General features: G+C 40.1%; 64 protein-coding genes and 5 long non-coding RNA genes across 215 annotated transcripts in view; 36 read left to right on the forward strand and 33 right to left on the reverse strand.

The window, feature by feature from the left end:
* Window positions 1-13,384: 13,384 nt before the first annotated feature.
* LOC144994495 (uncharacterized) lies at window positions 13,385-14,967 on the reverse strand. The gene is made up of 5 exons (XM_078952455.1): window positions 14,901-14,967; window positions 14,585-14,703; window positions 14,068-14,425; window positions 13,709-13,978; window positions 13,385-13,613 (listed from the first exon to the last, which is right to left on the reverse strand). Exons 1-5 carry the CDS (start codon window positions 14,965-14,967, stop codon window positions 13,492-13,494), a joined length of 936 nt encoding a protein of 311 aa, XP_078808581.1. The 3' UTR covers window positions 13,385-13,491.
* Window positions 14,968-15,633: 666 nt separating this feature from the next.
* LOC144994436 (uncharacterized) lies at window positions 15,634-16,150 on the reverse strand. Its single transcript, XM_078952285.1, has 2 exons — window positions 15,904-16,150; window positions 15,634-15,758 (listed from the first exon to the last, which is right to left on the reverse strand). Exons 1-2 carry the CDS (start codon window positions 16,148-16,150, stop codon window positions 15,634-15,636), a joined length of 372 nt encoding a protein of 123 aa, XP_078808411.1.
* Window positions 16,151-42,600: 26,450 nt separating this feature from the next.
* Window positions 42,601-45,319, reverse strand: LOC111948939 (piggyBac transposable element-derived protein 4). Its single transcript, XM_078952456.1, has 3 exons — window positions 44,784-45,319; window positions 43,784-44,736; window positions 42,601-43,687 (listed from the first exon to the last, which is right to left on the reverse strand). The coding sequence occupies exons 1-3, from the start codon at window positions 45,317-45,319 to the stop codon at window positions 42,714-42,716; spliced, it is 2,463 nt and encodes an 820-aa protein (XP_078808582.1). The 3' UTR covers window positions 42,601-42,713.
* Window positions 45,320-89,976: 44,657 nt separating this feature from the next.
* Window positions 89,977-105,801, forward strand: limk2 (LIM domain kinase 2). 2 transcript variants are annotated; one of them, XM_020705933.3, is made up of 17 exons: window positions 90,098-90,344; window positions 90,487-90,571; window positions 96,703-96,796; window positions 97,128-97,263; window positions 99,333-99,442; window positions 99,681-99,866; window positions 100,092-100,197; window positions 100,735-100,934; window positions 101,019-101,205; window positions 101,291-101,377; window positions 101,591-101,722; window positions 101,958-102,014; window positions 102,221-102,286; window positions 102,543-102,717; window positions 102,816-102,871; window positions 103,128-103,285; window positions 103,785-105,801. In XM_020705933.3, the coding sequence occupies exons 4-17, from the start codon at window positions 97,246-97,248 to the stop codon at window positions 103,990-103,992; spliced, it is 1,746 nt and encodes a 581-aa protein (XP_020561592.1). In that variant the 5' UTR covers window positions 90,098-90,344; window positions 90,487-90,571; window positions 96,703-96,796; window positions 97,128-97,245; the 3' UTR covers window positions 103,993-105,801. The 2 variants fall into 2 exon arrangements, with proteins under 2 accessions (XP_004072423.1, XP_020561592.1); XM_004072375.5 differs by lacking the exon at window positions 96,703-96,796 and having other exon boundaries at window positions 89,977-90,344.
* Window positions 105,802-106,821: 1,020 nt separating this feature from the next.
* pik3ip1 (phosphoinositide-3-kinase interacting protein 1) lies at window positions 106,822-113,000 on the reverse strand. The gene is made up of 6 exons (XM_011479164.3): window positions 112,690-113,000; window positions 112,463-112,591; window positions 111,938-112,054; window positions 110,080-110,268; window positions 109,898-109,976; window positions 106,822-108,292 (listed from the first exon to the last, which is right to left on the reverse strand). The coding sequence occupies exons 1-6, from the start codon at window positions 112,868-112,870 to the stop codon at window positions 108,085-108,087; spliced, it is 903 nt and encodes a 300-aa protein (XP_011477466.1). The 5' UTR covers window positions 112,871-113,000; the 3' UTR covers window positions 106,822-108,084.
* Window positions 113,001-115,477: 2,477 nt separating this feature from the next.
* Window positions 115,478-131,389, reverse strand: si:ch211-225b11.4 (tRNA (32-2'-O)-methyltransferase regulator THADA). Of its 4 annotated transcripts, none has more exons than XM_078952954.1 (32): window positions 131,254-131,389; window positions 130,812-131,043; window positions 130,543-130,723; window positions 130,385-130,471; window positions 130,284-130,311; window positions 130,060-130,208; window positions 129,858-129,980; window positions 129,642-129,762; window positions 127,606-127,751; window positions 127,437-127,521; window positions 127,233-127,369; window positions 126,932-127,129; window positions 126,129-126,849; window positions 125,769-125,921; window positions 125,565-125,674; window positions 125,324-125,484; window positions 125,102-125,247; window positions 124,863-125,027; window positions 124,641-124,789; window positions 124,411-124,551; window positions 124,225-124,329; window positions 123,936-124,136; window positions 123,706-123,856; window positions 122,979-123,231; window positions 121,688-121,924; window positions 121,405-121,609; window positions 119,093-119,281; window positions 117,309-117,565; window positions 117,082-117,228; window positions 116,733-117,002; window positions 116,442-116,644; window positions 115,478-116,357 (listed from the first exon to the last, which is right to left on the reverse strand). In XM_078952954.1, exons 2-32 carry the CDS (start codon window positions 130,928-130,930, stop codon window positions 116,086-116,088), a joined length of 5,610 nt encoding a protein of 1,869 aa, XP_078809080.1. In that variant the 5' UTR covers window positions 130,931-131,043; window positions 131,254-131,389; the 3' UTR covers window positions 115,478-116,085. The 4 variants fall into 4 exon arrangements, with proteins under 4 accessions (XP_078809080.1, XP_023821654.1, XP_078809081.1 ...); XM_023965886.2 differs by having other exon boundaries at window positions 131,204-131,315; XM_078952955.1 differs by lacking the exon at window positions 119,093-119,281 and having other exon boundaries at window positions 131,204-131,315.
* On the forward strand, window positions 131,306-137,394 carry tctn2 (tectonic family member 2). Of its 3 annotated transcripts, none has more exons than XM_023965888.2 (18): window positions 131,306-131,473; window positions 131,619-131,769; window positions 131,988-132,058; window positions 132,988-133,189; window positions 133,269-133,369; window positions 133,650-133,849; window positions 133,949-134,069; window positions 134,176-134,329; window positions 134,401-134,484; window positions 134,565-134,687; window positions 134,787-134,861; window positions 134,934-135,023; window positions 135,130-135,247; window positions 135,931-136,034; window positions 136,160-136,307; window positions 136,424-136,558; window positions 136,800-136,888; window positions 137,131-137,394. In XM_023965888.2, exons 2-18 carry the CDS (start codon window positions 131,640-131,642, stop codon window positions 137,250-137,252), a joined length of 2,067 nt encoding a protein of 688 aa, XP_023821656.1. In that variant the 5' UTR covers window positions 131,306-131,473; window positions 131,619-131,639; the 3' UTR covers window positions 137,253-137,394. The 3 variants fall into 3 exon arrangements, 2 of the variants coding, with proteins under 2 accessions (XP_023821656.1, XP_023821655.1); XR_013658158.1 differs by having other exon boundaries at window positions 131,336-131,473; window positions 131,656-131,769; window positions 136,160-136,239; XM_023965887.2 differs by having other exon boundaries at window positions 131,336-131,473; window positions 131,656-131,769.
* Window positions 137,395-138,602: 1,208 nt separating this feature from the next.
* Window positions 138,603-150,687, forward strand: atp6v0a2b (ATPase H+ transporting V0 subunit a2b). 2 transcript variants are annotated; one of them, XM_011479158.4, is made up of 21 exons: window positions 138,603-138,917; window positions 139,008-139,179; window positions 139,377-139,455; window positions 139,804-139,901; window positions 140,314-140,451; window positions 140,579-140,676; window positions 140,943-141,069; window positions 142,075-142,157; window positions 142,245-142,338; window positions 142,829-143,041; window positions 143,836-143,986; window positions 144,168-144,307; window positions 145,430-145,587; window positions 145,712-145,802; window positions 146,393-146,511; window positions 147,134-147,344; window positions 147,424-147,543; window positions 147,691-147,810; window positions 147,905-148,022; window positions 148,923-149,094; window positions 149,171-150,687. In XM_011479158.4, exons 2-21 carry the CDS (start codon window positions 139,063-139,065, stop codon window positions 149,271-149,273), a joined length of 2,550 nt encoding a protein of 849 aa, XP_011477460.1. In that variant the 5' UTR covers window positions 138,603-138,917; window positions 139,008-139,062; the 3' UTR covers window positions 149,274-150,687. The 2 variants fall into 2 exon arrangements, with proteins under 2 accessions (XP_011477460.1, XP_004072422.1); XM_004072374.5 differs by having other exon boundaries at window positions 138,617-139,179.
* A 2,551-nt stretch (window positions 150,688-153,238) lies between these two features.
* On the reverse strand, window positions 153,239-156,096 carry LOC110015616 (uncharacterized). Its single transcript, XR_002290842.3, has 2 exons — window positions 155,853-156,096; window positions 153,239-155,748 (listed from the first exon to the last, which is right to left on the reverse strand). It is a non-coding gene; the product is annotated as an uncharacterized LOC110015616 (long non-coding RNA).
* emid1 (EMI domain containing 1) lies at window positions 155,715-297,379 on the forward strand. 4 transcript variants are annotated; one of them, XM_078952959.1, is made up of 16 exons: window positions 155,715-156,189; window positions 163,336-163,449; window positions 165,661-165,764; window positions 280,808-280,906; window positions 281,004-281,065; window positions 281,145-281,277; window positions 282,121-282,165; window positions 282,268-282,375; window positions 284,069-284,182; window positions 288,522-288,611; window positions 288,979-289,031; window positions 289,108-289,170; window positions 289,861-289,905; window positions 290,215-290,259; window positions 293,431-293,515; window positions 296,138-297,379. In XM_078952959.1, the coding sequence occupies exons 1-16, from the start codon at window positions 156,017-156,019 to the stop codon at window positions 296,260-296,262; spliced, it is 1,458 nt and encodes a 485-aa protein (XP_078809085.1). In that variant the 5' UTR covers window positions 155,715-156,016; the 3' UTR covers window positions 296,263-297,379. The 4 variants fall into 4 exon arrangements, with proteins under 4 accessions (XP_078809085.1, XP_078809084.1, XP_078809087.1 ...); XM_078952958.1 differs by lacking the exon at window positions 293,431-293,515 and adding an exon at window positions 293,706-293,796; XM_078952961.1 differs by lacking the exon at window positions 296,138-297,379 and adding an exon at window positions 293,706-293,745.
* A 46-nt stretch (window positions 297,380-297,425) lies between these two features.
* rhbdd3 (rhomboid domain containing 3) lies at window positions 297,426-299,679 on the reverse strand. 2 transcript variants are annotated; one of them, XM_020705932.2, is made up of 6 exons: window positions 299,539-299,679; window positions 298,997-299,206; window positions 298,526-298,909; window positions 298,143-298,269; window positions 297,829-298,044; window positions 297,426-297,740 (listed from the first exon to the last, which is right to left on the reverse strand). In XM_020705932.2, exons 2-6 carry the CDS (start codon window positions 299,166-299,168, stop codon window positions 297,578-297,580), a joined length of 1,062 nt encoding a protein of 353 aa, XP_020561591.1. In that variant the 5' UTR covers window positions 299,169-299,206; window positions 299,539-299,679; the 3' UTR covers window positions 297,426-297,577. The 2 variants fall into 2 exon arrangements, with proteins under 2 accessions (XP_020561591.1, XP_078809089.1); XM_078952963.1 differs by having other exon boundaries at window positions 298,997-299,219; window positions 299,539-299,663.
* A 1,224-nt stretch (window positions 299,680-300,903) lies between these two features.
* ewsr1b (EWS RNA-binding protein 1b) lies at window positions 300,904-309,223 on the forward strand. Of its 8 annotated transcripts, none has more exons than XM_011479153.4 (15): window positions 300,904-301,017; window positions 301,477-301,513; window positions 301,673-301,724; window positions 302,363-302,492; window positions 302,641-302,842; window positions 302,990-303,246; window positions 303,363-303,522; window positions 306,734-306,771; window positions 307,311-307,337; window positions 307,437-307,552; window positions 307,763-307,892; window positions 307,982-308,095; window positions 308,182-308,308; window positions 308,399-308,755; window positions 308,873-309,223. In XM_011479153.4, exons 1-15 carry the CDS (start codon window positions 301,002-301,004, stop codon window positions 308,907-308,909), a joined length of 1,800 nt encoding a protein of 599 aa, XP_011477455.1. In that variant the 5' UTR covers window positions 300,904-301,001; the 3' UTR covers window positions 308,910-309,223. The 8 variants fall into 8 exon arrangements, with proteins under 8 accessions (XP_011477455.1, XP_078809091.1, XP_011477457.1 ...); XM_078952965.1 differs by having other exon boundaries at window positions 306,737-306,771; XM_011479155.4 differs by having other exon boundaries at window positions 302,990-303,210.
* A 1,090-nt stretch (window positions 309,224-310,313) lies between these two features.
* On the forward strand, window positions 310,314-311,137 carry LOC144994586 (uncharacterized). Its single transcript, XR_013658159.1, has 2 exons — window positions 310,314-310,438; window positions 310,996-311,137. It is a non-coding gene; the product is annotated as an uncharacterized LOC144994586 (long non-coding RNA).
* A 2,870-nt stretch (window positions 311,138-314,007) lies between these two features.
* gas2l1 (growth arrest-specific 2 like 1) lies at window positions 314,008-336,343 on the forward strand. The gene is made up of 5 exons (XM_020705929.3): window positions 314,008-315,280; window positions 323,723-323,830; window positions 328,262-328,358; window positions 329,123-329,435; window positions 331,947-336,343. The coding sequence occupies exons 1-5, from the start codon at window positions 314,579-314,581 to the stop codon at window positions 333,958-333,960; spliced, it is 3,234 nt and encodes a 1,077-aa protein (XP_020561588.1). The 5' UTR covers window positions 314,008-314,578; the 3' UTR covers window positions 333,961-336,343.
* A 728-nt stretch (window positions 336,344-337,071) lies between these two features.
* Window positions 337,072-366,089, forward strand: ap1b1 (adaptor related protein complex 1 subunit beta 1). Of its 12 annotated transcripts, none has more exons than XM_011479147.4 (24): window positions 337,072-337,192; window positions 339,335-339,395; window positions 341,519-341,624; window positions 341,701-341,836; window positions 345,334-345,579; window positions 345,759-345,949; window positions 346,052-346,273; window positions 346,385-346,505; window positions 346,603-346,698; window positions 347,108-347,223; window positions 348,399-348,564; window positions 349,203-349,301; window positions 350,009-350,268; window positions 350,427-350,634; window positions 350,808-350,828; window positions 352,048-352,134; window positions 352,680-352,709; window positions 352,798-352,935; window positions 353,029-353,174; window positions 353,265-353,394; window positions 356,574-356,658; window positions 357,740-357,826; window positions 358,355-358,509; window positions 364,918-366,089. In XM_011479147.4, exons 2-24 carry the CDS (start codon window positions 339,359-339,361, stop codon window positions 364,990-364,992), a joined length of 2,958 nt encoding a protein of 985 aa, XP_011477449.1. In that variant the 5' UTR covers window positions 337,072-337,192; window positions 339,335-339,358; the 3' UTR covers window positions 364,993-366,089. The 12 variants fall into 12 exon arrangements, with proteins under 12 accessions (XP_011477449.1, XP_078809095.1, XP_078809097.1 ...); XM_011479146.3 differs by having other exon boundaries at window positions 337,172-337,489; XM_011479149.4 differs by lacking the exon at window positions 337,072-337,192 and adding an exon at window positions 337,197-337,351.
* Window positions 366,090-367,265: 1,176 nt separating this feature from the next.
* Window positions 367,266-382,191, forward strand: rasl10a (RAS-like, family 10, member A). The gene is made up of 3 exons (XM_004072370.4): window positions 367,266-368,234; window positions 377,997-378,121; window positions 380,426-382,191. The coding sequence occupies exons 1-3, from the start codon at window positions 368,019-368,021 to the stop codon at window positions 380,694-380,696; spliced, it is 612 nt and encodes a 203-aa protein (XP_004072418.1). The 5' UTR covers window positions 367,266-368,018; the 3' UTR covers window positions 380,697-382,191.
* A 1,129-nt stretch (window positions 382,192-383,320) lies between these two features.
* osbp2b (oxysterol binding protein 2b) lies at window positions 383,321-421,087 on the forward strand. 3 transcript variants are annotated; one of them, XM_020705925.2, is made up of 15 exons: window positions 383,343-383,933; window positions 392,250-392,458; window positions 405,955-406,205; window positions 410,901-411,099; window positions 411,670-411,790; window positions 412,243-412,309; window positions 412,546-412,698; window positions 412,781-413,026; window positions 413,170-413,290; window positions 414,420-414,523; window positions 415,542-415,637; window positions 416,250-416,434; window positions 416,522-416,742; window positions 417,428-417,445; window positions 418,116-421,087. In XM_020705925.2, exons 1-15 carry the CDS (start codon window positions 383,776-383,778, stop codon window positions 418,256-418,258), a joined length of 2,292 nt encoding a protein of 763 aa, XP_020561584.1. In that variant the 5' UTR covers window positions 383,343-383,775; the 3' UTR covers window positions 418,259-421,087. The 3 variants fall into 3 exon arrangements, with proteins under 3 accessions (XP_011477444.1, XP_020561584.1, XP_020561585.1); XM_020705926.3 differs by lacking the exon at window positions 383,343-383,933 and adding an exon at window positions 388,755-388,874; XM_011479142.3 differs by lacking the exon at window positions 417,428-417,445 and having other exon boundaries at window positions 383,321-383,933.
* A 2,053-nt stretch (window positions 421,088-423,140) lies between these two features.
* Window positions 423,141-430,102, forward strand: si:ch211-102c2.8 (uncharacterized). 4 transcript variants are annotated; one of them, XM_023958456.2, is made up of 21 exons: window positions 423,141-423,247; window positions 423,459-423,628; window positions 423,756-423,819; window positions 423,927-423,996; window positions 424,082-424,188; window positions 424,256-424,310; window positions 424,380-424,499; window positions 424,656-425,120; window positions 425,681-425,788; window positions 425,875-425,947; window positions 426,032-426,095; window positions 426,199-426,284; window positions 426,365-426,455; window positions 427,217-427,303; window positions 428,260-428,462; window positions 428,540-428,666; window positions 428,747-428,830; window positions 428,929-429,131; window positions 429,212-429,238; window positions 429,366-429,420; window positions 429,512-430,102. In XM_023958456.2, the coding sequence occupies exons 2-21, from the start codon at window positions 423,594-423,596 to the stop codon at window positions 429,677-429,679; spliced, it is 2,292 nt and encodes a 763-aa protein (XP_023814224.1). In that variant the 5' UTR covers window positions 423,141-423,247; window positions 423,459-423,593; the 3' UTR covers window positions 429,680-430,102. The 4 variants fall into 4 exon arrangements, with proteins under 4 accessions (XP_023814224.1, XP_078809101.1, XP_078809103.1 ...); XM_078952975.1 differs by having other exon boundaries at window positions 429,532-429,831; XM_078952976.1 differs by lacking the exon at window positions 423,141-423,247 and having other exon boundaries at window positions 423,526-423,628; window positions 423,756-423,784.
* A 111-nt stretch (window positions 430,103-430,213) lies between these two features.
* ccdc117 (coiled-coil domain containing 117) lies at window positions 430,214-434,269 on the reverse strand. The gene is made up of 6 exons (XM_004072592.5): window positions 433,962-434,269; window positions 433,546-433,710; window positions 433,415-433,462; window positions 433,071-433,334; window positions 431,234-431,374; window positions 430,214-430,883 (listed from the first exon to the last, which is right to left on the reverse strand). Exons 2-6 carry the CDS (start codon window positions 433,686-433,688, stop codon window positions 430,652-430,654), a joined length of 828 nt encoding a protein of 275 aa, XP_004072640.1. The 5' UTR covers window positions 433,689-433,710; window positions 433,962-434,269; the 3' UTR covers window positions 430,214-430,651.
* Window positions 434,270-434,527: 258 nt separating this feature from the next.
* tcn2 (transcobalamin II) lies at window positions 434,528-437,801 on the forward strand. Its single transcript, XM_004072369.4, has 10 exons — window positions 434,528-434,766; window positions 434,884-434,990; window positions 435,395-435,584; window positions 435,682-435,851; window positions 436,114-436,266; window positions 436,513-436,685; window positions 436,793-436,967; window positions 437,041-437,221; window positions 437,298-437,416; window positions 437,504-437,801. Exons 2-10 carry the CDS (start codon window positions 434,924-434,926, stop codon window positions 437,563-437,565), a joined length of 1,290 nt encoding a protein of 429 aa, XP_004072417.1. The 5' UTR covers window positions 434,528-434,766; window positions 434,884-434,923; the 3' UTR covers window positions 437,566-437,801.
* Window positions 437,802-438,151: 350 nt separating this feature from the next.
* LOC101162762 (deoxycytidine kinase 2) lies at window positions 438,152-440,287 on the forward strand. The gene is made up of 7 exons (XM_004072368.5): window positions 438,152-438,535; window positions 438,619-438,728; window positions 438,832-439,031; window positions 439,105-439,252; window positions 439,328-439,443; window positions 439,535-439,634; window positions 439,803-440,287. Exons 1-7 carry the CDS (start codon window positions 438,262-438,264, stop codon window positions 439,827-439,829), a joined length of 975 nt encoding a protein of 324 aa, XP_004072416.1. The 5' UTR covers window positions 438,152-438,261; the 3' UTR covers window positions 439,830-440,287.
* Window positions 440,288-441,792: 1,505 nt separating this feature from the next.
* On the forward strand, window positions 441,793-443,649 carry spaw (southpaw). The gene is made up of 3 exons (XM_004072367.5): window positions 441,793-442,159; window positions 442,483-443,291; window positions 443,368-443,649. The coding sequence occupies exons 1-3, from the start codon at window positions 441,880-441,882 to the stop codon at window positions 443,518-443,520; spliced, it is 1,242 nt and encodes a 413-aa protein (XP_004072415.1). The 5' UTR covers window positions 441,793-441,879; the 3' UTR covers window positions 443,521-443,649.
* Window positions 443,650-445,260: 1,611 nt separating this feature from the next.
* On the reverse strand, window positions 445,261-448,290 carry LOC101162296 (eukaryotic translation initiation factor 4E-binding protein 1). The gene is made up of 3 exons (XM_004072366.3): window positions 447,823-448,290; window positions 446,232-446,420; window positions 445,261-445,808 (listed from the first exon to the last, which is right to left on the reverse strand). The coding sequence occupies exons 1-3, from the start codon at window positions 447,956-447,958 to the stop codon at window positions 445,777-445,779; spliced, it is 357 nt and encodes a 118-aa protein (XP_004072414.1). The 5' UTR covers window positions 447,959-448,290; the 3' UTR covers window positions 445,261-445,776.
* Window positions 448,291-451,887: 3,597 nt separating this feature from the next.
* ank1a (ankyrin 1, erythrocytic a) lies at window positions 451,888-528,679 on the reverse strand. 34 transcript variants are annotated; one of them, XM_023958448.2, is made up of 45 exons: window positions 528,320-528,661; window positions 500,633-500,725; window positions 483,465-483,566; window positions 481,280-481,378; window positions 480,588-480,686; window positions 480,176-480,274; window positions 479,805-479,990; window positions 479,608-479,706; window positions 479,427-479,525; window positions 479,242-479,340; window positions 478,848-479,045; window positions 478,578-478,676; window positions 478,341-478,439; window positions 478,142-478,240; window positions 477,475-477,672; window positions 477,265-477,363; window positions 477,067-477,165; window positions 476,795-476,992; window positions 476,595-476,693; window positions 476,194-476,292; window positions 475,986-476,084; window positions 475,807-475,899; window positions 475,612-475,684; window positions 475,474-475,494; window positions 473,393-473,423; window positions 473,027-473,105; window positions 472,329-472,444; window positions 472,014-472,238; window positions 471,571-471,725; window positions 471,280-471,491; window positions 469,351-469,555; window positions 469,135-469,231; window positions 468,821-469,049; window positions 468,609-468,737; window positions 468,388-468,507; window positions 468,214-468,298; window positions 467,979-468,053; window positions 467,616-467,747; window positions 467,162-467,314; window positions 459,800-460,445; window positions 459,296-459,644; window positions 455,891-455,974; window positions 455,530-455,676; window positions 454,476-454,564; window positions 451,888-452,560 (listed from the first exon to the last, which is right to left on the reverse strand). In XM_023958448.2, the coding sequence occupies exons 1-44, from the start codon at window positions 528,443-528,445 to the stop codon at window positions 454,493-454,495; spliced, it is 6,015 nt and encodes a 2,004-aa protein (XP_023814216.1). In that variant the 5' UTR covers window positions 528,446-528,661; the 3' UTR covers window positions 451,888-452,560; window positions 454,476-454,492. The 34 variants fall into 34 exon arrangements, with proteins under 34 accessions (XP_023814216.1, XP_023814214.1, XP_023814211.1 ...); XM_023958446.2 differs by having other exon boundaries at window positions 473,327-473,423; XM_023958443.2 differs by having other exon boundaries at window positions 467,174-467,314; window positions 473,303-473,423.
* Window positions 528,680-549,130: 20,451 nt separating this feature from the next.
* Window positions 549,131-577,001, reverse strand: ebf2 (EBF transcription factor 2). Of its 2 annotated transcripts, XM_004072364.5 has the most exons (16): window positions 576,366-577,001; window positions 574,735-574,891; window positions 573,249-573,306; window positions 572,144-572,199; window positions 571,951-572,024; window positions 570,601-570,669; window positions 554,761-554,842; window positions 553,450-553,591; window positions 552,657-552,787; window positions 552,322-552,448; window positions 552,122-552,210; window positions 551,984-552,049; window positions 551,266-551,440; window positions 550,998-551,180; window positions 550,746-550,916; window positions 549,131-550,568 (listed from the first exon to the last, which is right to left on the reverse strand). In XM_004072364.5, exons 1-16 carry the CDS (start codon window positions 576,497-576,499, stop codon window positions 550,537-550,539), a joined length of 1,746 nt encoding a protein of 581 aa, XP_004072412.1. In that variant the 5' UTR covers window positions 576,500-577,001; the 3' UTR covers window positions 549,131-550,536. The 2 variants fall into 2 exon arrangements, with proteins under 2 accessions (XP_004072412.1, XP_011477442.1); XM_011479140.4 differs by having other exon boundaries at window positions 550,535-550,916.
* A 6,255-nt stretch (window positions 577,002-583,256) lies between these two features.
* LOC101174598 (eosinophil peroxidase-like) lies at window positions 583,257-587,877 on the reverse strand. Its single transcript, XM_023958441.2, has 15 exons — window positions 587,791-587,877; window positions 587,564-587,631; window positions 587,294-587,378; window positions 587,011-587,186; window positions 586,806-586,932; window positions 586,523-586,652; window positions 586,239-586,445; window positions 585,790-586,150; window positions 585,531-585,691; window positions 585,111-585,369; window positions 584,856-585,026; window positions 584,525-584,762; window positions 584,214-584,413; window positions 583,934-583,993; window positions 583,257-583,824 (listed from the first exon to the last, which is right to left on the reverse strand). Exons 2-15 carry the CDS (start codon window positions 587,628-587,630, stop codon window positions 583,394-583,396), a joined length of 2,673 nt encoding a protein of 890 aa, XP_023814209.1. The 5' UTR covers window position 587,631; window positions 587,791-587,877; the 3' UTR covers window positions 583,257-583,393.
* A 15,330-nt stretch (window positions 587,878-603,207) lies between these two features.
* LOC144994437 (uncharacterized) lies at window positions 603,208-605,321 on the forward strand. Its single transcript, XR_013657975.1, has 4 exons — window positions 603,208-603,333; window positions 604,057-604,246; window positions 604,326-604,455; window positions 604,631-605,321. It is a non-coding gene; the product is annotated as an uncharacterized LOC144994437 (long non-coding RNA).
* Window positions 605,322-606,322: 1,001 nt separating this feature from the next.
* Window positions 606,323-611,287, reverse strand: LOC110015551 (eosinophil peroxidase-like). Its single transcript, XM_023958442.2, has 15 exons — window positions 611,154-611,287; window positions 610,923-610,990; window positions 610,651-610,735; window positions 610,367-610,542; window positions 610,162-610,288; window positions 609,873-610,002; window positions 609,589-609,795; window positions 609,139-609,499; window positions 608,880-609,040; window positions 608,463-608,721; window positions 608,208-608,378; window positions 607,877-608,114; window positions 607,578-607,777; window positions 607,307-607,366; window positions 606,323-607,198 (listed from the first exon to the last, which is right to left on the reverse strand). Exons 2-15 carry the CDS (start codon window positions 610,987-610,989, stop codon window positions 606,768-606,770), a joined length of 2,673 nt encoding a protein of 890 aa, XP_023814210.1. The 5' UTR covers window position 610,990; window positions 611,154-611,287; the 3' UTR covers window positions 606,323-606,767.
* Window positions 611,288-631,194: 19,907 nt separating this feature from the next.
* On the reverse strand, window positions 631,195-636,194 carry LOC101174108 (eosinophil peroxidase). Its single transcript, XM_023958437.2, has 15 exons — window positions 636,050-636,194; window positions 635,818-635,885; window positions 635,533-635,617; window positions 635,252-635,427; window positions 635,047-635,173; window positions 634,758-634,887; window positions 634,474-634,680; window positions 634,024-634,384; window positions 633,752-633,912; window positions 633,332-633,590; window positions 633,077-633,247; window positions 632,745-632,982; window positions 632,446-632,645; window positions 632,178-632,237; window positions 631,195-632,069 (listed from the first exon to the last, which is right to left on the reverse strand). The coding sequence occupies exons 1-15, from the start codon at window positions 636,076-636,078 to the stop codon at window positions 631,639-631,641; spliced, it is 2,703 nt and encodes a 900-aa protein (XP_023814205.1). The 5' UTR covers window positions 636,079-636,194; the 3' UTR covers window positions 631,195-631,638.
* Window positions 635,298-635,918, forward strand: LOC144994438 (uncharacterized). Its single transcript, XR_013657976.1, has 2 exons — window positions 635,298-635,436; window positions 635,700-635,918. It is a non-coding gene; the product is annotated as an uncharacterized LOC144994438 (long non-coding RNA).
* Window positions 636,195-653,566: 17,372 nt separating the features above from the next.
* On the forward strand, window positions 653,567-657,786 carry sftpbb (surfactant protein Bb). The gene is made up of 11 exons (XM_011479135.4): window positions 653,567-653,723; window positions 653,835-653,887; window positions 654,012-654,086; window positions 654,175-654,297; window positions 654,441-654,572; window positions 654,659-654,739; window positions 654,832-655,015; window positions 656,139-656,281; window positions 656,403-656,483; window positions 656,730-656,840; window positions 657,148-657,786. Exons 1-11 carry the CDS (start codon window positions 653,669-653,671, stop codon window positions 657,184-657,186), a joined length of 1,077 nt encoding a protein of 358 aa, XP_011477437.1. The 5' UTR covers window positions 653,567-653,668; the 3' UTR covers window positions 657,187-657,786.
* usp39 (ubiquitin specific peptidase 39) lies at window positions 657,551-663,749 on the reverse strand. Of its 2 annotated transcripts, none has more exons than XM_020705899.3 (13): window positions 663,644-663,749; window positions 662,712-662,790; window positions 662,541-662,635; window positions 662,317-662,453; window positions 661,633-661,785; window positions 661,322-661,547; window positions 660,652-660,726; window positions 660,409-660,476; window positions 659,482-659,670; window positions 659,223-659,365; window positions 658,987-659,122; window positions 658,342-658,428; window positions 657,551-657,803 (listed from the first exon to the last, which is right to left on the reverse strand). In XM_020705899.3, the coding sequence occupies exons 1-13, from the start codon at window positions 663,660-663,662 to the stop codon at window positions 657,783-657,785; spliced, it is 1,428 nt and encodes a 475-aa protein (XP_020561558.1). In that variant the 5' UTR covers window positions 663,663-663,749; the 3' UTR covers window positions 657,551-657,782. The 2 variants fall into 2 exon arrangements, with proteins under 2 accessions (XP_020561558.1, XP_004072409.1); XM_004072361.5 differs by lacking the exon at window positions 663,644-663,749 and adding an exon at window positions 663,102-663,316.
* Window positions 662,959-666,132, forward strand: c9h2orf68 (chromosome 9 C2orf68 homolog). Of its 2 annotated transcripts, none has more exons than XM_023958436.2 (5): window positions 662,959-663,080; window positions 663,585-663,707; window positions 664,506-664,621; window positions 664,701-664,846; window positions 664,934-666,132. In XM_023958436.2, the coding sequence occupies exons 2-5, from the start codon at window positions 663,598-663,600 to the stop codon at window positions 665,054-665,056; spliced, it is 495 nt and encodes a 164-aa protein (XP_023814204.1). In that variant the 5' UTR covers window positions 662,959-663,080; window positions 663,585-663,597; the 3' UTR covers window positions 665,057-666,132. The 2 variants fall into 2 exon arrangements, with proteins under 2 accessions (XP_023814204.1, XP_078809125.1); XM_078952999.1 differs by lacking the exon at window positions 662,959-663,080 and adding an exon at window positions 663,339-663,357.
* Window positions 666,133-670,316: 4,184 nt separating this feature from the next.
* On the reverse strand, window positions 670,317-674,959 carry mat2ab (methionine adenosyltransferase 2Ab). Its single transcript, XM_004072360.5, has 9 exons — window positions 674,694-674,959; window positions 674,068-674,145; window positions 673,855-673,977; window positions 673,661-673,773; window positions 673,400-673,543; window positions 673,076-673,294; window positions 672,813-672,995; window positions 672,557-672,690; window positions 670,317-672,080 (listed from the first exon to the last, which is right to left on the reverse strand). The coding sequence occupies exons 1-9, from the start codon at window positions 674,785-674,787 to the stop codon at window positions 671,978-671,980; spliced, it is 1,191 nt and encodes a 396-aa protein (XP_004072408.1). The 5' UTR covers window positions 674,788-674,959; the 3' UTR covers window positions 670,317-671,977.
* A 3,104-nt stretch (window positions 674,960-678,063) lies between these two features.
* On the reverse strand, window positions 678,064-690,403 carry inpp5jb (inositol polyphosphate-5-phosphatase Jb). The gene is made up of 13 exons (XM_004072587.5): window positions 689,869-690,403; window positions 686,327-686,813; window positions 685,908-686,015; window positions 685,653-685,761; window positions 683,050-683,166; window positions 682,186-682,361; window positions 681,868-681,979; window positions 681,671-681,780; window positions 681,332-681,533; window positions 681,004-681,141; window positions 680,840-680,923; window positions 680,659-680,763; window positions 678,064-680,491 (listed from the first exon to the last, which is right to left on the reverse strand). Exons 2-13 carry the CDS (start codon window positions 686,806-686,808, stop codon window positions 680,162-680,164), a joined length of 2,073 nt encoding a protein of 690 aa, XP_004072635.1. The 5' UTR covers window positions 686,809-686,813; window positions 689,869-690,403; the 3' UTR covers window positions 678,064-680,161.
* Window positions 690,404-691,873: 1,470 nt separating this feature from the next.
* Window positions 691,874-694,392, forward strand: selenom (selenoprotein M). Its single transcript, XM_011479126.4, has 5 exons — window positions 691,874-692,098; window positions 692,769-692,804; window positions 692,986-693,020; window positions 693,092-693,170; window positions 693,780-694,392. Exons 1-5 carry the CDS (start codon window positions 692,003-692,005, stop codon window positions 693,981-693,983), a joined length of 450 nt encoding a protein of 149 aa, XP_011477428.2. The 5' UTR covers window positions 691,874-692,002; the 3' UTR covers window positions 693,984-694,392.
* Window positions 694,393-737,903, reverse strand: smtnb (smoothelin b). Its single transcript, XM_011479128.4, is given in 22 exon segments — window positions 694,393-695,841; window positions 696,714-696,757; window positions 696,759-696,891; window positions 698,125-698,276; window positions 698,401-698,527; window positions 698,616-698,771; window positions 698,849-698,921; window positions 699,024-699,080; window positions 699,216-699,392; window positions 700,028-700,060; window positions 700,208-700,283; window positions 700,427-700,612; window positions 708,546-708,619; window positions 710,340-710,921; window positions 711,405-711,456; window positions 712,457-713,139; window positions 716,892-716,994; window positions 723,179-723,258; window positions 723,845-723,923; window positions 724,008-724,086; window positions 724,871-725,028; window positions 737,576-737,903. Coding segments are annotated over 22 exon segments (3,309 nt in total). The 5' UTR covers window positions 737,627-737,903; the 3' UTR covers window positions 694,393-695,687.
* Window positions 737,904-738,576: 673 nt separating this feature from the next.
* On the reverse strand, window positions 738,577-748,440 carry trafd1 (TRAF-type zinc finger domain containing 1). 2 transcript variants are annotated; one of them, XM_078953012.1, is made up of 13 exons: window positions 748,160-748,439; window positions 747,612-747,669; window positions 747,384-747,519; window positions 746,353-746,406; window positions 745,754-746,192; window positions 745,323-745,607; window positions 745,185-745,249; window positions 742,867-742,935; window positions 741,767-742,027; window positions 741,499-741,625; window positions 741,078-741,282; window positions 740,935-740,992; window positions 738,577-739,487 (listed from the first exon to the last, which is right to left on the reverse strand). In XM_078953012.1, the coding sequence occupies exons 2-13, from the start codon at window positions 747,653-747,655 to the stop codon at window positions 739,449-739,451; spliced, it is 1,782 nt and encodes a 593-aa protein (XP_078809138.1). In that variant the 5' UTR covers window positions 747,656-747,669; window positions 748,160-748,439; the 3' UTR covers window positions 738,577-739,448. The 2 variants fall into 2 exon arrangements, with proteins under 2 accessions (XP_078809138.1, XP_004072407.2); XM_004072359.5 differs by lacking the exon at window positions 742,867-742,935 and having other exon boundaries at window positions 748,160-748,440.
* Window positions 748,441-748,709: 269 nt separating this feature from the next.
* Window positions 748,710-755,589, reverse strand: mob1a (MOB kinase activator 1A). Its single transcript, XM_004072358.5, has 6 exons — window positions 755,377-755,589; window positions 754,396-754,562; window positions 753,826-753,919; window positions 752,317-752,450; window positions 750,412-750,575; window positions 748,710-750,253 (listed from the first exon to the last, which is right to left on the reverse strand). The coding sequence occupies exons 1-6, from the start codon at window positions 755,388-755,390 to the stop codon at window positions 750,176-750,178; spliced, it is 651 nt and encodes a 216-aa protein (XP_004072406.1). The 5' UTR covers window positions 755,391-755,589; the 3' UTR covers window positions 748,710-750,175.
* Window positions 755,590-756,917: 1,328 nt separating this feature from the next.
* Window positions 756,918-760,544, forward strand: mthfd2 (methylenetetrahydrofolate dehydrogenase (NADP+ dependent) 2, methenyltetrahydrofolate cyclohydrolase). Its single transcript, XM_004072357.4, has 8 exons — window positions 756,918-757,127; window positions 758,389-758,573; window positions 758,819-758,941; window positions 759,033-759,185; window positions 759,272-759,379; window positions 759,472-759,564; window positions 759,664-759,789; window positions 759,877-760,544. Exons 1-8 carry the CDS (start codon window positions 757,048-757,050, stop codon window positions 760,023-760,025), a joined length of 1,017 nt encoding a protein of 338 aa, XP_004072405.1. The 5' UTR covers window positions 756,918-757,047; the 3' UTR covers window positions 760,026-760,544.
* A 981-nt stretch (window positions 760,545-761,525) lies between these two features.
* Window positions 761,526-763,408, forward strand: arl6ip4 (ADP-ribosylation factor-like 6 interacting protein 4). The gene is made up of 5 exons (XM_004072356.5): window positions 761,526-761,794; window positions 761,876-762,208; window positions 762,586-762,703; window positions 762,798-762,867; window positions 762,947-763,408. The coding sequence occupies exons 1-5, from the start codon at window positions 761,638-761,640 to the stop codon at window positions 763,001-763,003; spliced, it is 735 nt and encodes a 244-aa protein (XP_004072404.1). The 5' UTR covers window positions 761,526-761,637; the 3' UTR covers window positions 763,004-763,408.
* Window positions 763,409-763,633: 225 nt separating this feature from the next.
* LOC101172908 (membrane-associated phosphatidylinositol transfer protein 2) lies at window positions 763,634-803,524 on the reverse strand. 21 transcript variants are annotated; one of them, XM_078953001.1, is made up of 28 exons: window positions 802,835-803,466; window positions 790,834-790,997; window positions 785,847-786,079; window positions 781,323-781,537; window positions 780,654-780,775; window positions 779,813-780,046; window positions 779,359-779,694; window positions 778,126-778,221; window positions 776,323-776,421; window positions 776,161-776,225; window positions 775,863-775,934; window positions 775,020-775,264; window positions 774,689-774,878; window positions 774,391-774,510; window positions 774,088-774,302; window positions 773,823-774,019; window positions 773,270-773,440; window positions 772,022-772,174; window positions 770,949-771,113; window positions 769,018-769,293; window positions 768,402-768,550; window positions 768,209-768,325; window positions 767,960-768,076; window positions 767,720-767,868; window positions 767,453-767,602; window positions 767,186-767,366; window positions 766,978-767,106; window positions 763,634-766,719 (listed from the first exon to the last, which is right to left on the reverse strand). In XM_078953001.1, the coding sequence occupies exons 3-28, from the start codon at window positions 785,922-785,924 to the stop codon at window positions 766,336-766,338; spliced, it is 4,425 nt and encodes a 1,474-aa protein (XP_078809127.1). In that variant the 5' UTR covers window positions 785,925-786,079; window positions 790,834-790,997; window positions 802,835-803,466; the 3' UTR covers window positions 763,634-766,335. The 21 variants fall into 21 exon arrangements, with proteins under 21 accessions (XP_078809127.1, XP_023814191.1, XP_023814188.1 ...); XM_023958423.2 differs by lacking the exon at window positions 790,834-790,997 and having other exon boundaries at window positions 773,823-773,998; window positions 802,835-803,474; XM_023958420.2 differs by lacking the exon at window positions 790,834-790,997 and having other exon boundaries at window positions 802,835-803,474.
* A 1,319-nt stretch (window positions 803,525-804,843) lies between these two features.
* On the forward strand, window positions 804,844-806,285 carry mtrfr (mitochondrial translation release factor in rescue). Its single transcript, XM_004072355.5, has 2 exons — window positions 804,844-805,267; window positions 805,880-806,285. The coding sequence occupies exons 1-2, from the start codon at window positions 804,995-804,997 to the stop codon at window positions 806,111-806,113; spliced, it is 507 nt and encodes a 168-aa protein (XP_004072403.1). The 5' UTR covers window positions 804,844-804,994; the 3' UTR covers window positions 806,114-806,285.
* A 2,047-nt stretch (window positions 806,286-808,332) lies between these two features.
* kmt5ab (lysine methyltransferase 5Ab) lies at window positions 808,333-810,946 on the forward strand. Of its 5 annotated transcripts, none has more exons than XM_011479124.4 (8): window positions 808,333-808,505; window positions 808,682-808,785; window positions 809,087-809,237; window positions 809,402-809,612; window positions 809,688-809,775; window positions 809,857-809,916; window positions 810,045-810,235; window positions 810,337-810,946. In XM_011479124.4, exons 1-8 carry the CDS (start codon window positions 808,496-808,498, stop codon window positions 810,545-810,547), a joined length of 1,026 nt encoding a protein of 341 aa, XP_011477426.1. In that variant the 5' UTR covers window positions 808,333-808,495; the 3' UTR covers window positions 810,548-810,946. The 5 variants fall into 5 exon arrangements, with proteins under 5 accessions (XP_011477426.1, XP_004072630.1, XP_011477425.1 ...); XM_004072582.5 differs by having other exon boundaries at window positions 809,090-809,237; XM_011479123.4 differs by having other exon boundaries at window positions 808,365-808,505; window positions 809,042-809,237.
* On the reverse strand, window positions 810,930-813,270 carry rilpl2 (Rab interacting lysosomal protein-like 2). The gene is made up of 4 exons (XM_004072354.5): window positions 812,771-813,270; window positions 812,552-812,703; window positions 811,957-812,067; window positions 810,930-811,577 (listed from the first exon to the last, which is right to left on the reverse strand). Exons 1-4 carry the CDS (start codon window positions 813,065-813,067, stop codon window positions 811,556-811,558), a joined length of 582 nt encoding a protein of 193 aa, XP_004072402.1. The 5' UTR covers window positions 813,068-813,270; the 3' UTR covers window positions 810,930-811,555.
* A 355-nt stretch (window positions 813,271-813,625) lies between these two features.
* LOC101172417 (RILP-like protein 1) lies at window positions 813,626-820,597 on the reverse strand. 2 transcript variants are annotated; one of them, XM_078953031.1, is made up of 8 exons: window positions 819,734-820,597; window positions 819,276-819,423; window positions 817,848-817,966; window positions 817,467-817,742; window positions 817,190-817,381; window positions 815,790-815,944; window positions 815,612-815,710; window positions 813,626-814,215 (listed from the first exon to the last, which is right to left on the reverse strand). In XM_078953031.1, exons 1-8 carry the CDS (start codon window positions 820,007-820,009, stop codon window positions 814,122-814,124), a joined length of 1,359 nt encoding a protein of 452 aa, XP_078809157.1. In that variant the 5' UTR covers window positions 820,010-820,597; the 3' UTR covers window positions 813,626-814,121. The 2 variants fall into 2 exon arrangements, with proteins under 2 accessions (XP_078809157.1, XP_078809156.1); XM_078953030.1 differs by having other exon boundaries at window positions 817,848-817,969; window positions 819,734-820,591.
* Window positions 820,598-821,835: 1,238 nt separating this feature from the next.
* hip1rb (huntingtin interacting protein 1 related b) lies at window positions 821,836-839,987 on the reverse strand. Of its 2 annotated transcripts, none has more exons than XM_078953020.1 (32): window positions 839,562-839,987; window positions 832,704-832,767; window positions 831,649-831,791; window positions 831,519-831,575; window positions 831,365-831,445; window positions 831,188-831,264; window positions 830,972-831,033; window positions 830,220-830,360; window positions 830,058-830,115; window positions 829,646-829,721; window positions 829,218-829,385; window positions 829,092-829,144; window positions 828,915-828,987; window positions 828,443-828,626; window positions 828,282-828,370; window positions 828,079-828,195; window positions 827,900-828,001; window positions 827,515-827,709; window positions 826,658-826,805; window positions 826,387-826,473; window positions 826,080-826,187; window positions 825,602-825,738; window positions 824,842-824,952; window positions 824,665-824,723; window positions 824,497-824,527; window positions 824,294-824,356; window positions 824,073-824,173; window positions 823,817-823,922; window positions 823,575-823,698; window positions 823,426-823,487; window positions 822,970-823,221; window positions 821,836-822,893 (listed from the first exon to the last, which is right to left on the reverse strand). In XM_078953020.1, exons 1-32 carry the CDS (start codon window positions 839,643-839,645, stop codon window positions 822,885-822,887), a joined length of 3,222 nt encoding a protein of 1,073 aa, XP_078809146.1. In that variant the 5' UTR covers window positions 839,646-839,987; the 3' UTR covers window positions 821,836-822,884. The 2 variants fall into 2 exon arrangements, with proteins under 2 accessions (XP_078809146.1, XP_078809147.1); XM_078953021.1 differs by lacking the exon at window positions 839,562-839,987 and adding an exon at window positions 835,073-835,221.
* Window positions 831,709-841,204, forward strand: LOC144994592 (uncharacterized). The gene is made up of 3 exons (XR_013658162.1): window positions 831,709-831,840; window positions 834,259-834,303; window positions 841,073-841,204. It is a non-coding gene; the product is annotated as an uncharacterized LOC144994592 (long non-coding RNA).
* An 854-nt stretch (window positions 841,205-842,058) lies between these two features.
* On the reverse strand, window positions 842,059-862,915 carry kntc1 (kinetochore associated 1). Its single transcript, XM_023958417.2, has 61 exons — window positions 862,468-862,915; window positions 861,613-861,733; window positions 861,335-861,450; window positions 861,075-861,153; window positions 860,844-860,921; window positions 860,723-860,757; window positions 860,534-860,644; window positions 860,167-860,260; window positions 859,941-859,993; window positions 859,708-859,820; window positions 859,579-859,633; window positions 859,390-859,488; window positions 859,250-859,293; window positions 859,098-859,160; window positions 858,919-858,994; window positions 858,675-858,800; window positions 858,400-858,566; window positions 858,150-858,261; window positions 857,902-858,045; window positions 857,753-857,809; window positions 857,502-857,576; window positions 857,286-857,405; window positions 856,535-856,678; window positions 856,359-856,454; window positions 856,118-856,221; window positions 855,924-856,026; window positions 855,707-855,841; window positions 855,497-855,616; window positions 854,834-854,906; window positions 854,145-854,212; window positions 853,754-854,055; window positions 853,471-853,643; window positions 853,178-853,278; window positions 852,706-852,850; window positions 852,562-852,618; window positions 852,299-852,462; window positions 852,119-852,223; window positions 851,904-852,032; window positions 851,622-851,738; window positions 851,427-851,536; window positions 851,086-851,302; window positions 850,530-850,619; window positions 850,271-850,436; window positions 850,007-850,065; window positions 849,713-849,929; window positions 849,566-849,639; window positions 849,257-849,467; window positions 849,015-849,127; window positions 848,872-848,927; window positions 848,603-848,681; window positions 848,396-848,520; window positions 848,181-848,316; window positions 847,998-848,093; window positions 847,442-847,498; window positions 847,096-847,150; window positions 846,559-846,622; window positions 845,759-845,888; window positions 845,578-845,667; window positions 845,020-845,174; window positions 843,079-843,175; window positions 842,059-842,954 (listed from the first exon to the last, which is right to left on the reverse strand). The coding sequence occupies exons 1-61, from the start codon at window positions 862,603-862,605 to the stop codon at window positions 842,919-842,921; spliced, it is 6,645 nt and encodes a 2,214-aa protein (XP_023814185.1). The 5' UTR covers window positions 862,606-862,915; the 3' UTR covers window positions 842,059-842,918.
* Window positions 862,916-864,569: 1,654 nt separating this feature from the next.
* rsrc2 (arginine/serine-rich coiled-coil 2) lies at window positions 864,570-870,110 on the forward strand. Of its 2 annotated transcripts, none has more exons than XM_004072352.5 (10): window positions 864,570-864,710; window positions 865,481-865,631; window positions 865,745-865,785; window positions 867,291-867,457; window positions 867,607-867,738; window positions 868,519-868,635; window positions 868,776-868,858; window positions 868,940-869,178; window positions 869,268-869,357; window positions 869,460-870,110. In XM_004072352.5, the coding sequence occupies exons 1-10, from the start codon at window positions 864,705-864,707 to the stop codon at window positions 869,643-869,645; spliced, it is 1,212 nt and encodes a 403-aa protein (XP_004072400.1). In that variant the 5' UTR covers window positions 864,570-864,704; the 3' UTR covers window positions 869,646-870,110. The 2 variants fall into 2 exon arrangements, with proteins under 2 accessions (XP_004072400.1, XP_011477421.1); XM_011479119.4 differs by having other exon boundaries at window positions 868,943-869,178.
* An 833-nt stretch (window positions 870,111-870,943) lies between these two features.
* On the reverse strand, window positions 870,944-873,654 carry si:ch211-110p13.9 (uncharacterized). The gene is made up of 4 exons (XM_011479111.3): window positions 873,508-873,654; window positions 873,182-873,314; window positions 872,972-873,105; window positions 870,944-872,643 (listed from the first exon to the last, which is right to left on the reverse strand). Exons 1-4 carry the CDS (start codon window positions 873,613-873,615, stop codon window positions 871,873-871,875), a joined length of 1,146 nt encoding a protein of 381 aa, XP_011477413.1. The 5' UTR covers window positions 873,616-873,654; the 3' UTR covers window positions 870,944-871,872.
* Window positions 873,655-873,783: 129 nt separating this feature from the next.
* Window positions 873,784-877,562, forward strand: zcchc8 (zinc finger, CCHC domain containing 8). Its single transcript, XM_004072578.5, has 14 exons — window positions 873,784-873,955; window positions 874,105-874,147; window positions 874,238-874,312; window positions 874,447-874,546; window positions 874,631-874,708; window positions 874,835-874,938; window positions 875,074-875,139; window positions 875,277-875,337; window positions 875,418-875,554; window positions 875,645-875,787; window positions 875,888-875,991; window positions 876,088-876,174; window positions 876,274-876,391; window positions 876,475-877,562. Exons 1-14 carry the CDS (start codon window positions 873,784-873,786, stop codon window positions 877,494-877,496), a joined length of 2,310 nt encoding a protein of 769 aa, XP_004072626.1. The 3' UTR covers window positions 877,497-877,562.
* Window positions 877,563-878,064: 502 nt separating this feature from the next.
* clip1a (CAP-GLY domain containing linker protein 1a) lies at window positions 878,065-904,187 on the forward strand. Of its 7 annotated transcripts, none has more exons than XM_011479116.4 (26): window positions 878,065-878,261; window positions 882,288-882,573; window positions 883,017-883,555; window positions 884,095-884,219; window positions 884,335-884,551; window positions 884,645-884,842; window positions 884,932-885,023; window positions 885,535-885,595; window positions 887,031-887,135; window positions 889,727-890,632; window positions 890,725-890,841; window positions 891,339-891,396; window positions 891,492-891,575; window positions 891,691-891,847; window positions 891,994-892,159; window positions 892,682-892,897; window positions 894,464-896,905; window positions 897,506-897,643; window positions 897,721-897,827; window positions 897,942-898,062; window positions 898,153-898,205; window positions 898,622-898,739; window positions 899,409-899,559; window positions 899,653-899,705; window positions 902,113-902,240; window positions 903,252-904,187. In XM_011479116.4, exons 2-26 carry the CDS (start codon window positions 882,483-882,485, stop codon window positions 903,478-903,480), a joined length of 6,672 nt encoding a protein of 2,223 aa, XP_011477418.1. In that variant the 5' UTR covers window positions 878,065-878,261; window positions 882,288-882,482; the 3' UTR covers window positions 903,481-904,187. The 7 variants fall into 7 exon arrangements, with proteins under 7 accessions (XP_011477418.1, XP_078809144.1, XP_078809141.1 ...); XM_078953013.1 differs by having other exon boundaries at window positions 878,120-878,846; XM_078953014.1 differs by lacking the exon at window positions 878,065-878,261 and adding an exon at window positions 878,428-878,708.
* Window positions 902,672-919,446, reverse strand: LOC101171172 (leucine-rich repeat-containing protein 43). Of its 2 annotated transcripts, none has more exons than XM_020705892.3 (12): window positions 919,240-919,446; window positions 918,908-919,123; window positions 916,775-916,885; window positions 916,368-916,507; window positions 915,710-915,948; window positions 915,544-915,611; window positions 908,709-908,868; window positions 908,287-908,426; window positions 908,126-908,215; window positions 905,986-906,204; window positions 905,802-905,889; window positions 902,672-905,599 (listed from the first exon to the last, which is right to left on the reverse strand). In XM_020705892.3, exons 1-12 carry the CDS (start codon window positions 919,324-919,326, stop codon window positions 905,457-905,459), a joined length of 1,701 nt encoding a protein of 566 aa, XP_020561551.1. In that variant the 5' UTR covers window positions 919,327-919,446; the 3' UTR covers window positions 902,672-905,456. The 2 variants fall into 2 exon arrangements, with proteins under 2 accessions (XP_020561551.1, XP_011477412.2); XM_011479110.4 differs by having other exon boundaries at window positions 915,451-915,611; window positions 919,240-919,445.
* A 6-nt stretch (window positions 919,447-919,452) lies between these two features.
* LOC144994591 (uncharacterized) lies at window positions 919,453-927,027 on the forward strand. 2 transcript variants are annotated; one of them, XM_078953036.1, is made up of 3 exons: window positions 919,521-919,656; window positions 926,084-926,214; window positions 926,602-927,027. In XM_078953036.1, exons 2-3 carry the CDS (start codon window positions 926,116-926,118, stop codon window positions 926,920-926,922), a joined length of 420 nt encoding a protein of 139 aa, XP_078809162.1. In that variant the 5' UTR covers window positions 919,521-919,656; window positions 926,084-926,115; the 3' UTR covers window positions 926,923-927,027. The 2 variants fall into 2 exon arrangements, 1 of the variants encoding a protein (XP_078809162.1); XR_013658161.1 differs by lacking the exons at window positions 926,084-926,214; window positions 926,602-927,027 and adding an exon at window positions 921,248-921,450 and having other exon boundaries at window positions 919,453-919,656.
* LOC144994590 (uncharacterized) lies at window positions 921,996-923,192 on the forward strand. Its single transcript, XM_078953035.1, has 3 exons — window positions 921,996-922,163; window positions 922,290-922,420; window positions 922,569-923,192. The coding sequence occupies exons 1-3, from the start codon at window positions 922,148-922,150 to the stop codon at window positions 922,959-922,961; spliced, it is 540 nt and encodes a 179-aa protein (XP_078809161.1). The 5' UTR covers window positions 921,996-922,147; the 3' UTR covers window positions 922,962-923,192.
* A 3-nt stretch (window positions 927,028-927,030) lies between the features above and the next one.
* mlxip (MLX interacting protein) lies at window positions 927,031-942,922 on the reverse strand. 12 transcript variants are annotated; one of them, XM_078953029.1, is made up of 19 exons: window positions 942,337-942,922; window positions 939,898-940,004; window positions 938,782-938,867; window positions 938,482-938,571; window positions 938,318-938,359; window positions 936,791-936,962; window positions 936,531-936,620; window positions 936,269-936,363; window positions 934,075-934,398; window positions 933,837-934,002; window positions 932,816-932,925; window positions 932,570-932,681; window positions 932,341-932,456; window positions 932,104-932,211; window positions 931,886-932,013; window positions 931,681-931,804; window positions 930,674-930,803; window positions 928,872-928,991; window positions 927,637-928,587 (listed from the first exon to the last, which is right to left on the reverse strand). In XM_078953029.1, the coding sequence occupies exons 1-18, from the start codon at window positions 942,642-942,644 to the stop codon at window positions 928,885-928,887; spliced, it is 2,415 nt and encodes an 804-aa protein (XP_078809155.1). In that variant the 5' UTR covers window positions 942,645-942,922; the 3' UTR covers window positions 927,637-928,587; window positions 928,872-928,884. The 12 variants fall into 12 exon arrangements, with proteins under 12 accessions (XP_078809154.1, XP_020561550.1, XP_078809152.1 ...); XM_078953024.1 differs by having other exon boundaries at window positions 936,791-937,031; XM_078953028.1 differs by having other exon boundaries at window positions 927,031-928,991.
* Window positions 942,923-944,706: 1,784 nt separating this feature from the next.
* On the reverse strand, window positions 944,707-951,829 carry cfap251 (cilia and flagella associated protein 251). 2 transcript variants are annotated; one of them, XM_020705889.3, is made up of 21 exons: window positions 951,778-951,829; window positions 951,261-951,558; window positions 950,983-951,120; window positions 950,530-950,639; window positions 950,349-950,457; window positions 950,078-950,158; window positions 949,916-949,993; window positions 948,995-949,036; window positions 948,657-948,916; window positions 948,394-948,570; window positions 948,056-948,306; window positions 947,809-947,960; window positions 947,464-947,640; window positions 947,188-947,372; window positions 946,975-947,089; window positions 946,739-946,902; window positions 946,555-946,645; window positions 945,485-945,628; window positions 945,187-945,415; window positions 945,019-945,090; window positions 944,707-944,930 (listed from the first exon to the last, which is right to left on the reverse strand). In XM_020705889.3, exons 2-21 carry the CDS (start codon window positions 951,510-951,512, stop codon window positions 944,806-944,808), a joined length of 2,952 nt encoding a protein of 983 aa, XP_020561548.1. In that variant the 5' UTR covers window positions 951,513-951,558; window positions 951,778-951,829; the 3' UTR covers window positions 944,707-944,805. The 2 variants fall into 2 exon arrangements, with proteins under 2 accessions (XP_020561548.1, XP_020561547.1); XM_020705888.3 differs by having other exon boundaries at window positions 951,733-951,805.
* A 1,329-nt stretch (window positions 951,830-953,158) lies between these two features.
* Window positions 953,159-957,648, forward strand: LOC101158703 (rab5 GDP/GTP exchange factor). Of its 2 annotated transcripts, none has more exons than XM_023958413.2 (9): window positions 953,159-953,417; window positions 954,236-954,404; window positions 954,482-954,609; window positions 955,479-955,630; window positions 955,750-955,819; window positions 955,918-956,053; window positions 956,140-956,234; window positions 956,314-956,570; window positions 956,651-957,648. In XM_023958413.2, exons 2-9 carry the CDS (start codon window positions 954,247-954,249, stop codon window positions 957,089-957,091), a joined length of 1,437 nt encoding a protein of 478 aa, XP_023814181.1. In that variant the 5' UTR covers window positions 953,159-953,417; window positions 954,236-954,246; the 3' UTR covers window positions 957,092-957,648. The 2 variants fall into 2 exon arrangements, with proteins under 2 accessions (XP_023814181.1, XP_023814182.1); XM_023958414.2 differs by having other exon boundaries at window positions 953,162-953,417; window positions 954,236-954,392.
* A 1,575-nt stretch (window positions 957,649-959,223) lies between these two features.
* Window positions 959,224-961,184, forward strand: psmd9 (proteasome 26S subunit, non-ATPase 9). 2 transcript variants are annotated; one of them, XM_020705884.3, is made up of 6 exons: window positions 959,224-959,408; window positions 959,489-959,585; window positions 959,840-960,033; window positions 960,113-960,214; window positions 960,403-960,491; window positions 960,713-961,184. In XM_020705884.3, the coding sequence occupies exons 1-6, from the start codon at window positions 959,283-959,285 to the stop codon at window positions 960,738-960,740; spliced, it is 636 nt and encodes a 211-aa protein (XP_020561543.1). In that variant the 5' UTR covers window positions 959,224-959,282; the 3' UTR covers window positions 960,741-961,184. The 2 variants fall into 2 exon arrangements, with proteins under 2 accessions (XP_020561543.1, XP_004072399.1); XM_004072351.5 differs by having other exon boundaries at window positions 959,227-959,408; window positions 959,486-959,585.
* A 57-nt stretch (window positions 961,185-961,241) lies between these two features.
* gtf2h3 (general transcription factor IIH, polypeptide 3) lies at window positions 961,242-966,644 on the reverse strand. 3 transcript variants are annotated; one of them, XM_004072350.5, is made up of 13 exons: window positions 966,386-966,644; window positions 966,228-966,307; window positions 963,829-963,935; window positions 963,527-963,669; window positions 963,225-963,287; window positions 962,896-962,925; window positions 962,779-962,807; window positions 962,633-962,707; window positions 962,313-962,366; window positions 962,037-962,105; window positions 961,826-961,961; window positions 961,707-961,743; window positions 961,242-961,580 (listed from the first exon to the last, which is right to left on the reverse strand). In XM_004072350.5, the coding sequence occupies exons 1-13, from the start codon at window positions 966,393-966,395 to the stop codon at window positions 961,511-961,513; spliced, it is 903 nt and encodes a 300-aa protein (XP_004072398.1). In that variant the 5' UTR covers window positions 966,396-966,644; the 3' UTR covers window positions 961,242-961,510. The 3 variants fall into 3 exon arrangements, 2 of the variants coding, with proteins under 2 accessions (XP_004072398.1, XP_078809179.1); XM_078953053.1 differs by having other exon boundaries at window positions 963,829-964,591; window positions 966,386-966,611; XR_013658163.1 differs by lacking the exon at window positions 961,826-961,961 and having other exon boundaries at window positions 961,707-961,824; window positions 966,386-966,634.
* A 450-nt stretch (window positions 966,645-967,094) lies between these two features.
* Window positions 967,095-970,378, reverse strand: LOC101157781 (Rieske domain-containing protein). The gene is made up of 4 exons (XM_004072348.5): window positions 970,264-970,378; window positions 968,154-968,375; window positions 967,991-968,025; window positions 967,095-967,844 (listed from the first exon to the last, which is right to left on the reverse strand). The coding sequence occupies exons 1-4, from the start codon at window positions 970,334-970,336 to the stop codon at window positions 967,557-967,559; spliced, it is 618 nt and encodes a 205-aa protein (XP_004072396.2). The 5' UTR covers window positions 970,337-970,378; the 3' UTR covers window positions 967,095-967,556.
* Window positions 968,261-978,187, forward strand: LOC105354722 (uncharacterized). Of its 8 annotated transcripts, none has more exons than XM_020705878.2 (15): window positions 968,261-968,399; window positions 971,852-971,940; window positions 972,021-972,824; window positions 972,945-973,107; window positions 973,272-973,369; window positions 973,497-973,715; window positions 973,810-973,897; window positions 974,197-974,318; window positions 974,713-974,818; window positions 974,903-974,974; window positions 975,069-975,178; window positions 975,256-977,018; window positions 977,089-977,266; window positions 977,347-977,440; window positions 977,514-978,187. In XM_020705878.2, the coding sequence occupies exons 3-15, from the start codon at window positions 972,103-972,105 to the stop codon at window positions 977,625-977,627; spliced, it is 3,849 nt and encodes a 1,282-aa protein (XP_020561537.1). In that variant the 5' UTR covers window positions 968,261-968,399; window positions 971,852-971,940; window positions 972,021-972,102; the 3' UTR covers window positions 977,628-978,187. The 8 variants fall into 8 exon arrangements, with proteins under 8 accessions (XP_020561537.1, XP_078809168.1, XP_020561541.1 ...); XM_078953042.1 differs by lacking the exon at window positions 968,261-968,399 and adding an exon at window positions 970,619-970,864 and having other exon boundaries at window positions 973,272-973,373; window positions 973,470-973,715; XM_020705882.3 differs by lacking the exon at window positions 968,261-968,399 and adding an exon at window positions 970,619-970,864 and having other exon boundaries at window positions 973,272-973,373.
* A 457-nt stretch (window positions 978,188-978,644) lies between these two features.
* On the forward strand, window positions 978,645-991,422 carry LOC101170438 (ubiquitin-associated protein 2). 15 transcript variants are annotated; one of them, XM_078953043.1, is made up of 31 exons: window positions 979,164-979,269; window positions 979,384-979,491; window positions 980,035-980,172; window positions 980,424-980,501; window positions 980,632-980,742; window positions 980,851-981,007; window positions 981,177-981,254; window positions 981,545-981,602; window positions 981,822-981,910; window positions 982,318-982,370; window positions 982,530-982,594; window positions 982,740-982,971; window positions 983,071-983,320; window positions 983,430-983,567; window positions 983,873-984,009; window positions 984,301-984,533; window positions 985,172-985,382; window positions 985,535-985,574; window positions 985,787-985,904; window positions 986,266-986,323; window positions 986,438-986,645; window positions 986,774-986,865; window positions 987,202-987,252; window positions 987,567-987,648; window positions 988,169-988,360; window positions 988,663-988,833; window positions 989,233-989,337; window positions 989,428-989,460; window positions 989,802-989,875; window positions 990,081-990,272; window positions 990,631-991,422. In XM_078953043.1, exons 3-31 carry the CDS (start codon window positions 980,077-980,079, stop codon window positions 990,724-990,726), a joined length of 3,498 nt encoding a protein of 1,165 aa, XP_078809169.1. In that variant the 5' UTR covers window positions 979,164-979,269; window positions 979,384-979,491; window positions 980,035-980,076; the 3' UTR covers window positions 990,727-991,422. The 15 variants fall into 15 exon arrangements, with proteins under 15 accessions (XP_020561528.1, XP_020561530.1, XP_020561531.1 ...); XM_020705869.3 differs by lacking the exons at window positions 979,164-979,269; window positions 979,384-979,491 and adding an exon at window positions 978,645-978,821; XM_020705871.3 differs by lacking the exons at window positions 979,164-979,269; window positions 979,384-979,491 and adding an exon at window positions 978,645-978,821 and having other exon boundaries at window positions 987,570-987,648.
* A 5,178-nt stretch (window positions 991,423-996,600) lies between these two features.
* On the forward strand, window positions 996,601-1,051,315 carry pcsk5b (proprotein convertase subtilisin/kexin type 5b). 2 transcript variants are annotated; one of them, XM_078953060.1, is made up of 22 exons: window positions 996,601-996,868; window positions 997,019-997,300; window positions 1,001,054-1,001,158; window positions 1,014,386-1,014,538; window positions 1,016,721-1,016,864; window positions 1,017,720-1,017,796; window positions 1,025,254-1,025,342; window positions 1,025,705-1,025,877; window positions 1,028,096-1,028,308; window positions 1,029,018-1,029,118; window positions 1,032,984-1,033,087; window positions 1,035,504-1,035,621; window positions 1,039,701-1,039,889; window positions 1,040,720-1,040,856; window positions 1,040,942-1,041,067; window positions 1,041,214-1,041,316; window positions 1,044,059-1,044,252; window positions 1,045,722-1,045,806; window positions 1,047,307-1,047,410; window positions 1,047,527-1,047,665; window positions 1,049,440-1,049,555; window positions 1,050,814-1,051,315. In XM_078953060.1, exons 2-22 carry the CDS (start codon window positions 997,121-997,123, stop codon window positions 1,050,918-1,050,920), a joined length of 2,757 nt encoding a protein of 918 aa, XP_078809186.1. In that variant the 5' UTR covers window positions 996,601-996,868; window positions 997,019-997,120; the 3' UTR covers window positions 1,050,921-1,051,315. The 2 variants fall into 2 exon arrangements, with proteins under 2 accessions (XP_078809186.1, XP_078809185.1); XM_078953059.1 differs by having other exon boundaries at window positions 996,649-996,868; window positions 997,017-997,300; window positions 1,050,805-1,051,315.
* A 15,181-nt stretch (window positions 1,051,316-1,066,496) lies between these two features.
* LOC144994594 (proprotein convertase subtilisin/kexin type 5-like) lies at window positions 1,066,497-1,072,586 on the forward strand. The gene is made up of 3 exons (XM_078953062.1): window positions 1,066,497-1,066,629; window positions 1,067,400-1,067,604; window positions 1,071,392-1,072,586. The coding sequence occupies exons 2-3, from the start codon at window positions 1,067,469-1,067,471 to the stop codon at window positions 1,071,793-1,071,795; spliced, it is 540 nt and encodes a 179-aa protein (XP_078809188.1). The 5' UTR covers window positions 1,066,497-1,066,629; window positions 1,067,400-1,067,468; the 3' UTR covers window positions 1,071,796-1,072,586.
* A 599-nt stretch (window positions 1,072,587-1,073,185) lies between these two features.
* rfk (riboflavin kinase) lies at window positions 1,073,186-1,077,732 on the reverse strand. Its single transcript, XM_004072347.5, has 4 exons — window positions 1,077,152-1,077,732; window positions 1,076,314-1,076,465; window positions 1,074,995-1,075,097; window positions 1,073,186-1,074,890 (listed from the first exon to the last, which is right to left on the reverse strand). Exons 1-4 carry the CDS (start codon window positions 1,077,231-1,077,233, stop codon window positions 1,074,721-1,074,723), a joined length of 507 nt encoding a protein of 168 aa, XP_004072395.1. The 5' UTR covers window positions 1,077,234-1,077,732; the 3' UTR covers window positions 1,073,186-1,074,720.
* A 4,410-nt stretch (window positions 1,077,733-1,082,142) lies between these two features.
* On the forward strand, window positions 1,082,143-1,087,445 carry LOC101157299 (glucosaminyl (N-acetyl) transferase 1). Its single transcript, XM_004072346.5, has 5 exons — window positions 1,082,143-1,082,278; window positions 1,084,838-1,085,429; window positions 1,085,517-1,085,610; window positions 1,086,320-1,086,724; window positions 1,086,824-1,087,445. Exons 2-5 carry the CDS (start codon window positions 1,085,131-1,085,133, stop codon window positions 1,087,307-1,087,309), a joined length of 1,284 nt encoding a protein of 427 aa, XP_004072394.1. The 5' UTR covers window positions 1,082,143-1,082,278; window positions 1,084,838-1,085,130; the 3' UTR covers window positions 1,087,310-1,087,445.
* A 1,166-nt stretch (window positions 1,087,446-1,088,611) lies between these two features.
* Window positions 1,088,612-1,133,607, reverse strand: part of LOC101169950 (prune homolog 2 with BCH domain) — a 47,685-nt gene continuing 2,689 nt past the window's right edge. Inside the window, exons 2-18 of one of the 3 annotated variants that reach the window (XM_020705863.3) lie at window positions 1,131,338-1,131,439; window positions 1,130,535-1,130,737; window positions 1,129,012-1,129,178; window positions 1,125,451-1,125,585; window positions 1,124,244-1,124,332; window positions 1,115,012-1,115,161; window positions 1,114,443-1,114,771; window positions 1,110,971-1,114,348; window positions 1,107,637-1,108,074; window positions 1,106,177-1,106,256; window positions 1,105,644-1,105,865; window positions 1,104,918-1,105,097; window positions 1,101,808-1,101,907; window positions 1,101,553-1,101,684; window positions 1,097,608-1,097,694; window positions 1,097,283-1,097,381; window positions 1,088,612-1,089,624 (exon numbers count right to left, since the gene is read on the reverse strand). In XM_020705863.3, coding sequence (XP_020561522.1) covers window positions 1,089,597-1,089,624; window positions 1,097,283-1,097,381; window positions 1,097,608-1,097,694; window positions 1,101,553-1,101,684; window positions 1,101,808-1,101,907; window positions 1,104,918-1,105,097; window positions 1,105,644-1,105,865; window positions 1,106,177-1,106,256; window positions 1,107,637-1,108,074; window positions 1,110,971-1,114,348; window positions 1,114,443-1,114,771; window positions 1,115,012-1,115,161; window positions 1,124,244-1,124,332; window positions 1,125,451-1,125,585; window positions 1,129,012-1,129,178; window positions 1,130,535-1,130,737; window positions 1,131,338-1,131,439 — 5,919 coding nt within the window. In that variant the 3' untranslated portion in view covers window positions 1,088,612-1,089,596. Of the gene's footprint in view, window positions 1,089,625-1,097,282; window positions 1,097,382-1,097,607; window positions 1,097,695-1,101,552; window positions 1,101,685-1,101,807; window positions 1,101,908-1,104,917; window positions 1,105,101-1,105,643; window positions 1,105,866-1,106,176; window positions 1,106,257-1,107,636; window positions 1,108,075-1,110,970; window positions 1,114,349-1,114,442; window positions 1,114,772-1,115,011; window positions 1,115,162-1,124,243; window positions 1,124,361-1,125,450; window positions 1,125,586-1,129,011; window positions 1,129,179-1,130,534; window positions 1,130,738-1,131,337; window positions 1,131,440-1,133,607 lie in introns of all 3 variants that reach the window. The other 2 variants (XM_011479469.4, XM_020705864.3) reach the window with 2 other exon arrangements.

Consider the following 1,133,607-nt stretch of genomic DNA (forward strand, 5'->3'; position numbering starts at 1 on the left):
GTGGCCCTTGAGCTGCTATTACAGGCTGGCCGCCGCTTACACGACGGACCGGCCGCTCGAGATGGCCGCGGCGTGCATCCCGCAGCTCAGGGAAGCAGCGGACATGGTCAGCAGGGAGCAGTTCGGGCAGCTGCGAAGCCAGAGCCCCGAACGACGGATGCTGCTGTACGCCGTGTTGAGCTGTCACATAAACTGGATAGACTACAACCACAAACAGATACTGCTGGCACCCGTGGGGCTTCCGGGCCGGGACCGGGCTCGGGCCGCGGAGGGAGACCTGAGGTGCGTCAGGTGTCTGAAGAACCAGACGTTCCGATCGTCCGAAGTGAAAGGCAACCCCAGGAACATCGACGTGGCGTTCGATTTCGAACAAATGAAATTCGTCTCGTCCTGCTGCGCGGCCCCGGTGGCGAACGTGCCGCTCAGCACGTCGACCGTGAACACGTGCACCTTCACCGACCTGAAGCAGATGTACACCGTGTGCCCCGCTTGCAAACAGACCATTTTCTCCGAAGTACTAGTGGACTTGGAAACGCTCCACACGCGCTGCGTGTTTTGCGCATCAAACCGAATCGGCACCTGAGATCCCCTCGAGTCCTCCCGTCCCTCCCTCCTTGACCCTCCAGATGGACCGGGAACCGGGGACCGAGGCGTCAGTGTTTCGAAGCGTCTGCGAGCTGCCCGACCCGACGTTTCGGGACATAATGGACAGACACTACGGGAGCGAGGCCCGCTTCGCCTCTTCTCAAAGACCTCGCGGAGGGCCCGCTCTGAAGACGGGCAAGTACGACAACCTGTCCGCGTACCTGGACACCGTGTATGTGCTGGGAAGGAGGGAGCGCGTGATCGAGGAGATAGTCCGAGCTCACAAGAGCTTGGCGGTCGTCGAAGAGGACCCAGCTCCGAACGAAGGCAAGATCCCGGAGGAGGCGTCCTCGGCAGGAGCGCCCGTTGCTCTCGTCGATCCTCTGCACGATTCGCAGTACTTGGACGGCGTGGCGAGCAACACCACTCTCAGCTTCTACGCGGAAATCGGAGGGGAGCGTTGGGACGAGGACCGCCCGGGAGGGTGTGAGGCATGAGAGCCTGGGCTCGGGACTCCCGATCTCAGGGGGAGAAAGACGTCAGGCTGACGCCCTGCGATATCACGACGCCGCGTTGGTTTCATTGTGTTTCTGTGTGCTGCTTGTGTAATTTTTGGTTGGTTTTGGAACACGCTTTTGATGGTTCGAGTCAAATAAAAGACACAACATTACAGTCTGTGTGTAGTTCACTTCAGTATAGTTCAGTGCGTTTCGAGTATGCTCCAGGGGCTCTCATAAACTCAGCCATTCAAAGTGGCAGGTTTCCTCGCACAGAGTGAGGTCACCACGCCGCGTTAGGCCCCTTTTTAGGTAAAATACGTGCCACTTAGTACGCTGACCTTCCCGGACCCGAAACCGTACACCGTCTGCCCCGCTTGCAAATAGGAGGTGGTGCTGGGATTCGAGCTGACATCCGAACTCTGCGTCAGCTACGACGCGGCGCTTCACCGGTTGACGGGAGCCGTGCAGGAGATGCCCTGATGCGTGCCCTGGAATCACTTGAGTCCGCGTCCCCGGGCTGTGGTACATTTCACTGGCCTCAAGCTGAGCCACAGGGCCGCCTCAGTCCCTCACACGTTCGCGCCTGTTGGAGAAGTGTGGTAAGTGTTGGCTGGGTCCTGCATGACAAAGTCCAGAGTTTAGCGGAGCGTCTCCAAGTCGCGTCAAGAGAGGCTCGCGACCAGAAAACATACGAGTCCCGCTTGGCTGACCGCGCTGTGCTCTGCGAAGAGAGTGTCACGGCTGCTCCGGCACGACTGCGTCAGAAGGCTAAAAGGACTTCATCTTCAGCGAAGATGAAGCGATGGGATCCCCCGGAGGCTCGCTGTTCCAGGACTATGAAAATTACATAAGGACAACCGTGTCATCTCTGTGTACGGAGCAAACTCCGATGGAGCACACAGAAGCGTCCTGCAGCGACACCTGGAGAAGGGTGGCCAAGCGAAAGCTGAACCTGGGCTCCCGGCAGGTCAGCCCCACAAGCGAATTGACGGAGGTGGACGAAGGCTCGAAAACCGGTGCGTCCACGCCGACGAAAGTACACAGGGCCGCCTCGTCAGGCGGAGACGCGTTCCGATCAAACTGCGCTTCTTCCAAGCGCCCTGATTTTTTGAAAACGGAGTCCAAGTCAGAAAGATCGGAGCACCTACGTGTCCACTGCGTGCGACTCGGGGAGAGCTCGGCCTCCGTATCGCTGCCAAACATTGTGCGGCATTACACCCATCAAGACGTGAGGCTCATACACTTGGGTGAGAGCGAAAGCGCTCCGAAGACCCTTTGCGGGGTGCTCCAGACCACAGATGATGTCGCCAGGGAATGCATCGCCGTGGATCTACGGTGCTCGAAAGCGTTCCTACAGCTATCGCAACTTCTCAGCTGCAAGTTGGTCGCTATCTGGTCGCCTTGCGAAGGATACGAGATCCACGGGGCGTCCACGGAGCACCTGTACGCCATCGTGCTGAGTAAAGACCCCGATCCGGCCCGCGAGACGAGGTGCTACATGGTAGCGACGCGTGAGGGAGGCGCAAACCCAGACGAGCCGTACTTGTACAATTTGGCGAAGCTGACAAAGGTCGAATCTGCACAACCCGCCGCGGTCAACTGTTCAGATCCGCCGCATTGGGATCACGTAGATAAGGCGAGCGACGCTAGCGGCAGGGCGCCCGTGGTGGAGGTTTCGGAAATCACCCTGATCGGAAATTGAGCCGCTGTCACATGAGGGGACCAGTTCAGAGCATAGGAGCCTGGGCTCGGGAACGCCTGTTTGGTAGAGAAGGATGTGGGGCTGCCGCCCTGAGACATCATGTTTGCCATTAGGTTCATTGTGTGCTGCTTCTGTATCCTTTTATTTTTGGAACATGTTTTGGATGGTTGAAGTCAAATAAAAAGATAAAATGCTGTAGTCTGTGTGGTGTTTAAATCGATCTCATACCAACGTCCTTGTGTCAAGCGGTTCTGTGCCTTTATTGCGTGCCCTTGCATTTCGAGTTTGCTCCAGATGCGATCATGAAATTCACTTTTTGATCAGACGGAAAGCTCTCCCGTCAGGGCCCTTTTCCTTTGACATACTAATGAGGCTGCGGCAACGGGAGGACGACCCAAGGGGCCGAGAAGAAGAAAGGCAACCTGACCGTTCTGAGATCAAGGAGACTCACGGAGACCCTCAAAATGCACAAGCTCCGGTTGGGTGAAACCAACGGTCGCAGAACGCTCATCGTCAGAACCTCATCCGAGGAGACGACTTACGCAGAGCTCGAAGGAATGGGTGGTAGAACGGAAGATGGTCGCTACCCCCTTGGCCGCTGCGCTTGTCCAGACGAAGATTTCGCCGGTTGGGACTCTGACGTTGATGCTCTGAGCGGAGCGAATGCTTTGATCGCGGCCGGCATCGCAGCGTTGCCCGTACGGGTGAGGCGCGTGGGAAAGACTCACTTGTTCGTGGAGTACGCGATTGCAACAGAGAAGAACGGAGACCCGGATTTGCGGCGCACGGGGGTGGCGTGGCTCTGCACGAATTACTCCGGCGAAGGGACAATACTTGCCAACGGAATGCACGGCGTCATCCGCTGCTGTGAAAGAAGACTCTTGGAGGGCATTGCCGAACAAACACCCACCTGGACTTTGCTGCACGTCCCCCCTGACAGGGACAAGCACTGGGGCACGAGAATACGGCCTGTTTCTTTGGAGGAGATACGTTGCGTAAAACGCAAGTGAGCACGGCTGGAAAGTGCGAAAGTCTGCACCAAAGATTTTCAGACAGAATACTGCGACGCCAAGACAACTCTGTGAATGTCCACGGCAAACGAATAAAGAGCAGAAAAAGTGAATGTGTCTGAGTCTTTTTATTTGCTTAAGAAGCTCAACGATATCAGGGTCAGCGAAACAACACGGAAAACACACTTTGACTCTTATCAGATACAATGTAGTAAAAACACGTTGTTCTTGTCTTGTTTTATTTTTTATTTTAAACAAACACCACAAAAAAACAAATAAAGACCTCGATGCCATAAGCCAGGTTGCGCATGACCACAGGGCCCCGAGAGAACCCGGGTAGACCGTTCAGGCCAGCGCGTCACAAATTTTGGACAAAGCCCCTCTTTGCTAGTGAAGCAGAAGAAGGCCGGGGCAGAGGTTACAGGGATTTGGGACTGTCGAGAAGACGACGGCGGGGACGGTGGGGATAAGGCCGAGGCAGGGGTTACAGGGATTTGGGACTTTCGAGAAGACGACGGCGGGGACGCTGGGGATGCAGCAGGTGATGGCGCCGGCAATGACTGTGGAGGGTCCGTGATGGTTGAAGAAGCCAGAGGATGTCAGGCTCTGTGAGAGCTGCTGGGGTGGGAAAACGTCCATCTGTCGGTAGCCGTCCTTGTTCAGAGCGGCTCGGGGCTCTGATGTGGGCTGAGCGGGGAGCAGCTGATGGGAATTGTGAATAAATCCACAACTTCCGCCGTGGAGGCATGGGCGCCCCTTATAGAAATGGTGGCAAAGGTTCATTTTGAGCTGCAGGCTCCGCAGGTCTCCGTAGCCATGGGCGTACCGACATTTCCCTCCGTACTTGCAGACGCCGTTCTTCGCGAAGAGCCAGCACAATTTAGTCTTGTAATTGGCGGAAATGTTCAGACAGTCAGGTTTCTGCTGCGGCATGCCGCCGTCTCTGTAGCAGCCCGATTTGCTCATTTTGTTGGTAAGGGCAGACGTGGGGGATCCGTGATGGTTGATGAAGCGAGAGGACGTCCGGCTCTGTGAGAGCTGTTGGGTGTTCAGAGCGGCTCGGGGCTCTGATGGGGCCAGAGCGGGGAGCAGCTTATTGGAATTGTAGATAAATCCAACCATTTTGTTGGTAAGGGCTGTGATGTCGATGTTGGATATGAAGGAAAGAAAAAAAAAAAAGAATAAAAAATCCCCAACTAAATCCTTTCTACGTAGGAGCTGTGTCATAGAACACAGAGAACACAGCCGCTAAAATTTCCTAGTTCCAAAGCTGCAGACGAGAGATGGGGCCAGCTTTTCACCTCGCCAGGTCAGCGTCCAGACAGCCCGACCTTTTCTATTCACTCTGTCTGACCGCAATTGACTCTGTCCGACCGGCGCTCAGGGAGTCCGACAGTCATTCACTCTGTCCGACCGACCCTTAGGGAGTCCGACCACACATCACTGAGTCAGATGGCATCTTACGCTACCAAACCGAGATGTAGGGGAGGGACTGAGAAACGCTGGCTCCGACCTCAGCTCTCTCACACCGATTTCCACTCTGAGAATCCGTCCTCCGCCATGAGAGGCCGACCGAGGCAGGCAGACTCTGACGCCATGCTCTGCGTTCCTCTCCCCTGAATCACCCTGTTACGTGATCTCTCCTGCCTGTGAGCGAGGGGCGTGCTGGGTTTACGCGAGCTGACCGGTCGCGGCCTCTCTTTCGGGCTTGTGGTTGGGATTTGGCCAGGGACTTTTTTTTTTTTTTTTGGGCAGGGGGGATTAGAATCTGCACAGCGAGTGTTTTCTTCTGCAAGTATAAAAGGCAAGAGTGGAGAGCTGACAGAGGCAACCTCTTCAGGCGTGAGTTGTGTTTGCGCACTGCAGTAAGAAAACTGTTCTTTGTGGGTTTTTTTTTTCTCTTGAAGACACAATGACTACCACTTCGATGCTGCATCTGACCCTGTTCGTGTTCGTGCTGTTGACATCAGTGGACTCTTGTGTTTTACATCACAGCAACGAGCCTTCTTACTCGGACGGCGTTCGTCGGCCTGAGATTCTCATGCCTGACCTGGTTCCAATGGAGCCCGTGATGACTTTCGGAAAACTCCACAACACGACAGACTGTATGTATGTATGTGTGCATTTTAGCTACCCGCCTATCGCAAAGCGCTTCTCTCCCAACCAGTGTTCGCTGTCTTCTGTTTGCAGTGCTCAGCAAGTTGAAGGAAACCGTGAGAAAGGCTCAGGAGGAACTGGATAGATGGCCTAGTCAGAGAAATGGAGCCAAACCTCTAGCCCTGTCTCTCGTCGCAGCGGCTGCCACTGTTGTTTTCGCCGCGCTCTGAGACGAAGAGCGGAAGCTGAGTTGAGCCCGAAGCCCTCAAAAGACCCGAGGGCCCTCGCGCAGTTACGAAACAAACTACGCCAAGTGGTGTTCCACGTTGAGTGCTACATCCCTTTTCATCTCCATCGCTACAAACGTGTAAGCGTGCTCCCAGAGCGGGCCAGTGGTGCTGAATGATACATCTGCTATTATGGTCAAACGTATTCAAAATAATAAACAAAATTTACACCTGTACGATACATAGAGTCTGTGGTCATTGGCTCATTTTTTTTATTGAAAATTGATAAACTCAGACATTGCAAAGCCTCTTGAACTGTGTATTTTTACATGACACCCGTGACGCATTGTTGCAAGACCTCAGCCTTTTCTCCGTCTGTCATGTGGGACAAACGCTTCCATTCCTCATCGTCCAACAGCTGGCGAGCCGTAAGCCTCTTGTCGTGCCTGAGAGCGATTAGGCGGAAGGCGATGCGTTTGGTGTGCTCACACTTCATAGTGTTGGGTATCAGTTCCTGCCTGGCGGGCGTCGATTCCTCCGCTCCCCCGTCGGGATCCGAGGCCGCCAGTGCCATGACTTTTCTCAGAGTGCTGGACCCACGCGTTGCAGCGAACACCACGGCGCCTTCCTTTGCGTCCAGTATCATAGCTCCCAAACTCCACATGTCTATGGCGCACGTGTACTCCGCGGCGTTCCCGCGGACAAACAACTCCGGAGCCCTGTAGGGCTCCGTCACCACGCAAAGGCTCATGCGTCTGGAGTACTGTCTGGCTAGGCCCATGTCGCCCACCTTCACCGTCAGATCTTCCTCGAGAAGCACGTTACTCGGAACCAGGTCCCTGTGTAAGATGTTCAGTCCGTGCATGTGCTCCAGGGCATTCGCCGTCTGAAGTGAGAAGCTGGCCACGAAGCTGAGCGGAGCCGGTGGCTGGCGGTGAATAGCTTTGGTCAGCTCGAAGGGCACGTGAGGCATGAGCATCGCCACCCGATCCTCGTCCATGAAACAGTCCAGGAGCTGTATTATGTTGGGATGACCTTTCAGCGCTGTCAGGCAGGACAACTCTCTCACAGTCGCGTCCTCTATAACGTCTGCCTGCTTGTGACATTTGAGGGCATATTCTTGGCCGTTTCTCACATCTCGCACCCTGTAGACAACTCCGTAGGTACCTTGCCCGATCACTGGTCGCACTGGGTCTTTGTAGTACTTCTCCATGCGGAAGCAAAAGAAAAACAATAAAAGGATCAAACGGGCTTCTGAGGAACGTCTCCTCGTTCCCAATGCCTTAAAGTGCGTGTCTAAGAAGTGTCCTCTCGTCCACACCGGTTGTTTCAGTGTCTGACACTTGCCCTCCAGACTTCAAAGCACTCTGAGGACAAAGCCTCTGGAGGCTGTCAAAAAAAACCACCGGGTCACATCCCAAGGTACGTGCACAAGAGTGCAGTTCCGACCGCAAAAACAAAGAGTCCAAGTGCCGGTCCTACAAGGTCATGGCACTTCGTGGCTTCAGGTGAAGGGAAAAAGTCAGCGAAGTCATCCTGGTCATGAAGAAAGCGTTAAAAAAAGAACAGAAAGAGGAACAGAAAAAAAAAAAAAAGCAAAACATGAAGACAAATTGTTTCATAACAGCGATAGCGTGAAGTTCAACCCCCTAGAGTACAGGCCACTCACCCAACACATCTCTTCCAGCCAGCCTCTGTGCTCTGTGAGCAAGTACGAGGCGATCGCCTCTGACACTGCGTCAGCCAGGAGGGAGCCAGGGCTGCCACTGAACCTGTCCTGACGTTGGCACACCGCGGCTCCCAAACATATCAGACTGACCACACGGCCCCAGTTGATGATCCCGTCCTCGAAAAGGCTTTTCGCGACGTTGACCATCGCGGCATCGGGAAATGAATCACCTAGATCTGAAACCATCTCTAAAGTGGGACACCGGACAAGGAGAGATCACGCTGAGCGTACAGATAACTCTGAAAAAACAGATCTGTTTGTGCTGCTCACCTGTGTATTTCGGTCTGTGAACCTCCAGCACTTCACACACAGCTCTCGTCATAGCATTTACAGCTTCCCGACAACGCGGCCTTTCGACTTCAAAGTCTTGGCGTCGTCCAACGAAGTGCCCCAGAACACCTTTGATCAAAATTCTAATTTCCTCATCCATGCTGAGCTCTGCTCCTCAAATCGCAAAGCCCGACGATTTTCTCTTTGAGCACAGAGGGGGGTAAATAAAAAGCTGTATGAGGAGAAAACCAAACAAACAACAAAGCTACAAGCAAGCCTAGGTGACTTTGAATTCAACCTAGGTGACTGTGATATTTCATTTTCATCACTGTCCGTGCACAAAGGCTCTCTCTGTAGGCTCCGTGTCACTGGGACTCCCCGAATTCAGTGTACACAGGGATCGGCGGTCGTACTCTGACTATCGGTCGGAGTCACTGAGCGACGGTCGGAGTCACTGAACGGCGGTCAGAGTCACTGAGCGGCGGTCGGATGTTCTGAGCAGCGGTCGGACTCCCTGCGCGACGGTCGGACACTGTGAAAGGCCGGCGGACACTGCAAAGAGCAGTCGGATTGTTTGTCTCATGACTGGCCTCCGTGCAAGTTGCTTGCGAGTGTGTGTGCAGTGGTGGTGAGCAGATTTCTCCACCCTATCCCTCCTAGCCTAAGGGTTGGGCCTGTGTGCAGTGGTGGTGAGCAGATTTCTCCGCCCTATCCCTCCGAGCCTCAGGGTTGGGCCTGTGTGCAGTGGTGGTGAGCAGATTTCTCCGCCCTATCCCTCCGAGCCTCAGGGTTGGGCTGTTCAAAGCATCGAGGAGGTGGAAAACCCCAACTGGGAGGATGTAAGTGGCCTTCGAACCTCCCCTCTAAGAGCTAGAGAGAGCGCAAGGATCAGGGTTGGGCTGTTCAAAGCATCGAGGAGGTGGGAAACCCCAACTGGGAGGATATAAGTGGCCTTCGAACCTCCCCTCTAAGAGCTAGAGAGAGCGCAAGGATCTCGCAGGACTTAGGCTGAATTCACCAGAGTGGATTAGGAGAGCTGTTGCTGCTGTTTCCACTTTGTCCGTACGCGCACTCAACAGGTCTTGCTTTCGAAATGGCTACGGTATCGGCGACTGAGGCGGCCGCGTCTACAAATCAAACCTTCGTCGTTTCCAGCAGCCCTCCGTGGTACTTCGATACTGTGGACCACGACGAGGTCTTCACGTGCTCGCACCCACGTGGCGTTTTCGATGCAGTGGTAAGCATGATGACCCAAAAGGAACGGCGCCTGAGCAACGAAGAGCACCTGCGATACAGGCCGAGGGTTCTGAACAAGATGATCAGAGACGCGGTCATAGCGGACTCTGGTAGGATACCCCAGCGTCCCTCTCGATCTCTCCTGCTCGCCCTTATGGACCTGGTGGACCTTCTGGGAGGCAGCGACTTCGGATCCATCGTCACCTCGGACAGAGCCGGCCTCAAGCAAGTGTTGCTGACGTGCGGAAATTACACGGCGTACTACCTCCCCGCCGAGGAGCTGAGGGGAAAGGATCGGACGGTGGTGCCCGTGGTGACGCAGCACTCGACGAAGGAGAACCTGCTGCGTTACGACCCCGCGAGGTCCATGGTCGGGACCTACATGACAGACATCCCCGGAAACGACGGCGAAAGCAAGGGGTCTTACTTCGTGCAAGAGGTCCTGTTCGCCCCGACCCTGGACAGCCTGAAGCTGCTGAGGAAGGTCGCGGGCCACGCGTTCGACTTTTGGGACATGTCGCTGGAGATGCCCACGCACGTGGAGGCGCTCTGTCCGTCCTTCCAGCAGATTCAGCCTTGTCAACTGCTGATATCGAACACACCCGGGTCCCCCGGCAGGGATCAGAGCAGCCAGGCTGCGTTGGCCTCTCACCTGGAAGATGTGGAGCCGATGTGCTGCGCGCCAGAGGTTAGCCACGCATGGGAGTCCTCGAGCGACAGGAAGAACGAGGGGGACGGCGGCGTTGACTGTTTCGGGGAGGACGCAGTGAAATGCGACCTGAGTCGTTTCACGTACAAAGCCAGCGAACCCCGCATGGTGTACTTCAGGTCAGGAGGGAAAGCGTCAGATGGGAGGCGAAGCAACCTGGTGCCGACGGTGGCCGTGAGAGCGGAGCAGAGACACTTGCCCACGCTGTACGTGTCCACCACGCTCCGGTTCTACAGGCTCTTGAAACGCAGCTGCGTGAAAGGCAACGGAGAGCTCGCGAGCTGCTGGAACGAGACGCTCCAGGAGATGGCCCGGGAGACGTATCTGTCGGGGCAGCTCACGTTCCAAGAAATCAACCAATGGGCGCTGTCTGCGTTCACCAAGCGCGTCGATCCGAACGGGTGGTGCGACCGCATACCCAGACACGTGGAGAGCAAGTTGGCGGACCCCAGGATGATCGAAATCGCTGAACTCGCCATCACGTTCATGAACGCCAAGATCCCCGGCGCATTCGCCGTGGCCGAGCTGCTGCACAGTCCACTTGGGAAGCTGCAGAGGTACTGCGAGTTCCTTAGCAGGTACGCCTCGGACGCTACGTTCAGAAAAAGCGAGCGGGATAGGTTCGCTGCCTCGGTCATGGAGCTGATCAGGAAGGAGTGCGGTTCGCTCGCTCGGCAGTTGCGCTGCTACAGCCAAAACCGGAAAGACGCCGATCCCGAGACGGCCCGCCGAGCGAAAGCCTGCGCCGAAATGGTGGACAGAGAGCCCTGGGAAGTGAACAAGATCCAGAAAGACTGGTACACCATGTGCAAACGCGACCAGTGCAACAAGGAAGACAAGGAAGCGCAAGCCCACGCCAAGGAGGTGAACGCGGCCGCCAAAGTGGCGTTCCTGAAGCTCAAAGTTTACTGCAGCAAGCTCAAGAAACTGGGGATCAACGCAGCCCGCTTTGACGGTGACATGGGCGGCAGAAATCCCGCTTGCGGAGAGCCGGTCGAGCCTGGCGAGGGATGTAGACAGCCCCCGAACGACCGCTCGGAGCTTTTCAACCCCATCCCAGAGCCCGTCCCGGTTTCGACATGGATGAAAAACTTGTCCGTGTTGCTCCTGAGCTACCCTTGGTTGCACGACTCCTTGGGGTACCAGAGAGAGGCCGTGTGCAAGCTCCTGAACCTGGACAGCGCTCTCCTCGGCGAGGCGAACAGGGAACTCTTGAGAGAATGGGTGGCGTACAACCAGGGCACGGTCAACGAGCTCCGCAGGCGCGGCATCAAGGATCGCCTGAGCCGAGCGTTGATCCAATGCTTGGAGTCCCAATCCACGCAGAGGTGGAGCGACAAGGTGGCCCGGTCCTTCGCGGCACTCCAGCGCAAGGCGGCGTCCAGGCGGGTTCCCCGAAGGCACCTCTCCCCGCCGCCGCCAGTCAAGAAGCCCGAGAGGAGCTGCCGCCAGACCGTCGGCAGAGCTCGACGTCGGTTGTCCCCCTGGGCCGAGAGCGTCCGAGCCTCGCGGTCTCCGGCGACCAAGAGGAGAAAGGTCGGGCGCCGCCAGAGAAACAGTTTTTTACTGAGCGAAGCCGAGGAAGACAACGGCCTGGAACCTCTCAGCTCCGAAAGCGAGGAAGAGCCGGAGTATTTGAGCGACAGGGACACGGAGAGCTCTTCGGATTGCGACAAAAGCTCAGACGACTACGATCGCAGCGACAGTTTCATAGACGACGCATCGTCGTCCAGCGAAGAAGACATCGAGGCGGGAGAGGACAACGTCGCCAGGGCCAAGAGACGCGAGGACGGAGTTGACCGTCCGTACTGCGTGTCGCGACCTTCCTCGCCCAGTAGCGCGTACAGACAAAGAGCTGGCGAGGAAGCGGGCTCCAAGGCCAGGTGGAACGAGGACGGGGTCGGCCGTCCGTATTGCGGGTCGCAGCCGTCCTCGCCCTCGTGCAAAAGCGACCGGCGGGGCTACAAGCGCGCACTCAGCTCGGACAGCTCGGAGACGGAAGGCCCATGGGCGATGCGAGTCTCCACGAGGCCGAAAGGCAGAGGGTCGAAGTCGAGACCCTCGGTCGAGCGGGAAAAGAGGCCGGGGCTCGAAACCGTGCTCACGCAGCGACAACGCAAAGACACCGAAGACCACTCCAAGACTTACTCCAGCGGCCGCAAAGACGTAAGACGCCCAGAGGGAGGGCTGCAAAAATCAGCCTCCAGGAAACCGCTGCGTTTCTCTGGCGAGAAAGGCAGAGAGGTCTACGGTCGAGGTTCGAAAAGGTCCGGCGCTCGGATCGCTCGTTCGCGCTCCTCCAGTTCGGAGAGTCGAGGGTCCGCGTCTGAAGGCAGCGGTTGGGAATCCGAAGGGGCCGACCTTTCGGACAAATCGACCGCAGGCCTCAGTTCGCGCAGGGAGCGCGAGGCCAGGAGCTCTCTGAAGTCGACGGACCTGGGCAGGCGGTGCCAAACCATCAGGTCTCGCGGCGAAAGGCGAGAGACCGACGGTCGAATTGTGACGTCGCCGGCAAAACCAAAGCCGATCACGCCGGTTAAACTGAGCTGTTCGCCGGGCAGCTCGGAAGCGAGCGACCCGCAGAGAAAGAGGAGCGCGGAGCGCGCGGGGTCTCACGCCGAGCACCCGCAGCTCACAGAGGACCCAGAACCCGCAGAGAACAGAGAGCCTGGAGCCGATTTGCTCGCAGGAGGGTTCGGAGAGGGACCCGGTCGCCTCTGCACCGATGGCAAGGACGAGCGCAAGGCGTCTCAGCGGCGGCTCTCGCAAGACGAAAGCGATGGAGAGGGAAGCGCCGCGTACACGGTGTGGATGTAGAAAAGGTCGAGGAGTGGCTAGCTCGAGCGGTGGGGGCGGACGAAGAAGACGAACCCGACTCGACCTCTTCGACCTCTCCGTTGCACTCCTGTCTTCAGCCAACCTTCGGACAGAACGCATTGGAGTCACGGTGGACAAAACTAGGGCTCTCGTTTGGGACATTAGTTCGATGCGACCGCAGACTGTCTGGTGCACCGCTTCTACATCCGTGGGATCTGTGTAATTATGTGTGATGAAATAAAAATCAAAGTAAGAGGCTTTGCTTTGAGTGTTCTTTCTTTTTTTTTTTTCTTGTGCGGTCTCACGGTAAAACTCTGCAGCTCCGATAAGCGTAGAACGTCACACTGCGTTGCAGCAACGCGGAAAGCGCCTCGAGGGCTACCAGAGTATACCTCTCCGCTTTTACATTTATTTTTTCTAAACATAACCTTTTCTGATCTAACTCTTCTTAGCACAGAAAATGAAAATTAAAAAAAATGAAGCAAACAAAATACAGACATCATTCAGAGTCTACACGAGGGTCTTTATTGTCACAATGATCAAATGAACACAGTCATGGGTTTGCATCGCCCTATGGCGCACTGGCAGAAAGACACATCGCGAATAAGACTACGCCCAGGCTGGAGCTTGTCTCCTGTTTCCACCTCGCGTTCTCCAGATCCAGAGAGCCGTGCAAACAGTCAGAGCCGCGACACCGATGGATATCATGACAAACAGTCCTCCTGAGAAGACTGAAAGAGAGCGGGGATAGAAACAGTCAACAAATGGGTCCAAAAACCAAATTAAAATATTGTTGTTGTTTTTTTTAAAAAAAAACACCACTCGCCTCGCTTAACTTTCACGGTCGCTTTCTTGCTGCCTTTGCCAGAGACTACGGTGCAGACGTAAACCAAGCCTGCGTCCTCGGGCGACAGTAACAAGGAGCTGCGGATGTCGTAGAGCAGCTGCGAGGTCCGCCAGACGGCGGTCGTGGCGCTCAGAGTCCTGCCCGACGGAGGCTCGGTGGACCAGGTCAGCTCGGGTTCCGGGTAGATCCCCACCGAACTGCACACGGCGGTGTCGCCCACCTGCTCCAGGTGGACTTCGGTGACCGGAGCTGCTTTGAAACGAAGACAGAGCTCAGCTCAACCTGTTTTCTTCGAGGCCCAAGCGGCCCCCTCGAAAGGGACCGCCGGCCCCTCTCACCTTCAGCATCCCTCGTCGCATCATTGTCTCTTTCGTGAGTGGCCTGGGTGTCGTCCAATGTCCAGCTGGATGGAGGACGCTCCGTTGGCCGGGTCAGATCGGGTTCCGGATTGATCCCCTCATAACTGTAATTGAAGGCGTAGTCTGGGTCGTAATAGATGTCGTAGTACACCACCTCCTCGTTGACTTTTTGTGTGAGCGGTGAACAAAAAAAAGAACTTTTAGTCAACGTCACGATACTGCATCTCAACCCGTAGTGTGGAATTCGCCATCCCCTGTTTTCGCTTTGCTCCAGCCGCGTTGCGCTGACTCTTTGGGTTATGACGATCGCGCTCGTACTCGGAACAATGTCAGCAAGCTTACAGAGCACTCACCCGCCACGCTCTGGGTCCGCGCGACAGTCAGAAGTAGCCACGGTAAGAATGGGAGCCCTGTCATGGTTTAGCTGCTCAGATGGCCGAGGCCCGATCGAGTAGGGTTGGGGTCGCGGAGTCTGCTGCGGGAGACGCAGAAGGACCTTTCGACCGTCGTCGTTCGCCGTCTGCTTCACTTTCGTCCGAAGGGACGCTCGCAGAGCCCGGTGAAGCAGCAGCAGACGTTCGTTGATTGAGGCAAACACTATTCCACTTTGCACCACTCGATCACACCCGAAGACCGTTCCGACACGTCACGCAGAATTCCCCGAAGGCAGGTCGCAAAGTCGGGTTACCCGGTGTCTTTTATAAATGGCAGAGGGGCGACAAGCTCACACCGTTGGAGGCAGACGAAGAAGACTCAACCCCTTTAACCTTTCCGTTGCACTCCTCTGTCTTCTATCTCCCTTCAGGCAGGGCCTATGGAGTCCCGGCGACCAGGGCCCTCGAAGACTCTCCGCTCGCACGGCGCACAGAGCTCTCGCATGATGACCTATTTGGAAGAGCTGGCCGACCACGTTGAAGTGCCTCGCTCGGGGGAGGCCTCCTCATCGAGTGGAAACCGAGACGTCGGGCTTGTGAGCGTCTACTCGCATCGTGGGCGTGCTGACGACGGGGCGAAGCGGACGAAGACCGAAAGCTTGTGCTTACGCTTCCACACTCCCTCGGTTGACGAGAGCACAGACTCTGACCTGTGCTCCGCTTCGACGGCTGTAATGCCCGATGCAGCATCTCAGTGTGATCACGTGTGATGAGATACAAAATAAAATCATGTCAGACGTTTGCCCTGTGTCTCTTTTCCTTGTCTGCACCGTCTGAAGCGATCGGCGCGTCAGGTTCGCGCTCGGAGGACCCGAGTGACCTCAAGCAGAATCTCTGGGGCCCTGCTAGGCGTAGCCACATTGTGCAAAGTGCTTCATAGCATTTTCTTGTCCTTTATATAGTTTTTGTCCTAACCACACTTTTTCAGCACTGAAAAGGATAATAACGAAAACAAAACAGAGACATCTTTCAGAGGTGGACTCTAGGGTCTTTATTGTTACGGCAATCAAACGAACACACACAAGGGTTCACGTAGCAAAAGTAAGCCTGTGAGGTTGGAACAATGCATGAGCAGGCAGATTGGAAAGGTCCGTCGCCGAGAGTCCCACGGTCAGGCAGGAGCGCATCTCCTGGTTCTCCCTAGCATGCTCCATATCCCGAGAGCCAGGCAAATTGCGAGAGCCGCGACACCGACGGGGATCAGGACATAGATCGTCAGAAGCTTTTGGAGTCTGCCTGAGGAAAACGAAAAGAAATAAGCCGTGAAAGCGAGAACAGATGAGGATAGTGACGCCTCTGGCGTTCGTGCATAATCTGAAGTCCAACAGTAGGTGCAAAAAAAAAAAAGAAACTAAACAAATGAACCACTTGCTTCGCACACCTTCCACCATCAAAGTTGCTTTCTTGCTGTGCTTGCCAGAGGTTACGACGCAGCTGTAAACCATGACAGCGTCCTCGTGCGACAGTAACAGGGAGCTGCGGATGTCGTAGAGCAGCAGCGAGGTCCGCCAGACGGCGGTCGTGGCGTTCAGAGCCCGACCGGACGGAGGCTCGGTGGACCAGGTTAGCTCGGGTTTCGGGTAGATCCCTTTCGAGCAGCAGACGACAGTGTCGTCCACCTCCTCCATGCGGACTTCGAGGACCTGAGCCGCTGCGAGAAACGAATCCTGAGCTCAGCGCAACCTGTTTGCTTGGCGGGCCAAGCGTTCCCTCTCGACAGTGACCGTCGGCCCCTCTCACCTTCAGCCTCTTTCGTCGCCCCATCGTCTCGTTCGCGAGTCGCCGCTGTGCGGTCACGGTCCGCGCCGACGTTCTCTGTTGTTGGACCGTGGTAGCCGCCCTTGTTGTGAAACGGCTGCGTGGACCACCAGGGGGTGGTCGCGGCGTTCAAAGTCCTGCTGGCCGTAGTGGGCTCCGTCGACCGAACCGGTTCGCGTTCCCGGCTGATCCCCTCCGAACTGTCGAGGACCGGAGCCGCTGCGAGACAAACTAGAATTTAGAGCCGCATTTTCGCTAAACGGTCACCTAAGTCACTCACCGCTCCTACCTTGCACGTTGACGTTGACATAAGTGTATCGCTCATTCTCACGGGTTGTAACGTAGCAGGTGTATCTTCCCTGATCGTGAAGCTGCACCCAGGACAACCGTAGTGAGGCATTACCTTTAGAGACCTGATCCGAGAACAAGGAACCTCTGCCCTTGACATTCCTGAACTGAGGGTTCGCTTTGTAATATGAAAGAAAGGGGTTGCCCTCGTTATCCTTAATCCAGTGCACTATCGGATCGTCTCCTCTCTGAAAACTGCAGGGTAAGATGCAGGTTTCCATGATGAGACAGGTGATGTTGGTGTCTGTAACAACGTGACAGCGACACAAAAAAGAAAGCATAAAAAAAATTTAGCCGGCAACCCTCCCGAGTCCTTCTGCGACTTTGTAACCTGACTACACAGACTCATCGAATAGTCACGGCCTGCCTCTCAAAACACAGGCTCATCGATCGTACTCGTGCTAGGAACAGTATCAGCAAGCCTACAGAGGACTCACCCGCTGCGCTCAAGGTCCATGTGAGAGTCAGAAGTAGCCACGGTCCGAATGGGAGACCTCTCATGGTTTTTTTTTCTTTTTCTGATGGGATACACGAAAGTATCTGTCAGCAGTCCGAAAGGGAACGCGAGATTTTAATAAGAACTGGCGGGCCCTAGTACCACTGGAGCCAACGGACGGTTACACTACCGTACCCCGTACCCCCGGTGGAGCGAGTGCACAGTTTATCTCACCTCTGAAAATAAAGGAGAACCAGACACCTGAACACAATACATTTTATTTTCACTCGACGATACAACAAAAAAACAAACAATGTGTAGGTCCCTCGAAGGACACCTGAAAACAATCAAACAAACGTGAAAAAGTCAAGTAAAAGTACAGAAACAAAGCCAGCCGAAGCAGATCTCAGTGTAGCGTAGCCGTGTCTCTGGGACATTCATCGACACACATACATGAGCATGTACGCTGGGCCTCTGATCGAAGGGCTCCTCACTAGCACCGCAGGTGAGTGGAGACGATGAGGGGCGAAAGTCTGGCAAAGAGGTCGACCAGCGAGCTCTCGGAGGTGCCGTTACCGCACAGGCGTACGAGCGCGATGACGATCCTGTAATACACTTTGGTGAGTTCGGGCACGGGGCTCCGTGCTGCGTGTTTGGAGATCATTACGACGGGGGCCCATTTCAATAGACCCAAGGCGACCCGAGGGTCTGCGTCGTGAGTGTAGCACCTGCCGTCTCGGGACAGCTGCACTCTGTCGGGGCTCAGTAGGTCGACCCCCGCGACGTCGCGCAGCCCGGCCCTGCTGAGGTCCACGGTCAGCGGGGCTCTCGTGCAGTTGAACGCGACCACTTCGACCTTGTGGCTCTCGAACACTCTGACCTTCAGTCTCAGCGTCAGGTTTCGTATCAGGGAAGAAAGCGACTTGGAATCAGATGGAGGCCCCGGCAACGTCTGTTTTCCCCTTCGCGGCGGAGGGTTGCCGAACACCAGCAGGCCGAGCCCGCGGCCCGACTCGTATTTCGTCCCCGTGAGGCTCGGCTCGGCCCGCCAAGTGGACCTCTCGGCCGTGTACTCCTCGAACGCGAAGTAGGCGCTGTCCAGGGTGAGCCTGCTGGGTACGACGGCTCTCCCCCGGCCCGCTCTCTCACTCAGGATCCCCAGGGCCCCGCCGAGGATCCCGACGGGGTCCCTTGAGGAGAGGAGGCTTATGGAATCCGCCTCGCGAAAGCCGCATCTGCCCAAAACCTCGATACAGAACGTGAGCAGGCCCTCGTTTCCCACCCCGAAAAAAGGACCACCGCGACCAAAGTGCTTGGCGAGGTAAGCCACCGGGTCGATCAGCGCGCAGCCTCGGCAGATCAGCAAGTCGTCCAGATTTAACGCGCGCGTGGGGAGCTTCTCTGCCTCCAAGGCCTGGTGAAGTGTCAGGAGCACCTGAGCGGCGAAGGCGTCAGCGGAGAAAGGCGCGTTCTCGAGAGTCCACTCGGATGCTTTCTTGCAGTCAGCGAACATGGGAGCGTACTGGAACACCACAACGCCGTCGCAGCTCTCCGAGCTCCTGCACAGGCCTCGGATCGGGCCCGCGAACAAGTCCGGTCGCTGCTCCGTGACAGCAATCGAGAGCTCGACGACGTGCTCTCTGAACCTCTCGGCGTCCTCCAGAGATGCCTGGGTGAGGATGGCCATCTTTGTGTCGACCTCTCCCTCGCAGCATCCGCTTTTGCCTTTCACGATGACCCGGGGACCTCCCGCGGGCGAGCTGGCCGAAGCGGAGCACGGGTCTGGCTCTGGAGACCCGATCCGCATCCGCGCGAAGGTGAGTCTCTCCGGAGACCGCCCGACACGGCCCGAGTCTTCCTTGGCGACCTGGGATGAAGCGCTGGCCTTTCTCGAGTACCACACGTAAGGCTGTATGTAACCCGGAGCCAGTCTTATCACGTCGACCCCGTAGAAGATCTTACTCTCGGATCGGAATGTGGTAGCGAGAGAAGAGGTGTCTGGCACCCGGAAGGCGGGGGGTTCGCAGTCCTCGCAAGCCACCGCGTCACAGGCTCTGTAGCAGCCGGCGCCGATGTTCGTCGGGATCTCCCTCGCCGGAACCGAGACGGCATCCGCGCCCAGGTCCCGATACCTCGGGAGTTCGAGCAGCTCAGATGCCGACCACCTTTCCTGGGGGAACAACGTGACGCACGCCGCCCCGATGGCGACGAACTCCGGATCTGGGCCCGCTCGACCGGACGCCCTCGCGGCCGCGGCTTCCAGCTTCTTCGCGACGTCTCTAGTCCGCGGCCTCGAGCGGAATTGCCGCCGCAGCTCCATGGCGTCCAAGCTCTTCATGTAATACGAATCGAAGGCGGCTTCCGAGGTAGGCTCGTACGTGCCTAGCAGCTCGGACAAATTCCGCGCGTAGGTCCTGCTGCAAAAACCTTCCCGCTGACCGGACGCCCTGTGGCCGATCAGGGGCGCGCCGCTGTACAGCTCCCAGATCATGCAGTACCAGCTGAACACGTCCGCCTGAGTGTCGGACTCCAGGCACCACAGCACCTCGGGAGCTCTGTTCCCACGGGTGCCCCTGGGCTGATCGGGAGTGGAGAAGTTGCACGCGGTGCCAAAGTCGCTGATCTTGAACACCAGTGGCAGGGGCCTCCTGCTTTCGGCGCGACACACCAGGACGTTTCTGTGCGTGATGTCCCTGTGCTGGATGGCTCTCGACCGCAGGTGGTCCAGGGCGCGCAGAACGTCCAGTTCGACCAGGGGCACGTACCTCGTCTCGGTCCCCATGTGCGCCGAAAACTCGTGCAGGGAGCACGCCGCCTCCTCCATCAGGGATACGACCCTGCCACCCAAAGGGTACCCGGGGGCCTCGCACCACAAGCCCCCGAATGTCCGCAGCACGTTCGGGTGCTTGATGGAGGCTCCGATCAGGACCTCCTCCATCTGGGTCGCGACGTGCGCATAGCGCTTGAACTCGTCCTCCACCACGGGCAGGCTCCAGTTCAGCATCTCGGGGAAGAGGTTGACCTTGGCAACCAGCCCCTCCTCGATGCGCACCGTGACGCCGAACCCGCCGCGGCCCAGCACGGACTTCCCGTCGCGCAGCAGGGACTCGAGGTCGACCGCCGTCGCGGACGCCGTCTCCGGGACGGCGCGTAACGTCCATTTTTCGGACGAGCGGGTGGGCGCCTCTGGCTCGCTACGCCGTCCGAAACTGTCAGCTGTCACAATCGGCGTCGTTGGAGGCACGGTGTCGTACCTCTCTGGTCTCAGGCTCCTCAGCACGGGAGCGCTCCCCTGCTCCTTGGGTCTTATTGAGCACTCGCAGCCCCGGGCAACGCGGCGAGCGACATACTCGAAGCCTCCCGCGCCCAAGATCGCGTTTGCGGCCGCGCACAAAGACCTCACCTCGTCGTTTTTCTGAGATGGGGCGTTTCGCCCTACAGTCGAAAACAGGACCAGAGACCCGTCGCGACCCAGGAACCAGGTCCTCTCTACGCACACCACCAAACGCTCCGTGGTCTCTCGGACGCGAGGTTTCGCGTCCACGCTGCATATCTCTACCTTGTCCGTGTCCACGCCGCACAGCCCGCACAGTCTCGTGAGCCAGGCGACGAGGTTTTCTCCTCCCCGACAAGGTTCGCACAGATCGACGCTTTTAGCTCCCAGCCACTCCAGCGCTCCAGGAGCGTCGCTGCAACAAAGAGTCTTAACATGATACAAGCGGTGCTCTCCCAGCAGTCCGAGAAGCCTCCGAGTGCACCGTCCGCCGTCCTCCATGCTTTGCGCGCCCGAAGGGGGCTCTCGGTCAGTTTATAAAATGAACTCAGAAATGAGACAGAAAATCGCGTTTTCTCCCCACGCCTCGGTAGCCCTTTTCGAGTGCCTGATAGTGGCAGGGGCGCCCGCCACTGGCCTGCTGCAGAACGAAGTGGTCAGCAAGCACAGACCCACGCTTCAAAAGAGCCTCGAGCTTCTGAGGGACATGTGGACGAGGTCTGACGCGCTGCACGTGTGTCAGGACGACCTGATCTCGCTCCATCGGATGGAGTGCGAGAGCGCCGGGCACGCCGGCGCTAAGGTCCCGAAATGCATCGCCGTGGACCATCGCAAGTTGTCCAGGTACTACGTGTACCTGCTGTTTCGCTACAGCGTGAGCTTCGCATCGTCCGAACGAGGGGGCTTCATTTACAACAGGTTTCGAGCGTGGGGTGCTGGCGCCGGAGCGGTCGAACCCCTGAGAGACATCCCCCACGCTTGGTTGCCTCCGTTCCAGTCGCCCGCCCCGTCAGCTCCTCCGGAGGAATCTGACTTTGCGCAGCCTTCTCGAGCGGGCAAGCTCCGGGCGCAGACGAGAGGGCCCGGTCGTCACGCCGAAAGGGTTGACCCGAGCGAAGCTGTGGAAAGCGGATGGCGTGAAGCGGACGAATCGAGGTTTGACAGAACAGAGCGAGGGAGAGTGCCTGTTCGCAACGGATGTCGCTCGAGTGCGAAGGAGTTCTCCTCGACAAGGCACGGTCAGGGAAGGGAGGTGAAACAAGGCGGCAGGGGCTACCGCGAAGACAGCGATCGTGACTCGACAGTCGACAGCGGGCGGGAATGTTGAAGTGGCGACCGGATTTGTAGATTTACTGCCCTCTGCTGTCTGTTATGTATGGAAAAAAATGAAATAAAATAACATTTCTGTGCACTCTCCTCGGTTCGTCTCTACGGATTTGTAGATTTATTGCCCTCTGCTGTCTGTTATGTATGGGAAAAAAATGAAATAAAATAACATTTCTGTGCACTCTCCTCGGTTCGTCTCTACTTCTTACACTTTCCGCGCTGCCTGGCCGTTATGGCAGGTAGGATGCAACGTCTGTTTGAGCAGATCTCTTCTGCACACAGAAAATACGGTGGAAGGGGCACATGAGCTTTCTCAAGGTCTAGGGACATACTTTACCTCTCTGACTAAAAGCCTCCATGCTTGTCCAACAGTGCACACCTTTATGTTGCGTGTGTTTTTGTGTGCTTGTCTTTTGTGCATGTGTGTCTGTGTGCAACTTGCTCCTCTGTATTCAATCGAGTTAAAGATAGGGTCGAGACAGAAAAAAAAAAATCAGTCAAGGAGCAACACCCCAGTCAAGGAGTCTTTATTTTGTAATGGAACACAGGAACGTAGAATTCAATTCAAACAAAACCAGGTTCACATCGTTTGGTAAAACGAGTGCACAGCCCGTGACTGTAAAACTAGGGTTTTCTGGGCTCATCCTCGTCAGACGTGCTGTCGACGTATATGTCTCCCGTGCGCCTGAAATGTGACTTGGCTTGGGCGAGTCGCATCTTCTTGCTGGTGAATCTTGAGGTTATGGGCCTCGTGCCGCGATCCACGCATGCCGGCTCAGATTTCTCGGGTTGAGCTGGCGCGCTCGTGGATTCCGTTGCTCCCGTCTGCGTGGTGCGATCGTAATAGATCCTGCCGTGCTTACTCTGGTAGTAATTGCGACGGTACTTTGCGCGCCAGAAGACGCAGTTGCAGCATTCGCAGTCGATTTCATGGTTCCCGAAACCCCAAAGGTGGGCCGGGAAAATTTCTTTGTCGTCGTAGGACTCCACGCTTTCTCCGCCAGACTCCAGCTCGCTGCTGTCGCTCCCGGACTGACGAGACTCTTTGATCCGTTTTTTCAAGTAAGCCATCATGGCCCGATCGTTGTCAGAATCTGACTCGGAATCCTCCACGCTGGCCTGCGGCCCTTCGGGCGAGGTCCCAGTATTGGTCCCGATGGTCCGGCGTCTTGGGACAAACCGCCGTCCTGCGTTGACTTCCTCATCCGAGTCGACGTCCATGCTGCCTGTGAGAAAATTGGATTTTCTAGAAAGGACTGTTTTAATAAAAACGTTCGGTTGGTTCGTTCCCTTCAGTTTCCTGCACACAGAAATGAATGAATAAGACTCAGAGACAATACATAGCTACAGTGAAGATTTACCCCGCACAAAACAGCACAGATTTGTACGCAGGGTTACAGACAGAGGAACATGATCTCAAAGTCTGAACAAAGACACTCATAAAAAGGTTCGGTTTATATACCTAGCATTTACTTATTCAGAAGATGGTCCGAGGGTCTATGGTGTGAAAAACCCACCCACATGCTGTTGCAGGCTAGACACTCGAAGGTCATAAAGCTTCAAGTGCCAGATCTCTCTGATGTTCTCATAGACATTTGCCAGAGCACAAACACCAGGACACACAAAAAGTGAAAAAGGGAGGATGAGGAGAAACTGTGACAACAATATCTCTGCTGTGCTGTCTTAGGATGTAATATAATTTTGAGATGATAATACTGAATCAAGTTTAAACCATTTGTGTAGTAAAAGGTAAAAGTGAATGTAATAAAAGTAAAGATTGAGTTTCTAACTATTCTGTTTCTAATTATTCCTAACACTGCATGTCTCTGAATTCCTGGCTGTTTGCAAGACGATAGGAGGAGAGAAGCCAGCCCCTCCGCTTAAATATTTAACAGGCACACCTTTCCTAAGAAACCTCTTCCCCCACCCACACCCTTTCAGGGGCAGGCACTTGACAGGCTCTGCAGATGAGAGCAAACCTGTTGCACTGTCTCTGTTGTACCTTGTATCTCTGTCGCTTGGAAAGTTTCTAAGTAGTATTCTTTTTGTTTTGTTTTGTTTTTTGTTTCGTTTTCCTCATTTGCTTCTCTCGAGTTTCCAGACCGAAACACTCTCTTCGTTAGAATGGACATCACCCCGGTATCTGGAGGGAGCGCTGGGAGCGACTCGGACTCGGATGTCATGTACATCGAATCTGCCCCGGGGAACAAAATGACCTTCGATCCGGTGAGGGGAGCGACGCTGCTCGACCTGGCTGCGTACGTTGTGGCAGCTCCTGAGAAGCCGAGAGCTCTGTGCCGCGGGCCGAATTTTTCACCCGTGCCTCTGGGACGGCCCTGCGCGACGGTGCCGGTGATGGGAGACGGCAACTGTTTCTTCAGGGCCGTCAGCTACTTGGTCTGCGGCAGGGACGACTACCACTACAAGATCAGAAGCTGGTGCGTCAGGGAACTGAGTTCGAATAAAGAAAAATACAGAGATTTGCTGCGCTCGCAGTACTCGAGCGTGGAGCAGTACATTCTCGAAAGGAGGCCGAAGGATCGGGGTGTCTGGGCCACCGAGGTGGAAATCGCAGCGCTGGCCAACGGCTGGGACGTGAACGTGTACACGCACAACCACGGAGGGTGGGTAGTCTACAGTCCGGACGGCAGGCCTCGGTCGAACGAGCTGCCCGGGATATACGTGCAGAATCAGTTGGGCCACTACGAACCCATCGTGTGCGTGAAGGACCCGAGCGGCTCGGGTTGCTACGGGTTCTGCCGCCACACCTTTGTCGGCGAGTGCCGTCAGGCAGTCTCAGAGCCGCTCCGCTGCATCGCGAGAGGGCTCCGGGATTCAAAGTTCGCCACGTCTCAGAAACCCGGAGAGGCGGACGAAGAGAAAGTAGGGGAAGGGAGGAAAGAAAAAGAAGAGGAAGAATATGAAGATGTAGAAATGGATAAAGAAGAAGAATGTATCATCAACGGGGAGGATGGCTCCCAGCTGCTCGTACCTAGCACCATGTTCTCGAGGAGAGCAGTTGAAGTGAACATGGAAGAGCTCTACTCTGACTCTGACACGCTCGTCCAGAACTGGTTGAGCGTCATGCGTTCTTGGAAGGGTTTCCTGAACTGGCTGGACGATCGCTGGTGGGGCTCCGTGTCTCGAGATGACATAGCTAAGTTCTTGAGGAGCGAGAAGGGGCGATGCGCCGTCGTGGTCTCGGAGCCCCTGGAGCCGAAGATCGGAGCGCTGTGCTCCGTGACGAAGCAGGGCAGTTCGGACGCAGTGCTGACGACGGAGATCGCGATGGAAAGGGGACTTTACGTGTGCAAGGAGCTCAAGGGCTACTACGATGACCCGAGGGACATCGTGCTCCTACTGGGATGCGAGCGAACGGTGGCTCGCAAGCCCTCCAACGTGACGTCCTCGCAACGGAGCTTTTTCGCCGACGCGAGGATACCAGAGCGGCTGCACAGGCTGATACGAGGCCCCATGGGCAAGGTTTGGTGGGGTACGTACACCAACTTGGCCCAAGTGCCAAAGCTGACGTATCCCCTCACGGCTCTGCAGCGACAGAGGAGGCCGAGCGCCATGATCGCTCTGACGGACGTGAAGGAAGAAAGGGGTCCCGGGTACTTGTTCGAAATCATGTACTTGAGCAAACGAAACGGGGGCTACGGACTGCTCATCAACAAGTGCAAGGTCGTGTTCGGCATCCGTGGGTTTACCGTGGTGTGCGGACCGAGGGACAAAAAGTGCCTCGCTTATCACATGGACATGGAGGCCCTGGTGTACGGGCTCAGCCGGCTAAAAAGGCTGATTTTTCTTTCCAAGTGAATGTCTGCACATGATATTAGACAATTGTGCTGTCACCTTCACCTTTAGATGCCTCCGTGGGTCAGCTCTGCCCAGCGCGAGAGGCTGCGTTATTATTTTTTTTCTCGTTTTCTTTTCTCTGTCCATGTGGTTGTGTGCACAAAATAAATGAGTGCGTGAGACCAAACATATTCTTTCTGTCTTTGATTTTTATTGTCACCTTGGCGTTTAGAGCACAGTGCAACCGGTAACACACAATAAAGCATAACCCTCAAATAAACCACGGGACACACTTAGTCGTTGTCAAAATTGCACAAATCCACTGTGGTGAGGTGGCGTTTCTTAGAGCAGAAGTCCAAGGGGAATCGTCTGAGCAAGGCGTCGCAGCCGAGCCGAGTCACGGCCGTGTGCATGTCCAGCAGGTCCTGTGGGCAGTCGGTGCCTCGGTGCCGTGCCTTCACGTTGCTGTACACGTCCAGCACGTTCTGACCGTACAGCAGTGTGAGAGTGAGGGAGCCCGTCACGTGTCCCACCTTCTCCGCGGGGCTCTCGACCAGCACCTTCAGACCGGGCTCGTGTTTGTCGACCGCCACGAAATTGCCGGCCTGGTCGCTCAACGTGTCATACAGGGAAACGACAAAGTTTATCAGCGGGTTGGGAAACAGTTCCACTTCTCCGTTGCCCCGTTTCAAATAACGCCCGACCCCCGAGTTCGCAAACGCGGCCTGGATCGCTCGGTCCACGAGGCTCGTGTTGTCTTCGTACGCAGTCCTGAGGAGCGAAATCACACTCCTGTACGTTTGAGACTTCGGACTCGTCGAGCCCGACCGCTCGGGCACGCACACGTAGCCGTCGACGCACAAGGGCAACGACAGGGACGGGTAGCCGGGCTGGGTCACGATGACCGTCGCCTCACATTGTCCCTTGCACAGCTCGCAGGCGTAGGTGAAGTGTTCCGAGGACAAACAGCCTTTCATGGCGTCGAGGGAGCGCCTCGCCCCATCCGAGGCTCGCACCCCGCCCGACATCATGAAGGCCAGAACGTTCAAGAGAGCCTGTCTGTTGTCGTCGTCGTGCGTGGACGGCGTGCGGCAAAAAGGATCAGTGTCTGTCCCCGCCGCCCTGATCCGGACATCCTTTCCGTTCAACTCCACTTCCCACGCGGACGAGAGTCTCGAGGGGTCGTTGGTGACCACCCTGCTCTTGGCGTAGTTGAGCACCGCAAACTTTGCCGGTATCCTTTCGAAGGTGTCTCTCTTGTACGCCCGCAAGCTCATCTGTTCGATCACAAACATGGGGCTGCATCCTTCGAAAGGCGAGATGAGATCCCGCAGGTCGACGGCGAACAGGAGGGGCTGTTTCGACACGCTGTCCTTAGCCACGTCGTGACAAAAGACGTAGGTCTTCTGACTGAAGGCCATCTCGTCCGCTCCTGGTCGCTCGCTCGCTCGGGGTCCTCCGCACCTCGGTTCAGTTAGTCTGCCCAGTTCACGTCCCCGGACCGCGACCCGTTTGCCGCTCGGGCGCCGTCCCCTTTCTCAACGGAGCCACCAGGCTTCGTTGACGCAACGCCCCAGCTTCCTCTTACCGTTGTCTCCGTACACACTGCGCAGGAGCGTCCGGCCCGACACCTTGTTTGCGCACAGGTCTCTGAAAAAGTCTTTGCAACCGGCGCAGTGATACGTGACTCCCGCGGTCCCTCCGAGAGAGGCCCTGTCGCGGGCCGTCCTTTTCTGTCCCGTTGGCGGCGCTGGACGCACGAGCCACTTTTTGCTCTTGAAGTCCTCTATCCAGGCTCTCAGGGCATCGGGGTCTTCTGTCGTGTACGGCATAATGCGCAGCGTCGAATCGGGCTCCCTGGCGACGACAGAGGAAAACGCGTCGGGCGATCTCACGAGCAGCGCGAGCAACGTCAGGTAGAGAAGCCCCGCGAGGTCCACCAGGGCCCTCTCCGAGGCTTCGCTCTTCGAGATGGACAGCGATCCCTCCGAGCCGGCGAGGCCCGCGTCGACCAACAGGCACGTCGGCAGGCGGAGGGCTATGCGCTCGCCCGAGAGCCCTTCGCCTTCGTCTGAGGTTCCCACGCGCACGACGCCTTCGCGAGTCAGCAAGGCCAGCGAGCGGCCGAGCTCTCCGATCAGGCCGGCGTACACCTCGCGGGGCACCAGCGCGAGATCTTCCTCCAGGACCCTGCGACAGGCTTCCAGTTTGTCCCCCGTGAGGCGAGGCGCAGCCCGACGGAGAGCCCTCAGGCGCTCGAGCTCGCGGAGGCCGCACGCCGGCTCCATGTGTTCCGGACAGACGTTCATCAGCGCGTTGAACGCGGCCGTAGCTCTGCTCAGGCGCTCTCGGACGGCGGAGAATGACAGGATCAGGTGCCTCCTGCAGTCTGCCAGGATCTCGAGCTCGTCCGCGCCGCTCCCGTACATGCGTCGCGGAAGGCAGTAGTCCACGATGCAGTGGGCCACCAGCTTCCCGGATCGGCCGACGAGCTCACGGTCTGCCTTGTGCGCCGTCAAGACCCTGGCGTCGGCGAAGCACTGGCTCTGAGGCTGACAGGGGTGAGGGACCAAACGGCCCGCCGAGGCGCTCCGGGCGCCGGCCTCGCCGTCGCCGCCTCGGGCGTGTTTGTCCGAGAGGCAGGCGAGGGACCCTCCGAACATCGCGGTCGTGCACCCCGAGGTGGCCTGCAGGTTGAGCGGGTACCTGTAGAAGGTGGCTTCGATGGGGCTGCACTTGTAGAACTCCTCGCACTCCACGGGTTTCACAGAGAGCCCGGTTATCCTCTGCAGCCACGTGCGGACGATCTCCACGTACGTCGTCTTCACGCCTGACTTGCTCGCTTTGAAACGTTCCAGCGTCTGTTGGCTGAAGTGCTTGTTTTTCGCCGATTTGACGAGGGCGCTCCAGGGAAAGAAGCCCGCTCCCATCTTGGACGCGATGAGCTCGGAGGCTCGGCACGCGAGCAGGTCCCTGAGCACTCCGTGTCTTCTCGAGAACAGGTGGTTCATGCAGTACGCTCCGTCCTTGTACAGGGCTCTCGCCGTGACGATGCCGGAACCCGGCCTCGCCAACGTGACGGAGACGGCCGAAAATCCGCCGTCCAGTTTCAGCTCCGTTACGCGCAGCACCCTGTGGCCTACGAGGAGGGCTTGCGCTCGATCCAGCTGCTCCCACCGCCCGCGGCCGTCCACGGTGAGCTCGCTCTCCGGGTACAGCACGAGGTCCCCCTCCGATAGCCGATGCCACGGTAGGGTGGAGAAGCAGGAGAGTCCGCGGGGCTCCAGCTTGACGCAGTCTCCCCTCATGACGCAGGCCACGAAAGTGTCCGCGACGGCGGAATCGCAGGGCGAGCGCAGGCTTTTTACAGCGGAGAGTCCTCTGATCTTGACCGTCGAGGAGGACATGCAGCCCCTTCCATCAAGGTTGTGAGTGAGAGACACGTAGCTCTTCTTCGCCACGTGGCAGTACACCGAGCTGCTGTACTCGTATTCCAGCTTCACCCGCCGGTCCTTCACGAAGGGCCTCGTCACGTCCAGGAGGCTCCGGGAGTCCGGAGTTTGCGCCACGTACACGGGGTAGCCCTCCTCCGTGAAGGCGCCCTCGGGGTCTCTGATCACCGCCACCGGCTCGTTGCCCCTCTCTATGGTGTACATCCTCTTCAGAGTGTCCTCCACCAGCGCCAGGTGCACGTATCGGAGGAAACCCGGTACCTCGGAGGCAGCGCGTTCGAATTTCGCCCCCAAGGCCGCCAGGGAGGCCGCCGCGAAGTTCCGAAGCCGCTCGGTCTCGAGCTCCGGGGACTCCCCGTCGCCCGGCTGTTCGTCCGACACGTCGCTCTCGGGCAGGTCGTCCGGCCCGTACCCCGCGGACACCATCACGCTGTCCGTGTCCCCGTACATGACCGGGCAGCGGTTTTTGTAAAAAGTCGACACGCAGTCGTTCACCACCGATATCTGTCTCCTGCCGTGTCCCGATATGAGGGACCCGCAGGGTGGGGGAGCGGTCCCGTAAAACGAATTGGCCATGACTTTGCACTCTGCCTCCTGCACCTTGTAGTACGCTCGCTCTGCGTCGCAGAGGGCCGGGTCCTTAAGCTTGGCCTTGAACTCGTCCCGCCTGTTGAGGTAATGCTCCACGGAGGAGGAGAAGACGGCCGGCGCCCGCTCGAAGACGGCTCGGTCCGCGTCGTACCGGAGGATCAGCGTCGCGTACTCGAAGCCTTCGGCCTCCCACTTGTACACGACCCATCCGGAGAGATCGTGGGGGAAGGAGCGCGGGGGCCAGGGCACGGTGGTCTCTGGAGAAATGTTGAGCGCGCACATGATGGACGGGTACATGCTGGCGAAATCGAAGGCCAGCTCCAAGCCCATGCCGGGCCCAGAGTAGTGGAGGCCCGAGAGGGGTTCGCAAACGGACCCTCCCTTCCACGTGTCCTCGCCCGCTCCGTCGAGCCCCGGCGGTGAGGCGTCCCAGGGCTCGCGGCTGCTCAGCTCTCTGCCCGAGGGTCCCGCCCTGACCCTCAGAGTGTCGAGCACGTACTTGAGCTGGGGCATCTGGACCGAGTGGATGCTCTGAACGAAACCGCCAAAGTTGTCTCCCCGCCCGTGCACCACCACGTCTATGTTGAGCGTGATCCTGCACCTGTGGAACAGCGCGGACGCGGGCTTGAGCGCCTTGGCCATCCTCGAACACAGCTGCGAGTCCACCAAGTTGTACAGCAGCACGGCGAACAGTTCGGTCCCGCCGCGGTGGATCATGCCGTCCATCATCGAGTAGGGCACGTCGGTCAGCTTCCGCAGCTTACGTGGGTCTTTGGGAGGCAGTCCGCGCAGCTCTCGGTCTCTGGAAATCACGAAGGGCGCCACGTCGTTCAGCTTCATGCTCGTGCAGGCGAATCTGATCTCCCTGGTGCCCGCCATCCTGTACAGGTCCACGACTGTCATGCCGCAGCCGATCATCTTAAAGTGCCCCAGCTTGCCCTTGTCCTTGTTGAACTTGTCCACATGTCGACACGCCGCTTCGACCTCGCGCTCGGTGAGCTTGCCTCCGGTCAGGCTCGAGCCCACGGCGGTCAGCATCTCCTTGTAGATTTCCAAGTGGCGCACCGACTCGAAACGGAAAACGGGAGGCAGGTCTTCCGAGAGGTGCCTGGTGACAAAGAGCCCGTGCCAGGACCGGAGGATTTCAGCGCACCTTCTGCGGGTATCCTCGTCCGATCGCTCTGCGTAGTTGGAGTCCGCGTAGAAATGCACGCGCTGGTCGATGACTCTCAGGTCGAATTCCGCATTGTACACATACAGGAGCTCCACGCCGTGGCGATCGAGCAGCCGCAGGGTCTGCTCTAGGAGCGCGAGCTCTCCGGCGCAGGGGTAGAAAAGGATCCTGGACGCAGACTCCAGTCCCACGGCCTCCACGAGAGCGCCATCGGGTTTCGGGCGTCCCTGGCCCTTTACCTTCAGTTTGTTGTAGACCACTATCAGTTGTTTCCTGTGACTCCCCGGCTCGGGCTTTGGGAGGTGCGAGTTCATCAGCACCAAGGACACGCATGTGATCTCGTGCTCCTGTCCCGGCATGTCACTGGCCAGGGCCGGTATGGACACCCGACAAGCCCCTCTGAGCGGGCCTTTCTTCAAGTCGCTCAGGATCTTGACCAGTTTGCTCCTGTACGCCGTCAAATCGGAAACCGTGCGCTCCGTGCAGTAGGGGAACCTGTGGGCGAAAAACTCGCACCTCAGGGAGCGATCGCGGAAGGCCTCGTCCACCACGGTCTCGATGTCAAGACAGGCGGCCCTGTAGACGTGCGGCGCGTGCACGGTGTCAAACAGCTTGGCCTCCTCTTCGGACCTCTCGTGGTCGTACACGAGCTCACTTGGGACCAGGGTCCCGCCACACTTTTCCTCGGGCAAGAAATACACTCGTCCGTACATGACATCGCAGCACAGGGCCGGCGTGTTGCCGTCCCGTGCAACGTAGTAGCCGCTCTCTGGGTGGAAATCCCCAAACGTGAGAGCTCCTTTTACGGTCTCCATATATTTTTTGGCCAGCGCTATGCTCCCCAGCGGGAACGCAGCGGCCTTCACTTCCCTTTTCACGTCGTCGTGCACCACTCTCACGTGAGCCGGCTCCGCAGCAAAGTGTCTGCGCCACTCTCGACTCACCCGCTCCCAGCTCTCACAGGCGTCGCCCTGGTCAGAGTCCAATTCCAAGTCATAGCCCACCACGGGCATTATGCCCACCACTTTGAAACACACTGTGGTGTACACCGTGGTGCCGTTGTGAGCCTGCAGCACCAAGCCCCTGCACAAGAGTGCCTCCTCCAACCTGTGAAACATCACAGACTTGACCATGAGCCCGATCAAACCTCTTTCCGAGGGCGATACTGCTCTACGTTTCGGAAAGATGTCGGGGAACAAATTCACAAAAGGAATGGGCCTATCCATCGTTCTCCTCAGAAAAAAAAAAATGGGGGGTACAGTGAACTTAGACTGGACACAAGGTGTTTGGTTTATTTTTATTTTATTTTATTTATTTTTAAATTCCTTTTCTCTTCTATTTTCTTCTTCTTCTTTCTTATTCACCTCTTTTCTTTCTTCTTCTCAACACAGGTTCCCCTTGCTACACAGAAGGACTCCGACCGCCGCTGAAAGGGTCCGGCCACGATCTAAAATCTCCGACGTAGCAAAGACCAGCCCCGACCGCCAGCAAAACGATCCGATCGAAAAGAGGCAGCCTCTGAAAGTGTCCAACCCACAGCAAAAAACTGACGGGGATGCCCTGCCTCCAGACTCTGAGCGTTTCCCACCGCCTCAGTTGAAGTCAGACTGCTCACTTGGCCAGCCTACCGATGAGCTCGTGAGTGAGTGAGCCAGAGGCCGCCTCTGAAAGTGTCCAACCCACAGCAAAATCTGATCGAAAAGAGGCCGGCTGTGGGCGCCTCTGAAAGTGTCCAACCCACAGCAAAAAACTGACGGGGATGCCCTGCCTCCAGACTCTGAGCGTTTCCCACCGCCTCAGTTGAAGTCAGACTGTTCACTTGGCCAGCCTACCGATGAGCTCGTGAGTGAGTGAGCCAGAGGCCGCCTCTGAAAGTGTCCAACCCACAGCAAAAAACTGACGGGGATGCCCTGCCTCCAGACTCTGAGCGTTTCCCACCGCCTCAGTTGAAGTCAGACTGTTCACTTGGCCAGCCTACCGATGAGCTCGTGAGTGAGTGAGCCAGAGGCCGCCTCTGAAAGTGTCCAACCCACAGCAAAAATCTGCCGGGGATGCCCTGCCTCCAGACTCGGAGCGTTTCCCACCGCCTCAGTTGAAGTCAGACTGCTCACTTGGCCAGCCTACCGATGAGCTCGTGAGTGAGTGAGCCAGAGGCCGCCTCTGAAAGTGTCCAACCCACAGCAAAATCTGCCGGGGATGCCCTGCCTCCAGACTCGGAGCGTTTCCCACCGCCTCAGTTGAAGTCAGACTGCTCACTTGGCCAGCCTACCGATGAGCTCGTGAGTGAGTGAGCCAGAGGCCGCCTCTGAAAGTGTCCAACCCACAGCAAAAAACTGACGGGGATGCCCTGCCTCCAGACTCGGAGCGTTTCCCACCGCCTCAGTTGAAGTCAGACTGCTCACTTGGCCAGCCTACCGATGAGCTCGTGAGTGAGTGAGCCACACGCAGATCCAGATGTAGTGTTGGCAGCAGGTTCGCGCACACCACGAGCATGGAGTCTGACAAAAAGGCCCCGCAGAAGGAGCGAGCGGCGTTGCCCCACAGGGAATCTAACACCGCCGTGGTGCGAATGGTGGAACTCCCCACCGACAGGAGAGCTCTGTTCCTCGCGTTGGACACCGAAATGCTGCACGACGACGAGACGGTCGAGCTGGCTTTTCGGGCTCTGCCGCCCTGCGAAAGGTCTTTGGTGCAGCTGCTCCTCTACCTCACCTATTGCTGCAAAGGACAAGTCCTCCAGTTGACCTTGGAGGACCCGGACTTTTCGAGCATGTCGGCCCCCGTCAGGGAGGACTTTGCGCACGGAAGGCTTTTCTGTTTCGTGTTGGCCATGAACGGGGGCGACTCTCCCGGAATTTCTAGCTTTGTGGCCGCTGGACGCGAGTCGGGTAAACGTCACGGTCGCGAGGACGGCGACCCGGCCGAGTGCGTTTACGGCGGTGGTCTACTGCGTTTCGTGGAGGCGGACGCGAGCGTGTTCCGCAGTCCCGGGGCGAGCGGAGACGAGCCTTCCGACACCAGTGTGGACAGCGAGCCTGACGATGGCGATGACGGCGACGAGGAGCCACACGACTGGACCGCCATCGACTACGAGCTTGGAGAGGAGGCCTACAACGCCTTCATGAGACTTCAGCTCGTCAGGCAGAAAGCTGTGTCGCTGAACAACGCTATGATCGTCATGAGAGACCCCAAGGGAGAACTGAACCCTGCGTTCGAGTGGTTAGACATTCGCAGCGATACGCTGAACCCCGACAAGATAGATCGGAAAAAGGTCAAGGAACTGCAGGGCTCGATGTACGTGCCCGCCTGCCAGGGCGGAAAGCAGACGACCGCGCTGCCCGAGGCGATCACCGGTCTGACGCTGAAGTCCCTGGCCGAGGCGATAGGGAGGATCACGGACACCGAGAGTCGGGACCAAGGCAAGGAACTCTTCGAGCGCCTGGTCTCGAGGCTCGCAGAGGACAACTGGAGAAGGCACAAAGTGGTGCAGAGGTACAGCTCGAGCATCCCAAACGACGCAAGATTCTTGGAGGAGGTGAGAGCCTTCACGCGAGCCCTCGCGGGCGGGACAGCGCCCCAAGTCTGCGTGGGTAGGCTCCTGGTGTTTAGGTACTCGATCGAAAGGCTTATAGACAGGGACAAACCCGACGCCTTCCTGAACTCCATGCTCCACAGGCACATGCCGGTGACGAAGCCTCGCATCTCGAGAGCGCTGCGAGAGATCAGGGCCAACCGCAGGACCCGGCACCTCGCTCGGCTGTTGACGGGCGGCCGCTGCCACTGCCCCTGCCCCCGGCCCGGCCCGGCCGTCGACCAGGATCGTCGAGGGAGGAGGTGCCGGGAAGACTGTCAGACTGCGTACGCGTGCTTCTACAACGTGTGCGAGCAGCACCCCTTCTCCGTGAGCAGGTGCGACTACAACCATTACTTTGCGCACCTGTACCCTCACCTGGGAAAACTCGAACGCCTGAGCAAGGACATGAAGACGAAATACGGAGGACACAGGCACTTCGAGAGCATAGCCAACATGGTCTTCGACATCCTCGCGAAGCGCCGTTCCTCGCACGCCGACGCGCTGTACGCAGGGCTCCGGGACCTGATGGGAGAAGGGATGCTCAACTCGCGCCTGTCTCTCGGCCGCGCTCTCCCCGACATACACGAGGAGCTGTGCCTGGAGTTCCCGGCTGAGGACTACTACGACGACTACGCCGAGGACCCGCGCTCGCTGAACCCGGTGAAGGTCTACGACCACGCGCTGGTGCGCTACATGTTCTCTGACAGCCTCCAGGTGGGCAGGCTATTTCAGGCCTCCACCACCTTCAACTACGTGGTGACCAACACCGCGCCCAGGTACACGATCGAACGGATCATGCTGTTCAACGTCACCGGGCCCGGGGAGGGCAAGAGCTACGCCAACAACGTGCTGAACTGCCAGTTCAGGCAGGTGAAGGGCTGCATAGAGACGCTCACGTCCTTCACCCCGCAAGCTTTCAAGTACAAGCAACAGAGGAAAGCTTGCGTGGTGATGATAGACGACGCTCACATCACCCACGAGAAAAACCTAAAGGCCCTGGACAAGGAGTCCAGCGTGATACCCAACACGTTCAAGAACCTGCTGGACACCAGCGTCTTGGAGAGCGACGTGGTGGGCAAGGACGCGTGCAGCGGAAAGGTGGACACCGTGAGGTATCACGCGGTGCACAACTGCGGGTTCGTGTGGAACACCAACACCCTGGGGTTCGTGAGCGACGCCTGGGCCGACCGCTGCGTGATCATGGAATCCGAGTTCTCGGCGCACGTGACTCGGACGCGCAGCTCGAAACAGCTGCAGGACACAGTGGAGAAGCGATCCATGGACAAGGTGGCTGCCGTCTGCCTGTACAGGCAGAACCTGGTGCAGTCGGCCACCATGATCGCCGAGTCCGAGATCATGCAGTTCGACAGGAGGTTCGACGCGGCCAGAGACGCCTGCGTCGAGGCCATGTACGCCAGTCACGTCGTGTGCGCGGGAGCCTTGAGCAGACGGGTGTCCTTCTGCATAAACCAGCTGGTCTTCGCCGAGGCCATGAAACTGGCCTGCCACTTTGTGTTCGACGTGTGGGTCCCTCCGTGGACGGAGGTGCCAGACGAGGGGAGCTTCCCGGACCTCCGCGGCTTCTGGACGCAGCTGAACAGGAACAGACTGAGGGCCCTGGACAGGCTGTCTTTCGGACAGATCTGCCTGGAGACCAACGCGGCGTTCAAGCTCTGCGCGGCCGCCTGCCTGCCGGACATTTGCCCCCGCGTGCTGGACGCGCAGGGACGCTTCGCGTGCAAGGCGCTGGGCCGCCTTCTTTGTCAGGTGCGGGAAAAGGGCCTGAAGACCGCCGTCAAGGACGGTCAGATGTGCATTTCGGGCGTCGATTCTTTGAGTTTTTCGGGCCCCGAATTTAGAGGCGGCAACGACGCCGCTCACGAAATGCTCCAGCTTTGCTCGAACTGCACGTTTCCCGAACGTGGCGGGACGGGTCCCAGGAGCCGCAGGCTCTGCTCGTACAAATGCGCCCCCTCTCAGAACACGCAGCAGGGCAGGCGCGGACACGCTCGGCCCAAAAAGGTGAGCTCCGTCACCCTTTCTCTCGAAGCGGTCTACGACATGCTGGCTCTGTACGCGCCCGAGGCGCACCGGGGCTTCTGGGACCAGCTGGGCGAAGCGATGATGGACGCCTATGACAACGAAACGGTCGAAAAGACCAACGCGTTCGGGACCGCACAGGCCGACGGGGACGAGGAGATGGATCGGAGCGCTAGACTGGTGTTTTCCCTGGACTTCGGCGACGACCCGGTTCGCTCCCTGATACTCGAGGCGACGGCGGGAGTGGATCCTCTGAACGAGCTCTCGTTCAACAAATGCGCCATCGGGGGACAGCTCTTTCGCTGCACTGCGCCCTTGTACTACGGAGGGCTGGTGGCGAGAGCCTTCAGGCTCAGGGGAGACGACCCGCCGCGGGGATCTCTGGACCCTCTGCACGAGAGGGAGTCCGAGAGAGGCCCGGCGGACACTTTTCACGGGCCTCGCTTGAGCGTCTACTCGCCGGAGTACTCGGGCCTGCCGGTGAAAAACGCGAGCTCCTTCTGCGCCACGCGAACCGTGTACCACCAGGAGCGAATTCTGCTGAGGGAGGAAGACGGCACCCGCCGGCCCGTCGTCGAGCTGGAACCGGATTGGGAGTGGCTGGAAGCCTGCGAGGTGTTCAACAGACTGCACGGTCATGATGCGTTCACCGTCGAAAGCCTGAAACGGGACTACGCCGTGGCCATGACTGTGGTCAAGGGGGAGGACGCGTCCAGGGCGCCTATGAGATCGCGAAGGTTGGCCCGCGCGGTGAGCGTCTTGCGCAAGGCCGACGGTCGCGCCGCTCTGGAGATGAGAACGTGGCCTTCGACCCAGTCTCGCGCAGGTGAAACTCGGCACGAAGTGAGGACTTCTGGACTGAGAGGGATGGGCCGTTCGCGCAAACGGCTGACCTCCAGGTCAGTCTGCTCTGAGAGCCTTGACAAGCGACGGAGACGTTGACTAGGAACATCTGAGCGATTCGCTGGACAAATCTTTTGTATTTTTCCATTTTATTGTCTATGAGAGCGTCTCCAAGTCATGCTGTAATAAAAAAAAAAAATCACCACGCAAAACCAATTCTGGGTGTCTTTGTGGCTTTTTTATTCGTTTTGTTATTGTTTTATTCCACAGCCAGTGAAAACCACACACAATGTTTGCAATAGCTTCTGAACCTATTGCTCGAACGCCAACCCTCTCCTCTCGTGACGGAGTTCTGGGCCCTTTTGGTTTCCAGCCTGGGTCAGCCCTAAATGTAAATCCTGAGGCTCTTCCCCTGACTGTTCGAGCGTGGGATTTACTCGTGGGGCAGCGTGCCGTAGTGAGGGGCTGCGGTATTTTCCTCTCAAATGCGTGGCTGGGGACAGCGAGGACTCCGATGGGCAGACTCTGAAACAGAATGAAGAGTGCGGTATCTAACAGCAGCACCGAAAGTGTTTCGCACGACTACCAGTCGCCTTTCTAAGCACCGTTTTTTTTTAAAAAAAAAAGCACAGCTTCTTTTGCTTTTCACTTCTTTTTATCACTCTCCAAAGCTCGGCGGGGTCTCTGAGCCTGCTCTGAAGCATCTCTGTTCCCCGTTGTATGCCCACAAGAACAAAACAAAAATCTGGGTTCTTCTCAGAAGAGTCACACTCCACTGAGCTCTGCGGGCTGCAATTGCTTCAGGTGTGGGGCTGGAAAGCCAACTCTTTCTCCATTTCGCTGAGCTATCCCTGGGTTGAAATAAAAAAGTCATACCAAAACAAACAATTTCTGTGTTCGTTTGGATTTTCTGTCCCGTTTGATTTGTTTTGTTCTTTTATTTCACACCCATCGCAAACCTCACAGAACATTCAGAATAGCTTTAAATTTGTTGCTTGAAGGCCAACTCTTTCTCTTCGTTCTGCTGAGCTCTGGGCCGTTTCGGTTCACTCCCCGATCTGGCCCCGCATGTAATTCTGGCCGCTCGAGAGAGAAAAAACCTTTCCAAAAACGACCCATACGCCAGGCAGCCCTGCGTCTGTCAGGAGAGGCAGACTCAGGGGCAGGCTGCAACCTTTGGTCGAGACGAGTCACACGCCACGGAGCTGTGCGTCCTGTCGAGGGGAGCCCGCTCAGAGGCGGGCTGCAGCCTTTAGCAACCAGAGCCGCACAGCCTCGGAGCTCTTCTTCTGTCAGGAGAAGCCCGCTCAGGCAGCAGGCGGGAGACTTCCTCTCAGACGAGTCACACGCCACAGAGCTCTGTGTCAGGGAGGGGCGACTCAGAGGCAGGAGGCAGGCTGGAGAAGTCATACAAAAACAAACAATTTCTGTTTTCATTTGGATTTTCTGTCCTGTTTTTTTTTTTTATTTTTTTATTTCACACTCATTGAAAACCTCAAAGAACATTCCCAATAGCTTCAGGCGGAGAGCTCTAAGACCGACATTCTATTCAGTCTCCTGAGCTCTGGGCCATTTCTGTTCCCTCTCCGGGCTGCCTCGGTATGTAATTCTGACAGCCGGATTGAGAAAACCCTTTCCGAACACAAGCGTTCTGACTTTGAAGCAACTTCACGGGAGCTGCAGCGCAGCCCGCAGGCTGACCCTGTCCCTCCGTCAGCACATGAAGCTTGAAGGAAAGGCTCGGTTTGTGTGAAGCAAAAATCACGAGCGGCTCTGTGTGGAGTAAAGACACGGAGGCTCATGTCAAGGGGGGGCCAACGCAGAGGAAGGCTGGAGCCTTTTGCGTCTGAGGCACACGAGCCTGCAGGGGAGGGAATGAGAGGCAGGCTGGATCGTGCAGGGGAGCGACTGAAGGCAGGCTGGATCTTGCTTTGTCTGAGAGCGGCCCGCAGGCAGGCTCTGTGTGGAGTAGAGACACGGAGGCTCGTGTCAAGGGGGGGCCAACGCAGAGGAAGGCTGGAGCCTTTTGCGTCTGAGGCACACGAGCCTGCAGGGGAGGGAATGAGAGGCAGGCTGGATCGTGCAGGGGAGCGACTGAAGGCAGGCTGGATCGTGCTTTGTCTGAGAGCGGCCCGCAGGCAGGCTCTGTGTGGAGTAAAGACACGGGGGGCCAACGCAGAGGAAGGCTGGAGCCTTTTGCGTCTGAGGCACACGAGCCTGCAGGGGAGGGAATGAGAGGCAGGCTGGATCGTGCAGGGGAGCGACTGAAGGCAGGCTGGATCGTGCTTTGTCTGAGAGCGGCCCGCAGGCAGACCGTTGAGCTGTGGCCCGTTTCTGTTCCCTCTTCGGGCTGGCTCCGCTTGTATCTCTGACAGCTCGAGTGAGAAAAACTCTTTCTGAATGCAACTCTTTCTGGCCAACGCGATGAGCCTTTTGCATCAGGAGGCATCCCCGAGTCACAACAAAGAAAATCATCATGCAAAAAATAAAAAATAAAACAATTACAATAATTTTTGGGTTCTTTTGGATTTTTTGCTCTGTTTTTTATTTTACATCTAGTGAAAACCTCACACGACATTCACAGTAGCATGAGGTGGACAGCTCATTTGCAAAAACAATAAGAGATTTAGTGCTAGAAGGCCAACTCTTTCTCCATTCCGCTGAGCTTTTGGCTGTCGCGGTTCCCTCCCCAAGCTGGCTCCACATGTAATTCTGAAAGCTCGAGAGGGGAAAAAAAAAAAAAAAAAACCTTTCCTCAGGCCGCACCCTCAGAGGCAGGCCGGAGCCTTTCGCGTCTGAGAAACACAGGCAGCCCCCGCCCGCGAGTGAGCCGAGCGAGAGACAGGCTGGATGCCACGAGTCACACGGCAGAGCTGTGTGTCAGGCAGGGTTGGCTGAGCTGCGGACCGTTTCTGTTCCACCCCTGGGTTCGATACCCAGCTCGTGTTGTAATAAAAAAAGTCATCACACAAAAGAAATTTTCTGTGTTCTTTTGGGTTTTCTGTCCCGTTTTTATTTCGTTTTTATTTTTATTTCACAGCCAGCAAAATCCTCACAGAACACTCTAGACAGCTTCGGGCAAAGAGCTGAGTGGCAAACTTTCTCTTCACCCCGCTTAGTTCCGGGCCCTTTCGGTTCACTCCCAGAGCTGGCCCTGCACTTAATTCTGACCGCTCGAGTGAGAATACAAGTCTTTCCCAACACTAGCCACGCTCTGCAGAAATCCGTGTCAAGCAAGCTGCAGAAGCAGAAGCAGGCTGCGGTCTTTCGAAACAGATGTCACAAGGCACAGGGCTCCGCTTCTGTCGGGAAGTCCCCACTCGCAGGCAGGCTCTCTACGGAGGCTCTCTACAGAGGCTCAGGGTGCACTCTCAGAGGCAGGCCGGAGCCTTTCGCGTCTGAGAAACACACGCAGCCCCTCCCGGGGGGAAATTCGTTTGGATTTTCTGTCCTGTTTTTTTCTAATTTTTATTTTACAGCCAGTGAAACCCTCACGGAACATTTGCGATAGATTCAGGCGTAGAGCTCTAAGAAGGACATTCTCTTCAGTCTGTTCAGCTCTGGGCCATTTCTGTTCCCTCTCCAGGGTGGCTCAGGATGTAATTCTGACAGCCGGAGTGAGAAAACCCTTTCCAAACACAAGCGTTCTAACTTTGAAGCAACCTCAAGGAAGCCGAGCCGCAGCGCAGCCCGCAGTCAGAGCCTGTCCCCTCTGACAGCACATGAAGCTCAACGGAAAGGCTTGGGGTGTGTGTAGGGAAAAATCCTGAGCGGCTCTGCGTGAAGTAAAGCCACTGAGCGCTGTTTCAAGGGGGGCCGAGGCAGAGGATGGCTGGAGCCTTTCCTGTCTGAGGCACACACGCAGCCCGCGCCTGCAGGGGAGGAGAATGAGAGGAAGGCTGGACCGCGCAGGGGCAGGCTAGATCGTGCATTGGCTGAGAGCAGCCCGCACGCAGACCCTCTCCCCTCTGACAGCACATGAAGCTCCGTAGAGAGGCTCAGGTCGGGTGAAGGGAACCGCACGAGCGGCTCTGCGTGGCTCAGGATGTAATTCTGACCGCTCGAGTGAGAAAACCCTTTCAGAACACAATCCACACACCACAGAGCTCTGTGTCGGGGGGCAGGGGGGCATCCTCAGAGACAGGCTGGGGCCTTTCGCGTCTGAAAAACACACGCAGCCTGCGCCTGAGAGTGAGCTGACTGAGAGACAGGCTGGATGCCACGAGTCACACCGCAGCGCTCTGTGTCAGGGAGGGCCGACTTTCTCCATTCCGCTGAGCTCTGACCGTTTCGGTTCCACCCTGGGTTGGATACCCAGGTCATGTTGTAATAAAAAAGTCTTACAAAATAAAAACAATTTCTGTGTTCGTTTGGATTTTCTGTCCTGTTTTTTATTTTTATTTTACAGACAGTGAAAACCTCACGGAATATTCGCGATAGCTTCAGGCGGAGTGCTCAAAGACCAACATTCTCTCCTTTCCGTTGAGCTGTGGTCCGTTTCTGTTCCCTCTCCGGGCTGGCTCCGCTTGTATCTCCAAATGTTCCAAATGTGAAGCAACCCCAAGGGGAGCCCAGCCCCAGAGCAGGCCGATCGCCTCCACTCTGACAGCACATGAAGCTCTATGGGAAGGGTTTGATGTGTGGCTCTGCGAGTCACATCACAGCGCGCTGTGTCAGGGAAGCCGAATCAGAGGCAAACTGAAGCGTGTCGTTGATGAGAGGAGCTCGCAGGCCAATCCTATCCCAGAACGAGCAGCCGTGTGGCAGCTCGGCTACCCTCGCAAACCCACGCTGCTCGTTTCCAGGGCGCAGACCAGATCGCGAAGGCTGGCCAGCGCTACGAGCCTTTTGCATCAGAAGACATCCCCGAATCACACAAAAAAAAAACTATAATGTTTGGGTTCTTTTCGATTATTTGTTCTGTTTTTATTTTATTTTACACCCAGTGAAAATCTCACACAACATTCACAGTAGGTTTAGGTGGAGAGCTCATAGGATTCATAAGAGATTTGGTGCTACAAGGCCAACTCATTTGGCAGCTCTCGGCTGTTGCGGTTCCCTCCCCAAACTGGCTCCACATGTAATTCTGACAGCTCGAGTGGGAAGAAAAAAAAAAAATCTTTCCGGACTCAAGCATTCTGAATGTGAAGATACCTCCAGAACGCCAAGCCTCAGAGCTTGCAGGCCAATTCTCTCCCCGTAAAGCTTAGAATCCCTGCTGACTCTGTTTATCCACTCGAACGAGGACAGAGTTGGCCTGTGGGCGCTGAGAGGCTTTGCGAGCTCAAACCAGCCCTTTTTGTAGGCCTTTCTTTGTGAATCGAACACGTTGGATCGAAATATCCGTACCTTCGCGTAGACCCCTCAAACCCTTTCAACAGTTTTGCTTCTCGAATGTTCACACAGACACACGCGCACACAGACACCTTTGTACGACAGCAGTTCTCAGTTTTATTTTCAGAGGACATACAGGGCGGCACAGAGGACATACTCGCTGATATCAAAACAGAACAGATTTTCAGTTACTCGAGTGGGAAACGAGGCATCAGGTCGCGCTACCAGACAGCTCGATCCCTTTCACTGGGACGCGTCTGTGTCGCCGTCCCTTCCCTGGCGCTCGGAGCAAAGGGGGCAAAAGGGGACAGTGCAGCCTCTGCAGATGCTCTTTCCGCAGCTCTTGCAGGAGATCAGCGTCTTTGTGTCCTTGGAGCGCGGGCATATCTGACATCGTTTTCTTTTGCCCTCGCTGCGCGCGCTCGTCCCGCCGGCTTCTTGCATGCTGACCATTAGATCGTAGGCCGGCCTTGCGCGAGGAACACGCTTCCTGCGAAGTACGAGCGGTCTGACGAGATCTTTGCCCAGCTGCTCGAGGAAGATTCTCCTTCGGTTGCGGTTCCACGGCATCCAGTCCGGGTGCATTTCCCTCCATATCACGTACGCGTTGTACGCCGACATGTCTATCATGTTGTGGAACATAGCCAAGGGCCAGCGCTTGGTCATTCTCCTGCAGCTGTACGTGGCCAGCAGTTTGTCCAGGTTGTCCACGCCGCCCTTGGTTCTATTGTAATCCAAGATCATCTCTGGTTTTTTGTCCCTGCGTTCGTGGCATATTTCGACCCTCGAATGCTTCGTGCTAAGGAGCAGGACGTTTTTGTTCTTTTTGGGCACGTAGGAAAGGGCCGCGGCGCAGTCCGTAAAGGCGAACCTGGAGGAGAGTGCTTCTCGTCCGCGGGCCGACGCGAGCTCCGGAGGCAGTTCGGGTTTGTTGCTTTTGATCGTACCGAGCAGGGTGATGTTCCGTTTCAGGAGCTCGGTGGCGAGCGCGTACGAAGTGAAGAAATTGTCGCACGTGACGTTACGGTGCTCCAGTCCCCGGGTGAGATCCGAAACCACTCGGGACGCAAGGTTTGTCTCTCGAGCACCCGAAGCCAGCTTGCCCATGTACGGTTGGACCCTCCAAGCGTAGCTCGTCCTTGCGTCGCAAGCGACCCATAGTTTGAGGCCGTACTTGGTGGGCTTGCTGGGAATGTACTGTCTGAAAGAACAACGTCCTGCGTAGAGAAAGAAAAACAAAAGGAAGAGTTAAGACAGACGCGAATACGTCAAGGATACCCTGAGAACAGTAAAAAGGGAGGCTGAAACCGCACCTTTGAAAGGAACCATTCGTTCGTCCACAGTCACCTCGGGTCCGATGTCGTAAAGCCTGGGCAGCCGATCGCACCACTCTTCCCACACCTCTCTGACTGCGGCCAATCTGTCCGAAGCGCTCCTAGAGGCTCTCGTGCTTCGATCGTCGAACCTGAGCGTCGCAGAGCGCTGGTAAAAGCTTCTAAGGGACATGGTTGCCCCGAAGATCGGTCGTCCGCACTCGGGCTCCCACAGGCTCACCAACGCTTCGCCTCGAGACCTGTACACCCCGGCCAAGATCAGCAGTCCCACGTAGGCTCTCAGTTCAATCTCGTCCATGGGTTTCGGAGTCTTTGAGGCGTGGGCCTTATCGGCGCTATGGCGGTTGGTAGCTATCAAAATCAGTCTTTCTACATTCGGAGTGAAAAACAAAAGAAAAGAAGACAGGATGTCTTGAGCCCCCTCCCTCGCCTCAGTGGTAGGCCCTGAGGCCTGGTGAGGAGGGGACGCCCGGACGCTCGACCGATCACGCTCGTTCGCTGACCACTTTATTTCACCGTTCTTGGAGGAAAATGTATCCGGGTACACGCTCGCGCTCTCTGCGGCTGGTTCTTCCTCTATGTCTTCCTCGGCGTCTTCCTCAACGGCTTCCTCGACGTCTTCCTCGCCCGATGACCTGGGGCCCCGGTGCTGTTCTTCCGTTTCACTTTGAGAACCATCGAGCTCGTCCACGTCCGTTTCACACTCGTACAAATCCCAATCGGAGGGTTCGTCGCCTCTGCCCTGCCCTTCCAATTCATGCTGAGGACCCCCGGGCTCGACCGCTCCATCGTCAGGCTCGTGGGCCTCGTCCCGCGGCGGATCGGATCGCCTGTCCTCGAGAGTTTCACGGCCGACCTGACCGTGGCCCCTCTGTCTCCGTCTCCCCCGCCCTGCCCTTCCGAGTCGTGCCGAGGACCCTCGGGCTCGACCGCTGCCGCATCAGGCTCGAGGGCTTCGTCCCGCGGCGGATCGGATCGCCTGTCCTCGAGAGTTTCACGGCCGACCTGACCGTGGCCCCCTCTGTCTCCGTCTCCCCCGCCCTGCCCTTCCGAGTCGTGCCGAGGACCCTCGGGCTCGACCGCTGCCGCATCAGGCTCGAGGGCTTCGTCCCGCGGCGGACCGTGGCCCCCTCCGTCTCCCCCGTCTGAGTCCGAATCCCAGTCGTAGGGTTCATAGCGGCCCGGCTTCGGGGCCCCGCGCTGCCCTTCCGAGTCGTGCCGAGGACCCACGGGCTCCACCGCTGCCGCATCAGGTTCACGGGCTTTGTCCCCCGGCGGATGGGATCGCCGGCCCGCGCGAGTTTTGCGGCCGACTCGACCGTGACCCCCTCCGTCTCCGTGTCCCCCGTCTGAGTCCGAATCCCAGTCGTATGGTTCGTAGCGGCCCGGCTTCGGCCCCCCGCGCTGCCCTTGCGAGTCGGGCCGAGGATCCTCTGGCTCGACCGCTCTTGTTCCCCGCTTGTGGGCCAGGGGCCTCGACCTGCTTCTTAGTGTTCTTTTGCGGCCTTTGTTCATCCTTAGCGCCGCCTATGACCTTAATGTACATGGATGAGCAAGCTCGAGTACGCCAATCATCCTTTAGGTTGACACACGACGAACTCCAGCGGTAATTTAGAGATGGCTTCGAGAGTTGAAATCGACATTGTGTGGTGTAAATACAGACGTGCCCGAATGAAATAAAACTCTGAAAACTGCACTGGTGTGTTTGAATTTACTTTTATTGTTTCCATCGTGTTTGTTCGCTTATTTTTTTTTCTTCTTCATTTTTTACACAGAAATTGGAATTGAAATGAAATACATCTCGCCCCTGTATCAACTTTCAAGACACAGACTCTGGGTCATCCTCTTATTGTGTTTGTTCGCTCGTTTTTTTTTTCTTCTTCATTTTTTACACAGAAAATGAAATGAAATACATCTCGCCCCTGTATCAACTCTCAAGACACAGACTCTGGGTCTTCCTCTTCTATGAAACGCACGACTCCGTCGTGCACATGAAACCCATAATGGGGACCGATCCGGGGACCCTTCAGGGTCCACAGGTCGCACACGTATTTGAGCGTCCTGCACATGATTTCAAACTTTTTTCCAGTCCAATGCTTTGAGCTCGTAGACTTGGGGACTCCTGTGAGGCTGGCCAACTGTTCGCCCATGGCGCGAAACTCAAGGGACCTTTCGCTCCCTCCGCCATCCTCTCCGTCCCGGGACCACAGCGCGGTCACGAGCTTGGCGCACCAAGAGCTGAACTTCTCTCGGTTGCGTATCGCGCCACTCAGCAACCTTTTGATTCCCAGCCCCACTGGAGTGAAGCTGTAGTCTGTTCCGCAGAGGGCCATGAACAGCAAGTGTTTGGATCGGACGCTCTGGTCCTCCTGCGCTCTGGCTTTGGCTCTCAGGAACAGGTGCCTTCCGGAGCGAGCCAGTCTGAGGTAACGGGCGTGAGTGGACTCCGGGATTGCTCCGTCCGCGTAGGCTTTGGCCGTGCGCTTGAGCCCAGCCGTGATCTTTACCTTGGTCTTCTGGGGGTCGGATCCGATCTCTGGTTCTGCTTCGCCCTCCCGGTCGACCTCTGGCTCGCGGGGGCGCTTAGATCCCCGCTCGACCGAGCGTGCTGCGTTACCGAAAAGTTGCGACGAGGGCGCGTTCCCCGCGCCTAAGACTTTCGGGTCATCCGCGCCGCACAGGACCGTGAAGGCGAAGCGTAACGTGTTTGCGCTGCGTGTGCCGGGGGGGTACGTTTTCTGGCTCTCCAGTGCCAGTTTACTCAGTTTGCTCCTCGCGTCAGACTCGAAGAACGCGCTCAGGAAAGCGACGTAAACCGAGCCTCGAACACCGCCCCGGTACAAGAACTCGTACACTGAGAGTTTGAACGCCTCGCCCCCGTGGCTCTCCAGAAGGCGACCCAGATCGGCGTGTCTTTCCGCCGCGCCGTTGGGCAACAGGTGGTGCTCTGCGGAGCCCAGGTCGCACAGTGCGCTCAGCCAGTCGTCTGTGGCACCCGGCGCTCTGTTGGCGGTCCGTCGGACCGCTGGCTCGACAAGGAGCTCGCCGAAGGGCGATTCGTGCATGGCTCTGTCCTCAGTGTAGCTTTTGTTGTCCAACCTCAGTGTCAGGCCGGGCCGTCCGCTCGCAGCGAGCACGGCTATCAGATCTGTGTCCCCTGTGCACACTGTCACTGAGCCCGTCAGGGCGTTGGCCAACTCCACCATCAGCGTGTCGGCCTCCGTTTCTCGACACTCTGCGCAAGCCTTTAGCAAGCCCTGGAGCCGCTCGTCTTCCGGGCTCCCGAAAGCTGTCAAGAAAACTCCAGGCGTCCCCTCAGGCCTGTAGGTCTTGCCGTCGCAGTAGCTCAGATCCACGACGGGAAAATGGAGGGTCTCGATTTTGAAGTGGTCTGGCTCCGTGAGTGGACTGGCCCCCTCTCCCCCGCGCTCCTCGCGCTCGTTGTGGAACGAGACCAGGTTGCTGGCGCGCTCGCCGGCGGTCTCGGCCCAGCGCGACTCGCCTACCGCCCCCGTGACTAAGAAAAAGCTGTCTCTCATGCCCACGTCGGCCAACAGTTTCATCGTGCCGTACTCTATCTCGGCCAGGTGAGCCTTACAGAACTTCAAGTGACCAGGGACCGTCCTGTTGGCCCTTTCTTCCCTCACGCTAGGCTTCTGCGCCCCCGGACCGTCTTTTACGAGCACGACGCATCGGCCGTGGGCCCTCTCTCTGACGTACCAGGATGCGAAATAGCTCGCCATCCTCGCGACCGACATCTCCGGTTCGCTCTCCCTGTAATCGCTTTCTCTGACTGTGTGTATGACCATGAGATGGTCTATCAGGATCCAGTCCTGCTGTTCGCTGGGTTTCTCGATTACTTCGAAAGGGGACACGTCTGGGTTGGCCAGCATGCCGTGGAGCGCTTGGTGCCTCAGACCCATGTCAGTTCTAGTTGTCCGTCAGTTTCCATCCAGCGCTCGAACACGCGGGGCTTTTCACCGAGTGTCATGCCTGCGCGGGAGCCGTGTTTGGCTCCGACGTGATGCGGACCCAGGACCCCTGGGGGCCCCGCTCGTCTCGGAGGAGGAGGGCGTTGGGTGCGGTGGACGGCCTTGCGATCCCTGATCGGGGTAACGTCTCTGCCGCACTCTGGCCTTTTCTCGGTTGAACATGACGTTCCTGTAACAGAGGTCGTTCGGGTCGATGCTCGCCCTGCCGCCAGAGCCTGGCTTCGGATAGGCCTGCACTCTCACGTTGACACAGGTCGGCGTGAGGCAGTTGAGCACCTGCGGACAAAGGCAGTTTATCCAGGGGAACTTGGTGCGCAGCGTCTTGGTCACGGAGGGCCTCAGACAGCTCCTTATGGTGACTGTGTTCGTGCCTGGCCTCACGATCACCAGGTAAGCGTTTGAGCGCTCCGCCACGCTCGGGTACGTGAGCGAGAACATCGTCCAGGTCAGCCACAGCTGGGCGTTGTACCGCCACAGGGTAGGGGCATCCAAAACGTCGCTGTTTCGGGTCTTGAGCTCTAGGAGGGCCACGGTGTCGGTCGTTGCATCGTGAGCCAGCAGGTCCACTTCCGTGTAGAAGGTGTTCCGTCCAGGCAGTGGCCCGCAGCCCCGGGTGCAGCCGTTGTGGTACGTGCTGCCGCCTCGGTCGGGCGTGGGCACGCCGGCCACTTTGAGGCCCGCGCAGATCGGCTTGAGGCGCAGGGCCTCGAGCTGGGCGAGCAGGAGGCGAGACACGGGCCCGGTCTCTGAAGCAGCCTTCTTTCCGTTGAACACGTCCTTGCACTGAGCGTCTACTGCGTTTCCTATGCCCCTGGACATGCGGCTCCTGTCCCAGGCGCGCCTGCACGACTCAAAGTTGAGAGAGCCGTGTGCCAGCAGGCGTCTCAACTCGCCCTCAAACTTACGGGCTGGGTCCTCAGGCGCGTTCAGGATGGCCAAGTGATGAGACAACCAGCCGAGCGGGTTTCGTCGGTCACGGACGAGGTGGCTAAGGAACCTAGCGTATAGGTCCACACATATCATGTTGTGAGATCGGACGCCTCTCCTGCGGCGCGCGATCGAATCCAAGGTCCTCGTGATGCCGCGGACCCTGTACCACCAGTCCTGCGTCACAGCCTTCGCCTGGAGGTCTCTTCTCGACCCTCTGAACTCGATCACGGGCCTCCCGAGCTTCATCGTATTAAATGTCTCGGGGTGGACCAAGACGCTGTGCGGCAGTAACCGTTAAAGGGGGGTTTGTAACCTATGCTGACTCGGCCCTCTCGTGCGCAGGACGCGACCCCGTCTGCCCACCTCTGCTGGGCGGGATGCAGCGGACCAGGTCCGGCCTCGTCGGAGGCTTCGATTCTTTGATTTCGTCCGGAAAAGAGATGTTGATGGGGAGGAAGTCCAACCCCGTACTGAGCGTTGCCAGGTTCAGGGGAAAGTTGGGGGCCGCCATCGCGGTCATCACCTCTCTCATTGTCGGGTTCCTCGCCTTGCCCAACAACATCCTCTACCTGATAGATAGCAGTCACGCCGTGAGGGGGAGCGCTCGGGACGTCTCCTTCGGCTCCTCTACGGCTCAGGAGAGGAGTAGCTACGATCACGCTTACATACACGGCGGCATAGCTGTGATAACCATGGGCTGTCTGGCGATGGTCGTGAGCGTGGTGCTGAGCTTTTTCGCGGCCAAGAGCAAGCGCAAGATGGACGACGCCGAGGAAGGAACCAGAAGGCTCAACAAAAGCACCCGGACGGTGCTGGCCTGTCTGATCATGATGAATCTGGAGCTGTTCATGGCAGTCGTCTCTGGTTGCATGGAGCTCTTGTACAGGCCGCTGATTCGTGACGAACACAGGATGCACAACGTGGAGTGCGCCATAGCAGTGTTCAACATTCTCATATACGCCATGTACGTGATCACCATGGTGCTCACCTCCACAGTGCTCAAAGAGAGGCAAGGCGACGGGAGAAATACAGACGCCTTCATGTCGCACAACGCTCATCGAGACGGTCTAAATGCTGCCAAAACATACGGGGATGGCGACTACTATTCACAGTCCAGCCTGTTCCTGTGAAATGCGCTAGCAGTGAAAGGACTCTGTGCTGGCAGACGCTTTGAGTGTGTGAAATATAGTTTTTTTTTTTTAGTTTTAAAAATGCTTTTGCTTTTTTTTTACTGTTGCTTGTGCTACAGTAAACTTGCCTGTGAAACTCAATAAAAACAATGACGGGGTTGATGTGTTTTGTTTGTTGTTTTTGTTTCTTTCTTTCAACTATGTTTTCACTCCAGCAAGGCATGAGTCAAGTAAACTTTATTTATAAAGCGCTTTTGTGACAGCAGAGGCTGACCAAAGTGCTTAATGATGAAAGATAAAACAAGACAACGATCCAAAATGAACAACATAATACAAAAGTAATAAAAATCAGTACAATCACCAACTCAAACTAAGTTAAAAGCCAGTGAGAAAAACTGAGTTTTCAACTTGGATTTAAAATCATTCGAAGAATTGACCTGCCTAACCTGCATGAGCAGTGCATCCCACAAGCTGAGGCCAGCAAAGGAAAATGCCCCATACACTCTGAGTTTTCCCTGTGTCCTTGGCACATCCAGCAGCAGCTGGTCAGCTGATCTAAGAGGAATGCAGCTGTAGCAGCTCAGAGAGACAGGGCAGAGCCAGACTGTTTAAAGATTTAGAAACAAATAAAAGAATTTTAAAATGAACAGTCAGCCAGTGTAGAGAAGTCAGAACTTGAGTAATATGCTCTCTGTTCCACATGCCAGTTAACAAACATACAGCAGCGATCTTTGCCAGTTTGAGACAGGATAAGGACGAGTGAGAGATGGAAAGAGAGTTACACTGATCCAGTCGAATAGAAATAAAGGCGCGGATTACTGTGTCAAAGTGCTTTATTGATAAAAACAATTTGACTTTAACCAGCTGCTTTGACTGAAAGAAGCTGGATTTCCCCACTGAATTTGACTGAGTAAATCCACAGTGAAAATAAATTCAGGAACTTGACCCTCTTCGATTGCTGGAGGCCAGACCGGGGTGTACCTGTCTGGGGTCAATACCAAAGGGGGGTATGCGTTTTTAAAATGACCCCCCCTCCTTACCTTTTTTTTTAATCCATGCTTTTCTTCCCCCTAAGACAGCACAAGGGTTATCAATCTTACCTGTGATAAGCATGTAAAAAGGTATTGGTTTGTCAATATAACCCTTCCGCTCCCTTAGGTTGGCATGTGCTTTGGGGTCTGCATGACCCCACTCCAAAAAAATATAACTCCCTCCGCTGTGTTACAGGGCATAAGTGACCCCACGATGCATTTCTCGGTGGCCAGCACGAAACCCATTCCCTCCGCTGTTTTAACGGGCATAAGTGACCCCACGAGACAATACTTTATTTTTTTTTCTCTTTCCATCCTCTCCGCTGTGTTACAGGGCATAAGTGACCCCACGATGCATTTCTCGGTGGCCAGCACGAAACCCATTCCCTCCGCTGTTCTACAGGGCATAAGTGACCCCACGAGACAATACTTTATTTTTTTTTTTTTCTCTTTCCATCCTCTCCGCTGTGTTACAGGGCATAAGTGACCCCACGATGCATTTCTCGGTGGCCAGCACGAAACCCATTCCCTCCGCTGTTCTACAGGGCATAAGTGACCCCACGAGACAATACTTTATTTTTTTTCTCTCTCCATCCTCTCTTCATTTTCTTTACACCCCAAGACCAGGGGGTGGAGAGGGAGGGAGGAGGGTATCATTTTTTTTAAAATTTATTTTTATACCCCTCGCGCTGTGCTTTGGCGTGCATTCGACCCCGTATTATTAAAAAAAAAAAAGCGTTCACTCCGCTGTTTTACGGAGCTCAAATGACCCCAAGAGACAATACTTTATTTTTTTTTTCTCCAAAAAAAAAAGCGTTCACTCCTCTGTTTTACGGATCGTAAACGACCCCACGAGACAATACTTTTTTTTTATCATCCTCTCTTCATTGTCCTTACACCCCACGACCACCAGGGGGTGGAGGGGGGGAGAAGGGGGGCATCAATTTATTTATTTATTTTCATACCTCTCGCGCTGTGCTTTGGCGTGCATTTGACCCCATATTTTTTTCATCTCTTCATTGTCCTTACACCCCACGACCACCAGGGGGTGGAGGGAGAGGAGGGGATGAGGGGGGGGGGGGGGGGGGGCATCAATCTATTTATTTATTTTTATACCCCTCGCGCTGTCTTTTGGTTGCATTTGACCCCATATTTTTTAAAAAAAAAAAACATTCACTCCGCTGTTTTACGGAACGTAAAGGACCCCATCCTCTCTTCATTGTACTTACACCCCACGACCACCAGGGGGTGGAGGGGATGAGGGGGGCATCAATCTATTTATTTATTTTCATACCCCTCGCGCTGTCTTTTGGGTGCATTTGACCCCGTATTTGTTTTCTTCATTGTCCTTACACCCCACGACCACCAGGGGGTGGAGGGGGGGAGAAGGGGGGCATCAATTTATTTATTTATTTTCATACCTCTCGCGCTGTCTTTTGGGTGCATTTGACCCCGTATTTGTTTTCTTCATTGTCCTTACACCCCACGACCACCAGGGGGTGGAGGGGATGAGGGGGGGCATCAATCTATTTATTTATTTTCATACCCCTCGCGCTGTCTTTTGGGTGCATTTGACCCCGTATTTGTTTTCTTCATTGTCCTTACACCCCACGACCACCAGGGGGTGGAGGGGGGGGGGGAGAAGGGGGGCATCAATTTATTTATTTATTTTCATACCTCTCGCGCTGTCTTTTGGGTGCATTTGACCCCGTATTTGTTTTCTTCATTGTCCTTACACCCCACGACCACCAGGGGGTGGAGGGGATGAGGGGGGGCATCAATCTATTTATTTATTTTCATACCCCTCGCGCTGTCTTTTGGGTGCATTTGACCCCGTATTTGTTTTCTTCATTGTCCTTACACCCCACGACCACCAGGGGGTGGAGGGGATGAGGGGGGGCATCAATCTATTTATTTATTTTCATACCCCTCGCGCTGTCTTTTGGGTGCATTTGACCCCGTATTTGTTTTCTTCATTGTCCTTACACCCCACGACCACCAGGGGGTGGAGGGGGGGAGAAGGGGGGCATCAATCTATTTATTTATTTTCATACCTCTCGCGCTGTCTTTTGGGTGCATTTGACCCCGTATTTGTTTTCTTCATTGTCCTTACACCCCACGACCACCAGGGGGTGGAGGGGGGGAGAAGGGGGGCATCAATTTATTTATTTATTTTCATACCTCTCGCGCTGTCTTTTGGGTGCATTTGACCCTGTATTTGTTTTCTTCATTGTCCTTACACCCCACGACCACCAGGGGGTGGAGGGGATGAGGGGGGGCATCAATCTATTTATTTATTTTCATACCCCTCGCGCTGTCTTTTGGGTGCATTTGACCCCGTATTTTTTTTTCTTCATTGTCCTTACACCCCACGACCACCAGGGGGTGGAGGGGGGGAGAAGGGGGTCATCAATTTATTTATTTATTTTCATACCTCTCGCGCTGTACTTTAGGGTGCATTTGACCCCGTACTTTTTTTAAAAAAAAAACTTTCACTCCACTGTTTTACAAAGTATAAATGACCCCACGAGACATTACTTGGTGGCCGGCATTTGGCAATTCCCTCGCGCTGTACTTTAGGGTGCATTTGACCCCTGTGTTTTTTTTTTATCCATCCACTGTTTTACTGTGAGTGACCAACGAGACATTCTTTTTTTTTTTTCTCTGTCTTCATTTCCTTACCCCTCGCACTTGCTTAGGTTGGCGTGTGCTTTAGAAAAATCCCTTCCCCAGACACAGGGACACAGACACAGAAAGCTGTAGAACGAGCTCAGAGAACACGCGCGAGAGAGATAGAGGGGGGAGGGAGGCATGCGGAGACCTCCGCTCTGTGAGGCCGACCGAGGCACGTTAGAGAAATCCCCTCCGCTGTCAAGCCAAGAGAACAGCCTGCATCGCTGTTTTTTTTTTACATGGAAGGGAAACATAAATGACTCTCAACAAACAGAAACTTGGATGAGAGAGAAACAGAGAAAAGAAAAAAGAAAAAGACAAAAGAAAACCAAAAACAACAACCAAATCCTCTCTTCGAAGGAGTTCTATTCGCGTAGAGCGAAGAGAAGACAGCCGCTGAAATCTCACATCCAAAGCTCACACCAAATACGTGTGCAGAGCTCAGGTTTTGGGGCCAAGACAAAGGGAGCTACGGACACGGCTCATGAAAAGCTGCTCCAGTGGCCAGAAGGGAGGAGGGTGCGTGATGGTGCACTCAGGGGCTACGGGCTTCTGGGACAGCAACAGACTCCACCTTACAGCCGCGAGGCTGTGTAATTGTTGGCTCATTCGTAAAGCTCTGAGGCTGTGTGGCTCTGTTTGCGAAAGGCTTCAGCCTGCCCCCACACAGGGCTCCTGCGAGACAGAGAACGCACTCTGCACACACTCACGAGCAGGCGAGAGAAACAGCAGGCCAGACGCAGAGGAGGGACCGTGCTGCCTGCAGCTGCGAGCAAAGACCAGAGTTTTTTTTTTTTTTTTTGAGGAAGCAAGGGAACTCGGCCGATCAGCAGCTTTCTTCTGTGTTTCAAAGCAGGGAGGTTCTCAGCTCAGGGAGCGGGCAGGGCCCTGCAAGAAAAGCAGCGTCTCGCAGCTATGCCGAGCAGGATTTTCAATGTCACTAATCACAAAGAGAAAATAAAAAGGATGCTCGTTGGAGCATCGCTGGTTTTACACGCCTGAGTGTCTGCAAGTCACGTCCAAAGCCGCTCGGCTTCGGCTCATTCGCAGAGCTCTGTGAGCCTGCCCCCACAGAGGGCCCCTGAGGAAACAGCGGCAGGGAGGCCAGAGTGGAATTTCCCTCTCTGAAGACGACGTGTTTGCATTTTTACACACACCAAATACGTGTCCACAGCTCAGCTTTTTGTGGGGCCAGATCAGAGATGAGGGCAGTGGGCAGACACAGAAAGCTTTCCGAAGGGGCTCAGAGAACGCGCGCGACAGAGAAACAGAGAGACAGAGAGAAAGGGAAGAAGGAGGAGGAGGAGAGAAGGAATGTGAGGCAGAGACTGGGGAGAGGGGGTTGGAGACAGAGATGATTTGGCCTCGGCTCTTGGAGAATGACTGACTCGGACCGCCCCAGAGCCACACAGCCTCGGCGCTCTGTTTGCATTTTTACACACACCAAATACGTGTCCACAGCTCAGGAGAGAAGGAGTGTGTGTGACTGAAAGGGGCAGAGACTGGGGAGAGAGGGGGGGAGACAGAGATGATTTGGCCTCGGCTCTTGGAGGCTGACTGACTCGGACCGCCCCAGAGCCACACAGCCTCGGCGCTCTGCTCTTTCTCGAGAGGCCAGCTCAGGGAGGAAGAATGCAGCCTTACTCTCAGACGAGTCACACAGCCTCTGAGCTCTGCGAAGACAGGGGTCAGCCCAGGGGCAGGCCGCAGCCTTTCTTGGTGGGGGAAGAATGCAGCCTGTCGAACCAGAGCCAGCCGTACAGCCTCTGAGCTCTGCGAAGACAAGGGCCACGGCTCAGGGGGGAAGAATGCAGCCTTACTCTCAGACGAGTCACACAGCCTCTGAGCTCTCCGAAGACAGGGGTCAGCCCAGGGGCAGGCCGCAGCCTTTCTTGGTGGGGGAAGAATGCAGCCTGTCGAACCAGAGCCAGCCGCACAACCTCTGAGCTCTGCGAAGACAGGGGCCACGGCTCAGGGGGGAAGAATGCAGCCTTACTCTCAGACGAGTCACACAGCCTCTGAGCTCTCCGAAGACAGGGGTCAGCCCAGGGGCAGGCCGCAGCCTTTCTTGGTGGGGGAAGAATGCAGCCTGTCGAACCAGAGCCAGCCGCACAGCCTCTGAGCTCTGCGAAGACAGGGGCCACGGCTCAGAGGGGGAAGAATACAGCCTTACTCTCAGACGAGTCACACAGCCTCTGAGCTCTGCGAAGACAGGAGTCAGCCCAGGGGCAGGCCGCAGCCTTTCTTGGTGGGGGAAGAATGCAGCCTGTCGAAGCAGAGCCAGCCGCACAGCCTCTGAGCTCTGCGAAGACAGGGGTCAGCCCAGGGGCAGGCCGCAGCCTTTCTTGGTGGGGGAAGAATGCAGCCTGTCGAACCAGAGCCAGCCGCACAGCCTCTGAGCTCTGCGAAGACAGGGGCCACGGATCAGGGGGGAAGAATGCAGCCTTACTCTCAGACGAGTCACACAGCCTCTGAGCTCTCCGAAGACAGGGGTCAGCCCAGGGGCAGGCCGCAGCCTTTCTTGGTTGGGGAAGAATGCAGCCTGTCGAACCAAAGCCAGCCGCACAGCCTCTGAGCTCTGCGAAGACAGGGGCCACGGCTCAGAGGGGGAAGAATGCAGCCTTACTCTCAGACGAGTCACACAGCCTCTGAGCTCTGCGAAGACAGGAGTCAGCCCAGGGGCAGGCCGCAGCCTTTCTTGGTGGGGGAAGAATGCAGCCTGTCGAACCAAAGCCAGCCGCACAGCCTCTGAGCTCTGCGAAGACAGGGGCCACGGCTCAGAGGGGGAAGAATGCAGCCTTACTCTCAGACGAGTCACACAGCCTCTGAGCTCTGCGAAGACAGGAGTCAGCCCAGGGGCAGGCCGCAGCCTTTCTTGGTGGGGGAAGAATGCAACCTGTCGAACCAGAGCCAGCCGCACAGCCTCTGAGCTCTGCGAAGACAGGGGAAACGGCTCAGAGGGGGAAGAATGCAGCCTTACTCTCAGACGAGTCACACAGCCTCTGAGCTCTGCAAAGACAGGGGTCAGCCCAGGGGCAGGCCGCAGCCTTTCTTGGTGGGGGAAGAATGCAGCCTGTCGAACCAGAGCCAGCCGCACAGCCTCTGAGCACTGCGAAGACAGGGGTCAGCCCAGGGGCAGGCCGCAGCCTTTTTTGGTGGGGGAAGAATGCAGCCTGTCGAACCAGAGCCAGCCGCACAGCCTCTGAGCTCTGCGAAGACAGGGGCCACGGCTCAGAGGGGGAAGAATGCAGCCTTACTCTCAGACGAGTCACACAGCCTCTGAGCTCTGCGAAGACAGGAGTCAGCCCAGGGGCAGGCCGCAGCCTTTCTTGGTGGGGGAAGAATGCAGCCTGTCGAACCACAGCCGCACAGCCTCTGAGCTCTGCGAAGACAGGGGTCAGCCCAGGGGCAGGCCGCAGCCTTTCTTGGTGGGGGAAGAATGCAGCCTGTCGAACCAGAGCCAGCCGCACAGCCTCTGAGCTCTGCGAAGACAGGGGCCACGGCTCAGGGGGGAAGAATGCAGCCTTACTCTCAGACGAGTCACACAGCCTCTGAGCTCTCCGAAGACAGGGGTCAGCCCAGGGGCAGGCCGCAGCCTTTCATGGTGGGGGAAGAATGCAGCCTGTCGAACCAAAGCCAGCCGCACAGCCTCTGAGCTCTGCGAAGACAGGGGCCACGGCTCAGAGGGGGAAGAATGCAGCCTTACTCTCAGACGAGTCACACAGCCTCTGAGCTCTGCGAAGACAGGAGTCAGCCCAGGGGCAGGCCGCAGCCTTTCTTGGTGGGGGAAGAATGCAGCCTGTCGAACCAAAGCCAGCCGCACAGCCTCTGAGCTCTGCGAAGACAGGGGCCACGGCTCAGAGGGGGAAGAATGCAGCCTTACTCTCAGACGAGTCACACAGCCTCTGAGCTCTGCGAAGACAGGGGTCAGCCCAGGGGCAGGCCGCAGCCTTTCTTGGTGGGGGAAGAATGCAGCCTGTCGAAGCAGAGCCAGCCGCACAGCCTCGGCGCTCTGCTCTTTCTCGAGAGGCCAGCTCAGGGAGGAAGAATGCAGCCTTACTCTCAGACGAGTCACACAGCCTCTGAGCTCTGCGAAGACAGGGGTCAGCCCAGGGGCAGGCCGCAGCCTTTCTTGGTGGGGGAAGAATGCAGCCTGTCGAACCAGAGCCAGCCGCACAGCCTTTGAGCTCTGCGAAGACAGGGGCCACGGCTCAGGGGGGAAGAATGCAGCCTTACTCTCAGACGAGTCACACAGCCTCTGAGCTCTCCGAAGACAGGAGTCAGCCCAGGGGCAGGCCGCAGCCTTTCTTGGTGGGGGAAGAATGCAGCCTGTCGAACCAGAGCCAGCCGCATAGCCTCTGAGCTCTGCGAAGACAGGGGCCACGGCTCAGGGGGGAAGAATGCAGCCTTACTCTCAGACGAGTCACACAGCCTCTGAGCTCTGCGAAGACAGGAGTCAGCCCAGGGGCAGGCCGCAGCCTTTCTTGGTGGGGGAAGAATGCAGCCTGTCGAACCACAGCCGCACAGCCTCTGAGCTCTGCGAAGACAGGGGCCACGGCTCAGAAGGGGAAGAATGCAGCCTTACTCTCAGACGAGTCACACAGCCTCTGAGCTCTGCGAAGACAGGAGTCAGCCCAGGGGCAGGCCGCAGCCTTTCTTGGTGGGGGAAGAATGCAGCCTGTCGAAGCAGAGCCAGCCGCACAGCCTCTGAGCTCTGCGAAGACAGGGGCCACGGCTCAGAGGGGGAAGAATGCAGCCTTACTCTCAGATGAGTCACACAGCCTCTGAGCTCTCCGAAGACAGGAGTCAGCCCAGGGGCAGGCCGCAGCCTTTCTTGGTGGGGGAAGAATGCAGCCTGTCGAACCAGAGCCAGCCGCATAGCCTCTGAGCTCTGCGAAGACAGGGGCCACGGCTCAGGGGGGAAGAATGCAGCCTTACTCTCAGACGAGTCACACAGCCTCTGAGCTCTCCGAAGACAGGGGTCAGCCCAGGGGCAGGCCGCAGCCTTTCTTGGTTGGGGAAGAATGCAGCCTGTCGAACCAAAGCCAGCCGCACAGCCTCTGAGCTCTGCGAAGACAGGGGCCACGGCTCAGAGGGGGAAGAATGCAGCCTTACTCTCAGACGAGTCACACAGCCTCTGAGCTCTGCGAAGACAGGAGTCAGCCCAGGGGCAGGCCGCAGCCTTTCTTGGTGGGGGAAGAATGCAGCCTGTCGAACCAAAGCCAGCCGCACAGCCTCTGAGCTCTGCGAAGACAGGGGCCACGGCTCAGAGGGGGAAGAATGCAGCCTTACTCTCAGACGAGTCACACAGCCTCTGAGCTCTGCGAAGACAGGAGTCAGCCCAGGGGCAGGCCGCAGCCTTTGTTGGTGGGGGAAGAATGCAGCCTGTCGAAGCAGAGCCAGCCGCACAGCCTCTGAGCTCTGCGAAGACAGGGGCCACGGCTCAGAGGGGGAAGAATGCAGCCTTACTCTCAGACGAGTCACACAGCCTCTGAGCTCTGCGAAGACAGGAGTCAGCCCAGGGGCAGGCCGCAGCCTTTCTTGGTGGGGGAAGAATGCAGCCTGTCGAAGCAGAGCCAGCCGCACAGCCTCTGAGCTCTGCGAAGACAGGGGCCACGGCTCAGAGGGGGAAGAATGCAGCCTTACTCTCAGACGAGTCACACAGCCTCTGAGCTCTGCGAAGACAGGAGTCAGCCCAGGGGCAGGCCGCAGCCTTTCTTGGTGGGGGAAGAATGCAGCCTGTCGAAGCAGAGCCAGCCGCACAGCCTCTGAGCTCTGCGAAGACAGGGGCCACGGCTCAGAGGGGGAAGAATGCAGCCTTACTCTCAGACGAGTCACACAGCCTCTGAGCTCTGCGAAGACAGGAGTCAGCCCAGGGGCAGGCCGCAGCCTTTCTTGGTGGGGGAAGAATGCAGCCTGTCGAAGCAGAGCCAGCCGCACAGCCTCTGAGCTCTGCGAAGACAGGGGCCACGGCTCAGAGGGGGAAGAATGCAGCCTTACTCTCAGACGAGTCACACAGCCTCTGAGCTCTGCGAAGACAGGAGTCAGCCCAGGGGCAGGCCGCAGCCTTTCTTGGTGGGGGAAGAATGCAGCCTGTCGAAGCAGAGCCAGCCGCACAGCCTCTGAGCTCTGCGAAGACAGGGGCCACGGCTCAGAGGGGGAAGAATGCAGCCTTACTCTCAGACGAGTCACACAGCCTCTGAGCTCTGCGAAGACAGGAGTCAGCCCAGGGGCAGGCCGCAGCCTTTCTTGGTGGGGGAAGAATGCAGCCTGTCGAAGCAGAGCCAGCCGCACAGCCTCTGAGCTCTGCGAAGACAGGGGCCACGGCTCAGAGGGGGAAGAATGCAGCCTTACTCTCAGACGAGTCACACAGCCTCTGAGCTCTGCGAAGACAGGAGTCAGCCCAGGGGCAGGCCGCAGCCTTTCTTGGTGGGGGAAGAATGCAGCCTGTCGAAGCAGAGCCAGCCGCACAGCCTCTGAGCTCTGCGAAGACAGGGGCCACGGCTCAGAGGGGGAAGAATGCAGCCTTACTCTCAGACGAGTCACACAGCCTCTGAGCTCTGCGAAGACAGGAGTCAGCCCAGGGGCAGGCCGCAGCCTTTCTTGGTGGGGGAAGAATGCAGCCTGTCGAAGCAGAGCCAGCCGCACAGCCTCTGAGCTCTGCGAAGACAGGGGCCACGGCTCAGAGGGGGAAGAATGCAGCCTTACTCTCAGACGAGTCACACAGCCTCTGAGCTCTGCGAAGACAGGAGTCAGCCCAGGGGCAGGCCGCAGCCTTTCTTGGTGGGGGAAGAATGCAGCCTGTCGAAGCAGAGCCAGCCGCACAGCCTCTGAGCTCTGCGAAGACAGGGGCCACGGCTCAGAGGGGGAAGAATGCAGCCTTACTCTCAGACGAGTCACACAGCCTCTGAGCTCTGCGAAGACAGGAGTCAGCCCAGGGGCAGGCCGCAGCCTTTCTTGGTGGGGGAAGAATGCAGCCTGTCGAAGCAGAGCCAGCCGCACAGCCTCTGAGCTCTGCGAAGACAGGGGCCACGGCTCAGAGGGGGAAGAATGCAGCCTTACTCTCAGACGAGTCACACAGCCTCTGAGCTCTGCGAAGACAGGAGTCAGCCCAGGGGCAGGCCGCAGCCTTTCTTGGTGGGGGAAGAATGCAGCCTGTCGAAGCAGAGCCAGCCGCACAGCCTCTGAGCTCTGCGAAGACAGGGGCCACGGCTCAGAGGGGGAAGAATGCAGCCTTACTCTCAGACGAGTCACACAGCCTCTGAGCTCTGCGAAGACAGGAGTCAGCCCAGGGGCAGGCCGCAGCCTTTCTTGGTGGGGGAAGAATGCAGCCTGTCGAAGCAGAGCCAGCCGCACAGCCTCTGAGCCCTGCGAAGACAGGGGCCACGGCTCAGAGGGGGAAGAATGCAGCCTTACTCTCAGACGAGTCACACAGCCTCTGAGCTCTGCGAAGACAGGAGTCAGCCCAGGGGCAGGCCGCAGCCTTTCTTGGTGGGGGAAGAATGCAGCCTGTCGAAGCAGAGCCAGCCGCACAGCCTCTGAGCCCTGCGAAGACAGGGGCCACGGCTCAGAGGGGGAAGAATGCAGCCTTACTCTCAGACGAGTCACACAGCCTCTGAGCTCTGCGAAGACAGGAGTCAGCCCAGGGGCAGGCCGCAGCCTTTCTTGGTGGGGGAAGAATGCAGCCTGTCGAACCAGAGCCGCACAGCCTCTGACCCCTGTCTTCGCAGAGCTCAGAGGCTGTGTGACTCGTCTGAGAGTAAGGCTGCATTCTTCCCCCCTGAGCCGTGGCCCCTGTCTTCGCAGAGCCAGATCAGAGATGAGGGCAGTGGGCAGACACAGAAAGCTTTCCGAAGGGGCTCAGAGAACGCGCGCGACAGAGAAACAGAGAGAAAGGGAAGAAGGAGGAGGAGGAGGAGGAGAGAAGGAATGTGAGGCAGAGACTGGGGAGAGGGGGTTGGAGACAGAGATAATTTGGCCTCGGCTCTTGGAGGCTGACTGACTCGGACCGCCCAGTGGAGCCTCACTCACGAGCGGGCGGGAGAAACAGCAAGGCAGACCCAGAGGAGGAAACGTGGTGCCTGCAGCTGCTAGCAGGGAGTTTTGAGGAAGGAGGGGCAGGGAATTCTGCCGATCAGCAGTTTTCTTCTGTGTTTCAAAGCAGGGAGTTTCTCAGCTCAGGCAAAGGCCAGAGTGTGTCACGTCCAAAGCCGCTTGGCTTCGGCTCATTCGCAGAGCTCTGAGAGCCTGCCCCCACAGAGGGCCCCTGAGGAAGCAGCGGCAGGGAGGCCAGAGTGGAATTTCCCTCTCTGAAGACGACGTGTTTGCATTTTTACACACACCAAATACGTGTCCACAGCTCAGCTTTTTGTGGGGCCAGATCAGAGATGAGGGCAGTGGGCAGACACAGAAAGCTTTCCGAAGGGGCTCAGAGAACGCGCGCGACAGAGAAACAGAGAGAAAGGGAAGAAGGAGGAGGAGGAGAGAAGGAATGTGAGGCAGAGACTGGGGAGAGGGGGTTGGAGACAGAGATAATTTGGCTTCGGCTCTTGGAGGCTGACTGACTCGGACCGCCCAGTGGAGCCTCGCTCACGAGCGGGCGGGAGAAACAGCAAGGCAGACCCAGAGGAGGAACCGTGGTGCCTGCAGCTGCGAGCAGGGAGTTTTGAGGAAGGAGGGGCAGGGAACTCTGCCGATCAGCAGTTTTCTTCTGTGTTTCAAAGCAGGGAGTTTCTCAGCTCAGGCAAAGACCAGAGTGTGTCACGTCCAAAGCTGCTTGGCTTCGGCTCATTCGCAGAGCTCTGAGAGCCTGCCCCCACAGAGGGCCCCTGAGGAAGCAGCGGCAGGGAGGCCAGAGTGGAATTTCCCTCTCTGAAGACGACGTGTTTGCATTTTTACACACACCAAATACGTGTCCACAGCTCAGCTTTTTGTGGGGCCAGATCAGAGATGAGGGCAGTGGGCAGACACAGAAAGCTTTCCGAAGGGGCTCAGAGAACGCGCGCGACAGAGAAACAGAGAGAAAGGGAAGAAGGAGGAGGAGGAGAGAAGGAATGTGAGGCAGAGACTGGGGAGAGGGGGTTGGAGACAGAGATAATTTGGCTTCGGCTCTTGGAGGCTGACTGACTCGGACCGCCCAGTGGAGCCTCGCTCACGAGCGGGCGGGAGAAACAGCAAGGCAGACCCAGAGGAGGAACCGTGGTGCCTGCAGCTGCGAGCAGGGAGTTTTGAGGAAGGAGGGGCAGGGAACTCTGCCGATCAGCAGTTTTCTTCTGTGTTTCAAAGCAGGGAGTTTCTCAGCTCAGGCAAAGACCAGAGTGTGTCACGTCCAAAGCTGCTTGGCTTCGGCTCATTCGCAGAGCTCTGAGAGCCTGCCCCCACAGAGGGCCCCTGAGGAAGCAGCGGCAGGGAGGCCAGAGTGGAATTTCCCTCTCTGAAGACGACGTGTTTGCATTTTTACACACACCAAATACGTGTCCACAGCTCAGCTTTTTGTGGGGCCAGATCAGAGATGAGGGCAGTGGGCAGACACAGAAAGCTTTCCGAAGGGGCTCAGAGAACGCGCGCGACAGAGAAACAGAGAGAAAGGGAAGAAGGAGGAGGAGGAGAGAAGGAATGTGAGGCAGAGACTGGGGAGAGGGGGTTGGAGACAGAGATAATTTGGCTTCGGCTCTTGGAGGCTGACTGACTCGGACCGCCCAGTGGAGCCTCGCTCACGAGCGGGCGGGAGAAACAGCAAGGCAGACCCAGAGGAGGAACCGTGGTGCCTGCAGCTGCGAGCAGGGAGTTTTGAGGAAGGAGGGGCAGGGAACTCTGCCGATCAGCAGTTTTCTTCTGTGTTTCAAAGCAGGGAGTTTCTCAGCTCAGGCAAAGACCAGAGTGTGTCACGTCCAAAGCTGCTTGGCTTCGGCTCATTCGCAGAGCTCTGAGAGCCTGCCCCCACAGAGGGCCCCTGAGGAAGCAGCGGCAGGGAGGCCAGAGTGGAATTTCCCTCTCTGAAGACGACGTGTTTGCATTTTTACACACACCAAATACGTGTCCACAGCTCAGCTTTTTGTGGGGCCAGATCAGAGATGAGGGCAGTGGGCAGACACAGAAAGCTTTCCGAAGGGGCTCAGAGAACGCGCGCGACAGAGAAACAGAGAGAAAGGGAAGAAGGAGGAGGAGGAGAGAAGGAATGTGAGGCAGAGACTGGGGAGAGGGGGTTGGAGACAGAGATAATTTGGCTTCGGCTCTTGGAGGCTGACTGACTCGGACCGCCCAGTGGAGCCTCGCTCACGAGCGGGCGGGAGAAACAGCAAGGCAGACCCAGAGGAGGAACCGTGGTGCCTGCAGCTGCGAGCAGGGAGTTTTGAGGAAGGAGGGGCAGGGAACTCTGCCGATCAGCAGTTTTCTTCTGTGTTTCAAAGCAGGGAGTTTCTCAGCTCAGGCAAAGACCAGAGTGTGTCACGTCCAAAGCTGCTTGGCTTCGGCTCATTCGCAGAGCTCTGAGAGCCTGCCCCCACAGAGGGCCCCTGAGGAAGCAGCGGCAGGGAGGCCAGAGTGGAATTTCCCTCTCTGAAGACGACGTGTTTGCATTTTTACACACACCAAATACGTGTCCACAGCTCAGCTTTTTGTGGGGCCAGATCAGAGATGAGGGCAGTGGGCAGACACAGAAAGCTTTCCGAAGGGGCTCAGAGAACGCGCGCGACAGAGAAACAGAGAAACAAAGAGAAAGGGAAGAAGGAGGAGGAGGAGGAGAGAAGGAGTGTGTGTGACTGAAAGAGGCAGAGACTGGGGAGAGGGGGTTGGAGACAGAGATTATTTGGCCTCGGCTCTTGGAGAATGACTGACTCGGACCGCCCCAGAGCCACACAGCCTCGGCGCTCTGTTTGCATTTTTACACACACCAAATACGTGTCCACAGCTCAGCTTTTTCTGGGGCCAGATCAGGGATCAGGGCAGTGGGCAGACACAGAAAGCTTTCCGAAGGAGCTCAGAAAACGCGCGCGACAGAGAAACAGAGAGACAGAGAGAAAGGGAAGGAGGAGGAGGAGGAGAGAAGGAGTGTGTGTGACTGAAAGAGGCAGAGACTGGGGAGAGAGGGGGGGAGACAGAGATGATTTGGCCGGGTGACCGACCGAGCGGGCGGGAGACACAGCAAGGCAGACGCAGAGGAGGAACCGTGGTGCCTGCAGCTGCGAGCAGGGAGTTTTGAGGAAGGAGGGGCAGGGAACTCTGCCGATCAGCAGTTTTCTTCTGTGTTTCAAAGCAGGGAGTTTCTCAGCTCAGGCAAAGACCAGAGTGTTACTTGTTTGTTTATATCTTTCTTTATTTTCCTTTACATATGTAAAATACATTTAAAAAAAAAATACAGATTGCGAGAGGAGCAGGAGGGATAGACCAGCATTTGATGTATGTATGTATGAGTGTGTGTGTGTGTGTGTGTGTGTGTGTGTGTGTGTGTGTGTGTGTGTGTGTGTGTGTGTGTGTGTTGAAGGACGATAATCATTTTATTCCCATTTAGCTTATAATCTTGTTTATATTTACGCTGAACACTTTTATTGAAACTGCTGAAACTTTTATATAACTTTTGCATTATCTTAAACTAGATGTGGATTTTACTTAAATTTGTATGCTCATATTAGATCTGTTTTTATTAGTCACGTAGTGTATCGCTGAGTTTAATGTAGCATAACCCAAATGTGCACAATGAGAGCAAGCAGGATGGAGCTGACAGGCTTCGATGAGCCAACTAGCGGAGACGGTGGCATGCTTCAGCTGAAACCTGGCCATCGGAGCATTTCAACAGTTTGATTTCTGCCTGAGGCCTCCAGCACAAGCCTTGTCTACAGAATCAATGTCTTTTCTCTTTCTTTTATCGCGAAGCCCTTTTCGCACCTTAAAAGAGTTGTAAAGTGCTATATGTATGAACAAAGTGTCATTCGTTCAGGTTCCCTTCAATGAAATAACAATATTTATTAAAATATAACTGCCTCATCCAGGCCTGTGTTTGTTGAGAGTAATTTCTGTTTCCCTTCATCTGCCGTATGAAAAACAGCGATGCAGGACAGCCTCCGGGCTACATGCTGAATTTGACCAACATGATTCCAGCTGGAGCTCCAGACTCTCCTCCTCCTCCAACATACTCCAGTTATGTTTTTCTAGTAACCGTAACGGCGATGCTGCTCTTGGTTATTTTCATCCTCACCTTGTACCCCCTTTACGGTCCAAAATGCAACACAGAACCAACGATAATGTAAAGATTTGTCTGAAATGTTCACTGATTTGTGCGTGCGTGTGGAGTGAGGAATTTGGAAAACAAATCTTCAGGCTTTGAAGCGATGGTCAGGGAACCAAGCGTCAGAGCTCTTAGGCGTATTTTCTCCCCGGACACGAAACGCTACCGCTAGACACTGCATCCTACCACCACAGTTCGAGGGGCCAACGCGGAGAACGAGGCAGGCTGAGGCGGGCTGCGGCACGCAGTGCCTAACAGCAGCCGGACTTTCCTGGAGAGTTCTGTTGGTGGAGCATCCCCTTCTGACTTACAGTCATAACGCCCGCTCGCACACACCCAAAAGCGTGCACACCCCCTGCAGCTGGTCACCGATTGGTCACCGATTGACCCTCACCCCTAAAAGCCCAGATATAAAAAACGTCGAGTTGACAGTAGCTTAGTCAAAAAGAAAATAAAACGTCTACTTATTAACGCCGGCAGAGAGCACAGTTCAAGGACACCTTAGAAAAGCTTAGGCGGTGCACTGCGTTCGACCCCCACCAGAGGCCCACCCAGATGGACATCCTCCTCAAGGCCATACGCTACGTGGAGGCGCAGCAGCTGCAGCAGGGGTTCAAGTCCTCTCTGTCATCTCAGCCATCACGCGAGGAAGGAGGGACGCGGGCTCAGACTGCTTTCTTAGACGGTCGTTCTTTTGCTCGGAGCTCTGATGCCAGGGGCTCAGTCGAGATTTTGCCCTCCTCCTCGGCTTTCTCATCCGTCTCGCGTCCGCCCCAGCGGCTGAAAACCGAGGACGACGAGGAGCAAAAGCCCCAAGGTGGAAGACGATGGGCTGAACGTTGTAAGAGAGCACGGTTCAGGGACACCTTAGAAAAGCTGAGGCGGTGCACTGCGTTCGAACCCCCCAAGAAGCCGACCAATATGGACATTCTCCTCAACGCCATAAGCTACGTTGAGGGGCTGGATGCACTGCTCCTACAACAGGGGTACATGTCAGCCTCCGCGCAGCCAGCTATCTCAGACGGTCGGTCTTTCGAGTGGAGCTCTGACGCCGGAGGCCGGGCCGGACGTCCGGCCCGGCCTCCGCGCAGCCCGCTTTCTCAGACGGTCGCTCTTACTGCGCCTGACTAAAACTGCAGAGAGACCTTCTCGGTAGTACTAGGACCGTCAGCTCAGAACGATGCCTTGCTTAATTTTTCATTATTTTTTTTTATTTTATTTTTTAATGAGACCAGGCTGGACTCTTTACAGCCATTCCCCCCATTCGTTCTGACATGCAAGATAAGTGTGTGTTGGATTATGTAAAGGAAATTGTTTTAGTATTATCATTGGTTTAAATGTGTATGCTTAAATGTTAACTCAGATTGACCTTTTTACCTTTTTAGAAAGATTTGTGTGTTTGTTCATCTGCTTCTCATTCCAGCACGGCTGAGGGGGTTTGACGACACACTGTCCTTAGCTGATAAGGACTGGTTGAAGTTAGAATGCACCAAATGGGTCATTATACGACACCCACAATGAACTTTTTTCTGTGTTTTGAAATTTTTACCTTCTTCTTGTGTTCTTAATAAAAACAGCACGAGGAGAGACAGAACCTTGGTGTTGCTCCACCAACAGAACTCTCCAGGAAAGTCCGGCTCGCTTCAAAGCCTGAAGATTTGTTTTCCAAATTCCTCACTCCACACGCACGCACAAATCAGTGAACATTTCAGACAAATCTTTACATTATCGTTGGTTCTGTGTTGCATTTTGGACCGTAAAGGGGGTACAAGGTGAGGATGAAAATAACCAAGAGCAGCATCGCCGTTACGGTTACTAGAAAAACATAACTGGAGTATGTTGGAGGAGGAGGAGAGTCTGGAGCTCCAGCTGGAATCATGTTGGTCAAATTCAGCATGTAGCCCGGAGGCTGTCCTGCATCGCTGTTTTTCATACGGCAGATGAAGGGAAACAGAAATTACTCTCAACAAACACAGGCCTGGATGAGGCAGTTATATTTTAATAAATATTGTTATTTCATTGAAGGGAACCTGAACGAATGACACTTTGTTCATACATATAGCACTTTACAACTCTTTTAAGGTGCGAAAAGGGCTTCGCGATAAAAGAAAGAGAAAAGACATTGATTCTGTAGACAAGGCTTGTGCTGGAGGCCTCAGGCAGAAATCAAACTGTTGAAATGCTCCGATGGCCAGGTTTCAGCTGAAGCATGCCACCGTCTCCGCTAGTTGGCTCATCGAAGCCTGTCAGCTCCATCCTGCTTGCTCTCATTGTGCACATTTGGGTTATGCTACATTAAACTCAGCGATACACTACGTGACTAATAAAAACAGATCTAATATGAGCATACAAATTTAAGTAAAATCCACATCTAGTTTAAGATAATGCAAAAGTTATATAAAAGTTTCAGCAGTTTCAATAAAAGTGTTCAGCGTAAATATAAACAAGATTATAAGCTAAATGGGAATAAAATGATTATCGTCCTTCAACACACACACACACACACACACACACACACACACACACACACACACACACACACACACACACACTCATACATACATACATCAAATGCTGGTCTATCCCTCCTGCTCCTCTCGCAATCTGTATTTTTTTTTTAAATGTATTTTACATATGTAAAGGAAAATAAAGAAAGATATAAACAAACAAGTAACACTCTGGTCTTTGCCTGAGCTGAGAAACTCCCTGCTTTGAAACACAGAAGAAAACTGCTGATCGGCAGAGTTCCCTGCCCCTCCTTCCTCAAAACTCCCTGCTCGCAGCTGCAGGCACCACGGTTCCTCCTCTGCGTCTGCCTTGCTGTGTCTCCCGCCCGCTCGGTCGGTCACCCGGCCAAATCATCTCTGTCTCCCCCCCTCTCTCCCCAGTCTCTGCCTCTTTCAGTCACACACACTCCTTCTCTCCTCCTCCTCCTCCTTCCCTTTCTCTCTGTCTCTCTGTTTCTCTGTCGCGCGCGTTTTCTGAGCTCCTTCGGAAAGCTTTCTGTGTCTGCCCACTGCCCTGATCCCTGATCTGGCCCCAGAAAAAGCTGAGCTGTGGACACGTATTTGGTGTGTGTAAAAATGCAAACAGAGCGCCGAGGCTGTGTGGCTCTGGGGCGGTCCGAGTCAGTCATTCTCCAAGAGCCGAGGCCAAATAATCTCTGTCTCCAACCCCCTCTCCCCAGTCTCTGCCTCTTTCAGTCACACACACTCCTTCTCTCCTCCTCCTCCTCCTTCTTCCCTTTCTCTTTGTTTCTCTGTTTCTCTGTCGCGCGCGTTCTCTGAGCCCCTTCGGAAAGCTTTCTGTGTCTGCCCACTGCCCTCATCTCTGATCTGGCCCCACAAAAAGCTGAGCTGTGGACACGTATTTGGTGTGTGTAAAAATGCAAACACGTCGTCTTCAGAGAGGGAAATTCCACTCTGGCCTCCCTGCCGCTGCTTCCTCAGGGGCCCTCTGTGGGGGCAGGCTCTCAGAGCTCTGCGAATGAGCCGAAGCCAAGCAGCTTTGGACGTGACACACTCTGGTCTTTGCCTGAGCTGAGAAACTCCCTGCTTTGAAACACAGAAGAAAACTGCTGATCGGCAGAGTTCCCTGCCCCTCCTTCCTCAAAACTCCCTGCTCGCAGCTGCAGGCACCACGGTTCCTCCTCTGGGTCTGCCTTGCTGTTTCTCCCGCCCGCTCGTGAGCGAGGCTCCACTGGGCGGTCCGAGTCAGTCAGCCTCCAAGAGCCGAAGCCAAATTATCTCTGTCTCCAACCCCCTCTCCCCAGTCTCTGCCTCACATTCCTTCTCTCCTCCTCCTCCTTCTTCCCTTTCTCTCTGTTTCTCTGTCGCGCGCGTTCTCTGAGCCCCTTCGGAAAGCTTTCTGTGTCTGCCCACTGCCCTCATCTCTGATCTGGCCCCACAAAAAGCTGAGCTGTGGACACGTATTTGGTGTGTGTAAAAATGCAAACACGTCGTCTTCAGAGAGGGAAATTCCACTCTGGCCTCCCTGCCGCTGCTTCCTCAGGGGCCCTCTGTGGGGGCAGGCTCTCAGAGCTCTGCGAATGAGCCGAAGCCAAGCAGCTTTGGACGTGACACACTCTGGTCTTTGCCTGAGCTGAGAAACTCCCTGCTTTGAAACACAGAAGAAAACTGCTGATCGGCAGAGTTCCCTGCCCCTCCTTCCTCAAAACTCCCTGCTCGCAGCTGCAGGCACCACGGTTCCTCCTCTGGGTCTGCCTTGCTGTTTCTCCCGCCCGCTCGTGAGCGAGGCTCCACTGGGCGGTCCGAGTCAGTCAGCCTCCAAGAGCCGAAGCCAAATTATCTCTGTCTCCAACCCCCTCTCCCCAGTCTCTGCCTCACATTCCTTCTCTCCTCCTCCTCCTTCTTCCCTTTCTCTCTGTTTCTCTGTCGCGCGCGTTCTCTGAGCCCCTTCGGAAAGCTTTCTGTGTCTGCCCACTGCCCTCATCTCTGATCTGGCCCCACAAAAAGCTGAGCTGTGGACACGTATTTGGTGTGTGTAAAAATGCAAACACGTCGTCTTCAGAGAGGGAAATTCCACTCTGGCCTCCCTGCCGCTGCTTCCTCAGGGGCCCTCTGTGGGGGCAGGCTCTCAGAGCTCTGCGAATGAGCCGAAGCCAAGCGGCTTTGGACGTGACACACTCTGGCCTTTGCCTGAGCTGAGAAACTCCCTGCTTTGAAACACAGAAGAAAACTGCTGATCGGCAGAATTCCCTGCCCCTCCTTCCTCAAAACTCCCTGCTAGCAGCTGCAGGCACCACGTTTCCTCCTCTGGGTCTGCCTTGCTGTTTCTCCCGCCCGCTCGTGAGTGAGGCTCCACTGGGCGGTCCGAGTCAGTCAGCCTCCAAGAGCCGAGGCCAAATTATCTCTGTCTCCAACCCCCTCTCCCCAGTCTCTGCCTCACATTCCTTCTCTCCTCCTCCTCCTCCTCCTTCTTCCCTTTCTCTCTGTTTCTCTGTCGCGCGCGTTCTCTGAGCCCCTTCGGAAAGCTTTCTGTGTCTGCCCACTGCCCTCATCTCTGATCTGGCTCTGCGAAGACAGGGGCCACGGCTCAGGGGGGAAGAATGCAGCCTTACTCTCAGACGAGTCACACAGCCTCTGAGCTCTGCGAAGACAGGGGTCAGAGGCTGTGCGGCTCTGGTTCGACAGGCTGCATTCTTCCCCCACCAAGAAAGGCTGCGGCCTGCCCCTGGGCTGACTCCTGTCTTCGCAGAGCTCAGAGGCTGTGTGACTCGTCTGAGAGTAAGGCTGCATTCTTCCCCCTCTGAGCCGTGGCCCCTGTCTTCGCAGGGCTCAGAGGCTGTGCGGCTGGCTCTGCTTCGACAGGCTGCATTCTTCCCCCACCAAGAAAGGCTGCGGCCTGCCCCTGGGCTGACTCCTGTCTTCGCAGAGCTCAGAGGCTGTGTGACTCGTCTGAGAGTAAGGCTGCATTCTTCCCCCTCTGAGCCGTGGCCCCTGTCTTCGCAGGGCTCAGAGGCTGTGCGGCTGGCTCTGCTTCGACAGGCTGCATTCTTCCCCCACCAAGAAAGGCTGCGGCCTGCCCCTGGGCTGACTCCTGTCTTCGCAGAGCTCAGAGGCTGTGTGACTCGTCTGAGAGTAAGGCTGCATTCTTCCCCCTCTGAGCCGTGGCCCCTGTCTTCGCAGAGCTCAGAGGCTGTGCGGCTGGCTCTGCTTCGACAGGCTGCATTCTTCCCCCACCAAGAAAGGCTGCGGCCTGCCCCTGGGCTGACTCCTGTCTTCGCAGAGCTCAGAGGCTGTGTGACTCGTCTGAGAGTAAGGCTGCATTCTTCCCCCTCTGAGCCGTGGCCCCTGTCTTCGCAGAGCTCAGAGGCTGTGCGGCTGGCTCTGCTTCGACAGGCTGCATTCTTCCCCCACCAAGAAAGGCTGCGGCCTGCCCCTGGGCTGACTCCTGTCTTCGCAGAGCTCAGAGGCTGTGTGACTCGTCTGAGAGTAAGGCTGCATTCTTCCCCCTCTGAGCCGTGGCCCCTGTCTTCGCAGAGCTCAGAGGCTGTGCGGCTGGCTCTGCTTCGACAGGCTGCATTCTTCCCCCACCAAGAAAGGCTGCGGCCTGCCCCTGGGCTGACTCCTGTCTTCGCAGAGCTCAGAGGCTGTGTGACTCGTCTGAGAGTAAGGCTGCATTCTTCCCCCTCTGAGCCGTGGCCCCTGTCTTCGCAGAGCTCAGAGGCTGTGCGGCTGGCTCTGCTTCGACAGGCTGCATTCTTCCCCCACCAAGAAAGGCTGCGGCCTGCCCCTGGGCTGACTCCTGTCTTCGCAGAGCTCAGAGGCTGTGTGACTCGTCTGAGAGTAAGGCTGCATTCTTCCCCCTCTGAGCCGTGGCCCCTGTCTTCGCAGAGCTCAGAGGCTGTGCGGCTGGCTCTGCTTCGACAGGCTGCATTCTTCCCCCACCAAGAAAGGCTGCGGCCTGCCCCTGGGCTGACTCCTGTCTTCGCAGAGCTCAGAGGCTGTGTGACTCGTCTGAGAGTAAGGCTGCATTCTTCCCCCTCTGAGCCGTGGCCCCTGTCTTCGCAGAGCTCAGAGGCTGTGCGGCTGGCTCTGCTTCGACAGGCTGCATTCTTCCCCCACCAAGAAAGGCTGCGGCCTGCCCCTGGGCTGACTCCTGTCTTCGCAGAGCTCAGAGGCTGTGTGACTCGTCTGAGAGTAAGGCTGCATTCTTCCCCCTCTGAGCCGTGGCCCCTGTCTTCGCAGAGCTCAGAGGCTGTGCGGCTGGCTCTGCTTCGACAGGCTGCATTCTTCCCCCACCAAGAAAGGCTGCGGCCTGCCCCTGGGCTGACTCCTGTCTTCGCAGAGCTCAGAGGCTGTGTGACTCGTCTGAGAGTAAGGCTGCATTCTTCCCCCTCTGAGCCGTGGCCCCTGTCTTCGCAGAGCTCAGAGGCTGTGCGGCTGGCTCTGCTTCGACAGGCTGCATTCTTCCCCCACCAAGAAAGGCTGCGGCCTGCCCCTGGGCTGACTCCTGTCTTCGCAGAGCTCAGAGGCTGTGTGACTCGTCTGAGAGTAAGGCTGCATTCTTCCCCCTCTGAGCCGTGGCCCCTGTCTTCGCAGAGCTCAGAGGCTGTGCGGCTGGCTCTGCTTCGACAGGCTGCATTCTTCCCCCACCAAGAAAGGCTGCGGCCTGCCCCTGGGCTGACTCCTGTCTTCGCAGAGCTCAGAGGCTGTGTGACTCGTCTGAGAGTAAGGCTGCATTCTTCCCCCTCTGAGCCGTGGCCCCTGTCTTCGCAGAGCTCAGAGGCTGTGCGGCTGGCTCTGCTTCGACAGGCTGCATTCTTCCCCCACCAAGAAAGGCTGCGGCCTGCCCCTGGGCTGACTCCTGTCTTCGCAGAGCTCAGAGGCTGTGTGACTCGTCTGAGAGTAAGGCTGCATTCTTCCCCCTCTGAGCCGTGGCCCCTGTCTTCGCAGAGCTCAGAGGCTGTGCGGCTGGCTCTGCTTCGACAGGCTGCATTCTTCCCCCACCAACAAAGGCTGCGGCCTGCCCCTGGGCTGACTCCTGTCTTCGCAGAGCTCAGAGGCTGTGTGACTCGTCTGAGAGTAAGGCTGCATTCTTCCCCCTCTGAGCCGTGGCCCCTGTCTTCGCAGAGCTCAGAGGCTGTGCGGCTGGCTTTGGTTCGACAGGCTGCATTCTTCCCCCACCAAGAAAGGCTGCGGCCTGCCCCTGGGCTGACTCCTGTCTTCGCAGAGCTCAGAGGCTGTGTGACTCGTCTGAGAGTAAGGCTGCATTCTTCCCCCTCTGAGCCGTGGCCCCTGTCTTCGCAGAGCTCAGAGGCTGTGCGGCTGGCTTTGGTTCGACAGGCTGCATTCTTCCCCAACCAAGAAAGGCTGCGGCCTGCCCCTGGGCTGACCCCTGTCTTCGGAGAGCTCAGAGGCTGTGTGACTCGTCTGAGAGTAAGGCTGCATTCTTCCCCCCTGAGCCGTGGCCCCTGTCTTCGCAGAGCTCAGAGGCTATGCGGCTGGCTCTGGTTCGACAGGCTGCATTCTTCCCCCACCAAGAAAGGCTGCGGCCTGCCCCTGGGCTGACTCCTGTCTTCGGAGAGCTCAGAGGCTGTGTGACTCATCTGAGAGTAAGGCTGCATTCTTCCCCCTCTGAGCCGTGGCCCCTGTCTTCGCAGAGCTCAGAGGCTGTGCGGCTGGCTCTGCTTCGACAGGCTGCATTCTTCCCCCACCAAGAAAGGCTGCGGCCTGCCCCTGGGCTGACTCCTGTCTTCGCAGAGCTCAGAGGCTGTGTGACTCGTCTGAGAGTAAGGCTGCATTCTTCCCCTTCTGAGCCGTGGCCCCTGTCTTCGCAGAGCTCAGAGGCTGTGCGGCTGTGGTTCGACAGGCTGCATTCTTCCCCCACCAAGAAAGGCTGCGGCCTGCCCCTGGGCTGACTCCTGTCTTCGCAGAGCTCAGAGGCTGTGTGACTCGTCTGAGAGTAAGGCTGCATTCTTCCCCCCTGAGCCGTGGCCCCTGTCTTCGCAGAGCTCAGAGGCTATGCGGCTGGCTCTGGTTCGACAGGCTGCATTCTTCCCCCACCAAGAAAGGCTGCGGCCTGCCCCTGGGCTGACTCCTGTCTTCGGAGAGCTCAGAGGCTGTGTGACTCGTCTGAGAGTAAGGCTGCATTCTTCCCCCCTGAGCCGTGGCCCCTGTCTTCGCAGAGCTCAAAGGCTGTGCGGCTGGCTCTGGTTCGACAGGCTGCATTCTTCCCCCACCAAGAAAGGCTGCGGCCTGCCCCTGGGCTGACCCCTGTCTTCGCAGAGCTCAGAGGCTGTGTGACTCGTCTGAGAGTAAGGCTGCATTCTTCCTCCCTGAGCTGGCCTCTCGAGAAAGAGCAGAGCGCCGAGGCTGTGCGGCTGGCTCTGCTTCGACAGGCTGCATTCTTCCCCCACCAAGAAAGGCTGCGGCCTGCCCCTGGGCTGACCCCTGTCTTCGCAGAGCTCAGAGGCTGTGTGACTCGTCTGAGAGTAAGGCTGCATTCTTCCCCCTCTGAGCCGTGGCCCCTGTCTTCGCAGAGCTCAGAGGCTGTGCGGCTGGCTTTGGTTCGACAGGCTGCATTCTTCCCCCACCAAGAAAGGCTGCGGCCTGCCCCTGGGCTGACTCCTGTCTTCGCAGAGCTCAGAGGCTGTGTGACTCGTCTGAGAGTAAGGCTGCATTCTTCCCCCTCTGAGCCGTGGCCCCTGTCTTCGCAGAGCTCAGAGGCTGTGCGGCTGGCTTTGGTTCGACAGGCTGCATTCTTCCCCCACCAAGAAAGGCTGCGGCCTGCCCCTGGGCTGACCCCTGTCTTCGGAGAGCTCAGAGGCTGTGTGACTCGTCTGAGAGTAAGGCTGCATTCTTCCCCCCTGAGCCGTGGCCCCTGTCTTCGCAGAGCTCAGAGGCTGTGCGGCTGGCTCTGGTTCGACAGGCTGCATTCTTCCCCCACCAAGAAAGGCTGCGGCCTGCCCCTGGGCTGACCCCTGTCTTCGCAGAGCTCAGAGGCTGTGCGGCTGTGGTTCGACAGGCTGCATTCTTCCCCCACCAAGAAAGGCTGCGGCCTGCCCCTGGGCTGACTCCTGTCTTCGCAGAGCTCAGAGGCTGTGTGACTCGTCTGAGAGTAAGGCTGCATTCTTCCCCCTCTGAGCCGTGGCCCCTGTCTTCGCAGAGCTCAGAGGCTGTGCGGCTGGCTCTGGTTCGACAGGCTGCATTCTTCCCCCACCAAAAAAGGCTGCGGCCTGCCCCTGGGCTGACCCCTGTCTTCGCAGTGCTCAGAGGCTGTGCGGCTGGCTCTGGTTCGACAGGCTGCATTCTTCCCCCACCAAGAAAGGCTGCGGCCTGCCCCTGGGCTGACCCCTGTCTTTGCAGAGCTCAGAGGCTGTGTGACTCGTCTGAGAGTAAGGCTGCATTCTTCCCCCTCTGAGCCGTTTCCCCTGTCTTCGCAGAGCTCAGAGGCTGTGCGGCTGGCTCTGGTTCGACAGGTTGCATTCTTCCCCCACCAAGAAAGGCTGCGGCCTGCCCCTGGGCTGACTCCTGTCTTCGCAGAGCTCAGAGGCTGTGTGACTCGTCTGAGAGTAAGGCTGCATTCTTCCCCCTCTGAGCCGTGGCCCCTGTCTTCGCAGAGCTCAGAGGCTGTGCGGCTGGCTTTGGTTCGACAGGCTGCATTCTTCCCCCACCAAGAAAGGCTGCGGCCTGCCCCTGGGCTGACTCCTGTCTTCGCAGAGCTCAGAGGCTGTGTGACTCGTCTGAGAGTAAGGCTGCATTCTTCCCCCTCTGAGCCGTGGCCCCTGTCTTCGCAGAGCTCAGAGGCTGTGCGGCTGGCTTTGGTTCGACAGGCTGCATTCTTCCCCAACCAAGAAAGGCTGCGGCCTGCCCCTGGGCTGACCCCTGTCTTCGGAGAGCTCAGAGGCTGTGTGACTCGTCTGAGAGTAAGGCTGCATTCTTCCCCCCTGATCCGTGGCCCCTGTCTTCGCAGAGCTCAGAGGCTGTGCGGCTGGCTCTGGTTCGACAGGCTGCATTCTTCCCCCACCAAGAAAGGCTGCGGCCTGCCCCTGGGCTGACCCCTGTCTTCGCAGAGCTCAGAGGCTGTGCGGCTGGCTCTGCTTCGACAGGCTGCATTCTTCCCCCACCAAGAAAGGCTGCGGCCTGCCCCTGGGCTGACTCCTGTCTTCGCAGAGCTCAGAGGCTGTGTGACTCGTCTGAGAGTAAGGCTGTATTCTTCCCCCTCTGAGCCGTGGCCCCTGTCTTCGCAGAGCTCAGAGGCTGTGCGGCTGGCTCTGGTTCGACAGGCTGCATTCTTCCCCCACCAAGAAAGGCTGCGGCCTGCCCCTGGGCTGACCCCTGTCTTCGGAGAGCTCAGAGGCTGTGTGACTCGTCTGAGAGTAAGGCTGCATTCTTCCCCCCTGAGCCGTGGCCCCTGTCTTCGCAGAGCTCAGAGGTTGTGCGGCTGGCTCTGGTTCGACAGGCTGCATTCTTCCCCCACCAAGAAAGGCTGCGGCCTGCCCCTGGGCTGACCCCTGTCTTCGGAGAGCTCAGAGGCTGTGTGACTCGTCTGAGAGTAAGGCTGCATTCTTCCCCCCTGAGCCGTGGCCCTTGTCTTCGCAGAGCTCAGAGGCTGTACGGCTGGCTCTGGTTCGACAGGCTGCATTCTTCCCCCACCAAGAAAGGCTGCGGCCTGCCCCTGGGCTGACCCCTGTCTTCGCAGAGCTCAGAGGCTGTGTGACTCGTCTGAGAGTAAGGCTGCATTCTTCCTCCCTGAGCTGGCCTCTCGAGAAAGAGCAGAGCGCCGAGGCTGTGTGGCTCTGGGGCGGTCCGAGTCAGTCAGCCTCCAAGAGCCGAGGCCAAATCATCTCTGTCTCCCCCCCTCTCTCCCCAGTCTCTGCCCCTTTCAGTCACACACACTCCTTCTCTCCTGAGCTGTGGACACGTATTTGGTGTGTGTAAAAATGCAAACAGAGCGCCGAGGCTGTGTGGCTCTGGGGCGGTCCGAGTCAGTCATTCTCCAAGAGCCGAGGCCAAATCATCTCTGTCTCCAACCCCCTCTCCCCAGTCTCTGCCTCACATTCCTTCTCTCCTCCTCCTCCTTCTTCCCTTTCTCTCTGTCTCTCTGTTTCTCTGTCGCGCGCGTTCTCTGAGCCCCTTCGGAAAGCTTTCTGTGTCTGCCCACTGCCCTCATCTCTGATCTGGCCCCACAAAAAGCTGAGCTGTGGACACGTATTTGGTGTGTGTAAAAATGCAAACACGTCGTCTTCAGAGAGGGAAATTCCACTCTGGCCTCCCTGCCGCTGTTTCCTCAGGGGCCCTCTGTGGGGGCAGGCTCACAGAGCTCTGCGAATGAGCCGAAGCCGAGCGGCTTTGGACGTGACTTGCAGACACTCAGGCGTGTAAAACCAGCGATGCTCCAACGAGCATCCTTTTTATTTTCTCTTTGTGATTAGTGACATTGAAAATCCTGCTCGGCATAGCTGCGAGACGCTGCTTTTCTTGCAGGGCCCTGCCCGCTCCCTGAGCTGAGAACCTCCCTGCTTTGAAACACAGAAGAAAGCTGCTGATCGGCCGAGTTCCCTTGCTTCCTCAAAAAAAAAAAAAAAAACTCTGGTCTTTGCTCGCAGCTGCAGGCAGCACGGTCCCTCCTCTGCGTCTGGCCTGCTGTTTCTCTCGCCTGCTCGTGAGTGTGTGCAGAGTGCGTTCTCTGTCTCGCAGGAGCCCTGTGTGGGGGCAGGCTGAAGCCTTTCGCAAACAGAGCCACACAGCCTCAGAGCTTTACGAATGAGCCAACAATTACACAGCCTCGCGGCTGTAAGGTGGAGTCTGTTGCTGTCCCAGAAGCCCGTAGCCCCTGAGTGCACCATCACGCACCCTCCTCCCTTCTGGCCACTGGAGCAGCTTTTCATGAGCCGTGTCCGTAGCTCCCTTTGTCTTGGCCCCAAAACCTGAGCTCTGCACACGTATTTGGTGTGAGCTTTGGATGTGAGATTTCAGCGGCTGTCTTCTCTTCGCTCTACGCGAATAGAACTCCTTCGAAGAGAGGATTTGGTTGTTGTTTTTGGTTTTCTTTTGTCTTTTTCTTTTTTCTTTTCTCTGTTTCTCTCTCATCCAAGTTTCTGTTTGTTGAGAGTCATTTATGTTTCCCTTCCATGTAAAAAAAAAACAGCGATGCAGGCTGTTCTCTTGGCTTGACAGCGGAGGGGATTTCTCTAACGTGCCTCGGTCGGCCTCACAGAGCGGAGGTCTCCGCATGCCTCCCTCCCCCCTCTATCTCTCTCGCGCGTGTTCTCTGAGCTCGTTCTACAGCTTTCTGTGTCTGTGTCCCTGTGTCTGGGGAAGGGATTTTTCTAAAGCACACGCCAACCTAAGCAAGTGCGAGGGGTAAGGAAATGAAGACAGAGAAAAAAAAAAAAGAATGTCTCGTTGGTCACTCACAGTAAAACAGTGGATGGATAAAAAAAAAACACAGGGGTCAAATGCACCCTAAAGTACAGCGCGAGGGAATTGCCAAATGCCGGCCACCAAGTAATGTCTCGTGGGGTCATTTATACTTTGTAAAACAGTGGAGTGAAAGTTTTTTTTTTTAAAAAAGTACGGGGTCAAATGCACCCTAAAGTACAGCGCGAGAGGTATGAAAATAAATAAATAAATTGATGACCCCCTTCTCCCCCCCTCCACCCCCTGGTGGTCGTGGGGTGTAAGGACAATGAAGAAAAAAAAATACGGGGTCAAATGCACCCAAAAGACAGCGCGAGGGGTATGAAAATAAATAAATAGATTGATGCCCCCCCTCATCCCCTCCACCCCCTGGTGGTCGTGGGGTGTAAGGACAATGAAGAAAACAAATACAGGGTCAAATGCACCCAAAAGACAGCGCGAGAGGTATGAAAATAAATAAATAAATTGATGCCCCCCTTCTCCCCCCCTCCACCCCCTGGTGGTCGTGGGGTGTAAGGACAATGAAGAAAACAAATACGGGGTCAAATGCACCCAAAAGACAGCGCGAGAGGTATGAAAATAAATAAATAGATTGATGCCCCCCTTCTCCCCCCCTCCACCCCCTGGTGGTCGTGGGGTGTAAGGACAATGAAGAAAACAAATACGGGGTCAAATGCACCCAAAAGACAGCGCGAGGGGTATGAAAATAAATAAATAGATTGATGCCCCCCCTCATCCCCTCCACCCCCTGGTGGTCGTGGGGTGTAAGGACAATGAAGAAAACAAATACGGGGTCAAATGCACCCAAAAGACAGCGCGAGGGGTATGAAAATAAATAAATAGATTGATGCCCCCCCTCATCCCCTCCACCCCCTGGTGGTCGTGGGGTGTAAGGACAATGAAGAAAACAAATACGGGGTCAAATGCACCCAAAAGACAGCGCGAGAGGTATGAAAATAAATAAATAAATTGATGCCCCCCTTCTCCCCCCCCCCCCCCTCCACCCCCTGGTGGTCGTGGGGTGTAAGGACAATGAAGAAAACAAATACGGGGTCAAATGCACCCAAAAGACAGCGCGAGGGGTATGAAAATAAATAAATAGATTGATGCCCCCCCTCATCCCCTCCACCCCCTGGTGGTCGTGGGGTGTAAGGACAATGAAGAAAACAAATACGGGGTCAAATGCACCCAAAAGACAGCGCGAGAGGTATGAAAATAAATAAATAAATTGATGCCCCCCTTCTCCCCCCCTCCACCCCCTGGTGGTCGTGGGGTGTAAGGACAATGAAGAAAACAAATACGGGGTCAAATGCACCCAAAAGACAGCGCGAGGGGTATGAAAATAAATAAATAGATTGATGCCCCCCTCATCCCCTCCACCCCCTGGTGGTCGTGGGGTGTAAGTACAATGAAGAGAGGATGGGGTCCTTTACGTTCCGTAAAACAGCGGAGTGAATGTTTTTTTTTTTTAAAAAATATGGGGTCAAATGCAACCAAAAGACAGCGCGAGGGGTATAAAAATAAATAAATAGATTGATGCCCCCCCCCCCCCCCCCCCTCATCCCCTCCTCTCCCTCCACCCCCTGGTGGTCGTGGGGTGTAAGGACAATGAAGAGATGAAAAAAATATGGGGTCAAATGCACGCCAAAGCACAGCGCGAGAGGTATGAAAATAAATAAATAAATTGATGCCCCCCTTCTCCCCCCCTCCACCCCCTGGTGGTCGTGGGGTGTAAGGACAATGAAGAGAGGATGATAAAAAAAAAGTATTGTCTCGTGGGGTCGTTTACGATCCGTAAAACAGAGGAGTGAACGCTTTTTTTTTTGGAGAAAAAAAAAATAAAGTATTGTCTCTTGGGGTCATTTGAGCTCCGTAAAACAGCGGAGTGAACGCTTTTTTTTTTTTAATAATACGGGGTCGAATGCACGCCAAAGCACAGCGCGAGGGGTATAAAAATAAATTTTAAAAAAAATGATACCCTCCTCCCTCCCTCTCCACCCCCTGGTCTTGGGGTGTAAAGAAAATGAAGAGAGGATGGAGAGAGAAAAAAAATAAAGTATTGTCTCGTGGGGTCACTTATGCCCTGTAGAACAGCGGAGGGAATGGGTTTCGTGCTGGCCACCGAGAAATGCATCGTGGGGTCACTTATGCCCTGTAACACAGCGGAGAGGATGGAAAGAGAAAAAAAAAAAAATAAAGTATTGTCTCGTGGGGTCACTTATGCCCTGTAGAACAGCGGAGGGAATGGGTTTCGTGCTGGCCACCGAGAAATGCATCGTGGGGTCACTTATGCCCTGTAACACAGCGGAGAGGATGGAAAGAGAAAAAAAAATAAAGTATTGTCTCGTGGGGTCACTTATGCCCGTTAAAACAGCGGAGGGAATGGGTTTCGTGCTGGCCACCGAGAAATGCATCGTGGGGTCACTTATGCCCTGTAACACAGCGGAGGGAGTTATATTTTTTTGGAGTGGGGTCATGCAGACCCCAAAGCACATGCCAACCTAAGGGAGCGGAAGGGTTAAATCAATTGTAAAAACAGAAAACGAAGCTGAAAAAATAAAGAAAGAAATGGGATAAAGTTGGTGACCACGATTTTTCTGGGGAGTGCCACCTTTTTATAATGTTTACAGAGACAAAGCTAGTTGTTACTAAGTTCTTTGTTGAAAACGTATTTTATAAGGATTAACTTGTGTTCATATTCTTCATCTGTGAAGCTCATCTTCAGACCGGTGGTAGTGGCTCAGTTGGTTGAGCAGGTTGTCCAATGATTGAAGGGTCGGCAGTTCAATCCCCGCTCCCCCCAGTCAACTGTCCTTGTGTCCTCGGGTCCACTTCACCCTCCTTGCCTCCAGTGTGGCTCCACTGGTGTGTGAATGTGTATGAATGATCCTGGTGATGGTCAGAGGGGCTGTAGGTGCAAACTGGCAGCCAGGCCTCTGTCAGTCTGCCCCAGGGCAGCTGTGGCAACATCACTAATAGGAATGAATTGTAAGTGCTTTGAGCGTCTGGAAAAGCGCAGATAAATCTAATCCATTTTTATTATTACCAACCAGCTATATCTACTGTATTGATTAATTTGAGTCAACACGGGACTCTGTTCTCTATTGTCTTCTAGATCAGCCTTTAAAGAAGAACCGAATTCTGTGATAATTTGGTCTGGATGACTGAAAATCGTCACAGACATTCAGTTTGAATAATTCTGCAATTCTACAAAAAGAAAACATTTGACCCCCATTAGACCATTTTTGGAGTATTAGGTTGCTATTTACTGTAGTTGAAAAATACTGAAAGTATATTTGTAATTAACACTGAATTATCAGTTTTTTCAAATCTATTTGGTGAAAATGTGTGCATTCCCACATTAATGTATTTCTGAAATTCTAATAGTTAATTTCTGCTTTGGTTTAACTTTAAATAGATTATTTTACTGGTTTCGGGTCTGAATTTTGTATTAAATTTATCACAAGAAATTTAAAGGAAAGATTTGAAAGACACTCAGATAATTGACATTTTTTGTACAGAATGAATAAAAATAAATAAATAAAAACTGGCAAATTGTTCATCCAGGTCTGTTGCGCTGGAAGTGCTGTGAAAGAAGTCACCAAGAATCATGTCACTTAAGGTCCTGGACAAAACTATTGGGAAAATATAACTACACGCTGCTACCATCAAAAAGAGCCTTCACATGTTTGATCTTCAATGGCAGTTCTACAAAGAGGAAATATTTTTTGTGACACAGAACATCAGGGTCAGACTGTAATCTGTCAGGTATCACGTTGTGGATAAAAAAACCTGTTATTTCTAGCATACTTAGGTGCCTCAGAATCATTTGAGCCCATTCTTTCAGCACCTGCTTGCTGTGAGTCACTGTTTGCTGCATCAGTGATGCTCACACGTGTTTTCTGCTCAGTTCTATTTGTGCTCATGTTGAAACCTCAAGCACTGGAATACGCTGTGTGGTGAATGTCCAAATTCATTAAATGGAATTACAAAACAATACACACAGGTGAAATCATGTGAAAGGAGATGCAGCCCACCTCCAGAGAGCCAGTAACCATTGTTCATGAGCACTTAGTAGTCGTCGTTCACTACAAAAGTAATTTATTACAATAAAATCCTTCTTTGTTGTTGTAATTAATAGTAAATTAATAGTGATTATTTTTTGTATAATTAGTTAATCGTGACCTCTAATTAATTAATATAATGTTTTAAATGGAATCTAATATTGCTGTGAAAAGCCTAATTTTGAGGTATTTTCATTTATTTTATGACATTATGGTGCAGCAAAACATCAAAACATAACAAAGAGAGTCACTTTTCTTATAACAGACTTCCAATGTTTTTTTAATATCCAACAATTAAGAAAAACAAAATAAAACAAAACATCAGGTCTAGAATGCTCTGATTCAACTAAAGTGGTAGAAACTTCTCTTCTCTGAACAATCAAAAAAATATTGACCATCAACTTCTTAGTACCATACCATGTTGACATACCTTATTCCACAGTTGATCACAACAGCAAGAAAAGACACAAGTGATATGATAGTTTCCTTTAACCTGTTTGGTGAATCTTAATATTTTAAAGACTGGGATGCAGCACAAGACAAAGAAAGACGAGAATTTAAGAAGAAGGAGGTGAGACATGAGGAAGAGACACCAGAGGAATTGAACTATTTATTTAAACTTTGGATTTTCCTAAATTTTGGATTTTGTTTCAATATTGTTTAAATATTCCAAGATTAGTTATCTTCAGGTTGATGTGTGGAAGATCTATATTATGCGGAAAACCATTCAGAACCTTATTGGTGAGCCTTTAGTAGAATAGCAAAATAAAGTTGTCTGAGATGTCAATAGACATCTACACTAGATGTATTACTTTTCTAATGGACACGATGTGCCCATTGGGTAATTTCTAAATCTTTTCAGTGTTCTAAGCAGCTCTTAGATAAGTTTAATTTCATTTTTACCTGCAAAACAGATTCAGCTTTAGCTAAAAATTATTATTCTGACTTCAACAACTTTTATTATAAAAAAGGTTATGGTGAACTTTTAAAAAGTCGTTCCACAAGGCCTTTGATTCTTTAAGTTTTGTCTGCGTGATTCATGTTCTCTACTGCTCCCATATTGCATTTTGCTCCTTCTATTTGCATTCACTGATAATTTAAGACTTGCCTTTTGTTTTCTTCTCCAAAGTAGGTTAATCATTTTGACCTTACCAGCAGTACAGCCTTATTCAGCAAAATCCAATTAATTTTTCCCAAAGGAATTGAATCTGTTTGCATGCCACTTCTGAGGATATGCAAGGGACAGCATGGTCAGTATGCAGATATAACTATGGAAAACATCTGTCTGGTTTCTGCATTTAAATTAAAATCTGCATCCTATTACTTTGCACGACCTCTGTCCCAATTATAGTACTTTGAAGAAATACATTTGTATTTAAATAAATAAAACAGTTTGTGCATTAAAGTTTATTTTAATCAAAAGAACGCTTCTTCTTATTATAATCATTTTTTTAAGCTTTTACATTTTTTATTGATCTAATTTAGGTCAGTTTTTGATCATTAAAAAGAAAAAGACAATAAAGAAATATAATCATCTACATTTATAAGAAAAAAAAACATATTTTTTGTAGGTCATGAATGCTGGGGCTGTGGGCTACATCACCAACAGGAGCATACTTAGCATGCGCATCCTCCACACCCTTGAAGAAACCCCCCCCCCCCCCCCCCCAAATCCTGGTTTAACAAAGGAAGCTGTGCATCAGGGGCACACAGTGGCATCCAAGCTTCACAACATCTTATTTGTATGTAAATAAGCAGCTAAATTGGAGCCTTGGCAAAGTAAAGGGTGAAATTGAGAACTTGAGTAAACATTGTGGCTTTAAACATTCAAGATAAATCATTTGAGACTTCAAAACAAAGTTGTCATGACGAACTTTTTAAAGACTGAGCACATACATTTTACAAATGGAAAATCTCTTCACTTCAAACACTTCAAGAAAGCAATTAGTGACTTAATGAACTAAATTTTAAACAAAAACAACTTAAACTATTTGCAGGTAAGTTACATGAGATTCTGTGCAATTTCATCACTCACTGTTTGGACTATGTTTCAAGTAAATGAGCCACATCTTAAAAAATCTGTAAATAGCAGAAATTGTGAGGAAAAGTTTATGTAATTTATGATATATTGTGATTATATATATATATATATATATATATATATATATATATATATATATATATATATATATATATATATATATATATATATATATATATATATAGCCTTCCTATATATATATATATATATATATATATATATATATATATATACATATATATATAGGAAGGCTGTTGACACCCTGGACAGGTCGACAGTCTGTCACAGGGTAATCAATTAACCTACGAAGCACGTTTTTGGACGGCAGGAGGAAGCCGGAGTCCCCGGAGAGAATCCACGCATGCACGGGGAGAACATGCAAACTTCACACAGAAAGGTTCCCCCTTTGACATTCTGTTTTCAGGTCCCCAGGCAGGACTTGAACCAGGGACATTCTTGCGGTGAGGTAGTGATTGGAAAATATATGTAGATATGCATTCATCCACATGTAAATAATTCAGTCATAATTACTGTCAATCAAACATTTGCCTTATAAGCTCTTATGCATACGTGACACATCGAAACCATCAAACATTACAGTTGTCAAAAGGAGTTTGTTTAATTGCTGTAAAAAGGGAGTGGGAATAAGCGAATGTTTATGATCCCATGCCCTGTAATGCTTCACTTAACTTTTCATTTTTAGATTTTTTAGATTTAGATTTACGGTAGATTAGATTTATTAATCCCACGAATGGGAAATTTCCTTGTCACAGTAGCATGGAGTTTGGCACAGTATGTACAGACAGTAATGTCACATAAATTATCATTATCTGGTTCTTAATTTCTGATGAGGTATGTATACTTTACAAACACAAATGCACATCATTAAAAAAATATGTGTGAACTACCTGTAGGGTCCTTTTCTTTTAAAACCAGTACAAACAAATGCTTATCTACACTGCACACAGTTCAAAGGAAGCACGGGTTTGGGCAATGTAGATAATTATCATCAGTGACTATAATGCTCTAAAGAAAGGAAGACAAGATCTGAAATGGCTCAAACATGAGGCTGAGCTGAGCTTTAACCCACCGACTGGCACAGATAAATGGCTTTACATCATCCAACATGATTTAAATAGTGACCTGACTACCTCCTCCCCCCTTCCATTGCCCTTTCAGGCTCACCACCACTTCCCGTCTGCGAAGTCTAGCCATTAATTTACTTCCCCTTGGGCGGCTCTGTCTATAGCTATTGATCACATAGCGCTCCCAGAGCTAATTTAATGCCCATGATAAGTTCTGTCATGAGGGAAGCAGGCAGAGAGTATTGATTAATGTACAGTTCTGCTGGAGGCTCCACTGCAGCGATCTATGACAGAGAAATAATTAACTCCCTCCACCTCTGAGAGCATCAGAAGCAGCGGTTCACTGTTGACCACCCAAAGACATCCAAACCACAAACTCATTCATTTTTGGAAAATGTGCCAATAAAGCTGAAAGAATGAACTCTGCATTTTCATGGATGGAAAAACAATCCATTCATGCACTATGTCACTGTCCTATTTGTGCAACATAAATATCCCAGCTTCGCATGAATTATGTCCAAATTTAAGCAATACATTATTTTATTCAAAATGAGTTCTCAATTACAAAGCATTTTTGTGGCACAGAAAACAGCTTAGAAATTAAAAGTTGACAGCAATAGTTGAGCATTGGCAAATTAAACCAAACAGACTTACCAGTCGTAGTATTATTTTAAGACTAAGATTTAGACCTATTTTTACTTGTAACGTGAAGTGATAAAAAAATGTGTGCATTTCTTTGTCACAAAAAACTGTTTGTACTGTAAAAATATTGCAAGCCATGCTTAATGCATCATATTACATAATGCATGTGGATCCCAGCCTTTCACTCTTTTAGGTGATGAATTCCCTTAAAAGTATTTATAACATGCATTCTATGATCCTTAATGTAATATAAAGGTTTTAGACCAACATATGGTGTTTGAAGTAAAAAATAACAAAAAGCATTCAAATATTTCGAAAAAAGAGGGTTATTGGTTAAATTACCCACTCTAATACTCCAGCAGACAGCTAAGAAGCAACAACTAAATCTGTTTAAAAAGAAAGAAAAAAAGAAAAGAGTTCCAGGAAAAAACGAATTAACTCAAAAACTCTAAACTCCTTCAAGAATATCATTATGTTACCTTACTGCCACCTAGTGGAAACAGTTCAGGTGAGACAATCAGTCCTGAAATTATATATATTTTTTAAATCAGCTCAGAGTAAAGTGTTAGAATAAAATAAAGGATTCAAAATTTGTTTTTGCAACTTGAGTTCATCAAGAAACGTGTACCAAACATAATCGTTCATCAAACCCTGAACTTTAAAGTTGACACAACAAAAAAGAGTTAAAGTTGTGTTTTGTCTGAAAAGCTTTTCAGTGTGGTTTTTTTAGATCTACATTTTACAAGATGTGATATAGCCTTAAAAACCATAAGAGTATTGTTTTACCTAAAAATGAAATTAATTTAGTGACAAACTTACGGTTAGCTAAGAATATGAAGCCTGTTATCTCACTGACATATAATGTGGGCTGTGTTTAATGCACCAAAGTCAAGTATTGAAACAGTATTGTTAAGTCTTGAAACTGGATTGAAATAAATTGCACATTTAGCAGGGTGTACCTTTTATGGCTTTTTCTCAGAAAAAATGTCAATTGAGATTAAATGTTGGGTCAAAGGTCTGCAAATCAAGTTGGCCTAAAAGCATAAAAAGAAAAAAGCATCAACAAAGTAAAATGTTTCTACATTTGCGATCAGCTCACATTACATAACCAGCTGTTCAGAGGTTATTCTACATTTACTTGTTAGGCGAACTTGTAATATGTCAATCGACGTTTGAACATATTCCCACGTCGAGAGGAAACAGTTGAAGTGGCTCGGGCATCTGGTACGAATGCCTCCTGGGGAGGTGTTCCGGGCATGTTCCACTGATCGGAGTCCCCAGGGAAGACCCAGGACACGCTGGAGAGACTACGTCTCACGGCTGGCCTGAGAATACCTCATGGTGTTCCCTAGAAGAGTTGGAGGAAGTGGCTGGGGAGAGAGAAGTCTGAGCATCTTTGCTTAGACTGCTGCCCCCGTGATCCAGTCCTTGATTAACGGAAGTAGATGGATGGATGGATGGATGGATGGATGGATGGATGGATGGATGGATGGAAATGTACTTTCTGAGTTTTAAAGACTTTAAATAACAACTTTACTTTTCTATTCTTGTTATTTTAGGGAATATTAGTAAGATTATGTTCCCTGTTTGTTCTTAGAGCACTCAAAATTGAGATTATTGCTTTTTCGTCTGTACTCTGCTAACTGTTAATTTTGGCAGTCTTTAGGGCCATGAAAAAACATTTCAGTTATGACGTTGTTTAAAGTAGAGGATGTCATGTCAGAACTCTGATTCAATCCTATTCTTAAAACAACTCTGATGTTTAAGGCTCATAAAACAGACTTTGCCTTCTGATTGCTTTTGTCAAGAACAAATCCTTTCTGTGTTTTATTCATTTCAGTGATTACAATTTGGGTGTGAAAAGCAAAATCGATGGTCTGACTAGATCTGTTTTTGAAGCACTTCTTAACTTTTTATTTTGAACAATTGGTTTTATAAAACACTGGTTCTGGAATACATCACAGATGAAAGAAGAAAATGTGACGTTTAGAAAGTTTTAACGAAAATGATGAAAACAAAAGAAAGAAAAAAGGGCAAAACCATTGGAAACGCGTTTCTTAAAACTTTATTAACAACTAAACATAAGATGGTAGGTCCAAAGAAGACTACAAATACTGAGCAGCTGGAACATCAACAATCAACATTTACAGTCCAGAAGTTTACATTATCTCACTAAACTCAGAGTAGAATATATATATATATATATATATATATATATATATATATAAATAATAAATAGTTGAATAAAAAAAAGACATCTTTAGATAAACCGTGTAGTTAAAAGTGCAACATGACATCTTCTTTTTCTTTCAGCTTTTCCCTTAAGGATTGAAACAGCAAATCAGCTTCCGCCATCTAATCCTGTCTTCTGCATCCTTTACTCCAACACCAGGTACCTTCATGTCTGTGTTCAGTGCATCCATAAAACTCCTCTTTGGTCTTCCTCTAGTCTCGTGCCCTAGACCTCTTGCCTTGCAGCTCTAGACTCAGCATCCTTCTACCAATATATTCCGACTCTCTCCCCCACATGTCCAAAAACGGGCTTGGGACTTGTACATGAGACCCTGGCTTGGGTCTCCTCACAGCTACATTATATGACATTAAAAATATGGATTTGGATGTTAAAATTCGATTTTGTGATGATAAATTCTTAAAAATCATACTAAAAATTTCAACTCAGTTGGTTAAATGCCGTACTAGCACACGGGAAATCAGGGATTGATTCTCATGGGGTTCAATGAGCTAGATCTTCTGTTGGTCCTTGAGCAAGACCTTTCAAGCTACTGCCTAACAATGTAGCCACAAGGGATTCAGGTCTGAGTCTCCATGTGCCTGTCCCCAGCCCGGATAAAATGCAGGGTTGCATCAGGAAGGGGATCCGGAGTAAAAATCTCTACCAAACTGTTTGAATTGGTGAAAGCTGATTCACTTTGGCAACCCCTGACGGGATAGTAAAGGTGAAGAACATACAGTGATAAAACAGATGAAAAATGGTCAGCAAAAACATAAAACTCTTCTATGTTCATTTTAAATATACCTAGTGTATCATTCATTTATCTTCTAATCCGTTTTGTCCCTTTTGAGGTCACAGGGCTGCTGGAGTCTATCCCGACTTGCGGGCGAGGACAGTGGACACCCCGGACAGGTCGCCAGTGTTTCGCAGGGCCACAATCACACATCCATGCAGACTCACATTCACACCTATGGACAATTTAGTGTAACCAATTAACCTATGAAGCATGTTTTTGGATGGTGGGAAGAAGCCAAAGTACCCAGGTCCCCCATTGATGTTCAGTTTCACTGAGCACCCTTACCTAGAGTATCTTTAACTGAATATATTTGATGTTAAATCTTAATCGAAACTTATTTTATTCAAAGTGTTTGTCGTAGTAAATGGAATGAAAATGTATCAAAGTGAAAACTTTTTGAAGGCCCAAAATGCAAAATTTTGTCGCTTCATTTGCAGAGCATTCTCTCGCCAGTAGATGGCGCCACCACCGTTCATTCTCAGTGTGCGAGCGCTCCTCGGCACGCTCCTGCTTCCAGGTGCTGCAGTTGAGCCCTTCCGCTCTCCGTAGAGGAATGTGGAGACTTCATTACGTCAGCGGTTGCCCCGCAGCGACAGCGGCGCAGTCTCGGAGGTGATTGTTGTCCTCCTCGGGGGTATCTTCAAACAGAAATTAGTCAGTGCGGTCTTCCTGCCGCGTCCTGAGCCTGGAGTTTGAGAGTCTAGAGCGGGCGGATGAAAGCTTGAGGCGGCACATGACAGCTCCTCCTTCCCTCATTATGAGGACTCAGTAGAAGCTGGAACACGACGACGGAGTAGATGGATGAGCTAGAAAGTAAGATTTTATGTCACGTTAACGTAAGGTTATGAATACCGTCGGGAAGCATCCTGCATGAAGCGAACGGTTGTTCGTTTTTAATATGGTCCTCGCTTTGTTTCAGCCTTTTGTCTCTTTTTTTTTTCTTTTGTCTTTGCAGGTTTCTGTGCGGGCTGTAGAGGCAAAATCCAGGACTCGTTTCACACGAAGGTCCTCCAGGAAACCTGGCACAACGCCTGCTTCCAGTGAGTGGTCTCCGGTTCTGCTTCCAAGCGTTCCTCTGTTAATGAGCACAGCTTTGTTCGAGTGGTGACCGGGAGGTTTTGGCTTTTAGAAGGATGCCTGGAAGCAGGTTTTCTCGCTTCTTCCTCGTAACGTTTGGTTTATTGTCTGCTTTGTGTCGTTTTGTGGCTTTTTCAAATTTCAGTCGAACTTATTTAATTTAAATGTCGTTTAAACACTTTCAGTCTCTGTGCCACGTGAAGCTAAAATCACCTTGAGATGTTCCAAACCTGCTCTCGCGCTGCGGACACGTGACCGCGCAATTGACAGATTGACTAATTATTAATTAACTGAGCTGGATCTGCCAGCAAATGCCCATCTTCATTCATGAATCCAAACCGTCTTTTGGAGAAAAATAAATAAATAACCACTTTTCAATTTTTTAAAATGTTGATGTCGTTTTTCTTTTATATTTTTGCTTAAAATATTTATAAGTTTCAAAAATGAAAGATTAATTTTTACTTTTATTGAACGTTTATTGCATTATCGATCGAGATATATCTTTTAAGTTAACCATAACCATGGCTTCTAAACAGGTTTGAATGAAATTGTCAACATTTGCATTATAAATATATCAAAAAATCAAAGTGCTTTTTATTTAATCTGCACACTTCTCACTGGCAATGGTAAATGTTTTTTGTGTCTAAAAAACGGGCTTGTTTCACACTAATCAAGTAGAAATTTGAAAGATCTTAAGAATTTTTCCTGTCTGTTCAAGACACTGATAAAAAAAACGACTTGTTAATATGAAGTATAGTTTCATTTTTTTTTTACATTTCTGGTTGTAGTGTTTCTTTGGATTTTTTTGTTTTTGGTCAAGAAAAACTTCTACTTTGGCTCAACGCCTGTTGAAGAACACTGACGTACACTACAAGAAAATATGCCTATTTTTATTGAATGAAACCAATAAAAATGTAGCTTAAAGACTGACTCCAATGAAAATTGTGTCATGATAAAGGACATTTAGAAAGAAAAAGATGCTTAAAATTGCTGCTCACCTGGATAAGCCTAGAGAATCAGTCAGGAGCAGACGAAAAAAAGCAGTTGGAAAAAAGCCTGTACTTGTTAAAATCTCCAATCAGCAGATCACAAACTCCCGGCTCCGCTCCATTCTGATGCATCCATTTCCAGACAAATGGATCCAAGTACGTCTTTTTTTTTCCTAGGCTGAGCTGGCATCTGGATAAAAACTTTACAGCTGGATAGCTCCAATGTTGCTCGCTGTTTTTGTTGCACTGGTAATATTAGATTGGGGCTGTAAGCTAACGGGAGATGATGGTAAATGAAGGCAGGCTCACTCCATGCCAACGGCTCCTTCCCTTCAATTTCTGGAGAAACTATGTTCTAGTAAACAGGTTTTTTGATTTTGACTACAAATGTTAATGTTTTTAGAGGGGGAACTGACAAAACATGACCTTAAACGAGTTGATAAAACAAAAGAAAAATAAGTGTAATCGTTGGTGAATAAACTGTGTAAAAAAAAAATTTGTAAATGCTTAGCTAAATATGAAGTGGACATAAATGACTGGGATTAAACCTTTTCATTGTGTAGAAGCTAAAAACATATATCTTCCTGAGCTTTAAGCCATCGTCTTTATCCTTTTCCATTAATTTCCTGACATTTTCTTTATTCTCCTCTGCAGAGGTTTTCATTTAAAGCCTAATGGAAATGAGATGTTTGTCTTCCTCAGGTTTGACTCCAAAGTTTACAGATAATGGCCGGTGCGATAAACAGACTCTTATCTAGAAGCACACTCTCTGCACAACTATAATCCCTCAAACAACCCGCCTAAAACGTGTTCTAACTGCTCTCATACCCTTTTGTGTTCCTGCTCCTCATTGTCCACATGCTGCCACTCTACCCTGTGTACCTCTACCTTGTGTAACATTCTTGGGAGTTGAGCTCACTCCTGTTCCAATAAACCTGGTGGTGCTGCCCTGAGCCATAGGTAACACCACACTCAACTTCACTGTTTTCTGCATTCCTAGACGCCGATTCATATCACCCAATCTCTGTCTCAGACACTTTTGGCACAAAAGTCCAGGCTTTGTTTTTTGTTTTTTAACAATGGGGCTTCTTCCTTTTTCTTATCAGCCTGCTTTGTGCTTAATTATCCTCCCATGAGTGAGAAAATTGAAGTGGAAGTTGTTGTTTTTTACTTTTTTAACTTAAATCTTGGTTTTTAACCTAAATTTTCGGCTCAAGGAAAGTTTGTTTTTTCTAGACTTTTAATCATTTTAATTATTGCATTTATTATAATAAGTTTATTTTTAGGGTAATAGTTAGCTGTTTTTGAGATGTTACTTAAACAATAAAACATTTTTATTTGATCTCTGACATGAATAGAGCAACATCTTTAGTTTTATAGCCGAAGTATAAACTTTGTAAATTTAGTTTGTATTTTCTCTCACTTTTAGTCTGATAATAAAATCAAATCTGAGAGTCTGATGCAACCATATATAAGTCGGTGACTTGTTCACATGATGAGTCATTGGTGACGTAATCTCAATGAATTATGGATGCTCGTGTCTGGTTGTATGATTATTATTGTTGTTGAGTCTGCCGAGCAGAGCCTTTAGGTTTGAAAGTGAAATATTCTGTAGGTCACAGAGGGCACTGCTCAGGCCCATCTCCTGCCGTCTCCTCACTTCAACAAAGAATTGCCCTCCTGCAGGAATGTGGGTTTTAGGAAATGAGGAGTGTTTACTTTGGAGTGTTTGTGACAACATGCCGATTTCATTGTTTGTTGTAGAAACCACCAGAGTTCAGTGAGCCCACCCTTCTCTTGGTGTTTTTATCGTTTCAACAATTAGGAAGCAAGTATTTAATTAAAATTGAAGCTTTTATTTTTCAGCTTCTGGACAGATACTAGAATTCATAAAGGCTTATCTGTAGTATCACAGCACTTTGCTTTTATCTGTGTGAGCGATTAGGATCACATTTTTCACCCAATTGGAACTGTTTAAACATAAGATGACATCAGCACATCAAAATGACAGTTTATTCATTTAGTGTAGTTTGGCATTCACAAACACAAAACATCAAGATTTTTATGTGAACAATCTGAGTTGAGGCTGAAAATAGCAATCTCTTCATATGTTAACACCACGGAAACCGTTTTTCATCACCAATTGGTGTAAAAATGTTTGAAAGTACCAGAGATTTGCACCCCAACACTCTCTGCTCAAATGCATTAAGGATAGACTTTTATGAGAAAGCTTTGCTGTAAATTTTGTGTCATAAATCACAGAAACATTACTCAATGTAATAGTTGCTAAGCAACATGCACCATCAGAACTGACAACTAAGTCTGATCATGTAAATTCAGTTTTTCGGTTATCAAGGTTGTTCATTTTTGCCTAAAATACCAAGTAATCTCTAACCAAAAATAACTTTTATTTTCTGCACCTGAATGTTGGTTTTTTTTATCTTTATTTTTCCATTCACACATAAAGATGACACTCGGATCCTTTTATTTTTTTTATCGGTGGTGTTGTTGAATAGACAGGAGTATCGTCTGAGTAACCATCCGAAGGTCGTGACACGCTGACAAACTGGCATTAAGAGTCACTTGTTTTGACCTGCAGTGGAAAGTTGTGGCCAATATTTAAACTGTCAGGTTTAATGAACGTTCACCTTGAGGGAGCACTGACTCAGAGAAGAGATCTGCTGAACTTTTGGCCTTTGTGCTCAGCGTGTGGAAGATACTGATGGTTTTGCTGTGCGATATGGAGAATGGAAATGTTATGCATGTTGAAAAAAACCAGATGTTTAGATCTTCAATAATTATCTGGGCTTACAGTATAGAAAGCGGTTCATACGTTTGGAAATGCGAGACTAGCAGGACTGAAGTTCATAAAGTTGCTAAATTTAGTGTTTATTCTTTAGTGTAGCGGTCGACTGGAAGATCACAGGTTCGGTTCCAGCATTGTCCGTTCATGTGTCGAAGTGTCCTTGAGGAAGACACTGAACTCCACATTGCTCCTGATGCTTATAGGTTGGAAGCAGAATGTGTGAATGTGTGTGTGAAAGGATGAATGGGACTGTGACTGTGAAGCGCTTTGGGCCTTCTAAGAAGGTAGTAAAGCACTAAAAGTATTAGTATTTACCATTTAATTTAGTATTTGCTATATGCCTAAGTCTATTCATATCACCTTAAGTCAGATAACATCCGGTATTTCTGGACCTGTCTGCTTAAGCTCAGTGATTCTGGTGTTCAAAGTTCTGTTCCTCTCATAATGGTCAGACGATCTGCTTAAGTCCATCAGAACCATCGGTCCTTCTATTTTCCTCTCTTTTCTACCATAATTCATCAAACAAACCCTGCGTATTCATTGGACTCAATCCTCAATGGGTTTAATGAACCAGTTTATCAAAGGAAATTGATCTTTACTGAGAAACGGCAAAATATATCAAATCCAGCACACTTTATGACTGGTTTTCAATGTAAGAATTCAACATTTAATTAGTGATGGTTTCTCTTTTGTTTACGTTTATTCACTACTTAAACTTTTTTAAAATAAGCAAACAAAAAAGAAATTATAAAAATCTCTCGTCACTCCAATTATATTGAATAGGAAATTGAATTGTGAGCTTTGGGTTGATATGGATTTTATACGGTTTCCTCTACCTCTGAGCTTTTATTAAACTCTGACTGGGTTTTAGTTTTATTGCTCCTTTTTAATCTAATTAATCTTAAGAGTTATATTTGATCCTTCCCTTGTAAATTGCTATAAATAAAAAGGTTTTCTAAATATTTAAAGGTAAATAGACGGAGCAAGTGTAAATGTTTGTTACTCCTTAATTGTCTCTCCTTTTTAGTGGAAATAAAAATGACGTCTTATGACTAATTGCTAAAATAAAATCCAATGATCTTTATAAATCTAAAAAAAAAAAATTCGAATTCAAAAATAATGGCTAAAGATGGAACTGACGGTAACCGCCTGTTGGAGGTGAATGCACAGTAGGGCAGGTTGTTGGTTTATCGAAGAAAAGGCTTGTCTGGAGATTTACATGAGCTTTGACTGGCACTGATAAGCAGCGGTTTTGCATAAACAGATTTTGTCAGGTCAGATGTCTGGCCTCTGATATCGCTAACAGCCGTCATGAGTCGCACACCTCAGCAACCTTTTGCTGCGTTTCCTCCTATCACATCCCACTGTGGCGTGTCAAAGCCGCAGTCACTATGCTGACCTGTTTTTACTGCACATTCGTGATTCATTGATCCTTCTAAGCTTGAAGGAGGTGAAAGGCTTTTTGCTCCAGACAAAAATAAGTTTGCATTTTTTTTTAGTTGACATGCAAACATGTGTGGTCTTCTAGAAAGCTCTCATATTGTGCCAGAAAGTCTGAAACATCTGGGATCTGTGCCAAAGTCAATAATCCTGGATGGACTGTACCTGCCAGTCGGAGAACAGATCAAAGATTGCTGGCAGCTCTGCTGAAAAATAAGAGGTATTTTTAGAGAAAGCCTTTCATAAGGGAGAAATGTCCCAAAGATGTGCATTTAAAAAAAAAGGAAGTAGCTGAAACTCCACTAAGTTTTGAAAGGACGAGTGTCTTGACAACTTTCTTTGTTCTTTATCTTGAGTTATTGGCGAGACTATCGCTCTCCATGGGTGACTCGTAAATCAAAGTTTGGAAAAATTTGTAGCCCTTCGTCTCTATGTAATCAGCAAAATCTACACAAATATGTGTGTGTGTGTGTGTTTTACTGGAAAAGCCATGTTTGAGCAGAGGAGGTTGTGGAATATTTGCAACACGTATAAAACGCTGCACAGATTTTAGTAACCTAATCTCTGGCAGGGTGCTTCGTCCAAGTTTTGCATCAGAGCTGCTGGTTGCAGAAGCTCAGTTTGCAGGAGCGTTCCACTTTGCTGCAAATACAGCGTTCCTCCCAACATTTTGTTCCAAAGTTTTCCTCATGTGACCAATCAGACTTGTTAGATTCAGATAGCATATTTAGATTTAATTTAGCTTGCATATGCCCCAAAGAACAAAGAAATTAAACTCCTGCCTGGACCTTGAGGGAGTTTGATGGTTTGCACCTTTTGACTTCAGCACTAACAGGATCACTTGTTCATGTTTACATAGACGGAGATAAGAAGAGCAGCAGCAATAAGTTTAAGTGTTGGAAGACGAATGCAGAGTAAACAAGCAGGTGATCGGTGGACTTTCCTCCAAAGAGGTTTGGAACAATACAGCCGCTTAGCAAAGTCTGTAAAGTAAATATTTAGTAAATCCACCACCCATTAAGTCTTATTCAAAGTGGAATAACAAGTTATCTTCCCAGCACTCAGAACAGAGGCAGCAGGTCTATGCCCTGCGTCTAGTTTAATAGAACAACATTTATATTTTCCTTTAGTTTTTGGATTTTTTTAAAATTTTTTTTATTGAATTTCAATTACTACCGCTGATACTGTTTGCTATTCTTAAATATCTTTTGATTTGTCAACTGTTTCTTGCATTGGATAAGTAGTCATCCTTTTTGATCTGAAGGGTTTTTGTCGTCTTTCCAGATGTTCTGTGTGCTCTGACCTCCTGACTAACTGGTACTATGAGAATGAGGGCAAACTGTACTGCCGAAAACATTACCTGGAGAAGTTTGGAGAGTTCTGCCATGGCTGCTCTCTGCTCATGACCGGACCTGCTATGGTAAGTCTGCTGTTTTTATTATTTTCCTGTCTTTTTTTATTTTTTGGAACCTTTTTTTTTCATGTTTTGTGACTTTTGCTACAAGAAGTGGAGGGACAGTGGAAAACTAGTGCTCTCTTGGGAGCTCTTCAACAGCGTTTGACTTTCCTTTAACCCATACTTGGTCTTTTTCTTTCTTATACTACATTTTTCAAAGTATCTAGAAAACTTGATAGTTTTTGAGTTTCTGACTGAGACATGATAGTCCACTGAAGGTCAGCTAGTGGAAGCACTCTTACCCCCTTTAATAAACATTAGTACAATGGCTTAAAGTGACCACACAGGCTTCTTAAATAGTTTTTTTTGTCTTAGGATGGATGAGTCCCGTCTTTGTTTTTCTCTTAACATCTGTGATTTCGCAAGACTTTAACGGACTACATTTCAACTTTTACTCAGACGTTTTGCCTCTATCCGCTTGTCTCCTCTGCTCATCCAGCAACATGCAAGTAATATGTCCTTCAAAATGGCCATTAAGCATGGTGATACACGTTGAAACAGGCGGCTAGCATGCATTAAAAAAAAAAAGCGGAGGGCTGCATTGGCCGCAGTTTAAAAATGAGTGATACTTCACTTGGGCTGCTGCTGAACTTAGCAGAAGGAGTTCTAGACTTCACTTGTGAATTGGTTTCCCCCTCGAGGCCCCAGAGGCCCCAGTCTGTTCCCTCTCTGCACAAGTTCTCCACGGTTCGCCTCCCCACATGCTGTAGGAAGGAGAACATGTGCTCCTTTTTGGAGCATTTAGACTCCTCTTTTTTTTATTTTTCCCAAAAATATGATCTGAATTGATGGCTCTTTTAACATTCGAGAATGCGTTTTTAAAACTGAGGAGTTACTTCACATAACAGAAAGTAAAAAGAGGAGCTTTGATCAAAGTAGAGAAGCTGATGTGGGTTAGATTTAGTGCAAATGCCACTCAGGCTCGGTTGTGGGTCTTTAAGTTAATCTCCTGCTGGTTTCAAACTTGTCCAACATGAAACCAGACTTGGGTTTTTTTGTTTTTTTTCTTTTTTTCTTTTTTGCTACCAACTAACACACAATGGAGCTTTTTATTTATTTATTTTTACTCGCATCTCGCTTCATCAGCCAGTGAGGCCAAATGTTTTTGGCAGGGCTGAAGTGGCACCACAGTCTGTCAGCCAGAAAGAAAATCATTGTGGTCCAATGGTGGAGGAGGGTCACGCAGAGCGGCTGCCTGCTTGTTAAGCATTCTTCCCCAGAACACTGCTGTTTTTGTCCCAGTTAATTATTTGTTAGTTTATTGATTCATTGGGATGTTTTGCATCTTAAAGTTGTTGTTTTTTGCTTTAGTTTTTTTTCTTCACCATTTTGATGGGTTTTTTTTTAAAGGAGCCTGGTTTGTTTGAGTTAAAGCAGCACGCCACTGTGCTTCTGTTTTTGGCTTTAAGGCTAGGAGTTGGGCTTTCACAATAATTTGGTTGTCATCATTTTTAAGCAGCTGAAAAGTGACTCCCAACACCGTCTGACTCAGAGCTGTGTCAGATGTTGGAAAAGTACTCCAAGAAAAAGGAAAGGGGGAAAAAAACAACTACATTCCTTAACATTGCAATTACAAACTCAGGAGCATCTTTTTGACAAAAAATGTCTTTTCTTGCATAAAACAAAAAGCATTACATTTAATAGAGATTTATTCAGAAACCAGCCTTTCTTCTGAACAAGTATGTAACTAACTCTTGGATCAAAGGGGCTGCATTATCTCATTTTGCATGAGAGGGATGAAACAAGACAGATGTAGCCGGTGTGTGACATTCATGTCGGAAGGCAAACCGGCCCGTCGTGTGGAGGCTGTGTCACTGAGACAGACTTGAAAGGCAGAGCAGCAGTGATTCAAGCGGCTCAGACCTGCAGAGCAGATGACGTCAGCAGATTCCAGACGGGCTGAGAGAAAAGCAGGTGTTGAGGGTTTCACGCTCGCAGTGGAGAGGAGGTCTTAAGGCGAACGCGCAGTCCTCTTTGGATTACTTTTTACTTGAAGCTGAGTGGATGATTTGCTGGTTTTTGTGTGGTTCCAGGTGGCTGAAGAACACAAGTACCACCCTGAATGTTTTGTTTGTCTAAGCTGCAAGGTGGTGATTGAGGATAGAGATACTTATGCTTTGGTCGAGCGGTCCAAACTCTACTGGTAAGTTACTTCAACCTTTTCAAGCCATTTTTTTAATATTAAAAGTAGATTCATTGATCATTTTTAGATATAGATAGTTTTACATCTTGTCTATGAAGTGCCTTATTTGCATTTATGGTAACTTAAAATGTTTTTTTGCCTTTAATCATATTTATTTAAAGTCTTCTGATGATTTTGGAATGATAGTAGAATGGTAAAAAGGCTAAAGCTGAGGTGCTTCGATGCATGTTTTTTGCAGTGGAAGGTGCTACAAACAGGAGGTCCTCAAGCCAATGTTGGAAAAACACTCTCAAGACTCCGTCATTCACTCCCTGCCCCACACAGTGACCCTCATCTCCATGCCCTCTGCAGCCAACGGCAAGAGGGGCTTCTCGGTGTCGGTGCTAAGGGATGTCGCTGGTTCTGCAAATGTTCAAGTGAAAGAGTGCGTTGCTTCTGATGCTTATTTTCTACTCGTATGAGAACAGAATGAGTAATGCATTACGTAAGGTTGATTACAGGTCTGTTAAATAGCAGGTGTGGAAGTGTGCCACTGCAGGAAAAAGCAGCAGTCGGTGGTTTAGTGTTGTTGTTTGAGTGTTGTTCTAGTTCTTAGAGGGGCTGTCCTTGTGTGCTCACATATATTCATGTTGGTGCTGGGTTGTTTCAGGGTCAGAGGCATGCTTATTAGTCCAGAAGTACGAAATGCCATCCATGTCGGGGACAGGATCCTGGAGATCAATGGTCTTCCTGTTGAGACGCTGATGGAGCAGCAGGTGAGATTTCTTTTTTTTTTTTTTTGGTCTGATACTTCAGGGATGAGGTGATCTTTCAACTGAAACCAACAGTTTCTTTTTACAAAACTTGTTGTTGTTGAACAACACTTTCCTACGGCTTTAGCTTTGGACATTTTTCACATTCCCTGATCATTAGTTCATTCTTCAACTGGGAACAGAAGGTATGTGAAGGACTTTAAAGGCCCACAACCTCGCCCTTGCACCACAAAGTACAGTCCTCAGCTGCCGTCAGTTACTCCAGAGACGTTTTCAACATTTATTTTGAACAACTGTTGTGAATCTAGTTCAGATATTCAGCTGATGGAGGCTTACGTTTTTACTAGAATTCAAGTAAGCGGTCAAACTCTTCAACTGACAGTCACAGTGGCCGTGTGAACATCTCTAAATTTAGGGGTTTTATTTTTGATCTGTTACATCAGTTGTTGAAAACAAAGGAACAGTTTCGCAAGGAGTGAAAACATTTTTGCAAAAGCTACATGGAAATAAGTCAGACATGTCCATTTCTTGCTTGTGTAGGTGGATAACCTCATTCACTGCACCAGTCACACACTGCAGCTGCTTATAGAGCATGATCCAGTCAGGCTGAGGCTGGGGTCCCCCAGGAACCAGCTGGGAGTCCCCGCAACCTCCCGTATGCGACTGTCCTCTCCGTCTGATGCGGTGTTGGAGAGGACAGATGTTGCAGATGAAGGCACGCTGAAACGCAGATCATTACGGTACGTGACTTTTAAACCGCTCACATTTATACTGAAAGTAAATGGTGACAGGAAATGGGAATGCCTTTGTCTTGTTTGTTAAAGGCGGAGCAACAGCACATGCAAGTCTCCGGGGCCAAATTCTCCAAAAGAGTCACCTTTGTTTGCAAAAGACATCGGGCGCTCTGAATCTTTGAGGTCTCCCAGCAGTTGCTCTCATCGCATTTTCCGACCATGTGACCTCATCCATGACGAGGTTTTAGGAAAAGGCTTTTTTGGACAGGCCATCAAGGTCAGCCTCCACATTCCATAAATTTCTGCCCGAGCATTTTATTTAAACTTTTATCAGCTCTGAGCAATGTCTGAATTTCTCGCAGGTGATTCATAAAGCCACAGGGGAAGTGATGGTGATGAAAGAGCTGATCCGATGTGATGAGGAGACACAGAAAACCTTCCTAAAGGAGGTTGGTAATGAGCAGCAGCACCTCTGTGATTTTCCACAGACAGAACTGTCTTTGGATGAATCTTCCGAAGTGAAAGCACAATCACTTCTTTGTACTTCATTACTTTAGGGCTGTTGCCTGAGTCCTGTGGGAACACATTTGTTTGGTTTGTATTTAAACCTCAGGGAAGGCTTGCTTGCTTTTAAAACAGTTTTGTTTTTCTGACAATTTCAGGTTAAAGTGATGCGAAGCCTCGAGCATCCCCATGTTTTGAGGTTTATCGGTGTGCTGTACAAAGACAAGAGACTCAATTTAATCACTGAGTACATTGAGGGAGGCACCCTAAAGGATGTCATCAGAGATACGGTGAGTTGCTGGGTGGAGATTTGTTTTCCCTGCACTATTGTTTCCTTCACTGTTGCGCCTCCACCACACACTCTTTTGGAAAAGGGCGACCTGAATAAACCGCACATTGAGAGTGGACGCAAATAGTGGACACAAAACATTTAAAAATCTAGTAATATGTTATTTACCCCAAATACATGACCTCTGAGAGGCTGACTATTTTTTTTCCTGTTTTCTCTTTACTCTGGATTAACAGGACCCGTTTCCATGGGAACAGAGGGTCAATTTTGCCAAAGGCATCACTTCTGGCATGGTAAGTTGAAATTTGCCTCTGTTGTAATTTACTATTTAAAGTAAATTGTTTAAATACACAATTTAACAGATATTTAGACGAAAAGAAGCTCATTTGAATTAACAACTCTGTGTATTTTTTTTTGAAATGTTAATTTTCAGATCATTTGATTAAAGAAAATGCCTTTATTAATTAACTGACCAAACGATTTGTCTTTCCATCTCTAGGCCTACCTTCACTCAATGAGCATCATCCACAGAGATCTCAACTCTCACAATTGCCTTGTTAAACTGGTAAGTCATGTTGTTTACACCAGTTTCACATCTAGCTATGTGAGAGAAAAGAACTGCCATGACTCAAGGAAGACTACATGCAAAACACGTGACTTTATAACCACAGAAAGAATTAAACTGATTTTCAGCAGCACAAACCGGATACGCAGTATCGGAAGACTTGATTCTGAAACTGTGCCTTCAAGCACAAGTGTCATATTTCTAATTCCTTTATTTGTTTTCCTTCCTCTCCATCCTATCTGCCATCTTGGAACAGGACAACACCGTAGTGGTTGCAGACTTTGGACTGTCCCGGCTCATTGTGGAGGAGAAAGCCAAACCTCCACCTGAAAAACCTTCAAACAAGAAGAGGTTGTTCAGGCGGATTGACCGAAAGAAGCGCTACACTGTTGTGGGCAACCCTTACTGGATGGCCCCAGAAATGCTCAATGGTAAGAGGAAAAAAAGTCATCATTTATCAAATGTAATCTTTTTTTCTCTCTCCAAGTTTTGAGTTTTTGTTCTCAACATTTACGTGACGTCATTACAGGTAAACGGTACGATGAAAAGGTGGATGTTTTCTCCTACGGAATTGTTCTTTGTGAGGTGAGCTGCTGGTTTCATCCAGTCATCCTTGTTAATACCAATTACATATCTTTTTTAATGGCTATCACAATAAAAAAAAAAAAATTAAAACAAGCTCTTTTCTCTTCAACAAGTCAATACACTTTGAAATGATCCCTGTGCAGTTGTTTAATCATCCTTGATGTTTCTGAGCTTCAACAACAACAACCTGCCTGTGCAGGATATTTACCCAGACATTTCTGTGCATGTGCCCGCATGTTTATACGCCATGATTCAGATCATTGGAAAAGTCTACGCGGATCCCGAGTGCCTCCCCAGGACTTTGGACTTTGGCCTAAATGTTTGCAAGTTTGCAGAGAAGTTCCTCCCTGAAGACTGTCCTCCAGCTTTCTTTCCCATGGCGGTGGCCTGCTGTGACCTCATACCCGACAACCGGTGAGCTGCCGATGCCAAAGTTAAAGCCGGTTCACGTGAATACGATTTCTGTTTGCATAGCTGTGCGCTGGCAAAAAGTGGCTAAAAGCTGCTTAGTAAAAAAAACATTGCTGATGAGTCACGAGAACACAACAGCCGTGTCTGCCTTCACCTTGAGCAGCTCGTGTGGATTCATCTGAAATCAAGAGCACAGTGGCCTTGAGGAGTAAAACTCGTTTTTTAAAACTATGGTCAAAGTTATCAATGTTTTTTTTCTTTTCTAAAGTTTTTTTTATGTTAAATGTTGTGTCTTCATTAAGTTTTGTTCTCCCTCTCATGGCCAACTTTCTAGATATATCTGTAGGAAATACAAATAATGGAAAACGAAACAAAAAAAATAAAGTTTTGGACTTTTTTGTGCAGGGACACACCTCCACTGCTAGATTGCTTCCTCGTGTTTTCTATCAACCTTGTTGATCTGGTTCTTACCTTTCCACTCATCTTTTGTTCTCTTGTTTAGGCCACCTTTCCAGAAGCTCGAGGACTGGTTTGAAGCTCTATCACTCAACCAGGAGCTGAGAATCCCGCTGCCAGCCGAACTGGAAGAACTGCATCAGAGCTTGAGTCGACTGTACTGGTTTAGAGATCCAAGCCCAAGTACGGATGAGCCATCTACGCCAACAGCGTCCTCTCCTGACTGCCCCGCCATGACAGACGATAGTACCTAGTGTACACGCCCACAAGGTTACCTTCCGTTTGGCCTCCTAACTTCTGCACTAACAAGACAGAGAAAAGTTCTTGAATCAGAGCCATGGACTGGAGAGTCTGACATTGCTGGACCAGCCCTGTGTGGGAAAAGAGCTCTGTGAAGAGCGCTAAGACACATTTCACAATTCCAAGTGTTACTAATTATCTGTAGCCCCAATGTACAGCAACACTGGGCTATTTTAATGTTTACACTGTACATTAAAATCAACTTAAAGATAGGTGTTTGATTCCTGATAGAGAAGCTTTTTGTGAAGTAGAGTCCTCTGAAGCCCCGCGTGGCAGCTTACTGTCTGCTGGGTGTATGTGTGTGTGTGTGTGTGGGGAATGCACGTGTCAGTCCTCGCCCAGATACACCTAACCAGTAAAGAAAACAAATACAATGAAGACACAGCGATGGTCAGGATTAACCGCCTTAAGTCTGTTGCGCAGAACAGAAAATATTTTTGGAAATGAACGTAAAACAGTCACCTCCTTTTAAGATTTTCTTTTGACAGTTTTCAAAGTTTAGTCGTTAAATTCACAATTTTTCTTGAACACAGTTTAGCTCTGTCTGTTAATCCTGCTGCAGTGTGTGCAACATTTCCGTGTCCGTGTTGAAGTTTTTCCGTTTGCACGAGTCATTCTTGCAGTAGCAGGTCACACCTCAATGTTTGTCTAATGTTTTTAATGCGATTAACATTATGCACCAGCTGATGCAGTTCATTCCACTCTGCCCTTTTCTAATCGCCCTGTTTGTGTTGTTAGATGTGTGTTTTGGATTTTTTTATCCCAGGATCATTTTCTTCAAATCCACATATTTTCAACTCGAGCAACAAACTTTTCTCTGTGATGCAAGAATGCAAATCACTTTTCTTTTTAACCAAATTACCACAACTACTTAGGCTTTGACAATTGTCTTTTTTTCACTTTTTTTCACTGCAAACTAAAACCTTTCACTTTTGGGTTTATTGTCACCATAATTATGACATGTACTGACTTTGTTCTTTTGCATTCATTTCTGACGTTTTTCTCCAGAACTCTTCTTGAAACAGATGCATGAGATCTTGATGCTATTCAGGAAACTGAGCACAAAGACAGAAGGTGAAACCTGAACCAGCTGTGTCGGCTTAACTTTCTCTGACCCAGAATAGTTTCATCACTTTGAGATTTAGAAGTAAATACTAAGGATGTGATTTTTCTTCTGAAGACCACTGATCTCTTCTTTTGTGGTTCATTTACTCAGAGGGCTAATGATTGAAAGAATAATGAATTCTTGCAGGACGGAAGCTCCTCTGTAGTGTTGGACTGTTGTGAGCGGTCGAACATAATCATTCAAGAGCTGACCTAAAACGCTTGCTTTGTACAGGGGACCAGGTTTTTCATTTAAGCGGTTTTGTAAATGTGTACATAGTTTTTGTCTTTAGAGAGGGCGTTTGTACTTTTATTTTGACATTTCTGCAGCATATTGCTACAATAATGCAAGATGACTAGTTGTAACCACTTTTATTTATAATGCTGTGGTTTTTTTATGATTAAAATGTGTTCATTTATTTTTATTTATTTTTTTATTTGATTCTTTTTTGTGACAGTGAAGCAGTAGCTTAAAGACTGCTTTTTTTTTGGGATTACAGCTGAATGTTTCTGAAATCCGTTTTTGTTTACCAAATTAGAAGAACACTTTTTTATAAGCAATCAGTTTACTGAAACTTAGTCTTTTGATATTTCATTATATTGAAGTATTTGTCCATATCACAAATTCTGAAAATAAAACAGTAAAAGTATCATCAAAATAGTTTTTGACTTGTTTTTTTTCCCCTTTTTTGTAAATAAAAATGTTTAGAGTTTTTCTTTTCATACTGATCCATCAAAGTTATGAAAACCCTTGCAAAACAGATTTAGCTAGATACACACTGCACTGACGAACTTTGTCTTTTATTCTTTTTAGAAAGCATCTTTAAATATTTGAATATAGAGAAAACTTTAACACGAAATTACAAATCTGACTTGATACTGAAATAACATAACTGCAATTTCGATAGGGAAAAAAAACCTAGCCTATTGCAATGGTTCTACTTTAATAAGCACCATACCTACAAATAGGCAAATGACACCACAAAATACTGATAAATGCATATTTTAAAATGGAAGCCGTTTTCTTTTATTTTTGGCCAAGTTATTAAAATTGGTGGCACAAAGATTTTCACCTGAAAGTGTCAAGTTGTCCTTTCCTGTAGTGTTCTGGACTTGCCAGCAGAAGGAGCTATTTTAAACGTTTTGTCCAAAGGCTCATGCAGAAGCCCACGCGCTTTTAAAACCCTTGTGCTATCTTAGATGACCCCACTCTTACATTGACGTGTTATTCCTACAATGATAAAGGTGGAAAGATTTCATGTAATCCATGGACACCAGTGAAGATCACAAATCATTGAAGAAAAAAAGGTTTAACTCACTGTCTAGTGGGTCTAGATGACCCAACTCCCAATGTTAAAATGCCTAGGATAGCACAAGGGTTAATCACCTTCTTTTTTCAGAACATACTAATAACCAACTCAGGGGCCCAGTGTTAGTGTGCCTGCCTTCAGTCCGCTAGATTATGGGTTCAAATCCATGGTCGAGTCACACCAAAGACTCCCTGATGCTCTGCTGTAAGGGTTAGGATTGGGGGGGTTTAAACTGCCAAATGCTTCCTGAGCATGGGTGAGTCCCCCAGGGGATGGGCCAAATGAGAACCAATTTCACATACCCAGGTGTGTAACAGCTGATGGAGCTCTAAAACGTGTCACACAAACAAAGGAAATCTAAAACACAGCTTTTCATCCATCTTTTATTCTTTTGCCAATGAAAGTGTTTGCAACAGTACACAAGCGCTAAAATCTAATGCTATCAGTATGTTGAGCACATTATTCAGAAAATAATTACATCCAATACTAAAGGTATTGAGGGTATACAGCATTGATTGCCAGTGACGACGGTTAAAACATAAAGACAAAATCAAGTCTCTAATTACAAACAAAAATTGAAGGACCAGTGCATCATAAAAATGTCTACTTTCAGCCATAATAGATTCTAAGTAGTTCTACTTTTTTAGAGCAAAAGGGAAAAAGATGGAAATGCATCAGGCAGCTAAGTACATGCAAGCACATTATTGAATGTCTCACAGGAACACTTGCATACTTTGTACTGCTCCCTCACTGATCCATTCCCTTGTCTGCTCTGCAGCCTTAGGTGCTGAACTCAAATGGCTGACTGTCATCTGTGCACCAGGCTGCTCCTGGACTTCCACAAACTCCCTGTTTCCAACCCTGCCCGTTTGTGGCGGTGCCATTTTCTCCAGACACCTGAGTGCAATCTGTTCATTTCCTGTCACTCCTTAACCTGTGGAAGAAAAGGGAAAGCCTTCCCCCAAATCTGTGACTGCTTCTGAACTGAAGTGTTCCTGCAGAGTTCAAAGAGGATAAACTACATTCAGGAGTAACATGCTCCAGGCAGTTTCCAAGCAGGACGTCTTCCCTTCACTTTTGTGGATGTGCTTTACCTCATGCAGCCTGTCAAAGAAGAAGACAACTATCATTGGACACTTGCAATTTTACCAGTGTCTCAAGGACAATGTGTTCTTGTATAAAAATGATTCATGTCTCGCTTCATTCAGCCAGTGGGCCAAGCAAAGCTAACTTATGTAACCATCATGTAACCACATCTTTTTTTGGAAAACAAAGGTTTGTGCACAAATCCCTCTTTTCCTTAGACCATCTCCTTGTAACTTACTGGATGTTCTTACAGTTATTTAAGGGCGCGAGGGGGGATCCTTTGATCTTAAGACACTTTGACACGTCCTCATTAACAGCCTTTGTGGTTTCATGCTTTAGCCCATGTCCATTGTGTGGCTGCCTTGTCTCATTTGGGTTTATGAAAGAAAAATGATAAAGGGACACAATGTTGAGTTCAAGTCTTTGGAACGGATGCTGCCTCCCAACTCCTCTACAGCTCCGAGAGGTGGAGAGGAGAAACGGGGATCTCAGAATGTTTCAGTCCACGAAAAAAAGAAACCCAAATCTTCACAGTCCGCATGCGACTCATGCTCCGGGAGTGCCAGCGTGCTGGCCCATGAGAGGGTCTTCCCCCTCCTGGACAGGTGTGGTCTCCGGCTCTGCGGTGATCACGATGGTGTTCTCATCTATGAGCTCACAGGTGGGATTGTAGAAGGCAGACAGGGGCAGTGTGATCCTCTGCATCTCTCGCTCGTACACTCGCTGATCGTGCTGCTTCTTTAAGTCTCGACCCCTAAACACAAAAAAGAAGCACACGGTCACACCCAGTTTGACCACTGACAAGTCAAGTCCTGGAAAACGGCCAGCAGGAGCATTCACCAGGAGCTGTGACCATCTGGCATTCAAGGACGCGATAAACTAATCACAACTTATTCACAGATGATCTTTTGTTTACTTTTTTTTTATCTCTGACTGCATCCTTTACAAGCACTTGTCAAACAAAATGACAAAACTTTGATCCGTAAGTTGAAAGAAGAGCCAATGTAGGTCATGTTAAAGCAAATCCACCTGCATGCAGCTCACTGTTTGCAATTTAATCTACCATGTGCACTTTCCATGTGGCTGCAATAACCTTTCTACGTCGGACTTTCCTAGTATTCTATGTTTGCATCCTCCTTAAGAAGACATGAGAGACTGTCAAAGCCCAGTATGTGTCGGCTGACAGAGACACCGCATCGGTAACGGCAGGACAGCCCTAATTTGGGTAGCTCAGGGAAAAGATGCCAAGATAACTGGGAGAGGAGCCAGTGGATTGAGTTCAGTATATGCTGCAACACTAAAGAACTGTATTATATAATAATAAACACATCATATCTATATCTAGTTATCAAGCACTATAGTCCAGCTTAGTTATCCCAACAATGACACATCTATCTATTGGTGTGATGCTAAAAATTGCTCCAGGCTATTTCTTTCACAGCTCTATTCTGCTATATGAAAAACTTGGTGTCATATAATTCAGGCCAGGCACAAACTGCAATTGTAAATTTTTCTTCCATTATCTATTTTCAAATGGTTGGCACGTCCGTGAAATAAAAAGGATGTCATCTAAACCAAATCAGAGTCCCTGATTGGTCAAAGTTCAACCTAGTTTAACTTACAAAGCGCGTTCAATTGGCCTGCCTTTTGTTCGTTGAGCTCAAAAACAGTCGTAAAACGTGCATAGCTACGTGTGAATGCGAAAATTTTAAATGCATTTACGTAAACTTTTCATTGGACGTGGTACCTTAAATGTAGCTTGACAACCTGCCCTACTCATTAGTTTCCATTCTTTTTTATAAATGAAGCTCCTTGCTGCTCATTTCTTATCTACTGGAAAAAAACTGAAATTGATGTTTTTTTTAACTTTTACACTGAAACAATAAAAAAGGAGAAAGACGTCTCTAAAATACCCAGCTAAAAAGAAAGTGCATTAGTGAGGAAAGGTTTCAAGATTTTATGTCTAAAAGTCAGTCACATTACAAGTTTATATGAAAATAAATCTGCAACTCGAAAACATAACGCATCAGAAGCTCTAAAGGGGCGAAGGAAGCTGCAGAGTTACTGCAATATCTGTCACTCATCTTGGCTATTATCATCTGAAGGTGATGTCACTCCACTCTGAGGGCACGCATAAGCCCTCTGACATAACATGCTTGTCCATCTTATTAATAATCACCTCCTAAAGATAGACGTCAAAGACGGGACTCATCAGGTATGACAACTAGCAACAGAACCTGAGAGGGCGTTCCACGTCATGCCCGAGGAAATCTGAAAATCCCCTTAAACAACAGTCGGTTGTTTGCTTGCAGCAAAAAATGAAAGGAGGTAAAAACAATCCTCAAGGACAGATACTAACCGTTTATAAAAGTAGCCCAGTGTAATGCCGACCCCAAGGATGATAATAATTGCCATCATGAGGATGGCCAGGACATATCCTAAAGAAACAGAAACAGGTTTACTATGAATAGCTCAAACTGCAGGTTTGTGTCAACACCAAACATAATCCTATTTTTCAGGGGTGTAGGCTGCATAACGCACCAGTAGTCCCAAGATCCTTTTTCTTTCTGGGTCCAGTGTGCACACGCTGGCTGATTCCCATAACTGGCTGCACAGCAGCAACTTCTGCCTGAGAAATTCTTGACCTCGCCGGCTGGAAGCTCTCCTCGGAGGCCGTGCTTCCTGTCGGCGCAGAGGACGCAGTCTCAACTGGTGCTGCAGAGGTTTGCTCTGCAGACGAGAAAAAACGACCACATGAAAACCCGAATTCCCCCTCAGAGATTCTCCTTGCAGCGTTGGTGTCACAAAAAAGGCTAAAAACATAAAGCATTTGGTTTCCACATCCTTTTTTTTTTTTTCAAAGCCCAAACTTTCCAGATTTTTGTTGTCAGTTTCCTGGACCTTGTTTTAAGTCCAGGCAGTTACATGAGTGGCTTGAAGACAACAATCAATAGATATCTCACATCTACATCTATGAAAATGACGAAACCTGTTTTTCTTTGGTCAAATACGCAGTAGGGAGCTGCAGGCAACAACAGGGTTCTCTTTAAAAGGTGTTACTGAAAAAAACTTAACAGTACAAAAAAGTGTTCTTATGTTCAAAACGGACCTCTGCTGTCAAATACATTTTCACTATGAATAATATCTTTCATATTAAATAGGATGCTTTCATATTTTCTGATTAATTATTGGCTGTAATGGAGGAATAAAAAGAGGCAGCTTTCTCAGTCTTTAACCTACAGGCTCGAAAAACATTTGTAACAATGGGGGACTTCAAAAACTAAAGATGCTTTTCTGTTTTTCTCCCTTTTAGACCTTTTTCTTTTGTTTCACCACATTAAAAACCAAATGATCTTTTATTTTAATATGTTTAAGCATGCAATTGCATTGGGCAAATACTCTCAACTGTTCATTTAAGCAAATGCCTCATTTGATTCAAAATGGTTTCTTTGTCCTTTTTTCCATTATCTGCCCTGTTTTTTTGTGTACAACGCAATTTTTCTGCATAGTTCTTTACCAGCTGCTATCGCCTGTTTTTTTTTTCTTTTCCCTTTTTTGTTTTGTTCACAATTTCCAGACAAGCAAGTTCTGTGTGTTCCTGCTCGACTCTCTGCAAAGTTCAGCTGCATGTGCCAACTTCCGCTCAGCCTTTTTTGAGCCCCGTGTAAGCTGAGCGGCCCGGAGTCGTAAACTAAAGCAGCCAATAAGTTCCTTTCTCCAAGGAGAGCTCAGAGAAATGAACCAATGAGCGCACCTTCAGGGTTGGGTCAAAGTTGTTTTTCAGTCTGAACTTTGTAGCACGTGTTCTCAGCTTTGTTATCGTTCGAAGGAAAGAACAGATTTACCACCGCAGTTGCATCCTGACCAACTAACCCACACTCTTACTTTTAACGAGAAAGTGAACTACAAGTTTTTTGCAAATTGTTCTTTTGTGGCAAACAAACCTCGTTAAAAAAAATCTTAATAAACAAATGTTTTGTGTGTTGACTTATCAAAATTCTGGACTTTTAGGGATCCAAAGATTCATTTTCCCCACGATTCTATTCAAACGTCAATTTTTGGGTCGTGGTTTTGTTTCAGTTTGACGTATGATTTGTGCATTAAAAAACAACAACAAAAACTACAAATTTGGAAAAACATACTGCAGTAGGGATGCAACAACATGTTTTCCATAATTCAGTGCAATGGTTTTAGTCTGGAATTGGGTCATCCCTATTGGCTTCCATAAAAACTTTTGCAGACCTCATGTTTTTTAGGCAACAAATTATTAGGAATATAATCTCCCGGAACATTTTAGACAGGGTTGATTTAGTTTTCTCCAAATAAAGCATTGAGGAAAAAAAAATCACCACAGGATGATTAAAGAGCATTAACATTGTTTTGTTATATGTACACTTGCCTTTGCATGTCTCAATGGTGCAGAACTGTCTCTGGATCGTCCCATCTGGGCCAGCAATGTAACACCAAGGCCTCTCAGAGGCGTCTGGGTTTCTGCAGTAATTATGATCTCCAGCACCTACAGGAAGGAGGATAAAAACAGCCCATGAGGAGCAGCTTCTTTGAAACACATCCCCTTTTTTCTGTGGCCTCCTTAAACTGTTGGATCTATCAAACCACAGGGGAAAGGCTCCCAAAAGCACAAAGGATGGGGAAAGCTCCTGCTGCATAAAAGGGACCATTTAACACAATCAACAGATGAATGAGCTCAGGATCCAAAGTCTGCACTTTAAATTATTGTGCCTTTAGCTCCGCACCTGTGGAAAAATACCTCCTAATCTCCCTTATCTCTGCATCAGAGGTTTCACAAATGCTTGTGACAATATAAACAAACAGATGTTCCTGTAAACATCTGTGACATTTCAAGTCTTCTCCGGCTGAACCACAAGATAACCTCGGAATTCTGCAGAGCCAACAGTCTGTTTACCTGTTTGGGAATCTGGATGGATTTCAGCATCGTAGTCTCTTGTTATATTGATCCAGTTCAGACAGGCTAGACCCGAGGAGGAGCTCTGCTGCTTTCCTCTGTAGTCCAAACCATCTGATCTAACGCAGTCTTTAACAAAAACACACACATACTGTTACTAAAAAAAAATTTAATTTCAAAGAAAATTCATGAAAAAAGAAGAAGAAGAAGAAATAACTATAATTTACCTGTTTGCGCGGATGCGCTGCTCCCTACTACGCCTGCGCTCAAGAAAACAAGCTGCAAAGAAAAAAATAGTCTGCAGAGCTGACGAGCTGAAGAAACAGACAACATGGTGCGCATTTCCCCTGCAGGGAACATCAGAAATCTCCCCCAAAAGATATGAACCCGCTGGAAGAGCCTGTGCATCAAACACACTGCTCCTCTCAGACGCGCCCCAGCCCTTGTTTTTGTCACAGGAGGCTTCTTGGTAAACAGCCTTGTGGATGAGAAGGAGGAGGAGGAGCTGTCCTTTGCAGTGGAATCCTCAAGGTCCTAAAGCCCGACCCACCGCGCGCGAGTGTAGATAAACACACAAGAGAAGAAAAGAACGTGATCTAAAAATGATTGAGTTGGTGTTTCAGGGCGTGCCGTCCTAAAAGAAGTCAGCAACTGGGAGGATAAAAAGTCAAGGACTGTTTGCAAAAACCGAATCGTTTTATTTTCCATCCTTGAGCAGCTTTTTGACACTACTTTGTGCTGTTTTGTTTGTCTGCCCCTTCCTCTTTATTCTATAACAAATGCCTTTCTTTAAATAATCTTCCTTTAGAGCAGGTCGGAATTCAGCCAGCCCCACTATAGGGTGCAGGGGGCAAGTCTGCATGTGCTGAGAGTTTGGGGTGTCACATCCCTCCAAGCCCCTAAAATACATAGAAAATATTTTCATCCCCATGTTGTCTTCATATTCATCTATCCATTTATTTATGTCTTATAAGTTTTATGTTGAATGCCCTCTCTGGCACTACTCTGTGCATTTACCAGGCTTGGGACGAGCAGGACTCTGGTTTGTGCCCTGTTGAGGTTGTATTTATATTTTACGTTTGTCTATTTGTCCATCTTGTCTGTCCGTCCATCCCTACACGTTTTTTTTTTTTGTTTTTTTTTTATCTGGGGGGTTTTTGTGCTTGTTTTTACTTTTTGGGGGGTAATTTTTACCTCTTTAGTTAATTACTATCACATTTGGAGGGGGCAGTCACAGCGTTTAGGGGACATTGCCCTCCTTGCCCATGCTTATATCCAGCCCTGCTTTAGAGCCGTATCTGTCCCCTAGATGGGAAATCTTCCAGTTTCCCAGGCTTCCTGTTCTTCCAGAGCCATGTAGAGGATAATAAAGGACAGCTGCCACTAGCATTTGCCTCTATCAGGCGGCTCTCAGAGCCAGTTTAGCTCGTGCTGGTTTGCGGCGCCTTCCATCCGTGAAACCAGGGTTCGACTCCAGGCTGCTACCTGTTCCCTTCTCTACCTCTGCCGGTTCCAAGCCCGGTTTGAGAAGGTTGCGTCAGGAAGGGCATCCGGCGTAAAACATTGCCAAATTTACCATGCGACTCGTTCGCTGTGGCGACCCCTGATGGGAGAAGCCGAAAGTGGAAGAATGGAGGCGGCTCTCAGGATGCTTCAAGGGCCCTGTGACTGCAAGCTGAGAGGTAATGAGGCCAGCCAACTCAGTCAGTGTTCACTGAGCTACTGTGTAAACATATGCTCCTCCTGTTTTCAGGTAATCAGGAGACCAAACATCTGTTCAGCATGCTCCATCACACCCATGTCTTCAGACCTGAGCTTTTTGTTGCTCTTAAAGCAGCTGATGTGTAAACCTGTTACCCTGCACGTTCTGCCCCAGAACACTGCTTTTCTTCTGTCTGTCGCAAATATGACTGCAATGGGGAATTGTTTTAGGTGAACAACTACATTTTTTTAAAAACTTCAAAATATTACAAAATAATCAATTCATGACTAAATATAAAAACTATCAAAAGTTTGACATATCTGTATATATTTCTTTTAACTTTCTTACTTTTGATTGCTTGAAATGAACCAATCCCCCCCCCAAAAAATAAGAAGTTAAAGAAATCCTGATGAACGACTTTGCTCATTGGAACATCTACTAATAATTTACTACTTTAAGTCAATATCTTAACTCAAGAACTTCCATAAAATAACTGAATTAAAATTCTCTGTATTCAGGAAAAACACAAACTTTTTAAAATAAACATTAAATTTGACATGTTTAAGGCTTTCAAAGTAGTGCGTTTTAATACGTTTTAAAGGAATAGTAAGCAGATGCTTAAGAATGATAAACATGTTTATTAAAGTACAAAATCTTTTTTTTAAACATAAACCACAAACATACCAAAACTTGCATTAGAATAAATATCAACATAGTTAAGACAGATTTTTTTTAACTGTTCAGCTTAAGGCAGGAAAAAAGTGATGCATAAGTCCTTTTAATACACATTTTAACATCCATTGGAGTTCACTTTGATATTTTTTTTAATGTATAACAAACAGATGGTTTCCAAAAGACCTAAATCCGTCCCGATAATTTGTGTTCATGTAGATATTTGATTTTTTTTTCTTATTTTGTTTTTGCTTTTAAAATACATTCTTATGGACAATTTCCACACTGGTGTGGAAAAACACGCCTTTAATCCTTATATATGTCTGTACTCATGTATATGCACCTCCTGATGGTGAGTGTACATACTGTGCTCAGCCTTGTTCTACATTGACATAATCATTAAGTAGCAGCACACACGCTTATAGAAATGAAGCCAGATGTTCAGTTTCCATTCCATATGTTTTCCTTCATCAAGGTTACCTGAAAATGTCACTTCTAAAATACTGCTGTTTGAGAAATACTTAAAATAACCGTTTATATTTTGTTAAAAACCCACATTTTCCCTATCTAGGATAGTTAAAAAAAACAACAACACAATGATTAAGACCGTTTGTGTTGGGAAAAGAGAAAAGGTTATTGCATAAGAGTTAGACATGAATCATTACCATCATCTTATTGTTTGTCTCTGAAATCCTGTGCAACACACAACAAGAAAGACCTGAATTGGGCTCATCACAGTTTGCACGTCCATCACAAAAACAACAAGGCCTGATCTGGTGATGTCAGACTGCTCTAGTGCACAGTCTGTTGCGGGGTAACCTCCGCCTCCCCCGCAGACCCTCTCAATCACCACCTCTCACCACCAGCCTTTCTGTGGTCGGAAAATGGACACATCTCCAGTCAGACGGCCTCTAATGGAACATTAAACCACACCATATTCCCAGCTGAGCATCAAGCTGGCAACTCTTCTAGATGCTGCGGATTACGTCAGCGCATTGAGATGAGACTTGTTTGTGAGAACAAAAAGAGACATGATCTGCATGATAAAGCTTTGGTCAAAGAGTGGAAAAAACTTTAGAAGATGGACTAAAAGAACATCTTGTGACATTAGATGCCCAGAGGCTTTGTATTCAAACTCAGCTTTTATGTAACTGCATTAGCCTCTCTTTCCAGGTGTACTGCACCATCATCTAATTCAGATTATAGATGTGTGTCATGCAGAATCTTCAAGTAATCCTGGTCTACTTCATTAAGAAAGGCTCTGCTTGAGCTCAGGAGGAGGCAGCTCTCCAGCCAAAGCAGCTGTTAGAGAGGAATGAAAGTGGACACCATTCTGCCGGAGCAACTTCCAAACAGTCTGCAAATGTGTGTGCAGGGTAGAAGGATCACAAAGATGTTGTGCCGGAGCAAAGGTTTCCAGCAGACGGAGGAGAAAGGCAGCTCTGGTGAAGAGGCCGCACAGGGTGGTGTAGAAACGAGGATCCACAAGGAGACCCAACCAAGCAGGGGACAGTGCATTTTCTAAAAAAAAAAAACCCAACAAAAACGGGGGTTTAATGCAGGAAAAACATGGAAATAATAAAAACAGAACACCAAATGTGGTACCTGGCACGATCTTTTCACAGAATTTCAGGTCTTCCAAGACTTGTGTGGCATTCTCCTCTGCCCATGAAGTCAGGCTATGAGCCAAAGTAGAGCATTTAGAGGATTTCTCAGCCAGCTGCAGCAGGTGGGGCAGCACATGTGCAGACATGACAGAGGGCTCTGCAAACACATTGGCTTCATCCTGCTCATACAGACTGGAGAACCTGAATAAAAGCATCATAATTACAGCCAAGCCCTTCTTATTGAGGCTGCTCAAACTGTAAAACATGGTGTTTCAGGTGGGTTACATACCCCCCTATTGCAGAAGCTTCTCTCAGAACACATGTAAGGTCAGACTGAGGAAGGTGAGACAGCAGCACCTCCAGAGTCCCAGGAGCATCCCAGTGTTCCTCCAGCAGTAGATCCAGGAGGAGCAACAGAGCGTGGCTGACCTGCACAAGATTCGGGTTCTCCTGGCTGCCTCCTCTTCGTGCACAGTGGAGTAAAGCAGCAAAACGGGCTGCTTTGAGTCTCACCTGCTGACTTTGGTCCTGCAGCAGGTAAATGGCTGTATTGATCAGCCTAAACCAAAAAGATTCGACATTTTTTAACATTTAATATTAATGATTGGAACAGATAAACAATACAGTTGTCTTTATACCTGATCTTTAACACCATGCTGCTCATAAGCGGAGCTGCAGTCACACACAGAGCTTCACTACAAGCAACCCTGAGTACTTCTGGGACCACAGGGGCCCTGTGACATTCCAAGATGCAGCACCAGCGCTGGAGCATGGATGTATTCACACTATTAAAAAAAACAAAAACAAAAGTTTCAGAAATAAATATTTGAGACAAAAAAGCAAAATATAAGAAAAATGTTGAAACCTGGCTTTTGGACATTGAGAAATAAGTAAACCAGCAGCAGATAGAGCCTGGGACAGGAACTCTGGACCACGTTTCTGGTCCTCAAGATTCATGAACAGCAATTCAAGACACTGAAGCAGAGGCTGATGCACGTGTGAGGTAGAAAGGACTGGCTGCTGAGGTAAGGAGCCGCCGGCGGTCATCACTTTTACCAGGGCGGCGAGGTAGGCGGTGCGATACTCCACTCTGTGGCTGAGCAAAGCCTCCTTCAGGTTTGACTGCAGACAGAGAGCATTGCAACTCCAGTTTATAGATTTCAAGAACTGTGTTCAGTTATTTGCTAAGGTAGGTAGTGCATGTCACTCTGAAACGTGACAAAAAAGAGCAATGCCGGAAACCATGCAACCTAACCCACACAAGTGGAGGAACAAGGCATAAGACTGCTATGTGTGAGAGTTTGAAAGACAGCAAAAGTCACAATGAAAAAGCTGGTGGGTGTCCAGGAAAAATACAGAGCCTCATAGAAAGGTGGGAAATGCACAACATTCAGTAAACCACTGAGAAGTGCTTGTGAAGTGCTTGTGAACCATCCATTGTATTTTCTATGTCACAAATAAAATTGAATTCCAACATCATTTTTTTCCATCTGCTTGTGACATTCAGCGATTTTAATAAAGAAATACTACGAAATACAATTTTAGGTTAAATGTCCTTAGTATATGTCCTCCATTATGATATAAATGCCACAAGAACATGCTAAAAATACCAAAAACACAATTCTCATAAGAGAATTCTCATCTTTAAGTGACGAGCAGAGGCGCAGTTTGTCCTAAAATCAAACAGTTACCGTAATACTTTCCTAAATAAAAAAGTGGTAACATCCAGTGGGACAAATACAGCATTATTTTATCATAGGAATCTTCTCCCCTCTTTTCCAAAAGGCTTTCTCAATTTTGAAAAACAGTGGTATTGAATGGTAAATGATAGACCAAGTCCACATGACTGCTTTTTTATCTAATACTTCAATGGAATCAAGCCGGATGAATGATAATCAATACAGACATGTAACATCAAATTTTTAGGTTGTGCAAGACATTTCGTAAATTATTTTCGTTATTTTTTATATATATATATATATATATATATATATATATATATATATATATATATATATATATATATATATATATATATATATATATATATATATATATACACACACACACACATGTTCATTTGAATGAGAAGGTGCATCCAAACTTTTGGTCTGTACTGTACTGTTCTGAACTAAAGTCAAAACTGTAAGATAAATCCAGTTTTCACAGCTTGTTCTAGATCATAACTTGCAAAAAATAAACAGTTTCAGTGGCTAAAACTTCCCATTGCCAATGAAACTCACATGACTATTATTCTAATGAAATTCAATCAGGAACACTAACTGAGAGGTAAACAAACCCTGAAAAAAAAAATCAGTGTGTAGACATGCAATACTTGTTATCTAACCTAAAAGGTGGTGTAACACTCTAATCAACATGTTTATGCAAAGACAATGGGGGGTCCAGGCTCAAAGTGTTCTGTTGGAAACTTTATCTAAACAACCTGGACACACTTAAACACAATAAATGCCCAAAATCCTGCATGATAAATACTTAAGTCGTCTTGGTTACACACATAAAAGCTCTTAGATACGCCCTTCCAAATGGGGGGGGGGGGGGGGGGGGACTTTTTTTTTAGGCTGCTTTTTATTTAATCTTCAGTTTCCAATTATTTTCCTTTTTGTTTTTGGAGAATTGACCATTACTTACCAGTAACACGTTTTGGACCTCTTCTCTCAAAAGAGGCTGCTTAAAGCTCCTCCCATCCAGCACCCACGTGACCAATGAGAGTTTCAGATCCAGGCTGGTCTCAGAGAAACTGTCCCAGATTTGACACGCCCACTTCACATCTCCACACAAGAAGTGAACAGCTTGTTGGTGGAAGGAGGACAAGCCGATCTGTTGACATCAACAAAAGGGTTGTGACGCAAAAGGATATGAAGCAAACCTTTGAACAAAAATGCACCCCATCCACTTATGTTTATTCATTTATATATATATATATATATATATTTTATGTGTGTATAGACTAGCAAGGCCGTAGGGTCTGGCTTTTTTTACCTTTCAACTGTGCAAACTTGATGGAAAAAAGAAGCAAAAAGCAAAAAAAAAAAAAAAACAGCCTTAAAACTGCTCCCCTGACGGTTAGAGATGTTCAGCAGATAAATTATGAGAAAAAAAAAGATGAGAAAGGTGTAATGAGATAAGGGTGGCTGTTCAGGATTCAGTTACCATCATTGTGGCAAACATCCAAGTACCGGTAACTCTGTCATGGAGCACAACTGGCAGCACTGGATCGGCTTGGCTAAAAGAAAGATAGAATGATACCTCTACTGCCAACTATCCCACTAGTGTCCAAACACCTGCCCATCAGAAACTCAACGTGGAAATGAACCTGTAGAATCTGTAGAGTAGCACAAGCCCCAAGACTGGTTGTAGATATTGACCAAGTAATGAAATAACTTTCATTCTGTACATGAATGACATCAAGCTGTATGTGAGGAGTGAACCAGTCATTACTCTGCTGAATTAAAGCAATGCCGCTTGAAGGTCATTTGGACTGGACTACTGTGCCACAACTACCAAAGGGACTGTAGTATCAGAGGGCATCTGTTGAAGGTAGCAGATGTTGAGATCAGCTACAAAGTACAATGGAACCCCCTAGACAAATGAGAACCATGAAGAGGCCAAATACCAACACAGGCAAGTCCTGAGAAACATGGTCACTGGGAAATAGAAGGTGGAATCAGAAAACCCTAGCAGTGGCCGGACTGAAAGACAGCACAGAGACATTAATCACTGGAGGAAGGACAAGATCAATACTGGCCAGGGTCAACCACCCTCTATCGTATAAAGGCACACCTGTGCAATAATCATGCTGTCTAATCAGCATCTTGAATTGGCACACCTGTGAGGTGGGATGGATTGTCTTGGCAAAGGAGAAGTGCTCACTATCACAGATTTAGACAGATTTGTGAACAATATTTCAGAGAACTGGTTATTTTGTGTATGTGGAAAATGTTTCACATCTTTGAGTTCATACCATAAAAAATGGGAGCAATAACGAAAGTGTTGCACTTATATTTTTGGTTAGTGTAGGTAAGAATGGCCAAGCTACGAGTAGATATAGGCAGACAAAATGGTTAATAATAACAAGCAGGACATAACATTGCTGGAGAAAAAGGCTGTAGTGATAAATGTAGCAATCCCAAGCTATTGCAGGTACAGCAGAAGATCAGCAAAGTTAAAGCTGGAAAAGCAGGAAAAATGAGGAATGTGAGAGCAGAGTGGTCCTTGTCGTGAAAGGAAAACTCAGAGCTGTGATCCTCTACCTTGAGGAACAGCAACAGCAGATTCCAGGAACAACTTCTGACATTTCTGTTCAAAAAATTTCATAGGAACAGCCAAGATTTCTAGCAGGACCTTCAAACTAGGCCTCCGACAGAAGACCCAAACTCAAAGAGGATCAGAGAAGGGTGACAGGGCGAGTGTATACGTGTGATCTGATGTATTTCTTTTTTCTAAAACAGAAAATAGGCACAAGCATAATGACCGCAGCCTACTGTCAGATCTTTTGTTGAGTTAATTAACTTCCATTCAGCATCACAGGAGCAGTGAATATAAAAGACCAGCCACAACACAACAGGTGGGGCAGCTTAGTTGTGTTGTAGTCCTTAAAAACACAGCATGACCTTTCTCCTTACAGCAGCTATTACAACATGTAGTGTGTTGGGTGTGTAAGAAGCTGTAGAAAGATTACAGTATTCTTTAATGTCTGTGGCAACACATTGGTTGCATTGCATTGAATGCACAATGGTGCATTCAATGCAATGCAACCAATGTGTTGCCACAGACATTAAAGAATACACCAATGCATTGGTGCATTCAATAGATTATATAAAATAATCTTAAAGCAGCACAACAGCATATCACAACTGTTGCATTCTTTAAAAAGACTAAAAAAGAGATGAAATTTCCTGTTAGATTAGTTTTTCAAGCATGGATTTGAGCAGATCACACACCTGAAGGCCCGGTGGGTGGGTATGAAGGTCACATATGAGTTTGCCACTGAGCTGACACAGGAAATCCTCACAGAGTTCTTCTCTCAGACAGTCAGCCACACCAAGATAGACGGCTCTCACCAAGGGGCAGCGCTGACTTTCAGTTACCAGCCACTGAGCGTCTTGCACCCTGCTCACCACTTCCCTCCACTCATCTGAAATCCTACTGCCAGCGCAGACACAACAGGGTGTCAAAGTCAGGAAGCGTTTGATGAATGAAAAAGGAGTCTTTTCTGAGAGTCACCTGTTTGTGCAGAGACATTTTTCCAAAATGGCTTTGATCTGCAGCAGCCGGCCATGGAGCTGGTTGTGGCTGCAGATGTCCTGAGGACCCGGCAGCTGTGCGGTGAGCTGGAGGAGTATGTTCATGTGCTCTGAGGTGGGAGTCATGGCAACCAGAGCTTTAGAGGCCATCACTCTCACGCTGTAAATCGGACTGGCAGACAGCTGGAGCAGAGGATGTGAGAAGTCTAAAAAAACTCTGGAAGGACATTTGTAAATCATAAAAATGCAAGTCAGGAGATGTACCTTTAAAGCTTTCCTAAAAAAATGTGCAAAAGTCTAACCTTTTTATTTAAAAAAAATAATTAACGACATTTTTAATCTTGATGTGAGCTTAAAAAAAAAAGAACGAGAGCTTGTTCAAACTCCCTAACATCTTCTGCAGTCTCTGCTAAACTATCTAAAACCAAAGACCAGTAATCCGTTGTCCAAAAATTGCACTTTGCTCCAGCGACATTAGCGAGTATCACTGCCAAAAAACAATTTGGTTTTGATTCACATGCTTATGATCCAGTTCGACTAATATCAATTAATTTTACCAATTTCCATTGGGAAAAACTGTTCTTCTATAAATAGTGGTTGCTAGTGAGAACAAAATGATTTTTATTACATACAGTAAACGGAGAATTCTTACACTTAAAACTGACGGAAAAATAGGTATTCCTAAAATTAAAAGAAATTTCCTCCTGAGAAACGTTGTGGATTTCAATCAATCAAAACTGCATTTTTGAAGCAAAGATGAATTTTAAACCAAAATCCAAATTTTCTTAACTATTACTAAAATGAAAGCAGTGAAAATTGACTATATTTGCAGCAGGTGCCATTTTTTAACGGAAAATTGTAATGTGAAAATATTTCCACAAAAACCCAGGAGTTTTATGGGGTTAAAAAAAGTCATTGTTGTTTTGTTTGGTATCTGATTCCTGCAAAGAAATGGGGAGGAAAGCTCATTGAGTTTCCACTGGAAGTCTCTGATCATATGTTTCTGTGTTCAATAGGCAGCTTTTTCAGTGGAAACTGCAATAGAAAATGTCCAGACAGCCATAAATATCAGTTATAGTAAAGCGGTGAAGGCACGAGGAAAAAAGGACTACGAATTGGTCATTTCAGACAGTTTAGAGCTTGTAACTTAAAGACAAAAACATTAATTGGGTAAACCTTTTTTGAACATTTTAACTGCATGCTGATGTATGGAGACCAAAGAGCTCAACCCAACTTCTGTAAATAAAGCTGATAAACTTCGAAACACCAACCCTGATGTGTCTGTGACGGCTGGCTGGAGTTGGGCCAGCAGGGTCAAGATAGGAAAGAGTGAGGGCTGGAGGTGTAGCTTGGCCTCAGCTGATGGACCCCTGAGGCCTTTGGCTGCTCTTGTCAGCTCCCCCAGGAGGAACGGCTGCAGCTGACGATAATGGAAGAGGAAGGCAGGAGGAGTCATGCCATGCTGGACAGCGCCGCTCTCCTCATTGCCGGACTTTTGGCCCAGCATTCTGAAGCAAAGGGAACCTAAAAATACAGCATTTATTTGTTTATTTGTTAGTTGTGAAACTTTTAACCAAGATGCATTATTTATTTGATCAGAACGTGATAAATGACTGATCCATTTTGAATAATATGGGCAGTTTTGGTCATTTCGTAACATTTTGGAGACTTATAAACTACATTTAAATGATAGAAGGAATATGCAAGCCTTAACATTTCATGCAAAAAATGTAATGTTCTTTTTTTTTTCCATGTGTGGAGTGACACAAATCTGTTTTTTTTTTCAAACTTATTCTGGTTGTAAAGGCCTTGATGGGAATCTAATGCAGTGGAATACGCTCCTGGTTAGGCTTACTGTCAAGATTTGAGTGGTGAATTAGGGTGAGACATCACGTAGTTACGGTTTAGTGTAGGATCAGGCTTGATAAATTGGAGGGGAAAAACGGTGCACTAATGAGGGGATGAGTACAAACTTGTTTGTGCGTGTGTGTGTCTCACTGTAAAGTTGTAGTGCTGCATTTCTCATGGCCCAGCAGGTGGAACTGAGCAGGGTCAAGGACAAGACGGTTATTCCAGATGCAAACTGACGGACGGCGGCTGCTAAAGGTGCTGCCCGCACCAGCGCCTGAAGAGTGTGGACTGCACACACCTGAGGGGGGTAACCTCACAGTCACATTTGTTTTTCTGGATACACCAACAGGCTCATTCTTGCTGCTGCATCCACACACCTGTGGCAGGTCCAGAGTTTGGTCCCAGTTGTCGAGGACAGGGGTTCTTGCAGTGTCCATCAGGGTCTGCACACTGAGAGCTAACAGCGGCCTCGCTTTGCTGGCGTCCTCGGCTGCCAGAATAGACAGAATAAGCATGGGCAATCCGGCAGCTCGCCGGGTCACAGATGCAGAACGAGGGCACTGCACGACCTGCAATCCCTGCAGACACAAAGGGAAAACAAAGAAACCGGCAACCTTAAACTCCACAAGCTGCATTTATCAATGAACAAACAGAGACACCCCTCACTTGTGTTAACATTTGGGCTGGAATTTCTTTGAGCTCTGGATCACTGCAGCTCAGCAGGCAGGAGCAGAACTTTGTGAAGCCGACACAGCAACCCTCTATTGCCCCCTTGTGAGAGACAGAAACAAATTCAAAAAAGAATTGATGCAGATGAGACCAAGCACATTTAAACTGATTTCAAAACATTACCCAGTGACGACAGTTGAGCAGAATGTTCTTGAATACTTTTGACACTCTTGATAAATGTGGTTTGAGGAGGTTGTGCTCCCCTGATTGTTTGGACTCAGTGAAACCTTTCTCCACCAGAGTACCTAAAAAAATCCCAATTTCCTAACAGGAAAAAAGTGGTAAAAATCTTAAAATCCTGAGATAAATGTTGCATTCTTAGATGTCCACTCATTCGTGTGCTTCTGCACTACCTTAAGAGAAACCCAGCAACAGGTCAAAACAAGCCTGTGCTCTTCAGAAAGCAGGATGCAGTCCTCTTCATCTGTCTGCTCACTTCCACATTGTTGGGATATGAGAGAGCTGATGGCATCACTCATGTCATAAAATGAAGGTGGAGTGTCTGACCGAAGAAAATAAAAGAACGGAATTATTTCACAACATATATCTCATAAGTTTACAAATGAAGGCATTACCTTTTTCTGTGAAGCTGTCCATGTTGTCGCCATGCAGTGTACTCAGGAGCAGCAAAGCAATACCCTCCAGCAGATTCAACACCTCAGAGATCAGACTGTGGTCAGCTGCGTCACAGACACTGACAGGGGCTTCAAACAGGCATCTCTGAAGAGCCCTCAACACACCTGTAGCATGTTTTAGAAAGGAACTGCTATAAACTTCAGAAACATCCATCAAAAACTCAGATTTTGATTCTCACCGTGGATAGGTTTGGTTCGGGCAGCAAGCATCATGTCCGCCTTGGCTGTCTGATAATGATCTTCAAGCTCCTTCAGTAGGAATCTGATGATGCTGGAGGTTTTTGAAGCAAGTCCCCCATCACAGCCTTCATAGTGCTCTCCTGATCTACAGAAAGAACAGCTGATTACTGCTCGTTTTCCAGAACAACTGGGAACTCTGAAAAAAGGAAGGCGGGGCTTACTTATACATAAGGACCTTCATCATGAGAGCCCCCATCTGAGCCTCCTGCACCCTGGGACTGCACAGAAGCTGATTGGCTCTCATGGGCAACACCTCTGCAATGTCAACTGGGAGACTGGGTGGAAAGAACTTCAACAGCAACTCAGTGGAGAGTTCTCGAATCTGAAGACAGACTTCCATCATTTTACACCTGAATGCTTTCACACACTTAGGACATACAAGGCAAGAGAGGACAGCCACACCTCGTTGGTAGAATCTTCTAAACAGCTGAGAAGAAGCAATTTTTTACTTCTACAGAAGAAGTCCCAACGTCCTCTCAGCTGAGCATGATTTATAAGAATCTTCATGTTTGCTAGAAAAAAGGGTTTCAGGTACAAGAATCACATATCTGTTAGCACCTCATGATAGTTTTGTTGCATTCTTACTCTACATGTTCTCTAACAGACCTGGAGGTTGTCCTTTCTTTCTGTCAGGGCTCCAGGTGTCTGTGCAGGTCTCCAGAACTGCAGACAGCAGCAGTAATGAAGTCTTCTTCCTCTGAAAACTGTGCCCTGGTGCCAGGTTGCTGTACGGAAGCTGACCTAACCACTCCACAAACTCTATCAAACAACCAGAGAAACCATTTTGAAGGTAAAATCTATCAAAGAAAACAAAAACTCAGACTTCCTTGAATTTTTTTCCAGTTTTATGAATAAATCTGTGTGATTTGATTTCTTTAAAAAAAATGACTTTAAAACTAAAATGAGAGAAGACAGAAGAAAAAAAAGTGTGTGATATAGAAACATTTTTTTTCTTTCTTTTCTTACCAATTCCTTGCTCCAGTGTATCCTGCATCCTCTCTGGATGGGCGGAGTTTTCTTTCCCTTTCTCCTTTGGCTTTCGGATTTGAGCCAAACAACTATCTCTGATGCGAACCAGAAACCGCTTCACTCCAGTCTGTAAATGCTGGCGAAAAGACGAGGACTCGCAGTTTAGGTTCATCGGAATAAACTTCTTCATGATGGCCATCTCCTCGGCTGTTGGCCTGTCGTTGGTCTTTGGGCTGCAGCAGAGCAGGTTGAAAGAAGCGAGCCGAACTTTCTCATCTGCACACATCAAAGCTTGCTGCAGCGTTTCAAAGATGGAGCTGTCCTGAAGAGCCCAGGGCGAGCAGCCCGTTGTGGCCCGGTAAGAACTCAAGATGCATGCCCAGGCGTGCAGGTGTCCAGGTGTGTGAGGGTCCAGAGACTCAAGCAGATGTTGTGCAGCAGAGGGGAAGACCTGAAAGGTGCAGGGTAAAAGATGTGTGGAGCTATTGCTCTGTAGAAGACTCACTTCAGACATCAGAGCCTGAAAAAGCACAGGCTGCCAACGCCTGGCCCAGTGTTTGGCCAGATCCAGCTCAGTGACTGAAACTGATTTTTGAGAAAGCTCCCGCCTCTGCTGTTGGATCAGACACTTGTAGAGCTCCGACCCACACGGAGACAGCTGATTGGTCGATAAGCCCTTAAGGATATGAGTGGGTATTTCCACACACTGATCCAGCACCTTCATAAACCAAGACACACAGAAATCAGTCAAGGAAAAACTCACTAAACCTTTGTGAGGATTGTAGGTCATGAACCCTCACCTTGTCTGTATCCAAATATGGAAGCAGAGCACAAAGGAGATGATATTTGGCTTTGGCCTCCCAGGGTAGTTTCATTATTTTGAGGAGAGCAGTTGAATAAAAATCCTTCTTTGCATCACCAAACCTCTCACAGTCCACATCATAGAGGTTCAACAACAGACTGAAAGCCCTGTTTGCAAATTCAGGCACTCCTTCCACCTGCAGATGGGCAGTAATGTCAATTTAATTATCCGGCAAACGCAGAAAAAGTCCACATTCTACACTGTCAGAGTGAAACAAAGCAAAGCGGTTGCTCCCTCACTGGGCTTTCTGCGTTGGTCCAGATGATGTGAATGAGTTCCACCAGCAGTCTGTTGTCGTCTGTGAAAAGCCGGGTGCCGGTAATCTTCCACAGGTCTGTCAGACATTCTCGCACTTTTTTCAGCCACAGTGTTAACACTGCAACAACAAACAGAGACTAAGCACACAGTCACGCACAAGAACTAACCTGCAGGACACAACTAACCTTCAAAAGAAACGTAGTGACACTCCAGCAACTCCTCACATAACCCGTACACAAGCGGGTACAGACAGTCTATCAGGATACTTGACTTTAAAAAGGGAAAAAAACAGATATGCATCTTGGAAACAGAGAACGGCGGTCATTTTCCACACAAATCCTTTGGTATGTTCACCTCTGAGTAACAGGGAAGTGAGGCGAGTAAGATCTGAGGCTGACAACAGGTCAGGAGCCCCCTGATCACAGCCAGCCTGTCCACTCCATCCTTCCTGACAGGGTCACACTCCACCTGCAGGACACCAACCGTCAGCTGCCAGGGGTCTGCGACACAGGAGCAGAAAAACAACTCATTTAAAGATCAGGGGTTTTAAGTTTTGCATCTTGTGCAGCAAAGATTATACTTAATAATGAATTATATGCACATATAGATGCAGTTATTACATGTTTCCTTGTGAGGACAAGACCTGGATGACAATTAATTACCTCCTCTTGAAGCCAGAAAAAACTGAGGTCATTATACATGGTCCTAAAAACCTCAGAGATGCTCTGTCTGCTCAGATAGTCTCCCTGGATGGCATAAGTATAGCCTCCAATTCCACAGTTAGAAACCTTGGGGTTTTGTTTGACCAAGATTTATCATTTAAGGCTCACATTTCTCAGGCGTGTAGAACTGCCTTTTTTCACCTGCGGAATATTGCTAAGATCAGAAATATACTTTCTAAGAGTGATGCTGAAAAACTCATCCATGCATTTGTTACGTCGAGGCTGGATTACTGTAACTCCTTGTTAGCAGCGTGTCCTAAGAGTTCCTTAAGAAGTCTCCAGCTTGTTCAGAACGCAGCAGCTAGATTGTTAGCTGGAACTAGCAGAAGAGATCACATCACTCCTGTGTTGGTTTCGCTCCATTGGCTCCCAGTTGATTCTAGAATTAAGTTCAAGATCCTCCTGTTAACCTATAAGGCCTTACATGGACTGGCCCCGTCCTATATTGACTGGCCCCGTCCTATATTAAGGACCTCATAGTCCCTTACCACCCAAACAGAACACTTCGCTCGCAAAATGCAGGACTGCTTGTGGTTCCTAGAATTAGTAAAAGTACGGTTGGAGGTAGAGCATTTAGCCACCAAGCCCATGTCTTATGGAATAAGCTCCCAGCTCATGTTAGAGAGGCCGATTCAGTTTCTACATTCAAAGTTAGACTGAAAACATTCCTCTTTGGACAGGCTTATGGTCAGACTAGTTAGTATTCAGAGATTATTTAACTTAATGTTAATTTGTTTAAATTAAACTTAATAGTAACTATTTGTTTTAAAAGGCTGCTAGAAGTTGAAGCTGGGGTAACTATGGTGCTCCGGGGTTCTGTCCTCTTTTCTCTTCTACTTCTACCCTTCCTCTCTTCTCCATTCTTGATCATGGTTCATCATTTAGTTCTCCATGCCTCTGTTTGGTGCAGTGCGATTCATGTATTGTCCCTCTTTTCCTCTCCCCTCCTGGGGAGTGGGAGTGCTTCCAGACTCCAGTTGGCTCATCCGTGCTCCAGTTACTGACCGTCTACCTCGTCTTTGTTCCTGCTCCTTCACCTGGCTGTGGATCCTGCCTCTGGCTCGTCTCTGCTCTGTACCTGACCGAGTACCTCGTCTCTGCTCCTGCTCCTACACCTGGCTGTGGTTCCTGTCTCCGGCTCGACTCGCGCCTTTGACTGTCCCCCAAACCACAGCTGGATGAAGCGCGTCTGCTGGACTTTATATATGTAGTTGTAGATTTAGATAAGTTAATTCTTCTCTAAGAGTTCTGGTAAATCGCTTGTCCGTCCTGGGGGAGGATCCCTCCTTCATGTGGGCACCCCTCCCTGAGGTTTCTTCGTTTTTTTGGGGAGTTTTTCCTTACCGCAAAGGGGGTCTAAGGGCAGAGATGCCAGTATAGCTTAGTCAGTTTGTTAGTTCATTTTAGTATTTTCCTATTGAACTCTTTGTATTCGTGATCCTTTTGAGTTCATGTTTTACTTCGAAGCCCATCGAGACGACTGTTGTGATTTTGGGCTATACAAATAAAATTGAATTGAATTGAGATCTTAGGAGATATTTGAATAAACGACAACGGGTGACAAAGGTGTCTGCATAAGTTAGACATATTAATTGGTTTACTTCCAGTTTCAAATTAAGCAGACCCTGTCGGTCAAAATCTATATGAACCCCTTGGTACATAATGCACCTTTATGAGCGATCTGCTGCAAGCTCAAGACAGCAGCTCCTCCTGATTGGTACTCAGTTGCTGTGTTGATCAACATGGCCACAGCAGTGCCTGCTAAAAGGCGAGTGTCCCTGTTGCAGCACTGAAACACACACACACAAAAACAATAACAAGCTATAAAACCTACCCAAATCCTTCAATTGTTGAGATTTATAACAACTGATTAACTGAAAAAACCTGTCCGAGGATTATGTTCATGAGAGCCTGCAGGATTTTCTGCACTGGTTGACTGTTGTGGTTCTCCTTCCACACCAGAGGAGCAACTTCACTGGACAGCAGCTGGAATATTTGCAAGCACACCTGCAGCAGTCACAGTACTCAGGTCAGTGATCCACATCCCTGAAAACACATTCTTCGTTCCTTCTTTTTGTGCAAATACCTTCACTGAAAGGTAACACAGTGGTCCATCGTTCAGAGATTCATTTTGCATCAGAACAGGGAATAACTCAGACACTTTATTCAGCATGGAGACGCAGAATGTTCGCCACACCTCATGGCCAACAGCGCTGTCTTCCAGGAACATACAGGCTACAAAGGTATTAAATAGACATAAACACAAAGGGACAGACAAAAATCAGCACATTACTTTAAGCCAACACCAACCTGTCTGCAAGTCTCCTTGAGATGGAACCTAAAAAAGTCCAAAACAAAACATCTATAAGATCTTCCAAATAACAGCATAAAAAGAGAAAATAAAGTTATACCTGATCACTCTGGAATAGAGAGTGAAAACGATGAAGGGTTTCTGTGGCAACCAGTTGATGATCCACCTTTCCTAGATACTGCAGCATCTGTTGAAAAAATATACATTTTTTTCTCCTCAATTTTGTCTCAAAAATTAGCCGTCCAGAGCGGGACAAACCTGGTCCACTTTCCGACAGGCTGTGGAGATGTTGACCATCTGGACCTGCAGGGATATGAGGAGCCTGACCAAGAGCTGGAGATGCTCGCTCTGCAAACCACGAAGCTGCTCCTCCGATATTTGTTTGAGAATCTGAATAGCCTCGTCCAGACAACGCTCCTTGCATCTTTTCACGCTGGTCCTATTGATAAAATCAGGGGTCTTCAGTCACATATTCAGGAGTAAGTTCACTTCAGGAAAACCCGCTTGAGATTCAGCAGGACACCAACCTCGTGGATTCAGAAAGTTTATCCAAAAATGACGTAAAAGGTTTGCTGACATTTCCCGGAGGTTGATCCTCACTGATTAGACACGCTTGTAGATTTGTAATCAGGATATCCACCGACATTTCTGATTTGACTTCGCAGTTATGCCAATGTTGATAGTCTGCCGACTAGCGCACGTTGGTTTGGTTCTTCTTCTACCCGTAGTCTCACTGTTGAAACAGAGTGATGCTGCCACCTAGAGGATATGATTAGATTTTTTTTCACAAATCAAATTTAAAAGCTTAAAATAAATCTGTTTCTCAAAGTCTATTTTTTCTCTTAATTAAGACACATTCAAGAAGCCAACATTGTTTTGGGGACTTCCTTTTAACGTTTGTCAAATCTGTGAGACTAACCATTTTACGCCGCGTGTTGGCGCTGTAACAAATTAAAGATTTTATTTGACCTCGTTTTCTTTCACAGAGGAAAACGTTCTTCGTCGTGGTTTGTCCAAACCTGCGTTGCTAAGAGATAAACAGTTTACCAATAATGCCGACTTTCTTTCTTAGTAGCTTAGCAAATGGCTAACGTGGTTAATGTTCTCTTTTCTCTATCGTTTTTACGTCTGCTCGGTTTCGTGTTGTTGGTCGTGAGTGTGATGCATACTCAAAACGCTTCTTCTGTTGGTAAAAAAAAACAACTATTTATTTCTTTACACCCAAAACGTGTTTTACTGCTCAAACATTCGTAATGGTGGCGATACTGATGAGTTTACGGTTTTTTCTATTTCGTTTGTACACATTTTTGATGTTTTACATTAATTGTACGTAGATAAGGTGTAATGAATGAAGAATGCGCTGTCCAACAGTTTTCCAGCCGTCCTTTCTCACCGCTACCGGACCCAGCGTCACTGCGTTTCTGCTCTACGGATCCTCAAATGTCACTCTGAATCTGAGGAAAGTCCTTCCATCCAACTTAACAGGTGATAGAGGATTTATTTAAAAAAAAAATCACCATACAGTCTGTGTTAAAAACATGACACGTGCGCTTTCTTGTTGTCTAAATGTGTAGAAACCATTTTTAAAAAACTAAATAATTAAAAACACCAAGAACTTAGCTGAATGCTGCATGACCAAAGTAACCTTCATGTCAACTGTCATTTTATCTGTGTTTGACAGTTTTTCATGTTGTCTCATTCAGGGAGCATCGGTTCTCCATCGTGTGCAGATGGGGAGACACAGTGGACGGCGACAAAGGAGCAGATAGGAAAGGTGGAAAGTTTCCATAGAACAATGAAATTATGTTTTCTATTAGAGATCTCTGCCAAAACACTCGTTTGAAACATATTTGGATCAAATTTGATTTGTTTTTGTTTTTTAATATAATTTTTTAACCCTGTAAAGCCCTCCACAACAAAGAATTTACTGAATGTTAATATAATTATTATTATTATTATTATTATTATTATTATTATTATTATTATTATTCAAGATGTTTTTAAACACTTTTTGTGAAATCCACAGAACCTCTTTTTTTGTGTGAGTGAATGAAGATAGTATCAATTGTCATATGTTGGGGAGTTTGGTAAGATTTTGCTCACAACAATGTTAAGTTTAAAATGCAAAAATATTGACATGTGTTCAGGAAAACAACGCCTTGTCTCAGATTTGATCCTCACATTTTTGTACATGGTGTAACTATAGTATAAAGAATTAATTATGAACAAATTTTGTATTCTTTCACTACAAAAAGCAGCCATTTAAAAATGAATGACAGCAGATGAGTTGCTGTCACTATAAAGTTTAGAAAATTAGCGAACATTGTGGAATGATCTATCATAGAAAAAGTTATATTCAATGCGTTTTTAAGGAAAGTTTTGATTGTGCTATTGAGATATGGGTGTCAGAAATGTGTGCAAATGGTTATATAGGGTTAAAAAAAAGTATTTTGTTTGGTTATAATATATTTTTCGCTGTGATTTTAAAATGAGCAATGGTTTAAATTGATAAACTTTTTTTCAATTGTAAAAATAAACTGAACAGAAACACCTTTAAAAAAAACAAAATTAGTTTTGAAGGAAAATTTTTTTTTTAATCAAATGTGTGATTTTTAAGTAAATATATTCAGTTATTTAAACTGACTTTTTCAGTTCAAATTTCAGAACAGGATCATTTCGTACTTGTTTTCTTTTGTGTCCCAGGCTGTAGTGCGAGTCCACCTGAGACTGAATCGAAGTCTGTCTTTGTGTTCTGAGAATGGAACAAACCCTGACTGCTGTTCAAGGCCGCTGTGTGTCCTGGAAACCCTCCAGGTGTCGGCTTGTGTTGGGGGCGCCCCTCAGGCATCGCTGCTGGTTCAGGCCGTCATACATGCCCAGCTGCTTCCTTCAAATGCTGGATCAGGTCATGAATAGATTTAGTATCATAATGTGGCATTTGGACAAAGCACTCACTGACTGAAACCTAAATTGTGTCACTTTAGATAACAAAACAGTCATTCCAAACCAAGTGTTTCAGCCATTGGGCTCGTGTCCCTGTGACCTGACCACGGGAGTATGTGATGTACGCTGCTGCTGTGACAAGGTCTGTACATGTGACATCAACACTTTTGACTTATGCTTTTGACTTACTTTTGACACTTAAGGTGTAAAAAAGCTGAAAAGTAAAATGCAAAATAGACTTTGACATACTAAGAATTGGTTGTCGTCATAAAAATGGGGGGGAATATTTTCTAAAGACAGATTTTTGAGATTTCATTTGTTGCTTCATTTGTTTTTATAAATGAATGCACAAGAGACAGATGTAGGCTCTTGACACTTTCTGAAAAAACTAATGCTTTCCTGTTGTTATTCTGGGTTATCAGGACTGTTCCAGTGAAGATTTAAAGCTGTTTGGGTCCCACTGTCTGCCGGGGCCCTTTGGTGGACAGGTGTCTCCCACTCCAGAGTATCAGTGCTCGGCTCAATCCTCTGAAAACTCGCCTGACTGGTTTCCATTTTTATGTGTCAACTCTCCACCTGAAAACAACCCTTTCCTCGGCTTCTTTTACCACGGAAGCACAAAGTGAGAAAGAAATAAAATTCCCTCACAAAACCATTTATTCTGTCATATGTAGTGTCATATTTTCATCACATTTTTGTCTTTTGGTTGTAATATCTCAAGGGAGTCAGTGCTTGGCCCATCCTTCCAAAAAGCTGTGTCTCCAGCTGTCGCATCAGCTAGTCCTTATGTTCAAGAAAGCCCACTTATCCAGTTAGATGGACAGTTTTTTGTTATACCTCAGGTAAGTTGTCTGTAAGTTTGTTTAGAACGATTGTCCTTTTAAACGATGGTTGATGTGGTTTGTTGGCAGAGCTTTAAAGCTCAACAGATGGGTTTTTGCTGCACAGGTCATCCTGGGGCGATGTGGAAGCAACACTCCCGTAGCATTTTTGAGAAATTTCAAAGTGGAATGTGTAACCCTGCTCCACTCTTGTCCAACGGGATTTCCGTTGCAGACACAATCGGCAGAACTGACCAGTCAAGTCATGGATGGGCAAGGCGGTGAGTTTTTTGTGTGCTAACCACCCTGTAGTTTTGCTTCAATGTTTTCTGAAACTTTTCTGTTGCTTCAGGAGTTGTTGAAGTGGATGTAGCTGAAGAAGTGGTCTCTGATGTAGGTCCATTTATCACCAAAAGCATCACAGTTCCTTCTGAAGGTATTTAGATGATAACATAGATGGACAATAATGCAGATTTTCAGTAAATTTATAATCAAGTTTGCTCATATTTTCTGAAGAAAAGATTCTGGTGTGTGAGAATGTGACCATATCGCTGGATTACAAGTTCTATTGGAAAGCAAATGGCCTCACAGGAATCGCACTGACACGCACCATTGGGACCATCATCTCAAATACAAGCGGTAAGTGCCGGTAATCCCCATGCAGAACTTTGTCCAGCAGGAGCCAAAATATATTATTTAAATGAATTAGTGACACATTTTGTTTTGTGTTTCAAACAGTGGAGTTAAGAACGAGATATTCTGCTGTGTTTTTAAACGGTAATTCTATGGCTGAGCCTGTGTCAGGGAACCCAGGTAAGGATGGAGATGAGGCTTTGTTCTTAAAAATGCACTGTAAAAAAAACTAAAGGATGTTTTACTTGACAGGTTATCAGGTGGGGAGGCCTGTTATTGCTGGAATCATAGACAACGACACATCCTCAATGCAAAAAACCTACATTAATGTTTGGAAACCAGGTTACACTTTCATACAAATAATTACAACTCACTTTTAACCCAAAACTGAATGCATTTCACTCAACATTACAGAAGATTAACTGCTGTTCTCTGATCTGTCTGCCAGTTCATGATGGGCTCTGTTCCAGTGCTGAGAGGGAGGCAGTTCTGTTTGGGAAGAATTACACATCTGGATGCCTGCTGCCTGTTGTCACAAATAATCTGACTCAGTGTAATCTATTGAGGTCAGTATGGTGTCATGATTTATTTACAGAACATTTGTGAAAAAGATAAATATCTTTGTGTTTATCTGTGAAGTGAGAATTGTATTCTTTGAGTCATTGAGGTCCAAAAAGCTGGAGCTTTACTTTAGTCAAAAATAATTTCTGATTTTAATGTTTTTGCCCTTTTATTCTGTTTAAAAAGGTAGGTCAATGTATTAGACCCATTCTAATAGTGTACTAGACTAAGTGCGTGACTCCATGGCCTTCTGTGACCTCGGTTTAATTTTTTTCAATTATGTGGTGCCAGTTCACAGACAAAAACATCTCAGAACACCATACAAAGAAAGCAAACAGACTGGAAAAAAATAAATCAAATCAGATAAGTCTGTTATAATTTAATCTAGTTTAATTTGAGTCAATTTATTCTAACTGTATCAAGATGAAGAACTTGGCTGAGGACATAAGGATCTAGCTTGGACTGCTCATAGAACATGAAGCAATAATGGAGATAAAATAAGATACCAGAAAGTGAAGATCTTCAGAGGTAAAATGGAAACAATGAGAGAAAAGCCAGTACTTACTTGAAGATTTTCAGAACACTAAAAGGCTGATAGTTTAACTGCAGAAGCTAAAAAAAAAGTCAAACGTGTACATTAATAGCAGAGCTGAGACAAATGAGTGCATCTAATGTTTCTGAATTTTAGAGAAACGGTCTTTAAGCTACAAGAAGGTTTGACTGCTGCTGCATACGTGGCAAAGCGTGGAAACCCAGATCTTTTTACCATGACAGATTGGCTGAACATTAGCTGTAAGTATATTGGGCCAGAAAACATCATTCAAAATTGATCACTTGTCTTTCTATTATCAATTATAATTGTTTTATTTATTTGTAATATAAGTGTACAGTCATGATCTTGCTAACTCTTAACCTAGTGGTAAGCTTGAACTCAAGCGATGCTGCAGAGGACACGTCCAGTGAATGCAGGGCGGTTCCATCCCATGTCCACGTGCAGGTTTGGACTCTTGTCACTGGGTTTGTAGGAAGCATACCTCAAAGGGAAATCTTTGCTTTGCAAGTCAGGTTTGTATCAGATGCTTACTCAAATGCAAACTGAGCTTGAAAGTACATCTTAACTCCTACTTTTTACTACAGTGTTCACGTCTTGTTTTTCATGTAGCCTTTTGTGTTTTTTTTAGCTATGGTTTGTCCACCTGGTCATTGGACTGTGGAGGAGGCAATGGGTCTTTCTGTGAAGAAAGTCAGTTGTTGTCGATCACCTCTTCAGTCACCTTCATTGACATTCCCTACAACACAGGGCCACCAAAAAGCAGGTGAATGATTTTGATAATGACTTATAAGTGCAATAAAAGTTATTCTGTTTTTCTGCGTGTTTCTATTGTTTTGTTGTTTATTTGATCTTTTCCACTTAATATGTTGTCCATGCTGATGTAATTGCTGCTGCAAATGGTTTGGTTTTTCTATCATCGAACTAATAGTGGAGTTTCTATTCTTACCTTATGTTAAATAGACTTTAACTTGTGTTGCTTTCCGTTTATTTTTTATATCATTTAGGTTTCAGATCAACTTTACAGAATATGACTGTGACAGGAATGATGTGTGCTGGCCCGAGCTCGCTTTTCCTTTCACCAGATATTACACGGGTATGATTATTCATGGAAATATACTTTAACACATTAAATAATTATTTCGCACAAATCAATTTGCTTTTCTGATAGCTAAAATGCAAGGAACAGAACATTTGTGAGCTGAGCAAGACACTCTTGTAGATTTCTAAAGTAAATCAGTATTTATTGTAACAAGATCGGGATAATCGAATTGGTAAATACAGTGTTAGACTTACTAACATTAACGTATTAACATGTACTGCTAATCTCTGTCACAGGTGAGCCGTATTCTCTGGCATTGGCAAAGGGTTTGATCTTGGTTTTCTTCTTCATCACGGCCTCAATTCTTGGATCACCATGGAGGAAAATCAGACAGGCATGGCACAGTGCTGCCTTCTGAAACCTGTTCTTGAAAACAATGACAAATTTTGTACATTTTTATTAATTGAAAGTGGTATACAAACTGTTTTTCCTTTGAATTTTAAAAAATAATTTGTTTTAATTAAGAATTTTACTTAATAAAATCACTATTTTTTGAATAATTACTGTGTCATACTTTTATTGGTAATGGACTTGGCAAATTAGTTGCTACTCCTGTCAATGATTCAATTTTTTTACAGTCTTCATAAATGTGTTTATTTTATACGTATTCTTTCTGACATCTGACATAGTACTAGTCATTTTATAGTTCAATTTCTTGTTGGTACTGGAGTTTAAATGTTCAGTGCCTCTCCTAAAGGCACACATAACAGATTTTACAAACAACGCTTAAAAAAAAAAATTCTGTTTAAAGTTTATAATTCAATTCAGTTTACAGTCTTTTTGACATCTAAACCAAAACTGGATTAGAGCAGAGAATTCTACCCAATCCTATTGGCTGATCTTCCAGTGAATCTTTTTTCCTGAGTAAATGTGTTGTCATCTATAGATGCTTAAAGCAATAAAATATCCAACATTTCTTACAAGCGAAGAAATGTTGGATATTTTAGAATAACTTTTAGTAACTTGTATCTAGACTTGTCTTGTAATCTTTTGGCGGCTCATGCCTGCTGAGGTTAAAGTCACTGGACTAAATTAATTATAGATTTTATTACCTCCGCCTCTAAAGAATGCTGCCTTTTTAGTCATCTTTATCTGTAAATCAATAGTGCCATTCACTTAAACATACTTTATTAAAGTAAAATATGTTGTACTTTTATAGTTGGTGCCTTTTTATTGCACTGTTAAACTTATTGTGTGGCAGACTGACCTCAATATATGATGGATCAATCTTGACATTTTCCTTTTTCTGGGATGTGTAGCTGCCCAATGACATTAAAAGTAAAATGTTTTTAGTCCTCTTCAATTTGACAGGAAATACTAAATCCAAAAATACATTTATCGGGGGGGGGGGGGGGGGGGGAAACACATTTTTGTTCTCAGCTAACCTAGGCCAGTGGATTGAAACATTGAAATATACAAATGTTTTGAAGAATTCACATAAATTCCAGTTGAAGTTTAAGAATGTGGACTTTTAATTAAATGCCAGGCAGATTTTACAAAATAAAAATCTATTAAATGGAATTGTTTTACCAAAACATCAAAATGTTATTTTAAGTGGCAAAACAACACTTTTTTTAATAACACTATGACTTGTTCTTAAATGACTTTTTAGTTGGAAAAAGAAAACAGCGTAAAATCTCGCAGGTGCCCCTTTGCCTTCAGACAACGCACAGGGGTTAATTTTGAACACTCAAACTGCGCAGACTCCGGAGCTTGACGGTCATTGGTCAAAAGGAACATTTGCTGTTGTGGAAGTTGATCGTGCCCAACACAGTAAAGTGACGTGGAGAGCTCGAAAATGGCAAAGCGCGTCTAAAACTTTGTGAACTATGATAAGACTCGTCAACGCGTAAGAATAGTCTGCTACGATAGTGATCAAATACGGGCTTTTATTTTCATTCGACCTGTAAATCTTTGAAAATCGTCAAGGAAGAAGGAGTTAAGTACACACAGAAAGCTAACCAACTATTTAGCAAGCTAACAGGACCAGCCTCCCAGCGCTGTTAAGTGAGCGTTATGCAAAGTAAATATTTTACGATCACCTGTGCGGCATCATGAGAGCCTACGGCAGGACTTGACTGACGAATATTGGACAATATATTTTTGACAACAGATAACTAGCAACATATTTTTTGTGGCGAATCTGCGACGTATCATCTCCTGTCAAGATGGGTTCTTTTCTCCGGGGTGACGAGATGTGCTTGGCTCAGTTGTTTCTACAGTCCGGCTCTGCCTACGACTGTATCAGTGAGCTTGGAGAACTGGGGCTGGTGGAGTTCAGAGACGTAAGTCCTTCAGCTTATTGTTGCTTCTCTTCTATCTTTGATTTGATAATAATAATAATAATAATAATAAACTTCTAATTAAGAGAATAGCTATTTAACATGCTATTGGTGTATTCACTGGTTTCTATGATGGGATGAAGGTTGTTCATTGCTTTTGTTTTACCTGTCTAAATGTCATCTCCCTGTCCCTGTTTCAGCTCAATCCCAATGTGAACGCATTCCAGAGAAAATATGTGAATGAGATCAAAAAGTGTGAAGAGATGGAGCGCATTCTTGGTGAGAACGAGATGCTTCTCAGGCTTCAGAAAATATCTTTGTTCTCTACTCGCTTCAGTCAAGCAGACGTCCACTCAGCATTTGAATAAAGGATGTGACTGGAAAGATTAAAGCTTAACAGAATCATTTTACAGATAAATTTTAGAGCCGTAGCCTAACATTCATAAGAAGAGTCAGCTGGTTAAAAGAATTGTTCTCTTGAGTTATTGTAACACAGTGCATCAAGAATTAAATAGACACTGAAACGATTTGCACTCGGTTTGAGTGATTTTCACACATTTCCACATAATATTTGCAAACTTTTATGACAGATTTTTCTGTTTCAGAATAGTCTTTTTTTTTTAACAGGATACCTTCTGAGGGAAATAAAAAAAGCTGACATTTCACTGCCCGACAGAGACGTAAACCCTGTGGCTCCTTCACCCAAGAATGTCATGTCAATTATGGTATTTGCCGTTTTCCTTTCGTTCTTTCTTCTGTTTTTGCTGCTGTCTTAAAGAGCCACTCGGTTTTTGGTGTTTTTAACATGTTCTTGTGGCTTTTTTTCTCTTAATAGAGGACATATATAAAGAAAATTAAGCTTAAAATTGGATTTCTGAGTATTTATTTATTCAAATAGTTGTGAATCTGCAGTAGACCTCCGCTCCATTCTGATGCATCCACTTGTAGACAAATAGATCCATGTACGTCTTTGTTGGCATCTAACTCAAAAGTTTACGGCTGGGTAGCTCCAATATTGCTCTGCATTTTTTATTTTTTTTTGCACTGGTAATGTTAGGTCGGGGTGTGAGGGGCTGTAAGCTATTGCGAAAGCGTGTACACCGATGGATGATGGGAAGTACCCATGTTTTCTCATAGGAACAGCTGCAGAGATTTGAGCTGGAATTGGGTGAAGTCACAAGGAATAAAGAGAGGCTCCAAAAGAATCTGCTGGAACTAACAGAGTACACGCACATGCTGCGGATCTCCCGGGACTTTGTCCAGAGACCTATTGAGGTAGGTATTTTAGATAAAGTGCTTTGAATCCCTGTTTACATCCCCTCCTAAAACCTCAGCTTGTCTGCTTTGCAGTTTGATTGTGAACCTGATCTTTAACTTTACTGCTGGTTGTGTTTCCTTTTAGAGAGAACCGCTGCAAACCCAATACGAAGAGTTTCCCTTCCTAGAAAAAGACACCGTGATGGACTATAGCAGCATGCAGCGACTTGGAGCCAAACTGGGGTGAGGATTGTAATCTCTAACCGCTACAATTACATTCACAAAGCTGCTCCTATGCATTTCTTGGAAAACAGTAGACCAGGTTACACACATATCCTAACCCCATTAAACTCCACTGAAGAAGTTTTCACTGACGGGAATGACTTTTCTCTGTTAAACCAAGTCTTACAATATATTTTTATTCTGTTTTTAAACCACTGGAATTGAAGCTGATGTTTTCACGTTGACTTGAGCTGATCTGTTTACCCTCCTCGTATCTTTTTTTGTAGTTTTTTTTCTGGACTGATTCAACGGGCAAAGATCGAAGCCTTTGAGAGAATGCTTTGGAGAGTATGTAAAGGTTACACCATTCTCAGCTACGCGGAAGTTGAAGAGTATCTACAAGATCCTGACAAAGTAGGTTTCACCTTATTACCTGATGTTACTACTGCATTACATGTGGTATGTTCCCACGTTAACAGTGATACTCGAAAACACTAACGACATGAGACTCCCAAGAAATGTAGAAGCTAAGTATTTTATTTCTTGCAAGATAACGTTGGTTAATCACAAAAGCTGGTTCACTCTTTTGACTTTTGTTAGATCTGTTGCAGTAAATCAAAAGCACATGTGATGTCTCCTATAATGGACAAGCCTGTTGTTTTTTTTCTGCCTCTGTTAAAGCTGTCAGTAAACTACAATGCACTTTTGGTGAAGCTTTTCCAAAGTAGAAAGTTGTCCTTATGAAAACAACTTCCTCTTTTTTTTATGTGAAACTGCTTTGAAGAAGTTAACATTTTTGAGAGCTGAATTGTTTTAAATCATAGTTCAGCTTTAATAACAGTGAGCTACAAGAACTGTCAAAATAAGACAAATTAGTAATATTGATATTATCCCTGCTTCCTCTTTTTTTTTCCCTGTACATTTTTTTTCTTGCCTCTTTGATCTCTGTTTAGTAAGTTAAAATAATGTTAAAAACCCGGCTTTGGTTAAATGTTTCTTCTTCTCACAGTCTAGTAGACAGTGACCCTCTTTTCACATGTAATCTGACAGACATAATCAGATTATTCATTTCCTCTGCTTTCAGAGGAAAGCAGAGCAGACATGCTAGACTGAGCAGTAATGAATAGGAGGACATTCCTTCCCTCCTGAGAAATCAGACATTTAAAAATCAAAATGGATCAAATACATTATTTTATTGATCATTCTTTCAATAATGCAACACAAAATAGAGAAGAATGTTGAGCTTTTCTTTTCTTCAAGGTCAATGGAATTCCAGTTTTGCTCAAATGTTCTTTAAATTGTGATGTAAAAATTTAAATTGAATGCAAATGATGCGATTTAGTGAAACTTTTCATTTATTTTTATTTTTATCAGCACAGAATCTTTGAGCCTAAACGCACATTTTTCTCCCTGCTGCAGGGTGAGGCTGTCAAATGTGTCGTGTTTCTCATCTCTTACTGGGGAGACCAGATTGGCCAGAAGGTGAAGAAGATCTGTGATTGGTAATTAATACCCCCCGGATTAAATAGACATTTTTGCTTTCCCTTGTCCCGTCAGTAAATCTTTTAAACGTGTTTTTCCCTCTATAGCTACCACTGTCACTTGTACCCATACCCCAATAGCAATGAGGAGAGGATTGATGTCATGGAGGGACTGAAAACTCGAATTCAGGATCTACACACAGTACGTTTGGCTTGTCAACATTTTTTTCCATTAAAAAAAGGCCTATTTTAAAATGGTTGTTGCTTGTTGGCAATCTTCTGACAAAGCATTAAATGACTCATTAAAATTTTTTTTTAATGGTTAAAAAATCTAATAGACTTTAAAGAAATTCAAAAATATTTTCTTGATCATTTTTGTAGCAGTTAAAATGTAAATTTGGGTCTGACACTGGCAGTGCTTGGTAGCTTTAACAGGATGTGACTTTGAAAAGGAATTTGTCTCCCCCCCCTTAAAACACATGATCGACTTGAGGCCTCAGCTGAATGCAGCTTAGGTCTTTTTTTATTTTTTTATTTTATAAAAATCTGCACAAATTAACATTTTTTCCCTCTCTTGCTTTATATGTTTTACTCTATTGTGCACACGACACTGTACAAGTCGAATTTTTGGGGTTGAGTTCTAAAAGTCTTTACTGCACCAACTCATCCCGATCATCTGTTATTGACTGCAGGTGCTTCATCGAACTGAGGATTACCTGAAACAGGTTCTGGTCAAGGCTTCAGAGTCTGTCCACAGTTGGGTGGTCCAGGTCAAAAAGATGAAGGCCATCTATTATATCCTGAACTTGTGCAGCTTTGACGTGACGAATAAGTGTCTGATCGCGGAGGTTTGGTGTCCTGTCAGTGACATTCCCACGCTGCGGAGATCTCTGGAGGACGGATCGGTGAGAAATCCTATAATGAGATAATAATAACGTGTTTTTTCTTCTTAAGCAGTTGTTTCTTCAAGAAGTAGGGTGATGAGCCATTTGTGGACGAATAGAACAAGCAGAAATTATCTGATGATTGATAATTTGCGATTTTAATGAACTTTTGCTGCTTTTGCGTGTCTCACGCAAGGGCCTTGGGAAACATTTTAGACTTTCCAAAAAAGCATGTTTAGTCAAACTATGAAATTGAGCCGGTTTAGCTTGTGCTGGTTTGCGGCACCTTCCGTCCGTGAAACCAGGGTTCGACTCCGTTGTGACTCCCTGTTCCCTTCTCTGCCTCTGTGCCGGTCCCAAGCCCGGTTAAATTGAGAGGGTTGCGTCAGGAAGGGCATCCTGCGTAAAACATTGCCAAAGTAAACCATGCGACTTGAAAGAGAGGTTGTTTCGCTGTGGCAACCCCTGATGGGACAAGGCGAAAGAGAAAGAAGTCAAACTATGAAATTCAGATTTTATTTTGATTTAATTTGTTATGCGATTTCATCAATATTAATTTTACATTTCAACATTTTCTCATACCAATTTAGTTTTTTTAATTTGTTTTTAACAACTTTTTAAAATGGAGCTTTTATTAATTAAATTAGGAATTCTTACATTAAAAGGAAACATTTATTTTACTTGAAATAATGTTTCAAACAGAGTTCTGGCTTTGATGAATTGTTATAGCCATTTCTCTAGGTTTCTAAATAACCAGCCATAGCAGAACAACAGTCTCTTGTGCCAGTTTGTAACAGGTTTCATCTGTGTTCCAGAAAAAAAGCGGATCAAACATCTCCTCGTTCGTCAATCGTATCCCCACAACCGACACTCCTCCCACCCTGATAAGGACCAACAAATTTACCTCTGGCTTCCAGAACATAGTGGATGCGTATGGTGTGGGGACGTACAGGGAGGTAAACCCTGGTAAGTGAGACTCTCCATCTTTAAGTCAAAGCTGCACAGTCTCACAAGTATGGACTATTAAACGTCAAATTGACCTTTGTCCTAATTTTGTTCTCCATTTGTTAGACATATTAGACGATGTCTTAAAATAATAATATTCTTCTTTTTTCACCATTGCTTTTCTCTCTTCTTTTATGTGTAGCTCCTTTCACAGTCATCACTTTTCCGTTTTTGTTTGCTGTGATGTTTGGGGACCTGGGCCATGGAGCCATCATGGCTCTGTTTGCCGGCTGGATGGTGTTTTATGAGAACAACCGCAAACTTAAAAACACCAGGAATGAGGTGAGTGAGTTTTCCGCAGCTGGATTTCCCGACCCATTAACACAGGAGACTGCTTCGTCAACCAACTACAGACCCGTGGAAATGGATTCTAAGTAAAGGTTTATAGTCTGAGGAAGACGGTTACATGTGTTGCAGCAACAGAAATATAATAAGAAACTCTCATCCACAAGCTCCTCTTCTGTCATTTCATCAGAAATAAATCCATATTCCAGATAAGAATATTAGTGAGATTTGCTGAATTCTTTCACAATATTCTTGTATCATATTATCAATAGAACAAACATTTGTAGATACTTGATGTTGTCTTGGAAATTAATCCCTTTACCTTTTTGCCAATTTTCTAACTATCCATTAACTCTTTTGGACAATCTGCAGGGATATTGTGGGTTTTTCCTCCTTGCAGGTCAGAATAATCAAAAGTAAAAAGTTTTGATTTAAAATAAAGTCTATTCATGGATTTTATACAACGTACTACAAATAACTTCAAAAGTGTTGCTTTTGTCAGGTTCGGATAAAGGTGTAGACGGAAAACTATGCAACGCTTCATTAAATGTCATCAGAATTCAAGCATGTAAATGGGAATCTTTCTGTTATTTGGAATTGTTTTTAATTGTTTGAATTGTTCTTTTTTATTAGAAATACTGTGCGCATGCAAATGTAGTCTGTTGGTGACAGGCGAGTTGGTTTTACTGAGTAATTTGCAGACGACTCTCACCTTTATTCGCGATCAGCAATGACAGAGAAGTGTTTAGAGTTTGTAGACATCGATGGTCACAAACAGAAGTGGCGCTGGAGTTTGCAGACTACAGCGGAAATTTGATGAGCTTCCGTCAGCAAACTGCTAGCTGATGAAAAGATTAGTTAAGCTTTGAGATGAGCATCTTTAACTTAGTCTTCTTATGGCTCCAGGGAAGACAGCCGTTTCTCTGTGACATGTGCTGCTTTGAGAGGAGCAAAGCCGCAGGATTTACTGTGTTTTTCTAGTCTCATTTTAAATCTATAATTGATGCTTTTGTTTCTGAAGCTGGTCAATGAAAACAAACACCATCCATTTAAAGCTCATTGATGTCAGGTAATGAAGACCTCACACCTTGAATCCAATCTGCAACGTGTTTCTTGCAGATCTGGAACACGTTCTTTGAGGGCCGTTATATCATTCTCATGATGGGCATCTTCTCCATCTACACTGGTCTTATATACAATGACTGTTTCTCAAAGTCCCTTAATATATTTGGCTCTGGGTGGAGTGTGAGACCCATGTTCCAGACTGGAGAGTGGACGTAAGTAGGAACTTGTTTGACTGGACTTTCTTGCTAAAGTGTTGGCATGTTGGTAAAAATTGTGTTTGTTTTAAACATACTTATATTTTTTTTCATGTTTGATCATTTCCTGCGTGTTTTGTAGGAATGACGTTCTTCGTGGGAATCATTTCCTCACCCTGAATCCTAACATTGCAGGAGTTTTCACAGGGCCGTACCCTCTGGGAATCGACCCGGTGAGTAGACCTGAGGCATCGTTCGCATATCATTTTGTATACCCGCTGACTATCTCTGCTTCTTATCACCGCTAAGGCTTGAATATGGACTCTGTCATGCTCTGATTCACTGAGACGCATGACTTACTGTGGTTTTATTACATACTTTAAGCTGAAACGGCCAAAATGGAGAGAAATAAATAAAACTCCTATTATTTGTTATGTCTCAAACTAATTTCCCTGATAATTAGCACAAGTTGTGTTCATAAAATTCCAGAAATGTTCCTTTTTTTTGCCCCAAAAAATTTCCTCACAAAGGGTTTCTCTTTTCTTTCTTATTAAAAATCAGATTTTCAAAAAAAAAATTGCAGATCCCTATAAAGATCTGTATAATTCTTCATTTTCTAACTGTGTTAAGCCTTCATGCCTTCCTGCACATAGGTGTGATTGTGGTTTAATAATTAATTGTAAAACCTAGTTGTCTGTTATTATGTTGCCCTCTCCCTTCATTAGTAGGTAAAGCAGCAGTAATTTGGGGATTCGGTCACTGTGGATATAATAATCGGCGTGTCAGAGGTGGCCTAAACGTTTGTCGTGTGTTCGTTGTACAGATATGGAACCTGGCCTCCAATCGTCTTACATTCCTGAACTCTTACAAGATGAAGATGTCTGTGATAGTGGGCGTCATTCACATGAGCTTCGGTGTCATCCTCAGCACTTACAATCACGTGTATGTACCTCAGTTTAACATTCGTGTTTTTTCTTTTGTGTAAAATAAAAATAAAACCTTAAATCTACAGCTTAAAAACTCCTCAATTTGAGTTGACCATACGTAAATATTCTCCCACTTTTGTTGTGTAAAAAACAAAACAAAAAAAACCCTTTGCAGTGTATTTCATTTTCAGTGATTATAAAAAAGATGGTTTCATTTTTTAAACTGTGGATGGGGTTTTCCATCAGATATACTTGACACACAAATATTGTCCCATCCTGGAATATCAACAGGCAAAAACAACTGTTACCTTAAATACAAAATTCCGTTTTTTTAATTAAACACATTTATGTTCGTGTTAATAAATCTGTAGTTTCTTTTCTCGTTACATTTTTTGGCGACTGTGTATGGCTGTCAATTTTTGTGCGAAAATCTAAAGCATTTAGGTAAATTTTACCTTTTTTGTTTTGTTTTACAAAATGCAAGCATTAATATTTACCAAGAGGTGAAATTTACCCATAATAATTAGATAGACATACTATCTAATATATCTACATTTTAAACACTTTACCCTCTTGTAACTAGACCCTTCCAATAGTGTACTTTTCTAATAACCTTTTTTTTTGTCTCATTTGAACAGCTACTTTAAGAAGAAGTACAACCTTTACCTGGTCTTTCTGCCTGAGCTCCTGTTCCTGTTGTGTCTGTTCGGTTACCTGGTGTTCATGATATTTTACAAGTGGCTGGCGTTCTCTGCTGAAGACTCCAGTAATGCGCCAAGCATTCTCATACACTTTATCAACATGTTCCTCATGCAGGGGGAGGAGGTGCAGCCCCTCTACACCGGACAGGTGGGGGGGGATCTTCAACCATCTCAAATCGGAGACTATTTATTTGATTTATCATATTGACAAATGTTTGTTCTTCCAGCACGGACTGCAAGTGTTCCTGGTGGTCATTGCTGTCTTTTCAGTGCCTGTTCTTCTTCTTGGGAAACCACTTTACCTTTACTGGCTTCAACACGGACGCCAGCACCTTGGAATGTACAGGGTGAGCGATGAAGACATGCATATCCGTCGTCCATCTAAATATGAGTCTGGAATATAGTTAATTCATGAAAACCTATTCATTTAAAGGCACTAATCAAAGAGATGACCTTTAATTTAACAGTCAAATTTGTGTGTTTGTTTTCTTCAGGGTTATGAGCGTGTGCGACGCAGCAGTGATGAGGAGCTCTACCTGCTGAGAACTCACGATGAAGAGGAGGGCAGCAGTTACAGCGATCTTTCTGGCAGTGGAGAGAAAACCACAGAGCAGGTCAGCAGAACAAACAACTTCCTAAATCCCAAACTCTTTAATAATAACCAGGTCATCATGGTTTTTACATTGTATTGTATGTATTTTTTTTTAGTTCAACTTGGCAGATGAGTTTCTTCATCAAGCCATCCACACTATAGAGTATTGCCTGGGTTGTATCTCCAACACGGCGTCCTACCTGAGACTCTGGGCTCTGAGTCTGGCTCATGCTCGTGAGTATGAAGCATCTTTGAGTATTGCTACTTTGGGTTCAGTGTTTTTAGATCAGATTAGATAGATTTTTTTAATCCCATGATGGGGAAATTCTTTTTGTCTGCAGCAGCAAAAAACAGACATCCAAAAACAGCAAAAGTGACATTCAAAAAATGTTAAGTGACCAGTATAGTAAAGTGAGCAGTATTTTCAAACGTTATAAACGAACAGAATAACATCTGCAATCTGCACGACAGGGTAAAATTAAAATTACACAAAAAATAAATAGATAAGTAAAAGTAAACACAAAAACAACTGAAAACAACAACAACAACTGCGACAATAAGTAAATAAATGATTGTATGAAAAGCTCCCGTTGGTCCATGTCACTTCAGCTCCGTGTTGTACAGTCTGATGGCTGTAGGGAGGAATGACCTGCGGTAACGCTCCTTCTTGCACTGTGTGTGTAACAGTCTTGTGCTGAAGGAGCTGGTCAGCGCCTTTACAGTATGGCACAGGGGGTGGGAGGGGGTATCCATGATGGATGTTAGCTTAGGCAACGTCCTCCTGTCTGCCACCTCCTCGATTGACTCCAGTGTGCAGCCCAGTTTGTTAAGCCTCCTCCTGTCTCTGCCTGCACCGCCCCCTGCCCAGCACACAACTCTATAAAGTACTGCTGAGGCCACCACAGTGTCGTAGAAAGTCCTTAGCAGCTGTCTGCACTCGCCAAAGGACCTCAGTCTCCTCAGCAGGTGAAGGCGACTTTGGCCCTTCCTGCACAGAGCATCCGTGTTCTTAGTGCAGTCCAGTTTTTCTACAGTCCTGAAACATCTGTAGCATTTTAGGTTAAAGACACAAATCAGTCTAACCACTGCCATCATCAAGTTTCTTTTTTCTTTTGGTCTCTTCTGCTTTAACAGAGCTGTCTGAAGTCCTCTGGACCATGGTGATGAGGGTGGGGCTACGCATGGACACCGCTCTTGGAGTTTTATTTCTAGTTCCAGTGTTTGGTCTGTTTGCTGTTCTCACGGTGTCCATCCTCCTGGTGATGGAGGGACTGTCTGCATTCCTTCACGCTCTTCGCCTTCACTGGTGAGCCTGTGTCCAGGTTCAGGATCTTTTCGTCTTTGTTTTCCTCTCCATTCATAACATTTTATTTCCTCCGCAGGGTGGAGTTTCAAAATAAGTTCTACAGTGGGACTGGAGTCAAGTTTTGCCCCTTCTCCTTTTCTGCTCTGCCCTCCAGTTTTGAGAATGACGGTTTACTATGAAAAGACTGAATCTACTGACAGCTCATGAATGGAGCCAAGGCCGGCGAGTTCTGTGCTGCAACGATGTGATATTAATGATTACTTTCATTTTTAAACAGTTTTCAAAACCAGATGTTTTGTGAGTTTTTGAAAGCTTAAACACTGCCTTCCCAACAGGATCACAAAGATGAGATTTTGTTTGTTTCGAATGAATGTATAAAATGTATTTTTTTACTAGGACGGAGATAATTACGGGCTACAATAGAGCGGAATTTAAATAATATTTTCTGGTATTTCTATATAAATGTGCTATTTGAAAAGTATTATTTTATTTCTGTAATAGACAAGCGTGAAGCCTAAAACGATTTTTGCACAAAAAACTGTCTGAAGGATACATTTAAATTTTGTTCTTTAAAAGCTACAGATTTTCTCCAAGTTTAGTATTTTTTAACGACTATTCTAGAACTGAATTAATTTCACACAGTGGCTTATTTTGCATTCTCACCACCTGGTAGGAAAATAACGGTTTCTTTGTCTTATGAAAGAGGTACACTAGATAAATAACTCAAAATATTCCTCCAGTGATTTCCCAGAGTACCTGTAACTCAGTTTAGTCCAATAAAAGTGAAAACATTGTTGTAATTTGGGGAAACGGAAGACGTTTTATGCATTTGTGAGAAAAGGTTTCTGTCGCAAATTCCATTCCTTTGTTCTTCAGTTTCCATCTGCAGTCTTCTTTTTGTATGGAGATTTGTCTTTTACTGTTTGCAACATCTTCTTGTTAAGGGGAAAAAAATATTCTTTTAAGATTTTTGGAGCATAAACTCTCACAATCTCACACCCCTCCAAACGGTTTTTCTTTGCTACCACACAGTTTTGCATCTTCCTGCTTCCTCAGGTAGTTTTTTGCTCATGTTTCATTAGGGTGGACCTGAAGCTGCTGCTGTCTCCGCTTTAGGGAAAATTCTTGTTGCTACAGTTTTCCGTGCTTCAGTTTTGTTGGAGGTTTTCACACAAATGCACTCGCTTGTATAATGCAGATTACCTTATTATCTTATTCTGCAGCACTTAAACTCTATTTCTTTTTTACTTCTCCAGTTGTTCAGTTGGGTCAGGATGTTTGTACTTAAATAGCATTTTTTAAACATCAAAAAGGAACTATTGAGTTTGGGGACATAATTTAAGGCCAGACCATTTATCTAAAAAAAAATGTTTCTCTTACTTCCAAAGATGAGAATTGGAATTGATTTCGGGATATTTTTATTTCTTTTTTTGTGTCCAAGGGAATCGATTGTCCTCACTGCTGTTAGTGATGTGAGGTTTTTTACTTTCAAATTCGTTTTTATTCCCCTGATATATTTCTGATAACCAATTTAGGCATCAAATCCTTGTCTAAGAATTGGTTAAAAAAATTAATAAATTATTTTTGCTGAAATGGTTTCTTAAATGTTAATTATGATTCACTTTTTAAATGTTCCTTTTGTAAGGGACTTGCAAGGGACGAAAGCAACAGAACGGTGAAGATATCATTTTTCTCAAAAGGAAAGGTGGATCAAATCACTTTCAAAATATGGGGGAATCTCAATGTCTACAAGGAAGACTAAACACTGGTATTTTAATGGAAATAAAACAAAACAATCCTTAACATAAATATTACATACACAATAATCCAACACCGCAAAGAAAAAAGAAAAAAATTGATTACGGTAAGTGGATTGTTCCACCCCTGAAAGTGGCTCAGATGGTGCATGTCCAATTGCCTGGCTGATGTGTATATAACCCTTGTGCTATCTTTGATGACCCCACCCTTACATTGACCTGTTCTCCCTACCATGACAAAGGTGGAAAGATTTCATGTAATCCATGGACACCAGTGAAGATCACAAATCATTGAACAAAAAAGGTTCAGAGCACTGTCTAGTGGGTCTAGATGACCCAACTCCCAATGTTAAAGTGCCTAGGATAGCACAAGGGGTAAATTACAGGCTGTGCTTCCTGGATTGACTCTTTTGGCCTCAAAGCTCCAGAACCTCAGCCTCACTTGCAGAGACCAGCATCCTCCCCAGCACTGGTAACTCAAAAACAGCGGCTATTTATTGAACTGATGAAAATTAGAGTCAACGATCGATGAAAATGTTTAACTGTGCTGATGTTTAACAAAAGTATTGCAAGTTTAAAAATGTTAACCTGCTTAACAAATCTAAAAAATATGGCATATAGGGTGACAATGTGTGTGGTGGTTCACCACCATCATAGATGGATGTGACAGTGTCTGATGACGCCACCCCCTACAAGGCTCCATCCTGGGTCCTACACTTTTTAATCTTTACATTCTTCCGCTTGGTGATGTCATCAGGAGACACAGCATTAACTTTCATAGCTATGCTGATGACACACAGCTGTATGTAGCTGTGTCTCCTGATGACATTGAACCCATGGACAGCCTTTTAAATTGTATTTTGGATATTAAAATGTGGATGGGAGAGAACTTTTTTGCAGCTCAACCAAGACAAAACTGAAGTCTTGGTAATCGGTTCTGAAGATGAGAGAGATGATGTCCAATTTTATCAGTCAACCAAATTTATGACCATATGTGATGAGTAAGGAACCTCGGTGTGATTCTAGCTGCAGATCTTAGTTTTGACCAACATGTGAACCAAGTGACTAAAACTACATTTTACCATCTGAGGACTATTGTCCGAGTGAGACCCTTTTGTCTTTAGAGCCAGTGCTGAAATCTTAATTCATGCTTTTATTACATCAAGATTAGATTACTGCAATGCCCTCCTTTCTGGGGTAAAGAAAACCATTCTTAATCGCCTGCAGCTAGTCCAGAACTGCTCGCCTTTTAACGAGAACCAGGAAGAGGGAGCACATTACACCGATCTTAAAATCTGCACTGGCTCCCTGTCGAGGTTTTTAAAAAGAAATTAAAGACATCTATTTAATTCAGCTTTTAATTAGATCTCCTATGGGGGATCTAAAATTTTTACTGTTATATTTTATGATATTTTACTACATTTTTATATGTTTAATGTGTGTTTATTATAATTATTATTATAATTTATTTATTTTTTGTCTTAACATCTTAACTTATTCTTATTTATATTTCAAGTGTTTTAGACTTTTTATGCATTAAATATTTTAATTTTTTATATTTGAGCTGTTTTTGTATTTGAACTTTTCTATTTATCACTTTTACATTTTGGACGGTTTACGAGTGTTTTCTCACCCTTGACTGGGGTGTTTGTGTCTATGCTGACACTCAGGCCAACAGGAGGACAGAGCAGACGGCACCTTCTTGGTTCTCTCTTCTTAGGGTTTTTTTTTCTTAAGTCATTTCTCGTTTACTTGTGCTTGTTTTTGTTTTGGGGGCTTATTCATTTACTTTTTTCATTGGTGTGTTTGCATTCTTGTTTGTTTTTTATGTATCTTGAGTTGTTTTCTTTACATGAAAGGTGTTATAGAAATAAAATTAATTTGAATTTCAGTCAAGTCACTTCACAGTTTTACAAGTACTGTCCATCCTAGGCCTTAATAAAAGTGTGTTTTTCCTATTGAGTCTAAATTTGTACAGAACGGTCTGTGTGTGAGTGTGTGGGCGGGGGGGGGGGGGGGGGGGGGGTTATTATTTCCATCATTGCAGAGAACCATTACCACCTTTTCCACTGTCATTTTATACACTTTTTTTTGGCTACTTCACTGTCTTGGAAATTGGAAATTTCTTCATATTCACATATATATTCTTGTCTTCCATGTGCTGCATAAATTGCAGAAAATATAACTTGCAATTTACTATAAAAGTGCCACTTTTTTTATATACATTTGTGAAGGAGAAAAGAAATTTACTTTTGGTTTAATATTTGTATATTTTTTGTATAAGTCTTATGCTGCTTGTTGTTTTTCCTAAAAAAAATCATTACTGACATGTAACAATATAGTATATGTGTAAGGCTATTTCTAATAATTCATTTTTGCAGGAAGTGTTATTCATTTAGACATTTCCAATACTTTATTTGACATCTTCTCAGTAGAGACGCACACAAGCATCGACCCACTTATACACACTCTAAAACAACTGCATAAAAAGTTAACAATCCTACACTAATATAAAGATAATTGGGAATTGTGTCGGTGATGAATGCTTTTCATACACAGAGATGCCAAGAAAAGATAAATGAATAAATGTCAATTTCATTTGAACAATGTCAGAAATCGCATAAGATTATGTCTGTCTAACATGATTCGTTTATGTTTCAGCATTTGTAAATTCAGGTAATAGCTGAGTGTACAGATGTTTGAAAACATTAAAAGACAGTTTAAGGAATCTAATAATGAACATGCCACCTTATTTTATTCAAATATCAGTGTTAAAGTCATTTCTATGTTAAATGCTAAGGTTTTTGTAAAAAAAAGAAAAATTTAAATGAAGAAAAACCTAAATGCTAGAGGCTCACAACCAGTGTTTACTGTTCCTTGTTGTCATTATGTAACCACTAGATGGCAGCACAGAGAAGTTCTAAGCTGTCATGCTTGGTCAGTCATTTGTGGAAACCAGAAGTGCAATGATTCTGAATCTTTTGGTTAAAAGTTTAATTTCTGCTCAGGTACATTAAATAGTACTGGAACTGTGAACATAATTAGAAAATTACTTTATAAACCATTCACAAGCTAGAAAAGGAGTCTGCAAATAGTGAAATATTGAAAGTTTTCCATTCTATTTTTATATTTTATATTTGAATGACCAGACTGACTAATTGAGGTTTCTGAGGTCAGCATGGCGAACTAGGTTTTGGCAGCTGGTGTAAGAGTGACTTCATGAACAGAAATAAAAACTCTTAGCACTGTTTTTGGGGGAAAAAGCAGTTCTTCTAGACTAAACTTTGTTTTATAAAGGTGATTAATTATCAAAGCAATCAACCCCTGACTTAAAAATACAATTTTTTCTTTAGTTTTCCTTTCCCCCAAACTCCACCCTTTTACAAGATTTTAAAATGTCTGTTATTACCATATTATGGAGTCTAAAAGGGGCTGGTCTGCGTGGTAGAGGACAAAGGTTAGGTAGGCCCCTTCCTACGACATGTTTATGACCAAACACAGGAGGGGAGTTATTGTGTGTCCTTAACGAAAAGAAGAAAAAAAAACTGGGGTGTTGTGATGGTTAATGAACCCTTATACGACTGGTAACTGACAATAGGTAATGCATCCGTTCAGGAAGGAAATAGTGAAGGCAGGATGGTATAACTTGCTCCAGAACTGAACAGTGAGGGGGAAGGAAAAAAAATCCTCTCAGTGCAGCTGAACCCCCCCTTCTTCTCCTAAGCGGTCAAAATTATTTTCAGCTGCTCCTGACTGCAGGGATTTACATCAAACCTCAACTGCTCTACTTCCTGCTTGGCACCACAGCGTGTGCTCTGAGTGGCCCCGTAAAACTGAGAGGGTGCCCTCAAACAAAAAACTCTGACACATCATTTTCCAGCCCAGACCCTTCCTAACCAGCCCAGGACTTTCCACGTGTTGATTGTGAGCAGGTGGACTCGGTCTGTCCCGAGAAGGTCTAACCACTGGGACAAAGCCAAACTAGACACTTCTCTGTGAGTGTGAAGGTGCTAATCTTTGATTTTCATCTAGCACAGGGGTGTGCAAACTTTTTGACTTGTTGGCCACAAAGGCTTCCAAAATTTGACAGGAGTGCTTTGGTCCTCCATCTCAATGGAATCTGGACAAAAGCATGCTTTAATTCTGACATAAAACAGAACATTTTGGAGTCTTTCTTTCAAAACGGTGACTTTTGTTCTCCTTTTGGTGCCAATTGCACCAATGGGTTGATGTACCCTGAAGGAAAAAGATGCATAACATGCTGCGTTCATGGTGTTGAAATGATCGGAAAATGACTGTCCAACTCAGAAAACACACACAAAAATCTTTTAACACCACAAGAATGCAAAATAATTTTCTGCACCTGGACAAATGTCAATGTACTGCTAGTGCACCATTTATGAGGAGACACCAGAATTTCAGGGAAAACAAAACACTAATAGGTATTATCAATAAAATCCGGTTTGTGGCCCCCAGGTCGTTGCCCACCTCTGATCTAGCAGCTTCTTTTAGATAGTAGTTTGGTCTCATTATGAAGTCAATGTTTGGCAGCTTGAGGACAGCTGCATGCAGGTCATCTGCAGGTAATGAAGCTGCAGGTTCAAATCTTGTCAGACTGCAGCCTTAATGGATGTCTTCATGGATGTTGCAATAAACCACCTCTGCTTGGACCTTTATGATTCATGGTTGGAATAAAAGCAGAGGTTTGCCTTCATCTTGTAATATGTCCTCAAAACATTGTTGTTTTTAGAAGAAATCTGATGAGTTGAGAAGAACTGATGTCCTCTCCTCCTGCGTGTAGTGCTGACATGGGGCACAAGCTGAAGCTGGAGACTATAAAGCTGGTTTGATGCCGAGAAGACTCCACTTGACGTGAGCGCAGACAGAAGGGGGTTGGCTGAGCAGGCGGAGAAGAGGGGGGGGGACAGCAGCACACACCTAGTTCAATGTTCATTATAAAAAGAGAGTTTGTGAAGGAGACTCGAACCCCGAGCAGCTCACCTGGACTTGCTTCAACCTGATCCAGTCAGAGCGGCGTCTGTGTCCCTGGGATGCGCGCCGCGTCCAGCTGAAGCGGCGCAGTTTGGCACATCTTCCCTCCGGGCTGCAGCCGGACAGAAACCGCGCTGCGCATTACAGCTGCTGCCTCCACGCTTTTCCTTAACATGGGATCGCACTGTCGAGAAGGTTTGAGCTGGAAAAGTTTGCTTTGGTGCGTCCTGCTCCTCTGGCTGTGCACGTATGTGAACGGGACGTGGAAGACGAGACTTTACAAAACGTTTCCTGGGACGCAGCAGAGCAGAGAGGCAGCGGCTCGAACCCCCGTCTATCAAAAAAGGTAACACACTGACACAGTCTTGGTGTGGCAGTAGGCAGTTGTTCTTCAGTGGATGGTTGCTTCCATCTCCAGCCATCTTCCGGATCCTAAATCTAGTTTCTCTGTGCGCCTCTTTCTCCATCATCTGCAGCCTTTCAGCTGTCAGGACATCTTTTCTCAGAGTTCCTCACTTTCAATCCTAATTGTGTGTAGCTTTAAGGGAATGATCTATCTCTTTAGGTTGAGTGTGTGTGGCCTGAAAGTGTGTCCAGGTGGCTTTCAGTACTTGGACGTTTTTTCCTAAACACAAGCAGCTGGGATCCCGCTGCATCTGGGCTTGTTTTGGGAAGATCTCAGTGTTTTGCGCATTAACGGACAGCAGGGGAAAAGCTGCTGCTGGTCTTAGTCAGCCCCCTGCCTGCTAAAGGCTTTGAACAGAAGAGGAGCTGCAAGTTTCAGGTCACCTGCTGCCTGGCTGGATCTGTGAGGAACTGGATGAATGAAAGTTGCAGAGTTGCAGCTTACAAACTTGCCTTTTGGCAAACTGGGTCTGCAGTAACAAAGTTCTTTCACACATACCATGTCTGCACACACTGATTATAAAAATCAAAGGGGATTAACAAGTCTTGAGTAATTTCTTGACTGCTTAGGTCACTCTGCACTGGGGCTGATAAAGTGTTTGTTCACCCTTGTCTTTCCTAATGACTTTATGGGTTCAGTTCCCGGCGTGGTTGGAGGAGGTATATGATGCCTCACTACTTATCTTTCACACTTCTTTATCTTCTCTCCAAAGGATTGTGGTGGAATGAGAGGCAGTCTGAGCTCTGGGGCTGACAATTCTCACTCAACTTTAAGACTTTGGCTCAAACAACTCTAGTGATCTTTTCAAATTATTCTTTGTTGGCTCGCAAGAAGATTTGGCTTCAATATTTACCAGCTTGATCTGAGATTGCACATGAAGAATCTGTACTTTTAAAACAAGGGATTTCAAACTCTTTTGATTCTGGAGTAGTTTATTACATTTGGATCAAAAAAGAGAAATGGATTTACCTTATGAACCTAAAAAGCTATTGATGGCTGCATAACCTTTCAAGTCTTCATTAAAATTATTTGTTTCTTAATAAAACATAAAAATACAAGTGTCGAAAACACAAATTTGATTTTTTTTCACCCCAGTTTTATTGCATTTTAACCAAAATAAAATAAAATGGTTATGGGCATTCCAATGTCATACTACTTTTTCTTCTTTTCTTCTTCAACTGCTCCCTTTAGGGATCACCACAGCGAATCATTTGCCCTTTCCTCTCTATCCTGGCGTTCACACAAACCACCCTCATCTTCTCCTTCAACATGTTCTCTTTGCGCTTCCTGTAGGCTTCTTTCAGAGGAACTCCAACCACAGCATCTTTGTACCAACGTTATCTTCTGAATGTGTCAAAAGCATCTCAATCTTTCTGATTCTATCAATCCTACTCACTCCAGAGAACTTTTGCATCCTTCATCTCTGTTACCTCAAGCTCTGCCTCTTGTCTCTCTTTCAGAGCTTCTGTCTCCAAACCAGCAACATGGTTGCTCTCACAGCAGTCTTCTATACCTTTCCTTTCATTTTTGCTGACACTTTTTTTGTCACACATCACACCTGAAACCTTCCTTCACCCACTGCTACCTGCTTCTGCACTCCTCCTTATCTCTTTCCTAACTTTAAACTGCCTAGTGGTAAAATGACTGAAATTAAAAAAAATCTAAAACTGTGGTTGTTATAAGGAGTTTATGGGAGATGCAGCAAAGACTGGAACCCTTTGTCATTTGATGATTTTAAGCTATGAAGTTCTTGCAATTTTACCCAGATTTGTTAACAAAAATTGGACAATTTAAAGCCAGAAAAGTGTGCCACTAGCTTTGTGTGGTGCGTAGGCAAACAAAGAAACAAATGAGCCACACAATGACTTCTTATTGAGACCATCTAAGACTTTCTAAAATTTTCTATCTGTGAGAGAGAGATTTTAAATATTTGTGTTTTTGGTTATGCAGTCTGTAGGTGAAGTCTTACTCCCTTCTCACAATTTTTTGTAATCTATTTTAGTTTAAATTGAGGATTTTCGGTTAATCTAGAATACTACTCGATTGCAAAAAAAACCTCCTTTAACAAATATCATCTGGGCCAAACCTTCTAAATTCAAATTCATCTAATTTCTGAAATGAGAAGAAAAACAAGATTATCTGTTTTTTTTGGGTCTTAATTTAACATTTGACACAGTTGTCACAGCTTTAGTACAATGAGGCTGAGCTTTCCCTCAATGTATAGTCTTATTTGTGCTATTCCCCCCCCCCCCCATTATGAAGGAAACCTATGTCAAAATACACTGGACTGATCAACTTCAACTTTAAATCCAGTAACAGACTTTAGTGACAGTTAATTTTCCTGCTACAACTCTGTGTTTAGAAAGGAAATCCTCGGATCCCCACATTAATGACGGCCATTGTTGCAGACGAAGCATAACCACCACATGACAACAGCATTCCTAGACAGCAGCAGCCTCCCACAGTGGGTCATGGCTCCCCACCACTGCAAAAGTTGCTGAGAAAGGGGTCAAAAAGAAAAGCATAAAAAAGCCCGAGCCACTGACCCGGCTCCAACGCACCCCGAGTCCACACATCACAGCACACACATGAACTGCCCCCACTCAGTGTTTAATGTCTCTTTTTCAGTCTGGGCTGTCTTGGAGGCAGGAGGAGGAACCATGCAGTGATGTTAAGTAATGTAAGGCTAATCACTGTCTGTAAATTCTTTACTTTAGTGGAATTCCTTAAAAGGATCCACATTTACAGTGCAGAATGCAGAGTCCAAGCCTATAAACTCATGACAAACACCAAAAAAAGATACATTTTTCTTTTTCCTCCAGTCTTCTGTGAGTTTTTACCGTTGACTATTAAAGTCCCACTTCAATCATCCTTTGATCTATTTTCGAAGCGTTCCCAGTGGTCTTTCAACAATTTTCTAGCCAAACTCATAAAACATTTTGTTTTCTAGGACATGGTTTCTGCAGAGCGGCAGTAGTTGAGTTGTTTGTTTGTGGGTGGGACTGTTGACACAGAATAAGACTGTCCCCATTACCTATCATGCCTTTGTTTACACGCTCTACCGCTATCTTACAGCCCCTCACAACCCCAACCTAACATTACTTGTGCAACAAAAATGGCGAGCAATGCTGGAGCTATCCAGTCGTACAGTTTTGATCCAGATTCCAGCTCAGACGAGGAAAACCAAGACGTACATGGATCTATTTGTTTACATAAGGAAGCATCAGAATGGAGTGGAGGAGGGAGCTTGTGGTCTGCTGATAGTTGATTTTTTGTAAGAACTATAAGCTTTTTCAAGTGGCATTCTTTCGTCTGCTCTTGATTCACCTCAATTCAAATAAATAAAAAAATCAGAGAGGGAATTTTTATCTTTATATATTTAAAATTTGTCCTCTATCATGAGAAAAATGCCTCAAGAACACGTTAACAACATTCGAAACACAATTTTCATTGGAGAGGGTTTTTAGGTTTGTAAAGGGCAGCAGTGGCGCAAAGAGCAGTCGACTTCTGTTCAGAAAGAAACAGGTTTGGTTCCCACTTTGGCTGCTGAAGAGTCCCTGGGCAAGACACTGAACCCCACTTTGTTTCGGGTGGTCTGGTTAGCGTCTGGTGTGGTAGCTTTGCCATCATCAGTGTGTAAATGTGTGTATGTGTGTGGGTGGACAGGACTGCAAAGCACTTTGGGTCTTAATGAATGTAGAAAAGGGCTAAACAGTGGGACAAAAAAGTATTTAGTCAGGGACCAATTGTGCAAGTTTTCTCACTTAAAAAGACAAGAGAGACCTGTCACTTTCATCATAGGCATACATCGACTATGAGAGACAAAATACAACAAGCAAAGAAATATTTATTTTAAACCATAATATACAAATAAATTCTTTAAAAATCAGACAATGTAACTTTCTGGATTTTCTACTCATTTTGTCTCTCATAGTTGGTATACCTATGATAAAAATGACAGATCTCTCTTCTGTTTTCAAATGGGAGAACTTGAACAATTGGTTGCTGACTAAATACATTTTTGCCCCACTGAAATATAAGCCCTTGACCATAATCTGCTGAATTAAAAAGAAACTCAGAAACAGTTAAAAAGCACCTTAATAACCAATACTTCTGATTTTTTCTGCTTAGTTTATCCTTAGATGATTTATTTAACAATGGGGAAATAACTGTTAAAATGGGCCAACTAATGTCAATTAAAAAATAGATATAATTCCTTAATTAAAAGCTGTCTAAAACTAAAAAGGATCATATCACCAGCAACATTTTCTCCTTGTCTCTTCATTAGCTTCACCTTGAATGTAACTCTATTTGTCTCTATCAGTTCTTGTTGTTGTGCCACATTTATCTTATGCCTCCCCGCCGTCCCATGTGACCAGCGCTGCTTCATAATTGCCTTTCTGATTTCCCATTTGGAGCTTCATACTGTGACCTTTAAAATAAAATAATCTCCTCGCTCGTAACTGTCCGATTTCCACATTGATCTTTTGTTTTGCTCAAGGATTTTCCCATGGAACAGAAATCCATGGAATGTTGTTCTTATTTCTAAATATTTTATTTCAAGTATATCTTTGAACTGTGAACTCTTCCCCTTACGCTGTACTTAATAGCCTCATAAGCTCGTATTTGCCCTCATTGATTCTTGTGATAGGTGTGCATCACTTAGTTCTTCTCTTGTGGAATGTGCCCTACCAGACTCACAAGATGAGGAAACTGTATGCAAGGTGAAATGAGGACAATCAGCCACTAGAGTATAACATCCAGGGTTTTTCACACTAGCTTTTGCTCTGCATTTGCATATATTATAGTTAAGGGTTCAGCTGTCTATCGTTTCTTTCCAATGTCCTCCCATCTTGGCGTCTGTAGCACCGAGGAACAGATGGGACAAAGCTGGGATTTTTTTTCTTCTTTTTTTTTCAGGGTTTCTTTCTTAACGTTTGGCTGTGGCCGCTTGTGACTGTGAGATGGATGATGATTTATTTAGTTTGGAGCACACATTCAGAGTGTGCCATGTGTGCTTTGAGACCTGATACTCACCCAGGGCCTGCTTGGTGCTTTGCCAGAGGAACAGCATGATCCTGGTGAGTTGCTCACTTCCTAACACATGGGTGCCTCAAAGAGCAAGGTGGTGGCTATGAAACATTTAAGAGTGGAGGACTAAGTGCACTAAGCATTAGAACTTCTTTTTTATGGACGGTTTCAGGAAGAAGAAGAGATGGGATACAAGTATACGTTTGATGGGATTATACCAAAGACCGTAGATCTTCTGTGGTGGAGATAGTCCGATTTTTGTTACTTTTTACAGCACATTTAAGATGAAAGTCAAACCGTTTGACAAATTGTAATTATCATGCAAACTGCTCTTGTTATTTCCTTCATTAAAGAAACCGCAGACAATGTTTTCTTTTTGCCAAATGAGTATGTGTGAGGAGAAGGGGGAGCACCACCAACCCCCACCCCATTTCCCAACACATGCCCCCCGGCGATAATCTTGGCTGTTCAGGTGAAACCTCCTTCCAGCCTTAGAAACTGTTGTTTATCAGATGGGTCTTAAAGATAAGTGGTATGGAGCAGTTGGGGTTAGTGGCAACCAACCCTGCACCCCCACCTCCTCCCCAGCTCCACCTGACCACAGCTCCTTCACATTTTCCACCAGTGATTGGAGCATTTTTCTTCTCTGGACCAGGAAAAGCAATCATAGGGTAATATGGTATAGATCTATGCTCATATTTGTAGTCTTGCTGGTGACGGATTTACTGTCATACATGAATGGTGGGTTTGTCATAAAAAACATGTGGGAGTTAAATTCTCTTACCTGTTTTAAAGGTTTAAAAGGAATTTAAAGCAGCTTTTTTCCCCTTTACCCTAAAATGGACCTTTTAGCTGAAAAAGGGATAATATTTTACTTGGACATGAATTGGTGATCTGTTGTAGAGTTGTTCATGTATAGTACGCCGATAAAGTCATAATAGAGAACAGTTTGATGATAAAAAATTAGGTAAGATGCAGATTTGCATCATCTGAAAAAATTACTTTTAGGTCAACAACGAGTTACAAGTTTCATCATCACATCATTTTTTTATGTAAAGTTGTATGAACTTGAAATGTCAATAGGAAGTGTCAGTACACGAAGCTCCTGCTTACAGGCTCAGGTTTGTGTACAGCCGCCGCCACATGTGGGGATGGTTAATGGAAGCTGCATCCCATCTTTTGCCTTTGGTGGTTTTCTTTTGAGTAAACTATGTCAGATATGCGCAAACACATGGCCTCACAGGTTGACATCCAGAAATTGGTGGGAACACTTCAATTTTTCTGAACATGCATCTCTAGAGCGCAGGATTCTGCTGTTCGCTTGGTGCTTTTCCACAACCACAACTCAGAGGTGAATTTCTAATGAATTACTGCCGCTCTGCAGATACTATGTCCAAGAAAAGGACTCCGCTTTTTTGATTTTTTTGTCTAAATATAGCATATTCATGATTAAAAGACTGCTGGAAACATTTTTACAATAGATCAAAAGATGATCGTACTGACACCTTAAAAGTTTAAAAAGTAATGAACAATTTAGATCCTTACTGAGCCCTTATTATGTCTAACAAAACCTTTCAAGGTGAGAAGAGAACTTGTGATAAAGATGCAAACAAACCTTCATCTTTAATCCTCTTTCTGGAACTACTTCTGAAACCCTAACACAAACGGATGTATATCAATAGAGGATAGAGTACAGTGATTAAAACCATGTAAACACCACCCTCCAAACAAAAGGATGGGGGAGGGAAGACTCTGCCACACTAAATATATATATATATATATATATATATATATATATATATATATATATATATATATATATATATATATATATATATATATATATATATATATATATATATATATATATATATATATATATATATATGCATGGCTAATAAGCTTTTGAGTAAGTCTACATGTTTACCTGGAATGCCTCTTCTTTAAAATGTATTTGATGTCGATTTATTTCTAAATAAACAAAAACGTTACATATATTTATTTTCATTTCTATGATTAAACAAAACAATGTATTATATTTGCTTTCCCCCACAGGAACTGGTGCCCTCACACAGTTACTAAGACGATAACCTGCCAGGTGCAGAATGGAACCGTCCTCCAGAGGGTCTATCAGACCTGCCGCTGGCCACAGGGATGCTCAGGAGGCAGGTGAGGGCTGAACACACCTGCCAGCACAGCCACTTTTGAGTGCCTAAGATTAAAGGACTTAAAGAACCTCTAAATGAATACATTCAACTATAAATTTCGTTTAGAATTAGACCCTAATGCATCTACAGAAATAGATTATTTTTATGTTCAATATTTTGTCACTGTAAGTTACTGCAAGAAACTTTCTGAAAAATGTGGATTAAAATAATTTTCTGGAAGAACTTTTAGTAGCTTTGAAACAACCGAGGGTTTATAGAAACTTATTAAATAAAAATACCAAATCTAACCTTTAACTTGAAAAACATAGGGGATGTTAAACTAAAACAAACTAAACATGATTTGAATAAATGATGACAAGAAACAAAATAAACAAAAGGCAAAGAAAAGCAACCAAAATTAATGATTTTAACTTAAATATCTTTTTAGTGGCGATGAGTGACCAGCCAGTTAGCAACACAATAAAAAGGTTAACAGCGAAAAATAAATAACATAGGCTACAGACAAAATGAAAAACTCCAAAAAGGGGCGTTAATGTGGTCGACCTCTTATCGGAAGATTGTGAGTTTGATTCCCACCTTGTCAAAGTGTCCTTGGGCAAGACACTGAACCCCACCATGCCTCTGGTGGAAGGTTAGCGCCAGTGTTCGGCAGCAGAGCCACCACTAGTGTGTGAACGTGTGAATGGGTGAATGGGTGAATGGGACTGTGACTTCGAAGCGCTTTGTGCCTTCAAGGAAGGTAGAAAAGCGCTATACAAGTATACGCTATTTACTATTTTAAATCTAGATCAACTTAGTAGCCGACTTGGACCTTTAAAAAGCTCAACTGAACCCAACATAATTTAAACATAATTCCCAACAAAGAACTCAGTTTAAAAGATTTAAGCTCAATGACACATCTTGGAATATATGGTGTTTATGATAGCCATGGGCAGAGGGTTGGTTAAGATTCAAACACAAAGACAAAAGAAAGTACTGTTCCCCATGATACATGGTACAGTCCACTTCCTGTGACCTGCTCCTCAAACTGGCTCCACCCTCTGTGGGCCTGATCAGGTAAGTCCAGCACCACATGTCATCAAACCAAAAACACAGAAATGCACCTTGACCAAACTTTGTAAATCCAGGATACATTATGTCTAATTTGAATAAAATACTTTCCAATAAAACAAGCTTGTTATTTAAACAATAATTTATAATGTGAACATGTTTTGTTGTGGAACTGAATACTATCCAGGGAGTGGCTTACTGATTGGTTGATTGGAAAAGCTGACTCGATTAACTAAAATTAGGTGTATGTAATAGAAAGTGAAAAAGATGTGCAAATAAAATCAAAGACACACTTGAATTAATGCAGTTCCATTTAATCAGATTTGATATGGTTAAGTGTTCCAATCTGTCCTGACACGGCCGTACCCAACAACAGTTGTGTTCTCAAAACTCATTGTTGTAGTTTGACATTGAAAACATTTAAACATTTTAGAGTTTGTAATTTTTTTTTCCATCCTATTATTGGGATCCTGTTTGTCTCAGTTTGTGAAAATGCAAGTGACCTTTACATTTTCCCAAACTGCACTACACCATGTCCACTGTGACCACATCCGAGTCTTCATAGCGATTCTAGTCAGAAGGTTAAAGAGAGAAGAAGATGTGGGCCTTAAGCCGTTTGAACCGTCGGTAATGTGAATATATACATATATTCATATATATATATCCATTTTAAAAACAAGACTTCCTGTTTGGCAGGTCTGAATTAAAAGTAAGTGCTGTTAGATTCATGGTCTTTAAATTGACAGATCATTGTTCCGCCTTAAATGGCCATTTTCCAGCAATTGTCCGGATTGTCTTTCTCACTGGTGGGAGCGGGGTTTAGTATTTTATCCAATTAAGACGCCATGAATGATAAAAAAGTGAGTTTTTATTTGCACAATTCAAGCCAATGGGTCACTTGACCACACAGTCTGTAACAAGCCACTTTTATGTTGAGTTTTAATTTCCTTCTTTGTCCCTCCATTCCTTGGTTTGGCTGCAATTATTTTCTGTGATTTGAGGGCGAAATTGTCCTACTTTCTGACTTGAAGCACTTTGGTTTAACCCCAAGTACAATAACTAAATGAGTAAATGAGTAAATGAGTAAATGAATAAAATGAGTACCTGTGTTCAAATGTTTTTTTTTCATAGGAGATAACCTTAAATTGTCGGTATTTTTCAGCTACAAGACCATGATCAGACCTTCATACAAAGTGGTTCATCGCACTGTGACCTCTCTAGAGTGGAAATGCTGTCCAGGGTTCAGCGGTTCTGCCTGTGAAGAAGGTAAGAGAAGCTAACTTGTCTCTACTTTCTCTGTCTAGCCTTCACTACATCACTTTCCTCACGTGGCTCATTAAACTTTTTATTCTCCAAACCTTGTGCTGGCTCTTTGTCACCATCCTTTCATTTTTAAATTGCTGTCTGATGTCTGTAGTCTAATGTGCTTGCATATGACAGACTTTAGAACAGCAGTGATTTCCATCAGCCTTACATTGTGCAGCTTCTGTCTTCTAAATGAAGCCGAGAAATAAGATCTCTCAGCTTTTATTGAGTGAGTCAGTTACTCCCACTTTATTATAAGTTTTAATGCCTTCATTTAAAAAAAGTCAATATGCCGCAGAAAGATTTATTACTTGCGGTGTTTTTTTGTTTTACAATCCAGCTAGAACCAACTCTTCATCTGCCACTGCCATGCAAGCACTGCTGTGTTCATTTTTCATCTACAGTAGCTTTACACACACACACGTCTTCCCCTGGCAGGGCTCTACAGTCTGGCTCAAAGGGTGGAGCTCCTGTTTTGCCGTGACTGAGGGTCTGAATGGGTGTAACATAAATTGTCAGACTATGTAATGCAAAGGACAATAAATATTTACAGTGGTTAAAGTGGTTGCTTTTTTGTGGTGCCAAAAATGAGGAAAAAAACTATTTCTTTTATGCTCCCACTTTGAGATGAACTAAGAAAAACCCGGCCGTCTGATTGGTCTGAGGTTTGCAGTTAAGTGGAGAAATTTGAAAAAAAAAAATTCCCTGTAGTAAATGTACTAAAACTGTTGAAAAGCAAAAAACAAAAACTGTTAGACTTAACAGAAAAAGAGTCATGCAAAGTGAAGAAAGAAGGAAATGATCCAGTAAGGTTTTTGCCTGCGGAGATTCCCATTTGGTTGTCATGGCAGTAGAGAGCTGTCAGGCCAGCAGGGATGCTGAGATTAGCCCCTTATCTGAGCGTGTTCTGGGTAGCTCTGATCAGAGGCGCTGCTGAGTGGAATTGACAGCTCTCATTCACAGGGCTTTGAGTTTGCAGCTCCCTGGATGCTGTTTGGGGCCACCATACCCAGATTTTTTTCTGTTTCTTCCTCGTGAGCTGAACCCCCTGCCTGCCCATAACCGGATACCTCACTGCTGTCAATCTCATTCTGCTCTTTTTTTCAACAGTAATAAAACCTTGCACTTGATGTTGGGATTTAACTGTTTGGACTGTCAGGGATGTGAGATTTTTAAAAAGATGTCTGTTTTTGAACAAAAAGTGACACCGACTTTCTGTTTTTTGGAGGTATGAATCAAATGACCTAAATGACAACGTACCGGCAACTGTCAGGCTTGTTTTTCCTGCCTATTTGCATATTTTGGATTTTGGTTGGCAACAAAAGATTGAGGAAGCTTAAAAACAGGCAAGTAATTGTAAATTTAAACCTATTGCTCACATGACTACATCCTTTGTTTACAGTCTGAGACTCCCCTCTGCCTTTTAGTCAACATATGTAAGGAATTCACTCATGGAGGGATTTATAAAGTTTGTCCAGAATTACTAATGTCATAGATAAAACACGTTCAATTTATGCAGAAGATCACATAATCCTTGTTCAAGTTTTGGATTATTTTACTCTAACACTTGAGAGGCCACTTGCAGAAGTCTAAGAGTGAGAGCTTTAGAAAACACAAAACAAAAAAAAACATGACAGAGTGAACAATGTGATGAGCAACTTTCACATTCGCCCTTCCTCCTTTTTTATTTTTTTCCCTCTATCCCCTGATTTGCCTCAGTTCCGCATGATTGATGTAATTACAAGGTTCTAATTGTTTTTTGCGAGATTGGGGAGATATCTCCTTACTTGTGGACCTGAAACACAATGGTCTTTATCCATCACTGAGCCTGAAGATGGAAAAAAAAGAGTTTTTGCAGATGGAGGCACTTTCATGACCTGCCAAAAAGAGGGATTGAATGTATGCTTAGCTGTTTTTCTTTTTAAAGTTCATTCTCATTTTCAGCTGAGATATCAAGTACATCTAACACAAACATCAAAATTACTCCTAATTTAGAGGAAATGTTGAGATGAAAACATGAAAATTATACCCATTATTTTATTAAGTCAAGCTTAAGGACTCAGTGAGATTCGGCAGCCGAGCAGCCTGTCAGAAAAGGATGAATGCATACTTAGTAGTTGGAAAATTAGGGAACATTATTGGCAGTTTTGTTTTTACTTTTATTTCTTACTTTGCATGGAGTCCAAAACGTATGGAGATGGTAAAAAGACTCACTGATTAAAGTAGATATTTAAAATATATTTACCTTCAGTTTATTGGAGCAAACATATAGGTGGAGGGGCTGTAGATTTGAATTAGCCTGGCTGTCAGAGCTTTGCCATGGGGGTTCCCCATCTAGCCATATCTAAAGTGGAGGCTGCGGTTTTTGGGTCACAATTACAGTATGGCTGGGAGGCAGAAGTGTGCTGTCAGTAATAAGCCACGGAAATGTAATCTGTGTTTTCACAGCTCAGCGCAGCTTATCGCAGGCCTGCTCTAACCCCTCACTCTAAACATCAGTCGGCTGCAGCTTGCCATTTGCAAACCAAGAGTGGGATGCTGGTGTGTGTAGCACGTGAGTGTGTGGGTGGAAGAGCAAAGCGTGGAATATTCCTACGTTGAGAGATGCAGCTGTCCTCTGTGATTAGGTGATTTAATTGTCGCCGGTGTGTGGCTGTAGGTGGAGGGACTCCAACCAGAGGAGTCAGCCAGAGGGGATCAGAGCTGAGCAAGAAAGGGTAACCTCCACTCCCACTCCTGAACGGCACCCACCACATGACCGCATGGGCAAAACTTTGTCACCTTGTCACTCAGCCCACTAAACTTTTTTTCTCCATCACTTTCATTTCTGAATTAGCGTTAGTGGTTTAGATTGAGTTTTTAAAAATTCTCCTTTGCTGTTTTTCATTTGGAAAAACGTAATGGTCTGATGTCAGATTTTGCTGCATGCAGAATGCTGATGAGGTCTGAAGACGTGCAGGCAGGAAGGGCAACAACAGCTGAACTTCATAACTATGTAAATGATTAGCAGACATGAGGAAGCGTATTTAAATTGAAAGCAGCTGATGTTGAAGATGAGTTGGTCTGAAGGCTCCAAATGAGATTAGGTGTGCGAAGGTACTGCATTCTACATCCTGGGAAGCTGTCATGATGGTCATTAATTAAAACTATTAAAATATCAACCTCCTTACCTCCAAAATTAACTTAAATAGACTTTTTTGCCTTTGTGCCAGCGTTATCTTTTTTAATCCTAAAATGCAGAGGTTTGTATCAAATATGAGAAAAAACAATTATTTTTTTCTTCCAGATTTTTTATGGCAGTGATCCTTTAATGAAACTGTTAATTTGATTTTAAAATTATTAAAATTATTGTTTTATACTTATTTGGTCTGCCTGACTGTGTTCAAAGTGAAAAAAATGCCACTGGACTTTCAGAATGTCGCACTGCTGTCTTTTTAATCTTCATAAAAATTTCATCCCATGCTTTGTATCTTTGTTGGGTTTTGTGTATTTGATTTCAGGATTAGAAATGTCTTTTCTACTTAATGATTTATTTATCATTTCCCAAGGTGTTTGTGTGGAGTACATTGAAAATCTGAAAAATGGAAAATGCTGTTAAAAAAGGGAAAAAAGTAGGCCAAGTCAGCAAAAAAAAGACTAAAAGGGAGAAAAATATGGTCCTGAAGTCTTCTGTCCCCTACATAGCTGTTTGGGTTTTCTTTTTGCACATTCACTTCAAAGCCTGACTGATCCCAGCATCAGAAGCAGAAAGGGAAGTGATGCTTTCTTCCTGGACTGCTGCAGATCAGAAGTTACTCAAGAAGAACCTTTCATCTTTTACATTACAGAACAAAAAATAAGGTTTTAAACATTTTTTGACCTTTTTCTTTTATTCAGCTGACTGCTGTTCAGCACACTTCCACTTTCCAACCTTGATCCAAACATAACACGGCTCTACTGTTCTTATGGAAGCTTTAGGATGTTAATTAAACATTTCAACCTTTTTTTCTCTACAGTGTAGATACAATGGCAGCATTGATAAAGCGGGAATTCTTTTGAAAAAAAGTCTAAAGTTGATCAGTTCAGTGAAGCCAGCTTTAACCTTCAGTTGCAGCATTTTAAGGGCAACCTCTTCAGTTCCAGCACTTTTAATTCCAACTTAAACTTTTTTCCTCTTTAATATGTATTTAAAACTGTACAGCACATCTGTACTTAACCATTCAGAAAATGTTTTATTTTAATTAATTTTATTTTTATGTTTTGTGTTGGATTTGATATGGAAGAGGATTTTATGCGACTTTTCCATTGAAACTTTTTAATTTAGCTACCGGTTTTTGATTTGATCAAGACAAAGGAAACATTGTTCCATTGAAGTCTAGGCTTGGCATTTCATTTTCCTGTTGCTGTTTTGTATAAATAAGCACCCAACCTAACACAGAAACTATTGAATAAAAAATGATATGGGGGAAAAAAGCACAGAGCCTGAAAATCTAGTCCATGGCTGCATCTTAAAGTGGAGTTCTTTATCCTCAGATGGCCTCCACACAAACTTAACATTTCATGCTTTTGCATCATTCAGCTGGATGGTTTTCTGTAAAACCTATTGAGGTCTTCCTCTCACTGCTGTGTCAGCCCTTCTGCCCAGTGATATCCAGAATGCAACATTAGGTAATGCAATAAAACAGTCAGTATCATACTCTTCAACTAAACAGTAGTTGTCAGTATTTTTATTCATTGCCTTAAGTCCTGTCAGCTTGACTGGTAAATTTGGGGCGTTATATGATCATAAACATTTACAGAACCACATAAGAGAAGCACCAGTATTGTTTCACTGTGGGCCGGGATTTTATGAGCCCGCACTTCAATATGAGTCTACTCCCACATTTTACTGAAGCACAAACAGACCGAGCACCACATCACTGTAGTCTCATTGTGATGACATCATTTATGGCCTCTTGGCCCCCCTGACTTTGGTCTCTGCTTCTCAGCCACTAAACACAGTATTTCCCAAATATCTGACTTTAAAACTCTTTAAAACACCGTTTTCTTTTCATACACTTGGTGGATTCTGTGTTCAGCAGGGTCTAAAGGGATTTGTACTGATGGTTTTGATTAGTCCTGGACCAAAGACAGAGAAGAAAGGCGAGTGGGATCAACTACACCAGTGGTTGGTCCCATTGGAGACATGCCTGCTTCACTGCAAGAGCAGAGTCTGACCGATCAGAAGGGTTATTTTTTCACAATCAAGAAGAAGAGGAAAATAAAATCTGATAACAGCTGTTGAGGTTTTTAATAATTTTCCAAGAACTTGTTTTTGTTAAGTGAAAGTTAATTGGCGTGTACAACCCAAAGGTTTATTTCAGTCAAACCTGGCAAAGGTTTAGTTGTCATTTCTTTTTATTTTACAAGTTTGCACCTGCTGGATCATCAAGGTTGTTTTTCCAAAATAAAGTATAATACATTTTTCGGTATAATAAAATACTGCAATTTTTGTCATTTTCATATATGGTAATATACTATGCAATACATTGTGATTTATAATGAAATGTCCTACAACATAATTAACAGATATTCTATATTCATACCACGGTCCGGGTGAATACTCGATTCGGATTGGATGCTGGGTGTGGATTAAAAAGTGATAAGGGGCAGTGATAAGGTACATCTGAAAAAGAAGTTCCAGTCACATAGCTTAAATGTTCTATAACCCTGAGCTGCCTTCTTTAAAACAAACTTGGGGTTAAAGGTGAACCTTCTCTCTGAACAGATGTTTTATTTTTCCTATTGTGAAATCAGCATATATATCGCTGTCCTCTGCAGCGGCAATAGACAGCATATATAAAGTTGTCCTTTGCTGCAGTTGAGGTCTGTGCCGGCTCAGCCATTACCATGAGAACGCGCTGCCCTTGTTATCATATAGTTTGCTTTTCGTGAAAAAGCGATCTGAACCGAAAAATTAACAAGAACAAATTACTAAAAATTGATTGAATATTCATTCATTTCCTAGGTGACCATGGTAAAAGCAGGATAATGGCCGACGAGGTGTCCATCATGAGAAATAACGGACGACACGGAAGCCTGAACTGTCCTCCACTTTGCATTGGATGGTTCAGGCTTCTGCGAAGTTCGTTAATTTCTAATGATGGACACCTCGTCGGCCATTATCTCTTACATATATATATATATATATATATATATATATATATATATATATATATATATATATATATATATATATATATATATATATGATATATTTTCCAGCTGCAATTTATTTTTATTTTCTGTCAGTTTTACTTGCAGGTGCACCCTGGTGTGGTATAGCAGGAGAGTAACTGCAAACGGGCTTTTTTAGGTTTTTGTTCTTGCTTTCCAGTGGTCATGTATTGTAACTGAATAACATTTCCAGTTGCTTTGATCTCCTTGGTGTGAAAAAAATAAACTGTTTTTTTTTTTCATTTGAACCAAATTTCTTTTCACTTGAGAACAAAATGTAAACCCATTGTGATCAAATGTTGTCCCACATATCTTCAAAACTCCACTGACATTCAAAAAATCGCATTGTAAAACATTGTAACTCTTATCATTATTTATATTATTTACTTCTGTTTTCTTTCCCACGTGAGGCTCAGGGGCACAGTTATACATAGAAAGTGTATCTTCTCAGTGGTCCACTTTTTGAGCTTTTGCCAGGGATGGTGAAGCAGTGAAGGGTGTTTGGAACCAGCAACACCCCAGCAGAGGGATTTCATTAAAAGCAAAACATAACCCTGAACCTCTAAACCCAGACCTGCATTCCACATGCTCCATCCCCCCATTGTGGGGGCTTTAACAGCACCTGTATTTTAGTTGGATTTTGGCCACGACCAGAAACGAGCAGCACATAATGGCTCCCCCTCCTCCACCTCAACAAGGACCATACATTGACTCCAGATAGGGGGTCTGCGTGTTCTGCTCCCTTGGGTGTTTATAGTCCTCTTAGTCATTACTGCTGAGTTCACAGTCAGTGTCTGGCATCAAGCACACACACCTGCATTAAAACACCTGCTTCCCTCTGCTCAAACACCTACATCAATCCTAATCATGAATGATTTTAACAAGAAGAAGCATTCTTATACCCCGGATACTGAAATGTAGAAAAGGAGTTTGCTCATGTTAAAAATGCCCTGTCTCACTATCTCATCTCCACCTGTCTGTACAGGTGAGATAACAATGTTTTTACACAGACTAAAAAACCTGTCTTTTTTTTTTTAGGACAAAGTTTCTGCAGAGCTGCAGGAGTTCATTAGAAATTTGCCTCTAAATTGTGGGTGGGCAGGCGGGTCGTGGCCTTCTGATAGTAGATTTTACATGACAACTACAAGCTTTTTCCAATGGCATTTTATTGTCTGCTCCCGATTCACCACAATTTAAATAAAAAAATAATCAGAAATGCAATTCTAAGCATAATTCTCTGTATGTATGTCCTCCATCATGAGACAAATGCCACGAGAACTTGTTAAAAACACAAAAACACAATTTTCAGTCTGTCTGTGAAAAACAATCTTTATTCATAACTGCATTAATTTAAAAGACTTTATTTTTGACACAACCGCTAAAGCACATGCAGATACAGTCTTGAGGTTTCACTTAAAAATAAAAATATATACTGTATATATATATATATATATATATATATATATATATATATATATATATATATATATATATAGCTCTTTTCAAGTTAACAAGAGCAAGTTAGCTCCACATTATTGTCCATCCATACATGACATTATAAAATGTCAGCTCAAATGTAAAGAACAGCGTGAGCTTTCTTCAAATCATTACCAACTTTTCCTAATAAGTAAATCCAATTTGTAAAATATTCAACCATCATATAATATAAATATTCATGAATAAAAATGTATTCAACTTCTTTCAAACATTTTAAATCAAAAACTTAATTCATTTACTTCATTCAAAACATCGTTCAAAAACGTAATGATTAAAAAAGGTATAAATAAAATAAAATTTTTCCAACTTCTGTCAGAATGATGAAGCCACTTTGATGAGTGGTGAACATTTTCGAGAGAGGATTTTGAGTCCAGATGCGATGACTCAACCGCAACTAAACCTACTAATGTCAGACTAATAATGACAAACAAAATTTGATCAACTTAAGATTTTTTAAATGGTTTAATGAGTTAGGGTCTTTGAAAAGTTTTCTTGTAGATTTTACATCAGCTTTTGTTAAATAAGTACTGACCGATGACAGGTCATGTGTTTTTGTACATCTCAGGTTGCCTTGACCTAACTTTGAGACGGGTAAGAACCAGATGGTCTTTCATTTTGTCTTATAGAGCCTTTCCAGAACCATGAATAAAAAGAAGTGGGCGTAAAAACTTTTTTTTATAAAACTCTATGTATGATATAAAATGTATGATTTGGATTTTTTTAAAATGTTGTTCTTTTAAAATAGCTTTTCACAATGTCACAATAAAGTAGGGACATGTTTGTTTTATTTTGAAAAGGCAGGAAGATGTGGATGCAGCATAATTTTCATTTTTCAAAGGCTGTTATTTATATTCAGATTATCCAGCTCTGAATAATAAAAACAGGAAGAGTAAATAAGTAAAGGGGCTTTATGAGTCATATGTTCCTGTCCTGAAGAGTTCTGGATGTGTTCTTGTCATTCTGCATCAGTTTCTCTCTTAGCATAACCCAACTCACTGTGGACGCCTGTTCCCAAGATTGTTAAGGCTCGGTTAGACGCTCATCTGTAAAGATGATGCTGAAGTTTGCTGAGGATTCAGGAAAGGTTTTCTTGTGCTGACATGCCTATGAGGGTCATATTTGTACAGCTGTTCTTGCACAGTTGAGAAGTGCATCACTGTGCCTGAGTCTGAGGGTTATTTCTGGGGATCGGTGCCTGTCAAACTAGAATTAACTTCTGACTTTAGTTCATCTTTCAAACCTTCTTAGGGAGTGTTTTTTTCCCAGTTTATCTCCCCTGTTAGCAGACATTTTAAACACACGTCCAACTGAGAACACATATATCAGAGTCTAAACCCCACTTGCTTCATAGTTCTCAGTCATTTTGATTTTTATTGGGATTGTTGTGAAAATAACTTTACTGATTTAAGCTGCAGATGTACAATATACAAAGTAATATATATATATATTACTGATATAACCCTTCTTGCTCTGAATTAAGATAAAACCTACGTAATTGTATTACAAAAAAAAGAAAATTTTAGTAGATAGGTTTAATTATTTGACAATTACTATTCACAATCTGATTTCTTTTTTTCCTTATGCTTAAGTGCTGCTTGATCCTTTTTCTATGAAGATCTATTGTCCTATTGTTGCCACAAACACTTGATTGACTCTTAAAATCTACTAATAATGGCCTTCTTTTTTATTTCAAGCCTGAATCAATGCTATTTGAAGTGACAAAACCCTTTTTTCAAATGTCATATGCTTCAAATTTCATAGTTTACAGGTCTGACGGAAGTGGTGTAGTTTGGCTGTGAACTACAGGTGCTGCATTGTATGACTTGCTTCTGTCTGAAATTTTGTCTGACACTGATATGTTGGAGCTCACAGTCGCACACTTTTGAGGATCTGGTACCCAGCCAATGCTGGCACACATTTTGTCTTTTGAGAGCCTTTTAAGAATGAATGCCCTCCTTGGACATCCCCATCATTACATCCTATTTACAAAAGACCAGAGGGGATTACTCTCAGTTAATGCGTTTTATATGAACGTTTCTCTTTATCTTGGTAAATTTAACTACTCAAGTAAACAGAGCTCTATTGAAGGACAGACACTAAATCTGCAGCCAGATGGGCCTTTGACTCTAAGACAAACCAGAGAATTACAGTTTGCCCTGAAAGTCTAAGCTCAGCTCCTTCTCCTTCCCTCTGGCCTCATGGAGGGATAATTTATTCCCTATACACTCTTACATGGAGAACAATATGAGTGTGTAAAATGAGAGTGGTTGCATTGGAGGAACAGTGGCACGGCTCCAGAGGGACACTTTTCCCAAAATGGTGCCAGGTAGGAATGCAGGATGTTTTTCTTCCTTTAAACTGTCAGAAGCTGATGATTGCAAAGAAAAAGGGATGCCACTGTTGTTTTAAGGCAGACAAAGCAAAAACTTACTAAGTAGCTGAGTTTTTTTTTTTCCTGAACTGGAAATCCTTGTTCACATCATTGCTGGAAAAGGAAAGAGCAGAATAAATGAGCGATTCAAAACATCCATGTTCTGTCTATGAGCCTCAGCCCTGACACTCACTCTAAATCATGCGGTTTTTATGAATTGATTAGAACAAGACGCAAATGATAAGAAAAAAAGATTAGCAACATGCTTGCCTTTACATGCTGTTTCTGACCTCCAAACCATTTATCACTATAAGTCCTGGTGGATGCCCTCATGGGCACTAAGGTGGGACAGTAGTTGAGAAATTAAGGGCTAAAGAAAGCCAAATCTGTTTTTATAAAGCAGTGGTCCCCCAACCTTTTTCAAGCATTTGAGCAGCATAGAAGCACATATGGCTGACATAGTCAGATCACTCTTTGTATTCATGATCCTTTTGAGTTCATGTTTTACTTCGAAGCCCATCGAGACAACTGTTGTTGTGATTTTGGGCTATAGTATACAAATAAAATTGAATTTAATTGAATTGAATTACACTATCTATACACAGATCACATTATCTATATCACATTAAAATGTTACATAGAATTTCTCTGAACCCACAACTGTCAAAGTGTAAAAACTCACACTTTTGAGGTGTAATAGATAAAAATTTAAAAAAAAAGAAACTAGAACTGGAATTTACTGAGTTTAATTATAAATGTGAATCCACTGTTGGAGCAACTTTATTAGCAGCATCTTCATGACATTAGACCACATGTGTCAAACTCAAGGCCCGCAGCCCAAATGTCATTTTATGTGGCCCGCGAGAGCATAAAAGTTTTTCATTTCTTAAAATAAAAAATAAAAATTGGTGTGTATTTATTCATAACTAGGGGAAATTGGACTGGAAATATCGGATTGGACAACTATACATGAGGACTTAAACTGTCCATATAACCTAATTAAATTTAAAAGGATTCATGCTAGAGTAACAAGCAAACATATGTTTTCTATGAAACTGTAAATGTCATTTTAAAAAGTTATAATGAAAAAATAAGTTATTAAACATTAAGGAGTAGTTACATTTATTTTTCATTACATTTAGTTACTTGTATAAGTTATATATGGCCCTTTGAGGACAACCACTATGCTGATGTGGCCCTCGGTGAAAATGAGTTTGACACCCCTGCATTAGACAGTTGGTGGTTGAAAATTATGCAGTGTGGGCTTTGTGTGTGGGAACAACTGTTGTAAGAAATCTACATTTCTAGTGAAAACTCCTGGTTTTTGTTTGTTAAATACAGCTTTCTTTTTTTTTATTGAAGTCAAAGGCTCTTCTTCTGTTTCCTCACCCACTCTTTTTTGCAAAAAGGAAACTTTCCAAGTTAGAGGCAGAGGTGAATGTTTTTGTTAACTTTGCTAGCTTGGGGGTTTAATTTTAGTAGTCAGTGCAGCCGATTTAAGAAAGTAGCGTATGTTTTTTTGACACGTGACCGAGCGACTTGGCATGCGCCAAGAATGAGTCAGTTGGAAAATTAAATGTAGGTCATGTTTTTGTTTTTTTTTCTTCTTTGCAGCTTGGTGCAACTGTCCAATGGACCGGTTATGGGTCTGCAGCCATACCGGGACCACAAAGCAATGTCTCCGGACCCTGATCCTAGAGGATCACTGGCCTTAATCTTTTCAATCCTTCCCAACTCAAACACACCTGCCATGATGGCTGCCATTATCAGGCTTCTACAGAGCTTGATGATAAACTGAATCAGGTGTGCTCAAGCAGGGCAACATAGAAAACATCCAAGACAGTGTCCCTGAGAACCAGGGCTGGGAAACACTGCCTTAAAGAGCAGCTTCCACACCGAGGACATTTCTTGACAAGTTCATGGCTTGTCTTCAATTTAAAAGACACCAGCAAACCTTGCCGGTTCACGTTTTACTCTTAAAGTCTGTTGAAGAGTTCCAGCAGGCTGTTGGTGAAGATGAAGCCTCTTTTTTTCCCTCCAATTTGCAGCAAAAGGACAAATCTACAACAAACTGGCTGAGCGAGGGCGGCTATAAGCAGCAGTTTAAATAATGTTCGACTGAGAGTTGGGGGAGCAGAGAGTTGTGGGGTTTTTGATAATAAAAAGAAAAGAGTTAAAGTTGAATGAGGTTGGGATTATGTGATCCAGCTGACTGCTCAAGCCTCGTAGGCATCAGCGTTTGTTGACGAAGGAAAATACAGCTATCTTGGAGGACCAGCTTCAAATCAAAAGTTATTTCCCATCTTCTAGGGTAAAGCGGAGGCACTGGTAATTCGTGTGCTTCTGCTGAATATTTTGAAGCCACTTTTTGCCTCTTCAGTCAAAAAAGTTTAACAACATTAAGCTTGTCGGGGAAATTGTGTAATCCAAAGTTTATACTTTAGACTATCTGCAGTTGGACTCATAAATTGTGTTCTCTCAAAATATTTCTTACATTTTAAATCAAAATCCCATAAATGTGCAAGAACTCAGTTTGCATCAATACAATTTATATTCACAAATACTATTTTTTATGCTTTCTTTGACACAAACTTTTGCAGTGTGAAGGTGATATTTCTGTTGCCAGGTAAAATTATTCTTTTGTTTGTTTTTTTTTGGTTTTTTTTGCCATTACTGAAGCATTTCTTCTCAGATCCTGAATCAGCTGCGATTGAAAATAACACAGGCCTAACAGACAGATATGATTTGTGATTATCTGTAAGAAAAAAAAGAAATTACAGTGTTTCTAATGTAGAACTTCCTCTATGTGAAAAAACTGACTTAGTACCATCTGTGTAAACCTTGTCACGACTTTCAACTACTTGAGAAACTTTTCAACACTGATAAACACCAAAAAGGTTGACTTTCTAAAAAAAACCATCTTCGGTTCCTCAGAAAACAGCAGAACAAACAAATCAAAAGTTTGGTCAATCAGTTTTATTACTAAAAAAGCATATCACTTACATTTATTTTGTTGTTCATTATTGCTCTCAAATGTACAGAAATCCCACTTACTGGTATATGGTTCCAGAAAGTTTGGGTTTAATTCAAAGTGCATGACTTTTGTTTCGTACATTAGGATTTGTTAAACTATTTTTTAAAAGAAATTAATATTTTGTTCAGTAAAATATCCATTATAAGCAACAATTACTGGTTTAGCCTGTTTCTTTAACAAAAGGAAGGATATGGATGTTTGACATGAAACTTTGTTAAAATTGATGACACTGAATTGTTTCTTTTTCAGAAAGTTACATGGAACCAAGTTAATTTTGGTTATTATCCTCAAGTGACTTTTCTTTCTCACATGCTGGGTTTAACCAAGAAATTTTAAGGAAAACGATAAACTCAGACTTCAGGTCAGGACTCCTTATTGATTGAAACCTTTCCAACCAGTATTTCTGGGAAAATTGTGGCACATCTTAATCTTTGAAAAAGAAGTGTAATTCTGGCAAATTACAAAGCATCAGTTTTTTTATTTTTATTTTTCTGTTGTAATTACAATTATCAAAGCAATTCAGAAAATTATTACTATTCATGGAATTCTAAACCCACCATGATAAAGTCACTTGCTGAGTATATGGAGCTCTTCTTGTGCCAAGTGTTGTACCATCAGGCACCGAATTGAACCTGAGAATTCTGGAAGTTTTTTCAGCACCTGTTACTCCTGATCAAATCTCTCCTAAACAGTTTTTGCAGAGCTGCAGGGCCCATTATCCCTCCTTAAGGCATCGCTGCCATAACAACAAGGTGTGGCCATGAAGGGTGTAAGTTCTCTGCAAATGTGTTTAGGCAAGTGTTATGTTTTAAATGGATGCCAAACTCCACATAAAACCCAGAGACCAGAGCTTCACAGCAGAAACCTGCACCATGTCCCGTTATTGCTGCAGTGTTTCCCACAAGTTACACATACCTATCTGCCCACATTATGTTTATATGGGCCCAGATAAGTAGCGCTTCATGCAAAGAGCTGTTCTAAAAGGTATTATTTGTATTACTCACAGTTTAATGATTTTATTGCTGCAGTTTTTCTGTGGCACCAACAGGTCATTTTATATGTGTCCACAAATATCTTCAAACTCTCAGACCAGACATTCATAGTTGCTGCTTTGAAAGAGGGTCAATTTTTGTTTTGTTTTGAAGTCATTCACAATGTTGCCCTTTTCCAAATCGCTCATCAACATCAATTCATCATAAGCTGGCACTCATGTATGATAGATGCCACTGCAACAAGAACTGAGACTGTCTCTGTGAAGCCAAAAGATCTTTATCGCTCCTACCAGTCTGTGGGAAAACGATTTTCCTCAAACTGCTGCATTTGAGCTCTGAAAAGCACAGCTGGTATACGTCTGAGACTCGGCCACTGCACAGAAAAGCCAGTTATCACAAACCCTTGCTACATGAAGATCAGCTCTGAGGGCCAAGAACAGCATTTCGTCTGTGAATTATAACTATTACACTCTGATCTCTCATCTTTTAAAAATGTGTAGAAATAAGGAGGAGGACTCAGGATGAATTAAGTTTTCCACGTGTGCAGCAATGAAGTCATTTGTAATGGTGAAGCCTCACTTCATGTCTTCTCAAACTGGTTTTATTTATAGTTTTAAATGTGAAGAGTCAGAAATCAGGTTTAATATGCTCTTTATTGTCATTTAAGACCTTTAAAGCTTTTACAAGTAGTTTACATTTACCAAATAAAGCAGACAGACCACTAAGTCAACATATTAACATTCATGTACTCAATTTAAATTGCCTTTTTAAATGAGTTCAACATGATTTAAGCACAGAATGGTTGGTAAGTAAGAGGTTTATAAACTCATTGTTGTCGTTCGTCATTGTAGTGTCTCACCACTGCACTGCACAGCCCTTTAAAAAGTCTTTGCAGTGCTAAAGATTTAATGAAAAGTGATCTCTTGTTTTAACTCTGCTCTGATGTTGACAGTTTAACAGCACATGCATGCTGTGAATGAAGAAATGGACAGTTTAAAGCAACCATTTAGTCTTTCTGAGGCATGAAATACATAAAGAGATTAGATTATTCTCACCAAGACCTCCAGCTTTGCTTCAGGGTCCACCTCACATTCCCAGATACTAGAGATGAGAAAGGAGGGGAGGACACTTTAAGTCTGGTCTACACACTTGCATTTAAATTCCCTATTAAAACAAATTGTTGTTTAATCCACATCAGCCAGATGTTTTGTCTCAGCACAAAAGTGTCAGGGTGCTCTGCTCCCTCTGAAGTGGGAGTGTTGATCCCTGGAGTTTTTGGGCTCAGTGAGTCTACTGCCCTGTCACAAAGGACAGCTCTGATAAATTGTCTCTTTGCTGATCGTGGTGGGGTCTAGCCTGTGCGTAGCACATACTTGGAAAGCAGCTGCAGACCCCTTACATGAGACAATTGGTTTTGCATTTGCAAAATCTTTGATTTTTATCACCTCCCCTTTTCAGCTTTTGTCTAAATATAACTATTTGATTTAGAAATTCCTTTTTATGTTGGAGCAAAAAAGTTGTATCACTCATCATAGTTCATTCGTTCTCTGAACACTGTCTTCTTCTAGTGTTACATCTCTACTACTGTCATGTTTTTTTTTCCTGATTTCCACAAATTTTCTGGAAGTCTGTTAAGTTGGCTTCTGTCACTGTGATAGGTTTGACAAGAACAATGAAATGTAAAGACAGGAAAAAATATCCGGTTTTGCATTTGGTTAGGATCTCGACTAAACATCAGGAGAGTTTCATGTCACTGATTCTAAAAGGAATGACAGCCAACTGAATGAAATAGTCCCAGTGGAGTGCGCATTGATGTTCTTTAAGCGCCTACTGTGCAAGTTTTCCCTTTGTTCTCCATCAGCAGTTTCTTGCCGTGTGGGTGTGAGGGAGTGCAGGGTGGCTGCTGACAAAAAAAAAAAAACTTTGTGAATGCCAGCAAAAGGAGTCTGAAGGGGAGCCTGTGTTTCTTTGTGATGCAGTGCTGAGATAAGGCCTGCATCGACTACCTCTGCTGGAGCCTCGCTGGGTCACCTGACCCCTCTTGACCTCAGACTGTGATCACACAATCTGTTTTATTAGCTGACAGGAGAAGAAATGATTGATGGCTTGGTATTGCACTGTGCTTGTGTGGTCTGTTGTCTTTAAGCTGCCGTGAAGGGGGCTAAAAACCTAATGTTGGGTTTCGATGTGAGTTTCCATTCTCATCCTGTAGCATGCTTCTAGTTTCCCGCACTTGTGTGAGCGTTCTTCGTTGTTCAAGCCTTTGTGCTATCAGCTGTCTGTGGGCATGTTGTGTTGAAGTGCCTTCATGAGATAAGACCTTCATTTAGATGAGATGAGAGAAGAGGAGAGGATTAAAAGATGAAAATAACTAAACAGAATTTCCTCCCCTTGATTCATCTCCTCTCATCTTTGTCCTCTTTTGTTTATCACCATCTTTCTTATCACCTCTTTTTTTAGCTAATTTCTCTCCCAGGCATTATACTTTAAAACTGAAAAAATCGCATATTCTTTTACTTCTCATTTAGAAGCAAAAACAACATGAAGTAAAGCTAAAGCCAAAAGATTCAGAGGAGTCCCGATCTGAATCATCCTCCAACTGTTGTGTCCTCGCCAAAAAAGGAACACAAATCCTTTTCCTTCCATCTGATCTTTAACTCGAAGCACAACTCATCTTGTGGTTAATAAAAGTGTCTCTGAAGCATAAAATACAATCAAGTAAATCAGTGTTTCTATTCATATTATTTCCAACATTATCAGTGACAGCTGTACTTTTTTAATGGAAAAATCCTTCCTGCTTGTTGAATTTAAGTTAAGCTTGATGACACATTAAAGCTGCGGCTCTTGTTTAAAAATTTCGTCCTTTTATGAAAGTTTTCAATCAAAACTGAATCACACGAAACTGCTTTATGCATCAGATTTTTCCCGTCACTCCCTGTGATTGTGTTTTTGTCATCTGGATGACCTTTTATCAGCTTATCACCACTTTGTAGAGCGCGCAGAGCATACATTCTTATCTCCAATGATGCAAAACGCAAACAAAGCGTAGCAGGAGGGTCCACTTTAGTTCCATTTGACAAGAGGAAGCAGACATGAGACAGAGCCAAACGTTGGAGTTAACGTTTCCCAGATCTGGGGTGTGGGTTTTCCAGACAAAGTGGAGGTTGAGCATGCAGATGCAAAAAGACACCTGTGAGAGAGTCTACATGAGATGAACAAAAAGATGTCCTGAGCAATTATCCTCCGTTTGGACGGGTACAACAAAGATCAGGGATAAAGCTCCCAATCAGCTTCTTTTTTGTTGTTTGGCAGTCAGTGATTACGCTCATCTGCAATGAGCTGAAGTCCTCTAAAGGCCATTTTGTTTATTTCCAGGGTGTTACTAAAACATGCCATGTGTTAGTGTTTGTCATCAGAATTGAGATGCTGCAGATAGCTTTGACTACACATAGATTAGCTGCAGAAATTCCAACAAGGCAGTAATTCCTCCCATCTTTGCACGCACTGCCTGTCTGCTCCTGGTTTGGGTTTAGTCTCAGAATACAACACAGGCTGCAGGCACACTAATTCCTCTTTAAGTGTGGAGTATATTTGAACAAAGAGCGTTTATTTTCAGTTTACTTCGGGGGTCTGACCATTTTAGCCTTTTTAATTCCTGCTGGATATCAGAACTCTTTACTACTACACATGTCAGTGTGTTAAACCTGCTGTAGCCTGTTTTAACAATTCATATGCTTCAGTGTACTGTGAGGAAAAAGGTGACTTCTTTTGTGTTCTCCTACATGGATTAAACAAAACCCTGTATCTTCTAAATCATGGGTGAAGGTCAGGAGTTAAGTGGATCTTATAGGGGTTCCCAAAAGTCACCCATCATGTTTGTTTTGCTTGCCTTTGGTTTTGCTGGATGAAAGTTTAGCCTGTGCAAAGCTTGTTGGTACTGTTCCAGTCGAATGAAGTCCAGATTGCTGAACAGTCTGTCGAATGCATGTTTTTGTTTATTTCTCAGATTGAGCAAACTGTAGGGATGGTGGGCTGTATCCAGGGTAAAAATAATCTGTGATTTGCATTTGTGCAAGCAGAGATCCGACATTTCTTTTTTATTCGCCAGCTCCTGCAGGCCAGACATCAATCAACAAAGTACCAATTTGACCGCCACCAGGTGTGTGCGACCTGCGTTGCGCATCTCGGTCATGGTGTTGCATTTCACTGTGCCTCTATGCGAGTCAATCTGAGTGCAGGTTCTCCAAGTAAACCTAAAAAGCACAGTTGGCTTTGATCCCACCCAGCAGCCCCTGGAGGTAAGTGGGGTCTAATCCCCAGAAAGCCTCTGAAAGACACAGAGGAATGCTTGGCACAAAGCAAACCATTCACCCAGGGATTAGACAGGCAAAAGCTCAACTTCACACAGTCATTTACTCGCTCATGCTGTGGGAGTATTTATACATGTGGATTTGTCGTGTGCATATGCAAATTCTAAGCATCATTCAGATCTCCGCCTGGCCTAGACTCTCCAGACAGTGCCAGAAAGTCAGGTCACATTAGACTGAACACAAATCAGCAACATTTGCCTCAATGAGCTCTTTGATACCTGAGGCCCTGAAGATGATTAATTATCTGTTGAAAAGTCTATAATATTTCATTCAGATCACTCAATTTTATTGAGTGAATTATTTATGAGATAATAGATGGATTGCATGCAAAAACAAAGAGAAGCAAAATGTTTTTTTTTTCTATTTGAGAATCCCACTGCCCTACATTTTGAAAAAAATACTCTGAATCACATTTAGATATCAAACGTGCTTTAGTGGGAATAAAATACAACAGAAGCAACCAATTTACAAATTTGTTGCTTTAATTGGTTTTCTTTGTTTGGCTCTGCAACGAACTGGCAACCTGTTCCGGGTGCATCCTGCCTTTGCCTAACAGTAGCTGGGTTGGGTTCAGCAGCCCTGTAACCCTGAAATGGATTTAGTGGGTTCTGAAGATGGATGGTTGGAGAGTTTTTTTTGTTTACTGAAAATGTGTCATTATCTTGTTGGATACTGTTGCCATTTGGTTCAATCCAAACACCTAACTGCTTCTCAAAAGAGTGAGAAGATCCTGCTCCAGTAAGACTGTGTCTGCAAAGAATGGCGAGTGCAGACACAGGACCTGTATTTCCACAGACTGGGAGGTGGGACACAGAGGGATGTAGCAGCATTATTTTAAAGTGTTGTTTTGATGGTTGCTTTATCTAGTGTGTATAACAAGAGGCAAAGAAATGTAAAGAGTGATACCCCAAAATGGCATTTTGATGGAGGTAAATATGGTGAGGTGGTAGCATGTGGAAGAACCATCAATCCTGTGCTGTACCTGGACCGTGGAGGGAGTGATGTTGATCCTGGCTCTATGCCACGACTCAGAGAGCTTTCACATATGCGACTGTTTGTATCAAAGCGATGGATCCTCAGCAGGTGGACTTCATGTGATTCCGATGAGGCAGAATATGTCTACTCTTTCAGCTGGGAGTTTCCACAGCTTTATATTTAGTCTCTTTTCACTCACAGGGTTTTATCTGATGAATCATCTAAATCAGAGGCTCTGAAACAAAACTCTATCTATGCACTTGTACCATCATACCCAGGTCCACTGTCATAGACGTCTTCCAACTTCAGTCACGCTGGACATGCATACACGGTTGGTTAAGTTTTTATCAGACGGTCGTCTATGTCTGCTGTTTTGTCCATGAGGTGGATTTTTCTGCCAAAAAATCATTTATGGCTCCAAGAATCTATGAGCTCTGTAGGCTGTAGGCCAACGTATTCATGATGGTATGCAGACACAGCACACAGGAAAACCACTGTTTCTTTTAGGGTTGAAGGATGAAGTGCATTGACTTTTGCTTTTTAAAATCATCTTAAAATCTCAAATCCCTCTCCAATTAATGGCATTTTTTTATAGTTTCACATTTCAATATGGAATTACTTGTAAAGTTTTGCTTAAAAAATCCCAGATGATCTACTTTTACAAATCTTTGTGGAATTATTCCTTCCTGTTTATCACACAAACACCCAACATCTGTTCAAGAAAGGTAAATAGTTTGATTGGCTCTAGTGTGTTAGACAGATTGCAGTCCCATGAGGCATCATTTTTCATACCCACATTTTCTGAGATTCTACTTTCACACCAGGAATGTATTGCATGTTCAAGAGCAGGCTAAACATGCATTCTTGAACACCCATTTAGCATGGTGTTCACTCTGGACTGTCAATACCCAATGTTAGCACATGTACCTGCAGTTGAAAGAGGGATGGTGTAAAATGTTGAAGTTGTGCAAATCTCATTAATTTGGCTCCAGGCTTTTTCTTTCACACCTCTGTTCTAATAAATGTATGACTGACTTGGTGTTTATATGATTTTGGCTAGGTGTAAACTGTAATTATTGGCACTTCTGTGAATTTAAAAGGAGACCATTCAAACTCCACTACCAAATCAGAGTAACTGATTAGTAAAAGTTTAACTGGTTTAACTTTGAATGCACGTTCAATGGACTGATGTTTTGTACAAATAGCCCAACAATCAAAGAAAATTGTGTAGCAAGGCATTAACTTGAGAGCTTTGAATGTGGAAGCCCTAGACGCGCATATATGTGCATTTACAAAGGCTGAATCTAAATTGCTTCCTTATCTTTAAACCTTTTTCCTCTTCCTACATACATCCCTCTCAGAGGTAAGAGATGTAAGAAATAGTCTCTTCAGATTTGGACATTACTACTACTTGATGACGTCATCAATAGTTGCCGGTCATCTACATTGGTGAGCGCAGAGCTGCCAGCGCTCAGGAAAATGCATAATGGTTTTACATCTTTATCGGTTTTATAACTTTAAAGAGTCATTCAAAAACTCAATACTTAGACCTAATCTAAACTTCTGTGCTTCAGAGCACACCCACCTGAAGAAATGCTTTTCTCCTCTGCGCCACAGCACGAATGTGATAACCCTACTGCCGGAGGGATAGCCAGTTCTAAGTCGCTGTGGTTCCTCCTCAAAAAAACCCTTACGGGCACGATTACAGCTTCAAATGCCCTTACAATTGGAGCAATTGGAAGTAACCAGAGGGGTAGGGAAGCAATTCAGATTCGGTCATAGACTTTTCATTTTAAGTGCTCGCCTGAACGCGTGTTCTTAAGGCTGATGTGAACATAGCTTGAAGGAGAAACCATCTCAGAAGGCTCAGGATTTTATTCATTCCGGGATCTTCCAATTTGCTTTGCTTTCACATTGCACTTTGGAGATTCACACACTGTAAAACAGTTACAAAAGACGTGTTTATGATGAGAGCTGGCTAGGAAGAAAAAAAGCACCAGGAAGGCGCATATATGTCTGTGACCACATATCATCAAGAACTTGCAACTTCTTACCACTGCACATCTATCCATGAGAATTTGTCAGACTTTTCCCCTAAGGACACTACTATGGATTTGACCTGTGCATTTTGTTCCTTATTTGTTTTCACTCCCACATTATTATTTATTGTTGGTCCTTTTCCTTCAACCACCCCTGCCTTTCAGCTCATGAATTGCTAGACATACCTGGTCCAGGTAATCAAGAGTATGGTTATGGTCAAGAGTATGGTTATGAGATGGTTATCTGGAAAACAAATAAGACATGGGCCTCAAGACCTGCAGACAATGGACTTTCTAAGGAAACAAACTTTTGTCCAGACCAAGCAGACCTGGTGTGAAAGCAACATCAATGCAATCAACACAGTTTTCTTAAGTTGGTTTCCTGATAGTGCACTCACATTTAGCTCAAAAAGCATTATGTCTCCAAAAGTTGTTTTTTTTATTCCTGTGTGTACAATTAGTTTCTCTTTCTGAAATTATCCATCCCACCATCAACCTAGCAGAAAACATATTCCCATGCCAAATAATTCATTTGAAAACAGGACTGAGCTGATGCTTGCAGCTGCAACACGGAAGATAATTTATGTTTTTGCATAATGTTTATATTGGCAGTTGAGCATATTTACCATGTTCTCACAGATTCCCTCGGCTGTGTCCTGGTTAAAGTATACTGACAAGCAGCGGTCTCACAGTGAATATGAATGTTGAACCTAACATCCACCCCCCAGACACTCACACAAACTTTCAACAAGGGCTGAATACCTCTTCAGGAACATAATCCAAGTTTACGAAGGTAAAATGGAGATTATGTGAAGAGTCCCGAAGGAGGCTAACAAATCAGATGATTTATAGGGGGTGTGAGTGGACAATGCTAGACGGAATTAACAGAATCATAAGAAAATTTAAAACAGAGGGGAAGAAAGGTTTTTCGCTCTCTGCTCAGTGTTCAAATCTGTTTTCTCTTGTCATTTGCAGCCATTCTAAGTGAGGCGGAATAAGATGGTGTTTCTCCACACATGAGGACAAACTTGTTGGTACTCTTCTGGAACAGTTGTTTTTTGTTAGTTCAAGTTGTTTCAATGATCATTGGGAGTTTTTCTTTTTCGTAAACAGAGAATTACCAATAGTTATGTCCATGCTTGTAAATGTTAATCTAAAGTAATTGCAGTCGATTGTAATGGATTCTGCTGCAGACTTCCTTCTTAACACAGTTGTCTTTTGCTTACATACTCTCAAGTCACAGCACAGGGGGGAAATTAGCCTTTGAGGTAACAAACTTAAAGTGTCATAACGGTTCAGTCTAAACTAAGCTGGGCAGAGAAAGACATGCTCTTCCTGTATGTGTAGATGACACGATTGAAAAGGGTTTGTTTAAAGTTTGTTGGCTTCAGCATTGGGCAGAGAGCTGGTACATGTCTTGAAATTTGACAGAATTAGGAATGTACTGGCCTTAGCTTAACAAAATATTTGTTTAATGTTTTTCTTCACTTCATCTTTGCAAAAAACGTTTTTCAGATTTCCAAAGATGCTCCACATCTTTTTTATGCAGCATCACACACATGGATTTCTTACATTGGGAATCTCCATCGACTCAATGTTCCAGATGCAACAGCAACCTTTCTCCACTTTTAGAATAGAAGACGAGCTTACAAATTCAATCTTTAATCATTAAAAAATATCATGCTAATTAGTCATGCCTCTTTTTTTATTATTGTTAGTGAGCTACTTTACAAATACAGGTCAAGGTATGCGAAACAACTGAACTTTTCCATGCCAAACATATTTTGGTCATAGTCAAATTTCATGTACATGATGCAAAAACTGCTTTGTTTGAGGTAAAGCTTTATTCTCTTGTATTCAACTTCACATACCTGTTATAAATGACAGGAAACAGACAAAAAATCACTAGATTTATAAACGAAAAAGATGCACATGAGGAAATTGGGGGGAAAAAACATGGTTTGATAGTGATGTCAAAGTGGAGAGATGTGTGGTAAAATTGGTCACATTTAGGCCTACTTTTATGATGGCTACTGCCTTGCTCAGTTGTTAATCATGATTAGAGGAAGCGGCATGATATCAGGCTTGTTTGTTTTCATCTGGCTAATTCTTACCTTGTAATACTATTAACACGCAATGAAACCCAAACTGATGAAACTTAAAGAAAAATAGAAAAACTATAGCCTATGTCTTTTAAACATTAAGGGAAAAGTTGTAGTTCTAAACAGCATATGCACATCTCCAAATTTTAAAGTTGCTTTAAAAAAAGGAAAAATTATTACTGAGTTGAATACTGTTATTCTGTGCTTTCCTGTTTTCTTAATTCCACACCCATCCACTCTAATTCCCCAACATCAACTCCCACTCAGGCTGCATTCTGGCTGTTTACAGAACCAGTTCTTTTGTGACGTCCCTTTTTTTTTTTAATTTGCCTGATTAACATGAAAAAATAATTTACTTTTGCAATCTCAAAGACTGTAATTTCTTAATAGACTGATGGAACTAACTGACCATACATCCATAATGACCCCTACCCTGAAAAGTTCTGCTTTCATTTTTTTTACTCTGTCTGTCGGTAAGATCCATATATTTTCTTTTCTGAGTCCACCAAGATTAGCAGTTTGCCACTGTTCAAGTAAACACATGGGATATAGAATAGTCTTTCATAAAGCATGTAGAAGAGTTAAAAATCATAAAATAATTAGGATAATTGTGATGTGGCTTCGGGTCATTATGAAGTTTCATTTTGTCATTAGGGAGCACAACCTTATTTCTAGTCTGGGAAAATGACAAATGTTTACATACCAGAGCAATGGAGAGTGGTAAAGAGGTGAAGAGGCGCATGTAAGCAGGTTGTAACAGGAGGGAGGTTTTTTGCATGTGTTGTGTGACAAGAGTGTCAGCAAGAATGAAATAAGGTGTAGAAGACTGTAGTAAGAGCAGCCATGTTGTTGCTTTTTAGACAGATGCTCTGAGAAAGGGACAAGAGGCAGAGCTGGGGGCAGCAAAGATGAAGATACTGAGGATCTCTTTCAGAGTGACAAGGATGGATAGGATCAGTAATAAATCCATCAGAGGAACAGCTCATGCTAGATGTTGTGGTGATAAATGCAGGGAAGCAGGTTGAGATGATTTGGACACCATCTCGATGATGAGATTAAAGCTAACAGGAAAGAGGTCGGGAAGAAGACCAAAGAGAATGTTCATGGATGCAATGAAAACACAAGGGTGATTGATAGAGGTTAGGATAGACTTGGAAGGAGGCAGATTATCACCAAAGGAAGCAGCTAAAAGACAAGATATAAGAAATGAAGTTTCATTTAATGGTAAATGGTAAATGGCGTATACTTGTTTAGCGCTTTTCTACTTACAAGGACAAAGCGCTTTTACGGTCACAGACCCATTCACCCAGTCACACACACGTTCACACACTGGTGGCCGCTTATGCATCTAAGTGTACTTGTAGCTTGCTTAGTGAAGAAAATGTGTTTCCATCCATTTTATTTCAATTTGCCCTGGCTTTCTACAGGATTTCATAGTTATGGTAAGGTTATGATGGAACTCTATGTTTGGAACATTCTTTAAGGTTGTGTAAAGCCAGTGAACACATTTTTGGTGTCCTTACAACATAAATGTTTGTCCTTACAGGGGTCTAATTTGGGGTGTTTTTGAAGCTATTGTGTCCTGAGAGTTTGTTTGCCGACCTCAAGTTAGCTTTAATTGCTGCTTTGAGTTGGGAGTTTTTATTGGAGGAGGTCACAGATGAGATGGTCTCCTCCCTGCCACACGGAAGACGCTGAATCAGTACATGCTTTTTCATCCAGGTCTTCAGCAGCTATTCTGTCCCGTTGTCACCTGTTTTTACCAAGTGATCACAGACGGGAAAAAGACTGAATTGCATATTGTTGGTCAGGATTGCTGATGAGCACAAGATAAAGAGAACAGGACAAGTAAAGCTGTGAGCTTCTGAGAGGATTGAGGTTTCTGTCACTGTCTGACAGAGAGTACATGAATCATCCACTTCATTTTATTAGACATCTTTTGCTTTTAAGTGAATGCATAGAGGCTGCTGGGTGGATGCATGGTTCTGTCTGTCACCACCACATCTGAAATCTGCATGCTTTATTTTGACGATACTCATCGCTCCATCTAACCACTTTACATGAACCACAGCACTGTTTGCTTTTTTGGCACTGAGGGTATTGTGGCATGTGAAGCAGAGAGTGGTTTTTCCTCTGTCTATTTATGCTTACACAGCATCACATTTGAGTTAGTCATTTATAAACTAACATTTTTCGAGGTTTTAGGCTTCCATATTCCAGCAAACACCACTTCTTTTCACTCGTCCCAGAATGTCTCTCCTGCTGTTGCTGCTGAGCTTTGTAACCAACCATCAATAAGCATTTTAACAAAAGGGCAAAACTCAGCACACTGATGCATCCCAAAACAGGCAGCAAACAACAAGGACAGATTAGATCCCCAGAACAAAGTTCAAATTTCCTGTAATCAGTTCCTGGAAGTTCCTCGCATTGACTATCAGCTGCCTGCTTGAAGGATCTTTTGCTTGGAAAGCTGATGATGAGACTTTCTGGAAAAAGTGCAAGCAGGAAACATGAGAAGCGAACAGGGAAGGGAGGGTCTATGCATCCTGTTCATAGAGGTCAATTCATTTTTGGTTGTTTTTGTTGTTTATTTCATTCATTAAAAACAGTTATAACAGCTCAATGTTTAAGTTCAAATATTATGAATGAAAAGCAGCAGAGAGAAGTAAAAAGCTTGTTTCTTGTAAGCCCAGACACAAATGTCTATCTGCAGACCCAGAACTTCTCTGTAATTATGCAGGCAACCAGAATGAGATGCCTGTCACTGATATCAGTACATGTATGTGCTGGCAAATAGGAAAATAAGAACGATAGGGAGAGTGAACAGGAAGCTGGTAAAAACAGCTTGTTGTAAGACAGATGTAGAAGGAACGCCGGGAGACCCTCCTCTTTCCTGTGGAAGATTAGAGGGTGTACCTGGGAACACCTGGATGGGTGTTCCCAGGGAAACTAACAGGCAGAGAAAGGATCATTAATGCTTGTGTCTATATCTGGAACAATCAAAACATATTGAACTGTACACTTATTCTTCCCAGCTAATGTTTAGCTGACTGCTTTTAGACTTTTTCATGATTTATATTGGGCCGGAAAGAGGTTGGTCAATGTTAGAGACGCCAAATACAAGAGAGTTGGAAGCATGTGACAGAAAATTCAACTAAAAAACTCTTAACATGAAAAAAATGGAACCATATTCAGCAGTGTTGAACGTGCAAGGATCTGACTGAAAGCACCAGAAACCACTGAGGCAGTGATTATCTGCAGCAAAGCAGCTGTGATAACTACAATCCAACACAGGTTGGACAAGACAAGCGGCAGATCATGCACGCACAGCAAAACTAAAGTTACATGGACAAAACTCATGCTAAATCCTTTCAGGGGTTTGTTTCATACCCACTGAGCATTGAACTTGTCGAATGGATTTTCAACATTTTTCACTGAAATTTACTCTAAGATTTGGAATCTTGTTATCATCTAACAAATCCTGAGCCAAATTGCAGGATAAGAAGCCAATGAGAACAAAATAATGATGAAAAAACCTCAGCTTTTTGCAGATTTAAAAATAAGTCATAACCAATTACTTGATCATTAGCAGGTATGGAACGAGGCGTTGACCAAAAATCCCTCCACAATAATGTGTCAAACTGATAAAGTACAGAAAATCCATCCATCTTCCTCCGCTTATCTGGTACCGGGTCACGGGGGCAGCAGACTGAGCAGAGATGCCCAGACTTCCTTCGCCCCAGCCACTTCCTCCAGCTCCTCTGGGGGTACCCCGAGGCGTTCCCCGGCCAGCCGAGAGACGTAGTCTCTCCAGCGTGTCCTGGGTCTTCCCCGGGGCCTCCGCCCAGTGGGACCGGAAAAAGGTAGTTTGCCATCTCTCGGTGGGTGGAGTGTCCCTGCCCCAGGTGGAGGAGTTTAAATATCTGGGGGTCTTGTTCACGAGTGAGGGAAGACCGGAGCGTGAGATTGACAGGCGGATCGGAGCGGCGTCCGTAGTTATGCGGTCACTGTATCGGTCCGTTGTGGTGAAGAGAGAGCTGAGCCGAAAAGCAAAGCTCTCAATTTACAGGTCGATCTTCGTTCCAATAATGATCATGAGCTATGGGTCATGACCGAAAGAACGAGGTCCCGAATACAAGCGACTGAAATGAGCTTCCTCCATAGGGTTGCGGGGTGCTCCCTTAGAGATAGGGTGAGAAGCGCGGTCACCCGCGGAGAGCTCGGAGTAGAACCGCTTCTCCTCCACATCGAAAGGAGCCAGTTGAGGTGGCTCGAGCATCTAGTCCGGATGCCTTCTGGATGCCTCCCTGGAGAGGTGTTCCGGGCATGTCCCACTGGGCGGAGGCCCCGGGGAAGTACAGAAAATATCTAGGTTTTTTTTTAATTGCTAAAGATTTTTTCTTGCAAACATCTGGATTTACTGATTTACATTTTGCAAATTACAAACTGACATGTTCGGTATATCAAGGGCTGATGTTCATCCAAAAAATGTGTTCACTTCACTTCAAGACATGAGGCCAAATGTTTTTGTTACACTATAAACCTTAGAAATGAAAAAGCATGTGATATTGTTCTCACGTGATTACATTTGCTGTTAACATCAGAATAAAAGGTCAAAACTTGTGTAAAGGCCCGTACACACCGGGACGAATATTCGCCAGGCGTTATTCGCCAGCGTTTTTCGCCACGTTTTTTGTGTTCACACCCAGGCGATTTTAGCTGACGATGAGCCGAGCGAACATGCAATTTCATTCCCTGACATTAGATGGCGCTTAATGTAAACAGAAATACTCCTGTACACAAGGTGGCGCTGCGCAACTTTAGGCTTCTTAAAGTCGCTTTTCACTCAGAAGAAGAGAGCAAGTATTTACGCGCTTGTCAGAATAATAAAAAGAAAACATGAATATTTCAAGCACCAGTAGCTCCAACTGGTGCTTCGTTCGGGGATATTTTAGAATGTCCGTCATTATTTCTTCGCGGCAGTGTAGACGCTACTTGACGTCTATCTTCTTCGCTGGTATGTATGCTCAGCAAGGCAGTTTTGTGTTTGAGCGCCCCCAAGCTGTGTTTTACTGTAACTTCAGAAGCTCCAGACACGTGTGCAAAAGCGGCATTCTCATTGGTCGAATAGATTTCGACGCGACGCGTCGAAAAAAAAAAACGAACCCGAGGCGTTTTTTTTGTTTTGACGCTGTGACGCGTGGCGTTTTTTCACGTCGGTGTGCACACTCACATTGGTCCCCTTTGTTTAGTCACGAGGCGTTAAACGTCGGCGAAAATCGCCGGCGAAATTCGTCCCGGTGTGAACGGGCCTTAACAGTCGTAGTTAGAACAGTTTTGTTGTTTCACATTTTTCAGTCATCTTCGGGGTCATCAGAACACATCCAAGAACAATCATTTGGAATTTCTGTGTATGTTTGAAACAACTTCGAAAAACAGCTTTAAATCAGGAAAAACACTGTAATACCACCCCTATTATGTTTTACCTAACTTTTTTTGTGCTTTGAAGTGTAAGGATTTGACACAACATAAGATAAGATAAGATAAAGATACTTTATTAATCCCAGCTTGGGAAATTGGGTTGTTGCAGCGTCGGCGTTAGGCTCACATACAAACAAGAGATGACAACAGAGAACCAGAACAATCAATCAGAAAGAAACATCAGTGAAAAAGAACAGTTGTATTGAATGACACATCAGGAGAGAAAAACAGACAGACCTTAAATGAGTTTATCTATTGCACATGAATGACAAGTTATGGAGTCCAATGGAGTGAGGTATGAAAGATCTCCTGAAGCAGCGAAGCTGCCTTAGCCTACAACTTGAAAGTTTGAGTCATACGACACTCCAGCCTCTCTTTCAGAAGTGCAAAAACACAATTTAGGAAGTGACCAGATGCAGCCTGCTTGTTTTCGTCCCCACCACCATCTTTATCAAAGGAAAGAACCGATCAACCAGAATGAGTCACTATACACAGAATTCTTGGCATTCCGGCATTCTTCTATTGCTTTGCTTGGTTTCTATAAAGTTTTCTAAACTTTATTAGAAGGAAAACTCAGTTTTCTCATTGTTGTCCTTTTATTTTGCAGCAGCTAGAACACAAAGTTTATGCTATACTCTCTGGTGACATAAAAACAACTCACACAGGTATAATGTTAAGCAGAATTCCAAAAAACTATATTTTAGTTAAAATGATCTGAAAGCAAACAACACAAAACCAGAGAGGTCATCTTTCCTATTTGGAAATTCAGCTGGAAAAATCACAACATCTACAAACATTTTGTTTGTACTAAAGTTCTACAACTGAAAATCTAAAACATTTTACAGTTGGAGTACTGCGCATAAATGATCACGCTGTTGCAACGCAACCTGGAATGATTATACAAAAACAAGATGATTACACAACCTCTTTTTTATTTTACACACACTACACTAGATTTCTCTTCCTGTTTGTCCTTCCTGCTGATGTGTCTTGTTTGTGCACTTAGTTACACTGATGAAATGAGCCCTGACTGACAAACCAAAGACTGGAATTCCTTCAAAATGATGATGATGGTCACTCTGTCTTATGGAGGGGAAAAACAAACGAACTGCTGCTAAATGAAACACATAAGTATTTGAGGAAAAACAATTGACTCTATTAATAACTACAATTAAAACCAAATATCAACCCACTTGACACTAAAGAAAAAAAATCCTACAGTATGTTTCTTAGAGAATGGGATCCTTGCTCTTGTAATGTTTTTTAATTGCAGTTCAATTATGAATTCAACCAAGTATCTAATATAAAACACCCAGACTACGAGATTTAGTGACATACAGTACAAAATACTGTATGCAATTATGTGTTCTGTGTTTTGTAACAGAATTTTTTTTAAACTAGAAGGAGCTGCATTTCCAGAAGAAAATGCAGGGTTGAATGCTGTACTGCTGAATGAAAGCTAAATTTGCTGAAGAAATGTCTGAACTGTACTGGAAAAACCTTGAAAAGTTAAATGATCAAAAGTCCTAGTAGGAAAAAGCTGAAAAAGGTGAACATTGTAGTAGTAGAATGTCTAAAATAGGTCAAAATTTGTAGAAGGAGTTAAGCATTAAAGCTGAAATTGTTGAAAAAGTGGCTGAACTGTTGAAAATTTGAAGATGTTGCTAAAATGGCTAAAAGTGCTAGCATTGGAATCAGCATCATCAACCGACTCAAAAAAACACATTGTTTGAGAGTATCATATCGGTAAAAGCTACATGTCTAAGTTGATAGAAAATTCACTTTTTTCAAAATGGCGGCTTTTCTATTAATTCTATCTCCATAGCAACCATTTTATGTTTGGGTCGCCTGGGGATGACAAACCAATCGACGTCAGTTTCAGACAAATCAGAAAAAGTAAACCTTTGGACGTCCATAGCAACGAAGTTTGTTTGCTAACCACGCCCACATTCCTTATATGTCCAGATCCAGTGAATTTCAATATGTTCAGTTCCAGCCATGGATGAAGTTAAATGCAATATTTGCTTCAGATTTGGTCAAAAAATGGCCACCAAACAGTAGGTTGTGTCGACATCCCATAATGATTTCTAAACCTATTTTATAGTCCAAAGCCTTGTGATCAATTTAACGTTTGAACGGTATCTCTAGCTAAAGGCATGTTGAAGTTACAATGGTTGAAAGAACCAAAGGTTTTCAAGGATTCTCAATGTATTTAAATGGAGCGAAAATCTTGGAAAATCCTGGAATATCTTGAAAAGTTCAAAGATTTGAAAGACCAAAAGTAATAGCTGAAAGGAATAAGCTGAAGGAGTTGAACATTGAAATAGTAGAATGATTGAAATAGGTGAAAGTTTGAAGAAGTTTAAAATTGCCTCACATTTTGGTAAAAAATGGCCGCCAAACTGTAGGTGGTGTTGCCATCCCATAATAATTTTGAGCCTTATATTGAAGTCCAAAACCTTGTGAACATTTCAATGTTTGAACGGTGTCTCTAGCCAAAAGAATGTTAAAGTTACAATTGTTTAAAGAAGCAAAGGTGTGGCCAATGGAGCAAAAATATTGGAAAATCCGGGAATAACCGGGACTATCTGGAAAAGTTCAAGGATTTGAAGGACAAAATGTCATAGCTGGAATAAGATGAAAGAGCTGAACATTTTAATAGTTGAATGGTTAAAATAGGTGAAAAATTGTAGAAGAAGTTTAACTGTGAACTTCTGCACGAAAAATTCTCCATGTATTTCAATGGAGAAAAAATCATGGAAAATCCTGGAATATCTTAAAAAGTTCAAGGATTTGAAAAACCAAAAGTAATAGCAGTAATAAGCTGAAAGAGCTGAACAGTTTAATAGTTGAATGGTTAAAATAGGTTGAAAATTGTAGAAGGAGTTAAGTGCCGAAAAACGGCGGAAGATATTGTAAGAGGAAAACTAGAAGGAGCTGCATTTCCAGAAGAAAATGCAGGGTTGAATGCTGTATTGCTGAAAGAAAGCTTAATTTGTAAAAGAAATGGCTGAACTGAGCTGAAAGAGCTCAACATTTTAAAAGTAAAATGGTTAAAAAAGGTGAAAACCTGTAAAAAAGGTTAAGCACAAGAATTCCCTATGTATTTTAATGGAGCAAAAATCCTGCAAAATCCTGGAATATCTTAAAAATTTTAATGATTTGAATGACCAAAAGTAATATCTGTAATAAGTTGAAAGAGTTGAACATTTAAAAATTTGAATGGTAGAAAAATTTCAAGTGTCCGAACCGGGTGTCGATCCGGGAACCTCTTGCACCATAACTTTCCAATGCATTTTAATAGGGCAAAAATTCCCGGAAAAACTGGAATATCTTAAAAAGTACAAGGATTAGAAGTACCAAAAGTCATAGCAGAAAAAAGGTAAAAGAGCTGAACATTTTAAAAGTTGAATGGTTAAAATCGGTTGAAAATTGTAGAAGGAGTTAAGTGCCGAAAAACGGCGGAAGATGAGCGTAATAAATAACTAGAAGGAGCTGCATTTCCAGAAGAAAATGCAGGGTTGAATGCTGTACTGCTTAATGAAAGCTGAATTAGCTGAAGAAAAGGCTGAACTGTACTGGAAGAACCATGAAAAGTTAAAGGTGCAAAAGTCCTAGCAGGAATAAGCTGAAAAAGTTGAACATTGTAATAGTAGAATGGCTGAAATAGGTCAAAATTTGTAGGACTTAAGCATGAAAGCTGAAATTGTTGAAAAAATGGCTGAATTGTTGAAAATTTGAAGATGTTGCTAAAATGGCTAAAAGTACTAGCATTGGAATCAGCATCATCAACTGACTCCAAAAAACACGTTGTTTGAGAGTATTATATTGGTAAAAGCTACATGTTCTAAGTTGATAGAAAATCCACTCTTTTCAAAATGGCGGCTTTTCTATTGATTTTATCTCATTAGCAACCATTTTATGTTTGGGTCGCCTGGAGATGAGGAACAAATCAACGTCGGTTTCAGATGAATCGGAAAAAGTAAATTTTTGGACGTCCTTAGCAACGAGCTTTGTTTGCTAACCACGCCCACATTCCTTATATGTCCAGATCCAGTGAATTTCAATATGTTCAGTTCCAGCCATGGATGAAGTTTATTGCAACATTTGCTTCAGATTTTGTCAAAAAATGCCCACCAAACAGTAGGTTGTGTTGCCATCCCATAATAATTTCAAAACGTATGTTGAAGTCCAAAGCCTTGTGAGCATTTCAATGTTTGAACGGTGCCTCTAGCTGAAAGCTTGTTAAAGTTATGATGCTTGAAAGCAACAAAGGTTTTCAAGGATTCTCCATGTATTTAAATTAAGTAAAAGTCTTGGAAAATCCTGGAAAATCTTGGAATATCTTGAAAAGTTCAAAGATTTGAAAGACTAAAAATCGTAGCTGAAAGGAATAAGCTGAAAGGGTTGAACATTGTAATAGTAGAAGGATTAAAATACGTGAAAGTTTGAAGAAGTTTAAAATTGCCTCACATTTTGGCACAAAATGGCCGCCAAACTGTAGGTGGTGTTGCCATCCCATAATAATTTTGAACTTTATGTTGAAGTCCAAAACCTTGTGAACATTTCAATATTTGAACGGTGTCTCTAGCCAAAAGAATGTTAAAGTTACAATTGTTTAAAGAAGCAAAGGTGTGGCCAATGGAGCAAAAACATTGGAAAATCTGGGAATATCCGGGAATATCTGGAAAAGTTCAAAGATTTGAAGGACCAAAGGTCATAGCTGAAAGGAATAAGATGAAAGGGTTGAACATTGTAATAGTAGAATGGTAAAAATAGGTGAAAGTTTGAAGAAGTTTAAAATTGCCTCACATTTTGGCACAAAATGGCCGCCAAACTGTAGGTGGTGTTGCCATCCCATAATAATTTTGAACCTTATGTTGAAGTCCAAAACCTTGTGAACATTTCAATATTTGAACGGTGTCTCTAGCCAAAAGAATGTTAAAGTTACAATTGTTTAAAGAAGCAAAGGTGTGGCCAATGGAGCAAAAACATTGGAAAATCTGGGAATATCCGGGAATATCTGGAAAAGTTCAAGGATTTGAAGGACCAAAAGTCATAGCTGAAAGGAATAAGCTGAAAGGGTTGAACATTGTAATAGTAGAATGGTAAAAATAGGTGAAAGTTTGAAGAAGTTTAAAATTGCCTCACATTTTGGCACAAAATGGCCGCCAAACTGTAGGTGGTGTTGACATCCCATAATAATTTTGAACCTTATGTTGAAGTCCAAAACCTTGTGAACATTTCAATATTTGAACGGTGTCTCTAGCCAAAAGAATGTTAAAGTTACAATTGTTTAAAGAAGCAAAGGTGTGGCCAATGGAGCATAAACATTGGAAAATCTGGGAATATCCGGGAATATCTGGAAAAGTTCAAGGATTTGAAGGACCAAAAGTCATAGCTGAAAGGAATAAGATGAAAGGGTTGAACATTGTAATAGTAGAATGGTAAAAATAGGTGAAAGTTTGAAGAAGTTTAAAATTGCCTCACATTTTGGCACAAAATGATAGCCAAACTGTAGGTGGTGTTGCCATCCCATAATAATTTTGAACCTTATGTTGAAGTCCAAAACCTTGTGAACATTTCAATATTTGAACGGTGTCTCTAGCCAAAAGAATGTTAAAGTTACAATTGTTTAAAGAAGCAAAGGTGTGGCCAATGGAGCAAAAAGATTGGAAAATCTGGGAATATCCGGGAATATCTGGAAAAGTTCAAAGATTTGAAGGACCAAAATGTCATAGCTAGAATAATATGAAAGAGCTGAACATTTTCATAGTGGAACGGTTAAAATAGGTGAAAAATTGTAGAAGGAGTTTAACTGTGAACTTCTGAACGAAAAATTCTCCATGTATTTCAATGGAGCAAAAATTCCCGGAAAACCTGGAATATCTTAAAAAGTAAAAGGATTTGAAAAACCAAAAGACATAGCAGAAATAAAATGAAAGAGATGAACATTTTAATAGTAGAATGGTTAAAATAGGTTAAAAATTGTAGAAGTAGTTAAACGCCAAAAAACGGCGGAAGATACTATAAGAACTAGAAGGAGCTGCATTTCCAGAAGAAAATGCAGGGTTGAATGCTGTATTGCTGAATGAATGCAGAAATATGATGAAAAAGCTGAACATTGTAAAAGTAGAATGTCTAAAATAGGTCAAACATTGTAGAAGGAGTTAACCATGAAAGCTGTAATTGTTGAAAAAATGGCTGAAATTTCCTGGAATATTTTGAAAAATTAAAGCACCAAAATTCAAAGGTCATTGTAAAAGTAGAATGACCAAAACAGGTCAAAATTTGTAGACAGAGTTAAGCATGAAAGTTGAAATTGTTGAAAAAATGGATGTACGGTTGAAAATTTAAAGATGATGCTAAAATGGCTAAAAGTGCTAGCATCAGCATCATCAACTGACTCAAAAAATCACATTGTTTAAGAGTGTCATGTTGGTAAAAGCTACATGTTCTAAGTTGACAGAAAATCCACTTTTTTCAAAATGGCGGCTTTTCTATTGATTTTATCTCCATAGCAACCATTTTATGTTTGGTTCGCCTGGAGATGAGGAACAAATCAACGTCGGTTTCAGATGTATCGGAAAAAGTAAACTTTTGGACGTCCTTAGCAACGAGCTTTGTTTGCTAAACACGCCCACATTCCTTATATGTCCAGATCCAGTGAATTTCAATATGTTCAGTTCCAGCCATGGATGAAGTTTATTGCAACATTTGCTTCAGATTTTGTCAAAAAATGCCCACCAAACAGTAGGTTGTGTTGCCATCCCATAATAATTTCAAAACGTATGTTGAAGTCCAAAGCCTTGTGAGCATTTCAATGTTTGAACGGTGTCTCTAGCTGAAAGCTTGTTAAAGTTATGATGCTTGAAAGCAACAAAGGTTTTCAAGGATTCTCCATGTATTTAAATGAAGCAAAAATCTTGGAAAATCCTGGAAAATCTTGGAATATCTTGAAAAGTTCAAAGATTTGAAAGACTAAAAGTCGTAGCTGAAAGGAATAAGCTGAAAGGGTTGAACATTGTAATAGTAGAATGATTAAAATACGTGAAAGTTTGAAAAATTTTCAAATTGCCTCACATTTTGGCACAAAATGGCTGCCAAACTGTAGGTGGTGTTGCCATCCCATAATAATTTTGAACTTTATGTTGAAGTCCAAAACCTTGTGAACATTTCAATATTTGAACGGTGTCTTTAGCCAAAAGAATGTTAAAGTTACAATTGTTTAAAGAAGCAAAGGTGTAGCCAATGGAGCAAAAAGATTGGAAAATCTGGGAATATCCGGGAATATCTGGAAAAGTTCAAAGATTTGAAGGACCAAAATGTCATAGCTGAAAGGAATAAGATGAAAGGGTTGAACATTGTAATAGTAGAATGGTAAAAATAGGTGAAAGTTTGAAGAAGTTTAAAATTGCCTCACATTTTGGCACAAAATGGCCGCCAAACTGTAGGTGGTGTTGCCATCCCATAATAATTTTTAAACCTTATGTTGAAGTCCAAAACCTTGTGAACATTTCAATATTTGAACGGTGTCTCTAGCCAAAAGAATGTTAAAGTTACAATTGTTTAAAGAAGCAAAGGTGTGGCCAATGGAGCAAAAAGATTGGAAAATCTGGGAATATCCGGGAATATCTGGAAAAGTTCAAGGATTTGAAGGACCAAAAGTCATAGCTGAAAGGAATAAGCTGAAAGGGTTGAACATTGTAATAGTAGAATGGTAAAAATAGGTGAAAGTTTGAAGAAGTTTAAAATTGCCTCACATTTTGGCACAAAATGGCCGCCAAACTGTAGGTGATGTTGCCATCCCATAATAATTTTGAGCCTTATGTTGAAGTCCAAAACCTTGTGAACATTTCAATATTTGAACGGTGTCTCTAGCCAAAAGAATGTTAAAGTTACAATTGTTTAAAGAAGAAAAGGTGTGGCCAAATGAGCAAAAAGATTGGAAAATCCAGGAATATCCGGGAATAAATGGAAAAGTTCAGGGATTTGAAGGAGCAAAATGTCATAGCTAGAATAAGATGAAAGAACTGAACATTTTCATAGTCGAACGGTTAAAATAGGTGAAAAATTGTAGAAGGAGTTTAACTGTGAACTTCTGCACGAAAAATTCTCCATGTATTTCAATGGAGCAAAAATTCCCGGAAAACCTGGAATATCTTAAAAAGTAAAAGGATTTGAAAATCCAAAAGTCATAGCAGTAATAAGATGAAAGAGCTGAACATTTTAAAAGTTGAACGGCTAAAATAGGTTAAAAATTGTAGAAGGATTAAGTGCCGAAAAACGGCGGAAGATAGCATAAGAGGAAAACAAATGTAACACTAGAAGGAGCTGCATTTCCAGAAGAAAATGCAGGGTTGAATGCTGTATTGCTGAATGAAAGCAGAAATATGATGAAAAAGCTGAACATTGTAAAAGTAGAATGTCTAAAATAGGTCAAACATTGTAGAAGGAGTTAAGCATGAAAGCTGAAATTGTTCAAAAAAAATGGCTGAACTGCCTGCAAAATCCTGAAATATTTTGAAAAGTTAAAGGACCACAAGTCAAAGGTGAACATTGTAAAAGTAGAATGACCAAAACAGGTCAAAATTTGTAGACGGAGTTAAGCATGAAAGCTGAAATTGTTGAAAAAATGGATGTACTGTTGAAAATTTGAAGATGATGCTAAAATGGCTGAAAGTGCTAGCATCAGCATCATCAACTGACTCAAAAAACCACATTGTTTAAGAGTATCATATTGGTAAAAGCTACATGTTTTAAGTTGACAGAAAATCCAATTTTTTCAAAATGGCGGCTTTTCTATTAATTTTATCTCCATAGCAACCATTTTACGTTTGGGTCGGCATGGGATGACGAACAAATCGACGTCAGTTTCAGACAAATCGGAAAAAGTAAACCTTTGGACGTCCTTAGCAACGAAGTTTGTTGGCTAACCACGCCCACATTCCTTATATGTCCAGACCCAGTGAATTTCAATATGTTCAGTTCCAGCCATGGATGAAGTTTATTGCAATATTTGCTTCAGATTTTGTCATAAAAAGGCCACCAACAGTAGGTTGTGTCGACATCCCATAATGATTTATAAACGTATTTAATAGTCCAAAGCCTTGTGATCATTTTAATGTTTGAACGGTATCTCTAGCTACAAGTATGTGGAAGTTATATTGGTTGAAAGAAACAGAGGTTTCAAATTTGAAAAACGCAAAATGGCTGCCAAACAGTCTCCATCCCACAATGACGTCAAACCTTGATGTTGTAATACAAAGCACTAATCATTTGACAGTAAAAGTGTAGCCACATCCTGCAGCAGGAGATATTTTGGCATATGCAGAGCTTCAAGATCAATTCTCTCAACTATGCATGTGCCATTACTTTTTGCACACACATCCATGTGATGGAGAGATATATTGATCATCAGCTAGCTAGCTAGCTGAGTGATACAGCATTTATTTTCATTAAACCACTAACTTATGTGGGGCAAAAACATGATAGTCACTTCTCGTAACAGCCACCTAACTCATGGTTTGGGAATCAACACTTTCCCATGAGCCTTCACTTTTGAAAAGTCGCAGGATTTAAAGGACCAAAAGTGGTGGTAAAAAAAAATTTTGGAGGTAAAAAAATTGTAAAAGGGGTTAAACAAGGCCTGAAATTATTGAAAAAATGGCTGAATTAATGAAAATTTGAAGATTTGAAGGAAAGGAATGAGCTGAACTGTTTCATACAATGGTTAAAGTAAGTAAAAACCTGTAAAAGAAGTTAAGCACAAGGATTCTCTATGTATTTTAATGGAGCCAAAAATCCTGGAAAATCCTGGATTATCTTAAAAAGTTCAATGATTTGAATGACCAAAAGTAATAACTGTAATAAGTTGAAAGAGTTGAACATTTTAAAAGTAAAATGGTAAAAAATTTTGAAGCGTCCGAACCGGGTGTCGAACCGGGCGCCTCGTGTATCATAACTTCCCAATGCATTTTAATAGGGCAAAAATTCCCGGAAAAACTGGAATATCTTAAAAAGTAGAAGGATTAAAAGTACCAAAAGTCATAGCAATAATAAGCTGAAAAAGCTGAACATTTTAAAAGTTGAATGGTAAAAATCGGTTAAAAATTGTAGAAGTAGTTAAGTGTCAAAAAACGGCGGAAGATAGTATAAATAATAACTAGAAGGAGCTGCATTTCCAGAAGAAAATGCAGGGTTGAATGCTGTATTGCTGAAAGAAAGCTTAATTTGTAAAAGAAATGGCTGAACTGAGCTGAAAGAGCTCAACATTTTAAAAGTAAAATGGTTAAAAAAGGTGAAAACCTGTAAAAAAGGTTAAGCACAAGAATTCCCTATGTATTTTAATGGAGCAAAAATCCTGCAAAATCTTGGAATATCTTAAAAATTTTAATGATTTGAATGACCAAAAGTAATATCTGTAATAAGTTGAAAGAGTTGAACATTTAAAAAGGTGAATGGTAGAAAAATTTCAAGTGTCCGAACCGGGTGTCGATCCGGGAACCTCTTGCACCATAACTTTCCAATGCATTTTAATAGGGCAAAAATTCCCGGAAAAACTGGAATATCTTAAAAAGTACAAGGATTAGAAGTACCAAAAGTCATAGCAATAATAAGCTGAAAGAGCTGAACATTTTAAAAGTTGAATGGTAAAAATAGGTTAAAAATTGTAGAAGTAGTTAAGTGTCAAAAAACGGCGGAAGATAGTATAAATAATAATAATAATAAATAAAGAGAAACAGGAAAACAAAGGGTTGAATGCTTTACAGCATTCAACCAATAATAATAACTAGAAGGAGCTGCATTTCCAGAAGAAAATGCAGGGTTGAATGCTGTACTGCTGAATGAAAGCTGAATTAGCTGAAGAAATGACTGAACTGTACTGGAAGAACCATGAAAAGTTAAAGGTGCAAAAGTCCTAGCAGGAATAAGCTGAAAAAGTTGAACATTGTAAAAGTAGAATGGCTGAAATAGGTCAAAATTTGTAGGACTTAAGCATGAAAGCTGAAATTGTTGAAAAAATGGCTGAATTGTTGAAAATTTGAAGATGTTGCTAAAATGGCTAAAAGTACTAGCATTGGAATCAGCATCATCAACTGACTCCAAAAAACACGTTGTTTGAGAGTATTATATTGGTAAAAGCTACATGTTCTAAGTTGATAGAAAATCCACTCTTTTCAAAATGGCGGCTTTTCTATTGATTTTATCTCCATAGCAACCATTTTATGTTTCGGTCGCCTGGAGATGAGGAACAAATCAACGTCGGTTTCAGATGAATCGGAAAAAGTAAACTTTTGGACGTCCTTAGCAACGAGCTTTGTTTGCTAACCACGCCCACATTCCTTATATGTCCAGATCCAGTGAATTTCAATATGTTCAGTTCCAGCCATGGATGAAGTTTATTGCAACATTTGCTTCAGATTTTGTCAAAAAATGCCCACCAAACAGTAGGTTGTGTTGCCATCCCATAATAATTTCAAAACGTATGTTGAAGTCCAAAGCCTTGTGAGCATTTCAATGTTTGAACGGTGCCTCTAGCTGAAAGCTTGTTAAAGTTATAATGCTTGAAAGCAACAAAGGTTTTCAAGGATTCTCCATGTATTTAAATGAAGCAAAAATCTTGGAAAATCCTGGAAAATCTTGGAATATCTTGAAAAGTTCAAAGATTTGAAAGACTAAAAGTCGTAGCTGAAAGGAATAAGCTGAAAGGGTTGAACATTGTAATAGTAGAAGGATTAAAATACGTGAAAGTTTGAAGAAGTTTAAAATTGCCTCACATTTTGGCACAAAATGGCCGCCAAACTGTAGGTGGTGTTGCCATCCCATAATAATTTTGAACTTTATGTTGAAGTCCAAAACCTTGTGAACATTTCAATATTTGAACGGTGTCTCTAGCCAAAAGAATGTTAAAGTTACAATTGTTTAAAGAAGCAAAGATGTGGCCAATGGAGCAAAAAGATTGGAAAATCTGGGAATATCCGGGACTATCTGGAAAAGTTCAAAATTTTGAAGGACCAAAAGTCATAGCTGAAAGGAATAAGCTGAAAGGGTTGAACATTGTAATAGTAGAATGGTAAAAATAGGTGAAAGTTTGAAGAAGTTTAAAATTGCCTCACATTTTGGCACAAAATGGCCGCCAAACTGTAGGTGGTGTTGCCATCCCATAATAATTTCGAAACATATGTTGAAGTCCAAAACCTTGTGAACATTTCAATATTTGAACGGTGTCTCTAGCCAAAAGAATGTTAAAGTTACAATTGTTTAAAGAAGCAAAGGTGTGGCCAATGGAGCAAAAAGATTGGAAAATCTGGGAATATCCGGGAATATCTGGAAAAGTTCAAAGATTTGAAGGACCAAAAGTCATAGCTGAAAGGAATAAGATGAAAGGGTTGAACATTGTAATAGTAGAATGGTAAAAATAGGTGAAAGTTTGAAGAAGTTTAAAATTGCCTCACATTTTGGCACAAAATGGCCGCCAAACTGTAGGTGGTGTTGCCATCCCATAATAATTTTTAAACCTTATGTTGAAGTCCAAAACCTTGTGAACATTTCAATATTTGAACGGTGTCTCTAGCCAAAAGAATGTTAAAGTTACAATTGTTTAAAGAAGCAAAGGTGTGGCCAATGGAGCAAAAAGATTGGAAAATCTGGGAATATCCGTGAATATCTGGAAAAGTTCAAAGATTTGAAGGACCAAAATGTCATAGCTAGAATAAGATGAAAGAGCTGAACATTTTCATAGTCGAACGGTTAAAATAGGTGAAAAATTGTAGAAGGAGTTTAACTGTGAACTTCTGAACGAAAAATTCTCCATGTATTTCAATGGAGCAAAAATTCCCGGAAAACCTGGAATATCTTAAAAAGTAAAAGGATTTGAAAAACCAAAAGTCATAGCAGAAATAAGATGAAAGAGATGAACATTTTAAAAGTAGAATGGTTAAAATAGGTTAAAAATTGTAGAAGTAGTTAAACGCCAAAAAACGGCGGAAGATACTATAATAACTAGAAGGAGCTGCATTTCCAGAAGAAAATGCAGGGTTGAATGCTGTATTGCTGAAAGAAAGCTTAATTTGTAAAAGAAATGGCTGAATTGAGCTGAAAGAGCTCAACATTTTAAAAGTAAAATGGTTAATATAGGTGAAAACCTGTAAAAGAGGTTAAGCACAAGAATTCCCTATGTAATTTAATGGAGCAAAATTCCTGGTAAATCCTGGAATATCTTAAAAAGTTCAATGATTTGAATGACCAAAAGTAATAACTGTAATAAGTTGAAAGAGTTGAACATTTTAAAAGTTGGTTGGAAGAAAATTTTGAAGCGTCCGAACCGGGTGTCGAACCTGGAACCTCATGCACCGTAACTTCCCAATGTATTTTAATAGGGCAAAAATTCCCGGAAAAACTGGAATATCTTAAAAAGTAAAAGGATTTGAAAAACCAAAAGTCATAGCAGGAATAAGCTGAAAGAGCTGAACATTTTAAAAGTTGAATGGTTAAAATGGGTTAAAAATTGTAGAAGGAGTTAAGCGCCAAAAAACGGCGGAAGATACTATAAGATACGATAATAATAAATAAAGAGAAACAGGAAAACAAAGGGTTGAATGCTTTACAGCATTCAACCAATAACTAGAAGGAGCTGCATTTCCAGAAAAAAATGCAGGGTTGAATGCTGTACTGCTGAATGAAAGCTGAATTAGCTGAAGAAATGGCTTAACTGTACTGGGAAAACCTTGAAAAGTTAAATGTGCAAAAGTCCTAGCAGGAATAAGATGAAAAAGTTGAACATTGTAATAGTAGAATGGCTGAAATAGGTCAAAGTTTGTAGAAGGAGTTAAGCATTAAAGCTGAAATTGTTGAAAAAATGGCTGAAGTGTTGAAAATTTGAAGAAGTTGCTAAAATGGCTAAAAGTGCTAGCATTGGAATCAGCATCATCAACTGAATCCAAAAAACACATTGTTTGAGAGTATCATATTGGTAAAACCTACATGTTCTAAGTTGATAGAAAATCCATTTTTTTCAAAATGGCGGCTTTTTATTAATTTTATCTCCATAGCAACCATTTTACGTTTGGGTCGCCTGGAGATGAGGAACAAATCAACGTCGGTTTCAGATGAATCGGAAAAAGTAAACTTTTGGACGTCCTTAGCAACGAGCTTTGTTTGCTAACCACGCCCACATTCCTTATATGTCCAGATCCAGTGAATTTCAATATGTTCAGTTCCAGCCATGGATGAAGTTTATTGCAACATTTGCTTCAGATTTTGTCAAAAAATGCCCACCAAACAGTAGGTTTTGTTGCCATCCCATAATAATTTCAAAACGTATGTTGAAGTCCAAAGCCTTGTGAGCATTTCAATGTTTGAACGGTGCCTCTAGCTGAAAGCTTGTTAAAGTTATAATGCTTGAAAGCAACAAAGGTTTTCAAGGATTCTCCATGTATTTAAATGAAGCAAAAATCTTGGAAAATCCTGGAAAATCTTGGAATATCTTGAAAAGTTCAAAGATTTGAAAGACTAAAAGTCGTAGCTGAAAGGAATAAGCTGAAAGGGTTGAACATTGTAATAGTAGAAGGATTAAGATACGTGAAAGTTTGAAGAAGTTTAAAATTGCCTCACATTTTGGCACAAAATGGCCGCCAAACTGTAGGTGGTGTTGCCATCCCATAATAATTTTGAACTTTATGTTGAAGTCCAAAACCTTGTGAACATTTCAATATTTGAACGGTGTCTCTAGCCAAAAGAATGTTAAAGTTACAATTGTTTAAAGAAGCAAAGGTGTGGCCAATGGAGCAAAAAGATTGGAAAATCTGGGAATATCCGGGAATATCTGGAAAAGTTCAAGGATTTGAAGGACCAAAAGTCATAGCTGAAAGGAATAAGCTGAAAAGGTTGAACATTGTAATAGTAGAATGGTAAAAATAGGTGAAAGTTTGAAGAAGTTTAAAATTGCCTCACATTTTGGCACAAAATGGCCGCCAAACTGTAGGTGGTGTTGCCATCCCATAATAATTTTGAACCTTATGTTGAAGTCCAAAACCTTGTGAACATTTCAATATTTGAACGGTGTCTCTAGCCAAAAGAATGTTAAAGTTACAATTGTTTAAAGAAGCAAAGGTGTGGCCAATGGAGCAAAAAGATTGGAAAATCTGGGAATATCCGGGAATATCTGGAAAAGTTCAAAGATTTGAAGGACCAAAATGTCATAGCTAGAATAAGATGAAAGAGCTGAACATTTTCATAGTCGAACGGTTAAAATAGGTGAAAAATTGTAGAAGGAGTTTAACTGTGAACTTCTGAACGAAAAATTCTCCATGTATTTCAATGGACCAAAAATTCCCGGAAAACCTGGAATATCTTAAAAAGTAAAAGGATTTGAAAAACCAAAAGTCATAGCAGAAATAAGCACAAAGAGATGAACATTTTAAAAGTAGAATGGTTAAAATAGGTTAAAAATTGTAGAAGTAGTTAAACGCCAAAAAACGGCGGAAGATACTATAATAATAATAATAAATAAAGAGAAACAGGAAAACAAAGGGTTGAATGCTTTACAGCATTCAACCAACTAGAAGGAGCTGCATTTCCAGAAGAAAATGCAGGGTTGAATGCTGTATTGCTGAATGAAAGCAGAAATATGATGAAAAAGCTGAACATTGTAAAAGTAGAATGTCTAAAATAGGTCAAACATTGTAGAAGGAGTTAAGCATGAAAGCTAAAAAATTGTTGAAAAAATGGATGTACTGTTGAAAATTTGAAGATGATGCTAAAATGGCTAAAAGTGCTAGCATCAGCATCATCAACTGACTCAAAAAACCACATTGTTTAAGAGTGTCATGTTGGTAAAAGCTACATGTTCTAAGTTGACAGAAAATCCACTTTTTTCAAAATGGCGGCTTTTCTATTGATTTTATCTCCATAGCAACCATTTTATGTTTGGGTCGCCTGGGGATGACGAACAGATTGACGTCAGTTTCAGACAAATCGGAAAAAGTAAACCTTTGGACGTCCTTAGCAACAAAGTTTGTTTGCTAACCACGCCCACATTCCATATATGTCCAGATCCAGTGAATTTCAATATGTTCAGTTCCAGCCATGGATGAAGTTTATTGCAATATTTGCTTCAGATTTTGTCATAAAATGGCCACCAAACAGTAGTTTGTGTCGACATCCCATAATGATTTCTAAACGTATTTCATAGTCCAAAGCCTTGTGATCATTTTAATGTTTGAACGGTGTCTCAAGCTACAAGTATGTTGAAGTTATAATGGTTGAAAGAAACAAAGGTTTGCAAGGATTTTTTTTTCAATGTATTTCAATGAAGCAAAAAATCCTGAAATATCCTAAAATATCTTAAAAAGTACAAGGATTTGAAAAACCAAAAGTCATAGCAGTAATAAGATGAAAGAGCTGAACATTTTAAAAGTTGAACGGTTCAAATAGGTTAAAAATTGAAGGAGGAGTTAAGTGCCGAAAAACGGCGGAAGATAGCATAAGAAGAAAACAAATGTAACACTAGAAGGAGCTGCATTTCCAGAAGAAAATGCAGGGTTGAATGCTGTACTGCTGAATGAAAGCTGAATTAGCTGAAGAAATGGCTGAACTGTACTGGAAGAACCATGAAAAGTTAAAGGTGCAAAAGTCCTAGCAGGAATAAGCTGAAAAAATTGAACATTGTAATAGTAGAATGGCTGAAATAGGTCAAAGTTTGTAGGACTTAAGCATGAAAGCTGAAATTGTTGAAAAAATGGCTGAATTGTTGAAAATTTGAAGATGTTGCTAAAATGGCTAAAAGTACTAGCATTGGAATCAGCATCATCAACTGACTCCAAAAAAACACGTTGTTTGAGAGTATTATATTGGTAAAAGCTACATGTTCTAAGTTGATAGAAAATCCACTCTTTTCAAAATGGCGGCTTTTCTATTGATTTTATCTCCATAGCAACCATTTTATGTTTGGGTCGCCTGGAGATGAAGAACAAATCAACGTCGGTTTCAGATGAATCGGAAAAAGTAAACTTTTGGACGTCCTTAGCAACGAGCTTTGTTTGCTAACCACGCCCACATTCCTTATATGTCCAGATCCAGTGAATTTCAATATGTTCAGTTCCAGCCATGGATGAAGTTTATTGCAACATTTGCTTCAGATTTTGTCAAAAAATGCCCACAGAACAGTAGATTGTGTTGCCATCCCATAATAATTTCAAAACGTATGTTGAAGTCCAAAGCCTTGTGAGCATTTCAATGTTTGAACGGTGCCTCTAGCTGAAAGCTTGTTAAAGTTATAATGCTTGAAAGCAACAAAGGTTTTCAAGGATTCTCCATGTATTTAAATGAAGCAAAAATCTTGGAAAATCCTGGAAAATCTTGGAATATCTTGAAAAGTTCAAAGATTTGAAAGACTAAAAGTCGTAGCTGAAAGGAATAAGCTGAAAGGGTTGAACATTGTAATAGTAGAAGGATTAAAATACGTGAAAGTTTGAAGAAGTTTAAAATTGCCTCACATTTTGGCACAAAATGGCCGCCAAACTGTAGGTGGTGTTGCCATCCCATAATAATTTTGAACCTTATGTTGAAGTCCAAAACCTTGTGAACATTTCAATATTTGAATGGTGTCTCTAGCCAAAAGAATGTTAAAGTTACAATTGTTTAAAGAAGCAAAGGTGTGGCCAATGGAGCAAAAACATTGGAAAATCTGGGAATATCCGGGAATATCTGGAAAAGTTCAAAGATTTGAAGGACCAAAAGTCATAGCTGAAAGGAATAAGCTGAAAGGGTTGAACATTTTAATAGTAGAATGGTAAAAATAGGTGAAAGTTTGAAGAAATTTAAAATTGCCTCACATTTTGGCACAAAATGGCCGCCAAACTGTAGGTGGTGTTGCCATCCCATAATAATTTTTAAACCTTATGTTGAAGTCCAAAACCTTGTGAACATTTCAATATTTGAACGGTGTCTCTAGCCAAAAGAATGTTAAAGTTACAATTGTTTAAAGAAGCAAAGGTGTGGCCAATGGAGCAAAAAGATTGGAAAATCTGGGAATATCCGGGAATATCTGGAAAAGTTCAAGGATTTGAAGGACCAAAAGTCATAGCTGAAAGGAATAAGCTGAAAGGGTTGAACATTGTAAAAGTTGAATGGTAAAAATAGGTGAAAGTTTGAAGAAGTTTAAAATTGCCTCACATTTTGGCACAAAATGGCCGCCAAACTGTAGGTGGTGTTGCCATCCCATAATAATTTTGAGCCTTATGTTGAAGTCCAAAACCTTGTGAACATTTCAATATTTGAATGGTGTCTCTAGCCAAAAGAATGTTAAAGTTACAATTGTTTAAAGAAGCAAAGGTGTGGCCAATGGAGCAAAAAGATTGGAAAATCCAGGAATATCCGGGAATAAATGGAAAAGTTCAGGGATTTGAAGGACCAAAATGTCATAGCTTGAATAAGATGAAAGAGCTGAACATTTTCATAGTCAAACGGTTAAAATAGGTGAAAAATTGTAGAAGGAGTTTAACTGTGAACTTCTGAACGAAAAATTCTCCATGTATTTCAATGGAGCAAAAATTCCCGGAAAACCTGGAATATCTTAAAAAGTAAAAGGATTTGAAAAACCAAAAGTCATAGCAGGAATGAGCTGAAAGAGCTGAACATTTTAAAAGTTGAATGGTTACAATCGGTTAAAAATTGTAGAAGGAGTTAAGTGCCGAAAAACGGCGGAAGATAGCAGAAGAGGAAAACAAAGGGTTGAATGCTTTACAGCATTCAACCAACTAGAAGGAGCTGCATTTCCAGAAGAAAATGCAGGGTTGAATGCTGTACTGCTGAATGAAAGCTGAATTAGCTGAAGAAATGGCTGAACTGTACTGGAAGAACCATGAAAAGTTAAAGGTGCAAAAGTCGTAGCAGGAATAAGCTGAAAAAGTTGAACATTGTAATAGTAGAATGGCTGAAATAGGTCAAAATTTGTAGGACTTAAGCATGCAAGCTGAAATTGTTGAAAAAATGGCTGAATTGTTGAAAATTTGAAGATGTTGCTAAAATGGCTAAAAGTACTAGCATTGGAATCAGCATCATCAACTGACTCCAAAAAACACGTTGTTTGAGAGTATTATATTGGTAAAAGCTACATGTTCTAAGTTGATAGAAAATCCACTCTTTTCAAAATGGCGGCTTTTCTATTGATTTTATCTCCATAGCAACCATTTTATGTTTGGGTCGCCTGGAGATGAGGAACAAATCAACGTCGGTTTCAGACAAATCGGAAAAAGTAAACTTTTGGACGTCCTTAGCAACGAGCTTTGTTTGCTAACCACGCCCACATTCCTTATATGTCCAGATCCAGTGAATTTCAATATGTTCAGTTCCAGCCATGGATGAAGTTTATTGCAACATTTGCTTCAGATTTTGTCAAAAAATGCCCACCAAACAGTAGGTTGTGTTGCCATCCCATAATAATTTCAAAACGTATGTTGAAGTCCAAAGCCTTGTGAGCATTTCAATGTTTGAACGGTGCCTCTAGCTGAAAGCTTGTTAAAGTTATAATGCTTGAAAGCAACAAAGGTTTTCAAGGATTCTCCATGTATTTAAATGAAGCAAAAATCTTGGAAAATCCTGGAAAATCTTGGAATATCTTGAAAAGTTCAAAGAATTGAAAGACTAAAAGTCGTAGCTGAAAGGAATAAGCTGAAAAGGTTGAACATTGTAATAGTAGAAGGATTAAAATACGTGAAAGTTTGAAGAAGTTTAAAATTGCCTCACATTTTGGCACAAAATGGCTGCCAAACTGTAGGTGGTGTTGCCATCCCATAATAATTTTGAACCTTATGTTGAAGTCCAAAACCTTGTGAACATTTCAATATTTGAACGGTGTCTCTGGCCAAAAGAATGTTAAAGTTACAATTGTTTAAAGAAGCAAAGGTGTGGCCAATGGAGCAAAAACATTGGAAAATCTGGGAATATCCGGGAATATCTGGAAAAGTTCAAAGATTTGAAGGACCAAAAGTCATAGCTGAAAGGAATAAGCTGAAAGGGTTGAACATTGTAATAGTAGAATGGTAAAAATAGGTGAAAGTTTGAAGAAGTTTAAAATTGCCTCACATTTTGGCACAAAATGGCCGCCAAACTGTAGGTGGTGTTGCCATCCCATAATAATTTTTAAACCTTATGTTGAAGTCCAAAACCTTGTGAACAATTCAATATTTGAACGGTGTCTCTAGCCAAAAGAATGTTAAAGTTACAATTGTTTAAAGAAGCAAAGGTGTGGCCAATGGAGCAAAAACATTGGAAAATCTGGGAATATCCGGGAATATCTGGAAAAGTTCAATGATTTGAAGCACCAAAAGTCATAGCTGAAAGGAATAAGCTGAAAGGGTTGAACATTGTAATAGTAGAAGGATTAAAATACGTGAAAGTTTGAAGAAGTTTAAAATTGCCTCACATTTTGGCACAAAATGGCCGCCAAACTGTAAGTGGTGTTGCCATCCCATAATAATTTTGAACCTTATGTTGAAGTCCAAAACCTTGTGAACATTTCAATATTTGAACGGTGTCTCTAGCCAAAAGAATGTTAAAGTTACAATTGCTTAAAGAAGCAAAGGTGTGGCCAATGGAGCAAAAACATTGGAAAATCTGGGAATATCTGGGAATATCTGGAAAAGTTCAAAGATTTGAAGGACCAAAATGTCATAGCTAGAATAAGATGAAAGAGCTGAACATTTTCATAGTCGAACGGTTAAAATAGGTGAAAAATTGTAGAAGGAGTTTAACTGTGAACTTCTGAACGAAAAATTCTCCATGTATTTCAATGGAACAAAAATTCCCGGAAAACCTGGAATATCTTAAAAAGTAAAAGGATTTGAAAAACCAAAAGTCATAGCAGAAATAAGATGAAAGAGCTGAACATTTTAAAAGTTGAATGGTTAAAATCGGTTAAAAATTGTAGAAGGAGTTAAACGCCAAAAAACGGCGGAAGATACTATAATAAATAAAGAGAAACAGAAAAACAAAGGGTTGAATGCTTTACAGCATTCAACCAATAATAATAAATAAAGAGAAACAGGAAAACAAAGGGTTGAATGCTTTACAGCATTCAACCAACTAGAAGGAGCTGCATTTCCAGAAGAAAATGCAGGGTTGAATGCTGTACTGCTGAATGAAAGCTGAATTAGCTGAAGAAATGGCTTAACTGTACTGGGAAAACCTTGAAAAGTTAAATGTGCAAAAGTCCTAGCAGGAATAAGATGAAAAAGTTGAACATTGTAATAGTAGAATGGCTGAAATAGGTCAAAATTTGTAGGACTTAAGCATTAAAGCTGAAATTGTTGAAAAAATGGCTGAAGTGTTGAAAATTTGAAGAAGTTGCTAAAATGGCTAAAAGTACTAGCATTGTAATCAGCATCATCAACTGAATCCAAAAAACACATTGTTTGAGAGAATCATATTAGTAAAAGCTACATGTTATAAGTTGACAGAAAATCCACTTTTTTCAAAATGGCGGCTTTTCTATTAATTTTATCTCCATAGCAACCATTTTACGTTTGGGGCGGCATGGGATGACGAACAAATCGACGTCAGTTTCAGACAAATCGGAAAAAGTAAACCTTTGGACGTCCTTAGCAACGAAGTTTGTTTGCTAACCACGCCCACATTCCTTATATGTCCAGATCCAGTGAATTTCAATATGTTCAGTTCCAGCCATGGATGAAGTTTATTGCAATATTTGCTTCAGATTTTGTCAAAAAATGGCCACCAAACAGTAGGTTGTGTTGCCATCCCATAATAATTTCAAAACGTATGTTGAAGTCCAAAGCCTTGTGAGCATTTCAATGTTTGAACGGTGCCTCTAGCTGAAAGCTTGTTAAAGTTATAATGCTTGAAAGCAACAAAGGTTTTCAAGGATTCTCCATGTATTTAAATGAAGCAAAAATCTTGGAAAACCCTGGAAAATCTTGGAATATCTTGAAAAGTTCAAAGATTTGAAAGACTAAAAGTCGTAGCTGAAAGGAATAAGCTGAAAGGGTTGAACATTGTAATAGTAGAAGGATTAAAATACGTGAAAGTTTGAAGAAGTTTAAAATTGCCTCACATTTTGGCACAAAATGGCCGCCAAACTGTAGGTGGTGTTGCCATCCCATAATAATTTTGAACCTTATGTTGAAGTCCAAAACCTTGTGAACATTTCAATATTTGAACAGTGTCTCTAGCCAAAAGAATGTTAAATTTACAATTGTTTAAAGAAGCAAAGGTGTGACCAATGGAGCAAAAACATTGGAAAATCTGGGAATATCCGGGAATATCTGGAAAAGTTCAAAGATTTGAAGGACCAAAAGTCATAGCTGAAAGGAATAAGATGAAAGGGTTGAACATTGTAATAGTAGAATGGTAAAAATAGGTGAAAGTTTGAAGAAGTTTAAAATTGCCTCACATTTTGGCACAAAATGGCCGCCAAACTGTAGGTGGTGTTGCCATCCCATAATAATTTTGAGCCTTATGTTGAAGTCCAAAACCTTGTGAACATTTCAATATTTGAACGGTGTCTCTAGCCAAAAGAATGTTAAAGTTACAATTGTTTAAAGAAGCAAAGGTGTGGCCAATGGAGCAAAAAGATTGGAAAATCTGGGAATATCCGGGAATATCTGGAAAAGTTCAAGGATTTGAAGGACCAAAAGTCATAGCTGAAAGGAATAAGCTGGAAAGGTTGAACATTGTAATAGTAGAATGGTAAAAATAGGTGAAAGTTTGAAGAAGTTTAAAATTGCCTCACATTTTGGCACAAAATGGCCGCCAAACTGTAGGTGGTGTTGCCATCCCATAATAATTTTTAAACCTTATGTTGAAGTCCAAAACCTTGTGAACATTTCAATATTTGAACGGTGTCTCTAGCCAAAAGAATGTTAAAGTTACAATTGTTTAAAGAAGCAAAGGTGTGGCCAATGGAGCAAAAACATTGGAAAATCTGGGAATATCCGGGAATATCTGGAAAAGTTCAAGGATTTGAAGGACCAAAAGTCATAGCTGAAAGGAATAAGCTGGAAAGGTTGAACATTGTAATAGTAGAATGGTAAAAATAGGTGAAAGTTTGAAGAAGTTTAAAATTGCCTCACATTTTGGCACAAAATGGCCGCCAAACTGTAGGTGGTGTTGCCATCCCATAATAATTTTGAGCCTTATGTTGAAGTCCAAAACCTTGTGAACATTTCAATATTTGAACGGTGTCTCTAGCCAAAAGAATGTTAAAGTTACAATTGTTTAAAGAAGCAAAGGTGTGGCCAATGGAGCAAAAACATTGGAAAATCTGGGAATATCCGGGAATATCTGGAAAAGTTCAAGGATTTGAAGGACCAAAATGTCATAGCTAGAATAAGATGAAAGAGCTGAACATTTTCATAGTCGAACGGTTAAAATAGGTGAAAAATTGTAGAAGGAGTTTAACTGTGAACTTCTGAACGAAAAATTCTCCATGTATTTCAATGGAGCAAAAATTCCCGGAAAACCTGGAATATCTTAAAAAGTAAAAGGATTTGAAAAACCAAAAGTCATAGCAGAAATAAGATGAAAGAAATGAACATTTTAATAGTAGAATGGTTAAAATAGGTTAAAAATTGTAGAAGTAGTTAAACGCCAAAAAACGGCGGAAGATACTATAAGATACGATAATAATAAATAAAGAGAAACAGGAAAACAAAGGGTTGAATGCTTTACAGCATTCAACCAACTAGAAGGAGCTGCATTTCCAGAAGAAAATGCAGGGTTGAATGCTGTACTGCTGAATGAAAGCTGAATTAGCTGAAGAAATGGCTGAACTGTACTGGAAGAACCATGAAAAGTTAAAGGTGCAAAAGTCGTAGCAGGAATAAGCTGAAAAAGTTGAACATTGTAATAGTAAAATGGCTGAAATAGGTCAAAATTTGTAGGACCTAAGCATGCAAGCTGAAATTGTTGAAAAAATGGCTGAATTGTTGAAAATTTGAAGATGTTGCTAAAATGGCTAAAAGTACTAGCATTGGAATCAGCATCATTAACTGACTCCAAAAAACACGTTGTTTGAGAGTATTACATTGGTAAAAGCTACATGTTCTAAGTTGATAGAAAATCCACTCTTTTCAAAATGGCGGCTTTTCTATTGATTTTATCCCCATAGCAACCATTTTATGTTTGGGTCGCCTGGAGATGACGAACAAATCAACGTCGGTTTCAGATGAATCGGAAAAAGTAAACTTTTGGACGTCCTTAGCAAGAGCTTTGTTTGCTAACCACGCCCACATTCCTTATATGTCCAGATCCAGTGAATTTCAATATGTTCAGTTCCAGCCATGGATGAAGTTTATTGCAACATTTGCTTCAGATTTTGTCAAAAAATGCCCACCAAACAGTAGGTTGTGTTGCCATCCCATAATAATTTCAAAACGTATGTTGAAGTCCAAAGCCTTGTGAGCATTTCAATGTTTGAACGGTGCCTCTAGCTGAAAGCTTGTTAAAGTTATAATGCTTGAAAGCAACAAAGGTTTTCAAGGATTCTCCATGTATTTAAATGAAGCAAAAATCTTGGAAAATCTTGGAAAATCTTGGAATATCTTGAAAAGTTCAAAGATTTGAAAGACTAAAAGTCGTAGCTGAAAGGAATAAGCTGAAAGGGTTGAACATTGTAATAGTAGAAGGATTAAAATACGTGAAAGTTTGAAGAAGTTTAAAATTGCCTCACATTTTGGCACAATATGGCCGCCAAACTGTAGGTGGTGTTGCCATCCCATAATAATTTTGAACCTTATGTTGAAGTCCAAAACCTTGTGAACATTTCAATATTTGAACAGTGTCTCTAGCCAAAAGAATGTTAAATTTACAATTGTTTAAAGAAGCAAAGGTGTGACCAATGGAGCAAAAACATTGGAAAATCTGGGAATATCCGGGAATATCTGGAAAAGTTCAAAGATTTGAAGGACCAAAAGTCATAGCTGAAAGGAATAAGATGAAAGGGTTGAACATTGTAATAGTAGAATGGTAAAAATAGGTGAAAGTTTGAAGAAGTTTAAAATTGCCTCACATTTTGGCACAAAATGGCCGCCAAACTGTAGGTGGTGTTGCCATCCCATAATAATTTTGAGCCTTATGTTGAAGTCCAAAACCTTGTGAACATTTCAATATTTGAACGGTGTCTCTAGCCAAAAGAATGTTAAAGTTACAATTGTTTAAAGAAGCAAAGGTGTGGCCAATGGAGCAAAAACATTGGAATATCTGGGAATATCCGGGAATATCTGGAAAAGTTCAAGGATTTGAAGGACCAAAAGTCATAGCTGAAAGGAATAAGCTGAAAAGGTTGAACATTGTAATAGTAGAATGGTAAAAATAGGTGAAAGTTTGAAGAAGTTTAAAATTGCCTCACATTTTGGCACAAAATGGCCGCCAAACTGTAGGTGGTGTTGCCATCCCATAATAATTTTGAACCTTATGTTGAAGTCCAAAACCTTGTGAACATTTCAATATTTGAACGGTGTCTCTAGCCAAAAGAATGTTAAAGTTACAATTGTTTAAAGAAGCAAAGGTGTGGCCAATGGAGCAAAAACATTGGAAAATCTGGGAATATCCGGGAATATCTGGAAAAGTTCAAAGATTTGAAGGACCAAAAGTCATAGCTGAAAGGAATAAGATGGAAGGGTTGAACATTGTAATAGTAGAATGGTAAAAATAGGTGAAAGTTTGAAGAAGTTTAAAATTGCCTCACATTTTGGCACAAAATGGCCGCCAAACTGTAGGTGGTGTTGCCATCCCATAATAATTTTTAAACCTTATGTTGAAGTCCAAAACCTTGTGAACATTTCAATATTTGAACGGTGTCTCTAGCCAAAAGAATGTTAAAGTTACAATTGTTTAAAGAAGCAAAGGTGTGGCCAATGGAGCAAAAAGATTGGAAAATCTGGGAATATCCGGGAATATCTGGAAAAGTTCAAGGATTTGAAGGACCAAAAGTCATAGCTGAAAGGAATAAGCTGGAAAGGTTGAACATTGTAATAGTAGAATGGTAAAAATAGGTGAAAGTTTGAAGAAGTTTAAAATTGCCTCACATTTTGGCACAAAATGGCCGCCAAACTGTAGGTGGTGTTGCCATCCCATAATAATTTTTAAACCTTATGTTGAAGTCCAAAACCTTGTGAACATTTCAATATTTGAACGGTGTCTCTAGCCAAAAGAATGTTAAAGTTACAATTGTTTAAAGAAGCAAAGGTGTGGCCAATGGAGCAAAAACATTGGAAAATCTGGGAATATCCGGGAATATCTGGAAAAGTTCAAGGATTTGAAGGACCAAAAGTCATAGCTGAAAGGAATAAGCTGGAAAGGTTGAACATTGTAATAGTAGAATGGTAAAAATAGGTGAAAGTTTGAAGAAGTTTAAAATTGCCTCACATTTTGGCACAAAATGGCCGCCAAACTGTAGGTGGTGTTGCCATCCCATAATAATTTTGAGCCTTATGTTGAAGTCCAAAACCTTGTGAACATTTCAATATTTGAACGGTGTCTCTAGCCAAAAGAATGTTAAAGTTACAATTGTTTAAAGAAGCAAAGGTGTGGCCAATGGAGCAAAAACATTGGAAAATCTGGGAATATCCGGGAATATCTGGAAAAGTTCAAGGATTTGAAGGACCAAAAGTCATAGCTGAAAGGAATAAGATGAAAGGGTTGAACATTGTAATAGTAGAATGGTAAAAATAGGTGAAAGTTTGAAGAAGTTTAAAATTGCCTCACATTTTGGCACAAAATGATAGCCAAACTGTAGGTGGTGTTGCCATCCCATAATAATTTTGAACCTTATGTTGAAGTCCAAAACCTTGTGAACATTTCAATATTTGAACGGTGTCTCTAGCCAAAAGAATGTTAAAGTTACAATTGTTTAAAGAAGCAAAGGTGTGGCCAATGGAGCAAAAAGATTGGAAAATCTGGGAATATCCAGGAATATCTGGAAAAGTTCAAGGATTTGAAGGACCAAAAGTCATAGCTGAAAGGAATAAGATGAAAGGGTTGAACATTGTAATAGTAGAATGGTAAAAATAGGTGAAAGTTTGAAGAAGTTTAAAATTGCCTCACATTTTGGCACAAAATGGCCGCCAAACTGTAGGTGGTGTTGCCATCCCATAATAATTTTGAACCTTATGTTGAAGTCCAAAACCTTGTGAACATTTCAATATTTGAACTGTGTCTCTAGCCAAAAGAATGTTAAAGTTACAATTGTTTAAAGAAGCAAAGGTGTGGCCAATGGAGCAAAAAGATTGGAAAATCTGGGAATATCCGGGAATATCTGGAAAAGTTCAAAGATTTGAAGGACCAAAATGTCATAGCTAGAATAATATGAAAGAGCTGAACATTTTCATAGTGGAACGGTTAAAATAGGTGAAAAATTGTAGAAGGAGTTTAACTGTGAACTTCTGAACGAAAAATTCTCCATGTATTTCAATGGAGCAAAAATTCCCGGAAAACCTGGAATATCTTAAAAAGTAAAAGGATTTGAAAAACCAAAAGTCATAGCAGAAATAAGATGAAAGAGATGAACATTTTAATAGTAGAATGGTTAAAATAGGTTAAAAATTGTAGAAGTAGTTAAACGCCAAAAAACGGCGGAAGATACTATAAGAACTAGAAGGAGCTGCATTTCCAGAAGAAAATGCAGGGTTGAATGCTGTACTGCTGAATGAAAGCTGAATTAGCTGAAGAAATAACTGAACTGTACTGGAAGAACCATGAAAAGTTAAAGGTGCAAAAGTCCTAGCAGGAATAAGCTGAAAAAGTTGAACATTGTAATAGTAGAATGGCTGAAATAGGTCAAAATTTGTAGGACTTAAGCATGAAAGCTGAAATTGTTGAAAAAATGGCTGAATTGTTGAAAATTTGAAGATGTTGCTAAAATGGCTAAAAGTACTAGCATTGGAATCAGCATCATCAACTGACTCCAAAAAACACGTTGTTTGAGAGTATTATATTGGTAAAAGCTACATGTTATAAGTTGATAGAAAATCCACTCTTTTCAAAATGGCGGCTTTTCTATTGATTTTATCTCCATAGCAACCATTTTATGTTTGGGTCGCCTGGAGATGAGGAACAAATCAACGTCGGTTTCAGATGAATCGGAAAAAGTAAATTTTTGGACGTCCTTAGCAACGAGCTTTGTTTGCTAACCACGCCCACATTCCTTATATGTCCAGATCCAGTGAATTTCAATATGTTCAGTTCCAGCCATGGATGAAGTTTATTGCAACATTTGCTTCAGATTTTGTCAAAAAATGCCCACCAAACAGTAGGTTGTGTTGCCATCCCATAATAATTTCAAAACGTATGTTGAAGTCCAAAGCCTTGTGAGCATTTCAATGTTTGAACGGTGCCTCTAGCTGAAAGCATGTTAAAGTTGTAATGCTTGAAAGCAACAAAGGTTTTCAAGGATTCTCCATGTATTTAAATGAAGCAAAAATCTTGGAAAATCCTGGAAAATCTTGGAATATCTTGAAAAGTTCAAAGATTTGAAAGACTAAAAGTCGTAGCTGAAAGGAATAAGCTGAAAGGGTTGAACATTGTAATAGTAGAAGGATTAAAATACGTGAAAGTTTGAAGAAGTTTAAAATTGCCTCACATTTTGGCACAAAATGGCCGCCAAACTGTAGGTGGTGTTGCCATCCCATAATAATTTTGAACTTTATGTTGAAGTCCAAAACCTTGTGAACATTTCAATATTTGAACGGTGTCTCTAGCCAAAAGAATGTTAAAGTTACAATTGTTTAAAGAAGCAAAGGTGTGGCCAATGGAGCAAAAAGATTGGAAAATCTGGGAATATCCGGGAATATCTGGAAAAGTTCAAGGATTTGAAGGACCAAAAGTCATAGCTGAAAGGAATAAGCTGAAAAGGTTGAACATTGTAATAGTAGAATGGTAAAAATAGGTGAAAGTTTAAAGAAGTTTAAAATTGCCTCACATTTTGGCAGAAAATGGCCGCCAAACTGTAGGTGGTGTTGCCATCCCATAATAATTTTGAACCTTATGTTGAAGTCCAAAACCTTGTGAACATTTCAATATTTGAACGGTGTCTCTAGCCAAAAGAATGTTAAAGTTACAATTGTTTAAAGAAGCAAAGGTGTGGCCAATGGAGCAAAAACATTGGAAAATCTGGGAATATCCGGGAATATCTGGAAAAGTTCAAAGATTTGAAGGACCAAAATGTCATAGCTAGAATAAGATGAAAGAGCTGAACATTTTCATAGTCGAACGGTTAAAATAGGTGAAAAATTGTAGAAGGAGTTTAACTGTGAACTTCTGAACGAAAAATTCTCCATGTATTTCAATGGAGCAAAAATTCCCGGAAAACCTGGAATATCTTAAAAAGTAAAAGGATTTGAAAAACCAAAAGTCATAGCAGAAATAAGATGAAAGAGATGAACATTTTAAAAGTAGAATGGTTAAAATAGGTTAAAAATTGTAGAAGTAGTTAAACGCCAAAAAACGGCGGAAGATACTATAATAACTAGAAGAAGCTGCATTTCCAGAAGAAAATGCAGGGTTGAATGCTGTACTGCTGAATGAAAGCTTAATTAGCTGAAGAAATGGCTTAACTGTACTGGAAGAACCATGAAAAGTTAAAGGTGCAAAAGTCCTAGCAGGAATAAGCTGAAAAAGTTGAACATTGTAATAGTAGAATGGCTGAAATAGGTCAAAATTTGTAGGACTTCAGCATGAAAGCTGAAATTGTTGAAGAAATGGCTGAATTGTTGAAAATTTGAAGTTGTTGCTAAAATGGCTAAAAGTACTAGCATTGGAATCAGCATCATCAACTGACTCCAAAAAACACGTTGTTTGAGAGTATTATATTGGTAAAAGCTACATGTTCTAAGTTGATAGAAAATCCACTCTTTTCAAAATGGCGGCTTTTCTATTGATTTTATCTCCATAGCAACCATTTTATGTTTGGGTCGCCTGGAGATGAGGAACAAATCAACGTCGGTTTCAGATGAATCGGAAAAAGTAAATTTTTGGACGTCCTTAGCAACGAGCTTTGTTTGCTAACCACGCCCACATTCCTTATATGTCCAGATCCAGTGAATTTCAATATATTCAGTTCCAGCCATGGATGAAGTTTATTGCAACATTTGCTTCAGATTTTGTCAAAAAATGCCCACCAAACAGTAGGTTGTGTTGCCATCCCATAATAATTTCAAAACGTATGTTGAAGTCCAAAGCCTTGTGAGCATTTCAATGTTTGAACGGTGCCTCTAGCTGAAAGATTGTTAAAGTTATAATGCTTGAAAGCAACAAAGGTTTTCAAGGATTCTCCATGTATTTAAATGAAGCAAAAATCTTGGAAAATCCTGGAAAATCTTGGAATATCTTGAAAAGTTCAAAGATTTGAAAGACTAAAAGTCGTAGCTGAAAGGAATAAGCTGAAAGGGTTGAACATTGTAATAGTAGAAGGATTAAAATACGTGAAAGTTTGAAGAAGTTTAAAATTGCCTCACATTTTGGCACAAAATGGCCGCCAAACTGTAGGTGGTGTTGCCATCCCATAATAATTTTGAACTTTATGTTGAAGTCCAAAACCTTGTGAACATTTCAATATTTGAACGGTGTCTCTAGCCAAAAGAATGTTAAAGTTACAATTGTTTAAAGAAGCAAAGGTGTGGCCAATGGAGCAAAAAGATTGGAAAATCTGGGAATATCCGGGAATATCTGGAAAAGTTCAAGGATTTGAAGGACCAAAAGTCATAGCTGAAAGGAATAAGCTGAAAAGGTTGAACATTGTAATAGTAGAATGGTAAAAATAGGTGAAAGTTTAAAGAAGTTTAAAATTGCCTCACATTTTGGCAGAAAATGGCCGCCAAACTGTAGGTGGTGTTGCCATCCCATAATAATTTTGAACCTTATGTTGAAGTCCAAAACCTTGTGAACATTTCAATATTTGAACGGTGTCTCTAGCCAAAAGAATGTTAAAGTTACAATTGTTTAAAGAAGCAAAGGTGTGGCCAATGGAGCAAAAACATTGGAAAATCTGGGAATATCCGGGAATATCTGGAAAAGTTCAAAGATTTGAAGGACCAAAATGTCATAGCTAGAATAAGATGAAAGAGCTGAACATTTTCATAGTCGAACGGTTAAAATAGGTGAAAAATTGTAGAAGGAGTTTAACTGTGAACTTCTGAACGAAAAATTCTCCATGTATTTCAATGGAGCAAAAATTCCCGGAAAACCTGGAATATCTTAAAAAGTAAAAGGATTTGAAAAACCAAAAGTCATAGCAGAAATAAGATGAAAGAGATGAACATTTTAAAAGTAGAATGGTTAAAATAGGTTAAAAATTGTAGAAGTAGTTAAACGCCAAAAAACGGCGGAAGATACTATAATAATAATAAATAAAGAGAAACAGGAAAACAAAGGGTTGAATGCTTTACAGCATTCAACCAATAAATAAAGAGAAACAGGAAAACAAAGGGTTGAATGCTTTACAGCATTCAACCAATAAATAAAGAGAAACAGGAAAACAAAGGGTTGAATGCTTTACAGCATTCAACCAACTAGAAGGAGCTGCATTTCCAGAAGAAAATGCAGGGTTGAATGCTGTACTGCTGAATGAAAGCTGAATTAGCTGAAGAAATGGCTGAACTGTACTGGAAGAACCATGAAAAGTTAAAGGTGCAAAAGTCGTAGCAGGAATAAGCTGAAAAAGTTGAACATTGTAATAGTAGAATGGCTGAAATAAGTCAAAATTTGTAGGACCTAAGCATGCAAGCTGAAATTGTTGAAAAAATGGCTGAATTGTTGAAAATTTGAAGATGTTGCTAAAATGGCTAAAAGTACTAGCATTGGAATCAGCATCATTAACTGACTCCAAAAAACACGTTGTTTGAGAGTATTACATTGGTAAAAGCTACATGTTCTAAGTTGATAGAAAATCCACTCTTTTCAAAATGGCGGCTTTTCTATTGATTTTATCCCCATAGCAACCATTTTATGTTTGGGTCGCCTGGAGATGAGGAACAAATCAACGTCGGTTTCAGATGAATCGGAAAAAGTAAACTTTTGGACGTCCTTAGCAACGAGCTTTGTTTGCTAACCACGCCCACATTCCTTATATGTCCAGATCCAGTGAATTTCAATATGTTCAGTTCCAGCCATGGATGAAGTTTATTGCAACATTTGCTTCAGATTTTGTCAAAAAATGCCCACCAAACAGTAGGTTGTGTTGCCATCCCATAATAATTTCAAAACGTATGTTGAAGTCCAAAGCCTTGTGAGCATTTCAATGTTTGAACGGTGCCTCTAGCTGAAAGCTTGTTAAAGTTATAATGCTTGAAAGCAACAAAGGTTTTCAAGGATTCTCCATGTATTTAAATGAAGCAAAAATCTTGGAAAATCTTGGAAAATCTTGGAATATCTTGAAAAGTTCAAAGATTTGAAAGACTAAAAGTCGTAGCTGAAAGGAATAAGCTGAAAGGGTTGAACATTGTAATAGTAGAAGGATTAAAATACGTGAAAGTTTGAAGAAGTTTAAAATTGCCTCACATTTTGGCACAAAATGGCCGCCAAACTGTAGGTGGTGTTGCCATCCCATAATAATTTTGAACCTTATGTTGAAGTCCAAAACCTTGTGAACATTTCAATATTTGAACAGTGTCTCTAGCCAAAAGAATGTTAAATTTACAATTGTTTAAAGAAGCAAAGGTGTGACCAATGGAGCAAAAACATTGGAAAATCTGGGAATATCCGGGAATATCTGGAAAAGTTCAAAGATTTGAAGGACCAAAAGTCATAGCTGAAAGGAATAAGATGAAAGGGTTGAACATTGTAATAGTAGAATGGTAAAAATAGGTGAAAGTTTGAAGAAGTTTAAAATTGCCTCACATTTTGGCACAAAATGGCCGCCAAACTGTAGGTGGTGTTGCCATCCCATAATAATTTTGAGCCTTATGTTGAAGTCCAAAACCTTGTGAACATTTCAATATTTGAACGGTGTCTCTAGCCAAAAGAATGTTAAAGTTACAATTGTTTAAAGAAGCAAAGGTGTGGCCAATGGAGCAAAAACATTGGAATATCTGGGAATATCCGGGAATATCTGGAAAAGTTCAAGGATTTGAAGGACCAAAAGTCATAGCTGAAAGGAATAAGCTGAAAAGGTTGAACATTGTAATAGTAGAATGGTAAAAATAGGTGAAAGTTTGAAGAAGTTTAAAATTGCCTCACATTTTGGCACAAAATGGCCGCCAAACTGTAGGTGGTGTTGCCATCCCATAATAATTTTGAACCTTATGTTGAAGTCCAAAACCTTGTGAACATTTCAATATTTGAACGGTGTCTCTAGCCAAAAGAATGTTAAAGTTACAATTGTTTAAAGAAGCAAAGGTGTGGCCAATGGAGCAAAAAGATTGGAAAATCTGGGAATATCCGGGAATATCTGGAAAAGTTCAAAGATTTGAAGGACCAAAATGTCATAGCTAGAATAAGATGAAAGAGCTGAACATTTTCATAGTGGAACGGTTAAAATAGGTGAAAAATTGTAGAAGGAGTTTAACTGTGAACTTCTGAACGAAAAATTCTCCATGTATTTCAATGGAGCAAAAATTCCCGGAAAACCTGGAATATCTTAAAAAGTAAAAGGATTTGAAAAACCAAAAGTCATAGCAGAAATAAGATGAAAGAGATGAACATTTTAATAGTAGAATGGTTAAAATAGGTTAAAAATTGTAGAAGTAGTTAAACGCCAAAAAACGGCGGAAGATACTATAAGATACGATAATAATAAACTAGAAGGAGCTGCATTTCCAGAAGAAAATGCAGGGTTGAATGCTGTACTGCTGAATGAAAGCTAAATTTGCTGAAGAAATGTCTGAACTGTACTGGAAAAACCTTGAAAAGTTAAATGATCAAAAGTCCTAGTAGGAATAAGCTGAAAAAGGTGAACATTGTAACAGTAGAATGTCTAAAATAGGTCAAAATTTGTAGAAGGAGTTAAGCATGAAAGTTGAAATTGTTGAAAAAATGGATGTACGGTTGAAAATTTGAAGATGATGCTAAAATGGCTAAAAGTGCTAGCATCAGCATCATCAACTGACTCAAAAAATCACATTGTTTAAGAGTGTCATGTTGGTAAAAGCTACATGTTCTAAGTTGACAGAAAATCCACTTTTTTCAAAATGGCGGCTTTTCTATTGATTTTATCTCCATAGCAACCATTTTATGTTTGGGTCGCCTGGAGATGAGGAACAAATCAACGTCGGTTTCAGATGAATCGGAAAAAGTAAACTTTTGGACGTCCTTAGCAACGAGCTTTGTTTGCTAACCACGCCCACATTCCTTATATGTCCAGATCCAGTGAATTTCAATATGTTCAGTTCCAGCCATGGATGAAGTTTATTGCAACATTTGCTTCAGATTTTGTCAAAAAATGGCCACCAAACAGTAGGTTGTGTTGCCATCCCATAATAATTTCAAAACGTATGTTGAAGTCCAAAGCCTTGTGAGCATTTCAATGTTTGAACGGTGCCTCTAGCTGAAAGCTTGTTAAAGTTATAATGCTTGAAAGCAACAAAGGTTTTCAAGGATTCTCCATGTATTTAAATGAAGCAAAAATCTTGGAAAATCCTGGAAAATCTTGGAATATCTTGAAAAATTCAAAGATTTGAAAGACTAAAAGTCATAGCTGAAAGGAATAAGCTGAAAGGGTTGAACATTGTAATAGTAGAAGGATTAAAATACGTGAAAGTTTGAAGAAGTTTAAAATTGCCTCACATTTTGGCACAAAATGGCCGCCAAACTGTAGGTGGTGTTGCCATCCCATAATAATTTTGAACCTTATGTTGAAGTCCAAAACCTTGTGAACATTTCAATATTTGAACGGTGTCTCTAGCCAAAAGAATGTTAAAGTTACAATTGTTTAAAGAAGCAAAGGTGTGGCCAATGGAGCAAAAACATTGGAAAATCTGGGAATATCCGGGAATATCTGGAAAAGTTCAAAGATTTGAAGGACAAAAAGTCATAGCTGAAAGGAATAAGATGAAAGGGTTGAACATTGTAATAGTAGAATGGTAAAAATAGGTGAAAGTTTGAAGAAGTTTAAAATTGCCTCACATTTTGGCACAAAATGGCCGCCAAACTGTAGGTGGTGTTGCCATCCCATAATAATTTTGAGCCTTATGTTGAAGTCCAAAACCTTGTGAACATTTCAATATTTGAACGGTGTCTCTAGCCAAAAGAATGTTAAAGTTACAATTGTTTAAAGAAGCAAAGGTGTGGCCAATGGAGCAAAAACATTGGAAAATCTGGGAATATCCGGGAATATCTGGAAAAGCTCAAAGATTTGAAGGACAAAAGTCATAGCTGAAAGGAATAAGATGAAAGGGTTGAACATTGTAATAGTAGAATGGTAAAAATAGGTGAAAGTTTGAAGAAGTTTAAAATTGCCTCACATTTTGGCACAAAATGGCCGCCAAACTGTAGGTGGTGTTGCCATCCCATAATAATTTTGAGCCTTATGTTGAAGTCCAAAACCTTGTGAACATTTCAATATTTGAACGGTGTCTCTAGCCAAAAGAATGTTAAAGTTACAATTGTTTAAAGAAGCAAAGGTGTGGCCAATGGAGCAAAAACATTGGAAAATCTGGGAATATCCGGGAATAAATGGAAAAGTTCAGGGATTTGAAGGACCAAAATGTCATAGCTAGAATAAGATGAAAGAGCTGAACATTTTTATAGTCAAACGGTTAAAATAGGTGAAAAATTGTAGAAGGAGTTTAACTGTGAACTTCTGAACGAAAAATTCTCCATGTATTTCAATGGAGAAAAAAATTCCCGGAAAACCTGGAATATCTTAAAAAGTAAAAGGATTTGAAAAACCAAAAGTCATAGCAGGAATGAGCTGAAAGAGCTGAACATTTTAAAAGTTGAATGGTTACAATCGGTTAAAAATTGTAGAAGGAGTTAAGTGCCGAAAAACGGCGGAAGATAGCAGAAGAGGAAAACAAAGGGTTGAATGCTTTACAGCATTCAACCAACTAGAAGGAGCTGCATTTCCAGAAGAAAATGCAGGGTTGAATGCTGTATTGCTGAATGAAAGCAGAAATATGATGAAAAAGCTGAACATTGTAAAAGTAGAATGACCAAAACGGATCAAAATTTGTAGACGGAGTTAAGCATGAAAGTTGAAATTGTTGAAAAAATGGATGTACGGTTGAAAATTTGAAGATGATGCTAAAATGGCTAAAAGTGCTAGCATCAGCATCATCAACTGACTCAAAAAATCACATTGTTTAAGAGTGTCATGTTGGTAAAAGCTACATGTTCTAAGTTGACAGAAAATCCACTTTTTTCAAAATGGCGGCTTTTCTATTGATTTTATCTCCATAGCAACCATTTTATGTTTGGGTCGCCTGGAGATGAGGAACAAATCAACGTCGGTTTCAGATGAATCGGAAAAAGTAAACTTTTGGACGTCCTTAGCAACGAGCTTTGTTTGCTAACCACGCCCACATTCCTTATATGTCCAGATCCAGTGAATTTCAATATGTTCAGTTCCAGCCATGGATGAAGTTTATTGCAACATTTGCTTCAGATTTTGTCAAAAAATGCCCACAGAACAGTAGATTGTGTTGCCATCCCATAATAATTTCAAAACGTATGTTGAAGTCCAAAGCCTTGTGAGCATTTCAATGTTTGAACGGTGCCTCTAGCTGAAAGCTTGTTAAAGTTATAATGCTTGAAAGCAACAAAGGTTTTCAAGGATTCTCCATGTATTTAAATGAAGCAAAAATCTTGGAAAATCCTGGAAAATCTTGGAATATCTTGAAAAGTTCAAAGATTTGAAAGACTAAAAGTCGTAGCTGAAAGGAATAAGCTGAAAGGGTTGAACATTGTAATAGTAGAAGGATTAAAATACATGAAAGTTTGAAGAAGTTTAAAATTGCCTCACATTTTGGCACAAAATGGCCGCCAAACTGTAGGTGGTGTTGCCATCCCATAATAATTTTTAAACCTTATGTTGAAGTCCAAAACCTTGTGAACATTTCAATATTTGAACGGTGTCTCTAGCCAAAAGAATGTTAAAGTTACAATTGTTTAAAGAAGCAAAGGTGTGGCCAATGGAGCAAAAAGATTGGAAAATCTGGGAATATCCGGGAATAAATGGAAAAGTTCAGGGATTTGAAGGACTAAAATGTCATACTGGAATAAGATGAAAGAGCTGAACATTTTCATAGTCAAACGGTTAAAATAGGTGAAAAATTGTAGAAGGAGTTTAACTGTGAACTTCTGAACGAAAAATTCTCCATGTATTTCAATGGAGCAAAAATTCCCGGAAAACCTGGAATATCTTAAAAAGTAAAAGGATTTGAAAAACCAAAAGTCAGAGCAGGAATGAGCTGAAAGAGCTGAACATTTTAAAAGTTGAATGGTTACAATCGGTTAAAAATTGTAGAAGGAGTTAAGTGCCGAAAAACGGCGGAAGATAGCAGAAGAGGAAAACAAAGGGTTGAATGCTTTACAGCATTCAACCAATAAAGAGAAACAGGAAAACAAAGGGTTGAATGCTTTACAGCATTCAACCAATAAATAAAGAGAAACAGGAAAACAAAGGGTTGAATGCTTTACAGCATTCAACCAACTAGAAGGAGCTGCATTTCCAGAAGAAAATGCAGGGTTGAATGCTGTACTGCTGAATGAAAGCTGAATTAGCTGAAGAAATGACTGAACTGTACTGGAAGAACCATGAAAAGTTAAAGGTGCAAAAGTCCTAGCAGGAATAAGCTGAAAAAGTTGAACATTGTAATAGTAAAATGGCTGAAATAGGTCAAAATTTGTAGGACTTAAGCATGAAAGCTGAAATTGTTGAAAAAATGGCTGAATTGTTGAAAATTTGAAGATGTTGCTAAAATGGCTAAAAGTACTAGCATTGGAATCAGCATCATCAACTGACTCCAAAAAACACGTTGTTTGAGAGTATTATATTGGTAAAAGCTACATGTTCTAAGTTGATAGAAAATCCACTCTTTTCAAAATGGCGGCTTTTCTATTGATTTTATCTCCATAGCAACCATTTTATGTTTGGGTCGCCTGGAGATGAGGAACAAATCAACGTCGGTTTCAGATGAATCGGAAAAAGTAAACTATTGGACGTCCTTAGCAACGAGCTTTGTTTGCTAACCACGCCCACATTCCTTATATGTCCAGATCCAGTGAATTTCAATATGTTCAGTTCCAGCCATGGATGAAGTTTATTGCAACATTTGCTTCAGATTTTGTCAAAAAATGCCCACCAAACAGTAGGTTGTGTTGCCATCCCATAATAATTTCAAAACGTATGTTGAAGTCCAAAGCCTTGTGAGCATTTCAATGTTTGAACGGTGCCTCTAGCTGAAAGCTTGTTAAAGTTATAATGCTTGAAAGCAACAAAGGTTTTCAAGGATTCTCCATGTATTTAAATGAAGCAAAAATCTTGGAAAATCCTGGAAAATCTTGGAATATCTTGAAAAGTTCAAAGATTTGAAAGACTAAAAGTCGTAGCTGAAAGGAATAAGCTGAAAGGGTTGAACATTGTAATAGTAGAAGGATTAAAATACGTGAAAGTTTGAAGAAGTTTAAAATTGCCTCACATTTTGGCACAAAATGGCCGCCAAACTGTAGGTTTGTGTTGCCATCCCATAATAATTTTGAACTTTATGTTGAAGTCCAAAACCTTGTGAACATTTCAATATTTGAACGGTGTCTCTAGCCAAAAGAATGTTAAAGTTACAATTGTTTAAAGAAGCAAAGGTGTGGCCAATGGAGCAAAAACATTGGAAAATCTGGGAATATCCGGGAATATCTGGAAAAGTTCAAAGATTTGAAGGACCAAAAGTCATAGCTGAAAGGAATAAGATGAAAGGGTTGAACATTGTAATAGTAGAATGGTAAAAATAGGTGAAAGTTTGAAGAAGTTTAAAATTGCCTCACATTTTGGCACAAAATGGCCGCCAAACTGTAGGTGATGTTGCCATCCCATAATAATTTTGAACCTTATGTTGAAGTCCAAAACCTTGTGAACATTTCAATATTTGAATGGTGTCTCTAGCCAAAAGAATGTTAAAGTTACAATTTTAAAGAAGCAAAGGTGTGGCCAATGGAGCAAAAAGATTGGAAAATCTGGGAATATCCGGGACTATCTGGAAAAGTTCAAAGATTTGAAGGACCAAAAGTCATAGCTGAAAGGAATGAGCTGAAAGGGTTGAACATTGTAATAGTAGAATGGTAAAAATAGGTGAAAGTTTGAAGAAGTTTAAAATTGCCTCACATTTTGGCACAAAATGGCCGCCAAACTGTAGGTGGTGTTGCCATCCCATAATAATTTTGAGCCTTATGTTGAAGTCCAAAACCTTGTGAACATTTCAATATTTGAACGGTGTCTCTAGCCAAAAGAATGTTAAAGTTACAATTGTTTAAAGAAGCAAAGGTGTGGCCAATGGAGCAAAAAGATTGGAAAATCTGGGAATATCCGGGAATATCTGGAAAAGTTCAAAGATTTGAAGGACCAAAAGTCATAGCTGAAAGGAATAAGATGAAAGGGTTGAACATTGTAATAGTAGAATGGTAAAAATAGGTGAAAGTTTGAAGAAGTTTAAAATTGCCTCACATTTTGGCACAAAATGGCCGCCAAACTGTAGGTGGTGTTGCCATCCCATAATAATTTTTAAACCTTATGTTGAAGTCCAAAACCTTGTGAACATTTCAATATTTGAACGGTGTCTCTAGCCAAAAGAATGTTAAAGTTACAATTGTTTAAAGAAGCAAAGGTGTGGCCAATGGAGCAAAAAGATTGGAAAATCTGGGAATATCCGGGAATATCTGGAAAAGTTCAAAGATTTGAAGGACCAAAATGTCATAGCTAGAATAAGATGAAAGAGCTGAACATTTTCATAGTCGAACGGTTAAAATAGGTGAAAAATTGTAGAAGGAGTTTAACTGTGAACTTCTGAACGAAAAATTCTCCATGTATTTCAATGGAGCAAAAATTCCCGGAAAACCTGGAATATCTTAAAAAGTAAAAGGATTTGAAAAACCAAAAGTCATAGCAGAAATAAGATGAAAGAGATGAACATTTTAAAAGTAGAATGGTTAAAATAGGTTAAAAATTGTAGAAGTAGTTAAACGCCAAAAAACGGCGGAAGATACTATAATAACTAGAAGGAGCTGCATTTCCAGAAGAAAATGCAGGGTTGAATGCTGTATTGCTGAATGAAAGCAGAAATATGATGAAAAAGCTGAACATTGTAAAAGTAGAATGTCTAAAATAGGTCAAACATTGTAGAAGGAGTTAAGCATGAAAGCTGAAATTGTTGAAAAAATAGCTGAACTGTCCTGGAAAATCCTGGAATATTTTGAAAAGTTAAAGGACCAAAAGTCAAAGGTGAACATTGTAAAAGTAGAATGACCAAAACAGGTCAAGATTTGTAGACGGAGTTAAGCATGAAAGCTGAAATTGTTGATAAAAATGGATGTACTGTTGAAAATTTGAAGATGATGCTAAAATGGCTGAAAGTGCTAGCAGCATCATCAACTGACTCAAAAAAACACATTGTTTGAGAGTATCATATTGGTAAAAGCTACATGTTCTAGGTTGACAGAAAATACACTTTTTTCAAAATGGCGGCTTTTCTATCAATTGTATCTCCATAGCAACCATTTTATGTTTGGTTCGCCTGGGGATGACGAACAAATCGACATTAGTTTCAGACAAATCGGAAAAAGTAAACCTTTGGACGTCCTTAGCAACGAAGTTTGTTGGCTAACCACGCCCACATTCCTTATATGTCCAGATCCAGTGAATTTCAATATGTTCCGTTCAAGCCATGGATGAAGTTTATTGCAATATTTGCTTTAGATTTTGTCATTAAATGGCAACCAAACAGTAGGTTGTGTCGACATCCCATAATGATTTCTAAACGTATTTTATAGTCCAAAGCCTTGTGATCATTTTAATGTTTGAACGGTGTCTCTAGCTACAAGTATGTTGAAGTTATAATGCTTGAAAGAAACAAAAGTTTTCAAGAATTCTCCATGTATTTAAATAAAGCAAAAATCTTGGAAAATCCTGGAATATCCTGGAATATCTTGAAAAGTTCAAGTATATGAAGGCCCGAGATTCATAGCTGAAAGGAATAAGCTATAAGAGTTGAACATTTCAATAGTAAACTGGTTAAAATAGGTTAAAAACTGAAGGTTAATATCGCCTCACATTTAGGCACAAAATGGCCGCCAAACTCCAGGTTGTATTGCCATCCCATAATAATTTCAAAACATATGTTGAAGTCTAAAGCCTTGTGAGCATTTCAATGTTTGAACAGTGTCTCTTGCCAAAAGCATGTTAAAGTTATAATGCTTAAAAGAAACAGAGGTTTTCAAGAACTCTCCATGTATTTAAATGAAGCAAAAGTCTTGGAAAATCCTGGAAAATCTTGGAATATCTTGAAAAGTTCAGAGATTTGAAAGACCAGAAGTAGTAGCTGAAAAGAATAAGCTGACAGGGTTGAACATTGTAATAGTAGAATGATTAAAGTAGGTGAAAGTTTGAAGAAGTTTAAAATTGCCTCACATTTTGGCACAAAATGGCCACCAAACTCTAGGTGGTGTTGCCATCCCATAATAGTTTTGAGCCTTATATTGAAGTCCAAAGCCTTGGGAACATTTCAATGTTTGAACGGTGTCTCTAGCTGAAAGCATGTTGAAGTTACAATGGTTAAAACAAAAAAGGTTTTCAAGGATCATCCTTGTATTTAAACGGAGCAAAAATCCTGGAAAATCCTGGAATATCTTAAAAAGTTCAATGATTTGAATGACCTAAAGTCATTGCTGGAATAAGTTGAAAGGGTAAAAAATTTTAAAAGTTAAATTGATAAAAATTTTTTGAAGTGTCCAAACCGGTTTCGAACTGGGCGCCTCGTGCACCATAACTTCCCAATGCATTTTAATAGGGTAAAAATTCCCGGAAAAACTGGAATATCTTAAAAAGTACAAGGATTAGAAGTACCAAAAGTCATAGCAGTAATTAGCTGAAAGAGCTGAACATTTTAAAAGTTGAATGGTTACAATCGGTTAAAAATTGTAGAAGGAGTTAAGTGCCGAAAAACGGCGGAAGATAGCAGAAGAGGAAAACAAAGGGTTGAATGCTTTACAGCATTCAACCAATAAGCTGAAGGAGTTGAACATTGAAATAGTAGAATGATTGAAATAGGTGAAAGTTTGAAGAAGTTTAAAATTGCCTCACATTTTGGCAAAAAATGGCCGCCAAACTGTAGGTGGTGTTGCCATCCCATAATAATTTTGAGCCTTATATTGAAGTCCAAAACCTTGTGAACATTTCCATGTTTGAACGGTGTCTCTAACCAAAAGAATGTTAAAGTTACAATTGTTTAAAGAAGCAAAGGTGTGGCCAATGGAGCAAAAATATTGGAAAATCCGGGAATAACCGGGACTATCTGGAAAAGTTCAAGGATTTGAAGGACAAAATGTCATAGCTGGAATAAGATGAAAGAGCTGAACATTTTAATAGTTGAATGGTTAAAATAGGTGAAAAATTGTAGAAGAAGTTTAACTGTGAACTTCTGCACGAAAAATTCTCCATGTATTTCAATGGAGAAAAAATCATGGAAAATCCTGGAATATCTTAAAAAGTTCAAGGATTTGAAAAACCAAAAGTCATAGCAGTAATAAGCTGAAAGAGCTGAACAGTTTAATAGTTGAATGGTTAAAATAGGTTGAAAATTGTAGAAGGAGTTAAGTGCCGAAAAACGGCGGAAGATAGCGTAAGAGGAAAACAAAGGGTTGAATGCTATACAGCATTCAACCAATAATAAAGAAAGAGAAACAGAAAAACAAAGGGTTGAATGCTTTACAGCATTCAACCAACTAGAAGGAGCTGCATTTCCAGAAGAAAATGCAGGGTTGAATGCTGTACTGCTGAATGAAAGCAGAAATATGATGAAAAAGCTGAACATTATAAAAGTAGAATGTCTAAAATAGGTCAAACATTGTAGAAGGAGTTAAGCATGAAAGCTAAAAAATTGTTGAAAAAATGGCTGAAATGTCCTGGAAAATCCTGGAATATTTTGAAAAATTAAAGGACCTAAAGTCAAAGGTGAACATTGTAAAAGTAGAATGACCAAAAAAGGTCAAAATTTGTAGACGGAGATAAGCATGAAAGCTGGAATTGTTGAAAAAATGGATGTACTGTTGAAAATTTGAAGATGATGCTAAAATGGCTAAAAGTGCTAGCATTGGAATCAGCATCATCAACTGACTCAAAAAAACACATTGTTTGAGAGTATCATATTGGTAAAAGCTACCTGTCTAAGTTGACAGAAAATCCACTTTTTTCAAAATGGCGGCTTTTCTATTAATTTTATCTCCATAGCAACCATTTTACGTTTGGGTCGGCATGGGATGACTAACAAATCGACGTCAGTTTCAGACAAATCGGAAAAAGTAAACCTTTGGACGTCCTTAGCAACGAAGTTTATTTGCTAACCACGCCCACATTCCTTATATGTCCAGATCCAGTGAATTTCAATATGTTCAGTTCCAGCCATGGATGAAGTTTACTGCAATATTTGCTTCAGATTTTGCTTCAGATTTTGCCACCAACAATAGGTTGTGTTGACATCCCATAATAATTTCTAAACGTATTTTATAGTCCAAAGCCTTGTGATCATATTAATGTTTGAACGGTGTCTGTAGCTACAAGTATGTTGAGGTTATATTTGTTTAAAGAAACAAAGGCTTTAGATTTAACGAACACAAAATGGCTGCCAAACAGTCTCCATCCCATAATGACTTCAAACCTTGATGTTGTACTCAAAAGCACTGATCATTTGACAGAAAGAGTGGAGTCACCTCCTCCAGTAGAGGGCATCCTGTCAAATGCTGAGCTTCAAGAGCTTCAATTCTCTCAACTATACATGTGCCATCAATATTAGCACACTCATCTATATATAATGGAGAGGTATATTGATCATCAGCTTGCTGGCTGAATGACACAGCAATAATTTTGTCATTTAACCACTAACATGTATGGTGTAACAACATGATAGTCACTTCTCGTAACAGCCACCTAACTTATGGTGTGGGAATCAACACTTTCCATGAGCCTTAGCGGCCGTGGGCGGGGCTAGGATTTTCAATGTATTTCAATGAAGCAAAAAATCCTGAAATATCCTAAAATATCTTAAAAATTACAAGGATTTGAAAATCCAAAAGTCATAGCAGTAATAAGATGAAAGAGCTGAACATTTTAAAGGTTGAATGGTTCAAATAGGTTAAAAATTGTAGAAGGAGTTAAGTGCCGAAAAACGGCGGAAGATAGCATAAGAGGAAAACAAATGTAACACTAGAAGGAGCTGCATTTCCAGAAGAAAATGCAGGGTTGAATGCTGTAGTGCTGAATGAAAGCTGAATTAGCTGAAGAAATGTCTGAACTGTACTGGAAAAACCTTGAAAAGGTAAAGGTACAAAAGTCCTAGCAGGAATAAGCTGAAAAAGTTGAACATTGTAATAGTAAAATGGCTAAAATAGGTCAAAGTTTGTAGAAGGAGTTAAGCATTAAAGCTGAAATTGTTGAAAAAATGGCTAAACTTTTGAAAATGTGAAGATGTTGCTAATATGGCTAAAAGTACTAGCACTGAAATCAGCATCATCAACTGACTCAAAAAAACACATTGTTTAAGAGTATCATATTGGTAAAACTACATGTTCTAAGTTGACAGAAAATCCACTTTTTTCAAAATGGCAGCTTTTCTATTAATTTTATCTCCATAGCAACCATTTTATGTTTGGGTCGCCTGGGGATGACGAACAAATCGACATTAGTTTCAGACAAATTGGAAAAAGTAAACCTTTGGACGTCCTTAGCAACAAAGTTTGTTTGCTAACCACGCCCACATTCCTTATATGTCCAGATCCAGTGAATTTTAATATGTTCAGTTCCAGCCATGGATGAAGTTTATTGCAATATTTGCTTCAGATTTTGTCATAAAAAGGCCACCAACAGTAGGTTGTGTCGACATCCCATAATGACGTCAAAACTTGATGTTGTAATCCAAAGCACTAATCATTTGACAGTAAAAGTGGAGCCACGTCCTGCAGCAGGAGACATTCTGGCAAATGCAAAGCGTCAAGACCAATATTCTCAACTATGCATGTGCCATGCGGTTTTGCACACACATCCATGTATAATGGAGAGATATATTGATCATCAGACAGCTAGCTGAATGATACAGCATTATATTTTCATTAAACAACTAATTTGTGTGGTGCAAAAACATCATAGTCACTTCTCGTAACAGCCACCTAACTCATGGTTTGGGAATCAACACTTTCCCATGAGCCTTCACTTTTGAAATGTCGAAGGATTTGAAGGACCAAAAGTGGTGGTAAAAAAAAATTTTGGAGGTAAAAAAATTGTAAAAGGAGTTAAACAAGGCCTGAAATTATTGAAAAAATGGCTGAATTAATGAAAATTTGAAGATTTGAAGGAAAGGAATGAGCTGAACTGTTTCATACAATGGTTAAAGTAAGTAAAAACCTGTAAAAGAAGTTTAGCACAAGGATTCTCTATGTATTTTAATGGAGCAAAAAATCCTGGAAAATCCTGGAATATCTTAAAAAGTTCAATGATTTGAATGACCAAAAGTAATAACTGTAATAAGTTGAAAGAGTTGAACATTTTAAAAGTTGGTTGGAAGAAAATTTTGAAGCGTCCGAACCGGGTGTCGAACCGGGCGCCTCGGGCACCATAACTTCCCAATGCATTTTAATAGGGCAAAAATTCCCGGAAAAACTGGAATATCTTTAAAAGTAAAAGGATTTGAAAAACCAAAAGTCATACCAATAATAAGCTGAAAGAGCTGAACATTTTAAAAGTTGAATGGTAAAAATCGGTTAAAAATTGTAGAAGTAGTTAAGTGTCAAAAAACGGCGGAAGATAGTATAAATAATAATAATAATAAATAAAGAGAAACAGGAAAACAAAGGGTTGAATGCTTTATAGCATTCAACCAACTAGAAGGAGCTGCATTTCCAGAAGAAAATGCAGGGTTGAATGCTGTACTGCTGAATGAAAGCTGAATTAGCTGAAGAAATGACTGAACTGTACTGGAAGAACCATGAAAGGTTAAAGGTGCAAAAGTCCTAGCAGGAATAAGCTGAAAAAGTTGAACATTGTAATAGTAAAATGGCTGAAATAGGTCAAAATTTGTAGGACTTAAGCATGAAAGCTGAAATTGTTGAAAAAATGGCTGAATTGTTGAAAATTTGAAGATGTTGCTAAAATGGCTAAAAGTACTAGCATTGGAATCAGCATCATCAACTGACTCCAAAAAACACGTTGTTTGAGAGTATTATATTGGTAAAAGCTACATGTTCTAAGTTGATAGAAAATCCACTCTTTTCAAAATGGCGGCTTTTCTATTGATTTTATCTCCATAGCAACCATTTTATGTTTGGGTCGCCTGGAGATGAGGAACAAATCAACGTCGGTTTCAGATGAATCGGAAAAAGTAAACTTTTGGACGTCCTTAGCAACGAGCTTTGTTTGCTAACCACGCCCACATTCCTTATATGTCCAGATCCAGTGAATTTCAATATGTTCAGTTCCAGCCATGGATGAAGTTTATTGCAACATTTGCTTCAGATTTTGTCAAAAAATGCCCACCAAACAGTAGGTTGTGTTGCCATCCCATAATAATTTCAAAACGTATGTTGAAGTCCAAAGCCTTGTGAGCATTTCAATGTTTGAACGGTGCCTCTAGCTGAAAGCTTGTTAAAGTTATAATGCTTGAAAGCAACAAAGGTTTTCAAGGATTCTCCATGTATTTAAATGAAGCAAAAATCTTGGAAAATCCTGGAAAATCTTGGAATATCTTGAAAAGTTCAAAGATTTGAAAGACTGTGTTGCCATCCCATAATAATTTTGAACTTTATGTTGAAGTCCAAAACCTTGTGAACATTTCAATATTTGAACGGTGTCTCTAGCCAAAAGAATGTTAAAGTTACAATTGTTTAAAGAAGCAAAGGTGTGGCCAATGGAGCAAAAACATTGGAAAATCTGGGAATATCCGGGAATATCTGGAAAAGTTCAAAGATTTGAAGCACCAAAAGTCATAGCTGAAAGGAATAAGATGAAAGGGTTGAACATTGTAATAGTAGAATGGTAAAAATAGGTGAAAGTTTGAAGAAGTTTAAAATTGCCTCACATTTTGGCACAAAATGGCCGCCAAACTGTAGGTGGTGTTGCCATCCCATAATAATTTTGAACTTTATGTTGAAGTCCAAAACCTTGTGAACATTTCAATATTTGAATGGTGTCTCTAGCCAAAAGAATGTTAAAGTTACAATATTTTAAAGAAGCAAAGGTGTGGCCAATGGAGCAAAAAGATTGGAAAATCTGGGAATATCCGGGACTATCTGGAAAAGTTCAAAGATTTGAAGGACCAAAAGTCATAGCTGAAAGGAATGAGCTGAAAGGGTTGAACATTGTAATAGTAGAATGGTAAAAATAGGTGAAAGTTTGAAGAAGTTTAAAATTGCCTCACATTTTGGCACAAAATGGCCGCCAAACTGTAGGTGGTGTTGCCATCCCATAATAATTTTGAGCCTTATGTTGAAGTCCAAAACCTTGTGAACATTTCAATATTTGAACGGTGTCTCTAGCCAAAAGAATGTTAAAGTTACAATTGTTTAAAGAAGCAAAGGTGTGGCCAATGGAGCAAAAAGATTGGAAAATCTGGGAATATCCGGGAATATCTGGAAAAGTTCAAAGATTTGAAGGACCAAAAGTCATAGCTGAAAGGAATAAGATGAAAGGGTTGAACATTGTAATAGTAGAATGGTAAAAATAGGTGAAAGTTTGAAGAAGTTTAAAATTGCCTCACATTTTGGCACAAAATGGCCGCCAAACTGTAGGTGGTGTTGCCATCCCATAATAATTTTTAAACCTTATGTTGAAGTCCAAAACCTTGTGAACATTTCAATATTTGAACGGTGTCTCTAGCCAAAAGAATGTTAAAGTTACAATTGTTTAAAGAAGCAAAGGTGTGGCCAATGGAGCAAAAAGATTGGAAAATCTGGGAATATCCGGGAATATCTGGAAAAGTTCAAAGATTTGAAGGACCAAAATGTCATAGCTGAAAGGAATAAGCTGAAAAGGTTGAACATTGTAATAGTAGAATGGTAAAAATAGGTGAAAGTTTGAAGAAGTTTAAAATTGCCTCACATTTTGGCACAAAATGGCCGCCAAACTGTAGGTGGTGTTGCCATCCCATAATAATTTTGAACCTTATGTTGAAGTCCAAAACCTTGTGAACATTTCAATATTAGAACGGTGTCTCTAGCCAAAAGAATGTTAAAGTTACAATTGTTTAAAGAAGCAAAGGTGTGGCCAATGGAGCAAAAACATTGGAAAATCTGGGAATATCCGGGAATATCTGGAAAAGTTCAAAGATTTGAAGGACCAAAAGTCATAGCTGAAAGGAATAAGATGAAAGGGTTGAACATTGTAATAGTAGAATGGTAAAAATAGGTGAAAGTTTGAAGAAGTTTAAAATTGCCTCACATTTTGGCACAAAATGGCCGCCAAACTGTAGGTGGTGTTGCCATCCCATAATAATTTTTAAACCTTATGTTGAAGTCCAAAACCTTGTGAACATTTCAATATTTGAACGGTGTCTCTAGCCAAAAGAATGTTAAAGTTACAATTGTTTAAAGAAGCAAAGGTGTGGCCAATGGAGCAAAAACATTGGAAAATCTGGGAATATCCGGGAATATCTGGAAAAGTTCAAGGATTTGAAGGACCAAAAGTCATAGCTGAAAGGAATAAGCTGAAAAGGTTGAACATTGTAATAGTAGAATGGTAAAAATAGGTGAAAGTTTGAAGAAGTTTAAAATTGCCTCACATTTTGGCACAAAATGGCCGCCAAACTGTAGGTGGTGTTGCCATCCCATAATAATTTTGAACCTTATGTTGAAGTCCAAAACCTTGTGAACATTTCAATATTAGAACGGTGTCTCTAGCCAAAAGAATGTTAAAGTTACAATTGTTTAAAGAAGCAAAGGTGTGGCCAATGGAGCAAAAACATTGGAAAATCTGGGAATATCCGGGAATATCTGGAAAAGTTCAAAGATTTGAAGGACCAAAATGTCATAGCTAGAATAAGATGAAAGAGCTGAACATTTTCATAGTCGAACGGTTAAAATAGGTGAAAAATTGTAGAAGGAGTTTAACTGTGAACTTCTGAACGAAAAATTCTCCATGTATTTCAATGGAGCAAAAATTCCCGGAAAACCTGGAATATCTTAAAAAGTAAAAGGATTTGAAAAACCAAAAGTCATAGCAGAAATAAGATGAAAGAGATGAACATTTTAATAGTAGAATGGTTAAAATAGGTTAAAAATTGTAGAAGTAGTTAAACGCCAAAAAACGGCGGAAGATACTATAATAATAATAAATAAAGAGAAACAGGAAAACAAAGGGTTGAATGCTTTACAGCATTCAACCAACTAGAAGGAGCTGCATTTCCAGAAGAAAATGCAGGGTTGAATGCTGTACTGCTGAATGAAAGCTGAATTAGCTGAAGAAATGGCTTAACTGTACTGGGAAAACCTTGAAAAGTTAAATGTGCAAAAGTCCTAGCAGGAATAAGATGAAAAAGTTGAACATTGTAATAGTAGAATGGCTGAAATAGGTCAAAGTTTGTAGAAGGAGTTAAGCATTAAAGCTGAAATTGTTGAAAAAATGGATGTACTGTTGAAAATTTGAAGATGATGCTAAAATGGCTAAAAGTGCTAGCATTGGAATCAGCATCATCAACTGACTCCAAAAAACACATTGTTTGAGAGTATCATATTGGTAAAAGCTACATGTTCTAAGTTGACAGAAAATCCACTTTTTTTAAAATGGCGGCTTTTCTATTAATTTTATCTCCATAGCAACCATTTTACGCTTGGGTCGGCATGGGATGACGAACAAATCGACGTCAGTTTCAGACAAATCGGAAAAAGTAAACCTTTGGAAGTCCTTAGCAACGAAGTTTGTTTGCTAACCACGCCCACATTCCTTATATGTCCAGATCCAGTGAATTTCAATCTGTTCAGTTCCAGCCATGGATGAAGTTTATTGCAACATTTGCTTCAGATTTTGTCATAAAAAGGCCACCAACATTAGGTTGTGTCGACATCCCATAATAATTTCAAAACGTATGTTGAAGTCCAAAGCCTTGTGAGCATTTCAATGTTTGAACGGTGCCTCTAGCTGAAAGCTTGTTAAAGTTATAATGCTTGAAAGCAACAAAGGTTTTCAAGGATTCTCCATGTATTTAAATGAAGCAAAAATCTTGGAAAATCCTGGAAAATCTTGGAATATCTTGAAAAGTTCAAAGACTTGAAAGACTAAAAGTCGTAGCTGAAAGGAATAAGATGAAAGGGTTGAACATTGTAATAGTAGAAGGATTAAAATACGTGAAAGTTTAAAGAAGTTTAAAATTGCCTCACATTTTGGCACAAAATGGCCGCCAAACTGTAGGTGGTGTTGCCATCCCATAATAATTTTGAACCTTATGTTGAAGTCCAAAACCTTGTGAACATTTCAATATTTGAACGGTGTCTCTAGCCAAAAGAATGTTAAAGTTACAATTGTTTAAAGAAGCAAAGGTGTGGCCAATGGAGCAAAAACATTGGAAAATCTGGGAATATCCGGGAATATCTGGAAAAGTTCAAAGATTTAAAGGACCAAAAGTCATAGCTGAAAGGAATAAGATGAAAGGGTTGAACATTGTAATAGTAGAATGGTAAAAATAGGTGAAAGTTTGAAGAAGTTTAAAATTGCCTCACATTTTGGCACAAAATGGCCGCCAAACTGTAGGTGGTGTTGCCATCCCATAATAATTTTTAAACCTTATGTTGAAGTCCAAAGCCTTGTGAGCATTTCAATGTTTGAACGGTGCCTCTATCTGAAAGCAAGTTATAATGCTTGAAAGCAACAAAGGTTTTCAAGGATTCTCCATGTATTTAAATGAAGCAAAAATCTTGAAGAATCCTGGAAAATCTTGGAATATCTTGAAAAGTTCAAAGACTTGAAAGACTAAAAGTTGTAGCTGAAAGGAATAAGCTGAAAGGGTTGAACATTGTAATAGTAGAATGATTAAAATACGTGAAAGTTTGAAGAAGTTTAAAATTGCCTCACATTTTGGCACAAAATGGCCGCCAAACTGTAGGTGGTGTTGCCATCCCATAATAATTTTGAACCTTATGTTGAAGTCCAAAACCTTGTGAACATTTCAATATTTGAACGGTGTCTCTAGCCAAAAGAATGTTAAAGTTACAATTGTTTAAAGAAGCAAAGGTGTGGCCAATGGAGCAAAAACATTGGAAAATCTGGGAATATCCAGGAATATCTGGAAAAGTTCAAGGATTTGAAGGACCAAAAGTCATAGCTGAAAGGAATAAGATGAAAGGGTTGAACATTGTAATAGTAGAATAGTAAAAATAGGTGAAAGTTTGAAGAAGTTTAAAATTGCCTCACATTTTGGCACAAAATGGCCGCCAAACTGTAGGTGGTGTTGCCATCCCATAATAATTTTGAGCCTTATGTTGAAGTCCAAAACCTTGTGAACATTTCAATATTTGAACGGTGTCTCTAGCCAAAAGAATGTTAAAGTTACAATTGTTTAAAGAAGCAAAGGTGTGGCCAATGGAGCAAAAACATTGGAAAATCTGGGAATATCCGGGAATATCTGGAAAAGTTCAAGGATTTGAAGAACAAAATGCCATAGCTAGAATAAGATGAAAGAGCTGAACATTTTCATAGTCGAACGGTTAAAATAGGTGAAAAATTGTAGAAGGAGTATAACTGTGAACTTCTGCACGAAAAATTCTCCATGTATTTCAATGGAGCAAAAATTCCCGGAAAACCTGGAATATCTTAAAAAGTACAAGGATTAGAAGTACCAAAAGTCATAGCAGTAATTAGCTGAAAGACCTGAACATTTTAAAAGTTGAATGGTTACAATCGGTTAAAAATTGTAGAAGGAGTTAAGTGCCGAAAAACGGCGGAAGATAGCAGAAGAGGAAAACAAAGGGTTGAATGCTTTACAGCATTCAACCAATAACTAGAAGGAGCTGCATTTCCAGAAGAAAATGCAGGGTTGAATGCTGTACTGCTGAATGAAAGCAGAAATATGATGTAAAAGCTGAACATTGTAAAAGTAGAATGTCTAAAATAGGTCAAACATTGTAGAAGGAGTTAAGCATGAAAGCTGAAATTGTTGAAAAAATGGCTGAAATGTCCTGGGAATCCTGGAATATTTTGAAAAATTAAAGGACCAAAAGTCATAGGTGAACATTGTAAAAGTAGAATGACCAAAACAGGTCAAAATTTGTAGACAGAGTTAAGCATGAAAGCTGAAATTGTTGAAAAAATGGATGTACTGTTGAAAATTTGAAGATGATGCTAAAATGGCTGAAAGTGCTAGCATCAGCATCATCAACTGACTCAAAAAACCACATTGTTTAAGAGTATCATATTGGTAAAAGCTACATGTTCTAAGTTGACAGAAAATCCACTTTTTTCAAAATGGCGGCTTTTCTATTAATTTTATCTCCATAGCAACCATTTTACGTTTGGGTCGGCATGGGATGACGAACAAATCGACGTCAGTTTCAGACAAATCGGAAAAAGTAAACCTTTGGACGTCCCTAGCAACGAAGTTTGTTGGCTAACCACGCCCACATTCCTTATATGTCCAGATCCAGTGAATTTCAATATGTTCAGTTCCAGCCATGGATGAAGTTTATTGCAATATTTGCTTCAGATTTTGTCATAAAAAGGCCACCAACAGTAGGTTGTGTCGACATCCCATAATGATTTCTAATCATATTTAATAGTCCAAAGCCTTGTGATCATTTTAATGTTTGAACGGTGTCTCTAGCTACAAGTATGTTAAAGTTAAATTCTTTTAAAGAAAGAAAAGCTTCAGATTTGACAAACACAATATGGCTACCAAACAGTCTCCATCCAACAATGACTTCGAACCTTGATGTTATAATCCAAAGCACCAATCATTTGATAGTAAAAGTAGAGTCACGTCCTGCAGCAGGAGACATTCTGGCAAATGCTGAGCCTCAAGATCAATTCTCTCAACTATGCATGTGCCATAAGTCTTTGCACACACATTCATGTATAATGGAGAGATATATTGATCATCAGCTAGATAGCTGAAAGATACATCATTATATTTTCATTAAACCACTAACTTATGTGGTGCAAAAACATGATAGTCACTTCTCGTAACAGCCACCTAACTCATGGTTTGGGAATCAACACTTTCCCATGAGCCTTCACTTTTGAAAAGTCGCAGGATTTGAAGGACCAAAAGTGGTGGTAAAAAAAATTTTGGAGGTAAAAAAATTGTAAAAGGAGTTAAACAAGGCATGAAATTATTAAAAAAATGGCTGAATTAATGAAAATTTGAAGATTTGAAGGAAAGGAATGAGCTGAACTGTTTCATATAATGGTTAGAGTAAGTAAAAACCTGTAAAAGAAGTTTAGCACAAGGATTCTCTATGTATTTTAATGGAGCAAAAAATCCTGGAAAATCCTGGAATATCTTAAAAAGTTCAATGATTTGAATGACCAAAAGTAATAACTGTAATAAGTTGAAAGAGTTCAACATTTTAAAAGTAAAATGGTAAAAAATTTTGAAGCGTCCGAACCGGGTGTCGAACCGGGCGCCTCGTGCATCATAACTTCCCAATGCATTTTAATAGGGCAAAAATTCCCGGAAAAACTGGAATATCTTAAAAAGTACAAGGATTAGAAGTACCAAAAGTCATAGCAATAATAAGCTGAAAAAGCTGAACATTTTAAAAGTTGAATGGTAAAAATCGGTTAAAAATTGTAGAAGTAGTTAAGTGTCAAAAAACGGCGGAAGATAGTATAAATAATAATAATAAACTAGAAGGAGCTGCATTTCCAGAAGAAAATGCAGGGTTGAATGCTGTATTTCTGAATGAAAGCAGAAATATGATGAAAAAGCTGAACATTGTAAAAGTAAAATGTCTAAAATAGGTCAAACATTGTAGAAGGAGTTAAGCATGAAAGCTAAAAAATTGTTTAAAAAATGGCTGAAATGTCCTGGAAAATCCTGGAATATTTTGAAAAATTAAAGGACCAAAAGTCAAAGGTGAACATTGTAAAAGTAGAATGACCAAAACAGGTCAAAATTTGTAGACGGAGTTAAGCATGAAAGCTGAAATTGTTGAAAAAAATGGATGTACTGTTGAAAATTTGAAGATGATGCTAAAATGGCTAAAAGTGCTAGCATCAGCATCATCAACTGACTCAAAAAACCACATTGTTTAAGAGTGTCATGTTGGTAAAAGCTACATGTTCTAAGTTGACAGAAAATCCACTTTTTTCAAAATGGCGGCTTTTCTATTAATTTTATCTCCATAGCAACCATTTTACGTTTGGGTCACCGGGGCATGACGAACAGATTGACGTCAGTTTAAGACAAATTGGAAAAAGTAAACCTTTGGACGTCCTTAGCAACAAAGTTTGTTTGCTAACCACGCCCACATTCCTTATATGTCCAGATCCAGTGAATTTCAATATGTTCAGTACCAGCCATGGATGAAGTTTATTGCAATATTTGCTTCAGATTTTGTCATAAAATGGCCACCAAACAGTAGTTTGTGTCGACATCCCATAATGATTTCTAAACGTATTTTATAGACCAAAGTCTTGTGATCGTTTTAATGTTTAAACGGTGTCTTTAGCTACAAGTATGTTGAAGTTATAATGGTTGAAAGAAACAAAGGTTTGCAAGGATTTTTTTTCAATGTATTTCAATGAAGAAAAAAATCCTGAAATATCCTAAAATATCTTAAAAAGTACAAGGATTTGAAAAACCAAAAGTCATAGCAGTAATAAGATGAAAGAGCTGAACATTTTAAAAGTTGAATGGTTCAAATAGGTTAAAAATTGTAGGAGGAGTTAAGTGCCGAAAAACGGCGGAAGATAGCATAAGAGGAAAACAAATGTAACACTAGTAGGAGCTGCATTTCCAGAAGAAAATGCAGGGTTGAATGCTGTATTGCTGAATGAAAGCAGAAATATGATGAAAAAGCTGAACATTGTAAAAGTAGAATGTCTAAAATAGGTCAAACATTGTAGAAGGAGTTAAGCATGAAAGCTAAAATTGTTGAAAAAATGGCTGAAATGTCCTGGAAAATCCTGGAATATTTTGAAAACTTAAGGGCCAAAAGTCAAAGGTGAACATTGTAAAAGTAGAATGACCAAAACGGGTCAAAATTCGTAGACGGAGTTAAGCATGAAAGTTGAAATTGTTGAAAAAATGGATGTACTGTTGAAAATTTGAAGATGATGCTAAAATGGCTAAAAGTGCTAGCATCAGCCTCATCAACTGACTCAAAAAATCACATTAAGAGTATCATGTTGGTAAAAGCTATATGTTCTAAGTTGACAGAAAATCCACTTTTTTTCAAAATGGCGGCTTTTCTATTGATTTTATCTCCATAGCAACCATTTTATGCTTGGGTCGCCTGGGGATAACAAACAAATTGACGTCAGTTTCAGACATATCGGAAAAAGTAAACCTTTGGACGTCCTTAGCAACGAAGTTTGTTGGCTAACCACGCCCACATTCCATATATGGCCAGATCCAGTGAATTTCAATAAGTTCAGTTCCAGCCATGGATGAAGTTTATTGCAATATTTGCTTCAGATTTTGTCATAAAATGGCCACCAAACAGTATGTTGTGTCGACATCCCATAATGATTTCTAAACGTATTTTATTGTCCAAATCCTTGAGATCATTTTTAAGTTTGAACGGTGCCTCTAGCTACAAGTATGTTAAAGTTATATTCTTTTAAAGAAAGAAAAGCTTCAGATTTGACAAACACAATATGGCTACCAAACAGTCTCCATCCCACAATGACTTTAAACCTTGATGTTATAATCCAAAGCACCATTCATTTCATAGTAAAAGTAGAGTCACGTCCTGCAGCAGGAGACATTCTGGCAAATGCAGAGCCTTAAGATCAATTCCCTCAACCATGCATGTGCCATTAGTCTTTGCACACTCATCCATGTAAAATGGAGAAATATATTTATCATCAGCTAGCTAGCTGAATGATACAGCATTCTATTTTCATTAAACCACTAACTTATGTGGTGCAAAAACATGATAGTCACTTCTCGTAACAGCCACCTAACTCATGGTTTGGGAATCAACACTTTCCCATGAGCCTTCACTTTTGAAAAGTCGCAGGATTTGAAGGACCAAAAGTCGTGGTAAAAAAAATTTTGGAGGTAAAAAAATTGTAAAAGGAGTTAAACAAGGCATGAAATTATTAAAAAATGGCTGAATTAATGAAAATTTGAAGATTTGAAGGAAAGGAATGAGCTGAACTGTTTCATACAATGGTTAAAGTAAGTAAAAACCTGTAAAAGAAGTTTAGCACAAGGATTCTCTATGTATTTTAATGGAGCAAAAAATCCTGGAAAATCCTGGAATATCTTAAAAAGTTCAATGATTTGAATGACCAAAAGTAATAACTGTAATAAGTTGAAAGAGTTGAACATTTTAAAAGTAAAATGGTAAAAAATTTTGAAGCGTCCGAACCGGGTGTCGAACCGGGCGCCTCGTGCATCATAACTTCCCAATGCATTTTAATAGGGCAAAAATTCCCGGAAAAACTGGAATATCTTAAAAAGTACAAGGATTAGAAGTACCAAAAGTCATAGCAATAATAAGCTGAAAAAGCTGAACATTTTAAAAGTTGAATGGTTACAATCGGTTAAAAATTGTAGAAGTAGTTAAGTGTCAAAAAACGGCGGAAGATAGTATAAATAATAATAATAACTAGAAGGAGCTGCATTTCCAGAAGAAAATGCAGGGTTGAATGCTGTACTGCTGAATGAAAGCTGAATTAGCTGAAGAAATGGCTTAACTGTACTGGGAAAACCTTGAAAAGTTAAATGTGCAAAAGTCCTAGCAGGAATAAGATGAAAAAGTTGAACATTGTAATAGTAGAATGGCTGAAATAGGTCAAAATTTGTAGGACTTAAGCATTAAAGCTGAAATTGTTGAAAAAATGGCTGAAGTGTTGAAAATTTGAAGAAGTTGCTAAAATGGATAAAAGTACTAGCATTGTAATCAGCATCATCAACTGAATCCAAAAAACACATTGTTTGAGAGAATCATATTAGTAAAAGCTACATGTTATAAGTTGACAGAAAATCCACTTTTTTCAAAATGGCGGCTTTTCTATTAATTTTATCTCCATAGCAACCATTTTACGTTTGGGGCGGCATGGGATGACGAACAAATCGACGTCAGTTTCAGACAAATCGGAAAAAGTAAACCTTTGGACGTCCTTAGCAACGAAGTTTGTTTGCTAACCACGCCCACATTCCTTATATGTCCAGATCCAGTGAATTTCAATATGTTCAGTTCCAGCCATGGATGAAGTTTATTGCAATATTTGCTTCAGATTTTGTCAAAAAATGGCCACCAAACAGTAGGTTGTGTTGCCATCCCATAATAATTTCAAAACGTATGTTGAAGTCCAAAGCCTTGTGAGCATTTCAATGTTTGAACGGTGCCTCTAGCTGAAAGCTTGTTAAAGTTATAATGCTTGAAAGCAACAAAGGTTTTCAAGGATTCTCCATGTATTTAAATGAAGCAAAAATCTTGGAAAATCCTGGAAAATCTTGGAATATCTTGAAAAGTTCAAAGATTTGAAAGACTAAAAGTCGTAGCTGAAAGGAATAAGCTGAAAGGGTTGAACATTGTAATAGTAGAAGGATTAAGATACGTGAAAGTTTGAAGAAGTTTAAAATTGCCTCACATTTTGGCACAAAATGGCCGCCAAACTGTAGGTGGTGTTGCCATCCCATAATAATTTTGAACTTTATGTTGAAGTCCAAAACCTTGTGAACATTTCAATATTTGAACGGTGTCTCTAGCCAAAAGAATGTTAAAGTTACAATTGTTTAAAGAAGCAAAGGTGTGGCCAATGGAGCAAAAACATTGGAAAATCTGGGAATATCCGGGAATATCTGGAAAAGTTCAAGGATTTGAAGGACCAAAAGTCATAGCTGAAAGGAATAAGCTGAAAAGGTTGAACATTGTAATAGTAGAATGGTAAAAATAGGTGAAAGTTTGAAGAAGTTTAAAATTGCCTCACATTTTGGCACAAAATGGCCGCCAAACTGTAGGTGGTGTTGCCATCCCATAATAATTTTTAAACCTTATGTTGAAGTCCAAAACCTTGTGAACATTTCAATATTTGAACGGTGTCTCTAGCCAAAAGAATGTTAAAGTTACAATTGTTTAAAGAAGCAAAGGTGTGGCCAATGGAGCAAAAAGATTGGAAAATCTGGGAATATCCGGGAATATCTGGAAAAGTTCAAGGATTTGAAGGACCAAAAGTCATAGCTGAAAGGAATAAGCTGGAAAGGTTGAACATTGTAATAGTAGAATGGTAAAAATAGGTGAAAGTTTGAAGAAGTTTAAAATTGCCTCACATTTTGGCACAAAATGGCCGCCAAACTGTAGGTGGTGTTGCCATCCCATAATAATTTTGAGCCTTATGTTGAAGTCCAAAACCTTGTGAACATTTCAATATTTGAACGGTGTCTCTAGCCAAAAGAATGTTAAAGTTACAATTGTTTAAAGAAGCAAAGGTGTGGCCAATGGAGCAAAAACATTGGAAAATCTGGGAATATCCGGGAATATCTGGAAAAGTTCAAGGATTTGAAGGACCAAAATGTCATAGCTTGAATAAGATGAAAGAGCTGAACATTTTCATAGTCGAACGGTTAAAATAGGTGAAAAATTGTAGAAGGAGTTTAACTGTGAACTTCTGAACGAAAAATTCTCCATGTATTTCAATGGAGCAAAAATTCCCGGAAAACCTGGAATATCTTAAAAAGTAAAAGGATTTGAAAAACCAAAAGTCATAGCAGAAATAAGATGAAAGAAATGAACATTTTAATAGTAGAATGGTTAAAATAGGTTAAAAATTGTAGAAGTAGTTAAACGCCAAAAAACGGCGGAAGATACTATAAGATACGATAATAATAAATAAAGAGAAACAGGAAAACAAAGGGTTGAATGCTTTACAGCATTCAACCAACTAGAAGGAGCTGCATTTCCAGAAGAAAATGCAGGGTTGAATGCTGTACTGCTGAATGAAAGCTGAATTAGCTGAAGAAATGGCTGAACTGTACTGGAAGAACCATGAAAAGTTAAAGGTGCAAAAGTCCTAGCAGGAATAAGCGGAAAAAGTTGAACATTGTAACAGTAGAATGGCTGAAATAGGTCAAAATTTGTAGGACTTAAGCATGAAAGCTGAAATTGTTGAAAAAATGGCTGAATTGTTGAAAATTTGAAGATGTTGCTAAAATGGCTAAAAGTACTAGCATTGGAATCAGCATCATCAACTGACTCCAAAAAACACGTTGTTTGAGAGTATTATATTGGTAAAAGCTACATGTTCTAAGTTGATAGAAAATCCACTCTTTTCAAAATGGCGGCTTTTCTATTGATTTTATCTCCATAGCAACCATTTTATGTTTGGGTCGCCTGGAGATGAGGAACAAATCAACGTCGGTTTCAGATGAATCGGAAAAAGTAAACTTTTGGACGTCCTTAGCAACGAGCTTTGTTTGCTAACAACGCCCACATTCCTTATATGTCCAGATCCAGTGAATTTCAATATGTTCAGTTCCAGCCATGGATGAAGTTTATTGCAACATTTGCTTCAGATTTTGTCAAAAAATGCCCACAGAACAGTAGATTGTGTTGCCATCCCATAATAATTTCAAAACGTATGTTGAAGTCCAACGCCTTGTGAGCATTTCAATGTTTGAACGGTGCCTCTAGCTGAAAGCTTGTTAAAGTTATAATGCTTGAAAGCAACAAAGGTTTTCAAGGATTCTCCATGTATTTAAATGAAGCAAAAATCTTGGAAAATCCTGGAATATCTTGAAAAGTTCAAAGATTTGAAAGACTAAAAGTCGTAGCTGAAAGGAATAAGATGAAAGGGTTGAACATTGTAATAGTAGAATGGTAAAAATAGGTGAAAGTTTGAAGAAGTTTAAAATTGCCTCACATTTTGGCACAAAATGGCCGCCAAACTGTAGGTGGTGTTGCCATCCCATAATAATTTTTAAACCTTATGTTGAAGTCCAAAACCTTGTGAACATTTCAATATTTGAACGGTGTCTCTAGCCAAAAGAATGTTAAAGTTACAATTGTTTAAAGAAGCAAAGGTGTGGCCAATGGAGCAAAAACATTGGAAAATCTGGGAATATCCGGGAATATCTGGAAAAGTTCAAGGATTTGAAGGACTAAAAGTCGTAGCTGAAAGGAATAAGCTGAAAGGGGTTGAACATTGTAATAGTAGAAGGATTAAAATACGTGAAAGTTTGAAGAAGTTTAAAATTGCCTCACATTTTGGCACAAAATGGCCGCCAAACTGTAGGTGGTGTTGCCATCCCATAATAATTTTGAACCTTATGTTGAAATCCAAAACCTTGTGAACATTTCAATATTTGAACGGTGTCTCTAGCCAAAATAATGTTAAAGTTACAATTGTTTAAAAAAGCAAAGGTGTGGCCAATGGAGCAAAAACATTGGAAAATCTGGGAATATCCGGGAATATCTGGAAAAGTTCTAAGATTTGAAGGACCAAAAGTCATAGCTGAAAGGAATAAGATGAAAGGGTTGAACATTGTAATAGTAGAATGGTAAAAATAGGTGAAAGTTTGAAGAAGTTTAAAATTGCCTCACATTTTGGCACAAAATGGCCGCCAAACTGTAGGTGGTGTTGCCATCCCATAATAATTTTTAATCCTTATGTTGAAGTCCAAAACCTTGTGAAAATTTCAATATTTGAACGGTGTCTCTAGCCAAAATAATGTTAAAGTTACAATTGTTTAAAGAAGCAAAGGTGTGGCCAATGGAGCAAAAACATTGGAAAATCTGGGAATATCCGGGAATATCTGGAAAAGTTCAAGGATTTGAAGGACCAAAAGTCATAGCTGAAAGGAATAAGCTGAAAGGGTTGAACATTGTAATAGTAGAATGGTAAAAATAGGTGAAAGTTTGAAGAAGTTTAAAATTGCCTCACATTTTGGCACAAAATGGCCGCCAAACTGTAGGTGGTGTTGCCATCCCATAATAATTTTGAGCCTTATGTTGAAGTCCAAAACCTTGTGAACATTTCAATATTTGAACGGTGTCTCTAGCCAAAAGAATGTTAAAGTTACAATTGTTTAAAGAAGCAAAGGTGTGGCCAATGGAGCAAAAACATTGGAAAATCTGGGAATATCCGGGAATATCTGGAAAAGTTCAAAGATTTGAAGGACCAAAAGTCATAGCTGAAAGGAATAAGCTGAAAGGGTTGAACATTGTAATAGTAGAATGGTAAAAATAGGTGAAAGTTTGAAGAAGTTTAAAATTGCCTCACATTTTGGCACAAAATGGCCGCCAAACTGTAGGTGGTATTGCCATCCCATAATAATTTTGAGCCTTATGTTGAAGTCCAAAACCTTGTTAACATTTCAATATTTGAACAGTGTCTCTAGCCAAAAGAATGTTAAAGTTACAATTGTTTAAAGAAGCAAAGGTGTGGCCAATGGAGCAAAAAGATTGGAAAATCTGGGAATATCCGGGAATATCTGGAAAAGTTCAAAGATTTGAAGGACCAAAAGTCATAGCTGAAAGGAATAAGATGAAAGGGTTGAACATTGTAATAGTAGAATGGTAAAAATAGGTGAAAGTTTGAAGAAGTTTAAAATTGCCTCACATTTTGGCACAAAATGATAGCCAAACTGTAGGTGGTGTTGCCATCCCATAATAATTTTGAACCTTATGTTGAAGTCCAAAACCTTGTGAACATTTCAATATTTGAACGGTGTCTCTAGCCAAAAGAATGTTAAAGTTACAATTGTTTAAAGAAGCAAAGGTGTGGCCAATGGAGCAAAAAGATTGGAAAATCTGGGAATATCCAGGAATATCTGGAAAAGTTCAAGGATTTGAAGGACCAAAAGTCATAGCTGAAAGGAATAAGCTGAAAGGGTTGAACATTGTAATAGTAGAATGGTAAAAATAGGTGAAAGTTTGAAGAAGTTTAAAATTGCCTCACATTTTGGCACAAAATGGCCGCCAAACTGTAGGTGGTGTTGCCATCCCATAATAATTTTGAACCTTATGTTGAAGTCCAAAACCTTGTGAACATTTCAATATTTGAACTGTGTCTCTAGCCAAAAGAATGTTAAAGTTACAATTGTTTAAAGAAGCAAAGGTGTGGCCAATGGAGCAAAAAGATTGGAAAATCTGGGAATATCCGGGAATATCTGGAAAAGTTCAAAGATTTGAAGGACCAAAATGTCATAGCTAGAATAATATGAAAGAGCTGGACATTTTCATAGTGGAACGGTTAAAATAGGTGAAAAATTGTAGAAGGAGTTTAACTGTGAACTTCTGAACGAAAAATTCTCCATGTATTTCAATGGAGCAAAAATTCCCGGAAAACCTGGAATATCTTAAAAAGTAAAAGGATTTGAAAAACCAAAAGTCATAGCAGAAATAAGATGAAAGAGCTGAACATTTTAAAAGTTGAATGGTTAAAATCGGTTAAAAATTGTAGAAGGAGTTAAACGCCAAAAAACGGCGGAAGATACTATAATAAATAAAGAGAAACAGGAAAACAAAGGGTTGAATGCTTTACAGCATTCAACCAATAAAGAGAAACAGGAAAACAAAGGGTTGAATGCTTTATAGCATTCAACCAACTAGAAAGAGCTGCATTTCCAGAAGAAAATGCAGGGTTGAATGCTGTACTGCTGAATGAAAGCTGAATTTGCTGAAGAAATGGCTCAACTTTGCTTGAAAATCTTGAAAAACTAAAGTATCAAAAGTCATAGAAAGAATAAGCTGAAAAAGTTGAACTTTGTAATAGTACAATGGCTAAAATAGGTCAAAAATGTAGAAGGAGTTAAGCATGAAAGCTTATGTTGTTGAAAAAATGGCTGAACTGTTGAAAATTTAAAAATGTTGCTAAAATGGCTAAAAGTGCTAGCATTGGAATCAGCATCATCAACTATATCCAAAAAACACATTGTTTGAGAGTATCATATTGGTAAAACCTACATGTTCTAAGTTGATAGAAAATCCATTTTTTTCAAAATGGCGGCTTTCTATTAATTTTATCTCCATAGCAACCATTTTACGTTTGGGTCGCCTGGAGATGAGGAACAAATCAACGTCGGTTTCAGATGAATCGGAAAAAGTCAACTATTGGACGTCCTTAGCAACGAGCTTTGTTTGCTAACCACGCCCACATTCCTTATATGTCCAGATCCAGTGAATTTCAATATGTTCAGTTCCAGCCATGGATGAAGTTTATTGCAACATTTGCTTCAGATTTTGTCAAAAAATGGCCACCAAACAGTAGGTTGTGTTGCCATCCCATAATAATTTCAAAACGTATGTTGAAGTCCAAAGCCTTGTGAGCATTTCAATGTTTGAACAGTGCCTCTAGCCAAAAGAATGTTAAAGTTACAATTGTTTAAAGAAGCAAAGGTGTGGCCAATGGAGCAAAAAGATTGGAAAATCTGGGAATATCCGGGAATATCTGGAAAAGTTCAAAGATTTGAAGGACCAAAATGTCATAGCTAGAATAAGATGAAAGAGCTGAACATTTTCATAGTCGAACGGTTAAAATAGGTGAAAAATTGTAAAAGGAGTTTAACTGTGAACTTCTGAACGAAAAATTCTCCATGTATTTCAATGGAGCAAAAATTCCCGGAAAACCTGGAATATCTTAAAAAGTAAAAGGATTTGAAAAACCAAAAGTCATAGCAGAAATAAGATGAAAGAGATGAACATTTTAATAGTAGAATGGTTAAAATAGGTTAAAAATTGTAGAAGTAGTTAAACGCCAAAAAACGGCGGAAGATACTATAATAACTAGAAGAAGCTGCATTTCAAGAAGAAAATGCAGGGTTGAATGCTGTACTGCTGAATGAAAGCTGAATTAGCTGAAGAAATGGCTTAACTGTTCTGGAAAAACCTTGAAAAGTTAAAGGTGCAAAAGTCCTAGCAGGAATAAGATGAAAAAGTTGAACATTGTAATAGTAGAATGGTTAAAATAGGTCAAAGTTTGTAGAAGGAGATAAGCATTAAATCTGAAATTGTTAAAAAATGGCTGAACTGTTGAATATGTAAAGATAATGCTAATATGGCTAAAAGTGCTAGCATTGGAATCAGCATTATCAACTGACTCAAAAAACACATTGTTTGAGAGTATCATATTGGTAAAAGCTACATGTTCTAAGTTGATAGAAAATCCACTTTTTTCAAAATTGCGGCTTTCTATTAATTTTATCTCCATAGCAACCATTTTACGTTTGGGTCGCCTGGGGATGACGAACAAATCGACGTCAGTTTCAGACAAATCGGAAAAAGTAAACCTTTGGACGTCCTTAGCAACGAAGTTTGTTTGCTAACCACGCCCACATTCCTTATATGTCCAGATCCAGTGAATTTTAATATGTTCTGTTCCAGCCATGGATGAAGTTTATTGCAATATTTGCTTCATATTTTGTCATATAATGGCCACCAAACAGTAGGTTGTGTCGACATCCCATAATGATTTCTAACCGTATTTTATAGCCCAAAGCTGAAAGAGTTGAACATTGAAATAGTAGAATGGTAAAAATAGGTGAAAGTTTGAAGGAGTTTAAAATTGCCTCACATTTTGGCACAAAATGGCATTTAAACCGTAGGTAGTGTTGCCATCCCATAATAAGTTCAAAACCAATGCTGAAATAAAAAGCCTTGTGAAAATTTCAATGTTTGAACGGTGTCTCTAGCTGAAAGCATGTTGAAGTTACAATGGTTAAAGTAAACAAAGGTTTTCAAGGATTATGCTTGTATTTAAATGGAGCACAGCTCCTGTAAAATCCTGGAATTTCCTGGAATATCTTGAAAATTTCAAGGATATGAAAGACCAAAGTTCATAACTTAAAGGAATAAGCTATAAGAGTTGAACATTTCAATAGTAAAATGGTTAAAAACTGAAGTTTAAAAACGCCTCACGTTTAGGCACAAAATGGCCGCCAAACAGTAGGTTGTGTTGCCATCCCATAATAATTTCAAAACGTATGTTGAAGTCCAAAGCCTTGTAAGCATTTCAATGTTTGAACGGTGCCTCTAGCTGAAAGCATGTTAAAGTTATAATGCTTGAAAGCAACAAAGGTTTTCAAGGATTCTCCATGTATTTAAATGAAGCAAAAATCTTGGAAAATCCTGGAAAATCTTGGAATATCTTGAAAAGTTCAAAGATTTGAAAGACTAAAAGTCGTAGCTGAAAGGAATAAGCTGAAAAGGTTGAACATTGTAATAGTAGAAGGATTAAAATACGTGAAAGTTTGAAGAAGTTTAAAATTGCCTCACATTTTGGCACAAAATGGCCGCCAAACTGTAGGTGGTGTTCCCATCCCATAATAATTTTGAACCTTATGTTGAATTCCAAAACCTTGTGAACATTTCAATATTTGAACGGTGTCTCTAGCCAAAAGAATGTTAAAGTTACAATTGTTTAAAGAAGCAAAGGTGTGGCCAATGGAGCAAAAACATTGGAAAATCTGGGAATATCCGGGAATATCTGGAAAAGTTCAAAGATTTAAAGGACCAAAAGTCATAGCTGAAAGGAATAAGATGAAAGGGTTGAAAATTGTAATAGTAGAATGGTAAAAATAGGTGAAAGTTTGAAGAAGTTTAAAATTGCCTCACATTTTGGCACAAAATGGCCGCCAAACTGTAGGTGGTGTTGCCATCCCATAATAATTTTGAGCCTTATGTTGAAGTCCAAAACCTTGTGAACATTTCAATATTTGAACGGTGTCTCTAGCCAAAAGAATGTTAAAGTTACAATTGTTTAAAGAAGCAGAGGTGTGGCCAATGGAGCAAAAACATTGGAAAATTCAGGAATATCCGGGAATAAATGGAAAAGTTAAGGGATTTGAAGGACCAAAATGTCATAGCTAGAATAAGATGAAAGAGCTGAACATTTTCATAGTCGAACGGTTTAAATAGGTGAAAAATTGTAGAAGGAGTTTAACTGTGAACTTCTGAACGAAAAATTCTCCATGTATTTCAATGGAGCAAAAATTTCCGGAAAACCTGGAATATTTTAAAAAGTAAAAGGATTTGAAAAACCAAAAGTCATAGCACAAATAAGCAGAAAGAGCTGAACATTTTAAAAGTTGAATGGTTACAATCGGTTAAAAATTGTAGAAGGAGTTAAGCGGCGAAAAACGGCGGAAGATAGGCGTAAAGAATAAAAAAAACTAGAAGGAGCTGCATTTCCAGAAGAAAATGCAGGGTTGAATGCTGTATTGCTGAATGAAAGCAGAAATATGATGAAAAAGCTGAACATTGTAAAAGTAGAATGTCTAAAATAGGTCAAACATTGTAGAAGGAGTTAAGCATGAAAGCTGTAATTGTTGAAAAAATGGCTGAAATTTCCTGGAATATTTTGAAAAATGAAAGCACCAAAAGTCAAAGGTGAACATTGTAAAAGTAGAATGACCAAAACGGATCAAAATTTGTAGACGGAGTTAAGCATGAAAGTTGAAATTGTTGAAAAAATGGATGTACGGTTGAAAATTTGAAGATGATGCTAAAATGGCTAAAAGTGCTAGCATCAGCATCATCAACTGACTCAAAAAATCACATTGTTTAAGAGTGTCATGTTGGTAAAAGCTTCATGTTCTAAGTTGACAGAAAATCCACTTTTTTCAAAATGGCGGCTTTTCTATTGATTTTATCTCCATAGCAACCATTTTATGTTTGGGTCGCCTGGAGATGAGGAAAAAATCAACGTCGGTTTCAGATGAATCGGAAAAAGTAAACTTTTGGACGTCCTTAGCAACGAGCTTTGTTTGCTAACCACGCCCACATTCCTTATATGTCCAGATCCAGTGAATTTCAATATGTTCAGTTCCAGCCATGGATGAAGTTTATTGCAACATTTCCTTCAGATTTTGTCAAAAAATGCCCACCAAACAGTAGGTTGTGTTGCCATCCCATAATAATTTCAAAACGTATGTTGAAGTCCAAAGCCTTGTGAGCATTTCAATGTTTGAACGGTGCCTCTAGCTGAAAGCATGTTAAAGTTATATTGCTTGAAAGCAACAAAGGTTTTCAAGGATTCTCCATGTATTTAAATGAAGCAAAAATCTTGGAAAATCCTGGAAAATCTTTGAATATCTTGAAAAGTTCAAAGATTTGAAAGACTAAAAGTCGTAGCTGAAAGGAATAAGCTGAAAAGGTTGAACATTGTAATAGTAGAAGGATTAAAATACGTGAAAGTTTGAAGAAGTTTAAAATTGCCTCACATTTTGGCACAAAATGGCCGCCAAACTGTAGGTGGTGTTGCCATCCCATAATAATTTTGAACCTTATGTTGAAGTCCAAAACCTTGTGAACATTTCAATATTTGAACGGTGTCTCTAGCCAAAAGAATGTTAAAGTTACAATTGTTTAAAGAAGCAAAGGTGTGGCCAATGGAGCAAAAACATTGGAAAATCTGGGAATATCCGGGAATATCTGGAAAAGTTCAAAGATTTGAAGGACCAAAAGTCATAGCTGAAAGGAATAAGATGAAAGGGTTGAACATTGTAATAGTAGAATGGTTAAAATAGGTGAAAGTTTGAAGAAGTTTAAAATTGCCTCACATTTTGGCACAAAATGGCCGCCAAACTGTAGGTGGTGTTGCCATCCCATAATAATTTTGAGCCTTATGTTGAAGTCCAAAACCTTGTGAACATTTCAATATTTGAACGGTGTCTCTAGCCAAAAGAATGTTAAAGTTACAATTGTTTAAAGAAGCAGAGGTGTGGCCAATGGAGCAAAAAGATTGGAAAATCCAGGAATATCCGGGAATAAATGGAAAAGTTCAGGGATTTCAAGGACCAAAATGTCATAGCTAGAATAAGATGAAAGAGCTGAACATTTTCATAGTCGAACGGTTAAAATAGGTGAAAAATTGTAGAAGGAGTTTAACTGTGAACTTCTGAACGAAAAATTCTCCATGTATTTCAATGGAGCAAAAATTCCCGGAAAACCTGGAATATCTTAAAAAGTAAAAGGATTTGAAAAACCAAAAGTCATAGCAGAAATAAGATGAAAGAGATGAACATTTTAAAAGTTGAACGGTAAAAATCGGTTAAAAATTGTAGAAGGAGTTAAGTGCCGAAAAACGGCGGAAGATAGCATAAGAGGAAAACAAATGTAACACTAGAAGGAGCTGCATTTCCAGAAGAAAATGCAGGGTTGAATGCTGTACTGCTGAATGAAAGCTGAATTAGCTGAAGAAATGGCTGAACTGTACTGGAAGAACCATGAAAAGTTAAAGGTGCAAAAGTCCTAGCAGGAATAAGCTGAAAAAGTTGAAGATTGTAATAGTAGAATGGCTGAAATAGGTCAAAATTTGTAGGACTTAAGCATGAAAGCTGAAATTGTTGAAAAAATGGCTGAATTGTTGAAAATTTGAAGATGTTGCTAAAATGGATAAAAGTACTAGCATTGGAATCAGCATCATCAACTGACTCCAAAAAACACGTTGTTTGAGAATATTATATTGGTAAAAGCTACATGTTCTAAGTTGATAGAAAATCCACTCTTTTCAAAATGGCGGCTTTTCTATTGATTTTATCTCCATAGCAACCATTTTATGTTTGGGTCGCCTGGAGATGAGGAACAAATCAACGTCGGTTTCAGATGAATCGGAAAAAGTAAACTTTTGGACGTCCTTAGCAACGAGCTTTGTTTGCTAACCACGCCCACATTCCTTATATGTCCAGATCCAGTGAATTTCAATATGTTCAGTTCCAGCCATGGATGAAGTTTATTGCAACATTTGCTTCAGATTTTGTCAAAAAATGCCCACCAAACAGTAGGTTGTGTTGCCATCCCATAATAATTTCAAAACGTATGTTGAAGTCCAAAGCCTTGTGAGCATTTCAATGTTTGAACGGTGCCTCTAGCTGAAAGCTTGTTAAAGTTATAATGCTTGAAAGCAACAAAGGTTTTCAAGGATTCTCCATGTATTTAAATGAAGCAAAAATCTTGGAAAATCCTGGAAAATCTTGGAATATCTTGAAAAGTTCAAAGATTTGAAAGACTAAAAGTCGTAGCTGAAAGGAATAAGCTGAAAGGGTTGAACATTGTAATAGTAGAAGGATTAAAATACGTGAAAGTTTGAAGAAGTTTAAAATTGCCTCACATTTTGGCACAAAATGGCCGCCAAACTGTAGGTGGTGTTGCCATCCCATAATAATTTTGAACTTTATGTTGAAGTCCAAAACCTTGTGAACATTTCAATATTTGAACGGTGTCTCTAGCCAAAAGAATGTTAAAGTTACAATTGTTTAAAGAAGCAAAGGTGTGGCCAATGGAGCAAAAAGATTGGAAAATCTGGGAATATCCGGGAATATCTGGAAAAGTTCAAGGATTTGAAGGACCAAAAGTCATAGCTGAAAGGAATAAGCTGAAAGGGTTGAACATTGTAATAGTAGAATGGTAAAAATAGGTGAAAGTTTGAAGAAGTTTAAAATTGCCTCACATTTTGGCACAAAATGGCCGCCAAACTGTAGGTGGTGTTGCCATCCCATAATAATTTTGAACCTTATGTTGAAGTCCAAAACCTTGTGAACATTTCAATATTTGAACGGTGTCTCTAGCCAAAAGAATGTTAAAGTTACAATTGTTTAAAGAAGCAAAGTTGTGGCCAATGGAGCAAAAAGATTGGAAAATCTGGGAATATCCGGGAATATCTGGAAAAGTTCAAAGATTTGAAGGACCAAAAGTCATAGCTGAAAGGAATAAGATGAAAGGGTTGAACATTGTAATAGTAGAATGGTTAAAATAGGTGAAAGTTTGAAGAAGTTTAAAATTGCCTCACATTTTGGCACAAAATGGCCGCCAAACTGTAGGTGGTGTTGCCATCCCATAATAATTTTGAGCCTTATGTTGAAGTCCAAAACCTTGTGAACATTTCAATATTTGAACGGTGTCTCTAGCCAAAAGAATGTTAAAGTTACAATTGTTTAAAGAAGCAGAGGTGTGGCCAATGGAGCAAAAAGATTGGAAAATCCAGGAATATCCGGGAATAAATGGAAAAGTTCAGGGATTTCAAGGACCAAAATGTCATAGCTAGAATAAGATGAAAGAGCTGAACATTTTCATAGTCGAACGGTTAAAATAGGTGAAAAATTGTAGAAGGAGTTTAACTGTGAACTTCTGAACGAAAAATTCTCCATGTATTTCAATGGAGCAAAAATTCCCGGAAAACCTGGAATATCTTAAAAAGTAAAAGGATTTGAAAAACCAAAAGTCATAGCAGAAATAAGATGAAAGAGATGAACATTTTAAAAGTTGAACGGTAAAAATCGGTTAAAAATTGTAGAAGGAGTTAAGTGCCGAAAAACGGCGGAAGATAGCATAAGAGGAAAACAAATGTAACACTAGAAGGAGCTGCATTTCCAGAAGAAAATGCAGGGTTGAATGCTGTATTGCTGAATGAAAGCAGAAATATGATGAAAAAGCTGAACATTGTAAAAGTAGAATGTCTAAAATAGGTCAAACATTGTAGAAGGAGTTAAGCATGAAAGCTGAAATTGTTCAAAAAAATGGTTGAACTGTCCTGCAAAATCCTGAAATATTTTGAAAAGTTAAAGGACCACAAGTCAAAGGTGAACATTGTAAAAGTAGAATGACCAAAACAGGTCAAAATTTGTAGACGGAGTTAAGCATGAAAGCTGGAAATGTTGAAAAAATGGAGGTACTGTTGAAAATTTGAAGATGATGCTAAAATGGCTTAAAGTGCCAGCATTGGAATCAGCATCATCAACTGACTCAAAAAAACAATTTTTTTGAGAATATCATATTGGTAAAAGCTACATGTCTAAGTTGACAGAAAATCCACTTTTTTCAAAATGGCGGCTTTTCTATTAATTTTATCTCCATAGCAACCATTTTATGTTTGGGTCGCCTGGGGATGACGAACAAATCAACGTCAGTTTCAGACAAATTGGAAAAAGTAAACCTTTGGACGTCCTTAGCAACGAAGTTTGTTTGCTAACCACGCCCACATTCCTTATATGTCCAGATCCAGTGAATTTCAATATGTTCAGTTCCAGCCATGGATGAAGTTTATTGCAATATTTGCTTCAGATTTTGTCATAAAAGTCCACCAACAGTAGGTTGTGTCGACATCCCATAATGATTTCTCAACGTATTTTATCGTCCAAATCCTTGTGATCATTTTAATGTTTGAACGGTGTCTCTAGCTACAAGTATGTTGAAGTTATATTCGTTTAAAGAAACAATGGTTTCAGATTTGAAAAACACAAAATGGCTGCCAAACAGTCTCCATCCCATAATGACATCGAATCTTGATGTTGTAATCCAAAGCACTGATGATTTGACAGTAAAAGTGGAGTCACCTCCTCCAGTAGGGAGCATCCTGTCAAATGCTGAGCCTTATGATTAATTCTCTCAACTATGAATGTGCCGTTAGTCTTAGCACACTCATCCATGAATAATGGAGAGATATTTTGATCATCAGCTAGCAAACTGAATGATACAGCATTTTATTGCCATTTAGACACTAACATATCTGGTGTAAAAACATGATAGTGACTTCTCGTAACAGCCACCTAACTCATGGTTTGGGAATCAACACTTTCCCATGAGCCTTAGCGGCCGTGGGCGGGGCTAAGGCCCGGGTCCCAACGCTTGTCCACAAGATGGCTGCGGAGCACATGTTTGAACTGCAGCTTCCAGCTACGAGGAGGAAAATAAAAAATACATCCAAACTAACTTAGATTTGCTCCCACTGTTTTTTCTAACATACATTGAGTGTTTGTGCGTGTGCTTAAGCTGCTCTGATCATTTTAACGTTAGAATGGTGTCTCTAGCTAAAATTGTGTGGAAGCTGTTATGGTTGGAAGTAGCAAAGGTTTTCATGATTGAAAAAAAGCTGAATTTGTGGATGAAATGGCTCAACTGTCCTGGAAAATCCTGGAAAATCCCTAAAAGTTGAAGGATAAAAAGTCAAAACTTATGAGTAACCCCAACTCAAAGAAAATTCTTCCATGTAACGAAATCTAATTGAATTAGTCAAACTGAATTTTATCAAGAAAGGCAAGGTAAAAAACCATGCAGAAAAAGTCTGATGCCAGAAACGAACTCAGAACCTCAGTATTATAAACCTGCTTACTTAGCCACTGAGCTATCACTTTTGTGATGACGAAATGCAGCCGGTATAAATTAATAAGGCTCGTATATAACTTCTCAATGCATTTTAATAGGGCAAAAATTCCCGGAAAAACTGGAATATCTTAAAAAGTACAAGGATTTGAAAAACCAAAAGTCATAGCAGTAATAAGCTGAAAGAGCTAAACATTTTAAAAGCTGAACGGTTTTAATAGGTTAAAAATTGTAGAAGGAGTTAAGTGCCGAAAAACGGTGGAAGATAGCATAAGAGGAAAACAAATGTAACACTAGAAGGAGCTGCATTTCCAGAAGAAAATGCAGGGTTGAATGCTGTATTGCTGAATGAAAGCAGAAATATGATGAAAAAGCGGAACATTGTAAAAGTAGAATGTCTAAAATAGGTCAAACATTGTAGAAGGAGTTAAGCATGAAAGCTGTAATTGTTGAAAAAATGGCTGAAATTTCCTGGAATATTTTGAAAAATTAAAGCACCAAAAGTCAAAGGTGAACATTGTAAAAGTAGAATGACCAAAACGGATCAAAATTTGTAGACGGAGTTAAGCATGAAAGTTGAAATTGTTGAAAAAATGGATGTACGGTTGAAAATTTGAAGATGATGCTAAAATGGCTAAAAGTGCTAGCATCAGCATCATCAACTGACTCAAAAAATCACATTGTTTAAGAGTGTCATGTTGGTAAAAGCTACATGTTCTAAGTTGACAGAAAATCCACTTTTTTCAAAATGGCGGCTTTTCTATTGATTTTATCTCCATAGCAACCATTTTATGTTTGGGTCGCCTGGAGATGAGGAACAAATCAACGTCGGTTTCAGATGAATCGGAAAAAGTAAACTTTTGGACGTCCTTAGCAACGAGCTTTGTTTGCTAACCACGCCCACATTCCTTATATGTCCAGATCCAGTGAATTTCAATATGTTCAGTTCCAGCCATGGATGAAGTTTATTGCAACATTTGCTTCAGATTTTGTCAAAAAATACCCACCAAACAGTAGGTTGTGTTGCCATCCCATAATAATTTCAAAACGTATGTTGAAGTCCAAAGCCTTGTGAGCATTTCAATGTTTGAACGGTGCCTCTAGCTGAAAGCTTGTTAAAGTTATAATGCTTGAAAGCAACAAAGGTTTTCAAGGATTCTCCATGTATTTAAATGAAGCAAAAATCTTGGAAAATCCTGGAAAATCTTGGAATATCTTGAAAAGTTCAAAGATTTGAAAGACTAAAAGTCGTAGCTGAAAGGAATAAGCTGAAAGGGTTGAACATTGTAATAGTAGAAGGATTAAAATACGTGAAAGTTTGAAGAAGTTTAAAATTGCCTCACATTTTGGCACAAAATGGCCGCCAAACTGTAGGTGGTGTTGCCATCCCATAATCATTTTTAAACCTTATGTTGAAATCCAAAACCTTGTGAACATTTCAATATTTGAACGGTTTCTCTAGCCAAAAGAATGTTAAAGTTACAATTGTTTAAAGAAGCAAAGGTGTGGCCAATGGAGCAAAAACATTGGAAAATCTGGGAATATCCGGGAATATCTGGAAAAGTTCAAAGATTTGAAGGACCAAAAGTCATAGCTGAAAGGAATAAGATGAAAGGGTTGAACATTGTAATAGTAGAATGGTAAAAATAGGTGAAAGTTTGAAGAAGTTTGAAAATGCCTCACATTTTGGCACAAAATGGCCGCCAAACTGTAGGTGGTGTTGCCATCCCATAATAATTTTTAAACCTTATGTTGAAATCCAAAACCTTGTGAACATTTCAATATTTGAACGGTGTCTCTAGCCAAAAGAATGTTAAAGTTACAATTGTTTAAAGAAGCAAAGGTGTGGCCAATGGAGCAAAAAGATTGGAAAATCTGGGAATATCCGGGAATATCTGGAAAAGTTCAAGGATTTGAAGGACCAAAAGTCATAGCTGAAAGGAATAAGATGAAAGGGTTGAACATTGTAATAGTAGAATGGTAAAAATAGTTGAAAGTTTGAAGAAGTTTAAAATTGCCTCACATTTTGGCACAAAATGGCCGCCAAACTGTAGGTGGTGTTGCCATCCCATAATAATTTTGAACCTTATCTTAAAGTCCAAAACCTTGTGAACATTTCAATATTTGAACGGTGTCGCTAGCCAAAAGAATGTTAAAGTTACAATTGTTTAAAGAAGCAAAGGTGTGGCCAATGGAGCAAAAACATTGGAAAATTCAGGAATATCCGGGAATAAATGGAAAAGTTCAGGGATTTGAAGAACCAAAATGTCATAGCTAGAATAAGATGAAAGAGCTGAACATTTTCATAGTCGAACGGTTAAAAGAGGTGAAAAATTGTAGAAGGAGTTTAACTGTGAACTTCTGAACGAAAAATTCTCCATGTATTTCAATGGAGCAAAAATTCCCGGAAAACCTGGAATATCTTAAAAAGTAAAAGGATTTGAAAAACCAAAAGTCATAGCACTAATAAGCAGAAAGAGCTGAACATTTTAAAAGTTGAATGGTTACAATCGGTTAAAAATTGTAGAAGGAGTTAAGCGGCGAAAAACGGCGGAAGATAGGCGTAAAGAATAAATAAAGAGAAACAGGAAAACAAAGGGTTGAATGCTTTACAGCATTCAACCAACTAGAAGGAGCTGCATTTCCAAAAGAAAATGCAGGGTTGAATGCTGTATTGCTGAATGAAAGCAGAAATATGATGAAAAAGCTGAACATTGTAAAAGTAGATTGACCAAAACAGGTCAAAATTTGTAGATGGAGTTAAGCATGAAAGCTGAAATTGTTGAAAAAATGGATGTACTGTTGAAAATTTGAAGATGATGCTAAAATGGCTAAAAGTGCTAGCATCAGCATCATCAACTGACTCAAAAAACCACATTGTTTAAGAGTATCATATTGGTAAAAGCTACATGTTCTAAGTTGACAGAAAATCCACTTTTTTCAAAATGGCGGCTTTCCTATTGATTTTATCTCCATAGCAACCATTTTATGTTTCGGTCGCCTGGGGATGTCAAAAAATGCCCACCAAACAGTAGGTTGTGTTGCCATCCCATAATAATTTCAAAATGTATGTTGAAGTCCAAAGCCTTGTGAGCATTTCAATGTTTGAACGGTGCCTCTAGCTGAAAGCATGTTAAAGTTATAATGCTTGAAAGCAACAAAGGTTTTCAAGGATTCTCCATGTATTTAAATGAAGCAAAAATCTTGGAAAATCCTTGAAAATCTTGGAATATCTTGAAAAGTTCAAAGATTTGAAAGACTAAAAGTCGTAGCTGAAAGGAATAAGCTGAAAGGGTTGAACATTGTAATAGTAGAAGGATTAAAATACGTGAAAGTTTGAAGAAGTTTAAAATTGCTTCACATTTTGGCACAAAATGGCCGCCAAACTGTAGGTGGTGTTGCCATCCCATAATAATTTTGAGCCTTATGTTGAAGTCCAAAACCTTGTGAACATTTCAATATTTGAACGGTGTCTCTAGCCAAAAGAATGTTAAAGTTACAATTGTTTAAAGAAGCAAAGGTGTGGCCAATGGAGCAAAAACATTGGAAAATCTGGGAATATCCGGGAATATCTTGAAAAGTTCAAAGATTTGAAAGACTAAAAGTCGTAGCTGAAAGGAATAAGCTGAAAGGGTTGAACATTGTAATAGTAGAAGGATTAAAATACGTGAAAGTTTGAAGAAGTTTAAAATTGCTTCACATTTTGGCACAAAATGGCCGCCAAACTGTAGGTGGTGTTGCCATCCCATAATAATTTTGAACCTTATGTTGAAGTCCAAAACCTTGTGAACATTTCAATATTTGAACGGTGTCTCTAGCCAAAAGAATGTTAAAGTTACAATTGTTTAAAGAAGCAAAGGTGTGGCCAATGGAGCAAAAACATTGGAAAATCTGGGAATATCCGGGAATATCTTGAAAAGTTCAAAGATTTGAAGGACCAAAAGTCATAGCTGAAAGGAATAAGATGAAAGGGTTGAACATTGTAATAGTAGAATGGTAAAAATAGGTGAAAGTTTGAAGAAGTTTAAAATTGCCTCACATTTTGGCACAAAATGGCCGCCAAACTGTAGGTGGTGTTGCCATCCCATAATAATTTTGAACCTTATGTTGAAGTCCAAAACCTTGTGAACATTTCAATATTTGAACGGTGTCTCTAGCCAAAAGAATGTTAAAGTTACAATTGTTTAAAGAAGCAAAGGTGTGGCCAATGGAGCAAAAACATTGGAAAATCTGGGAATATCCAGGAATATCTGGAAAAGTTCAAGGATTTGAAGGACCAAAAGTCATAGCTGAAAGGAATAAGATGAAAGGGTTGAACATTGTAATAGTAGAATAGTAAAAATAGGTGAAAGTTTGAAGAAGTTTAAAATTGCCTCACATTTTGGCACAAAATGGCCGCCAAACTGTAGGTGGTGTTGCCATCCCATAATAATTTTGAGCCTTATGTTGAAGTCCAAAACCTTGTGAACATTTCAATATTTGAACGGTGTCTCTAGCCAAAAGAATGTTAAAGTTACAATTGTTTAAAGAAGCAAAGGTGTGGCCAATGGAGCAAAAACATTGGAAAATCTGGGAATATCCGGGAATATCTGGAAAAGTTCAAGGATTTGAAGAACAAAATGCCATAGCTAGAATAACATGAAAGAGCTGAACATTTTCATAGTCGAACGGTTAAAATAGGTGAAAAATTGTAGGAGTTTAACTGTGAACTTCTGCACGAAAAATTTTCCATGTATTTCAATGGAGCAAAAATTCCCGGAAAACCTGGAATATCTTAAAAAGTAAAAGGATTTGAAAAACCAAAAGTCATAGCACAAATAAGCACAAAGAGCTGAACATTTTAAAAGTTGAATGGTTACAATCGGTTAAAAATTGTAGAAGGAGTTAAGCGGCGAAAAACGGCGGAAGATAGGCGTAAAGAATAATAAATAAAGAGAAACAGGAAAACAAAGGGTTGAATGCTTTACAGCATTCAACCAATAAATAAAGAGAAACAGGAAAACAAAGGGTTGAATTCTTTACAGCATTCAACCAATAATAATAACTAGAAAGTCTGCATTTCCAGAAGAAAATGCAGGGTTGAATGCTGTACTGCTGAATGAAAGCTGATCGGAACATCGGAAAGACATGGGAAGGCTGGGGAAGGGAGCCACAATATCCCTATTGAAAGGTTTGAAACACCAAAAAATGGTGGATGAAACTTTAGTAAAAGAAAAGAAAATGCACGTTTGACTGGTGTTTTCCTGAAGAAAAATGAAACTGATAATAAAAAAAGTTTTAAATTAAGTAATAATGAAAGTTGACCATACATAAAGTTTTAAAAAAAGCACTATAACAAAAACATTATTTTGGTATAGGCAAATGAAACCTGGTCTTTTTTTGTAAAGGTTTGTGAAATGATATGAAATGGCTGAGATGACCAAAAACAAAAGACGTAAAACAATTTTTTGTAAAGGATGGTGAACCCAGGTCTTAAACTGGCTACCCTGCAACAGCAGCCCCCTTCTTAAACCACTGTACTATTGCTTGGGTGATACAATAAGGACATATAACCTTTATAATGCAAAAACATAAAGAAGGTTTCACAGATTTAGGTGTCAACCAGGGGTCGGGATTCTTTTTGGCTGAGAGAGCCATGAACACCATACATTTTTAAATGTAATTACATGAGAGCCATACAATATGTTTAAGTGAATGTGTGAATTTTATGTAATTTCAACAATTTTAAAGTACAAAATGTCTGTGTATTATTTCTTAATATCATTGTGATGCTGTTGCTATTAATGATAAGTATTTCTGCGGCGTGGGGCTTTTTGCAGCGCATTAAGCAGTGGAAAGCTGCCGGCACCGCGCGATCCGCCGCGGATGCGCTGCGAAAAGCCCCGTGCCACGGATCGCGTGGTACCGCCGGGCATCGCTTCGCACCGCATGATCCTCTCTTGAAATAATGTGGGTCACTAGAAAACTGCAGACAAAGTAGCCATCATTCGGATCTGCGGTGTCAAATTAGCAGTCAGTGTGACAGGAAGCGCGATTCAAGTTTTGATGATCAACTGGTCTGCGTGTCAGCTTTTTCATTTCTTCCCACTGTTGGCTCGCCAGCTCCGCTTGTCGCCGGCGACACAGTCACCGCTGTGTGGTGTTATTATAGAGTGTCATCACAAAACGGAAGAAGAAAATAAATGATGGATCTTGTTAACTAAGCAGGTCTTGACATCTCGTTCTTACAACTGGACCGACAGAACACGCTGACACGCTCCGGTGAAACGCTCCGATGAAACGCTTTGTCTACGACCCAGATGTGGTCATCAAAAGAGCCAGTTGGATCGCGAGGGTTCCCGACCCCTGGTCTAAACGGTGATAATTTGTGTGGGAAAAAAGGTTTAAATTAAGAAATAATCAAAGTTGACCATAAATAAAGTTAAAAAGAAAAGCAAACTAAAAAAAATATATATTTTTGTAAAAGCTGATGAGCCGGGTCTTGAACCGGCGAGCTTCTGCAGGGGGGGGGGGGGGTTCCTATGTATTTCTATGGTGGGAAAAATCCTGGACAACCTGGAATATCTGGAAAAGTACAAGTATTTGAAAGACCAAAAGTAAAATAGGTGAAGAAGTGTAAAAGAAGTTAAACACAAGGATTCCCAATGTATTTTAATGGAGCAGTAATTCTGGAAAATCCTAGAATTTCTTTAAAAGTTGAAGGTTTAAAGGTCCAAAAGTAATAGCAGTAATAAGTTGAAAGAATTGAACATTTTTTAAGTTGGATGGTAGAAAAATTTGAAGTGTCCGAACGGGGGGTCGAACCGGGAACCTCTTGCGCCATAACTTCCCAATGCATTTTAATAGGGCAAAAATTCCCGGAAAAACTGGAATATCTTAAAAAGTACAAGGATTTGAAAAACCAAAAGTCATAGCTGGAATAAGCTGAAAGAGCTGAACGTTTTAATAGTTGAATGGTTAAAATTGGATAAAAGCTGTAGGAGGAGTTAGGTGCCAAAAAACGGCGGAAGATACCATAAATAAATAAAGAGAAACAGGAAAACAAAGGGTTGAATGCTTTACAGCATTCAACCAAATAAAGAGAAACAGGAAAACAAAGGGTTGAATGCTTTACAGCATTCAACCAACTAGAAGGAGCTGCATTTCCAGAAGAAAATGCAGGGTTGAATGCTGTAGTGCTGAATGAAAGCTGAATTAGCTGAAGAAATGGCTGAACTGTACTGGAAAAACCTTGAAAAGGTAAAGGTACAAAAGTCCTAGCAGGAATAAGCTGAAAAAGTTGAACATTGTAATAGTAGAATGGCTAAAATAGGTCAAAGTTTGTAGAAGGAGTTAAGCATTAAAGCTGAAATTGTTGAAAAAATGGATGTACTGTTGAAAATTTGAAGATGATGCTAATATGGCTAAAAGTGCTAGCATCAGCATCATCAACTGACTCAAAAAACCAAATTGTTTAAGAGTATCATATTGGTAAAAGCTACATGTTCTAAGTTGACAGAAAATCCACTTTTTTCAAAATGGCGGCTTTTCTATTAATTTTATCTCCATAGCAACCATTTTAGGTTTGGGTCGGCATGGGATGACGAACAAATCGACGTCAGTTTCAGACAAATTGGAAAAAGTAAACCTTTGGACGTCCTTAGCAACGAAGTTTGTTGGCTAACCACGCCCACATTCCTTATATGTCCAGATCCAGTGAATTTCAATCTGTTCAGTTTCAGCCATGGATTAAGTTTATTGCAATATTTGCTTCAGATTTTGTCATAAAAAGGCCACCAACATTAGGTTGTGTCGACATCCCATAATGATTTCTAAACGTATTTTATTGTCCAAAGCCTTGTGATCATTTTAATGTTTGAATGGTGTCTCTAGCTACAAGTATGTTGAAGTTATATTCTTTTAAAGAAAGAAAAGCTTCAGATTTGACAAACACAATATGGCTGCCAATCATTCTCCATCCCACAATGACTTCAAACCTTGATGTTATAATCCAAAGCACCAATCATTTGATAGTTAAAGTAGAGTCACGTCCTGCAGAAGAAGACATTCTGGCTAATGCTGAGCCTCAAGATCAATTCTCTCAACTATGCATGCACCATTAGTCTTTGCACACACATCCATGTATAATGGAGAGATATATTGATCATCAGCTAGCTAGCTGAATGATACAGCATTATATTTTCATTAAACCACTAACTTATGTGGTGCAAAAACATGATAGTCACTTCTCGTAACAGCCACCTAACTCATGGTTTGGGAGTCAAGACTTTCCCATGAGCCTTCACTTTTGAAAAGTCGCAGGATTTGAAGGACCAAAGTGGTGGTAAAAAAAAATTTGGAGGTAAAAAAATTGTAAAAGCAGTTAAACAAGGCATGAAATTATTAAAAAATGGCTGAATTAATGAAAATTTGAAGATTTGAAGGAAAGGAATGAGCTAGCTGTTTCATACAATGGTTAAAGTAAGTAAAAACCTATAAAAGAAGTTTAGCACAAGGATTCTCTATGTATTTTAATGGAGCAAAAAATCCTGGAAAATCCTGGAATATCTTAAAAAGTTCAATGATTTGAATGACCAAAAGTAATAACTGTAATAAGTTGAAAGAGTTTAACATTTTAAAAGTAAAATGGTAAAAAATTTTGAAGCGTCCGAACCGGGTGTCGAACCGGACGCCTCGTGCATCATAACTTCCCAATGCATTTTAATAGGGCAAAAATTCCCGGAAAAACTGGAATATCTTAAAAAGTACAAGGATTAGAAGTACCAAAAGTCATAGCAATAATAAGCTGAAAAAGCTGAACATTTTAAAAGTTGAATGGTAAAAATCGGTTAAAAATTGTAGAAGTAGTTAAGTGTCAAAAAACGGCGGAAGATAGTATAAATAATAATAATAAATAAAGAGAAACAGGAAAACAAAGGGTTGAATGCTTTATAGCATTCAACCAATAATAATAAATAAAGAGAAACAGGAAAACAAAGGGTTGAATGCTTTACAGCATTCAACCAATAAAGAGAAACAGAAAAACAAAGGGTTGAATGCTTTACAGCAGCTTTACAGCATTCAACCAACAAAGGGTTGAATGCTATACAGCATTCAACCAAAGATCCATCTTAATTACAGATGCACGATTAAGTTCAAACCTCAAATTTTTTAAATTTTATTTGGGTCACAGTTATGTTTCAGTCTGATATGACTTGTGTATTACGAAACAACAAGACCTACTAATTCAGAAAAATCCTTTTTTTTTTTATTTGGTAATCATTAACAATGGAGAAGAAGTTTTCCGTCGGCTCATACTAAGCCTTGTGTAATATAATAAAACATGAAGAATAAATCTTTCTTAAATTTAGCACAATTGTTTAGCACTTTCAAACACACTGGGGATGAAACGTTTTACTTTCCCCATAATTCAGTTTAATGGTGTCACATGCGGTTATATTTTCAATCCAGAATTGTGGCGTCCCTAGTCTTATCAGTGGAAACTGTATTTCAAAACAAAGTACATAACAGGACTAACTAAGGTTATCATAAGTTCATAAATCAATGCTTTGATGAAGTTTAGAAGAGGAAAGAGATCAACTACTGTCATCTTTGGAGATGTGGTTGTGTGGGAGGTGCTGGTAGAATGCTGTTGGTTTGCCCTGTGCCAAGCCGCTTTGTCTCTGTCAGACTTGACTGATGAGGTGGGAGGTTTGTGCATGGGGGGGGCTTTGACCCGCAGTACTCTCACCTCAGGGTCCTTAAAACTGGAGAGGTTTCATTTGAAGGAAGTTTTTTTGCAACAACTCATCAATTCTTTAAAAGTGCAGACGCAGACCGGCTGCTTGGGCTTGCTAATTTTTCATCTCAGAATGGGCAAAAGTGAGGATTTTGTTCGTCTTAGCTCAACTTTTCGACTTTTCAAGAGTTTTGAAGCCAAAATGTAATCCGGTTCTTGAATGACCCTTTTTTATTACAAGTGTATTCTTAAATATAAAAACAAAAAGAATTTACAAAGTAATGAATAGTCTTAGAAAGCTTTTTAAATCGTGAGAGGTGTGTTCATGGGGTAAGATTACTGTCAAAATGCAACGTATGCTCATAGGCAAAGTTCTGCACTTTGAGAGAAAAAAACTGTGTAGAAAGTATCAATTTTTTAAAATGACCCCTAATGCCTACAAACATTTTAATCTGGGAACTTTTTGAAATGAAGTTCTTACATATTCTCTCTTTAATATATTTTATGCAAAATCTGGATTTGAAAATGAAAAAGAAAATATGCTGAAGGGGAAAAAGTTTTTTTTTTTCATTGTTGCGATCATATCAGTCCAGGCCAGGTCATTCTGCTCACACTGGCTTGTTTTTTTTGGAGTTTGGTTTTCTCTGATAGTGTGTTTATCTGAAGGCAGCAGCAGAAGACTTGAGTCTGTCTGGTGTGGAGGCAAACAGACACACTTGGCTGTTCGTGCCTGGTCATTAACAATGCTGTGGCGCTGAGCTCAGCTAATTGAACAGACAGAGATGAATCGAGACTTTGCACTCTGCTGCGTCTGCGTGCTGCAGTTAGTGTGTGTTTGTGTTTTTGTGTGTGTGCGTGCTCTGGTGTTCACAGCTGTACTGTTATCTGTGCACAAAGTTAAGAATGTGTAGCAAAACTGTCTGACTTTGGAAATCTGCCTGTGTTGGGTCCTGATACGCTGTTCAAGCATCTGTTAAGTTCACAACAGTTAATAATGCAGCAGCGAGTAAACCAAACACACATCCTCTCTGAATATGGAAGAAGTCAGCAGTCCTATTCACTATGTGTTGTGCTTTAAACACAAAGATAATCAAAAAGCTTTAATATGCTGTGTAGGCCAAAATGAAAAAAAAAAAGCTTTAAGCAAGACGAATCATAACATGCCGCATTTCCCTAAGCTAACCTAAGTTAAGTTAAGTTATTGCCGATCAGATGAAAAGCTTTCACTGTTGGATCTGTTCAAATTTAAGTACACTTGTACAAACAAATTATTTTTTTACAAAATTTGAAACATAAACAATATTATGATTAGGTTTTAGGATAATTGCTTTTAGCAAATTTTAACTCCTGCAGAATAAAATAAAAGGTTTAGTCTGTGGTTTCATTTCTTTCTTCTTTGGGGTGAAAGACCAGCAAAAGCAAAGATCTGAGAAGCGTTTGTGAGCGTATCACCTCATTGTTTAATTGTGAGCAGGAGGGGAAAAGGGGAAAGTGCAGAGAGATGGCTGATGTCAGCACTGCCTCTGGCCTCTTTCAGTGTCTGTTTCACTAATGAAGAGCTCTGACTCAGTCACTGATTAGAGCCCACATCAACAAGGAGCTTAACGGGTCAAACACATGATCGCATTTCTTTGACCAACCGCACTGAGACCATTTCCCCACTGTGATCGAATCAGGGTTGCAGTATGATGATGTTATTGCTGGCTAACAGACTGATAGAGAGCCCTTGAACCAGTCATCTGTTATCTTGTGCTTGTGTGTGAACTCTCACAAACGTGTCTTGCAGTCCACTGATACTGTCACAAGAGGACTCCAAGCACCAAAAGTCTCACTCCGGCCATTGTTTATCCTCTAAAGACATTAGAGTTCCTCAACTGTCCTTATAAAAGTAGATTTGTTGCTGTTGGCTTTGGCAACACTTGATTGGGTTCAATTTCAGGATTGCCTCCTCCAATTCACTTTAAAATAAAATTGACGTGCATTTTTGTAGCGTTCAAACGCAAATCTTTTGACATTTTATTGCCTTTTTTGCATCCAGTGGCATATAGCACCAAAAAAAGTCTTGCAAGATTTTGTATTAGTCTCAAAAATAGACTTTTCGATTGTGTGGTTTTGAATTTACAGTTGAAAAACAGAGAAGAAGTATGTTAGTGGGGTGTGTGGTAGGCACCAGCTCTTATACCAAAGCTGGCTTAGTGCCTCGTACAAAAGCTGGAGTGTGGGTGAGGGGATCCTGAATCTTCTGAGGGAGAAGAGCTGCTGTTGGAAGGGACGGACCATGGGCAAGATTTCCCACCCAGAGCCCCTTTTGTAATTGAATGCAGTCGTCTATATGAGCTTAGCTCTGCAGTAAAAGTCTCTTGGATGTTCTTGAACATGCACACACACACACCCACACAGACACACACACGTCTCTTTGCAGTCTTCCCCCATGTAGACTGAAGTGCAGTACAAGTGGAAGGAGGCTGAAGTGTGTGCTCTCATCTCTGTGAAGGAATGTTTTTGAAATGTTAGAAAGAACATGCATCGATGGGGTCTATATATTCCAGTCTCAGAATTCCAGTGTCATACTGTCTTCAAATGCAGTCATCTCAGAAATATCCAGAACTTTTTACAGGGAAATCATGTTTGAGGGAGTGAATAATTGGAGTATTCTCAATTTACCCTAAACCATGTGTTATAGGTTATCTTTGGCCTCCTCTCTCATTACTTGCAAAATAGTTTGATCCATTGCTCTTTTTGAGTTTACGTTCTAAAGAATTTATTTTCTCAATTACACCCTTTTTGTTTCTTGCTTCTTAGGCCACTTATGACTTCTGATGTTACTACAGCTAAAGCTGTTTAACCATGTGGCTCTCCTGCCTGCTCTCGGCACTGCAGGTTCAGTTTCATAGCATTTTTGCTGGGCAGTTTACTTGCCATCGCTGTTGCTGATTACCACTGAAAGGAAAAATCTTGCTTCCTGGTGCCTAATGAGGTGCTGAACCCAACTTCTCATTTGTTTGAGGGTCACCAGGGCCAACCAGAGCAAGCCCAGGCTAGACAATAGAGTCAGACTAGCCGTTTCCACCGAGCTCTGCCCATTCAAAACATTCAGAATCCTGCAACACAAACTCCTACACTTCATAAAATAAAGGAAAGACAGAAAAGCAGGCAGACAATGCCCATTCTCTTGACAGAACGAAACTATTGTTTGCATTTGCCTGCCCCACTCATAGAACTTGCAACTTTAAACTTTGTAAAAAAAAAGAAAACATAAAATAAAAAACGCAACAGAAAAGGAAAGCAGCTTGGCAAAAATGCAGAGTTGTTTGTCTCTAGGAAATAAATTTAAAAAAAGACATGGTTTTAAGATCTTTTCTCCATTTTATATTTTTTTAACAAAGAAACATCCTGAACCTAGAGGATTTTTGCAGTTCTATGAAAGAATGAAGATTTTAATCAACTTCAATTCATGCATTCCCAGTATTGTAGGCTGAAGCTGATAAACAACGAGGCATTTAAATAAAGTGTATCACAAAAAAAAACAATATCCCCGCACTACATTGCTATAAAATGTGATTTATTGTCATACAAAGAAGTAAAATGTTATCAGAGTAAATCACAAAAATATTTAGTTCTTTTGAATTTTCTTGTATCAACAGCAATAACTTTACTACATCTATAGAGAAATTACATTCAATAAAAAAAATGGATTAAGCGAGAACCCCGAAGTATCTGTACCTCTAATGCGAGTATGGCATGCAAAGGCTGTAGCAAAAAGTTTATTTTTCATTCCATTATAGTGCAGGGCACAGACAATGTCCGGTTTTTGACAGTAAACTACTGATATCATTGTAAAAACAGTAAAAATGTATATGACAAATAGCTTGTTCTCTTCTTTATCTTCTCTTCCAGATGTAGGGAACCAGTTTGTAGCTCAGGAGGCTGTAAGGAAACCTTCTGGACTGCGGCGCCCTCCTGCACGCACAGGAACGCCAACATCTAGTAAGAATGGTAAAGCGTAACTTTGCTTTTAAGACAAATTGTTTCATCTTAATGCATTTGACTAATAAAGCTAAATAAAGAAGCATGTGTATTTTTTTTTTTACAGATTGCTTCAACTGCAGTGAAATCACAGCTTTGAGTGAAAAGCTCAACTCACTGGAGGCAAAGGTCAGTTATTCAATGGGACAGGCCCCACTCATATCAAGAATTTGGAGTCTTCCGTTTATTTTGACTATCCATTCATCAGGTGCAGTTACTTACAGCGCCGGCTGCCGTAGCACATCAGTACCAACAGGGTGAAAAAGGATCTGTTCCGGAGGCCTCAATACTCATGGGCGCTGTGACCTCTCGGGGAGCTCCCGTTGAGCAGGGACCCACAGGTAAATGCATCCCGAAAGTACACCCTTAATAACTTTTGTTGAAATTCAACCATGGAGTCACAGGGATCTTTTTGCTCATTACCAGCTCACCTCTGCTTGTTTCCTATTTCCTGCTTTCATACAACAGTCAAGCTGCCCATGCTGCTTATGTGACCGTAAGGAAGCATACAGTCCTGTCATTTTCTGGAATTAACACCAGCTCAGGCTCCAGTAAAATGCATGTGGTTTATCCAAACTGCTAGACAAGAACAACAGAGTAAAGCTGTTGCAATAAAGTCTGACACATTCTTCGATATTTCAAGTTTTTTTATTTGTGTAAAAAAGCAGAGATGAACAGCAAAGCTCCTATTTTTACAACAGATGAAGATTGTTGTTGTTTTTACTGCTTGTCTTCTGTTATTACAAATGACAGGCGAACTCAGGCCTCCTCCCACAACCAAAAAAAGGACAAAATGCTGAAACAGATTTTTCACCTAATTCCTTATTGCAGCATTTCTCTCCCTAAAAAGTATTTGTACACTATAGGTTTAGCCTTGTAGACGGGCTCAAACCACAGGTGATGATCACAGGTAAATTCACCACATAGATGCCTAAAAAGGGAAATACATCTCTTCCATTTGGTTGGATAGAGTAAAAAATAAAATAAAAAAAACACAAGAAAAGGGAAAAAAGGTTTCCTCAATGCTAAGTTTACATTTAAAACTTAAGTTCTACAAATCTCAACAAAGTCTATAAAGTCTCCCCACTTGGAGTTTACAGAACTCCTCCTCAGGTGGCTCTTGTTCACTTTTTAGTGGTATACTGTAAATTGGTTATTAAAGGTACCTCTGTTTTTTATTCCAGGTCCTCAGGGTGAAAAGGGGAGAGATGGAATTCCTGGGAGGGATGGTGTGTTGTATTTTTAGTTGCCATTGCTGTCATGTTGATCATTTTACAAATGTTAACCCTCAAAGAGCTTCACCATTACTTGTGACCACTTCCTCCTCACAGGGAAGCCAGGAGTCCAGGGGCTGCCAGGTCCCAGTGGGCCAAGGGGTGAGGCTGGGATTAGGGGTCCATCTGGATCCCCTGGATTAAAGGGACCTCCAGGACCAGCAGGTAAACTTGGAAGAAAAGTGAAGAACATAACACTCATTCTAAGGGTTCAGAAGTTTGATCACATAAGAGTATGATCTTTGTTCTTGTAAATAAATGTGTTTGTAGATGAAATGGGACAAATGTTTGCTTTTCTCAATATCCATTTTATTGGTAATAGATCATTGCACATCTCAAAGCACTCTAATAGACCATGACGTTTTATATTTGACTCTGCATACTGGTGTCCTCTATTGTATTTAGAACTTTTTTTAGTAAGCTTTTGAAACATTGCTGTGTTCATTCTTAAGCTTCGTTCACACTGCAACATGCGTTTAAGCCACCATAACAAAATTCTATGTAAATGCGCGTATTTGCGTGTTCCGGGCTTCTGTGTTCACATCTTCATGCGCCACTATGCACGTTTTTGGCTCTACATGCAAAACAAAATGGCCATTGAACGCACATCGAAAGTTAAACCAGGTTAAAACTTTGACCAATCAGGGACTTGGGTTTGGTTGTGAAGAAATGCATGACGTCCCTTTTAATTCATGGAAGAGTCAACCAACTGAAAATTGATCATGACGTACAAATTAATAAATACGGTTTGTGCCTGACCAGAATTATATGACACCAAGTCTTTCATATATCAGAACAGAGCTGTCAAAGAAAAAGCCTGAAGGCAGATTTACGAGATTTGCAACGCTTCTACATTTATTACAAAGCCTCTTCCAACTGGAGGTGGCAGACATGCTTGTCTAGTGTAAACACAAGAGGCTAAATGGGTTTAGCGTGTTCTTGAACGCATGTCAAATCCCTGGTGTGTACGTAACATAACATGAATGTCGTGATGGCAGTCATCTGTTTCACCAAAGCTTTAAGGCTCTGTTCTGTGTTCAGATCTGACTGAGGAGGTCATCCAAGTACACTGACCCCATTTTTGTTTTTGTACACAAATTCTTAAAAGTGATTAAGTTTTATCTTAGCACGTTAGGCATGTTGTTAAGGTAAAAGAATCTTTAGTGTTCATTAGGTGTTTGCCCTTAAAGACACACATGTGGTCAGCAACATTACGCAAACTCTGAATAAACACATAAATTGAACCACTGTGAAACAGCAGATTGTGATTTACAATCTTATCCAAGTAACTGAAACATTGTCAAAGCTCTGTGTTTTGCAAAAATTCAGGAAAACAGAATATTAAAGAGACAAATTATATTATCATTTTTATAATGCAAAAATAGCTAACTGTTATTGTCTGTTAGTCTGAAATCAGAGTTGAATGTGGTTCATTCAGATTTGAGCTGTATTATTCTGCAAACTAAATTTTGTAAAGATCACAGAGTGAGGTGGAAGGATGCACTTTAAGATATTTGTACACAATAAAGTCAGTCATCTGTGCAAAAAGAATAATTTTACTTTCCATTTAATGAAAAGTTTTCATTTTGATGTTGATTGCATTTTTTGATACCAAAGAGTACATTAGTGCCAGAGGACCACTGGTGATCTTTTTTAAAACCACAAAAACTTCAATCAGTTCATTCCACAACACTCTTTTTTTTGTCAGGATTTTACTGTAAATGTGTCCAAAGGCAAACAGATCATTTAGACTTGATTATGCTCTAATTTGCACATTTCTATACTGTATCACTATGTGCTGCAGATCACAGCAACAGCAATTTAGATCATGTCTGTCGTCTGTCATCGTCCCTGTCAGGCCCACGTGGTCCACAGGGATTTCCAGGAGAGAGAGGTCTACCTGGACCACCTGGGCCACCGGGACCTCCAGGTCCTCCGTTGTCAGCCAGTGTCCGCATCTCAGAGGAGCACAGTAAGACCCAGAAAATGTCCACCTCATTATCCCCATGACACAAATTCAACATTTGTCTGATATGTCCACTTAAAAGTCACGCTTACTGAAATGTAGTATGTAAATGTTGATGAATAATCCTGTTCTATTTGAAATCTGTCTTAGTTTTTTATACATTATAAAGGAGCCAGACTCTGCATGGCTTCTTGGAAATAAAATGTAGACTTAGAACTGTTGCTTTCTCATGGCGGTCTTTAATTATGATCATTTCGTTTTAACCATAATCAAAAAACCTGCATTGTTTAGGACAGTGTTTTTCAACCAGTGTGCCGCGGCACACTAGTGTGCCGTGGGAGATGGTCAAGTGTGCCGTGGGAAATTGCCCTCAATAACTGATCTAAAAACATTTCCCATCTCCAGGATTTCAGCTCTGTGTTCATCCAAACAGGCCCTGATAAAACACTGAGGAGTTAGGAATATAAAAGATCGTAAAATACTTTTTCTTTGCGTTTATTTTATTTTATTAAAGACATTTTGATAAGAATGACGGCAGCGCGATTCAGCTGCAGCTCCGGCTGTATTTAGGAAAAGTCCCGCCCCTTTACCTGTCTCCACCAATCATTCTTGAAGGCTTAATCACATGTCATCAGTCTGCCCAATCAGAAGTGGTTAAAGTCTTCACTTCCTTGTCTCGATTTAGCTCGTAAAGTCGCTCAGTTCTAACAAAAATACCAGCTAAAGCTCGTCTTTAGCGGTGTAGCTTTCCACAGAATCCGGTATCAGACCGTGGAACAAGTGAACCAAACCATGAAGCTCCGAAAAGCGATCTCCGCCGGCCGTTTTTATGCACTACATCTCCCATGATGCATTGGGTTGTGAGAGTGACAGCGTAAAAGGAGTTCTGTTGTTAAACGTCTTGAAAACAACGAACACACTTCAAACTTTTTTTAAATCTTCTAACTTAACTTTTATTGCATCTTTTAGAAAAACAGCTGCAGCTTCCAACTTTTTCTGCAATAATTATCACAAAAATGCATGTGAGATTGTGGAGGGGCTGTAGATCAATACAGACTATGAGTTTCTCCTTTTTTTTTCATTTTTGGATGCTGGTGTGCCGCGGGATTTTTTTTAAGCTTAAAGTGTGCCGCGGCTCAGAAAAGGTTGAAAAACACTGGTTTAGGACATAGTTTCTGCAGACAAGCAGTAGTTCACTAGAAATTCTCCTCTATTAGGCAGGACTGTTGGTGTGGAGTAAGCCTGCCCCACTTCCTATCATCCTTCTGTTTACACTATCTCCCGCTAGCTTACAGCTCCCTCGTATTAGTGGTGCAACAAAAATGGAGAGCAATATTGGAGCTATCCAGCCATCATTTTTAAGCCACATTCCATCTCAGACGTGGAAAACGAAGATGTCCATGGATCTATTTGTCTGCAAGTGGATGTATCAGAATGGAGCGAGGCAGGAAGCTTGTGGCTTACCGTTGTAGTTTCTACATCACAACTTCAAGCTTTTTCCAACAACATATTTTCGTCTGCTCCTGATTGACAGTGTTTTGAATGAAGAAATACTCAGAAATTCAAAATGTTGCTTAATTTTGTCAATATGTCTTCCATCCTGAGACAAATGCTGCAAGAGCATGTACAAACACAAAAAACAACATTTTCATTGGAGTGGGTCTTTAAATGCATCACATAAATGGGGCAGAGGGGATTCTAGTTTTTTTTTTAAAACAGTTTTACAAAAGCAAAAGTTTTACAACAGTGTGTGATGGCTAAAGCTCTGGTTCACATGAGCTGCTATGGGTTCCATTTAAATTTGACAAACAATATCAGCTAGATTCTTTTAGTAATGTTGGTAAATAACATTCATACATCTAAAGCTTTGGAAGTAAGAAATGCCAAAAAGTCAACCTGACTGTCCCACACATAGCAATGTAAACAGGTTTAACATCTAGTATTTGATTCCTTATCCTGTTAGTGTTTTGCTAATTAGAACATAAACTAATCTTCAACGACTGTGAACATTTTTCTTCAATGTTTAATGAGCAGAATTAGACACAGACAAACTAACCCTAAAATTTCAACAGTTCAACAGAAAATAACTCTGCTATACAGAAAGTACTTTTTTTTTCAACATAGGACTTCTACAGCAAGCTATATCCTCAAGATTTAAGATTCTAGATCTTTTAAATCTGTGAGTTTATGTAGAATGAAAGGCTATATTTGACATTTAAATTAACTGCAAATTGATCTGGTCCTCTCCAACCAAGAGTGCTTTTTTATATTTTCATAATAGGTGGAAAAACATGAAACTATAATCTTTGCAACCAGTTTTCTATTCACAACTATTTACCGCACGTAGTTGGAGAATTAGTTGATAAAACTGAAGTGATAACAATATGGTGATCAACATCTTTGGGGTCTAAGACCTCTTCATCATTTGATCATTTACAAGCATTTCATCGGAAGAGTTTCTACACAGCTCGTTCCAACAGTTTTTGAGCTTTAAACCCACAAGCCTGGGTCTTAAGATTATTTGCTTCTAGCAAAAATGAGACACACAAAGCTCTGAAAAGTACTGCTAAGTTTAGTCTATTTCTGGATTAGTATAACTTCTTATGTATGAAGGATTTGAGCTACTACAGAGAAGAAAACTTAGTTTTGAATTCAAAAGTTCTTAAATTGCAATCAAAACTGTGACTTTTGTTTTATCTCTTCACACTTATGGTGCTTCTCCATTACTATAACATATAAAGATTATAGTTTTTGTTACATAACTCCTGGAAAGGAAAAAAAAACATGTATGAAAGGCACCCCACCAGCCATTTGTTTTGTTGATTTCTAATCTGTGGATTCATTAAAACTTTAATGATCAAATAGCAACTGAGAGTCTTAAGACTTTGATTCACTCACCAATTTATAAAAAAAGTATTACTGTAGTGGTCATTCTTATGGATATTTTCGGTTACAGATGTTTTTAGGGTCTGCATTGTTGAAGATTTGACAGACTTTTAGGATAGTCACTCTTTTAACTCAAAATTGCTCATAGTTTCAAGAAAAAGAAGAGATAGATCACACAAGCTGGGATGAGAGCCTTTCTGCCACTCAAGTCACTCAACAACTTCCAGATGTAGGCCGCTCAGACAGCTGTGCTGTGGGGTGTGAGGCAGATGGGGGGGCCTTCAGCATCTCCTCGAAGGTCAACACGTGGGCAGGTTTTTTACACCAATTCGGTTGTAAAACAAAGGATGCAGAGCACAGATGAAGCTACAGGAAAGCCGAGGTTGCCATGAAGATTTCCGACACAGCTGGTAACTGTTTTCATAAGGTGTATTTGAGCACATGTCAGGTGATTCCAGAGTTCCCTTCAAAGTTTTTCAGTAACAAGTGTAGTGTTCTGAGCCAGCAAAAAAATAAAAAATAAGTATTGACAAGCAATTTCACATGGTCCCCCATGGTTTTATGGGTGATCTGTATTTGTATTCTTAAAAAAAATGAAACAGCTGGACATGATGAGTGCAACCCGAGGAAACATATCACTTCCAGTCTCAGACATGCAAAAACCTGTCAGCTAAAGGATGTTTATGACTGTCAAGCCTCCTCCTCATCTTCCTCTTCCTCCTCCTCTATAATGCTGAAGTCCCACGCTGTGATTGGATCTGTGTTTCCTGTCAGTGTAACCACCCAACAGCTGGACACTTCCTCTGTCACACACATGTGCGCCACCCTCTTCCTCTTGTTTGGACACTATAGAACAGTTGTCTGAGAGCTCAAGCATCCAAGCAGCATTGACTGATGAATCTCTGCTTTTGATTGCACTTTACTCAGCCCTAAAGACTTGGAGAAGCATTTCATTATTTGAGGAAAAACACTGCCCTCTAGAGGCTTGCATACTTGTCACTTATAAATGTTATCAGCCAGTAACGACTTCGTAAAGCAGCAAAAACAAATCAAAATTTGCTAGTGCTATAACAGTGTGTGGGGCAAACCCCTTGAGGATGCAGTCAGATAGTTTTTCCCTTATTGTGCAATTTTTTTTATGTTTTATCATGCAAGGTCAAAACAAACTTCAAACTTACACTTTAATTTGAAAATCAAGTCAAAATGTTGCAAAAAGACTACTGCATTATGGGTCTGTCAATATAAAGCAGATTACATTAAAGTTTCAGGGGATCTAGATTTAATATAGGAATGAGTTAAAACTTCCAAAAAATATCAACATGACACATTTTACACAAAAATAGAACAGCAAATTAATTATGTTTACTTTAATCAACATTTTAGCTTGTTATTCAGAATAGCTACAGAAGGTTTTTTTTTCTATTTCAATTTAAAACTGAAATTTGTGGTTTAACTTCAGGTCCCGGTAAAGACCCATTCTTCACCAACATTTTCCATGATTCCAAAGGTTTGCCTGTTCCAGGACCTCAGGGTCCTCCTGGACCCGTCGGTGAGTGTTTACTGTTAACAGGAAGTTTGTACAGCGACTAGTAAACATCTGCCCACACTCTTGAGCACTCAAACATTGAAAATAGGTTTACGGTTTAAGAAACTCCTTAAAAAACATGTAATACATAATTTTCCTTTGAGGTTTTTATTATTCTTTCACCAAATCTTCTGTCAGAAGGTTGAAATATTCTGTTTTTTGTGCATTCATGTATACAAAGATTGATGCATAGCGAGGTGTCCAAACACAAACATCCATCAAAGTTGAGACCACACACTAAAAGCTACACTAGTCTAGGCTGAAGACGTAAACACCTGCATTAAAACTTGCCTGTAGCCAAAAATAATGACTCTGCTTATCCAACATGCAGGTCCTCCAGGTCCCAGAGGCCCAGTTGGACCTCCTGGCCCAACAGGACAGAATGTGAGCTTTTTTGTGACTTTAGAGGCCCACTGCACTGTTTGTTTGTCCCTTTGACTTTTTCTCTGACTCCATACAGGGGAAACCTGGAGCTCCTGGAATACAGGGTCCCATCGGGGCAAAGGGAGATCGTGGTGAGAGAGTGAGTAAGCTTCATTTGGATTTGTTCATGTCCCCCTATGAAAGTTAAAGACCCACTCCTATGTAAATTGTGATTTTGAACATGTTCTTGTAGCATTTTTCAATACTGTGTATATATATATATATATATATATATATATATATATTAAGCTTAAAATTGCATATTGGAGTATTTCTTTATTCATATAGGTTTGAATCAGGAGCAGGTGAGAAAATATGCTGTTGGAAAAAGCTTGATGTAGAAGCAATTGTCAGGTCACAAGCCCGCTCTTCAGCTCCATTCTGATACATCCACTTGCAGACAAATAGATCTGTGTACGTCTTCATTTTCCTTGTCTGAGCTGACATCTGGCTCTAAACAGTAAGGCTGGATAGCTCCAAAGTACTTGGCAGAAGTGGTTAACAGATTCACGATTAGAAGGGGTCAGGCTTACTCCACACCAAAAACCCCGCCCACAACTCGGAGGCAATTTACTACTGACACTCGGCAGAAACGATGTACCAACACTTTTAGACAAGATCAAAAGATCATCGGAGTGGGACTTTAAGAAATTAATTAGGGAGTCATGGCCAAATTAAGAATTGATATTGCTAGAAAAAAGACAAACAGATTATTGTCATCCACTGCAATTAGAAAGTTACAAATTGTAAAATGAACATGGAATGATTGCCAATAAAAACTGTTTTTTAGGGCCCTTTGGGTTACCCAGGAGAGAGGGGCCTCAGGGGTGAGCAGGTAAGCCATGGCAACAGTGATTGGAGGGGGGAAGGGGGGGGCACTGGGGCATGTGACATTGGTGGCTTGTGACTTCAAGTTGTTTGGTGTAACCCCTTCGCTAGCTTCCCCAAGTTGATTGATTAGGAAGTAAGTGACCAAAACTTGGTTAGAAAAATTAATCCATTTCTTATGAAGTTTTTTTAAAAGTTGGATCAAGTTCTACGGAGCTATGGGTGTGAAGCAGCATGCATTGCTGAGCAACCAATGAGCAGTAGTAGTTGCTGTCTCACTTTCATCTAAGTCACATGTGCTCATGTTGCGTCACAGGGAGCACCGGGACCTAAAGGAGAGCCTGGAGAGAAGGGGTTGCCGGTAAGAGAGTTGATGGTGATTGGGTACATGCTGACACATGACATGTTTTGTTTTCTGTGTCCCATCTTTATGTCCCTTAAAATATATATTTCTTTATCATGCAGTTTTTAAAATCATTTAAATTTGAGAACAATATTTTATAAATGAAGTCTAACCACCATAAAAATCTCAAAATATTATAAACTTATTTTTTTTTGTTTTCTGTCAACTGCTTTGTTCAGTTGTACCTTCCTTTCTTTAAGACAGTTCATCTGTTGCCATCAGTGTTGCCAGATAGTCAGCATTAAAAAAAAACACAAAGACCCCCAAAAAAACCACCCCAAAATTTATTGTAAGTAAAAACCGCTAAACTGACCCACCCATTATTTCCTTTAGGACAAGCAATTTTTCAAAATCAAAACCTCCCATTTGGGCGGAAAACCACCCAATCTGGCAACACTATCATCCAAGATGTGATCATTTTTATTGCCTATGTTGATAAGTGTTTGATTTGTCTGACCCTGTGTGTGTTGGTGTGTTTTGTTGGTCCTTGGGGTGTGCTCTGGACTGTTGTCACCTGCTACAACACTGTCCTCTTGACCTTAAAGCTGCCTGACTCCTTCTGCAAACTACTGTCCCCATGGCTACCTCTCACAGTCACCTTTTAAGCATCTGACTTTGGCATATACATGTAAATATACAAGACAACATGAGAACAGCTGGTCTGACCGGTGCTGAATCCTTCGGTTTATTTAACAGTTCACATCCACTCAGCTTGTTTAATTTATTTTTGCTTTGCAAAGTTTCAGTGAATCATAAACAGTACAAGTGAATGTATATGCCAAATCACTCCATTACTTGTCATCCGGGGTGGGTCTGTTGGGTTTAGAGATTTATTTTGTTCTGTATGAGTGGAGTGGATACAGCTATCCCATTTTTCCCACAATGCAACCCTGCATGAGAAACACAGTCTTGCAAACACCTTTTATCTTTATTGCATTAACGATAAAGTCTATGAAATCTGTAAACTAACACAATTCAGTCAAGAAAGAAACGAGGCAAAGTTGATCTGATAAACTCTGTCACAATCAAACAAGTCTACAGCAGTAGACTAGTCTAAAAAACAGAACATGCACATCCTAAATGGACCATGAATCTTCCTTTAAAGAGAGCTGAGAGCCCAAAACTTTACAATCTACATGTTCAGTTGACAATCAAATCCCTCGCTGTCCAGTAAAAAATGCCACCAGGGATTCATGAATTAAGTCTGAAGCAAACAAAAACGACATGTGACCATACAGTGTGGTAGAATATTCTAATAATGTTCCGTTTGGATTATTTTTAATGTGTAAAAACAAAAGAGCACTGCACTTTATGAAACTAAAAAGTGAATGGGTTTGCCATTTAGTCTTGTTTTCTTTTCTTTTTTTGTACACATACTTAATTTTGATTTATTTGATTTAATGATTTATTTCAAACATTGCAGTCAAAGCAATAAAGAATTTACACATATTTATCAAACTCATTACAGAAATGATGAAATGCATAGATTAAAAAGACAGAAAACTAAACAAAAACGTCACATAAATCACATATGCTTGATTTAATAAAGTGGTCATTTACTAAAGTATAAGTAGAGTTTGATTTATTGCTTGAAAAGGAGTGGGAAGAAGCAAGTTTATATAATCCCACCCGTACTGATTTCATTCATTTGATAGTTTTACAGTGTTTTAATCCGGTTCTGATCAGATAGATTCTCTTGAATTAACAAAATTCACTGCCTAGTAATGATTAATGATCTTCAGAAAACATTCATTCATGATTTCAGTAAACAGTAACAGTACCGATATGTAATAATTGATTATCATTAGAACACATGATCACATTAAACCAGTAATTATTGCTACACATTGCAGATCAAGTAAACAAAATCAATAGCTTATTGGTTGTAATTCAAACCTTTCAGTAATCATTATTGCACATTACAATGTAATACTCATTGGTTGTAATTAAAAGAGCTTTGATTATTTCACCACAATCAAGTTCACAAATGTATTTGGAATTATTCAAACACCTGTTGATCCTTAAATCCTCTTATCTTCATATCCTGAAATAAGAGTTTCTTTATGCATTTTCTTGAATATTTGAATATTTGAAAAAATTTTGAGCTCATCACTTAAACCGTTCCAAATTGAGCTCATCACTTAAACCGTTTAGTGCCACACACAGACACACAGAAACTTTTCTTTGTGGTTCTTATCAGTTGGATCTTGAAGTTCCTACATCCCCTCAGTTTGTATCCATCCATAAATTTACACTTGATAATCTTGCAAAAAACACAAGGAATCTTGAAAACTTCACCTGTACTGTTCAGTACCCAGGTGTTTATTTCTGAGTCACACTGGTTGAATTTTTTGGCTAAAGATGTCCTGGATCGATTTTAGGTCAGTGAATCGGATCGAACCGAATCGTTCAAAACGAACCAATATCAAGTATGAATAGCATCGTCAACCACAGAATTTTATATGAATGGAATTGTTCAAATGAGTCGTTAAACACCTAAATATTGCACCACTTCCGTCAGATAATAGGTGACCCTTTAGTAACTTTCGGTGAGTTGGCATGGCCCTCGGCCAAGAAAAAAAAATCTTACACAATTGATCAACAGCCTCCAAAAGAGCACACGTCTCAAGCAGCTTTGCCACTTTTCTATCGTCATCACATTCTTGTTTTGTCATCTATTGGCTAAATCATTGAATATCCAGGCCCCTCTGCTTGTGTCTGTAGTGATTATGATGTCTTTCCTGTTTCATCTATCTTATCATGCTGCTTTTTCTTTTTATTTGTGACCTGTAACATCTTTTAACAAAACACGAATGAAATGATGTTGATGAAAATAAGCAAACTGATCATCCATCAAGGAGAATTTGGCCTCTGTATGCTGGGAGAGTGTTGGCCTGTGTTCTGTAATGTGCATGCTGTTGTTGCCCAGTCTGGCATGGCAAAGAATGACTTGGTGTAGCAGCATGCTAAGAGAATGAGGAAGACATGGAGAAACGGATAATGCTGCTGGCCATATGTGTGGATTGTGTTAACCAGCTAACTGCTAAGAAAAATAAGACTTGCATCTTGGCGAGCTGACCTTACTTGTGCCTGTGCTCCTTACCTTGACGGCTGTATCTATCTTCACAGGGGGACGGAATACATCAGATCAGAGAGGCGCTGAAGATCTTAGCTGAGAGGGTTTTAATCCTCGAGACTATGATCGGTATTCATGGTGAGTAGGAGGTCTGAGGAAGGGTCAGCTTTAGGCAGGGATCAAAGCTGAGGGGCCTTCAAAATCCCTCTGTAGCTCAGTGCTGAGACAAGGAGGTGGGAACAGTTCCAGGTAGCCCCAGGACTCGGGCTGGTGTTTCTTCACCCTCAAAAAGCCCCCCCCCCTCTCCCCTGTCACTGCTTTCTGATAGGACATTAGCTTCAAGATGTTCCAAGACTTGCAAGCAGACCTAGAGGTTCTGTTGCGCAGGGTGACACTGCTGGAAGCTATGATCTGGCCAGGTAATGCTAAGACACTCACCACCCTGCCAGCACTCATTCACTCTCTTGACAAGATCTAGATGTTGTTTGAGTGTTAGTGGTAGTAGACCTGTAATTATTGTCTGTAAATGAACTGTGTTGCTCCTGAAAATGTGTCATTAGAAACATATTCCATGTATAAACTGACTAGTTAGAATGATCTTCTAATGGCACCACAGAGATTAAAAACAATTTTCCATCTCAAACTTTTACTAAAACAGTTTCAACAAATTTTTTTTGTGGTTGATCTCTCCCCCCTTTTCTGACTTCATTAAAATATAAACTGTGACACATGGGCGGGAAGCCTTTTACTTGTGATTTTCATTTTCCAAACTTTGCACTTTGCCCTGATTTGCCCATTCTTCTCCAGAAAGATGATTCTAAACCCATCAGACATGACATGCTTTAATTATACCACAGTCTCCCCTCATGCTTTCACGCCTACATCATGTTTTGTTTTTGTTTATCCAAGTACATTGGTTGTCCTAAAGTTAAGGAATAAAGCTGTTTATTCCCCATTTCTTGAGTTTTCCTTTCTGCCTGCGTGGAAATGCTCACTTTATCTATGAAACATTATTGCTTTTTCTCTTTTAAGCGATATATATATATATATATATATATATATATATATATATATATATATATATATATATATATATATATATATATACATATATAGCTTAATGCATATCCCACGGCTCAACAATTTGATCAATTGGCATTCATTGCTTTCCAGCCTTTCATACATGAGGTTTACATTCTTTTTTTTTTTGTCATTTTGAGGACAAGAGATGTTTAGACATTTAAAATGTTTGATGTTGTGACAGATGTAATGTTCTACCCTCTTGGTTTCCGGTGTGTTTTATGAAGAAGGCTCTCCTTACCTTCTTATTTGAGGTTTGATCACACCCTAAACTGTAAACCAGCCCTCACAGGAATTAACACATGTGGAATTATATACATAACAAAAAAGTGTGAAACAACTGTAAATATGTCATATTCTAGGTTCTTCAAAGTAGCCACCTTTTGCTTTGATTACTGCTTTGCACACTCTTGGTATTCTCTTGATGAGCTTTAAGAGGTAGTCACCTGAAATTGTCTTCCATTAGTCTTGAAGGAGTTCCCAGAGATGCTTAGCACTTGTTGGCTGCTAGAACTCTGTGTGCCATTGACCTGCTCTCTAATCTGAGCTGCTGTTAACCTGCCATTTCTGAGGCTGGTGACTCGGATGAACTCATCCTCTGCAGCAGAGGTGAGTCTTGGTCTTCCTTTCCTGGGGCGGTCCGCATGTGAGCCAGTTTCTTTGTAGCGCTTGATGGTTTTTGTGACTGCACTTGGGGATACTTTCAAAGTTTTCCTAATTTTTTGGACTGACTGACCTTCATTTCTTAAAGTAATGATGGTCACTCGTTTTTCTGTACTTAGCTGCTTTTTTCTTGCCATAATACAAATTCTAACAGTCTATTCAGTAGGGCTAGCAGCTGTGTATCCACCTGACTTCTGCACAACACAACTGATGGTCCCAACCCCATTTATATGGCAAAAAATCCCACTTATGAAACCTGACAGGGCACACCTGAAGTGAAAAACATTTCAGGTAACTACCTCTTAAAGCTCATCAAGAGAATAGCAAGAGTGTGCAAAGTAGTTATCAAATCAAAAGGTGGCTACTATGAAGAACCTAGAATATGACATATTTACAGTTGTTTTACACTTTTTGTTATGTATATAATTCCACATGTTAATTCATAGTTTTGATGCCTTCAGTTTGATTCTACAATTTTCATAGTAATCAAAATAAATAAAACTCTTTGAATGGGATGGTGTGTCCAAACTTTTGGTCTGAACTGTATGTATATATATATATACCGGTATATATATATATATTACTTCTTATTAATAAAAATGCACTTGTGCTTTGCTATCAAATAGGTGCTTAATTAAAATTGGTTTGGAGGAAAGCAGGTTAATGCATATTTGCATCAATCAGCGTCAAGGGTTTTTAATGATCTTGATGCTTAAGACTGGTTCCAAAAATGTATTAAATATAGATTTGAATTTCCTTAAATGTTTTATAGACTGTGAAAAAGCTGTAAATAAAAGGATACACAAATTAATATTTAAATTCTCTAGGATTCTCTTGGTTCAAGAGTGCTACAAAATATTTTACTTCAAAATAAAAGCATCACTTTATCCCCAATATTTGTGTGCCTTTTCTTCAGTGCAAACATGTTTACACATAATTAGGGTTAGCTTTCTGTATCAGTTTTAGAAGACCAAAGGTTAGGGATGCTTTGTTCCAACTCCTGTGTTTCTTCAACAGAGCCTGATCTAGGGTCTGGGGATGGACCGTTCGGTACAACCTCTACTGGTTTCTACAGAGATAAGCGTGGAGGCTCTTTATCGCGACGACGTTCTTCCGCCTTGTCTTCGGGCACCAAGGTTTAAGGGAAGTAGCTTGTCCCAGCCTACCCTGAGGAACACAGGCTGATTAGATCCCACCCCTTTAAAATCTCATTAGCATCAGATTCAGATTTTATCTGGTGTCCAGTCTGTGCTTTATGATCTTAATTCATATGGGAGAAAACCTCAGGGAAACTCCACTGATCCTCCAAAATATCCTGCTACATCGGCACACTGAGAACTACATTGCTAAACAAAACTCTTAGAAAATGCTTCCAACTGCTGCTTGTGTAATTCATGTCTTCAGCTGCAAAACTAATGATGTTTTATAAAATTGTGTTTTGTAAAAGAAAAAAGCTGGGTCTCTCGCAGTGCTCCTTGTGCAGTAAACAGTTCAGGAAAATAAGGGTCATGTGTGGAGATCAAGCGAAGGAGAACTCAGATGTGTGGAAAGAGACTGGATTTGTGACTATACAACTTTCACAATGTTATTGCAACCTGAAGAGAATCTGTTATTTAAGTCTATTGAGCATGTACAGTTTACAGGATACAACTTAACAGTTAGGCCTTCTCCTCTTGTAATCATTTCGTTTTATCATATTGTTTAACTCATATAGTGCACTAAAAAGATGAAGTCATCTCTAATCGTTCTGATCGGTGTGTTTCTAACAGTGGTTTGTGTTTTTTGGTGTCTTTTTTTTCCACCCACTTAGATTTATACATTTACTGTGTGCATTTTGTGCACAATTATTTAGCATTTATTTTAAATAATTTGGCAATCTGGACACAGAAAAAAAATGAAATGTAGGTGTCCACCTCCATATCTGCACAAACAGAGAGGAAATGACTATCAGAACTTGAACGTCTTCTTTTAATATCTTTTTTTTTCAGTGTTGCGTTAGTAAATGATTTAAACTGTTTTGAGATTTTTTTTTTCATTATCTATGAGTCATTGTGAAAGTATTTATATGACATATTGTAGTTTAGGTTTTAAGCTGTAGTATGAGCATTTTATATTTTGAATTTGGAAAAAAAAAAAGGTGTTATTGTGTTAAGATCATCCTGTGATAAACTTTTGTTCACATTTTTTATGTAAAGTTAACATGTTTGTTTTCATTTGTGGTACAAAAAGTATTCAATAAACACTTTTTTATAGCAAAAATCAACGACATCTACTCTCTGGTGTGAACAGAAAAAACTGCCTTAAGTAGTTGGAAATTTCCCAAAAAATGTAAATCAATAGCTTTATTTTTCATTAAACCCAAGGGGAAAACTCAGCATAACCCAAGCATGAAGTGTGTCCAGTTTATTGTACAAGTGCAAATACTATTACAGACTGCATCCAGGAGTGTGAGGTCATCTAGGTGATGGTAGAGGGCTTTTTTCCCTTTGAAACTACCACAGCTTGTTCTCCAACGCTGTCTTCAATCAGTAGTGTGATGGCGCCATCTAGCTGTTTTGAAGCTGCTAAGGCCACTACAGCTTTCTCTGTGGGGAAGCCCATCTTCTCCAGCTGCTGAAGTCTGAAGAATAATTAAAAGAATAACAATCAGGAATCTGTAACAGCTATCAAGCATAAATTCTATGAGGAGGGATCACAGTATTGCTGACCGCAGAGATGAGACTGATGATTTGGGCACTTCAATCTTTGAATCAGGATCGCCTTCAGGAGCATCCTTCAATGAGGCCAGTATCCCTGCCCTCAGCATTTCTTCCTCTAGCACCTCTGCTTCAGACATTTCCATCCAGGACTGCTGGTGGAAAGCTGCAGGATACCTCTCCAGAGGAGGAGACACCTGATCTTGGGGCACCAACTGGGGAGGTGATCTATCAAAACAAGTGTTAGGACCATGAAATCTCTCATAGCCAAACAAGTAGACTGTAACTACCACAGCAAAATTAAGGTTTCAAATGAATTCCAACACCTTTGAGAAGTTGCATAAATTGGCAATCTCAATCGGGTTGAAGTGGGAATGTATGCACGAACAGGAAGAACGTCAAGAATCCTGGCATCCTCCAGTTCCTGCAGTGTCCCAATGAAATGCTGGCGATCTGAGAGTCACTTTAAGTATTTTAAATGAGACCAAAGGGCAGTGATGTGTAATTTGAATAAAGCATATTTTTGATTGTTGGGCTAAACATTTAAGTGACTAATTGAAACTCTGAGGTTCCACAAAAGCAAACTTTTTAAAGAGTTTGTAGGTTTCCACAAAAAAGAATAAATTGTGGGGGAAAAAGTAAAGTAAACTTAATAAAGATAAATTATTCTTTGACAATCATGGAGTGACTTGCAGACAGAAGAGGATACAGTTGTGTCCGATGCATATCGCACAGAAGTGAAGCAGAGCAGGAGTGCCCGGCAGCAGCAGAAGGCCAAGCAGCAGAAGAAGCCATGGTAGCATCCAGACTGGTAAACACCTTAGCAGCCTCCTTTGTGTTGTCTGGCGGCATTGAGCTGTAAACAGGGCGAGCTGGATGGCAGAATACCCACAGATCCGACTCGCTTCTCCTCCACCCACAAAGAGGACCAGAACATAAAGTAGAGGTAAAAGGAACATAGTGAGGAAGGAGAGGGCCAGCAAGGCGACCGTTCCCCATCGATGCTCCTGGCTCGGTCCAAACAGCAGCAAGAGTACCACACTGACCAGCAGCGAGGCCACATCCTCGTGACTAAGAGCATAGAGAAACACATCTGGAGACAGGAATGACAGGTGTTTTCATTTAATTCATTCTTGGCTACGACTGCTTTGAAAAGTTTCTCTTTTTAAAACGTGCTTACCTCTAAACCTGGGAAATTCTCCTCCTGGACCTAAACTAAGATTTGCCTGGATCCCCAACGCATAGATCAGCAGAATCGAGATTATCAATGAAGACGTTCCCAAGCAGAACCCAGGCCGATCCGATCCAAACCACAACAACCTCACTGGCACGATGATCCGTCTCAGCATCATTGAACATCAGCCTGGAGCAGCCTTTTCACTCACTCGTTCTAAGGAAGACATCTGGCCGTCATGTCAAAAGAAACAAAGGCTTACAACTAAATACCTGCTTCTCTTGTAGCTGGAAAAATAAAGTCCATCATCATAAAAAAAACACTAACAGTAACACAGTAAGAATAATTCACTTTGAGTCAATCAAAATATTGACGAGGCTATTCGTGACAAACTAAACATCCCTGAGCAGTTAATCCATATATTGTTTCCCTTTTTTAAAAGGTAAACTGAAAATAAAATTGTGGTAATTTCAACTTCCGCAAATCTTCTTCTACTTTTTTAGATTTTGTTGGTTACAATGTTAGAAATTCCCTTTACCGCCACCTACCGGATGCAATGCTCAAGCAGGATGTGCACACATCTTTTATTAGTTTTTATTCCAGTCCCCACTAAAACTATAGCTCAACAAATAATGCTGCAACTCTATGTGGAAGGCCTATGATTGGGAGACAAAAAATTAACAAACAAATTTTTTCGAGAGATTTTAAATAATTCATATTACCCTTCACGTTTAAAAGAAAATATATTTTGAAGAATTACAGCACCACAGAAGCTAAAAGGATATGAACATTATATCTATCATATCCTATCCCTCACAAAACAAAAGATGTGAACTTTAAAATATTAAATGATATATACTCTTCCAATCATTTTTTTACATTCTCGCTTTAACTGGGATGGTGATCTTTGTGTCTTTTGTGGAAAGGATGTAGAAACGGTGGAACATTTTTTCTTTGAATGTTTGCATGTAAAAGAGTTTTGGTCTTCTTTTTTTCATATTTGGCTCAAATCAATAAATATCATCATTAACCCTTTAAAATCTGGACTTTCTGATTTATATACTGGTTGTAATTTCGAAGCATATTATACATACTTGTAAATCCTTAAAGGTGAAACCTCACATTAATGGATTACTAAACCGTCTCAAATTATTCTTTAAATCTTTACATTACATGAATCATAGAATTGACATTGTATAATTCATTGATTTATTTAAACTTTTGCAAAAGCCCCTTATTTTTATTTATTATTATTTTTTAAGTTACATTTGTTTTCATATTTGTTTTTTGTCTACCTTTATCTCAGCATTGATATTGTTGTCATTGACAAACATGCCGTGATTGTTTGTTATATAACAACAACAACAACAAAGTTTTGTCACATAGTAGTGTTTTTTGAGAAGACATGAAATTGTATTTAAAATAAAAGAAACAAAATATGAAGATCCCACTGTGGTAAACTGGCTCACGTGTGGAGTTTTTAAAAAAAATATTTAATAATAATATTTTCCATATAATGATATGAATAAATTCTGATGTTGTAATGGATAAATAAATAAGATTTATAGTGCTTAAACTGTGTGGTCTGACAGATGATCTGCCTAATTTTAAAACTATAGAGTAGACTATTAATTAAAGGCATAGCAAGCCTGTTTGATGCAAAAAAGTACAGACCGCTTAACAGCTGAACTCAACTTTCATTACAATACTTTTTTTTTAATAAACTTTATTATTCAACACAAATAGAACAAGTATGTATGACAGGAACAATAGTCATAACAACAACAATGTCAGGGGATGGTACATGTATTACAAAAAGATTACAGATGCTATGAATTAAAAAGCAATTGCCAATAATGACGTGAGTATTAAACTTTATTTAAAATTCTATTAAAATTATGGGTCGTCTTCAAGTCTCGCGAGAATACACTGGTTTTCAAATGGGAGACAAACGTTTTTTTCTTTTTACCCAGAGTGCAGCGTCCATTCGGTCTTTCACAGGCAAGCTAAAATGGCGTCAGCTCCCGGTAAACGCAAAATTTTTACCAAAGTCACGATATTTACATTTATTATTCTTTGGAATTAATCTGTATTTGTTATTTAATGGTTTTGCATGTGGGTATTTTGTAGTATTTAGCGTTTATGTGGATTGTTTAAAAATGTGCCGTGGCGTGGACGGTGCAAGCGGCTTTGTGGTAGGCCTTGTTGTTTCGTGAGCTTCAACCATTTTTGCCGTTTTCAGTCTGTAACCTTGTTTTTTGATAATTTTTATATTTATCGTACATCCTCATGCTTAAAGAACTCAATCATTCATTGAACATTGTTCATGTAGTGTGTCCTTATCTTTAGCTAACAGGCATAGCATTAGCATTGAATTGTGACTCAATTGGCCCGTAACGTGCTAGCTTAATGGCGCGCAAACGAAACGTCGATGTTTCGTCGCATTTTAATTTAAAGTATTTTTTTTATCTTTTGTTTATAAGCAGATTACAGTTCCTACAGTCAGGCCAGTGCTCAACCAGGGTAAGCATTACTTTGTTTTATACCAATAAAAATTAAAAAGAATTATTAAATTAGAAGCTCTTCAGTCAACAACAGCCAGGAAATAAAGTTAAATTGGTTGATACCCATGTCAAATTACAGAACAGCTTTGGAAGTCTTTTTTGGATATTTCTTTTGCAGGTATGCCTCTTATGGCACCCAGCCATCACAGAGTTATGGACAAACAGCACAGGTGAGATTTGTAAAACAGCAGTTTGATGATGTGTGAAAACTACTGTATCACTATTTGGTCATATGCTGGCTCCTCTGTTCTTAAACCCGTTGAATCTTGCTATAAAAGAGCAATAAAACTGCTGGACAAGAATCACCGTTCCTGCCATCATCAGTCACATTCTTAACAAATATAAAATTCTAGGTTTTGAATCTTTCAAATCGGTTTTTCTAAGGTCCTTCGTGGTTTAGTCCCTCCAATTTTTAATCACAAATGACAGTAACCAGAACATTTTATGACTAGACATTGATTTAGAAAAATATATAAAGTTAAGATTTATACTGTTTATATTTTGTGTTTTCTTTTACCTCTGTTTTATATTCAATTTTCAACGTGTAGGTTCTTCTTAAAATCAGTTTTTGTTTCTTCAGTAACATTTACCTCCCAGGAGACGGCATATTGAAATTATCCTGTGGCCAAAATCCAACATCTCTTTTTTAAATGAATGCATATCAAACGCAAAGACTTTAATTAAGTTTAATTTATTTTATGTGATATTCATATAATTTATATTTATAAATGTAGGTAGTTCCTGGTTGCATGTGCTTGCCTAGCAGCTAAAGTAGGCTCTGTTCTAACAGCAAAGTTATGGTCAACAGAATTATGGATCATACACCCAGCCTGCTGCAGCTGCTGCAGACAGCAGCTACACCCAGGCGACCCCTGCAGCTGCAGGATACCCTCAGCAGCAACAGCAGTATAGCTCCTCCTATGGACAACAAGCATCAGGTAGGTTTTTCTCATCAGTGATCCCATTTGGATTTATTAAGACTGATGGATTGATAACAGTCTAAATGAATACATGATATTTGCTTCTGCTTTTAAAGTTTGCTTCAAACTGGTGCCTGCATTTAGCATGAAACTTATTTCTCCCCAGCTGCAGGCTATCCCGCTGCTCAGTCTACAGCTCATGGCTATTCGCAGTCAACTCAAGGCTATGGAGCCAGCGGGTATGATAGTACTCCAGCTGCAGCTACCGCTCCAGCCGCATCCCAGTCGTATGGCTCCCAGCCAGGCTACACCGCCCAGTCCGCCTACACTGGTTATGGTCAACAGGCAGCTCCAGCTGCACCGCAGAGGTAAATGTGCCTCCTTAGGAAGAAAAAATAATCACACCATGTAAATTCTTCAGTTGACTTGAAGTTATAATACACGACTCATAAGGATGATGTAATGTCTCTGTGATCATGATCAAAACAGACCCCTTATTTATTTTGTCTCTATAGTTACAATGCTAGCAATCAACCAGCTAGTTACAGCCAGAGCAGCTACTCACAACCTGCGTCATATGGACAACAGCAGGCTGGTTACCAGGGTCAACAAGCAGGTTACAACCAGCAGCAGGGTTACCAGCAGCAGACAACTCAACAACAAGCTCCACCTGCCTACCCTCCTCAAACTGCTGGTTCTTATGGTCAGCCTCCAGCCAGTCAGTACAACACACAAGGTGGACCACCTAGTTACAACCAGTCCAGCCATTACAGTACGTTTTATGTTGTGCTTTAACTCCATATATAAAATGGAGCTAAAGAACAATTTGGTTTGGCTCTGTGCTCACCCTACATGGTGTGATCTGATGTTTGTGTTGTTCCTTCATAGGTAGCTACAGGCAGGATGGTCAGGGTGGAAGTTCTGGTTATCCTGGCTCTGAGCCCGGAAGGTACTCAGGCCCAGGGGACAGCAGAGGTCCTGGCAGGGACGGCTTTGACCGTGGTGGCATGATGCATCGTGGTCGCGGAGGCATGGGGCGTGGAATGGGGTAAGTGTGCTTCCTTAGTGTCTTCCATTGTTTTGCCTCTGCAGGTGCTGTAACCATTTGAGGCAGGGCTGAGACAAGTCATTTCAGACATTTGCAATTAACTTTCTTGTAGATACAATGCAGCATTGAGTTATTTGTACGCTGTTACTGAAATTGACTTTTGTTTGAGTACCGGGGTGTTGAATCTCAGTTTCAGAGAGCTGTATCCTGCTTGTTGGATATGTTGCTATCTCGATTCGGTAGCAACATAGAAGGGGGAAAATTACATTCATCACTGACGGCTGGGATTTGACACCCCCTACTAAAACATGATGGTCATTAGTCTTTATTAGCCTTCAATAAGTGCAGGCATATTCTTGATTTAACCTCAGCCCTGCCTCTTTTGGTTTAAGGTAAGTTCCAGTTTTGATCACCATCATCTAGACCTGTGCAAAAATTCTTAGCTTCAAAAGCTTAAGGACTTTAGATATTATTTTATGGGTCAAGAGCAATAGTGGGATGTTCATATGGTATGGTTTTTCAAAGAATTAATACATTCTCAAAATAATATTGCAGACACAATCCAGCTGCTATACATCTTTATATATTTTTACCTAAACTCGCTCAGGTGCTCTGGTATTACACCGGGAATAAATAGAGAACAAATAGAAGTGTTTTTCATTTTAAAGCACTGAAATGCTTTGTTCACTTTAAACGGCGGGCCATCCTGCTACTCAGTCTACAACTCATGGTTACTCACGGCCAACTCAAGGTTATAGAGCCTCAGGGGGAAGGTTTTCAGCTTTTGGTTTGGAGTTCAATTTAAAATGCCCGTTTGCTTATGGTTCTAAGGTTGTTGGTACTTTTTTATTTTATTGGTATTTTTCACAAATTATTGCTGTTTCAAAGGTTTTTGATTGGTTTAGAGAGAATTTTTCACAGACAGGAGCTTGTTCGGGTTTTTAAAAACATATCGGGGGGGGGGGATAGTCAATTTTGACCCAATTGAGCAAAGCTTGTTTCTCAACTTTTCCTTTGGTTTTTGAGTTTATTCAGTGGTTTCAAAAGATAAAAACACAACAGGTCTTTTGTTGTCACAATTTTTCTTTTTTGGGTTTCTGTGGTCGGAGTCCCCATTAGCTGTCTCAGTGAAACTGAAGTTAAGACATTGATGGAAAAAAAGAATTGGGTTATTAATTTTCACAAGGATATGGTAGATTTTTTATGGTGTTCCCACTTCTGGTTGGAGAAGACAAAAAACGGGCTTAACAAACATAAAATCAAAGCTAAGAGCAAACACTTGCATGTGTATTGACCTAAAAAGTACACATTTGACTGTATTTTAAGGGTGGTTTTTATGAGCATCAATGCTATGGGTTTTAATGTGTTCCACTTTAATCAGAGAACAAAACTTAAGGATGCATACTACTCTTTTCCAGTGAAAAGAAATGGTCTGCCTAAAAGAAGTGTTCTTCGAATAGGTGGGCCCATTGATAAAATGAATCAAATCGATCAAATATTCTTTGCCTTTTTCACAATCCCCAATCAAAATTAAAAGCCACACAAATGAGCAGATTATTATTCTATTTAAAATTAATTTAAATTGAGGTCAAATGAGGTGGGGTTTGACATTTGCTTTGGGTGACGCTCAAAAGATGAAAAAGTACATTTAAAGTTGATACTTACTGTTTGTAATTCAAGGAAAAAAGTCAATTTCAGAATCTACAACTTAGGGTTTCCCCAGTGATCTTAAAAACAATGGACAGCTCAACCTCTCCCATCTCCTGTTTCCAAATAGGAAGTACTATTGCTCCCTGATACTGGCGCCGCCATGTTGAGACCAGTTGAAGTGATTGGTCAAAGTCGCTCTAGGTCATTGTATCTATGACAACTACTGTCCAGTGGTTATCAACATGGGGAAGCCCGTATCAGGAAAGAATTGTGCTAGAGCTGGAGGTAACGCCTTTTAATGGGTGAGGTCACACCTCGATTCATCCGTTGATTTTACAGTCTACGGTTTTCCCTTTTTTGGATTTGGTTTGGTTGAATTAATCATTCAAAAGCCTAGAGTGGCATGCCAGTGCATATCAGATGTTCCTTGTGTCTTTCAGTGGATATCTTGGGCATTTAGAAGCAGTCTGTCTGCATGACATGTTCAGGGTTTCTTTCTTTTCTCTTTTTAAAATGAAATAACATTTTACATGCACTTCAAATCATTTTCATATATTTAAAAATAATTTAATGATTCATAAACCCCCCTAAAATGAGTTAACCTGTGTTTGGGATACTTATGCTCTTCAGATTAGTCCTACAATCTGCACAGGTATATCCTGGGGGTGGGGGGGTTACTCTGTCATTTCTGAAATGTTTTTGATTGCTTTGTGGTTTGGAATACATATGTTTGATTTTTCATTTGAGCACTTTTTAACATGCTTTGTCACATTTATACCGTACAGGTAACAGAGCCATTTAAAACCATCTTTTCTCTTAAAAGTATCTGTACTCAGTGCAGACTCGCCAGCTTAAGCAGCAGGAAGGAGCTAAAACAAAGATTCGAAGTCTCCCTTTTATCAAGAACTGAGGATGGTGTCATTCTGTGTGTTTTCTGAACAAGCATGATGGGTTTCTGAAAGTATCAGTCTTTATTTTAACTTAAATTATCCTGGATAGACACTAAGATTTTTTTTCTCTCTTTTGGTGTAGAGTTTTATCAATGTGTACATTGTATGTTTTTGTTAAAAAAAATTCTTTCTGTATTTGGTGAATGTGATCCCACTTCTGTGAAATTTCAGATGCATTGTTTACTTTTGAAGCTGTACCTGTGGTTCAGCCTCATGTTAAAAATGATTCGATGGCTTTTTTGAGGTTCACAATTTGCCATCAGTGCATCTGAAATCTTTCTTTTAATGTAACAATGTTTTTTTTTAATTTCTTTATTGAGCACATTTAAGAAGTAAGAAAAGCATGTTAGTCATTAATACTTGATCACACCTGTAACTTTGCACAACTACAAACTGTCACTGAAACTGTATTTAGCTAATATATTTATATATACATCCCCTCAATTAGATTGTGTGTGTGTATATACTTCATTCTGGGGAGGTATTTAGTATTCTGTGCAGTGAGTCAGTTAGAATGTTTTGATTACTCCCTCAATCAAGCCACTTTTTTCCAGCCATGGAAGTGGCTGTAAAAGGAAAACGCCTTCATATCTCCATTTATTCCCTCATAGCAGCGCTGGAGACAGAGGTGGCTTCAGTAAGCCTGGTGGTAAGTTAACGAGTATTACACTGGTTAGTCCTTTCAAAGACTCAAACATTTTGGGCAAATTCTTTCTTCGTGTATTGATGTGTCGCATTGTGGTTTATACAACATTTATTCATAAAACACATCTCAAAGTATTGGGGATCTTAAAACATGCCTGAGACCAATTTTCTCTGGAGTATTTTGTGTAATTCAGCCACTTAAGGTTTGACAACTTTTTGATGGGTTTAACCACACATTAAGTCTTTAAATGCTCTTAACAGTCAATTGCATTTTTTATTTCCAATATTAAGGATTCTATACTGTACTGGTCTTTAAGGCTATTCAAACAAAAGGGTTTGACTGGTTTGTTTTCAAGTCATTTTTGAGGGAATTCTGTACCCAAAGGTACTATTTTCAACTTTCTGACATGAGTTGTGGATCTATAAACAAACATGGGGATTATGATCAGTAATAATTGTCAGGTTGAGACTGTTAAATATAACTTTATCAAATACTGACTTATCTCAATCCTGTTTCTTTCTTCCTCAACCAATGGTCCACAGGCCCCATGGGTGATGAACGAGAAATGGGTGAGTTGAAGACCAAAAAAAGCTCCTTGTTCTGTTTGATACCCATAGCGTTGACATCTGATCGATATTGTAATTGATTTTGTAATTGGGTCCTGGCAGGACGACCAGAGGAGCAGGATGATTCCGAGAACAGTACGATTTACATCACAGGCTTGACTGAAAAGGCTAACCTGGAGGAAATGGCTGAATTCTTCAAACATGTTGGCCCGATAAGGGTAGGTCTGCTCTTGCTTGTTTTTAACGAGGGCTTTGGGAGGATTCATATCTAAAGAACCTGGACGTTAAATGTACATAGTTTTGCTTCCATTAAAACTGTTGGGTGGTGGTTGTTTTCCAATCCTGCAAAAGAAAATAGTTGAATAATGAACTTTGCATTTAAAACGTGCTAAATGTTTAATGAAAACCACTGCCTTCCTTTTTTAAAGATGAACCGCAGGCTTGGCCAGCCAGCTATCAACATCTATACGGATAAGGAGAGCGGAAAGCCCAAAGGAGATGCCACTCTGTCCTACGAGGAGCCCATCTGTGCCAAGGCTGCTGTAGAACATTTTGATGGTTTGTCTTCAAATACACTAATATTAAAGGCATCAGTTGAATGCCACCCACCTTTCCAACCTGTAAATCCCTTTTGTTCTCTGTTGCAGGAAAGGAGTTTCAAGGCCGACGGCTCAAGGTGTCAATGGCTCGTCGAAAGCCAATGCTGGGTGGCGGAATGAGAGGGGGCATGCCCATGCGTGATGGCATGATGGGCCGAGGAGGTTTGTGATTGTTGTCCCTGCTTTGCAGACTCGTGCTTATAGGGGTGCAGGAGACTGAATATGATCAAACATCTTCATGAATTCAGGCATGATGGGTCGTGGAGGAGACAGAGGAGGTTTCGGCCTTCGAGGTGGTCCACGTGGAATGGGTAGAGGTGGACCCACTGGAGGCAACATGCAGCAGAGAGCTGGGGACTGGGAATGTCCAAATCCGTAAGGCTGACTCATCATGCCATGCTATGTTTGCTCAGTTCTTTGCATGTGTCTGTGTTCAGTAACTGGAGTCGTGTCATGTGCTCTCAGTGGCTGTGGCAACCAGAACTTTGCCTGGAGGATGGAGTGTAACCAGTGCAAAGCCCCCAAACCAGAGGGTCTTGGCGGCGGTCCTCCCTTTCCCCCTGGAGGTGACAGAGGCAGGGGTGGAATGGGAATGCGTGGGGGCAGGGGCATGGACCGCGGGGGACCTGCAGGAGTCGGGGGTCCCGGCGGCCCCGGAGGCTTCCGTGGAGGCTGGGGAGGCGACCGTGGTGGGTTTAGAGGACGCGGTGGAATGGACAGGGGAGGTTTCCGAGGGGCCGGGCGTGGAGGCCCACCAATGGACCGAATGGGTGGCAGAGGTGGAAGAGGAATGGGACCACCAGGTGGCAAGATGGATATGAGGCAAGACCTGTACTTGAGTTATGATAGTCACTTTATTTAGTGGTCAAAACATTTTTATGAATGAAACATTTTTCTTTATTTAAGAAGTTTTTCATAAGTTTTTCTCGTTCTTTTTAGGGACCATCGTCAGGAGCGCAGAGACAGACCTTACTAAAGAGGCACAGTTCTGTGGAAACTGTTTTTTAAAAACCCTTTTAAGTTATGATTCCATATTTTGATGGTGTAGAACTGCTTTCACATGTCTTGTGCAGTTGGTAAACTCATGGCTCATTTTTTTCCTCTAATTCATGTTTATGCAACGTTCTGTATTGTGCATGTTTTTGTTTATTTTTTAACATGTAGATTAGCTTTGAATTTGTATCATACGACAATGCAGTTTACTTCATTGGTTAGTATAATTGCCTCCCTTCTCCCACAAGTTATAATTGTATGGTGATAAACTTGGGAAATAAAATTTTACTGATTTGATGTTCATAGATGTGTTTCTTTCCCCTCGTGAGATTTCATCTGCAGTACTTCTGTTGCCAGTAGGTGGAGCAGGTTGGCTTGAAGTCACTGTTTTGGCATATCACAAAGTTCAAAGGATGATGCTTAAAATGTTTTGATTTTTGGTCAACTGTAGTTCTAAAGTACTGCTTTTTTGCTCTTTGACTGCATTTGATTTTTTATATGAAAAGGATCATTTCTTAATAGAAGAAATATTCCCTTTTTGTGCCCCTTGATTTCATTTTGCCTCATTAATCTTCAATAAACAGAAAATACATCTGAAATGTTTCGTAAGCTTAATTAGATATTGTGTCACAGATGTTTTTTTTTTTAAACATCTGTGAACCATATGGCTATAAAAGCTCTCCTGTTTCAAGGGCCTTTTTCACTAGTCCTGTGTATGACTTTCTATAGAGTTTAACAAGTGGAGTTCATTTATAAATGTTGGTCCAACAAAAGGACGAAGTGGATTTGAGGTCAGTCCCAAGCAGAAAACGTTTACGTTCACTTAAGTCAGAGTGGTCACTCCTTTAAAGAATGAACAGTCCTCTTCCTTTAATAACAGAAAAGCTGATTCATCCAAGCCCAGAGGATGACCTCATCAACCCCCACCTTCTCCACATTCTGCCCCCCTCCCTTCCCCCTTTCCTTGTCTTTAACAGACACATCCCTCTTTTTAAATGAAAACAAGCCCTCCTCAGGAAAAGATGTGCTTCAATTCAAACCAGAAACTCCAATAAAGAAGGGCTACGAGAGAATGAACCTAAATATAACTTAACCGCAGTGTTTATAGTTTGGGATGAAATTGTCTTTGTAACTTTTAAATAGTTCAAGGAAAGTTACTACCATCTTTTTTTTTTTACAGCATCCAAAAAACAGATTTAAAACAATGAGAAGAGGGTTAGTAAAGCTGTTAAACATGTACTTTCGATAATTGATGGTGAATAATTGAAACATTTTTGCCTTTAATGACTGAAAATCTGATGTTCAGCTGCAGCTGTGATCTCCTGGCCTATAAGCAGATGCAGCTGTGTTGTGGTTGTCGGTGTTGGAGCTAGACATGCAGCTCCTCCTGGCTTCAAACAAACCGGGAAGAAAACCAGCATAAAAAGAAATCTATCCAAAAGAGTGCCAGCTCCAGTGGGCTCAGACTGTAAAAAGCTCAGCTTTAAAAGATGGTTTTGTTTGGGTAAAGAGGTATGTAACAAGTTCTTGAGTTACATATACTCTAATAATGTAAAGAGTAGTTGTTGCACTATAATTTTTACTATTTAAGAAATTAAGGAATAAATATGAGTAGTCTTTACTCAGCAAAAATTGACTTTTTGCAGTTTCTTTCATTTTGTTCCATTAATTTGGGGATGCCCAGTAGTATCAGCAGATAATTAGCAATAATTTAGTCATCTTTCTTTTCAGATTTCTTAGCTAATGTGACTTGCAAATGTGTGTTGTGGTTGACTTGATTCAATAATATTTTGATGGTATAGGTCTTAATACCCTGTTAGTTTGGTTTCTTTCTAGACAATTTAATTGACTTGTTTGGACAGTTTTTTTTTTTTTTTTGCCCCACAGTAGCCTAATAATTCAAGCATATCTAGAATCTGTGGGGAATTATCCTTCAAATCTGTGTTTGGTTTAATGAGAACTGAACAAATTCTCAACACAATGAGAAAAATATTGCTGGATAGAATTTCTGAAGTACATCTAGGAAATCTTTTGTAAAAACTAGACGTTTCACTTTTTTTTCTCCACAGATTTCAACAATTATGACATTAAAAGAGTTTAAATGTAATGTAAAGGTGGGTAACCTTTTCAATTTAATTATCTGTAAACCTCTGATCAGGCTGCGTTTGTTTTGTTTTTTTAAAGTAAAGTTTGCATTCAATGTTTTTTTTTTGATTATATTCAATGTGTTCCAAGTACCTTCTTTGCAATCTGGTTATTTTATTCTAATCTGATTATTTTCTTTATAAATTAATTACTTTAATTGTGTCAAATTACTATGTGTCCAAATACTTTTAATTTGATTACACAACATCTAAATGTTCAGAGTTTGAACGTATGGAATCAGTACATCATTAATATTTTTAGTAATGATGTGTCTTACCTACTAATAAGTTGCGTGAAGCACTTCAAGTACAAGTTAGCAGTTATTTTTTTACTGGCCAGTAAAGCAACTTATTACTTTTCTATTATCAATAAAGGTGATTTGAAATCCGACATATAAAAATGTTTATAAACAGATCAATGGTGTGAATAAAATAATATTTTTTTGTTGTAAAAATACTTGTTATTGGTGCTTTCATGCATTACGTCTGAAAAGCATCAGTTGCAGTTTCACTTCAGGTTCTGTATGCTGCAGGCTCATTCAATGCTTCTCTGCAGGTTACTCCAGATGGAAACGGTCTATATTCTTGAATGATTTTTATCTCACTAGAATTTTCACTTAACTACCTTAATGACATCTATTTGCAGATTCTGTCTCGTTGTATAATGAGATGTTATTTTTGTTCAAAGTTTTGGAAAAGACATTTTTTTTAAAATATTTTTCTATGTTTTTTAAAATATATTTCGCCTTAGGATAAAATGTTTCTTGTAAATGTTCCTTAGAAGGGGGAAAGTTGTTAAAGCTTTTTTTTTTTGTTTAAATGATAATGTGAAAATTGTCAACAAATGTCTAAATAAATGTTGGAGATTGTAGATTTATTTATTAATAAACTTCAAGATTGGAAAAAAAATGTAATGCTGATTTGTTACTATTTTAGTTGTTTTGTTATTTTATATGATTTGCTCACCAAATATTCTTTCAAAAGGGAGGTTTGTTGTACTCAAAGAGAGTTCCCCTCTAATCACATCCTGTTGGGCCTTGGCAGGGTTCACCCTGGACAAGTAGCCAGCCCATCGCTGCAAGAGGAACTCATGAAATGAAATAAGAACCAAAGCTAAACTTTGCTGATCTTTGGACAACGTTTGGTTGACTGCTACAAAGGAGTTACCCATTTTGACCAAAGCTATTTGTTCCCATTTTCCATGACAAATGTGTGAGCGGAGCTTTTCAAACCTGACTGTAATAAAAACAGCGAGAGCTGCAGAAGAAGAACCTCCTTTGTGACTTTGTTCCATCCTTGTAATGTTTGTTTTCGTCTAAACGGGTTTAAGTTCCCAATTAAGCTACTATAAATAAATGTAGAAACAATGTTACTGAGTGAGAAAGTTTTGAATCCCAACTGGAACCTTTTTGTGTAGAGTTTAGTCTCCCAGACATAAGTATGTTTTCTCCAGGCACTTAACGTCCTCCAACAGTCCAAAAAGAACTTGTTTCATGGGTTAATAGGTGTCCTTGAATTGTCACTATAGGTGTGTTTGTGAGTTTGTGGCCTTGGAATGGATTGTAACCTGTTCAGGATGTACCCTGCCTTTGCCCAACTGGGTTGGTCCCCAGCAACCCCAAAATGGATTCAACAGGTTGTGAAGAGGGATAGATGGGTGTTACTAACTCAAGTCTGTTAGAAATACTTTCTTTGGCTGTAGAGAGTTGTTTCTTTGTTATTTTGGTTTGCCTCTGGGCTTTGTCAATGATAAAAATGTGCTATGGCTCATTAAAGGTTGAAAAACACCCCAGTAGATCATGTGCTCTTGAATTGGTTTCTTTGTACTCCACTCTATTAAAAGCCCGTTTGACATCATTGAAAAACAGTATTGTGTCTCTGTGCTGCTTTCAGTTCTGTGGTTTCAGGGTTTGTGGATCCTTAAGAGCTTTGAATTTGTGACCAGGCCTTTACAATTTGATAATTAGATAGTCGTAGAAATGCATACGGTTGAGTCTATCAATGCTTTACTCCTACCTGTGTTGTGTGATCTGTTGTTAGTCATCATTGCAGGCTTAAGGCCTGGGGTGTCCAAACCTTTTGCAAAGATTTGGTGATGTAGAAATATGTGAGGGCCAACCATTTGACCACCAGTCTTTGAACAGCTATAAGACCATTAAATGCAAATGAAAATTTTTAATGAAAACTTTATTCCAATGGGATACTTTTTCATTTATTCTCATAAAACAGAAATACATCAAATACATTTTCCCACTAATACTGTGAATTTCTGATTTAAAGACTGGAAATAAAAATAAAAAAAGTCTGGAAAATAAAACCTTTTGTCGACATTAAATCTGGGTTCATATGAAATGTTGCATATTATTCACTATTAAATTATTCACTCACTGTAAATTTCTAAATTTATATCACGTGAACAAGAAAAAAATTTAAATAGTTATCATATTCAGAAGTACACAACCATTGTAGTTTAATTACGTAAGTGGATCTGTTTCTTATGTTTTTCACAGATTTATAACAACTCAGAATGTAATTTAGCCAATAACAATGAAGAAATTCTACACATAGGTCCACGAGAATGCTGCTTACTTTTGATATTTTGACAGGTGGAAATCTGGCTACATTTGGCCCATGGCCGGACTTTGGACATGCTTGTCTTAGACCTACAGTTTGATGTTTCAAATGTGATTTTTGAAACTGTTAAACTGGTTTGTTTCTAGTAGATTTTAAGATTTATTTTTGAAATCATAAACTTTACAGGTTGTAAAAATGAATCCAAACTTCCTTAAACATGGAAATTTCCTGATTCGTGATGAATTAGTTTCATCACACTTCCTTTATTTTCCATTTAGATTAGAGACATTTGTTCTGCAGTGAATTGGCTAACAGGGGGTTAAGTTTTCCTCCTCCGTCGGGCGTTTATCCCTCATAATGGGATGTGCCACCGAGTCGTTCTGCTGGTTTAAGCCACAGCAGGTCAACATATTCAGCGCAAGAGGCGGCGCAACATGGGCTGAGCCTATCTGCGTGGAGAGGAGCTGCGGACAGCCGCTCAGTGCTCGTGATTCCAGCGATGAGAAGCTGCGGGGCTCGGTCGGACACGGTGACGCGTGGGAATCTGCGGCTGAAGGGACCCGGCGGTCAGCTGCAGGTCTGGCTGATGATGGTGGTCGCTCCTCTATGCGTCGGCATCCAGGAGGACTGATCCGTTTGCCCCCCTCCCCTGTCGCTCCCAGAGCCGGGCGATGCGCTCTTCAGAGGAAGCGGGCTTCGCCGACATCCGGAAAACGCATCCATGCGCCACGACCACTCTGCATCTCGATGTGCTTCCCTCAACACAAAGCCTGTCGTCTCCGATACCTTGTGAGAAGTCACACGTGCGAATTGGCATGGGTGCGTCTGGACGGTTATTGCGCGCTGTTTTGCGGACGAGGCGTCGGAGCGCAGTTGTGCAATGAGACAGTCGGGAATTATCAAGTAGACTTTATTGATACACAATCTGACAAATATGGCTGATCAGAGCAACATTCAATCCGCCGCCTCCAAGAGTATCCGGCCCTTTAAGTCGAGTGAAGAATACCTGTACGCCATGAAGGAGGATCTGGCCGAATGGCTCAACACCCTGTATGATCTCGACGTCACCGCAGACACCTTCATGGATGGCTTGGAGACGGGCTGCGCCCTGTGTCGGCATGCCAACAACGTGAACCGCGCTGCGCACGACTTCCAGCAGAAGCACCCGGAGGCAACCCAGACCATGAAGGTGCCTTCCAAAGATGTAGTCTTCCAGTCACGCAATGTTGTCCCCGGCTCGTTTTTAGCGCGGGATAACATATCCAACTTCATCACATGGTGCCGACAGGAGCTCTGGATCAAGGACGTCCTCATGTTTGAGACCAATGACTTGGTGGAGAGAAGCAATGAGAAGAATTTTATCCTGTGCCTCCTTGAGGTGGCCCGGCGGGGGTCCAAGTTTGGCATGCTGGCCCCCATGCTGATCCAGCTGGAGGAGGAGATCGAAGAGGAGATCCGGGATCAGGAGAGCCTGGAAGTCGATGGAGGGGAGTCAACCGAGCAGAGCTCACCTAGCAGGTGTTACAGTTGGAAAGAGAGCTGTCCCAGTGTGCAGGACCAGGAGGAGCCTGAGCCGGAACCCTTCATCTGGCCCCAGAAGAGGATTTTATGTGACATGCGAAATTTGGATGAGTTGGTGAGTTGTTTTTTAAAACAAGAAAAGCAAAACGTGTATTCATTTAAATTAACTGTTTATTCACACACCCAAAATAGGGGCCTTTTTGAGTTATAAATGTCCTTACACCATATCAGAATGCCCTGCTGGAAAGCTGTTATCCCAGAATAAATATTCTTCATTCCCTTTCTTCTTCTGACCTTGGCCCAAAGTAAACATTATGCTGTTTTGTCTCCTAAAGCATCTCAAAGAAGGGCAAATATCGCTCAGTAAAACAGACTGAAGTGTCAAAAGTCAATCCTTCTCTCTAAAAGTATCATATGAGTGTTATGAAGAAGGCTGGTGCCAGTCAGATGCCCCGTGGTGCAGGTTTTTTCAGACAATCACATTTTTTAAATTATCTGGGGTCATGTATGTGTCTGTGTAGCAACCAGATGTTTGCTTTCCTTAACGCCTTTCAAGAAAATGTCCTGCAGGTGCAGGAGATGTTCTGCAGCTTCCTGGAAAAATCCCATTCAGTCCTAACATGTCAGCTTTCTTGTTGCCATCCTCTGCTTTGGAATTGGCCGGCCTTGTCATGTGCCTTCTGGACATGAGCGTGTCAGAGCAAGGATAATGAGCAAACTGAAGGACACGTGCATGGGTGGGGAGGTGGACTCATTATGCTCTCATTGATGAGGAAAAGCAGTGACTGATCTGAAAGACAAGAGAAAGGGAGGAAGGGAGGCAGGCGACCAACACCCAGCACTTGTCAGGCTGCAGAGCTAGACGCTTTTGTCTGACTTCCATAGTCAGACCTCAGAGGAGAACAAGTAAGAGGATGTTAGCTGTTCTTTTCCAGAATGTCTGAGTCCACACACGCTCTCACATGACCTCTGCTTAAGATTATACAAGCAACTGCATTTTGGGAACAAAATGATCACAGGGGAGCATCTGCAGCACATACCTTTCATTCTGTCTCGGAGTTATCCCTGAGCTTGCAGTTGCACTCCCAGTGTCACCTGTCAGACAGATCCCCTGACTGTGCAGCTTTTGACTGATAAAGGAGGAGATCTTACAGTCATGTGCGCCTGGTGAAGCAGACCACAAAGATCCCCGACATGCTGCTGTTCATGTGAGAAAACAAAGATTTTCGGAGAGAATTTTGCTTTTAAATATACATCTTTGTAATCAAGGAGTTCATTCATTCATTCATCTCTTTCCGTTTTGTCCCTTTCGGGGTCACGGGGCTGCCGGAGTCTATCCTAGCCACTTGTGGACCAAGGCAGGGGGCACCCTGGACAGGTTGCCAGTCTGTCGCAGGGTAAAGTAGTTTGAAAATAAATAAATTCCATTTATTTCATTTGCATTTACACTTTTTATTTTTAAGAAAAAGATTTTGAATCAGTGAGTCTTTCAGTCAACTCTTATCTTTTTGAAACTGTTGACATCTCAAAACAGTGTTTTGCTCCAAGAGCTTTTCTCCTTATCTGTTGCTCTTTTACCTTGAAAAGTTACAGATTTCATCTTTCTGACTTAAATTATAATTTTTTATATGTTCTAGAATTACATCATTTGAAGTGAAACTCCATTCTGCCTCAGATCATTATCCCTTGATTTTTTGTCTTGTATCAGTTCTCCTTCCACTTGTAAAACTATAAAGAGTCACACTACTGCTAAAGGCATAACATGTTTCTAATTTTATGTATAGAAATTATAAAGGAAAATGCAACAGATGTTGCTCAGGTTTTCGCATTTCTTCTTTTCTCAAAATTATTAGGATTTTCTACCTTTAGTTAGAAAATCCAAGGTGCATCACAGTGCACCTTGTTTTTATCATAGAACCTGAAACGGTGGCATTTGCAGTTTATTATTTTAGGCTTCTTTTTTATTGATTTACAAGAAGCACTTTGTTGTTCTGTTCTTTTTTTTATATTGCCTTAGTTGGAGGACAGAGGGAAGTCAAAAGCTGTTTTGCTTCCAAAATGAAGATGTTATTCTGAATATATTGTGCCGATACTTGGATTTCTTGCTCTTCCCCACATCCTTTCATGTATGAATGGAGCTGGGTTAGGGGTCCTGAGATGAGGAGGAGGCCAAAGGGTTGAAATTAAGTCTGTTTTTACTGCTCTTTAAAACGCACTCAAACAGTTCACCGTCTTCTTAATCTGGGGATCTACTGATTGGTTTTAGCTTCTATAACTTATAATGCAATAATATTTCTGTTTGCAAATATGCATGTGGTGGCAAACATGAATCCGGTTAGTTTCTAGTAGAGAAGATTAGCTCCAATTAGCAAGACTGGGCAGAAATGGTCATTGTTTTAGCTCTGTGGTTATAAAGCAGTAGATACGTTTCTTAAATTAAAAGCCTGCTTTATGTGTCTGTTGTGTATCACTATTCACTGTGGTCGGAGAATCCAGATACTCCTTATGGTTAAGACAATACAAGTGCAGACATAATAGGATTACATTATTACATAGCGGGAACAGACAAGCATCGGTCGATCAAAATAAAATCCCCTCCTAAGTCATTTGGTGATTCAGCACTTAATGTAACAGGAAAATATCCAATTTTACGCCATTTCTAACTGTGGACTGACTCAGTGATTTACTACCTGCTGGAGACTGTCGCCATAATCTGTTGATTTTTCCAGTAACCTACTTTCTCCTGCTGATTTCTGAGCCATCACTGCTTACATAGCTGCATACGTTGGCAGGAAAAAAAAACATGTTAGACTTACCTTCAGGCTTTACTCTGGCACTCCTTCAGTGTTGCATCATTTCAGCAGGATTAAGTAATGAGAGAATATGTTCATCTATCCAGGGGTTCATTCCACAATGCTGCGCCAATGACAGCAGGAAGGCTGTTGTGTGTAGTTCAGCAAAAAAGTTCTGAGTGTGGATCAAGTGTGTAGTGGTTCGTTTCCATTAGGGCTGCACGATATGAGGAAAACTCGCGATATGCGATATTGGTGATTAATATTGCGATAACGATATAAATTGCGGTATATTAACAAATAGCAAAAAAAACAAAAACATCATTTCCATTTCACTGCAACAGTTTAAAAATTATACTCCAAATGACCCTTGTCGACGTAGGAGGCAAACATCAAACATAAAAGGGCTCATTTGATTGATCAAAAACGTAAACGGGTCCTTCTGATTGGTTAAATGCATAAAGGGATTTATTTCATTTGTTCAATATTTCAAGCTGCCATGAGATTGTTTTAGCACATTTAAGGTAATCATTTATTGCGATTTTTGCCGTCTTTTGCGGTATGCATATTGCACAGCTTGACTTCGCGATAACGATAAATTTGCGGTATATTGTGCAGGCCTAGTTTCCATGTTGAAATGTTTGTCCTGCTCATATGAGGGTTCTCTCTCAAACTTGAGCATGAAATTGGAACATCCACATGTTCAGGCAAGAAAACAGAGACTTTGAAGACTCTGGTAGTCAGTCAGACTTTTTTGCAGTCAACTGAATTATATACGAAATGGTAAATGGCATATCCTTAAATAGGGCTTTACTACCTTCCCTTTACAGTCCCATGTACAAACATATTCACACTCTGATAGCTCCGATGCCTAACACAGGCACCAAGCAATAATCAGGATGTGGGGGTTTAGTGTCTTGCTTAAGGATACTTCAACACATGGGCAGAGAGGGCAGAAACTAAACCTGCGGTATTCCGATTAGATGTTGACTGCTCTACCTTCACACCACGGGCGCATAAACAGGTCGAAAACAGTGTATTCATCAAATCCATGGATTTACTTTTTTAGTTGACAGATTAGGATAAATTAAGATAAATATTAGAGTGAATCTTTTTTTTTCTTTTCCTAGAAAAGCATGACTCAAAGGTGTTTCACTTCATGCCCCTGATTTAGCTTCTGAGATCACATCATATAAATACAGATGATCTTTTTCATTTTCCCTTTAAAGTCACATATTGGTGCTTCCGCCTGTTCCATCCTGTATTTTGAGCTCTCAAATACACCAGAGGGTTTAAATCGTTGGATTCCTTCAGTCAGCATCTTTCCTTCCTCCTCTTCCACATCTCCTCACACCTCAGGCTCCCTATTGAGTTTTGTTGATTTACCCATCACCTCCATCCCCCACACCTCCCTCCACTGCAGATGATGAAGGAAAGAAGAGGGGAACTGTGTGTCCTGTTGGTGTCATGCAAGAGAGGAACTGAATAGGCTGGTACTGTCAGCACTGAGTTCATCAAAGTCTGACATCTTGATCTTTGGAAACATAATCAGAGCGCGTGGGTGATGCAGGAACAGAATGGAAGCATTGTGTCTGTACAGACACTCGGCCATTAGCCTTATGGTCCAATTCATGCATTGAGTGGATAAAAAGACGGGGAGCGCGACTTCCTTTTGTGACTGCACTGCACACTCTGTCGGAGCAGACTGGAGTGGATGTTACTCTGGGACGGAGCGCGACAGTAGAGAGTGAGGAGGAAAAGTAGGTCACCCTGCTGCGCGTTTGGTCACATTGAGACATTTTGCTGAGAGAGCATGGCAGCCTTCAGTGACACATGGATTCATGTTTTGACTGATTTCACCTTCTGGGTTATTGTTTTTTTCAACTGTTACTGTCTTTGTCTTCAGTGCAGCAGTTTTTGTGAAGAGACAGTAGAAGCTCCACTTTACATATTACCTGCTTTATTCCATTGTAGGATCATTTGATGCTATAAGAATTTGTAATTGTTAGCTCATTTCATTTTCATCTGATGAAGATTTCCGTCATTATTGTAGCTCACTCTGTATTGTTGTGATTTCTTCATCCTTGATGGTTATAAGCGAAGGACTCTTGAGACTCATCAGATCACATCAGCAAATAGACTGATGTTAAACTTCCTGCCCTGATTGAATACTTTTTCACTAATCACAGCCCTTGATGTCTATCCTTTTCTTTTACTGCTTCTTCTGACAACAACGTGGCTTAATTTGCAGAAAACTGGTTCCTGGTTTCTTCTGGAACAAGTTAGACCACTGTTTTTTTTTTCTTATAGAAAAACGCAAAACTGAAAGCAAAACTGTGTGGGGGCATGTGATTTTTATAGATAACAATTACCAAAATAGTGTGACCTTTTTCCCTAACACTTATTTCCTTGTACTGGCTGTGAAAACCTGCTCTCAGTTTGACGGTTTTACGCGTATGCATTTTTATAAAGTAGGATGAAATTAAATAAAATGAAGAAAAAGCCTCAATAAAAAATGTCTGTAAGGGTCTGTAAGGATTACACACTAAATTCTTTTTAAATGTTACTCCTTATTTTTAAGGTTCAGGCTGCATTTTAAACAAAGGTAATAAAAACTATAGTTTTGTTGGCTTATAAAAAGTTAAGTCTTTTTAAATTGCTATTATAGAATATTAAATTTATTTAAACCGAAACATATTGAATTAAGTGGTATGAAGGAGTAAAATTGAGGTAACATACATTGTAATACATGTAAAGGCTTGAAAATACAAAGTATTTTACTTTTGTTTTAGGGAAATGCAAATAATTATGAGAGATTTTAAAGAGACAATGAATGGGTTTTGCATAGATTTTTGTTTTCCCAAACCTCTCTTCACTCTCACTAAGCAATGACCGCATCAATACCACACAGTAAACCACCAACTGCCAGTATGAAAAAGGTTCCTCTTCCCCATAGAAAGACTCCATACCTGACCCTGAGGCAATTATCCATCTCTGCGTCTGCTTAGCTGTTAAACCTGCAAAACATGGCGCTCTGTTTCTGCTCACTCCCTTAGGCGATTCTCCAGCAATATTGGAAAACATAATTATCACTCAGGCAGTTATTTTTCAACTCCCTACAACCCCCCCTTTCAGTTTAGGAGGTAAGTGGTGTGAAGGCTTAGTTGTCCACAGAGGAGCTGTTTATACCAACTGTCATGGGAGGACAGTTTTATAAAAAACAAAAACATTTGGCTTTTTGTTGGCATGTGTTCACACGCTCAAGAAGGGCTTCCTTATGAATATGATGTTACTTCAAGCTACAAAATGTCTTTGCTGTCAAGCAAGGGCTCCTGCTGGCGTGTTTTTTTCTCTGTCGCTGCTTATCTGACGCAGAGTTTGAGTTTTTTCTCAGGAAGTTTTCAGTCTTTAGGGGCTGCTGATACTTTAAAAGGCAAGTCTGGTTCTGTCGTGTAAAAGGTTAAATGTAGCGTATGGGTTGTGGTTTAAAATCTTTGATAAACTGTTCCTGCTTTAATTATAACGCTGGTAGAAGCTGTAAATGTCAAAGCTAGAAAAAAAGTTTAGAAAACCTATAAAACAAGTTTGTTTTTTTGCTGTTTGATTTCCGCAGTAGCTTAATTCTGTTTAGTTTTGCTGAAAGATTCTAATAACTTTTTTTAGAAGTTTAATTGTAAATGATAATGAACTCTCGCAATCAATGGAGATCTGAGAGAGTGAAGTCTAAACATATTTATCCCGTTCCCTTCCCATTTCCTGACTTGGTCTCAAGGGTTTGCACGGCTCTGTCTCTGCCTATCTCTTCTCTGAATAAGCCCTCAGATGTTTACAGGTCAGGAAGGAAAACAACGAAGAGATTGTTGACTCATGCTGAGTAGTTACGATGTGATCTGTGCAGGAAGAGAAACCTTTTTTATGTATGAAATTACCTCTGAGACAAAATCGACCCGCAGAGAAAACAGCATTAGCCTCTCTTTCTGTTCATACTTACAAAGTATGAAAAGTGCTATATAAATAAAAATTGATTTGATACAAAGCTATGTCCACTGCAGTATGAACAGCAGAATTCCTGTATGAGGAAAATGGCCGAACCGTTTATATCAGACTGTTCAGGCATTTTCCTGCTTTGTCTCAAGCATCTGGAGCTCCCGTTCAAAAGCCATCCTTCAGTTTTTCAGCGTTCCTGCTGCACTTCCGCATGCTTCCTCCATGACCTCTCCTCACTCCTCCCCTTCTGTCTCATCATCCGTTGTGTCGCATGTTTTGGTTTCAGTGTGGCTGCTGCTGTTGTTGACACAGAAAGGACATGGGAAGTGCTCACATTTCACCTGAAAGAGACCTCCGAGTAAAGACAGCTGTTTGAACTACAGCTTATTAAGTTCTAATTGAAAGACTTCTTTGTACTCTGACAGAGGGAGCCCAGCTCATTCCTTCTAGAAAACTTTGGATTCCGTTGCTCAACTCAGAAGATGAACAGTCTTAGCAAACTGTATGGTTTAATAGGGAAGAGGATGACTTTGTATGTGTGTGTGTCTGTTGCCATGACAATCTTTCCATTAACTCACTAGCTGGGGTGTTTCCATATTGAGCAGGCCAGCCTATGAATGAATCCCAGTCAAAGAAAAAGAGACAAAGCAGACCCAAAAAGAAAAAAGAAAAAAAGACAAACATGCTGTGAGTCTTGGGATAAAAATAAAAGGACGGAGCAAAGGCTGCACAGCTGCAGGTGACATGGAGAACAGAGGCACAGGTGATCTGCGGGTAGCCTCTGATGTCAACCTTTCTAATTAGGATGGGACAGAGAAAGGGTGTTATTTCAAGAAAATAACAAGGTGCTACCTTAATCCTCCAAATTATAGATCTGCAAACTGGTTTAACACACCCACACTCAAAAGCAGAATATCTCCCTTCATCGTCGTGTGGAGAGGGGAAACTCTCAGTTCAAGACCAGCAGCTTTTTAAAAATCCCGCCAGTGAAATGCAGCCCTACTAACCTTGGACTCCCAGTAATGAGTATAAAAAGGCATTCACTCATTACCCGCTGAGCTTTGTCCTCTTTGGTGATCCACTTTCTCTTTTGGTTGACAAGCTTGCACTTGCCTTTGTCTGAGAGAGAAGTCAAGACAAACATGTACAACACAGGCCTGCGTCACTCCACCCAGCAGTTGTGTCTGACTCCCAGTAATAAGCATCCCCTTGACCACAGTAAGACTCCCACTCTTTCAATTCAAAAGCCAGCTGGCAGCACAGCCCTGCTGACATCACTGCAGCCACAAGTCTGGCTTCTGAGCTCTTTGACCCATTCACTTCAGAGAGCCACAGAACTGCAAAAGCCTCCGTCAACATGACCGGTTTCTGGGTGACGAGCTTAGGGTACTAAATGATCACAGAGCCTCGATAGGAGGAGATGAAGGAGGATTTTAATGTTGTAGGACAGGAGGGCAGATCATTTTATCTCACAGTGAGTGTTTGGAGAGAAAATTTGGCAGGAAGATGAGACCCACACACACACACACACACATTCCATTAACTTCCCACTGTGAGCCAGCCAAGATTGCTCATTTCTCACATTGTAGTACAGGGTCATTATGTTATTGACACATCAAAGTCAGAAGCAGCAGCGCTTTAGTCAGAGTTACAGATTTGAATGACTAAACAGGAGCCTTTTCCTAAAACAGGAAAGGCTCAATGTCGGTTCCTTTCACATATGCATCATGATTATGTGCCAAAAAGCTCTAAAATTATTATTTCCTTTATTTTTTCAGGTGCGTGAGATTCTGGGCAAGTGTTCCTGTCCAGCTCAGTTTCCCATGATCAAGGTGTCTGAGGGGAAATACAAAGTGGGAGACTCCAGTGCACTGATTTTCATCAGGGTAGGTGCCTCCATCATACCTCTTGATATTCCAGTGAGCATATTCTTTCATAATCAAGTAAATAAATGTATAAAAATATATGTTTTTTCTCAATAAATCTTCATTTTATTGTACAAATACAATTTTATTATTATTTTGATCTGTGAGGATGTTAAAATAAAATAAAATTTTCAATTAAAATCTCACTCCGTTCATCTTCTGAAATATCTTAAAAGCATTCCCAGTGGTCTTTTTATTATGATCAAGCCGTTTTTAGCCACAAAAAAAAAAGCCTGTGTCGTTTCGAGGACATAGTTTCTGCAGAGGGGCAGTAGTTCATCAGAAATTCGTCTCTGAGTTTTCTAAATGTTCTGATGGTGATTTGAAGAGCAAACACATGCATCTTTAGCCAGTCTCAACATGTGATTACATTAATGTTAATGTGATTATTGTTTGTTTAATTTCTTTCCTAATTGAACAGCCAATGGTTAAAATTGAACATTTGCAACATAATCGTCTTTGAGAGGCACAGATTTGGAAGATGCAAAAGTCACAAATGTATACCGGTACTCTTTGGGTGGGAATTTCCTGAAAACGATGTGGCCAAATATCAGCAACCCTATGGGTCAGAAAGGAAAACAATCACCACCGCTTTGCTTTACTGATTACTCCAAAGATATTTCAAAATAACTTCAAGGGTGCCAAAGCCTTGATATTATGGTAAGCTAACAAATTTAGCACAAAGGACAGAAGGCATGTCTTCATTTTGTGGAGCCATATGGTGCAGGCATATGGCATCATATGTTCTTGCGTGAGAGCTACAGTTCAGCAGCAACAAATTCACATCTCCACTGCTTGACTGAGCCACAGCGCACTGTAAAAGCTACAGTAGGCTACTTTGATTCCTTGTGTTGGTGTTTACAATCCAGCTTCATCTGGCCCCCCCTCCCAATACAAGACTTTTACATAGACTCAAATAGAGCTTTAAGTCATTTCCTGCATTCTCCTTATCTCAGCTGCAGGTTCGGGTTCCTGCCCGGCTCCTTGTCTCAGTTTCACTTCGGGGGCTGATATTGTACCCACAGCATGCCTCAGAGGACAGTCCTGGAAGGCTGGTTGGTTCCAGAGGTCGATTCGGTCTCACTTACCTAAAGTGCACTGCAGCCAGATTAATGAGCTCTTTCTGTGTTTCCTGTGTTACTCTAACCTATCAGACCATTGGAATGGCAGTAATGCCAGCATTTTTATATTTTTAATAGAACCACTTTCATAGTGCTGTCATGTTATGGATGCATTACACCTGATTTCTTTTTACTTCTTAAATAAAAACATACCTTTCTTAAAATATGTGCTTTAGATGCTCAACTGATTTATAATCAAAACATGTATTTTACTAGCACATGTTATTATGTACACAGAATGTAAAACTAGGTACTAATAAAAGTAATTCATAATCCTAAAGCAAACTTTAAGCACTTACCAAACAGTTCCATGAAATCTTATTTAAGACAATACTTCAAAAGACTGATCAACTTAAATTAACCATCTTTTGATTTATGATTAGAATAAATGGTCAATAAATAACAGAGATTTTGATAGACGAATTAAACTGAACATTTCCATCTTCATATTCAGAGAAAAATTGGGATCCTGTTACACTTTGGTATTGGTGCTGCCGCACAAAACTTGGGACAAAAAAGTGGCAGGTCTTTTGAGGAACCAGTGACTTTCCGTCTTTAGATCCAAATGATATGTTCCAACAGCTGTATGGCTCAAGCCTCGATCTCATGTCTAGTTTTCTTGTTTAGTCTGTCTCCGAAACCCAGTTTAAAGACAAACTCCAATGAAAATTGGGTATTTGGTGTTTTTAACATGTTTATGTAGCATTTTTCCCTTGATGTAGGACATATATAAAGAAAAGTAAGCTTAAAATTATATTTCTGCGTATTTATTTATTGAAATTCAGGAGAAGAGGAAAAGATGCAGCTAATAAAGCCTTTAGCGGTGACGTGCTGCAGTCGACAGGCCACAAGCTCACTGCTCTGCTTCATTCTGATGCATCCACTTGTAGACGAATAAATCCATTAACGTCTTTGTTTTTCTTGTCCGAGGTGGCATCTGACTCAGAACTGTAGGACTGGATAGCCCAGATATTGTTCACCATTTTTTGCACACTGGTAATTTTAGGTTGATGTTGTGAACGGTTATAAGATAGCGGAAGAGAATGTACACAAAGAGTAAATGGGAAATGAAGGCAGGCTTTCTCCGTCCAACAGAGGGGAATTTCTAATGAGCTACTGCTGCTCTGCAGAAATGATATCCAAGAAAATGACACAGGTTTTTACATTTTTGCCTAAAAACAACATAATTTAAATTCATTTAAGTTGTTTGCTGTAGTTTAAATGCATGCACACCTTTCTTATGAGATTTTTTAGGTCGGCTTCCTTTGTGTTGCCTCTGCCCTTTTCTAGGATGACAGCTGTTATACATGTGCAGAAACAGCTACAAGTGCACCATCCTTTATACCTACAAGGAAACTGGCAGAAGCTTTAATACTTAGCTGACTTCTACTCAGCTACCAAAGGCTGTGACGAGCATCTTAGGCTAAAACCAGGAGATGATGAGGCAAATGATTGAATAAGCTGAGAGCAGATGACAAAATGAAGGGGCAGGGGGTATTTTTGTCCTTATGGGGGGTTACTTTTCAGTGGGTGGAGAAGCCTGCAGCCGCGGGGAACAACAGCTGAGATGAACCGTGAGCCTAATGTCTGAATTAACCAGCAACATTTAAGAAGAAATCATTTCAACCCACCCCAACAGTGATGACGAGAAGACTGTTCCCTGTTGCCATAGAAACAGGGATTGGGTCTCTGCAGTTGTGAGACCCCTTTTAACGGCTGGAAAAGCTGGGAAATAGTGGAATGTGGTTTGCTAACATTAGCTAAATATTGGGGGTACTCCATGGATTAAGGATTAAACATGAAATATCTCAATTATATTCCTGCTAAACTTGAAAACAAATGATGCTATTTACAAACAAAAGCTTAAACATTGTATATTAGATCCGATTGACCTCTGATTGATACCATAGTGTAAAATAACCATTCCTTTTATAGTCATAATATAAATTTGTTTAATTTTTTGAGGATTTTGCTCTCTATCTTGCACAGTTTGATTCTGTGTTTCTATCATATTATGACCACAGTGATTATCCTTCTATTTTCTTTCAAAACACAATTAAATTAAAAAAAAATATGTATTTTTCAGGCCAAAAAGTGAGAACGTTGGTTGGAAATATTCACGAATATGCCTTACTTGGCACAAATCATCCAGTAAAAGCACTTATTTTCCCTTTTGCGTAGCTCTTTTGTAACAGCACTGATGCTTGAAATATGCAGAGATTCTTGCAGCCTTGCGTGACCTTTCTTTTCTTTCACTGCTGCATCGGGTGGTTACTCAGTACTATTCTGACAGTAAAGATGTTACTGGCATGAGTTCAAAACTAGAGAGTAAGCAGTTTATGCTTCCAGGTCTGATAGAGATAAGCAGATCATCTGTTTTGATGGATTTGGTGTGGAAAGCCAACAAAGCAGGGCGACTTGTGAAATGCCTCTGAACAGTGGAGAGACTGTGGGGTCATGCTGCTGTGCACATGTGCTGCCTCTGTCCTCGTTCAGGGAGCTGGAGATGCAACTTGGTGCCACGTGTGTGCAAATATGTGGACATAAATTTGATCCCACGCAGACTCAGCATTATGTCTTTCCTTGCGTGCTCACAAAAACACAACTTTTAAAACATGCGGCTGGCTGTTACACAACTGAAGGCAGGGGAGATGTTTCTGTGGGACTGTCAGATCAAATGTGCTGCTTCAATAAAGGCAGAGTCCGCCTGGAGGAAGTGAGGCTCTCTGGCGTGATCTTGTGGCTGTGTGGGCATTGAGGAGGAGGAACTGCCAGATACCCCAACCTCTCCTTTTGTTGCATCCATCCTGACTCGACTCTCCTTTTCAGCTTTTTCCTGAAAAATAAAATCTTCACTGTGAAGCAAAGCTGACAGCAGGGGGTTTATTTGTTACCATGCTAATTCATCCAGCACCCCGATGCAGTTAAGGAAAGCCAGTAAAGTGAACATGAGAAATGGGATAAAAGGTAGGCTTTTAAAGGACTTTGGCTCTTCTTTGTGCTCCCGTGTTGTTAATTTTTGCATACAAATAGTAGTGATCACCACAACAACTAGGGCTTGATAAGGGGTAAAGAGAGCAGGTTGGGGTACACCGAGACATCATAGATCACAGAGGGTCAGTCTCCCTTTGTTGCAAGCTCCTCTATACCTCTTCTGTATTTTTTTCTTTTTCTTTCTTTTTTGGAGATGAGCCATTTTGGCTGTGAGCGCCTGTGTATGTCTGGAAAACCATCCATCTTTCAAAGCCTTTTTTATTCTCTGCACCCTCAGGTCCTTCGCACTCATGTGATGGTGCGCGTTGGAGGGGGCTGGGACACATTAGAGCATTATTTGGATAAACATGATCCCTGTCGATGTGCTGCTTTTGGTGAGTTCATCTCATAAATTACAGCAGGCACCTTCCACACAAATTTGATTGATGTTGTCAAAAAGTGAACAATGAAATTGCTCTAAAAGTCGCTAACTTGTAAATAATAAATGGATAGAAAAGAGTATGACAAAAAAATGATTCAATTAGGACACTATTTTTTATGGTCTTTCTTTTTAATGCTCTCTTAAATACGTAATGTTTCAAGGTTTTATTTAAAAAAGTTGGTAAAATAAAAAATGTAAGCTATTCCGACCCTTGAGTATCTAAAGAAAGTCAAAAGTTTATCCTAAAAACGACTTCAAACTTATTGTAATCTTTTATCATATTTTATCTTCTCCGCTGCAGCTCCCTAGAAATCAGTCAAACATTCTTAAAATTTAAAAAGAAAATCTTTAAATAGGCAAAAAATCTGCCTATTGGGTAAAAAAACTGTCTTACCAAGAATTCTTATTTTAAGAAAAGAATTCTAGCAACTAAGATATTTTCTTGAACTAAGATTGTTTTTCTATTCCTTAAAATTAATTGTGTTCCAAGACAGAAAATAGCAGATTATTTCTTGAAACAAGGATCATTTTACTTTCTTAGATTCAGTTTTTGTAGTTTGTTTTCCCCTTTATTAGCAACAATGGTGCAATTTTTCTCAAGATTGTAATAATTGTGATCTTTTGATCACTAAATATTATTAATCTTTAGTCATCTTTCAGGCTAACTTTTGCCATATTTTCCGTTTGTTTGAACTACTTGATGACCAATCTCCACAGCTCACCGGTACCACCAGGCCAAAGCCAGCGGTCAAGGTCAGGGAGCGCACAGCAAATCCTCAAGCGCCCATTCCTCCCGCTCCACCAGCCCAGGCCCGCACTGGCGAAATGATGGCATTGCACCCTATAAACCTCCTGACAGACGCACCCTGGAGCTCCTCTGTGCCCAAAGTGCGTCCTCCTCCCCGTCCACAAGACCAAGTCGGTCGCAGAAGTCTTCTGTCACCTCTGAGCTTGACTGCAGTCCCGCACATACTCTACTGCCGAGGCCGCCTCGAGACCGCTCAGAACCACGTCACTTCAACCCCCTGAGGTGAGTCATGTGTTTGAGTGAAGATCCAGTAAAAGTGACTCCACTTGATCTCTCAAAAGAGCCCTGCTAGTGTTTACTTGTTTTTTGCTGCCTGATTTCTCTGCCACACACATTAAGTGTGATATCTCCATACACCAGAAAGCCCCAGGTCAGACCAGAGCAGATTTATCTAATCTCAGGTGACAGTGCTAGATAAATCCATCTCACACTGTTGCAGCACTCTACGCTACCTCCTAGTGCAGGGGTCGGGAACCTTTTTGGCCAAGAGAGCCATAAACGCCACATATTTTTAAATGTAATTTCGAAAGAGCCATACAATAATGTAGAGTTTCCCACACTGAGGCACGGAGACTTAACCTCTTTTAAGGTTCTTTATTCTGGTTACTGTAGACCACAACAAACGCCGTAAAATTAATTCAGCAACTCCTTAATCTCTCCTGTCGACACGAGACGAGAGAGAGCGCTTCTACCAACTTTATATCCCCCCCCTCCCGCTCCAGCCCTCCCATTTCCCTTATTCGGCCCATAGCTGAACCCCATTGGTCCAAACTACCTAACAACAGGCTGAGCGACAGAACTGAGAGCCAATCAGATCTCTGCTTGATGCGGTCAATGAACTCCAGAACTTATAACGCGGCCCAACAGCCATCCAACTCAGTCCGCGACAATATGTTTAAAACTAAATATACAAATGAATGTGTGCATTTGATGTAATTTCAACATTTTTAAAGTACAATAAGTCTGTGGATTCTTTTTAATAACATGGTTATGCTGTTGCTGATAAATGATGAGTATTTCTCGTGGTAGTTTTGCTGATGGTCTAGTCTGGTTGATACGTGGTGAGTTTCTGCTTCACGCAGGCGTTGAGACTTTAAACGTGATCTTAGGTCTGAATGTTCTGTAGATGTGACAAAGACTGATCACATGCAGACGGGGAGCCAAACACACACTCACACGCCGCAGTGGGTGACAGGCAGCGGGTTTTACGTTTTTACAATCCCTGCGCGATTCACCTGCTGCCTGTCCCCACAACACCTCAGCCCCACCCCCCTGCTTTCTCCCTCACACATCCCGTCCCCGCAACTGCGCGCTCTTTCTCAGAGACGGGAGCGCGCACTTTTAGGCACGGCAATTCACAGGTTTCCAGTTGGTACAAACTCTGTGAAATTATAGATAATAGTAAACTGATAGCGCTGGCGCAGATTTTTCTCTCCAAGCACCGCTACTATTGCGCGCCTCTTTTTTTTTTTTTTTTTTTTTTTTCGCGCCCGAGAAGGACTGGACTAATGATAAAAAAAGTATAATTAAAGATTTGTCTGCGAGCCACATGTGACCATCAAAAGAGCCATATATGGCTCGCGAGCCATAGGTTCCCGACCCCTGTCCTAGTGGGTAAAAGAAATACAGTAATCTCTTTATAAATGTCAATGCTATTTTAATGTAATTTATGAAAGATTTATCTCAATTAGTATTATGGTTGTTTCAATTATATCTTCAATTTATAGGATTGTTGCTAATCAGTGGGAAGCAAGTGAAGAAGATAATCACGTATCGGACTTCTTTGATGTTCTCCAAACATTAACTAATGCTAAGAGAGCTATACATGACCCTTAGTGGGAGTTTACACACAAAGCACAAAAGTTGTTTAGAGTTCAACCTCAACCTTGTTTAGTTGTGTTCTCACTTGGCCCTATGCCCTCATGTGGCTCGTTTCTCTTTAAAGCATTGTTTAGAGCAAAGGTCGAGGCAACAGCTCGAGCAGATTAACCCTGTGTAGGTGGGATATCTACTTTGACATGTGGTGGACTAGATGAAGACTAATCTTATGGACAGCTGTTCACAGCTGATCTGAGATGTCAGTGGGATCATCCTGGAGTTTCTTGATTTTCTAGGGGTGTAACAATAATTTTAACAACGGATCCATTCGTATCATAACTTTTGGTTGCAGATACAACTTATAGTTTATTGCGAACGATCCGATTCACTGACCTAAAATCGACTCAAAACTTCAACCAGTGTGACTTATAGGTAAATACCTGGGGACACAATACATCCTTGTATTTTTTGAAAGATAATTAAGTGTATTTTAAAAATTTGTACAAACAAGTAAACAAGAATTGAAGGCAGATCCATTCACTTTTTAGTTTCATAAAGTTCAGCCCACTGTTGCATATAATCGATTTATTTCATTTTGAAACAATTTTAGAATGGTACAAGTCGATTCCGTTACCAACTTGCTTCAAACATCGATTTAGTTGGATTCTAGTAATGATTGAATGATTAAGTCGATCAATCGTTGCACTCCTGCAACTTTCTGAAGTTTACAACAAATACAGGTCTAGTTGAAAATAAAAACATGAATTATGATTATTAAAAATGTAGGAGGCAACTAAATAAATTAAAGCACCAACACTAAATTTCAAAATAAAAGCTAATAAAACTAAAAAAAAAAATTTTCCCCTACATTTATTAGGATGGTATTGCAATAAATGCCTTTTATTTGCTTGGCAGAAACAAGGAGACAGTGATGCCTGTGACAAGACGCCTCTCTGGAGACAGTGACTCCTCAACAGCTTCTTCCAAGGGAGGAGGAGGGGGAGGAGGGGGAGGGGGACGCCACTCTTTGGGTGGCCCTTCAAGACGTGCTGGTGAAGAGGTGGTGCTGCTCGTCAATCGCAAGGAAGGGAAACATGTGATTGAGAGATCGGCAACTGGAGCTCCACGCGCACGCAGCCAATCCCGGGAACGAGCTGCGCTCGCTCCGGTCCTCAAACCCAGTCCAACATTGGGTTCCCCGGGTGGAACGCGAAAATCTAGCACAGAAAGAGGACGCTCTCTTACCAATGAAGGCTCTCGGAGGCTCAGTGCTCCACGGTCGCACAGCCAAAGCAAGTTAACTCACCGAGCTTGGTCGCGCGACAGCAGCCCCGGATTGGCTTCTTCCAGCAAAGATCCTCATCCACCTTCATCAGAAAGAAGTGAAGAGCTTCTGTCCAGACAAGGACCTTCATCAAACTCAGTAGTGGGTGTTGGTTTGTCTAAAAAACAGTCATCTTCTTGCTCCAACTCCCCAGTTAAGGGAGGCCAGAACAGTAATAACAACAGTAAGAAAACCACAAATACACCCCGTCCTCCCGCTCCTCACTCTCCATCCGTAGGCAGAGGCAAACTGCTTCCACCTGTCAATCCAGGAGCGCGGCGATCACCACACTCATCCACGCAGACCTCCTTTCACCCTAGCACGCGCTCGCCAAGGATTTCCCATACACCTCGCACTGCTGGACGAGCCTCCCATAGGAAACTGTCTGGTTTGGAACAACAAGAACCTGAGGAAGATGGACTTGGCTTTGGCCTTCAGATGCTGCCAACCTTCGATCCCCAGAAAGAGCAGGACCTGTATCGGACTTTTGAGGCCGAGTTTCTGGCTAACACACAGCTGGCCAGAGGTGGCTCTGCCGGAAAGGTTTCAGGGGGAGCAAAGCAGCAGGTGTTGGGGAAACACTCAGCATCTAGACACAGTGATCCTAATGTCACAGACTCTGCTTATTCCTCTTCTAACTCCTCCACCTCATCCACCACGGTAAGTGGGAAGACTGGAAGCCTGCCCGAACTGAAGGAGTCCAAGAGGACTAACCTTCATCACTTTCCACTGGATGACCCTTTGAATTTACTTTATGGACACCACTTTGGAGGAACAAACGGTAATGGTCAAGGAGAGCTTCAGCAGTGGGGGGATAGTAGAGGGGCGTTCAAAAAGCTTCCAGCCATTTCCAGCTCAATGGAAGGAAGGGAGACTCCAGTTTCAATGCCTGGCCATGGAGACACTGAACCAGATGGGCTGAGGAATCATATCCTATCGCAGCCCACTTTTCACTGTAAAACTATGAATGGAGAACATGAAGGTTGTGCTACATCCGACGGTAAAAGTCAACAGGCTCAGCTGGGCTGGGACACACAAACTAATAGAGATGTTAAACTAGAAATCGACCATCCAAACTTACATTATGAGATAGAAAATGGTGGCCAGAGTGTTAAACCCCCACCTCCTGAGCCTTGCTCATTTCCCCTTCATGCCTCTGAAGACTGTTCCTTCCAGGATTCTTCGAGTGAAAACTCTTCCATGGGCTTCAGCTTAAGCGGATCCCGCTCTGGGTCCCCCCCGCCATTGTTACCAATGGTCAACGGGGAGAGTAGGCAGAAGAGGACAAAAGGTCCAAACTCTAAGCACAGTCAGGGGGCGAGGTTCCGGCCCCGCACCGACAACAGGCCACAAAACAGCCCGTCCCGTATCCCCACCCCAGTCAGCTACAGGGATCTCCATTCATGTGAATCTCTTTCCCCCAGCCATTCGCCGCCGCTTTCCCCTCACAGCTCCCACCCAGGTGGCCATCCAACCACGTGCAAGAACCTGCACCAGGCCTTTACAGACATGATCCACCCTCAGTCCTGCTCCCCAGCTCTAGGCAGCACAGACTGCTCCTATACAGCACACTCAGGCGGCCTGGACACTGAAGCTCGGATGTAGCACAAATGTGATGAACTCAGCAGACTGTCACGGACCACTGTTTTAAAAAGACATTGGATTAGGCTTCAGACTGTTTTCACGGCACGTGAAAGACATGTTTTGATTTAAATTTTCCTTGTGTAAATGCAGGGAGCTTGTGTTGCTTTTTTTGCACTTAAGCCAAATTATTTATTACCAAAAGAACGACTAAAACTTTACTGTAACGTTAATGTGTGCATGAGGAGGATTTTTGCCAATGCTATTGTTTTATTTTTTCTTTTTTCTTTTAACTCACATGAAATTCTCACTTTATTTACAGAACAAGCATACGTGCTGTCGTGTGCCTCATTCAGAGGCATGGTAAAGTGCCAGGTGTGCTAGACTTCATCCCTATAAACAGTGAAAACACTAAACCTTTAGTTGAATGGATCGGCTCCCTCCTGTGGTTTGGGATAGCCTTTTACTCCTAAAAGATTTCACATTTCTACACTGATCTAGACCACACATGTGACCAAATGTACTTATACAAAAGTTAATATGAATAAAAGTAGTTCTGATGTTTTGAACAAGGTTTCTGTACCATTGCTCAGTGGGATTTAGATGTTTTTTGCTTTTAGTGATGTACTTAAGGCTAATATTTGCTTTTGAGTCTAAATTTCTAACATCTGTTTGAGACCCTGTTTAATTTTGTAAAATCCTTTCACCTCTACTTTGAATTTGACTGATTTTAAAACGAGGACTGAATTTTTCACTGAAAACGAAGAGTTCAGAACAAAACAGTATGAGTCACATGCTGAGAAAAGCAAATGTGTAAGTATAACATTTTTTGCTCACACATATGGGTTTTTGTATATACAGGGGATGGAACGTCCACTATAATGTATATAATTTGCCGTTTTAAGGTCTGTGACGCCTTAGCTATGCAATATTGGTGTTGGAAATGCCTTGAAAATTCCCCTTTGCCTTAAAGTGATTGACACATTAGTGTTTGAATGGTTTTGCTTTAGTCGGTAAAACTTGCATTGCCAACATCACCTGTTACTGAAAGTTAAGATTAAAAGGATTTTATGAAAATTGACAAAATAAATTTGTTAATTAGAACTTATAATAGGTTCTACTTCATGTACAATTCATGATACAAATGAACTGCATTATTATTTTCCTTTGAATTTGAGAAGTTGTTTGGAGATGATGTGTTAGGGATGTAACAAAGGACAGGATCAATGTAATGGTGACACCTAGTGGCTAAAAATCATATTGCAAAATAGTTGTCTGGCAAACTTTCTCTTTCAAGTGCTCAGACGTCAGAGCCAGAGACTGAAAAGACAAAAAAAACTAAATTAAGAACCACAGTTCACATAAAGTATGTGAATAACAAATGTAATGTATGAGAGAACATATTCACACTACAGAGATTTGAGTGCTAACATGGTAGATTTAGGTATTTAACATTTGTGGACCTTGTAAAGAAAGTTAAACGATTGTAATACCATTGCCTCTAGAAAAAGAAACCGGTTTAAATTAATTAGTTTGAAGGTTTGGTCAATAAAGAACAGAATGGCCACATTAATGTTTTGGTGGGACACAGGTACAAAGAAGGCATGAGTTAAGAAAGCGATGTTGGTCTAATTTATTTATGTAAGGAAGCTGGTTTCAGTGGGATCAAGTGATGTTTATGTCAAGATGTAAAAGTGAATGTTTAAAGTTTTCCAAAAATGAGGGATTTTAAATAGCCAACTTTTGTCCCCTGGCAATTGGAGAGACAAATTAATGAATGAGAATTTTTTCTTATCTAAAAACTGTAATGTTTCTTCAAATGAAAAGAAATAATTGGCCTTTTTTTTTTTTACACCTTTTTAATAAAAATATACAATCCATACTTGATTGAGGCACTGACAGTAGCAACTTAAAATGTCTTTCATTAGAACTTTTTAAATGTGTTTCTGAGTGTTTCAATTTTACATTTTTTTCTGGATTGTGTTTTGATTTACTAATGGTCCAGCTCTATTTGAACTGTGAAGTCAGACAAACATAGAAGAATTTTTATTTCTCAGTCTTGTAAAGTGAGAAAATTTTTAACCTGCTCTTTGTTGTATAGAACCTTTTTTTTTTAAATTCATTTCCTTTAACTCACAGTCAGGAAATTCTGAATGTTTATTATCTTGATGCCATTTTTGCTAAAATGTTGGTGTACAGATTGCTGGATAATGTGGACGATGTGTGTAAGAAATAGCAATACTGCAACGTTTCACTTCTTTTATTTAAAAAAAAACGTATAAAGTTGTCATTGAAATAAATGTTTCATTCCGAAAATTAAAATTGTTTGAAATTTTTTATGTATTTCTGTAAATGCTCCTGTTGGTTTTCAACAAGGTGCAGTTTAGAAATAAAAAAATTAAATTGATTTGATTTGTTTATTTAACGCATTAATTGTAGACAATATAACAAAAAATCACACACGTTTGTCAGTCCCATTTCAGAAATAAAGAAATTCATTGATTAAAAAACAGAATAATCATCAAAAATGTAGGAAGACAATAACAGTGTAATTACTCGTAATCTTAAAAAGGAATCTTTGCTGTAATGCATACAATAATATAAGATCACATTAGATTAATTAAATATAAAGATCTGCCAAAAACAAGTACAGTATGAACAATCTCAAATTTAGTATTCAATTTCAATATTCTATTTTTTTTTTTTTTTTTGCAAGACTAGTAAATGCTTAAATGAATTTAGAAAAAAATCAAACATGTTAACAATTGAATTCAGTTTTTAAGAGGGCAGGAAGGAAATTTATTTTGTTGACTTCTTAGTTTTATGAAGTCCCGCTTGTGCAAGTCTAAAGTCATACGTGACAAATCCAAATCAAGTCTTAAAACTTGTAGTTAAATAAACATTTTATTGTTCACAAGTACTCAATAAATTACTTTTAACAATTTGTAGGGATACATTAACAGGCAGCTGGTGTTTCTCCGCTCCCATTGCAAAGACATTGCATGAGGACATAAACAAATGAACATTCATATGTCCCAAATCTCATGTCTCCACTCATTTTATGGGAATAAAAATGTTAAGATTTGTTAAAAACTGGTAGAACCAGATGTTAATGAAAATTTCACATTTTCCCCCTATCACTTGAATGCACGTGAATGAAACTAAGCTGACGTGACTTGTCACACTGGGTGGAAATACGGAAGTTAAACAAGTGGGAGGGACGAAGACCAACACTGCTCGTACTACGCCTTCAACGGTAAGATGTTTGAGGAGATTTCCCCTATTAATTCTTTTTGTGGTGAGCTTCATTATAGCTCCAGAAGGTACGCTAATTCCTTGGGCAAGGGCTGAATTAGGCCGACAGATTAAGAGCTTAACTATTCCGGCAAAGACTTCCTTAACCCTTACTTAGAAGGTCAGTTTTCAGCTTTGCTAGCTGCAGATGAAGTAGCCTCGCGCTAGCCGACACCGACATACCTTTAGCCTTTTCTACCAGCCTCATTCATCTTACGCATTTTCTGTAAAAATGCAAGAATGGGCCAATCAGTTATGCGTGAGTATTGTACTTAACTGCGGTTTATTAGCGGTTGTTGCGTCAACTTTTACGCTGTCGATAGCTAGAAATGTAGTTTGCTTTCCTCGTCACATTAGCCTACTAAGCTAACGTTATAGCCCGATGCTACTTAAGCAGCAAACTTTGTATATTTGTGACTCAATAAACAGATTCTAACAAAGGCATCTGCTGAAACATGTTACATTTTTGTTAGCAAAGACAACCCACTAACTATTTGAATGGGTTAGTGTTGATTTAATACGGACGAAGTCGTATTAATCGAATTACAATTAGCTACTAGAGTTGGACCGTCGCTCCGATGTATTTGCCATACGGCAACCTGTAGGCTGTTATCCAACTGAAATAATTGGGTTTAAACGTCAAATATTGTACCTAAATGTCACCACAAAACAATTAAAATAATGGTTATTAAATAACGTCAGCCCTAAATCGGTTCATTCATATGAAGATGGCCACTACTTGTAGGAAGTCTTTACTTCAATACAAACTGTCACGATTTTACCAAATATCTGAAGTTAACATTTGAAATTGTTGAGAGTAAAAATATCAAACAATATTAAAAATAGATTTTAAAATCCTAATGTGTACAAAGCGTAACTCATGTTGTTTTATCCACTAGAAGGTTTATAAACTTAAACTTGCAGAAGACACAAGAAAAGGCTAAAAAAAACAAATAAACAAAACAGGAAGATATTACTTTGAAACATTCCAGATGGAGATTTTATTACAAAAGTGTTTTTTTATGTACACATAAAATGCCACATGGGTTTAAGTGACTCTTGAAAGGGTGCATCAGTGTGTACAATAAACCCAATCTGTTTGTGAGCTTTACCATTTTGGGAAATTGCTTAATCTTTAATGCTGCCTGACTTTTATTACAGTTTTTAAAAAAAAAACTTTTAATATTCATTTTACTTTGGTAGCAGCGTCCTAATTTACTGCAACCAAATTTGTCTTTCAACAGAGGTTTGGTGACTTTGTGCTCATCTGCTTCCTCTTAATTGCTGTAATGACTAATTTGCATTATTTTGCTCTATAACAGATTGGATTTTGTGTTCATCTGTTTCCCTCTTTACTTATTGCAGCAGTTACAAATCTGCCTGTTTGTCTTACAACAGAATTTCCTTCAGTTTTTGTCTGTCTTTATCTGTTCCCTCAAATCCTAACTGTTCATGGCAGATAGAGAGCCTTCATGATGGTGGGTTTTTCCTAATCTTCTATTTAGAGAGAGGTTTATTTTCTTTTCCACTGTTAGCTTTTGCTTGCTCTGTATTAAGATTACACTGAAAACCCTGCAATGTAATCTACTGGTCACTTATATAACATAGGGATATTAATATGATATGAGATATTGTGGCCCTATTGGAATTATCTTGACTAAATTGTATTATAATAATCATTATTAATAAACTGTCCGTTTTTTGCTTTTCGTGGAGCACTTTGAGACCTCATTGGTTGTGAATTGAAATGACAAACTTGAAGAAATTCGTCTTATTAAACAAACTCTCAAACATCTATCTCCCTGAGAAAGTTGCTCTGTCTGCTGGAAGTTAGGAAACCTGACCAGGAAATACTGGGGCCAAAACGCTTTCCCCTTTTAATCATGATTGGGAGATTCTTTTTTTTAAAGGAGACATTTCATTCTGGTTTTTCAGCAAACTCCATTGATTCTTTTCCTCTCAGGTCTGCAGTATTTGGACAGTAGAAGGCAGGAAATCCTTTTAATTTCATGTGCTTGCACTTCTAGGTTTTCCTGTTATTTTTGAGATGTGGCAAGTTTCCATTGAAACAAAAACATCATCATCATCTTTCTGTGTTTTGCAGGAGAACAGACAGTTTGGATCCAAGATGACAGACTCCAAGTACTTCACCACCACCAAAAAAGGTTTGCTATTTTTTATATCGAATACAACACATTTTTTTTTTAAATTGTAGTTTTTATTGTTGTTTTTTGTGGATTTTGTTACTGGCTCAGTTGTGGGATGCTAAATTGTTGAGAAAAAGCCATACAATTAAAAAGCCATATATACAAAGTAACATTAGTATGGAGCTAATGGACATTTACTACTTCCAGAATATAATGAAGACCTTTATCAATATTCACACACCTAAATTGCTATTTAACTTTAAATGCACTGATGTCACATTTGTGTTTGGCACAAACCATTTTGCTATGAAAATACCGATTGGGTATAGAGAGAGTCGGTTAGTTCTGAAAACCACCATTTCATCACATATGCTAGAAAGTCCAAAAGTCATTTAGGATCCCCGTGAAGCTCTGGGAAAAGGCAAGCTGATGATAATTAACAACAGTAACAGCTGTTTAGGGTTGCCAAGAGCATGTTTGCTTTTATTTTACTATGACTTGTTCAAACTTGAGCCTTAAATTAATGGTGAACAGAAAAGAATCTTTTAAGAAAGATTCCCACAATGAGATGGAACCTTACTCAGAAGCAGCTTTTATCCCTGGAACCGCCATCTATTTAGTTGTATGAGTAGGAAAACACTAATCTGTAGTTTCAAAATAAAAAACACGATTAATTCATTTAGCAAACAAGAAAAAGCCGCTGCCATGCAGAGAACATAGTCAGCTACCATAACCAGAGGTTGAAGATCTGATTTTAAACATCAATGGGGCGGGTTTAAAAAAAAGTATTTTATTCAAGGCAATTTCATCAGTACTGCAAACATTTTATATCAATTGCTTTCTTTTAACTTTTCGTTGTGAAACTTTTTAACCAATTTTTTGACATTTCCATCCTTTGTCCAGTTTAATTGGTAAAATGGTTTATCTTGATGAAAAAAATAGTACTTGGATGGATTAAAAAGATAGTTATTCAAAAGAAGTATGAACTTGAGAATCAAAATTAACTAGTTTTATCATTTTGGCAGCAAAACTCAGCCACACATTAGTGTGTGAATGTGTTTTTGTGTGTGGGTAAATGAGACGGTGACTGTAAAGCGCTGTGGGCCTTCTAAGAACGTAGAAAAGCGCTTCTTAAGTATGCGCCACTTATCGTTGTACCATTTCTGTTACACATTATTTTACTGAAAATATTACATTTGGCTTTTGAAGCAAATGTTATAAGCTGAAAAGTTTTTTCATTTACTAAGGAACCACTAGCATTTCAGTGTTGTGCGTGTCCCATTTTCTTTTCATCTTGCAGCAAAAACACAAAAGATTTTAAGAAAAAAATTTGTTACATAGAATCATCTTTCATTGCTGACATTGTCCCTGTCGTCTATTATCACGTCTAGTTATTTTGGTGCACAATTTTTTAAAAAGATTACCTCCGTGTTCGCTCTCTATTTTTTTTTTTTGGGTGTCATGCTCACCAGCTTTATACTTTGTCGGACATTTTTAGTCCAGAAGCAGCAAAACTAATGGGATAAAGCAATGTTTTTCCATGCAATATATAAAACTGACAAGTGTTTAATCCTTTGATGGTAATGAGATACAAAGATTTGACGGAAAATTAGTAAATAAATAATATAATTAAAAGAACAGTCACATTCCACCACCCATTAATATTATAAGAGTCCAAAAGTTTTGGTTCAGACATTTTATCTAGCTTTGATTGTTGGTAATTAGCCTGCATTTAACACTTCCATTAACCATGCTACTGCAGATTTCATGTTCATGCTTGCAGACTAATGATATCAAATGAGCATGTCCTCCTGCAGATTTGCTTGACTGAAACAAATCCATTCTAGTGCAAAGATCCTGCTCCAAATTCCACCTTCAGAGGTTTTGTGCAGACTGTTTAGTGTCTGTCGATTAAACAACAAATGGTTGCTGAAAGGGTAGTAGGTCAAATTGCTGTTTAAGTGGTCGAGTTTCTCTGCTGTACAGCAAAAAGTAATGTCTTTAATAGTTTGTATTTTAACAGAAGTAGCTTTCATATGAGATCCTGAACTCACCGGCCGCTTTCTTTGTTACATGGACACTTGTGCTTGATTCCTGCCTACCAAATGAATGGATGTTCCTTTTCTCACTTGTGTGTTCAGGAGAGATCTTTGAGCTCAAAGCGGAGCTCAATAGTGACAAGAAAGAGAAAAAGAAGGAGGCTGTAAAGAAGGTTATTGCATCCATGACAGTTGGCAAAGATGTCAGGTATGAAGGGGAAATGGCAAAAAAAATTCCCCCTGTTTCGAGTCTGTTCTCACAAAATGGTTTGTTCCTCTCTCAGTGCTCTTTTCCCAGATGTGGTAAACTGCATGCAGACTGACAACCTGGAACTGAAAAAGCTGGTCTACCTTTACCTGATGAACTATGCTAAAAGTCAACCTGACATGGCTATCATGGCTGTTAATACTTTTGTGAAGGTAAAGCTCTAACAGTACTCAGCAAGTGCTATATAAAAGAAGACGTGGGTAATTTTTGCAGGTTTAATAGTTTTTGCTACTTGTTTTGAAAATACTATAAAAAGAAGTGCATACGGTCAGTTGGATTGGCACCAGCTGTTATTTCCAACACATCACAATAGTCCCACATAAACAGTACAACAATAGAGGTTAATGACGATGTCTAGAGTGTGTTCTTGTTCTAACATTTAACACAATGAGGTCACAAACCTTTTCTTCTGATATAACTGCTGGGAAAAACAAGACTATCAGAGCTCTTTTCCTTCAGATTATAGTGGACAGAAACATTGTTTGATCTAATGCCTATTTTTTTAATGGCTAGGATTTGTCTATTTTCAGCTGCTGGTCTGTGTGGTCTTTAGTCATTTAGTACAGGGCTCCAGACTAACTTTTTTCACTAGGAGCACAGTGGCCCCCAACTGAAAATTTTAGGGGCACAACCAGAAAATTTAGGGGCGCATACTGTAAATCAACATTCTAACCAAATCTACTAATTTCCACTGTATTATGAATAAATACTTTAATAATAGATGCAGAAATTACAATGCGCTGTTTCAAATACAGTGTCACATTTTAATCTGCACTTTTTGAAGATGCAACAACAGGTACACTGACAGAAGAAGGTAAACTGTAAAAGAACGGGCGATGTTCACTGGATATCAGAACAATCGAGATACCTGAGATCAGAGAGAGGCTCAAAAACTGATGGAAATTTATCTTGGTGACACCAAATAAGTGCAGCCAAGACGCACAATAAGCGTGTTTGAGATCACCCAGGTGGACGCAACGCTGTTCAGATCACCTGGGGCCTCATTTATAAACGTTGCGTACGCACAAAAGAATGCGTACGCCACTCTACGCAATAGTTGAGATTTATAAAAAGCAAACTTGACGGGAAAATGTGCGGTCCTTCACGCAAGCTCTGACCCAGGCGTACGCACAAAAATGGGTGAAATGAGAAACGGCGACACCGTCGGCAGATGGAAGAAACACGTGAAAGTGAAAATGACAATACTGCCTCTCAGAAATAACATGAAGACTTCACAAAGCAAGTCTTACAATTAACAGCCTACATGAACACCCGTTTGATCGATCAGCAGTGAAACAAATAAAAAAAATCAAACGAAAATTACAACAGAAATTCAAATGAACACTTATTTGCAAAAAGAAAAGTGAAAAATGTTCTGCAAAATTGCCATTTTGTGCAATTCATCCTCATAAATAATATAGTTAACAGAACGAAATAATGTACAAAACTGATATTCCCGTCAATGTGTCCGTCTGGCGGAGCAGATATAGGTGCAATCAGACAGACAGATGGATAGAGAGAGATGCATTAATTGTCCACTAGGGAAAGGTATTTTCATAGTAAAACATGTCTTCATAAGCTATGGAATTATGGTATTCATGCATATGCCTTTAGTTTGTTTTATTTTTGATAAAACAATGTATGGCGTATGTCTCAACCATTCAGAAAGCAACAAGAAATGACATTTGCGCTGATCAATTTCCCATTTCCACGTCGATTATTACCGACATCTGTAGCTTGTCAGATGTAATTAAATGGATGGAAATAAAATGCCCCATCACAGTGCGTAATGACGCACAATGGCTGATCTTGCGCTCTTAGAAGATGTGGCAAATGTAAGACTTCGGAGTGAACGCATCTTTAGACAGCAAGAAGACGTGCTGGCAAACGAGGACGACTGGCTTGTGAGCCGGTTCCGACTTCCTCGAGCCGTCCTGTTGGACCTCTGCAGGCTTTTGGGGGTGTGTCACCCGGTGCATCTGGCGCATCGGCGTCCCCCTGCGCCTCAGTCACCACTCCAGTAAGGGATTCCCCAATTCTTGCCGCTTGTCTCTCATTAAGAGGGTTCAGCTCCGGTGTCCCCCCCCCGTTGCAGACACACTCTGCTGGCGATGCAGCGCCAGACTTTTTTTTGCCTCGACTTTGATGTCCGACCATTTCTTTTTTATTTAACCACGGTCCTAGGTTGTGAGGCTACAGCATTAACGGCGTCTGCCACTCACGTGGCTTTTCGGCATTAGTAATGCCCACACTGTGCCCATCATATATCACTTTTCTCCTCTTTTCCACCTCGCCAACGATAAATTCTACTTCACATTGAGTGAAGTTACGTTTTTTTCATTACCTCTCGGTGTGTGCCATGGTTTCGCAATCAATGAATATTCATTTGTGGGCGTTTCACGGACTATTTATGGGCAACTATGGGCGTGTCATGAGGCCGCAAAAGCTGCGCTGCATTTAGAATTGGTTCTGATTTATTAAGGGAAAGATGCGTAGGATGTGCGTGCGCACGGTTTTATAAATCTGAATATTTCTGTGCGTACGCACGTCCTATGTTTCATCCGTACGCCACTTCTGACGCAAATCCTACGCAAAGTTTTATAAATGAGGCCCCTGGTGTGTTACATATATTTTTGTTTTTGCTCCAACATCACATGTCAATCATCACAAAAATATCAGGAGAAAGGGGCGGGAGCAGCAAGGCCCCAACCTACCGAACGCAGCTGGAAATTTAGTACTGAACTGACTGAAAGCTGCCCTTTAACTACAAAACAATGCATTAAGGGACATGTGTCCTGATGGTTTTTGTAGTTAAATGAGAAATTGAAATAATTTAAAATACCAATTGATTAAAAATAGGCTACATCCATTACAAAACATTCAAATAAATATAAAATATATAATAACACAGATCATACTAAAGGGGAGAGGAATATTAAAACTAAATTGAACTGAATTGAACTTCAACTTCCTGTTCTCCTTCAGTCTCGCTGCAGATTCGCCATCAGCCATTCATCTCAAACACGTCTATCCTTGCATTTTCACCGCGTGTTTTAAGTGCGTCTCGGACTAAACCGTGTTGTTGCTCGCACGTGTTTAAAGTTCAAGCTCTGTTAGCTGTCACGCATGTAGGTGTGGGACATTTATTCTCCTCAGCTGACCCGACTCCCGCTGGAGCGGTGTGCTGCCGTAACAGCCGTGCATAAACCGTTTGGTTGGGGGGATGCGACGCCGCGCGCTTAACCGTAACCCCCGTAACCTACGGGTCCCAGAGAAAAGTTCAGCACGGATATTTTTTAATGTATAAAAAATATGGAGGGTGGGGGAGGCAAATTTACTGGTCGCACATGTGCGACTGGATGTAAAATTCAGTCGCACACTCTCAAATTTTGGTCGCAAAATGCGACCAAATGGTCGCAGTCTGGAGCCCTGTAGTATGTAGCTTTTTTGAATCATTAAAATGAAGAGCAACGTTATCAGTCACTGGTTAACCTTCCTGATTTCTGTCATCAGTCTGGAGAAAATTCCTTCAAGTTTGAGATTTTTGTGTTTATGCAGCGTTTTATGATTCAGGAAAATGCTACGTGGAAGTATCTTCAATGAACTGCATTTAAGAATGTTTTCATATGCGATTACTTTCACCGTTTAGGACTGTGAAGACCCTAACCCTCTCATTCGAGCGCTTGCTGTTCGTACGATGGGTTGCATTCGCGTGGACAAGATCACGGAGTATCTGTGTGAACCTCTGAGAAAATGTCTGAAGGATGAAGACCCTTATGTGAGGAAGACAGCTGCTGTGTGTGTAGCAAAGCTCCATGATATTAATGCCCAGCTGGTGGAGGATCAAGGTTTCCTGGACACCCTGAAAGATCTCATCTCTGACTCCAATCCCATGGTATGCTGTCTGTATGTACCTGCTTGTAGTTACATTTGGCAGATTTCCTACTCTTCTCTTTTTAGAGAAACCTCAACTCCATTTCCTTGATCATTTTTCAACATGTCTTTGTGTAAATTCCTTGCTTAGGAAAAAGAAAGTGTTTATATAACATTTACTTGTGTTTGGTTTGTCTTTAGGTTGTAGCAAATGCAGTTGCAGCTCTTTCGGAGATCGCAGAGTCTCATCCCAACAGTAATCTTCTGGATCTGAACCCTCAGACTATAAACAAGTTACTTACAGCTCTTAACGAATGCACAGAGTGGGGACAGATATTTATTTTAGACTGCCTGGCCAATTACACACCCCGTGATGATCGTGAGTCCCAAAGGTACATGAATAATCTTGACAGTATTTATCCTGGATGTCGGTTTGCTTACATTGAAAGGTTATTTCCTCACTGTCCCTCTCATTTCCCATTCTAATCTGCCAGCATCTGTGAGCGAGTCACCCCAAGGCTGTCTCATGCCAACTCAGCAGTTGTGTTGTCAGCAGTGAAAGTTTTAATGAAGTTCATGGAAATGCTGCCAAAAGACTTGGACTATTATGGCACTCTACTGAAGAAGCTGGCCCCTCCTCTGGTCACACTATTGTCTGCTGAGCCTGAGTTGCAGTATGTGGCACTTCGAAATATCAACCTCATTGTCCAGAGGCGGTAAGTTTTAGAAAAGCTCTTGCATCCAAGACTTCTTTAACTGCTTAGACATGTTGTTTGGAATCTGCCATATTTAGGCTACACACCCAATTAACCATTTTTGTCTTTAAGGCCGGAGATAATGAAGCACGAAATGAAAGTTTTCTTCGTAAAGTACAACGACCCCATTTATGTCAAATTGGAGAAGCTGGACATAATGATCCGTCTTGCATCTCAAGCCAACATAGCTCAAGTAACACACTTTGCTTCAATAGTTAAAAAATAAAATCAGACGGTGCTTCTGGAGAATCTAGATCTGGTACGTAACAGAGGTGTTTTTCTCTCTTTAGGTTCTGGCTGAGTTAAAAGAGTATGCCACTGAGGTGGATGTGGACTTTGTTCGCAAAGCCGTCAGGGCCATCGGCCGCTGTGCCATCAAAGTGGAGGTGGGCGGAGATGATGCATGATAGTCATTACTTTGTCAAAAATATATTTACCTTTCCAACACGCACACACACTAACGTTCTTTTTAAGTAAAGTAAAAGTAAGTTAAGTGCCGATTCAGACACCAGGTGGCTCTGTTTCTAAAAGACGTTTAAGCATTTAAGTCATGTATCTTCTGTAGTTCAAAGTTTGCAGTAAACTGCTAAAAACAAAAAAAAATAATAATTCTGTTGTCATTTTCCTACCTTAAAGTAAATATTTATGCAGTAGATGTTTGTTTTTAATCTGTTAAACTATGATATTAACACATTTTTAAATGTTTATGCATTTTTCTACACAAAAGATTTTCTCTTAGTCTGTATTTTTGTCTCAAGCTATAAAGCTCAGACTTTTTCCCCCATTGTACTCTAGCAATCAGCAGAGCGCTGTGTCAGCACCCTGCTAGACCTGATCCAGACCAAGGTCAACTACGTGGTACAGGAGGCCATTGTGGTTATCAAAGACATATTCCGCAAATACCCCAACAAGTAAGAGTTTTCTGCAACAAATATAAACATTCTAATAAATCTTCATTACCTCATTTGCATGTTTAAAATCTGAAAAATACTAAATGTTGTTTTAATGTTTGTAAATTGACCAGTTATTTCTGCTCCAGAAGAAAAAATGTGTGTTTGACACTTTTAAGGGTTTGGAAATGGTCAGAAGATAAGCTTTAGGCATTAAGGACAACCACCGTTTATGTCTTGCAGACACTAATTCACTTTTTATTTGTGAACTGCAAATGAAAAGCTACATTTATAGAAATGACATGTGCAAGGGTTCCTCAACAAGGACATTCGTTGGTAAAGGGCAGATCTTCAGAGACCTCACCTCAGCTTCATCCTGTCAAATATAAGGCTGGTTTGCTTGGAGTGTGACCTCTATGTTGATAAATTCATGTGCCAGACACACTTTCTCCCACACAGCGGAACAATGTAATCATGCATTTGAGAGCCCCCAAGTTGCCAATGCCTCCAGCTTAGTAAAGCTCATGCCTTCAGCTGAATGAGTCACCATTTAGTTCAACTTGTTATTTTCTGGTAATTGAACATTTGTTCCTGCTCTTATGTTCTTGTGCAATCGTTATGTAAATTGGGACTCTTTAACACTCATTTTATGCAAATAGGAATGAATGAATTCACTTCAATGTGCTGAAGGTCATTTAAGTATATCGCTGGTTTAAACTTAACTCAAATGTATTGTGTTAGGGTTTAATAAACAGCAATACGAAGTTGGGTTTTGCCATTAGATTTTTTATCAGAATCATTCAGATTTATTAGGTCCGGATGGATTGTTTTCTTATTACACACCTTGATTGACAACAGCTCAATCCAACTCAGTCAAGTTTTACATTTTTGTTTAACAAATATTTTTCATGGTTCTGGAAATGTTTTTACACCACTCTGAACTTTTAGTAAAGAAAATTTTGAAAAAACTTACTGCAGGACAGATTTTGACAACCAACAGAACAGAAATAGCATTAAGGGAAAATAAATTGGTGCGTTTTTCTTTAACCCAAACATTTCATTCTGTTAGTAATGATGGACTTTAGAATTGCATTTTTTTTTGGCTGTAGTGGCATACAGCTTTTCTTTTATGTTTGGATCTTGTGATATCAATGCTGCATCTGAGGCCATGTCATTTAGCCGTGAATCTGTTTCAGATATGAAAGCGTGATTGCTACACTCTGTGAGAACCTTGACTCCTTGGACGAGCCGGAGGCTCGTGCTGCTATGATCTGGATTGTTGGAGAATATGCGGAGCGCATCGACAATGCTGATGAGCTGCTGGAGAGCTTTTTGGAGGGTTTCCATGATGAAAGCACTCAGGTTTGTTTGTATTTTATTGGACGAATAGTAAGAGCAGCTGTGACATTTTGGCCCCTTTGTAAAATGTATTATTAATATTAATCATCTACCAGAATTCTTCTAGCCCTTGTGCTATCTTGTGGGGTCCAGATGACCCCACTCCCAATGTTAACGTGCCTTGGAGGCACGTTAACATTGGGAGTGGGGTCATCTGGACCCCACAAGATAGCACAAGGGCTAGAAAACAAATTCTTTTGCAAATGATTTAAATGACAAATCCATTGTTGTCCTTGAAAAACCATCTTTTGGACAAAGGCGTTACAGTAACTGAATCACTTCAGGCTTTGCTGCGTTTGCTCACATTGGGAAAGAAGAGGCTGCATTTTTGTTAGTTCAATTCAAACTTGATTAAGGACGGCACATGAGGTGACCACGGAACAGTAACACACTGTTCCCAGATAATTCATTGATTTCCATTTTATTGTCCTGTAGGGTTTTCCTCTCACATGAAGGGGCTCTGGTGGATAAGAAAAGCTTTAAGCTGGAAACATGTTGTTCTTTTATTGCTGTGTGAATGTGACAATAATGGAAAAGTTGAGGTTTTATTATGTCGTACACGAGTTGTCAAAGTTTACTCTGTTTATTTTCGTGGTCTTCAGGTGCAGCTGCAGTTACTGACGGCAATTGTCAAGTTGTTCCTGAAAAAACCCACAGAGACACAGGAGCTTGTTCAGCAGGTTCTGAGCCTGGCCACTCAGGTGAGGAGAAGAAAGCCTTTGCAGTTCACTTCATACATTTTTAATTCTGCTAATCGTAACTCTTAAGTGCTTTCATTATTTATGTATATTTTTATTACTTTAAACAAAACAAAAAAAGTCAAATTAAATAACTTTGAGTAAGTCGTGGCTTTTGGTGTTTGCTGAGCAGATCCAAGTTTTTCAGAAGCTGCAGCGATTTTAAAGCACATCTAGCTCTAACGTACATAAAATGCATAATAAAAAAATAAAAAAAATAAAATTGCATTTGCAAAACATTATGATGTTGGTAGGTGAGGAATCACACTGGTCAGACTTAGTCAGCATAATAAATACCAGTAAGTCATTACAATCAAAGACTGTTTGATTCTTGTCAAAATATAAATCCGTGTCTTTCCCATTAAATATCAGAATTTTTCCCCACTATAAAAACGTTGGTTAAGGTTCTCATTCATCCAGGTGATCTCTTAAAGTCCATAGCAACTAGACTTCAAATCTAAATGTCGAAACATTTCAAGGAAAAAGATTTGAAATCCAGAGTTTATGACTCTATAAAAAACACGTTCACTCATTATACCAAATGTGAATCCACAGCATTTTGGAGCATATGGACTATAAAACATAGGAAACCTTACTTTTTTTAAGGTTGGTACAAAATGCGCAATAAAAGATTTTCACACAAAGTCATTATTAAATCTATTTTTCTACAGGATTCCGATAACCCAGACCTGAGGGACAGAGGCTACATCTACTGGCGTCTGCTCTCCACTGACCCTGTAGCTGCAAAGGAGGTGGTTCTGGCTGAGAAACCCTTGATCTCTGAGGAAACTGATCTGATTGAGCCCACTCTGCTGGAGGAGCTTATCTGCCACATTGGTACTCTGGCCTCAGTCTACCACAAGCCTCCCAGTGCCTTTGTTGAAGGCAGCAGAGGTGTTCAGCACAAGAGGCTGCCTTGCAGTGCTGGATCGTGAGTGATGCTTCATATCGTTTTAGAAAACAGAAAAGAAACTCTTTACTCAAGTCAAACGAGCATATTGACCTTAAACTTTTCCCTTCCAGTTTTTAGAGCAGCATCAAGTAGTGCTGACAATTTTCCTTTTTTTTTTTGTATCCCCCACCTCTTAGTGGCGAGAGTGTGGACAGCCCGGAAACAAGTTCCACAGCTGGAGTTTCGGATGCACCACCTGCTGTCATCCCATCCCAGGGAGATCTCCTGGGAGATCTTCTCAATTTAGATCTCACACCAACAACCACCGGCCCGCCCCCACCCGCTGTCTCTACCGGGATGCAATTGGGCGCCATGGACCTTCTTGGAGGAGGACTGGACAGCCTGGTATGTCTTCTTCACACCACTTTTTTCCTGTAAAATGTCAGGATCAGACATTATGTTGTTGTCTTCATATCAGCCCATAATATGTTCTACATTTGGTCTTTTGATTTCAAATGTGTCTTGAAGTTCTATACATTCTTTTTTTTTTCTTCCTTTGTTTAATGCTGCACTTGCAGATGGGAGATGAGTCTGAGCCGGTAACTTCATACAGAGAAAGGGCATGATTTATTATTTTCTTTATTAGACCATTATACCAAATCGCTTCTAAAGAGCTCATATTCGCTTATGCACAGCTTCAAAGTGTTTAGAAACCTCAAACAGAGGAGCTGTGAAGGTTTCTCCACTTGGTCAGTTAATATTTCTGTGTAAAATGTCAAACAAGTTGGTCTTTCAACATTTATGGTTTGCAACATTTGTCAGAGTCCCTGAACATTTCCCCACTTCAGTGCTCAGTGATCCCAGGGCCAGAAACTGTTGGTGGCTCCGCTACATGGTAAACTCTAAAACTGCCACTCAGTGAATTCGTACTGATATTATTATTATAATTATCAGTCTCTTATGACATCCAAAAAGTGTTGTGCCATACAAAGAGGAAGCTTCATATTATGTGAATAGTACAAATTTTGTGGAAGGGATGTGCTCTATGCTCGCATCTGTGATGGTGCTGTAACATCCCGACACCTCGAATGATCCTGCCATCAAAGGTGTTCCAAGTATATTCTGATCAGGTGGAAAAAAAGGGGGAAATTTCCTAATCAGGAAATTAAAAACATGCTTAAATTATTTAGGACTAAGAGGTAATCTGCAGTCATATAAAGCTGTTGTATGGTTGTGCTTTCTGAATATAGTAGATTATAGTGTAATAGTTACAGTTATAAAAATAAAACATCTGCTGTCCTTTTTATTGATAGTCATTAAAGCGTTTGTAGTATTCAAAGCACTGAGTGGGTGTTTCATAATACGTACTTCAGAAGGACTCGATCTTAAATTTAGATGTTTTCCCTCTAAATTGCTTCCAGCAGACACAGCTTTTACAGTATTTCTGCATTATTTTTTTTAATGCACCCAGTGACAACACTTTGATACTGAATTTGACAGTTAAGTAGAAACAAAAACTCTCAAAAGAAAGACAAGTGAGTTAGTTATCCTCTTGTAGTGTTTGTTTTGACCACTAATGTTATTAAAAATAGGGGTTTGGATGTTTGTGAACTCTCTTGTGTTTGGCCAAAACTGTCACAATGAGACAAAAGGGGGAACAATTCCTTAAGCATAATATGGGCTCTTTCACCACTGAAGTTTAAATAGTATCTTTTGTCCAGCTGTCTTTATGTTTTCATTTGTGTATCTTCTTTTGGGGGATAATCCTTGAGTCTGTGTCTCATCTTTGGACTCTGATCTGTTTCATCTTTTAATCAGCCGCCCGTTCCCCTGCGGACGGACACTCCTCAGTCACCCCAGATCCCAAATCAGTCCCCATCACCCACAGATTACAGCACTTCTGAGGTCGGTCCAAAGGACCATGCTGGACCAAAAACAGCCAGCACCAGTCTAGAACCCAACTTCCATAGTCCTGTTGTTCCACTGCACCTCTTTGAATAGTCCTCCACAGATATAATCAGTGCCTGTTTGCACCTTGGTGTTTTGTGCATTGGTAGTTTTTCCTCTACACTTAGATGGCACTTTTAGTAAATCACACTTATATTTTGTGAGTTTTTTCATGTTTCTGTGCACATTAGTTCAGTTTTGTCACTCTGGAAAATGAACCTTTTGTTGCCGCTAAAATTATTTATCAGCACCTAAAAAAAATCTGTTTTATTTCAAGAAAAAAACTGTTCTAAATTGCTTAAAACCTAAAATGAATGAAAGTGTACTGACGTCTTTTCCCTCTGTTGATATAGTAAACCCTTTGCTGTTATTGATCACTAAAAGCCTTTTCTTACAGTAGATGTTTGCTTTCGTCCACCCATCCTCTTTAAACCTGAAATAATCCTTTCTAGCATATTACAGCTACACTGAACCTTTTTTTTGTGATTCTTCTCCAATCATAGCTTGGTGGAGACCTGGGAGGAAATCCTGCGGTAAGCACATTTTGTCTTCTAAAAGTGATGGGCTTTAGCTGTTTGAAAAGGAGGTCAAGAGTGTGACACGCTGGTTTGTGACCTGCAGATAGGAGCAGGTTTTGGTGCGGCTCCAGCCGCAATGCCAGCATCTTTCGGGGCCCCCGGCAGCGGCGGTCTGGACGACTTGTTTGACCTTGGGAGTGGAGTTGGTATGCCTATGGGCGCTTACAGCCCCCCCAAATCTGTGAGTTATTAAATTAGTGTGGGACATAAAAAATAAATAGCATATCATGCATTTAAAATAACTGCTGTTTTCTTATCTTTTTTTTTTCTTTAGGTTTGGCTTCAAGCCATGAAAGCCAAGGGACTTGAAATATCAGGCACTTTTGCCCGCCGTGCTGGAGTTATTCAGATGGAGATGACGCTCACTAATAAAGCAATGAGTGTCATGACTGATTTTGCCATCCAGTTCAATAGAAACAGGTACGATCATGTTTGTTCAGCAATTTTTTTTTTGTGCTAAATGCTGGATTAAAACATTTTCTGACACTTTTTCCTTCTGTCTTTGTTCAGCTTTGGCCTCTCTCCAGCTGGTCCCCTCCAGGTTCTTACTCCTCTCAGCCCGAACCAGAGTATTGAAGTGGCTCTTCCCCTCAATACTTCTGGGCCTGTTATGAAGATGGATCCTCTCAATAACCTTCAAGTAATTTTCAACACTTTTAACTTCCAGACACTTGAATATCACCATTTCATTGCTAACACTTTTTGGGGTTTACCCAGAGTAATGTTGAGAATTAAACAGAAATATCACAGCTTACCTAGAAAATTGGCAAAGTAATACAACTAATATTAATCTTTTTTATTTTTTATTTTAAGATGTTGGAACATTTGTATTGTAATAAAATATATATTTTTTACAATTTTTCAAATCTAGACAAAATAAAATTAACCCTTCTTTTAGTTTCTCAGTCTGTGAAATGAGCTTTTATTTTGATATCTTCCCATTACATAATTTAATAAAAACAAATGTTGGATTAAATATTTTTATTAATAAATTGGAAAGCATACATTTTTTTTTTTTTTTTTTTTTTTTTTTACCTTGTCCTGTCCAACAGCTGGGCAAACAGATGAGAGCTGAGGGCCTCTTGTGTTGGACATATTTTACTTTAACAAGAGGGGTTATTAATCTTCAGACAAACCAAAGGTATGTCTGAATAAACCCCTTTTGTAATTGAGGCCAAACTTTATTAATTTCAAACATGTTTGAAGATCTTTGGTGTTGGACCGGACGGAAAAGGAAAGAGGGGAAGAAGAGAGAGGGATGTTAGAGAGAGGGGGGGAAGGAGGGTGATAGTAGGAGGGGAAGGGGGGTAAGACCATGAAGCAGCATAGAGCAACAAGTTTACTGGTTGTTAATCACCATGGTAAGGCTCAAATGCAGTACAAAAAGGGCGGAGCCTGTCCACACACACACCCAAGTGTCAAACACACCTGCTAGTTGCAAAAATGGAAAGCATACATTTTAATAAAGTTATTTTCTCTGTTAGATGAACACTAAAACTTGTACAAGTGATAATTACAAATTAAAACGAGGTGCTCAATTTTGATAAATTTTTTTACATAAAATGTAATAAATAAACACAATGTTCTTGAATATTACTAACAGAATAAAATATTACAAAAGCAACATAATATAACAAACAGAATATTTTTTAATATTTTATTTAGCAACTATCTGGCCTTCCTAGGCTACAAACCAATGGAAATTTCCGAATCCAAAGGTTTTAGTTTTTTTTTTTTTTCAGTTTGGTCAAAAAGCCGTGCAACACAATAAGGATTTCCAGATAAATATTATGTATTGAAAGGATATAAACACATAAAGGTGAAGCTTTTTTTTCTTAACCTTTGCCCAATGGTCGACAATTGCTATGTGCAGCTGTGTAGAGAAGATAAGATTGTTGAGGCGGGTGATGAAGGTGTGATGGTCATCAGTGGTCTCACAACATATGCTTCCTTCAGTTCTCCTGTCCTCAGCAACTCCACTAAGCTTTAATATATTTTTAGACTGACAGTGATGCCCTATTATATTACTTAGGCAGTTTTTATGCATTACATCAACAGCTGCTAAAGTGGCAAAACACTTAAGGAAATTTAGATGCCAGTTTGAGAGTCTTGGTTGTTGGCAGCTGCCTTTTTAAAAAATAAAACAAAACACTATATTATCTATCTAGCCTCAGTGTTACGTTTAGGTGACTGCAATGCTTTTCACAACCAAATGACTTTTGAAACTAAAGTTCTGGTTAAAAGAAAAATGCCTAGAAAATGCCCATCATTGATTAAAGGATGTTGTGTAAAACACCAAAGCAAATCTGGCAGCACCTTAAATTACACATGCTGTACATTTTCTGGTGTTATACTGTTTTACTGATTTAGTCATTTGGATTCCTCTCCATACAATTTCATTTAAAAAAAAACGTAATTCCTCTCATATTATTCTGGTGGCATTTTAACTTGGCAAGTGCATCATGATTGCTCTGTCACTTACTAATGAACATGTAGCAGCTATATACGAACCACAATCTGGTGCTTTTACTTTAAATTTTTATGACAAATCCAGACCTGGTCACACCAAGTGCCTCATTTAAAGCTGCGCATATAGACTTAACGTACATCAGCATGCTGGTACTTGAATTGGTGCCATAGCAAGAGAAGAGCTAGAAGTAACTACGGTATATGTGATTTGCTGTTGTTTGTCTATATCTTTTATTATTGTGAATTGTTTAGTAGTTAAGAATTGTAAATGTGTTTGTCTTGTTTAGAAATGATGATCATATTGCCTTCGTGTCTCATCACAGCTCTTTATGTCGCCTCTCTGAATAAAGTCAAAGTTAACATCACTGAAAAAATCCCCATTATGCTAACCAATGACGCCGTATTCGTGTTTTTTAGTACAAGAAATCAACAATGCTACTGATTGTTGCTGAATTCCTGTTAACAAATGTTCAAAGTGAAGCTTTGTGTGTTGTTTTTTTTTCCATTCCTATATTTCACCTGAGAATTAGATGCAGGGATGAATTATTCATGAACCATTCTTCTCACATCCACTGGATGAACCTGTTGTCCCTTTCCCATAGTGCTTTGTCCAACATACTAATCAGTATACTCCCTGCAACTTGTCACTACAAACGCTTCCTCTGGAAAATGTGCTACTGTGGCTTGAGCCTTCGGAGCTGAAAGACGGCTTCTTTTTAAAGCTTAAAAATAGTGTTTTTTAGCTAAGATTTTAGCTTAATTTTACTCATTTTTCATCATTTTAGTTTTAGATTTTGGAAATTCTGATCTTAAGTTTTCAAAGACTTGCATAGTGTGATTCAACATAGAGAAAGTCAAATGGCATCAAAGAGATTGTGTTTTATTTTGCCAAAAGGGTTTGACAATGTTGTAACCGCAAAATAACAAAGGGAATGTCATCCAGCACAAATTCTTTGTAGTTGTAGCTTAAATTTTTTGCTTAAATCTTCAGGACAATTACATCAGCTGTATTCCAGTCAAGGACCTCTCTGTCTGCCTAAACAAAATCATTAATGAAATTATAGGAAAAACCTCTAGTTCTGCTGCACCCTCTGGTTCCCTGTTTATTTATTTTTTCCGTTCGCTCTTTTCTAACCAACATGTGAGACCTTTATGGTTTTAGGGAAGCAAGACAGAATCCTGAAATATGTGGTATAAATGTTTTATAGATTTTTTTTAATTATTATTGATTGTGTAAATCAAAGCGTTTGCACTGAAACATTGTTTAAATGTGAAGGGCATGTGGAATTGCGTGTTGGTTCTCCTGCTGTTTGCCTCTCACCACCTCAATAGATGTAATCCATCCCACAGGTGGCTGTCAAGAACAACATTGACGTATTCTACTTCAGCTGCCAGTACCCCATCAGCATGCTGTTTGTGGAGGACGGGAAGATGGGTGAGTGTTTTCGCACTCAATTGCTTTACTTAAAAACCTTGAAGTCACGCTGACGTCAGCATTTTAATAAAAAAAAAAGAAGACCTTCACTGAGAGATTGATGCAAGCGCGACCGTGTGACGTAGATGTGAGTGACCAGCTGCTTCAGCTCAGTCGCAGCTCATTTTTTAACAAGTAATCTGAGATTGTGTTGACACGCTGTCCCCTTTTGACCTGTTCTGTGTTGATTTTAGGACCGCAACACAACATGATACTAAAAAAAGGCATGTAGCTTCTGTAAAAGAAAATCAATTTATAAATTTGCCAAATATATATATACATTGAATTTTTTAAGCAATATCAGTTTAATTTAAAATAGTTAAAATCCGCTTTTGTTGATTCATTTAATCAAAATGACAATTAATCATCTTCCCTGTTAATGCAGAGTTTTGAGCTCTAATGAAATAAAAAATAAAAAATTAACATAATTTTGAATGGGATATTGTTCCCTTTCTAACACCTCTAGTGGTCATATAACGAACTGCAACATTCAGTCATTTCAAATTGCCTTGAAATCCAGCAGTGTAAGGTTAGACTTTGATTGATGAAAAATATGCAGAAATTTGAGTTCCAATAAAATCAAAACGCCTACAAGTAATATGAAAACGCAGCATCAATGAATGTTGCCATGAAAAATGAATGCACAAAAACTCTTTAAAACCTGGCTTGTACATCTGTATGTTGTGATGTAAGGTTTAACATGCTTGTCAAAAGGATATTGTTCCTCTGTGAACATTTCTTTTGGTGATCATTTATAGAACTGCAACATCTGCTGCTTCTGGTTTGGCTGTAAAAACCAGAACAGAATGTTTGAGCTTGAGCTAAATGCTGAACTACTCTCAGGCTGGAGCAAACATTCCAGAGTCTAAGACATGAAACCTGGTGTTTTCAACTGAGCGGGAAAATGTAAATTTAACTTTTATAATCCATCAATGCTTTGCAATAAAGATGAAGAAAAAAAAACAGTTCGGGTTTAATAGTGTAAAAAAACACATTGTGGTGTGTGCCTTTTCTTTGGATTCATCCTTCTTTTCATCCACAGAGCGACAGATTTTCCTCGCTACATGGAAAGACATTCCTAACGAAAACGAGTCCCAGTTTCAGATCAAAGACTGCCACCTCAGTTCAGGTAAGGTGGCATGATTAGAGAAAAAGGCGCACAGGCTTCCATCCAGCTGAGCCACTTTCTGCTTTAAGAAAATCCAGACAGATCAGTTTGTTAATAAAGCAGAATTAGAATTTATAGGACTCGTCCTCTTTCATCCTCATTTAAATGTAATAAGTTAGTTTTGCAGAAATGTGAAGGAAACTGAGCAGGAGAGGAATCTGTAATGGCAGCTTAATGGAGAGTTCCAGCAGCAGACTCTATTTTCTCTGCATGAACAAAGAGAGTATTTCACGTCCTGCTGAGGTGTAACCGACTGATGCTGAAGAGAAAGGTTTGTCTCAAATTAGGGCCTGTATCTTAGTTGGAGTTGGTCTTCAGGGTGAAACATCTTTCTTTTTTTTTAGTGGTCTAGCACATTAAAAGACAGTTTCTTCTGACAGCTTTAGGACATGACCAGAGTCTGTGAGGAGCTTGATAGTACATTTTTAAACTAACTGGAGCAGAGCTGTCAAACGCATTTATTTATATATTTATATATTTTCTCGACAGATGCGGTCTCCAACAAACTGCAGGGTAGCAACATCTTCACCATTGCAAAGCGAACGGTGGATGGCCAGGACATGCTCTATCTGTCTGTGAAACTCACCAACGGCATCTGGGTTTTGGCTGAGCTGAGAATCCAAGCTGGAAATCCAAATTACACCGTAAGCATTTGTTGTTGCACATGATCACAGCCGTGCATTTGCTGCTACAGTATGTACCACCCAAAGAAAGAGCTGGTGAGACACAGTGGCACCTTTTTATTGAAAACGGAAAGGCTATTTTAAGAACATCCCACATGCTGTGCACAGATTCTCAAGAAGGAAGTATAAATCTAAAGGGAAGCAGAAAGATTAATCTCACTTCTGGGTTTTTATTTATGGAGCATTAAGATCCAAGCGGGAATCTTTGCAGCCCACCATCTTTTTATAGTTCGGTTTGTTTGTTTTGTCTCCAGTGATGGTGAAAGTCCAAGAATAGAATTCACTGCAGCTTTTTTCCCTTAAGAAATCTGTCTTTGTAAACGTCAGATTTCTTATCAGATTTCATTGTAAACATCATGTAAATGTAAATGCTGCGTGAGCAGAGATTTAACTTATTGGAACAAAAAAAGGTTGTTTTGCCTCAACTGATGCAGTGAAGAGTTTCTCTTTCCTTTACCCATTTCAAGCAGATACTTGCTGGAAAGCTTTTCAAAAATACTCTTGATTTTTTTTTTGTAGCTTGAAAACTTTTAAACACATTATAAAAGTGTGTTTGTGGTTCTAAACAGTAAAAATATTCACGCATCAAGCTCTTAATATACTCGTCTGAATAAGACATGACCAGACGGATCAGAATTTCCTATTTCGTTTCAAAGAAAAGACAAAACTGAAGAAATATGATAAAGCAAAGCAAATATTACAAAAATGCAAAATAAAAACCTTTCAATGTTGAGGATTCTTCTGGTAGGGCAAAAACAATCACAAACAAAACATTATACCGATCTTTTTTGGTAAAAGTGCAAAATATGCCGGTCTGAATTTTACAATTTCAAAATTGTAAAACTAAAATAACATTTTTTGGAAAATATGTCTAGAAAACATCAACTTTTGACTGGAGGAATGGAAGCCTCGTCTTTAGTGATAAACAGGATTGTGACAAATATCTTCCAAACACGATGACAAAGAGGTTTCTCTAGTCTGTAGCTTAGGTCAGGAGTTTACTGGAAGTTTAAGCAGCCAAGACGATCCAAGAACTGCTGGACAAACTCATCAATCCAAAATTACTTATCGGGATTTTTGGTGGATTTACTGACCACCACACAAGGACACAGAAAGAAAAAAATACTCTTGGTGATGTAATGAGTCGTGACCCCAAATTCTTCTCAATCAATACAATCAAGTATTTGCTCAGCTTTTGTGATGATGGTTATGCAGTCTGACTCATCCAGATTCTGAAGAATCTTGATTTGGTTTTCGAGCTTTTAGATTTAACATTTGAAGGATGCAGGCAGGATTCTAAAGAAGCATTTGCAGTTGGAAATGTCTCACATAACAAGCTTGACTTAAATATTCATGAATCGAGCTCTTCTCTGAGGACCTTCACACATTTTTTTCTCTAATTGTCTCACTTCTTTCTTTCCATAAATAGTGTAGAAACATTTGCATCTTCCATTCTGCACTTCCTGCAGAAATGAGTTAAATGAGAGCGCGGGACAGAGCGCTGGCCGTCATCTTTGTATATCATGAATGGAGATGGATGATAAATTCCCATTTGATTGGACAGGCAGACATGACAGAGATTGATGCGCCGTAATGAGTGATGAGCATGCCGAGGCAGGGAGAGCGGCCGGCCGGCCCGTGATTGGAGTGTGTTGGCTCCTGCTGTGTGTGTGTGTTTAGCTGTTTACATGGTATTTTCTGTCCGTTCTGATTTAGCGTGTCTCTGTTTTGTCAGCAAACCGCAGGCCTCACATCTGATGAATTATGTTTGGCTTAAACATGCAGGATGAGCAATCTTGAGCTGTGACCTTGGCGTGACTCCTCTCCCTGTTCATTTCTCTGTCTGCTTTCCCTTCATGTTTTATTTATGAGGTGGCATTAACTGTCTACTTGTTTATCTCTGCTTGTCCATTTGTCACTTATCTGGACCGCACTTATTAAACTTAGAATTTTGATCCTATTTCTTGTCATCAGACAACGTCTAGAACAAAATTGTGTAGTTTTGTTCTGATATGAGGTTTTTCCTTTGGCTGAAAAAATCCCACAACTTTTCAACGTTAAATTTCCAAAATCCAGGCTGCTCTTCGGTGAAGCTGCAGCGGTCCCCCCCAGATTTCACAGATGGATTTAAATCGTACAGTCAAGACAGGACGAGACCTTCACTCATACTGTGCTGCAAGCCCAGAATGCACTTTGGTGCTCGTTCCTCTGAACCGCTGCCTGCTGCATGGTCCCTGCGCTCTGTTGGCACCGAACATGAAAGCCAAGCTGCCAAAGCCTTTTGTCAGCTGCTATTTTTAGAGCTAAAGAAGTAAAGCCCTGCCACTGGCTGTTTGCGGAGCTTGATGGTGTTTCAGAAGATGAGACCCCAAAGTGATCAGCGCTCATGTTCATCAGAGCGTACGGCTTTCTGCACGTTGCAGCAGAAAGCTCCTGCTGTGTTTGCAGAAATTGCAAAACTGGATTCACATTGTTTTACCAAGTAGCCTAAACTACCTTTTAAGAAAACTAAACTTTGCTTCCCCCAAAATATAGCAGTTAAAGGAAGATGAACATTATCTATGGGGTCATTTTTAAATCATTTGCTGTTGACACAAAACTAACAGACCCTGTAAAACATTGGATATTGATTTTTTTTCATTTTTTTTTTCCCCCCATCGGACACCAATGAGACAATTTGACTGCAAAGGGAAAAGACCCCCCCCCCCCCATTTCCAAATGATGCATTTTATTTCAGACTTTTTTCTGTCATTTACGCCTCCGTTGCCAAAGCTCTATCATGGTGGCGAGAGTGAGCTTGAAGGGCGGAGTCACAAGTTGATCAGAAACATCATAAAATAAAACTGATTACAGCAGAGTCAGACAGCAATTCCCTTTATTTTTTTAACTTTTGTCTTTTAATTTCTTCCATTTAAAACATTTTATCTGGAGAAGACTTTCGTTTGACAAGTTAAACGCACATCTCCGAGCTAAAGTACACTTTAGCGCTATTTATGTAGTGCAGGATGGGTGTGCTGCTCATCATTTTGACGTGAAGCACCGGTGTTCTCTTCTGCCATCCGCTGTCCCCATGGCAACAATGTGACCAGTGATGTTGCCTGGGTTTTTATTTTTTCACCCACCCTCCTCAGGAACGGATTCTTGATGTTGTCTGAAACTCTGTTAATAGACTCCAAAAAGCTACCAGTGACAAATATAGATGCCATTCCTGAATGCAAGCATGCAGTTTTTCATTTATTTTATTTTCAAAGGAAGACTTTCATTGGAATTTTTTTGTTCCCTTAATCTATTGTTGATTTCTGTGTGACTCTTTTCGTTTTGCAGAGCCAGTTTGTTTTATCATTTAGTTATCAATTCATCACTCATCATTCATCACACAAAACTTATCATCAGCTGAACAGAAAAGCACATTTTTAAGAATTTCTTCAGAAAATATTCAATATTTTCTGATTTGTACAAAATAAGTAAAAAGCTGAAGTGCTTTCTGTTGTGCTGGCGAGAATCGCTGCAGTGAAATGTAAACTCATCTTTTCCTCCCTGAAGATCATCTTGACAACATCTGGACCTGTAGGTCAGCCGAGTGTCGCATGTGTGAAATGTTTCCGCCATGTTTCAGCGAGGAAAGCTTTCACTTATTCGCACTCGCTCATCAAAGAGCTGTCATCCCCTGGCCTGCAGAGCTCCTCTGTCCACTTTTACATCATGATATAAATACACACACAGGCTCACCTGCGGCACTCCTACATGAACAGACAGACTCTTTCAAACCTCGCCTGACTGCAGTCTGGTCAGGATTCTTTCCAACTCAACATCAAAGGCTTGTTTTGTTTTGGAGCCACTTCAAATTAAAGCTGCTCAGCATATTTTTTTTTCTCCTCCACACCTGCACATGTCCAGAGGCTGTCAACGGTTTTCATCTGCTTGCTCTCTGCATCCTGGACCTGATGTAATCCAAGATGCTCTCGGAAATGACCATTTCTGCTGTTCCTGGCTATTTTTTTTATTTTTTTATTTTTTTTGCTCAGTGGATGTGATGAATTCACAATTATGCAAATGTCCAGTCTGCTGCTGCTCAGTCCGTGCCTGCCCATGTGCCTCCTGTTCTCAGTCACAAGTCCCTCATTATTCTCCAGCAGGAGGAAGATGGAAGACCTTGGTTTTTATCGTGTGCATAAAAAATTTTGAATTGTTCATTAATCCACACTGAGATCGCAGGTGCAGCTCAACAAATTAAATGTTCTCCTTTTTCTATATTCTGTTTTTTTTGTGGTATATCAGTACTTTATCGAGCAGTGAATCTCTTAATCATCACAGTGCTGCACTGTGCAACTTTTTTCTGTTAGTTTTTAACAAAGATTCAGCTTTACTTCTGTCCTTCATCATGCAAAAAAAAAACACTTTGCTAAAGCCAGTGAAAGATTTTTTGGTAAACATCTTTAAAACTTAAGTTTTTTCCTCCAGTCTGACAGAATCATGTTCATGGTTTCTCGTTGTTAGATGTTTGCTTCCTCTTTCTGTTATTTCCTTGCGTCTGCACTGGGATTATAACTAAATTATCAACAGCCCCTGCGGTTGAACTCAAGTGCTGGGGTTCGAGATCCTCTCAGTTGCCGTGTTTGCACCGTGGCTTCTGCACGCCGTCACATCTTGTTGATGGCAGTGCGGCGGTCTAAATGTTGCTAGCAGCAGCAGCATGCATTAATAAAAAGCCTGGAGTGTGCTTTCACACGGCGAAGGGAGGCTGCAGCGGCGACTGCTGCACTCTGCTTTTTTCCAGACTTCAAACTGTAGTTACCGCTGCTTCCACTGTCACCTCATCACATTGCAGGTGAATAACTAATCACCGCAATTAAGATAATGGAGCAAACATCATAATGTATTAGTGTCACTGATGCAGGGAGAGGAATTTGAGGCCTGAAGCGACTGAAGGCAGCAGCTTCTAATCACAGAAATGGAGGATTATTGAATATAATACTTCAATAGGAGCAGCATTAATGCAATATCGGATTCAATGGAAGGAATAGTTTGAGAAATCTGGTGCTGGCTGGTAAATGAGTGAATGACAGAGGAGATAATGAAAATGTTATCTGTGTTAAATCCACAACTTTCCCAGCACACAAACTGTTCTGCCAGTGTTTTTTTTTTTTTTTTTTACATTTGAATGTAATTCATTGTGAGAGCAAGAGGAAAGTGTGCAATCTGTTTCTGCTCCCATAATGAGCTCTACATTATTGATGTTCCCAATTGTTAAGCAGCTTGTTTTAACCGTGCAGCACTTACTGACCATTTATCACTTACATTTTTTAAATGGATGATGATCAGTTTTCTACAACTTCATAAGAGTTCAATCAGAAGCAACAAGAGTAACTGCCTTTTTAATGTTTTGTTAAACCACTCTCCATTTGTAGAAATTATTAACTGCAGGATGACAGACTTCATTAAATGTGAAAGCTTTTTCCGATTGAGACTGGCATGAAGGAGTGGGCAGACTGCCTGGCCGGCCGGCCGGCCTCTAGTGCACTTCTGCATCTGTGCTCCTGTCTGTGCTGTTTGCACTTGAAATGACCGAATCAGTGATGTTTCCATTTAAAGTTCCTGTTTCCTCCCGTGTAGAAGAATATGGAACGTGTGTCTTGGTGAAAGGTGCATTCAGTCGATAAGCTCATTCTGAAGCTCCTCGTGAAACTATGTTTTGTGTTTTAGGTTGGACTTTTTCTTCTATTTTAGGTCTCACTCCAATAATCCTTTGATCATAATTTCTGCAGAGCGGCAGGAGTTCATTAGAAATGTTGAGGGTGGGACTGTTGGCGAGGAGTAAGCCAACCCATCATCCATCTGTTTGCTTGCTCTCCCGCTAGCTTACAGCCCCTCACATCCGAAGCTAACATTACTGGTGCAACAAAAATGGCGAGTGATATTGGAGCTATCCAGCCGTACAGTTTTGAGCCAGATAGCAGCACAAATGAGGAAAACAGAGATGGATGTACTTGTCTGCAAGTGGATACATCAGAATAGACTGGAGCAAGGAGCTTGTGGCTTTCTGTAGTAGCTTCTACGTCACACAAGCTTTTTCCAATGGCATCTTTGCATCTGCTCCTGATTCACAACGATTTGAATAAAGAAAGATTCAGCAATGCAATTTTAAGCTTAATTCTCTTAATATGTCCTCCAGCATGAGAAAAATGCCACAAGAGTATGTTAAAAGCACCAAAAACACAATGTTTATTGGAGTGGGTCTTTCACAGAGATTGAAGTAACGTAGTTTTCTCCTAGACTAAGCATTTATTTGTCTGCTTTTCAGTGATGTATCTAGTAAACGTTTCATTTAAACAAACCATAAAGACGTTTTCCCATTCTTGTCTCCCTCAGATTTCTCTGAAATGCAGAGCTCCAGAGGTTTCCCAGTGTGTGTTCCAGAGCTACGAGGCAGTGCTGAAGAACTGAACAAAGACCTGAGCATCCATCCATCCATCCATCCTCAAACACCACCTGGGACTTCCTGTTTGCTGGTTTTTCCTAAACCTTCTGCAACATTTATCTGTGGTGTCTGAATGTGGAATCCTTTAAAGTCTTCATTTGATCTAGTTTTGGTTCCCTCCTTCCCCCTGTTAAGCCCATTGATGTAAACAGTTCACTGCCTCTCTTCATTTTTTTAATGAAATAACTCCAGTTTCAGCAATTATCTCAGTTATCAGATGTAACATTCAAACTGGCCTGAGCCAGCCTCTAAAGGCACTTTGAAGCCCAACGACTCTGCAGATTTCATGCTATTTTTAGGATCTGCAATCATCATGTGAATCATCACTTTTTCCTTTTTATTTAGAGGTCATTTGAATAGAGGGTTGGAAGGAGACTTGCACTCTTACGCTCTGCCTGCAGGATGTGGATGATGGCTGTGCAGAGGACACCCACGTGCTTCGGCTACACTACTGTTGTCTTTATTTTATAGTTTTCTTTAGTATCTGTGGGGGGGAAATGAAACCTGACCACTGCTTTCCTGTAACGTGGAATGACTTGCGTGTGAGTGGAAACTGTTGGTGCGTGTTTCTTTCAATTTTACAGAGGTATCTTGACTTTTATAGCAACAGGTGCTCATTGACTGGTCTCTGGTTTAGTTCTTCTATGCTTTATTTTGTGTCTTCAGTTTTGTTGTACATGTGACAAAGTAGGAAAGCCCTTGAATGGAGGATTTTATTTGCAGCAGCTTTTAATTTTTCTCCAGATCTTCAGAGTAACTCCTCTGAGTTCCTCTGACTAACAGGAGATGAAGACCCCGGTGACCAAATGCTACACTGGCTTGTTACAACCTGAAAGTGAAGGAAAAAAAAAATCTCTCAAATTGATTTATTTTGTGAATTGCCACACTTCACCTTTGTATTTGAATATTTCTGCGGATCACTACACAGAACACTGCATTCTAGTGTATGTCTATGTGGGAGAAAAAGGCTGTATAAAATCTGGTGTTTTTGACTAATTTCAGCTGTTGCCTGTAGATCATAATATCATTTAAAAAGAACAATTAAAAGTCCTGATGAATTAAAGTTTTTTCTTGTTGAACGTTATTGTAGAATAATAATTTATTGTGGCATCTCTATTTTTCATGGTAAAATTTGTGGAAGGCGATTTGCCCAGACACTTCACACCACACTGCATAATCATCTGCACCCTTGAAGATTTTCAAGTGTCTCTGGTCACAACCTTGAGTTAAAGCTGAGGTTTATGCCTCACAGCAACTTAAAAGATTGGAGTTTTGTTTTTTTTAAATCCAAGATGTTTTTGGAGTGTAAACTCAAAGTATAACAAACTCAACCTATATCAAGTGGTAAATTGGTCATTTCAGTGATGGAGATCTTTGCATAAGGGAAAAAAAGCCGTCCACTCTAAATTAAAAATATCCTAAATGTACTATTTTGGTGTACATATTAAACACTGAAATGTTCTTGAAATAACCAGTTTATTGTTCAGTTAAGGTGACACATTAGATGAATAATTATAGGACAGTTTGGAGGTGAATTATGAAGATGATCAACCATCAAAACTTCATAAAACAAGAGTTAATTTTGTTTTTTACTTGTAATGTTTTTTTAATAGAGCCATTTTTCCTCAGCTTTGATGTCTCAATTATAGACACCACACTGACAGTTTTTCTGAAGCTTTGCAAAAGCTGCATTTGGGTTCCCAGCCAGAGTATTTAGTTGATTAAATCGGCAAAAAAAATAAAGTAGTTTGAAACAACAAAACATAATGATCTGAATGTTTAACACTGAAAAGACTCAACTAAAATCTCTATTGGAATAATTTATTTGTATGGTTTTGGTGAGCATTTGTTGCCACTCTTAAGATCTTTAACATAATGACATCTTTCTTTGGTTTCTTATTAAGAACTGATGTAAACGCATTTTGTTTAGTATAAACCTTGATGGAATTAACAGTTTCTTGACCCTTTCTTGAGAAGCTGACAAGGTCTTGTCAGCTTTCTTCATGCGTTGTCCCCGGCAGTGATTGATGGTACTCATCGACCCTGACGTGCCCAAGAGCCCGTCCACTCTGTAATAAGTCAGATAGCCAGTCTTGTCTGCGTACCTCCATAACCCCGCACACGGCGCCGATGCGTGGCCTTTTCCCTTTGCTATCTTGCAGCGTATGGGAGCACCAGGCTTCCACACGCTTTGCGCATGACACGATCCGATTGGATGCGCAGGGCAGGGGATATTAGTGATGTGAGAGAGTCTATCCAACGGCAGGCGCGCAAGGCTCGTAACCACACTACAGATGCCTTCACAGGAAACGCAGGTGTGTCGGCTGCGTGGACGCTTCCGTTTCCTGTGAACCGTTACCGAACGCGCAGAGATTTCATGCCGATTCAAAGCACGTGGGACGCTTATTTACGAAGCCTCGTGGCTGTGCGCCTTCCTGCCTGTGATGGAGGAGCGCGGCAGTGGTGCATCACTGGAAATGAGTGAGCGGTGCGGAGGAGATCATCAGTGAAGACATCAAGGGCTCCCGCGCGTTTGGGCAAGGTCAGACCCTATCCTGGATTAAGATTATGTCCACGTGGAGAGAGCAGGAGTGGACTTTGAGGATTCCTCTTTGGGGACGAGGTCGACAGGGGATGTCCCCTGAGGACAAAGAGTTTCTGTCGGTGCGTTGGCTTGCGGAAGCTGCAAAGATCCCCCTGTTCGCGTGATCATGGCTGAGCATCGCTTCTAAATAATCTACAACAAGCTGCGTGACTTCTCTCTTGCCTCCCCTCACCTGGGAGATAAAGTTTTCCCGCTCTGCTCCTGAGGATTGGGGGGTTTATTTACCCACTGATTCGTGTCTGACGCACAGACACAGTTGAGGCCAGTTCGTGGGATTTGAATGCTGCGAGTTTGCCGAGCAGCGGGGAACTGAATTCCTTCAGAGCCGTGGACCTCTAGAGTCTGGCTTGCTGTCGCTGTCCATGGTGCTGAACCCGAGCTCCAGGAATGGTGGAGACGCTGAGTATCGCAGTGATCGGTGCTCCCGCAGTGGGCAAAACTTCCATAATCCGCCAGTTCATCTATAACGATTTCTCCGAGGGGTACACGGCGACCAGAACCAGATATGTGTACAGACCCTCCGTCATTCTGAACGGAAACATGTATGAGCTGAAGATTTTGGACGTCCCGCCAATCGCCTCGTTTCCTGCGAGCGCCAGTCAGGTATAGTCCCCCCACCCCCTTCACTTCTCAAGATTCAACTTTTTAAATTGATCCCGTCATCTCAATTTCTTAAATCCACGTGTCACTTGCTTGGTCTTTGTTTAAACTGTCAAGCAGCGCATTCACAGCTGCTGCCAAAGACAAAACACCACTTTTATTTAGTCGCCTTTCACTATCAGATGTCTCTACTAGTTGCTATGGAGACTGAGTTAAAGCCTTAGAGCCTCACTTTGACGGTGTAAAACTCTCAACCCCCTCATGAGGAAAGAATGAGGTTTTTATAAGCCATAAGATGCCTTCTGCAGAGTCCTAGCGGTGCTCACAGTCAGATCTATTCAGATGAGCCTACTGCCTTTTTCGCTGCTGGCTTTTGAGCATTTGTCTGCTAATGGGATGCTCTGCAGGAAGCAATGGTCAAAGTCTGTGCTCTGAAACAGAGCACACTGTCCTTTTATTCAAGGCCACAGGTCACATGGCACGACTCATTAGTCACAGAGTTGTCAGCAGGACAACTAAAATGTCTTTTTTTTGGTATAAAATACGTCTATGGCTGCAACTCCTTCCTTGCTTGAGTCACAAATTTCCTCCTAACATTGATATTTTTTAAAATTGTCACATGCTTCAAGTATTTTATTCCCGGTTCTAGTCCCTAGATTATAATGAAGACAGGCAGATTTCCAATAGTTCAGGGAAAAGCCAGCATGACACACTCTCAGCAGTCAGAATAGTTTTGCTGAGCTTTCTTTCCCTCCTTTCTTCTAGTCAACAATCCTTTAAGTCCTAAAATCCTGTCTTTGTGTTACCATTCCTCCACTGTGGACACACAAAAGAGGAATTTGAGGGGAATTGAAAAAGCTTGTAACTCAAACTCACCCTATGAGCCTTCATTTAATCTTTGCATTCCAAAAATAAGTTCTGACATTGAAAGCCGTTGTTTTCTTTGTTTTAATCAGAACGTGTTTATGGGTTGCACTGCAAAGCATGAAACCTTATTTTTTCCTTTGGGTTTTGTAAAAAAGAAAAAGAAAAAAAAAAGTAGCTTTTTGAAATCTTGTGACCCATTCCACCTATGTCTAAACCTGAGGCGTGCCTTTGACCCTTTGTAGCGCCACTTGAGAGGTTGCGGTTCTTTCACAAATGAAATTTCGGAGGTCACCTCCTCAAGCTGCCAATTACCACAGTGGGAAATTTGCCCTTTTCTAGTTTCACAGATAGCCGCACAAAAATGGGGGGGACAACAAAAGATCATCCTGAATGTGAGGTCTCACAGTGGAGAAAGAGTTACTCATCCAGTCTACTGGAAGAAAATAGGAAAGGGACGTTATGGTGTGCCGCCCACAGGCTCCCTCGGAAAAAGCTCAGGGTTTAATAATTTTTCTGCTAAATCATTTTGAACCCCCACATTGGGGAAAAACTGGTAGGTGTGAGCAGACAGCATAGGAGAATCATACATTTCATGAGTTTAAAGTGTAGGAGTGTTTCCCCTGAGGGCTGAGTCACTTCAACCCTTTTTGTTGTTGTTGTGCCTTTCCTTCAGCCGGCACAGCTCACAGTAGCACCAGACTTCATGCTCTGCAAACTCATGGGAGCTGGTGAGGAGGTGAGAGGGACCCTGTACGTCAGGGTCTCTGTGTAAAGTATTCAAGGGAGAGAGAAACAATCAGCTGAGTGCTGCAACCATCTTTCAATCAAGCAGATTTATGGTTGCTAATTTGCTGAGTAACGACTCTGCAAGACGTGTTGTGCTTTTTCATTTTCTGGCCCTGTTGTGTCCTGCCTCTTCCAAAGCCCACTGCTCTCTCTTCACCATGAGGGCTCTTTCCCTGGGTTGCCATTATAGTCAGAGGCATTTGACCAGAGCCAGTAACAGAGCAGCACAAAGAACCATGATTTAAAATTTACTTGCTTTTGCTCAGTAAATTCAATTAAAGCGGCATTCCTGGTTGGAATACTGCTGGGAATAAACCACCAACAGAGAGCAGGGCAGCTGTGGTTGATTTCATTATTATTTTAGTGAAACGGTTAAAGCAAAGGTTACCCGGTGAAGTATAATCCATACTGTAACATTTGGGACAAACAAGCCTCGAGTCAGTACACCTCCATACTGATGCAGCTTTTCTCATTAATGTAGATTGTGTTTAAATAGATCCGACTAACGATCTTTAAGCTGTTTCTGACCCAGTTTTAACTATATATTCTTTTACTGCTTCAATTATTACTTTATTACTGGGCTCCAACGATTGATTTGCTTTGCTGTTGGGGAGGTTGTAGCTTGTCCAGAGCATCTGCCACAGTTTTGGCTGAAGGATGCAACAGATTTAAGCCTGATAGAGAATTTGCCATAATTGTTCTTGTTATTTTTATTCGTGCCATAATGTATCTCCATGACTTCCTCCCACTCAAGATGCCTTCTCTCCCTTCTCTGCTCTCAAAAGACATTTTCTCAGTTTTCTCTGTTAATACTCTTCAGTATAATGGCACTGAAATGATGGCTTTTATGTGCTGCGTATTGTGCAATTTGGACTCTGAGTCAGGAGGAACATGTACACATTTATAAAACAAGTTTGGTCCATCCAAGTTCAGAGAGACTGCTATAAAGTAAATGTTTGGATGTAGATTTTCAGCTGTTCTTGTGTGTTTCGAAACAACCAGTTGAACTTAATGGAGTGGACCCTAAATGTTGTTCTAAAGCAGGTAGAACAGTCAATCTCTGATTGGAAGATTGCAGTTTTTGACACTAAACCCCACATTGTTCCTGGTGGTTACAGTGTTCGCCACCAGTGTGTGAATGTGTATGGAGGTAGTAAAGCGCAAAAACACTGTACATTATAAGTCAGAGCGTGGTTGTACCTGACAGGCAAAGTGAAAACAGACTTGAGTGACTTTGCAAAAACCAAATTTTACCTTCAAAAAAAAAGGAAAGAAAAAAAAATCGGAGGAAATTAAACCTTTGCAATCTAATGTGAAAACAGAGGTATTGTTTTTTTTTGTCATGTCGAAAAAGCATTTCAAATAATCATTTTTATGGTGAGTTAAAAAAATCTAATATTTTAGTCTCCTGGCTTGAGCTTCTAATCCTCCATTGTCCCTCTCACTTAATACAACTTTATTTATATTCCCAAAATTACAGCAATAGTCGTCTCAATGGGCTTCATACCGGAAATTTAATAATAAACAGGAAATCATGAAGAACATGAAGTCATAGAATTCAATAAGTAATGGCTAAAACTAAACTAAGCAGACTTGGCTAAACTGGGCATCCCTACCCTTAGATCAGGGGTGTCAAACTCAAATTCACAGTGGGCCAAAATTAAGCTGTTAGGTAAATTCATGGGCCAAACTCAATACTTACTGAAAAATTAACTGCAACTGATTTGTAATGTTTAACCTTTTCAAATTGTGTCTTCTTATGTTAGATGCTTTCATCACAGCCACGTTAGCTCCGCACACAAGACAAACAGGTCTGTCCTTTATGTTCGTGAACAGATAATCTGCCCCCCACCTGTCTTGAAAGCTTCTGTTGTCCATCTTTCGCTTGGCCATTTTTGTGGAAGGGGAAATTAATTTGTCCGATGTGACTGGAGCATGGCTGTCAAGGACAATCAACACAAAAAAGGAGCGCTTGCCGGTTTTGACTGCGTTCCAAGATACTAGCAAAGCATTGTGGGATATGTAGTGTTAGCGGTACAGTATATACCGTGGGCCAGCTCTAATGCACATTTAATATGTGGGCCAATTATAATTACACTGCGGGCTGAATTTGGCCTGTAGGCCTGAGTTTGACACCTGTGCCTTAGAGCCTCCTTCTTAGTAAGTAAAAATCCTAGAAAAAAACGGATTCGAGAAAGAAAAAAAGAAGAAACGTCAGGGATGTCCACATGGAAGAGGGATCCTCTCCCAGGACGGACAGGCGATGAACTAGAACTCTTAGAGAAGAAATAGCTTATCTTATGTCACAACTACATGTTTGAATAGTCCAGCAGAAGGGCTACATTCAGATGGAGTTTGGGAATGGCTGGAGGCTCCAAATGAGCTGAAGGCGAGGTCCACAGCCAAGGACAGGAGCACAGATGAGTCAGAGGCAAGGTCCACGGTCAGGCACAGGACCACAGATGAGCCAGAGAGGAGGTCCACAGTCAGGTACAGGAGCAGAAGCACAGACGAGCCGAAGGTCGAGGTCCACCGCCAAGTACAGGAGCAGGAGCACAGATGAGCTTAACTTAATTTTAGATTCAACTGCGAGCCAGTGAATTGAAGCTAACACAGGAGTGATGTGTTCTTTTCTGCTAGTTCCTGCTAATAATCTTGCTGTTGCACTTTGAACAAGCTGAAGACTTTTTAAAGAACTTTTAGGGCACGCTGCTAGCAGAGTGACAGTTATCTAGCCTAGACTTAACAAATTCATGGATGAGTTTATCAGCGTCACTTTTGGATGGTACAGTTTTGATCTTAGCTATATTGCGCAGGTGAGAAAATGCAGTTTTAGAAGCCTGTGATATATGATAAATCCTGGTGAAATAAAACCTCTAGACTTCATCCATAAATTCACTCATCTTGTAAACCCGCTTCATCCCTTGCGGGGTCACGAGGCTGCCGGAGCCTATCCCTGGGGCCACTTCTGGGCGAAGGCAGGGGACATCCTGGACAGGTCACCAGTCTGTTGCAGTCTCTAGATTTCTAAATGTGGAAATGGAGGCTATATATTTACGCCATCCAGAGAGACTATCTGATCAGACAAGGCATCTCTCAGGTTTTTAGGGCCTAGTATAATGACCTCAGTTTTTTCTTGGTTTAGGGGGAGGTAATTAATTGTGTTATCTTTCCAAGCATTACAAAATCCTTGTAGGATAACTTTTAGCTCAGTTATTATGAAATTTATTAAAAAGATGAGCCAGACTCGATTCATTCAACATTCCTAGAATCTGTCCTTGGTCACTTCATCATAAGTAGGGTCAGGGGGATAACTGTTTCTAGCTATTACAGATTGAAGACAAAGTACACTCTGCACATAGGTCCAACGAGTTAAAAAAAAAAGTCCCTTTTTGTCTCAAGTGAGGGGAAAGAACGCTAAAAGCAATGGCTTTAGACCGTTTTCCCAGTCACAGGTCATCTCTGAGTAACGGGACTTTTATCCACACAGGATGAATTAGACTTTAACTGCACGTCAGGCAGCTTGGCCTTTGCATGACACATTTCTAATTACTCACCACCCTTCCTCAAGGGTCATCGTCCTGTACTCGAGAACCATCCATCATAACCACACATATCATTAAAGAGCCACCCCCAGCCTTTAAAACAGGTGTACACCAAAGTTCACTTCCCCTCTGGCAGAAGGCGGCATGTAAATTATTGACTAGTGTTTAAAAAATGTGTCTTTCTTTCAGTTCGCTGCAGCTGAATGAAACAGTTTTGTTTTATTCAGATGACTCACATCCTGATCCAGAGTTCACATCATCTTTGGCTAATTTGCACAAGTTGGGATATTCAGATAATTTTCTAGTAAATAGAATTTCCCACACTTCTTTGTGTTTTTTCTAACTATTATGTTTTCTTGTGATGCCTTGCGGCTGGTGTCTGAACCCCCTACCCCATTTTTCCTAGTCCTCCACAAACATAAAGGCTCACCCCAGTCTGGGACACAACAGCTTTATCTTTTAATTTTAGGAAACACAACAGCTTTCTCTTATTCGGCTGTAAGCTGACTGTGGCCAGCACAGTTGTCAGGGAAACATATTCTGTTTGGCTCTTGAGAAGAAAAGGATGGGATGCTCTTTTTTTAGTGCGCAATGTTAAGAAGGCCGATTGGAGCATAAAGACAGTGACACCCCAGTTAGGTGCTGAGCTCCCGCAGATGCACACTCACACTCCACAAGTACGCATAAATAAACATGCTGCGCACCTAATTTGCATTTATCTCATTTCACTTCATCTTTGCCAAATGGATGCACGGTCTTCCATTTATTTCTTGTTTTCTTTTGTTGGAGGTTGTAGCGTTTCCTCTCCAAGCTCCTCCTCTGCATTTAAAAAAAGGACTTGAACGACAAAGACCCATTAGATGAGAACCAAAGCTCCTATTTTTAGCTCCGGAGATGTGAGGCTGCAACTGAAGCCACCGTGCCTCTCAAGTCTTGAGTCCTCTTTCAATTATCAGAAAAGGTTGATGTGTGATGATATGCGTTTCTAGGGCGAGAATGTATTATGTGTATGCGGCGTACAGGGCACAACCTGGATTCAAATTCCCTTAAGGAGAAGAAGAAAAAGTTTGAACAAATGATAGAGGGCTAAAAGCTGTCCTGTCCTGTACGATTCTCAAAGAAAAGCAAGTAGTCACATTTCCGCCTCCTTTAATTTTCCACTTTGACTTCAGTCATTTTACACATGTTTGCTGGCTTACCTGATTGCCTGCATTATCTTCCTGCTCATGTGTGAGGCTGTTTCTTCCTGTTGATACAAACCCATAAATAACCTCCTCCAGGCTGAACGAAGCAAATTAATTCTCATCAATGTGCTGGCATTATCATTAGCATCATCACACCCTTCATCGATGTTTCCCTTCGCCTCCTCTTTCACAAATGAGCAGTCTGTCATCTGTGCACAAGTGACCCTTTACCATCATTTTTCCTGCACTGACATTGCATTTTCATTTTTAAAACTCTCATTTCAAGCCTTTTCGAGAAACAAAAACATCAGTCTGATCCCTTCAGTCAGCTCTCTGCTGCTACACATGTGGGTCACAGCAGCAGTATGACAAACACACCATTTAAAAAACGTCTGGCAATAGCATTTTCAGATTTAATTTTTTAGTTTTTTTCAGATATTTGTGGTCATTAGTCAAAAAATATGAAAATACATCAAGCGGAACAGCTCTCAAAATCTTGGCATAATATGGCAAAAAAGACAGATTCAGTGAAATATTGGGCTTCTTCCTGACAATTTGCTTCTAAATTATTGAACAAAAGTATTAATTTCATTGTAAGTGCAAAATAAAAATACATTTTTTTTCTTTTGAAATGTCAAACTAAATAACAAACACTTGAAAAGGGGTCACATATTTTTTGTGCCGTGGTTCAACATATGCAAATTACAATTATGGAAATATGGAAATTATCCAGGCTGCAGTTTATCAAAATCATCTGCTATTTCTTGGTCACATATACCAGATAAAGATTTTTTTCTTATCATTTTCACATTTTTTTTCATGCATTTTTTTATATAAAAAATATTAAAACACACTATGTGATGAATTCTAAGTGTTTGATTTGGCAGAGGCTGAACAGCTTTCAGACATGTCCATCCTAGAGACTGAGATTATTAACCTTAAGACTCTAAATCCCTGATGAAAGTGAAGAATCTGGAGATTCTTGTCGCAGCTTCAAGACCACACACACAAATACTTTCTGCTGATTTTTCTCAGATATTCTTTTGACTCAGAGGACACCATTGTTTTGAAAAAAGTATAACTTTTAATGGAGGAATACACCGTATCTATAGTATAAATAAATGATCTATTTGTGTCACTCTCAGAGAAAAATATACGGAACAAGCTTGAACTTGAGCTTCTATAAATAAGTCATTAGTTGTCTTAAAGAACACCGAAAAATCTACTTTGTCCATGTAAACCCATTCTTTAGTATCTTTTTTTCCTTTTAAGGTGATGCTAAATTAGGTGGAATTTTCGATTTGGTACTAATCTTTTGTGCAACATATGGTTCAAAAGTGTTAGAGGTGACGATCTTGTTCTGTCTTTTTTTTTTTAACTAAAACAAATTTAAAGGTGAATAGATGTACTGTATTAAAAATGTTAATTTTTTATAAATGTTACCTTTGCTCTTAAATTTAATCTGACAACTTTAAGATAAATTATATTTAACAACTTTATGCTTCCTGCACAGTTTAATAGCTGTTCTTTTCCACACTTGAGATTCAGCACAATTTCATGTAAATGAATATAAGTTTGTAGCAATCTTGGACTCCAGACCTGGTCCTTTGCAGCGTGCGGTAACACCAGAGCTTATGTCGACATCCTATCTGCTCATCCTTTGATCCACTTCTCCCTTTTTCATCTTTCCTCAGTTCTCTCAGGCCTTTGCTTGTTTTCTCATTTCCCTTTCTCTGGAGATCTGTTCCCCCTCAAGTTCTCCTGTTCCTCTTTCCCTCTTTATCAGATCAAATGTTTATAAATTCATTGCGTTCTGTTCAAAGCTGTAAGTGTTGCGGTGAGCTCGGGGGGAATTGCAGCATGAGCAGAAGAATGGGTCACAGTGTTTTCACTGGAACAAATGTCCCCCAGTAAGACACAAATGCACCCAAATGGGCGTTAATTACACCTTGAAAGTCATTAGCATCAAACAAGCCTCCGCCGTGATTTGAATCACAAGCCTTAACCAAGGAGCAGCACATGTAACTGACCTTTTTTGTTCCCCTGACAGAAGGTTAGTGTTTGCTCAGGCCTGACCTCTGTCATCGTCCTTGAACACGTGTAACTAAGCGACCAAGCAATGCTTTTTGCTGTGTAGTCACTGGACGACTTTGTTACGGTCTGTGAAACTCCAAGAGTCAAGTGAGCTGTAGAAATGGAGAGAAAGTGCAGAGTCAGGGAATTCACTGCAGTTTTTCTGCAGCAGAGCTTATTCTAAAACATTACAGGAGCACAGACCATCATCTCCGTATTCTGTAAAAATCCGCCCTTTGAAGCATGAGCTGCGTGCTTGATTGGATGATTAACCCTTTAGGAGAAAATGTATATATAAATTATAGTCTCTGTTTGTTAAAAAGAAAAACAATTCTGCTGTAAAAATGAGTCCTGTTTTCTGTAAAGGTAACAACGTGATTGGTTTCCTGTTGGTTATTATGACAGTTATAAAAGTTTTTAATTATCTGCATTTGTGTTGGTAAAGTGTAAATAATGGATCAGAAGTTAAGAACCAGATAATAATAATTTATGTAAAAAAAAAGGTTAAGTAAAGCATAACAGGGGTGGATTTACATAAGTTTGCTTCCTCCTACACCTTTTAAAATAAATTAAACTATTATTGACAACCTTAAAATGTATTAGTATTAATTGTGTCATGTACTGTATGAATAAGAGCCAATATGTCCATTTTTGACTGAGTAATTATAATAGACTTATTTACATGCGTCTGTATAAATATCTTCCAATCAATTCATGACTAATTATTCTAAGTTTGGTATATCTGTATGTTGATATATGTTTTGTTATTTGTCTTATTTAGTTTAATTTTTGTTTTAACGGCTTGAAATAAACCATTTCCAAATCCAAATTTTGCTAACATTTTTAGTGGCAAGCATGGTTGGGAGTAATTCATTACAAAAGAAATGCCATAGGGCAATAGTTCAGTCTCTTTTTGAAATAAAGTAGTGAAAGGCTTTACAAATGAGCTTGCCATGTCCCTCCGGAGTCTGTCCTGGCTACTGTTGAACAAAGGGTGGGTTCACCCCGGACAGGTTGCCAGTCTGTTGTTGCAGCACACACAATCAAACAACCACATAGACTCTCAGTCACATCTAGGGACAATTTAAAGTCACCAGTAATCCTAAGAAGCATGTTTTTGGACGGTGGGAGAAAGCCGGAATACCTGGAGAAAACCCACACATGCACAAGAAGAACATGCAAACTCCACGCAGGAAGGTCCCAGCCAGGATTTGAACCAGGGCCTTCTTGCTGTCATTAAGAAAACAGACATGTCTTAAATGCCTTAATAATGACCAAAGAAATCTCTGTCATTTGTGTGTGCCCTTCAGGAGTGGATGGATCTGCGCTGCAGAGGTGTCCGCAATGCCAACGCTTACATCCTGGTCTACGACATCTGCTGCGTGGAGAGCTTTGAATATGTCAAAATGATCAGACAGCAGATAGTTGAGAACAGGTAAAGGGTTAAGTGTTCTCACTGGCTGTTCTGTTGGCATTTCAGGTGATGTTTTATAACATTTCCTGCTGGTAGAATGCAATGTCGAGGTCTGTCACAGAGATTTTAATTTCATCCATTGTGACTTTAATGTTTATTTTCCCCTTGGAGTTAATATGTAATGAAACACACTCTTCCAAGAATTTCTGACTTGTCTTGATATTAGCTGGTGCCAGAGAACTGCTGCTGCTGATGCAATGGTTCTAAAACATTCCTATCTTTGTCAGACTGAATAAATCTTCACAAAAAATAAGAGTAGAGAACCACTGGAAGACAAAATCCAGGTTTTGTGTTCTATGAGGCTGTGCCTTGAAAGGTCAAACACCAGAGGGAAAAAAATTAGCTCTGAAAAACTACTGGTAGTCTCCACACATTTACATTTAGAAAGGTACACCGAGGTACCAGTTTTATTTGCTTAGCCCTACATGGCCAAGCTGTGATTGCAGAGTTCATCACAACATTCTTGCAGCTACACTTATGGTCCCTAGACAGGAACCCTTCATGATCAGCAGGAGAGCTGACTGCAAAAGCTCCACAGAACCTCAGAAATTTATATTCACAAAACAAAGAATTCGTGTCAGAAAGAATGAGACAAGCAAAAAGCTGAGAGGGAACAAGCGGAGCTCTGAGACGATGAATAATGGAACTTAGGAGGGTTTTTTTTTTGGCGCTTGCAGTCTTCAGCGGCAGCAGAACAAAAATAGTGAGTTGGAGCTCTTTGGGTTGACAGAAATCTGTTTGGAACCACACTAACCTAATTTTTCTGCCCTATTTTTTAAGCCCTCGAGCATGAAGCCAACCTTTAGCCCACTGAGGCTTTGTGACAGCAGCGTGTCACACCATCACTTTTTGCAGCCTTTCATCAAAAACTTATGCTTCTGGCCTTTAATCCGTTCATCTTACTCTGCAAAAACACTCAACAGAGATATGTATGGATGTTGTTTGTTTCACATCCGCTCTGGAAAAAGGAGGATAGCAGTTTATCAACTTTGTCGAGATATGAGCATTGAGCAATATAATATTTCTTCTTTCTTTCAAGCTATCTGTCCATCTGTGAAAGCAGGCGGGAAAATATGCATAAATATGCAAATCCACGTCAGACGAGGAGACATGACAAAATGACACATTTATTCAGCATTAAAGGAAAAGATAAAAGCAGGAATTTTACCCCATCTCTGCCTTTGCTGTCTTCAGGGAATCATCAGATGACTTATGCCCACATGCAGTCCTGCCTCACTGCTTCTCACTGACTTAAATCCTTCAAACATCCAGCTTTTTTTTAATTATTTTTTTTACGAAAACAACAATTTAAGTTCAGAATTTCAAAGTTTTGCAGTCATCCATGCATTTTTAGAATCCACTAAATCCCGTTTGATGTCGTGGGTTGCTGGATCCAACCCAGTTAGTGTTGGGTGAAGGGGGGGTACACTCTGAACAGGTCGCCAGTCTGCCGCAGGGCTGCACACTGCCATGCACACCAAGGGGCAAATTAGAGATATCACTTAAAGACCCACTCCAATGAAAATTGTGTTTTAGGTGTTTTTAACAAGTTCCTGTGGCATTGTGCTTAAAACTGCATTTTTGAGTGTTTATATATTCAACTGTAAACTGTATAGCTGGATAGCTCCAATATTTCTCGCCATTTTTGTTGCACCGGTAATATTAGGTTGGGGGTGTGAGGGGCTGCAAGCTGGATGGGGAGAGTCTAAACAAATGGCTGATGGGAATTCAGGACAGGCATACTCTGCATCAACAGTCACGCCCACAACTCAGAGGCGAATTTCTAATGACCTACTGCTACTCTGCAGAAACTATGTCCTAAACAACACAGATTTTTTTTAATTGGCTAAAACCTGGATAAATTATAATTAGAAGACCACTGGGAATGTTTATAAAATAGATCAAAAGTAATTGGCGTTGGACTTTAACCGATAAGTGTGAGGCAAACCACCATGCAGCCCTCAAGTGTAGTTACTTTGTTCCATTTTTTCTGTTTTTCTCAATTCAAGCTGCCAAAGGGATGGTGATCTAAAACCACCAATCAGATGGAAAATTTGAAATTCATGAAGTTTCCTTGAGAAGTGGTAAATAATCTATTACAAAGCTGCTACAAAAGGTGGTGATGATACAAGGAGCTCCATTCATTCAGTCAGCCTCCCCTCAGTTAAAAAAAAAAAAACCACTGAGCGAGCCATAATGATAAACATCAGCATAGTAGTTATGGTGTTTAGTAAATCAATACTGTTGTGTTGTAATTTCTTGCAGGGAAGGCAGCAGCAACGAGGTGCCAATCCTGGTGGTGGGTAACAAGAGAGATTTGCAGCGACAGCGCTTCATGCCTCGCAGGGCCGTGTCCGTCCTGGTGAAGAAGACCTGGAAATGTGGTTATGTGGAGTGCTCTGCCAAATTTAACTGGCACGTAATTTTGCTCTTCAAAGAGCTGCTGGGCATTGCTGTGGCAAGGGGCCTTCGCCAGAACCACACCTCCATCCGTCTGCAGGGGGCTCTACAAAGGAATCGATGCACCATCATGTGACCCAGAGAGCTCCCTCCAGCCCTCTTTACTCAGGGGCGAGAGCGGCACTGGAGAAAAGGACTTTTATCATAATGGCTGGAAAATATACCCTGTGGCCTCTTGCTTAACTGAGCTGATTTTTCATACCGAGGTTTATTAGTCTTGCGCTGTAAAAGACACTTAAAAAGTCAAACACGATCATCAAACCACTTTGTTTCTAGTCGATTTCTGCCCACTGTGTAGAAACAAGGAAGGGAAGGAGGAGCAGAATAAAACCAATGAAATAAGTAAAGCACAGTTACTTTTCTCACTTTAGCTGAACAGCTAAAGATTTCAGGCTGTGCCTCCCTAAGTAACATGGCAGCAGGTCTGTACCCTGGCCTGACAGGATGATAGCTGCGTCTGTGAGACTCAAAGCAAAAAAACGAAAAACAGCAATATCATTGAGTCTTCCTTTTGAATTTATAATAGACAGCAGAAACTCACTGGATTTATTTTAAGATTTGAGGCCAACCAATAGAATAAAGGCAAAGGAAAAACCTAAAATACATAAAGATTAAAATGTATATAAATACAATTAGATGATGTTTATCAGTAGATATAAAAAGTAGCCTATCTTTTATTTCCTATACTTGTCCCTATTATCATTTGGCTTTTTTTAAATGAATTTTGTGGATGTGGCAGATTACGTGGAAGCCGGATGTAGGTTTTAGGCCTGACATTAGATTATATTTCAGAGATAACGAAGGAAAGCAGAATACATGTGTAAAAAAACAGAGCTATTTGAAATGCAGAATAGGGGGGGTAAATGTTGAACGCTTTAAAAAGATTGGAGGGATAACATCCATTGGTTAGTACATATATAAATAATCGAATTACATTCACAAAGAATGCCACATGCTGTTTGCTGTGATCCACCTGCACTTAGACATCCAGCACAAATAACTACAGAGAGCTTAATGACTTCACTAAATGCCCCTTCACACACAAAAATTGATCACCATTAAAGTTTTAATCTCAATTCTACTTAATTGGTAATTGTGTGAGCTGCATTAATTAGGTCAGGATAAGTACTCTGTGCATATGGCAAGCCAGCAGAATTATTGTACATAAAAATGAGTCATGAAATAATCAACTTGCATGTTTCAGTTGGTAGAACCAACAAGTCAGGGTTTAATTGCACTGATGTGAAAATGTAACGTTGTGTTTGATTTTTGTATTACATGGTTTTCTCACACTGTAATGGACGAATGTGATTGTTTTTCACTGGAACGTGAGAGGACAAGCTTGTGATTCTCTCCAAGATGTAGTGTTAACCCTCTAGTTAGGCCAGATGGTTGTATTCTTTCTTTTGTTTGTCTGTTTAATTTGTTTCCAGTAAGAGAAGAGAAGAGAAAAATGTAGCAGAGACATTTTTTAAGAAAAAAAGGAGAAACTGTGTGTAGCATGAGTTTCCATCTGATTGTTTGTGTGTGCATTACCAAATAAAAAGGGCTACATTTTTTTTAAGGAGAAATACTTCATGTATTTATTTTGAGGAGTTGGTACAGTGAGTATTACCCCCTTTTAGATTCATGCTAAACCAAAACATTGAACCCCCCCCAGCATCTAATTTCTGTGTAACCACATTTGTATCGTTTTGTCAATGTTGCCATCTTGTGGTAGTGTAACGTCTTATTATCAGTACCCAGATCAGTGCTAAACAAGAACAAAAATGGTTGCTTTTTCTTTCTTTTATTTACATTTGTAAGCATACATGGGTCCCTCTGTTCTATCTAAAGCTTAAGGTTCACCCAGAGCTCTTTTTTAAAATCTTTACTCCAATCATTTTGACACAAGCCATGTTCCGATTTGATTTATTTGTTGCTTTTTCTGTCTTTTATCATGCTTCCACTATCTTACGGTGTTTTAATTGAATATTTTGTTATTATGATGTGGTTGATGTGCAGCACTTTGTTGGGGGTGTGTTGGATTGTTGCACAAATGCATTTAGCCTGCAAACAGTAAGGTCTATTGGTTCTTTCATAAACAAAATATAGGGGTTTGTGACTTTCATTTTCAACCCCTTTCATGCCTATATATTATATCCCGCTATGAAAGAAAATCTCTTATTTTTGTTTTTGAATACTAAATTAAGGGAATTTTGGAGCTGAAGTGGTTTGATTCATATTTGCATCAATAGGAGGGAGTTAATTTTCTTAATTTTTCAAATCCAGATCCAGATCCAGATGATAATGCAAACTCTGGTCACAATGTTGGTATGTCATGGCCAGAAATGCAGATGCTTTATTTGTGTCTTTTGTAATCTCATGTTTTATGTTGTGATATTATTTAAACCATTAAGCTATAAGATATCCTAATTGAACTTTTTAATATAATGTCATCAAACGTGGGGATTTTCTTTATGTTTTTTTGAAAGCCAACAACACATTTCTGTACCATAACTGCCCTTTTTTGGGGGTAAATATTAATGGACGTGATAGTTCAAACAATCAGTATCACACATGAACTTAGGCTACTGTCAAAGGGGGATATAGGATGGTCATATGTCAGCTGTGGCGGGGCGTGTCCCGCATCAGACTGACACAACGCATGTCAAATGTTTACGAATGTTTAGATTAAAAAAAAAAGAAAAAGAAAAAGTCACGTGGTTCAGGTTTGGATCTTGGACTTCTAACTCCCAGCTGTCAAACCGGTTGAAGCGGAGCAGCCGCTGCTTCCAGCGGTTCGTCCCCAAACCGTGCGGGATGGACGTCATTAGGAACTGCTGGCTTGGTGGTGAAAACCTCGTCGGCTAGTATGGAGATGCAGTAACTAGCTGTCCGCTGTCGATTTATTCCAGCTCTGTGCGGAATCCTCTGCAGTCTGCATCAGCAGTGTCTTCTTGGCATCACTCTTCGTCCTTCCTCCGGCGTCATGTGAATGGACTCGTGGGGCACTCTCTTCTTCTTCTTGCCGCTCTCCCGACCCTTCTCCTCCGTCAGGCTTTTTCGTCAGTGCCCGCGCGCGTCCACGCTCCGACAGTCGCGGTGGGGCTGTGCTCCTGTCTCCGGTGTCCCCGGTTTATCCCGCGCCCCTTTGGCGCACGGCAGCGCCGAGGATGAGCGAGCAAGGGAAGGGCTCGGTGTCCGCCTCTGCCGCGGCCACAGCACCGGGCTCGGACACGTACAAAGGCTGGCTCTTTAAATGGACAAACTATTTGAAAGGGTACCAGCGGCGCTGGTTTGTCCTCAGCAATGGTCTGCTCTCATATTACAGGTAATTTTTTTTAAAATTTTTACTTCCAAACGTGCCATTTCTCTAAAAATAAACGCCACTTAGCGGGCAAAAGTCATCTTTCTGTTTGCGCATCATGACAGCTGGCAGCCTCAGCTGGCTAGCAATAGGCTAAGCTAGCTGTCAAATGGACAGTCAGCTGTTTACTTCCAGCTGACGGAGGCATAACGCTTTGCTTTTTGCTGACTGCTGGTTTTAGGGACGCGGATAAAAAGTCAGAGGCGGACACCGCTGCACACTTCCACTATGAACCCCCCCCCCAAAAAAAAGTGTTTGAAATTAGCTGAAATTGATGTCAAACGTTAGTTAGCAAACGAAGCTAGCCTGTTAGCATCATGTCAAGAGATCATCTTGCTGCTTACTTATGCTGAAAAAAATCACATTTTTTAATTATTTTATTTTAATGTTGCCATTTCAAATATCTGTGACGAACGGCTGTCGTGTTACTCTGCACCGCTGAGAAAAGCCACTCAGTGTGATGATCACTGCAACCAGATACGAAGCAAGAGGTGGTCGTTGTCATCCTCATCCTCCCCGCACCCTGACTGGAGAGCTCCGAGCCAGCCTTACTACACAGCCGGTGGACACCTGTGGCTCAGGTGTTTCAAGCCAGGGAGTCATGTTTCAGCTGGTCTGGCTGTTCAAGACACAGTATGGAATCAGAGAAGATCATCTGAGATTACTTCTAATGTAATGTCATAAAAGCTTAATGCTTTATTTTACGACTTTTATTCTGAAGGTTTGGCCAGAGCACATTAGCTCTGCTTCAAGTCCTCTGTTTTAACTTTTCTGGGTCATCCTGCCCTCAGTTCTCCACCAATGTTGAGGAGTTTTATCTTTATAATAATACCCATGAATGTCAGTTAACCAAACAGTACGCAACACAGAGTTGAGTACATTTGGGTATATTTGTTCAAAGGTTTGCATTAGAAGTACTTTTTCCATACTTTATAAATTCATAACTATAGGCTATGTGCGTTTAAAACTGATCTAAAAGTTCAACAGCGCAAAGACCCACTCTGATGAATATTGTGTTATTAACACCAGAGTGTAACACCAACAGTAGCATTTTTCTCATGAGAGAAGACACACGAAGAAACTTAAGCTTAAACTTGCATTTTTTGTGTTTCTTTATTCAAATCATTGTGAATCAGGAGCAGATGTAAAAATATAGTTTGAAAAAGTTTGTACGTAGGTGGGACATAGACACTACAGGTCAAGTCACAAGCTCACTGCTCCATTCCGATGCATCCACTTGCAGATGACTAGAGCCGCCTTCGTTTTCCTCGTCAAAGCTGGCCTTTCAAAACTTTACGTCTGGATAGCTCTAATATTGCTCGCCATTTTTATTGTAGTGATGTTAGGTAGGGGGTATAAACTGGCAGGAGAGAGTGCAAACAGATGGATGAAGGGAAGTGTAGGAAAGCTTACTCCGAGCCAAAAGTCCCGCCCATGACTCGGAGGCAAATTTCTAATGAACTACTGCCCTTCTGCAGGAAAATATGTTCTAGAAAATGACAGTTTTTTTTTTATTTTGGCTAAAAATGGCATAATCATAATTTAAAAAATGATTTTACAATAGATTAAAATGTAGTGGGACTTTAAAGTGTTGGTGCAAACTTCCGTTGCTGACCATGCTAAACCAGTGTGGTCCGAAACTTTCTATTAGATCTATTTGTCATATTTTTTTTAACGTATCCTCCCTGAATTTTTAAAGGTCATTAATGCATTTTAAAAATTACTGATAACCAGTGAAAACATGAAATGAAAGATAAATAAGTCTAAAATTACAACATCAAAACCCATATTTAGCTAAAACCCTACTGAAATAAAAAAAAAGTCTTTAAGTGTGTTTTAAAATCCTCAGCTTAATCAATAGAGTGGAGGAACAGAGGCAGAACATTCCAGAGCTGTTGTTATACGGTACTCGATCTCCTCTAGTTTTAAAAGGAGTGTGAGGGGGCAACTGAAAACCTGACTGGAGGGTCTAAGACCATGAGAAGGTTAATAGAATCTAAAAAGCTCAAAGATGTAATGTGGAGCCTGACTATAGAGCTCTAAAAGGAAAACCTTCTCTTTTGCTGATCTGGGTTAAAAGAAGAGCAACATAGTTCTGCTCAGGGTAAAAAGGAAAGCTCCCTGTTGAATGCCCCGTCATTAATAGTCCATTATATTGTAAAATAACTGCTTTTCTTACGGGTAAATCTAACTTGTTGACATCTGAGCAGGTCTGTTTTCTCCTCCACTCATGTCTTCCTGGAAGGCCAGATAGTGTTTACATGGCTCCAGGCTTTGGGTCTTTGTTCAGCATGAAAACATTCAGTTAAAAGAACGGCTTAAAAACTAAAACTTCTCACCGAATGTCAAGTAATCACACTGTTCCATCTCAGAGAAAAAGCAAAAAGTTTGAACATTTTGTCCAACTTAATTTTTAGATAAACCTAAGGGAAATAAACTTTTACAAATGCAACTACTAACTGGAGTTTTACTTTACCTACAAACACAGTCAGCCCTTAATGACTAAAAGCAATCAAAATGCTGTGTTTAAAGAAAAAAATAATTATACAACTTCCATTACATTCTGGAAAAATTAGCCTCTTAACAATAAATACATCAATGCACTCAAAAAGTCAAGACTGCTTGGATCAGATGCAACAGGATCCACTCGTCTTTTTTCCATATTGACTCTAATATTTTTCTTTTTAAGAATAATAAATATTAACTTGCATTCAATGGAACTGCTTTGTCAAAATTTAAAAGAATCCCTGTTAATCTTTCCATTTCAAAGCAAAAATTAGCTTTGACCAACACTCAGTATTTACACCCTAAAAAAAGTTGTATTTATTTATTGTCTGCGTTTTTTGGTTCACTTTTTGGGCTCTCAGACTAAAGTAACTTGGTGTTGTATTTTTTCATTGTCCATATAATGCAAAGATCCTGTTTGTGTGTGTCGGACTTGGAGCGCCTGACAGAAACCGTTTTGAACAAACTGAGCAACTGATTGTTGCTCAGGGGTTTTTTCAATAATTTACCAAGGTTAGCAGTGTCTTAGTCTGTAAAATACGGAGCTTGGTGCCTTCCACAATGTTAAAAAACCAAACAAAAATTCAAAATCTAACTACTAACCTCTCTGAGGCTTAGCTCTCCTGAACTCCATCTTTTCCTCCTTTTCCAATTTCAGTTATATTTTAAACTGACTTTTCTTTGCAGCTTTAATGTTCTAAATACTATTTCCTAACCTAATAGGGTAAACCAAGCTTGTAGTGTTTGGGAAGATTACAGGGCATTAAAACTTTGAGTGTTACTGGAGCTCCCGTATCAGTGCTCCTGGCTCTGTCTTAGTAGACCAGGCAGCACATGTTTTCTTAAGAGTAACCAGATAGTGTCATTTTAAGTGCTCACCAGATGTTTGGCCCCATCCATGGCTCCTTGAAGGGATATGTCGTGGTGTTAAAGCTTAACTCTATGATTGAATCGTTGAGTCAGCCAAAATTGAAGGCAAGGTCGGCCCCGGCTCAGTAAGGTTCACTTTGGCCTGATTCCACTCTTGTAGCCTGACATGTCAGCCAAGTGACTGGAAGAGGCTCCTGTGATCTAATCTTGCTAATGGTCTCTTTGTTGTTCTAAGCACCAGACTGCAGACTGCATGCCAATGTCACTCAGTTGGTGTGGCTGACCTGACACTATTGGTGTTTCACTGTGAAGCTGAGAGCAGTGGATGGATGTTCAAGACGGCAGGAAGCCATGTTCTCATCATCTCATTGTTTCATTTTATCAGCAGGTCATGCCAAGCCGTCGCTGTAGTGGTATCACTGCCTTGGTTTTCTTTTGTCCTGTTTCTATCTGTTTTTGGCATGTCTATCAGCATGCCTCAGGCTCCTTCCCTCCATGTTGTGATATGACAGCCTCCTGCCCATAGACTGTAAAAGGCAATGGATGAATTCAGGTGTGACATCACCGATAGAAAATGCCTGACCTCCGGCTCTCGCTAAATCCCTCATCATTGCTTCTTGATACAGGCACCACCATATGAAATCAGTTGACAGTGATTGTCTACTATGGCAATGGCAAAAGTAGTTGTCATACGATGACTCAGCGCAACTCGGACCAATCACTGTTGACTGGTTTCAATATGGCGGCCGCCGTAAAGCGAAGCAATGGTACTTCCTATTTGGGAACACCAGGAGGGAGGGGCTGAGCTGTCCATTGTTTTTACAGTCGATGCTTCTGCCACAACAAAACCTGTTGGAACTCTGTTCTTCTTTACTTCTCTTGGCCGTGTTTGGTGGTGTGTGCTCTGTTGTTCACCGGGTGCTGTTTTTATCGTTACATGCTCCAGATCGGTGGATTTGTGTTTTATCAGGATGTGTGCACAGGGCACTGACAGGTAAACTCTGCAACGTTTTCTTGATGCAGTCGGAGATCTGAAACTTCTGTCACATCTTCAGCTCCACCCGCCCTTCTACACCCTCCCCTCTACTTGTCCCATAAAGCTCCTGTAGCCTTTATCTTTCTCTCCCAGCTTCTGGACTATGTAGTTTCATGGCCTTTGCATGGCCTCGCTTCCCTACAGGGCAGAAGTGATCTGCATGGATCTCCTCTTACTCGTCGGCAGCACATTCGGTTTGCTGACCCACTTACATTCAGGACTCTTCAGCTGAGCTCAGCTGAGTGAGCCTGGAAACTGGCTGCTCTCTGCACTGCTTTGCATGACCCCAGTGTAATGTTGTATGCACAACCGATGTTCACCAAGTGCCAACAGAGGAGGAGTACACTGTTCTGCTTGTTCTCCTCTGACTCTAGAACAAGACCCGAATTCAGTCAAACAAGCAGTATGAAGAAAGTTTCTGCATGAGAGTATTCCTGCTGCCTTTCAGCCTGAAGAGGCTATAGGCATTCCTGTGAATGTCAACTGAAATTGAAGTGAGTTTACGGTCTAGTCCTGCTAGGAGGCTGCTGTGTGTGTCAGCGGGTGAGTGGATGTGTGGAAGGCACAACAGATATTTCCACACGATAGTATGGTTGAATGCTTTAAATATGGTGTTCCCAATGCTTAGACATGTGACATGGAGGGCTCCAGTGTTGCTTGTTAAAAGTGTTTTAAACATTGTGAAGCAAAATCAACCTTTGCAAAAAGGTGTTACAATTTCTTTAAAAGGAGACAAGTTTTGAGACAAATTGGTATTTTTGAAATATCTTCATAAGAGAAAAAAATACATACTCAATTTGCCATTGATAGTTAAAAAGAATTTATGGATCACTGTTGTGTTGGTTCCCGACATTTTAAAATACTTTAATGTTTTTAAAGATTGAACAGCATTGGTTAGTTATCCATCCATCCATCCATCCATCCATCCATCCAACCATTATCTAAACCAGCTGAATCCTTTTTGGGGTCACAGGGTTGCTGGAGCTACTCTTGGGTGAAGGCGGGATATACCCTGAGCAGCGCCACACAACCATTTCTGCAGACATTCACAACTCGGGACAATTCAGAGATACCAATTAACCTGTGAAGCATGTTTTTGGACTGTGGGAGAGTAAATTGAACCTTTTTGCTGTGAGGCGAGAGTGCTAACCACTATTCCACAGTGCAGCCCTAGTTCTACATCCTAAATGTTTAAAAATTACAATGTTTTCTAGTCAATTATTGAACCACCGTTTAGATGCAAAAACATGTTTGTTTGTTGCAGACATCAGGTATGTTGGGTTTCTCACTGGAAAATTACGTAAGGCAGAAATAACTTGAAATTCTTTTGATGCCTTTTTTTATTTTATTTTTTAAATATTTAGTGAGTTTTGCTGGTTTGCTTTTCAACACTGTCCTGTATGTAATGTAAAGCAACTGACTGCTAAAGTTAATAAAAGACAAGTCCTGAATATTATTATTCCTATTCGACCCTAAACTACAATATCAGCTGTCTGACAACAGACCAGCCAGTTGCCCAAATGCCGGCATACATCAAAGAGCTCTGCGGCGGCGCTAGTAGTAGCCTAGCAGGAGCTATCGTATGACAAAGCAGCCTAGTTATCATAAATCTTTTGATATTTTTCTTATATTCATTGAGACAGTATTAAAGTGATCATTTTTGTTTTTCATGTTCCTTTTTTGAACGAAAATGGGTCACAGAGACACGGAAGTTACCGCTGAAAGCGGCTTAGTTTTGCCGGCGTACAGAGAGCATATCCGCGTGAATGACTTATGACGTGAATGATTACTGCGTTCGAACGGATTAATTATTGCGTTCGAACGACATAATTATTGCGTTCGCACGAGTTAATCATTTCGAGGGAACGGAATAGTATTTTGAGGGAACGCAATAGTATCTTGTGGGAACGGAATAGTATCTTGTGGGAACGGAATAGTATTTCGTGCAAACGACATAATAACCTGTGGGAACAAGATATTAATCTTTGGGAACAAGATATATTTTTATATCTTAATGTCAGGACACAGGCTCCATATAATACACCTACAGATGTTAAATAAGACCTGTGTGTTTTTTTAGTGCGACGCCCAGCTTTTGAAATTAGGGATGAACTTGCTGTGCCAAACTCTGTACTCTGTGAGACCCTTGCTGCCAGTCCCTGTGAAAATGATTGACATGGCCGCCCAAGTAAACACCTCCTCAAACTCATCCCTGTTGTCTCCATCACTGCAATTGTTATTGTACCTGAAAATAGCCTAACATCTCATTCAGTTAGTTATTTGAGATTATCTGCATCACAGATTTAAACATACTTGTACAGAAAACATTTTTGCCAGTACACAGTGGAAAAACACAGATGTATACATACATGTTTCTGAGTGCATTTTAAAATCCTTGTTTAACATGCACAGCTCTTAACAACCAAGCACTGTTCTATAAAAGACCTTTTGCAGCCATACACTCCCAGCAGGTCCCTGAGATCATGCGACTAGGGTATGCTGGTCGTGAAGAGAACCCAGTTAAAAACTAAAGGTGACAGCCTTTGCAGCAGTGGCTCCATCCCTCTGGAAGTTTGTTCCTCTCAGCCTCAGATCTGCAGATTCAGTGTTTTTCTTTTAAAAAGCAGCTAAAAACCTCTCTTTTTAAAATAGCTTTTTTATAATTCTTTTTATATTCTGTGTTTTACTGTGAAGCACTTTGTGATTTTTATTATGAAAGGTGCTTTACAAATAAAGATTACTATTATTATTATGTGTATATATTTTTATCATTTAATTTATAAATAAATAATGCTAACTAAATTATTTTAATTTTATTTGTTAATTTTCTTTATCTTCAATCTCTAAGTCAATTGCAACACTACATTTTACTCCATAAGGAATAAATAAATGTCTTTTTGAGCTATTACAAATCCAATAAAAAAAGACAATATTGGTTTTCATATATTGTTCATGTTTCTATCAAACATTTGGTAATGTAATGCTTACTAAAACAACCGGTTGGACTCTTTGTTTGTGTTCTGACATTTTATGCACAAATTAGCTGCAATGCACCTTTTTTTAATTGCCGCTGCCTAGGTAATCAATACAATTGGTTTGCCAGATGCTGATTTGAAAATTGGCTCTCCGGTGGACATATTGATCCATTGCTGCCATGTATCTTACCTCAGCTCTTTATGATAAAATGCCAGATTTTCAGCTTTTTTACCACAGTCCTCTAAAAAAATTGTGATTCTCAGCATTTCTCTCTTTTTTATATATATAAATACATATTATTTTTTTAACAATTCTGCTTTGAAATTTCCACTCTTAAAATTTTCCCAAGGACCATATAGGCGATTTTATTAAAAAAAAATGTCTCAAAAATGTCCTCTTTTGTCAGAGACCTGTACAGTGTGTATGAACAGCTTCATTCAGTTTGTCCTTTGCCTGTCAGTTTTTACCTCCTCCTACTGTCCTCTCTTTGTCTGCTCTGTTGGACATTGTTTATTTGTGTTAACTCCAGCTGCTTTGAGTTGAAACACAAAAGGCCCTGTTATCTAGGTTACTGAACGTACAAGCTGATCTTAGTGGACAGTTCACATGCCCGCTATTCAACCCTTCGCAGCACATTTTACATTAAATGAAAAGCAAAAGAATTTGTTATGCTTTACTGTTCTGCTTTAAACCTATGCTGCTGCTTTGCTTTTGGAATTTCCGAATCCCTATGCCAGTCCTCAGACCCTCTCCAGTCTCTTGCTTGCTCCTTGCCAATGTCTGAATGCTAGTTGCTCTGATCAACCTGCAACCTTTGTGTAAAACCTGTTCTCAAGGTTAGTGTCCTAAACTGTCCTCCTAAGTTTTTTTCCCCTTTATGTTTTATTTTGCAGGACACAAGCAGAGATGGCCCACACGTGTCGTGGAACAATAAACTTGGCCACAGCGCACATCGACACAGAGGACGCATGCAACATCGTCCTGAGCAGCGGAGGCCGCACTTACCACCTGAAGGCCAGCACCGAGGTGGAGCGGCAGAGATGGGTGACGGCGTTGGAGTTGGCCAAAGCTAAAGCCATCCGCATGATGAATGATCAGTCTGGTAAGAGCAAAAGTAAACAGGCTTTTTGGCAAACGGAGTACCAAACTTCAAGCTTTTAAGTATTGAAGATCAGAATAAAGCTTCTTCCCAACTCTATTCTAATTCCACTTGGAGCCAGAAGGGGGCAGTGCTGTCTGCTTTGTCTAGTTGGAAAACAAACAAGACTATGCTAATACCACTGTGAGAACTGAGCTTCCATTCAACCTCATCCTAACAACAGAACACTCTCCTTTCCAGAAACACTGCTTCTTTTATGGCTGTATTAGGTCTTGCTGGTTAAAGGTTGTGGGAAAGGGCTGGCTGCAATGTTTTTTTTTTTATGTTTGACTCTGGCATCAGCCCTGAGAGTCTCTGGCCTACTCTTTTGCAGACGCATTCTCCAGAGGTTGAAGCAGGCTATATATTCTTCTGGCCTCCATTTGAAATTCAGATCACTAAATATAGACTAGGGTGGGGTAGTGTAGGGGCTTTTTGCTTTTAGTTGAGCTCTTCCAGTGTTAGAGATTGCTAGAATATTTGTACTTTTCCACGTGTAAGTCACACGCTGTAGGATAAACATCCTAACTGAGCTAAACTGAAGATTATGTGCTTGAAAAACATGTTTTGAATGCAGCATTTTTATACAAAACACATTTTTTTCCAGAGATCCTGGAGAGGTGGCCCAGCCAAGACAAGTAGAATATGAGTCTTTTTGAAGACTTCTGGAATCTTTTTACTTTATGTAATACATTATCTCTACTTTAATCTATTTGTTGCCCAGCAAGAAGTAATGTGTATTTATTTATTTGAGTCTCATTTTACAGCTCTCACTCCCTCAAGGGGAGAATTTGTTAACACAGGACACAGGACAGAAATTCCAACTCAAATAAACACGTTTCTGCTAAAATAACACTTTCGTAGTATTCAGTATTACTTCCTAGTATGCTACTGGACTCTGCCAAGACAAACTGATCATTTCTGAATTCATTTTCCCTTTTTTGTTTTTATGTGTTACAACGAGCTCTTATCAACCTATTCAGGCTGAAGTAGAGCGTGTAATTCTTAAGTAAAAAAACTAAAAAAGAAACACAAAGACTTTACGTCATTAATCTGACTTTCCCTTCATTTTCATCTCGTGTTTTGAATTTTTTTCCCCTTTTTTTAATGGTTTCCAGTTTTGCTTTGCTACATGAAATAACCAGTTTGATAAAGGCATTATTTGTCAGTTGTCTGTAGCATCCTGTTCAGACGTTTTATTCATGAGCAGCTCGGTGGCATGAGCATATGTTTTTCCTGATGAAGCTCCTCTTGAATTGCTCACACCGTGCCAAGTAAGGTTTCTCGGTAGAATCAGCAGGTGGCAGTGTTTGCCCTCACTTCATCTGATTTCTCCAGTGTCTTTCTTATTGGTTGCCAGGAAATGTTTTTTTTTTACCAGAACACAAGACATTTGCCTCAAATGGTGCGCCTCGTGTGTAAACTAAAACAGCTGTTTTCAAAGCTAAACAAGAGTCAGAATATCTCTGGTTCAAGCTAAGTTCAGGAAAACAGAGCTGCTATAAGACAATACCACCTGATCTGACATTCTAGCTGTTGGAAGTATTGAGTTCTTGAGCAGCAGTGTGTTGATCTGGGCCAGCATTTAATTAGCAAGTCAATCTAACAGACGGGGTGAGATTTGACTCACAGGGGCTCAGCTAATTTGTCAGTGAAATAATTGAAGTTTTTTTTCTGACACACATTCCTGCTTTATGTTTTTTGTATACATTTGTATTTATTCTGTCAAATCATATCCCTTTGCTAAAAACTGCAGTGCTCTGTCCATGGTCCTGAAACTGTTCGAAAAAGGACAAAGGACAAATTAGCATCAAGCATTTGAAGACTGTGCATTTGTGTGAATCCTCTTTCAGTCTCCTCCCTCCTGGTGTGTTCTTGGTGCTGGTTTTTCTTTTACTCTCCTTACATTTTCTCCAGTGCTCCCTCTTTTCTCTCTCTTTTCGTCACCCTCTCACACTCCATGCCTGGTTTTCCCGCCACTCCCTCTTTTTGTCCTTTCTTGCCTTTCACTCCCAGTAAGCCGTTGACTCTGTTTTCCATCCAGCTGGCTAATATTTTCAAAAATGAAGTCCCTTAGTTTTCCACATCAATCTCATTTCTTTATTTTTTAATAGAATCAATGTTTTCACCGTTTAAGTTCTAAGGAACAACAGACAGGATAAGACCAGGGCTACCTTAAGTAAGTACATACATTTTTCTGTTTGTTGGGTTGAAATGTGTGAGGATGGGGGTGTGTGGATGGGGTTTTGGATTTAGTTTATTAATATTATTATGCATGTATGTTTTGGACATTTAAACATATTTGCAGTCCATCATGACTGAAAACTGTTGGAAGGTCTGTTTTATAGAGAGGTAAATGTAACTTTTAAAGGAAGGTGAGAACAAGTACATTCTGGTATCAATTCTGCTATCAATGTGCACTAAACATTCCTGCGCTAAACAAACTTATAATTTCTTGCTCGGGCTGTGTTGGGGACTGAATGTGTGTAAGAAGATGCTGAGGCTTAAACTGGAATACAACATTCTAGCTGTAATGTTTTACTGCTTATAGTAATATACTCAGAACAGAAGACCTAATGTGTTCTTTCCACAGCGTAGCAGTTTAATTATAAAATATTTTAAATATTAGTCTCTCCAATTATTTTTTAATCATTCTTTTGTGGTTCTTATTTTGTATTTTAAGTTTACCAGCACCTGCTCTTTTCACAGTGAGATGTTACCATGTTGGGTTTTCTGGCCTCACGAGAGAGTATTAAGAAATGACAGATGGTATGCTTATCATCTTCATTAATTAGTTCTACTGCGGCTGTTTACTGAATTGCTTGTGCCTGTTTGTCTTGGAAATTAACATCATGTATTGGCATGGGTCGATTTGTTAGATCAGCTTAGTCCCCACTGACAAGTGAAACAGGCAGTAATATTGGAGTTAGATTTGGTTTCTCAACAAAACACAGAAAATCAACACACTAAAAAAGATTATCTGTTACTATTCAAATAGTCAGATGATCAAAAGTGATGGTTTTAACTTTAATCTATGTGTTTTCTGATTGAAATTGTGATTTATTTATTTTTTGTTGTGAAATCCAACCTCATCTTTGGACACTGGAGTTACTGATGTAGATTTTGCTTCTTCTCTCATCCTTCTGCCCTTCCCTCCTAAATCTGTCCTTATTACATATTTTTCTCATGACCTTTTCCAACTTGCTGAAACTAATTAGATTTAAAGTCAGACTTTCATAATTTCCCAACTGTCTTAACATTTTCATCTGTTCTGTAATATATCTCTTTATATTTGATTTATAATAACTTCTTATGGTATTCTTATTTAAATAATTTTGTTTTTAGGTAGAGCTGCCAAATCATCCTTATTGTTTTATGACATTAAAAACATCTCCCACATACACTTGCTTTGAAAACTTGTGCTTTTACATACCAGTACTCCTACATTTTTTCAAATTAAATGCAATTTTAAATTGGATTTAGTTCATGAATCCACATTATTGGGACCACCTGTGATTTGAGTGCAGGTGTTGCTGCATTGTGTTTTTCTTAATATAATTTAGTCTATTAGGAGGTCTAATTTGTTTTAAATTGCACCATAAGTATTGAATACATATCCGACTGAGTTTCTGATTTATTGGTGTTGATTTCAGCAGCGCCTCCACTTGTGACATACTTAAAAGCTGCTCCCTGAGCAGATCTAACAATAAAACCAAGCAATGGGCTTGATTGATCTAAAAATAATCCTAATTATAAACAAATAAATGAGTAGAAATTAGCTTTGTAAGTTGTGTTGCCACATAACTTAGACTGTTATTTTCTGCTTTTCTTCAGCGTTGCGGCTTTTGCTTGTTCACTCTGGCTCCGGTCTGTGACGGCTGAGATGCTGCAGGGAACCTGGACTCATTATTAAGCTTGTGTCCAAGTCAGCACACATTTTTCTGTCACGTGTGTTATTATTTTTCTGCATCGTCAGCATGAAGTCACCAAAGTAGAAAAGTCATTAAAAATACTATTAATAGAATACTACTAAAATCCAAATTATTTCAAAGTTTTTTCTTTACATTTTTATTTTTTATTTTTTTTTCAAATAAGAAGAACAGGGGTCTGTTTCATTTTAATCCTTTTTCTGATTTGTGAGCTATGACCTTTTCTTCTACTTTGTTGAAGTGAACCACTTTCCTCTGAACAAGTACAATTTACTTTACCAGCAAGAAAATAAAAGTGTGTTTGTTAGTAGATTTGCTTGTTCCCTAAATGTAAACTTCACAGAAAAATGTTCACTATTTTATGTTAAAAGACTTTCATCAAAAGCAACTGATGAAGTTTGTCATGGTCACACTCACTAACTTATTGCATCCATGACTCTAAATAGAGGCTAAATAAAAAGTATGTGATATTAAAGGGGACCATCACATTTAAGTCATTCGGCCAATAATTTTTTAATAAAGAGCTTTCCAACAGTTTATTTTAACACGAATACTACATTCTGAAATTGTTCTTTTTATAAGCTTTAGTCTGATCAGAGCTGGAGGAGTTGCAGCTTAATTTCATTCTGTTTGACTTGTATAAATAGAAGGATGTTACATCACGGTCTGTTAGTGTTTAACTGTGACTTAAATCTTTTTTTTTTTTTTTTACACAAAAGTGTGTATTTTTTTGCCTTCTTGTAGAGAAAAAGAGAAATTATAAGAACTTAGCATTTCCACGACAAGGACGAAAACTCTTTTTTACTTTAGGCTTTTGCATATAAATTCAAGTGTAAAGCAAACAGTTCTTACTTAAAGAACCAACTTCTGGCGTGCAAAGATCCCACCAGGGCTTTTAATGTCATTGATGTCTACATGCATGTAAGGATGAGTGATTCCTCACTGGGCATCAGCTGTGGTTTCCAGATGCTGCATGGGGCTTTCATGTGAAGTGTCTGTTTGACATTACTAAATCAGCAGTTTGATGCACAGTCATGTTAGCCAAGTCAGGCTGATGGCAAAAGCAATTACTCTTTACTCTAGCAATTGTGGTTAATTAAACTTAATTAAATATTGAGGATCCTTCAAGTCTATTGAATTAGCTGCTTGTTATCAACTCAGGATGTCGTGCGTTAGGACATCTAATTGCAGCTTTGTGCTTCACTGAAATCATTTGGAGTATTTCTGGTTCTCACATGCATTTCTCCCTCAGTGACAGTCAGAGAGCACTTTATTTGAGCTTCATCTACTAAATATCTCTGACTGTGCTTGTATTTAATCTAGAAAACGAAGAAAACTGCATCGTGAGATTCCACTCTTTTTTTTTTTAACTGTTAAAATCTAAAAAAAACGAGAACAATGAAGGTCAAGTCTAAAGTTAATTGTGGTTTCATGCTGCATTGCTTTCAAGAACAAGCCTAAAGACATTTAAGAAACATCGTTTATTTACAGTTCAACAACCTTTCCTCATCAGCACTTTTGATTCGGCTTACATGCCGCCCTCAGCAGCCGGTCCCCAGCTTTTTTCAGACCTCCTGTTATTCCCACACTCTTCTGCAACCAAACTGTTGTGACTGGCATGCATTTTAATGCAAGTGTGGCATTTATAATCATGTAAATGAGGCATTGCTGAGTTGTGGAAGACTATGTTTTAGATAGAAATGTTTATTAACTCGAGAAAAATTAGGATGCAACACTGAGCTTACAGTCTTAAGCAAAATAAAAAATATTAACAGCAAAGCTGTTAATAATGGAATTTCACTCATGTTTGCATGTTTAATGACATTATTTTAATATTTAGCTCAGAGGAGAAGACATAATATGTACAGTACTGATCTTGTGTGAGTTGATTACTGGCTGCTGAGTCCAGTTTTCTTTCTGCTTCACTCCTTCCACTCCCTCCCTCCTTACATCCTGCACTGCACTGGGAGAAACAGGAGAATTGTAAATGTGGCCCGGTTTTTGATTCTACGCATTCAAATAGTTTGGGTTTGTGCAGTGCAGGACATGGTGGACAAGCTAGGCAGTCCAAGACAGAGATTACAAGGTGCGCCTGCATTGAACTTAAAACATTTTTGTGTGTGTAAGTAGGCCTCCGTTTGTTTGCATGCTGCAACATTGCGAAGGGTAAATCCGTTTTTCAGAGGCGGCCCCAGCGACAGTGTTGTGTCTGTGGAAGCGAGGACTTAGATCAGGCCCGCAAAGAGTCAGATGAAGGGCAGGAGATGCTGGGAGCCAGGGATGGCCCACTCGCTCTGCACCTCGGGCTGCTTGAGTAAACTCAACCAGGGTCAGTACAGTTACAGATGAATTGCATCACAGGAGCATGAAGCTGTCCCACTCCTGTCCATCCACCCAAAGGCAGCTTTTCCTCTGCAATCTTTTTTTTTTTTCCTTTTCCCCTAAATTGTCAATCCCCCATGCAGCGTGGGCATCTGTCACCACTGATGCTTGCATCCTGTGGCATGTCTCAGAAATCCATTTCCTCACCTTGTAAAGAGAGCAGGATGCCCCTCTTCTCCCCTGCTATGCATGCTCTTCCACCTTACAGTTTGCTTTCGTTTCTTTTCCCTCCAGCTCTGCTCTGTGCTCCTCATCTGTCTTAAATTTGCATATAGACAAATCACAGTCTGCACGGCAGTGTTAGCATCTGCAAAAGCATGGATCAGAAACTCTGAAATGGGATTTTCTGTGAATTGTAGAGTTCAAACTTGTTCTTATTATTTTTGAAGGAGGAACACTGTTCTGATCCTGAGGATCACACACTCAGCCAGTTACACTGTCACAGAGATAAGGGATATTACTTGCTACAAATCATTACTTTATTACTTCTCATGGCAATTATGGTAACACCCTGTTTATTTACTGAGAAGTTGTATTTCAACTCGCGGAGCATCAATGGAAATGAAAATAAGGTTTTTCTTCAGCTGTATAGTGTGCATAGTTTATCATAGCCTTTTCAGGCTGAGGCACATTTTCCTTCAGTGCAAGATAATAAATACCTTAAGTGTTGATGTGAAATTAGTATTTCAAATGCGTACTGTATTATTAAACATCTTTTACTAAATAAATTAAACAGATTTCTGAGCTTACTTAAGGAGTTTATCTAACATCATCCTTCAAATTGTAATTATTTTTAAAAGAAAGTTAACATTACTGTATATTTTTATTTAATTGATATTAAAGCACAAAAAAACTAACAGACAGCTCATTACTACTCAGAAATTAGTTGTCTTTTTTACATCTTCCTACTTTTTATGGATATTAGTATTGATCCTGTAAGCCAGAGGAAGTCCTTTGTTACCGGACAAAGACACGTTGAATTCCTCTGTAGAAAATAATTGCTGTGCTGGCATTTTTTATTGTAAAAAGTAAGAATACACCACAGTTAGCCCCGTTTTGGAATTGTCATGCAGGCCTTCATGAACATTTCCACCTGTAAGTCTCAACAGTATTTGGAGCCTGGCCACCAGATGAAGGTATTTAGACATTTCAAAAACTGACAAATTTCTATTTGCAGCACTTTTAAAGCAGCAGTTCAACGCTCAATTTGGGATTGTTTCTTTGTTGAAGGTCCGTGTTTAAAACTATGAGTCCAGAACTCTGCATTTATGCCAAACGCAGATAATATAAACATGTTGAAATTGCCATATAATTTTGGTTTTATTTTTACATTATTTGCTAAATAAGTATTTTTTCGTGCTCAAATATTATTAGAGCTGCAGTGGACAATAAATATGAGCAGACTTAAACTTCCAACACAGACATTTCTCTTCTTTATGTAGTCGACCATTTTCTAAACACAAGCCAGTTGTCTCTTTGAGGAGACCCTCACTTCACTCACCATGAAATGACTGTTCCAGTATAAACAATAGAACTTTATGGTAGGAAATGTCTGTACTGCTGTTTATTGTAACTGTCCCTCTAATCGGATGTCGTCCTCTGATATTTCACACACAGGTTAAACGTTCTTGACAGTCGTATCATTGAAACGAGGCAGTTTCAGTGCTTATCACCACTGAACATGCCAGGCGTGTATATAAATCAGTTGATATGTTTAGATGTTTTCTGAATCTTTAGAGACGCAGCTAAATTGTACATTTGAGAAGAGAGTTGTCTTTTGTCACATTTGTGTGCCTGCTGTGCAGGAGCTGATGTCTTTGTCATAAGCAAAGGGAAGTCATGCAGTTTAAAGAATAAAACCATTCTGAACATGGAAAAGGGATTTCATTCCAGACACAACCCTCACATTCCAGAGAAAATAGGGGCCTAACTTGTTCAGTAATGATGTAGAAGTGATGCTATAAATCTTCAAAAGGCTACAGCCTTTTTGTCGGAAAAGATTAATTCCCCAAAATTAAACATTTGTGCCCATTGCTGTTGTTTTCTGTTAGTCTTTTCCTTCCTTTGCTCCCTCTAACAGCACACAGTTTAATAATGCTCCCAGGGATGTGCTGCAGAGCTTTTGGGATGTGATGAGTTGCCCTGCACATTTTCTCATTTGCTGGTGAATAGCTGACTGCAACATTACAGGATGACCCGCTGTCTCCTTCGTTTGTCTCTCTGTGATATATCTCAGGGGAGGACTAGAGCCGGTTAGCAATTACCAATCAGAATTACACTCCTATTCCTTAGCATGCTTCCTCTCTTGTCATCTCATCTGTTCTCTATTCTGTGTCATATTTATCCCTTTCCACTCACAGTCTTTCCAAAGCACATCTTAAACACGATTTCTTTAGTAATATATACTGCATAGTTTATGCTAAAATCCCACAGATCTTTCTTTTTAATGAGCATTCTAAACACAAACCACAGCCAGAGCATTTTGTTGAGTTTTGGAGTGACCTCTGGTATGTTCTGTTTATCCTTTAGCAAGATTATGACCCACATTTAAAAAAGAACCACCCTTGAGAAGAGAGACAAAGGAAAGCAAGCAATGAGAGCACAGTTTCCAGTTTTAAACCACATCAAGCTGGCTGGGGATAAATTGAATAACAACTGAAAGCAAAGAAAAGAGACTCGTTCCAACCCTTCATAACAGAAATCACCTGCTTTTGCTTAGATCTTGGTAACATCCAAACTCAACCATCATATAGTGCACTTAACTTCAGAAAGAAATTCCCTTTGTATCCTTCCTATTAATTAATTGATCAAATTAATAATTAAAATACATTTTGTGTAAAAATTCTGCCAACTTAATTAGTGAAAAACCTCTCATACAGTGAAAGGCTGCGTAGTTGTGAACTCAACCCGTGCACAGTCAAAGCTTAACCAGGTTAGACTTCTGGCTGGGATCTAGTCTGTGAAATCACACTTTCCAATTGATATGATTTCATGTCTAAAAGACAGTTTAAAGAGCTTCAATTAGTAATACGTTTTTAAAATACCCAAACGTTTACAGCTAGGTTTTTAAATGAGATCTTAGAAATATGAGATCATTTGAATCCGAAATATGTTGGTCAGCACAGAGAAGATTAGCATCTCCCTCATATTTGATTAGTCTATATTGCCAGGAGGGCTGAACAGTGGCGCAGTGGTTAGCGCTCTCGCCTCACTGCTAGAAGGCCCTGGTTCGAATTCCGGCTGGGACCTTTCTGTTTGTGAAGTTTGGATGTTCTCCCTGGGTTTTCTCCGGGCACTCTGGCTTCCTCCCACAGTCCAAAAACATGCTTCATAGGTTTATTGGTAGTTAGGTGTCCTTAGGTGTGTGTGTGTGTGTGTGTGTGAGGGAGTGAACTTGTCCAGGGTGTTCTCCACCTTGATGGATGGATATAATTGTCACTATTTGGGAGTTTGTATATATATTACCTGCTGGTTTTCTAACATCTAAAGCTGAAATTTTTAATCACACATTTTATTCATAATCAAATTCTGTATTAATAACATGCAATTTAGTTTACTTGCTAAAAAAAACCCTAATTTCATTAGTGTCAAGATGCTCTTACAACATGTACTCTAGTTGTTTTGATCTGCCTTTTTTCGGTTGGAATGCCTAAAACATTTGAATCCATCTCATGTTTGTTTTACTATATTTTTCCAGTGTATTACTTTTTAAACACTATCTTATCACTTGAGGTTGTAAATGACTATGAAATGTGAATAAAAAATTAGAAAGACGGTCAAACAATCACTTTTAAAAACAATGAAAAAAATGATTGTCATATTCAGAAAATGAATTAACATAACATTTTTTAAAGTGGCAGGCTTTCTTAGAGCTGATCCCTAACAATTTATCAGTCCACTGCAGTTGGGTTAGGATGTGTCCTCTCAAGCAGCACATAACTATGCTTTGTTTTAGATGCAGCTTTGCACAGTTAATACTACACGAGCATGCAAAACTTGGTAGGCAGCTTTCATGCACAGACAGACTCTTCAGAGATCAGATAAGCATTTAAACTACTAAACCTTTAATTAACTGTTAGGGATAGTATCAATGTAGAGCTCAATTTGTTCAAATAATGCTCCAAGCATTGTTTAAACACACTACCCTGAGGTCTGTTTTTGTCCACAGGCCCATGAAGCTGACTTCATTCTTCACGCCACATTTAATAACATCTCCCTGCTGAGTACAACTTGAAAACTTTATTCTTTTAAAACAGTTTCTCCAAAAAAAATCTAGGCATTTGTGTCTGATCTAATTGTTGCTGAGGTGAGTTTAGCTCTGAACCAGAGGGGCCACACATCTTTCCAGTGTGCTCGTCGACTCGTGCTAGTCCTTCTGAAACAGGGTGACATCTTGTCAGCTGAAGCTCTGGCTTTACTGGTGTGACAGCCAGTCTTCAGGGACCAGCAAGGAGATGAGACCTGACAGTGAAGCAGCAGACTACGGCTCACCCAATTACATTCTCCCTCTGATTTCTCTCTTTTTCTCAACCCCTAAATGTCGAGGTTAACTCAAAGATGGATGTATGGAACAGCTGAGAAGCAAATGATTTTCTGTATACAGAATATGCCAGGTTATTTTTTTGGTATTCTTTTTGTTTTGTGTGCCCTATCTGCTACTGAAGTTTGACGAACAGAGGGCACTGGTAGACAAAAGGACTTGGAATTGTGTGGGTGATCATGGGTGGGGTTTGCCCTTGAGGCATGACTGGCCTGGTAATGGGCTCCTGGCCTTGTCTCTAGGTGTGGATTGTATTTTGAGATACCCTTCTCCTTGGTCTGTTGCTGTGAAGGAGCTGGTTGGAGACGTGAGCAGGGAGATAAGCATGAATGCAAGAAATGGTTTTAACATAAAACTAACTTTTAATTTGAGGTATAAGAATTATCCTTCTAATAAAATGTTTACATTATTAATTTTTTCTTTTGTCCTCAATAATTTGCTTAACGTTTTATCAAACTAATAACTGGAAGAAACTCTACAGAGGGGAGTCCTAATGCTTTGAAAGAAACTTCTGGAGCCTGGTTCGATTTGCAGGTTTTCAAAACCCAAACCCAAATGTTGCTTTCTCGCTGGACATAGATGTTTTTGCTTTAGTCACGTCATCGGTGCTTTTAGTTTGGTTATCTGTTTCTCCTCATGTTGTTGACTTTTTTTATTTGTTGACCTCAAATAAAAAAATATTACATTAATTCATAAAGACTGTAAGCTATTGTATTATGAGGCATATTATTCTCCTTTCTTAGCAAGGGGAACTACAGAATTAGTCAGCTGTTTAGGTTATATTCATGTGTTTGCAGTAGAACCACTGAAAAAGCATCATTTCCTCTTTTTCCTTTAAACTAACATGCTTTTGTTTTAAATGTAGCTATGGGATATTACTTCAGAAGTTCAGCTCACTTCTTTTTCTGCCTGCTTCATTGCAAACCTTCAAAAGTCTGCTTTATTTTATCTGCTTTATCTGCTTTTTCCTTCTGATGTTCAACATAATTTGATTGTTTTTCTTTTCTTGGATGTTGTTGCTGAAGGGCTTTTTCACTGACCTTTTGCTAGTGAGCTCCATTCTGCCTGTACTTCATTAATGAACTTTGGATAACTGTGTGTGAAAATGGCTGCCCAGGAAAGCCAGCATGGTGAGAGCTTTTCCTTTTTCTCCTCCTTTTTTCTAAGATGAACACTACAAACAAAAAGACCCTGCAATTTTCTGCAATTTTTACTCGACTTCAATATTATTTGGGTCCAATATTAATGTTTTTTTTAATTATTATGACAATTGTTACTAATAGGTAATAAGTCGAAGTACTAATGCTTTCAATTTCTAAGGAAGTACCGACAATAATATGCAGATTAAATAAGGTTAATCTATTTTTAAGCGTTATGTAACCACGGTCCTCATTTTAATATTATTACTCTAATTCTGTGGTTAAGTTCCAAAGAAAACTAATGCTTTGCAGATTTATTCTAAATGTCAGTTTTTATTCTAACCAAAAATGATGTGAGGTGATCTTAAATGGATTCTGTAGTTATTACATAGGTATACATAACTACCTGCAGTGGAATCATAAAGAATCATTTGTAGAAAACTTCTAATGCTATTAGGGAGCAGGAGTGAAAGGCAAATGTATTATCAACCAACATTGGTGCCAATTACTATTTAAAATGTTTTCAATTATTGAGTATTTGATAAAGATTATTTACTTTTTAAAAACAAAATTACTACTCATTCTGTGTTGGCTTTTAGCAGATCCTCTGAATGGTTTAATAGTTATGGAAAACCCAAAGTGCATCAGCAATACTGTGTTTTTGTTCCCTATAATGTTGAGCATCCGTTGGCTAAAAGATTGTAAACCCAGGAGTGTGTTTACACTCCTGGGTTTACAATCCAAACTCCGACAAACTCCGACAAACTCCTGTTTGTCGGAGTTTGGATGCTTCAAAGGACGAAGACTTTGTCAAACTTGAACCCGCCGTCCCACAGGCGGATGGATATTCATGTCATGGTTGCCTGCTGTAAAAGGACAAGGATGATGGCGTCTCTTGTTGTTAGGTCACAGCCAGCTGCTGTGCTCTCAGGAGAAAGTATTACTGTAATGCTGCTTCTCTTCCAAAACTCTCTTTTATCTGCTGCATAACAGGCATTTTTAATGAAAGAACAAAAGAAAAAAAACCCAATGTGCTGTTCTTTCCAAACATGCCAAGGTTATGAGGATGGAGTATAGTTAGGGGAAAATTCCCTCATTCCTCAAATGCCTAACCAGGACATTTACAAGGTTATTTTTGAATGTTATATCATCACTTTTTCTATTTTATGCCCTCATATATTTCCTTTCTCCTTCTCAACATTCCGTTTCTAATGATATTGATGTTTCTTCTTGTATCAGGCTTTACCAGCTGTTGAAATTTCACTCCCCATCTATGACCTTTAGGGTTTTATAGCTTTTGATTATGACTATGTGTCCACAAAGAGGACATTGGTTTATGATGTCCTTTCGATTTAATCTCAGTCATATAGATTTATGGTATAGAATTTAATCACCAGAGATGGAGATCTTCTTCTTTCTCCTGTCTCTATGATTCATTTTAACCTTCTTTGCGGGGCTCTCCTCTTCTAGATGACTCAGGAGACGAGGAGCCCACATCCCAGTCGGACCGCAGTGAGCTACAGGGTACGCTAAAGTTACTTGTCAGCAAGCTTGATGACCTCAGCACATGTAATGACCTCATCGCCAAGCATGGAGCAGCCCTGCAACGTTCCCTGACTGAACTTGAAGGCCTCAAAGTCACCATTGAAGGTGGAGAAAAGATCAAGGCTGTCAACGAGCGAGCCACCCTCTTCCGCATCACTTCCAATGCAATGATCAATGTAAGTGTCCATTACGTTGCAGTTCAATCGTGGCTAGAAAGAAATGTGGGACTGGCATCCTTTGATGATGACTTTTTAAAAATGAATGCTTAACATCTTGTTTTTTTTAACTGTGGCTTTACACATGTTTCACATCGGTGGGTTTTAACACGCTTTTCACAGGGTGGGCTTCTTTTAAAGGTGGTGTGACGGAGAAACCACATAAGAAATACTAAGGTTGGTTGGCAATAAAATACAAGCTGGATTACTTTTTTCTGATCTAAGCCTGTAAGGTAACAGTAACCTACAAATGTAAACAAGCTCACTGATGATAAATGCTAAGGCAGGGGTGGGCAAACTTTTTGACACGTGAGCCACAAACTGTTTCAAAAATTGACAGAAAGGCCAGACCAGGAGTTGATGTGTGGCTTGTCTTTGTAATCCACCTCATAAGACAGGGGTGTCAAACTCATTTTCACTGAGGGCCACATCAGCATAGTGGTTGTCCTCAAAGGGCCAGATATAACTTATACATGTAACTAAATGTAATGAAAATAAATGTAACTACTCCTTAATGTTAAATTACTCATTTATCTATTTATTATAACTTTTTAAAATTACAATTACAGTTGAAAACATATGTTTGCTTGTTACTCTAGCATACATCCTTTTACATTTGATTCTGTCAGGTTAGGTTATATGGATAGTGTTAAAGTTCTAACACTATCCATTGACATATTTCAAGTCTGATTACCCCTAGATATAAATAAATACACACCAATTTTTATTATTACTTAAAAGCTTTTATGCTCTCGCGGGCCACATGAAAGGACATGGAGGGCTGCATTTGGCCCCCGGGCCTTGAGTTTGACACATGTGTTATAAGAGAATGAAATAACAGAATCTGGAAGAAAAAAATGATTTAATTTAGAATGAAAATTGCAATATGTAATTTAAAACAGAATATTTTGGAGTTTTTATTTCAAAACTGTGACTTTTGTTGTCATTTTAGTGCTAATGATACGAATGGGCTCATGATCTTGAGCAGCAAACTGCTGCATTCATGTGGTCTTGGTATGATTGGCAAAATGACTGTCCGGTTCTGAAAACACACATGAACGTTAAAAAAAACCAACAAATTTTCCAACACAATATGAATGCAGAGTAACTTTCTGCGCCTCAGTAAAGGTCGATGTATTTGCACCATCTATGAGGACACACCAGAATTACAGGGGAAAAAAAACATTATTAAGGATTATAGGTATAATTTATTACAGTTTGGTGGGCCAGATTAAATAGTTTATGGGGCCGCATAAGGCCCTGAACCGTAGTTTGCACACCCCTGTTCTAACATGTGCTACATCATTTTTTGTATTTTAGTAATAAATTGCTTTAGACATCTAACTAGAGTATATTCCTTGAAACAGAGTTCTTTTGTTTGTTGGACCTTATTTATAATGACTTGACATGTCAGGCATGACTATATTAACTGATGCAAAAATCAGATATTTAACTAGTCTACTATAACAATGAAAACAATGGTGAATTCTATGTTGGCACCACCACAACGTATCATATTCAATTGAAAATGTAATGAATTTAAGTAATTTATAATTTAATATTTTCCCTTTGAAGCATTAATATGAAATTTAAAAATGATTATATATTCTTAACAAGACGCCCTATGGTAGACAGGCTATACTGTTCTGCGTTTGCTACGGAGAGTTCAGTCGTGTTGAGGTTCTGAAGAAGTGATACTGAATATGATCTTGGGTGGGGGTGACAAAAATAGCTGCTGTTCCCCCCTCCTCTAAGACCCTCAGCCCTTTAGGCTGTCAGGATATGCTGGGCCCTTTTGGACTACATTAGGACAGACAGCTTTGACTGAAACAAGACAATCATTAAAGGTTAGTTGCTCTTTCTGTGTATTGGGAGATAGCTTTAGCTGTAATTAATATTAGGCTAATTCTTTCTACATCTGGAATATTTCTTTTAACCAATGGATACTTACAGTAAAGTTATTTAGAAGGATTTTTGAATAAATATGGCTAAAATAACATCTTTGGCATTTTCCTTCAATGCATACATTAGTGTATAGACATAAATACTAATAAATACTGCACTCAACTCTTGTCTACTTGAAGCACAAATGAGAGCCATGTGCTGTTTTATCACTAATGTGTTTGAAACAGCTGTTTTCCTTTTTTATTTCTGTTCTTGTGCTTTAATTAATGAATGCACTTTTGATTTATTAAGGCAAAGCTTGTAATCTATCTCTAGTACATTGCAGACACGAAGATAGCAGAGCTTTTACCAAATCTCTAAAAAAAACTTTTTGTTATGTTTTTCAAAATAGTTTTGTATGTTTTTGAAAGAGATTTTTGCCTTGGACATTCAGCTACTGTTGTGATTTTATTGTGTTTATTAGTTGGTGAAACGTTTTCCAAAGTGCACTCACAGGTAGCTACAGATTCAAAGAGTCTAGAACAAATCTCACAAGCCATGTAGTTAAACAGATTTGAAATCAAGGACAAAGGTTTGAACTTGATATTTTCTTTAATCATTATGAATTGATTCATTAAAATGATAATTTTCTGACAAAACTCTGGGAAATTCCTGCTTTGATCAAAAGATTAGAATAAAAGTGTAACACAACGGTCAACCGTGTTCATATACATGAGATGTATGTTATAAACCTCAGTGTGTGGCCAGCCATGTCCCCCACTGGCGACTTGCTGCAGGTTAGTTACACGTTTGAGTCAAAGTTTCATAAGAGGAAGCAGTCCCTGTGGATCTCTTGACTTACAGACTGCTCTGTTGTCACTATAAGCTGATCCAGCAATAATCCTCTGCTGTGTTGAAAATTAAATTACAGTGGTAGGCTATGTCTGCGAAATTTTGACACACCAAGTACATGTTCATGTGAAAAAACAAAACTTAAACCCAACCAGTAACAATCGGGTTTTGATTAAATCCTTTTGTAGAGGACTTCAGTGGTCTATTGCAATAAGAACCCTGTGTTGCTTCTTTTTTGCTGGATAACATGTTTTTGATGTGTAAGAAGCGTGCGGTTAAAGAGAAGACATGGCTGCTTTCTCCAGGTCTTTTACTCTGAGCCATTCACTGCTCATCTGACTTCTCAGGTGGCAGGTTTTCTATTTGCAGCTGGCATACATTTACAAAGCCTCCATTTTAGGCAAATACGGTTTAAACACTTGAAAGAAAAATCAATTCTATGCTAAATACGTTTATTTTTCATCAATAACTTAAGTTTCCCATCACCTTTTCACTTGCTGTGTAAGCTTTATGTTCATGGTCTTCCTGACACGTGCAGTCTTGGAAAGTCAGCACTAAAAAAAGTGGAACTTACTCACATATATACGTATTCTACATGGGTTTTCTGGGTTTCATATCACTGCTGGTTGTGAGGAAGTGGCTCACAACGTCACACAAACTTGTGACTTTAAAGGAGTCTTGGACATTGGTTTTAAAGAGACTCTGAAAAAACTGCTGGTGGTGGATGGTTTCCTGCCTGGTAAGAAACATGTCTCTTTACGTCTGTCATAAATGGTAAAGGTTTTAAAATACATCATTATTTGTAATATTGCAGCTTTAAAACTAAATATTTCACTGAACAAGAATGTGGCTTTTTTGATTTAACAAATAACCAAATGTTGCAACTGCACAGTTTTACAAAATTGATTACCTTTGTGCTCCAACATTACAAGAAATTCATTCTGAAACATTTTTTTATTTTATTTAGTTAGTTGGCTGGTAACATGTTAGTTGATAGGATTAAGCTAAATGATAAAATAACATTTAAAAGTTGGATGTCATAAAATATTTTTCTATATGTAGATAAACATTTTTTAAAAGGTATGAGCTGTAGCACAAAGTACCAAAACCCGAAACATGTATTTGGTCTATTAAGCTGTTTTTTATTGATAGTAATTTGTTAAAAAAAAATGAAAATGAAATCGCTAAAAGCATTATTGTTTTTCATTCTGCTAATCATCCCATTTATGTATTATTTTTCTGACATTAGCAACAGGTTTTATAAACTAAACATTTTTTATAGATCCCCAACTCTGGTACCAAATTGCTTTGAGGCATCTCATCCGATTCTGTGTTTTAGTTTTTTTGTCATTCACAAACTCCTGTTTCCTTCCCAGTAAGATTGCAGAGTCTATCATAAGAACCTAAAGGAGAGGAGAAGTCAGCTGAGACGGGTTATTAAAGTTCAGTGCCATTTGTGCGAACAATGAGCGAAACTTTGTCAGACTCACAATGTGGTGCAGAAAAAGTGCTGACATGCGATCTACATCTGATCTGAAGTAACCTTTTAGTCTGAGCAGCAAAAATCTAATTAGAAAAGCAACAACGCCCTCTTTTGACCCGCATGAGGTGAGATTTTCATTGTGTGCAGTTTGTTGAGACCCGACACACACTACTGTGTGTTAAATGCACACATGCTATTCAAGTCTTAAGGATTGTTTCAATAGGATCTCCGTCTGCAGTCATGTGTACTAACCTTAATTCTTTAAAGAAGTCTGACAAATTTTAAATGTTATAATATTCTTTTTATTAATTATTTTATTTTACAAAGCTCAATGGAGATTTTTTTTATTACAACAATAATTGAGTGTATTAGTTCATCTTTGCTTAGAATAAAGCTTTCATTGCTCATCTTCTGGTTGAACATGTGTGTTTCCAAAGGCATGTCGAGACTTCTTGGACCTAGCTGAGACTCACAGCAGGAGATGGCAGCGTGCACTCCAGTATGAGAGAGAGCAGCGTACCCACTTAGAGGAAACCATTGAGCAGCTTGCCAAACAACATAACAGCCTGGAGCGGGCGTGGAGGGAAGCACCCACGCTTGCTTCAAGCTCACCCAGTGCCCCCACCACAAACAAGGGTGAGCCTGCTTAAACATTTTTAGACCTCTACTATCTTGACTGACTAAACATTCTGTGTTACCTAACTCAGCAGGGTCCCTTACAGACATACATTTTTTGATTTTGTTCTCTGTTTTGTCCTTTAAAAAAGAAATAACAGTCAATTTGACATTTAATGTGTTCAACTGATTTCAGGCTTTTATGATTTAAAGGATGCCTAATCATGTATTTATTTAAATATTTTGTTAAATGCCAAACAGAATGTTGAGTGGTTTTCCACTTGCAGGGGTGTGTTGCAAACTGGTATTTGAAGCTTTTAGGTAAAAGATAGTTCCCCCTCCTTGTTGGATCACTACACGTTATCATGTTTGTATATCAAAACTTGAGCAACACACACACATGAACTTGCGTCAATCGGGCCAGTTAACAAGCAGGAACACTGCCAACTTTACTAAGCTGATTATTGCTCGATTAATCCCACGGGTACATGATTATGGGCTCTGCTTCTCTGAATTCTGTGAAATATGAAGGCAGTTCTATAAAAAGGTTTCTCCAGTTTTGCCGGATGTGTTTGACTTTCTCCATTAAAGGAGGTGAAAGGTCAAACAAAGAAGAGGCGAGTGATGAAGATGAGGATACGGAGTACTTTGATGCCATGGAGGATTCCCCTGCATTCATCACAGTGACTGCCAGTGAGAGCAGCCAGCACAGGTCAGTCTGACGGGCAGAAACACCAGGTCCACGGAACTTCTTTTGAATTTGTGCTTGATAATGATTGATAGGTAAATACGGAAGCATAAAGCATAAATTGATCCAATAGTTGCTGAAGTGCTTGATCTGTGACAGTTTTTGGAAAAAAGAAATATTTCAAAGGTAAATTGGCATACATTCCTAAACTCTCTTTCCCCTTAGAGAACTTCATTCCTTCCAGCTGACCAGCGTTATTCGCTTTTCCTGTGCGTAGTTGCAATGCTGCAATAATTGATTAGTTTTTCCCTCATCCACAACACTAAGAGGGACTGCAGCTGTTAAATGGCGTTCAGCTCCAGCACCCAGCAGTGTTATTTCTTCTTTGCACTGTGATTTATGTCAATAAGCAGAGCCAGATGAAGTTTTTGACATTGTATGTTCCAAGCTGATTGCATAAATTGTGTCTCTCCCAGGCGATCTCAGAGTAACTTGAGTGGCGCGAGTGGAGGACAAGCCTATGAGTGGAACCAGGACGACAATGTGAGTGCCTTCTAACAAGTAGGAGTTACAGAACCAAAGTCCTTTTACAAAACTTTACAAAAATAAAACTTTAGGTTTTCTTTTTTTCCATTTTTGATTTCCAAAGATGTAACAGTTCATTTTATCCATGAAAATTAGATAAAAGTGAAAGATGTCACCTTTTTATCAGCAGCCCAATGCTCACAAACATCTATTTCTTCATTTTTTGGTTTTCATCACCATATTCTTTATACTAGATGTCTCCAAGCTGCAATGATGTATCAGGAAAGGAGCTGCAACCCCGCAGAGAGAGACGAACTCGTGTCCCAGACAAGCCCAATTACTCCTTGAACTTGTGGAGCATCATGAAGAACTGCATTGGCAAGGAGCTCTCCAAAATCCCAATGCCTGTAGGTCTATATGCTGTTTGCTCACAGCACAACATGGATATCTGTCTTACATTTTCTGAGCATAGATGTTGTTGGCCTGCAGGTAAACTTTAACGAGCCTTTGTCGATGCTGCAACGTCTCACTGAGGACTTGGAGTATCATGAACTCTTAGACAAGGCAGCCCGCTGTGAGTCTTCTTTGGAGCAGATGTGCCTGGTCGCTGCCTTTTCTGTCTCCTCCTACTCCACCACTGTCCATCGGACTGCCAAGCCCTTCAACCCCCTTCTGGGTGAGACCTATGAGCTCGATCGCCTGGAGGAGTTTGGCTACCGGTCACTGTGTGAGCAGGTATGGCTCAGCTGCAGGGAAAATGTGTTTTCACTTCCCCCAAAGTGCTCGCGAGTACTTGACTCCCAAATAAAGGTCAGATGGTGTTGGTCCAAACTAAATAATACTCCTAATGCATGTTTTTGCGTTTGTTTTAACCTCAGGTGAGCCATCACCCCCCTGCAGCTGCTCATCATGTGATTTCCCAAAGAGGCTGGACCTTGTGGCAGGAAATCACTATAGCCAGCAAGTTTCGGGGGAAATACCTCTCCATTATGCCTCTGGGTGAGAAACTCTTCTTCATCTGTGGAGTCATCAGAGTAGCTATACATTAGGGTATGATTTAAATTGTAGAATTTTGGAATAATGTTCTTTCACTGCCAGAGAATTTAAAAGATCAGTCTTAATATACTCACAACTTAAAAAGACAGACTCACCTTTCCATATTAATAGTGTCTCAATCGAGTCTTTTGTTTGATCTTATTTTCCACAATCACAATAGTCATTTATAGCTGACTTCTTCATGACTTCTTTTTTAGAGCTTGTAAAGTAAAGCTCTCCTGTCAGCTTTAACTGAGATCATTTTGTTCTAAAGGTCAAGTAAAAACTTTCATAGATCTATCACACTAATGAGCCCCTTACATAGTGTGTAGGGTTCAGGTGGGTTGAAAAACGAAAAATCCCCACAATGTGCCTGCATCTCACCTACTTCACTCTTACTTAGCCTTACGTGCTTAAATGTTAACCATGAGGTGTCACCCACAGCATGCCCATAGAAAAAAACATTTTTGCTCACCAAGCGCTCTCCGATCTTAAAATTTTATGCAGGCCGTTTTTGCTCACTGACAGCCTTTATCCACCCATAAGGGGCAGTTGTGACTATGGCTTAAGGTATTTACAGGCTATTATATACATATCTGATCTAAATGACGTTTGTGTAAATAGAAGCACAGACTGGGACTCAGAACAAGAAACGAAGACCCTCGAATAGCAGGCCACTGATCAGGATGGTTTTAGTACCACTTTAGTGACATACATAAATCTATAAGATGTAAAGGTATCATCATGTTGCCCTTTGAGGGTAAAGACCCACTGCTTCTGCCTAAAATAAATTAGTTAGTAAACTAGTTATTACACTAGTCAAGGAATGTATTAGTAGGATTCCTCTTGCTCCCAGATGTGGCTCCTAAGAGGGGCCTTGTAATAGAAAAGACTCCTGATTTATATTTGTTTATGTGAGTAGACCACTTTGCAAGTAGCCAACATGGCTGTTCACAGAGCATGGATGACATGTTTAATTGGCAAAAGCTAATCAATAACCATCATGTTTGCGTCAGCAGCTGCAGAATCATAACTAAGCAGATGTGACTGTTAATTTCATCCTTGATGATATCTTGTTTCCATGTGTCCTCAGGTACCATCCACCTGCAGTTTCACTCCAGTGGGAACCACTATGTGTGGAGGAAGGTCACCTCCACTGTGCACAACATCATTGTAGGAAAGTTATGGATTGATCAGGTCGGTTTATGAGAGCTTCTTCTTCACATTTACAAACTGGCCGTCCCTCCCTCGACCTTTCACTATAACCTATAAGTCAGTGGCTCATTCCATGTTGCAGAAATGTGTAGTACAGATGAGAAGAGCAGAGGGCGTGAAGAAAGGATTTAGACAGAAGCTACACAGCCTATGACCATGGAGCTCCTGGATCTCTGGGGATTTATCTTAGCCTTTCATCTCTAATAACCCCATAAAACAAAAGCCTCTTTTTTCTGTGCAATTTTCTTGTTACAGAGGGGGAAAGCACAGTGTGTGCATGTCTGCAGGAATGTCTGATTACTTTCCTATTTTCTCTTATGTTTTCTCATTTCCCTTGTTTCCACTCTTGTTTGTGACATTAGGCTACCTTCTGATAGCATATGACTAAAGGCAAAGATTTAAGAAGGGAATTTGTTAATTCTGAGTGTAAAAAAAGTCACAAATATCCCCAAAATTCCAGTAAATCCATATATTTTGTTCCTTCAATTTTCCTTCATCAGTTCAACATTTAAATCTCAGTCAAAATATGCAGAAAATAAGAACACAAACAAAACAGGATAGTCAAAATAATACAGATTTTTATTTAAAATACTCTTGTTCATAATGGCAGCTCAAGCAGTCTTGCTCAGTTTATCCATTTCAGCTCCTCCAGGAGGATAAATCTTTTCTAGGTCAGCCCTGACACCCCGCCTGTAGAAGTTCACATCCTCTGGTTCTGTTTCAATCATGTTCTTTCCATCAACACCCACATTCTGCTATGATACTTGAGCTCAAGGGTCCAAATCAATGGCGTATTCTAAATAAGGATTATTGCTCTAATGGTGTAGGGACCAAACAGCCCTAAGCAGCAGCAGCATTACTAAGCTGTTCTGGATGTGTGCATGATGAATCACACCTCCTGTATTTTAACAAAGTGCAGTTTAATACAATAGTTTTCACAGCTTTTTAAAACACAGTGAAAAGGAAATGACATGTTTCTGACATGTTTGTATTTGTGCAGTCAGGAGACATTGAGATTGTAAATCACAGGACCAAGGAGGCCTGCCAGCTCAAGTTCTCTCCTTACAGCTACTTCTCCAGGGATGTTCCTCGAAAGGTAAATACTTTCTTTTCCCTGCTTAGCTATTGCTTAATGTTGATATAACAACGTGGGACATGTGAATGTAATTTGCACAATGCTGCCTCCTGCTGGAAACGACCAGGAGGGTATGGAAAACAACAAGCTGCTCTTCTCAGATGGAGCAGATTAGTACCGTCTGTTGGATCAAACCCAGCTGCTGGGAAAAAAACCAACTGTCATCACAGAAGATCACACGTGAAAAAAGCACATCCAGAGTCGAATTCCATTTTTAAAAGTTTAAAAGTGAATTGATGTTAACCCCTTTGTGGGTGGATAATCCAAAAACCCTAAAGATTAGCAGAGTTTGAGAATGGGGTTAAAGCAACCCTTTTTCAAGGTTTTCATGAAGAAACCATATTTTTAATTTTTCTTAAGCACTCAGTTTTAGCCAAAGAACCAGTTTAAATAACAGGAAATACATTTTTAAGAACTAAGAACTCCAAGTTCTGCTGGCAGCTTTTGGTGTTATTTGGATTATTTATACTATATTTTATGCTATAGCTAAAGCTAGTGAGGAACAATTTTGTAAGAGCCTACATATAACACAATATTTTCTTATTTTGGGAATAAGAACTTTTCTCTTTCCAGGTGACGGGGGTTGTGGCAGACAGTTCAGGCCAGGCGCATTACATCCTCTCCGGCACGTGGGATGACAAAATGGAAAGCGCCAAAATCCTTCAAAGCAGTCGAGGGGGCAGCGGATCAGAAGGAAAGCAAAAGACTGTCTATCAAACTCTGTCCCCAAAATTGCTGTGGAAGAAATACCCTCTACCGTAAGGCCGCTCCCTCAACTTCAGATGACGGGAACTTAGTAAAAGTAAAAAATACCAAATCCTTCCTATTTCCTTGTGTTTCGCTAGAGAAAATGCGGAAAACATGTACTACTTCTCATCTCTGGCTCTGACCCTGAATGAGCCAGAAGAAGGAGTTGCAGTGACCGACAGCCGGCTGAGACCTGACCAGAGGCTGATGGAGGACGGAAGATGGGATGAAGCAAACGCTGAAAAGCAGAGGCTAGAAGAGAAACAAAGAGCTGTGAGGAGGAGGCGGGAAGCAGAGGCCTCCGAGGCTTTGGATGAAGGTGAGCAATCAAGAGTTAGAGGTGTAGCATTAACAGTGTTACAATGCTAAAAACACTGGGCTATAAATGATTAATAGTTTAAAATAAAAAGTAGATAATGTTTAAGTAATGTGACACTATGAGATCTGACCAAAAAAAGAAAAAAACTTGAAATAGTGATCAATAGGGGATAAATGTTAATGTGCTGCTCCTCTTTTAACCGTTTTTCTAATAACATTTTAAAATACTGTGATCTTTTTATAATTGAATGGATAAATGTAAAACTTCAAACACACGTGACAAAATATGCCAAAAATATTTTTTTAAAAAATTAAATTGTGCAGAAAGAAATGGGTTAAAATAAAGTTTGACACTTTAAAGAAGGAAGAAATATAATTCCCTCTCCAAATGTCATGATGAATTTTGAATTAAAAAAGCAATAACACAAATGCCCAAAACATGGCAGATGACATAATGATTACTGCCGTCTTTGTACATAATTTCTAACCATAAAAGCATTAGAGTTGAAGGGGGATCTATGATAAGGAAGATATTTGGAGGCTGACTCAAAACAAAGCAGATTTGAAATGAATCATGTATCACCTGCAGCTTTTCATCCTGGTAGTGTTTCTCTGTGTGATTTTCCAAGATTCTGTTCAATGTACCCATAATGTGTCTTTCTCTTCCTCCCTCTGTTGATGGTCAGAGTGTGAGTATGACTCTGGTGAGTGAGGGTTGCCCTGGACCCCTCTGTTGTGCATCGCACACTTAAACATACACACACACACACAAAACATCCTCTTGTGGTTTGTGTGCTCTGTCACTGTTTGGGATCTGCATGATGCTCCTCTCATGTTAACTTCTCCAAACAACAACAAGGCGGGAACGCTTTTTCCTGCTCACATGTGATATTTTCATTCAGAAACGGCCTCAGACACATTAGTGAGAAGCGTCAATAGTAAATGAATGAGCTATTTCTGCACTCAAGCCCTTCACTTTGATCTGAAATAGTAGTTTTTACAAGTGCTTTCAAAGTTTTAATTAATTCACATAAACTTTAAGGGAACATTAAATGGTCAACATAACACTATTACTAAAACAGAACTTTTTAAGAAAGAGGCATTTTACTTCAGAAAAGCCAAAACCTATAATCATAAAGTTTCTTTTTGCTCATCTAGTTCTGCTTTTGTTCCCATCGACACCATTCAGTTAAACCTCTTGCAGCTTGTCTCATATTTGAAGCTATACCAAATGCAGCGCACAGCAGTTGGTTGCTATTCATGAATACATTTCTTTACCTGGACATTGTAATTGCTCTTTGAATTGCTTGAATTTCCTCTACAACAACATGGTAACATGGCGGTTATCAGGTAACACCTGTGCTTCTTCTGCAGGTAGAGAATATGAAGGATACCAACCACTGTGGTTCCACCAGAGGCGGGACTCGCTCACCGGAGAGACGAGCTTCGTGTATAAGGGAGGATACTGGGAGACAAAGGAAAGTCAGGACTGGAATATCTGTCCTGACATCTTTTAACTGGAGGAACTCATCTCAAATCCCCCTCTACGGGACGGGGAACCGCTCAGCCTTTGGTCCTCAGGCAGTGGGGCGTAGCTGGCTTATGAGCACCACATGGACCTTCCTGAGAAAGAGAATGTGCGGATTTCCTACATTCTCTGATCACTCTGTACCTCCAAATGTACAATCTCATTCTTTTGATTCTATTATGAGGACAGACAGGGTGGGAAGTCCTCTTTGATGCTTTAAAGATATATGAGAAGATGAAGGAATGCCACAGATGAAGGTACCTGAATGTTCCTGGAATCTGCAAACAATGCCCACTAAGCACTTTAGTGAGTTTACCAAACAAAGTTTAACTTCTTGATGGAATTCCATATTGAAAAACACATGATTAGATTGACAAAATCATAAAGAGGCACTTAAAAACACAAAGCCTTGATGCAAAGGTCAGTAATTCTGTGCTTTCCAGAAAAGCTCCTTGTATTTTATTTAGCGCAATTAAAAATGATGAATGAGCTTTGTTCAAATTGATACAATCAAACCTAATCTTTCCCTTTTTGGCTGCTTAAAATGTGCCTAATAGAAGAGGCGTTATGTGTGTAAATATCACAAAATTAGATATCATTTACATTGCAGAGAAGAAAAGAGTTTAAAAAAAAAAGATCAATTCTGTCAAAAAGAATTTAAAAAATATGAGCATGTATATAATAATGAAGGACGCTGACAATAATACAGGTCTTTATTTGAAATGTGCAGTCTAGGGAAACCAGTCTGACCTGCCTGAACTGTGATTACTTGAAATCTCCACAGCTAATACAAATGATTTTCAGGTATGCACTAGTCAAAAACGTTATATTTTGGTGTAGTTGGACCCCCTATTAACGAAAATTCAGTCTTACCTGCTGTGAAAATCAACTCCTCTGGATAAACAGGGAAGATTTCTGATTGGAAAGAGAGCAGCAACTCAAAAATAATACTTGTTTTCTACCTAAAACTACCACATAAAAACCCAAATATGAAGACATTTGACTCAGACAAATGCTATAGTTTATGTACCACGTTAAAAAAATGGTCCTGCACTCTATACACAACAGCAATGGTGACTTAGACTTCACTCAACCTGAGTAGGACTGGAGTCTTAACGGACTTAAAAATAGAATTGAAGGACCTGAATTTTGGAGTTTGTGAGTTGTTTCTATTGGTTTCTCTTTATTCTAACTTCAGACTTTGCTGTCTAACGAAGAAAGCCTTTTCTTTGATTTCTTTTGTTTGGTTCTGCAGAAACACCAAATGTGCCATTCCGTGTTTCTGCTGGTTGTGTTCAAGTAGCATAAAGAAAAATTGTGACACTAAAATTCTCCTTTGACTTGGACTTGCAAAAAGTGACTTTTGTACATCTCTGGTGTTTAACTCCATAATTGTCTAAACTGCCATTCAACGACAGCTAGGATGTTTAATAAATTCAAAAAAGGACAGTAACGTTTGAGAAAACTTCTAAAAAAAAAGTGATATTCTTCTGTGGCATCCATTTACTCTGACTAGAAGTTTATCCTTCATAGTTGGTCCTCAATATTTTAATTATTGCAGCAGCTGAGAGATCGAGTAATTGTGAAAACTTTCACACAATCCCACTTCCAAAACATGAGAAACCTCTCTTTGGGAATATTAGTTCAATATCCGGACTCTCTTCTGTAATTGTGTTTGAAATATCTGATGCCTTGAAACTTCTGTGAGTTTAATGCACTAAACATACTTGAGATATTTCTCCATTTGTAATTTTATAAATACACAGTAGTAGTCCTGAACTTCCAGGGAATGTGCAGCATTCAAGCACTAACATAACCACCCATCAAAAACAAGAGGCAGCATTTTTCAGCTCAGTTAACCAGTACTTAGTAAAAATCACTAACATGTAGAAAACCAGCTCCATCTGTGCTTAAACCATACCTTGTTCTTTTGTGCTCTGACACAGTTTGACTGATCCGTCTCAGTGAGTGAACAGTATCATCTAGCACTATCTAAGATCTGCATTTCTAGTATTTAAATTGTCTTTCTGGATAAAAAACAAACAACAAAGCCCTTGGGTGGATTCAGCTAATGGGAGGTTGTAGATGCTGACAGGGCTGGTTCCTGAGGCTTTCCAGCAGGCAGCCGGGCAGCTGCAGCTGCAGCTGTAGCCACAGGCTCGGCTGCTCCAGACCCACCATTCACAAGGATGCTGATCTGGGATCAGCCTACAGAGGTACCACGAGTCTTTTTTGCCTTCAACTGACTGAATAAGGGAACACATCCCCTTACCTGTGCACTACGAGAATACATTACAGAGTTTTCAGAACCAGTTAGTATTTTTTTTTTGTAATTATTGTTGGGAATGTAGAAATCGTGGCTGGAGGTACCAGCCATCTAGTCTATTTGTGTGAATATTTTGTGATAAAACAATATTGTATATTAAGAAATAATTATACTAATCTAAGTCAGAAGTTATCTGTACAGAAAGACTGAAGCTTGCTGTCATTAAACGTTTGATTTGTTTCTGTGATCTTGGACGTTAACCCTGCTGCACCTGTGATTTCGCCAAAAATTCTCTTCAACCCACAAAAAGTAATTTTTATTGATTGATGCTCACTCACTAAAAACAAAGGTGGTGTCTTCTGATGCGCATGATGATGTGAAAATGCTCTCAAGTTGCTTTCAGAAGCTGAATGTGTCTATGATTGATGCTGAAAGTGATTTTAAGTTTGATCTGTGATCTGATGGTTAACTGATTGATGACTGATTACTTTTTTGTTTTTGATCAAATTATATTTCTTGAATGTGTTTAGATTAAATGTTCAAAAAATTTAACACCATTTTTTGTTTTGTTTTTTGCTTCAAAAAAAGTAAAAAAAAAAACAATGTAATCTTGTCTAAAAGAAATATTTCAACAGAGTTTGATTTTATTTTTATTCTGCAACAGAGAGAAGCAAGAAAAGCAGCTTAGTTAAAATTGACTACTTAAGCGAGACTCTCTGTATACGTTTATGGTTATCTTTATTAATTTAAAAGATGTTTTCCTCTACAATAGCCCAATTGTAGTCTCTGTATGGAGGATTTCATCAAAATTTCCTCTCATATGTTGGTCCATTATTGAAATAAAGTTAATAATAGATTATTTCGAAGCTTACAGGACAATTTGGCCCCGTTAAAATTATTTGAAATTATCAATTTTAGTTTCTGTTCATTATCAAACAGCAGTCAGATATATTTAGCTTAAAGTCCATCTCGTGGTTTTTCTGCTTTCACTCATTTTTCTCACATTTGAAAAAGCTGCATTCATCTTAACACGGCAAGCTCAAAAAAAAAATGTAAAGGTTTTTTTAATACCTGTGTAAGTAAATCACTTATCACTAACCACAAACTCTCCATATCAGAACCAGCAATCGTGCGTGTTGTCTCAAAAAATAAAGTTTTTCTTCATGAATGAAGAAACTTTTTAAAAAAAAACACCACAGATGTTCATTTTTAGAGACATTTTTAAAATTACCCTCATAAATAACCATTTGTGGTATAAATCAGAAAAAAATTAGCTAAAATGTTGAATTATTCCTTCCCTTTAATTTCACTTGTTTGTTCCTCCTCTCGACTCAGACACTCCCATTTCTATGAGGTTCCATTTGTGCCAAAAATATCACAAATGGAACCTCATACATTTCCACCCATGGATAGAGCTTTGTGTGCACATTTTCCTCATGTCGATGGTGTCCTTTGCACCCTCGGACACTTCTGCAGCAACAGTTTCTCCTATGCCATCTTTCAAGTTCTCATTGCTCAATTACGTCTGCTCTGTTGTCGAGTCCTGACATCTGAAGGAACACAGGTTACAGGTGTGCTGTGAGGAAATTCAACGTTTAATCTGTTGTTTTTGTATTTTAGATGCACTTCAGAGTTTAATATATTGTGTTAGAGATGAATTTATATTTAAGAAAACATGATATACTATATTTTAACTAAGATAGACATTTTACTAAAGCACTGCTTTTGAATTAGCATATTTCTACATACCATGACCTGTTTACAGCTGCTGTTACTTCAAACTGAGCCCTTGCCTGCCACAGAACATGAGGAGAGAAAAACAACCAAAGTGAAAAAGGAGGGTAAACATTTAGCTTTACGTTTTGATGTTTTTAAATCTCTTCTTTTTTCTTTTCTTATTTTTTTATCATGAGTGCCATTTTTTGCTGTTGGTGTGCATAATGGTTTATGTGTGGCACACGTTTCCTCTTTACTCCATGCTGCTCTCAGTTTTATTACTGAAAGAGACCGATAAAGATGTGGATGATTGTTTTTTTTGCCTCTAATCTAAGCCCTACTTCTTATGACCTGTGACTTTGTGATAAAACGGTGGTGGTGATCATGATCTGTATAGTGATGAAAGGTATCAGTAACAGTTAAAACAGTGGCCTGGAACAGATGAAAGCGACTGACCTGCCTTCATTCTTACTTTCCACAGGTGTGTTCAGGTCAAACTACAAATTTAATTGAAGTGTTTCTATTTTTTTTCTTTTTTATTGTGTAATTTTCCCTTTATTTTCACTCCTTATAAATTGTCTTTAAACAAGTCAACAATAATAAAAAGAAGAAAATAAAGTTGTCTTTGTCTGCACTGGATGTGTTTGTGTGTGTTTGTAAATGGAAAAGATTTGAGAATCACAAACCTTTGTTGCAACTCTTTTGAATCTTAAGATAGCTTCTTTGTAGTTTTCATCTTTAAATTCTAAGGTACTTGCTTCACTTATTCTAACTTTTAATCATTCAAAATTTTTTTTGTCTTTGGTTATAATAAATGGTTTTAGGCTGTAATTGTTGCAAAAAAGGCTTGGGACGTAAATACTGATCTGATGGTGTTTCTTTGTTCGGACTGGCCCTGAACGCATCACTAGGTGAAAGTTTTCAAGCTTTTGAAAGATTCCATGGCAACCGTTTGTACTGCTGCAGAAGAGACTGAAGCTACTTTGTGCCCCAAAAGTAAGTAAACCTTGACTGTTACCCGTTTAGTAAGTTTTACATGTTAGTTTGTGAAATATATGAAGTTTTAATGGGTTTTTCTTTAAGACTAACTGCATTTTTGACGAAAAACTTTACCTCAACAAACTCAATGCTGCTGTGTTCAAATTCAAGATTTTAGCTGTAATTTTGTGAACTCTCTCTAACCCTTGTGCTATCCTATGGGGTCAAGATGACCATTGACGTGTTCTCCCTACCATGACAACGGTGAAAAAAGTGGAGATGATTTCATGTAATCCATGGAAACCAGTGAAGATCACAAATCATTGAAGAGAAAAGGTTCAGCGCACTGTCTAGTGGGGTCTAGATGACCCACCTCCCAACGTTAAAGACAAAAACCAGGTCTAATGTGTTTTTTCCCTCTTATTTCTGGAGAGACAGTAGGGGTCAAACATTTAAGAAGAACATTCTTCATTTTTCGAAGAAACCTTAAAACTTTCTGCTTCTGATCTTTAGTTTTCCTTTTCAGAAGAAAAAGAAAGGAGAGAAGACGGTTTTGTGAGTCAAACGGAGTTGGTTTCCTAGACAACGGAGTAACAGTTCTCTTCCTTACATAATGGCTGCACATTCAGCCTCAACCACAGGTTCAGGCTACATGACGTCATCTCCACGGTGAATGTTTGCTTGTTTCCATGTACAGGAGATGGAAAGTCCAAGTGAACCACAACACAAAGAACACAAAGAATTCACCAGCAAGCTTCTTTTTCCTGGTCAGTAGTGTTATTTGAGTCTCATGGTTTGTGTGTCATTTGCAGATCTTTTCTGTGTTTCGATAACCTCTTATGTTTTGCACAGATCTCAGTGAAAACAGCTGGAACTTCAGTCTGGATCCTCAGCTTTTTAAAGTGGATATCTGCGACCTTCTCCTAAATGCAGTTGATGAACAGCTTGACAAACTCCAGGTTTCTGATGATGATGAAAACCTTTGTTTTAAATTAATGCTTCATTTCAATTTTTTCTTTTTTTAAGATTCAGCATCCAAAGAAAGATGCAGTTTCCAGTAAACAGTATTGGAACAGTGAAGGTAAGTTGTAAGTGCATCATGTAGAAACATTAGAGAATATTTAAAGTCACATTGTGTGTTTTTTTTAAGTTAATCTGAGGAGGAGTAAGTCTTTGAGCAAAAACATGGACCTGGGGTATCCAGCATCAAGTGAAACTCCCATGTCTTGTTTTAACTTGATGCATTCTTCAGTGATGGAGGAAAAGCCTGGTAACATCTACATTACTTCCAAATTCTACTTAGAAGTTTCACATTTTCCTTTGACTAGTAAATTACGTTTGATCATCCGAGCATTAGTAGACATAGCTCATATAAAATGTTAGTCAAAAAGTGAGTATTTATGCTACATTTCACATCCTGTTGGAGGTAAATATGGCTTCTGGGAGGGTCCTGATTCCCACGTGGAGACCCAAAATACTCTGAGTAGAAAAAGGAATGACAAAGAGGAGAATGAGTGTCATAGGGAAAAAACCATCTGGAGGCTGGAGAGGCTGCTTGGAGACGTCTGTGGGCAAGGAGACACAGGCCCTCCTTCAGCGAGTATCTGCACTGAGGACTTTGTCAGTCGATTCAAGGAAGAAATGGTGGATCTGACTCTGCCTGACGGGGGTCAGCAACGAGGAAGCAACAAAAAGGTTAAGAGAAATCAAATCTGTGATGCTGAGGAACTTGTAAATTCACTGAATGAAGCAGGAACAGCGCTCTACTACCGCCCAAGCCAACTTGGTCTGAGAAAGTCATGTGCTTATGAGGCCTGTGTAGCAGACATAACGCAAGTCAGCGATGAAAAAGACAGCAGAAGTGCACACAACCCTGGAGATGGTGACACTGGTACGTACAATCTGATATGAAAGGGCTGTCAAGCATACTTAAGAGAATCAAGAGACAGAAAATCCACCTGTAACCCTCTTTGTCGGCCTTCTCCTTTTTATCTTCAAAATACTTAGTCTTAAAATATTCCGATTCTCGAGCGTGGGGCCTTATAATATAAAACCTCTAGAAAAGATTTTCCCACAAAATATGTGAAAAGGGTTTGGAGAGGTAAAATAGTTACAGTAGGTACTTTAGTCCAAACCACAAACATTGTTTTTATTCTACAAACATGTTGCTGATTTGGCGTTTTTAGATCATTTTATGTGAACAAAACTATAAATACACAGCTTTTTTAAATAATCAAGTCAGGAATCATATTAACTGGTGGTCAGTTTAAAATCTGCAGTAAAAAGCTGTGAATGAATGGAAAAATGTTATTTTCTGTGTTGAATATCTACATTGGAACTCAACAGCACGATGCCACCAAATAAGTTTTGTTGACTGTTGAAGTTATTAAGAGGAGTTCATAAACATTTATGAGATCATTCATTACTAAGATGAGCCTTCTCGTCTACAAGGACGCTGCTCTGTCATCAAGTCCGTCCCAAACCTGGATGATCAAAGTAACAATCAGTGGAACACTGAAACGTCCACGCCGACGAGAAGTGAACCTAACTCTGCTTTAGGTAAAGGAAGACATTTATTTATTAAAATGATAATTGACGGTGTAAATTTCCAACATATGTATTTATGTTTGTCTTTATTTTCTAAGAGAGAACTTGTTTCCATCATCGTATCCAAAACAGAAGTTCTGCAGTTCTCTCTGGAAGGAGAGAATCTTGGGGGTAAATGGAAAAACAATTTAAAACATTTCCGGATATTTCTCATTATTTTATTTGAAAAAACTCTGCATCTTTTCTCCACATCAGACATGTGAGCTCATTTCCTGATCAAATGAGCGATGGAGACATCTGCAGAGGGACCCCCTGCTCAGTGAGACTTTCTTTATTCTTTGTTGAGTATTTTCTGTGGAATATATAGGTCAGCTTACTTTAAAAGTCCCTCTTCTACTCACACTTCCTGCTTTCTGTTAAAGCATGCCGAGCAAATGACAGCAGAGACTCCATGCATGCACAAGGAGAAGAGAACTCTGGAGAGTTTTTTGGAGGAACAGTCTGTTAGGTACAAAAGTAGCCCTTGCTGATCACTGCAGAAGGGTCTGTGTACATTAGAAGGATACATCTGTATTTTTGTTGTCACAGATGCGAAATACAGGAGTTGCAAAAGCAGAGTGACTCAACTGGCCTGCATTGCTGTAAACAGACGTGGAAAAATGGATCCTGTATTATCAAGGTATTAAAACAAAGTTTCCATTTTCTGTTAGAAATCTATAGAAATATTGAATGCAGATACTACCTCCGCTTCATAAAAATCTATCCATTTGGACTTTAAAAGATGGCATGAAATCACAGAAGAGTTTTTTTTAATAGCTATGCTGATCCATCCGACTTTTACTTTTTGTTCTGTCTCAAAGATTTTTCTTTTTACATTTTATGGTTTTATTATGCATTAAATTGTATCCATAGGTCTCAGTTCCTGACTGCAGAAATTTTCATTTAGAACTTGAAATTGTTTTTTCACATTTGGAGTCTTTCAAAATGTATTTTTTTTTCTTGTATTTTTTTTAAATGCATGAACAAACTGCTACTGTTAGGTCATATAAGCGTTAATAAGTCAGTGCATTTTTTTCTGTAACACTTACAGTAATTTTCATTTGATTGTTGAGTGGAAGAACACATCTATTCAGAGCGAATTTTTTTCTTGCTTTCTAATTGTAAGTCTAATTTTTTATCAATTTATTCCCTTTTAGTCATAATTACTATTCACCAACCTCCTCTTTGAAAATATGTCCATTGCTTGATTTGAATGTTTCACTTTTTTGTCTTTGTTCCAATAATGATATCAGCAGTTTTTCTGTTTTTGCTCAAATTCCTACAACATAGAAACTTTTACAGTTCAAACTTGAAAAGTCTAGAAGTATAACTCAGGATGAAATTCTGGCTCAGAAAAGTCTGCAACTGTAAAATTCACAGAAGCCGTTTGGGGCGTTTCAGGTCAAAAAAGATGAACTGAAGAGGGAGCCACAGCCCCTGACCAGGCAGCAGAACAAAGAGCTCACAGATCAGGGAGGGCTGTCGATGGTAAGAGTTGAGTTCTTTTAAATCTCATATTTTTGACAATGTTTCAGTTTTAGTCAAACTTTTCACACTTGTAGTTTTACAGTATGAAAATAGATAAATAAAACAAAATGTGGAGTGTCATCATGCAACATTTCCCTAGTTCAAAGAAGAGAAGGGAAGAAGCAGAGAACCAGAGGACAATTGTTGCAGTTAGATTCTTTTGTAAGGTATGATGACTGTCTAGATCAGGGGTCTACAACCTGAGGCTCTGGAGCCTCATGCAGCTCCTTTGTCCTTCCACTGAGGCTCCATGGCTGTAAAGAAAAATCCTAACAATTTGAATAAATATTAAATTAGTCAGGTTAGCCACATATCTGATCTATGCTGCACAATAGCGGCTAGTTATTCTGATCATGATAGAAATGTTTGACTTTCTTACATTTTTAAGAAATGTTTTTTATTTGACACAGGGTGTATTTTATTTTGAAAGGAACTTTTTTGTGCTTCTGTCAAAAGTAAGGACATGAAAGATTTTATTTATAGAAAAAAATAACATTCGAGTATTATAAATGTTCAAAAGCTACATTTTATGAAGGAAAGGCTTGATGGGCACATATAAGCATAACGTGTCTTTTTTCTAAAAGGTGGGACTTGGCGGCTCTCGCTGGGTTTTGATCAGCAAGAAACTGATGGCAAAGGGTGCAGACCCTTCCCTGCTCTAGATTAAATTGTTTTATGCTCAATCCGAGTCACCTGAAATTAGGGGGTAGAACGTGTGAGAAAAACTTTCTTTCAAAAGAGAGAACGGCAGCTGGAGGACAAAACCTTCAGTTCAGCAAACAAGAATAAATAATGTGCAAATCTGTGAGAGATGAAATTTGCTCTGATCACATGATCACACGGGTGAATGACAAAAAAAACATTTACAGATTTGTAAGGTTGTTTGATATAAAGAGGACGCTGTGTGGTTGCATCAGAGTCAGAGGACGGCGATGCATCTTGACCAGGACGCCCCATTGGCACTAAAAGAGAGCGATAGGCTCCAAGCATTGCTAGAGGAACTGGAGAACCGTAAGCGATGCAAAGAGGAGCTGGGGCGACAGCTGGGAGCAGAATGCCAGCGTCTGAACCTCTTTTTAGAGCAAAGTGGAGTCAAACAGCAAGGAGGTCTACCTCAGAGGTGCAGCTCACTCCCTGATGTTCATACATTTCTGACATTTATCATACGTTTAACACAGAAGTCTCTGCTTTGTGCAGCCTTACAGTAACTGAAGCTCTGACACACCTGAGAACGCTTGGAGAGCAGCTGAGGCTTTTTGTTGGTCGTCTTCAGAAGGAGCTGGAGTCACAAAAACAAGTTTGTGAGGCGCTGAAAAAAGAGAAGGTGTGATTTTGTTTTTGCGGCATAACTCATCGTGTGTGAAAGGTGAATGTGTACCTGCAAGTCTGTTTGCATTTTTCTAGGAGACAGAACTGAGCATCCAAAGGCAGCAGCTGTGGACCATGAAAGACCAAGCCTTGACCTCTCTGAGGGAGCGTCTCATTAAGGTAATAAAAAAAAAAAAGTCATGTTTATGCTTCTAAACACCCGAAAAAGTACAATCCTCAACCTGCTTTTGGAGTTATTTACTGACCCACCTGTGCAGGAGCACATGGAGGAGCTGTGCAGTCTGAAATGCACCTGCATGGACAAAGAGTGGGAAGGAGAGGCGGCATCTCTCCACAGACAACTGCAGGCCAAAGACATGGAGCTCAGACACATCCAGAGGAACATGGATCAGTGGAAAGAACAAACTGCTACTCGGCTGGCGTCCACGTTTGAAGAGGCCTTGATAGATGAACTGGAAAGGTGAGGTGTCACATTGAGTCCTCTGCTATGTCTGACTTTTTTTTTTTTCAAGCTTTGAAAATGTTTCTTCTGTTCTTCAGGTGCAAAAACCGCCTGAAAAGGAACAGGTGAGCTGTCTTTGACATCCTAAACAATTCATTGGTGTAAAGTAGCTTGTAGATCAGCAGCTTTGCATTTCAACACATATGCTCTTTACTCAGATTAATTATTCACAAAGCTTTGAATGTTTTCCAGAAAAGCATCAAATACTCAGGTTGTGGGTTCTGATGAGGACATACTGGGTCTAAAGGTTAGTGCTGACTTAGCATTAACAAAGTCTTTTTTTTTCTTCTGTGAATATTCACACAGACCCTTTTCTGATTTCTGCGTTTTACCCTCAGACGGCTGTTTGTACTTCCAGCCTTCACGCACCGGACTCCTCCTCCTCCTCCTCCTCCTCCATCTTCTTCCCTTCAGACTTGGCTCCATTTCCTCCAGAGAAGAGTGAAGCAGCTCCGTGTGGAAAACCTCACGCGGCGCTCACCCTCTCCAGAAACCAGATCTTGTGAACTGTGAGGACCCCGTGTGCATTTACCCAACCTCATCACGCAGTGCCAGTGCCATGGCGGGAACCATGTTCTGTCAGCACTCCCTCGAGTGAAAAACCTTCATCCAGTCATCTCAGGTCCTCCAGATTTGAGGAAGTTGGCGTTTTTCTGCTCTGGACATGACTCATTCATCGTTAAACATGCAGGTCACGGTGACAGAAGACATGATAGGGTCATTGAGGTCATTTTTATCTGTGCTGACACTAAACATTTTATAGCCTTTAGGTAACTGAACGAGTGATGAAACAACAGTTCTGTGAGGACTAGCATCATGTGACTTATGGCTTCATAAAACAAAAGTGCATAATCTGATTCATTTTACTGAGGTCTGTTGTTGGTCGAATTCAACATTAAGATAAAGAAAATGTCTCTATGGAAGGACAATTTTTGTCAGATTTAATTTCTCAACGATTATTCTATTGGGGAGGAGAGGAAACAGACTGCATCCGGGTTTTTCCTGTACTTATTGGTAAAGATAAATTAAATATCCGTCTCTACACAAACAGTAACTATTTATTATGAAACAGATATAAAGCCATAACACTCAGTGGCTGTTTTCAAATCAGGCAATGTACCAAAAATTATAAAACAAGCTTTGTAATTCACATTTGATGACATTTTTCCAAGATGAACTCATTTTATGAAAAAAAAAACAAAAAAAAAGTTTAGCTTAAAAAGAAAAAAAATTAATAGTTTTAGTGAAAAAGTCTTATTCACAATACATCCGCGTTCTGCTCACCAGACAAATAATTTAAAAAAAAAACGTAAATATGTTTGAAATCAACCTGGGGACTGTCTGTGTAGCTCCTGCAACAAACAAATGTAATGACTTTTTGGCAAATTGGAGCAAAAACTGCTCCAAACTCCCTCTCCAAACCGGGGAGCTCCACAACTGAAGGGTCACTTGTCCAGCTGGCATGGTTGATACCCGCTCTACATTTCCATGTCCTCTTCAGATGTTTGAGGCTCAGGAAAAGCACACAGGGAGAAGTGTGTTTCTGTGGGGGAGCTGGGGGGGCTGAGGGGGTTCGGTGATGGACATGGAGTCGGGAGCTGCCGACAGGCGGCCTGATGTTTACGCTGCTTCTGTAAGGAGTCCCTCAGCTTCTGACAGAAAGGATCTTGTGGGGGTCGCCACAGCACCAACTCCATTCCTGAAGGAGCCCTGAAAGTACAAACGTCAGAGTGTGACGACAAAAAACGAGAACAAGATGACAGCAGGCCCTAACTCTCTAAAACACCCAAGTATGGATTTTCAAAGGAGTCTTGTTTCTCCAAAAAAATGAGGCAGTGCAGCCAAGACGCCTAGACTTCCCAGCAGGCCAGAGGTGTGACAACCTGCTGCAAAATACACCTGAGAGGCCAATGTCCTCTTGCAGTCATCTGCACATCCATGTGCTCATCCATCTGACCACTGTCCGACAAAAACATCCTGCCCCACACTCAAACTCTGCCCGGCCACTTTGAAGCTTCTGAATTAACCGTTAAAAGGTATCTGTGATGAAGAGCACTTACAAAGACTGGGTCACAGTGTGGGGGAGGATGTCACTGATGCCGCGCTGCAGGCCCTCCTTCAAACTGTCGGAGATCACCAACACCGGTCGTCTCTGAACCGGCTCTTCATCCAGATCCTCATCATCATCTTCAAGTGTAATTCTGAAGTACACCAACAACACAGAGTTCACTTCAGAGCCAGCAAGGTTAGGTTTTTCAGCTGATTAAGAAGCAGATTTACTTGCACCATATTTGATTGTGGCACAAAGTTTAGCAGGTAGTTCAAAAACCAATTGTCAACGAACACATCATGTAGAAAAGAAAAAAAACACTTAAAAGGCAGATTTTCAAACAGTTGGAAACATAAACGTCTAAGTCCAGAGTCCCGAGGTGAGTCCTGCAAATGAAACCTCTAATCACTTCAGTAGTTGTTGGTTTTTAAGCATTTTAGGCAAGTTAGCAGACTTACTCAGTTCCAGCAGATTGATATAGGCTGCAAAACATTTGTCTTTTTTTTCCCACAGTTGTGGTTGAAAATGAATAGATCTCAATTATAATTTCACACAACTTCGTCAACTTCTTCCTTTCTTTGTAGAAGTTTGTTTTTAAAATCCATCTTAAATACATGAAGGCATCATAGTAAAACTAAAGAAATGCTCAGTCGTGTACACTGAAAGTGCTGAACAGTGCCACCTGGTGGCCGACAGCGATGTGCCAGTTTTATTTCACACTTTCATTAAAGGGCCTATATCATGTAAAGATCAATTTTTTTTTAGCTTTTAACTGTATTATGATGCTCATTCCTCACTAAAAATAACCCCAAAGCGGTATTTTCATTCAGTCACGCATCCTTTAAAAACTTGACCACCAGCCCCTCCCAGTCCACGAAAATGTGTGAGTTTTCACATTCATACGTGTGAAAGTGACAAACAGCCCCTTCCAGGAAGAGTCCAGCACCGCCCACAGGCTAATATACACACCCGTTTTCTCTGCGGAGCTGGTCGTGATCTGCAAATCATTTTCTATGCACATAATGCACATCCATCTTTTAATAGTTTGGATGTTGTTTTTTGCCAAGGACGACTCTAAATTGGGCGGCACCCACAAGGAGCGAAAGGCGGAGCCTCACAGACTGAGTCATCTGACTTGCGGGTTGGAAAAGAACTCAGGAAAATAACTAATGTTTTATTTAAAAAAAAAGCATTATTTAGCATGCCAACGTTAAAATATTATCATATATATGGATATAGTTTCCTCTGAAGGGCTTAAGAAAAGCCATGATATAAGCGGCCCTTTAAAGGGGATCTCAGTTGCCGGGTCATAACTGGCTCATTTGTGGGCAAAAAGATGCTTTTTTCTGACTAAAAAGCATCTTTTTATTCATAAAAAAGATGACTAAGTAGAGGGTGAGGATAAGACAAGTCAGAATAACATTTGGGAAACATGTAGAGGTTTTTAAAATCCAGTCTACATTACACTAAGCAAAGTGGATAAACTCAAATTTGAAAGGCCAATTGGTCAACAGATAAAACAAACCAACTGCTGGAAAAGTACAGCAGTATTATATTTATATATATGCTTATTATACTAAGCAAATGCCACTTTCTGACTGCAATAGGAGAAAATCCTAAATAAAAACTACAGGAGACTTCACAAATCTAGGTTCTTAAGTAGAGTAAATATTTCTGAGCACACGGAGAATCTCAAGTTTAAACCATTATTAAAACTGGTTTTCCAACCAGCCTGACAAGCAATTTGTAAAAGAATTTCTGCTATTCTTCAGCAGTTTATCCATAAAATTTGGTTTACATGCTGCCTCTTGGAGGGTTGGGCATGGAACTTGAGCATTTGTGCATACCTGTCTTCAATCTCCTGCAGTTTTCTTTGAGTTGCCTCTACCTCCATGCTGAAGGACTCCCTGGCAGGCCGGGATTGGGGGCCGGACTGAGACACAGCTAAGCTCTGCTGGACAGAGCAGGACTGTGGAGGAGTCAGGAGAACAGTCTGGGCGCGTGCAGCATTGCAACCATTTGTTTGGGTCCACTCTTGAGGAGTCCTGGAGTTCTGTGAAATGTCCAGTTCTGCCTCAGACATGATCCTTCTTTTTTTGGCACTGCATCCTCTGAAAAATAAAAATAAATATTTCTGTTGGTGCACACTTTAGAATTTGGTCTTCATTATATGTAGATATATCTCACTTACTCATCATCCAGGATCCTGTGTTTTCTTAGACATCTCATCTCCCAGTTGCTGTGGTTTAAGAAAGAAAGAAAAAACAAAGTCAGAACAGAAAATGTAGAAACAAACAAACAAAAAAGTTATAAGGGACTCACTTGCTGGAGTTCGTCGCCTTTAGTTGGTGCTCAGCTGAACTCGGAGGTCTGAAGTCAAATTCAGGGAGGCTTGCAGGGCCTGAAAAGGGAAACATGGCTGGCAGAAGGCTCAGCTCCGAGCTGGAGGGAGCAGGCTGATGCATCAGGATCCACTTGTTCTGAGGCCTGAAGCGACACACGCAGAAACCACCACCTATTTAGTATACTAAGATAACCTTTAGTATAGTTTTGACCAACTGTGCATCAAATGCATTTACACACAGCTAGCTAGCATCGGTCTATTTAACATTTAGTTTATATTTCGGATGTTCTTATTATAACTTGTTAGCATCTATGACACACAAAAACGCTTTAATCATTCAACAAAAGAACATTTTTGGAAGAGTTGCGTAAAGGCAATGTTCAACAAGACTGACCTGTCAGTGTAGCTGCAATGCCTGCTGCCAATAGTTTATTATTGTTGTTAGGCTGAGCCTCCTCTGACGTCCACTAGTAGTTCAGTCTTTCATTTTGATATCCGCAAACAGACACTTTCCATTCTCGAGTTTCACTGACCGAATGAAAGAATAATAATAATAGTAAGGTCGAGCGGAAAATAAATGGCCTCTGTCTCTGTAATAGTGTCTCCACGAGAAGTAGGCTGGGTCAAAATACGTTAGCTACACATTCTGAAATAGAGGCACGCACTCGAACGCTCGTCAAGTTTCTAGAAGGTACGTAGTCTACGGTCGATGACAGTGGTGGATTGTGGGAAATGTAGTTCAGTTTAAACAAACCCCAACTCAACGCAATATAATATTAAAAAATAAATAAATAAAGCAAAATACGTCTTAAAGAAACCTTTTTGTGGCAATAAAAACAAATTCGATTATATTTTTCTATGCCAAATGTATAAATTGCGTGTCTAAAAAGTGCTAAGCGCTGAAGCAGAGGAAATCAATGTCCCGCCCCCAAACGTGCTCGATACCTGATAGGGTTACCTTGGCACGTGTGCAAAGCCAGTAGCCAATTAAAAAGTCTTATTGTCAACCAACTTTGTTCGTTTCCTGTTTATGTTCTCAAATGTTTTTATAGGGATTTTTTTTTCAATTCAGCTGACCAGTCATGTGACTCCGAAGAATGTAAACCGAATCACTTTCCGCTTCAACTTGTTTTCTCACTCCAGTCTGAGTCTTCTCAGTGGACACTGACAAAGTCAAGAAGAGCGTCTGTTGTGTTCAGGTCAGCGGCAAACCCTCTCTGCGAAACTTAATTGCACTCATCACTTATCCAAAACATCTTTTTTTATTATAGTAGCGTGACCTTTAAATTTTTTCATATATCTATTTTTTATTTTAGCGTTCTGGACAAGCGGCGAATGATCCATCGTTGATTCAGAATGCTCCGCCTGGTCATAGTTTTGGGCCTATTTGCCTGTGCGTTTGGGAAGGCATTAAACTTACACGGTAAGTAAATGAATTAATTAATACATAAAATCATTTTTAAAAAAAGAATCTAAAGGAACTGATTTGAACTGCTTTAAAAAAGAAGGAAGTTTAGTACTATTACTAGGGTATGACTCCACAATCTGGACATTTGGAAATGTTGCAATCATTTAGCAACACTCATGCACCTTATTAGGAGGAGTTATAGTTGTTTTAGTGCTTAATTCTGTAAATGCATATAAATATAATACCAAATAATTGGATAAAGCTTTTAAGTTCTTCCATACAGGTGCGGATTGAACCTTTTGGGACATTGCACCATAACAAAGCATATGAGATTTAAAAAAAAAAAAAAAAAGCTTTTTGTTTCTTCTGTTTTTTCCAAAAAAGCTTCATTTTTGTTTTTATCTGAAAACTGAATCCAGATACTGATGGAAACTACCGGGAACTGCTGCTGTCCCTCAACAAGCAGCTCCTTCACTCTCTGGAGACACAGGAAGGACTTCCCAACCCCAGCGTTCACTTAGCCCTGCGCCTCTCTAATTATCACAATCATGTAAAGGAAGACGAACACCTGAACAAACTGAAAAATGATTTGCACAATGAAATCCAAAGGTATTTTTCTGTCTGCACTTTCCCGAGTACATGACAAAAAACCCAGAATGTTTTAGTAATGTGTCATTGATGCTGTCTCATCCCTGTTTCCCTTTAGTTCTCTCAGGAACAACCAACCTGTAACTGGCCTCTTAGCTCTCTACAGTCTTGCCTTGAAGTCATCCTGCTATGATCTCAACACAGTCGTGTTCATGGTCACAGAGAAGTCGGAGACGCTGCTGGCTCAGCTGAAAAAGGTGATGGAACAAGAGAAAGAACATGTTGCGTGTAAGTCTACTTTTCGACTCTTTGCTCTGGTAAAGGTTTACAATATTCTGCTTCTTTTCACAAGTATGCTTTTAGCTTTTGTTTACCTCATGTCTGATAGGAGATTTGGTTTAGAACAACTTAAAATAATTTTGCTTCAAAAAAATACAATTTATTTCAAATGCAGACTCTGCTTAAATGCAATAAACAGTAAGTGTTCACTTTTTTGTAGAATACCCCTTATAAAATGTCATTACTTCTACTTCTTCCCTTTTTCACGCAGTCAGCCATCGCCCTTTGACCAATTATTACCAGTACAGTCTGGGTGTGCTCGCCCTTTGTGTGAACGGCATCAGGGTCAACAACCATGTCACCCACAAGCTCATTAAAGCAGTGGAACATGAGAACTTCAAACATGGAGATGTTGAGAGTATTGGTGAGTGAACCTGCCTCAATGTGTCGCTTTGGGTTCTTTTTTAAACAAATGTTTGAAAATTCTCCATACGAAGTTAGTACTGAAATAATACTTTGCAGCATATTTAAGTTCCTACACAGGTTTGACTGTAATTTTATCTCTCTAACTAATTTTAAATAGTTTAGAAAATGAGAATGCTGCCCAGTTTCTCAGTCTGTAGTTCGGAAATATTTAAAGAAACTGACTTTTTGTCAACCCCCCCCCCAGATACCTATGCTGTGGCTGGAATGGCCCTCCAGTGTGTGAAGGACTCTGGTTCCTACACTCATAATGCAGCTGAGATCGACTTGGCTCTGAGCAAGATAAAGCATAAGCTTCTGGCTTCTCGCAGAACTGACGGGCACATGGGCAATGAGTTCAGTACTGGTCTTGCGGTTCAAGTAAGGCCCAATTCATCTTTCTGATTTATTTAAGTTTTGCTTTGTCTTAAGGTACTTCACATATTAAATTGTCTCTTACCTGGTGGATTTATTTTGTGTATTAAAAGGCACTGATAGCGATGGGAAGTGAGGAATCCGAGTATTCTATTTCAATGGCAGCCATGAGGACAGCAGCCAGGAATAATATTTACCATAATCCCATGGCCATATCACAGACTCTACCTGCTCTCCAGAAGCAATCCTACCTGAAGGTTAAAGGCAAAGAGTGCCTCAATGAAGACAGTATGTTTAGTCATTGTGATTTCAAGTTATTTTTGCTTTTTTACTGTTTGATCATGTGTTTGCTCTCTCACAGACACTTTAGTGCTGGACATGACAGATCCTGTTGTGCCTTTACCAAGTGACACCAAAGTGGCAGTGATAGTGGAGGTGGTGATGTCCAGTGGAGCAGCAGCTGCTTATCAGGTGGACGTGCCAAAGGGCAGCTCCCTGCTAGAGGCTCTCGACCTGCTTCAGATGAGAAATGTTGGCTTCACGTAAGTTTATCTCATAAGTTACAGTAGTTTCTAGTTGCTGAGCTGCAGTGACCGCTCTGTGTTGCCATGTGTCCAGGTTTGAGAAAGAGTCCAGCCTGTGGGGTCCTTACCTAAGCATGGTGAATGGGGAGCAGGCGCGACAGAGTGACCGCAGATACTGGCATCTTTCCTCTGATGGCACCTCACTCACAGAAGGTGAGGCTTTGTCATTTGATGATACAGGATGTCTTTCACTTCTTTTTTGATATTGGTTGATAATCGAATTTTTGTTTTTTATTTTAGGTGTAAGTGACTTCAAGATTCAAGCGACCCAAACAATCACCATCAAGAATACAACTTACTGACATTGCAAAGTGACTATAACGTATTACAGGCAATTCAGTTTAGAATTTTTCAATCGATTACAAAAAGATGTCCATTGTCATTTCTAATCAGTCTTCAAAAAATGTTTTTATGCAAAGTAGGCATGTACAAAGGCATTTGAATTGTATTTCCATAAATACTGTCGTGCACATATTCCATATCTAAATTGTTTTCTAATCAGTGCAAGGTTTTGATTAAAATGTGGTTGAAAATTGTAGCAATATGTTGGGGGTTTTGTGTCTGTGTGTGTGTGTGTGTTAATATGGAGTTAAATGAGAGTTGCAAGTTGATTCATTCAGTACTTAAGATAGTTTTTAATTTAGATAATAGATCTAAAAAGAAAAAATATATAGGGTGAAAAAAACGCTAAATGGAAATCTGATTACGTACTTCCGGGTATAAATGTATCTTCCACTGTGTCTAAGGGTCTTAACTTTACATTTAAGTTCTTTTAAAAAGTTATTATATAGTCTAATAAAGATGTGTTCTTACAAAAATCGTTCATTTACTTTAAATAAAATTAATTGGATTTGTTAAATGTTATTTTTACACGATGTAGCAGGACTTGACCCGGAAGTAGTTGTTGTTGCTAACGCTACGACCACGGTGTCCGTTCAAGCATGTGTCAATAAGTAGTAATGCAATAGTACGGTTGTTATAGCTTTAAATGTACCGTGATGTCTGCACTGTGCCGACCCATTCTAGTCAGCCTTCTCTCCGGAACTCGACCAGGGTTGCTCCTGGTTAGAACATCTGAATTCAAACAGAGAAACGAGCCTTTGAGCTCCATGAGCGGCGGAAACTCAGTCGCTCCTCCGGCTCAGAGGACAAATACAATGATGCCAACGCTTAATGTCACAGGTAGTTCTGACTCTCATCCTCGGTTCTTGTCATCCTCAAGTCCGAAGTCAGAATTTCGAGTCAAGAGAGTTTCTATTGAAGGCAACATAGGTAAGAAGATCAGTGTATCACAAACTCGTTATTGCCTGTTTGTTACTAATCTTTTTTATTTATTTTGTGTTTTTATATAATAGCTGTTGGAAAGTCAACCTTTGCCAAACTTCTCCAGACTGCTTGTTCAGACTGGGAAGTTGTGGCAGAACCAGTTAGCAAGTGGCAAAATATTAAAAGTGGGTCTTCAAAGGTGAGCCTCCTCTTGTGTTTAATAATAAGCTAAAAAAAAGTACAGAAATAGTTACGGTGAGGTCCTAATTCTATTTTCACGTCTCTGCTTTTGCTCTTAATAGGAAACACATGGGAGTCCACAGACAACAGTTAGCAACCTGCTGCAGATGATGTACAAGGAACCTCAGCGCTGGTCATACACCTTTCAGACATTTTCCTGCATGAGTCGGTTTAGGACGCAGCTGCAGCCTCCTCCTGCTCACCTGCTCAACTCAGAGGGGACACCTGTCCAGGTGTATGAGCGCTCCATTTACAGTGACAGGTGAATGAGTCCCAACAAAACGGGGATTTTGAAAGTCTTCCATTTCATTGACAGATTTAGTCATTTCTTACAGATACATCTTTGCTTTAAACATGTTTGAGCTGGGTTGCATCAACGATACTGAGTGGGCTGTCTATCAGGACTGGCACTCTCTTCTGGTGGAGCGATTTGGACACCAGGTGGAGCTGGAGGGCATCATTTACCTAAGGGCCTCTCCTGAGGTGTGAATATAAGTGAAATGTCTCTTAATTTAGAATCATGCTGTGGATTTGCTCACATTTTTGTGCCCCTCTCAGAAATGTATGGAGCGTTTGAAGTTCCGGGGAAGATCAGAGGAGAAGGAAGTGGAGCTGGACTACCTGGAGAAGCTGCACATTCAGCATGAGAAGTGGCTTGTAGAGAAAAGCGCCGAGTGAGAAGATCAATATTGAGAAAGTTCTGATTGCAAACTCAGAAATATGTTTAAAGCATTATCCATTAAGCCCAGCTTTCTGTATTCTCAGGATACACTTTGAAAAATTAAAAAACGTTCCTGTCCTTCAACTTGACGGCAGTGCAGAGTTCTTGACTGATCCAGAAGTTAGGAAGCAGTTTATTTCACAGGTATGGTATGCTTGTGTGGCGTCACTGCATGTGGACATGCTGTTTCCAGAATAAACCACATGGGGGCCCTGCTCTAATACAAAACACAGACTTTGTGACTTGATATTTGGTTCATGTTCTTGTCTCTAAATGGCTGTGATACTAATATTGAGGCTTCTTTACTTCTAGGTGAAGAACTTCTTCAATGCTTTATAAGGTGATGACCTACTGCACCCTTTAACTGCGAGAATCTTACAGACTTCAAATCCAAACTGACTTTCAAATGTATTCAGTTGAACAACTGAATAAATACAAAAATAACCGTGTTTTCATGTCTTGCTGTTTTCTCTGGATGACCAATTTATGTAAAAATTGAGATTTTCTACATTTTTTATGGTTGTTTTTTGTATTTATATATATTTGCTTCACTTATGGTAACTTATTACCACTACTGCCCATTTTGTAGCTGTGATTCATTTAGAAGTTTTTTTTTTCCACTTAACATTGATAATAAGCTACATTTATACTATGAACAGCTGTAAGTAAAGTTTTCTTAAAGCTGTAGTTTTTGAAATGTATGTTTTTTTATATTTTCTGAATGTCAGACATCAACAAATATGGGTCTAAATAATCCTTGTATATTCACTAAATAAATATTTGTGTAACAATCTGGATGAAGTAGTCTGATTGTAGCATTCATTTTCATTTTTCTTTTACATGTTTGCTTGAGTTTATGTATCTAAACCTTTTTAACTAACCTTGTGCTATCTTAGATGACCCCACCCTTACATTGACATGTTATCCCTACCATGATAAAGGTAGAAAGATTTCATGTAATCCATGGAAACCAGCGAAGATCACAAATCATTGAAGAAAAACGGTTCAGCGCACTGTCTAGTGGATCTAGATGACCCAACTCCCAATGTTAAAGTGCCTAGGATAGCACAAGGGTTACTGCACTGTCTTGCCCTGGACATTCACTCATCCAATGAAAATGAATCTCGGGCATTTTTTTAACAACAGCATGCTGTTTTTTTGTACAAACATTTCAAAAGAGAACAGGACCTCTCTGATGATCTGAATTATAGGTGTGATGAAATGCCAATTGTGTAACATGTTTGCTTAAAATGTTCACACTATGCAATATTTCTCAGGCAACTGTCAAAAAGTGGGAGTGATTGGGAGTGACTCAGCAGATGCTGATTTCCAGAGTGCACAGATGTCACTAACTTTCTGTGTAGCCTTCAGCCTACAGAGTGTGAAAGGGCTCTGGCTGAACAGCTGCATCCAAGTCATACATCACTAGAGAACTGCAACGTGTGAAACATGCCACCTCTAGACTTTAGAAAAGTTGTGTATGTTCTCCTCCATCGCTCTTCTCCTGGCAGTTTGATGGACATGCTTGAGATTGCAGTTGCAAGCACTGCAGTACTTGTCAGACTGCATTGAGTCAAGGGTGAAGTTTGGTGGAAGAGGAGGAGCACAGTGTTTTTCAGGAGCTGAGCTTCATCGCTCAGATCCATTGTGTGAATCCTCCAACATACCAGGAGATTCTGAACAATTTCATCCTCTAAACTTTAGCATATGTAGACAAGTATGTAGTGGGAAAGAACTTGACTAGCCTGCATCTGAAAGAACACCTAAGTCTAACCCCACCAATGTGCTTCTGGAAGAATAGTTACATATTTTCTTAAATAACCCTTGTGCCATCCTAGGCAATTTAACATTGGGAGTTGGGTCATCTAGACCCACTAGACAGTGCTCTGAACTTTTTTTCTTCAATGATTTGGGATCTTCACTGGTGTCCATGGATTACATGACATCTTTCCACCTTTATCCACCTTTGTCATGGGAGGGAGAACACATCAATGTAAGGGTGGGGTCATGTAAGATAGCACAAGGGATAAAGTCCTAATTTTTTTGAGAAACTTCCAAGAAGAGTTTCAGATGAAGGTTGATATTCAATTTCTGGATTGGGATGTTATATAAGTGTAAGTGCACTAAGTTAATGGTTTTAGCAACATAATGTATTAAAAAAGTCGCAGTTTAAACATGGTGGGACAATGACCTTGGGTTAAAGTTTTTTTGTTTTGGCCCTTGGATGCTTTGATGATCACAGGGGCCATTAACATGCCTGGCATGGTCAGGGGTCATCAAAGGGCAGCTGTCCACTATAAAAGGTCTGAGTGGAGCACCCTGTGTCCACAGCATCATTTCAGCCGGAAAGCTGCAGGAGGAAGGAAGGCTTAGAGAATTTGCCCCGAACATGGAGACCAGGGTATTGATGCTTTTCTGCATACTCTGCTCATTCAGTGCAGTTCTGTCATCCCGGGTTCGTAGACATCAAAGCCACCTCCAGAGCAGTTTAGCACCCGGGAATACATCAACCAGTGACCGCAGCACATACCCTCAGTACATGCTGCAGCTGTACCACTCCTTCAAGGCTGCTGACCACATCTCTTCTCTTGCTGTCAACACCATTACAACACAAAGTGACGACTCGTCAGTGCACAGCTTCGACTCTGTTCTGAGCCTGACGGCCAAAGGTGAGTAGCCACTTGTGCTTTTTACACTGAATACTTGCAGCTCTGTTAACTATTGATTTTACAAGTTCTCTTATCCCTCTGGAGGTTTTTGTTATCTGTTTGCAGATCCTCCCTTTTTACAACCCATTAAGTGTCAGGATGCTTATTCCACTTTGAAGGCACACTCTGTTTTATGTGGGGGCACTTGTATATTAGCCCTCAGACTGCACAGGGGGGTCCAATATGCATCCTGTCCTGTTCAGCCTCTCACTCTCATCTTGGTGTTCATGCATTCATGCAGCCTCAGATTTTTACTTCTTTGTCTTTTACTTCTTGCTCTATAGGCTTCTATCATGAGGACAACAGATGGAAGGTCACATTTGACATGTCATCCATTTCCAACGATGAGCTCGTCCTACTGGCAGAAGTTCAGATCAGACTTCCTGCCTTCTCTGCCTGCAAGCACGCGACTTTGGACTTTTATCACTCCGGAAAGCTGAGCTGTGACAGCATGCCATGCCAGGAGAAAGAGGTTTTCCTGGGGAGTTTTGGCACAACACCAAGCAGCACAAAGTCTTCATGGAAAGTATTTAATGTGACTGCTCTTTTGACTTACTGGCTACAGCACAGAGATGGAATGGTGAGCCAAGAAGCCTCAGGAGAGCCTGACGTTGACCTGGGGAGTGGTGCTGAAAACGAAGAGAGCCTGAGCAATTGGGCCCCTTCACGTAATATGGGAAAGAGGCAAAGAAAAATACAGCATCCAACATCAAACCGTGTCATGATGATCATCTTTTTCCAGCACAAGATGCCCCAGGAAGGCCATGTTACGTATAGTCTCATTCAAACGGTGGAGAATTCAAAGTATGTGAAAATGGACAGTGTCCGTCAGAACCGCCGCCACAAGAGAAACCGAGTGCAGAGGATGCGAGTTCCTGATGGAGTTGCAGCAACGGTAGCTCCAGCAGCTCCGGCAGCAGAACCTGTTCAGCGGCCGATGTGTCGAAGGGTGGACATGTGGGTGGACTTTGAGCACATCGGCTGGGATGAATGGATTGTGCATCCAAAGCGCTACAATGCCTATCGCTGTGAGGGAGAGTGCCCCGTTCCCCTGGATGAGTCCTTTAGCCCCACCAACCATGCATACATGCAGGTACAAAGACATCCTTTTATAAGAACAGCTCTTTTCTGAAGTTTCCGGTTCTTAAATATCAATGTTTGATTTTCAGAGCCTCCTGCGACACCACCACCCTACGAGAGCGTCTTGCCCCTCCTGTGTGCCAACCCATCTGAGCCCTCTCTCAATGCTGTACTACGAGAACGATGATTTGACCCTGCGGCATCACGAGGACATGATCGTCGAGGAATGTGGCTGCCACTGAAGGACCCTGAGATTTCTGCCAAACAGGCTCTAGCGTTATTACATTTTAAAATGTAAAACTTCAGAAGTCCCTGCTTCCAGTTTCCTCCTAAAACATAAATCAAACCTTTCAAAGATGTGAAATATAGCGTTTCATTGTTGATGTCATTATGTAAATGTTTTAAGGTCTATTTATACAGAAGCATGTATATTTTTGTTCATATAATATGAAATATATGTTTTTTTAAATAAATTTCTTAAAGCTGTGAAATATTTACATGTTTAAGTTTGTGTTGAGCTGAAATAAATTTATTTTTTAACTTAAAAGTTCCAGAATCATAACTAATCCATAATCCTTTTAGGAGCCGTTAGATTAGTACATTAAAAACGACATATTACGTTTCATTCACAAATCTATTTAGATGAACAAATAGCTTCATCAGAGGCTCACTCTGTTTGCAGGATCTGGACCCCCACTAGCCTGACCTAATAAAAACTCTCTGTATTTACCTTTCTCACCTCACCAATCCACATCTTGAGTGCACTGCAGTAAATACATCAGCGGTCATTAACTGGTCCTCCCTGGCCTGGTTTCTTTTGTTTATTGGGATCGACAGCCCTGCCGAGTGGGACAACAAAAACCACAGAGAAAGAAAAAAGCAGTAGTTCTTGTTTATCTTGGGAAAAGGGGGTGTGGAGTGTCAGGAAGCAGAGGTGACGCAAACAAACACGACAATGTGGAGGAATGGAGGGACGCAGAAGCTGCTACTCAGAAAGTGTGCAACCTATCTGTGACAGTGGGACCTTGATCCTGGTCGTCGTCACTTTTTAATGATTTCACTATTTAAGCCGTCTAATAGAAGAGGTTCAGGTTAAAACATCAAACTTGGACCTCATATGAGACGGCTTCAATTGTGCAATTCTGTGTGTTTTTTTGTATTTATTTTTCCTGGTTTTGAAAATGTTAACACATTGAACGGCTATGCATTTTTTTAAACAACAAATGCACTTTTATTTAGAAACAAATGAATTTTAAATGTCTATTTTAGTTACTGGATGATGCATTTTTATATATATTATTTGCAGTTTTTTTATGGATTAAGCCTAAGGTGTGAGTGTTGCACGGACGAGGAAGCACTTAGTTCATTTTAACTGTAACATTGAAAAATAAAAATCTATTTCACTCAGGTTTTTAAACATCTTTCTTCAGCAAAACTACAGTTCACAAATTCAAACTTGTGACTCATTTTATGTTATGAATCCAAGCTTCTAGTCTTGTTTTTACTCATTATCTCCACTAAAATCACAGCTGAACGTTCGCAGCTTAGAGAGAAACCACCTCAACACACCGCTCAGCTCGGATGAAGGCTGTTTGTTCATCTTCTCTTAATGGTTTTTAATAAAAAGGCTTATGGATGCATCATCAAGACTTCAGGCTTTTATGTTGGGTGGAGTTGGGGAGTTTCTCTCAGAAATGTACTGTTGTATATTGACCCTTCTTTGTGGAGTCCCCTGAGGTTATCAGCTGTCAGTGAGCTCCTCCAGGCGTTCCTCTGAAAAGACTCGGACACGAGCGTTACCTTAACCAGAACCAGCAGCAGCCAAAGATTTCTCTCTCTGACATACATCTTAACTCTTCGTTTATCAGGTTTCAGGTGTTTTTATCACTTTAACAAAACTGTCCAATAGAAGTTTGCAGAAAATGCAGAAATTATTCAAATAAATTAGGATCAAAATTGAAACCATTAAGACAAAAAGCCTCTTCATTTCATGGTGTTTGGTTTATTTTTTTAACCCCCTTACAAACCATGTGAAACTTCAAAATGTAATCAAAAATTCAACTTTCAATTCTTGTGCAACACTTCAGGTGGAGGATTTCCACGTTGGAACATGACTTACAAATTCCACAGTTTGAACATGTAAAGGCAGTATTTGAAGACAGGTGGCATTAAGTGAAAAAAACAACTTCTGGAACACTCCTGATCTGATGAAAATGAGCTCTTTATGTCTAAACTTTCTTGCTGCTGACTGATGAGGCATTGTTGGTGTCTGTGTTCCGTTTGATGCCACTACATGAAGGCACACTTTATCATCAGCAAATAGGTTTTAGACCTTGAATAGAATAAAAAAAAAGGCTTGTGATCTTCAGGCATTAATATGAGTATCAAAGACAGACATTTTTAACCCAGATTCTAAAAGAGATCACTTTTCCTCCAAAGAAATGATGATGGGATAAGAGGAGACGTTCCAGATACTCCATTCACAGCATTGGATCCACCTATATATCCATTTCAAACTGCGCATCGTCACCTAGAAAAAGCACACAAAAATTATACTTTAACTTTCTAAAATTCAGGAGGCAACAAGGACGTTGACAGACAATGTTTTCAGTCAAAATAAACAATCTTGCTTCAAGATTAAGGTGCATCAACTTGCTTATTCTTCTTTAAGCATTTAGCTACCAAATTCTACATTTAGTAGAAAAACCCCAACTAGAATACATCTAATTATGTATGCTATATTGCAAGACTAAGTTTTTTTTTCTTTTACAAGCAGACAAGAAACTTTATTACACTGGAAATTGCACCACTACATGCATTTGGCCTAAAATAACTCCATGTTCTACCTATTGTGGATGGATTCATTAAATGTTATACACAACACTATGCTGGAGCAAAATGCCAAATTTGACTCTTTTAAATACTTTGGTCAGACTATGATTTGTGAACATACCTGCACTGCTACTGTCAGCCGCAGGCGTGTCTATGTTCACTACTTCTCCATTAAGGGTCTTCTTGTTGAACTCTTTGGTTGGAGGACTGGTCACCCCTGGAATGCTGGGAAGGCCTCGTGGAGGAGTCTTTGCCAAAGGAGAGCTCCGACACTCCAGCAAGAACTTCCGGTCGTAGATGATCCGAGTACCTGTTTGTGCAGAAACGCTTTGTGCGTCAGAACATTTTTTCAATTGTCCGCTTTTCCAGAAAAATGGCTTTGGAATGAATAAGTTAAGTGAAACATAGAACACAAAAGACAACTGATAATCATTAAGCTAGATCAAAAGTGCACCCAGCAGTTTAAAAAAGCTAACATAATTTCAGGTGTATTCAGGTTAGACGATCAAGACTGATTTATCAGAAAAATGCTTTTTTTTGGCTCACATCTCTAAGGAATTCCACATAAAAAGGCAGTAAAAATCATTAAACTAGTGTGTATATCAATGCAAATGATTAAAAATAACATTTCAAATAATTTTACTTCCATTTACTTCAACCACCCCACTCAGGTGGACACCTTTCTCAAGCAACACAAAAACGGAGCTACCGCTTATTTCCAGCAATTATTAACCTGATGCACATGCTCCCCTGTTCTTTAGAAATAGCATGCAATGTGCTGCCACACAGTGTGAACCCTGTAGTTTTACCAAACGAGAAAGAAAACACAACATGACCCATTTACTTCCGTCGTTTTGAACAAATAAAGCAATTATTTTAAGTACATACATAAATGCTTTGAAGTGTTAAAATATGACTTTTAAGATCAACATTAAAATCTGGAATCTTGGTTTGGACACATTTAATTTAAGTATTTCAGGATCCGACTCTAATGGTTCAGATGTAATGTGTACATCATATCGCCATTGGGATCAGGTCATCTGTGTACCAATGTAGTACACAGTGTACAATACAGAGACAATAATAAACAGCCAGTGGGATTATAAAAAATAAATATATGTAAAGAATGACAGATAAATAGTTTTGAGAGGCTTGTTGCTGGTGGAATATCATGTTGGTTTTGTATAAAAGTTACACCTTCAATGAACTGTGGAAAATATTATTACATTTACGTGTAACAGTACAAGGTTTGGAAGGGCGGAGTCTGATGTTTAAGCCCACCCCTTCCAGCTCGTGTTTTTATAAATCCTGCCCCTCTAAGGCCGAGGCCCACCCCTGACCCGTAAATCCCTTCACATCTTAAGCTCCGCCCACATGCTATTCTGTCCAGCTTTAGCAACAAGTACAGCCAGAGCTAAAAGAAAGCAAGAAACCCAAGATAAACACTTCAAACACAAGCAGACAATTTGAGCAGAATAAAGATATGTAACAATATGTCAAATTTTTAAAATGCATACGACTGAGTTACTTTAAACTAGCTTAAAATAAACACCCGCTAGCTAGCATTAGCAGCTAGCTTAACTGCAAGCTATCAGCTGGCTGTACAGTAGCGATGATCTAAAAGGATGTGGGTCCCATGTGGCGTGAATCTGAGTAAATCTTCGCACATGCGTGTTTTGTGTTGGAAAAAGACTTGAAATTTCTATACATACCACCCGGTGTGGTGCTGAACAGGGTCCCTCCGGGGGTAGTGGAGTAGTCGTGGGGCATGTGATCAGCGTTGTTGATGGTTACTCTCTTTGTGGACGGAATGGCCTTAGCAGTTGTTTTCTGGCATTCGGTGGACATCTTTTCTTAGGACTCTTGTACTAAAACTATCTAACTAAATAATATGCCACGAAAAGAAATTCTGGGCGTCCCAGGGCAAAGCCAGATAGTTATTTGGCTCAAAAGAACGGCTGCCTTTGATAAATAAAAATAAATACCTCTTTTTCATAAGTGCAAATTATCACCACACGCGCTCTCACAAACAGGAGGTGTCGATAATCTTTGTTAAAAGAACCTCAGGACACACGCTCCTCCACTTCCACATGCATACAAAACAACAGACAGGCAAGGTAGACAGACAGATGACTGCAGGGAAAAATGCTATCCAGAAAACGTCTACGCCCTCTACTGGTGACTGGCGCTACTGCACCAGCGTTAAAAAAATAATCAAATGTAGAATTGATTTTGTAGTTTCAATCCAAAGGGATCTATAAAAACAAAAAAAACATATTCACTTTTACAGCAAATTGCGCACATTTAGTGTGGATTAGTTAGGACTCTAGTCATTTTTGTGAACTTGTACGAGGTTCATCTTGGTTTCTATAAACAAGTTGTGAATCAAGCTGGGTGCTTCTCCCTCATGGCCCTACAACATACAGAGTTCAGCAATCCAGAATAAATATAGACTAGAATAAATATTTAGGCTGATTAGCAGCGTAAAATCTGTTAGTAGTTTAGTTTAAACATGATATTTTAGTGCTTGCACTTAACAAAAAAGGAGATACCTTGGCATTTCCAATAGTTTGAAACCTAGAAGATTTTGTTTTGTGCACCTCTAAAAATCTTATGCACCTGAATGTGTTTTGCAGATTATTTTTGGGAAAAAATGTTTAAATTGGTTAGTTATTTAGTCTGATAAGATAGAATTGTTTGTGATTTTCAGTTGTGGAAACATACAAAGCTCATTGCATACATGTTAAGATCATTGCTTAATTGATGTGTCATGGAGTACCTTAAACAAAAGCAAACTCACCATACACAAAGACATTTCATTTCTTTATTAATTTTGTAAATGTTGAGCTGGTGTACAGAGTAAATTGTCAATAGATGTCCTTGTATTTTGATTGGATTAAAAGGATTTTACAAGTACATTTTAAATCCATCTTTGACTCTCCATGAAAATAAAAAAAGGAAGCAAAACTAGTTAAAATACCCACAATACCCCTATTTGTCCCAGTGTTGCAGGCATTACCCAGAACTCAACAGTCTCTTGGTAGCTACAGCTGTATGATGCTAAAAGTACATCCATAACATAACTAGAATCCCATTTGACAAGTAAGGGTGCATAGCATTCTAAATAAATATATATGTTTATATATTTCATTTTATATATATATATATATATATATATATATATATATATATATATATATATATATATATATATATATATATATATATATATACTCTTTTCATTTTTAAAAACATCTTCTGTGCATGTGTGCAGTTGCATTCCTTAGTATAGAGTAATATTACTGCAATAATGTCTCCAAACCATTCTAAAGGAATATACACGTATTCTCTAGTTTTTGCAAGTTTATATTTTTGCATGAATTTGGTGCATGGTATCGCCTTAGCCCTCAAGTGCAGGACTGTCGAGTTTTTCCTCTTTCACGACCACGACTCCCTTTGCTTGCGTTCATTGGATTCCTTTCTTTGCACATTCAAACAGTCGCCATTTTGGAAGTCTCAGTCTCACATTTGGTATGAGGGCAGACGAAAATTGCGGGAAGGCTGCTTTGAGGAAGACGCTTGTCGCGCTTGCCTTTGTGTAGCCACAAAACCTACCTTTAGCTTTAACCCTGACATCAAGAGTGGGTTTATAGGTTCCACTGCTTTAGAAATCACCCAAAACACAAGCTTATAGACTGGAACATAAGCATGACATTTTAGTCTATATTAAATAAAAACCTTTATGAACAGAAATGATTGAGAGCGAGTTAAAGTGGCGATAAAATTAACCTCACAAAATGGATATAGATGATGCGCTAATTTTTCCATTACATCTCTTTTTTCCCCCCAATATTATTGTTTTCTGTCCTTTTACAACAGTAGTGTTTATTACCATTTACTAGATCAAGCAGCTTTACTGTCAGCTTCCTGCATTGCTGAAATGGAAAAAGAAAAAGCAAACATAAATAAAGATTGAAAAAAGTCCCATAAAAAAGAATTCTTGTGAAGTTGTATCAAATAAATAGCTCAGTTCTTTACTAAAATATTTAGGCATATCTATATATTTATTTTGGATTAGCATTCATTTCATACCTTATTTGAAAAAAAAATAAAGCTGAAAAGGAAATTCTGCTGTAAAGAGAAAATCATCCTATGTGATTTAACTTGAAATATCATACCTCTGTGGTTATAAAAAAAAAAAAAGACTAAAATAAAGCTGGTAGAGCGTCCATGTATATTCAAAAAAATTTTGGAGCATTTTTTTCTTAAAAACATACCCCTTTGTGCCTAAAATGATGATAAAAATTATAATTTAATATACTCGACTAAAATACAGAGCTAAAACAGATGACCACTTCATAACAATTCACCAAGACTACATTCATCATCTCTGGCTTTAGAGTCAGACGGAACACCCATTAGTGTAGGTTTATTGCAACATTTCTGTGACTCAAATATATATTATGTTTAAATAAATTTGTGTCGATAATTGTCAATACGATGGTATAGTAATTAAACTTATAATAAATAAGTGATTTAGATTTCCACAAATAGTCCTTTGAAGTGTTGATATCTGACATTATCACATGGAGATTGTCCCCTCCATCAAGAAATAAATATGTGGTTTTAGAAATTATAGTCACTCTCAGACTCACCACAACAGAATATCTTTTAAGGTGCATGAACATTTAAAACTAATTTTCAAAAATTGAAAAAAAAAGGTGTGATTGCTGCAGATGAGATGGGTTGAGCTCATGTTTGACCAGCGTACATTTTATGCTAATGCTAATGCACTGACATCATTACTGTATAGAATGAGGAGCTCCAAACTCCAGCACTGAACGACCGTAAACTCCTATCTGCCCTTGTTTGCCATACACACCCACTCAAGACACAAGCATTACTTTCCTTATGTAAGATGTTATTGCTACTTCTGAAACACAGTCAAGACAGAAGGCAATGATGAAGACGGCAAAGTAAAAAGGGACATGAGAGACAGGTCAGGCTCACAGTTAGGGGTCAGTAATACAGTTTCTCATCACAGTGATCGGTGACCGTCTTTGCTACAATCCGAAGAGACAACCATTTTAGCCAGACACAAGCTTCTCCCTCGACAAAAAGCTCCCTTATATCCAATTTCACATTGTGCCTGGTCAAACCAGTGCTACATCATTACCAGTGTTTCAGCTACCTCATCAAGTGACATCTTCTGGCGCAGAGAGGCTGCATAAGTGGTGTCAAATGCTGCACGATGAAGTCAAGACACACAGCTGGGATATGAAGGTGGAGATCCCAGCGTAAGTTGGAGGAAGACAGGACTGCTACATCTGCTCCTGGAGACCGACCATGACAGGACAGGAGAATGGAAGGTGGCGATGTTGTACAGAATTTTGAACACAAACCTCACAAAGAAACGACATGGAGCAGTTTAGATTAAGAAAGGGAAGACTAGCTCAGGGCGTCGCAGTAACTAGAAAACCCTATCAGAAGGAGGCAGTAATAAGTGATTACCCCTCCTGCCGTCTGCATGTATAAAACAATGGATGAAATCCACTAAAAGACTGGACCCGTGTAAATCCAACATTCAAAACAAGCAGAGCAACACAACGTTCTCATGTTCCGTTAACCACAAAGATCTGGATATATAGAATATTATAGAGGTTCCGAGGAAAAGAACCCAACAGGAAAAATGAAGGAATTTCCAATGTATCTCAAGCAGCAGCATCTGAGACGTCACACAAGGATCTAATAACAAAAACAACACAGGTAACACACAGTCACATAAAGCATTTTAGTGCATACAATATTATGTACAACACTGATATTTTGGGGGGATAAGTGTAGCTTCACTGGATTTAGAGAGCACTGAGACAAGTTTGATCCCTGTGGTGTGGAGGAGAGGGACAACCTGCTACCTAGAGATAACGTGTTTTTCAGTTTTCATTTCCTTTTTTAGTTTTTTCTTAAAGTCACGCTGACTTTTGAGCTTTTCCCTGTTAGTTTAGAAAATGGGTCGGTTATTGACCTACATTCCATGCCTGTCCCATCCCCGCCCCATTCACCCCCGGTAATTGTAGTTGAAGACAGGCCATGCGGCAGCAGTCACTCATGCTGATACAGATTACAGGAAGGAAATTTTCATTGCTAGTTTTTTTGTTTTTTTTGTTTGTGTTCTGTTTTTGTATGAAATCATGCTTATACCCTAGTAGATGTTTTTTCCCCAAAGTTTCTTTAAAAAAAAAGAAGGTCATTAAAAACGATAGGCTGATCTGTATCCTTTTCCTCTGATGCGTGCTCATAGTTGGAATAGCCTCTGGGGTTGTAATAGTGTTGGGGTCTTCATTTCTGGTTTTTTGCTTTTTGATGGGTGATCTTTCTCCGGTCACCGGCTGCTTGTCATGTGTCCGTGTACGATGGTTTTGATGAAGGGAGGGAATCCTGCGAAGAACTCTGCAGAAAAAAGGAAAATAGATATTTTTGTGGACATCGTTCTCAGGGTTATTACTGCCTGTCAGGTTGTTTTTAGGGTTAAACAGGTTAAAAGAGCTTGTTTGTTTAGCTGATTTAGAGGTTCATGTCAACAACTCACAAGAAAGTTGATGTATTTTAGTAATTCAAAAAGTGAAACTCATAATCGAAAACAATATTTCCATGAATAAATCACATCTTTGGGCTTTCTTCTTCCCAAACTAAACATGATGTTCCCTGTTAGTCTCTGCCATTTTGTCCATTTAGTGTCGTACAGACTGTGAAGTACCCGGTAGTCTGGCAAAATCAGAGCTTGAAAATGGAATAAATCTTTTAAAAAATTGAAGCTTATTGTCATTAACAAAACATTGTTTTCCAATTAAAATTGCATACAAAACGAATGAAAAGTTGTTATGCAAAATGATAGTTTCATACACAGACATAAAATCCAGTTGAGATGGATATTAAGTCAAGCTGCAGCAAAACTAAGCATCATCTTCAAGGTGATCAGCAGAGGGAGGTTAAGGAGCATCTTGTTACGCGGCTTTGATGATTTTAACTTGATCAAACGCAACAAACCAACACCGGCGATTCAACCAGCTTAGATTCTTTGTCTCTTCTCTTTTAAATAACAGAATCTGGATTTCCAAAAGGTTTTATGAAATGAATTTTCATCTAAAGAAAGAATGGTGGAAAAATTTAGAGTCTGGTTCTTTTTGTGTGTTCACCCCTGGTTTAATGGTGGCTTGACTAAAGGATTGCGACAGTTAATGCCCAAATCCTGGATTCATCTGTGACTATTTGAACCTTACCTTGTGCAGGCTGGAGTTTGTAGTCTACTAGACAACTTTCAAGTTTTTACTATTTTCTCATTATTGCAAAGCCCACAGATCCACACTGATCACATTTAATCATTTAAATATATCAGCCTTTGTGAAATATAAGTTTCACTTCTTAAATAGAATTAATGAAATAAACCAACTTTTTGACAATACTGTAGTTTATTTAGTAGCAAACTTTAAAATGCCAAAACGCCATTTTACAATAATTTGTTTAAGAAGATCCTAAGCAATATCAGACTCTTCAGTTCTTTACCATAATCAGATATTACAAAAAAACAGCCAAAAGCTTTTAAGCAAAACTGGTTGGCAAAAGTGGTTCAGATGTTCTTGAAATAGCAGTTTGTGAATGATTGTCGTCATATTTTTGTTACAAAGGTAAGTGACAGTTACACAAACACAAACACACTCTGAGAGCTCAGCTGGCATTATGATATACAGTATGTCCTTGTGACCTTTTTATTCTTTTTTTCCAAAAGTTCAGTCTTGGTTTTGCTGAGCACACATTGTGCCAACCTTTTTGCAGCTTGTCACAACAAGCATAAAGCAGAGCAATGGACCACTACAATTCATTTTAATATTAATGCACTAGACCTTTGGAATTATATTTGTGCCCCATCTCTGAGGGCATAATTGGACACTTAAGGGAGATTTTTTTTTCATTATTTGCATATAGATTTTTCCTACAAAATAGGCTTTCATGGCAATGATGTGTCCGTTAGAGCATTTTTTTCTCACAAATATAACTCCGTGCTTTGATGGAAACATAGTAAAGCATTTTGCAGAAGCAGCTATAGCTTCTAATACATCAGATTATTTGAAAAATAATGACATAGTTTAATCAAATTGCATTAGATAACTTTGAGACACACTACTTTAAACACACTTTACTATATTTTAGTAAAACTTTTGTCTTTTTGCTCATTTGCTGTGCCAGAACCATGTTAGAGATCATTAGTGTTGAATTAAATTTACATTCAAATGCATTTAATCCAGAGAGTCTGAATTAAATGTTTTTTCCCACAGGTCAGATGAGGTCCTGTGGGTCGGTCCCGTACCTGTGGGGACGCAGAATTCACTGCTTAACTCTCCGCAGACTGGCACATTTCACTATCTGAGCACCTTTCTTCACATCCACAGAATCGGACTACACCATGAGGAAGAAAAAGGGGAGTCGACACAAGAGAAAGGTTGAGGAAAGTGATGAGGACAGAAGCAAGAAGTGGGGTAATATTAGCAAGAAGGGGAAGGAGAAAGGGACGGTGCCACAAAAAAAGGCATACAGATTCACAGATGGGGGGAAAACATGGCATATGTAACATAAATGTGAGAGATGAATCAGTAAAAAAAAGAAAAAAAATAAGTGGATAAACATTCAAGCACAGACAAAAATAGATGGTGGTCAAATACAGATGAGAAAATGCATTTGAGGTTCAAAATAATGTAAAATTATGCATGTTTGGTTTCAACCTCTAAACAATTCAGACTGGCAATAACAGAATACTTCACTTCTCAAAATCTCTAATCTTTAGAGCCAGCCCTGGTTTAACAGTGATCAAGTGATAAGGCACACTATCATGGTTGAAGGACTCCAGGCTTTAATGAAGTAAACAAGACATTCAGTGCATGAAAAAGGGATAACTGGTAAGCAGCAACAGCTTTTTCATTCATTCATTATTGTACCAAAAACAAACATTCTGTGAGAAACAAATGATTAAAAGAAAGAGCTAATGGAGTGAGAGCCTCTTAAAGCAATGACAACACCAAGGAAAGAGCTGTTCTTTTTGCATGCAAAAGATAAAACAATAACAAACGGGGGTTACCTATGGGGCGGAAAGCCAGCGATCAAGTGTTTAAGCAGATAAACGTCTCTTTTCACGTTAGGATGTAGAGTTGACAAACAAAGGTCATGCAGTTTTAACCTGTCCTTTTAAAAATATATTGTCATGCTCTCTAAAACATTTACTTTAGTTCAGATTTTTTTAGGGGAAATGGGAAAACAGAATAGAAGCCTATCTCATGTAACTACATCCGATTCAGCTCTAGAAATTCCCTGCACAACACTGCCAGCTCCAGAGGTCACACACGGCTGCCTGCAGGTCAGAAGCCCACCTTGCCGCTTCCCCGACCCAAGATGGCGTAGCTCATGTACTGCTCAGCATCGGCCTCCAGGTCGTCCTGCAGAGAACCGTCCATGCTGAGCTCCTGAACCCCCTCCTCACCTGATCCCTTCCCTCTGCGCACAACCTTCCGTACAATCTATCCCATACACAAGAGGGGGGAAAAGAAAAGAAAAGATGGAAGTGCGTGATGAGTGAAGAAATTAAATATGTTTGATGACAACAACTTTGCTGGGTAATGAAATGAAGGACTCTGGTCAAATGATAATTGAGTCAATGATGATTCCATGGTGGAGGGAGGATGAGAGGCAAAAAAAAAGGCCATTAAAATAAATTTGGCAAAAAAGGCTAACCTTCTTTGTGACAATGTTTCCATGCTCATCTGTGAACTGTTCCTCGCTCACTTGTTCCCCAGGCAGATCTTCAACCTCATCACCCTGCAGATAATAAAGCATTTTTAAAACTCTGCAATTTTTTTTTCTTTCGATGAAACCACAAAGTGCACTCGCCATTTAAATGCAGGGTAAAATAATGACTTTCTCCTTCTGAAACTGTTGGATAAATGAATAAATAGACCTCAATATTTCTGATGCTTTTTAGGAAACACGTTTTTTCCAAACTCACATTAAATCATTTTTCTATTTATCTTTGACAAAGCAATCCAGCTAATCTGAGAACTGTTTGCCATGTAATTTTACTGACTGAACATGTCACATCAGCATTTTCACCACACAAACCTTTGCTTTCAACAGAATTGTCAATTTCCATGACCGAGTTTTAACCTTTTAAGTTCTTCCCTCATCAGGTACACTTTTTTCCCACTTATGACACTTCTTTGTTTTTACACAAACAAATAAAACTTTATTAAAATGTTTTTTTTCCAACCTTTATGAAAGCAGGTGATTCCATGAAGACCCAATTCTCATGACCCATGAAGCACGTTTTTGGACTGAAAGCATATTTTTGAAACCATGATGGTTTTCCTTAATGATACCTTTACAGATTACAGACTCTTCACCGTTAAAAAACAACCAAACCAGCACTGGAGTTTTCATAAACTGTATTTTGTTTTAACTGAGATGGCACTGCAATCATGAACAAAACTAAAGATTACATAGAGGTTATTTATATTCTAGTCTCAGGCCTACTTTGCAGTGCAATTTAGTCAGAGTCAGCAGTTTCTGTGGAGTTTCATTGGCTGAGCAACAAAAGATTCTACATAAGTTTTCTCAAATGGACCCTTTTTGGAACTCTCTGAGTTGCTTTTGTTTCAAATGTCAACCTTTTTTTTTCTGCAAAAAGTTGTGTAAATTTCCTGCTGTGGTGTAGCGGTGTTTTACCTCCTGTTTAATCACAGCCCATGTGTTTTCTATTGACTTTACTTCCTGTCTCCTCACATCTGATTTCTCTTAATTAATACTTCAGCTGCTTTTCAATTACTTAATCAGTCACTCTGTGTAAAATCGTCTTACTTCTAGAATCTCCACTTTAGGTTTTAATTCATTTTCTTGCTTGAAGTTCTGTCACTTCAGTTTTTCTTTTTCTCCTTCTTTAACTTCTTCTGACAGCTTTCTCATCCATTCTTTTCTTTTCAGCCTCCGCTGGGGCTCTTCTTAACATTCACTTCCTGTTCTAACTGTAAAAAAGGTCATAAACATATTTCTTGAAAGGAATTTTCCTCAGGAGAAAACTTGTATTACATCTTTCAAAGTTAGCCACAACAGTCTCTTCTTATTCTAAACCTCTCACCGGCATTGGATTTAAAGATGAGTGAATACTTTAAAAAAAATCTGTTTTGTACACCGTGTTCTGGTACACTTGACTTGATACAGAGAGGATTGCTTTCAATTTTTGTATTTTAAATGGCTCCTAGTTTCATGATTGCGCAAAGGCACTCAGAGGAATGACAGATGGTTGAGTTATTAGAGGGTTTTTGCAGGAGCATTTGGTATTCATATTCCTCACTAATGTTACTTTGCAATAATTACTGGTCATAAAATTCCTGATGATACAGTTATAGCCCCAGATGATCTATACTGGAGATTCTACTTTGCTATTTATAAGGTGCAAATTCACGCAGCAGAGCATGAGCCAGCTAAAACAATAAGAGACTGAGCTTGGGTGGACCTAAACAAAACGGCAAAAGAGTTTGACTGGAAGAAGTAAGAAATAGAGTGAAATAAAAACCAAAGAATTAATTTTTAAATTATGTGAATTTGATTCTGATTTTGTAGTCATTCAACAAATCAGTACATTTCTTTAACACTGCCCCTGTTTGCATTTGCTTCGCCTATTACATTTAGCCATAAAACCACAAACTCCTCACCTTTAGATATTAAAAATAATTGTAAATACTTCTACAAACAATTCCCTCCTAATCCCAGTTCACCATTTTTCCTGCTTGTACCTTCAGAATGACTCTGCGGCGGACCACCCTGGTGGTTATGTTCTCCTCTTCATCGACTACGCCTTCAACCTCACCAAGCTCGTGGTCCAGCTGGGTGTGTATGTAGCTAAGCACAGACCTCACTGAGCCACTGGCTATGTGAAGAACATTCTGACAGCTAATTACCAGGAAGGCCAGCAGCACAAAGCTGAAGAGGAGCTCTGTCACTAAGGCCCACATTACCACAATTTGGTCTCCGGGAGATCAACAGTCTGCACGTCGCAAAACACAGCTGTAGTTTTAGCCGCTCAGCCTGTTGTGCTACAATGTGCAGCCCTTCTTTTAGCCGAGATAAAAAAGGAACAGCTCCAACCCTCTGCTGTTTAACGCCGCTTTAGTCTTTCAGATCATTCTGTCCTCCATTTGCCGGGGCAGTAAGCCCTTCCGTCTAGGTCTCTATTCCTTCTCCTTCCCTCTGTCGGAGGCACCCAGTCAAAGTCAAAGATGTCAGACCCAACCAAAAGCAGCACTGGGACTCCTTTTTTACACCCCTCTCCCCCTCTGACCACGTGATCTGCAGGCTTTAAATACCCCTAGCTTCTCTCCTCTTTGACACTTTGGCAAGTAACTGGTATCTCACCTGGCATACATGTTACTCTAATTATCAAAAAGCATGTAATTTTCCATTAATAAATCTGTTTTTAAATGTACTTTTGTCATTTAGCCTCAACAGTCCAACATCTGATCAAAGGGCACAGTTGAATTACTGTAAGGTAAAGGGCTATAACAAACCCAGAATGGTCCTAAAAGCAGTTTGTCACCAAAGTTTTACTTTTTTTTCCTGTTAGGTGTGATCTAATCGTGTTCTAACAAAAAAACTGAACGAGTGGGAGTGACCCTCGATGGAAATGATGTAACATGAGCAGCAGAGTGAGAATACCTTCTATATTTGGCTGCACACTCTGTGCCCATGTTTGGGCCACTGATGGTGTGTGTGTGTGTGTTTGTGTGCATAAGAGCATGTTCATTTTAAATTTGAGTCTTTATGACATCACTTTTGTTTTATAGGGGGCGGTGTTAGAAAAACCCAACAAAATTGTCATTTACCGGTCATTTTAAAACACAGTCAAAGTTCTGATATCTCGTTTATCATTTAATTCTACATTAGTAACAAAAAAGTATACTTCGTTTTACAGTTTGAAGGCATTGCAGCTTAATCTGGGGTGCTGCTGCAGTAAATTCAATGATCTCTTCCAAGTATGAGCAGCTAACTTAAACAGGGATATATGGACAGGCATGTGTTGGATTCCAAAAAATTTATGAATCATAGAGGAAGGGGGGAATGGATGGAACAACATGGTTGTATGCTTACCTGGCCCTTTAGACGCACATCATCCCAGGCTCTCAGCTCTGGCACCCTGTGAGGAAATCCCAAACCCTTCTCGAAAGGCTGGGTACCTCTGAATTGTCCTCTTAAGATCTCAGAGTGTCCCATGTCTCTTACAGGCTGAAGCAAGGCCTCTTGGGACACATGGGATGGGTCTCCATCCACAGAGTTATGGACTGATGAAATCATGGTGTCCATAACATGCCTGGACTTGGACTGAATGCCAACCCAAGCTTGAGTTGGGTCAGTAGCAGGAATCCACCCTGGGCCTGTTTGCTCCTGAAGGTAGGAAAGGAAAGTGCCACTTCCTCCCCCATTTCCAACATTATCTGACCTGAAAGAAGATGGAGTTTTTGTCAAGATCACACTTTGTTAATTAGAAAAGTGAAAACATGTTTAGAAAAACTTGCTGGTCACCTCTTAGCATCCTCTTAGCATTAGTGCTGAACTTATTGCAAAACCCAGGAGGCATGCAGAGGTCAAACTAACCTGTCTCCATTCCGATCTGCAACACAGCTCAGACCAGGTGACTCACTTAATCGAGCATACACTCTTTGTTGTCCTGCAACGAGAGAAAGTCCTTCCTCTGAACCCGCTCCGCCTTCTCGCCCTCCTCCTCCTCCAGCTCCTTCACCACCAGTCGTATTTGTGACGGCCGATAACTCTGAGCTCGCCTCAGACCCCTGACCATTGTTCAGCCCATTAAGATTTATTCCAGCGATGGTGCCCCCCAGCGAGGCTGGCGTTGTGGTGCTCAGAGAGTCAACACCCATCTCTGAGTCGTCTTCTGGCAGCTCAATGGAACCACTCAGAATCCCACCCCCTCCACTGGCTGCGCTGGCCTGACTGGCCGGCCGACCCAGACTTCCACGGGGCAACCCCAACAGACCTTCCGAGTCGTCAGCATTGCTGCATTCCAGGGAGGAGTCCTCCACAGGGACCAAGGATGGGCTGTTGCCCGAGGGCCACACCTGCACATCTGACATCTCCATCAGAGTGTCTTCTTCTGTGGTGGCAATGGGTGCACAGTCCAGACTGGAAACCTCCTGCCAGTAAGGCTCAGCCTCCAGTGGAGAGGGTAGGCTGTACTGCATGGAGGCCGGCGAGAGAAGCTCTTCCTGTCCAAGCCCATAACCTGGAGCAAGACAAAGAGATGGACACTGACACCTGCCCCCCCACCTCGCTCCCCACCTCACCCCCACAGCATCAGGAACCTGGGAGGGGGTAAGTGCCCTGCCCCGGAGCTGGGCATCAAGGGGAGGAGAAGAGGAGGCTGAAGGGACAAATGGTAGAGGGGTGGGAGGGGTTACCATGATGGAGCAGCAAGACAGTGGGATTTGGATTAAAAGTGCAACTATCACAGAGCAAGACTAGCTTTTGGAGGAGGGGTTGTCAAGCTCAATCAGCCAGTGTTGATGATAGGACAGCAGCCTCAGCAGCAGCAGACACAGTCAGACAGACCATCGGTCCAAGGTTCAAGTCCAGCAGTGGCCGCTGCTGCTGTGCTGACTGCAACCTGCAGGGGAACAGAGAGGGACACCCGTCCACGCGTCCTCAGTGTAAAACTAGCACGCACACTCATACACACATGCATTCAAACCCTCTCAGAAACGAGCAAGTAATTATTGTCAGGCTGCATTACATGCATGCAGGCAATCTCAGTTTGTCTTCACACTCAGCTGCACACATACTACACACAAATCCCTGCTTCTTCAAGAATACATTACCACTGATGCATACAATCAACCACAATGCTGTTAACATTTATGCAACACAGTTCAATTAAAGTAGGCAAATTCATTCCTGTGAAAGCCACATTGTTGCTGATTCAAACAAAACTTTGAGAGATTATTTAAAGATCAAATTATCCATGTTAGTAAAACAGTGACTTTACCGTTAGATTTGGACTCAGGTCACTCCTACATGCCATCTAACCTTTACAGTAGACCTGATGTATGCTCAAAACGAAATGCAATACAAAATGATTTGTAATATTCGTTCACTCTGGATAAAAAGTGTTATAAAAATACCCTTCAAAATCTATTCTCCTAAACATCCATCTAAAATAAGTTATTTTGTGCAAAAATGACCCAAATGGTGGCTAAAGTGACAATGAACACCACCAGTGTACCAGGCAGAGGATGAAATTGGAGATGTGTTCAAGGGCGTACAGTACATGCAGTATATACAAGACTATCTGTACACTGCATAGTGACAAGACTACAGTGCAAACTGTAACTTGATTCAAAACTAGCTGTAGACTCTGCTGAGAGGGAAGAAGATATTTAAGACACCAAATGGTTGAAAGATTACTTGTTCTACTTTTACTTTCACCCTTTTCAACTGTGTAACAGTACAAAAAATACAACAGCTGTGCTGTGATTTATGAAAAAAAATTTGCTTTCAAAAGTATAAAAGCACTTGAAAGTTTTACATAGAAACTACTAGGTGCCCCACTGGATCAGCTGTTCTCCAGAAACAAACAGAAAGAAGACCCCCCAACTGTCACTATTAGAGTTGCTTTAATCACATGTTTCAGTGTAGCCAGTGTGCAAACTTCTACTTTCCCTCCTGAAAATTATCCGTCTTTTCTCTTTTAATAATTTCTTGCCTGATTTGTACATTCCCTTGTCTTTGATGTATATCTAAACTCCAAATGTAAATTTTTAATTTCAAAAATTTTGATCTGTGCCCATATACTTCAAAAACAGTTTCTGTGACAACTTTGGTCGGTTTCTATATTTAAGAAGGGTCAACAACATAGCAGGAGGGATTCACATGCACTTTCATGCGTGGGCAGCTGGGGGGGAGGGAAGTAACTAGTAATATGAGCCCTCCAATCCTTCACTGTTGAAGGTTTACAAACTTGGACAAATTAGGCCTCAAACCTCAGCTGAAATGTAATTTTAACTGTAGGACTTTCTGTTTTAAAATTGTGCCTTTCATTTTGTAGCTGCAGTCTTCTTGCTGATTTAAAGTCCCACTTTGATCCTCTTCTCATCAATTCATCTTCTGGTCTTTTTATTATGATGATGACTTTATTTGCTCAGCCCTGATTCACAATGATTTGAATAAAGAAATACTCAGCTATGCATTTTTAGTTAAAAGATGTCCTTCATCATAAGAAAAATACCACAAGAATATGTAATAAAAACACGATTTTCATCAAAGTGGGTCTTTAACATATCAAGACATAGTAAATGACAGTTTTAATGACAAGTGAACTTCAGAGATATTATGTAATTGTGATTTAGATCAAAGTATATTAACTTTATTAGCACTTTATTATTAGCTAGTATATTATTGGAGCAAATTGTCTGAAAAGGGATGAATATGCTTGGGATATGTTATGAATATTAGGTAAGATGAAGCGCAAGATGCATAAGTGTAAAAAAGTGCGTGTATATAAACATTAATAAACTCAAAACATCCAGATTCATTAAGCTTTAAGTACATTTGAATATGTTTTATAAATAAATCTTACATCTATATCTAACAATGATTTAATACTAGGAGGCAAGTTGATAAGAGAAAATAAAGTTCACAACTTTAAAAAATGTAAATGACATTACTACAAAGTTGACAAAAGAACATTTTGTTAAGTGTAATAACGATTCTGAAACAAACCTTAACGTGAACCATTTTTTGTACCATGTTAAATGTATAATTTTTCTGTCTTAGACCACTGCATTTCTCTTGCATATGACCTTCGAGTTATCTGTTTTTGTGTTTGCTCATGACTTATGCTACTAGCCTAAGACGCCTTTTGGTTTTCACAGACATCAAAATAAGAAAATAATTTATTCCTATGAATGATGGACAGATTTTAGAACAAAAGAATAAAACTGAAGAAAGGTTAAGAATGAAGAATGACATGTTTGTTTGCCAGACCCCTTTTGACATAGAGAGCCCAGAAACATAAAGCCAAGAAATTCACATACAAATATAAGGATAAAGTTAAAGATAAAAAACACTAGTGTCATCAGTTCCCACAAGCAGATACAGATGTATATGAAATTCCAAAAAAACCTTAGAAACGATAAATAAAAATACACAAGAAGACACAAACACTGACACACCCACACAGACTGATTTAGCAGTTCACATTTAAGAGGTGGAACAAAGTGGCAGACACATTGTATCACTACTTCAAAATAAAGTGAACAGAGTTTAAATAGAACCAGCGACACGTGAAACAACCATAACACTCATACATGAACAGAGCGGACACAAGTCAGAAAAAAAAAGGTTGGTAGCCTCTTTTTTTTGTTTTCCCCCTTATGAGGGATGAGGGAAAATGGGCGGGCAGCAGAATTACTCTCAGTTTTCATGCCATGCAAAGACACAAGTCTGTTGGTCAAGCAGCATTAATGCAGTTTTTTCAAAGCATCATCTCCAACAAGCTAGTGTAACTGCTGCCCATCATTACTGTGCTCCCATGCAAACGCAGAGGCAGAAGAGCAATGGAAGTCTGGTACCCGTGCAGGCATGCAGGGGGGGGGCAAAGGAAGGCAAACAAAAGGATGGGAAAAGTGGGAAAGGACAGAGAGGAAAAACAAGGGTAGAAAGAGAGACAGAGAAAGAAGAGAATATAAACCAGGGTGACGAAAACAGACAGACACAGAAAGAGAGAAGAAACGAGGGTTACCTCCCCCCTCCCAGTGGGTGCTGAAAACAGTCTGTGTGAGGGGGTATCTGTCACACTTAAAAAGGTGGGGATCTTAAGAGGAAAAAAAACTAAAACAAAAAGGAAATGCACCAGTCGCAAAAAGAGGAGAAAAAGAAAGGTAAATATGTGGGTCAGAGGTCGGCATGAGGTCAGAGTTCGGAGAGGAGTGAGAAGGAGGAAGAGTAGGGCGGCTAGGCTGCAGATGACATGTCCAGAAAAACACAGAAAGGGACAGATTCACAGGGAATGACAACACAGCTCCCAAAAGGACATTCAATGCACCAACAGTAACTCTACAAAGACTGGAAGATACATGCAACCACAGGCAGCAGGATCTTTGAGGCCTCCTCACTTAAGTCTAAAAGAAGAAGTTGAAATCTGTTGCGACATATCACTTGTTTTCTTGGTAGGCAAATCTTGAATTGGAAATAATCTTAACTAAAAAGATTTTCTTAAAATGTTTGAAGAAAATAAAAAGTGTTGCTTTTTTTTTTTTGGGGGGGGGGGGGGGGGGGGGGGGGGGGGCTCATTCCTTTTTAGATGTCAAGTTTAAGCTAAATCAAGTAGTGCAACACCCAGAAAGCTTTTCAAACACCGAAATGCCACTAGATTTGTTGCTATATGACTTTAAATTTGTTCCCCATGCAATACAATTTCCCTATAAAATTAAAAAAACTGGTTACATGGCAAACTTTTCTTTAAATATTCAGCAAGATTTATTTGGAAAAATTGTACTGGGTTCTCCACCTGGTTGCTCCGCCTCTGAGAAGTATCACATGGGGTCAGTAAAATCAGCATAAAACAAGCAGACAGCTAAAAAAAAACAACGGCTTTTCAAAGCCACTGTGTCAAAGCAAGAACAGCTTTTGGGAGCCAGATAGTACAAACACAAAGTTGTCAGATCCACCGCAGCTGTGATCTGAGCGACTTCCTTTTCACCCTTTGAGCCTCATGGTCACAGATGAATGCATTGCTACATCTTTGGGTATTGCTCCAGTTTTCACAGTGAGGACCTGTCACCTGTCCAACAAACTCTTCATCTGTACCTCATACAGAGAGGAGGAGTCAGTCCAGGAGGAGGAGGATCTCACATCAGCCCGAATGTGAAAATGGAATCAATAGGATGTAGGAAATGCATGAATAAAGGAAACCATGAAAAAAAAGAGTGTAAGACGAAAAGACCCACAATTTTTGTGAGGCTTTACTCACACTTCATGTGGACTGGTCATGTATGGAAAAGTGCTAAAATGTCCAACATAATTTTAACCCCTAAAGAAGCAATAAAAAGCAATCTGTCTGGTTTTTCAACATAAATCTAAAAGTATGTTTATCAACGAAAGCTTTTTCTCTTTGGGGAGTTACTCGGAGTATCAAAATCTCAAAATATTCCGCATTTTTAAAGCCCAGTAAGAGGGCAGTAAGAGTGTCCTGAGTCCCACTGCGTCTTGCTGTGATAAAATCCTGCAAAAGGTAAATGCTTGCAGCAGCTTTAAGCTTTAGGGAAAAAAAGACAACAAATACAATGGTGCCATAAAGTGTAATAAAGCTATCAATATCTCAATGTTTCTGCATAAAATCCCTCTTAAAAGTAATCTTGTTTCCACACAATTACCAAAGCAGAGTAGTTATTTAACAAATATATTAAGAAATATCTAATATATCGGGGAAAGATATATCAGTACTCGATATCTATTATCTTTGAGTGGCAAATGTAAGACACTCAAAGATATTAATGATAAACAGTTCACTCTAGAGTAAAGCATCTATAAGTGAAAAATATCTTGATTTGAAAGTCAATATGTAGCATCAGTTATATATGGTAGAACTAGAATTAAAACATTGTTTATCAGCAAAAATGTAAGCTTAATGAAAAAAAGTGAAAAGATTTACAGTAATATATTTTCTGATAGATGACCAAAAATATCACTTTCAGACAAAGGATGAAGAAGATGTAAGTAATTAAAATATTAAAGCATGCATCCATCGATTTATTTTCAGTTCCTTTCTTGTGGATATTCGATCCACTCCTGAAATCACAGGTGTTAAACTGCAGGCCTCGAGGGCCTAACTTGCCAATAACGCTCCTTATTTGCTAAACATACCTAATCCAGGTAATCAGCAGCAGCTGAATACCTGGATTAGGTAAAGAAGCATTATGCCGGCCCTCAAGGCCTGGAGCCTGACACTCTTGATAAATCTAGTTTTCCAAGGTCTTGAGGACTTGTGAAAAGATTCAAGGAAGACATCGTTACCTGTGTTAGCTCTTGGTGATGTGGAGGTGTGGCAATTTTTCTCTTAACTGACATTCACAATCAAAGCAGATCAACAAGTTGAACACTTTCTGCTCTGCTTTCTCTTGACTATAATATAGTATAATATTCTATACTAAATATACTGAATATTGTATGTGTGTATGTGTTAAGGGAGGGGAGAGGGCGGGGTAAATGGTGGATTCGGTTTTTATTTGAATTTCTGTGTCTGTTCTTAATTGCAGATCTTTGCGCTGCCCACAGATTTAGAAGCGTTTTTTATAAATTAGATTTGATTTTATTTGAAGATAAAACACTATTATCGTATCGGAATGGAAAATGTTTCTGTCAGTGCCCCATTTTTAAATGCTGGGATCCATCTAAAAGAAAAAAAACAACAACAAACAATTGAGTCATAAGAAACCAATTTCCATCACTGATGAATCCATTTTCAATTCTGAGATCTCTATTCCAGTTCATCTTTAGTTCATTTTCCGGTAATAGATGTAAATAGCAAGGACAAAAATACTGTGGAGGCAGCTGAGGTGCATGAGAAAAAACCCCACCAAATCTTAACCTCATCAGTGAATCTACTAAACACTTGTTTAACTGTTGTGTAAGAATTAGGTAATTATAAAAAACCATACACAGAAAAAGAAAAATCAAGTTTACTGTACATTTGCCACTCGCAGATAAATGATATTCAGAGTACTAAATGAAGAAATAAGATGAGAATAAATTGTAAGTGTGTGCTCCCAATGAGCTGTCTAAACTGTGGGGAAACATCAGAATATTTTTATGGTGATACTTCATCAGATAGAAAATGATGTATTTTGCAACCTTTTAGCACCAAAGTATGCTTTTTGGAAAAAAGATTAGCCAAGGAGGAGAAAGGGGGGCCGGGAGCACTGCAAATCTGCAGAGGGAGCTTACCATTGGTCATACCCGGGGAGAGATGCTCTCTGCCATGGCAGCGTCGGCTGAAATCCCGGGAGCCCTGCCTCTCAGGCTGGGCAGGAGGACCCTCCAACATGTTGATGATGTCCATGCGGTCGATGCTCTTCAGAGCTGTGTACAAGCTCTCCACTGTGGACAAAAATCCACTGAGACTCAGGACAGGGGGGTTTAGACATGTTTGCACACAATTTTGTACGCAATTTTGCACACAATTCTTGGACATTCTATTTTACAGTTTATATTTGCACACTTGTATATGATGTACATACTGATTTATTTAATATTATGTCTGTTATTTTGTCATTCTTACACTGAAATGGTGATGCTTCTATTTCATTGTACAATGGACAATGACAATAAAAGCAAATCTATCTGTCTCTTTAAGCAGGATAAAGAACCTGAGGGGGGGACAGAATAGTAAAGCACTCACTCTTGGCCCTCTTTCCTTCACGAGTGGCCCACAGGTTGAGCAGAGCCGAGCTCTGCTCAAGAAGGGAGTTTGGATTCTCCACCCGAATCTTATTTATGTCATCCACACTAAGCTGAAGTTCACGTGCCAATTCTGTTCAGAAAAGGAGACGAGAAAAGCCAAAAAAGAAATTTCATGTTATTCTTGTTCTTGAACGTGAGACACTGCTTCAGAGAAAATGTCAAAAACAAAGTCATTTCTGTGAAAAGGTTATGAATTCCTGCAATAAGACAAAAAGTTGTTGGTTTATTTGGCTTAGCAGCATGATGTCACTCTATCATATATACAATAACCAAGAATAAATTAGTCTCAGGGTTCCCTCACCCGCCCAGCTCAGTCCGAGCTGTTCTGCTATAACAGCCATCTTCAACTCCGTCCTCTCCATGGCACTCATTGATGCTGCAGAGGGACAGAGCAGGACTGAAACTCCAACACTTTTTGAACTTCTCAAAGCCTGATCCAGCAGGAGGGGTGTCAGGCCACTTAGTTAAAAGGAACTCTCATTCCTTTTTTATCCAAAACGCACATGGGAACTGCTGTAATCAAAGTCTTATCATACCCATTGCAGGCTCATTAAGAGCGTTGTATCTTTCTCTCAAAGCCAGCGGGGTCAGAGTTCGCCTCCGGTCTTCACTTCCCCTCATCTGCAAAATGTAAAAAAAGGAAAGGGGTTTAGATTGCACTTTTTTCATTGTTTTATCTCTTTGCATCCTACTTTCATGTAAATTCTTACCGTAATGCACGGAGGCATTGTAATGTTTAGGTTGCAGAGCACATGTTGACTGTCCTCATACTTGGTGGATTTTCGCAGAAAGGAGAGAAATCCAGTGGGTTCTTTACTGCTGTCTCTCACCTTAAAAAGAAATTAAAAAAAAAATCAAGAAAGTTGAGATAGAATTAGTGCGAGAATGATAGATAAGGAATCTAAGCTTAAGGAAAGGCAAATGTTAACACCTTGACAGTGACAGGAAGTCGGTTGTCCCTAAAAGCCTGGAAACTGAAGCAGCGAGGCTGCTGAGTGGCCTTCCTGACAGGCAGAAGGTTTCCTGAACACTCCAGATGAAGGGGCATTCCCTCCATCACCTGAAACATACCACCTGTCATCTAAAACTGTCCTTATCATTTTTTATCAATGCAAAAACAACTGCCGCAGCATCTGAACAAACCTCTATGTCTCTGCTGCGAGCCACCTCTGCGAAGTTCTCGTGTTGTTCCAGAGTTTTATCCATCTTGTCATCAGTCATGCAGTAGCAGCGCAGACGGCCTTCGCGCAACTCGTTCATCTTTGCAAACACCACAAACTTTGCCATGTAGGGCACAGCTGACAGTTCTCTGTAGAGCAGGTTAGCAAAGGAGACGGCCTCAGCTGTCCGAGGGCAGTCTGCCAGCCAGAATCTAAGAGGAAACAATTGGATGTAATCAAAGAATTGCATTCATTTCTACCCGGTCTTGAATCGTGAACTTTGTCAGCGGAGCTTACCGGGCTGACACGTTGGTTGTAAAGCTGGCACAATCATTGGCATATATAAGTTTTGTGGTGCCAGTAATGTCCTCCCACTGAGCTGAGGCAGTGCCACCTGACAATGTAGGACATGAATTTCACACCCTTACATCTTTCAGAGAAGTAGATTGGCAATCCCTCCACAAACGGTTGCTTTTGAAAAATAGAACAATTCGAATTTGGGGAAAGCAATACCTATGACAGAGCAGAGAAGTCGCAGGCTAGTGGTGTCCCCTTCTCCTGAGTCTCGAGGACTGTCCCTCCAGGAAGGAGGCAGTGGTATGCGCAAGCCGATGGGGCGGTGAAACTTGCGCCGCCGAGGCTCCACAGTGACCACTGGGCTAAAGTTGGCTTGATTGCCAAGCAGCTTTGCAACCAGCTCATCTGGAACTGGTTGAGCCTGGGGTCCAAAGCAGACGATGGGACCACAGGTTGATAGGATGGAATAATATTTGCAAAAGCAACATAAAAGTGGAAATGATTAAAAAAAAAGGTTGTGATGAAAGGGAAGCATATATAATATAGGAATGTAAACAGAACAAAAAAAAAGGAAAAGGAAGAGGATAACCAAATCAGGAAAGAAGTGAAGAAAAGAGAAAGAAGTCAGCAGTGAACACACTCAGAAGCACCAGAGACACCAACCAGTTGCATGACTTTATAATTATTTTTATTGTGAGGTGTTACAGTGTCTATTGACAGTGGTACACAAACATAAATGCAAAGAATATAAAATAATAAGGCACTAAGAGGATCCACAAGGCCACTGCTGTGTTAGACAGGTTTTCTATGGTAAATAGATTTGTTCCTAAAAAAATGTTAAAATAAATATATCAAAGAATATAAGATCATCTAAATATGTGTATATTAATTTTCATTAAGTGTGCTCAGTCAGGAGTATACAACAGGGTAGAAAGTATTATTTATAAGGCACAACTAGCTTTACATAAAAGTCCTCTTTCTTTTCATACAGCTAGTTAAACTAAAAGATACAGTGGAGAGTCAGTTTATCCTATTGTCATTTGTTATTTTAGTCTACGAAATATTATCTAGGCAATTTTTTTTTTCATTTAATAAAATAAAATATTTAAGCTGCCAAACTGACATTTTTTAAAGGCTTTGATGAATGCATTTGGTAAAAGTTGGATTCAGTGGTTTTACAAACAAAAGTAAAAGACAAACATGCACCAGAAAACAATTTGCATGCAAACAAAGATTTAAAAAGCCATATCATTTCATTTGTGAAACCTTATGACAAATATGTCCACCATTAAACATTTTGACAATAAGGAAATTGATTAGAATTTACAATCTGCCAGATAAGATTCAAAAGATTCATTTTACTTCAAAATATAAGGAGTCAAGGAATTAAAAACACTGTTGCTATAAAAAGGACACTTTATCTTTAGAAAAAATATTTAAAAGGTGTTATTTTAATCTTACAGTTATTTTATTTCATTATTCCCACTCATAGAAAATATAGTAGTGTGACTTCAAACATTGAAGGGATGTCAAATATGGCTTTCTAAAGGAACTTCGCTGAAGTATCTTTGGTGCTTATGTTGACAATATACTGTAAGATCAACAAATAATGGAAGTTGTTTACTTAAGTGTATAGAAGCAAAAAGTAAATATGACAAAAAAAGGTTTTAAGATCAGGTCCTCGGATGTTATCCTGTTTTGTCTTCTTTTAAATCTGAATACATGCCAACACATTAATTACAGATAAATATCACTTCAAATGCTGGAAAATGAAAACAAACTAGATTTTCTGGTTGAAACAGACATGCAGAATATAACTTATTTTCTTGCATATTTCTAATAAACATGTTGAACATGTGATGGACAGGTTTTATCTGCTACATAAATATATTAGTGAAAGAATAGCACAAAAGCGGTTGAAAGGCAAGCACGATTTAAAATGAGAAATTCCAAGATCTTTTGCAAATTTATAAAAGTAAGATTACCATGATAAAATAATATTTCAAAAAAGCTTGGCCCATGCTGTTGTGATTTGATTTTTCCATGATCAAATCAGAAAAAAATCCAACATGCTTTTTTTTCCAGGCGGCACATGCACTAACGATTCTGTCTCTCCTCTCCTTCCTCCGCATCGTCCCATCTCACCTGCAGCCCCAGGCGAACACGTTTGGTGACTGCCGTCTCGGGAAACGTGGCCTGAACCATCGGAACCAGTTTACTTGTCAGTGAACCTCCTTCAGGACCGATCAGGTCACTCTCTTGCTGTACTCTCGACACAACAGCAAAGTAAAGTGGGAAGTCCGTAGAAATGATCCGGCGGATTCTCTTCTTCCCGAGTTCCTCTTGACTTTCAAGTTCTGAATGGGGGGGGGCGTCAATTTTTAGAAAGTTTTGCCAGTGAGTGCAACTTTAACTGTGATGTAACTAAACTCTTACCCTCATCCATCCCGTTCAGGATCGTCTCTAGCACCTCATCGCCATAGCGATTGCGATGCTCCTTCCAGACTGAACCATTCTCACTCCTCAGGACCACAAGTTCACGATCACCTCGACCCAGCGCAGCAAAGTGGGGGATCTCTACAATCACAGGTCTGCCACATACATGACAGAGCTTTAGGGTCTTGCATTAAAAATACAAAATAGAAAATTATTTTCAAAATGAAAGCTGTAAATAAAAAAAATTATATTTTAGTTGCCAGGTTTTAATTTTAAAGACCCTCATCTGCTCATCTGGGGATATTGGGCAATTGATTGTTTTTGTTCGACAGATTAGATAAAACAAATCTTAACAGGGAGGAATTTTTAATTACTATTTATGAAACCCCAGCGGCATTTAATTTCTTTTTTCCAAGTTGAATAAACAAAAGAGCATTGCTCACCCAAGAAACTGCATCCCAGCTGGACCTAGGGAAATGATTCTGCTGGCCAGCCCCTCTCCTTCTACCAGTGGAGGGGGGCTGGTCAGCTTCTGCGGCTTCACCAGGCGGCAGGTAATGCGGGTGGGTGCCGCACACGTCCGTGGAGGTATGATGACACGCAGACCATTATGCCTGCTGCCTCGCATTGAACCGCCTCGAGCATCCACCATGAAACTGACCAAAAACCTGTCATCACACAAAAGCTGGAACAGTTAGCAACCTGACCGGACAGAGGTTCAAGGACAAAAGGTCTTTAGTGCTGCAGGCTGCGCTGACCCTGTGTGTATTGGACTGGCGACGGGGCTGACGTTATCGGACGTCTCAGTTGCGGGGCTGCTGGGAATCAGAGAGTCCTCATCATACTCTTTTGGCAGCGGGAGTGGAGTGTGTTGCTACAGAAAAGATAGAGAAAAAGTCCTTCAAAATTATTTTGTTCTGATACACTAAAGAATATTCTTCAACCCACTTTTTACTCTTATTGAAAGAGTAGATCACATAAATAATAATATATTACAAATAGATCACATTTATTTATGATATGTGCCAATCTGAATTGTTGGAATTATCATCTAACTGTTAATAATTCAGTTTAGCTCCTATCATTTTATAGGATGATCAAAAAGAGTGATGAATGAAGCAGAGTGTGAACAGTCACTAAACTGATGTAGATATGAGATAACAGCTGCATGAAGACATCTGTGTAGTGTGGAGCAGAAAACAAGGCTTTAATCTTCCATTGTAAAGAATACATAAACTCCGTTAGGTGACTTCAGAAGATTTAAGATGCACTGACAGTTACATTGATAAACACGTCGAGAAAAGCAATCCAAATCCCATTTAGTTTTCTTCTTAAACTATGTTTGTACTCTGATTTAAAAGTCTCAGTATCATTTTTCCTCAGATCTGTCCGTCAGCCCATATTATTGAAGTTCAATAAGGGAAACTGCAAGCCTGAAAGCCTGCAATGCAGTAACCTGGGTTATCTCTTGTTCTTTCAGGATGACAGTTTCTGGAGAGACCCGTGGAATTCTGGGAATGGCAGGTGAATAATTTCTGTTCAAGAAAAAGAGAAAAAGAACTTCAGAGATAATACATTTGTTTACATCTGAGCTCTCCCCGTGTCATCATTTCTTTTTTTTTTTTTGCTCCAAGTGTCTGTCTATGGTGCATTCCCATCTACCCATCCCACCTTTTAGCTTGTGGTAACTAGCTTGACTCACTACCCTGCTTTCCCACACATCCCCCCTTACGCTGTTCCCAGCCCTCTCTCGTACTCCAGTGATTTCTTGGGGGAGAGGAAATCGGCATCATGGTCTTTCATGTCATCCATCTTCATGTACCTGGCCCCTTCTGTCCCCAAAAGTTCCTCTCCTTCAGAGAACATGCCAAAGAGAGCGAACAGACCGTGGTCAGGAGGGTGAAACAGCACAAGAGAAGAAGAGAAAAAAAAACAAGACTGTTAACTAGCAGTTAGGAGGGTTAGACGACACGATGACCCCATATATAAAAAGAAGATGTTGATTAGGGATTAGTCTGGTGACATGAGACATGTGTCACAATGTAGACTAAATGACAGATCACTATGGAAGCACTTGATGTATGAGGAACAAGAAAACAGCTCAGTGTATCCAGGAGAAATCTCAGAACTTTTTACTCTAAATCCATAAATATTGATTCAATAAAATCACAGAAACAAAAGAATTTAGGTTCCAAACTCACTGAAACACAAAATCTAATACAGACAAGGCAGACTTTCTTTGCCTAACCCCCATAACAAATGCTAAAAAGAAAAGCCTGTGACATTCATTGTTTACTGTATCAGCTCTGCTTGTGTGAGTGGATGTCTGTGTAAAGACCTGAAGGTGTCATTACACTACGTCAGAGTCATGAAGAAACTTCACACCAAAGTCCTGTGTGTGGCCGTCCAGAGTGTCACACATAATGAACTGGATAATATCACCCTCTTCTGCGGACATGAGATGTGCCCTAAAGACAGGAAACCCTGCAACTCTATTTTATGATATGTCAGCACAAGTTAGAATGTAAAACTGTCTTAAACTTAGATTTTATAGTTGGCATCTCTAACAGGTTTTTAAGACCTGCTTCATTCCAGTTGTAATAGAAAATGTCCATTAATAAAAAATTGTGTTTTTGGTGTTTTTAACATGTTCTTGGGGCATTTTTCTGATGATGGAGGAGATATACTGTACAAAGAAAAGTAAGATATATATAAAGAAAATTAAGATTAACATTGCATTTCTTTATCTAAATCATTGTGAATCAGCATCAGACAGAAAGAAAAAGCATAGAGTAGTGATGTAGGACCTAGAACGGCAAGTCACAAGCTCCCTTTTCTGCTCCATTCTAATGCGTTCACACTTGCAGATGATTAGATCCATGTACGTCTTTTCCTCGTCTGAGCTGACATGTGGCTCAAAACTGTATGGCTAGGTAGCTTCAATATTGCTTACCATTTTTGTTACATCCGAAATGTTAGTTTGGGGTTGTGAGGAGCTGTAGGCCAGTGGGAGAGAGTGTAAGCAAAGGGATGATGGGAAAATAAGGCTTACTCCTGCTCACAACTCAGAGGTAATCTTTTTAACGAACTCCTGCTGCTCTGCAGAAACTATGTCCTAGAACGACACAGGTTTTTTTTTTTTTTTTTTTTTGCTAAAAAGGACATATTCATAATTAAAAAAAACACTGGTAGTGCTTTTTAAAAAAATCAAAAGGTGATGGAAGTGGGACTTTAAATGTTGTATCATTTATTTTTTCTATTCCTGAAAACAGATGCAGAGAAAAGCTAGGAGAAAAGGAAGAGTGAACCACAGAGAGTGGTAAGAAATTTTCGGTAAATTAAATTTTGTATATTAATTTTACAAATGGCTTTTTCAAAGTTCTAATCATACAATCCACTTTTGGGGGGGTAAAATTAATGATTATGGGGTTTAAAAATTAATTTAATCCAGAGTTTCTTCCCACTCTTTACCCAACAAAATCGTGATCTACAAACGTAATTAGAAACACAGAAAGCAGAAATAACCAAAGCACAATAGAGCCACAAGTCACAACAACACACACATACGGCCAAGCAATTTTTTAAAAAGTTCAACAACACACTACTATGAGCTGTAAAACCTCAAAGCGCAGGTATAAATGATTAATGTCTGCTACCAGAAAATAATGACTTATGTCAAAACACAGAGGAGACGAGTTAGAGAAGGCGGATCTTATTGTAAGGATAAATGGAGGTTACAATCATGAGTGCTAAGGAAGCATGCCAATGACAAAACCAGATCCACCATCACAGTGAGCAACACTACAGAGAATTTGAGAGGCAGGAGGACAGAGATGGAATGAGCAAGTCGTTTTTCAAAACGACTTGTTTGCTGCACAAAGAAAGAAATTAAGCTATTCATACCTAAAGTTAGTTGTGCAATTCCTAAAACAAATGGCAAAAAAGCAACAACAAAAAAGTTGAAAAAACAAAACATTTGTTATACCTTTAAAGAGTAAAGTTGCAAAATTTTAAACTACAAAAATATTCTCAGCGCCGTACCTTCATCCTCAGACACATCTAGTATTTCATCTACGGTTTCTGGAAAACTCATTCGATGTTTCTCTGTGGTCGTCTGAAGGTTGAAGAAAAAAAAAACAGTCATTACAGACCAGGAAACACAATGAGGCAACATTTTGAGATTTTTGGTCTTGCTAATAGCCGTCCATCATGCTTAGAAGTTCATAAACTCCTCACCATAGAAACAGTCTCCTCAGTGACGAGCTTCAGGACGTCAATCACAGAGATGTAGCCAAGCCTCTTGGCAATGGCAAGGGCAGAAGTGCCATGCTATCAGGAAAATGAGGACCTGATCAGTTCTGCTGAAGCAAAATGCCATAAATGAGTGTGAAGGGGAGTGGTGTGTTTGTACTCACAGTAGTGATCTCATTAGGCTGGGCATCATGCTTCAACAGAAGTGTCACTATGTCTGTGTGTCCCTGCTGTGCAGCCTGATGTAAAGGAGTGTAACCCAGCTGCAAAAAAGGCAAAGTAGAAAATGTATTTCTTTAGAAATAGAACAAGTTGCGATAAGACATCACATAAATTATGTCAGCCTTTGTAATGACATTGTATGTATTCTACCCTTGTTTTGCTGTTGACGTTAGCCTGTTGCTGCAGGAGAAACTTCACCATCTTGATGTTTCCATAGTGACATGCTACATGGAGAGGTGTGTAGCCCATCTGACAAAGGATAAAACCAGTGAGCACTCATGAAAAGTCCCGAAAAGTCACACAATGTACACATTTTTTTTAATTATGTTTGCAGATTTAATGAAATGCAGACAGAACTGTTCAGTGAACATTTGAATAAAACAAAATCAATTCACTCTTCAGAACTTTGAACATTTTTATCTTCAGAGAGGATTAGACATAGTTTCTAAACTACAACCTTAAAAATAGAAAGAACAAGGTGAAGCTATTTTAGCTCTTTTTTTTTAACTGGCACCTCCTCTATTGGTGAGGTGAAAAAAGAAATTTCTTACCCGAGTAGCAGCATAGACTGAAGCGCCTTGTTTGACCAAAATATCTGCAATGCCCACATGTCCCTCTTGTGCTACAAGGTGCAGGGGAGTCAACCCACTCTGTTTACAAAAATAAAAAAAAATCATACAATAGATTAAATGTAGGATCCAAAAATAAAATGTGCTAAAATGTTCTTGTGCCTTTGATGATGTGCTCTTGCCTTGTTGCCAAGGTTGACGTTCGCCTGTTTGGAGATTAGCAAGGAGACTATATCAGGCCGGCCTTCCTGAGACGCCAAGTGGAGAGGTGTGACCCCCTGCAGTGACTCAGCATTGGCTGAAGCTCCATGCTGCAGGAGGCTGTTTGCTACCTCCACCTGGTTTTGCTTTGCTGCAATATGGAGGGCAGTATAGCCATTCTAAAAAAAATATGAGGTAGTGTAAAAATCTTTAGCTTCTACATTGTCACAGTTTTGAAAAATATTGTTTTTACCCTTGCGGCACTATGTGGTGAACCCCCTTTACTGACGAGTAAGTTGACCACATCCAGGTTGTTGTGATGAACGGCAACATGCAGCGGAGTCAGACCGTTCTGAAAAACAGCATACGTTGACCAAAATGTGGAGGATTTATACTTCAATCACCTGTACAGTATCAAGTAAATACATTCATGCTCTTTGTATTCTTTCACCTTCCCAGCTGCATTAGGGTTGGCTCCTCTCTCAAGCAGTAGCTCTGCTACATCCACCTTGCCATACTTGGATGCCACATGCAGTGGAGTGAAGCCTTTCTGCACAGGGACCCAAAGAAAAATGGACAGAATATTAGGTTAAACTACAGTAATACTAAAAACAAATGAAATCAGCAAGTGACAGAGACACTTTAAGCCGACATGGTTTACCTTGGTCATTTTGGTTTGCTGTGCCTCCATGTCCAAAAGCAATCTCACAGTTTGGACGTGACCTTCTCGAGCAGCGATGTGTAGAGGTGAGTGGCCAGCGGTGGTGGTGGAGTTAGGGTTGGCTTTGTGCTCCAGCAAAAGCTTCACCAGCTCTTTATGACCCATCCGAGCAGCACAATGCAGAGGTGTCTGATCATCCTAAAAAGGAAACAAATATTCATAAAAATCTATTACATTTGGTCACCACAAAGAAAGTGGTGGTAGAAAATTGATCTAACTTCACAAACACCTGGGAAAGCTAAGAGATTACCGACATGGGTCTGAACAATATGGGTCTGTGTCAGAATGTCCGTTTTGTATTGCAGTGTAATTTTTGATTACAAATTAATGTAAAAAGTTTAGTCATTGATATCAATATTTTAAGAATTAAGTGTTGTAAGAAGACTTGGCAAAGTCTCAAGTTATTAAAATTTAATTGTTTATGAAAATGTTGCAGAAATGAAATGCATCAATAAACACAAACAGAGAAATGCAAGTTGTAGTAGCCATTTCAGTCATTTCTGCTCTAAACAGATGAAAAAAATCTTAATAAAGGAAACTCTACAGGTTGAAAAAATATATTTATGATCTATTTTCATCTTCTGTATTGGATCTTTTCCTCCTCTACCTTAGCTTTGGCATCCACTGGTGCTGCATTCTGTAGTAAGAACTCTGCCACCTCAAAGTGTCCTGAACGTGACGCCATGTGCAGAGGAGTTTCCACTTTCTGCTCACACAAAGGAGAAACGATCAGATTCCAAAAAAATGATTTAAGACAAGCAAATTGATTATTTAAACATTTACTGAAATTTAAATGGGCTTCTTACCACATTAGAGGCACTGGGGGAGGCTCCTTTCTGCAAGAGGATCTTCACGATATTTAGATGACCCATAAACGATGCCACATGCAGGGGGGTTAAGCCAGACTGTTCAGAAACAAAGCCTAAGAATTACAAAAAACTAAAACAGTCTTTAAAAATTCATATTCTCTTGTTTTGAAGCAAGACTAAAATACATTTCTTTCCAAATTGAACATTTAGATTACTTGTATTTCAATGATTTACCTCAGTTACAGCCTCTATTGATGCTGAGTGTTTTAGCAGGAGGTCCATCACACGGAGGTGGTTCTTTTTACAGGCAATATGCAAAGGAGTAAAACCATTCTGTGGAACAAAAATATTTAAAATCACAACACAAAAGAGGAGATATATTTCATGTTTATTACCTTATTAATCAACCACATGAAAATTTTGATGAGAGCAGCAGCTGCAGTCTGAGGTGCTCTGGTGCGTCCAACTAAAATCTAATGTTTATCAGAGAGATTAGTCACTCACCAAGGCCCTGGAGTTGGGCTTTGCCCCTTTGTCCAACAGCACTTTGGCCATGCGGTGATGCCCGCAGTGGGCTGCCACATGCAAAGGGGTAAGATGGTCCAGCGTGATGTCATCTATTTCTGCGTTGTACTGCAGGAGCTGCTTGACGCAGTCCATGTGGTCCCCCTGTGCTGCCATGTGGATTGGAGAGAGGCCATTCTGCAGCAGAGGAACATTTGTTATGTGGGAAAACAATCAGCACAAAAAATGACAGGAGGAGGAACAGGTGGCTGTATTATTAAGGAAGAATCACAGAACAAATCAAGCTTACTGATTTGGACCAGCTTTCATTGTGTTGCATAAGACACTCAAACAGAGATAAGGAAGACCTTTTGCTCAGAGTTTGATGTTGTACCTTAGTTTTTGCCTGTATGGGTGCTCCGTTGTCCAACAGTATCTCTATAATCCTGAAATGACCATTTCTGGCTGCGCAATGCAAAGGAGTCAACTCATCCTGAAAAAGGGAGAGACTGTCTGTGATTTACTCAAAGACACAAACTCAAAAAACCAGTCGTACTGTTTGTAGGACAGCTACGAGACCTTGGTCTTGGCATCAATCTGGGCCCCTCTGTCCAGCAGGAGTCGGACCATGATCACATTTCCTCGTCTGGAAGCAATGTGCAGAGGGGTGATGCCGTTCTGCAGAAAAACAGGGGAGTTTATACAAAGAAAAGCAAAGATTAAAGGACTGACATTTTAATGGTTTCATTTATTTCCCTACCTTTGGGGTAAAGTTGACATTTGCTCCTCGATTGAGCAGCAGCTGAGCAACGTTCAAGTTCTCATAATGTGCAGCAATGTGTAGTGGGGTGAATCCAGTCTGCCCAAAACATGGAATTTAATGTTTGGTTGCTTTCAACATTTTAGAACAACACTGAGAAAAAAGCAAAAGTCAGTTCTGCAGTTTTTTCAACATACCTTGCTTAGTACATCAGGATTGGGGTCGTTTTGTAATAGTACGGCAGCGGTGCGTGTGTCATCGTTTCGTGCTGCAATATGCAGAGCTGGGAGACGGACTTTCCCTTTAGTGCCATAGCTGATGAGCAGGGCAACGACATTCTCATGTCCCTGCTGCAGAGCCACTGCGAGCGGAGTGAAGCCATCCTGCAGCACACCAGAGAGTTGGATTAAAGACTGACCAACAGATAGAAGATGAGAGCGAAGAGAAAGGAGAGAAGCTTATGAAAAACAAAACACAAAGGAAACACAGTGAGCATGGATCTGCAGGGATCGGATTGGAGACTTTAGGAGATTACTCTTTACACAAGTTTCTCTTTGGTCTTTGGTACCTCGGTTGGAATGCTCTGATTGGCTCCATTCTCCAGAAGAAACTTCACAACCTCTAGATGGTTTTCTTGTGCAGCCATGTAGAGTGGAGTGAAACCTTTCTGTCTCAGGAAGACACACAAAGACAGGCGAGCGCACACACAAGACACAGGCACACACACACAAAGACAGGCGCACACAAAAGAGCAGTAGAAGAAGAAACACAAACACCACAACAAAAAAGACAGTCAAAGAGGCACACATAAGGATGTACACAGAGAGCAAACAGAAATATTGGAACAAGGACATGTCTTAACAGATGGAATTGCAGTATTTACTATAATGGTTCCCCAACAAATTAGTTCCCATAAATGCTCTGAAGAAGAGGCTCTATGTGCACTGTAATGCTCCTGTCAGAGCAGCTCTCGGTCTCACCTGGGACTGAGCGTTGACATTGGTCCCATAGTTAACCAGCTCTGTCACCACCTGCTCCTGTCCTGCCAGAGCAGCAATGTGCAGGGCTGTGTTCCCCTTCTGTTTAAGCACAGATACATGTCAGTTAGAGGACATGCTACAAAAATCTAAAACTCCAGCACTAAATGTACATTACTTGTACTTATTAATAGATTTTTCTTACATGTAAGAGAAAGGAATGTTGTTATTTATTTGGCAGATAACCATTTTACAATTAAAACAAATCAAAAATGTTTTTTTCTATATGATTATAGTAACAGCAAGATCTTGTGATATTAAGCCTTTCCTCCAAGATTTATGACTTTTTTGTTTACTTTTTAAGTGCAGCTTCACATCCATTGGCCCTCTTGAGAATTTTAGTTTAAGCAGCATATTACTTAAAATTCAACCAACTTTGTTTAAAAAAACCACATCATAAACATTTTGTGATTTGATATATTTATGTTTTTTATTGTCTTTTCCCCTTGTTTTTTTTAAATTCCTTAAAATCAGTTAATCAAAAATTACATAATTTGATTTATCTGTGATCTGTTTTATGTCTTACTTTATAGTAGGACACTTTTGAAAAGTTTGTTTGAATAAGTTTGATGTTGTCATGCTATTTGAGACTTCTTGGTGGATTAATCTAAGGCAGACGGTTGCAGGATTTTTACCTTTGTCGTGGTCTCAAGTACAATTCCATTGTGAAGCAGCTCCAGCACCATTTTGACATGGCCCTCTTTGGAGGCCAGATGCAATGCATTGAGTCCATTCTGAGTGAGAAAAGAGAGCAAACCTCATACACCACATACATCACACCAACACTTCGGCTCCAAATTTGAAAAAAAAAAAACACACCAGTTAAGTTAAAACCACACATCATGCCAAGACGAGGAACTGTTGTAGCACCACAGGGAAGAACACACCAACAACAGCAGGCAAATACTTACAGCAGGACCATGCATGCAGTGTTGTCAGAATCACAGGACACATCAACAACAAAACGCCTAAGGAATGAAAATAAAGATGGGACCTTTCTCCATTTTTTTGGTGTCGATAGGAGGAGAAGGCGGAGAAAGAGGACGGCGGGAGGGGGATGGCAGGCCACTGGTCTCTGGGCTGGGAAGAATACGAGCCGTGTGGGATAGGTCTGACCTCACACAGCCTTCCTTCAGCTGCACAGGACATGTGAGGTTGGACCTTTCCCACACCACTGATATTATTCCTCTGAGTTGGGGGAGACCACAGCACACCATCACAGAAAACCCAACAGTGGATGTAAATGTTGAAAACTAAGGTGAACTGGAAAACAGGTGAGAAATGGAAGTAAAGACTGTAAAGGTGTGTGTGTGTGTGTGGGGGGGGGGGGGGGGGGGGGTAAGGCAGTACATTGGTGACAGAATCAGAGGTAGATTTAACCAGTGGGACGGTGAAGTGTCAAGGACAACTTCTTCAAAAAACATGTTTTATTTAAGTTATTTTCATAAAAGCAGCTCTGATTAGGCTCTTTTTTTAAGCTAATGTTTTAAAGCAACACAAAACAACTAAATTGTTTTATTTGTATACCAAAACTGTTATTTTTTTTAAAATCTTCAACTTGCACAAAAACAAATAATAATTTCATCATGTGATGCACCAAATATTGCATGGCTGCGCAATGAATGGCAAAATAAATAAATAAATTGGATCAAACCAATTCATTTTTTTGCATGTAATTATATCTTTAATCCATGAGGTGTCTCCCTTCATCATTGTCCAAGTGGTTATTAGAAGCAGTTTGCCCGCAGAGTCACATTACACAAAGAACTCTGCGGTGCACATGGACCTGTTGTGGGTTTTGTGAATGGGCTTTTTAGAAACTCTGACAGAAAATTTACCAGCAACAATTAGAAAATGTTGAGGATAGTGTTGGACTATAAACAGGATGAATAAGTTAGATTAATGAGCAGAGTCTCATGCATACATCCAGGAATCTGGCCTTGTTTCAGGACCCTAAAGGGAGCAGATTTGGCCCTGTGATGGGCCCCCTTACAGGACAACTTAAGGTACAACTGTCTAAGTAAATCTGGACAAAGGAGCAATGGGCATTAATTACAGTCTCTTTAGACAATGGTACCTTTGTCACCTTAGTATAAGTGAGCATGCAAATGCCAGGCAAACGTGCACATAACAACGCAGAGCTCAATACAAATGACAAATGTGTACAGAAATATACTGTTTGGCAAAAACAAAAGATCATCTTCCTGCAGTTCTTACTGTCATCTATCTATCTATCTATCTATCTATCTATCTATCTATCTATCTATCTATCTATCTATCTATCTATCTATCTATCTATCTATCTATCTATCTATCTATCTATCTATCTATCTATCTATCTATCTATCTATCTTTTCAGCTTTTTTTTAACTCAGAGGTCATGGGAAATCCACAACAAAACACCAGGATTTATTGGCCTAAATCATCGTTATAGTTTAATTTATGAAGATATTGTAGAAGACAAAGCAGCAACACTTTAACATCTTAAAATGAACGCATGTCTTAACAGGCAAATGCTGTGACTTAACAGAATCTTGCTGAAGTGAAGATTCAAGGATCTCCACATAATTATGGCTAATGGTTGGCTAAGATAACCTTCAGAAGTGCACAATGTACAGTAAGTGTACAGTTTTATGAGACTGCAGGTGAGTTTCAATAAATAGCTGATCAGTAAAGGGTAAAATTCTGTCAATGACTAAGATAAATGTCTCTAAACTTATTAAAATTACAAACTGAGCTGTAAAATGTAACACAGAAATGCTGATGACTGGGCAAGTTTGCAGATCAAGCTTCACATTCCAGGTACAATGCCCTCCTCACCTGATTGGCCGTGTTAATATCAATGCCATTTTTTATATGCTCCAGGGCCTTGTCCAGGTTGCCAGATCGGGCTGCTCGAAGAAAACTATTGCCAGCATCTGCCTACAAATGAGAACGTAAAAAAAAGAAAGGAGGGATATGGAAGGAATAGAAACCAGTGAGAGACATAAGAAGGAACAGAGGGGAAAATAGAGAGGTGAGAGTTTAATTACTACTATTGCACAGATAGGAGTTTAAAGAAATGGCAGTGGTATTAAAATTGCAGTTGTCCATCAGCTTTCCAGTCATTTTACTTCTCCCTTTAATTTTTTTGTTTTTTTGTTAATTTTTTTCCACAGCTGTGTAATTGCAGATATTAGGGGTCTTGGGTAATTTCTGAAAATATGTATGCAAATCTATCAAGTTGAGCACATAGAAATTGCTATTGATGTGTGCATCGTGTCTAGCTTTTTGTAGGCTCAGAAATTCTGCAAATCAATTATAAAGTAGGAAAGATGGACTTTTCAGCTTGTGTGACTCCTGGCCCACAGGCTGGCTTATGGCATGTCCAGGGTTTTTTGTCTGTGTTTTGTTTGGGTCGGAGGGCTTCATGCCTCTCCCAGGCAGACAAGCAGGCAGGAGTGCAGCTGAAACAGGATCACTCATGCAGCACCAGGAGGGAGAGGAGGGGAGAGAAGAGGAGAGGAATCAACGAGCAGCTGAGTGAGAACCACGGGGAAGAACAGAACTGCGGCAAAACCTCCACCTTTTCATTTACATAATCTCCTCAGTGGCTGTGATCAGCCCCTCCCTGTCTTAGCCCCCGTCCGACTATCCAGACACCTCAACATGCTGCTCAGGGAAAACAAACACACCTACATTGAGTATTTTCTGCACACAAATCCAGAGCTCAGATTCATCCACAGTACAGACCCTTCATTTTCTGCAGTGAGGAAAATAACAGTGCTTTAGGCTGTATTGACCATGTTATTGAAAGGGTTGTTGGTCCCCCTTTGACAGAGAGGGAACGGTTTTGGTTGAGGAGAGAAAGGACCCACATGCCTGAAGAAGACTCTTAGCAACAAATGACACAACACACCCTCAGCATGACACTATAGTGACACAGGGCTGTGCATAGAGAGTCACTTATAGAAAGAGCTGCAATGGCAAAAAAAAAAACAACAGAAAACTTCATAAAGAAAATGTTTCCATCAGATTGTGGGAAGAAAAAAAACCATCTTGCAGTCTGTTTCTCCTGAAACTTTACCTGAAAACTAAAACGCCTTTCCACATGACTCACAGAGGATGCAGCATCTCCTAAAACATTCAGTGTTTTGAGTCCTTTGCTGTTAGGATAATCTTTTGATCCTTTTTCCGTTTAGCTCAATAGTAGACTTTTACATGCAAAAAGGCAAAATCTGATATTTTTGTAAAAAAAAAAAAAAAAAAAAAGTTTTATGAAAATGGAGCAAGTAGAAACTAATACATTTGACAGTTGTTCACAAAACAGAATACCACAAAATGATTTATTAAAATATCCAAAAATTTCAAGCTCCTACATTTTTCTAGTTTTTTTTATACCCGATAGACATGTCAGTATGTGTCAGACGTTTCTAACAATTCTTTTTCTCCACTGCCTTTCCTCTATTTAAAAAGCTCATAACTTCCTCACTTTTGAGCTGCAAAACAATTAATTAACTATTTATTTATTATATATAAATAACTTGAGATTTGCTTCTTATAGGCAATAGCCTCACTTGTAAAAAATTTAAATATCAATGATTTATTTTTATCTATGCAACAAATTTCCAAAAAGGAAGGCATTAAAGTTGATAGCAAACTGAAAGGATTGCAGACTTCATCTCGGTAACACAAAATATCCTCTCACAGCCGATGCAAAAAGCCCACGGCTAGCATAGCATGTGTTCTCACAGTACATGGTAGCATTATAACGCGGTGGTGATCCTGGTAAAGCCATTTGCCATAGCTTCTAGTAAACATACATGTACTAAACCCTCCCAGGAGTGATTTGTCTGCACCATTAGGCTTCCCTGGTGCACACTTCTGCTTTTTCATCTGCCTCATGTCAGTGTGATTATGGGCTTGCGTCAATAAAATGAACGTGTGGTGTTGTGAGATAAGGATGCGAGGGAACTCCACCCATCCTCCAGCTCCTACACAAACAGGTGCAGGCAACATTTATAAATTGTTTACAGAACACATGAACTGAACAGACTAAAAACATGAACAGCTAGTGGGATTTTGGATGTTATTTTCTGAGGAAATGAAAAAGCCTGTAGTGAGACCACAGTTAAAAAAAAAAATATATATCAACTCTCCTTATTCAAAAGAGGCACACAGTTGATCACAATGTGAAATTATTCCTATATCAACACTCAAACATTTACTTCTTTTATCTATTTCCTGTCTTCTTCTATCTGTGCTTTCTGTCTTTGCCTCCACATGGTATTACAGCAAACCAGATGACGTCACCTCAGTGGGGGACTGCAATGGTAGAAATTGTTTACATAATATTTGAGTATTTTGCAAAGAATTAATCCAAAATATCTGTGTCCTAATTAAGACACACTGTGTTCAGTCTGGCCATGATTAAAAATTCCATCTGATATGTTTAATACAACAATATTTACTAAAAATTGACTTAAATACATGACTTTAGTAGCACACCTGCAGAACATTATATTTAGTCCTCTTTATTATAAAACATGCTTCCTAAGCCAAGGTGCAAAAGATGCTTATTTTTGATAATTTAGTCAAAGCAGAACTGTGTTTTTACAGATAGAATAGAAACACTGTCTTAACTATATAAAAAAGGTTTTGGTTGTACTGATTCTGACAAGTCAACACTATTTTACCAGGAAACAGATGTTTGCTCTGTTTATATTAGTGATGTCTGTATTTTTAATATTTTATCAGGACTGTTAATCAGTAATAATAATTTTATAAGAAAAAAAAAACAAGATTTATTAGAAATCCAAAAAACGTATTTTTCAAATCAATATAATGTTTTTTGATCTCCAGAAGGCAAACATTCAGTTAAACTCATGACATTTTTATTGAACAAAATTTAATTCTACCAGACTCAGATCAAGCATCATCACTGCTACACCGAATGTCAAAAGAAATTAGCTGAGAAATGTAAAATTCTCATGCAGAGTTTAATGAAACACACGTGAATTTGCAGAACCAGTTCTGGTACAGGTACAAATCCTAAATAAGTTAGGTTGCACTACAGCTATTAGTGTGCTCTACAGTATCAACACATTTTTAATATGTTAAAAAAATACTTCTAATTTCTTCCTAAAGAACATTAAAGTAAATTCAACTATGGTGTCATTTATTCATCATTTACTAAACCCATTTTGTCCATTTTGGGGTCACAGGGCGGTTGGAGCCTATCCCATGGCCACTCAGCCACTCGTGGGCAAAGCCTGGGGACACCCTGGCCCGGTCGCCAGTCTTTTGCAGGACTACAACACAAACTTCCATTCAGACCTAAGGACAATTTAGAGTCCCCAATTAACCTATGAACAATGCTTTTTGACGGTGGGAGGAAGCTGGATTCCCCGGATAAAACCCACACATGCATGGGGAGAACATCCAAACTCCACACAGAAAGGTCCCATATTGGTGTTCTGTTTCAGGTCCCACAGCCAGGACTTGAACCGGGGCCTTCTTGCTGTGAGGAAAGAGGTCTAACCACTAAAATATATATGAAATGTATCCTTCTGGTTGAAAAGCCTACTGAATACTGGATCAGGTAATCCCTGCAGAGTGCTGTAGGAGCTTTTTTGCTGACTTATATTTATACAAGAGGTTGGTCTTTTTTTGTTTTTGTTCCAATTTGCTAAGCTTGATTTCTGCCACCATCCATCTTGACAGCAGAAGGCTTAAAGGATGCAGAGTCTTTTAGGATGACGTTCAGCCATGGACAATTTACAGTGAGAGGAGCTCTTTGATTAAGCTGGTACAGCAACAGCATTTCTACATCTGCCTTTCCAACTGTCTGCCCGTTTTCTGTAGCTCCCTGCATATGCTCAACTCCATTGCCCTACTTGTAGTATTTACTCTTCAAACTCTCAGCCACCCCCACTTTGCTGTCTGCCCCAGCCCTGCACATGGATTGTCTCTTTATAAGTAAAGAATCTGCTCCTGTAGATGAGATTGTCATGGTTCTCATCGTCACGGCTGTTGAGGTCTTTTGAGGAAGACTTGGACGGTTTGAGCCATAGAGCAAAAGCATTTGAGATCTATAAGAATAGGATCAACTCATGGTAAACATCCTGTGCTTCACTGCACGGCTACACAATAGTCTGTATTCAATATGTAACCATCTGGACAGATAAAGATGGGACGGCTTTTGTTGAGTTATTGTGCTGCTTTGATAAAAAAAAATCTGTAAACTTAAAGTACAGCAGTGAAAAAAGTAAACATTTAACTACTACATAACTCAAAAGAATTTAAGGTGGAATATTAATTGTGCTTCAGGGTTATAGAAAACATAAAATACTTGCATGATCAAAATGCTAAAATTTCAAAGTAAGTGGGTACTAAAATTCAAATGCGTTTATTTTGGTTTAGATCAACTAAAGCTTAATACTAAAAAAGAGAGATGTAAAAACTTACATATGGTTGGGATGAAGACAGTACTGATATGGAAGACATATTATGGAAGAGTTTTTTTTTCAAAACATTTCCTGAGACGTCTGCATAATACAAAATCTGGAGTGTTGGTTGATAGTCTACTTTTAATGTTTCAAGATTTTCAATAAGAAAAATGTCAAACAAACAATTTGAAAGCAGTAGAAGAACTCTCACTTTGGAATTAGTTGTCATTCATGTTTTTTAAACTTAAACTTGACCATAAATTAAAAAATGTGGGGTTTGACTTATTTTTCATCTATCCCAAGTAATACAGTGTATTAATAATGGTATTGCTTTTGTTTTACTTTATTTTTTCAGTTTTTCCCCCCACATTTCTGAAAGAAAAAATTATTTGAGTTCAATGAAAGCATTCACTTTTATTTTTATTCCAGTTGGTTTATTTTTTTACCTTCCTCTGTCTATCATCCAGGTCTAGAGCAGAACAGCTGTGACACCCAAGACATAACATCCTACAATCTTAACAGCCCGCTGCCTGCTCTTCCACAGCCACAGACTCTTACATGCTATATAAATGAATAAATGTAATTAAAGAAAACCAAAACCTGGTATTTGATAAAAGAACATGTAGATATTTTTGAACTCTGACTTATCCTTAGATCATTTCTGAGTTTCATCATCATCAGTAGCAAGACATCTCTTCTGTTTCCTAACTACAACTTTGTAGAGACAACATAAGAACTAGGGACATGTAAACATGTTTATTTTAGATTGTGAGCTCAGTAAACAAAGAACAATTCATTTAACTAATCTACTAATAAGACTACTAACCCTCTCCTTTACTTGCTACTTCTGGAAAACATCCTCCATAGGGATTTTCAAGCAGATAAACAAATAAAAGCAAAATAAGATAAAAGACTAAACTACATCATAATAAACACCTGCTTGTATATTATCTGCTCGCAATGGTCTTGGATGCACATGCACCCCAACTCTCAGAGATCCTCCCTAGCAACCAAGACTTACTCTGAAGCTGCTGTGAAAGGATCTGCCAAAGGAGTTTTATAAAGTCAAGCTGCATTTTTAACACTATCTCTTCATTAGAGCTTTGAGAAAGTTTATCTTTGTGCCATTAATCACTTCACTTTCACCTCTACATTTTGCAGCAAACATACCACCTCATGTCAAGATCAAATTCGTGATCAAGGAAAACAACAAGTCGTGAAAGCTAGGAAGCAATCCCCACAACAGTTTCTACAAAGACATGGTCAATGAAAACAGAAATTGACAAACAGAGGGGTTTAATAAAGTAAAATACACAAAAAACATTTAGTGTAGTACAACACATCGTCATATGTGGCAAAGTAAATTTAAAATAAAGCAAATTCAAAACTATAAGTTCTATAAATGATGTTTAAAGGCATTAGAGGTAAAAGACTGGACTAAACGACCAATATGACAAAGAGAGGTAAAAAGAAATGAATCAGGAAAAAATATCTAGAAGGGACAGAACAACTGTGCAATTAAGGTGCACCAGCAGGAAGAGGAACAAAGTTACTTACTCCGAAAGTGACGGTCTTGACTGGCATGCCTGCTGGCCCGTCTGCTCTCCCTTTCTTACGTTTTGTGTTTCTCTTTTCTGTTGCCCCCTGCAAGTGCTACGGTGCAGGGCAAGCAGACCCCATCCACCGTAAACACAAACGAGCACGGCCCAGACTCACACACTTGAGTAAGCTGGACAGGGGGAGAGCCTAAGGAGGGTGGGGGCTCAGTGGATGGGGGCCCATGGGTTTATCTCTGGAGGAATGCTGCCTGTATCTAAAGACACACATTTCACACACGCAGCTAAAAACAAACGGGCACCCCACGCTGTCCTGATGGAGTTCCTGAACACATCCTGGTGGTACTTGAGGCTACTTTTCTGGATTAATTCTTTCAGTTGTTCTCATCTCTGTTGCATCTTTCCGCCTGTTGTTCATTTTCAGAGATTCTCAATGTCCACCCTTCAACGCTCTGCAGCTTTTGCTGCTTCTCACCATCCCTGATAACCCTCCGACTTTATCCCTTCTTTCTCCTGTCCCTTCTTCCTGCACGTCACGCCCATATGTGTGTCTGCTGTATATTTTGTGACAGGCAGACAATTTAGTTTCTTTCTGCGTTTTTTTCCCCACAGACCCGACAGTACCAGAATGGTAAAGAGTTACTGTGGCAAATCGGTGCGTTTTTTACTTTTTTTTTTTTTTTTTAAGCAGGTCTGCTTCAGTCTCTGAGGTGACTTACAGTGACAAAGCGCCTGGTGGAGGTGGTGTGTGGGTGTGTGAGAGAAGGGGTTGGAGGGGGGGGTCTGCCACCACCCAGTGACAATGGGCCAGACACATGGGGTATGAGGGGGCTAGCACTGAGGGGCCAGCCTCTCAAAAGGCCCTGCCTCTTTAAATAAAGCGTCCGTCATTCCTCACTTGAAAGGGCCCCGCTCCCCTCCTCTCTGCCTCTCCTGGATGAACGCTGGGAAAAGCACATCGCTGCCAAAACCATGCAGAGAGATAAATGCAACTCTGAGAAGGGAAGGAAGGAGGGTGCACAGCAAAAGCTATACACTAGTCAGTACCACTGGACCATGACCCTGGCGAAAATATCACGTGGGAGCCCGGTCCTGTCCACAGATTCGAGTTTAGACAGTGATGAAAGCTCCAGTGAGAAAAATGAGGACAGACGACAGACACTAATGTCCACGAAGACATGACAAATGATCCTGTGGCCTTTAAAGAAAACAAACTAAATCAATAGCATAAACAACCTTATTTAGCCAAAGCTGTATGTAATCTGAGGTTTGTCTTGAAAGGGTTAAATGTTACAAATTTAAACTTTTATGAGACTTTATGTGGGATTTGAGGAAAGTTCCTTATTTCATGATAACTATTTTCTGATTTCCTGTAAAACCCTAAGCAACTCTGATTTACATTTGTAGTTAGGTTTCAAAGCCTTCGGTTTTCAGTAACAGCTAAATTTAGGCTCTGCAAGGTTAAAAAATGGGCTAACAAAGACCTTTTTCACAACCTTAAATGCCGGTAAAAAAGCCCCACTTTTCCACTTTTTCTTTGTTACCATGGTAATGGGTCCAAACCTCAATGAATGCCTGCCAAAAAACGAGGTGACAAAGTTTACTGTTAGTAATACATTATACATAGTGAACGTCCCCATACATACAATTATTTAACATGTCTAAAACCCCCATTTCAAAAGGGACAAAAGTTTCTCTGTAGTTGTAAATGAAAGAGTATACAACAAGAGCAAAAAGACACTTCACATTTTGTCCATCATTAGATTTGACACACTTCATGGGAAGAACAGATTGTTAACTTGTTATGTGTTTTCTTAAGGAGGCAGAGATGTTGCCCAATGTCAGAGTAAGCAGTGCAATCTGGCTTCACATTACGATCAAGTAGATAATAGTTTTTTGTGTCAGGGTCGATACAAGTCCGAGACAGACGTGCCCTCTCTGCACCCCGTGTCAAGCTCCCGTTGTTAGATCAATAAAAGGCTAAGGCTAACCCCAATCGTGCTGCATGTTCTGGTCTATGTCCTGGCATTGTCATGTGTTCTATGAATGCTTTCAAACATTTATAACTGCATAAATTATCATCACATCCCTTTCTTTCAGGAATTAAAATATTTTATTAAATGAATCTTATAACATCTGACACAACCTTCTCAAAGCAACCGGGCTTGGGACCGGCACAGAAGTAGAGAAGGGAACAGGGAGCAGCCCGGATTCGAACCCCGGTTTAATGGCGCCGCAAACCAGCACGAGCTAAACCGGCTCCCAGGGGAAAGCAATTAGAGGCAGAAATTATAGAAGTCCTGTGCATTGCAATAATTTTACTGATTCAAACTTCATGTTTCACTGATCAATTTTAAAGCCAGTATCAAAGTCAGGTACAACACTTTTTACTGGCCCTTTTGGTCCGGTGGCAGCATGCTGCAGGGCGGTAACTGACAAGAAGACAACTAAGAAGGTACCCTAATAAGTGTGTATCACATATAGATTGTCAGAAAAAAATGTAACGAACCAAAGCTCGGTCCGATTAGAAACGAACTGAGACCACCTCAAAAGATGGGTCCAGGTCCCGGACCAGGGTCCATTTGGTTGTATTGAGACAAAAATTTGTTCCGGATTATGACTTAAAGCGGACCAAATGTGTCCGGTCTGAATACACCCTTAATTAATTTCAAGCGTGTGCTGCCTGGAGTTTTCTCTTTTACTGTGTTGCAACAATGGCTTGATGGAGTTTTAAAAAAGTGTCCATGCTGGGTTGGGATGCTTACTGCAGCTGATTCAGACATCTTTAAAGCATACATAGATATCTTAAAAACAATTGTAATGCCTTATCTACATTTTCAGCTCCTCGTTCCAAGCTACACTGAGATGGCCGGTTCTCTAAACATCTACTGAAGGGATTAGCAGATGCAGGCATTTAAAATATCTTCACCCTACAGATACATTTTATGTTGTGCAGTAAAAGGCATGTGCCCTCTCAAATTTACATGTAAAATTGGGAGAATGCATGTGCATACTCATCATGAGACAGTGCACCTGTAAAGACAAAAAAAAGGAGTTAGAAAGACATGAGTTAAGAGGGAGGAGAAGAAAGATGACGGCAATAGAGAACTACAGCAGCAGTGTGTCAAAGCAGGCCCGGGCTCCCATTTATCTTCACAAGTTGGAAACAAAGAGAAATGAAAATCCAATGTAAAGAGAGTTGAGAGGTGCAGGAAATACTACCCTTGTGATGAGAATCCTCTTTACCACTTGTACTTTTTTCCTTTTTTCCTCATTTGTGCATAATATCAAAGTACAAAAACAACACAGCCTCTATCATCTAAAAGAAAAAGGTACATCTGTCAGTCGCATCTAGGTTCACTCAGCTTCAATCGGAATCGCAGACGGACAAACCACAATTCAATCAGTTTGGTTGTTAATCAAAGAGATGAAGTAGGTCAAGACTTCCTCAATGTTCAGAATTAATTTACTGTCTTGAAAGGATGATATTCAAATAGCACAAGGATGAGGATGCCATGGCCCCATTATTCATGGTGTACATCCATGCTTTGGAAGAAAAAAAATTATGGTGGTCATCCTCATGAATGGATAGGCCGTTCTTCCTCTTGAGCAAGATGCATGCAGATTTGTCTACAATAGTTTGAGATATATTCCCTCCTATGAGTAAAACTGCGCCACACTTTAGCGTGTCCATCCTCAGATTCCAGGTTTTTGCAGATGAAAGATAAAAATCCCTCAGGTCCCCCCATCCTAACTTCTGTCACAATTTTTCTGTTCCCTTTAACAACATTCAGCACTTAACTGATGTACACCCTATCTCAGAATCTCAGGACATTTGGGAGTAAATCTAAAAAAAAAGCGTTTTATCATAATAGTATATGTATTTAACCCCTAAATTAATAATTATGGAATTTATAATGGTAGAAGAAAAACTGTTTTTTTTTATATCAAAAATTCACGTCAGAAAGCAACTACTGCTATGATAAGGTAGCACTATGTTAATCTTAAGGAAAAAATTGTAATATACATCAAAATTTACCTCTGCCTAGTTAGACTTATAATGGTGTATGCCAAGCCTTTGCAGGTATTATTCCTCACAACTCTCTTCTCTTTTTCTTTTACGTTCTTGTCTTCAATACAGACGTGTACACATAAAACACAAGGAGATGATGGACAAAATAAGCGCACCTTAGGGCGTGAAGAAGGGCAAATGCCTTAACTACATACATGACAAACAATAACTAACATAATCTAGGATTTACGGGAAATCGGTAAAATGTCTGAACAAAATATTTCTTCTGCTGGCATTGTGGGATGGTATCTTCCACCATGACTACCAATTAACAAATATATACAGTTGATGCATCTGCCATGCTGTTTCTTATTTTAACAATTACTATCTCAGGGGAGATATGCTTCACTGCCTGCTATATGTGAGACTGACAATTGAATAAATATTAAGTACAAGCAATTATAGAGGACACTCTAATGACTCATGGTGAGTACAGTCTAAATAACGTTTTAAGAACTACTCTGACTACTGATTACAGTAATGCTAATGTTGCCTTTTACACTTAAATATCCATACTCACAAAAGCTCCTGAGTCCACTCACTTCACGCACACGTTCACCTCTAATGAGGCGAGTACAGACACACATCGCACATCACTTGCATTCAGCAAACTTATGCAGAAACTTTCCATGTGCAGGCATACGCTTCAGGCAGCAGTATCTAAAAATTTATCAAGATCATGCACTCCACCATCAGACCATGTGAAGAAGCAACCTTTAACTTTAAAGTGGTTAAGAGAAGTTGTCCTATAATAGAATGCAAAATTACTATGAAATAAGCTTACTATCAATTAGCAGCGAATTGGGATTTTAAATTGAAGATACATCTGAAGCATAACAAAAAAAGTCCGATTCAGATGGAAATGTAAAAAAATATTAAATTTCGATCAACATCTCAGTTATAGCAAATTTAATGAAATACACTGACATATATAGATACCTGAAACTTTCACTGTACTATAATTTTCAAAAATCCTAGTAGAAAGTAAAACTGTGTCGATGTCCTTTTTATCTTGTTACTTTATACAAAACTTTTTTTTTTATTCCAGTAGCCTATTTTTCATATTTTTATATATCCATGCAATCAATTATAAGTTATAATTTTGTTTATAATATAGAATGATTACATATTTTCATTGACATTCCCATGTACAGTAAAAGAAAATATTTTAACAAAAGCATTTTTAAAGCAAAACTTTTCCATCTACCTTGATCTACTATAAGAGTCTTTAACCCACAATGTTTTTGTTCACACATAGAAAAAACTGTATTTTCAGCTGCATTGGAAAAGTTCATTCAACCACTTCATATAATCTGACTTGTATTTAAATGGAGAAAGTATTGTTTCTCCTGTGCTAATGTTATGATATACAGTAAATCATTTGAGTTAGTGAAAACAGCTACTTTTTGTGGCTGACAAAAAAAATGGGGTTCCACTTTAAAGTTATTAATAAAAAGAAGAATTTCTTTACATTTTCAGACAGTTGACCAATAATGCTGGCAAGACTTTTTGAAAGATTGGAGAGTGTTTTAATGACATCTGAAAATCTTAAAATTGTCCATTGTAATGGTGGCTTTTTCAGATTTTTGTATACGTTTGATCAACACTCTCCTTTGGAATATACTTCCACCTTTAACATGCATTCTGCGCAGTCATTTAAAAACACATGCACATGCATGCATGCATGCACATTCATATTTGCAGTTTTTCTGTTCTTTTTGTTGTATAAACATTCACTCATATCTTAGTTTACTTTGTGCAGATCTAAAACAAGTGGCTTTCTAGAGTGTCACAGAACCCTTGAGCCGCCATAATAAACTTAGCGATTACAAATATGAACTAAAATCAAATGTGCTATTGGAAGTTTAAACCTATACAATGAAAAGTAACTTCAAACACTTAAAATTTGAAAGTATTAAGAGTTAAATAAGTGGATTATGATTGCAGACCAATCAGTGCACTCAATGAAAAATCCTTAAAGGCATGGCTACTTTTTAATCATAGAGAACAGCTCTTAGTGACTGTATTGCATTTGAAAGTTTTTATTGTATGGGCTCCCATAAACCTTTACAGTGTTCCCTCGCTAGATTGTGGTTCACCTTTTAATGGTCTCACTATTTCACTAATTTTTTGTGTGTGCAATTTTGCATGTTGATTGGCTGTTGATTGTCGTCAATGAACTTCCTATGTGCAGTCACTCCTGTACAGAACGTGTTCAGCTTGCAAAATCTATATAAAGCGGGCAGATATTTGTTTTCATTCTATAATACTTTACTTCTTTTTCTAAGAAGGTTTGATTTTTGAGAGTTTAAACAAGGCAGAAAAGTGTGAAAATGTTCATGTCTGTGAAAAGTCTGAGAAATGTGTATAAAGAGTGTGGGGGGCATTTTTATACCCACCAAGACGCCTGTAATTCTACTTGGCAGATTTAACCCATCACAGGTTATTTTTAGAACGAAACCCCCACGATAAATGAGGTAAAGCTGTACTTCCAAACTTTTATGAACTCAATCAAATTCAAAATTTATAATATGCACCTTAAGTTTGATCTTAGCTTTTGCCTGAATTAGAAAAGATGGTCATCTCAAAACTACCCAGAATGGCTCCACTTAACGTTTTTATTTCTGGGCCAAAGGTATCTCACAGTTTTATGTCTCAAAAGATCCTCTCCTAAAAGGTCAACAAGAGGCAGAGAAGGCCATTTCTGTGTCTTCTTCCAAAAGTTGGTATGAGGCCAACTGAGACAGTATTACAAGACTTCTGCAGTCTTGTACAACAGCAATAAACCTTTAATCTGAGTGCTGTGAAGCTGGTGTCAATAACCCTTGGATGAAAATGAGAGTTACAATATCTGAATACGCCATGGCCTTTCACATGTAAATTGCTCTTTGCCCCCCTTCAGCCAAAACAAATTACAGCCAACTGCTGGTGGCTGGATATGAATGGGCTTCTTAATGCCGTCCGCATCTACAGTTGGCTGAGGAGCAGCTGGAAAGAGAAGCTGAGACAGAGGAGAATTTATGTGACAGAGCAGAGTGTGACAGTTTGCTTTTTTCTTTTAAATTGAGTTTAGCACGCACCCGCACTGTGACGAATGGGGCTTGGCTCCCCGAGCATCTGTCTCAGAGGACTCACTGAGGGGTAATTAGAGCTTTGGGATGATAAGGGATATTCACCAGGCTGACCTGCTATTGATGGAGGCGAAGAGGATGAGGCATGCTAGGGTGTGCCATTGTCAGCAGATCCTTTGAATTCTGTGGAAAGCAAGGTGGAGCTTCCATGAAAAGGGCTTGTTGAGGATTGTAGTGAGACACGCGAAGTTTGGAGGGGTGCAAACACATTGTTGTGCTGCTTAAGCTGTTTCTGTGTTTCAGGTGGGATTTTTTTAAAAGCACTTAACCTACAATGTAGCTACACGTAGCTCTGACTTAGTATTTGTTTTCTATTTACCAGAATATAAAATGTAGAGATGTCCTGTTTCAATCACGTGATTGGAAATCGGGCCCAATCACGTAGTTTCAGACTCGATAGGAATGGGATGTTGTATCCCGTTCTGGGATCGGATATTTGTTATATTCTTATTATGATTAGCACTTTACATTTCAAGCTTATATAATAGATAAATACTCTACTAAAAGTCTGCAAATCATGAATGGATCATGACATTTTACTGCCGTTAAGCACAGTAGAATGCGGTACTATTTGAGCAGGAGGCGCACAAAAACAGTTTGGTAAAGATAGCGAGATGTTCAAAGATTTTGACTTCCGGGCTCAGTAACTCCTAATAAACCTTTTAAACTAACAGCAAGTGTTTCTTGCATTTTGTCTCAACTCAAACAATAACCTAAAAAGACATTTCAAAAGAAAAAGGATTGGGTTTTGGGTTCACATTTCTTTTTAATGAGATTTGCTGGCAGACAGAGATGGCTGCCAATGGACCAAATACAAAATGCAAGCTAAGCGTTTTTGATTTGATTTTCACATGACAAATTATCACCAAGTTTTACTAGTAAATGGTTATCTATTTTTCCAGTTGATAGTTGCAGTATTTTTACTTGATTTCTCAAGTTACTTCACAGAAGTGCTCTGTTTAAGTGTTAAATAATAATAGAAGGTTTATAAAATAAAATTCAGGGAAACCCTGAATCTGTTTATTAAAGTTGTTCATTTTTTAAATGTGCTACAAAAGTATTGGATGGGGACATCCCTGTTTAAATGACAAGCAACCCTTGTGCTATCCTAGGCACTTTAACATTGGGAGTTGGGTCATCTAGACCCACTAGACAGTGCGCTGAACCTTTTTTCTTCAATGATTTGTGAACCTCACTGGTGTCCATGGATTACATGAAATCTTCCGACCTTTATCCACCTTTGTCATGGTAGGGAGAACACGTCGATGTAAGGGTGGGGTCATCAAGATAGCACAAGGGTTAAATGACTAATGAATGAATGTTTTTGCCCACTACAAGAGATAAACAATCTCTACTTTTAACTGCTTAGCCAATTCTAAAGCAAAATCCTGACTTTTTAGCTCATATTTGTCATAAATTCATGTTTGATTTTTGTGACAAAGGACACTTAAATGTTGTTTTACTGTTTTATTACAACATTAAACTTAATAAAAACCGATTAGGGAAAGCTGTTCAATTGTTTTGTTAATTGCTTGAAGAAGGAAAGAAAGATCTGCAGACAACAATGAGGGAAAACCAATATTCTGTTTAATTTATGCTCCTTCTGGTTTTTGGTGTTTGTTGAGGACAGATGTTTTTCTCACTCCACGCTAGTCAGTTACAGCGAATGCTCAAGAAACCTTGGCATAATTTTGATTGCATATTAGAAAGTGTTTAGGGTCATTTAACCTAACCTTAAAGACATTTTCCTCAGAGAAACCTTAAAATGATCCCACTAGGTGGTGGGTAATTTGGACATGTTGGTATTTTTGTTGCAGGCTTTGCAACAGATAATTTTGAGAGGGGAACCTGGAAGTGGGATAATTCCTGCTTTTAGTTTTGTGCTGCATTAGTCTTTCCAAAATAACTTCCTGACAACAGATTTCAGAGTTATGGCATCATCCTGAATGATATTAAACTGTGTTTAAGGAACCACCTGTAAAAGTTTCAGTGTTTTTAAAATAATGACTTTCGTAGTATTGATAGAAAGTAAGAGGTAGAACTTCTACATTTTCATCCATTCAAACCAAATGTACAAAATAAACACAGACAAAAACAACTGCTTAGTGCATTTTCATTCAAGAGCATCACCAAGGGAAAGACTCCATATTGTTATTTGTCAAGCTGCTTTTTATGTTGGTTTATGCAATTACTCACATGCCTTCTTTCCATGTCATTCTCTTTTAAATGTGGTCACTTATGCTCACTTTATTTAGCCATTTGTTTTTTAGGTCCAAATTGTGCACTTGGGTTACTTAGTTTAATTGAAAATGGCTTGGATTTAGTAAAGAAGTAAAGGAGATGCCAATTATGCTCCAGGGTAATTGGGAGCAATATGGAGATCAGGAGAATAGCTTTAGGCTTGATATGGGAGCAAGGGGGGAGCCAGGATCTGAAGGGAAACCATCAGGGACAAGAGTCGTCTGGAACCTGTTTCCCATCAGCCTCATTGCTATTAGATGATCTTTTCTCCACCAAAAGGACGAAGGATTCAAGATCATCTATTAGACAGAAGCAATGAAACTTTTGACAAACGAATCCCAGACTGTTTAGAAGGATAAAACAAACAAGACACATGCACAGCACATGACAAAGTTTCACAAGAAAAATACACACAGCCACAACACACAGCACATCTAAGGCACATGCAAAAACAGACAGTCACAACATCGACACCACCACTCATTGACACAGACTGAAACACTGACACAAGACAACAATAATACAGACGGCCATTCAAATCATGCTCAAGACTAATGTACATACTCATGCCATGCAAAGACAGACAGAAAGAATGCACATCAACTCATTGGTATAAACAAAGACATTCATTTCCCAAGACAAACATCCCTCCACTTTTCATATCTGTTTCACATGCTCTGTTTTACACACAGAAACACACCCACTTCTTTGTTTCTATATACCCATGGGGACTTTCAATTGACAACACATTCCCAGACCCCTTAGAGTAACCATAACAACTGAATGACTAACTACAATCCCTTAATATTTAATGGACTCATTTAGTTTCACAAACTTATACTTAATCGGGTTTTTGTAAGCATTAGGTTCCCATTATGATATAAAAACAAGAACAGGCCAACCACACACACACACACACACACACATAGTTTTTATACACCTCTAACACAAACACTGATGGACACAAGCATATTTTAGAAATTAGAAGAACCCACAGGAAAAATACTTGAGGTGTTGTCTGTTATCACTACTGTAACCTGTTATTATAATATGGCTAATCTACTGTACATCAGTTATGAGAAAATTCTATCAAAGCTTTAAAATATTTCGCCTGTGGACTCTCTTCGGGTAATATGCTGCCTTGTTTGAGAAAAATCACAGACATTGATATAGATATTTTTATATATACAAATACACACTTGTGTAAATAAGTGAAAGTGAAAAGAACGTAAAAAGACGCAAAACAAAAAAAATCTTAACTGAGCAAGTTAGTATAATAAGTCAAGCAAGGACAGGAACAAAGAAAAAATGTCCAGCCTGATTCCACGACACCTGACTGAATCAGCTCACAGCACAACAGCAACACTAGTAAATCAAATAAACCAGAACTATGATAACAGGAGCAGCACACAACATAAATTAAGAAAGATCAAAACAACAACAACAGCAGAACAACAACAAAATTCAAGTGACAGGTAGAAGATGATAATATATATAATATATAAAAACATGGAGATAAAGTGATAAAAAAAATCCAGAGATACGTGTTGCAGATATTTACTTCATCATCATAGTGCCATACTCCTTGGCCATCCGGCATCTCAGAGCTCACACTACTGTCCTGATCGATTAGCCAGCGATGCACAGCGTGGGCCTAAAAGGACATACGACATAAGAACAGAGCCCAGTTAATCGCAACAATGAGAAGCAGCGTTGGATAGAGAGAACAGAGGATAGAAGGCAAAAGAGGGAGAGAAGAGCAGCAGAGCGGGCTGAAACAATGGCCAGAACATGAAAAAGAGTCACAGAAGAAAAGGTGAACATTTGCTTGAGAGAAAACAAGGAGGAAGTAAAGAAGCTGGATAAGGAAGCGCCCCACCCTTCCCCACCCTCTCCAGTCGCACATCAACTCAATGTCACCTCTTCAATGACAAACATAAACATTCTTTGGGAAACAGGTGAGGTTAGAATGGGTGGATTGAGTACAGCGAAGGATGTGAGGACACCACAGTGACGATAATGGCGGCAGACCCGAAGTCGATGGTTTGCAGCTCACACAGGTCACTTGTGTTGCTGAAAAAAGATGCAACGTCTGCACTAAAGTTAGACATGGTTCTAATGGGACACTTGTTCCAGCAATATCCAGACACACAGTTTGTTGCGGTTCATGAAACTCATGTACAGCAACATGCAACCATATAAAAACTAAAAGAAATAACAGACACCAAGATGTTTCAGCAGTATTTTTAAAATAGCATATATTTTTCCATGTGATGTGTCAAATCACAGTAAAAGGTAAAGTTGCAAAAATGCTCCAATTACAAGGAAATATTCACAAAGCAGAGAAACAAGATGAGATAATAAGAGTCAGATGATACTCAGATTCAGAAATCTACAGCTCCAAATGAACCATACTTCATTAAACCCCATTAGGATCACTCTTTGGGGTTTATACATATTTGTTTGCTAAATGTTTGATCAAAAGAGGATATTACTGCTGAAATTAAGTTACAATGTATGAATATAATTAAATGTGCACTGATCTTTAATAATACGATCATCAAAAACACTACAAATGGTTTTATATTGAATAGACCTGCAGAGGAACTGTTCATTAACAAGCTAATGTGTGAAATCTTATCCCATGAAGAATTAAAAAAAAGTTTTTCTTTTTACCTCAATTAGAAAACTACATGTCCCAAACATCCAAGCAAACATCACGTCAATGATTTATGTAGCTGCAGACATATGTTTGGATAAATGACAACAGCGGGACAAGATTGCTGCATTTAGAACAGAAATGCGACCTTCGTGCATCAGCATTAAATTCAACACAACCGAATTCACCTTCTGCGTCTCCCAATTCCTCATCAAAACAGGAACGCTGCAGAGACTGCTCAGGCACATGCTGCTGCCAGTGCTACACCAGGTCACCCTGAAACACACACGCTAACACACACACTCAACAAGCCCCATCTGTTACTCTGGAGTGCTGTCGCGTCAGCAGCAAAAATAACCAAACACAGCTCCTTTTGTGACGCTTGCTAGCCTTTTGCGGCAAAAATTCTTGTCAAGATTTGCAAAAGTGTGAACTTTGCAGAACTAACAACCCTGTCACCAAGAATGTGACACCTTTACCATTTACTGCATTTAGGAATTTTGCTGGATATGTTGTGTTTTTGAGAAGCATTGATGCAGTCATATGATTGACCGTTTAACATTTAAGCTGTTGACACAGAAGTTGTTGAGGGAATAATTGACCATGGTGAAAGTAAAGTAAGAAGTTATTGGAACAACAACTCAAAGAGTTTCAATTAGGAATCCTTAACTTGATGTAAAAACACAACACAAATTCTAATTTTAGTTCCAAACTCTGGAACTCAAGTAACACAGATTTTTAAGGAGATCCAACTCTCAAACAAAGCAGATTTGCTAGAAAAAAGATTCCCCTCATCTGATTTAATGTTAAATTAATTGAATAAAGCACAGATACAAAGAGCAGAAACATCTACCAACATATGCTGGGCATCATACAGCAAATGAAAATCACATGAAGAAATAAACAGTTGCAGTGAATCAGATAGTGACAACATCGGTCAAAGTTGCTGTTAGGAAAACCGAGAATAGGCTACAACAGGAGAAGTAATATTAACATAAACAAAGAAATCACAGAAGTTAACTACTAAATTTAATACCCTTACACTTTTTAGGTTTTTACAAAATTTTCCACCTCATCTGTGGAACATATTTGAAGTGACACTGCAGGGGAGCTCTGCTTACGACTGCTGCAAGCATGCATGTGGAGAATGGCTTGTCTTTATGCGTGCAACTGTGTGAGAGTGTGAGTGCCCAGAAGTGTGGATGTTATGCACAGGGGCATCGACCTAAGAGTTTGTGGTGAGTTTCAGAGCGTATCAGCTTAAAGGAATAATTGGATTAAGAAGCAGACGGCCTGTGATGACAAGGAGAGAGGGGGCGAAGAGATGGAGGATGAAGACTACGAGGAGGAAGAGAGGGCGAGGCTGATAGGCTGGTTACTGAGCAGCTTCAGAGAGACGGAGGACAGACACTAAGGAAACTCAAACTGTTACGCTAAAGATTAGAGGGATATAAAAAACACACACAATATGTCTCAACAACTAACAAGCAGGTGCTTTCCACTTGGTATTCAACTGGTATGAGCCATCTTAGAAAAAGGGCAAATCATTTTGTCTGATTATGTGGATAAGGGTCACTCTGAAGGTCATCTTGCCTCTCATTATTTACAAAGAAGCTGCAGGGAGGATAACACTAAGGGCAAGAGTCAAAAGACAAATGATTGCAAATGGTCATTGGCAGACAACCTGATGCATAAGAACAAAAAAAAGAACTAAATGAAAGACACTTATGTAAGCCCAAATGAATTATTTTTACTTTAGAAAAAGGAGCTTGAACTTTGTAATATTGCTTTGACACTACTAGAAACTAAAAAGTTCAGCCTTTTCTTTTTACAGGAACAGAATCAATGAACTAGGAACTTCACAATAACACACAACAGCAAGATCGAAGATTTTGGCCCTGGATCTTATTTGGCACATATTTCTGGCTGAGCCACTTCCTTTTGCAAATAATGCAAGGTGATCAGGCAAAGTTATAAATGGACTAATTATAGATTCTTTGTCCAAAACAAAAATTATTGACTTTTTTCTTGCTGTGTGAAGATCTATAAAGTCCAATGCCCATTTTCAAAACTAATCTTAATAAAAAACTATGATGTTTATTGCTAATAAACTCATATCAATTGTGTTTTCCCAGTGCACATGATCACATAGGTATAGAGTCCTTTGGGATATATATAAAACGTTTATCAAACTTTTTGAACAGTTTTGGAGAAGCCTTCAGTGAAAACACAATAAGTCATCAATCGCTACATATTGCTTCTCCCCTAAATAAAATTATTGATAGTTAGGCACCAATGTATCTTTGAGGGATAACAAGCGGAAAAGAAATAAAATACAAAAACAAACATAAATAACAACCAATTCTAAATATCTGTGACAGTAAGTATTGAGATTTTGGTGATAACCTTTTTATGGTGATAAAAATATCCTCTACAGGTCCAAAGGCTACAGAATCATATTTCTAAAAGTACGGGTAAAGCGAGTTATCTGAACACAGTATGGATGTCCAATGCACAATGTTCCATCCTACATACTTATAAAACCATGCAAGCGTCTTGTAAGTTATCCTAACAACTACATTTTGAGCCCTACAGACATTGAACTAGCATCTGTAAAGGAGATTATGACTATAGTGCTTCAGAAACAATGAAGCAACTGCAGGAACAAGTATCCAAAAAGTAGTCCTCCTTTCACTCCTGCAGTACATCTGGTTCTTTAATGATCATGCCCTTTCCTGTCCATTACCCTCAAGTGCAGAATAAACACAAGGTCTTAATGTCACACGTCAAACTAGCCCAGTGGTCTTCTGTGAAGAGCTGACACAGTATCTGAACTAAATGGACCCAACTAAATAATTCAAGTCCTGAGGCAAAAATATTAAAAAAAATGAAGGTCTACCATGAAAATGTCTTCACTAAGCAATACATGAGAGTATTCAAAAATTCTTCCTCCAATTTTAGCCAAGTTATAGAGACTAACTATAAGATATAGAGTATATATTTTACATACTTCAGGACGAAGCCAGGTCTCTACATTCCATCATTTTATCACTCTTTTAATCATGGTGTACGTAGGTGTGTCTGTGTGTGTGTGTGTGGGGGGGGGGGTTGTCGGCACCGTTTTTCTTGTCATCTTGTTTTTAAATTTTATTGTAGTTTATGCACAGCATCTTGAGTGACATGTGTTGTTGTAAAAGTGCTATATAAATAAAGGTTGATTTGATTTGATATATTTGGTAAGTTTATTTCTCTAGCAATTAATAAACAACAAACAGAAACGGAAGTGAAACTTCCAAAAAATATTTTTTAACCCACTTCATTAACAAAATCAATTTATTTTCGCACCCTTTAACCAATTATTTCAACTTTTATGTGTATTACCTCTCAAAGAAACACATGGGATGCTTGAAGTGTTGGTGTAAATGCATACAAATGAGTAAAATGACAAGACTGTCTAAGTTCAGCAAAATACAAAGTTCACTGAAGAAGCATAAGCTCAGAGATCCACATTCCAGCATGATTAATAATACACATCTGTCAGCTTAGCAGCATCTAACGTGGGCTGTATCAGCAGAAGAAAGGAGTTTCCTACACAGGGCACAGGTGGAACTACCAGATGGGATAAGAGTAAAAGTTGGTGCAGTCCCCTAAAGTTCAGTTTCTTTATCCATCTGCACCCTCCAGCCCCATCATTTCTTCTGAGTTCAGACACATACATTTAATGCTGTGTTGGATAGAAGTAATCTAATTTCTTCTTTTTCTTTCTGGGGGGGGGGGGGGGGGGGGGGGGGGGTATAGAAGGCACTGGTGTGTCTAAAATACAACTTTTTCACAATATTTTTTTTTGTTTGACATATAATTTTTGTGAAAATATTTAAGTTCATCAGACTTTACCATCTATTATGCAAGTTATTTAACATAGTTATTCTGAAATATACAATGGGTCATGTCCCAATTTACATTGTGGTTAATGGCTCTGATGACTTCCTCTTAATTCCCTTAACAACCTTAAACATTTTTAAAAAGTATTCCCATTTCTAGTAAGAGCTTTGTTTCATTTTAGATCAAATATTTTAAAGTGGAGCATAAGGAATTTGCTTTTTATTCTCTACTTGTTAACTGTATTAATGGCACCTGTTTGAACTGGTTATTTGTATGAAAGACAGCCTTGAACAGCCAGACTTCAACCTTTCCACCATGACCAACGAGCTGTCGAAGGACACCTAGGACAAGATTGTACACCTTAATAAGACTGGGATGATCTAATCTACATTAACAATAGAGTAGAGTAGAATAGAATAGATAAACTTTATTGTCTGGACAACGAGCAGAAATTCATCTTTCAACACACAGCAGAATACAGTACAATTAAATTAAATGAACAAAATAAATAAAATAATTAAAAACATGTTTTTAAATTGCTTTAAAAATCATGCAAGCGGCTAAGTGAGTAAAGATCAACTGTTGGAGCAATAATTAGAAAAGGGAAGAAATACAAGATCTGACAATCTCCTTTCATCTGGGGCTCCATGCAAAATCTTCCTTGAACTTATTTGATTAACAAGATTAGCTTCAAGGTTTTAAAAAACAACAACTTTTTTTTCCTTGTTTTATTTCTGTCGACCTAATTATTATCACTATGAGATGCAACAAAAAACTCTATTAAGCTTTAATTGTTTCAAATGTATATGTTTTTTTGTATTTAACAGAGTTCACAATTCAATAATGGACTGAGTAAATATGTATTATTGTTTAATGCAGACCTTCTTGTTTCCTTCAGACGTCAGACTGAAGGAATCAGACTCATCTGCCTGTGAAGCAGTGGAGGTCAACGGTGGCATCAACGTCACAGAAAGCTGAGAGACAAACTGCTTTGAAGTTTCCTGAAGTTCTGATAAAGACGGCTCTCTCTGATCTTTTACATTTGGTGCCTTAGAGAACAGTTATCAGTTGGTTGTTGAGAGCTGAGAGTGTGGGAGTTTGCTTTCATAAAACTACCTCTGGAGGACTTGATAACAAGTGAGAGAGTTTATCCTAACACATGGGGCTGCAATAAACATTTAACATGAGCAGGAAAAGAAATCCTTTTGATTTCTACTTTAATATTAAGCTACAAATCTCTCACTGTTTTGTTTTAATACTTTTGAAAAGATATAAGATTTCCTGCTGTAAAGTTCTAAAAGTCCAAAATGGACAATTCAAGGCCTGTAGGGAGATTAACAAAATAAAATATTCAGATTAATCTGTTTTCAGATTAAGTGCACATTTGTCTGGCTCAAACACAAGGGTTGGGTAATCATACTTTGGAAATATGTATTGTTTTGTTTCTAGATGTTTTTAAAATGGTTTTGGTCAACACCAGAGCTACTCTAAACTACTGAGATTAAGACAAGTTCAAAAATCGGAATATAGATTTAGTTATAATAAAAAACAAAAAAATAAATAATATTGGGCATATTTTTCTTGTAGTGGCTACGGCAATGATACCACAGCATACGCCGACATTTGAAAGATAAAGTCTGGGAAAAATATTAATTCAGGGATATCAATGTATTGATTAATGTATGTGCAGATTTTACAAATGTACACCTGCATGACAAAGAGCCCAGAATTGTACCCAAAAAGAAAGTGCGGTGACAGTTACATTAAAGTGACTTTAAAGCACCCCTTTTCTGTAAAAGTGAGCTGTAGATACTGAAAGTGCAAGACCTAATATGTGCATTTATTTATGCATATTAAATATCACAGGGAGAGGGCACCCATTCGCTCTCCTCCCTACCTCTCTCATCCTTACTAAAAGCCGTTGCTTTTCTATTTCAGACTATTTTTATCCAACATTGCATTACCATAATAAAACATATGCATGGCGAAAAGATAAACTCAAAAAGACAGCATAGCCAAAAACCTGGATTTGAGAGGCTTATTTTCATCTTTCTTTCTTGTTCTTTATTCTTTTATGTTGCTCTTTTCTTGTCGCTCAGAGAAATGGAAAGAGACATGCCTTTTCTTCCAGCCTGTGCCTCATTAGGGTGCTTTTCAGGTCTGCTCTTTTGTATGGGGCCAGCCTTGAGCCATGCACAGACACAGTGGAGCAGCCGGTGGATTACCCAGGATCACGTCCACACATCTAGAGAACCACCAACTATTGGAGCCAACCCTCCCCTGCTGGTGTTGCATGCTTTAATAGGGGTAACCAAAGAGCCATGGTAAGAATAAACCAAGAAAAATGGCAGCTGCACCACGTACATCAATACAAACAAAAGATTTATGCCCTAAATGCAAGCAACGGCTATTACAGCAGCGACCATAATGTAAAACAGTATAATAGTGATAATAATATTTAGCATCAAGTGTAATAACTGCCACAAAAAAGGGCCCATCTGCCTCCCATTTTGCAAATGTGTAACCAATAAACAAAAAAATCAACATCCTAAAAAAGAATATATGTAACAGAAAATATTGAAAGACCTATAAAACAAATTCAATCTAGACCTTTGCTTGTTTATGTTGAAGAGAGGAGTGGGTTAGGTAAATATTAATGTACAGTTTAATTCATGAGGTGTATAAGTTATGCTTTCTTCAATGCTACTGTGTAAAATTGGTAAAAACAATCATTTTAGATGGAAACTCAGAATAGAGCTGTGCTATAGTTCATAGCATCAGATCAACTGTCTTGTTTACCAGAAGCCTCCAAACTTTGGCTTTCAGTTACTTAACTCTGTTCTCAAATTAAGCAACAAAAATGTGAAGCTTTCCTTTTTTTTTCTATCAATAAGTATCCCAATAGCTGCTCATGATGACAAGATCCTCTGCCAGTAACTGTTTTTAGACATTGAGGACAGAGACTTAAGGCTTGGTGTAAAATTATCCTTTTATTCTGAGTTTAGCTAAGTTTATAAAAATCAAAACAAGATGACATAAAGAGAACCTACAATGTAAAGCTATGAGTAACTATTAGCAATCAGAATTTTTTTAATAAACCAAGAGGATTTCTTGACTTATTCTGTAACATAGAGGAATAAAGGCTGTTTGCAAGAGTAAGGAGTAAGAAAGAAAGTGGTATACCAGATGATGCATAAAACTCATAACATTATAATCACATTATGTAATTCTGTTGAAGCCAGAAATCCATTAAAGTTTCACATAATTTTAAATATTGTGTGTACTTCCTATGTTAAAAGAAATCACATCATCCCTGTCTACAAAGAGCATTCATGTAAAAGAGTTTTTTTATGCATTTCAGGAAAATAACTATGGTAACTGCAAAGGTGGCATTATTTGACACCACTTAAATACATATATTTTTTTTGGCTCTGACAAGTTATTCTCACAGTAGATGCAAGTTATATGAAAAACTATATGAAAAAATTCTTATATCTTACAGTCAGGAATGACAAAAAGCATTTATAAAATAGTTCATTCTGTTTTAATATATTGCAAAAATCATGCACACAATTTCTACACACTTTTTTCCTCTACTGCACTGAAAATTGTGTGCATGCCTGTACTTAGCAGTTGGCATAATGGAGCCGGAGCTCCTTGTGGTCATCCATCAGAGCTGTTCTACCACCTTCTGCTGCTCCCACCTGAGACTTAGAGATGGCTGCCCCCTCCTTTTCCAACGAGATGAGAAAAACATAAAGCCCCTTTGCGAGGATAAGCCAGTGTTTCTTTAACCTGTGTGCTGTTGTTTACTCTCAAAAAAGCATCAGCACACCTGCACACTTGCAAATACACTGGAACTTATTTAGAAGTTACACACACATGAAAACAATTGTTCTATAATAAGCTTTGTAGTCACAGTCGTGTTTAAGAGAAGAAAAGGAGCACCCCAAACCCTGAAGCAGATCTTAACTATGACTTCCGTCCTAATGCCGATGCCAAAGTAATAAAAATGTTAAATTGTTTGCAAAGCAAACGGCAAATGTGGTTTATTTTTTCAGATAAAAAACTTTTCTTGTCATTTGCCTCTGTGCTCCTGAACATATCGTGCTGCAGAGTCAGCTCACTCATGGGGCAAATGCTGTTAGGTTTTAAGCTGCTGATGGTGGGTTTTTAAGTGTACCTTCTACCTTTTATATACACGCGGATGTGCAGCGGCTACTGGTACTTAAGGAGAACAAAAGAAAACCCAGTCTATGATGCTGATGGTTTACATTGTGGCTCATAATAATGGACTAGCCCTGGATGAGCCAATAATGCTACAGATTAGTTCAACATCAAGGCAAGTTTATATACAGTCTTCATCACTGAAATACAATAAAATGCAGGGTTTTCTGACCTAGTTTATGCAGATTAAGCTGCAGAACTAGAGTACCTTTTATGGTTAACAGACCAAATGAAACACTGGACAGTAAATGTTGGAGATCTGCACAACAGCTCAAATAATCACATTCACGCTTTATGAACATACACCCTTTATCAAACAGGGAATTCAGTTTGAAGAATAGTCAAAGGTGCAACAGACAATTCTGAAGAAGGTACCTCCCACAGCAGCAAACAAATAGGGTGAAAAGCAAGGGCATTTCGAACAAAAACCACAAGAATGCTGAGTCTTATATGTAGAGGTATCACTGCATCATTTTTAACTATCTGGTTTACAAATTTTTTCTCTCACTTCACTTTTTTTTAAAATAAATCATGTGCAGTATAGGGCATTTTTGAATTATATGTTAGATTAATTAGCTTTCTTTCCAAATCCCTGAAAGCAAAGAATATTGCAGACTCAGTAAAGATAAAGTCGTCTTCAAGCGGATTGAGACTCTGAGCTAAGGCACTTTTCATGTAGAAAAACTTGTATCTCAGACTAAGTCAGTCAATTTTCCTAACTTTTCATGTCCTAATGTAAACTTGGGAATGTAGACGTTTTTTTGTTCTAATTACAATTGAGTAGAGGGTCATTAACCTCTTAAGAGGAGCTCTTGTTTGATATGCTTTTTTTAATTTGCATTCACAGAGCCCCAGGTAAACAGAATGAATTATTGATGCAATAAAACCCACGATGTTATGTCCATGCATGTAGACGCCAGGTATTAAGAGGTTAAAACTTATTTAGCACACCTATAATTTAAAGTGAGTTATTATAAAAATATGTTTTTAAAATATTGTATAACATTGTATTTCTCCAGATTATACAGAAAGAATTTATAATTTTAACATCAAACATGTCAAGTCTTTATCAGAGTGAATTTCAGCATATTTGATATTTTTCCTTTATTTGTTTTCCATCTTTTCCCTTGTTCCTGTTACAACTGTAGCACTGCCACATATACATAGCATTGAAAACCCTTGATCACTTACACACACATCAATCCACTCACGGCCCCTGAAAGCCATTTTCTGAATATACATGGGAAGAGCATGCTGAGCTCCTCACTGTTGCCAGCACTGGAACACGTGACTCAAACCTGCAAACATGTGCACATCACTGCAGGACAGAAATGAAGATGCATGCACGCACCTTTAGAAAACCCTTCCATTCTCCCATGTAATAATGCAGTTTTAAACAGCCCTGCACAAATCCTCTGCACAAATACAAAGAGCTGAATGCATCTAAAAATAGTAACCTAAGTCACCCCCACTGTCATCATTGCTCCTTTCATCGTCCTTATCAGCAGTGAGGGGCACATTCAAACGGGTAGACAGTCAAGCCGCTTTCATGGAGCTTTCTCTGCTCCCCATCGACACCAACAGTGACGTCACTGCTCCCTCTTTTTAGCTCTTGTGTTTCCTCTCTTCTCTAGGATTTTTCCATCCTCCATATCTAAACCCTCTCTCTTCTCATCTTCCTTACCCTATTTATCCTGTCTCTGCTTTTTCAGAGGGATGCACCCACACCCTAAAGAAGAAGGAAATATGAACGAGGACGGGTGGCTGCTTCCTATGGGACTCCTTTTATCTCAGCAGAGTACAACCACTCAAAAACATGTGATTACATCAAGCACATTCAGCAAACCTTGACTAACAGGACGACAAATGCAAAGGTGATCAAAAAAGTATGAGACAAAGAAAACCTTGAATGTTTAAAGCAGTTACCTAACTTAATTGTAGCTTTTGTAGTTTTCCAACAAAAAGATGATGACATTTGCAAAATTTTGTGTTTCATTTCTAAAAAAGTGTCACAACAACTATTAAAGCCAATTTAACCTTACATCCCTGAGAACATTATTTTCTATGTGATTAATTTCAGTGTCTGGCATGGAGCAAGGTATTAAGCTTTGTAGCTAAGATGGCAGAACATCTTCCCATGAAAAATAGAAATAATACTGTACTGAAAAAAAAAATGTTCCTCAGTGTAAAATGTCTTGCATTTCTATTTTTTTACAAAAGAATGTGAAAACGTTTTTTAGCTGGGAATAACCCGGGAAGAGTGTGCAAAAGGATAGAAACAATTTTTAAATAACAGTAATTCTGAATAAAGACTAAACAAAAAAGCAGTTCTCATTAGAACACATGCTCCCTGCCACAATTTTTCAATTTATATATATTAATCTGACATTCTGCACATTTTTGGGCTGGTAAAGTCTGGCAAATGCCTTATTTGTTGGAAAAAGACATTGTATGTTAATCCACTGCGCTTTGGGATAATTTCAGCACTAAAACCATCGTGTGGAAATAAATTATGACTTTTAGAAATGTATTATTCAGCAAACTCCTTGTGCAAGGAAAAAGGAAACAGAAAGCACTATGTTGTATTCACTTAGTAATTTCTACACATGAGGTTTGGTGCATAACAGCTCTAAGTTGAATAACATAATGATCTGACAGAAAAGTAATTAGCTGCTCTCTTTAAGCAGTTTACTCCCACAAAGATGAACATTATTCATTCTATGACAGATATGGCAGAAACAGACATGAAAGAGTTTTAAAAGATTAAACTTCATGAAAGACTTTGTGTTCATATAACGACAGGTATATTCCAACACTATGGTGGTTTGTACAGTCAATGTCTTTCAGTCTGATATTTAAAAAATGGTGACATCCATGTGGACTTTAATGAAAACACTTTATTTCCTAAAAAACACTTGAGGTCCCTCTGATGTGGAGGCTTGAGCAGTTGATCTGTATAACGATAACATTTCCTGCCCCTAAACCTGTAAACTCTCATCCTCCACTGTCACTATACATCTAAATTAACTTTCAGTCTCCATACTCAACTAAGAGGGGTCACATTCTCCACTGCTGTGCACCTGGGACCAGAAAAAAAGAAAGAAACACTTCTTCTCACACAAAGCATGTATTCTCATCCCACATACCAACCACAGAGAAGTCCTTGACACTCAGTGAAACAGGAAGGTAGCACTTGAGTTGGGGGTTTGATGTGTGAGTGGTTCAAGGAGGTTGTCAAAGCGGAGGACATTCGGTATAAAAGGAGCATAAATGGAAGGGCTGGGGTCAGTTCAAGGACTCAAATTAAGAGAATAGCAAAAATGCAAGTGCCTTAAAACTAGAGACTCAGAAGAAAGTTGGAAAAAAAACGACAAAAGAGAAGAGAAAAGTTTAGACATGATGAGAGTGTACATTGTAAGTGAAGCTGTGGGTGAAGAGTGTTGTCAAGGGGAGCGAAAAAGCAGAAAATGAAAAGGTGCTGTGCTGTTGGCCCTGCTGAGGGAACATGTTTGAACAGAGAAGCTCCCTGTGGGAAAACACTTTGGCAAACTGAGGACAAAGTAAAATTACTAAGAAATTGGCTAAAAAGAATTGATATTTGGGATCAAAACTAGAAAAAAAATGGCCCAACAACAATCTGTTCAGTGTTTTAACAAGAAATATCAAAGTTTTGGTACAACAAAACAACCTTTTCCATAGTTATTAAAGAAAAAAAAGCCACATTTGACCCCATTATATTTTATTTGTTGCACAATTCTTCCCAGAAAAGGCCTATGGGGCAAATATGACCTCAAGACGACTAAAGTACCTCAAAGAAAAGTTTATCAGCATAAAGAATAGTGTATAACCAGAAGCAATGCCTTAAAATAGCTTTACTCTTTATTGGCTGCCATTTTGAATAAATGAGGCATAACAAGAGGGATGAACTGCATAAGAGGTCAACTATATATCTCCCATCTACCATCAATCAAAGACATCTTCGTGTTTTGTTGGGCTTGCAGTTTGAAGACTGTCGAGAGTTCGCAGACACAAAAGGGAGGCAACCATAGATGGAGCTTGATGTTTCATTTCTATAAATGAGCATTTTATAGTTTTAAATAAAAAATGTCCGACAAACAGAAGGGGTATTCTTGTAGCAGGGCTTCTAAAAAACAAACATGCAAAACAATAGCTGTTTTGTTTTATAGACAAATGCCTGTAAAGGGAAAAAAAACATTCAAGATTAATTGTATTAAAGTTTGCAGAAATGTGTGTCACTGTCCATGGTTCTGAATTTATAAACACTTAGTGAATAAACTACAAAGTTTTCTAAACATAGTCTCCAAACCTCACATCTCAAGACTTTTTCCATGATGGAAACGATGTGGAACCAAAAACAAACTTTTTTTTTCAAAACTTCTGTTTTTTCTTGTTTTTCTGAAGTGATGAGGCATGTGGATTTAAAGTCACACCCTAAAAACATTTCTGCAGAGGCAAACAAATCACAGACAATGCAGCAAAAAATAATCATGTAAAAAAATAAGAAATTACTATTGATGAGGAAAACTGATAGATGGAAATGGAGAGAGTAATTTCAGCAACATATAATATACTCAAATAAGTAACTTTCATGCTGGTGGAGAGGCTGGGTTATAAAAGTAATTTTTAAATTTAGTTTAGGTGATTTAAAACAAGTGCATAAAGTCTATTGATTAATATATCACTTTTGTCAATTATTGCATCAGTCCTGGGCAAACTACATTGTGTGTATGTATTGGTCTTAATTTCTAATGTAAACTTTGACAAACTCAAGAATGCAAGTTCATTCTGTGTTCCGTTAAAACACTACTTATGTGAAAACTCTAATGAAAATAGGTAAACCTATATTATATTAAAAAAATATTAACTTCATTCAACGTTGTTTCAATCTTAAAACTGGCCTAAATTATGGCCATGTGATAGTGCAAATGTATTGATTCAAGGTCATTGATACTCAGTCCAATTGGTTAGATCTTCATTGATGCCTTCCCATGAGGCCATGCCTCTAGCATCCTCAAACTATAATAGCGACGAGTTCTAACATATCGGAAGAGTCAAAAATACAGTGGTGTTAAATGTCTGGTAGAATCACAGAACAAACTGAATTCAATTCCATTTTATTTACATAGCCCAATATTACAACACAGTTGTCTCAATGTGTTTCACTAACTGTACAAACACTTCTTTAAACAGACTAAACTAAACTGGGCACCCCTGCCCTTAGACCCTCCTTCTTAGGAATAATAGTAGAAACATGACTCTTCTTACATGTGACCTTTAACTTGAAGGAGATGGTGCGGATGTAGCTCACTAACTGGAGTCCATGAAAATTATTTTCTGTAATCTGCTTTCAGTCAATATGAACCAAATGTTAGATAAAGGGGGTGTCTTTATCCCATATCTACTAGGGTGTTGTATTGTTTGCCTAAAAAGAAATTCTGCAGCACGGTTCTGAAATATGGGATGAGCTGATTCATCTCTTTATTAGAAAGCTGCACAATTCTTTCCCCAAAATCCAAGGAAAATGATGAGATAGGGGCTAGATTGAGATGATCAGTAAACAACATGTAGAGTGATTGTGATCCATTTTGCTTAAAATAAACTATATGTGTACAGATCAGTGATACAACATTTGTTTTAGTGATAAAAATGACTCCCTTCTCTACATCATAAATATCTGCACAAACCTGAGAGCTGCAGGAAGGAACTCACCTCTCCTGCCATTAAATCATTTATGACCCTGCAGTGCTGTGGACCACACAGTGCCAGACCTGCCTCCACTAATCTGCATCCCCACTTTGACAGCAAGCACACGCACCACTGGACTCCCAGTTTTAGACTCTGCAGTAAAACCTCTCTTCCTTGGCAGCAATTATGAATGCTGGTGTGAGTAACTACACACTCGCAAACACCAAGACAGTGGGAATTTATGTGGGCCTCCCTGTCCCCAACACCTGTATCATCTTCAAACGTCAGTGGCTCTAAAAATATGACTAAACCTCTTCTGCAGAGTCTCTCATAATCAATCAGGTGTGTCAATACTTGTGAGCTATGAAGGGGGTCGAGCAGGGGCAGGTCAAATGCAATCCTTAAAGATGTCTTTCTCTAAGATAAGATGCTCCTGCTGTCGTCAGGTGCTACTCGCGAAAACTGTCTCCATGTGCAAGATACAAATGATTTTTTACATCTGTAAAAGATTTAATTAAAAAGGAAACCGTAAATAATACAGAAAGTGTGTATATAATTATTTACATGGGCTATCAAGATATGCAGGTGGAAAAAATCTAAAAGTAGTAAAAGAAAAAGTTGGAAATGCTCTCTTTCAATCTGTCAATCAAGTTCACAATGATTGAACAAATGCAGAATTTATTCATGAATAACTTATGAGTCTGTGCAACAGTATTGCAGAGCAGCCCTGAACTGAAGCAGTGCATCAAAGAGTGAGGGAAGCACAGCTGAATCTGTGCTGCATGCTCAGCTGCTATCTGGGGCAATGCATGACTTTGATTCCTCCATGAAGGAACTGCAGCTATAAGTCTGTTACACCTTCCAGTGTTTACTGCTCAGATACTAACAGTGAAGGGAAAGGTAACTAAGACCTGACTTAGGTCTGGCCAGCAGAGGGAGCTATGACCATTTGAGTTCTTTTCTTTTAATCCACCAATTCATATACTTTTAGGATTACCCCCCCCCCCCCCCCCCAATAATAATATAAAATGGCAAATAAATACATTATTTAAAGAAATTGGTGCAAACATGTAGCCAATGTTCTCAAACCCATTATAGCCTTAAACCAAATTTGTTTTGTAACCCTTGTGCTATCCTAGGCACAATGTTGGGAGTTGGGTCATCTAGACCCACTAGACAGTGCGCTGAACCTTTTTTCTTCTATGATTTGTGATCTTCACTGGTGTCTATTGATTACATGAAATCTTTCCACCTTTATCCACCTTTGTCATGGTTGGAATAACACGTCAAAGTAAGGGTGGGGTCATCTAAGACAGCACAAGGGTTAAATATATATTTTTGGTATTTTCTACATTTTACAAACTTTTTAGAGAACCAGAACACACTCTGGTAATGTCTATGTATTCAAAATGCAAAACACTGACAGCCAAGCGTTTATTTCAGGCCAATATGAAATAAAAAAAATCAATTTGAGTCAACAAAACTGCTTCCTACACGCTGGCCACACACACAAAAAGTTCAGCTAAATGTTGGCAGGCTATGCACACATTACATAACAAAAAGCTTTGAGTCCAAGAAAACAAGAGTAAAAGTGGCAGTGAAGAAAACATAAAAAGTTGAAAATAAAAAAACAACCAACAATAAATGCTAAAGTCACCACAATGTAATAAATTCAAACTGCCATCATATTATATCCTGCACAATATGACCAAGAAGTTCAGACTGAAGCATTCAATGAAAATGTGAACAAAGTGCTGATCACAGCCTCACAGTGAGAGATGACATGTAGAGAAAAGCGAGTAAAAAATAAAGCAGATTCAGTTTCACACAATCAGCAGAAAGTGAGAGTGAGGAAAACAACTATGGAGTGGTGGCAAAGGATGTGGGACAAGAAAACCGATGAATGATGGGAAAACAGCAAGACTATGAGGATCCTTAGCTTCCTGGCCAAGGGTAAAAAAATTGGATCCAGGTAAAAAAGAAAAACAGAAGAACATTGAAACACTTAAATTCTACAACAGGTTTTTACATTCATTTCCTAAATTAAATCTCGTATTTCTAAGAACTTCTTATAATTAACAATCAAGGATGATGATCCAAAAATTCAATTGAGGGCCTCCATATTATCATTAAAAGCCAGTAAGCTGCTCATGTTAAGTGAGAAAAGAAGAATTTCTACAAACGTGAATTAAATGTGAAAAACTTGCAGCTGTACCACAGAAATGTCTTTTGCACACCCATAATGGGTAATTTGTGAACAATTTGCAGCTTTTCTTATTTTATGGAAGTTTTCTCAAATTATTATATAACAAGGATGTCAATACAAAAATACTCAATTTATAAATACTGATTTATAGTTTAATATACTTGAATCTCAATTTATTTTTTAAACTTCCATCTTAAACTTGTTTTGTTTGGGAAAATACAGTTTTTATAATACCAGTCATTTAAATGCAATGAAAATAAGGAACATTAAAAACTACCAGACCCTAAAAATGGATTTATTGATATGACAAATCAACATTAAATATTCTAGATAAAGCTTGATTTTGATTAAGCTTTTTTTTTACACTCAGCACCAGCAGAGATTAAGATAAGATTAAGATACTGAGTAAGATACAGATACAAGAAACAGTAAGATACAGAGTAAGATACTACTAAGGAATTAAAGTCGATGTTTTGTACCAAACCAAAAGTATGTTTGAGGGGTTATTTCTGTCAGTTTCAGAGAGAAAATGTCTTGTAAAGAAGGAGACATGTATGTAGAACATGTTACTTAAAGCCCACAGACATTTTTTTTAAAGATGCACAAGTGTTTCACAAACATTATTCACAACTAAAGCTCTGTCTGCAGAAATGCAGATGCCAAAGTGGCTGTGCTCTATGCTTGGACAAACATTCCCTCCATTACCAGCAGAGTAACTGTCCTGCACTGCCTCAGGCTCACCAATATAGTCATCCTCACTTTCACTGCAGCATGGAGGGAAAGGATGAAAGACTAGGAGATGCAAGAGTGTAGAGAAAAGCAGCAGAAAGTAGATGAGAACATGATTAGTGAATCAAATGCTATGTAGACAATATCTGACTTCACATCAATATCCATGAATAATTCACCAAGAAGACAATATTTTCCAATCCACCAGTCTCTTTGTAATTCTCTGACCAATTTACAGGAGGAGGAAGGCAGATTTTGGCTGCTGTGACTTACTGTCTAGCAAGTGTGAGAGGTGTAACTTTAAATGAAATAAAAATGAGCTTTTAAGTCAGGTTACAAAGTTGGGAAATCACTGCATATATTTATAGTCACTGGACCAACTGTTGGGGTAGAAATTAAAAAAAAGTGGGGAAAATGATCATTCAAAAAGCTAAGAAGCTGCAATGTTTTCTTAAAAAAAGCCGTCTGCTTCACATTAATAAATAGAAACACTAGATGGCGATATCCACCCTTATCACAGATCAGCCTGCACGATGCTGACTAAGGGCTGGCTGACAGTAGATGTGTGTGCTTTGGTCTACATAAATGTGTGTGTACATGTGATTGGTGTGGTTGACCTTGCAAAGCTGCCGCATGTTCTCAGCTTCTCCTTCCCTTTGAGACATTGTAGTTCTTAAGAAGAACAGAGCCTCTTGTTTGGATCCAAAGACGTGGTAAAGGGAAGGGAGACATGCTAAGGGCACTGTCACAGAGAATCACTGAAACTTGTGTGGTCAAAGTAGATGTTTCCACATCTGTCTCCCCAGTTCTCGTATTCTCCTGTCTATTAAAAATGTAGCCGGCTGAAGCAATAAAAGTGACCGATGCTTTATGCCCCCTCCTTCCTCTCACTGTTGCTCACTTAATCTCTTTAAATGTGAATCCACAATGTGAAGCGCAAACTCAGGAAGAGGGAGGTGTTAAGAATCCATGATCTGGCAGTGTTGCAGTATGATACAAGAAACTGCAGCACAGAAGGGGATGGGGTTATAGTCTGTACTGAGGCAGGAGGATTGATTACAGAAGAGAGGAAGAGAGGGGAGGGGGGCAGGGGGGTGGGGGGGGGGCATCAGGCTCTAAGTCTGCCTAAGAAAAATCTCCAGGGTCAGCCAATTAGATGCTAGGTGACACCAGCATCCCGGCTAGCTAGTAAACTGTGTGCCACGAGACAATCCACGCGTTTCACTGAAGGAATGAGCTCACCGGCAAAAAAGCACTCAAAGAATAAAGGGACAGAAGGTGGTAAGTTATGCTGGGATTTCTGTGTTCTTGTCATTCTGAACACCTCACAGATCCTGCAATAAAGGGTTATAAATGGAATTATTGCAAAGAGTCAAAAAAAATGATGAACCTTTAAAAGAAAATTTGTTCAAATATAAAAAAAAGAACTACTTTGCACACAGATATTTAACTTTCCTTTTAGGCTCAACTCAACTTCGCTTTTCAGTGAATCAGTAGAATTACTATGTAAAAATGTGGCATTTTTAGACATGTGACCTTTCTCTGGAAGTTACAATCCCTTTCTGTTAGACACATTTTAGGCTAGTTAAAATGACTGCTCTGAACTTACGGGACATGCCTTGTGTTTTTTTCTTTTTTTTTCATAGCCAAGAATGAAGTCTTGATCACAAAATCTGTTGTTTAATTTGACAAATATGAAAATGCAAAGGTGGGATGATCAGCTTTGCAAACGTTAAATGTTTCATTGCTTGTTGGATTGATGGACCAAATTCAATGTTTTTGTTTTTTTAAATTAAATATTGGCCTAGCAGATCAGCATAGGTAACACACATAACAAGTAGCACAGTATGGTTGTAGTTTTTTCACAACCAAATGAAACAAATAAAACTAGACAAAAATAGAAAATGACAACTCTATCTTCTTGCTTAAACAGTGTCATTTTTAAAAGCCAGTGCACTCTTGACTGATTAGCTATTTAAACAGAGAAATAAAAAATTGAAACTTTTAGTTTGCAGTGTCTGTAAAAAATATGAAATAAAGTCTTTAATTTATTAATTTTTTGCCACACAGGAGTACAGAGTGAGTAGAAGGAGAGCACTCACCTTCATTTTATGTGTTGAAGGGTAACTCTAATGTTATATTCAGCACATCCAGACCAAAAACAAAGAACTAGCCTTTTCCTACTGGGTGAAGCATTTATGTTGTTTCATTTTAGAATATACAAAATTCCCCACTGGGGAAAAGGGTACAGAGTCACCATGGGGTCACCCTCACTCCTCTAATATTTCACCTCTCTCTGCTCCCATGCTTCTCTGTAACTGTACCTTTGGGCTGAAATGTTTCCGACTGCACACTCGCACTCAATCATAAACACATAAGCTCCTTTCCACACAAATACAAATCAATCCATACTTGTTCACCAACACATAAGTCAAACAATGTCAGTTTTAGCATGCAATCATGCCCAGCTTGAGAAGAAGCTTCAGCTTTTGTCAAAATCTACATTTCTCAGAGTTGAGAAAAAAGGGCATCATATATTATTTTAGTCTCGTGGAAAGGTAAACGTCAGAAAGCGTACAGCGTAAATCCTTGACTGCTATTTCGGTTTAGCTGATTTGCACCTAACTGTGACAAATATTTAGGGTAAAGCTAAAGCATTGCAGACTGGACCCAAACGGAGAAAACAACTTTAATCCAAGAGTCTTAAGCTTTCCAGGCAGGACTCGGTTCCTGATCATCAAATTCTGCTAAGCTTGCTATCTCACCTCCTGTATTTTTCCTCTTTCCTAACTCATCGGCAGAAGGAGCTTAAGGGAAAACAGCTCGGGGTGGATATTAGACACCCAAAGCTTTGTTTTTCTCATATCAAGCAGTCCTAATATCCTGTATCAAAACCCTATCAGAACATACCGCCTTATTCTTTCCTCGTCTCTTTTATTTGGACACGAAGACAATCCAATTCCATGAACCTGATCTCTCCATTCTTGATTCAAGCTGTTACGTAACGGCCGCACTATCAGAAGAGCAGGAGATTATTGCAATCTGCCAAGGACAGAGATCGAGAAAAAAGATGAAGAGAGGGGAGGAAAATCCGAGGAAGCCCCTCTCAACATGACACATCAGTTCACGTGTTTTGGAAGAACACCATGATTGTGCCAATCTTAATTCATGGCACAACCGTGTGTTAAAGGAAATGCTTTCCTGAAAGCATCAGACTCTTCTGTGTTATTTAGCGACACTTAGAGTTGCCAGCCAGGAAACATAACAAGAGACAGTCTGTATCTCCAGGTTGTCAAGGATTATGGAAATCAACCCTCATGCTTTATTTTATTTGAACAAAATCACATATAAAAGGCTGGGCAGGTTTATTTTAGCGTTTAAAAAATTAAAAGCTGCAGGGATAAGGAAAGTGACAACACAGTGAGATGGCTTCATCAACAATTCAAAGAATATGCTGAAGCATCAGAGATTTGAATAAGCCTAGACCCCACAGTGTAACACAGCTGCGTATTCAGCTTGTTTGGTTCTGATTTATTTTCTAGGCCTTGAAAAAGGCAAAGATGATGCTGTTTGAAAAGGAAATTTTCCTTTTTTTGTATTAAATTACAATGAAAATGATAAATAATCTTTTAGTTCCTTTCACATATGGATTGAGGTTATTTGTGGGTTGGTAAACAAGACACATCCTTGTCTTCTTTTTCCACTTTAAGTAGAACTGGTTGAAAACAACTGCCAATGCAGCAACACTTGTCGAACAGTCCAGGGCTGGACCGTAGAAAGTCCTTTTCCCTTCAAAATGATCAACTGCTTCAGGAAGACCTGCTGAGTCATGAGCCTGAGAAGCCAACACAATGCCACCTGGGCCACAGCGCATCAAGGACGAATGAAGACAAGTGAATCTTCTGCTTCACCATAACAAAGAAATTTTAATTAGCAACAATTAAACCTATTTTCAAAATACTGACAACACCATTGTAGATTTTAAGTTCTACTGTTTTTGTTCAGTTGCACTAACTCGACCCTAAAGGCGTTACCCATCCTGAACCAAAAAAGCAGGTATTTGTTGGTTTAAAAAGCTGTGTTCACATTTTTTATGCTAAAACTACCTTTTTTTATGTGTGTTGCAGGAGAACACATTGTTCACATTAAAGGTTTACCACTTTCATGACAGGATACTGGATTCAATATTAAAATTCAATATTATAAAGAAGTTCGTACCTAAAAATTTCACTTTAAGAAATAAAAGCCGAGATTTCAGTCAGACTGAGTACCATAGCCTGCATACACATATCTGACCACTCTTTCAAAAAGACGGGCCACAATCCCAGTTTGCATCTGATTGTTGAGAATGAACTCTTGACATTTTCCTCAACACTTAAGCTTTTTGCCGTCACTATTACCCTAACCTGCTTTCCACTTATTCTGCAACAAATCCCCACAATTAGTGGTTCAATTAGCTGCTTTTTCATGCAAGCTCAACATGTATTATGTGGGACACAAAAACATGGTATAAAACATCTTTAAACAGTCAAACAAAATCCATGGATTTTACAGCGTTTTCCGTAGTCAGAAGACAAATGCTTCAATGTACATAACTGCGTTACACTTCCTTACATTTTTCTTTGTACTGAGCTTCAATTAAAATGAGTAACAGTTGTTTTCTACACATGAATAAAAGCTGCCATTGCAATGTTGGATTGCACCTTCTTTTTTTTTGTGAAGGTTTTAATGGCGTGATCTTTTTTCTTGAGGAAAAGTTTCGCTTAACTTCTTAAGACCTGGCGTCTACATTTGTGGACATCATCTTTTGGGTTATATTACCACAGTAGGTAATCCTGCTCAACTGGGGCCCTGTGGCTACAGGTGTAGAAGGTTAGCTAAACTATTAGCTCAGGTTTTAATTATTGACTTGTTGGCTGTTTGGATGCATTAGGGATTTTTTATTTTAAAAAGTTGCATTTATTCTACGTGTGCTTTTTTAATTATGATTGTTTTGTTTTTTTCAGAGACTCCAAATTAGGTATGTGCGATTTATTATAACCTTTTATGTTTATTCTTGCTTGTGACCACTTCCAATGATCATTTTCTGATCCAGCTTCCACAAAACCCAGTTCAAATGTCAGTCTGATGAGTAGAAGTTCTGAACCAACTATCCACTAAAGTCAAGCTATTACCGGTAAATCTCTCTAATGCCAAAATATAAATGCAGCATTAGGAGCAGATTTCTGATTTCAGGTATGTGACCTTGACTGTGCAAACTGGAGTAGGAGGTGGAAACATGGGATCAATAGTTTTCACTATGCTGTCAAATGCAAACATTTCAAGCAACAGAACAAGGTGCTCTAAGCATTTTTTTCTCTTGTCCCAGAATCACCATGTCAGAACCCCCTTACAGCAGCAGTTAACACACACATTAGGAAAACTTGACAGTGTGTTCTCTACTCCCAAAGAAAGAAGGCAGAACAGCATCATGTCAAGGTCTGTGAAGGTCAAATTGCAGCTCATAATTTCCATGATGCACCAGCCATCTTTAATCTAAAGTCTGGAACACTCTTTGATTGAACAACAACCACAGTCAGCCAGGATGGTCTGGATATTTATTAATTGTTCCAGACCGTGTTGTGATTTTATTGATATATAATATAATTTCAGGCATCATATAATAATATAACTCCAAAAGTAGGGGTAAGAATATTCACAGGACTAAGTCTTGTGAAAAACAAATCATTTATAATCTCAGGAGGATTTTATAATCAGGCATAATGTAGTTTTATTAACCTGTTGATTTAAAAACTAATAGTACTATCAAGACACTATCAAGACACTGCTGTTAAGGCATGGAGGGTAAAACTATTTGGAAGACAGACAGTGTCAAGGCTGGAATGCTGATCCACTGCTGCTTCCTCTGGCTGATGTGAACATGAAGATCGAGGACAGAGCTCCTGGACCACACTTTTATAGCTGAACTGATGGCTGACCAACACAGCCACATCATCCTATGTTAGAACTGCTGTTTCAGGAAGCCTGTGCAGCTGCTTTTATCCTAAAGAAGCATTTTCAATCAAAACACAAGTCTCTAAAACATTTTATATAAACTCTGGCTCCAACATTCAAGGTGAGAATGTTCCTCGTTTATGATTCAGAAAAAAATTACTTTTAAAAAACACACTTTGTTTGACAAAAAGATGTAAAATTCATTCTCACATGCCTTGTAGTTGGTAGCAAGGTATCTCAGTAAAGCTGAGTTGTTTGATTTTATTGAACATCACAACATCTGGTGAAATAAATCTAACCAGCTCAGATCCATCGCAAAAAGGTGATGATGATGTGGAATTTGCTAAATTCAGGCTTGTGGGTTAAACTGGAAATACAAATGAAGTGTTCAGTCAGTCAAGCAAAGCATGATAGATTGTAGCTTGAAAAAGAGATCCCCAGCATTCCAACAAAACTAAAATAGAGTCGTTTAAAATAAAAAAAATCCAATCTTTGTAAAGACAAAATTCAACTACAATGATATGAAAGACTAAGGATATTTTTTTTTCCAATTTATTACAAACTAAAGGTGGATTTACAAGCGGCTGAATCGTGATGAGGCATAATTTTTTTGCGTTTTTGTTGTTTTTTTCAAATAATGACAAAATTGCCTTATGTGTGCTGCATTTTTTTAATTTTCCATTAACATGAATTGAAAATTAGAAAGAAATATTTTTTATTGTGTCCTGAAACACGAGCTGAAAGAATGAAAGGGGAGGAGGTAACTATCTTTGTCCCTATGCTAAGTTTCAAAGGCATGAGCCCAAATAAAGCACAGTAATAAAAGACAAATAAAACAGTGACTTTAAAGTTTTTGTCTCCTCTGACCTTGTGGCAGCATTTCATCTGAATAAAAAGTACACATTATAATAATACCATCTCGAGGTTTCACATTTCTGCCCGTCTTCATACTTCAGGATCTCAGTCAGCAGGTAAATGCTTAGACCTCAAACTATCTTCAGTAAAGGGAAAAAAAATGCACATGCAGAATGGAGGTAAAATAGGTGCTGACTGGGACAATGAGGCGCTGTTCACAGCCTGACAATGCTCATTTTTCAGGAGGAGCAAACTCATCAATTAAAGTAATTTGAGGACAAAATCATCCACTGCTTAGCAGTTGACCTGTGCTGTACACTACCTCAACATCGTGAAGCCAATTAAAACAACACCATCATCCTTTGAAAGGAAAACTGTTCCTTTCGAGATTGTGAACATTTAACAATAAGACTAGAACAATCCTCCCCAAACAGGGAAGGATTTACTTATTAACCTTTTAAAGCAAGGCAGCAAAGTGATGAAACAACTCTGATAAACTGATACCTTTGAAGGATATTTTTAAACAGATGCCTGAAGGATAATCCCAGCTACCACTATCAAGAGGAAACCATTAAACCCCACTAACCTGACAAACCTGATACTAAAAATGTATGATTTTATTTATGATTTATAAGTAAAAGCAGAAACATTTAAGTTCACAAGATAAAAATATTCTGTGAAAACAGTATATATATTTTTTTTTTTTACAGAACTTGCTATTGCACTATGAATAAAAGAAAAGAAAAGGAGCTTGATTAATCAATGAATAAAGTTTAATTGGTGTCTGAGCCAATCGAATCAAACTATGCAAAAAGTATTTCAAAATGATAGAAATCAATTATAATCAATATCGGAAACATGATAGTAACAAAAAATGATCAAGCCATGATTCCAGTCCAATGTGTGGAAACACTTTGAATTTTGCAAAGAACTGATCATGCAGTGTGGTAGAATGTTCTAATAATATTCCCTTTGGAGTGTTTTTATGTGGAAAAACAGCAGTGGGCCAAACTTTAGGAAAGTAAAATATAAATGGATTTGTCATTAATTCTTCTTTACTCATTTGTTTGTACACATATTTAATTTACACTTGATTATTTTGTAAGAAATACAAAGAATCTGGAAAACGTCACCTGCATTGTTCAGTACCCAGGTATTTATCTCCAAGTCACACTGGTTGAATTTTTGGCAAAATATGTCCTGAATCGATTTTAGGTCAGTGAATCGAATGGATCTTTTAAAATGAACCAATATCAAATATGAATCACGACAGCAACCACAACTTATCATATAAATGGAATAGTTGTTAAAATGTATTGTTACACCCCTAAAAGGAAAATTAACCCCATATTGGAGATTAAGACCTCATAGTCATAAATATTAATTGTGAGAACAATCAAAAACTGTAAATGATGAGTATTACAGATAAAGTATGGACTTTCCCAGAATGTGAACTTGGGGGTGAAGGGGCTCCCAATATTCAGATGGATGCCAAGAATAGTGATCAAGGCAGTGGGTGTTCAGTGACGAACAAATAATAGAGGCAAATGCAACAATTGGTTTGACAGTCTGACGATTTGCAGACACCCAGCCAGTCAACATGAAAATTAAGGAGTGCACAATTGAGTTCATAAATTCCATCAGGCTTTAGAGAAGATGCACTAAAGACAGGATGTTCCCAATGTTAAGATCTGCTCAAAGTAAGGTACACCAGACCCTTTGAATCAAAAATAATCTCTGTCAAAGTTGGACTGCATTAGCATCGTGCGCAGAATCCTCATCCCAGCCTCTTTCACACGATCAGAGCTGCAGGCTTTCCCTTCTTGGACCTCAACTTTCACACATGTACACACTGCAAACACACATTCAGATCTGCACACGCACACAAATAATTGAATCTGGTTCCTTAAATAACACCTAAAGGTTTGTCTTTTACAAAGCTTGTGGGAAAAGAACATGATGGGACTTGAACTTAGAAATCAATGAATTATGTCAGTAATTGCAGACAGAAGAGAATCCAGAGTAAAGGGCTAAACCTTTACCATCAAATATTCTCAGCATAGATCAAAATATAACTCCTCTTGTCATCTTTGAGGAATTTTTCCTCCTCATAATTCTGCTTAATTAGTTCTAACAGCCTGGATATGCACCGTTTTGCTCTACCTCTGCTCTCTGGGAAAAAGGGAGCTGTACTGCATTTCTCTTCATAACACTGTCTCTACTGCATCAGCATCAGATTGGTTTACAGCCAGCCTGGCACAACGCAGGCTCACAGGGAGGCTACACTAAAGACCCAATTTACCACCAAAACATAATCTGAGGATGACTCATTTCCATCAATGAGTTGAAGTGAAATGCGACAAACGGCCAGAGGAAGAATGGATGATGCGTCCCTGCAGCCGGTGACTGACGGAGGAGAGATTTACAGTTTACAGTGAAGCTTGCCAGGCGTCCAGCTCCGCCTGGCACTTCTCATTCAGACTGAAGCCTGCAGGTTTTCCCTGCAGTCATTACAGTGCCTCACAAAGGAGGGGGAAAAAATAATAAATCGGAGAAGAGAATGGTGTTGCAGAGACAAGCAAGGTTGCTGTCCTCGTAGATTAGTGTGTAGTGCAATGTAAAAACAAAAATCAAGAAAAGGCACAGGAGAGAAGAGACACGCAAATAGAGTACCCCCCCTGTCTTATCTGAGGGCACAGACAGGACAGTCATAAAGCAGATACAGAGCAGTCAAAAGGAGTAGAAAGCATGCAGTGTGTTAAACTGTTTCCCTGCATCTGTATGCACATGACATACAAGTGTGCCAAGGAGGCTGTGAACACACAGTGGAAATGACGGAGTTTCCATGTGTACCCTGGCACCTCTGACATAGCATGACAGAGAAAAAGTGGGGGGGGGGGTCTTAAAAACATTCCTGCAACCCCTCCCTCTCAACCTTTCTCCCATCACCGCACCCCTAACTGCCCCCCACCTGTGAATGGTCCCAGTACCTTGCGTTTTTTATCCCGTGAGCGACTCCTCTTTTTAACCCTCTCCTCCTCCTTCTCTTTACGCTCCTGCTCCAACTGGGCTTCTAAATCCTTGTTTTTGCGGAGGTGTTTGGCGGCTTGTGCCATGGCGTTGGTGGTGAGGGTCTTGGCGCTGGTGGCGTGTCCAAGGCATAAAACGCTGGTCTGCGGGTGACAGCACTGTGACTTCTACCTGGTGTGGGCCAAACACTGCTGCTGTACGCTCCTCTGTGGCCCTGCAGAGTGTGCGAGCGTGCTCTGCCTTTCCCTCCTCCTCCTCTTCAGCAGTGCAGTCACACACACCCCGGCGATCCTCAACCGTCTGCTGTGGGATGCTACCGCAGCGCAGCTCCCTTTCTCTCACTCCCCTCCCACCCTCTTGCTTCGATGCTTACCCCTCTCCCTTACCCCCCCCCCCCCCCCCCCACCTCACTTCCTTTCGTTCATTTACTCGGCTGCTTCTCTCTCTAATCTCATTCCTGCCCTGCACAGACAACAAGGGGTTAATAATAGTGAGGGTTTAAAAACAGTGAACAAACAGGTTTGCCTTCTTGCCCCAGGGTTCCTCATCTCTGCATCTTCATTCATGTTGGGGAATGCTTTAACTGTCCCACTAAGCAAAAGAGCATGAAAAAATTTCAAATCAAAGATTCTTTCGTTTTTTCTTTTTCTGCCTTTATTTTTACAGTTTTTACAGATCTGCTGTGTGCCAGTATGCATGGAATCAGTTGAGTGCAAGGAAAACCCGTCATCAGCACAGCCAATCAAACCATCAATCATACTTAGATGCACACGCACACACACACACACAGCATGAAAGCCCTGGACATAAAAAAACCACCAAAGCGCATGGAGGAGAGAGAGGAGAGCTGCTTCTCGTCTACAATCTCACTCAGTCGCCTTCCTCCTCCCTCGCTACTGTTCAGATGCTGCAGCAGACAGCATCGGTACCAATGCAAAGATGTTGGTGCAGTGTGCACATTAGAGTCAGTCTGGGAGTTATAACGGGTTACTTCATGCCACTTTCTGACAGTCAACTGTAAAGCACCATCAAGAAAAGATTTGCATCTCTGATGTTTATTTAGTCCAGTTGGGCTTTTTCAGATTATCTGTACTTTTCTCCAACAAAGAGATGTTATAAATGCATATATCAATAATAGAATAAGGTTACAGATAATGCACAATATGCCAAAAGCAAGTACACCGAAAAAGAGTGCTAATGGAGTCGGCACCTGTTTACTTGCTGTGCCTCCCTCTGGCTCTTGCTCCCTTCCTCCCCTCCTGCTCTCCTCTCCTCCCTTTGAAAGTGCTGACGCAGGCAAAAAAAAAATCCTTTAACATCTCTGTTTGCCTGGCTCTTCATACATCACACATACAGTTCACACTGTTACTGCAGAAGTAAAAACACACACATATATTGTACTTGCCAGCATGTGCTTCAGTGAACGCCTACATGCATCTACAAAAAAGCCATTGAATCGTGTGATATCAGTATTCTACGGTCACATCACATGCATTTACTTTTAAAGATCTTCAAAGAAATGGTACAAAAGTATACATCATTCAGGGTTATTTATTGTCCTATATTTACGATACGTATTGATGATTTTAATCAGCTAAATCATTTCTTAAAGAAATAGTGTATAGTTGAACAAGCTCACATGTTCTTCTACTCTTATGATGACCTCAAAGGTGTTTTTAGCCGAACATACGAATTAAACTTCTTATCTAGAACAGCCTTCTTCTCAAAAATCTTTTTTTTTCTTCTGCACCACCATCAGGGCTTCCCCTGATCAGATAGCAGCCATCTGTATACTGCAGAATACTAATGAATTTTAGTGGTGAAATAGCCTTCTGTCTGCCTTTTGCTACTATACAAATCACTTGTTCAAGTGGTCTGGCAATGACACAAACCAACACAAATACTTATGGTCTGACAGCTCTTTGGCAGTAGATCTGTCACAGTATTGAACCCCCAAGGGAAAGTGTCAAAATGAATCACCATGAGAGCATACAGCAAAGTTTATAAGAAGTTTTGCTAAGACCTTGTGCCCATTGGAAATGTCCCTGCTAATGGATAAACGAAGGGGTTATCTTATCTTAACATTTAACAACAGCATTCTACCATCTGTGAATCTTTTGTTTAGGAAGAAGCAAAATAAAAACATTGGTATTTCAGGTGTATTTTACCATTAAGAAGCTAAATTTTTTGCTACATTAAAAATACTTTTCCCTGTGATATTACTTAGCATAAACAAGCTGCTGATAAGTGGCCACATCAATCCTGTGATCTATGTGAGCAGTGATAAGTTTTTTGCAGAGCTAACAGACAGCAATATTTGTATCAAAAAGCCTTTTCCAGTCTTTTCACAAAAACATATTTTTCCAATTTATTTAAAGGGTCTTTCATTTGGGCTTTATTGTTGATCATGTTCTTAAAGTCCAACTCAGAAAAAGGTTTGCAAAATCTCATTAAATTATATCACTTAAGGTCATTGTCGTGCTGCAGTCAAGCATGCAGTGAGACAGCACCAAGGCTGCTTAGAAGAAGAAAAGTCCTTTCATTTTGGCTGTGTACCAATTATTTTTGGTAGGGACTCTCCATGAGCTTGCACATAAAGAAGAAACAACAACTTTGGAGTCCATACTGGAATTCTAAGACAAACACGTCTGGTTCTTCTTTTTGAAACATATAAAACCCCACGGAAGCTTGTATCTGTTCATCTACTGTGATGGCCAGCAGCAAATGGATTGCCATTGTGAGGCTCCTGATGGTCACCTTTACTTGTTGATTCCAAATTTTTTGGGGGGGGATCTAACGTAACTCACTTCTAGTTTACAAATGATTGGTGGGAGTTACAGATCACAGACATCTTCAATTGTAAGTATATTCAGACATATTTAGCTCACACTTCACCGCACACTCACATACCTGCACCTTCAGTATCTTTCCATATTAGTTTTTTAAACAAAGTCTTCTGGCTTTTAGCATTAATTGTTATACTTATTGTGCAGGTTTTAGATGTCTTCTAAACAACCAATAATGCAGCAATATGAAAATGATTTAATCATGCAATATTAGTATTAATTGACAAAATGACATGTCAATTGTGATTGTGCTCTTTTCTAAGATGTTACTGCTGACATTCAATTTCTCTTCGCCCTTAAGTCCCATTGCTCTTAGTTACACTGAAGATTAAAACTTTTAAACTGTTGTCATTACAATTAGGACAATGACTTGAAGGCTCATCCACCCACCACTTGTTTTGTATTCTGTAAAATGTCCTCATCCCAACACCTGATCAAGGAGGCTCCAGGTGACATTTCCCAGATGTATAAACACCTCAACCATTTCCTCTTAATGCTGGATGATACCACTCCAGCGGTCCTGAAAAGCGCGGGTTTTCCTGCCAAATCATTCAAAATCCAACCGTACTTTAGCCATGACCGTCTTTGATACTGCTACAGACTCGGTTGAGTATACAGAGTAGCTCTTTTTTTGTATAGTTTGTTGTTGGGTCTGTTGGGATGTTTACTCCTTTAGAAAAGATTAGCAACCATCTACAAACACCCTAGTCTTAAAAATTATTTGTCACCTCAAAACATATTTGACAAAAATTCAGTAGAAACATCAGCTGAAAGGTCATTTTACATTTTAGCACCATTTTACAGAAGTTAGGTGAAAATGGTGGAACATGGAAAGAATACAAGTCAAAGATAATATTGATGTAAATTAAATGACAGCAAGGCTGCACAGAAATGGAAAGATCTCTTTTTTACTGTACAACACAAAGTAGAAAACAGTTATCAATTTAACGTGGATTACTCATTTACCATCAATTCACAATCAAAGTTGTCAAAAGCCGCAAATGTAGGAAGCAAACAAAAAGAACCTGGATTTTTATAGATCCATTTATTATTTTTAGACTTAATTGGTATGGCAAAGTTAGCCACAATAAGGAAAGAACAGGTTCCAATGATTTACTTTCAGAACAACTACTTTATCCTGTGCATTGGTTGTTGTGATAACAAGAGATACCTCTCTAAAAGGTATAAATCCTGGAGAACCAGAAATCAGAGCTTACAGGATCTGGCATCCCCTCCTGACCTTTCATTCCAAACTAGGGCTCCAAGCACAAGTAAGATTTGCCCTTTTTTATTATTTTTATATGTCTTGCGAGTAGAACTCCTGACATTCTTAGGTGGTCCTGCCTGGAACACAACAGGACAGACTGTGTAGACCTGATGGGGGGGGTAATGCCTGAGCTCTTTTTAGCGTGACGGCCAGCACATTAACCGCTCCATTGCTCTTCTAAAATCAGTGGATGGAACATGACAGACCTCCCACCTCACCCAAACACACACAAACCCAGGGTATGTGTGATGGGATGTTACAGTAACTTTTAAAACCTATGTCTAGCCCAAAAGATAACACCAATTATTAACTAATTTATCATAATCTTCATTTACACATTTAACTGGTTAGTAGCTTAGAAAATACATTGCTCTGTGTTATGACTTTCTTTGGTACAAAACCGCCGTTTTCATTAAATTCCCAACCCAATCATATTTTAATCTATTCTAAAAGCATTGCCAGTGGTCTTTTAATCATGATTATATAATTTTTAGGCAAAAATGAAACAAAACAAAAAAAGCAGTAGTTTTCTAGGACATAGTTTCTGCAGAACGGCAGTAGTTCATTAGAAATTCACCACTGAGTTGTTGGCTTGAATTAAGCCCGCTCTAATTTCCATTCATCCATTTGTCTTCACTCTCTCCCACCAAAAGACAGGCCTGCACTGCCTAATCTAACATTACCAGTGCAACAACAGTGGCGAGCGAGCAATATTTGATCCATCCAGCCAAACAGCTGGGAATTAGACCTTAGCTCAGACGAGGAAAACAAAGACGTACATGGATGTATTTGTCTGCAAGTGGATGCATCAGAATGGAGTGGAAGAGGGAGCCTGTAGCCTGTCGATTATAGTTTGTATAACTAAATGCCTTATCCAACTGCATTTATTCGTCTGCCCCTGATTAACCATGAGTTCAATAAAGACTTAATCAAAACATGCAATTTTGAGTTTAGTTATCTTTATACATGTACTCCATTATGAGTAAAATGCAACCAAAACATGTTTAATACACCAAAAACACAGTGTTTATCAGAGTGGGTCTTTAAAGCTTATGACGGTTTCAGAATAAGTATTGTCTGGGCAAAAATTAAACATCACAAGTGAAAGCAAAAATTAAACATCACAAGTGAAAGTCTAAATAGGTGCTGCAGCATTTGCCTGTGCTGCTCATGTTGAAAACTGCCCATCATTTCCAACAGTTTCCAGTCTGCTTGCTGGCGTTGCTCCACACCCAAGAGTGAGATACAGCATTTTGCAAACCCATGCAATCCTCTGCACTTTACACTAAAGCTTCTAGTAGAGTTATCTTAGCATCCATGTTAGTCACTCAAAGCAAAAATTGAATCGGGATGAACAAAAAAAAAAAATGTTCTGCAATCACAGAGGTAAGAAATATCACCCTTTACAACAGTATGAATAAAAATGAGTAACAAGGATCCCTTCTGAATTTCCCTTCTAGGGCTAAATCATTTATTATACATGACTATAAAAGGTAAAATATACATTAAAACAATAAAGCTCTGAGAGAAAAAGCAAAATTGCACCCTCTACTGATGAAAAGCTCCCACTGTAACCTGAAGGGGGAATAGGAAATTCATTATACAGGGTTCATGTTCAAAAATGGCAGATACTGATTATGGTCGTTTGAAAGGCTCTTATCACATGAATACACATTAAAAAACAAACTTCAGTAAAATGTTAAAAAACAACAATCAAACTATCGTTGAGGCAGATGAGAGACGTGTGGCAGAGCCTACAGCAATCCATACAAGTGATTACACAATGGATCATCCCACCCAACGTGGATGACAATTTTGTGAGGAAAAGTACACGCACACACACATTTTCACGTATACACATAAAGCTCAACCCTGCACTGCACCACGCAGCCAACTCAGAGCAACTCCACAGGACTGCACAGCTCACTGCTGCTCCTGTGTGAAAACAATGCTTTCAGACATGTTCCACTTCACAAACAATGGGAGCATTTAATAGTTTTGCAACTATTTTATTAATGTAAACATCTGTTTACTGATTTATGAATTTCATCTTGACGAAACCAGAAAATAAGATTCATAAGATGTTGAAGCTCTCTTGCAAAAATGTCTCAAGCAGGTCAATCAATAACAGTTATGCAACAATAGAAAAAATCCGTGCAGCCTTTTAAACAAGATACATACTGTATATATACATACTACATTGGAGAATGAAACAGAAGCAAAAATGAAAAGCAGCTTATTCTAAACAAAGGAAGCAATTTGAACAAAAACAGAACCCTACAATGAGGACAGACTTAAACATTAATGAATATTCGAAACAGAAAAATATCGCACTCTACATCTGTTATACCCTTTGAGTCCTCCGGTAAGAAAGGAGCATACAGAGAAAAGATGTAATGCTGTTGAGTCCATATGTGAACACGGTAGTGATGGAGCAATTTTATAAGGTTTCTCAGGGCTCCCCACCCAACAAGCACAGTTAAATCTTAACACTGCAATGCCTGCTAAAACAGCACCACCATTACTATGTGCATGAAAGGTACAGTGGTGGACAAAATTGTTGGTACCCCTCAGTTAAAGAAAGTCCACGGTGCTCACTGAAATGACTTGAAACGTTTAAAAGTAACAATAGATTAAAATTTATTGAAAATTAAATAATCAAAATCAGCCATTACTTTTGAGTTGTTGATTAACAGCATTATTTAAAAAAAAACAACTAATGAAGTAGGGCTGGACAAAAATGATGGTACCCATAAATTATTTAATAAGATTATTTAATTTTCAATAAATTTTCAATAAATAATTCAATAAATTGTTACTTTTGAACGTTTCAAGTCATTTCAGTGAGCATTGTGGACTTTCTTTAACTGAGGGGTACCAACAATTTTGTCTACCACTGTACATGTTGGTTAGGAAAATCAAAGCTCATCGATGTAGAAGGAGGATTATTGTCTATCATTTTCATAACTCTTTGTATTGCTAAAAAAACAATTTTAATAAATTGGAAAAACAAGAAAAAAATAAATATAAGTCAACACAGAAAACTGCTGTTTGATCATATCAGCTTGGAAAAAATGTCAGCCCAAAGTTCAATTATCTTTGAAAGAATTCAGTCTCTCTGGTCTCCCATAGCTAACTCCATGACTTAGAGGCTGGGGGGCCTGGTCGTCACTGCTCCTTGCCTTTCTGCCGTGGTTCGGGGTGGGGGTCGGGGCCTCCGGTGCCCGGTAGGGGGCGGTGGGGACTCCGTTGGTCGGTGGGTTGGGTCCGGTGCCTGGGTGGGGCGGGCTGGGGCGCTGCGCGTTCTTCTGGGCTTGGGTGTGTGTGTGTGTGGGGGGGGGGGGTTGAGTGGTGGTGGTCTGGCTTGGCCTGGGGGGGGGGGGGGGGGCAAGCCAGACCAGCACTGGCCAAGCCAGCCTGTGCTGGGTGGCGTTGGCGGGGGCCCTGCTCGTGGGGGGGGGGGGGGGGGATCCAGTGGCGCTGGATGGGCTGCCCATCTACACCTGGGGCTGAGATCAACCCTTCCCTGGCTCTGGGACGGGGCGGTACAACCCTAGGCTAGAAGCCAGGGATCACATCACACCTGAGCCAGGGGTGCCCGTGTCCCTGTGGGGTGGGTTCTGGTCCTTGCCCCCGGGTGCTGGGCCTCACCAAATTTCCAACTGTGGCCAAGCCTGGTCGGGCCATTTTTAGAAAACCCTCGTGGGCCCCCCCCCTTTTCCCCGGCGTGCCCCCTTCCTGGGCGAGGGCGGCTGGCCCCTGCCTTGCTCCTTTCTGGACCAACCGTGGGCCGGGTGAGTGGCTGCCTGGAGCGCGGAGCGGGTCTCCCTTGGGGGATCCTGGCTCGTACCTGGGGTTGGGATGGGGGAATGCCCAGAACTCCTGGGTGGTGATGAGGTGCTCATCTGGGGCTGTTGGCACCCTTCTCGGGTGGGGCCCGGCGTTGGGCCCTCCTGGCGTGGCGGGGGCGCTGCTCTCCTGGTTGGGCTGGGGCGGCACTTTCATTCCCCCCGTGCCTCCCTGCTCTCTGGCTCTGGGGGCCCCGCGGCAGTCCTGCTGGCCCTGGCCTGGGTAGCGGATGTTATCGCCCAGGGGGCGGTTGTTGTTGTTGTTGCCTGCTGCCGTGTGGCTTTGGGGGTTCTGGCTGCCGCGGCTGCTGAGGCGGGGGTCTTGGTGTGGGGATGGCTGGGCTCTCTCTCTCCTTTTCACATTCCACCATCCATTTTAGAAGAACATAAACACTCAATTGAGCACAGATGTTAGCTCACCTTTGCACTAATAGTTTGCGTGATTGATTGAATGAAATATTTCACACTAGTTGGTTTGAAGGCATAAGTATGCATGTTACGGCCCCCCGACAGGCAAACCTGTCCCAGTCTAGGGGTAAATCAAAAAGGGGCCAAAACATATGGACGATGGACACCAAAGTTTAGGAACACGGTTTATTAGATGGTAGAAATAACCTGTGTCCTATAAAACAGAAAGCAATAATTACTGTGCTGGTCCCAACAAAAGACAAAACAAAGGGATTGGAGCCTTGGCCAAACAGAAAATAATTCAGGGAGACAACTGACCCAGCCACGTTGACCGTCGGAGTCAGCAGCTCCCTGCTAAGGCTGCCTAACAAAATGTAACTATTGAAACAAAATAAACAAAGCCCGCAAATAAGGACTACCAAGGTCCAACCCCAAACTAAAATAACAAAACCCAGCAGTATAAGACTGCTGAGGACCAAGAGGGAATCAAAATGGAAACAACCAACCAGCACAGCTCCAACTTAAACCCACTGCTCCTCAGCCTCCTGCTCTGCTCTGCTCTGCTCTGCTCTGCTCTGCTCTGCTCTGCTCTGCTCTGCTCTGCTCTGCTCTGCTCTGCTCTGCTCTGCTCTGCTCTGCTCTGCTCTGCTCTGCTCTGCTCTGCTCTGCTCTGCTCTGCTCTGCTCTGCTCTGCTCTGCTCTGCTCTGCTCTGCATGCCTCTCCCTTTGGTTGTGGCCTCCTATGACTTAAATACCTGGCAGGTGCTGATCAAGATCATTGGCCACACCTGCCAGGTGAGCAGAATGACAGGGGATGCAGCAAAGCAGAAGCAGCAAGACATAACAGTGAACACTATCTGTATTGTGTACATGTTGACATGTGGACATTTTTGCAGCTAGCAGATGTGTTTATAACATTTAAGTGTGTGTGTGGACAGGCCCCGCCCTTTGAGATTTGTATTACATTTGAACCTTACCGTAGTGATAAACATCCAGTAGCTTGTTGCTTTATGCTGCTTCATGGTTTTATCCCCCCCCCCCCCTCCTATGACAACCCTCCTACCCCTGTTGTTAAACCCTCCTAATAACCCCTGTTGTTAAAGTAAAATATGTTCAACACAAGAGGCCTTCAGCTCTCATCTGTCTGCCCAGCTGTTGGACAGGACAAGTTAAACAAAACAAAAACAAAAAAGGAAAATCAAAGCTTAGTTATAAAAGAATTCTTAAAAATTTTAAATTTCAGCTTTTTCACCACTTGCTGATTAGTAATAATAATGTGCAGCTCTGTCATAAAATAATCATTCACCCTAAAAGCCTTGGGAAGTTAAAAAAAAAAAAGTCATTTCATCCATATGCATTAGCCTTAAATCATAAAATACTTTTTAAAATCACACAAAGCAATTGCAGGGTAATAATAAAACCTAACAGCAGGTGACAGAGAGACAACAAAGAAGCTGCCAAAGGCAGGTCAATCAATTAGCAGAAATTTGAAATGACAAAAAAATGACAGTTATAAAAGTTTGATCCCAATTTTTAAAGCAAAGATGTGAAGAGAATTTTCTGATTGCTTTCATAACTTTAAAGATTGTTTACCAACTAGAATAGGAATTTAAACTAGGGTTGGGAAAAAATTAAGATGTGGCAATAGATCATCCCACTGCTCTGTGCAATAGCAGAGTTGGTCTAGTGCAACCAAACATCTGTGACAAATGTGTTTATGGAAGGATCTTAAATTATGAGAAGTGAAATGACGAAGGTAACTTCCTTCCACTTTCGGCTTCTCCCATCAGGGGTCGCCACAGCGAACAAGTCGCATGGTAAATTTGGCAATGTTTTACGCCGGATGCCCTTCCTGACGCAACCTTCTCAAACCGGGCTTGGAACCGGCAGAGGTAGAGAAGGGAACAGGGAGCAGCCCGGAGTCGAACCCGGGTTTCAAGGACGGAAGGCGCCGCAAACCAGCACGAGCTAAACTGGCTCGAAATGACGAAGGTAACCATCCAGTGAAAGTTCAATATAAAACAAATTAATAAATGGCCAAAGAACAACAAAATTTGAACTTGACAATAAAACCAAGTGAAACCCAGGTCAATAAAGTAACAAGACAATCTGATTGTGAACAGTTCAAACTGTAGTCTTGATGAACAGGGTGCAGTGAAACAATGGGAAACAGCTGTGGAGAGAACTTAAATCCAGATGTTTACAATTAACACATGAGGAGAAGCAAAACAATAAACCGCAATGAAACTAAATGCAGAAACCTTCCAAACTAAACATGGGAAAATAACAAAACCGTGAAAACAGAGACTAACAATTCTGCATCTGTATTTAGAGGAACCTAATTATTGCAATATTTATCACTTTCCAGCCTCACTTGTGATAGTTCTGAAGAAAGTGGAGGTAAAAGTTGATGAAATACAGAAATCAAAAGGTGACAGTAATATCAGTAAAAAAGTTCCTGATCTAAAATGATGTATTAATTAAGCTCAATGTCAGCAGCAGTTTTACAGTTTGTAGTAGTCCCTACTATGAATTATTTCGTAATCATTCAAGTCCCACCATGATCATAAAAGCGTTTCCAAAGGTCTTTTAATTATGATGTCATTTTTATCCAAAAGGACAAAAAAAACTGCATTGTTGTCCCAAGTGAATACATCAGAATGGATCAGAGCAGGGAGCTTGTGACCTGCTCAGGTTTTTCAAACTTAATTTTTTATGTCTGCTCCCAATTGACAACAATTTGAAAAAAGAAATACTTGGAATCCAATTGAAGTTAAAATTTCTTTAAATATGTCCTACATCATCAGAAAAATGCCACAAGAACGCATTAAAAACACCAAAAACCTAACTTCCATCAGACTTTTTTTTTAAATTATAGAATGGCTGTACTGTTAAATGATACAATTTGCTGTGAAGTGAACTGTATTTCCCATTACTAATTACTACCAACAAAACATAAGCACAAGATAAAAGTGAGTTTTGACGAAAATTAACATAGGATTCCTTCGTAGGAAAAGTCTTGTTTTTAAAAGTATTTCATGTCATCACTGAAGTTACTTAAAAAATAACTTTGTCTAACATCACATTCCACTTTAAGTGTTTATAGTTTCACCAAATGCATTTGTTACTCAACATTTTCCTGCCCAAATATTTGCATTGTAGACCATGAGGAAAGGATATCAATTCAAAGATACTTTTTCTTTTGTGTGTCTCTCTCACACACACACTCTTCCCCTCTGCTGGATCTGCACCAGCAGAGACAGCACCGATTGGGAAAGCCATATGGCAGGTAACAAACCAAGGGCAGGCTTTATGACAACACTGTGCCGTGCAGGCTCTTTGCTGCTTCATCCAAAGGCTAATCTGATTTAGCTGCGCCTTCTAGAGAAGAATGCAGACCGCATATCAGCGTAAATATGCTATAAGAGTTTTTAATGCTGCAGCGTCGTCATCTCAATGGTGTGAACAGATTCTGAAAGGGGAAAGTGATCACAGAAGCAGGGTAACTCAAATGCATTCAGGCTGAATAGGAATCACTGCTCTAGCACGTCCATCAAAACATTGAATAGTAGGCAAAACCAACAGAAAACGATGATCTTTTCATCCTTAGAAGAAACAAACACATAATTGCTGTACTCTTACTGCAAAATAAGGATTTATTTGCTGCAGTACAAAAAAGTCATTTGTTTTTGTAAAGAACCTGGAAGAAATTCTGAAAGTGCAGTTGCCAGAAGCAGGGCAAAAATGTCACATATGTCACATAATAAAAACACATGCATGTAGAAAACAGGCACTGTTCGATTTTTCTAAATCTCTTTTTTACAAATACCTGTAAGAGATCGAGATCTCATCTGATAATAGCCAGATCATTAAAAAAAGACCTGCTTTTAAAATAAGAAGTGCTGCATTTTTTCACATTTGTCTCTCCCTAATAACTAAATACAGGGAAGACGAACAGTGAAGGCTGCAGAGTGAGCCTAAAACGAATGAAGGTGTAGGAGTTTATCCAGTGAACTTCTGCCATCTAGTGGCATCCCAGAGCACATGAAGTCCAACTGCAGCAAAGTCACCGTAAACAAGCAATTTTGACAGAATTAGGGTCAGAAAACATCATACATTGTTAAAAAAAAGTAATTAATTTTATGCAGCGGTCAAGCTAAGTAAGCTTATCACCAATGTTAAGCCTTGTTTCTACTCACCAGCACAATACTGTCTGTTCTGCTCCATTATAAAATAGATCCATTAGGTCAACCAAACCGTGCCATTTTTGGGTCCTCGTTGGTTGTGGGTGCATTAATAAAATGGAATGAACCGGTTAGGGCGGAGCTACCAACCTGTTGATTCGCTGAAAGTCATTAGGACAAAAGAAAGCTTCAAGAAAGTGTCTGTATTCCTCTTCGCCTCACACAATCTTCTCTCAAATACTAATTGCCCTAACCCCGCATGCGCTGTGACGATCCAACTTTTAGTGGAAACCTGAATTGCCGGGACCATTCTAAACCAGACCGCTTAGAGGAAATAAGGCTTTTAAGGATCATTGCCTTCTGTCCTTGGTGTCTGTATACCTCCTGCAATTAAAAAGGTTGTTCACCTTTTCACATATACTGTCAGGGGTGCCACAGTTAATCAATCACCTTTCACTGATTCACATAGGTGGTTTGGCAGAGAGTTTTGCCCTTCCTGACACAACTTTATACTTTCAAGGCGCAAGGCTACGAGATAGGCAGCAGCGCAAAAGATCTTGCTTAAGGACCTACACTGGATTTTGGCACATTGCACGCCCTGGGAAGCAAACCCAGGTTTCCTGGGTTAATATGAAGTTTTTTACAAAACTTGGAAAAACGTAAATAATGTCTATTATTTTATACTAAAATATTTTCCTATAGCAGTGCAAGATCATTAATTCAATCTTAGAATTAACTCTACCAGTCCGTAGCCAGGACTGGTGTGATGTGGTCCCTTTTTTCTGCTCGAGCCAGAGTGCCAGCAGCTGCTTTCTAGACCAAAGAGAGCCAAGATGTCACGAAAGTGTTGATTACTGTCTCAAAGTGCCACTTAATCTAAGCGGCTTTACCTTCAGCAACTGCCTCAAAAAAAAAAGCTTGACTCTAACAATCAATTAAAACAACTGTCCATTTGTTAACCAAGATTTCCAACAGATAGTTTAAGATGTGAAGCTACAGAACCCAGATCAACTGTGGAGGACTCACATGAGCTGCTTGAACCAAACACCATCACTTCCATCTTAATGCGATTCAAACTTAAAAAGCTTAAGGCAGTCCAGTCTTTAATGTCTTTCAGAAATGACAAAAATTTAGGGCCAAACCAACTTTTTTAATTGGTAAATACACCTGCTATTGCCAGTATAACAATGAAGGAAAAATGTGTTTTCTCAGAATAAAAGTCAGTGAAAGGAGGTACAGAGGGAATTAAAGGGGTCCTTAAATAGAGCCCGTGGAACCCCAAAGCACAGTGAAGCAGAAAAAGAAAAAGATCATGAAATTCTCACATGTATACTGTACCTGTACTTAAAACAAATGTCATTTGATAACTTTTCAGGCGTCAGAAACACTTTTTCAATCTGGGCTGCTTGGTGAAGAGGCAGTTAATGTCTCAAAACAAAGGAGGTGTGAGGATGGGCCCCTTCTTGCTTCAGATTTCTTGAGAATACTAAGGCCTTTCTTGTGTACAATCGCTTTTTAAAAGTCAAAAGCAGAAACAGACTACTTTGGGACAGTGGGAGGAAGGTAGCAGCCCTCTGAAAGAACCCATTCAGGTATGTGTGCAACAAACTCAACACAGAAAGACCCCAGCTGGATCATAAACCAGCAACCTTCAGTCTGTGAGACAACAGCATCAACCACCAAGCAATGCAATTTTTCTTTGCAAAATGTTTTCTGTTCACAATACAGTTAAATAAAGTAGAATACAGTTTGCGAATACTTGCCTCCATTTTAAATCACCTAATGTGTTTTTGAAAAGTGCCACACCTCCTTTTGCTAAACAGATGGGCTTTGCCGTGACTAACTTAGTATTTAGACTGGAAAAGTCCATTGGTCCAGAATGAGTCTGCTTAATTTGGTCCGGATCGAGTCCTGATTCTTGTGTTTGGTCTGTATTTAGACTGCCATCTACTGCACTTTAATGTTCAGAACCAAAGGTTATAAAGAAAAGCACGTGATCTATTTAGACGTTGGCCAAGAATTACAAGGGCGGGGCAACGCAACAAGAGAAAGAATAATGGAAGTCCTCACTTTGCAGTTCTTGTCAGGATAGTTCACTTCTTCAAACTTTATATTTTACAGACCAGTTTCAAACGTCTGTATCAAGGTCAAGTACAACCTTTTTTTACTTGCTTCTTTGGTTCTTTGTAATGCTGCAGGGGGGTTACTGAGTAGACGGCGACTATGAGGATACGCTGATAAGTGTTTGACACATAGATTGTCGGGAAAACAGTGTGAGAAGCAATGTGTACAACGTTAAAATATGTTTCAATGAGCCTGCATTCTTCTGACCAGATTTCAATGAGTTGATGTTTGTCATTGTCATGGTTGCTACGTTCCTTCTCAGTTTACATCCAACCGCACCATTTTGGTTCAGTTGTTCCTCTTTGAATACGGAGCCTATTCAGACTCAGATAATTTAAAGCGAGCCGAAGCTCAGTCCGACTGAAAACAAACCGAGACCACTTCAAAAGATGGGTCGGGGGGAAAGAACAGTTCCTAGTTATGGACCAGGGTCCACTTGAGTGTTTTCAGACTGAAAATTTGCTCCAGATTATTGGAGGGAAAAAACCCTGTTTCACCTTAAGCAAACTCCATGTGTCCTGTCTGAATACACCCTCAAGGTGTGATGTAAGTTTATTAAATAACCACTAGATGTCAGACTAGAGTAACAAGTTACAACTCCAAGAAGGAGACTGAGAATGAAAGATGACAATCAGATATCAGGCCAATTGCAAAATTGACAGTTTTACTTTTTAGCTTTAAATGTACTGTTGACAGTATAGGCAATGGCTTAAGTTCAACCCCTCATAAACATATACACAAAATCTATTAACAGCTTTTTAAAACAGGGAATAATGGTACAAAACTTAAAACAATAGAAATACAGTATTCAAAACAACAGATTAAAACTTTCGGCATTAATGTAGTCATTTGGGATTTTATCAGGTAAAAAGGAACCTCTGAAGATGATTTTTGATCCAGAAAACCTAAAAAACCCTGAGTAAGGGAGACAGTGTTGTTTTATTCTACATAGGCTGCAACGTTAAGTGCATTATATAACGTTCCTCTTTGCATAGTTTTCTAGTTTTGCTACAGCCCAAAACACCACATCAATAGGGATCTTTTTCTTTAAAATAAAATAATGAATACATGAATACATTTTAGCATATATATTGGCTTATCTTACTTTTGTCTATCTTGATATTTTACGGTTCCAATATTGTGACTTTTGTTGTGAGTAAATATGCTTGCAGGGTTAAAAAAATCCTTGGTAAATATATTAAAAACAATTTCTCCCAATCTGACCCTTGGTACAGATGCAAGAACTTTCTTTCTTTGTGTTGTACTGTGTTGTAAACTCTTTTTCTGTGTTGTTTTATGAAGAACAGACTATTTTAAACTGTTATTTTACTCTTTCTTTATTATGAACTTTATCACATGTTCTAAAAAAGATGAAAAACAAAAGAATAAAGAATTAAATACAGTTAAATAGTTTTCTATTGCAACCTTCATTAAATTAGAGTTTCAAATAATGTTAAAGAAATGGGAATCTGAATGAATCACTCTTCTCAAAACATTTGCTGAACTAAATGAGTTTAGCTGAGTAGACCCAGAGATCTTGCCTTGAGCAAAAAAAAGCCAAGAAAAGTCAACAAGAACCAGAGGTGAAGGACAGAAAATTAAGAGAAGAAAGGAAATAGAGTAGGAAGTGCAGAGGAGGAGGAGGCCGGAGGCTGGTGTCCCCCCCAGCAGTCAAGACACGTCCCTGTGGGTCCAATTCCCTTCCTCTTAATTCTCCCTCCTGTCATTCCTCATCTCCTCCTGAAGCCCACATCTTATATGTCTGTGTGTTTTTCTTCCATAGTTCCTTTTACATGGCCCCTTTCTTTAAGGAAATTATTCCACCCTCCCTTCATGTCTGTCCATCTTATCCTCACAGGTGGCAAAAGAACACAGACGAGCCTAGTAGTTGACCCACCAACAAACAGTTTAGTGAGCATAAAGCCAAAGACAAGAGCATCTGGTGATGTTGTTTACAACAAAAAAAAAAACTCCAGCTTGTGACACTACACCCTCTGTAAGACGTTAATGCAATTACTGGTTATCTTTTACAAGGTGTAACTGAGCCAAAAAATAACTGGTCCCCACTATGTCCCAATCTGCTCCTTTGGATGTACAGCCCGCCTCTTTCCACCTGTCTCCTATTCTTCCTTTCTAATCAGGCGTCCCTGCCAATCAATCTGATTGCCATGACAACATTTCATGCAACGCCCCCTCCAAACACTGCTGCCACCAGCCCCTATAAACAAAAACAAAACAAAAAAAAACCAAGCTAAATTCCGACAGCTCAGGATTGATGAGGGGGAGTGCTGTCAAAGGCCAGAAATTAGATTAGGATAAAGCATGTGCATGTGCACACACACATACACACACTCATGCACGCGCGCACACACATCCTCATCACAGCTCTGAGGCAGCAGGTGCTTTTGGGTAAACCTTAATTACATGATCTCTGATTTCTCTAATTGATATGGTAATGACTATGTAATTAATGCAAAAGCAGAAATACCAGCAGCTCCCTTAATTAATGGATTTATTTGATTAGATATCCTGCAAATTTATGCAGGCTGCCATACAGCAAGGCAAAAAAATAGTTGTTTGTTAGTGTTGCTACTACTGACAAACCATGAAAACCCTTACTCAAACACAAACTTGTGTAAAGTTGATAAAAAAACAATCACCAACTGAAAATATCTGCAACTTAATGGTTGGTGTTCTTCTACATCAGTTCTGAGCAGATAGGTGGCACTATTGGGCTACTTGCTAACTAGCTGGCATGTATGATTTCAAACTATTATTGATAAAAACAAAAGTTAAAAAAAGTTGTATTTAAAAAATGGTTTAAGAAATATACGTCACAGCTTCACCTAAAGTAACAAGAAAAGTTAACCCCCTTTAGAAGATTGTGGAAATACATGTATCATCTAAAGATTAATTGAGTCAACTATAGGTTAACTACTCAATTCAAGTGAAAACATACGTGGAGACTAGAATAGTTGAGCCATGTCCATTAATAATATCTGTAATATAGATAAAAAAAATAATTATCTGAAAAAAAATATAAATTCAAATTACCATTATGTCACTTGCAAATATAGAACAAGTCCCCAAAATGTCATAAGTAAATGTAAAGTCACTGCTACACTTAGGTTGTGACACTTCAGGGGCATCAACTAACACGTAACACAGACCATCAAAATGAGGTCTGTGTTATAAAATTTTGAAGATTTTCTGTGTCAACCACTTATTAAATCAAGTGAAAACACGTGTGGAGACTAGACACACGTGCAAAAAGGCTGTAAAAATGTAAATATCAGGAGGCTTGGCACTGAAAGTGTTGCCGTTGTTGGTTTTCAATTCACTCTAAAGTTGAATTTAAAGTTTTATTTTAAAACATAAAAAATAATAATTATAATTAAAGAAAAACAAAAGGCAAATTTCCTAATAGTGTCACCTGAAAGTCACGTTTGGAGAGTATTGAAGAGGCTCCCGGACAGCACAGCAGTAATGAATGGTGGAGAGTTAGTTGGTGGTTAACTAACTTACCTCTGAATAATGTGTTTCTTGCGGGGCCGCTCAGGCCACGCTTGATGGATGGCCTTACAGAAGCCGGGTCAATTAGCCAGCCTGCATTTGCCATCATGTAGCTGCAGACAGCATTGGGAGAGCTCCCACCTCTGTCACGCGGCCTGGCTGTAATTAATCACCAGCGCGAGGCCTTCTCACCTCACGCAGCCGCGCGCTCAAACAAGCGATACATACATTTGGCCTAAATTACATCTGTATTCCTCTAATCCGGCTAATTGTCAGTATATAGAAGACATAAAACGCTCCCTGCCAACAGATCTGCCCCACTTTACTACCCTCAACATGGGTAAGTGCTGTGAACACCATCACAGCCAATCCCAGAATTTTCAAAATAAAATCCCAACTTCAAATATTAAAGTTGATTTAAGATTGAGATTTTCTTTTTTTGTATTACAGGCTTCATAGAAAACGTATTCAAATGACTGGTTTTTTTGAAGGGATGTCTGTGTAATGAAAATTTATTTGAAAAGCAAAAGAAAACATGTTTTATTGAAGGGTAAAAATGTTTTCTCGTCCATGAATTTGTTTCTTATGCAATTTTAGTCTCTTCATCCTCAAAGAGTTGAATGATTGGGAGTCTGGATACATCCCTGTGTAAGCAAAACTCACTCCTGTGGTCTGGGCCAAAGTAGGAGGATGACAGATAATGTTTGGGTTGTGGATATATGTGTTGTTACTGTATTGTGTGTGTGTGTGGGTGTGTGTGTGTGTGTGTGTGCGTGCGTGCACACCGCGCGTGTGTGTGGCGCTCATGCACTAGGTTTGAGCCCATGAGTGTGCATTAATTGTGAATGCTCGTGCATATGTGGGTTTGTGCACATGTGTATTTTCTGTTAGTGGTGGTCTCCTGGGGCAGCTCTGTGTCTGTCCCATCTGCCACCCCACTCTACTGACACCCAAGGGAATGGCAGGGAGAGAAAGGGGGGTTTCATTTTGGGGAGGGAAAAAAAAGAAAATAATCGGGCTCCATTGGTCTAATGGGCAACAATGCAGCTTTTACTGATGGGCCAAAGGCAAAGGACACTGACTGCGTTTGTGGAAGCCAATCTACCAATCTATTTGACAAAACAGCAGGCCACCCCTGTCAAGCTCTGCTTCAGTATACGTAATAAGGCAGCACACCCCTGAAATTAGGCCTCAAAAAAGAAAGGGGGTGTCTTTTAAGCACATGCAGGCAGACACCACAAATACTTGGGGCTAATGTCAGCCTAATGCTTGGCCATGCTGTGGCCGCAGGGCTAATTGGGTATATAAACACAAACATATCCCTTGAGAGGGAAGAAGGGAAGGACTATTTTCTGCACCTTCCATTGTGGGAGAACACAATGCTTCAACTCCAAGAAGAAACTCATCATATTTTAGCAGTTGCTATTATGAAAGATGACACGCTTGTGCTCTCGTACACCCGGCAGCTGGATGCTCTGATGTGAATGTGTGATGTGGAATGACTCGGTGGCAGGTGGCATCTCATGCTGTCTTTATACAAACTGTGATCAGAAAAACGGTAAATGGCACCGCTGCGCTCACGAGAACAGCAACAACAAAACAGTCATATGAAAGTGGAGCATATGGCTCCTGCACCACTGGGCAGAAGGAGCACTCAGCAAGACGAATGCTTAGGTGCTGGCAACAACGCTGACTTTAACTTGTCAAATTAACAGCATATCAAAGGAGAGACAAAAAGGAGGATGCAGGTGCCAAGTGTTCTTTGGCGGTGACACCAAGAGAATCTGCGACCATTGCAGCAGAGGTCAGATCAGACACCACCCAAGGGTTTCCAGTCCACGTCTGTCACTGTCACCGCTGAAATACACTTTGCACATTTACAAACACTAGGAGTTTGAGTCGGTGCAGACATGTGTCCACTGGGTACCAACCAACCCCCGCACTGCTTTGAGGGCTATGTTAATGAAACAGTTGCTGTTTCCTGGCATAACATTAATTACCCGATCAAAATAGAGTGGGTAATTAACTGCCCTTCTTTAGCAGTGCTAATTACATTAACAGAGAAGGGCCACAGTAAGAGAAAGGAGAGGAAGAAAAGAAGGGATGAAGCGGTACCTAACAAAGACGAGGGGGGGGGGGGCCACAAGCCCTCCAAGTATCCACATGTGTGTGTGTGAGTTTTAAAGGAGAGGAAGGGGCCGTGTTGGAGGGAGACTCGTGGTTCTCACTTGGGCCCCCAGAGGCTTGGTCCTCCGAGAAAAGCAGGCTTATTGGAGAGCAGCGAGATAGGAGGAGCACGGGGGGGGGGGGGGGGGGGGTTGTTTATCTTGACATGCTCTACTCAGTCTTTTACGCTCGCATCACAATTAAGATGCTGCAGCTCATCAACTATGTGTACAAAACAAAGTAACAGTCTGCACGAGCACACAGGTGATGGGCACAGTCAAAAATAGATCCAGCCACACCTTGAGATGTGGAGTGAACCTTGCAGGAGAATCTTGATGTACAGAAAATGTAGCATAGACATTGCAGTGCTTTTGAACGTCATTCGCTGTGTAAAATAATTGGGGGAAAAACTCAGTTTGTCCGTTTATTGTTTTTTTTGTTTTTTTTATTTCGACCACAAAATATAGTTACACCTTAAAATATACAAATCACATTTGCACCAATAATTTGTACTGTTGTTAAAGAAAGATGGCTTTAAAAAATAATAATAAATTGCTAATAATTATTTAAATAAATAAGATTAACCGTGTTCTAAAAAAAAACAAAAGTTGCACGTCATCTACTCTTTATTTTCGTGTCCTGAGAAAGCAGTTTTTGTTGTGATGACAAAATGAATAATAACGGTAAGAACAGGGTAATAAGGGTCAGAGTTCACCTCATGCACCTGCTCCTTTTCTTTCCAGCTGCTGTGCTTATAGTTTTCCATACTGCATAGTGACTTCTCTCCTTGTACTGGGTTGTGACATATTGAAGACATCCGGAAAAGGCTAATACTAATCATGTATAAATTGGAAATGTATCAGGTGGTTGGTGTACAAAGCATGCATTTTAAGTAAACTTCAAGGATAAGGCAAACTAACATTTCCTTCCACACAAGGAGCCACAATCTTCTGTAATTGTGGGGATAAAGTTTGTATTCTGCTACAAGAAAACCTACAAGTTAGGATGTTTTCTTTCCTTACTGAAAAAAGAAAAATCTTACCGATCATTTATCAAAGTTACTGCCAATTTCTGAAAATCTTTGTGTCAACAACAACTGGAAAAGGACCACTTTGTAAAAACACATTTATATTATTCCCTAAACTAACTATAATAAGTTAAATTGCTTGCTTTTAAATAAATCAATATATGAATTTCTTTAGTAATAACCCATGAGAGAAAGGTTTTACCCTTGACAAACCATAGAAATTAGAAAAGAAAAAATAAAGGGACTATTCTTCTGGAATGTAAATTGACTTAGAAAAGTCTAATACAAAAAAAATCTGTCACTAGCTCACAGATAGTGGTACACACATGCCTTTTAAGGTGTCCGTCCTCTAACAAAATAGCACCCTGCTTATTGGAGCAGTTGTCTGCCACCTGTCAACTCTCACTGCGCTTTTTGGAGGGCCCATCTTCCAAGTCTGATCAAGGTTTGTGTAGATCCTGAAGCTCCGTGTAAAATCGGAAGTCTCTTTCCTTTTTGTTTCCTTTCTGATGCCGCACACAAACAGCTGTCGTCCAGTTCAGTCTGATGCTGCTTGCTGAGAAGTGGCTCTGAAATTGTTGGATGAGTATTCTCCTCTTCATCTAGAGTAGAAGGCTCCTCTTTGGACTTTTTTATTCCTTGTTCTGTTTATCAGTCTGGATGACAATGGAACTAAGATTGACAGCTGGGGAGGAAAGTTATACAAGAGCGCTAGAGATGAATTTCCCATTTTCTGCGCCAAAAGAAGGGTTAAATCAAGCAGTGGTCTGGGGCAGAGTGGGGTAGGTGCTTTGCTACATCGGGGGAACAACCAGGCCCATCATCGCTGGAGAGAAAAAATATACAAAAGCCATGATTCAAGCCTGGCAGGTCTTTCATTATTGTACATCCAGCAAGCGTTTTCTGTCTGGTTCAGTCATAGCTTTCCAGTTTGTTAGTAGAGGGGGTTAGACTGCATTCGTGAGTTCAGACAGCGGCGTCAGATAGTGAGTTGGATGACTACCTCTGAAGCTGTTCCCCGCTGATGCGGGACAGGCAGGGGAGGGAGAACCTTGGGGCCTGAGGACAGGAGCAAAAGCGCTCTTCTGTTTAGCAGCAGAAGGGAAGGAGGAGAAAGGCAAAAGAGATGATGAGGAGCTGGAGCTTCCTGGTATGGTGGGGCTGGAGGGCATTACTGTGGAACAAAGGTCAACAGACAATGTCAACCCAGAACTTTACAGAAACTAATTTAGCATTGTGATGAGGAGGTTCTTACTGTATGGAGAGCTTGTGGGAGAAGCACTGCTGAAGCCAGGAGATCCTGGAACTCCTAAACTTGTCATGGGGACTGTCCCATATCCTCCAGTCATCCCCCCACTGCTGCCATAGCTTGACTGCTGGGGGGTGGAAGCAGATGGGTAACCCCTGGGAGACAAACTGCTGGGGTTTCGAATGTAACCTGGAAGAGAAATACCGATTCAGTTACGTTCTTCAGTTTTAATACAAAAAACAGAGGAGAACAATTTTCGGAATAGCTCATTCACCTTGACTGCTCTGTCCTGGCTCCCCAATGCTAACACCTAGCTGGGAGGGATAGGAGCCCAAACCCATAACGCTGCCATGTGCTGGGGAGCTGGGAAGAGCTTGCAGCTGGCTGTGAGGACGGGGGACACTGTAGAGAGCCTCAGCGATGTCAGCGGCACGTTTCAGCAGCATGTCCTACAGGAAATCAAGTACAGTGATCAGCAACCCTTATGGAATGTGAAAGTATTAACAGCTACTGATGGGCTGACAGTGTGTTGCTGCTGTTATTTTTGCCAGCAACAGGACAGCGCACAGCTCTAATTATTGTCTAAAAATGAGAATGTGAGAGCTACACCCAATTAGGCCATTAAGTACAAGTTACTCAAACAGTTCTGCTGACAATTTTCTGACTTATTCTGCTGCACTCAAGTGTTTTCATTTCATCGGTGGACTGAGAACCTGCTGCCAAACAACCAGGTGTCTGCCACAAACTAAAAGTGCAGTGTCGTGTTTCCATATTGTTGTATTTAATTGGCTTTATCCTGACAACACAGCATCACAGTTCCATGTAAACTGGTCTGACAAAATGTCTTAACTGTAAACCTTTACTAAGCTAAATTAATTTAAAAAACATACAAGTACACAAACACAGGCTAATTGAGCTGCAGCTTTACAATTGCCAACCCTTTTCACTTTTGTCATGAAATTTGAATCGATCAAGAAACCTTCTCCGTTTACCTGATTACTGTGTGGATTTCCATACAGGGCCTCCACTAGATCTGCTGCTCTTTTCAGGAGAATCTCCTGTGAAGTAAACATTCTGTTTAATTTATTCCATAATAACACAAGCTGGACAAGTCTATGAAAATTTCTCACCTTTGCAAGTTTCTCTGGATCACCAGGATGTCGAGGAATCACTTTCTGAAGGCGCTGGAAACCGTAGTCTATGGTTGGTTCATTAAGTGCTGAAAAGGTATTCAGTGTGTTAATCATAATATTTTCAAAACCTCATATTTGTAAAGTCTGTAATTTTGGTAGACTTGGAAAAAAAAGAAGATGACGATGCAACGTCATACCTGTGTAAATGAAGCGCCCGGGGGCTCCCTTACAGAACTGCTTCGATTTGTAAGACAGTGTGACCTCCACGACCCCCGGGATGTGGCGAGGAGGCGTTTGGACTCGTATAGCATGTGGAGTGATCAGCTGAGCGTGAAGTACAAAAAAAGAAAAACTGTGTCACAAACCGCCCTTTGCATGCTTTGTAAATATTTACGCTCACAAAATACTTTGGTGAGATTAATGTGCTGAACGTGCACATAAATCATCCAACGCCGAGACAAAGCATACGTTGTGTATTTCATTTCAAAATATGTACCCTCAGTCAGTGAGATGTTCCAAAGATAACTCTTACCTCACTCCACACTAGCATGCTTCCAAACACCACCTGTAGCCCATCGAAGAAGTTCTCCCCGATGACTATGACCATGGCCCCGCCGGTGGTCCAGCCCTCGCTGGGACTGATGGCTTTGATACATGGCGTAGCTTAAAAGGACAGCAGAGCATGATTTACTCAATACAAGATGTGCCTCGGTTAGAAAAACACCAGGTCAAGGCTTAGTATTGTTGTGAGGCTGACAGCAAAGGTGTGAAAAGCAAAGTTCAATTTCAAATTCAGATTATTTTTTAGCAGCTGTGGGTTATTTAGGTTTATGATGTAGCACAATCCATGAAAACTTAAAAAAAAAAAAAGATCCCTAACTCAAAACCTTAAGGCAGCTACACTAGAAGGGACAAAAGTAAAATGCAGGACACATAAGTCGCAATCAGAGGAAAGACAACTTTTGTTTTTGAAGGTAAATCTTAAATCATTGTAAAGCAAAGGGAGTTTTGTAATTTTTGTTCAAAGACTGATTAAAATTTCACAATAACCATGCACCTTTACCTTTAATTTTGTTAATACATGCAGTTTACATAAAGCGACGTGTGATAAATATTTTTGATGTTTTCTTTAAACGTCCCTTAGCACCACTGAAGATGCCTGGAATGGCTATTAACAAGACTATGAATGAACATTATGCAGCTCGGGTACATTCTTCGGAAAAATTTGCCCCATGTTCCTAGGTGTGAGTGACGGCAGAGACATGTAATAAAAAGAAATCAGATGAATGAGGTGTTGCTTTAGAGCAGCAGAGAGTAGTCCTTACCGTATTCCATAGTATTCTCCACAGACTCTCCTGGCTCCAGCCTTCGAGCTCTCCGACCGTGTTTTGAGTTGTTGTGGACAAACATGTTGTCAGACACGGCGAGGACATGGCCATCAACGCTTATGGTGCTTGATAAGACCACCTGGACGAGGAGAGCAAAGAGGGAGCATACATTAGAATGTGTGGAACATAACTGGAGCCAAAGCTCTGGTTACTCCTTGGGAATCCCTGAGCAACTATTTGTTTCAGGGATTACGTTTCTGAGATACATTCTCTGAATCATTTTTCTTCATGGTTAATGTGACATCGCTGGGATTTCCATACTGTGTCTGCATTCCAGGGATGACACAGAACATCCATCCCTCATCTCCTCCTTTAGCTTTCCATATGGCCTGTCCACTGCCTCTTGCCTAACATTTGATTCACACAGCATGCTGCAAACTTGTTGTCTCCTACTAATCCCACAGTGACACAAAACATATGGAACAAATCCACTATTTAAGCCAACCGTTAAAGTAGTAAATGATTTATGGTGTCTCTAATTTGATTTTGTGGCTATTGTATGTGTGAGTTCCATTGCAGCTATTGAGAGGAAACATGGATGTAATGAGACTTTATACATATCTATATACTGCATGTATACACGTGTAGGGGAGAAATGCAGTTTGTGGCTAAAGCAAAATATGAAATTATTTATAAAAGGGTCTGATCACCTTTTAACCTTCAGATGAAAGTCTTAGGCCCCCAGGCTCATAACTTCTCAGCATGTGTCACAAGAGTTAAAACAAACATGGTGGGAGATAGAAGGAGCAAGAAACAGGGGAAAAGACTGAGAGAAAATGCCAGACTGAGGCCTCTGGTGCTGAAAGACGGTAGAGGAAGTAAGGCGGGAGTGTCCCCTGTGACCACTTCCTGGGTCATAGAGCATGACCTCCTTCATCTGGAGCCAATCACTCTATTCTTGACAACTTCCTGAAACACCTCAGCCCATTTCCTGTTCCCCAGCAACCCCAAAGATCATGTCTCCCACATATCTAACTCTTTTCGTTTGTCTTTCCATCGCTTTGACTTCTTATTGATTTCTGACTTTCACCTTTAGTTCCCTCCACTAGGATCCCTTTTCCAGGAACATTTTTCCAAGGGAAAGTATGTGCTATGTTTGAATGTGTGATTAAATACTATTGAAAAATGGAAAAATGGATATTTACCAACTTATTTAAATTTATTTTATTCACAGTGCCATATGATCGTGTTGCTTTTTTCCAGCAACGTACATACTCATATTCACAAAAGTGTTCTGTTTTTTTGTACCTGAAATCTCCTCATATCCCTTGGGTTTCCTGCTGTCTTCAGACAATTCTGGTTACATTTCAGGAAAAACTTCAAGAAAAACCTAAGAGGGCAAACAAAAGGGCACACATTAAACATCAGAAACAAATTTTACACAAGAAAAATAAAATCCCATGAGTGATTATTTGCCATCCTGGAAAATAACAACATTCAAGTGAGATGTTGTTTTCCACAGATACGCCTGCGTTCATGATGGAAGGTGTGTTATGTTGTTGTGGCTCTGTCAACAGTCTCAGCTAGTCTTTTTACCTGATAGTCACTGGTAGTAGACTTCAAATCAAGTTATGAAATTTTGAAACACAGAAGTATGAAAAGTGCTGCAATATTTCCAAGTTAAGCTGCGACACTGATGTAGGCCAGCAGACTCCAGGGATTCCCCCAACAATGTTTTCAACCCCCACCTGGGATTGGGGAGGGAACTGAAGCAGGGACAGCCACGGAGAATGTGGAAGTAGGAGGTGGAAGGACGAAGGTACTTATAAAAGCACTTACACACTTCTGTGGACGTGAATTTTGTTTTCTGGTTAGAGTCTCACCGCATATTTAAATTTACATTTCATTGGAGTTGACAGTGATTGCAATAGCCTCTGCTGTACCGGAGAAAACCTGAAAAGCTGGAATAAAAAGGAGAAAGGGAGACTACGGGGAGAGACTCCAAGTCCCAGGTGTACAGGGTTCGGAAACACAGCCAGCTGCCATGGCAACACAGCTCTGCCGCAATCCCAAAGTCCCAATGCTGAGAGGCAAAGACAGGAATGGGAAAAGAAGGCAACAACATGAGCACATTCCATCACTGAAATCCAGCAAGAACATGGAAAGAGGCTTTACAAACCAAGAGCTTCTTTAGCAGGTGTAGATTAGGCTAAAGAGATTCATTTAAAGCCAAGGGTGAGGAAAAATTAAGCAGATTTGCATTTAGAATTAAATAAATATAGGCTGTCTTGTGGTATAATTATGGCAGATTATTCATTTCTCTATTTCACTTCCATAAAAACGTGCCTTAGTCCTGATTTATCTAAAACTCCACTATAAATCAGCGGTGAAGTGGAACAGAGTACAGAGTACTCAAAAACCGCTCATTAAAATACTTGTAGCATATGCTAAGTCACTGTTGAATATTTAGGTTACACTTCTCATGGAGATGAATAATTACTTGTTTATATTTCCGACTTTACATTTATGTTGCAAAACTGAGCAATGAATCAGAATAATCTTCTGGTCTTTAAGCTTCATTTTTACATTTTCATTTTTGCTAACAGTCCCCCTTATATCTCAGAGGAAAAACACGCTGCAGTTGCAAGTCATATTTTCAGCCTTTTTTGATGCTTTCAAAATTTAGTTTTTAACACTTGAAACACTGCTCAAATAAAATGAATTTACCATACCTATGAAGACAGAAATAAAGAATCCTAAAACTTTAATCCTCCTTTCTATCATTAAAAATCATAAATAGAATAGAATAGAATAGAATAGAATAGAATAGAATAGAATGCCTTTATTGTCACTGTGCACATGTACAATTTGCATCATACGCGTATACAATGAAATGAAATGAAATGAACAGTGTAAACGAGAAAGTGTAAACGAGAGCAAACAGCTCTACTAATAGATAACTTTATTTTTGCATTTAAAGAAAATCATATATATTCTTTTTAGAGAACTCAAGCATGACTCAAAATACTGTTTACTTAAGTTTTAAAGTCCCTCTCCAATCATCTTTGTCATCATGATAAAAGTATTATAAAAGTGTTCCCAATGGTCTTTTAGACATTTTTAGCCAAAATGTAAAAATTGGCATCGTGTCTTCAGAATGGCAGTTGTTCATTAGAAATTTGCCTCTGAGTTGTGGGCTCATCCATCTGTTCACCCACTATCTTACAGTCCCTCACAGCCCCTACAGAACATTAGCGGTCCAACAACAATGGCGAGCAATATTTGAGCTATCCAGCCATACAGTTTTGAGCCAGATACCAGCTCCGACAAGGAACAGGAAGACGAAGATGGATCTATTTGTTTGCAATTTTTAGAAAATATCCTTTCCTCAACTCCTTTTCTCAACAATTTAAAAAGAAAGAGTTTGGGGAGAAGCAGAGAGTCTTTACACATACTTGTTTGGATAAGGGAACCCTGACACAGTCACTTGAATGCTTTTGTTAGGATTAATTATAATTTAATGATAATAATCATAATAATAATAATCATAATCATAATCATTTACTTCTTGACTCCTTTTAATCATCTCTCTTCTAGTGTTTAGGTGTGTTGCTAGCATGACAGATATAAATATATTTTCAAAGACTAAAAAAAAGGGGGTAAACACAAACAGCCACTATAACTTTTTCACATATGCTGAATAAAAATAAATTAATTGTTTTAATGTTTTTTACACTGTTAAAAATATACCTTTAAAATTATACATGTCATCCAACCTAAGTAGTACTTTAAGTGCAATGTCCAAACTCTTTTCTCAGAGAACATGTGGGGGGGGCACAAAAGAGTCCACTCCTGTGTATTATCAGGATCAATGTCTTTACAAGTTAGCATTTCAAGCTAATGTCTTCCTAACTTCTGCCATCACTCTCATTTTTCCACAAACACTGAGACTAAAGAGAAAAAAGCTGCAGAATAAGGTTTGAATTTTTTGGCAAGTTTCAATCCCACCCACATTGTGCTCTCCATAATTCATCTTAATGTATCTTTTTTTCAAAGGGGAACTTCAAATTGCACCCAAAGCAATGAATCCCCCCAACAAATTCTAATCTCTCTCATTTTTCTTAAGCTTTTACTCACTTTTCTTCCATCCAGTGTGAAAAGGACCTTGTTAAACCTGGTTCAGTTCCAAGAGCCTTTCCATGTTTTCTCTTTGAAATATTTGGTCAGTGGACAATCAATATTACTGTTGGTATAAAAATATTACAATTTATCAGTGGGAACCTGGAAACCTTAAAACTACTCACATCCCAGTTCTAAATGAAGCCATATGAAAGGACACATCCATGTTGTATGTCTTTCCATCTTTTCTGAACTCATTGTTGTCATTCATGTGGGAGCCATGATTAAGGGTTATCAGGATTAAAAGTCCTTATTTAGCAAATTGATCACACATAGAACATTATTTAGTTATTTAATCCTAAGGACAAAATATTTTCTAGGTTGTGGAATATTAAATCACTTGACATTTCAAAAGATCTTCCACAAAGTGTTTCTTTCACAGTTTGCCATCCGCTTGTTTACCGAATGACAGGACAAATGCCAGTAAAAACAAACTTAAGAAAACAAATGCAAAACACTAACTTAATGGGTGTGTACATTCATCAACCAGAATCAATCAGCATCCATTCCAGCATCTCTATCATCCATTTCAGCATCCATCCAAGAATCTCCATGATCCATGTCAGTATCCTTCTCACAACTTATCATCCATTTCACCATCCATCCCAGAATCTCCATGATCCATATCAGCATCCATCCCAGCATTTCCATCATCCATCCCAACACCTCCATGACCCATCTCAGCATCCATCTCAGCACCTCATTATTCATTTCAGCATCCATCCCAGCATCTCCATCATCCATCTAAGCATCCATCCCTTCATTCTTTCCTGACATTGCGCACTTTGATCGGGTTTTTGACCTTGTTTGTTGACTTTGTCTTATCATTCATCGTCCACATGATCTTTCCTGCATACATGTGCACACTAAAGTGTCCACATGTGTGCATACACTTTCATTTTAATGACAACACCCCCCTGCTTTTAGTCAACTTTTCACCCCCCTCTTAGTTAGTTCGGACGCATACAGCTGCAAATGCTGAAATTAAAGCGAGACATTGATGCATATATTTGCATGCATTAGCTGGTTCCCCCTGCCCACTTAACATGCAAATCTCCCAGCCCCGTCGCCTCACACCTTCTGCCACACATTCATTTGCTGAATTATAATTAGACTAATCTTGCATAATTAATAAGAAGTCGAGGACCCTCTGTTTTTTATCCCCCTTCTCTATTGTGGTTGCAAAAGTTGAACATTGCTGTTGTTTGTTTTTGTTGTTTGGGTAAAATAACACACTCACACATTCTCATCCAGCGACAGGAACATTGAGGAGAACATGCAAAGAACCCATTTGATCCTAGAGTCAGCAGGAGGTTGAAGATAAAAGCTGTTTTCAAAGATCTCTGTTGGTACAACTGTATCCATGGTTAGTAAATTGTATATTAGACACTCGTTCATTGTATAATTTCTTAAAACAAGAAAATCAGGAATTTTGGAAATGTTGTGAATTATGAAAGTTATAAATTAACTTTTGAACCAGCTGCAAAAACGATGAAAATTTTTTTTAGACAAGTCAAGGTTTAGAAATAAGAGTTTCCCCGTGACTTTTATTCTCTTAACAATAAATACAAATGTTTTTTCTTTGTATATTGCATGTGGTCATCAGTATAAACAAAGCTTTGTAAAATCTTCACATTTAAATCATGAAAAACAAACAAACACCCAAATCCAGAGATCATTTTACACTGTGGCACCACAGGGAGTATGTTTTTCTTTCCCCTTTCTGTCTTCACTTCAACAGCTCTGTCAGAGCCTTCAATCCCTTTTGTCTGCATATGCATCAGTTCCTAAGACAAAACACGGGCCTCGCTGCAGGAGTCCAGCATCCCAGTAGCAACAACTTGCTTAACTAAAACTAGTTCAATAACCTAACAGAGAGTCATGACACTCAAAACAAAGGGCTGCTAGTTGTTTTTTTAAAGCTTCACTCTTTAAAGCGGGTGATGGGTTTCACATTTCTCAGAACACGGGGCATCTGTTACACATAAGTGTTTGTCGCTCTGCTTTACATATGGCTCTAATCATGATTTGAGCGCCTAAGCTGGACAAAAAAATTCATTGGCAGTCATCAGCACTAATCACTGTTGACTTAAACTACCTTTTCACGTAGTCATAAAACACATCACTCTCTGTGCTGATTGTAAATACAGGTTTACTGTTGGTGGTGGGTCTTGATGTGGTGCTAAAGGTCTAATGAAGAGTGTAAATTAGCAGCAAAGCTAGATGTCTTTCTACAAAAGGAGAAGCCCATTGTTTTACTGAAGCTAAATTGAGCATTGAAGCTCAATTTAGTCATCAAAGATCAAAGATCCTTAAGTTTGAACTTCAGAAAGAAGTAATGTAAAGTAAGGAAGGAAAACGAGATGGCACAACACAAAAAAGGCAAATTTTTGAGTGGGAGTTTGTTTTTATCACCCCCAAATGTGTGACTCCTGCAAATATTCAAAAACAAAAATATAGGGAAAATGAAGAAAAAGAGACAGACAAAGGTAGAGAGCAGGAATGTGGACGTCCTGTATGCAGGGCCATCACTCATCAAGCATCCCCTCTATCTCAGCATCCCCCCCCCAGCCGCCACCCTGAAAAAACAAAACAGTGTCCTGACATGGTGGTGGAAGGGAGCTGGAGGGAGGGCTGGAAAATTAAGAAACCAGATGTGAAGCATTAAAACATACTGACATGCTAAGGGGGTTTGCTCTGCCACGCTCACACAATGAGAGCACTAACTCATCCAGCAGGCCGAAATACATGTGTCGCACAAAGGCTGTGCAAACCCCATGCACGTGCATGAGCTCCGAGCCCAGTGTACACAAGCAGGCAGCTATTTGTACACAACTGTTCTGTTAAAGTATAAAAATGAGCAAAATTGTTGCTTAATATCTAAATACTGCACGTGTACGCTGATTTTACTAAAATATCCCCGCAGAGAGTGAAAGCAGGCTGCTTTCTTGGATTAATTAGTGTAAATGCAAATAAATACATATATCATCACATATAACTGTATGGATGTGAATTTACATACCCAGGTTGAGGAGTGACAGACGGTGATTTGTTTACCTCCATGAGGAGAATTGTGTTTGGGGGTTGTGTATAATTGTGTGTTTGTTGGATGGGGGCAGGGTTGGAGGTAGGTAATAAATACCCCTGGACCAGGGTCTCCTGGCAGACTGGAAGCTAGACTGGTCACCAGGGTTAACACCCGGGGCACACGACCTCTGACACTGCTAATGGGGCACAGAAAACCCTCCACGAACTGATACCCCCGCTGTCGCATACCACCACAGGACCTTTCACACCGGCCTTCCAAGTCTACTCCCCTCCTCCTCCTCCAAAAACATACAGACATATCTGTGGCATCAGCTTCACTCCTCCAAGCAAGCATGCCACTGACAAAGCCGTTTTAGAGCTCTGCCTCAAATCACATGATGTCTGTGCCATCAGTCACCCAAAACAGCATTTTATTTATTTACCTCAACTTATACAGACAAATAAACCTACTTCTCATTAGGAATAGAGCATCACCTCTATAAACTGAAGACGTTTAAATGCAATAAGTGCACACGGCTGAAGAAGAATTTATACTACAGTTAACTCTTGGGTAACCGCTGGCATGAAAAATGAAATTTTACATCTCAAAATGATTAAAATCCTACAACAGTAACAACAGCTGTGTGTAACATAAAAGGACAACACGTTTACACTCCAGGGACTACTACAGTTGAAGCAAAGTCATATTGTCATGCAAAGTCATGTTTTTTTAAATATATTTTAAAACATCATGTCTTTTGGTTTGTCTGGGACTTATAACATTTATTTTTTTTATTCATGTTTAGACTGATACTTCAGCAACATGAGCTCAGCTCTTGTTAACTGAGCCTATGGTGCTTTGCCTCTTGTATTGGTCTCTCCGTTACCTCCCAGGCTGGCTTCACCTCTGCAACCTCTGGCCAAATACCCCCCCATACCTCTAAACCTGAGAACTGTGATAAAGCCAAACATTTTCACCGCCAGCACTGATTTATTGGGCTTGGTACTGCTGTAAAACCGGCAGGCATGCCACCACAAACCTGAATGTGGCACAGAGGCTCGCACAGGAAAAGCATGCTAATAGAAAAAGGTGCACAGGGTTTTCAGCAAGGCATCTCCTGGGTGCAAAAAGTGTTTTTCTGCATAACCTCTTGCCTGCTGCTAAATGTGCATTTCAACAATTTTAAATGAATTAAGGCTTCAGTCTACAGAGTTGAGCCAAAAGCCTAGATTGCCTCCAGAGCTTTGCCACATGGGACTGCATTCACTCTGCCAAATAGATGGATATGGATGGGTATTCAGTCTGGAGAACATGAATTCACAACCAGGACAGGGAATAGAAGTCCCATCAGAGGCCTGACCTCTCCCAGCATGCTTGGTGTCTCCTGTGGGACGAGGACTCAAATTTACTCTCACAACTGTCAGATGGAGACACGCAGCACCCTCAACAAATGAGTAGATTTCAAACACACCGGGTCATCCGCAATAAAACAGCAGCCTTGTTACCTTTTCAGTACCCTTTCAATCAATCAGCCACTAATCAGTCTTAACAATAACGTGTGTATCAAACCCCGACCCAAACCTTCCTGTAAGAAGAACAATGAATGTGGGATGGATGCCACAGAGAGGGAGATGAGAGGAAAGAGAAGCAACAACAGAAGGAGAAGAGATGTCTTCTTAATTAGCCAGTAATGATAAGATCTGACAAACAACATCTGTTTCCTGAATGAGGATGTGGGGGGGCAAAGAAGAGGTTTCTGAGAGAGAGCTAGAGAGAGGTAGCGGAGAGGACATGAGTGAGAGAAGCGGCTAAGAAAAGTGTGAAGCCTAGACAACAGGGACCTGCTTGTAAGAAAGTAAATGGGGAGTGGAGGGGATGTGTGTGAGGGAAGGAACGCTGTGTAGCGTGACACAATAGAAGGACGGAGGATGAGAAGTATTACAGAAGTGAGAAAAAGATAGACAGGGGAGGGAAATCTGACAGGGTTGAGGGAGTCGAAGAGCCAGGACGAGTATGACAGACAGAGGAAGGAAAACAGATCAAACTGAGAGAAAACAAGGCGGATAGACAGACGCAGTAGAAGGTGAGCTGGATAATAGTGCTGGAGGAGGAGGAGAGAAGGGAAACACGAAGAAACAGGAATGGAATCACTCAGAGGTCCAGGGTGCGGTAATTTACTGCCCGTAGCTAATACACAGCAAATGTGTGGGAGCCAAGGAGTGTGAGAGAAGAACGGGAGCCGGGTGGTTGAGGGGAGCTGAAGGGAGGCCAGGCGCTATCAGGGCTCTCAGCATGCCTGCTGGGAGCCTGTCAGCAGTCACATCACCCCCTGCCCTCAGACCTGACAGATTCATCAGGACCATTACACACACACACCGTCACATACTCACACACTGGCACTCACACAATTGTTCAGTCACCGTTGTCCTCAAGCTTTTCATGTGGTAAAGCACCCAACACTTGAAATGTATCTATTCTTTAGAAAGTTTACAGTCAGAACTGTTTTGCCCAGTTTAATGCCCAACTTGAAACATTTAACACTCATCCCATTTGTTTTATTGGATACTTTTCTTGTCAGAAAATTTGGACATTTCTTATCATTTTTTACAAGAGTGGATCCCTCAGTTTAGGAAAAAAAACATCAGCTTCTGAAAAATGGTGTCTTAAATATACACAGTACGTAATTTCTGGTAATTGTTTCTAAAACTGCAAAAATGCTAAAATAACTATGTCTTAAATTAGAAATAATTAGAAAGAAAAGTTGTCAACTTTGTCTCCACCCACAGAAAAAGGGAAATTTGCTAAATATTACAATCATTTTAATTTAAAACATGTACCAGGTTATGTTACATGCTTGGAAGGCATCAGAAATTATCATCTGGGTTTTTAAAAACACAAGTTGCAATGACTTGATAGAAAAATTCAATGTAAAAATGATATTTTTTCAATTTTAGTATAACAATCCTGCATTTTAGGAGAAACTATGTTGCCCCAAACTATCAGTGGCACTTTTTTATATAGGACATATGCCCGACATATAAATAAAAGGGTCTCAAAAGGTTTTCAGAAAAATAATAATTTTTAGAGAATTCAGCCTGTGGAAAGGCATCCTGTGTGTATCCAAGATCAACAAGAAGAAAACGAAAGGTGACTTACGGGGGCTGCTCCGGCACCAGGGGGCATTGTTAAGTCATTAGTGAAACTTAAGACCACAATGGAGGAGTTTGACTTTGCCCAATGACACACATACACATTCAGGCACACACACAACTTCCTAGCTCCTCCCCAAGCAGCAGCATCCAGCCAAAGAAAACAGCCCTTGTTCCTAAATACAACCACTAATTGGCCTCTGACTCCTGGCCCACCCACTAACACACACTGGCACTCATACAAACAAGAGCCTAACTGCTCTGACAGAAAATCCTCTTAAAAAATAAAATACAAATTCAGTAACTTCATTAAAAGTAAACTTGACAATTAAACACTTCTTCATATTTACTTTAAATTGGAAAAGTGCTTTCTACGGTAAATCACAGCAATCTTCCCTCTTCTGATCCACTGAGTGCCCCTACTTAATCCCTTCACTGCTCAACCAAAGGTGAACCCTATTAGTGGTCAGATAAATGGGAGGTTTTGCCCCAGCAGCTCTGTGAGAGCAAGACCGTTCAAAGTGCCATTGAGCAGCAACTCAAGACTTCTAATTTCCCCCATGCCCCTTTGCACCCCATCCTCTCTACAGGTCCCCTGCTGTTTCTCCACATCAGACCTGTGGTAGTTTGTTCCTATTTCCTGTCAAAACAGAACTCTGCTCTTTCTGCTCTCTGGCTCTCACTGGCCCTTTTGCAAACTCTCTAGAAAAAACAAACCAGGTTGACTCCTTGTGGTGAGGTCTGAAGGCACAACGGCTGAAAAAGAGCAAAGGTGACTAAACACAAACTAAGCCCATAACCTGCTACACATTTTACACTTCCTTAGTACAGAGGAGTTTAGGACCACACTGCAGAAAGTAGTTTGATGAAAGGTCCCTGAACCTCTGCAGTCTTAGTCAGGCTCTTGACATTTGAAACAGTACCTGTCAGGGAAATCGATATTCAAGACATTGCATTCTGTCTCCCTGTCTGTCTTTGAGTCATTGTGCTGCTTCTGTTGCCCCGAGGGAAGAGCATCCCCATGCTTCCGTGCCAGCTGCTCAGTGGTCCGGCCTGTGTGCCCCTCTAGAGTGTGAGGCGCTGTGTCGCCCTGCTGCCTGAGGGGTTCGCTGACAGGGGGTCTAGCGGGACTGGACAGTACCACCCCATGGGGGAGAGACCTGTGACAACAGACTGAGCAGAGCTGTTTGTGTTTGTACACAAGAGTGACAGACAGGTTACTGGGGTGGTTTATATCAAAATCCAAATTGTTACAGCAACTAGTGATACAACTGTGATCTCCAAAAGGACGGTTTCAATTAAACAAAAATTTGTGTCTTTTCTGATAAACTTCATCAGAGAAAACTGACCACCTCAAAGTCATGACTGATTATTTCCAAACAACTCACCTCAATCAGAGCTTGTCTCAGCATTTTTATTCGTTTATTGTTTTTTTGCACCCATCATTTTATGCTCATTACTCAAGAAAATTACTCTAGTGCAGAAGTCTCCAACCCTATTTAGGGCACGGACCGTTTTGATGTCAGACAATCTTTGCACAGACCAGCCTGTACGAGGCTGAAGTGGGCATCTGACGTATTTTTTTTTTTTTTGGCCTCTAGTTTCCCTTAACTTTTGAAGGTAAAGTTTATCTTCATCCTCTGTAAAATATCTGCAGCTGGCTTAAGCTCTATTTGTTCACTAGATTTTGTGAAGGAACCATTAAAATGTGGTATAGATTTTCCCTTAACCTGTCAATTTCAACCTTATCTGACTTTTAAAAGGGACGGATACAGAAAAAAAGACTTTCCAAAGATGTTTGTTTTTTTGATATTTATAGCTTAGGGATTTAAATTTAACAATCAGCACAGCAGCTTTAGAGTCCCACTCCAATCATCTTTTGATCTATTGTAAAAGCATTTCAAATGGTCTTTTATCTATGATTATGCCACTTTTAGCCAAAATAAAAAAAAATAAAAACTGTGTTTTTTTCTAGGACATAGTTTCTGCAGAGCGGCAGTAGTTCATCAAAAATTTGGATCTGAGTTGTGGGCAGAACTGTTGGTGCAGAATAAGCCTACCCTCATTTCACATCATCCTTTGTTTACAGTCTCCCCTACTAGCTTACAGCCACTCATACCCCCAACCTGACATTACCGGTGGAAAAAAATAGAGCAATACCAGCTCAGACGAAGAAAACGTTCACGGATATATGTCTGCAAGTGGATTCATCAGAAATGAGCAGAGCAGGGAGCTTGTGACTCACTGACTGTATAGTGCCTACATCACAGCTACCAGCTTTTTCCTACAGCATTTTTTCGGCTGCTCCTGATTTACAATGATTTGAACAAAAAAAATACTCATAAATGGAATATTAATCCTAATTTTTTTATAAATGTAATCCATCATGTGACCAAGTGACAACATGTCAAGAATGAGTCAGAAATACTGAGGAAAATCCATTAGTTTTCAAAAATATAACTTCCCTCAGAATCAGATTCTAAAAGAAATTTAAAAAAATGTAGATTGTGTTCTTTTTCTCTGGGCCTGGTGACAACTGTCCCACAGCGTGGTGCCAATACGTCTCCTCCCCTGTGTGGACGGTGACGTTGGGGATCGCTGCTATAATGGACACCATCAAAAGTTCCTCACATTGTTGACTGGAATTTTGATGCCCACATCAGTCCTATTCTTGAACACGTCACTTGGATCTTGACCAACAAAATATGTATTTCTTTTTGTTTAAGAAACTCTTGGATAACAGGCCCCTTTAATATCATGTCATAGCCACCACATGCTTAATCGCTGCTCTCAACTGCTCTCAAAAGATTCATTTGTAAAAGAAAGTCTGAATACTTTAAAAATACTAATATTGTTGTTTGTCCAGCTTTGTGTCTTTAGCCTTGTCATATCGCACTCCACACAATGGATGAAATTGGCTAAAAACCCTTAGGAATCAGGGTGAAGTGGAGTCAAAAGCTCAGGAAGGTATTTTGTTTTAAACTCCAAAACCTGTGTCCAAAACTAATTATTCAAAAGCAGTGACATAGAAAGATTAATGTTAAAGTTGCAACTAAAAATCAAACAGTTAAAAATTCTTCTACTGAAGTTATGGGAAAGAGCCTTAAAAATTACATCAATGTCTCACACATAAAACTCCAAAATGTGTATATAGGACCACATAACGGGTGACTTGGCGGCAGAATTTAAGTATGCATCTGGGAGAGGAAAGGAATTCGACCCCTGACATGGCCAAAAAACATGTTACTGCATTTATTCCATGGTTGATAGTTTAATGTTCTTTTCCCAAAGTCCGTCAGCTTCTATTTTCTCTCATATTGAAGCAAAAGGATATAGGGGCAGCTGTTCCCCACCATTAGCTGGACGGGGAAAAAATAATTCAGTTAGGGCAGGTACAAAAGTAATATCACTCATTGCTTGCTAAACTTAAGGATGATTATGAACAAAAAGAAAAAAAGGAAGGGAAATGCAGGTTTGACCACAAATAGCAAATGACAACAAGGGCGACAAACATGTTGATTTTGAGAGTTTTAAGGCTCAAGTCAAACAAAGGCAGGTTGATTTTCATGAAAGTAAAAAGAAGCAGTACTTGTTTGTTAAAAAAAAAGGCTTGTAGTATATACACACAACTAAAATCAAGACTACAAACAAAATCAATACAACCCACAACCTGAGATTAAGAGTAATGGATTCCTGTTGGAGCTGAGCTTTGGAAGTCTTTGCTCTGGACAGCTAATCGCTGTTTGAATAGTTATAGAAAAAAAAACATCATTAGGACATTTGGAAAACACATGAATACTGAAGTGAGTTATTTAAGGCAAAAGTGCATTTTTCCATGATCAAACTAATATGAGACCATATGAGAGTTTTGTTAAGCTCATTCTGAGCACGAAGAAGGAACCATATTGACAGCATTGGAAAATTGTCATTGATTTTTCTTTTTTTCTCGGAGCACCGGCTTGTTAAAAGAAAAGAACCCTCTTAGAAACACGATCAATTAGTGAGATAGTGCTCGCCATTGATCACCAGACTGCCCCTCACAAGGCCCTGGCCTTACGATGGATCCCTCCCCACACTCCTTATGACCAACTATTGATCTCAGCTTCTTAGCCAAATTTAAAAGCACACGCTCACACTGAGGGCCGAGCACAACCATGCAAGCCACACGCTCTAATACTAATACTGACATCTGCTTGTCTCTATTGTAAAACCCATGGTTTTCTCATAAATACTGAGACCAGCTTTGGCCCAGAACCTATATATTTTCTCAGAGGTCAGAGGTCAAAACGCTAATAACGCCCTCATGAAGAGATCTGCCATGAAGAATGCTACTTTGATGAACCTTGCTACTTTATAACTTTCACTAATTTCTTAAAACATAATTATTAAGGTCACTGTTTAAGTCTAAACAGTGGTTTTTACTGTTGATGCAAATGGTCATCATAAAAATGTTTTTTTATTAAAGTTCAAGAGTAAGAAAACAATTTTTTAAATTCCCATTGTCGTTATCAAATACAGCTATGTGTGTTTAGCTGTTGCAGAGTTGAAAGCTGACATTTATGATGATAAGCTCAGATTTATTCACTTGAGATCTAACTGTAAACTGGTCCCTCCATCATTTAAAGACAAGTGGCCCTCTGCAAAAACTCACCTCTCCTAAAATAAGTCTTCACCAGTGCAAATATCTGACAAATATCAAACTATTACACACAGCAGGCATTAGATAATTTTCTTCAATGAGCATCTTGACTTATCTCTTTGTCAGCAGCCGCTCTTGCCCTCTCCATCCCTCTGTCCCTCCACCCTTTGTCCCTTCACCCCTCCCTATGGATCAGCCATGATCTCCTCTCTTTCCCTTTTCACTCAAATCAGGATTAGGGTGGAGGGGGGAAGGAGGGGATGCTGCTGTGCTGGCAGCAGCAGGAGGAGAAAGGGGGAGAGAAAACTGAAACAATATGGAAAGGAGATTAGAAAAGTGGGGGTTCGGGCCGTTTGGGGAATTGAAAACTCCCTTGTGCTTGGGTAGGTGTCCTAATGACACAGCCTAATTATGGCAAAATTAGACAGGGTACAGGGAATTGGGGGTGGTGGTGGTGAAAAAGCGAAAGGGGATAAAAAAAAAGAGAGAAGCAAGGGAATAAGGCAATAGGGAGTGAAAATGGTAAGCTCAAAGGAGCATGTGAGAGCAAATGAAAAGACCTAGAGGGGTGTGCCGAGGTGCAGATACAAACCGGGGCACCGTAGAAGGGAGTGCAGGCCCGAGAGTGTGAGAATAAAGAGAAAAGAGGGAGGAAAAGGGAGGAAAGCTGGGCGACTGGAGCGAGTGGGGCCCAGCACGCTGAATGTTAATTGGAGAACAGGTGTTGGGGCTGGGAGCAGGAGGCTGATTACTGCAGCCACAGAAACAGGCCGTCTCCTTCATACACACCCACAACTGCACTCTCAGACACACATCCTTGTACACATGAATAATTGAAGCTCCAAGAGGCAACTGGAAACAAAGGTCAGAGTCGGGGTCATGCAGACACATAGACAATTGCACATACATCCATATACATGCATAAATAAAGATCCAAAAACAAGTATAGATCCTTCTATTTGCACACAACTGCATTTGTGGTGTTTGGCTCTCATATCATGCCAGTTACTTTACTTTCCCTTCTCTTTCACTCCAGAAAATGTGTCTGCCATGGATGAAAGGGTATCGTGGTCATGCAAAACCATACAGGCTTTTCAGATATTAACTAGCCCGCTAATAGGTTCCTCCCTCAGGACGAGATTTCCCAGGACCATCAAGAGGGAGACACCCTCGTCAAGCCGGGATGTGCCCAGTGTGATTAGAGTCAATGATTTCATTTAAATCAATCCCTGAGTGTCACACTCGTCTATAAATGCACACAAGACAGTTGTGTTTTCCCCCCATCAACAATCAGGCTGAGAATGAGTTCGGTTGTGTCAGGAAGAGGTATAAAAGGGGGCGGAGAGGGTTATTGTGAGACGAATGTGCTCTGGTGAATGAGAAAAGCAGCTGCTCCGACAGATTCTGGGAAAATTTTAAAGACAACAAACCAATTTTTTTTTTTTAGTTATATGAAAACTATCTTCAGCTGAGATCCTTGGAGACACACTGTCAACAGGCAGCCAGCTTGAACTGAAGAGAGGAAAGAAAAGGATCCTTGATGTGTGTGAAGTGCTTCCTACAGACAGCTGCAGGGAAGGAGAGAAGGAAGAGGAGCAGTACAGGTGGAAGAGGTGAGGAGAGGCTCCGCTCTGACATCACAGAGAAACTATTTTCACATACGGTCAGCTTGTGAGCATTCATCACAGGTCTAATGCTAGGCAGACGGTGTGAGGCCTCCAGTAGACGTGAAACCTCTCACACACGCTGATTACGGGGGGGTTCATCTGCCTTTGAGCTTGATAACTGGCTGTCAGGGTTGGGAATTTATTACAAATGTGAGTCTGTCCAGAGGAATGGAAGATACACATGCTTCTCATTAAAAGAAATCTGTGCTTGAGTCAGGTTTCAGGTGCAGTGTCAGAACAAGTGGACAAAGTGAAACAGATCCCTGAGGGTCAAAAAGAAACCAATAGATAAACTGGAAACTGAGGAGAAAGACTTTTGGCACAGCAGCCTGCTGCCATTCGTGCAGGACAAACAAGCAAGAATATATCACAAAGTTCATCAACAACTTTGGAAGCTGCTCATCTCATTTTGCTTTTTACGATAACTGTGTCAACTGTGGCACAGTTTTTTCAATCTGGTGTCAGATATTGGTTTCATCTCATTACCTGTCGATGATGACTGGATCAGAGGGGGTCTCATTTCGGTTGCCACAACTTTTCTTCTCGCAGCAGCGACTGAGAAAAAAAAGAAGGGGAGGGGGAGAGAAAGGAGAAATATTCAGAACTGGAGAGAAGAAATTAAACATTTGTCTAGCCCATCCGCATCCACGGGCCGAGACAATTCTGCCTCACAGTTGGCCGAAAGCAACAGACAAAAGAGGCATGAGAGGGGTGGAGAAGAAGAGACAAAAGAATTTTAAAAAAGGAAGAAAAGGTACAACAGCACACCCTACAAACAGTGAGAGAGCATTCAAAAGTGAAAAGCCAGCCGGGCAATCTGTCACATTGATTCTAAAATCAAACGCAGCCCCCATGCAGCCTCATTCTGCGTGTGCACACACACACACACACACAAACACGGTCCCACAACATCCTACCATTCGTCAGTTGTCCTGTCCAGGGAGCCTGCTGGCCAGCCATCCACTTCCCCCTCCTTCCCAAAGTCCCCTTTACTGCATAACAAAAGTGCCCCCACCCCTAACCATCTGCCACCCCTACACCTCGCCTCAAACCTCTCGTGTCCCAGCTTGGCCCTGCCCTTCCCCCCTCCGCCCCCCTGTCAGACGGCCTCACTCCCCAGCTGTGCCGCTTGCCCTCTGCCTCCTCAGCTCTGTTATTAGCCAGCTGTGAGTCACATTCGGGCATCTGCTGGCTGCACAATGGCAAAGCCCAGTCCATCTCAGAGTCTCTCCCCGTGTCCCGGGTCTCCATCCTTTCCCCTACTGCCCTTCAATCTCGGGTCACTGCCCCTCTTCCAGACTGCTCTCCTCATCCAAAACCCTCTCTTCATCTGTTTGCTTTCCCCTTTTCTGCCCTGTTTTAAAAAAAACGACTCCTCACCAGATTTCTTTTAATATTGATTTTAAATCTGGACTCGATTACATTTCAGGATAGCTTGTGTGAAGGAGTGTAGGAGTTATATTTCAATGAGGAAAAATGTTCCCCTGCAAGTGTGGAGCTGTTTGCGGAGGTCTGGCTGTAAAACCCCAGGCCAAAAACCATGAGGGTCCAGCATGAAACAGGAGCTGGTCCAACAGCATGCTGGAGTAAAGCAAAAAGCAGCAGGGGGTTACCACTGTTACAAGAACGATGACAGCCTGACTGGAGTTATAGTTCAGCAGCAGGAAAGTAAAAAAAAAAAAAAAAGTTGAGCCTCAAGTGTCGTCCTGAAACCCCATTTCAAGCTGACTGAGTGAAAACAGAGTGAATAAAAGCAATGGATATTTGGATTTAGTCCCTGCAGGGAAAGGTTTAAGACAGTCTGTGTGTGTGTGTGTGTGTGTTAGTGTCACTCACCTGCACATGACCTCGTGTGTGAGCAGAACTCTGCACATTTCTGGGTTCTTGTTTTGTCCTTCATATGATATGGGCTGATAGAAAAAGTACAGAGCAATGGGAAAGATTCAGTTTCGGGAAAAAACAATGAAGTTGTATTTATTCAGCTGAGAGTGCAGTCATCTTGAAGAGGACTTGGGGAAAGTTGACCAACCTGCTTGGTGACAGAATCGATAAGACGTGCATAGAGATCTTGTTCTGTACGGACTCCTGTGCAAAAAAGACAGAACGTCAAACATCCCTTTAATCGAGAGTATGTGTATTTGTTGTGCCAATATTTTCCTGTGACCAAAAAAAACAAACCTTTTTAAGTCTGCTTCGACTGATTTATCTTTTTCAAAATTGAAAATAACTGCAGATTTGCTTAAAAAAATGGATGAACTTTGCACGGACTGTGTGCAAAGAGAACATGACTGGCATGCATTTCTGTCATGCTTTCTGAGAGAATTCAAAGTTATTTGATGTTTGATCAAAATTATTCATGTCCTGGTTTGAGGTCAAAAACTTCTCAAGATTCTCATGACTCAAACTATTTTTTGGGGTTGTTCATGTCTTAATTTAGAAATTTTTTCAGTGATAGCAGAGTACATGGCAAATCAATAGAAATATATGATCTGTGGATTTATTTTCACATGTTCATGACTTTTAAGTTCATAAACAGGTTCTCCAGAGATACCTGGACCTCCAGATGCTTTCATCCCTTTATTGTACATATCAACAAAAGAAATAAAGATGTTGCTTCTTGAGGGAAAAAGCACTAACCATGGATTTTCTCATGGAGACTTCGGAGAACACAGCTTTTAAAATATGTTTCTCTCATCAAAGTTTGGATGGGAATGCCTTTGATATATCTTGGGGGAAGATGAAGATATGGGAGGATGAAGAGGAAGTGCTTAAAGTGTGCTTGTGTTTATGAGTATGAGGGGGTTTGTCTAGCACACATCTTTTATCTTCTCTCCCAGGGGTGCTGATGATGGCAGAGAAGGGGCAGCAGTGGCTCATGGGAACCGAATTTCTCAGTGCATCTCCCTGAACTTATGTTGAGGAAACAGGAGTGTGGGGGTGAGTCAGGGGTTCTGGTGAAGTGGCAACTTGTAGCTCATTTGAACATTTCAGAGAAGTGAGGGGAGGAAGATGAGGAGGTGCAGGTGTGTTTCATGCTCATGTGCTGGTTTCTGTTGAGCCCTTTAGACCCAGCAGTTACTCTTTTACTGGCTGAGATGAACACAGTTGGAAAAGTTCTGTTGAAACCAACTCACCATTGCTGTAGAGGAGCTGGAGCTTGTAGTGAGTGCCGTTGTTGGTCTTTTCTCCCGTCTGTTCTTTGCAAAACAGGTAATACAGACACACGGAGCAGAACAGCACAACCTCGTGAATTTGTGTTTAAATGGGCACAAATGGGTCTGAAGCACAAACCTGCAGATCGCACTCTCCATGGATCAGCTTCAAGATCAGAGAGCTCATGTGCGAGCGCACTTAAGCTGAGTACTTAACCTTGATTTGGATGCTCTTTGTAGAGTTCCAGCTCTCATGTCTGCAACAAAGGTCCTTAAACCCTCAGATCAAATGCCACGGTTGTATGTGTGAGTCTGCGCAACCTGTGTGTGTGAAACTAAGCCGCAGTCGACCTTGACTGAAAAACTTCCTTTCCACTTTTCTTCCATCCCCTATGCTCTGCCTCCCTCACTTTTTTCCACTTTTCCCCTTTCTTTCCATGTTCCGCCGCTTTCCTTCTCTTCTTCTACCTCTACTGGTCTTTCTAAGTGGTCTCTGAGGAATGCTCTCTGGTCCAGTAACCCAGGAGGCTGGCATCACAGAGATGAGCACAGGAGGGGAGGAGAAAAGAACAAGTACACTGAAAAAGAAGCTGAAAGTAGACAGAGGCAAAGAATCTGTGTGGAAATTAAGATGCGTGAAGATTATCTGGAAAGTAACAGACTCAGAGCTTAACGGGCGGTGTGAGACTGAAGCTCCTCAGGTGATTGATAGGTGACTGGCTTCATAACTTCTAGGAATACACACAGAGGTGCATTTGTTTTTGCCACGCCGTCACTTTACAGCTGCATAATTACGAGGCAGATGCCAGGGTAACCATGCAGAAAATGAACTTCTCCAATGCCACCACATGAGTCAGCGCTGGCCTGTGTGCCACAAAGAGCCACAAAGTGAAACTGCTGCCTCCATGAACTGCAGCTGGGAAACGATGCTTGAGCTTCAGCTTGAGGGAAGAGTGTCTGCGAGTCTCCCTCAAAGAGCACAGGTGCTGCCCCTTCAGGAGGATGTGAGTGACCAGGCCTGAACAAGCCTAAAGTATCCGTCAACATCTAACTCCACACTGCTCCCCTCCAACCTGAGGAATCCAGCTGCCAACTGTTTAAAACTATGGGAGGGGGGCATAAAAGAACAGACTCTTTGATGAGTTCACTGTATAACTTAATGGGAGCAAGCATCATTTGCATTTTTTAAAAAGTAGTGATGTCCACCTAATGAGGCAAGCTGCTAATTAGTCATTTTCTTTTTGAATCCCACTTCATCAGCTCATTGAGGGTAGACCTTGTGTAAACAGGCAGCCATCAGCTGTTTCCGATGTTTCGCTTTCTGGGTGAGACCAATCCCAAATGCAGCTGAAAATCTGTCAGTTAGATTTTGGAGACCGTGTTTGCTTTTTGAGCCTCTCAAAAGAGGTGCTAAGATTAAAACTATATACACTGATGAGTAATGAGCAGGTAGAAAAGTCTCACGCACCTTTTCATGCTCAACAAAATCCACAAAAGCTGTCCTTTCCACCTCCACAGGCTGGCCGTGTCTGTCGTACAGAGCCAGGACAAAGTGGAAGAAGTTGGACTTGCGCAGATTTGAAGGCGGCTGCTTCTCAAAATGAGCCCTTGACAGAGCAACTCCGCTGAGGAAACAACAGGAAGAGACATCAGAAACCATAATGTACAACAAAACTCAGAGTTCAGAGACTCACTGCCTGCATCTTATCTCAGTTTTTTGTTCGCTTTCTTTTGTTTTTTTGTTTGTTTTTTTCTAATTGAAATTAATCAATGCTGGAAAAATATGTCATTTTATATTTAAGAAAAAAGGAATGGAAGATTTAAAAAAAGAAATGTTTTTAAAATTAAATTAAATTAATTAAATTAAGAAAATGAAAAATACATTTAAAACATTTTCACTGTGGCAATTGACTTACTGACTCAATAAATATGAGTAAATAATAAAAAGAAGAAAACACATTTTGTGCTTTGTATTTAGATATTACATTATACAAAGTAGGCAAAAAATACAATAATGGAATAATTCATGACTGATCGTTTGGAAAGAAATAAAAGGGAAAAGACTTTAGATGATCATGTGTTTTTTTTTCTCTCCCTACTTGATATGTGCAACACAGAATATGAGAAATGTTGCATTTTTATATGCTCCACATTTTGGAATTGAATAAATTTGTACAGGGGAAAAAAACTTCAGATCGAGAGAAAACGAATATTTTTAGAAAATCAAACTTACCGAAAAGGCCCTTAAATACCTAATTTAAATGCAATAATGTCTTTTTTGTCACTCTGAAAATAATTCTTTAGGTAAAAAAAATAGTGTTGTTTTTTAATGAATACAAAAGTATTTTAAAACAATCGAAAACAATTTTGTTCATGTCAAATATTTAAAGCCACTCAACATAGTTTGATATTTGATACCTTTGTCATTTCAAAATGGAAACTATTGGATCAAATGCGTAATTCACAGAATACATTTTTACTTCTTTTTGTTTGTTTTTGTAGAATATGGTGCTGCGTTTGTGAATCTTCACTCTGTTGCAGCAACTTTGTTTGCAGTGAGTTTGGAGCAGCAGTGAGCGCAAGCGCTTTGCGCGCAAAGGCAAGTAAATATTTCATGGTTTAATTTAATATCCATTGTTTTACTTCCAAAGATATTTCGTTTCTATTAAAAAGGCTTTAATTATTTTGTTTGTTTTTTAAAGGTTATAGCAAACATATATTTTCTAAAGATAAATCCTTTTTTTATGAAATCCCCCAAACTTTCGTGAATAAATACAGAACTCACACGTTTTTTTCTCCTTGTCAAAGTCTTGATTTTTCAAACAGATTAAAAAACTTTAACCTAGCATGACGAGTATTATTTCGTTTTTCTGAACACCTTTCTACGAACAAGAGTTTTTTTTTTCAGTTTCGGAGATTTTGAAGAAGATTCGTGACGCATTTGCAACAAGTAGTTTAGATTGTTTTGATTTTCATTTCAGCTGCTGTGCAACAATAATTCATTAAAAAAAACAATTAAACTGTTCCAACCAATTTGAGTAAACGTAGTTCATTAAACAAAGTCAATACAGTTCTGGATTAGAAGAGTTTAGACTGTACCTTTGCGCTGCAACGTTCGCATCCACAACTCCAACATTACGCACCCACGAGCGGACTGGATCCATCTCTTCTCCAAGACTTCTCTCTTTTAATCCGCTAACTTCTCGTATCAGATGTTCCTGGATACCGAACATTTAAGCCTTGTCCGGGTGTTTCAGTGAACTTAAGTAACTTAAAAGGACAAAATATGCGCTGGTAATGCAGCTGGAGCACTTTAAATTAAACAACAGAGGATTCCCCTTGAGGCGCAGCGCTTCTCCAGAGCGCTTTGGGATGGAAACAATAGAGTTTCAAAAGGGAAGATGAGTGATGCCGTGTGTAAACTTAAAGAATACAATCCTTAACTGAAATCCAAAACAGATTTTCTGTCAATGTTCACTCGGCGGTTGTAAACAGATTTCTCCACGGATTGCGAGCATCCTCCACGAGCTTGCCTCTCCCTGCGCGCAGCTGTTCGTGTGCTGGGTTCGACTGCGAAGACAGATGAGACTGAACTGGAATCGAGCGAAAGTATTTTTAAGTACGTGCAGAAACTCTTCCTTTGTGGCAAGGCTAGATCGGATCAAAAACAGCTGATCCGACAGCCATGGGGCTAGTAGTGAAGCAGTGATTTGAAGCATCAATGAGTGCCGGGATGGAGCGTGGAGGAGGGGCCTTGGTGCCATATGGGGGACTGATTGTTGAAATGGATGCTCTCATTGGTGTAAAGTGCATCCCCTTGTTTGGACTTGTGCCAGATTCAGCATCCAACCAGTGACTTATCCTGCAAACTTTCACACAAGAGTTCTGCAGTTTCAGAATATTTAAAAAAGTTACACTTTGATGTTTTAACAAGCAAAACATTTGTTTTAAAAATTGAATGACTTCTTTGTGCGTAAAATTCCTATTATGTGTACCTTGAACTACTTTTTTTGAGTCATCTTTACTTCTCTGTGTTACTAAGTGTCTTGATCTTCTTTGCGCAGCGAAGCTTATGCCCCCTGTAGCCTGTAGCTGCAGCAAATCCTGTTTGCTTCATTAATTCAAGTCAGCATCTGAAACAAGTGCGCTCTCGACAGGCGCGCATTCACAGCTCCACCGTCTGCTCCTTTGAACGAAGCGATTCTGCTGAGGACGCATCGCATCAGTGTCAGCCGCAACAATAGCCGTCTGGTTGGTCCATCAATCTCCACCGGCAGCCGACTGAGCTGCGCTCTGATTGGCGTCTGGACCGATGTGTGACGGAGCCCGAAATGAGTTCTTAATCAGAACAACAGACCATCTTTTCATGTTCTGACTGGGTCTGGAAAAATAGGTGGGCCTAAAAATCACCTGCAAGTGAACCGCAACCTCGTGCGTAAAAATTCATAACTTTAAGTTGGTGAGGCGCATTTTATGCATAATTTCGTTTATGTGTAACTTTTAATAAAATATTTTCATTATTGTTTTACTATTGTTAAAAGTTGATCTGATGTCTTTATTGTCTCACCCAAAATAGACATTTTAGAGACAATTTTTGGGCTAAATAATAATTTCTACTCTGATTTCTTTACTAGCGAAAAGGAAAGTTTTTTTTCTTTTCTTCTCTTTCTCCCAATCCTGGTTTTTTGCCCCTTGCCGAGTCTATTGTCTCTGTGTGGAGTTGGTGCGCCTGGACAATGAATGTAAATCTCCCCCCCTTGGATCCCGCCTCAATTCGCCATCTGCCAGCGCGGGACAAAGTCAGATGTTCCCCCAATTAGGAAAAAAGGTCTTGGGGAATCCTGCTGCCGAGTCTCCGCCCTGTCGCCGTGCTCCTCACACACTTCTGATGGGATGACTGACAGCTGTACTTAACCTGAGAACCAAGAAAAATCCATACGTGATCACACACCAAATTCCTTCACCAGGTTAATAAAAGAAAGGGAGAAAATTACAGTTTCAGCAGTGAGTTTGTTTTTCGGTTGCTCTAAAACTTGCCATGACTCTTTAAAGCATTCATTTTTTTCAGGAAAGATGCTGTATTTGTTATTTTACGAGTGGGACTGATGTCTACATCTTTTGCGCATCACCAGAGAACGTGACAAATACATTTTACGCACATCAGCTCTTTTACCAGAAATCAAGAATTTGGATATTCAGACTTTATTTCTTTGACTTACATTGACTTATTCTCCAGAATATTGTAACCAACACTGAGTACTTATTTTGATTTCCTTCCTTTTTTAAGTTCGCTATGATCTCTACATCCGTCTTGAAGCTTGTAGTATAACCATGTTTTTCCTTATTTGATGTTGATGTGAAATAAAAATTAAACTTTATGTCTTAATAAGTGACCGACCCTTTGGATTCAGCCCCACTGGTAAATCTTTGTTACAAGTGTCCCACTTTTAAAGAATGAAGCGACAGATTGTGCTAATATAAATAAAAAATAAATAGAAGAACTTAACCAAACTCTTGTCTTTCTCTTAAATTGAACTCGCTGATGCGATCAGCTTGTGTTTTTTGGGGGTAGCTGGGGGGGGGGGGTGAATGATGGGGGTGTACGGGATCACTGACTGCTAAACTAAACAATGGGGTATCGTGTGCCGCTCGTCGTCTTCGGCATTCCCCCGCTCCCATGGGACACGCAGAGCCACTCTGTGGATGGCACTGAGTCCACGGAGGTCAGGAAAGGGGCGTGGCCTGTGTGTGCACGTGCGTGTTTGCCTACACGTGTGTGCGTGCGTGTGCGTAAAAGGAGGAGGCGGATGGCGACGCAGCAGCTGGTTTCCGTCCCTTCCTCTGCGCTGTGCAAGCGGCAGCGGAGTTAATGCGACCCACCGCGTCACCTATCGATCGTCATATATTGCTTTTTTCCCTATATGTTAAGGGAAGAATGTAGATACCCCATGGGACTGGCTGAAGGACCAATTAAAACTTACCGACTGCTCTTTTTAAGTATCAAAAACCACCGCTTCAGGTAAACAGTGGTTCACTTTCAAGACACAACGAGGAAACAAAATCCAAGGGGAAAAAAGTTGATATTTTCTTTCCATATAAACATCACCTTAAAGAGTTTGCAAATTCTTCCAAATCAACGTAATCCTCAACATGATTTGCCTGAATTCATGCAACAAATTCGTGTTTTCAGGTCAACTGCACCCTGACTTTCTAATAAAAAGGCTCACTGCAAATTCATTTTGACCTGCATGTCTGGAGTTACACAAAATGATCTGACCTGAACAGGACCAGACAAAATGTTAACTTTTTTAACAGACACATTAAAATGGAAGTATAAGTGTCTTCTCTTTTAGTTAGCTGATTGTCTCAGGATATTTAATTAAAACAACAATCAATGCATATCGTTATAACATGTTAAAACCTTCTGTGTGATGTAATAGCTGCTCAATCACTTTTCTAAAATCATAATTTGTTCAAATACTTCGTGTTTTTTCAGGATTTTCATGTTATCTATTTTAATGGGAGATAGCATAAAGTTACTTTATTTTTAGATTTAGCAGGCAAAATCCTATTTTTTGTTTTGTTTAAGTGTTCTTGCTGTGTATTGAAAGAGGAATTTCATTGCCACCATGTATTGCGATGTAAAAGGAAAAGTGAAAATTATGGATAATAGTGAGATTCTGCGATTAATTCAAATGCATAAAAAAATTAAAGCATGGGTTTTTCACCTACCTATGAGGACTAGACTTGTCTGTCTGTGTCCACATTTGATAATTTAACATGAAAAATATTTAAATCTACATTTTAATTTTAAGTGTAAGTTTTGTGTCCTGAGTGTGGTAACTGAACACTGAACAGGGATGTGCGATGATCGTTTAATTTGAAAACTGGTCCACCTGCGCCACCTGCTGGTCAGATCAGGTCAGTTTCTCTTGTTAACCATGAAGACTAATGTTCTAGCGTGCATGTGTCTGTCTGCGTGTTTGCGTCACGCATTGAACTCACAAACATGCATTATCCACCGTAAAGGTAATTTGATTACATTCAAACTATTTCCAACTCAAACTGAAAGGGCACATGTAATATTAAACCACAAAGTATGTCACTTAAGCACCTTTTTCACTTTTATTCATATTCTTTTTCATTTATTTATTTTAAACATCTTTTCTAATTAATCTAGGGCAACCTTGAAATTCACCCATAAATAAAATCTGTCATTGTTTAATATTATTAATATTCCTGTGTGTGCAATAGGCTCATGAGTTAAAACTTGTACTAAAACAGTACATACATGCTGCAGCAACTCTTTAAACAAGAAGAATTAAGCTATAAATGTTCATTCTAATATAACACGGAACAAAAATAAAAAAAGTTTACAAAAACCTATTTAAAATTGGCTGCTATTCCTAGCGAAAAGAAAAATTCCAGACTTTTGGACCTATTTTTCAGTAGCTTTAAACCTTGTGTTACACACCAAACGGTAAAAAAAAAACAAAGTCTGCCTCAACAATGGTAAAAAGTACAGGTACTTCTTGACCGGTTTAGCACAACAGAAATACATTTCTCAATATTTTATCCTCAAGGTTGCATTTTACCTTTTGGCAAACTCAGTGAAAACTGGTCTACACATCAAAATGAGGAACAAGGTGATTTAAATGGCTTTAAACTTGACAATCCTCAAAAATACTTCATGAAGGAAAAACTTTAAAACAAACGTTAAAACACACCCAACCCCTAACCAAGACTGGATGGGTTTTTCTTGTATGATCAAGCAAAAAAGGGTAATGGAATTAAAACTAATTTCAGACACTTGACAGACAATTTCAGAGCACCAAATGTACTAAACATGGTACTGATTGCTGCAGCCGCCATTTTGTTATCTTTTGTTTTAAAAATGTGGTTTTTAATCTGGAATCATGTGGTGTTGAGGCACACTTCCAGTTGTTGGCAGATGTGATCCAGAGTCTGTTTTGTGCTTACTTGTAATCCAAAGTTTTGAGGCAGTCTTGACTGCCTCAGTCATGGGAATTCAGATGATAGGAAAATGGTTTTTCACAGTGTTTTTTTAAATCCAGTAGATTGAAACAAAGAAGCATCAAATCATAGCTCAAAGAACTTGTGATTATTTCTGATCTTTGATTAAACTGTCATAGTTTTAAGTTCATAGAGCTGTCAGTATATTTAACCCTTGTGCTATCTTAGATGACCCCACCCTTACATTGACGTGTTCTCCCTACCATGACAAAGGTGGATAAAGGTGGAAAGATTTCATGTAATCCATGGACACCAGTGAAGATCACAAATCATTAAAGAAAAACGTTCAGAGCACTGTCTAGTGGGTTTAGATGACCCAACTCCCAATGGTAAAGTGCCTAGGATAGCACAAGGGATAATGAGTTAAGAATTTAATTACAATTGTTTTCCAGATATGACAACCTTGTCAACACTAAAATCGGATTTTGTGGCATTTCTCACTTTTATGGCAAGACGCAGGATTTTGCTGTGTTGGAAATCTCCCTCTCCTCCTACATTAGAAATCTGAATTAAAGATGTTTTGCACTATAGTAAACTTGAAAAGATTAAGTTTACTCTACGTGGCGCCACGGGCAAGTTCTTTAAAATTTGGCAACCCGTTTTTGGACATGTTAACACCTTACAATCACGTAACATACCCACCTAGCTGGCTCTCATTTTCCCCCAAAAAATGTACTTTTAGTTATTTCTTTTGTTTTATTTGCGCTCACTCATTGTCACTTTAAAATATCACTGACCTGAACTATTTGTTCTCTGTTTATGAAGACCATTTTTGTGTTTTTGTTTTGTTTTTTGTGTGTTCTATTGCTTTACACATCTCCTATTCGTGATCCCTGGAGAGTTGCTTTTGATATATCACATATGTTGTACTGCCATTTTATTTTCTTAATTTTGGTTATTTATTACTATTATTATTAGTCTTTGTGTATATTAGGTTTAGTGACGGGATGTGTATCGCCTTTCTGTTTGGGGTTCTTCCTTTTTTTTTCGTTTTTTTTTTTTTGTTCCATTAGGTGTGATAAGGGGGGGGGGGTGTATTCATTGTTTTTATCTTGTCTTTAATACTGCTGTTCTAAAATCTAATAAAAATAATTTTGAAGAAGAAAAACCAAAAAAAAAGTTGTGATCCAGTAACTAAGTAAAGTAATCAATTACTTTTTAAAAGCAATTTACCCAGCACTGTCCATCAATCAGCTTCATATCTAAAAGTCAGTTATCTAAGCTAACTTTGATTTTTGGTTAATGTCTTTTGAAAAAAATAGAAGTATAAGTTCCATTCATCAGTTTTCTATTACATAATTGCAGTTGTAAGGGTGAAGGTGAGGTCTTCCTTTGACAGTCCACCAGTCCATCATAGGGCCACACAGAGCCAAATAACCACACACACGCACATCTAATGGAAAACATAGGGTAATCAATCAACTTATTTGCCATGTTTATGGACTGTTAGGGGAAGCCGAAGTGCCCAGAGGAAAATCTACTCAATGAGAACATGCAACCTCCACACAAAAAGATCCAAGCTGGATTCAAACCGGGACCTTCTTGTTGTGAGGCAAGAGGGCTAACCACTACGACACCGTGCAAACCGCTTCCTCAAATCCAATGGGTGAAAAACAAAGCACTCTGAAGCCAGTCTTCACTTTTTTTTTGTTATGTATTTACATTAAAATGTAACAATATTTAGTTACACTCATCGCAAACCCGAGTGTACCTCACATTAAGCTAACAAAGAAATCTCTAACAACTCGTTCACATTCATTTTCCTGACCTTTGCTACAACACCATCATCATTCAGGGAACTAAAATACAAGTAAACTTTTTTTTCCAAATGCATTGTATATTTGTATGACTAATTCTAAGTGAAATAAAAGAAACCCTTTTTTTAAAGAAATTTTTCAGTATTAAATATTTATGACTTCAAATAAAGCCAGGAATACAGTAAAACCAGAAAGACCATTAAGGATGATCATTTAAAAATATTATTCTCTGTAATTTTGGGTACAATAACACAAGTAGACTTTTAAGTGGACATTAATTTACATTAATTTAGACCCAAGTCAGAGTTTATGTAGGGAACAGTTGTTGCAGCGCTTTCACTCAGCGAACAGCAGATGTCCAGAGAAGTAGCTGTCACTAGTGAGACCGTTGCCACCGTTGTTTGCAACCAGCCACACCTTGTCTCCCCGCTGGAGTTTGATGAAAGTGCTTCCACTGGCTGAGACGTAGCCATTTTGCTGGGTGGTGTATGAATGCAGAATCAGCTCTCCATTCTGCAGCAGATCCACACTAGCTGCCGTATCAGATATTGTGCAGTGGAACTGGAACTCATAAACTCCTGGGTGCACGCAGGTGAAAATGCCTGTTTTGGTGTTATAGCTGTTCTGCCCGTTGTAGATGACATCACGGAAGGAAATTGGGGCGCCAGCTTTGGGGAAGTTGCTGCCTAGACGAACAGAGAATGCAACCTTCTCCACTGTGCCTGGGGGCCCAGGTGGGCCTGGAGGTCCAGGTGGGCCTTGAGGTCCTGTGTCCAAAAAGACATTAACATACTTTAATTGCAAAAATTCCTCTATGTAGAGATTATTAAGATGTTTATGTGTATAAAGAGTCAGGTAACAAGAACTAGCATTTACCTGGTGGTCCTTGGGGCCCTTGGGGTCCTTGTGGTTCTGTTGCCCTGGTTGGCTCATTATCTATTAAGAAAACAAGTAAAAAACAAATTTCTCTATTCAGTGAAACAACACAAATACAAAGACTCTTAAATACAACTACTGTATGTTGGATTATAACAGTGAAAAATAGAAAAATGTCACAAGTTTCTTCTTTAAAATGACATTAAGAAAAAAAGAAGATAAGTTTAATCACACAAACACCAGTGTTGAAACACAACTGCATGTCAGAACATTAACTCACAATTCTCCGCCCATGGCTTGAGGTCAAATGCTGGGAGGTCTTTGCACTGAGAGTACCCAGAACCACGAGGACGGTACTGGAAGGGTTGGTTGGGAACTTCTGTGATGCCAGTGTTGTCACAAATGATCCTGGCAAGTGATGCATCTCTCAGGGACCTTCTCTGAGCACCAGTGAAGACGCCGTTATTCTCCCACCAAAAACTAAAACAGGAATTTGTTTTGATTTAGTCTCTGATTAAGTGAAACAATCAGTTATTACCAACAACTGTTTAGCTTCAGTAATGACAGCTGAGTAGTGAAGTGCATCTTTACCGGTCTCCTTGGCGGATCCTCTTGAATTGAGTGGAAATCAGGCAGGCAAACAGAGGCCCCACTCTTCCCCCGGCAACAAATGGCTCAGCCACTCCTCCCAGCCATATATCAATGTTGTCGGCTGTGCCATAAAGATCCAGCAGTCTCTGGGCAAGATCTGTGTTGTTCAGCACTGTAGCCAGCTCTTCCAAATTTTGCGGTTGTGAGAGTCCACAGAAACCGCGCCACTTGTTGTAGCCTACCAAAAAAAAAAAGTTTAGTTCATGGACATTTGAGATAAGTATTCTAAACAGTTTTAGAAACATCCACAAAGTTCTAGGTAGATGATTACCAGGAAGTCCATGGTCTCTGCCTCTTTGCAAGTTCAGAGATCCCAGATCCATAGCCAGATCCACAGAGAACTTAAAGAGTCTATTCCTCAGCTCTTCAGTCAGCATGTGATCCTGTGTGTTCAGTTTGGCCGGGCGACCCACAAGGCCCCTCAGGATTGGATCCAAACCTCCTAAAGAACACAACACCACAAAGGAGTTTTTATAATTGACCCACCTGTTGGTTCACACAATTTTTACAAAATTTGAGGCCTTGCCTTCAAAAGCAATTCTCCATGGAGTAAACATAGTTCTGTGCAGCAGCTCGGTGGGGTAGTCAGCGTGATTCTCATAATTCTCGTTAAGACGAAACATAAATGGTTGGACCATCAAATGAGCAAATCTGTATGCAGCTGTGGCAAACACGTTGGCAATGCTGGGATCCACATTTTCATCATAACCAGGATAGGTAGACAGTTGCTTGGACATGACTTCAGGGCCAAGGATGTGCCTGAGGTAATCTCTGTATGTGATCACCTAAACCCAAAAAAGATACAACTGCATGCTTAAAAAGATGGCCTCACAGAACCAAGTTGATGCAAATAGGCCTCAACAGTGGTAATGTTAGGTCCTTAGAAAACGTCTTTAACAACTGCATTCTCCTTTGTCTATTTGTTTTCAACCAATAGATCTCTTACCTGCATGTATCCCCCCATGATTTTGCGTGCCTCTTGATAAAGCCTGTTTCCATCCCAATTAGGGTTCAGATTAGCGAGGGCACGCGCCAAACGGTTGTGTTCTCTCACCATGAGAGTGTGCAGGGAAGCAAGTCCAATGTTCTCATTTGAACGATCATCACCTTTGAAATCACACAAAGGAAAAAATGAAGAAAATAATGGAAAGATTTAAGGCCTAACATTCAATAGAATGAGTACCCTCAACTGTATTGTAACCCACCTGCAAAGAAACAATTCAACTCTCTAGCATTGGGATCTTTGGTTATGCGGGCTCTTGTCTTGCACATTTTGGCATTATCGGCGGTGAAAGGCAGAAGGGCCCGGCCATTGTCATCAAACTCCGGGTTGACCTTCATCAAGCCCTCTTCTGTAGAAAGATCTCTAAGCTTCTGAGCCTTTGCCTCATCAGAACCATACACCTGACCAGCATCAATGAAGGACGTGAGAGTGTTCATCTGGTGACGCAGAGTGCTGGCACCAAAGATGTGTCCTGTATTCCCGGAGCCACAGGCTGGTGCAGAGCGGGAGAATGGCAGGCATTCCTTTGGATCTTCTTGGAAGCGTTCATCGTTGCTGGGAATCTTTTTAGAAGAAAACACAAAGTGGTTATATGAACGCTTTCACACATTTTCCTCCATCTGTTCTCACAAATTATGCCATCATACTGACCTCAATAGGGAAGCATGGTTCAGTACGAGCACAGCTAGTTTCACAGCTGATGTTGTTATTAAAGGAGACAATGGAAGGAGAGTGTGGGGTGAATGTATGGTCGTGGTCTGTCCACTGGTCGAAGATCGTCACCAGATGACTGTAGAGAGGGTCACTCTCCACGTCCTCGTTAGCTGTTGCCAGGATCCGGTTGGACACTTCTCTTACCTGAGAACAACACAAACTCAATTGGCACTGAGCTTTATGTCAGTATTGATATGGTTACATTTATCTGGAGAGCATACCAGAGGAAGAAGGTGGTAGTTCACTCTCAGGTCAGAGGTCCAGCCTTTAGGACTAGTCAGGTCATCTTCATACTCAGCAGGCAACCAGCGCAGGAAAGGAATGTTTGAAGATCCCCAGCGTGGATTTTTACTATTTTAAAAATTAAACCTTCAGTTCCGACAGTTACTTCAAGATTATCTACATGTATAGAACCTGCAGTCAATTTCCCAAATGACTAAACTCAACATCTGTGATTTAGAAATGTGGTTTAAGGGACAGCAAATATCTGAAAATCAGACTCACAGGTTGTTGCAAGAGCTGGCTGCTGTTCGATAACTTTTGGGGACTTCATTGCATGAAGGTGGTCTAATTTGTGTGGCACATCCTGTGAGTTTTGCAATTACATTGAGATCCTCCACAGTGATCAGATCTAAATGACAAAGAAACAGGAAGTGTTATTTTAAACTGCTACCAAGTAACATCTAAAGGACAGTTGGTGCAAACGTACCTGTGGCATTGATGGATCGCTTTTGACGTTTCTCCAGGGCCCCTCTGAGCAGACTCAGTGTGTTTTGCATGTAGTCAGCAGCTCGCACAGCCTCCCGGGACAGGCCAGAGGGCTGCTTCAACAACGGAATGACGCTACCAGGGCTTGCTCCACTCCTCTTCACTCGTTCTATGCTCCTGTGTCAGGTAGATAAGACTTTCAATTGCACTCATTTTTATATTCTAATTTGTAATATTTGCAGCAATTTTATAAGACCAAACAAAAATTAGAGTTTCATACTCACATTCGCCTGGAGTATGTATAAGCTGCATCCACATTTGCCTTGGCTTCAGCCACAGCCTTCACAATCAAACTCTTGCTGATTGATTCTGAAAAAGGAAAGTTATTCATTTAATTTCCATTCTGTTCTTTTCATTTTTAAAAATCTGTCTTGTATTTTATTTTTATAAGAGAAGAACACTTTTTAAATTTTCAACAGGATTTCAATACATTTGCATTATTTTACATTTTTAGTTTTTGACAAAGAGATGACAACACAAAAGCATTTTCACACCTGCATCAACCTGGCACTGCAGGCACAGAATAATGCCCACGGCCAGCAGACCCACGTACATGTTCATTCTGCAAAAAAGACACAAAAGTTCTTCAAGCACATTCACTTGATTATCAGTTCTGCTCTTTTTTAATAAAAGAATCAGATTTAAATCTTGTTTAAAAGTAGAAAGATTAGATTAAACCTATAAAAAATATATCTGAACAAACAAGAGCTGCTGAACCAACCTGAGAATCGGTGATGAGGAGTTGTGATCTTCCTCAGCATCCACCTTCGGCTCTCTGTTGTAGGCTCATGCATGTCATAGATCTTGTGCCTTTTATAGGCCTACATCCCAAGAATGTCATTCAGGAATGTTGCTGGGGCAGACACTGAGATCATATATGTTTCCTTGTTCCTTATTCATCAGAAGAAGTGTTCAGTGATTATAGAACATATACATTTATTTCTGCAAAGCTGTTGCAAAAAACACTACATGAACATTGGTTTGTTTTATTTAATTTGGCATAAATTGAGCCTTGTATCAATTATTATAGCTCTTTAGGCTTTTAGATTTTGAAAAGTGCAGGTAAAAAAACATTGTATTTGAACCTGTAACTTTGAATCAGTTTGAACAACACAGACACTCCCTATGTGTGTGCATGAGCACCTTCATAGTATTGTGTCTGGTGTAGTCTGATTGTAGCATTCACCTCAATGTGTTTTCATGAGCGTGTCACTAAACTGCTAAACATTTTACATTCTTCCTGGGTCCAACATGAACTTTTTATGTTTACAAAATAAAAGGCTGACTTGAGATATGCATTGTGGCGGGGTCCCGCCGAGAAAGGATGCAGAGGAGCCAAGGTGAGGAGGAACTGCCTTTATTGCCGACACTGTTGCTACACGCAAGGCCATGCAGCACACAGCACACACTGTCACTCCTCTCGTCTCACCACCTGCAGTCCTCCCTCTTAAATGGGACGCCACGCCCACGGGGCGTTGCTCTCAATTCCCGTCCAGGTGGCACCACAGGTAGCAATCAGAAAATACAAAATACATCAATACACAAACAATAAAACCTGGTGTGGCCCCCCCTCGGCATCTGACGGTGCCACACCGTCACACCATCCCCCTCCTCTGAGAGATCGACGGTGTGCGGCGATCCAGTCCAGCCCTCCGCCGCCGCGCAAGCCCCACGCCGATCTCCACCCGACAGTTCTGCAGGCGCCCCTCGTCCAACAGGGCCCTGCAGTCCAACCGCCAGGCATCAGCGGGACTCCGTCCTCTGGCTCGTGCCTGCTCCACGATGGCGACCCCTCTGATCCGCTCCTCGGTGCGCCGCTCCGGTCGTTCCCAGCCCCGGCTAAGGCCCTTCCGTCGGCCACACGCCCCCGCTGGTCTCCTCCCGGACGGCACCTCAGCCGATCGGAGCCGCCGACAGCAGGTTACAGGCGAGTTGTGACGCCTCTCCCGGAGCACTCCCCTGACGGCCCGGTAGACGTCGGTCCGCCCCCTGTCCGACTCTGCGCAGGCCTCCAACGCCCGCATCCGCGGCAGTGGAACCGGGCGGCGCACCCGTCCTGCCTCCGGCCGTCTTCGCGCTCCGGCGGTCCGCCCCTGCTGCCCGCGAGGTCCGCCGCTCATCATGGACGCCAATCTGGACGCCGTAGTGTTTCTTTCCGGGCCCCTGGCCAGGCCTGACGCTCCGACGAGGCGACCCGGATCCACCCCCTCTTCCTCAGAGGATGGAGTAGCTGGAGGAGGCGCTGAGCTGCCGGGGAATCGTCGTCCCCACCACGCCGCTGCGTCCTCACCTTTTTTTGGCCCCTCTGCAATCCCACTTCTGACACCATATGTGGCGGGGTCCCGCCGAGAAAGGATGCAGAGGAGCCAAGGTGAGGAGGAACTGCCTTTATTGCCGACACTGTTGCTACACGCAGGGCCATGCAGCACACAGCACACACTGTCACTCCTCTCGTTTCACCACCTGCATTGCTCCCTCTTAAATGGTACGCCACGCCCACGGGGCGTTGCTCTCAATTCCCGTCCAGGTGGCACCACAGGTAGCAATCAGAAAATACAAAATACATCAATACACAAACAATAAAACCTGGTGTGGCCCCCCCTCGGCATCTGACGGTGCCACACCGTCACATGCATGAGACACACATCCAGTTGTTGGCTATTGGTTATATATAGATAGATAGATAGATAGATAGATAGATAGATAGATAGATAGATAGATAGATAGATAGATAGATAGATAGATAGATAGATAGATAGATAGATAGATAGATAGATAGATAGATAGATAGATAGATAGATAGATAGATAGATAGATAGATAGATAGATAGATAGATAGATAGATAGATAGATAGATAGATAGATAGATAGATAGATAGATAGATAGATAGATAGATATAGATATATATATATAGATAGATTGACGTCGCCCGGCCAAACAAGGTCTGCGTCAGGTGCTGAGGGACCAGAGCACCCTGATGGAAAGTGGGCTACTGGAACAAGACGGAAATGGACTAGATGTTAGAACAAGATGCTGTTAGAATGCTGCTACTCAAGTAATCCCACCCAGAGAGGTTACATGCAGAGAATGTGGAATGAATGGATGCTTCAAAACCCACAATCAAGGCTAACTGACAAACAACTGGTAGCCCAATGCGCTAACATACACAAACGGCAACTCCTATCACAACTTGAGATTGAAGCGATACAATACAATGCCACGGGAGAGCCAGGACAGCAGGTCAGAGAGGAGGTTATACCACACTCCCACCCTGAGATTGGGTACACAGCCCCAACAACCACAATTACGCTGAGCAAGGCAGCAACTGACCTGAAAGACAAGATCATGTCTACAATGAACACTAGGCAACCCCGACACCAGCTACAACGGTTAAGTGATGTACCGCCTGAAAGTCTACTGGAAACTGTGAATGAAGCATTGAGGGCAATTCCTACCACAACCATCACAGAAACCAATGAACTGGTTTACACTTCAGCAGCAGTGATCCTTGAGATGCTTGGCTACAAGAGCAACCATGGAAGAAAACAGTACCCACCATGGAAGCAACGGTTAGAGGCCAAAATCAAGGCAACCCGGAAGGATGTGAGTAAGCTGACAGAGGCTCAAAGAGGTACAATGAGAAAGCAAGTACCTAAGAGATACAGCCAGATGCCCATACCTGAAGAAATTGGAAACAGTTTCAAGCACTGGAAACTGCCAAACAAAGGCTCCTAGCCTTGAGCAGCCGCCTAAAGAGGTACACAAGAGACAATGAAGCTTGACGAATAAACAGGCTCTTCGCAACTCAACCTGCAAAAGTGTACGCTCAGTGGCAGGGTCAAAACAGCCGAGCAGACCCATCAAGGCTAGAAACTGAACAGTACTGGAAAAGTACATGGGAAAAAGAGACAGCACATAACAGCAATGCCCAGTGGCTGGTCTCTCTGAGAAAAGAACATAGCAACCTCCATGAACAGAATCCAGTAACCATCACAGTGGTAGACATCCAAGAAAGAGTCTCAGGTATGAAGAACTGGACAGCACCGGGCCCTGACATGATACATGCCTACTGGCTAAAGAAGCTTACCGCACTCCACGAGCGCCTGGCAGCACAAATGAACCAGCTGCTAAGAGATGGGACTCACCCTGAATGGCTAACGGAAGGGCGAACGATCCTGATCCAGAAGGATCCTTCAAAGGCTGCAGTCCCATCCAACTACCGGCCAATAACCTGTCTCTCCACAACATGGAAGCTCATGTCAGGCATTATTGCAACCAAGATAAATAGGCACATGGATCAATTCATGAGTAACACACAGAAGGGCATTGGTAGAGACTCCAGAGGAGCCAAACACCAACTCCTGGTCGACAGAACAGTCGCTCAAGACTGTAAGTCACGACACACCAACCTGTGCACAGCCTGGATTGATCACAAGAAGGCCTATGACTCATTGCCCCACACATGGATCACTGAATGCTTGGAGCTGTACAACATCAACAGGACTCTAAGAGCCTTCATAGGAAACTCAATGAAGCTGTGGAAAACCACCCTTGAAGCCAATGGGAAGCCACTTGCACAAGTGTCCATCAAATGTGGGATATACCAAGGTGATGCTCTGTCCCCACTGCTGTTCTGCATAGGTCTGAACCCCCTCAGCCAAATAATCACCAAGACTGGCTATGGATACCGACTCAGAAATGGGGCCAACATCAGTGACCTCCTATACATGGATGACATCAAGCTATATGCTAAGAGCGAGCGTGACATTGACTCCCTGATCCACACCACCAGGATCTACAGTACTGACATTGGGATGTCATTCGGGCTCGAGAAATGCAGCCGGATGGTGACTAAGAGAGGCAAGGTAGTCCACACAGGAGGGGTCTCACTCCCAGAAGGAACAATAGCAGACATCGAGGACAGTTACAAGTACCTTGGAATTCCACAGGCAAATGGCAACCTGGAGCAGGCAACAAGGAAAGCCGCAACAGCTAAATACCTCCAACGAGTAAGGCAAGTCCTGAGAAGACAGCTCAATGGCAAAAATAAGACCCGGGCAATAAACAGCTACGCACTGCCAGTTATCAGATACCCTGCAGGAATAATAAGATGGCCAAAGGAAGAGATACAGACCACGGATGTTAAAACACGAAAGCTCCTCACCATGCATGGAGGGTTCCATCCCAAATCCAGCACCGTGAGACTGTATGCTAGCCGCAAGGAAGGAGGCCGAGGACTAGTGAGCGTAGAAGCCACAATCCAGGATGAAACATCCAAGATGCATGAGTACATCAAGCTCAAGGCCCCAAATGACAGTGTGCTCAGTGAATGTCTCAGGCAATGGAGAACAGAGGATACAGTGCTGGAGGACAGATCCTCATGGGAGGACAAACCCCTGCATGGGATGTACCACCGGACCATAACTGAAGTGGCTGATATCAAGAAGTCCTACCAATGGCTAGAAAGGGCTGGCCTACAGGACAGCACCAAAGCGCTCATCCTGGCAGCCCAGGAACAAGCCCTGAGCACCAGAGCAATAGAGGTTCAGATCTACCACACCAGACAAGACCCAAGGTGTAGGCTGTGCAAAGAGGCGCCTGAAACAATCCAGCACATAACTGCAGGGTGTAAGATGCTGGCAGGGAAAGCATACATGGAGCGCCACAATCAAGTGGCTGGAATAATATACAGGAACACGTGCGCAGAATATGAACTGGAAACCCCAAGATCAAAATGGGAAACACCACCGAAGGTGGTCGAGAATGAGAGGGCAAAGATCCTGTGGGACTTCCAGATCCAGACTGATAGGATGGTAATGGCGAACCAACCAGACATTGTAGTGGTGGATAAAGAACAGAGGAAAGCCGTTGTGGTGGATGTGGAAGTACCAAGCGATGGGAACATCAGGAAGAAGGAACATGAGAAACTAGAGAAATACCAGGGACTCAGAGAAGAACTGGAGAAAGCCTGGAAAGTGAAGGTGACAGTGGTGCCTGTGGTAATTGGAGCACTCGGGGCAGTAACCCCCAAGCTGGAGGAGTGACTACAACAGATACCTGGAAAGATCTCAGACCTCTCAGTCCAGAAAGGCGCAGTGCTAGGAACAGCTAAGATACTGCGCAGAACCCTCAAGCTCCCAGGCCTCTGGTAGAGGACCCAAGCTTGAGTGAGAAACCACCCACGGAAGGGTGAAAGGGGAAAGTTGTTTTTATATATATATGTATGTGACAATTGATCAATGAATCAATTTAAATTCCTATGATCCAACCACATCGACCTGTCTGAGGCAAGTCGTTAGTCATCAGGTTTATTTTTACTATAACAAAAAAAACAACCAAGTGGCATCACAGCGGACAACACACACGTGATGTCAGCAAAAAATGTTCAACCATTACCACAGTCAAATGTGTGGAAACACTTTGAAGTTTGCAAAGGCGTGTGAACATACAGTGTGGTAGAATGTTCTAATAATGTTCTGTTTGTATTATTTTGATGTGGAAAAACAAAAGTGGGCTGAACTTTATGAAACTAAAAAGTGAAAGGATTTTACATAAATTCGTGTTTACTTGTTTATTTGGTTACACATTGCATTATCTTGCAAGAAAGACAGAGAATCTGGACAACTTCACCTGCACTATTTTGTACCCAGGTATTTATCTCAGAGACAAACTGGTTGAATTTTTAGCTAAAGATGTCCTGGATCAATGTTAGGTCAGTAAATCAGATCAAATCAGGTCTCTGCAACCCTCACTGCACGTCACTGGCTAAGATATAATGCTGAAATCAGTGCATTCTTTGGTGAGTTACCAGTGCTAATGAAACAAACCAGTGAGGCCTAACTCCGTTTCATTGAATTTTAATCACAGTTATTGTCATTATTGTTAATAATAAAACAGCAGTTTTTTCAGCAGAGGTCCTATTGCTAATGCTGAAAGAATCTTGTATTGATGATTTCCAAATCTTTGTCAATAATGTTACTAATATTGATTCAAAAATTGGAGTCGGGAGGCTAAGATTTTCGCAGTTTTGGTATACTACTGCTAATTACAGGTTTGTAAGGTCTTTTACCACAACTAGACATGTCCAATAAGCACATTCGTGCTATGAACTTTTACAATGTTTTTTAAGTACCGTATTTTCCGGACTATAAGTCGCACCGGAGTATAAGTCGCACCAGCCCAAAAATGCATTATAAAGTAGAAAAAAACACAGATAAGTCGCACTGGACTATAAGTCGCATTTTAACTTTCACAACCTTATATGACACAATCATAGCAGACTGTTTATCTAATAATTTCACAGTAATTTTTTCGCAAACTTATTTATTTATTCCATTCATGAAGCATCATTGGCCAACTAATACTCTGTTTTCATCCTGTTTTTGTAGAAACAGTTGTCATTTTTATTGCATTTCTGAATCTATGAAATCAATGGAAAATAGAACATTATGTTGTTAGCCTTCAAGATCTTACTGTAAAAAAAGTTTGCTGATTCTCTGAGTCACTTAACATACTTTTAACACTTAACATACCTCATACATCAAATTGACCCAGGAACATCATCTCTGTTCCTCACAAATGAACATAACAGGAGGGTTAACAATGTATTTATTTCAATTTATTTCTAATATAAGTCGCTGCGGAGTATAAGTCGCACCCCTTGCCAAACTATGAAAAAAAGGGCGACTTATAGTCCGGAAAATACGGTAAGTACTTTCTTTTCTTATTATCATCTGTCTTTATAGACCATCCAACAATAAATCTCATGTAAACCACATAGATATTTTTTCAACTACCCAAAAAACTAACATGCTCACTCCCCCCTCTCCCTCTACATTTTACAATCCCCACTCCATCTTTTTAAAGATGACTCCCTTTGTTATTTTCTAGTCATTTAAGCATGTTTTAAATGTTTTTTTTCTATAATTAACTGTTGCCTGTGTTTGCTTACTCAGTCCTTACTAATTTCAAAAATGTATGTCAAATAGAATATTTGCAGATGTATATGTGATAACTGCTCATCAAAAAATTGTGTACTTAATGTTATGACGCTTTCCAAATGCCCAAGTACTTAAAAGGCTTTTGCAATAGTTTTCCTCTTGTTTCAATAGAATTCACAGGTGAAAAAATCTTTGTATAAAATCACAGCATTCACAGTTTTCATGTTAAATTGGCATTCACTTATGTAGCCCTTTACTACCGTATTTTCCGTACTGTAAGGCACACTTCAAAACCTAGTGCAGGACTCATTGATTAAGTAGGTTCATGTGAAAAGAATCTTCAGATTTTTTTTTCTAAAGAGCTGTGGAACAATGTAATTATTAAATTAGGTTTTGTTTTAAATGTAGATCTCAGAGGAATGCTGGCATTGGTCGAGGCTTTTCTACAAATGCTGTTTTCAAACATGCTTGCTACAGGGCATAGCGATCTCAAGGGCAACATACCTTAGCAACATTTGCTCTTTTGTTCCACTGATGTACAGGTTTTAATCTTGTGACCGTATGGATACTTTTGATTCTTTCAGGCTCATGAACCCTGATGGATCAGGAAATGTACTATTAGTATACAAAGCTGTGAACTTACCATAAACTTTATCATTACTGGAGTCATTTTACCACTAAAGCCTAATTCTTATAAAACTATGACAAATATAAAAAAAAGGTCATAGAACAACTTTAAAATATTTTTGGGATTTGTATAATTACTCTTTTTACGAACAAAAACATCAGGGATATACCATTATTTGTATTCCCATGGTGGGAGCCAAAGCTGCAATTTTCCGATCAGCGGTTGGTCGGAGTACCTCTGCACCGCAGGCGCTAGTGGTTACGATTTTTCAGCACAATACAGGCATGTCACCTACTGAATTTATCGTAAGCCATGGATGTTTTCCTTGTTCCTCTCCTTCTTACTTATTTAAGATGTGTCATCTGTGAGGTAAAAATAGAAATGCTAAGACAACGTGTGTGGAACTGACTGCCATTGCTTCGGGCAAGACAACATTGTTGTTAATAAATTGACAGGCTGGTGTTTTAGAATGATCCTTCATGTGCAAAAATATAAAAGAACAGAGTGGTGTGACAATTGTTCCATCATGTTCAGTGCTATTAAACCAGACTGCTGCAACCATAATAGATTTGAACAGTAATGTTAGGACTTCATGGCCTATGCATGATTTTTTTCTGTCTTCTACGTATGGGGAAATCTTTAAATAAACGAAATTTTTAAAATATTTAAAAGGCAGTTTTAAACACAGGAAAGAATTTTGTGGTTGCACAAAGGTATCTGGCTCTGTTTCATCTTTTTTTTTTACTCTTAAGAGGATTTTTTTCAGGCTAAACTTTACTCATTACATCATGTGCTCCAAAGGAATGAGGAATGAAGGAGAGAAAAAGATATGTAGGGGTAAGTGGAAAAATTTTTGAAAAAACAAAAAAGTAATGGAGAAATTACGCTCACATTCCCTCTCACCAATTAACTCAGACACAAATAAGCAGAGATATCTAAACCTCCCTTTGCATCAGCCATCACCCTCCACTTAAATAGCAAAGGGGAAAAATGATCAATGGCTAAGGGTGAATGTCAAGTTAAGAAGGATGGAAAAAAAAAAAACTAAGCCTGTGGTACCTAACCCCTGGCCAAGGGTCACTTAGTACCAGGTCGCAGATTCTAAAAAAGTGTAGATTGTAGCTTATATTATTTCTGCTTTGTTTATCATCAGATTCTAAAGAAATTTTTATTTTGGTAAGCTACCAGATTCTGTCCTCCACATTCGTCCATGATTGCTCTTCCCAAAGTCCCAAAGACCTCTACTGAAAAATAAACAGCTATTACTCAGTCTTATACCATGGTCCGGGTGAATTTTCGATTCTGATTGGCTGCTGGGTGTTCATTAAAAAGTGATATACCACAGTGATAACCACACGCCTAAAAAAGAATACTCCGGTCACACAGCATAAATGTTCTACATCAGTGCGCTGGCTTCTTTAAAACAAACTTTTGCTTCATTATCGGGACAAAAACAAGCGGTAGAAGGGGAACTTTCTCTTTAACTGATGCTTTATTTAACCCATCGTGACGATCAGCATAGATATCGCTTTCCTTTGCCACTGCACTCGAGGTCCACGCCAGCTGAGCACCAAAGGTGGTGTGAACGCAGCTTCAGACCGACTCGGAACAATCATAGAATACTAACAATTTCTGGTTTCTGGTAGTGTCTGTACCGCAAAAAAATGGCAACTTTATTTGCGTAATTCCATTGGTGTTACAAGAGCAGGCAGACTGCTGGATCCAAATGTAGCAGGTTTATTAGCTCAGCTAAAAGTCCACAAAGCTAAATAAGGGTCAGGCAGGCAGGGGTCGATTACAGGCATAAGATCATCAGAGGAGAGACAGAGTAGTCAGGCGAGAGTCGGGTAGGCGGCAGGCAAACAGAGTCAGGTACAGAGTCAGGAGACAGAACAGCAGGTCCAAATATAACGCTTGGGAAGTAAGGCTGAAGTGTGCCGGGAAGTGTGCACTGGGGTTGCTGGGAGATGGAGTGCATTCAGTACTCTGGAGACTGTTCCCGCCGGTGACCTGAGGGGGAGACAGAGCTCTGACTTCTGACAGTTGGAGCCAGAGCTCTGACTTTTGACAGTTGGAGCAGAGGACTGTCGCTATAGTAACAACAGAGAGGCACAAGAAAGTGAGTGGCTGAAATCAAATGTAATGCGTCTTGCTCACCTCTGTTGATACTGCAGAGTGGAGACATCAAAAGCAAGAGGACGCTGATCCATGATCATGTCCTCTCATTGATCGAGGAGCAGTGAAGGCCGTCCTGGGAGGAAATCTCCATGCTCTCTCGAACAACTAAAGGTCTGTGGTCCGTGTTCGACTCTTTACGTCTGTGTGATGGGGTGCTGTAGAGAGGCTTGAAGGAACCAGTTGCAGGTGAGGTAAGTTGGCAGCTGGTGGTGCCAAAAAACCTGCAGCTCACTGTTCTTCAAGCAATGCACAGGTCCCATGTTTCGGACACTTTGGGGTCTCCAGAACTCTCCGCAGGCTCAGACAAGGCTTCTACTTGGGGCAGAGTCCTCTAGACGTGGAAGAATTTTGCATAAAGTGTGACTCCTGCACAGCAGTGGGTCATTCACATGGCCCCTTCCAATAGTTTCCTGTAGGCTGTCCCATGGAGAGAGTGGGGATTGATGTCTTAGGCCCCTTTCCTTGCTCAGAAAAGGTTAACCATTTTATTATCATTGCAATGGATTATTTCACTCAGTGGCCTAAGGCATACTGCCCGCCTAACCAAGAAGCAGAGACTGTGGTGGATGTACTGGTGGAGGGGATGTTCAGTAGGCTTGGGGTGCCAAAGGTAATTCACAAGGATCAGGGAAGAAACTTTGAGTCCAAAGATTTTGCAGCTATGTGTGTAAAACCGGGTGCCCACAAAACCTGTACCACCCCATATGCCCCTACATCCACAGAGTGATGGGCTCGAAACCGTTTAACCGCACATTGGCTGAACAGCTGGCCCCCTTCACAGATTAACATCAGCGGGACTGGGATACCAATGTACCCTGTTGCTCATGGCTTACAGGTCACCAGCCAAGAACTCAACTTCCTGTTCTCCTGCCTTACTGATGCTAGGCAGAGAGATATGTACACAGGCAGAGATGGGAATCAAAAAGCCCCCAGACATGCCCAGGGACCCCCTGGGGTCTGACTATTCAAGGAAGCTGCGGGAACGGCTGGAGTCTGCTCACAACTTTGCAAGGAACAAGCTGTTGAGTCCTGGACAGAGACAGAAAAGAAATTATGATGTGCATCACTTGCAGGTGGGAGAGTTGGTGTGAGTGTCTTCAGTCCCCAAAGGAAGAAAGGCAAGCGTCCAAAACTGAACAGTGACTGGGTGGCCCTTGCGAGATATTGGAGAGGCTGGGTGAGGTGGTTTACTGGGTTCAACTACCCCTAGGGGCAGGAAAGTGGCACTATGTCGATACAGGCTGGCTCCTTACAGAGGTGCTACAAGGTTAAAAACACCCGCAGTGGAGATGCGGGAGACTACAGCAAGTGCTCCCGTTTCATTTAGACTTTCAAACAGAACCGTTATGAATTTTGTGGCTGAAATTCCCCCACAGGTGCTGCACACTCCACTCCTCCTGATGGGTCTGGGTCGCTTGGGGTCACTTCCACTGGCCTCACAAAGTGTGCATGGCCACAGAAAGCTGGCTGACCACCTGCTCATCTGAGTGGCTTTGTTTCCCCTTGAGGATGATTTTTCTGGGGTTCATTGAACACATCAGCCAAAGGCGCTGGTTTGTCCTCAGTTCTGTCACTCAGCCTGTCGTCGGGGGTTTGGGCTTACAGGTTCAGCTATTGGCCGAGTAAGGAAATAGGAGGGCAGGTGCGGCACAAGGCAGTTAAAGTTGCGGAGCGTTTTCTCTGTTTAGAGAGATACGAGTTTTGGGGCAAGCTGTACGGCGTTGGTTACGGTCTACAGTAACCAAAATAAAGAACTTTTTTTTTTTAAATAGATTAAGTCTCCGTATCTCAGTGTGGAAAGTGACGCACATTATTATATGTAGAAAACATCAGTTTTTACAACTATCGTATGATTTTCTTTTGTAGTATTCACTTTAAAGGTCAGACAAGACTGATGTAAGCATCCGGTTTTCAGGTTCCACTTAATAATAATAAGGGATTGGATTTATCTGCGCTTTTCCAGACGCTTAAAGTGCTTGCAGTCACAGTGTGTCCATTATTCATTCGCTCCACATTCCTACTTGGTGATGTTAAGCTACTGATTTATTTGAAATAAATATTTTCTGGAAACTGGCATCTTAAAATATAATCAAATGCCAAATGCATTGGCCTTGTACAGATGGGTCAGTGAAAATTTATGCCATGTCGAAATTCCCTCCCTCTATACTAAAAAACTGTACAGTACAAGACTATCTAGAGGCCTGGCTTTTAAAAAGCAATCCAGACACTATGCTCACTACTTTTGTTATGACATCACAGATGTAAAAACCTAATAAATATACCCGCCTAGTAGTACCCGCCAATTTTAACTGCACCTTAGACATTTTAGGGCCCCTTGGTGGGGAGGGTGATGTCCAAGCACCCTCCCCACCTTGCCAATTTTAACCACACCCTTTAGTACACACACACCCTTTACATCACAAAATACACACTCCAACACACATACCCATACACGCACACACACACGCTTACCACATCACACAAGGAAGAGGGACTTCTGATCTTCTGTCCCCGCCCCATCCCTGGTGGAGGGAACCAGGGCCCTCTGTCACGGCTGCCCTGTTCCTGGGGTGCTGGCTTCCTGGGCCTAGCGTCCCTCTCTCCACGCAGGGAGAGGGATCCCTGAGCTCTCTGGCAAGACCGGGAGCCGGGGATCATATAAAATCTGAGCAAAGGGGGGTCCGTGTCCCGGTGGTGTGGGTTCTGGTCCTGGCCCCTGGGCGCCGGCCTTCTTCATATTTATCCAACTGCAGGTGAGCCTGGTCGGGCCATATTTATAACACCCTCTTCCTGGGCACGGGGGGGGGGTCGCCCCCTGCTCTCTCCTGGACTAACCGTGCCCTGGGGGGGTGCTGCCTCGAACGTGGGGGCGGGTTTTCACTGGGGGGCCCTGACTCGTGGCTGGGGCGGGGGGATGCTCAGGACTCCTGGGTGGTGGTGGGGAGGCTGCTCTAGGGGTCGGGCTGGGGCTTGCACTCTCTACCCCCTGCGCCCCCCTGCAATCTAGCGTTGGGGGTCACTGTGGTGGTCCCGCTGGCCCTGCCCGGGGTGGCGGATGTGGTTGCCCAGCAGGCGGTCTTTCTTTATCTGATCTACTGTGCAGGTGTTGGGGGGTCCCGGCTGCCGCCACTGCTGTGGTTGGGGCATTGGTGGGGAGGCGGCTGGGTTCCATAAACACTGCACAGGTGCTATCTCACCTTTGCACAAACAGTTTGCGTGACTGAATGAAATGTTTCACATGTGTTAGTCTGAATGTATAAGTGTGCGTGTGTGAATGTTAGTGGTAGTATGTCCATGTTGACTTGTTTGTGTGTGAACGCTTTTGGAGCCAACAGGTGTGTTTGTAACGTTTGAGTGTGTGTGTGTGAAGGGGCTTATTCAAATATACACCTGGTGTATCATAAGATTCACAACCCCTGTTCTAAAATATGTCCAACACAAAAGGCTTTCAGCTCTCATCTGTTTGCTTAGCTGTTGGACAGGACAAGTTAAAAAAAATAAAAAATCCCCTTGTAAATATGAAGATTTACAAAAACTATTTATAAATTTACTGTATTTTAAAGATGAAAATTTGTATGTTTTCCTAAAAAATTAATTAAAATAAAAAAAGTTTCACACAAATTGTTCAAATGAAGTGCATTGTGGTCTATATTCGCCAATCTAGTTAGCACCAATTCATGCTGGCTTTTTGCAGAGACCTCTGGAAATGTTCTAGGGCACTTTTGGAATTGTAGATTCGTAGATTCGGACAGCTCTACAAAATGGCAAACACACTTTATAATGCTCTATGTAGAGAGTGGTGAAGGAACACATTGGTACACATTGGACAGTTCGCCAGTCCAACGTAGGTACACATAGACAAACAACGCAAAAAATGACTAAATTGCATATATATTAAAACGTGATATTTTATATGTTATTGCGTTGTTCCCTTCTCATCTTTTTTTTAGCCTGATGACTCAGTATGTAACGTCCAGGGTGTCTTTTCTCAAGGACATCTAGCCTAAATTCAAATCCTTTCCCTACCCCTCTGGCTCCTCCTTGTTGATCCAACTTAGCTTTAGCATTGGCCCAACTTGTTTTTTTAAGGGGGAGCCACGCCTTGCCAGTCGCTGTGGACTGCTTTGCATGTACACAGTGTTGAAAGAAAATAAAAATAAAAAAGAAGCGCCAGAAACGGCTGAATGTGAGAAGTTAAAATTGGGTCTTTTTTCATGTCATCCACCCTTTGCCTACACCTCCGACACCACTACGTGGGAGTGTTTTAAAACACAGAAGTTTACATTCTAATTTAAGCAATGACTTTTTGTTACTGCATGACTTTTTAAAACTATAAAACTGATGGTAGTTATTTTCCGAGTGCTGGTAGCTATTCGCTATAGTAAATGACTGGCGACTATTCATGACATCATCAAATTGTAGAAACATCCAGATGTAAAGACACTATTTTTCCAAAACTCCGGAGGGTTAAATGTAGGGGTGGAGAGAAGGCAAAAGGGTAGGGAATTACTTCGGATTCTGCCTTAATTTAGTTTGTTCGTTGTCTGCTATAAGTCTGTTAATTTTGTTTTTTATTCTTTAGTTGTGTTTGTCATTAACCTATCCTCAAAGCAAAGCATAAATTCAACTTAGAACTTTTATGCCAGTGCCATCCATTGGTGCAACAAGCAACACTTTTTTGCTGGAAAACAGCCATATTTTTGTCTTTGCCTCTCAGTAATGCTTCCTCAAATCATTTGAGTGAAACAAATAACTATGAGGTGCCGTGTAGGACATTATTCAGAATTAGCATTCACATACACATGTGAAATCTCTCACACACACTAGTGAAATGCTTGTATACATACAACTGAAAATGTATTCATTCACATACACATGTGAAATCTCTCACATACACATGTGAAATCTCTCACATACACATGTGAAATCTCTCACATACACATGTGAAATGCTCTCACACACACTACTGAAAATGCTCTCACACACACTACTGAAAATGCTCTCACACACACTACTGAAATCCTCTCACACACACTACTGAAATCCTCTCACACACACTACTGAAATCCTCTCACACACACTACTGAAATCCTCTCACACACACTACTGAAAATGCTCTCACACACACTACTGAAATCCTCTCACATACACTACTGAAATCCTCTCACACACACTACTGAAATCCTCTCACACACACTACTGAAATCCTCTCACACACACTACTGAAATCCTCTCACATACACATGTGAAAATCCTCTCACATACACATGTGAAAATCCTCTCACATACACATGTGAAAATCCTCTCACATACACATGTGAAAATCCTCTCACATACACATGTGAAAATGCTCTCACATACACTATCCAAAATGCTCTCACACACACTACTGAAATTTTCGACAGAAACGGAAGGCATTTCAGTAGAAACGGAAGTTGGCTGATTATCGCGAGATAATCATTCGTCTGAATCATTCGAAAATGGCAGCCGGTTGCGCAAGGAAAACCACCGAAACGTGTAAGTATATTAAAAAATATCCAGTATCTGTTGTAAAATATATTTGTAAATACTTAGGATGATGTGTTTAATATGTTATATTCCTCAATCAACAACCTAGATTGTTTTGAAGCTCATCAATTTCAGTAATGCTAAAGCTAACGCTAACGCGAATTAGCGCCGAAGGCTAAAAACAAACGCTAGATATTACATCAAAAAGCAGTGACTTCTAACCGTAGTCACAAGTTATTAACACATGTTTTAAATGTGTTCATATATGTAGGGACAGACCAGGATGAGGAAAATCCGATCCATTTGCGGATGGAGAAAGATAGCCTGTTTGTTTTCAAGCTAGCTCGTGCCAGATGGGTAGAGACACATGATCAGATTTGACTTCATTTTAATAAACGGTTAATCGTTGTCGTACTGGGTTAAAGGTTTATGTTAAAGACCCAGAAGAGAGAGGAGGAAAGGGCTAGAAGGGAGGAACAGCGACAGGAGAGTCTGTTAAGTTTACTTGAGTTGAAATTATTGTTCTAAAATGTAATGCAGCCATTGTTTTTCCAATTTGTTTAATAAATGTATGAACAAAAATGAATAATTTACATGTATTATTTAAATCTGAGCTGTTTTTAACAATCTCAAAAGGATTTTCATATAAATATCAGATGTACATATTTAGAATTTCGTTTTATATGTTAATATTTATTTTTATACATGTTAACAATAATCCTGGTCTTCTAGAGTCATGTGTGTCACAGTTGGAGCTGAAAGGAAAGCAAAGATTTGTCCTTGCAGACGGACGTGACTCTGCTCGTCCTGCATGTTCCTGGTGTTGTCCTGCTGTGGCTCAACATCTGTGGCTAAGCAGTCGCCTTTGCTGATGCACAGAATGTGCAGAATTGAACTGCAGGCAATGATTTTCATTGCAAAGGTTGGTTTTACTTCCAGTGCCCTCAGAAATATTGCTCTCCTCCTCATCTTTATCATGCCAAATGCTCTCTTCACAACAGAGCATGTTCTGGAGTGGTTCTGGTTGTAACTGCCTCAATGGCATTCCTCATGGGTTCCCTGTAGGGTGTCAGCAGCATGATGGGATGTGCAATGCAGGGATACCCACCATCACCCAAAAGGATCCTTCAGGTGGGTTTGTTTGATTTACATAAATTGGGCTTTTACGTAGAACCCGTGAATCATGGATTGATCCTGGATTCTCAACAAAAATATCTATAAATTTGGCATTAGAGTCACATACAGCATGCATTTTAATGGAATAAAAAAGCTTCCTGTTAAAATAACAAGCTGCATTATCTTTTAGGGCCTTTATTCTTATGTGGCAGCCATCAATGCTCCTTGTGACCCTTTGGAAGGAGAAAGACCAAGCGAGCTGCTAAAATCCAGAGGCGACTTATGGTAGTTCATTCCCACTGGGAAGCTGGGTGACCCTGCTCATCAGCTGGAGGATGCGGTCTGCCGTCCTGTGGACAACATCGCTCACGGTGGACCGTGTCATGTGAAAGACTCTGGCTAACACACTGTAAGATGTGCCACACGCCAGCCAGAAAAGAAACACCAGGACGTCAGTCTCCTGTGACCCCCCAGAGTGTGAGGAACCCGAAGCTGATGCTTCAGGACCATCGACCCAGATGCTCGATGGTCCTGCGGGTCAACCGAAAATCCAGTCTTGTGTCGGACTGACCGTCAGCGTAAAGGGCCAGGACAGACACCTTTGTGTTGGTAAAGCAGTAGAGACGTGAAAGACCCTGGAAAATGCAACATTAATTATTTCATTGAGGAAATTAAATCACATTTTTTTAATGTTTCTATTTATTTTGATGTCTTACATTTTAGATTATGAAGTATTTATTAATTCTGGAAAATCTCGTGGTTTTTATTTGGCTGGGTTTTTGGATTTTCATTTAAACTTTTAAAAATGAAAGTTTTTGTTTTGTTTTTGTTTAAAACAAGTGATATGGTTTGACTCTGAATAAAAAATTCTAAACTTTGAACTCACAAGTGTTTCATGTAATTGGACTACACAACTCACTTGAAAAAGAATGTTAAACTCTTACCCAGCAGACTGTGTAACCTTGAGCATGATTAGTAACAAAGTTTAAGTTAAAGTTTAGGTTTAACTAAAAAAAAAGCTTTAAGTTTAACTCACAAGTTATTCTGTCTGGTCAGGGCATCCAGAGGAAATCTTCTGAGATGTCTGCTTCTCCTTGCCGTCCTGTGATGCTGCATATCTGCTCGTTTTCAGTTTGATCTCACGAAAAACGGTTGAATTATTGCCAGGAACACGGACAGATTCATTTTCAAAGCCATTTTCAGTAATGTGTAAGAAAACTACAGAAAAAAATGCCTCCTTGCAAGAGCCCGTTAATCGTTCAGCGGCACAAAAACAAAATAAATATTGGCATGAAAAAATAACTTGGGGGTTTATTTATGAACAAATACATTAAATCAACACCAAAGTGTTTGTAATTTAATTATTTATAAATCAGTCACGTTTTCCATGATCAGAACACAGCAGATTCATAAATAGTCTCTGTAAAATGTTCATATTTATTATGTTTTTACTCTGACAAATAAGTGTCATTCTCCGCGTTAAATAGGAGTAGTTCGCCTCCAGACCAGGTGGTGGCGGTAATGCGCCACTTTGTTTCCGTGTCAAGCGCGTTATGAACAGTGTTGCCAGATTGGGCGGGTTTCCGCCCAATTGGGCTTCTTTTGGTTATGTTGGGCGGGTAAAATTGGCATTGGGCGGGTCTATAAAATTTGGGCTGCTTTTCAAAATATTTAGCGGTTTTATTGTCATTATTATTATTTTTCTTATTATTTAAAATATTAAGTAAAAGTATACTAATTAATATATAGCCTAAAAAAAGCATTGTGAATATATGAAACATTACAGTAATCCCCCTGTTTAGAGGGCTAACCACTACGACACCGTGCAATCCGCTTCCTCAAATCCCATGGGTGAAAAACAAAGCACTCTGAAGCCAGTCTTTACTTTTTTGTAGTTATGTATTTACATTAAAATGTAACAATATTTAGTTACACTCATCACAAACACGAGTGTACCTCACATTAAGCTAACAAAGAAATCTCTAACAATTCGTTCACATTCATTTTCCTGACCTTTGCTACAACACCATCATCATTCAGGGAACTAAAATACAAGTAAACTTTTTTTTTTAAATGCATTGTATATTTGCATGACTAATTCTAAGTATAATAAAAGAAACCCTTTTTTTAAAGAAATTTTTCAGTATTAAATATTTATGACTTCAAATAAAGCCAGGAATACAGTAAAACCAGAGGATGATAGTTTCAAAATATTATTCTCAGTAATGTTGGGGACAATAAGACAAGTAGACTTTTAAGTGGGCATTAATTTACATTAATTTAGACCCACGTCAGGGTTTATGTAGGGAACAGTTGTTGCAGCGCTTTCACTCAGCAAACAGCAGATGTCCAGAGAAGTAGCTGTCACTTGTGAGACCGTTGCCACCATTGTTTGCAACCAGCCACACCTTGTCTCCCCGCTGGAGTTTGATGAAAGTGCTTCCACTGGCTGAGACGTAGCCATTTTGCTGGGTGGTGTATGAATGCAGAATCAGCTCTCCATTCTGCAGCAGATCCACACTAGCTGCCGTGTCAGATATTGTGCAGTGGAACTGGAACTCATAAACTCCTGGGTGCACGCAGGTGAAAATGCCTGTTTTGGTGTTATAGCTGTTCTGCCCATTGTAGATGACATCACGGAAGGAAATGGGGGCCCCAGCTTTGGGGAAGTTGCTGCCGAGACGAACAGAGAATGCAACCTTCTCCACTGTGCCTGGGGGTCCAGGTGGGCCTGGAGGTCCGGGTGGGCCTTGAGGTCCTGTGTCCAAAAAGATATGAACATACTTTAATTGCAGAAATTCCTCTATGTAGAGATTATTAAGATGTTTATTGTATGAAGAGTCAGGTAACAAGAACTAGCATTTACCTGGTGGTCCTTGGGGCCCTTGGGGTCCTTGTGGTTCTGTTGCCCTGGTTGGCTCATTATCTATTAAGAAAACAAGTAAAAAAAGAAATTTCTCTATTCAGTGAAACAACACAAACACAAAGAATCTTAAATACAACTACTGTATGTTGGTTTATAACAGTGAAAAATAGAAAATTGTCCCTTTAAAATGACATTAAGAGAAAGAGAAGATAAGTTTAATCACACGAACACCAGTGTTGAAACACAACTGCATGTCAGAACATTAACTCACAATTCTCCGCCCATGGCTTGAGGTCAAATGCTGGGAGGTCTTTGCACTGAAAGTACCCAGAACCACGAGGACGGTACTGGAAGGGTTGGTTGGGTACTTCTGTGATGCCAGTGTTGTCACAAATGATCCTGGCAAGTGATGCATCTCTCAGGGACCTTCTCTGAGCACAAGTGAAGACGCCGTTATTCTCCCACCAAAAACTGAAACAGGAATTTGTTTCGATTAAGTCTCTGATTAAGTTATTACCAACAACTGTTTAGCTTCAGTAATGTCAGCTGAGTAGTGAAGTGCATCTTTACCGGTCTCCTTGGCGGATCCTCTTGAATTGAGTGGAAATCAGGCAGGCAAACAGAGGCCCCACTCTTCCCCCGGCAACAAATGGCTCAGCCACTCCTCCCAGCCATACATCAATGTTGTCGGCTGTGCCATAAAGATCCAGCAGTCTCTGGGCAAGATCCGTGTTGTTCAGCACTGTAGCCAGCTCTTCCAAATTTTGCGGTTGTGAGAGTCCACAGAAACCGCGCCACTTGTTGTAGCCTACCAAAAAAAAAAAGTTTAGTTCATGGACATTTGAGATAAGTATACTAAACAGTTTTAGAAACATCCACAAAGTTCTAGGTAGATGATTACGAGGAAGTCCATGGTCTCTGCCTCTTTGCATGTTCAGAGATCCCAGATCCATAGCCAGATCCACAGAGAACTTAAAGAGTCTATTCCTCAGCTCTTCAGTCAGCATGTGATTCTGTGTGTTCAGTTTGGCCGGGCGACCCACAAGGCCCCTCAGGATTGGATCCAAACCTCCTAAAGAACACAACACCACAAAGGAGTTTTTAAAATTGACCCACCTGTTGGTTCACACAATTCTTACAAAATTTGAGGCCTTGCCTTCAAAAGCAATTCTCCATGGAGTAAACATAGTTCTGTGCAGCAGCTCAGTGGGGTAGTCAGCGTGATTCTCATAATTCTCGTTAAGACGAAAAATAAATGGTTGGACCATCAAATGAGCAAATCTGTATGCAGCTGTGGCAAACACGTTGGCAATGCTGGGATCCACATTTTCATCATAGCCAGGATAGGTAGACAGTTGCTTGGACATGACTTCAGGGCCAAGGATGTGCCTGAGGTAATCTCTGTATGTGATCACCTAAACCCAAAAAAGATACAACTGCATGCTTAAAAAGATGGCATCACAGAACCAAGTTGAGGCAAATAGGCCTCAACAGTGATGTTAGGTGCTTAGAAAGTGTCTTAAACCACAGCATTGTCCTTTGTCTATTTGTTTTTAACCAATAGATCTCTTACCTGCATATATCCCCCCATGATTTTGCGTGCCTCTTGATAAAGCCTGTTTCCATCCCAATTAGGGTTCAAATTTGCGAGGGCACGCGCCAAATGGTTGTGTTCTCTCACCATGAGAGTGTGCAATGAAGCAAGTCCAATGTTCTCATTTGAACGATCATCACCTTTGAAATCACACAAAGGAAAAATTGAAGAAAATAATGGAAAGATTTAAGGCCTAACATTCAATAGAATGAGTACCCTCAACTGTATTGTAACTCACCTGCAAAGAAACATTCCAACTCTCTAGCATTGGGATCTTTGGTTATGTTGGCTCTTGTCTTGCACATTTTCGCATTATCAGCGGTGAAAGGCAGGAGGGCCCGGCCATTGTCATCAAACTCCGGGTTGACCTTCATCAAGCCCTCTTCTGTAGAAAGATCTCTAAGCTTCTGAGCCTTTGCCTCATCAGAACCATACACCTGACCAGCATCAATGAAGGACGTGAGAGTGTTCATCTGGTGACGCAGAGTGCTGGCACCAAAGATGTGTCCCGTATTCCCGGAGCCACAGGCTGGTGCAGAGCGGGAGAATGGCAGGCATTCCTTTGGATCTTCTTGGAAGCGTTCATCGTTGCTGGGAATCTTTTTAGATGAAAACACAAAGTGGTTTACATGAACGCTTTCACACATTTTCCTCTATCTGTTCTCACAATTTATGCCATCATAATGACCTCAATAGGGAAGCATGGTTCAGTACGAGCACAGCTAGTTTCACAGCTGATGTTGTTATTAAAGGAGACAATGGAAGGAGAGTGGGGGGTGAATGTCAGGTCGTGGTCCGTCCACTGGCCGAAGATCGTCACCAGATGACTGTAGAGAGGGTCACTCTCCACGTCCTCGTTAGCTGTTGCCAGGATCCGGTTGGACACTTCTCTTACCTGAGAACAACACAAACTCAATGGGCACTGAGCTTTATGTCAGTATTGGTGTGGTTACATTTATCTGGAGAGCATACCAGAGGAATAAGGTGGTAGTTCACTCTCAGGTCAGAGGTCCAGCCTTTAGGACTAGTCAGGTCATCTTCATACTCAGCAGGCAGCCAACGCAAGAAAGGAATGTTTGAAGATCCCCAGCGTGGATTTTTACTATTTTAAAAATTAATCCTTCAGTTCCGACAATTACTTCACATTATGTATTATCTACATGTATAGAACCTGCAGTCAATTTCCCAAATGACTAAACTCAACATCTGTAATTTAGGAATGTGGTGTAGGGGACAGTAAATATCTGTAAATCGGACTCACAGGTTGTTGCAAGAGCTGGCTGCTGTTCGATAACTTTTGGGGATATCTTTGCATGAAGGTGGTCTAATTTGTGCAGCACATCCTGTGAGTTTTGCAATTACGTTGAGATCCTCCACAGTGATCAGATCTAAATAACAAAGAAACAGGAAGTGTTATTTTAAACTGCTATCAAGTAACATCTAAAGGACAGTTGGTGCAAACGGACCTGTGGCATTTATGGAACGCTTTTGACGTTTCTCCAGGGCCCCTCTGAGCAGACTCAGTGTGTTTTGCATGTAGTCAGCAGCTCGCACAGCCTCCCGGGACAGGCCAGAGGGCTGCTTCAACAACGGAATGACGCTACCAGGGCTTGCTCCACTCCTCTTCACTCGGTCTATGCTCCTGTGTCAGGTAGATAAGACTTTCAATTGCACTTATTTCTTATATTCTAATTTGTAATATTTGCAGCAATTTTATAAGACCAATAAAATAGTAGAGTTTCATACTCACTTTCGCCTGGAGTATGTATAAGCTGCATCCACATTTGCCTTGGCTTCAGCCACAGCCTTCACAATCAAACTCTTGCTGATTGATTCTGAAAAAGGAAGGTTATTCATTTAATTTCCATTCTGTTCTTTTAATTTTTAAAAATCTGTCTTGTATTTTATTTTTTATAGGACAAGAACACTTTTTAAATTTTCAACATGATTTCAATACATTTGCATTATTTTACATTTTTAGTTTTTGACAAAGAGATGACAACACAAAAGCAGTTTTCACACCTGCATCAACCTGGCACTGCAGGCACAGAGTAATGCCCACGGCCAGCAGACCCACGTACATGTTCATTCTGCAATAAAGACACGAAAGATCTTCAAACACATTCACTTGATTATCAGTTCTGCTCTTTTTTAATAAAAGAATCAGATTTAAATCTTGTTTAAAAGTAGAAAGATTAGATTAAACCTATAAAAAAATATATCTGAACAAACAAGAGGAGCTGCTGAACCAACCTGAGAATCGGCGATGAGGAGTTGTGATCTTCCTCAGCATCCACCTTCAGCTCTCTGTTGTAGGCTCATGTATGTCACAGATCTTGTGACTTTTATAGGCCTACATCCCAAGAATGTCATTCAGGAATGTTGCTGGGGCAGACACTGAGATCATATATGTTTTCTTGTTCCTTATTCATCAGAAGAAGTGTTCAGTGATTATAGAACATATACATTTATTTCTGAAAAGCTGTTGCAAAAAAATCACAACACTACATGAACATTGGTTTGTTTCACTTAATTTGGCATAAATTGAGCCTTGTATCAATTATTATAGCTCTTTAGGCTTTTAGATTTTGAAAAGTGCAGGTAAAAAAACATTAAATTTGAACCTTTAACTTTGAATCAGTTTGAACAACACAGACACTCCCTATGTGTGTGCGTGTGAGAGAGCACCTTCATAGTATTGTGTCTGGTATAGTCTGATTGTAGCATTCACCTCAATGTGTTTTCATGAGCGTGTCACTCAACTGCTAAACATTTTACATTCTTCCTGGGTCCAACATGAACTTTTTATGTTTACAAAATAAAAGGCTGACATGAGATATGCATGAGACACACATCCAGTTGTTGGCTATTGGCTATATATATATATATATATATATATATATATATATATATATATATATATATATATATATATATATATATATATATATATATATATATATATATATATATATATATATGCCAGTAATATGCTGGCAGGGAAAGCATACATGGAGCGCCACAATCAAGTGGCTGGAATAATATACAGGAACATGTGTGCAGAATATGAACTGGAAACCCCAAGGTCAAAATGGGAAACAATCCCGAAGGTGGTAGAGAATGAAAGGGCAAAAATCCTGTGGGACTTCCAGATCCAGACTGACAGAATGGTAATGGCGAACCAACCAGACATCATAGTGGTGGACAAAGAACAGAGGAAAGCCATTGTGGTGGATGTGGCAGTGGCAAGCGATGGGAACATCAGGAAGAAGGAACATGAGAAACTGGAGAAATACCAGGGACTCAGAGAAGAACTGGAGAAAGCCTGGAAAGTGGAGGTGACAGTGGTGCCTGTGGTAATTGGAGCACTCGGGGCAGTAACCCCCAAGCTGGAGGAGTGGCTACAACAGATACCTGGAAAGACCTCAGACCTCTCAGTCCAGAAAGGCGCAGTGCTAGGAACAGTCATCAGGTTTATTTTTACTATAACAAAAAAAACAACCAAGTGCCATCACAGCGGACAACACACACGTGATGTCAGCAAAAAATGTTCAACCATTACTACAGTCAAATGTGTGGAAACCCTTTGAATTTTGCAAAGGCGTGTGAACATACAGTGTGGTAGAATGTTCTAATAATGTTCTGTTTGTATTATTTTGATGTGGAAAAACAACAGTGGGCTGAACTTTATGAAACTAAAAAGTGAAAGGATTTGACATAAATTCGTGTTTACTTGTTTATTTGGTTACACATTGCATTATCTTGCAAGAAAGACAGGGAATCTGGACAACTTTCAGTGCCCAGGTATTTATCTCTGAGTCAAACTGGTTGAATTTTTAGCTAAAGATGTCCTGGATCAATTTTAGGTCAGTAAATCAGATCAAATCAGGTCTCTGCAACCCTCACTGCACGTCACTGGCTAAGATATAATGCTGAAATCAGTGCATTCTTTGGTGAGTTACCAGTGCTAATGGAACAAACCAGTGAGGCCTAACTCCTTTTCATTGAATTTTAATCACAGTTATAGTCGTTATTGTTAATAATAAAACAGCAGTTTTTTCAGCTGAGGTCCTATTACTAATGCTGAAAGAATCTTGTATTGATGATTTCCAAATCTTTCTCAATAATGTTACTAATACTGATTCAAAAATTGGAGTCGGGAGGCTAAGATTTTTGCAGTTTTGGTATATTACTGCTAATTACAGGTTTGTAAGGTCTTTTACCACAGCTAGACATATCCAATAAGCACATTCGTGCTATAAACTTTTACAATGTTTTTTAAGTAAGTACTTTCTTTTCTTATTATCATCTGTCTTTATAAACCATCCAACAATAAATCTCATGTAAACCACATAGACATTTTTTCAACTACCCAAAAAACTAACATGCTCACTCCCCCCTCTCCCTCTACATTTTACAATCCCCACTCCATCTTTTTAAAGATGCCTCCCTTTGTTATTTTCTAGCCATTTAAGCATATTTTAAATGTTTTTTTTCTATAATTAACTGTTGCCTGTGTTTGCTTGCTCAGTCCTTACTAATTTCAAAAATGTATGTTAAATAGAATATTTGCAGATGCATATGTGATAACTGCTCATCAAAAAATTGTGTACTTAATGTTATGATACTTTCCAAATGCCCAAGTACTTAATAGGCTTTTGCAATAGTTTTCCTCTAGTTTCAATAGAATTCACAGGTAAAAACATCTTTGTATAAAATCACAGCATTCACAGTTTTCATATTAAATTGGCATTCACTTATGTAGCCCTTTACTACCGTATTTTCCGTACTGTAAGGCACACTTCAAAACCTAGTGCAGGACTCATTGATTAAGTAGGTTCATGTGAAAAGAATCTTCAGATTTTTTTTCTAAAGAGCTGTGGAACAATGTAATTATTAAATTAGGTCTTGTTTTAAATGTAGATCTCAGAGGAATGCTGGCATGGGTCAAGGCTGTTCTATACATGCTGATTTCAAACATGCTTGCTGCAGGGCATAGCGATCTCAAGGACAACATACCTTAGCAGCATTTGCTCTTTTGTTCCACTGATGTACAGGTTTTAATCTTGTGACCGTATGGATACTTTTGATTCTTTCAGGCTCATGAACCCTGATGGATCAGGAAATGTACTATTAGTATACAAAGCTGTGAACTTACCATAAACTTTATCATTACTGGAGTCATTTTACCACTAAAGCCTAATTCTTATAAAACTATGACAAATATAAAAAAAAAAGGTAAAAGAACAACTTTAAAATATTTTTGGGATTTGTATAATTACATTTTTTAAGAACAAAAACATCAGGGATATACCATTATTTGGATTTGAATATTGGATTTGGAAATGGTTCATTTCAAGCAATCAAACAGGTTCACCAAGCCAGTACCTCGTGGGCTACCGCCCTGCTTGCTAACCCTGCTTCAGTAATTGCTGCTCACCTGGATCAGGTGTGTTCAATCAGTCAAAAACGGCATCTACTGAAGCAGGGTTAGCTGTAAAACAAGCAGGGTGGTAGGGTCGGTGACCCCTGGTGTGTTACAAACAAGTTCTACAGTTACAGTGGATGCAGTAAATAAAATCTGACAATGTGACACAGTTATCTCTGACTCTTTTGTCTCGCTTAGTGCACATTATACCATAGTTCATATACATGACATAAGTTCATAAATTCAAAAACAGACCATTCATTGACTGTGTGCCTTATAATCCGATGCACTCTATGGTGTGAAAACTACAATACTTTCATTGGAAGCCCAAAGCGCTTTAAAGTCACAGTCCTGTTTAACCATGCGCACACATTTACACACCGATGGCGGCTCCACTGCCTGATGCTGGCACCAATCTATAAGCAGCGGTAGCAATGTGGGGTTCAGTGTCTTGCCCAAGGACATTTCAGCACATGGGGGGCATGGTGGGAGCCAAAGCTGCAATTTTCTGATCAGAGGTTGGCCGGAGTACCTGTGCACTGCAGGCGCCCGTGGTTAAGATTATTCAGCACAATAGAGGCATGTCACCTACTGAATTTATCGTAAGCCATGGATGTTTTCCTTGTTCCTCTCCCTCTTACTTATGTAAGAAGTGTCATCTGTGAGGTAAAAATAGAAATGCTAAGACAACGTGTGTGGAACTGACTGCCATTGCTTCGGGCAAGACAACATTGTTGTTAATAAATTGACAGGCTGGTGTTTTAGAATGATCCTTCATGTGCAAAAATATAAAAGAACAGAGTGGTGTGACAATCATGTTCCATCATGTTCAGTGCTATTAAACCAGACAGCTGGTACTTATGCAATTATAATAGATTTGAACAGTTGTGTTAGGACTTCATGGCCTATGCATGATTTTTTTTCCGTCTTCTACGTATGGGGAAATCTTTAAATAAAGACAATTTAAATAAAATTTAAAAGGCAGTTTTAAACACAGGAAAGAATTTTATGGTTGCACAAAGGTATTTGGCTCTGTTTCATCTTTTGTTTTGACTCTTAACCCTTGTGCTATCTTAGATGACCCCACCCTTACTTTGACGTGTTCTCCCTACTATGACAAAGGTGGATAAAGGTGGAAAGATTTCATGTTATCCATGGACACCAGAGAAGATCACTAATCATTGAAGAAAAAAGGATTAGCGCACTGCATAGTGGGTCTAGATGATCCAACTCCTAATGTTAAAGTGCCTAGGATAGCACAAGGGTTACGAGGATTTTTTTCAGGCTAAACTTTACTCATTACATCATGTGCTCCAAAGGAATGAGGAATGAAGGAGAGAAAAAGATATGTAGGGGTAAATGGAAAATATTTTGAAAAAACAGAAAAGTAATGGAGAAATTACGCTCACATTCCCTCTCACAAATTAACTCAGACACAAATAAGCAGAGATATCTAAACCTCACCTTTGCATCAGTCATCACCCTCCACTTAAACAGCAAAGGAGAAAAATGATCAATGGCTGAGGGTGAATGTCAAGTTAAGAAGGATGGAAAAAACAATAAAAACTAAGCCTGTGGTACCTAACGCCTGGCCAAGGGTCACTTAGTACCAGGTAGCAGATTCTAAAAAAGTGTAGATTGTAGCTTATATTATTTCTGCTTTGTTTATCATCAGATTCTAAAGAAATTTTTATTTTGGTAAGCTACCAGATTCTGTCCTCCACATTCGTCCATGATTGCTCTTGAGTGAACAATCCCCACCAGTGTTCCAAGGAAGTGCCCACCTTCCAAGAAGCAAAGTCCCAAAGACTTCTACTGAAAAATAAACAGCTATTACTCAGTCTTATACCATGGTCCAGGTGAATTTTCGATTCTGATTGGCTGCTGGTTGTTCATTAAAAAGTGATATACCACAGTGATAACCGCACGCCTAAAAAAGAATACTCCGGTCACACAGCATAAATGTTCTAAATCAGTGTGCTGGCTTCTTTAAAACAAACTTTTGCTTCATTATCGGGACCAAAACAAGCGGTAAAAGGGGAACTTTCTCTTTAACTGATGCTGTATTTAACCCATTGTGACGATCAGCATAGATATCGCTTTCCTTTGCCACTGCACTCGATGTCCACGCCAGCTGAGCACCAAAGGTGGTGTGAACGCAGCTTCAGACAGACTCTGAACAATCACAGAATACTAACAATTTCTGGTTTCTGGTAGTGTCTGTACCGCAAAAAAACGGCAACTTGATTTGCATAATTTCATTGATGTTACAAGAGCAGGCAGACGGCTGGATTCAAATGCAGCAGGTTTATTAGCTCAGCTAAATTTCCACAAAGCTAAATAAGGATCAGGCAGGCAGGGGTCGATAACAGGCATGAGATCATCAGAGGAGAGACAGAGAGTCGGGTAGGCGGCAGGCAAACAGAGTCAGATACAGAGTCAGGAGACAGAACATCAGGTCCAAATATAACGCTTGGGAAGTAAGGCTGAAGTGTGCCAGGAAGTGTGCACTGGGGTTGCTGGGAGATGGAGTACATTCAGTACTCTGGAAGCTGTTCCATCCAGTGACCTGAGGGGGAGACAGAGCTCTGACTTCTGACAGTTGGAGCCAGAGCTCTGACTTCTGACAGTTGTAGCAGAGGACTGTCGCTATAGTAAGAGCAGAGAGGCACAAGAAAGTGAGTGGCTGAAATCAGATGTGCAATGCGCCTTGCAAGTGCAGAGTGGAGACATCAAAAGCAAGAGGACGCTGATCCATGAGCATGTCCTCTCATTGATCGAGGAGCAGCGAAGGCCATTCTGGGAGGAAATCTCCATGCTCTCTCGAACAACTAAAGGTCTGCGGTCCCTGTAAGACTCTTTACGTCTGTGTGATGGGGTGCTGTAGAGAGGCTTGAAGGAGCCAGTTGCAGGTGAGGTAAGTTGGCAGCTGGTGGTGCCAAAAGCCCTGCAGCTCACTGTTCTTTAAGCAATGCACAGGTCCCAGGTTTCGGACACTTTGGGGTCTCCAGAACTCTCCGCAGGCTCAGACAAGGCTTCTACTTGGGGCAGAGTCCTCTAGACGTGGCAGAATTCTGCAGAAAGTGTGACTCCTGCACAGCATGTAAGGGGGTAGATTTGGACCCAGTGGGTCATTCACATGGCCCCTTCCAACAGTTTCCTGTAGGCTGTCCCATGGAGAGAGTGGGGATTGAAGTCTTAGGCCCCTTTCCTCACTCAGAAAAGGTTAACCATTTTATAATTATTACAATGGATTATTTCACTAAGTGGCCTGAGGCATACTGCCTGCCTAACCAAAAAGCAGAGACTGTGGTGGATGCACTGGTGGAGGGGATGCTTAGTAGGCTTGGGGTGCCAAAGGTAATTCACAAGGATCAGGGAAGAAACTTTGAGTCCTAACTTTTTGCAGCTATGTGTGCAAAACCGGGTGCCCACAAAACCTGTACCACCCCCCCTACATCCACAGAGTGATGGGCTCGTCGAAACCGTTTAACCGCACATTGGCTGAACAGCTGGCCCTCATCGCAGATAAACATCAACGGGATTGGGATACCAATGTACCCTGTTGCTCATGGCTTACAGGTCACCAGCCCAGAACTCAACTTCCTGTTCTCCTGCCTTACTGATGCTAGGCAGAGAGATATGTACACCGGCAGAGATGGTCTACAGTAACTAAAATAAAGAACTTTTTTAAAAAATAGATTAAACCTCCCCGAGGAACTGCCACCTTAACGTGGTGGGGGAGTTTGAGAGCTCGAGTGAGCCCAGGAGCTAAGCTGTCTGGGGCCTAAGCTCCTGGTAGGGTCACCCATGGCAGACAGGTCCTGGGTGACAAGCCAGACAAAGAGCGGTTCAGAATCCCCTGATGATGAGAAAAAACAAGGACCCGATTACGTCGCCCGGATTGGCGTCACTGGGGCCCCACTCTGGAGCCAGGCCCAGGGTTGGGGCTCGCAGGCGAGCGCCTGGTGACCGGGGCTTTTCCCACGGGCCCCGGTCGGGCACAGCCCGAAGGAGCGACGTGGGACCACTCTCACACGGGCCCACCACCCATAGGAGACCTCAAAAGGGGCCGGTGCATTGTGGTTTGGGTGGCAGTCAAGGGCGGGTGCCTCGGCGGCCCAAACCCCGGTCATGGAACTTGGCTTTTGGGACATGGAATGTCACCTCTCTGGGAGGGAAGGAGCCTGAGCTACTGCGAGAGGTTGAGAGATACCGTCTAGATATAGTCGGGCTCACCTCCACACATAGCCTGGGCTCTGAAACTCAGTCCTTATAGAGGAGTTGGACTCTCTACCACTCTGGAGTTGCTCAAGGTGAGAGGCAGCGGGCTGGTGTGGGCTTACTCGTGAGCCCCCAGCTTAGCCGCCAAGTGTTGGAGTTCACCCCGGTGGACGAGAGGGTCATGTCCCATTTTCTCCAGTCATTTTCCTTCAAACTTGCTGTAATGATCATGAACATCCTTACCAACAATAATCCAGTGAAAGTTTTGCGTCACCTTTTGATAAAGTGCCCTTTTGAATGGTTCACAAGTTTTATTTTAACTATACAAGCAGGATGCTTAGGTGTACTATAATGTCAATATCTTTAATTTTTTCCAGTCAAATTTCTTCAAACTTGCTGTGATGTTAGTGAACATTATTCCCAACAATAATCCAGTGAAAGTTTTGCGTCACCTTTGAAAGAAGTAGCATTTTTTAAGGTTTACATATTACACAGTGTCTGTAAATGAGGAGACCCAAATTGTTCTATAACTTTAATATCTATAATATTCTCCAGTCATTTTTCATCAAACTTGCTGTGATATTAGTGAACATCATTACCAACAATAATCCAGTGAAAGTTTTGCGTCACCTTAAATGAAGCAACTTTAGAAAGAGTTGACAGGACCAGATGTGATTTTACTTGGAGTGTCTTCATTTCTGCTTGATTCCATTTCATGTCATGCTCAACAACCCACAAAACACACTTGTCAGTGTTGAATCTCACTTTTAGAATCTGTCTGATTATTATATTTCAGACAAAACACGTTATTTCTGGTAGTTTATTATGGAATGAACAGACATGCAATCCAAATGAATACATTTGTACATCAAATAACGATACAGGGCATGCAACAACTCTCATTTATTTCAGAGTACAGTACATGTCATTTCTATAATGGGTATAACAGTGACATGGGTGATATCAGCGCTTTATGCCGTCTTTCCAGCTCGCTGGGTGTGTGTACCGTAAACTATGATGTAAACGCGCATGCTAAAAGTCAGTGACGGCTGGCGTGACCGCGCTTCCGCAGATGTCGGCTCACTTGACCGCGGTAACTCTGGAGAGTCGGTTCGGTTTCCACCTGACCTCGAGCAGGAGAGGGCCGAAGCGGGGCTCAGGGACCCAAGCACCCAAGCTGCCATGGGCAGAGGTGACACGGCGCAGCCGGAGGAGCCACGGGCCGAAAACTGATCCTTCCTGTTCGGCTAGACTGGCGCTCTCCAACCGCTATGCCCCGCTGGGTGAAGATCCGGGACCCGCTGATCCGCCAACAAACCAACAGGACCCACCGGGACCGGGGTTGTGTCACCGTCGTCCTCCTGCACTCCCATCTCCCATGGCTGGTGTCGGATGTGATCGGAATGAGCCTCCTGCCGTTCACCCCTCGGCTACGATCAGGGTTCGGAATCGGGGAGCGAAGTCCACTGCGGCCTCCGGGCCCGCTTCGAATGAGCCTGACCAGGCCACTGCCTCCGGGCGCGCCTCGCGGGAGCCATGCTGGAGCACATTCTCTCCAGGTGCTGCAGCGCCGGTCCCGTCGCCTGACGCCGCCGCTATCCCTTCGTTCTCCGCCGCAGGAGTGAAGCTGTTACGTGACGCGGTTACCCGGCGATCAGGCGAGCCCTTCCGGGGTTTGGAGAACATTTCGCCCGATCATCATCCTCTGCCAGATTTTACTCCTAAGCTTTACCCGGGATCGCTGTCTGTCGGGCATTCTGCTGCCTCGCAAAACCCGGCTGTCAGGTATGGGGGCCCCGCACCGGATCCGGGATCAGCGCCCCGTCCAGTTCTCATCCTGGGAGACTCTATGATCCGGCAAGTCAGCATCAAGAGGTGCCACACACACTCCATCTCAGGGGCATCAGTAAAGGACATCCACAATCTTCTCACCGATAAACCCCCCTCTGCCTCAACCATCATAATCCACGCTGGTACCAATGACATTAAATTCCAGCAGTCTGAGACTTTGAAAGCGGACTTCATCCACCTCATTCATCACACCCAGCAGTCAAATTTACATTGCATTATATCTGGACCACTACCTTCACCCCGTTACAGAGACACAAAATTCTCCCAAATCCGTCAGCTCCATATCTAGTTAAAAAGTTACTGCCACTCCCTAAATATCCACTACATTGACAATTTCACCGCATTTTACAATAGACCAAACCTTTTTAAACCAGACGGCTTACATCCAAACCATAAAGGCTCCCATCTTCTTGGGATGAACATAGATCTCACCCTCCTCTCTTGCACTGCACCTTCCAGCTGACGGTTCGATCAAAGCACACACATTCCCTCCATATCCTTTATTCCGGTACACATCACGAGCAAAGATCACAAACGTTCACATTCAAAGTCAACCATTCCTTCTGTCAGATATCTCCGTCCTATTCACATAGCACCAAATACAGAAATAAAATTAACTGAAAAATCACTGGTTTCACCTGCCACACTGAACATGGCTGTTTTTAACATCAGATCTCTTTCTAACAAGTCTTTTATAATTAATGATCTGATTGTTGACCGTGATTTGAACTGTTTGTTTTAAACTGAAACCTGGCTTGGTACTGATGCTCCAGCTACTCTCATTGAGGCCTCTCCACCTAATTTTAATTTTTTATTCTCTGTAAGGGAAGGTAAGAGAGGTGGTGGAACAGCATCCATGCTCAACAAGGTTTAAAAACGGAAACCTTTATATCAACTGGTTATCCGTCATTTGAGCATCATTCCTTCATGTTCAGCAACCCACCTATTTTAGCAGTGACTGTTTACAGACCACCAAGTCCTCCTTCCGGTTTTTTACAAGATTTTTCTGAGTTTTTATCTGTCATTCTTCTGAGGCAAAATAGGATTTTAATAACTGGAGATTTTAATATTCATGTTGACAACATGAATGACCCTTTTGCCTCTGAGTTTTTAAATCTTTTAAATAGTATGGATTTTACCCAGCATATGGCACAGCCGACTCACAACAGAGGACACACTGGACTTGGTCATCACCTACGGCCTGTCTGCTGGTGTGTGCTCTGTTTTTGACTTGGCTGTGTCAGACCATTTTTGTGTGTTTTTTAAGGTGACTGGTTCTATCCAGCAAGAGGCCTCAATGAGAACTGTGACGTCGCGATATATAACTCCTGAAGTGGCAGAAAATTTTATTGACATTTTAAAACAAACTCCTGCTCAGATTTTACCTTTGTCCTGCAATTCTCTGACTGATGATTTTAATGACAGATTTAAGTTTGACATTGATTCAGCAGCTCCAATGAAAACTAAAATCTTGAAACAGAATCCAAAGACGCCTTGGAGAAACGGTGCTATTTTAAATCTGAAGAGAATTTGTAGGAGAGCAGAGAGAAAATTTAGAAAAACTAATTTAAGAGTCGACTATGACTTTTTAAAGGATCAACTAAAAACGTACAACCACGCTGTTAAACAGGCAAGGACACTTTATTTTTCTAATCTCATCACGAACAATAAAAACAACCCCCGGTTTCTTTTTAAGACTATTGATTTTTTATTAAACAAAGATTTTAATAAATCCATCATGCCTCACTCACAAACTGCATGTAAGGACTTTGCTGACCACTTCAGGAGTAAAGTCAATGCTATTAGATCCAACCTTCAACCGGTACATAACAGTAATCCTAGCAGGTCAGTGGCATTGTCTTTACCTGAGGAAACACTGGAGAGTTTTGTCCTGGTTGATGCAGAGATGCTTGGTCGAGTTTTTTCCCAAGCAAACACTACAACCTGCCTTTTAGATCCCATTCCCACTTCTCTTTTTAAAACATTTTATAAATTCTTTGAGTCCGAGATTTTAAACATAGTTAACTGCTCTCTTCAGACGGGGGTCTTCCCCTCTGCCTGTAAGACGGCGGTGGTGAGGCCCCTTCTGAAGAAGAGTAACTTGGACCCAAAGATCATGGACAATTACAGACCTGTATCCAACTTACCATTTTTTGGAAAAATTATTGAAAAACTTGTTTTTATTCAATTACATGATTTTTTAAATGAACATAATGTTCTTGAAAAGTGTCAATCTGGTTTTAGGACAAATCACAGTACTGAGATGGCCCTTTTAAAAATTTTAAATGATCTCAGAAATACTTATGACTCGCAGAAACTTTCTGTTCTGGTGCTGCTAGATCTTAGTGCTGCCTTTGATACGGTAGATCACCAGATTTTACTTGACAGACTTAGTAGTCGGGTCGGCCTCTCAGGAACTGCTCTTAACTGGTTTAACTCCTATCTCACAGATCGCCATTTTTTTGTAAGTATGGATACTCGGTCCTCAGGAGTCCATGAAATAAGTTGCGGCGTTCCCCAGGGTTCAATCTTGGGTCCAATACTTTTTAAATTGTATATGTTGCCTCTTGGGGATGTCATCAGGAGACACGGCGTTGACTTTCACAGCTATGCTGATGATACACAGCTTTACATCGCCGTGTCTCCTGATGACCTTGAACCTGTCAGCACTCTTTTAAACTACATTTTAGATATAAAGCTGTGGATGGCAGAAAACTTCTTAGAGCTCAACCAGGACAAAACTGAAGTTTTAATCATTGGTCCTGAAGACAAGAGATGATTTTACCCAAACTTAGGAATTTTAAATTTTCTCAATGTGTGCGAAACCTGGGCGTTCTTTTTGACTCTGAGCTGAATTTTATTCCTCACATCAGAAATGTTGTGAAAACCGGATTTTACCATCTTAAGAACATTGCCAGAGTCCGCCCGTTCCTCTCTCTTGCCAGCACAGAGGTGCTAATGCATGCTTTTATTTTTAGTCGTTTAGATTATTGTAATGCCCTACTCTCTGGTTTACCGAAAAAGTCAATCTCAAATCTGCAACTATTACAGAACTCTGCTGCACGCGTTCTGACGAGGACCAGAGGGCGGGAACACATTACACCTATTTTAAAGTCACTGCATTGGCTCCCTGTGCGTTCCAGGATTGATTTTAAAGTTCTTTTAATGGTTTATAAGTGTTTTTATGGTCTTGGGCCTTCTTATTTAAATTATATTATTTTAAAATACGAACCCTCGCGGTCCCTGAGGTCCTCTGGCACTGGCCTCTTGGTTGTCCTCAAGGTGAGGACCAGGACACACGGTGAGGCTTCATTCTGCCATTACGGCCCTCGCCTGTGGAACGGCCTGCCAGAGAGCCTCAGGGCTGCAGAGACTGTAGAGGTTTTTAAGAAGAGGCTCAAGACCCACCTTTTTAGTTTGGCTTTTACATGACTTTGATCATTTCCTATGTCTTTTTTATTTTTTATCTATCTATTTATTAATTTATTTATTTATTTACGTATTTATTCATTTATTTATTTGTAAGGACTATTATTATCTCTGTTTTTTATATGCTATTCTTTTTATTGTTATTTTACCAATGATACGTAGGTTATGTTTTAATCAGTTTACATATTTTATTTTTTAATTACTAAAATATTCAAATCTTGTTTTATTTTTTATCTTTTTTCTATTTTTAGTTTTGTTATTTTATGATAATTTTTATTCTGATGTTTTTTACTCCAGTGTTTCCTCTTGGGGATCCATTTTTCTGGGGCACCACCGGCTTGACCTGTAGGGGGTGCTATTGCTGCGGTGCCCGTTCTGGTTGGGCGGGCTGGGGTCCCGCTCTGTGGTCTAATAGCCATGGAGTGGGCCCTAGGCTGCTCTGAGCTGGGCGGGCGCTGTGGTGGTGGCCCCTGTGGTCCGGCTGGGCCTTGGAATAAATGGATCCCCATCATATCGTTTCCTCACAGCAGTACCAAGCCAGACCTTCTTTTAGCTACAGTTCTTTGTTTCTGTTCAGGGTTCTACTGGGGGAACTGGGTGGGTGGGGTGTGGGTGGCGTGGGGGGTGGTGAGGGAGGGGTCCCATCTTTGTGTGATTGTCCTTTGTTTGCTGTTTTTAACAATTTTCGGGTTTTTTTGACTGTTTTATCTGCTTTTATGTTAAGCGCTTTGTGTTTTTAACTGAAATGAAAGGCGCTATATAAATAAATTAAGTTTGAGTTTGAGTTTGTGTCTTGGACACTCGGGTGAAGAGAGGGGCGGAGCTGTCCACCGATCACTACCTGGTGGTGAGTTGGATCCGCTGGCGGGGAAGGAGGCCGGAAAGACTTGGAAGACCCAAACGTACTGTGAGGGTCTGCTGGGAACGTCTGGCTGAGCCCTCCGTTAGGGAAGTCTTCAACTCCCACATCCGGGAGAACTTCAGACAGGTACCGAGGGAGGTTGGGGACATTGAGTCCAAGTGGACCATGTTTTCCACTTCCATTGTCTCTGCTTCTGCTCGGAGCTGTGGTCGCAAGGTCTCTGGTGCCTGTCGCGGCGGTAACCCCCGAACCCGGTGGTGGACACCGGAAGTAAGGGATGCCGTCAAGCTGAAGAAAGAGTCCTACCAGGTCTGGCTGGCTTGTGGGACTCCAGAGGCAGCTGACAGGTATCGGCAGTCTAAGCGATCTGCGGCTCGGACTGTTGCGGAGGAGGCAAATAACTCGGGTCTGGGAGGAGTTCGGTGAGGCCATGGAGAAGGAATATCGGTTGGCCTCGAAGAAATTCTGGCAAACCGTCCGGCGCCTCAGGAGGGGAAAGCAGTTCTCCGCAGGCACAGTTTTAAGTGCAGGTGGGGGGCTGTTGACCTCGACTGGGGACATTGTCGGGCGGTGGAAGGAATACTTCGAGGATCTCCTCAATCTCATTGACACGCCTTCTTTTGAAGAAGCAGAGAGTGAGGACTTTGGGGTGAACCTGTCTATTACTCGGGCTGAAGTCACCGAGGTAGTCAACGAGCTCCTCGGTGGCAGGGCCCCGGGAGTGGATGAGGTCCGCCCTGAGTACCTCAAGTCTCTGGATGCTGTGGGAGTGTCTTGGCTGACACGTCTCTGCAGCATCGCGTGGCAGTCGGGAACTGTACCACTGGACTGGCAGACAGGGGTGGTCGTTCCCCTCTTTAAGAAGGGGGACCGGAGGGTGTGTTCCAACAACAGGGGAATTACACTCCTCAGCCTCCCTGGGAAAGTCTATGCCAGGGTACTGGAGAGGAGAGTCCGTCCGATAGTCGGACCTCAGATTCAGGAACAACAGTGCGGTCAAGAACCTCCTGGTCATGGAACAGTGGACCAGCTCTACACCCTATCTAGGGTGCTGGAGGGATTGTGGGAGTTCGCTCATCCAGTCCATATGTGTTTTGTGGATTTGGAGAAGGCGTTCGACTGCGTCCCCCGTGGTATCCTGTGGGGGGTGCTCCGGGAGTCCGGGGTCCGGGGAGCCTTACTAAGGGCTGTCCGGTCTCTGTATGACCAGAGTAGGAGCTTGGTTCGCATAGCCGGCAGTAAGTCAGACCTGTTCCCGGTCCACGTTGAACTCCGGCAGGGCTGCCCTTTATCACCGGTTCTGTTCATAGTTTTTATGGACAGAATTTCTAGACACAGCCAGGGACCGGAGGGGATCTGGTTTGGGGACCACAGGATTTCCTCTCTGCTTTTTGCAGATGATGTTGTCCTGTTGGCTTCATCGAGCCAGGACCTCATTGCATTGGGGGCGGTTTGCGGCCGAGTGTGAAGCGGCTGGGATGAGGGTCAGCACCGCTAAATCCGAGGCCATGGTTCTTGACCGGAGAAAGGTAACTTGCCATCTCTCGGTGGGTGGAGTATCTTTACCCCAGGTGGAGGAGTTTAAATATCTGGGGGTCTTGTTCACGAGTGAAGGAAGACCGGAGCGTGAGATTGACAGGCGGATCGGAGCGGCGTCCGTAGTTATGCGGTCGCTGTATCGGTCCGTTGTTGTGAAGAGAGAGCTGAGCCGAAAAGCAAAGCTCTCAATTTACCGGTCGATCTTCGTTCCAATACTCACCTATGGTCATGAGCTATGGGTCATGACCGAAAGAACGAGGTCCCTACTACGTCTCTCGGCTGGCCTGGGAACGCCTCGGGGTTCCCCCAGAGAAGCTAGAGGAAGTGGCTGGGACGAGGAAAGTCTAGGCATCTCTGCTTAGACTTGCACCCCCCACGACCTGGTCCCGGATAAGCGGAGGAAGATGGATGGATGGATGGATGGATGGATGGATGGATGGATGGATGGATGGATGGATGGATGGATGGATGGATGGATGGATGGATGGATGGAGATTAAACCTCCGTATCTCAGTGTGGAAAGGGACGCACATTATATGTAGAAAACATCAATTTTTACAACTGTTGTATAATTTTCTTTCGTAGTATTCACTTTATAGGTCAGACGAGACTGATGTAGGCATCCGGTTTTCAGGTTACACTTAATAATAACAATGGATTGGATTTATCTGCGCTTTTCCAGACGCTTAAAGTGTTTACAGTCACAGTGTGTCCATTATTCATTCACTCCACATTCATAACTGGTGATGTTAAGCTACTGATTTATTTGTAATAAATATTTTCTGGAAACTGGCATCTTAAAATAAAAAGAAATGCAAAATCCATTGGCCTTGTACAGATGGGTCAGTGAAAATTTAGGCCATGTACAAATTCCCTCCGTCCATACTAAAAAACTTTACAGTACAAGACTATCTAGAGGCCTGGCTTTTAAAAAGCAATCCAGACACTATGCTCACTACTTTTGTTATGACATCACAGATTTAAAAACCTAGTAAATATACTCGCTTAGTAGTACCCGCCAATTTTAACTGCACCTTAGACATTTTAGGGCCCCTTGGTGTGGAGGGTGCTTGTACATCACTGTTTGTAAGCAGAAGATGTCCTCTCAGTGAGCTCCTTGCCAATTTTAACCACACCCTTTAGTACACCCCCTTTACATCACAAAATACACACTCCAACACACACACCCATACACCCACATGCTTCCTAACACACATACATCACACAAGGAAGAGGGACTTCTGATCTTCTGTCCCCCGCCCCATCCCTGGCGGACGGAAGCAGGGCCCTCTGTCACGGCGGCCCTGTTCCTGGGGTGCTGGCTTCCTGGGCCCGGCGGCCCTCTCTCCACGCAGGGAGAGGGATCCCTGAGCTCTCTGGCAAGACCGGGAGCCGGGGATCCTATATCATCTTAGCCAGGTGGTGTCCCGGTGGTGTGGGTTCTGGTCCTGGCCCCTGGGCGCCGGCCTTCTTCATATTTATCCAACTGCGGGTGAGCCTTGGGGACCCTCGCTCCTCTTGGGCGTCCTCTTCCTCGGCGGGGGGGGCCGCCCCCTGCTCTCTCCTGGACTAACCGTGACTTGGGGGGGGGCTGCCTGGACCGTGGGGGCGGGTCTTCCCTGGGGGGCGGTGGTGGTGGGCTGTCTGTCTGGGGCTTGGGGTGCCACCCTAGGGCAGGGCCCCTCGTTGGGCCCCCTGGGCGCGGTAGGGAGGCTGCTCTACGGGTCGGGCTGGGGCTTGCACTCTCTACCCCCTGCGCCCCCCTGCTCTCTGGCTTTCGGGGACGCTGTGGCGGTCCCGCTGGCCCGGGGTGGCGCATGTGGTTGCCCGGCAGGCGGTCTTTCTCTATCTGCTGTACTGTGCAGGTGTTGGGGGGTCCCGGCTGCCACTACTGCTGCGGTTGGGGCCTTGGTGGGGAGGCGGCTGGGTTCCCTCCCTCTTTTTACATTCCATCATCCGCCCCAGAAGAACATAAACACTCACTCGAGCACAGGTGCTATCTCACCTTTGCACAAACAGTTTGTGTGACTGAATGAAATGTTTCACATGTGTTAGTCTGAATGTATAAGTATGTGTGTGTGAATGTTAGGGGTAGTATGTCCATGTAGACTTGTTTGTGTTTGAACGCTTTTGGAGCCAACAGGTGGGTTTGTAACATTTGAGTGTGTTTGTGTGTAGGGGCTTATTCAAATATACACCTGGTGTATCATAAGATTCACAACCCCTGTTGTAAAAGTAAAATATGTCCAACACAAAAGGCTTTCAGCTCTCATCTGTTTCCTTAGCTGTTGGACAGGACAAGTTAAAAAAAATAAAAAAACACCCTAGTAAATATGAAGATTTACAAAAACTATTTATAAATTTACTGTATTTTAAAGATAAAAAATTGTATGTTTTACTAAAAAATTAATTAAAATACGTTTTTTTTCACACAAATTGCTCAAATGAAGTGCATTGTGGTCTATATTCGTCAATCTAGTTAGCACCAATTCACTCTGGCTTTTTGCAGAGACCTCTGGAAATGTTTTAGGGCACTTTGGAATTGTAGATTCGTAGATTCGGACACCTCGACAAAATGGCAAACACACTTTATAATGCTCTATGTAGAGAGTGGTGAAGGAACACATTGGTACACATTGGTACACATTGGACAGTTCGCCAGTCCAACGTAGGTACACATAGACAAACAACACAAAAAATGACTAAATTGCATATATATTAAAACGTAATAGTTTATATATTATTGCGTTGTTCCCTTCTCATCTTTTTTATTGCCTGATGAATCAGTATGTAACATCCAGGGTGTCTTTTCTCAAAGACATTTAGCCCAAATTCAAATCCTTTCCCTACCCCTCTGGCTCCTCCTTGTTGATCCAACGTAGCTTTAGCATTGGCCCAACTTGTTTTTTTTAAGGGGGAGCCATGCCTTGCCAGTCGCTGTGGACTGCTTTGCATGTACACAGTGTTAAAAGAAAATAAAAATAAAAAAGAAGAGCCAGAAATGGCTGAATGTGAGAAGTTAAAATTGGGTCTTTTTTCTTGTCATCCACCCTTTGCCTTGACCCCGATCATCACAAAATGCTTTGAGAAACTGGTACGCAACCACATTACCTCATGCCTTCCATCAACACTTGACAGCCACCAGTTTGCATACAGGGCGAATAGGTCCACAGAAGATGCCATCACCACCACTCTCCACACTGCTTTATCCCATCTGGAGCAACCGGGGAACTACGTGAGGCTGCTGTTTGTGGATTTCAGTTCCGCCTTTAACACCATCCTCCCTCACAGACTTGTTTCCAAACTGGAGGCCCTCGGACTCCCCACCTCCACATGCCTCTGGATTTTGGACTTCTTGACAGCCCGCCCCCAGAGGGTTAGAGTAGGGTCCCACATGTCGACAGCTCTCACCCTCAGTACCGGCTCCCCACAGGGCTGTGTGCTGAGCCCCCTGCTCTACACCCTCTACACACAAGACTGCACCTCCACTCACCCCAGCAATACCATCATTAAGTTCGCAGACGACACCACAGTAGTGGGGCTCATCTCTGGGAATGATGAGTCTGCTTACCGGGACGAGGTGGAGCGGCTCTGTGTCTGGTGTGAAAAAAACAATCTAATCCTCAACACAACAAAGACCAAGGAACTGGTGGTGGACTACAGGAGGAAAAAAACAGACATTCAGCCACTGTCTATTGGTGGGGATTGTGTGGAGAGGGTGGCTGCTTTCAAGCTCCTGGGCGTCACCATTGAGCAGGACCTGACCTGGAGCGCCAACACCACTGCTCTGGTGAAGAAGGCCCAGCAGAGACTGTATTTTCTCAGGCTTTTAAAGAAAAACAAACTGAGTGAGAAACTGCTGGTGTCCTTCTACGGCTGCTCAATAGAGAGCATTTTAACATACTGTGTCTGCGCCTGGTTTGTCAGTTGCACAGCTGCGGCTAGGACAGCTCTCCAGAGAGTCACCACGAGAGCCCAGAAGATCATTGGCTGCCCTCTCCCATCCCTGGAGGAACTGTACAGTTCCCGCTGCCTAAAAAAGGCTCAAAACATTCTGCTGGATCAATCACACCCCGGACATTCCCAGTTTGAACTGCTGCCTTCAGGCAGAAGATACAGAACAATTAAAACAAGGACAAACAGATTAAAAAACAGCTTCTATCCGAGAGCCATTGTGGCCTTAAACGCTGCTAGATAAAGTTAATTTATTAGGGAAGCGTGCAATAACCGGAGAAGGTGTAACCTCCTTTTTATATTTTGTTGTATATTTTTTAACATATCTTTCTTATATTGTCTTATTTCGCAGTTTTTAGTTTTTTTTATTCTTACTTGACTTTTTATTCCACCGGAAAAATTGCACTGTAATTTCGTTGTACATGTACAATGACAAATAAAGATATTTCTATTTCTATTTCTATTTCCTACACCTGCGACGCCACTACGTTGGAGTGTTTTAAAACACAGAAGTTTACATTCTAATTTAAGCAATGACTTTTTGTTACTGCATGACTTTTTAAAGTTATAAAACTGATGGTAGGTATTTTCCGAGTGCTGGTAGCTATTTGCTATAGTAAATGAATGGCGACTATTCATGACACCATCAAATTGTAGTAACATCCAGATGTAAAGACACTATTTTTCCATAACTCTCCGCTCGGAGGGTTAAATGTAGGGGTGGGGAGAAGCCAAAGGGGTAGGGAATTAATTCGGATTCTGCCTTAATTTAGTTTGTTCGTTGTCTGCAATAAGAGTTTAATTTTGTTTTTTATTCTTTAGTTATGTTTGCCATTAACCTATCCTCAAAGCAAAGCATAAATTCAACTTAAAACTTTTGTGCCAGTGCCATCCATTGGTGCAACAAGCAACACTTTTATGCTGGAAAACAGCCATATTTTTGTCTTTGCCTCCCAGTGCTGCTTCCTCAGATCATTTGAGTGAAAAAAATAACACTGAAGCCAGTCTTTATTTCAGCAGTCATTTATTTCAATAAAACAAAATGGTGTAACAATTTTGTGTTACACTCATCACAAACGTGTGTGTTCGTCACATTTAGCTAACAATTGGATCTCTAACTTATATACATTAATTTGTCTGACAACTGGTGTAATACAATCATCTTTCGGAAAACTAAAATATTAGTAAACTTCAAAAATGTATCATGTTTCTTCGTTATCAATTGTAAATATAATACACTCTTTTAGATAGTTTTGAGTATTGAATATTTATGACTTCAAATAAAGCCAGGAATACAGTCAACCAGTAAGACCATTAAGGATGATCATTTCAAAATATTATTCTCAGTAATGTTGGGGACAATAAGACAAGTAGACTTTTAAGTGGGCATTAATTTACATTAATTTAGACCCACGTCAGGGTTTATGTAGGGAACAGTTGTTGCAGCGCTTTCACTCAGCAAACAGCAGATGTCCAGAGAAGTAGCTGTCACTTGTGAGACCGTTGCCACCATTGTTTGCAACCAGCCACACCTTGTCTCCCCGCTGGAGTTTGATGAAAGTGCTTCCACTGGCTGAGACGTAGCCATTTTGCTGGGTGGTGTATGAATGCAGAATCAGCTCTCCATTCTGCAGCAGATCCACACTAGCTGCCGTGTCAGATATTGTGCAGTGGAACTGGAACTCATAAACTCCTGGGTGCACGCAGGTGAAAATGCCTGTTTTGGTGTTATAGCTCTTCTGCCCGTTGTAGATGACATCACGGAAGGAAATGGGGGCGCCAGCTTTGGGGAAGTTGCTGCCGAGACGAACAGAGAATGCAACCTTCTCCACTGTGCCTGGGGGTCCAGGTGGGCCTGGAGGTCCGGGTGGGCCTTGAGGTCCTGTGTCCAAAAAGATATGAACATACTTTAATTGCAGAAATTCCTCTATGTAGAGATTATTAAGATGTTTATTGTATGAAGAGTCAGGTAACAAGAACTAGCATTTACCTGGTGGTCCTTGGGGCCCTTGGGGTCCTTGTGGTTCTGTTGCCCTGGTTGGCTCATTATCTATTAAGAAAACAAGTAAAAAAAGAAATTTCTCTATTCAGTGAAACAACACAAACACAAAGAATCTTAAATACAACTGTATGTTGGTTTATAACAGTGAAAAATAGAAAATTGTCCCTTTAAAATGACATTAAGAGAAAGAGAAGATAAGTTTAATCACACGAACACCAGTGTTGAAACACAACTGCATGTCAGAACATTAACTCACAATTCTCCGCCCATGGCTTGAGGTCAAAGGCAGGGAGGTCTTTGCACTGAGAGTACCCAGAACCCCGAGGACGGTACTGGAAGGGTTGGTTGGGTACTTCTGTGATGCCAGTGTTGTCACAAATGATCCTGGCAAGTGATGCATCTCTCAGGGACCTTCTCTGAGCACCAGTGAAGACACCGTCATTCTCCCACCAAAAACTGAAACAGGAATTTGTTTCAATTTAGTCTCTGATTAAGTTATTACCAACAACTGTTTAGCTTCAGTAATGACAGCTGAGTAGTGAAGTGCATCTTTACCGGTCTCCTTGGCGGATCCTCTTGAATTGAGTGGAAATCAGGCAGGCAAACAGAGGCCCCACTCTTCCCCCGGCAACAAATGGCTCAGCCACTCCTCCCAGCCATACATCAATGTTGTCGGCTGTGCCATAAAGATCCATCAGTTTCTGGGCAAGATTCGTGTTGTTTAGCACTGTAGCCAGCTCTTCCAAATTTTGCGGTTGTGAGAGTCCACAGAAACCGCGCCACTTGTTGTAGCCTACCAAATAAAGGAAAAATTAGTTCATGGACATTTGAGATGAGTACATTAAACATTTCTAGAAACATCCACAAAGTTCTAGGTAGATGATTACCAGGAAGTCCATGGTCTCTGCCTCTTTGCATGTTCAGAGATCCCAGATCCATAGCCAGATCCACAGAGAACTTAAAGAGTCTATTCCTCAGCTCTTCAGTCAGCATGTGATCCTGTGTGTTCAGTTTGGCCGGGCGACCCACAAGGCCCCTCAGGATTGGATCCAAACCTCCTAAACAACACAGCACCACAAAGGAGTTTTTAAAATTGACCCACCTGTTGGTTCACACAATTCTTAAAAAATTTGAGGCCTTGCCTTCAAAAGCAATTCTCCATGGAGTAAACATAGTTCTGTGCAGCAGCTCGGTGGGGTAGTCAGCGTGATTCTCATAATTCTCGTTAAGACGAAACATAAATGGTTGGACCATCAAATGAGCAAATCTGTATGCAGCTGTGGCAAACACGTTGGCAATGCTGGGATCCACATTTTCATCATAGCCAGGATAGGTAGACAGTTGCTTGGACATGACTTCAGGGCCAAGGATGTGCCTGAGGTAATCTCTGTATGTGATCACCTAAACCCAAAAAAGATACAACTGCAAGTTTAAAAAGATGGCCTCACAGAACCAAGTTGATGCAAATAGGCCTCAACAGTGGTAATGTTAGGTGCTTAGAAAACGTCTTAAACAACTGCATTCTCCTTTGTCTATTTGTTTTTAACCAATAGATCTCTTACCTGCATGTATCCCCCCATGATTTTGCGTGCCTCTTGATAAAGCCTGTTTCCATCCCAATTAGGGTTCAGATTAGCGAGGGCACGTGCCAAACGGTTGTGTTCTCTCACCATGAGAGTGTGCAGGGAAGCAAGTCCAATGTTCTCATTTGAACGAACATCCCCTTTGAAATCACACAAAGGAAAAAATGAAGAAAATAACGGAATTTGTCCTTGCAAAGATTTAAGGCCTAACATTCAATAGAATGAGTACCCTCAACTGTTTTGTAACTCACCTGCAAGGAAACAATCCAACTCTCTAGCATTGGGATCTTTGGTTATGCGGGCTCTTGTATTGCAAATGCTGGCATTACTGCCAGTGAAAGGCAGGAGGGCCCGGCCATTGTCATCAAACTCTGGGTTGACCTTCATCAAGCCCTCATTTGTAGAAAGATCTCTAAGCTTCTGAGCCTTTGCCTCATCAGAACCATACACCTGACCAGCATCAATGAAGGACGTGAGAGTGTTCATCTGGTGACGCAGAGTGCTGGCACCAAAGATGTGTCCCGTATTCCCGGAGCCACAGGCTGGTGCAGAGCGGGAGAATGGCAGGCATTCCTTTGGATCTTCTTGGAAGCGTTCATCGTTGCTGGGAATCTTTTTAGAAGAAAACACAAAGTGGTTTACATGAACGCTTTCACACATTTTCCTCTATCTGTTCTCACAATTTATGCCATCATACTGACCTCAATAGGGAAGCATGGTTCAGTACGAGCACAGCTAGTTTCACAGTTGATGTTGTTATTAAAGGAGACAATGGAAGGAGAATTGGGGGTGAGTGTCAAGTCGTGGTCTGTCCACTGGCCGAAGATCGTCACCAGATGACTGTAGAGAGGGTCACTCTCCACGTCCTCGTTAGTTGTTGCCAGGATCCGGTTGGACACTTCTCTTACCTGAGAACAACACAAACTCAATGGGCACTGAGCTTTATGTCAGTATTGGTGTGGTTACATTTATCTGGAGAGCATACCAGAGGAAGAAGGTGGTAGTTCACTCTCAGGTCAGAGGTCCAGCCTTTAGGACTAGTCAGGTCATCTTCATACTCAGCAGGCAGCCAACGCAGGAAAGGAATGTTTGAAGATCCCCAGCGTGGATTTTTACTATTTTAAAAATTAAACCTCAAGTTCAGACAATTACGTCACATTATGTATTATCTACATGTTTAGAACCTGCAGTCAATTTCCCAAATGACTAAACTCAACATCTGTAATTTAGAAATGTGGTGTAAGGGACAGCAAATATCTGAAAATCTGACTCACAGGTTGTTGCAAGAGCTGGCTGCTGTTCGAAAACTTTTGGGGATATCTTTGCATGAAGGTGGTCTAATTTGTGTGGCACATCCTGTGAGTTTTGCAATTACGTTGAGATCCTCCACAGTGATCAGATCTAAATAACAAAGAAACAGGAAGTGATATTTTAAACTGCTACCAAGTAACATCTTAAGGACAGTTGGTGCAAACGGACCTGTGGCATTTATGGAACGCTTTTGACGTTTCTCCAGGGCCCCTCTGAGCAGACTCAGTGTGTTTTGCATGTAGTCAGCAGCTCGCACAGCCTCCCGGGACAGGCCAGAGGGCTGCTTCAACAACGGAATGACGCTACCAGGGCTTGCTCCACTCCTCTTCACTCGGTCTATGCTCCTGTGTCAGGTAGATAAGACTTTCAATTGCACTTATTTCTTATATTCTAATTTGTAATATTTGCAGCAATTTTATAAGACAAAAAAAAAGTAGTTTCATACTCACATTCGCCTGGAGTATGTATAAGCTGCATCCACATTTGCCTTGGCTTCAGCCACAGCCTTCACAATTAAACTTTTGCTGATTGATTCTGAAAAATGAAAGTTATTCATTTAATTTCCATACTGTTCTTTTAATTTTTAAAAATCTGTCTTGTATTTTATTTTTTACAGGACAAGAACACTTTTTAAATTTTCAACATGATTTCAATACATTTGCATTATTTTACATTTTTTGTGTTTGACAAATAAATGTCTGTAAAGAGATAATAACATTAAAGCAGTTTCACACCTGCATCAACCTGGCACTGCAGGCACAGAGTAATGCCCACGGCCAGCAGACCCACGTACATGTTCATTCTGCAATAAAGACACGAAAGATCTTCAAACACATTCACTTGATTATCAGTTCTGCTCTTTTTAAAAATAATATAATCAGATTTAAATCTTGTTTAAAAGTAGACAGGTTAGATTTAAACTATAAAAAATATATCAGAACAAACAAGAAGACCCGCTGGACCAACCTGAGAATCAGCAATGGATTCCTCAGCATCCACCTTCAGCTTTCTGATTGGGGAAACTGCAGCTTTCATAGATCTGAAGTCTTTTATAGGCCGGCACGTCATTCAGGAATGTTGCTGGGGCTGATAGGACTTCATATGATTATGTTTCCTTGTTCCTGTACATCTCAAGAAGCACTCGGTCAGGGATTATAAAACACATACATCTCTTCCAGCAAAGGTACTGCAAAATACAAACACCCCATTGTTGGTGTGTTTCACATGATTTGGCATAAAATTTAGCTTTGTATCAGTTATCAGTTATTTTGGCTTTTGACCTCTAACTTTCAATTGTGCAGGTAAAAAAATGTATTGTATTGTAAATCTTGTAAACTCAGTGGAACTATCTTGTATTAATACGGTTTGAGAAATACACAAATACAGACATTCAGTGGGGCAGAAAAGGACTTGTCAGTCAAGTGTTCCCACCTAAAGCAATGAGGGAGTAATGTTTATCATCGGTTCATCATCTTCAAAAAGTCTCCTAAATAAATTAGAGGCCCTGTATCACGCATGCATTTGTTTTGTCACTGCTGCTCCCTTTAATATCCATCACTACTATTTATGTGATCTGGTCAAATGGCCGTCACTCCGCTCTTGCAGGCCGTTGCCTTGGTATCATTTCATTTACAAGGCTCTGATTGGTAAAACTCCATAATAACTTTGTTCCCTTTTTAACATCTCTACCAGTGCTCATAGTTTGCGTCCTAGTGACTTTCACTATGGCCATACCCAGGGTTTGTACCACCTCATTCTTGTTTTCTGTCCCCTATGACTGGAATGAGTTGCAGAAAACCTCAAAGTTGTGTACCCTGGTCTCCTTAGCTGCCTTTAAGACATCTTTACAAGATGGGGTTTGTGATGAATGCAGATTTTTTTCAATGTTTTCATGGGTCTCCCTCTGTCTTTTTCTGTAAACATTAACTAAGTGCCTCCTGTAGACTTTTTTATTGTAAATACTGATGAGAGAATATGTCATGTTTGATTTGTATGTAACCTATGTTGCATTGTCATTCTGTTCATGTATTGTCTCTGTAACCTCAGGACGTCGAAAATCAGAAATATGACTTAATCGATCTACCAGGATAAATGAAAGTTCAACAACTGGGAGTGACACTTTTTTTTCATAGCATTGTTTTTTATGTGACTTGATAATTTAGTTTAAAACAAAAGCTACATTTTTTTATGAAAGTGATCTGTGTATAAATATTAAAGGGCTTATATATCATGCAAAATCAATTTTTTGAGCTTTTAAGTGTATTATTATGTTCATTCCTCACAAAAATAAACCTCAAAGCGGTGTTTTGATACATTTATGCATTTCTGAGTATTCCTCTAAAAACCTGCACCCTTAGCACCAGCCCCTCCCAACCCATGAAAACGAGCGAGTTCTCACAAGCTGACGTAAACAAGTGAGAACAGTCCCTTCTAGGAAGAATCTGTGCTGCCAGCACCGCCCCCAGGCTAACACAGACACCCACTTTCTCCGCAGAGCTAGCGGTGTTTAGCAAAAATGCCTTCCTTTTATGTGCACAATTTGCTCATCCATCTTTGCAAAAGTTTGAATGTTGTTTTCGTGGGCGAAAAGCAGGACGACTCTAGGTTGCTGTCATGACATGGCGTACACAGAGTATGGGTGCGTGAACAATAAAGGGGCAAAAGGCAGCTGGGATCTGCTCACCGATTGATATACAAATGTGCTCCAAAGCTAACCTTTTATTCCCTTGAAATGCCCAGTGTATATTTAGTATAATTAATGGGTTCCAGAACCGACTGCAAATAACCAAATAAAAGATTTTTTCTCTCTTTTTTTCTTGTTCCTGTTTTTTCTATCTCCTGTGAGGTAGTTGCCATTTTTGTATTTCCACAAGCCAGGCCTCATCTCCCCTCTCAAGCTTAATATACAGTAGGTGCTGCTGCTGTTACTGGCCGTGGTGTTGTGCATGACTTCAGAATCAGACCTTTTTCAAGAGAGCTGCTTTACTGCTTTACTGGAAAATTCACCTAAAAGTATGATCTATTGAAATAATGAATTAAATTTACCTCCGCTGTTCCAGACCCTCAAAGCGCCTACAATGTGTCCATTTTTCATTCACTCCTCAAGGACACAACGACCACCTGAGCCACCACTTTATCACATTAACTTCAAAGGTTTTAGAAAACCAATATAAGAACGTTTTTTGTTTGTTTTTTTAAAGTAGGAAATTCCATGTGATTTCATCAATTCTTCACATCTCAGTGTGCTTTGCTTCTACACAGAAAATGTGTTCCGACTTTAAAACATATATCTGCTATTATTTCAACAAAGAAAATAAAAAACATTTATTTAAATTCTTTTGACTCTCTGTAACTTCCTGGAGAAAAAACAGTCCTTCAAACCAGCTTAACCACAGGCCAAAAATCCTTGTTTCAAGCCAACTGAAAAGAAAACAAAAAGTTAGTCAAGAAAAATATCAAGTCAAATCTTTCCATTGTTTGTTTAAATCTGTGTACTGAACTGGTCATTTGTGTAATTTATTGTTCCCCACCTAATGAAAAAGCTGAGATGAATACACTTTATAATTTGTACGTGTCCAAACAAAATGCTGAGCTTGTGACGTTGAATAGACTACTCTAAAAAGCCTAAAACCAACTCACTTGTAGTCATTTCCTTTTGTTCTGTAATATTCATTAGAATCCTTGTGTTGTATATTTAGTTTAAGTCTATTCAAGTCTTATATTTAGTCTTATATTTATCATGTAGTCAGAGTCACGAGTGTTCAACACCCAGCTCCATCTGTCCATAAACCCAATTCTTTTCTTCCACCTGCCTCCCCTTCGTCCTGCCTGTCTGAAATAAAAACCTGGTTTACCTCAAACTTCCTCAAACTTAACAGCGATGCAACTGAATTACTCCTGTAGATTCCAAATCTACCCTTTCCAAAGTTTCCTATTTTACACTTTCCATTGATTCTCTCCAGTTTTCCCCTCCCCTCAGGTAAAGAGTCTGGGTGTAATCCTTGACAGTACATTATCCTTTCATTCTCACCTCAATAGCATTACTCGGTCTTTCTTCTAAGCAATATTAATCGTCCCTGCCCCTCCCTCACCGTCCACTCCACCTCCATTTTAGTTCATAGTCTGGTCACATCTTGCATCGACTATTGCAATGCACTTCTCTCTGGTCTTCCCAAAACTCTGAACAAACTTCAATTGGTCCAGAATTCAGCAGCCCGCATCATCACCAGGACTCCTTCCTTCCATCACATCACTCCCGTTCTCCAGCAGCTGCTCTGGCTTCCAGTAGCTTTCAGGATTCATTTCTCTACATATTCCAAGCCCTCCATAACCTGGCTCCCTCTTATATTTCTAATCTCCTCCATATTAACACTCCCTGTTGCTCTCTTCTTCTTTTTCCCTTCTGCTTTCCGTCTCTCTCATATGGTCTCCATGGGGAGCCATGCCTTCAGCCACTCGGCTCCCCAACTCTGGAACTCTCTCCCCCCAGACCTCCGTAACAGTGACTCCTTTCCAATTTTTAAATACAGACTGAAAACAAATCTGTTTAAATTTGCCTTTCCAGATCACAGATTTTCACCTTCTGCTATCTGATCTTGTTAATGATTTTAACTAATTTATTGTTTTCAACATGTTGTGATTTTATTGTGTTCTTGGGTGTTTTGAAAGGCGCTTTTAAATAAAATGTTTTGTTATTATTATTCAAGCTGCTTGACTTTGTGGTCAATCACTGCTTTGTCTTCTTTCAGGAGCAGCTGGTTTAGCTGAGCAGAGTTTAGCTAATGGCTCATGGACCAACCAGAAAGAGAAAGCTAAACTATTAGACATAACCTGAACACAAAAACCCAAAAAGCACAAAAAATAAATAACTAAATTATAAAAGGGACCAACACTGAAAAATCCTCAGAATTTGAGAATATTTTAGAGCCAAAAAAGCAGAGATTTCTTGTTTTGTGTACAGATGGATTTGAGGGCCCCACACCACACGCATCCATCCATTTTCTGACGCTCATCAAAGACTCCGCTGTGGAGGAAGCAGTCTAGGCAAAGATGCCCAGACATCTCTCTCTCTCTTCCCGGCCACTTCCTCCAGCTTCTCTGGTGGGATCCCGAGGCGTTCCCAGGACAGTGCAAAGATTTGTTTTCTTCAGCATGTCCCGGGTCTTTCCCAGGGGGTCTCCACACAGTGGGACACGCCTGGAACACCTTCCCAGGGTGGTGTTCAGGAGGCATCCAGACCAGGTGCCCAGGCCACCTCAACTAGCTCCTCTCAATGTAGAGGAGCAGCAGCTGAACCTCAACCTTCCTCCAGGTGATCAGGCTAATCCCCTTATCTCTAAGGGAGCGCGTAGCCGTTCCGCAGAGGAAGTTCATTTCGGCCACTTGTACCCAGGATGTCGTTCTCTCGGTCATGACCCAGAGCACATGACCATAGGTGGGTATTGGAACAAAGATCAACTGGTAAATTGAGAACTTTTCTTTCTGACTGAGCTTCCTCTTCACGACAACAGACCAGCACAGTGACTGCATAACAGCAGACGCTGCTCCAATCTGCCTGTCAAACTTACGCTCCGATCTTTCCTCACTCATGAACAACTCCATCAGGGGCAGGAACTCTCCAATCATCCAGTTAGGGCAAACTACCTTTCACTAGTCACGGACCTCAGCCTCAAACATGGCAGGGCTGACCCTCATGGTGGAACCCAATGCCTCCCTGCCCAGCTTTCTCCAGTAGCTTTCATGCCTCCCTGCCTAACACTCCGCCTTAAAAAGGGTTGGATTGGGGGTTTAAACCACCAAATATTTCCAAAGCATAGCTGTGTCTGCAGCTCACCATTCCCCCAGGGGATGGGTCAAATGCAGAGAACAAATTTCGCACACCTTTACTTGGGGTATACTTCATCTCCTGCTCTCTGAGAAGAACTTTGACTGCCTCTGTGACTCCAGCACTGAGGAGGGACAGCCCCACCCCAAAGTATCCAGCATCTGCTTTTCAACAGAAGGCGTCTCAGCAAAATTGAGGAGATCCTCAAAGTATTTTTCACATTCCCTGACAATAGTCCACAGCTAAACAGTGCTGGCATAAAACTGCTTCCCCATTCTGGGGGGCTGGATGGTTTGGCCAATTTTTTGGGGGGTCTCCAAGGCAAAAATTCTTCTGTTTTTTTTTCTCTCCTCGACATCCTGAACCACAGCTTGCTTAGACTGCTGGTACCTGTCAGCTGCCTTGCGATTCCCACAAGCCAGTCAGGCTCAGTGGAACTTCTACTTCAGCTTGACAGCATCCCTGACTTCTGGTGTCCACCATCAAGTTCAGGGATTGCCACTGCGACAGGTACCAGAGACCTTGCGACCACATCTCCAAACAGCAGCAAAAACTGTTTGCCACTCCGATTCAATATCCCCAGCCTCACTCTGTACTTGACCGAAGTTCTTCCAGATGTGGGAGTTAAAGACCTCCCTGAAGAAGAGCACAGCCAGACGTACCCAGCAAACCCTCCCAATACGGTTGGGTTAAGTCTTTCCAGCCTCCTCCCCTGCCAGTGGATCTAACTCACCACCAAGTAGTGAGCTGTGGACAGCTATGTCCCTCTCTTTACCCGAGTGTCTAAGACACACAACCAAAGCTCACCTGCAACAAAGTAATTCTCCTTCAAGGATGTGCTAGTGCAACATGAATTGATGGATACCCTTCTGTGCAAACATGTTGTTTGTTTTGGACAAACAGAAGTCCAACCACAGAACATTACTCTGGTACAGATCATGGAGGCCATTCCTTCCAATTATGCTCTTCAAGGGGCCACTGTCATTGCCCACATGGGCAATGAGATCCCTAAGGAGGACCTGGAGTCCCTCATAGGGGCACTTACCACCAGTGGCTCTCCGAAAGACACCAAGAAGGCAGAGTACTTTTAGCTGCTCTTTGGCCCATAGGCCAAAACCACAGTCAGAGACCTAAACCCCACATGCAGGCAAAGGGGCATAACACTCTCGTCATTTCCTTATCATTATAAGCTTTTGTAACCCTTGTGCTATCCTAGGCACTTTAACGTTGGGAGTTGGGTCATCTAGACCCACTAGACAGTGGGCTGAACCTTTTTTCTTAAATGATTTGTGATCTTCACTGGTGTCCATGGATTACATGAAATCTTTCCACCTTTATCCACCTCTGTCATGGTAAGAATAACACGTCAATGCAAGGGTGGGTTCATCTAAGATAGCACAAGGGTTAAAAATGATCTTTTAACTGTTGCTAATGTTTGCCTGGTCTATCCTTCCTGTCACCACCCTGTTATTATTTAGTTTAGCGTTTAGAAATGAGTGTGAGCATGGCACATCAAAAATTATGTACTTTATTTTCTGATGCTTTTTCATGTGTCTTACTAAGTACTTAAATGACTTTGGCAATATTTTATGTTTTGTTTCAATAGAATTCACAGGTGGAAACATCTTTGCATGAAATCATAGTTTTCAAGTTGAGATTTTTCTGCCCAACTCAGGAATGTCAGCAGCTGAATTTATGGTAAGCCACAGATGTTTTCCTTGTTCCTCTGCCTCTTGGTGATGTGTTATCTGTGAGGTAAAAATAGAAGTGCCGAGAAGTGTGTTGCACTGACTGGCATGATTTAAGACAAGACAAAATTGTTTTAAAAAATTGACAGGCTGGTGGTTTAGAAATATCCTTTATGTGCAAAAATGTAAAAGATTTTAGCAACATTATAAAGTAGTGTCGCTTTCATGCTCCATCATGTTCAGTGCTATTAAACCAGACTGCTGGTTCATGTGCAACTAAAATAGACATAAACAGTAAATCCATGACTTTTTGGCCTATGCAGTAAACTTTGCATTAGAGAACATGGTATTAAATCTGTAACAAATTCTAAAAATAGAACAGTTCTAGATCTAGACACCTAGAATAACCTTTGAAAAAAGGTGTTTTCTGTTTGGTCAATTTGTTTCAATTATATTTTTGAATTCTTACAACTTAATCTGTTCTCTTACTTTTTTTGGATCGTCTCGGAATGAGGAAATCTTTAAATAAATAAAAAGACAAATGGAGTTTTGAACAAAGGAAGGAATGTTCATTCTGCAAAGAGCATCAAACTTTCTGTAAAGAACCTTTACTTTTTGATGTATTATTGTTTTTATAAATATTTATATATATATAAAAACTCAATTATTTTGAGATGAAATGGAAAAAAATGAATATATATATATATATATATATATTGTTTGTAAATTTGGAATATCAACTATTAATGCTGAAGAGGAACCAGCATTTGCAGGAAAGGAGTAGTGAGTGGAAATAACTAAGTATTTTTCTTCCTCCTTGTGACTCAGAGAGTGAAGCGTCACGATACTTAACTGGCTTTGGTCTGACTGAATGATAGAGCATTGGGGATTTCTTTTATTTATCTACCACTAAATTAAGTAGCAGAAAAAGGGACTCAGGCTAGCTTTCATTTTCAGAGTTAAATCCTCTTGAGGGCTGTGACAGTCACTTCAGTGTGCATGTTTTACCTCTGTGTGAACAATTGACCTGTCCAGGCTGTGTCCGGCCTCTCGTCCACTGACAGTCATGATGCACTTCATTAATCGTGTGACCTTTAAAGCAAATATAGTTGGTAAACGAGTGAAATGACTAATAATTCAAACAAAAGCGTACGCAAAAGTTGTGAAGGTAAAAAGCAAGAAAATGTTGAATGATAAATGATTGAGTCATTTAAAAAGGGTTTCGCAGTGGTGTTTACAACTGCAACAAAATAAACAAAAATTTGTTGGATATATGATTTTTTTTTTTTATTAAATTAGGCATCTCCAACCCTGTCCCTCGTGAGCTACTGTCCTGCTTCAGCAACTGCTGATTGGCTGGATTGAGTGAACCAGTAATTACTGAAGCAGGGTTAGCTGTAGAACAAGCAGGGCAGCAGCTCACGAAGAACAGGGTTGCAGACTACTGATTAGAGTGTTAAGACCCCAATTAATAACTTTAATAGGAATTGTCGCCTACATTTCAATATTTTCTCTGAAAAAATGAGTTGAATGATGATATTTGAGATTTTTCTTTTTTCTAAATGTGAGGGTTTTGTTTCGATTGTATCTATCCAGACTGGAATGCAGTTTTTCAACACAGACTTGTCCACACAGTGCCTTCCAACAATGGGCAGACTCAAAGAAATTTTCCCTTTCAGTTTTGTGCAGATTGTAATCATGGTTTTGCTGACCGTAAACCGAGATGCCAACAATCCTATTTCCTGATCATTAGCTTAAAGAACAACCCCAATCATTTTTTGATCCATTTAAAAAGTGTTCCCACTGGTCTTTTAATTATAATTATGCCATTTCGAGCCTAAATCAAAAATACGTGTGTCATTTTATAGGTTACATGTTCTGCAGAGCGATAGGAGTTCATCAGAAATTTCCCTCTGAATTGTGGGTGGGACTGTTGGTGTGGAGTAACCCCACCCCCACGTCCCATCATCTATCCCAGGGGTCGGGAACCTTTTTGGCCAAGAGAGCCATAAATGCCACATATTTTGAAATGTAATTTCGAAAGAGCCATACAATAATGTAGTGTCCCTTCCCCACACTGAGGCACGGAGACTTAACCTCTTTTAAAGTTCTTTATTCCGATTACTGCAGACCGCAACAAACGCCGTTCAATTCATTCAGCAACTCCTGAATCTCTCCCGCCGACACGAGAGCGCTTCTCCCAACTTTATATTCCCCTGCTCCCGCTGCAGCCCTCCCATTTCCCTTATTCGGCCCATAGCTGAACCCCATTGGTCCAAACTACCTAACAACAGGCTGAGCGACAGAACTGAGGGCCAATCAGATCTCTGCTTGACGCGTTCAATGAACTCCAGAACTTTTAACGCGGCCCAACAGCCATCCAACTCAGTCCGCGACAATTTGTTTAAAACTAAATATACAAGTGAATGTGTGCATTTGATTTAATTTCAACATTATTAAAGTACAATAAGTCTGTGGATTCTTTTTAATAACATTGTTATTCTGTTGCTAATAAATGATGAGTATTTCTCGTGGTAGTTCTGCTGATGGTCTAGTTTGGTTGATGATACGTGGTGAGTTTCTGCTTCGTTCAGGCGTTGAGACTTTAAACGTGATCTTAGGTCTGAATGTTCTGTAGATGTGACAAAGACTGATCACATGCAGACGGGGAGCCAAACACGCACTCACACGCTGCAGTGAGTGACGGGCAGTGGGTTTTACCTATTTACAATCCCTGCGCGATTCACCTGCTGCCTGTCCCCACAACACCTCACCCCCACCCTCTGCTTTCTCCCTCACACATCCCGTCCCCACATCTGCGCGCTCTTTCTCAGAGACGGGAGCGCGTAGTTTTAGGCACGTCAATTCACAGGTTTCCAGCTGGTACAAACTCTGTGAAATAATAGATAATAGTAACTGATAGCGCTGGCGCAGATTTCTCTCTCTAAGCACCGCTACTACTGCGCGCCTCTGGCATCGCATCGCGCCCGAGAAGGACTGGTCTAATGAAAAAAAAAAACTATAATTAAAGATTTGTCTGCGAGCCACATGTGACCATCAAAAGAGCCATATATGGCTCGCGAGCCATAGGTTCCCGACCCCTGATCTATCCGTTTACTGTTTCTCCTGTTAGCTTGCAGCTCCTCACACTTCCAACCTAACATTACTGGTTCAACAAAAATGGTGAGCCATATTGGAGCTATCCAATAGTTATCCAATATCCAATAGTTATATCCAATAGTTATAAGGTTATAGCTATTATATCCAATAGTTATAAATTATCCAATAGTTATTATTAATAGTTATAGCTATCCAATAGGAGCTATCTGTGCTCTCCCCATTCCTGTTCACCCTGTACACATCGGACTTCACCTACGACTCCCACCACTGTCATCTGCAAAAGTTCTCAGATGACAGTGCCATTGTGGGCTGTGTATCAGGGGGGGACGAGCAGGAGTACAGGGGGGGTCATCTCTGACTTTGTTGGCTGGTGTAAAATTAACCACCTGCTGCTTAACACCAGCAAGACAAAGGAGCTGGTCCTGGACTTCAGGAGGTCCTCACCACCACAGTCACTGGTGAACATCCAGGGTTCAGACATTGAGGTCGTGGACACATTTAAATACCTGGGTGTTCACCTGAACAACAGACTGGACTGGTCCAACAACACGGATGCTCTGTACAGGAAGGGTCAGAGTCACCTTCACCTGCTGAGGAGACTGAGGTCATTCGGCGTGTGCAGACAGCTGCTGAGGACCTTTTACGACACTGTGGTGGCCTCAGTGGTCCTTTATAGAGTTGTGTGCTGGGCTGGGGGCAGTACAGTCAGAGACATGAGGAGGCTTAACAAACTGGTTAAGAAAGCCAGCTCTGTCCTGGGCTGCACACTTGAGTCCATGGAGGAGGTGGCGGACAGGAGGATGTTAGCTAAGCTAACATCCATCATAGATAACCCCTCCCACCCCCTGCACCAAACTGTAGAGGCGCTGACCAGCTCCTTCACCACAAGACTGTTGCACCCTCAGTGTAAGAAGGAGCGTTACCGCAGGTCATTCCTCCCCACTGCCATCAGACTGTACAACACTATGTTAAAGTGACACTCCACGGTCCCAGGGTTTTTTTTTTTATTCACTCATTTATTTATTTTTCTTTTGTTGTTTTTCAATTTTCAGTTGTTTTTGTTCCTGAACAGTTGTTTGTTTTTGGTGTGAACATCACTACTCATTTCTGTATTTGAAAAAATTAAAAAAAGATTTTGTTTTTTACAGTGGATTACATGTTTTGCAGACCACATGTTTTTTACACTTTTGCAGCTGTATTTATTTAATATTTATTTATTTAATAAGAATCTCGTTTTTGATAATAATTTTAATAATAATTTTTAATAATTTAATATGAATGTCATTTGTGATGTCCTTTTTTGATGTTATATTATATAGATTATTCTAGATAAATGAAATTTCCCCATTGTGGGATTGATAAAGTCATTTATATATCTATCTATCTATCCAGTCGTACAGTTTTTGTGCCAGATGTCGGCTCAGGCGACAAAACCATCCATGAATCTAGACGTCTAAAAGTGGATGCATCAAAAGGGAGCAGAGCCGTGACCTTGAGGCTGATGACATCACAGCTACAGGCTTTTTACAACGGCATGTTGTTCTTCTCCCCCTGATTCACAACAATTTGAATAAAGAGATACTCAATAATACTATTTGAAACTTAGTTCTCTATATGTCCTCCATCGTGGAAAAAGTCTACAAGAACATGTTAAAAGCACAATTTTCATTGAAGAGGCTTCGCAAAGGTTATTAGCCTCATGGCCTTACGATGAAATGGCACTTTAAGGGCCAGATTATATGACAGTTTCTGAAAAAAGTCAATTTTTTTTATATTTTGTACTAACAGACTACATAGATGGAAGTAAGTGTAAAACAAAAAATAAATGATCTACAAAGCTCACTCTCGCACTTTGTTTGGAAAACAATTTTCACTTTTGGTTGCACAGATGAAAAATTGTGTGGTATGGCCATAAGTCTTTGTGTAGTTAAAAAATGACAACTTTAGACAACCATACAACTCATTCGTAATGTACAGTAACATGTGACAATGAAGAAACAAACCAGTAATGTTGTAATTTCCTTGAAACTTTTTTGCCTTAGGCTAAAGTAAGACTATTACTAAAAATAGCATGATTTATTACCCGACATATTTCAGGTGAACTTTGTTCACTTTCCTCATAAAAAAAATAATTGTCATCAATGATGCAAGAGTTAGTTGCGACTTTTGAGCAACAGTCTTGTTGAAATTGCTAATAAAGTTAAAGAATTATAATTATTTCCCAACCTTTGTAACTGATCCTAGTATTTTCCAACTACTTAAATGAATAGGCTTACAATTTTGCATGATAATATTTAATGACATGTCTTCAATGGCAACGAGGCTGTTTTTGAAAGAGAAGACTGGAACATCAGCTTCACACACGGCAGTGAACCTCCAATTATCTTCATATACACGGATCTCAGATTACAGAAGGAAGTAACAGAAGAAATCCAGAGTCAATACTCAGAAAAAACTGCTCTTGCCTTTTCTTTGAAAGTCGATTGTTGATTATTTAGGAATGTGTTGTTTGTTGCGTAAACGCTGTATAACCAGAGATGCCAAACTGGAAATGTGACTGGCTTATTAAGTGTGTTCATGCAGAAAGTGGCCTTTATTCTTTGTGAGGTGTATGCGAGAAGGATTTTTCCCTGTTGTCCATAAGGTCTGATAAAAGCACAAGTTTTTACATTGCTATCAACTCATTTAGTTTGCCCCCATTTCAAGAAATAATTGTTACGTTTTATTCATTTATTTATTATGGTAATAAATATTTTAGCTTAACCTATAAAATGTAATGAGTGACCTTTCCTCAGAATTAGTTGACTTTGTATGGAATGGTGCTACAAGCTTTGCTTAACCTTTTTGAGTTGAAATGTCTCTATTAATCCCACAGTAGGGAAAGTCAACCATTACCACAGCTACAGAACAATTAGTGCATTATAGCAGAAAAAAGGAATGCAAAAGGAATAAATAATCAACAAATTACCAACTTTAATAAGCAAAAAATGTATGTACAAGAATTCAATTAATGTGCGGCAGTGCTCCTTCCTGCACCGATGTCAGATCAGCCTTCTGCGGAAGGAGCTGCTCAGACCAATGCAGCGAGTGAGCAGCATTTTCCATCCTCCACTGGCCAACATCTGGCCAACATCCTCCACTTATACCCACTTCCCCTATGAAGTCCAGTGCACAACAGGCATCTGCATGGATGTGTGGCCAGGAGAAAGCATTGTCTGAAAAAGAGCATGAAAGGGAATGGGTTCCCCAAATGAAAACTATTCAATCTGCAGGAATTGTGGGGCAAAGAAGATTCAACTCTTAAGAGTGTTTATTTACATCAAGTCTCCTCCTGCATTGTGGAGACACAGAGGTATTTTAGCAGGCGGTGAAAGACAGATCATTGAGGTTTGTTTAAGCAATCAAAGACTCTGCACAGATATCCATGAACTCGTTCCAAGGGATGAATTAAGGCCTTCTCCCTGACAGGCAAAGCTTGGTCAGAAAACGGTTGTTCAGCAGGAAAATAAACTGTATCATGGAAATATGCTAAGGAGCCTCTGTGACTAAGAAGAGTAAATAATTGTTTATGATAACCAGGCGTAACTACAGATTGTCTGTCAGTTGTAGCAAATCTACAGTCACGGGTCATGATCAAATGGTCATTTCCTGCCCACACCTAAATAGCAATTTACGCCAATATAAGCTGTAATACTGTTGAAGTTTAAAAATTTCCAGAAGCCTTGAAGCACTTCGACAAATCTTTACAATGACTGGCAAGAATAAGAATCAAAGTTTAGGAGTCGTCCAGTCAAAGTTAAAAGCGATGGTATTGCAAATAGATCTTAAGAAGACTGTGCATCAGCAAATGTCCAGTGACTTCTGTGATCCGGAGTTAAAACATTTTTTTCCTCTAACTGGCTAAATAAAATGAAAATATTGAATGCTTTGTATTTGCTGTAGCTAAAAAATCCATTGTGATTCTTTAGCTTTTGACATCAGAGGATTGTCCTTTCATTGAACATGTCATTTAAAGATTGAAGTTTGGATGCACCTCATCGCAGACGCTTTCAATCCTCCTAACAGGAAGTGGAACTGTGGAACATTTCTGAAACTACAAATCAGATGAGTTCCCATGAATGTAGATGTACTTGTTTTTTTTTTAGTGTGCAGGTTATCGCCGCTTCATCATTGTTGTTTTTGTGTAAACGTACTTTTCTCTTACGCACTGTGACGTGACAACACACAATAAGACAGTGCTTCCTCCTTACTGGTAGGAATTCACACACCTGCACACATTATTTCATGGCGGTAAAGAGCCGCATGTTTGTGTAATCCACTAAATACTTACATAAGATGGCAAAACATTATTTGTATTGGTTTAAGGAGAACAGCAGTGTTTCTTCCTACAGATGGTTAAAGGAAAGGCGTAGTCTGAAAGCTGTTTGTCAATCAACATGTGCACAAGAAAAGTTTCCTGTAAGTGTGCTATCATTATTTCCTTTTGAAGGCCAAGGACTTATAGTTGAGTTTTTTTTCCTTTATAATAATCCAATATTATTGCAAAGGAAAAGGAACGCAATCTGTGTGAATTTAAACCCACATTTTTCAAAACTTGTTAGTGAGGAATAAAGTGACACGAATGTTTTTTCTAACTTTTGTTTTTTTAATCAATGTATCTTTTTCAGCATCCTATGATTGTTGCCTTATCTTTAGGTTTGCGCTGCTGTTTATGCATACATTTAAAGCACACAGGACCAATTTCGGTAAGAATGAGCCCCATGACACTAGAATTACATCTTAAGGGAAAACTGATTGGAAGCAAGTGGAAGAATTATTATTACAGCCTCATAAAGAATACTGATGAACTTTGCATTACGCAATTAATGTATTTGTGTGGAGGCTAAAAGAACTGGATTTTCTTGGAGTTTTCTGGAAATGATGGCTCCCTGTCCAGGGGAAACTTTTTGAATTTTTTGAATGCTCATTCATATCCAAGATTTTTTGGGTTTGACTTCCTTATTGTGAAGAGAGTTTAGTCACGTTCCTTTCCAACCAGATGAACCCACTGTTGAAATAAAAAAAGAAAGATCTACAGAGAATTAATCATTCAAAAGTAGTACATTTGTGCAGATGTGTCAAATAACAGGTAAAAGAAATAAATCAGCAGTAAAAGAAAGAAATATTCAATTTATTGTAAAAGTTTACTATAGAAAAAATATATACATGTACATGTATATATTTTTAAATTTAAATTTAAAAAGTGTAAATTACAATGGCTATTTTTTTTAAATGCGCTGTTGACAGGTCTCAAGTAGGACAGCAGAGCCTCTCATCCTCAGGTTTATAGTCATCCAAGTATTTGTTACAGTGATTTGGATGATAACGCTTGCAGGTTCGGTTCCCGCCTTGTCAAAATGTCTTTGGGTAAGACACTGAACCCCACTTTACCTCTGGCGGTCATAGGTTGGCGTCAGTGTTCTGCAGCAGAGCGCCATCAGTGTGTGAATGTGTGTGTTTGCATGGGTGAATGGGGCTGTGGCTGCAAAGTGCTTTGGGCCTTTGAGGAAGGTAGAAAAGTTCACTTCATTTACCGCTCACCATGTCTCCACTTGTTTCAGGAAATGATGCTGCAGCAAGCAGAGAAACTCCTCAGGCGCTCAGTCATGAAAGTCTAATTGAGTGAAATTAGTTCCTACAAGTTTATGGTTTGCTGAAAATGACTAAAGTGACTGGCTTATGGAACTCACCGTCAGCGATTTGAGGCTCTGCCCTCCAAGACTAAATTCAAAACTGTATCAACTGTATCAGTTGTAAAAAAATAAAAATAAAATAAAAACAGATTAAAACAAACTAACAACATCACATGATAACTTTACCATGACATTCTTGACTGGAAAAGAAGCCAATTTCTTTGTTAAAAAGGAAAGTAAGATCGAATAGCTGTCATTTGCTCTTGTGTCTCTACAAGACTTTGTACCAGAGGGTTCGTGGCTTGTTCGGTTTCTGCAGATCTCAGTCACGTTTCCTTATTTTCCTCGTAGGCAGAAGCTGCTTTTAGTCTGGTTTCCTCTTCAAACTCTACTTGTTGGGCAGTCATTCTCTTTTACCTCAGGCATGCTGCGTCCGAGTTGTAGAATTTAGTTTACAAATTTGTGCTTTTCATTTAATAGTTTTGCAATGACATTAAAATATTACACGTTGGACTAATTTAATCATTTGGTTTAGTCAAATCTTCGTGTAGAACAAGTGTCCCTGAAGCTGAACCCCCTTTTGTCACCAAGCAGATAATAAAAAAGGCATGCAGCTTTATTTTAGTTGAGAGTCAATATTCCCATAAATGACAGAGATTAAATTTTTTTTATTTTATATCTTAAATTGTTAAACTAAATTGTTGGGAGTTTCAGTATCAGCATGCCACAGTGTCAAAATAAAATGCACAGATGTTGGCTCGGCTCTCCAAAACTAAAGACTGAGAGCAGATTCAAAATATACACAAAAAAAACACAGATTAAAACAAACTAACAACATCACATGATAACTTTACTGTGCCAGTCTTGACAGCAAAATAAGCCAAATTTTTGTTTAAAAAGGAAACTAAAACAAAATATCCCATTTCGGTGTTTCAACCACAATTAAATGGTTAGAAATTTTTTCTAGAAAAACGAAGTTTGTCATCTCTTGGTGGCCTTAAAACTATGTCGTATCATCTAGCACCTGTCATAGTGAAACAATATTATCCTCGAGGCACATGTCTATGAGTTCTTAAGAATCATGTCTTTCGTTATTAATTCGTACCTCTTCTGTTTGAAGCTTTGAATAAAAAAAGTTTGTGATATGTTCTCCTTTAGCAACATTGATTTTCATTGGACTTCAGTCTTTTGATGTAGAGAAACGTTGAGCCATCTTATTTGTTCAGCACTGCTTCAGATTATTATGTTTTTGTTGCGGCCTGTTGCTTCTTCAATGCATTTACTCTTATGCTGTTTGTTTATTCTCGAGCATGGTAATAAAGGTCGAACAACTTTCATTTGCTCTTGTGACGATACAAGCTGGCCCCCTTTTGTCACCAAGCAAATGATAAAAAGGCATACACCTTGATTTCAGTTAGTTGTCAATATTCCCACAAGTCATAGAGATTTAATTTTCTTTATTTTATAGTTTAAACTGTTAAACTAGATTGATGGGAGTTTCAGTATCAGCATGCTACCGTGTTAAAGTCAAATTCACAGATGTTGCTCCAGACACATATTAGCAGGAAGTGGATTTAAATTAGGAAATGAGATAGGCATGTCAAAATAAAACCTAGTGTGGATAAATGTGAAAATATTTACTGTGGGGTCAAGTGTTAACTGTCTCATCAGCATTAAGATCGTGTCAGATCATTTACCTTTTTCCTTTCTTAGTCTTGGGGGGTGTGAGGGGGCTAAGTTTTCGTATTAAAACGTTACCTAAATTTATGTTCGTAAATTTTGTAAATAAACAAGTTAATTTTTACAATGTTGCGCAACAGTGTTGTGAATCAATCCCAGATATTTGCTGCCATCTGCTGGTGATTGTGTGCACATGCTTGAACGAATTTAATGTGGGCCTAATTATTTTTAAAACTAAAAAAGATATCATTGACAAAAATAAGACAAGAAGAAAAGATGAGCCACTGTTTTTGTGGAACAAGCAAAATGAACAATTTATGTCCAGATCCTTTTTATTTTTGTATAAATTGTTTTATTTTACTTTTTTAGTGTTTCGCATAGTGAAATGTACGAATAATTTTGAAAGATCTTTCTTTAATTTTATTGGTGCAAAAATACTTGCAAAAATAAAACATTTATTTAGATGGCAGAAAGTTAGCGCCTGCGCACTGCTCACCTCTCTCGGATAGGGTGTCACTGACTTCCGGTGAGACCCAAACAGACCAGAGGGGTGTTTTGACAGCGACGCAGCGGTGAAACGGAGCTCTTTAAACCTGAAACCATGTCTGCATGGGCGGGCTTTGGGCTGCTGCTTCTCGCGGCGGCTCTGCGACTCGGTAAAATAAACATTTATTTATATTTAGCTTTTGTGTCAATATGTTGTTTTCTTGCATTGTGATCGTCGTTAGAAGAACTGGGCTGTTTCTGTTTTGTTTCGTCCTCTGAAGGAGAGTCCAGGTTTATTATGGACCCTGTGTCTTTCATTACTCAGGAATTACAGGTAAGCCTTCTGATGATGTGTTTATTTAGAGATTGTTTATTATAAGCATGCAATGGACCGTGAGAGAAAACACCATCAATTGCTTCAAAGAGGTGTAACCAGATGGATCTTTTCTCCTCCTCAGTCATTGGATCTGTGTGGAGAATGCAGTCAGATCATCCGCACGTCAACCAACATGATTTCAGGCAGTGACACGAAAGTAAGGAAATAAACTGTTGTTTTTTTTAATCCAGGTTTGTTTACAATGTGTGAAAAAGACAAATGAGGTGTTTTCTGGTGTTTTACAGGTGACTGTGTATGAGGCCCTGCATGCTGTGTGTCGACGCCTGCCCGAACGACAGGCATCCGACTGTCAATCTCAGGTGAAAACATACCTGCCTAAAGTCTTGCAGCAAAAACCCAGCCACCTGGTGAGTTGCATGTTTTTCTAAAACCTGTTTTTCAGCAAAAAAAAAAGAAACGTTGAAGTTTGATTGAAAACTGATTTAAACACTGATTTGATTTAAATCAAACACCTGAACGAGTTTGATTTAAAAAATGAGTGTTTCTGCAGAACCCAAGTGAGACTTGTGTGGTCTTTGGGCTTTGTGCTCCTCAAAAAGACGAGGAACTTCAGGAACCTCCTCCAAGTGTCAACAGTGAAGCTTTATCCAACTCTGCACCTGCTTCAGCTACCGAAACCCAAGTGAGTATGGGAAAGCAGAAGTGAAATGAAAACAAGTAAAAGGCATCACATCCATCTGAAACTTCTGGATCTGCTTTTTTATATAGAAAATTTCTGGTCCGGTTTGTGCCTTGTGTTTGATGGTGATCAGAAAGCTGGAGACTATGTTGCCCAAAAACATAAGCGAGGTGAATATTTTATCTGACCAATTCCATTTCGATCCATTTAGTCTCTCTCTATTGCCGCATGTTGAAGTAACCGTCTTCTTTTATGGCTGCAGGATGCCATTCTGAAAATCATGGAAGAAGTCTGCGATCTCGTACCTGCAAGCTATAAACAGCAATGTGATGATTTTGTTAACAAATATGGTGCAGATATTGCCGAATTCCTCTTTTCATCTGCTGCACCTCACACCATCTGCATGGTGCTGCACCTCTGTCTGTTTAAAGAGCAGCCTGTTCCAGGTTAGATAAACTGACGTTTTTTTAGTGGTAATATGATCCCAAAGCAAGAAAAGATTGTTTTTTTTCATTGATTAGATTAGCATTACTGTACCTTCCTAAAGTTTGAAATGGGGATTATAATGTAAAGAAATGAGAGGGCTCCTTAGGTTCTTAGGTGCTCAAAGCATCCTTTCAGGTCAGTGTCCAGCACCAACATTGAAGGAATTAAAAAATTATTTGAACAGTTTTCACTTACTTTTATAAAGACATGGTCCTTGATATAAAAAAAAGCACTAGAATGACTCAAAAGGATTTTAGTGTACCTTTTTAATCTATTAAAATAAATGTTTTTTTTCTTTTATTTTGGCATAAAAATAGCAGCTCAAGTCAAGTAGATTTGATTTGATTTGACATGGTTTATTTCAAGCAATCAAATAGGAATAATACACAAAAACAATACAATCATCAGTTATACATTCATACATTGACCTATCAAACTTAAGATAATTAGACATATTAATAAATATTGCTTGAAAGGGAGTGGAAGGAAGCGAACTTATATAATCCCACCCCTCTTCTATCATAACCATTTTATTACATGATTTATCGTTATCCGGTTCCTAGCTTTTATCAGACAGAATTAAGAATCATTAAGTATCAATAAAGCACATGACAAAGATGAATTACTTAAATTATTTTGTAAAAAATAACTTTAGAAATCAACATGGCATGAAGTATCCAAAATTTATACAGATTATGTTACTTATAAAAGTCATTGATATGATTAAAAAATTATACTATATCAGTAAAATAGACATAACACTGTTTCAGAAATTTTCATAGCAAAATTTGACCAAGATAGCTGCCTTAAAGCACCTTTAAAGACACATTCAGTTTAGAGTAAATCCGACTAAATTAAGATTGCTGTGAACTTCTGCACTAAAACGTTTTAGGCATTAAGAATTTTTTTTTTTTATGATTTGAAAATTCGGGCAGTCATTAGGTCTTAGAAAACAAGAGGTTTTTGGATTTGAGTGTCAGTTTTAGAGAACGTGTTTGCCAATGCAGTTACAAAATGATTTGGTGAGTTTATGTTCACAATCGATTTTTGACATTTAAAATAGTGACACTACTCACGTTTCAGAAGTGCTTCTCCCCTCGGACTGCGAGTCATGCCGGACGTTAGCAGCTCTGCATCGTGTCCACCTGGGCCTCAACGCCACTGGAGCGCAGACATCGGCTTTCCTGCAGTCCGTGTGCAGCATTCACCCAAACGCCATCCCCAAGGTCAGCCTCCTGGTTATTTAGAACAACATTTCTCCTATACAAACCTACTGCTTAAAAAGTTCAGCTCGTCAGTTAGGTTTTCCGAAGCGTCTTTATAACTTCTTTATAATTTCTTTTTCAGTGCGACGCCTTCACCAGAGCCTATGGGTCGCAGCTGCACAGGGTTTTGGGAAACCAGATGGATATTTCACACACTTGTGAAGTAAGAACTGCTCGACAAAAATGACTATCGAGTTATGGGTACAGTTAGAAAACTTGCTTAGTGAGATTCACTTTAAATTCTCTCAAAGAAACTCACCAGTTATGATGCCACGCAGATTTTTGCCAACCAAATTTTAGTAGATTGTGAAAATGATGACATGTTTGGTATCTTTTCATGTGTGAATGAAACATCACACTGATTTGGTACAGCTCAGTTTGGAATGATTTGATGTCTTTTGTCCTTCAGAGAGCTGATCTGTGCCAAACAATGAAGAAGCTGGATCTACTGGGGAGTAATCCGTGTACATGGGGGCCAAGCTACTGGTGCCAAAACAGGGAGACTGCTCAGAAGTGTGGGGTAGGTGGCCGTCATTATTCCATGTTGGGTCATAGGGAAGGAAGGCCAAGTGCATTAGTTAAGAGAGATGTGTGTGTCCCAGAAAGCAAAGCTAATCTTGAAAGATTTTAAAGCAATTTTACATACTAAAAGTTTAGGTTTTATTTGTTAGAGGAAAATTCAGAGCCAAAGTTCAACATTAATTACCCTGAAATGGGATAATTCAATGGGGGAGGAATCAAAACTCGAGTTTTTCTTTTTCCCAGTTTGACATCAACATTACCGCTTTTAAGGAAATACAAATACATTAATTTTTTTCTACCAACAGAACCAAATCTTCTGTGAGAAGTTCAAGTGGAAGAGTTAAAGCCCGGTTCCTCCAGGACCGTTGCTGCAACGACCTACGTTCTTCAAATGTTTCCCACTGATTACCTTTGAAAAGCTTAAGACAAGCACTGATCACCTTTTTTTTAACCAAATCAAAATGTTTTGCTGTTAGATGTTATCTCTGATCACAAATCGATGTAGGATTTTTCGTTTGCTCGCCCAATTTGACTGTTGCTTAAGATGCTTCATCTCGGCCATGAATGTAAAATCAAAATATCCAAAATAGCTAAGTTTTGTGTTAGTTATATGTATTTTAATGACCACTTCCTCCGTCATCCTTTTGCTGATGTTGTATGCAGTTGTGAGACTGTAAATGAGGTGCTACATTTTAGAACACAGTCAAATATCCTGGAGATGGTTTATTTAGAAAACTGTCAAAAACCTCAGATGTACGTTTACTTTAACAGCCTGTACAGAACATCCTGATATTTTGTTGCAACCTTCACGCCATAAATTGCTCGCATTATTCAAATAAACTGCCAGTTTGTGGAGATGATTTCAAGGCCTCTGATTACAAAATAGAATTAACAAGCTTGTTGCCTCATTAAAAAAACCCTGTGTGGTTTGCTTGCTTCATCAATCTTGTCTCTTCCAGATCTGTGAAGAAAACAAAAAAAAGTATTAGCAGCTTTAAAGACAAGTATCTCTCTTGGTTAAATGTTTTCTAATCAGACATCACAAGTGTGAAGGAAGACAGTTCTTAATTCCTAGTAATTCGAATATTTCTAATAAGCACAAGAAAATTTTAATAAAAAAAAAAAAGGTGTCCTTGGTGGCGTTTTACATGTGATAAGGCTGAAAAGGATTCACACAAATAAAAGATTGGAAAGAATAACCACAAAATTAAGATTTTAATTTCTTTTTACACATCATCCAAGTTTCAGATTTATAAACAGTCTTCATAAAATGTTCATATTTGTTAGGTTTTTACTTTGGGAAATCGATGATGACATATTTGCTGTTTAAAATAAAAGAAGTGAACATTGTGTCCAAATTACTTTTTAAATCCAGAGCACTAGATTTTCCTGCACCAAATATTTTTTTAGTATTTAGGGAGTGTGGAGGGAATTTAGACACAGCCAACTTTTCCACAGAGAAAAAAAGAAAAAAAAACAGGAAGAGATGGTGAATTTACCTGGATGTACGCCTCTGACAGTGTGATCATCTGGGGGAGAATGTCCGTTACTTGCAGATCCTGCATCTCATACCACTTCCCTGTTCCCTGGTAAAATGCAAAGACACACATGCATAAGGAATTTGTTGAGAAAAACCATTATTCTGGCCTCAATGTTCACATTTTTGCCCTAAAAGCCACAACTTCAAGTAAAATTTGTTAATATTAGTTCATTGGAGTTAAAAAGAGCTGTAAATTCGCTACAGTGTAATATTAGTTGGTACTATGAACTTAAAACTAAAGTAAAACATTTTTGTTCACAAAAAAGTTTGGTGTTTTTAAAGCATGCACAGTACTCTTAAAGGATTATGTCAAAGTTTCAGAAGTTGTAATCATGGAAATATCCCATTCTCAAATAACATTTCAGGAATATTTAAGGACGACTGAAAAGAAATTGACCAAAATTAACGAGAAGTAATAAAAACCAGGGTAGCTTAATTGTGTTGTAATAGCTTTTAAAAAGAAAGCAAACCCTCTTTTTTTGCGCACAAAATTTTAAAAAAGCAAAGTTATTCAAAAAGAGAAAAAATGCATTTAGAAAGTGAAATGTAAAGCTTCTAGGGAGATGAAACATGAAAGTTGTGGCTTTTTGCCCTTCGGACTTACATGATGAAGAACGTGAATTCTGTACGACCCCTCAGTGGGTTTCCCATCATGCACAACGTTTGCAATCAGATCATAAGTTGTGTTCTTTTCTGTGGCCTGAGCTTCTTCTGTCAGATATTCACGCAGGTCCACATTCCTGTTTTACAAAATAAAAATGTCACCGCCTGAAGAAATGTACATATTTACACATCATATTAACGCACAATCCGGTCAAAAAATATCTGGATTTCACTCACGTAATGGGAAAGTTTACGATAGTCGGGTTCTTCTCCACAAAGAAATTGTTCTTGGTGAATCTTTTGATGCAAAAGATGAGATAAGGGGGCAATTTAGTCAGCTGGAACCTTTTGAGAAAATTCTCTTTGTAGGTTTTGTATTCCTGTGTAGAAAAGCAAAAAAATGTATACAATAAATATACAAAAATACAAAAAAACATCCTTTTATGCCATTGTTTTCTATTTAGCTGTTATTAGATGTTATAAAAGAATTCACTACCTTCTCTGTGCTGCCATTAAATTTGCCCAGGATGTTGAAGAGAGGAACCTGTGGAATAATAAGTTGCTCTTTCTCATCTTTGTACAAAGGAGCTGTTGGGAGGTCAAGGGTCAGGAACAGGAAGGTAGACTCGGACATCTGCTCCTGGTACTCCTCTGTTACAAGCAACGCCTCCTTTTCCTCTGGAGGCTGGATTTTTTTTTTTTTTTTAAAAGAGAGAGAAAAATAAATAAAGCACACAAAAACTAATTATCATTAAAAAAAACGATTATTGTGGTCTAAATATCTGATTTGCACAAATAGCATTAACACATTGGGCAATGTTGGCAGGAAAAACACAAGGAAAAAATTTTTAAATGTCAATTAGTGGCTCTAAAAAAGAATCTCTCACATTATCAGCTGTAGTATAATTTAGTGTTGCACGATTTTATCATTTATGTCAAATATTTATATTTATCTAAAGAATTAAAGTTACAGGGAGATTCTTCGCCTTAAAACAACTCCTAGAACAAAACAAAAAGATTGTAATTAGTTATGTATTCAAAACTAGAGTCTTGTTTATAAACAGTTGAAGAAAAAGGAAGTTCCTTTATAAGCACCATCAATATTTTGACAGATGACAGGATCCGAGTGTCATCTCCATTTTCATTATCTGCAGGTTTTAATGCTGCATATTAAACTGTTATCTGACAAAAGGAACTACCTATGGATATTTTAAAGTGGAAAATATTTAAAAGAGGAATTTACACATAGATATAACCATGAGCTTCAACACAACAATAAAGTACAACACAAAAAGCCAAGAAGGAACCACCGCTTTGATTAAAACAGCCTTTGATTTATCTGTTGGCTTGATTTTATATTTTTTTGGCTGGCATAACTTGCTATGTCATATAATTTTAAAATAAAAGCTAAACAGAGACTTACTAAATCTGGATGTGGTAGTTTCTTGGAGAAAATCCTCATGGAGCCTTGAAAGACTTTTGTAAGAATTGCTGTGTGAAAACAAAGAGCAGACCAGTTAAATTGAAGGACATTGCATGCAGACAACCAGCACTGGCTCTAAAATAGACTCCTTACATTGGAATAAAAGAGAAAATTACACATCAAATAAATGAATTCAGAAATTCAACAGATTTACTATAAACTAGGAGTGAATTTCTGACTCACATGGCTTCTTCTTTGTGCCTCCAAGAGCGCCATGCATGGCGTTTAGGAACCATGTCATGAAGTCCACAGCATCACCTGCAAACCAGAAAACATTGAGCAAACTCTACAAACTTATCCAGTGAGTTAAAGATTGTGGGGCAAAAAAGTATTTGGCAGCCACTGACTCTGCAAGTTGTCCCGCTCAAAAAGCTGAGTTTGGTCTGTAATGTTTACCATAGATATACTTCAACTGAGAGATAAAATGTCCAATAAATTATCCAGGAAATCACATTGTCAGATTTTTAGAGAATGTATTTGTATAATAGTGCAGAAAATAAGAATTTGGTCAACAACAAAAGTTCACCTCAATAGTTTGTAATGTAACCATGATTATCTATGACAAAGGTCAAACATAGGTCTTAAGCAGGTTTACAAACACTATAGCTATTATTCTGGACCATTCTTCCATGCAGAGCTGTAATGTTTTGAGGCTTTTGCTGAGAAACATACTTTAAACTCCCTCCACAGATTCTCTTTGATGCCAGAGTTATGTTTTTGGGATCAGTCATGTTGGAAGATCCAGCCATGTTTCATCTTTAGTGCTCTCATTGATGGAATGAGGTTTTTGCCCAAAATCTCAGCCTACATGGCCCTATTTATGTCAGCACTCCACAGGCCACAAAATAGTTACCTTGTTTGGTGATTTGGAAGTTTTTCTTGCTGCACAGGACTACAGCCTGCAGCATCTCGTGGGGCGACACGTGGGCCTTGAAGTTTCTCGGATTCCAAAGTTTGCGCATCAGCTCCCCAAACCGCTGCACCAGCAGAAACATGATGTCCCCTGGTGGCCTCCGGATGTCTCTGTAGTTCTCCTCCTCAAGGAAGTAGTTTCGCAAAGGTGGGACGTTGGAAAAAGCCTAAAAACAAAAGTACAATATGAAACCCCCTGTTATTTAAGTTGATGCCACAGCCTCAAAAATCAACATCAGCGGGGTTTCATACCTGTAGTACAGCATTGGCATAGTCGTTGGCTTTAATGTTATTAAGCCCTACAATCCCTGGCAGGTAGGTTGTACCATCGTAGGCTCTGTACAGTTTACCATGTTTGTCCAGACCCTCAATGTGCTGCTTGGTGAAAGTCGGCTTCAGCACATACTAAAGAAAAAAAGAGCAAGATTACCAACACAAAGCAAGAGCTTACAAAAAATAAAAAAAGGAGGGGTAAAAATTACTTAACATAAAACATTAAAAATTTAAAAAAGAAATGTAAAAAAAAAAGACGTATTAAAATTACAGCCAAAACTCTAAAAAGTATACTTTAAGACATTGCTAAATAACTTATTTTTAGATACTAGTACTGATACTTATGTGCAAAATATAGTAAATAAAATATACTATGCAATCAAATACATTGGCCTTGTATAAAATATATAAATATCGAACACATTTTTATGTACTCTGGGTTCACAAGTTAAAACTATTTTTAAACACAGAATATGTTAATGAAAACTATTGAAGTGTTACACTGACAAACAAGGAATGTGAGCAAAAGAATCTATCAATCATATCTAGAAGAAAAACAAAAAACTTTGTTTAATTTTAACATGTAACTGTTTACTTTTCCCCCCAGAGCAATTACCTTTTCATTTATACATTGAAAAACAGCAGATTTACTGCATTACTTACTGTGATGTCTTCTAGCGATGAGTCAATGATCTCATAGTTGTCTGGCAGACAGTAAAACTTGAGTGTGTGCAAGTTGAGGAACACATGGTGAGAAAACTGGACACTGTGAGTGTAGGCATGAGACTTCTGACCTCTGCCTGCAACAAGGAATGCAAACGTAAAGATGTTTAGTGTCATCTAAAAAGGAAAATAACAATGTGCGTTTGATGTGCTAATATGTCTACCTTGAAAGTATTTCCCACAAATAAGACAGGCATAAACATTAATGTGAGACAGAGAAATGGAGCAGAGCTTCTCAAAGTCAAAATCCAGAACACTCCTGCAAGACGAGAAGAAACTGAATTACAAGAAGAATGCTAACTAGCTTTAGCATACATTTTCAAACATTTCCTTGCCTGTTTATGGTGTCCAGGTAAGGACAATGGCGGCTTCTTCGGTCTTCAACCACACGTCCTCGCCTAAATTTGACTGTCACTGCAAAAGAGAGCAAATCACGATAAAGCTCAGTAGACGTAAACGGAATTCATTTTTACGAGAACAACTAACTACTAGCAATCAAAACATGCTTGCTAGCAAGCTAAGATTTTTCTATTAATCGATCTCTGTTTTAAAATAAACAGGTTTTACATATATTTTTATATGCTGATTGTCTTTGTCTTACATGTGAAACCATCAGTTTATTGGTGTAGAATGGAACTGACACAATATAAACTTTTTATGCTAGAAAATGCTCTTCTGGCTGGCTAACAAAACGAAAAACGGACGTAAGAGACAAATCAGCATACCTTCGTCTTCGTTATCCTCGTCGTCTTCTATTTCCTCCCTTTCACGCTTTAAAGACATTCTTGTAACTATAAGTTAGCAAACGGTTTGCTAACGAAACAAAAATTAACAAAACTTGAAGGTTTACGAGAGGAAATGAATGGATATTATTCAGCTCCTCGAAACTCGCGGTGGTTGTACGTCGGTGGTAATGGCGTGGGAAACCAAAACGTAACCCGGAGTTTAAAAAATAAATGTTTACCCCCATGTAAACTCTAAGTAATATATTTTATTTATTTGTATACTTCAGTTTCTTTTTTTGTCACAGAAATATAACCAAAATAGTTTATATTTTAGTTCAATGTGCATTGTAGGACTTACACGCAATAAATTAATTTGTAGAAACTCCGGGAACGCTACGGTTGGACATCCATTTATACATCGTTAGCTGTCTAGCTTTTTGTTAGTATTTTGCTTGTTCTTCTTTAGCTGTGTTTTCTTTCTAGAGTGTTTGCTGAAATGGATCTTATAAGAGATGAAGGAGTGCATGAGCTGAAGTACAAACCGGGGGGCCGTCTGGACATGAGCCACGGTTTCCTTCATCATATTCGGAGGAACCAGATTGCCAGGTGATTTCCTTTTTGCTGTTAGCCGAGTTAGCATACTTACTTGGGATGTCAAATGTCAATCTGTAGCTGCTGTCATTTCATGATTGATGTGAAATGATTTTTTTAAAAATGGCAGACAGTGAAATAACATTTTTTTAAAGTACCTAAAAGGCTTAAAGTCAAGTTTATTTTTACTTTAAAGCAGTAGAAGCAAAACCCTATTGGACTGACTGAAATTTTAAAAGGAGCATTAAGTTATTCGGTTTATGTTTTATTAGTGTAATTTATTATTTAAAAGTGGATTATTATATAAACTTAGGTTTGGTGTGTAAAACTTTTAAAGTTCCTCCTTGATAAATTACATACGCTGAGTTGGGCTGTTTTACAGCATCTGCTCTCTGTCTGGTCTTAAAAAAAGCTGCTACAATAATGTATGATAAGTATTTTGATTTACGTCCAAACAAAAAAGTTTGTTTTAATTCCCACACTCTCACTCTTTATTTAATCATTTAAAACGGATTTTTAACATGTTGATTTTATTTAGGCAACTTTGAAAGATGAACTATAAAGCTAAAAGAACAGCAATAATAATGTTGCTTTGTTGTGCGGCTCTTTAAATTGCTTTGATGTATGAAAAACAAAGCTGTTTTGCCTTAAAATAATAAAATTTTAAAAAAAGTATTATCCTCCAATGTGTAAACAGACCTAGGAACATTTTTAAGTTCATGGCCATGACCAAGATGCTCTGTGTTTTATTCAACTGTGCAACTTGCTATGTTTTTAAGAAATAATCAGAAAATATTTCAATTTCTTTATAAGAGATGACTATGATAAAGAAGTGAAGCAAGCCAAAGAGCTTCAGCGGCACAGGCGCACCACAACCCCCAAAAAGCCTCGGCGACCTGACATCCAGGTGTACCATCCTCGACGGAGACGTAAGACTGACATATTTCTTACTTTGCTGCTTTTAGAGGAAATGTAACACTTTTGCGTTTCTGTTTTGGTTCTTTCCAGATAGTTCAGAGCCAGGAACCGCCGCTGATGCTGACGAGTGGAATGAGAGTGGGTCGGGCACAGACACTGAAACTCATGGAACCGAACTCTTCTGGCTTGATTATCAGGCGGACTCCGGTGTCATTACATCTTTCCTTGTGCACAAGGTTAGAGCTCATTTTTTCACCTGATAACTGTCTTGTTTGACACTATTTTATTAAACAATTATCTTGCCTTCCTGTCTATCTTTTAAGGAGGATAAACCCAAGAATGTGGTTGACCGTGTTGCAGAGAGGAACATCCTGGATTCAGCCATGCGGGCAGCTCTAGAAAGTCGAATTCAAAGGGAAATTGACAAACGACAAGACAAACAATGACTTGTTTTTAGACTGTAGGTTATGATGAAATAGAGACTACGGTACACGGAGAAGAGCACTGCTGCATTTGTCGTTCGGTTCTTTTTTCAAAGCTTTAAAAACGGCACTGGATTGTCATCACAACATGACCGTTGACCACGAACTACAATCAAGCCATTTTTGTTTGTTTTTTTCTGAAACAGGAAGACACAGCACAAAAACCACTGTGATGTTTACATCTGTGTTTTTCTTTTTACTCTGTACTGTTCAGTTTTATCACTCCACCACACCTGAGGAACACTGTCTATGTTGATATGAACTGGAATTTTTATAATCCGGCTGTTTCTTCAAATTAGTTGAATACAAAAGCAGCTTTCGACAGAAAACCGGTCCTTGTTTTGTTTTTTAACAAGTTTTTTGTACGTTTGGCCAATAAAGCATCGGTTTATACTAGAGACCTGTACAGAAAAATCACAACATGCATATGCTGTAACTGTAGTCATCAGTGTTATAATTTATTTGATTTGTTCAGAGACTTTATTTTTGATAGGGTCACTTTTTTATCAAGGGAACTTGGAATAGTTACATAAAAGCCATTTAAAGTTATTAATGTTATTTAATTTTTTTGTGTGGACTTGCAATGGAGGGATTGATTGGCTCTGAATTGGGAACTCGTTTTTTCTTAATCTATTGATGTTGAATACATCTTATATCTCAAGAAAAATTGCAGATTTAGATGACCACATTCTAAAGTTTGCATTTGTGTTAAAATCTAAAAGTGTAGTTTTTTTTCAATGCTATCATCTCCCCAGCAGGGGGCAACATCTAACATCTTCTGATTCTGAATTCTTCCTTCCGATCTTATCTGTCTGATTCCATGTCTACTGTGGCTTGTTGTTATCAACCATTAATGCCCTTTTTTTTCAAATGTAAAAAAGTAATGGGAGTTATAACTCTCATTACTTTTTTACATTACTTCAGTAACTGAACATGAACTGTTCAACACAGGATAGTTTCTATCAACACATCTTTATTGTAATTCAATCTGTGTTTTTGTCAATGTGTAAGCCTTTTTTATTAAAGAAAAATAGAGATTAGTGCTGACTGGAAGTTTGTTTTTTAGATGTTTTTATTGTAATCATAGCAAAAAGCCATCAAATGTATTAAGGTCAAAGTCAAGGACAAAACATATTCCAACTAACCTAAAACATTACAACAAATATAGGAAATTAGTTAAGATTTCAGTTTCTTGCCTCTTTGTGTTGTGCAGTTTTTTAACTTCCATCTGTTTTCCAGAAATGACAAAATGAAACAAGCAAGAACCTGTTAGGAATGCAGGGAAAACCTGCCTGCAGTCAAGCCTTAGCTTACTTAAAGGTGATGTTTCAAAACCAAAGCATGACTCACGTGCAATAACGGAAAAGAAATCAAACATGTTTTTTGAAATTAAGAGAAACTTAATTTTGTCTTCTTAGAGAGAAAAAAGTCCTACAACTATGAAAAGGAGTTTTCAGTGCTGAATGCGCTGCAAAAAAACAGAACCAGGTCCAGAAGAAGGAGCAATGGTCATGAATAATCAGTGTACGAATGAAAACAATGATTGAAAGCTATTTTGATAGTTGGGGAAACAAAATTCATAAGAAAAGCAAAAGGAACAGAATCTTTTTAAGCCTATAGTTGGCTTTTATTTTGACCAAACAGCATTTTCTCTACTCCAAAGTGAAAGAGTAAGTCATCGTTTTAATGCCTAATAAACTTTATCCTCAGTCCACACGCCTTTCCAAGTCTCTGTTGCTTAGTACATTCTTTTCCCAAGAAGGCTCCGCAAGACTATTGGCTCACAGAGACACTCCTCTTCAGAATTTGAATGCCTCCAGGCTCACTTCCACTCCTCACACGCTCACACGTGACTCATGTTATGAAAGAGGAGACAGATTCACATGTCACCTGCTCCACAGATCATCTCTTTTGTTCTCAATTGGTTGGTTTTGCTCCAAAAACAGTTCACACCTACAATTGCAACGGTGCAGTTTCCCATTAACAGACAGCTTCAAATACCCAACAGGCAAATACCTGTTTTGAAAGAGCAAAAAGTGTTGCTGTCTGTTCTGTTCTTTTTTTTTTCAGATCATCAGCACAACTGTGTCTCTGGGATACTTTATGGGATACTTTATGGGATACTTTATGATTTATGTTTGTTTTTAAAAGCAAAAGTGTTATAATGCATCAATTTATAAGTTGCTTTTATTTATTTCTTATGAAATTAGTAAAAGTTGAACTTTTTAAGTTTTTACCTTATTTGGTGTTGCATTGGTATTCAATAATGCTCTACAAACAGGATGGGGTGATTATGATGCCACACTTATCACACAGTAATAGGTAATGTATCAGTTGAAAAAAAACATGGAATAACTAATGAACAGTTGCGCAACTTTGTAGGTGACACAGCTTGATCAAAGGTTTGGGTGTAATGAGCTGCCACTTTGAAACTGAAATCTGCTTCAAAGGGTAGATGGTTCTTCATAACTAAAACATAAAAGACAGCTTGTATGAAAGAAATGAGATTTTTTTTTCCGCCCTTGTAAACACTACATGGTCTGATAAATCGTTTGTGTTTTGTATCTGTACAATGTGGTGCACAATTTAGGGGTTCAATCTCGTGTAAAAACTATTAGGCCCCAAACAACTATTAATAACAACTCGTATTCAGCATCCATTCATCTAGTCCTGCTTTGTCCTGTGCAGTCACAAATTTTGATGAAGCCCATTCCAGCTACTGTAGGGTGAAGATGGGGTAACCCTGGACAGGTCGACAGAAAATACACACACACGTAAGAGATAATTTTAATCGCTAAGCACTGAAAGAGGCTTTTTGGCAGTGATAAAACCCGAAAAATAAGGCCTCAGCTGAAATTTGAAGCAGATCCAATCTACACCTTTTATTTTCAATGTGCCGAGCAAAACTATGGAAAGGTGAAATTATGCACACACTCATATTTTCCTTGGCTCTTCTAAACTGTATTTCTAAACTGATTGTCCTTGAAAAAAACATTTCAATTTAAGATTGCAACCACTTAAAGCAGGCAGAAAAAGTGGCGTGGTTTCCTGCTTCAGTGTTGCAGGCAGCAGCAACTCTCCACACGTGTTGCATCAGCCGCCACCTAATCCCTGCAATAAACCCCCCTGACCTCTGCCAAACAAACCTTTTGTATTTCTTACTTTGTAACGACTTCCTCTGGTGAGAGAACAGAAGATACACTGTTGGGTTCTTAGTCAGCTCAATGAAGGGATCTGAAGAAACTTTCTCTTCATTTGAAAGTGGGAGTTTTAAAGCAGTTGCTGTGACTGATGATCTTGCCCATTCATGGTGTTAAACGTGTGACACCCAGCATTCAGTTAAATATAGATATTTGCCTGAGGATGTGTGGTAGAAGAAATGTGCAGCTGCTGTAATTGCACTAAAGTCATTCATGCCCTTACTGGAGGACTGCCCCCCCCCCTGGTTAGGGTGCAGTGTAATCGAAGTGGGGGACAAATTTCAGGGTGAGGGGGTTCGTGTTTAATGTCAGAACTGATTTGGTTTCTACAAGCTTAACAGCACTCCTCTGCTGATAGCAGCTCTGAAAAATGCAGAGGAGACAAACACAGTTTCAGATCATTTGATCATTTGAACATAAGAATAGGAAAAGGTCAGCATGAACAACAGGATTTGACTGTAACCAATACTTCCTTAAAATATTGATCACTTTAGGGGACGTACTGGTTGGTGTTTTATCTTTTAGCTGCTAAGAATGCACAGCTCATGACTGATTAAAGGATCATTGGTTTAAATTCAGACACAGCGTCTTTGTTTTTGCCAACATTTTAAACAGTAACAAGAATATTGTCAATTGGTTTTAAGAAACATTCTGCATTATAATTTTCTTAAGTAAATCAAGTTAAATATAAAAAGTGCTGTGTTTCTGCTTTATTTTCTGTTTTTTTTGTACCTCATTATAACACATATTGACCATAAGCTTATTATTTTATTGTAGTTGTATTTTATTGTTTTAAAATCAGACTAATCAGGGTTTTCAACATTTTAAATGAATGCTGGTTTAAAGCAGATGAATATATTTGGCCTATTTTGTCCAAGAATTTAAAGTTACAGGAATCTTGTCACAGAGCTGATAGAAAATCATTGATCTGACTTTGACAACACACACACACACACACACGTTTGTCTTACCGCTTATAGACCAGACAAGATTCTTCACTGTCCTTGAACATATTCCATACATTCAAGTGGTTCAGAGATAACTCTGAAGCCCTTTGATCTTACACGTAAAGATGAATTTAGTGACGATGACTTCCATCCGTTTTTCTGACTATTTTGACTTTTACAGGTGTTGAAATCCCCATAATCAGGTAAAGGAGAACAGGACCTGAATTGTAACTGGTCTCTGAACATTCAGTTTTTCAATGCAGGTTTTCTGAAACTGATTCTTTTAAAGTTTTAGTTTACAAGTAAATGAAACAAAAACCCATCTACTTTTTACACCCATAAATGAGCTGGTTTATATGCAGCTACACTTCAGTCATTGTACATTTTGTGCTGACTAAACTGAAGCAAAAGTATATAATTTTGTACATTTTCCTCTTATCAAATATGGAGAAAGAAATAGACCAAAGTTCTGTTAACTTTGACACAATCAATAACAGAAGGTCCTTAAGATTTCATCAATAAGGCTGATTATCTTACACGATTTGCTATTTTACATGAAAATGTCAAATGTCACATTTTCCTAATGTCAATAGCACTTCCCATTTAATATATATTTTTGAATTCTGAGGTGGTTGTCGGTTTATTAAAAAAAAAAGTTTGCTTTTCTTTAACATGGAAATTAACAAACCATCTTCACAGATTACTTCAGAAAAGCCTAGTTTTGTACTAATGTAGACATTTTTCCTTTTTTACTGATGTTAATCCATTTATTTGTCAAACCTGTGACTGACATACATGTATTTTTGTTGTAATGCTGAATGAAAGAAATGTGAAAGTGATTATACAGACTGCATGGCCTTTAAGGGTTTTGGACAGAAGGCATTAAAGCTACATAAAGACAAGAATTACCCAGGATTATAACAGTTGACCTGTTTTACATAAAGTAGTGGAGATAAAGATCAAAGAAAATGTATTAAACATGCAAATAATGATCATATTAGATCAAATGAATGTTCTGTTATCTAATTTTAAAAGCACCATGCTTTAGACCAGTACAAACAGAAGCAAACACAAGTATTTTTGTAAGGCGAGTAGTTTATTACAATGCATTAGAAAACTACCCGGTCTAAACATGAAGCGTAAATCACAGTATGAGCTACTTGTTCCTCTGGAAGTGGAGCGCATGTTGGTGGGTGGGGAGGAGGGAGGGGCAAATTAAGTTGAAGAGGAAGTAGAAAAGGCACTCTTTAAACTTACTGTAGCCAGCGGGATGACCTCAAGAGTGGTTAAAGGGAACAAATCCAAAACTTTACTGTCCCATTTGCGGGATGGCTTTGTAAACAAGGCTAGTTTCTCTGTACAACACCAGCCACGTGTTGCCATCACACTGAGGGGCAAGAGCCAAGAAAAAATGAAATGGCACTAGGCAATGCAATAGGATTTCAGAAGCAACCCACTGAAATAAAAAAAACAGAAGATCTGTAGTCCAAAAAAAAGATTGCAAAAATACTCTTACAGTTGCCAGTGAAGCTTTCTTGAGGTAGACCAAAGCTTTTCTGTACAACACCCTGGGCCCTCAAGATGAAACACTGAAATCGTCAAGTCAAAGGATTCAACAACCAAATGTGTTTAAAGCTGCCTTCTGAAACATCGGCTTCTCTGTATCCACGCCGAGTTCCAGAGAACAAATAAATATTTTTGTTTGATTGTATTCTGAAATAACGAATAGACGCCCCTTCAGGATAGAGATGGAAACAGGCTTCTCTGTAGCTACACCTGCCATCAATTCACCCGAGGAGCAATAAAGTTAATTCAAAGCCGTAAGAAAAGAAAAAGACAAGTGACACTACTTTAGAAAAAAGGGAGTAGTTTTTAAACTTCAATGGATGAACTAGCTAATTTTCCTCATCACCTCAACATCAAGTATGTTCAACACCTCTGCAGACCAAAGCAGTGACAGCAGCTTCTGACTTTTCTGTATTACGTCAGAAATAGCAACGGTCTGTAGGGGCATCAGAGGCCCTAGACTCACTGAGTTTGTAAAACTACGATTTGGCTTGTCCCTAAACCTCCAATGCATAGCATTTTTGTTTTAACCAAAGACAACAAACCATTGATTTTCTTTTTTTTTTTTTTAAATTGTGCCATTCTAGTGTCCTCCGCAGAAATAACGAGTAAAGGCAACAGAAGACGATACCAGGTCAAGGTAAACGTAACAAAACGGACAAAGAAGGAATGTTTAGGAAGGAGCTAAACGTTTGAGGGATGGTGTCTGACTGTGAGACCCTTGAACTACAAAATGATGCAAGGAAATGAACCAGGGAGGTTTTAGACATCATGCAGACTCAAAAGTGGTAGCACCAATGAAATCAAAGAGTGGCACTGCACTTTGCCAATCATGCTAACGCAATGACAAAACTAAAGACAGATGACGTGGAATGCCAGGAGGAAAAGCGTCTGGATGCAGCTACTCTGTCACCATCACAACAAATAGGGCATCAGCATGAAGTACTATGATGAATGATTAGTCGGAACATCGAGTGAGGCATGCCTTCTAGGACCCAGCACAGTTGTGCAACCAGCAAACAGTAACAAGACAAACAGGGAGGTGGGGAGAGGGACGCATGTTTCAAATTATGAAAGAGTGGAAGAGAGGAAAAAGCGCATTTCACCCCTGGAACCTTGGAGGCTTCTCTGTAGTATACACCAACAAGCCTAGGGGGAAAAGCTTAACAGATTTAGTATTTGAGCTTTTTGGGCACCTCCCATGGGAAAGAATCTCGGCCAAAGTGGCCATAGGCTGCTGTCTTCTGATAGAAGGGTTTCTTCAGATCCAGATCCCTGGAATACATAATCAACATGTTTAGCCGCAGTAAAAATTCACCACCACCCCCAAATGCACACATCTGTGCTCACACAGGCGCAATGCTTGCTGAAAAGCCTGCAGTAAAAACAAAAGGCTGCAGGAGGGAAACATTGGATTTACACTTACCCTGCCAACCAACAGGACACCACTGCTTGTTGATAAACCACAAATCACGCAATTTACAAAAGTTGGTGTCTACCTGAGCTTCCACCAGACAGAAAATGAGCTCACCGAAAGAAAAGCAGCGGTGACTACTTCACATACATTCTTCAAGCAAGGATCAGCAATAGTTACAACGTAAGAAAACGGCAAATATATAGCGTTGACGTGTACTTCTTTACTGGATCATCTGAAATAACACCTTTGACTTAACTAATTATATATAGTGAGACATAATTCCTTCTAACAAGACAATAAATGTTACTCAATGTCTGATGATGTATAACATTACCTCACAATGACCCCAGGGCGGAGGTCAAAGTTCTTCCGCACAATGTCAAGCAGCTCTCTCTCACTCTTCTTAGAGGTCCCGTAGTGGAAGATAGAAATGGAGAGGGGGTGGGCAACTCCAATGGCATAGGACACCTAATATAGCACATATAGATTTATTATATCAAGCATAAAACCACATATTTTTAGACAGGAACCTCTTGCAGCCCCTCCTCCAATAAGTACAAAGACTAGTGCAATTTTAAAGCGGCATTTACCTGAACCAACACTCTCCTGCAGAGACCAGCCTTAACCAGAGACTTAGCCACCCATCGTGCTGCATACGCAGCAGACCGGTCCACCTTCGTGTAATCTTTCCCGGAAAAGGCGCCGCCCCCGTGGGCTCCCCAACCTCCATAGGTGTCTACAATGATCTTCCGACCAGTAAGCCCAGCATCACCCTGCAGTTAAAGGACAGGCATTAGCTGAGAAAGTGACTTGACTTGAAGGCCACAATGGTCATTTCAACTACAGTACAGACCTGAGGACCTCCGATCACGAAGCGCCCACTTGGCTGCAAGTGGTAGATGGTGTCATCATCCAAATAGACGCAGGGAACGACAGCCTTTATGACCTTCTCCTTCAAAGCATCCCTCATCTCCTCCAGGCAGATATCCTCATCATGCTGAACAGAGACGACAATTGTGTGCACCCGCACAGGGAGCATAGCACCACGGTCCTGGCGGTACTGAACAGTAACCTGCAGAAACAAAAAATGAACAAAATTAAACACAAATTGTTTAAAAAGAATTTACCGATGTGGCAACTGTAATGTGCATAAGGCAAATGCAAAAAGGCGAATTACCTGTGTCTTTGAGTCTGGCCTAAGCCATGGGAGGGTTCCATTGCGACGCAATTCTGCCATTTTAGCATTCAGCTTGTGGGCAAGGACAATAGTGAGAGGCATGCACTCCTCAGTCTCATCCGTTGCATATCCAAACATCAATCCCTGCAGAATTATTTGTGGTTAGTAAGATAAAAGATATGAACACAAACATATCACAGCCATCATTAATACCAATTAGAAATGTTCTGGGATATGCCAAAACATTAGCACCCCCCGTACCTGGTCCCCTGCTCCGATTTCTTCCTCACTACGGTCAATGTGAACACCCTGAGCGATGTCAGGAGACTGCTGCTCCAAGGCCACCAGAACATTGCAAGTCTTATAGTCAAAGCCTGTATAGAAAAATAAAAAAAGAATAATATTAAAAGCCCCCTTCTGCAATTCAAGAAAAGTACCCAATCAAGATGGCATACCTTTAGAGGAGTCATCATATCCAATTTGTCGAATGGTGTCCCTCACGACCTTCTGGTAGTCCACCGTTGCACGTGACGTCACTTCACCCGCCAAAAGAATCATACCGGTCTTGGCAACAGTCTCTATGATGTGCAAATCAGGACGTCAACTACAGATGCAAACGATGACAATGACAACACCCGACAAGGAAAAATGAAAGAAAGATTGCTCACCGCACGCAACTTTGGCATCAGGGTCCTGTTTGAGATGGGCATCGAGGACAGCATCGCTGATCTGATCGCAGATTTTATCTAGGAGAAAAAAAAACTCGCGACTTAAATATGTTTAACCTGAGAGATGTGTAAATAATGGGACAGTAAAAAGTAGTGTCAACACAAATGACAACGTTTATTTCAAGAGTGACTTGGAAGCTAGCATGAGCCGCCATTTCAGCTGAGCTGCTGCACGTGCGGAGGGAGCGCGTGCGTTACGACAGAAGGCCGAAAAGATAATTATGTAGATGTACACTTTAACTCTAATTATTTATAGAAAGAAAAATAGCATTTTGGCATCTCGTTGTCCGAGTTTGGGATTCACAGGGAACGCGACCCCGGTTTTCTCTAATTCTACATTAGCTAACCAAAGTGAGCTTTAGCTTAGAATGCCGGCCCAGGCGTTCCAAAGGCCAAAACTTAGAAAAAAATATATAATATATTAATCTTTAATCACATTTTCTTTGTGTTTAAAACATTTAATCTGTTTCGCAGGAATGTAAGGGGTTTTTAAATGCCAAAAAAATGCCATTAATTTCGAAAGACAGACGGTACTAAGCGTGTAGTAGTACTAGTAGTAGACTTACCGGGATGTCCTTCTCCTACAGACTCAGAGGTGAACAAAAAGCAGTCTTCCTCAATGAGAGAGTTGTGAAAACCGTTCATCTGCCCGTTCATCATGTTTAGCGTCAATAAAGAAACAAACGCTCAGATGATGTTCTGCAAAATGGCTTTTATTGGTGACGGATTGTCGTTATGAAAGACGCCTGAATAAGTCTGTTTGCAGCTTAGAGAATGAACCTCATGGCGCAGAGCTCCAGTATTTATTCACTGAAGTCAGACGTTCTGACGTAACCAGCAGAGGTGGGACTGTACCATTAGACCTATGGACGGGGGGAGGGACATTCTGCTGCAACGAATTATCTAGTTTTAGCGGATCACATTATTACATAACGTTACGTTGATCCTCAAACCGGTTAATTCACAATGTTATAACACCACTTTGGGCTTTTACTGTCATAATCGAACTTTTAAAAAAATAGTTAAAATCTATGAAGATCCGCAGTTAATCAGATTATCCTTAGTATGGCAGGATTCTGCTCTTCGAAGCATATTGACTTTAATAAAAGGTGGAACCCGAAGATGTTTTTTCAGACTTGAACCAAGAAGCACACAGATGAGCACTGAAGGGTCTTACTTTTTTTAAATTGCATTTAACCTTAAAAATTGAAACCTGAGATAAATAGTGAAGCTAAATCAGTCCAAGTCATAGTATTTTGCATTATCTCTTTCTATCGGGTGTCAGGGGTCGAGACAGTGGTGGAGACCCTGCAGTGCAGGAACACTGTGTTCTATAGCACTGTTATTCCTATTATCAGTTTTTGTGTAAACAAATACTGTAATAATTTTTGAATTATTTTTTTCTGCTTCACACTTTTTCTTTAATTATTTGGGACTAAAATAGACTTGATCATTGTGTTTTCTTTATATGTTCATTTTTGTTTTGCTCAAGTTTTCCTTAGGGCTGATTTGACCCAAGGATATTTTTTCCCGCATTGAAAACATTCAGGAAATAGCACGTTTAAATATGTTCATTGTTTGAAATCGTTGTTTTGGATCAACAACCCTTGTTGCCTGAGCACCACAAAAACAGGGGTAATGTGAAAACTGTTGTTGTAAAAACTGTGGTTCCTGAAAATATAGAAAGTTCTCAAAATAGCATGAAAGCATCCTTCCACATTAACACTTTTTTTTTTAACCACAGAATTAGATTGTGTTTGAGACCATACTATATTTCGGATTAGCTTGATTATATGCCATTTTCCTCTAATAATGATGAGGAGGAAATCCATTATGCCAGTTATCCTGCTTTTTGTTGAGCACCAATATATTTTCCAAGATGGAAAAATCTGGTAATTCTTTCACTTACACAAGTGTGAAAGTTCATCTGTGGAAAAAACAAAATGAAATTACAAGTTAATTACAAGTTAAGTCATCTAAATCCTATAGGCTTGGTTTGCCTGTAAAGAAAACTATAAAATAGTAAAGCCACAGACAGACTATCCTGCAAGGTGAAGAGCATAAAAGGCTAGAGACCAAGTGATTCTTTATACAGTCATTAGTCTAAAGGTAAGTCTCATACGTAATATTAAATTATTAGTAATACAGGATGTATGATCCAATCTTAGGATCTTCCATTCTACAGAATAGGGACAGCTGGACAGAATTGATCAATATTTTTGCACAATTTAAGTGTAAAAAAAGGCATTTTGTAATTTTACCAGATGTTCTGTTTGGGGGAATACAGATCTAAAAGTTTCTAACTGTGTTTGTTCCTGGAGTTACAATGTTCTTAAACATTAAAAAAACTCCTACAGAAATTTTTTTCAGTACAAATGTTACAAATAAGAAAAATGTGTGCTTGTGAAAAATCTGAAACCAACTAACAACAAAAAATTTCCTTTTTGTTAGTTTTTACTAAACAGGCATTTGGCTCTGTAGCAGGAATTCCAAATTGTTTAGGTTGTAAATTAACCAACCAGCAATGACTAAAACAAATACTTAAAACTTAATGTTGTTTTTAAGTCATTATTTAAATGTTTAAATTGCTGGGGTCAAATCAAACCCAATTATAAAAGATGTTCGCAAATCTTCCTGGTAAAAGAAGAGGTTTAAAGTAAAGATTTTTTGACATCAAAGTCATCAACTTTATATGTGAGTTAAAATTGTATCATTGTGTAAACAGAAATGCATCTGTTTGTTTTCAAATGAGCATTTAAATTATTTTTGGAGCTATTTCAAAAACAATAATAAGCACAATAGGTTATTCGCTGTGGCGACCCCTGATAGGTTGTGCTGAAAGTTGAGCAACATCAGTGCACTTACTGAAGAGCATGTTGTCCTTTATAATGTTTTATCATTGTACAAGTTTACCACTAAAAAATTTTACATTTTTCTTATGTCCACCAACAAACACCGTTACGTACTTCAACCTAATTTCCTGATCTTCTGAAAAAGCTCTCAGGTCTCTGACACTTTATTCCTTGTTGACTGGATCAACCAAAGCTGTTATTTTACACGTTTACAATAAAATAGTTTTTTTTGTAAGGATTTCTTTACTAAAGTTAGTTATGAACACAAATTTTAGCAAATAAAGCAAATGTTTGCATAATGCATGAATATTCTCACCTCTCCTATTTAAAAAAAGGCAATTGTTTTAAGGGTCCTATAATGTGAGATGGAAAATGTTCCATGAAGAAATGGGTAATATCCTGTAATACTCATTGAGGAGTTTAAATGCATCCATAGAGCATAACGTTTTATTTTATTTTAATGCAATCTTTCCTGACTTTAGCCTACTTTTTTATTTTTAATTGGATCTACATCCCTTACAACTACATCCCTAACCACCATTGCATCAGCCACCACCACCCCCACATCAGCATCAATTCGCAGAATGGACGTTTTTATTTCAAAGGCTCAAAGGATGATGCAAGATTCCCCCAGTGTTGCTTTTTGCAGGATTAGTTGAAACCATGTCCACTATTCAGTTCTTTTAAAATGCTGTTAAACTGTACTTATTTCTGCATAAACAATGAGTAAATGCTGGTAATCACATAGCAGCTTTTATTGCACAATTTGGGATTATGAGTAAAGTCCTTGCAATAGTAGCCTTTGTACATGAGATATTTTATATGCTTAAAATTAGGGGAAGGTTCACAGGGCCAGAGTGCAAACTCAGGCATGACTTCTATTTTAAGGACACCCACCTCATTTACTCTGTAAAATGCACATTCATGCTTACTTATTGCTTTTCATCTTGTGTTATTTCCACAACTATGAACACTAGTAAATGCACTGACAATTCCCTTAAAAAGCTTCAAGTTAAATTTAACTCAAACATATTCAAAACATTATTTAAAAAATTAATAGTGGTAATAAAAAAAACAACACATATATGATTTAAGTATTATTTTATTAAGACAAAGCTGCACTATTTCTTTAAGTTCACAAAAACAGTACATAAACAATCGTCTTAGCTCTGGTTTGATGATTTACAGAGACAAACCATCTAAATAAACCTAAAGTCAATATTTTATAGATTTTCAGGGTTTCAGTTTTTTTTAATCATTACTACTTGTAATTTCAATTTCAGTAATACAAATATTGATAAACTCAACAATCAACACCTGATATCTGAATTTACAGAAATAAAAACAAGGTAACTCACATCTGTCATTACATATATATAGAGGAAAATATCAAGATTTCATGATATTTTCAGATTTTCACTGAAATAAAGCTTTGTCACTGCCCAGCAGAATTTTAAAATCATTTAGATTTTGAATAGGAAAATAAATAGATAATTTAAATAAAATATATGTGTATATATACATGTATATCTGTATATATACATGTATATGCAAACATAGATATATTTTTTAATATACTTTATATCTTATGTTTTTAGCCACAAATTTACAAAACAAAATACATGTCACAGTAGAGAATCACTGTTTGTGACCGTATTCCTGAACATATGTATCTAAATACCCTAAAGAACATTTTTACAAACTTTTTGACAAATGTCCAGCAGTTTTTCTTTTCAAGATAAGGAAAACCCACAAATGCACCATAAAAACATTTGGACATTTTTCCATTTAATGCAACTGGAACTATCCTGGATTTATTCAACAAACATTTCTACTTCAGTTAAAATTCTGCGAGTTTTCTGTTTAGTAAGTTTCACAGCCACAAAAACAACAAAGATGATTTAAAAAAAAAGAATAGCACTTTTACGGCACAATACCCATAGTACCGGAATGTACAGAGTGCCCATTGGCAAACCATGCAAAGGCAGCCATACAGCAGTCATATTTAACAGTTTAACTACCCCTCACACCCTCCAAACACACCGTCCCAAACACACACACACGTGCAGACCTCCAGCACAACATACACTAACAGGGAACAACAGATGTACACACAGAGGTCACAGCTACAACAATGTCCTACACTAACCGTCCAAAAGTACAAAGTGTGCAAGATGGTTACACGTTAACTATGTAACACCACTGTTGTGACGGTTGTTACTTTCAGCTAGTTACAGAGATCAATGATGGGGGATCATAACTTCAGAGAAAAAAATGATCAACTGAAGATAACTGAACTAATAGTCATTCAGACATTTAAATTATTCATTATCTCTCATAATGGTAAGGATGGTGCATTACAACAGAGCATCACATCACTTACAAACAAATCAAGGCAGTTTCCTGTTCAGCTCTGTATAATATCAAATGTTTGTTGGAAAAAAGGGAGATAATCGACGCTATTTAAAAAGTGAGTGAGTGAGATGCCATTTTATTAACATGAGGCCCACTAACTAAAGCAAATCACACCGGGATAGTTATTGCTCCAGTTGTTGTCCTTTTTATTGTCCAAATCAGTGTGGCTGACCACAAATCAACAAGTTTAGCTTTGACAGCTGTGCCGGGTCAGCCGACATGGCATCTCACAGCCACGATGCCCCACTGAACTGGTATGGCAGTCTATTAAAAGGCTTCAACGTTCTTAGTAGACTACAGTGCTGTGCTCCCAGAATTTTGTGTCTGCGCCTCCTTTGGTTTAGCTCTGTTTTATGTGTATTATGCAGCAACAGGATTTGGAGATGATTAGAAACTTTTTTTTTTAAACACACTGTTTCACCTGTATTGAATTTCCAAAAGCAGGGAATGTTTGCAAGGCTAGAATCAGACTGCATGGCCGTCTCCTTTAGCAGAATTGAATTAATAAGGGCATGATCTCTGAGTAATTGATTCAATATATCCCTGTACTATCAACACCTGAGACTATACAAAGATACAGAAAACAATAGACAGGCAAACAGTAACCAAAAGGGAAAAAAAAAATCATGAACGGCTAACAGCAAAATCCAAAAGCAAGAAACCCTCCCTAAAATCAAAAGTTAACATAAAAGTGGTGAACTGGTTTAAAAAAAAAGGAACACAACTAAATGCAATGCAACGGCAACAAACGGCAAGTTTGGCGATTTTCACACTCCTGAATCCACTTTGCTTTTGTTGGTTTCTGCAGAAACTATCTGCTGACTAGTGCTGCCCTCTTCTGGTTTTTTTCTAGACTCACTTTCTGCCGCAGCACCATCTGTAATTTCAAGCTCCGTCAGCTTGGCAGGGGCAGGGCTTCCAGAGCGACTACGGGAGTGGCTGGCGGAGCGGCTGCCACTTCGGTGGGTACGGCGTTTGACCTTACGAGGACTCGAGCTGCGGGACCTCATCTTCATGACAACAGTGCTGTCATCTTCGGAACTGAAGTCAGAGCTGTCTGAGGAGCTGCTCTCATGTTCTGAAGATGGAAGCTGAATCTGTGAATGAACAGGGAAAAAAAAAGGAAATAGCAAAAGGAAATGTATAAAATACAGCTGTAAAACACCAGGAGATTCAATTAAAAAAAGAAAAATAAAGACCAGACCCTCTGCTATAATAGTCTTTGATTGCCTCAACTTAAAAAAAAGTGGTGGGCTATCATTACCTGAAATGGTTCCGTTACACCCACAATCGTGTTCATGTTGTTGCTATAGTAACCCAAAATATAGTCCCCTGAGCCTTTGGGCAATTCTTCCTCTATAAAGGTTACCTGGAAAAGAGTTACTCAGATGTTTATCAAAAGTGACCAAAACCAGTGCTTAAGCAGAATCATGCATCTAGTTCACCTCATGTTCTTGTCGAAGAAAATCTGCCTCCTCCTGCTTGGCCCACACATACCCCACATAATCCTTGGGGTGCTTAAAACCCACCTACAGGTTAACAGAAAGTTACAACAACATTTGTCTTTAGATGTTCTACGTCGAGGCAGTGCTGTATTATGACAGGTTACCTTATACAGTCCGATCCAATCCCAAGAACTCCGAGAATATTTGGGTGCCATCTTGAATATTACTTTGGCATCAGCCACACTATTCCACTCATCTTCCACTATGATGGTGACCAGAGGAATATCCAGTTTGTATGGAAACTACAACCAATGACAAACAAACGGAATCAATGGCATTAAGACATATTTCACTCAATATGAGTATCTCCATGAACTAGTCAATAGGTTTCTTAATTAATAAGTTCTTAACCAACTTTTGTTTTGCTAAAATAATTTTGAAAAATGCCTGTATATCTAGTTTTCATTCATTCTTTTCATTCAAGGCTCCCACCTGCAGGGTGAAGATGGAGGATACGGGTTTGTGGTCACTGATCGTGTATTCCATGTGACTTTGGTAGGAGTGCTGTGTCACTTTGGTCCCGCTGGTCAGCCCTGAAAAGGACCCACGCTTCTCAGAGCTCTGAGCAGCCGGTGCGGTGGCTCTCAGGCGCCACAGGATCCTGTCGGTCCAAGCTGGTTTACGCTTCTTCCCGCTGTAATGTTTCAAGAAACAAAACAGGTGAGAACAAGAGACTAAAAGAATAACACAGGGTTCGCAAAGAGCTCGTGGGAGCATATAATATTTATTAATGAGTCCAGCAGGGTTTAAAGCTGCCTTTGCTTCACTAACCTTGTGTCATAAGTATTTGTTCCAACATCGAATTTATAGGTGGGGGGAAATTTAAGTGGACCTTCGTGAAAACCCTCCAACACAGTTTCGCTGTCCTTGGCCATATTGAGCTGTTAAAAAATTGAATTTGGCTCAATTTATATGCCAGTTGACAATATTTCAATGGTCAAAACAGAAGTGCTTCTCTGGAAACTCACTTGATCCTTTTCCAGAAGTGCAGAGAACTTGTTGTTGTCAATGGCTGACTTAACAGCTTGTATATCCAAGTCGTTAATCCGAAAATTAAGATCTCCAAACCAGAACACAACACTAAAAAATAAAATGTCTTTTTTACTATATACTCATGTCTACAAAATAAATCTCAATATTTTTTAAACCTAAACCATGGTAGTTTGGTTTAAACCTAATACCATGTTGCACTTTCAGCAGATTTTATAACAGCACATATTACCGTACTTTACATTATTTTAATAAATTAGTACAGAATGATGAGGTGGAACTGTGTGATAACTTACTCGTGGTCGAGAACCCCGCTGGCAGCCTGCCCCTCAAACTGCTGCTGTTGTAAGATGCTCTCGAAGTCTTCCATGCGCTGGTCGGAGTTTTCCATGTGAGCCGGCAGGTGGCAGTTGACGAAGCAGATGGTGTGGCCAAACACTGACATGCGGGCGCCCACGCCACCTTTATTCCCCTGCAACACACTCAACAACGTCAGATCCTGATACCACTTTCCCAAAGTGAAGTGAAGAAGTCAAAAGTTAACTGCACTAGAAGTAAAATAGTTTTAATGAAAGAACAATTTTAATATAGTTTAAAGCCTAAATTTACAACTAAAAGGAATGGATATGTAAAGAAAATCGTGCCACCTTGCAGCCCTCATTTTACATTTTCAATAAATATTTATTGAAGAAGGGACTGGTATGTCATAGTTTTTTTGTTATTGCTGCAGCAGAAATAAAGTTATTTTTTTATAACTTAAGCCTGTTTTTGTTCATTAACCAGTGAACTACATTTATTTTTGATTTTTTTTATGCATAGAAATTCGTGGAGGCAAACATTTGATAAGCATTTTACACTTTAGGCCCTTTAAGGAATAATGTAACCTTCATTATGTATTACGGAAAATAAGGAATAATGTAAAGCATTATTTATTTATTTATTTTTTAAAGTGGAAGTAAAATGTGAGCCCAAGAGAAATGTATCCATTTGAGAAGAAATAATGGCCTACTATTACTGCTACTTCACTAACACATTAAAAGATGTCTTAATGCAAATAAGCAGCATGCATGAGAATTAAATGAATTAATTTTTGGAGTCCCTGTGAAGCTTCAAACTTCCATGTAAAAGGGCTGATCAAAAACAGTATGGGGGAGTCTCACCCAGTAGCCCCCCAAGCCTGTGCGGGTGGTTTCAGTCTGGACTCCGCGGAGGAATGGCAGATGGAAATATTTGGCAAAAACCAGCAGCAGCAAACCTTGCATCCTCTGGGATGTTACCTGAGGGAAAGTCAGACAGGAAGTACAAGATGAACGTAACTAAAGTTCTATATCTAACATTTCATCGAACTTTAATCTTGTTTTCTATCATTAAAAATTAAAAAAAATTGCACAGAAAATAATTTTACAGTTTTCCGTCATTGTACTTGCAAACCATTTCAGAAACAACGCCTGCAGTGTAAACTTTCACTGTTCAGCTCTTTCAGTGGACATTATGCTTCTATTTAACTCTATGCAGATTTTGACATTTGTGCTCTTCTGACATAAAAAAAACGTTTATAATGTGGAGTTCTAAAAAAAGAAGGGCAATAGTTTGGCATCTATTAGTTAAGTGAAGCAAGTGTTTGCATGGTATGTCAACCCCATTCTCAGATGTGAATGTCCAGTCATTTACATTCCCCCAGCCTCCTAACCGCAGTCTGGAGAGGCACAATCACACCCGGACAGCAGTTCCCTGCAGGCGCTACAGAGGCATACATGCCCACGTGACAAAACCCCCTCTTGCTTGTATACCAAGATGATATTTGAACAACTTTGTTGCGTAACAGATTCTACTGAACCGTAAAGGCAACCAACTTTATTATTTTCTGGTGTGCGTGTGGATGCGAGTGTACACATCTGTGTGTGTTTGTGCCGCAAAGAGGAAGCAGTTTTTTTCCTGTGGTCCAGTGGCATTTCCTATCAACGTCAGCGAGCACAGAAAGCCAACCTGCATTTTAGCGGAGAGCAGGAAAGGTACACAAATCCAAAGAGGAACTATTTGATCAAGACAAAAAAGACGTTGCGCACAGGTGTGTGTTTGACATTATGCTGCAACAGACACAAGTGAGGAAATGAAATCTACGTAACAAGTGTGATGTAAACAGGAACGTTTGAGGAGGCAAAACAACTGTTAATTCCAACCTGTCAGATGGAGATGAGTACAGAAGCATCAAACATCAACAAACACACTTTAGAGGGTTCTGTATTGCATATACTGCAAATTAAATCATAATACAAATACAGATCTGCAGCGATTAACTCAACTGAATAGCTGCAATCAAAAATTGGGTCTGGGTAGGATGTCCGGTTGAACAAAGTATCAGCATCATAGCAATGACTACACACTGTCCTACATATGTTACCACGAATTAGGCCTGCACAATTAATCGCAACTTTAGCGTAATCGCGATTTCAAGCTGTGCAATATCAGTATCACAAAAGTCAGCGAAAATCGCAATAGATGGTAAACCTTAAATGTGCTGAATCAATCTTATGGCATCTTGAACTATTTCATGAACTGAATAAATCCCTTTAGCCATTTGACCAATCGGATGGAGTCCTTCATGTTGTTGACCCATCCGATGGAGCTTTTATGTTATATGTTGCCCTCCTAATTAGACGACGGTCATTTGGAGAATAATTTAAGGAATTTTGAGTCTTATTTAAATTAAACTTTTGTGGAGCCAGTTTAGCTCGTGCTGGTTTGCGGCGCCTTCCGTCCGTGAAACCCGGGTTCGACTCCAGGCTCCTCCCTGTTCCCTTCTCTACCACTGCCGGTTTCAAGCCCGGTTTGAGAAGGTTGCGTCAGGAAGGGCATCCGGCGTAAAACATTGCCAAATTTAACATGCGACTCGTTCGCTGTGGCGACCCCTGATGGGAGAAGCCGAAAGTGGAAGAAGATTTAAATTAAACTTTTGCAGTTAAATGGAAATGTTTTTGTTGCTTTTGCTATTTGTTCATTTATCGCAAGTTATATCGTCATCGCAATATTGATGACTAATATCGCATATCGCAAGTTTTCCTCATACCGTGCAGCCCTACCACGAATCCTTCCTGGCTCAAGAACTTGACAAACTCGTGCACGTACCTCAGACCTGCTCACTGCACTAACATCCACTGGAGACGCACAAGGAATGCACGTCAACAAAGCTCAAGCGGCCCACAAGATGCCCGGAGGGTAACATCACTCTCACTGTCAGAGGCCCATCAAGACTGTCAGCGACGCAACCCAAAAATAAAACAACAGCCTGCGAGTTCGTTGTCTGGCACTTTCGGCTCGACAGCTGATTCATGGCTCCCTGCACCAACTGAGCCAAGCTTTAATACATACCTGGCCAGTTCTACATCTGTCACAGCTTCAGAAAATTCAGCATAGCAGAAATACGTTTTGTTTAACACAATTGTGGCTCTACTTGTGAGTTTAAAACACGGTGTTAGATAATAAGTGCTGTATGAACATGTGAAGTTGCTGAAACACAGCAAGATGAGATCAAGAGTCAGTTAGAGCTCGAATTTGCATAATTCGACAAACGGCATAAGAACAGCAGATACACGGACTTTACAAGCCTGCTTTAAAGCGTCGCTCATGTGTTGCCCTGGAAACAAAATGAGCCCAAACAACACGAGGCTGAGGCCACACCATAAATAACACGGTAAATTCAGCCATTTGGGTCTTTAACATGGACGTATGCCTAGGCATTTGTTTGAAAAAAAACATCACTAACCAGCACATATCCAAATGGGCTGAGTCTCTCCATGCACAGCTCACTCCACTGGTCTGTGAAGAGGGCGTCTTTCAATCTTTTGTTAATCATAGAGTTCACTTCCTGCAGACTTTGAAGAAAGAAGAATGGAAAAGAGTAGCAGGGTCAGCAGCAGGCACGTGTCTGAGAGCAGCAGAAACCAGGCAGTTTGATCAGGTAAAAGAAGAAAGATGTGAAAATCTGGGAATTTACAGACCCTGTGAGAAAAGCTCTTACCCGATGATATACATGTCTGTGTTTCCATCACCCACGTTCAACCCCAGCAGAGCGGTTATGTCGTCAGGAGGCTCCGCGGAGCCCACATTCCAGGTGATGATGTGAATGCTGATGGAGGAGGAAAAGAATAAAAACATTTATGTTTTTGCAGATATAGTCTCACATCCCTATCTATGTCTTAATTCATTATTTCCACAAAATAACCTTTTAAAATATCTATTATAGTGTTGAATGACTATTATTCATTTAAAATTCCTACATCCTCCACAGAGTCAGTTGTGACTCCACTCAGAGAAAGTTGAAGAAATTTAGGCTGTGAGTGCTGCAGATAAGGTTTCTGAACTGTCTGAGAATGAGGGGGCGATGGAAGCCTGCTGAGACATAAATGTCAGGACACACACAGAGCTGGGGAGACCTACCGGAAGTCTTCCATAGTCTGGCGCTGCGTGTCAGCGGTTCCTGCCACAGACAGAGCTCTCTGTGCATGAGGATTCAGGTGAGCAGGCACAGACCTGCTGGCAGGTGGTTGGGGTACGGAGGCAGCCCTGACAGGGTGGTGACCCGGACCCTTAGGACCAGACTTCGTGCTCGGCGCCGGGCTCTCTCCTATCGGTTTAACGGGCGCAGGGCGGGAGGGTTTGGGGCGGCTTGCCGCTATGCCATCAGGCAAACTCTCCTCGTCTGCTGGTGGCACAGGTTCAGGTTTGGGTTCTGAGATGTCTACAGAACTCTCAACTCTTGGGCTCCTCTGGGGTCTCCGAGGCCTGTGGGGAACTGTAGGCTGGCCGCTTTTAGAGTCGGCATTTGGATTGTTTGATGGCACAGATAAAGCCTCTGTGCCGCTTTTTGTTTCGTCTTCTGGAGTCTGGCTTTGGCTGGGATTATTTTGGTCCGTTTCCATGATTTCTGCAACAGGACAATGATAATTCTACTGTCATGCCTTCATTTACCTTCATTTTATTTACATCCCAACCATCACCAAAAACAAAACATTTTTTCATTGGGAACGAATAATGAACAAGATACAATCCAGTTAAATAAGAACGTTTCCGTTCAGGTGATGGGAAAAACTGTCAAAGAAAGCTCAGTACATCTGCATGAAGCAAACCAGCTAAAGAAAAACAACAAACATGTTAAAGGACAGCTGAAAAAACAGGACAGAGAGAAAATCTCTCACTGTTCTAACCCCCATTTGGATGGGAATTTGAAACCCACAATCCTCTCTAGATTTACCTAAGCTGACTGTTGGTTCACCAGTAAGAAAAGAAAAGCTCTATCGGTTCATGTCAGCTCACAGCACCTGTAAAAGCCAAGCATATGGAGCTGCTGAATGGTCCAGATAATGCAAACTAGCAGCAAGATATGCAGAGAGCTGCAGAGAGGTCAGATGCATTTATCACTGTATACGGATAAGGTTTGGCATTGGTTTCTACCAACTGCAACAATTAAACTAGTTGAAAATTTCCTTTGCAACATCTGGAGATGAAGATAAAATAAAATTGCAATACCAAGTCTTACACTTAAATGTGTCCACAACTGAAAATAAAACTCGTTATTTTTCATTGACAGCTCACTATCAATTAATCTCTAACATTAAATCATGTTGTCATGGACACAGTTTCTTTGTGTTTCAATGGATTTGAGGTGCAACTCCAACCAGGCTCCATCAGCTAGTGTTTGTAAAAACTTATGAGAAAAGAAAAAACAGATAACAAAGAAGTGAAAATCCTTTACTAAGTAAAGGATGGTCAGAATTAAGCCAAACCCTTTCCCAGCATGGCTGGAATCACATGTTCTGCTCAGTGCACATCGTGCAGGTCAGTGGGGAGTGCGGGCTTCCGCTCAGGGATAGAGAATCAACAAAGCTCTTGTGATTATTCACATGACCTTGAGAAGATGGAGGCCATGCCTCTCATACAGAGACAAGTGCTGCCTCTGTGCATTGAAACATGCAGGTCCTTCAGTCCACCAATAACCTGGCATTTTGGCATAATGATTTCTAGAGCTCTGTGTGCTACAACTTGTGGAGGGGAGATGTGAGTGGGAAGAGGGGAAGGAGCCAACGTGGGAGTGGGTGTGAGCAAAACGAGCCAGGGAGAGCGTTATGGATAGCCAGCCCCTTCAGTCACAACACCGTGTCTCTGCAAAATGTTTCTAAATCCATTCCCTCACATTTCTCTATTCATCCAAGCTTTAATCCCTTTTTGTGGCTCTTATCGCTCCATTTCTCAGAGCCTGTCTTCCCCCAGCCTCATTATCCCCGTACGGAATCATGCACTGACCCAAGTAAGATTTTTCCTGCTATAAATATTCCTTGGATAAAAAGTTCCAAACCTAAAATCTGCATTCTCTTTCATCCTATCCATGCTCTGTGATGTCACACTTCACGTTCCTCTTGTATTGTCTCCTTTCAGCCAATCCCCTCACAGTTCCCATCAATGACGCAAACATGCTTCAGTCCCAACATCCCAACATAATGAGCGATAATGTGTGTTTATGAGGTCTGCAGCACAGCAAAACATAATAATAACAGGCAAATGAGGAGAGTGATGAAGTGAAAGCATAGTGACCTCCTGCAGAGTGGGATCTGGACACACACTGGTTTTGTGGGAGCCGTTTCCTTTTCACGGATCGCAACTACAAACATGTGTTGTATGCTCCTTCATAGCTGAAGGAGCAGGAAGGATGTGGACCAACCCAAACAGAACACTGCTGCCAGCCGTCTTGGCTCTTCTGGCAGGATTAATTGACAACATGGATAGTTATCAGGGGGTGACTCAAACAAATCATTTAAGTCAGATTATCTGCATCCTTTATTCATTTTATTTTGTTAGCTTGGCATGACTGCGTTGGGCTGATTCCAGCTGCACTCTGCTCTCTTCCTTGTTTATTGTTAGAATCATGGCCAAGAGGTGCGCTGAAGATGAGTGCCTCCAGAACCATATGCCCCTGTGAGAAGGATACTAATGATGACCGGGACAGAAATGACTACCACAGCTGTAAATGGCTCCTCCGGGGTCCTAATGCAACTATGCATCCCTCTCCTGTATCCACGGGGCCCCAGCTTTCTGATTAGGCTACAACCCTGACTGTAGCTTGTCAGAAAGATTGTGCTGCAATTCCAACACTCAAGTAAGATGCTGACAACACGCCGTAACATGGCTGTGCTTTTGAGAGTGACAAAAAACGGCTAAATAGAAGCGTGACTTGAAAGATGGCGAAAACAACATACTGGCTGTTCAACACGGATTTGCATGAGCGAAAAATTTGTACAAATGCAAATGTTTTTTTTTTCCCTGAGACTAAACATTGAATCCACTGTATACTGAATTATAATTAATTAGCAACAGTCTCTTTTTGAGACATTTTGATATTTTCAGCAGCTCCAAGCAGCCTCTTTGGCCTTAAAGATCCCAAACTAATTAGAAATAAGTCCCTGGCATGAAACGAATATCCAGTTTCCTCTATTTGAAGACAAAAACATGCTTATTCTATTCTCCTACTGTCACATACTATTACTGACACATACTGTGATGTGAAGGATCTTGGTTGTAAAATGAAACAGAACAGCAGAATCTCTGCCCTAGTTTTCAGTAGGACAGGTTTTCAGAGCAGAAGAGAACATGAAGGTCATTGTAAGAAACGGGCTGTGTTTAGCATGAGATCTTATCTCAGACCCCCTGCTGCCTGTCAGCGTCTGCGCGTCCTGGTGTGCGCGTGGATGTGCGTGTTTGTGATCCAGCAGCAGGGCTGGAGGGCTGGTTGCAGGTAGGAAAATGGAGCCGTGTTTTAATTTCTTTAAAGCAAGGAGCAAACAGCTGAGAGCAGCACCCACACCGACACAAGCAGATTTCATGACAACACATAATCATACAGCCTTCTTTTGAAATGTAAACACCGCTTATGGTGGTTTGATAATTGGCCATGACGCATGCGTGATCTGTTTAATCAACACCTTTACCTGTTTATGGTTCTTCTCAACAGGGAGCTCAGTATCTGTGCAGGTGTGGAGCCTCGATAAAAAAAGAAGTTAAAGATTAACTAAGTGACAGAAAGAAAAAAACACGTAACTTTCCTTTTCCTGATGCCTCCTAGATCATGGAACCATGCGGATCTCAGCGCTTCCTTTCTAGCAGAGGAGTGCAGGTGGTTTGGCAGCGATGCTGGGAGGAGAGGTTGGTCGAGGGTGGGCTACATCTCCAAGAAGCGCGCGCGTTCCTCTCCCCCGTTCAGTTAAAACGCCCCGGCGGTAGCAGCGCCCCTTCGCTTCGTTCGTGCCCTTCAAATGACGGACGACGTCCTGAACGGACGTGAGCGAGCGGCCGCCGCCTGCCAACGTCTGACTGCCGTACCGTCCAACTCGGAGCTCCTAGAACTACGACACCTAGAGAGGACTCATCGCGCAAACACGACTTCCGTTTGAATGCAGGCTGCTGTTTCACATTTTCTGCAGGAATCTGTAAAGCACACAGCGGCTTTCACATAGGATCAACACTGCCTCCTAGTGCTCGATTTGTGAAATATGTTGAAAAATAAGTCAGATGTTTGCAGGCTTATACTGAATTTCTCTTTATCTTCAAGTCCTTCTGACCTTTATTTTATTTTACATCTTGATATTTAAGCATACGTGTAATATTTTAGGGGGGGAATCAGATGTTTACTTCTTGTTAGTTAAAATATGTTTTATGATAATTTAATGAAAACAATGCAACTAAGAGTGTAATAATTAATCAACCTAATTGATAAATTCATTTCTATTTCTATGATTCAACCAGATCCATCTGTCTGAGGCAAGTTGTTAATTGAATCAACTCATAACATAATACAATTGTTTTAACATGAAATAAATCGATTATAATTAATATTAGAAGATACAATTTGGATTGAGGCACAGTAGATTAATTTTACTATAATGTCACAATGATCAAGTGCCATCACAATAGACAACACACACGAGACAGCAGCAAAAAATGATCAAGTCATCATTACAGTCCAACTTGTGGAAACACTTTGAAGACATGTGACCATACAGTGGTAGAATGTTCCAATGATGTTCCCTTTGGATTATTTCTATGTGGAAAAACAACAACATGAAATTAAAATGTGAATGGATTCTTCATTACTTTTTTGTTTTTTGTTTGTACACATAGTAAATTTACACATGATTATCTTGTTAGAAAAACAAGGAAGTTGGAAAACTTCACCTGCACTGTTCAGTATCCAGGTATTTATCTCTGAGTCCCACCGATTACATGCTAAAGATGTTCTGAATCAATTTTAGGTCAGTAAATCAGATCAATCAAAATAAACCAATATAAACTAGGAATAGTATATTTACCACTTTTGGCTTGTTTTGTGTTGTTTATGAAAGATCACATTATCAAATAAGCTTTATAATAGGGGCAGAAGTAAAATAAGAATTTAATTCTTCTCACTGCTCCTTTCCTGTAATGAATATGTGTGTACATATGCTTTATTAAATATTTTAATATATTGTGGGTATTTTTTTCATGAAAGGAACAAATAAACATAACAAAACTTGTGATTCACAAAACATAACAAACTTTTTGTGAGTTTAAGGCTGTATAGTCTTCCGTAAAAACCCATTCAGTTCTTTAACTGTATTTCTTCGAGATAATGAAGGCTTTGACCCGATAGTTCCAACTGTACAGCATTGTGAAAAACAAAATTGCATGTTTCCACATTTAGTTTTATTTTGTAATGGTTTATGAAGCTTTTATTTTGTTGATTCAAACTTAAAGGCAATAATACATCATCAGAAAAGCACTAAAAAGATTAAAGTATACAGTTCATTCATAGTTAATATTCAGAAAGATCTGATGGAAGTTGTGTGTCAACTTTAACTTTATTGAGATTTCAGGGCTGATCATCAGGTTTATGGAGTCATAAGATTCCAACTTTAGAAATCAACCTTGTGTGGCTGAACAGCCAATGGGAGTCCTCCCCACGCCTTCCTGCCTCATCCGAGAGCAAAGCTTGACGTGGCAGCCGATCACCACTTCCCCTTCTGTCTCCCAGTTACCTTCGTGCATCCACGGGTTCCGGTTCGACGGAAGACCGGCTCCGGGAGGAGAATGTGGCTGATCGCGCTGGCCGCCGTTCTTCATTGCGCCTCCGGTTATGATATCGACGTGAAGAAGCTGGAGGGGCTGGCGCGAGCGCGGGTGGAGGTATGGAGCTTTCTTCATCCTCTGATCATGGTTTATTTCGAGTTTATAACAATCATACCTTAGGGCCGACAAATTGTCTGAAAGGGGCTCTTTTTTTCGACCTACAAAATTTAAGTGTTGTGCGCATGCGTAAGGGGCTCTGGAGGACTTGGTACATTTTTAATAAAATGATAAAATCAAGGATTTCTCATAATGATCATAACTGTTACTGATGTTAATCATTCCGTAATTCACTGTAATTCATCTCATAACTGTAAAAAAATCTGATTATTGTAAACATATTCTATAATAGAGAGATCAGGTTGTGCAGGTGAAGCACAAAAGCTTTTGTATTTGTGTAGCCTACTTACCCCTGGGTGGTAAAATCAAACCAAACTGACAAAAAGTATTAGCTTGCTTGAGATGCTGTTGTGCTAGAAACCTATTTGCAGGGAGATTCCTCCACAATAACAAGTTTTGAATCTTTTTCATAGATTTTTGAGGGAAACAGGGATTACTTTGAACAAAAATATAAGTAAAATGTGCACAAAAACAAAACATAACTTAAATCTTTTCCCAATACGCTTTGTGTATCTGCCATGAGAACAAAAATGTAAAACTAACGCATTGCATAGTTTGTTTTCACCAATCTTTTTTCCTCAAAGCTGTCTAATTTTCTGCCTCTCTCCAGACGTGTGGTGGATGACAGCTCAACAGGCTCAGAGAGGTCAGTTTTACCGTTATGTATGACAAACAGGGAGGGTGTCAACAGGCAGATTGAAGCCTCATCAATGCTCCTTCTGGAATATATATATAGATTTCTCATTTTCCACCCAGAATTTCTACCAATTCCTGACAAATATGGCATCTTAGCCAGAAAATCCTAATCCTTGTCTCTCTTTTTGCAGGTCAAAGCTTTTGTGACTCAGGACATTCCACTTTAGTATCCTTAAATTCTGTTCTCTAGTTCAGAATTGGGTTATGTTTTTTGAAAACCTTGACCCCCTATTTCAGCCATAACTTGGTGATGAAGCACATTCCTGGGGCTGATCCTGAGCTTGTCCTCCTCAGTCACTATTATGATGAACTTGATGTGAGTATAACATCCATGCTTTTGTTTAGTTTCTCTTTTGTTTTGTATTTCAGTAAAATTATAAATATATTTCTTTTTTGCAGTATTTCTTTTTGTGTTATTGTTAACTAAAAATCACTCATCATCAGTAGAGTGGAAGTTGCATATAGATGTGTATTTTGCTTCATTTCATGCAATGAGACTTTCATTTGGCCAACTTTTTGGAATGCACTGAAACTTGGTGTGGGTTAAAAAAAATAACAGAAATATTCAGAGATTCATAAAGATATCAGTATGGACCAATGTTTCCCTAAAAGAAAGGCAAGATTGGGTAAGGGACCAAAATTATAACGTTTTTTTAAATCCAAATGTCAAAAAGGGAAGCTTACATTTTTTAATACACCTTAAATGGAACTACCGGTACTTTAAATTATCGTCAAAAATAGGCTATTTATTAGACACAAAAAATTAAAATATCATACATATTTTTTACAGACCTGAAGAAATCAGACAACTGTGGGCTACTTTTTAATCTGTTGAAAATGGCTTATATTATGCTATGATTTGAAAATAATACAGCACCCTATTGTCTATGCAAAAGATGTTTTTAAACATCATCTCTTCTTACAGAGGATTGCCCTTTCTCACATGACCCGCACTGAGATTAATGAGCTTTTGGTGAAACTGGGGTTTTATAAGAAGGAGAAACAAGAGGATGAGGTGCCAGAGGAGTTCCGCTTCTCCCCCGCCAAAGACAGCCCGTTTAAAGATGAGCCCCAGCACAAAGCATCCACCTCTGAGGGAAACGCAGAGGCCGAGCACACCGACCTATAACCTGCAAGAGCAAGACCACCCATAGCTGCTGACAAATGTTTGTAATTCTTCATAAGACCGGGAGAAAGCTCTGGGAAATGTTAGACACATGTGACGACCCGTTATAGGCCCACTCTTAATGAGCACCTAGTTTTCATTGTACATTTATGGGTCGTATCAGGTTATTTTGTGGGTGATTTTCTACTGTCCAAACAGAAATTTCAAGTTTGTGTGAAATCATTTCCATGATCTTTTCCTCTTTTTGTGAGTCTGTGTTTCCTTCTTTCCTGCTGGGGAACTGAATGAAGCTTCAGGCTGAAAATCTTCTGACTGGCCTAAGGCTGATGCTATTTGTTCTTGTGGGTAGGACTCATGCAAACAAGATGACTCCAGAGGAAATAAGAAAATAAAAACAGCCAAACCACCCTGATTTTGTTGTTTTTTTAAAATATATTACATAAAAAAGACATCCAAGTAAAAAAAAAAAAAAAACTCAAAAATTTTTTCCCACAACTGATTTAATTGTGAATTCACATTTAACTGTGGTGCACAGAAACATGAAATTCTATTGTGTTAAAGCTCTTATATACACACGCACACAGTCACACTAAACTCACTGCTTTGTGGAGGTCTTTTTATCCAACAGGCGCCAGCAGTGGAGTCATTTAAAAACATCTTTGACAAAAACAAAGCTAGTAGAAATCTGTGCTGTAACACTGAACTCAAATTACACATCCTCTCAAAGAAACCTGAATTCAACAAGTGAAATAATAAACTTAATTTAAAATCTTTGCTTAGCTTCATTGTTGTTAAATATACAAGTTTTTTTTTCCTGTATCTGTTCTTAATAGCCTCACTTACCCTACAGCTGGCTTTCAAAAGAAAGGTAGTCAAAGGTGTTTTAAAAGTAGTTTCAATCTAAAGGTTTAGAAGAATAATGTACACACGCAAACTACAACAAAAAAAGTAAAAATAAAAAAAGAATTGGGCATTGATGAGCATTTATTGGACTTCATGATGGGTTCTGATTGAGGTGGCGACAATCGTTCATCTGCTGTTAGTTAATCAGCAGAATGTATTCATATTTTAAGTAACTGAAGTTGGGGAGGGGGGGGTAAAGAATTAGACAATCTAAATCTGAATAAAATCTTTGAATAAAAGATTGTGTGATTAAAAATGAACAGATTCATTAAATGGATCAACATTAAAATCAAAGTAGCACAAAAAATACTAGAAAACCACTTTTGGTTAATGAGGGGAAAACATATCTATTAATGGAATCACCAACAGAAGTGCTAAAAACAGTAAAATGACTATTGAAGAGCAGAAATGCATCTAAAGTAATACGTTCAACAGGAAAATGTTATTTTAAAACATATTTTTCCTTTGGATTTTTTCAATATGCAAACAAACAAAATGGCTGCAGCATATTGGAGCTTGTATAAAAAAGTTTGTGAACAACTATAATAACATAATAATATTAAAGACATGTTTTTTTTTTAACAAACTGTGTCCTAAAGGGAACTAAAATAATAAAAATATCACCACTGCCCAAACATACAACATGCTAAGCAAAAACAATATGTAGTTGTTTTTGCACATGTCCATCAGAAATGTGCGATGAATATGACTCTGTCTGCTGAACAAATATCTCTATCAGGCGGTAGAGAGGCAATTTAGGGATGAAAGATGGATGGAGCTGGACAGATAAAGACTAATCCCAGGTCAGAGGTCAGAGGAGCGGCCCATGGACATCTCATATCGCCGCAGGTGATTGACCAGAGACTGTACGTAGGTGAAGACACATTTGGAGTCGGGTTTGTTTCCCATGATCATCATGTCTTCCACCTCCAGCAAAGGCATGCAGTTCACACAGGTCCTGATGAACAGGCATAGAGTGGAAGACAGGATGAGTATAAATGAATGAAAGATGATGGAGATGACAAGCACTGAATGAAAAAGGAGGATGCTTTTAGCTTTAGAGCAACTTGTCTTAAGCTGTATTTAGATTTTTTTGTGAAACTGTTTCAAAACACTCATACTCTTCAGATTAGTATTTCATTATAGTTACCCTTTTATCATATTTACACAATGGAGTATTAGGGCCATAATAAAAGAAGAAATAAATAAATACATAAGAATACAGTCACTTTATTCTAATATAATTATTTAATTATTTTTAGTTCATGGTGGCCCTGATACTCTGTTGTACATTTTCAATAAACAACTAAATGGAAAAACCTTTAAAGAGTGCTTTATAAATACATTTGGCTGTGCCAGAGGTTAATGACCACATGATGGCGCTATGCCCTGACAAAGTAAACCCCCCTGTCACGTGAGTTGATGCAAAGTGCAGAGGGTAGATGTTTTCAAGAGAGGAGAAACGTCAACCATGTAGGATCTCTTTTTCTATAAATGTCTCTAAAAGGTTTTACAAGCCAAGTGTATAAACACTGTGACCTCGCTTGATTGAACAACAAAGCCGCCATCCTTTCTGCTTTCTTTCTGAACTGCTATGTTTGAAATTCGGAGAGACTCGAGCTCCTTTTTAAGTGTTGGGCTCCAAATGACTCTGAACAAGTGACCTTGCGGAAAAGTCCGCGTGGACACACACACTCCATGTTTGGTGATTCGGATTAACACACAGCATCCTACGGCTATCTAAAGCACACATTCAATGTCCTTCCTGTCAGACTATAGAACAATCTATCCGGTCAGAGAGCTTCTGCGAGCACTTAGTCACCATCTCACCATTGCTTCACTGTTAGGAAGGGTGCAGTTCTAGGAGGAATTTTTGGTTTTAACCAGGCCCTTTGTCACCAGACCCCTGTAGAACTCCTGCAGGTATGTGTACACACACTTCCAGTCTGGCTCACGCATCTTCACCATGTCTTCCACATCCAACAGCTGGGGGCAGTCCACTAGTTTCCTGTGCCCACACCCAAAAGTGAAGGAGGTGGAAGAGGAGGGTGGAGGGAGATAGGATAAAGGACACCCAGAGGAAGAGGAGAACGGAGGATGGCACAGAAGAGGCAGAAGTAAAGGACAGAAAGATGTGAAAAGGAGAAAGAAGGAGGGGGAAACAGATGAAGCCGTGAACAGCCAATAAAAGGGAGATTTGGAAGTACAGAGAAAAAAAACACAAAAAAAACAACAAGTTTACATTATGTGTTCACAAATATATGTTGTCATGCCTCATTAACATCACAATACATTCACTTTGTGGCACACAGATAAAAGACAACAAAATGTCAAATGAGCATCAGCTAATGCTCATTTAGCCTTTTTGTTTGTTGTTGTTGTTTCTCTTTTGATATGAATGTAATAACAAATGTATAAAAAAAAAACAACAACAACAACAGTTTTGTAACAAACAAAAATGCAATGACGTGACTCTAAAAAACACACGTGTCCAGCATGGTGTGTGCTCAGCATGGTGTGTGTGTCTGCGTGAGTTGGGAGGATCTGGAAGCCAGTGGAGATGCAACAGACACACAAACACACAAAAAAAGAAAAAAACAGACAAAAAAAGGGGGGGGGGGGGGGCAGACAAAGTGGTGCGGTTGTGTGACAGTCCAGTGCTGAGAGGAACAATTAACTTCAACATCCATACAGACATCTTCCTAAAGCATGTGGCTGTACGCACACACACACACACACACACACACACACACACACACACACAGGGTCAGGTCATCACAAGTGACAGATGCAAAAGTGAGGAGAAATGTAAGAGAAAGAAGGAGGGAGCAAATGGAAAAGTTCATCCATCTCTGAGCTTTAATGAGACGTTTGCTCGTGGGTCTGGGTTGGAATAGGGGGAGGAGACTTAAAGGGAAGTTAGTCTAACGCACAGCTCACTCGGTTCTGAAGGAGAAGCTTACATCTAGGAGAGACAAAGGAAGTTAGCACTGATGCATCAGTTGAGCGGCTGATTGGTCTTCACAGCGCTGGCAAAGAGCAGCAGGGAGTTTTACAAGAAACACAACAGAAAAAGTTTATACAATGAAAGAAGGGGAGACAGCTTTGGGTCGTTTGTTAGACCGGACTGAATTGTTGGTGTGTGGGGGGAACCAAGACTGCATGTTCTGTTGATTACACTTCATACTCTTTCAGATGATACCCACAAATGAGTTTTCTGCCCAGGTTAGCGTGTACTCACTCTGCGGCGCTGAAGGCCACTTCAAAGTTGTGCCTGCGGTTGCTCGGACTCAGACAGCTGTAGTCAAAAGCATCTGGAAAGAAACTGTGCACCAAGGCACAAAACGCCATGCCGTCGCTCCAGCTGGATGAAAAGTTCTGGATGTCCACATGCTGAGGGGAAAGAATTTGTAAAGTGGAACGTTTTCCATCAAAGTCCAATTCAAATCCGGCCTAATGTTCAGACAGAGATAAGCTCTGAATACACAAAAGAGGCAGTCATGGTTTGTTGGCTTACCTCATACGAGCGAGTCTTGGCACGACACCAGTCGAGCAGCATCTGCTTGATGGAGTTAGCGTTGGGTACACCAAAGCTGGTGGAGCGCTGCACCCTGTTTACCTTAGCAACAACCTGATTGAAAGGTCTGCAAAGAAAGCCATTTCTGCATTAGTATTTACATGCTTTACCCAGCTGCTTGTCTTCTTTGGCCTCCTTTCTCTGTTTCTCCTCACCCGCCTCCCTCCTTCTCCAACTTCTCCATCATGGCTTTGCGAGCTTGCATGGCGGACGTCTTCGGCATGGTTTGAGCCCTCGCCACCTCTTTGCGCCTCTCTGCCTGCCGTCGCTCCAAAGCACGAGAGGGTGTGTCATCTTCGCGATCAAACACACTAAGAAGGAGCCAAGCAAGCATGTTCCAAAAACTCATTTGAACTAGTGAATGTTGGGAGGCGTCATGATGACCCACCTGCCAACTTTTTTGCTGGTGTTAGAGGTTGAGGAAGAGGTGTAGCTGAAAGACTTTGAGTGGAGGGTTCCTCCTGAAAATATGGAGAGACAGATATAAATAAGCAAATGTTTTATTTGTACTCCAGATTATGAAAAAAAAAAAAAGTTAATCTGAAAAAAAAAAAAAAACTTACTGTCAATTTTCTGCACGTAACTTGTCTCCACAGTTGTACTTGATTTGTTCCTATCATCTAAAAAACCCATTAGAAGAAAAATTAGCATATCCAACATGAATTTTTCATATTTATTATTAAAAAAAGGTGCCGGTAATAAAAGTCCTGCTTAATACAACCTGTGGAGGCAAAAATAAAGAGAAATAAAAGTACCAGACTGTGTGAATCGGTTTGTCTTGGTCACTTGGCTGATGGTTGATCCATCTGCTGACTTCTCCACCTTCTTCACCACCACCTCTCCAGCTCCGGGCCCAGCGTGAGCTCTCTGCGCGCGATCTCTCTGCTGCAGCAGCTCCTGCAGGCGAGTCTCTCGCTCCTTTAGTCTTTGGTCTTGTGTAAAACAGAGGTTAGGAGAGGAAAAATATAAAACAGTTGAAAGGAGAACATCTAAAAGAAGCGGGCAACATTACACATCACTTCAAAAAAATAAAAAAATAAAAAAAAGCTACAAACAAAATAAAGCTTCTATTTTTGGGAATTTGAAAAGCATTTCCCCGTTACAAGTAACCATTTTCCCACACAGCCATATGGGAGGTTTAGCAGGAAAAACAAAAAAACTGCACAAATTAAGCACAAACAGTCTGATTTTTGTCATGTGGAGGAGAATTTCTGTACAAAATGGACAACGTGCACCTTTTAAATAAACTTTGCTCTCATTTTTCAAAAAAATTGTGCATTCTTTTTTTAAAACTCATTTCAGGTCTGTATGATGGTAAATTGTAATAGCAGTCCTCTAAACCAAATTCCACATGTTTCAAATATCCCCCCAGCAAACTGGAAAACAGGAACTTCTCCACATGTGAGAATGGAGACGCTTTGTGATCTCACAAACCACAAGGTTCATGCAAAACTCAAAACATGCTTTAATCATCAATCACATTTGACAAAGAGAAGAGGGTGCAACCAACAGAACCAAACCAGGCATGAGTCAATCATTAATGTGCACCGCACACCACCTGTCTTACCCAATTCCTCCTGCGTACAGCCCAGCATAGCCTCTGAGGGCAGAACGGATAAAAGCGAGACCTTTTTCACATTTGTAACAATAATGATGGACATTTTGTGAACATGCTGCGTCCTCTGGTCGTAGAAGTATTTGAAAAATAGAACACTCTTTGTAAAAGCAGATAAACACATGCAGTTACCTCTATTTTTTTTGCGAAGGTCTCTCAGTGCTGCGCGAATCATTCTCCTTTCCTCAAAGTCTTTGGACTGATCAAGCTGTAAAAGTTTGAAAAGCTCACTTTTTATCAAAACACACACAGAAAGAACTCTACTGATAAAAAACACAATTATTTTCAACCACAGTTTAAAGATTCTGTTAAATTAAAAGAAAATAGGATGATTAAGAGGACGCTGAATACCATTTTGTCAAGAACATCTTCATCCTCAATCGCAGCAAGCTGTTCTTCAGTTAGTTTTCCAGAGGACTCCACAGGTTTGACCTGGGAGCAGGGATCACTGGGAGTGGGTGGGTTGTGACGGGTCACCTGCAGGGAGGGTTTGGCAGAAAACACTGGCTCTGAGGCAACAACGGGCTCCTTTTCCATCTACACAAAGAAAATACAGCAGAGGCAGACCCAAGTAACTGTTAATCTGAGGTTCTGATATTGTCTTCACTCATTTTACAGAGAAACAGTTACACAGTTCTGAAGCTGTGTGTTCAGCAAACCAGAGGGAGGGTTTAGAAAACATGAATTAAATGTTGGCTAGAGGATTTACGTTCAACCCGTTACAACCATACAAGGCCTCACATTTCCCACCTACTAATCTTTTTCTGTACGACTACAGAGGACTGCAACCTAGGGTTCCAGGGTTGACCCCTCTGTTGTGGCTCTCTGGTGAAAGAAAAGTTTTTACCGGTCATTTGAAAAAGTAACTATAGAGTAAAAAGTAATTTGGTTGTAAAATAAAAACAAAAAAAGTAAAGTAAGCTAACTCAAACTTTATTGAACTCATTCAGAAAGAGTTGAATGATAGTACGTATCACAAGTGGAACTGAACCATTTTGACAGATTTTTGAGAACTATGTACCACAGAAAATCTATTTCAGATCAGAAGCTCAACCAGAATTCCAGTGCACCGGATTATAGGACAGATTTTCTATGTGTGAACACGTAGAAAAGCAACAATAACATGAATACAAATCAGGGGATTTTTTTCTAAAGGGTGAAGTTTAGACTTTGTGAGAAATCGGCCTGAATGTCTCCCAAGTGTTGAAGGTTGCAGATCCCCGGACTAACCACTCAACATGTCAACCAACTTTATTTCACACTCCAGTTATGGCAGAAGGACCATACGCTCACAAGATAAACTTACACTACCAAGGCTATCGAGTTTGAGTGGTGCAACTAATGAAAAGGAATCCACCTCCAAAGCTTTTACTTAATAATATTCCCAAACGGTGGTGCTGTTTTCCTATTTTGTGCATTCTGAGAGAATGTCCCTGCATGTTCGCCAGGAAAAGACCGAAAACGTGAAGTAAGAAGGCAGGGAATCGTGAGAACAGACAAACCATGACGGATAATAGGGCTGTTAAATAAACTTTGTGTTGAGCTGGAGCTATCTAGGTTCACTATAAACTTTCTATTTACATGTGAACTTCAGAGCTTTTGTTTAAACAAATTTAGATTCAGAAAAAGTCCCTCTGTAAACAGCTACTCTCCCCTCCTGCCAGCCCAGGCCAGGCCTCAGCACAGAGGGACAGTCGCGGCCTGGACATTCAGCTGATTGAAGGTGAGCTCTGGTTTCCGACTCTGGACCCCGAGGGACAGGCTGGACTGAGAAGAACTTGACCGTTGAAGAATTTTTGGGGACAAAGCACAGCCTTACATGGAGCGATCAGGGAGGGAGGATGTGTTGAGGGAAAAAAAAAAAAAAAGAAATCCCAAAAAGACCCCAAGTGCTCCATTCTGGTTTAAATAAGATTTAGTATCTGAGTCAATGTAACAGAAAACTGTTTATGGCTGCTAAAAATCAGTTATATTGTTGTTAGCTTTGACCGGCTTTGATAAGAAGTCTGAGGAAATATTCCTATTACAGCAGAGTGTAAAAAGGGTCACATCACATGTATCTGCTGGTACATAAAATAGAAAGTTTTAACATGGTTCTAAAGCCAGAAAGTGATTTATATTAATATTTTATTTGTGTTTCAGCTGAATGAGAAATAGAGCTGGATATAACTGTCAATATTAGGGCTGGGTTGATAAAATTCATTTGAATCAGTAGACGCTTAATTAATCAATAATTGATCCATAAAGGTAGAGATCGATCCTTTTCTGGTGACCTAACGCATAACAGCAGGAAAGCCAAAGTCTGCTAGCTTGATGCTAACGCATAATGAAATTTCCCATAGGATGGTTAATGCTAATGCTCGTTCGACCTAAACATACATTGCTGAGTAAATGAATGGAATGATCATGAATTGAATGTATCCAAGTTCTGCCGAGTTGAATCCATTCTGGAAATTATTGGTGATACCAAGACCCACTCGATATACTGAAGAGATTCACAAATTCACTATTTGACTTAAAATAAGATTGAGCAGTATTCTAATGATCATAGTTTGTTTTTCAGATCTGATTTATTTAAAAAATGTTGTTTTCATCTATTATGATTTAAACTGAATTCCTTTGGCAAAATAGTGAAACTTTATATTTAAAATGTATTAAAGCAGTGTTTTGCCTGAAAAAAAGTTCAAATAACTTTTAGAGAAAAACCAATTTGTGTATTTGATAAATCAACATGCCATTTTATAAATTAAATCAATTCTGAGTAAAGATCAATCAACCATACTTGTATAATAACACAGGGAAATGCTCATAGCTGTTTTTTTGTCACCTGGTTTTGCCTTTTCTAAACACTCATCTGTGTCTGACTTGCTTTCTCACATTTCCTTTATCCTCAGCAACTGCAGGTGACACATCTGTGACAAACAGGCCAGGGCCACTGTTGCTTTTAAAATGTAGTCTTTTTGTCCTCTAAATTATAGAGTAGCAACTCAAAAGAAAAAAAAAGGATGCATACGCTTGCAAGGCAGGACACTTAGAGGTCCAAGATGATAGAAGGATTTAAAAAATAACAGGTGTGCAAAACTGACTGACAGGTAAGCTTTTTTGTGAAGAGGCGATAAGGTCATTAAAGACTCAAATTAGCAGAAGGTTCATAGTTGAATCATTTAAATCCAAGGCCAATCAGTCAGTTACACTAGAACAAAAACATCCCTTTGTCATTCATTTGGCTCAAAAAGTGTCACAACAAGTATGTACATAGATAATACCATGTCAGTGTTTGGAGAGGAGCTTTCCAGCAGAGATGGAGCAGAGAGGGAGCGGTGGGTTGTAAAGGCTGGTGTCTGAAGGTCTTCTGATGTCTGAGTGTTTGTCTCCAAAGACTCTCTGAGTAAATCCTTGGAGCATAATGCAAAGTCCTGGGCTTGATCTGTCTGATCACTGAGATGAGAGCTAGCTGGTGCGTCCTGGTGTGAAGGTGAAGAATCGCAGTGAGGGGAAGCCAAAACACCCCATGGAGCTTCATCTGTAATCTCCTGATGAGTGTGCAATGTTAAACCTGTGGCTTTGGTTTTGCGTAGACATAAAGATGAGCTTTCCTTGTCATTAGCTCTACATAGAAAGTGATCAGACAGTCCCATAGCTTGGCACAGAGCCTCCACTTGGCACACTATCTTATCTTGCTCAGTTCTCAACCTCAGGTTCTCCTCCAGTAGTTTGGTAATGGCCTCGACCAAAAAAGCCACTTGATTTGCTGTCTTCTCCAGACGGACATCCAACTGTTTCCCACAAACCTGCAGGTCACTGTGCATCTCCACAACAGCACAACGCAATGCCACCTCAAAAGTCTGCTTCTCATCCTTAGCTTCCTCCCGTGCAAGTAGATCACGTATCACCTCTTCCAACCTCGACTCTGTTGGCCGTCCTGAAGCTTCTGGAGGCTCTGAGGCAGGGAGGAGGTCTAGGTTCACCCCCGGCATGTTCGGCGTTATATGGACAAATTTCCTATTATTCCAAATTCATGTGAGAATATAAAACTTGTTTCATACTGTCACTACTCATTCAATAAACAATAAAACCCTGTCCTCTCTGTCCATCGGTGATATTAAAAACAATGCACGCTGTTTATAGCCTCAACAATTCCCTCCTCTTCACCAGCATTGACTTGACAGCCAATAAACACGTAGGGGCTCGTGTTTCCCTGGCAGCCCCTGCACATTTCTTTCCACGTGTCCTGCGACAAGTATATTTATCTTCTGCTTTTCCAATATTCCATTGAGTCAGTTGCTCTCAGGGAGGACGCGAGAGGACGCAGTTCAGAAAAGCCACACCACCCACTTGAACTTTCCCCTTCATTCAGCCATGTCCTTCACACCTCCACTGGGAACCAGCTGGGCCAGGCATCTATAGGAAGTTATTAACTCAGATTGTACCGCGTTTAAAGCTAATTTTAAAGACCCACGCCAATGAAAATCGTGTTTTGGGTGTTTTTAAACACATTCTTGTATAATTTTTCTGATGATGGAGGACATATACACTGGTAAAGGAAATTCAGACTAAAACTGCATTTCTGAGTATTTCTTTTTCAAAATCGCTGTGAATCAGGAGCAGACAAAGAAAATGCTATTAGAAAAAAAGCTTGTATGGTGTGTCGTAGAAACTACAACGGCAAGCAATCAGCTCCCTGCTCTGCTCCATTCCAATGCCACCACTTGCAGACAAATAGATCCATGTACGCCTTCATTTTCCTCATCTGAGATGGAATTTGGCACAAAACTGTACGGCTGAATAGCTTCAATAATGCTAGCCATATTTGTTCCACCGGTAATGTTACCTTGGGGGTGTGAGGGGCTGTAAACTAGCAGGAGAGAGTGTAAACAAAGGGACGATGGAACCAACGGCGCCAACGGTTTCGACCTAGAACTCACAGGCAAATTTCGAACAAACTCCTGCCACTCTGCAGAAACTATGTCCTAGTAGAGGACACAGGTGTTTTGATTTTCCCTAAATCGGCATAAATATAACTAAAAGACCACCGGGAACGCTTTTAAAATGGTCAAAAGATGATTGAAGTGGGACTTTAATCACCTCTTCAAAAGTAAATTCTGAATCCCCCTTTTGTTTTTTTAAAGAGACAAAAAAAAAAAAGAAAGAAAGAAAAATTGGACAAATCCGAGCTGGTTAGGTTTCTATGAGTTAAAGTCTAAGTAGTTGGAGATTCAGATGTACATATAAAGAAAATGTACATGTTGTGATATGTTTCTCATACTCTTTTGTTAAAATACACCTTTTAAATGATTCTCAGAGACGAATTTTCACTCAAGACTATTTTATTAAACATTAATAAAATATTGAATTTATGATATTTAGACACTAAATTTGCACTACTGAAGCGAAAATAAGAAAATATGTCATCAACTGCATTTTACAACCAGAAATGTAAAATTATGAAATGATTGCACACAATTTAAACTCAGGCCATTTATTTATTTATTAGTTATTTTTTTGGTTATCGGATAAAATTAGTTAATTGATGAACATCTAATCTTGCGATATAGACACGCCTAACAAGAATGACAACATAATAGCTTTGGAGAAACTAGACACCCACCCTGTGTCGTGATGACGATGACATTTTGTCATATTATGCTGATAAAGGGTTTTCCGACAAATAAACTTTCTTTTTTAAGAAAGGGCACAGATGTTTTTTCAAGTGACTGCTTTGACAGAAGTACGTTATGTTCTAAAATCAAAACACACTTCATTCAGCAGAAATATGTTCTCTAAATTCAATACTGCAATTACATAAACACAAAGTACTTACAACATAAGCATCTCGCCCCATTCAAACCACACACACTGTAGCTTCCAGGCTGGCTTTGTTTCAAATCAAGATTGCAACGTGTATTGAAAACTATATCAGCGAGGGACAATTGCGTCTGACCTTTAAATGTTAACAGAGTAATTCTTAGAAATAATTAAGCCTTAAAGCTGAGTACCGGTATATTAATTTCCACTGGCAGCAAAATTTGAGGTTAAGCCCAAAGGGAGCATTTGTCTAGTCTTACCATGCAACAAGCACTGAGAACATTTTATCCTGAACCAAGTACAGAAAGTGCACTGAGACTGAGAGGAGTAGGAAGACATACGGGCATTTCTGCAAGTGTGCAATCTGTTGTGTTTATAACGTACTCAGAAAAAGAGTTTGAGAAATTACCATCTAGGTTTCTATTGAAGTCAGCTACCATAATTTCTGAAACTGTATTAAAACATCTGCAAACATAATGGTAAAAAGGACATTTTAGTGTAAAACCGATGCAGAGAAATCAGATGTTAGATTGTCTCTGTCATGCATGAGCTGGACCCTTCAAACAGATATGTTTCTGTTCATCTGCAACATGCTGCATGAGTGACTGTTGGTTATTGTGTCCATGATCGCTCAACAACAATCAGCCGGTGTAACCCCACAGGCACTCGTGACTTCAGCAAAGCCTGACTGAACGTCATCACCCTGGCTACAAAGCGTAGGCATTATTTGTGTTTGCGTTTAAGGTCGAGAGCGGCGTGAGGCAGCGCAGATGAGCTCAGACAGCTGCGATTACAACACTTCGCCATCTCACCTGTCTTAAATTTGAAAGGTGTCTTCGACCTTGCCAGCCTTATCAGTTTCACTTTTTTATGAACAGTGAGGGGAAAATATGTTGCTCACTTTCATTCTGTGCATCAATGAAACACTTCTTTATGCTGAAGCTGATCTGAAGGAAGCTTACACAAAGGCCAAAGCTATCAGTATCAACACATTGTATTGTGATAAAGCAAAAACACAGCAAGTGAATAGAGGAGGTTGTAAGTCCTGAAGTTAGACCACCAAGGAGAACTGTAGACCACCCAAAAGGATCAAAGTGTCAGAAGGAACCAGTGGTAAAGAAACGATTAACTTTGGGCTGGAAGAACTCATTCTGACTAAGCATCGCCATGATATCAGAAAAATCTTTAAGCCATAGTGAACATTTGTAAAACTGTGAAAAATATCCATAAAGAAAGAGGTTTGATTCGTCCTCACCTTGAACTATTTCAGGAAAAGTTAGTAAGCATCTAGCCTCTGATTTCGCCTAAAATTACCCATGCTGTCCAATTTTGTACCCCCTTGGTGGTTGGTTAACCAAGTCGTTCAGGGTAAATCTTTATGAGTTCAAACTGAGACGAATCTGCCATGAAGTCCAAGCTACAAAAGGGTTTTAGTGTGTCTCAGAAAATATTAATTTTAGGCTTGTTTGGTTATAACAAGGCTGGTATCTGAACTTAATAAAACCTTTCCCTGTGTATAAAAGTACTGAAGAAAATACTGATGAAGAACTTTTCTACCTGATGCATGAATGAACATGTACTTTGTACTCTGCAAGTAGTTTTGCAGTTTCACAATATGTTTTAATATAATCTTTAATCTATTCTGCATCCCCTTTAAGAACATGCATGTACTACATTAGCCAAGCTGTATGTTTAGACTGAAACAATCAAAGGCGGTACTTGCATGCTAGAACGACAATGTGGTCGATTAAAAGTCAAACTCAAATCCTCCAGAATGGCTAGTCACCTGTAAAAATGCCCTTTTTTTAATGCATTCTAAATTTGTTTGTGGCTGTAACACAAGAGCTTTTGTCCCAACAAGGATCTAGCTGTCGGAGAGACTATCTCAATCTTATTTCCCCCCTGGAGCTTTGTGTATCCTCCTTTCTGCTCTAATCAACAAGCAGGCTGATCCTTTAACCAGATTAGCACTGGACTCTGAATACACCGCCATCAAAAAGTGTAAACAGGACATTGTTTCATGTCTCCTCACTCCTTCAATCCCTTACTCTTCTCCCATGAAGAAGAGAAAAGTTTTCTAAAAGAAGCAAGTGGGAGTTTATTCTTGGTTTCTGGGAGAGGATTTATTTGTGCTCTGCTAATTCTCAGAGAGGACTGCTTCCAGACAACTGAAACCCGTGCAGAGTCCTCAGCACGTGAGGAGGGTCTGTAACTGTCATGGATGGTGACAGACAGGTGTGATTTAGGAAAACACTCTCCAGATAAAGTTCAGTTGGGACCGTCTGCAGAGAGAAAACCAGGAATGGCCAGAACACCTCCCTACTTCTCCTGTTCTTCTCCACACACCCTACAAGGACTGGCTACCCACTCTGTGTTTGATAAACACTGTTCTTTCCTTCACTCCCTCCTTTTTTCAGTCGCACTCTGCTCTTCGCTCTTACGGCTCGCTTGCTTTAAAGGCCTTTTTAAGGTGATTGCTGGGACAGGGACATAGTAAAAACCCCAGTGGAAATCCACTTAGAAACATTTGGAAGTTACACAGAAGAAAACAAGAAAGCATTAAGATGTTATAAGAAATTTGTTTTAGAGAAACATTCCCATTAACCCTCTGGGCATCTTTAGGATTGCTTTTGCAGACATACTTCGGGGGGAAAAAAGACCATACCTTGATGGAGGGTCCAGATGAGAAGGTAGATGAGGACATCTTGAACGGGGTTGGTCGAAGGCCGAGGGTCAACTCTACAACATACGCAAAACAAATAAAAATACAAGAATTTGGAAGAAAATACTAAAAATGATCAACTAGGATAAATATGAACAGATGTGTGTACATGCAGTTTTGTAAAATGAAAGCGTAAATCTCATTTTAAAGCAGTATGTGTTTTTGTTGAGTACATTTTCCCAGTGTAATGGCGTGCTGCAGCTAATAAGGCTGCATCAATTTAAAATGTAAAAGTGATTCCTATAAGAGGATGCTTTTACTTTCCGCAAAACTTCAATGGCCTTGCTTGAAGGTACCCATTAGTCAGTTGCATAAGCTGCCACAGTGTCCTTAATAACACAGATTTATGTCTAATGTTGGACAAGTATGAAAATGTGGATGATGACACCTTTAAAATAACAGCTCAGACAAACACCAGCTTCCAAATGATCCATTGCCTCCGCCTCCACACAAATGCACAACTTTGATCGGAAGACACAGGACTAATGCACACCAGCAACATTTGCATTTACACAACTTTATGAGGCTTTTGAAGGAAACCTGAGACACAGCTGTTTTCTGATGGAAAAGGCCTGAAAAAGGACTATCAAACGGTTACCGCAAAGAGGCGATGAGGAGGATAGTTTTGTGCTCTATTTTAAAATCAATGATTTGAGTGAAAGACCCAAATTATGGGGAAAATCTGAAAGACTTCTCTGTTTCATAAATGCAAGGAGGTCCTGGTTCCAACAAGAATTCAAGTCAGTCATGACAGTGTGTTTAACTGATCCATTTTAGGGGTTGCTCATAGTATATACAGAGATTGCTCGGCCCCTAAAGACCACAGAATACAAAACATTTGATACATTTTTCTGTACCAGATGAAGTACTGAAATTGTGGACAAAAGTTCATATTTTTACTATCTGGTTAACAACATCTAAGAAGCAGAATATTCTATTGTATTTTATTTTATTTCCTCCCTTAAATTTGCAAAAAGAAGCTAAAAAGGCTACAGTTTAGTTCTTCCCTCCCCTTCAAACAGGGTGCACTGATGGCTGTACAATCCCAATTCTCAAAATTGGTTTTCTACATATTCTAAATCCTTTTCTGACGTGGTCTTCTTTGCTTTTTTTTTTAAACAGCTCCTTCAATAAATTTAAACATTTTAGCTATAAAGTGGAGAAAATGTCATCATATTCATCTTTTAAATCCTGTGAATAAAAGGTCTAACTGTTGTAGTGCCTAAAGCATAATGTGTGTAATTTAAAAGTCAGCTGTTAAATTCTTGAAAAGACAAAAAAGTATGATGTGTGTCATAAACATGAATGTTTCTGCTTTTTATTTGTTCATGCAACTAAATGAAGCATTGACTGTGTGCTTTAGATAAAAAAAAGGGGGGGGGGTCTGACAGCACCCACACAACAGAACACACAAGGCCCGTACTGTGTGAGCTCTCAGGCTATTTCACCCACTCTGCAAAAGTACCTCTGTTCAGAAAAGGGTGGCCAGTTGTTTCTCCATTTCCCCCCCAATATGCTCTCTGCTGTTGACTGTTGACCCCCCCACCCCCACCCCCAGCATAGGCAGCCTATAACAAATGCCCTTCAATGTTTATCCTCCTACACTGAATTGTATTCTATTGATCATTGAAGTCAAAAAAGTGAAACATTTTAAATTAGTGTCAACAAAAACTAAATTGGATGTCAAAATTGGATCAACTTAAAAGCATCAGAATAACTTCCTGCCGATTGTCCTACCTTGTTTTTGCCCTAGAGTGGTAATGCGTGGGGTCATGCTGGTGATGGGCACGACGTTGCCTCTTGGAGCCGGCATGGTGGAGGTGGTGGTGGCGCGTCCATCCTTGATCTCGATGCTGAGAAAGGTCTTCATGTCTGCGTCTTTCTCTCCAGCTGGTCTCCCTGAAGTGCTGTCTTCCTTTGACTCCACAGAGGCGTGCACATCTTTTTCAGCTGGAAACCTTGTCCCTCCTGTGATGTCCTGGGACTGGCCAATTGAAGACAGAGGACTGTTGGCCACACCTCCCGGGTGAAGTGTAGTTTGACTGTGCGATGCTGTGATGGTGCGAGATGCTGAGTCAGCACGTGGCCTTGCTGGCGTGTCTCCAGATGTGCTGAGGGATGCTGCTGTGTGTGTAAACAGTGCTGCAGCTCTAGAAACATGCTGGCTGCTGCTGCCAGGGGTGATCCCATTCTTAAGAGGGGTTTTCTTCAAAGATGGGATATTTGGGCTTTGGCTGGCTTCTGTGAACTTGCGCATTCGATCTCGGACAGAGCTAGTGCGGTGAATTTGTTCCAGAACAGCATCTTTCTTCTCAGGTGCTGCAAAGAGAAAATGGAAAACAAAAAACCCTATAATCAAGTTGCAAAACTTTGAAAAAGAACAGTAGAGTTCTTCCAAATTCAATAGGTAAAGTTAAACTTAAGTCGTGTCTGCACATCCAGTTTCTCTGTCAACTTAAATTTCCTTCATATCAAAGAGTTTACCTTTTATTACAGCAAGATTTTTCTTTAAAAAAGGAAGTTACTGGGAAGAGTATTATGTGTGTCTGAAACACTAAAACCATTGTGTCATCTGTTTACATCTCTTAATCCTTAGATACTCTTAAAACAGAAATAAAAAACCTCCATTATTTTTCCTTGCACTTAAATCCAAAAGCAGAAAATTGACAAAAAGGTCAATTTAAATTTTTAAGAAGAATATTAGTTCAGCTTAGCTCTAATATATAGCAAATATTAAGATAAAAAAAACTAACTATTCTCAGAGGATTTTATTTTTGATATATTTATGGGGTGGTTTCTTACCATATTTTCTCTCATTGACATGCCTGAATGACAGACTGCTGTTCAGAGTTTTCTAAAAAGAAGAAACACAAAAGAACATGACAAAACACCTAGTAAAGGAAGTGAAGGAAGTCAGAGGTCAACATTTTCATTGCTTGGATTGACAGCCACACAGCTGGTGTGCTGTTCAGATTTGCACATTCAACTGGAGCTGGAGTCTTCACGCCTCAGGCTGCAGTGGCAACCACACACACACAGACCTCCACAGATCTAAAAACAGCATCGACTTTTCGTCATGCAACATTTGTGTTTGGGGTGAGAATGTGAACCTTTCATCTTTTCTTGGCAATACGACTACAATGGATCTCAAAGCGATTGCATTATTACCAGGAGAATCTGTATCAACATATGCAGCAGAGAACAATGAAGACGTCAGGGAGTAGTTTTAAAGCAAACACATTTAGTGGAGTCACACAATGGCATGAAGCTAACATGAGCCTTCAAGGCAGGAAATATTCTTCAACAACTAGCGGGCGGCGCAGAAACAGGAGACATTTGTTTGTATATTCTCCGAGCTGTGAGATGACGAGAGACAGAATCTTTGGCGTGCGACGCCGTCTCTTTAACATCAGGTGAGGCTGACGCACTGCTGAGGTCAAACAGAAGCAGTCAGGTGCAGTTTGTTTGTGTAACCAAGTAACTCAAGTTAAACAACATCTAGCAGGACCGCAGTGTTTGTATTTATGGATGCCGATGGCATCTGGGTGTCAGAAAAAAATGAAGTGCAGGGGTTTCTTGTTAGGGAAAATGTAACAGAGCTAAAACAGTCTGTGAGCTCGACTGAGGCTTCACAGCTCAGCATCCCTCTCTAGTGGTGCAAGGACGACCAGACTGTAAAAGTATTGCCTGAGTTTAATTTTAAAAATCAACTTAGCAATGAACCACTGAGGAGAAAATATACTTTTGAACAAGTTTCAGTTAATATTTCTTTTTTTTTCTTTTGCAACTGTCCTAGAAATTGCAACCAATAAAGATATTTTATGTGAATCTGATACAACTGCAGTACATAATACCTTTGGCTTTTGGTCGTCTGCTGTCTCCTTATTGCTGGTGCTACTGGGCAGGCCATTTACAGGGTTTTGGCGAGATAAACCAGCGCCATCAGGCTGCTCATTGTCACCAACATGATCATGGTTGGACTGAGTCTGGATGCTGGCGGGACTTCGGCTTTTCTCCGTTTCGGAATCAGTGCTGTAAGTTGAACTTGAGGTTACCTCCTCAGCTGGACCCCTCTCCTCGGAAGACACGCTCATGCTAGAATTGGTCCGTGTCCTTGCCAACATACTCAAGATATCTGAGGATCTTGATCCCAGTTGTGGTCTGACACACGAATCGGATACATCTGATCCAAGTCTCTGTCTGGAGTGAATGACGGAGCTGATGCTTTTTTCAGATGTGCTAGAGTCGAGGTGTTCACACTGGGATGAACTACTGCTTTTGTCTGAAGCTCCAGAATCCCGCCGAGCAAGTACGCTTGAGACCTGTCTTCTCTCTGAGGCCACAGAATCCAGATTGGACCTGGAGTGAGCAGAGCTCACGCTGTTTTCTGACGCTGAGGAGTCTGATCTTTGCCGATGAGAAAGAACCAAATTGGTCTCTGAAGGCAAAGTTTCTGGTTGAGGCCGGATCAACAGAGACCCAGAGTCACTGTCCTTTCCTGGGTGATCAAGGACCAGCATCATGCTCGATTTGAAGCCTGTTACAGACAAACACAATACAAGGAGGACACATTAATTCATTTGCACAGGTTCCAAAAAAACCTGAGTCAAAAAAACAGCAGGTGGTCAAGTCTGTATTGTGCTGTTGTAAATCAAATACTTCCGCAGCACTGGGGCCTTAAGAGAGGAGAGGTCAGAAAATATCACTTAAGATCGTGAAGGAGTCACGAGGGGATGTAGACATTTCCTGCTTACTGACCTGAGTTCCAGATTTCTAGATTTGAGAGAGCGTGTTGGTGGATATGAACAAAAGAACTAAAGAAGAAGGCAGGCTTACAAGTGGACGAAAGGAGCGTGATGGACGACTGCACCAAGTTACAGTCAGTAAGGATTTGGAGAAAATAAAGACAGTAGAAACAAGAATTATGTTGTTTTTTTGTGCTCAATCTAAAGTCTTTACTTTTCCTACTGACTTCAGGAAACCACATTCCAAACAACCAAGGCGCCCACATCTCCTCCTTCTGAACTTCTACCTCCGTGTTGTTTTATGATGGGTTATCTAAGGTCAGGCAAATACCACAGAAAAGAAAAATAAAACCAGACTATCTAGGTCCCGCATCACATATAAAAGAAAACACTTGGATTTTTTTTTAAATATGCACGTTTTAACTTTAACTAAGAATTCAGAGAAGCAGCCAGAGTTCTTTTAACTTGTCAGTTTCATTCAAGTCCTCTGATCTCTTAACTCTGCTACTGCTGAAAAATAACTTTTAATAAGATAAAATACCTGTTAACAAGAAGATGAATAAACTTGGCACAAGAAAATAAAAAAGGCTGAAAGTTGTTGCTTAAATAAGACGGTGGTTAAATTGGGATTGGGTCAAAACAAAACTGTAATTTTAATAGGCAATTAGGACAAACTGTTGCTGTCATTCTCACATGTGACACAGTAAATGCCCCTTTGGACTGCAGTGTCTATTTCTAATGATGCACTCACCCCAAACCCAATTACAGGAGTAACCAAAGTGAGTTTGGACTCTCACGTTATTGTTCATGCGTTTGCCATAGGGAGGCTGTTGTTTTGATTGTTAGGGAATTATGGGAAAATCCCCATCGCTGCTTTATAATGAAAGAGTTGTTTTCTGCTTCGAAATAGCTATGGAGGCCAGTGTGCTGCCAGAAAACATAAAGAAAGGACAACCAAAGGCTTTATTTATACACTTCAGTGAGGCACTGACCAAATGGACTTTAAGTGAACCAGTCAACAGAAGCTCCTCCTGACTTTGTTTCAGTGGCTTAAAAAAAACACCCTGTAATTTATTAATACTGAAAATGTGGCAAATATTAAAAACAAAAAAAAAAAAATAACAAAATCCCAACTCGTGATAGGTATGAGCCTCACTGAAGTTAATGCCAAAATGGAAATAATGCAGGCCTGTTCAACCAGTGCACTGTGTCACTTCTTGTGTTAACTTTACAAGTGTTTAGTATCCAAGGAGGCATGAAGCAGCAACTATGCAAATGAAAATTCCTCATCCATTTTTGCAGATCAGTAATTTGAAGCCTTTTTTTTTAATTATAAAGCTTGTTTAAAAATGTCAGCAGTAACAGGTGGTTGTCTATTGCACCAGCTGTTGCATTTACAATGCTGTGCAACTGTGTGAACTATGTGGTTTGGAATTGCTTTTTTTCTGAAATCATCAAAATGTTTAGTGAGGAAAACATCTGCAGAGCAGCAAATATTTTCCTAAAACTTGCATTTGTCCATTTCTGTAAATCTTTTCTTACATTAAAAGATATATCCTTAGTTTATTTAGGACATTTTAGATGTTAAAATCATTAGTTATTCATCCTTTTTTAATAAAGTAGCTTCCATACCAATTTGCATCCAATTGATTTAAAAAAAATGTGTCTATTGCTTTCTGATTTATACAACTAGGTGCAAAAGCGTGTATATGATTTTTAAAAAAAAGTTTTTCAAATAAAGCTTTTCATTGCACATGTTTTCTTTTCCTAGCTGTGTGACTTTTCACAACTGTTTCAGTATTGAGTTTAGAAGATAGAATAACAAGATATTTAAAGTCCCTGAAGATCGTGGCAGCACAAGAGGATTATCCAGTGGCATAAATCCAGTGCTGTTTGTGCGATGACGTCCACATTTCATGGAGATACAAAATATGCGGGGACAAAAGAAGTGGCTAAACCCGAACACCGACATCCTGAACGTCATCACCATGGCACTGATCTACACACGATTCAGACAACCACATCACATGACAGTAGTGGAGCAATTTGTTTATCCGAATTTACAGACTGACTTGTTTTCAACAGATTGAAGGCTTTTAAAGGCTGGCACAGTAACCAGGAATTTTCATTAACCCTTTTGAGTAATCTGTGTTCAACTGGTTGTCCTTAAAGGAGAGTCCCTGCAGATTCATTGTTTAGTAAAATAATTTAATAGCAACACAACTGGACCAGGGGTCAGTGAGGCGAAGTATTACAACACAGACTCTTTTGTTTATACTGTAGCAGAATGGGTTTTATTTTAAGACCAAAAGGTCTGGACGTCAACCATTTAATTACACCTCCCTTTTTCTGCTTCTGCTTTCACTTCACTAAAAAAAAGAACCTTTTGAAATACATTGGCGATGCAGTCTGACCCCAACCACATAACCTTAGAGTCTTTGTTGACTGATATTCACCTAAATATAACCTTTCCATGTTGATTTTCTATGGTGGTCTCCTGTTGGTCGATTCTATTTTTTCACTTGAGTTTAAATTGTAAGGTGGGTATAAATCAGGAACAGTGGAATGTTTCTCTACAAAGCCTTGCCTCTGTTATGATATTAGCTTTATTTAGCAAAAGGTGTGGTTGCTGGGTTTCCATCTGTTCCCTCCCCCAATCTTTGTGAAGGACGGAGAATTAGGCCAAGGCCCAAGCAGGCCACACAGAATGACATTTATTATGATCTGTTGCAGATATGCATGAGGGAGACCTAGGAACAGATAAATGTGGTGTTTTAAAGGCAAATCAAAAGGAAGTTTTGGCAACAACTCAGAAAAAAAAAGATCTTCCTAAAAGCCTGAATTCATACTTATTGACTGATTACTCAACACTTTAAAAGGCAGTCTGGAAGCTGTGAGAGACTGCAAACACGTAATAAAGTTAAATGTGGGAAATTAAAGGAAGTCATACTAACATGACCTCCTGAACACCACCTGAGGAGAACGGCTCCTTTAGTTTCCAACAGAAAAACCTATCTGCAGTCACATGTACAGAAAACACAAGCCCCCACTGTGGCTGTGCGTTATTAAATCCAACCCAAACCTGACCTTCAGAGTAATGTTTTTAGTGTATACAGGTTTTTATTTCAGAAAAGCTAAAAGCCTAATAGGAAAATACCACGTAAGTGTGAGGGTGTGCACGTTGCTGCGTTTATTAACCTGTAAAGAAAATAACGCCTTTTTAACTAGGAAAGACTTGTGCAAATCTTTTTGAGAGGACTTGTGTTTAGAGATAAATTAAGAGTTTTTTTTTTCCTTTAGGCTCAACGAAGCAAAGTGAAATAGTACCAAAAAAATCTTTGGAAAATATGAAAAGGTTTTTTAAAAGGAGGGGGGAAAAAAACAACATAGCATTTTACAAGACATAAATCTCACTAACGAAAATGCAAAAAGAAAATATTTAACTGTGGTTTACAGGAGACGTTTGATGGTTATTGTGTCGTTACATTTGATTTTTGATGCAGTTTTGTCTGTGCTGGACGTGTGCTTTGCAGCAGTTTTTTACCTTGGCTCTGCAGATCTCTGCTGTGTTGTGTCTGCTGGCTTTTTAGCTCCTGGATCTGAGATCTGACGCACTCCAGCTCTCCTTGTTTCTCACGCCCTGCCTCCTGCGGAGCAGAAAATCAATGATGAGAGCTCTTCAGTGCAGGGTGTCAACGCTTTTAAATAGGTGACCAAATGTTAAATCTTTTATCCGACTGTCGACTCAAATCAAGTTTCCGGTGTACTCGTTTTATTTTTAGGTCAGAATTTAGAAACTCTGGAGACTTTTTTTGTTTTGCTGCATACCTGGGGTAAATAGGTACAAAAAAAACAACAGATTTAATCAGTGCATCAGAGCCTCACTACTTTTTAACAGACTGCTTTGACTGAATCAGGTGGAATCTGCATCTTCATATTTTCTGTGGCTTGATCATATCAGCCTATTGGCCCCAGCCAAAAACAGCAGAATCAGAAGATCTACAGTGACAAGCAGCAGCTTTTGGGCATATATTTAAATATATAAAGATATAGAGAGAGAGAGGAAAATGAGTCAAGCTGAAGGGATGGAGAGTCGTAGATAATAACACTACTGTTGAACCTCTGACTACTGCCTGACCTTGTGCTTCCCCACAGGAGATTCAGCTGCAAAAATAAGGTTTCTCTTATGATCCCGTCTGCAAACTCACACACTCCCACCTCCACACACCCTCTCTGAACCACATCTGCACACACCTTTAAGATATTATAGTCGGAAAACCTTTATACTTGATGGCACTGGATTAACTGCACAGCACCACATAATCTGTCAATTAATCGAGTCGTCTGGGTCAAGAAAAGTCCAAGAGAGAAAAGATCCAAGTGTAGGTGGATCCTGAAAAACCACACTAAGAAGAGCTTTGCCTAATTTAAGGTCTATTATTCCAAAAATGCTTTTGGCAACACATACAAACCCTTTCAGGCAAGAAAAGAAAACTCCACACCCAGCCACAGAACAACATTTCACAATCACAGTTACCAGTGTAAACAATCCCAGACAAGAGACGGGTGTCATGACGGATGAGGCTCATACGTCTTCAAAAAGACCTTCAATCAATGGGTCAGATGAGGGTGATCAGAGCTGAGATGTTCATCTGGCTAAATTTGAATACAAGTAAAAGAAGTGAAGGTTCTCTGCTCTGCTGGCTCGGACTCTCCCCACCTTGAGCAGATTACAGGTCAGAGCAGCTCAATCGCCGAGAAGAAAACGTAATCAGACACTACTGCAGGAGACAGCAGCATAAACAGAAGAGAGGAATGTGCAGCTCAGGTTCAGAACTGTGATTAAATCGGTCACATCATTTATTTTTAATGTCGGGGCAAACATTTTTTGAGCTCAAATCCTCCAGGAAACATTAGCCTGCAGAAGGGGAGCTGAAATGCTATTTAAATCCACGTTTGTCAATTTTTCCACTGTGCGCCTTTTGCGAAAGGAGCAGAAAAACAACCGCAGACTCGGAGGTGATAAAAATGTCTCCTTGACTTCTTCAAGAAAACTGTAAATGTCACCAGGATATTGTGCCACACCACAGAGGGACACAGTAATTAAACCGAAAGCTCCTTTAAAGAGTCATTAAAGTGTCTGGTGTGTTGGAGAACACAAACAAAGGGGAGAGGAAACAATAGTGAAATATCCGACACATCAGTGCAGTCACTTAATCGAAGAGTCACAGGGGGATCTAATTGGGTTTGAGCCTTAAACTCAATTAAAGAGTCCTTTCCTCACCAGGCCCCCCATTCTTGGCTTCACAAGAGGCAGTTGTCATTTCAGGATCCGCAGTAAACCACAGGGAACACACTTCTCACTGTGAAGCAGGAAGATAGAGTGGAAATTGTAATGGAGACAAGACAAGATGACCTGCCACTGAACGCCACGCTGTCATTAGCGGCTTCCCTCTGGCCCCAGCAGTCAGGACTATCCCACCTCTCCAACACATGAAGGACTTGTCACATCTGGTCCATTTGTGTCAGACCATCCTCTCCTAACCTCAGAGCAGCATGGGCCAGCGGGATTCCTCTGAGGTGCAGACACCTGGGATCAAGTCCACATCGGTCTACTGAGGAGGCCCACATTTTACATCAGTCTTCAATTATAGCACCACTGCTGAAGCCAGAGCATTTGAGACTCTGCCATGCCGGCACGTGGAGGAGAAGACTCTAAACCCTGTGGCTCACTTTCCATTACAGCAGCCCAAGGAACCACGAACCCGGCACGGCTCCAATAATTGCGAAACGGTAGCAATCATCTTGAAATCCCACGTAGTCTGGACTGAGGAGACCCATGGCTTCTCGTCCCACTTTCTGCTAAATCATCAGATACCTATCTAACCTTGCTCTCTGGTCTTTCTTTCTTTTCTTCTCCTGCTGTTTCTTCTTCCCACCGCACACTTTAAACTCGGCTAAACCCTAATTGTTGCCAAAGCTAGTCCTGGTTTTAGGGGGTTAAGCAGCTCTTTTTTATAGGTCACTTCTTGCAACATAAGGCAAGGCAAGGCAAGGCAAATTTATTTGTATAGCACAATTTGTACACAAAGTAATTCAAGGTGCTTCACAAAACAGAAAAATGCATTAAAATCACAATACATCATAGAAATAATCAACATAAAATTTACTTTAAAAGAAAAGAAAAAAAAAAAGATTTAAAAAGAAAGGAAGGAAAGAAAAGTGCAGATAGGACCTTTCAGTCATATACACGGCTAAACAGAAATGTTTAGCGGCAGCACAGGCGCCCAACAGAAGCCTACCTGAGCTCTGCTTGGCAGCATCCAAATATCCAGACTCAATGAATTAAAATTAAAATGTAAGCAGCAAGCTTTACCCTCTATCTTCTGTTTGTTGCAGAAGATAGAGCCGTATGCTTTCCTTAGACAGGTAACTAACTACCTTGCTTGAATCATAAAAGCCAAAAAGCAATAAACCTTTATGTACACAAACCTGAAATGTAAACAGAGGTGAGGACATCCCATTTTCCAAAACGCCAAAAAACAAGCGCAGAATCGGAAGGAAAAAAAACTTTTCAATGAAGAAAAGAGAATTTAGAAAAAAATAAACAGTAGCAAGTGATCTGTGAGATGGAGCAGCTGGAAAACCAGAGGAACATTTACCTCCTTCTTCAATAGACAGACTGTCCCTCTTCCTCTCTCAGTAGCTACCCTCTCAGAGTCAGGACATCCGCTCTGCAGCCGCCTTACTCCCTCAGCCACATCATACACATTCACACACAAAACGTTCGCGCCACCACAAACACCACACACACACACACACAATACCAACAGGCCACTCCCTCGACTTCCCCTCCCTCCCATTCTGTCTCCAGAGGCATCTGACCCCCATCACACTCGCTCTCACTCATTATCTTTACTTTCTCACACAAACACACACCTCTTTACAGGTTAATAGATTTCCTGGCTGACACATTAACTACAAACACATTATACATCTGTTTTGACCTTTTACTTCTGCTGCTTTCGTACCCATAAATAAACAGAAATTCACTTAGGTGCTGCAACAACTTGAGTTACTCCAAAAGAGCAGAAGGTTTCTCTGAAGTAAATTTCATTTAAGAACACACTTCGATGAAAATAGTTTTTTTTGGAGTTTTTAACACATTCTTGTAACGTTTTTCTCATGATGGAGGACATATATAAAGAAAATTAAGCATAAAATTGCATTTCTGATTATTTCTCTATTCTAATCATTGTGAATCAGGAGCAGATGAAAAAAAAATCAGTTGGAAAAAGCTTCTTCTTGTGATGTAGAGGCTACAATGGGTGGGCCACAAGCTGCACCCTTCCATTCTAATATATCCACTTGCATACAAATAGATCCATTAACGTTATGCCTGCACAATATACCGCAACTTTATCGTTATCGCAATATCAAGCTGAGCAATATCCATATTGCAAAAGACAGCGAAAATTGCAATAAATGGTTACCTTTGATGTGCTAAAACCATCTTATGGCAACTTCAAGCATTTAACAATTTAAATAAATCCCTTTATTCATTTGACCATTTGGATGGACCCCTTCACGTTGTTGACCAATCAGATGGAGCCCTATTATGTTAGATGTTTGCCTCCTAAGTCGACGAGGGTCATTTGGAGTATAATTTTTTAATTATAATAAAATGAGGCAATGATATTTTTGTTGTTTATGTACCGCAAATTATATCGTTATCACAATATTAATCACTAATATCGCAAGTTTTCCTCATATCGTGCAGCCGTAATTAACGTCTTCGTTTTCCTTGTCCGATCTGGTATCTGGCTCTAAACTGTACAGCTGGATAGCTTCACTACTGCTCACCATTTTTGTTGCACTGCTAATGTTAGCTTGGGGATAGTGGAGAGAGTGTAAACAAAGGGATAATGGGAAGTCAGGGCAGGCTTACTCCGCGCCAACAGTTCCGCCAATTACTGAAGAAGTACTGTTGTTCTTCAGAACATATGACCTAGAAAACTTTTTTTTTTACTTTAGCATAAAAACAGCAGAGTCATGAATAAAAGACCACTGAGAAAACTTTTACAATAGATCAAAAGATGATTGGGTTGGGACTTTCAGTATCAAAATGCATGCCTTTAGTTTTATCTCAATTGCCTCATTTATCTAGTGAGTAAAACCGTCTGCAACCATCATGCATGCTTCTGCTGTGTCTGTCTGATGTGGAGGGCTATCGAGGACCACCATCATCCAGAGGAAAAATGAAAAGGAGCTCAAAGAGATCCACCGCTCTGATGTGAGAGCAGGGAGCCCCCGCTGCTGCCAGCTGATGTTGTTTTTGGCCACATCCCCATTCCAGCATAGACAAGATTAGTAGGCCACAGCTGGGGGCCAAAGATCCCAACCACAGTGTGATTCAGTCGTCCTACTCCAAGAGGAGGCAGAGTGGCTTGAGTGTGTCATCCTGTTTGGCCGACATCCTGAGAAGAATAAAAGCTGCGACAACAATGGTACTCTACGCTCTGTCGTTTTATCCATTTACTGGGCCACTAGTGTGGGAAACTTGCTGGTTTTTAAATAAGTGTAACAATAATTGATCAGGGATGCACCAACGTTTTAGCTGAAACTAAAAATTAAAGAAATATTCAAGAAATATGACAATATTTGGATCTACAACGGAGCATTAGTGCCTCCATAAAAATAAAAAATTAAGAAAATTAGGTTGTGATATTATGGGGGAAAAAGTAAAACAAAAGAACCTAGGCTCCTGCATTGTGAGCGGTCACTTCAGCATTGGTGTCATAAATAAGGAAATAAGTATTTTTGTTTTATTATAAGCATCAGGACATTGAAAAGCATTTGCAGGATTCTTCAGAAGATGATTGTGGATGGAGGTTGGGTAATGTGAATGGAGGCTTATATAACCAAAATTACAACTTTTCTCATAGATTTTTAACATTTTTCCTTTAAAACTTTTTTCTTATAATTTTACAACTTTATTCTCATACATTTTTTTTTAATTTGTTTTAGTGACCCCAAAACTCCGTTGTATGGATGTAAAATATCTTTAGACCAATGAAACTCTTTCCAATCATGTTGGCCTGGAAATCTTCTTCTGGTTCATCCTCACAATTGATAAAATTTCTTACTTTACTAAAACGCGTCACAATGCAGACGACAACTACAGTGACTGAGCACAGAAAAAATGAACCCATTTTCCTTAGCAGAGTCATGTCTACTAGATGAATTCATCAGAAAAGAAAACAAAAGGGGAAAATAGCAGATAAGATAACATCTGTCTCATAAAAAACCCACACAATAATACCTAATGTCTTTGCACAAGACAGTAGTTATCTGCCAAACAGCCGCTAGAGGGCAACTGTGAAAGATGTGAACAAAGCCATTGAAGAAGGGTTCAGACACATGTGGAAGGATCTGTGTGACATTTCCCCTGACAACAACTATTTACTGCCTTCACTAAACACCAGTGTCAAAGCAAATCTTTCTGCTCATTTTTGGAGAAACCTGCATGGGGGCTGGAAAACAACACACATTCCTGACTTTGTGGCTACAGAGGCCCGTGTTTTGTTGCTGTGTGCGTTTGCAGAGTAAGGCCGCAGTCATAACTCAAAAAAAAAACAGTGTTGTTGTTTTCTACATTCTTACTGTGGGAGCAGGCAAACCACAGCAGTTACAGATGTTTGTAAAAGTAAAAAAAAAATTGGTCTGTACCTTGATTCTTTTTGTCAGCAGAAGCAAATATGAACACAAGTGTTTTATTTTATTTTTCTCAGTTTTAAGGATCAGCTTAAAAATAAACTGTGATATTCTCACCCTGGTCCCCTTGCTGCTCTGGGACTCCACACTCTCAGGCTCCAAGTGGCGATCAGAGGTTATATCACGTTCTGTTTGTCCTAAAATACATAGAGACATAAGGGAAAGGATTTATGTTTACAGCAAGAACACATCTAACAAACAGCCTCAAGTGTGAGGGTTAAAAAAAAAGTTTTTTACACAGCTGATGCATTACAAGACTGCAGAATGATAGACGCCTCACCCAGAACAGACAGCGCTAAGTAATGGCAAGAATGTTATATCTGATCCAGCATTGTAGGTGCAGAGGTGGTAATAGCTATAAAAGGTGAAAACACGTTTTTTATGGTCAACACACTAAAGTAAAGTAAAAAAATCTAGGTTTTTCTTTCAAAATCTAATCTATAATGAGCTGAAAGTTTTTTTTAACAACCTATATCAGGGTTTACAAGCCGTCCTGATGGCAAAATGGCTCTGCTTTATCTTTTATCATGTGTATGCTTAAATATTTCAGTTTACAGCTTATTAACTTAAGTGAGACTGATAAGCAAAAATGGTTCAGTAAAAAAAGGATTCAATGGTAATGGTTTTCTGCCCTGGTACACTTATACATGTCTTATTTACTGTTATAAAGTTTAATCTCTGTTAGACGAGCTGTGCCCGATTGAATGGAAGGGAACATTTCACCTTGAAGCTGCTGGTCCCGGATCCGTCTGATGGACGCTCGAATCATTTTCCGCTCCTCATACTTGCTGGAAGAGCGGAGCTACAAAGTGATTATACCAAATGAAAAAAAAAAAGATTTTTTTTTTTCTATGGTTGATGCAACTATGTGCATTTTAATATTTACCATTTTTGTTAGTTCATCTATATCCTGGATTGACTGCAGTTGTTCAGACAGGGTGTCCAAGTTCTCGTTCGATTCTGAACTGGAAGGCAGAGACAATGAGAGTCGTTTCATGGCACCATCAAGGACAAAACAGAAAACGTTTCCTTTACTGATGCTAGAGTGAAACCTCGATAACAAAAACACCCCTAATGTGAGCAACAGTTTCCAACGCTGAAGGCCTAATGCAACTTTCAGCGTAGAAATGCATGCATTGCATGTGCAACAGAGGGTGTGCTTTGGTTAAGCATCTTCCATTTTTGTAAATCACGTCACCTGAGGGTGAAGGGGAATCTGCTCTAGAAAAGGGAAGGGTTCAGAATCTTCCCATCTTCATAAAAAAGTTGGGCTTTGCTTTCACAATTGCAGCTCAGCTCTCCATTTATAAATTATACTAACAAAACTGTATGAAAAAGTAAATTTTATCTTTTAAATTAATGTTAGTTCTGTTTTTAAAGTGTTTGACAGCAAAGATTTGCGTGCACTAAGCAGGAGCTCAGCATTACAGCAATGCTATCAGTTCATCTTTGCTGATTGGGAGTTGTTTAAAAAGTGGTAAAATATAGAAAAGGCTAAGAAAAGTCCATAAACCATTTCATCACTACGATGGCTATTTTCAAGAGGAGTTAATGGGGGAAAATATATTTTCAAATATAAAAAACAGAAGATTGATAACGGAAAGTTGCACGCAGCTGTCCTTTAAGGGATTTGTCCTCCAGGAGTTCAGGAATGGTGCATCTGGATTTTGTGTTTCCTTAGCATCTCCACTTCATTTGATTTATGGAACATTGTCCCCCAAACACTTCTATATGTGTGTGTGGCTCCACCTGTGCAGGTTCTCTTTATCTTCCTGTGGATTAAGGCGCGTGGGTCGAAATCTTTTGCTGGCCAGAGACGCCTCCAGGTCCTCAATCTCCCTCCTCCTCAGTTCTCTGATGGCTGAACGGATGAGGTGCCTCTCGTCCAGATCCACCGTTCCATCCAGCTGCACCATGAAGACAAACATGAACAATGTGTGAGCGCAAATCACTCGATGAACTTTGCAGGATCTATGCAGACGTTTTGGTCACTTAAAGTCGCACTCCGATCATTTTTTTTTTAGAGCGTTCCCAGGCGTCTTTTAATTATGATTATGCTGTTTTTACCAAAATCAAAAAACCTGTACCTGTAAGTTCATTAAAAACATTTTTGGGTGCTCCCGATTTACAGCAACTTGAATAAAGAAATACTAAGAAATGCACTTTTTAGCTTACTCCTCTCGCTCTCTCTCTCTATATATATATGTACTTGTCCTGCATCATCCGAAAAATGATACAAGAACATGTTAAAAACACAATTTTCATCCGAGTGGGTTTCTAGATCATAGTTTCATCCGAGTGATTAGAAAATAATTGTACATTTGTACACAGATCATTCATATGTTCAACATCTACAAGATAATAAACTGGGTCTTTTACTTTCTGTAATTAGGTTTTCTTCAAAGGAACAACTGTTCTTCCTCAGCTTGCAAATCAAGCATGAAGTGAGGCAGTTTTCTTAGGTAATTTTCACTCTTTTTCTTACTGCTAGAGATGTGATACGGAAACACGAATGGAGGACGGAGAGGTCATTTATAAAACGATCACCAGGTTTGAGCAAAGGCAGGTAACTGAGCAAAGAGGTGAGGATGAGAAACATCAACAGCCGGTGCTCAGTTCTCTGGGTAAACCCATTATTTAGGTGTTTTTGCTTCTCAGACAGCTGAAAGGCCGCTCAAGATAAAAGCCGCGCTTATCCCCCCCCTCCAGAGTAATTAGAGACTGTATAGAAGCACAAGCCGCACACGTTCAAAGGTAGTGACAGCTCGGAGCACAGCTGGGCGAAGGGAGCCCTCTTCTGTTCCGCAGAGAGAACTCTTCTGCTCCGGTCAACAGTTTGAACCTGTCAGCACGTGCAGAAATGAGTGACACAAACCGCTGTTTGTGAGCTGCCGCCTACATGATGTAGACGTTAAACTGAAGCCCTGCGTGCCGTCGGGCTGAAAGAGGAGCTGATGTGCCTCGTGGTCGGACACAGACAGAAGGATGGGGAGGAGGAGGCTGTCACAAGAAATGAAGAGGGCTTGGAGTTTTGAGGCCTGGCTGTGGTTTGACAAAGTATGCAGCTGGAACTACGCGGGCTCAGAGGGATTCTTATGTATACTGTAATTTGTGGGCACTGTGAGTGCTGAGCTGACTGAAAAGAATAGTTAAGATGAGGAAGAGCTCTGAGAGGACTGGAAAAATAATAGACGAGAAGAAAAGGGGGGGGTGTAATGAGAGTCGTGGATGACACTGAGGAAAGAAAGAAAAATAAAAGGAATCCACGTTTGGATATGCCTAAAAATGGGCAAATACGAGCTGGGTGGGAAAGGGCCAGGCTGTGTGCAGGTCATTCCTCGCATTCCTGCTGACTAACAAAGAGAAAACTATGGTAAAGTGGAGCAATCAGGAGCCGGGTTTGAATCCTGTCCAGAGGAGACGATAAGACAGCTGGGAGTAACGGTGGCAAAAAAAATTGACATTAAAGAAGCAGAAGAAAGTAGAGGGAAATAACTTCTTTTTTTGTTTTAAATGAGGAGACACAGCCAGACACAGTCAGTCATGCTGAGCAAACACTCAGGAGAGCCGTCTGTCACCACACCGTCAAGCTCAGTGCTGAGTAAATGTCATGACGCGATCCCAAGTTCTATTTTACTTTCACTGCCAAATTTTACGACAGACAGATTTATTTTTCCATCACTGAGACCAGAACAGCTTGGAGGCTCATGACGTTGCCATAGGATCATGCGTGTGCTGTGTGTGCTGGTTTAAACATACAGCAAAATCCCAACTGAGATGTAAACTGAGAAGAAATCTTAAACTGTTGCAACATCAAAGAGAATTAACTTCCTGGTGTGATGACTGGAAATAGAAAAAAGGTTCTCAGTAAAGTTGGCAGCACTTTCACTTGACCTCTACTGAATCATGTGACTCGGGCGCCGTTTAAATCAGCCAGTCAGCAGCAGAGGGTGACATGCTTTTGCTCGGATTGGTTGCAAACTTTGAATTTGACCAGCTGATCCAGGGCCACAACACAGACCTTTTCACTTGCGAATCAGGGGAGAGGAAAACGAGGCCAGGTAATAAATCTGTACAGGAAACTGATGAGAGGTGCAACCCACGCAAACAAAACACACCTTCAACATGGACGCCTGCCAAGCAAAGCAGAATTACCATTAAATAGCTGAAGACACCAGCACACGCTCATGCAGACACAAAGTCCAGCCTGTCTGTGTGGAAACCGAGCATCACAGCAGTTAGATGCGTCACCTTACAACCAACTACTCATGTCTTTTTTTTTCTTTTTTTTACCTGACCTCTGGTTCTCCAACTGTATTCAAAATGTCATCGCTGAGGTGGAGAACAGCTGTTTGAGTCAGACAGAAAGCCTGTGCTGCACAGGTGAGTCAGAAATGAAGCATTGCTGATATGTTTTACACAGGTCTAATTGTAAAGACGTCGCTGAGCTGTCAGCGCCTTTAATGACTGCCGGAGAGCAGTCATCAAGCAGTCTGGACGGCTGAAATGGGAGCATTTCTGATGGCTGCGGTCACACCTGTTAACAGCAGCCATCTTCACATCCACAAACTGGATGGGGAGGTAAAGAAGTGCCACTGGCTCAGCGGCTCTCATTCAGATCGAAAGCAATGATAAGCATTTCATTAGAAAATGATTACCCAAGAACTGTTTCCTACACGAGATGCAAGTGTTTCAATGTTTCAAGGGCGTGCAAAGGCTTGCACTGGCTTTGAGTTCACTCTTGCAAAACGGAGACCTATGGAAGGGGAAACCACAAAAAAGAAAAACAACTATCTGAAGAAACTCAATCAATCAAGCCCAATTAAAGACTCAGTCACAGTTTACCAGTAACACCAACCAGCTGGTGACGCACTCCTGAGGGGAGAAAACACCCACATCTGCAGCTTTCAGAAAAAAAATACACATTCAAATGTGAAAGGGTCTCCTTATTTTTATGTCCCAGACATACAAAGAGCGTTTTATTATCATTATTATTACGATTTTCAAGGTGGTTGACATTTATGGAGCTAATGGAAGTTAGGTTTTCCATTACAGCAAGTGCTCCCAGCACCACGAGCGGCACGGAAACAGGATTATGTTTAAAACCAAGAATAAAAGGGAAACTGGCCCCTCACCTATATAGGAGGAAGCAAAGCAAACAGTCTACAAGCACAGATTTGTCTGAAATACTCTGTTCAGCCTTCTGCCCTGATTTACAGAGCATACTAAAGCACAACGGCAACAGAGATACAGGATCTGAAGTTTTCTTTTTGTGAAACTGTAATAGTATTTGACAAACCACTGCTCATGTGCAAGCTGTTCAACTGCAATTCCTATTTAAAAAGACAAGTCATGACTTAAGAGCTGAGTCAGCAGAGACGGTCTCCTCAGGAATGATTTCAAACATCTTCAGAAGTTTCTTACATTTATGACGACTTACATTTATGCTCAAGTGAAGTTCTTCCATATCTAACAAGGAACACGAAGTTCTTTCAAAATGACCATTACTCCCAATGAGAAACCACGTAAAAAGGCCTTCTGACCATCACTAAACAAACCATTAAGTTTTAGATATTAAATTTTTGCTGGATATAAAAAAATTGTTTAATCATTTGATCCATAGACTGATTTTCTTTAAAGAAAGCTGTTGTTTCTCAGCAACAGACAAATCACTTTGCTGCTAGTTTTTAATAAAGGAACTAACAGTTTCAATTGATCAAAATCATCTTCTGATCACTGTTTTTTTTTTTAACTCATATCTACGGGAAGTTAGTTTTCAAAAAGGACTTTTAAGTGTATTAAAGTTTTATATAAATTAATTAAATTTAAACCTAATATTAAATCAAAAATAAGGATTTTGGGGAAATGGATGAAATCAGATAAGAAAACCTGAAGTGATCATCAGCCCTTCATGAGCTGCGTTTCATCACAGCTGTTTGTTTCATTTATATATTTTTATCATTAAATATAAAAAAAGACAATCTCTAAAGACCCACTCTGAAAATAGGGGTTTAAACGTGTTCTTGTAGCATTTTTCTCCTAATGGAGGACATATATACAGAGAATTAAGCTTAAAATTGTATTTCTGAGCATTTCTTTATTCAAATCGCTTTACAACAGGAGCAGACGAAAAAATGTGGTTGGAAAAAGGTTGCAGGTGTGACGTAGAAGCTACAACAGCAAGCCACCATCTTAAAATAGAACAAAAGATGACCAGAGCGGGACTTTAGGGTAGATAAAAGCCATAAAGACACATTTAAATGTAGCATACTTCATTCTACTTGATTTATTTCAGGCTGCTGTTCCGTTGGGCACTAAAAGTCAAAAGTTCAGGACCTGGTTTGTGGAGGACCTCTAACTTGACCTTCCCACACCCTCTTTGTCTGGGAGCACAATGACCTCTCAAGCTATGGCCTGACCCTTTGACTCCCACTGGGTGAGCCTGCATTTGCTGTTTTCCTTAAGGATTTCTACTCTGAACGGACCAACATGTCAGACGCGACTCATACGAGCGTGTTTGCTTTCTGGGGAGACGTCAGGTGCTGAGATTTTCCACATGAGCGAATCATTTCCAGAGCGGAGGGTCACCGGGATGCAGATCGGATCGATGTTTCAAACCCACTTGTGTCAATCCCACAAGTTACTTTTTCCTTTTAAGGCAACAGAAGCCACTCCTTACAGCAGAGCAGAAATAGATTAACATCTGCTGAGGAAGCCTGACTGCTGCAGACACAAACAATCAAGACAGACTGAAAGAGGGGCAACATTCATAAATGCTTTTATGAACCTGAAATCCTTTCATTGCTTTCCTCTGAGCCAGAATCTCCTGTAAATCATTTCCCAGAGTCTGAAGAAAACATTGCATGTGTACAGTTGGTCTGGCACACACGTGCATTAAAAAAAGGAACATGATCATCAAGATATATGAGAGACCTTCGAGGCATAGAGCACCTGGTTTCTAAGAGGAGGGAGTTTCGGTCACCTCTCCGTGGAAAAATTAACAAAGAATTAAACCCGAACTGAGAGCGCTCAGATGATTTATTGTCTGGGATGAAGAGATGAGGGAATACCTAAGAGTGTGTGAGGAGTGCATTGGCACTCTGCAAGTGCTGCTGCAACAAATCAGAAAAAAAAAGGATGTTCAGACAGGGAGCAGGCTTTTGAAATGAGCATTTCCCTTACAGTTGAGGTAGCAGACAGAAAGAAGAACCACGGGAAGAAAGCACGCGGGTCAGGAGGAGTCCATCATGCTTAAGAGAGCTGCCCATGTGAACAGAAGTGGATCCAAAACCCTCATGTAGCCCTGAGAAACTATGAGGCATCAAAACACTACAAAAACACAAAATCTCTGAGTATTTTGTCTAGCTTTTAGTTTACATATCTTATTACACTTAATATAAAGAAAAATTAACTAACTAGTAACTTTTTTGTGAGATTTAATGACAATAAATCATGAATATCTTAAGTTAGTTGATCTTGAAATAATCGTATTTTAAGCATTATCTTTCTTGGGGGAAAAAATTGTTTTTTACTTCACATAATATTTTTAAGCAAATGTTTTATTATTTGTAAAAGGTAAGTGGTCCTATTAAAAAAACACACACACACAGTTGATTCAGGGTAAGTTTTAATTGGCTCATCTATTGTAAAAGCATTCCCAGTGGCCTTTTAATTATGATCTTGCAGTTTTTATGCAAAGGCAAAAAACCTGTATTGTTTTCTATGACATAGTTTCTGAAGAGCGGCAGCAGTTTATCCAAAATTCATCTCTGAGTAGGCGCGACTGTTGGTGCAAAGTGAGCCTGCCCCCACTTCCTATCCTCCGTTTGTTTACACTCTCTCCCGCTAGCTTACAGTCCCTCACAACTCCAACTTCAAAGTATCGGTAAAACAAAAATGGAGGGCAATATTGGAGCTATCCAGCCGTACAGTTGAAGCCAGATACCAGCTCTGACGAGGAAAACAAAGACGTATGTGACTCTATCAACATGTCTGCAAGTGGATGCATCAGAATGGAGCGGAGCACGCCGTAGTACCTTCTTCATCACACCTACAAGCTTTTTCCATCAGCTCCTGATTCATCATGATTTGAATATAGAAATACAATTTAAAGCTCAATTTTCTTTAGATATGTCTTCCATCATGAGAAAAATGACACAAAATCTTTTTAAAAAAACTGGATTTTCATCAGAGTGGGACATATTTTCAATTACCAAAGCAATATACCCAAATATGAGCATTTACAGGTAATTATAGAATTTAATTTAGTCTTAAAAGTCCAGGACAACTTATTCTAATAAATCTTAGCAAGACAAATTCTACCAATTCCACAGGTGGAAATTTTTACCTATAACAAAGAGAAAAAACATCTTTTATTTTGTCTTTTTTTCTACCAAAGAAGGATAGTTTTTCAGTGTAACGATGGAGCTTTGGCTCCATGTGAGCAGCGTCCTGTTTAACCAGGGAAGAGTCAAAAAATGAATAAATAAAGGCTCAAGTCCCATAAATTAGACTGATCTGATAGATAAGACTGAAGAATGCCCTGATGTTAACGGCAGTGAGCTGGAAGCTAAACATCAACATCCGCCTGATGATGTTTAAAAGACTTCAGGAAATGACTCTCCTGAGGGAGTCAGCTCTGAAAAAGCTCGGTTCTGAGACTGTTTATCTGGTAAACCTTCACTCAAGATCTTTTTCCAGTTGTTTATGATTGACAAACTGAAAGCATTTCTCAAACTGAACAAGCAAACCCGAGGAGCTTTGCTCTAAAAACAAAGACACACCCGAACCAGTCATCCAAAAGAGGATAATTGATGTGAAATGACACCACACTTGATCTAGTGAGAAAACTCAAGACTCTTCTTGTCACTAAATCCAACACAAAAAGTCGCCAGGAGGCATTCTGTAGTAGAAACAGCTGAACAAATTCTAAATAATTAATTTAAAAAAATGAAAGCATTAAACTCAGGGGAAGGATTTCACTTTGCAATCCATCTCAGAATTATCAGGTGGTGTGGGCCAAAGGAGAAAATCTCACCATCAATCCCTTATCCAGACCTTTTCCACTATAGGAAGAGCAATGGCTCAGACAGACAGACAACTCTGCTGGATCGCTTAGCACACACACAAACGCCACAGCGCCAGTTCACATCTGACCAGGCACAAAGACGGAGCGACCTTTAGCTGGACGTCTGAAAATATATGGTTTTCATTTGTTCAGCCTCTCCATCACGGAGAACCGCTCACAACAGCTGATGTTTTGACTTATTTCTGGCTTGCCTGAGAACACTAACAGCACTTTGAGGGAACCTGATGACTTTAAGCAGCAATTTATTATGCTCCCGCCTCCCCTATCATGATTATAACAAATAAAAGTTGTGAAAAAGAAAAGAGAATCCAAGTCAAACGGAATTGTTTTAACGATGATAAATAAGATTTTTGGGTAAATCACAATATTTTAAACCTAGTGGAACATCAATAAATGACTTGAGAGACTGAATAAAACAACTAGGCCTGCACAATATACCGCAAATTTATCGTTATCGCAATATCCAGCTCTGCAATATGCATATTGCAAAAGACAGTGAAAATCGCAATAAATCGTAAACCTTAAATGTGTTAATACAACCTTAAGGCAGCTTGAAGCATTTAACGAATCAAATAAATCCCTTTATGCATTTGACCAATCCGATGGACGCCTTCACCTTGTTGACCAATCGGATGGAGGCCTATTATGTTAGATGTTTGTCTCCTATGTCAACAAGGGTCATTTGGAGTATAATTTTTAAACTGTTGCAATGAAATGGGAATGATTTTTTTGTTTATTTTGTTATTTGTTTATATACCGCAAATTATACCGTTATCGCAATATTAATCTTAAATATCGCATATCGCGAGTTTTCCTCATATCGTGCAGCCCTAAAAACAACAATAAACAAATTAAATGTATGCGCCGACACATTTTCCTAAAAACCAAAAATTCAAAATTTTATATTTTTAAAGCCCTAATGGGTGTTGTGTTTTTTATGAAAATAAAAAAATTTACTAAGTTAGATTTCATATTTTATAATAGATCCAATGATAGATCAAAATACTCAGTGCAGATCTGGTATGAAAATGATATTACACAACAGTCACATATGTAAATCCTATATCAGTCAGTGTGGCTTATATTTCTCCTGAATGCTGTTTACAATGAGTTAACTGAGACAGATCAATGAACTGCTTTCTTTCATGGTTACATTGAAAGAAAATAAGCCCAGTTTGGGGCAATTTTTCAAACTTGGATTTTAAAATTCTGTGTTTTTCTGTCTGATAGAATGATTGTTTCGCATCAACAATTGGCTCTAATGAAAAGTTAAGATCCCTCCAAAGGTTTATTCCTTGTTTCATTATTTAAAAAGGACTAATATAAAAAAAAAAAGAATTCAGACCGGAGTTTCTTTTATCTGCACTTCCTGATGCTCTCGCTAATAATTGCCTGACATGAACTTGAACATGAACACTACTGCAGAAGCTGAACTTCTGCAGTAGTGTAGATAACTCAAGTCTGTGTTTACTGAGGCCGCATTTAATGTTAGGCCGTTCAAAAGCAGCCTCTTCTTCACTTCCTCAACAAAAATAGTAATGCTGGTGTCGCTCTGCCAAAATGACAGGCAGAGCGACTGCAGATGTTTGAAGGGAAGCTTCTTCTAGAAGAGAAGAGCATCGAGGAACATCGTGTACAGAGGCTTGAAGCGGTTAAGATCATAAACCTCAAACCACAAGCTGCAATCACTGATAAGTACTGTGAGAGGCTGGAGCGATGGAGCAATGGGAGGAGGCTCCACTGCGTGCAAAAACTTGTACCTGCAATTTTCCCTCAAACTCTTGAGTCAACTTTGGATGAAGGGGGAAAAAAAAGATTTCTGATGATAGATGACCTCATGGAAAAAAAAACCTTACTAACAAAACGTTCCAAATCTCGTTAATATTTAGGGAACCTTTTTCCAATAAATCCCTTGCTAATATAAAGAGTCTGCCCATCTCGGAGGTGTAAGGAGAAACTGGGGATTTGTCCCCCCTCTCCTCTCCAACTGTAACGGCTGATCCGTCGCCAATACACAAAGGGATCTGGAGAGCCATGAAACAAAGACCCAGGGGCCCCATTCATCAGCCAGGCTGGACCACTGGCGTATTTTAAACCTGTGTGTGAATGCTTCTGGTTCACCAGGGAGAAGAGGATGGAGCATGAGAGTTCATGCCACACACGTTTTTTTTTTGTTTTTTTGCAGATCTAGATGTCACATTTCCTTGTTTTGGAACGACCCTGCAGGATTTAGAAATAATTAAAGACCCACTCGAATCATCTTTTCAAAGCGTTCCCGCATTCCCTGTGTTGTTTCCTAGGACGTAGCTTCTGCAGAGCGGCAGTAGTTCACTAGAAATTCACCTCTGAGTTGTGGGCTGTTGGCGCAAAGTAAGTCAGCCCCCCCCCCACTTCCCGTCATCCAACCAGTTAACACGCTCTCCTGCTAGCTTACAGCCCCTCACAACCCCAACCTAACATCACCGGTGCAACAAAAATATTGGAGCTGTCCAACCGTACACTTTTGAGTCAGATTCCAACTGAGACGGGGAAAACGAAGACGTTCATGGATCTATTTGTCTGCAAATGGATGTATCGGAATGAAGCGGTGCAGGGAGCTCTACGTCTCAACGTTAAGCTTTTTCCAAGGGCATGCAATTTTAATCTTAATTTTCTTTATTGATGTTCTCCATCATGAGAAAAACAGGAACATGTTGGGAGTGGGTCTTGGAAGGGAAGCTGACAGACAGTAAAGCAGTCTCATTCTTAGCCAGCAGGCTGATGCACCTGTGTTACGGCAGCCGACACCTGCAGATCCAACTGGTCTTACAGGTTCTTTACAGTGACACGCAAGAAGCCCCAGGGACGATTCCAAGGGTGGAGAAAATGATAAAAACCACACACCGCCTCCTCCTCCTCCTCCAAGCTCCAAACCAGCTGATAATTTACAGTCATTACTTCCAGGAGGCCTTTTCCTCAAAGGCCCCACCAGCTTTGTTCTTTTTGCTTTTCTTCAGTGGTGGCGGACACTCCATTGAAACGCATGACCCACAACTAACTTCCTCTCTGCTCCTCTTCAAAGAACTGGGACATCGACTGATTATTTTTTTATGAATATGTAAATAACTATGGCCGCCAAGATTTTTTTTTTTTAAGTGCTCTTTCCTGGTTGCCATGGAGAGGATTAACGGGGTAACATAAGAGTGTGTAGGCCTCGAACAGAATGGGATTAGCAGAAACCGGCATATGACCTTCCGACTGTCAAGTTCATTAAGCGCAACGCGGGCTTGGAGCTTTTGCTCCAACTGGTTGTTTTACAGCAGCTCCTTCCACTAACTTTAAAACCAGCAAAGTGGAGCCAAACTGTCTCTGAAACTCCATCCTCTTTGACTAAAATCTGATAAAGAACTTCAACAGACTCCGAAAACACGGATACATTATTTCTGAAGCGCTTGGCCATTCATCCAAATCTCATGTGAACTTCGGCTGTGTGCTTGTTTCCATCCCAGAGTTGATTCGCCAGCCTTTTCATGGAAGTGTGGGATACGAGTGACCCCCACAGCCGGTGGTCACGACTGAGGAGAGCAAGCCTCTCTGCGGTCCAAATCCTGTCCTGCAGCGTCCTGAACGATGAGTGTCACATGAAAATAAAACCCCAACTCCACCACACACGTCATGCATTGTTTTCCTGTGCAACAGCAGGAGACAATGGACGCATTTTCCTGCACGACACAGGATGCAAAGCAGCTATCTAGAAACAATAGGATGAGGTTTGCAGAAACGTAAATCTATGCAGGTTTCTGCTAATGATTACACCTGTCACCATAGAGTTAGAAGTTTATCTCCCAGATTTTCATGCATTTCCTCTGTAATAAACACCCAAACTGACCTATCCCTAAACAAACTGCTGCTGGGAGCCAGCGTGTTCAACCTCACTTGTCCGTTTGGTGATTTATGAGAGGACAAGTGCAGTTTTTGTTTTTTGTATTGTTTTTTTTGCTTCGGCTTCTGATAAACAATGGATGAAGTTTGAAAGTCTACCATTTAGATCCAGAATAAGCAGATCTGCACTTCAGGTTTGGAGATATTTAGGAGCAAGAACCAAAATGTTCTGCAGGATTTTTACCTCCAGAGATAATCTGCTGAAAATGACGAGTCAGGACTTATAAAAGCCTGATAGTTACAGTGAAAGTGAAACAAGACAAGCATATTTTTTTCCTCCAATAAAACAGTTCATTCCCTTCAAGGGATTGTTCTAAAAAGATGAATCTTTGTCATTTTTATAAACATTTTAACTAAAGTAAATACTGCTGCTGCAGGTGAAAGTGGGATTCAAACAGAAATCCTCTTCAAAAATGTGAAAACAGGACGCGGACCGCTCATGGCTCCTCATAAACGCGTCTGAGTTCCAGATGTTTGAATCACCGTCGCACAGGATGACATGATGCTTCCCCATCCTGACTCACAGAATGATGCGGACACAAGCGATGACAGAACCTCCACCTACATGCTCGATGTCAAATCATCTGCTCCAACATTTTCTATGTGAAACCACAGTCTTACTTTGACGGAACAGCTGTTGGCTAAACCTGTTATAACCTGTTGTGTGTCTTCTAGAAGGCTATGCAAAAACAAATGTTAAATTAAATGAGCAGATCACATCCTCCAAGTCAAAGGGGTTTATTGTCAAATTGTCACACTAAGGAAACGGGTTTCGCTGTACAATGAGATTCTTACTTTGCAGTCTGCTCTGAATGCCAAAAAGATTAAAGGTTAAATAAAATAAAGTAAAGATAGAGTAGGATATATCTAGGATCTGAAACATTCACACATAACAAAATATAACTATGGATCAGTAAATGACTAAAGCTATATACAAATCAGCTGTTGTGTAAATTTAGCTGAGAATATAAATAGGAAATTAGTAGATGGAAGTGGTTTGATCACTTCAATAACTTGTTTCAGGTAAAAATTGACCCATTTTTAGGGAACACAATATGGATTAAATAACTAATCAGTGGAAGGCTGGTCTGTGTTTCCCAGACTCCCAAAGGACACATTGGAAGGTGGTTTTCCAACCACCTTTGGATTATCACTGAGGATTTACTGTCCAGACAGAGCAAATAAAGCAGTGAGTGTTTGCATTGCGCATCAGGATTAACCCTAATGCAGTGCAGATCCCATACCTGCCTGTTGCGCAGGCAAATCCAATGAGAAAAACCTGATCAAATGAAGAATCAATGCTGTAGTTGTTACTGTGAAATCAATGACAGACTCGTTCTCTTTAAGGGTTAGTTTCTAAATATGATCCAAACAGAGAGACGTTTCGGTCAATTATGTTAAAAAGAAAAGAAATATACTTATAAATCTCTGCTGTGTTTACTAACCAAGGCTCGCAGGGAGGTCTCGTCCAGCGCTGAGTAAGTCTCCACGGACATCCTGCTGTCGGCCTCAGGTGAGACGGTTATGGAGGTTGTGTCTTGTGAAGGTGTCCTCCGCTCCGGTCAGCAACGACTTTCTACCCGATTCTCGTCTTTCTGAGACTTCCTCGGCTCAGCTGCAAAACTCGCTTCTTTTCTTTCCAAATTAACTGAGATAAGTCGTTACTTTGCGCACAAAGCACATCTTTTGGAGGAATAGCCGCAGTAGGAGTGCTTTACTCTCACGCTGTGAGACGTTTCGGCTTTTTGAACTGAGAATTCCCACTTAAAAGTTGAAGCCACGCCCCTCGCGCTCCTGGTATAGGAGGTGATTAGTGACTCCGATTCAGGGAATTTTCGAACCGGAAACCAGGAAATTTAACATTTACACAACCCTTCACAATGAAATTCAATACATTTACCTAAAGTCTACCAAAATACGGTAAAATAATTTAAATAATTTTCAACACAAATAGATTTATTACCTTAACAAAAGGTCCTGAAAAAATAATTAAAAAATTAAAAACTTTTCTTTAATTATATCACCTCTGAATTACAAATTGTCAGCATTTCTTTGAATCAACACAATTGTGTGTTATTAGGTCATGGTTATTTGAATGTTTCTGTGTCAATAATTTAACAAGAGAGGTGGTCACTTTGTTTATGACTACAGTTTACAATTTGTATATCACTGTATTTATTGGAGCTCTCATTCTTGTCAATTGTTGTTTGCTACTTATTTTATTTAATCACTTACAACCAAATATCAGTGTAAAAAGAAGACTAACCCTGACTTTATTTGCATGGTCAACACATTTACATTTTTTGATCATTTTATTTGCAACAATGGCATTAAAATTGATGTTTCCAAATCTCAAAATCATTCTAAAGTATTTGAGCTGCATGTTCATTGGTCTCTTATTGGTTTCCTGTAGTGTTTTAAAAAGTACAGAAAAAAAAGTCAACAATTTCCCTATTAAAACATTTAATTACCACAAAAGAATGACAATTCTTCTTTAACTAGAACAGGTAACAGCATGCCACGAGTGCCACTAAATTAACACATAAGGTGATCTGACCACTATTTACTTTAAAAAAAAAAAAAGGCAGAGCTTGCAGTTTGTGTGAATGTCTATTGTACTGCATGCACATTTATAAATTGTTACAAAACACATCAACCTTAAATTCATTTAAAGAGGCAAAGCATCCTCATACATTACTTATGAAAGGATTAAACTCATGACATGTTGCTTTTAAAGCTATTGTAACATTATAACAGACGCACATTTACGGGGTAAATAAAAAAAAGATTAATATTGATAACAGGAAATCAACGACAGGGACAAAAATGTCTAAAGGTACAAACAAAAGGAATTATCAATGGAAATATTTGACCATTATCAAATATGCATGACCCAGTAATCTGCTCCCTAAGCCCTTTTTAGCCAATTAATTAATCAAAGTGCATAATGTTAGTTAAAAACGCAGTTTGAAAGGTTAAAATAGGCGACTTTAGGGGCAATGGCAGCAACAACTAATCTGCAGCACAAAAGAACGTTTATCATAGTGTCTGTTTTACAACAATTCATATTTGAGCAATTCAACAAAAATGTTTGGAAAAGCAAAACAATGCCATAACCTAATATTATATGAGTTCAGAATAAACAAAAAAAGACACATTTTGAAATTATGTTGTATTTGAATGATTTGACTGAACATAAACTGATGGATATTACAGCTCCCACAGGCACTTAACTTATTAACCATTTTATATTTTGAAGTGTGCAAACGGGATACAGGAAAGGTCGAGTTATTTGGTCTTTCCCTTCATTTCTTCCTCTCACTTGTCCTGCTGTTCTTCCGTCTCGTCCTTGTTTGACTAGGAAAGAAACACAAACAGTGAATGGTTCACATGTGCAAAAGTCTGATCATAAAGAAAGCAAAAAAAGTTTCTTTAATCGAGAGAAAAAACAAAAATAAAGACTTATTTTGCAGAACAAAACTACATATCCTTAATGAGACAGATTACAAAAGTCACCCTTTTTTATTGTACTTTAAATTATGTGCAATAAAGTCCCTTTATTCACATTTGAAAGATTATAAATTGATGTGAACATGTAGACAAATTGCAAGGAAAAAGTAGGTAAATTTCTGGGATTACCTCAATTTCTGCATAAATTAGACACAATATGCGTTCTGATCTCCACAAAAATCCAGCCTGCTTGGCAGCAACAACCACTGAACATCTTCTGCAGTAGAAGATCAGAGCTGCCAAGACTGTTCCAGTGCAGCTATACTCCAGGGATGGACTGAGACTGCTCCCCTCTGCTTATGCTGGAGCCATTTTACTTTTTAGGTTTGAGCTGTTATCCCTTCGTATCACCCGTCCTCTCTTGACCTTCATATAGTGGACATATGGTCATAAGTTTATCTTTTCATTCTAGAAGTCAGTTTCTCAATAATGATAGCAATCCGTTCAGAATACGAGGCAGACAGTAAAGCCGCCTCCAACCATGATGCTCCCTCTGTTATATACAGTTGGCCCAGGTTTTGATAGTGTGTTGTGTCCATTTAGGTTTGATCGATTTGCAGAACATTTAACCAGCAGTGCTGCTAAACATCCAGGTGTTCTTTTTGCAAACTTCAAATGTGCTGCAAGGGTTTTTGTTGGACTTCCTCAGGGTTTGCGTGAAGAAGACGCGTAAACAAAAATGTTAGCATATTGGATTTCTGCAAGTCTTGTGCTTCATTGAGCCTCTTCTTTTGATCACATCAGGCTTTGCTTGTTGAGAGCAGCGTACTCTTGACTGCTGTGTTTCTATAGAGCAGGGCAGCTTTACCAAACACATCTGACCGCATCGCATTGTTTGGGCTCCAGGTTGGTGGACGTCTGGCTCCAATAAGCTCTTCAAGCACTGCTTAGCCTGTCTGTTCACATACTTGTTTATCTCCGCACTGTAAATGATTGTCTTCAATAAAGAAGATTTTTGTGTGGCTCTAGTTTAGGGAAACTTTGCATTTCTGTTGTGGAGGCTTAGATGGAGATCAGAAGACATTTTGTGTCTAATTTTTGCTGAAATTGAAATAATACCAAAAGGTTCATATACTTTTTCTTGCATCTGTATATAATGCTGAGATAAATATTGATGGTTTGAGCTGTGGATTTGTATATAAAAAAAAAAAGATCTCTCAAGGTTAACAGGATAACCATAAAAATATTTTTGTATATTGCAACCATTGACATTCAGAAACAATAATCCATAACTTCATCTACTGTCTTTATATAAATAAAGCTAAATGTGGTTCAAACAAAAATCTAAATAAACCTCTAGCATTTGATTCCTTCTACTCCTCCTTTCTTCTCTGCTGTCTTGGATATGAAGTCTGGTGGAGAAAAAAAAAAAGGTTTAACAAAAGGTAAAAAGTGGCTTTAGTTAGTGAAATGTTAACAGGTTAAAAAAACACAAACCCCTTTAATGAAGCAGAATCGGGCATGCCAGTGTCGGCAAAAGAGAAATTATCGGCTACCATGTCGCTGCTCTGCTGTGATCTGTGTTTTACAGACACGTCATAGTTGGGAGTCTTTCCTTGATTTGGAGGTCCGGGGGAGCCCCTCTGCCATTCTCCCAGTTGTGGCAAATTGTTCCTGTCAATGTCCTCATCCAAGACATCAGCTGTATGGATGTACACACACACACACACACACACACACAAAACATGCTATTTCTTTTCATCAGCTACTTACTTTGTGTGCAAAAGCATTGAAGTACTTTTTGGTAAAGTCTATTAATGGCTAAAACTGTAGTTCCACCAGGTTTAACACCTTTGCCAAAGATATAATGCATTGACTAGTATAGGTTAGAATTTCTTAGGGAGATTTTACGGTTTACCTTGGTGCTTTTCTCTTCTCTGAAACTCTGGAGAACCGTGCACAAATGCGTTGAGAGGTTTTCTTGTGGAAGGCTTTTCTGTATTATTCAGAGGGTGAGTGATTTCAGGCCGCATGTCACATTTATCCTGATAATAAAACAAAATTACATAATTAATCAAATCTTGTTAAAACTGTTAACAAAAATGAATTGTCTCAGATTTAAAAATCACAAACTTTTAACCAAAATGGTTTTATTTTACGTCTAGGTTTAGTCACTGGAGCTGTACCTGATGGTGGAAGACAACAGCTTCTTCCAAAGCAATGCCACAGAATTCACAAGGAATAACCACATCGCCCTCTAGAGGACTGACTGGAGGACTGTAGGACGTTGGAGAGACAGACCGGGGAAAGGCTGGAACATTTGCCGCAAGTGTGTTGGGAAGCCTTTGTATCACTCCTGAAGCGTTCCTGGTCATCTTCTCCTCTTTAGGTGGAGAGGCGGGCCGCTTACTGTATGATGTGAAGGCCGAGGTTGGACTGCAACCGGTCTAAAGAAAAAAAAGAAAAGATCATTATAGAAGCAGAGGCTGTGTCCTCAAATAAACTACAGAGGGAACGAGTAAAAAAGGTTTCAATGTGACGCATGTTTAAACCTTCTATCACCTGAATATACAAAATTCAGGATGGCAAGCAAGTACTGAGTCAAATCAAATCAAACTTTACTTTTTCAACTTGTGCTACTCAAAGTCGGGATATGTCCACATCAGTGACCCCCCCACTCAAGTTCACAGAGGACGCTACCACGGACCCCCAGATCTAAGTATAAGAGCCAGAGCTGGGAGGTCCCATTGCAGCGACCTCGTTCACTGAAAAGGGTCAGTCACTGATGTGGAGGATCTCTCTGAGGTAAATACTGGAGTTACAAAGAAAATGTAAAAGGAATAAAATAAATAAAAGTTAAAACAGATAAATAACCACCAGATAGTAAAAAATATATCAAATTAGTAAAAAAGAGAACATAAAATAATTCAAATCCATCAAATAAATTCCTAAATTTCTACTGAAAGCTACATTAAAAGCCTTCCTTTAAAAACATGAACAGTCTCTGCGGCCCTGAGGCTCTCTGGGAGGCTGTTCCACAGCCGAGCTCCATAAAAACTAAATAAGGCCTCACCGTGTGGTTTAGTTCTGACTTTTGGGATAACCAAAAAGCCTGTATCAGAGGACCTCAGGGTCTGCGAGGGCTTATACTTTAAAGTCATATCAGATAAATATGAAGGTCGAAGACCATAAAAAACATTTATAAACCAATAAAAGAACTTTCAAATCAATTCTGAATTGCACAGGGAGCCAATGCAGCGATTTTAAAGTTGGTGTAATGTGTTACCGCCCCCTGGTCCTCGTCAGCACGCGTGCGGCTGACTTCTGCAGCAGCTGAAGGTTTGATATCCTTCTTCTGGGAAGACCAGAGAGCACAGCATTACAATAATCTAATCTTATGGAAATAAAAGCATGCATTAGCACCTCTGTGCTGGCAAAAAAGAGAAATGGGCAGACTCTGGCAATATTTATAAGATGATGAAATCCCGTTTTTGTAATATTTTTAATTTGTGGAATAAAATTAATCTCATACTCAAAAATAACACCCAGGTTTGTCTTTAGGAGACACAGCAATGTAGAGTTGTGTGTCGTCAGCGTAGCTGTGAAAACAAACGCCGTGCCTCCTGATGACGTCCCCAAGTGGCAGCATATATATATTAAAAAGTAGTGGGCCTGGAATTGAACTTTGGGGGACCCTACAACTGATTTCGAAGACCTTTGAGGAGCATGTATCCATACTTACATAAAATCTTTGCTCTGTGAGATAGGAATAAAACCCTTTAGAACAGTACCAGAGATGCCTAAACCTCTCAGCCTGTTGAGTAAAATACTGTGATCTATTGTGTCAAATACAGCACTCAGACCCATTAGTACCAGAGTTTCTGACAGTCCAGGTTACATCTAATATAATTTACTACTTTAACAAGGGCTGTCTCTGTGCTGTGGTTTGTCCTCTTTTTTGTTAACTAAGTTCAAAAAAGGAAAAACTAGACAGTGAAAAGATCAGAAAAATATCATCCATGTTTTTATTTTTGACAGGAACATTTTTATTTGATCAGATAGAGCTACAAGCTAATTTCAGTCAGTTATGACCAGTCATTCTCAATCTTAGGGTGTGAGTATTCCAGCAAAAAATCCCATAAAAAAGGAATTAGATGACGAAAGAAGAACACTGCTCTTGTGAGGAAGAAGAACTATTTTTTAGGCTTTAACATATGAGCTCATTTATATTACTGAGTTGGTTTTACCAGTCCTGACTGTTTTTGAGGTTTCTTGTTTAACATAAATATGATGGAAATTATTTTCTGCTTTTGTCCGGGTACTGCTTAAATTATTAGATTTGATGCAAAAATCAATATAAAAGAATAAGGTTGGAATTGTTCTTTTTGTTTTTTTTCTTCTTTTTTATAAAACTTTGTGCTTTGCTTTTCATCACTCTCCGCTTACAACTGTCAGTCATAAAAAATTATTTTCCTGATTTATCTCAAAAATGATGTAGGAGCTTCTAATAAGAAAAGTGGATTTTTTTTTTCATCTGATAGTAAAGTAATGTTCCCGAGCGAATGCAGAAAGCTGCTTCTTCTTAGGGGAGACTATGGTTGTGGAAAAGATTTTTACTCAGTTTCAAATGAATGACCTGCTGGAAAGAAACAAAAACTATCAGAACTAATTTGATAAAGATATAATGAGTGACACATGATTTAGAAAGAAGGTGCAAAAAGAAGAAAGTGTTAGGTTTAAAAAGCGGTTTGGAACAAAGTAAAAATGCTTTAATCAAGAAAAAACAATGCTCTAATTTTCCTTTATTTAAGAAGAAAACAAACCTACATGATTCCAAACTGAAGGTGCATCAGGGTTAAGAAGAGAAGCAGGCAAAGTTCACCTCAGTCAGGTGAAGGTTTGGCAAAATAATCTGGTCTATTGACAAAGATTGTTTACAAAAATGTCAAAACTTAAACTTTTCAGACAATTCGGGGATTTACTATAGAAATGATCTCTACAGTAATTCAGCACTCCCATATCCTTTAAAATATGAGAGCATGACCAAAAACTTATACACAGATAAAAAAGGCAGAACAAATGCTGTGGGGTTAAAAGCAGCTTTCTGAAACTCTGCTGATCTGTGCCATACTCAAAGCTGAAGAGTTTTTCATGTCAAAGACTGCATGTATACAGAAAGAAGAAAAGGGAAAATGTATAGCTGAAGTATGAACAATATTTGTTTACATTAATACATTTTTCAGTTATTGGCCTTTAGGTAAATTATGGAAAAACGTAGAATAAAGCAATTTTTGCAGTTTTTGTTTTAAGATTCAATGACTGTAATGTTTTAGTTCATTTCAAAGTCTAAAACGCTTCCAGTTTCTTGTCAAAGGGCAATTGAAATTCATTAAACTTATTAATCCTTGTATTGCAAGATAAATGCCTCCCTCTTTTGCTGATCTGCTGATCTTTCGGTGATTGATCAGTTATACTATGGCCCAAAGTGAAACCTGACCCAGTCAGGACTAAAAACAAGCTTTTTACTTGATTAAAAACTCCACAAGTTAGTGGTTTAATACAAAAATGGCAATGTCAAAAATGCATCCAGACACATTCACAAACCTGATGCAAAATGAGGTCATCTTCAGGAAACAGCTCCTCACAAAACTCACAAGGCAACATGGTATCTACAAAACAAAAGTTTTTGTGAGAAACAAACAGCAGAGCAATGAGAAAAGTTCTGGTATACTCGGATCTAACCTGTTTGGTCATAGTCCCGGACTGCGCTTGTGACCGTTCCTCCACTGAAGTTGGAGTAATTGTTGTTGGGAAGAGAAAAGGAAGGGTTTGCTGATGTGTTAGACTTCCCTATGTTGTGGTCCCAGATGTCGCTCCACATGTTGCCTTCCACACCTGCCCCTGGTCCTCCATCCCCCTGCAGGCTGAGAGCCAACATGTAGTCCAGGCCGGGGGAATCCTCGTCTGATGGACTCTCACTGTGTGATTTGGCATTGTTGCTGCTTCCATGCAGGAAATCACTGTGACCTACAATTAACCGAAAATGTTATCCCATCCATTTTAGGAAATCAGATTTTACTAGTGCAAGAATGAGTTCAATATCTAAATTAAATGTTCTAGACATAATGTTGATGGCCTCATCTCACGACACATAAAGCAAACATTGCACTCACAGTGGCTAAACCCTGTGTTTTGAGGTGCAGCATTCTTCCAGTCTCTTGAAGCCTGCGTTTCTCTCGCTGTGTTGAACATTGAAGGATTAAATGCAGGAGGAAAGGACTGTTGAGCTGACGCACCAATGTTATTATTTTTCGGACTCCTTTCTTGGGGTCTGAGGAGGTTTCGAATGGAGTGAGCTTCAAACCATGCATCGGAAGACTCTCGCTCTGCTGCGGTGCGGCTCATCCTGCTGTTGTTCTTCTCTTGAGGTGGTGTGAGGCTTCCACATAAGGCTGGATGTACAACCTGTTCACGCAGCATCACATTGCACTTGCAGAGTGGACAAGGCTCAGTCCGTGTACCACAATAGTCCTCATGCTCCTTAGACTGAGAAAAAGCAAGCTCCAGATCACAGTACGGGCAGGACACCAGTCGCTGTGGGCATTCAGAATTCTGCAAGAAACAAATAACAGGAACATTTAAATAAAATAACAACATAGCTGAAAAATATTCTGTACTTTTACTCAAAACAGTCTTTTTAGACAAGAATTTGCATATTATTCATTGGTTATTCTTTGCATGGATAAAAAGGCATCTTTGTTCCTGACCATACCTGATGAACATCGACATGATTTTTCTCAACTTTCATTCCACATTTGCATGTAATCTGGAAAAAAAAGGAGTTTACATTGAAAACTTTAAAGAGTTTCACTTTGCAATAATTTCTCTAAGAGCAAACTTTAGTTGATATCATTGGTGGGTGCAGCGGAAAATATCTGTTTCAAAATTTAAGCTTAAAGTCCCGCTTCAATCATCTTTTGATCTATTTCAGAAGTGTTTTCAGTGGCCTTATAGTTATAAGCATGTAATTTTTAGCCAAAATCGAAAATTATTTATTTATTATTTTTTCTAGGACGTAGTTTCTGTAGTAGTGCATTCGAAATTTGCTTCTGAGTTGATGAAGGAATTCTGCGGCAGAACAAGTCAGCCCCCACTTCCGTATATAAGCCATCTGTTTAAAAGCTATTAGCCCTCACACATCCAACCTAACATTACTGGTGGAACAAAAATGGCCAGCAATATTGGAGCCATCCAGCTGTTTTGACCCAAATGCCAACCTTGGACGAGGAAAACAAAGACATACGTGGATCTGTGTGTCTACATGTGGATGCATCGGAATGGAGCAGAGCATGGAGCTGGTGGCTTGCTGCAGTAGGTCCTACATTACAACAAGCCTTTTTTTTTCTGCTCCTGATTCGCAAGGATTTGAATAAAGAAAAATACCCAGAAAGGCAGTTTTAAGCTTAATTTTATTTATATGTGTCATCCATCAAGAGAAAAATCCTACAGGAACGTGTTTAAAGTACGATTTTCATTTGAGTGCATCTTAAAGTTACAATTAGTGGATTTATGAGGATTTACCTGCAGCACAGTGGTAAGTTTACCTGAATGAAATGCATTGCCCCACCCTCCCTATTATTTTAGACTTTGGATGACACTCAATATTTTCAAAGTCCCATTAGAATCAGGGGGAAATGACCATCCCAATCGCGCTTCATCTGGAAGATCCTCCCCAAAATCACTGGATAAAGAGCCAATGGCCCCGCATCCGTGTACATGCTGGTGTTAAGTTCAGATATCTACCTCCGTGTGTTCTTGCAGCTTGTGCTCCTCGAGGTCGGATCGGGGTACGGGCTCCTGGCACACGTCACACAGTGCTATGTTTCTGCGACAGTGAATCTCGTGGGTGGTGAAATTGGCCTCTGGGATGTCACGTTTACTTAAAAACAAAAAACAACAACAATAGAAGGGGCTGCTAGCCACCAAGAAGAACTGCATTAGAAACTCGCGTCACAATAAATTCATACTTACCAGTTGCCACAATACATGATGGTGTTTTCGTCGTCTGCCATCATGACTTCAGAAAAACCTTTAACAAATAGCCATAAACATAAAACAGAAAGGGACATTCATCTTTGCTCCAACGAGCTGGACATTTTATCTTCTTCTGGGTTTTAACATTTATTTTAGTAGTGTAGCTGTAACCGTATAAGTTATAACATTTTGTTATTATATCATAGGGCTAGGCTAGGCTTAGGGTTTGTTTAAAGAGCGGCTATCGTTTTGGAAAAAATGAAACCAATCGAGAACCGTTTCACTTAGCCCTTCTTATGGTTTACAGGAAGACAGTAAATATTTTATTCCGAAGAACACCGAACACGAACCTTAACCAAAAATGGGGTTTGGACGACTTGAGTTAAATAGAAAATACAATGTTTTGTCTGTATTGGGCTAGCTAGCGTAGCATTATGATTACCTAACTAAATCCATCTACAGTTTACGAACATCTCGTCATACAGCTAATGTTACGATAGATTTTGTGTATAACGAAAATTCATAATAGTAGTTTCTTATTTTACCTTTTGTCAGTTGGATATTTTCACTTGATAAAGATGAAAACCAGTCTAAACTGTCATTTCCTCTTCCTTCGTCTGGCCTTCTCCCTCCTAATCTCCTCCCCGGGTAAAGGCTTACAGGCACAGACTTTTTCAGAATGTCTAAATACGGTTTACACGTATTCTCGCTCTCAATCACAGAGTAAACGAGTCATCGGTTTTATGAGTAACACAAAGCTGTAACCAAAATCTAAAGGTTTTTTTTTCCCGCAAGACACAAGTCAGGGCATAAATTAACACAAGGTGAATACTCAAAATTGATTGGTGATTTAAAGATCCTGCGTAATGCTTTATCCTACATCCAACATCGCAAGTATCTTCAATATGCTTTTTTTTTATTCGTGTTTTTCCGCTACAAATTAATTTTAAATGGTGCATTCTTGAGTCAAATTCTCAAAATTTACACTTTTATGGAGTTTACTATTATGTATTATATATAATGTTGATAGACATTGCATAGAACTACGAGAAAGAAAAACATGACATGAATTTTAAAAGACATGATTCCCCACTGTATTGTCTAATATGTTTTATTGAAATTTTGATTCACCAATAATGTCATGTCGGACAATTTATTGTAAGGCACAGTTCTGTTAAGATAAAACACTGATTATATGTACAGCAAATATTTGAATGTGTTGTAGAAATCCTACAAACTTCAACTCAAAGACAAGACAAATATTGTAAAAACAATGGAAATTTGCTTCCAAGCCCTTTTTCTTGCAAGATTTCAGAGGTAAAGTCACCACTTTACAATTTGATAATAAGATGTAACAGAACATTTAAAACATGCTGTAAAAAGAAATACAGAATAAAAGAAAACTGAGTAAATGACAAACCTTTTGAATATTCTGTAAAAAGAAAGAATACTTGAGATTTTAACTAGTGCCCTAAAAGAAGAAAACGATTTAAACATGTGCTCAAACTGTTAGTTTTGCCGTCCATGTTTAGGTTTAAAAAACACTTTCTCTAAAGAATGCATGATGAAGCCCACGTCTTAGTTCTTTGTGATGCATTTAATCCATTAGCAAAATAATTCTCTGATAAAAGTTTAGGTCCAACTTTTGCAGATCACACTCTGGAAAACATTCGGCAAGAGCATTAGCTGCACAGGGACAAACGTGTGTCTGTACACAATGAATCATCACCGTAGAAATCAAATAAAACGACATTACTGATCATTCTGTTTGCATGATTGTTTCTACCATATCGATCCCCTCTATATCTCCGTCAAAGAGGCATTATAAGCTGCTGATATGAACTAAAAAAAAATGGAAAAAAAAGACAAATGTAACTTTGTATGCTGTCTCATATTTTAGCATTTTTAGAAAATGTGCAAAACAATATTGTGAAGCTAAATCAAAACAGCTACTCCCTGCCTTATTTGTGGCCTTCTTGTTGTTGATGACTCGCTGCATCTCTTTATATTGAATTGTGAAGCGTGGAAATATTACAAGAACCATAAAAGTAGATTTATCTTGTAGGTTTATACACTAAACTCCTGTTCAGATTTCCGCCTACCTTCGTTTTTGTGCTCTTACAAGCTTACTACCTTTTTTGAAAGCCTTCCTGTTGCACTTCCTTGTACGTAAGGAGGACATTTGGTCATTCGTTGTAACTCTATAGTCTCTATAGTTATAATCAATAACTATAAAATGCTTAAACAACTCAAACACTATATTTCAAGTCATGAAAAAGGAAGCAGGGTTTTGCTTTTTAGTCCAATATAAAATTCAGTCCTGTGGAAAAATATGTTGTTTTTTAAACTACACTTTCTTATATAATCTATTACAGCTAAAATTGAAGGAAAGGCTCAAAGACAGCATACAAGAAAGGAATAAAAAATTGGAAGTCAAGCACAGGCGTCCCAGGAAATCTAAAGGAGGAGGCGCAGACTTAAAGAGTTGAGGCTGGAAGTCACAGAGGTAGAAGATCTCAACAGAAAAAGCAGAGAACAACTGTGATTATAACAGGAACTGTCTATCTGTCCTTGGATCCAAGCTTCTCGATCAAGTCTTGCAGAGGAGCAAGCTCCCGTCGGTCGATAAGGTTGAACTCCTGTAAGATACACAATAACTATCAAACTACATACCACCCTTCTCATAGTTTAAAAAATAAGTTCAGTCTTTAATTCGACAACTTCTCTGTTAAAAAATAAAAACAAATTTCTGTCAAGACTGCATCTGAATAATTCCAGCATGCATGCTTTACTTTACCTGGACAAAGAAAATGAAGTGCTTGAAAGAGGTGTTGAGGTGAGCCTCCTCCTGCAGCTGCATCACTGAGTCAAAATGCTGATGGTAAATATGGGCGTAAACCCTGAACAGGCGCTTCAAGATGGTTTTGGCCACGGACATGAAATTCTTGGGAAAAGGAACTCCTAAAAGACGAATGAAGAAACGAGTAAAAGGTTTACAAAATCTACTTGAGCCAAACTTAGGTTTACTGCACATATCTGGTATGAGAACTTCCCGATCAGAAACTCAAGAGCAACAAAATGAAGAAAGTACAGAAAAATAAATGCATGTAGACAGTTGTTTTGTACACACAAAATACACCGTTAAAACCTTTTATTCATAAACAAACTGTAAAAAGGTTTTCAACTTTAGTGCTACAGGGGCAAAAATGACCCTTACTACTTTGATCACAAACTCAGTAAACATCCAGAGCCAAACCTGATTGTTTAATGAATAAAAGAAAGTAGGTGTGTGACTTTACACCAGTTGACGTGAAAACACTTACTTTGAAACTGTTGCAAACCCCCAAACACAATCGAGCTTTAAACATTTTTATTCATTTCATTTGTTTCAATTAAGAACTTGAGTCAAGATAAAGCCAGAAAGGTGCGATTTCTAGGTCCGAATGATAAGGACTCATCCTAAATTCAAAAAGGTCCTCCACCCTGCTGTGTAGTTTATATTGTTAGACAATTTTATGTTGTCAACACACTTCTAGAGATCCATTTAGTGAACTGCTCCACTGAATCTACGTGCTCTTTGCTCAGAACTAAGTGGTCAGAGCAGGATGGGCAGATCCAAACAGCATTGTTATAAAGATGCATCTGCATGCACATCTTTTCCTTCACTCCCTGTGACATAAAGCACCACTGTTTGGAGAATATGTGGTCTGTTACTTGACGCCATTCAGCAATTGGCTATCCTGTGTCCCTTTTGACAGCTTTTGGAGAAACCCAGAGGGATTGCTTTCGTAGATGGATGCTGCAGCCTGAAAAAGTGTGTGGGCACTGGGAGGCAGTCTGTGGCCTACATGCTGTTATATTTAGCAGGGTTTCAGTGAGCAAATTTGGCAGAGAACTTAAAGGAGGTTGGTTGTACAATGGATGCATGAGTCAAGCACAATCTAGACTATCTTAATGCAGACTAAAGCTTTGCTGTTGCAACAACAAGTTTAGTTTCTCAAATTTGATTATTTTTGTTTAACATCTTTTAGAAATCAGACTATATAACTAACTGTGACAATTATGTGAAAAGGAATTTTGGAGCTAATTGGATCTTAACTCACTACCAACATTTACACATGACTGCAGTAAATGGTATTTTTTTTATCTTGTGTAATCAAATTTCGTTGATTGGAACAAAGATCGGCAGAGAATTGAACTGTGTACATGGGCTCAAAAAATCCTTATCCAATTATAACAAACGTTTACATACGCCACACTTTTGATTGGAATAAATAATTTTGACATGCGCAGAACTGTCTAAACTACCTGAAACGGCCATAGAAGAAGAATTAGCGAGTTCTGTTGTAAACAAACAAAGCTGCGGCATAGAGCAAGTGGATTTTCTAAACATGCTTTTATTATTGCTATGATTATTATTAAGTGCCTGTTCGCTTATAATTTTCTAAATAAGTGCTTTATTCTTAGCCGCACTGACATGGAAGAAGGGTTAGGATTAGGCTAATTCGTGCCAACAACATTTAGCTGTGGATACACTTAAAATACATGCGGCCGATGCTGCAATGTGCATCTTGGCTAAACGTGAAAAGGGCTTCCTTATAAATAGAGCATGATTAGATTTGATTTATTTTTCGTCATCTCAGTTTAATATATTTTTTAAAGTAAAACTCATCTCATCAAAACTAAATCTCATCTATCTCACCAATTTTGGAGGGGAAGAGCGTCTCGTCATCCAGCTGATCCTGCACCCAGGTCATCAGGTAGTCAATGTACTTGGGTGCAGAGCATTTGATTGGCTTTTTAATGTTGGTACCATCGGCCCAGTGGTACTCATACCTACAAATAATGACATATAACAGTTAATAACTGCTGACAACACAAAAACTGTATTTATTAGCAGACGAGCTATAAAATCAAGAGGAATAAATGTAAACGTATCCGGAGCGAAACTTTTGATTCTGTTGATATAAAAAGGAAGCAACGAGTCATTTCTTCTCTTGATTAGAAACTGAGCTCAAACTGTCCAAGCAGGAAAAAGGATTGAGGAAGTGTCACAGCCATATTGTTAGTAAAACAGCTTCTACAAGGACCTCGTGAAAAGCTTAATTCCTGTTTCCATGTCTCATGTGACAGTTAGGCAAAAGACTCCTAATAAGATGAAATGTTTCAGTTTAATTAGACTCACTGCTTAAACCAGCAAAAGTTTGGCTTCTTTGATGTGGAGACTTTTCTAATTTTACAGACTGCAAATGTCTCTGAACGAAATGCTGTTAATTGTAAATGTTACACACAAATCAAGCAGTGAATAGAAGCCTTGATAATATTAGTTAACTCTAAAGGTTCTTCTGTAAGTGACTTAGAATCTGCTTTTGTGGGAACTGTCCTGTCATCATTAAAACAGTTACATTTGGACAAAACCGATAAAAAAAAAGCTTCCTGTTTGTGAGACCTTAACATGCTAGAAATAAACACCCTTTCTGTACTTTGCTGCATCAGTGAACACTGTCTCCCAAATTGAGACTTGCTGAGACACACAGTCAATACCACAACACACTCCCTCTGTTACCTTAAGTTATAATGGGAGTCCAAAGAAATTACAGTGTCAGGTCATAAGTCAGCCATGCTGATTACATGTGAAAAATAACTTGTATTTTCACTACAAACTGTGCTGACTTCAAACAAAAAAACAGAACTATCAAAGGTTGTCAAGAAAAATCAGATGTTTCTCCTTTTTGCTGAAGCAATACCTCTGGGGTTTATAATGATTGTTCCAAGTAATCAGACCTTGCTGTGTTTACAGGGACAACAAAGTTCCAGCTTGTTAAAACACAGACATTAATTCTAAGAAAATGTAAAACAGAAAGATTTGAAGACTTTGACTTATTTATTTTTATTTCAGCGTCTTTACAGAGGTCAGTTAATCATCTGCCATTTTTTAGGCTCACCTTCATCTCTTATTTTAACCATTTTCATGTTTTTTTTGAAAACCATCCAAAATCTGGTCTTCTTTTAAGGCCCTTTGCCCAACTTTGGTATTTGTTCACAGGTTCCCTGTCCCTCTGACTTCATGTCAAAAACATCTACCGGTAACATCATCTCATATTTTTCTGTTACTCCCAAAGTAAGCTCAGCATCCTTCTTCCTGCTACCTCCAGCTTTACTTCTTGAACTAAGAGGAAAAAATACAAGGAGTCTAAAATGTCTTGCGTACCTGGGTCCAGCAGACATCACTGAGCAGCTGGTCTCTGTACAGAACTCTGTGATGGTACCATACAGCATGTTGATTTGGTTGAAGAAGTCGACCGCTGGAGAACACAAATATATTCTAATTAAAAATGTTGTTAAACATGGTGCCACAGTCTAGCATTACAATGTTAAAATGTCGACATTCAACTACAGGAACAGACATAGGTTACATCACAGTATGTCTGTGGTCAAGATTTACATTTTCTTGTGCTAAACTGCAGCAGGTGGCTAAGTCCACAACAGGAAGTTGAACAAATGTTAAATATCCTCAGTCTGTTTTGCTGATTTAACATTAGGGAGCTTGATTCTTCTACAATAAACTAGTTTCATTTAAGCCCCACTTTATACATTAAACAACCATTAGCAGATGCTTTTTACAATTGCTGTGTCTTCAAATGTAATCTAGTCTAGAAGTTTGAACGCCTGACCAAATGGCAGACAGTGAGCTACAGCCGTCCCACCCATGAGGATCACCAAAGTTATTTTGAGGGCTTCTATTTTTTGTAATTTTTTTTTAAAGTGTGTGTTCACTCACTGTTGACAGCAATCCATTCATTGAGATCCTCTCCTTCTGGCAGCATCACAGCCTGTCTCAGGTTCCCGCTGCCAAGGGTTGCCTCGGCATGTTTCAGCAACTCATACTGGTGGGAGCCCTCTGGAATATTTTTCTTCGGCTTGAAGGTCTTAGATGAGCGACTGCCACTGCAGACATATAAAAAACAGCAAATTGTGCACAGGAAAGACTGAGCTAAGGTGATGTCAGGGTCCAGCTTGACCTCTGAATTGTGACCTTATATTTATGATACTTGTAAGGATCTTGCATTACTTTATGTGAGCATTTTCTCCAGCTAAACTTTGACACAAAATGTATTGAGTCATGTTTTGTGCAGTTGGAATCACTAACATTGCATGTGTAGTTGCTGTAACATCTGTTTAGCTCATTTTGTCTTAAAAATGCCCATTTTAAACCTTTTTTTCCGTGAGACATACACGTCACTCTCCAATATGTACCATAACCAAGTAAGCGGTTACCCACAAGGTGCAATTTACAGGAAATGTCACTGGTAGCTGTAAACAACCGGAGGAATCTTTTAATCTCTCGATCATGTTAAAAGAGAAAGCTCTCACTCTCAATAAGACAAAAGTGTCCCATAAAAGATATTTAGGATATATCAATTAGTTAGCTAAATGTGTGAGAGCTAACACAGCAAAAAATAAGCAGGCTAACCAAATAAAAGCATACACAAACGAAAGAAAAAAGTTATTAAATAGGCAGTCTGGGGAAGCGGAACAATAAAGCTAACACATATGAACAGACATAGACCTAAAAAGAATCAACTGACAGTAAACCCATTAATGTTAAAATGCATTAATTGAAACTTTTTTGTTGGTGGTGGTGGTGGTGCCCTTTCTTTATCGATGGTAACTTCCCTCAGTGGAAGTTCGTAGAAGTGCAGCTAACGGTAACCGCAAACTGCGGCTGTAACTCAGGAAGCCCCTTTAAAACTTTACTTACAACAAGAAGCTCATCGTAGCGAAGACGCTGGTAACGAAGTACTGTAAAGGTTTGTTCGTGGGTAGTTTGGCTCTCAAAAAAATGTGTTTCAAAAATAACAACGATCACTTGTCAGTACTTCCTGCTAATTGCAATGCTAACACGAACTGCACCCACAGTGGCTCTTCCTCTGTTTCCTGTGACAACCAACCCAAGAAGAAGACGGCGCCCCCTGGTGGTTACATGTCGGAAGTACCTTTAGAATTTACATCCATTCATTCAACACTTTCATTACTAGACTTCAGACTCAAAATATATTTCATATCAGTTTTCCTGCTGCAAAAATTACTTAACATCTAAAAATAAAAACTATTGAAGTGGTTTATTTGTTTAACCATCTGGCACCAGGAACTAAACCCTTAGTAAAAAAGTAATCTGTTTTAGTAGTCCATGCTAAAAGTGAGGCAGTATTCTTGAAGTTTATTTTCATATACCATGAATATATTGTAAACTTAAAATGTTTCAATTTAGCCCGAAGAAGTTTTCAATTAATATACTTCCTATGGTACACTTACATGATCTATAACAGACGCTCCGGAGCCACATGCAGCTCTTCAATGCCTCCTTTGTGGCTATTTAACTTTGAAGAGAATTGCCAACAGTTCGAATCTATAATGGATGGTCATTCATGTTTTGATTTTTTTAACATGTCAAATTATAGAGAAAAATGATGGTTAAGGTTTAATCTGTTGTCAGAGTGGTTTACTATTAGAATCAGCTTGAAGCACATATTCTGATTTGCTGTTCAGAAGCAAAGTTCTTCAAGAACATACATGCATTCACATCTTAAAATGCCCTTTATCCTCATTAATCAGGAAGGAAATTTAATAATAAATATCTAGATTTAAAAAAACAAGTTATACACCTATATAATGAAAGGAAATGCCACATTTTGCTTGGCCTTCTTGGATATTTAATTCAAGCAATTAAATCTAACATGATCTTATTTGACTCAGTGTGTATTTTATTTTGAAAGTAACGTGTCTGCTCTTATCAAAAGTAAAGGAAATTGAAATTGTTTTATATATTTTTTTTAATTCACTGTCATAATTCAATTATTGTAAATATTTATAAGCTACATTTTATGATTAAAAGACCACAGAAACTGCTCTATAGTATACTTGCTATACTTATACTCAAATATACCTCATAAAAAAAGATTCAAGTGTACTAATTTTTGCCGAGGAAAGCGTACCCTTCCAAGAAAAGAAGTGTTTTAGAATGTGACTATAAAAATATTATTAGCAAACTAGTAAATGAATGAGTCTTTACTTGATTTCCACTCTTGTTTTGAATTTTCTGTGTTCAAATACTTATAATCTATTAACAGAAAATTTAATAAAATGCCCAGTACTTTCACATCTCACATCATTTCACATCCGTTCCTGATTAGTTCAGCAACAGATGTGAAATGTAAATAATAAAAGAGCGTTTTTTTCTTCAAACTCCAGTCATATCACATGTCTGCCGGACCCCGATAAGGGTGACGCAGGAAGCAGGTGGGCGTGGCCAGCCTTTTAAAGCGCCTTTCCTCCCGTTCCTCCCTCCCAGACGGTCTCTGTCTCACCGGAGCGTTAGAACATCTCGTAACCTGTGGCTGATATTGTCACTTTCCCTCTAATTTGGTCAGAAATGGCAGCAATCAGGACTCTCAGGAAACTCTGTCAACACGCCCAACACCAAGTCTGTAAATTGCACACGTCCGCTTCGAGGTGAGTCGACCGTCCATCATCCGCTTAGCCGTCGGTTCACGGAACACATTTATGACCTGAGACACACACAACTTTCGATCCGTTTTCAGTTGTTAATGCCATGTGAACGTTCTTAAGTCGTTGTTTTTCTGTAAATATTACTCAAGGATCAAATCATTAATTTTCACCTGTGATTTGTACCGTTTTGTACCAAATATCAGTGGGGAATATTTTTCCTCGGTGCGCCCCCTAGTGTCATGCCGGTAAAATTGCACCCTGGAATCTGGCTGATGAAATAGTGTTGAAGTTTGCAGCCAGGAGCTCGTGAGCAAACAAACTGTTTGAAACTCCACACCGAGGTACGTTTTGCATGTAGGAAATAAAAAAAATGTGTATGCATAGTATTATAGCTGTTCAGATGTGAATAGATTAAAAATAGCCAGTCAAGAGAAGAACAAATCCCGTGCAGGTTTGTATTGAAACCGTGCAGGATGTAATTTGAGCCAGCATGCACGTATTGATCTAATGTTTCACACGTGGTGCAAAAGTTAAAGCTGATGGTTTTTGCACATGATCTGGGTGCAGTACTATCTAATTAACCAATGGTGTCTTGTGCATTAGTTACTCCAAAGTGAAGCACTAAACTAGACCTGTAAAGGTCACACAATTTTTTTAAATGACAACTTTTTGGCTCAACTGAAATTAAAAAATAAAATAAAGCTGCACATGTGCAAAAATACTGCTGAATGACAATAAAAAGTCAGATTTTTTTATACTGTTTTATATAGTGTTTTATTTTAATTTGGATAATCTTGCTGCCCAGAATTCTTGAAATATTTGAGGTACACTTGCCCCATTGCACCAGTCCAAAGGGAGCTTACCCTCATCCATGGGGATTAATTAGTTCTGGCAAAGGAGCGCCCTGTTACATCACTGATGATGGTTCATTACTTTACAGTTATCAGCCATATTTCCTGTTTAGTCTTATATAATGTCAAAAGCATCCTTTAGTTTACTTTGTCTTCCTCATCTCTAGTCATTGTAAGTCTCAGCTGTCAGGCGGGGGGTGTGGGGGGTGTTGAACCCAAGGTCACGAATCAATCGGATGCAGATCTGCTGGCTCTAATTTTAGAGACTTGAAACTGTACCTCTGTTTTGTGGCAGAGGAGTCTAACCAGCTGACCAGTATCTGCAGAACGAATTTGCTATTACTGGCAGTGTTTTTATGTGAATATGTACAACCGTCCTCCTAAATCATGTCAATCCTCATTTGTTGACTCAGACAGGAGGCCGTCATTATCTCAGGGAGGAAGCTGGCCCGTCAGATTCGGGATGAGGCCCGCGCTGACGTGGAAAAATGGGTTTTAGATGGCAACAGAAGGCCCCACCTGAGTGTAATTCTTGTAGGGGACAACCCAGCAAGTCACTCCTACGTTCTCAACAAGACCCGGGCTGCAGCAGAAATTGGTGAGTGGACAAACGGCTAACTAAGAGCTTTTTGAAAGGTTAAGTTGGAAATGATTAAAGTTGAATTCTCCTGTTCTTGTAGTAGCAGCACAAATTGTTATAAAATGATATTCAGTAAGATTCATATAAGATTTCCTGTTTGACTGATGAGATACTTCACCAAATGAACATCTAAGTAGACTTCTCCTGTCTGAGTTCACACTTAATTTTTTTTCTCTCACTTTTTTTTATTCCAATGCCAACAGGAATCTCAAGTGAAACGATCCTCAAGCACACAGACATCAGTGAGGAGGAACTACTGGACTTGATCTACAAACTGAACACAGACCATCGTGTGGACGGCCTGCTGGTCCAGCTACCTCTGCCAGGTGAGTAGAATGTGGAAAACCTCATCTACAGACCGAGCCAAGACTGTGCTGCTCACCCACATAGATTAAATTCTCCTCCTCCTTTTCACAGACCACATCGATGAGCGTATGATCTGCAATGCAGTCGCGCCTGCCAAGGATGTAGACGGTTTCCATGTGGTGAATGTTGGCCGCATGTGCCTGGACCAGACCACCATGCTTCCTGCTACTCCCTGGGGAGTCTGGGAGATAATTCAACGCACGGGTAAATAGGATTGTTGTATTTTCGATATCCTCCAGGAGGTAAAAAAATTTCGGAGCAAAAGTTAACGGTCGATCTTTTATCTTCAGGTATTCCCACATTTGGCAAAAACGTTTTAGTTGCAGGGCGCTCTAAGAACGTGGGCATGCCCATCGCCATGTTGCTGCACACTGACGGCCATCATGAGAGACCTGGAGGTTGATGCTTGTGGTTGTTCTTCACCTTTCTATGCAATCACACAGTAAAGAAGCATGTAGATATAAACACCCCCTCTCCGATTCTGCCACAGGAGACGCCACAGTCACCATAACTCACCGTTACACTCCAAAGGAACAGCTTCGGCAACACGCCCAGATTGCTGACATCATTGTGGCCGCGGCAGGTTTGTTTGCAGAAATGGTGACATCTTGGTCCTTTTTTTTTTTTTTTTTCCTGTTCTGAGGGATCTTAGTCTTATTTATTTGTGTCTATTGACCTGCAGGCGTTCCCAACCTGATCACAGCAGACATGGTCAAAGAAGGCGCAGCTGTCATCGACGTGGGAATAAATCGCGTGAAAGACCCAGTTACAGGAAAGGATAGGCTGGTCGGAGATGTGGACTTTGAAGGTGCAGTGAGGCGGCAGAATCTCTGAATTACCTACTTGGACTTATTTTTATGTTCTGTCAGTAACAAACTTTTTCGCACACTTTCAGGTGTGAGGAAAAAGGCGGGATACATCACCCCGGTTCCCGGAGGCGTCGGACCCATGACTGTAGCCATGCTAATGAAGAACACCATCAAAGCTGCCAAGAGCGTCCTGCAGTATCCCCCAGAGAGAGTCCGCATGGCTGCTGCATCCTAAATTTAAAGCAAAAAAAGTGCTTGAGCTACAGTGACACATTCCAACCCCTGCCCCCTCCCACACCAAACTCCTTACATTTTTAGCTTGGGGCAACCTGACAGGCTCCCGTTGCACACGGACTGGAACCATGACAGCTTTCAGAAATCTTTTCAAGCATCAAGTCCAGCCATAATTAGCCTGTTACATGCAGACGCATGCTTTTTGTAACAGTATTTATCACTCCAAATGTACTTCTGCTGTAAAGACATTGAGATGTTAACAAATCTTGGGTGAGATTGTTTCTGTTTATTTCAACAAAGACGCAGTATTTTAAACTTGAATGACTACACTAGAGACTTTATTTAGCTAAGCTGGCAAGCCGTTTTAAGCAGAGTTACAGACTCATTTGCTGCTCTTTCAGTTAGTTTAGCCTTGTGCTACAGATAAGGGCTAACAACATCAGGAATACAGATGATATGAGCTTTAAAGATTCACAATTGCCTTTGTTGAACTTTGAAATAAACAGTACATTTATCGTCATTGTTTGGGTCTTTTGTTTGTTTTTGCAAAAGCAATTATAAATTAATAAAAACCTAGCCATATATATTAATACTTGCTACTTATATTTGGCCAAAGGAATCCACATTTTGATTTTATCACTATGCTTGTGTTAAACTTTAAAGCATCTTTATGATTTGAAGCCAAGAAAAATTGTTTCATCAGATTTGATGCAAAATTTGATTCTGAATTTGAAATGTTGCACAAATTGAATGGAATGTGGTTAGAACTAATAAGCTACATCCTTGCGGTCCTTTCAGCTGCATGACATCAAAATATTTCAATTTGCCTTGGACCTTAAGGTAACAGCACATCAACAACTGAACAGAAACACGAGGACTATACAAAGAGGATGGGCTTTTGTAGTGAAAATGGCAAGTTAAGCACACAGAGGGGGGGGGTTGCTGGAGCCTATCCCACCCACTGTTGGGTGGATGTGTGGTACACCCTGAACACTAAAGCTACACCAATCCATTGAACACAGACAAGCACACGGTCATACTAATGTCACCAGGTGACCTTTGATGTACCTTTTTAAATTGGAGGAAGGCCGAAGTGCCTGGAGAAAATCCACACAGGCACGAGAACATGTTAACTCCACACAGAAAAATCACAGCCAGGAATCAAACCAGGGTCTTCTGAGGGGAGAATGCTTACCACTACATCACCATGCAGGCGATAGAGATACCAAAACATAAATTGCAATTTTGGATGCCAAAAAGGTTAAGACTACAATAAACCAAATCCAACTGTCTACAGTGCCAAGAGTTGGATTAATTCACACTAGATTTGGTCTTGTGACTTCAATTTGGGAGGTGTGGGATAAAATAAATAAAAACAAAACTAACAATATTTTTTATTTACACAATTAATTAAAAAAAAAGTTAATTTGTAAGCACATAAACTGCTCCCAGCGTTTGTCTATTTACGTTGGTGTTTTAAAACAGGAACTAGGAACCATCGATTAGCTCGTTTGCCGACGGAAGGTAAACAGAGACGAACAGGTTTCTTGTAAACAGGCGGACAGTCTCTAAACCGCCGTAGTCCAAACCTGTCAAGAACTGTTGTCTTAGGAATGGGTCGGAGCAGGTCACCCAGCAAAGATGTCAGAGAGAAGAAACAGATGAAGAAGAAACGGAGAAAATCTTCCTCCTCTTCTTCATCGACATCTTCTTCTTCCAGCAGGAGCCGGAGCAGGTCGTCTAAGAAAAAAACTCACAAGAAGAAGCAAGGTTGGAATAGTTTTTACACGTATATGTGGCTGTCACTATTACGAAAAAAATAAAATATTTGTTTCTGCGTGTTTAACCCAGATTTAAACACTAAAAGGAAAAAGCGCAGGACTCGCTCATCCTCTTCATCCTCCACATCTTCCTCCTCGTCATCCACCTCCTCCTCCTCATCGTCGAGTGATGAGAGGTCAAGGAAGAAAAAGATGAAAGCGAAGAAAAAGAAACTGATGAAGAAAAAGGCGGAACTTAAAAAGCAGAAGAAAATGGAAAAGAAGCAAAAGAAGATCAAGAAGAGGGAGAAGAAGATGAAGAAAGAGCTGGAGGTCGGAACCGTGCAGATCCCAGCAGAAAACCAGCCTCCATCCTACCTGGAGGTTTGGCAGAACGATGAAGAGGCAGTGGAGCTCGGGCCTGGTGAGACCAACACAAAGGAACAGCATAAAACTAAACTAAACAAAAAGAAATGTGAATAGACAGGAAGGAAACACTACATCACCAAAATTAGAGGGTTCAGGTATTTTTGAATACTCACTGTTGAATAAAGTGCTAATAATTTTCTTTTTGTTCAAAAAAATAATCGTGTTTTCACGCAATCAAACAAACCTCAGATCAACTCAAATTATGTTTTTATTACTTCTTATTTTTTCACACAAACGTTATTGTAACAAAAATGAGATTTTCTTTTTATAAGGGTTAAGCACACACAGTCGATACCAACTCTTTTCCCTGGAACTGTATTCAGAGCTCAGGATCCAGATTGACAGAGCTCCTCTATGTGTTATGTTCTCTAGTAATGACTGATGAGCAGAAGGCCAGGCTTTCCACGAAGAGGCCTCTCACCAAAGAGGAGTATGAAGCCCGGCAGAGTGTCATCCGCAGGGTGGTGGACCCGGAAACAGGAAGGACCAGGTATGACTAAAAAATAAATGAATAAAGAGCTGCATGTCACCCAGAAAAACCAGATTGGTGATCCCAGATTTAAGACCCCTTTCTTTTTGTTTAGATTGGTGAGAGGAGAGGGAGAAATCATTGAGGAGATAGTCAGCAAGGAGAAACACAAGGAGATCAACAAGGTAAACCTGAAACTGTCGCTTTATTTGATGTAGGTTTTGCTGCTTTAAAGCTGCCTGTACATTTCCATTTACTTCACAGCAATCTACGAAGGGAGATGGGAACGCCTTTCAGAGAAAACTGGGAATCATGGGATAGAAAGCTAAAGCACACTTGATTAAAGTGAAATGAGTATTAAAAATCGTTTAACCGGACATCTGAGAGTGTCAGAATATTTACAGAAAAAAGCAGTTAGTTCACATTTTATACAAAAAGAATTGTCTGTGGTTAATCTCTGGGGAAAAAAGATAAACTCACAATAACCACAGTCTTTTTATTTCTGCAGATCAGAAAATAAAAAGATTTTGATGTGCTGTGTTGATATCAAATGATGCCCAAAGAAAACAGCAACTGGACCTGATGTCTCAAATAATAACTTCTATTACTTTGGATGAAATTTGCAAAATGCTTTTGTATTTTTAGAAAAATTGAATGTCCCCAAACGATGGTTAAATATATTTTATTTTCAGAAACTTTTCTTTTCAATAAAATGATTTCTCTGTACTTTGTCTGCACAACAACAAACTGTACTCGGAATTACACTGTTTTTAATTTTTAACTTCCAAATTCAGTCATGGTTTTGTGAACTTGTGTCAGAAAAGTGAAGTTTGTTTTAACCCACTTTACTTGAATATTTCCCTGTCTTTGAAGTAGTAGTATAGTTTATAGTAAGTTGCATAAGACTTTTTAGGACAATTAGCTTTTTTAGTAAAAAATAATGAATCACAATTTTTCATATCTTTATATTTTCTTTATACACTGTACATAAATCACATGAGTATGGATCAAATGAAATGATCCAAACTCTACAAGTTCCACATCCTGTACATGTATGACTTTTCAAGCAGGACTCACCAATTTATATACAGTTTACAAGCAAACTGTTGAAGAAACAGCTGTCGTTGCATCAACCCTCGGAACAGAGCTTGAGACAGCAACCCGTTGCCTACTATTAGGAAAATATGTCAGATCAAAAGAAACCAGAGTCTTTTAGGAAAATATGGCCTCATCATTTATCCACAAAGTCCACACGAACAGTCTGTCCTTCCCTAAGAAGAGCGTCCATTTTAGGCCTTGCCAGATAATGGTCAGCATAAGGCAGGAAAGGGACATTTAAGGCCTCTGGTAAAGTTAGTCCAAAGCAGATTGTCTGCCCAGAGGTATCCAAACTTCACCAAGCTTTGCAGCATTTCAGCTTTACATTCTCTAGATTCCCATCAGGAAATATGGTTTAACAGTTATGCTTTGTTTTTGTTTTTCAGGTCAGGGCTACCCGTTTTTTTTGTTTGAATGCATAACCAGCCGTTTTTATTTTAACTAGCAGCTTTCCAAAGTCTCTGGGTTTCATGCTAACATTTAGACGGGTCCAAATGCTGAGGGGGTCTTGGTTAGCATGGTTTGCAGAATCCATTTAAAGAGGCTGTAGGGAGATGTTAAAGCATAACAATGTAATTCCTCACCGATGCACACGTTGGACTAAAAAAGTAATACATTTTAGCCTCAAATATGCAACTTTTCACAAGTTTGGTAGAATTTTTCTATGTGTGAACTGCTCACCTAAATGTGACATTCCACAGGCCAGTGTTATGTTCTTTTTTTTGAGGAGTATAAGAGCAACACCCTCTGCAGTTTGACTTTTGGAGAATATAAGCCGGCTCTTCTGATTGTCAGTTCACCGTGATGTTTTTTTTTAAACGGCTGGTTTTATCTGGCGAATATTGCACAATTCCCTTTTGTGTTTGAGCCCATTTTGGTCCACTACAGTCAACTCTGCGCCAGTCTGTTAAAGGGACACATCCTCACCATCACCTGAAAAACAGTCTCTGTGTTTTCACCCATTTCCTTGAAATAAACAGCTGCTAGCATAAGGCAGGTCTCAGCTCGTATTCCTAATTTCAACAAAATATCGTACAGGATTTACAGTTTGCACATTTTTCTCCTCTAAAGGTGTAGCAGAGCAAAAAAAACCAAAACCTAGAAATTAGATTATCTCTAAGAGAACATTCAATGCCTCATTTACAGTTCAGGGATAATCAGAAAGAAGCCAAACCCCAAATTTCCAAAAATACCTAGTAATAAGAAACATACATTAATATGACATAAGAAGTTGATACAATGATATTAATTTGCCAGAATAATACAAATACAATACTGTTCCATGAAAAACTTTGCATTTTGGCGGCTGCAACTTGAATTGGAAGGAAAAATAAGTACACCACATAGCAAAAAGTAATCTTAAAACACATTTTGTTCACAAAATCAATGTTTAAAAATAGCTCAAACCTTAAATAGCAATATTCACTTATCAGTAAAACATGTCCTGAATGATCTGCTGTTCACCTCCAGAGTAAATAAGACACTTTAAACTGGTTTTCAGCAAACTAGATACCAGATCTGCACTGTAATGGAACGATTATGTACAAGACTTTTGGTGGCATCGTACCCAATTCAATTTTCACACACGTCTCTCTGCTCACATATTCTGGGCTGTTTTGCTCTGGCACGTTCAGTGTGCAGAGGTAGCAGTTTTCTCCACAGCTGCGTCACACGGAGGACGATCAATGCTATAAAATACAAAGAGCAGTTCCAGCTGCATCCGTGCTTAAAGGGGGATTTAGCTATTTGCTTCCCACGACGCTCCAATAAGTCTTTGTGTCTGACAGGAAGGAAAAGAAATAGACAAAGCTGGAACCTAAACACTTTGACCTTTACAGTTTGTAAATTCTAAATAACTAATCAGATTATGTCTGTTTGGCCTATAAATAACTGAATCAGTTGTTTTTATTTCTGAAAATACACTGCAGTGCTTTTAAGATTTATTTTGGCATCAAGTTCTAAAAAAAATGAAATGCAGTGTCCACAGTCACTGCCTTTGCTCTGAGGGCAGATCATACCAGATGATCACGTTAAAAAAAAAACCTTAAAAGGTACTACACACGATGTTTACGTCTGTCGCCGCTGTTGTGCTTGCATTGGCCGTGTTTGCTGCAGTGGAGTGTCATTGTGTGAATGTTCCTGATACAAGCCGTGTGTAACAACTTCTTCTTGTTTGCTGAGGAGAAAAGAAATGCTTTACATGTAACAATCCCCAGCTTAAAAGCTTGTTAGAGGAAGAGAACTGACCTTTTATTTAATGGTGATAAATATTCATGAGAAAAAAACAGTCTCAATCTCTACATTATTAGCTTAATGTGGATATTTGTTTGTCAGACTTCAGGGTTGACAAATCCGACGGGGTCTTTAAATATTTATGGTGAATATGTATGTTTTCTAGTGGTGGGGGGGGGTAGTAGCACCAGACATCTTTGTGCTATATACCCTTCCAGTGCCAACCAGCAGTTTTTCAGTCTTTTCAGTCACTTTAGTCTATTTTTGGCGCGCTGCATCTTTAAAGCCACATTAGCAAGTCCTCTCCTGTCGTCTCGGACTTCTCACTTTGGGCTGAACAAGCCCGGGTCCAGCTTGGTGCTGCTGCTGCGGCCCCAACAGCTGGCTGTGATGCTCATGCTGCGCTGAGTAGCTCCCTGGGTGTGGCTGTGAGTGCGCTCCAGACGCTCCCGTTCCAGCCGCTCGCTGTCCGATTGGCTCTGTGTGCGCTCGGGTCTGTTGTGGATGTTGCCGGTCGGGGAGCTGGGGGCTGGTTGTGAAGATATCGTGCGCAACAAGTGGTTCCTCTTCCTCAGGAAGTCACTGTTTGCACCTAAACCGAAGCTGCCTTTCCGTAGGACCATGCGCGCGCTGCTGGACTTGGCCGGCCGAGAACGGTGGCTGTACTCTAGCTGCGACAAATGAGCTGCATACCCCTCTGTGATGAACTGGAGGGACAAAGAGGAAACATGTAGAGGAATAAGGAAATGCATAATTACTTCTACAGGACAACTGATACAAGTCAATTTTAAACTCGAAGATCTTTTAATATGGGAAAGTTATGACTTTAGAGATCATTAATACGGTATTTATTAATGTTGCCTTTCTATGCAAAAGACCAAAGCTACAACCAACTGAAATTTAAAAACAACAGAGCAGCGGTGACACAACAGATCAGCATTCTTGAAGCATCTGATTGTTGCTACCTGACACTGGTGCTGCATCTTCTTAGTTGGTCTGCCGACAATATAGATCTGGGAGGGCAGGAGGCCAATGGAGGTGTAGACAGAGATGTCTTTGCTGGATCCATAGCCAACGTAAATCTTCATTTGAGCCTGAAATCAGTCAAAAGACACTTTAAGAAACACAAAGACACGCATTCATACAGAAAAGCTCCACACTCTTCTTACTGACCTCTGTCAGAGATTTGAGGAAGTTGGCCTTGTGTCTGAGCGGGTCGTGGACTAGGCCGTCACAAAAAGAGACGATTCCATGCGGGAAGTTGTGTTGAGAAAGCCATGCCACGACTCGCTGCTTCTGCATATCTGGACGGCCAGTAACATAAATGATCAAGTAACCCAAATCCTGCCAGTACCTGAAGTAAAAGAATCACGAAAGAGAATCTGTGAGAATACCAATCAATAGTTTGAACTCAAGAAAACAGAAGAAGCAGCTAAATACCTGACGACGTCCACAGCTCCTGCTCGCACTTTGGGATCACTGCCCATAATGGACACACTGGCAGCAAATGAGCCATCAATGCTAAATGCCACAAACTCTGTGCCACGGGGAATAACAGTCAGGTAGCTGTCAGCAAACGTGTGGTCGCCTCTGATGAACCAAAGGAGAAATGAAGGTGAGTAAGAAAGAAACAAAAATCCTGAAAACATTTAAACAAAACAGAAAACTAAATCAGGACACACTCTTATTTTTATCCTATAACGTTACCTAACAACCATTTTAATCGGATAGACTCCGATGCCCAGACGCTTGTCCTCTGGGATGACAAAAGACACCCGACCACTGTTGTTGGTCACCTCCGTACAGAAGTACACCCATTCCCCAGAGGGGGGCTGAGTCATGATGTGGAGGTCAACCTGAGTACAAATAAAAACTTTCTCAAAAATGTGCGCAAACATAAATAAAACGGAGGTGTTCCCAACTTCTGGCTGTGTTCAGAGTGTTTACCTTTTCCCCGGCTAAAGTTACCATGTCCAGAGGGCCGTACATGAAGCGGCCAGTCACGATCTGTTGGCTGTCTTCTGTAAACACGGCGTCGTTCACACGGTGGTTGGCGGTCACATTCTGGAGAAAAAGATCAAGAAGCATTAGGGGAAAAAAGGAAAACAAGTAAAATTCACAAACAGGAAGTATTCCAGGAGTGCATAAGATTAAAAAATCCAAAGGAACAGAATTTGGTTGCGATTTTACACCCACCCTGATCTTGACATGAGTCCTCTTGCGTAGCCACTTCTCTCGAGGTTTAGATGGAGTAAATTCAGACACTTCCTTTCCATCAAGCTCCAGAATGCTGGAGTTTTCATGCCTCATAACCTGAAGGTCAAAAATTTGAAGGAGTCAACCCAGAAGTCTTAGTCTGCAATCCTTTTGTACAGCCGGGCAGACTCACCTGTCTCAGGAGAAAAGACACAACATCTGTGGATTCCCAGTACGAAGCGTGGAAAAGGTGAGGCAATGCTACTGTGGGAAACGCAGTCAGAGCATCGGGGCAGTAAAGGGCAAAGTCCAGCCTTTTTGTGCCCCACCAACGTCCTGCAACTGTAGTGGAGAACGACGCAAAGATTTATGCAAAATTAAACCATGAAGGTACATGAGAAGCAATCAAACAAAAGATGCAACACCCCCAAAGCTGGAGAAAAATGGCTGATTTTTTCGTTTTTTAAACCACAACGGTCACCATATCCAGCAGTTCTTCAGCTGCAGAAGAGAAGTTTGTGATTGTTATCAGAAAAATCAAAGCGTGTACATAAACCAAAAATTAGCCAGAGCCAAAGTGTGATTATTTGGGCAGATAAAGTAGTTGGTTCATGTTAGTGAGTGGATGGAGGAAAGGAGGCAAACCACAGATCTGAACAGTCCCACATCTCAGTGAAAATAAAACAATTCATCACAAATCAGAGGAAAAGAAAAAGAGGCTTTCCAGAACTGTGCTTTTGGATGGTGCAGAGCAGCAAACAGAGAAGATTTAAAGCCTGCTTGTAATCTCCTCTCCTTCAGAAAAATACCTTCATCGACTTGGGAGTCCAGAGATACAAGGTCACACATAGCACAGTCCAGCCCCACTGACAGGTAGCTCTCATAGTGGGACGATTGACTCAGACTGTCAAAAGAGTTTGCCTCAGCATCCAGCTCTAGTTCTGCATCAGAAGATCCCACAGCCCGGTCAACCTCTGCTTTTTTACAGGACTTTGGAGGACTCCTCATGGAGAATTTGTTTTGGGGTATGGCGAGGAAAGACAAGAAACTGAAGGTTTTTGATTGTTTATTCTGGTCTGGTTTTGCTACGAGGAAAGGAGGGGGAAGAAAAAAGAGACAACCATAAAAAGACTTGTAAGCATATTTGTATGAAACACGTTCAACAGCATGTGGGATGATGCTGAGGTGAAACCAGCTGCAGAGAGATTCAAAAAGAACTGTTAGCAAGGAGGCAGAAGAATCATTAGTCAAGATAACTGTACTGCTGGAAAGCTTTAATGTTTTGGTGCTGCAGAAGAAGAAGAAACCCCTCCTAAAGGGCCGTGCTCACATCAGTAATGTGAGGCACAGATGTTCTGGTAAAAAAACAAAAGTGAAAGTGAAGGAAGAGGAGGGTCCTTTGTGGACAAACAAAGGAAACTGAGATGGATCATCTCAGCAAACACTTCAACACAGAGTGAACGATGCCGAAATGGCTTCAGGTAAGAGGCATGCATACGATAAATGCAGCACTCAGTCATTGCATTTACATTTAGATGGTGGGTAAGAGTAAGACAGACACTGGAAAGTGATGCTAAAGCTAGTTCTATCGCAAACGTCTAATCTTTTCTGCAAGAGATTTCCTAAAGAACATTTCTAAAAATCTGAAAAAGCAATGAATTCTTATTCAAATACTAAAGGTGCTGACTGACAGGACTGTTTTTAGGTGATAGTCAGAGCAAAGTTGGTTTAAAGCGGTGTTATAGGAAAGTGTTTTTCAACCGGTGTGCCGCGGCACACTAGTGTGCCGTGAGAGATGGTCAGGTGTGCCGTGGGAAATTGCCCTCATTAACTGATTTAAAAACATTTACCATTTCCAGGATATCAGCTCTGTGTTCATCCAAACAGGCCCTGATAAAACACTGAGTAGTTATGAATATGAAAGATCGTAAAATACTTTTTTCTTTGTGTCTATTTGATTCTATTGAAGACATTTTGATAAGAATGACGGTACCGCAATTTAGACACAGCATCAGCTGTTTTCGGAAAAGTCCCGCCCCTTTAACTGTCTCCACCAATCATTCTTGGAGGCTTAAACACACGTCATCAGTCTGACCAATCAGAAGTGGTTAAAGTCTTCACTTCCTTGTTCTGATTCTGCTCATAAAGTCGCTCACTTCCAACAAAAATACCAGCTAAAGCTGGTCTTTAGCGATATAGCTTTCCGCGGGATCCGGTATCAGACCGTGGAAAAAGTGAACAAAACAATGAAGCTCAAAGACGCTAGTCTGTCTGGCGTTCGGCGGCTGTTTGCACTACATCTCCCATGATGCATTGGGTTAAAGTAACAGTGTCTCAGCGCACAATGAGTCTTCCTTGTTAAACGTCTTGAAACCACAACGAACACAACAGTTTTTAAATCTTCTAACTTAACTTTTATTACAGAAAAAACAGCTGCAGCTTCCAGCTTTTTCTGCCACAATTATCACAAAAATGCATGTGAGATTGCGCAGGGGCTGTAGATCAATACAGACCATGAGTTTCTCCTTTTCTTAATTTTTGGATGCTGGTGTGCCGCGGGATTTTTGTCAAGGTTAAAGTGTGCCGTGGCTCAAAAAAGGTTGAAAAACACTGTTATAAGAGATGAATAAAGAGAAAACTGACAGGAGAAGAGGTAGCAGAGTGAAGTCGAGCTGCGTTTGTCTGAGTGGAAGAAAGAGAAAGAGAGGATGAGAGACTGGTTGGACTTCAGAGCACTTACTGTTGGCTATGTTGGTGGCAGTGTAACTGTCTGCCATTCCTGAGACCTGGCTGGCAATGCTGACCTCACTGGCCCTCCGCTGGCCCCGGGAGAGGGGGCCTGTTACAGGGGATGAGGGGTACGAACTGTCCATGAAGACACCACCATGAGACTGAACAACATCCGCTATTAAGTCCAAACAAGGAGATCCCGTTAGACAAGAGACACAGGTAAAGGGAACTCACAGTGATGGGGAGGGAGGGAGGGAGGGAGGGTGGGTGGGAGGTTGGCAAGACAGGCACCATGGTTTCAGAGGACAAGTGAAACCACGGAGAGGCCGCATGCTGGCCAAGGTCACATGACTTCAACCACTGACATATAAATACACACAACACTGATGTGAAAACGGGTATGTCCACCTAAAGTATGAGCTGTCCAAGTTGAGTTGGATGAAATATTTTTTTAATCATCCTTTGTCTTTGTGAGTAGACAACGTTTTAGGAACATCCTATGACCTCTGTCCACGATAACAGATAAAAACCATAAATCACCGTGTGTCCAGGATGTACACAGAGCTCCATGTCCACTGTGCAAAGGAACCAGCTCAAACAGAGATGTCAAAACCACTCTCTGCAATGTTGCCGAAAGCTGAGATACGCTTTGCCGCCATCAACAATCAAAAACCACGATGGAGGGATCAAACCCACACAGTGTCTTCCAAACCACCACACAAACACAACAAAGATGACACATGAAAATCTACTACCACAACAAGTGCCTGTCAGATTTTTTTTGAGTGTTTCCATGGCATTGAGACATACTTTTTGATTAGTTTTTGGGTCAAATCTTTAAAAAAAAAAATCAGATTTTAACTGAATAAAATAACTTTTTTGTCCAGAAAAAGTCTATGATAGTCTCCTGGAACAAATTTAAATAAGTGTGACTGATTTCTTTTACCAGCTGCGATGGTAATACTCATCCACAGCACGCAGGGGGGGAAAAAATCTGAGCATCTTGAATGTAACAAGGAGGTAAAGATGAGGGGATCACAGTACATGAGGGTAACATGGAGGTGAATGGGAGAGGCTACACACACTCCATAAAGGCGGGTGTGGCTTTGAGGCAGCCCTCTTGCCAGTTTAGCACGGGCACAGGAATGCAGGTCTCACTGATGGTCTCCTGACAGCGAAAGGACAAGGGGGGCCCGCTGTCAAGCAGCAGCTGTGCGTTGCTCTGGACTGTCTCCACTACAGAGGGAGGTGGAGGGGCAGGAAAGACAGAGGCAGGGGTGGTTTTAAAGGTAGGGGGGCCAGGTATGCAGATATGGGGGCAGGAGGCCGAGGAAGGAAAGAAGACAAGGAAGACACAAGAACATGAAGTGAACATAGAACAAGAAAAAAGCCAAGTCCTTAGTGGACCCACTTCTTTTGGACCACAACTGCTCATTGACACATTATTTATTCTCATATCACAATGTTTTATGTTAAAAATGGTTCACAATCTACTAGTTTTATTAATTTGTATTATGTTGCTTTAAAAATAATATTTTTTATGTCTATAAATGTTAATTAGTCTCATAAAAAGTAGCTAAATTTCTTCAGTTACAGCTCACTGAACCACTTTGGGTGCAGAAACCCGGCATAATGAAACATTTGTTAGCCTGAACATATGGCTGTTTACTCCATTCGGACCTGAGGGCTTCTTCAAAGACAATGCTAAACTCTCACTTAACTGGAAAACAAGGCTGTCCACTAGAACCCTTTACTTCTCAGCTTCAGCAAAAAATACTCTTAAATTAGATGCTCTTTTTAGAGTTGATTTGCATAAAGTAACTTTTTTTTATAGGTATAAATACTTGTCACATCTGTCTGTATAGGGTTATAATTCATTGTTCTTAATTTTACTTTAACCAAAAAAAAATAATAATAAAAAGTTACCCTTTTAAAAAATATATCAGTTCAGCAGCCATATTTATTTAGCTATATTCAAATATTTGCATTCACAGAATAGTTTAAAGTTACTCTCTGAACATGAATTGGTCCAAATAGAAACACCCAGCAGGACTATGACCACATTTAGATGAAATAAACTGCTTCACAGAAGATGAAACAGTAGAAAAATGTTTCATTTTTCTTTGGGAGTCAGTGAAACCAGCGTCCCAGCAGGGCACGCGTTGCACGGATCAATGGTAGACAGGACAGTGAGTAAACATTTATGAACCTTCATGTCTTCTTAAGTTAAAAGAAGAGAAGAGGAGTCCTTTTTTTTTAAATACCATTTTCCATTTGTGTCTGTTTTAAATCTGTTCTAAATGGAAGGCTTTCAAAAAGCAAAGGACTTACCGAGCAGAGCAGAGTTTCCATCTCCAAGGGGAAAGCGTTGATAACGAGGTACATTAAAGGGAGGGAGAAGGTGAAATTTCCTCTCCAGTAGGGGCTCCAAGCGGGACGCTGACGGATCAGCTGGGTGGAACAAGTTATAAACCTGCTGACAAGCAGGCCGCAGCTGGGCCACTAGGGGGAGAAATCAGTCCAGACACATGAGAATGCCGAACCATAAATACAAGGACAGTACAGAAGCACCAGCTTCATTCCATCAGTCCCTCCATGTTTTTGTAACCACTGTTAGTGGCTGGAATTCATCCTAGCTGCAACTGTGCAAATAGTGGCCTAAACTAGCCCACTGTGGTGCTACTTAAACACGAACAAGACGGCTTTTCATGCTCTGGCTCACACCCACAGCCGATTTAAAGCCACAAACCAATCTAACATGCGTGTCTCTTCATGAATAAACATGGAAATTCTACAAACAGAAGTAAAGGATTTTCCTGCTGTGACATCTTACACACACATTATCCGTAGAAATAATTGCATTGTTTTAGTTTTTAAAGCTTACCATCCAACACTGGAATGACAGTCTTCCGTAGGGCTAAAACCAAGCCCAAAGGGGAGCCGAAGAGGAAAAAGTCTGACACCTCAAAGTCAAACTTCCCCACAGAAGATCCGTCCAGCATGGTGCTGCTGCTCGACCTGCGTGAGGTGGCGTCACTACGCAAAACACTGGAGTGTAAGCTGGAGAGACAAAACAGAAATCTTTCTTTAGAGTAAATGCAAGCTTTTATTCTGAAAGTATAACACAGAGACTAAAAGCTGCGCCTCACCTGGACAAGAAAGCTTGATGTTGCTTGATCGTGTCCAGTTCGTAGGTGGAGGAGTCGCTCCTCTTGCGCGGCAGTTGCCTCTTCATTTCGTCCCCCACACTGGCACGAGGAATATCAATGTTACTGCGACTGAGGTGGCGGCTGCCCTCCAGCGTTGGAGATGCTGAGCCATGTACGCTGTTGACAATGATGCCAGGGGAGAGGAGGTCCTGGTCCTACGGGGGATCAATGAATACGTTACTGAATTGTATATTTGCATTAGAAAAATAAACTTTTTCGTGCCGGAGTAGTTCTGCCTTTCACCTGTACACTGATCACGCTGCCCCTGCGACTGCTGTTTTGGCTTTCGTTTACTGTGGGGTTACTATTGCACAGGGCATCAAACCCCAAGATTCCTCCAACACAATCCCCTATGAGGCACACCTGGAAAAAACAAGGAGGACTGGTTTTATTTACGAGCCAGATGAAACCTCCCAAGCACAACCAGGTGGTCACAAATAAGAAAAAAAAACAAAGTGATGAAAATGTTTACATACGGACCAATATTGAATAAAAAAATAATGGTAATAATTTCTAAACTCCATCCAGAAGAATGACTGACCTGGCCCGAGAAGGCAGCCCCATCCAAAGACTTTATAAAGTCAGCATAAACCTGGTTTGCCCGGACGATGACTGTGGCGACGGCGTCCTGGTACTGTGGAGACGAGGTAGCCAACAGGGGCAGAGCTGCCAGCGGGATGTGGTCTTGGCTGCTGCAAAGACAGCTTTCATCATAGCTGTAAGGGCTGAGGCTGACAATGGATGAAAAAGATAAAAAATAAGTAGATGGAATAAGCAGGAACTTTAAGAAAGAAAACAGATCAATACGGCATAAAATCATAAGAGAAACCTTGAAGGACACATGAGACTGCATTGCACGTGTTTTGTCTTACTTAGACACCAAGGAGAAAGCCTCGGCACAGATGGCAGGGCAGGGCACCAAGCGGATGGCAATGCGTCCCAGCGCAGCGGGGTAGTGAACACGCATGACCGTGTCAAAAGCTGTACTAATTGTGTTGACGTCGGCCTGTTTGCTGTTCTGGTCCCCTCCGCCCGTGTCCAGGATGTTCCCACCGTGAAGGACCAAGATCAGCACGTGGGTTTTGGAAGGCTGCAGACACTGCTGGACGGAGCTCTCCTGAGGAGAACACATAACAAGAAGAGTGAACGAGGGGACTGGAGAAGATCGACCCTCTCAGAATGTTTGATGGATGGTTCGTCTGGTTAATCACTATGAACAAGGACAGCATCTTTACAGGGCAACAAACATATATGAGAAAACAGATAAATCATTTTTTGTAATAGTTTTTGACTCTTTGTGTCCATCCTTTCAGACATGGACCACACAGCAGGCTTCCTCTCACAAGCATAGAGGGCGGAGCACCATGAGGGGAGACAAACGAGAGCCCACCTCCACCTAGACAAGTTTCCAACTAACAGCAAACAACAACCATGCTTTTTGGACAATGTCACATTAAATAGGACGACTCAATGTGTAGTTTTGTATTTGCCTTCTGATCCAAAACTTCACATTTTTTTAGGACTGAACACCACAGCTGTAGGTACAAAGGAGTTGAACATAGGGCAGTGAGGTTGAGGAGTACACATGGGTCTGGGTTTGGGCGATGGCGAGGAGAAGGGAAGAGCAGTTAAGTACTGGGTTCGTCTACATGGATCTCATCTCCCTGCGGGGCTGCTGCTCCCTGCAGTGGACCCGGGCCAAAATGTTTACTTACTGACTGGTGCCTTGTTACCATGATGGTGGGAATGGGAGAGCTATCGGCTTGGCCACTAAGAGAGTCACGGATCTGAACACAAGAGGACATAAAGGCTCAGGGACACAGCCTTTCCTTTATCCTCTCAAGAATCAAGCCTTAAAAGAAAAAAAGCGATGCAAACTTATTGATGGTTAGCAACAGATTTGGGTTTGGGGGATTCTTTCTATTTTCTTTATAGCTCCTTTTTAGACATGGAAATGCATCAGTAAGTGCTGGCTAGGACTTCACAAACACTCATAATGCTTGACCCACATACCTCATCCAGTCTGTCCTCACTTCCTGCTCTTTCATAATCCAAGGTCATTTCTTTCAGGAGCTCATCTGCAAAAAAGAATGCAAATAATTAATTAAAAAAATCCCTTAACTCTCCTCGATGACTAAAAACAGTAAAGTGGATGGTCCGTCATCTTCATCGTACCAGGAGTTTCTTCTGCAGCTTCAATCTTGTCCATCAAATCATTGGAGTTCCATTTGGTAATTTCTTTTGGGAAGACTTCCTCACCATCTGAAAAATCCTCTGTAAGGTAAGAAGCAGATAAATCCTCATCAGTGGAGGAATATTTGCTATTTAGGTCAGAGCTTCAGCCTCTTCTTAGAGGTTAATTATGATAATTAGAAGCAAAAATTTGAAAAATGTGTTGCTTATAATCACTTAATGTAAGCCTTCAGTCGCACTCCAATGGCCATTAAGAGAACATTAAATAAAGTTAAAGCTTGACATGGCAGCTTTGTGTTGTATATCAAATTTTAATCCCCAATAGGACCTGTTAATATTTAATATTCAATGATCACAATGCATTTTAAACACATAAGGCTAATGTACCATAACAGTTTGTGAGTAGTTTCATAATTTTTATTTAACTATACATAAACATTTCTTCAGCAGATTGTTTTTTTTCCTATGAAATTATTTTCTAACACTAAAACTCCTTATTATTAAATATGAATTAAAAGTTTTGTTTTTTTTCAAAATAATTCCAAACAAAGAAGCCGAATACATGTTATTTACTATCCATTATTTTATTGTATGAGTGATTATTTGTGAATATTAGGGGAAAAAAACATAAATAGGTGCAATAAATATTTCCAAATATCATCAGGCTTTGCTAGTTTTTCTCAGTTTTAAGCCCGTTAGATATTCCAGCTTTTTTAGTCCAATTCAAAACTGGAATAAAAAATATATAAAATTAGACAACACGTACAATAAGAGTTGTCCTGCTAATATCATTTATTATTTTGCACACTTAAAAATGGCAAACATGCAAAAAAGAACAAACGGTTGCACTCTTAAAGACGTTTTTTATTAAATTATTACTGTAAGAAACTAAAACTTGACCGTGGTTTTTTCTATATAATAACTTTAATTGTGTGAATCATTTATTTTACCGGTGCCTAACTAGGTGTTTCTGATTTACGGTAACTTTAATACATTTACTACTATCCACTTTATTTACCACAGATAAGTGCTCCTGCAATCATGTTGCCTTTGCAGCATAGACATATGAGAAGATAAGTGACTGAATTGGGCTTCAAGTACAACACAGTCAGTGAGAGCATTTAATGTGACTGACACAAGACGTGCCAGCGATTTAAGACACAACCTGACATCAGCTCAGTTGATGGAACAGACATCCAAGACGCTCAATCAATCTGAACAGGAGTACTGCATGTTAATTCATTCAAATTTCTGGATGCCAAACAAGCAAGCCCAAATAAATCTGATAAACCTGTAATGAGTGGAGACAAAGTGCAGCAAAGTCAGTGAGAACACATTGACTGATGCAGCATGTTCAGTTTTATTCTCGTTTCATCATGACTGCAGGGAAGGTCAGTTTCATCACACAAACACTGGTTTGAGGGGTTTCATTTATTTGCTGGATGATTTGTGTGAGGAAATCTGTCTGTGTGTGTCGAAAAATGTTAGGCTGAGCAGAGTGGTGAGTCGAGGAGAAGACGACTGGGATTTCTAAACTTGAAGTTAGGATGAAACACCTGGCCCGTGTCCTTGGCCAACTCATCTTGTGATGGAAGGATGACTGCTGCATCAAATCCACCTATTTCAACTGCAGTCCCAAAGCATGCTGGGTATCTGAGAAGTTTAAGAACTGATCTGTGGTTAAAGAGATGCATGCAGAGTAACTGAAGATGGGAAGAAGCAGGGTTTTTTTTAAGCATTGAGTCAAAATCAAATAAAAAAAAATAAAATAAAAGCTTTGGTTACCGGGAGCGTCAAAGAACTCCTCATCCGAGCTGTCGTCCGAGTCTCTGGCTATACTCTGCATCCTCCATTCTGAGATGCTGTGGCGTGAGGGGCTTGCTGAAAACACACATGAAGAAACTCACAGTTACTGGGGGAACATGCCTTTTTTTCCTTTTGAACCCACAGAAACAAATAAATTAAAAAACTCCCACCTCGCACACAAGCTCAGTATTATTTAAACATGCAACAGTCTCTGCGGTGCATTAATACATCACCAATGGTCTGCTTTGTGGTCAGGGGTGGTGTGTAAAAATGCCCCAAAACTAAATGCCAGCTAAAATTGAATGATGACAGTAAAAGCCAAACTGGTGTGTGTGTCTGTCACTTCTTCATTTAATTGGGCGGGGGCACAGCTGTAGCTGTCAGCACACAAAAGCAAATAGCAGCGGTGGAGGGGTGGGGTCACTCGGGGAGCGTTAGCTTCCTCGGATGTGTGATGTCAGCACTGCTGCTAAAAATAGCTCAACATACAACCACAGGGGGGAGTTTCAGGGTGAAGCAAGACATGTTGGATGAGTCTGGGTCTATGTGGTGTGGTGGGGTGAGCTACCTGGAAATAAATGGGTAGAAGGGTATGTTTGCGTCATTTAAGGTGTAAGAGTCTATGCTAGTGAGAAAAAAAGGGAGTGTGCAAAAATAAGACTATTCAAGATAAGGGCATTTAGAAATAAAGTGCCTAAAGGGGACAATTAAAATTGTATTTTCCCGTCTGACTTTGAGGGGAATTTTTCAGCGTTTTGAATTTGCACAAACAAGCTCAAAGCTGGAAAATGTCTTACAAAGCTGCCAGAAATTTTAGTCCAGAGCGCATCGAGTAGCTGTGCGGTCCGTTTTTTTCCCCATTTGTTCAGGATGGCTTTTGGACTGAGCAAAGGTCTGTTCAGTGAGTGACAAAGAAAGCCCACTACTACCTTAAATCTACTTCTCCAGAAATGGTTCTGCATGCTATATCACAGTGAAATGTGTCGGTTTGCTGTTAGGAGTATAAATAAATAAAGGCATCCAGAACATCAAAAATAGCTGCAGGGGTGATTATATGTGAAAGAAGAAAAACATGTGCAGAGCTGCCAGGGAAGGAGGATGAAAATGTACTTTCAGGGATTGCAACGCAAATCTGCAATGAAGTTATATAATGTAAATAAAGGACGCTACACACAAAGATGGTACACCTAAATTGGCAAACATGCTCTTCACCTCCTCTTTTGGATGAACGGGAGGATCGGGACGAAGTGGACCACTGCTTGGTGAGAACACCTCGTGGTTGAAGAGTCTCTCCTGCAGATCTAGCATCAGTCTCTTCTGCTTCAATGGAGCTGATTGCCTCTTTGACCTCTTTGTCTTTGTCTGGAGATGGCACGCATTCGCTAGCTTCAGTAGCCTCCTCTGCTTGACAAAACTGAGCCATCGTCCTGGCCAAGGCCAGCTGGGTTTCCAGTTCAAGCTGCCTGATGTCCTCAATGGTGAGACCATACCACTCATCCTGCCAACACCAGGCCTGTCGGTGAGCACGCACCATCACCTTCCTCAGACCTAGAAAGGTGGTGAACCAATTCATGAAAATTAAAAAATTAAATCACCCACCAAATTATATGCTCACTCATGTGAAATGGAAGAAATCTCAACTCTGAACAACAAAACTTCCACTCACCAACATCATGTATGAAGCGTTCGATTTTGGACTGCATGCCCCAATAGCGAAACTCTACTTTGCAGAGTTTGTAGGCACACATAATGGGGGTCTTTCCGGGGTTATTATTGTACTCCTCGATCCAATCGTCCCTCAGAGGACCCCTCTGGGTTTTGACTGACTTGTAAAACCTTGGGTCTTCCTCTGCTTTGTACTCATGAGGGGCAATGGGGTCTGTAACTATATCAATGGGATCTGCCAAAGAGATCAGACGTTTAGTCAGCGATGCCTTTTGAAGCCATGTGATTGAACTGGCAGGAATTAGCATGGTGGGGTTGTGTTCAAAGCAATGGCTGTAGTCAAATGTAGTTTGTATAGGCTTGTGCTGAGCTGGTTTATATCCCAATTAGAAGTGATGTGATTGATTAAATTTTTTTACCAATTACTTAAAAATATAACGATATCTATTTTTAATGTAGTCATAATTCATGATAATATTACAGTGCTAAAGCAGAATCACAAAACCAGCTATTAATTTAGTTTTATTTTTACAGAGGAAGCATCCTGTTAAACAAAATAACTCAATTATGAGAAAACAAAACACAGACGCCACACTCATTATCCGCCACCAACAGGCCTCGATGATTGCTTATGTATAAGTATCAAGTGGATAGATATCAAACTCCCATCCCACCCTTAAAAACCATCATTTATGCATCGGATTTAACTGCCAAGTGGAATATGCAATAACCTTTTTTTTAATAAGCACATAATAGAGTATTAGATTACGTGATTTGACATAAATTGTGCTCGACTGTCTATGTTAAAATTGCTCAAGATGACTAATACAATGGCATCTCACCTATAGTTCTTTGCCTCTTGTCAGCTGCAGACAAATTAAAGACATCTGGTTGATTGCCTGTGTCCGATTTGTAATAGGTTTCGATATCAATGGAAAACTTTTCAACGAAGGGACAGGTGTATCTGTGGAAGATGAGAGAGGAAGAAATCTCAGCTGATAAACTCCATGTAAAGTGCTTGAAATCTGCGCATTCTAGCTGCTGAGGGCAGCAGGAGGGCATGTGAACCATGTTCATCTGTTGCATCTCAGACATCTGCCATAAATCTGACACTGGTGGAATAGATGTGTCAACAGGCTCTTCCAGTCTATCAATATCCTGACACTATAGTCTAGGGCATATCTCTTTTCTGCACCTTTGCGTCTCCATGTGTATCAAGCCTGCACACAGGCAAACAGTGTGACACCCTGAGAATGAGGGGGGTCGTGACATCTAGCAGTGTGGTTTGCTGGACACTCGCTGATCCAATGGCCTGTTGGGTAATACTCTGACAAACTGCTGCCGGGCCTTTCTTCTGACTTGGTTTTTTTGTCTGACTCAGCTGGACCTCATTCCTCATAACTATCTAGTACACAAGGTCAGCTGAAATTTTGACCTAAAGCGTGTGTAAAAGCTGTGGCTGCAGCATGTTAGACACACACAAAGTCCCATTTGTTTGCTGTGAAGCTCACCTGGTGCGGGTGTAAGGGTAGGCGTTCCACGACTCCTCTTCAACCCGCAGGGCTGCTTTGGGCAGGATGGAACGGAACCAGCTGGGAATGTGCATGCCGATGTGATACACCTTGTGAGTGTACTGACCCGTCCCACCGGGGCCATCAGTGTAGGGCTTATTTTCAAGTATCTCTACTCCACTACCCTCACCGCAGGTCTCCTCTCTGCTCTTTTTCTGTCAGAAGCAACCAAAAAAAAAAGAATTCTGTTGCCAGTGTTCATGTCTGGACTTTAATAATGTGCTATAGTGGGCTTTTGTTGACCTGACATTAAGAATAAAAACATTTACAGTGAATAACATGACAACAAACAATCAAAATGAACAAATTAAGGGCAAGCAAGGTCTAACAGTCAGCCCATGGAGTCACACCTTTCCCATATTTACATTCGAGGTGAGCAGGATGAGAGGCTGGGTGGAGTTAAAGCAAGGCGAGTTTAAAAAAAAAACAGTGTCGGGATTTTGGTTATGACATCAGTGAAACATGAAACTTCAAAGGAAGAGCATAGTTCACATGCTGACGGTGCACAGAAGTCGTTTATGTTTCATTGCATTCCCTTTTCTTTTTATGAACAGTTTTGTAATCTCTTCTGTTTAAAGCAGTATTCAAAGGCGCGGCGGGATAGCAGACTTCTCTGGTTTTGTACAGTGGCAGGAGATGATGCCAGAGAATCAGTTGGGTTGCAAAAGAGGAAGCCAAGAAGCTTCCAGCGCTCTGGACCTCATTACCTCTGACAGATCATTCATTAGCCACCCACCCTGCTCTCAACAGCTCAGACACAGCTCCAACGACACAAAACAGACGCCACAGACCCATTAAACAGGTCACATACAAGGCCGGAACATCAGACAGAGACTCGGCGAACGAACATAATGCGCCTGAAGAATAGGTTGTGCCTATAGAGCAATATGTATGAACACCAGAGAGGGTCGTACACATGCAAACAAAACTCGGCTCAAACAGATCCTTCTTTGAACCAAGCAATAGAAGGAAGTATGTATTTGAAATAATTAAATACTGCAGTTAATGTCTCTTTTTGGTCTGAGTCATTTACACCAGACAGGTAAGTGCACAGCTGCACCCCCAGAGGGCAGCTAGGTAGTTGGGAAACATGTTTGAAGTTAAAAGAGGCCAAAATGAAAGATTTCAATGAAAACAGAGCATTTCAGCTCATCATGCACAAGTAAACTGAGAAAGAACAGAGTTAAGTAGATATTTATTTCAAGTCCCACTCCAATCGTCTTTTGAGCTATTTAAATAACTATTTTAAAAGTGTTTCCAGTGTTTTTTTTAATTATGATTATAATGTTTTTATCCAAATTAAGAAAGAAAAAACTGTCATTTTCTAGGACAGTTTCTGCAACTCTGCCATAGTTCATGAGAAATTCACCTTTGAGTTGTGGACAGGACCGATGGCGTGGAGGAACCCTCCCCTTGCGGTTGCAGTACGGAGCATGGAGCTTGTGGCCTGCCCAGCATATTTTTTATGTATCTTTCTTAAACTGCATTTTTTTTCATCTGCTCGTGATTTACCACGGTTTGAATAAGGAAATACTCAGAAATGCATTTCGAGCTCTATTTTCTTTATATATGTCATCAGAAAAATGCCACAAAAACCTGTTAAAAACAGCAAAATCATGATTCTCATCTGTGTGTTCTTAAGCTTCCTTTCCTTTAAAACCTAATCTTCCTTATTCTAACAAAACAGCCATTTTCGCTCAGACCACAAAGTGAAGCAACTTTTTTTGTGAGCTTCTCTTTAAACAGTCCATAGACTATTACATCAACCAACTCCAAAGGTTTAGATCCCCCCTCAGTGGACAGGATGGAAGTCACATCCTGGTTTTTCCCTTCTGCTGTCAACTTTGTGAGGCACATTTCCTGATACAGATAATGGTTCTTTATGAAAACGAATACTATAGCTGCTTTTCAAGAAGAGACGATGGGACAAATGAAGAACTTTTGATATTCCAAAGTTTCGCATTGTGCATTTACTTTGCCCTATGCTGCAAATATTTATATTCTGAACACTGAATTTTAATGATCTATCGGACAAGTGGGTGATAAAAGAGCAGAGAAAATAAGATGCAAGGTAAAGCACTGCCTGTGGATGTGCAGACAAAACCAGAGTCCTAAGGCTCGGACTTCAACCATGGAGTCCAACATCAGTGATGGATCGCCAGCAGGCAGGCGTGCTTGTGGCAGTTGCCCTGGTAACATACAGCGATGAAGAAAAGGAAGGCAGCCTCTCTTTTCCTTTCCGCCCCCTCTCCCATTTCTTCCCATTACTCTCTCACTGCTTTTCTTTTTATCCTCCATTTCCTCTTTTCATTCACTGTCATGAACAAAAACCTGACCACTGGTATGCTGCTGATGTCATGGTTGCCATAGTGACAGAACCCTTCCAGCTACACGGTGCCGCGAAGACAGTGGGGTCAGTGAAAAAGTAACTATGGGTCAATAATTTGATGGTTCCTCATGCGATCCGTTTACATGCCTGACGGTGACACGTGCACCCGTTTTTGCATAGGCGGTTAGACTTTGTGTAGTCCAGTTTGTATATTGTGCTTTGACACAATTTCCTGTCTGAAGAAACGCAGCATTTCTAAATTACAAAGTTTCACAGAAGTGCTAAATAAGCAAGCACCGAGTTCCCAAAAGAGCAAAAAAGGTGTCTGACAAATCAGGAAGTATGCAAAAACTAATAAGCCAAAGTTTTGAAATCTTAATCTGATAATAGATATAAGAAATATAATAACAGATGAATCGATTAATTGTCATAGTTTTGGAAAAGACAAAAGAATTGCTCCGATATCTTGTTTAAACATTTTTAAACTCAATTTACAAAAAAATAAAAAAAAGAGTAAACTTTTGAAGCTTATATTGTATTTAAGCCTTGTAACAATAGATTGTTGATAATATAGGATCCTTTATAATCCTTCTATTAGATTATATTTAGGAGTTTGTCTGATAAACACGAGGAGATTTGTAAGTTTTCAACTTGTCCAGAGAACAACCTACTTAAGCTTCAGTTAATGCTTCTAATGATACTTTGGTGTGAAACGTGAAGAGATCTTTAGGTCTAAACTTCAGTCTGAGCAGACTTAGAAGGGATGTGTTGTCATTTGCCATCTAATGTCTCTGCATTCATTTGCTACAGCAGTACAATGCCTTTTTGGATGAAGTACCGGTAAGCTTAGAACCTGCTCTTCAACAATAAGCTAATAATAAAGTTTAAATGCTGTGGGGAGGTGTTCCGGGCATGTCCCACTAGGCGGAGGCCAGGACAACGCCTCGGGGTCCCCCCCCAGAGGAGCTGGAGGAAGTGGCAGGGGCGAAGGAAGTCTGGGCATCTTTGCTTAGACTGCTGCCCCTGCGACCCGGTCCCGAATAAGCGGGGGAAGATGGATGGATTGATGCTGTGAAGCAGTTGGCACGTTAAAGACCCACTCTAATGAAAATTGAGTTTTTGATGTTTTCTCTCTCTCTCGTGTTCTTCTAGCATTTTTCTGATGATGGAGGACATATATAAAGTATTTCTTAATTCACATTGTTATGAATCAGGAGAAGATTTAAAGAAAAAATAAAGCTTGTAACACTGATGTAGAAACTACAATAGAAGGGCCACAAGTCTCCTGCTCCGCTCCATTCTGATGCATCTACTTGCAGACAAATCGATCCATTGACGTCTTTATCCTCCTTGTCCGACCTTGTATCTGGCTCTAAACTGTATGGCTGGATAATTCCAATATTGCTCGCCATTTGTGTTACACCCCCCAACCTTACGTTTTGTTAATGTAAGGTTGGGGAGTGTGAGGCTGTAAGGTGAGAGAGTGTGTAAGATGAGAGAGCTCTCAGCGATTTGGCTGGGTTGCTCTGTACCAACAGTCCCGCCCACAACTCAGAGGTGAATTTCCAAATAAACCCAAGCTGTTCTACAGAAACTTTGTCTTAGAAAACAACACTGGTTTTGTCTAAAAATGTCCCAATCATAATAAAAAGGACCACTGGAAACGCTTTAAAACAGATCAAAAGATGACTGGAGTGGGACTTAAAAATGTTTTGTTTGGTCCGAAGACATAAAAAAAAAAACAGTGTTTCTTCATAGTTTTGTTGAAGACTTCTTCTTCTTTTAATGAGGCTTTTTTTTTCTAAACAAATGAAACCTCTGACCACCTCTGCTCTGCATTGTGGCCTCACCCTCCTGCAGATACAAATAGCCTGAGACTTTTAAAGCTCTTCCCCTCTGTAGTCCAGATTTGGATAATCGGTACAAAAGCGCTCTTTGTTCTTTTTCTTCACCAACGTAACACGTTATGTGATCAGTAATTTCATAATTGCATTTTCTGGGGACAGAGTTATTGAAAAATTCCCAGAGCTTAAAAATAATGATTCTCTCCGAATGATTATTTTTGTTATTTTCTTCCGCCTGGTTGTGTGTGTGTGGATCCAACTTTAGCACAGAGCGTGGCGTTGTCACCTTACCTGGATCATGTAGAGCTGGGCGATGCGATACTCCTCCACACTCATAGGCATGGGGATGCGGTACTCCTTAATAAGCATGGTGAATCTCAAACAGACAGGAAAGAGGGAGAAGACTGACAAGGGGATGGGGTGGAAAGGGCAGAGGGAAGGGAGGGGAGAGGGAAAAGGAGAGACTCCAACCGCTCCTATGTGAGATGCGTCAAACCGGCAGCTGATCTTCACATGGATGACTCCTGTTAAAGAAAGTGAAACAGCAGGAGTTAGGTACATTATCTGACAACTAGCTAAAACACATCCAAACAGTTAAAGGCATGCTGTTAAAAACAAAAAGAGACTTGATGGTTTTTTTTCAAATAAGTACAGATTACTGAAAAAGTAATCAAAACAAAGAACTGATCAGTTACTCTGTTGTTTCTGAATATGAACTCCAAACTTTGCCGTTGAGGAGAAACTCCTGCATTTGTGGCTCGTTTTGCATAGTAAGGTACTTGCTCAAAAAACAACCCCTTATTATACATGGGCGTTGTGAATATGGGAGGGGGGGGGGGTCTAAGTCTTTGGAGTTTACCCATTCCTTCCAAACAGTAACCCTGTCTCGCTCTCTCAGCATAAAAAGGATTATTCTTGAGTGGGGACCCTTACGTAACTTTGCAAGAACTCCCCCATGCATGACCAAGGTTTCACAAATAGCTGCTTTAGAGTTTCACAAAAGCATTGTTTTAAACCACCGGGCAGAAAGAGGTAGGTGTGAGCTATACATACCCCATGTGTGGGTGGCATGAGCTGCAAAAATCTGTTCTGACCACTGCAAAACCGGTTCGTCAGAAATAATCAGGGAAAAAAGGAAAATGTTGGGATTTACAGGAGAAGAAGTTTGTCTAAATGAAATAACCAAGAGACTCGGTGAAGGTTAGTCAAACAACCGGTAGGTCAAAGCAAAATAGGGGTGGGCAATACTGGGAATTTGGATATAGATCAAATATCAAGTACTTATATTATTAATGGCATAATATAAGAAGAAGAAGAAGGGACCAGTTAGAAGTGCAAAATTTAAAAATAAAAAAGCTACTACAATGTAACAAAAATAAAAGTAAAACAGCACCACAAACATATATGTAAAATAAAGGCAGTACTAAAACTAAAATAAAAATCAAGATAACTAGTAAAAAAAAAAATTGACAAAAGTAAGATTGGGCAGTTTTCTGTTCAAATCAGGCAGGTTTTTACACAAATTGGGTATTTTTTTTTTCCCATTCTGCCAACACTGCATACAGCTAGGCGCCACGCTTGCAAGAACTCTGTTGGTAAATTCAAGCTTGTTACTGTACGTATTAAAGAAAAACTACAATGAAAGTATCCATCTCATCCCGGTAGTATTAATACTTCACCTTGGTATTGATCCTATCAGATCAATAAATACACTCATGCCTAAAGCAAAAGCTAAAGAACAACTCTTTCCAAAAGAGCACAAACAAGCGCCTCACAACCTGCAAATTCTTTTCGGGGAAATCCGGTTAGTCAGGTACGGGAAATCATAACAATTCACACAAACGCAGAGTTCTGAGTCCCTTTTTACAGCTCAAATCTATTGCAATCAACCAACTCCTGAGCCGTTAAGACGAGGACAGTTTAGTAACAAAGAGACGGCTCAGCCGGCGTTCAGACAGATCTGAACAAAGCACATTAGACTGCATCTCTGCAACCGGTTTTCCTCTTCCTGGAATGCTGTGCAGCAAGGAAGGACAGCACCACTGTTCTGATACATTCATTTAGTTGTCAAAACAAAACCTGCTCATCTCTGACTTGTGACAGCAGCTGGACATATCCTTGAAGCCATTGTGTCTAATCACTAATGCTGCCAGTATGCCACTTATCCGACAACAAGTAATTCAGATCTGGCTGCTTTCTTTGAGATGTCACAGACATAGACGCTCAGATCTAATAATCCCGTTGATGCATAGCTCTGACATACCTAGTTGCTTGCCAACATTAAGAGGCGACCTGCTAGAGCAGCATCAGATTTTTCAGGAATAGGCCAACAGATGCAGCAACAAACAAAAAAAATAAAGGTTGTAGCTTTGAAAGTTGGAGGATTTTCCTTTTTTCTTTTCAAAATCAGAGATTGTGAATGTGACAGATGCTCAGGTGAGTGAATCATTCAGTTAAAAATTGTTAAACAAATTAGTTTATTGCCACCTTATCTGCTGGAGAACAATCAATGTGCAATTGAACTTCCAGTGATGACCGCAACGCCCATAAAAAAAAAAAAAAGCTGATATCGGTGTGCAACAGAGAGATCAAGAGAAAGTAAATTTGAGTTTATCTAATAACATACATCTGTGACGTTGACATTTAAGAAATCATTTTCTACTTTCTTTTTTTGTTTTTACCTCTAATGGACGTTAAGCAAGTTGTTACCTGATAAGTTTGAGCTGTTTAAATCAAGTTGAATTATTTCAAGAATGCAGAAAAGTCCCAAAGGTATCACTATTGTCTGGGCAGACTGCTTCAACAAGACATTGTTGAACTTTAACTTTTTTTTTTAAAGTTATGAGCACTCTGAGCTTCAGCTGGAGCGTCAGACCTGGCACATTCAAGATAATTGTTTGAAATTGTTCAAATACAGGTTGAATAACCTACTGGGATCTCAAAGTGTCCTTAGGCAGAACACAGAATCCCATATTGCTACTGGTGGTTATAGGCTTATAGGCAGTGTTTGGCAGCAGAGCCATCAGTGTGTGAATGTGTGTGTGTGTGTGTGCATGCATGCATGCGTGTGTGAATGGGACTGTAAAGCGCTTTGGGGCTTTAAAGAGTGTAAAGGGCTAAATTACCTTTTTTTTCAGGTCTATGTCATAAAAATCCTTACGTTTCTAAATAAGTAAACAAAATTGTGTACTGTTGTGTACTGTTAATAACATGAGTTGTTTGTAAATTAAAAATATTTTTGTATTCGTCACCAACATGATTCAATTTTTAGGTTAATTATTATTATATTTAAAAGTAAAGGTACAAAATAAAGCAAGACTGTTTATTTAGATGGTTTAAAATGATTCACATTAGTGTTATGACTTGATTCTTCTGTCTCTGTTTCTTTGGTGTGTGTGTGTGTGTGTGTGTGTGTGTGTGTGTGTGTGTGTGTGTGTTTGTGTGAGTGGATAAAGTGCGTGTTCCGCCTGCAGGAGGCCAGCCAGGGTTTGTGCATGCTGCCTGACCCCGCCTCCTGCGTCTCTGATTGAGGCTTCCTCCATGCCAGCCAAAAGTGAAGGACATCTTAGAATTTCTGGAACATATTTTAGGTTTTTGAGTCAACATTGTATCTACTCTGAAAAACTAGATAGCTTGCATTCTGGTTGGGTTTGTTTCACACTTATTAATACTTTCTACGCTTCTTTTGTGCTCATGTTGAGCTGATTCGTTCATGTAGCATATGCAAAGTTTTGTCCAGTTTTGCTGCTTTGAGTAGCATTCACATGGTTCAACACTGTCCTCTTGTTCTTCATTTTTACTGATCTTTCATTTATTTCCAGCTCATTAAACATCTGAGCTGCATTGTAAAATTCCCACCATTTTTTTACACTATTTGTGTTGAATCAACGCTTAAATTAGGTCATTACAGTGTTTAGGGTTGGATATTAAATCATAAATACTCAATAAATTGCAATTCTATACATTTTTAAAGATTTAATTCATTATCAATTTATTTGGTAAAAAAAAACTTATTTCACGTATGTAGTGGTGTAAACTCATCAAAGATAAGTAATTATTTACATTAAAACTAAATGAAGACATTTATTTGCTATTTACAGGACATTTTTAAAAGGAAAATCATTTCATGTAATGAATCGATCAATAGACTTTTGTTTTTAAATGAAGATTGATTTGATTTTTGTTCATCTTTTTTTTTTTAAACCCAGCCCTCCCCATGGTCTGAGATCATGGCTACACAAAAATGTGTCCCTTGGTTTCATGTCTGCAACAGCAGCTTTAACTATGAAATACACACTTGTCCAATTTATTATATTTTTACTTTTCAGTTTCTCTTATTAGTCTATTGGCCTCACTAAGCCACAATGACCCCAGAAAAGATTATTTTCATTTAAATATTTTTCACAGCATATTGCCTTGACCGACCCCAAAAGAATTTACTATTGTAAATATTAGACAATTAAACGACTATCTGTTTTATTTTAAGTATGTTTTAAAGTTATTTTCATCCTGTGGCTAAGAAACCAGAACAGCAACTTACTATAATGTACAAAAAAAAAAAAAAGTTAGCGCACAAAGATGTAGAATAATTGTGCAAATTTCTTACTAAAATATACATTAAAACTGATAATAGATTATGCAATTATTATCATGTGCTTAAAGGAGCTTAAGGGATTATTTGTTAAATAACTGATTATGTGTTCACTAACCCTGCCAAAGACAAAGACTAAAGATGAAAGAAATAGAAAATAAAAAGCAAATATAAAGCAAGGACCACATTTGATGGTAAAGCAAATTACAACAGCAGTTAGTGTGTGAAGCCAAGCTGTAATAAACACATAAGAAAGACCAATGATGAATAAACAAAAGCCAGGAAAGAATTGACTAAAGGGAAGCAGTCATTATTCAATGACATTTAGATGGAAAGAGATGTTGTGGTGTCCTAAAATCCGTAACAGTTTTGCTTGATACAGATTCATTGAAACCTAATGGCTGCTTCAAGAAAACAAGCACAGTTTAAGATTTCCTGATGATGATGGTTTGGAAAAAAGCATGTTTCCATCCTGCTCATCTATTTGCTGCTTCTCATGAAAGTGGGAGCATGACGGAAAAACACATTTTCAAATTAGACCTCAAGCTTTGAGGTGGAAAGATGATTCTATAACTTCCAGTTGTTTGGGTTTTTTTTCTTCCGTCAGTGTCTCAGGGTGACCTGTGTGAGTATCGCCTGTACAGGGATCCCAAATCTAGATAAAAAAGTTGAAAAGAAGACTTTAACCTTAGGAGGACTCTCCTCCTCCTCTTCCTAATGACACCAGATCCTTTCGAACCGTTTCCTCTGAGATCCTTGCAGATGCTGCGCGCCGCATACAAAACTTCGATGCTTGATCCACCAGCAACCCTCCAGAGAGAACTGGCACTGGGCTTGACCCAGAAAAAGGCCTGTCACACACAGGGGCGTAAAAATAGCTCAGTCACAATAATCCAAGCATACGCAAGCAGAGCGCCTGACGCTCGTTCAAAAAATATGCTCATTCCCGTCTAAAAATACAACCCTACCCCCCTTCAGTGACGCAATAGCGGCACAGGCCGGAGCACAATGATTATCATAAAACGTTCTTCTTGCAACAAAGCTGGTGATTCCATGTCTTCTAGTCTTTGTCCCCTATAGAAGTGTCAGAAAGCTGTTTGATGTGTCACCAACCAAACGTCCTCAAAGGATTGTGGACGTCTAGGAGGACACTGCTTTCCAAATGATGCGTTTAATCATCGCACAGTCAAGATCCAAACCCAACTGTTCAGATACTAGCTCCAGTTAGACCCCTAAAAACAACCTCCAATACATTTTTATGATAAACATGATTAACCTTATAGTTCATTTCAATATGATGCCTAAATTCACTTAAAACAGACAGCCATGCTTTTAAACGAATTAGTCCAAAGTCATTATCTCATGTTTTCCCTCTTGTCCAGTAATGTGAAGGCAACATTTAATCCCTCCATAAATGCAACGTATAGTTTAACGCTGAAGGCTACATGCATGAAAGACAGAATGGAGAGCTGCAGCCGCAGCTGTGCGGTCAAACTCAGAGTGCAACACTCGAGGGAAGTGTTTGCTCACAGGTTTTTTTTTTTTTTCCTGAAGGGCAAAGTGGTGGCACTTCTTTAAATTTAGCAATGTTTTAAAGATCGGCACATAATAACAGGGAGGCAGAGCGCTTCCTGAGTCCCAGAGTGGTTGGAGGACATCAGTCAGGGTGATATGACGGAGTTTGCTCAGAATGGGAGGCCTGAGGGAAGATTTTTGCAAAATACAAAAGCCTTTCAATGCTCCAAATGAACAAAGATCACCGGCACAGTGTGCCTGAACATTGTCAGCTATGAAAGCTGATGTAAAAATAAAGAACAATGGGCTTCTGGGTAATCTCACTAAAATATCAAGATTTAGGGGATTAATCCAAGTAGCTGTTGTATTTTTAAACATTTAACATTAGGTGTCACTGCCAACTTGATTGTTTGATGTGATTCGATCAAAAGTCAACGTTATTTTTGTCCAGTTCTTTTCCTAATTAAAAATACATTTGTACATAACTTGTGGTTAAACTTGAACATAGAAGGAACTATAAAATGATACTTTCAAAACTAACAGAAAAGCTGCTTTTTTGCCTTACAAAAACAAGAAATGTCTTCAGATAAAATCAGTTTATAGATTTGATGATTCCGTATTGCGTTCTCCACGACAAGATAGGTTCGATTTGGATTAATGGACTTTTTGAAACGATGCTATCTGCAGACATGCATAAAGAACGATGCAGAATATATTTTCTCCCATCCACTTATCGGCCCTTTTAAACCAATTTAATGCGGTTCCAGAACTATAAAACTTTACCTCAGCAGGACTTCTTCATTTGCTTCACCAAGAAAATTGATTTGGCCGAATAATGGCAAGGGAATCCAGTTTATTTCCATTAAAAAGTAATAAAGTGAATTCATGGTAAACATTATTATATGGATGTAGCGAGCAAAGTAGAGGAGAAGATCTTCTAAACGGGATTTTAATGAGATACAGGGAGAAAGAAAATGAAAAGGCAGAATATGAGAGAATACTTTTTTGGTTTGTTTAATTCTTCCCCACAGACACAGATCATCTTGTTAATCTGTGCTGCTTTCTAACAGGATTGGACAGACATAATAGATTTTATGGGTAGAGGGTTTTTGTAGCTCACAGATACAGATCTTTTTCCCCATTCTTCCCCTAAATTTGTCCACAACTTGAATGCATCCAAACAAGGAACACTCAGAAGCTCCATGTTCAATTACTTGAAGCAATCACATTTTTAGTGAGTATGTGAAGAGCAGACTAAGACTGCCTACACCTAAGAAAAAAAAATCATCTTTCTAGGTACTGCTTTAACCAACTCTGAGACAGAACAGTACACAGATGCAGCAAGGATAGGCAAATATCCTGTTAAAAATGAGCTTAATTTTAATAAAGTACAGGGAGGATGTGCAAACATTGACACTGTCTTCAGTTAGGATTCTCAACATCACACACGGCTAGAAGAGCAGAGCTGTACATGGAGGCAGAACCGTTTAGAGGGATCCATAATTTAGTTTGCACTTGATCTTTTAAAAACAAAACAGAGGAAATAAAACTGATGATCAAACCACGCCTGCTGGAGTGAAAGTGACAAACGCAGGCGCACCACCGTGTTCCTAAATAACACACAAACACGGCACATTAAATAACAATAGTCCCTGCAGTCTCTTACAAGCTTTGGAGGTGGGGTGCCCATCTTGCCCTTGCGCTTAACTCATCATCGCAGCACAAGGGGAAAGCTAAAAATACTTGACACCCCGTGTGCATCTCCTTCATTGTGCTCGTCCTCCTTCTCCTCATTCTCCTCCTCCCACAGCGGCCCTGCAAGCCAGAATGGTTTCTAAAAATTATCCTAACACGGAGGGAAAGAACAAAAGCCACCGCTGAGCAACACGGAACCACGATCAGCACCAACTTCACCAAATGAAGTCCAACTGCAGCCAAGATTTGGAATTTTCCTTATGCCAAGAAGATGTCAGCGGACGTTCCTGGATATTTATTTACTCTCTTAATATACCACAATGTGCAACATGATCAGAGAAAAGTACTCTGACATGATATTTCTGCTTTTGATATGAACATATATCAGTATATAAAGAGCTACAGAGCTTACACATTCAATAAAAAAGATATTAACCCTTTTTAGACTTATATTGCAATAAGTTTATAATTTTTTATAGTTTTATTTTTATAATTTTATAATTAAATAATAAACATTCAAATAAAACCCTGGTACCCAGGTTTTCTTAAAAGAAAAATTGTACTTGAAAAACGTTAAAGTAAGTTGCTTCGGTTTAACTTTTTTTTGGAAAAAAATAAACCGTTACATCAGCCTCACCAAGCAACACCATCAGCTCCACCTCTAATCAAGCCTCAAATCCAAAATTAGATGACCTTATATGCAAACTACGGTTGGATTAATCAGTTTTTATGCCAAGGTTAAACGGGGATCCACCCCTCGCTGTTACTCTCAGTCAGACGGCCCCAATACACTGTGCAGAGAGCAGACTTACATAACTGCAGCAGATCCAGGAAAGGAAGGCATTTCCACCCATGCATTCAGTCAATTCCATTAACTAATTCATTTAGCTAACAGGGCACAGGACAGGAAAATCTTTAGTTCTTTCAAGCAATCTCTCCCCAACATCTCCATCCATCTCTGTGCGGTTGTGTTTGGTGGCAGCAGAAGCAGATTCAAATGAAGGTCCTGTTGTTAGGAAAAAAGCCGCCTCCACTGTAGACAAAACCTGAACAAAATGGCTTAAAGAAAACCAAGAATATTCAATTTTCCTACCAGAATTTAGCAGACTAATAATGTCTTTTCAACAAACAATATTCATGTGCTTCAAAAGCAGAGAAATCAACATTTAAAATGCTGTAACTTAAGTATTTAGCATTAAAAAGGGAAGTGTGGTAATAAACCAAAAAAAACCTATTTAAAAAAAATATGGGCTCATATAACATAAATTTGAATTAATAAAATAAAGAAAACAGTATTTCTTTAATTGTAAAACACTTTGTTTGTTTAGAAACCCAATTTCCCTTTGGAAGTATTAAGTCAGAAGGTAAACACAAGGCACGCCATAAATCTGGATTGAAAACTGAACCGTATCAGTTTAATGGTGTAACATTAAACTGAAACTTGCAGAAAGTGTATTTACGTTGAAAGTGTCACACAACTGTGCTAAATTTAGGAACAATTTTATTATATATTAGTACTATTGTTATATTACTAATATTGTTATATTAGTAATATTGTAATATTGTTATATTATATAATATTGTTTTATTAGACTCGGTTTAGTATAAGCCAACTGAAACATTTGTCTTCATTGTTAGTTCCTATTTAGGAAATTAAAAAAAAAGATGAAAATGTTTCATTTTTTGTTATGCACATATCATATATCCAACCAAAACAAAATGGTTTGTGCAGAATCTTGGGAAAAGTAAGTGTAGTGTTGCATTCCTAGTACTCACACAAGAAGATGATTTGTTACCTTGACTTTCAGAACAACATTTGAGACATCACAATTGTGAAGAAAAGAGTTCTTAAAAAGAAATTTAATGCATTATACACTATCACACGTGTGACTAAAAAACTTTTGCCTTCAGCCATAACAGGTTAGGTTTCTTTTATCCGTTGCTTGAATGGGAAAAGCGTTACCATGGAGATATATAATTAGCCGTTCCCTTACTGGTTAACGAGAAAGTCAGAGTGACAAGGAAAACAGAGAGCAGACATGGTTAAGACCGATACCGCTTTCTCCAGTTTCACTTTTGCCATTGTCCGTTAATTCCCTTCCAGCAGTTCAAAGCACCACCCTTCACAACCCAAACGCCCAGATTTAACCACATCAGCAGGTTAAATAGTTTCTGTGGAGAAATCCTGCTATTCTCTGGCAAAAAATGTTAAGACCCACTCCAATGAGAATTGTGTTTTTGTTTTTTAAACATGTTCTTGTAGCAATTTTCTCATCATAGAGGATATATGTTAAGAATATGATGACTAGAATTTCATTTCTGAGTATTTCCTTTATTCAAATTGTGGTATATGAGGATAAGACAAACAAAATGCTGATTGAAAAAGATTGTAGTTTGAATCAGCAGGCCGGCCACAAGCACCTTGCTCCATTGATTTCCTATGCATCCATTTACAGACAAATAGATCCATATACGTCTTTGTTTTCCTCGTCTGAGCTGGAATGTGGCTCAGAACTGTCCGGCTGGATAGCTCCGATAGTGCTCGCCATTTTTGTTGCACTGGTTAGATTGGTGAAAGAAAAAGAAAAAAAAAAAGAGTGTAAACAAATGGATGATGGGAAATGAGCGCAAGTTAACTCCATGCAACAGTTCCACCCTCAACTGAGAGGTGAATTTCTAAAGAACTCCTGCCGCTCTGCAGAAACTATGTCCTAGAAAACGACACAGGTTTTTCTGATTTTGCCTAAAAACGACATAATCATATTTTTAAAAAAAAGACCTCTGGGGACGTTTTTTTCAATAGATCGAAAGATGATGAAAATGGGACTTAAATGTTTTTTAAATTAGCAAGAAAAACACTATTACCAAAAGTATGAACCAGAAAAATATATATATATATTTACATGTACTTTTTGAGTTATTTCTGAAACTTATATACCACTAACACATACAGTAGGAAAACCCCTCAAAAAGTTGCATACACCAACAGAAAAAGTATCACAGCATCCAAGTGAAGCTGACCATAAAAGGCCATTTTCAGATGAGGTCCTGTGACTTCAGCCAACATTTCAGTGGGTTCTGAGGTCAGGTTTCCAGTATTGCAGAACACCATGAGCCTCTTTCCGCCTTAAATATTGGCCCAAAATCACGAAGCAAGAAGAGCTAAGAATCTAAATAAGATAAATGTAATTTACATCTCTCTCTTTCTCACATCAATCTGGATGAAGATGGCAGTCTAGCGAGGGACAAACGCAGATTATCCAGAAACACCTCCTGATAAAGACTTTAGTGGGAGTGAGCGAAACAGAGAAGGAGATTTGGTGAAGAAATAAGAGAGAGTTAAGGCCTGAAAGAATCTATTTTTAGGTTCGGAGAGAAATCAGGTGTCTATGCCAGTGGAAAAGGGGGGGGGGCATGGATGTAGTGACATGAAGCAGTGCTGTCACTTTCATTTTCCAAGATCCATGTGAGTCAGAGTTGCGCCGAGATCTGTGAGGGGAACAGCGCTGGAGCAAAACACAGACGCATATAAAAATCACAGATACAGTGGGAGTCATAACTTCCCCAAAGGCCGCGGTGATAATGAAGAACTGAGATCCACCTGTAAATTCCTGACAGCAGCACTTTCTCCACGTCTGAATGCTGCAAAGAGGATCTCTTCCAATGTTGCTGATTATATGAGCTCAAAATACGTCAGCATTGTTTGCCCAAAGCGGCTTTTCCTGCTAAAGAGTAAAGACAATTCCTGGTAAAATAAAGAAACAGGTGAGTCATACTTCCTTTTTTCACTTCATCAGTGGCGTGTATTGTTAGTGACTGTCCTCTTCTCTGACAGGATGCAAAGTAAAAACACAGCGCGGCTGGACAACTGCCAATTTAAAAAACGGCTTTTCTGAAAGTCCACCCACACTAGGAAGAAACTGCTGTCCAGAGAGAGAGTGTGTGTGTGTGTGTGGGGGGGGGGGGGGGGGGGACAAATTACACAAAGTACTTGCTTTTTGTCTCATTTTCCAGACAAAGCCGTTTTCGGGGCATTAGCGGCGATGTGCCATTCATCACCTGGCTCATCAAGGATGCACGGGGACAGGTTGTACCCCTGTTGTCCCTGTCAACAGCAGCTCCGCTCCAGACATCACCTGTTCTAATCGGGGGTGTGTGTGTGGGGGGGGGGGGGATGAGGCAGGTAGAGCGGAGAAAGAGTGCGCAAAGCTCACGGCGCACAGAAAACACAATGTTCCACACAGTGTTTTGGCTTCTGCCCAGGTGCATGCTGGGAGCTCATCCCAGGTACCGTCATTATCCCCAGTTGTTTGCTAAAGATGAATTATGAGAGAACTCAGACCTCCTGACTCTCAGCCAGCTGATGTAGTCTCCCTGCATGCAATCAACAACATCACAACCTAGAAAAGATCTTTTTGAAAACAGATTTAAAGGCCTGCAGGCCTTCAATCAGCTAATAAGGCTTGCTGATAGTCCAGCGTGTGCTATGTCTGCGGTTAAGTAGGAAGCCTTATCAAGTATTTTCCAGATATTTATTTCAAACTTTCCTGAATTATTATCAATATACAACAGATTTTTGTTTTTCTAACTCTCGACTCTTTATTTAATTCCTAATTTCACTTCAGGCTGCTGGTTAAGTTTTAGCTGCGAGTCACATATTATCTAAACCCAACTGACTTCACAATCAATGCTCATTGCCCCAAGACATTATCTTCCTTTTTCTTATCAATAAAAGGCCTGTAATGTATTTACATTTGAGATAAACTCTTCCCCTTCAAAGAACCTGAAGTTACTAGTTGGCTCCAGAACCACAGAGAATGAAGGCTCCGCATAATGTCATTAAATTATTCAGAAAACTGAAATAGAAATTGTGAGGACACGAGAAACATAATTTCCCATTTAGTTTAATCAAATCTAGAATATTCAACTAAAATTAGGGGGGGGGGGGGTCATTTTTACTTTAGATTTTGTCAGCTAATCTCTGAGATTATGCCTCATATGTCATGCCTAAGAGTAACTGTAAAGGTATGTTGCCTAAATTGCTTTGTTTCTAAAGGCAGTGACTGTACTTCGGTTTACTTTAAATGAGCAAATGCTATGGGGGAACAAAAGTCCCCAAAATAATGACAGCAACACAAAAACACAGCCCAGGCTGATACACGCACACAAAAAACCTGAATTCCTCGGTTAGATCGGTATGAATTTACGTGTACCTGGGATTTTTTTGTTTTTGTTTTGTCTCTTCCTGTGCCGGCGATCTCAACTGATAAACAACTCACAAGGAACAGAAATGGAACCAAAATCTGTGGTGAGCAGCAGCTGCATGTGTCATTCAGGCTTTCACCAGCAGGAAATGTCGCTTTTTTAGTTCTCTTGACTAGTTTGCTTGATGGCCACATACCCCGTGAACACCGTTATTCATTCTTACACATTGTAAAAATGCATCTTGTGAAGGAAATCCAAAGGCAAACTGGCAGCTCCAAAAGGAAAACAGAGAATATGTCACATGCATGAATATGAAAGGCTGAAAACCACATGCTATGAATAGTCAAACAAGGCTGGGACACGCGCTCCAAAGCTGCAGGCTCCTCTGCCTCATGTCACCAACATGCACAGCATCTATTTTCTGTGTTTTCTCCCAAACAGATCAAACGGCTTGTCAGGCTTCTGCACAGAGGCAAAGCAGATGACTGAGCAAATATTAGGAGTCCATGCAACCCGTGTTCATCCCATCAGACAACAAGCAAACTCTGCAAGCATTTCAACATTTCTAGAGATTTTTTTTTTTTTTTTTTGTAGGAGACTTTTAAGGTTTGAGTTTTCAAAACAAAAATAGCCCAAAGCAAAGCATAATTGGATGTGCTTTATCCTTGTTCACATAAATCATTAAACAGGTCTTGTGCTACGGAAAAAAAAAAGTTACTGTTTTACCAAGAAACGAAAGTTCACATGACAGTAAATCCAGTAAAAAGCAATAAATGTAAGCACCACACACTTCATGTATGGGGTCATGCACTCATGTGTAATCTGAGAAATATGTGTGTCGGCACATTTGCATCGTTTCCAAACTAGATATCCTCCAATAAATTGGCTTCTGGTGGAAAATCATTTCTGTGACTGCATGACAGTTTCAAATAGATCTTTGCATGACATATGTGACCTGAAAAAACAAGTTACTGAATAAGCATCCAGAAATAAAGGATGTGAGCCTTGCTGGCTACACAAGAATGATTTCCTCTTTATTGCACAATAATATTTTTGCATAGAGATGGGAAAAGTTGCAATAACAGACTACTGATATTCTAAAAGCAGCATAAAACTATTGAGTTTTTGATAAAAGTGCAAGGAAAAATCATCTGAAAAGCCACTAAAAGTAGCTAAAAAAAAACACAAGTCTAAACAATGATGTTAACAATTGCTAGGAAGAACAACATTCTTAAGAATGTAGATTTTAGAAGGAACTTTTCCAAACTACATGCTGTTCGTCATTCTGCAGTTTGTTTGTTCATACAAACTCTCCCTTTTTCATTGAATTATTTTCGGCATTTGTTCAATGTTTGACATGCAGCTAAAAGGAGAATCGAAATAGTCAAATTTTAGTCAAAAATACAGTGAGCATGCAGCTTTGCAAAGCAAACCTGTGTTAAAACAAGCACATAGACTAGACCAGGGGTCTGCAACCTGAGGCTCTGGAGCCACATGCGCCTCCTTCATCCTCCATTGTGGCTCTTTGAATTTGAAGAAAAATTGCCAAGAATTTCAATAAATTATAAGTTTGTAGTTTTGGTTAATTTATTTTAGTTCATTAAGTTTTATCACTTGTTGGAATTTTAACATGTCAGAGGAACTAAGAAAGGTTATGGCGCGAGAGTGGTTTAGAATTACAATATGCTTAAAGCACATAGATTAAAAAAAAAAAAAGAATCCTACACCAATGTTGCATCAAAATGACAATTTTGGAAAATGCTCTGTTTGAGTCAGCTTTCTTGCATTTCAATCTTCTGCAACAGGAAGGACTTAATTTGACACAGGACATCTTTTATTTTGAAGGGTGCTGCTGACAAAAATAAGACATTAAAATAGATATGAAGAAAATAACAATGGTTCAATTCAATTAAAGCTACATTTGATAAATGGCCACAAAAACATAAATGAAGTGTATTTTTTATTTTTCTACAGTCGTTTTGAGGCTGCTGCTGGGTTTTGGTCAGCGAGAAACTGGACCAAATGGCTCTTTTAGCATTACAGTTGCAGACCCCTGGAATAGACTGGCAAACCACTAATAACCAGGTTGTTATCAAGCATGGTGGCGAATGCATGATGATGTGGGGTTACTTTACAAAATGAAGGAATCCAATTGAAATTTAGACAAACTATTTTTAAAAGACGGACATTTTTCAGGACATAGTTTCTGCAGAGCAGCAGGAAATTTGCTCCTGAGTTGTGGGCTGTTGGCGCAAAGTAAATCTGCCCCCACTTCCTGTCATCCAACCTGTTGACATGCTCTCCTGCAAGCTTACAACCCCCTCACAACCCCAACCTGATAGCACTGGTCGAACAAAAATGGCAAGCAATATTGGAGCTATCCAGCTGTAGAGTTTTGAGCCAGATGCCAGCTCAGATGAGGAACACAAAGACGTAGACGGATCCATTTTTTTTACAAATGCATGCATCAGAATGGAGCAGAGCAGAAAGCTTGTGGCCCACACTGACTGCAGCGCCTACATCACAGCTACAGGCTTTTTAAATTGGCGGCTCCTGGTTCACAACAGTTTGACTAAAGAAAAAAAAAAAATCAGAAATGCAGTTTTCATCTTAATTTTCTTTATATATGCCACAAGAACACCCAAAAAAAGGTTTTTCATTGGAGTGGCTCTTATCTTATTTCAAAGAAAATGAATCAAACAAAGTTTCATCTACAATATGCTCAAAAAGGTTTCATGCAACTAGATTTTGATTACAAGCACCCCAGTTGGATTACAATTATGATTATGAAACCACATTTAATCTTTTCATTCCACTGCCTCCAATTCATTGTTTTTCAAAAAATATTGTTGAAAGACTTTTTTTTTTGTAAAAAATATGCCTTTTTTGTTGTTTTTTTTCACCGTTTCAGTGTTTCCCAAAGGCAGTTCTGGATCATAAATGAGTCTAAACACATAACTCCTTTATCTAGCCTTCATCTGTGACTCAACAACAAGTAACAACTCATTCAAACCTTGCTTCTGCTAGAGATGTGAAGCAGCTGTGTGGCACGCACAAATCTTGCTATTCACACAAACCGTGAATCCTTCAGAAAGCAATACTTCTCAAAGTTTTGTCATTTCACCCTTTTTCAGAAACGGCAAAGCCAAAGGAACATTAAGGGTCATATAGAGGAGTCGTCAGTTACACAGGCATCACAAGCATAGCGCTCAAGTTTTTACATGTCAAGGAAAGCTCACACCCTTCGTTCACAGAACTACTGGCCCCGAAACTATTTGCCTTGGTATGTGTGTCATGTGCTTCCACCACACTCAACCAAAAGGCGGCATTTTGCCCTTTTTTGTAGAATAAAGTGTCCGAAGAACTCAAGCACAGATTGAAGTCATTGGATAGATGCTCTCGATTAGATACAGAGGTTCCAAACTTCACTGACCATCTGGACTGAACACAACACAACCTCGATGACTCACACAAACCCTGCTGAGTCAAGGCAACTCACTCTCTCAGTGTCTGCAAGGTTTTCTTTGCAAAACAAAGGAAAACCAGTGATAAATGCTGATGTTGTCTCTTTTCCAAGTAAAAAATGACACCACATTGTTGTGGTATTTGTCTTACATAAAATCTCCCTCATCTGTATAAAAAAAAACATATGAGCCAGAACAGACAAATAATGCAAAGCTTGATAAATAAATAAGTGGAACATTTCCTTCTTTTATAAAGAAAACACTTTAAACATGGGTAAGATTTAAAAATAGACTGATTTTTTTTTTTAAAAGGCACAAAATGGCTACTTTAGATAATCACATTTTCAACAAAATGACCTTAAAGTCGCAGGGATTTTATGGAAAAACAGCTGCAAGGGGCACATGCGGGGACAACACAGACAGACACATCATCATGTGCTGTGGTTGCTTCAGTGACTGTCTTGGTCCAATGTGATCATGCAGATGATAAGATCACCCCAGCTCAAGGCGCAGACAGAACATTTTATCAGCTTTAATGAGCATGCCTCCAGCATTTGCAGCAACAGGGCCATAGATGGCTTGAGAGCAGAGAGACCTGCTGCTGTTTTCAATGCGTGAACGACAACGGGCCACAATTACGCACATGCCGGCATCATCATTGCTGCAAAACGAAGGTTCATTTTGACGCGACGTTGCATTTCCCTGATAAGTGAACTGGAGTAAACCCATAGATATAGTTACCTAGCAACATCATCATCATGGCAAGACCGTAATGGCAAAATTGATGGCTGACAAGAATCATCACATACCTGGACCTGATGCACCTCCACCACAATCATCAAAAGTTGACCCGCCTTTCTCTGGGGGGGGTTTAAGTTAAACTGTAACGACTTCCTTCACTGAGGCTGGGTTTCCTCGGTGACAGTAGTCGGGATCTGGTTTGATTATGTTTGGAATCGATGTCATTATAGACCCTCCCCCTCTAAAAAAAAAAAGCAAAAACAAAAAAATGCCCCGAAAGTCCGCGGCTGATTGCCTTAAATCGCCGTTTGCAGTGAAGGGGGCGCGGGTACTACGAGTAAAGATGACCAGCCCGCAAGCATCACAAAACGAACAGCCTGTTTGGTTCTATCGAGCACAGCTCCAGACAGACAGTGGTTACCAAATCTGATCACATCATTGCGCGGGAGGGCAACACGCTGGATTTCCTCAATCGATAGAAAAGGCCAAAGTAGCTATGGTAACGATAAAAATGTCCTTGAATATCCAGCCTACCCCTCCATGAATTACTGGTTAGATTGGTCCTGTCAAAAAAAAAACCATGAAACGTTCACGGATTCAGACCAGCAGCTTCTTCCAGGGTCCACAAAACCGGAGAAGACGACGTACAGTCAAATGAGCAGCTCTCGCCATTGTAACTTGTCACTCCTGAAGTCTGAACCTATGCAAGACTTCAATCTTGAAAGCGCCGTACAAATACACACAAAAAAGGTAGAGTCACTTCCGGAACACTTTTCAAAATAAAATAAAAGACTCAGTTGGCTTTGCTACTGAAGATTTCCCCACACCTAAATTATTTCGCTTATAATTTTTTTAGTTTAACAAATTATACATATAATGCTTGTCCAAAATATTACTGAATTTCACTCACGTCTCTTCTAATTTCCTCGAGAAATTTGTTTAGTAAACTTCCGGTATTTGTGTTAGAACGGAAGCTTGAATGATAGCCTTGAATTTGGATTCGTTTTGATGGTAGAGCGACCCCTGCTGAGAAGAACTGGCACAACATCTGATGCGCGCATTGTCTCCGCAGGTATTTGCGTGTCTTGAAGTTAAATTCATTAACTTTTGTAGCATTTGTTGATGCTGAAAACTCTCCATGTCCAAGGCTGTATTTTTTTAATTTGGAAATATACACTTACACACACACAGAAATATATATATATATAGGGCATATTTGGTTTGGCAAACCCATGCAAGTATTGACCTATTTTTTGTTTTAATTTAAAATAACTGAATTATGTAAATAAAAAGCAAAAAATGAATAGAATTCGATTTAAATAGCTGAAATACATTTTTTTAAGAAAAGTAAAAGTAAATTATTTTTACTATAAGAATCTATTTAGTATATGTAACAGTTAATGAAACCTACCTCTGCCGGTTCCAAGCCCGGTTTAAGAAGGTTGCGTCAGGAAGGGCATCCGGCGTAAAACATTGCCAAATCTACCATGCGACTCGTTCGCTGTGGCGACCCCTGATGGGAGAAGCCGAAAGTGGGAAAATATGTAACAGTTAATGAAACAATGGTATTCGCTGAATTAATAGTCTTTGTTCATTTTCAAATTTTATTGATGTGTTGTTGTTATTGATTTTCATTTATTTACTTGTAAAAACATTTTTTTTCTTTTGTAAGAACATAGTCAATGCTAAAGACTTTTTGTCTGTGTGAAAAAATAAGGATTTTATTACAAATTATTATCAAAAAAATATAGTATGTAAGTAAGCAGCAGTTGAAGCTTTTCTGGTCTGGATACAGGCCAACCTTTTTTCACATTATTACAACACACACATAAAACCAGCAAAATTAAAAATGTTTTAAGATTGGATTTTACAACTTATTATTTTATCATATTTAACTTTGATCTTGTTGGTAGTTGTGATAGCATAACAGCAACAACATTATAACTGGGATTTTAAATTTTCTTTTAGTTTTATTGTGTCCCATTTTCTGCCACACGGTGGCGGTAACGAGTCAATTTGTTCTCAATGCAGCTTTTTCACTACCACAAAGAAGACAGTGAGCATGTCTATTGGACGATTGCTCAAGAAAATAAAAGGACAAGAAGGAATCTAAACAAGCATGGGCTTTGCTGTGATAATTCTAATGCTACATAACAGCAGTCAAACTCTGTAAAAAACAAAAAAGACGGAAAACAAATTGCCTTCCATATTGGATATAGTAGATCATTATGGCTACCTCGTTCTTTAGCCAGATGTCTTTAAAGTCCTGGCGGCTCTTGTGGGGAGTTTCTCCTCGTCTCTCTCAGCTGCTTAGACCATCTCAGCCGGGGTTGATTTGTGTTTTGGCGGTCGGCAAGAAGGATTTGACGGATTTCCCAGTGTTGGTTGAAGATGAGCTTGAAGAGCAGTTTGTAAGAGGTTCTGGTCCTGGAGGACAGGCAACCAACAAGACCAGCAACTGTGTGGTGCTCAAACACATTCCCACTGGAATTGTGGTGAAGGTAAAACTTGAATGTCGTTAATCCTTAGTACCAAACTTATTATTGTTTCAATATGTCATATTATTTACTTGTCTATGCAAATGTAAATATATTTTCCAATCAATTTGTGACTCATTATTCTAAATTTGAAATATCTGTATTGAAATATCTCTGAATAAATTTACATTTCTGTTGATTGTCTTCTTTATTTTAATTTAATTTTATTTTGATTGATTGAAATAAGCTAAATCTAATTTTCTGGAAAATGTATTTGACATTTAACATTCATTTTCATATTCCAAGGGTATTTTCAGTCTTCAGTTGTTGTTTTTGTTTATTTAGCTTTTTTATTTTTTTGAACATGTTCTCTTTCTTGGCTTAAGAGTTGACTTCAAAGATATGATTTTAAGTTTCAGGTTAAGTAAGATCATATTTTATACATTGTTTTTTGAATTCAGACACTTTTAAGAGTTCAAAACTTTTTAGGGTATTGACACAAGTCAGATATTTCAGAAATACGATTGAAGGTACTCTCCAAGTACTAAAACTTTTATTTTATTGTGTTTTAGTTCATCACCTGCATGTTGCTTTTTTATTTACAATCTTTCTGTTTTGTTTTTTTTCTTCCTTCAGTGTCATCAGACCAGATCCGTGGATATAAATCGAAAGCGTGCCCGTGAAATCATGAGAGAGAAACTCGATGTTGCGTACAAAGGAGAGCTCAGTGAAGTTCTTGTAAAGAAGCGGGAGTCTGTGTTAAGGAAGCAAGTCAAAAGAAAAAAAGTCAATGAGAATTTGGAAAGAAAAAAACAGTTTAAAGAGGCTCTGGTTGCTGAGAACAAACCTGGAGGAAATGAGACTCTTTAAATGTTTTTGTTATAAAATATGTTAATTTAACTTTCTAAGTAAATTTTAGGCAAGTTATAGCTCATTAGGTTTGATGAGTGTATATACACTCATCAAACAATATACTAAAATGTTTGTGCAAAAAAATGTATGTTTCAAAGAGTATCCTCATATATAAAGTGCGTACCCAGTCTTTTTATGTGTTCTGCTTTTTTATTAATCTAGTCATTAAAATCATTCTGACAAAAGAAGCAGGGTAGCTTTTTACAACAACAGCTTAACTATGGACTCAAATGTTTTTTCTCAACCCTTTTAAAACCACCAACATTATGTTCAGTCTTAACACATACATACATACATACATACATACATACATACATACATACATACATACATACATATATTTGTAGTGGAGTCATTAGGCATCATAGACTCAAATTCTAAATTTGAGGTCCTGTCAAAATACTAATTTATATAAATATATCTGCTTAACAAAGTATGTCTAATTGTAGTTGATACAAATTTAAAAAAAGACAAATATCCAATTGTTAAGAAATGTCAGGAACCTTTTAGCCACAACAACATGAATATGAAGAACATACCAAAGATGTTAAGTTTGTTTTATTGGCAGACTCTACATGAGCATCTCAGAAAAAAATAGCACAATAACAGTAACATGGAACATACAGTAGAATCCTAAGAAAATACAAACAATTGATCAGACATTTTGACCCCTTAATACCTATTGATTTAAATCTGTATCAAACCACTTCAGCTGCATTCAGTAAAATCATAAGTGATATTTTTTCATAGCTGGAAATAAATTTAGAGATCAGAGGGTTAATTGCGCCAGTAATCAGACAGGACTTAATAAATACCAATGTACATTCTTTACAAGGGAGGCTTAAAAGTGTAAGGGGAAATGTAGATTCCACATTTAAGTGTTTAAAAATAGATTTTGGTTTCTATGGTATCTATGAAGTATGTTTTTGGACTGAGGGAGGAAGCAAGAGTTCCTGGAGAAAACCCACCCATGCATGGGGAGAACATGCAAACTTCACACAGAAAGGACCCAGCTGGAAATGAACCAGGACCTTCTCACTGTGAGGTGTGATTGCTAACCACTACACCACCATGCAGCCATTATAGCCATTATTGAATACATAAAATATTACTTTTTTTATTTTTTGTACATAAAGAAATGTATACAAATTGTCTTTTTTTTTTTGCAATACTCTGCCAGAAACTAAAATACTCTTTTTTTTTTTTCCCTTTAGGGCCTGTACACATACTTTTAAACTGGCCTTTTTTATATACTCAACAATAATAGTTCTTTTTAACTATTACAAAAAGAAAAACACCATTAACTGAAGATGAAATCTAAAATAAGTGTTGAAGCTAGGGAGATTAAGATAGCATGTTAACAAAATTGAGTTTAATGTCCAACTAAATCTTAAGGGTCTGTAAACTAATGAAATCTGTTTTAAAAAACATGTAACCATTTTACATGGCCCTGCAAACTACATGAAAACAACAACTAAGTAATGTATTATATTTTTATATTTAATTTTAAAGTATATATATTCAAATTTGTTCTGCCAACTTTTGGCAAGTGTTTACTAATTTGCATTATGAATTTCCAAACCGTTATTGTCAGTTTGGTGGTGGACATTAAAACATCTCTACACTTCCTTTAGAACTGTGTAAAGTCAAATTAAGAAGGTGTTCACAGCTTGAAATTTTTACTCTGGGCAGAGTGTTGCTCACTAAGTTAGAATGTTTATCCAAATTCATTTATCCAGTATATTTATACATCTGCAAGGAAAGCAATAAACCAGGCCAATTTCAATTTTATATAGAAACACAAGACTCATTACATAAAAGAGGAACAATAATACAGGATTACAGTCAAGGTGGACTTAAAGCCACAGACTTTGAAAGTTTGGATGGTATGATTAAAATTAATTTGCTTCTCCATAATGGGAGCAATATTTTGTTACAATTCTAATTTCATTTTATTGTATTTTATTATTTTCTTCCTTTTTTATTTCTTTCTGTTCTATTAGTGTGAATGTGTATCTCATCTTTTGAATTTTTAATTAGTAAATAAAAACCTGGAAAAAAACAGAAAAAACCCCATCTGTACAGTTTTTTTCCCCCATCTGTACACTTCCTAATTCTCGTGTCTCCTTAACAGACGTCAGAGGATGTAACCAATAGGAGAGCGGCTAACTTCAAAAGGACACGCCCACGAAAGCAATACTCAGCCAATGAAATACGACAGACAGATTTTAAATCCTCCATGCTCCTACATGCTCTGATGTTTGTACAGGAGATCTAAAAAACGCTGAAAAGCCCGGGACAATAAACGGAAATAATTTAGAATTTATTCCAGCAGCCAGAATGGCAAAAGGTAGATTTACTAAGTACTTTAAGTTTGTTCTTCACGGAATAATGCAGACATCAGCGGTATATTATCATGTGTTAGCTGGTGGCGGACTTTCGTGGCCAAACTAAAGCATTTTCTTTGCATCTCTTTAAAAAATGTGTTTTTAAAAAAAACGAGTGTTTATCTCTCTTTTTTTATAGGGAAGAAAAATGTACTGAGAACCAACAAAAAGAAAGAAGACTCAAAGGAGAAAATAGTCACTTCGCAAACTGAGACAAAGGAAAACAAACCAGCATCTAACAAGGTATGTATGTCAGAATTAATACAATCTCATGATGTTAATTCGTCTACAAATAATAAAACAGCTGTGCGCGGTCTTGCTAAATAAATTTGTCAACTTTAACTTGAAAATTCTTAACTAATTTTTACTTCCGGCACCTGTTAACAGCGTTTATGCACTTTTTCATTTTGCCTGTATTATATTTTCTTTCACTTGAAACTGAATGCTTTTCAACAGTCTCTTATAATTATCTCATTATCATTTTCTAAACTCCCATCAGAGGTTCTTCCTTTTGTTTCTAATCAGCCCAAACGACTCTCTTCAGCAGACCTGCAAAGATAAAATACAGACATATTTCCAGAATCTGCGCAGTCCAAGCAAACCTAGATCCCCTCTGAGTGACAGTTCAAGTAAACTGATCCAGGAGGACAATGATTCTGAAACGACTGACCCTGAAATGGCAAGACTGAAGGAAGGTAAACATCCCAGTTAGCATGGAAATAGATGGAAATCTGCTATTTGTTTACCTGTTAGGTTTAAATGTTTTGCTCTTTGAAATATTAGGATTTTAAGCAAAATAGTAGCTCATTTGTGTTTGTCTGACTTAAATATATATTTTAATGTATCTAATTTACTTCAGAAGCTGAAAGCAAAATCAAGGATGATGGCTGTGAGTCCATTGAGAAAAAGCCTGATGAGCCTGGTCAGAGTTGTGGAGCAAAAGAACAAACTAATGATGATCTTGAAAAAAAGGAGTCTCCTAAACAAGCAGTTGGGAAGTCTCCAACAGACGGCAAGGTTTCAGAATCTGGGCATCAAATCAAAGCCAGCCGCAAGCATCGAGCAAAAAAGTGAGTTCAGTTGATAGAAATCGTTAAAAAATAAGGAGCTGAAAAAGGAAATAAACAGAATTGTTTATTTTTCAGGGTGGAAAAAAAAGTTTCTCAAAACAAAAAGGTCACAGACTACTTCCCCATCAGACGGAGTAACAGGAAAACTAAAGGCGAAATAAAGGTAAAAGTGAAGGTTGTTGCATTTTTGATTGTGACACTTATTTAGGTTTTGTCAATTAAAGCCATATTTTTGTGTCTCCAGAGTGAGGAACACAGACAGATCGATGATCTGATAAATAAAAACACAGAAGAAGGAATGGAGGTAACTGAATGATTTAAAGCCCTCTTTGGGTTTTTATTTTGCAATAAATTTAGTATTTTTGTTATAATTACATGGAATATTGTGTAAACCATTGTAAAAAAACAAACAGGACTTCTAAACCTCACCAGGTCAGACAAATAGAAGGAAAAGGAAGAGGAGTATTTGCTGTGAGAGCGTTCAAAAAGGGAGACTTTGTTGTGGAGTATCATGGCGACCTGCTGGACTTAGCCGAGGCTAAAACAAGAGAAGATCAGTACGCTCAAGATCCTCAAACAGGCTGTTACATGTACTACTTCCAGTATCAATCTAAAAGTTACTGGTGAGTCCATGTTTTACTTTTTGCTAACACATTGAAAAGTGAACACGCATGCATTTTTGGAGGCGTCGGCATGAAGTAACTGTTATTTTTGTGCATTATAGCATAGACGCCACAAAAGAAAGTGGTCGTCTTGGGAGGCTGGTCAACCACAGTAAGAGTGGAAACTGTCAGACCAGGCTTCACGCCATCGGAGAAACCCCGCATCTAATCTTGGTGGCTTCTAGAGACATCAAAGCAGGAGAGGAGCTTCTCTATGACTACGGAGATCGGAGTAAAGAGTCCATCACTGCGCACCCTTGGCTCAAATTCTGAAGTCTTCATGCTATGTTTTTTTTTTTTTTTCTGATTCTTGTGGATAGCTGCAAAATGGACAGTCTTCATCCTGGAACCCCCTTTTTTTTGGTTTCCAAACATCCATAATTATCTTTTATCATGTTTTTAAAAATATTTTTCTAAATGTAGCAGACGGGAAGCTTGGGCTGTTCCTTTTGCAAGTATTGCTTCAGTTTGGTTTCCTTTGTGTAATGAGAATAGTAAGGCCTTTTGGTATTTAAACATGCAGTTGAGGCGTCGATCAAGTTGGGACATCAAAGTGTAATATTTTATGCAAATATTTAAAAATATGTCACACAAGGTGGTCTGTCCTTTCACATCCATTACATAATGCAAAGAGAAAGTGATGTTGCCAATAAAATGAGAAAAAGTGCAAAAGATTTATTCTCATGAGAAGAAACATCCAATAGTGATAAGCTTAATAGTTTGAGTTAACACTGCCAGCATTAACAACTGCATAAGCTGAGACTTGTTTCATTGAAATCATTATTCAGATATCAACCTAATCCTTTTATTTTTGAAACTGCATTTCTCAAATTCTTTTACGCTGAAGCCTCAGACCAACATTTCCACCAACATTCCTGTTGTGCATTACATTGAAAAAGCTAAAACTTAATCTTTTAAGACAAGTTGAGGATATCACAGCAACACACAAAGCCTCAGGATCTGTTTATTCTTACTTTACAGTTATATTTTTTTTATATTTCTATCAAATAACAAAAAAATCAATTTAAAAACTGGGTCAGCATCAAGGCTTCATTTGCAGCTGTCGACACCAGTCGGATAATACTTAAAAGATGATACTTGCTTATAAATTCAAGTTGTGCAACTCTATAAAATAATATTAAAAAAATATCTTGGGTTAAAATTACAAATAAAAATCATTTTTAAGATTAAAACAGGGTAAAAAGGTTTTACAAAAGTGGTTAAGCTGCAGACAAAACCTGTTTGCCTCCTTCATGGTCGTTTCTGGTCCTGTGCTTTGCTTTATTTCCGCCTGAATGAAAACCTGTGGAGAAAAAAAAAAAGAAAGTGACCAGAGCTAAAAAAATATTTAAAATAAACTAAATCTCAGCAGACTGTACATTGCAGCAACAGTTTAGAAGCAAAACAGTCTTTCACTCAGTCAATGCTATCACAAACATCCTCTGCATCAGCATGACTGCTCAGTCACAAGCATATCATTAGTAGACAGGAGAGGGACTGTGAGAACAGTTTCTGCTAGATTACTACATCATGTGGCTGCTGCTGAAAAAAACCCTTAAATCTACCCTACTTCACCTGCGGAAAACTATTTTTTAACTTTGACATTTCTATTTTAAGAAGCATTTTAAATCCAAGTTCATGACTTGTTTTTGTAAAGCAGCAGCAGTCCTGAAGATACTTACAGTTTTCCTATGGTTGTCTTCTCATTTATCGTGGCTGGATTGTGCTCTGTGGCTGCTGGAGGATCCAGATTTATTTCTACCATGGCTGGTTCAGCTTGTGGAAGAATTCCACTGAAGGAATAAACAAAAGTTTACCGCAATTTTTTAAAACTTCTTCCGAAGATTATAACTATGTAACATTGTATATAAGAAAAACCCAATATGTTGCCTGATTATGCTTTTACTTTCAACACATTCTACTAAATTGCATTTTACATATAAAAAAACTAAACTTGTGTAATTTTCAATTCTAACTACAAGTTATGAATGCTAATATTCAATATGGCAGCAATATAGTGAGAGCTTGTCTGTATGTCAGACTGTGACAAATTACTAGTACGACTGATAAACATGTTCCAATTTTCAAGACTATACAGTACTTAGTACTACATAATAGTCATGTAAAAAAATTGGATTGGCTGCAGGAAAGTGCCAAATCATAAAGGTAAAACCCAAATAAATCATGACATTACAATCTATTAATGTTAATAACAAAGAAATGCATGTATTTACAGCTTTTCCATGTTTGAACTCATTCCCATGTAGTTCTGTTTACCTCTTATACAGCTGGAGCTCCTCTTGAGCCACCATGAGCTGAGCCTTCAGCTGGTTTCTCTCCTGCAGGACCTCCTTCAGCTCCTGCATGGTGAAGCGAGGTCTGTTGGGATCCGTCAGGTCCACCACCAGCTGATTGGGTCCCCCTGTGTGCTGGGATGGAGGACACAGATCCGTTTTGATCGTTCCATTAAACATCACAGGTGATCGTGAAACTCACCGTGCCCTGTCCCGCAGACGAGCCCTCTTTGATGATCCTGTCCAGTTCACTCTTCAAGTTGTCCCGTTCCAGTTTTAACTCCTCCACAGACAGATTGTACTTGTTGACCAAAGTTTCAAACATTTCCAGGACTCGGACGATCCTGAACTGCAAATCCGACACTTCTTCACCGGCGCTGCTTATTTTTAACAAATCTCGCCCGATTACGTACGAAATGTCATACACATCCTCGACCGTCAGCTCAAAAGCGTCCTTCTCAAACGCCAGAGCAGGGGACGACTCCTCACCAAACTCCATGGTGGAACTCTGGAACTGTTTAAATATAGGAAACAATTATAAATGTCAGCTTGAAATACCTCAAATACAACTTCCTTTCTGTTTTTGACTTCGACTATGTATTTTTACTGAAAGAAGGTAACTTCCCTTAAGGCAGCACCTCCACCCTCATTCACAAACCAATGGAATGGCTCGCTGGACGAAAGAGGCGGACTGAGTGTTTCCTAGCGACAGGTGAGGCCAAACAAAGATCGTGTATTGAAGACAGTGTCCGCCGATTTACGGTATATATACTGGACGAATATCCCAACACGGAAGCAAGATTTATAACTTGGAGCGCAGCTGTTGAACTTACGCAATCTTTGCTCCTCCACAGCAGTTGCGCAGCCCCCGTCACGTACAGGTGAGGAAACACGTGATTTGTTGTTTATGACTATTTCCCAGAATGTATTTAATCATAATAAAGTTGGAAGATTGTATCTTGTGAAACTTGTTAAAACATCAAAAGTGAGGTAAAACTTATTTTTTGACATTGTATAACTTTGACTCACTGGTTGTAAAAACAACAGAACACCAAACTAATATTTAAAAAAGCCTTTATTAGTACATTCAGAACAAAATTGTATTTAAGTTCACTGACGTGCGAAATATGTCTGATGAATCCTTAAAAACATTTTTGTATTACTGCTTTAATATCTTCTAATAAGAAGAATTTCCATGTTCATATTAAAATCAAACAAATGAAAAAATATGCACAGTTTGAATATCTTATAGCAGATTTATACATTTCTGACAAATTAGATTATTATTTTGCAAGGATAATCAAACAGTTTTTTTTTCACTCTTGGATGCACTTTTAAGCAAAACATTTGTTAAACCTCTTGTTAATACATCACACACAGAAACAAATACTACAGTTTGACATAAACAATGACAGGTTGGAATAACCATGAATTTAAGGGTACATGTATACGACATGAAATAACTATGTATTTTTAGTTAATAGGCCACTTTTCGAAGACTGAATTATTTCTGGAACGTTGATGGGATGATGTAAAATAAAAATAAACCTCAACTACACAAAGGAAACAAGTCTCCTTATAGGCATCAACGTGGGGTCATCTGAGATCAAGCCAGCTGCTACCATTGGCATAATGGCTGTGAAGATCCTGTGCAAAGATAGAAAATATAGATATATTTTTGACCACAAATGGATAAAATTGAAATCATAAAGCCACCACAACGAAACAATTTTAATCAGTAATATAAATATGTGTTTGGAGTTTCCATGTTCTTTCTCCCTGTGCATGCGTGGGTTTTCTCCGGGTACTTAGGCTTCCTCCCACGGTCCAAAAACATGCTTTATAGATCATTTGGTTACGTAAAGTGTTCATAGGTGTGAATGTGTATGGGAGTTATTGTGTGCCCTGCAACAGACTGGCAACCTGTCCAGGACTTACCCTGCTTTCGCCCAACAGTAGCTGGGACAGGGTCCAGCACCCATGTGACCCCACAAGTGATATAGTGGGTTAAGAAGATGGATGGAATAAAAATATGCAACCTAATAACATTAATGCCATTTAGCACCGAGTACTAATGCATCTTTCAAAGTAAGCAACTTTTACGCCAATGGTTTCTTGAGTTTTGGCTTGTCGTAATGCCAATAAAAATCAACAGCATTCTTTTCAACCATGTCCAACGGGTCACTCAAGAAAAATCTACATCCAATTTAAAAAGAAACGTCCTTGTAGAAAACCTTAGCAGAAAACTCACTTATGGCCTTCTCTTGCCACACCAGTTAGGCAATGCTGTAAAAAGCTAAAATAAATTTAGCATCCATCCATCCATCCATCCATCTAACCACTTTCAAAGTTGCTGCATCTCTTTCAATGGGTGGCTGGGGCCAATCCAGCTACTGTTTGGTGAAAACGGGGTACATCCTGAACAGGTCGCCAATCTGTTGCGGGCCACCCAGTCATACTCACATGCACACCTAGGAGCAATTTACATACACTAATTGAGCAACAAAAGTGGCCACAAAAAATTGAACATGCATGGTAGCTGTTTCCTAGATTTGTTATTTTTGTATTAAGTGCAGAAAGATAATCTAATCATCTATTATAATACACAATAAAAAGCCAGGGTGTAATATTTATCACTAAAAGCTAAAAACAAAAACAAGCAATAGTTTATCTTCAACACCCTAATTTCAACCAAACTGTCCTGTACATCCCCGTTGACTGTGTTCTGGTCAGGTTATTCTTAAATGAAAGTTTCTGAATGGGATCTACAGAATATTTTTTTAATGTAGCAACAATACAAAAACAGAAAGAAACAGCAAAATAAGTTCCATACACATAAAACATGACATCTTCGCACATCAAAATTTACAGTAGAAAGTCTTCAGGAGGCACTGAGTTACTGTTTACAATAAAATAAAATTTGTATTTGAGACTTACCGGTATATAAATTACATTTAGTAAGTCAAAAATAAAAGCAGAAAGTGAAGGTTTGATAAAACATTTAGGTGTAGAAAGAACAGTATGAGTACTAGAAATGACTTACAAACGGCGTATTCCTGATTCAGGCGGATCCAGTGAAGCTGACTGAGATGGAGCAGATAAAGCAGCAACAGCAGAACTGTAGTCTTTCTCAAAGTCCTCACTAAAAAAATTGGGTGAATAATAGCAAAACATCAAAGAATGTAAACAGATGAACAGAAGTTTTTTGGGCCAAACTGTACCTTTTATAATATGCCAGCTCTTCTTGGAGCATAAAAACTTGTACTTTAAGTTCATTTCTCTCTTGTAGGACATCCTGCAGTTCCTGCAAGGTGAACTGGGGGTTTTCTGAGTCTTGTATGTCCAAGCTCTCTGTGGGTTTAGCATCATTACATCTCTGCAACAAAAACACAAAGTTCAGAAATGATCCTGCAAAGAATGGAAGCCTGGAAAAAAGGAAATACCACTATGAAAATAATGGTTTCTTATAAAATGACACTAGAATGTGGTCCAATATCTACATTTTCCAGCATGTTGTTTAAAGTCTCTTCAAAGTGAGTGATTTTGAATCATACTTTTACTTTTACACTACTTTTAAACAAATCCGTCTTAATGCCGTTTTTAATCCAGATGAGTGCAGCATGTTCTCAATTTGAGGAAGAGAAGAAATGGTAAAAAGCAAAAATTAAACTACACAACATTTTTGACAATTAAAGCAATGAAACACTTTCCTAGTCAAATTCAATTTCTATTGCTTTTATTTTAGTCTACTCCTCGCATCTCAGGTCTTCTCCAGATGCCACGTTTCACCTTCTTCCATGTATGTTCAATAGGATTTACATCCATATTAGCCACCAAGGCTTTTGAAATATTAAATCAAATGTTGTTGGTTTCCCATAATGTTTGTCCTGGTTCAATGGATTTGTTTTTTGTTTTTGTTTTAAACAATTTTGTTGAATAGCAATTCTAATTTAATATCTGATTTTCATTAGCTTCAATCATTTTTATAACTTTTTTTTCTTAGTTTCGACCGATAGCATTGACGACTTTTTTTAAATTAATAATCTAATAACAGCTGTTTTCAAATGTATCCGTTTCTCTAGCGATTTGACCCAGACAACCAAAAATACCATGTCAAGGATATGACATTTTATTACGTCCTCTGGGGGTGTCAGAGCTTTGTTTAAATGACCAGGTCGCAGAAAACAGCTAAAATGTGGTAGTTATGCTCAAACAATTACCAACAGACAGATTAAAGTAAAGATGAGACTAGAAAAAGAACACCTAGAGCTGTTCTAAATATAGTATTAAAAAAGTTCAGTAGATATTTTTATCAAGGCCCCTTTTTCTATTTCCAGATTGGAAGCGAAACAGAAATGAGCATGTATTGCAGTTCCTCAAAAGGCCACTAGAGGCTGATTCCAAAAGAGAGCAATTTCCTCCGTAAATTAAAGGATCCAAATTTTGAAAATATTATAGAAATATCATATAGAAAGGTGATGGCAAGGGCAAAAACAGGGGCAGGTAGTGATTGCAGGCCAATCAATGCCCCTCACAGCTTTAAATTAAACGTGACAAAAGGCAAAAACAGCTTTGGGATTTATGGAAAAAATATGTTTGGGAGACTGAACCCAGATGTTACCAGCAACTGTGTTGGCCCGTCATCTGCTGCAAGAAAAGGGCCCACATTGTCCCCTCCATTTGCTGACTTTGGCTGAAGAGAAAGACTCCTGTCACACTCAAGGCACTTTTCTATGAAGCTCAGATCCCCACTGCACTCCACCAACACTGACTTGGATCTGGTGTCGGCGTCAGAGAGTGGCATAGCTCTGGCCTAGACGTGAGACAAAATGAAAGACAGTTGAAGAACAAACTTTGACCTATTTATAACTTGCAGTGTGTTTGGTCTTCTCGCTTACGTTAGTCAGTGGTAGAGGTGGTGACAACATCTCAGACCTAGAGAGAGGAAATTCCTCCAAGTCAGTGAGTTTTCTCTGGGATTCTCTCTCTTGGAGCTCCTTTCTCAACTTTGTTATTTCCATGTGCAGAGCTGCACGCTCCTTCTGCTGTGCCTGAGCTGCAGCCTCCAGCTCAGTCTTTTGCTGAATCAGCGTCTTGCCCTTGGCTTCCATCACTCCCACCTTATGAAGGAGATCTTGGTTCATATTTATCAGCCGATGTTGCTGCATCTGAAGCTGTGATTGTGAGATAATTGATGACTTCAACAACTTCAGCTACCAAAAAAAAAACAATTTTGTAGACTATCTCACAAACTATGATGTACAGAATTTAGTCCTTACCGCTTCAATGTCCTCATTTCTTTGAGATAGCTGATGGTCTTTAGCCCGGATTTCATCTCTTTGTTTATCCACTAAATCTTGTAGCTTCTTCCTCATTTGATTCTCTCTGTCTGAACTTCCTGCTAGAGTAAAAGAGAATATGTTTCTGATTAAATAGTCTCCATCAATCAGCAGTCAGCATAGAATATTAGAGAAATAACTTTCAAAATCTCGTATAATTGAGAATTTAGACAACAATTCAAGAAGAATGCATTACTTAATTCCAAAACTGTTATAAGAAATAAGAAGATACATGAATCTTTTTGGGAATTATTTGGGGAATTGCAGCAAGGAATTGTGGTTTATGAAGGATATAAAAAAAATAAGTTGGCCAACTGGTAATCTAGGTTAAGGGGGGGGGGGGTATTAACCATTAGCCCTTCCAGTGAAACCTCTACATTTTGCTTTGTATCTTTCTTAATTTACCAGTATATAAACATATTTTACAAAAACAAGAAATGAAAAGACTTACTGGACCAAGAGCATTTTCTTTTGAGTGTACAAACATAAAGGGATGCGTGGTTTGTGTACATGCTCTGAAAGTAAGTGCAGCACCTTTGGTTTTACACAGGAACTATATTTTGGTCTGGTTTAAAAATAGTATCCTCCACAAGCTTCCTGTGTCTCCTCATGGTTTTTTCGAGTCATCTTACAGGCATACAGATTTAATAACATTGTTAAATCAAATTAAAGCGCACCCCTTATTCAAATCAGTATGTCCTTATGAACATGCAAAGACTGCATGTATTATTTATGATAAAATGTTTTAGAAAAAAGACATGTAATTTTTTTAAATAAACAATAAACATTTATTCAAAATAAAGCTAACAACTGATTATTTGATGAGTCTATAACATGCAAACTCCCTTTGTGAGCATTTACAAGATTAAAGTTGTAGAAATGTTGTATTCAATGGATTTTTTTTAAAGCATTACAGCATGTTACTGAGATTTGAAGGTAAACGTTCATGCATTGCATTTTAAAATTACGCTTCATCGTTTGAATTGAATTTTGGTGTTTGTCTCCCAGACCAATGCAGCAGTTATTTGTTTCCCTTTTTTATTTTTGAAAGTATGTGTTAAAGAATCTTTGCAGACAAATCTTGCAGTTGTACGACTACATTTCTGCCAATCTTTACCCAAAGTTCAAATATTTGACATTCATTTTGTTGCACACTGTAAGGTGTTCATGCAGAAAATGTAGCTCTGTAATCTGACAACACACTTTAACTTTTGGCCTCAATTTACTCCAGCAGCTGCTTGCCTGATACCATTTCTTCTGACAAGCTTGGTGCATTTCAAAATAAATCTTATGCTGCACCAGTGACCTAGATGGAATTGCATTCAAGCCGCAGGTGGCAAAGAGACATTGCTGCAGCGGGCAACCCACCGTCTGGATTCTGTGGGTCTTGCTCACAGATGGGGGACTCTTTGAGAGACAGGCTCACCAACAACCTCTTGTCAGCCTGCAGCTGAGTGATTTGAGAAAGCAGGTCCTGTACTTCTCCCCTCCATACATCTTCCACTTGCTCTATCTCCTGCACACACGAGATGCATCAGAGATGAATAATATGGTGAGATATCAGTAAAAAGAAATTAAAAACAAACATTTATCGAACGACTATAGTTGGAAATTCTGGAAACGACGTTTAAGCAAAGCAGTCAAATGTAACTCGATTTTCTATTGGTGTACATTTTTAAAGAAGTTTTCACAGCAGTTTTAGTTTATTTTCTTAATTTAACTGATCAATAACAGCCAGCTACAAAAAAATATAGAGAAAAGAGCCACAACACATGGCCTTTTTGACCCAGGTAGAGGCCACAAACCAAACGCAGCCGGCTGCTGACCTTCTGGTGCCTCCTCTCCTGCTCGTATCTGTCGCTGCGCTCTCGCTGCAGCCTGTCCACCTCCCTTCGCAGCTCCTCGGCTTCCTGCCCGGGGGCTCCTCGGTTCACCAACGCCTCCAGCAGCTCCAGCACCCGAACCACGCGGGGAACCACCCCGACCAGACACTCGCACCCAAACCTGTCTATGACCCGCTCAAACTCCTGCCCGAGAACCGCCGCTATGTCGTAGACATCCATGACGGTCAGCTCGGCCGCTGGTCTCTCTAACGCTGACATGACGAAGGTCTCTGTCCGACTCCGTGCCGTGTTTTTTCACAACACCTCGAATAATAAACATGTCTCGGCTAACCTCTGGAAAGAAAAAAAAACACTAACTTTTGCTTTACATGGTTTTATTTGACACGACTGTCACGTGGCAAACTTGTTGGAGTTTGTTGATAGTGAATCTAACGTCCGTCACCGGTTGCCTTCTCAGACGGCTCGTTCAAATCCCTACAGAAACTCAAAAATGTAGAATGGTTGGAAACAGCACCGTGGGTCAAAAGCTTAACCCCCTGCGTATGAAGAGGAGATACAATAAGTGACCATTGGTGTTGATCGTATCTTATCCAACCGATCCAATCAACATGTTAACACATGAAATAAGCAATTTTAAATGCTTTTGGTTGTTATATATATATATTTTTTTTACTAAACAACAACACAGAGGAAATACTGTTAGTAGAATCACAAGAGTAATCGAAGCCGTTTTGCTAAGATAGGGAAACCTACAACTGGTATTCCAGGTGCTGCTTTTATAAAAAAAAAAAAAAAAAAAGGGTTCATTTTTCCAACCGTCTTTGAAGGTAACATTTCCCACACTCCTGCTAGAGTTCTACTGCGCATGCTTTAAAATGTGGCAAATCAAATCACCTTCCAAGTTAGGTCAAGTAGTTTATATATCCATCTTTTGCTTTGTTTGGTCATTTTTTTATATGCGTCAGTGCTAATTGCCAATGTTTTATACACTTATGAGTAGTTTTACAAGAACTGTCATTATTTCAAGTACAAACCTATTTTTTGAATAAACCCTATGAACTAATACAGTATACAATTTTTCTAAATAAAGATCTAAATTGTGATCCATTAATTAAGAATTTTAACATTTAAGAGTGATTGTCCAATGTGTCCCAGGCAGAAATGAGAAAAAATAAATAAATAAAAAAAACATTTATGCTTTTTGCCAATATAACATGAAACTAATAGGAATCCTGAAAAATTTAAAGATAGATAAATTATTTTTAATTTTATAATACATTGCTGTGTATGACTGGTTTTTACTATACTTACTTTTGTCCCTGAGCCAGATTGTGGAGATTCAACTCCTCTTAACATTGAAATAAATGTTGATCCTTTAGTTATTTTTTGGACAAATTACACAAAATCCTTTATTTATACCATGTGTTTCATGTATATGTAAGGTATACAAGTATTTTTCAAAAAAGGACTCCTGTCCTGAGGGTCACTGTCATTTCCATCACACACTGCAAAACTAAACTTTATAGATTTTTATCAATGGTTGTAGAGTAACAATCACAGCAGCTGTCAGGTGACAGAGTACAAAGCAGGAGAGTAAAGGTGGCTCCATGGCAGGGGGGTCAAACAAGAAAAAAATAAAGGTTAATACTTGCTAAACAAAGAGTAGGCTTGTTGGTCAGCATTTTCAAACGGCTCATATTTCCTCAAAATATACAAATAATGTAAAAAAAAAATACATGCTACATACAAATTTGTCATCTAAGCAATGGGAATGCACTGTATTTAAAAGCTTTAAAATAAAAAAAACTGAAAAATTGGGCACAGCTGTCTGAAATGTCATTGTTTTGTTTTTATTTTGATTGGGTTATGTTAGTAATTTAATTTGAAAAACCTGTCTTGCAGTGTGATGGACATGACATACAATACTTTTTAGTTACAACCACTTTCAGAAAAGGTTTCAGTATCTTAATCAAGTACTTCAGAATATTTCTGTAAATGTGTTTAATTTTCCTAATTTTTTTCCAGACAAGATGTGACTGTAGTTGGAGACTGACTCATATGAACAATTAAATAAAACACAAAGCTCATGTGAAATCAGACATTTATTGTTTGACATGAAGAATCCTTTACAAGGTTAAACCACCAATATCTTACTAAAATATATTAATTGATCTGAATGTATAAAGACATTTCATTGAAAAGAAAGAATCAAACATAAAAAGATGCATTTTAAGACACAGTAAGAAAGGCTCCCAGAGGCAGAGGACTTTGGGACCATCGTGTTATTTATTAATCTAGCCCTGCATCTGCATACAGAACCAAAACATTCAGAAATTTCAGAATATCCAACACTTGTGCTCAAGCTATAGGTCCGATTTCCAGTTTCTCTGCATGTAAATGGACATCCAATGGAAGTAGTGTGACTTGCACTCTATTATACAAGATGTACATCTGTACAGATCTTATTTGATACATCAGTAAAGTATATTTGAAGGCCTCTAAGACATTATTCATACTGTTGAGGAAAAAAAAGAACTATGTTGCACAGGAAGGTAAAGCTAGAGGTATGTCAAACATTTGCAGCACACTACCCACCACATTATAAATAACAATACAGCAGAGTGTACATTAAAACTGGTGCAATAACATTCAAAGCAGTCTATAGGACGGGAAAAGTTCTCATAAATAAGATTTAAAAGGAACAAACAAAAACCTTTTGGTCTTAAAGTGTGATATGCTGTCAGTTTGACATTTTAAACTTTACATTTAAAAGAAAAATATGGGAGGAGGCATACAAAAGTACAACTATTAATCAAAGAAACAGAGAAATTATAGAGAAGAATAAAAATTTCTTTTATTCCTTTTCATCATTAAAAAAAGGTTACCATCTTATATGTGTTTTTTTAGTATTAAAAGAAAAAAAAAGACAGGATATCCGTCATAGGCATCAAGGGTCCAAATAGGCATCTTGTCCATTTTGGCAATTAAAAGAAAAAGCTCAAATAAAACTTTAAACTGCAGGGTGACGGAGGATTGTCAATTACTATACTTAAGGGAAAAGCACAAAACGTGACCCAACCCCTTCATATCCCAGCCATCCTGTGGTGAGGTCCTTCTCTTTCTCCTCAGGCATTTATTTAAACTGAAATGTGAAGGACAGCGAAAAATGTTAAATGTAAATAGCTTTTTCAGTTTCAGTCAACCTTCAAAAGCCTTACCACAACTCTGGGGCCAACGTTGGGTTTCTGGGACAGTGGAGGTTTCTTCATTAGTGCAGGCTTAGAGGGCTTTGGTGACATGGTAACCGGGTTGTTCAGTGGAGTAACAGGGTTGACCAGTGATGAAAGCTCACCGTTCCCTTCAGAAACCTGCTCCATTGGTACTCCAGCCAGGTCATAGTGTTTCTTTCTCAGCTCACCCAAACGCTGGCGTTCATTCTCCAACAGTGTTTCCAACTCAAGCAACTTCACCTGAAAAGAGAAATAAAACAAGGTTATTCTCTACAGCCTACATGATAAATTACTATTTTATGGTAAAATGTCAAATAAAACAGGTAAAATGTAATAAAACCGGTTAAAAGTGTTGCAAATGTTCAGAGTTATTGAGTTATTACTTTATATTATATTTTGACAGAGTTTTGATAAGTGTCTAGTTGCTTACAATAATAAACATACCTGTGACTCCATTTCTTCTTTTTTTAACTTAATAAGGGACATCCCAGAAAAGTCCATGGGATCTGCTCATTTGAGACACAAAAACATTAGCCGTACATGAATCAAATATTTTTTGTGACAATCTTAGATTGAAATCAACCAGCCCTTGCCTTTGTCCTCCAGGTGCTCTCGACCAGACTTTGTTGAGGCCACCAGATTAGCCGCCATCTCGTTGACATGGCGAGAGGCTTGCTGAAGAACCGGCAGCTTCTGACTGTGGCGATCAGCTTTAACCTGTGTGCATAAAAAAAGGGGGTTAAGTAAAAGACTAAAATAAAGAAATTTCAAACTTGTTCACCACGAGATTATGTTAAAACTGTTAAGCAATGTTTTCCCAAACTGCACTTCTTACCTTTGAAGCAGCTACAAGCTGTGCGGTGCTCGCAGCAATCTCATGAGAACAGACAATCAGCTCCTCGTATTTGCCTGTGTGCAGCACCACCTTGTCTGCAGACTCTCTGCAGGAGAGCAAGATGTAACACTTCACTTCAGTTCTTGAAAATACTTGATAGTCATTTTAATCAAAAGCTCTTTAACATCAGTTAGTTTTTTAATGTTTAAGAATAATCACAGGACGTATTTGAGTCCAAGATTAAAATGAAACATACACCATCTCTGTAGCTCCCCATCCCACAGCCTTGGCAGCAGATATGAGTCCTTCAGTCCAACGAGAGTTTCTTGCATAAAACTCCTTAATGGTAGCTGCACCCTGGAGAGAAAAATAAAAAAAACTAAAAATAGTTGTAGTTGGAAAGGAGAACAGAGAACCCCAAATTGCTTTAGAAATAAAAAGCATGTTGTTTTTGAATCCACAGATTCAGTGACTCACCTTCCCGCTCTCCACAATCTCCTTTTGTAAATCCGTGGATGCTTTGACCAGCATGCGAATAGCCTGAAGTCAATTGATGGTAAAAGGGACCAATTAAAAGTTGACATCCCACATGTGTTCACTGGGATTATGATGAAGTTACACAAGAGTGTGAGATAAACTGAGATACAAAGTAAAGAAGCAACAACCAAAAGGAAACGTACCTTCATTAAACCAGTGCAATTATTCAGAATTCTGTAATAAAGTGACAAAGAAGTTTTATTTTTGACGTGTATACATTTCTTTTTCTAAAAAAGTGAAAAACAACAATTGCTTATAAATACTATCACAAACTGGCGTTAAGGTGTTTAAAATGCCATAAGAAAACAAACCTTTCGTTGACTTCCAGTTTAACTCCAGATGTGTCTTTTTGTGCCTGTTTCATCATTTCCTGAATTCAAAGAATTTAAACAATAAGCTTTCTAATTTAAACTCTGCATGAAAGTGTGTTTGTATACTGTTCAAGGCGTTACCACATTTTTAGGTGCAGTACGATACAGATTACTTACATCAATCCTCCGCACTGCCTCCTCAATAGCTGCTGATGTTGCCGCCATTTCCTTATCAACCAGGTCCCCCAGCTCCTCCTGACGTATATCCATTCCTTTAGGCCGCAGGTCCTGAAGTGAGAAAAAACTGCTATGGTAACTAAAAAATACCACTTACCGGTACTAGTCAGTAAAGACATCCAATGAAAGTCAAACCCATCTGTAACATGAGAACCTAATTCTAAAATTGAGTATAAATGACTTGATTTGAATTCCTAGCTCTGTTGGCTTTTGTTACCATGAAAATGTAAGACTTTCTTCTGTGAGGAGGCCTTAAATAGGGTTTTTCGTCTGGTGTGAATTGATAAAATAAAGAGCTCTCCACTGCTTCCTAAATAAAGGCCATTTGTTTGTACCACATGAGAAAAAGGATGCCATTACATGTCCACCCACCCAAAATTTACGACTCTTGTGAAAAACTCTGAAATCAAAATGAGGCAAAAATGGTCAAACAGATCTCTACAATCCCTACATGCAATGAAGCTTTAGTTTCATTCGATGGAGACTGGAAGCATTTTGCTGTGCGGCCCAGAATATCTGTGACTGTAGTTGATATTTGGCCCCAGATTCATTCGTTTTAGTTTAAACAAGCAAAGTTCAGCTCCTTTTTATTTTGGAATAAATTTATACTGTACACAAAGGGGCTGCAGATAATGCCAAGAACAGTCATGCTTAAACCTAAACAAAGGGGAGGAAAAAAAAAATCAGAGAACTCCCTCACCTGGCCTAACTTGAGGATCTTTTGTACAACTACACGAATAGAGGCAGGATCTGCTCTCTGGAGAGAAGCTTTGGACTTCAGGTCCTTCAGGAACTGCAAACTCTGTGTGGCACAGCCTCTACAGTTTGCCGTCAGTACTGCAAAGGGTTGAAGAGCAGAAATAAACAAGAGTGGTACTTCTGAAACTGCAGAATAGGATAAAAGAATTCAATAAAATGAAGGGAATCAGCAAACATGATTTTCTTTTCTCCTTAGAATTTAATTGAAAAAGAAAATCTACAATATCTTATAAAACATCACAACTGAAATTAACCTCCAAGAGATGCAGTAACAACTTTTTAGAGTCTAAATTGTTAAAAAAATACATAAATATTTTGGTTTTAAAATGCTACTTTAACATATCCAAGAGATTGTGTTGAAAATGTCGGCCGTTAGTAGTAAAGGTATGACCAAATATTTCCAAGCAATTGTTCCTTACGATCTGCTTGGTCAGTTGGAGCCTGGTGAGCAGTGGCACTGCCGTTAACAATGGTTTCTGCAGCCAAGTGGGAGAACTGGGTCAGAGACCTCAGCAGGCCTCCAGCATCTACAAAAACATTGGGGCTTTTTAGAAAACCAACCACAGACTGAACACACAGACACTCATCTACAGTTTAGTTCCATTATCATAAGCACTGTGACATGCAGCACCAACAGCGACTTCGAAAAAATGTTATTCATCTGGATAATGTGGACCTAAGGACAGCCTGTTTCATGACGATAGATCAATCAAATCAGAAGCTCACCCGCCATGTTCCTTAGATAATCTGCATGGCCTTTTTTCATTTTGTCAATGGAGCCAAGCGTAGCTTCTGCCCGATTTATGAGGTAATCTGTGTTTGGAGGAAAATCAAAGGATTAAAAGAAAGCCCAGCTCAAGGCTCTTTCAAAGAAACATAATTGTAATCAACTAGAAAGTAAAAAAAAAAAAAAAATCTTTTTTTTTTTTTTTTTTTTTTATAAAGCTTTGACTAACTTGGGGAAAAACAACAACAACAAAAACAGTAGAGGCCTGACCTGGAGAGCTGGTGCAACGTATGTGGAGTGGATCATCCAGTTTGGTGACAGCATCTTGAATGATGTTCTCAGCTTCTGTTATAGTTCCTTGCAGCAGAGCAAACTGCTCATCCAAAAGCTTCTGCTTCATCTTCTCCTCCTGACTTGCCTATATTCCAGCAAAAAGAAAAGAAAAGAAAAAAAGAAACACACTTAAGATAAAGTATTGCGTTTTTCCGCACATGTATGACTGAATACTTATGACAGGATCATTATTAAACAGTAAAAAAAAGATGCATTGAAGAGGTTTATAGTCAACCATGCTTAAGCACACCTAATAATAAAATGTCTGTGTGCTGCATCTATACATTATCAGCTAAATTTGATCACGTACAAAAAAAGTCAAAAAGTTGCTCCAAAAAATCTAAAGTTTTGTTTTGTATGAAGTTAGCTCCATTAGGTTTATGTTTGTAGAGATGAGAAACATAAGAAACAATGCTACCTAAAGAAAACCAACTCCATTAAAAAAACATTCAGAATATTATGATTATGTACCCCAAAATTATTCATTGTTAAAAGTGAAGGTTAGAACTATGCAAGGCCTCATAATGTCAAAGAGTTTTGAATTGAAGGTATCTAAAACTGACAAAAAATGATAAAGCGGAAGTCATTTAATTTTAGGAAAATTCTACCACTGATTCAAATATATAAATACCTTATCAAAGGGTTTCTGCACACACTGCTCTTGGTATATCAAAATTTCTGTTTTAGATTGGGATTTTATAGAATTACCATGAAGAGGTGAATTTAAAAAATGCCAGAGTGGAGACACACAAGCCCTCAGCTCTGCTGAGCTGGGCTCCACTGTCCTGACTGACCTTCTCCTTCAGTTTTCCCTGCAGCTCCACCAGCTCCCTGCTGCTCTTCTCTCGCTCCAGCTGAAGTGAGGACTGCTGCACCTGCGCCGTTTGCCGCAGAGTCGACAGCTCTGCCTCCTTCTCACTCACAGATCGCATCAAACGCTCTTTCTCTGCCTGCAGAGCTGTCATTGAACTGGTTATCTGGTCCGATGTCTGGTGGAGAAACACATAGGAATAGGAAGTGAAGCCAGAACAAGCAGATGGCCTCAAGTGTCACAGGAAACATTCATCCGGAAAAAAAAGCCTGTCGCCTCACAGAGCAGAGCTGGTGATAGCAGGATGCTATTTAAAAATGAGCATGCAAGATTTTTTTTTAAATTTTTTTATAAAGATGAGCTCTTACCTTCTGAGTGTTTTGCAGTGTCGCCTTCATCCGTGTAACCTCAGTCATCTTCTCTTCCAGATCTCTTTTCACTTTCTCCATCTCAAACTTCTGCTCTTCCAGCTATACAAAATCAACACTGGTCATTCCAATCTTTCCTATAGATGACTATCCATACTCCAAAGCTAATCAAGACCAACCTTCAATTCAGATTCCTGTCTAATCCGCTCGATCTCAAAGGACAGCTGGTGTTTGGTCCTCTCCACTTCCTCCTGGGTCTGCTGAGTTGCTGACAGCATCTTCACAGTGTCTGCGCTCTGTCAGCACAGACACACATTTGGGTTTACAGCACACAGCCAGGTGCTGACATGTGAGGAGAACAAACATCTCTGGGTGGATGTACCTTTCGGAGCAGCTCGGCATGGCTGGACACCAGTTCTGTGTGCTTCTCCTTTAACTTGTTGTACCGCTGCTCAGTGGCCTGTGCCCTTTCTTCAAACAAGAGGGACGAGAGTTCTCACTTGCAGTTCTTTCTGAACTAGGGCTCTCAAGCGAATGACTTACTTTCTGCCTCGATGTAGGAGACCTGCACGCTCTCGTGCTCTATGTTACGGCGGAGGGTCGTCTCCAGCTCCATGCGCAGCTGTTCGTTTTCCACGAGGGCGCGTTGTTTCTGCACACGCTGCTCTTCCAGCTCTGCCTCCAAACTGTTGATCTGGGATTTAAGCTGGGTGACGTATCTCTGGGCCTTCAACGAAAGTATGTTTTGTCATTTATTTTTAATCTAAAGCTTTTAGAAAAATACACAGGCAGTAAAAAGGAAGTAATGACAAAAAATAAATAAGATCAAGGCAGTTTTTGGACTCCAGTCATTTCCCGGTTAGAGCCAACTTGCAACATTTTACACGTGAGGAGCAGCATTTGGATCAGCCCAACAAATAACTCGGATTCCTTCACACCTAGATAACGCCCTGTGAGTTACCACAGCCTAATCTGAGGCTGAAATTCAAGCTTCAGGTAACTCAAAAGCCTTTACCTCTGTCTTGACCTTCTCCAACTCTGTTTTCAGGAAGTCCAGCTCAGTCTTCAGAGTATCAATCTGGAGATCCCTGCCAGAGGAAAAGACCAATTGTTGTGGTGAATTGACACAAACAAACTCTACACAACAAATCATTTTAATTATTAGAGGGGAAAAAAAAAAAGACTGGCTGACCTGTCATCAAAGCCTCCATTGGGAGGTCCAAATGTCTGATCGAATATGTCCACCTGTACAATATAAGCAGACTTTTAATGCAAAGTAATTTTCTATACTGTATCGCTAAAACAGAATTGAATATACCTGTGGCTGTGCCTGGGTGATGGGAGCTGGAGAATCGCTGACGTCGATGAGCGGCTCTGGGTCATCGTCATCATCGTCTTGCTGCTCTGTGTCTTCATCAGCAGGGATGACGACCACAGGCTTCACATGCTTGGCCAGTGCAGCTGCATGAAGGAAATTAGGAGGCGACTGCAAAAAAGACAAACTTAAGTCATGTTGCTAACATCAATACAGCCAGTAAGTAATTTGTCAGATTAAGACAAACTTTGTTAAGTCAAATCAGATTAAACTACATCCGTTTACCAGTATTTTAAATAATAAAATTTCTACAATATGAATGCAAAAGAAGCAGTGTTAGGTTCATAAATCGCACAAAAAGAGTACAGCATCTCAAAGCATCTGACTCAGCAAAACAGGAAGAACCCCTTTTTTTTCCTCCAAACTCTTACGTCAGGCAGCTTGGGAATTTGGATCAGCCTCTTGAAATAAATCATGTCTCTGGTTTTATTGAAAAAGCTCTTGAGGCTGTGTGAGAAAGGAGAAAAGGGGAAAATTTACTCCAACATTCAACTTATAATAATGTAAACAAAACTGCATGTTTTCAGGCTGAAATTACTTATTTTTTACCAATGAATGGCTTTCTTGTGACATGACACACAAGATATATGACTATTAGTTTCATTGGCAATTACAAAAACATCTTCACCCTTTACTGTGTTGCCGTTTATTCAATTATTTAAATCAAAGAAGTCGTTGCAGTTCAGACAAGTGCAATGTAACATGCTGATACACTCCTCTTCCTCTGGTACAGACAAAAAATAGGGAACAAAAGAGACATTTTTTGGCATTTACTGCACTCACCTGCGAAACTGCTCATGGAAACGGTCACGGTGTCCTTGTAAAGTGTCAGCAGGGAGACCTGAAATGGTCCCAAATAATTCCATTAGGTAAAACACGTGCAATCTCTTTTGTGGCATTTTCACCACTCCTCCAGACACTTTTGTGACCAACAGTCAGCCTTACAGGCATGCAGCTTGAAAAGCAGCTTGACGTTGAAGTGGTAAAGTTGGCTGCAGTCCTGGATAACCTGGATGAGAGGAGCCAGGCGACACTGGCCCGATGTGAGACTGGAAACGGCAATGGATGTGTTCAGCTGTCGGATAACTGGGAGACAAATCAGACATAAGGGGTGAATATTCTGTCACTTCACTAAAAATGACCTATAGATGTGTTTACATTGTGAGGAAGCTATCCATTTAGATATGTGAAGTCCTCACTGAAAACTGTATAATCTTACCGCAACTCTACTTAGTACGTATCGAGTACTAGTAAAAGGATCTGACAATGAAAGCCATCACTTAAAATTCTTGGCAACAGGCAAACACAGTTTAAAAACTTTGATTTTGATAGCTTCAAACTGTGGGTCATTCACGACACAGTTGGTATATTTGTTTATGCTTCCATGTCCCTGTGCCTCCTCCCTGCACGCTTGGGAGGAACACACCCCTGACCGCCAAACTACAGGAAATAACTTTAATGTTCTCTAATTGCAATAATTTCCTCATGGGTAAATTAAAAAGAAAAACTGGAAAAGAAGAATTTAACAAGTTTACACAGTTCAGTTTCAAACACAACCCTCTTAGCCGTTGCTTCTTTAGACCTTTGTGAGCATTAAAAGAGAATGTCAGCCAGCTGCAGCCCTCCTCTCCTGCAGCTCAGGTTTCTCCTACTTTAAAAACAAGATAGAGAGGAGGTGGGAGGAGCTTTGTTTTCACCTGTGTCTGCCAGCCGCAGCTCTGCATCCATGTAATCAAACACCTGCACGGTAAGCTGGAACCTGCAGGAGAGAAGTTGAGCCGTTCATCAATTAGAAAGGAGGCCTCACTCAAGAGTGGTGCTGCAAAAAGCTCTTGTACAGCCAATGAGCCTGCAGGACTAAAGATAACTGGATGGTATGGACCTTCGACAAAGGGGAAAGTTTTGAAACTCACACATCACTGATGTCTGTTCCTGCAGTGCGCTCCAGAACTTCATCTGTGACTTCTAGGTTTGGTGGGATCTTTGGATGCTGCATACAGGCAGAACTTATGAGAAATAAAGCCCCTCCACATTCAGAGTTTATTTGTCAGGACTTAATTATTTTGATTACAAAAAGTAAATGTTCTTACCTTTACATGAAACTCTAGTTTTGTGCAAAGCAGCTTGGTATACAGAGCCACCAGCTGTCCATATCTGTCATGGAGTTGACTCTGAAAAATGAAAGGATTTTTATTATATACATTCTAAAATATTTAGAAATAAAATTAATAAGCGGAAACTCACCCAGTGTTTTCCAACGTCAATTAAAGAGCCATGATGTCTCGTGCAGTCTTGTAGGACCTTCGAATATGACAGCAAAAATTAACATCTTTGTATTCTTACCAGAAAAAAGAAGTGATGCTTTGTGTCTTACATTGCGATGTCCATCTCGCAGGACTTTGTGCATCACATGGCAGAACTTCCAGCAAAGGATGGAGTTGTCATTGAGGGGAAATCCCAGGGCATAAGACCAGAAGGTGTGGGCTCCTTTCTCCCTGTGTGTCCCAAGGATGATTCCTGTTGGAGTTAAGGAAGCAAAAACTACCGCAGGAGAGAGGGTTGCTAGGTAAAGACTGACTGGAAATTTAATTCTCAGCATATTATTACCAAGTCTCCTTTATTTTATGGATATTAAACAATTTATTTAGTCAAAAAGACCAGATTCTCTATAAGGGCTACATCTGAAAGGGTAATCGACTTAACACTAAATCAATTTAAATTTCAAAGCTGCAAAAGAGTTTCTGTAACTCAACCCACATATCATTAAAACATGACACTTTTCAGAAAAAGACACTGTCCTGATGAATTCAAACTATTTAAAATATCTAATCTCAGACATCATAAAAGCTGGAACTTTCCATCACACAACCACCTTCAGTACTTTTTTTAGTCATGGTCTCACTGAGCAGCTTCATACAAGAAAAGAAAGCAAACAAAGAGGTCCTGAACTTCAATTTAGCTTCCTACAAGATGTTTTTCGTGACTGAAGCTCTCGACAAATGTTTTCATTCAAGTATGAAAAATATTTCCCTCATTAAATAAAAAAAACATTTTTAAAGAAAAAAAAAAGATTTATCAGTCTTGTATAGAATAATTATCAACACTTGCCAAAAAATCAAAACTGAATCACTTGTTGACATGATAGCCACGTCGTTATGCCTCCTATACACTCCAAGGATTGGCTCTCTTGGGGTCTGAGTTAACACGCAGATAAGCAGCATCGCTGCTTCTAAGAAACATATTCTATAGTCCCTATTGTCCAAAATTACATTGTTTTTTTATTTATTTGTTCTAAACCAGACAGTACAATAAGGTTTTTCAAAGCATTGGCCACAGCAGTGACTTCCATTGTCTACTATCCAAATGTAGTAATGAGGGGGGAAAAAAAGAAATTCAAAGTAAAGCTTTTCACATTTCTGTAAAGGATACGTCGTGCGTGTTTTTCCTTCACAGGCATTTCTGTGCTGTTGATGGCTTTGCCCATGCTGCTGAGCTGGGAAAAAAAAGCATTAGATAAATGTATTTCCTCTGCAAGCATGACCTCCTTAGCTTTAAAATGCACATAATTTTATTAAATTAATCAGATAAAACAATGTTTCATTCAAAGAATCACATTACTTTTGTGTTTTAGGCTGTTCAAAAATTATGACATCAAAACCAGTTACGATTGCCGTGAAAAAAGACAAAAGTAGCTCAGGTCAGATGAGTTAAAAAAAAACAAGCCAGCAGTGTCTGACTATCATCTCAAAGCATCAAACAGGTGGTTTTGTGACCTGTCTAACAGGTAAAACAGGCGTCACTGAAAAAGATCTTCAAGACAGCGATAGAAACGGCGTTTTTCCTGTTTTAACCAGTGGTGTGATGGTCTCCAGCAGCACTAAATCTAAAAGGTTTGGTAAATGATGGTGGATTAAGTATTCTGTAGATTTGCTTAAATCATTTCTTTAAAAAAAAAAACAAAAAAAAAAACAATACAACCCACAAATGTATTTGACTGTATTTCTTGAATGTGAGGGCTTTAAGACAATATTTTTTTGTGTGATGTGGCAGATAATGTTGGTTTAAACCACATAATTTAACCTGTTTAAAGAAAATGATGGCAAACAATGTGACGTAAGGATACACACAGTCTATAAATGGGATTTAGACAAAATTAGGACATGTGATTAAGGACATAAAATATAAAAAGATACAAACACAATAAAACCATCTTCCCTCTACAGTTCAAACTGAGCTGCTGCTTTTAGGTCAGACTGCAGGATTCTTTTTGTCAAAATAAACCATCCAAAACTCCTCATTTGGGGAAATGTTCAAGAATGTGTGGCATTGCAGCATCTTCCTTGCATTTGGTCAGGTTGCTGGTCCGTGCACACAGAACATACATGATCACGAGAAGAAACACAGAGAGGCTACTGTGGCTGGTCAGGTTCATGCCGAGGCTGGATGCTTCGGCTAATGGGAGTTTAAAAAAAAAAAAAAAAAAAAAAAAAAAGCCTCGGTTTACACAGGGCAAGTGTGGGGGCGAGTGGGGAAGTCTGTGACAATGAGGGGCTTGTTGTGAGGCGAAGGCCGACAGTTGGGAGAGATGGTTTGTTGGATGGGGTGGGATTCGCCCTGGCACACAAAGTCTGGCACAGAGGCCTCAACAGATGGCTCTGCAGGGAGACTCATAGTACATTCAGAAGGGTTGTCGGTCAGGAAGCAGTGTGAGGCGACAGAAAGGAAAGGAAAATGAAATGCACGAGGCAAGTCTATTGTGTCATCACAACGAAAACCAGTTTTTGTAGATAGGTGTAAGGTCAGTCACTGACAGACTGTGGGACACTATCCTCTTTACATTCAACACATAAGGGCAAACTGTGGGCACAGGCCATAGAATCAGACTAGCCACCTATTAAATGGTAACTGATAGGGACTTAAAATTTCCATCTTCTTTTATTGTAATTGTTCATTCAATCATCTTCTTTCATTTGTTCCCTTTCAGGGTCACGGGGCTGCCGGAGCCTATCCCGGCCACTTATGGGCGAAGGTAGAGTACACCCTGAACAGGTCCCCAGTCTGTCGCACACACCCATTCACGCTCACATTCACACCTATGGACAATTTAGAGTTGCCAATTAACCTATGAAGCATGTTTTTGGAAGGTGGGAGGAAGAGAACCCTCGCATGCTCAGGGAGAACATGCAACTCCACACAGAAAGGCCCCCCATTGATGTTCTGTTTCAGGTCCCCCAGTTGGGACTTGAACCAGGGGCCTTCTTGCTGTGAGGCAAGAGCGCTAACCACTGCGCCACCGTGCAGCCCTTTTGTAATTGTATTCAACCAAAAATTATTTGCCTATTAAAATAACATGGAGAATATCTGTTATTAATAAATATCTAAAGAGCAGCATATTTGTTTTCATGAGGCTAACATTACTCAACTGTAATTACCTCCCTACAAACGCGAGGACACTCCTTATTTTCATCATGAATCACGTCATCCCCACAAACGGCTCGCCTTCCTACATACCTTTCCCCCCCATTTCCTCAACAAAAACCGAGATGAAACGTATATTTTGCCCAACAGATTGGTCGCAGAGCTGCAGGCATAACCAACACACTAGATATCAATCGACTCCGTCCTGCTCCTGTTTCTAACATTAAATCCTCCTCTGACAGCAGAGAGGAGAAATGAGAGGAAGGGACAGCCTGGACTAATCCCGGGCCAGCTCCGAGGTCTCCTGCTAGCTAGCTGTACTGTACTGAGGCTTGTATTTGACTCTGTAAGCGGCTTTATTACGAGGGGTTCCCACTTACCGTTTCATCTCTGTTTTTCAGCGACGCCATCCATCAGTTTGCTTTAAAGGAGTGTACGATTAATGAAGTCCGAGCCTTTGCATACCTCCTCACTGGACATAATGCTCTGGGATAAAAGCACTTTCCTGCAGCCTGTTATCAGCTTAATACAACAGAGTGCTGCAGAGGATCTGCAGATAAGGTCATAGGCAGACTCCAGCCCAGCAACACACCTATCAGCTCAAGTTAGAGGGGCAGCTGAAGCAACAAACAGATCAGTAATCCTGACTTCAACTATTTGATGGCATTCTTAAATTGTACTCTAAAGTTCTAGCGTCTGTCCACAGTTTCTTTATGAACTCCGTAGCTGAGTAAACGTCTGTCGCAGAACAGAACCTCTCCCAATACAAACAAAAAACCTGACAGCCCCACATAGAACAACGCTGCTCTTCTGCTATCTGCTCAGGCCTTTGAACAGAAGGGACAATGAACTCGGCGCTGTGACACACGCAAAGACAACATAATCAAACATCCTCTGCCAGCCCACAAAACCAGTGGGATGCGTCTGATATTTGGCAAAGCCTCAGTTTAAATTAAGCTGCCAGTCAACCCTGCATGTAAAATCTGCCCAATTGCAAAAGGGACTCAGCTAAATACTAACATCTATTTTCTAACGTGTATGTTCTGATCAGATTAGAACACAACTGGACAATTTGAATGCAGTGTCAGTTGTAGTTAGTTGAATTAGTTAGTTGTATTAAAACTGAATGAACTATTAAAAGCAATTGAATAATATTCTGTGGGAAATGACCTAAGTTATAACACTAATATTTTTTAAATTATCCAATGCATACTTTGTTAATTTATGTTACAAATACAGCTTCTCTTTAGCAGACGGGGTTTTCAGGGAAAACTGAACTGGTATCGGGATTAACACATGATATTCATGCAAACCAGTGAACACACATTTACACTGCTGCAGATTATAGTGGCTACGTTTTTAAATGCAGTCTCGTGAGTTGATGAATGCTAAAATCTTTGCACAAAAGAAAAATAATTCCAAAGAAAAATGGGCAAGTGCAGAATGTGTAAAAACCCAAAACCGTTTAGCCTCCCATCCCCCTTCACGGGTTCTCAGAGAACAGCAGCTAGGGTAAGCAAACAGTACAGCACAGCAGCAGACTTTTCACCTTGGCACAGAGGTTGACATCAAGCACAGAGAGTGAAGAGAAAGTGAGGAGCAGGAGGGATTTTAGTCAGTTGGAGGGCTGAACAAGCAAGATTCTGAGACAGGTGACCCTTCCAGTGCAGTATAACTTCTGAAAACCATTATCCTCTTCCATTTTTACAGTCTAATGCAGGGGTGTCAAACTCATTTTCACCACATCAGCATAGTGGTTGTCCTCAAAGGGCCAGATATAACGTATACATGTAACAAAATGTAATGAAAAATAAACGTAACTACTCCTCAATGTTAAATAACTCATTTTTTATTATAACTTTTTAAAGTGACAAATACAGTTGCATAGAAAACACATGTTTGCTTGTTACTTTAGCATAAGTCCTTTTAAATTTGATTCTGTCAGGTTAGGTTATATGGACAGTTTAAGTCCTAATGTAAAGCTGCCCAATCTGATATTTCAAGTCCAATTCCCCCTAGATATGAATAAATACACACCAATTTTAATTCTTTATTTTGAGATATTAAAACGTTTATGCTCTTGCGGGCCACAACAAATGACAGGGAGGGCCACATTTGGCCCGCGGGCCTCGAGTTTGACACATGTGCTCTAATGGAAGCATTTTTACAGTCAGCTCTAGGTTTTCCACTCCATTGAAATGTCCCTTGACAATAGATTTGTCCTGGTTTACCAACATTTGCATGTTGCCAGTGAAATAAAATAACTCTGCAGGCTCACCTTTAAAAGAGCACAACGTTTATGTCTGCCCATTTGGAAAAAGCTGTTAGTTTAATCCCATCAAACAAAGACATCAACAAACACGGCAATATTGTTACACAAAACAAGTGAAACCAGAGGAGGACGGAGGATAGACAGAAAATAAGACTTTATATAACTATGATCATAATTAAAACCTCCATGTTTGTTTAAGAAACTATGTCTTGTTTGTGATATTTGCATCAAATTACACCAAAAAAATCCATTTGATGTAATTTGCTGGTCACTAATATAAGCTATTAAAATGATCTAGCCTCTTTGGAATGATCTGGTTTACTGTGATTTGAAAGAAAGAACTGGAATCCTACATTCAATTGTAATCATTAAAGCTCTGTTAGATATTTTTAGGTTTTTTTCCATATCACCTTGAGACAACCTCTATGAACTCGTGCTTTATAAACCAACCGAATTTCATTAAATATGTTACATTCAGAGCAGCATATGGGGATAACAAACCAAATGCCATTTCCCCCTCGAGCAAACAGACGAGTTCAGTGACCACTCCTAAAACAGTGCCTTCCAGTCATACAAACATGAACCACTTTTGACATCATAAACCTTCCGCTTAATCAGTAAGAAGAGCTTACGCTGCTCGACGCTTAACTCAGTATATGAGTAACATCTACTGAATTAGCGTTAACCGTTTCACAATTATACATTACCGTCACATTATTAGTTTCAGACCGACATCAGGAAAAGTTATTAATAGATCACATACTGAAAAAATGATGCATCACCAATCAACTAAACCTAGTTTAGACCATCCTATTCACTCCCAGATCTATATTAATATTTAGAATGAGGTTGTGGTGGAAAAATGATTCAGTGCCCTCTGCATGCAAATCTATTGAGTCCCATCCAACATTCATTTAACAAATGGTGCCATCAACCAATTGGAACCTGATGCAGTTTCATATGAATATTTTAAAAATGACAAAGAATAAAAACGCTGTGTCATGGTACAAAAACACCAAAAAAAGGACTGGCTTGACTTAGCCACGTCAAGCCAGATATGAAATTCTAAAAATGGTACTGCTCCTCCAAAATGTAGATGTTCCTGTCACACAAATTTAAGTCCAAAATTTAAGACCTTTTCTGAGTTCTAAACCTTCGAAATCTCAAATAAATTACCGGTATATATTTTTTTAAAGCAATTTACAAGTTAATATAAAACTAGCGTATCATGGGAAATTGAGGAAATGGGATGGCAAAACACCCTGTATTCCTTGTATTGCACTGCTAAAGGTAAAAAAGATAAGATTTCATGAGTTGAAAAATTAGGGTAGAAATAGAGGACATAAACTACAAAATACTACAAACCCCACCCCAAAAAAATTCAAGTATAATAATTAATATTTTTAATCAGGTGTCAAGTCTTTTTTGCATTCAGGCTTTTGTATTGCAAGGAAAAATAGCAATTTTTTGGTAAAATATGCTGTTTTTGTTAGAATTTGAGTACTTTATTTTGAATAAACCTTTTTTTTTTTACAAACTGGCATCTTTATTTATTCTTGCATGCCATTTTATTTTCAAAATGTTACCAAATTTTGTGTCTTATTGTCAATCTTGTTTAAATTTGACATTTTTATTTTTTTGGTAAAGGCACATTAAATAGCTCAAGTGGTGGAAGATTCACTAAAATTCAGTAGAGCTTATACGGTCACTTTTGTCCTATTAATTTGATAATTTTTCTAGTTTCTTTTTCTTTATTCTAATGGATTTTATGCTAACTATTAATATTCCCCTATAACTATTTAGAAGCACGTTGAGATTTGATCGGAGAAAGGTGCTGTATAAATACATTTTAATGTCTTACTTTACAACTTTAAAACTTTAATACATTACATTTAATTTTTTAAGTTCAAGTTTTTTTAAAGGTTTTTAACAAGCATCACATAAATGCAATGTAGTCTAACAGGAACAGAATTTGATTATTTTTAAGGGGTTTAAAAAATATACATAAATGGACATACTACATAGAGTTCTCTATATTCAATCAATTGGTAAGAACTGGATTTCAAAATAAAACTAATCTGGAAACAACCGTTTTACTCCTCAGGTTTAAGCTTCAGATTTTTAGTCAGATTATAGAAAGCATTTAAACAATCCTGCAAAAAAAAGTATTGGCATAAATGTATTTAGTATAAATGGTAAAGTATTGCAACCAATCATTGATTAAGTGAGGATTGAAAGGCTCCATATTCAGGAGATGCAAAAGTAGTTAAAGCTTTTACTTTTTTAAGAATGAAGTCATTAAAAGAGAAAGAGGAGCATGTTTTGTGTGTGTGTGTGTGTGTGGGCGCGCGCGCGTGTGTTAGGGAGGTGGTGAAACAAGAACGACTGGAAAAACTTGAGGAATGAAAGACGTGACAGGACAAAAATCTTCCAGTTAAAGTTACAGTGCTAGTGTTTGAAGATTAACGCAGAACATTTTTGGCACCATTTGAACCCCGTACATTCTACCTTTATTGATAACTACTAATGTAACACCAGTGGCAAAAAATAGAAGTCCTCCGTGATCATCATCTCCATCAGCTGTGTTTGAAATGTACCTGCTGTTTCTCGAAATGATCCCTCTCTGCCCCGAGGTTGGCCTCAGTCCGCCTGGTTTTCCCTCGTGTGGTGGACCGGTTCATCCTTTAATCTTTACAAAAAGCGCTTTACGAGAAAGAAAGAATATCCTCTCCTCCAGAGACACACTCGCACAAAAAATATATATATATGTAAATAAAAACGCGCGTCGGAGAGCGTTAACTGCAGTTTGTGGCGTGTCTCCGTGAGAACATCATCAAGCTATGTCTTCATTAGTGCTGATGCACCGCGGCTGAAGGAGGAAAGGAAGCGAGCCTCTGCTCGGCGTTACGTGGATGGATCCTCCCCCAAAGGTGGAGGAAATCAACGTCGCCCTCGTCTTAATGTCAGCTGCAGCAAACAACCTCCCACACGACTCGTCTTTTGCTACATCCTAGTTGTGATTCAAATCCCCCCTCCGTGGGTTTGCTTTGCTATTGCGGCAAAAGAGGTTGTTTTTGCAGCTAAACGTTTTCATCCCCCAAAATGAATCAGAATATAAAAAAACAATGTACCAATAAAACGGATAAGCTGGACCACTTATTTATTTAAATTTAAAGTGTAGTTTTGATGAGTCCTTGAAACCTGAAGCTAGACAAATAAAAAGGAATAAATATTTTGATTTATAAAACGATATTTAGCTGTTTTGGATTGTGTCAAGTTTGTAATATAGCTGTGGTCTGATTTGAGTTGCCAGGTTTGACCCCTAGTTTGGATGACAAGCAGATTGCTGCCCCTGTGGGTTAGGAAATGTTTCATTAAAATGTTGTCAGATGTCTGTGTATTTTTTAACAAAAAGATGAGGGGATTTTTTTTGCGTAAGGAAGCAAAGACTGAACAGATTTTAATCTCTTTTTTTGTTTTAAAAAGTTATTTTACAGCACTATGCAACTGCCATTAATTTGAAACAATCAATGGATATTTAGATTGAATGTAAACAAACGGTTATAATAAGGGTTTTACTCCTTGAATAAAATCAGCCTTTTAAAAAAGTTAAAGAACTTGGTTTTTCCCTTAAAATTGATATTGGGGGGGTTGATGGAAACCCCAAAGATAAAGAACAGTTTTCATCTAGAACTGATTCTTGCTTTACTTAGTCAAGTGTGATTAAAATACTAGGATGTCGTTTAAACTTAGTATTACCTGAACCAGTAAAAGTGAAATTGTTTTTAGCAACTCAAGTTGTTTTTCTAGGTTTTTAACAAATCTCATGATGTTCATGTTTTTTGTATTTGTAGCCTATCATGCTGTCTTTTCTAAAGTATTAGCTGTTTCTTGATTCTAGATGTGCACAATCACATCAGTTTTAAATACTCTATTCATTCAGATAAACTTGAGCAAGTCAGATTTCACCTCAACTTCACATTCAAGGCTATGAGACGAACACTTTACATTTGGTTCACGTGTCAAATGTCTTTAAGGGTGCATAACTGGAATAACTTGTCTGGTGTGTTGGGTGGAGTAGCAACCATGTTTTTGTCTTTGTTCCCAGGTATGTTGGTCAGGAAACACGAGCACTGATGGGACAACAGGACGCAGACACAAAAGGATGTATTTTCAGTCCTCCAGGCTGAACTGGCTGTTTCACATTTTTTGAAGCCATCTCAGATCTGCATGCACATTGATTGCAGAAGTGATTAATCTGAGGAGGCACAGCCCCCAGAATAAAGTGCAGAGGGGTAAGCTGGACAAGTGAAAAGAAAGTACCTGATATTCTGACATTGTTGTTAGTAAATGAAGTCATGCTTTCATGACTGTATCTTCGTGTAGGTCTTTGCTAATACTATAGAAAGAAGTACTTTTGCTTTCACCCAGACTTGTTTTAGCACTTTCTTTGGATTTGATGAAAAATAAATCTTTTCGTTTACACATTAGAAATTGTGATTCTATTAAAAAAAAAAGTTACAATCCTGTAATGCACCATTATTGCTTTGTCCACTAGACAGCACTAAAGACAAACACTTATGCAGCTTGGAGCCACAGATCTTATGAAAACAAACCAAACACAATATTTTACATTCAGAGGACTCCTTAAGCCAGACAATGTCCACAAAAAATAGTCAAGTGATCAAAAGATACAAATATAGTTTAAAAAAAGGTGTTTTAAACTCTCATGAACCCTAAACCACTTTACCATTTCAAGTTGAACACATTTTTTCTACCTAAACTTTATCGACAGCTTTGACTGTAATTGTAGTTTAATTTTTTATTTTAAATATTATCTGTAAATGTATGTTTTTATTCATGTCCCTGTAAAATGTATATTTTATGTTTAGTGCATATTGTGGCTTAATGCTCAAATAAGGCATCTTTGTCCTACCTTTTGTATATACCTAATTTGAAGTTTTTCAATAACTAAATGTGTTTTATTTTATTTAAATGTCTATTTCCTCTATTAAAACAATAAATACAGACTTATATCATCTAATATGAAGAAAAAAAGAGGTAGAAACAAAAAGAGTACTGAGAAATGGAATATCAAGGGGATATTCATTTATTTTCAAAAATAGGATCATAATAAATTTTAAAATGTTTTGGGAGGAAGAAGAAGGTGGACCATAAGCGGAAAACTTTCAATATGGAGGGAACTCCAAATTAAAGACATGTGCAACATGTGACTTCAGCCCAGGCTCTTTGGTGTTGACAGAGGGGCTTTTGTTCCCTCACTTTCCTGCATGACATCCTGTCTCCAGCTGCAGAAGTGATGCCATGCAAATATACCCTTCTTAGCTGGGAATAAACCATATTAATACTGAGCAGGTAAATTTAGTCATCCACCCATTTTCAAAACCCATTTAATCCCCTTTGAGCTCACGGGTTGTGTAGCCTATCCCAGCTACCGTTGGGCAAGCTGGGGTACGACCTGGATGGGACCCCAGTCTATCGCAGAAATTTAGTGGTCATAATTCAATTTAAAATGTGGAACATTTTTCTCAAAAAAAAAAAAAAAAAAAACAATAAACAAAAACTAGCTAGCAAAATTAGTTTACAGTTGAGAAAACAGACAAAATTAAAATGGTAACATGTTTGTAAAACATATGAGTTTACTTATTTGTTTTCAATGATATCAAATAATTCATCAAATGGGATCATAACTATATTTTTTCTTAAATTAAAAGGTATTCTTGCAAATCACTTCTCATATGTTCAATTTGTTGTTTTTGTTCCAAGTACTTTTAAACATACGATCCACAGAAGATGCGGCTCGTAGATATTTTTCAAAACATTTGGAAGCAATATGAAAATGAATTTATTCAAACATTTCAAAGATAAATGGTATAAATATTGCACCTCAGTCTGAGTAAGACTGCATAAACCTAACCAGAGAAACTGTTGCTTTATCCAGATACTCCATTTTGCAAGTGAAGAAATTCCTGAAAGACAAAAAAAGACGGCTTACTGATCAACTAGAAATAACAAATCACTGTTCATAGAGTAATAGCAAATAAATAAATAACATGTATTCTTTCCTACACAAATTTTTCTACAGTAGTTTACCTTCATGCAGCCATTTATTTCAGTTTTTACAGATCTTCCTTGTTGATTCTCCCGGTGCTTCAGGTTCTCACGGGCGAGCAGGTCGGCGTCATCCTCACTATAACGCAGAAAATTAAGAACACTTAACCCTTGTGCCATCTTGTGGGGTCCAGATGACCCCACAAGATGGCACAAGGGTTAATAGGTACACAATAACCTGACAGTAATGATTATAAACTTCCAGCAACTAGTTGCTTGTTGATTTAACCCCCCCCCCCCCCCCCCCCCCCCCCCGCGCGCGCTATAATCACCCTCCTATCCCCTCCCTCTCTCTAACATCCCTCTCTCTTCTTTCTGACCACTCCAACAATAACCAGTTACAAATATATTTAATATAAATAAAGTTTAGACTAAATTACAAAAGTGGTTTATTTAAATATACACCTTGTGTTAAAATATGTCCAACACAAGAGGCCTGCAGCTCTTATGTGTTTGCTCAGCTGTTGGACAGGACAAGTTTTTTTTTCTTCTTTTTTCTTTCGGCTTTTCCCATCAGGGGTCGCCACAGCGAATCATCCTTTCATTCGCGGATGAGTTGCATGGTTATCTTGACAATGTTTTACGCCAGATGCGCTTCCTGACGCAACCCTCTCAATTTAGCCGGGCTTGGGACCGGCGGAGAAGCAGAGAAGGGAAATAGGGAGCAGCCCGGATTCGAACCCTGGTTTCATGGATGGAAGGTGCCGTAAACCAGTACGAGCTAAACCGGCTCCATTGGACAGGACAAGTTAAAAAAAAAAAAAAAAAAAAAATACTCCTAAAGGTAAATCTTCATGAAGGTTTTGTTTCTTAACTCAGAATACTCACCACAATCCAAAATCAAAACGGGTAACAAAACATTGTACAATTACTGAACAAATTTGGTTTTAGGTTAAAATTCAAAACAACAACCATGTTTTGTTTTTAATTAACACTTTGCAGCATCGCATGTATGAAGGACAGTAAATCTCATTGGAATAGTATAAAAAAGAAAGTTGCAAAACAACAATAAAACGTAACTGAACTTGTTAACAAAATCCACAAATCAGAATTTTGAAATTTAATTAGCAATAAATTCTTAATTAATTTAAAAGGTAGGCTTTAGTTTGGCAATTGTAGATATATTCCACTTTTTCATTGGCTGCCGTCTCAGTTCGTCAGTTTGTGTAAACTAAAAGCAAGATTTCACAAAATAAAAAAATAAGCATCCATTGAAATGTATTACTAACATTATTCTAAAAAACTCAACATGCAAAAAGACTCTTTCAGTCCATTTTAGCTCTGTGGCACAGAAGCACCAACTCGCTCAGTTAATTTCCATTTCATGAAACTCAATTTTTATCAAATTACTAGAATTCAGATGAGTCACTGACACAATTATGTTGTAAACATGTCAACTGTCTTCTTCTGTTCTGCTGGATGGAACACAAACCTGCACATTGCTAATTTGATTCTGAAGAACAGATGTCAACCCTGCTAAAAGTCTGCAGAAGCGGTTTCATACATTTAACTAATTCAGGCCTGTGACTGTACAGCCGCAGGATTTGCTGCTTATAGGTTTCCGGTTATTAGAACCAATTTAAAGAGTCCTTCTCTTTATTTATTACTCCAACAAAACTCTTGAATTTCCAAATAAATACACTTTTTTCTTTTTCTTAGAACAAGGCTGAAAAATCCTGTCACAATCCATTTCTACTGTATATATGCAAAAATTATTATTTCTATCCATCTTGAGCTGACAAAAAGGCTTTGTTTAATAAAATTGGCTGAAAAGGGGCTACAAACTGAATAATAATAAGCTGAATAATTACTAATCCAGATACTACTACACTATTGTAGAGCTTCTGGGGAAATTTGACCATCATGTGTTTTTACTACATGAGATTTAAACTGGTGTTTGCAAACAACATCCGCACAACTTACCAATTCTGGCTGGCCAGGTAATCGACTAAATCCTTCACCTGTTCCGTTTGGCCACGTGAGAAAATCAGCTGCTTCAGATGACTGAAGTGTTTGGTCTTCATTAGCTTCTGGTGCTGGCCGTTCTGGCTGATGAAAGTTAGAACAGTTTCCATGATCTGAAGGACAATAAAAGCAAGAATTTAGAAATGCAAAAACCTTTTAAGACATTTTTTTCTTCTTCTCTGTTTATAATTGATGCAGAGCAACAGATCTATTCATCTGGAATTTTTCTCCCTTTACATTTTTAGTAGCCACACTAAATGAATAACAAGGAAGTGCTCTGCTTTCTTTGTCTTGTAACAATCAAGTAGAAGTTCCTGTTCTGGTTCTGACACAAGTCCATTCATTTAATGCAAGCAGCACAAAAGGCAGTGATAGGAAATGTGGTTTAGTGAAACAGGATATTGCAGCTTTTGGTGGAGTAAGCAATTATTTCTGGGATATGTTGAACAAATGTTCTAATTAGGAATTAACTATAATACACAAATAAGCAATTTATAATTCACACTGACATCATACCTGTAAAGGGATTCCAGCCAATTCGCCAGTGTTCATGAGTTCTTCCACCTGTTCCAGGACTGTAACTGGGTTACACATAGACAGAAAGCCCTGAAAAAACAACAACAAAAGACACTGACTTTAAGAAAAGTCTAACAACAGAATTACATATGGCGCTGTATGTATTTCTGAAGGATCCCACTTGAATCTGTTGTTCCTTTTTGCTGGCGCAGGGGATGAGGAGGAGAGTTCCCAGAGCGAAGGCGGGCAGATTAAACTGCGCAAATCGGTTTGCAATTCCAATCAAGTCCAAATTCAACAGGAAGGGGCACCTTGGAAAGGAGGTTCAAGAGCAAAACAGATCAAGTAAATACTAGATGATGTTTAACTTAAGTTTTTGCAGCATTACAAACTTTAAACCCAGAATTGTTTTGAAAAGTGTTGTAAGCTTTTTACATCATTTCGTGGTATATTTGACCCAACTCTTTTATCCAGATGAGAGAACATGACTGCTAACATACGAATAAGAGAACTATTTTGTCATAAACAAACATAAAATATTAACATTTTTAATACTTTGAAGGGAAGGGTTACATTTACACCAGTTAATGAATGTCTCTTGTTTTTCCTGAATCTGTTTTTAGTCGTTTATCAGTCTTTCCATCCTCAGCAGTAAAAGTTAGTTTGAGCATCTTTACAGTAGAATCAAGTCATTTTCATCTTTACAGATTTGAGCAACTTTAACAGAATCTTCTCTCAGTAGATTCAAACAATAAGCCACAGCTCACATTCTTGGACGTCTTTAAAAGCTTCTGATTTTTAATATGAGCAATCCTGACATCATTTACCTATGACTTGCATGAAGGATGGAGCTTTTACTTTAAGCTCAGCAACAACATTAATTATGAGTACACTCTCAAAAACCCCCAAAGACAGTCCTTTGTCCACTTCAGAGTAACTCTAGCAGTACTTGACTCTTAAGTCTAGATTTAAGAAACTTACTTGAGCAGGAGAACAAAGGTCCTGTAGAGAGTTGTTTGTTGTTCTGGGCTTAGAGGAACGGAGGCTGTCACCAAGAAAACAACACTTCATTTAGACAGTATTTGACAAAGTGCAAACATTCAACAAAAAAACAATACTTATAACTTGGATTTTCACACATGCAAATTGGTTCACATAAACACTTTTTTAACAAAATGATCATCATTGCAGTACCAGCAGCATTGTCTCATGAAGTTTCTGTGTAGACAGACTGCTTTAATGATCCACAGTCCAATTAAACAACCTAAACTCATCGGCTTCAACGGTTTTACCCACTTTGTTACCAAATATCTGCCATTTGTTCCTTAGGATTTATTTCTATATTGTAGACCTGGACTTGCACTTCACCGTTTCATATTACATAATTTATATTTAATATGATGAAATGTTAAAACCTTGGGTTTCTTTTTTTAACCTTAGTAACAACTCCTCATAATAACTGAAACATTCTCAGCTACCCCTGCCATCTTTTGATGGTATGGAAGTGAGTTATATTACCTGAGACAAAGGGTGCTAGTATGATACTCCTCCAAGTCCTACAAAAGCTTGGAATCTGAAAAAAAGAGAAAAATTCAACCAAAAAAAAAAAAAAAAAAAAAAATTTTAAAAAGAAATCGCATTCCAAAAAGTTTAATCTGCTTCTTTTTTTTTTAAATGGTGTAACATCTTGAAGGTTTTGAAATACCCATTTGTTGATGCATCCACATACGTTTGAGAAATAATAGTACTTTTAAAAATGTGTATTATCTGATCTTGTTTAAAAGATAAAGAAAATAGCACAAAAACAGATCCCTTAATTTAACATACACATGTTGGGATCTTGAAAACATTTCTGTAACCTTACCTCCCACAAAGCTGGAACAGCCACTATTGCTTCAAGGACCTTCTGCAGATGACTGATCTGCAGAGAAAGATGTTTGTGTCAAAGTAAACTAGATAAGATTTGAACAAAAAGGCTCAACAGTCGAGTCTTTAACATTTCTATCGCCTTTCTCTTTTTTGCAAAACATTTGTGTCCGTTTGGCTTATCCTTTTAGAATTAAACAGAAACTCTTAGTATCAAAAATTACATTTATTTTTGCTTTGAATTTACATGATTCTCCTACTGGTTTTGGCTTTCATGAAGCAGTTGACAACATTTACTCAAACAATATCAAAGTTTTAAGCAAATGATGAAGAAAAAATAAGTTAAATGTTCTCTTTGCATTTATAGGTAAACCTTTCCATGTGTTTACAAAAAAAATATGAAATAGCAAAAAGCCCCCCCTGATATTTTTAAGCAATATATGAAAACATGATGCTTTGTTTAAATTTTTGTTTTGTTTTTTAAACATTGAAAATGTGTCCTAAACCACATAAAAATCATGAATAAAAGGGATTTTTGTTGCATGTTTGTTTACCAAGTTGAAGCCCAGCAGCTTCTGAAGTAGACTGTTCCACAGCTGAGAATCATACACCTGGTACTCCAAACACAGGTCGGCCACAAGACGCACAGCCTGACATGACAAACGACACTTTCCTTAGAAATCTATGCAGGACATCTCATTTCCAGGGATTAGCTTCCATACTTTATTAGAACATACCTGTGGTTCATGACTGTGGTTCTTCCACAGACCTTTAACCAAGCCTTCTTTGGGACTATTGAGAAAGGACTGGACTGTGTATGGGATGTTCAAGGCCTCCAGTTGGGACACAAAGATGTAGCACTTCAGGTAATTTCTGCATGTACACAAAAAACAACACTGATGATTATCTTTACTTCACAAGCTGATATTTAAATCTGGGCTTGGCCTCTGACAGAAGCTTGGTCCTGGGGATCTGCAGCTTAGCCTCTAGTGTTGCTGCATCGGTAAGGCGGACGAGACAAAGCAGAGCCCTGGTCCGGTGGCAGAAGGTCAGACGAGGTCCAGATGTGCTGAAGGGCTACAAAGATCCAAAAAAATGATATCAGTCACCACTAACAGATATTGAATTATTTATTTATTGTTCTAAAAAATGGGTATACCCAAGTTTCAGCAGACAGGATAGGGCTTAAAATATGGAATGCATCCTCCATGGGGCAAGACTGCAGCATGTGGACAACCCTAAAAGAAAAGGGAGAATATATATTGTTGAGTCAATGCAGATAAAGAAATATAGGTATATCTAAATTACTTTGGGTATCAATAAAGGATTTTAGGAAAAACAGCAATTAAAAATAAACATGGTTTATGTGCTCTTGGTCAACCTATTGAAAGTTTTATCCCTAAGAGGACATAAAGTAAAATGCTGCACCTCATTAGGTCCGGGTCATCATCAATGTTGGTGACGCAGCCTTGAATTCCCATTTCCTTGAACAAACATAAAGTAGAATAAAATTTGCAGCTTATTAACATTGAAAGCCTAAAACAAACAAAAGCAGGTTAAACTCAACGAACCCTGGTTGCTGCTGGACCCGTCTTGCAGATCCATTTCTCTAAAAGCATGTTGCGGATTTTTTTGAGATCCACATTGTTGATTGAGGCTATTTCCTTGACTGCAGCATGTATGTCTGATGTATCCGGACATTTAAAAAGAAAAAAAAGAGGAAAAAACTGTAAGTATGATGACAGCTACAAAAGAAATCCTAACTAGAAAGAGTGCAGACAAACCTCATCAACAACAGTTCAAACTTGCTCACCTGGGTAGTTCTGAACACCCGTTTCCTTGTAACGCTGCTCAACACTGTTGTGTTCATACAAGGCCACAACAAGCCTGCCCGGAAGCCCAGTCAGTTTCAGATTTTCAGGGTTGCTCAGCTGGCTTGTCATCAGCACATTCTCAGTGGCAGAGCGCTGAAATTGCAGCTTGAGCTTGGACAGAAAGGTCTCTCCTCTGGCCCTTGCAGCCTCCTGAAGTGAGGCAGAGAAAGGACAAGTGTTTGAAAACATTGTCACATAAGAGGTTTGACTTTATTTAAATTTTATGAAATCTGAAAATCAAGAGGAACCTCTAAGTTTGGGTTCCTGAGCCATGCGTCACCGAGGGCCAAACAGAACCTCAAAGATTGCGTTTTCTCATAACCTGGAGAGAGCAGGAAACGATTCATGGCAAACAAAAGCAGGGAAGAGCAGAGCAGCTATTGTGCAGCTCAAACCTGGTGGAAGCTCCTGTGTTATCTTGTGGGCTGTAGCAGCTGCCCACTCCGGGCTCTGGATGCACTGGATGTACATCATCATGTTCTTGGCCACCTTAAAAGTTTGCTCATTGTAGACGTGGCTGTGACCCATTTTCTTTTTCTCCAGGAGTAAAGGCTTAATCTTTTTCTCAAACACATGGTTTGCTGCTGACATGTATAACTTGTCGAGGCTCACCTAGAAAGAATTTAGGGGAAAATTTATCTACAAAGACAAATATGAGTAGGATTTTCCTAGGTTTTATCACAGCATACCTTCATAAGTTTGCTGATAAGAAGTAGTGTAGGGAAGGTTTCTTCACTTAGCTCAGGAGCTAAACAAAAAAGAAAATTAAAAAAAAAAGATAAAATAATGGAAAAAACATTGGGATTTTATTACATTTTTAATTGAAAATGCCCCAATAAAAACCCTTGAGCAGTTTAACAACTTCAAAATAAAATACGCTTTTTTATGATAATGCTTAAAATTAAGTCTAAGTAATTCGGATCTGTCTGAACTGAATTAAACTTTTAACTCACAGATAATTTTCCAGAAATGTTTGGTCTGCAGCAGCAAATGGAAAGGCAGTCTGCTGTTGCAGAGGGGGTTCGCCAGCAAACCGTTTTCAAGAAGATGCGTGTTCTCCACATCTGTTGGCGGTGAGACCCGTTTGTAGGACTTTAGGTGCTGAAGGAGACCCATTGCCTGTAGAATAGATTATAATTTCACTTGAATAGTTCACTTAAATTCAGAAACTGTTATGCAATTTCAAGTATAAAAGCTTGTGTTACTTCTTACCTGACAAACAGAGAATGTCGCCACATTCTCGTCTGCAGCCTGGATAATTTTCAGTACCACCTCTAACCTCTCATAATTGTAAGGGCTGAGCTTTATAGGAAAAAGCACAAAAATGTTACAAGTAATACTAGACTGCAGTTCACATAAATAGTTATAGTATAATAATGCTACAGCAGTGTCTATAATGTAGTTTTTAATTGATGTCATGGGCATGTAAACTTTAGATTTTACAGTTCAAGACCATAAGTATATAAAATAGACTAATAAACAAATATTTGTACACATGTACTAATTCGTTCACATTTAAAATGGTAAAATCTTTCTTTTAAATAAATGCTTTAAATTTTAAAATGTAAAAAATGGATATAATCAAATGAATGCCAGAGTTTATGTTCTTGACTGTGTTAGGCTGAATTAGACTGCACAGGATTACCACTTTACCTATCTGCTGTTTAATTAAGATTATGGAGTTTTTAGCCAAAAAAAAAACCTGACATTTTCTAGATCCAGATCATAGTTTCTCCAAAAGCAACAGAAAGCAAAGTGCTTGTTATACCTTAAACATGGCAGAACAGAGACTCTCAGTCAGCTCGCTGGTGCTGTGTAACATCGGGATAATCTGCAGGACTCGCTCAAGAGCGTCAGCGTGACACAAAGACTGCACCTCCTCCAGCCCCGAAGCCGGGGTTTCTGTGCCGTCTTCATCCTCTTGAAGCAGCAGTAAGGTGGTAATGTATTGGTTGATCACATGATCGCGATCCAAACCAAAGGTGCTGCATGAGGGCAAAGAGGGACTTTGAATATAGGTAGACACCAAAATCTGGTGAGCGACTAGGTTAATATGAACCCAATGCTTTTGTAAGAATTATTAAACGACTAAATGAAAAGTTGCCTGACCTGCAGTACTGAAGGATGACGTCTGGGGTGATCTTTTTGTTCTTCACCAAAACAGGGATCAGATTACTCTTCATCTCTGGTTGCTGACGGAATACCGGCTGCATAGATATCTGGCATAAGGGCAGAGAGCAGTTTATAAATATAAAGCTTGTTATTTTAAGAAAGTGTTTTCTTGAGGGCTTGAGTTAGCGGTACCTCTAATTTGCCAAGCTTGATGCCCCACTCAGCATCAGTGATGACAGAGAGAAACTTCTTCAGTTCCTCTGGTTCATTGTGCAAGCAACTGAGATTGGCTCCAATCTTTGCAACAGCCTGTAGCAGTATATTGACAATAACATTAATATTAAAGTTTCTATATTTTGCATTATTTGTATTTTTTTTTTAATATCACAACTCATAAATTTATTTAATGATAAAATGAGTAGAAGATGTCATAGTTTACAGGTTTGGCAAAAAAGATAAGAGATGGAGTTATACCAAAATCTTGTCATAGTTTTGCCAAGTGTTGTCAATGACTTTCCACAGAATTTTGAAGACTTCTGCTTTGGTGAGGAGTGTGCAAAGACCTATAGCCAAATCACAATCAACCACTCTCCAATTGAACACCTAGAATTCAAAAGAGAACAGTAAATTCCAAACACAAGTGTTGCAAATCTTCTGTCCCTTAGTGATGCCCAACTCGATCATCTCACCTTATTTAACAAAGCCACTGCCACGGCATTCAGAGTGGAAGTCGTCGTCTTTTGGAAGTTGTTTAAACACAAACTGTACTTCTTAAGGTCCTGAGAATCGTAAAGCTGAGAAGTGGGGACAGATCAGTACACAGTTTTTTAGCCAATAACGTTACAATCTGGCTTTGTAAGATGGTATACCTGCACACTTAGGTTTACATCCATGATGTTGGAGGTTACATGCTGCAGGCAGCTGCCATATGAGCTAACAAGAACTCTGAGGGCTAATTCCAGCTGACTGCACTCCTGCAGCATCTGCAGCATGTTGGAAAGGGGCCCTAGGAGCACCCGCAAGTAGTTGGAACCTTTACATGTAGGAGGTGAGACTGAAGATTAGCTACACCAATTAGATTAGAAGAAGCGGGAGGAAACGCTAGAAATGATCATGCGTTTACCAAACTTACCATCAGCAAATGAACAATGGGACAGACAGGAACAGTCCAGAGGGTACAGTTTGGCATCTGGGGATAAAAAAAAATAGTCCCCCCCCCATAAAGGATCAGAGACATAAATTACCAAAAAAATTTTTTAAGATAAAGTGTTTTTACCCTGAGATACAGGAAGAAGGCAGTTGGTAATCTCATACTGCACAGGCAGAACTGACAATGGATCCAGAACAATGCAGTCCTCACTAAAAACATCTTGAAATGTCCACTGGGAATGGGGGTCTTTTCCAGCTTCCACAGAGAAATCCTGTGACATCGCACAATTTAATTTCTCAAAAATAAAAGTTCCAAAGATTTTTTTTAACCAATTGTCACATCAGTGTAACAGAAAAACATCCGAAATTTGTTCTGTGATCTACTTTGTTTGTGGTATATTCCACATAATTTTTATTTAGAAAAATTCTGGGGCTCTGTCTGGGCTCTTATGGGTTATTACAAAACAACTTATATTTTTTTAAAATTACTGCAAATTTTTAAATTTAAAAGTCTTAAATTCTCTATTACTTGTATGAAAAACAATGTAACAAGCAATGATACAACCATATAATTTACCTGGAAAAGACGGGATACTAACCTTGGCTATGAAGCCGTAGTTATCAGATAACTGGCACTGTTGGTACACATCCATTGCTGTCCGTGTGCCTTTGCAAAGCTCCAAACAGTCCAGGAGCAAATCTGTAGTAATGATTACATTTTTTTGTTTCATGTTGCAGAAAAGACTGAAAGCAGCACTAATGATGCAGCGATACAGTTGATTCAGGCGAAATATTCGGACAGAAAAGGGGTTCCATACTCTGAGCAGCTGGTACAAAACCTCAAACATGGTTGTAAATACTATTTTATGTGTGTTCATTGAGTTTCCTTTACCAGAGTGACACACGCTGATGGCCTGACAAGCGAGGTCATGAATGACTGCTGGTAGGTCCATGTCCTCAGGAATCACCATGGGAACGTCTGCCTCCAGCATCTGACACAGCATCTTAGCAGCGGTGAACAAAACTTTCCCGGTGCTGCTGTTGCAGTGATGCTCATACAGCTCGCTGAGTAAAAGGGAAGGGAATTATCAACCAGTTACTTCTTAATTAAGCAAGAGTTTAATCAGTTTTCCACCTCTAGTCAGAAAAAAACAAAACAATTCATTCATGTAAACCTGAAGATCTTGAGCGCCTTGTCCACCTTTCCCACTGTCAGCGCTCGCAGACCCAGATCAGACCAGAGCTCCTGCTCTGTGCGCTGAAGTTGCCTTCCAAGTCGGCGCAAGCCGGCCTCTGTCGAAATGGTCTTCGTCTTGCCGTCGGGATCGTTAGCCACAACTGGTGTTGTCACAGTCTTCTGCTTGGATGAGTGTCGGGCTCGAGTGTTTTCATATGCCGTGATGTGGTGCTCTTGGATTTGTTTCCTGATTCTCGGATCCTCAAAGTTGGTAGGTGTGACGAAAACGTCAAAGTCCTCCTGAAGAAGAAAAAGAAAGGTTATGGGTAAAAAAAAAAAAAAGTTATAAAATTAAAGAACCACAAAAAATTCCTTAAAACAAGTCGTACTTGAAGGTGGGAGATCGCTTTAAACATGACGAGGTTGTTCTCGCACTCCATGCATTTAAGGGCATCTTCTGCAAATGTAATAGAATACGGTGTCCTTATTAGAAATGCAATTTAACACATAAAATCCTTATGACTGCAATGACAGTTTGAAATATATTTAATGCAATTTAATGCTTTAGTGGCAACGGCTGTTCTTTAACTACATTCAGGTTGACGTGCTGTGATCTACAACGCCAAACACACAGACTGTAGTGAAAGTATTAGAGAAGGTTTTAACTTTAAAAATAAAGTGTATAAACTATGCTTAATTATTTCAAATGTATACAAAAAAAAAGTATTTAGGTGTTACATTAAACTCTGTTTATGTGTGCGGTTTCAGGGTTACAGTTCAACAAGACCATCAACAATGGCCTGAGATGCACTGGAGTCTTTTTCCAACATTATTATAAAACTTTTAATTTAATTTAATCTAATTCATAATAACTATATTACCAAACTTCCACTTTGACAAAAAAAATGCTTTCTGTATATTTTGTGCTCAAATATCAGACATCTCTGAAATCTTGGGGTGATTTAAGCATAAAAAACAAAAACCAAAAAAAACAGGAAGCACAGGCAAGCAATAGGAACTATTAAAGTTTTACAAAAATTGATCTGACATTAGATCCGAAAAAAAAGAAGTAACTTACGTTTTTGTATTACATGCAAGTATTTCAGCGCCTCCACCATCACCTGAGCTACAACCATCTGGTGCTTCTTGTGCTGTTAAAAACAGACCAAGAGAAACTTAGGAGATGTCTAAAACATTGGACCAGAGTTTATTATTTCAAGTATTTTTAGTGTTCAAAGAAGTCAACATACCCCTTTATTAAAATTGGGGTAGCTTTTCTTTTACTTTTATTGTCTCAAACATGATATTGAATAGGGAGGAATTTGAATGAACAAGGTTAACATACTTTCTAAAAATGTAAGGTCTGAAAATCCATATTTTTGTCTTTTTTTTTTTACTTTTTCTGTCATGATCACATTTACAACCATTTCTCCTGCCATTGAAATCCTCATAAAAGTGATGAAAATGAAAAGAAAATCCTGAGAGAATTGGACTGATGAACCAGTAGGGTCTCTTAGATTGGTGCCCACTTTATTGCTGTAGCATTTATCTAACATTTAAACAAACAAGTTACAAAAGTGACAAGAGGCAACCAGGTAAAAGCAATCACTGCTGTTCTGATCACACGTATGCAAAAGGTTGCAGCAGAGATGTCACACTTTGCAAAAACTCCTTAAAAGTGTGTTCCAGCATCATTTCATAGCAGATACTAGAGGAAACGTGCAAGAATTTGGATCACCACCTCATCAGAAATGTGCTCTTTGTCCTCCAGCTGTAGCCGCGCCCACGATGCCAGATGCTCAATGACGCACTCTGCTTCTGGAGATGACAGTCGCTTTAAGACGCTCAAAACTTCCTCAGTCTAGCGTAAAAAAGCACAAAAAATTTAAATAACACTCAAACCAAAAAAAAAGAAAGTACATTTGTAATCAAAAGTCAAGAGTTGATTTACCTTGTGTTGGCCTACGAGTTGGATGAGATGAAGGTAATTTATCAGTGATGTTGGTAGTTTGTAAGCTTCAGCTAAAGTCAGGGAGTCCTGCAGAGACGTCGGTAAGTCTTGCTTCAGGATGTATCTTATCAGCGTCTGGTTAAAACAATCAGTGAACGGTCTTTATTGTTTTGGCAGGTTCAAGAGCACTCGCATCATTTTTTAAAGTCTAGATTACCATGACTTGAGTGGAGTTTGAGAGATTGAAGTTGCGAATGCCATAACCCCTGAGAAGTTTCCTTATCTCCATCAGCCTGTAGCTCTCTTTTAAAAGCTCTTGTCTTTAAAAAAAAAAGCATAAATTAATTGGCTTTTCAAAATTAAATTGTAATTAACAACAAAAAAATTATAAAAAAAAGAAAAAATTCATACTTTGGCCCATCCATCTCTAGGTATTGCTGAACAAGTTTTTCCACCACGTTACTCCAGGGAACCACAGCTTTCTGCATGATCTCCAGCACAGCATCCACCATCAGCTGGAATTGACATAAATGACCCAGTTTGAGTACAAACCTTACATTTTTCTCATTTCAGCATTTTTTCCTATTCATTAATTATTTTGATGAACTATAGCCATGGTTAAAAATGTGCTTGAAAGAAAGGAAAAGCGTACATCAGAGTCAGTCATGCAGCCTAGAACGGCCACAGCTTTTGCTTCCCATTCTGTGAAAAGTGTCGTCGTCTGAGAACTGCAGCGCTCCAGAAGATCCTAGGTAAAAGGTAGAAATACAGGCATTGTCAGGATTTATGAAAAACTGGGAGTTTCTGTGGCCAGCAGATGACTTTTACCTTGATATATCGTAGCAAAAGCTCGTCAAAAGGAATTTGGTGCTCTGTCGTGTACGGCAGAACGCTGTTTTCCACCGTGGCCGCTATCAGCTCTGGAGCGGGAACTTTGTCGAGCATGAAGAACACGACGCTCCAAACAGTCCCCTTTAAAAAGAACATAAATAAATAAATAAATCAATACACAAAGGACATGATAAATAAAATCTATTACTAAAACAAGATAAAAGCTAAATCATTTTAAATCATTCTAATACAAGTACAATAATTTACCGTTATTAGCCATCATTTTTAGGAAAGCTATCTAAGCAGGATGACAAATTTGGACAAAAATAAGGTACAGGTATCGCACAATAAACCTTTCATGTTTTGAAGGAGCATTTCAAATTTCAAAACTATTTTTTCATAGCGAGCTGTGAACTTGTGTGATAAAAATGCAACATACAGAACACTGGACATGGTTAAAGCTAAAAGAGACTCCAAAATTTACCAAAAGATCAAATCAAAGTTGGGTTCCAGAAGTGTTTTTTATTTTTTAATTGGGTCTAAAGTCTTTATATTTCATGTGAAAATCTCACAAAGTTAAAAGCTTTTGATGATCAAAATACACCAGTAATATATTTAACAAAATGTATATTTAACAAAATAATACACACTAAACAAAGTTTTTTCTCCTTAAAACAAAGACAAGCTTTAAATAAAATAACACTTATTACAGACTAAAGCTGCAGCACAACAGTAATAACAGACAAACCTTTTCTAAGACAGAAAGTGAAAGTCTGCAGCTGTACTTTTGGTGAAGGTCCAGCAGCTGGCGGAGGTTGGACACAAGGGATCGGAGATTCTCCACCTCATCAGAACCATAATCTTCATCCTGGAAGAAAAAAGTAAAAAAAATAAAATAAAAGTGAATCACAACAAATGGTTTAAAAAAACCAGAGTAGTAAGAAGAAACATAAAAGCATCTCACAAGAGATTTCTTCCAAGTCCACAAAGATGGTATTCCAAGAACGGCCAAGTCCAGTCCGTTTTGTGGCCAAGAGCCCTAAGAAAAACATTTCTTGGTTGTTTTTAGATCCAAAATGCTCAAACAATGGCAAAAAAAAATCAATTTAGGAGATGTGTAGGTTTACAGATGAAATTTTAAAAATGAAAATGATGCTTTCTTCTGATAATAGCAGCTTCCACAGAAGTGATGACAAATAAAAAAGCTGAATTTACCTTTTCAGTTAGCTCCAGGTTTCTTGCCTTCTGCTCAAGCCATTTTGCCAGAATTTTCTACAAATACATGCAAAAAAAAATGTGGCAGTCATTCATAGTTTTAAAAACATAACGCGTTGGCAACAAAATACAAGTAGACACAATCCCACCTGTCCTCTTGGGAGAACTTTCCTCACAAAAGGAACCAAAACCGTCCTTAACCAAGGACAGAGGTCTTGAGAGGACAGGTCTTCTGGGATGGCACAGAGAAGTGCTTCAAGACTTGTTTCATCAAAGTCCAAAGCGATTTGCCCCTGTAACAAAAAAAAGAGGGAATAAATTGAGTCGGATTTCATATGTATGATTGCTAAAGCCTTCACCAGTCATGGACTTTGTGAATGCATTAAATGTTTGTAACCTCATTTCTGAGCCAAAGTAGCTGTGCCCCTTTCATGTCTCCATCTCTGAGATGTGTTAGGATGTTCCCGAGATGTTCAGTGCTATTCAGAAACTCAATCCAAGCAATTCCACTGAGTGAGAAAACAGAAATAATATCAAATAAAGCTCATCTAATACAACACACATTAAGCAAACTGAACCTGTAAGATACATAAAAAATAAAATAAAAGAAAAAAAAGTTGGATAATCCGATGGGAAATGTGTTTTACTTGAAATTTTCCAAGCCATGCAGGCTGCAAAAGGTTGCCAGCCTGGCCAGGGCTTCCTGGATTTGTATAGAGGAATATCGGGAAGCTGCGTGATTTAGCATCTTTTCTGTGGTTTCGAAGGTCGGCCAAGGAGCTTTGAGACAGTAGTCGACCACGTACTGCTCATCCTGTAAAGAATTCAACTTTATTACAAAAAAGGAAGTCTGTACAAAAGAGTGTGCTGCTGCAAGAAGCACTTTTTCAAAACTAAGAAAAGGTAGAGCCGTCAGACTTACTGAGATTTTCATCAGGTTGTTTTTGGCTTCATCTACAAGCTTAGACCACACATCCTGTCCAGAGCCGTGCGCTGATGCTGAGTCCAGCTGCTCCAGCACAAAGTCAAGCTTAACCTTATAGACAAGCTAAATAAAGGAGAACCATTAGTCATTTTGCGCCCTTGTACAGGGACACTGTCTATTACATCAGATATTAAGATCCTTCGATTTTAGAAGAAATAAAAAAAAAAAAAAGCAAACAGACCTCCAAATCCAACTGAAATGTTATGGCAAATTTCTCAGCCTCTTCAAACATGTGTTTGTGGAGGAGTCGGCTCAGTCTAAAAGGAGGGAACACAAGAGAGATCAGGTCCATCAGCATCCACATGTTGAACTGGGGACACAAATATTAACGTACCAAGTAAAAAATAATAAAATGATCACCTGTTTTCTGGCAAAGCCTCAGTGAAACATTTGACAATCACAGCAGCTACTGGCTCTGCCCGACTAGAACAAAAAAAAATAAATACTGAACAATCACTCTTAAACGGAAAATTGTGTGAATGGAAAGTGCAATGAAAAACAACTGATCTTACTTTCCTTGTTCCTCACAAATCCCTTCAACCACAAAAATGGAGTCCTGTAATTCAAGAGACACAAAACATTGTAAAAATAATTAAAATAAAATGATAGATATTTAAATGTGTTAAGATTTGGGTTGATTTTTTTTTTTTACCATGTTTGTTTTTGTTTGGACAAGACAAGAGACAGAAGACATATCCAGAGAGTAGCAAACAGTCATTGAGGGCAGATTTCTAATCTGCAGTGAGCTGATCTGAAACAATAAAAATAATCATGTTTTTAAGAACACTTTCTGTAATAAAATGCTTCAACAACACTTTTTAAAATGAGCCAGAGCGTCTACCTGACTGCTGTCTGTCTTGGTCAGGGTAATCATCCTCACGCTGCCCTTGTCTTGGCTGTATCACACATATAGGTTATATCAGACAATAGTAGTTAGGTTAAGTCTGACTGACACAGTGATAGTACTTACACAGACATGGCGGCAGTCCCAAACTCTAATGCGAGTTCAAAGTCCTGAATTGCCAAATCTGGCCAACTGTGAACCAGAACAAGGATGTGCAGATCCCAAACACTCAGAACATCCTGGCACAGGGAACGTTAAATAAAGAAAAAAAGACACAGAGCACACTCAGAAACACTTTAAATACCCAATCTTCATGTTTAAATGTTTAAAGGATCCGATTACGACATCATTAGACTCACCTCAGTGTCGAGAATGTAAAGGAGATTTTCTACCACCTCCATCTTCCTCACACCTGAAAAGCAAAGACAGAAGATGCCAATGACTGACATTTGTTTTCATTGTATTTCTTCAATTTAACCCGAAGCAAAACCACTTCTTCCGTCATTAAATGTTGTTTTGTCAGCTACAAACGTATCTATTTTTTTATGCTTTTACAAATACCATGCTTAAAAACAAGCGATTTACCTGGAATTAAGCTGCAGTTTACTGACTGAGAAAAGCACATCCTGCCCTGAAGAGGATCCATCTTCCAATGAGTCAAGACATTTTCTTTACCTCCCTGTCAAAAGATGTGATGGTGACAAAAATTTAACACTAATGGACATGTTAAAATAAAAAAAGAAACAAGCTATTTGTTTTAGAACTGTAAGCCGTTTCCATTTTTAAGCAGAAAAAAAATCTAATGTTGACTTCTACCAAAACCAATTAAACTGTAAATGCACTTAGTTATCATTAATGCTTCATTATTATATACAAACATAAAACAAGAAATTCTAATAATTTTCAAAGATTTTTTATTTTTAAAAAAAGGAACAGTAATAACAGAATTTACCCCAATCATGAGGTGAATTTCATGTCCTAAATTGAACATTGCTGCTGTGCTGCAACCTTCATCATGATAATCCTCAGTTGAACAAAAGTTTATTTTTATGAGACTCTGGAGCTGAAAAATAGAAACCAGTAAAAATTAGTTTAAGGAGTGACTTTTCCATGGCTTAAAAGCACAACTAACTTAACTTACCTCCTTCAGAGCTTCCACATCCATTCTTTCAACAGCTTGAACCACAAAAAAACAAATACACATGTTAAAAGTAATGTCATTAGTGGTTCCAAAACAAAACAAGATAATTTGACAGTTCTACCTGCTTCGATCTTTGCCAGTGAAAGGTTTGTAATGTGGAAAAAGCCATTCTTGATAAGAAGAAACACATGGTACGCCCCTGTGAAAAAACACAAAACATTAAGATTTTAACTTAAGAAGACGGACAAAAAAACAAGCAAACACATTCAAATATGTACAAATACATGTCAACATGTTTTAGATTATTAAGTAGTTAGAGGGTTTTTATAAAATTGCTCCTTCAAAATTTCACCTGAGAATGACTTATCCTCATTTATGATGAGATAGCGGTAGGTTTTCTTATCTCCCGTGGATGGTTTCTCAACCAATGCCTTCAAAAGAAAAGAAAAAGATAGTAGTGCCGCAAAATAGTTAAATGTACAATAAATGTAAACTCTGCATAGAAATAAAAATCCTTATTCTACATCTTTAACTTCTGCTGCGCAAATTAGATATCTTATGTAAATTACAAATACTCAAGTTTTACAAAAACTAAAGTTAAAGAACTCGTACTCTGGTGAGGAGGATTTTCTTGTGTGGAACATATATCAAATGAAGATTTCCATTTCTTTCACAGACCACCAAAAACCTTCTTTCCAGACAAACATCAATGGCATCCACATCCGTTTCTGAAAAATACAATGCTTTAAATTATGCACAAGATTTAAATGACACATTGAACTTTACAGGTGGTAACCCAAAGGCAGATTCTTGACTAAATCTCTCCAGCCTTCAAATGTAAAGCACAATAAAAAACGGAAAAGACAAACGAGTAACGAAAGATGCTTTACCAAAGTGGAGAAGCAAAAGGATGGTTTGGTAGCTCTGATCAAACAGGATCACTGTGTTGTCAACAACAACAATGCTCCAATTTGAACCACTTGAAGATGAGAGTCGGGGGTCTGTCTGCGTCTGAAAGAAGCAAAATTTCCAGCAAATCAATCAAAAGAACTATTCCTCCAAAATGCATCAAAATCCCCTTTTAATAAACAAACTCAGAACCCCCCCCCCCCCCCCCATCGTTAAATATTTCCATTCCCCTTTGTAAAAAGTACTCTATAAGTGTACTGTACTACGAGTATGTTTATTTTACACTAAAAGTGAGGCAGTATACTTGAAGTTCATTTTTATATACTAATGTTCCAATTTAGCCTGAAGAAATATCTAGTTAATATACTTCCTACAGTATATGTCCATACACTCAAGTATACTAAATACTAAATAAAAGGAGTGTACTACTTTTTTTTAACGTTTCCTTTCAGTAGACACAGCAGCCTAACTCCTTCTGCATCATCACTGGATACTTTAAAGTCTCCAGTGATGATGTGGTTAAAGTTTTAACCACATCATGATAGACAGAGCGCTTGGAGACTTCACTCATTATGTGAACTGTCCCACTCGGGAAAATAAAACTGTGGATCTGCTGTATGCAAATGCATACAGAGACACACCATACCACGTTACTGTTTACATTTTTACAACGGCACGTGTGGGATCAATAAAGTAATTCAATTCTGATTTACTAAGGTCCTGTGCTCCATACGTCGTAGCCACACCCCTTAAAAATTATAAACTGTACAAAAAATTATTTGAACATGGTTTCATATAGTGTTACTAGAAACTGTGAAGTACAGGAGTAGGATTACCTTATTGGAGGAGGAGATTCTGACCAGTGTGTCCACCTGGTACAGGCCGCTGCCACTGTCCTCCCTTGACACACCTTCATAACGGACTGTGTTTGTGTCCTCGTTGATCAACAGCTCAACGTCGCTCCACATCGTCATTTCATTAAGCGCTATAAACACTAGGAAGAAGTACACATAGCTAATAAGCTAATCTCTAAATACGCATAGCTTGTCTTAGAAGTTTAAGTAACTAATGATGATATATTCGCGCAACCAAAGCAAAAACTAAGATTTAACCGTAACTATCGATATAAAAGTTAAGATGCGCTAGTCGAATCTAGTCTAATTGCTTGTACAAATGTCATCGCCCAATGTTAGCATAAATTCAAGAGTTTTCGGAAAGAAACGGACTCTTAACACCGAGAAGTAGCCAAACTGCTCTTCATTAGCTTTAGAATTTGGCGGGTCGTTGTTTAGTCGTGTCGGTTAAGCTTTTATTTTTCCTGCGCGCTGTCTTCCAGGTGCAACACACAGTACCTACCCAGACTTAGAAAAAGGCATGAATCTTTTTTTTTTTTTTTTTTTTTAAGAAGCTGCACTTGAAGTCGTCACAGCATCACAGAAGTCCTTATTGATAATATTCTAACTCTACGCAAAGTCTCTGTATTATTTGAGTGTAAAAGGTGCAATCTCCAACAAATATTTGCCTGAGAAACTAAAAGGAGGGATTGGAATGGATTGAGGGACAATGGGAGGGACGAGAAGGTTGCCAGGTTTGATCATATCAACTCAATAATTTACAGTCGGGGAAAGGTTTGTGGTTTTAAGTTCAATGTTCAGATCTTCAACACTTAGAGCAATGTATTGTATGAAGAATGTTGTAGGATTTTTGGTTAAAAATATAATATTTGCTTGTACAGCTATATATGCTGAGAAATACTTACTCATTTTAAAGTTGTAAGATGCTTTACAACTTGCTTAAGTAGATCACAACATTTTACAAACACTTTTTAAGGAATTGAACTGAAGCAGGTGTGTGTAAAGCACAGCACTTTTAGATACCAATCACCTATTTTTGTAGGTTTTGGTACTGTCGTCTTTTTTAAACTTTTAAGTTTTCTTTTTTTTTTTTTGTTTAAGTCAGCAGTTTTAGTCTTTCTATTAAGTTCATGATACCTGATTATTTTACTGTTCTTATACTTTTACGTCATTGTTTTTATATTCCTATGTCATTGATTTTTATACTTTTATGACATTGTTTTTTTATATATACTTTTTATGTCATTGTTCTTATACTTAACACACTTTTATTTCAGACTCAGATGTGGTCCATAGAAAAAGATACAAATACAGTATACATAATAAAAAGTAAAAAGATATAAATTAAAAAGAGTATAATCGCTGTATCCAGTGTTTCCTCAGGGCAGAAGTGTAGCGGCATGAGCTTCTTTTGGGATCAGTCAGAGACATGATAATTGAGTTCTTAGATTTGTCTAGGCGTTCCATAAGGCCGTATGTAAGCTTACGCAGTAGTGCTTCACTGGTGGGGATGTGAGCATCCACAAATAGCTGACTGGCTCTGTACCACCTTGGCACCTGTAGCAGAAGCCTAAAAGCATCATTATAGGCCACTAAGAATTTGCGGAATGTCCCACATCCATAGTTCCACCAAAGAGGGGCCGTATACAGAGGAGTGCAGTAAGCTCTGAACAGCGAACACTTCACTTGAAGAGAACACGTACTGAATTTTCTCATCAGCATGTTTGCCTGAGCATAGAGTTTACAGTACTGTCTCTGAATGTCTCTATCATCCCTCCAATCATCAGTAATGAAATGTCCAAGGTATTTGATAGATGAGGTTTGCTCCAGAGGCGTTCCACAAAGCTTAAAAACAGGAAAGTTTACATTTCTGTTTTTACTTGTTTGAGTGTTCTATTTTTATCCTTAAGTCTTTTATATGTTTTGTGTATTGTATGGCAAATTGACCTTGAGTTTTGAAGAAATGGTTGGACAGCCCCGCAGTCTGTAATAAAGTTTATTATTATTATTATTATTTGTGTAATGTATCATCTTTTTCTTAATCCATTAAAACAACCCATCCGAATTGCCCGAATAAAGGATTCTGAATACAAACATGGCAACGTCAACATTTTAGAGCTAGGCAAAACTGCGGCCTGGTTGCCAGAAGCAGTCCATCCTGGTCCGTTGATAGCGAATTCTAAAGTCATTGATCCCTTGTATTGTTCTGCTTTCAAGTCATGTCGGTAAGTTCCATGATCTAAAGACAACTGAGATATAGCCAAATCCAAGATATTTACTTTACTCTATTTTTGGTTATTTCGCAGTAGAGAAAAAATATCACTCCGAAGATGGCGGCCTGTGCTGTTACTGGTTAGCGTAGCCACAAGAAAACATACATAATGTTTTAAAACGGAACGATATGTCCACGAAGGTGCTTCCATTTGATGTAAAAAGTCGTCTTATCAGTTTATTACAGTATGCGAAACAAACTACAATGTATGTAATTAGAAATATACTAATTTGTTTCCAAAAAAAGCTTAACAACGCGGCCATAGGTCTACAATGAACGGTGGGACTAACCAACTAAGTTTATAATAAGCCAGTCCCGGCTCCTGGGCAGTTCCAATAAGGTGGCGATTGTTCTTATAGAACAAAGTAGTTAGATGTTAGTTGTAATGAGTTAAAGTATTTCTATTTTGTTTAAGTATAGTAAGAATAGAGATACTTACTGTGATCACATGATGATTCGATATTATTAGGCATCATGCTAAATATAATGATGCAAATTGCAAAACTGTTATTAAATCATCCACCATCTTTCGGATAGGGAAAAGCAACAAAAGTTACAATATTTAGCCATTGTAATAATAGTTGTACAGTACACAATAAACCTATTTTTTCTTATGTTATATTAACGTATAGAATTATGTATTGAATGAAATTAACATTGTTTGATTATGTTTTATAAGGTGGTCTTGCTGCTGACTTGAATTGACATTTCTCTATCTTTCAGGGAAGTGACAATGACTCTGTAGACATGGCAAGATCTGGATCTCCTGTTTACCACAGAAAAAAACACAGTATGGAGTCATCGAAATCTCCCAGAACCTCCAAACACCACCATTTAAAGTCTAAGTCACGCTCGCGCTCCAGGGACCGAAAAAGTAATTATTTTAAAAATTAGATTTACCGTAGAAATTTGCAACTTCATGTACTTGAAGTTATAAAGCAGTTAAATCTGGGTATATCAAAAATGTTTCCCCTTTTTTTCTTGTAGGGGACAGAAAACACAGACGAAGTCACAGCAGGAGCAAAGAGGTAAATAATACATTTATGTAAATTACTTTAAATGCTTATTCTGTGATTTTTTTTTTTTTTTTTTTTTTTTTTTTTTTTTTTTTTTTTTGAAAGCCATGATTTGTAAATTAGGTCAAGGTGAGTATTTGGACTTGCATGGAGGAGAAAAAAGTACACTCTTTTCTCATTTTCAAGCTTTAATGTTCCTAATGGATCAGGACAATGAAAAAGAATCTGACATAATCTGAGCTAGGTCTATCAGTTATCTCAGTCAACACTATATATAACTTAGTCATGTATTGAACAAAGCCAAAAGAAGGAATCAGTAGCTTAAAATGACATTACTTTCTTGGAAGGTAATGACATCTTGATTGACATGACGTTGATCAAAATGTTTTATTATTTAAACATCCGAACTTTGAACCCCTGTAAAAGCTGCAGATTTAAAAGCTTTGTGCGTGGAGTATTTGGGGGTTGGGTTGACACGGGAAGCAAACGTTGTAGCCAATTATTCTTGTTAACAAAACTTTCTCAAATTGTGGATAACATTTTTTTTACTTCCTGGCCTAAAAGTCTTTAGCAGAAATGCTCATAAATTACAACAATTTGATCAGAGGGATTGTTTTCAAAAACTAAATAATCACATTTTCCACTTAATGAATTACAATAACTACAAAGAAGAGGACTATTCCAACCCAAGAAATGTGTCAAAAAGAGTTTACTTTCTTTTTCACATGTCTGCAAAACATTAGACTAGAAAAATAAAGGACAGGAGAGAAAAAGTTGGCAATTGTTCACATGAAAAGCCATCTTAACGTTCAGATGTCTCAAGGAAAAAAATGTCCTTGGATCTCTGTCTTTGTTTCTAACCATATGAAATGGTGAAGAAGTAGGGTTTTTTTTTGTTAAATCATGTGTTTAGATCATATGATAACATTTCTACACTAAATCATACTCAGCGTGCTATTGCACGAAGAGACTGAACAGCGGACCCTGCTGACATAGCAAAATAATATGCCTACTACGGGGACAGGTAACTATCTGCCATTCAAACTCCTATTTGTCACACATTATTGGTACAATACTGTTTTAATTCTTTGATCTCTTTCAGCTAGGAATGGACAATCTTTAAGTTGTAGTAACAACCAAAGTCTAAATGATCAAATTTGGATGTCTAGTCCTTAATTGATGGTGTTTGGCTACTCTGAATATACTCTGAATATACTCGATAATCGGAACTCAAAATTTGCATTATTTATATCAAATTTAGTTAAGATTTTCCCCCCAGAAAATGTTTCATGAATTTGGAAATTGTTTTTATGAAAAGTATTTCATCTCAAACTGCAAAATGTCAACACTTGTGCTGCTGACTGCTTTGTGATTTTTATTTAGATGGGTTTTAAGTTGGGGTTTTTGTTTGTTTGTTTTTTAGGTCAAATTTTTGACATACCTTTCAATGTAAGCCATGGTACTAACTCTTTTTGTTGCACTATTTTCCTGAAAGAGACAACTTCTTCTTAAAACAGGCACGAAAACGGGATTCTGACAAACCATCAAAGTCGCACAGAAAAACAGGGGAGCAGCAAGACCAAGACAGACTTGGTCCAGCGGAGAATGGAGACGAGCGATCCAGGCGCAAGGAGAGGAGATCTTCGAGGGGTCGAAGCTTGTCCAGATCACATTCAAGAGAGAGGTTGGTCGGCCTAAAAACTTGGTTTTTAACTCACAAACCAGAAGAAAACATTTTAGATTAAACTAATACAACTGGGGTTTTTTTTGGTTTGTTTTTTCACTTTTACAATCATTACTGAAGTTTTTCTTATGAATTATTTTGATTTTTAGGCGACACCACAGCAAAAGTAGAGACAAAAGGCGGTCTCGATCACGCAGCCGCGACAGAAAGAAGAAGGCCAGGTCTCGCTCAGGCTCAAAGACCAAACATCATCGTCACAGCAGAAGTCGCAGCAGGAGTAGGTGAGTTCATCAGCAGAGACACAATGACACAAGATTCTTTTCAGTGTATACTTTATAAACATTCTCATTGTTCAGAAGGCTTTCATGTTATTTTAGTAGTTAGTAGTTGGTGATGGACCCTAATTGGGCTTTTTCTCCCCGTCTGTTTTCCTCTCACAACGTGACTGCTTGGATGTGTTTATGCATCTTTGGGTTTCCATTTCTGAAAATAACACCTTTTCTGTGTTTTAATTACGCTGCTCTAATCTTTTAATTACGCTGCTCTAATCAGTCTTTTTTTTTTCTGTCACAACCCTCGGGCAGCTTCTACAGCAAGCTTGGTAGAAAAAAAAAAGCTTGTAAGATCCCAAATCTACCTTGATGGAGATCCGCCTGAACCCTATTTTAGATTTGACTTCCAGCGTTTCTTGCTTTGGTGGCAGAGTGTCTGTGCTAAGACTGGAAAGGAGTGGGTTTAAATTTACAGTTATCATACCAGAGATGTACCAATGCCTCCCTGCTTGACACTCAGCAGTAGCAGCTGGATTGGAGGGTTAAACCACCAAATGATTCTCAGGTGTGGCTGCAGCTCATCACTCCCTCAAGGGATGAGTCAAAACTCTGAGAACACATTTTCCACACTCTAAGGTGTAAAAACCTGTTTTGTGCAGAAGGTGGAATGTCTGGTGGCTTCTTCACGTCAGTGTCCTCTACTGCTCTCAACAGAAAAGACGATGTTGATTTAAATGGAGAAAGCAACTTTCCTGTTAATAATTCAGAATTCGAATCATATCTTTTTAGGGAACGCAAGAAGAAGATTGAGAAAGTTATCAGAAAGAGCCGCAGCAGGTCGGTTAGCCCAATAATTTTCCGTGGTCGAAACACAGCTATGGATGCACAAGAGGCCCTCGCCAGAAGGTAAAGCAGCAGTAACCTTTAAAGTGTTCTTCTACCTAATTAAATGTTCTCTGTATATTTAACCAACACATCAATTGCTGCCAAGCAGAATTGAACTTTTAACTATATGAAATCCTCTTTTCTTGAAATATATATTTCAGACTAGAAAGAGCTAAAAAGCTACAGGAGCAGAAGGAGAAAGAAATATTTGAAAAGCAGCAGCAACAACAGGAAATTTCTACAGGTAAGAGCTAACTGACTGCAAACATGTATCTGATCTATCTGGATAAACTCTGGTGCTAATTGAGCTTCTTTTCCCCTGTAGCAGCTCCTGTTGCAGCCACTTCAAACCCTGCTCTCAATGTGGCTGCCCTCCTGGCTTCTGGGACACAAGTCACGCCTCAGATTGCCATGGCGGCACAGATGGCAGCGCTTCAAGCCAAAACTCTTGCAGAGACTGGTATTGCTGTGCCCACCTATTACAACCCCTCTGCTGTAAACCCAATGAAGTTTGCAGAGCAGGAGAAAAAGAGGAAAATGCTGTGGCAGGGAAAGAAAGAGGGGGTAGGTTTATCTATTGTACACGTGGTAACGGCAAAACAAATGAGTTATTTTTAGCTTTTAATAATGAGTATTTGGTTTTATTTTTCTAGGACAAGTCCCAAACAGCTGAGCTGTGGGAGAAGCTAAACTTTGGAAACAAGGACCAAAACGTCAAATTTCGGAAACTAATGGGTATCAAGGTTCGAGTGTTGCTTAATTTCCCAATGTTATAACTTCAAACGAACCTTTCCAGGAAACATTTCAAAATTCAAATCCGTTTCCCCCCCTTTTTTCTTCCGCAGGGAGATGATGAAGCAGAAGCCTCTAAACCGATCAACGAGGAAGGCCTAAAAACTCTTCAGAAACAGGAGGAGATGTTCCGAAATCTTGACGTCCAGTACGAGATGGCCCGTTCCCAGACACACACCCAGCGGGGAATGGGCCTCGGCTTCACGTCTTCGTTCTCTCGTGGAATGGATTCAGTTTAGTGCCTGTGATGCTCATCGCCAATCATTCGATCGTACGAAACTACCAAGTCATCAATAGCCCTCAAGCTTGCACGGAAGTCGCTTCAAATTTGTAATTTATTTATAGACAAAGGTCTCACATATTGTAACGTTATATTGTAAATAGCAATACACTGATTTCATCTCAGTGTGTGTATGTACATCTTTGGAAAAGGATGCATCATGTTGACTTGTTGATGCTGAATATACATTTGTTTTCAATGTTGTGGTAACTTTTTTTAAAACCCAATATGTACATTATGTTGTGACTGAGTGGACACCAAATACACCCGTTTAGAAAGAGGCATTGAAGGTTACCGTAGCACTGGAATTTCTCAGCTTTGGAAAAGACTCAAATGTCTCTTAAATTGCCTTGAGATGATTAATGCATACAATGACCTTTTTTTCTGAAATGTTTCTGAATTAAATGGTTTTGTGTTAGGAGAATGTGTCATTTTGTTTTTGCACATTTATAAAACTTATTTAAATTTATAGTTGGTTTTAAGAAAATCTGCTGCAGAATCGAAGGATTGTGCAAATCTACATTTTATTGCCAGCTACTTCATTAGAAAACATCAAATTTCTTTCAAACATGTTAATAGTTAACACTGTTACAAACTTATAAATAATAAAAATATAATGAAAAAATGTTTGAACAGAGGCAAGGTGAAGACTGAACTTATAAAGACAATTTTACTAAAGTTAATTATTACTATCCCAAATGTAATTGTCTTTATTATACTACTAAAATCTTTATTTTTAAAGTCCTTATACATGCTAGTATTTATCATATATTCTTGTATTGTGCCCATAACGTATACTTGGAACTGTTTTTAACCTTACACTTTTTTTTTTTAAACTCCAAAATATATGAAAGTTTTTGCTTTGCACACGGCACAGATACAAAATCCTCTATGGTAATAAAATCTTTTTGGAGGTTTGCTTCCTTAAATTCTAAATGTTAATGTTATAAACTTTTTTCATCTGACTTTGATAAAGTGATGTCTCTTCTTTATGTTATTCCAAAATGTTCTGGGATTTCATTTAACTGCAAGGTAAACCCAAAAAGATAAACTAAACATGAGTAACGTTCCTTTAGTGTTTCCTCAAAACACTTCAGTCAGAAAGCTGCCATTGCAAGGCACTAACCAGAAATGTGGGGTTCAATGTCTTGCCCAAGGACACTTGGAAATTTGAGCTTGGACATTTAGATCAGACACAACCACTCTACCTCTGAGTCACAGCTACCCCAACTTCTTAAGTGTGGTCAGACACATCAACACAGCCCATATGTTTTAATAAATCCATACATTTGTAATGTAAAAAAATGTGCATAATACACATGTCCACAGAGCCAAATACTTCATATTATGTTACTGAATAAATCCAGAATATTACAGTGAGTTATGTGTATTCATGCCTCTAAAAGTCCTCATTTACGTAGCCCATGACCTGACATGGGTAAAATAATAAATGTCTCGTTCCCACCACGCATCGCACATATCCCATAATGCATCCCGACCAATCACTGTGTACCTGTGGTGCATTCAAATACAACAGGATAAATGATAGGCTACGATGTAAAGTGACTGCTAAAGAGTATGTTAATAAAAGACAAGGCCCGCCAGCTGCACGAAGGCCGGCATGACAAGCAAAAGAGTTCCACATTGGGCCTGAGCTCGTAGGAGCTGTGTCCAGTATGGCAAAGCAGCAACCTTGGGCATCCTAAATCTTACGAAATTTACTTATTTTCATCTAGACCATAATAAATCGATCAGTTTTGTTTTTAGTTTTCCCCTCTGGAACGAATGTGGGTCCCAGAGACACGGAGGTAGCGGCAGAAAGTGGCTTTTTGCAGCAGGATGGAGTGCATATGTGAATGAATCCAGACGTCACATGGAGACCTAATTACCGATGCTTTTATGCTTTTTAAATTAAATAAATTTGATCTCTAAACATCATCCGTGTCTTCCATGCAATGTAATGAGACACACTGACAGAAATGTGAAGGTATCTGCTGTAAATCCAAATATTGCTTACATCTGTGTTTGTTTATGAATGACTTATGATGTGAATAATTATTTTGTTCACACAAATTAATTAATTAATTAATGCGTGGGAACGAGATATTATTTCGTGGGAACAAGATATTAATTTGTGGGAACAAGATATTTATTATTTTACCCGTGTCAGGTCACGGGCACAGTACTTATTTGCATATTAAGCTTGAATAAAGCACATGTGCAACGCCGGTTATGAGGTTACGGTTAGCAAACTCCAGGATAAGGAGCAAAATTGGAAATTCACTGTGCCTTTTTTCTAGGGTTGACTCCTCACATAAACCCATCCAATGAAGCAGCAGAGTTTGCATTGCTTCAGGAAACAGTTCCTTGGCCAGCTCCTCAGGAGGCGGCAGATCACTTATTCTTTCTATATGCTGAACCTTAAAGCCCTCCACTCTGTGACTAATGCTGCTGTTGGCTGCATGAAACTGCTCCCCAAGCCAACGGCCTATAGAGGTAAGCAGGTAACTTGAATATGCAGAGTCCTTTGTCCAGTCTTTAGCCTTGAGCAGGGCTAAAATAGTAACAGCTGCATCCTTTTCTTCTAGAGTCCCTTTCATGTACCGAGCAATGCTCTCCACAAGGAGCAAGATGGTGTTGAGTTGTTCTGCACAGCTTTGGGATGGAGACAAAAGCTGTTCTTCCAAGCTGCGCAACTTTTGTCTGAGTGTTGACACAAGTAACTGTCTTCTTTCATTGTGGATACCGGCTCCTGAAGAACAATAGTCGTGATCTGCCGAAGTATCAACTGTTTGGGTGCCACATGCAACTGTCATTTCTCTGTCAGTCTGACAAAGTGAGGGTTTGTGTTTTGATGGCATATCCGAAATGCTGAGAGGCGCTGATGAGTCGTGCTGCACATTCAGGTGGTAATAGGGTTTTAATGGGCTGTCACTGATATGTGATTTCCAAATATCCTACAAAGAAAACACCATTAGATAATTTTTCAAAGTACAAGCAAATATACAGAACACCATTAACCTTGTGCCTCCCCTAATTTCTTTAAATTTAGCTTCTAATAAGTCTAAATATCTTGACTGGGCCAGCTACTTGCCTGGTCCCCTTTTTTCCAAATGTCTCGAATTTTTTTTGAAGAAGATACCATATATTTTATCACAAAGCAAAAACGGTTTGAGGAAATTTGAATGGCTATTGCTGAAACCAACTTGGACTACTTCTACCAACACTGTAGAAGCACATTTAAGGAGAAAAGATGTGTTAAGAGTCTCCACAATCTGCACATACTTGTAAGTTGTCCAACACGGCAAGCTGGTCTTGCTTGCTGTACATTTCAAATGCAACTCGAAAAAGCCCCTGAATGCTGTAAAACCACAGACTGTTATCTGCAGTAGACACCTTCAATCCCTGAAACCTAAAAGCTGCAACAAACATTAAAGAAAACCTTAGGATCTGGTTATGTCTTGCATTAATGTAGACATTTGATATACTTTTTACCTGAGGAGAATTTTATTTTTGTGGCAAGTTCTTTCTTGGAAAACTTGGCATGGTACCTTGGGTGGTTCTCTACTCGGGTGTCAGTGTTGGAGAGGATATCAGCACCCAAAAAGAGTGGAATCATCACTGCACTCTGAAACAAGGAAAGGTAATGAGCCTCAGCAAAGCACAGTGTGGGCCACATTTCTTTGGTTCTGCTAAAGTGGGGACTACAACTAAGGCCGGACGTGATCTAACAAATAACATCTGGAGAACTTTATTTTGAAGGGAGGCACTAAGCTGTTACAATTACACTAAAATTAAGCGAATAATTCTCAGCCACTCACCTGGTTGGAGCATTCTGTTAGTCTAAACGATGCTAAATCTACCAAGTAAATAAAACGAAATTTCCTAGAGCCCACCTCTCGATGTGGTAAAGACAAGCAACTTTCCATTGTCACCCAGTTTTACTGACATGCGACACGGAGAGATCGGGAAAATCCTTTGAAATCAAACAAAATACAAACTACTTCCTCCCACGTGACACGAGAAGAGCCAATCAGTGCCGAGACATGTTCCTCTGACCTCATAACGTAGCTTTGCGTGGCACGGGCGTCAAAAAAATGGCGGAGGTAGATTTTGGCGACAGCGAACTGTTCGAACAACTTGATGACAATGCACCGTGTCTCCCGCAGCACATTCACTTCACCGACAATGATGAAGACGTGCAGACGACCCAGCTTCGAAGCAGACTGGAGGAGTGCGAAGACACCATTGAGAGGCTCACCGAGGAGAATATCCTTGTCACTTTGATTGAATTAGCACTGTTAGCATGTTTGCTAACGTCTTTACAGCAAGTCTCCTATATTTGAAACCAAAACTGAACATAAAATGAACACAGTAAATGGACTGCGATATGTATATTTTCTTAACCGTTGATCCACATAAAATGTTACGTCGGAAATTAAACATCCTGACGCGGCCAAGGTAATGAACGCTCGACTGGTGATCATGTTTGATGAAAATCAAGCTAAAATTTGCTGAATCAGTCGTTTTTGTTTTGCTCCAATTTTACAGTGGCATCACAGTCGAAGATGTAAACATTGACGGGCCACTGCTTCAGATCCTTTATACAAATAACATCATTTCAAAGTAAGTTATGTTTTTCTCCACTTAGATTTTTTTTTCAAACAACAAAACTTTAATTTACTTTGATGCAAATAAAATGGAAATAAACGTTTTTTCTTCTCCTTTTTAAACTCCTTTAATTTGTTTTTCCCTACAAGGCAATGTCGTCAAGAAATTGAAGACTGCGTTTGTAAGATGATTTCAAAGCATCAGATCCCAGGCAATGAAAAGTCATCTTTGTATCACACAAAGCCACAGGTATTATTTAGGAAAAACTATTAACATTCCACACATAAGCTGTTGGTACTTGATTATATACTCTGTCTCTACAACCACTTAAAGAATTCAGCTTTTTCACTGGAAGAAGACCCACAGAAAAGTTCTGCCAGCAGTGTGAAAACAACAACAGAGGCCTTTAAAGTGAGTATAAATGTAATTGCTTTTTTGTAAAAAAACAAACAAACAACTATGTGATTAAAATTAATTAACTGACGAATGAAAAGGACGATGATATATTTATTTTATTGTGATATGTCCCTTTTTTAGGTGGTTGGAAGTGTTTTATATTTCACTTCTTTCAGTGTGGACAAACTTGGCCAACCTATTGTGAACGACAACCCCCAGCTGACTGACGGATGGGATGTTCCTACGTATCTTTCAATTGGATAAATTAAAAATTTCCAAATGCGTTCGTTTTTTTATAACTATTAAAGAATAGATTTTAGTTTTTAAATCAAAACAAATTTGAAGTAAAATATCACAAAAACTTCCTGAATTATGCAAAGTTACCAACAGGTTTTCAACCAAGTAATTGGCACTGATGGGCTGGAAATAGAAATGAAAGACAAAAGGTAAGTAGAAAAAAAATTATAATAATAATAATAATTTTAAACCTTTATTTGGTTATAAAATTCCAACTTCCTTTGTTTACTTGTTCTGTGGCTTATTTTACAGTTTCTATAATAATCTATTATTTCATCTTTTTAAGATCCAAGTCTATGTGTTTTAACTGTGGCTCCAGCGCTCATCAACTAAGAGACTGTCCCAAGGTACCACTTCTGATTTGTAAATATGAAATTTATTTATGTAACTGAAACATGCAAAATATTGAAATTTGTTACCTCTCTAGCCCAAAGATTTTGCAGCCATTAGTGAAAGAAGAAAGGAGTTTAATCAGAGCAATAACCAGGCCATGCAGACTAACCAGCGATACCATGCAGATGAAGTAGAGGAGCGATTCGCCAAATACAAGCCTGGAGTCATGAGGCAGGATTTTCTGACAAACAAAGTTTTACTAACAGAGTTAGAAGAAATCTTGATCATAATAGTTTTTTATGTTTCTTTATTTTTCACCAGTGAGGAGCTATTGTCAGCACTTGGAATTGACAACAACAGTCTTCCTCCTCTGATTTACCGCATGAGGCAGCTTGGATACCCACCAGGGTGGCTTAAAGAGGCAGAGATGGAAAACTCTGGTTTATCTCTGTATGATGGAAACGGTACTTTATGTCTTAATAATATTTGTAATGCTTTTTCTATCAGAAATTATCTGCAAGTTTACAGGCTTTTGATGTCACAAGTTTGAACTCTGTTTTTCAGTTTCAGCTGAGACCAGTGGAAAAGACCAAATTCTCTCTTATGATGTTTCCAAACTGGTGGATTTCCCAGGTTTCAATGTACCTGCACCACACCGAATGAGAGATGTATGTTTTAATCTATTACATATGTGCATTATATATGTTTTCATTATAAGTTGGTTTAAAAAAAAGGAATGAAATCATTCTTCTTCTGTGTTATAGGAGTTCAAGCAGTACGGTTCAATTCCAATGCAGAATGTCCACATGAAGACTAATTATGCAGCTTACCTGTCCAATAGCTTTCCTGTGGTACTGTAATCATGACATTATTGCTGATGAGAAAATCATACTTCACAATTCTTCCTAGGCCATGTAGTCATGTTGATTCTCATTTGTGTCTGCCATCAGCCTGATGCCACCTGCAACAAAAGGCAGCAACAATTTGATTCATCTCCTCAGCAGAGGAAGAAAAGAAAAAGTAGTCCAAATCGCACTTTGGACAGCTCAGACATGGACATTGAATCAGGTATGACATTATCTGTCAATATAAATCATTCACAATAATGAAAATCACTTTCAAGCTTAGGGGAATTTTGTTACTTTTCACAGACCCTGAAGAGCCTTACCATCATCCTGGTGACTTTCAGTTTCAAACTCCATTGCCTCCTGGTTCTCCTTGCTTCAGTACACCCCCTCCTTTACCCCAGGGCACTCCCCCTGCTACACCTACTCCCCCTCCTCTTCCTAAGGGTACACCTCCACCAACACCAACCAACGGGTCACCAGCTCTGCGAGGCAAGAAGTGGACAGCAAGGGAAGGGACAGAGGAGGGCATGGAGGATGAACTGACTCTGGAGGAACTGGAGGAGCAACAGAGAATCATCTGGGCTGCTCTAGAAAATGCTGACACCGCCACCAACAGTGACTGTGAAACACCTGCCTTTGGAACACCTGCACCCAATTCCCCTAATGTCTCCACCCCTAGTCACACAGCCACAGAGACGGGAGAAGTTGAGGTAGCAGTTGGTCCACCAGGAGCTACAGAGTCTTCCCATAGCAGTGAATTTGAAGATGAACCAGGAGTTCAAAAGATTTCCACCCAAAAGTTGGAATCCATCAAATCTGAGAATGCAGGTCCTGAAAGCCCAGAGCCTTTGAAATCTCGAGCTGATTCTCCCCAAGGTCCTGGTTCAGTGAAATCCCAGGAGGACAGTCTCCAAAGTCCTGGTCCAGTGAAATCCCAGGAGGACAGTCCCCAAAGTCCCGGTCCAGTGAAATCCCAGGAGGACAGTCTCCAAAGTCCTGGTCCAGTGAAATCCCAGGAGGACAGTCCCCAAAGTCCTGGTCCAGTGAAATCCCAGGAGGACAGTCCCCAAAGTCCCGGTCCAGTGAAGTCCCAGGAGGACAGTCCCCAAAGTCCTGATCCAGCTTTAACTCCTATGGAAGATGGTGCTTCAGCTAAGCATGTGGAGAAAGTAGCAAAAGTACCCCACAGGAGCAAATTTGCATCTGGTATTGTTCCATTTGAAGATACACCTGAGTTCACTGAACTAGCTGAAGCTACAGGAACTTACCTTAAGATTAGGGACTTGCTTAAAAGTTCCCCAAGAAGTTTGATAAAGAAAAAATAAGTTTCCATTAAGATCCAAGTGTGCTGACTTTTTTTTTAATATTAAAGTTTCTTTTATTTTTTTGAATTTTTGTTTTATTTTATTTTATATTCATGAAATCATCATGAGGGAAATTCCTTTGGTAATACAGCATAAAAAAGGACCACTTTAGTTTTTGTAGCAGATGTGTTACTCGTTTCAATTTTTTGTAAAAATTGAGTAGACACAAAAATGACCTTAGATGTTGATAAGATGGTTGTTTTCCTGATTTTGTCTTCTGCTGTTCAGACATTAGTAAAAACATGCTTTTACTTTGCGTTACTGCTTTATTTTTGTGCATACACACACAAACACGTGAATGGGAATTGTATTATTAGACATTGTAGAAAAAAACACATTTAGAAATGTTCTGCATCCCTGTTTTTCATAATAAAACACCTGAATCTCCTTGTTTCTGTCCAGAGCTTTACCATGTTTATTTCTTCCACATAATGAAATAATTATTTTTGAAACGCCTGCTTTCATGGTCTTATGTTATGTTTTATGTAGCCTTTGGTCGGTTTTTTATAGAAATGATTGCGTTTCCTGTGAGACATCGGAGTGGTTCATCACACCGAATAAAACCTCTTTGGTCGTCACGCAGCCCTGACGTTACTGTCGGGCGGCCAGTGCTCGCGCGCTGGGTTGGTCTTGTCTTCTCAGTCTTCCTAGGAAGCAAAAATAGTTAGCAGTATTTTCTTAGTCACGTTTCTTCCTCTGGACAGAGGTTGTACTGGGTCATATTTGGTGAGTTTTTATTTTTACCTTGAGGGCATGGCGTTTTATAAATGCGGTATGTATGTAATTTGTGAATAAAACAAAGGAACGCGAGGGAAAGTTGTTCAGATAGTGAACGTTACTACTTCATTTGTTAGTTAAGCTAACTAGCTAACCAGCACCTCCCTTGGTTCTCACCTCTGCTCGGGCCTCGCTGCTAACCTTACTTGGCTATTATTAACCACGTCTGTTCTTACTGCGATACCACAGACAGATTAGTTAATCCGAGGAAGTGACAGTGAGGAGGGCTACTGCGTAGTAGTAGTACACAGCCAGAGGGGAAGCTGTCCCGTATCCATATGGCTAACGCCGACTTTTAACTTGTGGCGGCGGCAGTGTTCCCTGCTGGAGTGTGGATGACATTGCGGAGACTTTTGGACTTGTGGAATTTGCTCGCTTAGCCTACAGCATCTATTGGTTTGTAAATATATCATCAACTACAATCACAGATACTGTATGTGTCAAAGGACGACTGTGTGTTATAATACTGCTGTCAGATTTGTGCCACCTCATCAATATCAAGCTCTCAGCCCGTTAGCTACCTCAGAGAACGAGGTAAGTTCAGTTAACGAGCCACACAAGAGGGCCAAACATTTGACTAAACCGACTAACACTTAAAATCAAAGCAGCTGTGTTCAACAAACCCCGGATTGTTGCATTTTGAGCTTTAGAACAATTATGGGGTGTGACCAGCATTTTTACAATGTTGTTTTTCTTTTTTAGTCAGAGCTTAAAATGTAATTTCTTTTTTTTCCCCCGTTTCCATTCATCAAACTACAAAGTTATTTCAGATTTATATATTAAAGATCAAATCTGATAAGGTTGCTCACTGCACAGTAGATGAACATATACACACCTGTCTTTAAGAATATATTTTCTTTACTCTCGTTAAACCAATATGTGTTCACAAATGGAAGACAGGATGTTCCTGCCAGCAGGGGCCTTCATAATCATCCCTGCAGATGTTTCCTAAGTAAGGAAAAAAGTAGAACATGGATTGGCCTTGGTTAAAAAAAAACAATCCCAGGGAGTGGAAGAAGAAGAAACGGATAATTCTCATTTCTGGAAGCTGCTCATGATTTGGTGGTATTTCATATCCTCTGTGTGTGGGGAAGAAAACAGCATATCTAGACCTAAATTCTGAACAGATTACATGTTTTTCTTAAATTTGATGTTGCTTTCATTATATGGAAAGTTTTTATTAGATGAAAGGTCTTAAGAATTTGTCCTTTTTTCTAAGGTAGCAGATAAAATTACATTTCAACTTTATTTTGGATTTTTGGTTAGTTGAGTCTATGCAAGGTTTTTGTTTTAGAAAATCTTTGCAGCTTTTGTTTTTGTCTCTGTTTTACAGACCACTTTTCTTATGTCTTCAGTGTAGGTTAGAGAAAATGAGAGTAGACCACCCGATCTTAATATAAATTAAATTAAAGTTGTGTATTTTAGATGCATACTGCGTTCTCAAACATTTAAAAATCAATGGCACGACTCTCCCTCCAGTCACAAAGTGTTAGTCGTTGGCAGATTACAGTATTTGGACATTTTTCAATATTAGTGGATCATGTGCAGTGGACTGAAGCAGCTTACCAGCCAAAGCAGCTAAAACTCTAAAGCTCTCAGATGTTTACTTCTACCTATCATTTATCCTTTTTATTATTTTTCTTTTGTCTTGCTTTTGGTTTTTCAAATAAAAAAAATGTTTTCATGTGAAGCAATTTGAGCTGACACTGTCAGAAAAGTGCTCCACAAGTAAAGATAAGATTTGGTTTATACAAAAAAAAAAAAGTATTCAAAATATTGATGACGCTTTTGCAAAGGTTTTCTTTTTACTTGTTTAAAAGGATTCATTTTAGAATTTGATGCATTTAACTATGGAAATGAGTCTCTTTCTGTGTCTCATTCTTTCAACCCCCGGGCATTACTGGGTGTCAGACATGACATCAATCTAAAAGTGTAGCACTGCATAAACTGGGACACAACTGACTGGTTAGCTTTCATTTTCCGTTTAGAACTTTTCTTGCAGAAATGCAAGAGCTTATCCTCTTAATATTTGTGCTGAACTCTTCTACTGTTGCTTTTTTTCAGAAATAAAAGGAATATTTATAAATCTAGCCCAGCTAGTTCTGTGATATACTGTCTATGGTTCTGTGCAATGTTCAACTTTTAAAGTCAGTCATTTCTAGATAACTTGGAGTTTCATGAGTTACATTCTGCAGGAAAAATCTTTCAAGAATTCAAGTTGTTTGCTACCATAAAACAGTCAAATGTTTTGTAAATTTTCTAGTGCTACATCTAGAATTTTACTATGAATCAGTGTATTACTAAGTAAAACTTATTACCTAAAATTAGGCCTGCACAATTAATCACAAATTTATTGTTATCTCGATATCAAGCTGTGCAATACCTATATTGCAAAAGTCAGCGAAGATTGCAATAAATAATAACCTTAAATGTGCTCAAACAATCTTATGGCAGCTTGAAGAATTTAATGAATCAAATAAATCCTGTAAGTGTAATTTAAGTTATGTTGACTTGTATTTAAATTAAACTCTTGCAGTGAAATGGAAATGATCTATTTAGATGTTTTGCTATTTGTTCATGTAGCGCCAGTTATATTGTCATTGCAATATTGATCACTAATATCACAAATTCTGAGTTTTCCTGATATCGTGCAGCCCTACAAAAAGTATTTGCACATCATTATCTATATTACAGTTGTATTTATAGTTTCCCATCATTTGATGTGTGATTGTTAAAGTAAGCTCTCACAAATTTCCAAATAAATCAGAGCTGTGTGCATTTTAACATTGACAAAGTTCAGTGACAAATTGTTTGTTTTGTAAAAACTATTCTGAATTGGTTGCAGACAGCAGCAATACACTGTTCATCAATGCTTTAGATGGGATGCATCTAGCCTGAACCGTCATAAAAGAAACATCAAACTTGCTTCCTCTTTTTTTTTTTTTTCCTGCACCTTTTTCTGCAGATTTTGCGTGGGCATTATGTAACCAATCCATAAAGGATGTTTGTTGGGAATACATTTTTTAGTGGAAATTCAACCTCTGTATAGAAGCTTGATTTAGAATACAAGTAAACCTGTACAAGTCTACTTATGCTCAGTAGTTCACCCAGACTGTTTGCCTGTGTCCAGATAATCTGACAAAATACCATAAACTGGGGCTGTCATGTTTCTAGACTAAGCCTGTTTTAGAAAAGCAGCTATTCAGCTTTAGATCATCTCGGGTTGCAGCAGGATAGAGAAGCTAGAGAGTGATTGTATTATAACGGGCAAACACGGTTCATAACTGCGGCACTGAAGACGGCATGTTCGTTGCAGTCGTCTGGGTATTTTTAGATGTTACTGTGACTTGTATTTTGAGAGAGCTGTTGTCATAATAGAACCGAAATGCCTCGGGTAACAGCATCCCGAAAACAAAATGGTTAAGAATGCCTTAAAGGGATATCTTTGCTGAAAAGATATATAGTCATGTGCAAAAGTCAGTGATCAGCTAAATATTTGCAGTCATGCATCTCAAATCTCAGCTACATGTTGGTTCCTAAGGCTTTCATCAGTTGATATCCATGACAGGACAACTGGAAGAAAACTAAAGCATGTGAACAAATTTAGGACTAAAAAGAATAAAAGAGTCAATTTTTGAGAGAAACTCAGAGTTCTTCCTAATGGAGATCTTGTGGCAAAACCTTTAAAATAATAGGATTTATAAAAACCCAAATTAACCAGAATGAAACTATAACCTTCAAGAGTAATGGGGCAAAATAACTCCCCTATAGTCAGATAAGATGTGATTTTTAGGAGGAGGTCCATGACGATATTCTTTTTGACAACAAAATACAGGCCTTAGTGTAAAGCGTTTTCTTTGCTAAAACACTCAAAACCTGCTCTCGTGTTCATTTGGTGTTGTTGAAAATGTCTTTATTTAAAGATGTACATATGTGGAGTTTAGCATCAAGTTTTGTTTTTCTTTTTCTTCACAGATTTTCTTTTGTCAGCTCCACCTTTCCTCCCTTCTCCCTTTTCCTCTTTTTGTTTTGTTTTATTGCCCAAGTCCTTTTGTTGGAACAAGAACTCTGCAATCAGAGAGCTGTAAAAGTTGACTTTGATGGTCTGGGTTTGAGGGTCTGTACCCACTGACAGACACAAACCCTGTGGGTCAGCTCACTCTTGGAAAGATGAGCACATCCAAGCCCAGTGGGATCAAAGCACCTAGCAAGATAGCTAGGCCGCCTGGACCTGGAGCCGCCAAGACCGCTCCAAGCACAAGTAAGAATTCACACCTGTGGTGGCGGAAGGTGTTTGTTTGTTACACCCTTTAGCTGTAGATTTGTAGAAAACCATTGTGTTGGTAAGAAGCAGGTTTTGTTTATATACGGTATACTTGCCTCCAAAAATCTTTTAAATTGGACGTTGTAATAGATTTTTCTCCTAACTTTTATGTCTGGTTTTTGTCTGTGCTTCACTATCCAAAGTCTGACTTGTGGTTTGTTGTTTAACAACAGTTGAAAACAATACATTTTGTTCAGTGTTAATTCCAATAGGTCAAATCAGAGCTTGCCTGTGTTCTAGTCTAAATATGAAATGTTTACAATGAAGAAATGCTTAAACCTAAGAATTTAACCAACCAGTGTTTAAATTAAAACAAGATTTGTTATTATTCCTAGTCATTGTGAGTTGTTTAAACATCTTTGCCCTCTTTATGATCACAGCTAAAGTTGCTGTTGCAGACAAATCCGCTGTAAGTGCTGTTGGAGAAGATAAAAAGAATGCAGAGGAAAGCTTCCAGGTTGGGGAGCGAGTCTGGGTGAATGGAAATAAGCCCGGTTACATACAGTTTCTCGGAGAGACACAGTTTGCCCCAGGACAGTGGGCAGGAATCGTCCTCGATGAGCCTATTGGAAAGAACGATGGATCTGTGGCAGGAGTCCGCTACTTCCAGTGTGAAGCCCTCAAAGGAATATTTACCCGCCCTTCCAAGCTGTCCCGCACAGAGGGGGAGGCTAACGGGACTCAGACCGCACCACCCTCCCGCGCTGCGTCACCCACTCCTTCAATTGGAAGCGTAGCCTCACACACACCTTCCATTAAACCTGCAACATCATCAAGTGCTCTTGCAGCCAAGAAGGCCGCTTCTGCTCAGCCCGCAAGCAACCTCACGGGAACAAACAGTGAATCCGTCTCCAACCTCTCCGAGGCCGGATCAGTCAAGAAGGGGGAAAGGGAACTGAAGATGGGGGACCGTGTGTTGGTAAAGTTTGATGCAACACCCATTTAAAAAAGTGAATTATATAGCTGTACACTTGAATCCTAGTAAATTCATTTTAACAGAAACATTGCTCTTCAGTCACATTGCTGAAACTGTCGTTAAGACATTTTTATGTTTATTTTATTTATTTTTTAACTCTTAAAAAGTGAGCATCACTGCTTACATTCAGAGTTGATTCTCTCAGTAGTTCCGTGAGCCTGACTGTATGCTAATCCTCCCTTCTCTCGAATTCCTTGTTTTGCCCTTTTTCTGAGTTAGAAAGTTGAGTGACATTGAATAGGAGGAAGTATTATTCATGTCAGTGGAGCTGAAGAGGAAATGTCACAGATCTCACCATTTTCAGCTTTAGCAGTCCTCACAACACTTCCTTTTTCCTTAAAATTTACTGAAACAATGAGGATGATTTGAAATGTTGATCATTTTCCTAGTTATCCACTTTTGCAGAAATTTATCATCAGCAACAAAGCATAATTTTTAAGCTGAGTTTTAAAATGGGCTAATGTTTAGATCATCTCTCCCAGGTGGGCGGTACAAAAGCAGGAGTGGTACGTTTCCTCGGAGAAACAGATTTTGCCAAAGGTGAATGGTGTGGTGTTGAACTTGATGAACCTCTGGGAAAGAACGACGGAGCAGTGGCTGGCACTAGGTACAAAAGTCAAAGAAAGTTTAGATGAGTTGAAGAAAGACATGCACAAACCACTTTTTAAAAAATGAAATCAACATGAACCGAGATTAAAAGTTCTTTTCGTGATGTCTACCAGGTACTTTCAGTGCCAACCCAAGTACGGTTTATTTGCTCCGGTTCACAAAGTCACACGCATCGGCTTTCCCTCCACGACACCAGCCAAAGCAAAAACAACAGTGAGGAAAGTGGTGGCAACACCATCAGGACTGAAGAGAAGCCCGAGTGCCTCATCTGTCAGTACCATGAGCTCAGTGGCATCCTCTGTCAGTGCTAAACCCAGTCGAACAGGCCTGGTGAGACAAAAACCCATTCAGTCACAGCAATGTTGGAAAGTCATATTTTCATCAATTTCAGTAGCTTTACTGTGCTACTTGTTCCTTGTACAGCTAACGGAGACATCATCAAGGTATAATCGAAAGATCTCCGGCACCACCGCCCTGCAGGAGGCCTTAAAGGAGAAGCAACAACATATTGAACAGCTCATGGCTGAAAGGGACATGGAAAGAGCTGAGGTCGCTAAGGCCACAGGCCATGTTGGAGAAATGGAGCAAGAAATCTCATTGCTTAGAGAGGAACAAGAGCAGGTTGGAAGACCCACTGACCTAATTTCACTGTTATGAAATGGGTTTCTCCCTATCTATTTGTGGTTTCCAATACCATTTTATTTTTGTAGATGGAAGCAAAAATGGATCAGCTGCGTGCCATGGTTGAAGCTGCCGACAAAGAGAAGGTGGAGCTGCTTAATCAGCTGGAGGAGGAGCATAGGTAACACCACCCATGCAATCTGATACATCAAAAGGATGTGGTCAGACCGGGACAGTCTGCTAGACTCTATTCAACTGGGTGTGGAATGCCGAAACATTAATTGGATTTAGTTTTCACTGGACTTTTAAGTGTGCTTCGATGATGTGGTCATTGATGTGAATGTAGGGCAAAGCACTTAATGCTGTGAGGATACTGTAGAAACAACAGTCTGCTTAGTTTTTGTATTGCGCACATCTAGTTAAAAAAATATACATAAGAGACTTTATTTTTGTAAGTATAAAGACATTAAAGGTGGCTCCAGTCTTCTGTAGAACAATAAATATGTTGATCCGTTTTCTTTTGAAGTCTATTGGTTAAAAGCCATAAGAGAAAAGAAATAACAATATGACGATAGAGATGACAATAAAAATTAAATTAAGTACTTCAAATACTGGTAGTCTTTTCTAGAAATAGTAAAACATTTTGTTATTCTTGTTAATTTATTTCATTGTATTTTTTTCTTTTTATACAGGAAGGTGGAGGACCTTCTGTTTCGTGTTGAAGAAGCTTGCATTACAAAGGGAGATCTTGAGGTAACCATGTGACTGAATCCTTGTATCTGCAGCTTTAATGTTTTATGAAAAGACATTGGCAGTAAAATGTAATGCACTGTTGATGTGTTTTCTATTTTTTATTTTAATGTGGGTTTTAATCTGCATTAAAATAATTTAACTTTCATAAGTCTGGAAATTTTTCATCTCACTATTTTTCACATTTATGATAACTACAAGATAAGCTAGCTCAAAATCACTTAACATCTATTGTCACAACTTTTAGTTGTAATAACCACCCACTTTACTCTGTACCTTTTTAGGTCCCAAGGGAAGCTTCTTTAGTGTTGTGCTATCAAATGGATCCTATAATAGAAGAAAATGTTCAAAAAGGACATTTTCTACTGTTTTTTTTACCTTTGGCTCAAAAATATGTGTTTTCTCTTTAAATGCATGTCCTGCAGTTCATGCGTTTCAAAACAAGAGGGAAAAAAGGGAATGAGCAGGTCAAAGAAAAAATTCTTTTCTTGAATTTTCCGCTGTGTAGGGTTTAATATTTTTTTCCTCCTCGTTTGTGCCCTCTCGTCTCCTTCTTTCATGTTGGTCCAGTGCTCTCAGCATGGCACCACTGAAATGCTCCCTTGTTTTTACACTACTCAGTCACAAACCTAAATTTGCCCTGCCTACTACAGCAGAAGATTAAACCACAATTTCAAAGTTTAAAGGTAGTTTGTCTAGAAATAATCCATGGCCTGCCTGTAGTTTAGAGGTAAGATGGACAATAAAGTACCGTATATACATTAGTCACAAGTCTTGCACACGGTTTTGGTATCAAATATTGTCTTATGAGCAAAGAGAGAAAGCAGTGTGCACTTATCCAAATTCAGAAGATGACTTTGTTGTATCTCACACCTCCTCTTTGAACCACAGAGGTGTGAAATGCCACTGAGGAACATGGACGTCATGTTATGGATGTCTGTTGAAAATAGACCTGCACTGCCTTCTCTCCAGGCCTGGCTAAAGCCACTGAACTCAATCTGTCCGTGGTTTGTCAGATTTTCCTAACAGTTTGCTTTGTTCACCAGGTTCACTTTTGCATGATGACTTTTTAACTGCCCTATAAAACCAAACTCATCCTGCATACCCAGAATATGTGCCCCCTTCTTTTGCTGCTTGTTTTTTTGTGTTGTCGTCCATCCATTCCCAGTAATCCCTACCTACCTGCAGCTGTTTTACAGCTTTGGCACAACATTTCTGCATGCACAATTTTTAAAGTCAATTGCATTTATTCACCACTCACCACATGCACCCACCACACTTTCTCATAAAGAAAAAAAACAAACAAACACATTTTAAACAAAGCACACGCAAACACACTCACCCCCTCTCCTGTTTCCCTCCCTCTCTGTCTGCGTCGGGCTGGCATGTGATGGTGGCACTGGTGTGTTCTCTTCCTCTCCCCCTTGTTTACTAACAGACGCAGACCAGACTGGAGCATGCCCACATTAAGGAGCTTGAACAGAGCCTTCTCTTTGAAAAGACCAAAGCTGAGAAACTCCAAAGAGAGTTAGAAGACACTAGGGTAATGGATTCTGCTCTGGGGTGGGGGATGCTTTGGGAAAGGGGGCCTGAGTGAAGTTTACTGGCTGAAATGTTTTCAAAGTTCTGACGGGTGCCAGTCATTAACCAGTTTTTATTTTTCCTGGGCTTGCGGTGACTGAACTCTACACATTCTTTTCCATTTGGAAGTATACCACTCTTCATATAAACATCACTTATCTATAGATTTTGAATTTCTTTGAACATATTTTTGTTCTTTAAACAAGTTTTTTTTAAACAAATTAAAAAAAAGCACCAAATAGGAAAAAAAAAACAATTTTTCCCATTTGAACAAAAGCTGGGGGCGGTGGCCTTCCCAAAATTTGTCAGTAATTTGCCTAGCGTGGGCTCACTTTTGCTTTTATTGGAATCACTGCTTAACCAGACAGACAATCCTTCCCCTTGTCCAGAGCTAATCATGTTCCTAATTTTCCTGTGTTTTTTTCCTCCTGTCCTTCCTGGCATCCATTTGTCCTACTTATTTGGTGTGCCTACATTTTACTAGTCAAAATTCTGCTCTGCCTCACAGGCTATGCACCCCAATGTCCTCTATCATTGTCATACAGCGAGGCCAAGAAGTATTTGAACCCCCTGTGATTTAGCAAGTTCTCCCACTTAGGAAACATTTAGGGGTCTTACCTTTTCCTCTTAGGTCCATGTCCATTGTGAGAGACATGATCTAAAGAAATATGGAAATCATATCGCATGATTTAAAAAAAAAAAACAAAAAAAAATTTAATTTGTATGCTACTGCTCCAAATAAGTATTTGAACACCTATCAGCTGGAATTCTGATCCTGAAAGACCTGTTGGTCCACCTTTTCAATAGTCCATCTGCACTCCACTTATAGTCCTAAATTAAAAATACCTGTTTTAGGTCTTTAGCTGCATAAAGACAACTGTCTACCCCAAACAATCACTCAGACTCCCAACTACTAACGTGGTCAAGACCAAAGTTGTGTCCAAAGACACCAGAAACAAAATTGTGGAGCTCCACAAGCCTGGAAAGGGCTACGGGGCAGTTGCCAAGCAGCTTGGTGAAAAAAAAACATCCATTGTTGCAGCAAATATTGAAACATCCACTGTTGGAGCAAATATTTGAAAATGGAAGAAGCCAAAAATGACTGTCAATTTCCCTTGAACTGAGGCTCCACGCAAGATCTGACCTTGTGGGGGTCTCAGTGATTAAGAAAGGTGAGGACTCACCCAGAACTACTCCAGAAGAGCTGGTCAATGACCTGAATTTAGCTGGGACCACTGTTTCCAAGGTGACTCTTGATAATTCACTCAGACGCCATGGTTTGAAAGCGCGCATGGCACGGAAGGTTCACCTGCTTAACCAATGACCGTTTGGAAGATCCATAGGAGTCATGGGAAAAAGTCATGTGGTCAGATGAGACCAAAATATAACCTTTTGGTCTTAATTTCGCTTGCTCTGTTTGGAGCAAGAAGAATGATTACTACCATCCCTACTGTAAAAGCATGGGGGTGGTAGCATCATGCTATGGGGGTGTTTTTCTGCACACGGGACAGGATTGTTGCACTGTATTAAGGAGAAGATGGCCGGGGCCATGTATTGAGAGATTTTGAGGAACAACCTCCTTCCCTCAGTTGGAGCATTGAAGTTGGGTCGTGACTGGGTCTTCTGACATGACAATGTCCTGAAGCACACAGCCAGGAGAACCAAGTAGTGGCTCTGTAGAAGCATATCAAGGTTCTGGAGTGGCCTAGCCAGACCGCAATCCAATAGAAAATCTTTGGAGGGAGCTTAAACTGTGTTTCCCAGCGACCACCCAGAAAACTGACTGATCTAGAAAAATTCTGTGTGGAGTGGCCCAAAATCCTTCCTGCTGTGAGTGCAAACCTAATGAAAAACTACAGGAAACGTCTTACCTGTTTAACTGAAAACAAAGCCTACTGTACCAAATATTAACATTGATTTTCTCAGGTCTTCAAATACTTATTTAAAGCAGTAGCATACAAATAATCTTTTTTAAATCATGCAATGTGATTTCCAGATTTTTTTATTTTTTAGATTATGTCTCTGACAGTGGACATGCAGCTAAGATGAAAATTAAAGACCCCCTTCGTGATTTCTAAGTGGGAGAGTTTACAAAACTTAGTGTTTCAAAACTTATTTGCCTCACCGTAAGTAGGAAAGACTGTTCAGTCTTTGTAACCCGAGTGAAAAGAATTGTTAAAGTTAAAGTGTATGATTTAGCATTTAACAAATTCTCGATTTATAAAGTAGTTTAACTGATGAGTCGTGGCTATTTGTATAACTATGCTAATATATTTCCAAATTTATTCATTTTGTTAAATAATTTGAGGAAAAATGTGATTGAGTGCAAACTTGTAGCTGAGATCAGTGTTTGGACAGTGCCCTTTATAACCACAAGAGGTCAGTATAGTTCCTCTTTAGAGAATCAAATGTTTTTTTTATATATTATTATTATAATTTTTTTTTTTTACTAGATATTTTTAGCCGTAAAATTTGGTGTTTGGTGATTTTATTTTGAATTCTTCAAGCATCCATACTGGAAGCATTTGAAAAAGTGCTGTTTCTATTTTAAAGGTTGCCACTGTGTCTGAAAGATCACGTATAATGGAGCTTGAAAGGGACCTGTCTTTACGAACCAGAGAGGTAGCCGACCTGCAGCTGCGCGTTGGGATTCAGCAGAGCTCCGAAGGCTCTAAGCCTGATCTCTCTCCTTTACTGGAAGAGATAAAGTCACTCAGAGATCAGCTGGCAGCTCAAGAAGCTAAATGGAAAGAAGATGTTGGGAAATACAAAGAAAAGATAGGTCAAGAGAAACTCCATTCTGAAGCTCTTGCCCAGCTTCAAGCTGCAACGATGAGGCTGTCTAGTGACAAAGAGCAGTTGGAGATGCGTCTAAGCCAGGCTGAAAAGGAAAATGCTGACTCTGTTGAGCTTTGGCGTTCCAAGTTGGATTCTGCCATTGCTTGTCATCAACAAGCCATGGAGGAACTGAAAGTGTCTTTGAGTAAAGGGTCAGATGCCCAGACAGAAGAGCTTGTGGAAACCAAAAGTGCATTAGAAAAGCTCAAGATGCAGTACATGTCCGCTCTTGAAGAGGCAGCTGCCAAACATCAAGCTGCTACCTCAGCCTGGACTCAGGAGATGGAGGAGCTGAAGACGCAGCTTTTTTCATTAACCGAAGACAAGGAGCGGCTGGAGGAGACGCTGCGATCCAGTATCGAAAAAGTAGAAGAGCAGCATCTTGTGGAGATGGAAGATGTTCTTGGAAAGCTTCATGCTGCTGAAATTAGGGTCAAAGAACTTGAGGAGAAAGATGCAAGGCTGGCACAAGACACTCAAGACAAGGACAGAGAAACCAAAGAGCAAATGGCAGAAATGAAGGCTTTGCAGAGTCAACTGCAGAAAGCAAATCAGGAGCTTGAAGGTCTGAAGAGCAAGTTAGAAGATGTGCAGAATCATGGAAACAACCAGGTTATCAAGGCAAGTTCGTAAATCCCATTTTCAGACTTGCCATTCATTGACTTCTATATGTTTTTGAGTGAAGGTTTAATTTTGTTTTACATGTGTGGCAGGTTGGTGAAATGAGCTCTCAGCTGGAGGAAAAACAGCAGGAAGTCCTCACTTTACAGCAGAGTCTTCTCACAGCAAATCAGAAGAATGAAACCCTGGAACAAGAGTTTGAAGCCCTGGTGAGGCTTTTGGCTTGATGTTTAGAACTTGCTTCTATAAATGCACTAGAGCTTTTCTTTACAGGGAAAAAAAGTTTAGTTAGATTTTCTTTGGTGTAACAAAATAAAATCTGGACTGAAATGTGAAGATCTAACTATTGTCAAAGAAATGGTTCAAATAGGAATTAGAAAGCAGATTTTTTATTTTTTTTTGCTAAAGAATGGTTTTAAATTTAATGTGAAAATATTCCCCAGCTGTTTGAGCAGGTGCCATTAAAAAGCCTGAAGTCATCATATGTCTGTTTAGGTTCCTATTCAATTTCTAATCTTCCTCTGCATGTTTTTCTGGATTTCTTCAAATTTTTGCTTATGCTGTGAGCACCTGGTTTAGCCAATAACACAATTTTGTTTCTCACCCTGACCTTTACAGCCATCTTTAGTGACACTTTTGTCACATAGCTTCATTTATAGTAGTATTACAAAAATCATGTTTTTTTTTTTGTTTTTTTTGCCTACAGAAGCAGAAATTGACAGACAGCACAGATGAGATGACTAAATCTGCACAAATTCTACACGGTAAGTCATTTGTTTTTTTAGCTCTTCAAAGAGAAAAAATATATCCTTTATCTTTATTTTTTTAATTATTAGTAAATGCTTTTTCTTTTCTGCAGAAAAACTTGAAATTCTTCATCAGAAGGAAAACGAGTGCACATCATTAACCACAGAACTGGAGTCGCACAGAAGCCAACTTGCTGGTGAGCCAACAGAACTGCTTTGTTCTGCGTATAACATTTACTGTCGAGCTCATTTGTAATTTTGATTTTTGTTGTATTATCTTGACTCTTTAAAGAAATTGATCCTTTTTTCCAGGGATGGAAAGGAAGTTGAGGGCTGGGGATGAAAAGCTTGAGCAGCTTCTAAAGGACAAAAATAAGCTAGAAAACGACATTTCTGAGATGATGAAGGCATCTGGTGACAGCTCTGTACAGTTGACGAAAATGAATGAAGACCTTATGCAGAAAGAAAGGTGACACTGTTCATCCAGTCATTTACCCCTTACCTCTAATTCTTAATTTTTCAAATTTTTTTATTTTTTACAATTTTCTTACTAAAATAAAAGTGGAGCTATAGTTAAAAACATATTGAAATATTTTTCTTTTTATTGTTTAATAGGAGATTGGAGGAATTGCAGAATCAGCTTGCAGAAGCGAAGGAGAAAGTTGCACAAGCGAATGAAATGCTCCAACAAGAACTATCAAGTAAAGAGCAGCAGATAAAAGAAACCAAAGATGCACATCTTAATCAAATAAGTAGTCTTCAGGAAAAGATCACAACCATGGTCAGTATTTTCAGATGATCATACATTTTAGATTCTTCAAAATCCAGCTAGACAGAAACATTTCTAAAATTACTTTAAACTGGTTTCTCCCTGTGATTTTAAAATATGTCACAGAAAATGTGGAAAAGACTTTTCTTTCCCAATTAAATTTCTCATTTAGCATTTTCTGGGGATTTTACTAGAGAAATGAAGGTAAGCCTTCTAGAAAGGAGTCATAAATTCTTAAAATTTGAACATTTTTCATTACATAACCCAAAAATCTGAATGAAGTAGAAAAAGGGTCTTATCAAGAATTCTTATTTTAAGAAGAAAATTCAAGTCACTAAGACATGTTTTCTTAAACTAAGAGTCTTTTTGCCATTAAAGGCGTAAGAATTTTTTTTGTAAAGAAAATAAAACAATTTTTCTTAAAACTATGGTTTGTCTTAAGATTTAGTTTGTGCTGTGTGTAAAAAAGAAAAAGAAAAAGCTTAGCCGCATTGGTCATTGGCTGAAAAAAATGTACATATGATTTTGTTTTAGGAGAAAAATTTGGCAGAGAAGGACGCTTTTGTTGTGGAGCTGAAGGCTTCCCAGGAGAAATCCCTGACTCAAGCATCAGCGCTTCATGTGAAGGAGCTTGAGACGCTTCAAAGTCAGGTTGACAAATTAAACCAGGAGCTTTCTTCCTCCAAGGAAAAAACGGAACACTTGAAGAAGATGGTGTCTGACCTGCAGCCTTACAAAGAGAGGAGTCAGGTAAGAAGTCTTTCTTTTCTCATGTTTTTATGGCTTTTGTTGGTCATTGCTTATATACTTGCCTTCAACAGGACTCGACTTAAAGGCATTGATACTTTAACCCCCCCTCTAAATTGTTTATAAATTCCAAAAGATCTTTTAAATTAAAGGTTTTTATGTATTTATGAAAGTTTCAGGTTGCTGAAAAACATGACCAGTTATCAACAAATCAAGTATTTACTCCTGAGTTACATCGCCTGCAACAATGGATTCAGTAATGGTTTAGACTTGTTGAATTCTTCTTCAGATCACTATGTCATTAGAAGATTTAAGACTTTTATGACTTCCAGAAGAGAACTATATCACAGGACTGCCCAATCTGGATCCACATGATCTACCACCCTGCCTGTTTTTCAGCTCTCCCAGCACTTCTTGCTGCTAATTACCTGGATCCGATGTGTTTGGTCAGTCAGAACTAGGAGACACCTGAATCAGCCAATCAGCAGAAAGTGGTTCAGAGTGAACTGCAAAATGAGCAGGGAGGTAGATCTTGAGAACCAAGATTGTGCAGCTCTGCTGTAGCATCACAGTGTGGTTTAAAAAAGAACTGTACCCACTAGATTTTCAGGGGGGAAAAAATACAGATTCACTTTGCTTTTTGGTTTTAAGGATATTTCTTCTTATTTTGTGTCAAGTTGAACATAAATATGAAAGTTATATATTTAGCTGAAGTTATATTAACCCAGTAAAACCGGAGCTGTTGTTGCTGATATCTAAATTACGCACGCTCTTAACATAACACTTCGACCTTTTACGTGATATTCGAGAATCGGCTGATTCTGGCGCAGAGAAAATCACCTTTTCATATCGGCTTTGCACCGATACGCAGCACTTTACAATCATAAAGTGTTGCTGCTTTTCTCTGACAGAATCAGCGGATTTACGTTGACTGTGTAAGAACTTCCCTACTGTAAAGTGTTGCATATCTGAGCAAGGCTGCTTTTTTGCCCTTCAGAATCCACTGGAATTACATTAAATGGTTGTAGAGTTATATTAGTCTGACTGGAGCTAAAGTTCTGGTGTTAAAAGGCTAAAGATATCCACATTTTACTAAGCCATTTGTTCATCCTAAAGCAAAATGTTCTCTTAGTAAATCAAACTTAAAATAAACAAATCCTTGCTGCTCCTCAACAGAATAATCAGTTTAAAGGTTCACTGACTTACAGTGAACCATTACTCCAAAATGTTCACAATTATGTATATTCAGCTTGATGTCAATATTCACCAGCTCAAAGAAATGTTCTGGGACTTTTCTAGACATTTGGTCATTAATGCCTAACCTTCCATTCAACTACATGCACTTATATGGTGGATGATGAGAGGAAAATGGTCCCCTTTTTACCTTTTAAGAAGTACTGTTTTGGGTGCTGGTTTGCTTCCTTCATTTTTGATGCTTTTGCAGCTTAACCTGCTCATTTGCATTTCACGCGTCTCCATATCTGGTTGGTTTGTTTTGTATTCAGTCATGCTTTTTTTTCTGTGATTATACATATATCCCTGCTATTTTTTTTTTCACTTTCCCCCCAGTGTCTTTCTGCTGAGCTTGAATCCTGCAAGCATGATGTTGATCGTTTGTCCGTAAAGGTGGAAAACCAGACCTTAGATCTGGAAAAAAAACAAAAAGAGTTTCAGGAAATCCAAACAGAAAAAGACGACCTGGAAAAACAGCTTTTAAATGTGCAAACTAAGCTTTGTGCTCATGAAAGTAGTTACAAAGAGCTTTTAGTACAGAATGAAAATCTGGTAGCAACCAGAGATGATCTTTTGAAAATGCACGAGGAACTACTCACCATAAAGAGGAACTCAAGTGAAGAGATTATTTCAAAGAATCGGGAACTTGAGGAGCTCAAACTCGTTCTTCAGAAAGTGCAGACTGAATGCAAAGAGCTTCAGGGTAGTAAAGCTGAACAATTGGCCCAAATTGAGGAGCTTCGAATGCAAGATGCAGAAAAAAAGGACTTTATTTTAAAGCTTCAACAGGACAGCCAGCAAAGAGAAGCTAAAAATAAGAAACTAAATGAGGACTACGAAGATGTCTGCAAAGAGAAGAAACATCTCGAAGAGGCCCTTAGTGAAAACAAATCCAAGTTCACAAAAGAAATAGAAAATGTAGTATCTGAAAGAGATGTTGCTAGAGACGCTCTGAAATCTGTTGATGCTAAAAAGGCTGAGATGCAGGAAAAACTCAACACTCTTAACGTTGAAAAAGAAGATCTTACAATGAAGAACACTCAGCTCCAGACATCCACAGAAATTCTAACAAAAGAAAAAGATGAGATGGCTTCTCAAATCAAAGCTTTTGGGTTGGACACTGACACTCTTAAGATGGAGAAAGAGGAGCTTCAGAAAAAGCTCAGTCTCACAAAGAAAGACCTGGAGGGCTCTGTGCGTGAATGTGAAGAACTCAGAGCTTCTAAGAATGGCCTGGCCCAGATGCTGGAGGAGCTCAAGACGAGCAGTAAAGTCACAGACTCTGAGAAACTTCAGCTTCTGCAGGAGAAAGAAGACCTGCTCTCATTCCAAAGAAAAGTATCTAACGAGAAAGAGGAGCTCCTCAGAGAGATTCAGGAATTAAAAGACAAGCTTGAGGTCACGACACACCACTTGTCAGATTCTAATGAGAAGTTTAAAGAAGTGGTATCCTCTTTGGAGCAAGAGAAGCAAGCTTTCCTCCTCCAAAATTCTGAAACTGAGATGGCTTTGCATGATCTGAGAAAAGACAAGATGAGCCTGGAGTCGGCTCTGGAGCAGCAGAAAATGAATTATGAGTGTTTAGCTGTGGAGAAGAAAGAGCTGGAGGAGAAGCAGGCAAAGGATCTCCGTGAGAAAAATGATCTTTCTCTTGAACGTGACAAGCTGGCTAATGACATCCAAACAGTCAGGGACCAACTAGATGGGGTCAACAGAATCAATGCCGACCTTGTTCAGGACAAGTCCCATTTAGCAGTATTAATGGAGGACATCAAAAGCCGAAGAGATGAGCTGGAAGCGGAGACGGCTGCTTTGAAACAGGAAAGGGCCGACCTACATACGGAACTGCAGAAGCATTTGTCTGAAGGCGAAAGTCTCCGAAAGGGCAACACTGAACTTGCAGAAAAGCATACTAAGCTCAAAGATGACCTAGAGAAATCAGCTTCACAGGTAGATGACCTTAAAAAAGAAAACTTGCATCTTCAGTCGCTGCAGACAGAAGTCGACAGAAAACTGCAGCTGTTGCAGTCGGAGAACCAGGTTCTGATTGATGAGGTCCAGGAGTTCAAAAACCAGCTTAAAACAGTGTCTGATGCCAAACGGTCTGTTGAAAAGCAGCTTCAGGCTGAATCCAGTGAACGGAAAGATGCCATCTCTGTCAAAGACGGCCTTTCCAAGCAAATTGAGGAGCTGCAGATAACTTTGACTAAAGTCACAGAGGAAAGGGAAGCCATCTCGTCCAACCTTAAGAAAGCAGACAAACAAAAGGAGTCTCTTATGGTGGACATTGAGGATTTGAAAACGCAACTGAAGCAGCAAGAAGAAGAAAAGGAGAATCTGACAAAAGAGAGAGAACAGCTCTTATCTAAGCTTGAAGAGATGGACCAAAAGATAACTTTGCTCACCAAGATGAAAGAGGACCTGTCATCTGGAGAGAACAACTTCAAGCAGGAGATTTTGACTCTTCGTACAGATCAAGACAGCTGGCTCTCAGAGCGATCTAGGTTGCAGGAAGAAGTGAAGAGTTTGAAAGAGAGTGTGAACCAACTAGAGGCTGATAATAAGATTCAACAACAGGAAAGGGAAAGCCTAGAAAAACGGTGCAAAGATGCTCTCTCAGAAGCATCGGTTTCAGCTGCTATGAAAGAAGACATGTCCTCCAGCATCTCCCGTCTCAGAGCGCAGCAGGATGCCACGCAACAGGAAAGGGATGAAGCCGCCCAGCAAGTCAGGGAGCTTGAGTCGCAACTAAAAAATGCCATTTCTAAACAGCTTGAGGTATTTCTCATCTGTTCTAAATGATTTACACTTTTAGAGTTGCTGGGGCTCTGTCACCCTGTCACTGCATGTTTTCTTCTTTCTTTTTGTCTCCCTCTCGTTTTACATTCTTGTCCTAACTTTCATCTTCCATTAACTAACAGCTGGTTACTAAACCCAGCTTCTTCCTGTGGGCTTATAACGCGATTTGATGCTAGACAAAATTCCCATCAACTGCACAGGATCACACACTGCTAGACAAAACTTCGATAAACGTTTTTTTTTTTTAAATTTGATTTGTTGATGTAGTTCTTTTCAGTGTCCGTTCTGAGACCACAGGTTTTTATATCTGGACAGTAATTAAGTTTTCCCTTCTTGTAAAATTTAGGTTTAATTGCCAACAGAAAATGTACTAAAATCATAATGTTTTGGCAATTTAGTTTATAAATTTGTATTTAAAACAGCTACGCACGTTGTTAATTTATTCAAAAGTATGAGTGGGAGATCATTGGTTGATGCTAACTTAAATAATGTTTTATAATGTGACTGGAATCCATAAATCTGTCCATCAGATGTTCAGAGCTTTTTGTTTTAAGCTGTTGATGTTTGCTAAATCTGTAGGCGACAGAGACCTCTGGTAAGACTACTGAGGCCCTGGAACAGCTCACTAAAGAGAAAGCAGTTTTGATGAAGGAGAAGAGCGAAGCCCAGACTTTACTGGAGGAGATCCGGAGCTCCAAACAGGAAATGCAGACTCGGGTAAGAAGTCTGCAAATTGTGGGGGGAAAAACACACGAAAGTCTTTGTAGTTGTAAACACTTGACTTTCTTTTTCAGCTGGAAGCAATTATGAAAGAGAATTCCAAATGTAAAGAAGATCTGAACTCATCCAAAGAGCAACTTTCCACTGAAATGGAAAGAACCAAGAGTCTATCCCAGAAAATGTGAGTACTCGCTGGACTGCAGGTTGGCAGAAACGGGGCCTGATAAAGGCTTTAAACAATGTAAAATCAAATTATTTTTAATATCATTTCTAACTATTTATTTTATTCATCCAGTGAAGAACTTCAAGAAGAGGTTTCAGTCAAATCAGAGTCCATGCAAACGCTGCTAGTTGAAAACCAAAGGCTCAGTCAAGAGCTGAGCAGCAATCACCACGAGCAGAAGGATCTTGTAAAGGTAAATCTAGTTATTTTGCATTCATAAAATGGATGTTTTGCGCTAATTTCATGCTTTCTATTTACCTTTGAATTTTAACTTTCTCCTAAGCTGAAAAAAGAGCACTCAAAACTCACAAAAGACGTGGAAGAGTTGAAACGAAGGTATGACAACAGACGGCACTTGATTCAGCCTTTTTGCTGTGATTTGTATATTCTTCTGTTTTATCTGAGTGTTTTTGTATTTTAAAAAAAATCTTCTTTTGAATGTCTTCTTTGAATGTCCTATAATCAGACCGTGATGGAGCAACTGCTGCATCCCATAATATTATGTTTTCAGTTATCTGACACCTTTTGAATTTAATACACCATTATTCACACGTACTGATTACATCTCTCGATGCCACCACGCAGTAACCTGCTTGCTAAATGCTGCTATTTTTGTTACTATTTTTGTTTTATCAGTTCTTTATCCTTAAATGTCTCTCCACATTTATAGCAGCCAACCACAAACTAAGGTGTATGCATTTGTTTTCTGCCTAATAATATCCATTCCATGCATTGCTGACCTTGTTGAATAGCGAAAGCACTTTGAAGGATCAGCTGAACAGAGAGAAAGCTGCCGTCAAACAGTCGCTCCATGAAAACAGTGCCTTAATTCTAGAGAAGGACCAACATGTGGAAAACCTGAAGAAAGAAGTAAGAGGCAACGTTTTCATTTGATACTGTTGTGGTTGTTACAGATGACTGGAATCCAGCTCAGTCTGAGCTTAAATGCATAGATGTGTTTGCTCAAACTGGCAGAAATAAAACCCATTTGCAGTAGATGATGTATAGAAGCATATTGCTTTCAATGAAAAAAAAAGGGGCGATCAATAAAGAATACTTGTGATGTTTTTAAAAGTATTTATATTTAAAAAAAAATATATGAAAGTTAGCAAAATATATCTCTAAAAGTCATACGACAAAAAATAGACTGCGTGCCACAAAGTTGACCTTCGCTGCTTTGTTTATTGTGAAGAGCACATAAACAAAACGGACTTGGGTGGACACGGACACATTGTGGCTTTCCGACTTTAATTGCAGATCATCTTTTAGTTTTCATGAGCAGATGAGCTCGGAGCCCAGCCTGTTTGAAGAACTCTGCCTTTATAGTTCTTAAAATAAAATTTGCATGAAAAACACAACAAATTAGAGCAAAGAACAGCAGTTTCCCCCCTTTTTTTATTGAATGCAATACGCTTCCATAATAAATTAGGGTGGGCACACAAGCTGACTTTAAAAAGACAGTTTTAGTAGTATTTGTCTTTCATTTCAAAAAGAAACGGGGCTAAACGGGGTAAATGTTGTCATCTACTCTTTTTGTAGCTGGAAGTATTGCGTGGAGAAAGTGCCTCTGTGAAGACGTTGCACAGTACAGTTCAGTTCCTGGAGCGGGACAAAGCAAATCTGAAGGAGCAAATCCAGAGACTGGAGAAAGGCATTACTGCTGGTCCCAACAATGGTAGCAAAGACTCAGGTAGCACTAAAGCTCATGAAAAAAGGTGTTCAATATTGCTTTAGTTTTATGAAAACAAATGAAAAGTGAGTTTTTCTCTCCTGTTTTTTTAAGGTGATGATGTTTTGGACCAAATGAGAGAGGAGAAGGAGATTGCACAAAGTCAGGTGAGTGCTGTTGGAACTCATGTTTGGTTCAAATGTTGTTTTTTGCCATGTTTGTTTTGTGTGCGGTAAAATCTCCTCATTCTTCTTGTGACATCTTTTGTCCTGCATTCATGTCGAGGCAGCCGTGTGGAAACGGTCTTTTCTGCATCCTGTGAATGCTGTCAGTGGTGGAAATCTTGCTCGGTTTCCTACTGCATTCTCTGTATTTCCTAAAGTGGATTAATGAGAGGATTCAGTGTTCAACAGAGGTGGATTTAAATCGATTTTAAAATAAAAATGTACTTGAACGATGCGATGATGTTAGGGTTCCCTCTGAACAAAATCAGTTTCATTGCATCGTCTTCCCTCTAAAGCAGGGGTGGCGAACAAGTTTGACACCAAGAGCCAAATTTTTTCACTGTGAGAGTCAAAGAGCCACACCACACACTGATTTGCCAAGGCGCACACACACAAACACACTATTAAAGCCATTTTATTTTCCATAACACACTCCTCTCCCTACAACAGAACAGCAAGTATTTTATTTGTGTTTATTTCAAGGAAAGTGTCCTCCCTCAATACACACATCAAATGAGCTTAGCCAGAGTTAACACAGCAACCACCCTGGAGGTCAGATACCCCCTCAACACACACAGGCACCTCTCTCTCATCTCACAGACACACACACTCTCTCTTTCTCTCTCTCTATCTCACTCTTTTCTCTGCCTCTCTCCGACACACACTACTACTCAGTGACGGGCGGTTAGGTTGATGCTGGTGAGCCACTGACTCCTCTGAATTCAGATTAATGATGATAAAAACTGAATATTTCACCGTTCATCCAACAGTATTTAACTGGTAATTCTTTGTATCTCAACATTCATCTTTTAATGACACTTACACCAACAAATACACAAACATCTGGACAGAGCATCCTTCTGGTGTCAAAGTGATTCATATTCACAATAAACAGATTAATTACATGAAATTTCAGTCGTGTGCAACTTAAATTAATGTTTACCTTCATTAGAATATCTTGCTTTTATATGTTTTTTTTAATTTAAAATTGAATGACTGACTTTTTGCATCAAAAGCAAATAATTTATTAGATGGTAATACATTGCAATGACAGGTCATTCTTCAACTTAGTACGCAAACAAGTGCTAAGTTACCTTTAAACTTGCTGCGTTATTCTTTTCTGCCATGAACTATTTTACTGCTTCCAAAAGCTCATATTCATAAACATAGTGACTTGCCATTCCGTTCAGTAAAAAAGTAAAAATCTTCCCATTCTTCCAGAAACCTCCTGTGTTTTATCTTCTCTGAATTTCACCATTTTGACCACGAGGGTAACAGTCTGCACGCGCATGAAATCTTTACCTATGTGTTCCGGCATTGGGCGTAAGCTGCGCAAATGATTGGCGGTCACGTATGTGTCGGGAGCAGCATCAAAACACACACACTGCCAAATTACTTTTATTATTATTTATTTTTAATTTTTAATACCCTCTTATGGTTTGAGTGTGGTTTAAGAGGGAAAAAACTATGAAATGAAGCACAGTATATATGATAAGACGGAAAGAGCCGCACGCTCATTGGCCAAGAGCCGCATGCGGCTCGAGAGCCGCGTGTTCGCCACCCCTGCTCTAAAGGGAGTTTCAACCGTTTATGGAATGATGACATCCATGTGTAGTTTTTCACGTATCATCTGTATTATACTTCATCACCGATGTTTTGTGTCTGATGGCATCAGTATGTTGTCCGGCAGAAGGTGGATCCCAATTCAGATTTAATCTTTTTTCCTTTCTCTTTTTATAACAAATTCGGCTCCTCCTCTGCCCTGTCTCTGATGTTGGCAATGCTCTGCACCTCCATCAGGCAGCGGTTTGTTCATGCTTTTCATCAACTTTACTTGTGCATGTTTGTCAGCCACGCTGTGTTTGTGTCGTATCGTCTGGAGTCACATTCTTCAAAGGCACTGTTGGTGTTGGATTGGAGGGGTGAAACGCCGTTCGCTCTGCTCACGGCTCATCAGGGGCGGGTTCAGACATGGAGACACTTTTGCTGTCATTCAAAGATGAATCATCCCTAAATAATTGAAACCCTTAGGAGTCATTTTAGTGCAGTGATTATTTCCTAGAAGAAAAAGATCATTTTGGAAATCCGATTTTCAGTAACAGTATTTATCACCGTTTCCGGATGAATCCATTGACTTATGATTCATTTGAAAGTTCCTGGGCTGATAACTCACCACTTTATCTAGATTGAGATGGTGGGTAAGACAAACACGGTCAATAAAACTCCCCAAATATATCACTCTGTAATCTCTTTTATGGAAAATTATTGCAAAACTAGCATCTATTAGTGGATAACGCACAATAACTTATGAAAGATATAATTGGAGCTACAGCTTTGTTCTCTATCACAGATTGAGTTCCTGAATTCGGTCATTGTTGACCTCCAGAGGAAAAATGGGGAGCTTAAAGACAAACTGGAAAAACTGGCAGCCGCTGCCCTCAATGGGAACAATCCAAACGAATTGGATAACCATGATGGGTAAGTTCAATAAAGACAAGTTTCTATCCTTCTTTTTTTTTTTCTTTCTCTTCTTCGCTAAGATCCTCAATGCTGTGAAATTGGGCTGATCTTTTAAAGATCCGAGGTTCCACTCTGAACCGTTTCAGTCAAATCTGACCACTCTGTGATGTTTAGTAACGCAACATTTGACTGTATTTGAAATATTTAAGCAACAAAACATTTAGGATGAACAAATACCGATCAAACTTCTGTTGTCACTATTTTTTTCTTGAATTGAAATGTAAAGATTTGATTTTTGAAAAGCAAATCTGACTCCCTTTTTTATCCAGACTATCCATCAAAAACCTGTGGCCTGAAGCTATTTATACACATGTTAAATCAGTGAGTTTCTACTTCTATATGGAAATGACGCAGCTGTCCCCCAAAAAGCAATAAGACGACAAGAGGCATTTGTGTGTAAAAGAATAGTTTTATTTGCAAGTGAACAAAAAGTAACATGTCCATGGTATACGTATAATTATAATTGTATCTCGCTTATCGCTGTATACTAGCCCCTAACACTATTCACACTCTGCTGTCATTTTCCATTTTTATGAACTTCGTCTTTTGGATCAAATTCAACTCTTTTCTTTAAAAATTTTAATAGATATTTACCAAAAAATTGAATGCACTCTACAGCTGTCAGTCAGCCTTTCCTTTTTTTGCCGTCCCTGCTGTGACTGTGGTGTAGAGGCACAATGGTAGACTTCTGATCGGAGGATCATAGGTTCAATCCTGCTTTGCCCACCCATGCGTCAAAGTGTCTTTGAGCAAGGCACTGAACTCCACAATGCTTCTGGTGGTTGGGGTTGTCGACTGTGTAAGGCAGTGGAACTGCCCTCAGTGTGTGTAGGTGAATGGGACTGTGATGGTACAGTGCTTTGGGCTTTAAGGAAGGTAGAAAAATGCTAAGTAAGCATAAGCCATTTACCATTTTATTAAATCTAATCCACCCTCATACAAACAAAGTTGATTCTTTTCTGTCTGTAGCCACGAAAAGCAGCCAGAGAAGAAGAAAGCCCCGCCAAGGCTGTTCTGTGACATCTGTGACTGCTTCGACCTCCATGACACCGAGGACTGTCCCACCCAAATGCAGATGCCCGACACCCCCCCACACACCGCCTACCACGGCAACAAGCACGAAGAGCGGCCGTACTGCGATATCTGTGAGGTCTTTGGCCACTGGACAGAGTCCTGCAACGATGACCAGACCTTTTAAAGCCTTTACAAGCCTCAAACGCACAATACGTAACTTTGCACATCATACTTGTTCTGCCGGGCTTTCGCTGTGTGTGTTCCGTGCTTCTCTGTCATCCATGCTTCCCTCAAGCGCTCTTAAAGAAGCCGCGTCTTCTGAAAATCTTTCCAAAACTCCAGAACAACCCTGCAGATGTTTGTAACTGTGAGTGTCTCTTTGGTTTGTGCGTGCGTGAGATCAGCAACTTTATCTGCATCCTATTCTGTTGGCAAAGCATGTTGGGAGTTACAAAGATGCTGTTTGATCAGGAACATGGTAATCTAAAGATGTAAAATATTTGATAGGAAAGTTCTAATCAGTTTGTGCAAAAATTGGTGGAGAATAAATTATTTTTTTATGCCTTGAAGAAGTATTTACGATTTAAAAGGGTTTGACAATGTTTGTAACTTTGTGGGGAGATTAGCTTGGCCTCGTTTAGGGAGGCACAGCGAAACCCAGTGCTGCTTGGCTTTAATGACAAACTTTTTTACGGTCTTCTTGAAGAACTTGCTGGAATATTTGTCGGAAAGAACACGGTTACTGAAAACTTCACAGTTCCAGTAAAATTGCCTTTTTACAAAGTTTGTTCTTCAAAAATGATTTCTTTTTGAAACGATGAAATGTTTTCCCATTTCTCTGAACACATTTTGAATATATATGTACAAAATAAAAGTTTATTGAATTAAAAATATGCTTTTTTTGGTCTCACTTCTCTCTGTATTGTTGCATGTTAAGTCATCCAAACACATTTTATCTTCTGCTGTGTCATAACCTGCAGATTTTAGGGTTCCTTAATTATCCCTTTATTTCAGTTCTGTGACACCACAAACAAACAAAACTCCCGGAGCTTAATTCAAGTAGATTTTCTTGGTTATTTAGCAGCAGTTTTGGGTTTAAAAAATACAGAAGTATTGTTATAATCTGCACAACACTTGAATGTATACAGGAAGTCGATTGGTTAATTGATTATGGTAAGTGGTCTCTTTGCATGATAAAAATGTGTTGGAACCATCTTGCTCATTTCCATCTGTTTAGTCCCCATCAGCTAATTGCTTTGGAATGCAAAGTAAAAACGAAGCAACAGTAAAAAATACAAAAATGTAGAAGTGGCCTATTGATTAAATAACTTGATACATTAAACAGTAACATCATGATTACAGTTCTGTTGTCTGAATAACCACACTGTGAAAGGTTTTGTCGTTCTCAACTCGCACTTGTACTTTACGTTTAACCCTTGTGCTATGTTAGATGACCCCACCATTGCATTGACGTGTCATTCCTACCATGATAAAGGTGGAAAGATTTCATGTAATCCATGGACACCAGAGAAGATCACAAATCATTGAAGAAAAATGGTTCAGCGCACTGTCTAGTGGGTCTAGATGACCCAACTCCCAATGTTAAAGTGCCTAGGATAGCACAAGGGTTACATTGCTTTACTATAGAAACTTTTGACTTGCATCATATTTTCACTAAGAGGGGCAACACAGTCACTGTTAGGTGCAGCTACACTTCATTTATTTTCATTAATGGCCAAGGAACTGCTATCTGGAACTTGTCATAACCTGTCAGGAGAGCATTTTTACTCTAATTTTTACTTTTTTTTTTATCTGTTATTGTTAGAGTTTTTTTTAAATCTGAAGTAAATGTAGCTTCTGCTTTTCCCATATATTGAAAACAAAGCTGAGAATGAAAAATAAAAGACTCACCAGTCTTTGTTTTTTCTTGCTCTGTACAGCAAATTTCAGGGTTACTGTCGATTTTTTACTTTTTTTTTAAACACGGGCAGATATACATACCAGCTGCATAATCCACAGCTGGTTCAGCTGGTCCAGTTACAATTTAGTAAATTGGAACACATTTAATTTGCAATTCAGTTTAAAATGCAGCTGAAACAAAGTTCAGGTGAAATACTGGGGGTAATATAAGTTGTTTTGCAATTTAAACCTTGGTTTGCTTCAGGAATGTTGGTGTGGTTGAGCTTCTGAAAGTGAGCCCCATTTCTCCAGCTGCACTCTCAGCTCCACGGTCACTTTGTCCTGCTGGACAGGTTGTGGATTGTCTGACTGAGTATTCACATATTGTTTCTTGCTTTCTTTGCCTGGCATAAAAAAACAAAACATCAAACATGAACCATGAAAGTTAGCAGACTGAAGAAAGGTATACAAACTCTTAAAAAAAACATTTTTATGACAACAATGCTATTTTAACCCAATCCCTTTGTATCCACATCTAATTATTTTTAAAAATTCCGCTGTATTTTCCACAACTTTTCCCGTCTTCCAGCCATTACCAGTACTTACATTTTGAATGTGATACATTCTTCTGTCCTTTTCCGCAACTTCCTCTTTGCTTTAGCACCTCATCTTCATTTTTGTTCTTTTCCAGATCCTTCAAAGGAAAAACAAAATAAATGTCTCCTCTTGTCAGGTTCTGTTGATAACTACTGACTGTATCTAGATATTTTTTAGAGGGACTGGGACTTGCCTTGTGAGGTGTTTGTGCCACATCCACCTCAAAGTCTTTGTGCTGAAGATCAAACTCACAAATGACGCTGAGTTCAGGATCTCCTCTGATCAGGCTTTGCAGAGGAACGTGAGCTGAGCCAAGGATTCGTCTAATAGGAGCGTCATCAACAAGTCTTTGGACAGATGTCCCCTTCTTATCCGTTGACTTTACTTTGGTGGAAATCAGCTTATCTTGAGGCTGAAGATGGTAAGCTTTGGTGTCAGTGAAAACTTCTTCCTTTTATTTTTTTAATTCATCAGACCTCATGACAGAGTTTAAAACATTTACTTCATTTTGAAATCATGCCCAGTTTGAAAAACAGTGGCATGACAGTGAAGTAGTATATGTTGACTATCTTAATGAAAAAATATACCAAGTCTCCACTGGCAGTGCCAAACAGTGCGGTTTAGTGAAATCAATAAGAAAAAAACAAGCCCAAAAATACTTTATAATTATATTATAAAATATATTTTATTTTCAAATAGACTTAACAATTCTGAAATTTTTTGCAAAACATGAACTTGTTCAAACAAAGCACTATGATGGTAAGCCATTTGTCAGTCGATATTTATTGCAAGTAAACCACCCCAGCACGGCTAATGTCTCATGAGGTTGTCATGAGTGCGAAGGGTAATTCAAACCTCTTTACCCCCAAGCTCTTCTAGGCCCCTATGTGTGGGTGGGCATTGTCATCCTGAGGAATAGAATGTAGGAAGATATACCACCCTCCTTAGCGATGAGCTTTTGTGGCTTACCCATACCATGTAGGTATCAATTAAATTCTATTTACGTAGCCCAATATTAAAACACCGTTGTCTCAATAGGCTTCACAATTGCACAAAACATAAAAATCAGTTGTGAAATAAAATAGCTGATTGCTAGACTAAACTGAAGAGACTGTGGTAAGCTAAACATGGCCTCCCTGCCCTTAGGCTTGGACCCACAGATATCAGTGAAGGTCATCTGGCAAGTTGTCAAGTCTGAAGTCTTTCCCATATTGAACCAAGTTAATGTCATGTGGGGGACCTGTGGAGGTGCTTTGAGCTTAGTAGATTATTAGTTGGTGAAGCTTAAAACATTCATGCCCTGCAGAACTTAGGCAGATTTCTCCACATCATTTTAGTTTTTTGAAATCATGTTTTCATAGGCTGCATGAGGTTAAAACCCAATATATGTAAAAACTAAGCAAATGAATACTTACGATCAATTCAACCGTGGGCTCTGAATCTATGTTCTGTGAAAGTTTCATCTTTTGAATGCAATAATAGAAAATGAACACATTTTTCCGTGATATCTTTTTTTTTATGTGTGTGGAAAGGGTCTACATAATTACGGTACCACAGCGGCTGATCTTGGTATCTTCTTGGTTTGCCCACAAACTGACAAAGTGTTTGGGAGACTGAACCCCAACCCTCACACTGCCTTCACCCAAAAATGTTACTCTTTATGCACAGAGCGTTTTCCATGTCTCTGCCCTCCCTTTGATATATGATCCAACTGTGTGTTTAGCTTGTGTGTGTTTATATGTGTGCTGCTGACCCCTTCACTTTCAAGGTTTATGCTTTGGTTGTTTACCTTTCTGCATATCCCCTGAGGGGTGACCACAGCGAATCACCTTTTCACTAATCACCACATTTATTTTGGCAGAGATTTTTACGCTGGATGCCCTTCCTGACACGACCCTGTATTCTTATCCGGGCTGGGGACAGGCACACGGAGACCCAGACCTGGGTCCCCTTGTGGTTCCAGAGTTAGGCAGTAGGGTGAGGAGTCTTACTTAAGGATCCACACTTGATGAAGCTCATTGCGCCCCCTTGGGAAACAAACCCTGGTTTTTCATGCACCAGTCCTACCATGCAGCCAATTTGAGCCATCCAGCCGCTCCAAGGCTCACACTTTTGGGATAGCTAATGTTATAGCACAAACAGACATTACTCAAAATAATTTAATAAATAACTTGCTCAATGAGATAAAACAGCAGAGTTTCTCAGGCTAACCGACTTCTTTTCTGTAGCAAAATTCTGCTCATTAATAGTGATGGCAGAGGTGGTTTCTGCTCATAAAAGTGAGTAATGAACAAAACATGTCACAATTTCCTAAGACGTTATGACAAACTCACCTCCTTCCCTTTCCTGCCTTTCATGTCTTTCACCGTTTGGCCTGATTTGTCTGACAGGGCATCTTCAGAGGCTGCAGGCCGTGATACTATCTTTAAAGTATTAAATGCCACACATGAGATAACAAATTTAAAAAATTTAAGTCAGCTTCTTATGTCAATACCTTTTCCTCTTCTAGCCTTAAGTAAAGTCCACGCTTCAGAAATGTCTTGAAGTCTCTCAGAGAAATGACGGCATACGTTTGTGAGTCACTGAAATCCATGACCTCCGACCATGTTAATTTTGACGTGCTGTGACTGGACACTGCAGGAAAAAGAGACATGAAGTCATAATAAGAGGAAACATCATAGGTAGAGTGGAAGCAAATTAGTCAAAGATGCTTGATAAATGATCCATGTCAACCTCACAACCGATTTGAGGTCTTCTGATGGAATTTATTGAGTAATTCTGTGGAGACTGATAAGAAACGGCTCTTCCAAGGTTTACAGGATGTGTTATTCAGTTCTAGTATTGCATCATTAAACTTAAAGCCAGCCCATAACTATTTCACGACAGTGATTCAGTTATCTTGTGAGAAAGTCCTACTTGGTGCTGTGATACTGCAGGTTTCTGTGGTTTTGACCACTCCGCAGTCTGATCTGTGTATCTTTCTTTCATGGTTCCTGTTTGATTGCAGGCTTGTGTTAGTTGAGCCGTCCTCTGTCGTTGTGGAGACTGTGTCAGATACAGACTTACACGCCAAGTTCTGCCAGCAAAAATAGAAACATTTTAAATGCAGAACCCCCCTTCCCCTTTCCCCACATGTGTTTTTGTTATTTTTTTTAAGGAAACTCCACATTTTTTACAATAAAGGTAATCTAGAGAATACACTGGTTCTCAAGCCATGCTATCCTTCATGTTTTCAATATTACTCTTCCCAAATATAGTTCACATTAGCTCTTCATCATCAGTTTTCTGAAATCCAATCAAAACGTAATAATTTTATATTAAAATGTATTTAAAAATTAATGTTTGGGTAAAAGGATAATATTTTCAGTGGCCTCATTGGACACTAGGCCAAAAATGACAAAGACGTGAACAGTTTTTGGAAACCAAGATAATTTTCAAACATTAAAAGACAGACAATTTATTTAGTCACAGTTTGGGACCTGAGGATATTCAGTTTGGACAGATCAGCAACCAGCTTTCAGGCCTACGATTTTCTGTAATTATGCTCTCTGTGATGCAACATGCATTTCTAACGTTTTGCATTTTAAAAACTTTGATTAAGCCATGTTTTGTTTGTTCAATTAAGGTTATGTTTTCTGGTTTATTGCCCGATCAACTCAGCTGCTTTATAATTTCAGTAAATCAAAGACCAGGGTTTGCTGTTGCTCACTGGCAGATATTCTTGTTTGTAACCCCTGGGTGTTCTGTCTTGTCATTTTGTTTTTCATTTTGCCACACCTTAGCTTAGGTTAGGTTTTATCGTGATGTATTCATTTACTAAATTACCTTTTTGCTACAATTTATGTTTCCTGGGAGCTCAACCACCATCATCATTTAATCTCTTATGTTGAAACTATGAAGCTGTTACTTTTTAAAATTTCTTCTTCTTTCTCAAGTGGCCAATGGAGCAAAAAGAGTTTACAACAACAATTTTTCCTGAACTTATTAAAAGTCTCAGCCAGGACAACTATTAGTTTCTGCATGAGTGTTGTTGCTAAATGTATTTTTTTACAAACATAACCGATTTTGCACACAATAGTAAAACAGTCTTAATTACTCATTCAATATTTTTTTCTTTAAAAATACCTAACTCCATGCATCACTGTTTTATCAGTGTTGTTATTTTTTCATTTGTTTGATTTTCTTCTGAATACTTCTTCTAATAATAATAATAAACTTTATTTGTATAGCACCTTTCCAGATGAAAATCACAAAGTGCTTCACAGTACAACACGATAAAACAACAGTAAAACACAGTAAAAACACATGTTAAAAAGAAATTAAGAAAAAGCTATTTTAAAAAGATATGTTTTTAGCTGCTTTTTAAAAGAAAACACGGAGTCCACAGATCTGAGGCTGAGAGGAAGAGAGTTCCAGAGGGATGGAGCCACTGCTGCAAAGGCTCTGTCTCCTTTAGTTTTTAACTGAAGACTGCCAACATTTTTTTTACACATCGCTATTACATAAAGCAATCACATTGAATATTTAAGGTTTTGTTGCATCTTTGTATGTTCGGAATTCCTCTTTTTCGTCAGATATTTAAAGAATCTTTGAGATGCAACAGATTCTGAATGCAAAGACTTCAATTAAAATAAGTTTTAAATATCAAACAGCACAAGGCTACATGGAAAAAAAAGGGTGTTGTCAGGGTCCAACTTACATTTTTTTTCCAACAGTAAAAATTAAACGTAGATTTTTTAAAATAATTTGTAAGAATTTGCAACCAAAATAACATTTTAATATTGCAGTTTTTGAAATTATTCCTTTGTAGTCCTTTTTAACAGAAATACTGTTAAAATAATGTATTTGTATTCGTATTTAAAAACATAATGTGTTGAGCCATATGCTCTCCACATGTAAAAATGTTCAGAATATCAAGAGGACAAAAGTAAAATGTTTTTAGTATTTTTTAAGTTGGTGACTTATTCATAATAAAAAGAAGCCTACGATCATTATAAGATTTGTGAGCAGAAAGCACAAGGTGGAAATCCTAAAGGAGACAAAGAAACTGAAAGGCACTGGAGTTTATTTAAATGAGCACCTGACCAAGAAAAACTCAGAAATTGCTTGGACATGTCGTATCCTGAAAAAGCAACATAAAATACAAGCCACCTGGACCAGGAATGGAAAAGTGTTCATAAAACTAAATGGATCACCAGAGCAAGCTAAAGTGGTAGCAGTGAGACAACCGAAAGACCTGGATCAGTACAAATGAAAAACTCTGAAGTTCTATTTTGTTTAGACTCTACTGACAGAATCAGACTGTGGACTATTCTGTAGAGAGCAGGACTTCATTTTCAGCACAAATGACTGACTCATTGGTGAGTGAAAACACTTCTAAGTTTGATTATACAGAGCATGGACTTTATGATTTTGATAATGATGTGGATCCAGAGACTCATGTGTTTAATAAGTTCAAGGATACCTGCAGATATTACTGTGAGGAACAACTCAGTGAAGTTAAAACTGAGGGAACATTTTCTGTTATTCATTTCAATTGTAGAAGTCTACCAAGAAATTTTGATAAAATTAAATCTTTTTTGGACACATTTAAAGGAAAATTTAAAGTAATTGCTCTGTCAGAGACATGGATAATTAAAGGGAAGGAAAATAATTTGAAAGTTGAAGGTTATGATTTGAATTTCAATAGCAGAACAAATGGGATTGGAGGGAGAGTTGCCCTTTATATTGACAACGGTTTAAAATGGAAACCGGTAAAATGCATGACATCTACTATTGATGATTTAATGGAAAGTGTTGCTGTGGAAATAGAGTTACAAAAAAACAAAAATATGACTGTTGGATGTGTATATAGGAAACCAGGATCAAAAATTGAAACTTTTAAGGAAAATTTAGAAGATATGTTAAGTAATCTAAACCATCATAAACAATTAATAATTTGTGGAGACTTCAATATAGATCTCATAAAGCTAGATTCACATTTACATACATCTGATTCTTTCGATTCATTATATAGTAAACGACTGTATCCTTTGATTACAAAGCCTAGCAGAATAACAACAACTAGTGCAACTTTAATAGACAACATTTTTACCAATATTTTGGAAACTCAAAGAAATTGTGGGTTAGTAATTAATGACATAAGCGATCACTTGCCTGTATTTGCTATATTTGACTTCAGGTTGCAAAAAAAGTCAGCAGAAATCCACCAAATATACAAAAGAATAAGGAATGATGAAACTGTGAACGCTTTCAGAAATGATCTCATAAATCAAGACTGGAATGAAATTTATACAGATGATGTAAATGGTGCATATGAGGCTTTTCTGAAATGTTATTTAGATCTTTACAATAGACGTTGTCCAGAAGTTCTAAGTAGACCTAAATCTAAAAATAAAAGAAAACCCTGGATAACAAAGGGCCTACAGAATGCTTGTAAAAAGAAAAACAAACTCTATAAGGACTTTTTAAACTTAAGAACAGTAGCAGCTGAAAAACGTTATAAGGTTTACAAAAACAGAAAAGAAATATCATAGGATTCTGTGTGAAATAAACATAACTTAAAGGCTACGTGGAATATTCTGAATAAGGTCATAGGAAATAAGTCAGGATCAATAGAACTACCTCACTTCTTCCTTAAAGACAATGTGGTCATTAAAAAGCAAGAGGACATGGCAAATTAATTCAATTCATTCTTTGTAAATATAGGACCCAATTCAGCAGAAAATATTACATGCAATTTACAATCAAAAGATATTATTAAAAATAGGATTTCCCAATCTATGTATTTATCTGATGTGACTGACAATGACATTTTGACTACAGTCTACAAACTAAAAAACAAGACCTCAAAGGACAGTGACGGGATTGACATGAAATTAATAAAAATGACCATAGATTGTGTTGTAAAACCACTACATCATATCTTTTTTTTTCTTTTTTTTTTTACTTGTCCTGTCCAACAGCTGGGCAGGCAGATGAGAGCTGACGGCCTCTTGTGTTGGACATATTTTACTTTAAGAAGAGGGGTTATTAATCTTCAGACAAACCAAAGGTATGTCTGAATAAACCCCTTTTGTAATTGAGGCCAAACTTTATTAATTCCAATCAGGTTTGAAAATCTTTAGTGTTGGACCGGACGGAAAAGGAAAGAAGGGAAGAAGAGAGAGGGATGTTAGAGAGAGAGGGGGGGGGGTAAGAGGGTGATAATAGGAGGGGGGGGGGGGGGGATAAGACCATGAAGCAGCACAAAGCAACAAGTTTACTGGTTGTTTATCATTACGGTAAGGTTCAAATGTAGTACAAAAAGGGCAGGGCCTGTCCAAACACACTCAAATGTTATCAACACACTTGCTGGCTGAAAGAAAAAAACAAACAAACAAACAAACAAAAAAAACGTCCACATGTCAACATGTACACAAAACAGATAGTGTTCACACACACATACTTATGCCTTTAAACCAACTAGTGTGAAATATTTCAGTCATTCAATCATGCAAACTGTTAGTGCAAAGGTGAGCTAACACCTGTGCTCAGGTGAGTGTTTGTTTTTTCTAAAATGGACGGTGGAATGTGAAAAGAAGGAAGGAGAGTGCCCAGCCGTCCCCACACCAAGACCCCCGCCGCATCAGCAGCGGCAGCTGGAACCCCCAACGCCACACGGCCGCAGGCAGGGAACAACCGCCCGCCGGGCGACCCAGCCCGCCTCCCAGGTCAGGGCCAGCAGGACCGCCGCGAAGCCCCCAGAGCCAGAGAGCAGGGAGGCACGAAGGGAAAGGGAGCGCCGCCCCAGCCCAACCAGGAGGGCAGCCCCCCGCCGCGCCGGGAGAGCCCAACGCAGGGCCCCATCTGAGAAGGGCGCCCACAACCCCAGACGAGCTGCCCACCACCCCCCAGGCATCCCCCCGCCCCAACCCCAGGTACGAGCCAGGACCCCCCAAGGGAGACCCGCCCCACACTCCAGGCAGCCACCCACCCGGCCCACGGTTGGTCCAGGGAGGAGCAAAGCAGGGGCCAGCCGCCCCCGCCCAGGAGGGGAGCGCCCCGGGGAGAAAGGGAGCCCACCAGGGGTGTTGTAAACTTGGCCCGACCAGGCTCGGCCACAGTTGGAGGCTTGGCGGGCCCAGCACCCACATACACAATGGGAGTTTTCATGGATTTAAAGAAAGCTTTTGACACCATAGATCATTCTATCTTGATTTCTAAATTATATGCATATGGGGTTAGAGGAATCGCCCTGAACTGGATCACTAGTTATTTATAAAACAGACAACAATATGTGCAGTTTGGAGGTAAGAAGTCTGATCTTATGAATATTATTTGTGGACTCCCACAAGGCTCAATTGTAGGACCTAAACTTTTTATTTTATATAGAAATGATATTTGTGATATTTTTTTTTTTTTTAACTTGTCCTGTCCAACAGCTGGGCAGACAGATGAGAGCTGAGGGCCTCTATTTGTGATATTTCTAAGTTGTTACAGTTTGTTTTATTTGCTGATGATACTAACTTTTTTTGTTCTGGGGATAATCTGAAAACCTTAGCTAAAAGTATTGAAATGGAAATGATAAAACTCAAAATGTGGTTTGATTACAATAAACTATCTTTGAATCTAACTAAAACAAAGTTTATGGTATTTGGTAATAAAAACAGAACAGAAGTGACTTTGTCCATTGACAACATAAACATAGAACTGGTGTCTGAATTTAAATTTTTAGGGGTTATGTTGGACGACAAATTAACATGGAAATCTCATATATTGAAGGTAAAAAATAAAGTAGCCAAGAGCCTTTTTGTTCTGAACAAATCTAAATATGTTTTACCATGTCATATTATGCACATGTTATATTGCTCTTTGGTTTTACCTTATTTTACATATTGTATTGAAGTGTGGGGAAATACACATGAAACTAATATAAGGCCCTTAATTCTACTACAGAAGAAAGCTATTCGAATAATTCACAAAGCTAATTTTAGAGATCACACAAATAAACTTTTTATTAAGTCAGGCTTATTAAAACTTAAAAATTGAATTGAATTGCAGACCTTATTAGTTATGTTTAAAGCCAGAAAAAGAGATTGACCAGAAGACCTACAAAAGCTTTTTATTTTTACCACAGGAGATGAAAATCATAGGAGAAAATTTGATTTCAAACAACAGATTGCTCGAACAACATTAAAGCAAAAGTGTTTGTCTATAGCAGGGGTAAAAATGTGGAATTCCCAGGAGAATAATTTAAAAAGTTGTCAAAATATTATTAAACGGATGTATAAAGTTAAACAAATTAGTTTGTACAAACTTGATTGTTGAATGGAATTTTTGGAATGTATGTATTAAATGAATGGAATGTATTTACTGTTTAGTGGAATTGTATATTGTGAAATTTGAGCACAGGTGATGGTGTGAGAAATGTAAATGTAATGTTTAAAAGGGAGCAGATAATTATAAGAATTGTGTTCTTCAATTCTGCTCCCTTACAATCATGAAAATGTTTAATATGTAAGAGAAACATGTGAACATTGGTTTTCATGAAAGGAACAAATAAATAAATGAAATGAATGAAATGAAATGAAATTATATTATGTTGAAAATTAAACTTGGATCACACAGAGATTTTCTGATATTTATGAGAAGGAAAAGTGTAAAAAGAGTGAATTACCAGATTATTAGGAGCGTGATGACTCGGAAATTCATAAAAGATGTAATATTTTGTGGTGACAAATAATTCAGGAGCTGATCCTTCCACTCTCACCGTTGGATCTGGCATTCCTCTCATCCTCCCAACACTCACGGTAGCTAATGCTGTGTCTGCCTTTAGATCTGCACATATAACAATTATCCTTAGATTATAAAAAGAGCTTTTGTCACACATTATGGTAATAGAAGATGTTCTCCATCACACAGCAGTCATTCCTCACCATTCATTGTGGCAAAGCCTCTGAATTGCTGTCTTTCCTCAGGGGAGATGTCTGAGCCATCTAAGTAAGCAAGCTGTGTGAGGGTGTCCACAGTAAGGCCTGGATACGCTGGTGCAAGGGTGAAAGGATTTCCCTCTAGTATTAGTGTCTTAAGGCATGAGAGGGTACTGAGGGCCTTTACCAGGGCCTGCTGGTCCTCAAAGTCACAGTCACTGAGGTCCAAACACACTAGCTGTGGCCTGAAGTCGGGGGAAAAACATAGATTTACAAATTGTGTCCATTAAATTAAATGTATAGTGAAGATGAAGAGCTACAGAAACATTCTTACAGTTTTGGTTAATTATTAAACCCTAAATTTTGTATTGATCTACCCCCCAATACTGGAGTGGGATGGAGGAACCAAAAGTCTTAAGTCATTGATGTGTCATCACCCTCAGACAAATGAACACAGTTGTGAAAACAGGAATGTAACACTGAGATTAACCTACAGTATTTAACCTCATCATGATGTGATGTAACACACTACACACCTAGCTCCCAAACCAAGAGTTTCGCTTGAAATTTCCCCTGACATAGTTCAGAAACCAGACAGCTTCCTCTGTGTGTGTATGTGTGTGTGTGTTTGTGTGTGCAGGCAAATGTGTGTGTGTGAATTAACCATTTTCTTCCAGTAATACAAGACACGTCTTCATGCAAACCGATGGGGTTTGAGCCAAGGCTGAGATACTGAAGCTGAGGAAGCCGGCAGCTGCTGAGACCGCTTAGAGAAGACAAACGGTTTGCACGAAGCTCCAAAACCTTCAAAAAGAGCGTTTGTTACAGTCAGTCATCATTATAGCATCATGCTCACTTTCACAACGTCAAACCAGGAGTTTTGTGCTTTAACACTTGCCCTGAGCAGCAAAGTCACAGCAAGTGTTTCACATGAGATGTGATTTCAAAGTAAGATATGCAATAATTCTCTGGTCTTTCTGACTATCTGTGAGTCAGGAGGAAACTGTTGAAGCTTCACGATCTGATAAGCTGTGACAGCGGCAAATCAATCGGGTTCAGGAAAAGACTTGCCTTCAGTGTAATGGGAAGACTCTCCACAGCGATTTCTGTCAGCAGATTGGCACTCAGAACTAGCTCCTCCAGCTTTGAGAACTTTAGAAGACCATCATCAATGACTGACACCTGGGTGCAGCAGACATACTGTCAAACAAACAATTCACATATACCTGCTCTGTTTTCATGGCGCAAGGATGCTTTATGCTAAAAATGTTGAGGATTCATTTAATCAAATGATGGTGTTCTCCACGGTAAAAACCTTTACAAAGAAGATGTTTTCAGCCCCAAAACAAAGTTGTTTATGGATTTACTATTAACCTAACAGGTATGGTTGATAAAACCTGTTTTTATTTAGTTTAACTCTCATTTAAAACTGCAACAAAATTAAGAACAAATCAGAATCAATGAGGTATGGGTTTAATTAAAGATTGGAAGGGAACTGGAATGACAGATATTCAAGAGCTGCTCAGGCTGAAAATGAAACCCTGACGGTTTACTGGCACTGTTTGTGGTTCAGTAATGAGGTCTGTCTTTGAATTCTACAGGCATGTCGTTGTTCACGTCCCACTTTGGTTCAACCTTTGATGTGAAGAAAAAAAAACAAAATTGGTACGCACAATCTTTTAATGTAGATAAGGTCAAATTCTGAAGTCTGCTGTTTTTTTTGCGTATATACACTCACTGGCCACTTCAATAGGTAAACCTGTCCAACTGCTTGATGACGCAAACTAATCAGCCAATCAGAAGGCAGCATCTCAGTGGACTTGGGCATGTAGACATGGTCAAGACGATCTGCTGCAGTTCAAACCGAGCATCAGAATGAGGAAGAAAGGACTCTGAAGTGACTTTGAATGTGGCATGGTTTGTGATGGCAGACGGACTGAGTATTTCAGAAACTGCTGATCTACTGGGATTGTCACGCACAGCCATCTCTAGGGTTTACAGAGAATGGTACAAAAAACGGAACATTGTAACTGAGCGGCAGTTCACTTAGATCTCAAGACTGTGAAGGCCACTCAAGGACCTTGAAATACTTCTTACTAGGCCAGTTTTTGAGATTGTTGTCATTCTGAAACACGCAGCCACGTTTCATCTTCAATGCCCTTGCTGATGGAAGGAGGTTTCCACTCAAAATCTGACCATATTTGGCCCCATTCATTCTTTTCTTCACACGGATCAGTTGTCCTTGTCCTTTTGCTGATAAAAAGCCTCAAATCATGATGTTTTTTAACCCCCATGCTTTACAGTAGTTATGGTGTTCTTTGGATGCAACTCAACATTATCTCTCTTCCAAACACAAGTAGAGTTCTTACCAAAAAGTTATTTTTTGGTTTCATCTGACAATAGGACATTCTCCCAATCCTCCTCTGGATCATCCAAATGCGCTCTATCAAACTCTAGACTGGCCTGCACATGTACTGGCTTTAGCAGGGGGACACGTCTGACACTGCAGGATTTGAGTCCCTTGCAGCATAGTGTGTTACTGCTGGTAGCCTTTGTTACTTTGTTCCCAGCTCTCTGCAGGTCATTCACGAGGTCCCCCTGTGTGGTTCTGGGATTTTTACTCACCGTTCTAGTGATCATTTTTACCCCACGGGATGACATCTTGCAGGGAGCCCCAGATGGAGGGAGATTATCAGTGGTCTTGTATGTCTCCCATTTCTTAATAATGGCTCCCACAGTTGTTTTCTTCTCACCACCTATTGCAGATTCAGTCTTCCCAGGCTGGTGCAGGTCACTATTTGGTTTCTGGTGTCCTTAGACAGCTCTGTCGTCTTGGCCATGGTGGAGTTTTGAGTGTGATTGTTTAGCATTGTGGACAGGTGTCTTTTATAGAGATAACGAGTTCAAACAGGTGCCATTACTACAGGTAACGAGTGGAGGACAGAGGATCCTCTGACAGAAGAACTTACAGGTCTGTGAGAGCCAGAAATCTGGCTTGTTTGTAGGTCACCAAATACTTATCCACCATAATTTATAAATAAATTCTTTAAAAATCAGACATTGTGATCTTCTGGTTGTTGTTTTTTTTCTCATTTTGTCTCTCATAGTTGAGGTATTCCTATGATGAAAATTACCGCCCTCTCTCATCTTTTTAAGTGGGAGAACTTGCACAACTACAGTAGATCAGGAAATCTGCATACTCACACCCTTGTCAACAATGCGAAGTGTTGTAAAGTGATTGTAAATAAAGTTTTTTCGTAGACGTTCAGGAGTTAGCACAGCCAGCTCTCTCAGTGTGGAAACTTGAGGGCTCCAGGAGTCATCAACCTGCCCCCATGGGGAACGAGGGCATTTCAAGAGATCCAGAAGCTCATCTGCTGACTCCCTCTCTGGTCCATCTCCACCGTCTTTGGATTTTCTCTAATAGCAGAATCACTAATTTTGTCAGTTTTATATACATAACACAACTTACTGCAAGATTTAAGTGCTAAAAGTTTTTAAATCAATAACATAAAAACAGTCCATCTAAAACTCACCCAGCTGCCATTTCCACAGGGAAAGTCGTTCAAACAGAGATGGCGGATCATCTTTTCTATCTCAGATGAAAGTGTTTTCGATGCCATGATGGCACTGACGTACTCTAAAACGTTATACGTGAAAAGACCTCTAGTATGTAAGTCACTTTCAGTAAAGCCAGGTTGTCTGTGGTCTGGTGTTTGCTTACAATTGTTTGTGTGTTGCCTAGCAACAGCTGGGCCTCTGTCCAGGAAACCAGCCACAATCTCCCTCCACTTTTTTCCCTTATTTGTCCTGTCCAGTATCACAGCAAATACACAGCAGTATCAAACCTTTCAGCTCAGAGACAATAGGATCCCTGGAAGGGTCTTCAAATACCCATTGCCAAAGCACGTGGACAGGTTTGCAGGGCTACATGAAGTGCATATAACCATCAGGTGAGTTACATTTCACCTTAAATACCCTCTGTCTTGTGGAAAGTTTAACATTGAATGAGCTGTTAATGTGGACCTATTGTCAAATTAAAATTGATAGTAATATTCCAAATGTGACATCTCATTTTGCAATGCAAATTGTAGTTTGATAAACAGAGTACATATTAGGTAGCCGTGTAGTGCAATACTAGTAATTACAGATTTAAGATGTTGGTTTTAAAAAAATATGCAATTCATGGCTCTCCTTTAAGTTCCTGAAGAAATGTAAAAGTTTATAAATAAAGGTTTTCTCAATAGATTAGAGCTCCAGTGGAAGCTTTTTACTTTGGGAAAAAAAAATAATTCCGTCATTGAATGTCAACCAGTGGCTTATTCATAAACTCATCAAAATGGGAATTAAAGAGAGAAAAATGATTGAATTTAAACAGCACAGCTTTTCATTTTTTACTGCAGCTAGTCTCCCCATGGTAAATGTGACCAGGCTTGTCCGCAACTTCTTGCTGTCGCCACGTTTGCACAATAAACTCTTTTTAAGAACAAATGGAAAACTGTAAGGTTGCTGTGGAGTGATGCTTAAATGAACATACTCAAACTAGAACAAATATTTTTCTCTGGAATTTAAAACACTCATGTTCCAGCACCTTAGTCAAAAGAAATCTTGAAAATATTTGATTATTTGTTACAATACTGGCAGCAATCCTTGTTCATGTCTCTAATTCTGCCATGCAAATGCAAGTTTCCTCTAACTATTCTGTGGTGAGTATTTTAGGCATACATGTACATCCCTTGTGCTATCTTAGATGACCCCACCCTTACATTGACGTGTTCTCCCTACCATGACAAAGGTGGATAAAGGTGGAAAGATTTCATGTAATCCATGGACACCAGTGAGGATCACAAACCATTGAAGAAAAAAGGTTCAGCGCACTGTCTAGTGGGTCTAGATGACCCAACTCCCAATGTTAAAGTGCCTAGGATAGCACACTGTAGCTAATAGACCGTGGCAATTTGAGATTTTATTTTGAAAAACATTAATGGCTACTAATATTTATTAGTGCTTGACATAGTTTTCCCACTTTTAGAGGAAAAGGCAACAAATACATTTCAATACAGATAACTTGTAGAAGAATGTAACTGATGTTAATTAAATGACAGGATTTCAAATAATAAACACAAGCAACATTAAAAGACTTTTGGTGGTTAGACTGTGGAATCTGGTCTGGGCGGCTCAGGATCAGATGCAGAACTTTAAGTAAGAAGAGCCTAGAGTCTGGACCAGGAGTCTGCAATCTTTGTCACTAAAAGACCCATTTGGTTCAGTTTCTTAATGGACAAAACCCAACGAGAGCCGAGAAGTTTATAAAAATGCACCTTTTTATGTTTGTGACCATTAAGCCTTTGCTGTTGCTTTTAAATAGTTACAATAGTTGAATTATAACAGTGTAATTGTTTTATAATATTTATAACAATTTTCCTTTATTTTACTTTAGACAACAACACGTACAAGTCTCTTTCAAAATAAGATACATCTTCTGTCAAAAAACTAACTAACCTTTTCTTTCTTTTTCAAAGCATTTTCATTTTTCTTTTGCAGACCCCTCATCTAGACTCTTTTTGGGGTCTTGGAACTAGGGATAATATGCGGGGGCAAAATGTGGTGGAGAATGGCGTGGAGGAGGCATGAAGGTGGAAGGTGGAGAAACAAAAAATGATGACTTGTAAAGAATAGGAAACGGAAATTGAATGGCTGGAAAAATCCACAGTGTGTATCCATTTGAATAAAATAGATGAAGTTTAGCACAATGATTTCACCCTAAAGTAGAAGCTTTGTTCTTCGTTAGGGGATATTGGTTGATGGACTTGACCGACCACAGTTAGGGCAAAGTTTTTTCTATGGGTGACACCTGGGGCACCCCCAGCCCCCCCCTTCAGCGGACACTAGCTTGAAAACAATACTTAGCATTTCTGGATGACTTAGAGTTAGCATTTTAAATTTTTTTTGCCTTGATAGCTGATTTTTTTTAGCAGTTAAAGTATGAGGACCAAAAATGATTTGTTCACAAATTTTTTTTCTTTTCTTTAGATTTCATACTAAAGTTGTAAGTGTCTTTTTGAGGCATCTTCTGTAAAAGATTCAAACTAAAACATCAACAAAGATGGAGAATAAGTCAAACATTCATGCAGTTTTGTGCAATTTTGTGGTAACTTCAAGGAAAATTTGGACGCCTCACTTACTTTCAGTATTAGCACTCAATGTCTCAGAAAATGAAATGTGGGACTTTGCATTGACTGCACACAGTAGCCACAGTGGTATACCATGCCCTACAAAAGCAAAAAAAAGGAAACTTTACAAAGAGATTTGTAGTTGATAATGCCACCAAAGACGTCACTACCGATTGGTAACAAACAAGAAAAAGATTTCCCGCACTGTATATAAGCAATATGTGCCAGGTCATGAACAGTAAACCCAGCTGTAACAGAAACAGGTCGCACCATGCGTCTCCTTCAAGGTAAGCTTTCATTGATTTATATTTTGTACAAGTAACTCTGACCTGAACTTGAAAAGCTGAAGAGTTTTGTAGTTTAAACATCCTGCATTAAGGTATCAGAATGTTTTTTTTGTGATCTGTCTGCAGACTTTGTCATTTTCTTCCTCACAATGATGCCCATCATTATCTCATCCAAATCCTGTTCTCAACCCAAACCCAGCTGTTGGTGTGCTCTGACATTGTCGCTGAAAAATCTAGAAAAGGCAGAAAAGAGCTATGTAAGTACGGTAGCAAAACAAAAAAATGAAACAGAGCAGTATTGGATTTCAATTTGAAACTCTGATGTAGTATCAACTGCCATTTAAGAGGTTCAGAGGTATATTAAACTTAAGTGTTTTGTGATAACTTCTCTAACATCCACCATAGATCCATGACATGTGTGAGAAAGCGTGTGAGGGACACCCACACAAAAAAAACCACCCGGAGCCACTTGAAGGACTGACTTTTCCTCTGGGAAACACTACGGATGAGATCCAAAGCTCAGTGTGTGCCATCAACGACTACCTCAAAAACCATCTCCCACCCATATTCAAGAACCTCCATGCTAACTACTCCAAAATCCTCAGAAACATCCAAGAATTTGGGAAACAATTGGAAGATGTTGCCAGAGAGCACCTCAAAATTGATAACCAGCAACCTTGCGAGCGGGAGGTCCCAGCTCTGGACTGCTACTCTATGAAACACTACGGCTATAGGATCATTTCCTTCACAAGAAAATGGACAAAAAGCTTCCTGCATACCGAACTCTGCAGTTCCTAATCTTTCCCAAAAACACTTGGGGGTTTATTTATTTACTTATTTATTTATGTATTTATGTATTTATTGTTGTGCTAAGTATGTATATCAGATCATATTTATTTATTCATCTTTTTTTGCCAAGTCAGTATTTATTGATAAACATGATTATTTATGACACTGATTTAGAAATGCGTCAGACAGATGTGTGCAGTCTTTGGTGCGTCATTAATAAAGTCATCACCTCAAGTAAAATCCCTTTTGAAGGCTGCGTGTCATCTCTGAGTTCAAATTCAAAAATACCTCAGGAAGCCAGAAAGGAGGAGGTATACTCTCATAAGAGGAGGTCATTGTGGCTGTGGGCAGATATGACATCACTGCGATCTGCGTGAATGATAAAGCTTGACTTTTTTATTTATTTTTTACTGCAAATCATTCATGTTTAGTCGGAGTTTTATCTCCCTCTTACGTTACTTCGTTTCATATTCAGCACTTGCTCGTGTCCTTTCTAAAAGCTCCCGTCTCCACATCACCGACAGTTGGGAAAGCACCAGTTTGTTCTTTTTTGTGTGTACGTCTCACCCGGTCTGTGGCGTGAAGTAGCCTCTGCAGCTTCTTCAGCTTCCTGTGTCCACAGCCTAACAGTTCCCACTGAATGATCAGTATTTAAATGAAGCTAGAAAAAAAAACAGATTATGACTGTATTTGCAAAATGGAAGTGCTTTATGTGTCAACAGTCTTGACATAAAACAAAACCAACTTAATTGTGGAGCAACTGACTATCAAAAACCCCTTAACTTTTTAAGTTAGTGACATGTAACGCCTTAATACTTTGGCTACTCACTCAAATCTGACCGATAGCCATCAATATCTACAGTGGTGGACAAAATTGTTGGTATTACTCAGTAAAGGAAAGAAAGTCCACAATGCTCACTGAAATAACTTGAAACGTTCAAAAGTAACAATAAATTAAAATTTATTGAAAATTAAATAATCAAAATCAGCCATTACTTTTGAGTTTTTGATTAACAGAATTAAAAAAAAAAAAAAACTAATGAAATAGGGCTGGACAAAAATGATGGTACCTCCATAAAACACTGAGAACTAATTGCCCAAGGGGTCATGATGAACTCAGGTATGTCCTTTAATTGACATCACAGCTCAAACCCATAATCAGTCTGTCTGCCTTTTTAAAGGGAGACAAATAGTCATGTTGCTGCTTGGTGAAAAGGTGTGTACCACACTGAACATGAACAACAGAAAGCGAAGGAGAGAATTGTCCCAGGACATTAGAAACAAAATTATAGACAAACATCATAAAGGTAAAGGCTATAAAACCATCTCTAAGCAGCTTGAAGTTCCTGTGACGACAGTGGCACATATTATTCAGAAGTTTAAGACCCACGGGACAGTAGCCCACCTCCCTGCGTGGCCGGAAGAAGAAAATTGATGACAAATTGAGGAGACGGATAGTTGGAAGTGTATCCAAAGAGCCCAGAACAACCTCCAAAGACATTAAAGGTGAACTCTTAGATCAAGGTACATCAGTGTCAGATCGCACCATTCGTCATTGTTTGAGCCAGAGTGGACTTTATGGAGACGACCAAAGAGGATACCACTGTTGAAAGGTAATAAAAAAAAAAGCCAGACTGGAATTAGCAAAAATGCATGTTGACAAGCCACAAAGCTTCTGGGAAAATGTCCTTTGGACAGATGAGACAAAACTGGAGCTTTTTGGTAAGGCACATCAGCTCGATGTTTGTAGACTCAAAAATGAAGCATACAACCAAAAGAACACTGTCCCTACTGTGAAACATGGAGGAGGCTCAGTTCTGTTTTGGGGCTGCTTTGCTGCATCTGGCACAGGGTGTCTTGAAGTTGTGCAAGGTGAAATGAAATCTCAAGATTATCAAGGCATTCTGGATAGAAATGAGCTGCCTAGTGTCAGAAAGCTTGGTCTCAGTCGCAGGTAATGGGTTTTCCAAGAGGACAACGATCCAAAACACACAGCCAAACACCCCCAAGAATGGCTAAGAGAAAAGCATTGGACTATTCTGAAGTGGCCTGATATGAGCCCAGATCTGAATCCCATTGAACGTCTATGGAAGGAGCTAAAACATGCCATTTGGAGAAGACACCCGTCAAACCTGAGACAATTGGAGCAGTTTGCTCATGAGGAGTGGGCCAAAATACCTGTCGACAGGTGCAGAAGGCTCATTGACCAATACAGAAACCGTTTAATTGCAGTGATTGCCTCAAAAGGTTGTGCAACAATATATTAAGTTATGGGTACCATCATTTTTGTCCAGCCCTATTTCATTAGTTTTTTTTTTTTTTATTTAATTTACAATAAATTTTAATTTATTGTTCCCTTTGAACATTTCAAGTCATTTCAGTGAGCATTTTGGACTTTCTTTCTTTAACTGAGGGGTACCAAAAATTTTGTCGACCACTGTATGTGTGTGATTTTTGCATAGATACTAAGATTTTTGTTACTTTTACCTTTTAATACTTTTGAGTAGCAAGGCTACAAGCTTTTTGTCCAGTTTTCCAAAGTTTTTTTGATGCTCCAAACAAAGCTGTTTAGCTGGATTCAGAAATTTGATGTCGAGAGTCGAAACGTGGAATCCCTTTAGGACCCTGCAAAATGCACATACAAATCAAATTCTTTGGATCAGTTTGGATGTGCAAATGATTCTGTCTTCTTCCTGTTGATGAATAATAATAATTATACCGTTTTTTAAATTTTGTTTTTGGGGGGGTATAATCCAAAGCGGAAAACCCCAGAGACTAAAAATGATTCATTTCAGTGGACTTTTCCTTACTCATTGGAAACTATTTAGCTTATGATCTTTATCTAAGGAGTGAAAATATAAAGGGCTCTCAAAAGATGTAAGGCAAAAAGTCACACCAGAGCTTTCTGCTGCCTGAAGCCTCCTTCCCTCATGGATTTCCCGGCTGGTAAGCATCTTCAAGTGCTGTTCACCGTCTCACTCAGTCCCACAAACTTCATTTAGCCTTTTATGCTTACAAAGTTGTGCAACAGCTGTGAAACTCATGTAGCGGTTTCACCTTGAGGTTTGTTTTCCGGAGCAATTTTGATCTAATAAATCTGTGTTTTGTTCTCTGTCCCGTCATTGCTGCAGCTCTAATTTTCTTGTGCCTGTGTCTGGCACACATGGCCGCCATGCCTGTGAAGAGGGAAGCAAAGAATGAGGCCTTGGAGAAAGTCATCGAGTTGGCACTGAAAGAAATGCAGACTGCACTGGACCATCTAGTAAGAGGATTTTTTTCTCCCTAAACCTAAATTTTATTTGTTATTGTTTTTGTGAATAATTAGAATTTTGTATATCTTTTAGAAAATGATTAAAAGTTTAAGGTCATACAAGTAAAACTGTCATACTTTTGTTTTCCTAAAAAGGAAAATAAAATTCAAAACTGGACTTCAAAGATTAATAGAAGTTTTAGAAGATGTTTGCATCTTATTTATGATTACATTTAGCAAAACTGCATCATGATGACATCTCATGTGCTGTTGTAATTTTGCAATTTGTTGTACAAAAATAACTATCACAGGGGACATTTGATTACATTTTCACTCACAATTGAGTCATCACAACAGCTGTTCAATTTTTTTTTTCACTGACCTTTTTGTTTTTGACAGAATGCTCCAAGTCTGCTTCCTAACATCTCCTGCGGGTCCCTCAATGTGACTGAGATGCTGGAACCAGAGCACAAGCCTTTCATCGTTCAGATCTCCTCCATCCGTTGCAACATGGAGGCGTTCTCCAAGCTCATGCCTGAACTAACAACACTGCTGAGGATGAGCAGTCAGTACCTCCAGGATATAGAGATTTCATTTAATAACCAGACAGTTCTTAAAGAATGCACCTTGCCTGTTTTTGAGGAGAGAATCGACATTTACCTGCATGCCAAGTGTCTGCTGCAACTCGTGACGGAAAAACTTAGCACTTTACGTGTCTGATCTCAGAGACTTTTTTTTTAAATTTTCAGGTCATAAAAGTAATTTTTATATTATTTATTGAAAACTAAACTATTTTTATTGTAAATAAAGAAAAAAAGACTACAATAGTTCATGTTTTTGATTTTCTCCTTTATTCAGAATCCTTTTAAGGCATCAGAAACATGTTGACAAGAACTCCCATTAAGCATAAGAAAATATATTTTTATCTATTTTTTTGCTTAACACAATGTCATATAGAAACATGGGGAGACCCAACGAGTGCAGAACCGATATGCAAGATACACTGTACATTATAAAACGGTAAAAACTTCCTCACATAAAAGGCAAGGGAAAATGGACTGTTGATGTGGAGAGACAAAAAGGAGAGAAACAGAGGATGTTGCATACAAAAAAAAAATCCTCACAAGGGCTACAGGGGAACACTGGTCTTTCTTCATGCAATCATAGAAAAGTATCACAAAAATACAATATGCGAGCAAAAGAAATGCATTTTTAGAAAGCAATAAATTATTATAAAAAGGTACCAGAAACTTAAAACAAGGCCATTTAAATCACTTTGGTGATATAGTCATATCTCTTGTTTTGGAAATACGCTAAAGCTTAATTTTTTTAGAAAAACGGATTTGTAAATATTTGTCTATTTAAAAGATTCGCCAGGTTTCAAAATTTGTGCTTAACCGAAGCAAAGTGGACAAAGGGGCTGGGCTTTGTCTATTTTTTTTCTTTTTTTTTTTTTTTTAATTGACCATCCTCCAAAGACTCCTGTTTTTACAGGAAAATGTGCATTAGCTTGAAAAGAAAAATCACACCGCAAACTAAATCTAGAGAACGCCCATGTTTAAGTTGCGCTATCTGAACCACATCAAAACTAAACATTCATCAGCAAAAATGGTGCTTTTTGCTACTGTAAACTCAATTTTGTAAAAACATGACATTTGCCTGAGGAGTGTATTGAGAGTCACAATCACTTACATACACATAATTCCACTTTAGTTTGCAGTTACGGGTAAGGACACTTTGTCCATAAGGCTAACTACTGCCAGTCCTGGTAGCCTCGTTTGCTCTAAAACCTTGTTTTTTTTGTGTGTGTTTTTGTTTAATATGGCTTCAATTTTAAATAGTTCTTTTTCCCCTCTTTTTTGTCAACAAGTAAGAAAAGAATAACAGCAAAACAACATCAGTCCGTACATTTATAGACAAAGTGTCTAACTTCCAAAGAAAATAAATAAAATCCTGACTTGATTTGTTCTGATGAAAATCTTTCAAAGTGCAGCCCTGAGAGAGATAAAGAATGAAAAGGGCCCCTCCTGCAGGCTGGATCCTACAACATTGTACTTCTCCATGCATAAATGTATATATAGTAATCCTTTGTACTGTCAGTTATGCTCCCTATAAGGGTTTAAGTAGAAAAACTGTCATGCTGCAACATGCCACAGTGTGAGTCCATGTGTGGAATTTACCTGATGCAACCTCGAAAAAGCTAAATTGACATTTTGACCTGCTAGAAACAGGCCCAATGTGCAGACAGGAGTTCAGTGTGGACGGAGACCACCAGGAAACACTGGTGTTAAGTCGCAGTGTAATATTCACCTGAGTGAACAATCATGATTGTATAGTGATGACCAAACCTCTTCACAGAAGATCACCAACATCCCAGTAAAGGTCCTTCCAGGGAGCAAAAAAAAAAAAAAAAAAAAAAGATTTCCATGCTGTTTTGCAAAAGTCCCACCACTATAGAAAACTGCTTTTGTTTTTTAAACTTCAGATTCACTCATTTCTCCTTTAAACACACAATGTTTTTATATTAGAGAACATTCTGTTCAGTCAGTAATTTGGTTTTACAAATAAAACCCAAGGAACAATTTCCAAATATGTATCTGTATGATCCTCACTGGAAAACAAATATTTTTTTTCTTCTTTTTTAATGTTCGGCGGGTTTTTCCAGTCACCTTCGATTTAACTCTACACGTCTGTGTTGGTGACGGCCTTGATCGCCTCGTCTGGAAGGCGTAGAGGATGGCTGAGAATGGACGTGGTCGTGCTCAGATGACAGAGTCTGCTCAGCACCACTGCAAAAACAAAAACAATGCAATTCTGAAACCACAAGACACTTTTTGAAAACCTGATCTCTGATCATCTTCCCAGTAGTCTTTTATTATGAATATGCCTATGTCATTTTCTAGGACATAGTGTCTGCAGAGTGCATTCGAAATTTGAGTTGGTGCGGAACAACCCCACCCTCCTTCCCCTTCCTTAAAGCTCGGGGCAGGGAGCTTGTGGCCTGCCCAATGCATTTTCTATGTCACAAATACCAGCTTTTTCTAATGGCGTCTTTCCTCTGCTCCTGATTCACAATGGATTGAACAAAGAAATACTCAGAAATGCAATAAGAAACCCATAAAATTCATCAGAATGGGCCTTTAAAGAACACTTTTTGAATAAACATAACAGAGCATCAAGACTACCGTCCATAGAAAATATTAAGAATTTAGAAATGTTTCCCACATGCTTTGGAGTTTGCTGTGACTAAAACTCTCAAAAATTTGTTTTTCAATTAAATCCCCATTTCTTATTGATTTGTGTCTGTCATTGAAGACCCATTCTGATGAAAGCCACAAGCTCCTTGCTCCACTCTATTCTGATGCATCCACTTGTTGACACATACTGTACATCCATGCTGGTCTTTGTTTTCCTCGTCAGAGCTGGAATTTGGCTCAAAACTGTTCTGTGCTCAAAAAGTTTTCTTTGATTTGCAGTAAATATTATCTTTATAATACATGTTTTACCATTCTGAATATTTATTTTATTTAAATAAATTACCAAAAAGTATTAATTGATCGTAAAGTGTTATTCTATAAGATCACTGCTCTTGTTTTTCATTCTAGAATTGGGCTAAAAATTTCTCCTTTTCCTTGCCTTTTCATTTATTCTATAATAGCACTTGAAATCTTTTATTTGAAAAAGGTGAAATTTTATTACCATCTCCTGCTCATCGCAGTTTTTTTTAAATACAAAAAGAGTCTAATCTGAGTTTATTAGAGCATTTGTACAAAGTACACTGATTTAAAAAAGAGAAACGCCTCCAATATGATAAAATCTTGAGCTTTTTCTTTAATATCCGACAGAGCAGGTTGGCCTGCAGCATTGGGAAGTACCATGTGGCAAGGTGCGCGGTTTTTATGTTAAAAAAGAACACGTATGTAAAACAGTGAGAAAAAAAGCTCTTACTAGAAAAAGATTTTGGGAAGTCCCACTTAAAATCACAAATGTTTTCCCCTCTCATTTGTTTTTTAAAAACAAACAAACTGGAACATCAATTTCTGCTGATTCATAAATTTCCCTTTCTAATTAAAAATAATAAAAAACAAAAACACCACTTTCCAATATCAATGAATTAAATTAATCTCCCAATCATTTATTTTAAAATGGACTAACATAAAGACCTATATAAAACAACATAGACTATTAAATATTAAGACCAAAAATTTAAGAAACTTGGATGATAAATTAGTAATCGCTGCTAATCATAAAGTAGAATATAGAAAATGCAACTCCTAATATTTTAACACTATAAGGTAAAGCTATTTAGAAGCACACGAACATTGGTAGAAATCTTAAAAAACTTAAAAAGAAAAAACTATTTTTAAAAGCACCTTTCCGTATATAAATATTATAAGACAGAAGATCAAACACAAACTATTAAGAAGTAAAATTATTGCGATAATAACACTTTCCAGGTATTTAGCCTTACTTGGCCTGAGGACTGGGAGAGAGCAGTGACAATCCAACCACTGCAGTGTGGTCTGGCACAGCCTGGCTTTGCTTGTTGTCGTCACCATGCTGTTGAATGACTCAAACAGAGGCTTGATGATGACGCTAAACTGAAAAGTAAAAAGGTCAAGGAAATCCTAAAGAATATGTTTAAACATCATGTGTACATTTGAGGCTTTTGTTTCGCCACTTCCTGTGTAAAAAACATGTTTTTTTTCTCCATTCTTTTTTACACCAAGAGAATTTTGCAATTGGAAAATGGAATCTGAGCTCCAGGTAGAAGCAAATGGTCTAGAATTTAAGCAGAGAAAAGCAGCAACAAACTATGGATAAAATAAAAAAACAATTATTCAGATAAAAGGAACAATGATTGATCTATAATATTTTGAAGGCACAGATCTCCTACTTCAAACCTTGTCTAAAAAATCTAATTAAATGTTCACTTACAGCTTATTAATAGGACCACAAGGTTATAAAAAACAAACAAAACAAAAATGACCCAGCTTTTTTCCACATAAAATTAATGTCAGTGTATACAGTCCTGTTTAAATAAAAGCAGCCAATCCTGAAAGAGATTAGAGATTTTGGCCTCCAAACCAGGCAAGAGTGGATGTGTGCCGGCACAGGTAATTTTACCGTGTACCATGTGCCGTTTAGTTTTGTTGTTGTTTTGCTTTGATCTGCCAAGTTTGTGGTAAAGTCTGCACATCAGCAAACCTTAATAACTAGAGGCAACACCACTGAATATATGCTGCAACAGTTGAATGTTTCACTACAACTAACAACTGTTAACGACACAGGAAAAAGTCATTTGAACCGTTTTCCCATGAAGTGACTCAGTGGTTTAACTCTAGATAAAACAAGATAGCAGACTGGTTACTGACAGAAAACAGATCTATCCCTTTCAATAGGGGGGTTTACGTGATAAAGAAATATATATGGATTCTGAACAGCATAGAACATGCGAGGGGTTTTATTGGAGGATACGATCCAGAACTTCCAGTTCTGAAAAGTGTGCCTCTGTACATAATCGTTGAACCTCTCCTCCATGTGGTCCAGACGATTCTGCCTCATTGGAACTCCTGTTGCAGGCAGCTGCTCCTGACATGCGCTGAAATACAGCAGGAAAAACAGATAGTTCATTAGTTTGGGTGCCACGCTCACAGTGGACGTATACAAGTGTTGTACATACCTAATGGAAGTGTTGAGCTCTTCAATTTCTTCTCGTAGTTTCTTGATCTCTTCCTGCATCTGCTGCCTCTCCTGCTGAAGCTTACTAATGTGCTCCACCGTCTTCTGTAGTGTGGTTGCATTGGGGACCTACCCAGGTAGTTAGGCAATGAGGCTGTTAGTTCCTAGAAGTAGATGCTGCTTTGTTAACAAGTGATAAGGGCAAATACAAGGACCTACGTTCGATAATGTCCTCAGCGTGGGAACAAGATTGCAGAGTGTCTTAAAGCCAATGTTTATGTTGGATCGTCTCTTCTGTTCTGCAGATATGTGTGTTGTCCTCCGACTCTGCCCAAACATTACACACATGCAACGTCACTGAACTGATGTTCATTTCTATGGATTAGGATGTAAAGCCTGTGGAGTGGCGGTTCATTTTCTGACAAGTGTTCCCTAAGAAAACCCTCACACACAAACCTGATTGTGTTCACTCTTTGTCAGAAATGTACTACTGCCAATCATCAGTGATGGGGGACTGGGTACTTGATCTAACCCACAGGGTGACCCCTGACTGGATCCTGGCTGACTGTGAACTAAAAAAAAAAAAACAAAAACAACAACAAATACAAATAAGCTTTTTTTCTTTTTCTTTTTAAGTATACATGGATGGCAGACCACCAACAACCCAAATAAAAGAAATTCTCACCAGTACCAGGGGACTGCTTCTGGTTTTTAGGACTTGGTGAATATGGATTGTCTTTAGGCATCATTAGCTGAGGAGTCTTTTGGGTTTGAGGCAAAACATGAAATCCTGAACCCTGGGACACGACAGAAATGAGAGAAAAATAAAAAATTGAAAAAAATAATGCACTTTACTTTGTAAACCTGGAGACGTAACAAGAAAAAAACAACAAAAATGTGTCAATGGGGTTTGAGTGAATCTACAACGTACCGTTCCAGGATGAGAAGGAGCGATAACCAGGCTATTGTTAGCAGAAACCACATCTGGTTTTAGATTTGGGGGGGTGACAAGCACTGCACTGTGATGACCGGGAAAAGGAGCTGAAAGGACATGCAATCCATCACACACTGAAAGTGTAGACATGTACAGCTACAGACTCCTCATAAAAGGAAAATATTGCTGTATTGTGGTTAATATTCATTTACATTTTTGACATCAGATGGCTCCTTAAAAATGTTCTCAGAAAGGTGATTTAACTGCAGGGGTCAACTAATCTAATACAAGATAAAATCCTTACCTGAAAAAAAGCTAGCCGTTGTTGTACCTCTCTTTTTGTACTAAATGTAATGTATTTTCCTTTTTTATTTCTCTTTCTGTAATTTTGTGGGCTTGCCAAACCATTCTAGGTTCATACATCTTGACTCGTTTCAGCAACACCTGTATGTCTACTGTGATAATTCACATCTCTTATCAAGCAAAGCATGGGACCTTCAGAACAGAAGTGTGGGAATGCCTCCGTCCTTGTTTTCCAACATGGATGATTCAAGGCCAGAAAATGAACTCAGGGAGGAGAACATAATGACTTCTGCACTGCAGTGAGAGTTCTTTTTAAAACAGAATGCTTCCTGAACATCAAATCAAGAAAAAACACTTGCAACTGATAGCCCTGCACTCTGGTGTTTTTAGTGTGAATACCCAGTGTGCAAGTAAATAAGACGTTACCACATACAAAAGATTCTTTGCCGCCGTTTTTTTTTCTTCTCGTATCGTACCTTTTTTGTTTATGTTTCTCTTATTTTATCTAAAATATTTCCTTTTTTTACATTTTATTTTTTCTGTTCTGTTACTACCTTGAGCATCAATAACTAACTCACAAACAAACCATACATTATGGCGTTACCACAGCCTCTTTTAAATGCAGACTGATGCTTGAGCGCTATCTTGTGGTAACCAAGGTTAAATAATGACATTCTAAGGTAAACAAGCAGTCAGTCAATGAGAAAGCCCAGACCTGTGAAAATGAGGTGAGATGTAGAAGGCGCAATCTTCTGCCGAGGTCTAACTTTGATGGCACTGTTTGACTGGAGAGGGTGAGGTAGGGCAAAAGACTGAGGCGGCTGGACGGGACCGCCAGTCAATGAAGCCAGAGGTTGGAGTTGGGATGGGAGAGGTGGAGGCTGTGTGGACATGGAGCTATAGTCGGACATGTGGCTGATGGTAGTGGTGGTGGTGACATTGCTGGAAGTTACTGTAGAAGGAGCTGTGTGTGTCGTCACAGATGAAGTCACGTCCTCATCCAGAGTGGAGGGGTTGTTCAGAGGTGAAGGCACTATAGTTGTAGCTGACGCCAAGTTCTGACCCTGAAGGCACTGCACCAGAGGTTCACGGGACAGGGACTCGGAAGAAACCACGGACTGATTGCTGGACGCCACTTGCCTAGCAAACAAAGGCATGCAGTTTTGTTCATAGCCAGCCACACCGGTTTCAGACGTCTGAGTGGTCATGGGAGAGGACATGGGCAGGGAGCCAGAAGGGTGGTTGACTGAGAGATTCAAGGAAGGCAATAATGAAGCCTGGCAAGGGATAAGAAAAAAAGAAAAACGTATTTAGCAACTTCTTATAGTGCAATGTGCTCAAATACACATGACTATTACACTGTTTTTTGGTTGTTGAAAAAGATTTATTGATATTGTTAAACAGTAAACATGGCCTAAGGGGGGGGGGGGGGGGGGGGGGACTGTTTCTCTCCTCTCCCTCTACACCCGGTTCCTCGTGGACTACCGCCCTGCTTGTTTTGCAGCTAATCCTGCTTCAGTAGACGCTGACTAGCTGGACTGAGTTAGCCTGGTTTCTGATCGACTGAACACACCTGATCCAGGTGAGCAGCAATTACTAAAGCAGGGTTAGCTGCAAAAACAGGCAGGGTGGTAGCCCACCGGGAAAAGGGTTGGAGACCCCTGCCACTGACAAGACCTTGTTTGCATTAACATTGTTTTCTTCTGAAGGTATATTTTTAGAAATGCTCCAAATGGCAGCTTTAGGCAGTGAAAAAACTGCATGTCTTATCTGTATCAGTCTTAAGAATCGGCTTGGGTCTAATCAAAGCAATGAGTATACTAACTTTTATTTCAATAACAAATGTTCCAGGAATTTTATGCTTGTCCATCTGCAATAACCAATTGATATTTTTTGGTCTTCCAAGTGTTGTGGTGTCTTTGCAGCTCACCGCTCCCTTAGAGGACGGGTCAAATGTGGAAAATAAATTTTACACACATAAACACACATCACCCGCCAATCTATGTTTTTATTGACTCCATGCACTAATCTAATTTGAAGAAGACCAGCAGCCCATGGAAGAAGTCAAACCCAACATGTTTACCAATCAGAAAACAGCCTGGGTGTGTATAAAAACAGGATGAAGGGACTGCGTTACATTTAATATTACTGTTAAACTCAACAATAGTGTAAATATGTATAGGATTGACATTAGATGGAGCCTAAGTCCACATGATGAGGACTCTTAATAAATAAACATATTTCTGTTAATGATAACTTTACAACTTGGTGTTTAGAGCAGTGAGCAGGCTCTGGTTGGAAACCCCCATCTGTGAAACAAGTGGAAGAATGAATGATGCCACTGATGATTGCTGAACTGGCCTGAGCCGACTGACAGAACAGTTCTAAGTTTCTCCTTCAAAGTCAACTGGTTTGTGCAGAATTTAAGCGTTTATAACACGATTTAGTAAATGTGTGACTCTGTATTTGGCAGATTAAAGCAAACAGATCTGTTAGATTAGGACTTGGGTTTAATTCAAGATACAACAACAGCTGCTCAGGGAAAAATAAACATTACACATTAGTATGCAAAAAAAAAAGAAAATCTATGTGCAAGTTATGAAACACTTCAAGAATCACCTGTAGAATTAAAATCATTTTAGTAGATTAACATTGCCAATTCATTAATTAAAATATCCTAGAGAGAAATAGGCAGACAGAGAATCAAATCTATTGCAACAGTTCTGAAAATACCCATAAAATGAGTGTAAATCAGAGAAAATGACACGACTGTTTCTGATCCTCCGTCTACAGCCGTGTCTGATGAAAACTTGATCAATAAAAAATATTAACCAGCTCATGCAAAGTACTAGAGGTGTATTTACAAAAGGAAAAAAAAAAAGCTACATTATTTTTTAACTCAACCCCTAAATACAGAAATGAAGAAAACGATTTTTGAAACAAGAAATTACTTTCACATTTTCTGTAGAACAACCAGGTTTGTTTAAGAAACAACCTGAAAATGTTTAGTAATATTATATTAAAAATTATGTGTGATTACACAGAAGCAAAAAACAAAATGCAAATGATTTTCAAAAAACGGTAAAAAAATCTTAAAATTTTCAGGGAAATGACTTATTAGGAGCTGAGCTTTGGTTGGGTGATTACCTGTGACTGAGCGCTGCTGCTGGGTAGAGGGGTGACAGATGTTGAAGTGGGGAAAACAGAGGGGAAGGCGGGCTGACGAAGGCTGTGAAATAAGTCTGGAACAAGAGTCTCTATGTTAGTTAGAGGTTAGTAAAACCACACTACCTCCTGCGTTAGGCTTAGCAGATTGCTGTAGTAGCTGGCACAGATGTGCTTGAATCAAAATAAAGTGTAAACTATTAGTCTGAGTGTGCTCCAACTAGGACTGGTGGTTTCCTGTTACCTTGCAGAGGATCACAGGAGTCCATGAAATCGAGGTTGGGTTGTAAAGGGATGAGTCCCGGCTGGATCATGTCTGCGTTCCCTGCATGAGCTGTGGGAGATGAAGGAGATGAGGAGCTAACCGCTACAAAAAAATGCTGGGGTTTGACAGATTGGTCAAATAATTTAAGAAAATGTGTTAAAAGGCTCAAAAGACGTGAACTCAAATGACAGACTTGGATTTATAATGACCAAAGTGCACAACAGTTATACGAAACTTACCGATCTCTCTGGGATTTGGCCAGGCTAGAGGCTGGTGAGAGGCCAGCGTGGAAAACAAGGTGTCCGAAAACTCGGACATTAAAACGTCCATGTCAAAGAGGGGGTCCATCTCCATCGGGGCGGGTGTTTCGATGTGCTTTCGAGGCAGACGACGTGCAGCACTCTCTTCATCCTGACAAAAGGAGACACGCAGCACGTCTGGAGAGATTTCCCCAAACAGCGACAACTGCTCCTCTGGCCCCTTGGAGTATTGAAAGTGCAACCATCAAGCTGGTTAATGTCACACATGGATGCAGTGTTGTGTACAGCCAACTAGAGACAGTAGTTTCATAAATCATGCCCAAACATAGTTTATTTTCTAATTTATCTGCAGAAAATTGATCACACTTTTGGCACGTTAGATAATACTCTGAATGATGCAAGGAAAAAAATCTGATATGATTATTCCAATCTATCTCATGTCAATAGGGAGGCCCCAAAATAGTTCAAAATGTATGTATAAACCTTATATTTACAAAAAGTAAACATTTCCATAAGAGGAACAGATTTCTGCAAATGATGCTGTGAGCCTCAGTTTACATCCAAAGCAGAACAATTCACTGAAACAGAGCATTTTTCTTTTAAAAGATTTTTTAACTAAATACCAGTTATTCCTATCCATGACAACAATTCAGACACTACATATCAAACAATAGGGCTGCACGATATGAGGAAAACTCGCGATATGCGATATTGGTGATTAATATTGCGATAACGATATAATTTGCGGTATATAAACAAATAGCAAAACAACCAAAAACATCATTTCCATTTCACTGCAACAGTTTAAAAATTAGACTCCAAATGACCCTCGTCGACGTAGGAGGCAAACATCAAACATAAAAGGGCTCATCTGATTGATCAACAACGTAAACGGGTCCTTCTGATTGGTTAAATGCATAAAGAGATTTATTTCATTTGTTCAATATTTCAAGCTGCCATGAGATTGTTTTAGCAAATTTAAGGTAACCATTTATTGCGATTTTCGCCGTCTTTTGCGGTATGCATATTGCACAGCCTAATGTCGCGATAACGATAAATTTGCGGTATATTGTGCAGGCCTATCAAACAACCATCTATGTACCCAGATCGTGCATCAACATGAGTAGGGAGTGAAGCAGAGATTTGGCTGCTATGTCAGTGGGAGTATGGCAGTATCAACAAATGAACACTAAATATTTTTTTCTCAAACAGAAGTGTAACAGACAAAAACCCCAGGGACATTCCATAGCTTCAAACAATGCAATAGGAGACTATTTAATAATGGGTTTTTGTATAATTTGTGCAAAGACAGACATATTTCAGATAGTTGAAAAGCATTTTTTCTTTGATAGAGCCAAAACCCTTTCCAGCCATGCACACACATGCAAGCATACAACAGTTTCTCTGCATGGTAATAACTGTTCCTTATAAAAGGTATTAAGCCCATACATTTAAGTACTTTTTTACAATATTAAGACTGTGGGGAAACAAAGCAGTTTTGCATACCGTAAGTAAGCTTGAGAGGTCGTCATCTTTGTGTTTATGAAGCTAGAAGAGACAAAGCACCACAATGAATTTTTTTTATGGCTTACTAAAACAAACAAAAATGAAAACAACCACCTTCATCTGCCAAAGCAAAAAAAGTGTTGTTTCATTAAGCTAAACATTACCCTTTTCTTAAAGTATGTTCTCCACTTGTGGTATTCTCTAATGACAATTTCTATTCTTCTTTTCCAGCACCTTCCATCACTGGCAATGGTCTGCAGAAGACAGGAACTCAACCTCAGATCACAGTAAGGACTCAGCAAAGAGGAAGGAAGCGGCAGGGAAACGTCAAACTCAGTGACAGCTAAGATTCCAAATGACAGAAATCTATTCTTGCTGCAAAAACAACATAAAAAAGAAGAAAACAAAGAAAACAGAACTGGAAATTGAAAGAAGATTTGAGTCAAAATGTCTTCAAGCCTTACCTCTGCAGCTCGGTGAACATCTAAGTGCATATTTCCATCCAGAGGCGTTACAAAGTGACAAACCGGATTCTCTCTCTTTTCCACATCTGAGCAAAGAGAAAAATGACTAAAAATACAAGATACTAACAATAAAAACTACATGTCAACTGTCTCACAGACTCAGCTTTAATCATATCACGCACACATTTACAGCCTGCCTAAAACTGGAATAAAACTTACACGAGAACCAACACAACCTGATGGGTTTAAGAATGCACAAATATTTATATCAATCTATACATAGGGTTTTAAATACTTTGTTTTACATGCTGTAACAAGCAGATTTTAAACATAAAGAGTTAAAGTCCCACTCCAATCGTCTTTTGATCCATTTTAACAGTGCTCCCAGTGATGAGGATTAATGAGGATTGTCGTTTTTAGCCAAAATAAACGTTGTCTGCGTCTAGAACATAGTTTCTGAAGAACGGCAGGAGTTCATTAGAAATTCTCCTCCAAGTCACGGGCGGGACATTTGGCACTGGAAAAACCCATTAGCATTTCATCCATGTGTTTACACTCTCCCGCTAGCTTACAGCCCCCCATAAGCCCAACCTAACGTTACTGGAGCAACAAAAAGGGTGAGCAACATTAGAGCTATGCAGCTGTACAGTTATGATCCAGAGACCAGCTCAGACCAGGAAAATAAAGTCGTACCGGTACACGGATCTATGCGTCTGCAAGTGGAGGCATCGGAATGGAGCGGAGCAGGGAGCTCGTCACTCACCAACTGTAGCACCTACGTCACAGCTTCAAGCTTTTTCCAGCTGCATTTTTTCTTCTGCTCCCTCGAATGAAGAAATACTCATACATGCAATTTTTAGCTTAATTTTCTTTAGACACGGCCTCCATCATGAGAAAAATGCTACACGAGCATGTTGAAAACATGATTTTCCTTGAAGTGGGTCTTTGAATCTTGAAATGTTACAGTTTACAAACTAGTAATGAGGATTTCATACACCTAAGTAGAATTTTCTCTGCGATTATCTAAAAAAAATTAAAAAATAAAATCTAGCTCCTGACATCAGCATACACATATTCTAGATATGACAAATGAAAAGACAAAAGGTGCCCTCTTACACTGCATATACCAGGCTCTCCATATGGCATTGTTGAGGCGAATCTTGTCTCTCCATAACAGCTTTAGACCTTTAAAGTTCTTCCATTTAGGAGACACCAGTTTGCCACTAAAATAAATAAACAAGAGAAAGTTGTTAAATGTAATTTAAAAAAAGCTTGTGTATGTAACTGAGAAGCTAAAATTGGAATAAGCAGAATATACTGTGGACTGACCGTTAGTCTATACAAATGAAGGACAAAGCTCATCACAAAAACAGCTCACAACATTTCCCCTCTCTTCATCCTTTCTGCTCTGTATTCAATACAATATGTCCTTGTCAAGTTTGTTTCAGTTTGATTTTTTTTAAATCAACAAAATTTGAGTACCTTTAATGTTTGACGATGCAAAGACGGAAAAGCTGTTAATTGGCCAAAACATTTTAGATGAAAAAGTTGTAAGGAAGCATGCATTTCATCCTTGCATAAATACATGTAACTTTTTATAGGATGAATGACAGCAGCATAACAGCAACTGTTCTATTAATAGTTCTTCTAGAAAGCCAAACTTGCTGCAGAGTCTGAGGGAATCCTCAGAGCAGCTTGTCATGACGCCGCTAACAGCACAGCTGTAAAAAGCATGGATACCATGAACTTTGTACATGCACTTTTAAAATTCATACGAGAGTTACATCTTTACAGAGACGTAGAGCTTTTAGAATATGTACTTTTAAAGATGCACTACTTCAAACACTGTAACCCTTGTACTATCCTAGGCACTTTAATGTTGGGAGTTGGGTCATCTAGACCCACTAGACAGTGCTCTGAACCTTTTTTCTTCAATGATTTGTGATCTTCACTGGTGTCCATGGATTACATGAAATCTTTCCACCTTTATCCACCTTTGTCATGGTAGGGAGAACACGTCAAAGTAAGGGTGGGGTCAGATAAGATAGCACAAGGGTTAAGAAAACGGGTAAGAGCTTCCCCTAGAAAACTGAAAATACTTCAGTGCAGCTGGAAGCAGTCTTTTTCCCGCTATGTTTGGGGAGAAATCATCGGCTGCATCCTTTTGTTGCTTCAATAGTCTAAGTCAAGAAAATAAAACTACTGAAACTATTGATGAAAGACCAGGGAAAGTTTGGATGAAGTGAAGAGAGAGTTCAGACAATCAGGCCTAAGCTTTGGGTTGAGAGTACGGCAAGTGGTTAGGATCATAAATACAAGTGATGAAACTGATTCTGCTTTGCAGGGAGGCTGCGGTTTGAAAGATGGGGATGAGATGCTCAAACATCAACTTTGTAATTGTATTTTTAGCAAGGGTTTTTATTTTGTCCATTAGTATCTACATCACTGTTGTCTCTGAGGCTATTTATTTAAAGGCAAGTGTTTTAAGCTTTTATGTTACATGAATAACAGAAGGTTGAAAATGTCCATTTTTACAAAAAAAAAAAAAAAAAACTATAAGAAATGACACTGAATTGTATTTGTTGACATAATCCACAGCTCCACCGCTAAAGTGCCCAATGTAATAAATGCAGGATTACGTCTGCCGGTGTTTATTCAGCTCCAGTGACTGTATGGTTAGTTAGAACAGAGGCTCTGCTGAAAACTTGTCTGGGCACAGCACAAGTGTCCTAATGACTGTGTAGTTCTATTGTATAAAGAAACTAATATGTTTCTTGTCGCTTAATGAATTATTTTAAGAAATTCCTTAAAAACCCAAAAGTCTGAAGTTTTAGGCAGACATATAAATAAAAACAATGCTCTCTGATAAGTTAATGCAATATATACCTATGACTTAACAAACCAGTTTAAAAGGAACTTTGATTTTGTCTAAATTACTGATTGAGCTTGCTTTTATCTGACATTAAATTAAATATAATTTGTTTTTTCTATTCAAAAATTAAATTTGTCCGGTGACAAAAAGCAGTTTGCATCTTAAAGGGTATTTAAACTGATTCAATGTCAAACTTTTAATAAAACTAAGAAGATCTTACATGCTTCAAAATTATCCATGTTTATGCTGCACTTTACTGAACTCTATTTTATTCCATTTTTTTTATACTTGTATTTTTTATTGGTTACCTGTACATATTTTGATTTAAATTTATAGTATCACCAATCCAAGGCTGCTAAAATTTCATTGTATTATGTATAATAAATGACAATAAAGGCTTCTGGTTCTGACATTCTAAATAACCTTTTTAAATAAATAAAACCAGCTTTAAAGAAAATTATCCACATATTTATTATGTTGGATCTTATGCGTGTGAAGACACAATTATAAATGTTTGTTTCGCCTATTTGTAAGAACTTTTTAAACCTCTCTACAGTTGGAAGATAGAAGACTTGATGGTGCTTTTCCGAGCCCATCAGCTGGACCAAAGCAAGCCCGGCACTGAAAGGAAAAGTGAAATTGTCTGCGTCAATGCGCAGCAGGCAATGTGTGTTGTGATTTACCTATAAGCAAGGGTCATGCACTCGAAGAGTTTAGTGAGGGACGCGTCTATGGAGAGGTGCGACGTGCTCGTCTTGCCGAAGTGATACGTCTGACAGGTCTGCTTGTTGACAGTGTCAAAGTCGTAGCCTTTCTTCGGAGGGTGCTCGCTGTGGGGCCAAGACACCATGAAGTGTCCGCTGTGGATGATTTGAGATTCCAGCCCTTCCACTTTGAGAAGCTCCAGGTGAGAGTCCTCCGTATCCGAGTCGTCATCCTGCTCCTGCTTTATGCTAGCGGTCGCGCGGCGGTAAGTCTGCCGTAGAGACATCTCCCTGGTTGCAATGAATGTCGACAATTCCCCAGACAAATAACTAGCATTAAGCTAGCAGGCTAAGAAAATAAAACTCTTCCTTTCATCTTAACTGTCCACGTATGTCCGTCTCAACTTATGGAACCAGAAACATCACTTCACCCATGTTTAGTATTCTCATTGGTCATGAGCGTTCCAAGTTAACTTATCTTTTAAGACAGCCGACGAAATTACTAGTCTAAAAGACCAGCTGACAAAGAACTGCTCCTCTGCCCAGAGCAGGAAGTTCCTGTTTTAAACCGTCTCTGATTGGTCAACGTCAGAGCTCCACCCACCCTCGGAGGGCCAAAAATAAAACGAAGCGACAGGTTGTTCTTCAACTGTTTTGAAGGCATACCCGTGATTATTCTGCACTGATGACCCTTCAAACGTAGTTTAACGGAGTTCATTCACTCTAATTTGCCGCCTGTTTTTCTTCTTTTTATGGCGGCTTGGCTAAGGGTGGATTTTTTAATTTGATAGTCTAAGAATATAAATTTCAGTTAGCACGTCAGTGAGCTTTAAAGCACGCAATGCTAAGTTTGGACACACCTTCTCATTCAAAGAGTTTTCTTTATTTTCATGACTATGAAAATTGTACATTCACACCGAAGGCATCAAAACTATGAATTACACATGTGGAATATATACATAACAAAAAAAGTGTGAAACAACTGAAAATATGTAATATTCTAGGTTCTTCAAAGTAGCCACCTTTTGCTTTGATTGCTGCTTTGCACACTCTTGGCATTCTCTTGATGAGCTTCAAGAGGTAGTCCCCTGAAATGGTCTTCCACCAGTCTTGAAGGATTCTCAGAGATGCTTAGCACTTGTTGGCCCTTTTGGCTTCACTCTGCGGTCTAGCTCATCCCAAACCATCTCGATTGGGTTCAGGTGACTGTGAAGGCCAGGTCATCTGGCACAGCCCCCCATCACTCTCCTTCTTGGTCAAATAGCCCTTAAACAGCCTGGAGATGTGTTTGGGGTCATTGTCCTGTTAAAAAATAAATGATGGTCCAACTAAACGCAAACCAGGTGGAATAGCATGCCGCTGCAAGATGCTGTGGTAGACATGCTGGTTCAGTATGCCTTCAATTTAGAATAAATCCCTAACAGTGTCTCCAGCAAAGCACCCCCACACCATCACACCTCCTCCTCCATGCTTCTTGGTGGGACCAGGCATGTAGAGTCCATCCCTTCACCTGCATCGCATAGACACAGTGGTTGGAACCAAAAATCTCTAATTTGGACTCATCAGACCAAAGCACAGATTTCCACTGGTCTAATGTCCATTCCTTGTTCTTTAGCCCAAACAAGTCTCTTCTGCTTGTTGCCTTTCTTTAGCAGTGGTTTCCTAGCAGACATTCTACAATGAAGGCCTGATTCACACAGTCTCCTTTTAACAGTTGTTGTAGAGATGTGTCTGCTGCTAGAACTCTGTGTGCCATTGACCTGCTCTCTAATCTGAGCTGCTGTTAACCTGCCATTTCTGAGGCTGGTGACTCGGATGAACTCATCCTCTGCAGCAGAGGTGAGTCTTGGTCTTCCTTTCCTGGGGCGGTCCGCATGTGAGACAGTTTCTTTGTGGCGCTTGATGGTTTTAGTGACTGCACTTGGGGATACTTTCAAAGTTTTCCTAATTTTTTGGACTGACTAATCTTCATTTCTTAAAGTAATGATGGACACTAGTTTTTCTGTACTTTGCTGCTTTTTTCTTGCCATAATACTAATTCTAACAGTCTATTCAGTAGGACTATCAGCTGTGTATTCTGTTTTACCTTTGTCTTCCTTGTCAGTGGTTGGTTTATTTTTACAGAGCCCTTTGTGGTAGAAATGTTTTCAACAGGCATGTCCAAAGTCCAGACATTGGTCAAATGCCTCTATATTCAAATTTCAATAGATTCCTGACATAAATTCATTAATATGTGCCCCCTAACATTTTCTAAAAACTGTGTGTACGGTTTCCTGATTGACTTCAACCACTGAAATCACCACCTTTAAACTTGTGCTGGCACTCCAAACATGAACTATAACAATGATAGTTGTTGGAACCTGTTTAAAAAAAAAACCCACAAAGGAACAAAAGTAAAGTCAAAATGATAACGTGTATGCAGCCCGCTGTGACTTCTTGTCTTATTAATCACTGTGGTGGAGGAGATCTGCTTCCTTCATTCCTGTTTGATTGAGGAAAGCCCAAGATGTGATCTGTAAATATCTCCATTGAAATCTCCTCTGGTAATTCTCTCTCCAGTAAATGTTCTTCACCTGCAAGAGAAAATTAAAGATTGTTTACTCTTTCAGGTATTTCTATTTGTTTTATTTTTTAAATTGAAGTCATAATTTTTATGCCTACAAATTTCTTCTTTTTTGAGGCCTAAAAGTGTGGTAAAACACTCCTCCACCTCGTTCATGGTCATCTGTTCCCCTATCAGTAAGAAAAAAAATTGTATAAGACATGCATCATGCAAGTTATAAAGACAGCAGAAATACATTAGAACATTTTTTTCTGATTTAAACGTACCTCGAGCCTGTAAAAGTTCTAGCAGCTCCTGTCTCTGCAGAACAGGTTGTCCTGTACTGTTGCTCTTAGCAAGAACGTGAAAAGCTTGAACAAGTTCATTGCTAGGGGCGCCAAAGGCTGGCCGGTGGTTGACGTACAACTTGATAAACTCCTGTAAGTCAATGTCTGTTACATACTTTCCAGTTTCAGCAAACCTGCTGAACTTGATCTCGTTCTGCATGTCTTCTATCTGGTGAAAAAAAACAACATACCGTTTCGTTTTGAAGGATAAAATTTGCTGATGTTTTCTATGACATACCTCTTGTTCAGTAGGAAAGTAGCCCACAGCTCTCATTAAGGAGGGAACCTCTGACAGAGGAATTTCTGTTGGCTTTGGCTGTTTCCTCATCAAGCTGGAGCCATAGTGACGGATTTGACAGTAGTAGAAAAAATCCTCCATATCCTTAGGAAACAAACACATTTTATACATTTAATCATCACTTCTGACATTCATATGGGGCTTTTCTGATATTTATTGTGTTGCATGTATAAATATGAGGATTTCCCTTTAAAATAAACATAAATATTTCTCTACATAAAAAAAAAAATGTTTCCAGTCGTTGCAGTCGGTAGAGGCTTGTGACTCAAAGAAGATCATGGTACTGTTTGGGATGTTCTGAATTTTTTCAACACTATTCAGCTTTCACTGCTGTAAAGTAGTTCCCGAAAATGCACATGGAGGAGGTCTTTGCAACTGGATTGATTACTTATTGAAGGAAAGGGTGATATGCCTGAGAAAATGGTTGGGACAGGATCAGCTGAGATGACTGAACTCTTTCCAAATTTTTCATTTTCTACAACTCATAATTCCTGTGCAATTTAAAGTCTCATCATCTCTCAGAATAGCTTGATGATTTTGTTATAGAGTGTACCAGTGACAGAGAAGACACTAAATTGCTCTTGGAAGTGATGGACTACTTTTTGTTAGGAAAGAAAATGATCGGCCGACAAAAAAGAAAACTAAGGAGATGACTGGAGATTTTAAAAGATGCTCCTTATGAGGATCTTGAGTCATAACATCTGTTTCTACACTGATATTTTTTATGTGCATTTCTGACAGGGAAAATCTGTTGTTTTGTTTTTAAAAAGTTAGACGTGGTGACTTGTGCCATTGAAGTCCCTTAAAAATGGAATTACTCTTAACTGTAATTACAATAAAAGCTAAAACTTCAAAATATTGTGATAAATAAAAATAATCTAAACATGAGCAGTGTCTGTTCAACACATATGAATATCCAAGGACCTTGACAAGAAAGACACTTTTACTTTCATGTTTTTAACGCATTTTGGTAGAAGATATTTGCCAAGTGTTCAGTAAATACAACTCACTCTATAAAACTTGCCCTCTTGCCCTCCGTCCAATTGGGAATAAAAGGGAATCATGTCATTTCCACCCAAAGCAGCTGCAGCCTCTAACACACTATGAATCACACAAAGGAGAAATTCTGTTTAGAAAACTCTCAAATGCTCACACAGTTTCTCTGCTATTGAAGTTTAAATGACTAATCCTTACTTCAGATTAATTTCCCACATGATGGAACTGTAGTCAGAAACTCCTGTGGTAAAAACAAATTTCCCGTCGTAGGAGGAGGATAGGGAAGACACTCCTGTTGCATGGCAGATCAAAGCAGTGGACTTGTATGGGTTCCCATCCGGGGGCAAAATCTGGAGACCAAGCTACGGCACATACAGCTCGTTTAGTTGTAAAGTGATGTGAAAAAATTCTATTTTAAGAAATTACACACTGACCCTATCCTCTGTGATGAATGCCAGGTGATATGACTTTATCTTGGATTCTTTATGCTTTGGAAGAATCATCATTTGCTTAATAGGAGAGCCAAATGTTGGGCCCTGTACAGTCTTTCTGTTTGGGTAGAAAATGTTACAAACATGTTATTATGCTGTCCAATTGGGATTTTCAGCAACACTCATAAGTGACAGAAAGTCACAAGATCCAAGGACCTGCACATCTTGGTTATGCTGTTGAGGAGTTTCATCTTGTATTGGTCTGAGGCAATAAGAAGAAACTGCTCTGTTGTCAGGGGAGGAAACCACGCCATACACAATGGGACAGCACTTTGTTCAATGCGATCAGAACTCTTGATGACGAGCTGGCCCACAGTGCTCTTTTCCAGGTCATACTCCACCTATTGCACAAGTCACAGAATGTAGTAAATTTGCAAAAATAAAATCAAAAACCATGGTAGAAAATAGTAAAAACCACCAAAGCAGGCTGACCAGTTGTCTGTCCATTCCCAATGAGAGCAGTCTTGGATAGGTGCTGTCCAAATGGAGCCCAAAAAGAAGATCTGTGATGGGCTTGGAGTGAGAGTGGTATCTGTCCAGACAAATCCACTGACGCTGAGAACCTTCTTTTTTCTGCAGGTGGAACACTGTCACAGCTTTGCCAGCATCCTTAATGATATATAATAAAAAATATATATATTCAATACTAGAGTTAAATGAAAGCTCTTCAGGTTCATTCTGGAAACATCCGATTAACAGCATGTTTTGTATGTTCAAAGTTTTAACAACAGTCCAGTATAACTATGTTAAATATGAACATTTTGCAGATGTGCTTACTGCAGTTGCAAGGTACTCAGAGTCTGAAGAGAAGACGATTATATGGATGCTGTCTTTAGTGCAGCCCAAGGACTCAGGTGAATCACTTTGAATTGCGTTGGCATTGAGTATCTGAACAGATCCAGTGCTGAAGCCAACTGCAAGGTAGATTCCTGTTTAGAGAGAAAACAAGTTTTTATTTTAGCTTTACACAAGCATAGGAGCAAAACGCTAGCATGTAATAGAGTACATGAATCTCCTGGTTTACCATTAAGGTCAAAAGAGACACACTGGATGCTCCCCTCCGTTTCAAAAAGCCTCCGGCCGGTCACTGTTTTTTTGTTATAATCCCATACTTTTAAAATACCCTGTTGACTGCCCAATGCCACAAAAGGCTCACTGGGGTGGCATGCAACTGCGTGGTGCAGTTCCTGCTCCTGATGTACCAGAGTCTGAATGCTGTGACTCTGCGTGTTCAGCTGCAGGACAGTGGAATTGACTGTACATATTATAAGGTTCCTATAACAAAAGGAATGGGTAAAATGCAGTTATGACTTTAACACTGTTAACCACATTTTTGGATTCAAAAGCATGTATTGCTTTTACCCCTTTACAACTGGTTCGTCCTCCAGAATGCAGTCCTGCTTGTGTTCTTTTTTGCACTCTTTGGTAAACGAAATGGAAGCGATGGGATCCAAGTTGAGCTTGTTATACAATAAGAGAAGACTCAACGTTTCATCATAAAAATAGATATCTCCTTTCGTGTCTCCTGTTATGATGAGGCTGTGGGGGATTAGATGAAACAGAACGTAAATATGAACAAGTAGTTCCAAAGAAGCCACAGTGAATACTTTTCTGGCTTCGGTTACCCATCAGCCATGGTTAGAGCAGTAATTGGGTTGTCTTGTAGACAAAGAGGCACGATTGTTTTGTCTGACACGATTTGGTTTTTGACTAAGTCATCAGAGACTTCCCACACAACAATGTCCCGACCGATGACTGTCAGGATCTGTGGCATTCTCAGGTGAAATAGAGACCAAGGGGCAGACGCGTTGGAGCGGTGGGTGGTTCTGGGAGGGTCAGGTAAAAGAACTGCACTCCCAGCAGCACAATTCTCTGCCTTCATGAACTGCAAAAAAGAGCAAAAGCATCTGTGAAATTCTTAAAAAATAAATGTTATTGGATAATATTTTGTTTTAATGCCTACCCTTTTGAGATCCAGTGCCAAGTACTGTAAATTTCTTTCCACCTAAAAAAAATGTCTTCGGTAAGCAAACAGAAATTTGGGATGACTTTCAATGAGAAAGAGACAGAAAGACGCGTGTAGATTTTTCACTAAAGTAAAAATTCAAATAAATACTACGTATAAATATGATAATATTTTATTTTGGACATATGCTTTAAAAAAAATAGGACAATATTAAAAAAATATATCCAGAGGGGGGTGAGAGTAAAAGCCTTTCTATATGAAAAAGATAGAAAAATTGTGATGTGGTTGTTAATGAAATATTATTAGTTTGAGTATCTCCCTGATCCAAATCGTTCATACTTGGATTAGCATCTGAGGTTTCTATGGTCATTGTACAAGTTTTAAATTTGAAAATAAAACATAAAAATGCAAAACTATTTTAACAGTATTTGGGTCAGATCAAAACGGCACAAAACTAACCACTTTAAAAGGAATAAATTAACTTAACAAAAAATACATTTAGTGTCATGACAGAAATGCTTACATGTATTTTTTATTTGTTACATAATGTTACAAGACAGGGAAGACTGTTTAACAACCTGTGGAAAAGCGATTAAGGATATAGCTGAGTTTTACTGCCAGTAATTCTGAACTATCTAGAATTACTGGTTCATTTCACCCACGGAAAAGCAATTGTGACATTTATAAAAAATGCTGCAATAGTTTACAAGAATGATTGATTAATTAAAAACATTTCAGACAGGACCAAACTAACTGCCATTAAAAACATGTTCTTCATTTTATACGAAATTCTTTAAATGTTTTCTGTCTTTTTTTTAAAACTTTCAATCAAGCTTCTAAGTGCCCCCTAACAATGTGTGTGAAAAAGGACAAGAACATGATGCATGAATGTTTGTGCATTTTTGGCACACGTCTTACTATGCTGTAGAACAGCACATGGCTTTCACTTCCAGTAAGGAGCTGAATGCAGTCAGTTGGCCTGCAGGCGACGTATGTCTGAAAAATAAAAACACAAGGAGTTTTATCACCAGCTCTCTTCAGTCCAAACACTTTAAATGCACATAAAAAATGCTTTCTTACTTGAAAACCATGTTCAGGATGGATGTTTGTAAAGCAGACAGGCTTTTGTGAGTTTGGGATCCAATCCCAAACACACACACACTAAAAAAAGATCATCATGAAAAGGTTATTCAAAGCAATATTTTATGCAGCAGACAAAACCTTGCCTGTTTTTTTAAATGCTGTTGTAAAGGATTGAGAGGTTTTGAAAGAGAAAAATCCCCAAGTATTTGAAACTTGTTTGATTTTTTTTTGTCAATAAATCTGTTAATCTCAGTTATATTTCACTCACTTGAGTTTTTTCACGCCCAAGAGTTACCAGATGTTTAGTGTCGCTTGAAAATGCCACAGCAATCACACCTCCAGCAGGATGACAATTGAATAATGTTTGAACAGGAATACTGAAAAGGTGACAAATGCAAGAATTAAAAGACAACTTTTTAATAAAATATGTTTTAAGTATCAATCATTACCCAGAATAAGCATCCCAGATTATGACCATGCTCTCAGACCCACAGTCTGCTGTTGCAATCCAACGTCTGTCTTCACTCACACACATGCAAGAGATGTTGGTTGAGTGACCCTAGAGAGGTAAAGAGTGGGAAAAACCTTCACTGCTGAAGGAATATGCATCGAGAAACCCCACAGATGAAGCAAAATGATCACAAGAGTTATTTATCGTTTTTTATAAAAACCTTAATGTGCAGAAATATAACAATGTTATTGTATTTGCTCTAAATTTGATAAGTAATAACCAAACATCCTGATAATCCCACAAGTGAAAGTGATTTTTATGACAATACAATATAAATAGCTTATCCTAAAGGTTCTCAATAAAATAATCACTCCGTCATATTGCCTCTTTCACTTTTTTAAAACTCATCCAAACAAAAGACCATGTCTTTCAACATTGTAGTGGGTTGTACCTGCAGAATGTGTTGGACGTTTAAAGTGTGATTGTATATGATCCCGAATCCTGAAGTATAAAGCAGAACCAGCTGGTCCTTGTCTTGCAGAGTGAAGACAGGAAAATCTGGATTTATCCCGAATACCCACTTTGGTGACTAGATAGCAAAACATGCAATTGATATCATGAACCATTGAAAGTCTTCATTTAAGAGCATTATTTTCTAACAAAAAAAAATCAAATTCAAATGTAATCAATAGATAAGAGCATAAACAAAAACAAAAAAAACATGCTTACTAATGCTTGGGTTTCAGACACAGATGTCTTCTTTGAGAAGAGTGTGTCTTTAGTTGCTGTATAGACTTGAGACTTCGCATTTACATTCAAATTGTTGGCCTTGTTTTCCACTTTACTGAAGCCTGCGGTGTCTTTGCTCTCTGCTTTCTCCTCCTCCTCATCCTCATCCTCAGCTGTGGCTCCACGGTCCTGGATGGGGCCTGTAGATGGCTGGCTTTCAATTTTGCTCTTATCGTCTTCTTTGTCTGACATGATGTCAAGAGCTTGACACGTTTGGCGAGACAATAAACTTTGAGCTCTGTTGGTAAAGCAAGTTTAAAATTACATTAAAGCCAAATTAGTTACATGACACTTAAAACATTGAAAGAAAACATGTCACATTAAAAGTCTACAAAAATCGTAGAAAACACTGTAAAAAACCATAAAATATGAGTAATGTTATAGAAATTTCCCGTTTAGGCTCAAAATTCACCATTCAACAGACAAACAACGGATCTTTGAAATCCCCAGAAATCACCTGAGTTAGCGTTCCGTTGCCTAGTTACTTTGGTACCACAAAGCGTTTCCGGCTCAACTTTTCAGATTAAAAGGCCACCGTTTATTTGTTGCTTCCCTTCCAAACCTTGTGGTATTAAATCTGGCTTCATAACTTTAAAGAAAAAATAAATGCGACTGTTTTTACCATCACCAAACTGTATTTTATTTACAAATAAAACTTTATCAGAAAGCTAGCTATGGATTATTTCAAAGAGAAAAACGGAAATTTGAATGAGATTATAAACATAGTCAATGAATTGTTGTTTAAAGAAAATGCGTGTCACAGAATGCCTGGTGTCCTTTTTTTAAGAAAGGAAAATCTCTAAAAGCTACTTCAGGCTTTTTATATGCAGCCTTACATTCGTTGTGTATGTGAAAGAAAAAAACCCTCCAAAAAGTGTTGTCATTCAGCAGCCTATGGTTGTTATTGAGAACATTTAAGATGTGTTTTGAAAGGATATGTAGATTTAACAATGGCATCTGGTCAGTGAATTATCACGGATATAAAATGGGTAAATGGAGTGATGTGCAAGTTCAAAATATTAATTTAGCTTGTTTTCTCATTTCTGTTTTTAACTTTTTCTTTTTTTATTGTATTTTCCCCTCTTTTTACATGGGGGGGGGGGGGGGGGGGGGGGGGGGGCTAAAAACTAGGAGGGGGAAAAAAGCTTTTTTATTCATTCACTCAAATATGAACCGTCATAGATCAAGCTGGATATAACGCTCCAAAGTCATTCTAGGTACAAGCTTTAGAATAAACGTTTTGACATTAAATGCAGAACCCAGTTTTGCCATGGCTCTGGAAATTTCACATGTGATGCGAGCATTCGTTTCTTATGTCGTGTATATATTTGCGCTGCCATAATGCATTTTTGACTCAATTAACAAGTGTACATTGGGCGTTACCAATATATATATATAAGTCAAACTTTTATTTCAGACTCAGGTGGTCCATAGGAAGAAAAGAGAATAAAATAAAACATAAGATACAAATACAGTATTTATAATAAAAAGTAAAAAGATATAACTTAAAAAGAGTATAATCGCTGTATCCAGTGTTTCCTTAGGGCAGAAGTGTAGCGGCATGAGCTTCTTTTGGGATCAGTCAGAGACATGATAATTGAGTTCTTAGATTTGTCCAGGCGTTCCATGAGGCTGTAAGTTAGCTTACGCATATATATATATATATATATATATATATATATATATATATATATATATATATATATATATATATATATATATATATATATATATATATATTACGTCGTAAGTCAAGTGACGGCCAATCGAATAATATGTATCATGGGCACCATTGAGCAACATTAATTTTTATTTTGAAAGGATTCTTTCATCAGTCATTTCCGCGAAGAGCTACTACGTATTTCCTGTTCCTCATCCAGCTACGTGTCAAGCTTTCCACTTGTCTCGTGTTTTCCAACTAGATTTGTTTTTTAAATAACATTTTCACCAGTTTGTTTATCCACTCGAAGGGTAGAGGGCTGTCGCTTTCTTCATGGTAAATGTCGCGGGTTTAAGATAAGGGGAGGTAGAATTAATAAGGCAGTTACCATAAGTCACTGGAGTTCTGTGATGTTTTACCCGCTCTTTGACTGACAGGTAAGCACTTCTTTTTGATTTTAATTTTAAAACAGGCCTAGCTTTGTGCTTTTCCGTTCAACGTTTGTCAGATTTGATATTACTGTCGTATATATTTCTGCCCCCGGTTCTCTTGACTGACAGTCAGCTGATCGGGCTTTACATTGATTATCTAACAGAGTTTGACCTGTCATAAACTCGTTAAAATGTCTTTCCTTTAACTTAACAAAAAATAGACTGCAGACTGTCATTCTGACTTCCGCGTGTCTATGGATCTCATTTAAATAAATACATTGGTTTTTTGGGAAACAAAATTACAATAAAGAAGTACACATCTCAGTCACTGGGACCGTGTACAGTAAAGGACACTGTTTACAATTTATTTATCAAATCGAATCAATCTTTATTTATACAGCACTTTTACAACAACATATGTAACTCAAAGTGTTGTGCATAAAATACAAGGAAATTTAAAAACAAGATGACAAGACAAACATTCCAACCCCCCCCCCCCCCCAAACACACACACACACACACACACACACACACACACACACCCACACACACACACACACACACACACACACACAGACAGACACACATACGCACACCATGATAAAAAGTAATAAAATGATGGAATGTAGAGACCTGGGTTTGTCCTGAAGTGGGAACACGATATTTTGGGGACATGTCCACATCAGTGACCCCCCCACCCAAGTATTTAATCAAAAGTTTACAATAGCATTTTTAATTTCATGTTATCTTAATTGTTTGTAGCCATATGTCTTTGTAACTCGTGAAAATCTGTTGTTTTCTCACGTGGGTGGTTTGCATGAAAGGGAGATCTACAATGTGGACAGAAAAGCAAAGAGGGATCCATGTGACCCAGGAGGAGCTTCTCTGCAAAAACGCCTGTGGTTTCTATGGAAATCCTGCATGGAACGGCTTCTGCTCCAAGTGCTGGAGAGATGGATCTCGTTCTGCCAGCACCCCGAGGCAAGACGCTAGGTAGAGAATTGTGGTGCAATCTGAATAATTGAAGACAATTTGAAGCTTGAAATGTGTAACTCTAACATTTATTACAGACCAAGAGACGATGGCGCATCCCCGACATTCTCTAAATTTGAGGAGAAGAAGAACTTTGAAAAAAGTCGTCGCATAAACACAGTGAGAAGACTCTTCTGGGGCAGTTCGTCTCCTCCCAAACCTCAAGGTAACCTTTCAAGCAGTTTGACTTAACCGCCATCAAGTCTGAAATGTCACTTAGGATTAGATTCTTTAACACTTTTGGAAAATACAAAAAGGAAGTGTCCTGAATAACTAAAAATTTTAAAAGTCAAACCCACAACTATGTACAACAAGACAATTTGATCTTGTCAGGAAGAAATCAAAATGGTAACAATCTACAAGGTTCTCTTAAAAATTATGAAGGTTAACTGATAATAACTGTGTCTTTTACAAGCCTGCAAATGCTTTAGCACAATGTCCTGAGAAATAGTCCGGCTATATTGCTAGAATCATTGAAAACAATTTGTAACTGCAGATAAGTAAACTGCCCAAATAATTTTGCCAAATTTCATTTCCAGCCATAGTTCACACATTTTCCCCAAGGTCTTGTATTGTTTTGAGTTTTAGAACTGCCTGCTTAGTCTTTTCCAGCAGTCTTGACCAGTCCACCTCACAGTGGTTTAAAATAATATTTTGTGTTTATGATGGATCCCAAGCATTTTTATTTGTTTTGTTTATGTGTTTGAGAACCATCGATCAGCTCATTTGCTGTGCTTCAGTTTGCCTTACATGCTTTGGGCCTAAATTGAAATACTTGACACATCTTCAGGTCAGGACACCAAAAATATGACGATTAATCAGCAGCTGCCTCCTTCCCTTTACAAACAGATAAATATGGATTTAGCTGACTTGTTGTTGTTTTTTAATAAGGAAAGGATTTCGTCTCTGAGGTGGCTGTTAAAGGAAATGAACTATCTCAAAAGTTTTCCAAAATTAACTAAACTATTTGGTGTCTTTTTTCAGATATCAGTCTGTTGATAAACACAGGATGATGTCCTTTGTCTGTCTCTGTAGAGTCCTCAGAAAGTCATACAAAGATGTTACAAGCCTACCAGAGCCTTGAACCTGGTGACTTCCCTGGTTTCCTAAAGATCTTGCGCAGCCCGCCATCCCAGCGTCTGCAGTCCCGCTGCACAGCTTTCCTGAACACAATGAAGGCTTACCATGTAATTATATGCAGGAATGTTCCCACTTCACTGGAATATGACTAATCCTGAAGACAGATTGCTTTGTTGATTTATAAGTAGATTATAGAAATCCACAACAATTCTTGTTGTCTTCAAAGGATCTGCCGGTACAGAAACAGTCGGACCTTGTGCAGGACTTCTACCAATCTTTTGCTGAGCACTTTAGAAGTGAGTACAAAGCAGTTTTTCATGTTTTTTCCTGTCAGGTGTTCTCGAAATCCAAAGGTCCAACAGGAACTCTGATGGATCGACTTTTTTATTTTAAGGTTTTCCTGAAGCTCAGGTCACTGAGATAATGGAGCATGTAGAGAAGCTGATAATGACACGACTGCACAAATGGGTGTTCTGCCATGACAGCTGTGACGATGAACAGAAGGACTTGGCTCTCCAAAGACGGATACGGTAGCTCTTCTTTTTTTATTTGAGTCCCTTGTTCTGTTTCTGCTCCAAACCGCTAATCTGAGTTGTGATTTTTCCACACATCGCAGCTCCTTAAACTGGATCACGGCACAAATGTTGAGTGTTCCTTTTCCAAATGAGAAGATTCCAGTCACAGGAGACCCCTTCTTGACTGCAATAACAGGTTAACTTCTGCTTTGCACTGTAAAAAAAATGCACATAAAACATTAGAAGAAAAGCAAAATAATATTTTTTTTTAACAGCCATAATTGAAATGGATGCCAAAAGAGCCCCGCAGGACAAACTTGCATGCGTATCCAAATGCTGTCAGCACATCTTTGAGGCGCTCGCTGTGTCCAGCAGTGAGCCCGCTAATGCTGATGACTTCTTGTCCGGCCTGGTCTATGTGCTGCTCAAAGCCAATCCGCCCCGCCTGCACTCCAACATGCAGTACATGATTCGCTTTGGGCTCCCTCACAGTCTCATGGCAGGAGAGACCGGCTACTACTTCACCAACCTGGTAAGTGAGCTTTGACGTTTCTAACGGAAAAGCTGCGTTTGGATTGATTTTTGCCTTCTTTTTTTCCCCCCCTTCTTTAGTCATGTGCAGTGGCCTTCATTGAGAAGCTGGATGGACCAGCTCTCAACCTGAGCCCTGAAGATTTTGAAAGCTACATGAGGGGTCAGCGTGCGCCCTCCATAGCAGCAAAGAGGCATCACGTTGCCAGAGACACACAGAGTCTGTTGGAAGAGCTGCAAGGCAGACACCAGAAACTTCACCAAGGAGTAGATGATCTCAGTGTGCAGCTCCAGAACTGGGTTCAAGATGTTCATTGTCAGATTGACCAAGCAACCGCCCAGTTTACCAAAGCTCAGGTGGAGATAACCGCACAAGCTGAGGTCTCACAGCTGGCTTCAGTATCAGATCAGGGTCAACACAGCGAAGGTGATGATGAAGACCACTCAGCGTCGGTGCTTCAGGATCATCATGGAGCTCCAGAAGATGAAAGACTGTCTTACCAGAACCTCCACAAAAACTAGGAATAGAACTAAGCTTTCAGGAGAAACTTTATTTATCTAACAAATTTGCACACGCACTAACTAACTCCAGAAGGATCCATTAAAGGCACCTGACATTTCTCTGTATTATTTCTGAACATATTTGGATTTGTAATGACTTTAACATTAATTTGCACTAATGTTTTAACATGAAGACAGGGAAATCCTGCCGGTATAGTTACATTAGTAACTTGTAATGAAGTTACACTGAACACTCGGGGAAGGTTAATGGGGGGATGACACTTAAGGGTGCCTACTTCATAATGGTGTTTTCTGTGTTCACTGTGAATATACTCTAATGTTGCAAAATAACAGATTGAAATGTGAAATTAATTTTGTGATCACTACAAGTGACGGTTGTGATTATGCTACAGCTGTATGATCTTTTTTTTTTTCTTTGCAGATCAGAGACACAGTTTCTTATTTTTCCCATTTGTAAAAGTTGGTTACAGCATATGAAGTTTATGAACATTAAATAAATGTATCTTAATCGATATTCGTATGAACTAAGAAATTAAAGATTATATTTGTTGATTGAATGTTTTATGCCTTTATTTTGAAACTTTTATGTATGTGAGACTTTATCAACAGATAAAACATTAGAATGTTGTGGGCAGAAAATGTTTTATCTGGCCTCTAATGGAATGAAAGATTCCTAAGGAAAATGAAACTATGTATGTTTTTTTTAAACAAAGATCTGAAGTGAAGAGATGCTTTGTCACATAGTATGAAATCAGTTATCTTTAATGCCAGAAAGTCAAAAGATAATCAGACATTTTTGTATGAATTTAATAGTATTTCTATTCTGGAAGAGTGGATGAAAGTTGTGGATATCTAGAAATGCTGTAATGAGGAACTTCAGACTTTTAATGTATTTATCTGTTGTAGAGCAGCATCAGATTCACTAAAGGAAACTAATGGAGGCTGGTTTTGAGGCTGATTTTGTGCTGGAGCAGTTTTGGTAAAGTTGTCAATGTCAAAATATGCACAAGATAATTCCCTTACAGATTTTTCTTATCAGCAAATAAAATAAAAGTCTCCTCCATGGTAGCTTTAACATTGATTAAGAATATCATTCTTACATGATGCAATTACATTTAATTTAATCAATGAAAACCTTTTATTATAATTAATTTACCCTACTAATGGGCATTAGAATGAAAGTTCAGGGCATTGACTTGCAGATATTTAAAAAAAAAAAACAGTGGAATTTATCTTTTGGGGATTTAATGGAATTGTAGTCACTGTGCAAAAACAAAACCACCCCCCCTCCACGCACACACAAACACACACATTTGTCCCTTTTATGATATTTTTAAAGATGTGTCCGTTCTGCCAACATCATTTGAATGCACAGTTTTCACAGCCATCCTCTTAATCCTAGAAACCCACAAAATCTGGAAGCGGTAGAAAGAAACAACATTGAAATCTTACGGTCACTTTTGATGTTTAATATTAAAGAGATACTGAGTAGACAGTGAGGAACAACACATCTATAAACATGAATTACTGCTTTGTTTTTTTTATTTTTTTATTTACCAAGGCTGTGTCCCACCAAGGTGGGGTAGCCTAGACAAGGCACACAATTTTAGCTCCCTCTGTCTCTTCCCCAAACCCTCCTCCTTCAGTGTGTGTGTGTGTATGTGCGTGTGACTGGTCTGAGGCCTGGTCTAAGCCACACCACACTGCACCAGGGTCAGCTGCACACTCCAGTGTGGGCACCTCCACAGCAGGGCCTCAGCCAAGGCTGGTTTCCCCTTGCCGCTTCATCCCAAGACCAGACCTCTACCACACCCATCCATTCATCCATACACAAGCTCTCTCCACCCATCCCTGTCCTGAGCAGCCTCTCTCCCTTGCACCACAGTCATCCCTCTTGCATTCAACGCTCTTCTTACACCCTCAGTCCATCCCATTAGCCGGCATTAATCATAATTTATATTAAAAAACAGGATACCAGCACTTAAAAGCCACATCGCAGATGTCATGTCAGAATCAGGTAGTTACATTTTTTTAAATTCCCAATTTTCTCATGTCGAAAAGAAATAAAAAAAATAAAATGTTTACCCTCCCAACCAAAAGGTGGCGGTAATGCATCAATCTGTCAACAGCGTTCAATAACAAAGACGTGCGTCACAAACCGGAAGTCCAGAGCTAATAGCCATCAGCAGAAATGAAGATGACAGAAGAAAACTCTCTTGAAAGGTTAAATGTAACGATGGATGATGTGAACGCTATGATTAAAAAAAAAGAAGAAATTGAGGAGCAGATAAAGGCGTACTATGATGTCTTAGAGGACGTAAGTTGGACACAAAGTTACATAAACTCTTTGGGTTTCGAGTTTCCAAAATCAATCATTCTATCGGTTTTTTATAGCAGGGGGTTGGAGTTGAGGGTCCACTGGTTGACGCTGAGGGTTACCCACGAGCGGATGTGAATTTATACCAAATCAGGACGGCGAGACACAACATATCATGTAAGCATAAGATTTTTGAAACACATTTTATTGAGCTTGTTGTGTATAGAAAATAAATATAACATTCAACAATCCGACGAAGATCATGATCCTGTATAGCTTGAACCAAAAGTTCAAAACTTATAGTCAATAAGAATTTTAAACAGCAAAGACTCTTTAGTTTAACTATTTATTTTTGCTGTATTTTTTTTTCTTCATTTCCCCCCTTTTTTGTTAAACTTTTATGGCAACAGACGTTATTTCTTTGTTTTCAGGTCTGCAAAACGACCATAAGGCCATCATGGCAGAGATAGAGGAAGCCCTGCACAAGCTGCACGCTCGAGAGAAGGCCAAGCGAGAACAGGACCAAGCAGAAGCCACAGAGGAGCCCATGGAGCAGCAGGTCACCCTGCCTCCTCCTTTTGCACAAGTGGACACCGTGACTGAAGGTTCACCTGCCTCTGCAGCGGTTAGTGAATTTTAGCTTATTTTGTATTCTCAAAGAAACTATTTATACTACTTTAGATATCTTTTTTTTCCCTTAAAAGGGCCTCAAAGTTGGAGATGAAGTCATTGAGTTTGGCTCTGTAAACACCAAGAACTTTCAGAACCTCCAGAATATTGCATCTGTCGTGCAACACAGTGAAGGGGTAAGTTTAGATGTTGTCCTGCAGGTTTATATTGAATATATTAACATTTCTATTTTTCTTCTAATAAGTCTGTTTTGTTGCCACAATGTATTTTGCTTTCAAATTAAAACATTTTTCTTAACAAATTTCTGTTAATTCCATAAGAATTTAACTAAAATGGGAATCTCTTCATCGCGTTTCTGTTGCAGAAAGCTCTGCGTGTCACGGTTGTAAGGGCTGGCCAAAAGGTTCAGGTGAATCTCACCCCACAGCGATGGTCCGGCAGAGGTCTGCTGGGGTAAGTAAAAAGCATCTTCACTGTTACAAGCCCTTGTTTGGATCAGTTCTTGTAGAACCAGCTTGATCTAAATTTAAAAGGGGCTAAAAAACAGCCATTTTATGAAATGAAATACTGGTAAACCAATCCTTTACCATACTTTCTTATTGCTGTTTTTGATTTTTTTTGAATAGCTACACCTAAAGTCAAAACCTGTTCATGTTTCTCTTTTCATTTTTTAGATGCAACATTGTTCCTGTCCAGAGATAAACTACACAACTTACATTCTGGAACTTTTCCCCCACTTTCCTTTTTGAGTGATTTCCCAATGACTTTGTATACAAGAGCAGAATATGGGACAATAAAGAACACTTGAGATTAAATATTTGGCAGACAGTTTTCTGCATTTGCAAAAGTTGGGACTGTTAGTTTTCCCTTCTGCATAACAAAAATAGATTTAGATTTTTCTATATTCTTCATCTTGGTTGAAATTAGTGACTGACTTTAGGATACAGTGATTAAAGAAAAAATAAAATAAGGAAAAATATCTAAAACAAAATGCAAATGCTTTGCAATAATCTGAAATTGTTTGATTGAATTTGGCTTGTTTTTTTCATTAGATTTTTCACCCCTTTTCATGTAATGGGAAGAACTTTTTTGTGTTTGCAGTGTTAAAAATGTCATCTAAAATAATAAAAAAAGACAAAATTGCAACCTGTGTTCTATAGATTCCACACAATAATGCTTTTGAGACAATCAAGAAAAACGAAATTTTAATTCAAATAAAATTATAGATTTTATTTATTGAATCAAAAAGTACAGTTTTTTCAATTTACAAGTAACAACTAAGATATGGGCTGAAAAATATTTAACTTAGCATGTTCCTAAGTCGTCTGTGACATTGGTATGAATGACAGGTGAAAAGTCTGTCTTGACATGTTTGCATTTTCCAGCCCGTTTAAAATTTCAACAAATCTAAAACTACAAAAGTTTTTTTAAGTGACGACAAAGAAGTGGTCTGAATAACATTGGAGGGGCAATCATGCAGGCATCTTGAGTTTCTTCTTTTTAGGTTTGACCATCTGTGGCAGTTGGATTTTAAAGGCAGTCCTGAAACAACACAAAACGAGACTGAACAGTCTAAATGCACAAAGTTCAATTGGTGCTAAATGTCCCATTTACTGGCAGTACAATTTAAAAGCCGGATTTGGTAGCTTGGAAATGAAAAACACTTACTCGCATGTTGTGCAGATCGGGCTGAAGTTACAAAATACTTCAAGAAGAGATGAGAATGAAGTGTCAGTATACGGGGAATTTGTTGCTGAGACCTCATAGTGTGGCAGTAAATCACTCACTTGAAAGACAAACAGAGCATACATAACCAATTTCGATGAGATTACGGTGGCAGAAGCACGCTGCTCTGTAATCTACATGCGCAGGGGGTGGCAATACTAGCTGGGAACGCTGCTCTGAGTCTGGGAGGAACACCCACTGGGAATAAAACACAAAAGTATGGACCTTAAATCACATGTGCTGCACCAAAGCAATGCGAAAATTCACTCTTACCAAAAGATACTGAGTCAAAGCTAATTTTTGAGGTATCTTCAAGTACAGGCCTCCAGTTATATCACAAGCCTAGAAAACGAAACAAAAACCTCTTTTCAGCTCTGGTAGCGGAAATGCTGTACAACTGAAGAACAAGGAGGCAAAACTCGGTCCTCCTGAATGTTGTTGTAACCCACATCAGCTGGCAGTAATCCGTTCAAAAATGATCAATCCTCTTTGTGCTGTAAACGGTGACACTAAGCTCTAAATGAACATGTCGGAAAAAAAAAAAAGTACCTGCTGAAGAAGCCCTGAGTCTGAGTCCAAAACACAGGCATCTATCAGGATGTTCTGTTTCAAAAAGAAGACAAAAATTCCTTTATGATGACTTTATACACAAACGCACACATACACACAAGGCCATTCACACCAGATCAAAGCCCACAGTGGCATGTAGTTAAAACAAAAAAAAGTTCTATCATATCTGGTTTTACAGCGTGACGTCAAAGTCTTTATATTAAAGTTGTCACTGACGTATTTGACAGTACGTTTATTTAACAAAAACAGTGCATATTGAGTGGAGATTAAAACACGTGAACCTGATTTCTCCAAGTTACCTGCTTTTGTGCAGCAAAAATGACATTCATGAAGTTCATGTATTGAAGAGCGCAGTCCTCAGCTGCTTTGATCACCTGTCCAAGACAGGAGATGAGCTCAGGGTCTGACGTTGTCAGAAACACTCACAAATGACTTTAGGACTTACCAGTATTCTTGATTTAATCTCCTGTCCAACTAAAAACACAAATAAACGCAACTTATTTTGTAAGGGAATAAAACAACAAGTTCAAGTCAATACCTAGTCCAAAATGAGTAACATTACCGTCAAGTTCTTTTGAGACCCTGTAAATATCTGTATTCATTAGCATTAAGGAAAATGTATCAAACAGCTCACATTAACATTTGTTACTTTATAAAATAGGAAGATCCAACCGGCTTCTTTTCATCAGGGAAACAAAAATTGGGCAATTCTTAGGGAAAAAACACAAGTTTCCACCTGTTTTTCAAATAAGCAGCAAAAGTATGTTAGTATTTTTAGCCCTTTTACACTTCATCCCATATATGATGTGACCACAGAGGTATTATAAAATAAACTGTTGGTGTGGATTTGTTTTTTAGAACGACAACAAACAGAATAGATTGTAAGGATACAGCAGAGAGCTTTGGCAAGAGATCCGGCCAACAGAGTATCCGTGGAATTGCCCCTCACTTCAGCTATAAAGAATTACAAGCATTGATTAAATAAAATACTCAAACCACACTTTTAATTATTATTTTGACTATAACAACACATTTTCAGCAAAGAAAGCTTTGTCTGCTTATCATTTAACCCTTAGATGACCCCAACCTTGCATTGACGTGTTCTCCCTACCATGACAAAAGTGGATAAAGGTGGAAAGATTTCATGTAATCCATGGACACAAGGGTTAAAAAGAAGAATGCGTGTAATTTACTTTTTGACAGGACATTTCGGATCTCTTCAGCAATGGCACTGTTGGCTACGGCCAGGAGCTCGTACTTCCCGTCTCTGCTGGAGGATGTGTCCTCTGCAGCTCCGCCCCCTCCTCCCAAACTCTTACTGGGATACAGGAAGTGACTGAATGGACAGAGATCAAACAGAAGCCATAAAAGCAGCAGAACATTAACCAGTCGGTACTTTATCTGTGGAAACTAAAACGATTTCAATAAAACAAACATTTCAGTTTTAGTGAAACTATTAGCTTGCACTAAATATATGTTAAAAACAGAAAGTTACCTGTCTTGGCAGTGGCTGGCAATAACAGCCAGTTTGTTTGTTCTGGTCAAAGCCATGTGGGAGTTTCCCATCACCATGACTCCATCCAGGCACTTGGACAGAGTGAACTGGACAATGAGAGAAAACAGTTTTTTCTCCAATATATATTGTCGAATTTCAAATATTGTGGATCCAATACATTAAAAAGGTCATGAGGGCTTCCTTTAGCCCTACTTCAGTTAATAGTCCGATTTTTAACTTTGTTAGGCCATTCTGGCTTTTAACAAAGCCATCTGTGGCATTTATCAATTTATACTTTCAACAGAAATAAATTAGGATATAATGCATCAAAACAATAGATGTAGAATAAATAAAAACCACATACTTAGCGGTTTTAAAATTCTTCTTTAGTGAAGTTAGTTTAAGGTGTTATTAGTCACCATGAAAACATACAGTGGGGCAAAAAAGTATTTAGTCAGCCACCAAGCTCTACCACAAAAAAAAATGAGAGGCCTGTAATTTTCTTCATAGGGAAAACCTCAACTACGAGAAACTTCTTCCTCTTTCGGCTTTTCCCATCAGGGATCGCCACAGCGAACAAGTCGCATGGTAAACTTGGCAATGTTTTACGCCGGATGCCCTTCCTGACGCAATCTTCTCAACGCAACCGGGCTTGGGACCGGCACAGAAGTAGAGAAGGAAACAGGGAGCAGCCCGGATTTGAACCCTGGTTTCACGGACGGAAGGCGCCGCAAACCAGCACGAGCTAAACCGGCTCCTTCACCTACGAGAAACAATAAGAGAAAAGAAAAATCCAGAAAATCACTGTCTGATTTTTTTTTAACAATTTATTTATAAATTATGGTGGAAAATAAGTACCGGTTTGTGGTTAATAAAGAAAGTTCAACTCAATACTTATTGTATTCTTATTATTTACCCTTTGTTGGCAATGACAGGCATCAAACGTTTTCTGTAAGTCTTCAGAAGGTTTTCACAAACTGTTGCTGGTATTTTTGGCCCATTCCTTCATGCAGATCTCCTCTAGAGCAGTCATGTTTTGGGGCTGTCGCTGGGTGACACAGACTTGCAACTCCCTCCAAAGATTTTCTATGGGATTGAGATCCGGAGACTGTAACGGCCACTGCAGGAACTTGAAATGCATCTTATGAAGCCACTCCTTCATTATTCGGGCAGTGTGTTTGAGACTGTTGTCACTCTGAAAAACGCATCTCTCTCCGTGTCATTCACGAGGTCCCCCTGTGTGGTTCTGGGATTTCTGCTCACTGTTTTTGTGATTACTTTGACAACACGGGATGAGATCTTGCAGGGAGCCCCAGATGGGGGGAGATTATCAGTGCATGGTAATGTATGTCTCCCATTTCCTAATAATGGCTCCCACAGTTGTTTTCTTCTCACCAAGCTGCTTACCTATTGCAGATTCAGTCTTCCCAGGCTTGTGCAGGTCAACAATTTGGTTTCTGGTGTCCTTAGACAGCTCTTTGGTCTTGGCCATAGTGGAGTTTTGAGTGTGACTGCTTTACGTTGTCGACAGGTGTCTTTTATAGAGATAACGAGTTCAAACAGGTGCCATTACTACAGGTAACGAGTGGAGGACAGAGGATCCTCTTACAGTAGAACCAGAAATCCTGCTTGTTTGTAGGTGACCAAATACTTATCCACCATAATTTACAAAAAGAAAATTCTTTAAAAATTAGACATTGTGATGTTCTGGTTGTTGTTTTTTTTTCTTTTCGTTTTGACTCTCATAGTTTAGGTATGATGAAAACTACATGAAAATATGATGAAAATTACAGGCCTCTCATCATCTTTTTAAGTGGGAGAACTTGCACGATTGGTGGCTGACTAAATAGTTCTTTGCCCCACTGCATACTAGGTACACAATAAACCTGAAGTTTATTTAGAAAGTGACATTTCCAGACTGATGCTACAATCTCAATCTCTGGGTTGCTCATCAGATTTATCCCTATAATTATGAATACATAAATATCAACTGTTAGTTTAATGAAATTTCACATTTAAAATACCGTGCTTCAGAAATCAAGATGAAAATTGAAGCACCATTGAAGTGATCTAATCCTTTGAAAAAGGAAAAGATCAATTTGGATGTGGTCAGCTGTACTCAAACGTATGTATAACTATAAACAATATTTTTCAAAAGTTGTCAACGAGAATAAACACATCCTGACTTTAGTGTGGTTGTTTATTATTTAAAAAGGCATCAATCAAAATTACGTTTAATTCTTAATTATTCCAATTTTTGTTTTCGTAAATTCTGCGTTTCTCTTTTTTTTAATTGATGGATTAGATCTATATTTTATGTGTTGTCCTTTACTTTCACTTTTATGCTTTTCATGTAGTAGATTATTTATGGGGTGGAAAAGAGAAAGAAGTGATGGAACCTCTGGTTCACGCTGAGCTTGCTGGCCCCACCAGATCGGATTCACGTCCACCACGATGACCAGCAAGTTCACTTCATCTTCTGCAAAACACGCGACGCGAGTGGAAGTGAGCAAAAGGAAAAACAAAAAACAAAAGTAATGTGAAAACCAAGACATACCTGATGCCATCACGAAATGTCATGAATTCAAGAATCAGAACTTAGTGGGTCTCCGGGCTTTAACTATTTTCCTTCCTCCATTCATTAAATTATACACCAGCTTACACTTACTGAAAAAGTTTTACACTCTTTTTTTTTTTGTTGCTAATATGAAAAAAAGTGCTAAAATAAAAACGAGATCCTCCGTCTTACCGTTGGCGCATACTTAGTGCGCAGCTTCTTCTTCTATTACTTTACAAAAAGCCAATCTCACTACTGCCACCTAGTGGAAATTATGTTTCATTTTTAGAGCTCTGTGATGTGATTGCTGTCTTTTTAATAAAAACAAAATTTAAAACGTTTATTATAAACCTAGGTTATGTCAGGATAAAATTGTACAGAAAAAATCTGACACGTTTGAATCCCGACAACAGCAAACTGACACATGAGGTAAGAAAGAATCACAATGAGTCATGAATCTGCTTGCTTGAGCAGCAAAATGTATTTTAGATGAACATTGAAACTTTAATTACGCTGACGCAAATAATCTTGTGATAATATGACTTTTCTAAACCAGGCCAGATTGTAAAAATTGCATTTTCCCATAAGTCAGCAGATCTTTTTAGCATTCCTTGGTGATCACAACATTGGAAGCTTAAAACTTTGCAATAACTGGTTCCTGCTTTTAATATAAATGCTGAAGATGGTAGAGGTTATGTAGTAGTTGAAATTTTTGTGACTTTTTAAAGCATTTATTGTGAATTTTTCAATTCAAGTTTTTGACGACTAACAATGACAAACATATTCTGTGATTATTATTTTATGTAACACAGCTGTCAGGATTACTGGCACCGTTATGCTGTAAGTACAAAAATAAAGAGTCAAATTTGTACAATAAAAAAACATATTGTTAAAAGAACAGACAGATTTGCATATTAAAATAACGTTAAACACAAACTCAATCAAACTTCGTAGGAACTATGGATGGATAAGGATCTATCTTTTTTATCCTAGACATGTTTAGGGTTCTTTACAATAATCAGTGATAGTAAAAAAAAGAGGATTTACAGCAGACAAAGCATTTACAAAGACACTTCTAAAAAGGGAAAGTAAAAAAAAAAATAAACAAAGCTACCTGATTAGCACAAGAACAATTAAAGTATCTTTAGTTAGACAGTGAAAACATTTTTTTTTATTGTTTTTTGGGTACCGGTTGTCCTTTCAGTGTAACAGGCCTGTATTTTTCAGTCTGATAAAAGTCAGATTCAATGGCCTCACAAGACTTATTCAGTGTTACAAATACATCCCCATTGATTTCTGTGACTTTATGAATCCTTTGTTTGACGCCTTTGGAACGCCAGTGAGTCCTCGGTGGCTTTTTGGTAGGATCATCCACTGCCTGGTAAAGCCCTTCCCCTTCTGCCAGGGTGATCTTGTAACTGTGCCATGGGCACACTATGCACAGCCGTCCATTAAACTCCTAATAACAGTAAGACATGAAGCTTGTGGTTAACATAACAACAAAAAATACTATTCAGAAGTTTTATTCTACAAAGAAAAACGTGTCAAGTGCTGTCTGACATGGTTAGGAACTTTTCTACTGTGCTTTTATTTCTATAAACTCACCTCGATGTCTCCATGCTGCAATTCACCACCAGAGTCTGTCAGTGGGAGATAACATGAGTTATTAGAGACTGTAGTTTTTTTCAGTATCATAGAAGGAAGTGCATGCCACGCCTCAAAATAATAGTTTGCCACACAGCGTATTGCTCTGCTGCTCAAAACTTACGATAACACCGCTTGTCCATTGCATAAAGCTGTCTATCGTGGTACAAGATGAGCACATCTCTACATCCGTTTAACAGCTTGGTCAGTCGCCCAGCCTTGACAATTTCTTCCTTCTTTCCAACATAGTGCAAATTGGGAGGAGATGAACACGGCGAGTCAGAGAGAGATGACACTGAAGAAGGACGATGGGAAGCCTCCTCCTCCTCAGATGACATGCTGATCCCTTCAGAGAACAGACGCCGCATAAGTATCACTTTTAAGGAATTTCTTTTGTAACACTTGCCACTTTTCTTCCAGTTGTGACACGAAAATAAGTTTTTGATAAAAACTCAACTGTGTTTGATAGAACAGTATAAAACCGGCTATGCTGAGTCAATCAGATATCTTTGTGTACTAATAATTTCCAAAATAATAAATTATGTGCAAATGGACATGCATTAATTTCATGTCCTTTTATTCTTTCTTTCTCTTTTAAAAATTACAGAGCCCTGGGCATGACATTCAAAAAAATTCTCTCTGATTAATAATTTGTGGCCACTAATCAGTATTTTGTGCACACAAACAGTAGTAATAATAATAATAATACTAATATTACTATACATGCATCTGAGAGATGTGTTCGAATCAGGTAGCAAGTTCTGTAAGTAATGAACCACAATTTTGTCATAAGTTATCCCTTTTTATTTATTAACCAATATCTATTTGAACTCAAATTCTATAATTTCTTTAGATTTTTTTATATTGAATTTTAGACATTTGGGTGTCTCAGAGTATGTGTTGGTCTGGGGAGTATTCCAGGAAGCATATTTAAACTACCCTGACTTTAAGCCTGAACTCTGGCTGAAATCCGCCTGAACTTGGTATGTTGGTTCCAAAAGACCGGATATGAGTTGTGGTAATTGCGCTCGACCTTGTAACCTTGGGCTAATGCGCGTGCACGGCAAGTACATAAAAACATTCTCAATGGATCGCCGATTTCTGGAGTCACCATGGAAACGCGTGGAGAAAAAAAGTTCAACCTAATTTCTTACGTCTACCCAACTCAATATTATTTTTACAACTCAAATTTACATATTCATCTAACTAAATGTCATATTACTCCAATTCAATTAAATGTTTTTCCATCTTAATTTATTGTACTTCTTGAACTCTCATATGTCTAAGTTTGAGCCTACAGATATACTAATTTTATAACAATAAAATTTCTCAGACTTTAACATTATGTCTCTAGGTAATACGGGTGCTAAATAAACTCATCATCCTCTTCCTCCCTCTCACTCATGGTGCAGAAAGAACTAAACATAACAGGACAAATAACTGGGCAAAACACAGTAAAACAGCTAAACAACTAAACACATTTGGACAAGAACCCACACTTAAACCCAAATCCGTCCAGACAGGCAAAGGGAATGGTATCCCACAATTCCTTGCGGTGCTGATCTAACAGTAGCACCAAAGTTAAACTTACTTAATTGAATTAATTTGAATGAAAGTAAAATAACTATGTGTTATTTTTCAGCTGACTTATTACTTAACTAAAAAAAAAGTATCTTAACTGAAGCAAATAATTAAGTTAGATCAATGTAAAAAGGTTTACAACATCCATATCATATGGTCTTATCACCCTCTCATGGTGGAAAAGTATTATCTGAGCTTCCTCATCCACTAAATCATCTTCAAATGGACACGCTATGCTGCTTCACCTCTCTGAAAACAAACTAAGCTTCAACTAAACCTGCTCCAGACCAGGTTATGTTCAGAGCATGAGTTGCTATGGCAACTTGACATACCCTAAAACATACCTTTTTTTTAAGAACCGAAAACTGAGGTTATCCACTTCCTTAGCCTCAAATTTACCGTGCTAACATGCATAACCTGCTCTCTGGAATACCCCCCTGGTAGTACTACTACCTAGTTATCAAATAAGTACTTCTTGCAAAACGCCTTTGCTGGGATTTAAGGAGTTAAAAATTTAACTTTATCCAGGCTAACATGCGATTTATCAAACTTTAGCCACTGGTGTCTTATCTTTTTTAAACAGACTTTGTAAAAATAATAATAATAATAATAATAATAGTAATAAAATAAAAAAAGGTAAGTAAAAATCTTACGGTGAAGGCTGGTGTTGTGTGTTTCATTCAATGATGTCCCCAGTGAAACACGGACCGGTTTGACACAAGCCATTGTTTCCGGACCTTAATTCTCCCATTTATTTTTATTTTTCATTTGACTTCATGTTATAAATTTGAAGGAAAAACAAGCAAAAAAAAAAAAAAAGCACACAAGCAGACAAAAAAGATATTTGGTTAAACATTTGGCCAGTTTTAAAATTTATTTTAAAAATGTCATCAAAAATAAATATAATCAATAACGTATCCACAATCTTTCTAATCAGAAAGAGTAAATAACACCATCTGATTTTATGAATTCCACTTTGTTTTCACTTGGTTTAGTCTGCTCATTCCTGGTCTGTCGGCTTAGACTCTTTGAAGGATTATCTCTGTCTCTGACTGCAATGTTGATCTGAGCATCGTCTCTCTGGATTTTCTGCCTTTGTTTGCAACATTCCGGTCGAGAAAACTAACGAGGGCAGCAAAGAAATTAGCGTTCTTCGCGTCGCCATGGAAACCTACTTGTGTACGGATGTGGAAATCAGGCAAACCAATCTGAAGGATAATTAATAGGTTTTGACACCTCAACCCTGCATCAGTGGTAATAGTTTTTATTGAAGTAATCATTGTTTTTGTTACTAGTTTCCTAAGCATTTTAACTGTTGTGACTTAACATACAAAATTAAACTTAATTCAGTAAGATTAATTAATATAATTTACATCTATAATTGTTTCTACAAGAAAGTTATTCATGTTATTTTGCTTGAATGTTATCAGTGAACTCAGAACAGCAGGAGGGTTTATTCATCTCTGTGTTATGGTTGTGGTTTCTCTTTATTCTGGTTTCTCTTTATTTTATTTATTTTATTTCCACTGGTGTTTGTCTTTGTCTATTTTATTGTGCAGGGCTAATTTAATGTATTTTATTGTATTTTATTGCATTTTTTTTGTTTTTATGTACAGCACCTTGAGCTGTCTTTGTTGTCATGAAAGGTGCTACATAAATAAAATTAATTTAATTTAATTTATTGAGGCACTGAAATTGTCAATATAAATCAAGAAATTAAAGTTTATCAAATCAATGAATATTTATTGAATTATTGCTGGCATTGATGTGCTCTGTCTTTAGAGTAAACAATATTTTAAGCCTCTCAGTGGAACCAGCTTGAAGAGGGTTTTAGTCTTGCCATATGGCAACTTTATTTAGGCTTATGGGTAATCTACAGTAGGAGTAAAGTGTTGCTCACCCATGTTATCTATATTTATCTTATTTGCCACTGTAAAGAAATGTGTGATGACTGCACAGTGCTGCTTTGGCACTGTCCTGCACAAGTATCAAATTTCCACCACTGCATTACGCCACTGCATGCTTTGCCTAGGACCAAGCGAGCATGCCGGTTGCAGTGACAAAGTGAGAGACCATTGGCTGTAATTCTGAGAGAAATCCTTATATTTAGTTTTTCCAGCATACCTACTAGGTTGTAGTTTTTTAATTAATTTTGATCCATGAATATGCCACCTGGCTGGGCATTGTTTTTATCTAATGTGACCAGTTAATGAAGAAACCAAAATGTATTTTTTCTTCTAGAGAGCAGCCGGAGAATAGGCATGAGATGACATGACCTTTTGGTTGTACGGGTGTTTGAGAACCTTTGGACTAGAACATCACTATGCTAGGTGAGTAAATGTAGGACATCAGCGGAACTGGTCTTTCATTATCTAAAACTGTTTTCCTCTTTGTCTTTTACTGCCTTTAGGTTCATTTTGTTGGGTGTTTTTCATGCAGACCACCTTTGAGCATTGAAAATAGAGGATAATCCTCTCCTAGGAATTCGCTCAATGGAAGATTGGATCCAACTTTTCCATTTGGTCAACTTTGACAAAAATATTAACCCAAACTACGGATGTGATGCTCAGGACTTTATACCAATAAATGGGAAACTCAGTCAAAATTCCCATGAAACTTCGGAAGACAAAGTGAGAAATAAATGTAGAAATTCTCAGGAAATCACGGATACGTTACCTTTTAATGTTTGCAGACGTCTCATCTTAACTAATGAAAACTCAGCCAACGTGAGGCTGTTGTCTGGTCTATCTAGTCTTACACTATCTAGTCCTGTTATTTATGTCAGTCAAAGTCATGATGTAGAAGATGGTTCAATGAAAGTAAGCAGATTGAACAAACCTGTACAGCTTGAGATTGATGGCAAACATCTGGGAAAATGTGTCCGGAGAAGGACTAAGAAATACAAACTGGAGGATAATCGTTCTCTGGGTAATGATCATAATAATGACACCATAAAGTCAGAATTAACAGGAGGAATTCGGAAGTTTAACTGCGATACCATATCAACAAAGAACAGCAAGATATTACACAGCCCTGCACACGTGACACCAGAGTCGTGTAAGAAAACATTTGAAAATAAATGTACAAAAGTCTCCACAAAAGAGAAAATGTTGAATTCAAGCTTGACTAAGCCCCCACCTGTACATGGAGCAAAGACAACAAACAGCTACAGCAATATTCAGGCCTGGAGTTCTCCCTTTGCTTCAAACAAAAAGTAAGTTGCATCAAATGTTGTTACTGCTGTTTTTTGGTTTATTTCTACTTTGTTCTCATTCAATAACACAAAACAAATGCTTCTTGCAGACTTTAAGCTTTTATTTTCTTTGTGTGACAGACAGACTGTTGGGCAACAAATTACTGTTTGTGTGAGGAAAAGACCTTTGTCACATGCAGAGTGCAAAGGAGGAGAAGTTGATGTTGTGACAGCAACAGACGGACAGTGTGTAATTGTACATGAAAGCAAAGAAAGTGTGGATCTTACACCCTACATATTACAGGTAGACGTGCACATAGAGGATGCTGATGGATCCTTGTACTTGAAAAATTTCACACTTTTGTGGGGGTTTTTTCTACATGCACACATGCATTGTTTCATTTGTTAGATGCTAATTTTGTGCCAGTTTTACTGATTTCTTTTTCCATCTTGCCTCTTAAACTGTAGCAAAAGTTTTACTTTGACCATGTTTTTGGGGAGGAAAGCTCCATCAAGGAAGTATATCAGAAAACAGCTTATCCTCTGGTGCAGCACATGTTTAGGGGGTAGGTAAGCACAGATTTGCTCACACTAAAATTGTGCATTATCCACCTTTCTCTCCAATTCTTTTATCAGACTCTAGTGTCCAAATCTCTCTTTTGTTAGCTTCTCGTTTGTGTTATGTGTGTGCAGAGGAAATGCCACATGCTTTGCATATGGACAGACAGGGGCGGGGAAGACCTACACCATGCTGGGGTCATCCGCTGTTACACCTGGTCTATACACTCTGGCAGTTCAGGACATCTTTGCTCACCTGACCACTGCACATTCATACCCACCCCTCCTGGTGTATGTTAGTTTCTTTGAAATCTACTGTAGTCAGCTGTATGACCTGCTGGATCACAGAAAAAGGTGTGATACAAGATTTAATATGCTGAGACTGTTTGGTGATATTCTACATTTAACAAAAGTTTTTTCTCTTTAAACAAATTTCTGTTACATTGAGGTTGTTTGCCAGAGAAGATGGACAGAAAGTCGTCCATATTTCAGGGCTGCGTGAAATCAGAGTGGACTCTGCCAATTCCCTACTAGAGGTTGGTTCTCTCTGCTTTATGTCACGCTCTGTTGCCCAGTTTTTTACTCTAGTTAGCAGCCAGCCATAGATACAACACAAAAATACAATGGAATTTCAAGCAAGGATGAGGAAACCAAAGGAAACAAAGGGTTAGGAAAACAAAACAAAACAAATAAAACGCACAAGAAAGTTTCCGTGAATATAGATTATTCACCAAAAATCATCTAACGTTTGGTTTGTGTAAGTGATATTTACAGAAAATTTGAAAGTTATAAAAAAAACTGGTGTAGGACTTTTCCCTGCCATTACTTTCACCAGGTGGTTTCAAAGGGAACAGCACAACGAACACAAGGAGTGAGTGGTGTAAATTCACTGTCCTCTCGCTCCCATGCTTTACTTCAGATTCAACTGAGAGAGCCAAACCAGCACACAGCGGGAAGGTGAGATACATCAAAAATGTTTTATTACTTAAGCAAAGTTATTTTATTCCATCAAATATTTTTATTTATCTTTTCTGTATAAGTTTTAACTTCACAAAATCTGTCAGATTTGCCAAGACAAAATAGTGCAGAGGTGAACCACAAAGAAAAAGCTGTAATGTATTGTTGTGTGCTTCAGGATCCAAATTGTTCAGCTGTCCCTTCAGTTCCTCTTAGGGGACTAGTGGAATTTGACATCTTTTTTTGTTGTTACTTTTTTCACCCGATGCACAGCAGAATAACTTGAGTAAAAATTGTCAACAAGTTCCACCAGGTTTTAACAGATTGACAAAAAGCTGTCAATAGTTTTGGGAAAATATCAACTGAAAGAAGTTGCTTTCTTGAATGTGTGCAGAATGTGGTTTGTGGACCTGGCAGGAAGTGAAAGAGCATCAGATGCCAAAGAACGAGACAAGCAGAGACGAATGGAGGGAGCAGAGATCAACCAGAGTCTGTTGGCTGTAAGTTTTAAAGACAGATTCTCACTCAGCCAGAAACTCCATAGGATGTCTGAGGTTATAAATCGTTGTTTCTAATCCCTTTAGCTCAAAGAATGTATTCGTTCTCTTGATAAAAAGGCCTCTCACACACCTTTTCGACAGAGCAGGTTGACTCAGGTACTGTGACAGACTTTAAGAATGAGTCAAAAATGCATGTATTTCATTGATATTGATGTTTGCTCCATGATTTATGATTTAAGTCTTGTTTCAGGTTTTGAAAAACTCCTTTGTTGGTGACTCAATGACGTGTATGATCGCCAACATTTCACCTGGACACTCAGCAACTGAGCACACGCTCAACACGCTCAGATATGCTGATCGGTCAGTGTGCAAAACTTTGTCTTTGTAATAGCAACCATCCTTTACTTTTATCTAAGAGGGTCTTTGTATTTTCATAGGGTAAAGGAGTTGAAAAGAAAAGGAGATGTGATGGGAAAAAAAGGAAGGAAAACAACATTTTGCCATGAACCCAACCTGATCCATAGCAGTTGCAGCACTGCTTCCACCCCTGTAAAGACAAAGTTAGCAAAACAAAGCATGCCACTTTGTACCAATCCTCCCACAACTAGATTCCATCCAAGAGGTGCACCTCCCCACTCAACACCAAAGAATAACAGATGTGGAGAGAAAGCACAAGCAAAAGAAAAGCAAACGGTTGGAAATCATCGTGTCGGAGGTTGGTTGGGACATGGTGAAATAAAGCATCAGTATAAAAGTGCAGTCGAAGAAGATGGAACTACAATAAAAACAAAAAGTACTGACAAATGTTTGGTTAGGGAGAATAGTATCAGGCCAGTTTTGGTGATAAGACAGCAAAAAGAAGAGAACCAACATGTGGGGGAAACCTGCACGAGTTGTGCAGCTTTTCCTAAATGTGAACCTGGATTCCACAACAGAGACAAAACAGAGAGCCACCTGTGGACTATGCAAGTTAGAAAAGAAGAGGAGATTCAATGGATTCCTCCAGGAATGCAATGGGAAAGGACCCCAGAGATGAGCTCTGTGCTAAAAACTCCAAATGAAAGAGACTTGCAAAGGCCTGATGATGAGAAAAAGATGCACTTAAGACGATATCATCAACAGCTGCAACAGTTTGTGCCTTCATCTGTCCAGTTCTTGTCAACCTCCACATGTCCATCTATTACTTTTCTAACAGACTCACCATATTCTTCAGTTTTGATCCAAATGCAAGATGACTGTGAAAAGACATCAGATGCACACTCAGCCAGTGTAAAACATGAAGCCTGCACAAACGCCACTGGTAGGGATGGTGTGGACGGCAGGTGTGGAAGTGATGAAAACTGGGGGGAAACTTTGGAAAGAATAAATAAGGAACAATACATTTTTGAAAGGAAAATAAGAAGGTCGACTGGTTCAACACAAGAAGCAAGAGTAAGGAAGGAGGAAAGTAGGATAGCTAGAATGGAAGAGGAAGATCAGAGGTGGGTTTGGGAGGCAGTTGCCAAAGCAGGTGCAATACCAACAAGTGAGGAGACACAACAGTTTTACCGCTGTGATTCAGAAGAAAGAAAAGTGGGTTTAGAAAGTGCAGTGTGGATTAACAGGCACAGAAGGACATCTGCCTGCTTAGAGGCTCTCCACTCCAGAGCTAACAGCAATTGTCAGTTTGACTCATCCTTTGAGCGAACTCTGGCAGAAAAACCCATCTCCCCATCAAGAGATCACACTGACACACTCCATACCCTAGAGAAGGTTCACTTTGAATCAAAGCTGTTTGGACACAATGCCAGAACTAATATTTTAGAATTGCAAAATAATGTACAGGTGGCACCATTAGGTCACGACAGAGAGAAGAAACTATGCTTGGAGTCTCTCAAAAGTAGAAAATGTTCGCATAATACATCAGCTACTAAAGAGGAACAGAATGAAAGTAAAATGCAAATAAATAAAACAATGATATCAGAAAACCTGGATTTTAGTCTGAACCTAAACTGTCCTAAAACAGAAGATAATACAAAGGAAACTGTGGTAAAAGGTTTTTCACATGCAGACGTAGAGGATATTTTAGAATATAAAGGCAAAGAAATTCTTTTGGAGCTGCCTCAAAGAAAAACGTTCCACCCTACAAACAGCGACACTGTTACGGCTGCAAATCAGCCTCAGGAACAGAGCAACACTCAGAGAAATGCCTGTGGAATGGGTATGTGTGATTTCTGGAAGTTTGTGTCAGCGTGTCTAACTTTTGAAATAACACTTTTAATGTTTTGTAGGTTTGCACAAACCTCAACCTCCTGGATTTAGACTGGCTTCTTTTCAGCACAAAGACAATGGTGTGAAAAAGGTAATCGAAACATCAGCCTCCGACACCAGTGTTATTGCATGTCTGCAAAAACCTGTTGAGTCACCAAGGATGCATGCATTTCCTTTGGAGACACTAAACCAGGCCGAGTAAGTATTAACGTTTTCTATAAAATGTCTCTAAAAGTGTTTATACCAAATTAACATGGTGTTTTATTATATGAATTGAGGTGGTGTGTGGCTGAAGCCCACATGGAGCTGCTGAAGGGGATGGGAAAGTTGGGTCTTGAAGAGGAGCACCTTCTCTCCCACCAAAGTGATATGGTTAGAATAAATCATGTTTACATCTAACCCCTTACTCTTTTAGAGCTAACAATGTATCATCTCTGTTGAACAGGCTTTTGGTGAATTTGTTAACAAATTGGAGGAGATCATGGAGAGGAAGGTAAACTGCATACAAAGTATGAGAGCTCAGCTACAGCCATATCTGAAGGAAAGCCACCCCCAATAACAAGAGAATGTTTCTGACTTAATTAAGTGAAGTTATAATTTTCCAGAAGCAAGACTTCTAGTTTAACCGCCGTTACAGCATATTATTTAAATTTGAGGTGCACATTTTTCATTCCATTTATACACTTCCATTTGTATCAGTTAAACAAATTTAAAAATGTGTTTCATGTTGAAGTGGTGTGAATGGTTTTGTTAGACACAAGGGTTGATCAAGTATTTTTTTTTTGCATGTATACTTAAAAAGGGTATGTGTTGGGTGTCAAAGGTGGATTTCAGAGAAGAAAAAAACAAAAATGTTGTTTTTGTTTTGAGATATGGAATGCATTTTAGTTTCTTAGAAATTTCTTTTATACTGCTTAAAACTTATTTTATTAGTTAAAAAAATTGAAACTTGCCTTTGAAATTAGTTTGAGTTTGTGAAATTATAAAATGTATGTACCGGTATTTATTTTGTGAAATGAGTGTAATTTAACTCTGTTGTGATGGGTTTTCTTTGTTTTTTCTTGTTGATTGTTTTTGTTAAATGTGTGGATTTTTAATAAAAATAAATAGTCTTTGCAATCTTGTGTTAGTTTCTGTGGTCTGCTTTCACAAAGTAAGTTAAAAATAATTTGGTTTTATGATTTGAGTTGTTCAAAATCAGACTTGACAAACAAATTAGAAGTTTCTACAACATAATCCCCTTTTTTATTATTATTATTTTTTGACAACATAAATATCAAAAGGAGTAATTGGATGAAATATATTGATTCAATTTTAAAGGTTTGCAGTATAAGTATAGATAGATAGATAGATAGATAGATAGATAGATAGATAGATAGATAGATAGATAGATAGATAGATAGATAGATAGATAGATAGATAGATAGATAGATAGATAGATAGATAGATAGATAGAATTTATTCCAGACTCAATCAGTAAAAAGGAGTACACAGACCCACTACATTTAAAAAATACACAATGTGTAGCATTGATTTTTGGGATTTGATTTAATGCACAGTTCACCTGTTGTTTGTCAGACTACAGCATGCTACCAGACAGAATGGCGCATGTCTCGACTCTATGTTAGACCGCCTGACCTGAAAAGAGGGTTTTGATAGGCTGCTAGAACTTCGCAACGGTGTACAACGGCGCGGTCAATCACGTGACTGTAACTGCTGCTACTGCTGCTGGCTGAGCGAGGCGTGTTAGCAGGTAAAATATGTAAAACGATTTTAGCAAATGGTTTGTGTCTTAAAGTCATACATAACGATGGTTTGTAATGGCTTTTACTTCTGAAAGTGTTTATGGGCCCTCGCGGGCCGGAAGTAGTGGACCGATAGCTGTTTGCAATGGTTAGCTAACTAAGTTGCTAACTAGCCAGCGCTGAATTTGTGCGTTACTGCTGCATTGTGGATGTAGAATGGCCTTTCACATGCCCGGCAATTGGTATATAGTTGGTAATAACTGTGACTTAGTGGGACAATTGGGTTATGGACATGTTTTCCCTCAAATTGAAGTTTTATATAAAAAATCTGGGAGACTTTAAAGTAAAATTTGTCGTAAAATACACAACTATGTTCGTTTCCTACAAGTTGTTAGCATTCTGCTAACGTTAGCTTTTTTCTGTCCACACAAAGGGCTTCTTCGTCGCACTTGTCATGTCTGTATAGTTTTTTAACCTTTATTTAATCACACACATCTGAAAAATATCACGGTGAATTTGTGTAAATTGATAACTAGTATTAAAATTGATCTACTTATGTCAATCTCGTAGTATGACGATTTAAAGGTATACGACGCATGTTTGTCGCACACGGAACAAAGGCGAGCAAGAATTAGCCAGGCTACAGCTATCATGAGCTATCTTTGACTTCAACTTCATGTAAGTTAGCTTTGTTTTCTTAGCCACGCTAAGGCTTTTGTGACGTTCAAATAAAATACACTCAATAACAGTACTCGCATAACCGACTCTGAACAAAACATACAAATTTAAACGTTGAGGAAGCCAAGCCGTCTAACGTCAAAACAGTTTGTTTTAACCAAACTTGTAAAATTGTAGTATTGTTAACGGTGCGTTTTGTCAACGTGTTTCAGTTAGGGTTGCGTTGTGCTTATTTGTGCTCATAAGTATTCACTGGTTAGCTTTGGGATAATAATATTGTCAGTCCGCCAGCCCAGTGTGCGCTAGCCGTGTTTTTTTCCCTTCCTGTGTGAAGGAAGGTAGACCTGAAAAACGACACTAGGACAGTCCCCACTTGGACTGCTAAATATATCTCGGGATGTGGGGGCGACAGATGGGGGTTATAGAATTACATGGCATATTACAGTTTGTCCCAGTCTGCTTAGTATCAACATACGGTGCTAGCTTTACAATGTAACTGACTTTTATTTCTTTTTGCTTTTGTCTGATTGTTTTTTTCGTCAGATTTTTCTATTTTGTACATACATCCTTTTGTATATACTGTATATGATGACTTCATTGGTCAGCAACCACACCCGGGGGACGCGGGATAAGACGCTGCCCGTTGCCACACAAACAACACAACCACAGAAACAGATACAGGTGGGTTGCTTGAAATAATTTTGTTTTTATACTGTATTTTATTCTTCAGGATGGGCTTGTATCATTTTAAGTTGTACAAGTTTGAATTTAAGGAAATTGTATATTTTGTCCAATTGCTAGAATATTTATTTTATAGAAGACTTTACCAGACTAAATTAAATCACATGCTGCGTATAACATTGTTTATCAGTGATAAAGATAAATGGTCGCATAGTTTTTTGTTACTAGTTTGAGTTATGTTTGTTTAACAGGCCACAGCGGAACAGATTCGTTTAGCCCAAGTAATCTACGACAAAAATGACGCTGACTTTGAAGATAAGGTCAAACAGGTTTGTGAACATAAATATAAGAACAACTGTATTGCCAGCTTTGAGTGTGATTTTTCTTTTTTTTTAAGACCTATCATTAATTTTTTTTTTCATATTTCGTTAATTTGGTGTTTTTCATCTGTACACTTAGCTCATTGAAGTTACTGGAAAGACTCAAGATGAGTGCATGGTAGCCCTTCATGACTGCAATGAGGATGTAAACAGAGCCATCAACTTTCTTCTTGAGAGCACCTCTGACACAGTAAGAGAGCAACAAGAGAGACCTTTGTTTACACCTTTTCCTGTTTTGATGCAAAAATCATGCAATATTTACATTATAACCCCTGTCGTTTTCTGTTAACCTCTGAAGAACTCATGGGAGACAGTGGGAAAGAAGCGTAGCCTTGGGAAAGAGGGAGGGACATCAGAAATAAAAGAGAGCCGGGAGAAGAGAGCAGAGAGAGAAGTCAGTCGTGGACGTGGGGGTTCCAACAGGAGGGGGAGAGGCATCAGCCGAGGGCGTGAAGGTAAATTAATTGGGATTGGCTCAACAACTGCAGATGTTTTTGTATACCTATGCACAATTTTATAATCATTTGTTATGGTTTGCCGTCTTCATTGTACTGAATAGTTAATTTCAGAACTCAGTCACAGTTGTGGTTTAACAGCATCCATGCACCTTCTGTTGGGATATAGGTCGTTCAGAGGAGAATGGTTTTGAGATGGCTCCTGGAGAAAGAGCGTTGGATCGTGGCCGTGGAGGGAGGGGGAGAGGTGAGCAGTGACATGCATCTGTGTTTCCTGATCCCACAGCTTATGTACCTTTTCCCTGATTTTACATTTTGTTTCCATCTAACACATGTGATTCAAATGACTTGCTCAATATCAAATCTTCCTAGAGTTGATGAGTAGAATCCAGCGTGTTTGTAAAAGATATTAGAAAAAACGGAGTAAGCTCTGACATTTTTTTCTGATCCTTTAAAATTACTGCCTTTAATCATCTGTAATTGTTTTCTTTTTTTTTAATATTAATCTAATCCCCCCCCCCCCCCCCCTGTTGTCAGGGGGTCGTGGCAGAGGACGAGCTGCTGGTGGGAGCAGATTTTCTTCTCAAGGAATGGGGTAAGAACGTGTGTGGTGGTAATCTTGAGTCTGGAAATAAACTGAGGTGATATTGATGGTGATTACTAGCACATACCTCCAAACTAATGTATGGATTAAAAAAGGTTTCTGAACCTTCTCATCTAGAATATTTTTACCCTATTTACCATCATTTCTGACTTATAGATGTTTCTGGTAACGCTTGATCATCTGTTTTTAACATCTGTATTTTCTTTTCAGAACATTCAATCCTGCAGACTACACTGCTAACTCTGGAGCTCGCCAAGAGAATTGGGAAGGTGATGGCAACGAAACAGCTGAAGGATCTGGTAAATACATTGTGTAACATTTTACTGAACTACATGACTACCAGAGGGAGAAAAAAAAATTCAAATATTTTTTTAAATCCCCCAAAAATGACAGTTCTCAGAGCCCCACCCCTTCACATTCGTTATCATCGAAAAGCCCCAAGTGCCATTGGAGTTAATTAAGTAGCATGCATTGGTTGGAAGATATGCAGAGGACAAATTTTCATTGCTAGTAGTCAGGAGATTTTTAAAACATTTTTTTTTAGATGTAAATTTTTTGCTAACATAGTTGTAAACTAGTTTCTTTGGTAATATTTTTTTTTTATTCAAAAAAAGCTTTAAGTTGGAAAGTAAAACAGAATTAACTTTGTCATTGACACAAGAAAAGTAGAAAACTTTTATATTTTCCTTTTATTTTACTCCATTAGGAACTTGGGGAGGCAATCTGGAAGATTGGACTTCAGAGGACTGGAGTGAGGATGTAAGAGCACAGTGATCATACTTTCCTTTGATTATTTATAATTTGTCATTTAAAGTGGTTATGCATAAAGCATTGTTATTTACCTTAAATATAACAACAAATTCAGTTCTATAGTTGATTACATTTTTTCACTACACTTTTAATTTTTTGATTTTGCAGTTGTCCGAGACCAAAGTTTTCACTGCCTCCTCTACTCCAGCCAACCCCATTCCACCTGGACACAAGTAAGACATCCTTCCCAAACTCATTGTTTGTCTTAAAAACATTCGTACGGCTATGTCTCTTTGTTTTCTTGTCTTTTTCATGCACTGTTCACCTTTTGTTTTTCGCTATTGATCAATTTTCCTCTCTTCTGTTTCTTTTTCACAGTTCTGACCTGGCTAGCTTACTGCCTAAAACTGGTGTCCCTGCTGGAGGTCCTATGGAATCTGACCTTGGAGCAATAGGCGATGGTCCTTCGGCAGAGGATTTAGGTCAAAATCTGGTCTTCACCAATTCCCACCACAATGGGCGCACTGCGACACACAGCTATGCACACGCCACAGCCAGTAGCTACGCCCATGCTGCCTCTGCTAGCACCACTTACGCACATGCTGCACTGGTATTGAGATCTTAATTTCTGAAATATTCCCATGAATGAGTGTTGGCGCATGTGACGGTACTTGTTTACTCTGTTTTTTTTTTTTTGCTGTGTTTCTAGTCCCCAGTTATAAGTTCTGGCTTTGGATCTCTGAATGCTAGCAAGCAAACACCAACTCCTGATGTTCGAAAACCAGAGGAACAAGACAGGTCTCGGCTTATTCAGAGAACCGCTAACATTGTGCCAACTACAAGCAACAGTCAAGCCTCTCAAGAGGCAGGGACACCCTCAGTGCAAAATCTTGCACCTTCATCTTCTGCAGACGTCAAGCCTCAAAGGCTGGAAAATGGCCCTCTTATGTACCAAAAGTGTAAGTTTGTCCTGAGGCAGATCAGAAAAACACCTCCCAAGAACTTACAGGAATTGTTAAACCAAATCTTTAGAGAGAAACATTTATTTTTATTGTTGATTGTTCTCAGTGGAAATGAAGCTACAGCCAGAGCCTTCAGCAGTGCTCAGTCAGTTGACTCAGAGGCAGCAACCGTCCTCCATTCTGTCCACCACCGAGTCCCTGGGCCTGTCTCAATCACATGCACCACAGGTTCCCACACCACCTGGTAAGGGTGCAGATCATTATTTCTATTTTTTCCTAATTTTTTACAGTATGCTAAATTATGAAAAGGATCTTGTGTTAAATTGGCTTCAAAAAGATTTTTTTCCTGTGGAGTGGAGTCATACAATTTTAAAATTCCTCTATGGAGAAGATATCATGTTTATTATCACGTTGAACTTTAAAGTTTTTACCTCTTTCCGTCTCTAAAATTTGTCTTTACTGTTGCTTACATTAGGTCTTTTTCTGGCAATTCATGTGTTCAAGCAGTGATATTTAATAAGTATAAACTAACACAGTTTTTGGTTTTAGGTCAGGAGTCCTCAAATGTTCTCACAAGAGACGGCAATTCCTCAGGAGGCAAGCTTTCAAGTTTGGAGCCTTCTCTGTCTGAGCCCCCTCAGCGGCAGTTAAAGGCACAAAGACGAAGAGCGCCCCCTCCCTCTAAGGTAAGAAGTCCTTCAATTTATTTGTTTTTAAATAAAATGTAATCAGCCACCAGGCTTCATAGTTAGTAAAACACTGGTACCTACCCACCTAGCATGGTGGTACTGCTGAAAATCCGAGTTTTTGGCTTTCCTGATCACCGAGTGAATTGCTTTAGGATCCAGTGTTAGAAACTTCATTGTTGGCAAGCAGACTGGTCTCATGGAAATTATTTTAAATTCATCTTTTTGCTTATGCGATATTCACACTCCTTTCTTTTTATTATCAAACACCTTTCATGTTTTCATCCTCAGATTCCGTCATCAGCTGTGGAGATGCCAGGGTCAGCAGATGTACCCGGCCTGAACGTTCAGTTCGGAGCTCTTGACTTTGGTTCAGAGGCAGGAAGTGAGGCTACAGACATGTCGCAGACGGAGTCACCCAGAGAACACACCCCTGCGATGGCCCCAGCACCCATTTCACTTTCCACAGGAGTTCCAACTCAGCAGCCACAGAGCAGCATATTCTCAAAGCCAGGAGCAGTTAGGTATGCTTGTCTTTTGTCTTATTCGTAGTGAAAAATGTGCATGTCAAATTGCATGGATGAGGATTTGTGAAGGTACAGAAATTGCATCACAGTTGTTCAGGCTAACTATAATCCATCAAATGTCCTTCAATTTTACATTGACTGTAGTTACCATCCAGAATTGTATCTATAAAGAAGCTTATTTTAATGTATGATGCTCTCAGAATGAGTTATGATTCTGGTTCTGCTGGTCTACTATTGCACACTGGTACATAACAGAATGCTTAGGGTGATGCCTATGCTGCTGACTTTGGGTGTTTTACCATGTCTTAGAAAGTGAAAACTCTACATTTTCAAATTCATTTAATCAGATGTTCTTCACAAATAAAAGCAAAATCTTTTAATTGCTTATACCAGTAATCATATATCATAACAGCATTAATACTAAGAACTTACAATTAAATATATCCTTGGATTGTTTCTTAAATTGTCACAGTAACTGACAGCTTTTCTGTTTATTTGACATCTTCAAATAAACACTAGAAAATCTTTAGTAATAGAGGGTTTAGCATGAAAATCGGAAATAGGGTCTTCACCCAAATAACTGATTTTCTCTACCACTTTTCTCTTGATCTTGTGAACATCAAACACATGAGCAGCTTACCATCTGCTGTCTCGGAGCCCAGCTTCCCCTCTTCATCTCTAGGCTTACCCACCGCTAGTCCCTCACCGTCCCTTGGTCTTCCTAGTGCAGCGGCACCGTCCTCTACAGCCAATCGCGTGGACAGCGCCCAAAGATCCTTCACAGCCCATCTCAGGTTTCCCCAGAGCAAAGATGTCCCATCAGCTGCCAGTGCATCTCTCACAATGGTACACAGATTATAATTTTTTTCTGTTTAAGCTTAAGTCTCAAGAGGGCACTTGCACATTTTCAGACTTTTTAGTGCAAGAAAGTATGGCTGATTTATTCAACATCAAAGGTGCAAAAAACAAACTTTGAACTTTTTCTTTCTTTTTAAAAGAATGGCTTTGCTGGCATGAAGACACAAAGCGCACAAGAAAGTGAGTATGGTTTTTCTAAGTGCCTTTACTGCATGTTATTTGAAAGATTATAGATTGCTTAATTAAACCTGTAGTTGGAAAAAAGACTATAAATGGGGGATGGTGACCTATTTTGTTTTTATATAATATTGAATATACATTTGCTTTTTAAATTCAGTATTTCCTCATATTTTATCATTTCAATGTTTCTCCTATTTTTTTGTTTAAATCAGCGGCAGCTTCAGTAAAAACTGATACTGCTGTTATGACAAGTGAGAGTAGCTCTGGCCATCATGTTCCCTCCCCGGCAGTTACACCTTCACACTCTGCACCCATCTCGTCATTAAGCGGGTAAGTAACTTCAGCCAACTGTATTTTCCTGAAAGGAGCAATTCTTAGAATGTGTGCCAGTCATGCAACATACTGGTTAGAACAATTAATGGATATAGTGAAAAGTTTTACTTTGTAGTGTTTTTTTAATCATTAAGTAAGCTTTTTATAGTCAAAGTATGAAGTTTATGTAGACATGAAATGATAGCAGATTGGCTTTAATAATGATTGACAACCAGTGGGTATTGCTGTTGCCTGATAATCTGAACAAATGGAACAATAATCCAATATGGCTTTGTCTTTTCCCACTTCCTAATCATCCCTTCTCCACAGTGGCTTCATCAGATTTAAAAAGATGACAATTTGTTTGCTCTCTTTGCAGGCTTGGGAGCAGTGCACTCTCAACTGGATCAGCCCTTGTTACAAGTTCTTCTCTCACAGTGAGTTTCCTTACACAAATGCAGGCATGCATGATGACATATGTTGTTGCTCTGCTCTGTCTTTTGGTGGGAAGCAATGATGAGTTTACCTGTTTTACTTTCGCCTTTTTTAAGCAGAGCGAAGGCAGTAGCAATCTTCATGCCTTTTCATCATCATCCAGCCAAGTCATCAATCCAAGTACATCTGCCCCTCCAGTTATCAGTAGCTCATCTACCAATGGCCTACACCAGTCTGGAGCGCCAGGTCTTGCTCCAAATGGCACCAGCTCCACCCTCCCAGCTGCAGGCAGCCGCACAGCCCCACTGCTTACCACCACTTCTAGTACGGTCATAACAATCCAAGTGTTAGAAGGAGTTCAAGAAAATACTTAAGATTAAAATCTCCTGTTAAGGTTTTACAGTATTACATAGGTTTAACCATTAAATAACCCTTTCTGTCTTTTTCTTTAGGTAAAGCTCCCCCCAACCTTGCCCAGGGTGTCCCACCTCTTCTGGCCAACCAGTACATCATGGGTCCTGGAGGCTTACTCCCTGCTTATCCTGTAACCATATGCATTTCTGATCATGGATTTAATTTCTGACTTGTTCCGAAAACTATTGTCTCATTTTTAAGTGAATTTAAAATTACTATTGTTTTTTTAATTGTGTTTGGCTGATGCTAGTTATTTAAGATTTTCTTGAATCTTAACAACGCAAAGACAAAAAAGTTATAATAGTAGACTTCCTTTAAATTCAAAAATACTTTATTAACCCCCAAAAATAAATGGGAGAAATACTAAAGTTTCAGCAGGGAAAAATACTTCTTTGAAGCATCAGTGCCGTATGATACTTTGTCCTCATGTTCCAAAAAATAACCGTTTTTTTCTTCATTTCAACAGCAGATTTATGGGTATGAAGACTTGCAAATGCTGCAGTCTCGCCTTCCATTGGTAAGTGTATGTTTTGGAATACACAGACTTGAGTGCTTTATTACCCAGCAGCCATAGGCCACAGGATGTTTTCAGTTTTTCTCAGAGCTCATGTATTGCCATGAATGATTTGTTCTTTTCCCTAATCTAATATAGTCTTAACCAAAATAAAAATATAGTTGTAAATAATCACACTGCTTTTAATAATATTGATTATTTTTAACTGCATTCCTACTATAGCCATTTTAAAAGTGATCACCAGCTTTTTGTTTTAAACTCAGTTTCTGTTGATTATTTACCATAAAGTCAATTTAAAACATATCTATCTTTCTAAGCAGGACTACTATGGTGTGACATTTCCTGGTGCTGCTGCTCCAATGCCAGGGAGAGATGGTTTGGCAAATAACCCATATACTGGTAACTAGATATTTTTGTTTTGTTTTTGTCTTGGTCAACTGATTTTTCTATTTTATTATATTTTTTTCTTTTACATCAAACCTGTTTGAATTTGCTGTCAAAATAGTTAAAATCTGTTTTACACACTAACTAGGATTTTTGGAATTTAACATATTTCCCCTTGCTGTTTACCTTTTTATATATTTAGGAGGAAAACAACTCTTTGTTTTTGTAAAACTTTCAAGCGGCATCAGTCAGCTACAACTTAGCCAAATATTAAGTGAAATGGTTTAGAAACTGAGGTGATTTACACGCAACTGCTCTATTGGCTTATCTTGCAAATGTACTTTATAAAGTTGAGGTTTTCTATAAATACAGTTCAACTTTACAAACATTGAATTTGGCGTATGCTAACCCTTTATGTTTTGCTTTCAAGTAGATGCTGAATTAAGGTTAATTTGGAGCAGAAGCAGTTTGATGTATTCAATGAATGTATTCACAGTTGACAGTAAAAAATAACCACCAGTTTTGCCCTGTTCAGGTGAGGCAACAAAGTTTGGCCGAAACGATTCTTCGTCCCCAGCTCCCCCTACCAGCCTCTCTACAGCGGGGGTGTCACAGCCCCAGCAGACTCAGCAGACCGGCTCGCAGGGCCAAGCTCAAAGCCAGGGTCAGCAGGCACAAAACCAGGCCTTCCTCAACCCCCCTCTGCCCCCTGGATACGGATACCCAAGTAAGAAAAAAGCAACGTTTGTGTTTAAATGTGAATGTTTTTATATCTATTTGTACCATTTGCACTCCAACTACATTACACAAATTTAATGTTTCCGTTTTCCACCTTAATTACTGAAATAACGTTAAGTTGAAATGAGAACAATACATTTATTTAAAGATAAAAAGGGGTGTAATAAGTAGTTATAGTATTAGTATCCTCTTTTAATTGGTTTCAGTAGTTTTACTTTAAAGTTACAGCAGTAGCTCAGCATTTGGTTGTATTGCATTTGGCTGTATTTATAAAGCTGCTGAACTTCTCAGGTCTCCCATACTACGCTGGCATGCCAGGAGTTCCCTCCGCCTTTCAGTACACTCCCGCAGTTTTTGTGCCTCCCAGTTCGGCCAAACAGCCAACAATGGGCTTGGCAAATCCCACCAGTCAGTATCATCAGCAGCATCAGCCCAGCTATGGACAGCATGCGTACAGCACAGGTGAGTATGGCTGAAGTCAATCATTTAGAGTGGGTTGTATAACTTAATTAAGGTGTGCTTTAATTGGCTCAGAATCCAAAACATTTTATACAAACGTTAGCTGAAATGTTGATAGAAGCCTAAAGGAAAAGGGAAAAAAGCCTCATCCTGCATGTGAGCGTGGAGTTGGCCTGTGATTTTTGCTTATGCTGCATGCATAGCTAAAACCCCCGCTAAGGTTGGATTGAGGTCAGGGTAGGCACACTTGTTACTGTAGTCAGGTTATCTTACTGCCTCTCTCCCTTCTACCCCACTTTTCCCTTTTTCTTTTCTTCATCACCAAATTATTTTCCTCATCTGTCCGCTCCTTGTTCTCCGCTTGCTCTGCCTCCTCTTCTGTTGTGCAATCTGTGTCTTTAGCCTTTGATGACCTATCTCAAGCCCATGGTGGTGAATTCAATAAGGCAGGGTATGGAAGTTCTGCCCAGTCACAGCCCAAGTCAGCGGGCAGCGGCCAAGGGAAAGGTACAAACTAATATACACACTCCTAAATAAACATACAGAGTCAGACGGTGTTTTTCCAGTGGGGAAAAATGGGTTTACTCACAATTACAGATGATTCTGCAGCCAAGAGTCTTCTGGAGATGGGTTTGTATTTGCATGGGTGTGATTGCACTTTCATATGTTTAGATTGGTCCTTGCCAAGGTGTGGGGGAATAGTTAGAAACATGCCTCTGCTCCTCCTCACGTTAGGAACTTTGCTTGTTCCAGCTGGCTGGCCCACATCCTACTAACACTGGAAGCAAACACAAAACTTATGTAACATGAATTTATTAGCAGTGATCAATGTCTGATGTTTATTTTACATTAATCCCAGATTCTCTGTTCTTTTCTGTGGCAGATTAAGTTTTGGCTGTCTCAGATGGACTAAATTCATTATTCTTTTTGCGTTTTCTTTCTTCTCTCCTTATCTTATATTATCCTCTTAGCACCAGGATTGACGGGATCAGGTACCAATAGTGGAGTACCAGACATGGGGGGTTCCATCTACAGCAAAACACAGGTTTGAAACTTGATATAGGCTTCAGTTTTTGTTAGATGTGATGGATGGATAAAAAAAGTTGGAGAGTAATAAGGAATAGCAAGCATACTTTCTGCTGCAGTCCTCTATCCGGAATATACACTGACATCATTGCTGTCTTTTTTTTTTTTTTTTTTTTTCTTACTCACATTCATGAAATTAATTTAGTTTGTTTTCTTTTCCTCAGCCATTTGACAAGCAGGGCTTCCACACAGGGACTCCACCCCCTTTCAACCTGCCTTCAGCTATGGGAGGAACAGGGCCCATGAATCCAGGGGGTGCACCTGGCTATGCTCCTGCTCCTTTCTTGCACATTTTGCCTCCACACCAACAACCGCACTCCCAGCTGTTGCACCATCACCTTACACAGGATGGACAGGTGAACAGAATCAATGTGCAATAAATCCTCTTTTTCTTGTCTGTCCCCCTATTAATTACCTCATGTATCAAAGCTGTGGCCTGGTGCATTTTGATTCTTTATTAGGCTTTTCTAATGGTCAACATTCAAGTTAGCATAAAGTACTAATCTGGCTTTGCAAAATATTAGAAAAATGTGGACAATATTTGGTAGATAAAAATGTAGATTTTAAAAGGTTTTCTGCAAATGCTATTTAAATAAAAATAAATAATTTAAATAAAAATGATCTGAAGACACCGACCCTCTGGGTTTGTCTGTTTTTGAGGCACCAGCTGAGTGGATTTGTTTTTTTATTTATTTGTTTTGGTTCTATTGGCAGGGTGGTCCTGGTCAGCGCAGTCAGTCCAGTGGAATGCAACAGAAAGCCCAAGGCAGCAAATCCAGCTATGGCAGCTCCCCCTACTGGGCAAACTGAGGAATGCTTCCTATTTGGCTCTCACCCAAAAGGCTTCATGCGTACCTGAGTGTATGAAGCTGAAACAAAAACAGACACATTATACCTACAATGGGCAACCTTGCTCTCCCCCCCACCACCCTAAGTCCTCATAAGTCTTTTGGGTCCCCTGACTGTTTTTTTTTTTTTTTTAATTGGTTGTACATGTAAGATATTTATGTATGTATTTATATATATATAAATATATATGCTGTATATGTAATAGTAGAAAATGAAACGTGGTTACTACATTTTATTTTTGAAGGAACTTTTGTTTACTTTTTTCAAAACTGCAGGAAATGATGCTACATTAAGACACAATGAGATGACAGGAATTAAAGTGAACGCATAATTAGATTTATCTGGAGAAAAAAGTCCCGAAAAAGGAAAAGCTGCGCTGTTAAATGTCTATGAGGACACTTCAGACGGGGGTGGGGTTTATATTTACTTATGCATCTGTCTCCTTTTTTTTCCTTTTTTATACCGGACCCCTGGAATGGCCGAGCTCTTCCCCTTGGACTTTATTTCATAGCCTTGTTACCATCTCTCTGTACCTTTGTCTGGAAGCTGCCTACTATCCTTGTGTTCCCTTTTAAAACTGACCTGCCCATTTAAATTTTATATTTTAATTTAATTTTAACCCTCATTTTTCTCATAATAAAGTTCTGAGCAGTTGAAGTTGTCTTGTATTTTTTGATGCCATCTCGCCTTGTCCTGAGAGGAAGCTGGTTGACTCATGGGCGTTAATACTTGGAAACAAAGACATTGGTTTTCCTGAAGTAAAATCATATCTTTTATCTAATAGCTGGATACAGTTTTTTGTGTTTCAAATTGGTTTTAAAATATTTTTTTAAATGTTAAGATGTAGATGGCTTGGATTCTGTGGAACGGCTCGTGAAGTTAGTTGACCATATGGTGGCTTGGCTTAAACAAAAAAGGTGGCTCACAATTCTCTGTTGCAAAGGCCAACTCCCCACAAAAAATGCTGACACCAAAATGTGTTCAACCAAGTAGTGAATACTGCTTCTTTAGATATAAGGTTTGTAGCTGCTCAGGAAATGATCCGATATACGTCTGGACTGAAGGTTGTTTTAATTAAAAGTTGAACTGGAAGCTGTCACTATGTATTCAATTCCCTGTTTATGTTTGCCAGAATGAAAGAAGTATTACAAATCGGATCAGAAAAAATGACACATGTTCAGCGTCATCTTACCCGAATCTACTAAAGCTAATGTTTTATTGTGAGAAGTTATGACTAAATCTGTTAAATTTATATATTTACCTTTATTGTGTCTCAATGTTCACACCAAGAAAATAAGTTTTTCCATGACATGACATACTGAGGATGTTATTTAGAACAGCTTGAACTGCAGTGTGGTCACACCAATAACCTCCAGGAGGCAGTGTACGACTAGAACTTAGTTACAAGGAGCACTAAAGTGTCTTTGGGTGGCACTTAATTAAAATTAGTGTGAAAAGGGGCAATTACAGTCATAGATTTTAACATTTCTGAATCTATCATGTCAAATGATCAATTCCCATTCATATAACGTGACTCTAAATCTGACCATTGTTTAGATTTGGATTCAAAATGTAAACCCGAGAGGCTTGAAAATTCAAAAAACTGGTTTGTCCGTCCGGTCCAACACCAAAGATTTTCAATCATGGTTGAAATTAATAAAGTTTGGCCTCAATTACAAAAGGGGTTTGTTCAGTCACACCTTTGGTTTGTCTGAAGATTAATAACCCCTCTTGTTAAAGTAAAATATGTCCAACACAAGAGGCCCTCAGCTCTCATCTGCCTGCCTAGCTGTTGGACAGGACAAGTTAAAAAAAAAAAAAAAAAAATGGTTTGTGTTGGCCTCCATGTCAGGGTATAAAACATTTGACATGGATAAAATCCAATAATAAAATGCATTGAGAACATTACATGCCAGGGGAAAAGTCAATGTTTCAGAACTGAATTTTGCTACATAGTTGTGTTGAGCAAAACCTTTTAAACGTTTCTCTCCACAAATGTAGAATGTGTGAATGCCTGTAAAAGCCCATATAATGAACCTAACGGACAGAAAAAATGGTGAGTGGAGAAAAAGAGAGGGATGCTTTAGAGGGGAGAAGGATGCAGAGGAGTGACAACAGAGAGTGGGTGAGTGATGAGTCCTTTTGTGGATTAAGTCCAAGATTCTACATTTGCAGGGTCATGGGGTCAAAGTGAAGTTGAAAGGCCAACCCCAAACATCTTTTTAAGCCCACCCAAGGAGATACAGATGCCAAAGAGTTTGGGTCTAGGAACCACTGGAGCAGAAATATACTTGACTTGGAGGCAGACAAGAAAAACAAGGGCAGATTTTTCAAAGAAATTAGTTGTTGAATAATGAAAAATAAAAACTAAAGACAAAACTAGATACCATGCCTATTCTGAAAGCAAATAAAAAATAACGGTGCATGGCTCCCATGTGCTAAGCTTGACACTGTCTGCAAAACAAGTTCCAGATGGGACCTTCCATCGTAAGATGTCATGGAAGTGTTGTAATTGTGTCGTTTATTTTCTTAAAGGTTCAGCCTGTATACACAATTCTCAGGTTTTTTTCAATGGAGAGACACAGGAATGCACGCAGGAATGCCCCTCAGAGTGTTTGCTGACACTCGTGACCGCTCTGTTCTCAAATGTTGACAAAAACGCTTTGTTGGGGTTCACGAAGTTCACTCCTTTGAGAAGCACATGAAGCTGTGAAGCTGTCACACAAGTTATTGAGATAGCCAAGACCTGAAAAGAAAGTGGGGGCTCTGGTGTTAAAGGCAGACTTAAAGGTTTGAATTTTTTGGATTTGATACTAAAGTCAACTTCTTGTCTTACGAAAACTATCCCTGTTTTTATTTTTATTTTAATTCCTTTTAATGTCATTGCTTTTGGTAAAATCCTATAGTTTGGTTCTTTTAACAAGGAACTCGCCAGTAAAGTTGTGCTAATGTTTTATTTGTCCTAAGCAGGACAATGTTATTGTTTTTGTTTGAAGAAAATAGTTGCAAAGTTAAAAAAAAATCACTCAACAACAAACTTAAAACTTTAATTTAAAGACAGAAAGAAGAAATTGGCCAACTACAGTATGAGCATAGCTGCTAAATAAAAGGTTAGAATGGATGGATAGAACAATCAATTGATAGACTAATGAATCAGCTGGAAATAATGAGCTAAATACATCATAAATTTTGTCTGCTGTTTTTTGAAGATTAACAAGTTATTTTCTTCTGCTCCATATCATCAAAACTCTTGTTTTACTCTAATTAAATGAAGTGACTCAAATGATTTATGAACTAAAGATATGTATGTGCATTTAATGCTACATACTCTTAGCTTTTTTTGTTGTTGCATTTCAACATATTCATGTTTCACACTTTTTTAACCCCTGTGCTATCTTAGATGACCCCACCCTTACATTGATGTGTTCTCCCTACCATGACAAAGGTGGATAAAGGTGGAAAGATTTCATGTAATCCATGGACACCAGTGAAGATCACAAATCATTGAAGAAAAAAGGTTTAGCGCACTGACTAGTGGGTCTAGATGACCCACCTCCCAAGGTCAAAGTGCCTAGGATAGCACAAGGGTTGAAAACGTTTTTTGATTTTGGACCCAATATATTAATTCGATTTCTGGTTCGGATAAAAACAGCATCCACAAGAGGTACATCTATTGGTTCAAATTAAGAAATCAATCCAGACAGAATTTGTACTTTATTCTTCCCCTTTCGACTTTATTCTCGACATTTCAACATTTTTCCTGTAAGTGAGGAACAAAAAATTATCCTCCAGCATTTTTTTTCTCACCGTGGCCCTAAAACTCTGTTGTAATTTGTGCTGCGTTTCAAAAATAATAAATTAGTTCAAATACAAGTGTCAAAACAGAGACTCAACAAAGTACGCCTATGGTTTACTTCTGTATAATCAAATATTTTCTGATTATAAATGTTCAAACCTCGTTCAAGATTTTATTTATTTAGATTTAGTTTGGCCATTTGCCGTCCAGTGAACAAAAAACTACGTTAGTTTGACATTAATTTACTAGAGGATGTGATGTTTAAATTAAATCAAACCAGAACATGTAACAGAACATGTAAAAATCTGACAAATATGCTATGTGATAAAAGAACTAAAGAAAAGCTCAAATGAATAAAAAAAAAATTGTAATTAAATGCAAAGATTTTCCTTTTTCTTAATGTGTTTCTGCTGCTGGTGCGGATTGGAATTTGGTGAAAGTTTACTTAACTTGACATCAATATGTCTGTGACAACATTGCCACAGGGCTTACATTTAGGAGCAAGCATAGAACATAACGTGTCAACTTGTTAAAATGACAATCCTCCCTTTTAGATGTGACATTTAAAGAATTGTGGTTGGAAGGGAATATTCTGCATATCACCCTGAAATGAGACAACGTGCAAATGCAGACGATGAAACCATTTAAATCCTTTAAACATTAGGAAGAGTGAGTTAGCCAAGGGGTTTGAGAAAAAAAACAGCTCTTTTAAAAATACAATACAATAAAAACATTTTAAACATAAATAATGTATATTTTTTCAATTTTATAATGCGTAAGAAATAACCACAAAATGATGCAAAAAAATTAAGAAATTCAAAGAAATGGAGCAGAATTTAATCCTCAAATGAAGCACAAACCAACCACAACTACGGAAAACAACCGGCAGAGGAAAGAAATGTGAATAAGCTCTTCGTGACACTCGCATAAATCAAAACAAACATAGTCATGTCACAGAACTCTGTACAGACTGTATAATTAAGAATAGAAATTGTGAATAAATGTTTATACTTTATACTATTTTTAACCGTTGCTTGTTCAGTGTCCTTGGGTTTCATGAAAGGCACTTTAAATAAAATGGATTATTATTATTATTGTTACTTACAATTATAAAGCAATTATGAAAGCCAAAATCCAGGTGAGCTTGATGTTTTCACGACCACTTGGTCCCCAAATTTTGTTTTGTGTACTTTTTCACTGAAAAATTATTAAAAAAAAAGAGGAATCTATTTCTTTTTATCTCTCCAAAGAAAACGTCTTTACGTTAAGAGAACTTTATAGCCACTGCTCCTCAAAAACATACATGAAGAATAAAAAATTACATTAGACATCCGATACAAAGACAAAACATCACCATGTTTAGTGGGAGAATGTGATAGTTGCACATTGCACGTTAAAATTCAGGAATGAAGTATTTTAGTATTTGTTTACACTCTCTCCCACTAACAACAAAAATGGCGAGCAATATTGGAACTATCCAGCCGTACAGTTTGAAGCCGGATGCCAGCTCAAACGAGGAAAACAAAGACATGCATGGATCATGGTAGTCTGCAAGTGGATGCATGGCAATGGAGCGGAGCAGGGAGCCAAATGAAACATCTGCGTCACATCTGCAGGCTTTTTCCAACTGCAGTTTTTTCGCCTGCTTCTAAATTACCATGACTTGAATAAAGAAATACTCAGAGATGAAATTTTAAGCTATTTTTTTATGTATGTCCCCCAGCATTGGAAAATGACACAAGAACATGTTAAAAACACAAAATATACAATTTTCATTGAAGTGTGACTTCAAGGTTTTCTCTCCTATTATAAATAATGACTTCTGATTGTATTTCAGGATGGTTTTCTAGAAATGTTTTTAAATTCTTCTTTATATTAAACTGACCTTTGAATGTAATTTTTTTCTACTTGAAATTGGGGAAATATCTTTCAAATTTGGGGCCTTAAAGCTGGCCCTAAAGTGACCCCTTCGCGCAAGCGTGGCCCGGCCGCACCCGAACCTGGTCTCTTTAAGACCCAGCGGAGTTCAGTAGGGAAACCCCGCCGCTTCAGTTGTTTCTACTCTCCAGAGTGTCATCCAGTTACTTGTGGGGAGGCGCTGTAGCCATTTCGCCACATGAGAGCCCGACAGCCGACTGGTTCAAATCAGCTTTGAGGAGCTCTGCGCGCACACACGTACTCTCGGCGTCGTGCGCGAAGACGGCGCGCACACACACGCGCACTTCCTCCTCCGTGGAAAAAAAAGGGGGGGAAGAAGAGAGGAACCAAGAGAGGGCAACTTCCAACTCTCCCATGTGGAAATCAGAGGTTTGAGGATCATAAGGTGGAAATTTTCTCTTCGGGGCTCTCCTGATCCCTCCTCTGCTCCTCTTCCCCCTTCCCTTTTGGATTCTATTATTTTATTTTATTTTTATTATTTATTTATTGCTTGCCCGGATATTTATGTTTCTATGAGAGTCCTGGTCGGCGAGAAAAGAAGTTTGGTTGTTTGCCTGGTCGGCTGAGGAGAAGGAGGAGGAGGAGGAGGAGAAGAAGAGTCTGCTTTAAAAGTGGGGGAAGATGGTCCACAACGGCGCCTGGAGGAGAAGCTTGCTGTGCGTCCTGGCGCTCAGTCTGGGCTTTGCGTCCCCGCCGTGCGAAGCTCGGATTTACACCAACCACTGGGCAGTGAGGATAGCCGGGGGACCCGACGTAGCCGACCGGATAGCGGCGAAATACGGTTATAGGAACATGGGACAGGTAGGTCGAGCGAAGCTGGTACTAACTGTTGGCGCGGGTCCTCCTGTTGCTCTCTCTGCTCCTCAGACGAGCAGAGAAGTAGCAGAGGCGCGGGGTGGCACAACAGGTGCCTCCTCACTGGCTGGGGCTTCCACTTTGCAACTCTTTGCAGCCAAACAAACCTGACGTGAAAAACTGCTTTCTGATCATGGATGTGGCGTCCAGACGTCCCCAATCAAGCTCATGGTTGCTTAGAAAGCTGGTTTCTGCACCCCCCCCTCCCCTTCAGCAGCATTAGATGTGTGGTTCTATTAAATCTAAACTGCTTGTATTGTAAAGAGGCCTCTTTAACATCACAGTCAAGTAGTGTCAGCATTAAATGAGAAAGTACTAAAGTCGTATCAAATCACATCAGTGTCATCAGAATCAGGCATTTCATCCTTCTTATTCATAAACATTTTTTAAGTGATGTGTTAAACAGACATCCCGTTTAATGTTCCGGATTCAACAAATCCGAGAATGTGGACCTGCCTGGAGTTCCACTCGTCACTCAGACATATGGAAAGGCTCTGGGAGGAACAGGCCCTGCAAATGTGGACCTCACATACTTTTACTACATCCAATGCACATGGACGCTTCATGCCTGCACTTGCCAGCGTTCAGCAGCATGCACCAAGGTGGGAGGAGGAGGAAGGGGGGGGGGGGGGGATTCTGACAGGTTGTTGTGGGGTAGCCTAGTCAACAGCTATTGAAGTACCCCCCCCCCCCCCCCTCAACCCTGCCCACACACTATCCTCCCAAACAAGTGCGCCTTAATGGCCTCGTTTATCCCCTCTCTTTGACAGCAACTAATGTGTCGAGTCCTAACCCCCCTCACCCTCACCCCCAACCCCCTCACAGGAATTCCCTAGTGGCGTGGAGTGTCGCCCACAACCCCCCACTGTTCTTCCTCATTTCCATCTCAATGTAAAGCCTTCATTGGACTTTGACGCCTCCCAGACAAGAGTTTTGCTGCACTTCCTGGTTTCGGGGTCAACCTGAAGCCGCTCCTGTGGGAGTGATAACACGCTCTGATGTTGCCTAATGTGAACTCTGACACACCGGCCATCATCCACCTCCCTCTTTATCAGCACAACATCACGTATTAGTCAGAGAAAAATGAAACTCTAGGTTTTGTTTTTGTTGTTGTTGGATGTTCAAGTGGGGGACTCTACAGGATCTCACTGCTGGGGATATCAAAATGATAGGAATGCTATACTGGGTTTGTGAAGGGATGCAAAGCGGTTAAGGAGAACAGGGGGGATGGGAGCAAAAATATGTGGCAGAGGAACAATGTGGTGTTCTTGATGGTGGTGGAAAGAGGAAATCAGACAAAGATAAGCACACACTGAGGGATGGTGGAATAAAGAGGTGAAAGAAGGGACGATAGATGGACGGATGGATGAAAAGAGTTGGCATGGAGTGAGAGAGTACCTCGTTGGGGAATTCTGGGTAATCCTCTTATGCATGGAGCCCCCTTCCCAGACTAAGACACTGGCCCAAATTGAGTCTACATCAGCTGACAAGGCCCCAGACGTTGATGTGTGTCCAAATTGGTGTTCTGAAGGGATGGGAGAAAACATGGAGCCATTGAAAGCTACTTAGAGGGCCAGCTACAATCTGAAGGCAGACACGGACATGAGCTTCTTGAATCAATACCAGCTTAAAAGATGATTTTTGCAGATTTCTTCTCCCTCCTGCTATGTTGTTTGCTCAAGGCATCAGGCTCGCAATGCATACTCACAGCAGAAGACACCTAACCCGTTTAAATACATTCATTTTGTCTCATTATAAGTCAAAATGATGTTTTGCTTAATATAAAACACAATGACAGAAAGTCCCGCTCCGATCATCTTTTGATCTATTTTGAAAAGCGCTCCCAGTGGTCTTTTAAATATGATTATACTGTTTTCAGGCAAACTGAAAAAACGTACGTAGTATACTAGGGCATAGTTTCTACAGAGCAGCAGGAGTTAGAAATGAGAAATTTGCCTCTGAGTGGTGGGCGGGCTGTTGGCGTGGAGTAAGCCTACCCTCATTTCCCATCATCCCTTTGTTTACATTCTCTCCTGCTAGCTTGTAGCACCTCCCAACCCCAAGCTAACATTACCAGTGCAGCAAAAATGGCGAGCAATATCGAACATATCTAGCTATACAGATTTGCGCCAGATGTCAGCTCGGATGAGGAAAACGAAGACGTACATGGATCATCTAGATGCATTGGAATGGAGCAGAGCAGGAGGATTGTAGCCTTTCAATTGCAGCTTCTGCGTCACTGTCACTGCTACAAGTTTTTTTTTTTAATCGGCATTATTCATCTGGTTTACAACGATTTGAATAAAGAAATATTGCTTTAAGAAAGCTAATCTTCTTCATGTGTTTTGTCCATCGGAAACATGTTAAAAACACCCTTTTCATCTGAGTGGGACTTTAAAATGAAATAGAATGAGTCGTATTTGAAAAATAAATCTTAAAAATAGCAAATTTGTACTTATAAATTACAAAAAGAATCTTGTTAAAAGAGCTTTTTTTAAATGTCTGAGACATACTCTTTAAAAATAAGTTGATCAGACTGGAAATTACACAGATATTGTACAGAATTTATATTTGCCAAACTGTGTGTCATATTCCCTTTAGCTTTGATGGTTAATTTTATTTTTTGCATTGTCTGGAATTTTACCTCTGCATGACACACCACTAAAATATTGGTATAAACATTTACAATTTACAAAAATGTGCAAAAAGCCTAGAAAGCACACATTTTGTGGTATCTGAATTGAACTATGTTCAGTGAAAGTAACACAGCCTTTAAAAAAACATCAGACCAATCCTCTGACTTTAATTAAGGGAATTTGAAGCAAACTTAATAATCAAACCGACAGAATCACTGTTGGGGAGTTGTAGGGCTCCTTCAAGCTGCGGTAAAGGCTGCAGGTTAACCTGTTGGCGCTCTTCATTTTATCAGTGTGTAAGTTCCCAGAGTGTTTGCGTGTAAATGAGGTGAAAGCTGATCCAACGGTCTATGTGGTTTGGATGGCAGCCATGGATCAGTGACACACCACAAGACCCTTGGCAGCCATGACACTTTGATCATCTGCAGAATTGTATGGTCTTTATCAATTATTAAAACTAATCAGCCTTCAGCAGCTGGCCTTCTGTCTGTCATCGTTTTCCCTTTTGTCCTGTCACTTGCGTATATTGCTTGTTTGTAATGAAATGTATTTATTGCTATATATTTTCACATGGTTATATTATTGATCAATAAAAGTACAAACATGGTAAAAATGTGAAATTAATCTTTAAATACTTCACATTAGGTTTTTTTGAAAGTACTTAATGTATTTGATTTGGATTCACAAAATTGCATTTTGATTACATTTAATGTGAACCTATTTTTCCTTTTTCACTTAAAACCATCATTTAGTTACAAAAAACCCTTTTCACATAAAAATATACAACTATCAAACTTGAGAGTAAATTTTACAAGTAAAATTACTATTTTTTTTAACAATAAAAATGAAATAAAATAGTTTTTTTTGGTAAAATTTTTTTTAAACATTTGATGTATCAATTCTGATTAACAAAGAAAAGATCAACATCATATGGAACAATTCTTAATTTTTTTTTAAACCCTGCCTGATCTCCAACAAGAAAACAGTCAATCATGTATTTTAATACTTCATATAATGCATATTATCATAAAATATGTGAAATATGTCTGTGTTTGGTTTGCAGATTGGTGATCTCAAAGACCATTACCACTTCTTCCATAGTCGGACTATCAAGAGATCAACATTGTCCAGTCGTGGTCGTCATAGTTTTATCTCCATGGAGCCAAAGGTAAACGCGTGTTTAGTTCTTTTTGGATGATGTTTGTCAAAAAGGAAGTTGCTTTTTTGGTTTCAGAAGAGCTGATTGTGGGAATTTTGTAATCAACAAACAACAAAGCAAACTCCAGCTGTTAATTACAAATATGAGTGAGAAAAATAAGCAGATTATTGTTGAATTTTAGGAGTTTTGTCAGTTGCTGTGGTTTGAAATAAAAACAAAACTTGGAAAACAGAAAGAAAGTCACCAACAAAAAAAACCCACCAAGTTTTTTTGCGTTAAAATTTGAAATGCCAGACAAACATTGGCTTGTGTTTATGTGATTTCAAACTTTATTTGTATGCCATACAGCATACATTAACATTTGGTGTGACATTTTCCTAGTTATGGCTAACAGCAGCCATTTTTAACAACACGTTTCTTAAAGGTTAGGGTTAAGTCATTGAAATTTGGTTGGATGTATATGCTTTTAATATAAAGTAATTTTCTATCAGGAGTCATGTAAACACTAAGATATTTCTATCTACATGTTGGTAAATATCATATTTCAAATATGCATTTCACAGTATAGTTACAGTCCGATGTGTCCTTCTTATTCAGATTATGCTTTAACATTTACTGCTCATTAGACATTTGTAATAGCATCAATTTAAAGTTGAATTTTCTCACAAAACTACCCATACACCCTCAGAAAATACTTACTGTCAATCGCTTTCAGGGTCATAGGGTTGCTGAAGCCAACCCAGCTACTGGGTCAAGGCGGGATATACATCCAACAGGTCACCAGTCTGTTGCAAGGCCACACGCTCACATGCACACCTAGGGGCAATTTAGAGTCACCAACTAACCCAGGAAGACTGTGGGGGAAGCCAGAGTTTGACGGGAAAACCCACACATGCACTGGAAGAACATGCAAACTGCACACAGAGAGGTCCTAGCCGGGATTTGAGCCTTCTTGCTGTGAGGCAAAGGTGCCAACCACTGTGTCATATCTGTCATTATAATCTTCAAGAGCCTGACATAGCTGTTGAAAACAGAGGGAGCAGGCATTGAAAGGTAGCCGATCACTTTGGAGGTTGTTGCAGTTGCAACTATATAACGTTTTCTGTTGCTTCATACAAAGTGTTTGTGTTGGCAATGCTTAAGCAACTGTGGACCATCATGCCTGCAAGTTTTACCAAAGCTTGGTCCTCTCCATCACCTCCCACTGGTACACTTACTTTACTTTTCATTGGGTTGCTGACCTGCCTGTCAGAGGTGGTGGAAGTGACTGCGGTCTGTCACACATGTCGGTTCTGAACGCTGCAACTTTGTCAGAACGCTGCTTCGTCGGTTTTTGACCTGACAAGCCCAAACCTGCTTTACGAAAAACCAGCCCAACTTGCTGTTTTTATGAATCAACTTGTGCATCATTTCTGTTTTCTTTATAGCTAAGTTCCTATTTAACATAAGTAGTACATTTGGATCTAAGGAACTGATCTTGATAGTAGCTGATCAGTGCCAAAGGATTTCTGCAATGATACCACATTGTGTGTATTTCCTAATAACATTTTTCTCAAATGGTTTTGAGAAACTTCACACAGAATTCGATTTTGTTCTTTTTAGTGGATATGACTGATAAAGACCAATGAGCAACAAAGAAAACTGACTCAAACTCTCTAAAAACTTCACTGAAATCCAAAACCCTTGTTTTGATCAAATATGCTGGATATTGAATAAAAGCACATGTTGTACCTTCCACTCAGTTTTTCTTCAGTAATGTTGTGTTGACTTGTAAGACAGTTCACGGTGGATTTTCAACCTAAGCTGCTTGTTTAAATGGTTTGTTTGTGCCATATAAAGCCTGGTTTTTATTTCTTTAGGCCTATTTGTCTTGTGTCTGACTCACACTTGGTGATGTCAGTCTTTCTAAAGTCCATCACTTTATCAAACCTAATCCAGGGGAAATAACAGAAGCCTTTTTTTTTTAAATAAAAAAGGGTTTTGCTGCAGTGGGGGTCTTGTGTACATGTCTGGATTGGTGGGGTTAGATCCAAAGTAAAAAGGTGCATCTGAGGTTTCATCTGGAAGAATGCAGAGAACTGATCAGTGTTTAACAGAAGAGAGGACATATTATTACTTTCATCTCTTGCAGGTTTACAGTATTTTTGTTTTCCTTCTTTTTATTGTTACCTCTGTTTTGTTGGAACTGATGTTGTGACAAGCTGGAAAAAGATGATGTATACCCTGATGGCACAGAGTGTAGAGAAGAGAACCGTGTTTGGATATAGAAGCCAAATAAAGAAAGTAGTGTAGAGAAATGAAGTTGTCAGTTGCTGTCTTTTTATCTAAATCATTTAGACTGGCTTGCATGTTTGAGATCCTCTTGATAGACAGTTTGATGAGAGCATGCTGGCATATTCCTAATGATGTTCTTCAATTAGGTTTTATGATGGCGGCGTGTGTTTTCAGAGCCAAAGGGTGTACATTACAGGCAGACTCTGCCAACCACAGATTTAACTGGAATGAGTATTCCTAAATGGATACAGCCCAGATGTAATGACGGCTTTGTACCCACCTGACTTCTTGGTTTCTTGTGCCTTCACTTAAAAGCCTACTCGGATGAAAATTGTGTTTTTGCCATTTTTAACACGTTCTTGTGGCATTTTTCTCATGATGAAGGAAAGGTACAAAGAAAATTATGCTTGAAATTGCATTTCTGAGTATCTCTTTTTTCAAATCATTGTGAATCTGGGGCATATGATAAATGCGGTTTGACAAGTGGTGGTTGATCCACCAATCTCTATTAAACTACTGCAGCACTGCAGAAACTATGTCCTAGAAAATGAGACAGGTTTTTTGATTTTGGTCTAAAACAGGATAATCATAATTAAAAAAAAAAACATAAAAACACTGCAAATGCTTTTAAAATAGATCAAAAGATAACTAGCATGCAACGTCAAACTGTCTCCTTTTCAAATTGAATTCTAAATAATCTAAAAAGGAAGTTTTGAAAATCCACAATGGGGTTTTATAAATTAGCTGTAATTTCTGCCAAATTATTGCCTAAGAAACATGTCTAGAAATATGTCTGCTTAGATATAGTTTCTCATTAAAAGAAATGTATTGATTTAAATGGCTTATTTCTATGTGTAAGGGGGTAAACCGAATGGATTTTGCATGTACCTTGTTAAAAACTCTGTCTTTAGGGCTGTTCTTGTAAAAAAAAAAAAAAAAAAAAGCAAAAGAACGGAATATTGTTTTTAATCAAAATATCTCAGAAGAATAAGACATATAAATATACATATATATATTTTGATTTCATTAATAAGTCTGCAGCATTTCCCGCAACTGCTACTGCTCTAAAAAATGTTCCATCAAATTTTTATTATCAGAAGCTTAGTAACTGAGGTTTTCAAGATTTTACTTTGACTCACATTAAAAGTAATATATGTAGAAGACTGGCAGTACGCTGTGGGATGATGCCTGTAAGGAACAGTTTTTTTTCCATGTTGAAATTCCCAATAAGGAATAGGACTTCTTCCAACTCTGCAATGCAGCATAAAATCATTGCGATTGTCATGGTGGGGGCATCAGTGGTCTAAAATATTTCAGCTAAAAGTTTCATGAATAATACAATAACCTTGTTGGGTATATGTTACATGATTTCCATGTTTTTTTTCCTCCTGAAAAACTTGATATCTATACTTTTTGCCTAGTTTCTGTTAGTTTTTTTCCGCTGGTCACCAACTGTTCTGGTGATTAAAATTACACACCTCTACACTGTTTCTTCATCTTGTTAAAGCATCAAATCCACGATTTTAGAAAAAGTTTTCGTTTTTTTGGTCTTTTTGTTTAAAACAGAATGTACAAAAATCTTTAGGTTGCAGAGTCAAGCTGGCAGCAGTAAATAAACATTGTTTTGGTCAAGTGGAAAACATAAAATACTGTTTAGATCCTGGGATTTGCGTAATTGATTTTCACTGTCAAAGTAGGTCAACTTAGATGAACGTTGCATGATTCAAGTTCCGGAGTCGACCCTTGCAGACTGGAGGACACATTCTTTTTGTTGTGTTATTGTAGTTACAGGTCAACACTGAAACTACTAAGTTTCTTAAAGTGGAGTAAAGCTGGTTGAATGTGTGCAACAAAACAGTGGAAGAATCCAAACACTACATTTGGAGATTTCACTCATTTTATTGGCAAACAATAAAAACATGTTGTGTTTGGGAAGCAGAGTCTAACGCCCAAACTGGGCAGTGAGCGTACAGCAGCAACTCAAGAATAAAAGCTCAGTTAGACCTTTAAAATCTGTAATGCTTGTTTTCATTAAATTTATGGTTTTGTATACAGTTATTTATAACTCCATGATGCATGATTTGTTCTATAGGTGTCTCTTCTTTAATATTATTATTTATTTGATTTTGCAGTAAGCTAAAACAAGGACAAAAAAGACTTAATGCACTCAATAAACAAGTGTTGCTCTTTTTCTAAACCAGTTCTGTCTGTATTCCCTATAAAAAATGTACACCAATCCAAGGTGGATCGTTGAGGATTATGCTGTGAGCTGAATCAACTCCTAACAGGTGGTTGTACTTTACTTCCAGGAATATGCATCAGTCAGCTAGAGGAAAACAAGTGTGATTTAATTTTTTTTTTTTTAAAAAGCCACCAACTTCTCTTTCCTCTGCTTTTGCTCTGCAAGCATAGAGTTTAATCAGAGCTGAATCTGTGATGTGGTGAGAAGCAGCAGATGACTTTACACTCCCTGCCCCAGCCTATTAAAGTTTAGTTGTGCTGCGTTTCTTTTTTTAAAGCAGTTCAACTTCCCCTTCATTTAATGGCTGTTAACCATCTGACTTAAAAAAAGTTTTTTTTTTCCCAGACACTTGTTTCAAAAGAATTTGAAAGCTTGTTCAGCTCAACATATTGCATGAAAATCTGCCAGTGGTCCAGGAAGAAATGTGCGTCTTTAGCCACTTTGACACTGCTGTTGTGCAACAAACATGAGCTCCCCTCCTTGTTTTGTCTCCACTCTCTGATGCCAAGGCTCTGTCCGAAATCTCTACATTGAAAAGGAACAAACATAAAGGACCAAGAACTACCAGAGTGTCTTCTTTTGAAGAAGACATTCAAATTCAGCAAATTACAAAAACAGAGTTACGGTGCTTTTTCCAAACCCAACGTCCCATTCTTTCTGATAGATTAGATAAACTCACAGTTCCTGCTTACAACACTAAAAATCATTTAAGATTAAAGCAGAGACGTATTTAAATTAATTTATTCTCTGTATTTCTATGAATAAACTTGGCTGATAATGTAATTGAATTGGTAAACACTAACAGCAGAACAGAACTTCATATTTTAGCTATGTTTTATACTTTAACCCTTATTTATGTTTTTTTTTGTTAATGTGTTAACATGTTTAACGTGGCCCACCTGTAAGTGCACTTTGTGTTGGCCATCTTCTCAACTCACAAAAACATTCCCGTCCTTGTGTGAACTTTCCAAATGCCAACAACCAAAAAAGAGGTAAAACCTGCTGCGGTGATGGATAAAGAGTCTTTTTTGGGGAGGAGCGTTGCTGCTGCCAAAGCAGAAATGAGGAGAGCGGTGTGCATATGCTTTCTGTTGCACCTCGTGGCAGGTAGAGGCACGGGGCCTCATACAAAATGGTAAATGCTGTATACTCTTACGGAGCTTTATACTCGTATATCTACGTTCTGAGAAGGCCCTAGGCACTTTACAGTCATAGTCCCATTCTACCCCCCCCCCCCCCCCCACACACACACACACACACATTCACACACTGTTGGCGGCACCACTGCTGAACACTGGCGCCAATCTATAACCATCAGGAGCAATGTGGGGTTCAGTGTTCTGTCGACTTCGACACATGGACAGGTAAAGGACAAAGGAATCTTAAGTTTGGTTCTTTTTCCATTTCACTTTATCACCTAGATATTTGGTAATAAATAACCTTTAAAACCTTTTATACCTGGTATCGAACTTTGAGCTTGCCTCCTGACATCATAGTAACTGATCAGGTTCAATTCGCACCAGGGTTGCTTTTTTGGGAAAGTCTGCTTCATGCCAATGCAAAAGCTCACCAGAACTCAAGTGAACCATGTGTGAATCCAGATCGTCTTTAAGGACACAGAGTAGAAGTGAACCACAAGTTTATTATGTTTATTATGTCTTCCGTTGGAGCAAAAGCAGCCCACCATGAGTATCTCAATTAGTGTTATTCATAAAGAAGTTCTGTCTCGTAGATAATCATAGGGTAAAGAGGAGGAGGCACTCATTGATGCCTGATAGTCACAGCTAGTAGGACCTGCCAGATTTCCTCTTTGTGCTGCTTTTCATTTCATTGTGCAACACTACTAAGTGAGCATCTGGTGGAAATGTGAGTTTTTTTCCTTGATGATTTGATCCACATCAGTCTTTGGTTTGCTCCACAGAGTGCGGTCAGTGAAAACGCACCAAAAGAAATAAATGTGAAAATTAGGAGTAAACCGTATCCATTGGATAGTGTGAAAGCAATCATAAAACAGATATTAGTTTCAGCCATGGTGGAGATGTTTGGATGCTCAGTAATTGAGTATATATATATATATACATATATATATATGAGTATTTTTTTTCTATTTGTAAATTTGTGTTTAGTCTCTTAATGTCAGCTCATTACCACCAAGACACCTGGCAGCCAGGAGTCTTGCAGGGGATCAAAAATATTTTACTTGTAAAAATGCAAACCCATTTATTTTGAAATACTTCAGTTATGGATTTGTTTTTGTTGTCAGTCTGTCTCTCGCTGTTGAAACAAACCTTATTGACGGATCATTTCTTTGTCCCCGAGCAAACATGCAAAATAAACAGCGGATCAAATAATTCTTTCCCTCCCTGTACTTACTCTATCTGAAATGTCTTTTCAGTCATTTGGAAGCAACTGTAAACAATAATTACAGTACTTCAGTGGCTGTTACGCCTCTTTATCATGTCTTTTTGAAGTGCAGAGATTAGTAGAGAGATGCAACTGCTGGGTGCATGTCAGTCTGCTTCAAAGCAGCAGAGAACCATAGAAAAACAACACATTTTACGGAGATGGAAGCCTTCTTTAGAGAGATTATTATTAACACTTTGTCTGGAGAATTTTCAGACATACTTAAGTGTAAAATGCATAAGTATAACATGATTTTTTAAACATTTAAAAAGTTTCTGGCTTCTGCAAGAAAAGCTTATATCCAATTAAATAATATAAGCTGTGTGCTTGGGTTATTTTAAATCTTTGTGGCTTGTCGAAGGTTTTTATGGCCCTGCAGCCTTTTGAGTCCACAGTATTCTTAAATAAGAGAACACTGCCCATGGCAACACGTTTTCAAGCATCCTTTTCCAATGAAAAGTTTATGTAAACGTGTGGTTTGGGCTTCCGCTTTCATGAAATTACTACACAATTTTCTATGACCGGTTTTGGGCTCGACATACAAAATGTGGGGCCATTGATCGCGCATTGAAAGTTAAAACAGTTGAACTTTGACTAATGAGGGACTTGGATTTGGTAGTGACGTGTGGACGGCGTCCCTATTAATTCACGGAAGTGCCAACCGTTTTAAAAGTTGATCACTTTGCTCGACTGGAATTGTATGACACCAAGGCAGAATCCGAAATGCTTCCCTACCCCTACGGCTTTTCCCTATCCCTACATGTATCCCTCCAAGCTGATAGATATGGAAAAATTAGTGTCTTCAAATTTGGACGTTACTACCCGCCTGACATCATTATCAATAGCCGCTGGTCATCTAGAGTAAGTAGCTACCAGCAATCAGAAAATACATGACATCATTGTTTTTAGAAAGTTAATAACTTATGCAAAAACAAAAACTCAATACTTCTATGCTTCGGACCACACCCATGTGAAAGAATGCAATTCTTGTCCACGGCACAGTGCATCGCGGATCACCGTATCGGCGGAGTGATAGCCAGCCCGAAGTCACTATGGCACCTCATTAAAAAAGCACTTTTGGACAGAACCAAAGCCTCAAATGCCCCTACAATTGGAGCAACAGGGAGGAGCCGGATGGTTAGGAAGCAATTCAGATGTGGCCACAGTCTTTCATAAATCAGAATAGGATAAATTCTGTGGGGCTGCACAGTGAAACAGTGGTTAGCGCTCTTGCCTCACAGCAAGGCTCTAGACCCGACTTGGGGGACCTTTTTGTGTGGAGTTTGGTTGTTCTCCCCATGCATGCATGCGTTTTCTCCGGGGACTCTGGCTTCCTCCCACCGTCCAAAAACATGCTTCATAGGTTATCTGGTTACTCTAAATTGTCACTAGGTGTGAATGCGAGTGTGTATGGGTATGTGATTGTGGCTTGGCTCTGACTGACGTCCTTCACCCACGAGTGATTGGGAAAAGCTCCGGCAGCCCTGTGACCCCGAAAGAGACAAAAACGGGTTTAGGAGATGATGTAAGAATAAAGCTGTAGACAGTGACAACAGGCCTCAGGTTGGAGTGTTTAACTTTGTAATCCCAGCCTAAAATTTTTTTTCTCCTACATTGTTTCACAAACAGCAATAGAAGTCGATTTGTTCCCATTCGTTCTGTTGAAGTGAACTCTTCCCCAGTTTCCCCTAGTTACTGACCCAGCCAGCAAAAGCCACCTGCAAACCCTTACACAGACAGCAACTGAAAGGAGGGGGGAGCACCAGATTGGAGAGGGAATGAGAGGAAGACAAGCCGTCTGAGAGAGAAACGGCTTTCCGCAGATAAGAAAAAAAAATTTTTTTCAAGCAAAACAAGGGATTAAATACAGGGATAAATGGTATAAAAGGTAGTCTGAGATAGTTCTACAAGAGGAACTAGATCATTTCTCTGAAACAGCAGCAGTGATAAATCGACATTTTCAAGGTAATGTTAGTAAGCAATTTCATCTTTGTGCATAGTTTGACATCTGTGATACAAAAACTATGGATAACTGCAGGCCGCTGTCTGTGAGGTGCTTTTAGCTGCCAAAAACAAAACAAAGCATGCACTTTAGAAAACCGGGTAAAAGGCCATTTTCTGGATCTGGTTTTATCCTAAAGAGATTGTAAATGCATGTGTGTAGCTATGTGCATGTTTTGTTTAAAAAAAAGGCAACATCAAATTTTAATCAGTGAATATGTTTCATCAAAGGTAAAGTGTGCAAACTAAGTTATTGATATTAAATAAAATTCACCCTGATAAATTGTTTTTTTTGGGTGTTTTTAACATGTTCTTGTGGCATTTTTTTCATGATGAAGGACATGTAGGTATAATTTTTTGATTAAAATTGCATTTCCGTGTTTATTTATTGACAGGCCACAAGCTCCCTGCTCTGCTGGATTCAGTTATGTCCACTTGTAGACAACTATCATCAATGTAGGTCTACATTTTCCTCGCCAGAGCTGGCATCTGGTTCAAAACTGAACAGCTGGATGTTTTTTTTTATTGCTTGCCGTTTTTGTTGTACTGGTAATGTTAGGTTGGGGGTGTGAGGGACTGCAAGCTAGCTGGAGAACGTGTAAACAGATGGCGGGAAATGGGGGAGGGCTTTCTCCGCGCCAACAGTCCTGCCCACAACTCAGGTCTTTAAGAAGTTGCGTTGCTTGTAAAAGACATTGAAATTTAATTGTCTGCGTTTGGCAGATTTGGTCCAATATATTTTTATTGTTCTTTGGATGTGATTGCAATATTTCAAATATTCTTTTGTGAAACCTTTTGACTCATTTTAATCACCCTTCACTACAATTTTTATGTTTTGTGCACAAGGTGGAGAGAAATATACAGAATTCAAGCTCAATTGTAGCGAGTTAAAGTTACATTTTCATATCCATATATTTACATATCCAAAACCTTTGACAGAGAAAAGGGAGAATTGCAAAAACATTTCGTCTATTTTATAGACATACAGTTCCCTCGTTCCAGTGCTGCAACTGTCTGCGTTAGGATGTTAATGAGCGACAGAGAGTTGTTGAAACACAAACTTGAGGTTCTTGATTACAGTCCTTGTGCATTTAGCCAAAAAATGTTCCAAAAATCTTTAATTACATCCAAATTAAAGCTATGTTTCAAAAACATTGTTTTTCTCCTCCTTTGTTTTGCTCCATCTGCACCATCTTTTTGTTGCTGCTCCGCCAAAGTATTTGTAATGACATTCGAAGCGGGGCTTTATTTCCCAATGGACCTCCTTGGAATTACCAAGTTGCAGATAAGAAGTTGCATGGCTTATCAGAGTTTGTGCCGAATGCTGCGTTAATGTATGCAAATTGCAATGACATACCAGTGATTTTGTGCAGATACACCCACACACCATTCCTGATGACTGTGTTGTTTTGAGGGTAATGGTGTGTGTAAACGGTTGCTTTGAAGCTGATGGTCCTGATAGAGGTTGGAGTGAAATGAGCTGAGACCTTGGCAGACGGTAGAAGAGTTAAGGGTTTTTGTTCCTCTTTTTTTCTTCTCTGTTTCTTTCTCCTCACTCTCACAGTCTCACAATGAAAGTCTACACAGCTCTTAAATGACACCGCTTTGCCAATTGATAAGGAAGACTACATACTTTTGATATGAATTGATGTTATTAAAAAGAAAATCAATTAGCCTCCCGTCTCTTCCTTTCTTTTGATCCCTTCTGCTATTTGTTTTTACTTCCTTTGTCTTCAAGCTCATTCTACTTTCATTGATTCTTCTGGGACTTGTTCTCGTCAACTTTTTATCTCCACTCTTTCTCTCATCTAATCTTGTCTTGTTGCCTCGCCCTGCAACTCTCCCGAGCTCCTGACAGATTGTTTCGGTGCATCATATCGGCTAATCACTCTGCAGTCATCATGTTTGCCATTACGTTTTTCTTTTTGCTTTTGTCAATGAGGCTGTGCTTCATTATTATATTATCGGTATATAACAGATTTTTTTTTCTGTGCTGGGTTGTTTGGTTCGCTGTCAGATTTTTAATGCTGATGAATGAAGACCTAAAAAACCCCCCGTTACATTTCTTTCTTTTTTTTTTTGTAAGTGAAGAATATTTTTCACTAAGTCACTTTTGTTTCTACAGACTTGCACTTAGTTCATTCAAAGTGTTCCAATGTGCATCTCAGAGCCTTATTTATTGGATTTTGCATGAGAACTAATAGGTTTCACAACATTACTAGAAAACATTCAGTTTTATCTAAATTTTTAAACATGTCTAGCATAACAAAAGACTTTTTTTCTTTTTTAAGCAATTAATATCTCTATTTCTTTCTGTGCCATTTGAGTTTTAACTCAGCAGTGTGGTTCCTGTCTTTGTCAAAATAAAAAAAATGTATAGATATTTTTTTTATATTACAAACACTGGATTTACCCGTAGGAATCCATGGTGACATCAGTGTAACATAAAAATATCATTGTGTCTAGTGGTCCTCTTGGCTTGTGGTGTGTTCTATATTATTTCATTTATCAGGAAAAATTGATCTGGGTTCTTATGGGTTAAACAGAGCAAAGTATGTGGGTCCACCTTTAATGTTCAGCTCAAAATTACATAAAAACAAATAAAATTGAGTCAAAATCTGGAGGGAGTTTCCTGCCAATGCACAGATCTTTGTTGACTCATACATTTTCAAAGATTGAGGTGTCCTGAAAAGCATTAAAAAGTTGAGAATTTTATATGTTAGTCCTTGTATTTTTAATTTTTTTTTTCAGCATTAAGACAATACTTCATTTGTGGTGATTACTTATGTTGATTAGAGAATTAAAACGAAAATAAAATAAAACAATGAGACATAAATTCAACAAGATGAAAATCCCTACATATTAAAGATCAGTGACTCTCTCCTCTGCAAATAGAGTGCATTTATGTGATGTGTCTGCTTTGCATCAGAATTTTCTTTGGCAATAATGAAAGCTTAACTGAAATCCAATGTGGACTAAATAAGAAAATACTGAATAAGAGGTGTTCAGTTGCAATTTTACGTATGAACTGAAGGCTAATGGCCGATCCAGCAGACCAATGTGTGAACACATAGTCCTAGCACTCTACCTGTTCGGAATGTACCCTTCACTATTTCTGATAGGGCCCAGTACATATGCCAGTACAGCAGTTGGCAGTTTTACTCTTTCTGTCAGTTGTGAGACACATTACAGCTTATGTCACCAACATGTATTTACATTTGGAGTTTATTTAGCAGATACTCCACTTCAGCTCCAGACCATGAACAGTCTAAACCAGGGGTGTCAAACTCATTTTCACAGAGGGCCACATCAGCATAGTGGCTGTCCTCAAAGGGCCGGATATAACTTTTACATGTAACTGAATGTAATGAAAAATAAATGTAACTTCTTATTCGTGTTGAATAACTGATTATTTATTTATTATAACTTTTTAAAGTGACAAATACAGTTGCATAGAAAACAAATGTTTGCTTGTTACTCTAGCATAAATCCTTTTAAATTTGATTCCTAACCCACCCAACCCTAACCCTAATGTAAGTCCTAATGCATAGTTGCCCAATCTGACAGTTTAAGTTAAATTCCCCCTAGATATGAATAAATACACACCAATTTTTATTTTTCATTTTAAGAAATTAAAAACTTTTATGCTCTCGCGGGCCACATAAAATGACATGGAGGGCCACATTTGGCCCCCGGGCCTTGAGTTTGACACATGTGGTCTAAACTGTCTCAGATTCTGTTTCATAACTGTACATTAACCATTACGTTGCAGGTTATAATCAAACCAACTCTACTTTAAAGTCAAAAATAATTTGGCACAGAATGACTGGTGTGAGAATGCAATGAGCGACACAAGGCATGTGCTCAAGCTATGCAAAAAAAACCCATGCAACAATAAAAATGCTGAGAATTGCAGCTGTAAAGATTAAAATATTTTGGGGTTAACTTGTGGTAAAGAGGTATAGGGCGCTAATCAATATGTGATAGAACTGGCGCATATAGCAAATGTCTTTTTTTTTTTTTTAAATCATGTTTTTGCTTCTTTTACTGGTCAGTATTGTTTTGGGCAGTGCCGTCCCCAAATTGTAGTTGCTGTGCATCTGATGTTAGAATTTGCTTCAATTTAGCCTTTCCTTGTCCAAGCGTTTGCTAAAGTGGGATAGATCCTCTCAAAAAAACAAACAAAAAGATTTGTATTTTTAATTTTCTGAACCACATATACAAATTGAGCTACTGAAGTAAATTTGCAGATGGATTTAGCCATTTAAAGTCCTGTTTTTTGACAACAGTTTCTGCTGTATATCTGCTCGTTTTAGGTGGAGTGGATAGAACAGCAGGTGGTGAAGAGGAGGATCAAGAGGGATTACAAGCCAGTCCCACCCCATTCTCTTACAAGTCCCGCCTACAGCAACCAGGCCCAAAACAACATATTCTATAATGACGCAAAGTGGAGCAGTATGTGGTACATTGTAAGTACGTTGTATAGTCTGACTGCTCCCAAAGCGTTTCGTGCTGCCCATAATCATACAGTTTGTGTGCCAAAATTCTGACAAAGTCTCTACACTTGTCCTGGCTCGTGATTTTTATTTCTTTGAAATACACATTAAAAGTTCCCAATATTATATAAAAACAAAATATTTTCCTTTCCTGTAATTTGAATATACACATGGGTGAGTAAAAGTATTTGTCAGAGGAAATGTAAGAGGTGTCGGTGAAATGTAAGTGAAATCCAATATTTTCACACACTGCAGTAGTGTTGCAGCCTATCACAGGCATTTCCATACACACTTGGATCACTGTAGTCATATAGTTTTGTGTTTGAGTTCACTCTTCTCTGTCAATCGGTAACCTAATATAGATAACTGCTGATACTTTGACCAGAGCATTTTTATTTTTCCAGGTTAAAGAAAGAACTCTGAACTTTTTGTACACGTTTTTGAACCAATGAAATATTTACATTTAGCATTTACTGTTAAAAGTATTTAGAGTCAGCATGTTTGTGCTTTCAGCCTTATCTAAAATTTTAAGGCCTATTTAATCTTATAAACTTTTTTTTTAGTGTATGTAGTGATCTAACAGCCTTAATGTGTGAACTTTGTCAAAAATGCACTCTTACCACCTCATATTTCTTTGTGTTAAATGTAAATATGGAATTGAAAAGGAAAATTTGAAACTTTGAGGAGAAAATGTCTGAAATCATTGTGTAAAAATAAACCGAAACACCCCCTAAAATAGATTTTTGGGACAAATTCACCTTAGTTTTTGAAATAATAGGTATTAAAAATAATACCGGGAATAGTAATACCAATACACAAATTCATGGTGTGACCAATATTTCTCTAATATGTATATTTTATTTTAGTGCTGAAAGTTTGCTGAAAGAATGTTTGTATAAAGATAGTCTGAAGTTAATGTATTAGTACAACAGAGTATTAGGGCCACCATTAAAATGCAAAATGAAATAAAATATAAGATTTATGAGAAAAAACTTGTAGAACTATAAGTAAAAAAGTCAGTATTTTACGATAATAAAGTTATTATTTTCATTAGTTTTAAGGCAATAATTTGCTAGATGAAAGTAATAATTTTTTCTTTACTAAAAGAATTAGAAACAACAATAAAAAAGAACCAATATTGTGTTTCAGTGTGAGCAACATAGAGCAAAAGCTGTTAACTCAGCATTTGTTTTACAAATAAGGAAATCCTGAAATGACTGGATTTCTGGCAGGCGGTCCCAGTGCATTATGGCACATAGATTTCTATGATAAAATAAAGTATTATGGCATTGTCATAATGGATTTAGTTGGCACGTAATGTGAATGGAGGTTAACACAACCAACTAGCTTAGATTTTCGAAAAAGCACGGCTTTTTCCTTGTTAAAATTATGATTTTCATCTCATAATTTTATGTCTTTATTCTCGTAAAATGTTGACTTTTCTCATGCTTTTATGACTTTTCTCTCGTATAGTAATTCATTTTCTTTTCTTTTATGGTGGCTCTAATACTTTTGTCGTACATTTGATATAAAACATAAAAAAACAAAAAATTTTTCCTAGACTTTATTTGTCCGTTTAGATTAACCCAAAGAACTTGGAAATTCTGTTCCGCTCAACATATAGCAGTATTATTCCAGACTGGTTATAAAAATTTGACTCTTAAGATATAAATATGCATCTTATAATTGTAGACACCATCATCCATTGCTATGAAATCTATGAAAGACACTTTTGTTTTTTTATAAACACTGGCATCAGTTTTGTTTCCAAAACTCCTGCGTGTTGCCACATTCCAGATGTTGTCTACTCTGTGTTTTAAACGAGTCTTGGCAAGCACAGATAATTCTGTAATTCCAAATTTTATTGTGGTCGTCCCACATGTTGTGTTTTCTAAACTCAGATTCAGGATTCTGGGTCACAGTTGGCCTGAGCACCAAAACATTTTAAGAAGAAATCTTCAAAGGATTCTGACACAAACATGTTTGGATTTGCTTATGTGAGATTGTGGAATGATGATGCTCATCGCGCTTTGCTGCAAGGCAGAAGGAAATCACACGGGCATGCTCGTAATTTGGATGTTTTTGGATCCTCTTATCATGTGACTTCCCTTCCATCCGCCTGCTGTGCCCTCACCGTCTGCCTCCACCTCTGCAGCACTGTAACGGCGACGTCCATAACTGCCAGTCGGACATGAACATCATGGGGGCGTGGAAGAGGGGCTTCACGGGCAAAGGCGTGGTCGTGACCATACTTGATGACGGCATTGAGAGAAACCACCCAGACCTTAGTTATAACTACGTGAGTGTGTATGTATGCATGTGTGTTTGGTGTGATCTTTGTGTGAACTAATCTAAGTGGGAAGCTTACATAGGTGTCTGTAACCGCTTGTTTGTTTGTGTAGGGAAAATGGCGAGTATCCCATTACAGATTAGTGGGATTAAGTCACATGTGTACCATAAACCCAGTCTAACTATAAATTAATCTAAAGTGATTTTTGTTTGTTTAATTAGTTATCAATAATGCACCTAAATGGTTGGAATCTGGTCACACCTTTTAACAAAACAAAATTTAAGGCGGATCCGATTCGATATTTACAAAATGAAGTGAAATTGTCATTTATTGAATATTTAACTCTGTTGAGTCTCAGTTTAAAAAAGGTTTTCATCAAAGTTTTGAACTAGATATTTCAAATCTGAATATCTTGTCTCTTGGATGAGGGCGCTTCTTTAAGCATGGGGGAGCGCTGGCATGCAGTGAGAATGAATGTTTGTTTGTCTGTTGTCACATTCTTCCCGTGCAAGTTGAGGAGTCGACCTCACACGCTGAGCTGTAGAGTTAGAGAAACATCTTGGTCTGAGGCAACAGGTAAGGCCAGGAATCAACTGTGCAGATCAACTCATTCATGGCTTGTTGAGCAATGTCTGTGCTGCTTCTGTTTTTGATGGGATTTGTTGATTCCAAAGGGTGAATGGCACAGCAGGTTGGATTAGCTATGCTTGCACTTGATTTGCAAGTGTTGTGGATGGAGCAGATGTAGCCTTTGAGCTTTGTTTGGAAGCTTTTTCTCCTAGCAAAACTCATCAGGCAGTTCAATTTTCTTTATTTTATCCTGAAGAAGAGTTTGTTTTTACCTTTATTTTGATTTCACCTAAGGACCCTCAAGCAAGCTACGACGTCAACAGCAATGATCCGGATCCCATGCCTCGATATGACGCAACAAATGAAAACAAGTAAGTATTTTAACATGAGATGGTTGAGTTTATTCCTAATTTTATCCTGCTCAGTTTTTAATTTGTTTGTACATTTTTATACATCATCATCTTATTTTTCCCCCTGTTGTGTTTTTGTGAGTTTAGTTTAGTTCAATCATAGACAGTAAAAACAATTTTTACAACTTGTTTTTACAGTCTATGGGTTCAATCAGTAAAACTCTTTGGTTGGTATTAATACAAATTGGACGAGCTGAGCTGACTGTTGGTTCAGTCAAGTTTATTTAGGAATTATTTTTTTGACACATGTGAGAAGGTTGTTTTTCTCCTTTAAAAGTTGTGCATATTTGTGTTTGTAAAAGGGTTAAAAAGACACTCCAGTTCATGCACACGTTTTGTGCCAGCTTGGCTTTGGCTCCGCTTGCACGTATGTTTGTGTGTGTGTGTGCACGTGCGTGTGTGGGTTTGGCTGCATCGAGCCAAGTGCTGTGGCAATGGCTCAGTCCCTGCTGGCAGTGCATTGTCTTAAAGAGACATGCGGCCAGCGGATGAAGCTTAATGAGCTGATGACGTGTTGATGCCAAACCCACTTATATATGGTACAAGTAAGAGAAAGGCTATTACAATAATATAATAAAGACAAATTCAGTGCTAAATAATAAAAGTCTAAATAAAACCGATCTTCAAAATAATCTAGGCGTGAAAAAAACATTAATTATAATAAGTTCTAGATAGTGAAAGATATAAAGAACCTCACTACATTAGTGAAAAGCTCTTTTAAAAAGAATTTTTAAACTCGCGTTTTAAAATCTCCACAGAAAACAAAGCTAAATTTGAGAGATTATTGTTAACAGACGCGCTAGAATGTCTTTTGAACTTTTCTAAGTGTTTAGTTGTCTTTTAATTTTGATTAGGCTGTTTATTAGACAAAATCAAAAAAACTGTCGTTTTCTAGCACATACTTTCTGCAGAGCGGCAGTAAAGTGTTCCCCCTGTATATGTGGAGGCTTAGGGACCAGGGACACCCATGAATATGGAGGACCCCCCCCCCCCATCCCCGCGGCCGAAGAATGTCCATCACTGATCCTTACCCATCAAAAAACTTTTTGAAACATTTATGATGCTTTGTAAAAGTTCTATTCAAGAATAGTGGAATATTGGTCAACATAAAGATTTTTTTCTTTTATTCAGAGCAATAGATTGTACCGTAGCGTACTTTATAACGCACATTAGGAGTGTCACTCTGTGACATGATGAAACCAGGAGCCTGTGCTTTTTTTTTTTTTTTTTTAACTTGTCCTGTCCAACAGCTAGGCAAACAGATGAGAGCTGAGGGCCTCTTGTGTTGGACATATTTTATTTTAACAAGAGGGGTTATTCATCTTCAGACAAACCAAAGGTATGTCTAAATAAACCCCTTTTGTAATTGAGGCCAAACTTTATTAATTTCAATCATGTTTGAAAATCTTTGGTGTTGGACCGGACGGAAAAGGAAAGAGGGGAAGAAGAGAGAGGGACGTTAGAGAGAGGGGGGGGTAGGAGGGTGATAATAGGAGGGGAAGGGGGGTAAGACCATGAAGCAGCATAGAGCAGACAGGTTTACTGGTTGTTTATCGTTACGGTACGGTTCAAATGTAGTACAAAAAGGGCGGGGCCTGTTCACACACACTCAAATATTATCAACACACCTGCTAGCCGCAAAAATGTCCACATGTCAACATGCACACAAGACAGATAGTGTTCACGAACGCATACCTATGCCTTTAAACCAACTAGTGTGAAATCTTTCATTCATTCAATCATGCAAACTATTAGTGCAAAGGTGAGCTAACACCTGTGGTCAGGTGAGTGTATATGTTCTTCTAAAATGGATGGTGGAATGTGAAAAGAAGGAGGAGGAGCGCCCAGCCACCCCCACACCCATACCCCCGCCGCAGCAGCAGCGTCAGCCGGAATTCCCCCAACGCCACACGGGAACAGGCAGGGAACAACCGCCCCCCGGGCGACCAAGACCGCCACCCAGGCCAGGGCCAGCAGGACCGCCGCGAGGCCCCCAGAGCCAGAGAGCAGGGAGGCGCAGAGGGAAAGAGAGCGCCGCCCCAGCCCAGCCAGGAAAGCAGCCCCCCGCCGCGCCGGAAGAGCCCAACGCAGGGCCCCACCGGAGAGGGACGCCCACAGCCCCAGACGAGCACCCCACCACCACCCAGGAGTTCCGGGCATCCCCCCGCCCCGACCCCAGGTACGAGCCAGGACCCCCCAAGGGAGACCCGCTCCGCACTCCAGGCAGCCACCCACCCGGCCCACGGTTGGTCCAGGTAGGAGCAAGGCAGGGGCCCGCCGCCCCCGCCCAGGAGGGGGGAACCCCGGGGAAAAAAGGGCGGCCCACAAGGGATGTTATAAATATGGCCCGACCAGGCTCGGCCATGTTGGAAGTTTGGCGGGGCCCAGCGCCCAGGGGCAAGGACCAGGACCCACCCCCCAGGGACACGAACACCCCCGGCTCAGGTGTAATATGAACCCCCCCACCGTGCGGAGAGAGCACCGCCGGGCCCAGGGAGCCGGCACCCAAGGGACACGGCCGCCATCGCCAAGGGGCCCGCACCCCCCACCAGGGAAGGGGTAGGGGACAGATGGACCCAGGTCCCACCTTCCTTGTAAAATGTGTGTGCGTGTATGGGTGTTTGAGAGGGTGTTTGCGTGCATGTTTGTGTGTTTATGTTTGAATGTATATATTGAAGGGGGAGGGGTGTGTGTACTAAGGGGGGTGCAGTTAAAATTGGCGAGTAGGGCACTAAGGGGACATCTCCTGATTACTCACAGTGATGTCCCCTCACCCTCCACACCAAGGGGCCCTAAATGTCTAAGGTGCGGTTAAAATTGGCGGGTAGGGTGCCAGGAGGACATCTGCTGCTTGCTTGCAGTGATGTCCAAGCACCCCCACTACCAAGGACCCTACATGTCTAAGGTGCAAATAAAACCGAAAGAGGGGGGGCCCACTCCATACGGCAACCATAGGAGGGGGGCCACTCCCAAGTAGCCCCCCCCCCAAGGCGCATCGCAGGCTAGACCCCCCACCCCCTCACCCTAATATGAGGTTATATAAGGAAGGGGGTAAGTTGGGGACAGCTGGTAGACTGTCCCCCGGTGGTCAAACAGCCGTCCCCCAGCCCACCCCCAGCAAAGGGGCCAGGGCCACCCAGCCCAGGGGCCCACCCCTGGAGGCGCCGACACCCCAGGCCCGGCACCACCCACCCCACACAGAGAGAGAGGAGCCAGAAAGCGTCGCCCCCCCCGGAGCAAGCCCAGGCCCCCACCCCCAGACGCCGGCCCTAGAAGAGCTCTGGTCAGGCCTCGACGGGACCGAGGAGGCCAACCGGGCGAGGCAACCACTGATTGCCTCAGCGGAGACCCCGACCCGCTAGCCCCCCCGACCCGTACTAATAATGGGCCCCCCCTCCCCCCCAGAACGCCCCCCCACAGGACAGGGCCGACAAGCCCCCCACCCCACCCCACCCCAGACCCCGCAGCCGAAGCGGGTGACACCCAGAGCGACCGGGGGCCCCGAGAGGGTTGTCCCGTCCCGTCCCAGAGCCAGGGAAGGGCCGATCCCAGCCCCAGGTACAGATGGGCAGCCCATCCGGCGCCGCTGGGCCCCCCCCACCCGAGCAGGGCCCCCCGCCAACCCCCCCCAGCACAGGCAAAGGGACCACCCCCCCCAAGCCAAGCCAGACCACCACCCCACCCCCCCACCACGCACCCCCGCACCCAAGCCCAGAGGACCACGCAGCGCCCCAGCCCGCCCCACCCAGGCACCGGACCCGACCCCCCGACCAACGGAGCCCCCCACCGCCCCCGCCAGGCACCGGAAGCCCCGACCCCCTGCCTGTGCTTCTGTCATCAGTTAAGTTCGAGAGGTTCTTCAGTGAGATTTGAGTGTCTGCCACAGCGCCTCAGTCCACCAGCGGCGGGTTTTGAGCATCCTTTCTTCCAGAAGAGGCCGGTTTGATTCATCATCCATTCATATGGATTATACATATTCTCTGCGATTATCTTCCTTTCCTTCAGATACTTTATTTATACCTCAATGGGGAAATTCACACTTCAGGACATTTTCCGGCCGCCTCTGAGTCAGCTGATGCCATTTCGAGACCCAGGGGCACAAACTTCTGTTATAGCGATTCAGGAACTTGTGGAACCAGCTGTTGCTCAGTGTGAATTATTCTTTAGCAGCCGGCAAGGAAGTCGGCGTGCTCTTCATCTCCGCTCGTCTCCTCAGAAATTCGCGCAGCACCTTCGTCGGACGCAAAATCTCATACGAACGTCTTGAGCTGTCTGATCTTTTGTGATGCACCAGAGGAGTCACTGTAGCTCATTAGTTGTGGGCGGGACTGTTGGTGTGGAGTAACCCCAACCCCTTTCCCCTTTCCCCTCCCCGCTCCTGAGAGCTCAGATCAGGGAGCTTGTGGCCCACCCAGCGTATTTTCTACAAATAAGCTCCTATTTCAAACTACATGTTTTTGTCTGCTCCTGATTCACAACGATTTGAATAAAGAAATAGTCAAAAATGCAATTTTGTGCTTTTATTTTTCATGTTCATCATCAGAAAAATGCCACATGAACATGTTAAAAACACCATTTTCATCTATGTAGGATTTTTTTTCTGACCCCCTTTCTTTAAGCTTCAGACCGAATAATTAATGTCTCACTTTTTTCCTGGTTTAGGTGCAAGAAGTTTTTATAAATTCAGAATTTATTATACAAGATGCAATCTGGAAGGGTTGCTTGAGGCTCCGTGCCAGGAGAGATGGCCACATATAACCGAATACCATCTGCATAGCTGTAAAAATGATGGTGGAACATATATCTACATGAATAAAAAACATCTGTCTGTGTGATAGGATTTAAACCAAATAATAACAAGTCCAGTAGAATGGGGTGATCAGTTGTGTCAAAGGAGCACTGAGGTCGTGTAAAAGTAGGACAGTGTCCGCATTGATCCTGAGGTCAGTTACAACCCTCAACAGTGCTGTCTCTGTACTTCAATGTGACTTCAAATAAATTAGGAATAGATCTCCACACATACAAATAAAACCTCTTAAAATAATCACTATCTTAAATTTAGTGTATGTACATGCAAGTTAATTTAAAATATCCATCTAAAAAGATAGGATTGTGGTTTAGGAGACCAGTGAAGGGATTGCAGAGCTTTTAAAAACGATTCATATTCGAGGGTTGATGATTATCAAAAGAGGTGTGTCTTAAACCAAGTGAGGTTAACAGAAGTAGAGCAGAGTCATATTTCTACTTTTATTTCTTAACTTGTATAGAAAGGGAAATTTCATTTGTTTCAATTGTACAATAACTACCAGTACTCTCTTCAGTGAGTAAAAAACAATGAATTTCCTTTGGTTCTTCTGGTTTAGAAATGGAACCCACATGGTCATGTGACTTAAACAGGAAGTTTCAATGGTTGCTCCCCGGTTTTATTGTTTTAACAGGCCCAACTGCACAGAAAGAAATAACTTAAGACTTTGACTTTCATTGTAGAGAGTCGTAGCTTAAATATGGAGCACATGATGGTGGGACAGGTATGCTTGGCACTGGACTTTTTAAGCAGTAGTTTGGAGGTTTCAGTTCAGTGATGGTCACAGTCTGGTTACACAAAGAGGAAGACTAATAGAAGGAAGTGAAATGACATCATTTGAAATAATTTTCTGTCGCAACTCTTGTTAATTGAAAGATTGACAAAGATTTAGAAGAATAAAATGTCCATGAAGCAGCTGCCGTTGAGAGGAAATTTCCACACCAATGTAGAAATGGCATTATTTTAAATGATGGGTTTTTAGAAACTTCATAAAAAGGTCTAATGACAAACTTTCCTTTGGTTCTTCTTCTGGTTTAGAAATGGAACCCAGCTTGCTTCAAAGTGCTGTGGTGTCAGCTGAAACCATCTCTCCAGATGGCTCCAGATCAGACTGAAGGCCCTCCCCAATCTTCTCAAACATTCAGTCCTCTCTGAGTTTCCTCTTTGCACTCTTTGATGCACATCACCGGTATTTTCCAGATAAACTCCACAGTGCGAAAAGCACCCAGTTCTAGATTTGTTTATGTTTTGTCTCCTTCTGACGATATTGTTCATGAGCACAAATAAAGACATATTGAAAGATTTAAGGTAGATCGTATTAATTCAGAAAACATTTGAGCAAAATTTGAACATGATGTGAAGAAAGCAGAAATTTTAGGATGACAGTACAAAAAACTACTCTGAAAAGCATATGTTAGATATGGACTTTTTGGTATTGTCTCATTAAAACGACTAGTGTAAAGTTTCCGGCATTAGAACAGGTTGTTCATAAAGACAATCCTTAATTTAGGTATTTTTTTAAACGTAGAGTTAGTTAGAGTGGTCGATCTCTGATCGGTTCCCACCCAAACCGGGCGCCCAAGGACACTTTGACATGTGTGAAAGCATCCTTAGGGCTTGAAAATGAACCCCCCATTGCCCCTGGTGGTGAAAGGTTGGCCTTAGTGTCTGGGAGCTGAGCCACCATCAGTGTGGGAATGTGTGTGTGCGTGGGTGAATGGGACTGTGACTGTTAAGCGCTTTGGACCTTCTGAGGAGGTAGATACTGTATATAAGTATTTACCATTTACTTTCTTTGTCTTTCTAGGGGTTTGGGGCTAGATGCTGGGATTCCATGGCAGCATTCATAGATATTTCTTATAGGTTGGGGGTGATGTGTTGTTGTGATTCAGATGTTCTTTGCAGGCACAGAATGTGTGTTTGCGGAGGTCCAATAAGTAGTGTTTTTGACATCCAATGATTGTTCACAATAGTCCTTGACCTGGACCGATTTTCACCACTGCAGTTAATTTCGGAATTTCGTGTGTGTGTATTTGTGGATATGTTTTTTGTTTATGATTAGGTGACAGGAAAATGTTGGTCATCTAACTTTTGTTGAACAATTTGAAAAAGTTGTACATGTCATATATTATTTAAAAAAAGTAACATTGGTTTTAAAAGCTTTTCTTTTTTTTTTGCTGTTTTGAAAGACTTTTGTTTGGCTCTCATTGTTGGTTTAGGTTTTTGCACTTTCATCTGTCATTGATGCATATTGCTTGCCTGCTGCTATAAACAAAATATGGAAAAAGGACAAAGCTGGACTTTGCATACCTCCATGCAAATGTGCACTCAAATTCATATTACGCAAATATTGATTGGGCTATAAATGCAAATGTTTTAGAATAATTAATTGTTTTCAAAGGATTCAAATTTGAGGAGTTTGCTAAACTTTGTTTTTTTACCAGTTCTGTATAGAGTTGCTTTTTAGCATTAAATATTTCCTGAGGTTATGTTTTTTTTCAATATAGTTTTGCTTCAAATGTTGGTATTGATCAGTTTGAGCTTCTCTGCTAATGTTTTAATTACTTAATGAAACCTATAATGACACATTCTTTGTTTTTGCCTTTTTTTTCAGACATGGCACACGGTGTGCAGGTGAAGTTGCTGCAGCTGCAAACAACTCTCATTGTATTGTGGGAATTGCCTATAATGCCAAGATAGGAGGTGAGTGCTCAAATGTCATTGCATTAGTTTATTTTGAGTGAAGTGAATAAATCATCGAAGCCTCTTTAACGTTGAATAAATGATTTCTGTGTGAGGGTCATGAGTCTCCAGTTAGTTTCCACAGTGGAGAAAAATGAACCATCGAAGAATTGTTCTTTGGGTTTGAAGCTACTGAAATAACTAATTAAAGGTTGTTGGTCTTGCACCAATCTATTTAAATAAACATAGCGGTTATTACACCCTCCCCAAATGTTCAAACCTGGCAAAGGCGGTCACTATGTTTGTCCGTGTCCCTCAAGATGCAACATGTACTAAATCAACACCAACCTTGGTTGTTTTGTGTAATTTGTGCTTGTTGTCAGGTGTGCGGATGCTGGATGGAGATGTAACGGACATGGTGGAAGCCAGGTCACTGAGCCTTCACCCGCAGCACATTGACATTTACAGCGCCAGCTGGGGACCCGATGATGATGGGAAAACTGTGGATGGACCGGCATCTCTGGCCAGGCAGGCCTTTGAAAACGGCATTCGCTCTGTGGGTCCATGATCGCATTTCCATACAGACATGTAGAAAAAGACATACACCTCATTGCCCTGCCCGAACTTTGACTTTAACATTTATATAGATGTAAAATATAGGTGTATTTCATTCCAGTACAAGTGTATCTTCAGATTTTTATCAGGTTTTACCCCTTGGCAGCGTCCTCCTTACCCAAGGGCACAGCTATACTCTGTTAACTTACATTCATTTACATATTCATAACTTATTTTGCATAAGGACAGATTTGCTGTTGACTGCGTGTCAGGGGAAAGCTTTAAGAAAGGTCTTTTTTTTCACTTTTGACCTGCCTTATCCCTCTCTTTCTTTTTTCCATCAGTTTCGTTGCCCCATTTTCTCTGTTAAAATCTCTTTATCATTCTCGTCTGTCACTATTTGCTCCTGTCTGATCCCCCTCTCCCTGTGAGAGCTTTCCTTTGCTTATCACTAGCTGACAGATTTACACTTTTAATCGCTCTGTACGTGTGTGCCTTAACAAAAGGCTTAAATCACAGTTTCAGTTTGCCAGGCTGTTTTTTATATATTTGCTTAATCCTGTTGGAACTCTGGTGTCTTGAGTTGGTCACTGTGACAGACTAACGGACACCACTGATATGTCGCCGTTTTAGCTTCAATTTTCATTGAGACATAAAATATTTTAATATAGCCTCAGTGGAAATTGTATTTTGTTTAGAATAAAATAGTTTGTTAAATGTACATAAACAGGACCATTTAATGTTTAAAAAAATATACATTCAGATTTTCTTATCTTATTATCTTTTTACACACTTTATGTAAGTTGACTACCGGTACTTAGATTTACTTAGGTTTAAAAATGCACAGACTCAAATAAGCATCCACCAATCAAGCAATCAGACTGGAGTTAAAAAAACAAACAAAAAACAGGGAAATACCTGGAATAAATGTACCTGGTACAATTACCTTACTTTACTGGGGGGATAAAGTTATTTCATGTACAAAAACATACTAAAGTTATACATTTTCTGGTTTTGTCCTCAGTACTACCCATCATGAAGCATCAATAGATTATTGCTTAGTTTAATAATCAATCAATCAAACCCATCTACACTTTGAAATGGCTAATTGAATTGGTTTCCTCTAAAAGCAAAAAGAGACACATTTTCTGTTAGTTTTTAATGTCGGAATATTAGTCTTTTATTAATGAACATTCCATATTTGTTCAGTTTGCATCATCACTTGTGTAAAAAATGTTTTTTTCTTAAACTTAATTGACCTGAACGTTTGTCTGGAAAATAGGGTTTATTTAATACTTTGGCTGAAATACCTTGCTCTACATTAAACAGGAACCTATAGGCAATGGTCCATTGAATCGGATGTGCATGTGAATGCATCAAGGAAAAGAGGCCCAGTCACAGTGGAGCATGTAGGAAAAGCAGCAGTGGAAAACTGTAGTTCTAGTCAATGGCTTTACCAAACACACCCTAAAGGCAACATCTTATGCTGCTGTGCTAAAAATGACGTCGTCTCTGTCACTGCGCTGCAGAGATTAAGAAACAGGAAATCCTCCACTAGAGGTAGTCTGTTATTAGAAATAAAAGTGAATTGGCTTGATTTTCAAAATAAAAGCCTGCATGGAAACTTTACTTTTAATGGTCAATGAATGAAAAGTGAAGATAAAATATGACATTCACTAACCACAGTGGTTCATCCTGACACTTAAATGAAGTGAAGTTTCCTTTCAAACCAGAACAAGGTCAAAAGATTCTTCATACAGAACATTTAATGAATGAAAATACAATTGGTGACAAGGAATGGTTTTAGTTTAATGCCATAAAAGAAACTAACTTTGTTTCTTGGCTGCAGAGACTTGAGTAGAGACCAAGCCACACCTCTCTTAAGGCCCCCAGTGTGTCGCTTTACAATGCCAACTTTAAATCCACTGTATTGAAGCCAGTTTAAACACTGTGATCAATGAACTTGGATGAAAGCACTAGAGATCTGCTGCCAAACTCTTCACGGACTACTGAGGATGTAAACTGTTTGCTGCCCCTTAGATGCAGTTTGTTTTGGTACCTTTGATAACATTTCTTTTGCACTACTGTTTCTATCCAGAACTTAGACCAACAAAAAGCTCTTTAAAAAAATACACTTGTCATTTAGCGGTGCTTGCTGTGTTGTAGATGCTGTAGAGTGAAGAGCTTTTATTGATCCCTCTCCGTGTTTTTCTTGTTAGGGAAGGAAAGGCCGTGGCTCCATCTTTGTGTGGGCCTCAGGAAACGGGGGACGCAGCAGAGACCACTGCTCCTGCGATGGTTACACCAACTCCATCTACACCATCTCCATCTCCAGCACAGCTGAGAGTGGACGCAAGCCCTGGTACCTGGAAGAATGCTCCTCCACATTGACCACAACGTACAGCAGCGGGGAGAACTACGACCGCAAGATTGTGAGAGCCAGATGGATTTCGCTATACTAAATTTAATAAGTGGCTATAAACCGAGAGAGCTTTAACGCACAGCTTATCTTTTGATTGTTGTACGTTGGATTATGTGAGTGCACTTTTGTTTGTGCTACAGCCGTAATTGACTCCCATAGATCCCATCGCTCATTTGACCCAAAGGATTGAACAGTAATGGTTTGTCGCTTTTAAACGATCTCATCTGGCAGACACAGTTGGGTACATGCTAGAAATTGTAACATACAAGAATGTTGCCCCCCTTTTATTGCATTTTCACCTCTTACAAATTCATCCCATGTCCTCTGGTGTGTTTCTGTGTGCAAACTTCTGGTCCAGAAAAAGGCCTTTGATGAGGGTTCAGATTAGATGTTAGCCAAGTTCTTCTTGGCTCACTGTCTGTCGTGCCGTTTGATTTGGTTGGCTGATTTGAAGCAATCGGTACAAATTCAAAGCTTTTTTAATATCTTTGATATTCTCCACTTACTGCTGAACACTGGATTCAGTTTTTGCCTTAGTTTTGGCAAAAGAAGATAGAATGGTTCAGTGGTTTATCTGCTGTAGAACATATAAAACCATAACTCTGTCTCATTCAGATGTTGCTGTCACCTGTTTTTTCCCCCCACTTTGCTGCTGTCCATTTGCTGCATGGTTCTTCCAAATCAAAATTGTGTTTTACCTTCTGACCTTCTGTCTGTAGATCACAACAGACCTGAGACACCGTTGCACAGACAGTCACACGGGGACATCAGCCTCGGCTCCCATGGCCGCTGCCATCATCGCTCTGGCCCTAGAGGCAAAGTAAGATCCATTTAACTTCATCACGTCATCCTGTTTTTCCTTGCCTATCCTAGAACGCCCTCTTGCCCTGTAGCTTCATTGATTCCAAATGGAAACACGTGAGGAACTTTTACAGCAAACAGTCGTTAATGGAAAGAATGAAAGAGAATGTAGGCAAAATTTTGTTAAAGGTAACATTGCATGTTTACAGTGCAGTGTAAGCGTCTACTACAGGAGTTACCCCCTCCCCCTCTTGTTTCTAGCGGTAATAGAAATTAACTGCAAGCTCCAAAATCCCATAGACTTCTATAGAAAAATAAACAGCTATTACTCAGCCATTATATTAGTCAGAATAGCCGTCCTAACTCTTATCAATGGCTCTACGTTTTGTAAGTGGACCCTGAAAACTGACTCAAAAATATGAATGCCAGAGTTTTGAATGCGCATATACGCATGTTTACATGGACTTTTCATTGGAAGTGGTCGCTTATTACGTAGCTTATTGCTTTAAGTGAAGCACTATGCTGAGATGAAATAGGACTTTTACTGGTTGTGGTTTGTTCCTGTTCGCTTTGAACAGCAGGTTCCGGCAGGATTGGGTTATCTATACTCCAATGTGCAAACAGTGTTTTAGTTTTAACTGGGACAGTAGCAGGTTAACCTCTTATGTAATATTACTAATACATGCTTTAGGATTCTGAAGTGAGTGTAAAACACATTTACAGGTTTTGTTTCTGATTATCTGTGCTATCAAATGTAGGGATTTTACTTGTATAAGCAAATAATATTAAAAATAACTAGTGGTCAGGCAAAGCAGCTTTATTTATAAAGGACATTTTATACAAATAGGGAAATTTAAAATAATTTAATTAAATAAATTCCTTATAAACAGCATGGTAGCTTTATCTCGGCTAAATAAAGATAAACCTTAATAAAATCATAAGGGGACCTTCTGAACCATCATTCTGATGGCAAATCTTGATGATGCTTTGGTTTCAATGTGGAAGCGAATTGAAGATTCATTAATTAAAACAAAAATTGTGTCCAACATCTAAATGTCATTCTTTTTAGCTTTTTACATTGCTTTCTGTTTGCAGGACAGAGGTTGAAAGTTTCCTCCCCTACAAACCATTTAAAAGGGATACATTTTTTAGAAATTTGTGAATAGAAATGGTGCATTGCAGGTGCAGCGGCTCTGAATGAGGCTCATCATCACATGTCGAGCAGCTCGGATACTGGAGCTGATGTCACGTCGGTTAACCTGGATAATCCCATCCAAATCCTCCCTATAGAAAATATTCCCAGTTTCCAGGCAGTCCTGTGTGCATAAGCCCGTTTCTTTAACAAGATTATCACACACGCTTTCTCAACGGCCTGCTTTCTATTCATGCGCTGGATCTCACCTCTGCTCTGTCACTCTTTCTGCTCCTCCATCGCTGCCCCCATGCATTCTTTTATTACCCCAAAGGCAAACTTTGTTTTCTTTTCTTTCCCTTTTTTCCTCTGTCTGCTCATCCAGTTTCCTTGTTTCATGGACGTGCAGTCAAAGAGGACAAGATGAAAGAGGGAAAGAGTTTAGACAAACACTGTACAGTACTGATGGTATCTGCTTATCTGGTGAATAAGGGTAGGCAAACTTTCCATGATAAACATGCCACGGTGCTATTACCTTAGGACTCATTCAAAAGTTTGGAATGATAATCATTCAGAAAACTATTCCATGATCTCTTATTTGTTAACTTTCCGCGTTTAAGCCTTTTATATGATCCCATTCAAATGTTTCAATGTTTTTTTTCCTTAAACAACTTCATTAAACTACAGAAACAGATGAGATAAACAATCTTGTAATCATCTTTCTGATGTAAAGCGCTGGGCCTTTATGGATGGAGATTATTATTATTATTTTTTTTATTCCACATCTGTGTTTTCGTCCATACTGACATTAAGAAACGTACATTATCTGCTACCGGCATCTCCCATCTGTGAGCTTCCCCATTAATTAGTATTGGCTTGTTTATAGGAAGGCAGTCATGGCCTAGATAACGATGCCAAATTCACTTTTAATTAATGACCATAAAACATTGATGGTACTATAATAACACAGTGGCAGCTAAACCCATTAATATTGATTTGAGCATTAATTCTTCTGACTTCTCGGAGGACTTATCTGTGCTGCATGTCTTTATTTATTTCTTTGGTGATGCTGTGTTGCTAATTGAAGGATATGATACGTGGAGTGGCTCTCTAAACAAGACAGTAACCTTCTATCAGAGAGAAGCATTAAAAATCATCAGTGGCTTCACTGAGCAGCTCAGTCAGTCTGATTAAGTGGCTGTAAAAGCAAGTAATTATGATGAACTGTGGTTAGATTGGCATCTATGTTATTAGGCACTTTCAGTGTGTGATTAAAAATATTTTCAATTTATAAAAGGGCCTGTAACTACTAGTCTTTACAAAATTATAGAGTTAACAATGGCAGGGCTTATTCACAGATGCTCGGCAAGAAATGTGTTTATTTTTCTTAAATATCTTTACTTCCCCGAACAAATATATTTGACTAAAGAGAAAGTGTTCATGCTGGTGCGACAGAATATCAGGCCACCGTAAAAATTATATAAATGAATAAATTTACAAGAAAAAAGTCATAAATTTATGAGAAAAAAGGCAAAATTTTTACAAGAATACAGTCGTTATGAAAAAAGAAGTCCAAAATGTACATGAATAAAGTCGCAAAATTATGAGAAAGGAGTCATACTTTATGAGACTAAAGTCGTTAATTTATGAGGAAAAAGTAAAAAAAAAATTCAGAGAATAAGCGTAGAGCTATACGTCAAAGAAGTGCATTTTTTACGATAATAAATTTAGAGTTTGATGAATTATAAATTGACAATTTACAAGATTAACGATAAATATGAGGCAAAACTTTGTTTTATTTAGAAGAAAAAAAAAAGAGTCAATATGCTTTCAATGAGACAGAGCTCATTGAAAGCATATAATGACATTATATGTATAAGGACAATGAAAAGAGTTGGCAGACACTGGGGCCCCTCAGAAGAAGAGTCTTGAGTAATTAAAATATTTTCATATTTTTACCTTTGGAAGCTGATGAAAAATGTGTTATGTCACTCAAATTGGGGAATGTTTCCAGGTTAAAGTGGGAGGAGAATTCCTGCTCTCATACAATAGGCTCAACCCATCATAACCCTGTTTCTTCCATTGGTTTTGTTCCTCAAATTTTACATTTTAAACTTAAAACCACAACATTTTGTTAAAGAGTTTTGGACTGTTTCAAATTCTGGAGGTCTCAGATGGTGGAGGGGAACGGAGCATCTGGCTAACATACGAGATGGAAGGGAATCCCTGGAAACTTAGTGACCCACTTCTTCCTGGTTTTTCCTTTTAATGCACTGTTTGGACATCAAAGGAGCTGAGACACATGGCTGCCATCTCCAAATGGTTTTCGTGTGAGATCTGAGTGACTAGAGATGACAAACAGGCGACTGTGCTCTCTATCCATGTCCTCTGTAATTTACTCTCCCAGTATTCATCCACTTAAAGTAAATCACTTTGTTTTTTTGTGTAATTTATCCTGCATCCTTTGTTTCTCTTTAAGCTAAGATTTGAAACCCCCCTTTTTTTTAAGCGCTGTTCCTCTTTCATCAACCTCCATTCCCTGTCTAACCTCCTCTTTGGTTTCTAAATAGATGTTCAGCTTCTGCTCTGACAACAGGGTTGAATTATTCAGCAGCCTTTATCTGCATTTAAGCCGATTAGACACCTTTATGTCAGTCACTCTTGATTTACTATAGCGATGTGTGCTTGTACATTCATTTTAGATTTTCAATGCTAATGAATAATGATGGAGTTTGGGTGTTTCTTCTTCTAGTTCTGATCTAACGTGGAGAGACGTTCAGCACATCATCGTGAAGACCTCTAGAGCCGGTCATCTCAGTGCTCCCGACTGGAAGACCAATGCTGCTGGCTACAATGGCAAGCATAAACACACACATACATTATCATAAAATATGTGCATATTTCTTTAGCATATTTCTTTACAAAATATTTTTTGACATGACAAAATGTGTCTAAACCCTTTCTTAAACAATAGTTTATTCTCCAAATAAAGCATATTCTGAAGTACCATTCCTAAATTGCAAATGCGCATAACTGTAAAGTCAGTTGTATTATAAAAGAATCTAAAGCCCAAAATCAAAAGTGAAAGCAATCCTGGTATATGTATAGTCTGTATGCCAAAAACTCAAAATTAAAGACATTTAAAAGAAAAATTTGGGAAGTTTGGTAGAAAAATCCTTTCTAAGCATACCAATAACAAAGAAAATCAGAAGGCTTTAGTAGAAGGTTTGGTATGAAAATAGTATTTATTAGAAAATCCAGCCAAACAGGCTGGATTGAAAAGATGTACTTTAATAATCCCCAAGATAGAAACTCCATATTCATCATAACTGATATACATCAAGAAATAATAACAAAGCTGTTCCACGCGTTAATGAAGTATTACATTTTTTTTCACAAAAATGAAACATACGTTGAAATTAAGCACATTTACCATAGCAGAAATATAATGACATTTCTTTGTCTAACTTCTAAAACAAATATCTTTATTATGATGAGTTTTTTTTACCTGTGTTAAATTTCTTCTAAATTCCTGTCATAAATGGCTTTAAAAAAGCCAGTATCAAATTCATTCATTCATTCATTCATTCATTCATTCATTCATTCATTCATTCATTCATTCATTCATTCATTCATTCATTCATTCATTCATCTTCTTCCAGCCCTTTGATCCCTTTCGGGGTCACAGGGCGGCCAGAGTCTGTCCCGGCCACTTGTTGGCGAAGGCAGGGGACAGGGGACTCACATTCACACCTATGGACAATTTAGAGTAACCAAATAACCTATGAAGCATGTTTTTGGTCGGTGGGAGGAAGGCAGAGTCCCTGGAGAAAACCCACGCAATGCACGAGGAGAACATGCAAACTTCACACAGAAAGTCCCCCTTTGATGTTCTTTTTCAGGTCCCTTGTATCAGATATTTCACAGAAATAAATTCAATGTAAATCTAGTGATGGTGATGCAATGTTTGGGTTATGCGATTGATTATAAATCTTTGTGAATAGTTATTGGTGGACAAATCTGATTGGAAATATGTGCGATCTGACAGGGCAGGTGGCTCAAGCAAAACCACATTGAAGACTTTTATCAATGGAGAAAAATCTGCACTGCAGTGGTTGGCGCCTTTTCCTCACAGCAAATAGGCCCCCGGTTCATGTCCCTGAAACAGAACACCAATGTGTGGAGCTTGCATGTTTTCTCCGGGGACACCGGCTTCCTCCCACTGACCCAAAACATGCTTAATAGGTTCATTGGTTGCTTTAAATTGTCCCGAGGTGTGAATGTGAGAGTGCATGGGTGTGTGATTTCTGGCCCTGAGACAGACTGGCGTCCTGTCCAGGATGTCCCCCTGCCTTCGCCCACAAGTGGCCGGGATAGTCCAGCACTGTGACCCTGAGAGGGACAAAATGGGTTCAGAAGATGAAAGAATGAAAAAAAAAATCTCAATTGTATTGTGTGAAAGGGAGATAAGCCAACAAATTCTGTCAAATTATTTGCACTAATGAGTGCTCCCAAAATAATGAACAGAATAAAATAGAATTTTTTAACTTTTATTTCATTTATTTTTAAATTCAACAAATCTGTTGTGACAGTTTGAACTTGAGCAGAAATCCCTTCTTTCCATTGGCTAAGTGAACATCAGAAGATGGATTTTGAATTTTTTTTATGTAAAGCTGTTTATTGGCCAACCGAGAATTGTAATAAATTAAACTGGTTACATTTTGTTGTCTTAAGTCTGAAGACAGATTTTAGACGAGCTTTTTCTAGAAATCATTGCTTCTTGCTTCATAATCACCCCACTATCAGCTGCCATCTATCTGGAACCATTTGATGGGTGCTCTTCTGTAACATTGACTGCGTTATTAATGTGTACTTATGCATGTGTGTCTGTGTGTGTGTGTCCTGGAGGAAAACCAAGATGGTGTGAAACAAGGGTCAGCCAGGCTGCAGGCTTAGTGTGTCTGGAGATTTTCCAAGTGAGAGAACAGGGGAATGGAGAAAAATGAAAGGAATTCATATTTGATTAGCCAACACAATTACTCTTAGGTTGGGTGGTTTCCAAACTTTTTCCCAAATTTAATTTTGGAGCTTATGCTAAATAATTAAATGTTGGTCTGAAGAAATTTGACCCAAAGTTTGAAAATGGATTTTAATTCCATTTTTTTTTTTAGATTGAAGAAATGCTTTTGCTGTGTTTATTGTTGCATCGTAGACTGATATCCTTTTTAACTACTTGGAAAAATAGTCAATTGTGACTTCACTGTCTCTGCAGTCAGTCATCTGTACGGCTTTGGCCTGATGGATGCGGAGGCCATGGTCAAGGAGGCGGAGCGATGGAAGCACGTCCCAGCACAACACATCTGTGTTGAGAGTGCAGATCGACAAATCAGGTAGCATTTTTGCGTCAGCCCAAACAAATGTGCTATCAGACTTTCAGACACGTGAGTCATTAATCACAGTTTTAAAACGTGCCATCAATGTTGAGGAATCATTACAAAACCAAAATCAGTCATCTGCTTACACTAAGGCGGACGAGACTTTTAAAAGGGGTCTGCAGAGCAGGTGCTTCTATACAATTCAACATTTTGAAATTAAAGATGTTTTAGGATGCAGACATTTCAAAAGTACCAACTAATTAAAAGTATCTTCACTATCTTTTAATTAGTTTAAAGTTTTGGTCAATGTTTTTGTGTTTTTAAATCATTAACTGAAATTGTGTGTAACCCAGTCAGTTTTTTTTAATTGTGTATTAATTATGCATAAAAAACAACTGAGCAATGCACAAACAAAAACACAGTTTGAATTCTTTAACTGGCTTTTTATTGATTTTTTTTTTTAAGTTAACAACGCTCATAAAACCCTTTATAAAATCAATATTTTAAACAGGAAAGAATGAACAGGAACAGGAACAGCTCATGTTAGATGTTTTAGAGACAAATGCAGAGAAGCAGACTGAGATGATTTGGACACATTAAGAGGAGGGACAGTGATTATGTTGGTAAGGGTAGTGAGGTTGGAGCTATCAGGAAAGCGGCCTAGAGCAGGACTATAAAGAAGGGTCTTAGTTGTGGTGATGCAGAATATGAGGGTGGTTGGTGTGAGTGAGGTGAATGCAGAAAAACCCATTGAGAGACCCGTAACGCAAGCAGCTGAAGGCCAAGAAAAATAGGTTTGATATGTGTGTGTGTGTGTGTGTTTTAATCAGAGGTCAACAAACCTTCTTAGACTCTGAAGTAACTTAAAAAAAACAAAGTAACGCACTGCAGTCTGTTGCTACATTTAGAACTGTTATCTGAAGCAGTTGCATAAGATGGCAGCAATTCATCAGCGTTGTGCATAAGTGCTGCAGAGTTCTGTTAGAACCAGCTCATGTTATGTCATGTTTTTAAATAAAAAAAATGTCCTCTGAAAGTTTCTTAAGGGGTCTGATTTTCTTTTTTTTACAACTATAACAGCCACTTTTGTCGGCCCCCTATTGATTAAAAAGTGCAGCAAAAAGAAAGTTAGTGGTACATGTCATGTTTGTACTGAAGATTTGTTTGTATTTTTTTCTCCCCTTGTCTTTGTGAGTTCTCATTTTTCTCTCTTTTAGTGTCTTTCTTTTCTTTTCATATTTTCTGTCCCCCGTGTTTTTCCTGGCACGTGGTTTAGAGTGCGGTTGTGCAAGCTGTACCTTGATAGGGGCCAAGCATTAGTTCTGGCAGGGTGGTTTTCACATAAGACCTTCACTATGTGCACACACGAACAAACTCTTACATGAGAGAGCCAGGTCTTCACAGCTTGTTATGGTTGATGCCCCTAGAAGCCTGAGCCCTGTTCTGAGTTGGAATTGCTGGATGAACTTGGGGTCCTAATCTGGTCTCCTTTCAGCGGAGAGCTCACTGACCTCAGACTGAAGCATTGTCAGCGTCGCTCTGCTGGTTCTGCTCCAGTAAACTGCGGGTCTTAAGAAGGACATGTACAGTCTGGTTTGTTGTCATCTTAGGGTCATATGCTGCATAATGTGTTTCCTAATAACTTCTTTGCCTTTCAGCTGCTCCCTTAAATGGTGCAATATAAAAATAAATATTTTAATATGCGTACGCTACTCCTAAATTTGCGAGCTTAAACTAAACTTGTGGTGGAGCCGGTTAGGTTGATGTTTTAGAAAAACTGTGCATTTTATGGTACAAGCATCACATTTGGGATGGATCTACTTTAGGATCCCCTCTTTCAGAAAACCACGTTAGCCATGAAAAAAATCCAAAATGGTGTCCATTTGTAAAGATGGCAGCCATACACTCTCCAGTTACAAAAATATTCAATGTCCATTTGCCCTGGTCTTAATTATATGGGTTGTTCATGCATAAAATGCAGCCTACAGAATACTACTATATGTATATGTATTTTATTTATTTAATAAAATACATGGGTAACGGGCTTTTCTGACAGAGGGGGTTCTCAGGTATATCTATGCCCAATTTGATGCTTGTACCACAAAATACATAATTATTTTAATAACAGACAAAAAAAATGCCCTTCCACAAAGCAGTGGCAGTGGTAAAAACCTGTCCCTTCCCACGCAGTGTTCATATCTGTTCCAATTTGTAGAGAAATGCTTGGATTTACAGGATTTATATCTAAAAGTGTTTATAAAACCATTTCACCACCACATCAGACCTAAACAGTTTTAAATGTCAACTAAAGACTTGCCTTTTTTAGAATGACTTTCAATACTCAGTAGTTGGTGGTATTTTCTTTTCTTTTCATTGTTTTATTTCTTTTTTTTTAATCCACCTACCCTTTGCACTTTGGTACCATGATTGTAAAGTGCAATATAAATAAAGATTCATTCATTCATAAACCAACATTAGAAGCAGTTTTCTCTAGAACAAATGTCTCCTTTGTCCTCAAGTTTCTAAACTTTGTGCTGTAACCCTCACCTCATTCAGTTTGTGAAGAACTCGCCTTACTTGGTTTGATTGATGCTTCTGACTTTCTTTAGCGATGCTGACATGCAGTGGTTTCCTACTTTTGAGAAAAAAAGCATTATAAGTACATAAAGCTTATGCAAGTTGCTTTATAGACTTTGCCCTCGCTCTGCTCACCCCGTACATGTATAGAGTCCATTTTGAACTTTGAAATAAAATGGCAAATGTTTTTTTTTTCTGCATTTAAGAGTTGTTTATTCCAACAAACATGCTGGTTTAATTTTTAGCTTAATTTGTCAAGTTTGCCTATTAAACTTGGTTTTCTTCAGCCAACTTGAATAATTTCCTAAATATTGTTTAAGCACTCTATTTTATTTTTACAAAACTGCCAAGTATATCAATTTGAAACGTAATAAGCTAAGGTTGCTAATTTCAGCAAAATAAAACTGTCAAATGAACCCTAATGACCAAGGCTGACTTTGTACAGGGTAAATTTATTATGTCAATGAAAACAGAAACCTAGTGTGATTTATTTCATATAAATATTTTTAGTTGCATAAAAAAACATTTTAATGATGAAATAAGTCACTGAGTTTTGAGCAATCAATCATCACAACACATGTTAAAAAGTTGCGTTATTTTTTGTTTTTAACTTGACTTGATTTAAAGCAGCTAATCATGACCTCAGGATATTTTATACCACCACCACTATACATGCATGTTATAAGAACAAATGACTAGAGAGGGGGTAACTTGATACATTTACTCAGTTGCATGTGTTTTAAGTGTTGTAAGAATTGTCTTGAGAAATCCCCACTTGAGTCCTGTTTTTGGCCTCCTCGTCCAGCCCAAATCATAACGCGACACTTGATATCGATTCTCTGACAACCTGGCATTACATTAAACATTTTTTTTAAATAAACAAAACAACTTCATAGCTTAGACATTCCCATCAGTAAAAGTTATGTGTAGTAGCTGTGCAGCAGCACCATGGTAAGTCTTTGGCTGTCAGTTGTATCTAAGTCTTACCACAGATGTTGTTCAGGAGACTATTAGATGTTTGTGTTGGCCGTCCGGCCGTCTTTCAGCTGCGATACGATCAGACCGAACAAATAATTTACTTTGTCGTTCCTATCCTGCTCTTGTTTTTAGTTTCTTTGGCAAAAATGTGAACTGTTAAGGATTGCTGTGTTTCCTTTTTGGTGAAGAGCAGCACATCTGATCGTTTTAGGAGGTTTAAGGGTTGATATTAAGTCAAGTGGAGTCACTGTAGAGTAGAACAAAGCAGCCAAAGCTGATAAAAAATTATCCAGCCTAATCCGTTGTGATTGTAATTTTGTCAAATTACATGACTAGGAAAATCAATTTTCTATCAATCTGTCCTCTCATTTTTCATATGAATGAATTTTTCCTTATTTTCTGCTGGCACTCATTCTCTAGCTTCTGGTATTTCACTGTTTGTTTGTTTTTTGCCCAACTTTTGGTCAGTTACTTAAGTTTAAGAAGCTCTAATCTCACAGATTTGTTCACACTTCATTGTTTGTCATCTCGTCCGGCAGAACTATCCGCCCGGAGCACGTGGTTCGGTCAGTGTACAAGGCAACCGGATGTGCCGACAACCCCAACCAGCATGTGATTTACCTGGAGCATGTGGTTGTACGTATTACAATCACACACCCTCGTCGCGGTGACCTGTCAATCAACCTGACTTCACCCTCGGGGACCAAGTCTCAGCTGCTTGCAAACAGGTAAAGGAATGTTTGTTTGCCTCTAAACAAACAAAAGCAAAACACACACAAGGGTTTTTATTGTTTGTGTTGCCATTTAGAAAGCATTATGAATTTATCATTTAGTCATTTGCCATTGTTTTTCGTCAAAGAGACTTGACGGTAGGTACATGACAAGCCAAAATAAAAGTTTGTCTAAAATTGTTGCTTCCGATAGTCCTCACCTTAAATTGGTGATAATTGTGGGTTTGTTGGCCTTTGAAGGCTGTGGCTGTTTTTGCCCTCAGCTCCTACTGTGTTGAGAAGTTGTCCAAAGCAAACTTAAACTTGCCTACGGGGTAATTAAAAAAGCTAATCAGCCAACTTGCAAAGCAACAGGGTTGCAAAACACATCACATACAAATGACAGGTGCTACAGGCTATAACAATAGAGGAGAGCAATGTGTTGCTTGGCATTAATTGGGCTGTCAGTAGCAGAGATGATGTATAACATGCTTTGACTCCTCCATCTGTCACATGTGCATCATTGTGTGACTGCATTCCATCAGATTCCAGATTGTTATGGACTGCATTCCTAATTACATTTTTGCAGTTTTCCCTGAAACCATCTTTATTATTGTTTTTATTTGTTTTTTATTTTATAGAAGCTGGAACTCACATTGAATTTCCCACCTTTCAACCAATAAGAGAAACAAAACTGAAACTTTACATTTTTATTAATAACGTTTCATTAAAAGCTGTGATAATCCAGTATTTTTTTGCAGTAGTTGATTTCTTATTGGATATGGGATTTGTTTGTGTTGGTGTGTTGGTATATATCATATAAACTGGCTTGTATTATTGATGAACAGGTTGTTTGATCATTCCATGGAGGGCTTTAAGAACTGGGAGTTTATGACCACACACTGCTGGGGAGAGAAGGCAGCAGGCGACTGGGTCCTAGAGATCTACGACTCACCCTCTCAACTCCGGAGTCAGAAAGTGCCTGGTAATGACGTCACAAATATAACAGAAAAAGGTTACAAATAGGCTGCATACAGATTACTTTTACAAACCGTTTTTTTTTTCCTCAGGCAAACTGAAAGAGTGGTCGTTGGTGCTATATGGCACCTCTGTGAACCCATACTCGTCCCCACACATCGAAAAGCCTCGCTTTGTGCTTCCGTCCCCTGATGAAGAAATCACAGAGGAATACAACGGTAGGTGATGCATCCTCTGCAGCTGTGCAGCCACTTTTTTTGTTTTCCTGAACTTCCAAACTAATAAAATAAAAAAAGAAGCGATAGAAGCAGTTGAGATAGGCAAGCGAACAAAACTTCTGACATTTCTCTCTGTTTTTCCTCAGGGCCCTGTGACTCTGAGTGCAGTGATAACGGCTGTGAGGGCCCTGGACCCTACCAATGCATTAACTGTCTCCATTATTTCCTCAAGTTCAAAAACAACACCAGGTCAGACTGCTTTACTACCTCAATAGTTAATACAGATTGTTGTCTTTTCTTTATTTCAAATTTGAATTGATCCTTCTTCTAATAAATACAAAACAGTGCCCTTCTGTTAGGCTTTTACCTGCTACCATTTTAGTAAACTCCTCTACAATTCTAAACTGGGCTAAATTAAAGGAAATCAATTAAATATAACCTTCCTGTTTTGAAAACAATTGTGCTGAAATGTGACTTCAGTCTTTTGCAAATTGTGATCATGAGCTCTCATACAAAAATTGTCTGCATTTTTCTTTACGACTGGGATCCTTTAAGTTTTCTCATGTTAACCCGTCAAACTTAATGGGTAGAATAACTGGAAAATATGCAAATAAATAAGAGCTTCTTTGCAGTATTTTTTTTTTATTTATTTTAATTTTTAATCTAATTTCTGCCTCCTTGGATGTTTCCCCCTTGTGAGCAGTTTGTCTCTGTTTGGAAATGTAAAATCTCATTAAAAGAGCCTGATGTCTTCTGTTTGAGTTTGTACGCCTAAATACTCTGGGGCTGCCACCACTTACTTTTATTTTTTTATATTAGGAGTATGGCTTTTTATTTTTTGCACAGAAGTTCTATTTTTGCAAAATAAACAATGTCTTTGTGTAACATGCATCAGTTTAGAAACACTTTAGCACCTGATATTGTTTATCTGAGGTCTTATGTTCATCCCTTTAAACCCTATAGACACTTTAGAGTTTAAGGCAAAGCAACTTTATTTGTATTGCACCTAATTTACACAAAGGCACTGCAATGGGCTTTTATTCAGGTGGGTGAGAGCTTTGGCAACATACAGGACAGCTTAATAAAAAGAAAATAAAGATAAAAAGAAAACAAAAGTTCAATTGAAATGAATGAAAATGGTACATAAAATGAAACCGTATTTTAAAGAGAACCGGAAAGGATCACACGGCTTTCAATTCTGATCTGAAAGTCTTAAAATGTAAAGGTGGTGCAGCCTTTTTTACACCACTGTGTATACATTTGTGTGTGCCCTTAGGATCTAATTAGGATCAGAGTCTATGGTAATTGCCTTTGTGTCAGCTTGTCTCCATGCTAATAAAAGGCAGACTGATGCAGGTGCATGAGAATGTGCAACTTATTATTAGCCCAATTTAGAGGTGTGCTGCCCTTTTGCTGCAACCACGGGGAGCAATTGATGAATGGGAGGTGTGTGTGTGGGTGGGGGGTGGGGGGTACTGGGGTCGGGTGTAATGTTCTGTTAATTACAACCTAACATGTGATGGTCTGCACCTACCAGAAGGAGTTTTACATGTGCCTGTCTTAGATTAGGGATTTCTGGGGTTCAAAAAACCCCACCAGATTTAAGATTTTGACCAAGATTATAACTCTTAGTTTTTAGTTTCTCATTTTAAGTGCGTAACTTTTTAAAATAATTGATATATTTTACATTTTATAATGTGTTTTGGTTTACCTCAGTGTGCTTGTAAATAGAGTACAGGTAAAGACCCCACTTTTTTTATGATTTTTATTTTACCTTCTTATAGAAGTTTTTTGCTCAAATCTGAAATCCAAATTCCTCCCAAAATGTCTGATTTCCTGCTCTGTTTCTAACAACAGAATTACTTTGTTGAACCTAGTAACACAAGCCTATCAACATAGCACACGTCTGAGCTTTCACTGAGTGGAAATCCACATAGCAGTTGTGAGTTCATTCGGCTTTTGATCAGCTATTCAGAGGAAAATGGCAGATGGACCTTTTCAATAATAAAACAGAAATGCATCGGAATTCCCAAACTTTCCTTGATGTGGCTTTTATCATTTGTTATCCACAATGGGTCCCTACAGGTTGTTAAAAATGTGTCGTCAGTCGGATAACGAAAATCGACCATTTTTTTAAATGCATAAAAAAATTAGAACAACCATCACCCTTTTTCTTTTTCTTGATTAATTGCAATACGCATCCATACTAATAGATGTGTTCAGTCCAGAACCGATGTGTTGTTGAATAATTGCTGTAATTCATATCTTGGTTGTTTTAGTCTTTGTGAGACAAATGGCCTGCATATTTTCTCTCCAATTGTTGTTTTTTTTTAACAAAATAAACTATATTAGTAGTTATTATTATATCATCCCACCCCTGATCTAGATGTTAAATTCTTTGTGTTTCCTCTGCAGGTGTTGCACATAAAGTCTTAACAACTATATGACAATAATGTAGTAATGTAAAGGATCACTTTAGAACAACAAAAACACACAGATGGCAGTGTGGTGGGATTGCAATCCTTTATAATTAACACCATTTCCATTCAGAGCAGGAAGTATCACCTTACTTGTGTATATTTGTGACGCCTCTACTGTGGAACTTTAATAATTCACATTCGCATGTTTGGGCTGACAGAGTGATCAAAGAGACAGATTTTGTTGGTTTGGTTGAAAGTTTCTGTCATCTCTTTCCAAATGATTGGATTACATCTAAATAGGAGAGAAAGCAGGTGTTGAAATTCCAGAACAAAAAGGGGTGGCTGAGTAGCTTTCACACATGGATGTGTGCCAGTGTCAGTATATGTGTGCTTGTGTGTTTTGTGATATATTTTTTTTTAGATTTAATAACGCTAGAAAGGAAAGTCTTTGTAATCGAGTATTAGAGGGTTTACTTATCTACCACCAGAGGCACTTTTTTTACACTTTGATCTTGTTTTTATGACACTTCTAGCTAATTCCCCTGGGTCTTTTCTGTCATTCTCACTCCAGGATGTGCGTCTCTGAATGTCCCAGTGGCTTTTTCCGTGACGACAGGAAGCGTTGCAAGAAGTGCTCCTCCTTGTGCGAGACCTGCGTTGGGAGTCGGAGTGATCAGTGCACCTCATGCAGGCCTGGTTTCCACCTCAACGAGGGCACCAACACATGCGTTGCCAGCTGCGCAGACACCTTCTACCTTGATAACGGTGAGGTTGTCTGCCCAAGTTAACTTAGGAAAAAATGTAAATTTGGTTTAAAGCACTCAAGATGTTGAAAGTCTTGTATTTGATTCATCTGCCTTTACCCAGTTTGGTTTTTAAAACAATTTCAACTTTAACATTTTTTTTTCTCTGTTACAACTTTTATTTTACTGACTTCAGACTCAGTTGAACTGCATAAAGAAAGCCATCCATAAATGGAAAAAAAGGGGGAATTTGTGCAAACATCTGTCAGCCACCTGCTCTACAGAAATTAATAAGCAAAACTGCCTTCACTCCCCCTCTTAGAATGATGTCTTTGTATCCTTGATGTAACGTCTAGCCATTTGTTTATTTTTGTGCACTTGCTGACTTGAACAGGACTGAAAAGTCTTGAGTTAGCACGCAGCTTTTTTTGTGAATCAACCCTGAAATGAAACAGATCTACAGGAATGTTTCTGGATTATGTGAAAGATAATTTATCTTTTTAAGTTTTCCCCAGATTTATAATAAACACAGTCATACAGGCAAACACTGAATGTTTGTACTTAGGACCGATTAAGGATTTAAATGTATGCCAGTCTGGTTAAAAGCAGATTAGGACTGAGCTGCAGCAGCTATGCATATCTTTTAATTATGTGTATAAAATTCCCAGCCAAGTTAGTGTCAGGCCTGGAAAAGACTGGCAGCATAGAAGAACATATGGTCCATTTTGTGTTATAATATTTCTACAGGTCAAGATGAACTGGATTGTTTTCTGTCTCCTTTTTTTTTTGTCTATCACTCAGCCATCACATTACTTAATAAATCTTTTTTTGTTTGTTTTAGTAACAATTTTATAAAACTAGAGAATTGCGGATGATTTCTGCCAAATATTACCGGTACTTACACTTTAAACCATTGTAATCTGTTTTGAGTTCAGTTTTGATGGAAATGTTTTTTTAAATTCATGTTTAGGTGTAAAAAAGGATGTTGATCAAAATGAGGATTTTTGTTGTGTTCGTTTAAAACCAGAAGGGGCAAAGATGTTTACAAAATGTTGGATAAAAATGAGGTATAACACAAAATAAATGTTTTACTCTGTTGCCTTGACTTAAGAAAAAACATTTATTCAAATTTTGAGAACAAAATAATTTCCTCTTTTTAGAGAAATAATTTTGTGATCCTCAAGGTTTAAAAATACATTTTTAATTTCAATTCTTCTATCAAAATTTGACAGTAGACCAGTCATCAACTTTTTCACGAAAAAAAAACAACAGAGTTTTTTTTAGTAAAGATCATCCTATTTTGGTCTTTTTGTTCATCTTTTCATCAACGGATCTCTTGGTTCCTGCAGCTTTAGGAGGTTTCCCTCCTATGTACTCCTTATAACACTCTGCCTTAGCTTTGCTCTGCCTTTTCCCACCGCTTTTCTGTAAAGGCTAAAGTGCTCATCGGCTCCCCATGAACGAGCAGCTTTCTGTGTTTGTTTCTTCCAGCTTCCAACATTTGTAGACGATGCCAGGAGAACTGTAAGAAGTGTACAGCTGCCAATATCTGCACAGAGTGTAAACCTGGAACGAGGTAAACAAGCTTAACACTGAGTCGTTCTTCATGCATTTATTAATCATCAGTGCGGCAGAAGGAAATAGGACATAGTCTTTCTTAATTTTTTGTCACAGATGCTGGAATATTATCAGAAGGAAGTCATTTTGATAATAACCACACACAAAAAAAGAGTGAAAATATGTGTTTTTTTAAATTCAACTACATTTATCTGTCCTCCTATAGTAAAGATGCATCTACCCATGCCATTTGACAAATTTTAATAGCCAAACAAATGAAAAGTTAGGTTATGGGATCAATACTATTATATGGCGCAAGTTTCTGAGCCTTTTAAGGTTGATTAATTTTAAGTTCTGCCTTTGGTGTACCCTTCTTGGAAAAGCCTTGATGTCAGTGCTGCCCTTGTTACATTTGAAGATGCTTTGTTTGGGTTAAAAATACGTTTCTGAAGAGGTTTTCTTGACACCACTGAGCCTGTAGTTACAACCTCTGTCATACCGATGCCCAGATTTGATAGAAATTCAGGAGAAAGTGTGGATGGAATAACCTTCCCACTTCTGTTCGTTCTTTTACATCCTTAACTTTATTTAAGAGAGCTCTTTTAAAACATTACCTGGTTTTGTTTCCATGACCATAAATGCTTGGAATGTCGTTTTTTTCCTTTTTGTTTCTTCTTGGTAAAGTTTAACATCAGTGATGTTCTGTGTTTTATTTGAATGTGTTTCGTAAAATGTATTGGGATAATGGGTAAAAGTGAGAGCTGTTATGTGTGCATGTAAACTTAATCTGCATCATTATTTGTATTTTCCTTTGTCTGTTATTTGTTTGTTCTTTAACTCTACTTCATCATCTTTTCTTTTGTTATAAATCGTACAGAAGGGACGTATCCTCCTCTTGCTTATCAAATGTTAAAATAAAATAAAATTTACAAAGCTCACACTTCAAACCTTTAATGTTGGTGAAGTTTACCTAAAGGTTTTGGGCGACAACTGACCTGAGAGTAGAGACGAAGGTCATGCAGGTCACCCTTTTCCAAGGTTTTAAAACATTTGCGTCTTGAAGCCAGACTTATTTAGTGGAACTAGAGGTGCTTGAAGACTATAATTTCCTGCGAGTGCATTCGGCATCACATTAAAACACGTTGCGGGTGTGCGTGCTCATATGTTCAATTCCCCCCTACTCATTATTTAGTCCAGCATTAATGCTGTGTAAGGAGCCAGAGAGGAAGAGTGGACCAGATCGTTTCTGGGAAACGCTCAGTAACACAGGACAGCTGTTTCTCAGCTCAGTGCAGTCAGCTCACAACCCTGTCCTTGCTGTGACTTCAAAGAACTGACTTCTACCCCCTGACTCTCATCCACACATCTGGCACCTCAAAATGACTCCTCTAGTGTCCAAACAGCACATAGGCTTCAGATTAATGGATTTTTACCCCATTGCTTGGACCAGAACTGTTGTGTTTTTGCTATTAAGGCAACTATATCATTAATTCATGGTTTTCTGTCTTTTGCTTGTCAGCCTTCAAGCAAACAAGTGTCTGATGACGTGTGACGCAGGTTCTTATTACAACGGCCACAGAAGGACATGCGAGCTCTGCCATCGAGCCTGTGCCACCTGCGCAGGTTGGTCATCAGAAGAAGTTTATTAGCAAACATACATCCATCAAGACAATTCTGGATGCAATGAGCACTTTGACAAGATGACTTTAACACATTAACAAAGTTTTATTGCGTTGCAGGGACGGGTATAGAGGCATGCACCAAGTGTGCTGATGGCTACTTACTTGAGGACTGGCGGTGTGTGTCGACTTGCAGTTCTGGCTACTACCTGTTTGAGCAGAGCTCAGACAACGGGCAAATGCAGAGGTCCTGCAAGAAGTGAGTCCGTACACCTGCCAACACCTCCGACACATGAACTGCAAAGCTCTAGGAGCTAAACAAGTAACCCTGCTTTGTAAAACTCAAGTTTTCTTCTTCTCATAGGTTGTGTCCGAATTCCCATCCTAACCCATAACTACTAAAAAACGATATAGTGTGGGACTATGTAGTGCCCTGGATTTTAAAAGCAATTCGGACACCACGCTCATCGATTTCATGTCGTTAAAATGTCATTGATATGAGCGTTTTTGAGACGATCATTTATGAATCCACTTTGTTCTGAAGATGAAAACGTTGATATTTTGTTAAAAATACATTTAAATACATTTTCTTTGCAAAAAATTTTCAAACTCAATCAATGCATTGTGGTCTATATTCGTCAATCTAGTGAGCATCAATGCACACCGGTTTTTTGCAGAGACTTCTGGGAAATTTCTAGGGCACTGGATTTTGGAACTGTAGATTCGGACGGCACTACAAAATGACGAACGCACTATATAGTGAAGGAATTCGGACACAACAATAGTCTTTTATCTTAAGATGTCTTTGGTGCAAAAATGTTTCTATCCCCCCCCCCCCCCCCTTTTTTTTTTTTTTTTTAGAAAGAATTAGCTTTTCTGATGTTATCAGTAGTAACATGTCAGCTAAATATGCTGTCGCGTTTGAAATGATCACATTTTGCAAAAGAATGAAGTTAACGCTTCAGCACAGGTCTGACTTAATATGTATTGACAGTTAGGCAACATTGGTGAGTTAACCATCCTGACTGAATAAATGTTTCCCCATGTTGGACATTTTAAAGCAGTCTTGAATAGTCTAGTATTGAAAATAGGAGCATTGTGCACATTGGAAGATGGTCACCATGAGTAAAAAGGAAAAAAAAATCTTGCTAAAGAAGTTTATGTAAATGACGTCAACTTTGAGGCACAGATGTGGTTCAGCATCCTTGTGAAGGTTGAAATTTTCCCACAGACAGTTCAGCTGCGTCATTCTGCTCTAATGTTAACCTGAGTACGGAAAACGAGAGGGAGAGAACTCATAACAGTGATAACATGTTTGGAGACCTGATGACTAGTTTTTCTTTTTCACAGTGAAACTCCTCAGACATCTGGTCTGCCTCTCTTATCTGTGTTTCATTCCTCTCGTGTACCTCACTCTTTTACCTTGAATTATTTATAAGCCATATTTGACCCTTATTTAGGCTTAAGCATAACTGTTAATGTTTCTTCTGGGTTTTTTTCCTTCAGGTTTTTTTAGTACCAGCCCAAAAAGCCCAACAATCCTATATCCCCACTGTTTTATTGTTGCAAACAAGTACACATATTTTAGTTGCTAATGATACATTCAGTGACCCAGGAGGATTTTGGGAGGGAAACCTTGAATAAAGCTGATTAAAATTCAGTTTTTGGGAGAGAAAAGTTTGACTTATGTTTTTTGTAAGCCAGCTGTTTTGATTGGGATTTGACATGTTGCTGAAATACTCTTGCAAAAATAAGCTCCAAAGTACTGCAGGTTGAGCTCAAAATGAAAAATGTTTCTGTTTAGCAAAGCATACATTTTAAACTGCACAAGAAAAATGAGGTATGTGCAAATACAAGATAAATATTGCTTTAAATCAAAGCTTAGACACAAAGTCTCCACAGTGTTAAAAAATACAAAGATCTATCTTCCAGGACTGGATGGGTTTATTGTGTTTGAATTTATGTTGTTTTGGAGACACTTGTCATTGAATGCATCTATGATTCATCTGTGACTATCATGTCACCTTGCACAGGTGCGACACTAGCTGTTATGAGTGCTCGGGGCCTGGTGAACGAAACTGCAGTAACTGCATCAGTGGTTACAATCTGGAGGCGGGAGTCTGTGTGGTCAGCACCATCTGCAAAGATGGTGAGTTGTCAGATTTCTTATTTATTATATGCTTTATATTTTTTTGTGTACACAATTTTGTCCTTGCCTTATAGTGAGACGGCATGTTTATACACACAGAATTGATCTGCTCTACATTTTCAAAAGTTTGACTTTAAAAAGTAAAGTTAGTTACAGTTCAATGGTTAAATAATTCTGGCCTTCTAGAAGCTCTAAATCTGTAGAATATCATTACAAATTGCAAATAATAAAAATCTGTTACTAAATCACCCAAGTGACAAAAATAAGTGCACAAGTAATATTTATTATCTTTATAATTTATTATTTTGGTTGACTCTTCGTACTAACAGCTTGAATGAAACCGCTCGCCCTGCAGCTTCAAAGCTGTCCTTGCTTTTAGTTTTAGTTTTTCTAATCTCACTGTAAGCCTTATTCACATTCTGCGTGTTCCACGGTAAATTCCTTTGGGAAAACACACTTGCCCATTCTTGTCCTTTTATTTTAACATAAAGCCACCCCTTCCCTTAATTGTTTGTTCTTTGTTTCTCTAGTGTCTGAGCACTTTGCATTGGCTGAGATGATATCATCTCCTTGATGTCTTTTACCTTTTTTTCCCCTAATCAATTTTCTGATTCCCTCTGCCTTACATTGGCTTACTCACTCTGCTGCTTGGGCTATTTTTGTGCATGAGTTTACACAAATCATTTAGTTTGAATCACTTTGTTTAGTTTTTTTCACTCAACGGGGGCTTTTTTTTTTTTTTTGATGAATATTTGCACGAGAAATGTCTGCATGACCCTTTTTGGGGTTAAAATGACTGCTTTAATCCATCCTCAGTCTGTTTCCTGCTTGTGATGGATTGATTGGTGTCAGTTAATTGTTCTTAACGGAGCTGGCACATAGACTGTTTGGACTTCATTATTCTTTTTTTTTAAATATATATTTAAAATGATGCCATGTTGTGAACATCAAAAAATCTTCAGTTCACTAATTGTGTGACTTTTTTTTCTGTCTGTCTGTTTCTCCCGTATCCATTTTCCTTTTTCTCCTGACATGGATCCAATCACTCCTCCGGACTATTTTCCACCTCCGTGAACATCACCTGTGTTTGGATGAACAAAACTCTTCCTTCCACCTGAACCCTCTCCTGACCAATCATGTGGCTCTACTTGTTATTCAACTGTTTCAATTGGCCCGTGTGTGTGTTCATGTGTGGGAACCCTCCCCCTCCCCCCTAAACCTGTATCTCTTCTTCCTGCTCTGTGGAAAGCAAATGAAGAATCTTGGGCGGAAGGCAGCTTCTGCGTCCTTGTTAAAAAGAACAATCTTTGCCAGAGGAGAGTGCTGCAGCAGCTGTGCTGCAGAACATGCTCGCAAAAGGGTTGACAGGACGCTGACACCGGGCGAAAAGGGATTCCCAAGGTGGGGTGTAGGGGACACAGGGGGCACCCCTCCTTCTGGAAACCCCTGCCCATGCATTCACAGTCACATAATTTATAAGAGAATCTGTGCCTCTTTACACGGACTGCATCGGAGGTGCGATGACAGGACTACAACAAACCTACCTTTTTTCTGTACCGGGACACATGTGGTCAGGATGCAAAAAACGACTGGGACTTGCTTCAAGAAGAAATGAGCAAATGAAAACAAAACAAACAAAAGAATAAAAGTGTTGGTATTCTGTGACCAAAGCATCGATGCCAAAATAATTGAGCGTTCTTTTTTTCTTGCCAGTGTACGAGGCACAGCTAAAAACAGAATAAAAAAACATGAGCCACTCAGCCTGTGAATTCTGTGCAAATTATTATTATTTTTTGTTTGTTTTGGCTCCTCTTCCTCCTTTCTTTCCAGTGTTAACAATAAAAAAAAGGAAAGTGAACCTGCAGTAGGAAAGGCCATGATTTTCCGCCTGTAAATATACGTCAAAAGAAAAAGAAAAAAAAATGCACACTTAGTAATGTGAATATAATGCATGTCTGGGCTGTTGAGGGGGAGACAATAAATCCACACTTTCTGTATGCCACACAAACAAATGACAAACGTTTTCACACACACACACCTATAAACATGATGGCAGAAACATAAATGGTGTTATGATATGGCAAGACTGTAAAGAAACACCTGATTTTATCTACTAAAACAAGAGTAACCTGCCCCTTGAATAGTGTGTGTGTGTGTGTGTTTGTCTTTATTGGTGTTTCTAGGAGAATGCCATTAATTCTTGATGTAAGCCCAGACAGCATCGATTATTTCAAACTCTATGAAAAACCCAGTTGAAAGTCATTCTTTCCAGAGCTTTCTGCAAGGAGGGAAACTGCAGTAAATTATGATGAGTTTGCGGTACTAGGGATGTACCGATGCCAACTTTTCACACTGAAGACAGAAACTTTTCACCTGAAATTCTGTACTGTTGCCATCTATCTGAAGGGTTCCAAGATTTGAAGTTTCTGGCCTATTTTTTATTTTTATTTTGTGGAACAAGAAAACAACTCCATCTTTAAAGGATTTAAAACTTTTTTATCTCGGATTTTCCACATGCCATTGTAACGCCACTGAAGGGAAACTTCTTTGTCCAGTCAATGATATTTTAGCTGTATCGGTGCATCCCTACATGTTACTGTCCTGAAATAAAAATAGTTTTAGAAGTTTTCTGCTCTCCTCATTCCATTATGTCAATGCATGTCCGCTGAGGGACCTTTAAACTCTTTAGGAACACAGAGGATCAACAAGAGCGCACCAAAAGTATTCAGTTTACTTTAAGAAGTGCAAATATTACCTAGTTTTCTAATTTTAAGTCTTGATGTGCAACACAGTGACCTAACAGGTAACATTTATGAGAGAAGGACTTTTTTATGAATGCATAATAAATTAGCAGATACTACTGAAATAATCTTGAAAAAAAAGTTTATACATTATTCTGCCAATATATATTTTTGTTGGAAAGTCAGTCTTGCTTAATGCAAGTAATAATGTGACATATTTAGGATGTATCTACCAAAAGACTTAGAGAATCTTAGTGAAACGTCACCTGTTAATTCACTGTGCAAGTAAAATTGACTTAAATTAAACAGAAATTTAGTGTTTGCTGTGTTATTCTTTGCAGATAAAGGTCACTGACAGGCAGGCAGGGAAAGTTCAGGAAAAAAAAATATAACAGGAAAAAGTTGCATCAAATCCAGCCCATACAGCTATGTTTTCCTCTCATTATTGATGAAGTATTTGTTGAAGCTGAAGGTGAACTGACAGCCCGGCTGCAGGAGCAGGTATAGAATCAGAAATACTGAGCCAAAAAGCAGCTTTGTGGGATATAAGGCCAGGAGACTTCAGATGCCTGCTTTATGTCTTTTTCAACTATACCCAGAGAAGCTTTTTCAAAAAAAAAAGAAAAACACGAAAGAAGAGTTAAAAAAAGTAAACAAAAAATACATGTGTGTAAGATTTTCACAGCCAATGTTTTGGGCGTTTACAGTATTAAATAAATGGTTGTATTGTCAGATGTTAATGGGATTTGATGATTTGTAATAAAGACAAGAAAATTCTCCCTTTTCGGTAACAAAACCTTAATTGTGGTCATTATTTAAGATGACTAGTGTGGTAGTAGAGAAACACACACAGCCCTTTGCATAAAAAGCTGTTTTTATTGTGTACTTGTGAGATTTCTGTGACAATACATTATTAATGTTACTCAAAGTCCTAGTTTTTACATTTTTTTTTACTTAAACGTTCTTATTAAAATGTTTAATCTGTTTTTGCCTCCTCAGTTCTCATTAATCACATTTGCATTGTCTTGATGAGAATTATTTCCCCCATTTGCATTTGTTGCGTGGTAAATTTCCCATCTCTACATATGTTAGGGCCTCCTCTACTGAGTTAGCGTTCACAAATTCAGGCGTTTTCCAACACTTGATTGCGCTGATTAGATAAAAGTTTCACAGGCCCCGGGCAGAGCACTAAAAGAGAGATACAGTATGCGTGCACAATGTCAAGTAGGCAGTGGATAAAACCAGATCAGCAGTGCTAGTTGTTGTTGCCTCATTATAGATGCAAGCTTCACTTTCTAAACTAGTTTGCATTCATGAGAGGGATTGGATGAGAGTGAATGTGTGGAGTTCTTCTCCATAGAAACTTTCAGTTTATCGGCATGTCGTTTTCCTGCAGCAGTTGATGCAGTGGGGTGAATTTCTGCTGTTCAGATGTCAGGTAACAGTAAAATCAAATCAGGTCAACTTAATGGATGGATCTGGTACTTGAATGTTGGTTTTATTTGTTAATCCAAGACATTTTTGTGGGAAATCTTCTTAAAAAATAACTTTTTTTGATACTGTTTTCTTCAAAGTAATACTGGGTTAACATTTACACAATTGTAAGAGCTTTAGAAACTCTTGTTATATATAAATATTTTTATTTGCCTTTAATTGGAAATTTTTGCCAAAAACATTAGAACTGCCTACAAGTTACCTAGAGAGGTCAACAGAGACCCGGGTACGTCACTGAAATGTGTAATTTGTTGTGTTCTGCAAGGAAATTTCTAATCAGAAAACTCTCTCTAAACAAAATAATCAGTTCCAAATCCTCTGACAGTAGATTAAATGTAATAGTTTAAGAATTCAGATTAAATTTTATAGAGCATGCAAGACTGCAATAACAACTCTTTAGTAGTTCTAGGCAGTGAAATGTTTTTAGCAAGTTCCTTTTGTGTTATTAATGATTTTGCTCACTCAAAAATGTTGAAACAAATGTGGGAAACTCTTCCAAGGTCAAGTTGTTTCCTGCCAACAAGGAATCTGTAACCTTTTAATAACACATGCTGTAAATATTTTACAATCCACATGTTGTAAATATCAGAATTTTGATATATTTTTATGCCTAAAAAAAGCATTGTGGGCAAGTTTTTCATTAGCATCGAGGGATTTCTTATTTTCCGTCGAGTGACTTTTTTTTTGGTACCAACATCCAAGTGTCAGAGGGAAAAGGTTTTTACAAACTGTGTTTTGGGTCTCTGTGATAACGGGCCGCACTGCTCAGGCGAGTCCACAACAGAGAAAAGTTTTTTTTTTTTCTCTCCGAGTGAAGCTCTGTCTTTGGACTCCTCTCTGCTCCCTTCACATCTGGCATTCAGGAGTCCACAGTGTCTGTTTCTGCCGAGCGGAGTTATGTGATGCTGCCTCCCCTGAGTATTTATCCCTACATTTGTTTGTTAAAATAAGTGAAGGGGAAAGGAGTAGAAAAAGACAGAGTGGGTGTGTGTGTGTGTGCGTGTGTGTGTGAGGAGGAGCGACGGTGTTTATTTGGGGGCTGTTTGAATGGTTTCAGCAGAGCTCTGCTGAATGGGAATCACCAGCCTGTTGTGTTTGCACACAAAGGCGCTCTTTAGTTGCTTCAAAAGAACAACTGAGCTTTTCATTGAAAGCCTGATTGCACCGACAACCTCAATGCTGCCTATAGGATGCACACAAACACTTAGCTCCATCCTTCTACAAGCAGGAGCTTGTCATTGTTTCCAACAGCATAGTCATTATTACACGTCACAGGCCATCAGGTGTGAGGATGCAGATTTTAGAAGCTTTTCTAATGATTTTCTAACAAGATTGGAGAGAATCGCTCAGGCAGAAACAACCATTTCAATTTGAATATATGCAGTGCGTTAAGTGTTTTTTAACTGCTCCATCGTGTGGAATGAATCTTTATACCGTATCTACCTGGTTTTGATGTTTTTGATCATAGTGACCTAACAATGATTCTGCCAGGTGTTGTGGTTACTGGCAACCAGAACTGAGTTTCCAGTCTGCATTTCTGAAGCCTACGCACATTCTCGCAGTGGATGATGTGGCGGCGCGCTAGAGGAAGGATGGAAGATGAACCTGATGCATTTCTGCTCTAATTAGTTTCTCCTCCAGAGACCAGCTGTTGCAGCAATCACAGCCACACATACTGGCCATTAGAGGGATTTGGATCCCAGGGGCGCCTCTAAAGGTTTTAATCTGGAGGATTAGAATATCCTCTCTTTTTTTTAAATTCTATAAACCAATTGCAATGCATTAGGGGGAACCAGGTAAAGTTTGGCCTAACTGCTTTTCTGTGGAAGTATTCTAAAAAAATGTGAAACAAGCAGAAAATGATTATTTAGAGAATTATTGTAGCCGTAAAGTTTGAACTACTAAATATTAGGATTTTTTTTGGTGTTTCTGATTTTCATCCATCCTTTGTCATTTTACTTTTTAAATAAAAATGTTATTCTTGCAGAAATATGAACCTAGTCCTACTTCCTATGAGCAATAGGCAGCACACTCCCAAGATACAGTCTTTATTTACAACAAAGATCAACACTCAAAAATGAATTTGCAGTCTATCATTTTTGAGTGTGTTTTGTGGGAGGAAGCCAGAAATGCACCAAAAGAATTTAGACTACAGGAACCTTCTGTCCTGTCACATGACCACATGTTCTTGGATGTTTTTACATTTTTGTGGTTAAACCTTTCAAGATGAAAACATTCAGATTTGACATGTGGGTCTCCATTCCCAATCTGTACGGGTGGGGGGTTGCTTTTCTGTCTTCCTCTGCTTTTGCTGTTTCTCAATGGCCAAGAAAAACAAAAGAAAAAACAGCGAACTCAGTCTACTACTAGCTAAAAGGATAACTAACAGTCTTTCAAAAAGTTCAAAAAGCATGCATAAAGTAGGACTAAAGATGAAAAAATGGCAGACTGAAACACCATGCAGAATGGTGAATGGTAGATACTGCATGTGTGACGTAATGCTGTGGTTTCTGTGCAGGGGAGTATTTAAGTAAGCATGGGGAATGCCATTTGTGTGACATTACCTGTGAGCGGTGCACGGGTCCAGAGAGGGAGGACTGCACCAGCTGCCCCCCAACAAGGTGACCACTCTTCACATGAAAACTCAAACTTTACAACTTTTTTAACCCTTTATCAAATCAGCCAATACAAAAAAAAAAAAAAAAACTTTTTAATTGTAATCAGTGTTTTTATTTTTTTTTTCAAAATCTGCTCAAACATTTGGTTAAGCAGGTAGTTAAAGGGTTAAAGATACTACACTTCTTCCTTCTCTAAATGGTGCTTGGAATACCATTTTTTAAATTGAAGAAACCTTAAAAAATAATCTACCGTTGTTGTAGTACTTATATGGGCTCCTTTACAGGAGGGGCCTGAAAATCTTTTGTTAATGCATGCTAATGACAGGTCACTGAGCATCAGAGCAGGAGGTGCAGACTGCAACATCCTGCTGAATAAAGGTCAAGTCAAAACAATGAGAGTAAATAACACTAAATTGGGGAGATGAATCAATACAACAAGAAAAGCAGTGAGAAAAAAAGAGAAAAAAAAACTTGTTTGCTCAGAACTATAGGTTTTGATGACAGCTTACATTTCGTCTGCACTGCTCTGCTTCTCTCCGAGATGTGAACCATGCAGCCAGGAAAGCACAGGACACTTTGGGACGACTTTAAGAAAACTTTGTAAAGATTTTTGCAATACAGTCAACCAAATTTGTGCAAAATTTAAAAGATAAGTTTAGCACTGATCTGAAATACATTTTTGTGTGATTGTTACATTTTATTGGTTTTAAATGTGAAATTAAAAGTGTATTAAGACATTAGAGACGGTTTTGAAACTTGTGATTTAAGGTTGAGCAATCAGTTATTCGAAACATGTAAATGTACTAAGATAAAGCGGATTTAGTCTAATTGTGAATCACACCACATGTAGGTTATATGAGGAGGGAAAATGTGTTATCCGCTGCCAGTTGGGCCGTTACCCCAAAGAGGGCTTATGCAGCCTCTGCCATCACACCTGCCAGGCGTGCACTGATGACGGACCAGACACGTGCACCAGCTGTGACACAGGTATACCACTCCTCTTTGGATTCATCCTTTAATGAAACGTATTGTGTTTCTATTTGAGTAAAATTAAACAAAAGGAAGATTGCAGAGGGTGACACAAAGATTTACATGTTTTCATTTAAAAATGTATTGACTCGATGAGACTAGACTTTTCAAATCTTGCTTTTGAGGTTTTAAAAAAATATAGATATATATTTTTTTGTTTTGTCCTTAGATTAGAAATATTTTCTCCTTGATGTTTTTTATTTCTTTTAAATTCCTTATATTTGTGCCTGTTTAAGTGTTTTATTTAAAAGAAAAAAAGAAAAACCTCATTTTGTAGGGTTATAAGACTATATAAAGGTCATCTAAAGTTAATAAGAGTCATTTTTCAATTATTAATAAAAACTCTGACATCATTAAGGGATCACAGCTGAAGAAACATCTGATAGTGTTAGGAAAAACTACATTTATCAAACTTTTGCAGACAGTATTGTGGCTCTCAGGACGAGTTTATTTACACAAGGGAGATACTGTTACACACCTATCTGCACACATGCATGGAGGTCCCAGACAGTCGAGAGAAAATTAACACCAGATTTTTCTTTCTCAGGCACCTTTGCATTCACACACACTTTCAAAATTACTTGGAACGCTTATTGTACCGTAATTCCAAATGTGGTGGAATTTAATTGCGGGTTTGTCTGAGACATAATGAGACTTAACAACTTTCTATCTGTCTCCTATTGAGCTGTTACTTTCTCATAACAAGCCAGACTCTCACACACCCATGAATGTGCATGCACACACTATACACAATCAGCAGAAAATACATATTGAGTCACACAGACATGTTTAGGTGTCTATCTCATAGGTGACTGTTCTATCTATATAAGCACCTTGCTAAGTGACTGCATCAGATGGTCCTGCAGTACATCATCCAGACAGAGCCGCTCCAAAACCTGACACATCAACTTGTCGTGTCCCTCCCTGTCTACATACCTGTGCTGTGTATCAAAACACCCTTTAGTTTATTTGAAAGCCCTCATGTGTCTTTTCCTGGCTCCACCTAGACAGGTTTGGTGTTACCAGGTACCTATTTCAGAATCAGTGTCGGGAAGTGTGTCCCGAAGGCTTCTATCAGTCTGCAAGGATGCGCTGTGACCCCTGTCCTGCAGACTGCACCGTCTGCGCCGCAGCAGATCACTGCTTACAGTGCAGTCCAGGACACATGCTCAGACATGACCACTGTGTCCCACTGGAGTGCAGCACAGGTGAGAGATGATGCTTGACAACTACCGTATCATTCACTACACAAACATTTACAGACAGTTGTGAAAAAAATATTGCTTTTGTTGATTCCACAGAAACAATATGATTTCAACATAAAACGTGTAAACAATTGTAAGATTTTGTTTATCTGACAAATGCTGTGGAAATGCTCAATACGGAAAAACATGTCAGGCACATTAGGTCTCTGAAGGCTAACTGTAGCTTAAAAAAACATCTTTAAAAAAATGATTAAAAGGAATTAAAAAATTCTATGGAACTCCAAATGTGTTTTTTTTCCTTAGAATAGGTTTTACAAAGAAACTGGCAAAAAAAAAACACTAAAAGTGAATATTAATTTAAAAAAATGTCTCAACTGTTGAATAAGTAAACACACTGGTTAGGTAAATCCTGCTTATATTATTCATGTATAACTCATTTTCTGCCTATGCCAAGATAAATTGAATATTACCAAAAAATGAACCAAAGCTACCGACCCTTTCTGCTCAGCACTACTCTCTGCCTTCCACATAAATTACAATATAATTTTTGATTTTTGTTTAAAAAATAAAATAAATATTTTTCCCCTGTTCGTATTTTCTCAACTTACAGGATTACCGTGCCAAACTTTTGGCGCATGACAACACACTCAATTTTCTTTAATGCTTTTAAAATAATAAGCAGCCCTGAATGGCCTTTTCTGGGTCTTATTGTGACAGTCACATATCAATGTGGGTCAAAGAATACAAAAAACAGGGACTTAAAATAACCTTTTACTTAAAGACAAAACTTGTTTGGACTAAGCAGAACTTTAAAATCTGGACGAGATAAAAAAAAAACCTTCAGGCAAAAAAAGAAAAACGTTTAAAAATGTTTTTTTTTTCTATCCTATGTCTTGATAAAACACATGTTGACTAGTATGTTTCATAATTGTGTGCACAGTTTCACATTTGTGAAGCTTTTTATTCATTTATTTAACCAATGAGCCATTTTTTTAAACTTAAAAAGTTACTTATAATGCATGAAGCATCAGATTTTTCTTTTCTTTTAGTAGAACGGAATGTTTTAACAGTTGTGTTGTACAGGATAATTTAATATACATCCAGTTGTAAAGATATAAATAGAATGAGGATCTGCAGAGAGCATGTTTGGATTGAAAATGTTGAGAATGATGAGTGAAACCTAAAAAATTTTTATAGTGTCAGGCAGGCGTGTGTTAACATGCCCTGCAGACAGCTGGAAACCTGCGATGCAGATATTTGTTATTCACTTGTGCTTCTCTCTTCTCCTCACAACTATCTAAGTTATAATTAATCACACTGTGCCTAATTATAACGGTAGGATGGAGTTATGGACATCGGCCATCACCTTTAGATGTTTAAATAGGATTTACTATGTTTAAATGTAATGATGCAGATTTTTTTTTTTACTTTTTAACTTCTAAATTTTATTTCACTTACCAAAATATTGTCGTTCATCAGGAGAAGCTTCACATGTGGAGAGTGAGGCGTGTTTTCCCTGCGATGACGGCTGTGAGAAATGTAAACTCAGTAAGTGGAATCCATTTTTTGTGCCAATCTCTCATAAACAAACCTTGAAGACAGGGACAGCTGCATATCCTTCACTGTATCTCAATTTTTTTATTTTTGTTTTTTTATTTTTTCGCCACAAATTAGCAAAAAAAGAAAAAGCTGATATTTTCTCTAAAATTTAAATGAACATTTTCTTTCTGAGTGGAATTTGTGACATCACAAAAGGTGATGTGATTCCAGGTATGAGCTGGAGAAGAATGACATGTTATAACATACTGACTTCACACAGATTGTGTAAACAGACTTGCATTTGGACTTGGAGGTTTACGACCACACATCTGGGTAGAAGTGCAACGTCACCAAATTTTAAAATCTTTGCATTTGCTCCCAGTTCGATTGATTTTAGCCCACAGAGTATCAAATGTGCTCTTTGTGTTGAAGTGGAATTGAATGAGATCTTATCCCCCGGCCTGACAGCTAGTGATAAAAATGCTGCAGCCTCTTCTGGGTACTTTTGTCTCTTTCAAAATTAATTCAGCCCATCTTTTAACTGAGCATAATTTTTAGGCCTCTTAATCCTCCAAGCAGTGAAATGGCTGGATTAGTTCATGTTTAATGTGGCCTTGAAATATGGTTTCAGGTTAAATCTTCACTGCTGGTAAATTTGCTTGATGAAAGAAAACTGCTTGTTTCCAACTTACGGTATACACTTTTAGGGATGTAGTTTTGTGTTTTTGTGGAGGTTGCTGTTGTGGAACTGTGGAACAGAGACAGATGTGTGTTTTTGACCCCTAAAGGGAGATAATCCAGCTGCTCTTTGAAGGTCACATGTCAGAATCTCCAAAGCTGATCAAAGTGATCCTCTATGTTCAGTGAGGAATCATCTGCATCCTGATTAGAGGGCTCGATCCCGGGATGACGAAACCCTTGTCTGTTAGGCACCAGCAGTCTTTGGGTCTTTCAGGTTTCCACCTGGCTGATCGTCTGCAGGAGACTATGCATTATGATCATGCCGTTTTTGTTTCATTTTCAGTAGTTTCTGCGGAGTGGCAGTGGTTCATAAGAAATTTGTGGGCGGGACGTGAAGTATGCCTGCCTTGATTTCCCATCATCCCTTTGTTTCAACTCTCTCCTACAAATTTACAGACCTTAACAACCCCAGCTTAGCCTTACCTGAAAAAGTGGCAAGCAATTTTGGAGCTATCCAGCCGTATGAATTTGAGCGAGATGCCAGCTCAGACTAGGAAAACAAAGACAAACAGGGATCTGTTTTTCTTCAAGTGGATGCATCAGAATGAAGCTGAGCAGAGAACCTGTGGCACGCCGACTGTTGCACCTAATCACAGTTACAAGCTTTTTTTAAACTGCATTTTTTTAGTAAAGATATACTCAGAAATGCAATTTTGAGCTATGTGTCCTCCATTATGAAAAAAATGTTACGAGGACATGTTAAAAACACCAAAACTGCTATTTTCATTGGAGTGGGTCTTAAAGGTTTTTTGGGTTGGGGAGCACATTTTTAAAACAGGTCAGATTTACTTTGAATGAGACTGAATCACCTTAAGGAGCGATCCTGTGTCCAGTGAGTGCTGGAATGGTGTCTAACTTGTGGTCACATGTTCACCATAAGTGCATAAGTATCTGCACATTCCACAAGTGAACATTTCAGGATGTGTACGCCAGCTGAAACCCCCCTCTGCTCCAGACTGCACGGTTAATATTTATGCGGGCGCTATTCTGTCTCTCACACAGACACAGCCTGCAGGCATGATTTCCAGCGCCTGGCTCTCTTCTTTTATACCTTTGTCCCAACCCACCCTTCCTTTCTCCCACCCTTTTCTCTGTGGGAGTAATTGCTTTCACAGGTAGTGGCTTGTCGACTGTGCTTAAGTGCAAAGCAGTGCAGTGTTAAGTTGTGGATACTCCAAAAAGACAGCAAGAGGAATGAGAGGTTGATGTTTGGGGTGGGTGGAGAGCTGGAGGGGGACAAATGTCCCAAGGGAAAGTCTACACAAGTGTCTTCTAAAGCCACCGTTTACCTTCTCTCCCTCCCGTCTGCCCCCTTCCCGGTTTCTTTTCCACTTACTTGTGCGCTCTGTCCTTGGGGATGTTTTGACATCTTTGGGCAGTGGCATGACAGCGTGGCTCTTCCTCACTTTCCAGCTCTATGGTTAGGGTTGACAGCAGGAATTAATTAGGCTGAAGGAAAATGAGCTTCTCCCTTTGGTGCGTCTCCAAAAGAAACTCTCAATAAATATCTTGTTAGCATTCACTCTGGTGCTATTTTTGGGGGTCTTTTTTAACAAACACTTTAAACCTATTCATTTGATAAGAAACCCACTTGCAGTGCACATCTAGATTTGAACCTAAAGCTGTTTACAGATACAGACATTTTTAATAGATGGATGGTTTCCAAGTTAAATATGTCTTTTCCTCTGTAATGATTACACTCAGTTGAGGAGTTAAATCAGGGTGACACTGAACTGAGCAAAAGTGTGTATGAATGGAGTGCCCCCTGCTGGTGAAAACTTAAATCTGAAGTTTAGGAGGCTTTTTTTTAATTTCAACTGTCTTTCTTTTGGTCACCACAGATGATTCAGGAAATCAGGAACAGAAAACAGTTTGTCTCCAATGTGAAGAAGGCTACTATCAGTAAGTCTCACATTATGTTAAAATAAAGCAGAAAATGTAATATTATTAAATAGTATGATCAATTATTTTCTTGGCTGTGTTTCTAGTTTGCATGGATTTTTCTCACATTTTATTTACTCTTTACACATTTGCCTCCTAACCCAGCTAAAAGTACTCATTTTGACTTTTTCTGTCAGGTTAGGCCCTGATTGTCATCAGTCCTGTCCAGATAGGACCTACAGTGACCATAACAACATGGTGTGTGCTCCATGTCCAGATGAACACTGTGCAGTCTGCGACCAGTCCCAGTGCTACTGGTGTGATGAGGCGTTCTTTGTCTTTGGTAATTGCTGAACCATTTAAACCTTTACACAAGTAATAAAAACTGGGGGAATAAAGTGGTTGTTGTTGTCATATTATATGACAAAAAAATGACTTTGTAATATCAGAAATGATAAAATATCATTTTCTCTGGGTTTAGATGGGGAGTGTGTAAAACACTGTGAGGAAGGTTACTTTGTGGATGAGGAGGGTCGGGAGTGCGAGCCCTGCCACCGCAGCTGTCATACCTGCGGAGGGCCACAATATGATGACTGCGACTCGTGCAAAGACGGGTTTGTGCTGCAAAACGGGGAATGTCAAGAGGACAAACGCTTTGCTGCCTGTCCAGAAAATCACTTCAAAAACGGTATGACCCCCCCCACAATCAGGCCTTTTAATGTTGTTGATTAACTGTTTTCAGGACTTTTTTTATTTTTATACACGAGTTGTAAACTGGGGTCCTTTTATTCCAGATCAGGGGCAATGTGAACAGTGTCACTCTTCTTGTAAGACGTGCTTTGCTGCAGGGATGGAGGACTGCAGCAGCTGCCACTCAGGTACACTGCACCGCCTGTAAAAGCCGAAAATGTAAAGCCTTATATTTCACAGTTAGAACCTATTTTTTTCTCTGTTTCCTGTAGGCTATTTTATGACTTCTCGACAGACTTGTTTGTCTCAGTGTCCAAGCGGTACTTTTGCCAACAAGACATCTGGCCAGTGTAAAGACTGTTTGGAGGGGTGTGTGGTTTGTCACAGCAGCCAAGTATGCCAGCAGTGTCGCAGCGGACTTTATCGTCAAGATGGGGCATGTGTGGTTGAGTGTCAGAGGTGCTTCTCTTATTGGCTCATTACTTGATTTATTCTCACATAAACAGCAAACAAAGGCGCTTAAACCTCGTTCTGACTCTTTTTAAGAGGGTTTCCTGAGGGTGATGGATGTCAGCCGTGTGCCCCGGCGTGCAGCTCCTGCATAAAGAGTCCCACCCACTGTTTGAGCTGTGAGAAGGACTTGTTATTGCTGGACCACTCTTGCATTTCTCGCTGCCCAGAGGGATATTATGCCAACAGCACAGAATGTCACCCGTGCCCAGCTCACTGCAGCGAGTGCAATCAGGATGGTTTGTGTAAAAGTAAGTGCACTTAAAAAAAAAAAGAATAGGTTCCAAGTTTCTAACATATTTTATTGCTAAAAAACAAAGGAGAAGGAAAGTAAAAGTACATGCAGAGAAAACACTTGAACTAATTTAGAACAAAATCTGAAAAAAAGTAAAAATAATTCCATTCTCAGAAGTTTGTGAATTGATATAAAGAAACTTAAAAATGTCTAATAAAAAAAACCTATCAATCAAACTGTTACTACATTGATAAGCATTAATAAAGGACAGCTCTCTTTTTTCTTAATAAAGAAATGAATCAAAGAAATGTCACACTGTTTGCTCTCAGCCCTCTGCTGGAAATGTCTTCTCAATGTTTTCCTCCTGCAGCCAGACAGGATGTGTCATGCAAAGGGTTAACCAGGTGTTCATCTTCCTGACGGCTTGAAGCTCTTGTAAGCTCAGGATAGGTAGTAATTGCTTTACCATCATAATCTGGATCTTCTAAACAGCATTAAAAGATCAAAACATAACTATTGTCACTACTGTATTTTTCAATGTGACTGGGTGATTAAAAAGTCTAAAATAAGAACTAAAGATACACACAAATAAAAGCCTGTTATACTAAATATCAGAATGAGCCGTGGGGCTTAAACAATGAATTTGTAATCTAGCAAGAGATAGCAAGAAATGTATCATTTTCTTGCTATGTGTAATTATTTAGTATTTTGGCATTTTGTTTTTTTTGTCTCTTCCAGACTGTGCACATTACTTTTTCCTCCATGAGGGAGAATGCGTGGACGATTGTCCTGCAGGGTATTTTTCCACTGAGAACGAGTGTGTGGGTTGCCATGTGGACTGTGCTTCCTGTGATGGACCTGGCTTTGATGACTGTAGCCTGTGTCGGAACCCGAAGGCTGTCCTTTACCACGGGGAATGTCTTCCTAAGTGTCCTGACAGCTCTTACTATGAGAAGACGACAACAGAATGCAAAGGTATTGCTTTCCTTTCTCATTTGGATCATTTACAGGACTTCCTTTGACTTCCTTTAGATTTTCTAACAGTTTGTTGACTTTCTACAGATTGTGACAAGTCGTGTCTGACCTGCTCAGGCCACGAACCATCTGACTGCCTCAGCTGCGATGCCAAAAAACACAAAGATGCCAGTGGACACTGTGTGTGGGACAGTCAGTGTTCTCCCGGCTCATACCTGGACCAGAATGGAGAGTGCCGACAATGCCACCCTCTCTGCCAAAACTGTTCTGGCCCCAACAGAGGCCACTGTCTCAGCTGCAAGACACCACGCCTCCTACTGAGTGAGTCCAGGTGAAAGCAGTGTTGACTGTAAACATTCAAAGACTGCTAAATTACATCTTTGCTCTATGACATGTCTACCAGACAACACCTGTGTGAAATCTTGTCCTCTGGGTTACTATGCTGAGAAAAACACTGAGCTTTCTTGTGAGCTTTGTCACTTTGGCTGCGAGTCCTGTGTTGGCCGTCACAGTCAACAGTGTGTCACCTGCAAAACTGGGTTTTTCAAGCATGGCGGAAGCTGTGTCGAAACCTGTCCTCAGAGGTAATGCTGCACACATCAGAAGGCCTTCAAAAGATATTATGTCAACTAACTTTCATTATTTCTTGTCTTCAGTCATTTTAAAAATATGAACACCATGGCTTGCCAGCAATGTGATCCCTCCTGCAGGCAGTGTTCAGGTCCCGGAAACCAAAACTGCCTGAAGTGCAGAAACGGCTTCGTTTTCCTGAAAAAGGAGGGGCGATGTCTTCAGAGTTGCCCTGAAGGCTATTTTGTTGACAGACAATCCGTCTGCCATAAATGTCACCCGACTTGCAAAACCTGCAACCGTAAATTAAATTTTTTGTTTCATTTTTGGGCGTCCTGAGAGAAATCTGTTTACAGACGTGATAGAATAGTGTGTGTAACATTAATGAAATGTGCTTGCATCTTTTTAAAATTGCACTTTAAAGTCCAAATGGATGAAACTCATTCATTCCAGATCCATAGGAAATTAAAAAAAGACTTCTAAATGATAAAAAATCAATTTCAGTCTTTTCCCATGCTTTTAAATATTTAGCCAGCAGAGGGTGCTGTATCCCTTTCAGAATTGTGTGTGTAGTGAAAGCTCCTGAACTGGTTTAGACAGTTGGCATCTTACGCAAACCAGTCACTATTATTCGTCTTATGTAAACTCTAAAAGGATTTTAAAAAGGCAAGCTGACATAAGGGTAATGCTGGATGATGACTGTTCCGTTTGTCATTTAAAAAGAAGTCTACTTTCTGTATCCAAGGGGAAGGAGGTGTGGCATGTCTCTCCTGTTATGATGGCTTCACATTTCTCAGTGGTATCTGTGAAAACCCATGTTTCCTCGGCTTTTATCCTGACCCAAAGGTGATGTTTTTTTCTTTTTTTTAAATCTTTCACTATTGCATCATGGATATAAAACATGCTAAAGTTGTTGCCACAGATATAGGCACTTTTTGAGTTATGCTCTTAAACCGAAATCAGGCATGTCCAAAGTCTGGCACGTGGGCCAAATGCAGCCTGTGTTTAAATTTCCCCCGGCCCACAGACTCCTGTCATAAAATCAATAATGTGCGGCCCCCCAGCACTCTCTAAAACTGTGTGTACAATTTCTTGATTGTTATTGGCTAAATGACGCTTATAGCCATTGTAAGCCTGAGGCAACAACCTGTGGCTACTTGACCTTCAGAGCCAAATGAAAAGAACAGATTTGTTTGTTTCTGTGATCAAAACCCAGTTGTTTATACTACTGAATAAGATAACTATTTGTGTTATTTTCTTGTTCACATGATATAACGTTATAAGTTTACAGTGAGCATTTAATCGTAAATATTATAATAACATATAAGAACTCAGACGGATTTTTTCTTGATTTTATTTCTGGTCTTCAAATTAGAAATTCGCAGTAATTTTGGTAAAAAATGTATTTAGATGTATTTCTATTTTTTGAGAAAAAATGAAAAAGTATCCCATTTGAATAAAATGTCATAAAGTAGCTCATTAGCATTTAATTAAAAAAAATGCTGGTCAAGTGGTTGGCCCTCACACATTTTCATCTCTGGAAACCCCTGATTTAAATGAAAAATTGCAAACTAATAAACTCTCACTTTTCTTTTTTGGTGGTGTTGTTGCTCCAGGATTCCAAAAGTGATCAAACTAAGTGCAAAGCTTGTGACCCATCCTGTGAGGCGTGTCGAGGGCCCAGCATGTGGGACTGCTCGGTGTGTTCTGCAGCCCACATGATGGCTGAAGATGGCCGATGCCTGAGATGCTGTGGACACGACACCCTTCGCAACGATGAACCTTTACCCAGAGAATGCTGTGACTGCAAAGCCTCTCAAAGTAAAGATCCTGGCCAAGTTTTGCTGGTTTTATTACTGTATTTATTAACCCACAAGTCAAAAATTAATTAGTATTTTTAACCCTTGTACTATCCTAGGCACTTTAACATTGGGAGTTGGGTCATGTAGACCCACTAGACAGTGCGCTGAACCTTTTTTCTTCAATTATTTGTGAACCTCACTGGTGTCCATGGATTACATGAAACATTTCCACCTTTATCCACCATTGTCATGGTAGGGAGAACACGTCAATGTAAGGGTGGGGTCATCTAAGATAGCACAAAGGTTAAAAAACAGCCACATCAAAAGAGAGATGAACAGGAAATTTATACTATAAAACTATAATCAGTAGCTTTAAAGTAACATATTAAACTAAGTAAATTTGATCGTCACACTTTGTTTATGAGGTTAATTTTACAACCTCTATAAACTAAACCTGTATTGTATTTGTGAAGTTGTAAAAAAAAAGCTAGATCAGATCATATTTAAAGTCAGGTTATCTGCAGTATTTAAATGACGAGGGGGTACTCCCTGATGACTGCATAACTACAGCTAATGTGGTCAGACAGACAGGTAGGACTGTACTTGGTGTCTCTTTAGGAAAGAAAGTTGATGAGGAGGCTTGGCAGTGGAATGAGGAGGTGCAGGAGTGTATAAGGAGTAAGAAGCTTGCTAAGAAGAGGTGGGACACTCAGAAAACTGAGGAGAGGGGTAGGGAGATGCAGCGTAAGGTTAAAGTAGAGGTGTCAAAGGTTAAACAAGGGGCTTAGGATGAAATGGATGCTAGGTTGGGTAGTAAAGAGCTGCAGGTTAGGGTGGTTAAGGATAGGAATGGTGATGTAATGACAGGTCTGTAAAGTGTAAAGGACAGATGGAAAGAATACTTTGAAGGGTTGATGAATGAAGAAAATTAGAGGACTGTTGTGGAGCAGGAAGTAGCAAAGATTAGTAAGGCTGTGTCCTCGGTCAAGACACTTCACCCTCCCTGCCTCCAGTGTGGCTCCACTGGTGTGTGAATGCATATGAATGTCCCGGTGATGTTTAGAGGGGCCGTAGGCGCATACTGGCAGCCACGCCTCTGTCAGTCTGCCCCAGGGCAGCTGTGGCTACATCAGTTGCATACCATCAAAATGAAATACTTACCAAGTGTGAATAAGGAGTGAATTAATAATGGACACATTGTAAGTGCTTTGAGCGTCTGGAAAAGCGCAGATAAATCCAGTACATTATTAAGAGTGGAAAGGCACTTGGTCCCGATGAAACACCTGTGGAGGTATGGAAGTGTCTAGAAAAGATGGCAGTGGAGGATTTGGCTAGGTTGTTTAATGGGACCCTAGGTGGTGAGAAGATGCCTAAGGAATGGAGCAGAAGTGTGATGGTGCCCATTTTTTTAGAATAAGGGAGATGTACAGAGTTGTGTCAACTGCAGAGGAATAAAGCTGATGGACCATACATGGAAGTTATGGAAAAGGGTAGTTGAAGCTAGACTAAGAGCAGCGGGGAGGATTTGTGAGGTTACTTAGTAACTAAAAACTTTTCATTAAATTACTTTTTGCAGTAGTCAGGGCCATTGCCCTTTGATTTTTATTTTTTATTTATTTTATTTTATTGAAATCTAATCATTACAAAACTCTCGCAGACACAACCACACAATGATGCAAGGCACAGCTCTTCACAAAAAAACAAAAAATAAAAAAAAACAAAAACGTATGCATATATAGAAATATAGAAATCTTTCAGCATAAATCCTTTGATTTTTTTAACTCTGCCTCCTCGATTACTACATTAATGTACTTACTGTAAGTATAAACAGCCAACATTGTTCATTCCTTAGTTAGACAATAACCCAAATCACAAAGCCAGAAAGCTTGTGGTTTTTGGGTTAGCATGCAGAGAAAATACTCCTGTCAGTAGCTTTGTGTCTAACTTATTTGTAAAACACTTAAAGGAGAGGAAATTATGTTGTTTCCATCTGCAATTTATCTGAAAACGTCTTGTGTTGAGGTCTCTTCAAATCTCTCACTTCCTTTTAAAAGCGGTAAAGTAAAGTAGAACCCTTCAGTCAGAGATTCTGTGCATAAGTTCAAGTCACTAACATGTTAAACTGGCCCTTCATTTTAGACCTGCATGGACATAAACATTATCTTTTTACTCATACGTGAACATCTATCCAAAAAAAAAAACTCATTTCCCAGGTATAAAGGTTGTTCTTGTCTGTGTCTAGCTATGCAAACAAAGCTCTACGTAAAGTCACAGATGGAGTGAGTGCAGTTAATGATTAAAATGGAGTCAAAGTGTGTGTGTGTTTTAAGTATCACACAATTTTTATCTGTAATTTTGACTTTTTAGATCATTTGGTTTAATTTTTCCAGAAAGTTTTCTTCTGAACTTAAAGACGTGTTGCAACAACCGCTCTTGCTCTCTTCCCCCCCTTACAATGAAAGTTGTGAAATTCTATACTAATTTTGCAACTCTTTTTTTATTCCGTTGAACAACTATAAATGTCTCAACACAACTGGCTGTCTTGTTTACTCTTCAGCAGACAAAAACTCTTCTCAAGTTTCAAGCCCAACAATTTCAAGACACAGACTGACCAAATAGTGGATACTGTTAAAAATATATTTTTCCAAATTCATTAAAAAAAGAGATTTATTTATCTCTCCAAAAGCTACTTTTTAACCTAGGAACTAAAAAGTACTAATCTATGTACTTTAAAGCAAATGTTTACTTGTAAAATATCCAATGTGGTTAAAAAATTATCAACCTTTGCATTTTAATATGCAGTGTAATTGCAAAACCCTTATTGTTGAAAAAAGAAACATGTTCATGTTTCCAAAGAAAGTTTTTTTCTGTTTGAAGGCTAACTTCAATTTTTTTTTTACATTTTTTAAGTTAATTTGAGTAAACCACATAGGAGCTAATCTTTTGAAGCGAGACTAAAATAAAAAACAAATAAATAAAAAATTTTCACTAAAGGAAATGTCACAACTGATTCAGTTGAATTGCAATTTCTTTACAGGAGGTTTGACCTGTTAAACAGGTTGGTCTCCCAGCCAAAGAAACAGGAAGTAGGTGTAAAGTTAATATTTTATCACAAAGAGTGGAGTTAGCTCTATGTAAAGTCAATCAATGTAAGGGCTAACAAAAAACTGTCAGTTTCTCATCTTTCATCTCCTATAAAACAGAAATAGTTGACATTAAACCAGAAGCAAACATTCAACAGAATATTAATTATTTTTTATTGATACTTTAGGGAGTCAGTGGATCCACTTTGAAGTCAAGAGAATTTTCTTTTATAAAAGGTGTATAGTTTTCTTTTTCACCTTTTTAGTTTTAAAACACATAACTTTATTTAAGAACACAAGACTGCATTAATCTAAATACTTCATGACCTTTTTGTGAGATACTTTTCAGAAAATCTACAGACCAACATCTTTATCTATGGTTGATTCATTTAGTGAGATCCTGATCTCAGGATTTTGCTGACAGCATTTCCTTATTTTAAGTCAACATGGCAGATTGCTTAATCACATTTATCAGCTTCTTGCCCTCTGCTTTTTTTTTTTTTTTTTAGTAACTAACTTTAAGTCACACCACAGACTTTGAAGTAGTTCAGTATAATCTTAGAATAAACCATTAAAAAAAATAAAATTAGAGTCCAGATTACAAACAAAGCCTTGCTTTTTTAGGGTAAATTCAGGTAGACTGGTCAATGATGTCTGGCTGTGAACAAGGCATTCATGGCATTGATTTTTACACCCAAATGATGTTTTTTTTGTTCTTTTCAGTGGAATGTATCCTGGGTGTCAACTTTGTGATGGTGGCCGATGAATTAGAAAGTAAAGCCAAACTCTTTGTCACGGTTTGGATTTTTGTTATCCTCTTTTTGGGGGTAGCGCTCTTCCTCTTCCTCAGTGCTCGATCTAAGTTAGCCACCAGGCCCAAAACCAAAGCTGGAGGGTACGAGAGATTAGACACCAACGGAGGACCGACGCCACAACCCACCACTTCTTCACTCAAGGACTACGACGACAAAATCGCTCAACTTCAAGACGGGGTTGAAGAAGATGACGATGAGGACATTGTTTACATGACAAAAGACGGAACAGTGTACCGGAAGTTTAAGTATGGCTTACTGGACGAGGATGACAATGATCTTGAGTATGATGATGAAAGTTACACACTCACTTAGAACTAAATATCAAAAATAATTCATCTTTACAGGATTTCTTTTTAATATGTTTTCATAAATTACAGGGATTTTTGGTTTGAAAGCAAATCCGATGAGTGGTATAAACCCCCCAGAATTTGTAGCCGTTTGCAAACAAGACAAAATAAAATGTTCCATTTTATTATGTACCAACTTACATTATGTCAAAACTAAACCTTAATCCTTTAGATTGTGGATGTTTTACCTTCTTCAAAAGTAATACACTCCGCTTTGTGAGGTTGTAAACACTGTGGGGGTCAGGGGAGACTGCAGCTGTAATAAGGTGTAATAGAATGGTCAGTCAGACATTGATATTAAACACAAGTGGTTATGATTTAAATAAAAGTTAGAAGTTGTTTGTTTATATAAGATCAAGAGGACTTAATCACCTCAAGCATACACTCCACTGTTCATGTTGATGCACATCAATGCAGCAGCTATACCATTTTGATTTGACATGTGAAGTTTTTCATTACATGTTAATTGGCGTAAGACTACTTACTGTGCTTTCAAAGGTGAAAATAAAATCTATTTTTGTACAAGCATAATTAACAAATGATGCCTTTTAGACTCTTAAAGAAACATTTGTTGAATAATAAAGGGATAAAAGAAGAAGAATTTTAACTGCAAAGAACATTAGTGGCTTTAACCAAATTTTGGAAGTTACTGAGGATTTCTGAGGAGTGTTTCTTTGTAAATTGTAAATCATTGTGTTTTTGCTGTAATGTTTAATGCTGATTTCTTCATTTAAAAAAGTGAAATGATTGTTTCAACATTTGTCAAATCTTTTTCCTCTCTCCTTTGCTTTTCCTTTATTATTTTTATTTGCTTTTTATTAGTTTAATTAACAAGTTCAAAATTCTATAGTACGGATTTGTAACAGTCTAATGCATCTTCTTGCTTCTTTAAATATCTAAATTATATGTAGTTAAATTTGAAATATGTGTTGGCAGGGAATACCTCCAGAATTAGGGAGTGGAAAAGGCTGAATAATCTTCCAGCAGTCATCACTTCAACTCAAACAGTTGTGTGACCAGCTTGGGTTGCTCTACCAGAGTTACCAACAACACCAGATACGTGTATTAGCTGGTTGAAGAATGGGGAAGGCAAGAGACAGTTAACCAAAAAAAGCTATGATCGTTCATTATACTTTTAAAGATAAAAATGACAGAATCCGAGACAAAAAAATTTACTTTTTAAAGCTTGTATTTGCACATTGCAGAAGCGAACACTTGAAAATTCAAAAATGTAGATGAGCATTTAGTGGTGAAATATTTTAATATGACCACATGAGAAAAAACTATTTTTGTCTTGTTTTTCCTTCAAAAACAAACCTTTACCTGGCACCTAAAAATAAATTGACAAACAGGAAGTTGATTGAAATTTTATTACATAAAATTGTGTAAACTGATTAATGGGAGGTCTTCAGTCTGTGTAAAGCAAATGCATGAGACTGAAGATCAAACATGCTCCTGCAGTCCTTGGATGTAGTAACGTTTAGGATCTTAAATCCTAAAATCTATGACAGGTTTGACAAAGCAACAAATCCTTACTGAGCTTCAGTTTAAACGAAATGATAAGCAATCAAAGCCAAGTGCTTCATCTAAGAGAACCATTAAAAATTCCATGAACATTTTTTAAAAGGTCTGCTGCATAAATGGTTTACAAAGACAGATACACATCCAAAGTTTAAAAACATAATGTAGTATTTGATCAGATTGTTTTGACAGAGGCTCACATATTTTTAACTTGATGGGACTTTATTGGATCATTTCTGACCAACATAGACAGACTTCAAATATATCATTGCTTCTTAATGCAATCAAAGTTGCCTGCATATTCTGGCATATCTTCCAGTTATCTACAACATATCAACTGAACATGATGATAAGACACCAAGGTGCCAAGACACACATTCTGATTCAATTCAAAGGCTTCTCAACAGGATAAAAAACAAAGCCTGGTTGAGTACGGACTTCTATTGTACTGCAGTGTTTGCTGTACCACAACTCAAAGTTTCCTTAAATCCTGACAATGGAAGTCTGCTTCTAACCCCATGCCTGCACGGGGATTTCTTCTGTGCAATCCAGCAGGAAAAAAACCAAACAATGTCAGTTTATTTTTTATTCCAAATTTCAGCATAAAATTAAATGCAAGGAAAGGGCATGGGCGTTTTCCTTTCATAGTTAAAGACCTTGAAACTATTTAGCAGTTGTGGTCTCTTTTCATTTGTGAGATCTGAACAAAAATAGCAGCATCTGAACCTGCTTTACAGCATCTTCAGAGCTTCATCTAACTGGAAAACAGAATGAAACCAGTTTAAAAAGAAAATTAAAATGACTTGATGTGAGCTGTGATACAACTTCAGTGCACAAAGATTTGTTTGTGCACAAGGCTTTAAAGCTCCATTCCCAGCTCTGGTCTACTACAGGAGAGTGTTAATGTTGTAATAAATAAGGATTTAAAGGGATATTTGTAATTAAAAAAAAAATGAAAAGAAGAAAAAAAAAAAACTTTTCAGTTTCTTAGAGAAAAACCCCAGAACAAGTTAGACTGTCTAAGATGAGTAAACCCAGCAGCATTGAGTTTTCGGTCTATCTGGATCCTCTGACTGAACACTTCAAAATGAAACGGCCATTGTTTGTCATTTAGATGGTTTAAAAAAAATGCTTTTATACTTACAATAGGCGCCATGACATTCATAGAAGAGGTCAGGTGTGCTCACACGTACAATCAGAGTTAGTGGCTGTCAGGAAGAGTTTCTCATGAACATATTTTGAATATATTCTGCTCTGCTTTTGGGATTGTACAGCCATAACAACAGCTGACAGCCTTCAGAACGAGGTCGTGCTGAAAGCAACATTTGTATGGGAACACATGCAATGTGTGGCTCTCACAGCCAGCCTGTCAGTGACCGTTTACTATGGTTTCCGATGTGGATGGGGTGGTGGAGGGGACTGCAGACGAACTGGCAGCGCTGATGAAGAAGTTGTCCTCTTTGAGTTTGTGATGCTCTGGAAGCTCAAGCTTTAATTTGGCCTCTTCAATGTCGCCATTGATTGCAACAATTAGAGCCTCTGTTAGGACAGGTCAGAAGTTTAGGAAATGTTTACCAAAAGTTAAGAAGGATGATTGAAAATATTACTTTGGTTGAAGATTATAAAGACATAGAAAAACATACCAAGTGAGTCAAAAGTCCTCTCTGGACGGATGTAGCCAACCATGACGACTCTGAGAATCTGCCCATAAAAGTCTTCTTTGAATTCGTGAATCACATGAGTCTCCTAAAAGCAAAAGATCGATTGAATGAAACCAAAAGGAAAACGGCAACATAACATTTGTACTGTCCTTATTAATACTTTGTGGCAGCACATGCGCTTTTCATGCGATTAGACCACATGTGTCAAACTCAAGGCCCGGGGGCCGAATGTGGCCCTCCATGTCATTTGATGTGGCCCGCGAGAGCATATGCGTTTTTAATCAAATTTGGTGTTCACTTCTTCATATCTAGGGGGAATCAGACTTGAAATATCGGATTGGGCATCTATACATTAGGACTTAAACACTGTCAATATAACCTAACCTGACAGAATCAAATTTAAAAGGATTTATGCTCAAGTAACAAGCAAATATATGTTTTCTATGCAACTGTAATTGTCCCTTTAAAAATTTATAATAAATAAATAAATAAATGAGTTATTTAACATTAAGGAGTATTTCCATTTATTTTTCACTACATTTAGTTACATGTACAAGTTATATTTGGCCCTTTGAGGACAACCACTATGCTGATGTGGCCCTCAGTGAAAATGAGTTTGACACCCCTGGATTAGAGAATCAGCAGACATGAACCACAATTAAATTGCTTTCAGCTGTCTCAATGATGTAGCTTTTTTCTACAAGTCTCATAATAATATCCACTTTGTTTAAAACCAAAATCTAACTTTAATGAGCAGTCACACATCAACATTTTTTTAATTAAATCTGTATCATCTGCAGGCTTTTTAAAGGAATCTTGGTTGTCCTTAACACACAGTGGATTTTCCATAGCACCAATTTAACTATAATATATTGATTTCCCCTTAACTGCCAAATCAGAAGCCAAAAGGTTTTGACAAATTACAGCCTCGGCAAGATTCGGCATTTCTTTCTTTGAGCTTTTACTTTGTTAAACATCTGTATGGATGACATTGAACAATAAAATAAAGTTTTTTTTTTAAATACAAGTCATTATCAGTATTTTTGCTTTTAATTTTGACTTTGTAAGAAAAGGAAAACAAAGAATATTTTGTTTTTTAAAAGAGTAGTTTGGGACAAAAGAATATAGCCAAATTTGGAGCTATAAACCGCTTCAAGATTCAAAAGTTCCTGTTTTACAGAGTGAAATTTGGATTTCTTTAGTTGATATGGGGGGAAAATGGGCATGTGAGCTCACCAACACTCTTTTAGAACCGTGGCCCGTCCAAGACTGTGAGGAAATTTGGCTCATTTTGTACTTACCATAGATTTCTTGGTATTTTTGTAGTAGGGGTTCCAGCCGATGCTCATCACCATTTTGTAAACATCTCCATTACCAACACAGGCCCAGCCATAATAAATCCCTGTGCTGATATCTGCTGGAAGGTTGTCCACCACAGAGTCTGGAAAGTTAGCTGTGGATCAAACAAAACTGGGGTCAAGAAGAACTGATCTCACTAAGCAGTTAGGATGAAACAATCCATGGATTTAGTTGATTCTTCACAAATGAGTTTAAAACAAATTTAAGATTTATTTTTCTATATGTGTAAGAGGAACCGTCAAGCTCTGATAAACTAAGCTTTTTAATAAAGTAAATAAAGACATAAGGGCACAAGGTTATAATTTCTAAACTTTTAAGTGCAAAATAAGAGAGTAACTTTATTTTGATAGGGACGATTATTGCGAAATTCTTCTTACATTGTTGGCACATTTATAATTTACACAGTTGATTATACAGTTGCAGACTAGAAAATTTTTAATAGAAAATTAAAAACATCCATATTTTCTGAAATCAAACCTGAAGTGTGTGCAGTCCAGTTCGAACTACTCTTATTGGTAACTCTTCAATTGCGTAACTATGATCACCATATGTGTCCTCACCTGTCTGGCTCAATTCCAGTACATGAAAGTTACAATAGCACGACATCAAATTTCCAAAGAAAATCACAACACTTATTTATATCTGTATATATATATATTTAGGCTACGTTATTTTCTGACAATACTTTTTTATTTTTCGCACCAGAAGCGCATCTGCGTAAAAAACAGGTTAAAAGCTAAAGTAGCTTAACAATCTCATGACAACAGTTTATCAACGTACCCGTGGGGATGCCAAGTTCTTTACTCCCCCTTCCGAATCCTCGAACGACCTCTCCTCGGCAGAAATACGGCAGACTCTTCATGGTGTATCCCCCCAAAAAACAGCTGGCTTCGATGGAAGCTACAGAATGACCTCGAACGCCACAATGACGTCGAACTTCTAAATGACTATATTACAATAAACAGCTAAAAAAACAAACTACTACCAAATGACCGTCTGTTTTTGTAGTTGACTGCGTCCTTAGTTTTAACTGCCTGATTGGCTTGTGTAAACAGTTTAAAGAGGAACCAGCGCAAGGATGGTAAAAGTTCACGAGCTACGCTAGCAATGCTAACTACTAGCTTAAGAGACAAATACCGTTGTGAACTATGTAGATCTTGGCGTAGCGTTCAAATTGTGAGAAGAAAAATGAGCTCACGAATTGTAAGTCTTCACAGGAAATTCGAGGCAAAACCTTACGTTTTTTGAAAAGCCGGTAACGTTACATGTGTAGAACTATGACACGTTCTGCGTCGGCACTGATGTCATCGACCAACCAGGAAATCTTGTGTTGCCTTCAGGCGTCTGTAGAATATGTAGGAAAATTGACATACGTTTAAATTATGAATTTAAAAGAAAATGTACAGAGGCATAGGATACAGAAAGTTTTCGCATACTTTTTTTAAATGAACTTAATAATATTAATTATTATTATGATAATAATATGCACTTGATAACTTAATAATATTTATTTGTGGTAACTTTGCTAAGCTTCAACTTGACACCAACAAATAATGCAACCACAAACAAAGCACTTAACATAATTTAACAATATAAAACGATCAAGGTGAGTTTTGAGTGTATTTGGGAATAATCTTTAAGGGGGTAATTGTCTTAATAAGTAATTAAAATGTGATTAAGGAGAAATGGTTTAACCAACAGTGTGACATTTTTTGTAAACAAATGTTGCTGAAAGCAGCCAGCCTGCTTTCTGAGCCAATGTTCAGGGTTTACCTTGATAACAGGTAGGATAAGCTCCAGAAGTTTCCTGTGATTTTGAGTAAAACATCACTTAGGTGGGGAATAAGTTAATAATTTATTTCAACCTGCTGAAAAAATGAAAACAAAGTTTTGATTTTTTTTAAAGAAGTGAAACACCTATAAAGCAGCATGGAACAAAATAACAAAATGATAAGTAAAATTTAAGTAAACATGTCACCTTGCTTCATATTGGGGCATATTTAAGCAATTATGTAACAAGGTCTGGGAACTTTGATTTTTTTTTAAATGTAATAGTGATAGCCAACAGAAGGATCTACAAAGTCATTGTATTCTGTTCCCAATATTTTGAAAAAATAAAAATAAAACATAGTTTTCTGTTTTACACAATTTTCTGCACTATTATACAAATGCATTCCATAAAAACATAAAATATAAATAGTTGAATTCTTTTCTTTAATATTTTGACTGACAGGTGAAGTGTTTTGATGAACATTACAGATCTGTTTTGTCTTTTTAGGTGGGACAACTTGCAGAATCAGTGACTGACAAATACTGTTATGTCCTACTTTGACTACCTAAATAATGTAGTCTTATACTGTACACATTCTTAATTTTTCGTGCCACATTTAGTTGTGGATTTAATTTAGGACAATTTCCAAAGTCTACTGATTTTATTTCATGTTAAGTCAAGCACAGACATGTCTCTGAAATGTTCCAAAGCTTAAAATACTGGGATCTACAAGAGTGTTAAGTAAGAAAAGTTTTAAAATAAATATCCAAATGAGGTTATGTTGTCAGTTAAACAATATTACCACTCCTAAGTTGAGCAGTTGTAGTGTTCTTGGGCGAAAAGAAAGAGAGAAACAAACAAACAAACAAACAACAAAATAGTAATTAAAACAAAGAAGTCTGTGGGTTTTCTTAGTGTGGAAATATAGATTTGGCAAAACATTAAAATATGCATGTTGGAGGTTTAAAACGGGAAGAAAAACATAAAGTATCGAGGTTGGAGCTTTTTCCAGTTGACATGGCGGAATCAATAAAAAGGCATGCTGTGGTTTAACTGAAACTATAGTAGTTCTGCTAATTGACCAAGGAAAAAATTTTCCAAAGCGAAATAACTACCCTCCCAAAAAAAATCAAATGCAGTGACTTTCCAATATTTTAAAGAGTGCAATAATTTTTTCACAATTGCCTATATTGGTTTGCAACATTTCCTCCTTAATAATAATAATTTGTTTATTGAAAACCACAATTTTTTTTAATTATGTAATCTTTCCCTCATTTTATTCGATGACCTTAAAACTATGCAGGATTTTAAAAAAACTGTTACATTTTAATTGTTATTGTGCATGCCTACAAACTATAGTAGGTCTCACTCTGTGTGCAACATACCACCGAGCTCTACTCTTTAAACTGTGTGCTCCTAAAGAAAGAAACCAGACACCATCCCTGATTTTCATTTGGGGATATTTATTTATTCAATTTATTTCAGTGTTATTTATTGTCTATCTGCTGTTTATTTTTAAAGCTTTGATAACAGGGTATATTCCCCTTTGTAGGATCAATAAAGAACTATTCTATTCTATTCTATTCTATTTTGGTCTACTCTATTCTATTTGACAGCCAGTAACTGCAGTCGTGGTGACTCGTGGTTAGTGCTATTGTTTTAAAAATTGTGTGCACACTCAGGACAGAATTTATTTGTCCTTGTTATGGGTTTTATGTTAACATTAGATTTATTGAGACTTTGGTCCTGTTACCCAGGTCCAGGAAAGTGAGCTAGACCCTGGGAACTTACAGATTCATAGAGCGTCAAAGAGCTGGGCTTGTAGGGGGCTCTTGGTAGCCCAGTTAAAACTCTTTGAACTACCATACACATCCAACTCACACATCCCAGTGCACTCACATTATCTATATTACATGCACATTGCACTTCTGTTTTTGACAAACCAAAAAAAATGTTTTCTAAAAACTCACAATCATGCCAACTGAATCATTAGAATATTCAGCGTTGGAGCTGTGCAGATAACAAAATAACTCAACATAGGGAGGAAAAGGTAAGGCTTTAAATTTTGATATAGTCTTTCAGATTGGGCGTTGTATGATTTACCTGGAGTCTTCAAGAATGCATATCTTGTTTACTCACCTGTGATCCCCGCAGAAGGGCTAAAGTGGGTGATCAAATCAGTATAGGGGGAGTTCTGTTGTGCTGATTGGATAGACACAATGCAATGGACTGGACTGGCACACCATCCAGGGTGTACCCTTGTTTGACAGTGGCTGGCATAGGCTCCAGCAACCATGTAACCCCAAGACAGATTAGAGGGGTTTAGAAAACGGATGGATCCATAAACCCATGTAATCATTGTATACAATGGATTGTTTTTTTTTCTTTAGGTAGGACTTTCCTCTGGTGTGGATGAGCAGAAGACTTTATAAATGTCTGTTTGAGTAAAAGCCTTTTCATCCAAGTTTCAGTGACACATTTTTTTCTCAGTTTTAAATTCCCTTTTTGATTGAAACTTCCTTCATAAAAGTAACACATTAAGGCTTCTCCCTGGTGTAGACGATTAAAAGCGGCTCCGAATTCCATTTTTGTTTGAAGGTCTTTTAATAAACGTCAAACCTTGTAAGAATTCTCTCAAGTGTGGACACGTAGATGCTGATTCAGATTTCCTTTTTCACTGAATGCCTTTTTGCAAATGTAAAACATGTAGGACTTCTCCTCATTGTGGACACTGAGATGCTGCTTTGAGCTTGCAACTTGATTTTTCTTTTTAAACTTATTGCAAAGGGAAATCTAATCTTCAGGATGGCTAGTTTTCGACTTGATGCTAGTTAATTCCAAAATTTTCTCATAGTAATATATTTAGCTTCCCTTCTGAGGCTTTTTTTCTTTGTCTTGTCCATTTTGATTGTCTGCCAATGGAATTATTTCCCCTCAAAAGTCACTTCTGCTTTCAGCAGAACCTCTGTGGTTCAGCTTTGAAAGGAAACAAAACAAATAGTCTGGAGAAAAACTAACTGATATAACAGTAGCTGCAAAATGGCTACTTTTAAAGATCATTCACTGGAAAAAAAAAGTTGCAAAAAGTGTTAACTTTTGATCTTAAAGCTGATATGAGTCTATTTGTGTTTATTAGTTGAGTATACAGCAAATAATTGTAACTTGCTTTGTTCAAAAAAGCAACAAAAAACTGTTCAGTGTAAACTTTGGTTTATCATAAAATAATTTGAAAAAAGTAGAAATCACAATCAAAACAGTTGATAAAAGCCAGAGGATTCTAAATGTTTTCATTTAGGGTGTCCATGTGAATAAATTAACACGTGGCCCATACTGTTGCTCATTTGTAGTTCATAACCCTTTTAAATCCCTTTTAAATAAACAGCTTACTAATGAATGAAGTGGTCCACAGGCACGTGACTGGAACGATTTTTGGGGGCTTTTCCGCTAGACTTAAAATAGGTTTCTTAAATTAGAAAGCTTCTTCATGCCAGCTCCACAAGCTAAGAGTTTAAAGGAATTAATTATAAATAATATAAGGTTACAAACCTCTGAATGTAAAGAAATTAGATAAAACGTGTATAAACCATATCACCTTGTCTTTTTTGTCTACGTAGATTATGCCACTAAATTCAAAATAGTTTTTTTTTCTTTTTTAAAATTATTATTATTTTTATTATGGTCTGTTCAACAAACTATAAACACATCATTCTTAAGATTTATTAATCTAATTGGAAATAAATCGGTAGGGCTTAAAAAAGGAACAAAGCTCCGCATTCATAACATCAAATTTTCAAAATAAGACACAAAAGATCAACTTATTTTATTATTACGCGAAAACTATTTGTATTTTAAAATAGTCCTATAAAAGTACAAGGACAGAAGAGATAATAAGGTGTTAACGTGTGTTAATAAAGCGTATGCTTTACCTACAGTTGCGTTTGGGCGTGGGAGTATTTAACTTTGATAAGAACTGACAGGAAGTTGAGCATGACGTCAGTGTGGGCGTCACCCGCGTTTAAAAACAGATGCTCCAGGTTTGTGCAGAGTTCCACTGATATTTGAGAGGTGATGCATGGAGTTGCTTGTTGGACAGCTTTCAGCCTCATTCCTTTTCTTCATTCTACATCCGAAACGAGGTATTAATATTTACTTTCTTTGTCAATATATAAAGGGGCTGCTCATGACAATAATTTTTCCTTAATGTATATTATTATTACGTTTTTAATATTTCACAAGACAAAAGAAAAGTTAGTGGCATTATTTTAAATTGGGGACATTTATTTTAGAGCAAAAAACAAATCAAAAATTTTCATTTGACAAACATGGCACACACACAAAATTGGACAAAGTAATTATAAGCTTTTCAGTTATATAAATAAAATTTAAAGTATTCCAAGATAGGAACATTTCCAAGCACAGAAATCGTATAATAGCTTTCAGTTTCAGTGTGTTCGTTTTTCCCTTCTTTGTTTCATTGTCTGTCAATTTCTGGTCATTTTTGTTCAGCTTTACTAAATCTAAAATAGTATTTTTATATTTAACGTGATGTTTAAACTGATTACCAGCCTGTAGGGGAAAAAAAAACTTTTTATATTTAGGGGAAAACCTATTGTTGTAATTTAAAACCCTGATGAAAGTGTTTTAGTGATCCGTTTTTTGCTAAGCAAAAGTGGTTTATGACTTCTTACTTAAAATAGAATCTTAACCCTATACTGTAAAAACAATACTTGACTGTTTTTAAAGTCAATGATGTTAACTGGACTGGGTTCGTCTCTGTAAAGGGTTGAATTCTCAGAAAGCCTTTAACTAGTCATTAACGTTCCGCACAGGTAACACCGGTTTTCCTGATTGCCAAATATGCAACAACTAAACTTCTGCGGGTAAATTGTCATATAAAGGTCTGACTATCAGCTGCAGGCTCTCCTGGAGCCCCCCCCCCCCCCCCCCCCCCCCCCCCCTTCCTGAGGTCTTCTGCGAGAGTCACAGGTGTTCTGCATCATGTGTATTATGTTTCCTTTATTTAAGCTGTCACACATAAAGTGTCGAAGCATCTTTATGTTTATTCTCAAGTTTGAGTTGTGGTTTTGGCTCTTGGCATTAAAAGCCTTCTACTTGGAATTGGGACCTGTGTCGATTCTTCCTGCTCTTGGGTCTCCCCCCCTTGGCCTCACCGTCACATAAGCTGAAATTCTCAAAATGACTCAGGAATTCCTTGTATGGGGAAAAAAAAACGTTGTTGCAGTGGTTTGAAATGGAACTGCTTTCTTAATTCTTTAGTTGTGTTTTTATTGGGGTCCTAGTAGGTAATAAATATTTCAATATTCTACTGTTATTCTACTGTTATGCGAGTTAGGTTTATTTAAATAACTTATATCATACACAAAGTATGCCAATATGTTGCACATAGAGAAACACAAATAAAATCACAGGAAACAAATTACAAGTAAAACAGAAAAAACACAGCTGACACAGTAAAATAAAAGTTATAATAAAAATCACTTTCTAAACAGAAGAGAAAAAAAGACTTTAGCTGGCATAAATCTGGAAAGAATAGCTTTTAGCCTAGATCTGAACATTGACTGAGTGGAATTCGGAATTTAGCTTTATATAACTTAAACAAAATCATCTTAAATCCAATTTCGGGGTTATCAAACCTGTCCTCATGAGTCCTCATGTTGCCACATGTGCTACAAATTGCTGGGCTGCTAAAGGAGAAACGGGAGGCTGGGACGACAAGTCAAAAGCAGTTTTTGCAGTTTTAATTTCAAATTCACAATGCCTGCTTTAATTTTATAGTTGTCCTACAAAATTTAAATCACAAGAATTGGACGTCTGAAAAACTAATCTGGTGTGACGAGGAATCAGTTTTTTATTATTTCCTGTTTAAGTGATAATTAACTAATCTAATACTTGTTAAGTCCACATCTTGAAGGACATCACAGCTATTTAATCAGTGAACAAGCGACTGTTCTTTACACAACTCTTTCTTTCAACGTGTATGATTTGTTGAGCAAGCCTTTATCATGTTTGCTTAGTGGGATTTCCTTCACATTACATGGTAGTTTTTTTTCCCTTTCATCTTAGTACTTTTTTCTACATTTTTTGTTTTGTTTATCAGGGTTAAGATGCCTTTATCATGACCAAAACCTCTTGCCTCATATGTGCTACATTGAGAAAGACACAAGGTCAGACTTTTAGAATGAAAAAAAATCTTCCTCTTAAAAGTCCTCTGTGTGGAGTTCATCTGAGGAGAGGGTGTTATTGGTGGACGGAAGATAGGTATAAATCCAAAACGCTTTGGGGAATAAGCCAGCAGTTTTTGGTAAGACGCTGATAAACATTTTGTGATGTTTGGGTGTACAATCACCCAGATGGTGTTGTCAGATTAAATTTTTTTTTATAACATATTAGAACGTTCAAGCTGCTAAATGCAGGCAAAGAAAACCTCTGGGTCTTTTAATGGTTCTTTTGAGGGAATTTGTAAGACATCACTTAGAGAAATGCTAAACCTGGTTTAAAAAAACAAGTTGCTTGGATTACAAGTCATATTTTTGTTCACCTCTGCCTTTCCTTCCAGGAACCAAAACACAAAGGATTACTGGTCATATGTTTGTTCACCTCTGCCTTTCCTTCCAGGAACCAAAACACAAAGGATTACTGGTCATATGTTTGTTCAACTCTGCCTTTCCTTCCAGGAACCAAAACACGAAGAACACCTGATGAGCCCAATTTCATTATGAGAAGACCCCAGGATAATTTTTTCCACCCCTAGAAACAAAACCTCCAAGTTTCAAACATCCAACATGTGACACAACCGCTACAGTGGATCATGTATTTATGGCACTGAGAACACTCTGTTCAGAACAATTTGAGCAAACAGTTTGGTAATTGCAAACTGTGGTGGAAATAAAAGGATTATTTTAATTGTTCTTTCTGAGCTGCCAAAACTCAATCTGTAAAGCATCATAGTTCAATTCTTTCCTTCGAAATGCTGCAAAAACGCAAGCTTCCTCTTCTACTAAAGTTCTTTGCAGCACTTTTGTCACTGTGGCTGCTTTCCTTCGTCAGTCTGCTAAAGTCAGACTGGACCCCTGCCTTCAAGCTCCACTACGACTGGCTGGAATACACAGATGATGGCAGTCCAGAAAGTGAGTGCAACTGCTCGTCAATCCTGGAAGGAGACCAGGAAGCACTGGATCAGGCCAAATTGCTGACCCTCACTAGAGCTTTTCAGAAAAGAATTAAGATTTCTGATGAGTACTACATCAATGCAACCGAGGACTGCAGGTGTGTAATTTCAAATCACACATTTCCATAAGTGTACATTGACATGTGTTAAGATGCAACTATATGTTTGAAACGTTCTGCCTGCAGGTTATTCATTAAAACCAGGAAATATATAACATTTCCCCTGAGCAAGGAGGAGGAAGACTTCCCTTTGGCTTATTCCATGATTGTTCATCATAAGGTCGGTACCATCTTAATCTGGAAATTTAAACTGAAACATCACCAGGCAAGATAGTGCATTAGAGCCAGTGTAAATCACTATCTTTACAGCTATTATTCTCTTTATGAGTCTGGCAGTTAATAGTTAACCCCTATAAGTCTTAGTTAATAAGAGACAGACATGAAAAAGAAGGCGGTTATCGCTCTGTCCTCACAGCAAGAAGGCCGAAACAGAACATCAGTGGGGGACCTTTCTGTGTAGTTTGCATGTTCTCCCATCGTGCATGCTTGGGTTTTTTCTCAGAGGACTCTGGCTTCCTTCCACTGGTTAATTGGTTACTCTATATTGTCCCTAGGTGTGAATGTGAGTGTGTATGGGTTTGGGATTTAAGGCTCTGCGACACCTGGCGACCTGTCCAGGATGTCCCCTGCCTTCGTCCCAATTGGCTGGGATAGGATCCGGCAGCCCCGTACCCCAGACAAAACGGGTTTAGAATATGAATAAATGATTTGAAGGTAGAAAAAAACAACGAGGGGTTTAAAAGTTAAACATGCAATAAAAATATCAAATTTTCAGTTTAAACCCTCATGAAGACCTTAATGATAACATGACAGCTCTCAAAATTGCACAATATTATTTACTTTGTTTACCCAAGTACATATTTGATGCAGAAATATAGATTTCTTTACATATAAAATAAGTTATGTATTGTATTCCTTTTCCACTTCAGGTGCAGAATTTTGAGCGACTTTTAAGAGCCATTTATGCACCTCAAAATTTTTACTGTGTCCATGTGGACAAGAAGGCGGAGCCGTCTGTCTTCGCTGCCATCTTAGCCATCAGTTCTTGTTTTCCTAATGTGTTCCTGGTAAGCCAGTCTGTCGATGTGGTCTACGCCGGCTGGCCACGCGTCCAAGCCGATCTAAACTGCATGGCTGACCTGTATAACACCAGCAGAAGATGGAAGTACTTCCTCAACCTCTGTGGTCAGGACTTCCCCCTCAAAACCAACCTGGAGATGGTGAGGATTCTGAAAACTCTGAACGGTGGCAACAGCATGGAGTCTGAGAACATGCCACCTGAAAAGAAATGGAGGGTGACGAATGCACATCAGATTGTTGATGGAAAAATACAGGTATTATATTCAAAATATTTATTGTAGGTCTACTTAATTTCTTTCTAAGAAAACGTTGCACTGTTTGTGCTTAAGAGAGACGTCTTTCACTGTTCCCAGGCAAAAGGAGAAGCAAAGAGTCCATCTCCCTTCAACCTGCCCATTATGTCAGGAAATGCCTACATTGTGGCAAGCAGAGGTTACATCCACAGCGTGCTACACGACAAACGAATACAGGCGCTCATCGAGTGGATGAAAGATACCTACAGTCCGGACGAGGCCATCTGGGCAACCATTCAACGAATACCAGGTGTTCCGGGCTCAACCCGACCCAACCGCAAATATGACGTGTCGGATATTAACGCACTTGCACGTTTGGTGAAGTGGCAGTGGCATGAGGGGTCACAAGATTCCCTGGACGCTCTGTACCCAGTGTGTCATGGCAACCATGTCAGGGCAATATGTGTTTATGGTGCTGGGGATCTGCAATGGCTGCTTGAAAATCACCACTTCTTCGCCAACAAGTTTGACACAGACACTGACCCCATTGCTATCTACTGCTTGGAAAGATATCTGAGAAAAAAAGCTCTGGCTGAGTTGGAGTAGGTGGATTGATAAAACTCAAGTCATAGTAGTTTTTTGCAGTAGAAGACACTTTTAAACTTCAGTCTCTCGGAGAATAAATGTATTATTTAAACTGTAATTATTTTTTTAAGTAAATCTTAATAAAAATACAGCTCAAGTTTTGTGGTGAATTTATTTTTCCCTCTCACAATATTATTTCTGAAATAGTAATGTAAATAGGTACTTGACTGTGAGATGCCTTTTATGAAGAAAGCAGTTTGTGGCCCATTTAAGGTTTTGACATGGGGACAATAAGCTTTTGTGCGCCTTACCTGTAAGTTGAACTTTATGTTGGGGGAGTGGTAGTGAGTCCCAATTACAGTTGGCTCGTCCGTGCCCCTGTACTTGGCTGTGGACCTCCCCTCTGGCTCTTGTGTGCTCCTGTACAAGACCGTGTGACTCGTCTCTGCTCCTGCTCTTACACTTGGTTGTGGACTCTAACTCTGGCTCGTCTGTTGCATCGCCTGTCCATCCTGGGGAGCATCCCTCCTTCATGTGGACATCCCCAAGCTTTCCCTCTTTTTTTTTCTTCTTTTTTTTCTTTTCTTTTAGGAATCCGTTTTCTTTAGGAATTTTTTCTTTACCGAGATCTAAGGTCTAAGGGCAGGGATGCCTAGTTTAATTTAGTCTGTTTAGTTTAACCAAAACCTATTGAATTCTGACTATGTTCTTTATGATTTCATGTTTATGGTATGAAGCCCATTGAGACAACTAATGTTGTAACATTGGGCTATATAAATTCAAATTGAATTGAATTGCAACCAAGCTCCCGTTGCGTTGTTTACTCTTATTTGTTCTGAAGATAATTTAGATATGACGTTAAAAGGTTAAACGGTTTCTTCGTTTTTTCTGGATTCTGGGTTTTTTGGGAGTTTTTCCTTACCGCGAAGGGGGGTCTAAGGGCAGGGATGCCAGTATAGCATAGTCAGTTTGTTAGTTAATTTTAGTATTTTCCTATTGAACTCTTTGTATTGTGATCCTTTTAAGTTCATGTTTTACTTCGAAGCCCATCGAGACGAATGTTGTTGTGATTTTGGGCTATACAAATAAAATTGAATTGAATTGAATTGAATTAAAAGGAGAATGCCATCAGGTTTCCTTTACACATTGGGAATCTGTTATGTTTGGCAGTCTCCAGAGAAAATGATCACATTCATGTAGACTGACTTACCAGGAGAACATTAATTTCACATTGTTAAATTATTGACTAGGTACAAACATTTCTAAGTAAATCAGCATGTCAAGACTTTATTAAGAATTCCCTGCAATCGAAAGGAAGACAAGTAACAGAGGAAACCATATTTAATGAAGTAAACTGGTTTACAACAAATGAAGACATACAAAGAAAAAGACAGCAGGTACTTTTACACACAACTGCCCCCCTAATCACAGTTTTTTTTAAGAATATGTCAAATGGTTGCTGCAGCTCCAAACTGATTTAGCAGAGTCCTGCAGTTTCAATAGTGAGTAGTTGTTCGAAAGATTAAACTCAGGACTAAGTGACATAATGAAGTATTTTTCTCCACAACAAGCAATAAAAACTAATGGAAACAGCTGAAATTTAATTTTTTTTTTTTTATCCAAACCAGTCAGCAAGCTTATTTAGTGACCTAATCACAGCCTTAAGAGGATTTATGTCCACTTTTGCTACTATAAATGTACCAGCTTGTTTGACACAAAACCCCTCACCAGAGAACATTACAAAATAATGAATCAATTATAGCTTTTTAGACCTTGAATACATAAGATTATACTCTACTCTAAATAGAGAAACATTTAACATTCTATTCATAATCTAACAGTTCAACATTTTGATTTTCCAGGGAAGAAAAATGGGATGTAACAAAACTTCTGGTTGAAAATGTTGCTTTACAAGTTTTAGTTTTTCACCATGGTTTGATTGTTAGTGCTCGAGGGAACTCACAAAGAGATGCTTTAAGTAAAAAAAAAGTTGTTTTATATTAGAAAGCAATATGGGAAACATGGTCATGTGATGCTCTGTGTAAAAATACACAGAGCATTTTCCCTTCACCACAGTGACAGTCTCTGCAGGGCCAATACAGGATTACTGTATTGTGATAAGCAGCCATACGACTCTCCTTGAGAAACAAGTGAATACCTGATGTTTGAAACACAGCATTTCTATTTTGGACCCATATTTTATATGTTCTGTGCCATGCAGATCATGCTGCAGGCCTGCTTTCATATTCAAGACATGCCGTGGTAAAGAATGCAGCATAATGCAGGGAGAAAATGGGCAGCACTCCCATCAATCAGCCGAGCGCCCCTTGTCGACTCTGAGAAAAAATGAGAAGAAAGCGATTTGATGGAGTTGGTTTTACTTTTTGGTATAAAATCACAAGAATTGTGTGTCAAAGAAAAAAAACAACCATGAACGTCTTGACAAAGAAATTAAGAAAAAATTACTATAAATTTTGCCATATATTTCCTTGGAAGTTACAGGACAGACTCTCAGTTCCGTCCTAAAATATGGGTGAAAAAATGCACAAAATTGGTGCACAAATGGGTTTTTAGAGGCCTTTTATCCCTCTGTTTTCAGTCATTCTTTAAGTATCATTTGTAAGAAAAAGACTTAAATTAAATTAAATTAAATTATCACACTATCTGACACACCTAGGTGTGTGAAATTTGCCATCTCCCGGGGGAGCGGTGAGCTGCAGACACAGCCGCTCTCGGGAACCATTTGGTGGGCTTAATCACGTAAAAAATGTAATCAAACAATATCCAACTTAATTTGGATTTGACTGGATTATTGCAATGCACTCAGTGTTTTGCTAAAGCATAAACAGGCCTGCAGCGTTTTTTGTGTGTGTGATGCACTCCGAAACGGTTTAAAATGTTCAGTGGTCTACGGTTTTGACTTCTGTGCATTCCCTTTGTTATAAACTAAGGGGTGGTCTGGGAAACTTATTGTGTAAGATTTATTTTGTATTTTGGGTTTGAAACCAGTGTTTTCTCTTGTTTAGATATAGGCCAAAAGGGGACATTTTGTGTATATTTTAGGGTAACTGGCGTTATTTATTTTTATACATTTTTACTTAATTGGAATGTTTTATATTTTTGGCAGAGTTTATTTATATATATTTTTTTGCCAAATTATTATAATTTATTAAACAGGGCCCTTACTAAAATGTGGCTAAATGTTGAAGTATCTCTGTGTCTCTTTAGTTTTTATCTTTTATTTTTTCCCACCTTGACATCATTGGAACCCAAGCACCCACCCTTCTTCTACATAGAAACCTCTGTAACATTAGACTGCTTCACTATTGTGGATCAAGTGGAAATAACATCAATTATTACGTCCTCCAAATCCTCAACGTGTCTGTTAGACCCAATTCCCACTAGACTTTTTAAAGAAACTTTTCCCCTAATTAATGATTCCATATTAACAATGATAAATACCTCTCTGGAAACGGGTTACGTGCCACAGTCTTTTAAATATGCAGTTGTTAAACCTCTTCTGAAAAAGCCCAGTTTAGATCCTAGCATGTTGGCCAACTATAGACCAATATCAAACCTCCCCTTTATTTCTAAAATCCTGGAAAGAGTTGTAGTTAAGCAGATTTACTGCCACCTACAGGACAACAGCCACTTTGAAGACTTTCAGTCGGGGTTTAGACCCCACCACAGTACGGAAATTGCACTAGTTAGAGTCTCTAATGACTTGTTATTGGCCTCAGAAAAGGGACTACTTTCTATTCTGGTCCTGTTAGACCTCAGTGCAGCCTTTGACACTGTCGACCACGGTATTTTACTCCATAGACTAGAGCAGGACATAGGGATCAGAGGATCTGCTCTCCGGTGGTTTAAATCCTATCTGTCCGATAGGTATCAGTTCGTTAATGTAAATGGACAGTCCTCTCAGTGCACTAGAGTTAACTATGGAGTCCCACAGGGCTCAGTCTTAGGACCCATCCTGTTTACCCTTTATATGCTACCCCTAGGAAACATAATCAGGAAACACAGCATTAATTTTCATTGTTATGCCTATGATACGCAGTTGTATTTACTCATGAAACCTGACCAGAATCAGGATATAGAGAAATTGAATGCCTGCATCAGAGACATCAAGACCTGGATGACAATTAATTATCTCCTCTTGAACCCAGAAAAAACTGAGGTCATTATACTAGGTCCTATAAGCCTCGGGGATGCTCTGTCTGCTCAGATAGTCTCCCTGGATGGCATAAGTATAGCCTCCAATTCCACAGTTAGGGAGGGGACTTGGGGTTTTATTTGACCAGGACTTATCATTTAAGGCTCACATATCTCAGGCGTGCAGAACTGCCTTTTTTCACCTGCGGAATATTGCTAAGATCAGAAATATACTTTCTAAGAGTGATGCTGAAAAACTCATCCATGCATTTGTTACGTCGAGGCTGGATTACTGTAACTCCTTGTTAGCAGCGTGTCCTAAGAGTTCCTTAAGAAGTCTCCAGCTTGTTCAGAACGCAGCTGCTAGATTGTTAGCAGGAACTCGCAGAAGAGATCACATCACTCCTGTGTTGGTTTCGCTCCATTGGCTCCCAGTTGATTCTAGAATCAAGTTCAAGATCCTTCTGTTAACCTATAAGGCCTTACATGGACTGGCCCCGTCCTATATTAAGGACCTCATAGTCCCTTACCATCCGATAAGAACACTTCGCTCGCAAAACTCAGGACTGCTTGTGGTTCCTAGAATTAGTAAATGTACGGTTGGAGGTAGAGCATTTAGCCACCAAGCCCCTTTTTTCCTTTTATGGAACAATCTCACAGCTCATGTAAGAGAGGCCGACTCAGTTTCTACATTCAAAGTTAGACTGAAAACATTCCTCTTTGGACAGGCTTATTATCAGACTAGCTAGTATTCAGAGATTATTTAACTTAATGTTAATGTGTTTAAATTAAACTTAATAACAATAACTTTTTGTTTTAAAAGGCTGCTAGAAGTTGAAGCTGGGGTAACTATGGTGCACTGGGGTTCTGTCCTCTTTTCTCATCTACTTCTACCCTTCCTCTCCTCTATTCTTGATCATCATTTATCATTCAGTTTTCCATGCCGCTGTTTGGTGCAGTGCGATTCATGTATTGTCACTCTTTCCCTCTCCCCTCCTGGGGAGTGGGAGTGCTTCCAGACTCAAGTTGGCTCATCCGTGCTCCTGTTCCTGACCGTTTACCTCGCCTTTGTTTCTGCTCCTTCACCTGGCTGTGGATCCTGCCTCTGGCTCGTCTCTGGCTCGTCTCTGCTCTGTACCTGACCGAGTACCTCGTCTCTGCTCCTGCTTCTACACCTGGCTGTGGTTCCTGTCTCAAGCTCGACTCGCGCCTTTGACTGTCCCCCCAACCACGGCTGGATGAAGCTCGTCTGCTGGACTGTATATATGTAGTTGTAGATTTAGTTAAGCTAATTCTTCTCTAAGAGTTCTGGTAAATCGCCTGGCCGTCCTGGGGGAGGATCCCTCCTTCATGTGGGCACCCCTGAGGTTTCTTCGTTTTTTCCGGAATCCGTTTTTTTAGGAGTTTTTCCTTACCGCGAAGGGGGTCTAAGGGCAGGGATGCCAGTATAGCTTAGTCGGTTTGTTAGTTCATTTTAGTATTTTCCTATTGAACTGTTTGTATTCATGATCCTTTTGAGTTCATGTTTACTTCGAAGCCCATCGAGACGACTGTTGTTGTGATTTTGGGCTATACAAATAAAATTGAACTGAATTGACTTGAATACTCTAAACTAACAGTAGGGCTCCACGGGTGCCACACAAGGAAAACAAATTAGAGGTTACATTCATGTGTGTTGAAGAATATCAATACTTTAAAGTGTTTTTAGTGCATGTAGCTCTGCCAGGAAATATCTGATAAAAAAAATCAATCATGAGACTCTTTCATTGTAGAGTTTCTTTTGCTCCACATAAAATAAACATCTTAAAGAAAAAACATGGAAACCAAGGGGTCACTTTGACACTGCATTTTGCCTCATCTTAGAAAAGCTACTAGTGCACATACGAAACAAAAAGTTTTTATGTCTATGAGAATGTGTGCAGAATACACAAAAGCAAAATCATGTGATTGTTCTGGGTCCAAGTGCTGAGTGAAGAAAAGGATTTGCTGGATAATATGTGTTCTGAAGAGAATGTGCAAACATGTAAACACGGGCCATACGGGCAATTGCCCGGATCACAATTTTAAAGGGGGCGGCGCCACTATTGTTTTTCTATTATCTGTTATATCACAGCTGCCTGCAGCTGCATCCTGTCTTTGCATGTCCTCTGATTGCCATTGTTGGCCTCCCATCCGGCCTTCGCAGATTCGGGTGGTTCAGGACGTCCAAATATGAAATGTGCAGTTGGGAAATGAAAAGACACACAAGAGTCTGCATGAATTTTCAAACCTTTTGCAAAAGGGGAGAGGTGGAGAAACACGACCTGTTAGGCTCTGTGGCTGTCCGCTATCCCTGTCCTCAAGGCAAAAAGGCGTTTTTATTTTTCAGTAAGCGAAGACGAAAGCACACAAAATACGTCATCAGACCTGTGTGTTTTTGTGTAGTCTGCATTGCAGGCGTCGTGGCTCCATAAACACTCCAGTACAGAAAGAAAACAGAGATAAAAAGTCACACACAGGCCTACTGCTGACCTCTGCACATTTTCTACTACTGAAGGCAGGAATCAAGAATATGTCTGCAGTACAATACACACACCTTCATATATAGAATCCATTAAATGCATAATAACAAGAACATAGAAAATATAATAGAAACCCCTGTAATGCATAATGAAAAGATCATAGAAAATAATATGGAACCTCTGTTCACCTCAACACCATCCTCAAATAATTTTGTTTAAAGTAAGGTGGCAACAAATAAGTGCACAAATCTGTATCATAATCATAATTACAGTACTAAAACAAATCATAAATATGTTTGGTTAAGACCTGCATTTGTCTTACTCAAAAGGCAAGTACGTGTAAATGTAGCTATGTGGCCTTTATAGTGAAGAATATATAACACATACGTAGAACTTGAACAATATAAAAACCATAGAACTGGTTCAGAAACATTTTCAGCAGATCATGCATGTCTACATGTGAGAGGCCCCACTGCAGTTTAGAGGAGCAGACACGTGGGAGGAAATGGGCCTGGGAGCCGTGGAGACCACTGACCAGGCGGATTCTGCACGCTCCTCTCTGCATTTACATATTCATCTATACATTGTATAAATCCCCGGGCAGGGAGAGAAACCGTGCTCTTTCTTGTGTTCCTGCTGTGATCCCTGTTTTAATAAAAAGCATTCAGGGAAATTGATTGAGTCCGGATATCTGTATTAGGAATATTGTTAGGGTAATAAATCTTTGGCTTGAATTGGAAACCGCGCTTTCATTCCAACAGAATCTCCACGCTTCAGTAGGAAAGTCGACCTGTGCTAGGCTGGCTTTACTTAAAGCTTTACTTAAAGCCAGCCTAGCCTGTACATCTAGTTGCAAACTACACCTTTAGTTCTTCCCCAGGAGCCTTTTTTCAAAAAAAACAAAAGTTCCATGGGTTTTAAGTATGGTATGTAACAAGCTAGAATGGGAAACAGGTGATGGTGTTGTTGCATTTGCTTTAGCATAAATATTTTTGTCTCAAGTGGACTCCACTTTAATATGAAATTAGTGAAGAATGAACTATAAAACTATGGTTGTTAACTTTGAAACAGAAATTTACATTTCTGCATTTTGGTTCAAAACAACAAGCATCCTTATTACATCTCAGTTTCCTTAACCCACATGTCTGTTGTATAGTCTACTTTAGTTACAGCATTCTTCCAAACCCTGTAACAACGTATTCATTTCTTTTCTTCTTGCTCACTTTCTGGGTGCAGGGCATAACCACTGGCAACATTCAACATTCCATAGTCAACTTCCAGCTTAAGACTCATCACCTTATGTGGCACGCTACACCTTGAGAACCTTTCAGCAAACTCCTCCTTCAGATTCACTTATTCTATTCTTCTTTCCACCCATGATAAAACAGCTTAAACATGTTCCCAATCTACAGGTCTTGCTCCATTCTTAACTGCTTTGTTGAACAAACAGGACATCCGCCTTTCTTTTTTTTAAATTATGTCAGCAATTTCTATAGTTTTCTAGATAAATGTTTCTACATTCAAAATTCCTATTCTAAGTTCTAAACTCTTGCCTTGCTTTTACTATTTCTCCAAGCAAACCTACCGTCCTCCTCTCAGTCTTCAATCAACAGTAGTCAAGCAGCACCATTTCATTTAACTTATTTGTTTATAGGGCACCTTCCACCACCATCCGAAGAGACCCAAATTGCTTCATGGAATGTCAAACAAATAAATAATATAAGGATAAATCATAAAAAATAACCAAAATAATAATAATAATCAAATAATAATTAAAAACATAATTAAAGGTCAGCTAGGCAGGTACTAAGGCACGGTACTAGTGGAACAGTTTGGCTTTAAAACTCTCCAAAAGTTTGGCCTATAATAGTTTATTCCAGAATTTAGGAGCCAACACAGCAAATACACAGTCCCTCAGGAACTTGCATTTGTTTCTCGGTCAGAAGAGCATAGAGACTTTACAAGGGAATATTTTAAAAGCAAGCTAGCAAGATAAGAGGGTGCACTCCGTGTGAGTAACTTAAAAGTAAAAACAAGAATTCTAATAAAATCAAATCTTCAACTAGCAGCCAAATTTATGCTTGAACGTGTCAGCACTACAAATAAATCTAGTTACGGCAGTTTGAACCAGCTGCAACCTCGCCACTGAAGCTTCAGGCGATCCAGCATAGAAGGACCTGCAACAATTAAGCCTGGATATCACAAAAATGCGTGAGTGGCAATTTTAAGGTTTGGCTTTGATAGGAAAGGCTTGATCCTAGCCAAACATTAAAGCTGAAAAAAGCACAACCTAGCACATGAAAGCAGTAGATTGTTCCCCTCTTTGTTGCATTCTATATACCTATAACATACTGTTTGCATTTGAAACTTTATTTTAATTGATGGTGTTTTCTATCATCACATTTAGATAATACCATGTACCAGTAAATCTAATTCCTCTGTGCTTTCTAGAACCAGTATGTAAATAATGTATTTGTGAAGATTCTGCACAATTTCAATAAGAAAGATTTACCTCTTCTTCAGCTTTGTTGGGTTGCTGATTCTTCCCTCCATATATCACTAATAAATTAGTCCTGAATCTGAACCAATAGCTAAAAGGCTCACTTTCATCAGAGCTAATGACAATCCAATTCCAGTCTTTGCCCTGTTATCCTCCTGGCTCTTCAGTTCGGAGTGGTCTGGGCCTCTGGGCTCTGGGGTCTCTTCACATGGTCCAAGGTCATCCCAGACATGCAAGATGTCTCCGGCCCAGAGCCTAACTGCCAAAGACTGTTTTGTGCAAAATTCCTATTTCAATATTAAATCTTTCAATCACACTTTCAAGATCTCTCCCCATTGAAATTGTGGAATGAAAAAAATGAATTCTTTGTTTTTAATTTGTGCATGTTTTACAGAATTTCCTTTAGTCTTTCAAAGCAAAGAAAGGAAGCGATTCATTTCAATCCATTTTTGCTCTGCTCTTTCTGTCAACATTAGCTCATGTTTGCCAACAAGCCCATAAGGTTTTTCTTGTCTGTTAAAAATGAACAATTACTTGAGGGGTAAATGACTGCTGCTCTGTGAAGTGAATCAAAGTATAAAGTGCCAAGTCGGCAATAAAAATTGCTGACTTGGCAAATGCATTAACTTTGATTATTGCAGTTTTCTGTATGGTAAACATTTAAAAGAAGCTCAAATACAAACAAAAAATTCAATAAATAAAAAAAAAGGAAATTTTTCTGATTTATTTAAGAAATCTCACATTCTTGGAAGTTAATTGAAATAAAAAAGGGGGGAAAAACTATTTGTAAATGATTAAAAAACTAATTTTCCAAAGCTGATGATGACAGAGTACTCACTTCAGGACACTGGGTGGAATGTGGATATACTCGATTGGTATCAGTTCTCCAAGCTCCCTCAGAGTTCCCACATACTTGATTTTACTGTTGAACTTGGAACTGTGAAAAACAGTCATAAAGGTTTACAAATGTCAATGTGGCTAACAAAATGTTGGTTTTAATGGAATAACAAGCTTTCTTCAAATTTTCCAAGATGAAACTTTAAAAACGGATTTCCATCTCCACTCAGTTGTTTTTTGAAGCAAGGATTTGCCATGTTAGGAGGAAGTGAGATCCTTTCTGAGTCAGTGAGTTAACATTTGCATGCGAGTGATAACAGGCACACCTTATGAATGGCCTAGTGATTCCCAGCAACGTCCGAATGAACCAGGAAGGATGAACAATGATGAACATTTTCAGGTTTTTCTTGAGTCTGTGGGACAGAATGAGATAAGGACATTTATTATTTTATTGCATTTTACCGCACTTTTTTCATGACCTATTTTCAAAAAAGGAATATTGTCAGCAAAAGTTTATAGAATTTTTTATGGTAGGGTTATAAAGAAGATCCCTTCATTTACATGTTGTTTCTTGCCTTTAAGAATTTACACTGACTAGAATGTTAAAATGTGAACACGTTCAAATTCTGGGGAAGTTGAGCCTCTAAAGAAGCTTCAGTTAGAAAACAGAAAAACAGAAAAAAAACAGAAAAAGAAAAACAAATCTTAGAAAATAACTTGATTTTCATTAGCATTTTATTACAATGTGTTTTCACTACATGGAATCCCTTATTTTGTCAAACATAAAACACAGAAAAAGAATTTTTTAAAATCATTTAGGTACTATCAATCTTATTTGGATACTGTCCAGGTCTACATCTCAGGCCTAAGGAGCTTGATAATGTTGAATAAATAAGGAAATACCTGTTACTAGGAATCATGCAGAAAACACCAAACTGTAACAGGGTATGGGTGAGTACGATAATGTGTTGTGCATGTAACCCTTGTGCTATCCCTGGCACTTTAACATTGGGAGTTGGGTCATCTCGACCCACTAGACAGTGCGCTAAACCTTTTTTCTTCAATGATTTGCGAACCAATGCAAGGGTGGGGTCATCTAAGATAGCACAAGGGTTACAGGCATAAATGTTGTTGGTGCTGTGGACCAAGAGGTACACGATCTAAAGACCAATAGGTTCCAAACAGCAAATCAATTCCACTTTTTAAAAAATGCCTGTTTTATCTACTAAGGACGGTCTGCCGCAGACAGGCCTCACCGGCTGAACTGACTCATTTCAGTTTCTCTAATTTCTAGCTTGAGAACTGATATAAGGTTAAACTATTCAGATCATTTCTGACTCACTGTTCAGATTCTAGAAGGCAACTAGCCTGAAGCCTGAAGTAATCATTGACGGTTACATGCAAGCCTCAACAGTGGATTTTAAAAATAAGCTTTTGTGTGAGACAGAGTTGAATCAGAGATTTGTTGAGTCTGCTTACCTGCCAATCAACACATATCTTATAAATTTAGCTCTTAAAACATTTGAGCTCTTATACCATCCAAATAAATGCTTTAAAATTTAAATATAATAAAGTGAATTAGAGCAGGGTAGAAAACAAAAAAATAAAATAATGTATAAGTTCAAGTATATAGATTCAGTTTTTTTCCCCAAAGGTTCTTTCAAATAATGAGTTTTCAACCAAAGCTTTCAAATAACATTTCCCAGTAAAGTAACATTTCCAATGGAGTTTTCAAGTAAAGGGAACTATCTATGCAGCTTTGAAGCTGATTCAAGTCAAATATTTTAAACATATAATTTAAATATGTCCAAGTGTAGCGCCACATGTTCCCCATTGAAAGATGTGACGCTTAATTCAAAAGTACCATGGCCATTTTGGCTCCGATCTACCCTCCAATGGGGGTTTGAGAAACTGCATTGTGTTGGGTTTGGGTAACTGTCTGGAACAGGGGTGTCAAACTCATTTTCACCGAGGGCCACCTCAGCATAGTGGTTGTCCTCAAAGGGCCATATATAACTTATACATGTAACTAAATGTAATGAAAAATAAATGTAACTACTCCTTAATGTTAAATAACTCATTTATTTATTTATTATAACTTTTTAAAGGGACAATTACAGTTGCATAGAAAACATATGTTTGCTTGTTACTCTAGCACAGGGGTCGGGAACCTATGGCTCGCGAGCCATATATGGCTCTTTTGATGGTCACATGTGGCTCGCAGACAAATCTTTAATTATACTTTTTTTTATCATTAGTCCAGTCCTTCTCGGGCGCGATGCGATGCCAGAGGCGCGCAATAGTAGCGGTGCTTGGAGAGAAAAATCTGCGCCAGCGCTATCAGTTTACTATTATCTATAATTTCACAGAGTTTGTACCAACTGGAAACCTGTGAATTGCCGTGCCTAAAAGTGCGCGCTCCCGTCTCTGAGAAAGAGCGCGCAGTTGCGGGGACGGGATGTGTGAGGGAGAAAGCAGGGGGGTGGGGCTGAGGTGTTGTGGGGACAGGCAGCAGGTGAATCGCGCAGGGATTGTAAAAACGTAAAACCCGCTGCCCGTCACTCACTGCGGCGTGTGAGTGTGTGTTTGGCTCCCCGTCTGCATGTGAGCAGTCTTTGTCACATCTACAGAACATTCAGACCTAAGATCACGTTAAAGTCTCAACGCCTGCATGAAGCAGAAACTCACCACGTATCAACCAGACTAGACCATCAGCAAAACTACCACGAGAAATACTCATCATTTATTAGCAATAGCATAACAATGTTATTAAAAAGAATCCACAGACTTATTGTACTTTAAAAATGTTGAAATTACATCAAATGCACACATTCACTTGTATATTTAGTTTTAAACATATTGTCGCAGACTGAGTTGGATGGCTGTTGGGCCGCGTTAAAAGTTCTGGAGTTCATTGACCGCATCAAGCACAGATCTGATTGGCTCTCAGTTCTGTCGCTCAGCCTGTTGTTAGGTAGTTTGGACCAATGGGGTTCAGCTATGGGCCGAATAAGGGAAATGGGAGGGCTGGAGCGGGAGCAGGGGAATATAAAGTTGGTAGAAGCGCTCTCTCTCGTCTCGTGTCGACAGGAGAGATTCAGGAGTTGATGAATTAGTTGTACGGCGTTTGTTGCGGTCTACAGTAACCAGAATAAAGAACCTTAAAAGAGGTTAAGTCTCCGTGCCTCAGTGTGGGAAAGGGACGCTACATTATTGTATGGCTCTTTCGAAATTACATTTAAAAATATGTGGCGTTTATGGCTCTCTTGGCCAAAAAGGTTCCCGACCCCTGCTCTAGCAGAAATCCTTTTAAGTTTGATTCTGTCAGGTTAGGTTATATGGACAGTGTTTAAGTCTTAATGTATAGTTGCCCAATCAGATGTTTCAAGTGCGATTCCCCCTAGATATGAATAAAAACACACCAAATTTAATTTCTTATTCTAAGAAATTAAAAACTTTTAGGCTCTCGCGGGCCACATCAAATGACATGGCGGGCCACGTTTGGCCCGCGGGCCTTGAGTTTGAAACATGTGGATCGGAACAAAAGGAAGGAGGATGGATAAACTGACAGGAAATCACTTTGAAGAAGTAAATGAAATTGTGGGTTCTTAAACCAATTAATCTGTCACACAAATAAAAGTTAACTTCCTTTCATGCTCAACCAAAAACCTGAAACAGCACAGATATTGAACGTTGTCAAGGTGTAAGCAGCTCCTTCCATTCAAGGACAGCTGGTTACAAAGGGGAGGCTGGCCTTTTTTCTGCCCCATTTTGCTCACTTGAATAGACGAGGAGGGGGTCTGCCTTAGTGCTCCATCAAGCTCAAGAATGCCTATAAGTCCCTAGCACCTTAAATCTTCATGAATACATTACACATCATAGGTTTTTTTAAAAGCAGTAGAAGTGTTTCAGGTCGTTCTATTTCTTTATTTGTTTGGCTTTGTTCCTTGTTATTTGCCAGGAATGCTTTTTGCCTATAACCCCACACAGATTTTGAGATCCCCTGTGGCTTTTAATAATAGGAGATAAAAACATCCACCTTTGTGGTATTATTTCCAATGTCTCTGAAATGGCCTTTGTTATTGCTTGGAGGAAATTCAATAGCAGGCATAACTATGACCATTTTATATCTAGGCTTTTTATTCATATAATTGAATATTTTGTTGTGATAATCTAACATTTTGTAATTTCACATTTAAGTTAGTCAAACTTGTGTGAACAATAGTAAAGATTTACACCCCTGTGAATTATGTGGATTAGTAAAGGTTTACCTTCTGTCTATCATTTGATAGCACCTTTTCATCCATGTAAACCCTGGCATCCTTCTGTGAGGAGTGGCACCATTCAGGTACACAATCATGTAATCTTCTGCCACCATCAGTTCTAACGTACTTATGACATACCTGAAAAAAAGATGACAAAGATATCCGTCCTACAGAAAAACTTGTTCACTAAACAAACAAAATTTTTCAGACATAGCCAGAAAACAGTGAGGAACAGGTTCTTTGTAGAAAAGCTTTACTCACAGAAAAAGATTTTCCATTACATAGCTGTAGTTGTCACAGTCGCTGTCAGGCAGAAAACATGCGGCAAACACTATGATGGCATTTTGTTCACAATAATAACCTGAAAAATAAAAAAAACAACAAATACACAACTTTCAGTTTAAGTATTGGTTGAAACTTAAAAAAAATATTGAAAAAAATACTCATTTAAATTATAATGTTGTAAATCAAGTGTATTCATATAAAAAATGTAATCAGACACGCACACACTGACACCCACACACAGAAATTACATTTAAAAGCTGTTTACTTCCTCATTCATACAAGGGGCATTTATCACAATGTTTCCATATCCAAATTCTGTTTTCCGTTTAAGTGACAGAAAAACCTGACGCTTTACAACATTTGCCCTCTGTTACCTGAGAGGAGAAACTCTGTCTAGTCTTAGAGATTAACATTCAAAGTAATAGGTTTTCAAATGCGTTTCTTTGTGTCACAACAAAATTTTATGTAAACGTATACACTGCTAAAAAATGACATGCAAAAATTCCAAAATATATATATATAATATACATATATAAAAATATATCCTACACCTGTATGAATGAAATATTGTTTTTAAATGCTTTATTCTTTACATAGTTGCATGTGCTGAGAACACAACTACACAAAATTACTACTGGAAAATAGGCTATATAAACTAGCCTATGGAGGTCTGGATGTGGAATCATACCGAAACTAAAATAAACTATAGGCTGATCCAACTTCGATGTGATGTCTTTGAAACAAGTTCCAATGAGGTTCAGTTGTGTGTGTACTCTCCACGTGCCCATATGACTTCCCTGCAATGCCTGGGTATGCTTCTGCTTCTGATGAGGCGCTGGATGGTCTACTGGGGGATCTCCTCCCACACCTGGAGCAAAGCATCTGTCAACTCCTGGACAATCTGTGGTGCAACCTGGCGTTGGTGGATGGACCGAGACATGACGTCCCAGATGTACTCAGTTGGTTTCAGGCAGAAACTGCTGACACACTCCAGCCACATCACAGCATCATCTTGCATTAGGAGGATCTCCGTGCCAACCGCACCATCATTTGCTCTCACAAGGAGTCTGAAGATCTCATCTCGGTAACTAATAGCAGTCAGGCTACCTCTGGTAAGCACATGGAGAGCTGTGTGACCTTCCAAAGAAATGCCACCCCGAATCATTACTGACCCACTGTCAAACCGGTCATGTTGGACAATGTTGCAGGCCACAGACATTCTCCATGGCACCTTCAGACTCTGTCACGTCTGTCAGATGTGCTCAGTGTGAATCTGCTTTCATCTGTGAAGAGCAAAGGGCTCCAGTGGCGAATTTGCCAATCTTGTTGTTTTATAGCAAATGCTAAATGTCTTGCAAGGTGTTGGGCTGTGAGCCCCACCTGTGCCCTCATACCACCCTCTGTTTCTAACAGTTTGAGCAGACACATGCACATCTGTGGCCCTCTGGAAGTCATCTTGCAGGGCTCTGGCAGTGCTCTTCCTGTTTGTCCTTGCACAGAGGAGGTAGCAGTCCTTATGCAGGGTTGTTGCCCTCCTACAGCCCCCTCCACATCTCAGGGTATACAGGCCTGTCTCCTGGTAGCGCCTCAATGACACTACACTGACAGTCACAGCAAAACTTCTTGCCACAGCTTGCATTTATGTGCCATCCCAGATGAGTTGTACTACTTGGGCCACTTGTGTGGGTTGTAGATGCCATGTCATTGTACTGCTAGAGTGACAACACTGTCGGCATTCAAAAGTCACCAAAACATCAGCCAGAAGACATAAGGACGGAGGGATTGTGTGTGGTCGCCACCAGCAGAACCACTCCTTTATTAGAGGTGTCTTGGTGATTGCCTATTATTTTCACCTGTTGTCTATTCCACTTGCCCAAAAACACACAAAATAAATTCTCAGTGAGTGTTGATTGCTAATTGGATAGTTGGTTTACACAGAAGTGGGATTGACTTGGAGTAACAGTAAGTTGTCAAGGTGTTCCCTTTACTTTTTTAAGCATGGATGATATCCTGCTTTAAAAACAAACAAACAAATAAAACACCTAAAAACAACAATAGCCAAGCCTAAAGCTAAGCTTCAGCGACTAAGTATTTTTAGGAAACTCAGTTTATGTTGTTACACCTTTTAAATAGAAATTGAGGCTAAAAATATTTGCTGTTCTTTAACTAGAACGTTTCCTTTTTATTCTGTCAGGTGGGAAACGTAAAAAAAACAAAAATTAAAACATAAATTTAACTCTAATTGTCATCTCAGTCTATCTTTTGAAAACTTTGTATTAAGCTTATGATTTTTTAAATTGAATTTATGAATGTAATAAATATAATTTCACCAGCCACACAAACAGAAGTATCATTCGTAAAGGTGTAACCTTCTTCTTTCAAACATCAAGGAAAAGGGGACTTTTCACATGTTCACCATACCCAAATTAATTTCAAATCAGGGCCCACACGTTTTATTCACAGAAAAGGGCAGCTGTGGCTACATCAGTATCTTACCATCACCAGGTGTGAATGAATAAGGGATACATTTTGTAAGCGCTATTGTAAGCGCTTACAAAACTTTATCTGGAAAAGCACTAATAAATCCAATCTATTATTATTATTATTATTTATTTATTAATAATAATAATAATTTTTGTGCTGCAGGATGTGAGGAAAACTCGCGATATGCAATATTAGTCATCAATATTGCGATGACGATATAACTTGTGGTATATGAACAAACAGCAAAACAACCAAAAACATAATTTTTTTATAATTATCTGGAAAAGCACTGAGAAATCCAATCTATTATTATAATAATTATTATTACTTGTAGTATACTTAGATGGACTACTTTTTGCTATTGGTAAGTATGGCACTACCGTCTAACCACCAACCTACGCATGAACTAAAGAAACTGAACTAGAATCAAATGTGGGGCCATATTTTCAAAGCTGTGGATGTTATTCACTCAAATATTTAAATAAACTGAGGCCAAAATTCCACAACCTGATGCAAAACAATAACTGCAAGTTCTTTCTGAACATAGTTAAATCAAAACTTAATAAGGGTGGTGTGACTAGCTTTTTATTTATTTTTGTTACCTCCATGAGAAATAACTCTTTTGTACGGTTCAATGCACTTCATGTCGATGCGATGCTCCTGCTCTCCAATCAGGACGCTTCTCCACAGCCGGCTCCCTCTGCTCTCCTCTGCTGCTCCATGGACTGACGTAGAGTGAGATGGAGCTGCTCCTGCAACCGCGTGGGACTCTTCAGCAGGGTCTGCTGTTCATGAGAGCAGTTTAGGACATGAGAACAATTGAAAAACACATGTAGCTGGATTTATCTAAATACAAGAAAGACATGTCAGATGTAAGGCCGGTGAAACATAATCAACACTATCATTAGTTCATCTCACAGTTTTTGCTAAAAGTCCCACTCCAACAAGAATTGAGCTTTTAACTTGGCATTTTTCTATTGATAAAGGATGAGAGGGACTGTAAGTTAATGGGAGAGAGTGTAAACAAAGGGATGACAGGAATTCAAGGCAGGCTTGCTCCGAGCCAACAGTTCCACCAACAACTCAGAGGCGACTTTTTAATAAAATCTTGCCCCTCTGCAGAATACTGTGTCCTAAAAAATGACAGGTTTTTTTTATTTTGGCTAAAAACAGTATAATCATCATTAAAAAACCACAGGGAACACTTTGAAAATAGATCAAAAGATGATTGGAATGGGACTTTAAATCAATCAAGTTAATTTCTGATGTTATCTGCCTTCATTTGTGTATTTTTTGTACATTATGCTCATGTGTTTGTTTTTCACTACCGTTTATGTTGAACTCCAGTGAGTCGCCTTCATCAGGCGTGTCCATATCATCGATGTTCACGTCGAGATCATCCCCCGTGTCCAGCGCCTCGTCCTCGGTGTCCAGAGCATTTTCTGAGAGAAGAGACCCCTCGATGTGGTCCAGCGACACATCCAGAGGAGGAGCAGCCAACTTCCTCCGCTGGCTGGACCCCCCAGATGCGTCCACGGACGACGGAGGGTCTGTTTGAACAGAGTTTCATAATGTGGTACTGTTTTATATTCGAACAGCACTGTGGACAATAATCCTCTCATAGGGGTCACAACTCAGATAAGTTTAGAGCAGCTCAAAAGATTTGAAAATCAAACAGAAAACAATGACAAGAAAAAGTCAAGATTTCTCTAAAGCTCTGAGACATTTTGATAGTTTTGAATTCCTTGAAATACAATTTCAAGTTTAACCCTAAAGCTAAAATTTTTTATTTTTTACAAATAATCGCACAAAAAAGGAAATTTTGAAAAGTTGAGAAAAGTCATTTATTTTGGTTTGTTACCTTCTCTGTTATCCAGCTCCTCACAGGAGGCCGTCTTCATCAGCATCATCTCTGGTGCATCAACTTCTTGCTGAGAGTGTCTGCTCAGAGGCACAGAAATACAATAATGAACCACAACAAAAATGATCATTGCTACAACCAGCACCACCAGAGGCACAGCTACAATTAGTATCGGGGCAAACAAGCTAAAGACAATCATCTAGAGTAAAAGACATGACAAGACAAGACACTAAATCGAAAAGAGTTAAAATCTGTTCATTGAGTCTGGATACAAAAGATTTACAGAATTAACAAAGAAGATGGAGAGAAACGGACACGCTGCTTCATTCCCAGCCTGCACGTGTGGGCTGACTACACAATACAAAGCAGTGTTGATGCCCCCCTCCCCAACCAAAGCCCATTTAACAGATTCTGATTAGCATAAGGCTGGGTAACAATGGAGAAGAGAAATACAGAGACCAGAATGGAAACGATTATTTCCCTGTGTTTTCTGTTCACCTACCTTTCTCTCATTTTATATCTACTGAATAAGTCTCACCACAGTGTCGTCATTCCAATTAATAAGGGAAATGTTTATTGTGCATGTGTACAAACATGCACACAAAGACACGCAAGAAGGAGGGTCACAGATCCCCCAAAAAGGAGGCGGGTCATCATAATTGCAAAGTGGGGCAAAATGAACACAAAGCTTCTCTGCTACCAGAAGGAGTTCCACAACAGCACAAACTCACACACAAGGCCTGCACTATAATTATTTCTTTTCTGATGCTATCTCATCTATTTCAAATAATGCTTAGCAGATATGTTTGAATGAACAGGGAAAAACAATCGAGGGAAAAAGAAACTCAAGCTTGGTGTTAGCACCAAAAGACTAAATTGATTTGATTTTGGCTCAGAGATTCCACAATTTGATTTAAATTGCAATTGGCTGCCAGTTTATATTATAAATTTCCATTCAAAACCAATTTTACTTGTTAAGAAAAAACAGGTTTTACTTCAATATTGATATAAACGGAACAAAAGTGGAACTTTCATGTGTAAACTTTATTCCTACATAACAAACTAACATGTGACTGGAAGCTGTGAATTCAAACCCACGTCGAGTCATACCAAAGACTCTAAAATTGGGATCCAATTCCTCCCTTACTTGACACTCAGCATTAATGGGTTGGATTGGGGGTTTAAACCACCAAATGGTTCCCAAACTGTGTCTGCAGCTCACTGCTCCCCCAGGGGATGGGTCGAATGCTGAGAACAAATTACACACACCTACTTGCCTGACACCTCACAGGACTTTATAAAGAATAGATGGATTAATCACACCTGAACTCTTTAGGGAACTGAACTCTTTAGGGAAGGCTTCCAGGAAGGAATGTTTTGTGGACAATGGTTCTAGTTAAATATAGTTTAGTCAGAGTTCATTGGTATTCAATACTGAATTGGAATAAGGGACAGCTCACCTCGACAAAATGTTGACATATCCTTTAGACACGTACTGAGCATGATCATCCAGCTTATGGTGAACATGAGAATGGCCTGACTCATGCTGACTGTCAACATTGTTCGGACACTTGAAGCACATGTCATCTGGGTTGCACTGGGAATTAGCTCCTGTTTCAAAGTAATTCCCGGGGTGCTCAGATGTGTACTGCACGGCTGGGGGGTCAGATGTAAACTCAGCGTAGACATTACTGGGTTCCTGCTGGCTGTTGGGTTTGGAATCTCCACAGGATGGGAAGGCGTACCCATACAGGTTTTCAGTTCTTTGATCGATGTGATGGTAGTTGTAGCCATAGTTGCTTTGGACCTGAGATGTGTTCTGACCCCCTGCCCACTGGTATGGAGCATTGTCATTGGCTGGCTGGGATGGCAGTGCTGAGGCAATATCCTGGTGCTTTCTGTCACAGGTTAAAAAGATTTTAAGAGATTAGAATGAATGCTAGAGAAGAACAGTGATACTAATTCATCAGTTTTGTTCAAAAATATAAACATTCATGTAAAACAGCTATGCATTTGGACAAATTATTTTTAAAAAATACATCTATGACTAGATATTTTTATCAAGTTGTTTCACTGACGTTTTTATTGTTAACTTTTTTTGTTTATTTTTTTCATTTAACATTAAATTTGACAATGAAGAATCACATGTCTGTGATTTGTACTGTTTTTTTACATTGCAAGGATAGAAAAAATATAAATCTGTCCATACAATTTTAGATCAACCAATCAAAAGAAATATTTTTTTGAATTGGTAATCAAATTATCTGGGCTTCACGATCACTTCTGAATCTTAAAGAGATTTTTTGTTGTCAAGTTGCCTTTGCTCTCTTTTTCACTGACACATTCATGCCATCAGAGAAATGCTGACATCATTCCATCAGCCCACAGGTGGCAGTAATGCACCAAAAACACAGCCGTGCCTGAGAAAAAAAAGACAAAGTTTTGGAAGAAAAGTGAAATCCTGCTCTTGTTTTTCATAACCTTAATTTCCTGGAGAAGTGGGGAGCAGGGATGGTTGGTAAAAGAGGATGCAGATGTGCGTCTTTTATTACAGCTGTTTGACACCTGTGGCATAGGCAAGTGCTGACACATTAATTCGTCTATTATATTTTTCTGTTTCTACAAAAAAGAATGAAAATAGTTGATAAAGGCCATAAACCATAGTTTGTGATAAAGCAGACCTGCTGCAGCCTCATTTAAGAAGATGACATCTAAAGTGAGGATGCTTCCTTTTGCTTTGACCTTTATTGCTCCTCTTTGCTTGTGCTATTTCTGCTTTACATCCAAATATTTTAGCCACTGGAAAAAAAGGAACAAATGAGAACCTGGAATTTAAAACTTGTAGAGACGAAATAGAGACAAAACAAAAAACATGGCCTCTTTTTGTTAAGATTTTTGTGGTAAAAAAACAATTACAGTACAAAAAAATATGTAGTGCCTGGAGCTCATTAAAGAATTTTAAATCAGCAACACAGATTGTACATGGAACACCTGTTTAAAGCAACAGAAAAGTTTGAATCTACATCAAATCTGTGACATAAGGACATCTGCCTTGAATTTTAACCCAACGCACTATTCAAAACATCCCAATTTATTCATTAATCAATCCTTCTGTTCTCTTTTAACATACACCACAAAAAATGTGATAAAAATATTAAGCCTTGTTTCTAAACTTTGAAGATATTTTATCAGGTGTTGTGTTGTTTTAACTTATCTTTGCTCTGCACCTTTCCAAGCTTTTCTCAGAATCAGTACAAATGAGAATGATTTTTTTCTCAGTAAGAGCGAAGATCTGAACATAATGAAATTATTATTAAAATGAGTCAAAATCTTTTGCTCCATTCACTTGACAATAGAAAAACTGGATGTTATTTTAAAGTTCAATAAACGTTGACAAATATGACTGGCATTCATTGCCATTGTTTTAGAAACAAAAATACTTCCGGTTCCGGGTTACACAGCAGGACGCGTGGCGTGCCTCTCTGCGAATACAACTATCTTCAAATTACTTAAAAGGTTGATTTTCCCCAAAAAAGAGAGCTGACCATGCCCTCGAAGAAACCCCAGGAATACGAAGACCTCTCCTAATGTAGCATAATTTTGCACATGTTTTTATCTTTTGATACTTGATGAAATTTTGCTATAAAATTCCTGAAACAGTGTTGTCTATTTTACTGATATAGTATTATGTTTTATTCATATGAATGGCTTTTATAAGTAACATAATCTGCATATATTTCAGATGACTGATCTGCATTTGCCATGTTGATTTCTAAAATAGTTATTTTTGACGTAATACTTAAGTAATTCATTTTTGTCATGTGCTTTATCGATATCTTATGATTTTTAATTCTGTCTGATAAAAACCGGGAACCGGATATTGATAAATCATGTAATAAAATGGTTATAGTATAACGGGGTGGGATTATATAAGTTCGCTTCCTTCCACTCCCTTTCAAGCAATATTTATTAATGTCTAATTATCCTAAGTATGAATAGTTACTGTATGAATGTATAACTGATGTTTATATTGCTGTTGTGTTTTATTTCTACTTAATTGCTTGAAATAAACCATTACAAATCAAAAAAATATCAATTTATGTTCTAAGCGTTTTAGATTTTAAGACAATGTATTAAGATGGGCCAACTACTAAGATATTTCTTCTCTCGTTGTTCACATTTTGTTGTAAAATGAGTAATTTCCACTTATTACAATAGTTTTTTGACAGCAATCACAGGGTCAAAAAAGTCTTTGCTAATATAGAGTTGAGGCTACATGAACAAGTCTCCTTTATAGCTGATAGTACAAACACACACACGAACATAAAAGCTTGTAAGAAAGCTAGGGGAGCTCTTTCCATTAACCATGAAGGGGCTCCAGCTGTAATGAGCCAGGTAATGCATATTTAATGAGGCGTAAACAGATTTATAAACCCACAGAACTGCAGATCAAACCTCAGCACTGAGCACATGAATTCACACACGTGGAGAGTGTTTCCTGCTCGTCCATCCTGTCCCGTCTCCACATAGAAGCAGTGTTATGCATTATTTTCTTATACTTGTCATTCTAAATGTGGAATTTATCTGTACATGTATACAAACACAGACCCCCAGGCTCCCCAGGAGAGCTTGATTCACAGTTCACTGACAGGAAACTACTGAAAATTTCTAGTCAATGTATGAAAGTTTTTAAAGTAGCTGTGCACTATCATGTGTAGATAAATTAATACTTCGCAATTAAAACAGGCCTTACATCCTCATAAATCTGGTTAGAAGTTGTGATGTCTTGCTTACCTTATAACAGATGAATATGGATCTCTGGAAGGTTCATAATTTTCGGCATGATGCACAAGTTGTTGGTCTTTACGATCGTCTCTGCTCAACAGAAAGCCATCACTCTCTGTCTGTGAATCCTTTTGTTGAAGTGAGTGACATCCTCCAGTCTGGTCATTAGAAAAGCTGAGCAGATCAGAAGATCCAAACCCTTTTATTTCTCCTCTAGTTCTTTGTACGACTGGAGTCCATTTAGGAAAGCACGAACAATCTATGCTTGCTTCCTCTTCGTGGTCGTCTTCATCATTCTCCTCTTCCATTAAATCTCCAGAGAATGGTAAGCCAAGGCTTTTTTCTGGAGACAACTCATGTAGGGGCGTACCAATCGTAGAGCTGTTTTGGGAGTTTGTACTGTTAGTGAGGGATGGTGGTTCAGATGTTTTTTGAGAAGAACCTTGTCTCAAAAATTGTTCTCCCCAGGCATGAAAATCACCCAAGGAGGTGGCTCTTTTTGAAGTTGCAGTTGGTGACATCCCACCTTCATCTGAATCCTCCATAGATATCTGGGAATGGACATAAACTTCTTCCCTGGTTTTCAGGAAGTGATCTGATGGATGTCTTAATGATGGAGACACACTTCGAGCCACAGTGCTGGAGTCACTTTCATGATTTCCGTCTTCTGTTAGTCTTGAATCTGTTTGGTGGAGAGCTTCGAAGCTGGATTTCAATTGGGTAGGTGTGATCATTTTTGGCACCAGCTCAGGCTCAATGGCATCGTCAAGACTAGCTTGGTGTTGATTAGTTGAGACAGCTTTATTTAGGTCTGTGTCTGCACAAGAACCGATCTTCCCACTTCTGCTTTGGTCTTCACTGCTTTGCAGTGGAGTCTGAAGCTGCTTTTGATGTGCAGTTTCTGCTTGATTTTTCAGTACTGTGGCAGCATAAGATAACATGCTGAAGGTCTCCATGGATTTTCTTAATCCTTTTAATTGCTGGTCACAACTGTTAGACCCCTCTCTATTAGCATACTCATCCGGCACCACAATGTGTTCCCTTTCCAAGCCTGAGAGGGACTCTCCGTGAAAATGTAACTCACCTGTGTGAGAGCTGATGGAGTTTCTCAGTGCATCTATTTCCGTACCTGTATGGATGCTTTGGGATGTAGTTTCTTTGATTCTGCCCTCAATATTTTCATTGTTTTTTTCACTTTCTCCATCTTGGCTGTCATCTTTATTGTGTAAAATGTTATCATACAGAGGAGATAATAAATCTGATTCTTCTTTCGTTGAAATTTGCTGCGTGGCAGTGCGATGTTCCACAAACACAAAGGGGGAACAATCCCCAGGTTGCTCCATCCAGCTAGTCTCCTCTAATTCCTCTTTGCTGATGTTCTCATACTTACTCCCATCTAAATTTTCCGCACATTTGTTTACATCACAATCAAACAGGAATACCTGCTTGGCTGTTTGCTCCTTATCTGTAGTGGATTCAGTCTGTTTGGAAGAGTCAGTGGTCTGGTTTTGATTTATCAATTCATTAGGTTTGGTAAAAAGTAAAAATGGGCTGGACTGAGCTTCAAGCTGGACCAAATCAACCACCGGACTGCAATAGTTCTCAGGTGAAGATGCACGGCTCCATGATCCTTCTCCAATGTTGTCATACTCAGAGGTAGAAGTCACAATGCCTGGGACAGGTAGGTCCCACATGTTGTTGCTTCGTTGAGTGTCATCTTCTGCAGGTTCAGAGGCAGAATCCTGTAAGGTGTCATTATTTCCTGGTTCCTCACTTTGTGTTTCACCCTCTACAGCTTCAATTACAATCCTCACATTGAAATCATGATATCTACACTCAACATCTTCAGCCACAGGAGACGGTACACTGTCTTTACAAACAAGAGTCTCCGGAGAGTAACCAGTATCTGGTGATCCCATGTGACTCAAGCGTTGTTCGTTGTCGTGTCCCTCAGGAGTGCTTGTTGTGGAAGAGCTGTCCTCCTGTATGGTGGTGTTCCACATCTGCATCCCACTGTCGGAATATCCGTGGGAATTTTCCACAGAAGCGTCTTTCATAGCAGTGAGATTAAATGAAGAAAAGGAACCTGAGTTTTCAGATAAATTCTCTGGGGTAGTGAGAGGTGATAAGCTGTCGTCCCTGATTGTCGTATTCCACATGTCTAAAGATTCAGGGTAGGAGGTGGTGGTTCCACTATCAGACTTGAGAAATCCCTTCTGAGCTGAATATGTCCAGAAGTCTAGAGGCTCTGGCTGTTGTGTCCCCTTTGTGCTTTTTGCACCTTCGTCCTCTTCTTTGGATGTTTCTGGCATTAAAGTGTTTGAAATTATTTTCTTTTTTGATATTATAGATGTATTCCCTTTTCCTGCACTGATGGCAGGTTTGTTTTTTCTATTGACTTCATCGTCTGGATGTGTCAGTTGAAGATCATGTAAAGATATGGTGTTCCACTGATCTCTAAGCACAGAGTCTGGATTCCAGTTTTCATAGGATGGACTAGTTTCAATTATCAAACTAAGCTGAGGCTCGAGCCTTCCTATCGTCTGCTGGGAACTCTCTGATTTTAAGATGTCTCCATTTTCTTTTTCTGTCATATCACTCACTGAAGCTTTGCTAACTTCGTTCATAACATTCTGAGGGCTTTCAGAGTCTCTAGGCCTGTAATCACTCAAAGACGAGGCTCCTTGTGTATCAAAGCTTAGTTCATCCCAGGTCTCTGACAAAGATGATGACATGCTGTCTTTGCACTGCAGACCATTGATCCTTTCAATGACATCTTCAGGGAAGAACCTGAGGCCACAACTACTAGGTGGACGACTGCCAGCCAGGCTGTTCACTGGTGTTGGGGGTACCATGGTGTCAGTGATCTCATTCCCAAGAAGTAGTCCCTGGTGATCAATTGACAAATTTACACTTTCATGGCCTCCTATTGAGTTAGCTGCAGAGAAATCTACCAAGCTTAGCTCATCGATTTCTGAGAAGCTAGAGCTTCCAGCTTTTCTCGACCCTTCAGCTTCTCCCTCAGAGTTTTGCGTTTCGTCTTTAGCTGGCAGGTCACTGCTATGCAATGGGTCAAAACAGAACAGGTCAAAGGTGTCGCTGCTTTTTTTGCTAGAACGGTGCTTCCTTCTTTCAGGGGGCACAGGGGGTGAGAGAGAGGACAGCCCCAGAGGAGACAGACTTCTCAGAAAAAGTCCTACTGGCCCCGTAGCTACACCTCCTGCTGCTAAAACCTCACCCACCGGACTTTCATCGCTAAGGAACACTGAGCTCTCCTTTGAAGAGCGACTGCTGCGAATGGTGGTCATACCACTGTCAGGACTTAACGGCTCTGCCCCAGCACTGACTCCAACAGCACCCATCTCCTCTTCACCATCTGCCATTGCCCTATTCATAGGGTTACAATAAAAAATATCACCACATTTAGTTAATATTCAACATTAACCACATGTTCCATGTTGTTTGGTGATTTTTGGTGTACCTTTCAACAGCCACATTTTCACTGCTGCCCTCTGCTCTCTCCGTGTCAGAACCATCCATGTCATTGATACCAGACGAACCTTGAGAGAACTCCACGCTGCCTGCCACCCCCTCCGTAGAAGAGGTCCTACTGCTGGGATGGCAGGCTAATACAGAGCTCCTCCTGTTGACAAAGTCCTTGAGAAGGTTCTGGATTTCCTCCTCCAGAACAGAAGGAATGCCAGAAGATGCAGTTGAGTTTATAGGAATGTGGTAGACTTGCAGACTTGCTCCATCTCCAGGTTCTCCAGAAAGAGACCAAGAGGAGGACTCCTCTAACTCAGTGCAGATCTGCAGTAAGAACCACATAATATAACTGAACAACCTCATCTTTTTTTATGCATCATTTTAAATTGTATTATTAAATGATAAAGTGCAATACAACATTAGATAACCTTACAAATTTGCCATCTCCTCTGTATTTGACAACAGGAAAGGTTAGTTTTCTTCAAATTAAAAGGAACAGTTTCTACTTTGGGGTCAATGACAAGGGTATTTGGGTTGTTTCCGTGCCTTTCAAATGGACTTTACCTGGTTGAGGACATGTGTGCTGTTTGAGAAGACAGCCACCTGCTGGCGAGGATGATGCACTGCATCCTGGATCGACAGGAGGACCACTATACAGTCGTAGCCATGCTGATGGGTGAATGCTTTTAGCCCGTCCACATAGCCATCCCATCCCTAGAAGTTTGAAAAAATGTTTTACATCAGATTTTCTTGAAAACAGTCAGTTTACATTTTTTATCATTTTGGTCACAGTTGTTTCCAACTTTGTTAGACCTTGCGGTTCATTATACATCTGATTTCCTCTTCGTCAGTAAAAGTATTTTCAAGTGAGTCTGCGTCTGCAGCAATGAGAAACGAAGCTGTCAAAGCGCACAGAGGGGTAGAGAGACACTTTGTGATTTATTATTTTGAAATTAACTGTTTGCTCTTAAAACAGCCACCATGCACAGATTATGGTAATTCAGTGACACGCATCGTGATTGATGGCTGGAAAGTTGCATTAATTAATTGTTTTGTTTGTCAAGAGAACTTGTTTTTTGCTTTCTCTCTGAAATGATTAACAGCAATGTTATTGCAGCCATAATTTGCCACGCAGGGTTACACATAAAGTGTGCAAAGTGATACTTTTGAAAACATATTTGCTTGATTAATCTAGATTTGTTGTACAATTGTTTGCTTTGCAAAGTTCTCAAAAAACTGTTGCTGTGCATAATTAAGTTGAACTTTTTTAGAAGAACACAATGCCACACATTACATTTTTTTTGTCGGCAGCTTATAAAAATGTTTCTTTTCTTTTGCTGCCTGGCTTTTCCAAACAGTACATTGACGTTTGAACATGGGTTTTGTACACAGCATGTGTGTTTGTGTGTGTTTATGGTCCTTCTCACTACGTGAGCATGTGTATGTGTATTTGTATGGGTCCACTGGAGATGATTGATGAGCGCTTCAGGCTCTGTATCTGCCCAGGCTGTGTCAATATTAACCTGTGAGGATGAGGGGGCTACCATACTCCTCCCCTGTTCCCCCCTCAATCCTTCTCACACCCCACAATATGGCTGCTGTCAGACTCAGGCCCATCAATCCTCACACACACACACAACTGTCACCTCCATGACACTGCCATTTCTCAACACTGATATCCTGATGAGTGCAATGAAGCCTTTGAAGATCCGACAAAAACACACACATTTGCCCACATGGGCACAGCCACACATGTAAGCAGACTTACAGTGATATACATATCTTCACCTGCAGTTACCCACTACAATCTCAGTTTATGAGCAAACATAGAAAACACACATAAAGCATCTATGAAGTCTCGAACATTTACATCAAATTATACACAAAAATGTTCAGAGGACTCGAAAGCTACCACCCAACTGTGTGTGTGTTCACCGGCGTGCACACCCATACACACACACACACACACACAAGTATGGAAATATAGTCAGAAAACGAGCAGAGTGAATCTCTGCGATAACATGCAGCGCGACAGTCTGTCTACCATTTGGTCTCTTAACTGAGTAAATTACTACTCATATTGCTGCCCCCCCCATTTAGCCCTCTGCCACCCTCAGATACACAGATTGGCTTTTCTTATAAATTATCAACATGTTAGATTTAAAATCCACTTGCTAAGTGTCTCTAAGAATATCACACAGAAGCCGCTTATTTGTTGAGCTTTGCTGAGATGTCACAGGCAAAAAGTGCTCCTTCCAACCCTTAACTTTAGTCCTTTTTAAGGAAACGACCAGCGTGTTTGAGAGGCTAACAATCATTGGATGCTGTGTTGAAGTAGTCAGTGTTTAGTATCATATTGCTGATAAACAGAAAAAATATGGGAATCTTTTGTAATCATTTTTTAGTTGTCTAAATTTGTCCATTTTCTTTTTGTCTTTTAATTTTCTGCACAGATTAGATTTTAGGTTTTTCAATTTCATTTTCCTTCTGGCAGTTAATTTCTTTCCTATATTAATTTTTTGCTTACCATACATAATAGAAGTACTTTAAAATCCTCTTTATTGGTCAATGCCTTGAGTATTGAGCCGAATTTTAGTTATGCAACAAACTGATCAAGAATACGTGAATGTGTACACTGCTGGGATGATTTTATTAAATGGTTTTTATCTTAAATGGGCTAACAAACAAGACAAAACAGATGAAACTGTAAACACCATAAGGCGCAATATTATAGAGAAAGTTAAATTTCTGAACAACAAGAAACAAAAAATGTAAGTAACGTGCTGAAAAACTGGATTAAAAAAATGAGTTTTGCAGGAATGTTTACAAGACATGACATAGAATAACCGATCAGCCAGTGTTTCATAAATGTGTCGACATCTTACTAAAAATATAGTTCAAAAATATCCTTGTTGTCTTAGAAGGTGTCTGGTTATTTATGGCAATTTTTGTGGAGAAATCGCGTAAGCGCATTTAGATTCAAAGGAATTTCTACATCTTGTAAATTATTTTGAAAAGCTTTTGCATGCCCCTGCTCACAGCACACAGTTTGTTTTGACTTGTTGGAGTCAATGTAGATGAACTAATAATTAATGAATTTACAATCTGAGGAGTACAAACTGTTTTAAACAACTTGGACTAGTGATCAGAGCGTAGAAAGTCTGTCATTTCATCAGTCCATCTCCAATCATCTTTTGAACCATTTTTAAGGATTCCCATTATTATTATTATTAAACTATTGTTTTATTTTGTAAGGATTCTTGTTTTGTTGTAGTATCGAGTTTTACTTTTGGTCCCCATCTGCCCTTATTGTTGTCACCTGTGTCATGTTTGCCTGTATGTATTTAACCCTTGTGCTATCTTAGATGACCCCACCCTTACATTGACGTGTTATTCCTACCATAACAAAGGTGGATAAAGGTGGAAAGATTTCATGTAATCCATGGACACCAGTGAGGTTCACAAATCATTGAAGAAAAAAGGTTCAGCGCACTGTCTAGTGGGTCTAGATGACCCAACTCCCAATGTTAAAGTGCCTAGGATAGCAAGGGTTAACTCCTGTCCTTCCCTGCCTCATGTGCTGGTCCATAGGCTGATGTAGCTTGCTATTTCCCCATTCAAGTGTTTTCGAGTTTCTCTTGCCTGTTCAGCAGTGGTTTTGTCTTCTAGGTTTTTTAAGTCATTAAAGATCTTGTTCCCCTGAAACCTCCTGCCTCCTTCTCTCTGCATCTGGGTACTCCCCCAACCCCACGCCGTGACAGATTTTTAGGCAAAATCAAAAAACTTTAGTTGTTTTCTAGGACATAGTTATTGCACCATGGCAGGAGTTCTTTAGAAATTCGCTACTGAGATATGAGCGGGATTGTTGGTGTGGTGTAAGCCTACCAATACTTCCCATTATCTCTTTGTTTACACTCTCTCCCACTAGTTTACAGCCCCCTCACACCCCCAGCCTAATATTACTGGCACAATAAAATGGTGAAATGGTGAGCAATAACGAAGCTATGCAGCCGTACAGTATTACGCCAGATACCAGCTCAGACGAGGAAAATGAAGATGTACATGGATCGAGTCATCTATAAGTGGATGCATCAGAATGGAGCAGAGAGCTTGTGACTGTAGCTCCCATGCCACTGCCACAATGGCATTCTTTTGTCTACCCCTGACTCACAACAATTTGAATAAAGACATATTTAGAAACCCAATTTAAGACTTTTAATATTCTTTCTACATGTCATCTGTCATCAGAAAAATGCCACAAGAACATGCTAAAAACACTAAAAACAGGATTGTCATTGGAGTGGGTCTTTTATTTCTTTTAACCAAAGGACATTTTTAAAATTTGATATTAAAAACACTGTTCATTTTTCCATCAAAGATGTTCAAGTTATTTCTAACTCAAATTGTTATGAAATAATTTAGGAAATAAAGGTTTTAAAGAATTGAAGTTCCTGATGCAGATCATTTTTTCCACATGACACAATTTCTAAGATTACATGATGATTCAAAACAAGTTTTACATTTTGTAAATCAACTTTTTTCACTTCTTGTTTACTTTACTTAATCAATTCTTTGCGCTTTTTTTCTCGTCAACTTTCTACCTGTTTTTCTTTTCTTTTTCTGTCACACATTGCTTATTCATATTTCGTTCTCACACATTTTACAGCTTCATCTTTCTCCCACACTGGGCCTCCTGCAAAACATCATCCACGCACTTTCTACCTCCCTCTCTGACTGGTTGTCTTTGCTCCACAGGTAGCAAGTCTTTAGCGGCTGCTTGCAGTTCTCCCAACCTGCTGTCATTATGCACAATAGCCTTAGGTACAAAACTCGGGTCTCATAACTCACGCCCCGCGTGCGTAAATTCCCGTGCAAACACAGTCAAAGCAAAAACACATTTCCTGCTGTCGCCAACATCTCCAGCAAAAAAAAATTAATCAAGCGTTCATCCATTTAGGCTCTTTGCATACCCTTTCTGTCAGAACACAGAATGCTAAGAGACTTGCAAGTTCTTCTCAGGCGATCGTTTCGCCACCCTGATGAATCCATCAAGCGAGGTTTGATTTATACATCTGTCTGTGATCACAGCGGTACAGCTACAGTAAATGGGGTGGCAAGGCGCGAGCTGACACCACCCTGCTCAAACACACACATGCAAAATGCTCGCACACATGTGCAGCCTATACCATTTGCCACAAACGCACTGCTGAACTTGCATACACACACACACACGTCTGTGTTCACACTCAAACAGTCATCAGCTCCTGTTTAGAGACACGCACGTGTGACTATTACTGCTTATGAAGTTTTTTGGAGAGGAAGAAGCAAAGAGGAGGGCGGCGTGAAAGTTTGCAAACACGAATGTCTTTCTGACTGTCTTTCCATCTCACATGGGCCTTCTCCACATGCTTCATTCGCTCGGCTCTAAGTGCAGGGATTTGGGGCCAATATGCAAGCACAGAGTCTATAAATGTTTTGCTTTGTTATTTGTTTGCCCTCAAAGCCCAAGAAAGCCACAGGGGGAGAAGGAAAATGGGGAAAAGGGAAAGCACAATTTTTTTCTTCAGTTGAGATGATGAGGAAAAAAAACATAAGTGCAAAACACAGAGGAGTGACTGCTGTGTGCAGCACTTCTCCAAACTTGTTTAACAGAAATGTCCTTTTTTTTTGTTGGTTGTTTGTCGTAGTCAAACAAATGTACATTGCAGAACGCATCTTTGAATCTTGCTAATGCACTTTTATTGCCATAAAAGACAATGTAACCAAACACTCAGGCAAGTTAGAAAGTCGCACAGATGAGCTCTGATTTTTTTTAAGATAATTTTTGTAAATGTTATTTTAGAATGAGAGCATCCCTGAATTTGACATGACTGCAGCAGCTTTCAGTTCTTGATCTCATGGAGACGATTTGATGCAGAATAAAGGTACCTTAAAAAAAAACTGAAGACACAGGGGGAAGGGGGTTGGGGGGGGCTCTGGTTTCCTGGTCTTCAATCTTAGTCCCTGGGAGGCCCACCCTGCACCTGCTGTCTCCTAGTGCTTCTCATCAGAAAGGCATTTAGAGAGCGCCTTGGCTGCGGGCCCTTCATTAGCGAGCATAATTATTTGTGCAAGTGGCGCAGGGCAAAACTGGCCCTGCATAAACAAACAGAAGGACCGGAGGACTGAGAACAAACAACGCATTAGAGACAATCAACGTCGCTAAGAAGGAAGCGAAGCCGAGACAGAGGGACGGACATGTGTGTACGCTCTCAGAGAACAAAACAAACAAATGCATTAAGTCATTTGAAAAACAGAAATAAGTCAACAGCAACAAAGATTGCCTGCCCTGTTTGTGTTGTGGTGATAGCAGGTTTCATCTGAGCTCCTGCTGATACTGAGAACATCAAGAAGGAGATCAGCTTGCAGATATCAGAGCCGGCTCTTGAATTGGGGTTGATGACTTTGGCCTTCAGGAAAATGTAAGGTAGTAATCAAAAACCACTAATGAAGTTCTCCTTTAAACACTAACAATGTCATCAGTGTTGATTTTATAAGTGAGAAAAATGTCTGCTTTTGACTGCCGTCCACAAGGACCTATATAAATTGTTTATTATTTTTAATATAAGTATTGTCAAAGAAAAACTATGGATATTATTTTGTGGGCTGTTAAATCTTCAACAAGATCTAAAATTTTTTAGATCAGAGAAGGTCAAATTTGATCATTCAGATTAGTCCCTCTTGGTTTAGATCAGGGATCTGCAACAATTAATACTAAAAGAGCCGTTTGGTCCAGTTTCATCCATAAAGTATAGCTTTTAATTATAAACAATAATTAAATTATATTATTGTTATAATTTTAACTTATTGTACTTTTAAAAGCAGCACATACAAGTTCCTTTCAAAATAAAATACACCCTGAGTCAAACAAAATCCTCCTGTTGCAGCAGATTGACTTGAATTACTTGAAAATCTATATAGGTAAATGCAATATTATACTTTAAGGACTTTCTCTTTGAACAGCAACTAAACAGTGATATGCTTTCCATTTATTCCAATGATTAACAGTAGATTAAACACTGCCATAATTTTGCTCAGTTACCTCACATGTTAAAATTATGAACATTTATGGCAAAACTCCATTAACTAAAACAAATCTAAAACAAACTAAACCAAAACTATAAATCCATGTTTTGTATTAACTGTTAGCTTTTTTTTTTTTTAACAAAGCCAAAAAGCCACAATGGAGGGATCAAAAAGCAGCATGTGGATCGGGAGCCTAAGGTTCCAGACCCCTAGTTTAGATCAAGTCATCCCAGATTCTGGTTGAGTAAACATCCCTGTTTCAGTTCAGCAGCAGACAATTAAGCTGGAAAAAAGCTAAATAGTGCTTTGCAAAGTAGAATGTTGCAGTTCTATGTTGAAAAATTGGAGAAGTGGACCGACACTGAGAGGAGTTCCTTGAGGTTTCTGGGAAAAAAGAAAAGTACTTTAAAGAAGTAACCATGGGATTTAGTGACATAGTCAAAGAATTTGGCTCTTTAACAATAAATGTATTTAAATAAATGGATCGGTTGCATCAGTTGCACCCACATAAAAGGAGATGACTTTTCCTATACTGTCTGTGTATTTTCTAATTCATCCAGGTGGATTCATCAAGAAAATCCAGTTGATTTCTAAAGACATTTCTGGACTTTGCTTGATTCTGACATACAAGAGCAGTAACGGTGTACTGCAGAAAAGAGAAATCCTCTTGAGGAAGAGGAGAAGCTTTTTCTGTAAAAACAGATAAACTCAGGATAGTTTACAGCTTTTTTAGCTGCAAATGTTATTTCTCTATACTGTGCTGAAAAAAGGCATTGAATAATCCAATCTTGCTGGAAAAGCCAATTTTATGTTCTGAAATTAGAGTTCAAATTAAAGAGAGAATGTAAAATATTATAAAATGAATAATGAGTGCAAAAGACTTATTTGGCTAGCGTGTTTCCTATATGGGAGGAACGCACAACAAGACAGACGGAATATCAGTTCATCAAAAGGCCACTTAAATATAAAAAGTCACCTCAACAGACAGGTTAGAATCACTTTCCAAACTAAAATGACTGGACATAACTAAAGTAAAGCTTTTTCAAAACTGTCATCACCTTTCAGTCATCCCTACTTTCAAGCATGGTCAAAGGAGCATCATGATGTGGGGATGCTAACTGTAAAAAAAAAAAATTACAGACTAAATTTAGACAGACTATTTAGACTAAATGGGATAAGGGAAGAAATTAAAAAATTGATGAAAACGCATTCATCTCAGGAATTTGAATGCAGCAGTAGGAACTTCTAGGGAGGAAAGAAAATATACATTAACTGTGCACTAATCCCTTTTTTAACTCAACTACTTCCCCAGTTAAGGTGGGTAAAACTGGTACTAAAATCCCCCAGAAGACTTGTCTTGTTACTAATGTGAAGACATTTCTACCCCACAAGCAGCAAAATCCTTTTTTCTCTGCTATGTAAGCAATCACTGCCACATTTTACACTGCAAATTCACGCAAATTCAAACTCAGCCCTCTTTAACTGCTGTCAGACACACACATACATGGCACACCACAACAAACACATCGCACATAAGCCATTAAAGACTAATTGAAACTAATTTATTTAGTTTTCTGGAAAGAATCATTTAAGGCAGAACTTCCCTAAACCCCCTGAACAAATGACTCTCATACCGTTTTACTCTCTTTTCAAACACAATTAAAAAATAATATATAAATATATACACACTGCAAATGACATGCATGTAAGGAGTTCATTTTGGAGCCCGATCTCAGGTCATTAGTAACCCACCATGACGCTGTGGAGTTGAGGTCCGCTGGCGACACACAGGCCCCTGGCCATTTATTCTATATTAAGTCTTTAATGGGCCCTCTCTGCCTGCCTTTTTCTACTCTGCTTCTATCTCTCCCTCTGTTTCCCTCCTGACACGCAGCATGTAGGCACAGTGCTGGTAAAATATGCACAGAAAAGTCCGGTGCGCACACACAGGCAAAGCCATTCAAATGAATGGTTATTTATTCGCTAAACGAGGATCTGGGTGTTTAATGTTCCTTGGACGTTAGGTAGTTTTCTGGGGGAGGCAGAGCCATACCCCTACGGCTACAGACATCATTTATTTTACACATAGCCTAATACCACACGCTAGGCAGCCGCCGAGAAAAATGGGCTTTGAGAAGGAGATATAAAAGAAATAATGAATGATTTTTTTTTTCCTCTAGTTTTTGGATGGGGGGGAGTGAAGACATTAGAGGTTGCAGCAGAGGGAAAAGCACTAGTAGAAGTAAATTCTTAAAGCCTCTGTTTGCGTGCCTGTTTATGTGAGCGTGCAGCAGCAAATGTGAAGTGGCAAGCAAGAGAAAATCAACACCAACATTACACAAATGTGCTGAAAATGAGTGTGCTGGATTTTTGGGATACCAGCAGGGAGGACGGTGATACATGAATGCTTTTGGGACCATCTACATCTCATCCAAATGCAGAGCATCAAAGGGGCTCCACAGAAACACCTCCCCAAAGTGCACATTGTAGGTGAGATGCAATGAAACACAAAACCATTAAAAGTGTTCTGTTCTCTTTTTGAGTTTTTTTCTCTGTTTTCACATCTCAAGTCTTTGTTTTTTATTGTCATTGTAAACACACAATTGTACATTCTCTCCCTGTGCTTTGTACACTTTCATATTAGTTTCATATCAGGTGTTTCTCTTCAACTTTGTTGCAACCTGAAATGTTTGAAATAAAAAAAAATCACACAAAAAAATAATGAATCTACCTCCTCGTCCGTGGCCAGGGATGTGAGCGCTATGGTAGTCTCCCCGTCAGAAAACTCCCTCAGCTTCGGTGTCAGCTGCAGCATCGGTTCTACATCCAGTCAGCACACACAAACAGACTAACAGTTATATGAAAACACACAAGAATACAAAACAGTTTCACAAAAGAGACAACAAAAAAAAAGAAAAACACTTGAATGAATATCCTCTCCAGAGGTGATAGCTTAAACAGGGACTGCAGTCAAGGTCTTGAAAAATATAAATGTGGAACAAAGAGGTTTAAACTGAGTTTTGTTGTATTCAAAGTTAAAAAAACAACTATTTTTATGTATTTTATTAAATTGAAATTTAGTTAACACTTTATGGGTATACACACTTTTACAATGATTGAACAGTCTGTCTTGATGTTTCATACAAACAAGACATTTGAGCTTTTGCACAGCAGGGTTTGTTTAAATCTACCAGATTTCAGATGTAAATAAAAATTCTGTCAACAAAGATTTTTTACAAATTGGTTCAATTTTATATAGAACTTGACTTTTGTTGCTGGCACATTCTTTTCGAGTCTTTTTTATTTATCTTGGACTATGTTATGAAAAGGGCTGCATGCCGCAGCTCCTGCTTTACAGCAAGAGCCCCCGGTTCAAGTCTCGGCTGGGGGACCTGCACCAGAACACCATTGGGGGACCTTTCTGTGTGGCATTTGCATGTTCTTTCCGTGCATGCGTGGGTTCTCTCCGGGGTCTCCGGCTTCCTCCCACCGTCCAAAAACATGCGTCATGGGTTGATTTGTCACTCTAAATTGTCCCTAATCGACTGTGCATGGGCATGTGATTCGTGGCCCCGCGACAGACTGGCGACGTGTCCAGGATGTCCCCTGCCTTCGCCAACGGTGGTTAGGTTCCGACAGCCCCGTGACCCCGAAAGGGACAAAACAGGTTTAGAGGATGAATGTTATGTAAAGATTAAAATTGTCCTTACCTAACCATATTAATATAATTTTTTATTACCGGTAACTTCTAACTGAATGAAGATATAAGGATTCCTAATAAAACTTTCTACATTCATCTACACATTAATCTATGCATTTCAGTCGTGCATAGACTTTTTTTAGGTCTTTTTCTCTGTATTTGATTTTATTTTGCAACTCAGCTTTTAATATGTGGCATCCTTTCCAGACACGTCAGTCAGTCAAAACATCCCAATCACCTTGTTGATTCATGTCCCTCTGTTGTTGAACACTGAAGTCGTCCCACTGCTCCAAACATCTCACAAGTTCCTCCAGCTCCTCTGACTGACAGCCGTGTTTGATCCACCATTCCTCTCTCTGCAGCTTCAAAGCCTCTGGAAAAAACACACACAATTCCATTTGCATTCCAGTTGCATTTTCAAAAACTGGAACATTGCTGTTCTAGGTGAAGCCAATCAAATATGTTTTAATTTTTGTCCACTATGCTATTGCTTAATTTATGTCATGAGAAATGGTCAATTGTTCAAGCTTTTTGAAGCGCCAGTAAAAGAAATTCTCCTGACTGATGCATATTAAATTACTGAAGTTGGAGAGACATTTCAAAAGGCATTTAAAAGGAAAGTTGTCCATAAGTATTTTAGAGAATTGTTAATTTGGTAAATGGTGTATACTTATGTAGTGCTTTACTATCTTCTTAGAAGGCCCAAAGTGCTGTACAGTCATCACCACAAGCAACGTGGGGTTCAGTCCCTTGCTCAAGGACACTTCGACACATGGGCACGCGGAGCGGGAACCAAACCTGAGATAGTCCTCTGCACCATACTTTTATTGTGCTGCTAGAATTTGAAAGATAGCTAAAAGAATGTATGACTGTGAGGATAGTGCACCCATTATTGTTTTGTCAGTGATATATTTTTGTGTTTCTGGTCGTGTTCTGTTTTAAGTTGGCCCCCTGTCACAGTCATACCAGGTTCCTGTTCATAATCATCCTCAGTTATTTTCATTTGTTAATTGTCCTCAGCATGTCGGCTTTTCAAATCTTTACTGTCAGTTGTTCTGTTTTTTTCACCCTCTGGTTGCGCCCTAGTTTTCCTTCTGCATTTTGGGTCCTACACCACCTGTTCCTAACAAGCACAATCAATGCTCCTGAAAAAAAGAGCCAAATGAAACTGGCCCCAAACATGGTTCAGAAGTCAGAAACTGACATGCACAGTATTTATTTTATCTTCAGAATGAGATTGTGACCTTGAAACGAAGGGAAGGAGGCACATGTACTAACTTTGGGTAAGTTCTGACTTAAACTCAGCTGGGGATTCACTTTGCATTCTTACAAAACCAACCAAGAGATGTTCCTGTGGAACATTCTAGCACATTTTCTTGTAATTTTAGTATCTCCAACAACAGCAATAGCAGGCAGTGAGAAACAACTTTTTTAAAAGACATTATCAAAAGACCTACTCCAATGAAAATTGTGTTTTTAAAATATTCTTTTGGCATTTTCTCATGATGGAGAACATAAATCTAGAAAATTACGCTTAATATTGCATTTATTTCTTTATTCAAATCGTTGTGAATCAGGAGGAGACCAAAGAAAAGAGATGTGGGAAAAAGCCTGTAACAATTTTGTATAACAGCCACATTCAGCAGGCCACAAGCTCTCTGTTCTGCTCCATTCAGATGCGTTCACTTGCAGAGAAATAGATTCGTGTACGTCTTTGTTTTCCTCGTTTGAACTGGCATCTGGCTCAAAACTGTACGACTGGATAGCTCCAATATTGTTCACCATTTTTGTCGCACCAGTAATGTTATGTTGGGGTTGTGAGGGGCTCGCTAGCGAGAGAGAGTGTTAACAGATGGGTGAAGGGAAATGGGGATGGGCTTGCTTTGCACCAACAGTCCCCACAACTCAGACACGAATTTATAATGAACTACTGCCACTTTAACTATGTCCTAGAAAATGACAGGTTTATTGATTTTGGTTAAAAACGGCATAACTATACTTAAAAGACCACCGGAAAAGCTTTTACAACAGATCAAAAGATGATTGGCATGGGACTTTAAAACTTAAAAAAAAAGTAAAATTAAGAAAAAACTGAGACTTGTCACTATCATTTCAAATGTCATTGATTCCCCATTTTTAAACAAAAAATGTTGTAAAAATTAACATTTTTGGCTAAATATTTTAAAGCTTTTAATGACAGGATTTTTAGTACATAAAGTATGGATGAGGTTAGCCTTATTGGTCAGTTTTTTTTAACTCATTCATAATAATTGGCTATGAAAATGGTTCATTTTAAGCAATTAATACAAAAAAAACACACACACACACAAAAGATGCATATCTATTAATACCACACGGTCGTCTAACCATGTAAATCTCTTTTCAAGTTTTTTGATATAATTTTTTAGTTATTTAAACGGATGTCTATAAGCATAGATCAAGAAAAAAAGGACTGGATACTAAAATCTTCTGCTAATAAACCACAGACTGATTTTTGAATTACTAGACATCACCTGTTTTTGGTTGACAGCCCCTAACTATTTGTGTTGTAATTTTGATTGTAATGTGTGGTTTTGTACATTTGACCCAAATCTGTAATTTTACCCGTAACATCATTTGCAACCTAATTTTGATCTTTTGTTGAATGCCTGTGATGCTTTTGTTTTTGTTCTAACCAAAACTAAAGACTGCATTAATTGTATTAAGTCCCTTTTCAGTTATAAATGTCAAATATATCTGTTGGTGGTGTGAGTTTAAAAATTAAGCTTTAGTCCAACTATTGAAAAGTAGTTGTGGCAACATAAAAAATATTAGCTAAAAAAAAAAGTATGGTTACTGTATGGATTTCCTTTAAATACATTTATCAATATACTTGAAGCTTATATTGGGTCCCTTTTAAAAGAAAGGCTTTAATTTTTAATCGTAGGGACCGGTAGATTAAAAACCTACCATAACTGCTTCATATCTTTATTATATTAGGGCTTTTAGCGTTGAAAAGTAAATAATGCCTCTGTAACAGTATATATTTGTGATGTATGACTAAAAATCTATTAGCATTCTTTTTTGCAGAGATTTTTGTTGCCTATGCTTTTATTTTTACTTGTAGTATTGCAATGAACCACTGGAAAACTTAACCCTGCAGATACCTGAAATTATTAGATGCAAAGAACTCTCAAGGTAGAGGAAGACTTGCTTCACATAATTTCCTTCCCAGTTTCTAAGTCTTTGTTTCTGCAATTCTCTTTGCTGTTTCTCTCCATCCAGCTTCATAGATGGCATGCCTGGATGTAGATAACAGATAATTAACTGCAAAAGCCGCAAACATTTACTGAATTAAAAAGATAAGTCGATTCTGCTGCTGCTGAAGTCACACAGCTGCTTGTTCTGTTTTAAAAGGAAGTTCTTTTCAGACCTAAACGGAGTAATTATTTTGCCCCAGCATTCACAGGTTGATGTGTCTGTGGGTGCAGCTGGCTGCTTTCATTTCCTTTGCACACAAGCAGATGAGCCATTTTCATTTTTTCCTGTTGTGCTTTTCCATCCAGTCATTTACTAACATTTAAGATTTTCACTGCCATTCCTTTGCTTCGGCACAGAAAAATGACTGCCTGCTAAACGAAAAGTGGACACATGATAAGCTTCTATGTGACTTTTGAGCTCACACACATCCACCACCCCTCATCTCACCCTTTTTCCATCTCTCCTGGTGGGTGTTAAGCGAGTCATGTCAGGGGATTTGTGTGTGTCCTCCTTCATCGCCCCATTACTCCCCCTAGGAGGGCGGCTGTTCCTCCCTCACCTCCGAGAACCTCCCTCAGCGCCGCACTGATGTGCTCCGCTGCTTCTTGAAGAATCTTCCTGGCGACTGTTGTGACTGCGGACAGTCCCCCATCACCCCCTGCATCTCTCTGCACTTTTTGATGGACCACTTGCCGAATGCTGGACTCCAGGATGTGGTACTCAGAGCTAAGAGAGAGAAGGGTGAGGGAGATATAAATGGCTGCTGAGGAAAAAAGAAATGATAGTGAGACAATTTACAGATTGTTTTTATTTGGATGAGCTAAATTCTTTTTCTGGTCTTGAGAGATAAACACGCAGAGAGGCTGGAGACGCACATAATCTCAGATTTTAATTTTCAAATCAGTAAATGGCTTTTTTAGATGGACATGTTTTTCAATGTGGTTTTTTTTAGCACATTTTATTAAATAGCAGACATAAAGACATGCTGCAATGAAAATCATGCTTTTACCATGTTCTTGTGGCATTTTTCCCACGATGGAGAACACAGATAAAAAAAATTAAGCTTAAAATTGCATTTCTTATTGTTTCTTTATTAAAATCCTTGTGAATCAGATGCAGACGCAAAAAATGCTGTTTAAACAGCTTGTGCTGGTGTGGTAGAAGCTACAATCAGTAGGCCACAAGCTCCCTGCTCTGCTCCATTCTGATGCATCCACTTGTAGATGACTAGATCCAATAACTTCTCAGTTTTCTTCATCTGATTTGGCATTTGACTTAAAACTGTAAGACGAGATAGCTCCAATATTCCGCGCCATTTTTTTTTTTTTTGCACGGTAATGTTATCCTGGGTTTGTGAGAGGCTGTATAGCAGGACAGCGTGTAAATCACATGTGTCAAACTCAAGGCCCAGGGGCCAAATGTTGCCCTCCATGTCATTTTATGTGGCCCTCGAGAGCATGCAAGTTTTTAATTTCTTAAAATAAAAAATAAAAATTGGTTTATATTTATTCATATCTAGGGGGGTTTCACACTTGAAACATCTGATTGGGCAACTATACATTAGGACTTAAACTGTCCATATAACCTAACCTGACAGAATGAAATTTAAAAGGAGTTATTCTAAATTAACAAGCAAACATATGTTTTCTATGCAACTTTAATTTTCACTTTAAAAAGTTATAATAAATAAATAATTTAAGATATTTAACATTAAGGAGTAGTTACGTTTATTAATAATAGACCACTGGGAACACTTTTGAACTGGATCAAAACATGATCATAAAGGGACCTTAAGATCACTACCAGCAGAGTGACCAAGTGGTAGAGTGTCACCACAGAGGCTTGTGGGTAATGGGTTCAAATCTGGGATTGAGTCACAGAGAAGACTCTGAAATTGTGACCTGGTGTATTCTTGCTTGATACACAGTCTTAGGGGGTTGGATTTGGGCGGTTAAACCACTAGAAGGTTTCTGGGAATAGCACTGTCTCCAGGAGAACATCCTCCTGTCAAGATTTTAGACTTTAACTTTAAATTTGTTTAACTTCATTTTTCATTTAATTTTTACTCATCTAAAGGTTTACCTGTCAAGTAATCCATCTCTAAGTAGAGTTAGTGAGAGCTTCTCAGCTTGATGAAGTTCCACCAGGGCTATATGCTCTTTCCAGAGCAACAAATCCTCAGGAATGTTTACTCTCTGCAAAAACTTCACAGTTTCCTCAGGCAACAAGGTGTGGCACGGGCCTCTGCACAGCACCGGCACGCACAGTCCACCAGATTGTTCCTCCTGAAGACACAGAAATTTCAACTCAACAAGACTTCAAACACTTGACAGATAACCTTCGAGAACAAGTTAATTATCCAACAATAGAATGATTACTCTAAAGTGCACTTTAATTCCAATGTAAGCTTTTTCAAACCTATTTTCCTTGATGTTTTTTTTTAAATTTGTTTTAAAGACAGGCCACATTAAAATTCCATAACAAAAACCCAGTTTTGAGCAGATGAAATGAGAAACAGATGTTTGCTCAGATTTTTATTTTCATACACATGCACAGCAAAACGTGCTTGTTCACAATGATTATCACTAAAAGACACAGAACAGTTTGATGTTATGTCGTGTCCCCTCACTGAAAAATTCTTACTCATAGGACAGAAAGCAGGGTTCTGCCCTCTGTGCAAATAATGTAGCAAAGTACATGTGATGATCAGTCAAAGAGGCAGTGCAATGATCAACATTGACATCTGTGTTTGTGTAAAGGTGAGCAGGCAATGTATGGGGTTTTCAGCTTTATTCATTTGAACACAATAATTCAAACACCACTCAATAAAAGGGTCATACACTTTTATGTTTTATAGGTTTTGAGTCATGACAGACTTAACATACCAGGTTGAGGTGCAGGGCTAAGCACAGTGTTGCAGCCACAGTGTCAACATTTGGCTCAGGTCCACCTAAAACCACATGGAAGGGAATCTCTGACAGACCTGCCTGCAAACACAAAAGCAAGCTCACAATTTAAAGGTCATGATCGTCACCTCCCTTTACTGTTTTTTAAAATATAAACATTTGAATTCATTAAAAGAAACGTTTTCTGAGTTCAAAGATCAAACACAGCAAATAGTTAGTTACCAGGCTGGATCCATGGGCATATGCCCAGGGGCCCTCATGGTCAAAGTTTTCACAATATTCCTGCAAAAAATTTATCCACAGAATATTGCAAAATACTACAGGCCGATTCACTGAATGTTTGTGTGCCTAAAAACGTGCAAAATGGACCGCACGAGCAAGATCTGTTTGCACATTATAGACTGATCTAAGAAGGAAAATCCATTTTTGTTCCAATCTCACATTATTTTACTTGAATGTCTCTTTTGTGCTCAGACTGCTCTTCTCCAGCTTTGCTGCACTATTCGCCCTCTCCAAGCCCCCGCCGTTGCACTCTGAAGCAGCTCCACCACTGCCTGTACCTCATCTTCATTCATCTTGCGAGGGCAGTGGTGTCCATCATCAGCAAAAATACAGGCCGATCAGATGTCGAGTGTTTGTTCTAAGAGCGACCTTCTTGGCGCTCGTGTCACAGAAAACCGTTGCGTAAAATGGTGTAGACAAATCTGGAGACTGTTGGATTATAGTTCCAGTAGCATCCGTTTCCTTGCGTTTATTCTTCTTGCATATATTTAACTCAAGATCTGCGTAGTGCGTGTTAAATCATTACTAAAATACTGCTGTTTATCCCTTGCGCAATCTTTAGTTGAACACTGGCAAATCTAAAACCAAATAGTGCTGCAATCACGCTTACGCACGTAGTTTTGCGCTTTTTTTTATCTGAGAAATTAGAATGTTAGGGTCCATGTTGTAGTTTTTGAAATATGCTGTTTTGAACCTAAAAGTAAAATTTGCAATCATTTTAGCTCTTTAGTCCAAATTCTGTCCACTATGTCAGCTTCTGCCCATCTGTTGTATTATTTCTTATAAGTTGTTGTTTTTTTCTTTTTTGCTAAATTATAAAAGCTATTTTTGTATCTAATAGTTGTATCATTTACTTTTGTTTATAATATAAAAAACAAAACAAAAACAAAATAAAAATATATGAATTAAATAGATTTTTGAAGGGCTCTTCTGACTTGAGTGCTCAGAGGCCCCTGGGGGTCTCAATCCTGGCTTGTTAACAGGTGATTAAAACCATCATCCTGTATGATCTGACAGTTAATACACAGTATGAAATATCAGTTGCATCCTTGTTGGAACAGCATGACTGTGTTAGATGACTGCAGCATTTTAGAAGCAACAACATGAATTATTAAATAAGGAAATAATAATGCTGCTAGGTTCCTCTCATGCTTGACAGAAGATTAACTCTAATGCAGCTGTTGAAGTCAGTAAGAGGACGTTTGTAACTCGGGGTATTTGCTGTATATGCGAGAAGAATGAGACCCCTACATTTCACTGAACAAAGAACATAAACACTGGCTGTTTTGGTTAAGTGGACGTTAATGAGAGCTCCATTACAGAGATAAAGCATTTGTCTCTGGGTGAAAAGGCAGAAAATGATGTCTTTTCCTTCATTTGCTAACTGACATTCTATGTATTGGTTCCTACTATGGCTGATAATTGCAGGATTCACCACAGATTCCACTGCAGATGTTTAAGGTGTGGAGGCGAAAATATCAAAAGTGAGATTTTGCACACATCTAAAGGCAATAATCAATGTACAGTAGTTTTTGAGCTGACTTCTGTACAGCAAGTCTGTGAACTGATAAGCTCAAGCATAGGAGAAGCCTGGCCGGCAGCCTGCAACATTAATCACAAGAATAGATGTGGACTCAATGGATGTCACATGTGTTATTCATCTCAATGGACTTGTAAGATGCTTTAAAAAGCAAATATAGAGTAAAATGTTTGACATGATTTATTTATAGATTAGGAGCAGATCAAAGATTCCACTACAGCAATCACTTAAAGGATCATGTCTTTATCAATCAGCACTGGCAGGTTGATACCAGCATCTTAAGAACTAGAGGTAAACCGATTTACAGCCCAAATGTTTGCCACATTTCAAAACGATTGGTAATGCCTGAGCCAACTGAACAGATTAAATAACAGGCACATCTGCAGGCAGCACGGTGCCGTTGCTGTGGTAACGTAGAAAGAGAAAG

Source organism: Oryzias latipes, chromosome 9 (assembly GCF_053564925.1).
Source record: "Oryzias latipes strain Hd-rR chromosome 9, Olatipes_Hd-rR_3.1".
In the NCBI taxonomy this organism is placed as follows: Eukaryota; Metazoa; Chordata; class Actinopteri; order Beloniformes; family Adrianichthyidae; genus Oryzias; species Oryzias latipes.

What these genes read in the sequence shown, in the direction of transcription:
- rilpl2 (XM_004072354.5), bottom strand. Translation starts at nt 813,067, where the DNA reads ATGGAGTTTGGTGAGGAGTCGTCCCCTGCTCTGGCGTTTGAGAAGGAC. An exon ending in CGTCTGCGGGACAGGGCACG is followed by an intron (nt 812,704 to 812,770) that starts GTGAGTTTCACG and finishes CCTCCATCCCAG; the next exon opens with CACACAGGGGGACCCAATCA. An exon ending in GAGCTCCAGCTGTATAAGAG is followed by an intron (nt 812,068 to 812,551) that starts GTAAACAGAACT and finishes TTATTCCTTCAG; the next exon opens with TGGAATTCTTCCACAAGCTG.
- mat2ab (XM_004072360.5), bottom strand. Translation starts at nt 674,787, where the DNA reads ATGATGAACGGGCAGATGAACGGTTTTCACAACTCTCTCATTGAGGAA. An exon ending in TGTAGGAGAAGGACATCCCG is followed by an intron (nt 674,146 to 674,693) that starts GTAAGTCTACTA and finishes TTTTTCTCCTAG; the next exon opens with ATAAAATCTGCGATCAGATC. An exon ending in ATATGATGACTCCTCTAAAG is followed by an intron (nt 673,774 to 673,854) that starts GTATGCCATCTT and finishes TTTTCTATACAG; the next exon opens with GCTTTGACTATAAGACTTGC.
- kmt5ab (XM_011479123.4), top strand. An exon ending in ACAAACCAGCATCTAACAAG is followed by an intron (nt 808,786 to 809,041) that starts GTATGTATGTCA and finishes AACTCCCATCAG; the next exon opens with AGGTTCTTCCTTTTGTTTCT. An exon ending in AATGGCAAGACTGAAGGAAG is followed by an intron (nt 809,238 to 809,401) that starts GTAAACATCCCA and finishes AATTTACTTCAG; the next exon opens with AAGCTGAAAGCAAAATCAAG.
- LOC144994495 (XM_078952455.1), bottom strand. Translation starts at nt 14,967, where the DNA reads ATGCGAGAGCTCTGTGCGCCGTGCGAGCGGAGAGTCTTCGAGGGCCCT. An exon ending in TGCGACGAGGGATGCTGAAG is followed by an intron (nt 13,979 to 14,067) that starts GTGAGAGGGGCC and finishes GTTTCAAAGCAG; the next exon opens with CTCCGGTCACCGAAGTCCAC. An exon ending in GACCGTGAAAGTTAAGCGAG is followed by an intron (nt 13,614 to 13,708) that starts GCGAGTGGTGTT and finishes GCTCTCTTTCAG; the next exon opens with TCTTCTCAGGAGGACTGTTT.
- LOC111948939 (XM_078952456.1), bottom strand. Translation starts at nt 45,319, where the DNA reads ATGAACAAAGGCCGCAAAAGAACACTAAGAAGCAGGTCGAGGCCCCTG. An exon ending in CGTGAAACTCTCGAGGACAG is followed by an intron (nt 44,737 to 44,783) that starts GCGATCCGATCC and finishes CTGATGCGGCAG; the next exon opens with CGGTCGAGCCCGAGGGTCCT. An exon ending in ACGAATGGTTCCTTTCAAAG is followed by an intron (nt 43,688 to 43,783) that starts GTGCGGTTTCAG and finishes TTCTCTACGCAG; the next exon opens with GACGTTGTTCTTTCAGACAG.
- LOC101162762 (XM_004072368.5), top strand. Translation starts at nt 438,262, where the DNA reads ATGTCTGCACTGTGCCGACCCATTCTAGTCAGCCTTCTCTCCGGAACT. An exon ending in TTCTATTGAAGGCAACATAG is followed by an intron (nt 438,536 to 438,618) that starts GTAAGAAGATCA and finishes TTTATATAATAG; the next exon opens with CTGTTGGAAAGTCAACCTTT. An exon ending in ACCTAAGGGCCTCTCCTGAG is followed by an intron (nt 439,253 to 439,327) that starts GTGTGAATATAA and finishes TGCCCCTCTCAG; the next exon opens with AAATGTATGGAGCGTTTGAA.
- si:ch211-225b11.4 (XM_078952954.1), bottom strand. Translation starts at nt 130,930, where the DNA reads ATGTCGGTGGATATCCTGATTACAAATCTACAAGCGTGTCTAATCAGT. An exon ending in ATGAAGGTCCTTATGTATAA is followed by an intron (nt 125,248 to 125,323) that starts GTAAGCCCCGCC and finishes TTCTTTCTGTAG; the next exon opens with ATCAGGAGAGCACTATGAAG. An exon ending in TGCTCAACTGTCGTCACTGG is followed by an intron (nt 124,330 to 124,410) that starts GTAATGTTTTGA and finishes GTCTCTCACAAG; the next exon opens with GGGGCAATAGAGGGTTGCTG.
- LOC101162296 (XM_004072366.3), bottom strand. Translation starts at nt 447,958, where the DNA reads ATGTCCACCGAATGCCAGAAAACAACTGCTAAGGCCATTCCGTCCACA. An exon ending in GTTCAGCACCACACCGGGTG is followed by an intron (nt 446,421 to 447,822) that starts GTATGTATAGAA and finishes CTGCACAAACAG; the next exon opens with GTACTCGGATCATCTACGAC. An exon ending in GGCTGACAGTAGCAGTGCAG is followed by an intron (nt 445,809 to 446,231) that starts GTATGTTCACAA and finishes TGCTTTTTCTAG; the next exon opens with GTGACGATGCGCAGTTTGAA.
- zcchc8 (XM_004072578.5), top strand. Translation starts at nt 873,784, where the DNA reads ATGGCGGAGGTAGATTTTGGCGACAGCGAACTGTTCGAACAACTTGAT. An exon ending in TGAGAGGCTCACCGAGGAGA is followed by an intron (nt 873,956 to 874,104) that starts ATATCCTTGTCA and finishes CCGTTGATCCAC; the next exon opens with ATAAAATGTTACGTCGGAAA. An exon ending in CACCACACCGAATGAGAGAT is followed by an intron (nt 875,992 to 876,087) that starts GTATGTTTTAAT and finishes TCTGTGTTATAG; the next exon opens with GAGTTCAAGCAGTACGGTTC.
- rfk (XM_004072347.5), bottom strand. Translation starts at nt 1,077,233, where the DNA reads ATGAAGAGTCTGCCGTATTTCTGCCGAGGAGAGGTCGTTCGAGGATTC. An exon ending in AGAACTTGGCATCCCCACGG is followed by an intron (nt 1,076,466 to 1,077,151) that starts GTACGTTGATAA and finishes TTTGATCCACAG; the next exon opens with CTAACTTTCCAGACTCTGTG. An exon ending in AAAATACCAAGAAATCTATG is followed by an intron (nt 1,075,098 to 1,076,313) that starts GTAAGTACAAAA and finishes TTTTGCTTTTAG; the next exon opens with GAGACTCATGTGATTCACGA.
- limk2 (XM_004072375.5), top strand. An exon ending in TGGCACAACGCCTGCTTCCA is followed by an intron (nt 90,572 to 97,127) that starts GTGAGTGGTCTC and finishes TCGTCTTTCCAG; the next exon opens with ATGTTCTGTGTGCTCTGACC. An exon ending in AGGATGTCATCAGAGATACG is followed by an intron (nt 101,723 to 101,957) that starts GTGAGTTGCTGG and finishes CTGGATTAACAG; the next exon opens with GACCCGTTTCCATGGGAACA.
- LOC101172417 (XM_078953030.1), bottom strand. Translation starts at nt 820,009, where the DNA reads ATGTCAGCGTTAGAGAGACCAGCGGCCGAGCTGACCGTCATGGATGTC. An exon ending in GAAATGAGGACATTGAAGCG is followed by an intron (nt 817,743 to 817,847) that starts GTAAGGACTAAA and finishes TCACAATCACAG; the next exon opens with CTTCAGATGCAGCAACATCG. An exon ending in GAATCAGGAATACGCCGTTT is followed by an intron (nt 814,216 to 815,611) that starts GTAAGTCATTTC and finishes ATCTTTGCACAG; the next exon opens with GATCTTCACAGCCATTATGC.
- ank1a (XM_020705908.3), bottom strand. Translation starts at nt 528,445, where the DNA reads ATGGCACAAGCCGCCAAACACCTCCGCAAAAACAAGGATTTAGAAGCC. An exon ending in ACGTCAACCTTGGCAACAAG is followed by an intron (nt 476,694 to 476,794) that starts GCAAGAGCACAT and finishes TTTTGTAAACAG; the next exon opens with AGTGGGTTGACTCCCCTGCA. An exon ending in ATGTGCGTCTAAAGGGCCAG is followed by an intron (nt 455,975 to 459,295) that starts GTAAGCATACAA and finishes TATTATCTGCAG; the next exon opens with GGTGATGAGGTTGAAGATCT.
- LOC144994591 (XM_078953036.1), top strand. Translation starts at nt 926,116, where the DNA reads ATGGCCGCCATGCCTGTGAAGAGGGAAGCAAAGAATGAGGCCTTGGAG. An exon ending in AGACTGCACTGGACCATCTA is followed by an intron (nt 926,215 to 926,601) that starts GTAAGAGGATTT and finishes TGTTTTTGACAG; the next exon opens with AATGCTCCAAGTCTGCTTCC.
- psmd9 (XM_004072351.5), top strand. Translation starts at nt 959,283, where the DNA reads ATGAAGATGACAGAAGAAAACTCTCTTGAAAGGTTAAATGTAACGATG. An exon ending in GGCGAGACACAACATATCAT is followed by an intron (nt 959,586 to 959,839) that starts GTAAGCATAAGA and finishes CTTTGTTTTCAG; the next exon opens with GTCTGCAAAACGACCATAAG. An exon ending in TCGTGCAACACAGTGAAGGG is followed by an intron (nt 960,215 to 960,402) that starts GTAAGTTTAGAT and finishes TTTCTGTTGCAG; the next exon opens with AAAGCTCTGCGTGTCACGGT.
- pik3ip1 (XM_011479164.3), bottom strand. Translation starts at nt 112,870, where the DNA reads ATGCACAGGCTCTTCCAGCGGGTTCATATCTTTTGGGGGAGATTTCTG. An exon ending in CCATCCAGATTCCCAAACAG is followed by an intron (nt 112,055 to 112,462) that starts GTAAACAGACTG and finishes TCCTTCCTGTAG; the next exon opens with GTGCTGGAGATCATAATTAC. An exon ending in CACCATTGAGACATGCAAAG is followed by an intron (nt 110,269 to 111,937) that starts GCAAGTGTACAT and finishes TCTCGTCTGCAG; the next exon opens with AGCAAACCTCTGCAGCACCA.
- atp6v0a2b (XM_011479158.4), top strand. Translation starts at nt 139,063, where the DNA reads ATGGGTTCTTTTCTCCGGGGTGACGAGATGTGCTTGGCTCAGTTGTTT. An exon ending in CGACTTGGAGCCAAACTGGG is followed by an intron (nt 140,677 to 140,942) that starts GTGAGGATTGTA and finishes CTTTTTTTGTAG; the next exon opens with TTTTTTTTCTGGACTGATTC. An exon ending in GAATTCAGGATCTACACACA is followed by an intron (nt 142,339 to 142,828) that starts GTACGTTTGGCT and finishes TATTGACTGCAG; the next exon opens with GTGCTTCATCGAACTGAGGA.
- LOC101174108 (XM_023958437.2), bottom strand. Translation starts at nt 636,078, where the DNA reads ATGCTGAGGAATCCATTGCTGATTCTCAG. An exon ending in GCGTTCCATAAATGCCACAG is followed by an intron (nt 635,174 to 635,251) that starts GTCCGTTTGCAC and finishes TTTGTTATTTAG; the next exon opens with ATCTGATCACTGTGGAGGAT. An exon ending in CAAGCCATGGGCGGAGAATT is followed by an intron (nt 632,238 to 632,445) that starts GTGAGTTAATGT and finishes TTTTCTTAATAG; the next exon opens with ATAATGAGCCAACCAGGGCA.
- LOC101174598 (XM_023958441.2), bottom strand. Translation starts at nt 587,630, where the DNA reads ATGAACATGTACGTGGGTCTGCTGGCCGTGGGCATTATTCTGTGCCTG. An exon ending in GCCAGCTCTTGCAACAACCT is followed by an intron (nt 586,653 to 586,805) that starts GTGAGTCTGATT and finishes TTTTTAAAATAG; the next exon opens with TAAAAATCCACGCTGGGGAT. An exon ending in TCATGGGGGGATACATGCAG is followed by an intron (nt 585,370 to 585,530) that starts GTAAGAGATCTA and finishes TTTTGGGTTTAG; the next exon opens with GTGATCACATACAGAGATTA.
- hip1rb (XM_078953020.1), bottom strand. Translation starts at nt 839,645, where the DNA reads ATGAACCGGTCCACCACACGAGGGAAAACCAGGCGGACTGAGGCCAAC. An exon ending in GCTGCGGCTGGCAGACACAG is followed by an intron (nt 830,361 to 830,971) that starts GTGAAAACAAAG and finishes TTTGTCTCCCAG; the next exon opens with TTATCCGACAGCTGAACACA. An exon ending in ATTGCACTGGTTTAATGAAG is followed by an intron (nt 824,357 to 824,496) that starts GTACGTTTCCTT and finishes AATTGACTTCAG; the next exon opens with GCTATTCGCATGCTGGTCAA.
- rasl10a (XM_004072370.4), top strand. Translation starts at nt 368,019, where the DNA reads ATGGTGGAGACGCTGAGTATCGCAGTGATCGGTGCTCCCGCAGTGGGC. An exon ending in TTCCTGCGAGCGCCAGTCAG is followed by an intron (nt 368,235 to 377,996) that starts GTATAGTCCCCC and finishes TGTGCCCTTCAG; the next exon opens with GAGTGGATGGATCTGCGCTG. An exon ending in CAGCAGATAGTTGAGAACAG is followed by an intron (nt 378,122 to 380,425) that starts GTAAAGGGTTAA and finishes AATTTCTTGCAG; the next exon opens with GGAAGGCAGCAGCAACGAGG.
- si:ch211-110p13.9 (XM_011479111.3), bottom strand. Translation starts at nt 873,615, where the DNA reads ATGGAAAGTTGCTTGTCTTTACCACATCGAGAGGTGGGCTCTAGGAAA. An exon ending in AAAAATAAAATTCTCCTCAG is followed by an intron (nt 873,106 to 873,181) that starts GTAAAAAGTATA and finishes TGTTTGTTGCAG; the next exon opens with CTTTTAGGTTTCAGGGATTG. An exon ending in CCGTGTTGGACAACTTACAA is followed by an intron (nt 872,644 to 872,971) that starts GTATGTGCAGAT and finishes TTTTCTTTGTAG; the next exon opens with GATATTTGGAAATCACATAT.
- mthfd2 (XM_004072357.4), top strand. Translation starts at nt 757,048, where the DNA reads ATGGCAGCAATCAGGACTCTCAGGAAACTCTGTCAACACGCCCAACAC. An exon ending in CCGGGCTGCAGCAGAAATTG is followed by an intron (nt 758,574 to 758,818) that starts GTGAGTGGACAA and finishes CAATGCCAACAG; the next exon opens with GAATCTCAAGTGAAACGATC. An exon ending in CGGAGATGTGGACTTTGAAG is followed by an intron (nt 759,790 to 759,876) that starts GTGCAGTGAGGC and finishes GCACACTTTCAG; the next exon opens with GTGTGAGGAAAAAGGCGGGA.
- mlxip (XM_011479105.4), bottom strand. Translation starts at nt 942,644, where the DNA reads ATGTCTCTACGGCAGACTTACCGCCGCGCGACCGCTAGCATAAAGCAG. An exon ending in GAAGCAGTCCCCTGGTACTG is followed by an intron (nt 932,457 to 932,569) that starts GTGAGAATTTCT and finishes TTTTTTTTTTAG; the next exon opens with TTCACAGTCAGCCAGGATCC. An exon ending in CAAAGAGTGAACACAATCAG is followed by an intron (nt 932,212 to 932,340) that starts GTTTGTGTGTGA and finishes ATGTTTGGGCAG; the next exon opens with AGTCGGAGGACAACACACAT.
- osbp2b (XM_020705925.2), top strand. Translation starts at nt 383,776, where the DNA reads ATGAGCGAGCAAGGGAAGGGCTCGGTGTCCGCCTCTGCCGCGGCCACA. An exon ending in CATGATGAATGATCAGTCTG is followed by an intron (nt 392,459 to 405,954) that starts GTAAGAGCAAAA and finishes CTCCTCTTCTAG; the next exon opens with ATGACTCAGGAGACGAGGAG. An exon ending in CCTCTCCATTATGCCTCTGG is followed by an intron (nt 413,291 to 414,419) that starts GTGAGAAACTCT and finishes ATGTGTCCTCAG; the next exon opens with GTACCATCCACCTGCAGTTT.
- mtrfr (XM_004072355.5), top strand. Translation starts at nt 804,995, where the DNA reads ATGGCTACCTCGTTCTTTAGCCAGATGTCTTTAAAGTCCTGGCGGCTC. An exon ending in CCACTGGAATTGTGGTGAAG is followed by an intron (nt 805,268 to 805,879) that starts GTAAAACTTGAA and finishes TTCTTCCTTCAG; the next exon opens with TGTCATCAGACCAGATCCGT.
- tcn2 (XM_004072369.4), top strand. Translation starts at nt 434,924, where the DNA reads ATGCTCCGCCTGGTCATAGTTTTGGGCCTATTTGCCTGTGCGTTTGGG. An exon ending in TTGCACAATGAAATCCAAAG is followed by an intron (nt 435,585 to 435,681) that starts GTATTTTTCTGT and finishes GTTTCCCTTTAG; the next exon opens with TTCTCTCAGGAACAACCAAC. An exon ending in TGGCACCTCACTCACAGAAG is followed by an intron (nt 437,417 to 437,503) that starts GTGAGGCTTTGT and finishes TTTTTATTTTAG; the next exon opens with GTGTAAGTGACTTCAAGATT.
- cfap251 (XM_020705889.3), bottom strand. Translation starts at nt 951,512, where the DNA reads ATGTCAGACAAAGAAGACGATAAGAGCAAAATTGAAAGCCAGCCATCT. An exon ending in TGTCTGAAACCCAAGCATTA is followed by an intron (nt 951,121 to 951,260) that starts GTAAGCATGTTT and finishes TTTGCTATCTAG; the next exon opens with TCACCAAAGTGGGTATTCGG. An exon ending in ACTTTCCTACTGAACAAGAG is followed by an intron (nt 945,416 to 945,484) that starts GTATGTCATAGA and finishes TTTTTTCACCAG; the next exon opens with ATAGAAGACATGCAGAACGA.
- LOC101171172 (XM_011479110.4), bottom strand. Translation starts at nt 919,326, where the DNA reads ATGGCATCGAAAACACTTTCATCTGAGATAGAAAAGATGATCCGCCAT. An exon ending in AGGCTTTGCCACAATGAATG is followed by an intron (nt 915,612 to 915,709) that starts GTGAGGAATGAC and finishes TTATATGTGCAG; the next exon opens with ATCTAAAGGCAGACACAGCA. An exon ending in AAGGCAGGAAAGGGAAGGAG is followed by an intron (nt 906,205 to 908,125) that starts GTGAGTTTGTCA and finishes TACCATCTTCAG; the next exon opens with CCTCAAGATAAGCTGATTTC.
- LOC101158703 (XM_023958413.2), top strand. Translation starts at nt 954,247, where the DNA reads ATGTGGACAGAAAAGCAAAGAGGGATCCATGTGACCCAGGAGGAGCTT. An exon ending in ACCCCGAGGCAAGACGCTAG is followed by an intron (nt 954,405 to 954,481) that starts GTAGAGAATTGT and finishes CATTTATTACAG; the next exon opens with ACCAAGAGACGATGGCGCAT. An exon ending in CTTCTTGACTGCAATAACAG is followed by an intron (nt 956,235 to 956,313) that starts GTTAACTTCTGC and finishes TTTTTTTAACAG; the next exon opens with CCATAATTGAAATGGATGCC.
- spaw (XM_004072367.5), top strand. Translation starts at nt 441,880, where the DNA reads ATGGAGACCAGGGTATTGATGCTTTTCTGCATACTCTGCTCATTCAGT. An exon ending in TCTGAGCCTGACGGCCAAAG is followed by an intron (nt 442,160 to 442,482) that starts GTGAGTAGCCAC and finishes CTTGCTCTATAG; the next exon opens with GCTTCTATCATGAGGACAAC. An exon ending in CCAACCATGCATACATGCAG is followed by an intron (nt 443,292 to 443,367) that starts GTACAAAGACAT and finishes TTTGATTTTCAG; the next exon opens with AGCCTCCTGCGACACCACCA.
- trafd1 (XM_078953012.1), bottom strand. Translation starts at nt 747,655, where the DNA reads ATGATGGCAGACGACGAAAACACCATCATGTATTGTGGCAACTG. An exon ending in GATTCTGCTTCATTAAAGGG is followed by an intron (nt 740,993 to 741,077) that starts GTTTGTGTTTTT and finishes TTTCTCCACCAG; the next exon opens with ACTTCATATCCAAGACAGCA. An exon ending in GAAGGAATCAAATGCTAGAG is followed by an intron (nt 739,488 to 740,934) that starts GTTTATTTAGAT and finishes TTTCTTTCCTAG; the next exon opens with TCAAACAAGGACGAGACGGA.
- ebf2 (XM_011479140.4), bottom strand. Translation starts at nt 576,499, where the DNA reads ATGTTCGGTATCCAGGAACATCTGATACGAGAAGTTAGCGGATTAAAA. An exon ending in GGGATATGAGGAGATTTCAG is followed by an intron (nt 553,592 to 554,760) that starts GTACAAAAAAAC and finishes CTCCTCGTCCAG; the next exon opens with GTGGTCTTATCAAGCACCAT. An exon ending in TCCCACAAGCTCTCCATACA is followed by an intron (nt 550,917 to 550,997) that starts GTAAGAACCTCC and finishes TTTGTTCCACAG; the next exon opens with TAATGCCCTCCAGCCCCACC.
- inpp5jb (XM_004072587.5), bottom strand. Translation starts at nt 686,808, where the DNA reads ATGGAAACGGACCAAAATAATCCCAGCCAAAGCCAGACTCCAGAAGAC. An exon ending in GCCCATTTGGATATGTGCTG is followed by an intron (nt 683,167 to 685,652) that starts GTTAGTGATGTT and finishes ACTTTCCCTCAG; the next exon opens with GTAACATCCCAGAGGATGCA. An exon ending in ATTGGATCGGACTGTATAAG is followed by an intron (nt 680,924 to 681,003) that starts GTAACCTGTCAT and finishes GTTAACCTGTAG; the next exon opens with GTGGGTTTTAAGCACCCCAA.
- ccdc117 (XM_004072592.5), bottom strand. Translation starts at nt 433,688, where the DNA reads ATGCATCAGCCTGCTCCCTCCAGCTCGGAGCTGAGCCTTCTGCCAGCC. An exon ending in CACAGGATCCTGGATGATGA is followed by an intron (nt 433,335 to 433,414) that starts GTAAGTGAGATA and finishes TTTATTTTTCAG; the next exon opens with AGGATGCAGTGCCAAAAAAA. An exon ending in CACACTGTGACCCAGTCTTT is followed by an intron (nt 430,884 to 431,233) that starts GTAAGTGCTCTT and finishes TTGTACTTTCAG; the next exon opens with GGCTCCTTCAGGAATGGAGT.
- LOC144994590 (XM_078953035.1), top strand. An exon ending in AAAAGGCAGAAAAGAGCTAT is followed by an intron (nt 922,421 to 922,568) that starts GTAAGTACGGTA and finishes CATCCACCATAG; the next exon opens with ATCCATGACATGTGTGAGAA.
- mob1a (XM_004072358.5), bottom strand. An exon ending in GCTCTTCCCCTCCAAAATTG is followed by an intron (nt 750,576 to 752,316) that starts GTGAGATAGATG and finishes TTCGTCTTTTAG; the next exon opens with GAGTTCCTTTTCCCAAGAAT. An exon ending in ACTTCATTTTCTTTGTCCAG is followed by an intron (nt 750,254 to 750,411) that starts GTAAAGTAAAGC and finishes TGTATCTTACAG; the next exon opens with GAGTTCAACCTTATCGACCG.
- LOC110015551 (XM_023958442.2), bottom strand. Translation starts at nt 610,989, where the DNA reads ATGAACATGTACGTGGGTCTGCTGGCCGTGGGCATTACTCTGTGCCTG. An exon ending in GCAGTGCCAGGTTGATGCAG is followed by an intron (nt 610,736 to 610,922) that starts GTGTGAAAACTG and finishes TTCCTTTTTCAG; the next exon opens with AATCAATCAGCAAGAGTTTG. An exon ending in CAGAGACCATGGACTTCCTC is followed by an intron (nt 608,115 to 608,207) that starts GTAATCATCTAC and finishes TTTTTTTGGTAG; the next exon opens with GCTACAACAAGTGGCGCGGT.
- emid1 (XM_078952958.1), top strand. Translation starts at nt 156,017, where the DNA reads ATGGGATCGCACTGTCGAGAAGGTTTGAGCTGGAAAAGTTTGCTTTGG. An exon ending in CAGGGATGCTCAGGAGGCAG is followed by an intron (nt 163,450 to 165,660) that starts GTGAGGGCTGAA and finishes GGTATTTTTCAG; the next exon opens with CTACAAGACCATGATCAGAC. An exon ending in GGGGCCTCAGGGGTGAGCAG is followed by an intron (nt 289,906 to 290,214) that starts GTAAGCCATGGC and finishes GTTGCGTCACAG; the next exon opens with GGAGCACCGGGACCTAAAGG.
- kntc1 (XM_023958417.2), bottom strand. Translation starts at nt 862,605, where the DNA reads ATGACGATGTGGAGCGACGTTGAGCTGTTGATCAACGAGGACACAAAC. An exon ending in AAATTCACCTCATGATTGGG is followed by an intron (nt 860,261 to 860,533) that starts GTAAATTCTGTT and finishes ATCTTTTGACAG; the next exon opens with GGAGGTAAAGAAAATGTCTT. An exon ending in GGACTTGGAAGAAATCTCTT is followed by an intron (nt 857,406 to 857,501) that starts GTGAGATGCTTT and finishes TTTTTCTTCCAG; the next exon opens with GATGAAGATTATGGTTCTGA.
- ap1b1 (XM_011479146.3), top strand. Translation starts at nt 337,463, where the DNA reads ATGCAAGAATGGGCCAATCAGTTATGC. An exon ending in TCCATGATGAAAGCACTCAG is followed by an intron (nt 348,565 to 349,202) that starts GTTTGTTTGTAT and finishes CGTGGTCTTCAG; the next exon opens with GTGCAGCTGCAGTTACTGAC. An exon ending in ACCTGGGAGGAAATCCTGCG is followed by an intron (nt 352,710 to 352,797) that starts GTAAGCACATTT and finishes TGTGACCTGCAG; the next exon opens with ATAGGAGCAGGTTTTGGTGC.
- LOC101157299 (XM_004072346.5), top strand. Translation starts at nt 1,085,131, where the DNA reads ATGCTGCAAAAACGCAAGCTTCCTCTTCTACTAAAGTTCTTTGCAGCA. An exon ending in AATGCAACCGAGGACTGCAG is followed by an intron (nt 1,085,430 to 1,085,516) that starts GTGTGTAATTTC and finishes TTCTGCCTGCAG; the next exon opens with GTTATTCATTAAAACCAGGA. An exon ending in CCATGATTGTTCATCATAAG is followed by an intron (nt 1,085,611 to 1,086,319) that starts GTCGGTACCATC and finishes TTTCCACTTCAG; the next exon opens with GTGCAGAATTTTGAGCGACT.
- LOC105354722 (XM_020705878.2), top strand. Translation starts at nt 972,103, where the DNA reads ATGGAAGATTGGATCCAACTTTTCCATTTGGTCAACTTTGACAAAAAT. An exon ending in GACAGAGCAGGTTGACTCAG is followed by an intron (nt 974,975 to 975,068) that starts GTACTGTGACAG and finishes GTCTTGTTTCAG; the next exon opens with GTTTTGAAAAACTCCTTTGT. An exon ending in GAGACACTAAACCAGGCCGA is followed by an intron (nt 977,267 to 977,346) that starts GTAAGTATTAAC and finishes ATATGAATTGAG; the next exon opens with GTGGTGTGTGGCTGAAGCCC.
- c9h2orf68 (XM_023958436.2), top strand. Translation starts at nt 663,598, where the DNA reads ATGGATCTTATAAGAGATGAAGGAGTGCATGAGCTGAAGTACAAACCG. An exon ending in GTACCATCCTCGACGGAGAC is followed by an intron (nt 664,622 to 664,700) that starts GTAAGACTGACA and finishes GGTTCTTTCCAG; the next exon opens with ATAGTTCAGAGCCAGGAACC. An exon ending in CATCTTTCCTTGTGCACAAG is followed by an intron (nt 664,847 to 664,933) that starts GTTAGAGCTCAT and finishes CTATCTTTTAAG; the next exon opens with GAGGATAAACCCAAGAATGT.
- ewsr1b (XM_011479151.4), top strand. An exon ending in TGCTGTAGAACATTTTGATG is followed by an intron (nt 307,893 to 307,981) that starts GTTTGTCTTCAA and finishes TCTCTGTTGCAG; the next exon opens with GAAAGGAGTTTCAAGGCCGA. An exon ending in TGGCATGATGGGCCGAGGAG is followed by an intron (nt 308,096 to 308,181) that starts GTTTGTGATTGT and finishes TCATGAATTCAG; the next exon opens with GCATGATGGGTCGTGGAGGA.
- usp39 (XM_004072361.5), bottom strand. Translation starts at nt 663,159, where the DNA reads ATGTCTTTAAAGCGTGAAAGGGAGGAAATAGAAGACGACGAGGATAAC. An exon ending in TTAATGGCAGCACAGAGAAG is followed by an intron (nt 659,366 to 659,481) that starts GTAGTGAATTCT and finishes TTTTCTACACAG; the next exon opens with GAATACAAAACCTACAAAGA. An exon ending in TGTCAGAGGCGTACATCCAG is followed by an intron (nt 657,804 to 658,341) that starts GTAAATTCACCA and finishes TTTTCTTCACAG; the next exon opens with ATCTGGAAGAGACAAGATTG.
- LOC101170438 (XM_020705869.3), top strand. Translation starts at nt 980,077, where the DNA reads ATGATGACTTCATTGGTCAGCAACCACACCCGGGGGACGCGGGATAAG. An exon ending in ACAGGTTCCCACACCACCTG is followed by an intron (nt 983,568 to 983,872) that starts GTAAGGGTGCAG and finishes TTTTGGTTTTAG; the next exon opens with GTCAGGAGTCCTCAAATGTT. An exon ending in CCAGTGCATCTCTCACAATG is followed by an intron (nt 985,383 to 985,534) that starts GTACACAGATTA and finishes TCTTTTTAAAAG; the next exon opens with AATGGCTTTGCTGGCATGAA.
- LOC101172908 (XM_023958420.2), bottom strand. Translation starts at nt 785,924, where the DNA reads ATGCTTATTAAGGAGTACCGCATCCCCATGCCTATGAGTGTGGAGGAG. An exon ending in CCGTTCATCCAAAAGAGGAG is followed by an intron (nt 778,222 to 779,358) that starts GTGAAGAGCATG and finishes GTGTGTTTTCAG; the next exon opens with CAAGCCCCTCACGCCACAGC. An exon ending in CCGATTAAAATGGTTGTTAG is followed by an intron (nt 767,603 to 767,719) that starts GTAACGTTATAG and finishes TTGGTTCATCAG; the next exon opens with AGGCGACCACACGTTTGCTG.
- pcsk5b (XM_078953059.1), top strand. Translation starts at nt 997,121, where the DNA reads ATGGTCCACAACGGCGCCTGGAGGAGAAGCTTGCTGTGCGTCCTGGCG. An exon ending in GGAGCAGTATGTGGTACATT is followed by an intron (nt 1,014,539 to 1,016,720) that starts GTAAGTACGTTG and finishes CCACCTCTGCAG; the next exon opens with CACTGTAACGGCGACGTCCA. An exon ending in GCTCTGGCCCTAGAGGCAAA is followed by an intron (nt 1,029,119 to 1,032,983) that starts GTAAGATCCATT and finishes TTCTTCTTCTAG; the next exon opens with TTCTGATCTAACGTGGAGAG.
- rhbdd3 (XM_020705932.2), bottom strand. Translation starts at nt 299,168, where the DNA reads ATGATGCTGAGACGGATCATCGTGCCAGTGAGGTTGTTGTGGTTTGGA. An exon ending in AGAATTTCCCAGGTTTAGAG is followed by an intron (nt 298,910 to 298,996) that starts GTAAGCACGTTT and finishes TCCTGTCTCCAG; the next exon opens with ATGTGTTTCTCTATGCTCTT. An exon ending in ATTTATGCAACTTCTCAAAG is followed by an intron (nt 298,045 to 298,142) that starts GTGTTGGAATTC and finishes TTGTTTTGATAG; the next exon opens with ATCACCTCCCCAGTTGGTGC.
- LOC144994594 (XM_078953062.1), top strand. Translation starts at nt 1,067,469, where the DNA reads ATGTGGGACTGCTCGGTGTGTTCTGCAGCCCACATGATGGCTGAAGAT. An exon ending in TGACTGCAAAGCCTCTCAAA is followed by an intron (nt 1,067,605 to 1,071,391) that starts GTAAAGATCCTG and finishes TGTTCTTTTCAG; the next exon opens with TGGAATGTATCCTGGGTGTC.
- tctn2 (XM_023965887.2), top strand. Translation starts at nt 131,368, where the DNA reads ATGGCTAACGTGGTTAATGTTCTCTTTTCTCTATCGTTTTTACGTCTG. An exon ending in AGTTTTTTGTTATACCTCAG is followed by an intron (nt 134,070 to 134,175) that starts GTAAGTTGTCTG and finishes TTTGCTGCACAG; the next exon opens with GTCATCCTGGGGCGATGTGG. An exon ending in ACTCAGTGTAATCTATTGAG is followed by an intron (nt 135,248 to 135,930) that starts GTCAGTATGGTG and finishes TCTGAATTTTAG; the next exon opens with AGAAACGGTCTTTAAGCTAC.
- gas2l1 (XM_020705929.3), top strand. Translation starts at nt 314,579, where the DNA reads ATGGCTGATCAGAGCAACATTCAATCCGCCGCCTCCAAGAGTATCCGG. An exon ending in TGCGAAATTTGGATGAGTTG is followed by an intron (nt 315,281 to 323,722) that starts GTGAGTTGTTTT and finishes TTATTTTTTCAG; the next exon opens with GTGCGTGAGATTCTGGGCAA. An exon ending in GTGCACTGATTTTCATCAGG is followed by an intron (nt 323,831 to 328,261) that starts GTAGGTGCCTCC and finishes CTGCACCCTCAG; the next exon opens with GTCCTTCGCACTCATGTGAT.
- clip1a (XM_011479116.4), top strand. Translation starts at nt 882,483, where the DNA reads ATGAGCACATCCAAGCCCAGTGGGATCAAAGCACCTAGCAAGATAGCT. An exon ending in AGGAGATTGCACAAAGTCAG is followed by an intron (nt 899,706 to 902,112) that starts GTGAGTGCTGTT and finishes TCTCTATCACAG; the next exon opens with ATTGAGTTCCTGAATTCGGT. An exon ending in GAATTGGATAACCATGATGG is followed by an intron (nt 902,241 to 903,251) that starts GTAAGTTCAATA and finishes TTCTGTCTGTAG; the next exon opens with CCACGAAAAGCAGCCAGAGA.
- sftpbb (XM_011479135.4), top strand. Translation starts at nt 653,669, where the DNA reads ATGTCTGCATGGGCGGGCTTTGGGCTGCTGCTTCTCGCGGCGGCTCTG. An exon ending in TCATTACTCAGGAATTACAG is followed by an intron (nt 653,888 to 654,011) that starts GTAAGCCTTCTG and finishes TCTCCTCCTCAG; the next exon opens with TCATTGGATCTGTGTGGAGA. An exon ending in AGACTGCTCAGAAGTGTGGG is followed by an intron (nt 656,841 to 657,147) that starts GTAGGTGGCCGT and finishes TTCTACCAACAG; the next exon opens with AACCAAATCTTCTGTGAGAA.
- gtf2h3 (XM_004072350.5), bottom strand. An exon ending in TCTTGCCAAAGCTCTCTGCT is followed by an intron (nt 962,926 to 963,224) that starts GTATCCTTACAA and finishes TAATGAATACAG; the next exon opens with ATATTTACAGGGTCTCAAAA. An exon ending in GGTCTCAAAAGAACTTGACG is followed by an intron (nt 962,808 to 962,895) that starts GTAATGTTACTC and finishes TTGTGTTTTTAG; the next exon opens with TTGGACAGGAGATTAAATCA.
- rsrc2 (XM_004072352.5), top strand. An exon ending in GCGCTCCAGGGACCGAAAAA is followed by an intron (nt 865,632 to 865,744) that starts GTAATTATTTTA and finishes TTTTTCTTGTAG; the next exon opens with GGGACAGAAAACACAGACGA. An exon ending in CAAGAGGCCCTCGCCAGAAG is followed by an intron (nt 868,636 to 868,775) that starts GTAAAGCAGCAG and finishes TATATATTTCAG; the next exon opens with ACTAGAAAGAGCTAAAAAGC.
- arl6ip4 (XM_004072356.5), top strand. Translation starts at nt 761,638, where the DNA reads ATGGGTCGGAGCAGGTCACCCAGCAAAGATGTCAGAGAGAAGAAACAG. An exon ending in GGCAGTGGAGCTCGGGCCTG is followed by an intron (nt 762,209 to 762,585) that starts GTGAGACCAACA and finishes TATGTTCTCTAG; the next exon opens with TAATGACTGATGAGCAGAAG. An exon ending in CCGGAAACAGGAAGGACCAG is followed by an intron (nt 762,704 to 762,797) that starts GTATGACTAAAA and finishes CTTTTTGTTTAG; the next exon opens with ATTGGTGAGAGGAGAGGGAG.
- LOC101157781 (XM_004072348.5), bottom strand. Translation starts at nt 970,336, where the DNA reads ATGGCTTGTGTCAAACCGGTCCGTGTTTCACTGGGGACATCATTGAAT. An exon ending in ACACAACACCAGCCTTCACC is followed by an intron (nt 968,376 to 970,263) that starts GTAAGATTTTTA and finishes TGTTCTCTGAAG; the next exon opens with GGATCAGCATGTCATCTGAG. An exon ending in AATGGACAAGCGGTGTTATC is followed by an intron (nt 968,026 to 968,153) that starts GTAAGTTTTGAG and finishes TCCCACTGACAG; the next exon opens with ACTCTGGTGGTGAATTGCAG.
- LOC144994436 (XM_078952285.1), bottom strand. Translation starts at nt 16,150, where the DNA reads ATGGAGGAGGTGGACGACACTGTCGTCTGCTGCTCGAAAGGGATCTAC. An exon ending in AGCAACTTTGATGGTGGAAG is followed by an intron (nt 15,759 to 15,903) that starts GTGTGCGAAGCA and finishes CGTTTTCCTCAG; the next exon opens with GCAGACTCCAAAAGCTTCTG.
- si:ch211-102c2.8 (XM_023958456.2), top strand. Translation starts at nt 423,594, where the DNA reads ATGACCCACCTCCCAACGTTAAAGACAAAAACCAG. An exon ending in GGAAGGAGAGAATCTTGGGG is followed by an intron (nt 425,948 to 426,031) that starts GTAAATGGAAAA and finishes TCTCCACATCAG; the next exon opens with ACATGTGAGCTCATTTCCTG. An exon ending in TTGGAGGAACAGTCTGTTAG is followed by an intron (nt 426,285 to 426,364) that starts GTACAAAAGTAG and finishes TTGTTGTCACAG; the next exon opens with ATGCGAAATACAGGAGTTGC.